The sequence below is a fragment of the Saccopteryx bilineata genome, chromosome X (assembly GCF_036850765.1).
Source record: "Saccopteryx bilineata isolate mSacBil1 chromosome X, mSacBil1_pri_phased_curated, whole genome shotgun sequence".
NCBI classification, from domain to species: Eukaryota; Metazoa; Chordata; class Mammalia; order Chiroptera; family Emballonuridae; genus Saccopteryx; species Saccopteryx bilineata.
Genome location: NC_089502.1, coordinates 91,045,326 through 92,198,758, shown reverse-complemented (window position 1 = coordinate 92,198,758; position 1,153,433 = coordinate 91,045,326). Strand labels below are relative to the sequence as shown.

At 38.1% G+C, this 1,153,433-nt stretch overlaps 3 protein-coding genes and 2 pseudogenes across 14 annotated transcripts; 2 read left to right on the top strand and 3 right to left on the bottom strand.

Annotated features, from left to right (window-relative positions):
* The first annotated feature begins 631,245 nt into the window (after positions 1 to 631,245).
* CASK (calcium/calmodulin dependent serine protein kinase) lies at positions 631,246 to 1,125,039 on the top strand. Of its 10 annotated transcripts, none has more exons than XM_066250381.1 (27): positions 631,246 to 631,991; positions 720,964 to 721,076; positions 790,991 to 791,096; positions 854,078 to 854,155; positions 865,095 to 865,167; positions 928,613 to 928,715; positions 935,771 to 935,946; positions 942,025 to 942,147; positions 949,648 to 949,731; positions 973,034 to 973,133; positions 977,272 to 977,289; positions 988,516 to 988,637; positions 1,020,331 to 1,020,408; positions 1,022,648 to 1,022,728; positions 1,043,281 to 1,043,469; positions 1,061,921 to 1,061,999; positions 1,072,670 to 1,072,755; positions 1,073,791 to 1,073,859; positions 1,076,865 to 1,076,933; positions 1,078,341 to 1,078,376; positions 1,080,006 to 1,080,202; positions 1,092,208 to 1,092,323; positions 1,099,267 to 1,099,332; positions 1,099,444 to 1,099,524; positions 1,103,654 to 1,103,856; positions 1,116,880 to 1,116,963; positions 1,120,515 to 1,125,039. In XM_066250381.1, exons 1-27 carry the CDS (start codon positions 631,933 to 631,935, stop codon positions 1,120,689 to 1,120,691), a joined length of 2,766 nt encoding a protein of 921 aa, XP_066106478.1. In that variant the 5' UTR covers positions 631,246 to 631,932; the 3' UTR covers positions 1,120,692 to 1,125,039. The 10 variants fall into 10 exon arrangements, with proteins under 10 accessions (XP_066106478.1, XP_066106483.1, XP_066106481.1 ...); XM_066250380.1 differs by having other exon boundaries at positions 631,247 to 631,991; positions 1,099,252 to 1,099,332; XM_066250386.1 differs by lacking the exon at positions 1,076,865 to 1,076,933.
* Positions 685,053 to 686,182, top strand: LOC136317279 (bifunctional methylenetetrahydrofolate dehydrogenase/cyclohydrolase, mitochondrial pseudogene; annotated as a pseudogene).
* LOC136317910 (U2 spliceosomal RNA) lies at positions 810,939 to 811,084 on the bottom strand (annotated as a pseudogene).
* GPR82 (G protein-coupled receptor 82) lies at positions 877,692 to 882,795 on the bottom strand. 2 transcript variants are annotated; one of them, XM_066249739.1, is made up of 4 exons: positions 882,683 to 882,795; positions 882,123 to 882,247; positions 879,396 to 879,463; positions 877,692 to 879,261 (listed from the first exon to the last, which is right to left on the bottom strand). In XM_066249739.1, exon 4 carries the CDS (start codon positions 879,225 to 879,227, stop codon positions 878,217 to 878,219), a length of 1,011 nt encoding a protein of 336 aa, XP_066105836.1. In that variant the 5' UTR covers positions 879,228 to 879,261; positions 879,396 to 879,463; positions 882,123 to 882,247; positions 882,683 to 882,795; the 3' UTR covers positions 877,692 to 878,216. The 2 variants fall into 2 exon arrangements, with proteins under 2 accessions (XP_066105836.1, XP_066105837.1); XM_066249740.1 differs by lacking the exons at positions 882,123 to 882,247; positions 882,683 to 882,795 and adding an exon at positions 881,055 to 881,165.
* On the bottom strand, positions 915,893 to 923,179 carry GPR34 (G protein-coupled receptor 34). Of its 2 annotated transcripts, XM_066248973.1 has the most exons (4): positions 923,090 to 923,179; positions 922,353 to 922,451; positions 921,590 to 921,678; positions 915,893 to 917,835 (listed from the first exon to the last, which is right to left on the bottom strand). In XM_066248973.1, the coding sequence occupies exon 4, from the start codon at positions 917,754 to 917,756 to the stop codon at positions 916,617 to 916,619; it is 1,140 nt and encodes a 379-aa protein (XP_066105070.1). In that variant the 5' UTR covers positions 917,757 to 917,835; positions 921,590 to 921,678; positions 922,353 to 922,451; positions 923,090 to 923,179; the 3' UTR covers positions 915,893 to 916,616. The 2 variants fall into 2 exon arrangements, with proteins under 2 accessions (XP_066105070.1, XP_066105069.1); XM_066248972.1 differs by lacking the exon at positions 921,590 to 921,678.
* Positions 1,125,040 to 1,153,433: the final 28,394 nt, after the last annotated feature.

The following is a 1,153,433-nucleotide window of genomic DNA, read 5'->3' as shown; positions in this document are numbered from 1 at the left end:
GGGATATATACCCAGTAGAGGGATTGCTGGGTCATAAGGTAGTTCTATTTTCAGTTTTTTGAGGAACCACCATACTTTCTTCCATAATGGTTGTACTACTTTACATTCCCACCAACAGTGGATGAGGGCTCCTTTTTCTCCACAGCCTCTCCAACATTTGCTATTACCTGTCTTGCTAATAACAGCTAATCGAACAGGTGTGAGGTGGTATCTCATTGCCGTTTTGATTTGCATTTCTCTAATAGCTAAAGAGGATGAGCATCTTTTCATATATCTGTTGGCCATTTGTATTTCTTCCTGGGAGAAGTGTCTATTCATATCCTCTTCCCATTTTTTTATTGGATTGTTTATTTGTTTGTTGTTGAGTTTTATGAGTTCTTTGTATATTTTGGATATTAGGCCCTTATCTGAGCTGTTGTTTGAAAATATCATTTCCCATTTAGTTGGCTTTCTGTTTATTTTGTTATCAGTTTCTCTTGCTGAGCAAAAACTTCTTAGTCTGATGTAGTCCCGTTCATTAATTTTTGCCTTCACTTCTCTTGCCTGTGGAGTCAAATTCATAAAATGCTCTTTAAAACCCAGGTCCATGAGTTGAGTACTTATGTCTTCTTCTATGTACTTAATTGTTTCAGGTCTTATGTTTAGATCTTTGATCCATTTTGAGTTAATTTTTGTACAGGGGGAGAGACTGTAGTCCAGTTTCATTCTTTTGCATGTGGCTTTCCAGTTTTCCCAGCACCATTTATTGAAGAGGCTTTCTTTTCTCCATTGTGTGTTGTTGGCCCCTTTATCAAAAATTATTTGACTATATATATGTGGTTTTATTTCTGGACTTTCTATTCTGTTCCATTGGTCTGAGTGTCTATTTTTCTGCCAATACCATGCTGTTTTGATTGTCGTGTCCCTATAATATAGTTTGAAGTCAGGTATTGTAATGCCCCCAGCTTCATTCTTTTTCTTTAGGATTGCTTTGGCTATTCGGGGTTTTTTATAGTTCCATATAAATCTGATGATTTTTTGCTCTATTTCTTTAAAAAACATCATTGGAAGTTTGATGGGAATTGCATTAAATTTGTATATTGCTTTGGGTAATATAGCCATCTTGATTATATTTATTCTTCCTAGCCAAGAACAAGGTCATATATCATTTTTTGATCTATATATCTGTACTTAGTACCACATTGCCTTGATTACTGTAGTTTTATACTAAGTTTTGAAATCATGAAATATAAGTTCTCCAACTTCGTTACTTTGCTAGACAGTTTTAGGATCAGCTTGTAGATTTCTGAAAACAAACAAACAAAAACCCCAGCATGTTAAAGTTTTGGCAGGGATTTCATTGAATTTATAAGACATTTTGGAAAGAAATGCCATCTTAATAATACTGAGTCCTTCCATTCATAAACATGCAATGTCTATTTATTAAGATCTTTTATTTCTTTCAATGATGGTTCATAGTTTTTAGTGTAAAACTCTTACTCTTTCGTTAAACTTATTTCTAAGTATTTTATGCTTCTGTGAATGGGGTGGTTTTCTTAAATTAATTTTTTAGAATGTTCATTGTTAGTGATATAAGTACAATTTATTTTGTATATATATATATATGTATATATGTTATACCCTGTGATTTTGCTGAAGTTATTAGTTCTAGTAGTAGCTTTCTTAGATATCTTAGCATTTTCTACATAATAATTTATGCAGTCTGCCAATACACTAAATTTTATTCCTGCCTTTTTGAACTGGGTGCCCTTTATTACTATTTCTTTTTTTAAATTTTATTTTAATTTATTGGACATAAATTCTAGTGCAACCCTGAATACCTTCCCACCTCCCCCTTATTTCCTACCACATCACCCTGGCCCTCCTCCCGGCAACACCCTCCCCCCGGTATTGCTTTTTTGCTCTCATCCCATCCTATCTTCCCTTTCCCTCTGTCTGATTTCCCTCTGGTCCCTTTGATCCAGACTATTCCGTTCTTCAATTCACATTGTTCATTGGATTCCTCAAATGAATGAGGTCATATGATAGTTTTCTTTCTCCGCCTGGATATTTCATTTAACATAATAGATTCCAGGTCCATCGATGTTGTTGCAAAAGGTAATATTTCCATCTTTTTATGGCCCCATAGTATTGCATTGTGTATATGTATGACTGATTTTTAATCCACTCATCCACTGATGGACACTTGGGCTGTTTCCAGATTTGGCTATTGTAAACATTGCTGCCATAAACATGGGGGTGCATTTCTTCTTTTGAATCATTCATGTGGTGTTCTTGGGATATATTCCTAAAAGTTGGATGGCTGGGTCAAAAGGCAGATCCATATTTAGTTTTTTGAGGAATCTCCATACTTTTTTGCACAGTGGCTCCACCAGTCTGCATTCTCACCAGCAGTGCAGGAGGTTTCCATTTTCTCCAAATCCTCACTGGCACTTATTTTGTGTTGCTTTGTTAATGAGCGCCATTCTGACTGGTGAGAGGTGATATCTCATTGTGGTTTTAATTTCAATTTCTCTAATGATTAGTGATGTTGAACATTTTTTTATCTGCCTATTGGCCATTTGTATGTCCTCTTTGGAGAAGTGACCATCTCTTTTGCCCATTTTTTGATTCGATTGTTTATCTTCCTGGTGCTGAGTTTTATAAGTTCTTTATAAATTTTGGTTATTAACCTCTTATCAGACGTATTGTCAAATATGTTCTCCCACTGTGTGGTTTCCCTCTTTATGTTGTTCATATTATCTTTAGCTGTGCAAAAGCTTTTTACTTTGACATAGTCCCATTTGTTTATCCTGTCCTTTATTTCCCTTGCCTGTGGAAATAAATCAGCAAATTTATTGCTGTGAGTGATGTTAGAGAGCTTATTGCCTATGTTTTCCTCTAGGATGCTTATGGTTTCATGGCTTACATTTAAGTCTTTTATCCATTTTGAGATTATTTTTGTGAATAGTGTAAGTTGGTAGTCTAGTTTTATTTTTTTGCATATACCTGTCCAATTTTCCCAACACCATTTGTTAAAAAGACTGTCTTTACTCCATTGTATGCTATTACTACCTTTGTCAAATATCAATTGTCCATAAAGGTGCAAGTTTATTTCTGGGTTCTCTGTTCTGTTCCATTGATCTATATGCCTGTTCTTATGCCAGTACCAAGCTGTTTTGAGTACAATGGCCTTGTAGTATAACTTGATATTAGGAAGTGTGATACCTCTCACTTTATTCTTCTTTTTCAAGATTGCTGAGGCTATTTGTGTTCTTTTTTGGTTCCATATAAATTTTTGGAATATTTGTTCTTATCTTAGATATATTCAATAGTCATTGGTATTTTAATAGGAATTGCATTGAATTTATAAATTGCTTTGGGTAATATGGACATTTTAATGCTGTTTATTCTTCCTAACCGTGAATATGGTAGTATATGCTTCCACTTGTTTGTATCTTTCTTGATTTCTTTTATCAATATTTAAAATTTTTGGCACTGGCCGGTTGGCTCAGCGGTGGAGCATCGGCCTGGCGTGCGGGGGACCCGGGTTCGATTCCCAGCCAGGGCGCATAGGAGAAGTGCCCATTTGCTTCTCCACCCCCCCTCCTTCCTCTCTGTCTCTCTCTTCCCCTCCCGCAGCCAAGGCTCCATTGGAGCAAAGATGGCCCGGGCACTGGGGATGGCTCCTTGGCCTCTGCCCCAGGCGCTAGAGTGGCTCTGGTCGCAGCAGAGCGACACCCTGGAGGGGCAGAGCATCGCCCTCTGGTGGGCAGAGCGTCGCCCCTGGTGGGTGTGCCGGGTGGATCCCGGTAGGGCGCATGCGGGAGTCTGTCTGACTGTCTCTCCCCATTTCCAGTTTCAGAAAAATACAAAAAAAAAATTTCAGACTACACGTTTTTAACCTCCTTGGTTAAATTTACTCCTAGGTACTTTTGTTGTTGTTGTTGCAATATTAAAGGGAATTGTTTTCTAAATTTCTTTTTCAGACAGATCATTGTTGGTGTATAAAAATGACTCTGATTTCTGAGTATTAATTTTATATCCTGCCACATTGCTGAATTCATTTATCAGGTCCAGTAGTTTTTTGACTGCGACTTTAGGGTGTTCTATGTATAGTATTATATCATCAGCAAATAATGATTGTTTTACTTCTTCTTTTCCAATTTGGATGTCTTTTATTTCTTCTTCTTGTCTGATTGCTGTGGCTAGGACTTCCAGATCTATGTTGAATAAAAGTGGTGAAAGGGGGCACCCCTGCCTTTTTCCTAATCTTAACGGGATTACATTTAATTTTTTTCTATTGAGTATGATGTTGGCTGTGGTTCTGTCATAAATGGCCTTTATTATGTTGAGGTATGTTCCCTGTAATCCCACTTTGCTGAAAGTTTTGATCATGAATGGGTGCTGGATTTTATCAAATGCTTTTTCTGCATCTATTGATATTATCATGTGGTTTTTCTCCTTCCTTTTGTTTATGTGATAAATCATATTGATTGATTTGTGAATGTTATACCAGCCTTGCCTCCCCAGAATAAATCCCACTTGATCATGACGTACGATTTTTTCATGTATTGCTGTATCTGATTTGCAGTATTTCATTGAGTATTTTAGCATCTAAGTTCATCAGTGATATTGGCTATTAGTTTTCTTTCTTTGTGTTGTCTATGCCTGGTTTTGGAATCAGAATTGTGCTCGCCTCATAAAAGGAGCTTGGAATTCTTCCCTCCTCTTTGAATTTTTTGAAATAGCTTAAGAAGGATAGAAGTTTGTTCTTTTTTGAATGATTGGTAGAATTCATCTGTGAAGCCATCTGGACGAGGGCTTTTCTTTGTTGGGAGTTTTTTGATAACTGTTTTTATCTCATTTGTTGTAATCAGTCTATTTAGGTTTTCTGATTCTTCCAGATTGATTTTTGAAAGAATATATCTTTCAAGAAATTTTTCCATTTCATCTATTGATAGGTTGTCTAATTTTTTGGCATACACTTCTTCATACTATTTTCTTACAATATTTTTATTTCTGCTGTGTCAGTTGTTACTTCTCCACTCTCGTTTCTAATTTTATTCATTTGAGACCTTTCTCTTTTTTTCTTGGAGACTCTGGCTAAGGGTTCAACGATCTTGTTTACCTTTACAAAGAACCAGCTTTTGGTTTCTTTAATCTTCTGTATTGTTTTCTTAGTCACTATGTCATTTATTTTCACTCTGATTGTTATTATTTCCTTCCTTCTACTTCCTGTGGGTTTTACTTACTGTTCTTTTTCTAGTTCTTTTAGTTGCAGGGCCAAGTTGTTTATTGGATCTTTTTCTAGCTTCTTAAGGTATGCTTGTAATGCTATGAACTTCCTCTCATGACTGCTTTTGCTGTGTCCCATAGATTTTGAGTTGTTGTATGCTCATTTTCATTTCTTTCAATAAAATTTTTGGTTTCTTTCTTGATCTCATTGTTGACCCATTCATTATTTAATAACATGCTATTTAGTTTCCAAATGTTTAAGTTTTTTTCAGTTTTTATATTGTAGTTGATTTTTAGTTTCATGGCATTGTGTTCAGAGAATGTGCTTGATATGATTTCAATCTTCTTGAATTTGTTGAGATTCGTTTTATGCCCTAATATGTGGTCTAGCCTAGAGAATGTACCATAAGCACTTGAAAAGAATGTATATTCTGCTGCTTTAGGGTGAAAGGTTCTAAAGATATCTATTAAATCCAGTTGATCTAGTGTGTCCCTTAATTCTGCTGTTTCTTTGTTAATTTTCTTTCTTGAGGATCTATCCAGTGATGTTAGTGAGGTATTGAAATCTCCTACTATAATATTATTGCTGTTGATCTCGCTCTTTATGTCCATCAAATTCTGCTTTATATATTTAGGTGCTCCTATATTAGATGTATAGATATTTATAATGGCTATCTCATTCTGTTGGATTGTTCCCTTTATCATTATTTAGTGACCTTCTTTATACCTTACTATAGTCTTTGTTTTAAAGTCTATTTTGTAAGATATAAGTATTGCTACCAAGCTTTTTTTCATTTCCATTTGCATGAAATACTTTTTTCCATCGGTTTACTTTTAGTCTATATGTATCTTTTGTTTTGAGGTGGGTTTCTTGTAGTCAGCATATGTACAGGTCCTGTTTTCTTATCCATTTAGCTACCCTATATCTTTTGATTGGAGCATTTAATCCATTTACATTTAAGGTTATTATTGATATGCAGTTGGTTATTGCCATTTTTTTTTATATCTATATTCCTTTTTTACTAGATTTTTTTTTCTGCTTTGTATGTCTACAGAAGGCCCCTTAACATTTCTTACTGCATTGTTTTGGTTCTGATGCATTTCTTGAGGTTTTGTTTTTTGTTTTTGTTTTTGTTTTGTTTTTTTGGTCTGAGAAGCTTTTTATTTCCCCTTCACTCTTTAACAATAGCCTTGCTGGATAAAGAAGTCTTGGTTGTATGTTCTTGTTCTGCACTATTTTGAATATTTCTTGCCATTCCCTTCTGGCCTAAAGTGTTTCTGTTGAGAAATCCAATGTCATCCTTATGGGGGTTTTTTTGGTAGGTGCTAGACTATTTTTCTCTTGTAGCTTTTAGTATCCTTTCTTTATCTCTTAACTTTGGTATTTTGATTATGATGTGTCTTGGTGTGGGTCTCTTTGGCTTCTTTTTTAATGGGGTTCTCTCTGCTTCTTGAACGTGTGTAACTCTTTCCTGCATCAATTTAGGGAAATTTTCAGCTATAATTTCTTCAAACAGATTCTCTATCCTTTGTTCTTTCTCTTCTGCTTCAGGGACCTCTATTATGTGGATATTGTTTCTTTTCAGGTTGTCACAGAGCTCTCTTAGAGTTTCCTCAGACTTTTTGATTTTTTTTTTTGCTATTCTGCTTTTGTGTTTTTGCTTATCTTGTCCTCTAAGTTGCTGATTCAATCCTCTGCTTCATCCAGCCTGCTTTTAATTTTGTCTAGTGTAGTCTTTATTTCTGATATTGTGTTTGTTATTTTTGTATGATTCTTTTTTGATTTCAATATCCTTTTGGATACTTATTATCTTTTTATTTAGGTGTTTATTATGTCTATCCATTATTGCCCTAAGATCTTTGAGCATCCTAACAATCATTTTTTTAAACTCTGCATCCGGTAATTTGGTTATTTCAATCTCACTCTGTTCTTTTTCTGAAGATTCTCTTTTTAATTCATTTGTATTGCATTTCTTTGTCTTCCCATATTGTCTGTGTATACACTTCCTTTGGGTGTGTTATTTATGTAGCTAGCTGAGTCTAGGGTTGTTACTGTCTGCCTCCAATTTTTAGTTGTGTTGTTTCTGGGTTTTCTTGGGTTGGCATTAGCTGTTGTTTGTAATCTGCTGTGGACTGTTTATCTGTTATCACTATTCTTTTTTCTGTTGGTGTCAGCATTTTCTATGTCTTAGCTTGGTCAGGTGTGAGGAGCCCTTCCTTAAGCTTCCACTCTAACAAGGGTTGTTAGGTCCTGAACTGATGCTCTGCTTAACTTGCTACTGTATGTGCCTTCCCTGGACCTCCCTGGCCAGAGCATGGCACAGATCGGTGGGGGTCACTGCCTATGACTGGCTCTAATCTACCTTTTTGGAGCTACAGATGATCTAGATCTTGTGACTGTCTCTGCTAGGCCCAGGTGCCATTATAAATATCAGCTGCATTCCTAAGCTAGCTTTAATCTACTTTTCATCTAGGGGAGTTTCCTTTGAAAGTTCATGTTCCCTTGAGATCTGCTTTCTGCTGCCTCTTATTGTTGGCTACTTGTTGGGCTCAGTAGTGTAATTCAGTGATTAGGTATGGTATTGGATGTGGCTTGCCCCCTAGTCTCAGAAGTCTTTCTATCCAGACTTTTTATTTTATTTTATTTTCTTCTTTTTCAGTACTCAGAAGGGTGTGGTCTCAGGGGACCAGTGGGTGTGGCCTCTGTGCTCCCGATGTGTGGTCTGTTTGCAGGCCTCCTGCTGCTGCTGTTGCTGCCTCCATCATTTGGGCTTGGGTGCTGCTAGTGTCAGCTTGCTTCTGCAGCCACCTCAGCTTCTGCCACCCCTGGTAGGCCTGCACATGCCTGCTCAGACCAGCCCTGCAGTCGTCCGGGCTTGTGCCTCGGGCAGGCCCTCGCTTGTCCCAACCTCCACAGCTTCTGCCAAAGTGGGCCTGAGAGGGCTCGATCAGACTGCCCTGGCTCCTGTAGCCATGCTCCGCTACCGCCAAGGAGCACTCAGCAGCATGGGGGGAGGCAATGTAGCTCTGACTGCAGCACTCATTACCTGTGTCCCTAATGTGATGCTTGCCTCTAAGTGTCTCTTTATTCTAACTGGGGCAGGAGAGCCTCCAGTGGATGGATTAACTCCTTCCTTTTGCTGGTGTTGCTGCTCAGAGGAAAAATGTTCACTTTTGATTTGAGGTGTGATTCAGCTTAGGGGTTAGGGTAACATCCCTCAAAATGTTTACCCCTGTGCCTCCGAGACCATACTCTCCCTGGCAACTCCAGTCTTCCCAGTGCTCTCCGCTCCCGAATCCCCAAGCAGGTGGCTGCGAGTGAGGCTCTCCATGCAGTCCCTTTAAAATGGAGCCTGTGTCCAAGAGTTCTGTCTACTTTTCTCAAACAGTATCTAGGCTCCTTCCTCAGCCAAATACAGTCCTGTTCACCCCTTCTAGGCTCCAGGGCTCCAGGTTGGGACTCCAGTTCTAGGGCTGAGGACCCACAACTCACTGGGCATGCCTCCCTATTGCGAGAGTCCTTCTGGGCCGCCACTCACTCTCGGGAGTGGGGCAGCTCTTTTCTGTGTCTCCGCCTTTCCTACCAGTCTCAGTGTGGGTTCTTTGGTGGTCCTTGGCTGTAGAATCCTCTTAGTTTAGTCCAAAATTGGTCTTTCAAGATGACTGTTCTCAAAATTAAGTTGTAATCCACTTTGGTTCTGGGATGTGGGAGTTGGAATGTCCTTCTACTCTGTGGCCATCTTGTCCTTCCTTATTACTTTCTCTTGACTTTTTGCACCAAGATTTTCAGTATAATGTTAAATAAGAGTGATAAAAAAGAAATATTTTTCTTGTCCCTAATCTTTGGAGGAAAGCACTTAGTCTTGCACCATTAAGTATAACGTTAGCTGTTGCGTGTTCATACATCCTCTTTATCTGGGTGAGGAATTTTCCTTCTATTTCCATTTTGTTGAAATTTCAGTCATGAATGGATGTTGGATTTTGTCAAATGTTTTTTCTGCATCTATGGAAATAATCATGTGTTTAGAAATTTATTTTTTTCTTTTGAATAAAAGAAGAACACAGCTGTGCATTGTTTTCACTACAATGTTTGTAAGAATTTATGCTATTAAATTTTCAAATAAATTTTATTGCATAAGAGATGGGAGAACTTAACAAAAATTGTTAATTTATTCATGTTGGTATCCTTATTGAAAAGCTAAACAGATAAGTGAAAATATGCCACTCAGATCTCTTCATTAAATATATATATATAATACAGCCATCCAAATTAATTCTGCAGGTTAAGTATTATTCTATACAAAAATTTCTATAGGGGTAAAGGAACATTTATTGGCTGTTTAGTCAAATACAAGTCTTCACATTCAAACTGATTGAGCAAATTGACATTAAGACTGCATTTATTTTCATAGATTCCATTGAATTCAGTGCAGTTTAGCAGACTTTAAAAATTATAAGCTTATTAGGTAGAAATAGAATGGAAATTTTAGGAGAGTCATATACCTTTATGCATTGAATTATACCTTTAAATTTCAGAGCTCTCTTTTAAAGGGAAACTTCACAATGCATCTGAATTACTAAGTGCTTGTCTTATAAAAATTGTTCAGTTTCAAGAGGAACTGTTTAAACTAAACATTACCTATGTTCCCCTAATTAGATATGCAGTCCCTGCAATTTGAAAATATATATAATTTTGTGGATCAACTAAATTTTTTAACCATGTGAATATATTCTTGCTCCACATGAATTTTTAAAATGCATTATATTTTATAAAAATATAATATTAAAAATGAGAATTACATGTATTCATTTAACAAAATTTACCAATCACCTACTATAAACTGAGCACTGTGGTATGCACCAAAAATACAATGATAGGCAAATAAGAAGAACCCTTTTCTTAAAAGTTTACTTATTAATGAGGGAGACAGTTACTTAATAATTGCACAAATAATTGTAGTTACAATCATATGCAGTAAATACTATGAAGAAAGCATACAGGATACTATGATAGACAATAATTAAGGGAATCCAAACTAGTTTCGAGAGGTGAGAAATATACCTCCTGAGGATCTGGCACTTATGTTGAAATCTAAAATATAAATAAGATTTTGTCTATAATACCCTTACCCTTTCTTCTGTTTTTCTCAACTTTTTTATTTTCTCTTTTCTCTGGCTGAGGCACATACAAGTGTAAAGGTCATGAGTTAAGAGTGTGGTTCTTCCAAAGCGCTAAGAGAAGGCCAGTGTGAAGGCAAAAATAATTATTTATCTTACCTTTCTAATTTCTTTTAGCTGGACTAATCAAATTAACATGAAACAAATTAACAGATAAAAAACAACTAAATTTATTATGTATGCCATATGGAGTTCCACAAGAATATGGAACCCAAGAACAGATGGAGCAGTTAAGGCTTATAGGTCATTCTGGAGCTAAAAAGAAGGGGAGTGGATTGTGGTTTGGGACTTAAAAAGGCAGGAAGGTAATTCATATTAAGATGGTAAAGCAAATGTTTATTAAATAAATTTTTGCTGGGCCATCTATAACAATGGGACACAGAGGACTTTGATCAAATGGGCCTTGTTAGGTTCTTCTTTGTTTATCACATCTAGTTCATATTAAACTATAGTTGTCTATAACAAATAGTGCCCTTATGAATCAGATCCTTCATCTAAATTCCTTTAAGCAGTTAGGGAGCAGGTCAAAGTTTTTCCCTGAGTCTTGTTTTTTAAAAACATTCAGCTTAAAATAGTCAATATCCTATAAGGCATATTTTGGGGTGGCAAACTCTGCTCCCCCTCACCAGGATGGCTAAAAGTTTTAATGCTGAGTTTAGAGGAACTCCAAAAGATAAAGATAAAGATAAAGAAGAGAAAAAGGATACAGAAAAAGCGACCAAGAAGGTGTGATCAAGAAGAATCTGCTATCATACGAGCCAAGAAAGTATAATATTTTAGGAATGAGGAATGGTAAACAAGCCTGACCAGTGGTGGTGTAGTGAATACAGCATTGGCCTGGGATACTGGGGATCCAGGTTTCAAACCCCAAGGTCACTGGCTTGAGCAAAAGCTCATCCAGCTTGAGCGTGGGTTCATAAACTTGAGCATGGGGTCACCGACTTGCTCATGGGATCATAGACATGACCCCACAATTGCTGGCTTGATCTCAAATATTGCTGGTTTGAAGCCCAAAATTGCTGACTTAAACCTAAGGTCTCTGGCTTGAGCAAGGGGTCACTGGTTCAGCTGGAACCCCCTGGTCAAAGCACATATGAGAAGCAATAAATGAATAACTAAAGTGCCACAACAAGTTGATGCTTCTCATCTCTCTTTGTTCCTGTCTGTCTGGTCCTTGTCTTGCTCGCTCTCTGTCTCTCTCTGCCTCTCTCTCTCTCTCTCTCTCTCTCTCTCAAAAAATAAAAAAGATAAACAGTATTGAATGCACTGAGAAGTCAATTAAGATAAGTTTGAAAAATATTTATTGAATTAGGACACAAAATTTTATTATTTATATAACAGCTGTTTCTGCTATAGCCATTCAGTTACCTAGGGTAATAAGGGTTTCATCATCCTAAACTTGAACCATTTATAATATGCATCTGCCTCAGTAGTTGTGGCAGGGAAAGAAAGCATGGAGACTCATGTAGTCACTCTTAAAGTTTTTGGTTTATTGCCCAGACTAATCACATGGTCCCACACTGCCAAAGAACCAGAAAATGAAGCTTTCCATGCACCTAGGAAAAGAGGAACTTGGTATTAGTGATCTCTAGTAATAGCTACAACAACAGTAGCAACAACAAAATAAATCAAAAATAAGAAAACAGAGACAATAAGTGTATACCACCATTTTAGGAAGCTTAGGTTTTTAAAAAATAGAGATATAAGATAAGAGCTAGACAAGGATACAATACCCAGGGTGGTGGAGTGTGTGTGAGTATGTGTCTTTATGTGTGTTTTTTGTGTGTTTGTGTGTGCTTTGATAGCACTGCCTAAATCAAGTTTAATATTAAAAAAGAATCTAGCCTATAAAGAATTAGACTAAAGACATAAGAGAGATAAAAGAAAAGGAGTGAAGTGAGGTTCCCCCAAAAAGCAAGAATAATTAAACCTAGAGGACAATGGAAAGTTTGACCTTTGATATAAGGAGGAACACTTTGCCCATTGTAAAAAGAAGAAACATTAGCAATAAATTAAGATGTAAGCAAATTTTAAAATTCAGTGGCAAGAGGTTAAGGGAGTTTCTTTCTGATGATGTACATTTTCTATATGAAATGTAAAGTTATCAATTAAAAATGAGAGAAGTGTGGGTGTGGAAGAAATGATCAGAAGTTTGAGGAAGATAGAAAAGATGCAAAATAGTGATTTCAAAGGGTGGAAGATGAGCAAGTTTGTTTGTTTGGTAGTTGAAGGCCTCATTGAAATTGGTGATCATAAATCTAACATAATTGAGTCTATTGTGGAATTCCTTAAACAATAGTGAATTTCACAACTGACTTTATGGAGTTGACATATGATTGGGTTCAGAAAATAGTTTTGTCAGATGATAGTGACTGAAGAAAGGAGAAAAATGGTGATTAACAATATTTACAAGGAAATACTGTAATTGTAATGAGAGCTGTTGAATCTATACTAGATAAAGAGAGAAGTAAGAGAAGGGGGAGGGTAGTATATAGAGGAAAAACTAAAGAGGTCAAAGGATTAAGGGACTTTAAAAATTGTTAAAGTGGGCGTATTTGAGCACTAAGCTAGAAAGTCAGGAAGTTGAAAATGGAGTGAGATACTCAATGAGAAAATGTGTAGAGGTGTGGTTTTCAATGACAATGGTATCTGTGTGACCGTGAAATTGGGTTGCTGAGAAAGAGTGGGATAAAAAGCTATTTGACATGAACATGTCAAAGAACTGAGTAGCCAGGGTGTTAGAGGGTCCTTGATAGGACATTTAATTTACCTTCATAATAATGAGGATGAAAACTGTGACACAGAGGCTAAAATCTTTAATGAATGAGAAGAGTACACAGAAAGATAACAGATAATTCCAAGGTAAAATGAGAGGGTAATACACCCTCAAAGAAGATGGGGAGGGAGCAATGACCTAGAAGTGACAAATGAATAAAAAACTATTTAATTAAGCTCTTCTTAAGAAGTGTAGATCCTATTCAGTCTGTAAAATGTCAAGATCCACATCAACTTTCTAAAAACTTAATGACCAGCACTTGACTTAAAATAGTGTAAATTTGTATGAATAGAGTTGATTAAACTGCTTTTGGACTACTTTAATATTTGTATCAAAATCAAAAATTTTATACAGTAAAGAATCTATGCTTCTCTGTTGTTATTTAATTTTTAAAAATTTATGCATCTGTACACCTATAGAATTCTAATCACATGGGCAATGAATTCTTTGCCTCATTTTCTCTCTCACTAAAGAAGATATCAAAATATAAAGAATGTCCTTGATCTTTTTTTAATTTATAAGTAATTCTCAAATATTTACATTTTAAGTGTTAGTAATACATGACTTGCTTCTAACCTTACAATTGAATATAGAGTCCCAATTTGTGAAGATTCTTAGCACTATTTAGACCCCTAAAGCTATTATTTATGAAAATTCCTCTTCTCCTTTGTTGCTTTCAGTGCCCAATATGAAGATGGAGTTGGATTAAGGTAAAAAGTACATAGTTAAACTTCTGCAACGTATGCTCTGTTCTCTAGAGCTGGCCTATGCATGCCTATAGTTAATTATTTATAATTATTCTTTCCTTGACCTATAATCAGCCAGAGGCTTAATTTCAAATTTGTCCTTGGACATGGTTTCTTTCAAGAAACTCAGAACTGGACATGATTTTGGTGTGGTTTTTTGAATGTGTCATTTGAAACACTGCCATTTTATTTTATTTTTATGAAAAACGATGAATTGGCTTGAAAATAAAAAGTCCTAGAGTAGAACAACTTCTTGATGTTGCTATTCTCTGGGTGTCTCCCAACACCTCTGGTTATCTGGAACTCACTCTCACCTCAATAAGCTCTCTATTAAGCTCTCTTCCAGTTAAACCTCACTGAGAATGCCACTTGGTCCCCCACTCTGCCCTTACTAAAGAATTCAAATTGTGTTCTGTGTTCTCCAAACTCCACTTACCCTGACAGTTGTTTGAAAATCAGTAATGACAGGTAAAACTATGTTGCACAGAGCACTTGCTCTGGGGTTCGGCTTGACCAGGTGCTATGCTGAGTTTCACTAAAACCACATAAGGAATTAAGCAAGCATGTGTACCCACAGAGTGTTCTTTCTTATGTAGATACAATACCGCTGCACATGGGTGATGCCTGCTCATTATTATATGCACAGTGGGCAAAGGAGAAAGATGGCACTGGTGGTGTAGAAATTGTAACCAGATGACAGATGATACTGGTGTGGTTTGTTAAAGATAATGTTTGCAACCATACATTCAGGTGGTGTTTTAGGGTGACATATTTGGGAACATGAGGATGTTAGTCCTGTAAGCTGTCCAAATCTCTCTTCAAAGAGACAAATATTTTATTACCATGAACCAGAGAAAGTCTCCTTCCAGAAACTAGGGAAACTCAAAATTAATGTTTGCTAATCATCCCTCTTCAAACCCCTATCTCTTGGCATGCTGTGCTGTGCTGGAAAAGTATTCTTTGCACTTTATCACAAAAAATTATGACTTTTGTAAGACTAATGTGTCAAACAGTTCATTTGCAGAGTCTTTGACACAGTCCTTTGTGAGATATTGGAAGCTTTTCGGGAAGCTGTTAAAGGTTATTAGGAAAAAATAGGCAGCGTGCTCAAACATATCTGAAAAACACTGTTAAACAAAATGTACCAGTTTTCTGCACAAATGCTCAGAAAACTTAATACGCTACTGTGCATTAGAAAGTTGGTATGCTGGGTTTCTCAGCCTGTACATAACAGGAAAATTTTTTACAAGAGCACACCATGACGTGTTGGTTAACATTCTCCTGTGGTTGGGAAAATAGATGTTTAGGTGGGACAGCAGGGGCCTATTGAAAATACAGGGCAGTAAGCAAGTATTCAGTGGAAGAAGTTCAGTCTTGATCAATCTCCCAGCTCTTGCTGAAACAGAAACAGGAATCACTCTGAAACTGACTGAATTGTATAGCTTATTGAATTTTCTCTGAACACATATTTGGCAACATTCCTAATTATCAGAGGTTTTTAATCTGGTACTAAAGGTTACAGAGGAACACTGCTGCCCAAAAATGGCAGCCCATGGAAGGTTTTTTAATTAACTTTAAAAGGTCTGCATGAGTCCTGCACATGGCAAGATACATGAAACACCCACACCCATTACTGGAGTGAAAGAAGTAGTTGGAGTTACTCCAAACCCATTTCACTAACATTGTTAGGAAACGAGAATTTCTTGTTTTGAAATTCAAGTTTGCAAATGATTTGACTTTTAAAATAAAATAAATAAGTCTTAACAATAACATGGGTTACAGAGTCAGTGAAGCCTTTATTCCAATTTTGTTGTCTTTTCAGATTTAAATACACACTGAGTCTTTTGTTGTTAAAAGGAGATGTATTCCATGTAGAAGTGACACACACAATAAAGGATCCTCATGGAAGAGATTACAAATGATGACAGTGGAACAGAGTGATTTTAAAGTTTACATAAATCCTCAGTGAAGATGAAACAGCAGGAAATCATCTTAAGCAAAGCTCAATGACTCTCTGAAAATGCAATGTGGACCTACAATGGTGACACCAGTCTGAAAATTTTACACAATGTTGTCAGATGGGTCCTAGTTTCTCCCCGTTGCTATGAATGAGCAAACTCCAGTAGTCAATTCAAGGATATTTTTTGTATCTTATCCCTCTACTTCCAGAATGCCAGTGTAGGCATTCAACAAACTATTGTTGAGGGTGGAAGGAAAGAGCTATTATATCAAAAAGAGTTTACTCTGCAAAGCCATCTATAAAGCCAGTATACATGGCCATCATCACAGCCACCTGACCCATGCAGGTTTGACAGACGGTAATGAAACAATGGAGCCAAGAATTGGTGGGCCATTAGCTTTAATCCTAGCTTGCACCCAGTGGGCAAGTAAAAACACACACTGGGCTCCAAACCCCACTCATTCAGTGCTCACAAAGCCACTGACTTATCCGAGTTTCCTAGAATCAAAGGTTTCTAGCTCACCAGCCTTATTCACCTCTGTTCCCCATCTCCTTCTCTCTGCACAAACTCTGCACAAACTGGCTTCTCCTTCAACACTCCACCATCTTGGCTGCTTCTCCTGGCCTCCTCCACGTGCCCTTTCTCTGCTCTCTTCTCTAATGCTAATCTCAGGAACTGAGAGAGAGCAAGCTCCCGGTCTGCCCCCATTTTATAGTGTAGAAATCAAAACCTTTAGTCTAATATACAAATAAGTAAGTCTCTGATACAAAGTCTCTTATCTGAGGCATAATGGGATTTCTCATGAGAGTGTACCACCCTACATCAAAAACAGTGGGGAAGGCTTAGTCCTAAAACCAAGCCTCAGGCCACAAGGATCCTTCCTGCCCACAGCCCGCCCCCAACACACATTAATATCACCTGGGCAATAGGCTTCCATGTGGGCAGTGCCATCTTTAACAAAGTGAGTATATTATATTTTATCTGCTTAACAATCCACCCTTATGCTCACTTTACTACCCACAATCTACATCACCGGCATCACTGTGCAAGGAAATTAGGCACATTACATCAATTACAACAGCACAAATCATACAGTTTCAACAATTACAAAGGTACATTTCACCAGTCTCTGAGCACTTAGCCCAAAGCACAAAATGTCCTTGGCCTTCTTTCTAGCCATGGTAAAAGCTTCCCAGAGTAGGGAAGTGCTTCCAGCAAAGCCGCCACCCACCCACCCACATCAGGGTATTTCACATTGTCCAAAATCCATAACTCTACCCAACAAAGGAGCCAGTGCTCACTCCAGTCATAGTCCAGGAATCAGTCCATGCACATGGGACATCAGCCACCCTCCTCATTTCTGCCATCCTGGCAGGTCTTACACTGTCCCAAAGAAGAGCACATGGCAATGGCAGTCAGCATTTCCATCTCTGCTCCGGAGAGCATGATGGCAGCCATCCCTATGTCCCAAAATCACAGACCTATGAGGAACATAGTAACTATTCCTTGCTGCTGGGCTCTCACCTTCTGGAGACTGCAGAGTGCAACTCCAGTCTGATTCTCCTCATCCTCTGAAGAGGAACTGAAAACACTAGCTCCTGCTACTGGGCTTGAGCCGTGGGCTGCCGCCGTCTTCTGCTCCTCAGACTTTGCAGCTCCAGCCTTGGCCTCCTGCCTCTGCTGGCTCTACATAACCTCCAGGGTAAGCTGCAATTCACGAACCTGTGATTCCTCCTCTCGTGGCTGCTCCATTTCCAGGTGAATCTCGTAAACCTGGTCAGACTCCTCCTCCAGCGCTTCCTCCAGCGCTTCCTCCAGCACCAGGGTCAGCATCTGTTTCTCGAACATTTTCTCCAGCTCCTTCCATTCCTCGGTTTGCAGGTCCCAGGCAGCTTCTTCCACAGAACTCTCTGTTTCCTCACGCATGGCTGTAAAAGTCAGCCAGCCTATGGCCCCCAAAAGGACAGCCATGGGGAACCATAACAGCAGGCAGTCCTCTACTCCACCGCTCAGAGATGGTGGCACCTTGCCAATCTGTATCAAATCCTGCTGGCTATGCCAAATGTTAAGCCAGTATACATAGCCACCATCGCAGCCGCCTGGCTCATGCAGGTTTGCATTAGATTCGGACAGACGGTAATGAAACAATGGAGCCAAGAACTGTTTTAATCCTCGCTTGCACCAAGCGGGTAAGTAAAAACACATACTGGGCTCCAAAACCCACTCATTCAGTGCTCACTAAGCTACTGACTTATCCGAGTTTCCTAGAATCAAAGGTTCCTAGCTCACCAGCCTTATTTGCCTCTGTTCTTTATCTCCTTCTCTCTGCACAAACTCTGCACAAACTGGCTTTTCCTTCAGCACTCTGCCATCTTGGCTGCTCCTCATGACCTCCTCCTCGTGGCCTTGCTCTGCTCCCCTCTCTAATGCTAATCTCAAGAACTGAGAGACAGCAAGCTCCCGGTCTGCTTTACTTTATAGTATAGAAATCAAAACATTTAATCCAATATACAAACAAGGAAGTCTCTGATACAAAGTCACTTATCTGAGGCATAATGGGATTCCTCATGAGAGTGTACCACCCTACATCAAAAAGTTTGGGAAAGGCTTAGTCCTAAAATCAAGCCCCAGGCCACAAGGATCCTGCCTGCCCACAGCCCGCCCTCAACACACATTAATATCACCTGGGCGACGGGCTTCCACATGGGCAGTGCCATATTTAACAAAGTGAGCATAATATATTTTATCTGCCCAACACCACCTAATTGTAAATTTCCAATAGCTAGCATGAGGTAGTAGAGAATTGGCTGAAAACTATTAATTTATCTGTAGACTGGTTACATAAACTATATACCTCACATTTGAGCTATTATTTGTTTGTTTTTCAAATATTTTGTAGATGTTGTTGCAATGAGTAAAATTAAAAGCTTAAATAAATAAATTAAATAATGTTTTTGAATGATAATATTTGTTATATATTTTCTTAATCAATAGATCCTAAAAGAATAACCACCAGCAGCAGTTTCCCTAAATATTTTAGTTTTTTAAAAATAAGGTCTTTATTCTTAAAAAAACAACAACTCAGAATTGCTGCTCTAATCTCACCCTGGTTTTTAATCAAATCTGCTCTGAAACCTCCACACACAAGTTTTCTGAAACATTCCCTGAAAAGGGAAATTCTTTGTGGCCAATAGAGAGCATTGTTTAGTGTTGAATTTTTCATCATTTAACGCATTGAATAAACACCCAGAACTGAGTAGTTGTAAACCCCACATTAATTAATTTTCACAGCTTTCCTCAAACCTGTTGACACAGTATCACAATCTAAGGGTGTGTCTAGAAATGTATGGAGAGAATAACCCTTCCCACTACGTTGAAACACAAGACTGCCTTCCAGTTACTTCCTAGTGCTGATTAGAAAAGTAGACCCTATGCTTAATCCACTGAATAAATCATCATTCCTGGCAAACTGGTTATGAAAGAGTGTGCTGAGGCCTGCTACTTCCAAACAGAAGTTTTTGTTTAACCCAGTGGTAGTGAACCTGGTCCCTAACACCCACTAGTAGGTGTTCCAGCTTTCATGGTGGGTGGTAGTGGAGCAAACAAAGTATAAATAAAAGGATAGATTTAAGTATAGTAAGTTGTTTTATAAAGATTTATTTTGCCAAACTTAGCAAAAATCTGACATAAAGTACTTGGTAAGTAATTATTATTATATGCTTTAACTTGCTGTAACTCTGCTTTATAAATTTTATAAAGTAAAGTTACTTCCGTACTTTATAAATCACCATTACTGTGGAACTGGTGAGCGGTTAGAAAATTTTACTACTAACAGAGATACAAAAGTGGGCGGTAGGTATAAAAAGGTTGACTACCCCTGGAACCTGAGTCAAGACATTTAGTGCTGACATGGAAAAGTCCAAAGCTGTATATCAGCAGGCTTCTTTCATAATCACTTCAGTTATTACCAGTCCAGCTCTCCAGCCTCATCTGCTATTTGACTTGATGTAAGAAACAGCTTGATTTATTAGCTAAGATGAAATTATCCACCCTGAGATTTGTACTAATTTTCTTACATAATCAAAAGGAAAGGGTTGCCATTAAGACACCACATTACAAGTTTACCACAGAGTTATTCATGATAGGAAAGTATTCAAGCCTGAAGCTAGATAAAAGTGAATTGAAGTTATACACAATTAAAGCCACAAAGGCAACTTGAGCTAGTGAACATGATACAATATACAGATGATATATACCTATATAATTGTATTAACCAATGTCACCACAATAAATTAATAAATTCAATACATTAAAAATATAAAGCCACAATGGCAAGGATATTTTGAGGCAAGGCTGGCAGACCAGACTCACTCACTATCTGTAATGCCTTAGATTGGTCTCAGAACTTACATCATTGAACATGACTTCAGAAGTCTCCATGACATTTTCTAAAACTGAAGGTTGTAAGGAGAAAAAATGATTTCCGTCTTCCATTCAGGGTTCTCTGCCTCCTTGAAATTGCAGCCCAGCTTTATTTATATTAATATATTATAAGTAAGTTTTATAAGTATATATACTTCACAAATAGATACATAGATATAGATATAGACAAATATAATACATATCATAGATAAATGAGTCCCATAATAGCTACTAGCATCACTTTAAACACAGATGGAAGTGCTTTTTTTATAAATAAATTTTTATTTTAATGGGGTGACATCAATAAATCAGGGTACATATATTCAAAGAAAACATTTCCAGGTTATCTTGTCATTTAGTTCTGTTGCATACCCATCACCCAAAGAGAGATCGTCCTCCATCACCTCTATCCAGTTTTCTTTGTATCCCTCTCCCTCCTCCCCTCCCCCACCCCCCGTAACTACCCCACTCCTGTCCATGTATCTTAATCTCACTTTTATGTCCCACCAATGTATGGAATCCTGCAGTTCTTGTTTTTTTCTGATTCACTTATTTCACTCCACATAATGTTATCAAGATTCCACCATTCTGCTGTAAGTGATCCGATGTCATCATTTCTTTTAGCTGAATAGTATACCATGGTATATATGTGCCCCATCTTCTTTATCCAGTCTTCTATTTTTTTTACAGTGATTAAAAGCCTTTAGCAAACTCTTGGCCAATACAGCAAGAATCCATAAAAGAGTAGTGTCCTTAACATGTTCACCAAGCCCAAATTGGCCCCATCACCATGCCAAATTCCTGAAAAATGCAACCCAACCACAGTTCAGTCTGTTAGGAGCTGTCACAGGGAGCAGGAGTCCAGGAAAAGTCCACATCCAGGAAAAGTCCTCATGGCACTGGAATTGTTGTCAGCCTTCTATACTTTGCAGCTCATGTCCAAGTCCCAATGACCGCTGCTTCTAGCTGGTAATGATTCAGGTAGACTGGAAAAGCCATTTGCAGCATGCATGGATATGGAGCTTCTGTTCTCCTCTGCCTGGAGAGATGAGACCAGGTTGCTTTTCCCTGGAGCTCTGCGACTGTGGCATGGTAAAGAGACCCTTGGGGTACACTAAGCTGGGTGGCAAAGGTAGATTCATAATAGAAGCTGGCAAAAGGGGGAAAGAGAACTCTAAATTAGGAGTAGTCCCAGCCTGAAATATGAGTGGGGCATTGAGGTAGGAGGGATAAAGGAAACACTATATATTAAGCAAAGCCACAGAAAATAGGACTATCAACACCCACAACAGAGATCTTTGAGGGAAGAATAAAAAACCAGACTATTCAGGCAAAACATAGTTAAGTGGCCCTTGTGCAAATGAGATCAGTTTACCTGCTTCTTGGAAGAAATACCCTAGGCTCGTCCACAATGTCGTAGATGGGGCCGATGGCTCTGGGCACCTTCAGCCTTCAGTGGCTAACCCCAGCATTCTGGGCGAGGTTAGGTCATAGGTGGCTGGAGCAGGGCTGGAAGAGACTGAACCCTTCCTTAGAGGAGCAAAGGGGAAGCCTACCTTCCAGTGTCCCTGTTTCCTCACAGCAGAGGCATGTAAGCCTGGCAGGCTTTAGCTCAATGACCTTCCTTTCCACTATTGAAGCAAGACCCAGATGGCATCCTATGAGACCCCTTTGGGGCATTGGAGCCTTTAGGGGTATATCCTAAAAGCTGGTAGTTCCCCTGATCTCTATTGGGCTTTTTCTGCCTCTAGGTATCTTAAAAGCCATGCTCAGAAGATCTCGCTGAGGGGTTTGAGGATCCCCATCTGCCTATATAAATCTTTTCCATATATCTGGAGCTATTTGGAAAAAGACAAAACAGTGTTAATAGCTGGATCTAATAAAGAAGGTAGTAGTTTGCAGGCGAAAAAGATTTGGTGTCTCCTGTTCATCAGCATTCAAAAGAAATGTAATTTTTTTTTAAGTAAGAAGCATGATATGGTAGACCTGTAGGAGTTCCAGGATATGACTACCCCCTTTAAAAATTTTTTTAAATTGACCTTAAAATGTTTGCTGAGTACACTTTAATAATACCTTAACTTTAAAGACTGTAAGCATGACAAAATACAGTAAATGCTTTTGCTCCATATGCAGGAGCATTATCAGTTTAGCCAGTTTAGGCAATCCAATAATAGAACAATGCATACAGACAATGAGCTATAACATGCTTAGCAGCCTCTCCTGTTCTGACAGAGGTTACTATAGATCCGGAATATGTATCCACTGTAATGTGGACATACGACTGTTTGCCAAATGAAGGTATATGAGTAACATCCATCTGCCAAAGTTGTCCTGTAGGGGTCCTTGAGGGTTAACTCCAAATGAAGGGGCAGTATAGGACCCCTTGGACAGAATTTCCCAATCTGTCGTGCTGCTTTCACTTTCAAAATTTGCTAGGGTTTTGCTGCTCAATTGTAAGTAGTTGCAAATTAAGTCTTTCAATCACACAGTATTTTCTTTCTACATAGGTTTAGAATAGATACTGAGCACTTGAGATATACTCCTACCTTAGGGCATCTGTTTGATCCTGCTGGTCTTCTGCCTGGAACTTTCATTCCCCTAATTATCTGCATCATTCCCTCCCTCATCTCCTTCAAAACTTGGTTTCAATGTTACTTCAGCCAAGCCTTCCTGAGCAGCCTATTTGAAATTGCAACCCTCACTACCTCTCCTGATTTATTTTTCTCCATAGCACTTACCACCTTTGAATATACTATTTCATTTATTTAATGCTGACTTTGACACCCCCAGCATCTCTCTCTCTCTCCCTCTCTAACACACACACACACACACACACACACACACACAACACATGAATTCAAGTTCCATGAGTTCAATAATTTTTGTCTGTTCATGCCCTGCTATATCTTTGATATCAATAACAGTGGCCTATTGCAGTTGATCAGTCAATGTCTGCAGGGTGGGAAGGAAAAGAAGTAGACAATAGCAGACAATTGTCTTCCAAGATAACCTGGACTTGTTGATCTTTGAATATATGTAACCTGATTTATTGATGTCGCCCCATTAAAAAAATAAAATTATAATTAAAAAAAATTGTCTTCATATTATACCTACTCAACCCCAAGACTAACAAAGGAAATGCTTCTTGCCAGTTCTTTTCTAAACTTGGCCTATCTGGAACCAAATATGTGAATTAAATCTATGGTTTGATTGCTGAAATCAAAGGTACGAGTGAATGATCTGAAATTTGACACATAGTTCTCTTAGACTTTAGCTCACATCAGAATCTCTCTAGGGGAACTTGTGAAAGCATAGATTGCTGAGCTTCACACCTAGAGTTTCAGATTCAGCAGATCTATGCTGAGGCCCCGGAATTTCAATTTCTATCAAATTCCTATGTGTTGTTGATACTGCTAGTGTAGAGAGCCACAATCTGAGGTTTCAGAGTGAACATAGCCACTAATATTTTCCTCATCAGTTTTCTTCTGTATTTTGTTTTTGGTTTTGGTTTTTTTGCAAATACCAATATTCTTCTTTCTCCTTTCCAGACCTGAAAGTAAACATATCTTAACACAGTTTGAATGTCTTAGGAATTCACAGCTGTACCTAATTTTTACGTGTCTAGCTTGAAACAGAGAGAAGAGGAACCAATATGAGTTATCAGCCAGCTAAGCAGACAAGTACACAAAGAAATGCTAATTGTTCCTTTGAGTTTTTGGCATCTTTTCTTTCCACTGTCAGTTCTGAGTCACACATACACAAGTATAAAAGAATCTAGTTATCCCTGGAAATTCTCTCCTGTATTATAGGAGCTTCTCTGACTCTTGTCATATAAAAAGACTGGTGCTCATTCCCCTGAGTAGCAGACACTTTGGATGCCTCACACCACAAACCGTCAGCAACCTTTTTTTAATTTTGGCTGAACTGTGAAAGATAGTAGTATGCTTTCAAGCTGCTAGGCACCCCATCCCAAATACCTGTGGGCCTCCTTGATTTTCTACTATAGTAAGGTACTCTTAGAAACCCTGAAAAATGATTCAATCTGTGCACAAGACAACCAAATGACTGTGGGGATTAGTGTCCCTAGAGACAACCATTAACTGATTGGGGGCAGCAGTATATTAATAAATGTCCCAGGTTACCCTTCCTTTTTGAGACAAATCTAAGGCAAATTTTACACATTACTCAAACATCCCAAAAGATAGGTCCCCAAGTGCCCACCACAGCCTCTGGCTCAACAATGCACCTCTTATTGGCTTTTCCCCTTTGCTGTTTTATCCTTCTGTTCCCTCACTCTTGAAACCTGGGGTCACCTCCTTAATAAATTACCTGCACTGTGGATAGAGCATCAGACTGGAATGCAGAGGACCCAGGTTCGAGACCCCAAGGTTGCCAGCTTGAGTGTGGCCTCATCTGGTTTGAGCAAAAGGTTACCAGCTTGGACCCAAGGTTGCTGGCTCGAGCAAGGGGCTACTTGGTCTGCTAAAGGCCCGCGGTCAAGGCACATATGAGAAAGCAATCAATGAACAACTAGGGTGTCGCAACACACAATGAAAAACTAATGATTGATGCTTCTCATCTCTCCATTCCTGTCTGTCTGTCCCTGTCTATCCCTCTCTCTGGCTCTGTTAAAAAAAAAAAAAAAAAAAGATGGGGGAAAAAATTAAATAAATAAATTACCTGCACCAAAGTCCTCCTCAGACTCTGGTTTCTGGGAAGCCAACCAAAGTTACTCTCTTAGACTGGATTGCCTATAAGTGGACTCTGAGATTGACAGTTACACATAGAATATTCACTGGAGAGAGACCTCAAGAAACAAACTTAAAAAGGGTGAAGAAGGCAAAACATAATCATAAGGTGGTTGCAACTGAAACCACAGCCAATCCTAATGGGGTTCTTGGGAGTTGGGGTGGCCCCTCAGAGTTGTCTCTAATTTAGGTGGGGACTCAGGCAATCAATGACTCCAGGACAACCCTGAGCGGTAGCCTCACCTTGGGTGAGGAAATTCTCTAAGGCCCACTGAGGGTTTCCAGGGAGGGGATCATCTGTGAGCTTTTAGCAGTCCATGTTCCCAGCCACTGGGGAAGGAGTGTGTTGGCCAAGAAGGGGGATCTGGTCTCAGAACTAGAGATCCCCTGAGCTGTTGCCTTGTCACTCTTCTGGACAATTTTCATCAGCCCTGCAAGTTCAATCATATCTGTCTCCCGTGGCAAGCCTTGACTTGGAGATGGAACTTCCCTGTATACTCAGTGTTTAAAAAAATTACGTTTGGCATACTGAATAAATATATTTTAAAAAACCTAACACCACAAGTGTAAAAATTGGCTACAAGGTGCTTAATTTAAGTGTTTATATAAATTCCATCAATAATGTGAAGCTATATTCAAAACATCCTTTCTCAGAAGGGTTTTCTTCTAAGCTGTGTGGTGTTTGGGCTTGTAGGATTTTTGTTGTTGTTTTCACACATTGAGTGAAGACAAAAGTGTCTGTCAAGGCACTTGTTATAAAAAGGTCAATTAAAACAACCTGTATCCAATATGACTAACAGTTAAGAGGTCTAGTGCTCCTGAAAATTCTTCACTAATTACAGTCTCATTTAGTGGCAGGCCCAAACAAAAGCAGACTACCTCATTTTTCAAATTTAAATAAAAAGCATAAGGTACTTAAGAACTTTCTTCAAGAGCAGGAAAGTGTGGCCATCTGCATCTCACATTCTGTCAAGGAAACTTCCACAGTCATTGTCCTCTTTAGGAACAAAGAGCAGCCTTGACCCCTTTGAACATCTTTCCTTCCTAGGGTAGAGGTATGTGTCCACTATCTACTTTCTTGTTTCTGAAATGCCTTTCTTAATTAATTGAATTTTTATTGAGATAATTGTAGATTCACATGCAGTTTTAGGAAAGAATAAAGAGTGATCCTTTGTATCCTTTACTCAGTTTCTCCTGATGGTAACATATCATAAAACCATAATACAATGCCACAACTAGGGTGATGACATTAAAACTCACTCATCTTACGCAGTTTCCCAATTTTACTTTAACTCATGTGTGTAAGTGTTCAGTTTTAATACAATTTTATCGCATGTGTAAGTTCCTATGACTACTACCACAGTAAGGATACAGACCAGTCCATCACAAGGATCTTGTTGCCCTTTACTAACCACACCCACTTCCTTCTAACCCCTCCTCTTACTCTCCCTACATCCAGATCCTTAACTCCTGGCATTTGGACAACACTAATTTGTTCTCCTTTTTAAAACTGGGGGATTGATGTGTTCTTTTTCTCTTGGTTATGGTATCAAGCCATTAAGAATTAGGTTCTGCTGATTACCAATGCAGCTTACAGTTCATACCTCAGCCCAGAGAATTCAGCTCTCAGGATTATGTTGCTGAAAGGGAAAAATTTTCTCCCACTATAAATTGCTCTGTACCCTCAATCACGAATTATATTTTGTAATAGTTATTTATTGTATTCTTTCCTTGGGAGACTTATAAATCTGACCACTTAGTTTGGAGAAGCCCAAAATAACAGGATAAATTTGCCTTATGGCAGACATAGAAAAATAGAAGAATGGAAGGATGAACTAAGGGCTGGCCAACTGATACAACTCTCTAGAAACCTTCTGCTGACTTTAAAAGACATACACAGAGAGCAAGGCCTCCATCTTATTTTTATCCATTATATCCCTCGGAAAGATGTATTAAAATCCAGGCCTTCACTCTACCCACAGGGGTGAGTACTGACATGCTAGTAAAATTCCAAGACTCTCAATGGATCATATTTTCTAACTGGTAGAATTACTGTATATTAAAAAGTCTCTTGTTTCTTATCCCATTCAGAAATGAGGCAGATCAAGATCAACTTTGCAGTGAAGATGGCATGGGAGGGATAGCAGGATAATTTTTCCCCTACTTCACATCAAACTTGGCTTAATGAAGCAGTTTGTTCAGGCTCTGACTAGAGAAAGTGAATACTTTCAACATATTATTTCTGCTTTTCCTGCCTTGTCTTTCGAGAAGATAAAAGCAGGTATATTCAATGGACCTCAACCCTCATATGTGACAAAGAACTTGCAAGGAAGATGAATAAGAAAGAGAAAGCAGCATGGCAGTCTTTTGTGGCAGTTACAAAGAACTTCCTTGGCAACAAAAAGGCAGAAAATTATGAACTTCTGGTTCAAAAGATGATGTTGGCTTTCCGCGACATTGGATGTAACATGAGCATTAAGATTCACTTCCTGAACAGTCACCTTGATAAGTTTTCTGAAAATCTTGGAGCTTTAGTGATGAGCAGACTACTGCTGGAGCATCAAACAAGATTGTCTTCAACAAGTACATGAACGCAAGAGCTACAAACGCAAATTTTTGCCTGAATAGAATTTAAATAAGTGTGCAAATTTTATGATTAAAATAAGTGTTTTAATATGTTCTATTTTGAAATTGTAGACAAATTCTGATGCAATCATATCTTTTAGCATATTTAATGCCTTATATAAATTATTATATTTTCACAAAGATGATGCCCAAGAAGACATTCTACTTCATTATGTTAAACTAAACGTTAAAAATTTTATAATAAGATGAAAACCAAAAATCTTGAATTGCCAAAAAAACTGTAGCTTACAGAGAAAAACTAATGCCAGATTTTAAATCAGCACACTCAAATTAGGTAAGAACACGTGTTTTTGTGTATGCAACAAAAATTTTGTTCCCCAGTGTTATCTATTGCTTCATTAAAAAAATCTCCAAAATGTATTGACTTAGAACAGCAATGACATTATAGCTTAGAATTCTGCAATCTGGGCTGGGTTCAGGTAGACAGATCTGCTTTGTGTGGAATCTGCTGAGGCTGTAACATTCAAAATGACACCTTAGCTGAGATGGCTGAAATAGCAGGGGTCTGACCAAGGATATATCTCACTCCATATTACCCCTCCACATGGCTAGCTTGGGCTTCCTCAAAAAATGGTGGTGTCAGGATATTCAGACTTCTTAAATGATTTCTGACTTCTAAATAAAAAGTCCAAGCCATCAGTCATTTTAAAGCTTAAGAGTAACTTCTGCTACATTCTATTGGTTAATGCAAGTTAGAAGGCAAGCTAAGTTTCAAAGGGAAGAGGCATACACTCCACCTCTTGATGAGCAGGGCCTGTTTTGCGTACAGAGATAGATGGGAAGAATTGTTGGTGGCCATACTTGGAGACTATATATCAATGATGGTGGTAGCAAGTAAGAATATGAAAATATGATTTAAACAACCAGTATTATACTCTCTGGTCCTGTCAGATGTTTAAAAATGACTTTTTTATCACAGTTTCCTTAGTAAGTCCAATAACCATGCAACTCTTTTTATACTTTTTCTCATTCAGGCAACTATATCTCTGAACTCCATGATCACTTATTACTTCCTTCGTCACTGAGAATCTCAAGTAAAAGAAAAAATAATTCACATCTGGTCTAGGACAAAATTTTTTAGGATATAAATTCTGGAAAATGCTTAGTCAACTTTCTAATAAACTCAGAAATATTTAAGTCTTGACTCTGGGAAACTGACATCTGACTGTAGTGATCTTAAACCAGCTTGTCATTGTATTCTGTACCAACCATTATTATCTAACCTTTCTTCATATATATATATATATGAATATATATATATGAATATATATATATATATATATATATATATATATATATATAAAATATCCCTACTAATAGTAAATCTTTGAATTGGTCCATGAAGGTCCTCTTCCTTCACATGCATAATTATAATAAAAGTTTACAACACATGCTTATAACTAAATTGAATAAAGTTTCCTTTCATTTTAGCATATACATCACAGAGGTCTCATTGTTGGAAAAAATCCTGGTGGACCTCATGCTAATTCTTGCTCTCTAACAGCACACATTTGTCTGGTTCTTAAGATACCTTCTCTCATCCTTTGCTTAATCAAGCCCTACTTAGGACATCATTGGTAACTCTATTGTGATCCTGCAGGCAGCTCTAGCTTTCTCAGATGAAGACCAGGCTGCCAGTACTATGTCCCTACCTGAATGATATACATGTCAGACCCTCTGAGTCATCCTGCGATAAAATCCCTTGTTACACTGGACCTAAGGGAGGAAGCCTTTATTTCAATACTTCCCCACTCAGTACTCAGGAGGGTGGACTTCAAGGATGATGGAACCCATTCTTTAAAATATCATTTTAAAATTGCATTTTGGTCTCGCACTTTACATTGGAATTTTATGTCTATTGCACCTTGGGGACTCACTCAAACTTAACTTTTATCTTACAGTTACTTGTATAATAAAGGCTTAAGCTATTTTTATATTACTATTAAAAGAAAGAGAAACCTCATATGGCTAAAGGTGTTGAAAAGAACCAGGTCACCTGTAACTTGGATAGCCATTCACTAAATTATTAAGTTCACACTTAAATATCTCTAATGAGAACATTACTCTTTACCTACTCACAGCTTGAAAATAATTATAGATCCCACTTTTCTACCAACTCTCAATATAAGCTAAAAAGTGTACAGTTGGTGGCTTCCTCATACCTCCTGCTAACTTTGTAGACAGGCCTAAATTTTATGTTATTGCCATTTTCTCAAAAGTTCAAAATATGCATGATATTCTCTCATTACTTAAAATTGAGAAATATTTATATTATCCTTTTTATATCCTAGGTTGCAAAAGCCAAATTCCCAGAGTTGTAGGAGCCAAAAAAATGGCTTTATAGTTTATAGTTTCCATCTGACTATTTTAACCATAGTCATATTTTTTTTCCCCAACATGCCATATGGGTACAGAAAACCTCAGACCCATAATTCTTGAATATCTAGCTCAAAGATCTCTGTTTAAGCATTTTCTTTCCTCTGTGTTATAAAGAGTCTATAGCAATGAAGGAAAAGGAAGGACAACTCAATTAAAATTCCAAAAATGTCACCATGATATCCTGGTTAGCAAAACTGGGTCTTAATTTGGAAAATTGATAGGTAGTTCACCAAACCGTTATGTACTCAAGCACCAACCATTATTATCATTCAATAATGCTTTTGTTTCTCTCTACAAAATTTAAGTTCATAGAAGAAGACTTCCATGTAAAACGGGTGGGGAAAACAGCAACTCCTACTACTAGATTCTCAAAAATAAAGTAATTAAAGATGTAGAAATGATAAAATACTAGCTCCATTGTATTACCCCAAATTGCAACTGTTTATAAAAATTAAGACTTCTCAGTATCTTGATCACAATTTTTATTTTGATCTTCTCATTAAAAATTAAACAGTAGAGGAGATGACGTCAGAGTAATGGCGGAGTAGGAAGCGATACCGATAAATCTCCCCCAAAACTCAACAAGATCTTCAACCAGAAACAGAAAAACCTATACTTGGAGCTTCCAGATGCTTCGCAATACACCCAAAGGTATGATTGAGTGAAAAATTGGCTAAATATATAACCAAACCCCGAAGGAAATAGGGAGTAAGAAATGCTCCGCCTTCCTCACTAACCTAAACAGGGCGGCTTTTTCTGGTAACTGTGAATTTAGAAACTGAGGCGGGCAAAGGGGGTGAATAGATCCAGGCCGCCGCAGCAAAAACGGCCGAACCAGGCTGTGGCTCAGAGATCCAAGCCGAGGAAAATCTGATCCTGTGGCAACCCGGGCAATACAAGCTAACACTCGCGCCAAACCCAAACAAAGAAAGACAAGCGGAGCGGCCATTTTACCCGGTCTCCTGGTCGGTGCGCAGTTAGTGGAAGAGAGATTTCTTCCTAAGCCGTGGAAGTGGGTGCCCGTGTTGCCCCACGGAGAGGCAGGGTCAGAGGCCTTTCCAAGGGCTGAGGGCAGAGTCTCTGGGCAGCCCCAGCGCCCTGGGAAAGCCACACACGGGAGGGAGTGAGAACTAATCCCAACGGTGGAGATTTTCCGTGCTGGAGGCTGTTTCACTCAGAGGGAACCTCGGCCGGCCTCATATCCTGGTTTGCGCGCGCAGATAAGGAGTGAGCGATTCCTCCGAGTGCCTCGGCAGTGCGCGCCCGTGTTATCGCACAGAGGGGCAGAGTTAGGGGCCTTTGTGTGGGCCAAAGCAGAATCTCGGGCCGCCCCAGCACCTTGCAAAAGCCGCACACGGGGACGGAGCGAGACTCAATTCCAATGCTGCAACTTTTCCCTGCGGTTGGGGGTTTCACTCAGAGCGTGAGACTGCTGGCTGGATATCCTGGTTGCAGACAGTGAGTGAGAGTTTCCTCCAAGCGCCCCGGAAGTGGGCGCCCGCTTGTGTTACCGGATAGAGTGGCAGAGCCAGAGGTCTTCGAGTGGGCGGAAAGCCCGCCTGATTATGCTAGCAGCTCTGACTGACTGAGCCTTACCCAGAGCCCTGTGCTGAGTGGAAATAGAGTGGGGAGTTGCCAGCAATTTGAGCCTCTTACTATCCAGGCAGAGGCAGCAGCAACCCCATACCTGGACTATCAGGCTACTAATTGAGGAAGGAAAGACTAGGAGAAAGGCTCCAGGAACACGGACTCTCTCACTGTCGGAGCCTATAAATGCTAACGAGCCTCGACTCCCAACGAGAATAAAGCACAATACATGACATTGCCATAGAGACTTATCAACTGCAAACCTCTACCTGAGCGTGCCAAAGGGGCAGAACCCGGGGTACAGAGTCACCGACCAGGAAGAGGGAGAGAAAAGAAAAAGCAAGAAGATAACCTCTCAAAATCAAGAATAATCTGCAGACTTTATAACCTATCCCATTTTATTATATTTGTTCGTTTGTTTCTCTTATCTTCATTCTTGAGACTTTTTTTTCCTCCTCCAATTTGGCCGATTAACTCTCTACCGGTCTTACTCTCTCCTCTCCCTGAACTACACTACCCATAAGTGTTACATCTCCCATTATCATTTCTCTTCTCTTCCTTTCTCTCTATGAGGGTTGCACTCCAAAACCCTTAACTCTCTCTCTCTCTCTCCTTTCTTTTTTCTTCTTTTAGTGGTTCCCTCTTTTTTTCTCTCTCTCTCTTTCTTTTCTCCCTCTATATTAGTTTCTTCCTTTCTCCTTTACATCTCCTCTCATTCAAACCTCAATAACAAACAAATTATCTTATCTGGGACTCAAACCTATGTTTGTGGCATTTTGGGGGGTTTTTACTTCACCTTTTTAACTCACTAGCAGTGCTCCCATCCCTGGCTCTCCATATTATCTAGTTCTTGTTCCACTAAATACAATAGTAAGTTTTTAATTTGTCCCCCCATTTTTCCATTTTCCTCTTATTCCTCTCATCATAACTCTTAGAAAACCAACACCTAAAAGCAAATCATTTTATTCTTGACCCAAATTTTTTCCTTATTTGCTTTTTGTGGGTCCATACGCTCTTTTTTTTTCTTTTTTCTTTTTTTTTTTTTCGTTTTTTTTTTTTTTTTTTTTGTTTGTATGTTTTTTGCCCCGTTATTACTTTTCCCCAATTCAGGCCCTCCATCACAGGCATTGTTTGTTATAACTCACAGTCCACCACAAGATTTTCTCAAGAAAGAGGGGAGAGGAGAGGAGAGGAAAAAAAGAGGGGGGGAATAATTTCCTTTTTTAAAAAATTTTTATTTTATTTTATTTTTCTTTATTTCATTATTAATTTTTTAAAAAAAAAAACAACTCTTTTCGATTTGTTATTTTTTTATTTTTTTAACTTTTTATTCTTTATTAAATCTCATTAATACTATCAACAAAACCACCCTCAGATGCCATTAAGGAAGAGAAAATCGAATATCATGGATACAAAAGAAAGAGAGGTAACACAGCTAGATGAGGAAAAATCTATGGAGAAAAAATTTAATATATTGGAAACCTTGGAGCTAAATGACAGAGAATTCAAGATAGAAATCCTAAAAATCCTCCGAGATATACAAGAAAACACAGAAAGGCAATATAGGGAGCTCAGAAAACAACTCCATGAACACAAAGAATATATGTCCAAGGAAATTGAAACTATAAAAACAAATCAAACAGAGATGAAAAACTCAATTCACGAGCTGAAAAACGAAGTAACAAGCTTAGCTAATAAAACAGGTCAGATAGAATAGAGGATTAGTGAAATAGAAGACAAGCAACTTGAGGCACAACAGAGAGAAGAAGAAAGAGACTCAAAAATTAAAAAAAATGAGATAGTCCTACAAGAATTATCTGACTCCATCAAAAAGAATAACATAAGAATAATAGGTATATCAGAGGGAGAAGAGAGAGAAAATGGGATGGAGAACATACTTAAACAAATAATTGATGAGAACTTCCCAAGCCTGTGGAAAGAACTAAAGCCTCAAGTTCAAGAAGCAAACAGAACTCCAAGTTTTCTTAACCCCAACAAACCCACTCCAAGGCATATCATAATGAAATTGACACAAACCAACAGCAAAGAAAAAATTCTCAAGGCAGCCAGGGAAAAGAAGAATACAACATATAAAGGAAGGCCCATTAGATTATCATCAGATTTCTCAGCAGAAACTCTACAAGCTAGAAGAGAGTGGACCCCAATATTTAAAGTCCTGAAAGAGAGGAACTTTCAGCCACGAATACTATACCCATCAAAGCTATCCTTCAAATACGAAGGAGAAATAAAAACATTCACAGATACAGAAAAGATGAGGGAATTTATCATCAGAAAACCCCCACTCCAGGAATTACTAAAGGGGGTTCTCCAATCAGATACAAAGAACAAAAAAAAACATAGCCACAAGTAAAAGCTCCAAGAAGAACACAATAAAACCAAATTTAAACTGTGACAACAACAAAAAGAAAGAGGGGGAGAAGACGGAGATTAACAGTAGCAAAGGACGATGGAGTGCAAAAGTACTCACAAAATAGTTCGCTACAATGAACAGGGTAGGGACCCTTTTCATTACTCAAAGGTAACCACCATTGAAAAAACCACCACAGAAGCACATGAGATAAAAAAGATAGCAACAGAGGAAAGATGTATGGAATACAACCAAATAAAAACAAAAGATAGAAAAACAAAAGAGAAGGATCAAACAAGACACAAAACTAACAGAAAGCAAGATATAAAATGGCAATAGGGAACTCACAAGTATCAATAATTACACTAAATGTAAACGGATTAAACTCACCAATAAAAAGACACAGAGTAGCAGAATGGATTAAAAAAGAAAATCCAACTGTATGCTGCCTACAAAAAACTCATCTAAGTAACAAGGATAAAAAAAAATTCAAAGTGAAAGGCTGGAAAACAATACTCCAAGCAAATAACATCCAAAAAAAAGCAGGTGTAGCAATACTCATATCGGATAATGCTGACTACAAGACAGGAAAAGTACTTAGAGACAAAAATGGCCATTTCATAATGGCTAAGGGGACACTGAATCAAGAAGACATAACAATTCTTAATATATATGCACCAAACCAAGGAGCACCAAAATATATAAGACAGCTACTTATTGATCTTAAAACAAAAACTGACAAAAATACAATCATACTTGGAGACCTCAATACACCGCTGACGGCTCTAGATCGGTCATCCAAACAGAGAATCAACAAAGACATAGTGGCCTTAAACAAAACACTAGAGCACCTGGATATGATAGATATCTACAGGACATTTCATCCCAAAGTGACTGAGTATACATTTTTCTCCAGTGTACATGGATCATTCTCAAGAATTGACCATATGTTGGGCCACAAAAACAATATCAGCAAATTCAGAAAAATTGAAGTTGTACCAAGCATATTTTCTGATCATAAAGCCTTGAAACTAGAATTCAACTGCAAAAAAGAGGAAAAAAATCCCACAAAAATGTGGAAACTAAACAACATACTTTTAAAAAATGAATGGGTCAAAGAAGAAATAAGTGCAGAGATCAAAAGATATATACAGACTAATGAAAATGACAATACGACATATCAGAATCTATGGGATGCAGCAAAAGCAGTGATAAGAGGGAAGTTCATATCGCTTCAGGCATATATGAACAAACAAGAGAGAGCCCAAGTGAACCACTTAACTTCCCACCTTAAGGAACTAGAAAAAGAAGAACAAAGACAACCCAAAACCAGCCGAAGAAAGGAGATAGTAAAAATCAGAGCAGAAATAAATGAATTAGAGAACAGAAAAACTATAGAAAAAATTAATAGAACAAGGAGCTGGTTCTTTGAAAAGATCAACAAAATTGACAAACCCTTGGCAAGACTTACCAAGGAAAAAAGAGAAAGAACTCATATAAACAAAATCCAAAATGAAAGAGGAGAAATCACCACGGACACCGTAGATATACAAAGAATTATTGTAGAATACTATGAAAAACTTTATGCCACTAAATTCAACAACCTAGAAGAAATGGATAAATTCCTAGAAAAATACAACCTTCCTAGACTGAGTCAAGAAGAAGCAGAAAGCCTAAACAGACCTATCAGTAGAGAAGAAATAGAAAAAACCATTAAAAACCTCCCCAAAAATAAAAGTCCAGGCCCTGACGGCTATACCAGCGAATTTTATCAAACATTCAAAGAAGACTTGGTTCCTATTCTACTCAAAGTCTTCCAAAAAATTGAAGAAGAAGCAATACTTCCAAACACATTTTATGAGGCCAACATAACCCTCATCCCAAAACCAGGCAAGGATGGCACAAAAAAAGAAAACTACAGACCAATATCTCTAATGAATACAGATGCTAAAATACTAAACAAAATACTAGCAAATCGAATACAACAACATATTAAAAAAATAATACATCATGATCAAGTAGGATTCATCCCAGAATCTCAAGGATGGTTCAACATACGTAAAACGGTTAATGTAATACACCATATCAACAAAACAAAGAACAAAAACCACATGATCTTATCAATAGATGCAGAAAAGGCTTTCGATAAAATACAACACAATTTTATGTTTAAGACTCTCAACAAAATGGGTATAGAAGGAAAATATCTCAACATGATAAAGGCCATATATGATAAACCATCAGCTAACATCATATTAAATGGCACTAAACTGAAGGCTTTCCCCCTTAAATCAGGAACAAGACAGGGTTGTCCACTCTCTCCACTCTTATTTAATGCGGTACTAGAGGTTCTAGCCAGAGCAATCAGACAAGACAAAGAAATAAAAGGCATCCATATCGGAAAAGAAGAAGTAAAGGTATCACTTTTTGCAGATGATATGATCCTATACATCGAAAACCCCAAAGAATCCACAAAAAGACTACTAGAAACAATAAGCCAATACAGTAAGGTCGCAGGATACAAAATTAACATACAGAAGTCAATAGCCTTTCTATATGCCAACAATGAAACAACTGAGAAGGAACTCAAAAGAATAATCCCCTTCACGATTGCAACAAAAAAGATAAAATACTTAGGAATAAACATAACAAAGAATGTAAAGGACTTATATAATGAAAACTATAAAACATTGTTAAGGGAAATCGAAAAAGATATAATGAGATGGAAGAATATACCTTGTTCTTGGCTAGGAAGAATAAATATAATCAAGATGGCTATATTACCCAAAGCAATATACAAATTTAATGCAATTCCCATCAAACTTCCAATGACGTTTTTTAAAGAAATAGAGCAAAAAATCATCAGATTTATATGGAACTATAAAAAACCCCGAATAGCCAAAGCAATCCTAAAGAAAAAGAATGAAGCTGGGGGCATAACAATACCTGACTTCAAACTCTATTATAGGGCCACGACAATCAAAACAGCATGGTATTGGCAGAAAAATAGACACTCAGACCAATGGAACAGAATAGAAAGTCCAGAAATAAAACCACATATATATAGTCAAATAATTTTTGATAAAGGGGCCAACAACACACAATGGAGAAAAGAAAGCCTCTTCAATAAATGGTGCTGGGAAAACTGGAAAGCCACATGCAAAAGAATGAAACTGGACTACAGTCTCTCTCCCTGTACAAAAATTAACTCAAAATGGATCAAAGATCTAAACATAAGACCGGAAACAATTAAGTACATAGAAGAAGACATAGGTACTCAACTCATGGACCTGGGTTTTAAAGAGCATTTTATGAATTTGACTCCAATGGCAAGAGAAGTGAAGGCAAAAATTAATGAATGGGACTACATCAGACTAAGAAGTTTTTGCTCAGCAAGGGAAACTGATAACAAAATAAACAGAAAGCCAACTAAATGGGAAATGATATTTTCAAACAACAGCTCAGATAAGGGCCTAATATCCAAAATATACAAAGAACTCATAAAACTCAACAACAAACAAACAAACAATCCAATAAAAAAATGGGAAGAGGATATGAATAGACACTTCTCCCAGGAAGAAATACAAATGGCCAACAGATATATGAAAAGATGCTCATCTTCTTTAGCTATTAGAGAAATGCAAATCAAAACGGCAATGAGATACCACCTCACACCTGTTCGATTAGCTGTTATTAGCAAGTCAGGTAATAGCAAATGTTGGAGAGGCTGTGGAGAAAAAGGAACCCTCATACACTGTTGGTGGGAATGTAAAGTAGTACAACCATTATGGAAGAAAGTATGGTGGTTCCTCAAAAAACTGAAAATAGAACTACCTTATGACCCAGCAATCCCTCTACTGGGTATATATCCCCAAAACTCAGAAACATTGATACGTAAAGACACATGCAGCCCCATGTTTATTGCAGCATTGTTCACAGTGGCCAGGACATGGAAACAACCAAAAAGCCCATCAATAGATGACTGGATAAAGAAGATGTGGCACATATACACTATGGAATACTACTCAGCCATAAGAAATGATGACATCGGAACATTTACAGCAAAATGGTGGGATCTTGATAACATGATACGAAGCGAAATAAGTAAATCAGAAAAAAACAGGAACTGTATTATTCCATACGTAGGTGGGACATAATAGTGAAACTAAGAGACATTGATAAGAGTGTGGTGGTTACGGGGGGGAGGGGGGAATGGGAGAGGGATAGGGGGTGGGAGGGGCACAAAGAAAACAAGATAGAAGGTGACGGAGGACGGTCTGACTTTGGGTGGTGGGTATGCAACATAATTGAACGACAAGATAACCTGGACTTGTTATCTTTGAATATATGTATCCTGATTTATTGATGTCACCCCATTAAAAAAATAAAATTATAAAATAAAATAAAATAAAAAAATTAAACAGTAAAAGAACCCTAAAGACTATATATATATATACATATATACATATATATATACTGAAAACTCATCTCTAAGTAACCTTTTAGCAATAATTATTGACTATAAATTGCAGCTTCCAAACAACATCCATTCTCCTTCATCCACTAGTGACATTATAAAATTTGAAAGAACTTTAGAAATCATATAATTGAAGCTCCCAATAAGTCATCTCCATTATAGTGTCTCTGATCAATGGTTGTATAACCTGTCTATGAATACCTTCAGGGAAGATTAGCTCACTACCTCACAAAATAACCCATTCCATTGTTGACATGTACTCATTATCAGTTCTTCCATCCAGCTAAAAAGGTGTTTCCATGTGATCTCCACCCTTAAGTAGGTTCCAACTCTGCTCTTCAGAGCAACATAAAACAAATTTACTCTTGCTTTTCTATGATAACATGTTAAATGAGGACAATAAAAATTCCATGTTTTTACATTTATTATGTATCAATTATCTAAGATTATATAACTAATTATCCCAAAGCTTAGTGGCTAAAAACAACAAACATTTTATTGCTCATTACTCTGTGAGTAAGATATTTAGACAGATCAACAAGACAGCTCATCATTGTTCCATGTGACTCTAATGGGTTTGGAGGATCTCAGATGGATCTATTCATGTATCTATACCTTTTGTGCTATCTGTTGGTTGGGAACTTAGTTTCTCTTCTACTTGCCTTCTCTCTTTACACTTGGTCTCTTATTATTCAGCCATCTATCCTGAGTTTCATTGTGTGGTGACAATCTTCCAAAAGGGCAAAATCAGAAGCTGGAAAACCTTTTAAGTTTTTTTTAAATTGAATTTATTGGAATGACATTGGTTAATAAAATTATATACATTTCAGGTATATAAGTCTGTGATACACCATCTGTACACTGCACAATTAGTTCACCACCCTAAGTCAAGTCTCCTTCCATCACTATTCATTTCCCCATACCCTTTTCTATTTCTTCCATGACAGTATGAATGAACCTGAAGGCCTTTGAAGTCTTTTTTTTTCTTCTTTTTTTTTTTTTTTTTACAGAGAGAGAGTCAGAGAGAGGGATAGAAGATAGGGGCAGACAGACAGGAATGAAGACAGTTGAGAAGCATCAATTATCACTTTTTTGTTGTGGACACCTTAGTTGTTCATTGATTGCTTTCTCATATATGCCTTGACCATGGACCTTTAGCAGACCGAGTAACCCCTTGCTCAAGCCAGCAACCTTGGGTCCAAGCTGGTGAGCTTTTGCTCAAACCAGATAAGCCCGCGCTCAAGCTGGTGACCTCAGGGTCTCAAACCTGGGTCCTCCGCATCCCAGTCCAATGCTCTATCCACTGCACCGCCGCCTGGTCAAGTGAAGGCTTTTGAAGTCTTAATATGGAAAACCATGTTGTTACTTCTGCCACATTCTATTGATCAAAGCAAGTCAAAAAGCTAGCCAAAATTCAAAAAAAGGAAAATCAATTCTATCTCTTGGGAGGAGGAGAGACAAAGTCACATTCCAAAAAAGCATGTGGACTGAGAGGGATTATTTCAGCCATTTTTGGTAACAATCTACCATTGAAGGTTATAACCTAGAATGAAGTGATAGAAAAAAATCTTTGCCATTGAGTTCAGCATCTTCTAAAACCACTCAAGTTTAGATGTCACATTTTATGAAGGGTTATTGGTAAGCAGGAAAATCACAGAGGAATTACAAACAGTCAATAAACATAAGACAGAATGCTCAATGCCAATAGTAGTGAAAGCTAAAAATATGAGGACATTTTATCTGCCAAGGTGGCAATGTAAAGAATTATAAATGGATCCTTGAATGTAAACAATCTATAGAATATACATTTGTGATTGAACTGTTTTTAAACCAACCTTGTACTTACAACACTAGATTTTACCTATAGTAATTTGAAAGTATGCTGAGGCCCAAATTTGAATACCACATGCTAAGAATACAAAATTGAGCCATGAGGACTAAAAGTGGAGTCCTAGAGAGCTTCTAAAAGATAAATCTCAATTCAATTTTGCTATTTTCTGCTACTTCTGCATGTTTATCTACCTATAAAATAGAATAAAAAATGCCAAAATATCAAGAACACTTGAATAATGGGTGACTTACACTGTCTTCAAAACTTACTGTAATTTTCACATGCTTTGTTGCCAAACATTTTATTTTTATACTCAGCTAAAAAAGAGTAATATTAAGTCTAAGATTGAATACAATATGCCAATTAGGGCTTCATTCATTTTTCTTGAATAAAACAAGCACATCTCCTGTCAATACGTTTGTACTGCTGATTCTCTCTTACTAGAGTACTCTTCCCCCAGATACCTTATTTTTTACTGCCCTCAAAACTTCCCAAACATCACCTTGTTAATTACACCATCCCCTGCTACCCTATTTAAAATGGCAAATAACCCTTTAGATTTACAGCACTGCCTTTGTCCCTTCTTTGTCTGTTTCCCCACAGCTTTTTATCTCTTTTTAATATCTCATATTACCTATTATCTTTTCCCCACCCCATAACACCCATAGAATTTAAGTGAGAAGAAGGCAAGAAGGTTGTATTCCCAGATCCTAGAACAGGGGCTGGCATATAGTAGGTTTTCAATAATTGCTGTTTTACAAATAAATGAGCTTTTAAAAATAGAATTTTGTCCAGGGTAGGGTCCAGAGAGACTATGGGATCATGAGACATACTTTTTACTTTTTTTTTATTCAAACTCCAACCACATCAATTTTATTAACAGTCACACTATAGAATTAACTCTTATTAAATTTGTTGTCAGTAAAACTCTCAAAACTCTGGCACAAGAACTAGTCTCATATACTGTCCTCATATAAGTAATGACTTTACATTTACTTTTTATTAAATTTTTTAATTTATTTATTAAATTTAATGCAGTGACATTGATAAATCAGGGTACATATGTTGAAAGAAAACATCTCTAGATTATTTTGACATTTGATTGTGCTGTGTACCCCTCCCCCAAAGTTAAATTGTCTTCTGTCACCTTCTATCTGGTTTTCTTGTGCCCCTCCCCTCCCCCAACCCCTCTCTCCTTTTTCGCCCCATCCCCCCTCCCCCCACCCCCCACCACTGTTGCCATCACATTCTTTTTTTTTTTTTTAATTTTTTTTTATTTATTCATTTTAGAGAGGAAAGGGAAAGACAGAGAGAGAGAGAGAGGAGAGAGACAGAGAGAGAGAGAAGGGGGGAGGAGCTGGAAGCATCAACTCCCATATGTGCCTTGACCAGGCAAGCCCAGGGTTTTGAACCGGCAACCTCAGCATTTCCAGGTCGACGCTTTATCCACTGCGCCACCACAGGTCAGGCAGCCATCACATTCTTGTTCATGTCTCTGAGTCTCATTTTTATGTCCCTTCTACGTATGGATTCATATAGTTCTTAGTTTTTTTCTGATTTACTTATTTCACTCCGTATAATGTTATCAAGGTCCATCCATGTTATTGTAAATGATCCGATGTCATCATTTCTTATGGCTGAGTAGTATTCCATAGTATATATGTACCAAAGCTTTTTAATTTACTCATCCTCTGATGGACACTTGGGCTGTTTCCAGATCTTTGCTATTGTGAACAATGCTGCCACAAACATGGGGGTGCATTTCTCCTTTTGGAGCCGTTCTATGGTATCCTTGGGGTATATTCCTAAAAGTGGGATAGCTGGGTCAAAAGGCAGTTCGATTTTCAGTTTTTTGAGGAATCTCCATACTGTTTTCCACAGAGGCTGCACTGGTCTGCATTCCCACCAGCAGTGCAGGAGGGTTCCTTTTTCTCCACAACCTCGCCAGCACTTATTCTGTGTTGTTTTGTTGATGAGCGCCATTCTGGCTGGTGTGAGGTGATATCTAATTGTGGTTTTAATTTGCATTTCTCTAATGATTAGTGATGTTGAGCATTTTTTCATATGCCTATTGGCCATCTGTATGTCCTCTTTGGAGAAGTGTCTATTCATCTCTTTTGCCCATTTTTGGATTGGATTGTTTGTCTTCCTGGTGTTGAGATTTACAAGTTCTTTATAAATTTTGGTTATTAACCCCTTATCAGACGTATTGTCAAATATGTTCTCTCATTGTGTAGTTTGTCTTTTTATTCTGTTCTTCTCTTTATCTGTGCAAAAGCTTTTTAGTTTGATATAGTCCCATTTGTTTATCCTGTCTTTTATTTCACTTCCCTGTGGAGATAAATCAGCAAATATATTGCTCCGAGAGATGTCGGAGAGCTTACTGCCTATGTTTTCTTCTAAGATGCTTATGGTTTCACAACCTACATTTAAGTCTTTTATCCATTTTGAGTTTATTTTTGTGAGTGGTGTAAGCTGGTGATCTAGTTTCATTTTTTTGCAGGTAGCTGTCCAATTTTCCCAACACCATTTGTTAAAGAGGCTGTCTTTACTCCATTGTATTTCCCTACCTTCCTTACAGTTGTCCATAGAACTGTGGGTTTATTTCTGGGTTCTCTGTTCTGTTCCATTGATCTATATGCCTGTTCTTATGCCACTACCAGGCTGTTTTGAGTACAATGGCCTTGTAGTATAACTTGATATCAGGAAGTGCGATACCTCCCACTTTATTCTTCTTTTTTAAGATTGCTGAGGCTATTCGTGTTCCCTTTTGGTTCCATATAAATTTTTGGAATATGTGGTCTACTTTTTATTAAATTTTAAGTTTAGGTTCCTGCACTAATCTTGCAAGTATTGGCCATCATTCTGGCTGGTCAAAATCTCTTTGAATTTTGAGTTTAACATCTCTTATATAAGCTATATATGACCATATCGATTCTTTTACTTAATCCTTTCAATGACACCGTTAAATGACTATCTCTGATTTATAGGTACAACTGAGACTCAGGTAAGTAGGCAACTTGCTCAAGGTCTCACAACTGTAAGTGATAGAACCAGGAATTACTAATTGAATCACCAAACCCCATATACAGTTATAATCCAAACACTGCCCCAAGTTTTTATGGCCACTAAAAAAGAACCCTTAAATTCCACAAGCAGTTTGCTAACTGCAATCCTAATTGGAATTACAAGCATTGTACTTAAACAATACTTCTGGGCCAATGATCAGCCCTCACTGTGTATTAGGACCACTTAGGAAGTTTAGAAAATAAAACAAGGATACTGAGGTTCCGGCTCCCAGAATTTCCCATTTATCTGGTATGCAGTAAGGCAATCTATTTTATTAAACTTCACCAACTGATTCTTTTTTTTTTCCTTGAGAGAGGCAGGGAGAGAGAGAGAAAGAGAGAGAGAGAGAGAGAGAGAGAGAGAGAGAAGAACATCAAACTACTTCTGTATGTGCCCTGACCAGGGAATCAAACCAGCAACCTCCAGGCTCCAGGTCAACCTCCAACCACCCATGCTATCCAGCCAGGGCTTAATTTTTTTCAATTTTTTCCCACAGAGAGACAGAGAGAAGAAGAAAGTAAGGAGGGAAAGAGAAGGGAAGCATTCATTTGTTGTTCTACTCAGTCATGCATTGTTGGCTTGCTTCCTGTGTGTGCCCTGATGTGAATCAAACCTTCAACCCTGTTGTTTCCAGGAGACACTCTTAACCAACCGAGCTAACCAGCCAGGGACTTCACTAAGTGATTCTAGTGTGAAGCTAACGTTGATAACGACTGCATAAACAGAGAAGTAGGAGAAATGCAAACTTCCAAAGTTCAAGTTTTGAAGAATGAGAGAATGAGAGAAACATTACATTTACAGAACCCTCCAAATGCTCTCTAAATCCAAAGTATATGTTACATATACATATAAGAAACAAACCTTCCCTATCTTTTCTTCTTTTGACTCCACTGAGGTTTCTCTCATCACCTCTCTGGAGTGGGTTAGTCTCCTTTTATCTTTTCTACCTCCACACACACTTATTAGGACCTTCTTGTCATCCTTTAGAGTAAGTCCTGGGCCAACTACTTTGAGGGTTTAAAGTCCTTCCTTGAGTAAAACCACACATGCCATTTGGTTTTCTTCCAAAATTGAATAAAATATATTATGCTTTTGTACTGAAAATATACAAAGAACTAAACATTTACACTAATAGGTATTAAATGACTGATCTATTTCTTTACTATCCTTGTACTCATATTTTGCTTTTCTGCACAAGTATATTTTATCCCTCACATGCTTAAATTTACGTATCTCTAAAATACCATTTAAATTTGAGCATAATTATGTACTTTTATGATCACTCTTACTTCTTATATTTTTATTACTTAACTTTGTTTCCCTAGACCACACGCCTCACACTCCCATTTTACACTGTAATTTCTACAATCAAAAATCTAAAAGAGCAATGTCGGGAAACAAGTTTTTGCAAACATTGAACAGACCCAGCTGTGAAATAACACAAATAATAATTTTCAATTTCATAGTCGTTCAAATATATTTTCCAGGGGTAGTTTGTTTTGTTTTTTGTTTTCTCCCATTATCATAAAACATCATATCTCTAGCCATGTGATGTTAATCTAAAACTACTGTAAACATGTTCCAGGATGAGAAAATAAAGGCCTTCAGAGAATACAAAGAAATTACAGTGAATATCAATCAAAATCCTCTAGATAGAGTACCTTTAACACATATTCCTTCCTAAGGATATCAAACTCCAATACTCCATAATGTTGAAACTTTAGCCGTGTATGTTCTACATCCTGGGATGTGTAAAATGTAGATGTGTCTTACTTTACTAATCTGATCATACAAAAAGTTAGCACAAGTATTATCTGATGAAAAAGAGTCAAGTATATCAATTTCTTTTTCTTAGATGTCTCTGCCTCTTCACTGGGGTCAGACATAATCTTTGATAGATTTTCTATTCAAACTTGTGTTTTCTCATCACAATCCATCTACCAGATAAACACACATTATCCCCCAGTTCTCAAGCTAGTCCCTTGCAAAAGTCTGCCTTGCCCAGCTTATTTTACCTAACAAGACTTGAATTCAATTTATGCATTCAAGTAGCTGTCCTTGGTTACACACTGAGTGCAGAGTACTGAGCTAGGCATAGATTATAGGTAATAAATATAGTTCCCTAGACCTTTATATAACCAGTGATATTGTGAGGATTCATGATAGTATGTATTATCTCCATTTCACAGATGAAGAAATGGAGGTTTAAAGAGGTTACCTCACTCGCCCAAGGTTATATATAGCTAAGTAGTAAAGTAGGGATGGGAGTTCAGATCAGACTCTAAAGATCTCCTTCTGACACTCCTGCATAAATTTTCCCCTGTAAGTATGGAGTGGCAAAGACAAGTAGACAGCATTTCTGGAAATTTAAGTAGGGTTCTGAGTTCAAATGTTAAGATTTCTACTTCAGTGAGATTAATAAGTCTTTGAGAAGTAGATCTTTGCAGGCCTTTGGGTAGAAAAATGTTGTTTAAATTTATATTTTATATAACTTTATCTAGCAGTGGCCTAGAGAGGGAGAAATGAGTCTTAACAAAGACCAGTTAGTAGGCAGCTGATATAGAAGTAAAGGCATAGCCTTTGAGGTTCATTAGATCTAGGTGTCAATTCTAACTCACCAAATACAGGCTATGTGATTTTGAGCATGTCACTTAACCTCTCTGATCCTCATTTTCCTCATTCTCATCCTATAAAAGGAAGAGTGTATTACCTACCTCAGAGAGCTGTTAATATTACATGAGAAGATAGTCTTAAGGCTCTTAACACAATGCTTAGCACTTAATAAGGGTTTCCTTATTGCCAAATGTGATGGCATGTTTAAAGAAAGTAATGGGAAAGAGAAGTATGTGGAAGGAACTGAACCAAATATGAAAGAAAAACTGAGGATATTCAATAAATGATTGATGAGAAGGTTGAGTGTGAGAAATGAAGCAGAGATGACTTGGCTTTGGACCCTGGTGAACCCCACCTCAACAGCACACCCTAGTAAACAGTACCAGAATGCTGAATAGAACAGGACAGTTCATCTGTATAACACTTTTGACTTAAGAGCCCTTTCAAATCTCTTATTTTGTTTTATTATACTATACTGTTGTGACCCATATTGGCTTAACAAGATAATTCATTTGGAGAAGAGCCTGATAAATATTTTCATATTAATAAGGAAAGTAAAGTAATTGTTCATAATCCCCACATTAATTACTACTTTTGGTCAAGGTATAAACATAGTGGTAAATAGTCACAGTCAGTCTTTTTGGGAACTACAAGCACCTAATGCATGCCATAATGACTGACCACCCAATTATGAGTCTACAAGCAGCCCTAGTGGTACTCCCACAACTATGCAAATATGTTACAGGACTGTTTATTGTTGTGTGGTTTTTAATAGAGGAAAAAAGGCAAATAGCCTAAGTAACCATAAGTAAGAGACAGATTACATAAATTATGGTGCATTCATACCTAGAATACTATGTCATTTTAAAGAAGAACCAAGTGTGTAAAGATGTGTTAATATAGAATCATTTCCACAAGACATTATTAAGGAAAAAATCAAAGTACAGAAAAAAATGATTCTATTAGTGTGTTCTTTTTTCAAAAAATATATACATATAAATATACCTATCTGTACACCAAAAATGTTTAGAAGGATTCCAATGACTAATGGGGTTATTTTTAAAGGGCGGGGTAGGGGTAGAGAAAAAAATAGTCTATGCAGCAATTTTTATTTTATAAAGTCTTATTTTACTTAAAATATTTATTGTGTGAATGTATTTAGTTCATATTAAAAATAAAGTAGTTTTTAAAATTCTCTATGGTTCTGTGAAGTCCTGCAGGCTGAAAACACTCCATCAAATCCAACAGCTTAAATTAAAGAGACAGATGAGCTTCTTGCCCAAGTCAATGATTATGTTTGTATTTTCTAATGCTATTAAGTGATTGTTTAGCTTCACAGAAACTTTATTTGATTTTAAGTTAGAGATAAATGAGTTATATATTAATAGGGCTAAGATAGTGATACAAAGTGCTGGAATTGAATGCCTATTGGCAAACGCATCAATTATTGATAGATATTATAAACAGATCTTTTTCAAAATGTCTAAATAATAGTACCTACAGCACAACAAAAATAATATTAATAGTACTGTCAACTAACTGTTGGGTGTGTCTAATGTGTGTCTAACAAGGTCCTAAATGTTTTGATGCATTATCTTATTTAATTCTCACAACACCCTTGCAAAGTAAGGTTTATTAATGTCATATTTCAGATAAAGCCAACTATTATTTTCCCAGCTAAATAATTCCTTCCAATAGTTTTTTCAAATGTTTTGACTTGCATATTACCACATCTAGAAAGCATGCTTAACTCTCATTATAGAGTTGAGGTTGTGGTACTTCCTTAAGTCTCCAAGCCCTCTCATTTACCAATGCATTCAGAAGCTGCTCTCTCCAAAAATCTACTTGTAGATATCCTGGAGTCAAACATGACATTTGGATAGGTTACTGAACCCCTCTTGGTCTCAGTATCCTCATCTCTAAAATGTGAATGGAATACTCTTCTGAACAACTTCAAAAACCATGAATCGGACTAAATAACAAAATTATGTGAAAACTCCAAATACAGTGGTGAAATAAAAGAAATATATGGCTTTTATTCACAGGTAGTAAAATGTTAAGTCAGCTTTAATAAACTGTGCAATGCATTCATGTCAGAGAGTCAAAGATTTTTAGTGCTAAGAAGATGATAGAAACCATATATCTCTGATTTGGAAGATGAGAACTCCCTGCCTTGAGTGAAAAGTGCCAAAGTAACATATCCAACAATACACAATAGAGTCAGCCCTCAAACCTCAGTCTTCCAAGTCCAAATCTGAGATACTTTCCACTGTTTTGACTGGGTCCCCTTGCATCCTTATGACTGCCATCTAAATCCTTTTAATACCACATGTTGTTTTAGCAAGCAGATTCCCTGAAAGTCAGAGATATGTCTTTAGCCCTTGAATTTTTAACCTGTGATATGAGTAGTGAGCAATGAAGGTTTTCCTGGCCCTATTTTTGTATGTGCCATAGTTAGTTGATAAGAGAGTTGTGACTAGAAGCTAGGTCTCCAGTCCCCAGGGTTTTTTCCACCATCCCCAGTAGTCTGCTCCCTGAGCATAGTTTTAGTACTATATGATAATTGAAATTGCCCCATGAGGAAGTATCTCATCACCAACAACACCAAAAAGTCTGAAATCCTACTCTTACAGATTCATCCTTTTGGATAAAGTTTGGGTATCAATATTATTTGTGTCCTTGACAAATAATCAATATTATTTGTATGCATATGTCCCTGAAAGGGACAGCACAGTGGATACTTCAGGTCATTAACTCTTGAGCCCACAAATATAAGAAATAGATTCTGGCTTTGGAGTTGAACCTAAGCTCAGATGCACTCTTTGCCACTGCCAGGTATGTGATTTGAGAAAAATGTGGAACCTCTCCAAACTTAAGTTTTCACACCTGAAAAATGGGTGTAGTAATATTCATTTCAGCATGATAGGATGAAGAAGGTTAAATAGTTCAGGTATGCAGGCTGTATAATTAGTACCCAGTAAATGGGATTGTTATTATTACTATTATTGATGTTGTCTTTTCAGTTGTTTTCTAAAAGTATGACAGAGTATATGAAATACCCCTAAGAAATAAATTTGGTAGGGGTGAAGATCAAGAACATCAGTATAGTTCAAAACACCAGGTATAGAACTAGGCCCATGATTCTGTTAAAGGATAATTTTTTAAAAAGGTATAAATATGACTCTTTTATAGACACAAAAGAAATATGTCAAAGATTTTATTTAACTCATTAATTAATGAGGGTACCAGTAAGCACCACACATATAAAGGCAAATAAAGAATAATGAAAGGAAATTAAAAATACATATAAAATGAGTAAAAGATCAATTGTGTTCCACCAGTCACAATTAATTTGCATCTATGAAAAAATAATTTGCATTAATATCAGTTTCCAACAATTTACAAAGTTGGGGAAAAAAACTCAAAGACAATGAAAGTTGAAGATAACCATGAAAGGTACACTAGATCTTACACTAAATAATATACTTAAGTATTTTTTTCAAAGACTGTCACAATTTTTCCTAAGTCCTACAAAGTGGTCTGTGCCCACGGTTGCTCCTTGAGGTCAGGGCCCCAAGAAAGGGGAGGCAGAAAAAGAGAGGGAACCTGGAGAGTACCTAGAAAGAGACAATAAAAGAGAGTAGGTTTTCACTTCCTTTGAAACATACAGATAACATATAATATAAGACCATCCCTGCTGGAGGTCTATTTACTTTGACCTTAGTAGAAGACAAGCAATGTGTGACAGAGACTGTTAATTATATCTTGATATTTATTGTCCTTTTTATACTTAGTTAAAGAGTTGTCCATTTTAGCTGAGCACAAGGTCATCCAGAGTAAAGGCAATACTTCTCAGCTTCACTGATGCAACCACATGACTAAGTCTTCCAGACAATGGAATAAAAGCTGGAGTCCTGAGAAACTTCCAGGATTCGGTTCTAATAAGGAAAAGGCATGCCATGCCATTCTTTGACCATTCTACTTTTCTGCCATCTAAAAAGTGGATATGATGACTAGAGCTTGAGCAGCCATCTTGGTGAAAACCATCTGTTGAGCATAGCTGAGCACCAACGTGGCAGGAGCCCATAATTCCTGATAACTACAACAATCGCCTTCTACATAAAAAAGAAATGGACCTCGAATTTTTATTTTTTCTTACTCTGATCATTTAATGCTCTATTATTTTGTATGTTGTTACATGCAGCTGAAGCTAATCCTAATTGATAGGTGGAGGGGCCCTGAGGAATGTTTGATTGTTTGTTTTCCTGAGGAATTCAATTTAAATTTACAGTGGTTACTCTGAATAAACACATTTCTATTTATAGCTAAATTTCATCTCAATATCACCCTGTAATACTACCCTCTGCTCACTCACATGTACACAATTTACTAGGGACAGAGTAGTCATTGCCTGCGACCCAAAAGGGGCATTTGGAAACTGACAATAGCAATAAACAAGTATATGGTGTGGGGAGAAACCCAGTGTGGTTCATGGAATCTGCCCAACATCTGCACATAAATTTCAGATCAAGAAGCTTGAATAGATTAGGAAGGCAACCCTTTGAAAGTAGGGCTATGGGAAGATGACCAAAAAGAAGTCCCACATGCTGGGAGGGAATATTTCACTCCATTCCTGATTATCTGTATTCTTATAGCCTGAATAACCCAAAATTACATCCAAAATAAAATCCAGTAGCAGATGTGTATGGGATACATTTATTCTTGCAGCAGCTGCTGATTTACCTTGGTGATTATGGTTTCCTGGAGCTAGTATTAGAATTTGTTGGCATTCCCCATGTACATGCTAAATATTTGCAGTCAAAGCAACCTGAAGAAGCTATACTGAGATTCAAGTTTTAGTTCAGATAATCAACAAACTGAATAATCTGCCCACTGATAATCAAATTGACCATGCTATATAATTTTCAAACTCTGCTAGTCCTTAAAATATCTATGTCCTGTGAAACATGAGAATATTGGGATCCAGATCCTTTTATATTTTATTTTTATGTCATTCAAAAATCCATCCACTTCTTTAAATGTGTTCTGAAAACTCCATACTATCATTTTCATCAATGTACAAATTCTGATTTTATTTTTTCAAGCTCCATTAGAAATCCATAGTTTGAAGAATTTTTGAAGAACTTTCCAAAGGAGTAAGATAATCTTTTACACAAATAAGTCTAACCTTTCTGCAGACATGTCAACCCTGGAAGATACATTGCCGTTTTACTGATGCTGGAAGAATCAGGTTGTGGACTTTCATAGAGATATGACTAAAACATTAAAAATAAAACTATACAGCCTGACCAGGCAGTGGTGCAGTGCATAGAGCGTCAAACTAGTATGCAGAGGACCCAAGTTCGAAACCACAAGGTCACCGTCTTGAGCGCGAGCTCATCTGGTTTGAGCAAGGCTCACCAGCTTGAACCCAAGGTCACTGGCTTGAGCAGGAGGACACTCAGTCACTGTAGCCTCCCAGTCAAGGCACATATGAGAAAGAAATCAATGAACAAGTAACATGCCACAATGAAGAATTGATGCTTCTCATCTCTCTCCCTTCCTGGGTATCTGTGCCTATCTGTTCCTCTCTGTATGTCCGTCTTTGTCACAAAAAAATAAAATAAAACTATACATTGCTTCACTCTTTAATTTCTTATAATTCAAAGTATTGTTTTCTATACCATTTTCTGCTTTTCTTTTTTGTTTTTTTTATTTTTAATTAATTTATTGTGTTTACATAGATTCTAGTATCACCCCAATTACATCCCCCCGCTCTCCCATATTCTCCTCAATATATGCCTTGTCCCCTCCCAACAGCTCCCTCCCCCCTTCCCGTCAGCTTTAATTCCATTCCTCAGTTCACAGTGTTCCTTGGATTCTTCAAATGAGTGAGGTCATTAGGTATTTTTCTTTCTCAGCCTGGCTTATTTCACTTAACATAATACTTTCCACGTCCATCCATGTTGTTGCAAAAGGTAATATTTCCTTCTTTTTCATGACCCCATAGTAATCCATTGTGTATATGTACCGCTGCTTTTTTTTTTTTTTTTTTTTTTGTATTTTTCTGAAGCTGGAAATGGGGAGAGACAGTCAGATAGACTCCCGCATGCGCCTGACCGGAATCCACCCGGCACGCCCACCAGGGGGCGACGCTCTGCTCACCAGGGGGCGATGCTCTGCCCCTCCGGGGCGTCGCTCTGTTGGGACTAGAGCCACTCTAGCGCCTGGGTCAGAGGCCAAGGAGCCATCCCCAGCACCCGGGCCATCTTTGCTCCAATGGAGCCTCGCTGCGGAAGGGGAAGAGAGACAGAGAGGAAGGAGAGGGGCGGGGTGGAGAAACAGATGGGTGCTTCTCCTGTGTGCCCTGGCCGGGAATCGAACCCCGGTCCCCCGCACGCCAGGCCAACGCTCTACCACTGAGCCAACCCGTCAGGGCCTGTACCACTGCTTTTTAATCCATTCGTCTACTGATGGACACATGGGCTGTTTCCAGATGTTCGCTATTGTGAACAATGCTGCCATAAACATGGGGGTGCATTTATTTTTTTGAATCAGTGGTATGGCATTCTTAGGATATATTCCTAAAAGTGGGATGGCTGGGTCAAAAGGCAGTTCCATTTTTAATTTTTTGAGAAATCTCCATACTGTTTTCCACAGAGGCTGCACCAGTCTGCATTCCCACCAGCAGTGCAAAAGGTTCCCCTTACTCCACATCCTTGCCAGCACCTATTGTGTGTTGTTTTGTTAATGAGCACCATACTTACTGGTGTCAGGTGGTATTTCATTGTGGTTTTAATTTGCAATTCTCTAATGATTGGTGATGCTGAACATTTTTTCATCTGTCTATTGGCCATCTGTATGTCCTCTTTGGAGAAGTGTATATTCTTGTGCCCATTTTTTTATTTGATTGTCTCCCTGGTGTTGAGTTTTACAAGTTCTTTATAAATTTTGGTTATAAACCCCTTATCAGACATATTGTCAAATATATTCTCCCGTTGCGTGGTTTGTCTTTTTATTCTGTTCAAAAGCTTTTTAGTTTGATATAGTCCCATTTGTTTATTCTGTCTTTTATTTCATTTCCCCATGGAAATAAATCAGCAAATACATTGCTGTGAGAGATGACAGAGAGCTTACTGCCTATGTTTTCTTCTAAGATGTTTATGGTTACAAGACTTACATTTAAGTCTTTTATCCATTTTGAATTTATTTTTCTGACTGGTGGAAATTGGTGGTCTAGTTTCATTTTTTTGAAGGTAGCTGTCCAATTATCCCAACACCATTTGTTAAAGAGACTGTCTTTACTCCATTTTATGCTCTTACTTCCTTTGTCAAATATCAATTGTCCATAGATGTGTGGGTTTATTTCTGGGTTCTCTGTTCTGTTCCATTGATCTATATGCCTGTTCTTCTGCCAGTACCAAGCTGTTTTGAGTACAATGGCCTTGTAGTATAACTTGATATCAGGAAGTGTGATACCTCACACTTTGTTCTTCTTTTTCAAGAGGGCTGAGGCTATTCATGTTTTCTTTTTTGGTTCCATATAAATTTATGGAATATGTGTTCTATATTTTTGAAGTATGTCATTGGTATTTTAATTGATGTTGCATTGAATTTATAAATTGCTTTGGATAGTATAAACATTTTGATGATGTTTATTATTCCTAAACATGAGCATGGTATAAGCTTCCACTTGTTTGTATCTTCCTTGATTTCTCTTATCAATGTTTTGTAATTTTCCAAGTACAAGTCTTTAACCTCTTTGGTTAAATTTATTCCTAGGTACTTATTTTTTGTTGTTGTTGCAATAGTGAACAGGATTGTTTCCATAATTTCCCTTTCTGACAGTTCACTGTTGCTGTATAAAAATGCCTCTGATTTCTGAGTATTAATTTTATATCCTGCCACCTTGCTGAATCATTTATCAGGTCCAGTAGTTTTTTGACTGAGACTTTAGGGTTTTCTAACTACAGTATCATATTATCTGCAAATTATGATAGTTTTATTTCTTCTTTTTCAATTTGGATGCCTTTTATTTCTTCTTCTTGTCTGATTGCTGTAGCTAGGAATTCCGGTACTATGTTAAATAAGAGTGGTGAAAGGGGGGCACCCCTGCCTTGTTACTGATATTAGGGGGATTGCTTTTAATTTTTGCTCATTGATTATGATGTTGGCTTTTCATAGATGGCCTTTATCATGTTGAGGTATGTTCCCTGTATTCCCACTTTGCTGACAGTTTTAATCATAAATGGGTGCTGGATTTTACCAAATGCTTTTTCTGCATCTATTAAAATTATCATATGGTTTTTCTTGCTCCTTTTGTTTATATGATGAATCACATTGATTGATTTTCAAATATTGTGCCATCCTTGCCTCCCCAGAATAAATCCCACTTGATTATGATGTATGATTTTTTCATGTATTGCTGGATCTAGCCAGCTAATATTTTGTTGAGGATTTTAGCATCTAAATTCATCAGGGAAAGTGGCCTATAATTTTCTTTCTTTGTGTTGTCTTTGCCTGGCTTTGGAATCAGAATTATTCTTGCCTCATAAAAGGAGCTTGGAAGTCTCCCTTCCTCTTGAAGTTTTTGAAATAGCTTGAGAATACTAGGATCTATTTCTTCTTTGAATCTGTGGTAGAAATCACCAGTGAAAGCATCTGGCCCAAGGTTTTTGTTTGTTGGAAGTGTTTTGATAACAGTTTCAACCTCAATTGTTGTAATCAGTCTGTTTAGGATTTCTGATTTTTCCAGATTGATTTATAAAAGATTATATGTTTTACGGAATTTGTCCAGTTCACCTAGGTTGTTTAATTTTTTGGCATACAATTATTCATAGTATTTTCTTACAATATTTTGTATTTCTGTTGTGTCAGTTGTTTCTTTCTCTACTCTCATTTCTAATGTTATTTATTTGAGTCCTTTCTCTTTTTTTTTTTTTTTTTTTTTTTTTTTTTGGTGAGTTTGGCTATGGGGTCAAGATCTTGTTTACTTTTTCAAAGAACCAGCTTTTGGTTTTATTGATCTTCTGTATTGTTTCTTTAGCCTCTATGTCATTTATTTCTGCTTTGATCATTATTATTTTCTTCCTTGTACTGCCTCTGGGCTTTACTTGCTTTTCTTTTTCTAGTTCTTTTAGATGCAGGGTTAAGTTGTTTATTTGAGCTTTTTCTAGCTTTTTAATGTATGCCTGTAGTGCTATAAACTTCAATCTCAGTACTGCTTTTGCTGTGTCCCATAATTGTTGAGTTGTTGTATGCTCGTTATCATTTGTTTCTAGGAATTTTTTAATTTCTCCTTTGATCTCATTGTTAATCCATTTGTTATTTAATATTATGCTATTTAGTTTCCATGTGTTTGAGTACTTTTCAGTTTTTCTGTTGTTAATTTCTAGTTTCATGCCATTGTGATGAGAAAAAGTGCTTGATATGATTTCAATCTTCTTAAATTTGTTGAGACTTCTTTTGTGTCCTAACATGTGGTCTAGCATAGAGAATGTACCATGAGCATTTGAAAAGAATGTATATTCTGCTGCTTTAGGGTAAAAGGTTTTGAAGATATCTATTAAATCTAGTTGATCTAGTGTGTCCTTTGAGTCTGCTGTTTCCTTGTTAATTTTCTTTCTTGAGGATCTATCTAGTGCTGTTAGTGGGGTATTGAAATCCCCTACTATTATTGTATTGCTGGAGATCTCGCCCTTTATATCCATCAAAGTCTGCTTTAAACATTTAAGCGCTCCTATATTAGGTGCATAGATATTTATAATGTTTATATCTTCCTGTTGGATTGTTTCCTTTTTCATTATGTAGCAACCTTCCTTATCTCTTATTATAGCCTTTGTTTTAACAACCATTTTGTCTTATATAAGTATTGCTACCCCAGCTTTTTATTTTATTTCCATGAAATATTTTTTTCTATCCTTTTACCTTTAGTCTATGTGTATGTTGTCTTTTTTTTTCTTTTCTTTTCTTTTTTTTTTTTACAGGGCCTGAAAGAGAGTCAGAGAGAGGGATAGACAGGGACAGACAGACAGGAACAAAGAGATGAGAAGCATCAATCATTGTTTTTCATTGTGCGTTGCTACACCATAATTGTTCATTGATTGCTTTCTCATATGTGCCTTGACCGTGGGCCTTCAGCACATCAAGTAACCCCTTGCTCAAGCCAGCGACCTTGGGCTTAAGCTGGTGAGCTTTTGTTCAAACCAGATGAGTGCTCGCTCAAGGTGGCAACCTCGGGGTCTTGAACCTGGGTCTTCCACATCCCAGTGCAATGCTCTATCCACTGCGCCACCTCCCAGCCAGGCTATGTGTATCTTTTGTTTTGAGATATGTGTCTTGTAGACAGCATATGTATTCGTCCTGTTTTCTTATCCACACAGCTACCCTAAGTCTTTTGATTGGATCATTTAATCCATATACATTTAAGGTTATTATTGATATGTAGTTGTTTATTGCCATTTTATTCTTTAAAGCTACCTTCCTCTTTTACTATTTTCTATTCCTCCTTTGTTCTGTTTACAACAGGCCTCTTTACATTTCTTGAAGCATTGGTTTGGTTGTACTGAATTCTTTGATTTTTTTTTTCTGGGAAGCTTTTTATTTCTCCTTTAATTTTAAATGATAGCCTTGCTGGATAAAGTAGTCTTGGTTGTAGTCTCTTATTCTGCATTACTTTAAATATTTCTTGCCATTCCCTTCTGGCCTCAATGTGTTTCTGTTGAGAAGTCAGATATCATCCTTATGGGGGCTCTTTTGTAGGTGATAATCTTTTTTTTCTCTAGCAGCTTTTAATATTTTCTCTTTATCTCTTATCATTGGTATTTTAATTATGATGTGTCTTGGTGTAGATTTCTTTGGGTTTCTCTTTAATAGAATTTTGTGTGCTTCTTGAACTTTTGTAACTTTTTTCTGCATCAACTTAGGGAAGTTTTCAGCTATGATTTGACTGAAAAAGTTTTCTGTCCCTTGTTCTTTCTCTTCTTCTTCAGAAATCTCTATGATGCAGATGTTGTTTTCTTCATGTTGTTACAGAGCTCTCTTAGAGTTTCCTCAGACTTTTTGAGTCTCTTTTCTTTTTGCTGCTCTGCTTCCATGCCTTCATTTATCTTGTTCTCTAACTTGCTGATTCAGTCCTCAGCTTCATCCATCCTGTTTTTAATTTCTTCCATTGTGGTCTTCATTTATGATATTGTATTTGTCATTTCTGACTGATTCTTTTTTTATTTCAATGTTCTTTTTTATATTTGCTATCTCTTTATTTAGGTGCTCATTATGCCCATCTATTGCTGTTCTAAGATCTTTGCACATCCTACTAGTCATTATTTTAAATTCTGAATTCATTCATTTCTTTATATCTGACTCATTCAAGTTCTTTTCTGGGGATTTCTCTTGATTCATTTGGGTTGTATTTCTCTGCCTTCCCATTCTGTTTGTATATAAGAGGGGTGTGGCCACAGGAGTCCAATGTGTGTAGCCTCTGCATTCCCTAGGTTTGTTCTGTCTTCAGGCCCACAACCCCCTCTGCCACTGCCTCAGGTGTTCGTGTATGGACATAGTTGTTGCCGGCCCGCTGTGCAGTCACTGCGGTTTCCACCTCTCCTTCATGGGCAGGGCTGTGTTCATATGCAGGGTTTATTAGCCCTGTCCAGCCTCGGCTTTTGCTCTGTCCCCGATGGCAGGGCTACATTTTTGCACCAAGTTGCAAGCCCCGGCTCCCAGGCAGGGCTGCATGCCCCTGTTCAGCTGTGGCTCTCTGCTGGTTCTCTACCTTTCACTCAGCTTTTGCCTTGCCCCTGTGGGCGGGATTATAGGCAGGACCCCTCTAGCTCACCTGGCCCACAGCTGGGTTAGACTGCTTTTGTTTGCCCCTTCTGCCCCCACCAGGTGGGACTGAGCTCACTCCGGGCCTCTGTCATGGCCAGCCTGGCTTTCGCCCCCACTGATGGGACTGTGCTTCTGGGTTCTGCCACCCCTGCCCTCTGGTGAGCTCTCAGCAGTGTGGGTGGGGGTGCTGCAGCTCAGACTTTAGCACTCAATACTGTATTCTTGATGGCTCCCTCCTTCTAAGTGACTCTGCTCTGAGTGTCACAGGAAAGCCTGTTTGGCTGGTGTTCTGCTTCCCTTTGCTGGTACTACTGGTTCCAGGGGAAATATTCACTTTAAATTTGGAGAGTGACTCAACCCAGGGGTTAGGGTGGCTGTCCCTCAAAGTGTTTCTCCCTGTGCCTTGTAGATTACTCTCTCTTCCTGCTACTCTGGTCCTTTCATCTCTCCCCATCCTCCAGAGTTTCAGGTGAGTGGTTGTGAAAGAGGTTTTCTGCGTGGTCCCTTTAAGAAGAATCCTGGGTCTGAGAAATCTCTCTCTTTCTCACAAACAGTATCCTGGCTTGTTTTGCAACTAAATACTGTCTATATGCCTCTTCTATTCTCTGGAGCTGCAGGCTGGTGTCCTGGTCCTGGGGCCCAGAAGCCTCCCCTCTCCACTAAACTCACTTCCCACCATGCGAGTCTCTCCAGGCTGCCATTTGCTCCCAGGAGCTGGGCAGCCCTCTCCGTGTTTCTGCTTTTCCTACCAGTCTCAGTGTGGCTTCTTCAGTGTTCCTTGGTTAAAGAGTCCTCTTAGTTTAGTCCAAAGTTGATTTTTCCAGATGATGGTTCTTGAAATTAAGTTGTAATCCACTTTGGTTCTGGGAGGTGGAAGTTGGTAGGTCCACCAACTCCATCACCATCTTTCCCTTTTCTGCTTTTCTGAAAACAGGAAAAAAATCCGTCACCTTTGCTGTGCCCTGAAAGTCTTATTTTAACTCTTAAAAACCCCATGGAGGGATAAATAGGCAAATACAAAGGATTTGGGGAATGGTGAACATATTCTATATGATAATAAAATGGTGGATATACATTATTGTACATTTGTCAAGACCCAAAGAAATTTACAACACCAAGAGCAAACCCTAATGTAAACTGTGAACTCAGGATGATAATCTGTTTATATAATTTTATCAAATATAACAAATATACCACTATGATGGGGGGTGCTAGTAATAGGGGAAGTTATGCATGTGTGAGGCACATGGTAGAGAAGAAATCTTTGTGTTTTCCCCTCAAATTTGCTGTGAACCTAAAACTGCTCTAAAAATGTTGTTTGTTTAAAGCCATGCATAGGTCAGAGGGGCACCTCATCCCATATACCAACCATAAGAGGACAACTGGACTTGTGGTTTCATGTTGAATTTTGTGCCTACACTCTCTTCAGCCAATCAGAAGGTTAGGAACAGAGGCCTGAAGAGGCTTTCCACCTTTCCAGAGGTAGCTGACTTCTTGTTTACAGTCTACCTTCATAAGAAAAGTGCAAAGTCCTGTTTCTCTGAAAACCACTTGTGTCAGTCTCATAAAATAACAAAAATATCCACATTATTGAAGACAGTATTTTTTACTTCTTTACCTTACCATCCACAGCTTTTGACAATTGTTTTATTTCAAATGACTTAAAAGGCTAATTTTTTAATTTCTTTGTACCTTTCTTCCTAGATTTCATCCTTTTCAGTCCAACAGCATGATAATTGTTTAGGGATGCTGAAGTTGTAATTGAGCTCCTACAAAAGTAACATATTATAATAGGAGGCCTTAAATCAGTGGTCCTCAAAAGTCATCCCCAGACCTGTAGAATCAAAATTACCTTGCTATAAATGCAAATTCTCAGTCCACCCTTGACCAACAGAATCAGAAGCTGGGAATGAAGTGAGAAGAAGGTAGAGCCAAACCCTTTAGGTGATTCTGATGCACACTCAAATTTGTGAATGTGACCCTAAAGTAGTGGTAACTTTTGGGATTACCTGGAGATCTTTTCCACGCCAGTTTTCCATGCCCAGAATATGAGATTTACTAGGTCTGAATTAGAGACTGAATGTCTAGTTTTAAAAAGCTCCCAGTTGATTCTGAGACACAGTCTAAATGGGAATTACTGTATAATTGCCCACTATAGCTTTGAACATTTCTCCACAATATTTTATTTCAAAAAAAGTATTTAAGAGAGTTGGATTGTGGGTAGGCAGAGTGATAGAAAAAAATAGCCATGAGATTGGTTTTGCTTTGTTATAATAGCCAATACATTTTAGAAGCCTAATTTGAAATCTTCTCAGAACCAACTGATAACTCCATAAATAACCAAAGATCAAGATCATTTAAGAATCAAACTCTCTCAGCCCTGGCCGGTTGGCTCAGCGGTAGAGTGTTGGCCTAGCGTGCGGAGGACCCAGGTTCGATTCCCGGCCAGGGCACACAGGAGAAGCGCCCATTTGCTTCTCCACCCCTCCTCCGCGCTTTCCTCTCTATCTCTCTCTTCCCCTCCCGCAGCCAAGGCTCCATTGGAGCAAAGATGGCCCGGGTGCTGGGGATGGCTCTGTGGCCTCTGCCTCAGGCGCTAGAGTGGCTCTGGTCGCAACATGGCGACGCCCAGGATGGGCAGAGCATCGCCCCCTGGTGGGTAGAGCGTCGCCCCTGGTGGGAGTGCCGGGTGGATCCCGGTCGGGCGCATGCGGGAGTCTGTCTGACTGTCTCTCCCTGTTTCCAGCTTCAGAAAAATGAAAAGGAAAAAAAAAAAAGAATCAAACTCTCTCGGCCCTGGCCGGTTGGCTCAGCGGTAGAGCGTCGGCCTGGCGTGTGGGGGACCCGGGTTCGATTCCCAGCCAGGGCACATAGGAGAAGCGCCCATTTGCTTCTCCACCACCCCCCACTCCTTCCTCTCTGTCTCTCTCTTCCCCTCCAGCAGCCAAGGCTCCATTGGAGCAAAGATGGCCCGGGCGCTGGGGATGGCTCCTTGGCCTTTGCTCCAGGAGCTAGAGTGGCTCTGGTCGTGGTACAGCGACGCCCCAGAGGGTCAGAGCATCGCCCCCTGGTGGGCAGAGCATCGCCCCTGGTGGGCGTGTCGGGTGGATCCCGGTTGGGCGCATGCGGGAGTCTGTCTGACTGTCTCTCCCCGTTTCCAGCTTCAGAAAAATACAAAAAAAAAAAAGAATCAAACTCTCTCATCTTCTCCTCTTGACATACAACCTTTCCTTAATTCATTTCCATCTTTACAGTTCTTATTTTGGGTAGTAGAAAAGCTGAGAAAGAAAACTGGCATTTATGTGCAAGGTGCTTCAGATTGAGAGACTCATTTAATCATCACAACAATCTCCTGAAGTTCCTAGTCCCTCTCACGGAAGAAGCTGAGGCCCTGCTATTAAGAAACCTGCCCAGTGTCTGATAACTAATAATTGACAAAGATAAGATTTGAACCTAAATCTGTCTGGTGCTGTGGGTAAAACAGTTGTGTTATGCTTGCTAACTGGTTTCCTGGCTGCAAGCACTTTGCAAGATAAGTGTGTGAGCACATGGCAGAAAACCACATGTGTGTCTGTATGAAAAGCTGTGGTGCTTTCCCTCTGGAGCAATTCTCCTAGATCACTCTCCCACACTGCGAGGTGTGGTCCCTGATTCACTCAACCACTGTGAGGGGCAGTTTTCCTGACCCCTTGCCCTCCACTGTGAAAAGTGATTTTCCTTTGTTTATTCACTCACCTGTCTATGCAAGCCTCCAATAAACAGGTAATGGCTCACTGCTTTCTGGCTTCACAATTCCTCTACCATCTGCCTGAATGCGTTGTGAAACTACCTGGTCTCAACCACCAGCATTACATCTGGTATAGTGGGTAGGACGAGGGTAAGATAAGTATGGAGCTGCCAACACTTTTGAAGGGTGGGATAGAGGAGTGGTCATTGTTATCCAGCATATAGTTCCCTGTAGCTCTCTTGTTGAGGGATGTAGGCTGGGTGTTTTTTATAGCCTTATGTGAAAAAAGCAAAGGCTCTGTGCAAGAGGCTGCCCAAGGTCAAATACTCCAGTATAAGCTGTAGACTGAGTGTCAACAATAGCATGAGCTGAAACAGTTACTGGAGAAAGAGCTGCTGATTGGAGAACTATAGTTCAGGCTGTAGGCTGAGAACCAATGACTGCTGGAACTAGAACAAGTGCTAGAGAAGGATGCCAACCATTTTTGAGATTTCCAGTGTGAAATGCAGACTAAACACCAATGGCACCTAGAACTGGAGAAGGAATCATGAGTTTTTGAGCTGCAATTTGCCCTAGAAGCCAAATGTTAGCAGCAACAGTTATTAGAGAAACAACTGTGGGTTCAAGAGTTGGAGTTCCAGCTTCAGATCAAGAGCCAGAAGCTGCAAGAGCTGAAATAGGCGCTGAAGAAGGAGTTGCATATGTGCTAGCAGAGTGGCTCTGTGTCAGCAGGAGCAGGCATTTCCAAATCCTTTTCTTCTAAGGAGGAGGTTAGGACTGAAACTGCCACTAATAGACTCAGAGCCCAGCCAATGGCCACCCAGAATGTAAAAACCCAGCAGCCAAGAGTGACTCAAGGGCAAGCAACGCCACCTCTGCTGGTGATTAAGCATTCTGTGGTCCGGCCCTACACCCAGACAGAGCAGATGGAGTTAGGGGCAAAATTCAGGCAGAAACCTACCAAGGCCCCAGCAGCCTGGTTGCTGCATTGTGGGATACCAGGGGTGGATGGCATCATTCTCTCCATAACAAAGATGGAAAAGTTGGTCATTATTACCATGCACTCCTCCTTGAGGCAGTGTCTTCAGAACTGCCATGACAATCAGGAAACCATACCCTATCAGAAAGAGTGATGGCTGCCACTTGTACAGTCTGGAAGAATGCTGGAGACTTTCCAGGGGAAGTGAGTTGGTGGCAGTCATATACTGAGCTGCATTAGGTCCTCTGGAAACTGGGTATGAAGAATGTTGCTTTAAACTTGAGGTCCCATAGGCCAGATGAGGAACTGTTTATGGCAGGTATGTGGGACCTTATTCTTCATACCACCTCATCAGCTCTTTTTGGCTCACTCACTAGTGGCTACCTTAAGCTTCTGTGTGGGGCAGCCCACCATCGTGGTTACACAGATAGTAGCTGATTTGGGCAAGATAGAGGCAGTACAAAATCATAAAGCTGTGTAGGCTGCTGCCCATGCTGCCCCTACCCTAACTAACAAAAGAAACAGGCCTGTAATGGTAACCTGGACATGGATGTAGGTAGATTTGATTTCAGCCAGGACTGATCGGGTGAAATTATTGTAGATGACAAATTTAATAAAGTTCTCTTGGAGCTTTGGTGGCAGCTTAAACCAAAACAAAAATTCCAGCCTCTGAAACAAATGGCCCTAGCAACTACCAATAAATGGTTGGTGTACAGGTGGCTTGGTGTAAAGCCAGTAGTCACAGCTTTACACCATCACATCCACCTAGCCAATGCAGGTTTGCATTTTATTTGGACCGATCATAAAGAAACTGCAAATACATAAACTGGCGGGCCATTTTCCTTTATTCTAGACTTGTACCAGCCAACGAGCAAAAAAACAAACACACGGGCACTAAAACGCATTCTTTTCAGTTTTTTTTTCTGGAATCAAAGGCTCCCACCTTTGTTCACCTCCATTTTGGCTGCCTCCTCCCCTCCAACCACATGGTCTCCTTCCATCTCTGTAAGAACATGGTCTCTCCAAAATGGCTTCCTAACTCCTGTTTTTAAAAGCTTTCAGTGTGAAAACCCTCTCCCAACAAATGTTAGCATAACCAAGCCCCTTCCCAAGCATGAAAATAATCAGCTGCCCCACGTGGACAGCAGCCATTTTTAACAGAGTGAGCATAAAATAACGTATCTGCCTAATACTTTGTTATAAGATTATATGATGGAGACAGCTGAGGGAGAGGAGAATCCCCAAACCCATTGTCCTAGTTTGAATAGAGATAAGGCCATGGGACCCATCTAACAGGGACAGGTAGGGACCAAAGGCCCAATGTGCAAATGGCAATCCACTGGTCCCATTCTAATGTACATTAGGTATTGGCCTTGGTGGATACTGGTGCAGAATGTTCACTCCTCTATGGAAACCCAGAGCAGTTTGCTGGGACCCCAGTGGCCATTGACAGTTATAGGGACCAAACTGTTCAAGTGAAGCTAATAACTATTCTATTGAGGATAGAGAGGCTGCCTCAGAAGCTATACAAGGTATATGCATCTCTTATTTGTAAATACAGTGGTACCTTGAGATACGAGTTTAATTCATTCTGTAACTAAGCTCGTAAGTCAGTCAACTCATATATCAAATTTCTCCCATTTAAAATAACTAAAATAGATTTAATCCATTCCAGCCCTGTGAAACATCCCTAAACCATCCTAAATTATAAAAAAAGACGTTTTTAATTAAGAAACACACATGTATACTTTACCAATGCATAACAAAATATATGAAATAAAAGAAAAAAGTGTTATTTAGTACTGTATTCTTACCTTGGAGACAGACGAGTGCGGCTAACGGAGGTGAATGGCGAAGGAGGAGGGAGGGAGGAAGGGATGCACGCACTGTAGACACGTAAACTAAAATTGCACTTTCTTAACACAAAATGTAAACTAAAACTACATTTTCTTTACTTTAAATAAAACTAAAACTGCACTTTCTTGACTTAAAATTAAACCAAAAAATACTTAGTTATTAAAAATGCACTTTCTTAACATTAAACTTAACCTAAGCTTAAAAAATAAATAAATAAACTTAACCTAAGCTTAAAAAATAAATAAATAAACTTAACCTAAGCTTAACATTACATATTTTTCATTTAATCATCACCTGTTTTTGCCTTTTTGGCTGCACTTTCAGCACTTTCACTTTCAGGATTTTTGAATAAAAAATTATCCGAAGAGGTTTGCCTTTGCCTGCCTTTTAAAATGTTATAAAAATGTGAGAAACAAATGTCATTAAAAAGTGCTGAAGCACGACCAGTTGAAACTTTTTCTGGGTGTTTCTTTTCAATGAAACTTGAAAGCTTATCCCACATTGCCAGCATGTCTTTAATTTCACTTGTAGAAATCACTTCCTCTGACTCTACCTCCTCCTCACTACTAATCTCTTGCAGAAGGTTTGTATGTTGCATCATCTGTAGCTCCTTTAATTCCTCAGTTGAGAGTTCCTCCTCATGTTCCTCGACGAGCTCGTTTATGTCACCCTCATCTAACTCCGGGCTCATCGACTTTCCGAGGGACACAATCTCCTCCAACGCTTCTACCTCGGTCTTGGTCTCTGGTTCGAATCCTTCAAAGTCTCTGTCTGCAACAACATTAGGCCATAACTTTTTACATGCCAAATTCAAGGTTCTTCTTGTAACCTCTTGCCATTCCAAGTCAATAAAGCGTAAACATATCACGATGTTGTAGTGATCTTTCCAAAACTCTCAAATGGTTAGAATTGTATTCTCAGTCACCTCAAAGCAGTGGCAGAGCAAGTGATCTGTGTAAAGCTTTTTAAAGTTGGAAATGATCCATAGGTGGCAAGATTGAAGTCATGTTGGGTGGGAGGTAGAGGATTTTCATGGTTTTGAACTCATTGAGAATGCCACCTTCAAGACCAGGTGGGTGGGCTGGAGCATTTTTAAGGATTAGTAATGCTTTCATTGGGAGTTTATTTTCTTGAAGATATTTCTTCACTGCAAGACTAAAGACGAGATTTACCCATTTAATAAAAAACTGCTGCGTAACCCATGCCCTAGCATTGGTGCACCACATAACCTGCAGCTTTTCTTTAAGAATCTTGTGAGTCTTAAAGGCTCAAGGATTTTCAGAATGATACACTAGTAGTGGCTTTACTTTACAGTCACCGCTAGCATTTGCACACAATGCAAGGGTCAAACAGTCCTTCTTGGGTTTATGGCCTGGCAGCTTCTTCTCTTCTGCAGTGATGAAAGTACTCTGGGGCATTTCTTTCCAAAACAATCCTGTTTCATCACAGTTGAACACTTGTTGGGGGATGTAGCCTTCCTTTGCAATAAGTGCAGCAAAACATGCAATGTACTCCTCAGCTGCCTTAACATCGGCACCTGTAGCTTCACCATACCTCACCACCAACTGAATGCCAGATCTCTTCTTGAAATTTTCAAACCAGCCATGACTTGCCTTAAATGTATCTTCTGCTGCCTCTCTTGAGGTTGATGGTTCTTTCTTCTTCAAGTCGCTGTAAATAATATGTGCCTTTTCGCATATAACAGTCTCTGTCACTGTATCTCCTGCCAGTCTTTCTCTTTCACCGACACCAGCAGAAATTTCTCCATTTCTTCATGGATATTTGTCCTTAATTGGGACAGAATTGTAGTTCCTTTCACTGAATTTGCGTTTTTTATGGCATCCTTTTGTTTAAGGATGGTACAAATTGTAGATGTATTGCGGTCATATAGCCTTGCCAGTTCAATCACTCGTACACCATGCTCATGTTTTCTATTATTTCTTGCTTTACTTCTATCAACATCATTCTCTTCTTCTTCTCACCACTGTCCTTTACACTCACTTTCTTTGGCCCCATGATAACACACAAAAAAAGTTAGTAAAAAATGCAAAAATAATGCAAGAACGAGTACAGTGCATGAGATTCAACTTGATTCTGTGGGTAACATGTGAGAAAGAACAAGATGCTGATGTTGTGCTGCTGATACTGGACCCATGCTCCAAGGCACCAACTAGCAGCAGCTTCCTGAATCATGACTCATATCTCAGAATTTCACTCAGATCTTGAACAAAAATACTGACCAAGTAGCAGCTCATATCTTAAAAAAATCGTATGTTGGTCTGCTCATATCTCAAGGTACTACTGTATATTTTGGAGATGGATGTCTTACAAGGATTGTGGTTGAAAAACACAGCTGGAGAGTTCCATCTGCAGGTCCAGGTCATGAAGACAGTGTTGTGGGAACATGCAATACATTCCCCCTGGAAATTACCCATTCCCCAGTGCATGATTAGTACAAAGAAGTACTGCCTGCCAGGACGTTATAAAGAAATCACAGGGACAATTCTCAAACTAGAAAAGGCAGGGATCATCTGGCCAGCACACAGTTCATTCAAATCCCCAGCATAACTTGTGTGCAAGCATACGGAACCTGGTGAATGACAGTAGAGTACAGAGAGCTTAATAAAATTGTTCCTCCTTTGCATGCTGCTGTTCCCTTGAGAGCTAACCTGATGGATCAGCTAAGCTATGAATTGGGGACATACCACTTTGTGGCAGGGTTGGCTAATGCATTTTTCTTTATTGATATAGCTGAAGAGAGTCAAGACCAATTTCCCTTCACTTGGGAAGGGCAGCAATGGACTTTACAATATTACCACAGGACTATTTGCATAGATCCACCTTATGTCATGGGCTGGTGGTTGTTGACCTGGCTAAATGGAAACAGCCAGAGGCTGTTCATGTGTACCATTATATCGAAGATATACTAACCAGTGACTCTCTTCCAGAATTAGGTCAAGCAGTCCCTACCCAGCTGTTCAATTTGAAAACGTGCCCCTGGGTGGTCAATGAGAACAAATTATAAGGACCTGGAGTATCTTTTAAGTTCTTGGAGTTTTCTGGTCAGGTAAGACAAAAGTTATTTCTGACACAGTTATAGATAAGATCCAGGCATTCCCCATGCCCACTATGGTAAAACAGTTACAGGAATTCCTTGTTCTATTGTAGTATTTATTGGTGAGCATTCATAACCCATTTATCTCAGTAGCATTTCTTATATCACCTTAATCAGAAGGGGGTCACTGTGATGGAACTGAGCAGGCACAAGTGCTTTTGCAGTAGCTGGCAAAGCTATCAAAGTGGCACAGGTCTTGAATGTGTTTGATCCTTCCAGGCCCTGTGAGTTTGATGTTCATGTAACCTCTGAGGGGTTTGGTTGGGGCTTGTGGCATGAACAGAGCACTTATAGCAACCTATTGGGTTTTGGTCCCACTTGTGGAAAGGTGCTGAAGTCCGTTACTCATCAATGGAAAAACAGTTGGCAGCTGTGTATGCTGCCCTCCTGGCCACTGAGAGTATTCGACCCAACTCCAGTTATGGTCAAGACAACATACCCTATTGCAGGATGGGTGAGAGATTGGGCAACCATACCATGTAGTGGTACAGCACAAACCTTCACCCTGGCCACGTGGGGTGCATACCTGTAACAATGCTGTGTTCTTAGCACCAGCCCATTGAGGGCAGAACTGCAGGAAGTCTTGGGAATAGTCACCTATGTGACGTTAGAGTCAGGTGCAGTGGGGGCTCAGGAGGCAGAACTTGAAGTCAGTCCCTACCAGGAGACGTAGGTGCCCATCCCCGAGGATGCCTGGAATACTGATGGTTCCAGCAGGGGCCATCCTGCCAAGAGGATAGCCATAGCCTTCCATCCAGCCACTGAGACTATTTGGATGGACACAGGTCCAGGCAAAAGCAGCCAATGGGTAGAATTAAAAGCCATATGGCTAGTTGCTTGGAATTCATCTTCACCTGTGGTGACTTGCACAGCTGGGCTGTCTATCATGGACTGACCCTTTGGATTGCTACTTGGCACATTAGCCAGTGGATGGCAATGCACCATTTGCTATGGGGTCAGGCCATGTAGTGGGATTTATGGGAAATAGAACACCAGCAGCAGGTGACAATTTATTACCTGGGCATGATGAGGCAGACATCTTGGCAAAGGTGCAACGATTGTAGATTGCACCTGCAGGTGATGTGACCTAGTGGTTCTACTTGCATCTGCTCCATCAGGGGAAGAAAAATATGTGGGCTACAGTTAAGGCATGAAATATGTGATCTATGCAAAGGTACTTGCAACTTGCTATCAATGTGCAGTGTGTGCAAAGGAGCACCCTCGTAGTCAATTTGCGTCACCTGTACAGATCCAGAGAGGTTGTCTTCCACTGACATGGTGCCAGATAGATATCACTGGATCCTTACCAAAGTCAAACAGGTACCAGTACACAGTCACCTGTGTAGATACTACCACCAGTCTGCTTGCTGCTTACCCCGCCCATAAACCGTACCAGAGGGCATACCGTACCATACAAACTCTAGATTGCCTGAGTGCTGTGTACAGGTCGCCACTGGTCCTTGAAAGTGACAACGGTACCCATTTCATGGGTTCTATGGTGAGGCAATGGGCTCAAGACCTAAGCGTGGACTTGAAGTACCATATTCTCTAGGTTGCTGGTATCATTGAGCGGTATAGTGGACTCTTAAAGCAGTGACTGCAAAAGGTGGGGGGCACCAGCTCCCTTACTGGACACACTGCATGTGGATGGTACTCCAAATTTTGAGTGAGAGATCTTGACAGGGGAGCCCAGCTCCAGTGGAGGCCCTTCTGCACTGGGCAGCTGCTCCCATACAGTTACAGATATGCACCAAGGCCACTTTACTCAAGCCAGGCTCTGTATGGTAGGGCAACGTGCTTTTGCCTGCTCCAACAGCCCTCTTTTAAGGCCAATGGCTTCAATGGACATGGCCCTGGACTGTACTGGCCCCCCACCTATGACAGGTGGCCATGTTGGCACCATGGGATAAGGGGCTAGAGGTGGACCTCCAGTTAATTCCCTGGGTAACCAGCATTTGGCCACCTAAGATAGAAGTGTATTATCCCTTGAGTGCTCAGGGGGACAGCATAGTGAAGGGCACTGCTGTAATTTCCTTATGGCCTATAATGAATTTTCCTATTTTACTGCACATAGAACCAGAAAATCCTGGTGTACAGGCCAATAAGCTTTGGTACATCTGCCCGGAGCAGCCTCTGGTACCTGCTACTGTTCTGTCTGCAGACAAAACTCTGGCCTGTATTCTACCAGAAGGGAAAGATTTGCCTCTTTTGGTACCACTGACAACTTTATCTTTTTGCCTATTGCTTACTGGGAATTGTAAGCCAGGCCTTGCATGCCCTGGCAGAGGAGAGCCAGGAGGTGGAATGCAAAACAGGGGACCCCCTTCAAGAATGATGGGCATCTTCAGCAGCAGGCTGGCACAACATCTTTATTATCATATAGCTTGTGCTTTTGTATTTCTGTTCCTGTAATCTGTACAGTTTCTGTTTACATAACTCCTCACAAAGGGACAATTACAGAAGGTAACAGTCATGTAGATTGTGAGGCGAGCAACCCTAAAGAGGTGGAATGTGGGGAAACAGCTATGCTAGGCTCGCTCACTGGTTTCCTGGTTGCAAGCACTTTGCAAGATAAGCGCAGGAGCACGTGGCAGAAAGCCACATGTGTGTCTCTATGAAAAGCTGTGGGTGCTTTTCCTCTGGAGCAATTCTTCCAGATCACTCCCATCACTACAATATGTGTTCCCTGATTCCCTCAGCCACCACTGTGAGGGACAGTTTTCCTGATCCCTTGCCCTCTACTGTAAAAAGTAATTTTTCTTTGTTTATTTGCTCACCTGTCTCTTCGAGCCTCCAATAACCTGGTAATGGCCCACTACTTTCTAGCTCTGCAGTACCTCTACTGTCTACCCAAATTCAGTATGAACCTCCTGGCCTCAACCACCAGCATTAAAGGTGCCAAAGCCCACAGTGGCACTACTTCTTCTCCAGACTAGCCTTAGTTTACAGCAAACTGTACTTGTTTCCAAATAATGGGTTTGGTAAAGTTTAAAACTCAGACCAAAAGGGGTAAATCAAAGGCAACTGAACTTATTATTCAGCTTGGAAGAAAGTTAAAATTAAGAGCACTTTAATTAGAATTTTTGAGGTTCTAAAAGATAATTCCACTTCATAAAATGAAAAGTAGAATTGGAAATTCTCTAATTTCACTGGGAACTAAAAAAGAATTTCTGGCCCAGCACTGCCCTGTGTGGATTCTAGATTCCAAATAGTCATATCTGATATATTCCCTGTGAAGTCTTGTTGAGCCAGTTCATTTGGGAAAAAGGTAGAGTTCAAACACTTTAAAGAAAAGGCTACATTTTATTTCAATTTCAGATAATGCCTAGTGTTGGTCAAATAAGTTTGTAAAATGTGATTTTTAAATTTGCTCACTTATACTTTGCATTGGGAACTGGGCAGCACTAGGTATATGTGGGTCTGTAAAATTGCAAATTACCTTCCTGCTTGGGAAGGGCCATTGTTTTGCTAATGTTTTCAGGAGGAGAGTTTAGCACCAGAAAGTTTTGCAGAGAGAGATGAAGAAGAAGCCAGTTTGTGCAGAGAGAAAGAAGCCATGTTTTGCAGGGAGAGAGGAGAGAATGTAGAGTGCTGAGGAAGAAGCCAGTCTGTGCAGAGAGAGAGAAGGTATACAGATGGGGAAGCAGAATTGAGGGGCTTTTGTGAGCCCTGCTGAGACTGGTGGGGCCTTTCATTCTAGGGGAAACTAGAGAAGATTCTCCTGGTTATGGAACTGCAGAATGTGTTAGTGGCTTTGGGAGCCCTGAGTGAAAGGGAAGTGTTTCTCCCCTTGTGTTTGCTCGTTAGCTGGTGCGAGACTTTAATAAAGGGATGGTCCACCACTTTTTTGGCTCCACTGTTTCTTTACCATCTGTCCAAATTCAGTGAGAACCAGCACTTGCATGGCCACAACAGCTGTGACTACTGGCCATACACCTAGCACAATACTCAAGATATAGTTTGTGCTTTTAACACATGCCTGTTCATTTAATACAGTTGAACTTATTAGAAATTATTAAACAGAAAAAAGTGTCAGGATATCCTTTGAGAAACTGAGAGATTAAGAAATTAATTGATAAATAAATATTCCTCCACCTGAGATAACTGAAATGGGCTTTCCACCATGGTAGGGGCTAAAAAACTTTACTTACTATTCTAAGTCAATGCTGACACTATAACCCACGTCACTCCCCCTTTTCACAATTAGCTAATTGCTTCCCTTATGGAAGTTTACAAATTAACTAAATAAAGAAGAGAATACCCAAAAACCATAGTGGATGGTTGTAAAGCCAGTAGCCATGGCCACCATCGGAGCCACCTGGCCCATGCAGGTTCGCATTTGATTCGAAGAGATGGTAATGAAATGGTGGAGTCGGAGGATGGTGGGCCATTATCTTTAATCCTAGCTTACACCTGGCAGGCAAGAAATACTCACAGTGGGAAAACACTTCCCTGTCCATTCAGGGCTCCCAAAGCCAATGACTCATTCAAGTTTCCTAGAAGCAAAGATTTCTACCACACCAGCCTTATTCACCTCTGTTTCTCATCTCCTCTCTGCACAAACTCTACACAAACTGGCTTCTCCTTCAGCACTCCACCATCTTGGCTGCTTCTCCTCTCCTGCACATGGCCTTTCTCTGCTTTCCTTTTGCATAGGCTCCTCTGCCCCATTTTATAGTGTAGTTTTCAAAACCTTTAATCCAATATACAAAAAAGGAAGTCTCTTATACAAAGTCACTTATCTGAGGCATAATAAGATTCTTCATGAGAGTGCACCACCCCACATCATGCAACAGTCAAGGGTGTGCGGAAAAGCTTAGTTTTAAAACTGAGCCCTAGGATATAACAACCCTGCCTGCTTACAGCCTGTCCCCCACACCCAATGCAAACTATAAGCAAGCAAACATATACAGTGTGTCCATAAAGTCATGATGCACTTTTGACCAGTCACAGGAAAGCAACAAGAGACTAAAGAAATGTGAAATCTGCACCAAATAAAAGGTGCAGTTTCATACCGATTCAGTGCAGTTCGATGTGGGCTCATGCACAGATTTTTTAGGGCTCCTTAGGTAGCTATCCCGTATAGCCTCTACAGACTCGTCACTGACTGATGGCCTACCAGAACGGGGTTTCTCCACCAAACTGCTAGTTTTCTTCAACTGCTTATCCCACCAAGTAATGTTATTCCTATGTGGTGGTGCTTCATTATAAACGCGTCAATATTCACATTGCACTTTGGTCATGGATTCGAATTTAGCAAGCAACAGAACACACTGAACTTTCCTCTGTACCATCCACATTTCAACTGGCATGGCCATGGGCTGCTCCACTGTATACACAGTGTTACGTCATCATCTGTGCATGTGCACATGCTGCCACATCATTCTATGGAAACTGGGAGAGTTTTCCTTTTACTTGATGCAGAGTTCACATTTCTATCGTCTTTTGTTGCTTTCCTGTGACCAGTCAAAAGCACACCATGACTTTACGGACACAGTATATATCATATTTACAAACTTATTTGACGAACATTCCACACCTTTTGCTCACTTCACAATCTAAAGCACAAGGAAATTAGGCATATTACACAAATTACAACACGACAAATCATACAATTTCAACAATTACAAAGGTACATTTCACCAGTCTCTGAGCACTTTGCCGAAAGCACAAAATGTCCTTGCCTTCTTTCTAGCCATTTGAAAAGCTTCCCAGGGGAAGGGGAAGGCCTCCAGCAAAGCTACCCCCACCCCCATCAGGTAATTTCACATTGTTCAAAATCTGTATGTCCATCCAACAAAGGAGCCAGTGCCCACTCCAGTTGTAGTTCAAGAATCAATCCACACACATGGGGCCTCAGCCACCCCTGTCACCCCTGCCATCTTGGCAGGTCTTACACTGTCCCAAAGAGGAGCATGTAGCAATGGCAGTCAGCATTTCCATCTCTGCTCTGAAGAGCATGATGGCAGCCACCCCTATGTCCCAAAATTGGAGACCTACCAGGGACATAGTAGGTATTCCTTGCTGCTGGGCTCTCACCTTCTGGAGACTGTGGATTGCAACTCCAGACTGATTCTCCTCATCCTCCAAAGAGGAACTGAAAACATCAGCTCCTGCTGCCAGGCTTAAGCCCCAGGCCACCGTCACCTTCTACTCTGTGGGCCTTGTAACCCCAGCTCCGGCCTCAGCCCTGGCCTCCCACTGCTGCTGGCTCTCCACAATGTACAGGGCAATCTGAAACTCACAAACCTGTGATTTCTTCTCCAGTAGCTGCTCCATTTCCAAGCAAATTTCACGAACCTGGTCGGTCTCCTCCGATGCTTGCTCCAAATCTAGGGTCGGTATCTCTTTCTTCTACGTTTGCTCCAGCTTCTTCCACTGCTGGTTTGAAGGTCCCAGGCAGCCTCTTCCACAGAGCTCTTGGTTTCCTCACACATGGCTGTAAAAGTCAGCCAGCCTATGGTCCCCAAAAGGACAGCCATGGGGAACCACAACAGCAGCCAGTCCTCTACTCCACTGATCAAAGGAGGCGGTGGCTCCATACTGATCTTTATTGAATCCTGCCAACAATGCCAAATGTAAAGTCAGAAGCCACGGCCACCGTCAGAGCTGCCTGGCCCATGCAAGTTCACATTTGATTCGGACAGACAGTAATGAAATAGCGGAGTTGGAGGATGGTGGGCCATTATCTTTAATCTTAGCTTGCACCTGGCAGGCAAGAAATACACACAGTGGGAAAACACTTCCCTTTCCATTCAGGGCTCCCAAAGCCAATGACTCATCTGAGTGTCCTAGAATCAAAGATTTCTACCTCACTAGCCTTATTCACCTCTGTTCCCCATCTCTTCCTCTCTGCACAAACTGGCTTCTCCTTCAGCATTCCGCCATTTGGCTGTTTCTCTTCTCCTCCACGTGGCCTTTCCTGCTCTCCTTTTGCATGAGCTCCTCTGCCCCATTTTATAGTGTAGAAATCAAAACCTTTAATATACAAACAAGGAAGTCTCTTATACAAAGTCAATTATCTGAGGCATAATTGGATTCCTCATGAGACTGCACTACCCCTCATCATGCAACAGTCAAGGGTGTGGGGAAAAGCTTAGTCTTAAAACTGAGCCCTAGGCTATAATGACCCTACCTGCTTACAGCCATTCCCCACACACAATTTTCAAACTGTAAGTGATCAAACATATATCATATTTACAAACTTATTTGACCAACAATAGCACACACTGCAAAGATATTAATCACTATTTTCTACAAAGAATTCATTCATTCCATTTTCATAAACCAAACATGCTCGATCTTCATCTCTTGAAAAAAAATCTAAGGTTTTGAAATTTGAATTCCTAAACACTATTTTATTCCTGCTTCCATGAGTTGCTTTGTCATGAAGATCTTTCAAAGTGCCTCCATTTACCTCCCTTCCCCAAAAACATAATAATAAGCTATGCAGGAAGTCCCAGGCTGAAGGAAACTGTAAACCTCTCAGAATGCATCTACTCATTTCAATTGCATGTCCTCATTTGACAATTGAAGTAGAGAATTACTAACAGATGACCTTGCTTTTGGAGCTGGGGAATCTGACCCAGGAAAAGCAGAGAGTAAACAGAATGCATATGTGTGACAGACACCTACATATAAAAATCTCTCAAAAGGCAGAAAGAAAATTCTTTGTCAACTTTAAAAAGAAGGAAATCCTGAGCATTGCCCGAGTGAGGGTGAAGATCATCACTCTCTAAGGGGCATAACTTTGGTCATATCTGAATGCTGTACACAGTCTTTCTAACAATAAGGTTATGGGCCAACTAAATAGTCATCATATGGAAACATGGTTATAATATAGGTTCATCCTCAAACTGTGGAAGGAGACCCTCTCCTTAAAACAAGAGGCTTCAAGGATATTTTATAGTTTAGGTCAAGCGTTCAGAAGAGAGTTTGGAAATATGATTTTTTTGTAATATAATTTACAAAATCTCAAGATGGCCAATCATATTCCTGCTTAGGAAGGGCTGTTATAATGTAAATGAAGAGGTTTCCATACTTGGAAGGTTTTGTGTAGAAGGAGGAAGGGGGCTTGGACCCCCTCCCTTCTATACACCTGGGTGAAAGAAGGTAAAACATCCAGGAATGTAGGAAGGAGAAGGGAGACTTGAGTAGACCTTTCCTCTCCCTTTTCTTTCTCCTTAATGGGCAATTTACAAATAATTATCCTCTGGCATCCAGTAAACCCAGTCCCATCATGAAATCATGTAATTAACGACAAAGGAATCACGTGAACTTATGTTCTGTAAAGGCCATATAAAAATGTAAGAAATCTAATTTCAGGGAGCACGTATCTTTGGAGTTATAGCCTGCATGCTCCACCGGCGTAATAAATTCTCTTTTATCCCCTTATATGTTATCTGAGTGTCAATCCTCCGAGGTTTTGCTCTCCTGCAACAAAACTTCCTAAACTCAGAATGCTTCAGGGTAGGGTCTAGGAATGAGCATTTCTAACAAGCACTTAGATTATTCTTTCTATGGCATACCAAGTCTCAAAATCACTGCTGGTAGAAGTAAAAAAAAAAAAAAAAAAAAAAAAAAAAAGAACTTCTGTTCAAACTGGCCAGCAGAGTTACATTTCTATTGCAACGTGTTGGCAGTCACTTAGAAGCAACTTGGTCTAATGTCACCATTGGAGAGGTATGGAGGAGTCACACTTGAAATAATTTAGGAGTGGTGTTGGGCAGATAAAATGTATTATGCTCACTTTGTTAAAGATGGAGGCCGTCGCCCAGGTGATATTAATGTGTGTTGAGAATCCTTGTAGCCTGGGGCTTGGTTTTGGGATTAAGCCTTTCCCACCCTTTTTGATGTGGGGTGGTACAATCCAATCATGCCTCAGAAAGTGATTTTGTATTAGAGACTTCCCTATTTTGTATATTGGATTAAAGGTTGTGAAGCTACACTATAAAATGGGGGCAGAACCGGACTTGGCGCTTGGTTCCTGAGGTTATCATTAGAGGAGAGAGCAGAGCAGAGAGCAGAAGGAGGCCACGTGGAGTAGGCCAGGAGAAGCAGCCAAGATGGTGGAGTGCTGAGTGAAATGCCAGTTTGTGCAGTTTGATGCTGGAGCAGGAAGGAGATGGGGAACTGAGGAGAATAAGGCTGGTGAGCTAGAAACCTTTGATTCTAGGAAACTCAAATAAGTCAGTGGCTTTGTGAGCACTGAATGTGACTGGGTTTTGGAGCCCAGTGTGTATTTTTACTTGCCCGCCGGGTGCAAGCTAGAATTAAAGACTATGGCCCATCAGTTTTTGGCTCCGCTGTTTCTTTACCGACTGTCCGAACCCAATGCGAACCTGCATAGGCTAGGCTGTTGCTGTGACAGTGGCCCTGGCCTTGCCTCCTGGCTTTACAAGTGGTCCAGTCACCATGTGGGAAAGTAAATCAGCACCACAAACTGGTTTGCCACATACAAGAAAACACAGAACTAAGAAAATTTTAGGAGATGGAAACAATACAGAAGACAGTATTTTTGTAGTAGAAGAGTTGAAATCAGATAGTTAATTGGAATCTATTTTTAAAAAATAATAAATTCAGAATATTATCTCAACTAATATTCTGAGATCTTTAAGGGAGTAAATGTAGGAAAAGCAGGCTAAAAATTAAACTATATTAAAAATATAAACTATTTTCAAAAAACAAAGTTGTTGCATTTTTCCTTCTATGCTCCTAAGCTTTACCAGAACCCAGTCTATTTTTAAAGACTCTGGAAACCCATTGAAAGTGGTTTGTAGAGGATGTGGCCACAAGTGGTGCCCATGCTACATCAGATCCTGAATAATATGTATGTGGGTCTTGGCAACTTGTAAGGGGAAAATTTTTATCATGAAAGAGCAAATAAAACTGGTGTGTGTGATGTAACAGTTTCAGCATCCACATTAGTCCCAAATATTTTGTTTTGTTTCCCAGAAGGACTGAGTTTTATTTGAAAGCTGAGACAGACTAAGATTTCTACTCGCTTCTCACTGTGCCTTTATTATAGGAAATATGTACCAATTAAGTTCTAACACACATGGGTTAATTACTATTTCAAAGTTATTAGTAATAGGGCAACTCTCATTTTTCAACACTTTGGAGCCTCAATAATTTTGAATAAGTCAAGCATTTTCAGAAAAAAATGCAGTGAGTAGATGGAAATAAAGAATTAGTGTGTCTCCCTTAGAAGTTACCCAAAAATCAGGGTAAAAAAGAGAAAATTTGTATCACAAACTAACAACTGTTAAAACCAGAATTAGCCTTTGCATTCTTAAATCTCCCTGAGCTGGTTAGTTTAGGTAGACAAAAGAGAGAAGGGTAATGTAAGGTATTTTTCCCCGCTGAGAAGGAAGGAAGGGGCCGGAGCCACGAAATGTGGAATAATAAAAGGCTTTATTGAGTACAGCACACATTCTGCCCAATGAGGTTCCCTGGCCCTGAGGAAAGATGGAGGCCAAGGAAGTCACAAGTGGTGACCCACGTGGGAGATATTTAAAGGGTCCCTAGGGTGGTCAAGCTAATATGATGTGGTGAAATCTCACTGGCTGGCAGACGGTTGCTGTTTTCCAAAGGGTTCCTGGGAAGTTTCTTTTGGCGTGCTTGGTTGTGGACAGTCCTAGCCAAAGTTCTCGGGCCTGAGTTTTCCCCATTATCCACCGACCTTACAGGTAACAGTAATTACACTGGAAGAGTCTCAGAAATCATAGTATCACCCAGTGTTCCCACATAACCTGTGTTCAAAGCTTTTCAGGAGAAAACCCAAAACTCTCCCCTTCCAGCCTTCCCTTTGCTACTCCTCTGACACCTAACAAACTAGCTTCCTTTGTGTCCCTTAAGTTCATGCTCAGCATTGCCACCTGTGACCCTTTGCTCATGCAGTTTTTCCCTTACCTCTTTCTGTACACCTGATATTTTCTCTCTTCATTCCATCCTTTTAGAGTAGCTTAAGTCTCAAGTCTTCTGTTCTCCAGCTTCCAGGCTCTCTACCCTCCCTCCTGCTCTGATTTCTAACCCCACTGCAGAAAATTACTGACACTACCTGTTATGGGTTTCCCTGAATTCATGTGCTGAAGAATTAATCTCTAGTACTAGTACATCAATGTGTGATCTTATTTAGAAACAGAATCATTGCAGATATAATTACTTAAGATGAGGTCATTAGGATGGGTCCTAATCCAATATGGCTGGTATCCTTATAAAAAAATAACATGTTAAGAAAAAGAAACATGCATGAAAGGAAGATGATGCAAAGATGCAGGAAGAAGATATACATCTACAGGCCAAGAGGAGAAACTGAGAGCAGATTCTTCCTTCATGATTCTGCAAAGGAACCACACCGGCTGATATTTTTATCTTAAATTTCTAGCCTACAGATCTAGAAGGCAATAAATTTCTGTTAAATGATCTGCAAAGGAACCTTCATGATTCTGCAAAGGAACCACACCGGCTGATATTTTTATCTTAAATTTCTAGCCTACAGATCTAGAAGGCAATAAATTTCTGTTAAATGATCTGCAAAGGAACCTTCATGATTCTGCAAAGGAACCACACCGGCTGATATTTTTATCTTAAATTTCTAGCCTACAGATCTAGAAGGCAATAAATTTCTGTTAAATGATCTGGTTTGTGGTCTTTGTTATGGCAGCTCAGCGAACTAGGACACTAATTCTCACTTATTAAATAAGAACATAGTGGAGTTAAGGACACATTTTGGTACCTGTGGTCTTGTACACTTTTGCTTTCATTGTCCCTTTTATTCATACAGAAATATTAAAATAATATTTTATGACTTATTATTATAAAGATGAATATAAGCATATTAGATATTCAAACACATTTTTCTACTTACGACTTAATTTTTACTTCTGATTTTAGAAGAAATTAAACCATTTTCATGAGTCCATAAAAGTATCATGGGCACCAGGCACTGTGTTCATTGGGCCTAATGGATAAGTTAGCCTTGCTTACAGCCTTCTGAACACTGACTTTAGTGAAAATACCTTGTGCTACTAAGTAGACCATAAGCTTAGGAAGGGAAGACAATATCTCTGACCTCCTCTGCATTATTCATCAACAGCAGGTATTCGAGAAATACCTGTTAATTAATGTGGTCTAACCTCTTGTTTCTAGGAAAGACTATGGCATCTAAAACACCCAGAACATTTCATTGTGGTAGAACATTTAATTCTTCTTCTCTAAGGAAGATAATTGCACTTTAAAGCTTACAAGAGGTTACATCTGGACCCTGGCTAATTGGCTCAGTGGTAGAGCATCTGCCCAGCATGTGGAAGTCCCAGGTCCAATTCCTGGTCAGGGCACAAAGGAAAAACAACAGTCTGTTTCTTCACCCTTTCCCCCATCTCTCTCTATCTTTTCTCCTCCCACAGCCATGGATCCAATGGTTTGAACAAAGTTGTCCCTGGGCACCAAGGATGGCTCCATGGCCTGGTCTTCAGGTGCTGAAATAACTCAGTTGCTAAGCAACAGAGCTGTGGCCCAACCTGGCAGAACATTGCCTGGTAGGGGCTTTCTGGGTGGATCCTGGTCGGGGCACATGCAGGAGATGGTCTGCCTTTCCGCCTCTCATATAAAAAAGAAAAAAAAAAGAGGTTACATCTGGAATCATCTTCCCATAGATGACCAGCATGGCTTTCAAGATATTCTAAGCACATTACTGGTAATAAATGTCCCCAATTCAATCACATTAATTGCTTTGCACTTCACTTTCCACATACGCAAACGCAAACTCAGAAAATAGCTCCCCATGAGCACTTAAAGTTCCTTCCAATTAACTACTTGATTAAGAACTAAAAGCTGGTTCCAAAACTAATGGTTTTAAATTCAAAGATTTTCAAAGATAGAAAATCTCAAATATGCCGAAAGGAAACCCACATTACCTTGTACCCATTGGCTCTGCCAAAACATGGGTTATAGGTTTCCTAATCTCTATCCTATTCTTTTTGGCTTCCTTAGATTCACAAAATATTTATTGATTGAATTTTCTCCTTCTTTTAGAACCTGAATTTGTGACCTGAAGGCACCTAATGAATAAAAGATTCTTTCGTCCCTGGCCGGTTGGCTCAGTGGTAGAGCGTCGGCCTGGCGTGTAGAAGTCCTGGGTTCGATTCTCGGCCAGGGCACACAGGAGAAACGCCGATTTGCTTCTCCACCCCTCCCCCTCTCCTTCCTCTCTGTCTCTCTCTTCCCCTCCCACAGCCGAGGCTCCATTGGAGCAAAGATGGCCCAAGCGCTGGGGATGGCTCCTTGGCCTCTGCCCCAGGCGCTAGAGTGGCTCTGGTCACGGCAGAGCAACGCCCCAGAGGGGCAGAGCATCGCCCCCTGGTGGGCGTGCTGGGTGGATCCCTGTCGGGCGCATGCAGGAGTCTGTCTGACTGTCTCTCCCCGTTTCTAGCTTCAGAAAAATACAAAAAAAAAAAAAAAGATTCTTTCAATGGAACCCAGGAGGAATAAGTTATATAGACACCACTTTCACCCCTAGCAAATATTTCTACTAACCTCACAAGTGTTTCTAATCCTTAAGTACATTTTGTGCTAAAATTCATCACCATATTCTTACAGAAAGTTTTTTAAGCATATATTTTGGTACTAGCATTGTCATAGACACAACACAAACTGAGTCTTAATAGAAGTTTATTGCTTCTTTGTTAATGGGAAGCAAGAAAAATTGGAAAAAGAAAACTAATTTAGAAACAATAAAATATAAGCTATATCTATTCTGTGAAATGTTAAAAATATTGATATAAATCTATATGTACTCACATGAGATCTTCAACACCTATTTTTATTTTTTTTAATAATTGGCAAAAACATATTTACTTTATATATTCTCATGTGTAAACCCTGAGACAAGTATATCAGTGAAAGTAGTTTATTTGGGAGGTGATCCCAGGAAACACCAACTGGAGAGAAAATATGTTAGGCAGAAAAGGGAAGGAAGCCAATAAAAAAAAATGTGTTATCAAGCAAGTTAACCCTCTGGAAAATTGAAGCTTAATCCCCCTGGGGACTTCTAGGGATACTATAGAACACACCTTAGAGTTATCCTAACTGAAAAGTGAGGAAGTGGGGTGGTTTATACCAATGTTCATCAGTTACTGATTGAGAGCCTTTCTTGGGACATAAGTCCTTAGCACTGCCAGCTTCTCTCATGTGTCAGTAAAAAATAGTCCCCTGGTTGGAGAAAATCCTCAAATAAAGACGCACATTTTCTGATAGTCATCCAACCAGTATGTACAGAATTGATAAGTGCTAAAGATTTTGCTATAGTATACTTGTTTACACTATTTGCAAGCACAAAAAAAAAGGTGGAAGGAAACCCATTACAATCTTTCCTGCCCTAGTAGTCCTTCAAAACAGCTAATGGCCATCTGGTTGAAAAGATAAAGTGCCCTTGTCTACTTGAAGGCATCACACCTCATGTTCTTCTCTATGCAGGAGTACATTGGCAATGGTCAGTAACTCTCATGGTAGGTGGGCAGTAACCATCATCATGTATGTGACCAATGAAACAGACCCTTTCTTGCCCACCACAAGAATCTATACCAAACATAGCTAACACATTTTTTAATTAATAATTTATGTCAATCAAAAGATATTTTAAGATACCATGGACCTCTATTCTATCGTACTCCAATTCTTTTTCTCTACTTGACTACTATGTCCCATACTGAACCTCAATAAATTGGCCACACTACATCTTAACCATTCAAGTAACACTAAATCAACCAGTCACATGACAAGGGGTCTCTAGCTATTTTAAATCCCTCTTCCCTCCACCCAGAGTTCCAGGGCAGTCAGTAACATTTCTGGGCCTGAAGCACTAGAAAAAGCTCTTTGCCACATTCCAGTTGACTTGCCAAGTAGAAACCTGCATGTATGTGGTGTGTTAGCCTGACTTTTGCCTAAAATATTCAAAAAAAAATGGTCTGAACAAAGCATAATTTTCTAGATATTATTTTAAAAAGTATAGCCAAACAAACAAACAATAAACGATAAAAATATGAGATCTCTTACTAGAAGAGGTCTTGAGTATCTTGGCTTTGAGTATTGGTTTATTCACTCATTCAAGCATTCATTGAGGATGAATGTGATGTGCCAGGCACTATACTGGGCACTTCGTCAACTCATGTTGAACATAAAGGCATGGGCAAGACTAGAAGAAAACTCAAAGGGGGCACTTTCTAAGTTCTCTGCCAATCATCTATTTTATAATATCTAATCCTGATTAATCTCTTTTTAATTTAACATGCTTCTGTATTTGTCAGGCAGTGTTCAGTTCTTGCGTTTGGCTATATTCTAAAACCCAAAGTCCAGAGGGCAGGGGATGCTTCATAACTCGAAGCACTGACTGTGTGCCCATAGCCTGCACAGAATTACATCTAGGGTAACAGTCAGCTTGTTAGAGTCTCAGTGCTCTTGTCACTTGTGTGGCTAAGTTTAACCTTGAGTTCTGTAATTCCTTGTCCTATCCTTCCTTGTCTTCTAAAATACGGCTCAAAAATCCTCTCACACAAAGCGAAGCAGCCCCACAAAGACCAAAAGTGGAGCTGCTTCTTAAATTGACACTATCCCTTTATGAAAAAACAGAGGCTAAAAGGAAATAAGAAATAAGCACAGATTGAAATCCAGAGCCTTGAGCTAAAGCATCAGGACCCCCAATGTGTGATTTATTACAGAACATAGACCAGAGATGCTTAGCTGAGCCATCAAAGACTTTATCTCCCCTGGCTTTGTAACAATAGAATTCAAATAGCTTCCCTGAATGTGAAAAGATCCATTAATCCATACAGCCCTATATCACATGTTATAGTCAAACATGTATTTGAGGGATAGGAAAAAATGGAGCCTAAAATGCTTTATTCTAAAGATAGTTTATTTGAAAAGAATTGCTTCCTAAACAGGATAATGGGACAAAAGAATAAAAATTGATATAAGTTCCCACTCTTTGTGAAGAAACATTTAATTTGACATCTTTTAACCAGTATAAACTAATCACTGCTTATAATTGGTTCTTGCTTTGAAGCACCCCTCCTATTGCTACACTTTAAATTCTACTTTCCATCCTCCTTAACTGGCAGATGGCAGGTAGATAACAAAAAAAATAATTATTATCTTGGTTAAAGAAGAACATTAAACTGGAAACTGAATTTAAATGACTGTAGATATGAATTAAGCAAGCCCTAGTAGGTAACACTCTCAAAGACCCTTCCTTCACTTCTTAAGATATTCAAACCACTGCTTACTAGAGAAGTGGAGAATATACCTTCAATAATCTGATTTCCTTACAACATATAATTGTTCAAAACCAGCTCTAGATGAAGCTCCCATTACAAGTAGAATTATAACAAGAGTGAATTTGATTCTGCAAACCCAGGTGTGCAAATGAAAGTACATTATTTTTTCAGAAATAAAATCACATTTAATACTGAGCTCCCATTACCACCAGACTAAAGAAAAACTAAACTATCTTAGTCTTCATGTGTTTCCCTCTTCCCAAATCTTGGAAATTGTTCAAATGCCTCCAGAGATTTGATGTAGAACTCCAAGGTCAGCAGAAGCCCAACAGTCTTTAATTTAAGATCCCTATAACCAATGTTGGAGCCACTACAATTCCTGTTATGTAGATCTATGTCCCACTTGGACACCTCAGTGCCTGGGGACTAACTTCCTCTGCACACCTGCTAGCCATGCCCTTCTCAGGTTACTCTATCTCTCAGGTACTATGAAAGGAAGGGCCATGAGACTACATTGTGCATGAAGCCTCTAACATTGTTTTTTTCCAGTCTTGGAGGGGCTTCTTCTTTCCTTTCTGCTCTTGTAGTATTTGCTTCAAAAAATGCAGCATTCTTAGTGGATAGAAGGATGGATAAATGTGATAAAACAAGTATAGTAGAAAATTCATAGTAAATTCTAGATTGTGGCTAATGAGCATTCACTGTAAAATTCTTGCAATTTTGCCATATGTTTGAAATTTTTCATAAACAGTGGTAGAAGAAAACAAAAACACTCCATGCTGTGGCTCTTGAAAAAAAAAAGCCAGAAAAGAAAGTGTAGCACTGTGGGGCACTTAACCTTGTGATATAAGTCTCCCAAAGATGAAAGAAATGATCTGGCTAACTTGGAACCCAAGAGACAAAAATACAGTTAGAACAAAACATAATTTATTATCTCAATGGATTTTCCTACCACAATTTCTAAACAAAAGAGAATTGGATATGATTGTCTACTCCTATACCTCACTACAAGCCACACTTGAAATTTAGTTGCCCACATATCATAGCCACCTTGTTTTTACTCCAATATGTTTAGGAATGAAGCAATATCTAATCCTCTTCACTTCTATATCTCACAGCCAAGATGTAAAGAATGAGTTCTCAGCTACAGGGAACATAAATTGAAGACACTCCAAATTTTGATTGCCCAAAATTCAAAGAAACTATCAATACTTAACCTCTGAACATTTTGTAATAACTGGGTCTTAGGGCTTATTGACAACATCTTAGCATTGCTCTGAATGCTGAGTTCCAGAGGTACTCCTCAATCTTTCAGTTTCAAGTGCAAGCAGCCATTGGAAAGCTCTGAACACAAAAAGAAAGCATAGGGTAAAAATCAAAAGTTTCTCATCTAGATAAATAATATCATGTTTCTGTTTGTTGCCATAATATGTGGAAATGATTGAGTAGATTTTCATCAGATTTGAAAGATGTTTTGAATTCCCTGATAAAATACAGGGTGGGGGCAAAAGTGCATTTACAGTTGTTCATGTGGAAAATAATACAATAAGTAATAATAAAAAAATAAACTCGGCCTGACCTGTGGTGGTGCAGTGGGATAAAGCATCAACCTGGAACACTGAGGTTGCCGGTTCGAAACCTTGGGCTTGCCTGGTCAAGGCACATATGGGAGTTGATGCTTCCTGCTCCTCCCCTTCTCTCTCTCTCTCTCTCTCTCTCTCTCTTTCTCTCTCTCCCCCCTCTCTCTAAAAATAAATAAATAAATAAAATATTTTTAAAAATTAAAAAAAAAACTCTGTTTTATGTAGTCACAACTATAAGTCTACTTTTGCCCCACCTTGTATATGCTGAGTGGAGTATGGGTAATACATGTTGAGTTGCTCACTGGAGTGCCTTCTCCATGAGAGAAGTAATCAATCTCTAGAGCAGCCAAAACTAAGGTATGATAAGATAACCATAGGCTTCCCAATGAGAACAGAGACACCTGAAAAAGACTGATTTTAACCTTGAGTTCTTAATTGAATTCTGTGATCTGAAAGTATTGACTTGTGATTGATATATCTCTAATTTGGAAAACTCTAAGAAGATACTTCATGACAAGTTGCAGCAGGAAATAATTATTTTTTAAAAATGGCTAGTGATTCTTCTGAGATTTGCTGAGAGGCTGGCTGGTCACTGAGACAAAGGAAGACCAGCAGTAATTAGATAGTAATGTACAATAAAAGCTACTTAATTTTTACCTAGATATTTTGTTTTGTTTACTCTTGTTCTCAGCTACATTCTTATATTGAGTTTATCAATTACAGATTATCTAACTACTTTACCAATAAAAGTTCTAGGCCTGGCTGGTTAGCTCAATGGATAGAGTACTGAGCCAGTGTGCTGACATCCCAGATTCAATCCTCAGTCAGGGCACACGTGAGAAGCGACCATCTGCTTCTCTTCCTTCCCTCTCCCCCTTGTCTCTCTCTTTTCCTTTCACAGCTCTATTGATCCTAGTGTGGGCCTGGGTGCTGAGGATAGCTTGGTTGACTCAAGTGTTAGCCCCAGATGAGGGTTGCTGGGTAGATAAATCCTGGTTGGGGTGCACACTAGAGTTTGTCTCTGTATCTCCCCTCCTTTCACTTAAAAAAATAAAAGTTCTCTTTATCTCTATCTCTTCATCGCTCTCTCTCTCTTTCTCTCTCTCTCTCTCTCTCTCTCTCTCTCACACACACACACACACACACACATACACACACACAGAATTTTATGACAGATACTATAGAAGCTTTCTCTCAGTTTCTCCTTAGGCATGGGTTGTAATATGTTAGCTGATCTCTCATGAATTGTAGGCATAATAATAATAACTAATAATGATAATGATAAGAATATCTTGTGATGATATCCCTACTCATTCAATAACATGAATTCAGATATAACCCCTCATGACAGTGCAATCAGACTTGCTTTTCCCCACAGAAAAAATAGATGTCCCCAGTTCTACCTTAAACCCCAATTTCTGTCTTCTTCCACAGCCTCACCCTTCCCTAACCACCATCCATCAGGGTTGGTTTTACTTCCATCTTTGTTTCTTGAATAAGTCAAAAATTTCCAAATCAAATAGGGAGAAATGTAAGTTAGAGGAAGAGAAGGAGAACAAATAATAAGAAAGATTTTTATCACATGACATGAATAACAGAACAAAATGCATTGTTCAAATTCTTCTTCTCTTGAGGAAGAATGAAATTGCCAAACATTCAACTATTAAGACAAGCAAGTATGAAATTTGATAGCTTCCAAATGCGAAGGAGTGTGTTCCATATAATGGCGCCTTTTTTTTTCCCACTGTATTAAGCTTACAACCACACAACGTTTCAGGATGCACAATTTAGATCTCTTTCCTGTTTACAATCCACTTGTGTTCACTTTTATTGGTATAGAACTCTGGAAGTTCTCTCAGAAAATGAATCAAAAGGTGAAAAATCCTCTAACCAAGTCAGTAAGCTTACTAGAGAGAACAATTTGAGATCATTAACAAGATTTGTTGTTGTAAAAATAATGTTTCAACTAGCAGATAAAACTCTGGATCTTAATTGTGATAAGAGAAGTAAATAAAAAAAACAAGATTATTATATCAACTATAAGATTTCACCTTTCCAGAGATAAGGATTCCTCAATTCTTCAAGGAAGCATTTTTTTTTAATGAGAGGAAAGGAGATAGGGAATAAGACTCCCACATGTGCCCTGCCTCGGATCCACCAGGCAACCCTCATCTGGAGTGGATGCTCAAATTAATCGAGCCATCCTCACTACCCAGGGCAACGCTCAAACCAGTTGAGTCACTGGCTATAAGATGGGAAGAGAGAGAGAAGGGGGAGAGGGAGGGGAAGAGAAGTAAATGTCTGCTTCTCATGTGTGCCCTAACTGGGGATCAAACCCGAGACATTCACACACTGGGCTGACGCTGTATCCACTAAGCCAACTGGCCAGAGCCCAGTGAATTAGCTTTCTTTACAAAGACCAAAAACTGGCAGTAGGATCAAACTGTCTGACCCTGAGTCAGCCATTGCTAGTGAAGTCACTAAAAGCACAGCCTCCAAATTCTTCCTACCTGGGTCAGGATGTTGCTAGAAATATTATCCAGGAATCTTTGAACTGCAAGCTACATCCCCAGCATCTGCAACAGTAGGCACTCAAGGAATGCTGAATGAATGACTACATGAATAAGCATGCATTCCAGTGCCAATGTATGTTAAAAAGTAAAATATACTTTCTGTATGTTCTACCAATAAATGAACCGGAGCCCTGAGAGAATAAAATGGCTTGCTGAAAATAATCACAGGAAATAATGCTGAAGCCAAAACCCAAACCCAGACACCCAGTTCAATGTTCAAGTCCACCAAGAAGAGTCTGGCTACCCTGTTGCTGACAGCCATACTGGTATTGCCCCTGGCATTATTTTGCCTTCTAACCAGAAGCCAGATGGACTGAGTGGTAAAGCTGGGCCTCTCACTTTCACTCTACATCTGTGACTCTTTCTGCTAATGATGAAACCACTGAACAGGAATGATTTCTGGCTGGCACCCTGGTGTGGCTCTGCCATGTCCTGGGCCCTTTGCATGGCAAGTATATCCACCTGGCCAGATCAGAATCAGGGCATGGCAGGGATTAATGAAAAACCCTGTCTAAATATCTAATCTGCCCAGTCCAGTCACAAAGCTTAAGAGCACCCACCTGACATCACCACTGTGACTTTACAAAAATTACATCCAGGCTTGCTACAAAACCCCATGTGAGTCTCAACAGTAAAGGGCCCATGGGTGATTCACCAGCTGCCTAGCTGATTTTAGCACAGTTAGTAAAACACTGTGTTAACATTTAGCTTTTTGTGTGTAGAACAAGCTGTGCAGTAAAATTTTCTAAATGTTACTGAAATATATTACCTGCAAACTATGGTCTAAGCTGAGGAAGCAATATGAAATATCTCCACTCTAAAAGCCTATGCTCCAGAACAAGTTTAAAGAGTATTTGGAGGATGCACATGCTTGGCCCACAATAAAAAGAGTTCTTAATAATGGATGATAAGCATGCCTAGAATGAGGATCTACCTCTGCCACAGGTCACTCACTCATTTTACTTATCACCTCATATTACTGTGTACTTTCTTCCTGCTAAATATTGAATGCTGGTATCCCCCTAAATTTTGTATGTTGAAACTTTAATCCCCAAAGTGGTGTTATTAGGAGGTGGAGCCTTTGGGAGGTGCTTAGTTCATGAGGGTTAAGCCTTCATGAAAAAGATTAGTGCCCTTATTAAAGAGGCCCCAGAGAGCTCCCTCCCCCCTTCCATCAGGAGGACACAGAGAGAAGGCATCATCTGTGAGGAAGTGGGATCTCACCAGACACCAAATCTACCAGAGCCTTTATCTTGGACTTCTCAGCCTCTGGAACTGTGAGAAATAAATGACTGCTGTTTGTAAGCCACCCAGTTAATCTTAATTTTGTTAAAGCAACCTGAATAGACTAAGACACTGCCTGCAAAGCCATTTATTAGAGGCTGGATCATTTGAAAAGCATTAAGACCAAGCTTAAAAAACATTGTAAAGAAGGAAATGTTGTGCCTGAAATGGCCCTTGGGACTCTGGTGCTGTATCAGCTGCTGTCAGTCCTGCCTGTATCTCCTCAGCATCTCTGATTCCCATCCACACCAAAAGCTTTTTGCTGCAAACACCTGCGACTTTTGCCTAGTAGGAGTTTTTTCTCGCTCAGAGAACATGTTTCTCCTGAGCACTAGCAAGCTGAAAGTGCTGGACAGTTAGCACCCCAGAAGCAACTCTTAACCAACTGCAGGCTGGAATCAGAAGGTTAATATCCCAGATGTATCACCCCTCAAGTGGGATCAAACTGAAGCATATTTCCCCACTGTCTCTCAGAGCTCCAGTCACCCACATGGTAGTTGGCTTGTTGTGTTTTCCCTTCCCTGTCCCATCTTCCACTCCCCTGCCAATGCTTCTGGGGTTTAAACCACCTGAGGACCCCATCCTAAGACAGACCCATATTTCTCTCTTTTAAAGATTTAATTATCTCACTCTTACAACACAAATCATTTTGGAAACCCAACCATGTGCAAAGTCTTCTGATAACTTGGACTTCTCACTAAAAAGTAATTGATTGATTAATTAGTTAATTAACTAAATTTACTTTCTTTTGGGGACAGAGCCCAAAATTTATTCATGCTGAGGTGTGACTAATGCAGAGGATCAAAAAGTGATTCCTTCCTCCACTAGACCAGAATGCCAGGCATCAGTTTCTAACACTAGGGAATTAATGCTACAGAGATATCTGTGTGCTCTACTTTTCACAAAAGTGACTGAGAGATAGGAAAGAAGAATGTGAGAAGACTTGAAGAAGGATCCTGGGTAGAGTCCCAGCCTGGTGACCTCCTTTTTGGCCTTATTACTGAAAGTCAGAGAACTCCCCGCAGAATAGTTATTAGTGTCTATGACATAAGATATTGGGAATACTGAGACAGAGAAACTGGCCTTAGTCATAGAGAACAGGTCACCACAGTCAAGAATGGGCGATGTGTTGGGAAATATTAGGCAAGGCCAGGAAGAGGGCAGAGCGCTAGTGGGTGAAGTACAAAGGGACCTTGTGTATCATGAGACCTGGTTCCAGAGAAACAGAAGCAACATAAATATCTGCACAAATAAACATGAAACAGAGCAACCTGGAAACATCTGTTTATTCTTAATAATCCTCAAGTAAATTATGTAGCTGATAGACTAGCAAACAAAAAATTTACACCTTAGCCTGACTTTTCTCTCACATTTACCCTGCACCAAGTGATTTCACCAAATAGGCTGATAATTATGCAGGAAATGCAAAGCCATTTTAAGATAAATCTGGTGAGGAGATAAAGAAATTCATGTATATTTAAAAGCCTTGAATAAATGATTTCCGATTATTCTGAGTCTTTTTAATTATTTGGGCTCACAGGTCCCCTCCATTCGCCTGGCAGTTGAGGAAGTGACTCTATACACAGACAGCTCTGCTCAGAGACACACACCTTTGGAGAGGATTGGCCACCTTTCCAGAGGCTTCCTGCTCAAGCCTGACTAATTTGTAGCTGGATAAATTTAGAAGCCAAAAAAAGAAAACCCCAAAAGAACCTGCATATATCAAATAAATAGCATATATTCCGCACAGACTCACCAGCAAGCTAGGCTTGGTAGTTTGATCATTTAACAAATACGGTTAAGTGTCTACCATGTGCTAGATATGGGATCTCCCAGAGGAAAGAAGGTTGCCTAACTGTAAGGGGATTTCAGTTTGGTAAATTTTGTCCTTCATCCCTAAAAATTCCATTTGGTTTATATCTTTAAAACCTGACATTTTGGAGATATATATTTTCATACTATTTTGGAGTTCCAACTTAAGAGTAGGAAAAACCTGGTTTTGCCATTTACTTACTATTTGACCAAAGGTAGGCTTACTACTCATAATTACTCTGAGCCTCTGTTTTACTATCTTTAAAATGAACAGTAATAAGAACTAATAAGAGTGGTTTTTTTCAGAGTCAAGTAAAATAATAAAGGCTTACCATAGATGTCATAGATAATAAGCCTTTGTATTAATTTTCTGTTGCTTCTGGAGTCTACTTACTTTCCTTGGCTCATACCCTATAATTCTAATTTTTGCTTTCATCATTACATCTCCTCTGCGACTCTGATCCTCCTGCTTAACTCTTTTTTTCCAATTGTTGAATTGCTTTATTTTTTTATTAATTTTAATGGTGTGACATTAATAAATCAGGGTACATATGTTCAGAGAAAACATCTCCAGGTTATTTTGACATTTAATTATGTTGCATACCCCTCACCGAAAGTCAAATTGTCTTCTGTCACCTTCTATCTGGTTTTCTTTGTGCCCCTCACCTTCCCCCTCTCCCTTCCTCTCCTCCCTCCCCCGCCCCCACCCCGTAACCACCACACCCTTGTCCAAGTCTCTTAGTCTTGCTTTTATGTCCCACCTATGTATGGAATCATGCAGTTTTTAGTTTTTTCTGATTTACTTATTTCACTTCGTATAATGTTATCGAGATCCATCCATGTTGTTGTAAATGATCCGATGTCATCATTTCTTATGGCTGAGTAGTATTCCATAGTCTATATGTACCACATCTTCTTTATCAAGTTATCTATTGATGGGTTTTTTGGTAGTTTCCATGTCTTGGCCACTGTGAACAATGCTGCAATGAACATGGGGCTGCATGTGTCTTTACGTATCAATGTTTTTGAGTTTTGTGGGTATATAACCAGTAGAGATATTGCTGGGTCATATGGTAGTTCTATTTTTAGTTTTTTGAGGAACCACCATACTTTCTTCCAAAATGGTTGTATTACTTTACATTCCCACCAACAGTGGATGAGGGTTCCTTTATCTCCATAGCCTCTCCAACACTTGCTATTACTTGTCTTGTTGATAATAACTAATCTAACAGGTGTGAGGTGGTATCTCATTCTAGTTTTGATTTGCATTTCTCTAATAACTAATGAAGAGGAGCATCTTTTAATATATCTGTTGGCCATTTGTATTTCTTCCTGGGAGAAGTGTCTGTTCATGTCTTCTTCCCATTTTTTAATTGAATTATTTGTTTGTTGTTGAGTTTTATGAGTTCTTTGTTTATTTTGGATATTGGGCCCTTATCTGAGCTGTTGTTTGAAAATATCATCTCCCATTTAGTTGGCTGTTTCGTTGTTGTCAGTTTCTCTTGTTGAGCAAAAACTTCTTAGTCTGATGTGGTCCCATTCATTTATCTTTGCCTTCACTTCCTTTGCATTTGGAGTTAAATTCATAAAATGCTCTTTGTAACCAAGGTCTATGAGTTTAGTACCTATGTTTTCTTCTATGTAATTTATTGTTTCAGGTCTTATATTTAGGTCTTTGATCCATTTTGAATTAATTTTAGTACAAGGGGACAAACTGTAGTCGAGGTTCATTCTTTTGCATGTGGCTTTCCAGTTTTCCCAGCACCATTTGTTGAAGAGGCTTTCTTTACTCCATTGTGTGTTGTTGGTCCCTTTATTGAAAATTATTTGACCATATATATGTGGTTTTATTTCTGGGCTTTCTATTCTGTTCCCTTGGTCTGAGTGTCTACTTTTCTGCCAATACCATGCTGTTTTGATTGTCATGGCTCTATAATATAATTTGAAGTCAGGTATTGTAATGCCCCCAACTTTGTTCTTTTTCCTTAGGATTGCTTTGGCTATTTGAGGTTTTTTATAGTTTCATATAAATCAGATGATTTTTTGTTCCATTTCTTTAAAAAATGTCATTGGAATTTTGATGGGAATTGCATTGAATTTGTATATTGCTTTGGGTAATATGGTCATTTTGATTATATTTATTCTTCCTATCCAAGAACAAGGAATATTTTTCCATTTCATTTTGTCTTTTTTGATTTCCCTTAACAATGCTTTGTAGTTTTCATTATATAAGTCCTTTACATTCTTTGTTATGTTTAGTCCTAGGTATTTTTTTGTTATTGCAACCATGAAGGGGATTATATTTTTGAGTTTGTTTTTTGATGTTTTGTTGTTGGCATATAGGAAGTCAATGGACTTTTGTATATTAATTTTGTATCCTGCGACCTTACTGTATTGGTTTGTTGTTTCTCATAATCTTTTTGTGGAGTCTTTGGGATTTTCAATGTATACGATCACATCATCTGCAAAAAGTGATACCTTACTTTTTCTTTTTCAATATGAATGCATTTATTTCTTTATCTTGTCTAATTGCTCTGGCTAGAACTTCTGGCACCACATTAAATAAGAGTGAAGAGACTGGACAACCCTGTCTTGTTCCTGATTTCTGGGGGAATGTCCTCAGTTTTATGCCATTTAATATGATGTTAGCTGGTGGTTTATCATAAATTGTCTTTATCATGTTGAGATATTTTCCTTCTATACCCATTTTGTTGAGTGTCTGCTTCTCTCTTATATGGTCTGTTGGGATTACATCAGGCCAAAATAATCTCCAGGAAAAAAATAAAGAACTCAAAATTTTCATAACACTAAGCAAATATTCATCATAATTAGAATACATACCTTACTGTATATTGGTAAGGGGCTATTGGTTTTTTTTTAATAGTACTGAATCTCCTTTTTTAGTTGTTCTTGGTCATGTGCCTTGTGATCAGGGTTCAGAATAATAAAAGTCTTTCCTACTTAAAATAAATATTTCAAAAACCAAAAAAATTCTTAACCCAATCATGTCTGCAAAGTCCCTTTTGATTTGTAAGGTAAAATATTCACAAGTTCCAGGGATAAAGATGTAGAAATCATTGGTGGAGATTATTCTGTTTAAACAGTGCTCATTTGTTGTGTAGTAAAGAAGTAGTGGTACATATCTACAATGGAATACCACTTAGCCATAAGAAACGATGACATAGTGACATTTATGACAATATGGATGGACCTTAAGAACATTATACTGAGTGAAATAAGTAAATCAGAAAAAGCTAAGAAATATATAATTCTACACATAGGTGGGATATAAAACTGAGACTCATGTACATAAATAAGTTAGCAGGGGAAGAAGAACATAGGGGAGAGAGCGTGTGGGGGATGGGGTGTGGAGAAGGGGGTAAAGAAGAACACATGTAAGGTGACAGAAAATGATTTGACTTTGGTTGATGGGTATACAACATAATCAACAGTTCAAATGTTATAAAAATATTTACCTGAAACCTATGTACTCTTATTGATCAATGTCATCCTGTTAAATTTAAATTTCTTTTATTAAGTGAAAGGCAGGGAGGCAGTGAGACAGACTCCTGTATGCGCCCTGACCCAGATCTACCCAGCAAGCCCCTACCGAGCAATACTCTGTCCATCTGGGGCTGCTGCTCCATTGCTCATCAACCAAACTATTTTAGCACTTGAGGTGAGGCCATGGAGAACATCCCCAGAGCCCAGGGCCAACTTACTCAAACCATTTGAGCCATGGCTGCAAGAGGAGAAGGAGAGAGGAGGGTGAAGGGAAAAAGTGGAGAAGCAGATGGTCGCTACTCCTGTGTGCCCTGACTGGGAATTGAACCTGGGACATCCATGGGCCAGGCTGCCGCTCTACTGCTGAGCCAATGAGCTAGAGCCTAAATTTAATTTTCTAAATAAAATTTTAAAAAAATAAAAGAAGTATTAGTCATGATGCCTAGAAGTTTGTTAACTGCTTCGTATGTCTTCTGATATACAAGTTGAAAATCTAAGGCAAGTGTGGCAAAAATGGCATGGCAATTGTTGGTGGCTGCTCCACCCCTCCCCCACCCTACCCACTTACTGCCAACTTCAAGATGACAGCCAGTCATCAGCTAGCCTTCTGGATGTTTCCCACCCTGTGCACACCTCACCCACAAGAAGTCAGAAAGCCCTTTTTAATTCCAGGCCTAGCACCACATATTAATGAATACTTTAAAATGTCTTAGAATGTGATAACCATCCCATTACTTTCACGGATAATACAAAAATGAAAATGCACATAACCAATTGGTAGAGAAGAAAAAGTCAGAAGCTACTGGGCTATTATTTTTTTGTATAAAAATATTAATTTAAATTTTACATAGCTCTGATATTCTAATAAGAATTTTCATATAACATCAGTGGCCTTTTCTCCTCTGAACATAACAGAGGAGGTAATAAAGATGTGGCTTTTTAACAAACTGAAGTGCTACAGGTTTGTAGATACCACCAAGACCCTCCCAATACCAGGTAAGAAATATATTCAAGACAGTCAGCCTAAAAGATGAGTTATGGCCCGGTTCCCCCGTTAAGTCAGGAGGCAATATTACTTTAAAATGTACCAGCTACCTTGGTTACATCAGTGATTTCCATCCACCTGCTTAAAGCATAACTACACTTGGATGTCAAAGAAGCATCTTAAACTCCCTGTAGCTCAAACTGAATTGCTGATTCCAGCCACCAGATCAAGCCAATTCCTCCTTAGTCATTTCTTTTCCAGTAATGGCAATGCTCTTCTTCCAGAGGTTGAAGTCAAGATCTCGGTCTTGTCCTTGATTCATCTTATTCTCTCATATCTCTCCCACATTTAATTGGTCAGCTAATACTGCCAGTTCTACCTTTAAAATATATGGCACTTCAGCTACTTCTATCCACCTCCACTGCTAGCACCCTGGTGCAAGACACAACATATCTTCTTTGGAATACTGAAATAGTCTCTTAAGTATTCCCCTTATGCCCAACTTAGTGTGTTCTCCAATCAGTAACATAATATTTACTTTTTTAAATTTTATTTATTATTATTTTTTTACAGAGACAGAGAGAGAGTCAGAGAGAGGGATAGACAGGGACAGACAGACAGGAAAGGAGAGAGATGAGAAGCATCAATCATCAGTTTTTCATTGCACGTTGCAACACCTTAGTTGTTCATTGATTGCTTTTTCATATGTGCCTTGACTGTGCGCCTTCAGGAGAGCGAGTAACCCTTTGCTGGAGCCAGTGACCTTGGGTCCAAGCTGGTGAGCTTTTGCTCAAACCAGATGAGCCCGTGCTCAAGCTGGTAACCTCGGGGTCTCGAACCTGGGTCCTTCCGCATCCCAGTCCGACACTCTATCCACTGCGCCACCACCTGGTCAGGCATAATATTTATTTTTGACAGTGACAGAGAGAGAGAGTCAAAGAGAGGGACAGACAGGGACAGATAGACAGGAAGAGAGAGAGATGAGAAAAATCAATTCTTCATTGAGGCACCTTAGTTGTTCACTGATTGCTTTCTCATATGTACCTTGATCAGGGAGCTATAGCACAGCAAGTGACCCCTTGCTCAAGCTAGCAACTTTTGGGCTCAAGCTAGCACCCATGGAGTCATGCCTATGATCCCACACTTAAGCCATTACCCCGCACTCAAGCTAGTGAGCCCATGCTCAAGCCGGATGAGCCTGCGCTCAAGCTGGTGACCTTGGGGGTTCAAACCTGGGTCCTCTGCATTCCACTCTGATGCTCTGTCTACTGCACCACTGCCTGGTCTGGCAGTCACGCTGGAAAGCGTGTCTTAGAATTTAATTGATCTTAAAATACAATTTAAAGCATAACATGCAAATGGAGTCATTATTTTAGGTTAATTTATTTGCTTGCCTAAGAATTTTGATCATGAGCTTATAAAAAGAAAAACATGATGGTTTTAGGCAAGTTCATGATTTTATAGAATAAGTTTAAATATTAGCCCCAACACCTATCCTAGGCTGTCCTTGTCCAATGAAAAACTAGGTGATAATAAGTATCCTTAAACTGTCTTTTGTCCATTGGTGTACCCAAATGCATGCATTCATTCTTTCATTATCTAAATAAAACAAACAAGGAGCCCTGCCCTCATGGACTTTGCATTCTACTAGACACAAATAATAAATAAAATCTACAAAAATGTACAGAGTATGTTAAGTGGTGACCAGTGCTAAGGATTGTAAGAATATAAAAATAGTGACCAATACAAAGTGTTGGGGTATATATAGGGAAAGCAGGCATGAAGGAGAAAACATTCTAGACAGAGGGAACAGGCAATCTAAAAGTGATGACCTGTGATTGTGCCTGCCAGGGCTGCCAACCATCAACCAGCTGAAGGGCAAGTAAGAGGAAAATGCCATCAGAAGGCTCACAAAAGACTAGGATATGAAGGGCTTAATAAAGATGCGGTATTTATGCTGTGTAACATTGGTATCCTAAGAGAATTTTGCACAGAGCACTAACAGCTTTAATTTACATTTGAACAGTGCTAACAATGCCCATACTTTGTCACTCTGTTAGGCCTTTCTTCGAAAGGTGTATCATTCAGAGTTTAAGTTCCTTAAAATTAAATAACACAACCTTGGCCTGTTGGCTCAGTGGTAGAGCGTTGGCCTGGTGTGCAGGAGTCCCAGGTTCAATTCCTGGCCAGGGCACACAGGAGAAGCCATCTACTTCTCCACCCCTCCCCCTCTCCTTCCTCTCTGTCTCTTTCTTCCCCTCTCGCAGCCAAGGCTCCATTGGAGCAAAGTTTGTTCGGGTGTTGAGGATGGCTCTGTGGCCTCTGCCTCAGGCGCTAAAATGGCTCTGATTGCGGCAGAGTGATGCCCCAAGATGGACAGAGCATCGCCCCCTGGTGGGCGTGCCGGGTGGATCCCGGTCAGGCGCATGCGGGAGTCTGTCTGACTGCCTCCCTGTTTCTGACCTCGGAAAAATACAAAAAAAAAAAAAAATTAAAGAACACATCTCTTTTCTTTCTGAACCTTAAACTTTAAGCATCGTCCATTCCCATAACTCTATATAGTTACCTGGGCAGGGTTGTATGTTGGCTAACTTATCAACAGAGATTAATGAATCCAATTAGACAGTTGGCATAACACCAATGTTCACCAAGATGTCATCCAAGACCCTCTTTTCACAATAATAAAGCCCTTATTTGCTATATATATATATATATATATATATATATATATATATATATGAATCTTTGACACCAAAAATATGGTTAAGAGATGTTAGAACTCTGAACCACCACCAATACCAAACACAATCTGTACATGTCTGTCTTTAACCCTTTGAGTGTCATGAACGTTCATATATGTCCTCATGCCTCCTGACCACCCAGAATACAATCATACATGTGTAAGACAACATTATAAAAAGCAAATATATGTTCTTTCAGTTTCCATAATTTGGTTATCAAACAAACATGATTTTAAGCTAATAAAACTGGAACTAATTTTATTTTTGAAAAAAAACTCCCAGAGGTCAGTGAGCATGAAAAAAACCTCATTATTCAAAGGGTTAAAGAAACTAAGGCAGGTATATAAGGCAGAAAACAGAGGAAATACTGAAAGTTACCAAATAAATCATGGAAAGAACTTGCTGCTTTTCTGCCTCATTGAATTGTTTTGATTTGAGATCTTCTATAACCTTAACTTCAAAGAAAATTGATCATTACCTTCACATTCAATTTAATACATTAAATTTTATGAGAGCCCTGGCCAGTTGGCTCAGTTGTAGAGCATCAGCCTGGTGTGTGGATGTCCCAGGTTCGATTACCGGTCAGGACACATGAGAGATGTGACCATCTACTTCTCCAGCCCTCCCCTTCCCCCTTCTCTCTCTTTCCCCTCCAAAGCCAGTAGCTCGACTGGTTCAAGCACATCAGCCTGGGGCACTGAAAATGGTTCCAAGGAGCCACTATCTCAGGCATTAAAAATAGTATGGTTGTGAGTGTGGCCCCAGATGGGCAAAGCTTTGACCCCAGATGGGGCTTGCCTGGTGAATCCCCGTTGGGGCACATGCGGGAGTCTATTTCCCCTCCTCTCACTTGGAAAATAAAAAATATTTATAAGATTCCCTATATACTGTTCATCTGCTGCTTTGCAACTGAAATTATTTTTTACTACAAGAAGCTGCTTTGCAACTGAAATTATTTTTTACTACACAAGAAATTACCTAAAAACAAAGGACAAATAAATCTCTCATAGAACAAAAGTTCATCCAAATTGAAGTTATTAAAAATCTCTTAGGTCATTGTGCCCACAGTTAATTTTTTTCCTTCACCACCCACTTTCACAACCAGGTACTGGAAAAGATCAGGGTGACCTTAGTAAGTGAACACATGCAATAATTGCAGTGTATTCTTGGATGGAATGTTCTATTTGATATTTTTTTTGTGCCCAGGATGATTTTTATTTGAAGGAAAGAAAAGGACAATGTCACCAGAAGCAGTGAACACAAATTTTCCAAAGAGAGTTTTTAAACTCAGAATCCCATGGAAGACTAGTTGAAATAGAGGATTGGGTCTCATCCCAAATTTTCTATTCAGTAGGTCTGGGGTGGTACCTGAGAATCTGCATTTCTAAAAGTTTTCAGTGATGCCAATGTTGTTGGACCACACTTTGAGAACCACTAACCTAAAGATAGAAAATGTGAAATATCCATTTGTGGTTAAAAATACCTAGTTGTTTGGACATAGAAGCTGGTTGGATGAGAATCTATCTATGTAAGGCTTAATAAATTTGTGCTCATTTTAATATATGTGCTGAAGGATCCACTCTAGAACAGCCTACAATTGTCACAACATTTTTTCTTCAACCTCTTTTATGTTTTTAGGTCTCCTTAACATGTCTGTTTTGCTCCATACTGTAACCTCAGCACCTAGCCCCCAACACAAGTATTTGGCAATGGTGAGTACCCTTGACTTGAAAGACCTGAGCCAGGAGAAAAAGGAAAAGCGCTCTGAAGAATGACATTTCCTGCCTGACCAGGCGGTGGCGCAGTGGATAGAGCATCGGACTGGGATGTAAAGGACCCAGGTTCGAGATCCCGAGCTCGCCAGCTTGAGCCCAAGGTCAGTGGCTCAAGTAAGGGGTCACTTGGTCTGCTGTAGCCCCCAGTCAAGGCACATATGAGAAATCAATCAACGAACAACTAAGGAACTGCAACAAAGAATTGATATTTCTCATCCCTCTCCCTTCCTGTCTGTCTGTCCCTATCTGTCCCTCTCTCTGACTCTCTCTGTCTCTCCCCCCCCCCAAAAAAAGAATGACATTTCCTGATCGCCACTTTGTTAGGACTTGCTCAGCTGGAGGCAGGAAAGGACTTTTGTTTCCAACTATTTTACTAAATTGATGTCTAAGCACTGTTGTTACAATTTTGTGATTAAAAGCTAAACCCCATTTTCTGAATTCCCCTAATACACTTAGGAAAGCATCATAAAAACATGTATCTTTTGAAATAGATTCAGTATCATTTCTGGCCTCCTCCCAAGCCCTCAAGAATACTCCAGAACACACAAAGGAGACAATTCAAAGATAGTGACTTCTCCAGAGTTTGAGGTGTCAGCTGCCATAAACACACACAGTTGGAAAACACCCTGGGAAATACACTGGTGGAAAATACTATGTACTCCTTTCTGGCTCTGTGGCTACCTTCTTTTATCCCATGGTACCTGAGGCCTGGCATACACTTTGTTTTTATTCCCTGCTCCAGAGTGAGTGAGATTTATATGCCAGTTGCATCATCAACACAGCATTAGGGCTGCACAGGAAAAAGCAGAAGGCATAAATCAGATGTGTGTTGCATGAGAGAAACCTTCAGCTCATTACAATTAATGGATTATTTGAGAAGACTCAATGTGGTCAGCTGCAAAAAAAAAACCTAACAGAAAAACTGCAAAGCTGATTTGAAATAGAAAAAAAAATCCCTTACTCACAGACATTGCTGCTGTTTGTATGAGCTTTCTTATTCTTTGTGTTGTCTTAAGGGAAAAGGGAGGATGCAAATGAATTCTTTCTGGCTGAGAAATATAGCAGCCCTCACTGTGGTGAGGGTAGCAGCACTGAGAATCACAGGTAAACAAATAAATTAAGTCCTGGATTTTGCATGGTTCTCTAAAATGAAGATGCTTAGAAATTTGGAGATATCAGAAGATCTCACTCAATATATTAAGTGAGGTATAGAAAAAGGGCTGAACAGTGGGGTTTTCAAATGTCACAGGAAAGCTTTGCTTCACCTGCTTTGAAATTCAAGAAAGACAAGTTACTAAATGAAGACAAACATCTGATGGGGGAACAAGACCATTCAGTATCTGAAGTCCCATAGAGACTGAAAAGAATTATAACTGCTTTCTTCCTGGAATCAGATAGACCAGTGAGAAAGTGGATGAATATGATCATTCTCATTCACAAAGAATTCTTAAGGGACTACAAACCTTTACAAAGGTGAGCACTGAGAAGGGAATCCCAAGGGAGGCTTGGGGAAAGCTGATTCCAAGAGTGAGTTTAGAGACCATTGAGATCAGAATGCTTTTTTCACCTTGTTTTAAAGAGACCATGCATGGCTGGGACTATAGCCCCAGGATGAATCTGCCCATAATCACAGTGTTGGCCTTGGTCATCAAATAAGCCTCAGTCCCAGGGCCTGAGCTACAGCATAGCAGCAGGCACTGTGCAAGTCCAAAGAAGTGGTTTGGCTTGCTCTCCAGCAGACAAATAGGGGGAAAAATATCCAATCCACCCTGGAAATCCTGCACTGTGAGAGAAACCAGCTCTAAAACAGAAGAGGCCTTGTCATTCTTGAAAGCAGTTCTTCATCTCTGCCTGACCTAGAATGAACCAAGGGCAATGGCCTAGGTCTAAGTTATGGGACCCTCAGTTCCCAGATGGCTTGAAACTGTATCAAGCTCACAGTACCTACTAGAGGTACTCACTCTACAAGTACTTTTTTTTTTTTTTTTACAAGATAAAAAGCAGCATGGGAGATAGAAGAAAAAGTTGATTTTGATATTCTGGATCTGCAACCAAGACATCATGTGACTCTGGACACATTACCTCACCTCTCTAGGGATTGGATTCCCTCTTCTAAAATGAGGGTGAATAATGACCTTTAAGGTAACTTTATTCTCCAACATGTTATTGTTTTAGAAAGTGAAAATCTGAAAACATACTTTCTTTAGAAGGGACCAGATGAACTAGATGTACTAGGCACATCATCCATTTAAAAACCATATGCTTTGTTCATTCTACTTACCCTTGACTCTGAATTGGAATATAGAAGAGTCATACCTTCATCTTGCATAGAGTGTTAGCTTCTGCAATCAGCACATAAGGCAAAAATCTCATATTGTTAAAACCCTTGAAAAACCCTTTAAATTGTCTACAATAGAGTGTTTAGGTAATTTTATATACAGTGAGACTCTACATAATAATACAAATTTCTATACGTTTATATAAAGTATACAGTGGTGGGGAATGTTTAATAAAAAGTAGATTCAAGGCCCTGGCCGGTTGGCTCAGTGGTAGAGCGTCGGCCTGGCGTGCAAGGGGTCCCGGGTTCGATTCCCAGCCAGGGCACACAGGAGAAGCGTCCATCTGCTTCTCCACCCCTCCCCCTCTCCTTCCTCTCTGTCTCTCTCTTCCCCTCCTGCAGCGAGGCTCCATTGGAGCGGGGATGGCCCGGGCGCTGGGATGGCTCCTTGGCCTCTGCCCCAGGTGCTGGAGTGGCTCTGGTCACAGCAGAGCGACGCCCGGAGGGGCAAAGCATCGCCCCCCTGGTGGGCAGAGCGTCGCCCCCTGGTGGGCGTGCCGGGTGGATCCCGGTCGGGTGCCTGTGAGAGTCTGTCTGACTGTCTCTCCCCATTTCCAGCTTCGGAAAAATACAGAAAAAAAAACCAACAAAAACAAATAAAAAAAAAGTAGATTCAAAATAGAGTGTTAAGTACTTTAAATTATGATATAAACAAACATGGAGGCATGTGACAATGCATATACTTGAACTCACACAAGATAAATGCCTGTGGAACTGGTTTATTAAACAGGCTAAATCTGACAGGGTATAAATAAGAAATGACTGTATTTTTCTCCATTATTGTCTTCAACCTTGTTATATCAAGGTAGTTTCCCTGTCTCTTAGAAACTTCTTAGACAACTTTCCTTACTTTTAGGCCCCTTTAAGAACAAACCTTATTTTGGTATTGAAAAATCCATTCTAAATCAATTCCTTAATCTCATATTCAGTTCAAAGTTTCTTTCCTTCTCCTGACTCAGAGAAACGAAATGTTGGAAAAAATTCATGATAATTCTTTCCACCCTTTCTCCTGTGGTGAGACCTCTTAGCCAAGCTGAAACTGTTTCCCAGAATTTCCTTCCCTTTTTGGGTCTGTGTTAGGGTGGATCATAGGAGAAATTTGCACAAGAGGTAAGAGAAGGAGCTCTGCAGGTGAAGGACACAAAGCATTGTAGTTACTTATTGCATTTTTGATTTTCTGGCTTCCCTTGGCAGCACCCAGGTTTACAGTTCCTTCAGCTCCAATTGGCTCTGTCTGTCTTGTTCCAGGGTGTGTGGAGGTCTATAGCACACAGTGTCTGTTTATTCCATAGGTCATCCCTGCCATTAAATTCTAGTTTATCTTCACATGTTCTAATTTGTCCTTGCTATTTCCCAGTTCACATCCAGCTTCCCTTCATGACTAATCCTCTTCCCTGACCTATTGTCTTCAATACCAGACATAGAGGCAACAGTTCCACAAAGATTTCTACATCAGCTTCCAAAGTGTGTAAGATGTAATCTTTATAACAAATCCCTTATATCATTTATAGTAATTCTTCTTTTCTCATTGAACCCAAGATGATATACTCCCACTTATTGCACACTTTTGCTTGCTTCTCTGGGATAGAGAGATTATAGAAAAGGAGCAACATCTCATGTCAATTATGCTATTATAGCATGGCTGTCATGGCAGCCACCAAAGTGTTGCTTCTTCTATGGGCTGCAAATACAAGGAAAGTGAAATATTTCAATCTTTGGATAGTCCACAAGGATTTCTGGGCTCTGGTGACATGCATTCTGGCTGATCAATTCTAACCACCTCACCTTTTCCACCTGAAAGAGATCCTGAAGCCTCTTACTTCTAAAATCCCCTTTTTCTAATAAGCAACCCTCTTGAACAGGGTCCCTGAAAGGTGACTCCAGGTATTTTGCCTAAAGTCCTATTGGCCTTCTGGAACTGCATCTTGGTCCACTGAATGGTGCGAGTACAGTTTATTCTGCTTCCTCTACTCATGGACTGCTCTTCAGGCTGCTCTGGTCAGCCTTTCCCTTCAGACTCTTCTAAGTGATAAGTGATCATCAGTCTCTTTGATACTGAGCACTCCTAAATTCCAAGGAAGGCACATAAATTTATCCTGAGAGCTGGATCACAGTGCTCTATTTCATCCCAAGGAAATACTAGGAGGGCTGGAGAAAGCACTTACTGTTTCCTTAAATCTAATAAGCACTTATATTTCCTTAAATTGAGTAAGGAAACTACTACTGTTTCCCTTTCTTGAATTTCTAGTCTCATCTTAATATGATGCTTGAGGTGATAGTCTCTGAGTGTTTTTGTTTAACTTTAATCAGTTCTGCATTTACCATGGATATGTTAGTCAGATTGCTTTCCAGAGAGACCCTGGTTGAGTAGTGGATAAGAATAAAATTCAACACAGGTAAGTTTTGATGAGAGAAAAATAAGTTTGTACCACAGGCTGTATCTTTGGAACATGAAGGTCTTTATGACATACTATACTTGATTTTTGTTCTTTGGTTCTTGAATAAAAATGACTGGGAATTAGACTGTTGTCCTGGGACAAGACTTTGGTGTGGACTTTGGAATGCCAAATCCTGCAGGGGCAGAACCTGAAAGGTACTAGTTAATTACCCTCCATTGCACCAGAACCCAGGCTCTGTTAATTTTCTTGATGAGCAAAGAGACCAATAAATATGATGAGGCTGCAGAGATCTGGGCTTTCAGTCCTAGAGGCTGGGAGTCCCCTATACCCATCTTTTCTCTAGGTTGTGTCTTGTGTGTTTTTCTTAAGTCCTGCAGCACCTTCCTTTCATGCATACCTGTTGCTGAGCTGGTTTTGGCAGTGGTGCCCAAACAGGAACCCGATCAGAACAGGGACCCAATTGGAGCAGGGACTCGACCGGAACAGGGACTAGATTGAGACAGTGATACAATTGGAAGAAGGATCACCAGAGCAATAAAGTAAGAAAATAACTGCTGGACCCCGAGAGTAAATAGAGGCGTCAGTTCAGTCCATCATAAGAAAGTGGTAAGGACAACATCGGGGAAATACAGGGTAACAATGGGGAATGGGAATAGTGTTATGACATGCCATCCCTATATCTACCTCTTAAAACAATTGTTGAAGGCTGGCAGGGCTAAAGCCAGTGAAGCAAAACTTTTAGAATTATTCCAAGTAATTGAGAAGCATTGTACTTTAGGTTCTCTACTTTAGGAAATCTAGATTTACATGACTAGGAAAAGGTTGGAAAAGAATTGAAAAATTATATGCTCAAGGTGTTCCATTGCCGGTTACTATCTGGCAAACTTGGACCTTAGTAAAATCTGTTTTAGAACATTTACAAACTGATGATAATGAGGAGGAGGGAGATGAAAAATTTGAGAAGATTAAATATTCTGAGCCTGAAAGTGCTCCAAAGGTTGACAAAACTTCTTCACCATCTGCTCCTTTCATTGATTTTGCAGAAACTTTGCCGCACCCTCCACCGCCTATTTTTGTAACTAGTGCCTTTCCACCACAGTTTATCAGCTCTTCAGAAAGGAATACTATAGGCTCATAGATAGGGGGATTTGGATGTGTTACAGATGGGTTTTTTAGTAACAGTTACAGAGAGAGTGGTTTCTGAGGTGGATCCCCAAAATCCTAATGGTGTTTATGAATTCACCCATAAGTCAATTTTTTTAAATACCAAAGGAATTGAAATTAGCCATACAACAACATGGAACTAATTCTCCTTTCAGTTATGGTCTGATTCAGGGCCTTACTGAAGGTTCTTGCTTAATTTCTGTTGATTGGAACATTTTGGCTTGAACTGTATTAAGTTCTGGGGAATTTTTGCAATTTAAGATTTGGTGGCATGACCATGCCGAAACTCAAGCTGCACCTAATAGAGCCCATAACATTCCTATTTCATTAGAACAATTGGTGGGCTCTGGAGCATGGGCAGGTGTCCCAAATCAACTATCTCTGAATGATCAGGCCATTGCCCAAATTAGGAAATGTTACTTGTGAGCTTGGGAGAAAATTGAATCTAAGGGACAAGTGGCTCTTTTCAAAAGGTATTGCAAGGACCAAAGGAGCCCTACACTGAATTTATTGCCCGACTCCAAGAGCCTATTAAAAAAAACAAATTACCAATGTTGAAGCTGCTGAAACTTTATTCCAACTCTTAGCATTTGAAAATGCTAACCAAGATTGCCAAAAGGCTATCATCCCAATAAAAGTAAAATTAGACTTAACTGGATATATTAAAATTTGCCAAGGAGTTGGTACTGAGAGTTACAGGGCTACTAGGATGGCTCAAGCTATAGCAGGATTAAAGTTAAACTCAAAATTTCTAGGAAAATGCTATAACTGTGGCAAGTTAGGACATACTAAAAAGAGTTGTAATAAAAAAGGCAATAGAATAACACTTTAGCAAAAAAGAGGGAATGAGGGAGGAAAGCTGCCCAGAATATGCCCACGTTGCAGTAAGCATTCTCAAACTTTTTATAAAAACCGCCCACTTTTGCAGTGCTGGTCAACCTGGTCCCTACCGCCCACTAGTGGGCGGTCCAGCTTTCATGGTGGGCCAATCGCAGCGCTGTTTGGTTGCGCGGTAGGGACCAGGTTGACCAGCACTGCAAAAGTGGGCGGTTTTTATAAAAAGTTTGAAGACCCCTTAACCAATGCCATTCTCAATATCATAAAAATGGAACCCAGGCTCTGCTAATTTTCTTGATGAGCAAAGAGACCAATAAATATGATGAAGCTGCAGAGATCTGGGCTCTCAGTCCTAGAGGCTGGGAGTACCTTGTACCCATCTTTTCTCTATGTTGTATCTTGTGTGTTTTTCTTAAGTCCTGTAGTGCCTTCCTTTCATGCACACCCGTTGCTGAGCTGGTCTTTGCAGGTTCTATTCAATATTTTTATGTTATCTTTTCAAACCTCAGCTTTGAACAAAACTGTTCTTAAAATTAATAGAAATAGTTTACTCCATGGTACAATTTTAGGGATCCTAACAAGGTCTGCAAACTCAAATATTTTGTTCCCTCCTTCTTCCTATACCTTCGCCTCCACCATTAATTATAAATGCATTTTTCCTTTTTTGACAAATTAGGCCTTCAAGGGTCTTCAGTGACACTTTAATCTATTATCCTTTAGTAACACTTTGCCATGGATATGTTAGTCAGATTGCTTTCCAAAGGGACAACTGGTTGAGTAATGGGTAAGAATGAAATTCAACACAGGTAAGTTTTGATGCAAGAAAGGTAAGTTTGTGCCACAGAATGTATCATAGTGGTGTCTGACTCATCGTCAGGGACCAGCATCATGGGACCCTGGAGCCAAGGCCATGTGCACAAAGAAGGATGCTCAAAAGGTAGAAAGAAAGCAAGGTTCCTCATTCAACTTTTTCTGGAAAGTCCTTGGTGCAAAGAATGCAATATTTACAAAGTAAATGCTTATCAAATAAAAATTGTTTAGGAACATAATAATCTCTCCTGAACAGCTTTCCTTAGCTACATAAATGAGAAACAGTTCAATATTTTGTGCTAGATTTAGATGCATAATATTATTCTTGCACTCAGTATTTCTGTCACTGATATGGAGGGAGTAAGAATTTTATAGAGAACATGGATCAGAGTGGTGGTTCTCATAGTTGAGTGAGCATCAGAATCTCCTGGGACCTTGGTCAAAACATAGATACTGTGGTCCCACACCCAAAGATTTTGAATCAGTAGGTCAGGACCATACTTTGAAAAAACTGAGCTGAGAATTAGAAAGGTAGGCCCTTATGTAGACTCCCTAAACACACACACACACACACACACACACACACACTGCACTCATGGGTTTGTGCATGTCAGGAATTTTTTGAGTTTCCAACTAACACCACTGGGTCCTTTTTCCATGTATATCAACACTCCACAAATTTTGTTCCTAATAAGTTTTCTTACTTCACTTCCATTTGTCTTACCCAACTTATTCAATGACTCCTCCAGGACAGGTTCCCATTAACCACATCTTGTAGTGACATAGATATATAAAATAAGAATGCAAGTTTACTGATTTCCAAAGAAATATCTATTCACAGGTAGGGCTGGATACTTGCACCATTGCATTCTTTATTAGAAGAGCTCTGCATGGGAAGCAGGTTATAATTAATAGTTTGCTTATTGGGCATGGATTCAGGCAAGGACTTTCGGTAGAGAAATCACTATTGTGTATCACTGACGTTAAATGTGTTGATACATCTATCTGCACAATTGAAATCCTCTTTCTCCCAGGACAGAGTGAGACAGAGTAGTCTCTGCCTTGGACAATGCTTCAAAGAGAAGTGCTCCCTGAGGTCTCCAGCTCGAGCATGGACTCATCTGGTTTGAGCAAAAGCTCACCAGCTTGGACCCAAGGTCGCTGGCTTGAGCAAGGGGTTACTTGGTCTGCTGAAAGCCTGCAGTCAAGGCACACATGAGAAAGCAATCAATGAACAACTAAGGTCTCGCAATGAAAAACTGATGATTGATGCTTCTCATCTCTCTCTGTTCCTGTCTGTCTGTCCCTGTTTATTCCTCTCTCTGACTCTCTCTCTCTGTCCCTGTAAAAAAAAGAGAGAGGGAGAGAGAAGTGCTATTAGCCTGGGTAACACAACCATATCTGTGTGTCCAGGAGGGTACCAACTTGTCCTCTGGTATACACACTCCCTCTTTAGGAGTTAAACTATAAACATTTGCTGAATTATTAACTCATAACAATTGAATCCCTTTACCTGAATACATTATGTTATGGCTTACAGACTCAGAAGTCATCCTCTTTAAGGAGACTTTTCTCTCTGGGACTTAAATTAATTGTAGCATCACCATGTAAATGATACAAAGAAAGAGATGTCATCTGTCTTTCATTAATTATTGAGAAGCAACCTTAAGTTCTGGCTTACAATACTACCCAGGACAAAGAAGTAAAAATGAAGTTCCTGGCAGAGGGTGAGGAAGTAGAGGTGAAAGCAGCCACTGTTCTATATGTGATCCCCATGGCTGTGTGGCCAAAGACAAACAATGGAACCCTGAAATCCTAGCCTAAAACCCCTCAGAGGGTCATCCTACATCATCAGAGATTAAAAAGGTACAGGGCCAAGTGACTGGTTTAATTCTGTATTTGGCTTGGGTGCTTTTAAAGTGTAATCAAAATGGAATTTCATTATTTCAAAATTAGTCTTTTAAAATTTTCTTTTCAACATGATAGATTATGCCAGTTGTGCAAGGAGAGAAGATTCATTAGAAAATACAGCAAATAAGATATATATTTATATGCCAAAGTGCTGTCAAAAGGCAGATATTTTATAAAGAATTCACAAGAGTGAATGAATCCCCACTTCTGGTGACCCCGAGTTTCTGCTTTTCTTTGTGGAACCTAGAACTTCTGAACTGTGGGCCACAGGTCCTACTAACTGATGTCTCTCCCTTTCTACTTACAACCTGAGTCATTGATATTTCCCTGTCACTACTCACCAGCCTGTCCCAGAGACCATTAGGCACAAGTATTTGTGTTTTTCTTGACTTTTTTTCTGTTATTCAAGATGGCACTTTATTATCCAGAAAATAAAGAACAAAACGTTACTATCTGAACCACCGTAGAAATGTCTGTTTTCTAGTATGTAACAGGAACTAAGACCAAAGTCCTGTTTCTGTCAGCAGGATGTAAAATCAAGAGTTTTTAAGGCCATGGCTACAGATGTCATCATCTCCCTCACCTGCTCACCCTTCCAGCAAGCAATGTCATGGCCTGTTGTCATGTACAGGATGCTACCATGCAAGGCTTTTCAAAGCTACCATGCAGGATCGTAATAAAAAACCAATAAAAACATTGGTATCTACTTAGGTATATTCCAAAGCACAATTCCCATCCTTCCAAAAAACTCTTTTGTGAAGACCAATAATAAAAAATCATCTCACCTATGATCTAGGACTAAAAGGATAAATTAAAATTCAGTTTCTCTGTTTATTTGAGTCATATTGTGCTTTGCTTTTCGATAACTAAAGCACATCTATAATCAAAATATGCAAGTAAACAGTTAAAAGGTTTTTCTATTCAGCACAGAGATAGAGCCTTACTTCTAATTTATATTCTGCCATCAACTTTCTGCATGATGCAGAAAATTTCCCTTCTCTAGGTCTCTGATTTTGCACCTGAAAACAGAGATTAGCTTGGTAACCTTTAATGTCTCCTCTAGCATAATCATTTGCATTCTATAAAATAAAAGCTAAGACAGAGGATTCATAATATTAATAGTACCATAATGTGTGGCACTTAATAAAAACATTTAGTCCTTTCAATATTATATACACCATTTCATTTAATCCTCCCACAAACCTTATGAGAAATATATTGTTAACCCCATTATTCGTGTTGCTACTGAGGCATAAAACATTTTTAGTAGCAACAAAGAACATTATAAATATTATAAATATATAAATAATAAGGTGTTAAAATATTTTATTATTTAAAGAGAAAATTATTGTATCTCAAAACTTTTCAAGATCAGGAATCTCAGAAGCTCTCTTGGGCTGTCTGGCTCAGGGTCTTTCATACAGATGCAGTCAGTGATTACAGCTAGAACTGCAGGAGCCTGAAGTACCTGGGGGCTGACTGAGCATCTTCTCTGCTCATATACAGCTGATGCTCACTATTTGAGGTGGTTATGTTCTGTTATGTCACCACAAACATTAAATTAGCAAATGTTGAACCACTATTTTTGGAAGAAATGCAGTGTTAGATTCCTGCAACCTTTTTGGTCACAATATTTTCAAAAATGGATCAATACATAACCTTGTTTTATGTGTGTTTCTGTATAAATAGACCTTATTTAATATGTATTATTGGTTCATTAATGTTGAATTCACAACCAACAACACTATAACTCATGCCTGAATGAAGTTTATCTAACCCGTGTATTTTCTCTACAGGGCACATTACAACCTCCTTGTGCTTAGGAATATTAGACATCATTTAAAACATTAGAACTGGGGGCCATTTTAAACAGTGAAATCATAAAAAAAAATTCACAAAAACACAAAAATGGTACTAAATAGGAAAAACAACACTTCTATACAGTAGCAGAGCTGAAACAAGAAGGCAGAGCATTACTTTGTTCAGTCTCAGCTGGGCACAGGTGCATTAGGTTCAAATTATTCACCACTATGTGCATATCCCCAAATGATCACAAAGCACTGTGAATATTGACTTTGGGTTACACATAAATTTTAGCAAGTAAGGAGATTCCCCAATACAAAATTTGCACATAGTGAGGATCAAATGTATTTTCAGAGAGTCTCAATGTGCTTTCTTACACAAACTCATTTTGGCTTTCTCACAGCATGGTGGGTTCTAGGCAGCCAGACAACTCAGTAGCAGAACGTGGCTCCAGTGTGAGTGCTCCAGCAAACAAAACAGAGCTGTATGAGCTTTCCTGATCTATACTCTGAAGATATGCAGCATAATTTCTACTACATTGAAATGGTTATAAGCAAATAACAAACCTATTCAGATTCAAAGGCAAGAAACATAGATCCTACCTTCTGAAGAGAAGTGGCAAGGTTCTAAAAAAAAATGTAGGTTGGGAGAAATCTTCATGACCATCTTTGGAAAATAGTTTGCTATAACTATTTTAAGATTTCTTTGTTTTATTGGTTTTAGAGAGAGAGGAAGGGACAGAGAGAGACAGGAATATCAATCTGTTCCTGTTTATGCCCTGACCAGGGATCCAACCAGCAAACTCTGCGCTTCAGTACAATGCTTTAATCAACCGGCACTATATATTTTTTTATTAATTTTAATGGGGTGACATTGATAAATCAGGGTACATATGTTCAGAGAAAACAGCTCTAGGTTATTTTGCCATTTGCTTATGCTGAATTCCCATCACCCGAAGTCCAACTGTCTTTCGTCACCTTCTAACTGGTTTTCTTTGTGCCCCTCCCCGCCCCCATACCCCTTCCTCTCCTCCCCCCCACCCCATAACCCCCACACTCTTATCCATGTCTCTGAGTCTCATTTTTATGTCCCACCTATGTATGGAATCATATAGTTCTTAGCTTTTTCTGATTTACTTATTTTGCTCAGTATAGTATTATCAAGGTTAATCCATGTTGTTGTAAATGATCCGATGTCATCATTTCTTATGGTTGAGTAGTATTCCATAGTATATATGTACCAAAGCTTTTTAATCCACTCGTCCTCTGACAGACACTTGGGCTGTTTCCAGATCTTTGCTATTGTGAACAATGCTGCACTGTATTTTACAGATAAGGAAACTGAGGTTTGGAAAGTAAAAGAGCCTGTTCAATGTCCTATAGTTAACATGTTGTGGAGCCAGAATTTATCTGAATTTAAAAGCTGTGCCCTAACCACTTTATATCCTGTTCCATGCAGCTTCTCTTTTGTTCATAAACTCTAGTTTCAAAACAGTGCAAAAGAAAACTAGAGATCAGCTGTGAGGGTGAGCAAAGAGCTTGATAAAACAGATGCAATTTTAGGAAGAAACTGTAAAAGAGACAGGAAGTTTCTTGGCAACTGCTGTTTTAGACATTGTTCAAAGCATGAAGTTGAAGATGAAGAAATCAAGAAAAATAGAATAAAGGTTGAGCAAAGCACGGATTTATCTTAAACATAGTATGAAGAAGAGACAAAAGAGAAATGACAAGTCCTGAGATCTAGTAAAGCACACAGAGAAACAGAGCCTCATGGACAGAAATACAATAGTACTCAAACAACAGAGGCAGCAAAAATATCCACAAGTGAGCTGGTTAGCAGAGAATGATCTACAGAAAGTTCAGAAAATTTCATGACAAGACAAACATCTTTCTTCACCCATCATTTGAGAGGTAAAATCTGGCTCTGGTGCCCCCAGAATAAACTGAGAAATTTAATACTATGGTATAGAATTCAGAGTCTGCCCAAAATATGTAGGGAATATTTCTATAAAATGGGAGAAAGGAGGTATCTACTTCTTGGTGAAACAGAGTTATACAAGCTAGCACTGTGTTTTCTAATAACAGTTTACTCCCATTTCAGACAAAACAGCCTATTGATACAAGGCAAGACAAGGATCACTGCCTCCATTACAACAGTTAACAGTGACAATTGCTGACATGACTTCTCCTTTGAAAATGACAATTTGAACATTCACATGATACTAACATTTCAGACACTCAAATTTAGGTTTGTCTTAACTAAGTGTCTCAGCATGGAGGGACACCTACCTTCAGTGGGAACCTGGAAACAAAGAATTTCTGATGAGGGGCTCCATGGAAGTCATCTTCCTGATAATTCTCTTTGAGTCTTAGAGCCCCCACTGTTCTTATCGGGTGATTAGTACCCATTTTCTTCTTCTGTTGATTATTCTAGTTGTCTACTGCTGTGCAACAACTTATCAAATTTAGTGGCTTCAAAACAATTTGATTGGTTCATGATTTTGTGAGTCAAGACTTCAGGAAAGGTTTGTCAAAGCAGTTCTTATTGGAAATTCTCATGTGGTTGTAGATGCCAGCTGAAGCTGACCTCATGTAAAAATTCAAATGGGCTGGCTGTCCAAAAGGGTGCATGCACAGGACAGATTTTGTTGCCAGATATTGGTCAAGAGCTTAGCTAGTGCTGAAGACTGAAATGCCTACATGTAGCTTCTCCACAACAGCTATCTCAGGATGATCAGACATCTAACATGGCAACTGCTTTCTTCTAGACCAGTGGTAGTCAACCTGGTCCCTACCGCCTACTAGTGGGCATTCCAATTTTCATGGTGGATGGTAGCAGAGCAACCAAAGTATAAATAAAAAGATAGATTTAACTATAGTAAGTTGTTTTATAAAAATTTATTCTGCCAAACTTAGCAAAAATCCAACATAAAATACTAGGTACGTAATTATTATTATATGCTTTAACTTGCTGTAACTCTGCTTTATAAATTTTATAAAGAAAAATTACTTCCCTACTTAATAAATCACCATTACTGTGGAACCGGTGGGTGGTTAGAAATTTTTACTACTAACAGAGATACAAAAGTGGGCAGCAGGTATAAAAATGTTGACTACTCCTGTTCTAGACTGTCTCAAGAAAACCAAGCAGAGGTTGTAAGGCATTTTATGACCTAGCCTTGGAAGTGACTTCCACTATATTCTATTAGTAGACCTAATCATGAGTAATTAGATTCAAAGGAAAGGCAATATGTCACCTCTTGATGGGAGGAGTGTTGAAGAATTTGAAGGCCATATATATTTTTTAATTTATTATTTTTATTTTTTCAATTGCAGTTTACATTCAGTACTATTTTGTATTAGTTTCAAATGAACAGCAAAGTGGTTAGAAAATATTGTACTATACAGAGTGGTTCCTCTGCTGATTCAAGTAACCATCTGGCACCATATGTATTTATCACAATAGTATTGACTGTATTCCTATGATGTAATCTACATCTCTGTGACTATTCTATAATTACCAATTTGTACTGCTTAATCCACTCACCTTTTTCCCCCAGCCTGGAGGCCATATTTTAAACTACCTACTCTAGGTTGGACTGTACCCTCCAAAACTTTGAAACTCTAACCCCCAGTACTGTGAATGTGTCCTTATTTGGAAGTAAGTCTTTGCAGATGATCAAGTTAAGATGGGATCATTAACCTAAGCCTAATTCACCTAATCCAATATGATCATGTCCTTATAAAAATGGGAAATTTGTACACACAGGTACACACACAAGGAGAATGCCATGTGAAGGCGAAGGCAGAGATCAAGGTGATGCCAAGGAATGCCAAAGATTGCCAACTAACCACCAGAAATGATAAGAGAGACATAGAATAGGTCCTTCCCTCACAACCCTCAGAAGGAATCTGCCCTGCCAACACCTTGATCTCAAACTTCTGGGCCCAAAAACTGTTAGACAATGAATTTCTGTTGTTTAAGCTACCTAATTTGTGGTACTTTATTACAGCAGCTCTAAAAACTAATATACTCCCATACTAGCTAAAAGAGCACTGATTTTGTTTAAGAAAAAAAGCCCAGGGAAAAACTTACACCTTCCCAGACTCCCTTGCTGTTTAGAGACAACCATATATAACAGTGATCGGAAGATATTTCTAGAAAATCCTTATTTACTCTATAAAAGGTCATGCTTTCCTGTCTCCATTTCTTATCATTTCCTATAATGTGGACATGAGGTGTAGGAACAGATCAACCATCTTGCAATTATGAGGACATAAGAGGACCCAAAAGGTGGAAAGAACCTAAGTCCCTGAGAACAGCCCTTAGTTCAACAAACAGATCATCATTGACAGAGCATCTCTTGTATACCAGGCACTATGCTGGGTGCTAGGAAAAGTTTCCCCTATCTGTCTCTAATAATCTACTTAACCTCAGTGTCATATCATTTCAACATAATAAAGTAAATACAGACATAAATTGTGAATAGGATGTTATAAACTTCCCTGGGGAAGCCTGCTACCCATCCTGCCAGAAGAGCTTCCTGGAGCTCTCCTCTGGGAGAAATCTAAGAAACGTAAGTTCTTAAAAGTATTTCTCAAGCCCCTGGGGAGCTGAGGGCCAAGGGAATGTTCTCCTCTTCCCTCAACAAAAAACACACAACTTCCTAAGGTTTCAGATGGTTAGACCAGGGTTCTCTGAAACCCTAGAGTGCTGAGCTCACTGTGGCTGAAGCTACCTACAGTTCTTTCTTTTTTAAAATTTACTTATTTATTTATTTATTTATTTATTTATTTATTTATTTATTTATTTATTGTGTTTACATAGATTCTAGTGTCTCCCCAAAAGCATCCTCCCTTCCCATATTCCCCTCAACATCTCCTTTACTCCCCTCCCAAAAGCTCCCTTCCCCCTTCCCTTCAGGTTTAATTCCGTTCCTCAGTTCACATTGTTCCTGGGATTCCTCAAATGAGTGAGGTCATATGCAATTTTTTATACTATGCCTGGCTTATTTCACTCAACAAAATAGTTTCCAGGTCCATCCATATTGTTGCAAAATGTAATATTTCCTTCCTTTTCATGGCCTCGTAGTATTCCATTGTATATATGTACCACTGCTTTTTAATCCACTCATCCACTGACGGACACTTGAGTTGTTTCCAGATCCTCACTATTGTGAACAATGCTGCCATAAACATGGGGGTGCGTTTCTTTTTTTCAGTTGGTGATACGGTGTTCTTGGGATGTATTCCTAAAAGTGGGATGGCTGGGTCAAAGGCAGATCCATTTTTAATTTTTTGAGGAATTTCCACAGTGGCTGCACAAGTCGGCATTTCCACCAGCAATGCAGGAGGGTTCCCTTTCTCCAAGTCCTCATCAGCACCTATCATGTGTTGTTTTGTTAATGAGTGCCATTCTGACTGGTGTGAGGTGATATCTCGTTGTGGTTTTAATTTGCATTTCTCTAATGATTAGTGCTGTCAAACAATTTTACATCTGTCTATTGGCCATCTGTATGTCCTCTTTGGAGAAGTGTCTATTCATTTCTTGTGCCCATTTTTGATTAGATTATTTGTATTCCTGGTGTTGGGTTTTACAAGTTCTTTATAAATTTTGGATATTAACCCCTTATCAGATGTATTATCGAATATGTTCTCCCATTGTGAGGTTTGTCTTTTTATTCTGTTCATATTATCTTTAGCTGTGCAAAAGCTTTTTAGTTTAATATAGTCCCATTTGTTTATCCTGTCTTTTATTTCACTTGCTGTGGAGATAAATCAGCAAATATATTGCTGCAAAGGATGTCAGTGAGCTTACTGCCTTTGTTTTCTTCTAAGATGCTTATGGTTTAATGACTTACATTTAAGTTTTTTATCCATTTTTAGTTTATTTTTGTGCATGGTGTAAGTTGGTGGTCAAGTTTCATTTTTTTGGAGGTAGCTATCCAATTATCCCAAAACCATTTGTTAAAGAGACTGTCTTTTCTCCACTGTATGCTTTAATTCCTTTGTCAAATATCAGTTGTCCATAGAGCTGTGGGTTTATTTCTGGGTTTTCTGTTCTGTTCCACTGATCTATATGCCTGTTCTTATGCAAGTATTAAGCTGTTTTGAGTACAATGGACTTGTAGTATAACTTGATATCAGGGAGTGTAATACCTCCCACTTTATTCTTTTTTTCAAGATTGCTGAGCCTGTTTGTATTCTTTTTTGGTTCCATATAAATTTTTGGAATATGAGTTCTATATCACTGAGGTATGTCATTGGTATTTTAATTGGTATTGCATTGAATTTATAAATTGCTTTGGGTAATATAGACATTTTAATGATGTTTATTCTTCCTAACCATGAACATAGTATATACTTCCACTTGTTTGTATCTTCCTTGATTTCTTTTATCAATGTTTTATAATTTTCTGAGTACAAGTCTTTAACCTCCTAGGTTAAATTTACTCCTAGGTACTTTATTTTTTTGTTGCAATAGTGAAGGGGATTGTTTCCTTAATTTTTCTATCTGACATTTCATTGTTCGTGTATAAAAATACCTCTGATTTCTGTGAATTAATTTTATATCCTGCCACATTGCTGAATTCATTTATTTAGTCCCATAATTTTCTCTGTGAGACTTTAGGGTTTTCTATACAGAGTATCATATCATCTGCAAATAATGATAGTTATACATCTTCTTCTCCAATTTGTATGCCTTTTATTTCTTCTTCTTGTCTGATTGCTGTAGCTAGGACTTGCAGTACTATGTTGAATAAGAGTGGTAAAAGGGGGCACCCTTGCCTTGTTCCTAATTTTAGGGGGATTGCTTTTAGTTTTTGTCCATTAATTATGATGTTGGCTTTGGGTTTGTCATAGATGGCCTTTATTATGTTGAGGTATGTTCCCTGTATTCCCACTTTGCTGAGAATTTTGATCATAAATAGGTGCTGGATTTTATCAAATGCTTTTTCTGCATCTATTGAAATTATCATGTGGTTTTTCTACTTTCTTTTGTTTATGTGGTGGATCACATTGTTTGATTTACAAATGTTGTACCATCCTTGCCTCCCCAGAATAAATCCCACTTGATCATGTTGCATGATTTTTTTTATGTATTGCTGGATCTGGTTTGCTAATATTTTGTTGAGGATTTTAGCATTTAAATTCATCAGGGATACTGGCCTATAATTTTCTTTCTTTGTGTTGTCTTTACCTGGTTTTGGAATCAGAATTATGCTTGCCTCCTAAAAGGAACTTGGAAGCGTTCCTTCCTTTTGAATTTTTTGAAATAGCTTGAGAAGGACAGAAGTTAGTTCTTCTTTGAGTATTTTGTGGAATTAACCAGTGAAGCCATCAGGCCCAGGGCTTTTGTTTTTTGGTAGCTTTTTGATACCTTTTTTAATCACATTTGTTGTAATTGGTCTAAGTTTTTTTATTATTCCCGATTGATTTTTGGAAGATTATATGTTTCAAAACATCTCTCCATTTCATCTAGGTTGTTTAATTATTTGACATACAGTTCTTCATAATATTTTCTTACAATATTTTGTATTTCTGTTGTGTCAGTTATTTCTCCACACTCATTTCTAATTTTATTTATTTGAGTCCTCTCCTTTTTTTCTTGGTGAGTCTTGTTAAAGGTTCATCAATCTTGTTTACCCTTTCAAAGAACCAGCTCTTGGTTTCATTGATCCTTTGTATTGTTCCTTTGGCCTCTATATCATTTATTTCTGCCTGATCTTTATTATTTCCTTCCTTCTACTACCTCTGGGCTTTTCTTGTTGTTCCTTTTCTAGTTCTTTTAGATGAAGGGTTAGGTTGTTTATTTTAGCTTTTCAAACTTCTTAAGGAATGCCTGTAGTGCTATGAACTTTCCTCTCAGGACTGCTTTTGCTGTGTCCCATAGATTTTGAGTTGTTGTATGTTCATTATCATTCATTTCTAGGATTTTTTTTATTGATTTCATTGTAAACCCATTCGTTACTTAATAACATACTATTTATTTTCCATGTGTTTGAGTATTTTTCAGTTTTTCTGTTGTGGTTGATTTCTAGTTTCATGCCGCTGTAATCAGAGAAAGTACTTGATATGATTTCAATCTTCTTTAATTTGTTGAGACCACTTTTGTGCCCTAACATGTGGTCTATCCTAGAGAATGTATCATGCGCACTTGAAAAGAATGTATATTCTGCTGCTTTAGGGTAAAAGGTTCTAAAGAAATCTATTAAATCCAGTTGATCTAGTGTGTCCTTTATGTCTGTTTCTTGTAATTTTCTTTCTTGAGGATCTATCTAGTGATGTTAGTGGGGTATTGAAATCTCCTACTATTATATTATTACTTTTGATCTCGTCCTTTATATCCATCAAAGTCTGCTTTATATATTTAGGTGCTCCCATATTAGGTGCATAGATATTTATGATTGTTATATCTTCCTGTTGGTCTGCTCCCTTCATCATTATGTAGTTACCTTCTTTATCTCTTACTATGACCTTTGTTTTAAAGTCCATTTTGTCTGATATAGGTATTGCTACCCCAGCTTTTTTTTTCATTTTCATTTGCAGGAAATATTTTTTCCATTCTTTTACCTTTAGTCTATGTATATCTTTTGTTTTGAGGTGTGTCTCCTGTAGACAGCATATGTATGGGTCCTGTTTTCTTATCCATGCAGCTACTCCATGTCTTTTGATTGGATCATTTAATCCATTTATATTTAAGGTTATCATTGATATGTAGTTGTTTATTGCCATTTTGTTCTTTAAAGGTATATTCCTCTTTTGCTTTATTCTTTCCCCCCTTTTTTCTGTTTATAACAGTCCCCTTAACATTTCCTGCAGCATTGGTTTGGTTATAATGAATTCCTTGAGGTTTTTTGTGTTTTTTTGGGGGGAAGCTTTTTATTTCTCCTTCAATTTTAAATGATAGCCTTGCTGGATAAAGTAGTCTTTGTTGTAGGTTCTTGTTCTGCATTACTTTGAATATTTCTTGCCATTCCCTTCTAACCTCAAGTGTTTCTGTTGAGAAGTTGGATGTCATTTTTATGGGGGCTCCTTTGTAGGTGATAGCCTTTTTTTCTCTAGCAGCTTTTAATATTTTCTCTTTATCTCCTAGCTTTGCTATTTTAAATATGATGTGTATTGGTATGGATTTCTTTGTGTTTCTTTTTAATGGAATTCTCTGTGCTTCTTGAACTTGTGTGACATTGTCCTGTGTCAATTTATGAAAGTTTTCGGTTATGATTTGATTGAACAAGGTTTCTAACCCTTGCTTTTTCTCTTTTTCTTCAGGAACTCCTATGATGCAGATGTTGTTTCTCTTTAGATTTTCACATAGCTCTCTTAGACTTTCCTCAGATTTTTTTATTCCTTTTTCTTTTTGCTGCTCCACTTCCGTGTTTTCATTTATATTGTCTTCTAAATTGCTGATTCAATCCTCTGCTTCATCTAGCCTGCTATTAATTCCTTCTAGTGTAGTCTTCATTTCAGATATTGTATTTGTCATTTCTGACTCATTCTTCTTTATTATTTCAATGTCCTTTTTAATACTTGTTATTTCTTTATTTATGTGCTCACTGTGACCATCCATTGTTGTTTTAAGATCTTTCAGCATTTTAATAACCGTTATTCTAAACTCTGCCTCCAGTACTTTGCTTATATCTGTCTCAGTCAGCTCTTTTTCTGAGGGTTTCTCTTGTTGAGTCGTTTGGATTGTACTTCTTTGTCTTCTCATTTTATCTGTGTTGTCCTAGACTTCCCTGGTTGGGGGTCTAAGGCAGGTCAGTAGAGTGTCTGCCTGTAACAAGTTCTTATCCACTTTTTGGGAGCTAAAGGTTATCCAGATCTTGTGGCTGCCTCTGCTGGGTCCAGGTGCTATTGTAAATATCAGCTGCATTCTTAGGCTTGCTTTTATCTACTATTGGCCTGGGATAAGTTATTTTAAAAGTTCAAGCTCCCCTTGGCCTGACCTGTGGTGGCACAGTGAATAAAGCGTCGACCTGGAAATGCTGAGGTCACCGGTTCAAAACCCTGGGCTTGCCTGGTCAAGGCACATATGGGAGTTGATGCTTCCAGCTCCTCCCCACCTTCTCTCTCTGTCTCTTCTCTCTCTCTCTTTCCCTCTCTCTCTCTCTCTCCCTTTCTCTCTCCTCTCTAAAATGAAAAAATAAAATTAAAAAAAAAAGTTCAAGCTCCCCTAAAATCCACTTTCTGTTGTCTTTTATTGCTGGCTACATGTTGGGCTCAGTACTGTAATTCAGTGATTAGGTACGGTATTAGATATGACCTACTTCTTTGCTTCGGATATTTTTCTATCTAGACATTTTAGTTCCCATTTTGTGGTCTCTCTACCAGGCCACTGCCGCTGTTGCTGCCTGGGGCTTTTGGGCTCAGGTGCTGCTGGCTCCAGCCCACTTCCACAACCTCCGCTGCCCTGGTTGGGCTTGCACATGCCCGTGCACCTGTTTGGATCACTTCCAGGACTGCCTCCATCGGCTAAGATCTCAGTGGCTGCCTCGGGGGTCACGCGCACCTTCTCAGATCTCTGCCAAGGTCGCCCATGTTGGCTTTACTGATGAGAGCATGCCCTCACCTTGAGCAGCTTTATGTGCCACTGGGGTTCCTTCAGTAGCTGGCATGACTTCTGCTGTCACTGGCGAACTCGTGTGCAGCCTGCGCTTTTCCACTCAGTTGCCACGTGGGCTCTGCCTCCACTTGGATTACTGCCAAGGGTGCACCCAGCCCCTGGCCGATTTAGGCACCTGCCCAGCTCCCCATGGCTGCAGGCAACTTCCGCCTTTGCTGAAGGGCTTGCGCATGCCCGTGTGTTACTCCTCTGTAGACTCTCGGGCCTCTGCGTTTGCCTAGGTCAGACCACGCAGGGAGCAGGATGTATGTGAACCCAGGCTTCCCCAGCAGCAACGGTTGTCCTGGGCTCTGTGGGCCAGCCTGCATGCTCGCTTGAACCTCTAAGGCTGCGCCATGCTGCCTCCAGCCTGTCTGCCCCAGGCAAGCACCCAGCAGTGTGGTGGGTGGTGTAGTTTAGACCTCTGCATGCCCTACTTGTGTCCCTAACATGGCACCTGGTGATAAGCACCTTTGTTCTAGCTAGGGTAGGGGAACCTCCAGTGGATGGGGGACTTTCTTTTCTTTGCTGGTGATGCTGGTTCACTTTAAATCTGGGGAGTGACTCAGCCCAGTGATTAGAATTTCCTCCTGTAGCCCCAGAAAGTGGCTGTGAGCGAGGTTCTCTGTGCAGTTCCTTTAATACAGAGCTTGGGTCTGAGAGTCCTGCCTCCTTCTCTCAAACTGTGTCTAGGCTTTTTTCTCAGCCAAATATAGTCAGTCAGCCCCATCCCAGTTCCAGGGCTCTAGGCTGGTATTCCGGTTTGGGGGATCAGGACCTGCAACTTGCTGGACAGCCCTCCCCTTTGTGAAAATTCCTCCCAGGCACTGCTCCAGTATCGGGAGCGGTGTAGCCTTCTGCACGTCTCCACCCCTCCTACCAGACTCCATGTGGGTTCTTTGGTGGTCCTTGGTTGTTGAGTCCTCCTAGTTCAGTCCAAAGTTTGTCTTTCATCATAAGTGTTCTCAGATTTAAGTTGTAATCCACTTTGGTTCTGGGAAGTGGAAGTCGGTGCATCTGCCTACTCCGTGGCCATCTTTGAACTCCCTACCTTCAGTTCTTATGGCAGCCACAACTTCAGAACTCCTAGCAACAGAGGCCTCCCAGTCTTCCTGTAAGATACCTCAGGCTGCCATGGAGTAGCCAAGCTTCCATTTTTCTCAAGAGAGCTAATTAATGGAAACCTGAAAGAAACCATAGCACTGATAAAACCGAGTGGATGCAGAACCTGGTTGCTAACTTCCTTTCAGCTATGATACCCTGTAATTAGCCCACTTCTCATAATCACCTCATTTCTGATTATCACCAAATACCTGAGGTCAGAATCCACTGCTATAATAGCAACATGACTTCCAAGGCCTTCCACAGAAAGCTAGAAGTACACTGGTCTTAACCAGGTCTGGCTTCCCTCATGCCACAGGCTACCCAGTCAGATTATTAGTGTGGCCCAAAGCAACCTGACAGAGGAAGTCACTGGAGAAATTACATCTCTCCCATACCTTCTGAACTTCCACCAGTCGAAGGAAGTTATCAGCCTCCATGATACAGGAGAATGAGCATGATTCCTTTCAGAAGCAATAGCTATTGAAACCTGTGGAAGAACTCTGCTCATCACTTCAACTGCCTTATCTCCCTTTGAGAATAATTACAAATGAGGCCCTCAAAATATCAGGAAAGAAATGAACATGGGTTTTCATGATCTGTTGGCCAATAAATATAAAGATAACAAAGGCAGAGAAGGGTTAAATGTCAGCCAAACAGACTTATATTCAAATATGTAGTTTCATGGCCTTGAATCAGTTACCAAACTTTCTAAGCCGCAATATTCTCATCTATAAAATGATGTAATAATACCTACCACTATGTTTGTTGAGAGGATTACATTTTTGTGCATAGCAGAAGATACTAAATAACCAAGGATCTCCTTCACTCTTTCCTTTATCATGCTGTGATTTCAGAAGTCTTCTTGGAAAAGAACCAATAGGGGATTGAAGGTGCCCTTTCATGTCCCTTGAAGAGTGAGATTTATAATATCTCTTTGATATGTTTCCCATGACACCTGCCATAGGGTTAACTCATGGTACATAGCCAGCAACAGTAATAAAAGGTTTAAGAAGAGTAATGGGGGGAAAAAAGAGAACAAGAGAGTCTCATCAAAATGGCATTTGCCATTAAAAAAACATTTTTGAAGCTGAGATAAAATCAGTGGTGCAGTGAACGAGCAGTAAAACTCAGCTCTTCCTCGTGAGCTAAACAAATCCTATATTGCCCTCATAGGAAGAGTTAGTATGAAAGAGGACTGTAGCATTCTCCAGACTTAGAAGGGAAAGTGAGCAGAGGGCGGCCTCAAACATCCTGGAAAAGAAATCTCAAAGCCATTCAGATCCCTCCATGCCCTCACCAGGCCCCACTGAGTCTCCTTAAGCTAGCCTTGTCTGCTCTCTCTTTTTTCAACTTATATTTTATTTTTAAAATAAAAATTATATAAATAGTATATGTTTCTTAAGCTAGGTTATATATTTGTTCCAATTCCATTGAGATAGAATTGCTATATAACATGTTATGTGTTTTAGGTACACAGCATAATTTGATATATGTATATTATTAAATTATCACCACAATAAATTAACATCCATCATCTGATATTATTAAAATTTTTTTCTTGCAAAGAAAACTTTTAGGATCTAGTCTTAGCAACTTTCAAATATACAATACAATATTTGTGAACTATAGTCACCATGCTGTACATTACATCCCCAGAACTTACTCATCTTATAACTGGTAGTTTGTGCCTCTTAACCAACTTCACCGACTTCTCTCATGTACTTGACTCTATCCCTTCTAACAGTCACCATCAGCATCTCAGCCTTCCTCACTTCCCTTTCTCACCTTTGAGAACCTAACAGGCTGCCACCCATGCTGTCTCAGATTCATTGTTTTAATGGCAGCCATTGACCTTCCAAAGAGATTGATCACATCAAATCATTCACATTTTATAAGATTTTTAAAAAATAAAAAACATGGTGTGTAGTAATTTAAAAGTTAGAAATAAAAAATGAGCCCCCAAAATTTTTCATAGAATCACTCAACCCAGAGATAAGGAAACTGAGGTGTGTAGAGGCACAGTGACCTTTCAAAGAATGCTCAGTTCATCTATGAAGTGGTAGATACAGGATCCAATCCTAAGCAGTCTCTTCTAGAGCTATGTCACTAACCACTATAAATACTGCCACTGAGATGGAAACTAGATTAAAAAGAAGGTTTTACATCAAATCATAGAACATGGATCAAAGAGCACTCTCAGAAATTGTTACCTTGTTATGTTGGCATAAAAAGTCAAAGTAGATTCAGAGAAAGGTGTGGTAAAGCCAATTCTTACAAACAGGATATGGTGGAACAAATTTTTTGGAGGGTAATATAGTATTATGAATTCAAAGGCCTAGAAAAAGATTTTTGATCCAGTGATCTCATATTAGATATTTATTTTCAAAAAACAATTGGAGAAATTTACAAAGACATATGTATGATCGTTCAGGGCAATATTTCAGATATATATATATAAAATATTTGAGATATTATATGTGTGTGTGTGTGTGTGTGTGTGTGTGTATATATATATATATATATACCTAAGCTAAATTAACCTAAATATCTGTTTTCTGCACATTATATATTTTATTCATTTTTATTTATTTAATTAATTGTGTTTACATAGATACTAGGGTCACATTGAATGAATCCCCCATATTCCCCTCAACTTCTCCCTTTTCCCCCTTCCCACAGCACCCTCCCCCTTCCTTCAAGTTTATCTCATCCTACCATCACCTTTCACTCTGTCCTCTGGTCTCTTTGATCCCTTCGCTGTTTCAATTCCATTCCTCAGTTTTCACTGTTCCTTGAATTCCTCAAATGAGTGAGGTCATATGCCATTTTTATTTCTCTGCCTGGCTTATTTCACTCAACTTAATAGTTTCCAGGTCCATCCATGTTGTCCCAAAAGGTAATATTTCCTTCTTTTTCATGGCCCCATAGTATTCCATTGTATATATGTACCACTGCTTTTTAATCCACTCGTCCACTGACGGATACTTGAGTTGTTTCCAGATCCTCACTATTGTGAACAATGCTACCATAAACATGGGGGTGCATTTCTTTTTTTCAGTTGGTGATACGGTGTTCTTGGGATATATTCCTAAAAGTGGGATGGCTGGGTCAAAGGCAGATCCATTTTTAATTTTTTGAGGAATCTCTATACTGTTTTCCACAGTGGCTGCACAAGTCGGCATTTCCACCAGCAATGCAGGAGGGTTCCCGTTCTCCAAATCCTCATCAGCACCTATCATGTGTAGTTTTGTTAATGAGTGCCATTCTGACTGGTGTGAGGTGATATCTCATTGTGGCTTTAATTTGCATTTCTCAAATGATTAATGATGTTGAACAATTTTTCATCTGTCTATTGGCCATCTGTACATCCTCTTTGGAGAAGTGTCTATTCATTTCTTGTGCCCATTTTTTTGATTAGATTGTTTGTCTTCCTGGTGCTGAGTTTTATAAGTTCTTTATAAATTTTTGTTATTAACCCCTTATCAGAAGTATTGTCGAATATGTTCTCCCATTGTATGATTTCTCTTTTTATTCTGTTCATATTGTCTTTAGCTGTGCAAAATCTTTTTCGTTTGATATAGTCCCATTTGTTTATTCTGTCTTTTATTTCACTTCCCCGTGGAGATAAATCAGCAAATACATTGCTGCGAGAGATATCGGAGAGCGTACTGCCTATGTTTTCTTCTAAGATGCTTATGGTTTCACAGCTTACATTTAAGTCTTTTATCCATTTTGAATGGTGTAAGTTGGTGGTCTAGTTTCATTTTTTTGCAGGTAGCTGTCCAATTTTCCCAACACCATTTATTAAAGAGGCTGTCTTTACTCCATTGTACTTCCTTACCTCCTTTGTCAAATATCAGTTGTCCATGATATTTGACATGTGGGTTTATTTCTGGGTTCTCAGTTCTGTTCCATTGATCTATATGCCTTTTCTTATGCCAGTACCAGGCTGTTTTGAATACAATGACCTTGTAGTATGACTTGATATCAGGGAGTGTAATACCTCCCACTTTGTTCTTCTTTTTCAAGATTGCTGAGGCTATTCATGTTCTTTTTTGATTCCATATAAATTTTTCGAATATGTGTTCTGTATCTTTGAACTATGTCATTGATAGTTTAATTGCTATTGCATTAAATCTATAAATTGCTTTGGGTAGTATAGACATTGTAATGATATTTATTCTTCCTAACCACAAACGGTATATGCTTCTACTTGTTTGTATCTTCCTTGATTTCTTTTATTAATGTTTTATAATTTTTTGAGTACAAGTCTTTAACCTCCTTGGTTAAATTTACTCTGAGGTACTTTATTTATTTATTTATTTATTTATTTATTTATTTATTTATTTTGCAATAGTGAAGAGGATTGTTTCCTTAATTTCTCTTTCTGATGGTTCATTGTTGGTGTATAAAAATGCCTCTGATTTCTGTGTATTAATTTTATATCCTGCCACCTTGCTGAATTCATTTATTTGGTCCCATAATTTTCTCTGTGAGACTTTAGGGTTTTCTATACAGAGTATCATATCATCTGCAAATAATGATAGTTATACATCTTTTTCTCCAATTTGTATGCCTTTTATTTCTTCTTCTTGTCTGGTTGCTGTAGCTATGACATCCAGTACTATGTTGAATGAGAATGGTAAAAGGGAACACCCCTGTCTTGTTCCTGATCTTAAGGAGGTTGTTTTTAATTTTTGCCTATTGCTTAAGATGTTGGCAGTGGATTTATCATAAATGGCCTTTATCATGTTGAGGTATGTTCCCTGTATTCCCACTTTGCTGAGAGTTTCGATCTTAAATGGGTGCTATATTTTATCAAATGCTTTTCATAAATCTATTGAAATTATCATGTCTTTTGTTTATGTGATGAATCACATTGACTGATTTACAAATATTGTACCATTCTTGCCTCCCATAATGATTCCCACTTGATCATGATGTATGATATTTTTCATGTATTGCTGGATCCAGTTTGCTAATATTTTGTTGAGGATTTTAGCATCTAAGTTCATCAGGAATATTGGTGTATAATTTTCTTTCTTTGTGTTGTCTTTACCTGGTTTTGGAATCAGAATTATGCTTGCCTCATAAAAGGAGCCTGGAAGTCTTCCTTCCTCTTGAATTTTTTGAAATAGCTTGAGAAGGATAGGAGTTAGTTAATCTTTGAATATTTGGTAGAATTCCCCAGTGAAACCATTCAGCCCAGGGCTTTTGGTTTTTCAGAGTTTTTTGATAATTGTTTTTATCTCATTTGTTATAATTGATCTGTTTAGGTTTTGTGATTCTTCCAGACTAATTTTTGAAAGATTATATGTTTCAAGGAATTTGTCCATTTCACCTATATGGTCTAATTTTTTGGTGTACCATTTTTCATAGTATTTTCTTACAATATTTTGTATTTCTGTTGTGTCGGTTGCTATTTCTCCACTCTCATTTCTAATTTTATTTATTTGAGTCCTCTCTCTTTTTTTCTTGATACGTCTTGTTAAGGGTTCATCGATCTTGTTTGCCCTTTCAAAGAACCAGCTCTTGGTTTCATTGATCCTCTGTATTGTTTCTTTAGCCTCTATGTCATTTATTTCCACTCTGATCTTTATTATTTCCTTCTTTCTACTACCTCTGGGCTTTACTTGCTGTTCTTTTACTAGTTCTTTTAGATGCAGGGTTAAGTTGTTTATTTGAGCTTTTAATAGCTTCTTAAAGTATGCCTGTAGTGCTGTGAACTTCCCTCTCAGTACTGCTTTTGCTGTGTCTCATAAATTTTGAGTTGTTGTATGCTCATTATCATTCGGTTTTAGGAATTTTTTTTTTTAATAAATTTTTATTAATGGTAATGGGATGACATTAATAAATCAGGGTACATATATTCAAAGAAAACATGTCTAGGTTATTTTGTCATCAAATTATGTTGCAAACCCCTCGCCCAAAGTCAGATTGTCCTCCGTCACCCTCTATCTAGTTCTCTGTGCCCCTCCCCCTCCCCCTAACTCTCTCCCTCCCTCCCTCCCATGTCCTCCCTCCCCCCCCCACCCTTGGTAACCACCACACTCTTGTCCATGTCTCTTAGTCTCATTTTTATGTTCCACCAATGTATGGAATCATGTAGTTCTTGTTTTTTTCTGATTTGCTTATTTCACTCCTTATAATGTTATCAAGATCCCACCATTTTGCTGTAAATGATCTGATGTCATCATTTCTTATGGCTGAGTAGTATTCCATAGTGTATATGTGCCACATCTTCTTTATCCAGTCTTCTATTGAAGGGCTTTTTGGTTGTTTCCATGTCTTGGCCACTGTGAACAGTGCTGCAATGAACATGGGGCTACATGTGTCTTTACGTATCAATGTTTCTGAGGTTTTGGGGTATATACCCAGTAGAGGGATTGCTGGGTCATAAGGTAGTTCTATTTGCAGTTTTTTGAGGAACCACCATACTTTCCTCCATAATGGTTGTACTACTTTACAGTCCCACCAACAGTGAATGAGGGTTCCTTTTTCTCCACAGCCTCTCCAACATTTGCTATTACCCGTCTTGTTGATAATAGCTAATCTAACAGGGGTGAGGTGGTATCTCATTGTAGTTTTGATTTGCATTTCTCTAATAACTAATGAAGCTGAGCATCTTTTCATATATCTGTTGGCCATTTGTATCTCTTCCTGGGAGAAGTGTCTGTTCATGTCCTCTTCCCATTTTTTTATTGGATTGTTTGTTTGTTTGTTGTTGAGTTTTATGAGTTCTTTGTAAATTTTGGATATTAGGCCCTTATCTGAGCTGTCGTTTGAAAATATCAGTTCCCATATAGTTGGCTGTCTGTTTATTTTGATATCAGTTTCTCTTGCTGAGCAAAAACTTTTAATTCTGATGTAGTCCCATTCATTTATCTTTGCCTTCACTTCTCTTGCCACTGGAGTCAAGTTCATAAAATGTTCTTTAAAACCCAGGTCCATGATTTTAGTACCTATGTCTTCTTCTATGTACTTTATTGTTTCAGGTCTTATATTTAGGTCTTTGATCCATTTTGAATTAATTTTAGTACACGGGGACAGGCTGTAGTCGAGTTTCATTCTTTTGCATGTGGCTTTCCAGTTTTCCCAACACCATTTGTTGAAGAGGCTTTCTTTTCTCCATTGTGTGTTGTTGGCCCCTTTATCAAAGATTATTTGACCATATATATGTGGTTTTATTTCTGGGCTTTCTATTCTGTTCCATTGGTCTGAGTGTCTCTTTTTCTGCCGATACCATGCTGTTTTGATTATCATGGCCCTATAATATAGTTTAAAGTCAGGTATTGTAATGCCCCCAGCTTCATTCTTTTTCCTTAGGATTGTTTTGGCTATTCGGGGTTTTTTATAGTTCCATATAAATCTGATGATTTTTTGTTCCATTTCTTTAAAAAATCTCATAGGGATTTTGATGGGAATTGCATTAAATTTGTATATTGCTTTGGGTAATATGGCCATTTTGATTATATTTATTCTTCCTATCCAAGAACAAGGAATATTTTTCCATCTCATTGTATCTTTTTCGATTTCCCTTAACAATGCTTTGTAATTTTCATTATATAGGTCCTTTACGTTCTTTGTTATGTTTATTCCTAGGTATTTTATTTTTTTTGTTGCAATCGTGAAGGGGATTATTTTTTTGAGTTCGTTTTCTAATATTTCATTGTTGGCATATAGAAAGGCTATGGACTTTTGTATGTTAATTTTGTATCCTGCGACCTTACTGTATTGGTTTATTGTTTCTAATAATCTTTTTGTGGAGTCCTTCGGGTTTTCGATGTATAGGATCATATCATCAGCAAAAAGTGATAGCTTTACTTCTTCTTTTCCGATATGGATGCCTTTTATTTCTTTGTCTTGTCTGATTGCTCTGGCCAGAACTTCTAGCACCACGTTGAATAAGAGTGGAGAGAGTGGACAACCCTGTCTTGTTCCTGATTTAAGGTAGAAAGTCCTCAGTTTTATGCCGTTTAATAGGATGTTGGCTGATGGTTTATCATATATGGCCTTTATCATGTTAAGATATTTTCCTTCTATACCCATTTTGTTGAGAGTCTTAAACATAAAATTGTGTTGTATTTTATCAAAAGCCTTTTCTGCATCTATTGATAAGATCATGTGGTTTTTGTTCTTTGTTTTGTTGATATGGTGTATTACGTTAACCGTTTTGCGTATGTTGAACCATCCTTGAGATTCTGGGATGAATCCCACTTGATCATGATGTATTATTTTTTTAATATGTTGTTGTATTCGGTTTGCCAGTATTTTGTTTAGTATTTTAGCATCTGTATTCATTAGAGATATTGGTCTGTAGTTTTCTTTCTTTGTGCCATCCTTGCCAGGTTTTGGGATGAGGGTTATGTTGGCCTCATAAAATGTGTTTGGAAGTATTGCTTCTTCTTCAATTTTTTGGAAGACTTTGAGTAGAATAGGAACCAAGTCTTCTTTGAATGTTTGATAGAATTCACTAGTATAACCGTCTGGGCCTGGGCTTTTATTTTTGGGGAGATTTTTAATAGTTTTTTCTATTTCCTCCCTGCTGATTGGTCTGTTTAGGCTTTCTGCTTCTTCATGACTCAGTCTAGGAAGGTTGTATTGTTCTAGGAATTTATCCATTTCTTCTAGGTTGTTGTATTTGGTGGCATATAATTTTTCATAGTATTCTACAATAATTCTTTGTATTTCTATGATGTCTGTGGTGATCTCTCCTCTTTCATTTTGGATTTTATTTATTTGAGTCCTGTGTCTTTTTTCCTTGGTGAGTCTTGCCAAGGGTTTGTCAATTTTGTTGATCTTTTCAAAGAACCAGCTCCTTGTTTTATTGATTTTTTCTATAGTTTTTCTGTTCTCTATTTCATTTATTTCTGCTCTGATTTTTATTATCTCCTTTCTTCGGCTGGTTTTGGGTTGTCTTTGTTCTTCTTTTTCTAGTTCCTTAAGGTGTGAAGTTAAGTGGTTTACTTCGGCTCTCTCTTGTTTGTTCATATAGGCCTGAAGTGATATGAACTTTCCTCTTATTACTGCTTTTGCTGCATCCCAGAGATTCTGATATGTCGTATTTTCATTTTCATTTGTCTGTATATATCTTTTGATTTCTGCACTTATTTCTTCTTTGACCCATTCATTTTTTAGAAGTATGTTGTTTAGTTTCCACATTTTTGTGGGTTTTTCCCCCTCTTTTTTGCAGTTGAATTCTAGTTTCAAGGCTTTATGATCAGAAAATATGCTTGGTACTACTTCAATTTTTCTGAATTTGCTGATATTGTCTTTGTGGCCCAACATATGGTCAATTCTTGAGAATGTTCCATGTCCACTAGAGAAAAATGTATACTCTGTCGCTTTGGGATGAAGTGTCCTGTAGATGTCTATCATATCCAGGTGTTCTAGTATTTTGTTTAAGGCCACTATATCTTTATTGATTCTCTGTTTGGATGACCGATCTAGAGCCGTCAGCGGTGTATTGAGGTCTCCAAGTATGATTGTATTTTTGTTAGTTTTTGTTTTAAGGTCAATAAGTAGCTGTCTTATATATTTTGGTGCTCCTTGATTTGGTGCATATATATTAAGGATTGTTATGTCTTCTTGATTCAACTTCCCCTTAATCGTTATGAAATGACCATTTTTGTCTCTGAGTACTTTTTCTGTCTTGTAGTCAGCATTATTAGATATGAGTATTGCTACGCCTGCTTTTTTTGGGGTGTTGTTTGCTTGGAGTATTGTTTTCCAGCCTTTCACTTTGAATTTGTTTTTATCCTTGTTGCTTAGATGTGTTTCTTGTAGGCAGCATATAGTTGGATTTTCTTTTTTAATCCATTCTGCTACTCTGTGTCTTTTTATTGGTAAGTTTAATCCATTTACATTTAGTGTAATTATTGAGACTTGTGGGTTCCCTACTGCCATTTTATAAATTGCTTTCTGTTAGTTTTGTATCTAGTTTGATTCTTCGCTTTTGTTTTTCTATCATTTGTTTTTGTTTGTTTGTGTTCCATACTTCTTTCCTCTGTTGCTAACTTTTTTAAGTCAAGTGTTTTTGTGGTGGTTTTTTTAAGGGTGGTTACCATTAAGTAATGAAAAGGGTACCTACCATATTCATTGTAGTACCCTATCTTATAAGTATTTCTGCACTTCATCATCCTTTGCTACTGTTAATCTCCATCCTCTCCCCCCTTTCTTTACTTTGTTGACACAGTTTAAGTTTTGTTTTATTGTGTTCTTGGGGGAGCTGTTACTTGTGGTGTTGTTTTCTTTTGTTCTTTGAATCTGGTTGGAAAACCCCCGTTAGTATTTCCTGGAGTGGGGGCTTTCTGTTGATAAATTCTCTCATCTTTTCTGTATTTGTGAATGTTTTTATATCTCCTTCATACTTGAAGGATAGCTTTGATGGGTATAGTATTCTTGGCTGAAAGTTCCTCTCTTTCAGGGCTTTAAATATTGGGGTCCACTCTCTTCTAGCTTGTAGAGTTTCTGCTGAGAAATCTGATGATAATCTAATAGGCCTTCCTTTATATGTTGTACTCTTCTTTTCCCTGGCTGCCTTGAGAATTTTTTCTTTGTCATTGGTTTGTGTCATCTTTATTATGATGTGCCTTTGAGTGGGTTTGTTGGGGTTAAGAAAACTTGGTGTTCTGTTTGCTTCTTGAATTTGAGGCTGTAGTTCCTTCCACAGGCTTGGGAAGTTCTCGTCTATTATTTGTTTGAGTATATTCTCCATTCCATTTTCTTTCTCTTCTCCCTCTGATATACCTATTATTCTTATGTTATTCTTTCTGATGGAGTCAGACAATTCCTGTAGGGCTTTCTCGTTTTTTATTATTTTTGAGTCTCTTTCTTCTTCTCTCTGTTGTGCCTCAAGTTGTTTGTCTTCTATTTCACTAATCCTATCTTCAATCTGGGCTGTTCTGTTAGCTAAGCTTGTTACCTCGTTTTTCAGCTCGTGAATTGAGTTTTTCATTTCTGTTTGATTTGTTTTTATAGTTTCAATTTCCTTGGTAATATATTCTTTGTGTTCATTGAGTTGTTTTCTGATCTCCCTATATTGCCTTTCTGTGTTTTCTTGTATATCTCTGAGTATTTTTAAGATTTCTAGTTTAAATTCTCTGTCATTTAGCTCCAAGGCTTCCAATATGTTAAGTCTTTTCTCCATAGATTTTTCCACATCTATTTGTGTTACCTCTCTTTCTTTTGTATCCATAATATTCGATTTCCTCTTTCTTATCGGCATCTGAGGGTGGTCTTATTGATAGCACGCGGGCGCACTCCCTGGCGGCTTGAATGAGCGTCGCTGCGGTAGCTTCCTCCACACCCTCGTCTCTCAGATTCAAGTGATAACAGTCCTTTTGCTTTCAGTTTGTGTGGAACTCCGGAATGCTCCGAGGATAAATTTTTCTGTTTCTAGTTGATAAATTTGTTGTGATTTAGGGGAGAGCTGTCGGACGCGCTTCTCACGGCGCCATTTCCGTGACGTCACTGGAATTTTTTTATTTCTTCTTTGATCTCATTGTTAATCCATTTGTTATTTAACAACCTGCTATTTAGTCCATGTGTTTGATAATTTTTGAGTTTTTCTGTTGTGGTTGATTTCTAGTTTCATGGCATTGAATCTGCGAAAATACTTGATATAATTTCAATCTTCTTAAATATGTTGTGACCACTTTTGTGCCAAAATATGTGGTCTATCTTAGAGAATGTACCATGAACACTTGAAAAGAATGTATATTCTGCTGCTGTAGGGTAAAAATCTCTGAAGATATTTATTAAATTCAGTGGATCTAGTGTATCCTTTAAGTCTGCTGTTTCTTTGTTAATTTTCTTTCTTCAGGATCTATCTAGTGATGTTAGTAGGGTATTCAAATCCCCTATTATTATAGTATTGCTATTTGTCTCACTGTTTATATCCACCAAAATCAGCTTTATATATTTAGGTGCTCCTATATTAAGTGTGTAGATATTTATAATGGTTATATCTTCCTGTTCAATTGCTCCTTTTATCATTATGTAGTGACCTTCTTTATATCTTACTATAGTCTTTGTTTTAAAGTCCATTTTGTCTGATATAAGTATTGTTACCCAGCTTTTTTTTATTTCCATTTGCAGAAAATAATTTTTTTCATCCTTTCACCTTCAGTCTATATGCATTTTTTTGTTTTAAGGTGTGTCTCTTGTAGACAGCATATGTATGGGTCCTGTTTTCTTATCCATGCATCTATCCTATACCTTTTGATTGGATCACTTAATCCATTTACATTTAAGGTTATTATTGATATGTAGTTGTTTATTGCCATTTTGTTCTTTAAAGCTGTATTTCTCTTCAGCTATATTGTTTTCCCAGTTTGACCTGTTTACAACAGGCACCTTAACATTTCCTGCAGCATTGGTTTGGTTATAATGAATTCCTTGAGTTGTTTTTTTCTTTGTTTTTTGTTTTTTTTGGGGGGGGGTTGTCTGGGAAGCTTTTTACTTCTCTTTCAATTTTAAATGATAGCCTTGCTGGATAAAGTAATCTTGGTTGTAGGCTCTTGTTCTGCTTTACTTTGAATATTTCTTGCCATTCCCTTCTGGCTTCAAGTGTTTCTGTTGAGAAGTCGGATGTCATCCTTATGGGAGCTCCTGTGTAGGTGATAACCTTTTTTTTCTCTATCAGCTTCTAACATTTTCTATTTATTGCTTAGCTTTTGTATTTTAATTATGATGTGTCTTGGTGTAGGTTTCTTTGGGTTTCTCTTTAATGGAGTTCTCTGTGCTTCCTGAGCTTGGGAGACCTTTACCTGCATCAATTAGGGAAGTTTTCAGCTATGATTTGATTGAATAAAGTTTCTATTTCCTGTTCTTTCTCTTGTTCTTTGGAACCCCTATGATACGGATGTTATTTCTCTTCATGTTGTCACAAAACTCTCTTAGAGTTTCCTCAGACATTTTGAGTCTCTTTTATTTTTTCTTTTCTGCTTCCATGCCTTCGCTCAACTTGTCCGCCAGCTCTCTGATTTGATCCTCAGCTTCATCCATCCTGATTTTAATTCCTTCCACTGTGGTCTTCATTACTGATATTATATTTGTCATCTCTGACTGATTCTTTTTTAATATTTCAATGTCCTTTTTTATACTTGCTATTTCTTTATTTAGGTGTTCATAATAACCATCCATTGTTGTTCTAAGATCCATAAGCATACTAACAATAATTATTTTAAACTCTGCATCCAGAAGTTTGGTTATTTTCATATCACTCAGTTCATTTCCTGGAGGTTTATCTTGTGGTTTCATTTGAATTGCACTTCTCTGTTTTCTCATTATGATTGTGTTTTTGGATGTGTTGTCAAGATAGATTCAGAGAAAGGTGAGGTAAAGCCAATTCTTACAAACAGAAAATGGTGGCACAAACTTTTTGGAGGGTAATATAGTATTATGAATTCAAAGGCCTAGAAAGGGATTTTTGATCCATTGATCTCATATTTGATATTTATATTCAGAAAATAATTGGAGAAATTTACGAAGACATATGTATGATTGTTCAGGGCAATAATACCTCAGACTAACCTAAAGTACTCTAAATACCTACAGTATTCTGTGCATTTTAAACAAGTCCATGTCTCTGTATTAGCACTTTTCTGATGCCTCAGCCTGGAATAAACTTTGTCCCAATTCTCTGCCTAATAAATTCTCACTCAGTCTTCAAGATCTAAGGCAAACTCCTCCTTCTCCATGAACACATTACTGGATCCACTGAGTTGAAATTTATCACTGCTTCCCCTTGTAGCACTGACTGTCTTGCCAGTGCAACCAGCATCTCTTTTATCCTCCCTTATTATGAGTTTTATCCGTGCTTGGTTCTCACCCTACAAAATTTCTGCCCTCACATGGCCATTTTGTCCAGCTGCCCCTCATCCCATGGTTCCTGAAACATAGAAGTTACTCACTGATACTAAATTGAATTTCATGGGCATCATGATTTAGAAAGCACATTCCCATCTATTCACCTTTGATAGTTATAACATTAAAAAGCAGCAAAATGGCCTGACCTATGGTGGCACAGTGGATAAAGCGTCGACCTGGAAATGCTAAGGTCACCGGTTTGAAACCCTGGGCTTGCCTGGTCAAGGCACATATGGGAGTTGATGCTTCTAGCTCCTCCCCCTTCTCTCTCTCTGTCTCTCCTCTCTCTCTCTCTCCCTCTCCTCTCTAAAATGAATAAATAAAAAATAAAAAATACAGATTTTAAAAAAAGCAGCAAAATAATAAAATAGTCATTAAAATTATTTTTGAGAGTAGTCAAAAATAAAAATCATTGGTTCCATTTTAGAAATAAGGAAATGGAGGTTAAGAATAGAGTTTTTTAAAGGCCACACAACCAATGGAGGATAGGTGCATGTCTAACCTTGGCCTTATGACTTGAATGTAATGATCTCTCCATAACACCAATAAGAGAGTGCTAAGCTGGTATGGCCTTATAGCAGTCTGCCTAGCCACATTTACTATAAGGACACTTTATGGCACCCAAGGGAATAGGAAGGAATCTCTTAAGCATCCAAAGCTCTTGAGGTTAAGCAATTTCTACACTACCGATCATAATTATCCTTTCTCTTCACACAACCCTTCAATGCTGATTTCAAACCCAAATTCCATCCCATTCTGTACATTCTGCCTCAATTTTTGAAACTGGCTTGAAGTAGCCAAATTCATTGCTCAGGTTCTTAAAATTTCTCTAGTCTCTCACATTGAGACACTCCTTTCACACCAATATCTGTCTGCATTCTCTAATCCACCCACCTTACTCTGACCCTACCCTAACCCAGAGCTTTTTTTTCTCTAGCATGGCTTGAGACACTAGAAAAACAGAATCACCTTCCTCCAGGTTGAGGGACAGAACTTATTCTATGTCAGAGCCTCTCAAATTAACTTCCTAAAGTGGGGTTATGTCAATATGCCTTGAATAGCTGCTCCAATGGTCTTCTAAATAAACTCCAATACATTGTCTGAGGACATTCCCAATCACTCTGCTTCACACTGCACAAAATTAAATATGTATAATTTCTATGTGTGTGTGTTTGTAAGTTAGTGTATATGGGAGATATTATAATAGGGTAATAAATAAAAATCTTTCAAATATAAAGTATATAGGACAATATTTTGAAAGGAATAGATAGAAAATTCAAGTTCAAAGAGAAAAAAATGATATAAAATTTTTATTAAGGAAGAGTTTGTTCATGTGTTTTCAAATAAATGTTAATGGATATCAAATGACTATGATATTTAGATTCAGCGTCTAAATGGGTCATTCCATTTTTGAGTGTGACATCAATGACAATGTTTTCAATACATTGGAAATTAAGTTCTTTGCAATTATTTAAGTTATGATTTAAAGTATATGAAAAGGCTTCACAGTTTCAAAAAAATAATTTAGAGGATACGCAAACAAAAGAGTTTGAAAACCACTGTTTTTATATATACTAAAAGAGTTCAGGCCTAGAATTTAAAAAATTCCACTTTTTAGTAGCTCTGCTACTAACTAGCTGTGTGACCTTAGAGGAGTCATTTAAACTCTCTGGGCCTCAGTTTCATTTTGTGAATTAATCTGTGAAATTAAAAAATATGAGAATGTGAAATCTAAAATCTATTACTAAATCCCCTGCCCTGTGACCTCTAAAATTGGTTTTCTGTCTCTTTATAATTTTTACTTCTTCTTCAGAATCTCTTCCTCCTTTCTACTTCTATTTCCATGGCCACATATCTACACTTATCATTTGTATATTAAAGAATGAAAATAAATAAAGGCTCCCAGCTTGCAGCAGATCCCCTCTTCTCTTCCCATGAAGAGACTTGCATGCATGAGCATGGACAACTCAGCCTGTACATCCAAGGTGTGTGCAATCTCCCTATACCCTTTTCCCCTCACACCCTTACCGACAGTCATCCTTCAGACTTGGGAATATAGCACCATCATCTTAGTCCATTTGGGTAGCTATTAAATAATACTATAGACAGGGTGGCTTATAAACAACAGAAATTTATTTATTACAGTTTGAGAAGCTAAAAAAACCAAGATGAAGTCATTGGCAGATTTGGTATCTGGTGAGAGCCAGCTTTCTGGTTCACAGATGAGCATATTTTTACTGTGTCCTCACATAGCAGAAGGGGCAAGACAGATCTCTGGGGTTTCTTTTATAAGACACTAAAACCATTCATCAGGGCTGTGGTCTCATGGTTTACTTACTTCCCAAAGGCCCTATCTCTAAATACAATAAGGATTAAGTTTTAACATATGAATTTGGGGTGGACACATTTAGTCGGTATCAACTGTCTACCATAGGATGACTGACCCAGGGGAAAGACCCATGCAGGTCCTAGCAGCAGACTCAGGGACATTTGTTCATGGGATTGCCTGGTTCTGGGTACCTCCACAAGGATTCTGGGTAGTCATATCTCATTGGCCCTACAGTATTTTCATCTCAGAGAAGAATGTGTCTGTAGGAGGGTGAAAGGGAGGTCCTCTAAAGCCCAGGGACCAAGAAGGGTTCCAGTTCCCAAGGTCTAAGATGATTCTCTCTGTTCTTAACCTTTCTTGAATGACTGATTGCCTATCAGGATGAATAGATAAATATGTAGGCAAATAAAAATGGTTTTATTTCTGGGCTAATAATCTTTGACAAAGGAGCCCAAAACATACAATGAAGAAAAAGAAGCTTCTTCAATAAATGGTGCTAGGATAACTGGAAAGCCATATACAAAAAATAAAAATGAAACTTGGCTATAGTTTGTCCCTTTGTACAAAAATTAATTCAAAATAGATCAAAAACCTAAATATAAGATCTGAAACAATAAATTACATAGAATAAAACATAGATATTAAACTCATGGACCTTGGCCATAAAGAACAATTTATAAATTTGATCTCAAAGACAAGGAAAGTAAAATAAAAAATAAGTGAACGGGACTAGATTAAACTTAAAAGCTTCTGCACAGCCAGAGAAACCAATAACAAAACAAAAAGGCAACCAACTAAATGGGAGATAAAATTTGCAAACAACAGCTCTGATAAGGGGTTAATATCCAAGAATATAAAAAGAACTCACAAGCGCAGCAACAAACAAGCAAACAATCCAATTAAAAAATGAGAGAGGATCTGAACAGACACTTCTCCCAAGAAGATATACATATAGCCAAAAGATATATGAAAAGAAGCTCATCTTTGCTAGCTATTAGAGGAATGCAAATCAAGGCTACATGCAATAAAATATCACCTCACACCTGTTAGATTGGCTGTTATCAACAAGACAGGTAAAACAATTGTTGGAGAGACTGTGGAGAAAAAGTAACTCTCATTCACTACTGGTAGGAATGTAAACTGGTATAGCCATTATGGAAGAAAATATGGTTGTTTCCCAAAAAATTAAGAATAGAGCTACCATATGACCCAGCAATCCCTCCACTGGGTATCTACCCCCAAAACTCAAAAACATTGGTTCAGAAAGACACATGCACCCCCATGTTTATTGTAACATTATTCACAGTGGCCAAGATATAGAAACAACCAAACTGTCCTTTGATAGAAGATTGGATAAAGATGTGGTACAGATACACAATGGAGTACTACTCAGGTATAAAAAATGATGACATATTGCCATTTACGACAACATGGATGGACCTTGAGAAATAAGTAAATCTAAAAAGCTAATAACTATAGGATTTCACACATAAATGAGATATAAAACTGAGACTTATGGATATAGATAAAACTAAAGTGTTTACCAAGGGGAGGAGGAGGATGTGGAGAAAAAGTAGAGGATAGGAGCAAAGAGGGACAAATATATGGTGATGGAAAAAGATTTGACTTCGTGTGATGGTCACACAACTCAATCAACAGTTCAGATACTATAGAAATGTTTGCCTGAAACCTAGGTACTCTTATTGATCAATGTCACTGCAGTCAATTTAATTTCTATATAAAAAGTAAAAAATAGAATAAAATACTGATACACAGAACAACATAGATGGATCTCAGAAACTACACTAAACAAAGAAACCAGGAACAAAAGAATACAAACTGTATGATTTCATTTATATATAATTCTAAAACAGGCAGAATCTATAGTAATAGAAAGCATATCAATGTTAGCTAAGGCTAGGAGTGGGGAATTGGCTACAAAGAGGCATAAAAGAACTTTCTGGGATAGTGAAATGCTTTGTAGCTTGATTGTTGTTGTGGTTTTACAGATTTATGCATTAGTCAAAATTTATCAAACTTAAAATAGGAACATTTTACTATATGTAAATTATACTTCCATGAAGTTGATTTATGAAGAATAAACAATAAAAACAAAAAGACTGCCTTGAAGTACTACTATCTGTCAATAAGTATACATTCCACATCATGATATGATCTCTCTTGCCCCATCCTAACAGAACTTTTCTTAAATCTATACAGAAATGTTCTCAAATAAATATGTATGTGTGGGTATATGGAGGAGAGGAACTGGTACCCATGAGTCAAACTTAGGAGCTGACACCAAACCCCCGTATTTTTTCTTGATACCAATCTATCATCCTTTTGGAATCAAATTGCTCCATGGTAGGCAGTATAGAATGTTGCAAGCTATGAGTCCAATGGCCATAGGTTCAAGTACCAACCTGCCATTTGTGAACTGTGTGGCCTTATGGGGTAGTCAGAGCAGGAGCCAAATGTATAGGATTTAATTTCATCATCACCTAAATACTACAAAATAGGTGACTTTAACCGTCCCCATTTGTTTTTTCACTAATAAACATGTAATGAGAAACCTGAGGCTAAGATCTCATACCTAAGAAGCCATAAGCCAGGACTTGAATCCATGTGCCTTAACTTGACGCTCTTACGCTTCTCCAGAGCAAGTCACTAAACTTCTAAATCTAGAGTTCGTTTTTTCTTTTTTTCAGAGACAGAGTCAGACAGAGTGATAGACAGGCAGGAACGAAGAGATGAGAAGCATCAATCATTAGTTTTTGGTTGCGTGTTGCGACACCTTAGTTGTTTATTGATTACTTTCTCATATGTGCCTTGACCGTAGGCCTTCAGCAGACCGAGTAACCCCCTGCTCGAGCCAGCGACCTTGGGTCCAAGCTGGTGAGCCTTGCTCAAACCAGATGAGCCTGCGCTCAAGCTGGCGACTTCGGGGTCTCAAACTTGGGTCCTTCCGCATCCCAGTCCGACGCTCTATCCACTGCGCCACCACCTGGTCAGGCAGTTCCCTTCTTTCTAAAGCTGGAATAACACCACTTAAATTTTAGGATCATTGTGAGAACCAAATAAGGTGCCTTGTGTTATTGATGTAGTCAGTAAAGTTCAACCATCTATTATTATAAATACAGAATTGCCAGTCATTTACAGCTTTTGGATTAAATAGCAATATAAATGCTTCCTGCTCACCTTTCTCCTGGAAGACTCCCCAGTGTAAGAAACTAGGGATTAATCCTGGAGGGCTCTAAAGTTACTAAGAATTCCACTACAGCTACCAAACAATATTTAGTTAACCTGAGAAAGTGAGAACTATTGCACAAGATGCTATTTGAAGCCAATTAAAGAAATTCTCACATTCCAAGAGGCAAAATACTAAATGTTAGAGCTCTTTAGAAGAAAATTAAAGTTCAAACCTTCATTTGAGGTTTCTCTTCTTCAGGTCCCTCATGCTTCACAAAAGAATACTACACATAACAAATCCCTCATATATGGAAATCACCCCTGCTTAGAAGTACCAAAGGATTCCAGGGGTAGGTTATTTTTTAACACAGTTGTACTGTATCACTTCAAAAACACGGTATCCAACAGTAACAGGTGTTACTTCACCTCATGCTCCATGAAACAAGGGGAACTGTAATAATTCTGTATACAGAAAAAAAATTAAAAAGTTAAGATTTAGAGAAGAAACAAACTCACCCACTACATGGGACTGTCTCTGTTGCACATCACATTGTTGCTATGAGATCAATAAAGGAGGTTGGCAAAAGTGTTCCTGGCATGATACCTGGCACAAGATAAGGGCTCAATGCAGGGTAGTGTCCTGCCTCTTTCTGAAGTTTGAGTGGGAAAGATTTTCTCAGAAACACAATTTTGTTCTTTATTGTAGCAACTGAGTCAACAGGAGATGCATCTACCTTAACTTCTGGAAAAACAGGGCAAGCAAAGTTACAGTTGAGGTGCCACCATGTCTAGGTTTAAATGGTTTACCATTGGTTTACCACAAGAAACAAAGAAGGGCTTTCCTGGAGGCTAACAGACAACTGCAGTCATCTGAGACTTAAGAGAATAAAAAACCACCAGCTGTTACTGACCTTTTTCATCTGCTTTTGGAACAGTGTAGCTAAGGGAAGGATGTTTCTAGCAATACCTGCCAGTAGTCTCCAGAATGGTAACTGAGGACAAGTTACCTTATGAGAAATCAGATATCAGATAGAATTTATATGCTGGGGTGCTTCCCACCCAAAAGCTCATCTCTCATGTAACAGAAGAGACTAATGTCTCCTCTTCAGGAAGAGCACTGCTTAGTGAAGACCTACCCAAGTAAGTTTTTCTTGATTGTCCAAGTCTGCCCACAGCTTAGTGTACTATGGGAGATTTACACCCAAGCTAGGCTATGGTCTCTTCACCAAAACTTTGAAATGGGACTCAGCTGATTCATCAGTTAACTATGGGTAATGGGTGTGTAAGATGATACAAACATAGAGGCCAAGGACATCATTTGGGGCTGCTATGTTTGTCCCCATGTGCTCAAAGAGATGGAGAAAAGGCCATTCAAAAATAAAACACAGAAGAATGCTGCAGAGCCACAGGAAGAAGCAAGAAGAAGAAACAGAGAAACCTAGAAAAGGCAGGGGAAAGAGTTTTGAATATCCCTCATGTAGATCTGCTGCATTCACTTCTTTCTGACTCAGGCTGATTTGAGTCATATTGCAGGAGGAGAACCCAGAAGAAGGAAGAAGATGGGGGCCTTCAATGTCTGGGGTCTTATGCTCCAGCCTGTGACCTCAGTGTTCAGGACTGAGGGAGCAAGGGCAGACAGAAAAGTTTGAAAAATAAAAAACCACAGCTCTGGACCTTGCTGATGGAGTTGGGGGAGAAGCAGAAACCCACAGAGCCTCTGGTAGCCTGGTTGTTGTGGGCCATAGGGGTGAATGGTATCATGCTCTCCAGAACAGAGATGGGAAAATTGACTGCTATTACCATGCATTTCCCCCTTGAGGCATCGTCTTCAGAACTGCCATAACAACCCAGGAGACCATACATTATTAGAATAGGTGATGGCTGCTATTTGTACATTCTGGCAGAATGCTGGAGAATTGCCAGAAGCAGTGAGTTGGTGGCAAACATACAGAGCTATCCCAGGTCCTTTGAGAACTAGGTATGAATAATGCTGCTTTCAACCTGAGGTCCCGTGGGCCAGATGAGGAAGTGTTTATGGTATGGATGATGGACCTTATTCTCTGCAGTGCCCTGTCAGCCCTTTTTGGGTCACTAGTGGCTATCTTGAGCCCCTATGTGAGGCAATCCATCAATGTGATTACACAGACAGTGGCAGATTTGGGGTGCTGGAGACAGCATGGAATCATAAGACTGTGAGGGCTGCTGCCCATGTGCCCCACCAACTAATAAGAAAAATGGGCCTATACAGGCTACCTGAACACATATGTGGGTAGATTTGATTATGGCTGGGGTAGATAGAAAGAAACTGGATGGCAGGTCTAATAAAATCCTGTTAAAGCTTTGGCAGCAGCTTGAGCCAGAATAGAGATCCAGTTGCCAAGAAAATGGCTGGTGTTCAAGTTGCACAGATTGCAAGATTACTTGTTGGAGACAGCTGAGGAAGAGGAGAATCCCTAAGATATGTTGCTCCAATTTGAATAGGGAAAAGGCCAAGGGACCCATCTAACGTGGATGGATGGGGGCCAGATACCCCATGTGAAGTTGGCAATCTACTGGTCCCCTTCTAATGTGCAGCAGGTATTGGCATTATAAGGTAATAGGTGATTTTTTGCAGTGGCAGCAGCACAGTAAGAGAACTGCCAAGGCAGCATAGGCCATGAATGTGTTTGACCCCACCATGCCTTGTGAGCTTGCTGAGGGGTTTGCATGGGGTTTGTGGCAACCAACAGCTTATGGAAAGGTTCTGAGACCTGTTAATAAAGAGCTGTATGGCTAGTTGCCTCTAATGGACCTTTACCTTGGTGATTTTCACAGACAGCTAGGCTGTCAATTATAGACTGATCATTGAGCAGTATAATGGACTCTTGGACTACAACCAGATGGGGGCACTGGCTCCCTTGCTAGATGGACATGCTTCTTGTAGAAAGTACTATGAGAGACCTTGATGGGGAGACATGGCACCTATGGAGGCCCTCTTGCACCAGGAAGCAGCTCTCATCCAGTTGCAGAGTCACACCAAGGACATTTTCTTCAATGGACATAGTCCTGGACTATACAAGCCCCCTCACCTACCACAGGGTAAGGGGCTACAGATGGGCCTCCAGTTAACTCGCTGGACAAAGTGCTCAGGGAAACATTGGGAAGGGAACCTTTGTAATTATTGTATAACTTGTGCTGTTGCAGTAGTCTGTTTCTGCAATGTTCTTCACTCCTCACACAGGGACAATCATGAAAGATACATGTTGCATAGATTGTGAGGCAAGCAACCCTAAAGGGGAATGTGGAGAAAACAGCTGTGTTAGGCTTGCTTGCTGGTTTACCGGCTGCAAGCACTTTGCTTGATTAGTGCATGAGCATGTGGTAGTACCACATGTGGGTAGTCTATATAAGGCTATGGGTGCTTGCACTCAGTGTGGCAGGTGGCAGGTGGCGATTTGTAGATGGCCTCCCCACCACTGTGAGGTTTGCTTGCTGCCATGAAAAGAGGTTTTCCACAGCCTGTTTGCTCATCTGCCATTGCGAGACTATTAAACTGTAATGGTCCAATGGTTTCTAGCTCCTCAGGTTTTCTACCATCTTTCCATATCCAATATGGACCTGTCTGGCCTCAGCCACTGGCATTACACTTACTCAATCTTCTTCCCCCTTCTCTCTCACCTAGACTTTATTTCAGCCTTATAATTCGCTTCTCATGTTCCAACTTCACTCACTCCACACCATCCTCCCCATCACTAGTATGCTCCCTTGGTTTGTCTATTCCTTTACTGACTATATTCTACATTAGGACATCCAGTCACAAGTGCCAGGACCTTATCTCTCACTCACCAAAAATATTTAACCATTCCTAATGCAGAGTTGCCAAATTTGCTTTCTTGCCAATATTGTATAATGTCTCTTATGGTTTGACCTGGTTTTGTGCATGCTGATTTTCCCCTCCCCATATGCTCTGGAAGCTTTTCAAGGCCATGGACAATGACTGATTCATCTTTGAGGCTCCAGTTCTATGTAGAGTCGGGCCTTTAAAAATGCTGGCTGGATGGAGAAATTGGATGGACAGAAGAATAGAGGGAGAGAATGAATGAGTGCCAAAGCCAGAGAGGACATTTTCAACTACTATAGCTGTATAATAACAACCTCAGAACTTATAGCCTAAAACAGTAATTATATTAAGCCCACAGCAATTTAGAGGGAGAATTTAGGTCAGTTCTCATTTGAGGTCTGTCATGTGGTTGCAGGCAGATGTCAGCTATAGCTGCAATCCTCTAAAGACTAGATTGGGCTGAACATCTAAGATGACTATCACATGGTTGACAGTTGATACTGGCTGTCATAGAGAAGCTCAGATAGGATTCCACTATAATAAGTAAGTGTGGACCCTGAATGTGGCTTGGGCTCCATCACAGCAAGGCCTCGATAGTGTAGCCAAACTTCTTACATAGGGACTTGGAGCTCCAGCACAAGTATCCTAGAAAACAAGAGAAGCTTCATTGCTTTTCGGCACCTAGCTGCAGAAGTCATGCAGCATTATGCCTGCCATGCTTTCTCTATTGGTTGAAGTAGTTACAAGTCCACCAAGTTCAAGGCAAGGGAACACAGTAAAGGATGTCAAAGAGTTTTGGAGTCACTTGTTAAAACTGCCTCAGGTCCTTAAGACTCTTTTATTCCACATCCTTTTATTATAGGAGAGGTGATAAAGGTTCAAAGACTTTATTTACATGGCCTATTCATGGTCACACCAATAAGACACAAAGCTAAGGCTAGAACAAAGGTACCTTCATTCAAGCCAGTCAGATTCCATCTACTTCATTACTTTGGGGGAGGCCACCATTAGTTAAAAGTGTTCTCACTTTTAAGCAACTGAAACCAACTTTGAGAAAATTAACAACAAGAAAAAGTAGAGTGAAATTTGATAGAATACTTCTCTTACAGAATTGCATTAATTGTTAGCTGACCAGATGAGGTAGACTGAGAGCAATTCTGGAGCCCTCAGGAGAAGGCATTCACCAAGTTTCACCCTAAAGTGCTATGATCAGCAGGGACTTGGTGCCAACACCTCTCCAGTGCTTTCTTTCTATGTTCTAAGGCCCAAATTTCTGAGAGACTCACCTACCCCAATGGGGTTGGGTTTCTACCTCCCCATCATACATGGCCGTGAGGACAAGGTTGCAGAGTACAGACATAGCTATGGAAGGTCTCTGCTGAATTTTAGGACATGTTCAGGAAAAGGGTGTTCACCATGATCCTAAGGCCACTGTGAGCCTGACTGAGCATCTTTCAGCTGAGGAAAATCACTGAGACATGTGACCCAGAGTATTTTAAAAATGAATCCTCATCCTTATTGTATACTTGAGATACCATCTTGACATACACCACGGAAAGTACTGGTAATTCATCTTATGTTCCTAGTGACCACAGGGCTGTAATTTTTGGGCTGTAAATGGTTAAGGATCACTCAATGTGTCTCAAACTCCCAATGTTCCAGTACTTCTTGATTTCAGTCCAAACACATGGAATTTGAGATTACACAGCTCAAAATAATGCAAGATACACACAAACAAATTTAATCAAGACAGTATGACATTTTGCAAAACATGTGGAAGGTTTGCTGTCATAAATCAGCATTCCTTATGTAGCATCATGCTATGCTAATATGGTAAGGTCATTTTCAATGTGAGCTATGAGGAAATTTATTTTCACTGATAATAGTTTAAGTAGCAAAGTTTAAGAATAGTTTCTTAAATGAAAAGAGTATATATGAACATGTGTGTGTGTGTGTGTGTGTATTCCTGCATAATAATACCACATATACATATACTTTCTCTAGATGGAGAGGAAAGGGTAGTGTTAAAGCCCCCAATAACCCTGGGTAAACCCAAGAAGTGTGTCACACACGAGCTGTCATCTTATATCATTGTCTTGGTAGAGACTTAAAAACAGTTGACAAAAGTGATGTCATTGCTGATCTGCAAAGAACAAGGACTTTAAAAGTGTATGGCATCCTGATACTTGTTCAAATTCTATCTAGCATTAAGAAAAATTATCCATAATTGGGAACTAAAGCAGGAGAATGACTGTATATGTTTTCAATGTCATTTTTACTAGGCTCACCCAAAAAGTATTTGATGTATATATACAGGAGAATACACTTGTGTTTGGCTTTGTTGTTTTCTATATGATTGGGGCCCTAATATTATGACATTAGATGTTATTTTGTATATTTTGATTCAGTAGAAAAGGTGATCCCACAGATTAAAGTTTATGGTCCCATAAGACATTTACCGGTATTATTGTCTCTGTTAGTAAATTAATTTCAATATTTCTTTGACTGACCATATATATATAAATGTATATGTATATAAATATATATATGTATGTGTATATGTATATGTATATGTATATGTATATGTATATGTATATGTATAGACCTACATCTCTCCTTTAAACCAGCCTCATCATCTTGCTGGTTCTCTCATTAACCCATGAGAGGAACAAAATATTTGACACATGTTCATTCTATATTTCTTTGAGAGTCATGCTTTTTAACATTTTGAAGATTATATTTCAACACTGGAAATGAGTCTTCAGTTTTTCCAGTCTCTTCAATTGTGGGACAGTGGGTAAACTCGGTGGCAAGACACCTTCCAGTGCTAATAGTGTATGATTTCTTCAATGAAATTATACTATAAAATATTCAGTGGGAAAGGTTATTTGGCAGAAAAAGAAATTTTCAAAGTGCAAATTTCAGAAATGTTTATGGGTGGTTATATTTTAAAAAATGAATTCAACTAAATAAAAAAAATCTCAAAATGATGACCATGTAACCTGAGTACCAGAAATTAAGAGTCAGCACCTGTCAAAGTCTGGCAAAAGCAGCCTACCTAGCCTGGAAATGACTATTAATCCTCACAGTGCATGCTTGTGGAATATAGTTAGATTATCTGATGAATATGAGTCAGACAATGATCCCTGACTCTTATTTTGCCAGATGTGAGCCTTCAGTGTTAATGGTAAAAAGCAATCTGACCAGGTTATTTGGCTCCTTCCTCCCCTAGTGTGGTCCAAGAATCCATGGCAAATACATCACCAGGGAGCATTTTAGAAGTGCAGAATTTCAGGCCCAGCCCAGACCTAGTGAGACAGAATCTATATTTTAACAAGATTCCCTGGTGGTTGATATGCACAGAGAGTTCAAGAAGTACTGATTTCGCTGCAGGTTCCCGGAGTTGTTATCAACACTGGCCGTACATTAGAAGTTTTAGAGGTTACAGAGACCAGGTATTATCAGTAGCCCTCATAGCAGGAGGAAATAAGCTCCTCTTCTTAAAATAGGACTGTGTAAGAAAAAGCTCAGCATAGTGGTTTCTGCAATATTACGCTGCCATGCCAGTGGTCAAGGCCAGGAAGGTTCACACTGGATTCTGGCATACCACAGAAGAACCACAGAGCTGAAAGGCATTGGACCATTCCTGTTTATTAGATTCTCGAGGCAGTGAGCAAGCAAACAGGGGGAAATTGGCCCACAGGGAAAGGACCCCTAGTCTTATATAGACTACATAATCAAAATTGGCTTTATGCCATGTTCTTAGATCACTTATTAGGCAAAGTGATTGCAGCCAGAAAACAAGAGAGCAAGCCTAACTGCAGGCTTTTTCCCTACATAGGCTTTTGCAGTTTAGGTTCTAGGAAAAGAAACAGGGAGAGGGAAGGAGAAGAGCTACAGAAAAGAAGCTAAAGAATGGCAAGCTTCTATGTTCTTCTCTTGATTATTTCCCCCAGGGATAAGGGAATTTGTAGCTGGCCAGGAAGCCTGTCCCTTGTTCAGGCTAATTTTATTCTGTGAGTTTATCCAGAGTTTAAGTACAATAATCAGGAACCATATAATCCAAAAGGTCCTAGAAAATGCAAGTAAGGGAAAGAACACTCTATGTTTTGGCCATTCTTAAGTCATTTTTCTCATTCTGCATCCTAGGCAGGGAATTTTGCTTTATTCAAAATTCTGTAGTAATAAGTCCCCATAATAATCAATTAAATCTCTCACTATCATCACCTACAGTTGCCATCTTTAGAAACATTGTACTCTGAGCACAAAAACGATTAGGTTAAGTACCAGTGGCCTGCAAATGTGGGTCCAAATACTTGTCTAAATATATAATGACAACTACAGCCAACAATTTGTTTAGCAATTCCTTGTGCTTTGGTCTCTTCAATTACAAAATGTTGCTGGTGGGTATGATAATTTCAGGGAAATCAAAAAGAGGTGCTGGATGCTGTCAAATAACTATCTTTAAAAAACTTTAAATTAAAAAAGATAATAGGGCCCTGGCCGGTTTGCTCAGTGGTAGAGTGTCAGCCTGGCATGCAGGAGTCCCAGGTTCAATTCCTGGCCAGGACACACAGGAGAGGTGCTCATCTGCTTCTCTACCCCTCCCCCTCTCCTTCCTCTCTGTCTCTCTCTTCACCTCCCACAGCCAAGGCTCCATTGAAGCAAAGTTGGCCCAGGTGCTGAGGATGGCTCTATGGCCTCTGCCTCAGGTGCTAGAATGGCTCTGGTTGCAACAGAGTGATGCCCCAGATGGGCAGAGCATCACCCCCTGGTGGGCGTGCCGGGTGGATCCCGGTTGGGCGCATGTGGGAGTCTGTCTGACTGCCTCCCCATTTCCAACTTCAGAAAAATACAAAAAAAAAAAGATAATAGATGTAGATATTAAAAACAGTCAACTGATAAGTTTATGGGGATATATAAATTAGGATAATGCTAGCTGCTATGATAAACTAACCCAAAATGTATGGTGGTTCAAACCAATAGAAGATTATTTTTCCTCATATAAATACCAGAATAGGTGTTCTAACCCGAGACTCAGGAGCTGTGGCTCAGGCTCACTTCATCTTGAAGCATTGCCATCTTAAACATGTAGCTTCCAAAATTGTCATGTTTGTTTGCATCAAGCCGGTGGATTGGGAAAAAGTTTAGTAGATCCCACATGGAAGGTTTTTATGAGTCAGAGCTAAGAGAGGCACATATCACTCCTGACCACATTGTACTAGCTAGATTCAGTGCCTCTCAAATTATGAGAGAGGCTGGGAAATGTAAAATAGTTGTGTGCCCAGAAGAAATGGGTTTGGTAAAAATTTTGCCAGTTAGTTAAGAGTGTCGTTTTAAAATGGGATAGAACAGAATAGAAAAAATCAAAATGCATTTGACCTGGCATATAGGAAGATTTAGTATAGTTTTGGGAAAGCCTTGTTTCAGTCACCTATATATTTTATACATGCATATTTGCACTGGGTTGAGGTATAAAATGCATTTCTTACACTGGGTCATAGTCCAAGTTAAAGCCATTTTATCAAAGAAAGATCCTTATAGATAAAATTAGAAGACACAGTAAACAAAGAAAATGAGGGCTTAGGCCCTGAATGGGGAGTTTTAAATCATTGAGAAACTGGGCAATTATGAATATGTTTAAATATTCTTAAGTGACAGCAACATCAAAAAACCAGACACAGCTATGTGGACTGGGCTAATCCTAAAAAACATTGGCACATGACTCAGGTTAGACTTAAGTGCCTGTTTACCACCCTGACAGCAGCCTATCCCCAGTCTATGGGTACCTCACCTGTGGTCATGTACACAAAGTATGGGGGATAATTTAGTAGTTCTTGGCAGAATATATATGGAAAAGCCATTATGAATCAGAAGAATGAGGCTGTTATCATTACATAAAGGGCTATTTTCATCATATTTCAAAGCAGAGACTCTGGTCTCACTACAAATTCAAATCATATTACGCAAAGAGCCGCTGCTCAATGATCTGTGGTGCTGTATATGAGTGTGAGTATGTATATGCATGTTTATGTGCACATGTATATGCTTGAGCACATGCTCATCTATGTGCTGAGACACAGGGGAGGTAGAATGATAGAAATATCTACAAGTATAAAGAATTCTGATCATAAATGGAATGAGTGAGGTCAATCTATTTTGAAGGAACTTGATGTAAGAAACTATTTCAGTGGGCTTCTCTAGGGAGAAGCACGGCATAGTTTAAAAAACAGCCAAGATGACATTTTGCAAGTAGGGATCCTCTGGTGAGCCATGAAACATACTTTAGCGTTGAAGTCAACAGACCTTTATTTGAGTCACAAAAAGAGTCAAATTTCGCTTTAGCACAGCAAAAGATACAATGAACAAAATAAAAAGACAACCCACACAATGGGAGAACATATTCACCAATATTTCTCATAAGGGGTTAATAACCAAAATCTATAAAGAACTTCTAAAACTCAACACCAGGAAAGTAAACAATCCAATTAAAAAATGGGCAAAGGAACTGAATAGACACTTCTCCAAAGAGGACATACAGATGGCAAATAAGCATATGAAAAAATGTTCAACACCACTAATCAGAGAAATGAAATTAAAACCATAATTAAATACCACCTCACACCTGTCAGAATGGCGCTCATTAACAAATCAACACACAATAAGTGGTGGTATGGAGAAAAGGGAATCCTCCTGCACTGCTGGTGGGAATGCAGACTTGTTCAGCCACTGTGGAAAACAGTATGGATTTTCCTCAAAAAAATAAAAATGGAACTGCCATTTGACCCAGCTATCCCACTTTTAGGAATATATCCTAAGAACACCAAATCACTGATTCAAAAGAAGATATGCACCCTTATGTTTATTGCAGCATTGTTTACAATAGCCAGGATCTGGAAACACCTCAAATGTCCGTCAGTGGATGAGTGGATAAAAAAGCCATGGTACATATACTCGATGGAATACTACACAGCTGTGAAAAAGAAGGAAATCTTACCTTTTGCAATGGCATGGATGGACCTGGAGATTAATATGCTGTGAAGTAAACCAGGCAGAGAAAGACAAATATCATATAATCTCGCCAATATGTAAAATCTAATGAACAAAGTGAAACTGAGGAATGGAATAGAGGCAGAGCCAGAGTCATGGGGAGCAAAGAGACAGTTGTCAGAGGAAAGGGGAATGAGGGGATAGGATCAGAGAAGGTGAAGTGATTAGTGAAATTATATATACATAACACATAGATACAGATAACAAGACAGCAAATCCCAGGGGGAAGGGAGAGGGGGGGGAAAGGGGGGTAATGAGGGACAGGGAAGTGGGGGTGAGGGAGTTTAATTGAGTGGGACACTTGAATCCATATTGACATAATAAATTAAAATTAATTAAAAAAATTTTTAAGTCTAGTTTTTTCCCATTATACAGATTTAAAACTGAGAGTCATGGAGGTCGCACCCAAGGTCCTTCAGCTAAAAGGTGGAACTAGCATTCAAAGAACTAAGTTCAGTAATGGAAAAAGACAAGAATCTATAGGCAGGATTATCTAGCTGAGGGGCAGACCACGCTGAGAGAGCACGAAATTCAGATGGTAGTTGAAGGCACCCTGAGAGAGGGTAACTGAGGCTCCTGAGCATGGAGACAAAGACAGCCACCTTTACTAGTGGTGTCTGTTTCACAGGTAAAGAGTAAAGTATCAGTAAGGTGCAAAAGTGGTAGGCATTCTGTGAAATGCCATCAGCTATATGTGCCTCATCTTCTCCCTGCTATATGCTCTCCAAATAAAAAGTAAAGAACTTAAAATGGACATCCAACTTAATTTTTCCCATGCAGATCTATAATTCCCTTTCTCATTCCCTCTCCCTCTGCCCACCAGGGCTGGATATAGTCACTTCTTAGAAACACTAAAAGTATACATTACATCATTCCTCCTCCACAGCCTTCAACCCCCCACAACAAGCCAAGTAATTTGAGCCCTTCTGCAAGGCCTGCCATTGCCTCCCTTTGAGGTCTGTGTTTTTCCTATTTACAGTACCTGGGAGACTAACAGACATATGTTTTATAATACATTATATATTAGGCTTGGCTAGAGGCTCCATTTCCATTAAAGATGACTAAAGCACTAAGTTATAGCTGCCTATATCCCCCATGCCATTTGTCCTTTGAAGCCATCCTCTATGCTGTATTTTTTCTGTTAGTGTGACATTTGCTCACAAAATGGACAGAGCTTGGTCATTAAAACTGAACACTCTGTGCCTGTACAATATTTTTTAGAATGGAGTACTGCAGCCCTTCTCTTGAATTTCTCCAGTTCTTGGTTCTGACAATGCTGGAAATAGACAAGTGCTTTCCAAAGCATTAAGTCACATTTCTCTTTAAAATATCAGCTAAAACTGAGAAAGATAAAATAAAAACAGATCTACTTTTTAAAAATAGGGTTATATGAGATGCTGCTCCCTTCAGGCATTTGTTCTGTAATCAGCATGCAGTTCCTGCATAGTAATTGGTTAAATTCTCACCCTCATTCATAAGACACACACTTGTGGGGATTACTGCTTTGAAACATTATTTTTAAATTTAAAATGGTGCCTTTAGACCAATTTAGACACTGTGCTATTCCACAGATAATTAGTAAAATAAGCAAACGACAGTGCATAAAAGTGGAAGCAACATCAGAAAAGGAAACTTTTATTATTATTATAACTTAGAACTTAAAACAAAGGGAAAAATCATTTATTCTGTGCAAGAATCATTGATTAACCCTTTGAGTAGTACGAACATTTATGTACATCCTCGTGCCTTCTGATCATCCAGAGTATGATTGATTTATTTTAAAAATGTGTAAGGCAACATTAAAAAAAGGCAAATATATGTTCTTCTTGTTTTCATAAATTGGTCATCAAACAAACATGATTTTAAGTTAATAAAACTGTAACTAGAACTAATTTCATTTTTTGAAAAAAAGAAAACATTCCCAGGGGTCAGAAAGCATGGAAAAAACTCACTACTCAAGGGGTTAATTGAAAATACATACAAAGGCTTTATTTGCATGTAGCAGCTCTGGTATCCCAAGAAGCGTTGTGTGGGGATGGGTTCCCTATGGCAAACACACAGAGACCCCACAATACTACAGATGCCGTCAGTCACTCTTAAGTCTCCACCTTAAATACTATTCCTCAAATGCATGTGTGGAGGTGCCATCCATGCCAGGCTTCATTTTCACTGCCACACAGAGTGGCAAACTTCTGAGGCACTGATTACTCATCCTCTCTCTGAATACAGGATGCTCAATTCCCCTGTAAGTCTGTCTTTGAAAGTTGATGTGTTATTAAGGAGAAATATCAATGGATGTAGGATTTACCCTTGACTAACCCAAGACATGCAGACACAACAAACATACCTCACTATATTGTACTTTATTGCAGATACTGCATTTTTTTTTTACAAATTGAAGGTTTGTGGCAACCCTGCATCAATTAAGTGTATCAGCACAGTTCTCCAACAGCACTTGCTTACATTGTGTCTCTGTGTCACATTTTGATAATTCTCACAATATTTCAAATTTTCTCATAATTAGTATAATAGTTATGGTGATCAGTGGTCTTGGGTGTTACTATTGTAATTGTTTTGGGGGCACCGTGAATGATACCCATTTAAGACAGCAAACTTAATCAATATTATTGTTTGTGTTTTGAGTGATCCACTGACCAGGTGTTCCCATATTTTACATCCTCTTGAGCCTCCCTATTCCTTGAGACATAGAAATATTTAAATTAGGTCAATTAATACCCTACAAAATGGCCTCTGCATGTTCAAGTAAAAGGAAGAGTCATAAGTCTCTCACTTTAAATCAAAAGGTAGAAATGATTAAGCTTAATGAAGAAGGCATGTAAAAATTTGAGACAGGTTCTTCCACCAAATAGCTACCCAAATTGTGGAGGAAGTAATTATAGATGTGGTAGACATAGCTAGAGAACTAGAATTAGAAGTGGAACCTGAAAATGTGACTAAATTGCTGTAATCTCATAACAATTTAACAGATGGAGGTTGCTTCTGATGGATGAGCAAAGAAAGTGCTTTCTTGAGATGGAAACTACTCCTGGTAAAGATGCTTTATAGATTGTTGAAATGACAACAAAGGATTTAGAATATTACATAAACTTAGTTGATAAAGCATTGGTGGGGTTTGAGAGGATTGGCACAGAGTTTGAAAGATGTCCAACTATGGGTAAAATGTTATAAAACAGCATTGCATGTTACTAAGAAATCATTTGTGAAAAGAAAAGCCAATCGATGCAACAAACTTCACTATTGTGTTATTTAATATATTGCCACCAAACCTTCCATAACCATCACCTTGATCAGTCAGCAGCCATCAACATCAAGGCAAGACTGTACATCAGCATAAATATTACAACTTACAGAGGGCTCAGAAGATGCTTAGCATTTTTATCAATAAAGTATTTTAAGTTAAAGTGTGCATGATTTTTAGACATATTATTATTGTTATTGTATATGTGATACATAATAAAATCTAATGTAGTATAAACATAGCTTTTACATGCATTGGGAAGCCAAAACATTCGTGACACTCACTTTATTGTGGTACTTTATTATGGTGTTCTGGAACCAAACCTGCAGTATCTCTGTGGTAGGCCTGTATTCTTGGTATGAATCTGCTATGTTCCAATTTAGGTGTTACCTGTGATGAACCCAAACAGAAGACCATTAGTGGGGCAGGGCTTCCAGAAAAGCAGTGACAAGCTCAGTAAATCTTCTATCCAAAAAACAATAATAAAAATGGAAAAAATTGTCAAAAATAAACAAGTACCTAGAAACAAATAAAAGTAAACACACAAGAACCCAAAATCTATGGGACACATAAAAAGCAGTCCTGAGAGGGAAGTTCATAGTACTATAGGCTTACCACACAAAGCAAGAAAAATCTCTAATAAAAAAATCCAAGCTTTCACTTAAAAGAACTGGAAAAAAATCAAAGTCCAGAGTAAGTAGAAGGAAGGAAATAATAAAGACAAGAGCAGAAATAAATGATATAGAGACTGAAAAAAAAACCCAATAAAAATGGTCAATGAAACTTAGAGCTGGTTATTTTAAAAGATAAATAAGATTGAAAAACTTTTAATCAGACTCATTAAAAAAGAAAGAGACCCCAAATAAACAAAATTTGAAATGACAGAGAAGTAACAACTGATACCACAAAAATGCAAAGGATTGTTAGAAAATACTATGATCAACTCTAAGCCAGAAAACTGAAAAACCTGGGCAAAATAGATAAATTCCAATCTTCCAAACTGAAACAGAAAGAATTAGAAAGTCTGAACAGACAAATTACAAGTGAAATTAAAACAGTTATCAAATACTGCAGCAAACAAAAGTCCTGGACCAGATTGCTTCACAGGCAAATTTTACCAAACATTCAAAGACAAAATAACACCTATTCTTTTCAAACTATTCAAAAAAAATTCAAAAGGAGAAAAGACTCCAAGGCTCATTTTATCATCTCAGAATTATCCTAATTCAAAAATCTGATAAAGATACTACAAAGACATAAAATTATAGATCAATATGCCTGATGAATATAGATGCTAAAGTCCTTAACAAAATATTAGCAAATTGGATCCAGCAATACATTAGAAAGATCATACACCATGTTCAACTGAAATTGATTCTGGGGAAGCAAAGTTGGTATAGTATTTGCAAATCAATAAATGTGATGCATCTCATAAATAAAATGAAGGATAAAAATCACATGATCATATCAATAGATGCAGACAAATTGTTTGATAATATTCAGCACACATTTATAATTAAAGAAAAACTCTCAGCAAAGTGGAATTGAGGGAACATAATAAAGGCCATATATGACAAACGCATAGCCAACATCATACTCAGTGGGCAAAAACGACATGCATTTTCCTTAAGATTAGGAACAAGACAGGGATGTTTACTTTCATCATTTTTATTCAACATAGTAATGAAAGTCCTAGCCATAGCAATCAGACAATAAGAAAAAATAAGACATCCAAATAGATCTAGAAAAAATATTCCAAATATTTTATAAAACTACAGAAGACCCTGAATAGCCTCAACAATCTTCAGAAAGAAAAACAAAGCTGAAAGTATCATGCTACCTGATATCAAACTATTCTACGAGGCCATAGTAATCAGACCAATATGGTACTGGCACAAGAACAGTCATACAGATCAAAGTAATGGAATGGAATGCAATGGAATAGAATGGAAAACACAGAAATAAACTCACATCATTATGGTCAATTTACATTTGACAAAGAAGGCAAGAACAAACAATGGAGAAAAGACGGTCTCTTCAATAAATGGTATTGGGAAAACTGGACATATACATGCCAGGAGAAGAAGAAGAAGAAAGAAGAAGAAGAAGAAGAAGAAGAAGAAGAAGAAGAAGAAGAAGAAGAAGAAGAAGAAGAAGAAGAGGAGGAGGAGGAGGAGGAGGAGGAGGAGGAGGAGGAGGAGGAGGGGGAGGAGGGGGAGGGGGAGGAGGGGGAGGAGGGGGAGGAGGAGGAGGGGGAGGAGGGGGAAGAGGGGAAGGAGGGGGAGGAGGGGGAGGAGGGGGAGGAGGGGGAGGAGAAGAAGGGAAATAAAGGAGGAGGAGGAAAAAGAAGAAGAAGAGAAGGAGAAGGAGGAGGAGGAGAAGAAGAAAAAAGAAGGAGGAGGAGGAATAGGAGGAGGAGGAGGAGGAAGAAGAAGAAGGAGGAGGAGGAGGAGGAGGAGGAGGAGGAGGAAGAAGAAGAAGAAGAAGAAGAAGAAGAAGAAGAAGAAGAAGAAGAAGAAGGAGAAGAAACTAGAGCACCAACTTACAACATACACAGGAATAAACTCAAAATGGATTAGAAACTTAAATGTGAGTTCTAAAAGAAAACATAAGCAGTAAAATTTCAGACATTTCTTTTTTTTTTTTTAATATTTTATTTATTGGTTTTTTAGAGAGAGAGGAGTGAGAGAGAGAGAGAAGGGGGAGGAGCAGGAAGCTTCGACTCCCATATGTGCCTTGACCGGGCAAGCCCAAGGTTTCGAACCGGCGACCTCAGTGTTCCAGGTCGACGCTTTATCCCACTGCGCCACCACAGGTCAGGCCAAATTTCAGACATTTCTTGCAGCAATATTTTTGCCAATATATTTCCATGGACAAGGGAAACAAAAAAAATAAAAAATAAACAAAGTGGACTACAATAAACTAAAATCTTTTAACAACAAAATAAACCATCAACAAAATGAAAAGAAAGACAACCCATTGAAAGAGAGAACATATTTGCCAATGATACATCTAATAAGGGGTTGATTTTCAAAATACATAAAGAACTTATACTATTCAATACCAAGCAAACAAACAACCCAATTAAAAAATGAGCAAAGGAGCTGAATAGCCAGTTCACCAAAGAGAATATACAGATGGCTAATAGATATATAAAAAAATTCTCAATGTTACTAATCATATGAGATATGCTAACTAAAACTAAAAAAATATATTTTCTCATGCCTATTAGAATTATCAACAATAAATCAAAAAACAACAAGTAGTGATGAGGATGTGGAGAAAAGGGGACCTTTGTGCACTGTTGATGGGAATCCAGACTGTTGTAGCCACTGTGGAGTTTCCTCAAAAAATTAAAAGTTGAACTTCCTTTTGACCCAGCAATCCCACTTCTGGAAATATATCCAAAAAAACCCAAAACACTAATTTGAAAGAATATATGCACCCCTATGTTTATCACAGAATTATTTGCAATAGACATGATCTGGAAAGAGCCCAAGTGCTCATCAGTATATGAGTGACTTTAAAAAAAAACAACTGTAGTACATTTACACAATGAAATACTATTCAGTCATATAAAAAGGAAATCTTACCTTCTGTGAAAGCATGAGGAGAACAGGATATTACTATTGTAAATGAAATAAGCCAGTCAGGGAAAGAAAAATACCATATCATCTCACTTATATGTGGAACATAATGAACAAAATAAACTAATGAAGAAAATATAAACAGAACCATGGATACATGGGAGAGACAGACAGCTGTCAGAGGGGAGGCAGGTTGGGGAGCTGGATAAAAAATGGTGAGAAAATTAAGCAAAAGAATATCATATATATATACACACACATATATGTTTATATATGTGAATTAAAAATATATATTATATATAAACACATAGACACAGACAAAAATGTAGTGATAGAAAGAGATAAGGGCGGGGGGGTAAGTGGAGGTAGGCAAAAAGGGAGGAAATGGGGTCAAAAAGAGACTGCTTAGGGCAGTGATCACACTATGCAGTGTGGAAATAATGTTTTAATGAGTTGTATACTTAAAACCTGTATGATTTTTGTGGACCAGTTTCACCCTAATAAATTCAATAAAAAATAGTAAAGATATATTACCCTGGTCAAAGAGCTCATTTGGTTAGATCATCATCATGATATGCACAGGTTGCCAGTTCAACTACCAGTTAGGACACATACAGGAACAGATCAATGTTTCTCGCTCACTCTTTCTCTCTTCCTTCCTCTCTCTCTAAAATCAATAAATGAATTTAAAATAAGAAAGACACAGAATAAGGAACCTTCATTCACTGCTGGTGAGAATGTAAACTGGTACAGTGATTACAAAAGAAGGTATGGTATTTTCTCAAAAAATTAAGAATAGAACTACCATATGACCTAGCAATTCCTCTACTGGGGGAACTCAAAAACATTGGTACATAAAGACATATGCATGCCCATGTTCATTGCAGCATTGTTCACAGTGGCCAAGACATGGAAACAACCAAAGTGTCCCTTGATAGAGAATTGGATAAAGATGTTGTGGTACATCTATACAATGGAATACTACCCAGCCATAAGAAATGATGACATATTGCCATCTACAACAACATGGATGGACCATGAGAACATTATACTGAGTGAAATAAGTAAATCAGAAAAAGCTATGAACTATATGATTTCATATATGGTAGTATATAAAACTGAGACTCATGGACATAGGCAAAAGTGAATTGGTTATGAGGGGGATGGCATTGGAGGGGATGAGAGTTTGGGGTGATGGGAGTAAAGAGGGACACATATACAATGACAGAAAATTATTTGACTTTAGGTGATGGGCACACAACACAATCAACAGTTCAAATGTTATAGAAATATTTAGCTGAAATCTCTGTATCAGTATGGATCAATGTCATCCCATTAAATTTAATTTTGTAAATAAAAGATGAGTGTGTTGAGAAAAAGGAACCTGGCTGCACTGCTGGTGGAAATGCAGACTTGTGCAGTCACTGCAAAAGTATGGCATTTTCTCAAAAAATTAAAAGTGGAGCTGCCTTTTGACCTAGCTATCCCACTTTTAAGAATCTATGCTAAGAATCCCAAAACACTGATTCAAAAGAAGATATGCACCCTCATGTTAATTGCAGCATTGTTTACAATAGCCAAGATCTGGAAAAAGCCCAAGTGTCCATCAGTGGATGAGTGAATAAAAAAGCTGCGCTCCATATATATAATGGAATACTACACGGCTGTGAGAAAGAAGGAAATCTTGCCTTTTGCAATGGCATTAATTGACCTGGAGATTATTATGCTAAGTGAAATAAGCCAGGTAGAGACAGACAAATATCCTATAATCTCACTTATATATGGAATCTAATGAACATGGTTAATGGAGGAACAGAATAGAGGCAGAGGCAGGGTCACAGGGAGAAGAGGGACAGCTATCAGAGGGAAGGGGGATGAGGGGACAGAATCAGAGAAGGTGAAGAGATTAGTGAAATTATATACACATAACACATAGATACAGATAACAGAACAGCAAATTCTAGAGAGAAGAAAGGGAGGGAGTCAGGGGGCCAAGGATGCGAAGGCAGTGTAATGGGGAGCACATTGCTGGGGGGTAAGTGTGTTATATTGAGTAAGATACTTGAATCTATGTTAACACAATGAATTTACAATTTTAATTTATATATGTATATATATAAATTATATATGTATAAATGTATATATGTATAAATTATATATAAAGATACAGAAGAATTGGACAATAGTATCAGCCAATTTGACCAAATTGACATCTATACCAGCGGTCCCCAACCCCCAGGCCATGGGCCATTTGGTACCAGTCCACAGAGAAAGAATAAATAACTTACATTATTTTCATTTTATTTATATTTAAGTCTGAACAATGTTTTATTTTTAAAAAATGACGAGATTCCCTCTGTTAGGTCCGTCTAAGACTCACTCTTGATGTTTGTCTTGGTCACGTGATACATTTATCCATCCCACTCTAAAGGCCAGTCCGTGAAAATATTTTCTGACATTAAACTGGTCCGTGGCCCAAAAAAGGTTGGGGACCACTGATCTATACAACACCCCACTCAACAACAGCAGAATATACACTCTTTCCAATGCAAATGAAACATTCTTGGGGATAGACCATATATTATACCATAAAACAGGATTTAATAAACTTAAAAGGATTAAAATCCTACAAAGTATGTCCCTATTACAATTAAATTAATTACTGGAACAAAATTTTTTTTATTTTCTGTTGCATGAGGTTTTAGAACTCTTTCTATATAATTCTGCATCGCTAATTCCAAATCTGAAATTTGTATTTTGGTGCATGCTCTAGTTTTTATGCAATTTCAATTTCTTTTTGTTACAGTTAATGGCATGCATTGGTTTTTAAACTGGAGTTAAAGGGCACCAACTCTTAAATTGAACATAACCACAAGGAAATTAATGTTTTACAAACATCACTTTTACATAATTGTAGTTGTTTTTAAATGTAAAAATTATTATCTGATAAAAAACACCCTCTTATTTTGTTTTAAGATTGAATCATGGCACCTGACCAGATGGTGGTGCAGTGGATAGAGCATCAAACTGGGATGCAGATGACCCAGGCTTGAGACTCCGAGGTTGCTAGCTTGAGCATGGGCTCATCTGGTTTGAGCAAAGCTCACCAGCTTGGACCCAAGGTCGCTGGCTCTATCAAGGGGTTACTTGGTCTACTGTAACCTCACGGTCAAGGCACATATGAGAAAGCAATCAATGAACAACTAAGGTGTCACAACAAAAAACTAATGATTGATGCTTCTCATCTTTCTCTGTTCCTGTCTGTCTGTCCCTATCTATCCCTCTCTCTGACTCTCTGTCTCTGTAAAAAAATAAAATAAAATAATTAAATTAAATTAAATTAAATTAGAAAAGATTGAATCATAGCTTCTTCGAGTGGGCATAAATGTAAGAATAATCCTGACACCTTCTGTTATATATGTGGCTGTTAAACACTTCAATGTCAAAGGCACAATATTTTATCATTTGTGAAACATGTATAGATTGCATATCCTCAAGTTCTCTTGGCAATCAAGACAAGAATTGGGCTCCTCATATTGTGTGTCATAATTGTGAGGAAATGCTTTATGACTGGACAAAAGGAAAACGCAAAGGAATGCCTTTTGGTATTCCCATGGTTTGGCATGAACCTAAGGACCACAGCAGTGACTGTTAATTCTGTCTGATACATACAAAGGGCATCGGCAAGAAAAAACAGCATATGATCACATATCCTAATATTCCTCAGCATACGACCTATCCCACATTCTGAGACACCCCCGGTTCCAGTTTTCAATGGATTTATTTCTTCTAAGGATGAAGAAAGTGAACATGGTGATCAAGTGTATTTTGATAAGATGCATGAGGAAACGGTTGTAGAATCTGAAGGGTCTTCTTCTGATGCCAAGCAGTCATTAACCCCTCAGCAGTTCAGCCAACCCAAATTGAATGACTTAGTAAGAGATTTGGGCCTATCAAAGACAGCAGCTGAGTTATTAGCCTCCAGGCTTCAAGAAAACAATGTACTTCACCAGTCAGCTGAATATCCCATTTCATTATGCGTGAACAAATTTTTGTAGACTTTTTTTCCGAAGACAAACACTTTGTTTACTGTCATGATATCAGTAGTCTTCTCAGCCAGCTAGTTGTTACCACTTACAGTCCAACAGAATGGCAGCTACTTCTTGGCAGCTCTAAACAGAGTCTGAAATGTGCTCTCCTACACAATGGTAATGTTTATGCAGAGGTTCCAATTGGTTATTCAACTCATCTGGGAGAAGATTATAATGACATAAAAATTGTCCTCGACTTTCTGAAGTATGAGGAGCATAATGGATCATTTGTGTGGATCTTAAAATATTAAATTTCCTGCTAGGACAACAGAGAGGTTTCACGAAGTATCCTTTCTTTCTGTGTTTGTGGGACAGCCGAGTTTGGGAGAAACACTGGACACAGAAGGAGTGGCTGAAACATGAAGCTCTGAAGTAGTGATGCAAAATATTGTGAATGAACCTGTATTTAATCGACACAGGATCATTTTTCCCTCACTTCACATCAAACTTGGCTTAATGAAGCAGTTTGTTCAGGCTTTGAATAGAGAAAGTGAATGCTTTCAACATATTATTTCTGCTTTTCCTGCCTTGTCTTTCAAGAAGATAAAAGCAGGTGTATTTGATGGACCTCAAATTTGAACCCTCATTTGTAATGAAGACTTTGCCAAGAAGACGAATAAGGAAGAGAAAGCAGCATGGCAGTCTTTTGTGGCAATTACAAAGAACTTCCTTGGCAACAAAAAAACCCCAGAAAAGTATGAACTTCTGGTTCAAAGGATGCTGTTGGCTTTCCATGACATTGGATGTAACATGAGCATTAAGATTCACTTCCTGAATGGTCACCTTGATAAGTTTCCTAAAAATCTTGAAGCTGTTAGTGATGAGCAGACTACTGCTGGAGAAACAAATGAGATTATCCTCAACAAGTACACAAACGCAAGAGCTACAAATGCACATTTTGCCTGAATTGAATTTAAATGTTTTGCACAAATTTTATGATTAAAGTAAGTGTTTTAATATGTTCAATTTTAAAATTGTAGACAAATTCTGATGTATTAGTGTATTTACTGCATTATATAAATTATTATATTTTCACAAAGATGATGCCCAAGAAGACATTCTACTGAATTATGTTAAACTAAATGTTAAAAGTTTTACAATAATATGAAAACCTAAAATCTTGAATTGCAAAAACTCTGTAGCTTACAGAGAAAAACTAATGTCAGATTTGAGATCAGCACACTCGAATTAGGTAAGAACAAGTGTTTTTGTGGATGCAACAAAAATTTTGTTTCCCAGTGTTATAAATCAATAAAAAGAAATTTGAAAAATCAATAAATATTTTGCAATTAAACAATACACTTCTAAACAATCGATGTGTTAGAATAAATTACAAGTGAAATTAGAAAATATTTTTAAAAAATCAAAAACATATATCAAACTTTATGATACAGATAAAGCACTATTTCACGAGATATTTATAACTTCAAATGGCTATATTAAAAAGAAAACTCAAATTAATAACCTAAGGTTCCACCTTAATGAATGAAAAAAAAAGAGAAAACTTTAAGAGATATAAAACAGTATGGATGATAATGGTATAATCAACAATATAATTATAGTATGTAAAATTAAATGTCTATGTATGTTAACACATTTAGTGTATATCTGGATACTATTTACATGAACAGTGATTAATTTTAGATGTTTAAATTACTCCAGATTTTTGCTTTCTTTTTCATGTCATTGGTTATATTATCTAAATCCTTTTTTAAATTTTTTAATTTATTGATTGATTTTAGTGAGAGAGGCAGGGAGAGAGAAATAGAAAGACAGGATCATCAATCTGTTCCTGTATGTTCCTTGACCAGGGATCAAACCAGCAATCTCTGTACTTTGAACAATGCTCTTAGCCCACCAAACTATCCATCCAGGGCTAAATCTTTAACAATGAACATGTATTAATAAGAAAAAGCAGGCCCTGTTTGGTTGGCTCAGTGGCGGAGTGTCAGCCTGGCATGTGGATGTCCCTGAGTTCGATTCCAGTCAAGACACACCACAGAAGTGACCATCTGCTTCTTCATGCCCTTCCTCTTTCCCTTCTGTGGCCATGGCTCAATTGAAGCGGGTTGGGTCTGGGGACTGAGGATGGCTCCATGGCCTCTGCCTCAGGTCCTAAGAAGAGCTCAGTTGCTGAGCAACAAAGCAACACCCCAGATGGGCAGAGCATCACCCTCATGTGGGCTTGTTGGGTGGATCCTGTTTGCACGCATGCAGGAGTCTGTCTCTCTGTCTCCCCTCCTCTCACTGAATTTAAAAAAAAAAAAAGGAAAAGGGATAAAGCTATTTTACTTTGTTTGAAAAATGTTTAATGGGTCATTTTTTAAGCAAAGAGAATGAATCAAAATGTCATGTGGCCCCATGAGTGATGACTATCTGGAGTCTACAGTGGGATTATTAAAGATTAGCTATCAACATAAAAATAAATTAAATCAAACTTTGCTCCTCAAAAGTCATCTTTAAGAAAATTTAAAGACAAGTTACAGACTGAGAGAAAATATTTGTAAATAATATATATGAGAAAGCATTTATATCTAGAATATATAAAGAATTCTTACAATACACAGTAGAAAGACAATCAACCTTGTTAAAATTTTGACAAAATATGTGAATTGACATTTCAGCAAAGAAAATATACAAATGACTAATAAATGCATGCAAAGATGCTCAGCGTTATTATTTATTAGTGAAATTCAAATTATCACTACAGAGGGCTACCACTTTATACCGACTATTATCAAAAAGACAGTAGTGTTAACAAGAATGTACAGAAACTAGACCTTCATGTTTTGCTAATGAGAATGTAAAATGGTGCAACTACTTTGGAAGACAGTATAGCAATTTCCTTAAAAATGTGGGCATAGCCCTAGCCGGTTGGCTCAGTGGTAGAGCGTCGGCCTGGCATGCAGAAGTCCCGGGTTTGATTCCCGGCCAGGGCACACAGGAGAAGCGCCCATCTGCTTCTCCACCCCTCCCCCTCTCTTTCCTCTCTGTCTCTCTCTTCCCCTCCCGCAGCGAGGCTCCACTGGAGCAAGGATGGCCCGGGCACTGGGGATGGCTCCTTGGCCTCTGCCCGAGGCGCTGGAGTGGCTCTGGTCGCGACAGAGCGATGCCCTGGAGGGGCAGAGCATCACCCCCTGGTGGGCAGAGCGTCACCCCCTGGTGGGGGTGCCAGGTGGATTCCGGTCTGGCATATGCGGGAGTCTGTCTGACTGTCTCTCCCTGTTTCCAGCTTCAGAGAAATGCAAAAAAAAAAATCTATAAAAAAAAATGTGAGACTGATATGTCCCATCAGTCTCACTTCTAGTTATCTATCCAAGAGAAATAAAAGTGTACATCCATATGTTGACTTGTACATGAATGTTCATAGCACCATTATTTATAACTGCCAAAAGGTAGAAACTATCAAATATCTACCAACTAGGAATGCATATCTATATGATAGAAACCTATCAGTCAACAAAAGGGAATGAAATACATATTATATGCTACAACATAGCTGAACTTCAAAAACATTATGCTAACTGAAAGAAGCCAGACCCAAAAGACCACACATGGCATGATTTCATTCTGACTAGATGTCCAGAAAAGGTAAATCTATAAAGACAAAAAATAGATTAATGGTTTCTTAGGGCTCGGGTGGAAGGGTTAGAAATGGGCATAAGGGATCTTTTGGGAGTAATGGAAATGTTCTAAAACTGTGTTGTGGTGATAGTCAACTCCATAAATTCAAGAATTGTTGAAGTGTTCATTTAAGAATCACTGAATTATACACTCATAATGCATGATCTTATATAAATTATTCTTTAATAAATCTATTTCAAAAATAAACACTGCCATAATAATAAAAAAGTCACTCATAAATAAATACTAATAATAGTGTTATGCAAACCCAGAACAGCTTATTGTGGGTGAGTTTACTAGAAGCACAGCCTGAAGGGAAGAAATTCATTCCTTGGGGTAGAAGGCTGACAAATTCAGAAACCCCTCAGGGACCAAGAGGGACACAGCCCTGTGCTTCCTATTTCTAGATGTTTTGGGAAGGATACAACCCTATTCAATCTCTACATCTATTACTCTCAATCTTACTCCTTTGGGAAAGGGTGATAAAGATCAAAGTATAACTCATGGTATTTTGAAAATCTTAAAAATTGTGATTCTATTAAGGAAGCTTTGATTTTTGAACAATTACTTCAAACTACCATATCAGATGTCATTCTAAATAGAAGACCAATAGTGAATATTGGAGCTAAGGAGAACTCAGTGGGACACCCATTTTCTACACTGAACACAGGCCCATTTGACTCATTTTAATTGCCTATTTCTTTCCACATGTATCCATAAAAAATTATTATAACTCAGGAGTTTGAGACCAGGTCCATCTCCCTTGCAGATATTCTGAAAAATCCACAATAAGGACCAGACATAGATGAAGCAGACATAACCTTTACTACTTACATATGGGGAGAGTACCAACAGTGGGCTGGTCAGCTGTAGGTCCACACAAGCCACATGGGCAGCCTGGCTTATAAAGGGGTTAGACAATAGCAGCACAGCCAAGGTAAGTAGTGTATGAGCTGGGGATCAGGGAACAGAAGCCTTACTCATGGCCCTTGGCAGAACATAACACACACTCAAAAGTCGATGGCTTTGGCCCTGGGCTAACTGCCAGAGGTGTCAAAGAGCCATGTCCAGCATTAACCCTACATTCCATCTAAATATTTTTGTTCCACCTCACAGTCTATGCAAAATTCTTCCAACAGAGAGCCTGTGTGGACTGAGCAGCGATATATTGCATCCACTTATCAAGACATAGTACAAGCTACAGGAGAGCTCCAGCAAGAAAAGACACACCTATTATGCTTAATAGCATGTACTTTAAACCAGCTCCTAAGGATAACTACCAAGTTGTAATAAGGTTATATTTTAGGGTTTCTATGTTAGTTGTCTCCGTAGCCATGGTTACTAATGCTTGGGACACGTTGTGGGCATTATCAGGGATGTATATACAACATTCATTGTGTAAGAGGGCTCAAGTGCCTCCATGAGTTGCCATGAGCATGCCAAAAGCCAGCCTATTTTGTAAAGCAATCTGACACATTTGAGTTACCTCATCATTCAGTAAGGTGCTATCCTCTCTGGAAGGTTCAAAGCAGAAGCCATATGCTGGGCCAAGGTATCTACAGCCTGTTGTATCATGATGTTACCTATGGGCAAGGTGAAGAAAGCCAAAGGGTACTCCTACCAGGCAACACATCACACTCAATATTGGGCTTTGATGCTAGCCCAATTGCTGGGCATCCCTGGCAATGTGTCTAATACATAGTCAGGGAGATAAGCATACTGTCATGAACACCTTCCAGTACAGTTGTAAGACAGGAAGATGCAACCATAAAATCTGCAGACCCAGCCCTGGCCGGTTGGCTCAGTGGTAGAGCGTCGGCCTGGCGTGCAGGGGACCCGGGTTCGATTCCCTGCCAGGGCACATAGGGGAAGTGCCCATTTGCTTCTCCACCCCCACCCCCTCCTTCCTCTCTGTCTCTCTCTTCCCCTCCCACAGCCAAGGCTCCATTGGAGCAAGGATGGCTCGGGTGCTGGGGATGGCTCCTTGGCCTCTGCCCCAGGCGCTAGAGTGGCTCTGGTCGCGACAGAGCATCGTCCCCTGGTGGGCAGAGCGTCGCACCCTGGTGGGCATGCCGGGTGGATCCCGGTCGGGCGCATGCGGGAGTCTGTCTGACTGTCTCTCCCCGTTTCCAGCTTCAGAAAAATACAAAAAAAAAAAATCTGCAGACCCAGAGGGTTCCTTTTTTTCATGGCACAAACGCACACTAATTACTAAGGTCAGTGCCCCTGACTAAATACAACCATTTTCATCTCATGGCACAAATAAATTAGTTACTAAAGAAGAAGAGGTCAGGGCCCCTTTTTCTTTAGTAAATAGTTTATGAGTGCGAGAGAAACAAAGGTTGAAAATCACTGCCTAGGGGACAGGGAAGGCCCCTGTCTGAAAGGTTCCATTCTGATGACCCCAGCAGTCATTGGCAGTGATGTAGGTTATATTTTCATACAAAACCTTTGGTAGCCACTCCAGGGGATGGGTTACATTACTAGTCTCATTAATTCTTTTAATGCAATAATTGTCCAGGACACGTGACTCAGTGCATCTGGTGGCCTGCCAGCTTAGTCCAGTTCAAACTGCATGGCTGAAAGGTGGTCTAGGTCATGATTGAGTCTGGTTTCCGACCCAATGTATGCCCTCCCAGATGAAGTGGAACACCTGTTTTTTGGTGTTATTGAAAGTAAAGTTAATTTGGTTTCATCTCTGCAACTAGGTTCAAGCTGTCTGACTGGCTGGATATGTTTGCCAGGATAATCCATCCATGGTCTGAGCTGTGGAGTATTAAATTTGGTCTGGTCTTTAAGGCCTGTTGTCTGGGCTAGAGAAACAGACTAGTTGATATCTCTATGCCTAAAAAATATCATTTAGGCAATTCTACGATACAGATTAATGTATTAGAAATATGTCTATTGTCTATTCCTTTTTATTTTCTATTGTTAGTTTTAACTATTTAGAACAATGCATTTTTAATTTTTGTCCTTCAAAAATGTACTTTTATAATTTATATTTTTATTACTAAAACCATACAGTTTCTTTTTGACTATTAGAGAATTACAACTTCCAATTCTCAGAAACTTTAACTTTTAGTGACAATCGAAAATGAGTAATTAGCATTCTTTAGACTGATAATTCTATGAACATGTTTCATAACGATAATAAAAACCTTTTATAAACCTAGGCAGAATAAAACACATATTTACTGTTAATGACTTTAAAATATATTAAACTTAAACCAGTAGTAATATAAAATGCTTTCCTTGACCACCTGACCTAAAAAGACATTTGGGATAATATTATATTTTTACTATATATATAAAGTATTATTAATAGTTGCAAAAAACACAAAATTTTCATTTGTCTTTGATAATTTTTCAAGGAGGCTGGAGAGGAGGGAGGGGAGATATTAGGTATAGGCTACTCAGGCTTGAGTTTTAAAATTGCCATTCTTTCCTTCACATTTAGGTTGTGCTATTAACCTTCCTACTCTCACAGCCTCCACAAGGTTTGGGATGGTATTAATGCCCTTATTATTCCCAGGACCACAACTCCCAGACCTCCAGAAGGAGGCACCAAAATGTTTAAAAGACTCCTGTTTTAACTATCATACCAAAGCTTCCTTATTGTCTGCCTGCAACAGTCTCATGTCTCTTTTTATAGTTTCAATTCTTCTTCACAATGCTGCACTTTAATTTGGCAGCTAAATGCTTCTGCGTCACAGCACATAAGGTTCCCAGGAGGGCCAGGCATGGCTGTTGCAGCTCCTCTTACATCCTATTTCTTTCCCAGACCCAAATGGTCCCCTACTGCCTTCAAGGTGGCTAGGACATTCACAGGACTTTTAGGGACATCTTTCCAGTCCCTTGGTGAAATGTAAGCATCCACCAATGTGGCACTATCACGCCACATACAATTGGCTGGCCACTCCAGGATTTATTCTGGTGATTCCTCTAGGATTACCCCATATTGCTCATGATCTAGGGGTTTTCCAGAATATCCTGCCAAATATGCCAATTATAATACAGGATTTTGAGACTAGTTATGCCCATCTTTCTTGTAAATATACTGAAAAATGAAAAACACACAAGGAAGACCAGATGTAGCAGACATAGCATTTATTACTTACAAACGGGGACAATACCAACAGAAGCAGATTGGCTGTGGATATGCACCAGCCACAAGGGGATCTGGCTTACAAAGCAGTTAGACAATAGCAGCATAAAGCCAAGGCAAAGAGTGTACATACTAGGAGTCAGGGAATTAAAGCCTTCTTCAAGGTCTGTTTATTCCTTTGCAGAACATAACACACATTCAAAAGGTGAAGGCTCTGGGCCCTGGGCCATCTGCCAAGAGGTATGGAAGGGTCATGTCCAGCATTCACCCTATAATTAATAATCAATTTTCATAAATGATTATAATAGTTGTCATTTATTAGAGACTTACTGTGTGAGTGTCAGGCATTGCAGACAAGATTTTAATCGTTTCAACAAACATAACCGTTTGAGAAAGGATCTATCTTTATCCCCATTTTATAGATGAGAAATCTGAGGCCCAAAGAGACTATAAAACTTTCCCATGGTCAAGCAGCTGATAGCTATGTAGTGAAGAGATTCTTTTCTATGAGCCTTCTAACTACTGAGGCACATTTCCAGTCTCTGCTCTCTAGGGTGGTGTTACACAAATTTTCTTTTTAACCACAACCTGAAGTAAAAAAGTACATTATATATCATAACCCAGACAGACAGTTATATCTATAAATGAAGTTTCATGAAACAATATTTACCTTTACTACACACACTGATGTTTTTATTCTATTCATCTTATTTTACTTTTTAATATCTTGGTCAATACCACTAAATCTATTTCATGATATATTAGTGGGTCACCACTCGCAATTAAAAAACAAACACTTACTATACATAAAACCTGTATATATCACATTGAGATGAAACTTTAGGAAAACTTTCAAAATCTCTGTAACCCTGCCTGTCAATGTCAAGTGCCTGGCAGTTTGATCATCCACCCACTCCGCAGCCCTTCACTTGAACAGAGGAAGGAGGAAGTGAGACCTAAGTGCCCAAATGAGTGACCTAGCTGATAGACCGTACTCAAGGGTGCATTAAGCCAGAACTTGGTCATGGTGACAAAAGAGAAGTCAATTTGCTTGAATAAAGCATGCCATCACAGAATTCTTAGCAACATAACTAGAGACCAAGAGATTCTAAGAAAAACCTTATATTTTCCTTGAACTAAAAGACTGATATCAAGTTCACCTCAAGATAATTTATGAGGACTGTGAGATTTCAAACCTGGCAGATTCTAGTACTCACACTTTCTATTCAAATTAACAGTATTAAACTCAAATCCCAAATTTAGAGATACCCCAAGTCTTTTCTGTTTGATTTATGTAAAGCTAGTACCCGCGGCCACCATCACAGCCACCTGGCCTGTGCAGGTTCGCATTGGATTCAGACAGTCAGTAAAGAAACAACGAAGCCAAAAACTGGTGGGCCATCATCTATAATCCTAGCTTGCACCAGGCGGGCAAGTAAAAACACACACTGGGCTCCAAAACCCACTCACATTCAGTGCTCACAGAGCTACTGACTTATCGAGTTTCCTAGAATCAAAGGTTTCTAGCTCACCAGCCTTATTCACCTCTGTTCCCCATCTCCTTCCTTCTCTCTGCACAAACTGGCTTCTCACTCACTACCCTGCCATCTTGGCTGCTTCTCCTGGCCTCTTCCATGTGGCCTCTTTCTGCTCTCCTCTCTGCTCTCTCCTCTAATGCTAATCTCAGGAACCAAGAGAGCAAGCTCCCATTCTGCCGCCATTTTATAGTGTAGAAATCAAAACCTTTAATCCAATATACAAAATAGGGAAGTCTCTAATACAAAGTCACTTTTCTGGGGCATGATGGGATTATACCACCCCACATCTAAAAGGGTGGGAAAGGCTTAGTCCTAAAACCAAGTCCTAAAACCAAGCCCCAGGCTACAAGGATCCTGCCTGCCCACAGCCTGCCCCCAACACACATTAATATCACCTGGGCGACAGGCTTCCATGTGGGCAGCACCATCTTTAACAAATGAGCATAATATATTTTATCTGCCCAACAATTTATAATTAAAAGTATGTAGATTTTATTTGAAGTTTCATCAAGTAAAAAATAAAAAGAAAAAGAACTTTCTGCATACATATTTCTACTTTATTAAAGTGAAGGCATAAACCCTAGAGATTCTTTTTTGTTTGTCCCCTGCATCATTCTGGTATTTTAACGTGTGTTATTTAAGGACAGTTCTGTTCTTTTCCATTAATCTTGGTAATCCTAGCAGACTTCTCCACAATTCATTTCTCTACAAAGTTGCCTCAATTTGTTTAGATTTTCTACAGATGTAAGCACTTGAACTGATCAAAAAGGAGAAGAGGGGATTAGGGAAGCCCATAATGAAGATTGTAAACATGTGTGGTCTCAGTTCTTTTCTTGATCAGGGAGATTACATAAGAAGAGTTATCTTTGTCTATTTAAGAAGAGAAGCTGCAGGTGACAACATTATGGAGAGTCTATTATTGAGGGCTTGTTAAGAATTACTCTTTTTCCTTCTATCTTTAACCACTGTATTCTTAAGCAGGCTCCCTTGTAAAAGCACTGGTTCAAAGTAGACTTTTAAAATGTAGATAGCTATGAGGAAGCACAGATCTAACATTTCCAAATGAGAATTTCTGACTTGAGTCACCATCCTCACCCCAGGTCTTCTCTCCACTTCCATCTTTCCATATCAAAAAAAAGTCACCTCTTCTTCCTAGTCATTTCAGCCTAAAGCCTAGAGGGCATGCTTAATTTCCTTCCTTCAATCACCAACCACCATATATAACCTATTAGCAAGTTTTATCACTCTGCTTCCAAAATAGATCTCAAATATCCATTTTTCCCCATTACCCTGCTAATAAGACATTATCTTCTCCCACCTGAACTACTACTACAATAGCTCTTGAAATGTCTTTTTTTCTAGTTTTGCTCCCTCTAATCTAATGAAGAGATCTTAAAAAAAATTGAAACAGATCATATGTTTCCCCTGCTTAAAAATATAAATAAATTTCATTGCAGTTAGAATAACAACTTTGTTCCACAGATTCTACACAGGTTGCCCCTGGGCCACAACTCCCAACTAATATCTCATTACTCCTAACTTGTTCACTATACTTGAGCCAGACTGGCTTTCATATTTATTTTCAAATGCATTATTCTCATTACCATCTAACCTAAAGGCACTTGCATTTACTATTTTCATTGCCTGGAACACTGTTCCCCCAGATCTTCATGTGGTTAACTCCATTCTGGTCTCAGCTGAAACATCAACCTTTCAGAGAACTCTTTCATGATCAACCTTCCTAATGCTGCTCACCCACCCACTCACTATCACATTATTCTGTTTAATTTTCTTTGTAGCTCTCATCACTACTTGAAATAATTTTTGCTGAATTGTTTATTGTTTGTGTCCTCTATTATAATGCAAGTTCCATGGGACCAGGCATCCCTGTCTCTCAATCACCGTTTTTTTTTGTACTACTGAGAAAAGTGCCTGGCACCTAGGAGGTTTGGAGGGGGCAGCTCTTTCCTCAAAAATAGTTCGTGAATTAATTGACATGCTGCACTATTTATGACTTCCTTTTGTACATTGACTAGTGTACAAATAATATAAGCTATCAATCAAAGGTTTTAAGTAAGCTCTTTTGCAATGCCTTCCTTAATAACATCACAGGTGTTAGAACAATCTAACTCTGAGAAATTAATTCTACCCTGGTCTACTCTGGCTTATTTATGTTTCTTATCATATTTCATTGATTAAAAGAAACTTACTGAGTAATTACCATTGTTGTAAAGTAACTAAATCTATAATTCCGCGGGTATTCGTAGAGGCATGTAGTCCAAATAAGTTTTTGAAAAGTTTTATTAGAGGAGGAGATTTATTAAATATGCCAGCTGCATATGGCTGACACAGGGCAACAGACCCAAATTGTGTGCCAGCCCCCAAAATAGTTCAGGGGCTGTTTATATACCCTTGCTCACACATGGGCAGGGGAGAGTATGAGCTGGCAACATTTGTTTAGGGGATACACAGAAACATTAAGGCTTTCAAGGTAACACAATCAAAGATGTTTACAAATCTTTCAGGATTCATCTTTCCTCACTAGTCTAGAGGTATTTTACCCTCAAGATTCCAGGAAGGGGGAGGAACTACAATCAATGCAGGGTGGTATGTAAATTCTGCCTCCTATTGAAAGAGAAGAAGTTTCTAGGTTAACCTTTATTTTAGATTTAAAACTGAATGACCCATTGTTCTTGCAAGCCAGAAACTTCTACATTCTTCTCCCTCCCTTCCCTAAAGGAGAGATGGGACAAGAAAGCCTGATAGGAAAGCCTGACCTTACCTCCCAGAATATCAATATCAATTTTCAGCTTTTTGGTACCTTACAACACCATAAGCCAGGTACTTGCTAACCACAGGTACATTTCCTAATATGAACCTTCAGTCTTTAGTTTTTTTTAGCAACTGTTAAAAATTGTATACTTCATAAAGCCAAACACTAATTACAATTATATATTTAAAAATATATCTACTTTATTTTAGTATTGGATAATCAATCAGAGGGCTGGTAATAATATTCCGTTGTTTAGAATGAGCTTTATACTAATAGAAAGGTCGATTTTTGAGGGGTGATGAAGGTACTTGACTTGGGGTGATAAACACACAATACAATATACCGATGATGTATTATAGAATTATACACTTGAAACTTCTATAATTTTATTAATCAATGTCACTCCAATAAAAATTTTTAGAAATAAACACTAAATAAAAATTACTAGAATTTTTAGAAATAAACACTAAATAAAAATAGTACAGAAAGCTGTACTATTTAAATTTAGCTATGTGAAGGAAGAACAGAATGGAAAGCTGATTTTGTTTGAAAGGTTTAAAAAAAAAGGTAGAATTTCTTTGAAACCCACAGCACGTAATTTATAGCATGAAAATATTAGCAGCTAGCTCTTAGAGCCAGAAAAGCATCATTACTAAATTTGTTTCAATTACAAACCAGTTTTGGTTTTGCCATGAACATTCAGGAAGTTACCAAAATTTTACATAACCATTGAATATAAGAATTAGGAAAAAACTTGATATTCAAGTTGTTTGTCCATTTTCCTCAATTTATACATGAGGTCACTGCATCCAGGCCATGTCAAATAGCTTGTCCAACATTTCACAAGTTAGGTAAGTGGCCAAGTTAGAACTCACAATCAGATTTCCTGGCCCACTGACTCTGATAGACAGTTTGTTATCTGTCCAGTAACCCATCACACTGCTCTTCCCCATTTTGTTCTTTCCTGCTTATAAAACCTTAATTTGTTCAAGAAATGGGCAAAGATTCTGTGATTTAAGAGAGAATATGTTTCTTCCTTAGACTCAGGAGATAAACAATTACTGGATTAAGTGGTCCTCTCATGCCCTTTGGTCAGTATTTGTCTATAATGTGCCTATGACCTATTTCTAGCTAATAACATCTAAAGGACACCTGGACCAGTCACTGACTCTGGTTTCTTCTATGGGATAAAGATGTGGACCTTGCTAGTCTTTAGGTAATGTATTATATCAGTTCCCTTACTCCTCCCTCCAAATGGATTAAAGCCTCAGAAGAGTAAAAAAAAAATATTTCCCCTTCAAATTTTTTTCTGCCTTGAACTCAGATGTGACACCTAGAGATGCTGCAGTTCCCTTGCAACCGTAAGGCAACAAGTCAATAAAATAAGCATAGTAGATATGGAGAAAGGCTGAAGCTATGAGTTGTCATCCACTTCCAAACTTCTTGATAAATGAGGAAAAGTAACTTTGTATTTGTTTAAGCCACTGTTGTCCAATTTTCTATTGCTTACAACAGGATACATTCTTAACTCATATATCAGAGATTTCCAAATTTTGATCTCAGGAGCTATACAAAGTGTGTTGCTGTCTCTCAAGAGTCAAGGAAAGTGAAAGGATGAAGAGACATCAAAAAAATAATCTGCAATTACAAGTCCCTATCCCCAATTTGAAGCTAAGCAGTCCTTTTCCATCAGATTCATTTATTGAACTTTCACAAAAGCCATCATGGGAAAAAAATATCCATGGTCTACAATCATTTTGAGAACTATTACAGCATACCATGCAGGCCAATGCTTTCAAAAACCACAAATAAAATGTCCCAGGGGAGAACAATAGGTAAGTTAGTTTCTTGGAGATTCCTTTTTAAAGAGATAAACCATCCTCTTTTTATATAGAAATATGAAGTTCACATGTGGGTTCACTTAGAATAGGATGAACTTATCTCCCTCACTAAGGACCTTGAAATTGGCCTCTGAGACTATATTGATCTTATTCTTTCTATTTATATCCACTGGTTGGTCCTCTGACATTGTCAAGCAGATACAGTGATAAACATTAACAGGGCATGATCACTGTCAACTTTCTTCTTGGGTCTAAAGAGCAGAGAATGCTTATTCATCTATTATAGTAGAAGATGGATTTTTCTGTCCACTTGAGATCTGGGGGCATGGACATTATTTGAGGACATCTGGACTGTTCACTGACTGTTTTCTTTTCTGGGACAAGGAAGTGGTCCTTGCTAGGGTTATTCATTAATGAACCAGAAAATCTGATCTATGCAAACCTTTCTTAAACAAAAGTTAATTGATTTTGATTACTGGTGTAAATTCTTCCAGAATGTTGAGTTGAGTCTTGAGGAGGGTGTCCCTGACAGCTTCATGTTCAGTCTCATTCAGGAATTTAGGGGCAGGGAAAATAACTGAAACGATCAATACCGCATCTGCTTAAGCAGTGAAGCTCCTTGCTTTAAAGCCTGTATTCTCAAAAATTTTTGCACAGCAAAGGCAACCATAAACAAAATAAAAAGAGAATCCACTAAATGGGAGAATGTATTCACCAATGATACATGTGCTAAAGGGTTAATAACCAAAATGTATAAAGAAATTATATAACTCAACATCAAAAAGTGAAATAATCAAATTTAAAAATGAACAAAGGACCTGAAGCAACACTTTTCCAAAGAGGACATAAGATGGCCAATATACATATGCTATATAGATGATGTATAGGGATTGGCAAAAGTAGGTTTACAGTTGTTGAAAGAAAACAATACAAGTAAATAATAAAATAATAAATAAATAAATAACACAATTCACAACAGTAAACCTACTTTTATTTTTCCCTGTATTATAAAATTGTACACTTGAAACCCATATAATTTTATTAACCTGTGAAACACCAATAAATTTATTTTTTTAAATGTGGTTACTAGAAAAATTTTTTTAAAAAGAAAAAACTTAATATCAATTTAGAGTCAGTGCCCGATAACAGAACAAAACTACATTATTATTTTTCAGATTTTTTTTTCTAATTCACATTTGCTCTGGGGTATGCCACAGACAGCTTTAAGGAAGGCAAGGAGGAACATGTATGTATACAGTACAGTGAATTCTGAATAAGATTGGTGAATTATATCAATGTGAGATTCTTGATTGTAATATTATGCTATCATTTTGCATATTATTACTGTTAGAGGAATCTAGGATCTCTTTGTATTATTTCTTACTATTGCATACAAACCTACAGTCATCTCAAAATAAAAATGTTAAAAAAATTTTTAAGAAAGAAAAGATGTTCAACATCAGTAATCATCATAAAAATGCAAATTAAAACCACAATGAAATATCACTTCACGCCTGTTAAAATGGCTATTATCAATAAATCAACAAACAACAAGTGTTGGTGAGGGTGTGGAGAAAAGGGAACCCTCAGGCACTGTTGGTGAGAATGCAGATTGGTGCAGCCACTGTGGAAAACAGTATGGAAGGTTCTTAAAAAATTAAAAATGAAACTGCCCTGCAACTTAGTGATTCAACTTATGAGTATTTATCTGAAAAAAATCCACTAATTTCAAAGAATATATGCATCTCTGTGTTCATTGCAGCGGTTTTTTACAACAACCAAGCTATGGACGCACTCTAGGTGTGTGATAAGGTGTCAAGAAACTGCAAAACTGTTGATACAGGCATTTCAAAAAGAAGATCCAGGCCCCCTTTACCCCTCCTCTCCGAAAAGGAAAAATACCCAAAAGAAAGAGATTAAAGAGGCAAAAGTTAGTTAGTAGTTAATCATAATTTAACTGGAAGGACTGACACCACTTTCTAGACAGAGCGAAGAAGGTAGAACTTATCTGAAAACTTCTTTTTCTTAAGAGCCTTTAGGAGACAATGTTTATATATCTTAATTAAAAATTCCTATAATTCTTCCTCCCCTCCTGGAGTCATGAGAGTGACTTATACCTCTAGACAAAGGGATCAAAAGCCCACTCCCCTTGCTTGTAAAACCTTCATTCTGTAACATTTTATATGCTTTCTAATAATCATCCTTCTGAAATTCTTCATATGTATAAAACTTGTAAACTAAGCAAGTGGGGGCTAGTTTATTAGGTACAACACTCTTAACAAAAGTAATTTCATTTAGCTTCTCTCCTTATCCTAGACTAAGCATTTTATTTCCCACTACTGTGGCGACAGGGATAGGTTGTAAACCCTAGAATATTTGAGAATGTCTTTGATATATAAAACATTTATCACTACTGTGTTGATATGTAAAACAGCATTTACAGCTACTGTGTTAAGAATGTTTTTTCCTCTTAATAGATCCTATAGATAAATGTTGTAAGCTTATCAGTAAATGACTTTTGTACCATGCTCCCCCTCGTTTTCCCCCTAACCAGTATGTGATTTTGTCTCTATAAAAGCAGCACCAGGACTATGATCTGGGATGCACAATTTGGGTTAGCTATACCCCATGTATGTCGCTGGCTTATTAGTAAAGCTCCTCCTAAAATTTCTTCTGTAATTTGCCTTGGTGTCTCTATGTAACTTGTGGATTACACTACTTTATAACAAATGCCCAAAAATAGATGAGTTGATAAAAAAAAGCTGTGGTACACATATACTATGGAATATTATTTGACCATACTAAAGAATGAGGTCTTACCATTTATGACAGCATAGATGGACCTGGAGAGTATTATGCTAAATGAAATAAGTCAGAGAAAGGCAAATACCATAAGATTTCACTTATATGTGGAATCTAAAGAACAATATAAATAAACAAAACATAAACAGACTCAAAGATATAGAGAACAGACTGATGAATGTCAAATAGGAGGGCAGTAGGGAGACTGGGTGAAAAAGGTAAAGGAATTGGGAAGTACAATTTGTAGTTGCCAAACAGTCATGGGAATGTAAGCACAGCATAAGGAATATAGTCAGTACTATTGTAGTGACTATGCATGGTGCCAGTTGGGTACTGGAAGCATCAGGGGAAACACTTCATAAATTATGTGATTGTCTAGCCACTATGCAGTACACCTAAAAGTATTATAATACAGAGTAATATTGAGTGTAAACTATAATTGAAATACATATCTTTAACTTTAAATATATATGCAAAGCCTGTATCTTCAGCACAGTTAATAGGGAAGTTCAAATATTTGCATGTGTATCAAGTACCTCTTATGACCATTTTACATATTCCCAGCCCATTTTTTAAGCCATCCATTGCTGTACATTGCTGTGACAACCAGATGCATACACATGTAATTTGATAGCACCTCAGTTCATCTCATTGAGTTTCTTGATATCTGATACAGGGTCTTTCTGATGCTACAATATAGGCTACCATCAAGACTTATGCATGGGTAAAGCTGGAAGAAAAAGCCAAAATCACATGGGGTGCCCCCTGATCAAAGGTAGAATATTTTGTCCTCCAAACAGTTCTTAAGTATAACCACACAACTCCTCAGAAGATCTCAGAAGAACTGAACCCCAGAAGCCCACAGCAGTGACCAACTTGACAATGCACCCTGGGATTGGCTTTTTCTCCTTCCGTGCTTCATTTTTCTCAGTCCCCTACTCTTGTTCATAAGATCACTTCCCAAAACAAACTACTTGCATTAAAGTCCTGGTCTCATGATCTGCTCTCTGGGTTGGAGAACCCAAATCACCAATGTGCAATGTATATAGAACGCTGCAAACTTCATTAACTCCAAGAAATGTTAGACTTAGAAGAGTAGGACTTTCTAGCATTCATATCATCTGAGCTGTCATCAAGGAGGCACACCCTTCTCCCAGATGATCTTTGTCATGGTTTTAAACATAGCCACAAATTATTTGATTTTCTTCTTATCTATAAGTAGCATTTACCATCCCTCTCCTTAAATACAATATGAGCAGATTCAAAGACTCATGACCACTTTAACCAATAGAATATGACAGATGTAATATAATGTAACTCAAGGCTTGGTCATGAAAGCCCATGAAGCCTGGCCATTCACTCTTGAACCTCAAGTTGCTATGTAAAATAATCTGACTATCCTGAGGCCACCATAATGGACAGGCCATGTGTAGATGCCTTGGCCCCCACTCTCAGTTGAGTACATTTTTCTAGCCAAGCATGTGAGCAAAGCTATCTCAGCTTACCCAAACTTACCCATCCATGAGATGAATACCAACAAGTGACCTTTATTTATTTATTTATTTATTTTCTTTTCTGAAGCTGGAAACGGGGAGAGACAGTCAGACAGACTCCCGCATGCACCCAACTGGGATCCACCCGGCACACCCACCAGGGGCTACGCTCTGCCCACCAGGGGGCGATGCTCTGCCCCTCCAGGGCGTCGCTCTGCCACGACCAGAGCCACTCCAGCGCCTGGGGCAGAAGACAAGGAGCCATCCCCAGCGCCCAGGCCATCTTTGCTCCAATGGAGCCTTGGCTGCGGGAGGGGAAGAGAGAGACAGTGAGGAAGGAGGGGGTGGGGGTGGAGAAGCAAATGGGTGCTTCTCCTATGTGCCCTGGCCAGGAATCGTACCTGGGTCCCCCGCACGCCAGGCCGACGCTCTACCTCTGAGCCAACCGGCCAGGGCCAAGTGACCTTTATTGACACTACGCTGAATGGAAGAATAATCCATCCAACATATATGCAAATTCCCACAAAATTATGCAATATAAAATATGATTTCTTTGATATTCTTCCCTCAAAGATCTCTGTTGTGGGTGTTGATAGTCTTATTTTCTGCTGCTTTGCTTAATATATAGTGTTTCCTTTATCCCTCCTACCTCAATGCCCCACTCATATTTCAGGCTGGGACCTACTCTTAATTTAGAGCTCTCTTTCCCCCTTTTGCCAACTTCCATTATGAATCTACCATTGCCACCCAGCTTAGTGTATCCCAAGGTTCTCTTTACCATGCCACAGTAGCAGAGCTCCAGGGAAAAGAAACCTGGTCTCATCTCTCCAGGCAGAGGAGAGCAGAAGTACCATATCCACGCATGCTGCAAATGGCTTTTCCAGTCTACCTGAATCATTACCAGCTAGAAGCAGCGGTCATTGGGACTTGGACATGAGCTGCAAAGTATAGAATGGTGACAACTCCAGTGACATGTGGACTTTTCCTGGATGCGGACTTTTCCTGGACTCCTGCTCCCTGTGACAGCTCCTAACAGACTGAACTGTGGTTGGGTTGTATTTTTCAGGGATTTAGCATGGTGATGGGGCCAACTTGGACTTGGTGAACATGTTAAGGACACTACTCTTTTATGGATGCTTGCTGTATTGGCCAAGAGTTTGCTTAAAGGCTTTTAATCGCTGTAAAAAAATAGAAGACTGGATAAAGAAGATGGGGCACATATACACCATGGTATACTATTCAGCTAGAAGAAATGATGACATCGGATCACTTACAGCAGAATGGTGGAATCTTGATAACATTATGCAGAGTGAAATAAGTGAATCAGAAAAAAAACAAGAACTGCAGGATTCCATACATTGGTGGGACATAAAAATGAGACTAAGAGACATGGACAGGAGTGTGGTGGTTACGGGGGGTATGGGGAGGGAAGGAGGGAGAGGGGGAGGGGAGGGGGAGGGGTACAAAGAAAATTGGATAGAGGGTGACGGAGGACGATCTCTCTTTGGGTGATGGGTATACAACAGAACTAAATGACAAGATAACCTGGAAATGTTTTTCTTTGAATATATGTACCCTGATTTATTGATGTCACCCCATTAAAATAAAAATTTATTTAAAAAAATATGATTTCTGTTTTAAGCTACCAAGTTTTGGAATAATTTGTTTGGTAGTAATGAATAATGGAAACACCCCTGAAATGCAGGTGAAGCCTGTTTAAAAGTCAGAACTGCTGTCCTTCAAACGCAGGAAAAAAACAGTTCCCCAAAGAAAACACTTTATATGTGTTTAGGACTTAACTCTAATTTGATAGTATCTCTAAGGTCTACTTTGTTCTTACACTCTATGTGTCTTGTACTGTCTGATTAAATGCTGATACCCCTAAAACATGTTGCCTCATTCCTCATTTAAATAAAACTTTAAGCATTAGGTTCTAATGTCAAAGAGGCACCTCTGACTTTGCCCAAGCCCTCTTAGAAGTTCATGTCTACCAAAAATGGTTTGAGATTATCTGTTGGGGGGAAAAGAATTATGCCACCACATGGATAATGTTTAATGCATTTATTATCTCAGTGTGCATGCAAGGGGAGGGAAAAATATTGTTTAAAGACTGTCACAGTATAAAAATTCAAGAATTAGGAAATAGCAGCGATTCTGAGATATAAAACAGTTGTTACTGCCTTTTATGATTGTTTGCCACAAAATAAGAATATTTTACATTTGTATAATGCTTAGTTCAAAGAGAACTTATATATATGTTAACACATAGTCTACAAACTTTCTATATGTGATCTCACCTATACCCATGGCTTCAAGACATAAGACATCTCTCTGAGTAAAACTCCCAAACCTCCCAAATTAATCCCTCTCACTCTCTTTTTCTCCATAATGCAACTTATTCTCTCCACAATCCCTTCCAATACACCATACATACACACATACACACACAAACATACTATCTCTTCCATCTTTATTTCCATCTCACATAGGGGTGCCATTGTTCTCTCAGTTTAAAAAGTCTGAAGTTATCTCCTCCTCTTCTCAAAGCCAATTAGTTATTAGGTCCTGTGAGCTTTAGTTCTATAATGTCTCTCAAATTTGTATTCTCCTTCTGCTCCCTCAGATGATGCTACCACCAGTTTAGGCTCTCCTCACTTATCTCAAGCTGCAAAATATGACAGCTCTGGGCACTATCCAGCATACTACCTACATTTGTAAATATAGCTTTATTAGAACATGCTTATGCTCATTTATTTAAATTGTCTATGGATGATTTTACATTATAACACAGAGATGACTGGTTGCAACTGAGGCTGCATGGTCCACAAAGCCTAAAACCTGGTCCTTTAAAAAAAAAGTTTGTTAGTCACTAGTATAGATAGCCTCCTACTGAATAAATCTAAAAGAACAGACACTGCTCAACATTCACCTGTTCAGTTGTAATTTTTTCAACAAGTAGAATATGCCAACAATTCTTCCTTCATAGTACCTAGTATATGCCTTGATGTAATCAGAGATTATATTGTTTATCATAGTTTCTATTACTTAAAACTGACTTCTTATAAGTGAGCTTTATCCCCAGATGCCTTGTTAACTGAGCATATAACTATAATTCTGCACAGTGCATCAGAAGTTCTTCAAGACTAAGTCTAGACTCCCAGCTAGATGTCCACAGCTAAAGTTGAAGGAACTCAACAACTTGTGTTATAGCCTATGATTTCCCTTTTGCTGTTGAGTTTCCATTATTTATTTTGTATTCTATGACATTCTGAAGCTTTTTAGGACATAGTCTTGTCATAATTAAATTTGGGGTCATGAAATAAATAAAAGTAGCAATTTTTACTTCCTTGTTCTAAAAGGCAACAGTGACAGTTTCTTTAAAATTCCAATGTAACTGGTTGAAAACAAAAGAATATTTCTGTATTTGTTTTCTATTGCTATATAAATTACCAGAAACTTAGTGGCTTAAAAAAACACATGCTTATTCTCTCACAGTTCTATAGGTTAGAGTCTGGGTACAGTGTGACTGGATTTTCTAGTCAGGTCTCCAGGCTGACATGAAAGTGTCCGCCAGGTTTATAGTTCTTTTCTGAGGCTTGTGGTCTGCTTTCAAGTTCACTAGAAGTTGGCAGAATTATTTTCTTGCAGTTCAGACCGAGATCCTTTTTTTCTACTAGTCATTGGCTGGGTTCTGAGAGACTGCCCAAATTTTCTTGTCATGTGGCCCTATTAGAAAGTTAATGTGGATGTTTGTCTTCTTCCAAGCTAGTAAATGTGTGTCTGACATTCTCTTCTGTGACCATTTGGAAAAAACTCTGCTTCTAGAGGGCTCGTGTTATTAGATGAAATATACCCAGATAATCTTAAGGTCAACAGATCTGAGAATTTAATCACATCTGGAAAATCGCCTCACAACAACACGTACATTACAGTTTGAGTGAATAACTGGAAGAAGGTGTATATACACTAGGGATCCAGAATCTAGGGGAGCCATCTTTGAATTCTGCCACTGCAATTTCTTTTCTCAATAATGCCAAACACTAGTTGAACAAAATACTTAATGACTTAAACTATGTTTTCTACAGCTCAGTCATTTTGTCAGTGATTTGAGGAGAGTCAAATTATAAGAAAACTTTCAAAGTTTTCAAAATTCCTTTCAAGTCTCTCTTAAATGAAGGACAGTATAGGACTGCTTTCTGTTTTGTTTTTGTTTTGTCTTGCAGTCACCTGATACACATAGCACTAACTTTTCAAACATCCCTGTATGACAATAACTTCTAAAAACAAAATAAAAACCCAAAAGGTAGGATACATTTATCTTTATAATAGAAAAAAATCTCTCTCAATATTTTTCATGCTATTTGGTTGTATCCTCAGCTATCTAGTTTTTTGTTTGTTTGTTTTCTGTTGTTGTTTTTCTTATATGGGGAATGTTTAATGGAATGAAGGAGTAGATAGTAAAAAGTGCCTGGAAAACTAATATAAATATATTTTCTGGCTCTAAATCTTTAATAATTCCAAGACCAATAAACATAATTTATTCAATTTCACCACTTTCTTTTTCTGTGGTTTTCTTTAATTGGTTAAATAACACTGCCAACACTTCTCTTATTTTTTAACTTTGGTCTGAAATATTTAAGCTTCTCATGCTTTTCCTTTGCTTTTTCTCTTATAAGAAATCTTATTTTGAAAACCATCATGTAGTTACCTAAAATGTGTTTTTCAAATATGATGTAATATATAAACCTCTTTTAAAGGAGAGATATGCTTGTAGGCTCCAGTGTTGTCTCATTAATTCTATTATAAAATTACATAAATAGTCACAAACATAAAACTAAAAATGAACTCCTTATGCTGACCACTCTTTTTTTTTTTACAGAGACAGAAAGGGATACATTGGACAGACAGACAGGAACGGAGAGAAGAGAAGCATCAATCATTAGTTTTTCATTGTGCATTGCGACCCCTAAGTTGTTCATTGATTGCTTTCTCATATGCGCCTTGACCGCGGGCCTTCAACAGACTGAGTAACCCCTTACTTGAGCCATCGACCTTGGGTCCAAGCTGGTGAGGTTTTGCTCAAACCAGATGAGCCCGTGCTCAAGCTGGCAACCCCGGGGTCTCGAACCTGGGTCCTTGGCATCCCAGTCTGATGCTCTATCCACTGTGCCATCACCTGGTCAGGCATGACCACTCTTATTCAATGATAAAACTAAAACTAATTTACATTTACATTTACAAAACTAAAACTAGTTTACATTTAATTTGTAAAACTAATTTACAAATTAAATGTAAACAAACTACAGTCAATAAAACTCAAATGATCAATATTTATTTAATATGATATATTACATTGCTTTGCTGTAACTAAATCACCATGGTTGAGTTTAATAGTAGAGAAACGTAGCATTATTTGTAATTCCACATTTAATCTGTTTCTGAATTTTTTACTTCTACATAAAAAATGTTTGTTTACATAATTAAGTCATGCAATAATAATAACTTCATTGGCTTTACTTGGCAGCATTTTTCACAATAGCAAAGATCTGGAAACATCCCAAGTGTCTGTCAGTGGAAAAATAGATTAAAAAGCAGTGGTACATATATACAATGGAATACTATGGGGCCATAAAAAAGAAGGAAATATTACCTTTTACAACAACCTGGATGGATGGACCTGGAAACTTTATTATGTTAAGTGAAATAAGCGAGGCAGAGAAAGAAAAATATCATATGACCTCACTCATTTGAGGAATCCAATGAACAATGTAAACTGAGGAACGGAATTAAACCTGAAGGGAAAGGGGAAGGGTGCTGTTGGGAGGGGGACCAGGGAGATGTTGAGGGGAATATAGGGGAGTGGGGATGCATTTGGGGTGACATTAGAATCTACATAAACACAGTAAATTAAATTTAAAAAATAAATAAATAATATATTAAAAATAGGTATAATATAAAAAAAGATAATCAGACCATGCATGTAAATAAAAATATTCCAATAAAAATCATCAAGTGCCAATTGTAATTAGGCATAATGATGCCTATGTCAAATTGTTTCTTAGGCAGAAAGAACTGTAAATCATAGGAGCTAAGATTGAAGCTTGCTTAAGGAAGTTCAGAGGACAGCAAGGAGGCCAGAACAACACAACAGTGATGGAGGTAAAAAGTGATAGGAGATGAACTTGTGAGTGAACAAGGGGCCAGCCCTTTAGGCCCTTACAGGTCATGGTAAAAACTTTGAATTTTTTTTCAGTGGAATGTGAAGGCATTAGGGGGTTTTGAGCAAAAGAAAGATATACTCTGACTTATACTTCTAAAAGCTCACTGTAGGTGTTGTTTGGAGGGGTAATAGTAAGAGCAGACAGGTCATCAGTTTGTCTAGTTGATGAATACAGAGGGTAGGAATTGGGGTGGGTGAAAAAGGTGAAGGAATATAAGAGATATAAATTTCCAGCTGTAAAATAAACAAGCCAGGGGAGCTTTAGTGGGAATATAGTCAATAGGGAACAAGCACAGGGAACATAGTCAATAATATTGCAATAATTTGACATGGTGATAGATGGTTACTAGACTTAGTGTGGTGACCACATTATAAGGTATATACATGTCAAATCACTATGTTGTACACCTGAAACTAATAGGCTGCTGTATGACAACTATACTATAAGTCTTAATAAAATATTAAAATTAACTTTAAAAAGGCAGAAAGAGCAGTAAATATTCCAGGCAAAAGATGATGGATCCTTGAATCAGGTAGCAGTGATAAAAGTGAAAAGAACTGTTTGGATTTGGTATGTACTCTGAAAATAGAGCTAACAGAATTTGCTGATGGATTGGATGTGGGGTATGAAAAGGAGAGTGGAGTTAGAATTGTGCTGGACGAATGCTGCTGTCATGGAAGTGGTAAATATTGAGGGAGGAGCTGTTTTTGTTGGGAATGAGAATCAGAAATTCAGTTTTAGACATATTACATTTTGGATGTCTATTGGACATTCAGTATGTGAATAAATATTCATAAGGGGTTTAGAACAATACCTGGTGTATAAAAAACATTCACTCCATTTCTCTATCATTATTTTATCCAAGTGGAGATACCAAATAGGCAGTTGGATTTGTAAGTCTGAAGTTTTGGGGAAAATTCTGGTTAAAAAGCTACTGGACTGGATGAAACCACTTAGTCAGACCCCACCAGCAAACCAGGAGCCACTCTGCCTTACCTAGGAAATAGTGCAGGGCTTCCCAGTGCTTACCAATGAAACTTACAGAAGCATATAATGATTCTCCAGGTGTGTCCTGGTTTGGCATCCCTTTGAGTTCTCTTTTGCAACTCTCATCATTGGCCCTATTAGGTTATTTCCATATGAGAATTTGTTCCACCTCTACCTGAAGATTTGCTGTTTATTTACTTTCAGACAATAGACCATCTGTTGTACATTGGTTCTCAGGGTTCTTATACACTTTTCCAAGGTCATGACTCATGGTTTTATTGAACAAGGGAAGGGCTTAGAGCCCCAGGTGCTTTTTGTTGGCCTAGCTGAGTGCTCCAAAACCTCCCCTGGGCTTTTCGAGAGTGCCAACAGCTTCACATCCATCCTACTACCCATTCAAGAATGATTGCCATTTCTCAATTCTTACCATTCCTCTACCCCTCTCAAATAGTCACATCTCTGCATAAGTCATTATCATAACCAGAAAATAATGGTTAGCATAATTGAACATTAAGCATGTGCCAAGTAGTTTTTTAAGTATTATCTCAGATCTTCAAAACTAATCCACAAAATAAGAAATATAATTGCCTTTTTTTTATAATTACCTTTTTAATTCTCCCTTCCATTCCCTCTTGTAAGCCCCATACTGTTGTTTCTGTCTGAGTCTTTTGTTTTCTTTTCCACTCCTTTTCTTTGCTTATTTACTTCACTTTTTTGACCCAGCCCTTTACCCTCCATAATGACCTTTTTAAGGATAGAGAAACTCAGTCTCAGAAATTAATAAACTCATCCAGCTGACAGAGCTAAGATTCAAACCCAGCTCTGTCTGATTGGGAAGGCATTGTGCTACATTGCCTTCCTCAAGGACTTTTGTGGAATAGTTTCTCCAATCCAGACTCAAGAACATTTGTTAGGCCTTGGGTAACCTGCATTACTACAGTAGACTGTTCTATTATCCTGACCATTTAGTGACTTAGTATTCTCCTCTTTAGCCAAGAATTGTTAAGAATCTGTTCACAGTCTGCAGAAAAAGTAGTAAGTGGGTAGTCCAGACTTTGTAGGTATAGTGCCCTCTGCATCATGCCCACCAAACTAAAGGTACCAAAATAAATTTGGTGGAGAAACAAGTTAATGTGTAAGACATAAACAAATAACTAGAAATTCATTATATACAAACAATAAAATTAATCTTTTATATCTTACAAAAATATAAATTGCAGATCAGTAAAAGACCTATAAATAAATCATCAACAAATGCACATTTAAATTTATTATAGAAAATATAAAATAATAGTTTTCTAATCTAAGGATAGAGAAAGACTTCTTAAATAAGATTCAAGAAGGAGAAACAATAAGAGAAAAAAATGATATATTTGACTACAAGCAATTAGAAACTTCTAAATGGCAAAAGACACCATAAAAATTTTAAAAGACAACTAAGAAACTGGGGAAAAGTATTTTCAATAAATATAACAGTCAATATTAATAACTAGTGTAAAGAACTCTTTCAAGTTTATCAGAGAAAGCCCAATAGAAAAAAAATGGGCAAAGGATTTTTTAAATGGTCATTTAACAGAAGATGAAATAATAAAAAAATCAATAAATGTGGAAATATGTTCATCCTCACCAATAATCAGGAGAAATTACTTTTTTATGAGATATCATTTCTCAATCATAAGATTGGCAAAGTTAGATAACATTTACCCTGGCAGGTTACCACAGTTGCTTAGAGCATCCAACCAAAACACCAAGGTTGCAGGTTTTATCCCTGGTGAGGGCACATACAAGAAGTGACCAATAAATGCACAACTAAGTTGAACAACAAACAAATGCCTCTTTCTCTCTCTCTTTTTAAAATAAATCAATACAAAAAGTTGGAGAACACCATAACCAGATTGCGCTGTGGGGAAACAGGCATTCTAATCCTACAGCCCTCCATAAGGATCTATTCCTCTAAAATCAGGAAGAAGACAAGGCTCTCTACTCTCTCCACTCCTATTCAACATAGTTTTAGCCAGAACAAACAGGCAAGAGAAAGAAATGAAAGGCATACATATCAGGAAAGAAAAAGTAAAGGTATTACTTTTTGCTGATACTATGATCCTGTATATAGAAAACCCCAAGACTCCACTGAAAAGCTATTAAAAACAATAAACCAATGCAGCAAAGTCACATGATACAAAATTAATATACAAAAGTCTGATGCTTTCTTATATGCTAATGATGAAACTTCGGGAAATAAACTTAAAAAAACAATTCCTTTCACAGTTGCAACAAAAAAAATAATAAAATAAAATAGCTAGAAATAAACTTAACAAAGGATGTGAAGGATCTATATACTTAAAATTACAAATCATTATTGAAAGAAATTTAAAAAGACAAAAGAAAATAGAAAAAATAGAGGATGACGTCAGAGTAATGGCGGGGTAGGAAGCGATACCGATAAATCTCCCCCAAAACTCAACAAGATCTTCAACCAGAAACAGAAAAACCTATCCTTGGAGCTTCCAGATTCTTCGCAATACACCCAAAGGTATGATTGAGTGAAAAATTGGCTAAATATATAACCAAACCCCGAAGGAAATAGGGAGTAAGAAATGCTCCGCCTTCCTCACTACCCTAAACAGGGCGGCTTTCTCTGGTAACTGTGAATATAGAAACTGAGGCGGGCAAAGGGGGTGAATAGATCCAGGCCGCCGCGGCACAAATGGCCGAACCAGGCTGTGGCACGGAGATCCAAGCCGAGGAAAATCTGATCCTGTGGCAACCCGGGCAATACAAGCTAACACTCGCGCCAAACCCAAACAAAGAAAGACAAGCGGAGCAGCCATTTTACCCGGTTTCCTGGTCGGTGCGCAGTTAGTGGGCGAGAATTTCTTCCTAGGCCCCGAGAGTGGGTGCCCGTGTTGCCCCACGGAGAGGCAGGGTCAGAGGCCTTTCTGTGGGTCGAGGGCAGAGTCTCTGGGCATCCCCAGCGCCCTGGGAAAGCCACGCACGGGAGGGAGTGAGAACTACTTCCAACGGTGGAGATTTTCCGTGCTGGAGGGTGTTTCACTCAGAGGGAAACGTGGCCGGCCTCATATCCTGGTTTGCGCACGCAGATAAGGAGTGAGTGATTCCTCCGAGTGCCTCGGCAGTGCGCGCCCGTGTTAACGCACAGAGGGGCAGAGTCAGGGGCCTTTGTGTGGGCCAAAGCAGAATCTCGGGCCACCCCAGCGCCTTGCAAAAGCTGCGCACGGGGACGGAGCGAGACTCAATTCCAACGCTGCAACTTTTCCCTGCAGTTGGGGGTTTCACTCAGAGCATGAGACTGCTGGCCGGATATCCTGGTCGCAGACAGTGAGTGAGAGTTTCCTCCAAGCACCCCGGAAGTGGGCGCCCACTTGTGTTACTGGACAGAGTGGCAGAGCCAGAGGTCTTTGAGTGGGCGGAAAGCCCGCCTGATTATGCTAGCAGCTCTGACTGACTGAGACTTACCCAGAGCCCTGTGCTGAGTGGAAATAGAGTGGGGAGTTGCCAGCTCTTTGAGCCTCTTACTATCCAGGCAGAGGCAGCAGCAACCCCATAGCTGGATTATCAGGCTACTAATTGAGGAAGGAAAGACTAGGAGAAAGGCTCCAGGAACACGGACTCTCTCACTGTCGGAGCCTATAAATGCTAATGAGCTTCGACTGCCAACGAGACTAAAGCACAATACATGACATTGCCATAGAGACTTATAAACTGCAAACCTCTACCTGAGCGTGCCAAAGGGGCAGAACCCAGGGTACAGAGTCACCGACCAGGAAGAGGGAGAGGAAAGAAAAAGCAAGAAGATAACCTCTCAAAATCAAGAATAATCTGCAGACATTATAACCTATCCCATTTTAGTATATTTGTTCGTTTGTTTCTCTTATCTTCATTCTTGATACTTTTTTTTCCTTCTCCAATTTGGCCGATTAACTCTCTACCGGTCTTACTCTCTCCTCTCCTTGAACTACACTACCCATAAGTGTTACATCTCCCATTATCTTTGCTCTTCTCTTCCTTTCTCTCTATGAGGGTTGCACTCCAAAACCCTTAACTCTCTCTCTCTCTCTCCTTTCTTTTTTCTTCTTTTAGTGGTTCCCTCTTTTTTTCTCTATCTCTCTCTTTCTTTTCTCCCTCTATATTAGTTTCTTCCTTTCTCCTTTACATCTCCTCTCATTCAAACCTCAATAACAAACAAATTATCTGATCTGGGACTCAAACTTATGTTTGTGGCATTTTGGGGGGTTTTTACTTCACCTTTTTAACTCACTAGCAGTGCTCCCATCCCTGGCTCTCCATATTATCTAGTTCTTGTTCCACTAAATACAATAGTAATTTTTTAATTTGTCCCCCCATTTTTCCGTTTTCCTCTTATTCCTCTCATCATAACTCTTAGACAACCAACACCTAAAAGCAAATCATTTTATTCTTGACCCAAATTTTTTCCTTATTTGCTCTTTGTGGGTCCATACGCTCTTTTTTTTTTATTATTTTTTTTTATTTTTTTTTATTTTTTCTTTTTTTTTCCCCCTTTATTACTTTTCCCCAATTCAGGCCCTCCATCACAGGCATTGTTTGTTATAATTCACAGTCCACCACAAGATTTTCTCAAGAAAGAGGGGAGAGGAGAGGAGAGGAAAAAAGGATGGGGGGAATAATTTCCTTTTTTAAAAAATTTTTATTATATTTTATTTTTCTTTATTTCATTATTAATTTTTTTTAAAAAAAACCAACTTTTTCGATTTTTTATTTTTTTTATTATTATTTTTTAACTTTTCATTCTTTATTAAATCTCAATTCTATCAACAAAACCACCCTCAGATGCCATTAAGGAAGAGAAAATCGAATATCATGGATACAAAAGAAAGAGAGGTAACACAGCTAGATAAGGAAAAAATCTATGGAGAAAAAATTTAATATATTGGAAACCTTGGAGCTAAATGACAGAGAATTCAAGATAGAAATCCTAAAAATCCTCCGAGATATACAAGAAAACACAGAAAGGCAATTTAGGGAGCTCAGAAAACAACTCAATGAACACAAAGAATATATGTCCAAGGAAATTGAAACTATAAAAACAAATCAAACAGAGATGAAAAACTCAATTCACGAGCTGAAAAACGAAGTAACAAGCTTAGCTAATAGAACAAGTCAGATAGAAGAGAGGATTAGTGAAATAGAAGACAAGCAACTTGAGGCACAACAGAGAGAAGAAGAAAGAGACTCAAAAATTAAAAAAAAATGAGATAGCCCTACAAGAATTATCTGACTCCATCAAAAAGAATAACATAAGAATAATAGGTATATCAGAGGGAGAAGAGAGAGAAAATGGAATGGAGAACATACTCAAACAAATAATAGATGAGAACTTCCCAAGCCTGTGGAAAGAACTAAAGCCTCATGTTCAAGAAGCAAACAGAACTCCAAGTTTTCTTAACCCCAACAAACCTACTCCAAGGCATATCATAATGAAATTGACACAAACCAACAGCAAAGAAAGAATTATCAAGGCAGCCAGGGAAAAGAAGAATACAACATATAAAGGAAGGCCCATTAGATTATCATCAGATTTCTCAGCAGAAACTCGACAAGCTAGAAGAGAGTGGACCCCAATATTTAAAGTCCTGAAAGAGAGAAACTTTCAGCCACGAATACTATACCCATCAAAGCTATCCTTCAAATATGAAGGAGAAATAAAAACATTCACAGATACAGAAAAGATGAGGGAATTTATCATCAGAAAACCCCCACTCCAGGAATTACTAAAGGGGGTTCTCCAATCAGATACAAAGAACAAAAAAAAACAGAGCCACAAGTAAAAGCTCCAAGAAGAACACAATAAAACCAAATTTAAACTGTGACAACAACAAAAAGAAAGAGGGGGAGAAGATGGACATTAAAAGTAGCAAAGGACGATGGACTGCAAAAGTACTCACAAAATAGTTCGCTACAATGAACAGGGTAGGGACTCTTTTCATTACTCAAAGGTAACCACCATTGAAAAAACCACCACAGAAGCACATGAGATAAAAAAGATAGCAACAGAGGAAAGATGTATGGAATACAACCAAATAAAAACAAAAGATAGAAAAACGAAAGAGAAGGATCAAACAAGACACAAAACTAACAGAAAGCAAGATATAAAATGGCAATAGGGAACTCACAAGTATCAATAATTACACTAAATGTAAACGGATTAAACTCACCAATAAAAAGGCACAGAGTAGCAAAATGGATTAAAAAAGAAAATCAAACTGTATGCTGCCTACAGGAAACTCATCTAAGTAACAAGGATAAAAACAAATTCAAAGTGAAAGGCTGGAAAACAATACTCCAAGCAAATAACATCCAAAAAAAAGCAGGTGTAGCAATACTCATATCTGATAATGCTGACTACAAGACAGTAAAAGTACTCAGAGACAAAAATGGCCATTTCATAATGGCTAAGGGGACACTGAATCAAGAAGACATAACAATTCTTAATATATATGCACCAAACCAAGGAGCACCAAAATATATAAGACAGCTACTTATTGACCTTAAAACAAAAACTGACAAAAATACAATCATACTTGGAGCCCTCAATACACCGCTGACGGCTCTAGATCAGTCATCCAAACAGAGAATCAACAAAGACATAGTGGCCTTAAACAAAACACTAGAGCACCTGGATATGATAGACATCTACAGGACATTTCATCCCAAAGTGACTGAGTATACATTTTTCTCCAGTGTACATGGATCATTCTCAAGAATTGACCATATGTTGGGCCACAAAAACAACATCAGCAAATTCAGAAAAATTGAAGTTGTACCAAGCATATTTTCTGATCATAAAGCCTTGAAACTAGAATTCAACTGCAAAAAAGAGGAAAAAACTCCCACAAAAATGTGGAAACTAAACAACATACTTTTAAAAAATGAATGGGTCAAAGAAGAAATAAGTGCAGAGATCAAAAGATATATACAGATTAATGAAAATGACAATACGACATATCAGAATCTATGGGATGCAGCAAAAGCAGTGATAAGAGGGAAGTTCGTATCACTTCAGGCATATATGAACAAACAAGAGAGAGCCCAAGTGAACCACTTAACTTCCCACCTTAAGGAACTAGAAAAAGAAGAACAAAGACAACCCAAAACCAGCCGAAGAAAGGAGATAATGAAAATCAGAGCAGAAATAAATGAATTAGAGAACAGAAAAACTATAGAAAAAATTAATAGAACACGGAGCTGGTTCTTTGAAAAGATCAACAAAATTGACAAACCCTTGGCAAGACTTACCAAGGAAAAAAGAGAAAGAACTCATATAAACAAAATCCAAAATGATAGAGGAGAAATCACCACGGACACCGTAGATATACAAAGAATTATTGTAGAATACTATGAAAAACTTTATGCCACTAAATTCAACAACCTAGAAGAAATGGATAAATTCCTAGAAAAATACAACCTTCCTAGACTGAGTCAAGAAGAAGCAGAAAGACTAAACAGACCTATCAGTAGAGAAGAAATAGAAAAAACCATTAAAAACCTCCCCAAAAATAAAAGTCCAGGCCCTGATGGCTATACCAGCGAATTTTATCAAACATTCAAAGAAGACTTGGTTCCTATTCTTCTCAAAGTCTTCCAAAAAATTGAAGAAGAAGCAATACTTCCAAACACATTTTATGAGGCCAACATAACCCTCATACCAAAACCAGGCAAGGATGGCACAAAAAAAGAAAACTACAGACCAATATCTCTAAGGAATACAGATGCTAAAATACTAAACAAAATACTAGCAAATCGAATACAACAACATATTAAAAAAATAATACATCATGATCAAGTGGGATTCATCCCAGAATCTCAAGGATGGTTCAACATACGTAAAACGGTTAATGTAATACACCATATCAACAAAACAAAGAACAAAAACCACATGATCTTATCAATAGACGCAGAAAAGGCTTTCGATAAAATACAACACAATTTTATGTTTAAGACTCTCAACAAAATGGGTATAGAAGGAAAATATCTCAACATGATATAGGCCATATATGATAAACCATCAGCTAACATCATATTAAATGGCACTAAACTGAAGGCTTTCCCCCTTAAATCAGGAACAAGACAGGGTTGTCCACTCTCTCCACTCTTATTTAATGTGGTACTAGAGGTTCTAGCCAGAGCAATCAGACAAGACAAAGAAATAAAAGGCATCCATATCGGAAAAGGAGAAGTAAAGGTATCACTTTTTGCAGATGATATGATCCTATACATCGAAAACCCCAAAGAATCCACAAAAAGACTACTAGAAACAATAAGCCAATACAGTAAGGTCGCAGGATACAAAATTAACATACAGAAGTCAATAGCCTTTCTATATGCCAACAATGAAACAACTGAGAAGGAAATCAAAAGAATAATCCCCTTCACGATTGCAACAAAAAAAATAAAATACTTAGGAATAAACATAACAAAGAATGTAAAGGACTTATATAATGAAAACTATAAACCATTGTTAAGGGAAATCAAAAAAGATATAATGAGATGGAAGAATATACCTTGTTCTTGGCTAGGAAGAATAAATATAATCAAGATGGCTATATTACCCAAAGCAATATACAAATTTAATGCAATTCCCATCAAACTTTCAATGACATTTTTTAAAGAAATAGAGCAAAAAATCATCAGATTTATATGGAACTATAAAAAAAACCCGAATAGCCAAAGCAATCCTAAAGAAAAAGAATGAAGCTGGGGGCATTACAATACCTGACTTCAAACTCTATTATAGGGCCACGACAACCAAAACAGCATGGTATTGGCAGAAAAATAGACACTCAGACCAATGGAACAGAATAGAAAGTCCAGAAATAAAACCACATATATATAGTCAAATAATTTTTGATAAAGGGGCCAACAACACACAATGGAGAAAAGAAAGCCTCTTCAATAAATGGTGCTGGGAAAACTGGAAAGCTACATGCAAAAGAATGAAACTGGACTACAGTCTCTCCCCCTATACAAAAATTAACTCAAAATGGATCAAAGATCTAAACATAAGACCTGAAACAATTAAGTACATAGAAGAAGACATAGGTACTCAACTCATGGACCTGGGTTTTAAAGAGCATTTTATGAATTTGACTCCAATGGCAAGAGAAGTGAAGGCAAAAATTAATGAATGGGACTACATCAGACTAAGAAGTTTTTGCTCAGCAAGAGAAACTGATAACAAAATAAACAGAAAGCCAACTAAATGGGAAATGATTTTTTTCAAACAACAGCTCAGATAAGGGCCTAATATCCAAAATATACAAAGAACTCATAAAACTCAACAACAAACAAACAAACAATCCAATAAAAAAATGGGAAGAGGATATGAATAGACACTTCTCCCAGGAAGAAATACAAATGGCCAACAGATATATGAAAAGATGCTCATCTTCTTTAGCTATTAGAGAAATGCAAATCAAAACGGCAATGAGATACCACCTCACACCTGTTCGCTTAGCTGTTATTAGCAAGTCAGGTAATAGCAAATGTTGGAGAGGCTGTGGAGAAAAAGGAACCCTCATACACTGTTGGTGGGAATGTAAAGTAGTACAACCATTATGGAAGAAAGTATGGTGGTTCCTCAAAAAACTGAAAATAGAACTACCTTATGACCCAGCAATCCCTCTACTGGGTATATATCTCAAAAACTCAGAAACATTGATACGTAAAGACACATGCAGCCCCATGTTTATTGCAGCATTGTTCACAGTGGCCAGGACATGGAAACAACCAAAAAGCCCATCAATAGATGACTGGATAAAGAAGATGTGGCACATATACACTATGGAATACTACTCAGCCATAAGAAATGATGACATCGGAACATTTACAGCAAAATGGTGGGATCTTGATAACATGATACGAAGTGAAATAAGTAAATCAGAAAAAAACAGGAACTGTATTATTCCATACGTAGGTGGGACATAATAGTGAAACTAAGAGACATTGATAAGAGTGTGGTGGTTATGGGGGGGAGGGGGGAATGGGAGAGGGATAGGGGGTGGGGAGGGGCACAAAGAAAACAAGATAGAAGGTGACAGAGGACAATCTGACTTTGGGTGGTGGGTATGCAACATAATTGAACGACAAGATAACCTGGACTTGTTATCTTTGAATATATGTATCCTGATTTATTGATGTCACCCCATTAAAAAAAATAAAATTATTAAAAAAAAAAGAAAATAAAAAAAATATTCTATATTCATAGATTGGAAGAATCAACATTGTTAAAATGGTCATATTACCCAACGCAATATACAAATTTAATGCAATCCTCATCAAAATTCCAGTGTCATTTTTAAGGAAATAGAACAAAAAATTACCAGGTATGTATGTTGTATAAACAACTCCAAATAGCCAAAGCAATCTTAAGGAAAAAGAATGAAGCTGAAGGTATCACACTTCTGACTTCAAATTATACTATAGAGCCACAATAATCAAATCAGAATGGTATTGGCAGAAAACCAGACATAAAGACCAGTGGAACAGAATTGAGAACCCAGAAATAAAACCACATATATATGGTCAAATAATTTTCGATAAAGGAGCCAAAACCATACAATGGAGAAAAGAAAGCCTCTTCAATAAGTAGAGCTGGGAAAATTGGAAAGCCACATGCAAAAGAATGAAACTTGACTACACTTTGTCCCCCTGCATGAAAATTAATTCAAAATGGATCAAAGATCTAAATATAAGATCTGAATCAATAAATTACGTAGAAGAAAACATAGGTACTAAACATATGGACCTTGAGCGGAGAGAGCAATTTATGTATTTGACCCTAAAGTCAAGGGAAGTAAAGGCAAAAATAAATAAATGAGTCTATATCAAACTAAAAAGCTTCTGCACAGCAAAACAAATAGGTATCCAACTAAATTGAAGATGGTATTTGCAAATAACAACTCCAATAAGGGGTTAATACCCAAAATTGATAAACAAAGCTCAGCAACAAACAAGTCAACGATCCAATTTAAAAATGGGGAGAGAACCTGAACAGACACTTTTCCCAAGAGGACATACAAATGGCCAACATAAATACAAAAAGCTACTCATCTTCACTAGCTATTAGAGAAATTCAAATCAAAGTGACAATGAAATGCCATCTTACACCTGTTAGATTGGCTATTATCAACAAGACATGTAATAACAAGTGTTGAAGAGGCTGTGGAGAAGAAGGAACCCTCATTCACTGCTGGTTTGAATGCAAATTAGTACAACTATTATGAAAGAAAATATGGTAATTCCTCAATAAATTAAGAATAGAACTATGATACGACACAGCAATCCCTCTACTGGGTATCTACCCAAAAACATCAAAAAAAATTGGTATGTAAAAACGCGTGCACCCTTATGTTCATTGTAGAATTATTTACAATGGCCAAGAGATGGAAACAACCAAAGTGTCTCTCAATAGAGGATTGGGTAAAGATGTGGTACATATATACTATGGAATACTACTCAGCCATAAGAAATGATGACATAGCATTATTTACTACAACATGAATGGAACTTGAGAACATTATACTGAGTGCAAGAAGTAAATCAAAAAAGCTAAGAAATGTATGATTGCATACATAGGTGGGATATAAAACTGAGATTCATGGACATAGATAAAAGTGAAGTGGTCACCAGAGGAAGGAGGTTGTTGGGAAAGAGTTGGGGGAAGTGTGTAAAGAGGGACAAATACGTGGTGATGGAAAATGATTTGACTTTGGGTGATGAGTATACAACATAATCAACAGTCCAAATGCTATAGAAACATTCTCCTGAAACCTATGTAATTTAATGATCAATGTCAACCCTGTTCAATTTAATTTTCTAAATAATAGAATCTGAAAATATACTCTGCATATAGTATGCATGCACTCTGATACAGCAGTTCCACTTTCAGACATTTACCTTAGAGAAATAACTGCACACGTGCACAAGAATACATGGACAAGGATGCAGCATTGTTTATAATATCCAAAAATAAAGAAAACTTATCACAATATATTGTATACCTGAAACTAATGTAAACAATATAGACTGCATATCAACTATATCTGAATTTTAACTTTGCAAAAAAATTTTAAGACAAATAAAAAATCTAAATGCTCATCATTGAATATGCCACATCAATAAAAAGTAGTATATACACATGATGAAAGTTAAGATTGAAATTATATGTATATAACCAGAGAGAGAGTGAGACAGAGAAACAGATTTAACAGAACAATAAAAAAGGTACACAAAAATTAACTCAAAATGGATCACAGACCTAAATGTAAAATACAAAACTACAAATATAATGTATGCATACAAATTTTTAATGGCCTGGAAATATATGTGCCAAATGTATAAAAGCAGCTAAATCTCAGTAGTGAGACTAGGGTAAAGGGAGTGAGGCATAAAATTTAAAGGGGCATCAAAATACTCAGTTATTAAGAGAAATAAATAATATTTTAATAAAATGATCTTAAAATCAAAATTAATGAAAAAAATATAAACATAAGATAAGTATTACTGATTTTTTCTTTTGCCTCAGGCTCTACTATAATGGTACAGCATAGTTTCTGATTCTGTCTGTATTTAAAATTTTGATATTATATCCATCAAAATATTATTTTTGCATTAGCTTTTATTTTTAAAAAAAACTACATTAAAATATGCATCTTGATTTCTAAGTTTTCTGGTGCCCTCTTAAATTTTGCACTCAAGAAAAATGAAGCATAGTCCTGTGTGGGAAAATGGCTGGGAATTAGACTGTGGTCCTGAGACAAGTCTTTTGTCTGGATTTTGGAATGTCGGGTCCTGCGGGGTCAGAAAGCTGCCCTTAAAAGCACTGGTAAGATTGTTTAAAGGTGGCCAGGACATGGAAACAACCAAAAAGCCCATCAATAGATGACTGGATAAAGAAGATGTGGCACATATACACTATGGAATACTACTCAGCCATAAGAAATGATGACATTGGAACATTTACAGCAAAATGGTGGGATCTTGATAACATGATAAGAAGCGAAATAAGTAAATCAGAAAAAAACAGGAACTGTATTATTCCATACGTAGGTGGGACATAATAGTGAAACTAAGAGACATTGATAAGAGTGTGGTGGTTACGGGGGGGAGGGGGGAATGGGAGAGGGATAGGGGGTGGGGAGGGGCACAAAGAAAACAAGATAGAAGGTGACAGAGGACAATCTGACTTTGGGTGGTGGGTATGCAACATAATTGAACGACAAGATAACCTGGACTTGTTATCTTTGAATATATGTATCCTGATTTATTGATGTCACCCCATTAAAAAAAATAAAATTATTAAAAAAAAAAAAGATTGTTTAAAGGAAAACAGTTGATCCTTATGGCCCTTTCCTTACATAACCGAAAGACATTTGTTAATTACCCTTTTATGCACCTGAACCCAGGCTCTGTTAATTTACCTAATGAGCAAAGAGACCAATAAATTTGATTAGGTTGCAGTGATCTGGGCTCTCAGTCATAAAGGCTGGGGATCCCCTGTACCCATCTTTTCTCTATGTTGTGTCTTGTGTATGTTTTTTTTTTAAGTCCTGCAGTGCCTTCTTTTTGGGCATGCCCATGGCTGAGCTGGTCTCTGCAGTCCTGGATCCTCAGAAGCCACAGAAATAGGACTAAAAATAGAGGAGGTAGTCAAAGGAACTTTATGTGTAATATCCTCTTAGCTTATGCTTGTGTTACTTCGGTAATTTTTAAGTATATAGAAGAATGGCAGAAATCATCAAATGTGTCAAAATGTCAGCAGTGTTCATTTCAGGTAAAGGAGTAAGGGTGATGGTTCTTAGCATCACTGTACTTTCTGGTATTACAGTGGACTGCTATTCATTACTAGATTTCCCCTTTAGGACAAGGCACTTGTCCTTCCATCTGCTAGGAATGCTGGCTGCTGACACCTCACAGCTGAGTCTAAGGGCTTGCTCTCTGCTGAAGGGAGCAGCTTCATCCAGTGCTACTCCCCTTCCCCGCACACAACTCTCATCAATTACTAGTCAATATATAAATACAACTTTTCTTAACTTGTTCCATTTTTCTTCATCTAAGACATCTCAGAAAGGTCAGCTCAACTCTATAATTGGCCATTGCTTCAGATGAGGATTCTGTTACTTATCCCTCTTCCTAAACATGTTTCTCTCACTCCTTCACAAGTGGAGTTCCTGGGACAGCCCCAGATAAACCTCCAGAGTACAAATATTCATTTCTGAGTCTGGTGTTAGAGAACCCATCTGAAACAGAGATTTTCCAAATTTCTCCAAATTAAAAACACAAGGAAATTCATGCCTGTCAAACGTGAATGATCAGACTATTTTTATATTGCAAGCAAAGTTTAGATGGTATTAGACTAAACAAGAGGCCAATGGTAATATATCTCAAACAAAAGAGCAATGGTAATATATCTCCTCAAGACAAGAACTCCTATTGGTGGCTGTTACTACAGAGGGCAGCTGTGAATCCTGCTTAACATGACCTAGAATGAAGGTCCCAGTGAGTTTAGTGTTTTCAAGAGGGAAACTGACATTTGCCCACAATTATAAGAAATGAATTGGAAAGGGATTAGCATTATATCAGTCAATTTGAGAGAAATATTATCTTTTTTTTTTCAGGAACACTTGTCAATGTTAATTTTCAGTTAAATTAAATAGCCCTCCTCATTTGACCTCTGTCAAAAGAATCTCACAACTATTTAGAAGCTGTGACAAAAATCAAACCATGATATGACATATTCTCTGTATACTAAAAAGATCTCCAAGTACCATCCCACATATTTTAAATGATCCTTGATAACAATCGCAGTACAACCAAAATATCTGAAGTTCATTATAATGAGCTTTACTCACAACATTATCATTTTATACTTTTTAAAAGTATCTTTGATTCAAGGATCTTAAAGAGTTTCATCTTTAATCTTTTCATAATGTAGATGTATATCAAATGATCACATTGTATACTTTAAATATCTTACAATTTTACTTGTAAATTATACCTCAATAAACCTGGAAAGAAACACCACCATTAACAACCTCAAATACTTGTATAATGTGGCCTCTTTTATGTCAATAAGATCCACAGTTTCAGGTTCAAAAAGTTAATATCAAGGAATGTTCTAATTTTTTTTCCATATTTTTATTAATTTTAATGGGGTGACATTGATAAATCAGGGTACATATGTTCAGAGAAAACATCTCCAGGTTATTTTGACATTTACTTATGTTGCATTCCCATCACCCAAAGTCAAATTGTCTTCCATCACCTTCTATCTGGTTTTCTTTGTGCCCCTCCCCTCCCCGCACCCTCTCCTCCCCCGCTGTAACCCCCAAACTTTTGTCCATGTCTTTGAGTCTCGTTTTTATGTCCCATCTATGTATGGAATCATATAGTTCTTAGTTTTTTCTGATTTACTTCTTTTACTCAGTATAATGTTATCAAGGTCCATCCATGTTATTGTAAATGATCCGATGTCATCATTTCCTCTGGCTGAGTAGTGTTTCATAGTATATATGTACCAAAGCTTTTTAATCCACTCGTCCACTGACAGACACTTGGGCTGCTTCCAGATCTTTGCTATTGTGAACAATGCTGCCATAAACATGGGGGTGCATTCCTCCTTTTGGAACAGTGCTATGGTGTTCTTAAGGTATATTCCTAAAAGTGGAATACCTGGGTCAAAAGGCAGTTGTATTTTTAATTTTTTCAGGATTCTCCATACTGTTTTCCACAGTGGCTGCACCAGTCTGCATTCCCGTCAGCAGTGCAGGAGGGCTCCTCTTTCTCCACATCCTCGCCAGCACTTATTCTGTGTTGTTTTGTCGATGAGCGCCATTTTGACTGGTGTGAGGTGATATCTCATTGTGGTTTTAATTTGCATTTCTCTAATGATTAGTGATGTTGAGCATTTTTTCATATGCCTATTGGCCATCTGTATGTCCTCTTTGGAGAAGTGTCTATTCATCTCTTTTGCCCATTTTTTGATTGGATTGTTTGTCTTTTTGGTGTTGACTATTACAAGTTCTTTATAAATTTTGGTTATTAACCCCTTATCAGACGTATTGTCAAATACGTTCTCCCATTGTGTAGTTTGTCTTTTTATTCTGTTCTTATTGTCTTTAGCTGTGCAAAAGGCTTTTTAGTTTGATATAGACCCATTTGTTTATCCTTTCTTTTATTTCACTTGCCTGTGGAGATAAATCGGCAAATATATTGCTGCCAGAGATGTCAGAGAGCTTACTGCCTATGTTTTCTTCTAAGATGATTATGGTTTCATGGCTTACATTTAAATCTTTTATTTATTTTGAGTTTATTTTTGTGAATGGTTTAAGTTGTTGGTCTAGTTTCATTGTTTTTACAAGTACATGTCCAATTTTTTCAACACCATTTATTAATACGATGTCTTTACTTCATTGTATGCTCTTACCTCCTTTGTCAAATATCAGTTGTCTATAAAGATGTGGGTTTATTTCTGGGTTCTATGTTCAGTTCCATTGATCTATATACCTGCTTTTATGCCAGTACCAGCCTGTTTTGAGTACAATGGCCTTGTAGTATAACTTGTTATCAGGAAGTGTGATACCTCCTGCTTTATTCTTCCTTTTATAGATTGGTGAGGCTATTTGTGTTCTTCTCTGGTTCCATATAAATTTTTGGAATATGTGTTCTATATCTTTGAAGTATGTCATTGGTATTTTAATTGGTATGGCATTAAATTTATAAATTGCTTTGGGAAATATAGACATTTTAATGATGTTTATTCTTCCTAACCAGGAGCATGGTATATGTTTCCTCTTGTTTGTATCTTCCTTGATTTCTTTTATCAATGTTTTATAATTTTCCAAGTACAAGTCTTTAATCTCCTTGGTTAAATTTACTGCTAGGTACTTTATTTTTTTTGCAATAGTGAAGGGGATTGTTTCCTTAATTTCTCTTTCTGACAGTTTATTGCTGGTGTATAAAAATGCCTTCAATTTCTGAGTATTAATTTTATATCCTGACACCTTGCTGAATTCATTTATCAGTTCCAGTAGTTTTTTGACTGAGACGTTAGGGTTTTCTATATACAATATCATATCATGTGCAAATAATGATAGTTTTACTTCTTCTTTTCCAAATTGGATGCCTTTTATTTCTTCTCGTTGTCTGATTGCTCTGGCTAAGACTTCCAGAACTATGTTGAATAAGAGTGGTGATAGGGGGCACCCCTGCCTTGTTCCTGATCTTATGGGGATTGCTTTTAATTTATACCCACTGAGTATGATGTTGGTTGCGGTTTTGTCATAGATGGCCTTTATCATGTTGAGGTATGTTCCCTGTATTCCCACTTTGCTGAGAGTTTTGATCATGAATGGGTGCTGGATTTCATCAAAGTCTTTTTCTGCATCTACTAAAATTATCATGTGGTTTTTCTCCTTCCTTTTGTTTATGTGATGAATCACAGTGATTGATTTGTGAATATTGTACCAGCCTTGCCTCCCCAGAATAAATCCCACTTGACCATGGTGTATGATTTTTTTCATATATTGCTGGATCCAGTTTGCTAATATTTTGTTGAGGATTTTAGTATCTATATTCATCAGGGATATTGGCCTATAATTTTCTTTCTTTGTGTTGTCTTTGCCTGGCTTTGGATTCAGAATTATGCTCGCCTCATAAAAGGAGATTGGAAGTCTTCCTTTCTCTTGAATTTTTTGAAATAGCTTGAGAAGAATAGGAGTTAGTTCTTCTTTAAATATTTGGTAGAATTCACTTGTGAGGCTATCAGGCCCTGGACTCTTCTTTTTTGGAAGTTTTGTGATAACTGTTTCTATCTCATTTGTTGTAATCGGTCTGCGTAGGTTTTCTGATTTTTCCAGATTGATTTTTGGAAGATTGTATGTATCAAGGAATTTTTCCATTTCATCTAAGTTGTCTAGTTTTTGGCATACAGTTCTTCATAGTATTTTCTTACAATATTTTGTATTTCTGTTCTGTCAGTTGTTATTTCTCTACTCTCCTTTCTAATTTTATTTATTTGAGTCTTCTCACTTTTTGTCTTGGTGAGTCTAGTTAAAGGTTCATTGATCTTGTTTACCTTTTCAAAAAACCAGCTCCTGGTTTCAATGATCCTCTGTATGGTTTCTTTAGCCAATATGTCATTTATTTCCTCTCTGATCTTTATTACTTTTTTCCTTCTACTACATCTGGGCTTTACTTTCTGTTCTTTTTCTACTTCTTTCAGATGCAGGGTTAAGTTGTTTATTTGAGCTTTTTCTAGCTTCTTAAATTATGCCTGTAGTGCTATGAACCTCCCTCTCAGTACTGCTTTTGCTATGTCCCATAAATTTTGAGTTGATGTATGCTCATTATCATTCATTTCTAGGAATTTTTTAATTTCTTTTTTGTCTCATTCTTAATCCATTTGTTATTTTATAACCTGCTATTTAGTTTCCATGTGTTTGAGAATTTTTGATTTTTTTCTTTTGTGGTTGATTTCTAGTTTCATGCATTTGTGATCAGAGAAAATGCTTGATATGATTTCAATCTTCTTAAATTTTTTGAGACCGCTTTTGTGCCCTAACTTGTAATCTATCCTAGAGAATATACCATGAGGATTTGAAAAGAATGTATATTCTGCTGCTTTAGGGTGAAGTGTTCTAAAAATATCTATTAAATCCAGTTGATCTAGTGTATTCTTTAATTCTGCTGTTTCTTTGTTAATTTTCTTTCTTGAGGATCTATCTAGTGATGTTAGTGGGGTATTGAAATCCCCTACTATTATAGTATTGCTGTTGATCTCACCCTTTATATCCATCAAAGTCTGCTTTATATATTTAGGTGCTCCTATATTTGGTGCATAAATATTTATAATGGTTATATCTTCCTCTTGGATTGCTCTGTTTTTCATTATGTAGTGACCTTTTTTATCTCCTATTGTAGCCTTTTTTTAAAGTCCATTTTGTCTGATATAAGTATTGCTACCCCAGCTTCTTTTTCATTTCCATTTGCATGAAATATTTTTTTCCATCATTTTACCTTCAGTCTATGTGCATCTTTTGTTTTAAGGTGTTTCTCTTGTAGACAGCATATGTATGGGTCCAGTCTTCTTATCCATGCAGCTACCATATGTCTTTTGATTAGGTCATTTAATCCAATTACATTTAAGGTTATTGTTGATATGTAGTTGTTTATTGCCATTTTATTCTCTAAAGCTGTATTTCTTTTTGTTGTATTCTTTTCCTACTTTGATCTGTTTACAACAGGCCCCTTAACATTTCTTGCAGCATTGGTTTGGTTGTAATAAATTCCTTGAGTTTTTTTGTGTGTTGTTTTGTTGTTGTTTTTTTGTTTTGTTTTTTTATTTTTGGGTGTTTTTTTTTTTGTTTTTTTTTGGTCTGGGAAGCTTTTTATTTCTCCTTCAATTTTAAATGATAGCCTTGTTGGATAAAGTAATCTTGGTTGTAGGCTCTTGTTCTGCATTACTTTGAATATTTCTTGCCATTCCCTTCTGGCCTCAAGTGTTTCTGTTGAGAAGACTGAGCCTTTTTTCTCTCGCAGCCTTTAATATTTTCTCTTTATCACTTAGCTTTAGTATTTTAATTATGATGTGTCTTGGTGTAGATTTCTTTGGGTTTCTCTTTAATGGAGTTTTCTGTGCTTCTTGAACTTGTGAGAGTTTTTCCTGCATTAGTTTAGGAAAATTTTCAGCTATGATATGCTTGAACAAAGTCTCTATCCCTTGTTCTTTCTCTTCTTCTTCAGGAACCCTTATGATGCAGATGTTATTTCTCTTTATGTTGTCACAGAGTTCTCTAAGAGTTTCCTCAGACTTTTTGAGTCCCTTTTTTTTCTTCTTTTCTGCTTCCATGCCTTCACTCAACTTGTCTTCCAACTCGCTGATTCGATCCTCAGTTTCATCCATCCTGTATTTAATTTCTTCCATTGTGGTCTTCATTTCTGATATTGTATTTGTCATCTCTGACTGATTCTTTTTTAATATTTCAATGTCCTTTTTTTATACTTGCTATTTCTTTATTTAGGTGTTCCTAATGACCATCCATTGTTGTTCTAAGATCCCTAAGCATCTTAGCAATCATTATTTTAAACTCTGTATCTGGAAGTATGGTTATTTCCATATTACACAGTTCATTTTCTGGAGGTTTCTCTTGTGGTTTTATTTGGATTGCACTCCTCTGTCTTCTCATTATGTCTGTGTGTTTGGGTGTATTTTTTGTAGACCTGGTTGAATCTAGGCTTGGTGTTGTCTGCCTCCAGTTTTCAGTTGTGTTCTTTCTAGGTTTTCTTGGGTTGGCATCAGCTGTTATTTGTAATCCACTGTGAGATTTTGGCTTTTCTACTAGAGCTCTTTGAAGTATTGATTTGTTTATCTCTTCTCAGTTTTTTTTAACACGTGGTAGTCTTGTTTACTGATCTCAGCAGGGGGCTTATTTGAAACTGTATCCAGGAATGAGGTGGGTGTAACCTGAAACTCTGAGGGCCTGATCTGCCAGTTACTCTCTCTGGGGGTGGGGTGTTTTCTCAGCTTCAGTAGGGGGAGGTGATCTCAGATCTCCATAGAGACCTGAGTTACTGCCCCTGCTCCCCACTTCTTGTTTTCAGCTGTGTCTTGTTGTGGTGACTGGAGATGGAGAGATGTCTGGAGATGGGTCACCCGGAACTACTTTTGTCTTGTATTGTATGGAAGGGCCAACTCCTCCCCCATCTATGGCCACTTCCAGCACTGGATGAGTGAGCTTCTCAGGTCATCTCATGCATTCCTGCATTCCTCTACCCCTAGCCATCTGTCTTTTTCTCTCCCCCCCCCCTTTTTTGGAAGACAAGCCAGCTCTTTCGATACACCTTGTTCCCAGGTCCCCAGGCAAGTGGCTGTGAACAAGATTTTCTGCTCTTTTCCTTGTAGTGAGAGCCCTTCTGGGCTCTCAGCCTCACCCCTCCCTCCACTCCTGCATGCTAGAAAGATCCATTGCTCCTTGGCACTCCCTACCAGGCTTGGTGTGGCTTCTACTTTGCTCCTTGATATTTGAGAGCTGTTCTTGTAGTCCAGAGTTGGTTTTTCATGCTGACTGTTCCTAAATTAACTTAATCCAGTTTGGTGTTGTGAGCTGAGAGTCTGTGTATCTGCCTACTCCACTGCCATCTTCAGGTTTCTGCCATGTGTCCTAATGTTTGCAATTCAATGGCTGGACATGTGACTGCCTTCAGTGATGTATGCTTGGTCTCAACCTTCACTTCTTCAGGATGGAAACAAAAAGTCACTTGGTGCTTTGGCTTTCCTCCAACATCTCCCCCCTTTTACTTTAACTCATTCTGCAACATTATTGTGTACAAAGAGGCTTGTCCTTCAAAATGATACAGGTCGCTTCTGCTCTTTCTCTGACTCACATAATTTTTTTACTTCCTCACTCAGGTTTTCAAAGACATTGCCTGGTTCAGACCTTACAGCATGGAAATTGATGACCTCCTTAACTGAATGAGGGACTTGGCTTGGCGAGGTTCCCTCCATGAGTTCTCTTTAGAAGAAGCAACAATTTTCCATTTTTTTCTCATTTCTCCTTGTCACCCCTCACTGTATATTATAAATTTAATAATTGCTTTTCTTTTATATGTAATCATAGAGTTGAAAAATGATAGATACATGAACTCTGAACTGCCCTTTTGCTGTCGGAATGTTCTAAATTTTGGGTTACAAAAAACTGAAATTTTATTTCAATAAACATTTTTTTGCACAAATCTTGGAAATTTGTGAAAGAAAAGACATTTTTATTGTTGCTGTCTGATTATGTGTCATCAGGCAGGTTTTGTTACATTATACTGCAGTAAAAAGTAACCTAAAAATCTCAGTTACTTACAACAACAAACTACAATATCACTCTAGATTTTATGTCTTCCATGGCTTGGCTCCAGCTCTGTTTTTATTTGAGGACCCAAGATCTGGGACAGAGGACAAAATAAAAAAGCTTGCAAATATACTTCAAGCTTTGCTCATATTTCATTGGCCAAAACAATTTACACAGTCAAGCCTGACAATGAGATGAGGAAATAAAGTCATCCACAGGGAGCCATGACAAATTTACCTGAAATAGGTGAGGATATATAATTTTCTTATAGGAAAAGCAAGATTGAATAATTGGAAATTATATAGTCATCCATAGTGAGTGAAAGTGAAACCCATTTAGCTGACATTTTTAATATCTTCACTCAAGTATAATATGCACAATAATATGGTAAAAAGATTATGATCAGGGTGATGTCAGAGAAATGGCACTATGAAGGGTGCTCCCAATATCACCCCTTTAAATTTCAACAAATACAACAACTAAAGACAAAAAAAATCTCAGGAGCACCTGAAATATATGCACACCAAACAAAGGTATGATCTGGTGAAAAGGTGGCTGAATATATAATCTACTCTGAAGGAAATAAGATGGAGAATGGGGTATTTAGCTTTCCTCTCTGATCTGAGGAAGGACCACTTTCATCTGGAACTGAGAAAAGTGGATGGTCTGGGTTAAGGTGGATGATCAAACAGAGAGAGACCATGCCAGCTTTGCCTGAGATTGTGGAAGCAGGGTGAGCAAGGGCGGCAGGCTTTGATAAAGCTTTGTACTCTTCCAGCTCCATGATCAAGGGTGGTGTGCAAGTGGCTCCACCTGGCACCACTAGCATGGGCACACACACTCATGTGCTGAAAGGCTTAGCTTGAGATAATCAGCAAAATACATTGTGTGGGCTGTTGCCAGCATCTTTGTCCATTCCCAGCTCCACGACCACCAGCACCAGACGTGCACAAGGGCTGGGATCCCTAGGCCTGCCTGGGCAGGGCTCCTCCATGCGGCCAATAGAGGCTTCAAAGCACATTCCTGCATTCTCAGCTTTGACTGAGATCACAGGTGCTATGCACCTAAGTGGGCAGGAGCAGACCTCCATGTGCACTACTGAAGTCGTGGGGGCTGTGTGTGCACATGGCTTGCTGAGGGCTACCAAACAGTGCTCAAGGGAGAAGACTGTGAAGATTAGACTCAGAGAGCACTGAGGCATATTAGTAATGCCCAGGGGCCCTTAGAAAGGTGCTTGACCTGCAATCGACTCCCATCTCGCTGCAGGCTGAGAGGTGCTTGAGTTGTCCACTGGCCCTTAGAAAGGCACCAGATCTGCAATCAGCTCCCAGCCCTGCCTGCTCCTGATAGCAGTTCTGCTCAGCACAGCCTTACCCAGAACTTTGCTTTGAACGGTACTAGAAGAAGGACCTGGCTGCACTTAGAGCCTCTTGCTCTGAAAGCAGTGGCTGGAGCAAACATCACAGTTAAGTCCTCAGGCTGCTAGCTCAGGTAAGAGAGATGTGGGGAGAGGCATGTGGAAAACAGAGATTCCCATTATCAGAGCTTTCAAGCCCTAATAAGCCCCACCTACCAACAGGACTGAGGCTCGGCCTACATCATTGCCACAGTGACACATCAGCAAACCTCTGCTGAAGAGCCCCACAGGAGCAAAACCTGTAGTACAGCGCCACCTGTCAAAAAAAAGAAAAAGTTACCTCTCAAAACCAGTCTACGGCCATACCACCCTGAACGCGCCTGATCTCGTCTGATCTCAGAAGCTAAGCAGGGTCGGGCCTGGTTAGTACTTGGATAGGAGACCTCTCAAAACCAGGAAAAAATTACATTTTTTATAACTTCTTTTTTTCCCCATTTTGGTTATATTATCTTATTTCCTTTTTATTCTTTCCTTTTATTTTTGAACTTCATTATCTATAATTGTTATATTTTTTATTCTTGTTTTTTTTTTTAATAAATTTTTATTAATGGTAATGGGATGACATTAATACATCAGGGTACATATATTCAAAGAAAACGTGTCTAGGTTATTTTGTCATCAAATTATGTTGCAAACCCCTCGCCCAAAGTCAGATTGTCCTCCGTCACCCTCCATCTAGTTCTCTGTGCTCCTCCCCCTCCCCCTAACTCTCTCCCTCCCTCCCTCCCATGTCCTCCCTCCCCCCCACCCTTGGTAACCACCACACTTTTGTCCATGTCTCTTAGTCTCATTTTTATGTTCCACCAATGTATGGAATCATGTAGTTCTTGTTTTTTTCTGATTTACTTATTTCACTCCTTATAATGTTATCAAGATCCCACCATTTTGCTGTAAATGATCTGATGTCATCATTTCTTATGGCTGAGTAGTATTCCATAGTGTATATGTGCCACATCTTCTTTATCCAGTCTTCTATTGAAGGGCTTTTTGGTTGTTTCCATGTCTTGGCCACTGTGAACAGTGCTGCAATGAACATGGGGCTACATGTGTCTTCACGTATCAATGTTTCTGAGGTTTTGGGGTATATACCCAGTAGAGGGATTGCTGGGTCATAAGGTAGTTCTATTTGCAGTTTTTTGAGGAACCACCATATTTTCCTCCATAATGGTTGTACTACTTTACAGTCCCACCAACAGTGAATGAGGGTTCCTTTTTCTCCACAGCCTCTCCAACATTTGCTATTACCCGTCTTGTTGATAATAGCTAATCTAACAGGAGTGAGGTGGTATCTCATTGTAGTTTTGATTTGCATTTCTCTAATAACTAATGAAGCTGAGCATCTTTTCATATATCTGTTGGCCATTTGTATCTCTTCCTGGGAGAAGTGTCTGTTCATGTCCTCTTCCCATTTTTTTATTGGATTGTTTGTTTGTTTGTTGTTGAGTTTTATGAGTTCTTTGTAAATTTTGGATATTAGGCCCTTATCTGAGCTGTCATTTGAAAATATCAGTTCCCATATAGTTGGCTGTCTGTTTATTTTGATATCAGTTTCTCTTGCTGAGCAAAAACTTTTAATTCTGATGTAGTCCCATTCATTTATCTTTGCCTTCACTTCTCTTGCCATTGGAGTCAAGTTCATAAAATGTTCTTTAAAACCCAGGTCCATGATTTTAGTACCTATGTCTTCTTCTATGTACTTTATTGTTTCAGGTCTTATATTTAGGTCTTTGATCCATTTTGAATTAATTTTAGTACACGGGGACAGGCTGTAGTCGAGTTTCATTCTTTTGCATGTGGCTTTCCAGTTTTCCCAACACCATTTGTTGAAGAGGCTTTCTTTTCTCCATTGTGTGTTGTTGGCCCCTTTATCAAAGATTATTTGACCATATATATGTGGTTTTATTTCTGGGCTTTCTATTCTGTTCCATTGGTCTGAGTGTCTATTTTTTTGCCAATACCATGCTGTTTTGATTATCGTGGCCCTATAATATAGTTTAAAGTCAGGTATTGTAATGCCCCCAGCTTCATTCTTTTTCCTTAGGATTGTTTTGGCTATTCGGGGTTTTTTATAGTTCCATATAAATCTGATGATTTTTTGTTCCATTTCTTTAAAAAATCTCATAGGGATTTTGATGGGAATTGCATTAAATTTGTATATTGCTTTGGGTAATATGGCCATTTTGATTATATTTATTCTTCCTATCCAAGAACAAGGAATATTTTTCCATCTCATTGTATCTTTTTCGATTTCCCTTAACAATGCTTTGTAATTTTCATTATATAGGTCCTTTACGTTCTTTGTTATGTTTATTCCTAGGTATTTTATTTTTTTTGTTGCAATCGTGAAGGGGATTATTTTTTTGAGTTCGTTTTCTAATATTTCATTGTTGGCATATAGAAAGGCTATGGACTTTTGTATGTTAATTTTGTATCCTGTGACCTTACTGTATTGGTTTATTGTTTCTAATAATCTTTTTGTGGAGTCCTTCGGGTTTTCGATGTATAGGATCATATCATCAGCAAAAAGTGATAGCTTTACTTCTTCTTTTCCGATATGGATGCCTTTTATTTCTTTGTCTTGTCTGATTGCTCTGGCCAGAACTTCTAGCACCACGTTGAATAAGAGTGGAGAGAGTGGACAACCCTGTCTTGTTCCTGATTTAAGGTAGAAGGTCCTCAGTTTTATGCCGTTTAATAGGATGTTGGCTGATGGTTTATCATATATGGCCTTTATCATGTTGAGATATTTTCCTTCTATACCCATTTTGTTGAGAGTCTTAAACATAAAATTGTGTTGTATTTTATCAAAAGCCTTTTCTGCATCTATTGATAAGATCATGTGGTTTTTGTTCTTTGTTTTGTTGATATGGTGTATTATGTTAACCGTTTTGCGTATGTTGAACCATCCTTGAGATTCTGGGATGAATCCCACTTGATCATGATGTATTATTTTTTTAATATGTTGTATTCGGTTTGCCAGTATTTTGTTTAGTATTTTAGCATCTGTATTCATTAGAGATATTGGTCTGTAGTTTTCTTTCTTTGTGCCATCCTTGCCAGGTTTTGGTATGAGGGTTATGTTGGCCTCATAAAATGTGTTTGGAAGTATTGCTTCTTCTTCAATTTTTTGGAAGACTTTGAGTAGAATAGGAACCAAGTCTTCTTTGAATGTTTGATAGAATTCACTAGTATAACCGTCTGGGCCTGGACTTTTATTTTTGGGGAGATTTTTAATCGTTTTTTCTATTTCCTCCCTGCTGATTGGTCTGTTTAGGCTTTCTGCTTCTTCTTGACTCAGTCTAGGAAGGTTGTATTGTTCTAGGAATTTATCCATTTCTTCTAGATTGTTGTATTTGGTGGCATATAATTTTTCATAGTATTCTACAATAATTCTTTGTATTTCTATGATGTCTGTGGTGATCTCTCCTCTTTCATTTTGGATTTTATTTATTTGAGTCCTGTGTCTTTTTTCCTTGGTGAGTCTTGCCAAGGGTTTGTCAATTTTGTTGATCTTTTCAAAGAACCAGCTCCTTGTTTTATTGATTTTTTCTATAGTTTTTCTGTTCTCTATTTCATTTATTTCTGCTCTGATTTTTATTATCTCCTTTCTTCGGCTGGTTTTGGGTTGTCTTTGTTCTTCTTTTTCTAGTTCCTTAAGGTGTGAAGTTAAGTGGTTTACTTCGGCTCTCTCTTGTTTGTTCATATAGGCCTGAAGTGATATGAACTTTCCTCTTATTACTGCTTTTGCTGCATCCCAGAGATTCTGATATGTCGTATTTTCATTTTCATTTGTCTGTATATATCTTTTGATTTCTGCGCTTATTTCTTCTTTGACCCATTCGTTTTTTAAAAGTATGTTGTTTAGTTTCCACATTTTTGTGGGTTTTTCCCCCTCTTTTTTGCAGTTGAATTCTAGTTTCAAGGCTTTATGATCAGAAAATATGCTTGGTACAATTTCAATTTTTCTAAATTTGCTGATATTGTCTATTCTTGTTTTTTTATAAGGGTTTCATTTCAAAAAACTTTTCTTCTTTTTCTTTCTTTTTTTCTTACTTTTTCTCTCATTTGATCATCATTAATCAACAAATTAGTATGATTTGGACTTCTATTTTTCTTTGTGCATCTTGTGTGTTTTTTACTTCATTTTTATCTCTTTTGTCATTTTTCCTCAGCTCCTGCTCCTTGTTCTCTGTAGTTTTTGTTCCACTTATCATTATAGAATTATCATTTTTTCACTATATCTTCTCAATTTTTATTTTTAACTATCTCTTATTAGTGTTATTAACACTGTGAATTGCAAATGCCATTAAGAAAAAAGAACTCAAATATCATAGATACAAAAGACACAGATGTAGCTCAGATAGGTGATTAAAAAATCTCTAGAAAATAATTTCAATTGCTTGGAAATCTTGGAGTCAAGTGACAGAGAATTAAAAATTGAAGTCCTAAAAATACTCATGGAAATACAACAAAGCATGGAAATGCAATTTAGAGAGCTCAAAAAACAATTTAATGAACAAAAAGAATACTTTACCAAAGATACTGAAGCTATAAAAAGAAACCAAACAAAGATGAAAAACTCAATGTATGAACTGAAAAATGAGGTAACAAGCTTAGCTAATAGAACAGGCCAGATAGAGGAGAGAATTAGTGACATAAAAAGTAGTCAACTAAAGATACTACAGAGAGGAGAGAGACTCGTGAATTTTAAAAAGTGAGAAAACCCTATAGGAATTGTCTGATTCCATCAGAAAGAGTAACATGAGAATTATGGGCATATCAGAAGAAGAGAGAGAAAATGGAATGGAGGACACATTCAAACAAATAATCAATAAGAACTTTCCAAGCCTGTGCAAAGAATTAGAGCCTTGAATCCAAGAAGCAAACAGAACACCAAGTTACCTTAACCCAAGCAGACCTACTCTAAGGCATATCATAAAGAAATTATCACAAACCAATGACAAAGAAAAAATCCTCAAGGCAGTCAGAGAAAAGAATACAACATATAAAGGAAGGTCCATTAGGCTATCATCAGATTTATCAGCAGAAACTCTACAAGCCAGATGAGTGGACCCCAATATTTAAAGTACTGAAAAAGAGGAACTTCAGGCCAAGAACACTATATCCATCCAAGCAATCTTTCGAAAACAAAAGGAGAATGAAAATATACACAGATATAGAAAAAATGAGGAAATTTATCACCAGAAAATCCCCACTTCAGGAAATACTAAAGGTTATCTGACCAAATGCAAAGAACAAAACAAAACAAAATCACAAGAAAAAGCTCCCACAAGATAACAATAAAAACAAGATTAATCTGTGACAACAAAAACAAAAAAAAGGAGAAGATAAAAATTAACAATAGCAAAGGAGAATGGAGTGCAGAATCACACATGAGATAATGTACTATAATGAATATAATATATATGTTTTTTATTACCTAATGGTAATCACTCTTGAAAAAACAACTATAGAATCACATGAGTTAAAAAAAAGAAGAAAGAGGAAAGAAGTATGGAAGACAACCAAACAAAAACAAATGACAGAAAAACAAAAGAAAAGAACCAAACAAGATACAGAGCTATCAGAAGCAATATATAAATTGGCAATAGGAAACCCTCAAGTGTCAATAATTATATTAAATGTAAATGGATTGAACTCACCAATAGAAAGACCCAGAGAAGCAGAGTAGATGAAAAAAGAAAATCCAACTGTATACTGCCTTCAAGAAACACATGTAAGCTACAAGGATAAAAACAAATTCAAAGTGAAAGGTTGGAACATGATTCTCCAAGCATATACATCCAAAGAAAAGCAGGTATAGCCATACTCATATCTAACAATGCTGACTACAAAACAGCAAAGGTAATCAGAGACAAAGACGGTCATTTCATAATGACAAAGGGGACATTGAATCAAGAAGACATAACACTTCTTAATATATATGCACCAAACCAAGGAACACCAAAGTATATAAGACATCTAATACCTGATCTAAAAATAAAAACTGACAAAAATAAAATCATACATGGAGACCTCAATATACCATTGACGGCTCTAGATTGTTCATCCAAATAGAAAATTAATATAGAAATATTGGCCTTAAAGAAAACACTAAAACAATTGGATATGATAGACATCTACAGGATATTTCATCCCAGAATACCACAGTATAATTTTTTCTTCAGTGTACATGAAACATTCTCAAGAATTGACCAAATGCTGGGCCACAAAACTAACATCAACAAATTCAGAAAGACTGAAATTATACCAAGCATATATTCTGAACATAAAGTTTTGAAATTATAATTCAACTGAAAAAAAAGAAAACTCACAAAAATGTGGAAATTAAACAACATATCTCTAAAAAATGAGTGAGTCAAAGAAAAAATAAAAGCAGAGATCAAAAGATATACACAAACAAACGAAAATAACAATATGACATAATGAGAATCTCTGGGATGCAGCAAAAGCAGTAATAAGAAGGAAGTTCATATCACTACGGGCTTATATGAACAAACAAGAGAGAGCCCAAGTAAACAACTTAATATCACATTTTAAGGAACTAGAAAAAGAAGAACAAAGAAACCCAAAACCAGCAGAAGAAAGGAAATAATAAAAATCAGAGCAGAAATAAGTGAAATAGAGAACAGAAAAACTATAGAAAAAATAAATAAATCAAGGAACTGGTTCGTTGAAAAGATCAACAAAATGGACAAACCCTTGGCAAGACTCACCAAGGAAAAAAGAGAAAGGACTCATATAAACAAAATCCAAAATGAAAGAGGAGAAATCACCACAGATATCATAGATATACAAAGAATTATCATAGAATACTATGAAAAATTATATTTCACCAAATTTAACAATCTAGAAGAAATGGATAAATTCCTAGAACAATACAATCTTCCTAGACTGATTCACGAAGAAATAGGTAGCTTAAACATACCCATAAACAGGGAAGAAATAGAAATAACTATCAAAAACCTCTCAAAAAAAATATAAGTCCAAGGCCAGATGGCTATACTAGTGAATTTTATCAAACATTTAATAAATATTTGGTTCATATTCTATTCAAAGTTTTCCAAAAATTTGAAGAAGAAGCAATACTTCCAAACTCATTTTATGAGGCCAACATCACCCTCATACCAAAACCTGACAAGGACAACACACACACACACAAAAAAAACTACAGACCAATATCTCTAATGAATACAGATGCTAAAGTCCTAAACAAAATAGTAGCAATTCGAGTACAGCACATTAAAAAAAATAATTCATCATGATCAAGTGGGATTCATCCTGGAATCACAAGGATTGTTCAACATATGTAAAGTAGTTAACGTAATACACTATATCAACAAAACAAAGAACAAAAAATATATCATCCTATCAATAGATGCAGAAAAGACATTTGATAAAATACAACATAATTTTATGTTTAAAATAGTCAACAAAATGAGTATAGAAGAAAAATATCTCAATACAATAAAGACAATTTATGACAAACCTATGGCTAACATCATATTAAATGGCATAAAACAGAAGATTTTTCCTCTAAAATCAGGAATAAGACAAGGCTACCCACTCTCTCCACTTTTATTCAATGTAGTGCTGGAAGTTCTAGCCAGAGCAATCAGACAAGAGAAAGAAATAATAGGCATTCATATTGGAAAAGAAGAAGTAAAGGTTTCACTTTTTGCAGATGATATGATCCTGTACATCGAAAACCCCAAAGACTCCACAAAAAGACAATTAGAAACAATAAACCAATACAGTATAGTCGCAGGATAAAAAATTAATATACAAAAGTCCATTGCCTTCCTATATGCCAACAATAAAACATCAGAAAATGAACTAAAAAAAAAAGTAATCCCTTATATGGTTGCAATGAAAAAAATAACATACCTAGAAATAAACATAACAAAGAATGTAAAGGACCTATATAATGAAAACTACAAAGCTTTTTAAGGGAAATCAAAAAAGATACAATGAAATGAGACAATATTTCTTGTTCTTGGATAAGAAGAATAAATATAGTTAAAATAACCATATTACCCAAAGCAATATACAAATTTAATGCAATTCCCATCAAAATTCCAATGTCATTTTTTAAAGAAATGGGACAAAAAATTATCAGAAAACTATAAAAAAACACAAATAGCCAAAGTAATTCCAAAGGAAAAAGAACGAAACTGGAGGTATTACAACACCTGACTGCAAATTATATTACAGAGCCACAATAATCAAAACAGCATGATATTGGCAAAAAAATAGACACTCAGACCAATGGAACAGAATAGAGATCTCAGAAATAAAACCACATATATATGGTCAAATAATCTTTGATAAAGGGGCCAACAACACACAATGGAAAAAAGAAAGCTTCTTCAACAAATGGTGCTGGAAAAACTGGAGAGCCACGTGCAAAAGAATGAAATTTGCCTGCAGTTTGCTTCCATGTACCAAAATTAATTCAAAATGGATCAATTACCTAAATATAAGATCTGAAACAATAAGTTACATATAAGAAAAAATATGTGCTAAACTCATGGACCTTGGCCATAAAGAACATTTTATGAATTTGACTCCAAAGGCAGGGAAGTGAAGGCAAATATAAATGAATGGGATTACATCAGACTAAGAAGCTTTTTCACAGCAAAAGAAACTGACAACAAAACAAACAGACAACCAACTAAATGGGAGATGATATTTTCAAACAAGAGCTCAGATAAGGGCCTAATATCCAAAATATACAAAGAACTCACAAAACTCAACAACAAACAAGCAAACAATCCAATTTAAAAAAATGAGAAGAGGACATGAACAGACACTTCTCCCAGGAAGAAATACAAATGGCCAACAGATATATGAAAAGATGCTCATCTTCATTAGTTATTAGAGAAATGCAAATCAAAACTACAATGAGATACCACCTCACACCTGTTAGATTAGCTATTAGCAACAAGACAGGTAATAACAAGTGATGGAGAGGCTGTGGAGCATAAGAAACCCTCATCCACTGTTGGTGGGAACATAAAGTAGTACAACCATTATGTAAGAAAGTATGGTGGTTCCTCAAAAAATTAAGAATAGAACTACCATATGACCCAGCAATCCCTCTAGTGGGTATATATCCCCAAAACTCAAAAACATTGATACATAAAGACACATGCAGCCCCATGTTCATAGCAGGATTTTCACAGTGGCCAAGACATGGAAATAACCAAAAAGCCCTTCAATAAAAGATTGGATAATGAAGATGTGGTACATATATACTATGAAATACTTCTGAGCCATAAGAAATAATGATAGAGGATCACTTGCGACAACATGAATAGACCTTGATAACATTATACTGAGTGAAATAAGTAAATTAGAAAAAACTAAGAACTGTATGATTTCATACATAGGTGGGACACAAAGTTGTGACACATGGACATGGACAAGAGTGTGATGATTGGGAGGGATGGAGGAAAGGGAGGGGGTGGAGGAGGTGAGGGGCATAAAGAAAACCAAATAAGAGGTGACGGAAGACAATTTGACTTTGGGTGATGAGTATACAACATAATCAAATGTCAAAATGATCTGGAGATGTTTTCTCTGAATCTATGTACTCTAACTGATCAATGTCACCCCATTAAAATTAATTGTCTAAATAAAATTTTAAAAAAATTATCATCCCTTTAGAACATAGTAAGACAGTGAGATTGACTAAGAAGGGGGAGGTGTAAAAAGAGAGGAAAAGAGGGCTAGAGAAAGAGAAGGAGAGGGGAGAAGGTGGAGACTATAAGTAGAAATAATATATATTGAGGATTTCCATGGGCCAACTATCCTGTGATAGCTTCTCTGTATATAGTCTCTTTGTAAAATAGAAAAAAATTAAACTTCCTAATCTGACAAGGCCTAAAGAATTTTGATCACATTTTTACTCCCAGTCTTAAGTACAGTTTATACTGTAGTTATTTTCACTTCATAAATTATGAATTAATAAAGCCATTAGAAACTCTAAAAGGTCACCTGCTAAACCTTTAAACCTCTCTTTAGTTAAAGGAACAATTGAACAATTCAAGACATTTTTCTCCATTTTTTCCCACAGAAAAAGAATAGACCTACTCTTTTTAAATAGTTCTAGAAGTAGAATGACTAAGCCTTCCATATTTCAACATTTTTATCATCAATAAATCATCTTATGTGAACCCATATATCTCTTATATTAACATAAGCCATTCCTTAAAACTTCCCATCAGCACTGCTACAACCACTCTGAATATAGCCACACCACCGAGTACCTGGAGCCACACTTATATCTATCTGGACTAGCATGATGTTCATAAAAGAGAAATCTGACCATGCCATGCTGCTGCTTAAAACCCTTCAGCAACTTCCAGATACCTGGTTACTGAGGGAGTTCTACAAGACCACCTGCCACCAGAATGCAAGCTCTTCAGAAGTGTATCTAGAGTCTTGTTCACAGCTGTGATCAGAATACCTAGAACACCACCTAACACATTGTAGACACTCAGTAAATATTTGCTAAATAAATGAGTGAGTGAATGAATAAAGGAATGAATATAAGGCCCTTCATGATCCAACTTCATCCAGCACCCTCTACTAAAACTGAAATGCCAGGATTTCCTTATACAATGGATACTGTGGGTTTGCTTCTTGCTAGATTTCTTGTCCATATCACTCTTACCTTTTTCTTTGGCATGGCTACCTCAGTGCATCCTTCAGGACCGATTTCAGGCTATCTACTCCTCCAGGAAGCCTTTGCTGAACCTTTAAGCTAGGTCAAGTTCACTTTCATTTTTTTTTAATTTTTTTTAAAAATTTTTTTAAGATTTTTTAATTTATTCATTATAGAGAGGGGAGAGAGAGTGAGAGAGAGAAAGAGAGAGAGAGAGAGAGAGAGAGAGAAGGAGGAGGAGCAAGAAGCATCAACTTCCATATGTGCCTTGACCAGGCAAGCCCAGAGTTTTTTGAACCGGCAACCTCAGCGTTTCCAGGTTGATGCTTTATCTACTGCGCCACCACAGGTCAGGTCAAGTTCACTTTTCTTATGATTACAGAGTACTGTGAATGCTATGCTTAAAAATTTTTTTAGACCTGTAAGCAGGTAAAAATGCTTTCCAAATGACAGGTGGCCTTCCTTAGATTTTATATTATTTAAAATTTTACAATATACTAATTAAATAGTATCAGTGTGGTTGTTATTCTTTATTCATCCTATTAAATGATATTGTGTCTCACTAAGGTGTATAAGCCTTATATACTTTGCTTATAATTCCACTGAAACATGTATCATACCCTATACGCAATGGGCACCAAAGTGATCCTAGAGACAGTTAGGGATTCTGGAAAACTAAAGAAATAACGTGAAGAAAAGAGAGTCTCTGCTTCATTTGAAAACAAAGTTTCCAAAACATAGCCTACAAATAGTTACCAACCTTCCTAACCTATTAACCTTCATTCTAGGTGCATGATACCCTCACTTCTGGCATCAGGCGGCTAAAGAAAGACCTAACCAATGTGGCAAACACTATTTTAATTTTTGTTTCAGCACCACTTATTTATTGATTTTATTTTTTTAGAGAGAGTAGAGAGAGAGGAAAGGGGGAGAGGCATGGGAAGCAACTTGTAATAATTGTTTCTTGTATGCACTTTGAACAAGCAAGCCTGGAGTTTCGAACCAGAGACTTCAGCATTCCAACTCAATACTTTATTCATTGTGCCATCACAGGTCAGGTGACTACATACTTAGAGTGTACCAACTATATCACAAGCACTGCCTTTTTTTGTTGTTTTTCATTTCTATTGAATGTATAGGGGTGACACTGGTTAATAAAATTATCTAGGTTTCAGGTACACAATTCCTCAACAGATGTACATCGTATTGTGTGTTCACCACCCCAAGTCAGGTCTCCATCCATCACCATTTATCTTCCCTAAACTCTCTTCCACTTCCCTTCCTACCTCACAGTCACTGCACTGTTCCCATGTCCATGAGTTTTTTTCACTTTTTTGTTCAAACTCTTCTTCATCTCACTACTGCCCCCCCCAAGCACTGACATATTTATTCTTCTTTTTTACATCACCTACTTTTCCTTATGCTCTGTTTTCACAGTTTGTATAAAGCACATGTTTCTTGACAGCAGAAATAGACTGTTTAAGTATCCAGGGGTCCTTTATATACAGTTTTAGTAGCTGTTGGGAGTTCAGAGGCCACAAGGGATGGCCAGATGGATTAGATTACGGAAAGGGATTTATAAACAGGAGACAGCTCTGTTGAATCAAAAGAACTAAAAGAGGCCAGATTCGCTTAATCATTTGTATAAATAGCTGTAAGATTACAAAAAAAAAAAAAAACCCACGAAGCTTATAAAGTTATCTATTTAAAGCCTAACAAGAGGTCTAGTATATCTGATGGAGAATTTTTATGACCAAATGCAACATGATACCTGGCATGAAATTGGAAGCAAAGCACCTCCATTAATCAGACTTGGAAGAAACTACTTGAGCTGAAATCAACAAAAGGACCTAATCCTGTCCAAACAGGTGAAGGGACAACTGTAAGCTTTTTTGTGGGGAACAGAGCTTCCTCTGCTCTATCTCACAGGGTAGCTATTTATGTTGTCTTGACATGCCTTTTCAATGTATAAGGAGACTTGTAACTCCTATGGAACTTTCTGAAGATTGGCAATATGACACTTAAACTCAAATTCATACTGTAAAACTTGACAATATTTCAGGGTTAAAAGGTTTCTTGTTTCTCTTGACCCAGATTTTTAAGAATATCTGTGTGAGCTCTTCTGGGTATGTTTAATGAGTTATTTGTCAATATCCTGAAGGCTCCAACACAAATTGAAGCCAGAAAGACACATAGACTACATGGAAATGAAGTGTGATTCTGCTCACAGGACAACACAGGCACCCCAATTTTAGCACCACTTTCTTCATGGCCAAAGATTACTATGGCTCTGAGAGTTCTGCAAAGCTTCTCAAAGACTTTCTGCTACTCTTCCTATATGACTTGGGAAAATATTTTTTTTACTTTTTCTGGAAAACTTCACTAAAGAGTAATTTATGGAGAAGAAGTCATGGATGAACTTTGTAGTGTTTCTAGTTAGTTAGACAAACCATATCTAAATTTTTTCTGTTGGGTGCAGTAAAAACGAGATTTAAGCACTCTTATTCAATAATGACTAGACATAGTGTTCCCTTACTTGACAAAGAGATTTGCCTTTCTGTTAAGACCAAAACCAGGCAGTTTTAGTAAAGTGATTTCCCCACTTAAAAGTGGGTGGCAGAAAAAGTTCATATATAATCTTTTCTACTGAATATTATGTAAATATTTAGCTATAGCTAGCAAGCTTCATATTATTAATTAATCATGCATGAGGTTTTTACTTTTTTTATAGTTATGGGTCGATTTCTTATCAACTAAGTTGATTAACTAGACTCCTTTATTTTTCTATAAACTGAGACACAAAAAGACAAAATGGTTTCCTGAAGGGACATCAGAGTACTGAGCTATTATAATTAATTCACATTTAGTAGCAAGTTGTTGGCGACTTCTAGCCAACATCTTCTTATATAATGATGTAGCTACATTCCTTCCCAGGATAAAGAATATGCAAAAATTCAGTTCGTGGCAATAGAAAGTTAATGATACCTATTCCCACTGGAATGTTATAAAAGATAAATGAGATAATATATGAGAAATGCCTCAAGCTCCTCAGGAGAAAGGTACTATACAAATTCACTTAAAAATAATATAGCTTTCTTTTCGTCTACTTGCTTAAAATAAAGTGGCTCCTTTTGAATATAAACTCCAGGAATATATTTCTCAATTGACATTTATGCCACTAAGTCATTCATTACCAAAAATTTTATGTGGGTCTTCTAAATGTGAACCATTATGGCTTTATTATTTTCTACGATTAATAAGTTGATTTTACCATAACAATGCTATTTACTAAAAGCAATTTTTGTTCCTGTTCATTTCCAATTGACTCAAGTTAACAGCTCAGATATTTAAAGAAATCCTTGGTTGTCAACACTCAAATCATGGAATAATTTTGTTTCTTCCCTTCCTTTCCGTTATGTATGGGAATTATTTGAATACCTACCTTATACCACCGGTCAGGATTATAAACTACTAGACAGTAAAGGTTGAGACTTGGCATCTTCATATCTCTCACAACACCCTATGATAAATTTAAAAGCATAACTGAGACCTCACAGAACTACAAGAGTACCAAGCACTTCTTCTGAACTCCAGGCAGCTTTGCCCTTTACCTGGCCAACCACAGAAAGGAAAGAGCTCTGCCAGAGCTCACCACTGTGTTGGAGTTGATTTCCTTGTGGCATCACTGAGATCCTAAGTCACATCTAAAACACCAAGATACTCTACCTTTTTGTCATTTTCTCTACAAAGGGTCTATTTCATGCTTGCCCCCACAGAAGCCAACCCTGAAGACAAGACTTCACGTGCCAGTCATTTATTTGGGAGATGATCCAAGAAGCACCAGTAAAGGAAAGAGAAGTGAGATAAGAAGGGAAGGCAGCCAGTAAAAGGAATGTTATTAAGCATGTTACTGCTGTGGGCAAGAGGAACTCAATCTTGCTTGGGAACTCCAGGAGACAGGATAGAACATACCTGAGTTTTTTCTGCCAAGGAGCTAAAAAGTTGAGGTATTTTTCTGCCAACTCACATAAGTCATTGTGTAGGGCTGCTGGAGGGGATAGGGAGCACGGAGAAATTACTTCTCAGGCATATTTTATATGCCCCTGGTGAAGAACAGGTAGGTGCCCACAGTCAGAGAAAACCTGCAGGCAAAATTCACAACACTTACATTTTAAAGCTCACAGGCCACTGGCTGTGTCCAAGAATGCAGACAGCCCATTATAGTAGTAACCCAGGGACGTATAAAAGGAAAGAACCTGAGAAGTCATCCCCTTCTTACTCTGCACAGGGGCTCCACTGGTCATTCTTTCTCATAGCCCCAGTAATCTAAAGTACTTTAGGGATGGATTTTTCCTCTCTCCATTGGCCTGCCTACTGTGACTACCTTCTCATTAAGGGGCATGTTATTTGGGACAAAATTCTTACTCTAGTCAGTGGAGAATCACTTGTGAATACAAAATTCTTGGACAAATCCCAGAGGCCGAGGCCCAGGAATACTTTTACCTCACAGATCATATTGGCACTTCCAGCAAAGTTATCTTTTCTCTCTCTTTCTCATCCTCACCTCATTCATTCCTCCAGGCAGGAAGAAATAAAAGTAGATCTCTCACAAAGTTTATAGACCCATATACATTAAGTATGAACTATCATATTTGAAAACTAAAAGGAACACAGCTTTGTTTTTCTTTCACAATTTATTCTGAAGAAAATATCTTAACTGATTTCTGCTCCAGAAGTTTTCCATAGCCTTTGGCTATAAGCACGAAAATTCTAACCTATCTGGGTTAAATATCAGCAGCTCAAATTAAAATCCCATATAAGTTCAGACTATTTTCACTGAACTAACTCAGCAAATTCACATGCATGTTTAAAGAAATACCTCAAACTGAGCTTGGGGCAGGACAGAAAGTAAATGAACAGCAGCTATGGTTCTTGTCTATCTTCATTTCTGACCAAACCCACTTCCATACCCGACCTGCCCCAGAAAAAATGTTTTGGGGAGAAACAAAGTAGAGAAAGGCTAACAGGGCCTGGGAAAAAGGGCTTCGATGTTCAGAAACTAAATCAAAGAGGCAAATGGTAGAATTACTCTTCCTTCCTTCACATCAAGCTTTATATCCACGGACAAGTAGAAAATAGCCCTTAAGAGTATATCAATCTATCCATCAACCAATGAGGATTTAATGAAGGAAGTAGCCTGCTACTCTGGAAAGATCAATAAAGGAGAAGTTAGGAGGCCTGGATTCTCCCTACCCAGTACAAATTGAAGAGACATTATAAACTTTGGACTCAGAAATCACCCTAAAGCTCCAAGATGCTAACATTGTTATTTACTTGCTCTGTGACCTTGAGGAGGGATTTAGCCTCACTAAGCCTTAGTGTCCTATCAGGAAAATGGGAAAAAATTATACCTGTAACATTGTTAGTTAAAGTACCTGACACATGTTGGGCATACAGTAGGCACTCAATAGTTCCCTTCTTCCCTTTTATAAGGACAAACATAATCAAGTGGAAGAAACCCAGCTTCAGAGGCAGAAAGTTGGGTTTAAATCCCAGAGCCACCATTCACCTTGGGGCCAGTGATCAACTTCTATGTGTATTGTTACCTTAAGATGATTTTATAACTTGTTTTCCCTTCAATGCCACCTTGAATCTGAAACTTATAAAAATAATTTCAGTTGCCTTATATGTCTTATAAATAAGCAATAAGTTAACCGTTTTTGATAAACTGGGGAAATACATCCATAAATCCACTCCTACTGATTCTCCCTATGCAGCTGGCTTCCTTAGGGAAGTAGATGCTTGTAGTCAATTAGGGGCCTAGCCATAAACCAAGCTAAGCCATTCTCTCCCTCTTTCATCCTGGATAAACCTATAGCTCCAGGAGCCAGAGCCTGCCAACATAGCTTTCTGAAACAGAAGATATTTGATGAGAAAGAAACTTTAAAAAGTTTTTTGGGAAATTTTACTTGGTAATGTGCTTTGACATCCTCTCCTTAGTAGTCTCAAGAAAATTTCAGCTAAAAAAATAATAATTTTTACAGATTTCTTTGGAGTCGGATTTTGTACTTTTTCTTTTTTTGGATGGAATATCATGTCATGATGTGTCCAGGGCCCACTTCATAAATATGCAACCTGTGTATTCCCATAGGGCCTTGGGGTTTGGTTTAATGTCTGCTATTGGCATCTTGAAATTCTAAATAATTTTATCTTTAAATTTATGTTTTGTAAATGAAATCCAATGGGATAACGGAGCATGTGAATGAACTGAAAAGGAACATGTAATATGCATGTGCACTATTTCTTGCCATGCCATTCTTATGTAGATTTTTTTATATCCCCTGAGCACAGAATTTCAATGGACCCATGATGCATGGGTGTTCAATGAGACTCAAAGCAAGTATAAGATATGTGTATAATGTCTACAACTGAGTAAGTGGGTTTGCTGGCAGTCCCAAGAGGCCATAGTTTCCCATACAAGTCAAGAGGGTTAGGTGTGGAGATGGTGGAAAAATTGAATGAAAGAAAAAAAAACTCATGGACACAAACAACAATGTAGTGATTTCTATGAGGTGGAGGATGGTAGAAGGTAGAGCAGGGTATAGGGAAATAAATGGTGATGAATTGAGATTTCGGGTGGTGAACACACACTGCAATGTACAGAATGTGTTGTGGAATTGTGCACCTGGGACCTATATGGTTTTGTTGACCAGAGTCACTGCAATAAATTTAATTTTAAAAAAGAAATAAAATAAAAGTAAATTTAAAATAATAATAATAATTAAACACAAATAATTTGAACACAGGAAGAAAGCAATGCCATTTGAAAAAACACAAAAGGAGTGACGTCACGGAAATGGCGCCGTGAGCAGCGTGTCCGACAGCTCTCCCCTAAATCACAACAAATTTATCAACTAGAAACAGAAAAATTTATCCTCGGAGAATTCCGGAGTTCCACACAAACTGAAAGCAAAAGGACTGTTATCACTTGAATCTGAGAGACGAGGGTGTGGAGGAATCTACCACAGGGACGTTCTTTCAAACCGCAAGGAAGTGCGCCTGTGGTGAGTCAGCCCATATACTTGGGAACCGCGAGGCCCCGCGAGCGGCGGACGCGAGCCGCCACCGCGAGCCGCGGCAAGCCCCCGCGAGCCGCCGCGAGCGGCCGCCGCGAACTGCCGCCGAGAGCGGCCGCCACGAGCCGACGCCGCGAGCAGCCGCGCGCGCCCGGTCCGGTTGAGCACCGCTGACGTTCCCAGCGGCCCGCACACTGCGAGTGGGGGTCGCCGGCCACCGGTGCCCGGAGCGCCCCATTCGTGCACGTGCCTTGGGCATTCCACGCGCCCAGGGCGCCCTGCTGGCCTGCACACCCAGGGGGCTCCATTATCCTGTGCCTGGTGCGGTCCAGCCGCCAGCGGCGGGGCGAGCGGGAGAGGCTTGGGAGATTCTCTCCGTGGGCGGGGCACCTCACCCAGCCATTCAAACTAACAATCAAGCGTTGGGGGAGGGGCGCGCACAGGCAGCCTAAAATACCTTCGGAAGCACAGCTGCGACCCAATCACTGAAATTAGCTTAACCCATAAAATCTGTGCACCCTCGGTTCTAATTAATAAGATCTCTCTCAGTTCAGCGATCCAAGACAAGAGGCGTGATATTTTTTAGTGCCTCTCGCTAAAGGGGCGGGGGCAACTTCTGATTGATAGAGCCTCCATATTCAGGGATAAACGCTAACAAGAAGGACTTGGCAGATAATAAGGTCTATACTACACTAGTCGTAAGCAGAGACTAGTGCCTCTTCTTCCCTGCAAAAACAGGATACAAAGTGTGGAAAGCCTGGGTTGAGAGGTCCAACTAAATGATAGGCGCTGAACAGTCACCTTGACAACAATTGACTCCCACCCCCGCCTGATTACACTGGAGGCCCTGACTGTCAGAGCCTTTCCCAAAGCCTTGCACTGAGTGGGGATAGAGTGGGGATTTCCCACCTCTTTGAGCCTCTTACTCCCCAGGCAGAAGCAGTTGCAGCCTTATAGCTGGATCACCAGGCTGCTAATTCAGAAAGGGGGGACTAGGAGAGAGAATCCAGGAAAGCAAACTCTCTGATCGTTAGACCCTGCAAACGCCAACAAGCCTTTACTTCCAGCAAGACTAAAGCCAATTATATGACATTGCCATAGAATCCCATCAACTGCAAATCCCTACCTAAGAGTGACACAGGGGCAGAGCCTGGGGTACAGAGTCACCGACCAGGAAGAGGGAGAGAAAAGAAAAAGGAAGAAGTTAACCTCTCAAAATCAAGAAAAACCCACAGACTTTACAACTTGATCCACTAATTTTTTGTTGTTGTTGTTGTTGTTTGTTTCTTCTATCTTTTTGCCTTTATTTCCTCCACCTCGGTCCTTCTATTCTCTGCCCATCTTATGCTTCCCCTTTCTTGAACTACACTACCCATGAGTGTTGCATTTTATTTTTCTTCTTCATCCTCACCCTCCTTTATGGTTATACTCCAAAACACTTAACTCTCACTCTCTCCTCTTTTTTTTTTTTTTTTTTGTCTTGCTTTATTTTGTTTTTTTCTCTTCCTATTTTATTTCTTCCTTCGTTTTTCTCTTTTTCTTATTTTTTCCTTTCTATTCGTTTTTTCTTTTCTCATTTTACTTTCCTCCTATATAATCCTCAATCACGAACAAATTAGTTAATTTGGGACTCAAGGCTTTTCTTTGGCTTTATTTCTCTTTTTTGCTTTTGTTTTTATTTTTTTTTCTTGTTTGTTTATTTTTGTGGCATTTTGGGTCCTCCCAACCCAAGGTCTCCATTGTATTTAGTCTTCGCTCCACTTAATACAACAGACTTTTACTTATTATTTTTATTTTTTCTTCTTTATTATTCTTTTTTGGTCCTTTTTTCTGGTTCCCTCTTATCCCTCTCATTATATCTCTTAGTTGACCATCACTTACAAGCAAATCATCTTATGCTTGTCTAAGATTTTCTTCCTTTTTTTTTTTGCATTTAGTAGGTCCCTACTCCCTTTTTTTGCCCCTTGAACTCTTCACCCCAAATCAGGCCCTCCATTATAGGCACGAAATTTCCCTGAGGAGGGGAGAGGAGGGAAAGAGAAGAGAGAAAAAAAGGGGGAAATAATAAATTATTACTGTTTTTTTTTTGTGGGGTGTTTTACCTTTTTTTTTTTTACTTTTTACTCTTTATTAATTCTAATTAGTGCTATGAATAAGACCACCCTCAGATGCCGAAAAGAAAGAGGAAATAGAATATTATGGATACAAAAGAAAGAGAGGTAACACAAATAGATGTGGAAAAATCTATGGAGAAAAGACTTAACATATTGGAAGGCTTGGAGCTAAATGACAGAGAATTTAAAATAGAAATCTTAAAAATACTCAGAGATATACAAGAAAACACAGAAAGGCAATATAGGGAGATCAGAAAACAACTCAATGAACACAAAGAATATATTACCAAGGAAATTGGAAGTATAAAAACAAATCAAACAGAAATGAAAAACTCAATTCACGAGCTGAAAAACGAGGTAACAAGCTTAGCTAACAGAACAGCCCAGATTGAACATAGGATTAGTGAAATAGAAGACAAACAACTTGAGGCACAACAGAGAGAAGAAGAAAGAGACTCAAAAATAATAAAAAACGAGAAAGCCCTACAGGAATTGTCTGACTCCATCAGAAAGAATAACATAAGAATAATAGGTATATCAGAGGGAGAAGAGAAAGAAAATGGAATGGAGAATATACTCAAACAAATAATAGACGAGAACTTCCCAAGCCTGTGGAAGGAACTAAAGCCTCAAATTCAAGAAGCAAACAGAACACCAAGTTTTCTTAACCCCAACAAACCCACTCCAAGGCACATCATAATAAAGATGACACAAACCAATGACAAAGAAAAAATTCTCAAGGCAGCCAGGGAAAAGAAGAGTACAACATATAAATGAAGGCCTATTAGATTATCATCAGATTTCTCAGCAGAAACTCTACAAGCTAGAAGAGAGTGGACCCCAATATTTAAAGCCCTGAAAGAGAGGAATTTTCAGCCAAGAATACTATACCCATCAAAGCTATCCTTCAAGTATGAAGGAGATATAAAAACATTCACAAATACAGAAAAGATGAGAGAATTTATCAACAGAAAGCCCCCACTCCAGGAAATACTAAAGGGGGTTTTCCAACCAGATTCAAAGAACAAAAGAAAACAACACCACAAGTAACAGCTCCACCAAGAACACAATAAAACCAAACTTAAACTGTGACAACAAAGGAAAAAAAGGGGGGAGAGGATGGAGATTAACAGTAGCAAAGGATGATGAAGAACAGAAATACTTATAAGATAGGGTACTACAATGAATATGGTAGGTACCCTTTTCATTACTTAATGGTAACCACCCTTAAAAAAACCACCACAAAAACACTTGACTTAAAAAAGGTAGCAACAGAGGAAAGAAGTATGGAACACAAGCAAACAAAAACAAATGATAGAAAAACAAAAGAGAAGAATCAAACTAGATACAAAACTAACAGAAAGCAATTTATAAAATGGCAGTAGGGAACCCACAAGTGTCAATAATTACACTAAATGTAAATGGATTAAACTTACCAATAAAAAGACACAGAGTAGCAGAATGGATTAAAAAAGAAAATCCAACTATATGCTGCCTACAAGAAACACATCTAAGCAACAAGGATAAAAACAAATTCAAAGTGAAAGGCTGGAAAACAATACTCCAAGCAAACAACACCCAAAAAAAAGCAGGCGTAGCAATACTCATATCTAATAATGCTGACTACAAGACAGGAAAAGTACTCAGAGACAAAAATGGTCATTTCATAACAATTAAGGGGAAGTTGAATCAAGAAGACATAACAATCCTTAATATATATGCACCAAACCAAGGAGCACCAAAATATATAAGACAGCTACTTATTGACCTTAAAACAAAAACTAACAAAAATACAATCATACTTGGAGACCTCAATACACCGCTGACGGCTCTAGATCGGTCATCCAAACAGAGAATCAATAAAGATATAGTGGCCTTAAACAAAATACTAGAACACCTGGATATGATAGACATCTACAGGACACTTCATCCCAAAGCGACAGAGTATACATTTTTCTCTAGTGTACATGGAACATTCTCAAGAATTGACCATATGTTGGGCCACAAAGACAATATCAGCAAATTTAGAAAAATTGAAATTGTACCAAGCATATTTTCTGATCATAAAGCCTTGAAACTAGACTTCAACTGCAAAAAAGAGGGGGGAAAACCCACAAAAATGTGGAAACTAAACAACATACTTCTAAAAAATGAATGGGTCAAAGAAGAAATAAGCGCAGAAATCAAAAGATATATACAGACAAATGAAAATGAAAATACGACATATCAGAATCTCTGGGATGCAGTAAAAGCAGTAATAAGAGGAAAGTTCATATCACTTCAGGCCTATATGAACAAACAAGAGAGAGCCGAAGTAAACCACTTAACTTCACACCTTAAGGAACTAGAAAAAGAAGAACAAAGACAACCCAAAACCAGCCGAAGAAAGGAGATAATAAAAATCAGAGCAGAAATAAATGAAATAGAGAACAGAAAAACTATAGAAAAAAATCAATAAAACAAGGAGCTGGTTCTTTGAAAAGATCAACAAAATTGACAAACCCTTGGCAAGACTCACCAAGGAAAAAAGACACAGGACTCAAATAAATAAAATCCAAAATGAAAGAGGAGAGATCACCACAGACATCATAGATATACAAAGAATTATTGTAGAATACTATGAAAAATTATATGCCACCAAATACAACAACCTAGAAGAAATGGATAAATTCCTAGAACAATACAACCTTCCTAGACTGAGTCATGAAGAAGTAGAAAGCCTAAACAGACCAATCAGCAGGGAGGAAATAGAAAAAACTATTAAAAATCTCCCCAAAAATAAAAGTCCAGGCCCAGACGGTTATACTAGTGAATTCTATCAAACATTCAAAGAAGACTTGGTTCCTATTCTACTCAAAGTCTTCCAAAAAATTGAAGAAGAAGCAATACTTCCAAACACATTTTATGAGGCCAACATAACCCTCATACCAAAACCTGGCAAGGATGGCACAAAGAAAGAAAACTACAGACCAATATCTCTAATGAATACAGATGCTAAAATACTAAACAAAATACTGGCAAACCGAATACAACAACATATTAAAAAAATAATACATCATGATCAAGTGGGATTCATTCCAGAATCTCAAGGATGGTTCAACATACGCAAAACGGTTAACGTAATACACCATATCAACAAAACAAAGAACAAAAACCACATGATCTTATCAATAGATGCAGAAAAGGCTTTTGATAAAATACAACACAATTTTATGTTTAAGACTCTCAACAAAATGGGTATAGAAGGAAAATATCTCAACATGATAAAGGCCATATATGATAAACCATCAGCCAACATCCTATTAAACGGCATAAAACTGAGGACTTTCTACCTTAAATCAGGAACAAGACAGGGTTGTCCACTCTCTCCACTCTTATTCAACGTGGTGCTAGAAGTTCTGGCCAGAGCAATCAGACAAGACAAAGAAATAAAAGGCATCCATATCGGAAAAGAAGAAGTAAAGCTATCACTTTTTGCTGATGATATGATCCTATACATCGAAAACCCGAAGGACTCCACAAAAAGATTATTAGAAACAATAAACCAATACAGTAAGGTCGCAGGATACAAAATTAACATACAAAAGTCCATAGCCTTTCTATATGCCAACAATGAAATATTAGAAAACGAACTCAAAAAAATAATCCCCTTCACGATTGCAACAAAAAAAATAAAATACCTAGGAATAAACATAACAAAGAACGTAAAGGACCTATATAATGAAAATTACAAAGCATTGTTAAGGGAAATCGAAAAAGATACAATGAGATGGAAAAATATTCCTTGTTCTTGGATAGGAAGAATAAATATAATCAAAATGGCCATATTACCCAAAGCAATATACAAATTTAATGCAATTCCCATCAAAATCCCTATGAGATTTTTTAAAGAAATGGAACAAAAAATCATCAGATTTATATGGAACTATAAAAAACCCCGAATAGCCAAAACAATCCTAAGGAAAAAGAATGAAGCTGGGGGCATTACAATACCTGACTTTAAACTATATTATAGGGCCACGATAATCAAAACAGCATGGTATTGGCAAAAAAATAGACACTCAGACCAATGGAACAGAATAGAAAGCCCAGAAATAAAACCACATATATATGGTCAAATAATCTTTGATAAAGGGGCCAACAACACACAATGGAGAAAAGAAAGCCTCTTCAACAAATGGTGTTGGGAAAACTGGAAAGCCACATGCAAAAGAATGAAACTCGACTACAGCCTGTCCCCGTGTACTAAAATTAATTCAAAATGGATCAAAGACCTAAATATAAGACCTGAAACAATAAAGTACATAGAAGAAGACATAGGTACTAAAATCATGGACCTGGGTTTTAAAGAACATTTTATGAACTTGACTCCAATGGCAAGAGAAGTGAAGGCAAAGATAAATGAATGGGACTACATCAGAATTAAAAGTTTTTGCTCAGCAAGAGAAACTGATATCAAAATAAACAGACAGCCAACTATATGGGAACTGATATTTTCAAACGACAGCTCAGATAAGGGCCTAATATCCAAAATTTACAAAGAACTCATAAAACTCAACAACAAACAAAGAAACAATCCAATAAAAAAATGGGAAGAGGACATGAACAGACACTTCTCCCAGGAAGAGATACAAATGGCCAACAGATATATGAAAAGATGCTCAGCTTCATTAGTTATTAGAGAAATGCAAATCAAAACTACAATGAGATACCACCTCACTCCTGTTAGATTAGCTATTATCAACAAGACGGGTAATAGCAAATGTTGGAGAGGCTGTGGAGAAAAAGGAACCCTCATTCACTGTTGGTAGGACTGTAAAGTAGTACAACCATTATGGAGGAAAGTATGGTGGTTCCTCAAAAAACTGCAAATAGAACTACCTTATGACCCAGCAATCCTCTACTGGGTATATACCCCAAAACCTCAGAAACATTGATACGTGAAGACACATGTAGCCCCATGTTCATTGCAGCACTGTTCACAGTGGCCAAGACATGGAAACAACCAAAAAGCCCTTCAATAGAAGACTGGATAAAGAAGATGTGGCACATATACACTATGGAATACTACTCAGCCATAAGAAATGATGACATCAGATCATTTACAGCAAAATGGTGGGATCTTGATAACATTATAAGGAGTGAAATAAGTAAATCAGAAAAAAACAAGAACTACATGATTCCATACATTGGTGGAACATAAAAATGAGACTAAGAGACATGGACAAAAGTGTGGTGGTTACCAAGGGTGGGGGGGGGAGGGAGGACATGGGAGGGAGGGAGGGAGAGAGTTAGGGGGAGGGGGAGGGGCACAGAGAACTAGATAGAGGGTGACGGAGGACAATCTGACTTTGGGCGAGGGGTTTGCAACATAATTTGATGACAAAATAACCTAGACATGTTTTCTTTGAATATATGTACCATGATTTATTGTCATCCCATTACCATTAATAAAAATTTATTAAAAAAAGAAAAAACACGAATGACCAAGGAATCTTGTCATATTCTTTCATATTCATGTAACTTCTCTGTATTAGCCAACCACACTCAGAGAAAATAATTTAGAAGGAAAGGGAAAGGTAGGGCAACCTGTTTCCATTCCTTTTAGGCTTTCTTTACTCATCAGTAAGCCAATGGTAGAAAGTATTAGTAGAATGTATGTGCATCAAGATAAAATAACAATGGGTGAGTTCCTTTTGCATAGCATTTCTACCAGTCTGATAAGAATTAAATATGTACATATATATTTAGAAACTACAAAATACATATTGTGTAACTTGATGATTCTATATGAGTTAAATGTCCTAATATTTGCACTTAGAACTGTCAATTGAATTTAAAATTGTGAAATATAAATATAAATGTTAAAAATGTACACTAATAATTTAAATGCTTAATATTTTACTTAGAACCACATTAAATAGCAGATTTTAAAAAGCACCATGAAAGTCAAAGGAAAGACCATGGAAGGAGGGAAAAGCTTTTTATTTTAGTACCTTTAACAGCACTTTTCCCCTGCTTTTTGAAAAAAGGACCTTACATTTTTATTTTTCACTAGGCCCACAAAATATGTAGCTGATCCTAGGTGTGTCTTATGGTAAGAATTAGAAAACCCAGATTTATCACGTTTGTATTTACATAAAATAACCTCTGCATTCATTACAGTTTTTTTCACCAAAGAAAGGATAAACAGATATCCTAATTGGTTCTACCCTTATCTCTCTTATCATCACATCCTTGATCAACCAGTGCAAAAATGGTGTCAGAATAAACGGAATACTAAGCCAAGACATTTCTGAACTAGGTTCTGAGTATTTATTCACTCTCTCATTATAGGTTTGAAATCCAGTTCCCCCCCCTCTTTTTTTTTTTACATTTTTCCAGTTAATTTCAATAGGAAGGAAAAATTGCCTTCCCTACTCTTCTTCTCTATAGAAGGAGAACAGAAGGAAGGTTGGACATAGTAAACACTTCCTTGCTCTCTAACAGGCATTGGGTCTGGTGTTTTTCATGTATGTAATTTAATCTAGAAGGAAAAAAGGAGTTTCTGGTGCCTTTTCCTGAGATTCTATGGTGCCTATACAAAAATCATAAGGAATAAGTTGTCTTAAGTTTCCTTTTCTCTTTTTACTGTAGTAAAATATACATAAGGTTAAATTTATCATTTTAACCATTTTAAGTGTGTAGCTCTGTGGTTAAGTATATTCACATTGTTATGCAACCATTACTATCATTCATCTTTCACTGTTCTTAATTGCAGCTAAAACCTGCCAGAGATTATTCCTCTGAAATGTCCAGTTGAGATTACACTTGCAAGGTAAAGAGGGTAAAATAAAAAAGTAAAACATGAAAAAAATGTAGAAGTGACTGAATCTATGGAAGAAAGAGAGCCAAGAAAAAGAAAATGTCAGAATAAATTTGAGATAGTGAAATATAAAAACGATTTCCAAGAGTATAGTGTGCAATCATTTTCTTTTACATATTGTCAAGTCCTCAAAAAATTTCCAATAAAACCTGTTACCAAGCAAAGTAATTTGTGAGACTCACTGCAGCAAGGAAGAACACCATCTTGACAGTTTTAGTAGTGTTTCCAAAGTTGTAAAGGATCTTTCAAGAGTTTTGGGGCCTGAGCTGGGTGACTTTACGGTGGGTTTTGCAAGGTGGGCAACTGGTTGAGATTGGGTCAAATTTATGGTATAATAACTTTGGATTCCTAGATATAGCAAAAGAAGGGTTTGATCATGACTTTATGATTAAGTCATTCATTTTCATAAGTTACTTTAGTTAGTTAATAGTCACAACGTCTAGAAACTATTATTTCCTGGAGCAAGTAGTTTATTTTTTTCTGTTCTCAGTATTTTATAGCATGGAGACAGGAAAGTATGCTCGTTCCAGCATTGTTAAACAAAGAAACAAAAACTTAGTTTTAGTTTCAGTTTTCTTCATGAAGAAGGCAAGTCAGGGAAGGGTATAATAACTATCCCCATATTCTATAGGCTGTTGGTAGTAGAGCTGAGGTTGAACTCAGAGACTCTAATAACATGTTCACACACAAACACACATTATCTTACTTTCTCTCAAAACAAAAACTTACAATATAATCACATCACAGAAAATATGGAAAAAAAGAATAAAATAGTCCAAATTCTATCACCATAATATCAATCACCTGTTATTTCCTTTCACTTTTTCTCTGTGTGTAGTGTTTTTGTTTGTTTGTTTTAAATTCTGTCATTTACTTGCTTTTGCTCTACAAATTTTTTCTCTAATGCCTTCTTGAGTCAGATGAGTTCTCTTTCTTGGTTCCTTTTATGTTCTTCGTTATGCCCCATCATGGAAGAAAGTCTTTGTTTTTGTTGAAAAGGCTCCAGGCATCTCCAAGCATGCTGGAGTCACAGGTACTCTGGTGCAACCATCTAGTCTGAAAGAGCAGCTTTAACAGGCACAGGCCCCAGAGAGCAGCTTTTCCCACTAGCCTAGCTTGTGGGATCAAAAATCTCCAGACAACTGAATAACACCAAGGCACTATCACTTGGCTCTCAGTCATATTCACCCCTCACACTACTTTTCTCTCTCTGCTTCTGTCTTTCCTTTACTTACTCCCTGCTCTTTGCAATAGGATTGCTAAGCCCTTCCATATATAATATCTCACTTCTTTGGTGGTCCTCATTTTAGTAATCAGCAAGCCCTTTGCTAGAATTTCAATCACATTCTATAATGAAATCACATAACTGATAATTCATTCACAATAACCTCATTTTCAGTAAAGGGGTTCTTGAAAAGTTGTAAGACAAATCACTACTAACTTAATGATATTTAATATGCACTTGAGAACTTAACAGTTAGAGAAATCTCACTGTGAGACCGTTTATATATCAAATAATTGCTTCAATTGTGTCTTCCTCTAAATTGAGATTTTTCCCCCTTATCAGGTGATCTGGCACTGTATTTGACTGTGCATTAAATAAGACATCCTTCTGAAATCAAAAATACATCTCTAAAATAAAAATGAAGCCCTGGCCGGTTGGCTCAGCGGTGGAGCGTCGGCCTAGCGTGCGGAGGACCCGGGTTCGATTCCCGGCCAGGGCACATAGGAGAAGCGCCCATTTGCTTCTCCACCCCTCCGCCGTGCTTTCCTCTCTGTCTCTCTCTTCCCCTCCCGCAGCCAAGGCTCCATTGGAGCAAAGATGGCCCGGGCGCTGGGCATGGCTCTGTGGCCTCTGCCCCAGGCGCTAGAGTGGCTCTGGTCGCAACATGGCGACGCCCAGGATGGGCAGAGCATCGCCCCCTGGTGGGCAGAGCGTCGCCCCTGGTGGGCGTGCCGGGTGGATCCCGGTCGGGCGCATGCGGGAGTCTGTCTGACTGTCTCTCCCTGTTTCCAGCTTCAGAAAAATGAAAAAAATAAATAAATAAAATAAAATAAAAATGAATCTCAACATCCAAAATAATACAAGTCAGCAATACTCTCCCATATAAAAACAATCCTATGAAAGGAGCCCTAATATTTCAGTAGCTGGGGCAAGATCTGAAGTGTAAAGCAGATGTTGACAGATGTAAAACTCTTCTAGAAACTGGTCTCTGAAGAAAGGTACTAGTCCAGATAAATGGAATATTTCATCCCATATCTACAGTGTGTCCATAAAGTCATGGTGCATTTTTGACCGGTCACAGGAAAGCAACAAAAGATGATAGAAATGTAAAATATGCACCAAATAAAAGGAAAACCCTCCCAGTTTCTGTAGGATGATGTGGCATGTGCACTTGTGCAGATGATGACGTAACACCATGTGTACAGCGGAGCAGCCCACAGCCATGCCAGTCGAGATGTGGATGGTACAGAGGAAAGTTCAGTGTGTTCTGTGGCTCGCTAAATTCGAATCCATGACCAAAGTGCAACGTGAATATTGGCGCATTTATAACGAAGCACCACCACATAGGAATAACATTACTCGGTGGGATAAGCAGTTGAAGGAAACTGGCAGTTTGGTAGAGAAATCCTGTTCTGGTAGGCCATCAGTCAGTGACGAGTCTGTAGGGGCTATACAGGATAGCTACCTAGGGAGCCCTAAAAAATCTGTGCGTGCGTGTGCTCGACAATTACACCTAAGCAAGACTACAGTTCATAAGGTGTTAAAGAAATGTCTCTGTTTTACGGGGTACAAATTGCAGCAATAAATGGAGCCCACATCGAACTGCACTGAATAGGTATGAAACTTGGAGAATTTGCCTTTTATTTGGTGCAGATTTTACATTTCTGTCGTCTTTTGTTGCTTTCCTGTGACCGGTCAAAAGTGCACCATGAATTTACGGACACACTGTATATTATAAATAATGCAAAGTGGCATTATCTGACATTCTAATTTATCCCATTTTGTTGCTGACAAGATGGCCTATGTTTCTCATTACTCTAGTCATTTCTTCTACTCTTCAGAGCACTAAACAGCATGAAGCTCATTACATATATAAGGTGTCTTCATTGGTCAGGACTTCTCTGCATCACCAGCTACTTATTTGTATGCGTACTGTACACATTACCCAATCATCCTTGGCTTGACTTTGAGAAGCAAATTGCTGAGTAAGGTGTGGGCTCTAACTGTGTGGAGGATGGAGATATAATCGTGAAAGGTATTAGACTGATGATTGACCATGAAAAAGTGCTGGAATCAACTATTCATCATTTTCTTAATTTCATTATTTTATCTTGGATCCTCTGTTTGTCAATGAGGTTAACAGAACTTAGAGCTGAATAACAATGGAATAATTTGAAAGCATTCTTGTCAAAAGTACTCCACCTGCACTGAGCTTGTTCCTGAAAGACCCCTTGAGAGCCGCCAGAAAAATAACTGGGGTCCAGCCAAAGAGATTAATAATGAATGTGTAAGTAGAGGTTTCACTTAAGCACTCTCAAGGAAACAATTTTTTTTGTGGACAGAGGCCACTTACTAATCCTTGAACCCTGAATATTTAGGACTGTAACTGTTTGGTACTCAGTTCTTTTTTGACCATGTTACACAGCTCTTATACAGCTCAAAATATACTTCCTCAGCAAAGCTGTCTTATAGCTCCCAAGAGAGAGTGGATAGCTCTGTTATATGGTCTCATATACTTTATACATTTCCTTCAAAAATTGTTTGTAATTATGCATGTACATTTACTTAATTAATATCTACATTTTCCTCACTAGACTCTAGGCACCACTCTTGCATAGATCAGACTTAGAAGCACACAATATATACAAGGGCAAGCAAAAGTAGGTTTACAGTTATTTGTATGGAAAAAGACATTCAAGCTATGATTATTTCAATAGTTTTATTAATTCAAAAGAATGTCACGCACAACTGTAAACTTACTTTAGCACACCCCTGTATTTGTTGAATGAAAAAGATCAACAAATGGACCTTGACTCTGAGCTAAACTGTTCTTTTACAGATTACCTTCTGAATAAGTTCCATACTTTGCCCCATAACATTTCATAGCTTATAATGACCACATAACTTGGATAGTTAGATTTCTTCTTTCTACTTTGTTGAAAGTAACTGGTGTTTTACAGGTAGATGCTTACTGAAAATATATTGTTATTTCCTGGCTATAAATATAACTGCAATTGCAAGCCAGATCCAGAGATGCAGAAGTGAAGTCAATAGAAACTGACAAACAATTGGCCAGCCAACTCCTTTTTAAACTTCATTCACAATAAGAAATCAGCTTCTCAGAAATGACAAATGAATCATGAAATGCAAACTTTAAAGACTGGAATAAAAAAATTTGTCCACAAATGTTTATAGAAGCCTTATCTACAATGGCCAAAAGGTAAAATCAACTCAAATATTTATCAGTGCATGAATGGATAAACCAAATGTGGTAGATCCATACAATAGAATATTATTTGATATAAAACCTAATAAAGTATTGATATATGCCACAACATGGATGAACCTTGAAAAGATTACACTAAGTGAAAGAAGCCAGACACAAAATGTCATGTATTTCATAATTCAATTTATATGAAATGTCCAGAACAGGCAAATTTATAGAGACAGAAAGCATATCAGTGGTTGCCAAGGAGTGATGGTAACTGGGAATGAGGAGTTACTACTTAAAGGATATGGGATTTCCATATGGAGTGATGAAAAATTTCTAAAATTAGATAGAGGTGATACTCACACAGAATTGTTAACGCATTTAATACCACTGAATTTCACACTTTAAAATTATTACAGTTACAGAGATAAATTTTATCATTGTATATGTATTTTACTACAATTTAAAAAAGTTAAAGTAAAAACCAAAAACATAAAAAAGCTAGAATAACCAAAGTAATCCTAAGGAAAAAAAAAACAAATCAGGAGTCATTATAATACCTGACTTCAAACTATACTAGAGCCACAATAATCAAAACAACCAGGATGGTACTGGCAGAAAAATAGACACACAGATCAATGAAACAGAATAGAGAACCCAGAAATTAAACCACATATATATGGTCAGATCATCTTTGATAAAGGAACCAAAAACACACAATGGAGAAAAGAAAGACTCTTCAATAAATAGTGCTGGGAAAATTGGAAAGCCACATGCAAAGGAATAAAATGACTACAGTTTGTCTCTTTGCATAAAAATTTATTCAAAATGGATCAAAGACCTACGTATAAGATCTGAAGCAATAAATTACATAGAAGAAAACATAGGTATTATATTCATGGACCTTGGCCTTAGAGAACATTATATGAATTTGACCCCAAAGGCAAGGGAAGTAAAGACAACAGTAAATAAATGGGACTATATTAAACTAAAAAGCTAAACCAACAGAAAAAGAAAAAGGCAGCTAACTAAATGGGAGATAATATTTACAAACCAGAGTTCCAATAAGGGATTATTATCCAAAATGTATCCAGAACTCACAAAGCTCAGCAACAAACAAGAAAATAATCCATTTTAAAAAGGAGAGGGGACCTGAACAGATATTTCTCTCAAGAGGATATACAAATGACCAGCAGAAATATGAAAAGATACTCATCTTCATTAGCTATTAGAGAAATGCAAATCAAAACTACAATGAGATACCATTTCACACCTGTTAGATTTGTTGTCATCAAGACACATAGTAACAAGTGCTGGAGAGGCTGTGGAGAAAAAGGAACCCTCATTCACTGCTGATGGGACTGTAAACTTGTACAGACATTATGGAAGAAAGTATGGTGGTTCCTTAAAAAATTACAAATAAAATTACCATATGACCCAGCAATCCCTGTATGGGTATCTACCCAAAAACTCAAAAACATTAGTATGTAAAGACACATGCACCCCCATGTTCATCGCAGCATTATTCACAGTGGCCAAGACATGGAAACAACCAAAGTGTCCTTTAATAGAGGATTGGATAAAGGAGATGTGGTACATACATACAATGGAATACTACTCAGCCATAAGAAATGATGACATATTGCCATTTACAACAACATGGACGGACCTTGAGAACATTATGCTAAGTGAAATAAGTGAATCAGAAAAACCTAAGAACAATTAATTTTACACAAGCAGATATAAAAATAAGACTCATAGGCATTTTTAAAAAGGAAGTAATGAGTACTTAATGGAATCACTTAGGGAGCAAGCATAGAATAGAAACAAAAGAAGGCTTAAAATCTCCAACATATACTGGCTTAGTAGAAGGGAATGAGCTAGAAAATAAGACTTAACATGTAGCCAGAGATATAAAAGGAAAACTAGAAGAAATAGAGTCACAGAATCCAAGAAAAGAGACATTTTAAGTAGGGGAAGTGACTACTGGTGTTGAATACAGCTGAGACTTCAGCCACAATGAGATCAAGAGAATATCTACTAACTTTAGCAACAAGGAAGGCACTGATAACTTAATGGTGACTATTTTGTTGCCATGAAGGTGGTGAAAGCTAGATAAGAAGAGTTGAGTGTCTGGGAAGTAAATAGAAAATGGCAATAAGAATGTACATTTTTTTTCTATAAGTGTGACCATGAAAGGCAAGAGTGAGATTGAACAACAGCAAGATAATGTTGGGTGAAGGAATGGGGACTTTAGCTTTGGTGGAGTCTTGTTTTTTAAGTAATTCCATATTGAGCACAGAAAAATATTCCACTCTGAGTCTTTATGACCCACAGCCTGGCTACCTTCCACTAACAGGAATGTAGTCTTGATCAACACCCTCACCTACCTCATGTAAAGTTTGACTCACTTTCAAAATAAAGCATTACAAAAGAAGAGAGAAAATAATGGCTTCTGTTCTGCCTTCCCTTTCCCTCCTTTTTTCTCTCTAAATTCTCCTTGTTTGGCTAATGATTTGCATTATTACTTATCTCTTTCTTTCTATCTTAGCATATGCATGCCCTCACTAATTTCTACCTGGACTATTATAACAGCCTTCTAAAATATTATTATGCCTTTAGTCTTGCAGTTCATCACTGTCAGAGTAATCTTTACAAAAGGCAGCTCTGATTATGTTAGTCTCTATAACAACCTTCAATGATTCCATATTCTCCACCAAATAAACAAAATTTGCAACATGGATCTGCTCTAGCTCTGTCTTGCCTTCTGACTTAATATACTACTACTGCTACTCTCCACATATTCTATGTTCTGGTCAAATTCTACTATTTGCAATTTTCTCACTGTGCACTAAATTTTGCCTCTCCACACCTTTACTCATGCAGCTGTTGTTTCCTTCTCCTCCTCCTCCTCCTCCTCCTCCTCCTCCTCCTCCTCCTCCTCCTCTTCTTCTTCTTCTTTTTATTATTATTATTATTACTACTATTATTATTACCTTCCTTTATCTCTGCTATTGAAATCTTACCCATCCTTTCCTTTATCTAGGTACCACCTCAAAGTAAAAACTTTCTCTTATACCCATTTCACCTTCTATTTCAAACCTAAATATGCATTCCTTTCACTGAAGAATCATAAGTGGTAGTAAAAGCAGGGATTACAGATATAGGACTGTGGGGATTTACACTGTGCTGCCTAATATTATAGGGTTTTTCTGTATATCTGTCAAATTTTTTACTGAATGCACTAAACTCTTTCTGAAGACTGAAATATATGAAATTTATTTTTGGATCCACCATGCACCCAGCCAGGGCCTGGAATAGAGCAGGCCCTCAGATAATGTTTACTCATTGATGGATTAATGAAAAGAAAGAAGAAAGAAGAAAGAAGGAGAAAAGGTACAGATAGGCAAAGAAATCCTAACACCAGGTCCTCAAGGCAAGGAGCAAACAGAAAATTTCATTAAAAATTACATATGGCAATTCACTTAATCCTCAACAATGCCTCTCATTCTTGAAAACTTGTCCAGGCTTTTTAGTAAATTCCTTCAGATATTTGTAGTACCTACAATACAATAAGATCTCTCTCAGGAATATTAATTAAAGGTGACCTCACTCTTCTGGCAACACTTAATAGCAAGTAACTTAAGTATTAGAGTTTTTTAGATAGGAAATATTCTAAGAATAGGACTGAGTTTCTGCTAAGCACTGCTAAGTCATTTAGCTTAAACTCTTCCTCCCCACAAGTCCTATATTTCCACAGGCTTGGCTGTTGAGTCTTCCTATTAACATTGGGACAACAGCTTTGTAACTGGTTTACCTGTATCCAGTCTCCCTCCCAACTTGCTGATCTGAGTGTTGATAATAATCACCTTGCAGAAATATTTGGTAGTAACTACTAAAGCTAAATATATGTTGATCCTATGACCCAATGACCCCTCTTCTGGAGAAACAAGTGCATATGCCTATCAAAAGACATGTACAAGGATGTTTACAGATATTTTATTCATAATAGCTCACAACTGGAAACAACTCACATTTTCATTAATAGGTGAATGCATAAATATTGTAGCATATTCATTCAATGGAATGCTACTCAGCAATAAAAAGACAAAAACTATTTATCTCAAAATATAAAGTTCAGTGAAAGAAGCCAGTCATAAAAGAATACATACTTATTGATTTAATTTATATGAAGTTCAAGAACAGTTCAACAATACTTCTTAATAGTAATTAAGAGGTGAGGGCACAGTAGTTTTTCACTGGGAAGGTGTATAAAGGGCTCTTTTTGGGTGATGGAAATGTTCTGTGTCTTTATCTGGGAGGTGGTTACTAGGGTAGAAATTTATCAAACTGTGCACTGAAAAACTGACCATCTTGTTTTATGTAAATTATATTTCAACTAAAAATAAACAATCTCACAGAGATCCAAGATGATGACAGAGTAAGTGGACAGACATTCCACGCACCCCCAAACAGGTCCAAACTGGAGCAAAAACTAAATTTAAAACAATCATCTTAAAAAACCAACTCAGGACTAAATGAAGAGGGATCTATAACCAAGTATTCACAGAAAAAGCCACATTGAGACTGGTAGGAAGGGTGGAGACACTAAAAGGGATGCTCCACTCATAGGAGAAAGCAGCAGCTGAGGGTACCAAAGGACATGTCAGCTGCTGGGAAGTTTTCCCTGAAAGGTGTGAATTCTAAATGGCTGGCTGGGCACCCCAGCCTCAAACAGCAGAGCCTATAAGAGAGGCCCACATAGCATTTGGCAGTGGAAAGAGGAAAAGTTACTGTCTGTCAGAAAAAGATGAGAATTTTCAGAGATACAGGAACCCTCTTAAAGGGCCAACACAGAAAATCTCATTCACAGCCATTTACCCTGGGCTCCAACAGAAGGAGACTTGAGAACACTAGGGTCATGTGAAGATAGTGTGAAACTGGCAGTCTTTGGGAGAGACATGGTGGAGCATATCCATTAGAATCCGTGTGCTGAATTATTCTCCAATAATGAATTTTTCATCTTTCTTAGGTGAAGCAATCTCCTCTGTGTGGCATCTGTTCAGGAATCTCTCTTGTTCCACCCTATAGATATTGGGCCCTGCTGAGAAGTACGCAATCTTGGCCAAAAAACAGGGGGCTGAAAACACCCAGAGAATGATGGTCACTCAGTTGTCAGTGTTAAGGCTGGAGCATCCCCCCCCCACTTTCCTAAGAATAGTACTAGTGCTTTTTCTTCATGGAAGATTCAGTAGAAACTGTGCAGACTGTTGATATGCCACATTTCTGGGTTTCAGAAACCATACCCACTGGACTCCTAGTGGCCACAACACATTGAGTTCTCTGGAAAAATTCAAGAAAGACCAATACCTGGGGCCCTAGAGTGGAAACCAAACCCACTACCTTTCTTGATGCCTGATTAGCCCCAGCATCTATACTCTACCAGGAGTTCTCTCAGGGACTAAAACGAACAAGCAGACAGAGGCAACAGGAGCTGAGAAAAAAGTATTTTGCTCCAGTGATCAGCTGCAGACAACATCAGAGAAGAGTCCAACTAACATTACCAGCAGCATATCCAAAGGGAGAGCTTGTCGGGTACCAAATGCAGCTGAGGTGACTTTTGCTTTCTCTGGTCAGCATCTGCACAGTAGCTCACATGCTTTGGATGAGATAGAGCCTCACAGGCAGCCAGCCCAAGTCCAGGATACCCTTCCACATTGGGGTAAGCTCTACAAGGGGGAGGGAGAGATGCATAGAGCTTAGACAATCAATAAGCCTATTATTGGGTCTGGTCAAGGGGCTTAGCCACCTCCTAGAAGAAAGGTCCAATGAGTTCCATTGAAAGACTCTCACAATCTTCCTCCCTAAGACAAAGAGCTCCTCAGCTGAAAGAACATCTGAAGAGAAAAATATTGACCCAGGGCTCCTCAGCTGAAAGAACTTCTGCAGAGGGAACTGTTGATCCACTCAACCTGAACTTTCTGCTTACCTCTCTGAGGGAAAAATAAAATTGAAGTATCCAGCAGTGGTTGAGGGATTAGGCTTTGGAGTAGGAGTGGAAAAAGGAGTAGCTCCACTTTCCACGTACTGAGCTTCTGATCAAAAGACCTCTAACTAAGGGATTCTACTAACATTGTCCTCCTAAACTCAGTTGCCTTAACCTACCAAGCTTGTAACTTGTGAAGGGATTGGTGGGCTGAGGCAAATCTGAGCCCATTCTACAGTCTTTCCAAGGAAAACAGGAAAGCTACAAAAGGAGTTGGGCAGATGAAAAGTAGAGGCAAATCTTAAGGAACTTGGGCCTTTTTATGGAGCTTCTATTAGCTCTAAGCAGGAGGAGGAAGATGGTCCTGATATACAGGTTTGCCCTTCCCACACACACCCAGGCACAGAAAATGTAGACACAAATAGTTATCTGAGTGGTATCTCCAGATAGGTACCCCACAGTGGGTTACAATGTTCACCATCAACCTATACCCAAATCCTTCCCAAGACCCCAGAACCAATACAACCAGTAGTGGGTGACAAACTGCTCCAACACTAGTCTCAAATAGCCACACAAGTGACATGTTCAAAGGAGGACTGTAGCAGGCAACACACCCTGCTGAGAATGACTACACTCCATAGGACAGAAACAGCACAGTGTCTAGTACATGTGATCAAGGTTGACCCTTAGAGCCATACAGACTAAAGGGTTAACTCCACCCCCAAATGGAAAAGCAGCATTCAAAACTCACAAGAGGGTAAATATAACCCTCAAAAAATGTTTGTAGAGCAAGGAGCTCTAGTGACCTGTAGGTTAGGACCACCAAGCCCACCTTCCTCATAAAGACATCACAATAAATTTGAGAGGGAGAGCAGAGCAACCTAATACACAGACAAAATGGGCAAACAAAGAAATATGCTCCATATGAATTCAAAGAGAAAACCTCAGAAAAAGGATTATGAAATGAAAACAACCAAACTAACAGAGGTAGAGTTTAAAATAATGGTTATTAGGATGCCCAAAGAACTTAGAGTAAGAATGGATGATTTCAATGAAAACTTGAACAAAGAGATGCTAAGCATTAAAAAGAACATTGAAACCATAAAAAAGAACCAGTCAATATGGCAAATACAATATCTGAAATGAAGATGGCACTTGAAGGAATCAAAAGCAGGTTGGATGAAGTGGAGGATCAAATCAGCAATTTGCAGCAACAGATAAATGTAAGCAGGGAAGCAGACCAGCAAAAGAAAAGAGGATCAACAAGGATGAGGAAACTCTAAAGAAACCTCTGTGACAACATCAAGCAAAGCAACCTCTGCATTATAGGGTTCCTCAAAAAGAATGGAGTAAACAAGGAATAGAGAACTTGTTTAAAGAAATCATGGGTGAAAACTTCTTTAACCTGATGAAAAAGTCACACAAGTTCAATCAAAAAGCACAGAAAGTTCCATTAAAGATGAACTCAAAGAGACCCATGCAAAGACACTTCATAATTAAAATCCCCAAGATAAAAGATGAAGAAAGAATATTAAACGCTGTAAGAGAAAAGCAATTGATTACCTACAAAAGAGCCCCTATAAGACTGACATCTGACTTCTCAACAGAAACACTCAGACCAGAAAGCATTAGCAAGAAATATTCAATGATGCAAAACAAGAACCTACAACCAAGACTACTCTATCTAGCAAAGCTATCATTTAAGGTGTTGAAGAAGGAATAAAGAGCTCCCCCCTAAACACACATACAAGGCTAAAGAAGTTCATTATCATGAAACCAGGATTGCAAGAAATGTTAAAGGGTCTGCTATAAGAAGAGAAAAGGAAAAAAGAAATTGAGAAGGAAAAAGGATTATAGTTTAAAAAATTAAATAGGAATAAATAAGTGTATATCAATAATAACCTTAAATATAAATGAATTAAATGCTTCGATCAAAAGACATAGGGTAGCTAAATGGAGCAGCAAAAATGACTCATATATACTCTGTTCTGAGATCTACCTCAGAACAAAAAATACACGTAGACTGAAAGGAAAAGGATAAAAATAAATATATTCCATGCAAATTGAAATAAAAACAATAAAAGTTGGGGTAGCAATACTTATATATTTCAAAATAATCTTTAAAACAAAGGCTATAACCTTCACAGTGGTGACACAGTGGATAGAGCATTGACCTGGAATGCTGAGGTTGCAGGTTCAACATACTGGGTTTGCTTGGTCAAGGCACATACAAGAAGCAATTACAAGTTGATCTTCCAGCTTCTTCTCCTCCCCTTACCTTTTTCTCTTTCCACTCTCTAAAATCAATAAATAAAATCTTTTTAAAGAATTAAAAATAAACAAAGGCTATAGAAACAAAGAAAGTCACTACATAATGATAAAGGGAACAATGCAAAAGGAGGATATAACCATTGTAAATATTTATGCATCCAATAGAAGAGCACCTAAACATATAAAAATGATTCTGATGGACATAAAGGGAGAGTCATCAGCAATATAGTAATAGTAGCAATTTTAACATCCTAGTGACATCAATGGATAGCTCCAGAGAGAAAATCAACAAACAGTGGCCTTAAATAAGACACTAGAAAACTGGATTTAATTGTTGTCTTCAGAACATTTTACCCCAAAGCAGCAGAATATACATTCTTTTTTAAATAAATTTTTATTAATTTTAATGGGGTGACATTAATAAATCAGTGTACATATGTTCAAAGAAAACATCTCCAGGTTATCTTGTCATTCAATTATGTTGCATACCCATCACTCAAAGTCAAATTGTCCTCTGTCACCTTCTATCTGGTTTTCTTTGTGCCCCTCACCTCCTCCTTCTCCCTCTCTCTCCTCCCTCCACCCTGTAACCACCACACTCTTGTCCCTGTCTCTTAGTCTCGTTTTTATGTCCCACCTATGTATGGAATCATGCAGTTCTTAGTTTTTTCTGATTTACTTATTTCACTCCGTATAATATTAGCAAGATCCATCCATTTTGTTGTAAATGATCCGATGTCATCATTTCTTATGGCTGAGTAGTATCCCATAGTATATATGTACTGCATCTTCTTTATCCAGTCATCTATTGAAGGGCTTTTTGGTTGTTTCCATTCTTTTTAAGTGCACATGGAACATTTTCTAGGTATACCACAGGTTAGGACACAAAACAAGTCTCAATAAATGTAAGAAGATTGAAATGATATCAAGCAAGTCCTCTGACAAAAATGGCATGAAACTAGAAATCAACTACAATAGAAAAACTAAAAAACATTCAAACACTTGGAAGCTAAATAGCCTGTTATTAAATAATTAATGAGTTAACAACAAGATCAAGGAAAAAATCAAAATTTTCCTTGGAGTAAATAAAAATGAAATTAAACAACCCCAAATCTATGAGACACAGTAAAAACAGTCATGAGAAAGAAGTTCATAGCATTATAGGGATACCTCAAGAAGCAACAAAAAACTCAAATAAACAATCTAGCCCTGCTTCTAAAAGAACTAAGAAAAGAACAACAAAAAAAAGGCCATAGGAAGTAGATGGTAGAAAACAATAAATATCACAGTGGAAACAAATGACATAGAGGTTAACGGAAAAAAAAATACAAAAGATCAATAAAACCAAGGGCTGGTCTTTTGAAAAGGTAAGATTGATGGACCTTTAACCAGATTCATCAAGAAAAAGAGAGAGGACCCAAATAAATAAAATTAGTAATGAAAGAGGAGAAGTAACAACAGTCACAGAAATACAAAAGATTGTAAGGAAATACTATGAAAAACAATATGCCAAAAAATAGGACAACCCTGGGTGAAATGGATAAATTCTAGAAACACAGAACCTCCCAAATTGAATCTGGAAGATTCAGAAAACAAACAGATTGATTACAACAAATAAAATTGAAACAATAATCAAAAAACTCCCAGGAAACAAAAGTCCTGGACCAGATGGCTTCACAGGCAAATTTTACTCAACATTCAAAGAACTAACACCTATCCTTCTCAGACTATGCCAAAAATTTTAAGAGGCAGGAACACTTTCAAGCTCATTTTATGAGGCATACAATAACCTAACTCCAAAACTAGGTAAAGAAACTAGAAGAGAGAAAACTATAGGCCAGTTTGACTGATGAATATAGATGCTAAAATTCTCAACAAAATATTAACAAGATCCAGTAATACATTAAATAAATCATACACAATGATCAACTGGGATGTATTCTTGGGATGCAGGGTTAGTACCAGAGTCACAAATCAATAAACATGATTCATCACATAAACAAAATGAAGGATAAAAATCACATAATCATATCAATAAATGCAGAAAAAAACATTTGATAAAATCCAGCACTGATTTATGATAAGAACTCTCAGCAAAGTGGGAATAGTGAGGACATACTTCAACATAATAAAGGCCATATATTACAAACCAATAGCTAGTATCATACTCAATAGTAAAACACTACAACTAATCCTATTAAGATCAGGAACAAGGCAGGGGTGCCCACTTTCACCACCCTATTCAACATAGTACTGGGAATCCTAGTCACAGCAATCAGACAAGAAGAAAAACTAAAGGGCTTCCAAATTAGAAAGAAAGAAGTAAAACTGTCATTATTTGCTGGTGACATGATACTGTACATAGAAAACCCTAAAGTCTCTGCCAAAAAATTACTAAACCTGATCAATGAATTTATCAGTGTGGCTGGATATAAAATTAATATTCAGAAATAAGTGGCAAATTTATAAACCAATAATAAACTGTCAGAAAGAGAAATTAAGGAAACAATCCCATTTACTATTACAATAACAACAAAATAATAAAGTACCTAGGAATAAATTTAAACAAAGAGGTAAAAGACTTGTACTCAGGAAATTGTAAGACGCTGAAAACAAAAAAAAAATAACTGAGGGAAATACAAAGTGGAAGCATATACTGTGTTTATGGATAGGAAGAACTAGCATGATTAAAATATACATACTACCCAAAGCAATCTATAAATTCAATGCAATTTCTATTAAAATACCAATAGCATACTTCCCAGATCTAGAACAAATATTCCAAAATTTTAAATATGGCCAAGAAATAACCCAAATATCCTTAGCTATTTTGAGAATGAAGAACAAAGTGGGAGGTTTCACACTTCCTAATATTAAGCTATATTACAAGGCCATTATAATCAAAACAGCTTATAACTGGCATAAGAATAGGCATAGATCAATGAGATAGAACAGAGAACCTAGAAATATACTCATGCTTTTATGTTCAACTAATATATGACAAAGGAAGCAGGAGAACACAATGGAGTAAAGACAGTCTCTTTAATAAACAAACAGTGTTAGAAAAATTGCACAGGGCAAACAAAAAAATGAAACTATACTACTAACTTACACTGTCCACAAAAACAAATTCAAAATAAATAAAACACTTAAATGTAAGTCACAAAACCATAAAAATACTAAAAGAAAACAAAAGCAGTACAATCTCATACATCTTTCATTGCAATATTTTTGCCGATATATCTCCACAAGCGAAATAAAGGACAAAATATACAAATGGGACTATATCAAACTAAAAAGGATTTGCTCAGCAAAAGACACCATTAATAAAATAGAAAGAGAACGCACTCAGTGCATTGTTGGTGGGAATGCATAATGCTACAGCCATTTTGAAAAACACTATGACATTACCTCGAAAATAAAAAAATAAAACTGTCTTTTGACTCAGTAATCCTACTTCTGGGAATATATCTTAAGAATCCCAAAACACTAATTTGAAAGAATATATGCACCCCCATGTTCATTGCAACTTTACTTACAATAGACAAGATCTGAAAATAGCCCACTTGTTCATTAGTGGACTAGTGAATAAAAAAGCTGTGGTTCATTTACACAGTGGAATAGAACATGGCCATAAAAATAAGAGAATCTTCCCTTTTGTGACAGCATGGATGGACCTGGAGATTATTATGTTAAGTGAAATTAGCCAGTCAGAGAAAGACAAATACCACATGATCTCACTTATTTGTGGAACATAATGAACAAGGTGAACTGAGGAATGGAATAGAGGCAGAGGCAGGGTCACAGGGAGCAGAGGGACAGCTGTTAAAGGGAAGTTGGATGAGGGAATGGGATCGGAGCAGGTGAAGGAATTAGTGAAATTACCACCTTCTATGTTTAATGCTTACAGGTATATATCCATGTGAGACTTCCTACTTAAACATGACCTTCAATTTTTTCCATTACCAAGCACAGCATCTTTACTACTAGAGTATTATTAATGCTTTTTTGCTACTCTTAAAATTGAACTCAAAACTGTCCCCATACTTGTAGCTCCAATGGCCTTTGTGAGTAGTTTTCTGACTTCAGTACTCATTGTAAAAGACTCTGGAGATGAAAGGATTGAACAAAGGTTAAGTATTGCTTTAAATATCTTGATAAAAGGTCTTATTTGAGACATTTATCACAAAAGAAAAGCTGAGAAAAAGAAAACCAGGCAAATGATACAGGAGAAAAAACATATCTTTAGTAAAAACAACGTGACCTTTCCTTTGTCCAAAATGACTCCAGGAAATCAGTATAATCTGGCAGGTGAACTTTCTAACAGTAATAAAGGAATCAATTTGTGCTTTATGGTATAAAAGAAGTAGTTGGTGAAATCAGAAAGCCTTCTAGGAGTGGAGCAATTTTCTCAATCCTTTGTAACAATCAAGAAAGCAGAACCTAAACTGAGGATTGAAGAAATTCCACATCAAGGTATCATTTTCATTATTGTAATTTTTCTCTTATTAAAAACCCATCTTTGAAAATATGCTAATACTATACCATATAGCCCATGGTTAGTGATATTATCTCTTATCATTGATATTCTTGTTCCTTTGTTTTCATGACATTATTAGGGACAAGTCTCACATAATCTAATGCCATACATAATTTTGTACCTATTCAGATGTACGGAAAATTGTCACCAATGAACAAACAAAAATCTATAAATAAAACACTTTACTTCATAAAGGTAGAACTTTATTTTACTCTCCTATAAAAGCCTAGAAATATGCCAAACAAGGCTATTATGACAGACCTTCTCACAAACTTCTCAGTGATTCAAACTCCTTTCAACTCACAGCTCCATCATCCTGAGGATCTGCCCTTTTCTTCATGAGCCAAGACAGCAGCAACTGGATTATGGGAAATAAGTAGACAAAGGGATGATAAAAATAAGTAAAGTTTACCTAATGGTTCTGCTTACATCTCCTTGGCCAGAATATGTACATATAGTCACATCTAGCTACAAGAGAGGCTTGGAGACATATTCATTACTCCAAATAACACATATCCAGCTAAAAATCCTAGTACTCTGAAAAGAAAGGAAAGCAATTCAAGGGTATCTATTTGTCATTACTCCTGCTTCTTACCTGACTTTCTTCCACTTCCATCTTCAATAATTCTTTGAGGCAGGGGTCCAGATAATTAACCAATTCCAGGATGACCTTGACCTATGAAAGTGATCTCCTTTTCTAGGATCTATCTGCTGCCACCACCATGAGACCTCTCTATAAAAATTTCTTTGAGTATATAGAGTGGTGGAAACAGGAGAAATGTTATGAAAAGCAGAAACAGCTATGGGAGCTGATCCAGGGGCACAATTTAATATTGTGTTTAGGTGTTATATGGTACTTTCCCATATACACACAGACACACACACAGACACACATACATTCACTCGTAGTATTAAATAAAACATGATTTATTTTCTTAAAAAGCTTGTATATTACAGGGAAAGCAAATGACAAAGAAAGAAACATGAAAATAAATATCTAATTACAAATTCTAATGTATATACTAAGAAGAAAAATAACAAGGGCTAGAAGATCAAAAGGAGAAAGCTACTTTAGACAGAGTACTAAGCAAAGGCCTTCCTGTATGAATGCTATTCCAGTTACTGATCCTATATTAAGTGGATGTTAGCCACCAGAGTTCACAAAAAGCTATTCCAGGCAAGGAAAAAGGCATGTAAAAAATTGTCAAAGTAAGAAAGAACCTAGCATATTTGAAGAATTAAAATAAAATCAATATGGTTGGAACTTTGCACCCAAATATGAGTTACCCAACACAATCAACCTGAAAAACCAACTTCGGACTAAATGAAGAAAAGTCCATAACCAGAGTCACAGAAGCTACATTGAGACTGGCAGGAAGGGCAGAGATGCAAAAAGGACTTCCCCGCTCTCAGGAGCAAGTGGTGGTTAAGGGTCCAGAAGGACACTCAGTTGCAGGCAGGTTTGCCCTGAGAGGTAAGAGTCCTCAGCTCAAAGCCAGAGATTCCAGCCTAGAGCATGAGAGCCCAGATGAGATGCCCACATAGCATTTGGCAGTGAAAAGAGGTGAGGTTTCTCTCTGCAAGAAAAAGATGGGAGTTCTCACAGACACAGGCATTGTCTTAAAAAGCAAATGCAGAAAATCTCATTCACAGTCACTTAACCAGGACTCCAGTGAAGGAAAGGATCAAGGGACTAGAGTTGCATGAGGACGATATAAAATTGGCAGCCCAGAGGAAAACACTGCTGAGGATGGCCATCGGAACCATTGTGCTGAGTCATCCTCTAATATTGCAGTTGCCATCGTTTTTGGATGGAGCTGTCTCCTCAATGAGGCATCAGTCTGGGGGAAAGAAAATGCCCCACCCTCAAGGGTCTTTCTTACCCAACCCTATGAAGATTGGGCCCTGCTGAGAAGTAATCAGCCTATATCAGGAAGGAGGGAGTATGTCAGTGGCTCATTTTTCTGGCATTGAGGCTGGAGCTTTGCCCCACACTCTTTTGAGATTATGACTGGTGTTTCCACCTCACAGGAGATTCAACAGAAACTGTCCAGACTTCAGATCAAATCTCTAAGTTTCAGAGGCTACAGCCACTGGATTCCTAGTGGCCACACCCTACTGAGGTCTATGAAAAAAGTCAGGACAGACGGACACCTGGGGCCTTGAGGTGGGAGCAACACCCACCACTTTTTCTAATTCCTAACTAGTCTCAGACTTTAGACTTTACCAGAGGTTAATTCAATACCCAAGACCAGCAAGCATCCAGCAAACAGAGACAGTAGGAGATGGATCTCAGGGAAACTTGAGCTTTTTGCTCACTTTCCCTTGGGCCCAGTGTGGGTAAAAGTCAGCCTAGATGTATAGCTTGGTATTTTCATATGCACCTGGCCCAGCAGAGTCAGCTATAACCTCTGATTTTCTTGTAAGTCCAAGAAGGTTACTAAGGGTAAGTCAAGGGCAGTGTTGGCACTGGTCTGCACTGAATACCCTCCTGGGATGCCCAGGGTCAGCACAACCAGTGGCCAGCTGTGGAGAGCATTGGAGCAGGACCAAACAACCATTGCTGGCAGAGTGTCCAAAGGGAGAGTAAAGACAATCTCTTTAATAAATGGTGTTGGGAAAATTGGACAGGTATATGCAAAAAGTGAAACTAGACCACCAACTTACACCATTCACAAAAATAAACTCAAAATGGATAAAAGACATGTGTATACTGAAAAATCATAAAAATCTGGGAAAAAAAACATAGACTCTCAGAGATCTCTCATAGCAATATTTTTGCTGATATATCTCCACAGGCAAGTGAGATAAAAGACAAAATAAACAAATGGGATTATATCAAACTAAAAAGTTTTTGTACAGCAAAAGACACTGTTAACAAAATAAAAAAAACAACTCACTCAATGCGAGAAAATAGTTGCTAATATGTCTGCTAAGGGGTTAATAACCAAAATTTATAAAGAACTTCTAATACTCAACACCAGGAAGGTAAACAATCCTATTAAAAAGTGGACAGAGGACTGAATAGACACTTCTCCAAAGAAGAAATACAAATGTCTAATAGGCATATGAAAAACTTCTCAACGTCACTAACCATCAGAGTAATGCAAAATAAAAACACAATGAGATACCACCTGTACTCCTATTGATCAATATTACCCCATTAAATTTAATTTTCTAAATAAAATTTTAAAAAGAGAAACACAATGAGATATCACCTTACACCTTCCAGAATTGGTTTTATTAACAAATCAATGAATAATATGTGCTGATAAGGGTGTGGAGAAAAGGTAACCCTTCTGCACTGCTGGTAGGAATGCAGACTCATGCAGCTACTGTAAAAAACTTTTTGATGTTTCCTCAAAAAGTTAAAAATGTATCTGCTTTATGAACTGCTATCTCACTTCTAGGAATATATCGTAAGAATCACAGAACACTAATTCAAAAGAAGATATGCACCCCCATATTCATTAAAGCATTGTTTACAATAGCCAAGATCAAGAAATAGCTCAAGTGTCTGTCAGTGGACTAGTGGATATAAAAGCTGTGGTACATTTACACGATGCAATACTATGTGACCATGGAAAAGAAGAAAATCTTACCTTTCGTGACAGCATGGATAGACCTGGAGATCATTTTGCTAAGTGAAATAAGCCAGGCAGAGAAAGATGAATGTCTTATGATCTCACTTATATGTGGAATCTAATGAACACAATCTGAGGAACAAAATAGAACAGAGGCAGGGTCACAGGGGACAGACAGATAGCTGTCAGAGGGAAGAGGAAAAAGGGAATGGGATCAAAGAAGGTAAAGGGATTAGTTAAATTATATATACATAGCATATAGATACAAACAACAGGGTAGTAAGTCCTAAAGGGAAAGGGGGGATAGATGTAGAGGGAGCTGGGCAATGGGGGTAAAATAAGAATGGAAAGAGATTTTGCATAGGGCATGGGAGGCACAATGCTGGGGTGGTGCAGATGTAATATATATTGAGTGGGACACTTGAAACCATGTCAACACAGTAAATCAAAAATTAAAATTAAAAATAAATAATATTTAAATAAATATACTTATTTAAATATATTTAAATTTATTTATAAAAATAAATATGTTAAAATTAAAAGTAAATATATTATTATTTTAAAAACTCACTGGAGATTTACTAATATATATGTAAGAGGCTCATTAGAACTACTTTTTATAAAATACACCATACTCTTTCAGTACCTCAGGAGCTTGATCTAGGCAGGATCCTTCAAAGAAGTATCAAGAACATCCAAAGAAAAAAGACAAAGGATTCCTGGGCAAACCCTAGAGACTGATAATAAGGAATAACATGTTTTGTTAGTGAGTTTCAATTGTGAACAGGCCAGACCAGGAAAGTTAGTGGGTGCTAGAACAACACTAGCTCCTGGAATAAATGGTATAATAAGACTCAGTGCTGAGACTGAAGAAATAAAATATTTAAATCGAAAAGTATGGTAGATTACCCCAAGCAAGGGAGACAAAGAATAAATAAACAAATAGGACTTCATCACACATAGAAGAAAATCATTAACAAAATCAAAAGACAACTTGTGAAAGAAAATATTTGCTAATGATACATCCAAAGAGGGATTAACATCCAAAATACATAAAGAGCTAATATAACTTAACACACACACGCACCAAAAAACAACAACAAGCAATCTAATTTAAAAGTGAGCAGAGAAACTGAATAGACATTTCTCCAAAAAGGACATATAGATGGCCAATAGAGATATGAAAAGATGCTCAACCTCACTAATCAGAAAAATGCAAATTAAAACCGCAATGAGATATTACCTCACATCTGTCAGAATGGCTATCACCAATAAATCAACAAACAAGTGTTGGCGAGGATGTGGATAAAAAGGGAACCCCCATGCACTGTCAGTGGGAATGCAGATTGGTACAACCACAATGGAAAACAATATGGAGGTTCCTCAATAATTGAAAGTAGAACTATGGTATGTCCTAGAAATTTCATTTCTGAAGAAATCTGCCTGACCAGGCGGTGGTGCAGTGGATAGAGCATCACATTGGGACGAAGAGGACTCTGGTTCAAAACCCTGAGGTCACCAGCTTGAATGCAGGCTCATCTGGCTTGAGTGCAGGCTCACCAGCTTGAGCACAGGGTTGCTGGCTTGAGTGTGGGATCATAGACATGATCCCATGGTTGCTGGCTTGAGCCTAAAGGTCACTGGCTTGAAGCCCAAGGTCACTGGCTTGAACCCAAAGGTTGCTGGCTTGAGCAAGGGATCACTAGCTCTGCTGTAGCTCCCCAGTTAAGTTACATATGAGAAAACAATTAATAAACAACTAAGGAGCCACAACAAAGAATTGATGCTTCTCATCTCTCCCCCTCCCTGTTGGTCTGTCCCTATCTGTCCCTCTCACTGTCTCTGTCTCTGTCACACATGCAAAAATAAAAGAAATTTAAAAAGAAATCCAAAACACTAACAAAAAAAATATATGCATTCCTATGTTCATTACAGCATTATTTACAATAGCCAAGCCATGGAAGCAAATCAAGTGTTCATTGATAGACAATTGTATAAAGACGATGTGAAACATAAATACAATGAAATATTAGTGGTACATATATACATTGAAATATTACTCAGCCATAAAAAACAAATGAAATCTTTCTATTTGCGACATCATGGATGGACTGAGAGGGTACTATGTTAAGAGATATAAATTAGACAGAGAAAGACAAATACCATACAATTTTTCTTATATGTGGAATCTTAAAAGAAAAAAGGAGAACAAACAAAATAGAAACAGATTCATAGATACAGAGAAAAAACTGATGGTTTCTAGATGAGAGGGCTGGGGGTGGGAGAAAAAGGTAAAGGTATTAAGAAGTACAAATTGATAGTTACAAAATAGTCACGGATATAAAGCACAGCATAGAGAATATAATCAATTATATTGATTATATTGATGAATCAACTATGTATGGTGCCAGGTGGGTACTGGACTTATTAAGGGATTAGTTTGTAAGTTACATAAATGTCTAACCACCATGTTGTATACCTGAAACTAATATAATATTGAATATATCAACTGTAATTTTAGAAAAATTAATAAGTAAAAATATTAAATCATAAACATAAATAAAAGTGTGGTAGATTAAAGTGACTACAAATTCTTTGACACATTTCCCAACAAGAAATAGGACTTGTTTCTTCACTTCTTGAACCTGGGCTACATTGTGACTCCTCTGACCAACAAGGGGTAGCAGAAGTGATGCTATGTTAGTTCTAGGGCCAGACTTTAAAACACCAGCAGCTTCTAAGTTGGTCTTCTGAAGCTCTGAACCTCCATGTAGGAAGTCTGACTGTGCTGCTAGAGAGACCTGGTGGAGAGGCTCTGAAACTACATGTGACACCAGAGTGTGATTGAAGTCACCTGGCCCTTTTAGGTCAGATGAGCTATTAACTGAATACAACCGAGTAACCCCAATCAACATGACATGGAGAAGAATTGCCTAGGAGAACCCTGCGTCATTCGTAATTTGCCAGAAAATCTTGAGATCTAATAAATTTGTTGTTACTTTAGAGCACTTGGTTTTGGCATTGTCTGTCTCACAGTAGTAGATAGTAAAACAATGGCCAAATATCCTTTTGCTTATGGACTTTTCAAGCTTTCATGCTTATGAAATGCTTAGGATTTCTGGGCCTTTGTGGCCCTTCCTTCTGTTCCTCCAGTTTGTACTACTAAAGCAGTGCTTTTAGTTTAAAAATCTAGACAGTTCCAAAAGAGAAAAGAAATACATGGGGATATGGCACTTTACATAATCAAGGCTAACTAGATATCTGTTTGTTGAATGGAGACCAAAATGACCCTTTTCATAACTCTCCAGCCCAGTTAAGCAGGAAGGAAAGAATGCCCTCAAGTAAAAACTATTCATTTGGCCTAATCACTCTACAGTACACCTGAAACTAATACAAAACAATATTGAATATAAATTGAAATTTTAAAATAAAATTTAAACTTTTTTCATAAAAGTATTAAAAAAAGCTATTCATTGGGCTAATTTTGCTCTTGAGCTGAACCTCTTTAGATATAATAATGTATCAAATAGTGTTTCAGAAATGAGTAACCTCAAAACTTACCACCATTTATAACATTCTTTGAGAGTCAACTCCACTTGTAAAATGATACCTGCTTGTTTTAGAAGCAAAAGTTGAAAAATTACTATAATAGACTTTTTTATAATTAGGCCAATCTTTCATGTCCTCTATTTCTGCCTATATTTTCACTATATAAACACTTGTAATTTTTCCAAATAATTAATTATTCTTAGTAATTTGGTCAGAAGTGGTGAGAATAATCACAAAAGAATCTCAAGATTAAAATGAATGTGTAGTTTCAAACCAGATATCAGACCACCTAAAGTGAGTTTCACTGCCTTGCTCTGCCTCCCTACATGATGGAAGGAGATTTGACATCAGGTGGTAAATGTACAACATAATATACAGATGGTGTATTAGAGAATTGCACCCCTGAAACCTATATAATTTCATTAACCAATGTCACCCCAATACATTTAATAAATAAAATAAATCAAAAATAAAATAAATTTTAAAAATAATAAGGTAGGGGATTAAAAAGACTACAGAGGCATATAAATACACACTAGAAGGCAGAAAATCTAATATAAAGTACTCAGGCAAGGAATTAGGAGACTTAAGACCTCTAATTTGCCAAAAATTACTGACCTCAGACAAACTTAATCTCCCTGATACAGTTTCTTCATCTGGCCATTGGGGAGAAAACCATGTAAGATCAAAAAAATTGTTATGAAAATCTATGTAATCATTAAAATGAAAGCGCCCCTTCACACACACACACACACACACACACACACACACACAAGTGGTCTGCAAACATAGTGTTAATATAGAAAATCCAAACTTTATTTGCCACTGAAGAATAAACAGATAGCTGTAGGAAGCTCATGACAGAAATTATCTGATACAACCCATTTATTTTCAGATGACAAAATTCAGGTCTAAACAAATTCAGTGGTTTCCAAAGACTGCAGGGCAAACACCTAGAAAAGTGTTTTCCTCATGCCTTCCTAGTCATCTCACAATCTTCCTGATCACTCTGGACCACCTATGAGGTTGCAGGCAATGTCTAGAATGCTCATCAGCATGTGTGTGGTTCTCAGAACTTTACTAATTAAAGTCAAAGGTCACAAGTCATTATCTGACCCTCGTAGCCAATCCATCACTTAGTGCTGTTAAACTTACTTCTTAAATCTTTCTGAAGATTCATTTCCTTCTCTTCAATCCCACAGCCAAGTTCCCAAACCAATCTTCCATCTTCTCTCACCTGATCTACTCTTAACTGTTCTAGCTTCCATTATTAGCCCCTCCAATCTGTTCTGTACACCACAACCCCAAAAATACTTTCTCAAAATAAAAACCTGATCACATCTGCCTGCTTAAAGTCTTGAAAAGATTTCTAACTTAACAAAAGCAGATGGAATATAGTCAATAATATTGTAATAACTATATATGGTGTCAGATGGGTACTAGATTCATTGGAGTGATTACTTAGTAAGGTATATAAATGTCTAATCACAAGGTTGTGAACCTGAAATTAATATAATACAGGGGTGAGCAAAAGTAGGTTTATTGATAACAACAAAGAACTCTGTTCCAAGTATGCTTGAATATAGCAAGTAGACAAGTAGACTACAAGAATGTGTAAATAATGAAGCCAGCAATTTGAGCACTTACAAGATCGTACCAAAGTGCACTGTGCTATTGATATATTTTTGAATTTAAAAAGCTATTGCAATAGTCATAACCTACATGTGTTTTTTCATAAAAATAACTATAAACCTCCTTTTGCTCACCCTTGTATTGTACAACCATAATTGAAAAATAAAAGATTAATTAAAAAGAAAAAAAACAACACTATTTTTCCATGGCCTACCAGGCTCTTCAGAACTTGGCCCCTCCTAATCTCTTTCGACCCATTTCCTGCTCTTTTCCATTCCAGAGTAAAGTCATGCCCTGCCTGTGTGTCATTCCCTTCTTCTGTTATGTCCATGACCTATCCAATCTCCTTTATCTCATTGGCTCTTTTAAGCCTCAAATCCAAATCAATTTAAATATCTCCATTATCCATAAAATTTTATGAGTCACCCTCTAGACTAGAACAGCTAGCAAAGCTTTCTGTAATTTTTCCAGGTCCTTTCAGAGTATGGGTTATATGTTTATTTTAGATAATTATTTGACCAATGTCAATCTCTGCATCACATGTCCATGAAGACTATGCCTATATCTGTTTTCTTCATTATTTGTTCATCAGTCAGTGTCTGGCATTCAGTAAGTGTTTAATAACTGTTGATTAGCTAAAAGAATGAAGAAAAAAATGTTGAAGACCTCAGGACATAATAACCAACATTTTTTCCCTGAATTCTTTAAAAATACATGAAAATGACCTTTAAAAATATTAAGCAACTCTTTTGTCATGAGGACACTTTAAGCTCTAATGATTCATAAATTCCAGTGAAAAACAATCCCTAGTTTTGGAACATTATCTAAAGGTCTTCTTTTAGAATCCTTAAGAGGATGTCCACTCATCTTTCTCCTCATACCTGAGCCCAACAGTATCTTAAATCTAAGATTGACATGTGTACAAAATTTGTGAGAAAAAAAAGGAGAAATGTAAATTAAAATTTTCCATTTAGGCAGAGAAAGGTAAAGAAAGGATCAAACCCTCTCTACTCAGATTTTTCTAGCAGAGATGGAGAAAATAAAAAATCTTTAGTATTAAGCATGTGGTACAGAGGAACCCATTAGTTATCATAATTCTAATATATTCCAAACATGTGCTACATATTGTGCATATCATTTAATCTCACAACCATGTTATTGGTTGGGTATTATCTATTTTATAAATGAGAAAGTAAGCAAGCAGTTAGCCTAAATTCACTTAGCGTTATTCATCAGCACAGCTATACTTCAAACTCAAAGCAATCTGATTTTAAAGCACATCTGCCCTTTCTTACACCCTATTCCATCACCCCAAGAGAGATGCACAGAAGTGACTCCCTCTGTAATTCAATTATGTTCTTTTTCTCACCCATAGCTATCTTGCCAAATTAATTTCTGAGTATTTGAAGAAAATAAGTTGGAGATAAAACTTCTCCCTGCATCTTCATTCATTCTGTTCATTCATGATCTTTGACTACTTACTAAAGTTTGAAGAACTGATATGGACCCACATATACACACAAATACACACAGACGTTTATTTGTACCAGTCACACCTCTATGCTTAGCCTGTGAATTCCATTGAGTACAAGGTCCATGTCTCATTCATATTTGAAGCCCTGATGTTGAATGCAGTCTCCGGCTTTCAATAAATCTTTGTTAAATTAATGAGATGTATGTGAACTGATGCAGAGATGAATAAAACATGGTCCTTCCTCCCCAATACTATTACACAATACTGTGTACAGATACTGTGTTATAAAATTGGGCACCTGCAACTTGTGTAATTATGTTAAACAGAGTCATCCCAATAAAATCAATGTAAAAAATAAGGTCTAATAAAAGCCAGAACACATACCACTCAGTAATAAATGACAGCAGTAAAAATGTCACAGAGACTTAAAGGCCAAGAAAATGGTTTGAGAAAGAGAGAACTTTAAGTGGGCTCTTAAAGACTTTGGCTTGTTGTAACAAGCCAATAAGGTAAGAACAGGGTTTGTGGAGGATATTTCATGGAGAAAAAAACAACATAAATAAAGGTCCAGAAGCGAAAAACCCTAAATATGATCTAGAATTATCTTATTTGAATAGAGCACAAAGTACATATAAAAGAGATGCCTGGCAAGGAGGTTAGAATCAAATTTGGGGGGAAAAATTCTTAAAAGACAAGATAAGGAGATGGTCAGAGGGAAAGAGAAGCATTCTAGAAAATGTTTATTTGGGAACCATGTGCAAGATGAACTGAGAAGTGGGGAGAAATTAGAGTCATGCCTATGGAGAAAACAGTTACAGCTCAGGTCAGAAACAACTGTGCTCTCAGGCTCTCTTATCAACCCAGATAACTTGGGCACCATAACTTAATGTTGCACCACTTTCTTCCACAAAAGATAGAATGAGTAAAAGCAGCCAAGAATCAAGATGGACACTAGTGTTCCTAAACCTCCTAATGATTTCTTTTTTTTTTTAATATTAATATTTTTTTATTAAATTTAATGCAGTGACATTGATAAATCAGGGTACATATGTTGAGAGAAAATATCTCTAGATTATTTTGACATTTGATTGTACTGTATACCCCTCCCCCAAAGTTAAATTGTCTTCTGTCACCTTCTATCTGGTTTTCTTTGTGCCCCTCCCCTCCCCTAACCCCTCTCTCCTTCTTCACCCCCTCCCCCCTCCCCCAACCCCCCCGCCCCTGTTGCCATCACATTCTTGTTCATGTCTCTGAGTCTCATTTTTATGTCCCTTCTATGTATGGATTCATCTCAGTTTTTTTTCTGATTTACTTATTTCACTCCGTATAATGTTATCAAGGTCCATCCATGCTATTGTAAATGATCCGATGTCATCATTTCTTATGGCTGAGTAGTATTCCATAGTATATATGTACCAAAGTTTTTTAATCCACTCGTCCTCTGACGGACACTTGGGCTGTTTCCAGATCTTTGCTATTGTGAACAATGCTGCCACAAACATGCGGGTGCATTTCTCCTTTTCGAGCCGTTCTATGGTGTCCTTGGGGTATATTCCTAAAAGTGGGATAGCTGGGTCAAAAGGCGGTTCGATTTTCAGTTTTTTGAGGAATCTCCATACTGTTTTCCACAGTGGCTGCACCAGTCTGCATTCCCACCAGCAGTGCAGGAGGGTCCCCTTTTCTCCACATCCTCGCCAGCACTTATTCTGTGTTGTTTTGTTGATAAGCGCCATTCTGACTGGTGTAAGGTGATATCTCATTGTGGTTTTAATTTGCATTTCTCTAATGATTAGTGATGTTGAGCATTTTTTCATATGCCTATTGGCCATCTGTATGTCCTCTTTGGAGAAGTGTCTATTCATCTCTTTTGCCCATTTTTGGATTGGGTTGTTTGTCTTCCTGGTGTTGAGTTTTACAAGTTCTTTATAAATTTTGGTTATTAACCCCTTATCAGACGTATTGTCAAATATGTTCTCCCATTGTGTAGTTTGTCTTTTTATTCTGTTCTTGTTGTCTTTAGCTGTGCAAAAGCTTTTTAGTTTGGTATAGTCCCATTTGTTTATCCTGTCTTTTATTTCACTTCCCCGTGGAGATAAATCAGCAAATATATTGCTCCGAGAGATGTCAGAGAGCTTACTGCCTATGTTTTCTTCTAAGATGCTTATGGTTTCATGGCCTACATTCAAGTCTTTTATCCATTTTGAGTTTATTTTTGTGAGTGGTGTAAGCTGGTGATCTAGTTTCATTTTTTTGCAGGTAGCTGTCCAATTTTCCCAACACCATTTGTTAAAGAGGCTGTCTTTACTCCATTGTATTTCCTTACCTCCTTTGTCAAATATCAGTTGTCCATACAACTGTGGGTTTATTTCTGGGTTCTCTGTTCTATTCCATTGATCTATATGTCTGTTCTTATGCCAGTACCAGGCTGTTTTGAGTACAATGGCCTTGTAGTATAACTTGATATCAGGAAGTGTGATACCTCCCACTTTATTCTTCTTTTTTAAGATTGCTGAGGCTATTCGTGTCCTTTTTTGGTTCCATATAAATTTTTGGAATATGTGTTCTATATCTTTGAAGTATGTCATTGGTATTTTAATTGGTATTGCATTGAATTTATAAATTGCTTTGGGTAATATAGACATTTTAATGATGTTTATTCTTCCTAACCATGAGCACGGTATATGCTTCCACTTGTTTGTATCTTCCTTGATTTCTTTTATCAATGTTTTGTAATTTTCCAAGTACAAGTCTTTAGTCTCCTTGGTTAAGTTTACTCCTAGGTACTTTATTTTTTTGGTTGTAATTGTGAAGGGGATTGTTTCCTTAATTTCTCTTTCTGACTGTTCATTGTTGGTGTATAAAAATGCTTCTGATTTCTGAGTATTGATTTTATATCCTGCCACTTTGCTGAATTTATTTATCAGGTCCAGTAGTTTTTTGACTGAGACTTTAGGGTTTTCTATATACAATATCATATCATCTGCAAATAATGATAGTTTTACTTCTTCTTTTCCAACTTGAATGCCTTTTATTTCTTCTTCTTGTCTGATTGCTGTGGCTAGGACTTCCAGGACTATGTTAAATAAGAGTGGTGAAAGGGGGCACCCCTGCCTTGTTCCTGATCTTAAGGGTATTGCTTTTAATTTTTGCCCATTGAGTATGATGTTGGCTGTGGGTTTCTCATAGATGGCTTTTATCATGTTGAGTTATGTTCCCTGTATTCCCACTTTGCTGAGAGTTTTGATCATGAATGGGTGCTGGATTTTATCAAATGCTTTTTCTGCATCTATTGAAATTATCATATGGTTTTTCTCCTTCTTTTTGTTTATGTGATGAATCACATTGATTGATTTACGAATATTGTACCAGCCTTGCCTCCCCAGAATAAATCCCACTTGATCATGGTGTATTTTTTTTTCCATATATTGTTGGATCCGGTTTGCTAATATTTTGTTGAGGATTTTAGCATCTATATTCATCAGAGATATTGGCCTATAATTTTCTTTCTTTGTGTGGTCTTTGCCTGGTTTTGGAATCAGAATTATGCTCGCCTCATAAAAGGAGTTTGGAAGTCTTCCTTCCTCTTAAATTTTTTGAAATAGTTTGAGAAGGATAGGAGTTAGTTCTTCTTTGAATATTTGGTAGAATTCCGTTGTGAAGCCATCGGGCCCCGGACTTTTCTTTGTTGGGAGTTTTTTGATAACTGTTTCGATCTCCTTTGGTGTAATTGGTCTGTTTAAGTTTTCTGATTCTTCCAGATTGATTTTTGGAAGATTGTACGTTTCAAGGAATTTGTCCATTTCATCTAGGTTGTCTAGTTTTTTGGCATACAGTTCTTCATAGTATTTTCTTACAATATTTTGTATTTCTGTTGTGTCAGTTGTTATTTCTCCTCTCTCATTTCTAATTTTATTTATTTGAGTCCTCTCTCTCTTTTTCTTGGTGAGTCTACTTAAAGGTGCATCAATCTTGTTTACCTTTTCAAAGAACCAGCTCCTAGTTTCATTGATCTTCTGTATTGTTTCTTTAGCCTCTATGTCATTTATTTCTGCTCTGATCTTTATTATTTCCTTCCTTCTACTACATTTGGGCTTTACTTGCTGTTCTTTTTCTAATTCTTTTAGATGCAGGGTTAAGTTGTTTATTTGAGCTTTTTCTAGCTTCTGAAAGTGTGCCTGTAGTGCTATGAACTTCCCTCTCAGCACTGCTTTCACTGTGTCCCATAAATTTTGAGTTGTTGTATGCTCATTGTCATTCGTTTCTAGGAATTTCTTTATTTCTTCTTTGATCTCATTCTTAATCCATTCATTATTTAACACCCTGCTATTTAGTTTCCATGTGTTTGAGAATTTTTGAGCTTTTCTGCTGTGATTCATTTCTAGTTTCATGCCGTTGTGATCGGAGAAAGCGCTTGATATGATTTCAGTCTTCTTAAATTTGTTGAGAGCACTTTTGTGCTCTAACATGTGGTCTATCCTAGAGAATGTACCATGAGCACTTGAAAAGAATGTATATTCTGCTGCTTTAGGGTGAAAGGTTCTGAAGATATCTATTAAATCGAGTTGATCTAGTGTTTCCAATAAGTCTGCTGTTTCTTTGTTAATTTTCTTTCTTGAGGATCTATCTAGTGATGTTAGTGGGGTATTGAAATCCCCTACTATTACAGTATTGCTGTTGATCTCGCCCTTTAAATCCATCAAAGTCTGTTTTATATATTTGGGTGCTCCTATATTAGGTGCATAGATATTTATAATAGTTATATCTTCCTGTTGGATTACTCCCTTTATCATTATGTAGTGGCCTTCTTTATCTCTTACTATATCCTTTGTTTTAAAGTCCAATTTGTCTGATATAAGTATTGCTACCCCAGCTTTTTTTTCATTTCCGTTTGCATGAAACATTTTTTTCCATCCTTTTACCTTCAATCTGTGTGTGTCTTTTGTTCTAAGGTGTGTCTCTTGTTGACAACATATGTATGGGTCCTGTTTTCTTATCCATGCAGCTACCCTATGTCTTTTGATTGGATCATTTAATCCATTTACATTTAAGGTTATTATTGATATGTAGTTGTTTATTGCCATTTTCTTCTTTAAAGGTGTATTCCTTTTTCTTTTCTTTTTTCTGTATTCTTTTCCCACTTTATCTGTTTACACCAGGCCCCTTAATATTTCCTGCAGCATTGGTTTGGTTGTAATGAATTCCTTGAGTTGTTTTTTGTCTGGGAAGCTTTTTATTTCTCCTTCAATTTTAAACGATAGCCTTGCTGGATAAAGTAGTCTTGGTTGTAGGTTCTTGTTCTGCATTACTTTGAATATTTCTTGCCATTCCCTTCTGGCCTCAAGTGTTTCTGTTGAGAAGTCAGATGTCATCCTTATGGGGGCTCCTTTGTAGGTGATAACTTCTTTTTCTCTTGCAGCTTTTAATATTTTCTCTTTATCGCTTAGCTTTGGTATTTTAATTATGATGTGTCTTGGTGTATGTTTCTTTGGGTTTCTCTTTAATGGAGTCCTCTGTGCTTCTTGGATTTGTGAGAGTTTCTCTTGCATTAATTTAGGGAAGTTTTCAGCTATGATATGATTGAACAAAGTCTCTATCCCTTGTTCTTTTTCTTCTTCTTCAGGAACCCCTATGATGCGGATGTTATTTCTCTTCATGTTGTCACAGAGCTCTCTAAGAGTTTCCTCTGACTTTTTGAGTCTTTTTTCTCTTTTCTTCTCTGCTTTCATGCCTTCATTCCAGTTGTCTTCTAACTCGCTGATTCGATCCTCTGCTCTATCTATCCTGTTTTTAATTCCTTCCATTGTGGTCTTTATTTCTGATATTGTATTTGTCGTCTCCAACTGATTCTTTTTTATACTTGCTATTTCTTTATTTAGGTTTTCAAACTGCCCCTCCATTGTTGTTCTAAGATCCCTAAGCATCCTTACAATCATTATTTTGAACTCCGCATCTGGAAGTTTGATTATTTCCATATCACTCAGTTCATCTCTCGAAAGTGTCTCTTGTGGTTTCATTTGGATTGCACTCCTTTGTTTTCTCATCTTCTTCTTCTTTTTTTTTTTATTTGTAGAGTTGATTGAGTCTAGGCTTGGTGTTGTCTGCCTCCAGTTTTCAGTTGTGTTATTTTTAGGTCTTCGTGGGTTGGTATCAGCTATTATTTGTAATCCACTTTCGGATTTGGGCAGTTTTGAAGTCTTGATTTGTTTGTTTTCTTAACAGGTGATAGTCTTGTTAACTGATCTCAGCAAGGGGCTTCCTTGAAACTGTATCCAGGAATGCTGTGGGTGTAACCTGAGATGCTGAAGGTCTCTTCCTCCAACTAATCTCACTGGGGGCAGGGTTTTTTCTCTCAGCTTCAGTAGGGGGAGGTGTATCTCAGATCTCCATGGAGACCTGAGTTACTGCCCCTCCTCCCCACTTCTTGTTTTCAGCTGTGTCTTGTTGTGCTGATTGGAGCTGGATAGATGTCCGGATATCTCTGATCTGGAAGCACTTCAGCTCTGTTTTGTGAAAGGTTCAGTCCCTCCCCCAGCTATGGCCGCCTCCAGCACGAATGAGTCAGCTTTTTTATTTTGTTTCTTGCATACCTTAGCCCCTCACAGTCTGTCCCTCTCCCTGTCTTTTCCACTTGGGAGATAAGCTGGTCTTTTCAACCCACCTTGCTCCCTGGTCGCCAGGTAAGTGGCTGTGGGCAGTAGTTTCTGCTCTTTTTTTTTTTTTTTTTTTTTTTTTTTTTTTTTTTTTTTTTTTTTTTTTTTTTTAATAAATTTTTATTAATGGTAATGGGATGACATTAATAAATCAGGGTACATATATTCAAAGAAAACATGTCTAGGTTATTTTGTCATCAAATTATGTTGCAAACCCCTCGCCCAAAGTCAGATTGTCCTCCGCCAACCCTCTATCTAGTTCTCTGTGCCCCTCCCCCTCCCCCTAACTCTCCCTCCCTCCCTCCCATGTCCTCCCTCCCCCCCCCCCACCCTTGGTAACCACCACACTCTTGTCCATGTCTCTTAGTCTCAATTTTATGTTCCACCAATGTATGGAATCATGTAGTTCTTGTTTTTTTCTGCTTTGCTTATTTCACTCCTTATAATGTTATCAAGATCCCACCATTTTGCTGTAAATGATCTGATGTCATCATTTCTTATGGCTGAGTAGTATTCCATAGTGTATATGTGCCACATCTTCTTTATCCAGTCTTCTATTGAAGGGCTTTTTGGTTGTTTCCATGTCTTGGCCACTGTGAACAGTGCTGCAATGAACATGGGGCTACATGTGTCTTCACGTATCAATGTTTCTGAGGTTTTGGGGTATATACCCAGTAGAGGGATTGCTGGGTCATAAGGTAGTTCTATTTGCAGTTTTTTGAGGAACCACCATACTTTCCTCCATAATGGTTGTACTACTTTACAGTCCCACCAACAGTGAATGAGGGTTCCTTTTTCTCCACAGCCTCTCCAACATTTGCTATTACCCGTCTTGTTGATAATAGCTAATCTAACAGGGGTGAGGTGGTATCTCATTGTAGTTTTGATTTGCATTTCTCTAATAACTAATGAAGCTGAGCATCTTTTCATATATCTGTTGGCCATTTGTATCTCTTCCTGGGAGAAGTGTCTGTTCATGTCCTCTTCCCATTTTTTTATTGGATTGCTTGTTTGTTTGTTGTTGAGTTTTATGAGTTCTTTGTAAATTTTGGATATTAGGCCCTTATCTGAGCTGTCGTTTGAAAATATCAGTTCCCATATAGTTGGTTGTCTGTTTATTTTGATATCAGTTTCTCTTGCTGAGCAAAAACTTTTAATTCTGATGTAGTCCCATTCATTTATCTTTGCCTTCACTTCTCTTGCCATTGGAGTCAAGTTCATAAAATGTTCTTTAAAACCCAGGTCCATGATTTTAGTACCTATGTCTTCTTCTATGTACTTTATTGTTTCAGGTCTTATATTTAGGTCTTTGATCCATTTTGAATTAATTTTAGTACACGGGGACAGGCTGTAGTCGAGTTTCATTCTTTTGCATGTGGCTTTCCAGTTTTCCCAACACCATTTGTTGAAGAGGCTTTCTTTTCTCCATTGTGTGTTGTTGGCCCCTTTATCAAAGATTATTTGACCATATATATGTGGTTTTATTTCTGGGCTTTCTATTCTGTTCCATTGGTCTGAGTGTCTATTTTTCTGCCAATACCATGCTGTTTTAATTATCGTGGCCCTATAATATAGTTTAAAGTCAGGTATTGTAATGCCCCCAGCTTCATTCTTTTTCCTTAGGATTGTTTTGGCTATTCGGGGTTTTTTATAGTTCCATATAAATCTGATGATTTTTTGTTCCATTTCTTTAAAAAATCTCATAGGGATTTTGATGGGAATTGCATTAAATTTGTATATTGCTTTGGGTAATATGGCCATTTTGATTATATTTATTCTTCCTATCCAAGAACAAGGAATATTTTTCCATCTCATTGTATCTTTTTCGATTTCCCTTAACAATGCTTTGTAATTTTCATTATATAGGTCCTTTACGTTCTTTGTTATGTTTATTCCTAGGTATTTTATTTTTTTTGTTGCAATCGTGAAGGGGATTATTTTTTTGAGTTCGTTTTCTAATATTTCATTGTTGGCATATAGAAAGGCTATGGACTTTTGTATGTTAATTTTGTATCCTGCGACCTTACTGTATTGGTTTATTGTTTCTAATAATCTTTTTGTGGAGTCCTTCGGGTTTTCGATGTATAGGATCATATCATCAGCAAAAAGTGATAGCTTTACTTCTTCTTTTCCGATATGGATGCCTTTTATTTCTTTGTCTTGTCTGATTGCTCTGGCCAGAACTTCTAGCACCACGTTGAATAAGAGTGGAGAGAGTGGACAACCCTGTCTTGTTCCTGATTTAAGGTAGAAAGTCCTCAGTTTTATGCCGTTTAATAGGATGTTGGCTGATGGTTTATCATATATGGCCTTTATCATGTTGAGATATTTTCCTTCTATACCCATTTTGTTGAGAGTCTTAAACATAAAATTGTGTTGTATTTTATCAAAAGCCTTTTCTGCATCTATTGATAAGATCATGTGGTTTTTGTTCTTTGTTTTGTTGATATGGTGTATTACGTTAACCGTTTTGCGTATGTTGAACCATCCTTGAGATTCTGGGATGAATCCCACTTGATCATGATGTATTATTTTTTTAATATGTTGTTGTATTCGGTTTGCCAGTATTTTGTTTAGTATTTTAGCATCTGTATTCATTAGAGATATTGGTCTGTAGTTTTCTTTCTTTGTGCCATCCTTGCCAGGTTTTGGTATGAGGGTTATGTTGGCCTCATAAAATGTGTTTGGAAGTATTGCTTCTTCTTCAATTTTTTGGAAGACTTTGAGTAGAATAGGAACCAAGTCTTCTTTGAATGTTTGATAGAATTCACTAGTATAACCGTCTGGGCCTGGACTTTTATTTTTGGGGAGATTTTTAATAGTTTTTTCTATTTCCTCCTTGCTGATTGGTCTGTTTAGGCTTTCTGCTTCTTCATGACTCAGTCTAGGAAGGTTGTATTGTTCTAGGAATTTATCCATTTCTTCTAGGTTGTTGTATTTGGTGGCATATAATTTTTCATAGTATTCTACAATAATTCTTTGTATTTCTATGATGTCTGTGGTGATCTCTCCTCTTTCATTTTGGATTTTATTTATTTGAGTCCTGTGTCTTTTTTCCTTGGTGAGTCTTGCCAAGGGTTTGTCAATTTTGTTGATCTTTTCAAAGAACCAGCTCCTTGTTTTATTGATTTTTTCTATAGTTTTTCTGTTCTCTATTTCATTTATTTCTGCTCTGATTTTTATTATCTCCTTTCTTCGGCTGGTTTTGGGTTGTCTTTGTTCTTCTTTTTCTAGTTCCTTAAGGTGTGAAGTTAAGTGGTTTACTTCGGCTCTCTCTTGTTTGTTCATATAGGCCTGAAGTGATATGAACTTTCCTCTTATTACTGCTTTTGCTGCATCCCAGAGATTCTGATATGTCGTATTTTCATTTTCATTTGTCTGTATATATCTTTTGATCTCTGCACTTATTTCTTCTTTGACCCATTCATTTTTTAGAAGTATGTTGTTTAGTTTCCACATTTTTGTGGGTTTTTCCCCCTCTTTTTTGCAGTTGAATTCTAGTTTCAGGGCTTTATGATCAGAAAATATGCTTGGTACAATTTCAATTTTTCTAAATTTGCTGATATTGTCTTTGTGGCCCAACATATGGTCAATTCTTGAGAATGTTCCATGTACACTAGAGAAAAATGTATACTCTGTCGCTTTGGGATGAAGTGTCCTGTAGATGTCTATCATATCCAGGTGTTCTAGTATTTCATTTAAGGCCACTATATCTTTATTGATTCTCTGTTTGGATGACCGATCTAGAGCCGTCAGCGGTGTATTGAGGTCTCCAAGTATGATTGTATTTTTGTTAGTTTTTGTTTTAAGGTCAATAAGTAGCTGTCTTATATATTTTGGTGCTCCTTGGTTTGGTGCATATATATTAAGGATTGTTATGTCTTCTTGATTCAACTTCCCCTTAATCATTATGAAATGACCATTTTTGTCTCTGAGTACTTTTTCTGTCTTGTAGTCAGCATTATTAGATATGAGTATTGCTACACCTGCTTTTTTTTGGGTGTTGTTTGCTTGGAGTATTGTTTTCCAGCCTTTCACTTTGAATTTGTTTTTATCCTTGTTGCTTAGATGTGTTTCTTGTAGGCAGCATATAGTTGGATTTTCTTTTTTAATCCATTCTGCTACTCTGTGTCTTTTTATTGGTAAGTTTAATCCATTTACATTTAGTGTAATTATTGACACTTGTGGGTTCCCTACTGCCATTTTATAAATTGCTTTCTGTTAGTTTTGTATCTAGTTTGATTCTTCTCTTTTGTTTTTCTATCATTTGTTTTTGTTTGTTTGTGTTCCATACTTCTTTCCTCTGTTGCTACCTTTTTTAAGTCAAGTGTTTTTGTGGTGGTTTTTTTAAGGGTGGTTACCATTAAGTAATGAAAAGGGTACCTACCATATTCATTGTAGTACCCTATCTTATAAGTATTTCTGCACTTCATCATCCTTTGCTACTGTTAATCTCCATCCTCTCCCCCCTTTTTTTCCTTTGTTGTCACAGTTTAAGTTTGGTTTTATTGTGTTCTTGGTGGAGCTGTTACTTGTGGTGTTGTTTTCTTTTGTTCTTTGAATCTGGTTGGAAAACCCCCTTTAGTAAGTTTCTGCTCTTTTTCCTCTGTGAAATCCTCTCTGGGCTCTCAGCCTCACCCCCCTCCTTCCCTTCCTGTAAGCAGAGGAGATTCAGGCACTCCTTACCAGGATTATTGTGGCTTCCTCTTTGCTCCTTGGTTTTTGAGAGCTGTTCTTGCAGTTCAGTGTTGGTTTTTCATGCTGATTTTTTCTAAATTGATTTGTATTCCAGTTTGGTGTTGAGAGCTGGGTGTCTGTGCATCTGCCTACTCCGCTGCCATCTTCTCTCCTCTTCTTTTTTTTTTAATGTAAATTAACAGCAGCTCTTTCTTCCTTGGTATTTATCATGAAGTTGGATGAAGCATATGCTCCAGAAAGCTAATTCCCTGGGATCAGCCCTCAGTAGATGATGGATGGAAGTTGGAGGACAAATATACCAGCTTTTTTGCTGGGGAAACTTTGAGGAATGCTCTACATTGTCTCCCATAGGCCTCCAATGGGACTGAGATTCAGTTGCCCACAACAGTAAACAGCTTGATACTGCACATTTATAAAATGGCTTCTCTATCCTGTTTCACTTTCTACTCCTCTCCTGCTATTTCTTAGATAAGATCCCAAATAAACTCTCTGGCCTCAGACTTTTGCATCAGAGTCAGTTTTGGGGGGAACTCAAACTGAGACACAGGGATTCTTGGCTTCTTTGGGTTGGTTAAGCTCCTACATCCAAAAGGAGGAAGACTCACATTGTCATGAAGAAACTTCTCCTCAAAGTACAGGACCCCAGACCTACCTGGGCCATCATACCATGATACCTTGCCAGAGGAGAAAAAGGAATATCTTTCAGGTAGTGAGCTATGATGAGTCAACTGACCGAATCTTTCGTGCATGGTCATGGCTGCTACATTCAACAGATATAGCCAAAAAAGGATACTGAAACTAACATTTAGGCCTCCACATTCTTTTCAACCTAAATCATTGTTCTCACATATCTGAAGCTTCCCTATGAGCTTTTTATAGAAACTTCCCAATGGCCTGGGCACCCTGTGCTATCATGGGCTGAAAAGAGAAAGAAGCAAGGAGAGCCTGTATGTGGAACACCAAATGACTCTTCTTTTAAAACAAAAACTTAGCATAAGAAGGAGAAGCTCCTCAAAAGGGGAACTCACTACCTTAATGTAGTAGGAGGAATTTCAAGTCAAATCTTGCTCTTGTCTATAATAACGGTCAAGCTCTCCAAGGGCACATGATCAACAGGTAAGGAAAACACCTCATTTCAACTCGTGTGGTATTTTCCTAAATTGCATTAGGCCAGAGAGTGCTAAAACATCCATTCAGTCCCTTTCTTGGTAGCAGCTCAGAAGCAGGGAAAGTGAATGTAATTCTACATGAATAAAAGCATACATGTATATGTGGGTGCTCACTCACCTTCTGGTTTAAAAGCTGTAGAACCAACATATATCCTTGAGACTTTTTGTCTGTTATGATGTTAAATTAGGTTTTACTGCCCACATACAACATCTAGTATATTTTAATTGTTAAACAAAATAATGTAGTATATTTTCCTATTGAGAAGGCAGTATTCAAATATACTAAATCCCTAAGCCCTAGTTGCCTACAGCCTTTAAGACTTGGCAAACCAGGATAATATCTTTTTTAAAATAATATATCAAGGGAAAAATTCCATATCTAAAATTTTCAACACAAAAATCATGAAACAACAGATCTAATAGAAAGCATAAAATCAGTGTGATGTCAGAGAAATGGTGCTGTGAGGAGGGTTCCCGATACCTCTCCCCGAAATTTCAACAAATTCAACATCTAGAGACAAAAGCAATCCCAAGAGCATCTGAAATACACATACACCAAGCAAAAGTATGATTTGGTGAAATGGTAGCTGAATTTATAATCCACTCTGAAGGAAAAAAGACGGAGAACGGAGTACTCTGCCTTCCTCACTGACCTGAGCAAGGGCTGCTTTCACTTGGAACTGAGAGAAAGCGAGGGCTGGGGGCATGGAAAATGTGGGCTAGGGCAGAGACATTCAAGCCAATGAGAGAGTGTGCTTGCGGCTCAAATCACATGGAGTGTGGAGCTAATGCCAGTGGCAGACTCCGGCAGAGGTGGGCAAGCAGTTGCCTTGTTTACTCCCGGTATCTCGGTCCGCCAGTGTAAACAGTGTGCGAGTGGTTCCTCCTAGCCCCGGGTGTGGGTGCCCACGTTCCTGGACAGAGGGGCTGAGTCAGAGACTGTCAGCAGTAGCCTTCTGCATGGGCTGTGACCAGAGTATTGGAGTAATCCCCGCTCCCTGCACAACAGCACGTGGGGAGTGCATGAAAGCCGGCTTCCTGACACTGGAACCTCTCTGGGTGGGGCACCTCGGGCAGCCATACAAGCTAACAAAGCACATTACCCAGGAAGAAAAAATACAAAAGTGCTAGGGGGAGGGGTGCACAGGCAGCTTGCAGACAGCCTTTGGAGAGCAGATCTGCAGATCGGATCACTAAAAGTAGTCAAACACAGTCTACTCACTGCCCAGCTGGCTAACGCTGGCATCGGCTCTGGCTGACAAGGTCTTCTTTCTCAGGTCTGTGATCTAAGAGAACCCGAAGGAGCGATGTGATATTTTTTAGGGCTTCTTGCTCTGCACGTAGTGGCTGGGGCAGCTTCCTGCCAGCCGATACAGGGTAAAAAACACATTCCTATGGAACAGACCTCAGAGAACGATGCAAAAGTTTGGCAGGCTAGGCTGTAGGCTTCTTAACAAGGGAGTAGCCTACAGAGAGCAGTCCCACAGAACGCTAAGGCAGATTTGACTAGACGTGCCCAGGGAGCCTTAGAAAGGAGCCTGAACAGAAGTCAACTCACCCCCCTTCCTGCTTAAGCTGGTGGCTCTGGTAGGTGGAGCTTTCATATTCAGGGCTGTGCTCTAAAAGGACCTGGAGGAGAGACATGGCAGCTTTTGGGACCTCCTGTTCTGCAGGCAGTGACTGGGGCATCTTCCTGCCAGCCAATACAGGTTGCATAGTACAGGAAGCCTGGGGAGAGTGGTCTTGCAGAGTGCTGAGGCATATTAGACACACCTGGAGGTTCATAGAAAGACATCTTGAGAGCAATTGGCCCCCAGCCCTGCCTGATTGTGCTGGCGGCTCTGGCTGGCAAAGCCTTACCCAGTGCCTTGCGTTGAGTGAGGATAGAGGGGAGATTTGGCAGCACTTAGGACCTCTTACTTTTCAGGCAATGGCAGGGGCAACTTCATAGCTGCGTCACCAGGCTGCTGGTTCAGGAAGGAGAGACTTGGAGAGGCTCCGGGAAAATGGACTCTCCCATTGTTGGAGCCTAGAAACGCTAACAAGCCCCGACTACCAACGAGACTGAGACCTAGTATATGTCATTGCCATAGTAACATATCAACTGCAAATCTCTACCTAAGTGTGTCACAGGGGCAGAGCCTAGGGTACAGTGCCATCAACCAAAAAGAGAGAAAAAAAGGAAGAAGGAAAAAGATAACCTCTCAATACTCAATATCAATAATAATGTACAGTCTTTATAACTTTTTCCATTTTTTTTTCATTTTTTATCTTTATTTTTTTCTTCCACCTTTGTCCTTTTATCCTCTTTTTGTCTTTTTTTAATTAATTTCAATGGGGTGACATTGATAAATTAGGGTACATATGTTCAGAGAAAACATCTCTAGGTTATTTTGACAATTGATTATGCTGCATTCCCATCACCCAAAGTCCAATTGTCTTCCTTCACCTTCTAACTGGTTTTCTTTGTGCCCCTTCCCTCTCCCAACCCTCTCAATCTCTTCCACCCAACCCATAACCCCCACACTCTTGTCCATGTCTTATTCTTTTCTTTTCATCTTGAACTTCATTACCTATAAGTGTTACATTTCCCATTCTTTTCTTTTTTTTCTCTATGAGGGTTGCATTCCAAACACCTTAACTCTCTCCTATTTTTCTTCTTTCCTTTTCTCTTTTTTTTCTCCCTCTCTTTTGGTTTCTTCTTTTCTCTTTCACTTTTCCTGTCATTCGATCCTCATTCAAAAACAAATTATTTTATTTTGGATTTAAATGTTTTCTTTGTGGCATTTTGTGTGCTTCTTACTTTGCTTTTTATCTCATTAGCATTCCATCAAACCCCAGCTCTCCATTCTATATAGCTTTTGTTCCACTTAATACAATACAATTATTTTTCTTTTTCTTGTTTTCTTTTTTTCTCTTTCACTATATCTCTCATTCACTATAATTTACAAACAAATTATATTATTCTTGATCCAAATTATTTCCTTGCAGCATTTTGTGGGTCCTTACCTCATTTATTGCACCTTTGTCACTTCTCCACAACTCAGGCCCTCCATGCTAGGTAGTTTTTGTTTCATTTAGCACAATATAATTCACAGTTTTTCACAGTATTTTCTCAAAAAAATAATTTAAAAAAGTTTTTATTCTTTATCAGTTCTTATTAGTGTTATTAATAAAACCACAATGAGATGCCATTAAGGAAAAGGAAATCAAATATCATGGATAAAAAAAGACAGAGATGTAGTACAGATAGATGAGGAAAAATCTATAGAAAAATTTAATAGATTAGAAACCTTGGAGTTAAATGACAGAGAATTTAAATTGAAATCCTAAAAATACTCAGAAATATACAAGAAAGTACAGAAAGGCAATTTAGGGAACTCAAAAAACAACTCAATGAACAGAAAGAATATATTACCAAAAAAAAAAAAATGAAACTATGAAAACGAATCAAACAGAAATGAAAAACTCAATTCATGAACTGAAAAATGAGGTAACAAGCTTAGCTAATAGAATAGGCCAGATAGAAGAGAGAATTAATGACATAGAAGACAGGCAACTGGAGGCAGAACAGAGAGAAGAGGAGAGAGACTCACAAATTTAAAAAAAATGAGAAAGCTCTACAGGAATTGTCTGACTCCACCAAAAAGAGCAACATAAAAATAATAGGTATATCAGAAGGAGAAGAGAGAGAAAATGGAATGGAGAACATATTCAAACAAATAATAGACAAAAAACTTCCCAGGTCTATGGAAAGAAATAAAGCCTCAAATTCAAAAATCAAATAGAACACCAAGTTATTTTAACCCCAACAAACCTACTCCAAGGCACATCATAATGAAATCAGCACAAACCAATGACAAAGAAAAAATTCTCAAGGCAGCCAGGGAAAAGAAGAATACAAAATATAAAGGAAGGCCTATTAGATTATCACTGGATTTCTCAGCAGAAACTCTACAAGCTAAAAGAGGGTGGACCCCAATATTAAAAGTTCTGAAAGAAACTTCCAGCTAAGAATACTATACCCATGAAAGCTACCTTTCAAATATGAAGGAGAAATAAAAACATTTACAGATATAGAAAACATGAGGGAATTTATCACCAGAAAACCCCTACTTCAAGAAATACTAAAGGGGATATTCTGACCAAGTACAAAGAATAAAACAAAACAATACCACAAGTAAATCTCCACCAAGAACACAATAAAACCAAATTTAAACTGTGACAATAAAAACAAAAAAGGGGAGAGGATGAAGATTAACAGTAGCAAAGGAGGATGGAGTGCAGAAGCATTCATGAGATTGTGTACTACAATGAACATGGTATAAACCCTTTCCATTACTTAGTGGTAACCACCCCTAAAAAAACCACACAGAAGCACAGGACTTGAAAAAAGAAGTAACAGAGGAAAGAAGTATGGATTACAACCAAACAAAAACAAATGATAGAAAAACAAAAAGAGAAGAATCAAACAAGGTACAAAATTTTAAAAAGCAATGTATAAAATGACAATGGGAAACCCTCAAGTGTCAATAATTACACTAAATATAAATGCATTGAACTCACCAATAAAAAGACACAGAGTAGCAGAATATATTAAAAAAGAAAATCCAACTGTATGCTGCCTAAAAGAAACATATCTAAGCTACAAGAATAAAAACAAATTCAAAGTGAAAGGCTAGAAAACAATACTCCAAGCAAATAACATAAAAAAGCAGGTGTAGCAATACTCATATCTAACAATTCTGACTACAAGACAACAAAGGTAATCAGAGACAAAAACAGTCATTTCATACTGATTAAGGGGACATTGAATCCAGAAGACATAACACAACATAAGTGAATGACAAGATAACCTGGACATGTTGTCATTGAATATATGTATCCTGATTTATTGATGTCGCTCCATTAAAAAAATAAAATTATTTAATAAAAAAAAGAAGACATAACACTTCTTAATATATATGCATCAAACCGAGGAGCACCAAAATATATAAGACAGCTACTGACTGACCTAAAAACAAAACCCAACAAAAATAAAATCATACCTGGAGACCTTAATATATTGCTGATGGCTGAAGATTGTTCATCCAAAAAGAAAATCAATACAGAAATATTGGCCTTAAATGAATCACTAGAACAATTGGATATGATAGACATCTATAGGATATTTCATCCTAAAGTGTCAGAGTATACATTTCTCTCTAGTGTACATGGAACATTCTCAAGAATTGACCATATGTTGGGCCACAAAAATAACATCAGCAAAATCAGAAAAATTGAAATTATATCAAGCATAGTTTCTGATCATAAAGCTTTGAAACTAGAATTCAACTACAAAAAAAGAGGTAAAAAAAACCCCACAAAAATGTGGAAACTAAACAACATACTTTTAAAAAATGAGTGGGTCAAAGAAGAAATAAGTGCAGATATCAAATTATACATACAAGCAAATGAAAATAACAATACGACATATAAGAATCTCTGGGATGCAGCAAAAGCAGTAATAAGAGGGAAGTTCATATCACTACAGTCCTATATGAACAAACAAGAGAAAGCCCAAGTAATCCACTTAACTTTACATCTTAAGGAACTAGAAAAAGAAGAACAAAGAAACCCAAAACCAGCAGAAGAAAGGAAATAATAAAAATCAGAGCAGAAATAAATGAAATAGAGAACAGAAAATCTATAGAAAAAAATAATAAAACAAGGAGCTGGTTCTTTGAAAAGATTAACAAAATTGACAAACCCTTGGCAAGGATCACCAAGGAAAAAAGAGAAAGGATTCATATAAACAAAATCCAAAATGAAAGAGGAGAAATCACCATAGATATCATAGATAGACAAAGAATTATTGTAGAATAATATGAAAAAATATATGCCACCAAATTTAACAATCTAGAAGAAATGGATAAATTTCTAGAACAATATAATCTTCCTAGATTGAGTAATGAAGAAGCAGAAAGCTTAAACAGACCCATAAGCAGGGAGGAAATAAAAAAACTATTAAAAGCATCCCTAATAATAAAAGTCCAGGGCCAGTTGGCTTTACTAGTGAATTCTATCAAACATTCAAAGAAGACTTGGTTTCTATTCTACTCAAAGTCTTCCAAAAAATTATAGAATAACCAATACTTCCTAACATATTTTATGAAGCCAACATAAAACTCATATGGAAACCTGGCAAGGACATCAACAAAGAAAGAAAACTACAGACCAACATCTCTAATGAATACAGATGCTAAAATATCAAACAAAATACTAGCAAATCAAATACAACAACACATTAAAAAAATAATATATTATGATCAAGTGGGATTCATCCCAGAATCACAAAGATGGTTCAACATACGTAAAATGGATAACATAATACACCATATCAACAAAACAAAGAACAAAAACCACATGATCTTATCAATAGATGCAGAAAAGGCATTCGATGAAATACAACACAATATTATGTTTAAAGCCCTCAACAAAATGAGTATAGAAGAAAAATATCTCAACATAATAAAGGCCATTTATGATAAACCATCAGCTAACATCATATTAAATGACATAAAACTGAGGACTTTTCCCCTTAAATAAGGAACAAGACAGGGTTGTACACTCTCTCCACTCTTATTAACATGGTGCTGGAATTTCTAGCCAGAGAAATCAGACAAGAAAAAGAAATAAAAGACATTCATAGTGGAAAAAAAAAGTAAAGGTTTCATTTCTTACAGATGATATGATCCTATATATCAAAAACCCCAAAGACTCCAAAAAAAGATTACTAGAAATAATAAACCAATAAAGTAAGGTTGCAAGATACAAAATTAATATACAAAAGTCTATTGCCTTCCTATATGCCAACAATGAAACATCAGAAAACAAACTCAAAAAAATAATCCCCTTTATGGTTGCAACAGAAAAGTAATAAGATATCTTAAAATAAACATAACAAAGAATGTAAAAGACCTATAAAATGAAAACTACAAAGCATTGTTAAGGGAAATCAAAAAAGATACAATGAAATGAAAAAATATTCCTTGTTCTTGGATAGGAAGAATTAATATAGTCAAAATGACCATATTACCCAAAACAATATACAAATTCAATGCAAGTCCCATCAAAATTCCAAAGGCATTTTTTAAAGAAATGGAACAAAAAATCATCAGGTTTATATGGAACTATAAAAAACCCCAAATAGCCAAAGCAATCCTAAGGAAAAAGAACAAGGCTGGGGGCATTACAATACCTGACTTCAAATTATATTATACAGCCACGACAATCAAAACAGCATGGTATTGGCAAAAAAGAAAAGACACAGAATAGAAATGGAACAGAATAGAAAGCCCAGAAATACAACCACATATATCTGGTCAAATAATTTTCGATAAAGGGGCCAACAACACAAATGGAGAAAAGAAAGCCTCTTCAACAAATGGTGCTAGGAAAACTGGAAAGCCACATGCAAAAGAATGAAACTCGACTACAGTTTGTCCCCTTGCACTAAAATTAATTCAAAATAGATAAAAATCCTAAATATAAGTCCTGAAACAATAAAGTACATAGAAGAAAACATAAGTACTAAACACATGGGCCTTGGTTATAAAGAGCACTTTATGAATTTGACTCCAAAGGCAAGGGAAGTGAAGGCAAAGATAAATGAATGGGACCAAATCAGACTAAGAAGTTTTTGCACAGCAAGAGAAACTGACAAGAGAACAAACAGACAGCAAACTAAATGGAAGATATTTTCAAACAACATCTCAGATAAGGGCCTAATATCCAAAATATACAAAGAACTCATAAAACTCAACAACAAACAAACAATCTAATAAATAAATGGGAAGAGGACATGAACAGACACTTCTCCCAGGAAGAAATACAAATGGCCAACAGGTATATGAAAAGATGCTCATCTTCATTAGCTATTAGAGAAATGCAAATCAAAACTACAATGAGGTAGCACCTTACACCTGTTAGATTAGCTATTATCAACAAGACAGGTAATAACAAGTGTTGGAGAGGCTGTGGAGAAAAAGGAACCCTCATCCACTGTTGGTGGGAATGTAAAGTAGTACAAACTTTATGGAAGAAAGTATGGTCGTACCTCAAATAACTAAAAATAGAACTACCATATGACCCAGCAATCCCTCTACTGGGTATATACCCCCAAAACTCAAAAACATTGGTATGTAAAAACACATGCAGCCTCGTGTTCATTTCAGCATTGTTCACAGCGGCCAAGACATGGAAACAACCAAAAAGCCCCTCAATAAATGATTGGGTAAAGAGGATGTGGTACATATATACTATGGAATACTACTCAGCCATAGGAAATGATGACATCAGATCATTTAGAACAACATGGATGGACCTTGATAACATTATATTGAGTGAAATAAGAACATCAGAAAAAACTAAGAACTATGATTTCATACATATGTGGCATATAAAAGGGAGACTCAGAGACATGGACAAGAGTGTGGTGGTTACGGGAAGGGAGGAAGGAGGAGAGGGAGGGGAGGGGGGAGGGGAGGGGCACCAAAAAAAAACCAGATAGAAGATGACAGAAGCCAATTTAACTTTGGGTGATGGGTATGCAACATAAGCAAATGTCAAAATAACCTGGAGATATTTTCTCTGAACATATGTACCCTGATTTATTAATGTCACCCCATAACATGGATGGACCATGATAACATTATACTGAGTGAAATAATTAAATCAGAAAAAACTAAGAACTATATGATTCCATGAATAGGTGGGACATAAAAATAAGACTCAGAGACACGGACAAGAGTGTGGTGGTTTCTGGGTGGGGGGGGGAGAGTAGGGGTTGGGGTGGAGGGAGGGGAAGGGCACAAAGAAAACCAGATAGAAGGTAATGAAAGACAATTTGACTTTGGGTGATGGAAATGCAACATAAGGAAATGTCAAAATAACCTGGAGATGTTTTCTCTGAACATATGTACCCTTATTTATCAATGTCACCCCGTGTAAGTTAATAAAAAAGACCTTATTATTATAAAAAATAAAATAAAATACCCCCAAAAATAAAAATAAAATTAATAATAAAAAAAGAAAGCATAAAATCAAAATATTCACATGATTAATGCAGAACTTGGTATAGAGATTGTCAGGAAAGAAACATGCAAATCTAGATTATTTTTTATCTATAGCATGTAAGTGGTTACTTGTTTAATTTTCTCTAAAAATAACCATAATGCCAGTGACTGAAATAGACAGTAACTTTGGAATCCAATGCAGTTAAAAAAGACCATGACCAAAAAGTCATTTAAGGCATAGTGTGCAAGTTGGGTTATACCCACACTGTGTAATTGTAGAACCATAGAACAGCTGTAAAAACTCTGAAAATGGATTATTATGTCACTTATTTTAAAACAAGCACACACTGAAGCTCATGTGCTTATACTTGAGGCAGAGTTCTAGACTTATGTCTCAAATCTTTCAAATATTAGTTTTCCAATTAAATCAGTGCAAAATTGTGGAATAGAAATTTGACTTTCCACAGAATCAGAATGAATATTCTCTGTGACTAGTTGGTTCAAACAGACAAATGAGGCCCAGTCATGGGTTGAACCCCTTGATAAGCCAGCTGGCTCTGCTATTCTCTGCTCCACAGGCTACTGACCTGTTTCCCTTACCTCTCTGTCCTGCCCCTCAACCTCTTTTCTTTACTCCCTATCCACCTGCTTCAACCTCCTCCCTCAAGTTCTGGACCTTTACCATCCTCTTTTTCATCTATCCATTCTTCCCCCAGAGTATGATTTATCTTCAATCTCCAACTAATAATTATATATATATATATATATATATATATATATATATATATATATATATCCCAGACTTGCTCTGGGCCCACATTGCTCATTATTTTAATACATCTGTCCCACAGCACTCTACTAAAAAAAAAAAAATCTAAAAGTAAGTTCATTGTTCTTACACCTGAACTTCTCTCTTGTTAAGCTTCCCACTATCAAGATTAAGATTTTTCAGCTATGCTCTTTCCGAATTCCCATCTCAAACCAAATTCTCACAGTAATTCAAATGGAAATTAATCTAAACTTAAAAACCACCTTCTGATTCATTTCCCTACTTCTGCATTCTTCTCACTTATCTAATACTAAAGTGTATATTCTATGTCCAAAATAACTAGCTTATTTATTCTTGCACACTGAATCAAACCTAAACCCTTCAGTTTTCAGAGCTTATGCATTTGTGTACTCAATGCGTAAGACTAATCATCACTGTGCACAAGAAAAGCTGGTGGCAGAGTCCTTCACACAAGTACTGTTTCCTGCTGACTAGTACGGGCTTTGTGGAAATCCCCCTCTAGTCCTAGTATGTAACTAGCTTCTTCCTTTCAGTAGTTGTAAAACTTTAGACAAGTTATTAAACTTCTCAGTTTTAATTTTTTGACTCGCATTTTTAAAAAGGAGAGTTTAATTATACATACCACACAGTATTGATTATTCCCTAGCTTTGAGTTGTAATTGACAAATAAAAGTTGTATATGTTTAAGATATACATGGTATTTTGATATATGTATGATTATCACAATTAACCTTATTAGCATATTTATCACCTCTCATAGATACCTTTTGTGTGGTGACAATGCTTAAGACTCACTTTTGTAGCAAGTTTCATACACAACATAGTATTATTAATTATATTCACTGTACATCACATCCCATGAACCTATCTTATAACTGAAAGGTTTTACCTTTTGACCAACATATTCTCATTTCCTCCAACCCCTGGTAATCACCATTTTATTCTCTTCCTCTATGAGTTTGACTTTAGATTCCATATATAAATGTGATCAGGTAGTATTTGTCTTTCTGTATCTGGTTTATTTCATTTAGGATAATGTCCTCTAAGTTCATTCATGTTGTCACAAATGGCAGGATTTCTTTCTTTGCTAAGACTGAATAATGTTGCTTGATATATACATATAGATATATAGATAGATATAGATAGAGATAGATAGATAATACATGTATATCCATTATGTGTGTGTTATATTTTTTATCAACTTATTCGTCAATGAACACTTAGGTTACTGCCATATCTTAACTATTCTCACAGTATTGTTCCAAGTTTAGAATGAGTTAACATACATTTAAGTGCTTAACAGAAAAACTAGAAAATAGAAGAAATTTAATTGATTAGTTTTTGGGTTTGTTTGGTGTTTTTTTTTTTTTTTTTCATCATCATTCCCCCATATTTCAACCTCCTTTAAAGACTCCTGGAAAGCTTTGCTTGGTAATTCTAGGTTATTCTGGACAAGTTCTCTATCCCCTTTCAGAGCTTTCTGATAAAATAAATATATATTTACACTTTTAAAATTATAAATAGCTAAACTATATAATAAATTATAACAATCATAAAATGTATATTTGGGACATATTCTTAAAAAGTATGCATTCTCTGAAATTCTAACTTAACTGAGCATTCTTATTTTTATTTGCTATATCTGGAAGGTCTCCTTACAAGTATTTATAGCTTTTTCTATTTTGAGATTTTCTGTAAATCTTTCAGGTTTTAATCTGCTTCATAATTGGAAGCACATTATTTTTATTTCTTTTAAATTTCCCACAACAGTTAGTCTCTCTGTGTGCCCAGCACATTCTCCAACCCTGAGGCAAGGCAACCTCCTCTGTGAAAGCCTTTCAGGTTATTGCCAGCAACCTGCTGAGACCATTACCTCTTCAATAATCACATATTTCCCATGTGGTTTGTTTTACAATGAATCTCTTGCTTTTGCGACATTTTCTATACTGGGATGTTGAATTATTACTTCACTTTTCATGTGTTTATTTCTTATTATCCTGAATCAGTCAGTATACTTAGTTGCAAGTAATAGAAACCAACTCTAACTGATTTCAGGGGAAAAGGAATTTATCAAAAGGATATTGAGTGATGCACAGAGATGCCTGGAGGTCTGGAGAATCTGACTCCAAACAATACCTTAAATTCCTCCACAGACCAAAATGGATTCTTCTATTACCAGCCCCAAGCACCAGACACTGTGACGTTACTACCTCTGCTGTCTAGGAAGCCAAGGGTCCTCCCACCATGCCTACTTGTTTGAGCCACTACTCCTAGGTGCATTGTGGAAGGAATGTGTCTGAGTTGTTGAGCTTCAGTCATATGCACATACTCTACCTGCAAAGGAAACTAAGAAAGTGTAGATCAGGCACTTAATGTTTTCCTAGTGAGAAGTGGACCTTTCCTATCACAAAAACTCATGAATTTATCTACAAATAAAAAGGGGCTTCAGAGGCTGAGCGATTTAAAATGATAACTGGTAAGGCTTCTTTAGAGAAGAAAGAAAATATCTCCACTAAAATACCCAGAACAGCACTTTTCAAAGGAAGTACTACCAAAATATTTGTTGATTGGATGGTTGATATTGGCTACTCAAAATATGTTACTGCCATTTTAAATCTCATTGATGCTTCAATCCGGGGAATATTTGAAAGAGTTACAAATCCCACAAAAATGTGGAAACTAAACAACATACTTTTAAAAAATGAATGGGTCAAAGGAGAAATAAGTGCAGAGATCAAAAGATATATACAGACTAATGAAAATGACAATACGACATATCAGAATCTATGGGATGCAGAAAAAGCAGTGATAAGAGGGAAGTTCATATCACTTCAGGCATATATGAACACACAAGAGAGAGCCCAAGTGAACCACTTAACTTCCCACCTTAAGGAACTAGAAAAAGAAGAACAAAGACAACCCAAAACCAGCCGAAGAAAGGAGATAATAAAAATCAGAGCAGAAATAAATGAATTAGAGAACAGAAAAACTATAGAAAAAATTAATAGAACAAGGAGCTGGTTCTTTGAAAAGATCAACAAAATTGACAAACCCTTGGCAAGACTTACCAAGGAAAAAAGAGAAAGAACTCATATAAACAAAATCCAAAATGAAAGAGGAGAAATCACCACGGACACCGTAGGTATACAAAGAATTATTGTAGAATACTATGAAAAACTTTATGCCACTAAATTCAACAACCTAGAAGAAATGGATAAATTCCTAGAACAATACAACCTTCCTAGACTGAGTCAAGAAGAAGCAGAAAGCCTAAACAGACCTATCAGTAGAGAAGAAATAGAAAAAACCATTAAAAACCTCCCCAAAAATAAAAGTCCAGGCCCTGACGGCTATACCAGCGAATTTTATCAAACATTCAAAGAAGATTTGGTTCATATTCTACTCAAAGTCTTCCAAAAAATTGAAGAAGAAGCAATACTTCCAAACACATTTTATGAGGCCAACATAACCCTCATACCAAAACCAGGCAAGGATGGCACAAAAAAAGAAAACTACAGACCAATATCTCTAATGAATACAGATGCTAAAATACTAAACAAAATACTAGCAAATCGAATACAACAACATATTAAAAAAATAATACATCATGATCAAGTGGGATTCATCCCAGAATCTCAAGGATGGTTCAACATACGTAAAACGGTTAATGTAATACACCATATCAACAAAACAAAGAACAAAAACCACATGATCTTATCAATAGATGCAGAAAAGGCTTTCGATAAAATACAACACAATTTTATGTTTAAGACTCTCAATATAATGGGTATAGAAGGAAAATATCTCAACATGATAAAGGCCATATATGATAAACCATCAGCTAACATCATATTAAATGGCACTAAACTGAAGGCTTTCCCCCTTAAATCAGGAACAAGACAGGGTTGTCCACTCTCTCCTTTCTTATTTAATGTGGTACTAGAGGTTCTAGCCAGAGCAATCAGACAAGACAAAGAAATAAAAGGCATCCATATCGGAAAAGAAGAAGTAAAGGTATCACTTTTTGCAGATGATATGATCCTATACATCGAAAACCCCAAAGAATCCACAAAAAAGACTACTAGAAACAATAAGCCAATACAGTAAGGTCGCAGGATACAAAATTAACATACAGAAGTCAATAGCCTTTCTATATGCCAACAATGAAACAACTGAGAAGGAACTCAAAAGAATAATCCCCTTCACGATTGCAACAAAAAAAATAAAATACTTAGGAATAAACATAACAAAGAATGTAAAGGACTTATATAATGAAAACTATAAACCATTGTTAAGGGAAATCGAAAAAGATATAATGAGATGGAAGAATATACCTTGTTCTTGGCTAGGAAGAATAAATATAATCAAGATGGCTATATTACCCAAAGCAATATACAAATTTAATGCAATTCCCATCAAAATTCCAATGACATTTTTTAAAGAAATAGAGCAAAAAATCATCAGATTTATATGGAACTATAAAAAACCCCGAATAGCCAAAGCAATCCTAAAGAAAAAGAATGAAGCTGGGGGCATAACAATACCTGACTTCAAACTCTATTATAGGGCCACGACAATCAAAACAGCATGGTATTGGCAGAAAAATAGACACTCAGACCAATGGAACAGAATAGAAAGTCCAGAAATAAAACCACATATATATAGTCAAATAATTTTTGATAAAGGGGCCAACAACACACAATGGAGAAAAGAAAGCCTCTTCAATAAATGGTGCTGGGAAAACTGGAAAGCCACATGCAAAAGAATGAAACTGGACTACAGTCTCTCCCCCTGTACAAAAATTAACTCAAAATGGATCAAAGATCTAAACATAAGACCTGAAACAATTAAGTACATAGAAGAAGACATAGGTACTCAACTCATGGACCTGGGTTTTAAAGAGCATTTTATGAATTTGACTCCAATGGCAAGAGAAGTGAAGGCAAAAATTAATGAATGGGACTACATCAGACTAAGAAGTTTTTGCTCAGCAAGGGAAACTGATAACAAAATAAACAGAAAGCCAACTAAATGGGAAATGATATTTTCAAACAACAGCTCAGATAAGGGCCTAATATCCAAAATATACAAAGAACTCATAAAACTCAACAACAAACAAACAAACAATCCAATAAAAAAATGGGAAGAGGATATGAATAGACACTTCTCCCAGGAAGAAATACAAATGGCCAACAGATATATGAAAAGATACTCATCTTCTTTAGCTATTAGAGAAATGCAAATCAAAACGGCAATGAGATACCACCTCACACCTGTTCGATTAGCTGTTATTAGCAAGTCAGGTAATAGCAAATGTTGGAGAGGCTGTGGAGAAAAAGGAACCCTCATACACTGTTGGTGGGAATGTAAAGTAGTACAACCATTATGGAAGAAAGTATGGTGGTTCCTCAAAAAACTGAAAATAGAACTACCTTATGACCCAGCAATCCCTCTACTGGGTATATATCCCCAAAACTCAGAAACATTGATACATAAAGACATATGCAGCCCCATGTTTATTGCAGCATTGTTCACAGTGGCCAGGACATGGAAACAACCAAAAAGCCCTTCAATAGATGACTGGATAAAGAAGATGTGGCACATATACACTATGGAATACTACTCAGCCATAAGAAATGATGACATCAGAACATTTACAGCAAAATGGTGGGATCTTGATAACATGATACGAAGCGAAATAAGTAAATCAGAAAAAAACAGGAACTGTATGGAACTGTATTATTCCATACGTAGGTGGGACATAATAGTGAAACTAAGAGACACTGATAAGAGTGTGGTGGTTATGGGGGGGAGGGGGGAATGGGAGAGGGATAGGGGGTGGGGAGGGGCACAAAGAAAACAAGATAGAAGGTGACAGAGGACAATCTGACTTTGGGTGGTGGGTATGCAACATAATTGAACGACAAGATAACCTGGACTTGTTATCTTTGAATATATGTATCCTGATTTATTGATGTCACCCCATTAAAAATAAAATAAAATTATTTTAAAAAAAAATGAAAGAGTTACATTAGGCATCCAATCACCTAGAAACTATAATTACAAAGATAAATAAAGTAAACCTCCTGAGTTCTAGAGGCTTTCAGTGAGGAAAGCCTACTGGGCAACATTTACAATGCAATCTGGTAACTGTTTAGATCAGGGGTCCCCAAATTACAGCCCCCGGCCGCATGCGGCCTCCTGAGACCATTTATCCGGCCCCCACCGTACTTCCAGAAGGGGCACCTCTTTCATTGGTTGTCAGTGAGAGGAGCACATTGATCATCTAATTAGCCAAAAGCAGGCCCATAGTTCCCATTGAAATACTGGTCAGTTTGTTGATTTAAATTTACTTGTTCTTTATTTTAAATATTGTATTTGTTCCCGTTTTGTTTTTTTACTTTAAAATAAGATATGTGCAGTGGGCATAGGGGTTTGTTCATAGTTTTATTTTTGTTTTTTTTATATAGTCCGGCCCTCCAATGGTCTGAGGGACAGTGAATTGGCCCCCTGTGTAAAAAGTTTGGGGACTCCTGATTTAGATGCAGGAAAAAAGAAAGTACTATGGGAAATCATACAAGAGAAGCTCCAGTTCACAGCAAGGGGTGGGGAAATTTCAGAGGAAACAACACAGGAAATAAATTTTGAGAGGAGTGGGTTGATTTTTCCATAAATATGGTGAACCCAGATGTGATGATGAACTGGTCACACAAGATAAACTCAGGAAATAGAGGACAAGTGTTCATAGTGAAGAGTGAGTGTCTTAATGGAAACTAGGGAGAGGAATGTTTTTGTACACATACACACACACACACACAATGTTCTTTAGCGTAATGCCCAATTTATGCAAGTGAGAGTTCAGTGGAATGTTCTAATTCACTTGTGATCTGTGACTTGAGACAAATCTTGAGAAGGTGCCAATGATTCCAGCAGGTATTTAAAGTAAATAATATTTAGGAACACAAAAAACTACCTGAAGCATCCAGTCTTTGCTTTAATTCACAAGACAACATCATTGTACAAGGGTATAGAAAACAGCTTCTGGCCCTGGCCAGTTGGCTCAGCAGTAGAGCATCAGCCTGGCATATAGAAATCCCAGGTTTGATTCCCAGTCAGGGCACACAGGAGAAGTGGCTACCTGTTTCTCTACCCCTCCACCTCCCATTCTCTCTCCTCTCCTCTTCTCTCTCTCTCTCTCTCTCTCTCTCTCTCTCTCTCTCTCTCTCCCCCCCCTCTCTCTTCTCCTCCTACAATCCCACAACCATAGCTCTAGTGCTTTGAGAAAATTGGCCCCGGGCACTGAAGATGGTTCCATGGCCTCACCTCAGGCACTAAAATAGCTCAGTTGCAGAGCAACAGAGCAAACCCCCAAATGAGCAGAGCCTCACCCCATAGAGGGCTTGCCAGGTGGATCCCAGTCAGGGCACATGTAGGAGTCTATCTCTTTGCCTCCCTGCCTCCTACTTAATAACAAAGCAAAAGAAAATTGCTTCTTAAACTACATGTAAACAACACCTGAGGTGGTCTCTAACCACACAGTTAAATAAAGATACAATGAAAGCCACATGTGTAATTGAGAAGGACTCAATATCGTCAACATGTCAGTTCTTTCCAAGTTGATCTATAGACTGGATGCAATCCCTATCAAAAGCCCAGCAAGTTACTTTTTGAATATTGAAAGACTCTACAGTTTATGTCGAGGGACAAAAGACTCAGAATAGCTAACACAATATTAAAGACTTACTATAAACTTATAGTGACCAAAACAGTGTGGTATTGACAATAGAATAGGCAAATAGATCAATAGAACAAAACAAATAGCCCCAAAATAAACCCTCATAAATACAGACAACTGATCTTTCACAAAGGAGTAAGGTCAATAGTTTGGAAAAAGACAGTTTTTTCAACAAGGAGTATTAGAACAACTGGACATCCACATGCAAAAGTAACAAAAAATTAATCTGGATAGAAAGCTTATACCCTTCATAAAAATTAACTCAAAATAGTTCATAAACCTAAATGTAAAGTGCAAAACAATAAACTCTTAGAAAAAAACATAGCAAAAAATTTAGATGACCATGGGCATGGTGATGACATTTTAGATACAATAACAAATGCAGAATCCATGAAAGAAGTAATTAATAAATGGCTTCATAAAATTGAGAGAAAAATCTTGTGCTCTGCAAAAGATGCTGTGAACAGAATAAAAATACAAGCTACCTACAGGAAAAAATATTGGCAAAAGGCACCTTTAATAAAGGGCTGTTATCTATAATATACAAATAACTATTCTTAATTTGATTTAAAAAATTTACTTTCTCAGGGTGACATTGATCAAAAAGAGTACATAGGTTTCAAGTAAACATATCTATAACATTTGAAGTTTTGATTGTGTTATATACCCATCACCCAAAGTCAAATCATTTTCTGTCACCATATATTTGCCTCTCTTTACCTCCTCCCACCACCCCCTCTCATGTTCCCTGCACCCACATCCCCACATCTTCTCAAATAGCTAGCGAAGATGAGCATCTTTTTCACATATCCGTTGACCATTTGTATGTCCTCTTGGGAGAAGTGTCTGTTGAGATCGTCTCCCCATTTTGTAATTGGATTGTTTGCTTGTTTGTTGCTGTTGCTGAGCTTTGTGAGATTTTGATATAGTTTGGATATTAATCCCTTATTGGAGCTTTTGTTTGTAAATATCATCTCCCATTTAGCTAGCTCCTTATTTGTTTTCTTGTCAGTTTCTTTTGCTCTGCAGAAGCTTTTCAGTTTGATATAGCCCCAGTCATTTAACAAATAACTCTTATCATTAAATAAAACTTGATTTTAAAAAAATAGGCTGAATATCTACATAAACAGCTTACCAAAGAAAATATATAAGTAGAAAATAAGCATATGAAAAGATGTTCCACATTATATACCATTAGGAAAATGCAAATTAAAACAACTATGAGATATCACTGCACACCTGTTAAAATGGCCAGAATACTGATACTAAATGCTGATGAGAATGTTGAGCTACAGGAATTCTCATTCACTGGTCATCTGAATGCAAAATGGTACAAACACTTCGGAAAACAGTTGGTGGTTTTTTACAAAGTTAAATATACTCTTACCACACAATACAGTAATTGCACTGCTTGGTATTTACCCAAAAGAAATAAAAACGCATTCCCACAAAAAAAGCCTGCACATGGATGTTTATGACTTACTCATAACTGCCAAAATTTGGAAGCTACCAAGATGTTGTTCACTGGGTGAATAGATAAATAAACTGTGGTATACCATACAATGCAATATTATTCAGAACTAAGAAGAAATGAGCTATCAAGCATGAAAAGACATGAAAGAAAATTAAATGTATATTACTAAGTAAAAAAAGCCATTCAGAAAAAGCTAAATATTCTATGATTCCAACTATATGACATTCTTGAAAAGAGAAACAATGGAGATGCTAAAAATATTAGTGATTGACAAGGTTTAAGAGAGAGGAAGAGATCAGTAGGTAAAGCACAGAAGATTTTTTAAGGCAGTAAAAATTTTCTGTATGATTTATAACAATAGATACATATCATTATATATTTGTCAAAATCCATATAACACCAAGAATGTACCCTAGTGTAAACTAGGGACTTGGGGTGACAATGATATGTCAATATCTGTTCATCAATTGTAACAAATTTGTCACTCTGGAGGGGGATGTTGATAATGAGTGAGAATATGCATGTGAGGGACCAGGGGGTGGATGGGAACTTCCTGTACTTTCTGCTTGATTTTGCTATAAACCTAAAACTGATCTAAAAGGTAAAGTTTATACAAAATAATTAAGTGATCTTAGCCTAACCATGTGGTGGCACAGTGACTAGAGCATCGAACTGGGAAGTAGTAGACCCAGGTTCAAAACCCCAAAGTTGATGACTTAAGTATGTGCTCATCCAGCTTGAGAGTGGAGCTCGGGCTCACCAGTTTGAGTCAGAGGATGCTTCCTTGAGCATAGGATCATAGAAATGACCCCATGGTCGCTGGCTTAAGCCCAAAGGTCACTGACTTGAAGTCCAAGGTCACTGGCCTGAGAGCAAGTTCACTGGTTTGAGCAAGGGATTACTGACTCGGCCCAGTCAAGGTGTATGAGAAGCAATCAATGAACAATTAAAATGACGCAACTACAAGTTGATGCTTTTCATCTCTCTCTCATACTGTCTCCATCTCTCTCTCTCTTACTCTCTCGCTCAAAAAAAAAGTCTAGAGAAGGATTTCTTTCCTTTTTTTTTCTTTTTTGAGGACACATGAGGACTATGATTGGGAAAGACATCTGGAAACTTCAAAGGTGGAGCCAATGTCTTAGTTCAGGGATCGGGAACATTTTTGGCTAAGAGAGCCATGAACGCCATATATTTTAAAATGTAATTCCATGAGAGCCAAACAACGACCCATGTACGTTACACATTATCCAATAAAAATTTGGTGTTGTCCTGGAGGACAGCTGTGATTGGCTCCTGCCACCCACAACCATGAACATGAGCGGTAGGAAATGAATGGATTGTAATACATGAGAATGTTTTATATTTTTAACATTATTTTTTTTATTAAAGAATTGTTTGCGAGCCAGATGCAGCCATCAAAAGAGCCACATCTGGCTCACGAGCCATAGGTTCTCCACCCCTGTCTTAGTTCTTGATCCAAGTAATGTTGACATGGGTGTTCACTTTATAAACATTTCTTAAATGATGAGTGGAAGTTTTGGACAACTTTCTGTTGTTTTTACTTCACAAAAAGGTTTGGAGTTTTTAAATTCTGGCAGATTACACAAAGTTCAATTACAGTAGAAATTCAGGGCAGATTAAAGTAGTTGTGGGGAAGTCTCCTTACATTTGAGGAATTCATGTAGGGTTGACAGATAAAGTGGAGGATAGCTGCCCCCTAAATTTAAATTTCAGATAAGGCCCTGGCTGGTTGGTTCAGTGATAGAGCATCGGCCTGGTGTATGAATGTTTCAGATTTGATTCCAGATCAGGGTACACAGGAGAAGTGAACATATGTTTCTCCATCTTTCCTCCTCTTTCTTCTCTCTCTTTATCTCTTTCTTCCTCTCCCTGTTGGAACAAGTTAGCCCTGGGCGCTGAGGATGGCTCCATGGCTGCCTCAGGTTAAAGTAGCTCAGTTGGCAAGCAACAGAGCAGCTGCCCCAGATGGGTAGAGCATCCCCTCATAGGGGGCTTGCTGGTGGATTTTGGTCAGGGTTCATGCAGAAACCTGTTTCTGTGCCTCCCTGCCTATCACTTTAGAAAAATTAAAAATTATATAATTTTCAGATAAACACTGCATAGCTTTTTTAAGTATATTACAAGTATTTCATGGAACATGCTCACCTAAAAAAATTACTCGCTTTTTATTTTAAATGCAGATTTAACTTAGCTTTGTTGTTTTTATTTGCTAAATCTGGCCCCCTGAAACTGTCTGGAATAAGAGTACCAGAATCAAAGACAGATATTAGAACAAAAGAAGCTCTAATGCTCTTATCACTTAAAAAATCACAAGGGTTTTGGAAACTCTGTGCCAGGAACTGGGGACAGAAACTAATATGTATATTCTTTAGTATCTCACAAAAGGTAATTTTATAAAAATTATACACATTTTTAATATATTTACATCAAATTTTAAGTTGAAGTAGATAGTAAAAATTGAAATATTTGAATATTGTTATATGTTTCAATGGTATTTTTTTCTAAATTATTCAAAATTGTGTATTAAAATTAAATGGCAGTGGTTACCAAGAGCTGGGGCAAGTGGAAATGGAGAGTTAGTATTTAATGGGTACAGAGCTTCAGTTTGCTAAAATAGAATTTTGGAGATGGATAGTGATGGTAGTTACACAACAATATAAATGTACTTAATACCACTGAACAGTTAAAAATAGTTAAGGTGGTAAATTTTATATTATGTGTATTTTGCCAGAGTAAAAACATTTTTAATTAAATGGTAATAATCAACAGATATCCAATTTTTATCTAAATTATTTAATAACAGCATTTTAAATTTAAGGGTATTTTTTGTTTTTGTTTTGTTTTGTTTTAAGTGAGAGGATGGGAGATAGTGAGACAACTCCCACATGCAGCCCAACTAGGATCCACCCAACAATCTTCATTTGGGGCAGATAGCTACCCATTTGGGAGCTATTTTTTTTTAATAATTTTATTTTTTAATGGGGCGACATCAATAAATCAGGATACATATATTCAAAGATAACAAGTCCAGGTTATCTTATCGTTCAGTTATGTTGCATACCCATCACCCAAAGTCAGATTGTCCTCTGTCACCTTCTATCTAGTTTTCTTTGGGGAGCTATTTTTAACATCTGACGATGACAGTCTCTGAATAATCGAGCTGTCCTTAGCACTGGAGCCAACATTCAAACCAATCAAGCCACTGGCTGTAGGAGGGGAAGAAGAAGAGAAGGGAGAGGGGGAAAGAAGCAAATGGTCATTTCTCTTGTATACCCTGACCAGGAATTGAACCAGGGATGTCCATATACCACTCTGATACTCTATCCACTGAGCCAACTAACCAGGGCCAATTTAAGCCTTTGAATATCTAATTAATCTTTATTAAATATTTCATAATAGTGGAACAATATTAAAAAAAAAAAACTGGTGTCACCTGACCAGGCAGTGTTGAAGTGAATAAAGCACTGGCCTGGGAGGCGGAAGATCCAAGTTTGAAACCCCAAGGTTCCAGCTGGATTGTGGACTCATCTGAGTGCGGGGTCACTAACTTGAGTGTGGGATCATAGACTTGAGCCCATGATCGCTAACTTGATGGTAAAGATTGCTGGCTTGAAGCCCAAAGTAACTGGCTTGAACCCAAGGTCACTAGTTTGAACAAGGAGTCACTCACTCTGCTGTAGCCCTGTAAAGCCAATAGCCACGGCCACCATCACAGCTACCTGACTTGTGCAGGTTCACATTTGATTTGGAAAGACAGTAATGAAACAATGGAGTCAAGAACTGGTGAGCCGTTATCTTTAATCCTAGCTTGCACCGGCGCACAAGAAATACACACAGTGGGAAAACTCTTCCCTTTCCATTCAGGGCTCCCAAAGCCATTGACTTATCTGAGTTTCCTAGAATCAAAGGTCTCTAGCTCACCAGCCTTATTCACTTCTGTTCCCCATCTCCTTCTTTCTGCACAAACTGGCTTCTCCCTCAGCACTCTGCCATCTTGGCTGCCTCTCTTCTCCTCCACGTGGCCTTTCTCTACTCTTCTTTCTCTCCTCTCTCCTCTAATGCTAATCTCAGGAACCAAGAGAGAGCAAGCTCCACGTCTGCCCCATTTTATAGTGTAGAAATCAAAACCTTTAATCCAATATACAAACAAGGAAGTCTCTGATACAAAGTCACATAGGGTGGGAAAGGCTTAGTCTTAAAACTAAGCCTTGGGGCAGTGGTAGTCAACCTGGTCCCTACCACCCACTAGTGGGTGTTCCAGCTTTCATGGTGGGCAGTAGCAGAGCAACCAAAGTATAAATAAAAAGATTTAACTATAGTAAGTTGTTTTACAAAGATTTATTCTGCCAAACAGTGAAAATCCAACATAAAGTACTTGGTAAGTAATTATTATTATATGCTTTAACTTGCTATAACTCTGCTTTATAAATTTTATAAACTAAAGTTACTTCCCTTCTTTATAAATCACCATTACTGTGGAACCGGTGGGTGGTTAGAAAATTTTACTACTAACAGAGATACAAAAGTGGGCGGTAGGTATAAAAAGGTTGACTACCCCTGCCTTAGGGTATAACAATCCTGCCTGCTTACAGCCTGTCCCCCACTGTATGGCCAGTAGGCGCAGCCACCATTACAGCAGCCTGGCCCAAGCAGGTTCTCATTGGATTCAGACAGACGGTAATGAAACAACAGAGCCATGAACTGGTAGACCATTATCTTTAATCCTAGCTTACACCCAGCAGGCAAGTAAAAACACACACTGGCTCCAAAACCCACTCATTCAGTGCTCACAAAGCTACTGATTTATCCAAGTTTTCTAGAATCAAAGGTTTCTAGCTCACTAGCCTCATTCTCCTTTGTTCCCAATCTCCTTCTCTCTGCACAAACTCTGCACTAACTGGCTTCTCTTTCAGCACTCCACCATCTTGGCTGCCTCTCCTCTCCTCTATGTGGCCTGACTCTGCTCTCCAATCTGCTCTCTGCTCTTATGCTAATCTCAGGAACTGAAAGAGCAAGCTCCCAGTCTGCCCCACTTTATAGTGCAGAAATCAAAACCTTTAATCCAATATACAAAATAGGGAAGTCTTTGATACAAAGTCCACCCCACATCAAAAAGGGTGGGAAAGGCTTAATCCTAAAACCAAGCCTCAGGCTACAAGGATCCTGCCTGCCCACAGCCCGCCCCCAACTCACATTAATATAATTACGCCCATTCCAAGCACAAGGGCAACTAATATCACCTGGGAGACGGGCTTCCATGTGGGCAGCGCCATCTTTAACAAAGTGAGCATAATATAATTTATCTGCCCAACACCCACACTCAATGCAAACTATAAGTGAGCAAACCTATATATCATATTTACAAACTTATTTGACCAACAAGACCCCAGTCAAGGCACATATGAGAAAGCAAACAATAAATAACTAAGATGCTACAACAAAGAATTGATGCTTCTTATCTCTCTCTCTCTTCCTCTTGCTATAATGTAATCAGTGAGTTCCCCAAAGACACCAAGTCCAGATGAATTTTTGAGGAGTTTATTGTCTGGCAACTACAGGTGGTAAGACAAACCCAAATCCTACAGCCCCCCTACAGTTCAGAGACCCTTTTTTATAGACCCAATTACACACTGCCTCGGCTTGGGAAGAGGGGGAGCATGGCACAAAAATCATTTATCTCATTAACAAGCTCATTGAATATTACTGCCCTATTACAACGTTTATCTATAGAATCTATCTAAAGGAGAACGTTAGTACACCCTAAAGCAGGGGTCCCCAAACTACAGCACACAGGCCGCATGTGGCCCCCTGAGGCCATTTATCCGGCCCCCGCCGCACTTCCGGAAAAGGCACCTCTTTCATTGGTGGTCAGTGAGAGGAGCATAGTTCCCATTGAAATACTGGTCAGTTTGTTGATTTAAATTTACTTGTTCTTTATTTTAAATATTATATTTGTTCCCGTTTTTTGGTTTTTTTTACTTTAAAATAAAATATGTGCAGTGTGCATAGGTATTTGTTCATAGTTTTTTTTATAGTCCAGCCCTCCAATGGTCTGAGGGACAGTGAACTGGCCCCCTGTGTAAAAAGTTTGGGGACCCCTGCCCTAAAGGCTGTTAAGAAAAGAGAAGTGAAGGGATTCTCAGAGAAGTTCCATCTTTCTTGCTCTGTGTGGCAAGTGGCCCCAGGCACCCTTCTAGGGAATTATAGGAATTTTGACTAGATGATCTACAATAGTTGCCCTTGTACGCCCTTCTTTCTGAATTCTTCTTTCCTTTCTCCATAGAAAGGAGAGGGTAAGAGGGCTGACTTTTCCTCTTCAAAATGGCAGTTGATAATGCTAAGTTATAGAGTTTCTTGGCACCTTATTGCACTGTCAGTCAAATAAGTTTGTAAATATGATATACATGTTTGCTCGCTTATACTTTGCATTGGGTGTAGGAGACAGGCTGTAAGCCAGCAAAGTCATTATAGCCTCAGCCTTAGTTTTAAAACTAAGCCTTTCCCACTCTTTTAATACTAAGATCTTCTCAACACTAAGCTTTTCCCCACATCCTTAACTGTTGCATAATATGGGGTGGTGCACTCTTATGAGGAATCCCATTATGCCTCAGATAAGTGACTTTGTATCAGACTTCCTTATATGTATACTGGCTTAAAGGTTTTGATTTCTACACTATAAAATGGGGCAGATCAGAGGCTTGCTCTCTCTCTCAGTTCCTGCTATTACTATTGCAAAGGAGAGGCAGCCAAGATGGCAGAGTGCTGAAGGAGAAACCAGTTTGTGCAGAGAGAACGAGATGAGGAACAGAGGTGAGTAAGGCTGATGAGGTAGAAACTTTTGATTCTAGGAAACTTGGATGAGTCAGTGGCTTTGGGAGCCCTGAATGGAAAGGAAAGTGTTTTCCCACTGTGTGTATTTCTTGCCCGCCAGGGGTGACCTAGGACTAAATGTGTAAGGCCAGAATCCACAATCATGGCCATTCATATGCAGGTTCCCACTGGATTCGAGCAGATGGTAAAGAAATGGCGGAGTTGGAGGTTGGTGGGCCATTCTGTTTATTGATGTCTCACCAAGACAGGTAAGACACAAGAGAAGACAAGGGAAAAGCAGAAAACCTGCTTTTCCCATGAAGGGCAAGGGATCAGGGAGGCCCCTGCAATGGTGATAGCAGGAACTGAGAGAGAGCAAGCTCCTGGTCTGCCCCACTAGTATAGTGTAGAAATCAAAACTTTTAATCCAATATACAAACAAGGAAGTCTCTGATACAAAGTCACTTATCTGAGGCATAATGGGATCCCTCATGAGAGTGCACCACCCCACATCATGCAATCAGTCAAGGGTGTGGGAAAAGCTTAGTCTTAAAACTAAACCTTAGGCTACAATGACCTGGCCTGCTTACAGCCTGTCCCCCACACCCAATACAAACCATAAACGAGCAAATATATATATATCATATTTACAAACTTATTTGACCAACAAAATGTAATGTCCCACCAGTTCTTGGCTTCGTTGTTTCATTACCATCTGTTCAAATAAAATGCGACCCTGCATGGGCCAGGCATCTGTGATGATGGCCGTGGCTACTGGCTTGTTACACTATTCCTATCTGTCCCTCTCTGTCTATCTCTCTGTCTCTGTCTCTCTCACTAAAAACAAACAAACAAAAAAACAAGTGATCTTAAATTTATATTTTATTTAACCCAATATATGCAAAATATTATTACTGTAACATAAAAACATTATTAAAGAGATTTTTTTTATTCTTTTTATTATACTAAGCCTTTGAAGCCCAGTGTGTAATTTACATTTACAAACACCTCAATTAAGACTAGCTGCATTTCAAATGCTAATTAGCCACATACAATTAGTGGCTACTTTTTGGTCAAATAAGTTTGTAAATATGATATATATGTTTGCTCACTTACAGTTTGCATTGGGTGTGGGGGACAGGCTGTAAGCAGGTAGAGTCGTTATAGCCTAAGGCTTAGTTTTAAGACTAAACCTTTCCCACCCTAATGACTTTGTATCAGAGACTTCCTTGTTTGTATATTGGATTAAAGGTTTTGATTTCTACACTATAAAATGGGGCAGAGGAGCCCATGCTGGAGGAGAGCAGAAAAAGGCGATGTGGAGGAGAGGAGAAGCAGCCAAGATGGCAGAGTGCTCAAGGAGAAGCCAGTTTGTGCAGTTTGTGCAGAAAGAAGGAGATGAGGAACAGAGGTGAATAAGACTGGTGAGGTAGAAACCTTTGTCCTAGGAAAACTTGGATAAGTCTGTAGCTTTGTGAGCACTGAATGAGTGGGTTTTGGAGCCCAGTCTGTGTTTTTACTTGCCCGCTGGGTGCGAGCTAGGATTAAAGGTAATGTCCCATCAGTTCTTGGCTCTGTTGTTTCATTACTGTCTGTCCGAATCAAATGCGAACCTGCACACACCAGGCAGCTGTGATGGTGGTCGTGGCTACTGGCCATACACTACTATACCGAACAGTACAGATCTAGAGCCTGTGTAATAAGATGAGTTCAATGAATATACACTTCAGTATCTTTGCAATGTCAATTGCTATGAAAGTTTCTATATGCTTACTCTTAATTTTTTCAATGTATCATTGACCATCAGTGAACAGTTCACCAAGCATATACAATGGACCATGCTTTGAACAGCTGTGGATTAGAAAGTTCCATTCTGCTCCAGAGAGCAGGCAATTAGTAACAAAACCGAATACATGATTTGCATAGAATTTTAAGAGTCATTTATTCAGGTGAAATCAAACTAAGGCTTTTGAGAGACTCTTATGTTTGGAAAGTGTAGATCAAACTACAGACATCTTTTATTCTTTGTTCTGCCACCAAGCCCTATGCAAAGAAATAGAAAACAGCAAATAAAGCTCAGAACAGGTAGTTTCACATAGCTATGAATACCTACTATCAAATTTTTCAAGAGGCTTGAAAATGGGTAAAAATAGCTTAAAGTAATATTTGAATAGGTAAAACAAAAATTAATTATTTTTAAATATAGGTTTGAATGGAGACAAATAGAAGAATTCTCTTAAGTAACAACTGCAGTTCTGGGGAAATGGCCTTATTTATATATGTATTAAAACCATCACAATCCTGTAGGGAATCATTTTTCTGAGAAACAGTTCCCTTGAAAATAAATAAACAAAACTTAGTTATTCTGAAAGAGAAGGGAAAATTCACATAAAACAGCTTCAAACAGCAAGTTTTCAACCTAAATGAAACAGAAAAGCTTTATTTCTGAAAACCAGTCATAACATATAACTCAGTGCTCATAAAAAAGAAAAGTTTAAAACATAGTAAATTTGAACAGAAAATAGGAACTAAAACGTGAAGATTTAAATGCCCAAAAAGTAACCATTAAAGGGAAATCTCCAAATGAGAATAACCAAATTTAACAGATTCTCAGTTTGTAGACCTCACAACATCAAGAACAGTCAAAATCACTTTGTACATATACAGATAAGTACAGTTAACTCTTAAACAGCTAATTAATTACAGCAATGAGTGATTTGCTTATTAGATGATTACATAAGAGCCAATGTCAAATTTAGAGATCGGATTATTATTGTCCACCTTCAAGGTCATATGTTAAAGCCTTAACCCCCAGTGTGACTGTATTTGGATATAGGGCCTATAAAGAAGTAATTAAAGTTAAATGAGTTCATAAGGGTGGTTGGGGCTCTAACCCAGTAAGAGTGGTATTTTTATAGGAAGAGGAAGAGAAGCAAAGTTCTCTCTCTCCCTCCTTGCATCCTTCTCTACCTCACCTCTCTTCCTTCCTCCCTCACTTGCTCCTGTCCCTTTTCTTTCCTCTCACTATCTCTCTCTCTCTCTCCCTCTGCCTCTTCCTATCTTCTGCCTCTCTCTCTCCCTTACCCATTCCATGAGCATGTATAAGGAAGAAAGGTCATCTGTAAGGCATGAAGAGGGACCCTCACCAGAAACCAAACTTGATGGAAACTTGATCTTTTGCTTCACCTCCAGAACTGTGAGAAAATAAATTTCTGTTGTTTAAACCATCCTGTCTGCATTATTTTTTCCTTTTTATTGAATTGATTGAGGGGTAACACTGGTTGACAAAACCATACAGGTTTCAGGTGTATAATTCTATAATACATCATCTGTATATTGTATTGTGTGTACACCGCCCTAAGTAAAGTCTCTGTTCATCATCATTTATCTTTTCATACCCTCTGCCACCTTCCACCCCCACCCCCCACAAACACCACATTATTGTTCTTGTCCATAAGTTTTTTTTGTTTTCCTTTTTTGCTCATTTCTTCCACCACTCTCACCCAGCCCCCTCCCACAGCTGTCAGCCTGCTCTCTATCTATAAGTATGTCTTTTATTTTGCTTGTTAGTTCATTTTGTTCATTAGATTCCACATATGAGTAAAATCATATAGTACTTGTCTTTCTCTGACTGGCTTATTTTATGGCCCATGCTGACTAATTCAAAGATATTTTGGAAGACCACAATATACAAAGATATTCCCAGACCATCTCTAGGGTCAATCAATATACACAGCAGCAGCCAGGTGATTCAGCTGCTATAATGGTGAGTTATCAAAGTATGTGTGTGCATGATAATGTGCGTAGATGTCATATCTAATGGTGATGATCAGTCACAGGAGTTTTAGGCCTAATAAGAATTTGGTCTTTCAAGAAATAGGGGAGACTATTCTTGCCAACTAAACCTGATCATCTAATTAGGATGAGAAAACTAATGTGCATAAAACATTTAATTATTCTCACTTGTGTTCTTCATGCAATAGGAATTCTCTTGTTAAAGATACAAGATCAGGTCTTCCTTCCCAAGAATCTGGAAACAAAGAAATATAATTTGATGCCATTGGCCCTAAATCTGTCCACAAAGACTTTCTTCATGTAATTCTTCTAATTACCAGAAACATCTTAATACAAAGAACACCAGTATAACCAATGTAGTTCATTAAAACTAAAGTGACAATAGTGAGAATACTAATGAGATAAGAATTGAGTCATGTGCTCCAATATGTTGAATCTCAGAATGCAAGAACAAACCTTTAAAACATTGGAACTAAATTTAAAAATCAAATGATCCAAGTTCCTAATCTTACAACTCAAGCTTCTAAGTTTTTGAAAGACATCTCAAGAATATTAAGTGTACACAGGCTCCACATTGACAAAAAAAAAAAAGAAAACTTCTTGAGGCAAATGCCAGAGAACAAGGAAGGAGGAAGATAAAGGAAAGTAACACATATTGAGCATCTACAAATTGCTAGAAGGTACAGTGCTAAATATGTAACATGAATTATTTTATTTAAAATCTTTATGTGCCCCATAAGAGAAAAGGTGTTATTTATACCATCTTACAAATGTAAATCAAAGAAAAAAATTTCATAGAAGCATACAACAGTATTGGGATTACAAGAGGGATGGGGGGTAGGAGAGGTATAAGAGAGTAAAGGAGAGATAAATGATGATGGAAAAAGACTTGACTTGTGGTGTTATACAGATGATGTATTATAGAATTGTACACCTGAAACCTGTATAATTTTATTAACAGACGTCATCCAAATAAATTCAATTTAAAAATTAAAAAAAAGAAAAAAAAAGATTCAGGGTGTGTGATTTGCATAAGACTGTACAGACAAAATGGCCAGAACCAGTGTTCTGAACTAAAGTCCATTTTATTAGCCAAAATCACCCTAATAAACTCAATTTAAAAAAATAAAAAAGAAAACAAAGCCCAAAGGCTCAGAATGTATAAGTGATTTGCATAAGACTGAACAGATAAAATGGCCAGAACCAGTGTTCTGATCTAAACTCAGTTCAATTCTGAAGAGCTTACTCTCCTTTTACTACCTCAAACACACTTCTAGCTTAATTTTAAGTACACTTTAGAGTCAAAAAAGGTTTTCAGTGTAAACATATCTCAAAATAATAAAGTCCCTGAGAAAATTAGCTATATCTCACCCATTTATTGCCAAGAGTACAGGTTGCTGTGCATTCCCAGCTGAATCCTTTCTTAAAATTTTCCCTCAATAGACAGGAACTGCCCAAAGTTATTCCCATTTCTTCAAGGGCAACGACATCTAAGGACTGGTTCGTGGGTGTGGTGTGCAAAGGTCAAGTTCCTTTGTCTCTGTTTGGGACAACTCTGAAGAACCATGTCAGTTTCAGAGCTCCCAACAGGATCAGTTGAGGCCTCTGTTGTGACTGCATCAGAGATCAATTTCTCTCTCTGCCCAATCCTGTTCCCCTCACTCCCTTACAAATGTTGACCTTGAGTCCCTCCCCCAACTTCAAGAAAAAATTGAGAACCTGACCTAAGAAATATGTAACAACATTTTACAGAATGCTTTTGAAACAAGGTGGAGAAAATGTTCTCTTAGCGGATGCTATAAGTCCTTGTTAATAGGAAAATATGTTGATAAGTCCTTTGGGAGTATGTAGGGGGTGACATCCTCAAAGGGCATGGCTGGTTAACAAATAAGGGTCACTAATTGGATGAGATAATTAAGGAACATTCAAGGGTTAGGGAGAACTTAGTGAGATCAAGTGCTATATGTAGAAAGAACATAAAGAAGTCCCTGGATATTGACGCAAAAGAAAGCAGAGAGTAGCTTGGAGGTAAGCAAAGCATCCTAAGGAGATTTCACATAATTTTCAGTAAGATGTATCAACTCTTTCCTCTACCTTCCCTGCAAAATCTTCATCAGTTTTGAATATTAACTCCTATCACATGTATCATTGGTGAATATATTCTCTTATTCAATGGGTTGTCTTTTCACTGTGTTGATGATTTCCTTAGAAAAAGAAACCTTCATGAACTTTTGGTGGAAATACTGATTGGTGCAGCCACTGTGGAAAACAGTATGGAGTTACTTCAAAAAATTAAAAATGAAACAGCCTTATGACCCAGCGATTCTACTTCTGAGCATATATAAAAAGAAACCAAAAACACTAACTCAAAAGAATATATGCACCTCTGTGTTCATTGCAACATTATTTATAACAGCTAAGATTTGGAAACAGCCCAAGTGCCCATCAGTAGAGGAGTGAATAAAATAACTGTGGTACATTTACACAGTAAAATACTACTCGGTCATAAAAAAAGGAAATCTTACTGTTTACAACCATATGAATGACCCTAGATATTATTATGATAAGTGAAATAAACCAGTGAAAGAAAGACAAATACCATATGAGCACACTTACATGTGGAATCTAATGAACAAAGTTAACTAACAAACAAAAACAGAGTCACAGAGAATAGACTGACAGCTATCTGAGGGGAGGAGTTTCAGGGCTAGATGAAAAATGTGAAAGGACTGAGGAAAAAATCAAAACTCATAGAAACAGAGAACAATTTAGAGAACACAAGCAGAGAAGGAGGACGGAGGTAGGTAGAAGAGGCTATAGGGGGAATAAATGGTGATAATGGAAGGAGACTTGAGTTAGGGTGGTAAACACAAAATACAATATACAGGTGATGTACTATAAGATTGTACACCTGAACCTTATATAATTTTATTAACCGATATCCTCACATTCAATAATAATAAAAAAAAACAGCATGCCATTTTCACTATCAGCTGAGCTAAGTGACTTTTAATGAAATTACCAATACAGGAAAAGAAAGTGAATAGAAATTGACTTTCCTATTCCATTTGATAGATTGTATATTGAGAACATTATACAGAGTGAAATAAGTAAATCAGAAAAAGTTAAGAACTATATGATTTCACATATAGGTGGGATATAAAACTGAGACTCATGCCTGACCAGGTGGCTGCACAGTGGATAGAGCGTCGGACTGGGATGCGGAGAAACCAGGTTCGAAACCCCGAGGTCACCAGCTTGAGCGCAGGCTCATCTAGTTTGAGCAAAGCTCACCAGCTTGGAACCAAGGTCACTGGCTTGAGCAAAGGGTTATTCGGTCTGCTGAAGGCCCACAGTCAAGGCACATATGAGAAAGCAATAAATGAACAACTGAGGAGCCACAACGAAAAACTGATGTTTCTCATCTCTCTCAGTTCCTGTCTGTCTGTCTCTATCTGTTCCTCTCTCTAATTCTCTCTGTCTCTGTCTCTGTCATACAAAAAATACAATAAAATAAAATAAAAAAATAAAACTGAGCCCTGGCCAGTTGGCTCAGTGTTAGAGCATCGGCCTGGCATGCAGGAGTCCCGGTTTCGATTCCCAGCCAGGGCACACAGGAGAAGTGCCCATCTGCTTCTCCACCCCTCCCCCTCTCCTTCTTCTCTGTCTCTCTCTTCCCCTCCCGCAGCCAAGGCTCCATTGGAGCAAAGTTGGCCCTGGCGCTGAGGATGGCTCTGTGGCCTCTGCCTCAGGCGCTAGAATGGCTCTGGTTGCAACAGAGTGATGCTCCAGATGGATAGAGCATTGCCCCCTGGTGGGCATGCCAGGTGGATCCCGGTCAGGCGCATGCGGGAGTCTGTCTGACTGCCTCCCCGTTTCCAACTTCAGAAAAATATAAAAATAAATAAATAAATAATAAAACTGAGACTTATGGACATAGATAAAAATAAAGAGGTACTAGGAAGAGGGATCTGGAGAAGGGAATGGGGGAAACGGAATAAAGGTACAAATATATGGTGACAGAAAATGATGTGACTTAGGGTGATGGGTATACAATGTAATCAATAGTTCAAATGTTCTAGAAACATCTGAAACTTATATACTCTTATTGATCAATGTCACCCAGTTAAAATTAATTTTCAAAATAAAATTAAGAAAAAGAAAAATTGTATGTTGTTACAACCTTTCTACAGGTCAATGTGGTGATATAAAGAAAGAAGTCTGTACATGTTCATGCTCTTTGACTCACCAATTAGCCATTAGGAAACATATCCCAATGGTGATAAACACAAAAAGTTACGTGCAGGAAAACACACTGGGCCTGCCAGGTGGTGGTGCAGTGAATAGAGCATAGGACTGGGATGTGGAGGACCCAGGTTCAGAACCCTGGGGTTGCAAGCTTGAGCACATGCTCATCCAGCTTGAGCGTGGGCTCACCAACTTGAGCACAGGGTCACTGGCTTGAGTGTGGGATCATAGACATGACCTCGTGGATGCTGGCTTGAACGCAAAGGTTGCTGGCTTGAGAAAGGGGACATTCGCTCTGCTGTAGCCACCCCCGCCCAGTCAAGACACATATGAGAAAGTAATCATTGAAACAACTAAGGAGACACAATGAAAAATTGATGCTTCTCATCTCTCTCCCTTCCTGTCTGTCTGTCCCTATCTGTCCCTTTCTCTGACTCTCTCTGTGTGTCAAAAGAAAAATCCACAACACAAATTGGAACATTATTTTTTTATTTAAAAATTAAATTTAATAGGGTAGCATTGATCAACAAGAGTACACAGGTTTCAAGTGAACATCTCCATGGCATTTGAACAGTTGATTGTGTTGTGTGCCCATCACCCAAAGCCAACTCACTTTCCATCACCATATAATTGTTCCCCTTTACACCCCTTCCCCTCCCCCTAGTAACCACTTCACTTTTATCTATGTCCATGAGTCTCACTTTTGTATTTCACCTGTGTGTAAAATTATATAGTTCTTAGCTTTTTCTGATTTACTTGTTTCACTTAGTATAATGTTCTCAGGGCCCATCCATGCTGTCATAAATGACAATATGTCATCATTTCTTATGGCTGAGTAGTATTCCATTGTATATATGTACCACATCTTCTTTACCCAATCCTCTACAGAGGGACACATTGGTTGTTTCCATATCTTGGCTACTGTGAATAATATTGCAATGAACATGGGGGTGCATGTATCTTTCTGTAATAATGTTTCTGAGTTTTGGGGGGTAGATACCCAGTAGAGGGGTTGTTGGGTCATATTGTAGTTCTATTCTTAACTTTTGAGATATCACCATACTGTCTTCCATAATGGCTGTACCAGTTTATTTACATTTTCACCAGCAGTGAGTGAGAGTTTATTTTTCTCCACAACCTCTCCAACACTTGTTATTACTTGTCTTGTTGATAACAGCCAATCTAACAGGTGTGACGTGATATCGCATTGTAGTTTTGGTTTACAATAATTGAAAACAACACAACAGTGAGAAATGTTTAAATAAATGATGTTACTTTACTGAAAATTTTTTTCTCAAAGGTAATTAGGTGAAAGAAGAAAGTATATGTAATAATAGTAAATGAAAAGATATATGCAATAATACATGTTAAAAAAGAAATTTATATATGTATATCATCTTTTTAGGCACTAGAATCTCAGTTTTTGTAGAAAGAAAGAACTATAAATCTTTAAGTTATTTGATCCAGGTTATAATATGTATGCATGTATAAATGAGTATATAGATATATTTGTGCATATATGCATTTGTGAATTAGGCAAAATGGGTTATGAATTTTTTATAAGCAGAAAAAAGTGGCGTGAAAGATATATATCAGTCTAAAAAGCAAAATTCAAAACAAACTCTTATATTTTATATCCTTAATCATGAATAACTTGTTTTTTCTCATTTATGTTAAACAAAAAAAACAAATAACCCATTCAACCACTAAGTCCCTGCCTGTTTATGTAAACTATAAAACTAATAACATCATTCCTCCATATTTTCCAAGGATATAAAACAATTCCTATGAAGTCCAATTGTTGGATCATCTTATTTAACATTTCACTAAATGAAATGTGATTATAACATCTAAAGAATAAAGAGCCTTGATCACTGTTTTCCTGAGGAGAAACCTGCTTAGTTTTCCCCTAAGCTTAACTCAGAAGTTTGAGTTCCTTTCCTGACATGATAAGCACTAATAGAGAAGTTGTTAGGCAGAGAGGCATGTTCAGGTTTGCACTTTCACTTTGTCCTTAACTTTTCTATGAAATGTGTAAGAGCTCAGGCTCTCATAGAACACTTATTGAGTGATGAGCCATTTTCCCCAAATAAAAAAGCAGTATTCTTCTATGGAGAAACATGCTACCCATCCAAGAATAAGAGGAAACAAACAAAAACTATATTATCAATGTCAAAATAACACTTTGTCACTACTACCAGAAGTGAAATGAGACACCATTTCTTCCCTCCAAGACCTCACATTCTACTAAGGAAAACTATATGTGGACACAAAAATTACAACATAATGAGATAAATATTATAAAGAAGTAGAGAAAAAAAGTGGTGGGACCATAAGGAGTTTGCCTCTGTGTTCTCAGTTCCCAGTTCCTGGCTTATACAAGGTACCTGATACATTTTCTTAATAAATAGAAGAATGGATGACTGAATAAAAGGATGAACTAATGATAGAATAGACCAGGGAATACTTGCACATAAACTTGACCTTTAAGGATATGTAGGCTATGATAAATGTAGCCACAAGGTTTTTTCAGGTTCTACCATTAAGAAGTCTATTTGCTTATCCCTTTAATCTAGACTGGCTTGTGCCTTGCTTTGACCAATGGAATGTGGCAGAGTGACACTGTGAGTTTCATAGCCTAGGCCTCAAGTTGTTTTGCATCTCCCACCTTTGATTTCTTTAAATACTCCTGCTACCATGTATGGAAACCTAGGCTAGACCACCAAGAGACAGTGCCCAATCTCCAGATAGGTGAGCAAGGCCATCTTAGACCTTCCAGCCCAAGCTGAGCTGCCAGATGACTTCATGAGTGATTCTAGGCGATACTACCCAGTTAACTCATGGATTTATGAGAAATAATAAATTGTTATTTTCAGCCAGTAATTTTTGAGGTGGTTTGTTACACAACAGCAGAAAATTAAGACTTAAGTATTAACTGGGAAAGGAGGAAAGAAAAGAAGGAGGGAAGGTGGAGGAAGAGAAGGAGGAAGAGAGGAAGGAAAGGAAAGAGAATAAGGAGAAAAGAAAAAAGTGGGGGAAAGGCTGTTACAGAGGAAAGAACAAGTCCAATGTTGCAGAGTGCAAGAAGACATCGTATTTAAGGAATGGTGTTTAGGGAATGGTGAGAACTTTTGGGTTGCAGGAGTACAGAATTCCAGAAAGAATGTGGCAGGTAAATGAGGTTGGAGAATTTGATTGAAACCAGATTATGAAGAGTTCTGTTTGCCAAGTTTGGGAATATGGAGAAAGGGAAGGTTACATAGGGCATTTTCAAACTGATATGAATGGATTTGTTTTCTAGGAAAAAAAAAGAGAAAAACCTGGCAATGGTAAAGAGACTGAATTGGAGGGTGAGAAACTAGTAACAAAAACAGTGGGTTGAGACTGTGGCACAGATTTTGGTGTGAGAGAATGAAAACCTAAATAATGCAAAGTCGGTGCAGATGAAAAGGAATGGATCTTGTTGATGCTTACAGGGTTGACACATCTGAACTCAATGGATTCAGGTGGGATCAGGTGATACAACATAAAACAACCATTATTTTAGTACGCACATGAATACTGTAAGTCAGATATTCAGATGAGGCACAAGGGAACACCTTTTATCTGCTCCACAATATCTGCTAGGATGACTTGAACAGCTGAAGGTTATTCAAATTACTGGGCCTGCAGGATCCTTTTCAAATGACTTCCTCACTGACACAGCTAGTGCCAGGTCTGGGGAAGCTGAAGGACAGGCTAAACTAAGACTGTGGACTGAAGCACCTACACTGGGTTCTGAGAGGGAGTGCTCTGAGAAGGAATAACTAGTAAGCTACAACTCCAAGACACTAAGACAGATGCTACATGGCCTTTTCTGACTTAGCTTAGAAGCAATAGGGCATCATTTCTGCCACATTCTATTAATTATTAACCTTAATAATGGATAATAGATGATAGATAGACAGATAGATGATAGATAGATTTAACCAATAAAATGTGGTAGAAGTGACACTCTGTGAGTTGTGAGTTCCAGATCCTAGACCTTAAGGGATCTTGCAGCTTTCACCTTTGCTCTCTGAGAATGCTCCTACCACCACATAAGAAAGCCTAGATCAAATACCTGAATGAGAGAGACATCAAAACAATAATGAATAATATTAATTACTTAATAAGCATCTTAATATTAGTTATTAAACAAAGCACTAAGACTGGACCACACTCAAGTAAAGGGGAATTTGACTACCTCATGAAGGGGGAGTGACAGATCCCATTGTAGAAGAACCTGTGGAATGCAAACTTTTATTGAAACCATCTTAGGAAAAAACCAACTGCCACTTAGCAACATCCAGAAAGTGGAGATGAAAAGGTGGGGCCAGGAAAAAAAGGGCCTGAAGAAAATGAACCATCAGTGGACAAGGCCCAACTAGCAGAGCTATAGCTATTGTCAAAGGTCAGAGAAAACAGTTCATAACAGTTCAGGAGTGCAGATCCTGTGCACAGGGTATGGTGGGTGATTCTCATAGTCAGTGGAAAGTGGCACCACATCAAAGCAATTCATCCATTATTTACTGACCACCATCCAGCCAAGTAGGAGGAGATTTAAGGTAGAGGAATCAAAGCTTATTAATCACCAGAACCATAGTAAGCAACGAAAGACGGCAGAGGTTAACTAAGGCTTCATGGTGACAAAGGCATCCAGAGAAAATATCTGTCCCAACCAAGAGAAAATTTTGGTCAGCAATGTTTTATTCTAGGCCACACTGCACAAAAGGGCTATGGCTGCAATTGAGCCCCCTATCATAATAATTTAACATTAAACAATACTAACATGTATTAACATTTATTAAGCACTTATGATGCATAAAGACCCTGGGCTAAGCACTTCACATGCATTAAGTCCCCGAGAACTAGGTACTGTTATAAGCATTTTTCAGAAAAGATACCAGGATTCAGAAAAATCATAAGGCTACCAAATTGTAGTGCTACACTCATACATGGGGCTCAGGCTGTCCTACATTCTAGAAGCCAAGCTCTCCCTTTCAGCCTAAACAAAGTCACAAGCTAATAGCAAGGGATAAACACTGGAATAGGATCTCATGCTGACTAGATGCAAGCATTTTTCCACTAAGAATTTCTGTGTTCCATGACCAGCCAAGACAGCAAGGTTGGCCTAGCCTCCAAGGAGCCCATTCTACAAGTACAATGACTGAGGTGTACAAGAGGCAAGGTTAAGGAATGAGAAAGGAGCTGACAGATGAAGGTGGGAATGCCTTGGATGTTTTTAGATGTGGAAACTGGGTGAATGTAGTGCTGTTACCCAAGATTGGGAATGCTGATGATGAAGGTGGTTTGGGAAGAACATAGCCGAGTTCAGCATTGGACACTTTAAGTATAAAGGAATAGTATTTATTTACTTTTAAAACATGGGGTACAAAAAATATGATCCTTCTCTTAGATTCCTTATTTGAATTAAAGGAAAAAAAAGCTATCAAAGATCCTCAAGTTAAGCAACTTAAAAAGGCCCCAAATATTAAATTTAGGCCTCCAGACACAGAATTAAGACCCTGAATATGTAATTTCCTATGTGAAAGAGACCTTAAAATTAATGCAATATCAATCTCTTCATTTTATAGATAACTATACTGAGGCTCAGGAAGGTTAAAAGTTTGCCCAAATTCACATATCCAGTATAATGAAGTAAGGTTCATTTGCCAAATAAACTGCCAAGAATCATTTTTTTTAATTCTTTCTCTTACTTGGAAATACATGAACATTTTGAATCCCCAAACAATAACTGCAGCTATTTAGAGAAGAACCAAAAAAAGCCCCACCATGGTTTGTGCTATGCATGCAGCTCTGAAGGAGTTGTTATCCAATCACTACAGTTGCCATAGCTCAGCTCACATCCTACATAAATCCCCTGACAGCAGCAAAAATGCAGTGCAAAAAGCCAGCTTATTGTGAACATCATTTAGAACCAGAGAGAGGAGGAGAGAGAAGCCATCATTTATCATTTGGGACAAAAAGCAGTCAGTGAGAAAATCTGAGTTTCAATCATTTAAAACGTATTAAAGTGAAAAAGAGAACCAGAAAGAAGTGTCTGAGGAGGCTATTTAAAAAATACACCAAAAAAAGTGCATGGTGGGCTTAGCTACTGTATGGATTTAGATCAGATGTGATGTTAAATCTATATGCCAAGGGAGAGCATGAAAGACCTTTGGCTCACTGATTCCCTTCACTCAACCTCAGCTTGATATTATTTTATTAGCTTGTTATTGATATTTGATATTTTGATTCATGGAGCACTGTTAAAATTCAGTACATAATCATGAACATAGTAGAAATAATTATTTTAATAACAACCAAAAGACACCCTAACATAAGAATAATGTAGGTGGCATTATCAAGTTGCTTAGATCATTATAGTACATACTTTTTAACTAGAGGAAAATAGAGAAGTAGATAAATACTGTGGGAGCTATGTGAGTCAGTATGGGGAATCCAAATAGAAATAAATATTTCTTTAAGTTTATTTTTCTCAATAAGATGCATATTTATACCCAAATTAGATTCAAAATTAATTGCTTGGAATTAAAGTAACTGAGAAGCTTAAGATCTCATGAACAACAACCAAAGCTTTCACATACAGGGATCACTGGAATTTGGCTTAGGACTTGCATTAGAGAGAGGGGTGAATGGATCAGACCTCTTCACCTCCCCCACAACCCTGGTAATGTGGCCAAGCAAAATTGATTCATGCCCCTCATCCTCTTTCATTTTAGCCTTTATTTATGAATGTGAAAGGAGAAAAATGGAAAGGGAGGAAGAAGCAAGAAGGGAGAGCTCAAGGGAAAGCAAAGATTAAATTACCACAATATCTGAAACACCTATTCCCAAAAACTGTACTCTAAAAATGGTTTTTCCATAGTCTATAAAGACTATGCATGTAACCAAGGTAAGGTCACATTCCCTTTAGGTTCTCAGACATCTGTAAGTTGAATTGTGTCTTTGTGACAAAAAAAAAATCAAACAAAAAAGAAACCAAAACCACAGTTAACTGTACACTAAAATATTTGTTCTCATTCATAGTATAGACTTGTTACAAAGACAAACAGAACTAGATTTCTCAGCACTCCCTATTTTTTTTTTCTTTTTCTGAAGCTGGAAATGGGGAGAGACAGTCAGACAGACTCCCGTATGCACCCGACCGGGATCCACCCAGCACGCCCACTAGGGGGCAACGCTCTGCCCACCAGGGGCCGATGCTCTGCCCCTCCGGGGCTTCGCTCTGTCGTGACCAGAGCCACTCTAGCACCTGGGGCAGAGGCCAAGGAGCCATCCCCAGCGCCCGGGCCATCTTTGTTCCAATGGAGCCTCGCTGCGGGAGGGGAAGAGAGAGACAGAGAGGAAGGAGAGGGGGAGGGGTGGAGAAGCAAATGGGCGCTTCTCCTGTGTGCCCTGGCCGGGAATCAAACCCGGGACTTCTGCACGCCAGGCCAACGTTCTACCACTGAGCCAACCGGCCAGGGCTCAGCACTCCCTATTATTGGAGGGTGACAATATTACTGGTTGTTACTGATAGAATACAAACAGAAGTAAAATATGTCATTCTAGACCAAGACTTTTAAGAAGAAGGAGTACCATTTCCAAGCTGTCTTTCCCCTTCCACAGTTAGATGCAGAAAATAAAGATAAGGTCCCAGGAAATAGTGGAGCTACAAGATGGAAGGATCCTGAGTCCCTGAATCAGCATATGAAGAATAACTAAACATTGATGAGAAATAGCCACTTGGAATACTAATTGAGCAAGAATTAAACTTCTATTATGTTGTGGCCATCTCACAGAAACAAGATGAACCTCCACCCAAAAGTTAGTTCTGATGTCAAGGCTGATGATATCATGTATTACCATGAGCATCTAAAAAGATTATTCATACAATGAGGCTTTCTGGGAAGAGCAGGGAAGCCCCTGACAAAGAAATTCAAAAATGGCTTCAGAGAGCAGGAAGGAGCAACTGACTTAGAGTTTAATGGCAATTTGAGGGTGGGGCTGGGCTAAGGGTTTCTATGTGGACCAGGGCTTAAATAGTTTAATCGTATCACCAGAACCAAAGGAAAGAATGTCCAAGCTCTGTTATTGGCTTGCCCAGATTTGCACTTGAAGAGAAAGGGGAAGTGGTGACCTTGAAAACTGTCAGCAGCCACACATTAAAAATTGAGTCAAACTCTTTATTACATTTCCCATTGATGTTTGATCAATGACTAAAGCATGCCATATTTCATTTAATTGAACAAACTTGTGTAAATAGACCATTATAGTGTTCTATGAGGCTTGTAACCTGAAGCCCATAAGAAAAGTAAAATTTCTATTGAATGCTTTGTCCAAAAGCTGAGTGTTACACATTTTAAGAAGAAAAAATAGTGACTTGTTCATTATCAATAATGTCCAGGAGATGACGTCAGAGTAATGGCGGAGTAGGAAGCGATACCGATAAATCTCCCCCAAAACTCAACAAGATCTTCAACCAGAAACAGAAAAACCTATACTTGGAGCTTCCAGATTCTTCACAATACACCCAAAGGTATGATTGAGTGAAAAATTGGCTAAATATATAACCAAACCCCGAAGGAAATAGGGAGTAAGAAATGCTCCGCCTTCCTCACTAACCTAAACAGGGCGGCTTTCTCTGGTAACTGTGAATATAGAAACTGAGGCGGGCAAAGGGGGTGAATAGATCCAGGCCGCCGCAGCAAAAACGGCCGAACCAGGCTGTGGCTCAGAGATCCAAGCCGAGGAAAATCTGATCCTGTGGCAACCCGGGCAATACAAGCTAACACTCGCGCCAAACCCAAACAAAGAAAGACAAGCGGAGTGGCCATTTTACCCGGTCTCCTGGTCGGTGCGCAGTTAGTGGAAGAGAGATTTCTTCCTAAGCCGCGGAAGTGGGTGCCCGTGTTGCTCCACGGAGAGGCAGGGTCAGAGGCCTTTCTGTGGGCCAAGGACAGAGTCTCTGGGCAGCCCCAGCGCCCTGGGAAAGCCACGCACGGGAGGGAGTGAGAACTAATCCCAACGGTGGAGATTTTCCGTGCTGGAGGCTGTTTCACTCAGAGGGAACCGCGGCCGGCCTCATATCCTGGTTTGCGCGCGCAGATAAGGAGTGAGCGATTCCTCCGAGTGCCTCGGCAGTGCGCGCCCGTGTTATCGCAGAGAGGGGCAGAGTCAGGGGCCTTTGTGCGGGCCAAAGCGGAATCTCGGGCCGCCCCAGCGCCTTGCAAAAGCCGCACACGGGGACGGAGCGAGACTCAATTCCAACGCTGCAACTTTTCCCTGCGGTTGGGGGTTTCACTCAGAGCGTGAGACTGCTGGCCGGATATCCTGGTTGCAGACAGTGAGTGAGAGTTTCCTCCAAGCGCCCCCCAGAAGTGGGCGCCCGCGTGTGTTACCGGATAGAGTGGCAGAGCCAGAGGTCTTCGAGTGGGCGGAAAGCCCGCCTGATTATGCTAGCAGCTCTGACTGACTGAGCCTTACCCAGAGCCCTGTGCTGAGTGGAAATAGAGTGGGGAGTTGCCAGCAATTTGAGCATCTTACTATCCAGGCAGAGGCAGCAGCAACCCCATACCTGGACTATCAGGCTACTAATTGAGGAAGGAAAGACTAGGAGAAAGGCTCCAGGAACACGGACTCTCTCACTGTCGGAGCCTATAAATGCTAATGAGCCTCGACTCCCAACGAGAATAAAGCACAATACATGACATTGCCATAGAGACTTATCAACTGCAAACCTCTACCTGAGCGTGCCAAAGGGGCAGAACCCGGGGTACAGAGTCACCGACCAGGAAGAGGGAGAGAAAAGAAAAAGCAAGAAGATAACCTCTCAAAATCAAGAATAATCTGCAGACTTTATAACCTATCCCATTTTATTATATTTGTTCGTTTGTTTCTCTTATCTTCATTCTTTGAGACTTTTTTTTCCTCCTCCAATTTGGCCGATTAACTCTCTACCGGTCTTACTCTCTCCTCTCCTTGAACTACACTACCCATAAGTGTTACATCTCCCATTATCATTTCTCTTCTCTTCCTTTCTCTCTATGAGGGTTGCACTCCAAAACCCTTAACTCTCTCTCTCTCTCTCCTTTCTTTTTTCTTCTTTTAGTGGTTCCCTCTTTTTTTCTCTCTCTCTCTTTCTTTTCTCCCTCTATATTAGTTTCTTCCTTTCTCCTTTACATCTCCTCTCATTCAAACCTCAATAACAAACAAATTATCTTATCTGGGACTCAAACCTATGTTTGTGGCATTTTGGGGGGTTTTTACTTCACCTTTTTAACTCACTAGCAGTGCTCCCATCCCTGGCTCTCCATATTATCTAGTTCTTGTTCCACTAAATACAATAGTAAGTTTTTAATTTGTCCCCCCATTTTTCCATTTTCCTCTTATTCCTCTCATCATAACTCTTAGAAAACCAACACCTAAAAGCAAATCATTTTATTCTTGACCCAAATTTTTTCCTTATTTGCTTTTTGTGGGTCCATACGCTCTTTTTTTTTTTTTTTTCTTTCTCTCTTTTTTGCCCCTTTATTACTTTTCCCCAATTCAGGCCCTCCATCACAGGCATTGTTTGTTATAACTCACAGTCCACCACAAGATTTTCTCAAGAAAGAGGGGAGAGGAGAGGAGAGGAAAAAAAGAGGGGGGGAATAATTTCCTTTTTTAAAAAAATTTTTATTTTATTTTATTTTTCTTTATTTCATTATTATTTTTTTTAAAAAACAACTCTTTTCGATTTGTTATCTTTTTATTTTTTTTTAACTTTTTATTCTTTATTAAATCTCATTAATACTATCAACAAAACCACCCTCAGATGCCATTAAGAAAGAGAAAATCGAATATCATGGATACAAAAGAAAGAGAGGTAACACAGCTAGATGAGGAAAAATCTATGGAGAAAAAATTTAATATATTGGAAACCTTGGAGCTAAATGACAGAGAATTCAAGATAGAAATCCTAAAAATCCTCCGAGATATACAAGAAAACACAGAAAGGCAATATAGGGAGATCAGAAAACAACTCCATGAACACAAAGAATATATGTCCAAGGAAATTGAAACTATAAAAACAAATCAAACAGAGATGAAAAACTCAATTCACGAGCTGAAAAACGAAGTAACAAGCTTAGCTAATAGAACAGGTCAGATAGAAGAGAGGATTAGTGAAATAGAAGACAAGCAACTTGAGGCACAACAGAGAGAAGAAGAAAGAGACTCAAAAATTAAAAAAAATGAGATAGCCCTACAAGAATTATCTGACTCCATCAAAAAGAATAACATAAGAATAATAGGTATATGAGAGGGAGAAGAGAGAGAAAATGGAATGGAGAACATACTTAAACAAATAATTGATGAGAACTTCCCAAGCCTGTGGAAAGAAGTAAAGCCTCAAGTTCAAGAAGCAAACAGAACTCCAAGTTTTCTTAACCCCAACAAACCTACTCCAAGGCATATCATAATGAAATTGACACAAACCAACAGCAAAGAAAAAATTCTCAAGGCACCCAGGGAAAAGAAGAATACAACATATAAAGGAAGGCCCATTAGATTATCATCAGATTTCTCAGCAGAAACTCTACAAGCTAGAAGAGAGTGGACCCCAATATTTAAAGTCCTGAAAGAGAGGAACTTTCAGCCACGAATACTATACCCATCAAAGCTATCCTTCAAATACGAAGGAGAAATAAAAACATTCACAGATACAGAAAAGATGAGGGAATTTATCATCAGAAAACCCCCACTCCAGGAATTACTAAAGGGGGTTCTCCAATCAGATACAAAGAACAAAAAAAAAACAGAGCCACAAGTAAAAGCTCCAAGAAGAACACAATAAAACCAAATTTAAACTGTGACAACAACAAAAAGAAAGAGGGGGAGAAGACGGAGATTAACAGTAGCAAAGGACGATGGAGTGCAAAAGTACTCACAAAATAGTTCGCTACAATGAACAGGGTAGGGACCCTTTTCATTACTCAAAGGTAACCACCATTGAAAAAACCACCACAGAAGCACATGAGATAAAAAAGATAGCAACAGAGGAAAGATGTATGGAATACAACCAATAAAAACAAAAGATAGAAAAACAAAAGAGAAGGATCAAACAAGACACAAAACTAACAGAAAGCAAGATATAAAATGGCAATAGGGAACTCACAAGTATCAATAATTACACTAAATGTAAATGGATTAAACTCACCAATAAAAAGGCACAGAGTAGCAGAATGGATTAAAAAAGAAAATCCAACTGTATGCTGCCTACAGGAAACTCATCTAAGTAACAAGGATAAAAACAAATTCAAAGTGAAAGGCTGGAAAACAATACTCCAAGCAAATAACATCCAAAAAAAAGTAGGTGTAGCAATACTCATATCGGATAATGCTGACTACAAGACAGGAAAAGTACTTAGAGACAAAAATGGCCATTTCATAATGGCTAAGGGACACTGAATCAAGAAGACATAACAATTCTTTCTTAATATATATGCACCAAACCAAGGAGCACCAAAATATATAAGACAGCTACTTACTGATCTTAAAACAAAAACTGACAAAAATACAATCATACTTGGAGACCTCAATACACCGCTGACGGCTCTAGATCGGTCATCCAAACAGAGAATCAACAAAGACATAGTGGCCTTAAACAAAACACTAGAGCACCTGGATATGATAGACAGCTACAGGACATTTCATCCCAAAGTGACTGAGTATACATTTTTCTCCAGTGTACATGGATCATTCTCAAGAATTGACCATATGTTGGGCCACAAAAACAATATCAGCAAATTCAGAAAAATTGAAGTTGTACCAAGCATATTTTCTGATCATAAAGCCTTGAAACTAGAATTCAACTGCAAAAAAGAGGAAAAAAATCCCACAAAAATGTGGAAACTAAACAACATACTTTTAAAAAATGAATGGGTCAAAGAAGAAATAAGTGCAGAGATCAAAAGATATATACAGACTAATGAAAATGACAATACGACATATCAGAATCTATGGGATGCAGCAAAAGCAGTGATAAGAGGGAAGTTCATATCGCTTCAGGCATATATGAACAAACAAGAGAGAGCCCAAGTGAACCACTTAACTTCCCACCTTAAGGAACTAGAAAAAGAAGAACAAAGACAACCCAAAACCAGCCGAAGAAAGGAGATAATAAAAATCAGAGCAGAAATAAATGAAATAGAGAACAGAAAAACTATAGAAAAAATTAATAGAACAAGGAGCTGGTTCTTTGAAAAGATCAACAAAATTGACAAACCCTTGGCAAGACTTACCAAGGAAAAAAGAGAAAGAACTCATATAAACAAAATACAAAATGAAAGAGGAGAAATCACCACGGACACCGTAGATATACAAAGAATTATTGTAGAATACTATGAAAAACTTTATGCCACTAAATTCAACAACCTAGAAGAAATGGATAAATTCCTAGAACAATACAACCTTCCTCGACTGAGTCAAGAAGAAGCAGAAAGCCTAAACAGACCTATCAGTAGAGAAGAAATAGAAAAAACCATTAAAAACCTCCCCAAAAATAAAAGTCCAGGCCCTGACGGCTATACCAGCGAATTTTATCAAACATTCAAAGAAGACTTGGTTCCTATTCTACTCAAAGTCTTCCAAAAAATTGAAGAAGAAGCAATACTTCCAAACACATTTTATGAGGCCAACATAACCCTCATACCAAAACCAGGCAAGGATGGCACAAAAAAAGAAAACTACAGACCAATATCTCTAATGAATACAGATGCTAAAATACTAAACAAAATACTAGCAAATCGAATACAACAACATATTAAAAAAATAATACATCATGATCAAGTGGGATTCATCCCAGAATCTCAAGGATGGTTCAACATACGTAAAACGGTTAATGTAATATACCATATCAACAAAACAAAGAACAAAAACCACATGATCTTATCAATAGACGCAGAAAAGGCTTTCGATAAAATACAACACAATTTTATGTTTAAGACTCTCAACAAAATGGGTATAGAAGGAAAATATCTCAACATGATAAAGGCCATATATGATAAACCATCAGCTAACATCATATTAAATGGCACTAAACTGAAGGCTTTCCCCCTTAAATCAGGAACAAGACAGGGTTGTCCACTCTCTCCACTCTTATTTAATGTGGTACTAGAGGTTCTAGCCAGAGCAATCAGACAAGACAAAGAAATAAAAGGCATCCATATCGGAAAAGAAGAAGTAAAGCTATCACTTTTTGCAGATGATATGATCCTATACATCGAAAACCCCAAAGAATCCACAAAAAGACTACTAGAAACAATAAGCCAATACACTAAGGTCGCAGGATACAAAATTAACATACAGAAGTCAATAGCCTTTCTATATGCCAACAATGAAACAACTGAGAAGGAACTCAAAAGAATAATCCCCTTCACGATTGCAACAAAAAAAATAAAATACTTAGGAATAAACATAACAAAGAATGTAAAGGACTTATATAATGAAAACTATAAACCATTGTTAAGGGAAATCGAAAAAGATATAATGAGATGGAAGAATATACCTTGTTCTTGGCTAGGAAGAATAAATATAATCAAGATGGCTATATTACCCAAAGCAATATACAAATTTAATGCAATTCCCATCAAAATTCCAATGACATTTTTTAAAGAAATAGAGCAAAAAATCATCAGATTTATATGGAACTATAAAAAACCCCGAATAGCCAAAGCAATCCTAAAGAAAAAGAATGAAGCTGGGGGCATAACAATACCTGACTTCAAACTCTATTATAGGGCCACGACAATCAAAACAGCATGGTATTGGCAGAAAAATAGACACTCAGACCAATGGAACAGAATAGAAAGTCCAGAAATAAAACCACATATATATAGTCAAATAATTTTTGATAAAGGGGCCAACAACACACAATGGAGAAAAGAAAGCCTCTTCAATAAATGGTGCTGGGAAAACTGGAAAGCCACATGCAAAAGAATGAAACTGGACTACAGTCTCTCTCCCTGTACAAAAATTAACTCAAAATGGATCAAAGATCTAAACATAAGACCTGAAACAATTAAGTACATAGAAGAAGACATAGGTACTCAACTCATGGACCTGGGTTTTTAGCTATTAGAGAAATGCAAATCAAAACGGCAATGAGATACCACCTCACACCTGTTCGATTAGCTGTTATTAGCAAGTCAGGTAATAGCAAATGTTGGAGAGGTTGTGGAGAAAAAGGAACCCTCATCCACTGTTGGTGGGAATGTAAAGTAGTACAACCATTATGGAAGAAAGTATGGTGGTTCCTCAAAAAACTGAAAATAGAACTACCTTATGACCCAGCAATCCCTCTACTGGGTATATATCCCCAAAACTCAGAAACATTGATACGTAAAGACACATGCAGCCCCATGTTTATTGCAGCATTGTTCACAGTGGCCAGGACATGGAAACAACCAAAAAGCCCATCAATAGATGACTGGATAAAGAAGATGTGGCACATATACACTATGGAATACTACTCAGCCATAAGAAATGATGACATCGGAACATTTACAGCAAAATGGTGGGATCTTGATAACATGATACGAAGCGAAATGAGTAAATCAGAAAAAAACAGGAACTGTATTGTTCCATGCGTAGGTGGGACATGATAGTGAAACTGAGAGACATTGATGGGAGTGTGGTGGTTGCGGGGGGGAGGGGGGAATGGGAGAGGGATGGGGGGTGGGAGGGGCGCAAAGAAAACGGGATAGGGGGTGACAGGGGACGATTTGACTTTGGGTGGTGGGTGTGCAACATAATTGAAGGACGGGATAACCTGGACTTGTTATCTTTGAATATATGTATCCTGATTTATTGATGTCACCCCATTTAAAAAATAAAATTATAAAATAAAAAATAATAAAAAATAAAAATAAAAAAAAAATAATAATAATGTCCAGAATTCTGCAGGGAATAAGGAATGTCTTGGTGAGGCCTTATATTATGGTATTAGCTTGTGCAGAGTCAAGCATAACATTTATTTATCTTCCCAGAGTTCTTTAACCAAATGTGGCCACCTTGGACAGTGAATTATTGCCACCATTGGCTGAGCCAAACAACCAAACCATTGGCAATGGCCCATGAGTGTGTAAAATGTGTATTCATTGCTAATATGATTTCCTGAAGATCAGCCAATTGTGCTGATGTACTATCCTTGATCAGGTAAGATCTGGCTAAGAAACAAAAGGCAATTTTATCACAAACTTTATTGTATGTAATGGTGGCAACACCATACATAAAGTGTACAAACTCCCTTTATATTGTTTATTCAGTTGATCCCAAGGGGCTTCTCAGGTAACCAACACAGTATCAGAGAAGTGTAATCTCCAGCGCTATGGCTTCTGGCAAAGAACCGAGAACAGGGGAGGTCACACCTTCCTGCAAGTGCGATACACCAGAACTTATCTCTGATATCAAGAAAACCTCAGTGGCAATGCTGAGCTTGCAGGATGCTGCTTTCATGACCCAAAGCATAATGATCAATTGAGTAAGGAGGGTCACATGCTCAAGAGCCTGTGAGAACCTTCATCTTCAGAAGAGCCCACTAGCCCACTATGCACCAGTACTTGTCCCTCTACTAGTATATAGCATGTGGATAAGGAGGGCAATTTCTTACACAAGAAGCATTGGCAATTTATGACTATCCAGAGACTCTAGGAGGCATGAGAGGTTACTAAAGCATCTACAGAGAGGGAGTATCTGGAGGCATTAACAGAAGTACTTGTTTTACTGCAATGTGGACAGATTCTGGAGCCTTTTATTGTAGGTAACCTATTCAAACTTAGGCCAATTTGTAAGTAACAGCATAAATAGTCTTAAGTAAAATTTGTGAGGAACATATTGTCTCCAGAACCTAAAAAGCCTAAAAGATGATTGTTTGTTTTAATTTTGTGAGTGATTAGAAAATCAATAGCTGTTTATTGATAATGTGAGAAATTTAATAGAAGTAGCAGGGAATATCATGTATGGGAAAATGGCCCATTCCTTTCCTGTGAACTCGACTGTGAGTGCTCATATGTCATGAATAAGTGTGTCAAAAGAAGCTCTTCAGGGGAGGATATCATCAGTTTGTTACCATATCTGTGCTCCTAGAGAAGGATGGATGTGCTTATAATTTTGTGGACACGACTGTGTGTAACTGCAGAGCTATTGAGATATCCCATGTATAGCTTAGTAAAGGTTAATCCAGTCCCTTCAGAGAAGAAAGCAGACTGTGACCTAGAAGCTTTGAAATATACACTGAACAAAACATGTTAGCTAAATCTATGACTGCCAAGTATTTATCAGTTGTTGAATGGGTGGAGTAAGTAATTCAAAATTATTTTTTAGGGGGTCCTCAGTGGATGGGACATAGAATTATGGTCACAATAATCTACTGTGAGGTGTCATCCATTATTTCTAGGTTTAAGAATAATCCTAATTGGACTGTTAAATGGAGAATTAGTCAGGATAATCAACTCTTCTTTAAAATATAATGGGTTTCAATTGTGTGTGTGTGTGTGTGTGTGTGTGTGTCACAGTCAGAGAGAGGGACAGAGAGGAAGGGAGAGAGATGAGAAGCATCAATTCTTCGTTGCTGCACCTTAGTTGTTCATTGATTGCTTTCTCATATGTGTCAGGCCAGCAACCTTGGGCTTCAAGTCAGCGACCTTTGGGGTCAAGCCAGCAACCATAGGGTTATGTCTATGATCCCACACTCAAACCAGTGATCTTGCACTCAAGCTGGTGAGCCATGCTCAAGCTGGCGACCTTGGAGTTTCAAACCTGAGTCTTCTGCATCCATGTCCAACACTATCTACTGCACCACTGCCTGGTCAGGCTGGGTTCCAATTCTTGAAGAGTGCTTTAATTAGGCAGACTAAACTTACATTCATTTTGTATGTTTTTTCAACAGCTGCAGGAGTGAAAACTATGAAAAAGCTTATTTAGTTTCCACATCTGTTTGTATGATTACTTCACCCAACAAAGCCTTCCAAAATCCAGACTCAAGAAGAGGTGGTCTCTTAACCCACCAACCAGCTATGTGGCAGCTTCTTTTCTGTTTTGTGCTGTCCTTGTCAATGGAGGTCACTTCCAGTTCCATTGGGAGCTCACCAGTCCAAGATACTTGTTGTTTGCAACTGAGTTTGTTGTAGCCTTGGTTACTCAGGGTGAAAAGGATTTAAGGTAAAGAGAAGTGGGTGAAATTTGTTTCATTGTATGACTAATGCAACTTTCCTAAGGAGGAGACAGAAAGCTGATGACTCACTTTCTGCATTTGTTTTCTACTGACATATGGCTGAGAGGTGTTGCCATTGAAGCTGTTGGCCTGATGAGTAAAACCAGCCTAAACTTTTCAGCAGGGTGAAACTTCCAGCTCTTGAGTGTGGGATCCAGACCAGCAGCTTCACATGGAGAACACAACTGAAAAGAAGGAAAGAAAAAGAGCTCTGTGCAAAAGTCAAGTATGAAGACTGAGTTAAATAAAAATAATGCTGACAAAAGATTTTTACATTTTTGCTTAATGTTTTCCTTCTGTTATGCTGTTTTCATAATTCAGAATATAGCAATTAATTTCTAATTATACAAGCTGCTTATTATTTTCTTTAGAAAATAAAAGTAAATACTTCCTCTGAATTTGTACAATTAGGAAGTATCCTTGGTGTATTTATCATGTTATTTAATTTCCATCAAGGCCCAACCATTTCAGCTACATGGCCTACATGTTATAACAATGGTTTTGATGTTAGTTTTGATGTTGGCTCTAGTTGCCAAGCCCCGTTTGTCACAAAAGTATTTTCATGGCCCAGGCTTGCTGCTGGAAAATATAAAATCTCATAAAACAGGATTGCCAAAGTCTCTATTGTTTGTTAAGTAGAGAAATTAATAAAAAATTAATTTTGACAAAGTTGATTGCATCAGTTAGGAAACTCTTCCTACGGAAGATGCATAGTAGGTTAGGAGGACAGGGATTATATGCCTAAGAGCAGGCAAAATTGAGTTTGAATCCTGGTTCTGCCACCTTATCTCTTACTAGCTGTTTGATCTTGTGCACCTTAACTTTTCTGAGTCTCAGTTTCCCACTCTGGAAAATGAGAATAAAAGCAGTGTCTACCTCAAAAGATTGTTATGAAAAGACCAGGAACCAATCTCTGTGTTTTTAATTTTCTTGGGTTTCCCCCCTCACCATCTCTCCTATCTTATTCAAGCTCAGAGTTGGTTTTAAATTTCTTACCTGCAACAGAGGTAGGGAAAGGAACTGGATTGAAAACTGAAATAACCTACAGGTTTCCTGGTTTTAGTTTCCAAAAGTGTAAAACAGAGAGCCTCTGGTACATAGAATAAAAGTTTAAGGGAAAATAATGAAGGAAGAAAGATTTCAAGACCCAACTAGAGCAAGATTCTTCTGGACACAGGTGAGGAGAGGAGAATGAAAAATTAGAGACACCATATATTTTTTAAGCCTTTATTCATTTTAGAGAGGAGAGAGAGAGAGAGAAGGGGGAGGTGAGCAGGACGCATCAACTCCCATATGTGCCTTGACTAGGCAACCCAGGGTTTTGAACCAGCGACCTCAACATTCCAGGTTGAAGCTTCATCCACTACGCCACCACAGGTCAGGTTAGACAAACCAGACATTCTGATAGTGTAGATCCTGAATCATGCTTCCCAGGAAGATAAGACATTAAAAGATTTCTCCAAGGAGCCAATGGTTTTTCCTGCTAAGTAATCACACTTGGTTATCCTAAACTATCTATTCTAAAGTGTGTTACTGTCTTTCCTCCATCTTAAATAAAGAACTATTTCTTATTGACTTAGTTATTATGAGCATTCATTGCCATGGGAAGCTAATGAGTGATACCCTCAGGTTCTTCCAAAATATGTGGGGTCAGTTGTCTCTGCACTCTATGGACCCAAACTATTGTACTAATTGATGTTTTAGTTTTCTACTTTTCACATATTTTTAATTTTCCTCTGATTACAAGTAGTCTCTTGTTCAATATAACCTCCTGTCTGTGGTCAGTCAGTATGTTTTTCTATAGAACCTCTTATAATTTGATTTTACAAAATTTATGTGAGCTTAGAAGTGAAATAAAATTTTCTTAGAATTGATTATAGAATGAGGTAAACAGATTCTGAATGAGGGACCAAGGTTAAAAATGAAATTTGTAAAATCTGTTTTGACTGTGTTATCGATTTTAATAGTGTTTTCCACCTCTCCCCCCCCAAAAAAAACGACATATTTATATGTTGAAGCCTTAACCTCCAATGTGACTATTTGGAGATAGGTCCTATAAGGAGGTAATGAAACTTAAGTGAGGTCATAGGGTAGAACCCTAATCTAAAAGAACCGTGACTTTATAAGAAGGAAAAGAGACATCAGAGCTTCTTTTCTCTCTACACCCACACATGGAAAAGGCTATGTAAGAACACAGGGAAAAGGTAGCCATCAGGAAATCAGAAAGAGATGCCTCAGAGAAACCACCTGAATTTTGAACTTCTAGTTTCCAGAACTGGGATAAAATAAATTTCTCTTATCTGAGTCACTTAATCTGTATTATTCTGTTTGGCAGCTTGAGCAAGCTAATACAGACTGCATAAGAAGATATTTTAAGAAATTCAAATAAAGTATTATAAGAAAAAATTTAATGGAGATATTCCACTATGACATTTATTGAAAAACATAAGGTAAAATTCCAGTGCCACAAATGATCATTGTCTGCATACTTGTGCATAAGTCCTTTTGATCAATGTAAAGCACAACTTATTAGCAGTCTGATGACACAAATCAAAGTAAGAAAAAATATGTTGGTATAAAGCCCTTTCAGTGCCATGTTTTAATTCACTTCTAAACACATTCTTACAATCATCACCATTAGTTTCCCATCAGAAAATGTAATCATTTTGCTTCTCATCACAAGACTTTCCTGGAGAAGTGCAGAAAATGAACCCAAGCTCCAAGTTGGAGCTTTGTTTCCGTTTTTAAGAGAATACTGCCAACTACTCAAAAATAGGTATGCTAAGATAAATGATATTAATCATTCAGGTGGGGTTCATGCTTATTGATGAATATGCTTTTTGTCATTGCTTAAAAAGAAAACAAACTAGTTAACTAATCTTATTTATTCATAATTCTACTCAAAAAGAAAAAAGACAACCATCTAAATTTTTTTCTGAAATTTTTTAAATGGCCAACTACTAGCCACATGTGAAATCAAAATTCCAACTACAGCTTAAACCCAAGAAATGTTTTTTGTATTTTTAAAAAGATTGTATACAATGATGATGACAATAATCAAGAAGAGGGAAGAGGAGGATATATGCAACAGAAACCTTATGAGCCAGCAAGTGTAAAATATTTCCTATCTGGACATTCATAACAGCTCTGTAGATCTTACTGAATCTGTCATTGCTGGGGTCCTTAGCCTGAAATTTTACCAACTCATCCTCTTATCCACCCCAATAGAAAAACCTTCTGCCAAGCCCTTGGTAGTAAATCTCTTGGGCTCTGGGGTTACTATCTCTTCTTCTTCAACCAGCTTTTTCTCCAGCTGAATGAAGTCCTCAGCAGACAGCTCCTCTTCATGTGCTGCCAGTAGCTAAGTTATTATTACTACAGTAGAGTGGCTTAAGGCCTATGACATGGCCAATGTTTATCAGTGATCCTCCTTTTTTGGCTCTCTTTACAATGTCTAATTTCACTTCTATTGTGATGGCTTTCCTCTTCTCCAAAGCACAACTGCCTGAAGACTCTGACTTTCATTTGGGAGCCATGATAAGGGCCAAAAGGTAACCAAACAAAGCAAAACAAATGGAACACTCGAACTTTTAACAGTCCAAAAAGGCATAGGTAAGCATACTAGGGGATGCCAACTCCCTCATTCACAGGCCGCATTACTGCATATTTTTCCGCCATGTGCAACCAAACTAGTTCACCCACGTAGTCCATAAGTATGATGCTAATGGCATAAGCTGAACCACTCACATCTCAATTTTTAATGTTTTTACGGAAGTGTCATAAACTCAAAGTGTCAGATATCAAGACTATCGTGACCCAAGGTCCCCCTGTGTAGGATTTCCTTTCATAACAGAAATATCAGAAAACTAATCTCTACTAACATCGTCTATGGAAAAGTAAAAGTATTTGGGGAAAGTGCTTGTGGTTAATCATTGATATACTCTTTCCAATGCAGACAGTAGGTTGATGGTTCCAACATCAGAGTAGGGAAGGGATGCCAAGTAAAGAGATATAAAGAGCCATGATGAAAGAAACGTTTTTATATAAGACATTGTTAGAAAGCATACATCTTCCGGCCCTGGCCGGTTGGCTCAGCGGTAGAGCGTCGGCCTGGCGTGCAGGAGTCCCGGGTTTGATTCCCAGCCAGGGCACACAGGAGAGGCGCCCATTTGCTTCTCCACACCTCTCCCTCTCCTTCCTCTCTGTCTCTCTCTTCCTCTCCCACAGTGAGGCTCCATTGGAGCAAAGATGGCCCGGGCGCTGGGGATGGCTCTGTGGCCTCTGCCTCAGGCGCTAGAATGGCTCTGGACGCAACAGAGTGACGCCCCAGAGGGGCAGGGTATCGCCCCCTGGTGGGCATGCTGGATGGATCCCGGTCCGGCGCGGGAGTCTGTCTGACTGCCTCCCCATTTCCAGCTTCGGAAAAATGAAAAAAAAAGAAAAGAAAAGAAAGCATACATCTTCCTAAGTAGATCATAGATGTTAAAATTTTCCATTTAATTTTCTGAGAAAATAAGCTAAAGCCATTCATATTATTCTTGGAAGGCACTTTCAATAAGAGAAATCAGTCTTTTCATCAAGGACAAGTGTACCGAAGAACTCTTATTTATCTGACAGGAGCTAAACTACAAGAGGAAATTTTTTAAAAATAAAAAGTACTTTTGCTGTGAGCAGCCACCCCTTGTAGAAGGTAAAAAACAAAAGAGCATTTCTTTTTATTAAGTTTTGATACAGATAGGTTGAGGTAAGGGCAGTATGTTATTTTTGTTCAAAAATCAAATATACCAAATGAGCAAGAAACATAAAGAAGTAATTAACATTAAGAAATAAAAATATGAAAAAAATATCATTCTAAATAAAGAAATGCAATTTAAATTAATCTTAGTTACTAAACACAGAACATACCAATAAAAAATAATCTTGAGGTGTCATTCTATGCTATTAAATTATCAAAAACAAAATTTATTGGGAATAAAAGCGTATACTAGCAAAGCTGGGGTAAAACTGGCACACATCTACTGCTCTGGGGAGGCGGGTGAAGGTGAAATGAATGTCCACTGGACATTGTAAAAAAAGTTGGTCCCTCATTTGAAGAATCAGAAAATGTTTTTTACCTTTGACATAGATGCTAATTAAAGTGAAATTAATCTTAAAGAAATATTCCAAGAGAAGAAAAAATTCTTGAATTTAAAAGATTTATATATATATATATTAATGTATTTATATATATATAGCTCACAAAAATTAAGGGATATTTTAAATAAATATGAAGCTATAAAATATCTCCTAATTTTTGTAATCAGTATATAATAGCATAAAATTACACCTTAAGATTATTTTATTTTGTTATTTTTTGTGTTTAGGAAATGAGATTACTTTAAATTGCATTTCTTTATTTAAGATGATAAGCATTTTCTCATAACTTTTATTTCCTAATGTTAATTGCCTCTTTATGTCTCTTGCACTTTCTGTTTATTTGATTTAAATACATATATAAAAAAAAACAACTAAATATTCAAAAATGGGAAATGCATAAATAAATGATACTACATCAACTTGGGAGACTATTGTATAGCCATTGAAATCCTAAATATAAAGACCATGTAGCAACTTGAAAAAAATATTTTAGGGTGTTGCCAAGTCAGAAAGCAAAATATAAAACATTATATATAATAATTTTATAACAAATATGTTTTCATTTGGACTTAAGCTTAATAGCCACATGCCAAATAAAAAATTGTATGAGAGGATAGGGTTGTAAGATAATTACTATTTTTTGGCTTCAATTGTCTTTAATGTTGATATATTTAAATTTCCTTGTTAAAGTAAAATCCTGTTGATCTTCTTGCATGTACCTATGACCATTCCATTGAATGAATCTAGACCCACTGGAATTTAACGCATCTTGGACTTTTTGGAAACTAAGTTCTCTGGGACTTAGTGATGAAAAATCTAAAAGTGGCCACTCACAAAGAAGAATTTAAGATATTCTTTACAAGCCAATGAGAAACCTGAATTCAGAATCTTGCTTCATTTGAAGCATTTTTTCATTTTTCACTTTATATATAGATCTTTATTTCTGCTAAGACAGTCTTGCTGAGCTACTGTTTGAGTGTTGCCAAGCAAACAAATGAATTCAGCTTTGTTTCAAACTGCCCTTCAGTAGTCTATCTCATATTTTTACATCCCATTACAATGGGATGTGTTAGCTAAAACTCTCACTTAATATCTATAGCTCTTGCTACTTTTGGGAAACACTCTGCCATGGCAGCTCCTCCAACCCTCATAATTATCACAATAACTATCTGCCTGGAAAAAAAACCCTCATTGACTCCACTTATTCCAGCAAATGGCCAGCCACATAAAACCCTTCACCCCAAAACTGAACAATTCCTCCTCCTTTTAAATATTCCCAAACTGCTCAGTTTTCCCCCTTGCAGCCAGCAAAGAACTGCTAAGTGTACCTAAAGACAATTAGAAAGTCTCCCCTACTTATAAAAAATCTCACTTTAGTAAAATGCTTGGCAATTAGAAAGAAATTCCTTACTTTCCATTATAAAACTGACTCGTCTCTCTAACACCTTTGAAACCTGGCTGAAACTAAAAGGACCTGCAGAAGGGTTCTTCTGATGCAAGTTTATGAGTAAACAATGTTTGTCAATTTTACTTTAGACTTACTTTTGATTTTTGACACTTTATTTTACAGTTTTTTAAATTTTCAAATAATTAATATGATATAATTGAGAAGTAAAAAATCAGTGGTTCTTTGGGATTATATATAAAACAAATCCCATTAAAGGAAAATAAAAGACAAGCTTTTAATAGTTTTATGAAACAAAGATGAAGAAAAGATAAGGAAAAATTTTAAAACTTATGAATGTGAGATTTCAATCACTTCTCAAAATTATTCATATTAGAGAGGTATTTTACTAAAATCATGGACAATTCTACCAAGACTTTCTTCCCTTTAGATTCATTTTAAATTTCAACTGGTAAATTGGGGTCCAGGGCCCCCTACCAAAAGCTTCAGCTAGTCAGGTTGAACTTTAGGTGACTCCACAACAAGGTAGTTCCCATAACTCTCCACCTAAAGAATCCTGACTGATATCGTGCCTCCACTTGACTCTCAGACATCCTGCCAGTTAGTCATCTCACCTTTTACTTATATGGATATTTTGTTGCTTGGTTATTAATCACTACCTCCTCTATTGTTTAATTGCCACAGGTAACAGAGGTTTTCCCCCTGCAGTGAGAAATGCCACCAAACCCCATCCTATATGGGATGAGGCGTTTTATCTTCTCACTGCCAATACCACTAGGGTCTCAGCCCTTCTGTTTTCAGATGCATAAATAAATTTCTTAAAATTTATCAGGCTCCATGTGTCTCTCCTTTGGAATCTAACATAAACAAAGTCACTTAATTTATGTCCAGTTGCAGGTTGTCTGTCTTCTCAGCCTCCTCTAATTTATTAAGATCAAAGTGACAGAGAATCACAGTGAACAGCATACCCCGAGGCTCTGCTCTATGCTCCACTCTTCATTTCATGGCTCTGAAATAATGAGAATTCTGTCTCAAAGAAAGCCTGCTAAAACAGCTTCCTTCATATGAATCTATAGGTAATTGGCAACAATTTAGTGCTAATCACTATTGTAGGTTCAACTGCATCTCCCAAAAGTGTGCCCCCAAATCCTAACCCTCAGAACCTGTGAACAGGACCTTATTTGAAAACAAGATCTTTGCAGATATAATCAAAATTAAGAGGGATTCCAAAATGACAGCGGAGTAGGAAGATGCACAGACTCCCAGCTCACACCACCAAACTGGATTACAAATTAATTTAGGAACAGTCATTGTGAAAAATCAACTTTGGACTAAAAAACAGGTCTCAACCAAGGAGCAAAGAAGAATCCATACTGATCCTGGTAGGGAGTGTGGGAGCATGGTGGAGACTCCCCTGCTTCCAGAAGCTAGGGGAGACTGAGGCTGAGAGTTCAGAAGGGCTCTCATTACAAGGAGAGAGACTCTGAGAAACAGGGTCCCCCAGTCTCAGAATCTGAGAAATCCAGGGACTGGGGGAGACAGATGGAAAGCATTGAGAGGGGAGAAGAGCAATGTTCTGTATCTGGGAAGTGGCAAGCATGCCTTAAAGGGACAGAGCAGAAAATATTTCTCAAAGCCACTTGCCTGGGGCACCAGGGGCAAAGAAGGCTGAGAGGACTGGCTTATCTTCATGAGGAAAATAGAGAGAGCGAGATAGATGGTGACGAGCAGAGAAATGCCTGGGAAAACCTGAGAAGCTGACTCTTCCAGTGTGAAGGCAGCCATAGCTGGGGGGGGTGTTGTTCCCTCCACACAGCACAAGCCTAATGTGGTTCTGGGTGACCCATGTCCAAAAAGCTCTCCAGCACCAATCAGCGCAAAAGATACAGATGAAAGCAGGAAGTGGAGCAGAGGGGCAGTAACTCAGGTCTCCAGGGAGACCTAAGATACACCTCCTCCTACTGAAACTGAGACCATGCCCAGCCCCCAGAAAGCAATTGGCAGAGTATGCCTTCAGATTCTTAGAGGTCACACCCACTGTGTTCCTGAATACATTTTCAAATAAGCCCCCTGCAGAGATCAATAAACAAGCCCACTGCTGAGTTAAGTAAACTAAAAACAGACAAATCAAGACTTTAAAGTGGCTCTACTAGGTAAGGAGACCACAACTGGAAAAAAACCTGCAAGTTACACACAGAAAGATGGAAAGACAAAGAAACTTAAGTCATATGAATCAACAAGAAAAACCCCCAGAAAAATATTTGGAAGAAAGAGAAGTAATCAAATTACCAGATGCAGAGTATTAAATAATGATTGTTCGAATGCTTAAGGATCTCAAAGCTACAATGAATGGACTTAAAAAACACCTAAATAAAGAAATTATAAACATCAAAAAGGACATAGAAATCATAAAAAAAGAACCAGAGAGAAATGACAAACACAATATCAGAAATGAAGACCACACTAGAGGGAAATAAAAGCAGGCTGGATGAAGGAGAGGATCAAATTAGTGACTTAGAGGACAAGATAAGCAAAAACACAGAAGAAGAACAGCAAAAAGAAAAGAAAATCAAAAAGTCTGAGAAGAGAAAGTTGGCAGCCTAGGCTGAGAGATGATGGTTTAAATCATTAAATGAGCTAAGATTTAAACTAAGAAGCATGCATGCACATGCACACATGCACACACACACATACTCTCTTTATGCCCACCTCAAAGAGATCACATCAGCATAAAGAAATAACTAGCTAGCTCTGTTTCATTTGCTTGCCTCAGTTGCACTGCTAATAAAACTCCAATCCTGCTTCTCTATTTTTCTAAGCACCTTTTCGTATATTCTATGTCTTCATGCTCCAACCAGCCCGGTCATGTTGACAGAAGAGACTATGGGAACCACATGAAAGATGAAGCTGAGAGACATGAACATAGCAGCGGAGTAGGCAGATGCACAGACTCCCAGCTCACACCACCAAACTGGAATACAAATTAATTTAGGAACAATCAGCATGAAAAACCAACTCTGGACTACAAGAACAACTCTCGAAATACCAAGGAGCAAACGAGAAGCCACAACAAACCTGGTAGGGAGCACCTGAATCTCAAAGGAATGGGGGGGGGCGAGGCTGAGAGCCCAGAAGGGCTCTCACTCCAAGGAAAAGAGTAAAAAATATCTCTCAAAGCAACTTGCCTGGCAGCCATGGAACGAGGTGTGTTGAAAGGGCTGGCTTGTCTTCCAAAAAGAAAGGGGAGAGAGAGACAGACAGACAGACTGTGAAGGGCAGAGGAATGCAGGGGACAACCTGAGAAACTGACTCATCCAGTGCTGAAGGTGGCCATAGTTGGGGGAGGTGCTGATCCTTCCACAAAACAAAAGACTAAAGTGCTCCAGTCACAGATCTCCAGAATTCTCTCCAGCTGCAATCAGTGCAACAAGACACAGCTGAAAACAAGAAGTGGGAAGGAGGGGCAGTAACTCAGGTCTCCATGGAGATCTGAGATACACCTCCCCCTACTGAAGCTGAGAAAACACCCTGCCCCCAGAGAGAGTAACTAGCAGAAGAGGCCTTCAGAGTATCAGGTTCCACCCACCGCATTCCTGGATACAGTTTCATATAAGCCCCCTGCTGAGTTCAGTAAACAAGACTATAACCTGTTAAGAAAACAAACAAATCAAGACTTCAAAAAGGCCCAAATCCGAAAGTGGATTACAAATAATAGCTGATACCAACCCAAGAAGACCTAGAAATAAAACAATTGAAAACTAAAGGCAGACAACACTAAGCCTAGACTCAACCAGCTCTACAAAAAACAACAACACCCAAACACACAGACATAATGAGAAGACAGAGAAATGCAATCCATATAAAATTACAAAAGAAACCTCCAGGAAATGAACTGAGTGATATGGAAATAACCAAACTTCCAGATACGGAGTTCAAAATAATGATTGTAAGGATGCTTAAGAATCTTAGAACAACAATGGATGGTAATTACGAACACCTAAATAAACAAATAGCAAGTGTAAAAAAGGATATTGAAATATTAAAAAAGAATCATTTGGAGATGACAAATAACAATATCAGAAATGAAGACCACAATGGAAGGAATTAAAAACAGGATGGATGAAGCTGAGAATTGAATCAGCAAGTTGGAGGACAAGTTAAATAAAGGCAAGAAAGCAGAGAATAAAAAAGAGACTCAAAATGTCTGAGAAAACTCTTAGAGAGCTCTGTGACAACATGAAGAGTAATAATATCCGCATCATAGGGGTTCCTGAGGAAGAAGAGAAAGAACAAGGGATAGAGAGAGACTTTGTTCAATCCTATCAGTTGAAAACTTCCCGAAATTAATGCAGGAGAAACTCTCACAAGTTCAAGAAGCACAGAGAACTCCATTAAAGAGAAACCCACAGAAACCTATACCAAGACACATCATAATTAAAATACCAAAGCTAAGTAATAAAGTGAAAATATTAAAACCTGCTAAAGAAAAAAAGGCTATCAACTACAAAGGAGCCCATATAAGAATGAGATCTGATTTCCCAAGAGAAATATTTGAAGCCAGAAGGGAATGGCAAGAAATATTCAAAGGAATGCAGAACAAGAACCTACAACCAAGACTACTTTATCCAGCAAGGCTATCATTTAAAATTGAAGGAGAAATAAAAAGCTTCCCAGACAAACAAACAAACAAAAAAAAAACTCAAGGAATTTATTACAACCAAACTAGTGTTGCAGGAAATGTTACGGGGCCTGTTATAAACAGATCAAAGTGGGAAAAGAATATAGCAAAAGAGGAATACAGCTTTAAAGAATAAAATGGCAATAAACAACTACATATCAATAATAACCTTAAATGTAAATGGATTAAATGATACAATCAACAGACATAGGGTAGCTGCATGAATAAGAAAATAGGACCCGTATATATGCTGTCTACAAGAGACACACCTTAAAATAAAAGATGCACATAGACTGAAGTTAAAAGGATGGAAAAAAATATTTCATGCAAATAAAAATGAAAAAAAAGCTGGGGTAGTAATACTTATATCAGACAAAATAGACTTTAAAACAAAGAATATAGTAAGAGATAAAGAAGGACACTACATATTGATAAAGAAAGCAATCAAACAGGAAGATTAACTATTATAAATATCTATGCACTTAATATAAGAGTACCTAAATATATAATGCAGACTTTGATGGATATAAAGAGTGAGATCGACAGCAATACTATAATAGTAGGGGATTTCAATACCCCACTAACATCACTGGATAGATCCTCAAGAAAGAAAATTAACAAAGAAACAGCAGATTTAAAACACACACTAGATCAACTCAATTTAATAGATATCTTCAGAACCTTTCACCCTAAGGCAGCAGAAAATACATTCTTTTCAAGTGCTTATGGTTCATTCTCTAGAATAGACCACAAAAGTGTTCTCAAGGAATTAAAAACAGGATGGATGGAGCTGAGTATCGAATTAGCGAGTTGGAGGAAAAGTTGAATGAAGGCAAGAAAGCAGAGAAGAAAAAAGAAAAGAGACTCAAAAAGTCTGAGAAAATGCTTAGAGAGTTCTGTGACAACATGAAGAGAAATTACTTCCGCATCATAGGGGTTCCTGAGGAAGAAAAAATAAAAAGTACTCAAGTTGGAAAAGAAGTAAAACTATCATTACTTGCAGATGATATGATATTGTATATAGAAAACCTTAAAGTCTCAGTGAAAAAACTACTGGACCTGATAAATGAATTCAGCAAAGTGGCAGGATATCAAATTAAGACTCAGAAATCAGGGCATTTTTATAAACCAACAATAAACAGCCAGAAAGAGAAATTAAGGAAAAAATCCCCATCACTATTACAACCAAAAAAATAAAGTACCTAGGAGTAATTTAACCAAGGAGGCTAAGAACTTTTACTCAGAAAATTATAAACATTGATAAAAGAAATAAAGGAAGATACTAACAAGTGGAAGCATATACCATGCTCATGGTTAAGAAGAATAAACATCATTAAAATGTCTATATTATCCAAAGCAATTTATAAATTTAATGCAATACCAATTCAATATCAATGACATACTTTAAAGATATAGATCACATATTCCAAAAATTTATACAGAACCAAAAAGAACATGAATAACCTCAGCAATCTTAAAAAAGAAGAATAAAGTGGGAAGTATCACACTTCCTGATATCAAGTTATATTACAAGGCCATTGTACTCAAAACAGCCTGGTACTGGCATAAGAACAGGCACATAGATCAATGGAACAAAACGGAGAACCCTGAAGTAATTCCACAGCTCTAGGGACAACTGATATTTGACAAAGGAGGTAAGGGCATACAATGAAGTAAAGGCAGTCTCTTTAACAAATGGTGTTGGGAAAATTGGACAGCTACCTGCAACAAAATAAAACTAGACCACCAACTTACACCATTCATAAAAATAAACTCAAAATGGATAAAACACTTAAATGTAAGCCGTGAAACCATAAACATCTTAGAAGAAAACATAGGCAGTAGGCTCTTTGACATCTCTCACAGCAATATATTTGCTGATTTATCTCCACAGGGAAGTGAAATAAAAGACAAGATAAACAAATGGGACTATATCAAACTAAAAAGCTTTTGCACAGCTAAAGACAATAACAGAATAAAAAGACAAACTACACAATGGGAGAACATATTTGACAATACATCTGATAAGGGGTTAATAACCAAAATTTATAAAGAAGTTGTAAAACAACACCAAGAAGACAAACAATACAATAAAAAAATGGGCAAAGGAAATGAATAGACACTTCTCCAAAGAGGACATACAGATGGCCAATAGGCATATGAAAAAATGCTCAATATTTTGTAAGCCTCTTTGTATCCATCTTGCTTGAGACTCTGTGCTTCCTGGACTTGTGTGTCCTTTTACTTCCCCAGGTTAGGGAATATTTTCTGTCATTATTTCGTCAAATAGGTTCTTGATCTTTTGCTCTCTCTTTTCTCTTTCTGGTACTCCTATGATGTGGATGTTTTAATGCTTCAATGTTGCTTAAAGGTCCCTTAAACTATCTGCACTTTTTTATTTCTTATTTAGTTTTGCTGTTCTGATTGGGTGTTTTCTTCAACCTTCTCTTACAAATCACTGATTTGATCCACTGCTTTATCTAACCTAGTGTTTACTTCTTTTAGTGTATTTTTCATTTCAGATATTGCACTCTTCATTTCTAAATGTTTCTTATGGTTTTAATGTCCTTTTTCATATGTACTATCTCTTTAAGTTCTCACTAATTTATCCAATTTCCTCTAAGTTCCTTGTGCATCCTTATAATCATTATTTTGAACTCTATATCTGGGAGATTGCTTGCCTGCATTTCATGTAGCTCTTTGTCTGGAGATTCCTCTTGTTCTTTCACTTGGAGCATGTTTCTTTGTCTCCCATTTTTAGCTGACACTTTGTGTCTATTTTTTATATTAGGTTGATCTGTTATTTCTCCCAGTCTTGGTAAGGTGGCTTTATGTAGTAGGTGTTCTGTGAGACCAAGTGGCACTGTCTCTGTTCACCTGAGCTGGGTGTTCCAGGAATGTGCCTTGTATGGGTTATATAAACCTTACTGTTGTAATTGAATCTTGATTATTGTTGGCCTACATATTCAAGGAGTTGACCCTCAAGTTAGCTTACTCTGAGGATCAACCCCAACCACAGTATATGAGCTTCTGTACAGGTGATGACCACAGGAAATGGAATTTGTCTCAGCAGGGTCTGGATCCTGCTGAGATCTCCCTCTGGATGTGATGCTTGTGAAGCTAATTGGATTCTACTCTGATGCTGTCTAAAGCTCATCACTGGATTTATTGGTTCTGGGGCCTCATGGGAAGGACTCGGGTGCAAGTCAATGTCAGATACTCTTTGTGACTGGCCCTAGAAAACCTGTTTGGAACTACAAAATAATCCACAGTTTGTGGCTGCCTCTGTCTGCCCTGGGTGTTTACAGGAAGAACTAAGCTGCACACCAAAGCTGGCTTTTATGGGCACTGTACCCAGGGATAAGTCAGATAATATCTTTTTTTCTTTTTTTTACAGAGGCAGAGATAGACAGGGACAGACAGACACGAATGGAGAGAGATGAGAAGCATCAATCATTAGTTTTTCGTTGCGCATTGCGACTTCTTAGTTGTTCATCGATTGCTTTCTCATATGTGCCTTGACCGTGGGCCTTCAGCAAACCGAGTAACCCCTTGCTGGAGCCAGCAACCTTGGGTCCAAGCTGGTGAGCTTTTTGCTCAAGCCAGATGAGCCCGCGCTCAAGCTGGCGACCTCGGGGTCTCGAACCTGGGTCCTTCTGCATCCTAGTCCGACGCTCTATCCACTGCGCCACCACCTGGTCAGGCCAAGTCAGCTAATATCTTAAGGCACCCCAAGATCCACTTCGACCAGCTTCCACCTTCTGACTACCTGTTAGTTACAGTCACTGAAAAAGAATTTTGTGGTACTCAAATTGCATGAGGTAATTTTCCAATAAGTCACCAGATAAGGGGAATTGGTGTTCAGCAGATCAATACAAATTCAAACTCAGTGCCAGAACTGGGTCTGAAGCCACTCAGCAAATGTTTCAGGGTATATTTGGTCTAGATGCCACCCACTGGGTGCTTGCACAACTTTGTGGGGGTGAAGGTCTCCATGAATCATCAGGGTGAGATCAACAGAGCTTATTAGGCCCAAAGAGACCAAGATTTGGCCACATGAAGGAAGGGCTCTGCACTTGTCTAGCATGTGAGGAGAAAATGGCTCCCACCTGAAGCCATACAACTCAGTCTGTTTCAGTTATTGCCAGGAGCCCAAGCTCAATGGGGTAGGGCTGTCAGAAGATTGAAGTAGTGGATCTCTCATAAAGGGGAGGTGCTCATCAAGCTCTAGGGAATATGGAAGGAGTGGCCATCACTTCAGTCACACAACTCAGTCTGTCCTGTATTCTGCCCAAAACTTGACCGAGTGCAGTCACCAGAAGTCTGGAGGTTGGGATCACCAGAAGCTCAGAGGGTGGGGCTAGTGGATTTCCCATGAGGGGTAGGTGCCAGTCAGGTTCACAGAAAAGTAGGGGGAATGATTCCTACCCCAAAACTACACAACTCAGTCACTGACATTTCCTCAGTCTGCTGCAACCTCTACACGATGGTCCAGACAGCTGACTCTTCAGGAGTATGTGAGCTACAGAGGGAGGGGCAAGAGAGAGTCTAGAAGCTAGGTCTATTGCTTTCTCCAAGGGTGATACTGTGTGGAGGGGATTGCTCCACCCAAGAAAGATTATGTCGGTGATATGAAAGAGTAACTCACAATAGAGACCCTGGCAGTTGTCTTTTCTGCTCTCTCCCCAGAGCCCCAAGCCCATCTATCCTGACCCAATCCTAGTCCATTCTTCTTTCCCTGTGCTGGAGCCTCAGGTGAGTGGCTGCATTGAAGATTTTGTGCACTTGCCCTTTAAGGGATATCTAGATCTAAAGCAAGGGAGTTAGGCTTTGATACTCCTAAGTACAACCCCTACAGTATAACCTTTCTAAGTGTGTCTTAACTCATTTTTACATTTTATTTATTTTTGATATACAAAAAGTTATATATAATTAAGGTACACAACTTCATAAATCTGGAGATAAATATGCACTCATGAAACCATCACCACAATCTATGCCATAAATTTATCCATGACCTCCAAAAGTATCTCCTCAAAAAACTAAAAATAGAATTACCATATAATACAGCGATCCTACTTTCAGGTATATATTCAAAAAAATTAAAACCAGGATCTCAAAGTGATAAATATCTTAACTCTTAGCCTATTTATCTTCCTTTTGTTAATCTAGTAAGAGACTAGTCTACCAAATTGCATAATTTCCCTCACCTCTAACTCCATACTTATTCCTCTCTATCACTCTTTATCTGTTATTGTTATTTATTTTTTTGTATTTTTTCTGAAGTGAGAAGTGGGGAAGCAGAGAGATAGATTCCTGCATGTGCACAACTGGGATTTGTCCAACTGGGATCCATTTGGCATGCCTTCCAGGGGGTGATGCTCTGCCCATCTGGGTTGTTGCGTCATTGCAACTGGAGCCATTCTAGCACCTGAGGCAGAGGCCATGGAGCCATCCTCAATGCCCAGGCCAACTTTGCTCCAATCGACCTTTGGCTGTGGGAGGGAAAGAGAGAGATAGATAGAAGGGAGAGGAATGGAGAAGCAGATGGGCGCTTCTCCTGTGTGCCCTGTCTGGGAATCAAATCTAGGACATCCACACACCATGCTGATATTCTACCACTGAGTCAACTGGCCAGAGAAACTATCACTCTTTAAATTTTTCTTCCCTACACATTCCACTTAGCTCAGATATACCTGCTCCTTCATTCAACAGTCACTAGTGGAGAGCTTGCTATGTGCCAGTCACTGAATTAAAAGCTGTAGGTAGGAAAAAAAGCAAAGGTAAATAAGACTCAAACATTCACTGAGCCCAAGCTTCTGATGGCACCTTAGTGTTGCAGCAAAACCTCTAACCTTGTAATCAAACAGACTGAGCCCCTTATTTATAGATAATGTTGGACCAACTCGCATAAAAACTCTAAACCTCAGTTTTCTTAATATTTAAAATGGGTGAGAGCCCAGAAATAAAACGACACATATATAGACAAATAATCTTTGACAAAGGAGCCAAAACACACAATGGAGAAAAACAAGCCTCTTCAATAAATGGTGCTTGGAAAATTGGAAAGCCATATTCAGAAGAATGAAACTTTACTACAGTTTATCCCATGCACAAAAATTAATTTAAAATATATCAAATACCTAAATATAAGATATGAAATAATAAATTACACAGAAGAAAACATAGGTACTAAACTTATGGACTTTAGCTGTAGAGAACATTTTATAAATTTTACCCTAAAGGCAAGGAAATAAAGGTAAAAATGAATGAGTGGTATTATATCAAACTAAAACGCTTCTGCACAGCAAGTCAAACTGACAACAAAACAAAAAAGCAGCCATCCAAATGGGAGATGATATTTACAAACAACAGCTCTGATAAGGGGGAATCCAAAATATATAAAGAACTCACAAAGCTCAGCAACAACTAAGCAAACAATTCAATTAAAAAATGGGGAGAGGATATGAACAGACACTTCTCCCAAGAAGACATACAAATGTCCAACAGATATATGAAAAGAAGCTCATCTTTGGTAGCTGTTACAGAAATGCAAATCAAAACTGCTACAATGAGAAACCTCATCACACCTGTTAGATTAGCTGTTATCAACAAGACAAGTGTTGGAGAGGCTGTGGAGAAAAAGGAACCCTCATTCACTGATGATGGGAATATAAACTACTATAACCATTATGGAAGAAAGTATGGTGGTTTCTCAAAAAAAAATAAGAATAGAACTACCATATGACCCAGCAATCCCTCTACTGGGTATCTACCCAAAAAACTAAAAAAACATTGGTATGTAAAGACACATGCACCCCCATGTTCATCACAGCATTGTTCACAGTGACCAAGACATGGAAACAACCAGTGTCTCTCAATAGAGGATTGGATAAAGAAGATGTGGTACATCTATACAATGAAATACTACTCGGCCATAAGAAATAATGACATATTGCCATTTATGACATCATGGATGGACCTTGAAAAAATATACTGAATGACATAAGTAAATCAGAAAAAGCTAAAAACTACATATATGTTTTCACACATAGGTAGAATATAAAACTGAGACTCATGGACATAGATGAAAGTGAAGTGGTTAGCAAGGGAAGGGGTTTAGGGAGGGGGAGTAAAGAGGAATAAATATACGGTGATGAAAAATGATTTGACTTTGGCCTGACCAGGTGGTGATGTAGTGGATAGAGCATCAAACTGGGATGCAGAGAACCCAGGTTCGAAACCCAAAGGTTGCCGGCTTGAGTGTGTGGGCTCACCCAGCTTGAGCAAAGGCTCACCAGCTTGAGTGCAGGGTAGCTGGCTTGAGCATGGAATCATAGCCATGACCCCATGGTTGCTGGCTTGAGTCCAGAGGTCACTGGCTTGAGCCCAAGGTTGCTGGCTTAAGCAAGGGGTCAGCTGCTCTGCTGCAGCCCCCCCTCCCTGGTCAAGGCACATATGAGAGAGCAATCAATGAACAGCTAACAAAATTAAGGAGCTGCAATGAAGGATTGTTGCTTCTCATCTCTCTCCTTCCCATCTCTCTGTCCCTATCTGTCCCTCTCTCTGTTTCTGTCACATACAGACACAAAAATAATTAACTTTGGGTGATGGCTATACAACATAATCACAGTTCAAATGCTATACAAATGTTTAACTGAAACCTATTGATCAATGTTACCGCATTAAATTTAATTTTCTAAATAAATTTTTTTAAAAACAGGGATACTAATTCTTCCCAATAATATCTATCCCCAAAGGTTTTTAATATTTTAAACCAGGGGTAGTCAACCTTTTTATACCTACCACCCACTTTTGTATCTCTGTTAGTAGAAAATTTTCTAACCACCCACTGGTTCCACAGTAATGGTGATTTATAAAGTAGGGAAGTAACTTTACTTTATGAAATTTATAAAGCAGAGTTACAGGAAGTTAAAGCTTATAATAATAATTACTTACCAGTACTTTATGTCGGATTTTTGCTAAGTTTGGCAGAATAAATCTTTATAAAACAACTTACTAAAGTTAAATCTATCTTTTATTTATATTTTGGTTGCTCTGCTACCGCCCACCATGAAAGCTGGAACGCCCACTAGTGAGTGGTAAGGACCAGGTTGACTACCACTGGTTTAAACAATGTATGTAAGGCACCTAACACTCTTACTCAGAAAATAAGTTTTGTTGATTGTGAGGAGTCTGGGGAAAAGAAAAAAAAACTAATTCTCTGTTCCTTTTAAAATAGTTGCAGCAAAACAGCTATAGTGCAATAGAAAAAATAATCACAGACTTTTTAAGATCCAAGTTTGAGTTCAACTCCAGGGCTTCCTGATGTCTTTGGACTTATAAACCATTTTCCTCATTGTAGCAGATTCTTATTTATGACTTAGAAGCTTTCCAATAACTGATCTCTGATCACATTTTTCAGGAGTCAGGGGACCTCACTGTGTGGACCCTAGGGGAAGGAACCAAACAAGCCATAAAGTCTAGCCCTGGCTGTTAGGGCACAAGCACATAACCAGGCTCGGCTAACCAGAGATCCCTCTTAGGACTGAACCAGCAAACTGTGGTCTTTGGTATAGTAAAACCTACTATTTAGTAGGAGCATGGGAGCAGTATCTCATGCCACTGGTAGTGATGCCAACAGAGATCATTCAGGCTTCATAGAATTCCTAAGAGCAATTATTTCTATCTCCTATCCCAGTTATGTATTTTCCAACTCAGTTATGTATTTCTCCTTGCTCTGCAAGTTCAAAGTACACTTAGCTCTGACATGCAGAATTCAGTTCATTTTCTCAAACATTTGTACATCTCGTCTTGCTCTCTGGTGAAAGGCATGATCAGAAGATTTTGGAAACAGCTTCTTGCCTTTAATGTAAGGTCTAGGTAAAGGAGAGAAAACTCATAATCAGAGGAATCATCTCAACAGACACAGTGAAACAGAAAGCTAAGAACGTAAATGTGATCTATGTCAGCAAATCTTGTCAGGAAAAGAGTCTCATGTGAAAATACTCTGTCCATATGGACATTCACTAGGGTCTATTTCACAACCCTTTTCCTTTTCTCTATAAGGTTTCTTTTTGAGAAATCTTTTTTATTCTTTCTATTCTAGACATCACCTGCAAGCTGGTATTCCTCAAAGGCATACCAAAAGTGCTACATTTCTACCTACCTGTTGTGCCCCTCCACCTGGTTCCACCCACAGCTCTACTCAGTACCTAAAACACTGAACTGATTGGCTCTTACCCATACCTACTCCTTTGCCCAAACCATTTATTTCCTCCTCTGAGTTCTTTATTTTATTTATTATACCACCATTCTTTCAGTCACCCAGGTTCCCGTCCTTGATGATATTTCTATTCCTTTCTTCTCATTATCCAGTAATTCATACTTTACATGGACATTCATATCCATCCCTTTCTTCCCATTTCCACTGCCACCACCCTGCTCGAGGCCCAAATGATTTTTCATCTCTCAATTAAAATAATAGCTCCTTAGTTAGTCTTTGTCATTTCTATTTTTTTCCGGGCTATGTGCTCCTCTCCTTACAGACTTTAGAATGACTGAACGTTACTTATTCAAGCACTCATTGAAAAACTAATTGTGCATGACACTATCATAGGTATTCTCTAAGGTTTAATAATTTAAAAATGCAGTCTTTAACTAAAGAAAAAATGGGTTGCCTTTAAAGTAAAGTAATTTTTGTACTTAACTACTTTGAGAGAAGTATACATATACACATACAACAAAACACTATAAGTGTTCAAAGAGAGCAAGTAATAAATGGGTTTAGGGTAAATTTTAAAAACAAACTGGAAAAACTTCATTTCTATTAACTCTATGCCCCCCAATTTATATGTTTAAATTCTAACCCCTACGAAAATAGGGACTTTGAGAGGTAATTAGGTCATGAGGATGAAGTCTTCATAAATGAGGTTAGTATCCTTATAAAAGAAATCCCAGAAATATTGCACTTATGCCATGTGAGGTTACAGTGAAAAGATGACCATTTATGTACAAGAAAGTGGGCTTTTACCAGACAAATAATCTGTCAGCAGCTATTTATCTTGCACTGTCTAGTTTCCATAACTCTGAGAAATAAATTCTTGTAGTGTACAGGCCACCCAGCCAATAATATTTTTGTTCGAGCAGCCCCAATGAACTAAGATATCATTATTTGTAGGGAGTTTAATAAAGGACAATAAAGGAAATGGGGCCACATTAAGAAATATCTTGAGACAGGGGCATGTTGAAGAAAAAGAATGACAAGGAACTGCAAAGAGTCAAGTAAGGACAATCATATAGAACAGCAGTTCTCAACCTGTGGGTTTAATTTTAATAAAAATTAAAAAACAGTTTGCTGTTCAAAAACTATTCTTTTTCATTTTGCAAGAACTAGTTCAAAGTATGCACACTGAAATCCTAGACAGATGAAAATGCTGAGTTTGAGACTTGTCTGGGGTTGGGGAAGGGAGACACAGCCTTTAAACTTCATGATAGTACATATTTTACAGGGGTCGCCTAAAGCCATTGGAAAATACATATTTATTATACAATATATTTTTAAATAAAATATGTATTTCCTATGGCTTTAGGCGACCCCTGTGTTTTGGTTGTTCGACCCCCACCAGGGTCATGACCCACAGGTTGAGAACTGCTGATATAGAAGAAGGAAGGTACTGAGAGATGTGCTTGGAAAAGTGGAGAGGGCTTATATAAAAGGGAGCTTCATATGTAAAACTGAGAAGTTTATACTACACTCCCTCTTCATTGTCTAATATATTGGAGCATTTTGTTTCTTTTAAGACTATGGAATGTTTTTGATCATGGAAGTAAACAATCAAAGCTGTTAGTCTAGCCTGACCTGTGGTGGCGCAGTGGATAAAGCATCGACCTGGAAATGCTGAGGTCGCCGGTTCGAAACCCTGGGCTTGCCTGGTCAAGGCACATATCGGAGTTGATGCTTCCAGCTCCTCCCCCTGTCTCTCTCTTCTCTCTCTCTCTCTCCTCTCTAAAATGAATAAATAAAAAAAGCTATTAGTCTAAGTGATATTGCATGGGAAGTTTAGACAACTTGAATCAAAAAAGTTAGGAGCTTTTAAATTTTCACATATCAGAGAAAACAAAGACACAAACTAGGGCAGTGGTTGTGAGAACAAAAAAGAAAGAAAGAAAAATACAGGAGGCATCATGAAAATGAATCTGCAAGACTTGAAAAGTCACTAAAGGTGAAAAAGAGTCCAGAATAACTCCAGGTGAACCTTGAGAGTGGAAACTCCATTAATAAAATATGGGTGTCATTAGAGCATTTCTTACAATAGGTAATAATTAGATGAAGACCATGTTTTCATCAGTAGATGAGTGGATAAAAAAGTTGTGGTACATTTTTTTTATTTTAATGAGGTAACATTGATAAATCAGGGTACATATGTTCAGAGAAAACATCTCCAGGTTATTTTGACATTTGATTATGTTGCATACCCCTCACCCAAAGTCAAATTGTTTTCTGTCACTTTCTAACTGGTTTTTTCTGTGCCTCTCCCATCCCTGCACCCCCTCCCTCTCTTCCCTCCCCGTCCCCAGTAACCATCACTCTCTTGTCCATGTCTCTGAGTCTCACTTTTATGTCCCTTGTATGTATGGAATCATATAGTTCTTAGTTTTTTTCTGATTTACATATTTCACTCAGTATAATGTTATCAAGGTCCATCCATGTTATTGTAAATGATCCTATGTCATCATTTCTTATGGCTGAGTAGTATTCCATAGTATATATGTAACAAAGCTATTTAAACCACTCGTCTACTGACAGACACTTAGGCTGTTTCCAGATCTTTGCTATTGTGAACAATGATGCCATAAACATGAGGATGCATTTCTCCTTTTGAAACAGTGCTATCGTGTTTTTAGGTTATATTCCTAACAGTGGGATAGCTGGATCAAAAGGCAGTTCATTTTAAATTTTTTGAGGAATTTCCATACTGTTTTCCACAGAGGCTGCACCAGTCTGCATTCCCACCAGCAGTGCAGGAGGTTTCCCTTTTCTCCACATCCTCACCAACACTTATTCTGTCTTGTTTTGTGGATGAGCATCATTCTGACTGGTGTGAGGTGATATCTCATTATGGTTTTAATTTGCATTTCTCTAATGATTAGTGATGTTGAACATTTTTTCATATGCCTATTGGCCATCTGAATGTCCTCTTTGGAGAAGTGTCTATTCATCTCTTTTGCCTATTTTTTTATTGTATTGTTTGTCTTCCTGGTGTTGAGCTTTACAAGTTCTTTATAAATTTTGGTTATTAACCCCTTATCAGATGTATTGTTGAATACGTTCTCCCATTTTATAGTTTGTCTTTTTATTCTGTTCTTATTGTGTTTACCTGTACCAAAGATTTTCAGTTTGATATAGTCCCATTTGTTTATCCTGTCTTTTATTTCACTTGCCCATGGATATAAATCGACAAACACATTGCTGCGAGAGATGTCAGAGACTTTACTGCTTATGTTTTCTTCTAAGATGCTTATGGTTTTACAGCTTACATTTAAGTCTTTTATCCATTTTGAGATTATTTTTGTGGAATGGTGTAAGTTAGTGGTCTAGTTTCATTTTTTTTGCAGGAAGATGTCCAATTTTCCCAACACCATTTACAGCTAGTGCTCAACTTAGGACCATGATTGGTTCTGACAGACCAGTCATAGTTCGTAACACAATTTGGTCGTAACTTGAGTAGGCTATATGTACAGTACTGTGAAATGATGTTATCAAAATCTTTAAGTCATATTTTATCATAAATTTCTTTCATTATTGTTTTATATCATAATTTTCTTTGTTCATTTTATGCCATTTGTATCATCTCTACACCATTCTGTTTTTTATTTTTACATTCGTCAGGTTTAAGTAAAACACTGCATTACCAGTACAACTGGTTTAATATTTGCAAAGACAATTTCCTCTTGGTAGATAGACATCTTGGGAGGGGTTTGATTAAAAATATCCAAAACACAATACACAAATTGCTATACCAAATCTGAGATAACAGTTGAAATGGTGCACGCGGAAATGGTAGTACTGCCCAGCTGGGCAATGCTTGTGCTGCCACACACGGAGCAGTCATGGCTAGCGATTATGGTCATAAAGTCAAATAGTTGTAAGTTGCATAAGTCCTAATTCGATCAATATTTGTATTAAAGAGGCTGTCTTTATTCCATTGTATGCTCTTACTTCCTTTATCAGTTGTCCATAAAGCTGTGGGTTTATTTCTGGGTTCTCTGTTCTGTTCCATTGATATATATGCCTGTTCTTATGCCAGTACCAGGCTGCTTTGAGTAAAATGGCCTTGTAGTATAACTTGATATTGGGAAGTGTGATATCTCCCGCTTTATTCTTCTTTTTCAAGATTGCTGAGGCTATTCGTGTTCTTTTTTGGTTCCATATAAATTTTAGAAATATGTGTTCTATATCTTTGAAGCATGTCATTGGTATTTTAATTGGTTTTGCATTTAATTTATAAATTGCTTGGGTAATATAGACATTTTAATGATCTTTATTCATCCTAACCATGAGCATGGTATATGCTTCCACTTGTTTGTATCTTCCCTGATTTCTTATATGAATATTTTATAATTTTTCAAGTAAAAGTCTTTAATCACCTTGCTTAAATTTATTCCTCGGTACATTATTTCTTTGGTTCCAATAGTGAAGGAGATTGTTTCCCTAATTTCTCATTCTGAGCCTGACCAGGTGGTGGCACAGTGGATAAAGCATAAAACAGGAATTCAGAAGGCCCAGGTTTGAGACCATGCGGTCACCAGCTTGAGCACAGACTCATCCGGCTTGAGCAAGAAAGCTCACCAGCTTGGACCCAAGGTCGCTGGCTCAAGCAAAGGGTTACTCGGACTGCTGAAGGCCCGTGGTCAAGGCACATATGAGAAAGCAATCAATGAACAACTAAGGTGTCACAACAAAAAACTTATGATTGATGTTTCTCATCTCTATCTCTCCATTCCTGTCTGTCTGTCATTATCTATCCCTCTATATGACTCTCTGTTCCTGTAAAAAAAAAAAAAAAATCTCTTTCTAACATTTCATTCTTGGTGTATAAAACTGCCTCTGATTTCTTAATATTAATTTTATATGCTGCCACCTTGCTGAATTCATTTATCATCACCAGTAGTTCTTTCACTGAGACTTTAGGGTTTTCTATATATATCATATCATATCATCTGCAAATAATAATAGTTTTACTTCTTCTTTTCCAATTTGGATGCCATTTATTTCATCTTCTTGTCTGATTGCTGTGGCTAGGACTTCCAGAACTATGTTGAATAAGACTGGTGAAAGGGGGCACCCCTGCCTTGTTCCTGATCTTAAGGGGATTGCTTTCCATTTTTGCCCATTGAGTATAATGTTGGCTTGGGTTTGTCATAGATGGCCTTTATCATGTTGAAGTTTGTTCCCTGTATTCCCACTTTGCTGAGAGTTTTGATCATGAATGGGTGCTGGATTTTATCAAATGCTTTTTCTGCATCTATTGAAATTATCAAGTGGTTTTTCTCCTTCCTTTTGTTTATATGATGAATCACATTGATTGATTTGTGAATATTATACGAGCCTTTCCTCCCCAGAATAAATCCCACTTGATCATGGTGTATGATTTTTTTTCATATATTGCTAGATCCGGTGTGCTAATATTTTGTTGAGTATTTTAGCATCTATATTCATCAGGGATATTGGCCTGTAATTTTCTTTCTTTGTGTTGTCTTTGCTGGATTTGGAATCAAGAATTATGCTTGCCCCTTAAAAGGAGCTTCAAAGTATTCCTTTCTCTTGAATTTTTTGAAATAGCTTGAGATGGATAGGAGTTAGTTATTTTTTGAATATTTGGTAGAATTCACTTGTGAAGTCATCAGGCCCAGGACTTTTCTTTCTTGGGAGTTTTTTGATAACTGTTTCGATCTCATTTGTTGTAATCGGTCCATATAGGTTTTCTGATTCTTCCAGATTGATTTTTGAAAGATTGTATGTTTTATGGAATTTGTCCATTTCTTCTAGGTTGTCTAGTTTTTTGGCATACAGTTCTTTATATTATTTTATTACATAAAATAGTATTTTATTACATAAAATAGTATTTTATTACATATTTATTACATAAAAAGTATTCTATTACAATATTTTATATTTCTGTTATGTCAGTTTTTCTTTCTCCACTCTCATATCTAATTTTATTTGATGACTCTCTCTTTTTTGTGTGTGAGTCTAGTTAAAGGTTCACTGATCTTGTTTACCTTTTTAAAGAAACAGCTCCTGGTTTCATTGATCCTCTGTCTTGTTTCCTTAGCCTCTATGTCATTTATTTCTGCTCTGATCTTTATTATTTCTTTCCTTTTATAATATATGGGCTTACTTGCTGGGGGTTTTTTTTTCTAGTTCTTTTAGATGCGGGTAAAGATGTTCATTTGAGCTTTTTTTAGCTTCTTGAAGTATGCCTGTAGTGCTATGAACTTCCCTCTCAGTACTGCTTTTGCTGTGTCCCATAAATTTTGTTGTTATATGCTCATTATTATTTGTTTCTAGAATTTTTTTTATTTCTTTATTTATCTCATTGTTAACCCTTTCGTTATTTAACAACCTGCTATTTAGTTTCCACGTGTTTGAGAATTGTTGAGTTTTTCTGTTGTGGTTGATTTCTAGTTTCTTGCCATTGTATTCAGAGAAAATGCTTGAAATGATTTCAATCTTCTTAAATTTGTTGAGACCACTTTTCTGCCCTAACATGTGGTCTATCCTAGAGAATGTACCACCTGAGCACTTGAAAAAAATGTAAATTTTTCTGCTTTAGGGTTAAAGGTTCTGAAGTTATTTATTAAATCGATTTGGTCTAGTGTGTCCTTTAAGTCTGCTGTTTCTTTGTTAATTTTCTTTCTTGAGGATCTATCTATCTAGTGATGTTAGTGGGGTATTGAAATCCCCAACTATTATAGTATTGCTATTGATCTCACCCTTTATACCCATCAATGTCTGCTTTATATATTTAGGTGTTTCTATATTTGGTGCATAGATATTTATAATGATTATATCTTCCTGTTGGATTGCTCCTTTTATCATTATGGAGTGACCTTCTTTATCTCTTACTATAGCCTTTGGTTTTTTGTCTGATATAAGTATTGCTTGCTACCCCAGCTTTTTTTTTCATTTCCATATGCATGAAATTTTTTTTTCCATCCTTTTACCTTTAGTCTATGTGTATCTTTTGTTTTGAGATGTGTCTCTTGTAAAAAGCATATGTATGGGTCCTCTTTTCTTTTCCATGCAGTTACCCTATGTCTTTTGATTGGATCATTTAACCCATTTACATTTAAGTTTATTTTTAATATGTAGTTGTTTATTGCCATTTTATTCTTTAAGTTGTATTCCTCTTTTGCTATATTCTTTTCCCACTTTGATATGTTTACAACTGGCCCCTTAACATTTCCTGCAGCATTTGTTTGGTTGTGATGAATTCCTTGAGTTTCTTTTTTTTTTGGCTGGGAAACGTTTTATTTCTTCTTCAATTTTAAATGATAGCCTTGCTGGATAAAGTAGTCTTGGTTGTAGGTTCTTGTTCTGCATTACTTTGAATATTTCTTGCCATTCCCTTCTGGCCTCAAGTGTTTCTGTTGAGAAGTCAGATGTCATCCTTATGTGGGTTTGTTTGCAGTTGATAGCCTTTTTTTCTCTAGCAGCTTTTAATATTTTCTCTTTATTACTTAGCTTTGCTATTTTAATTATGATGTGTCTTGGTGTAGATTTCTTTGTCTTTCTCTTTAATGTAGTTCTCTGTGCTTCTTGAACTTGTGAGACATTTTCCTGCCTCAATTTAGGAAAGTTTTCAGCTATGATATGGTTGAACAAAGTTTCTATCCTTTGTTCTTTCTTGTCTTCTTCAGGAACCCCTATAATACAAATGTTATTTCTCTTCATGTTTTCACAGAGCTCTATTAGATTTTCCTCAGACTTTTTGAGTCTCTTTTTTTTTCCTGCTCTGCTTCCATGCTTTCATTCAACTTGTCCTCCATCTCACTGACTTTATCCTCAGCTTCATCCATCCTGTTTTTAATTCCTTCCATTGTGGTCTTCATTTCTGATATTGTATTTGTCATTTCCGACAGTCATTTTTAATATTTCAATGTCCTTTTTTTATACTTGCTATTTCTTTATTTAAGTGTTCATAATGACCATTCCTTGTTGTTCTAAGATCCCTAAGCATCCTAACAATCATTATTTTGAACTTCGTATCTGGAAGTTTGGTTATTTCCATATCACTCAGTTTATTTTCTGGAGGTTTCTCTTGTGGTTTCATTTGGATTGCACATCTCTGTCTTCTCATTTTGTCTGTGTGTTTGGGTGTATTGTTTTTAGAGCTGGTTGGGTCTAGACTTTGTGTTGTCTGCCTCCAGTTTTCAGTTGTGTTATTTCTAAGTCTTCTTGGGTTGGCATCTGCTGTTATTTGTAATCCACTGTCAGATTTGGCTTTTCTAGTAGAGCCTCTTTGAAGTCTTGTATTGTTTGTTTTCTTCTCAGTTTTCTTAACATGCTGGTAGTCTTGTTTACTGATCTCAGCAGTGATCCAGAGTTATTTGAAACTCTATCTGGAAATATGATGGGTGTAACTTGAGACCCTGAAGGCCTGATCTGCCAGTTACTCTCTCTGGGGACAGGGAGTTTTCTCAGTTTCAGTAGGGGGAAGTGTATCTCAGATCTCCATGAGTTACTGCCCCTCCTCCCCACTTCGTGTTTTCAGCTGTGTCTTGTTATGCTGATTGGAGCTGGAGAGATGTCTGGAGATGGGCCACCTGGAACTACTTTAATCTTATAATGTGTGGAAGAATCAATCCCTCCCCCAGCTATGGCCGCCTCCACCACTAGATGAGTCAGCTTCTCAGGTCATCCCATGCATTCCTCTGCCACTTGCCATTTGTCTCTCTCTCTCTCTCCCCTTTCCTTTTGGAAGACAAGCCAGCCCTTTTAACACACCTCTTTCCCAGGTCCCCAGGCAAGTTGCTGTAAGTGATATTTTCTGCTCTTTTCCTTAGAGTGAGAGCCCTTCTGGGCAATTAGCCTCACCACCCCCTTTGTTCCTGTAAGCAGGGGAGACCCACCACAGCTTGGCACTCCTTACCAGGCTCGGTGTGGCTTCTTCTTTACTCTTTGGTTTTTGAGAGCTGTTCTAGTATTCCAGAGTTGGTTTTTCATACTGATTATTCCTAAATTAATTTATAATCCAGTTTGATGGTGTGAGCTGGGAGTCTGTGCATTTGCCTATTCCACTGCTGTCTTCAGGTCTCAAGTTGTGGTACATTTATACAGTGGAATACTACTTGGCTATAAAAAGAAGAAAATCTTATCCTTTGTGACACCATTGATGGACCTGGAATGCATTATCCTAAGTAAAACAAACCAGTCAGAAAAACAGAAATACCATATGATTTCACTCATATGTGGGAATCAATGAACAAAATGAACTAACAAGCAAAAAATAGAGAGAGATAGCCTCATAAAGAGCAAGTTTATAGCTGTCAGGGGTGTTGGCTGGCGGGCAGAGTAGGCCAGGTGGAAGTATGGGGGGAAAAAAGAAAACCTCCTGGACATGGACAACAATGTGTTGATTGCTGGGGTAGGGAGTGAGAGATGTAATAAAGGGTATGGGGGGGATAATGGTGAAGGATAGAGACTTGGCTTAGGGTGTTAAATACAAAATAAGTCATAGAAATCATGGTTTGTAAAATTGTGTACCTGAAACCTGTCTTATTAACCAGTGTCAACCCAATAAAATTAATAAAAAAAGACAAAGGAAAAGAAAAAACATGAGTGTCAGAATGTACTCAGGATTTAAGACTCTGTAGTTGGGGTGATGCAGCAAATCTCAGCTTGGTATTTATGATTATATAAGTCTCAATAGGAAGCATAATCCATCCATATTATTCAAATGAAGAGTTTTAATGATGGGACTGCTTAAAGATGTTGTGAGAACTAACAATAGATGTTGAGACAGAGACTAGCAGCAATAGGAAGCTGTTAGTGCCTCTAAGATTGAAGTGACTACAGGAAAGTACAGTATTATCAGAAACTACCAAAAGATGGAGCCATGGAAAAATAGCTGTCTGATGGAAACTGAGATTGCACCAAAACAAGGAAAGAGTGAGAGATAAATGCCCTGAACTTTCTATTCCCTTCTGCTAATCTTCTGCTGGTGCCTCTTGTTGGAGATTTGAAGAATAAGATCCAGTGGTAAGCCTTACTAATCACAGAACAGAAAAGATAAGAGAATAAAAATGGGGGGGGATAAAATTGAGATTAATAGAGGAAAAGCTAACATAAGTTTTTTCAAACCTGCCTTTAATTTTTTAGTTTTTGTTTGTTTTGTTTTTACTTTCCTGACTCTATACATATTTGTTCATGCTGTTCCATCTGTCTGCAATAATTTTTACTTGTCTCTTGAAGTCCTACCTATTCTTTAAATTCTAAACTGAAAAGATTCTTTTATATTCCTGAAAGTATACCTTGAATTAATTACTTATGTTTATCTTTTACTGTCTTATAGGAAGTAAGCTCAATAAGTTTTAAAATCTTGTTTTATTTGTCATATTGTTCAAAAGATCTACCACATCATTTATTTATGGTAAAAACTTAGGAAAAAAATTTGAAATGCATAAATAGGAACTGAACTCTTTGCTTTTAACCCCGATTTTTGGTTAGCAATTTCTTTCCACCATTCTTATTCTTTCCTCTCTGGGCTATCCATTAATATAAGCTAAAGACCACCCATCAAACCTAAAATAAAAAGAGAACAGCTCAAAAAATATCCAGAAGCTTGGAAAAGGACAAGGTTAAAGTAAATGTTGAGTGGGAAACTTCTTGTTTCCTCTATTGTAGGACTTTAGCAGGAGCATCTAGTAAATAGTTATACAGAGTAAGCACATAACAAATACAAATTGGATGGATGGATGGGAAGGGACACTGAAAAAAAATTTTTCACTTCATAATTTAGTTTAGAGAATCCATATATCAATTCTGTTTCTTTTTATCTTGAAAACTTGGAATGTAACATTTTTATATGTTCATTTTTAAACATTTATTTCACCTACAATTGAATATTAAGCAGGACTCTAGGAATCTTATGTATTTTATCAAATGGTAGGTCCTGAGAGCCTACCAAGTCAGAATGGATTCTGGGTGAATGTTAAAAAGACAGCTAACAGCCTGACCAGTCTGTAGCACAGCAGATAGATCCATACAGAGAACCCAAATTTGAAACCTCAAGGTCTCCTGCTTGAGTGCGGGCTCATCTGGTTTGACCATGGCTCAACAGCTTAAACCCAAGGTTGCTGGCTTGAGCGAGGGGTCACTAGGTCTGCTATAACCCCCCCCAGTCAAGGCACATATAAGAAAGTAATCAGGTCCTGGCCGGTTGGTTCAGCAGTAGAATATCTGTCCAGTGTGTTGAAGTCCTGGGTTTGATTCCCAACCAGGGCACAGAGGAGAAGCACCCTTCTGCTTCTCCATCCTTTCCTCTCTCCTTTCTCTCTATCTCTCTCTTCCTATCCTGCAACCAAGTTTCCACTGGAACAAAGTTGGCTAGAGTGCTGAGGACAGCTCCACGGTCTCCACCTCAGGGGCTAAAATGACTCAGGCCACAATAGAGCAACGCCCCAGATGGACAGAGCATCACCCAATGGTGGGCATGAAGGGTGGATCCTGATCAGGTGCATGTGGAAGTCTGTCTGACCGCCTCCCTGCTTCTAACTTCGGAAAAATACAAAAAAAAAAAAGAAAGTAATCAATGAACAACTAAGGTGCTGCATCAAAGAACTGATGCTTCTCATCTCTCTCCCTGTCTTTCCGTCTCTATCTCTCCCTCTCTCTGTCTCTGTCACACAAAAAAAGACAGCTAACGGAGTTACCATTTATGTTTTCAGAAGAAAAAAGACTGAGATACTCAGAGAGGGATAAAGAGATAATTCCAGTGGAAGGAAACAGTGACTACGGCAGAGATTGGTCTGTATACACTGATGAGTTCAGTCATATGCTTGGAGGCACTGCTACAGAATACCTAAAACCAGAAACTTCTGAGAAAACCCAGTAAACTGGGTTATTAGGCATGAAGGTAACCAGGTGTCAGCAGTTAGATTACTTTTCTGGCACTTAAAATTTTAGATTAATAAATTTAGAGATATCTTTTCAGAATTCCTCATCTAATGTTTTGTTTCTTTATTTCACTATTCTCCTCATTGTTGTTTGCATTATATATGAGGCCTATTGCTTCAAATTTCTTTTTCTTTTTCTTTCTTTTTTTGTATACTGAATTTATTGTGGTGATGTTGGTTAATAAAATTACATAGGTTGTGGTTGTACTATTCCATAATATATCATCTGTACACTGCACCACACATTCACCAACATAAGCTAATTCTTCTATCATCATTTATCCACCTTTACCTTCTTCTACCTCTCTTCACCCAACTTTACCTCCTGTAATTAGGCACTGTTATCTGTGTCTGAGTTTTTTTCTTTGCTTAATACCTTCATTTTTTCACCAGCCTCCAACCCCCTTACCCTGTGACAGCTGTCAGTTTGTTTGTTTTCTTACTCTCATGAATCTTTGTATTTACCAGAAATACATAAATTTTGTAATTTTGTATTTACAAAATACAAAAATTTCATAAGTTTTGCTTTTATGAAAAAGATAAAATTCTGCTTTCCATCTAGTAGTCACTAAACTCTAGGAAATTACACCATGGAAATGCTCTAAACTAGTAGTTATGCATAGTGGAATGTGAGAAAGCTCTGTCTCCATGGGTTTTAAATGTAACATGTCAATGAAAGACCTGATTCCTAAGGCTGGAGGTATGAGCCTCCTGCTGCTGCCAAGTGCTCTAATGTTCAACAGGGACATGATTTTGGACACTGGTAGCTTATAATTCAGTGATTACCCTCACTAATGGACTCGGAAAGAAAAATATTTCTGAATTTATTTAAAATTTATAACACCACAATAGGCAGAATGGTGAGTTGGATAGGGCACCAAGAGAAAACATAAGATGAAACAAAGGCCCTGTGTTTTAATAACAGCAAGTGACCCATTTTGGCTGAAACATTTGAAAAAGTTTGGAAATATTGGAAGGTAAGGCCAAGAAATTAGGAAAGGTGTTTTTTGTACCAAGGTGAGGAGCTGATACTTAGTTTGACAGATGATGGGGAGCCACAGATGGTGGATTTTTGTTTTTGTTTGTTTGTTTGTTTATATTTGCTTGTTTTGGGGAAATACATTAATGTAATTAGGCCTGCTTAATTAATTATCAGTGTATGTGCTAATTAAAGAAATAAGGATCAGAAAATGAATTAGGAGAGTACAATATAGATAACTATCTGACCAATAAAAATCTATCCATATCTTTTATGGTGTAGAGTTGGTGTTTGAAAGTGGTTATCAAGATGGATTACATTAACCAGTATTCCCACATCTTGTATCTAACTGGGACCATTTGATTGATTCTTGACAATGGAATGTGAGAAGAACTGATGCTCATCACTTTTGGTTAAAGTAATTAAGTGTGTATAATCCTCCATGCTTTCCTTTTCCACTATTGGCCAGCTTCTTGATACCAGGCCAAATGTGAAGCAACAAGATGGTAAAGCCATAAGATGGTAGCATAGAAATTTTCCACATGCATGAGAATTTTAAAAGTGTAGGAGGAACTTTCTGGAGCCACTTACTTTAGTTACAACATAAGGCTCACAAGCCATAAATCATTGATTAGACTTGCAGGGAAGCTAGTTTCTTTGCACAGAGAAAAGCTGGGAGCTATACTATTGACATTCTTATTTTTCTTTGTCTCAGGACTTTTGTACCATCTCTCACCTAAATATCTTTTCCTAAAGAGAATCTGATGAGATAGTGTGTCTAAGTCATTAAAACCCTTGCAGAATTAAAACAAATATATTTGCTCATTTATGGTAGAATGAGTCAATTAAATGGTTCAATGGCCAATGGGAAGAAAGATCTCACTCTAAATACTATCCTTATATCATCTGAACTTCAAGCACCTAGAGATTCATTTACTTAAAACACAAATACACATACACATATACATACCTGCACACACAATTACATACACACTTTAATAGGTTAAACTTCATTGTGTGTGCTCTCACTTCTGGGAAAACTACATGGCCTGCAGTTCCACAGAGAAGTTGAACCAGGATTCCAAGATGGAGAAAGAGTAGACAGACATTCTAACTGCCACCTTCCAGGACCAAATTGGATTACAATTAAATTTGAGAATAATCATCTTGGAAAACCAATTTTGGAATAAACTGAGAAGAGTCTATAAGTAAGGATCACAGAAGAGGCCACACTGAGACTGGTAAGAAGGGCAGAGAAGTGAAAAGGGCTGCTCTGCTCCAAAGAACACGCAGCGGCAGAGGGTAAGAAGGGAATCTCACTGTAGGGAGGTTCCTCCTGAGAGATGAGAATCCTCAACCCCAGGCCCAGCACCCAGCCTAAAGCCTCAGAGCCTTGAAGAGGTGCCCAAATAGCATTTGGCAGTGAAAAGAGCCAAGGTTTCTGTCTGCAAGAAAGAGATAGGAGCTTTCGAAGACACAGGCTCCATCTTAAAGGCCCCAAACAGAAAATCTCAGTCACAGACACTTACCTGGGACTCTGACAGAAGGAGAGCAGAGAAGACTAGAGTTGTGTGAGGAGTGTATAAAGCTGGTGACCTGGGCAGAGACACTGTGAAGGGTGGCCACTGGAATCCTTGTGCTAAGTCAATCTCCAATACCACAGTTGCCATCTTTCTTGGGTGGAACAGTAGCCTCCATGTGGCATCAGACAGGGGAAATCAACTGCCCCACCCTTGAGAATCTTTCCTGCCCCACCCTATGGAGACTAGGCCATTCTGAGAAGTCAGCAAGAAAGCAAGGGGCACATCAATGACTCAGTTTTCTGGCATTGAATCCTAAACTTTCCTCACACTCTCCTGAGACTATGACTGGTTTTTCTGCCCCACAGGAGATTCAGTAGACACTATCAGTTATGTTGGAAGACCCCATATCTGTGTCTCAGAGGCCTCACTCACAAGACTTCTGGTGTCCCCACCTTACTGAGGTCTGTGAAAAAAGACTATACAGACTGACACCTGAGGCCAAGGGGTGGGAGCCACACCTACCACCCTTCCTAATCCTTGAACTGCCCCAGGCTCTAGACCAGGTGTCCCCAAACTACGGCCTGTGGGACACATGCAGCCCCCTGAGGCCAATTATCCAGCCCCCTGCCACACTTTCAGAAGGGGCACAACTTTCATTGGTGGTCAGTGAGAGGAGCACTGTATGTGGCGGCCCTCCAATGGTCTGAGGAAGAGTGAACTAGCCCCCTGTGTAAAAAGTTTGGGGACCCCTGCTCTAGACTCTACCAGAGACTTTATTTCAGTGGCCTAGCCCAGTGGTTGACAAACCACGGCTCACAAGCCACATGTAGCTCTTTGACCCTTGAGTGTGACTTTTCCACAAATACCACATGCGAGTGTGTAGGTATGCATGGGGTGTTGGTCAGTCCTAATTAAGTTAATAACAATGTACCTACCTATATAGTTTAAGTTTAAATAATTTGGCTCTCAAAATAAATTTTAATCATTGTACTGTTGATATTTGGCTCTGTTAACTAATGAGTTTGCTGACCACTGGCTTAGCCTAACAAGCAGCAAGCAGACAGAGGTTTCAGGAGACAATTCTCAGGGAACTTTGGTTTATTGCTGACCTTACGCTAGGTCCAGTGTTGGTAAAAGCTAGCTTAGGTGTGTGGCCAAATATTTCTATTGCACCAGGGCCCAGTAGAGAAAGCCACAAACTCTGGATTGCTTGTAACTCCAAGAAGGTTGCTGAGGGTCAGTCACAGGCACTGTCCCTTACTGATCTGTGACAGGTTCCCTCCAGGGAGGTCCAGGGCTGTCACATCCAGAGGCCAGCTTCAGAGAGCATCAGCTCAGGACCTAACAATGCTTGCTGATGGTGTGTCCTAAGGGAGAGCTCATCAGACAACTGGCCCAGCTAAGATGAGCACTGCTTTATAATATCAGCACTGGCACAGTGGCTCATGTATATTGGACAGGCTGGAGCTTCACAACTGCAGCTGGTCTGGGATCTGGATAGCCTTCCCCATTAGGCTAGGTTCCACACAGAAAAAGAATAGAGTTTGGAACACGAACATTCAAATATGGGTCTCTGTGACCCTATTGTTGGATCTGGCCCTAGGGCTTAACCACTGTCTGGAGGGGCACAGTCAGACCCAGGTGAGGCCTCTCTCAGTCATCCTCCCTGAGACCTGGGGCTCCACAACTAGAAGAACTTATGCAGAAGGGAACTGTCAGCCCCACCCCATCTGAACGTCTGCTCACCTCACTGGGGAGAAATCGGACCACTGAAGAAGGTAGTACCAATAATGTTATATTTCCAACCTAAGCTGCCCTAACCCAACAAACTTGAAATCTGTAAAGGGGTTGGTGGGGTGAATCCAGTCTGACCTATGCTATAGTCTTTCTGCAGATGACTCTGTAGGAAGACCAGGAAGATACAAGAGCAGGTAGAGCAGCTGAAAAGTGGAGGCAAATCTTATGTAGTTTGGGTCCTTTAATGGAGCTACTGTCATCTCTATGCTGGAGAACACTGATCTTTATACACAGGTTAGCTCCTTTCACACTACCCAGGAACAATAAACACAGACACAAAGAGCAAAAAGAGCAGTAGCTCCAGATAGTTATCCCACAGCAGGTTACAAAAAACTGCTGATGCCAACCCAAGAAGACCCAGAACCAACACAACCAGTAGTGGGTGTCAGACAGTACCAACACTAGACTTAGCTAGCTACACAAGCAACATGCCCATAGGAGGAATCTAGCAGGCACTAGATACTGTGAAGAAGAAATATACCCAACAGGACAGACATTGAACAGTGTGTAATACACATGATCAAAGTTGACCCTTAGAGCCAACCAGCCTGAAGGGATAACTTCACCCATGAAAGGACGATCTGCATTCAATACTCATATGCAACAGGAGGGTAAATACTACACTCAAGAAGTATTCCTAAAGCAAGGAAATCAGGTGGCCTGGAGGTCAGTACCACTGAGCCCATCTTCCTCATAAAAACATCACAACAAATTTCAAACTCAGAAAAGAGCTACCTAATACACAGGCAAAATGGGAAAACAAAAAAAATATGACCCGAATACATCAACAACAGAAATCTCCAGAGAAGGAACTAAGTGAAAGGGAAGTAACCAAACTATCAGATGAAGAGTTTAAAATAATGATTTTTAGGATGCTTAAGGATCATAGAGCAAGAATGGATGATAACAATGAGAACTTAAAGAGATAGCAAGCATAAAAAAGGACATTAAAATCATAAAAAAATAACCAGTCAGAAGTGACAAATACAATATCAGAAATGAAGACAGCACTAGAAGAAATCAACAACAACAGGCTGGATCAAGCAGAGGATTGAATCAGTAATTCAGAAAACAAGATAAATGAAAGCACTGAAGCATAGCAGCAAATGAAAAGAGGCTCAGAAAGACTGAGGAAAATCTAAGAGACCTCTGCGACAACATGAAGAGAAACAACATCTGCTTCATAGGGATGCCTGAAGGGAAAGAGAAAAAAACAAGGGAAAAAGAATTTGTTTGATAAAATTACAGCTGAAAATTTCCTTAAATTTATGAAGGAAAAAGTTACACAAGTCCAAGAACCACAGAGAGTCCCACTAAAGATGAACTCAAAGAGGCCTACACCAAGACATATAATAATTAAAGTGCCAAAGTTAAGAGACAAAGAAAGAATACCAAAAGTTGCAAGGAAATAGGAGTTTATTACCTACACAGGAGCTCCCATGAGGATGACATGTGACTTCTCAACAGAAACACTTGAGGCCAGAAGGGATTGGCAAAAAATATTCAGAGAGATGCAAAACAAGAACCTACAACTAAGATGTCTTTATCTAGAAAGGCTATCATTTAAAATTAAAGAAAAAATAGCTTCCCAGACAAAAAAAAGACTCAAGAAATTTATTGTAACCTAACAATTACTGCAAGAAATGTTAAAAGACCTGCTATAAAAGGAGCAAAGAAAAAAATCGAGACAAAGAGACTGTAGGTTTAAACAATAAAATGATAATAAATAAGTATATATCAAGAATAACATCTTATTATATATGCAGCTTAAGTGTCTGTTTGTTGCTGATAGCTTATTGGTTGCTTGCGTTACTGTACTAGCCAATGGGGTGAAGTTGCCATGGCTGAATGCAAATTAAGCGGGTCAGGGGGAAGGTGAATATTTGTTTGCATTGGCAATCATCTGTTTTACATAAAAACTACGTCTTAATGTAATTTCTTTTAAGAATGCCTCCTGGCCCTGGCCAGTTGGCTCAGCGGTAGAGCGTCGGCCTGGTGTGCAGGGGACCCGGGTTTGATTCCCGGCCAGGGCACATAGGAAAAGCGTCCGTTTGCTTCTCCACCCCCCCTCCTTCCTCTCTGTCTCTCTCTTCCCTTCCCACAGCCAAGGCTCCATTGGAGCAAAGATGGCCTGGGCGCTGGGGATGGCTCCTTGGCCTCTGCCCCAGGTGCTAGAGTGGCTCTGGTCATGGCAGAGCGACCCCCCGAGGGGCAGAGCATCGCCCCCTGGTGGGCAGAGCATTGCCCCTGGTGGGCGTGCCGGGTGGATCCCGGTCAGGCGCATGCGGGAGTCTGTCTGACTGTCTCTCCCCGTTTCCAGCTTCAGAAAAATACAAAAAAAAAAAAAGTCCCTCCTAGAAAATACAGCACTGAAGAGGAGAGAAAAGGAGCTAAAGCTGAACAAAACGGCTTTCTTGACAAAAAGAAACCACTGAGCAGAGAAAGACAAGGCTTGCTTCAGTCGCAGAGCAAATGCATCTTTCTCGGCAAAATGAGACTGATGAGCATAGAGAAAAAAGGCTTGCCTCAGAAGATGCAAGACCAAAAAGCCTGTCTCAACAAAATGAGTCCCTTGAACAAAGGCAGGAGAGAAATGCAAAAAAATGACAGAGTAATGCTGACTGAAACGCAAAAAGGATTAAAACACTTTCAAACAGAGAAACTTTAATTTTTGAGCATTCCTCTGGTGACATGAATATTAAATGTGAACACTATCAGTCCTTAAACTTCAAGTTAGAAACTAATCGATTTGACAGTGGCAAGAAAGGATTTTCTCAATGTTGCAAGTACGGAAACATTGTAGTTCCACTAATTGAGAATTATCCACCACTCTTGAATAAATTATTGATTAATCAGCATCCAAATAGCAAACAGTACATGGATAGCATTCGATCCATTAATAGTTCGTTTGCTTTTGCGTCCATGGCAAACAAACCAATTGACTTGCCTGGACCAGGACTTTATTGCTTTAGACTTCATGATCAAGTTTACCATCAAACTGAAACTTTACATCCTTCTGACGGGAAAAGAAAGTTTGCTCAATTATATATACTTGATCCCTCAGAAGCCAGTTCGGCACATTTAGAATGGAATAAAAGAGTTCCTGAGACCTTACTTAATAAAATGGGGGAATTATTTCAAGACATTAACCCATTTGCTACTGCATATAAAATGATGCACGAAGTTGAAAAAAAGTTGGCCTCTAATGCTATAGCAAGCAATTAGCCAGCAATCAGCATTGCCATGGCCATTGTCTGTGATCATAACTTAGATCAAAGATAGTTAGTGGATTGGGTTTTTGGTAATAAAATCCAACCTGGAAACATCAGTGAAATTAGTGAAAGGGCAATATTGTGTTCTAAAAATTTTGATGTAGACAAACTAAATGATGATGTCTTAAATATCATAGAAGGGAACGACACGACATATTTAAGTGTTGATTCCATTGTAGCTGATAATAAAGCGAGTGCCAACAACTTTCCAACAGAATTTTTAAATAGTCTGTCGCCTTCTGGCATGCCACCTCACAAATTGAGGTTAAAGATTGGAGCAATTATTAAGCTGTTAAGAAATATTAACACCAGAAGGGGTCTTTGCAATGGTACAAGACTAGAGGTTCTCAAATTTAAAAATAATGTCATAATAGCTAAGTCTTTGACTGGCTCCTCTAAAGGTGAAATACATGTCATTCCAAGAATTGATTTGGCTCCATCTCAAACAGGGTTGCCATTTCAATTGAGACCTAGACAATTTCCTGTAAAACTTGCCTTTGCTATGACCATCAGTAAGTCTCAGGGCCAAACGCTTAAGCGTGTTGGCATTTTTTTACCTGAGCCTGCATTTGCACACGGTCAACTTTATGTTGCCTGTTCAAGAGTTTGTGAAAGAACGGACATAAAATTAAAAAAAATTGATGGTCTTCTGCAAGGCGAGCTTAAAAATGATGGAAAGATCTACAAAAGAAATGTTGTGTACAAAGAGATCTTTGACATGTGAATTAACATTTTATTATTTAAATCACCTTTATTTATTGAGCTAGCGGTGGCTCTTAAGAAATGGACCACCAATGGTTTCCTTCATTGCACTCTACTTTAAGCAATTAAGCAAGTAGAAGGGGGAAACCCCGTGGGGCACTAAGCAAAGGGGCGTCCTCGTCGCCTGCCCTGGGTAATTCAGTTTGAATTAGCAGACACCTTTGCACAAATCATTTTAATTACAATTTATAATATCTAGAACAGCGGTCATTTCGTATGACCGCCATGCTTTCTAGTTAAATATAAATGGATTAAATGTTTAAATCAAAAGACAAAGCATAGCTACATGGATAAACAAAACAAAAAAGACCCATCTATATGCTGTCTACAAGAGACCCACCTCAAAACAAAAGATACACAAAGACTGAAAGTGAAGGTATGGGAATAAGTATTTCATGCAAGTGGAAATTAAAAAAAAAAAAAGGTGGGGTAGCAATATTTACATCTGACAAAATAGCCTTAAAAAAAGTCTATATAATAATGGACAAAGAAGGTCAATACATAATGATAAAGGCAGCATTTTAACAGTAAGATATAACCATTATAAATATTTATGCACTTAATACAGGAACACCTACATATATAAAGCAGATTTTGATGGACATAACGGGTGAGATTGACAGCAATACTATATTAATAAGGAATTTTAATACCCCACTAACATCAATGAATAGGTTCTCCAGGCAGATAATTAACAAAAGAACAGAGCCTTAAATGACACACTTGATCAACTAGATTTAATTGATATTTTCAGAAACTTTCACCCAAAACAGCAGAATATACATTCTTTTCAAGTGCTCTTGGTACATTTTCTAAGATAGATAATATGTTAGAACAAAAAACAAGTCTCAGTAAATTTAAGAAGATTGAAATCATATCAAGCATCTTCTCTGATCACAATGACAGAAAACTAGAAATCAACTACAAGAGAAAAACTGAAAAATATTTGAACACTTGAATGCTAAATAGCTTGTTATTAAATAATGATTGTGTTACCAATGAGATAAAGGAAGAAATAAAAAATTTCCTTGAAACAAATGAAAATAAACATACAACAATACAAAATCTATATTACACAGCAAAAGCAGTCTTGAGAGGGAAGTTCACAGCATTACAGTCATATATTAACAAGCAAAAGAAAGCTCAAATAAACAACCTAGCCCTGCAACTAAATGAGCTAGAAAAACAAAGCCCTGTGGAAGTAGTAGAAAAGAAATAACAAAGATCAGAGTGGAAATAAATGACATAGAGACTAAAAAAAATAATATAAAAGATCAATAAAACCAAGAACTGGTTCTTTGAAAAGATAAACAAGTTTTACAAACCTTTAATCGAACTCATCAAGAAAAAAAGAGAGAGGACTCAAATAAATAAAATTACAAATGAGATTGGAGAAGTAACAACTGACACCACAGAAATACAAAGGATTGTAAGAAAATACTATGCAGATCTATATGCCAAAAAATTGGACAGCCTAGGCAAAATGATAAATTCCTAAAAACATGCAAACTTCCAATATTCAATCTGGAAGAATTAGAAAACATAAACAGACCGATCACTACAAATGAAATAGAAACAGTTATCAAAAATCTCCCAGCAAACAAAAGACCTGCACCAGATGGCTTCACAGGTGAATTTTACCAAACATTCAAGTAAGAATCAACACCTATTCTTCTCAAGCTATTCCACAAAATTTAAGAGGAGAGAACACATCCAAGTTCATTTTATGAGGCAAGCATTATCCTCTCTCCAAAACCAGGTAAAGACACTACAAAGAAAGAAAAATATAAGCTAATATCTCTGATGAATGCAGATGCTAAAATTGTCAGCAAAATATTAGCAAATCAGTTCCAGTAACACATTAAAAAGAGTATACATCATCATCAAGAGGGACTTATTCTGGGGAGGCAAGACTGATACAATATTTGCAAATCAATAAATGTGATTCATCACATAAACAAAATGAAGAATAAAAATAACATGATTATAACAATAGATGCAGAAAAAGCATTTGATAAAATCCAGCACCCATTTATGATAAAAATTCTGAGCAAAGTGAGAATACAGGAAACACACCTCAACATAATAAAGGCTATATATGACAAAACAACTGCCTAAATCATACTCAATGGGCAAAAATTAAAAGCAATCCTCTTAAGACCAGGAAGAAGATAGGGGTGCCCCCTTTTACGACTCTTATTCAACATAGTTCTGGAAGTCCTAGCCCCAGCAATCAGACAAGAGGAAGAAATAAAAGGCATCCAAATTGGAAAAAAAATAGTAAAACTGTCGTTATTTGCTGATGACGTGATACTTGACATAGAAAACCTTAAAGTCTCAGTGAAAAAACTATTAGACCTGATAAATGATTTAGGCAAGGTGGCAGGATATAAAATTAATATTCAAAAATAAGTGGCATTTTTATACACTAACAATAAACTGTTAGAAAGAAAAATTAAGGAAACAATCTACTTCACTTTTGAAACAACAACAAATAATAAAGTACCTAAAAATAAATTTAACCAAGAAGATAAAAGACTTGTACTCAGAAAATTCTAAGACACTGAAAAAAGAAGTCAAGGAAGAAACAAACAAGGAAAGCATATATCATGTTCATAGATAGAAAGAATTCACAACATTAAAATTTCTTTACTACACAAAACAATCTATAGATTCACTGCAATTTTATTAAATACCAACAGCATACTTTACAGATCTGGAACAAATATTCCAAACATTTACATGGAACCAAAAAAGAACCTGAATAGATTCAGCAATCCTGAAATTGAAGAATACAGTGAGAGGTATCACACTTTCTGATATCAAGTTATACAAAAGGCCATAGTAATCAAAATAGCTTGGTACTGGCATAAAAACAAGCATATAGATCAATGGAACAGAACATAGAACCCAGAAATAATCCCATTTCTTTATGGTGAATTGATATTTGACAAAGGAGGTAAGAGCTTACAGTGGAGTAAAGACAGTCTCTAATAAATGGTATTGGGAAAATTGGACAGTTACATGCAAAAAAATAAAACTAGACCACCAACTTACACCATTCACAAAAACAAACACAAAATGGATAAAAGACTTAAATTTAAGTAGTGAAACTATAAACATCCCGGAAGAAAACATAGGCAGCAAACTCCCCAATATCTCTCATAGCAATATTTTTGCCAATATATCTTCATGGGTAGTGAAATAAAGGACAAAATAAACAAATGGGACTATATCAAACTATAAAACTTTTGCACAGCAAAAGTCACCATTAACAAAATAAAAAGACAACTCATTCAATGGGATAACATATTCACCAATACATCAAATATGAGGTTATTTTATTTTTTTAAAGACTATTCAATTTTCAGAGAGGGGAGAGAAAGAGAGAGAGAGGAACAGAGGGAGAGAAAAAGAGAAGGGGATAGGAGAAGGAAGCATCAACTCCCATATGTGCCTTGACCAGGCAAGCCCAGGGTTTCAAACTGGTAACCTCAGTGTTCCAGGTCGACGCTTTATCCCACTGCACCACCACAGGTCAGGCTTTTTATTTTTTATTTATTTTTTAGTTGATTTTATTTATTCTGTTTACAAAGAATCTAGTGTTGCCCCGAATGCATCCCCCCTCCCCTGTATTCCCTTCAACATCTTTCTTGCCCCCTCCCCCTAGCACCCTCACCCTTTACCTTCAGCTTTATCTCATCCTATCATCCCCTTTCCATCTGTTCTCTTTTCCTCTGGTCCCTTTGATCTCTCCTCTGTCTCAATTCCATTCCTCAGTTCACATTGTTCATTGGATTCCTCAAATGAGTGAGGTCATATGATATATTTGTTTTTGTGCCTGGCTTATTTCACTTAACATAATAGTTTCCATGTCCATCCATGTTATCACAAAAGGTAAAAATTTTCTTCTTTTTCATGGCCTCATAGTATTCCATTGTATATATGTACCAATGCTTTTTAATCCACTCGTCCACTGATGGACACTGGGCTGTTTTCAGATCTTCACTACTGTGAACAATGCTGCTATAAACATGGGGGTGCATTTCTCCTTTTGAAACAGTGCTATGGTGTTCTTGGGGTATATTCTTAAAAGTGAGATAGCTGGGTCTAAAGGCAGTTTGATTTTTAATTTTTGGAGGAATCTCCATACTGTTTTCCACAGTGGCTGCATTAGTCTGCATTCCCACCAGCAGTGCAGGAGGATCCCCTTACTCCACATCTTCGCCAGCACTTATTCTGCGTTGTTTTGTTGATGAGCATCATTCTGACTGGTGTGAGGTGATATCTCATTGTGTTTTTAATTTCCATTTCTCTAAGGATTAGTGATGTTGAGCATTTTTCATATGCCTATTGGCCTACCAATGACATACTTCAAAGATATAGAACACATATTTCAAAAATTTATATGTTACCAAAAAGAACACAAATAGCCTCAGCAATCTTGAAAAGGAAGAATAAAGTGGGAGGTATCACACTTCCTGATATCAAATTATACTACAAGTCCATTGTACTCAAAACAGGTTGGTACTGGCATAAGAACAGGGATATAGAACAATGGAACAGAACAGAGAACCCAGAAATAAACCCACACCTTTATGGACAACTGATATTTGACAAAGGAGGTAAGAGCATACAATGGAGTAAAGACAGCCTCTTCAACAAATGCTGTTGCAAAAATTGGACAGCTACCTGCAAAAAAAATGAAACTAGACCACCAACTTACACCATTCACAAAAATAAACTCAAAATGAATAAAAGACTTAAATGTAAGCAGTGGAACCATAAGCATCTTAGAAGAAAACATGGGAATACAGGGAACGTACCTCAACATGATAAAGGCCATCTATGAAAACCCACAATCAACATTATACTCAATTAGCAAAAATTAAAAGCAATCCCCTTAAGATCAGAAACAAGGCAGGGGTTCCTCCTTTCACCATCCTTATTCAACACAGTTCAGGGAAGTCCTAGACACAGAAATCAAACAAGAAAAAGAAATAAAAGGCATCCAAATTGGAAAAGAAGAAGTAAAACTATCATTATTTGCAAATAATATGATATTCTAATATATAGAAACTCTAAAGTCTCAGTCACAAAACTACTGGACCTGATAAATGAATCCAAAAAGGTGGCAAGATACAAAATTAATACTCAGAAATTAGAGGTATTTTTATACACCAACAATCAATTGTCAGAAAGAGAAATTAAGGAAACAATTCCCTTCACTATTGTAAACCAAAACAATGAAGTACCTAGGAGTAAATTTTACCAAGGAGATTAAAGACTTGTACTTTAAAAATTATAAAACATTGATAAAGGAATTAAGGAAGATACAAACAAAGGGAAGTTTATACTGTGCTCATAGTTAGGAAGAATAAACATCATTAAAATGTCTATATTACCCAAAGCAATGTATAAATTCAATGCAATACCACTTAAAAAACCAATGACATACTTCAAAGATATAGAAAAAATATTCCAAAAAATTATGCAACCAAAAGAGAACATAAATAGCCTCAGCAACTTGAAAAGGAAGAATAAAGTGGGTGGTATCATACTTCCTGATATCAAGTTATACTACAAGGCCATTGTACTCAAAACAGCCTGGTACTGGCATAAGAACAGGGATATAGAACAATGGAACAGAACAGAGAAGCCAGAAATAAACCCAAACTTATATGGACAACTGATATTTGACAAAGGAGGTAAGAGCCTACAATGGAGTAAAGATAGCCTCTTCAACAAATGGTGTTGCAAAAATTGGACAGCCACCTGCAAAAAAATAAAACTAGACCACCATCTTACACCATTCATAAAAAATAAACTAAAAATGGATAAAAGACTTAAATGTAAGCCATGAAACCATAAGCATCTTAGAAGAAAACATAGGCAGTAAGTTTTTGGACATCTCTCGCAGCAATATATTTGCTGATTTATCTCCATGGGCAAGTGAAATAAAAGACAGGATAAACAAATGGGACTATACCAAACTAAAAAGCTTTTTCACAGCTAAAGACAATAAGAACAGAATAAAAAGACAAACTACACAATGGGAGAACATATTCGACAATACGTCTGATAAGGGGTTAATAACCAAAATTTATAAAGAACTTATAAAACTCAACACCAAAAAGATATACAATCCAATCAAAAAATGGGCAAAAGAAATGAATAGACACTTCTCCAAAGAGGGCATACAGATGGTCAATAGGAATATGAATAAATGCTCAACATCACTAATTATTAGAGAAATGCAAATTAAAACCACAATGAGATATCACCTCACACCAATCAGAATGATGCTCATCAATTAAACAACACAGAATAAGTGCTGGCGAGGATGTGGAGAAAAGGGAACCCTCCTGCACTGCTGGCGGGAATGCAGACTGGTGCAGCCACTGTGGAAAACAGAATGGAGATTCCTCAAAATATTAGAAATCAAACTGCCTTTTGACCCAGACATTCCATGTGTAGGAATATACCCCAAAACACAATAGCACTGTTTCAAAAGGAGAAATGTACCCCCATGTATATGGCAGCATTGTTTACAATAGCAAAGATTTGAAAACAGCCCAAGTGTTTGTCAGTGGACAAGTGGATTAAAAAGCAGTGGTGTATATATACAATGGAATATTATGGGGCCATGAAAAAGAAGGAAATTTCACCTTTTGTGATAACATGGATGGACATCGAAACTATTATGTTAAGTCAGCGGTTCTCATCCTGTGGGTCGCAACCCTGGCAGGGTTACCTAAAGCCATCGGAAAATACATAATGCATATCAGGTATTTACATTCTGAATCATAACTGTAGCAAAATTACAGTTATGAAGTAGCCACCAAAATTATTTTTTGGTTTGGGGTCACTGTAACATGAGGAACTGTATTGCAGGGTCATGGCATTAGAAAGGTTGAGAACCACTGTGTTAAGTGAAATAAGCCTGGTAGAAAAAGAAAAATATCATATGACCTCACTCATTTGAGGAATCCAATGAACACTGTGAACTGAGGAACGGAATTGAGACAGAGGAGAGATCAAAGTGGCCATAGGAAAAGAGGACAGAGGGAAAGGGAATGATAGGAGGGATAAACCTGAAGGGAAGGAGGGAGAGCACTATGGGGAGTGGGGCAAGGGAGATGTTGAGGGGAATACAATGTAGGGGATATGCATTTGAGAAAAAAAATTTAAACCTAGGGACAAATCCTGTTATCTAGTTTTGCCAAGTGCTCTTTTAAAAGTAAAAATTGGTCTTGTTTTTCTTAAAAAAAATAGAACTACCATATTATCCAGCAATCCCTCTACTAGGTATCTACAAAAATATTGAAAACACTGGTATGTAAGGATACATCCACCCCCATGTGCATCAGAGCATTATTCACAGTGGCCAAGGAATGGAAACAACCAAAGTGTCCCTCAATAGAGGTTTGGTTAAAGAAGATATGGTACATATATACAATGGAATACTACTCAGCCATAAGAAATGATGACATATTGCTACTTATGACAACATGGATAAACCTCAAGGATATTATACTAAGTGAAACAAGTAAATGAGGAAAAGTATATGATTTCACACATAGGTGAGATATAAAACTGAGACTCATGGACATAGATAAAATTAAAGTGGTTACCAGGGAGAGATGGGAGGGAGCAGCAAATGAGGTAGAACAACTATATGGTAGCAAAAAATGAGTTAACTTTGGTTGATGAGCACACAACACAATCAACAGTTCAAATGTCATGAAGTGTTCACCTGAAACCTATGCACTTTTACTGATCAATGTCACCCCATTAAATTTAATTTATAAACAAAAAAATTAAATGGCAGAAAACAAATTAATAGTGTCACTTGGAAACAAAAGTTTACATTCTCGGTACACAACAAAAATCAGCTTTTCATTTTACCTAGTCCTCACCCTCCCTATAATCCTACACTTAATCACTGCAATTATTTAAGTTTCCTATTATAAATGGTCAGTAGAATTAAATGCTATAAAAAGCTAAAGTAAGATGAGAACTGAAAAGTCCTAAATTTACAGAAACAGGTTGTAGAACTGAAGGACTTCATAGCTAGCATATACTTGTTTTCTCTGTAGAACTGAAGAAAGTAGAGAAGAACTGAGTAGATGGACTGACATGGACAGTTAGGCCAGTTTAATTTAGAAACCATTATTATGTATGACACAATCCTCAAGGTCGTATCATTTTTTTCCAGCAGAGATTAATAGCTTGGGTGTCATAGTGGAAAACCCAGGAATATCTCAGTAGATATTCAAGAAGAAGGGCTCGGTGGATAGAGAATAGGCCCATTGAGTGGACATCCCAGGTTCAATCCACTGTAAGGGCACACATGAGAAGCAAATATCTGCTTCTCTTCCCCTCCATCTTCCCCTTCTCTCTCTTTCCCCTCTTGCAGTCAGTGGTTCAGTTGCTTAGAGTGTTGGCCCCAGGCACTGAGAATAGCTTGGTTGATTTGAGCATCAGCCCCATAGAGGGGTTGTCGGGTTGATCCCGGTCAGGATGCATGCAGGAGTCTGTTTCACTATCTCCTCTCCTCTCACATAAAAAAGGAGAAAAAATGTACTTCTTGGAAAATTATTTCCCAAAATGTCCAAATTGTAGAGAGACAACTATTTCTGAAAGGGTAAAAAAAGTGTATATAAAATTTTTTTCACAAACCACCATCACATGGTCTGTATGGGTCATCTTTCAATTCAATTTCCTTTATCAGAGTGTTATTTTCTCAGGCATCTTGAACCAACACTTCACAGAACACGATAGACCCAGTGAAATAAAATTAAGGTATATTTGTTTATTTAATTATTATATCAGAATGACATAGTCTAAAAGTATTCATCTGAGTAAAAAATTCTTCATTAGAGACTGTAAAATCTTTAGGCAGTTTCATATGACTAACATTTTTGAAAGAAAAACTGCTGAGCAAAAATGATCAGTTTCCTTTTCGGATTTTTCCAGAAGAAAAATGAATATGACACAGAATTATTATGAATAAAGACCCTTGAAAAAAACGTTGGATTATTCAAGAAATCTAGATAAAAAATTATAATCAACATGGCTCTCTTAAAAAATGAGTTCCAATTTGTATATGATCAACTTCAAGTATTTTTATCTTTATATTTTTATATATTTTGGACATGGGAATGAATAAATAAAGCATTTAAACAAATTATGAGGCATAAAAATCAATTAAGTGACTACTTACGCACTATAACATTGTAAATAATTTGCATCTACTTATTATTCTTCCTTACCCAATCCTCCTATCTCCCTATCAGAAGTATTTACTGTCCTAAATTTTGTGACTATCACTCTATTCCTTTTTTAATACTACCATCAATTACATATGTATACTTGAACACTGTTATTGAGTTTTATCATTTTTAATAATAAAAATCTGTGTATACCTGCACATAAATGTTTAGAAGTTTATTTTTTTCACTTAATACAATATTATGCTTCCAAAAATATTCTGTTGTTGCTTGGATACATAGTTGATTTATTTTTACTGCTGTACAATATTCACTTTTATGTATATATAACACACTTTAATCCATTCTTCTATGACTAAACATTTGCATGTTTAGAGCACTTTTCATGTATGTATATATACCCTGGAATACATAGGAATGATTATATTTAGGGTATTTACATAAAGAAATTGTTAGCTCATAAGTTAAGCAAATGCTTAATTTTACAAGATAAGTGCAATTTTTTTTCAAAAGTGGTTGCAACAATTTACAATCTATAAACAATATATGAGCTTCTGCTCAATATTGTCCAACACTTGGTACTGACAGAGTGTATTATTTTTACAAATATAGTCGGTATAAATCATGTTTTATATTATTTGAAAAAAACCACAGGTGAATCTCAAAACCATTATGCTAAATGAAAGAAGTCAAACACAAAAGATTAAATGCTGCATGACTTCAGTTACATGAAACTCTAGAAGAGTCAAATCTACAGTGACAGGAAACAGATCAGTGGTTGCCTGGGGACAGGGGAGGGGATCAATTACAAAAAGACATTAGAAAACTTTTTTTTTTAATAAATTTTTATTAATGGTAATGGGATGACATTAATAAATCAGGGTACATATATTCGAAGAAAACATGTCTAGGTTATTTTGTCATCAAATTATTTTGCAAACCCCTCACCCAAAGTCAGATTGTCCTCCGTCACCCTCTATCTAGTTCTCTGTGCCCCTCCTCCTCCCCCTAACTCTCTCCCTCCCTCCCTCCCATGTCCTCCCTCCCCCCCCACCCTTGGTAACCACCACACTCTTGTCCATGTCTCTTAGTCTCATTTTTATGTTCCACCAATGTATGGAATCATGTAGTTCTTGTTTTTTTCTGATTTACTTATTTCACTCCTTATAATGTTATCAAGATCCCACCATTTTGCTGTAAATGATCCGATGTCATCATTTCTTATGGCTGAGTAGTATTCCATAGTGTATATGTGCCACATCTTCTTTATCCAGTCTTCTATTGAAGGGCTTTTTGGTTGTTTCCATGTCTTGGCCACTGTGAACAGTGCTGCAATGAACATGGGGCTACATGTGTCTTCACGTATCAATGTTTCTGAGGTTTTGGGGTATATACCCAGTAGAGGGATTGCTGGGTCATAAGGTAGTTCTATTTGCAGTTTTTTGAGGAACCACCATACTTTCCTCCATAATGGTTGTACTACTTTACAGTCCCACCAACAGTGAATGAGGGTTCCTTTTTCTCCACAGCCTCTCCAACATTTGCTATTACCCGTCTTGTTGATAATAGCTAATCTAACAGGAGTGAGGTGGTATCTCATTGTAGTTTTGATTTGCATTTCTCTAATAACTAATGAAGCTGAGCATCTTTTCATATATCTGTTGGCCATTTGTATCTCTTCCTGGGAGAAGTGTCTGTTCATGTCCTCTTCCCATTTTTTTATTGGATTGTTTGTTTGTTTGTTGTTGAGTTTTATGAGTTCTTTGTAAATTTTGGATATTAGGCCCTTATCTGAGCTGTCGTTTGAAAATATCAGTTCCCATATAGTTGGCTGTCTGTTTATTTTGATATCAGTTTCTCTTGCTGAGCAAAAACTTTTAATTCTGATGTAGTCCCATTCATTTATCTTTGCCTTCACTTCTCTTGCCATTGGAGTCAAGTTCATAAAATGTTCTTTAAAACCCAGGTCCATGATTTTAGTACCTATGTCTTCTTCTATGTACTTTATTGTTTCAGGTCTTATATTTAGGTCTTTGATCCATTTTGAATTAATTTTAGTTAGAAAACTTTTTAGAATGATGAAATTGTTTTATATCTTGGTTGCGGTGGATGTTATATGAGTGAACACAATTTCCAGAATTCATCATTCTATGCACTTCAAATGAGTGAGTTCTATTTTATATAAAGTGTACCTTGCATTAGTCTGGTCAGGCTGCCAAAACAAAATACAAAACAAAATACTACGGACTGGGTGACTCAAACAGCAGAAATTTATCTTCTCACAGTTCTGGAGACTAGAAGTCTAACTAAGCTCATGCTGCCATTAGGGCTGGTTTCTGGTGAAGCCTCTCTTCCTGATAAAGAGGGTTGCTTTCTCATTGTGTCATTACATAGCCTTTTCTCTTGGTGTGTGTGTGACAAGGAAAAGAGAGAGAGATTGTACTTTGGTATTTCTTCCTCTTCTTATAAGAAAGGCAATTTTATCAGATTGGAGCCCACTTTTATTATTTCATTTTACCTTAATTGTTTCCTTAAAGACCACATCTCCAAACACAGTCACATTGGGGTTTAGAAATTCAAAAGTAGGAATACAATTTGATCCATAACTTACCTCAATAGTTATAGATAAATAAATAAATAAGTAAACAAACAAATAAATGAAGAAACAAACAACAGTATGGTGAATACTAGATAGAAAGGAGGGGGAGGGGAGGTAGTAAAGGGCATAAGGAGGATAAATGGTGAGGGAAGAAGATTTGATTTGGGTTAGTGAACATACAATACAATACACATATGATGTATTATGGAAATTTACACCAGAGACATATAATTTTATTATCGATGTTAACCCAATAAATTCAATAAAAAAGAAAATAGATGGATAGATTTTTAAAATTATATTTTATTTTAGTTACAGTTTCTAATTCCCTGATTACTAATGAGAATAATTATCATAACATAATTAGTGCTGTTTTTTATTAGGCCAGTGTATTTTCCCCCTAGATGCAACTAAATAGCTTGCTAATGGTTCACAGCTTCACACTTCTCCAATGAAATGCTTTTAGACAATGGGAGTAATCTCACCTGAAAACACCTGAGGCAGCCCATAGCCACTTGCTGGCTGATAGAGCAATGCAAAATCCGGTTCCTTCGCTTTAAGGGGGACAGGTGTGTGTTGTCATTCACATACCAGAGTTTCCCCATGGTCAGGCTGAAACCTCATCTCTCTCTATCTCCTTCCCTTGCTCTATCCTGCTTCCCCAACTTTCTTCTGGGTTTCCCCTTGGAGCACTTCCTACTGAAGAATCAATGCCTCTGGCTTCTAGAGCACCCAAACTAAAACAGAGCTGATACACGTCTATTGTTTTTCTTTTTCTTTATAAAATGCTAACTAATGTCTTTGTCTGCTTTCCTAATGAGTTGTTTTTTCTTACTGACTTAGGAGTTCTTCATATAATTTGGATACTAAATCTTTGTCAGTTTTATGCATTAAATATATCTTTGATCAATTTGTACTGTTTTATTTGCTTTTAAAACTGTCATTTGATAATATAAGTTTTTAATTTAAATGCAGACAAATTTATCAATATTATTTTTACAGTTGTAACTTGTTAAATTATTTAACAAATCTCTCCATAGTCCCAGGTCTGAAATACACTCTGCCATATTTTCTGTGAAAGGTTTTTAATTTCTACCTTTTATATTCCTCAATTTTATCTATTGGAATTGAATTCTATGTATGGTGTAGGGTAAGGATAATATTTTATGTTTTTTACATGTTCATAAATACAATGATATTCATTTATTTAAGAATCCCTTTGGACCCTAGCCAGTTAGCTCAGTTGGTTAGAGCAGCATTTTTCAACCTGCAATCCACAGACCTGTGTCCACCAGAAATTTTGTGCCCATCCCTGAAAGAATTCAGAACAGCTGTTGAAAAATACTGGGTAAGGGCATCATTCCAAAACACCAAGGTGGTGGGTTCAATCTCCAGTCAAGGCACAAATGGGAAGCAACCAATGAGCGCACAACTAAATGCAACAACAAATCTCTCTCTCTCTCAAAGTCAATTAATAAAAAGAAAGGAAGAAGAAAAGAAAGAAAGAGAAGTAAAGAAAGAGTTTCTTTGAAATAGATTTATAGTTGACTAAGATGGTGACATGGCAGGGTCTTGAGTGTCTCACTGGAATGTACCATTGGATACAGCTACATATGGAGAATTTCAAAAACTACTTGAGTGATTCCTATACATGAATGAGAAAATACCTACATCAAAATAGAAAAGATTAGAGAGAAGACAAGATGGTGATGGAGTAGGCGGACATACCAACTTCCACCTCCCAGAACCAAAGTGGATTACAAACTAATTTTAAGAACCATCATCTGGAAAAACCAACTTTGGACTAAACTAAGAGGACTCTTCAACCAAGGAACACTGAAGAAGCCACACTGAGACTGGTAGAAAAAGCAGAAATTCGGAGAGGGCTGCCCAGCTCCCCAGAGCTAACGGCAGCTGGCAGAGACTCACGTGGTGGGAAGAGAGTTTAGCAGAGAGAGGAGGGTTCTGAGTCCCAGGAACAAAGTCCCAGCCTGCAGCCCCAGAGCCTAGAAGAGGCGTATGGACAGTATTTAGCTAGAAATAAGACAGGATACGGTTTGTGAGAAAGAGACTGATTTCTCAGACCTAGGATTCTTCTTAAAGGGACCACACAGAAAACCTCTCTCACAACCACTCACCTGGGGCTCTAGGGGATGGGGAAAGAGAGAAGAGGACCAGAGTAGCAGGAAGAGAGTGTAATCTAGGAGGCACAGGGAGAAACACTTTCAGAGACAGCCACCCGAACCCCTGGAATGAGTCACTCCTCAAATCTGAAGTGAATATTTCCCCTGCAAACAGCAATACCAACAAAGGGAAGCAGGACACTAGCCAAACAAGCTCTCCTGCGACACTCAGAGCAGAGTCACTTAGAAGGAGGGAGCTTTCGGGACTACATTAGTGAGTCTTAGTGTCTGACTGCAGCACCCCCATCCACATGGCTGAGGGCTCACCCAAGGGCGGGCAGTGGCAGGACATGGAAGCATGGTTCTGTTGGCAAGGGCAGAAGCCAGCTGGCCACCACCGAGGCCCAGGTGTGAGCTCAGTCTTTCCTGGCTGGGGAGGAGAGGATGAGCAAAAGTGGTAAAGCCCAGCTGTGGGCCACCAGCAATCCAGCCTGCAGGGGAAGAGCAGGAGCCCTGGGAGCGTCAGAGACCCGCCCTTGAGTAAGGGTGCAGGAGCACAGCCTTACCCCGCCCAAAGAACCAAGGCTTGTGGCCTCAACTGGGAGCTGGCTTCTCCCACGGGGTTGTAGCCAAAAGCCCAGAACAGGCAGAGTCCCACTAATGAGCATGGGCACACTTTCTCTGATCACAATGGCATGAAACTAGAAATCAACCACAACAGAAAAACTGAAAAATACTCAAATACTTGGAAACTAAATAGCATGTTATTAAATAACAAATGGGTTAACAATGAGATCAAAGAAGAAATTAAGAAATTCCTAGAAATGAACGATAATGAGTATACATCAACTCAAAATTTATGGGACATAGCAAAAGGAGTCCTGAGAGGGAAGTTCATAGCATTACAGGCATACCTCAAGAAGCTAGACAAAGGTAAAATAAACAACTTGACCCTGCATCTAAAAGAACTAGAAAAAGAACAGCAAATAAAGCCCATAGCTAGTATACAGAAGGAAATAATAAAGATCCGAGTAGAAATAAATGACATGGAGGCTAAAGAAACAATACAGAGGATCAATGAAACCAGGAGCTGGTTCTTTGGAAAGGTAAACAAGATCGATGAACCTTTAACCAAACTCACCAAGAAAAAAAGAGAGAGGACTCAAATAAATAAAATTAAAAATGAGAGTGGAGAAATAACTACTGACACAACAGAAATACAAAATATTGTAAGAAAATACTATGAAGAACTGTATGCCAAAAAATTAGACAGCCGAGATGAAATGGACAAATTTCTTGAAACATATAATCTTCCAAAAATCAATATGGAAAACTCAGAAAACCTAAATAGATCAATTGCAACAACTGAGGTCGAAACAATGTTAAAAAAAAAAACTCCCAAAAAACAAAAGCCCAGTGCCAGATGGCCTCACAGGTGCATTTAATCAAATATTCAAAGAAGAACTAACTCCTATCCTTCTCAAGCTATTTTAAAAATTTCAAGAAGAAGAAAGATTTCCAGGCTTCTTCTTTTAAGAGGTGAGCATAATTCTGATTCCAAAACCAGGCAAAGACAACACCTGAAAAGAAAATAATAGGCCAATATCTCTGATGAATTTAGATGCTAAAATCCTCAACAAAATATTAGCAAACCGGATCCAGCAATACATGAAAAAAAATCATACATCATAATAAATTGGAATTTGTTCTGGGGAGGCAAGGCTGGTACAATATTCACAAATCAATATGTGATTCATCACATAAACAAAATGAAGGAGAAAAACCACATGATAATTTCAGTAGAAGCAGAAAAAGCATTTGATAAAATCCAACACCCATTCATGATCAAAATTCTCAATAACGTGGGAATACAGGGAAGATACCTCAACATGGCAATGGCCATTTATGACAAACCCACAGCCAACATCATACTCAATGGGCAAAAATTAAAAGCAATCCCCTTAAGATCAGGAACAAGGCAGGGGTGCCCCCTTTCACCACTCTTATTCAACATAGTTCTGGAAGTCCTAGCCACAGCAATCAGACAAGAAGAAGAAATAAAAGGCCTCCAAGTTGTAAAACAAAAAGTAAAACTATCATTATTTGCAGATGATATAATATTGTATATAGAAAACCCTAAAGTCTCTGTCAAAAAACTACTGGACCTGATAAATGAATTCAGTAAGGTGGCAGCATATAAAATTAATACTCAGAAATTGAAGGCATTTTTATACACCAACAATGAACTGTCAGAAAAAGAAATTAAGGAAACAATCCTCTTCACTATTGCAACCAAAAAAATAAATCACCTAGGAGTAAATTTAACCAAGGAGATTAAAGACTTGGAATCACAAAATTGTAAAACATTGATTAAAAAAAAAACTCAAGTAAGATACAAACAAGTGGAAGCATATACCATGTTCCTGGTTAGGAAGAATATAATTAAAATTTCTATATTATCCAAAGCAATTTATAAATTCAATGCAATACCAATTAAAATATCAATGCCATACTTCAAAGATGTAGAAAAAAATATCCAAAAATTTATATGGAACCAAAAAAGAACATGAATAACTTCAGCAATCTTGAAAAGAATCATAAAATGGAAGGTATCACATTTCCTGATATCAAGTTATACTACAAGGCCATTGTACTCAAAACAGCCTGGTACTGGCATAAGAACAGGCATATAGATCAATGGAACAGAACAGAGATCCCAGAAATAAACCCACAGCTTTATGGACAACTGATATTTGACAAAGGAGGTAAGAGCATACAATGGAGTAAAGACAGCCTCTTTAACAAATGGTGTTGGGTAAATTGGATATCTACCTGAAAAAAAATAAAACTAGACCACCAACTTACACCATTCACAAAAAATAAACTCAAAATGGATAAGAGACTTAAATGTAAGCCATGAAACCATAATCATCTTTTTTTTTTTTTTTTTTTTTTTTTTCATTTTTCTGAAGCTGGAAACAGGGAGAGACAGTCAGACAGACTCCCGCATGCGCCCGACCGGGATCCACCCGGCACGCCCACCAGGGGCGATGCTCTGCCCACCAGGGGGCGATGCTCTGCCCCTCCGGGGCGTCGCCATGTTGCGACCAGAGCCACTCTAGCACCTGGGGCAGAGGCCACAGAGCCATCCCCAGCGCCCGGGCCATCTTTGCTCCAATGGAGCCTTGGCTACGGGAGGGGAAGAGAGAGACAGAGAGGAAAGCGCGGCGGAGGGGTGGAGAAGCAAATGGGCGCCTCTCCTGTGTGCCCTGGCCGGAAATCGAACCCGGGTCCTCCGCACGCTAGGCCGACGCTCTACCGCTGAGCCAACCGGCCAGGGCCCATAATCATCTTAGAAGGAAACATAGGCCGTAAGCTCTCCGACATCTCTCACAGCGATATATTTGCTTATTGATTTCCACAGGCAAGTGACATAAAAGACAGAATAAACAAATGGGACTATATCAAACTAAAAATCTTTTGCACAGCCAAAGACAATAAGAAGAGAATAAAAAGACAAAACACACAATGGGAGAACATATTTGACAATACATCTGATAAGGAGTTAATAACCAATATTTATAAAGAACTTGTAAAACTCAATACCAGGAAGACAATCCAATCAAAAAATGGGCAAAAGAAATGAATAGACACTTCTCCAAAGAGGACATACACATGGCCAACAGGCCTATGAAAAAATGCTCAAAATCACTAATCATTAGAGAAATGCAAATTAAAACCACAATGAGATATCACCTCACAGCAGTCAGAATGGCGCTCATCAAAACAACACAGAATAAATGCTGGTGAGGATGTGGAGAAAAGAAAACCCTCCTGCACTGCTGGTGGGAATGCAGACTGGTGCAGTCACTGTAGAAAACAGTATGGAGATTCCTTCAAAAATTAAAAATTGAACTGCCTATTGACCCAGCTATCCAACTTTTAGGAATATACCTCAAGAACACCATACCACTATTTCAAAAGGAGAAATGCACTCCCATGTTTATGGCAGCATTGTTCACAATAGCAAACATCTGGAAACAGCCCAAGTGTCCATAAGTGGATGAGTGGATTAAAAAGCTTTGGAACATATATACTATGAAATACTACTCAGCCATAAGAAATGATGACATCGGATCATTTACATTTTACAACATGGATGGACCTTGATAACACTATACTGAGTAAAATAAGTAAATCAGAAAAAACTAAGATCTATGTGATTCCATACATAGATGGGACATAAAAATGAGACTCAGAGACATGGATAAGAGGGTGGTGGTTACGGGGGGGCGTTTCCGAGGGGGGAAGGTGAGGGGCACAAAGGAAACCAGATAAAAGGTGACGGAAGACAATTTGACTTTGGGTGATGGGTATGCAACATAATCAAATGACAAAATAATCTGGAGATGTTTTCTCTGAACATATGTACCCTGATTTATCAATGTCACCCTATTAAAATTAATAAAAATTTATTTTTATTAAAAAATTATAATTATTGTTTTATGACACAATGTTTGTTTGGATTTACATACATATATATGATTTTATTTTTTCACCATTCTTTCTTGAATCTTATACTGTCCCCATGGGATTATTTTCCTAATTTATGAAGAACATTATTTAGAATTTCTTTTTGTGGCATTTTCTCAGTTGAAATTGCATTATTTTGCTTACTTGAAAATGTCTTTATTTTATTCTCAGTTTTGAAAGCTTTTCTTCTGCTAATACTTCTAAATTGACAATATTTTCTTTAAACACTTTGAAGATATTCCACTAATTTTGTTTTGCATTGTTGCTGTTGGAAGTCACTTTCATTCTAATTGTATTTTATTTTATCTTTTTGGAGTTAGTTGTGTTTCCTGGGTTTATGAATTTATATTTTTCAGCAGGTATGGAAAATTCACATCCAATATCCATCCAGTTTTGCTTTACTCCATTTTTTCTATTCTTTTCTTCTGGGACTCCGATTAGATACATATCATTCTATGTTTTTGTTGGACTGTTTTCTATCTCCCTGGCTTCCTAAACTACATTCACTGATTTTCTTTAAGTTTTATTCTACTATGCTGTTTCACCTATAATTGAGTTATTTATTTCCACAATTATATTTTTTATTTCTAAGGTTTACATTTTTTTCAGTTTGATATAGTCCCATTCATTTATTTTTACCTTTACTTCCCTTGCCTTTGGGGGAAGGGAACAAATTCATAAATTGTTCTCTATGACCAAGGTCCATGAACTTAGTACTTATGTTTTCTTCTATACAGTTTATTTATTATTGCAGATTTTATACTTAGATCTTTGATCCATTTTGAATTAATTTTTATGCAGGGGAACAAACTTTAGACAAGTTTCATTGTTTTGCATGTGGCTTTTCAATTTTCCCAGTTCCATTTATTGAAGAGGCTTTCTTTTCACCATTGTGTGTTTTTGGTTCCTTTGTCAAAGATGATTTGTCCATATATACGTGGTTTTATTTCTGAGCTCTCGATTCTGCTCCATTGATCTGGATGTCTGTTTTTCTGCTAATACCATGTTGTTTTGATTATCATGGTTCAATAATATAATTTAAAGTCAGGTAGTGTGATATATCTGGCTTCATTCTTTTTCCTCAGGATTGGTTTGACTATTTGGGATTTTTTTTTTTTTTTTTGTATTTTTCCAAAGCTGGAAACGGGGAGGCAGTCAGACAGACTCCCGCATGTGCCCGACCAGGATCCACCCGGCACGCCCACCAGGGGGCGATGCTCTGCCCATCCAGGGCGTCGCTCTGTTGCGACCAGAGCCACTCCAGTGCCTGGGGCAGAGGCCAAGGAGCCATCCCCAGCGCCTGGGCCATCTTTTGCTCCAGTGGAGCCTCGGCTGTGGGAGGGGAAGAGAGAGACAGAGAGGAAGGAGAGGGAGAGGGGTGGAGAAGCAGATGGGCACCTCTCCTGTGTGCCCTGGCTGGGAATCGAACTTGGGACTTCCACATGCCAGGCCGACGCTCTACCACTGAGCAAACCAGCCAGGGCCGGGATTTTTTATGGTTCCGTAAAAACTGATTCTATTCCTTTTAAAAATGACATCAGGATTTTGATGGGGATTCCATTAAATTTGTATATTGCTTGGGGTAATATGGACATTTTAACTATGTTGATTCTTATAATCCATGAACATGGAACATTTCCATTTCATTGTATCTTTTTCAATTTCTTTCAATAAAGTTTTATAGTTTTCAATATATAGGTCCTTCACATCCTTTGTTATGTTTATTTCTAGATATTTTATTTTTTTGTTGTTGCAATTGTAAAAGGAGTTGTCTTTTTTATTTTAGTTTATTTTCTGATGTTTCATCTTTGGCATATAGAAAACCAATAAACTTTAGTACATTTATTTTGTATCCTATTACTTTACTGAATTAGTTTATTGTTTCTAGTACTTTTTGGTGGAGTCTTTTTGGTGGGATTTTCTATATACAGTATCATGTCATTTAGAAAAAGTGATAACTTTACTTCTTCTTTCCTGATATAAATACCTTTTATTTCTTTCTCTTCCTGATCCCTCTGACTAAAACTTCCAGAACTATGTTGAATAAGGGAGGAGAGAGTGGACAGCCTTATCTTGTTCCTGATTTTAGAAAAAAGCCCTCATTTTATTTTTTCACCATTTTGTATGATATTAGTTGCTGGTTTGTCATTTATGGCCCATATTATGGTGAGGTACTTTTTTTCTATTGTGATTTTATTGAGTTTTTAAACATAAAAGGATGTTATATTTATCAAGTGCCTTTTCTGCATCTACTGATTTTTTTCTTTGTTTTGTTGATGTGGTGTATTATGTTTATCAATTTTTATATGTTGAACCATCCTTATGCTCTTGGAATGAATCCCAGTTGATCGTGATACATTATTATTATTTTTTTTTTGGTGTGTTGTTGTATTCAACTTGCTGGTATTTTGTTTAGAATTTTTGCATCTGTATTCATTAGAGATATTGTTCTGTAGTTTTCTTTTTTTATGTTGTCCTTGACAGATTTTGGTCTGAGGCTTATGTTTGTCTCATAAAATGTGGTGGGGAGTGTTGCTTCTATTTTTTTTTTTTTGAAGATGTTGAGAAGGATGGGTACCAAATCATTTTTGAATGTTTGATAGAATTCACCAATGTAGCCATCTGGTGCTGGACTTTTTGCTTTTAGGTAGAATTTTGATAGGTCTTTCTATTTCTTCCCTGCTTATATGTCTACTTAAGTTTTTCACTTCTCTTTGGCTCCATCCAGGAAGACTGTATACTTCTAGGAATTTATCCATTTCCTTTAGGCTGTTGAATTTGGTGGCATATAATCTTTCCTAATATTCTACTATCATCATTTATATATCTATGATATCTGTGGTAATTTCTTCTCTTACATTTCAAATTTTGTTTATATGAGCCCTTTCCTTTTTTTCTAAGTGAGTCAATAAGTGGTATGTCAATTTTATAAAAAAGCTTCTGCACAGCCTAAAAAACCTGACAACAAAACAAATAGGCAGCCAACTAAATGGGAGATGATATTTGCAAACAAAAGCTCCAATAAGGGTTTAGTATCAAATTTATAAATAACTCACAAAGCTTGACAGCAAACAAGAAAACAATCCAATTAAAAATTATGGAGAGCCCTGAACAGACACTTTTCCCAAGAAAACATACAAATGGCCAACGGATATATGAAAAGATGCTCATCTTCACTAGCTATTCAAGAAATGCAAATCGAAACCAGAATGAGATATCACCTCATACTTGTTATATTGGCTATCATCAACAAGACAGGTACTACAAATGTTGGAGAGGCTGTGGAGAAAACATTACCCTCATTCATTGCTGGTGGCAATGCAAATTAGTATAACCATTATGGAAGAAAGTTTAGTGGTTCCTCAAAATATTAAGAATAGAATTATCATATGACCCAGCAATCCCTCTACTGAGTAGCTAACCCAAAAACTCAAAAACATTGGTACTTAAAGACACATGCACCTCCATATTCATTGCAGAGTTATTTACAATGGCCAAGACATGAAAACAACCAAAGTGTGTCTTGATAGAGGACTGGATAAAGAAGATGTAGTACAATGAAATACTACTCAGCTGTAAGAAATGATATAGTGACATTTGCGACAACATGGATGGACCTTGAGAATGTTATATTGAGTGAAATAGTAAATCAGAAAAAGCTTAAGAATTGTATAATTTCACACATAAGTGGGATATAAAATGAGACCCATGGACATAGATAAAAATGAAGTGGTTACTAGGAGAATAGGTACATGGAGAAGGGGGATATAAGTAAGGAGATGAGGAGAAGAGTATAGAGAGGGGCAAATATAAAGTGACAGAAAATGATTTGACTTTGAGTGATGGGTATACAACATAATCAACAGTTCAAATGATATAGATATGCTTGCCTGAAACCTATGTATTCTTACTGATCAATGTCATCATGTTAAAGTTAATTTTCTAAATAAATTTAAAGATTAAAAAAATTCAATTCCTCATTGTATCTTGTTTTATGCTTAGATTTATTCTTTTGTTCTTTAATTCTTTAGACATTTTTTGACTGACCTGTGCTCAATATTTGATTATTTTAATATCTGTATCCTTAAAGGGTCCAAATCTATTATTTGTTGTTTCTGCTGATTTTAAGTCATTCTGAATTTCCTTACCATGGGTTTCATAACATTTGATTGTGAACTTATTGTTTTAATTTAATCTGTGGAAGTGCCTGAGGTCTCCAGTTCGAAACCTTGGGCTTGCCTCGTCAAGGCACATATGGGAGTTGATGCTTCCTGCTCCTCCTCCTTCTCTCTCTCTCTCTCTCTCTCTCTCTTTCCTGTCTCTCTAAAAATGAATAAATAAAATCTAAAAAGATAATAATAATGATAATAATAATAATAATCTGTGCAGGTTTTATTGGGAAAATCGGGGAAACTTTCCTCTACAGCAGTGTTTTTTAACAGTCTTTAGATCGGTCTGCCAGAAATGTGCTGATCAGCAAAAGAATTAACTACCCTGATGTTGTATGAAGATTATAGACCCAATGATTATAGTCAAATTTCCTCACGCTCAGGGTGATTTCTGCCTTAGCAGTCCACAAATAAGTCCATTTTCACTGGTCACCAAGTGTAAAAATATTAAAAACCACTGCTCTAGAGAGTGTTTGCTTCTGCTTTTCCCAAAGCCAAGGGTTCACTTGAGCCGGATCGTTTTAGCTCAGTGTAGGATCCCTGGGATTATTTCCCTCCTCATTGCCCCAAAATTTAATTCCCAGGAACAATGTCTCTATTGCAATATACCCTCAGGGAAAATCTGCCTCTCACTGCAGCCCATTTTTCTGGTCCCAGTTCTCTGCCACTCCAGCTTCAGTTCATTGTACATTGGGAGTGCTCCCTGAAAATACCCCCTTCCTCTGATAATACAAGCAATGTTTCAAAAGGTGTGTTCTATGCAGAGTATAGTTGTTCTGAAGTAACAGGTTTCTTTGAAGAACTTACTTAGCTATAATATCAGCAAGAATCCAACTGATTGATCTTTTTAAGTAGTCTTATTTAATTCAACAAGTTTAGTTCATCTAATAATTATTAAATATATACTATGTGTCAAGCAATTTCCTAGGAGTTGGAATTATGAAAATAAAACTAGGTAAACTACTTTTTAGCATCCCTCACTCAAAAAGCATTATTTTTCTTATTTACTTTCCTATATTTTAAATGTATTAATTTATTTGAAAACTATTATTAACAGAGTGAAAATTATGTCTAAAGTAACACTGTGTCTTTGCTAAGCTTATTCCTTCTCCATTTCTTTACATCATATTCATGGTACTCTTAGTCTTTACAGAGAATAAAAATTTCAAGAGCACTTTGACTCCTTCCTCTCCTTCTCTCCATACCTCATAGTAACCACTGAAAACTTCCTATTAATGTTTATCTACCAACATCTCTTCCATCTGTCTCTTCTTGTCCATTCCCTTAAACTCTTAATACCATAACCTGGGTTCTTGACATTGCATTTCCCTCCTCTCCCTTTTACTAGTAAACAATATTGTTGCCATACCAGTTTCCTTAGGCACAGGCCCAATCATGTCATTCGTATTTACAAAATTCTTCACTAGGTTCCCACTACTTACCTCAGTGTTTCTCAAGTTATTGTAATATATAATATCTCTGTAAAGGGCAAAAACGTTAAATTATTTTATCAACATTTTGCTTATATAAAATATAAAAATATCATTAACACTTTGTGTTTAGATGTCTTATATAACCTTAAATTAAAATAACTTTATAAATTAAATAAAAGCAAAACTACCAAACCAATAAAGTCAAATTAACAACATTAATTTAATGTGACAGATAAAAACAGGCTTAAACTAATCATTTTAAACATACATATGGTACTGAATGCTATTGCACAGATTTGTTTGCCATTGTTGCCATTATTTTTTGGCACACCCATATTTCAATGCACCTGTGATGACTAAATCTTTCCACTTCTCTATTTAAAGTCCTGGGATATCTTCATTATACACTAGTAATGCCATTTGACTTCAAATAAAGCACAAAACATGAGAATCATTTGTCAATTGCCCAGGCAATGCTAATAATGCAACCCAGTGGTACTATTTGATGTTATCTAATCACTGAAGCCAACACAAATTGAAATATTATGATTATTCTAAATTTAAAAGTAAATGTTAGGTCATCCAAAATACACTGATTTTTTTTCGATTATCATCTAAATAAAAAACTTTTTCATTTCTCATATACCTCATTTGGCCAATAAACTGCACCACTTCTGAACAAAAGAACATGGCATGGCTTTAAATGACATGGCATGGCTTTCCATAGCCTTTCTTTCTGCCTTGCCAATTAGAAATGTTTCAGACAGATGTTATAACAATAGCTTGTTTCTACAGTGAAGGAAAGCTATAACTGACTCATAACATAGATGCCATGTGAATAAGAAATAATCTTTTGCTATTATAAAAATATTCTAAAGTAAAAGATACAAATCTTGGAAAATTTCTGTAGATCTAATTTTAAGAAATACTGCGGAGAGGAAAGGGGAATTCACACCAGCATGTGTTAAAAGCCTTGGATAATCAGCCAAAATTGACATTTCCCAAATATCAAATACTCCTTCTCCACTCCCCTGAACAAGTCCTATGTGTTTTTATCATTGAGCATTTGCTCATAGAATTATTCCTGCCTACACATTTCTTTCCTGCATCCTCACCTTTGCTCACTATGTACTGTATATTCAAAGAATTCTTCAATCACTCCAGTGGAATGACTACTGAACTTTATACCTCTTTAATGACATGTGTTACATCCTTCCTTCTAATTCTACTTTTTCTGTGTGTATCTTATATTCTCTCCCAGATTCTTTTTCACAGAGTTACAATGATTCTTTTATATCTTTTTATCCTTGCCAGTGCCTAATACAATGTATTGTTACACTAAACACTAAATAAGCAGTTGTTGAATAAATAAGTTTATTTAATCTTTATTAATAGAAGTTTAACAGCAACAACATTAAGATTGGTGAAGATGACAAATCCAGATCATGAAACTTTCTTTGTAATGCAGCTACAAATCTGCTGTCCTGAAATGACTGATTGTGATTTTGAATAGATGTAAAATATTACTTATGGAAAATGCTGCAAAGGCAAAACTAATTTATCTGGTACTTACTTAAAATTCCATACAACATGAGGCAAGAAAGGAATTATTATAAAAGTTCATTCTTATGAATTTATTAGTTAACCATGTCTCCCTGTAGAACAAAGTTAATTTAAAGATGAATTTCTGGAGAAGTATTTCAAAATGTAAACATTTTCAAAACTAGAAATATTTGTTACTAAATTTAATGAGATTCAAATATAATGCAAAACAGTCCTCTTACAAATGAAGATAATATTACTTCAGACACCTTTGGAAGGTGGGAGTGGTGCAGACAAACTGGAAAAGGCAAAACCAGAGGATGGAAGAGGCATTAGAGTCCAGAGCCTTTAACATTTTGTCCCTCCTACTCTTGCTTCCAAGTCCTTGAATGCTCTATAGTCAATGTTCCTCTAGAGACTCTGACTTCTGGCTGTTCTGACCTTGATAAATGGTCAGCCTGTCCTCCAGTGCCCTGACCCCATTCACTACTAGCTTCACAGGAGTTGGAGCAGGAGCCATAGTAAAGAGCTCAGTCTGATACTACATTTTCTAAAACACATCACTAAAGCTAGCTGACATTCTGCTGCCCATGTTCATCATCATAGTCACATCAGGAGACTAATGTGTCAGCCCTTGGAGTCACTGTAGATTAAAAATTGGGAAGAAGGAATCCCAAATACTCATATTCTTCAGAAGGTCTGGGGTATAAACTAGGAGCAAGCAGATGGACAAACAGTAGTTATAGGGAAAGAACAATCATGTACAAAGGTAGAGAGCATTGTTATATTTTTTAAACTTTATTTTTCTTTCTTTATATACTAAGTGAAATAAGTAAATCAGAAAAAATTAAGAACTCTATGATTTCACACATAGGTGGGATATAAAACTGAGAGTCATAGACATAGATAAAAGTCAAGTGGCTACCAGGAAAGGGGGCTGTGGGGGAGCGGTGGGAAAGGGGAGTAAAGAGGGACAAATATACAGTAATGAAAAATGATTTGACCTTGGGCGATGGGTCCACAACATAATCAACAGTTCAAATGTTATAGAAATGTTTACCTGAAACCTATGTATTCTTATTGATCAATGTCACCCTATTAACTTTAATTTTCTAAATAAAAATTTAAAAAATAAATTTTTTTTCAATCACAGTTTACATTCAACACTACTTTTTATTAGTTTCAGATGTACAGTGTAGTGGCCAGACAATCACTTACTTGACAGAGTGATCCCCCCAATATTTCAAGTACTCACCTGGAACTATGCATAGTTATTAAAATATTATTGACCATACTTCCCATGCTGTACTCCACAGTCCCATGATTTGTAACTACCCATTAGTACTTTCTAATCCTTTCACCTTTTTCACCCAGCCCCCTAAACACTATCACCTCTGGCTTGACCAGGTGGTGGCGCAGTGAATGGAGCATCGGACTGGGATGCGGAAGGACCCAGGTTCGAGACCCCGAGGTTGCCAGCTTGAGCACGGGCTCATCTGGCTTGAGCCAAAAAAAAAAAAAGCTCACCAGCTTGGACCCAAGGTCACTGGCTCAAGCAAGGGGTTACTGGGTCTGCTGAAGGCCCACGGTCAAGGCACATATGAGAAAGCAATTGATGAACAACTAAGGAGTCCCAACGAAAAACTGATGATTGATGCTTCTCATCTCTCTTCGTTCCTGTCTGTCTGTCCCTATCTATCCCTCTCTCTGACTCTCTCTCTGTCCCTGTAAAAATAAATAAATAAATAAAAATTAAACCCTATTACCTCTGGCAACCATCAATCTGTTCTCTTTATGAGTCTATTACTATTTTGTTTATTTGTTTATTTTATTCTTTAGATTCCACATACAAGTGAAATCATAGAGTATTTTTCTTTCTCTGACTGACTTATTTCACTGCACATAATATCTTCTAGGTCCACTCATTTTGTCACAAGTGGTAAGATTTTATTCACTTTTATGGCCAAGTAATATTCTATTATTTATATAGAGACATATATATAATAGAATTTATTTATTAATAATAGATATATTATATATATCTCCTGACTTTTTTTATCCCCTCATTGATGGGCATTTGGGTTGTTTCTATAACTTGGTTATTATAAATAATGCTGCAATGAACATAGGGGTGCATATATTTTTTCAAATTAGTCTTTGTGTTTTCTTCAGATATATAATTAGAAGTAGTATTTCTGGGTTATAAGGCAGTTCCATCTTTAATTTTTGAGGAACTTTCATACTGTTTCTCATAAGAGCTGCACAAATCTGCATTCCCACCAACAATGCCTGAGGGTTTCTTTTTCTCCACATCCTCACCAAAATTTGTTGTTTGTTGATTTATTGATGATAGCCATTCTGACAAGTGTGACATGATACTGTAGTTTTAATTTAAATTTATCTAATAATTAATGATATTGAGCATCCTCTCATATATCTGTATGTCCTCTTCGGAGAAGTGCTTATTGAAGTCCTTTTTAATTGGATTGCTTTTTCTTTTGGTGTTGAGTTATATGAGTTTTTCTTATAAACTATGGAAACTAACCACTTATTGGATGTACCATTGGTGAACACCTTTTCCCTTTTAGTAGGTTGTCTTTTCATTTGTTAATGATTTCCTTTGCTGTGCAAAATCTTTTTAGTTTGATGTAGTTTTATTTTTCTTTTTTTTCTTGTCCAAGATCTGTGAGAAAAACTATTGCTAAGTAAAATGTCAGAGATTTTACTGCCTACGTTTTGTTGTAGGAGTTTTATGCTTTTGCATATTATATTTGAGAGCATTGTTATATTTAGGAAACCACTGCATGCATGTTCAGTATGACTGGGGCATAGACCAAGGTTGAGGAGTGATAACAGACAAGGTTTGGGAATATCATGATCAGATTTTTGTTTTAGAAAGGTCATTCTGGACTAGAAAGAGGCAAGATGGGTTCCAGGGAGATTGGAAGACTATTACAGGCATATCAATGAGAATCAATGAGAGGAAAACTAGAACAGCAGCAATTGGGACAAAGAGAAGTAAAAACACTTGAGAAATTTATGAAGATACAATTGAAAAATTAATTAGCGTAGTGTGGGGGGAGTGTCATACTTAAACCAGGCTGGGTGGTTGGATAAGGCACTGGATTCTGGACCTGATATAAGAATACTGTAATTTTTCTCTATTAGTCAAATCTCATATTATTTTTAAATGAATTTACTTCCTAGCCCTAAATAATAGATTCAGGACATTTGATACTCAATACAAATTCTGAACACTCTAAGAGCCCCACTGCCAAATAAGTTCAACTTCTGGCTCTTGATCCTCCTCCAATCTAGCTATCTGATGCAAAAGACCTCATTTATATTTCTGATCCATTGATTGCCTTGGCCCTTTCTTTAATTCAGTTTGGAAACTGAAGGTTCTGATTTGCTTAATCCAACCAAGGCCACCCTTGCAACTTGGAAGGGTCATCTCTTCCCAACATACTTGGTCTATAACAAGGGAAGGTACAGTTAGAGGAAGGGGACAAAGATAATGTATCTCTTGTGAATATTACCTACCTGCCTATTAAATTCTATGCATTCTTCAAGTTAAGACTCAAGTGCTATCTTTTTAAAGAAGTCTTCTCTGACTCCAACACAATACTGCCCACCAAATATGAAGTGATTTTCCCTTTTTTATGTTTTTAAAAATATTTTCTAATTTATATTTGGATGCTTACATAGTCTGTATTTTATAATAGTCATTAGATTGTATGTTTTCTGTCTCCTACTAAATTATAAATCCCTTGAAGTTAAGATCTGTGTCTTCCTAATTTCTCACTTATTCATTTAACAAATATTTAAATGATTGAATGGACAAAAGAATAAATCACTCTTAATTTTCTAGTACCTTATATATAACTAGACTCAATAAATCTTTCCTTTTTAAAAAAAATTATTGTTTACATAGATTCTAGTGTCCCCCTGAATGAATCACCCCCTCCCCCGTATTCCCCACAACATCCCCCTTTCCTCCCTCCCCACAACGCACTCCCCCTTTCCCTCCAGGATTTGCTATTTTGCTCTCTATAACATTGTGTTATGTGTGTATAATTTCACATTATCCTTTCTCAACAAATCCTCCCAGAGCTATTAAAAGGCTACTTTTGATAGTCAAAACTATTAACACTTTTTTTCTGGGCTAAGAACAAAAGTACAAATAACCAGAAAAAAATGAGAGAGTGAGAGAGGATAAAAATAGTAGAAAGAAGACCTTGGAAGAAGGGGCCTAGACTCAATAAATCTTTCCCTTTTTTAAAAAAAATTATTGTTTACATAGATTCTAGTGTCCCCCTGAATGAATCACCCCTCCCCTGTATTCCCCACAACATCCCCCTTTTCTCCCTCTCCACAACGCGTTCCCCCTTTCCCTCCAGGATTTGCTATTTTGCTCTCTATAACATTGTGTTATGTGTGTGTAATTTCACCAATCTCTTATCCTTTTCTGATCCCTTTCTATCATCCCATTTCCCACTGTCTGCTTTCCCTCTCGACCCATTAATCCCACCTCTGTCTCTATTCCATTCCTCAATTCATATTGTTCATTGGATTCCTAAAATGAGTGAGGTAATATAATATTTTATTTTCTCTGCCTGGCTTATTTCACTTAACATAATAGTTTTCAGGTCCACCCATGTTTTTGCAAAAGGTAAGATTTCCTTCTTTTTTCATGGCCCCATAGTATTCCATTGTATATATGTACCACTGCTTTTTAATCCACTCGTCCACTGATGGAACTTGGGCTATTTCCATATCTTGGCCATTTTAAGAATGCTGCCATAAACATGGGGGTGCATTTCTTCTTTTGAATCACTGATGTGGTGTTCTCTGAATATATTTCTAAAAGTGGGATGGCTGTGTCAAAAGGTAGTTTGATTTTTAATTTTTTCAGGAATCTCAATACTATTTTCCACAGTGGCTGCACCAGTCTGCATTCCTATCAGCAATGCAGGAGAGTTCCCTTTTCTCCACATCCTCGCCAGCACATATTACATGTTTTGTTAATGAGTGCCATTCTGACCGGTGTGAGGTGGTATCTCATTGTGGCTTTAATTTGCATTTCTCTAATGATTAGTAATGTTGAACATTTTTCATCTGCATATTGGCCACCTGCATGTCCTCTTTGGAGAAGTGTCTATTCATCCTTTTTACCCATTTTTTGATTGGATTGTTTAACTTTCTGGTATTGAGTTTTACAAGTTCTTTATAAATTTTGGTTATTAACCTCTTATCAGATGTATTGTCTGAATATGTTCTCCCATTATGTGGTTTGTCTTTTTATTTTGTTCTTATTGTCTTTAGCAGTGCAAAACTTTTTAGTTTGATATAGTCCCATCTGTTTATCCTGTCCTTTATTTCCCTTGCTCATGTAGATAAATCAGCAAATATATTGCTGTGAGTGATGTCAGAGAGCTTATTGCCTATGTTTTCTTCCAGGACACTTATGGTTTCACGACTTACATTTAAGTCTTTTATCAATTTTGAGTTTATTTTTGTAAATGGTGTAAGTTGGTGGTCTGTCCCCACCCTCTAACCCTGTCATTGTCACCTATGTCATTCATTTATTCAACAATCAGGATGCCAGAGCTGCACTGATGGGGCAATCGAGGAGTGTTTCACAAGGGACCACTGACAATGTGTATGTAAAAAAAAACCTCAAGGAATTCATCACAACCGAACCAATGCTGCAAGAAATGTTAAGGAGCCTGCCTGACCAGGCAGTGAAGCAGAGGATAGAGCATTGGACTGGGATACTAAGGACCCAGGTTTGAGACCCCAAGGTCACCAGCTTGAGCGCAGGCTCATTTGGTTTGAGAAAAGCTCACCAGCTTAGACCCAAGGTCGCTGGCTTAAGTAAAGGGTCACTCGGTCTGCTGAAGGCCCGCAGTCAAGGCACATATGAGAAAGCAATCAATGAACAACTAAGGTGTCACAATGCACAACGAGAAACTAATGATTGATGCTTCTAATCTCTCCATTCCTGTCTGTCTCTGTCTACCCCTCTCTCTGACTCTCTCTCTGTGTCTCTGTAAATAAATAAATAAATAAATAAAATTTTAAAAAGAAATGTTAAGGAGCCTGCTATAGTCAAAACAAAGTGAGAAAAAAAATCTAGTAGAAGATGAATGTAGATTTAAAGATAAAAATGTCAGTAAACAACTACATATCAATAATAACCTTAAATATAAATGGATTAAATGCTCCAATCAAAAGCATAGGATTACTGAATGGATAAGAAAACAGAACCCATACATATGCTGTCTACAAGAGACCCACCTCAAAACAAAAGATACATATAGAATGAAAGTAAAAGGATGGAAAAAATATTTCATGCAAATGGAAATGAAAAAAAGTTGGAGTAGCAATACTAATATCTGACAAAATAGATTTTAAAACAAAAACTATAGTAAGAGATAATGAAAGTCACTATATAATGATAAAGAGAGCAATCCAACAGGAAGAGATTACCATTATAAATATCTATGTACCTAATACAGGAGCACCTAAATATATAAAACAGACTTTGATGGACATAAAGGGAGAGCTCAACAGCAATAGTATAATAGTAGGGGATTTCAAAACTCCACCATTATCACTGGATAGATCCTATAGACAGAAAATTAACAAAGAAATAGCAGAATTAAGGGACACACTAGATCAACTGGATTTAAGAGATATCTTTAGAACCTTTTACCCTAAAGCAGCAGAATATATATTCTTTTCAAGTGCTCATGGTACATTTTTTATGATAGACCACATGTTAGGGCATAAAATGAGCCTCAACTAATTTAAGAAGAATGAAATCATATCAAGCATCTTCTTTGACCACAATGACATGAAACTAGAAATCAACTACAATAGAGAAACTGAAAAACACTCAGACACTTGGAAACTAAAAGCATGTTATTAAATACTGAATGGGTCAACAATGAGATCAAGGAAGAAATAAAAAATCTCCTTGAAACAAATGAAAATGAGCATACAACAACTCAAAATTTATGGGACACAGCAAAAGCAGTCCTGGGAGGGAAGTTCATAGCATTACAGGCATACCTTAAGAAGCTAAAATAAAGCTCAAATAAGCAACTTAACCCTGCAACTAAAAGAACTAGGAAAAGAACAGCAAGTAAAACCCAGAGGAAGTAGAAGGAAGAAAATAATAAAGATCTGAGAGGAAATAAATGATAGAGGCTAAAAAACAATACAGAAGATCAATGAAACCAAGAGCTTGTTCTTTGAAAAGGTAAACAAAATAGATGAAACTTTAACCAGACTCACCAAGAACAAAAGAGAGAGGACTCAAATAAATAAAATTAAAAATGAAAGTGGAGAAGTAACAACTGACACAGCAGAAATACAAAGGATTGTAAGAAAATACTATGAAGAATTGTATGCTAAAAAATTAGACAACCTAGGTGAAATGAAAAAATTCCTTGAAAAATATAATCTCTCGAAAATCAATCTGGAAGAATCAGAAAGCCTAAATAGACTGAATACAACAAATGAGATCGAAACAGTTATCAAAAAACTCCCAACAAACAAAGCCCTGGGCCAGATGGCTTCACAGGTAAATTCTACCAAACATTCAAAGATCTTTCCCTTTTATTCACACTATTTTTCAAATTTTTTTAAGTAATTGCTTTGAACTGCTGATAAAAACTCAAAGGCTTCAGGATTTTCATAGTCTAATATAAAGTAAACAGTTTTTCTTTACCCTGTCAAATCTCTTCTATATAAATGTATTAAATATATTCACTTATTTTCCTTCCCATAAATATAACTGAAAGTAAAATGATTTTAAATCTACAATCTGTAATAGTTTGCCAATATGTGATATAGTTAAAGCATGGTCATAATAAAACTTTTAAGTAATTAATATTATTTCATGACTAATTACCAACAGTTTGAAGCCCCATAAAGCATTTTCTCGTAAGCACTGTTGCTCATACTCTATCTGCCAAATATTAAGTAGAACAGTACAAAAATAGGAGAGGGGAAGTAATTTGCAATTATACTCTTATTTTTTACTTATTTAAGGTAATATCTTAACTCAGATTACTTCTTTTGATTAATAGCATTAATATATATAAATCACTATAAACATACATTATTAACGCAGAAGAAATAGGTTTTTTAATTAAAAACAAAGTGGAACTATCCTGACTTCTATATTTATCTAAACAAAGAACAATACTAGTTAGAAAAACAAAGAAAACATCTGTTTGCATGAAGTCAGAAGATTGTCAAGCATATACTTTACTTCTAAGCATGCCTTCAGAACAGACCCACCCATACACATGTCTTGCAGTCCAGATGGAATGATGAAATTTTCCAGCTCCTCCTGGCATTTATTTAAATATTTTGCCATCCAGATACAAACTTCATCCAACAAATGAGAATGACTATTCCAAAAATAAGTGATTGAAGACATATTTTTACTTGTAGAAGTAACAACTGAATTCTTTGTACATTAAATCAGTCTGTGTTAATGATGTCTCTGTTCTAGAATTTGAAGACCTTCAGTTATTCAACAGGCATTTATAGGGCTTTTATCCTGCACAAGCCACTGTACTAAATACTGCAAGTTTAGAAAGGTGAATAAGACATGTCCTTTCCTTCAAGGGTAAAGTGTCTTGGTAAAAGAAATAGAATTTAATTATGAATAACTGTAATGCAATAGCAGGAAATTGTACAAGAGGAGAAAAATTATTAAAGATTTAAAACTAATGCTACGATGGTTAACAGAATGATTGATGTTATTTGTAGCTAGGAAACTTAAGGAAGAATTTATGGTGGAATTAGTATTTGACGTAGAACGTGAAGGTTGGTTAGGATTTAAAGAAGCAGCACTACGAGGGACAAAGAAATGAAGACAGTGTAAATGTGAGATCCATGACCTTTTGCAATACCATTTACAATACGTAGCTGACACTGTTGGCACCCAAGCCATATGCCCTTGGAACCAACTTTTCTCTTTGCACTACCCCCAGACACAGAAGCATAAGATTTGGTTGATAAATTTCTCAGCTTTCTCACCTTTTAAATAGGATTTTCTTGTAAAAGTCCTCAGCAAACCTGATCCCTTATTATCCACATTAACACACTCTGTATTGTCTATTTCTCTTCCTTGTCTCACTTCCCTGTGGCCTTTGTAGTGCTTCCTGACATTACCTCTGAAATAAGTCTCCACTTACACTTACTCATAGGATATGCTTTTGTGAGAATTCAAGCAAAAACACAATACCTCGTCCAAGTGGGGGATGTCATTGATGACTGACAGAATGATTCGTTTTTTAACAAGTCACTAAAATAAAGCAATATATCCCCAAATAATTGGTAGGCTACCATGAGTGCTGATTTCCTCCTCTTGGCTATTTTAAATACACGTTAGTATAAGAATGGCATTAAAAAGGTCAGCATCAAAACAGAAACAACATTGTTTAAGAGTTAAACAAATCTATGTGACACCTTTATTAAATCTTTTGGTTAAAGTTAGTTTTGGAAGCTGTGAGAATTGATACTGATACATTCTAAAATTCTATGAAATTTTATTTACTCTTCTTTCATGGGGAACCAGAGCTAAATAAAGCATGCTTGTTGTTATTATAATATTCAGTGTTTTAAGCCAAGTTTTTTAGTTTGTTTGATAATGATGACAGACTGATTTCAAAATTCCTTAACGTTGGCAATGCTTAACACTGTTCAGACTCTCAGTTTCCATGCATATTTTATGCACCAATAACCATGACCTAGATTTCTGTGGGCACCACCTACATTCAGAAATGGAAAGAAGGTTAAAAGGGTTTCCAGGAAGATGTCAGCAGAAACATGTATCCATGCTGCAAACTGCCTCACAGCACCAATCCAAATGCCCCTTACTTCTTCTGTATAGGAGCATCCGCAGAGTTCAGTGGGAAAGTTGAAACTGAAGAAAGTGAAAAAGACTTGGTCAGACACCTTAGATTTCTGAGGAAGGAGATGGAATAAAACTTTGATGCCATCCAAAGCTAACTGGAGTCTAGAAAATTTCTGTGGCAAACACTCTAGAGGTGAGAACCAGAGTTTCCCAGTTCCTATAAATAAGTTTGCTCCCTAAAAAAAATCTTGGGACTTAATCACCTCAGAAGAAGGGTACTACAAACCATAAGGAATGGTGTAGAGAGGATCTGTGGGGCAGCTGAATATGGAAGTGAATCTTCCCTGCCAAGGAGGCTGAGCAAATCTAGCCTTTCAATCTCAAGAGATGGTGAGCAGTGCTTTATCTTGGTGCCCATACAGAAAGCAGAACACATGCCAGAAAGAAACTACAATTCTGAAACAGAATTCCTAAAGGACATAGGTAACAATATGGAGTAAAAGAAGGAATACCTAATAATGGTCAAATACAGTTCAAAGTTAGACTTTATGGGTCCAAGAAACATGTTTTTTTGTTTGTTTGTTTTTCACTTTTTAAAAATCAGTGGATGAGGTTTTCTATATACAGGACCATGTCATGTCAAAAAAGTGATACCTTTACTTCTTTCTTGATATGTTTTTTATTTCTATTGCCTGACTGATATTGCTAAAACATCCAGTACTATGTTGAATAAGAGTGGGAAGAGTGGGAAACCTCATATTGCACCTAATTTTAGAGGAAAAGCTTTCATTTTTTCACCATTTAGTATAATATTGCTGATGGTTTGTCATATGTGGCCTTAATTATGTTGAAGTACTTTCCTTCTATTCTGATTAAATTGAGCATTTTAAGCATAAATGGATGCTGAATATTATCAAATGCTGTTTCTGCATCTATTAATAACAGGGGTCCCAAAACTACAGCCCACGGACTGCATGCAGCCCCCTGAGGCCATTTATCTGGCCCCCACTGCACTTCCAGAAGGGGCACCTCTTTCATTGGTGGTCAGTGAGAGGAGCACATTCACCATCTCATTAGCCAAAAGCAGGCCCATAGTTCCCATTGAAATACTGGTCCATTTGTTGATTTAAATTTACTTGTTCTTTATTTTAAATATTGTATTTGTTCCCATTTTGTTTTCTTACTTTAAAATAAGATATGTGAAGTGTGCATCGGGATTTGTTCATACTTTTTTTATAGTCCGGCCCTCCAACAGTCTGAGGGACAGTGAACTGGCCCCCTGTGTAAAAAGTTTGGGGACCCCTGATTAATAGAATCATATGATTTTTGTCCTCTGTTTTGTGAATGTGGTGTATTACGTTGATCATTTTGCATATGTTTAACCACCCATGTGCTACTGGAATGAATTCCACTTTACTGTGATGTATAAGTTTTTAATGTATTATTGTATTTGATTTGCTAGTATTTTGTTTAGTTTGCATCTATATTCATTAGAAATATTGTTCTACAGTTTTCTTTATTTGTGTTGTACTTACCAGGTTTTTTTTTATTTTTTTTTTATTTATTCATTTTTTAGAGAGGGGAGACAGAGGGAGAGAGAGGAGAGAGAGACAGAAAGAGAGAAGGGAGAGGAGCTGGAAGCATCAACTCCCATATGTGCCTTGACCAGGCAAGCCCAGGGTTTCGAACCGGCGATCTCAGCATTTCCAGGTCGATGCTTTATCCACTCAGCCACCACAGGTCAGGCACTTACCAGGTTTTGGTATCAAAGTTATGTTGGCCTTATGAGTTAGGGAGTATTGCTTCTCATTCTATTTTGGAAGACTTTGAGAAGGCTAAGTACCAAATATTTTTTGAATGTTTAATGTAATTCATTAGTGTAGCCCTCTAGTCTTGGACTTTCTATTTTGGGTGAGGCTTTAGATAGTCGTTACTATTTTATCTGTGTTTATAAGTTTACTTCGTTTTTCCACTCCTTTATTACTCAGTCTAGGAAGATTGTATAGTTTTAAGAACTTATCCACTTTTTCTAGATTGTTAAAATGGTGGCATATAATCTTTTTTTCGCAATTTTTTATTTATGATTTTAATTTGTGTTTACATAGATTCACGTGTCCCACCAAATATATCTCCATCTATCCCCTTATTCCCCTCATCCCCCATACATGCTCCCTCCAATGTCTTCCCCCTTCCCTCCAGGATTTGCTGTCCTGTTTTCTATAATGCTGTGTTATGTATATATAATTTTATAAATCTCTTTCCCTTCTATGATCTTTTCTTCTCTTCTACTTTCCCTTTGACCGTTTTCCCACTGGTCCGTTTGATTGCACCTCTGCCTCTATTCCGTTGTTCAGTTCACATTGTTCATTGGATTCCTCAAATGAGTTAGGTTATATGATATTTTTCTTTCCCTGCCTGGCTTATTTCACTTAGCATGATAGTTTCCAGGTCCATCTATGTTGTCACAAAAGGTAAGATTTTCTTCTTTTTCATGGCCCCATAGTATTCCATTGTGTACACATACCACTGCTTTTTAACCCACTCATCCACTGATGGACACTTGGGCTGTTTCCAGATCTTGGCTATTATAAACAATGCTACAATAAATATGGGGTTGCATTTCTTCTTCTGAATCAGTGATTTAGTATTCATAGCATATATTCCTAAAAGTGGGATAGCTGCGTCAAAGGGCAGTTCCATTTTTAAATTTTTCAGGAATCTCCACCCTGATCTCCACAGTGGCTGCACCAGTCTGCATTCCTGCCAGCAGTGCAGGAGGGTTCCCTTTTCTCCACAACCTCGCCAGCACTTATTATGTGTTGTTTTGTTAATAGGCGCCATTATAACAGGTGTGAGGTGGTATCTCATTGTGGTTTTAATTTGCATTTCTCTAATGCTTAGTGATATTGAGCATTTCTTCATATGCCTATTGGCCATCTGTATGTCCTCTATGGAGAAGTGTCTATTCATTTCCTTTGTCCATTTTTGATTGGATTGTTTATCTTCCTGGTGTTCAGTTTTGCAAGTTCTTTATAAATTTTGGTTATTAACCCCTTATCTGTATGCCTGTTCTTATGCCAGGACCAAGCTGTTTTGAGTACGATGGCCTTGTAGTATAACTTGATATCAGGAATTGTGATATGCCCCACTTTATTCTTCTTTCTCAGGAATGCTGAAGCTATTCGTGTTCTTTTATGATTCCATATAAATTTTTGGAATATGTTTTCTATATCTTTGAAGTATGTCATTGGTAGTTTAACAAAAATTGCATTGAATTTATAGATTGCTTTGCATAATATAGAAATTTTAATGATGTTTATTCTTCCTATCCACAAACATGGTATATGCTTCAACTTGTTTGTATCTTCCTTGATTTTTTTGTCAATGTTTTATAACTTTCTGAGTACAAATTTCTAACATTTTGGTTAAATTTACTCCTAGGTACTTTATTTTTTTGTTGTTGTTGCAATAGTGAAGTGGATTGTTTTCTTAATTTCTCGTTCACACAGTTCATTGTTGGTGTATAAAACTGCAACTGATTTCTGAATATTGATTTTATATCCTGCCACTTTGCTGAATTCATTTATCAGGTCCAGTAGTTTTTTGACTGAGACTTTAAGATTTTCTATGTATAGTATCATATCATCAGCAGATAAGGATAGTTTTACTTCTTCTTTTCCAATTTGGATGCATTTTATCTCTTCTTCTTGCTGTGGTTAGGACTTCCAGAACTATGTTGAATAAGAGTGGTGAAAGGGGGCACCCCTGCCTTGTTCCTGATATTAACGGGATGGCTTTTAATTTTTACCCATTAATTATGATGTTGACTTTGGGTTTGTCATAGATGGTGTTTATCATGTTGAGGTATGATCCCTCTATCTCCACATTGCTGAGAGTTTTGATCATAAATGGGTGCTGAAGTTTATCAAATGCTTTTTCTGCATTTATTGATATTATCATGTGATTTTTATCCTTTATTTTGTTTATATGTTGAAGCACATTGATTGATTTGCGGATATTGTACCAGCCTTGTCTCCCTAGAATAAATCCCACCTGATAATGATGTATGATTTTGTTCATGTATTGCTGGATCCAGTTTGCTAATATTTTGTTGAGAATTTTGGCAGCTGAGTTCATCAGGGATATTGATCTAGAGTTCTCTTTCTTTGTAGTGTCTTTGCCTGGTTTTGGAATGAGTATTATACTTTCCTCATAAAAAGAGTTAGGAAGTCTTCCCTCCTCTTGAATTTTCTGAAATAGTTTTAGAAAGATAGAAGTTAGTTCTTCTTTGAATATTTGGTAAAATTTGCCTGTGAAGCCATCTGACCCAGGACTTTTGTTTGCTGAGAGTTTTTGATAACTGTTTCAATCTCATTTTATGAAATCAGTCTGTTTAGGTTTTCTGATTCTTCTATATTGATTTTTGAAAAATTACATGTTCTGAGAAATTTGTCCAATTTGCCTAGGTTGTCTAATTTTATGGCATACAGTTCTTCATAGTATTGTCTTACAATCCTTTGTACTTCTCCTCTCTCATTTCTAATTTTATTTATTCATGTCCCATCTCTTTTTTTCTTGGTGAGTCTGGTTAAAGATTCATCTATCTTGTTTACCTTTTCAAAGAACAAGCTCTTGGTTTCATTGATTCTCTCTATTGTTTGTTTGGTTTTTTGCCTCCATGCCATTTATTTTCACTCTGATCTTTATTATTTCCTTCCTTCTACTTCCTCTAGGTTTTAATTGCTGTTCATTTTCTAGTTCCTTTAGATGCAGGGTTAAATTGTTTATTTGAGCTTTTTCTAGCTTCTTAAGGTATGCCTGTAGTGCTATGAACTTCCTTCTCAGGATTGCTTTTGCTGCGTCCCATAAATTTTGAGTTGTATGTTTGTTTTCATTTGTTTCAAAAAAATTTTTTATTTCTTCCTTGATCTCATTGTTAACTCATTTGTTATTTAATAACATGCTATTTAGATTCCAAGTGTTTGAATATTTTTTCAGTTTTTCTATTGTAATTGATTTTTAGTTTCAAGCCATTGTGATCCAAGAAGATGCTTGATATGATTTCAATCTTCGTAAATTTGTTGAGACTCGTTTTGTGTCTTAGCATGTAGTCTATCCTAGAGAATGTACCATGATCACTTGAAAAGAATGTATATTCTGCTGCTATAGGGTTAAAGGTTCTGAAGATATCTATTAAATCCAGTTGATCTAGTGCCACAATGGCAAAAATTTTTATAAAAACCACCTACTTTTGCATTACTGTTCAACCTGGTCCCTCCCACCCACTAGTGGGCATTCCAGCTTTCACAGTGGGCCAATAGCAGTGCCATTTGGTTGCTCCGTTACCGCCCACCATAAAAGCTGGAACACCCACTACTGGGTGTGAGGGACCAGGTTGACCAGCACGGCTAAAGTCGATGGTTTTTATCAAAAGGTTCACCATCACAGATCTAGTGTGTCCTTTAAGGTTTTTTGTTGTTGTTGTTAATTTTTTTTCTTGAGTATCTATCCAGTGATTTTAGTGGGGTATTAAAACTCCCTACTATTAGAGTATTGCTGTTGATCTCGCCCTTTATACCTATCAAAATCTGCTTTATATATTTAGGTGCTCCTATATTAGGTGCATAGATATTTATAATGATTATATCTTCCTGTTGAATTGCTCCCTTTATAATTATGTAGTGACCTTCTTTATCCCTTACTATAGCCTTTGTTTTAAAGTCTACTTTTTCTTATATAAGCATTGCTACCTTAGTTTTTTTTCATTTCCATTTCCATGAAATATTTTTTTCCATTCTTTTACTTTCAGTATATGTGTATCTTTTGTTTTGAGGTAGGTCTCTTGTAGACAGCATATGTACAGGTTCTGTTTTCTTATCCACTCATCTACTCTATGCTTTTTGATTAGAGCATTTAATACATTTACTTTTAAGGTTATTATTGATATGTAGTTGTTTATTGCCACTTTAATCTTTAAATCTACATTCTTCTTTTACTAGATTTCCCCCATTTGTTCTGTTTATAGCAGGCTCCTTGACATTTCTTGTAGCATTGGTTTGGTTGTAATAAATTTCTTGAATTTGTCTGGAAGCATTTTATTTCTTTTTCAGTTTTAAATAATAGCCTTGCTGGATAAAGAAGTGTTGGTTGTAGGCTCTTGTTTTGCATTACTTTGAATATTTTTTGCCATTCCCTTCTGGTCTCTACTGTTTCTGTTGAGAAGTCAGATGTCATCCTTATGAGGGCTCCTCTGTAGGTAATAGACAGCTTTTATCTTGCAGCTTTTAGTATTCTTTCTTTATCTCTCAATTTTTGTATTTTAATTATGATGTGTATTGGTATTGGTTTTTTGGGCTTCACCCTTAATACAATTCTCTGTGCTCCTTGAACTTGTGTGACTTTTTCCTTCATCAATTTAGGAAAGTTTTCAGCTGTGATTTCTTCAATCAGATTTTCTATCCCTGTTCTTTCTCCTTTGGGAACTGCTATAATGTGGATGTTATTCCTCTTAATGTGGCCATTGAGCTCTCTTAGAGTGTCCTCAGACTTTCTGAGCCTCTTTTGTTTTTGCTGCTCTTTTTCTGTATTTTTATTTATCTTGTCCTCTGATTCACTGATTTGATCCTCAACTTCATCTATCCTGCTTTTAATTCCTTCCTGTGTGGTCTTCATTTCTAATATTGTATTTGTCATTTCTGACTGATTCTTTTTATTATTTAAATGTCATTTTTTTTATACTTGCTATCTCTTTATTTAGGTGCTTGTTATGTCCATCTATTGTTGGTCTAAGATCCTACAGCATTTTAACAATCATTATTTTAAACTTTGCATCTGGGAATTTGGTTATTTCCATCTCATTCAAATCTTTTTCTGGGGATTTCTCTTGTTGATTCATTTGGGTTGCATTGCTCTGCCTTCCCATTTTGTCTGTGTATAAAAAATGTGTGACCACAGGACTCTGATGGGTGTGGCCTCTGTGTTCCCTAAATGTGATCTGTCTGCAGGCCCACCACTCCCTCTACCGCTGCCTCAGTCATTTAAACATGGTTGTTGCCACCACTGGCCTGCTGTGGCAGTTGCTGAGGCTTCCACCTCTCCTCCATGAGCAGGACTGTGTTTGCATGCCCGGGCTGGAAACCTTGGCCTGCCCAGCTGCTGCATGCCTCGAGGGCAGGACTGAACTCCTCTGCTTGGGCTGAAAATCCTGGCCAGCCCCAAGCTTTCACCTTCCCTGGCCAGACCCCTACCTCCATCCCACCCCCATGGGTGGGACTGTGCTCCTGCATTTGGGCTGCAAGTCTTGGCTGGCCTTTGGCCTTCACCTTGCCCCTGTGGGAAGGACTGTGCTCATGCACTGGGACAGAAAACCTCTGTCCTCCAGTGGGGCTGTGATCCAGCACCAAGCTGCAAGTTTCAATTGGTTCCCAGGCTTTTGCCTTGCCCCTGTGGACAGGACTGCAGGCAGGACCACTCTCATGCACCTGGCTCTCAGCCATGGGTTAGAATGCTTTCATGCACCTCTTCCAACATCGTGGCTGCCCATAGCCTCCACCCCTACCAGGCTTGACTGTGCTCATGCCCGGACCGCAGCCATGGCCAGCCCCCAGCTTCTGCCCCCACCAATGGAACTGTGCTTCCATGTCCCGCTGCTGCCTGCCCTCCAGCAAGCACTCAGCAGTGTGGGTGTGGTAATGCAGCTCAGACATTAGTACTCAATACTGTATCCCTGATTGCTTCCTGCTTCTAAGTGATTCTTTGCTCTGTAGCAGGAGAGCTTCTATTTGGCTGGTGACCTGCTTCCTTTTGCTAGTATTGCAGGTTCAGGAAAAATATTCACTTCAGTTTTGGGAAGTGACTCAGCACAAGGGTTAGGGTAGTTGTCCCTCAAAGTGTTTCTCCCTGTGCCTCCTAGATTATACTCTCTTCCTGCTACTCTGGTCCTCTCAGCTCTCCCCATCCCCTGGAGCCCTGGGTGAGTGGTTGTAAAAGAGGTTTTTTGTGCAGACCCTTTAAGACAGAGGTCCCCAAATTATGGCCCGCAGGCCACATGCGGCCCCCTGAGGCCATTTATCTGGCCCCCGCCGCACTTCCAGAAGGGGCATCTCTTTCATTGGTGGTCAGTGAGAGGAGCATAGTTCAAATTGAAATACTGGTCAGTTTGTTGATTTAAATTTACTTGTTCTTGCCCTGGTCAGTTTGCTCAGTGGTAGAGCGTCGGCCTAGCGTGCGGAGGACCCGGGTTCGATTCCCGGCCAGGGCACATAGGAGAAGCGCCCATTTGCTTCTCCACCCCTCCGCCACACTTTCCTTTCTGTCTCTTTTGTCCCCTCCCGCAGCCAAGGCTCCATTGGAGCAAAGATGGCCTGGGCGCTGGGGATGGCTCTGTGGCCTCTGCCTCAGGTGCTAGAGTGGCTCTGGTTGCAACATGGAGACGCCCAGGATGGGCAGAGCATCGCTCCCCGGCTGAGCAGAGCATCGCCCCATGGTGGGCGTGCCGGGAGGATCCCGGTCGGGTGTATGCGGGAGTCTGTCTGACTGTCTCTCCCTGTTTCCAGCTTCAGAAAAATGAAAAAAAAAATTTACTTGTTCTTTATTTTAAATATTGTATTTGTTCCCATTTTGTTTTTCTACTTTAAAATAAGATATATGCAGTGTGCATAGGGATTTGTTCATAGTTTTTTTATAGTTCGGCCCTCCAACAGTCAGAGGGACACTGAACTGGCCCCCTGTATAAAAAGTTTGGGGACCCCTGCTTTAAGATGAATCCTGGGTCTGAGAAATCTGTCTCTTTCTTGCAAACAGTATCCTGGCTTGTTTCACAGTGAAATACTGTTTGTAGGCCTCTTCTAGGCTCTGGGCCTGCAGTCTGGGGCTTTGTTCCTGGGGCCCAAGATTCTCTCCTCTCCACTAAATTCTCTTCCTGCAATACAAGGCCTGTTGGGCTGCTACTCACTCCCGAGAGCTAGGCAGCCCTCTCTGCATTTCTTCTTTTCCTACCAGTCTCAGTGTGGCTTCTTCAGTGATCTTTGGTTAAAGAGTCCTCTTAGTGTAGTCCAAAGATGGTTTTTCCAGATAATTGTTCTTAAAATTAAGTTGTAATCCACTTTGGTTCTGGGAAGTGGAAGTTGGTACATCTGCTTACTCCATCGCCATCTTGCTGCCACTTGGCATATAATCTTTTACACAATGAAGAATTGAAGGCCTTTTCAATAAATGGTGCTGGAAAAACTGGAAAGCCACATGCAAAAGAATGAAATGACTACAGTTTGTTCTCATGCACAAAAATTAATTTAAAATAGATCAAAGACCAAAATATAAGGTCTGAAATAAAAAATTGCATAGAAGAAAACATTGATATTAAACTTATGGATTTTGGCCATAGAGAACATTTTATAAATTTGACACCAAAGGCAAGGTAATTAAAGGAAAAAATAAATGAATGGAACTATATCAAACTAAAAAGTTTTTCACAGCAATAAAAAGCATCAACAAAACAAAAAGGCAGTCAACCAAATGAGAGTTGATATTCACAAACAACAGCTCCAATAAGGGGTTAATATTCCAAAAATATAAAGAACTCACAAAGCTCAGCACCAAACAAGCAAACAATCTAATTAAGGACACATCCCAAGAAGAAATATAAATGACCAAAAGATATATAAAAAGGTGCTTATATTCTCTAGCTATCAGAGAAATGCAAATCAAAACTATAGTGACATATCACCTCACACCTGTTAGATTGATTATCAAGAAGTATCAGAGACACTGCAGAGAAAAAGGAACCCTCATTCACTGCTATTGGGAATGCAAATTAGTATAGCCATTGTGGAAGAAAGCATTCTCAAAACATTAAGAATAGAAGTGCCATATGACTCAGCAATCCTTAAACCAGGTATCTACCCCAATAGCTTAAAAACAGTAGTACATAAAGACACATGCACCTCCATGTTTATCTCAGCATTATTCATGGTGGTCAAGACATGGAAACAACCAATATGCCCTTCGATGGAGGACTGAATAAAGAAGATGTATACATATGTACAATGGAATAATACTCAGCCATAAGAAATAATGATATGTTGCCATTTATAACAACATGGATAGATCTTGAAAAGTTATACTGAGTGAAATAAATAAATTAGAAAAGGCTACCTTTTTTATTAAAAAATTGACTGTGATTTCACACATAGGTGGGATATAAAACTGAGACTCATGGACAATAATAATAGTGAAGTGGTTGGCAGATGGAGAGGGTTGCAATAGAGGGGTTGAGAGGTTGAAGAGAGGGCAATATAGAGGGACAAATATATGGTGACAGAAAATAATTTGACTTTGGGTGATAGTTATACAACATAATCAATAGTTCAAATGCTATAGAAATGTTTACCTGAAAGCTTTGGTTACCAAGAGTGTCAGTGAGACGTGGAAGGTGGCAATATAAAAAAAAATACAGATTATTTTTCAAAGGTGTTCCATGATTTCAAGAAATTATCATGTATGATATTATCTCATTTATGTAAAAATACAGCTATCAATATGCATGCATAAACATGAAAATATAGCTTCCCAAAACATTAATGGCGAGGTTCTTTTTTTTAATTTTTTTAATTCATTTTAGAGAGAAAAGAGAGAGAGAAAGGGGGGAGGAGCAAGAAGCATTAACTCTCATATGTGCCTTGACCAGACAAGTGCAGGATTTGAACCAGCGACCTCAGCATTCCAGGTCGATGCTTTATCCACTGTGCCACCACAGATCAGGCTTTTTTTTTTTTTTTTGGTCATATGTCATTTTTTTTAATTTATTCATTTTAGAGAGGAGGGGGAGAGAGAGAGAGAGAGAGAAGGGGGAGGAGCAGGAAGCATCAACTCCCATATGTCCCTTGACCAGGCAAGCCAGGGTTTTGAACCAGCAACCTCAGTGTTTCCAGGTTGACGCTTTATCCACTGCGCCACCACAGGTCAGGCAATGGCGAGGTTCTAGGGTGATAAGATTTCAAGAAGTTTATACTTTTTTTAGTACATTTATCTAAATTGTTTGAATTTTTCACTATTCAAAAATCAAAATAATAAAGCTATTTTATTGTTAAACACAATAAATAAAGATGAATATATAAAGTTGAAAAGAGGTAATTGATAAAAAAGCCAAAGTAGAATTAGAAATTGAGCATGGGAGTATCCCAGGAATACTGTAGGAAAGTGATCTGTTTTCTTTCATTGGATCCTGTCACCATGGTGCCAGAGTCAGAAGGGTCTCAGATAATCCCCTCTATTATTCTTCAAATCACCCTCACCAATATCTGAACCAGAGATGATTGACAATCTATACATGGATAATTATCTTGGATTCCTCTGAGAAGCCAGATAGAGAACCTAGGACATAGTGTTTCTGGCAGGCCCTCTTGCTTTGTCAGCTTTCTTATGATTATAGTTGGTACAGGCAAGTGTAATTATTTCCTTACATTTGCTTATTTAAGATGACATCATGGTCCATTATGCCAAGATACCAGGTGTCATTATCCAATCCAACAATTTCTTTCTGTTCTTTGTGTCAGTAACAAACTCTGGTGCAGCCACCACCCACCCAGGCTATAAAACAAGTTTCAGGTTTTCACAGTGAATCATATCCCTGAGATGTTAACAGAAACCTGCTTTTCCCAGACTGACATGTCTTTTCTTAAAGGCGACACCTTTCATTTTTCACCCACACACCACCTATAAAAGTTCTTTAATCATCTTCAGTTTTATGTGCTCTGAATTAGTTTTGTACTTTTTTTTAGCTTTTTCTTTATTCATTTTAGAGAGGAGAGAGAGAGAGTGAGAGAGAGAGAAAGAGAAAGAGAAAGGGGGGAGGAACAGGAAGCATCAATTCTCAAATGTGCCTTGACCAGACAAGTGCAGGGTTTCGAACTGGTGACCTCAGCATTCCAGGTCGATGCTTTATCCACTGCGCCACCACAGGTCAGGCTGAATTAGTTTTATTTTGCAGTTCCTGATGGGAATATGGAATAGGAGCATGATATCACTTTTATTTTTCCCCAAAAAAATAACCATTTTATCTATCTTAATAACTATTTCTGAGATTTTGAGTCATTGAAGTCATATCACATTAATTCTATTTCTAAATTCTCTCCACCTCCTTCCATTGTCAATTTCCTCAGGCCAAAGATCTTGAAATCTTACTTGACTCTTTAATCTTTCACATCCTACATGCATTCAATTATTAAATTCTTCTGGCTCTTCCTTGACTAACAACCTTAATAATTAGGAAAATTCAAATTAAAATCTCAATGAGATACCATTTTATACCTACTAAAATGGCTAACATAAATATACTGATGGACCTGGCCAATTGGCTCAGTGTTAGAGCATGGGCCTGGTGTGTGGAAGTCCCGGGTTGGATTTCCGGCCAAGGCACACAGGAGAAGCGCCCATCTGCTTCTCCACCTTTCTCCCTCTCTTTTCTTTCTATATCTCTCTTCCCCTTCTGCAGCCAAGGCTCCATTGGAGCAAAGTTGGCCTGGGTGTTGAGGATGGCTCCATGGCCTTCACCTCTGGTGCTAGAATGGCTCCTATTGCAGCAGAGCAACAGCCCAGAGGGGCCAAGCATCACCCCCTGGTGAGCATGCCAGGTGGACCCTAGTCAGGTTCATGCAGGAATCTGTCTGTCTGCCTCCCCGCCACTTCTCCCTTTGAAAAATATATATATTTATATATATACTGATAATACCAGATGCTGACAAGGTTGTAGAGCAACTGGAACTCTCATGTTTTGCTGGAAAGAATGCAAATGTGTCCACCTTTAATACCAAAGAATTTGGCAGTCTCTAATAAAATTAAATAAACACTTACCAATCACATCAATCACATTCTCAGGTATTTACCCAAAAGAAATGAAAACTAATGTTTATATTACAGCATACACACAAATGTTTATAACAGCTTTATTCATAATTACCCCAAACTGTAAATATCCCAAATGTCCTTCAGTTGGTGAATGCAGAAACAAACTGTGGCATATCTATAAAATGGAATTCTACATGGTAATAAAAAGGAAAGAATAATTGTTCTCACATACCCAAGATGAATATCAAATGCATTTTACTCAATGAGAGAACCTGGATCCAATAGGCAATATATTATATGATTTCATTTATTGAATTTCTGGGAAACGCAAAACTGTAGGGAGAGAAAAGAAGATTAGTTGTTGCCAGAGCTTGGGCTTTGGCAGCATAAAAAATTTTTGAATGGAACTGTTCAATATCATGACTGGTAGTAAATACATAAATATATGAAATTTGTTCAAACTTTCATGGTCCAAGCTAGCATCAACTAATCCCTGAATCCTTACTATAATCTTATCTTTCTACCAACACCTTTGCCTACTTACAGTACACGTGGTGCCTAAAGTGACACTTTCTGAGTTTTTTTAATCTAGTAAAATGCTTTATTTATTATTTTAAAATTTTATCTAAAAAATTAAATATAATAGGGTGACATTGATCAATGAGTACATAGGTTTCAGGTAAACATTTCTATAGTATTTGAACTGTTGATTATGTTGTATACACATCACCCAAAGTCAAATCGTTTTCCATCACTTTATATTTGTCCCTCTTTACCCTTTCCCTTACCCCTGCCCTTTTCCCTCCCCTACATCCCTTTCCCCTGGTAACCACTTCACTTTTATCTATGGTCATGAGTCTCAGTTTTATATCCTACTTATCCATGAAATCATATAGTACTTACTTTTTTCTTTTTCTTTTTTTCTTTTAGGTGAGAGGAGGGGAGATAGTGAGACAAACTCTTGCATCTGTCCAACTGGGATTTACCCAGGACCCCATATGGGACCAATATACTGAGCTATTTTTAGTGCCTGAGCTGATGTGCTCCAACAGAGCTATCCTCAGCACCACAGGCAACCAAGGCTCAAACCAATTGAGCTAATGGCTGCAGAAGGGGAAGAGAGAGAGAAGGGAAAGATGGAGAGGGGAGAAGATGGGCACTTCTCCTGTGTGCCCTGACCAGAATCATGCCGAAACGTTCATAGGCTGGATCAATGCTCTATCCATTAAGCCACTGGCCAGGGCCATTTCTTTTTTTTTTTTTTCTGTATTTTTCTGAAGTTGGAAACGGGGAGGCAGTCAGACAGACTCCCACATGCGCCCGACCAGGATCCACCCGGCACGCCCACCAGGGGGCAATGCTCTGTCCATCTGGGGCATCGCTCTGTTGCAACTAGAGCCATTCTAGCACCTGAGGCAGAGGCTACAGAGCCATTCTCAGTGCCCGGGGCCAAGTTTGCTCCAATGGAGCCTTGGCTGCGGGAGGGGAAGAGAGAGACAGAGAGGAAGGAGAGGGGGAGGGGTGGAGAAGCAGATGGGCGCTTCTCCTGTGTGTCCTGGCCGGGAATTGAACCTGGGACTCCTGCACGCCAGGCCGATGCTCTAACACTGAGCCAACCGGTCAGGGCCCTTACCTCTTGCTGATGTTCTTATTTCACTCACTATAAAGTACTCAAGGTCCATCCATGTTGTCACAAATGACAACATGTCATCATTTCTTATGACTGAGTACTATTTCATTGTATATATGTATCACATCTTTATCCTATCAATCCTCAGTCAAGGGATATTTTAGTTGTTTCTATGTCTTGACTACCGTGAATAATGCTGCAATGAACATGGGGGTTCATGTGTCTTTGCATATCAATGTTTTTGAGTTTGGTGATAGATACCTGGTGAAGGGATTGCTGGGTAAATATAGTAGTTCTATTCTTAATTTTTTGAAGAACCACCATACTGTCTTCCATAATGACTGTACCAGTTTACATTCCCACCAGCAGTGAATGAGGGTTCCTTTTTCTTTACAGCCTCTCCAACACTTGTTATTACCTGTCTTGCTGATAATATCTAAACTGACAGGTGTGAGATACTATCTCATTATAGCTTTGATTTGCAATTCTCAAATAGCTAGTAAAGAGTGTTTTTTATATATATCTGTTAGCCATTTGTATCTCTTCTTGGGAGAAGTGTCTGTTCAGGTCCTCCCCCACATTTTAATTAATTTTTTTGCCTGTTTGTTGGAGAGTTTTGTGAGCTCTTTATATATCTTGGATATTAACCTGTTATCGGAGCTATTGTTTGTAAATATCATCTCCCATTTGGTTGGCTGCCTTTTTGTTTTGTTGTTGGTTTCTTTTGTTATGCAGAAACTTCTTAGTTTGATATAGTCCCATTCATTTATTTTTGCTTTTATTTCCCTTGCATTTGGGGTCAAATTTTTTTTTTTATTCATTTTAGAGAGGAGAGGGAGAGACAGACAGAGAGAGAGAGAGAGAGGAGAGACAGAGAGAAGGGGGGAGGAGCTGGAAGCATCAACTCCCATATGTGCCTTGACCAGGCAAGCCCAGGGTTTCGAATTGGCGACCTCAGCGTTTCCAGGTCGACGCTTTATCCACTGCGCCACCACAGGTCAGGCTTGGGGTCAAATTTATAAATTGTTCTCTATGGTCAAGGTCTGTAAGTTTAGTACCTGTGTTTTCTTCTATGTAATTCATTATTTCAGATTTTATATTTAGGCATTTGATACCTTTTTGGTATTTTTGTTTGGTTTTAGTTTCTTTTTCTTTTTAAAATTTTTTAATGTTTATTGATTTTAGAGAGAAAAGGAGAAAGAACGACAGGAACATCCATCTGTTCCTGTATGTGCCCTGACTGTGGATCGAACTGCCAACTTCTATGGTTCAGGACAATGCTCTAATCAACTGAGCTATCCAGCCAGGGCTTGATCCATTTTGAATTATTTTTTGTGCAGGGGGAAATACTTTAGTCAAGTTTCATTTTTTTGCATGTGGCATTCCAATTTTCCCAGCACCATTTATTGAAGAGGCATTATTTTCTTCATTGTGTGTTTTTGGATCTTTTGTCAAAAATTATTTATCAATATACATGTGGTTTTATTTCTGGACTCTCAATTCTGTTCCATTGGTCTGTATGTCTGTTTTTCCACTGATACCATGCTGTTTTGATTATCATGGCTCTGTAGTATAATTTGAAGTCAGGTAGTGTTATACCTTCTTCTTCATTCTTTTCTCTCAGGATGGCTTTGGCTATTCTGAGATTTTTATAAATTCATACAAATGTGGCGATTTTTCTGTTTTATTTCTTTAATGACATTGTAATTTTTATGGGGATCCTATTAAATTTGTATATTGCTTTAAGTAATATGGTCATTTTAATTATGTTGGTTATTCTCACTCATAGGCATGGAATATTTTTCCATTCTATTGTGTCTTTTTCAATTTATTTCAATAATGCTTTGTACTTTTTAATATACAGATTTTTCACATCCTTTTTTAAGTTTATTCCTAAGTATATTTTTTCATTGCAATTGTAAAAGAATTGGGTTTTTTAAATTAATTTTCTGAAATTTCATTGTTGGTGTATAGGAAAGCAATAGACTTTTGTATATTGATACTGTGTCCTGCAACTTTACTTATTAATTGATTATTTCTAATGGATTTTTAGTGGAGTTTTTTGGGTTTTCTATATCAGTATTATGTCATCTGCAAAAAGTGATACCTTTACGTCTTCTTTCCTGATATAAATGCCTTTTATTTCTTTCTCTTCCCTAATTGCTCTGGTTAAGACTTCTAGAACTATGTTAAATAAGAGAGGAGAGAGTGAGCAACCTTGTCTTCTTCTTGACTTTAGAGTAAAAGCCTTCATTTTTCATCATTTAGTGTGATATTGGCTGATGGTTTGTCATACATGGCCTTTATTATATTGAAATATTTTCCTTCTATATCTATTTTATTGAGTATTTGAAACATAAATGGATATTGTATCTTTCCAAGTGTTATTTCCGTGTTTGTTGATAAGATCATATGATTTTTGTTCTTTGGTTTGTTGATGTGGTGTATTATGTTGATTGATTTCCGTATGTTAAACCATCCTTCTGCTCCTGGAATGAACCCACTTGATCGTGATGTATAATTTTTTAATGTGTTGTTATATTCAATTTGCTAGTACTTTGTTTAGGACTTTTACATCTGTATTTATCAGAGATATTTGTCTGTAGCTTTCTTTTTTGTGTGTTGTCTTTGTCAGGTTTTGGTATCAGTTATGTTGGCCTCATAAAATGTGGTAGGGAGTATTGCTTCTTCTTTAATTTTTTGTAATATGTTGAGAAGGGTATGTACCAAGTCTTCTTTGAGTATTTGGTAGGATTCACTAGTATAGCCATCTGGCCTTGGACATTTATTTGGGGGGAGGCTTTTGATAGTTGTTTCTATTTCCTCCCTGCTCATGAGTCTACTTAAGTTTTCCATTTCTTTGTGACTCAGTCTACAAAAATTGTATAGTCTAAGAACTTATCCATTTCTTCTACATTGTTAAATTTGGTGGTATATAATCTTTCATAGTATTCTAGTATGATCCTTTTATATCTAATTTCAGCTCTTTCATTTTGGATTTTGTTTATATGAGTCTGTTATTTTTTTTTCCTTAGTGAGTATTGCCAGGGTTTTTTTTTTTTAATTTCATTGATCTTTTTAAAGAACCAGCTCTTTGTTGTATTAATTTTTTCTATAGTTTTTTGTTGTTGTTCATTTCATTTTTGTTCTGCTCCAATTTTTTTACTATTTCCTTTCTTCTGCTAACTTTGATTTGCCTCTGTTCTTCTTTTTCTAGTTATTTAAGAGGTGATGTTAGGTTGTTTATTTGGGATTTCCATTGTCTCTTTATATGACCCCATACTGATATAAACTTCCCTCTTATTACTGCTTTCACTGCAAGACAGAAAATTTGATGTCATGTTGTCATTCTCATTTGTCTGAATACATCTTTTAATCTCTTTTATTTCTTCTTTGACCCAGTAATTTTTTAGAAGTATGTTGTTTAATTTTCACATTTTTGTAAGTTTCTTTACTTCCTTTCTTCAGTTGAAATCTAATTTCAAAGCTTTATGGTCAGAAAATATGCTTGATATAATTTCAATCTTCTTCAATTTGTTAATGTTAATTTTGTGACCCAACTATATGGTCTATCTTTGAGAATATACCATACACATTGGAAAAGAATGTATAATATGATGTTCTGGGATGATATACCCTGTAAATATCTAGTATAGAGTGACACTTTCAAACCTAAGTTATATCATTTATATCTATGTTCAATAGGTTTAAAATAAAATCCAGTGTTATTATTATGGTCTCCATGGCCCTACACAATCTGATCCCTGCTTACTTCTCTGACATCATCACCTAGTGTTATCCCTCCTCATATTCCAGCCACACTGGCCTCCTTGCTTGTGCATAAACAAGCCAAAGACATTCTAACTTTAAGATTTTTAGCTTTACTATTCTCTCACTAAAATGTTCTCTGTCAAATGCCTGCATGACTTGCTTCTTTGCTTAACACTCACAATACTTCTCCATTGACTATAGAATGAAATTTCAACTCCTCAATGTGGAATTTAAGACCCTTGATGATATGTTCCACACTTATTGCTACATTCTAATCTGTCACATATTGGGCCACAAACACAGAGAAATCTGTTTCTAAATTTTATCCACTTCTTTGTGTTTTATCTGGTCAATACATATATACTTATTTTTTTAAACTGAACTTTATTGTAACTTTTAGCTAAAACAAAAAACTCCTTTTTTATGTACTGGTTATTCTTGTATGTGTTTTCATGTTGGCTAGGGTTTTTTTATAAAATTTATTGAGGTAACATTTGTTAATAACATATTTTCAGGTGTACAAGATTATAATTTGTCATCTGTATACTCTATTGAACATTCCCTACCTTAACTCTAAATTCCTTCTGTTATCATAATCCGAGCCCCTTTACCCACTTTGCCTTCCCCCCACTCTCTTTCCCCTGTAGTAACCACCATTTGTTGTCTCTGTGAATTTATTTTTGGTGTGTTTTTTTTTTGTTTGATATTCCACATACAAGTGAAATCATGCAGGGTTTTTTTGTCTTCTTCCATCTAACTTATTTTAGTTGGCATGTACTTTAATCAAGTTCTTCAGGTGTTCTTTATGTTGAGAAGTACTGGCCCAATATTTATAATGTATATTATATTCAATTATATGTCTATTTCTCCTCATTGAACTGAAAAACTCTGAAATTCTTTAATTTATGCCCACAGCCTAACACAATGTCTGACTCCACATATGGGTTCCATAAATGTTAGATGAAAAACAATTAAAAGGATGTATGCCCATATATCTTTTTTTTCTACTAACAAAACAGAGTTCTTTCTTTGTATTGACCACATACCCAATCAGATATCAGAATGACACAGAAGTACAGTTGTGTCTGGCACATGCTTGCCTTGTGTTGTTGGAACCAGACTGTGAGTCACGTTTCTTTTGTCTGCTGACTTAATCAGGTTGTTGTTTATTTCTATAGTATATAGCCAAAACACTTAGCCCTTAAAATCTGAGTTTTAGGGTTATAATCATTAAGCACACAACTTTAGTTGTACAAGGCTCTAAGAGTTCACTGTAGACTCTTTCTAAACTAGAGAAATTATTTCACTGACTAGTTTTTTATCTTTATTTGGAGGACACCATTTCTTAGATGTGGATATTTTGATATATTTGTGCTAGGTTCTTTTGTCTTTTTTTAATTGAGTCATTTCATGGTTACTGCTTATGATCAGAGTTTACTATTCTAGGAAATAATGCTTTGAGTGACATCTTTACCAATGTTAGTTTTCTATTAAATTTAATTTCATCAAAGAACCTCAATCTGTTAAGTCCTTGACCTTCTCAGGTACTTACTAAAAGAGACTTTGGGTTCTCTCTACAAACTTGCCTTTCAGTAGTTCACACATGTTCCTTCCCTGATAAGGATAATGTAGTGCTGAACAAAGCCTTTGGAAATAGGGTTGTGGTGCATGATTTTTGTTCCTCCTATCAATCCAGAGAACTGCTTTGAGTCTTGACTTTTTTTTTCATTTAACAACTTATCTCCACTGTTTCAATGACCAACTCCACCTCTAATGCTCTCCAGTAAAGCACAGAGCTATAATAAATGGAAGGTAGAAGTGAGAGAAGGGAAAAGACAAAGGAAGTTTCTGATTACTGTAAGGAAGATAAGCAATAAGGAAGGGAAGGAGTGGGTTGCCCAGATATTTTTCTTGGAGCAATTTGCTCATACTTACATCAGCCTGAATATTAGGCAGGTATGGCTCAAAGAGAAAAAAAGGTTTTTAACTGATCATGAATCAACCCCCTCCCTGCTCACTGTACACTAATTAAAGCCCCATCTACTTATTTTTCTAGCAAAAAAATACAGCAAAATAGCTTTGGTCATCTGTACTGTGACTCATCAGTTTCTATCTGTGAAATTCAAACTTCTACAAAATATTAAATAATTTGAAATCAAAAATCTGTAAATTTGGAGTATTATCTATTAATGGACTTTCTATCTTCAGTTGTGTTTAATATAATTCTTTCAAATAGATTCCTCAGTTGGACATCAGGAACATGCACAGTACCCAGAGATAGAAAATTAAGTCAGAAGTATGCCAATGCCATTTGACATTTTTCTTCTTGCATATCTTTTATATAGGCTTAAACAGAAAGGTGTAGAACTCAGCTAAAAACTGATACTGAATTTTACATGATTAAAATTACTGCTATGTCAATTTATATTAAGATGCTGTGGCTAACACTGTTAATGCCACCCTAACTCCATTCTCCTTGACTTGCATAGTAATAACACGGGTACATGACCCAAAATATATCGCCCAGCCTCCTTTGCACCAAGATAAGACAAATGATCCAGTTCTAGCTAATGGCATATGAATAAATGTAGTATGTTCAACTTTCAGGTTGTGCCCTTATAAAGCAGATTCCTTGCACTTAATTTCATTCTTATTTACTAAAATTGTAGCTTAATGGGGGTAACTAAAGAAAACATTTTGGACATAAGTTGGAAGCAATAAATTAAAGGTAGAAGAGAAATAAACAAAATAGAAGGTGCTTGGACCATGATGACTGTGGAGCCACCATACCAGTCTTGAACCATCCATCCATATTTTTATATTAAAAAGAAATAAACTTTCATCTTGTATAAGCCACTATTAGTTTAAATCTCTTTGTTACAGCATATGTACCAATACCCTAATAGTATCAATACTTTTTTGTTTTCTAAATAAAATCAATGGAATTTGAGAATATACCAGAGCATGGTCAGTAATAGCATCATGTGAGGAAAAGATAAGGGCCATTCTTACGTGAATGGGCCAAGGCCAGGATTAGAGGCAGGACCAAATTATCTTGGAGAAAGGGAGTTGTCAGCAGTCTTTGTGAGCAGGAAGGCAAGGGGTGCTCCTAAGTTCAGTGCCATGATGAAATTGGAATGTGTCCTGAGAGTCCCCCTTCCTTAATGTAGGAGTCATTGTATTCCCTTGACTTCTACCTATATTGCTTCTCAAGTAAAAATGGCAAGGTGGCCTAATTTAGGCCAATTTGAACATCAAAATGAATAATAATGACAATTAATTACAACACATTTTAACTTTTATATTTAATTTTCTTAAAATTTTTTATTAATTGAGAAAAAGAGGAAGAGAGAGGGAAACAAGAGAGAGAGAGAGAGAGAGAGAGAGAGAGAAGCATCTACTTGCTGTCCCACTTAGTTTTGTACTTATTGATTGCTTCTTGTATTTGCCCTGACCAGGATTGAACCTGCAACTTCCATGTACTAGGACAATGCTTTATCTACTGAGCCATATAGCCAAGGCCCACATTGAACATTTAAAAATATAATTCATTTATATTATGATTCTTTAAAAAGGAGGAAGAAGAAAAGCTTTTTTAAAATATATTTTGATTTTTCTATGGATTGATTTTTAGAGACAGAAAGGAAAGGGGGAGAGAGACATTGATTTGTTGATCCACCTGTTTATGCATTCATTGGCTGATCCTTGTATGTGCCCTGGCTGGGGATCAAAACAACAAGCTTGGTGTATCTGGACAATGTTCCAACCAACTGAGCTTTTTGATCAGGGCAAGAAAATCAGCTTTTTTTCTTTTTTTCAAAAGAATGGCAGCTAATAAACAGAGAAAATGATAAAAATTGTAACAGTTCTGAAGTGAGTTTAAGTCAACTTTATCAGTAACAAAGCTGACATATTCAATTTAACCTATTTCTTATAGCTCATTTTTCAGTTTAAGTCTTGGGAAGGGAAGGTGGGCATCTAACACCCTAAAAGAATTAAGAAAAAAAGGAAATTTGGAATCCCAAATCAGTTTCTTTGGCAAAATAAATAGTGAAATAGTCAAACCTCTGAAAAATCACACCATTCATTCATTGAACATTTGTTGAACACCTACTGTATCCAAGGCACTGTATATGAACTGAGGATAAAATGGTGAACAAGATAGACTTCTTATTTTCGTGGAGTTTATAGTCTGTAACTGATCATTTATAACCACAATTATAAAAATTTATTCAAACCTTAGTGAAAAATTGTTAGAGAACAAAGAATTTACAGTCTCAATTTTTACAATGTAGGTTACATTCTACACACAAATGAAAAAAGACAAGTTATAATGTAGAAATCTGGTGAATATACCTCAACCAATAGCCAAAGGTAGCACAATGAATAATGAGGAAATGGGACATAGTGTACATCCTAACAGGATGCACTGAGCAAGACACACAGTCATGCAAAAAAGGTGTAACCTGAATCACATAAGGAAACAATTGAACAAACCTAGATTGTGGGACATTTCACAATGTGTCTGAACTTCTCAAAAGTATAATTGTTATAAACCTTCCTCCAAAAAAATGACTACAGGGGTTGTTCCGTATGAAAGAAAACTAGAGTCATAACAGCTAAGTGCAATGCATGGTACTTGAAAGCATGTATCTGGATATAACAGAGCAGCAAGTCCTATTTTCACTCTTTACATAGTCCCAGAGTACTCTCATGTATGTCCATAGCTTTGATTGCTATATTTATGTACTGACAATTCTCAAAACTGTGGTTGAAGCCCCGATATCTCTCTTAAGCTTCAAACTCATATATTCATTTGCCTAAATGTCATTTCTTCTTAGAGGCCAAACAGTTCTCTCAAACTCCACACAACCAAAACTGAATTGGTAATGCTTTCTTTAATTCTGCTCTTCCTGTGTCCCTTCCCTCAGCAAAAGACACCACCATTCACTCAATTTTCCAACCCAGATGCTTGGCATATCTATGACTCTTCTCTCTTTCACTCCCCATATCTAATCAATGACAAACCTTGTAATTTCTATCTCTTCTGAATCTCTCAAATCCACCCACCATTTTTTATCCTTGCCATCAATTCCTTAAAACAGACCTGTTTGGAAAATTAACTGTGAGAATGAAAATTGTAGAAGGATTTTGGAGATATATTCTCAAATAGATTACCACCACTCCAGTTTTGCCCTCTTCAAACCATTCTTCATATTATGACCAGGTAATTTTGTCAATATAAAATTTTAATTCTAAGATCCCCTGACTGAAACTTTTTAATGAATCTTCATCACACTTAAGATGGATTTCAGGTTTCTCAGACTTAGAAGGTTCTGCATAATTAGGCCTTGCTTAACTCTTGCCAATTCATTTCTGACCAGTCAACCTTTCAAACCCTGTGCTCTAGGAATACTGAATTTATTTCAACTCCTCAAAAATGACTTGCTCCCACCATAAGACTTATATTACATTATGTGTATTGACTGTTTACCTGTACATATTCCTTCCCCAGACTGTAAAGTCCACAAAAATAAGAACTGTGTCTATCTTGTTCACCATTTTATCCTCAGTTCATATATAGTGCCTTGTACACAGTAGGTGTTCAACAAATGTTCAATGAATGAATAGTGTGATTTTTCAGAGGTTTGACTATTTCACTATTTATTTTGCCAAAGAAACTAATTTGGGATTCCAAATCTACTTTTTTTTTCTTAATTCTTTTAGGGTGTTAGATGCCCACCTTCCCTTCCCAAGACTTAAACTGAAAAATGAGCTATAAGAAATAGGTTAAATTGAATATGTCAGCTTTATTACTCTTCAGAACTGCAGCTCAATAGACTGAATTAGAAATGTATAGACCCTATCTGGACACCAGTAGGTTTCATTCATAGGGGCAATGACCAGTAGAAAATATGTGCACCCTGTGGTCTGGGTGTCTCCACAAGTGAACCTATAAAGGTCTAGGGAATATGCTCAATTTCTCCTCTCACACTCACCTTCAAGTAAGTTACTTTCTCCTCTCTGAAGGTTTGAGTGAGAGTGAGGGGAGGTCAGGATTTACTCTAGCAGAAACTCCTAATTTTTGAGTTGCTTGATCACTTAATTTTATTGTGTCTTATTAATAATAATTTTAAAAATACACTTAAATTTGTAGATTTGCTTCTGAGTATATCTGTAGCTACATTTCATATAAATTGTTCTTAATCCATGAAATACAACTTTATTTGTTATTTGAAGCAACAGTAATTTAATAGAATAGCTTTAAATTGTAAAAGTTTAAATATATTAAACTTTTGTAGTAATTGTCATCTAGTTTTATTGTATTGTGCTTGAGTACATAGCCTGCATTATTTCTGCATTTTGAAATACTTTGGCCTTTTCTTTGATATGTAGTAAAATAAATTTTTTAGCTAATTGGAAAAAAAACACATTCTCTGTAAGGTAAAATGTTCAAGACATTTTTATTAACTTTATTAATTATATTATTTAAATTTGACACACCCTCTTGTTTTATATGTTTAATCTAATATAGTTGTATTAAAGTTATTGAAAAGCTATTAGATTTATTTAAGATTGTCAATGAGTTTCTGACAATTTCTGTTTTATAACTATCAATGCTAAGTTATTTGGCATATACAGTTCATAGTTGATATCTCCTTGTTTTGTATATTTTTGCCTTGAATTCTCCTTTGCCTGAAATTAATATTATACCTCTGCATTTCTTTTGTTTGCCCTTGCAAACAAAGATAAATTTTGTCCATTTATAAGTTTTAAGGTTCAGTGTCATTCTGTCTTTTATAAGCAACATATGGGCATAGTTTATATTATAATGAGAGTATTTCTAATTTTATAAGTTTTAACAATTTATTTATTGTTATAACTGATGTTATAACTACTGTTATAACTGGTATTTCATTGTTTTTATGCAATTTTTGGTGTCTTTTTGGTCTTTTAAAGACTCATATTCTTATACATTTTTTGTGTTTATCCCTGTTAGTCATTTAGAAAGTATAAACATTATAAACTTTTGTAATCTATATAGTAAATGTTTACACAGATGTACTAGATCTTCAATTTTTTTTCAAAGAGTAACATGGGTCCAAGATTACAGCAAAGTAGGTGGATGTTATATTCACATCCTCTCAGAACCAAACTGGAGTTACAACTAAATTTAAGAACACTAATCCTGAATAATCAACTTAATATTAAATGAAGGGCAGTCTTATAATGAAAGATTTAAAGAAGCCTTATTGAGACAGGTAGAAAAAGTGGACAAGCAAAAAGGGATGGCCACACTACCATGAGAGGCAGCTGACATTCCAGAGAGATATCACAGCTATAAGGGGGTTAACCTTGAGAATGGTTGGGTCTAAACCTCAAACTAGGCTTCCCAGCATAGAGAACTAGACCCAGGAAGAGGCATTCACATAACATCTGGCTATGAAAAGCAGCAGGGTTTCAGTCTATCAGAAAAAGATGGCAGTCCACAGAGACACAGGCTCCAATTCAAAGGGTCAATGCACAAAATCTTGTTCATAGCCACTTACCCTGGGCTCCAGAAAAGGGAGAGTTAAGCAAACCAGAATTGTAGGAGAAGAATCTGTGGGTTGCAGTTCTAAGGAGAGAGACAGTGAGGGACACAGACACCAAGCTCCTTGTACTGATTCATTTTCCAATACTGAAGTTGCCATCATTCTTAAGTGGAATGGTCCCCTCCATGTGACATCAGCCTGAGGAAAACAATTTCACACCCTCTAGGCTCCCTCTTGACCAATCCTGTGGAGATTAGGCCCTGTTTAGAGGTCAGTGGATGTAGACAGAGAGTAGAGGTCAGGAAAGACTCAGAGGGTAACAATGACTCAGTTGTTTGACTGTAAAGCAGGAGCCATTTCCCCCACGTTTTCAAGAATCTGACTGGAGTTTTCAACTCATGGGAGACTCAATATAACCACCTTCATAGATGCTGGTAGATCCAGCCTCCAGGACACAGAGGCCCCACTCACCTGAATCCTAGTGGCTCCACCTTGCTGAGGCTGGAGTAAAATCTAGGACAGACTGAGACTCACAGCTCTGGGGTAGGAGCCACATCCACCATCTTCCCTGAAGCATGATGGGCATCTCCTTCCCATGAGAGATCCACTAGCCCCATCTTTCTGAATCTAACAAAGGCTCTTTCAGTAACTAAGCTTAACAGGCAGCCAACAGGTGGAAGCAGCCAGAGGCAGACCTCAGGGTGCCTTGAGATTTTTTCTGACCTGCACCCAGGCTTGATGTTGGTAAAAACCAGTCTTGGCATGCAGCTTTATCCTTCCTGTGTGCTCTTACACCCAGCAAATCTTCCAGAAACTACGGATCAGTTGTAGCTCCAAACAGGTTGCTGAGGGCCAATCATAGACAACATCTTATATGATCCTGCATTAGGTTCTTTCCAAAAAGGTCCAGAACAAACACACACAATGGCCAGATTCAGACATCAAAGCAGGATTTAATTAGTTTTACAAGCAGCATATCTAACGGAACATCTATGTGGGCCACTAAACCCAGCTAATGAGAATTCTGCTTTCTGTGCTCAGCACCTGCAAGCAGTTCACACACTTTGGTCAAAGTAGAACCTCAAAGGCAGCATGCCAGAAAGTCAGTAACACACACAATGGGTCAATAACTATCAATACTCAATTAAAATAAGGGAGTTCATTTAAACCACACAAGGGACATGCTTGGAGCACCCAGCTCAGGTTACAAGGAATCTGCATCATTGGAAACAACAGAACACCTATTATATAAGGCCACCAAAGAAGACTGATAATCGTAACAGATCTATTCAATACATAAAAACAAACAAAAAGAGAGAGCCAAAATGGGAAGAAAAAGAAACAAACCCCAAATGATAGAACAGGAGAATTTTATAGAAAAAGAGCTAAGTGAAATGGAGATAAGAAATATATTAGATATAGACTTCAAAAGAATGGCTCAAAGGAATGGCTCAAATACAAAAGGTCAAGGAACAACATGAGAATTTCAACAAAGAACTAGCAAGTATAAAAAAGGACAAAAAAATAATAAAAAAGAATCAAAAAATGGAGAATTAGCCCTGGCCGGATGGCTCAGCGGTAGAGTCGGCCTGGTGTGTGGGGGACCTGGGTTCGATTCCCGGCCAGGGCACATAGGAGAAGCGCCCGTTTGCTTCTCCACCCCCCCTCCTTCCTCTCTGTCTCTCTCTTCCCCTCCCGCAGCCAAGGCTCCATTGGAGCAAAGATGGCCCGGGCGCTAGGGATGGCTCCTTGGCCTCTGTCCCAGGAGTTAGAGTGGCTCTGGTCATGGCAGAGCAACGCCCCGGAGGGGCAGAGCATCGCCCCCTGGTGGGTAGAGCGTCACCCCTGGTGGGCGTGCCAGGTGGATCCCGGTAGGGCGCATGCGGGAGTCTGTCTGACTGTCTCTCCCTGTTTCCAGCTTCAGAAAAATACAAAAAAAAAAAATGAAGAATTAAATATTCAGCATCAAGAATACACTGGGCCCCTGGCCAGTTGGCTCAGTGGATAAAGTGTTAGCTTACCATGTGGATGTCCTTAGGTTCAATCCTCAGTCAGAGCATACAGGAGAAGTGACCATCTGCTTCTCTTCTCCTCTCACTCCTCCTTTTCTCTCTCTTTCGTTCTTGCAGCCAGTGGCTCAATTGATTCAAGCATCTTCCTGAGGTGCTGAGGGTAAGTCAAGTGGTCCAGTTGGCAACTTCTGTTGCCAACTCCAGGTCAGGATACATGTGGGGGTCTTTCTCTATCTCCTCTCCTCTCACTTAAAAAATATACACTGGAAAAAATAAACAATAGATTGAATAAACCAGAAGATCAAATCAGCAAGTTAGAAGACAAGGTAGAAAAAACATTCAATTATAGCAGAAAAAAAGAATTAAAAAGAATATAAAAAGTTTAAGGGACACTTTAGACAACATGAAACATAACAACATTCATATCATAAAGGTACCAGAAAGAGAAGAGAGAGAAAAAGAGATTGAGAACCTCTTTAAAGAAATAACAAGCAAAAATAATTTTCCTAGCCTAGTAAAGGGACAAGATGCAAGTCTAGAATTCACAGAGGGTCCCAAATAAGATAGGTCAAAAAGGAATACAGCAAGACACATCACAACTAAAATGACAAAAGTTAAAGACAAAAATAGAATCTTAAAAGCAGCAAGAGAAAAGCAGTTAGCTACCCATAAGGGAGCTTCCATAAGACTGTCAGCTGATTTTTCACCAGAAACATTTAATGGCAGAAAGGATTGGCAAGAAAAATTCAAAGAGATAAAAAGCAAGGACGAAAATCCAAGGGGCAAGTTTATCATCTAAAATTGAAGAACAAATAAAGAGCTTCCCAGGTTCCCCCCCCCAAGAAAGCTAAAAGTTAAAGGGCCTGCTTTAAAAAGAGGAAGAAATAAAAAACAGAGGAAAATGTCACAGTAATAGTGGCAATGGAGATAATCCTGATCTCTCCCCTTGAAATTTCACCACATTGAACAACTATAATGTAGTAAAGGAACCCTAGCTTGGCTCACAGGTACTTCTGAAAGATCCATACCCAAGTGGACTAATGGTGGGACAGGATGAAAAGGGGAGCAGAAAATAAAATGCATTCACAGTGGACTTTGGAGAAGAGAGATGACAAACCTAAAATGACTGGGGGTTTTTTTTCTGCTGGACTATGGGGAGGAGGGAAGCTCAGGCTTTCTGGATTTTTTATGAGGGATACAGAGAGGGAAATTCAGAGTGACTGGATCTCCTTCTGTCAGGAGAAGCAGTGAGAGAGAGAGGCAGAGGGGGGGGATAAATCAAAGAGGTTAGAGTGCAGGGTCATCACGGCCAGTGTTACTGAGGTCTACCTGCTGCACACACTCAGTAGACACAGAGAGAGTTAAAGTGAGTTTCCCCAGTCTCCCAAATCCACCTCCCTTACCTCACAGTATGGAGAGTGGCAGAGACAAACCCTAAAGCTAGCTTTCTGGAGCCACTCTTTCCCTGAAAAACAGAGGTGCTCAACCTCTGGTCCACAGGTCTGTTGAGACATGGGAAGGAGCACCCAAAAGCTTGAGATCATCATTGCTAGAGCTGTAAAGCCAGAAAGCTGAAGCCAAAGCCATAAGGTCAAAGCTGTAAAGCTCTCCCAAAACATTCTAAATACCAACACAACTGGGACACAGCCTACATTATTACAACAGCAACATCTAAGTGGTAGAAAGCCCAGGAACTTCACAGAGCTAAAAGCTGGGTAATACAATAAAACCTAATGGAAGAAACTTATCAAAACCCAAATTTATTTTTCCTTTGTTTATTTAGTCCTTTTTATTTTATTAATTTTTACTTTCATCTTCTTTAAATTTTATATTTTTTATTCTTATTTTCTTGTGGTGTTTTGTTTTTGATATTTTTATTTGCTTTTAATATTTTTTCTGTAGTTCTTCATCTTGTGATAATTTTAAAATTTTTTATATTTTTTTATTTTAATTTTTTCTTTTTCTAGTTTTGTTTTGTTAATGTTCTTAACAATACCACTTACAACTGCCATTAAGGAAGAAGAAATTTAATACCATGGGTATACAAGACAGAGGTGTAGTTCATAAAAAATGTGAAAAATCTCCAGAAAAAAAAAATCTCAGTCGCATGAAAATATTGGAGTTAAACCATAGAGAATTCACAACTGAAGTTCTAAAAATACTCAATGAGATGTGAGAAGGCATCAATAGGCAACTTAAAGAGCTCAGAAAACAAATTAATGAACAAATCGAATACCTCATAAAAGAGATTAAAACTTTAAAAACAGAAATTAAGTATTCAATACATAAATTGAAGACTGAGGGAGCAAGTTTAGCTAATAGAACAAGCCTTATAGAGGAAAGAATCAATGACCCATCAAAGACAGGACACTAGAGATGTTACACAGAGAAGAGTAAAGAGACTCACAAATTCAAAAAAAACTGAGAGAGCTTTACAAGAATTGTCTCACTCCATCAGTAAGAGCAATATAAGACTAATGAGTATATTAGAAGGAGAGAGAAAAAGAGAATGGATTGCTTATTCAGACAAAAAATTGATGAGAATTTCCCAGGCCTATAGAAAGAGGTAGAGCCTCAAATCCAAGAAGCAAACAGAACACTGAGTTATCACAACCAAAACAGACCTACTCCAAGGCACATTGTAATAAAATAATCAAAAATCAATGACAAAGAAAGAATCCTCAAGGCAGATAAAGAAAATAAAAATATAACATATAAAGAAAAGTCCATTGGGTTATCATCAGACTTCTCAGCAAATACTCTACAAGCCAAAAGAGAGTGAACTCAAACATTCAGAATACTGAAAGAGAGGCATTACCAGCCAAGAATACTATATCTATGAAAGTTATTCTTCAAATATGAGGGAGAAATAAAAAATTTTCCAGACCTACAAAAGCTGAGGGAATTCAACACCAGAAAACCCCACTTCAGGAAACACTCATCAGAGTTATTCAATCAGACACAAAAAACAAAACAAATCAAAACTACAAGTTAAAGCTCTAATAAGGTAACAATAAAACAAGGATAATCTTTGACAACTATAACAAAAAAAGGGGAGAGAATACAGATTTACAGAAGCAAAGGAGGATGGAGTACAGAAGCACTCATAACACAAAGGATTCTTATACATATGAACATTTTTCTCTTAATACCCTAATGGTAACAACTTGCAAAAAAACCCACTATTGAAACACACAGCTTAGAAAAAGAAGAAATAGTGGAAAGAAGTATAAAATACCACCAAACAAAAACAATGGACAGAAACAAAAAAAGAAGAAGAAACAAACAAGACCCAGAGCTACCAGAAAACAAAATATAAAATGGCTATAAGAAATTCTCAAGTGTCAATAATTACCCTAAATATAAGTGGATTGAACTCACCAATAAAGAGGCCCTAAGAAGCAGAATGAATCAAAAAGCAAAAACCCAACCATATGTTGCCTTCAGGAGATACATTTAAAGTGAAAGGTTGAAAAACTATTTGCAAGCAAATAATATTCAAAGAAAAGCAAGTGTAGCCATACTCATACCTGACAATGTTGACTTCAACACAAAAAAGGTAACCAGAGACAAATACAGACATTTCATAATGATAAAGGGGTTGTTATATCAAGAAGATATAACACTTCTTAATATATATGCACCGAACCAGGGAGCACCAAAATATATAACTGATCTAAAGATAGAAGCAGACAAAACCACGATCATACTTGGAAATTTCAACACACCATTAACAGCGTTAGATAGATCAGCCAAACAGAAAATCAATAAAGAAATCTTGGCCTTAATGGCAGCAGAGTAGGCAGATGCACAGACTCCCAGCTCACACCACCAAACTGGATTATAAATTAATTTAGGAACAATCAGTGGGAAAAACCAACTATGTATTAAAAGAACAGGTCTCAAAAACTAAAGAGCAAAGAAGAAGCCACACTAAACCTAGTAGGGAGTGCCAAGGCATGGTGGGTCTCCTCTGCTTCCAGGAATGAAGGTGGGATGAGACTGAGAGCCCAGAAGGTCTCTCATTACAAGGAGAAGAGCAGAGAATATTGCTCACAGCTACTTGACTGGGGACCTGGAAATCAGGTGAGCTGAGACGGCTGGTTTGTCTTCCAAAAGGAAAGTGGGGAGAGTGAGACAGACAATGATGGGCAGATGAATATATGGGATGACCTGAGAAGCTGACTCATCCAGTCGGAGGTGGCCATAGCTGGGGGAGGGGTTTACCCCTCAACAAAGCACAAGCCTAAAGTGGTTCCGGGTGATCCACCGTCAGAAAGCTCTCTAGCTCCAATCAGAGCAACAAGACACAGCTGAAAAAAAGAAGTGGAAAGGAAGGGTAGTAAATCAGGTCTCTATGGAGATCTGGGATATACCTCCCCTTACTGAAACAGAAAAAGCACCCACCCCCAGAGAAAAGCTGGCATAGATCCGACCTTCAGAATCTCAGGTTACACCCACCACATTCATTATAACAGATCCTAATAAACCTCTTGCTGAGATCAGTAAATAAGACTACTGCTGAGTTAAGAAAACAGAAGAGCCCTGGCCGGTTTGCTCAGTGGTAGAGTGCCAGCCTGGAGTGCAGGAGTCCCGAGTTCGATTCCCGGCTAGAGCACACAGGAGAAGCGCTCCTCTGCTTCTCCACCCCTCCCTCTCTCCTTTTCTGTCTCTCCCTTCCCCTCCCACAGCCAAGCCTCCAATGGAGCAAAGTTGGCCTGGGCGCTGAGGATGGCTCTGTGGCCTCTGCCTCAGGCACTAGAATGGCTCTGGTTGAAACAGAGCAATGCTCCGGATGGGCAGAGCATTGCCCCCTGGTGGGCATGCTGAGTGGATCCCGGTCGGGCACATGTGGGCGTCTGTCTGACTGCCTCCCCGTTTCCAACTTCAGAAAAATACAAAAAAGAAAAAGAAAACAAACAAATCAAGACTTCAAAGAGGCTCTACTAGGTAAGGAGAACACATCTGGAAGAAGCCTACAAGTCATAGAGAATGATGGGTAGGCAGAGAAGCATAAGTCATATGCTTCAACAACATAAATCCTCTGATAAAGTTTTGGACAAATCTGAAGTAATTAAATTACAAGATGTAGAGTATAAAACAATGACTTTTAGGGTGCTTAAAGATCTCAAAGCTGCAATAAATGGACTTAATAAAAACTTCAGTAAAAAAATTGAAAGCATCAAAAAAGACACAGAAATCATAAAGAAGAACCAGACAGAAATGATAAACACAATATCAGAAATGAAAATGACACTGGAAGAAATTAAAAGCAGGCTGTACAAAGCAGAGGATAGAATCAGTGACTTAGAGAACAAGATAAGTGAAAGCACAGAAGCAGAGCAGCAAAAAGAAAAGAGACAGAAAAAATCTGAGGAAATTCTAAGAGAGCTATATGGCAACTGAAATAGAAACAACATCCACATCCTGGGAGTATCTAAAGAAGAGAAAGAACAAGGGTTAGAAACCATGTTCAATGAAATCGTAGCTGAAAACTTCCCTAAAATGATTCAGGAAAAAGTCACACAAGTTCAAGAAGCACATAGAATTAAATTAAAGAGAAAACAAAAAAATCTACACCAAGATACATCATAATTAGAACATCAAAGCTAAGAGATAAAGAGAAAATATTAAAAGCTGCAAGAGAAAAAAAAAAGGCTATCACCTACAAAGGAGCCCCAAAAATAATAAAATCCAACTGCTCAACAGAAACACTTGAGGCCAGAAGGGAATGGTAAGAAATATTCAAAGTAATGCAGAACAAGAACCTACAACCAAGACTTCTTTATCGAGCCAGGCTATCGTTTAAAATTGAAGGAGAAATAAAAAGCTTCCCAGACAAATAAAAAATTCAAGGAATTCAGTACAATCAAACCATTGCTTCAAGAAATGTTAAGGAGCCTGTTGTAAACAGAACAAATAGGAAAAAATATATAGTAAAAGAGAAATATACCTTTAAAAAATAAAATGGCAATAAAAAAACTACATATCAATAATAACCTTAAGGCCCTGGCTGGTTGGCTCAGTGGTAGAGCGTCAGCCTGGCATGTGGGAGTCCTGGGTTTGATTCCCGGCCAGGGTACACAGAAGAAGCACCCATCTGCTTCTCCACCTGTCCCCCTCTCCTTCCTCTCTGGCTCTCTCTTCCCCTCCCATAGCCAAGGCTCCATTGGAACAAGGTTTGCCCGGGCACTGAGGATGGCTCTGTGGCCTCTGCCTCAGGTGCAGAATGGCTCTGATTGCAGTATAGCGACGATCCAGATGGGCAGAGCATCGCCACCTGGTGGGCATGCCGGGTGGATCCCGGTTGGGCACATGCGGGAGTCTGTCTGACTGCCTCCCCATTTCCAACTTCAGAAAAAAAATAATAATAACCTTAAATGTAAACAGATTAAATGATCTGATCAAAAGACATAGTGTAGCTGAATGGATTAGAAAACAAGAACCATATATATGATGTCTACACAAGACAAACTTCAAAACAAAAGATACACATAGACTGAAAGTAAAAGGATGTAAAAAAAATATTTCATGCAAGTGAAAATTAAAAAAAGCTGGGGTAGCAATAGTTATATCTGACAAAATGGACTTGAAGACAAAGACTATAGTAAGGGATAAAGAAGGTCACTACATAATGATAAAGGGAGCAGTACAACAGGAAGAGGTAACCACTATAAATATATATATATTTAATATAGGAGCACCTAAATATAGAAAGTAGATTTTGATGGACATAACGGGAGAGATCAACAGCAATACTATCAATATAATAGTAGAGGATTTCAGTACCCCACTAACGTCAATGTATAGATCCTCAAAAAAAAATTTTAAAAAGAAACAACAGAATTAAGGGATACACTAGATCTACTGGATTTAATAGATATCTTCAGAACCGTCCACTGTAAAGCAGCAGAATATACATTCTTTTCAAGTGCTCATGGTACATTTTCTACAATAGACCACATATTAGGGCATAAAAGAAGTCTCAACAAATTTAAGAAGATTGAAACTATATCAAGCTTCTTCCCTGACCACAATGGCATGAAACTAGAAATCAGCTATGATAAAGAAACTGAAAAACACTAAAACACTTGGAAACTAAAGAGCATGTTGTTAAATAATGAATGAGTCAACAAAGAGATCAAGGAAGAAATAAAAAATTTCCTTGAAACAAATGAAAATAAGAATACAACAACTCAAAATCAGTGGGACACAGCAAAAGCAGTCCTGAGAGAAAAGTTCATAGCATCAAAGGCATACCTTAAGAAGCAAGAAAAACCTCAAAAAAACAACTTAATCCTGCAACTAAAAGAACTAGAAAAAGAACAGCAAGTAAAGCCTACAGGAAGTATAAGGAAGGAAATAATAAAGATCAGAACGAAATAAATGACATAGAGACTAAAAAAAAAAAAAATAGGATCAATGAAACCAAGAACTGGTTCTTTGAAAAAGAAACAAGATCGATGATCCCTTACCGAGAATCACCAGAAAAAAAAGAAAGGACTTAAATAAATAAAATTAGAAATGAGGGTGGAGAAGTAACAAGGAACACACAGCAGAAATACAAAAGATTGTAAGAAAATACTATGAAGAACTGTATGCCAAAAAATTAAGACAACCTACATGAAATGGAAAAATTCCTTGAAAAATGTAATCTTTCAAAAATCAATCTGGAAGAATCAGAAAACCTAAATACACTGATTACAACAAATGAGATCAAAACAGTTATCAATAAATTCCCAACAAACAGAAGCCCTGGGCCAGATGGCTTTAAGCGTGAATTTTACCAAACATTCAAAGAAAAAATAACTCCTATCATTCTCAAGCTATTTCGAAAAATTCAGAAGGAGGAAAAACTTCCAAGATCCTTTTATTAGGTGAGCATAATTCTGATTCCAAAACTATTCAAAGACAACACAAGGAAAGGGAACAATAAGCCAATATTCCTGATGAATTTAGATGCTAAAATTCTCAAGAAAATATTAGCAAATCAGATCCAAAAATATATGAAAAAAATCATACACCATGATCAAGTGGGATATATTTTGGGGAGGAAAGGCTGGTAGAGTATTTGCAAATCAATCAATGTGATTCTTCACATAAACAAAAGGAAGGAGAAAAACCACATGATAATATCAACGGAGGCAGAAAAAGCATTCTATAAAATCCAGCCCCCATTCATGATCAAAACATTCAGCAAAGGGGGAATACATGGAACATACCTCAACATGATTAAGGCCATTTATGACAGGCCCACAGCCAACAACATACTCAAGGGCAAAAGTTAAAAGCAATCCCCTTAATATCAGAAACAAGGCAGGGGCGCCCTCTTTCACCACTCTTATTCAATATACTTCTGGAAGTCCTAGACACAGAAATCAGACAAGAAGAAGAAATAAAAGGCATCCAAATTGAAAAAGAAGAAGTAAAACTATCAATATTTGCTGATTATATGATTCTGTACCTAGAAAACACTAAAGTTGCAGGCAAAAACTACTGGACCTGATAAATGAATTCAGTAAGGTTGTGGAATATAAAATTAATACTCAGAAATCAGAGGCATTTTTATACACCAACAATGATCTGTCTGAAAGAGAAATTGAGAAAACAATCCCCTTCACTATTGCAACCAATAAAATAAAATACCTAGGAGTAAATTTAACCAAGGAGGTTAAAGACTTATACTTGGAAAATTATAAAACATGGATTAAAAAAATCAAGGAAGATAAAAACAAGTGGAAGCATATACCGTGTTCTTGGCTAGGAAGAATAAACATCATTAAAATGTCCATATTACCCAAAGCAATTTATAAATTCAATGCAATTCCTATTAAAAGACCAATGACATACTTTAAAGATATAGAACAAATATTCCATAAATTTATATGAAACCAAAAAGTAACACGAACAGCCTCAGAAATCTTAAAAAAGAAGAATAAAGTGGGTGATATCACACTTCTGGACATCAAGTTATATTACAAGGCCATTGTACTCAAAACAGCTTGGAACTGGCATAAAAATAGGCAAATAGATCAATGGAACAGTACAGAGAACTCAGAAATAAACCCACACCTTTATGAACAATTGATATTTGGCAAGGGTGGTGATAGCATACAATAGAGTAAAGACAGTCTCTTTATCAAATGGTGCTGGAAAAATTGGTCAGCTACCTGCAAAAAAATGAAACTAGCCACCAACTCACACCATTCACAAAAATAAACTCAAAATGGATAAAAGACTTAAATGTAAGTCATGAAACCATAAGCATCCTATAGGAAAGCATAGGCAATAAGCTCTCCAACATCACTCTTATCAATAAATTTGCTGATTTATCTCCACGCACAAGGGAAAAAAAGGACAGGATAAACAAATGGGACTATATCAAACTAAAAAGCTTTTGCACAGCTAAAGACAATTTGAACAAAATAAAAAGGCAAACCACACAATGGGAGGACATATTTGACAATATGTCTGATAAGTGGTTAATAACCAAAATTTATAAAGAACTTGTAAAACTCAACACCAGTAAGATAAACAGTCCAATCAAAATATGAGCAAAAAAGATGAATAGACACTTCTCCAAAGAGGACATACAGATGGCCAATAGGCATATAAGAAAATGCTCAACATCACTAATCCTTAGAGAAATGAAAATTAAAATCACAGTGAGATATCTCCTCACACTAGTAAGAATGGCACTAATCAGCAAAACAACACAGAGTAAGTTCTGGCAAGGTTGTGGAGAAAAGGGAACCCTCCTGCACTACTGGTGGGAATGAAGACTGGTGCAGCCTCTGTGGAAACAGTATAGAGATTCCTCAAAAAATTAAAAATCAAACTGCCTTTTGACAAAGTCATCCCACTTTTAGGAATATACCCCAAGAACACCATAGCACAGGTTGAAAAGGAGAAATGCACCCCCATGTTTATGGCAGCATTGTTTACAATAACCAAGACCTGGAAACAGCCCAAGTGTCTGTCAATGGAGGATTGGATTAAAAAGCTTTGGTACATATACACAATGGAATACTATGGTGCCGTGAAAAAGAAGAAAAATATTTTTGTGTGTGACAACTTGGATGGAAATGGAAACTATTATGTTAAGTGAAATAAAGCCAGGCAGAGAAAGAAAAATATCATATGAGGTCACTGATATGAGGAATCTGACGAAATATATGAACTGAGGAACAGAATAGAGACAGAGGTGGGATCAAAGGATCCTGAAGGAAAGCAGACAGAAGTAAAGGGGATGATAGGGTGATAGGATGGAACAAGAGCAGAAAAGCAAATCCTGGAGGGAAGGGGCAAGGGCATTACGAGGAGGAAGACAGGGGGGATATACTGGCTAACACGGGTGACATTAGAATCTATGTAAACACAATAAATTAATAATAAAAAAAGAAATATTGGCCTTAAACAACACTCTAGACCAGTGGTAGTCAACCTGGTCCTTACCACCCTCAAGTGGGTATTCCAGCCTTCATAGTGGGTGGTAGCAGAGCAACCAAAGTATAAATAAAAAGATAGATTTAACTATAGTAAGTTGTTTTATAAAGATTTATTCTGCCAAACTTAGCAAAAATCCGACATAAAGTACTTGATAATAATTATTATTATATGCTTTAACTTGCTGTAAGTCTGCTTTATAAATTTTATAAAGTTACTTCCCTACTTTATAAATCACCATTACTGTGGAACCAACTGGTGGGTGATTAGAAAATTTTACTACTAACAGAGATACAAAAGTGGGCAGTAGGTACAAAAAGGTTGACTACCCCTGCTCTAGACCAAATGGACATAATAGACATTTATAGGGCATTTCATCTCAGAATGTCAGATTATACTTTCTTCTCATGTGCATAGAACATTCTCAAGGATATATCAAGGATATGTTGGGCCACAAAACTAACATCAACAAATTCAAGAAAATTGAAATTATTCCAAGCATATTCTCTGACCACAAGGTTTTGTAATTAGATTTCAACTGTAAAAAGTAAAGAAACCCACAAAAACGTGGAAATTGAACAACATACTTCAAAAGAATGACTGGGTCAAAGAAGAAAAAAAGCAAAGATCAAAAGATATATAAAGACAAATAAAAATGACAACTCAACATATCAAAATTTCTGCAATGCAATGAAAGCAGTAATAAGAGGGAAGTTGATATCATTACAGGCTTATATCAAGAAACAAAAGAGATACCAAGTAAACAACCTAACATCAGAACTTATAGAACTAGAAAAAAAATAACAAAGTCAGCAGAAAAAAGGAAATAGTAAAAATTAGAGCAGGACTAAATGAAATAAAGAAAAAAAAAAAACTATTGAAAAATTAATAAAACAAAGACCTGCGTCTTTGAAAACATCAATAAAATCAATAAACCACTGGCTAGACTCACTAAGGAAAAAAGAAGAAAGACTAATATAAACAAAATCTGAAATGAAAGAGGAGAAATTACCATAGACATCATATATATACAAAGGATCATAGTAGAATATTATGAAATATTATATGCCCCAAATTCAACAACCTAGAGGAAATAGATAAATTCCTAGAACTATACAGTTTCCCTAGACTGAGTCATTAAAAAGATAAAAACCTAAATAGACCTATAACAAGGGAGGAAATAAAAACAACCATCAACAATTCAAATACTATAGAGATGTTTACCTGAAACCTATATACTCTTATTGTTCAATGTCACCGTGTTAAAGTTAATTTTCTAAATAAAATTTAAAAATTAAAAAAAAATAGTTAAAAATAAAATGGTAATAAATACCTATCAGTAATCATTTTATTTATTTTTATTTTTTTGGTATTTTTCCGAAGTTGAAAATGGGGAGGCAGTCAGACTCCCACATGCGTCCAACCGGGATCCACCCGGCATGCCCACCAGGGGGTGATACTCTGCCCATCTGGGGCATCACTCTGTTGCAACCAGAGCCATTCTAACCCCTGAGGCAGAGGCCACAGAGCCATCCTCAGCGCCCAGGCAAACTTTGCTCCAATGGAGCAAAGGGGAAGAGAGAGACAGAGAGGAAGGAGAGGGGGAGGGGTGGAGAAGCAGATGGACGCTTCTCCTGTGTGCCCTGGTCGGGAATCGAACCCGGGACTCCTGCACGCTAGGCCAACACTCTACCACTGAGCGAACAGGCCAGGGCCTCAGTAATCATTTTAAATGTAAACGGCTTAACCCTGGCCAGATGGCTTAGTTGGTTAGAGCATTGTCCCAAAGTGCAGAAGTTTCTGGTTCAATCCCTGTCTGGGCACATACAGGAGCCAATCTATGTTTCTATGTTTCTCTTTCTCTCTCTCCCTTCCTCTCTTGATAAAATCAATGAATAAATTTTTAAATGTTATTTAGAAAATAGCTTTAACAGGGTGACATTGATCAATAAGATTATTTCTATAGCATTTGAATTGTTGATTATGTTGTATAACCATCAAGCAAAATCAAATCATTTTTCATCACCTTATATTTTTCCCTCTTTACACCCTTCCCCCCACCCCTTTGCCTATCCCCTCCACGTTTCCTTCCCCCTGGTAACCACTTCAGTTTTATCTATGTCTAGGAGTCTCAGTTTTACATCCCATCTATGTGTAAAATCATACGGTTCTTAGTTTTTTTCTGATTTACATATTTCACTCAGTATACTGTTCTCAAGGTCTATATTAAAAAGTAAATGTAAATGGCTTAAATGTTATAATCAAAAGACACAGGTTAGCTGATTGGATAATGAAGCAAAAGCCACATAAATTCAATCTACTAGAGAACCAACTCAGAATGAAAAAGACACAGAGTAAAAGTGAAGAGATAAAAAAAAAAGATACTTCATGCATAATTTTATTTAAAAAGGTGGGGTAGCAATACTTACATCTGACAAAATAGACTATTTTTTCTTTTTTAAAAAAGATTTTATTTATTGGTTTTAAAGAGAGAGGAGGTGGGAAGAGTGAGAAGTATCAACTCATAGCTGCTTCAATTTGTTGTTCATTAATTGCTTATTGTTTGTGTCTTGACCCGGCAAACCCAGGGTTTCAAATCAACAACATCAGAATTCCAGGTTGATGCTTTATCCACTACAACCACACAGGCAAGGTAGATAAAACAGACTTTAAATCACCAGTTATAGTAAGAGACAAAGAAAGATACTACATAATGATGAAGGAAGCGATCCAACAACTGGATATAACCCTTGTAAACATTTACACACTCAATGTAGGAACACCTAAATACATAAGGCAAATCCTGATTAACATAAATGGAGAGATTGGCAGCACTACCATCATAGCATGGGATTTGAAAACCCCATTGACAAAAATTAGATATATCTTTCAGACGGAAAATTAACAAGAAAATTGTGGTCATAAATGACACATTAGATCAGCTGGATTTTATTGGTATCTCCAGAGAATTTCACCCCAAAGCATCAGAATGTACATTCTTTTCAAGTGCACATGGAATATTTTTAGGGATAAACCACATATTAGAACACAGAACAAGTTTCAATAAATTTAAGAACTTTGAAACCGTATCAACACCTCTCTGACTACAACAGTATGAAACTAAAAATCAACTACAATTTAAAAAAGAAAAACATTCAAACACTTAAAGACTAAACAGCACGTTATTAAAAAAAGAATGAGTTAACAATGAGATCAAGGAAGAAATAAAAAATTTCCTTGAAACAAACAAAAATTAGCATTCAACAACCCAATATTTATGGGACAAAGAGAGAACAGCTCTGAGAGGGAAGTTGATAGCATTCCAGGCATAGCTCAAGAAGCATGAAAAATCTGAAATAAACAAGCTAATGCTATACACCTCAAATAATTATATCAACAAAAATAAAAAGCTCAGATAAAGTAGGAGTAAGGAAATAATAAAGATCTGAGAAGAAATAAATGACATAGAGATTTAAAAATACAAAAAAAAAACCCATTGAAGCTGGGATCTGCTTCTTTGAAAAGATAAACAAAAAAATCTTGAACCAGATTTACCAGAAAAGAAAGAGAGAGGACCCAAATAAATAAAATTATAAATAAAAGAGAAGAAACAACTGACATCACAGAAATATAAGGGATTGTAAGAAAATACTATGAACAAGTATATTTCAAAAAAATGGACAACTTGGGTGACATGGTTAAATCCTAGAAACATATAAACTTCCAAAACTGAAAATCAAATAATCAGAAAACCTGAAAAGACCAATTACAACCAATGAAATTGAAGCAGGAATCAAATAATTCCCAGCAAACAAAAGTCCTAGACTGGTTGGCTTCACAGGCAAATTTTACCAAACATTCAAAGAAAAATAACCCTTATTCTTCTCAAACAATTCCAAAATAATTCAAGAGGAAGAAAGATCTCAAAACTCATTATACAATGTGAGCATTATCATAAAGACACTACAGAAAGAAAAGTATGGGCTAATACCACTGATGAACATAAATGCTAAAATTGTCAACAAAATATTAACAAACCGGATCCATTAAAAAGATCATACACCATGATCAAGTGGGATTTATTTCAGGGAGGCAAGGCTGGTACAATATTTGCACACCAGTAAGCATGATACATCACCTAAACAAAAAGAAGAATAAAAACCACATGAAAATATCAATAGATGCAGAAAAAGCATTTGAAAAGATCCAGCACCCATTTATAATAAAAATCTCTCAGCAAAGTGAGAGTAGAGAACATACTTCAACAAAATAAATGCCATATATGACAAACCCATGGCCAACCTCATACTCAAAGGGTCAAAACTGAAAGCAGTCCTTTTAAGATCAGGAACAAGACAGGAGGTCCACTTTCACCACTCTTATTCAACATAGTACTGGAAGTCTTAGCAACAGCAATGAGATAAAAAGAAAGGGTATCTAAATTGGAAAGAAAGAAGTAAAACAGTCATTATTTGTTGATGACATGATACTGTACGTAGAAAGCCCTAAAGTCTCAGCCAAAAATCTACTACACTTGATAAATGAATTCAGCAAAGTAGCAGGATACAAAATTAATATTCAAAAATTAGTAGCATTTTATACACCAATAATAAACTATAAGAAGTAATTAAGAAAATAACCCATTTACTATTGCAACAAAAAAAATAAAATGAAGTGACTAGGAATATATTTAACCAAGGAGGTAAAAGACTTGTACTTAGAAAAATACACCACAGTGATGCCTGACCAGGCAGTGACACAGTGGATAGAGTATTGGCCTAGGACACAGATGACCCCAAGATCAATTTAAAAAATAAGTAACATGGATGGCATATTTTCTGAGTCCATAATACTCATGTCTTTCTGTTGTCTTCATTCAAAGATATATTTAAATTATTTGTTTATACTCCTGAGCCTGCAGGTATTTTCAATGACTCGACAGACCCACAGAATATAAGAACTAGACAAAGTCTTAGAGATCAGATAGTCTACAAATTGTCAAAAAATTAGATTCAGAAACCTTTGTACAAATAAAATTTTACAATATAAAAAAACAAATGAGGTGAGTGACGTCACGGAAATGGCACCGTGAGAAGCGCGTCCGACAGCTCTCCCCTAAATCACAACAAATTTATCAACTAGAAACAGAAAAATTTATCCTCGGAGCATTCCGGAGTTCCACACAAACTGAAAGCAAAAGGACTGTTATCACTTGAATCTGAGAGACGAGGGTGTGGAGGAAGCTACTGCAACGACGCTCATTCAAGCCGCCAGGGAGTGCGCCCGCGGTGAGTCAGCCCATATACTTGGGAACCTCAAGCCGCCACTCGCGGCCGCGAGCCCGCGAGCTGCCGTGAACCCCCGCGAACCGCCACCGCGAGCTGCCGCGAGCCCCCGCGGAACGGCCACCGCGAGCGGCCGCCACGAGCCGCCGCGCGCGCGCCCGGTCCGGTTGAGCACTGCTGGCGTTCCCAGCGGCCCGCACACTGCGAGTGGGGGTCGCCGGCCACCGGTGCCCTGAGCGCCCCATTCGCGCGCATGCCTTGGGCATTCCACGCGCCCAGGGCGCCCTACTGGCCCGCACACCCAGGGGGCTCCATTATCCTGCGCCTGGTGCGGTCCAGCCGCCAGCGGCGGGGCGAGCGGGAGAGGCTTGGGAGATTCTCTCCGTGGGCGGGGCACCTCACCCAGCCATTCAAGCTAACAATCAAGCGTTGGGGGAGGGGTGCGCGCAGGCAGCCTAAAATACCTTCTGAAACACAGCTGCGACCCAATCACTGAAATTAGCTTAACCCATAAAATCTGTGCACCCTCGGTTCTAATTGATAAGATCTCTCTCAGTTCAGCGATCCAAGACAAGAGGCGTGATATTTTTTAGTGCCTCTCACTAAAGGGGTGGGGGCAACTTCTGATTGATAGAGCCTCCATATTCAGGGATAAACGCTAACAAGAAGGACTTGGCAGATAATAAGGTCTATACTACACTAGTCGTAAGCAGAGACTAGTGCCTCTTCTTCCCTGCAAAAACAGGCTACAAAGTGTGGAAAGCCTGGGTTGAGAGGTCCAACTAAATAATAGGCGCTGAACAGTCACCTTGACAACAATTGACTCCCACCCCCGCCTGATTACACTGGAGGCCCTGACTCTCAGAGCCTTTCCCAAAGCCTTGCACTGAGTGGGGATAGAGTGGGGATTTCCCAGCTCTTTGAGCCTCTTACTCCCCAGGCAGAAGCAGTTGCAGCCTTATAGCTGGATCACCAGGCTGCTAATTCAGAAAGGGGGGACTAGGAGAGAGAATCCAGGAAAGCAAACTCTCTCATCCTTGGACCCTGCAAACGCCAACAAGCCTTTACTTCCAGCAAGACTAAAGCCAATTATATGACATTGCCATAGAATCCCATCAACTGCAAATCCCTAACTAAGAGTGACACAGGGGCAGAGCCTGGGGTACAGAGTCACCGACTAGGAAGAGGGAGAGAAAAGAAAAAGGAAGAAGTTAACCTCTCAAAATCAAGAAAAACCCACAGACTTTACAACTTGATCCACTAATTTTTTGTTGTTGTTGTTGTTGTTGCTTGTTTCTTCTATCTTTTTGCCTTTATTTCCTCCACCTCGGTCCTTCTATTCTCTGCCCATCTTATGCTTCCCCTTTCTTGAACTACACTACCCATGAGTGTTGCATTTTATTTTTCTTCTTCATCCTCACCCTCCTTTAAGGTAATACTCCAAAACACTTAACTCTCACTCTCTCCTCTTGTTTTTTTTTTGTCTTGCTTTATTTTGTTTTTTTCTCCTATTTTATTTCTTCCTTCGTTTTTCTCTTTTTCTTATTTTTTCCTTTCTATTCGTTTTTTCTTTTCTCATTTTACTTTCCTCCCATATAATCCTCAATCACGAACAAATTAGTTAATTTGGGACTCAAGGCTTTTTTTTTGGTTTTATTTCTCTTTTTTGCTTTTGTTTTTATTTTTTTTCTCTCTTGTTTGTTTATTTTTGTGGCATTTTGGGTCCTCCCAACCTAAGGTCTCCATTGTATTTAGTCTTCGCTCCACTTAATACAACAAATTTTTACTTATTATTTTTATTTTTTCTTCTTTATTATTCTTTTTTGGTCCTTTTTTCTGATTCCCTCTTATCCCTCTCATTATATCTCTTAGTTGACCATCACTTACAAGCAAATCATCTTATGCTTGTCTAAGATTTTCTTCCTTTTTTTTTTTTTTTTTTTGCATTTAGTAGGTCCCTACTCCCTTTTTTTCCCCTTGAACTCTTCAGCCCAAATCAGGCCCTCCATTATAGGCACGATATTTCCCTGAGGAGGGGAGAGGAGGGAAAGAGAAGAGAGAAAAAAGGGGGAAATAATAAATTATTACTGTTTTTTTTTGTGGGGTGTTTTACCCTTTTTTTTTTTTTTTTTTTTACTCTTTATTAATTCTAATTAGTGCTATCAATAAGACCACCCTCAGATGCCGATAAGAAAGAGGAAATCGAATATTATGGATACAAAAGAAAGAGAGGTAACACAAATAGATGTGGAAAAATCTATGGAGAAAAGACAACATATTGGAAGCCTTGGAGCTAAATGACAGAGAATTTAAACTAGAAATCTTAAAAATACTCAGAGATATACAAGAAAACACAGAAAGGCAATATAGGGAGATCAGAAAACAACTCAATGAACACAAAGAATATATTACCAAGGAAATTGAAACTATAAAAACAAATCAAACAGAAATGAAAAACTCAATTCACGAGCTGAAAAACGAGGTAACAAGCTTAGCTAACAGAACAGCCCAGATTGAAGATAGGATTAGTGAAATAGAAGACAAACAACTTGAGGCACAACAGAGAGAAGAAGAAAGAGACTCAAAAATAATAAAAAATGAGAAAGCCCTACAGGAATTGTCTGACTCCATCAGAAAGAATAACATAAGAATAATAGGTATATCAGAGGGAGAAGAGAAAGAAAATGGAATGGAGAATATACTCAAACAAATAATAGACGAGAACTTCCCAAGCCTGTGGAAGGAACTAAAGCCTCAAATTCAAGAAGCAAACAGAACACCAAGTTTTCTTAACCCCAACAAACCCACTCCAAGGCACATCATAATAAAGATGACACAAACCAATGACAAAGAAAAAATTCTCAAGGCAGCCAGGGAAAAGAAGAGTACAACATATAAAGGAAGGCCTATTAGATTATCATCAGATTTCTCAGCAGAAACTCTACAAGCTAGAAGAGAGTGGACCCCAATATTTAAAGCCCTGAAAGAGAGGAACTTTCAGCCAAGAATACTATACCCATCAAAGCTATCCTTCAAGTATGAAGGAGATATAAAAACATTCACAAATACAGAAAAGATGAGAGAATTTATCAACAGAAAGCCCCCACTCCAGGAAATACTAAGGGGGGTTTTCCAACCAGATTCAAAGAACAAAAGAAAACAACACCACAAGTAACAGCTCCACCAAGAACACAATAAAACCAAACTTAAACTGTGACAACAAAGGAAAAAAAGGGGGGAGAGGATGGAGATTAACAGTAGCAAAGGATGATAAAGTGCAGAAATACTTATAAGATAGGGTACTACAATGAATATGGTAGGTACCCTTTTCATTACTTAATGGTAACCACCCTTAAAAAAACCACCACAAAAACACTTGACTTAAAAAAGGTAGCAACAGAGGAAAGAAGTATGGAACACAAACAAACAAAAACAAATGATAGAAAAACAAAAGAGAAGAATCAAACTAGATACAAAACTAACAGAAAGCAATTTATAAAATGGCAGTAGGGAACCCACAAGTGTCAATAATTACACTAAATGTAAATGGATTAAACTTACCAATAAAAAGACACAGAGTAGCAGAATGGATTAAAAAAGAAAATCCAACTATATGCTGCCTACAAGAAACACATCTAAGCAACAAGGATAAAAACAAATTCAAAGTGAAAGGCTGGAAAACAATACTCCAAGCAAACAACACCCAAAAAAAAGCAGGTGTAGCAATACTCATATCTAATAATGCTGACTACAAGACAGAAAAAGTACTCAGAGACAAAAATGGTCATTTCATAATGATTAAGGGGAAGTTGAATCAAGAAGACATAACAATCCTTAATATATATGCACCAAACCAAGGAGCACCAAAATATATAAGACAGCTACTTATTGACCTTAAAACAAAAACTAACAAAAATACAATCATACTTGGAGACCTCAATACACCGCTGACGGCTCTAGATCGGTCATCCAAACAGAGAATCAATAAAGATATAGTGGCCTTAAACAAAATACTAGAACACCTGGATATGATAGACATCTACAGGACACTTCATCCCAAAGCGACAGAGTATACATTTTTCTCTAGTGTACATGGAACATTCTCAAGAATTGACCATATGTTGGGCCACAAAGACAATATCAGCAAATTTAGAAAAATTGAAATTGTACCAAGCATATTTTCTGATCATAAAGCCCTGAAACTAGAATTCAACTGCAAAAAAGAGGAGGAAAAACCCACAAAAATGTGGAAACTAAACAACATACTTCTAAAAAATGAATGGGTCAAAGAAGAAATAAGCGCAGAAATCAAAAGATATATACAGACAAATGAAAATGAAAATACGACATATCAGAATCTCTGGGATGCAGCAAAAGCAGTAATAAGAGGAAAGTTCATATCACTTCAGGCCTATATGAACAAACAAGAGAGAGCCGAAGTAAACCACTTAACTTCACACCTTAAGGAACTAGAAAAAGAAGAACAAAGACAACCCAAAACCAGCCGAAGAAAGGAGATAATAAAAATCAGAGCAGAAATAAATGAAATAGAGAACAGAAAAACTATAGAAAAAATCAATAAAACAAGGAGCTGGTTCTTTGAAAAGATCAACAAAATTGACAAACCCTTGGCAAGACTCACCAAGGAAAAAAGACACAGGACTCAAATAAATAAAATCCAAAATGAAAGAGGAGAGATCACCACAGACATCATAGAAATACAAAGAATTATTGTAGAATACTATGAAAAATTATATGCCACCAAATACAACAATCTAGAAGAAATGGATAAATTCCTAGAACAATACAACCTTCCTAGACTGAGTCATGAAGAAGCAGAAAGCCTAAACAGACCAATCAGCAGGGAGGAAATAGAAAAAACTATTAAAAATCTCCCCAAAAATAAAAGTCCAGGCCCAGACGGTTATACTAGTGAATTCTATCAAACATTCAAAGAAGACTTGGTTCCTATTCTACTCAAAGTCTTCCAAAAAATTGAAGAAGAAGCAATACTTCCAAACACATTTTATGAGGCCAACATAACCCTCATACCAAAACCTGGCAAGGATGGCACAAAGAAAGAAAACTACAGACCAATATCTCTAATGAATACAGATGCTAAAATACTAAACAAAATACTGGCAAACCGAATACAACAACATATTAAAAAAATAATACATCATGATCAAGTGGGATTCATCCCAGAATCTCAAGGATGGTTCAACATACGCAAAACGGTTAACGTAATACACCATATCAACAAAACAAAGAACAAAAACCACATGATCTTATCAATAGATGCAGAAAAGGCTTTTGATAAAATACAACACAATTTTATGTTTAAGACTCTCAACAAAATGGGTATAGAAGGAAAATATCTCAACATGATAAAGGCCATATATGATAAACCATCAGCCAACATCCTATTAAACGGCATAAAACTGAGGACTTTCTACCTTAAATCAGGAACAAGACAGGGTTGTCCACTCTCTCCACTCTTATTCAACGTGGTGCTAGAAGTTCTGGCCAGAGCAATCAGACAAGACAAAGAAATAAAAGGCATCCATATCGGAAAAGAAGAAGTAAAGCTATCACTTTTTGCTGATGATATGATCCTATACATCGAAAACCCGAAGGACTCCACAAAAAGATTATTAGAAACAATAAACCAATACAGTAAGGTCGCAGGATACAAAATTAACATACAAAAGTCCATAGCCTTTCTATATGCCAACAATGAAATATTAGAAAACGAACTCAAAAAAATAATCCCCTTCACGATTGCAACAAAAAAAATAAAATACCTAGGAATAAACATAACAAAGAACGTAAAGGACCTATATAATGAAAATTACAAAGCATTGTTAAGGGAAATCGAAAAAGATACAATGAGATGGAAAAATATTCCTTGTTCTTGGATAGGAAGAATAAATATAATCAAAATGGCCATATTACCCAAAGCAATATACAAATTTAATGCAATTCCCATCAAAATCCCTATGAGATTTTTTAAAGAAATGGAACAAAAAATCATCAGATTTATATGGAACTATAAAAAACCCCGAATAGCCAAAACAATCCTAAGGAAAAAGAATGAAGCTGGGGGCATTACAATACCTGACTTTAAACTATATTATACGGCCACGATAATTAAAACAGCATGGTATTGGCAGAAAAATAGACACTCAGACCAATGGAACAGAATAGAAAGCCCAGAAATAAAACCACATATATATGGTCAAATAATCTTTGATAAAGGGGCCAACAACACACAATGGAGAAAAGAAAGCCTCTTCAACAAATGGTGTTGGGAAAACTGGAAAGCCACATGCAAAAGAATGAAACTCGACTACAGCCTGTCCCCGTGTACTAAAATTAATTCAAAATGAATCAAAGACCTAAATATAAGACCTGAAACAATAAAGTACATAGAAGAAGACATAGGTACTAAAATCATGGACCTGGGTTTTAAAGAACATTTTATGAACTTGACTCCAATGGCAAGAGAAGTGAAGGCAAAGATAAATGAATGGGACTACATCAGAATTAAAAGTTTTTGCTCAGCAAGAGAAACTGATATCAAAATAAACAGACAGCCAACTATATGGGAACTGATATTTTCAAACGACAGCTCAGATAAGGGCCTAATATCCAAAATTTACAAAGAACTCATAAAACTCAACAACAAACAAACAAGCAATCCAATAAAAAAATGGGAAGAGGACATGAACAGACACTTCTCCCAGGAAGAGATACAAATGGCCAACAGATATATGAAAAGATGCTCAGCTTCATTAGTTATTAGAGAAATGCAAATCAAAACTACAATGAGATACCACCTCACTCCTGTTAGATTAGCTATTATCAACAAGACGGGTAATAGCAAATGTTGGAGAGGCTGTGGAGAAAAAGGAACCCTCATTCACTGTTGGTGGGACTGTAAAGTAGTACAACCATTATGGAGGAAAGTATGGTGGTTCCTCAAAAAACTGCAAATAGAACTACCTTATGACCCAGCAATCCCTCTACTGGGTATATACCCCAAAACCTCAGAAACATTGATACGTGAAGACACATGTAGCCCCATGTTCATTGCAGCACTGTTCACAGTGGCCAAGACATGGAAACAACCAAAAAGCCCTTCAATAGAAGACTGGATAAAGAAGATTTGGCACATATACACTATGGAATACTACTCAGCCATAAGAAATGATGACATCAGATCATTTACAGCAAAATGGTGGGATCTTGATAACATTATAAGGAGTGAAATAAGCAAATCAGAAAAAAACAAGAACTACATGATTCCATACATTGGTGGAACATAAAAATGAGACTAAGAGACATGGACAAGAGTGTGGTGGTTACCAAGGGTGGGGGGGGGGAGGGAGGACATGGGAGGGAGGGAGGGAGAGTTAGGGGGAGGGGGAGGGGCACAGAGAACTAGATAGAGGGTGACGGAGGACAATCTGACTTTGGGCGAGGGGTTTGCAACATAATTTGATGACAAAATAACCTAGACATGTTTTCTTTGAATATATGTACCCGGATTTATTAATGTCATCCCATTACCATTAATAAAAATTTATAAAAAAAAAATGACACAAAGAAAACAAGATAGAAGGTGACAGAGGACAATCTGACTTTGGGTGGTGGGTATGCAACATAATTGAACGACAAGATAACCTGGACTTGTTATCTTTGAATATATGTATCCTGATTTATTGATGTCACCCCATTAAAAAAATAAAATTATTAAAAAAAAAAACAAATGAAAATGGAGTAACTCTGGTTGACACTGTGAGGGGCAAGAGTTCAGGAAGCTTTATTTGTTGGGTGCCCTCTTATCCATTGGAACCTCTGAAAAGAGGTCACAGAATCCCTAGTGCTCATACAGTCTAATTTGAAAAGTTATGATCTATTCTAACCTTCATGTTAATGAACAGAGAATATTTATTTTTCTCCCTCAAAGTCTGAAAGATAATATCCATGTTGTCTAACTTTGACTTTAGCTATATTTTAAAAGTTACTCCCACTAATTCAGAGTGGCTGAAGGACATTTACTCGAATGCTACTACTGAAAAAAAAACATTCACAAAGTATGAATTAGATTAAAATGAAAAGGTATGATGCCCATTCCAATTTAAAATTCATTGCAATCGCTTTAAATATTGCATTCTCATTTTTTGTAAAATCTAGGGGTAAAATCTAAATGGAAGGGTAGAACCGATGAGTGGAGAAAGAACTGGGAGATACAGATATAACAATCAGCTAAGTAATTCTTGAAAAAGGAGTAACAACATTGTGTATATGTATGAAGTCTAGAATGAAAAAAGCAGAAATTACAGAATGGGGCTTAGAGGCCAATTAATGCATTTATTAATGTAATAACAGCTGTGCATTTCAGAATGCAAGTTGAATCAGTACACTGGCTCTGGTCAAAAGGTATTAGGGTATTTTTTAATTACACAGTTCTAATGAATTGTAATGTGGATTCCAGAGGGTTCTGAAGAATATAGGTGTGGCCACCTGTTGGGTTACTTAATAATTGAAAAATAAACAAAACAAACACAAACTGCTTTGTGCAAGGTTCCTTTTGAGGAGTCTTTTGTTAAACCTCACTGTTACCTATAGTCCATTTTCCCTGTAGCTAAGATTATAGGTACCTATTGTGTTGAATCACTGGCTCTGTTATTTTATTCTATATCATTTCTTGCTTTCTTGGTATAGTAATGTTTATAGAATGCTAAGACTGCTTTCTATGAGAGCACTTTTGTTGGATCGTTTGAGGATGGCTTGGTTCTAGACATAATTCTTTACTCTCATAATGTTTTCAGTTTTGTATTGATATTTATTGAACAGTCAAAATTTAGGTCATTTGAAATGCCTACAGAAAGCACCAGTGATATTTTCATTATTTAATAGTTTTTCATAAAAATTTGTTACGTTGGAATACATTTCTTCATTGGCACTTCAGTATACAGATCTGTACTATACTTTAGCCAACAATAATTCTTGTGAACTAGTCAACCATTACTCAGGGTCAGCCTAGCTGCAATAATCGAAAGTTGAATAATTTTGAGAATCATAATGGTGTTCCTCATAGTGTTGAGAGTGGGTATTGGGAATTTCATCTCAAGCCTTTTATCAGAATAGAAGGGGGAGAGTCCAGGACGGTTGCAGAGTAAGTGGAAGGTACACTCATCTGTTTCCAGCCCTAAACCAGATTTACAGTGAAATTATAGAAAAATCCACCTGAATAATCATCTGAATGACCACCTAAATGTTAGCTGAACTGACATATTATAACCAAGGATGTACAGAAGCCACATAGAATTTGGTAAGAGTGGTGGAGACACAGAAAGGGCTGGCCCCCATACCCATGTGCAGCAGCTGAGAAGCTTTAAGGATAGCTCAGCTGCAAAAATCTCTCCCCCCAGGAGCATGGGTTCTCAATCACATGCTGGGATCTCCAACCCAGAACAACAGAGATAGAAAGAGGAGCATGCATAGCACCTGATTGTCATAATCAGTGGGGATTCAGTCTGACTCAGAGAGAATGGAGTCTTCTAGAGACCCAGACTCCACCTTCCCAAGGTCAAGCATTCTTATTGTTACAGCACTAGCCTGAGGAGTGGACTGACTGGTCCCACAGTACTGGTGACACCACTCAACAGGGCATGGGTCCTGCAGAGGGGTCTGCTAGCTGCACCCAACAGGGCTCTCTGGGGAACTCTTTGATTGGGAAGCTCTTTGCAGAGTTTTAGATGGCGATTGAACTTTGTAGCTTTTGGAAAGGGACCATTCTTTCCAACCTCAAGCACACAGCCAGCACCCCACCTGCTTGTCAAATCAATTGGCCTGACCTTCTACTCCCAGTGGCCCTGCCTTAATGAGTTTAGTTGTGCATGGGGGTGAGAGTGCACCACAAAACTTTGACTTTCAAAGTACATTTTCCAGAGAGAATATTGTGCAGGTATCAGATGGGAAAAAGCTGGGTTGTGTGGCTATATTGCACGGGTAGGAAAGGACTCTTATCTCCCCTAAAAGCGGAACTTCTGTTATTCTCCCAACAGGAGATTCATTTGACTTGATTTTCCAGCATTCAAGGTCCCTTTCTTGCTGAGTTCAATTCTGCAGCAGGATCTGAGAGCTGCTTGGAACTGGGACATTTGGTGCATGTTAGAGGCTTTTGCCCAGAAAGAGGAAGAAGTGCCCACATCCTTCCTACAAGCATGCTGATGCAATCCCCAATGGTAGACTGGATCTGCCTTCCCAAGTCCTAGTGGTTTTGCCTTGCTAAGTTCAGCTCTATGGAAGGAATGGAGTACTGCTTGGAGCTGGGGCATTTGAAGTGTGACTTCCTGAGAACTTATTGACTAGGACCTGGATGAAGTGACTTTTGTCATCCTGTGGGCTTAGCCAGCACCACCCACAATGGGAGATGCTTCTGATATGTCCTTCTGAGTCCTTGATGACCTTTCTCTTACAGAGGTGATGGCTGGCTGCACCTAACCTGAACCTTCAATGCATTCTTCCTGAGTATCTAGAGTTGGAAACTCTGGCAAAGACTGAGTGGTATGGCTATGGAGTAGAGGTCATTTCCCTTCACTGAGTGTCTTATTTTGTGATCCTAAAATAAGAGACTCCCTATCTCCTTATTCTAGTCACTGCCCTACCAAGCTCCTGGCCTATGGAAGGGTCTGTGGGTGGCAGCCAGCCTGGATTCACTCTACAGTCTTTCTTCAGAATATTCTGAAAAAAGATCAGGCAACCTCAAGGAGAGGCTGAGTAGCTGACAGGAGGAGGTGGACCTCAAAAAACCTCAGATATTTTACACATCTGCCCCCAGCTCTAAGCTGGAGGAAGCTAACACTTTCACACAGATTGGCCTCTCCCACACACACCCAGGCCCAGTAGTTATAGTCACAAACAATGAATAACGTGATAAATAAAGACAGGTAGTCCAAAGCTGGTTACAAATAACATTTGATACCAACCTGTACATGAATCCTGCCTAGACAGAACTAAAAAAAAACAGTGGTGGGATTCATAACACACCAGAGCTTTACCCAACTAGCCACACAAGCAGGACACCCAAAGCTGGAATCTGGCAGGCACCAAACTCTTCTGTGAACAACTCTACCTCTGAAGGCAGACCCTGCACAATAACTCATACATGGTGACTGACGTTTATCTTATAATCAGCAAGCCTGAAAGGGTAAGTTTACACACAACTGGGCCAATAGCATTCAAGACTCAAATACTAAAGGAGGATGCATATAACCAAAAGAAACATTCCTGGAATACTAAGATCAGGTGACCTGAAAGTCTGTACCCCTGAGCTTAACAATACACCTATATCAAAAAGCCATCATAACAAGCTTGGGAGTAATAGCAGATCAATGTAATACATAGAGATAAAATGGGTAAATAAAAAATACGTCCCATATTAAATAACAATAAAAATCCCCAGAGAAAGAATTAAATTATAAGGAAGCAACCAGGAACCAGAGGCAGAGTTTAGAACAATGGTTATAAGGATGCTCAAGGACCTTCGGTAGAGAATGGATGATCTCAGTGAGACTTTAAACAAAGAGATATTAAGCACTAAAAAATATAGAGACCATTAAAAAGAACCACTGAAAAATAAGGAATACAATATCTGAAATGAAGAATCCAATAGAGGCCCTGGCCAGTGGCTTAGTGGATAGAGTGTCTGCCCAGTATATGGACAGCCGGGGTTCGATTCCTGATCAGTGCACACAAGAGAAGTGACCATCTGTTTCTCTCTCTCTTCTCTTACTCATCACCGCCCACAGCCAGTGGTCCTATTGGTTTAAGTGCTGGCCTCAGTTTTCAAAGCAGCAACCTCAGCATTCCAGATCGATGTTTTGTCCACTGTGCCACCACAGGTCAGACAAATATAGCAGATTTTAATAAGTAAAATTTTAACACAGGAGATTCCAAGATGGCAACGGAGTAAGTAGACATTCCAACTGCCACTTCCCAGGACAAAATAGGGTTACAACTTAATTTAAGGACAAACATCTTGAGAAACCAATTTTGGACTAAAGAAAGAAAAGTCTATAACCAAGAAGGATCACAGAAGAAGCCACACTAAGACTGGTAGGAAAGGCAGATATGTGGAAAGGACTGCCCTACTCCCAGGACTGAGCAGCCGCTGAGAGTCTGGAGTGACTCTCACTGCAGGGAATATTGCCCTGAGGGGTTTGGGTGCTCAACCCCAGGCCTACAGCCCCAGCCTAGAGCCCCATAGCCTAGTAGAGGTGCCCAGACAGCATTTGGTGGTGAAAAGAGCAGGATTTTTGTCTGCAGGAAAGATACAGAGCTCTTGGAGCCACAAGCTTCATCTTAAAGGGCCAGCTCAGAAAATCTTGTTCACAGTCACTTACCTGGGACTCTGGAGGAGGGAAAGCTGAGAGGACTAGAGTTGCAGGAGGAGAGTACAAACTTGGAGGCACAGGGAGAGACACTATGGGGATGGCCACCAGAACCCCTGTGCTGAGTTATTCTCCAATACTGCAGTTGCCATCTTTCTTGGGTGTAGCATCCCCTCTATGCAGTATAAGACTGGAGAAAAGAAATTGCTCCACACTTGGGAGTCTCTCCTACCCCAGTCATGGTGTTTGGTTGTTCTGAGAGGCCAGAAAGCAGGGGATGTGTCAGTGACTCAGTTTTCTGGTGTTCAGATTGGAGCTTTCCTCCACATGATCCCAACTGTAAGACTGGTGCTTCCATCTCACAGGAAAATCAATAGAAACTGTCTGAACTGCAGGAAGATCACAATTCTGGGTCTCAGAGGCCACACCTACTAGACTTCTAGGGCCACAACATACTGAGGTTTGTGAAAAAAAAGTCTAGACAGACTGACAGTTTGAATCGAGGGGTAGAGCCCCACCCATCACCCTTCCTAATTCCTGAATTGCTGCAGGCGCTAGACTCCAGAAGAGGTTCTTTCAGCAGCTTAGTCCAACAAGCAGCCAGCAGACAGAAGCTGCAGGAGACAGACTCAGGGAAACTTGGCCTTTTAAGCAGACCTCCTCCCAGGTCCAGAGTGGGTAAAAGTGAGCCTAGGTGTGCAGGTGGTATTTCCATGTACACCTGGGCCCAGTACAGGAAGCTACAAACAATTGATTGCTTGTAGCTCCAAGAAAGTTGCTGAGGGCCCGTCAAAGGCAGTGTTCTCCACTGGTCTGTTCTGGGTTCCTGCTAAAGAGGCCCAGGGCTGGCACATCCAGGAGCCAGCTATGGAACACATCAACCCTTGCTAGAGTGCCATCCTAAGGAAATTTTCCTCACACTGAGCCTAGCTGAGGTGAGTTCCACTCTCTGTGATCAGCACCTGCATAGCAGCTCATGTCCATTGGATAGGGTGAAACTTCAGCGTCAGCTAGCCTGAGCTCTGGATATCCTGCCATGCTGGGCTAGATTACACAGGGGGAAGAGAGAGGCTTGGATCATGGATATTTAACTGTGGTTCCCTGTGAGTCTATTGTTGGATCTGGTCAAGGTGCTTAGCTACCTTCAGGGGTGGGAAAGACAGTCAGCCCCAGAAGAGAAATCTCTCAGTCTTCCTCCCTGAGAACAGAGTCTCACCAACTGAAAAAAATTTTGCAGAGAGGATGGTCAGCAACACTCAGTCTGAACCTGATGCTCACCTTCTTAGGAAGAAATAAAATCTGAGTATCCAGCATGGGCTGAGGTATTAAGCTCTGCAGTACAGGCTACATTCCTTATACTGAGCTCCTGACCAATAGACTCCAGATGTAGGGAGTCACATTAATGTACTATTCACAGCCTCTGCTAACTTAACCCACCAAGTATGCAAACTGTACCAGGGTTGGTTGAGTGAGGCCAGTCTCAGCCCACACTACATTCTTACTACAGAAGACTGTGGGAAAACCAGGTAGCTGCAAGAGGAGGAGGAGAAGTTGAAAAGCAGAGACAAATCTTACAGATATTAGGGCTTTTTACAGAGCTGCTGTCCTCTCCAAGCAGAAGAAAGTAGATCCTTATACAAAGTTTGGCCCCTGCCACATTATCCAGGAACAGAAAATGCAAGCACAAACAGCAAAAAGTACAGTAGCTACAGACAGGTAGTTCACAGCAGGTAAGAAATGATAGTTGATTCCAAAACAAGAAGATCTAGAGACAAAAAAACTGGTAGTGAGTAGTAGACAGCAACAACTCTAGGCTCAGCTACCTACACAAGTAGCACACACAAAGGTGAAGTTGAGCAGGCAACTAGACACTAGAGAATAAATGCCCCACCAGTACAGACATTACACAGTGTGTAATACACATGATCAAGGTTGACCCTTAATGCCAGCCAGTCTGAAAAAATAATCATACCCATGAAAGGAACAACTATATTCAATACTCACATACAACTAGAGGGGAAATAATACCCTCAAGAAGCATTCCTAGAACAAGGAAAATAAGCGGCCTAGAGTTCAGTGCCACCATGCCCATCTTCCTCATAAAGACCCCACAAAAATTTCAAAGTCAGACAGCACTATCTAGTACACAGACAAAGTGGGCACACAAAGAAATGCAACCAAAATGAATCAACAAGAGAAATCCCCAGAAACAGAACTGATTGAGATGGAAGTAATCAAACTACCAGATGCAGAGTTCAGATTTTTAACATGCTCAAGGATCTTAAAGCAACAGTGGATGGACAAAATAAGCACCTAAATAAAGAGACAGCAAGCATCAAAAAGGACTTTGAAATCATAGAAAAGAACCAGTCAGAAATGACAAATACAATATCAGAAATGAAGACAGCATAAGAAGGAATTAACAGCAGGCTGAACAAATCAGAGGGTCAAATCAGCAATTTAGAGGACAAGATAAATGAAAGCATAAAAGTAGAGCAGCAAAAAGAAAAGGGGCTCGAAAAGACTGAGGAACATCTAAGAGAGCTCTGTGACAACATGAAGAGAAACAACATTCGCATCATAAGGGTTCCTGAAGGAGAAGAGAATGAACAAGGGATAGAGAACCTGTTTGAAGAAATCATACCTGAAAACTTTCCTAAATAGATGAAGGATAAACTCACACAAGTTCAAGAAGCACAGAAAGAACCATTAAAGAGAAACCCAGGGAGGTGTAAACCAAAACACATCATAATTAAAGTGCCAAAGTTAAGAGATAAACAATACTAAAAGCTGCAAGAGAAAAGCAGTAAATTGCCTACAGAGGATTCCCCATAAGAATGACATCCGGGGTGGCCGTAAGATGATGATGGAGTAGGCAGACATACCAAATTCCACCTTCCAGAACCAAAGTGGATTACAACTTAATTTTAAGAACCATCACCTGCAAAAATCAACTTTTGACTAAACTAAGAGGACTCTTTAACCAAAGAAAACTGAAGAAGCCACACTGAGCCTGGTAGGAAAAACAGAAACATGGAGAAGGCTGCCCAGCTCACAGGAGCAAACAGAAGCCCAGAGAGACTCACGTGCTGGGAACAATAATCACAAAGGGGACCAGGACACCAGCCAAACAAGCTCTCCCATAGCACTCAGAGCAGAGTCGCTAGAAGGAGGGAGCATTCAAGAATACATTATTGAGTGCTTAGGTCTGAGCTGCAGTGCCCCCACTCACACTGCTGAAGGCTCACCGGAAAGCGGGCGGTGGCAGGACATGGAAGTACGGTCCCAAAGGCGGAGGCAGAAGCCAGGCTGCCACAACTGAGGTGCAGCGTAAGTTCAGTCTTACACCACAGGGGTGGATGGGATGCACGATAGAGGTCCAGCCCAGCTGCAGAGCTGGGGGAACAAGAGCAGTCCTGCCTGCAATCCCACTCGCAGGGCAAAGGCATAAGCCTGGGAACTGCAGAGACCTCCATCTGAGCGTGGGGGCAAAGCTGCACCCAGCCAAGGAGCCGGGGCTTGTGGCCTGATGCATGGGCACAGCTCCACCCTTGGGGACAGGGCAATAGACAAGGAACAGGCGGAGACCCAAGGCTGAGTGCTGGAATGCAGTCCTGCCTGGCCCGTGATGCCAGGGATTGCAGCCTGAAGTGTGAGCACAGCTCCACCAGTGGGGGCAGGATGAAAGTCCAGGAACAGCCAGAGTCCTCCTGCTGAGCATAGGTGCATAGCCCTGCAATAGTGCCAAGGCTTGCAGTCCGGGATGCAACACAAAGCCCCACCTGTGGGGGAGGGGTGAAGGCTGAGGTCAGCAGAGGATTGCAGGTCAAGGACCGTGAACACAGTTCCTCCCATGGAGGAGAGATAAAAACTGAAGCAACAGCTGCAGTGGGCTGATGCTGGCAATGCACATACCCAAATGCCTGAGGCATTGGCAGAGGGGGTGGCAAGCCTGAAGACAGACCACACCTAAGAAACACAGAGGAAATGCCCATTGGATTCCAGAGACCACACCCTTCTTATACACAGACAAAATGAGAACGCAGAGAAATGCAACCCAAATGAATCAACAGAAATCCCCAGAAAAGGACTTGAAAAAGTCAGATAAAACCAAATTAATGGATGCAGAGATTAAAATAATGATTGTTAGTATGCTCAAAGATCTTAGAACAACAATAGATGGACATAATGAACATCTAAATAAAGAGATAGCAAGTATAAAAAAAGGACATTGAAATCAGGCAGAAATGACAACTACAATATCAAAACTGAAGACCACAATGGAAGGAATTAAAAGCAAGATAGATGAAGCTGAGGATCAAATCAGTGAGAAACAGAACAAGATAAATGAAAGCACAGAAGCAAAGCAGCAGAGAGAGAGAGAGAGAGAGACTCAAGAAGTCCAAGGAAAATCTAAGAGAGCTCTAGGACAACACGAAAGAAACAACATCTGCATCATAGGGGTTCCTGAATAAGAAGAGAAAGAACAAGGGATAGAGACTTTGTTCAATCTAATCATAGCTAAAAATGTCCCTAAATTGATGCAGGAAAAAATCACACAAGTTCAAGAAGCACAGAAAATTCTAATAAAGAAAATCCAAAGTAATCCACACCAAGACACATCACAACAAAAATACCAAAGCTAAGATATAAAGAAAATTGTGAACAATGCTGGCATAAATATGGTGGTGCATTTCTCCTTTTGGAACAGTGCTATAGTGTTCTTAGAGTATATTCCTAAAACTGGTATAGCTGGGTCAAAAGGGAGTTCGATTTTTAATTTCTTGAGGAATCTCTATATTGTTTTCCACAGTGGCTGCACCAGTCTGCATTCCCACCAGCAGGGCAGGAGGGTTCCCTTTTCTCCACATCCTCGCCAGTACTTATTCTGTGTTGTTTTGTTGATGAACGCCATTCTGATTGGTGTGAGGTGATATCGCTTTGTGGTTTTAATTTGCATTTCTCTAATGATTAGTGATGTTGAGCATTTTTTCATATACCTATTGGCCATCAGTATGTCCTCTTTGGAGAAGTGTCTATTCATTTCTTTTGCCCATTTTTTTTTTGTATTTTTCTGAAGCTGGAAACGGGGAGAGACAGTCAGACAGACTTCAGCATGCTCCTGACTGGGATCCATCCGGCACACCCACCAGGGGAGACGCTCTGCCCACCAGGGGGCAATACTCTTCCCCTCCGGGGCGTCACTCCGCCGCGACCAGAGCCACTCTAGTGCCTGGGGCAGAGGCCAAAGAGCCATCCCCAGCGCCCGGGCCATTCTTGCTCCAATGGAGCCTCAGCTGTGGGAAGGGAAGAGAGAGACAGAGAGGAAAGGGGAGAGTGGAGATGCAAATGGGTGCCTCTCCTATGTGCCCTGGCCGAGAATCGAACCCGGGTCCCCCACACGCCAGTCCGACGCTCTACTGCTGAGTCAACTGGCCAGGGCCTTGCCCATTTTTTGATTGGACTGTTTGTCTTCCTGGTGTTGAAATTTACAAGTTCTTTATAACTTTTGGTTATTAACCCTTTATCAGACATATTGTTGAATATTTTCTTCCATTGTGTAATTTGTCTTTTTGTTCTGTTCTTATTGTCAAGTGTCTGTCAGTGGATGAGTGGATTAAAAAGCTTCAGTATATATATACTGTGGAATACTACTCAGCCATAAGAAATGATGACATCAGATCATTTACAATAACATGGATGAACTTTGATAACATTATACTGAGTGAAAAAGTAAATCAGAAAAAACAAAGAACTATATGATTTCATACATAGATTGGACATTAAAAAAGAGAGTCAGAGACATGGACAAGAATGTGATGGTAACTGGGAGGGAGAGGAAGGACAGGGTGGGGGGAGGGGAAGAGCACAAAGAAAACCAGATAGAAGGTGATGGAAGATAGTTTGACTTTGGGTGAGGGGTATGCAACATAATCAAATGTCAAAATAATCTGAGGAGGTTTTCTCTGAACATACGTACCTGATATATCAATGTCACCACATTAAAATTAACAAAAAAGAAGCAAAATATAAAAAAGATAAAAAGAAAAAATATTAACAGCTGCTAGAGAGAAAAAGGCTATCAACTTCAAAGGAGCCCACATAAGAATGACAACCGACGTCTCAACAGAAACACTTGAGGCCAGAAAGAAATGGCAAGAAATATTCAAAGTAATGTAGAATAAGAGCCTAAAACCAAGACTTTTTTATCCAGCAAGGCCATTGTTTAAAATTGAAGGATAAATGAAAAGCTTCCCCAACAAAAAAAAAACTCAAGTAATTCATTACAGCCAAACCTATGCTGCAAGAAATGTTAACAAGCCTTGTTGTAAACAGATCAAAGAAGAAAAAAATATAGCAAAAGAGGGATACAGCTTTAAAGAATAAAATAGCAAGAAACAAATACATATCAATATTAACTTAGATGTAAGTGGATTAAATGATCCAATGAAAAGACATAGGGTAGCTGCATGGATAAGAAAGCAGGACCCATATATATGCTCTCTACAAGAGACAAACCTCAAATCAAAAGATGCACATAGACTGAAGGTAAAAGGATGGAAAAAATATTTCCTGCAAAAGGAAAGAAAGAAAAGCTGGAGTAGGAATACTTATATCAGACAAAATGGACTTTAAAACAAAGGCTATAGTACAACATAAAGAAATTCACTACATAATAATAAAGGGAGCAATCCTACAGGAAGATATAACCATTATAAATAACCACGCACCTAATATAAAACACCTAAATATATAAAAAAAAAAAACCTTGATGGATATAAAGGGCAAGATCAACAGCAATACTATAATAGTAGGGGATTTCAATACCCCATTAATATCACTACATAGATCCTTAAGAAAGAAAATTAAAAAAGAAATAGCAAACTTAAAGAACACACTAGATAAACTGGATTTAATAGATACCTTCAGAATATTTTACCCTAAAGCAGCAGAATGTACATTCTTTCCAAGTGCTCATGGTACATTTTCTAGGATAGAGCACATGTAAAAGCACAAAAGCAGTCTTAACAAATTTAAGATGATTGAAATCCTATCAAGCATTTTTTCTAATCACAATAACATGAAACTAGAAATCAACCGCAACAGAAAAAATCAAAAATACTCAAACACTTGGAAAATAAATAGCATGTTATTAAATAACAAATGGGTTAACAGTGAGATCAAAGAATAAATTTAAAAATTCCTAGAAACAAATGATAATGAGCATACAACAACTCAAAGTTTATGAGACACAGCAAAAGCCATACTGAGAGGGAAGTTCATAGAATTACAGGCATTCCTTTAGAAGCTAGCAAAAGCTCAAATGAACAACTTAACCCTGCATCTAAAAGAACAGCAAGTAAAGCCCAGAGATATTAGAAGGAAGGAAAAAATAAAGACCAGAGCTGAAAGAAATGACATAGATGCTAAAGGAACAATACAGAGTATCAATGAAACCAGGAGCTAGTTCTTTGAAAAGGTAAACAAGATTGATGTACCTTTAACCAGATTCACCAAGAAAAAAAGAGATAGAATTCAAATAATTAAAATGAGAAAGAAGAGTGGAGAAATAACAACTGAACAACAGAAATACAAAGGATTGTAAAAAAAATACTATGATGAAGTATATGTCAAAAAATTAAACAACATAGATGAAATTAAAATATTCCTTGAAAAATATAATCTTTAACATTTTTTTTCCTGAAGTTGGAAATGGGGAGGCAGTCGGACAGACTCCCACATGCACCCCACCAGGATCCACCCAGCACACCTACCAGGGGGTGATGCTCTGCCCATCTGGGGCATTGCTCTCTTGCGACCAGAGCCATTTCAGCTCCTGAGGCAGAGGTCATGAAGTCATCCTCAGCTCCCGGGGCCAACTTTGCTCCAATGGAGCCTTGGCTGCAGGAGGGGAAGAGAGAGACAGAGAAGAAGGAGAGGGGGAGGGGTGGAGAAGCAGGTGGGCGCTTCTCCTGTGAGCCTTGACCGGGAATCAAACCCGGGACTCCTGCATGCCAGGCCGACGCTCTACCACTGAGCCAACAGCCAGGGCCACAAAAAATATAATCTTTGAAAAATTAATCTGGAAGAATCAGAAAACCTAAACAGATCGATTACAACAAATGAGATAAAAACATTACCAAAAACCTCCCAACAAAAAAAAATTCTGTGTCTGCTGGCTTCACAAGTGAATTCTACCAAATATTCAAAGAAGAACTAACTCCTATACTCCTCAAGCAATTTCAAAACAGTCAAAAGGAAGGAGGACTTCCAAGCTCTTTTTATGAGGTTAACATAATTTTGATTCTAGAACCATGCAAATAAAACAGAAAAAAAGAAAACTATAGGCCAATATTTCTGATGAGTTGAGATACTAAAATCTTCAACAAAATATTAGCAAATCGGATACAGCAATATATGGGAAAAAATTATACACCATGATCAAGTGGGATTTATTCTGGGGAGGCAAGGCTGGTAAAATATTTGCAAATCAATCAATGTGATTCACCACATAAATAAGAGAAAAAAGAAAAACCATATGATAATTTCAGTAGATGCAGAAAAAGCATTTGATAAAAACAAGCACCACAGTGACGACAGAGAAAGGGCAACATGAGGAGAGATCCCATACCTCTCCCAAAAATTTCAACAAGTTCTACAACCAGAGACAGAAAAATCTATTCCTAGAGTGTCTGGAAGTCCCATACACTGAACAAGAAGGTATGATTGGGCAAAAATTGGCTAAATATATAATCAACCCTGAAAAAAATAAAATGGAGTATGGAACACTCAGCCTTCCTCACTATCCTGAGCAAGGGCTGTTTGACTTGGAACTGAGAGAGAGTGCGGGCTGGGGGCATGGAAGGAGCTAGACATTCAAGAAGAGGAAAGAGTGTGCCCATGGCAACTCAGCCCACGTGAGGAACAATGGCGCCAGATCCTGGCAAAGGCGGGATAGCGGTAGCCACCATTACCCCCAATATTTTGGTCAGTGAGCACAGACAATGTGTGAGAGGTTTCTTCTAGCATCCCTGGTATGGGCATCCATGTTCCTGGACAGAGGGGCAGGGTCAGAGGCTTCTGCTTGGGCTGCGACCAGAGTCTCGGTGTGTTCCCTGCTCCCCTAACCACAATTCATGGGTAGTCCGCAAAATCAAACTTTCCTACACGAGGACTTCCCCAGGCGGGCGGGGTGCCTCTCCCAGCCATTCAGCCTAACATCCCGGGGAAGAAAAATATGGAAGCGCTAGGGGGAATGGCATGCAGACACCTTGCAGACTGTCTTTCGAGCAGATCTGTGGATCCAATCGCTGAAATTAGCTTAACCTACAGTCTGCTCACCACCCAACTAGTTTACGTGGCTCAAGTTGACAAGGTCTCTTTCAGATCAGTGATCTAAGACAAGAGACATGATATTTTTTATTGCCTCTTGCTATGCACATAGGGGTGGCAGCAACTTTCTGTCAGCCAATACAGAGTGAAAAACAATTCTTACGGAACAAACCTCAAAGAACACTGCAGAAGCTAGACAGGCTAGGCTGTAGGCTTTTTAACAAAAAAGAAACCTGCAGAAAGCAATCCCATGGAATGCTAAGGTAAATTTAACTAGATATAAATGGGGAACTGAAAAGAAGTAAACACACCCCCCTACCTGCTTAAGCTCATGGCTCTGATTGGCAGAGCTTTGATACTCAGGGCTGTGCACTGAAAAGAGGGACTTGGCAGCTTTTAAGACCTCCTGTTCTGCAGGCAGCAAATAGGGGAACTTCTTCCCAGCCAATACAGGCTACAAAGTGCAAAACGCCTGAAGAGAGTGGGCCCACAGTGTGCTGAGGCATACTGGACACACCTGTAGGTTCATAGAAAGACACCATGAGAGCAATTGGCGCCCAGCCCTGCCTGATAATGCTGGCAGCTCTGACAGACAGAGACTTACTCAGAGCCCTGCATTGAGTGGGTATAGAGTGAAGATTGGCCAGCACTTTGAGGACCTTAATCTCCAGGCAGTGGCAGCAGCAACATCATAGCTGGATCATTAGGCTTCTAATCAGGAAGGAGAGACTAGGAGAGATGTTCCAGGAAAACGGACTCTCCCATTGTTGGAGCCTGCAAATGCTAACAAGCCCTGAATACCAATGAGACCAAGGCCTAGTATATGAAATCACCATAGAGACACATCAACTACAAATCTATACCTCAGCATGCCACAGGTGTAGAGCCTGGAGTACAGAGCCACCAACCATAAAGAGAAAGAGGAAAGAAAAAAGAAGAAGAGAAGCTCTCAAAATCAAGAAAAATACAGTCTTTATAACTTTTTCCTTTTTTTTTTGTTTCTTTCATGTTCTTATCTTTATTTTTTTTTCTTCTTTCATATTGGTCCTTTTATGCTCTGTTCATCTGATTCTTTTCTCTTCATCTTGAACTACATTACCCATAAGTGTTACATTTTACATTTTTTCTTTACTTTCTTCTTTCTCTCTCTGACAGTTACACTACAAAATCTTTAACTCTCTCCTTTTTTTCTTTTTTTGCTTTTTCTTTCTCTCCCTCTCTCTTAGTTTCTTCGTTTCTCCTTTACTTTTCCTTTCATTTGATCCTCACTAATGAACAAATTATTTTATTTTGCATTAAAATTTTTTCTTTGTGGCATTTTGTGTGATTTTAACTTTGCATTTTAACTCATTAGCATTCCTCCCAACCCTGGCTCTCCATTTTATGTAGTTTTTGTTCCACTTAATACAATAGCATTTTTTCCTTTTTCTTCTTTATTTCTCTTATCCCTTTCACTATATCTATCAGTCAACCATCATTTACAAGCAAATTATTTTATTCTTGATCCTAGTTTTTTCCTTTTTGCATTTTGAGGGTCCCTACCTCCTTTTTTGCCCCTTTATCACTTCTACCCAACTCAGGCCCTCTGTTGTAGGTAATTTTTATTCCACTTAGCACAATATATTTCTGTTTTTCATGATATATTCCCAAAGAACGAAAGAGAAAGGAAGAAAAGAAATAATAATAATTATTTAAATATTATTTTTTGTCTTCTTTTTACTATTTACTCTTTATTAATACTCATTAGTGGTATTAACAAAAACCACCCTCAGATGCCGTAAACAAAAAGGAAATCGAATATTATAGATACAAAAGACAGAGACATAGCACAAATAGATGAGGAAAAATCTATAGAAAACAAATTTAATAGGTTGGAAACCTTGGAATAAAATGACAGAGAATTTAAAATAGAAATCCTAAAAATACTCAGAAATATACAAGAAAACACTGAAAGGCATATAGGGAACTCAATAAACACAACAAACACAAAGAATAGATCACCAAGTAAACTGAAACTATGAAAACAAATCAGAGATGAAAAACTCAATTAATGAACTAAAAAACGAGGTAACAAGCTTAGCTAATAGAACAGGCCATATAGAAGACAGAATTAGTGAAATAGAAGACAGGGAACTTGAGGCACAAGAGAGAGAAAAAGAGAGACTCAAAAATTTTTTTAAAAAAATCAGAAAGCCCTACAGAAATTGTCTGACTCCATCAAAAAGACTAACATAAGAATAATAGGTATATCAGAAGGAGAAGAGAGAGAAAATGGAATGGAGAACATATTCAAACAAATAATAAACGAGAACTTCCCAAGCCTGTGGAAAGAATTAAAGCCTGATATTCAAGAAGCAAACAGAACACCGAGTTATCTTAACCCCAACAAAAATACTACAACACACATCATAATGAAATTGGCACAAACCAATGACAAAGAAAAATTCTCAAGGAAGTCAGGAAAATAAAAATACAACATATGAAGAAAGGCCTATTAGATTATCCTCAGATTTCTCAGCAGAAACTCTACAAGCTAGAAGAGAGTTAAACCCAATATTTAAAGTTCTGAAAGAGAGAAACTTCTAGCCAAGAATACTATACCCATCAAAGCTATCCTTCAAAAATGAAGGAGAAAGAAAAACATTCACAGATACAGAAAAGATAAGGAAATTTATGATCAGAAAACCCCTACTTCAGGAAATACTAAAGGAAATTTTTCAACCAGATACAAAAACAAAACAAAACCACAAGTAAAAGCTCCACCAAAAACATAATAAAACCACATTTAAACTGTGACCAAAAAAACCCAAAACAAAACAAAGGAATAAAAATGAAAATTAACAATAGCAAAGGACAATGGAGTGCAGAAGGACTCATAAGATAGTGTACTACAATGAACATGGTAGGTGCCCTTTTCATTACTTAATGGTTTTCACCACTGAAAAAACCACCATAGAATCACATGACTTAAAAAAGTTAGTAGCAGTGGAAAGAAGTATGGATTACAACAAACAAAAACAAATGATAGAAAAACAAAAGAGAAGAATCAAACAAGATACAAAACTAACAGAAAGTGATATATAAAATGGCAATAGGGAACCCTAAAGTGTCAATAATTACACTAAATGTAAATAGATTAAACTCACCAAGAAAAAGACACAGAGTAGCAGAATGGATTAAAAAAGAAAATCCAACTATATGCTGCCTACAAGAAATACAACTAAGCAACAAGGATAAAAGCAAATTCAAAGTAAAATGGTAGAAAACAATTCTCCAAACAAATAACATAAAAAAAGCAGGTGTAGAAATACTCATATATAACAATGCTGACTACAAGACAGCAAAAGTACTCAGAGACAAAAATAGTCACTTCATAATGATTAACGGGACACTGAATCAAGACGACATAACACTTCTTATATAAGCACCAAACCAAGGAGCACCAAAATATATAAGAAAGCTACTGACTAATCTAAAAACAAAAACTGACAAAAATACAATCATACTTGGAGACCAAAATACACCATTGATGGTTCTAGATTGTTCACACAAAGAGAAACTCAATAAAAAAAATATTGGCCTTAAACAAAACACTAGAGCACCTGGATATGACAGACATCTACAGGACATTTCATCCAAAAGTGACAGAGTACAAATTTTTCTCTAGTGTACATGGAACATTCTCAAGAATTGACCATATGTTGGGCCACAAAAATAACACCAGAAAATTCAGAAAAATATAAATTGTAACAATCATATTTTCTGATTATAAAGTGTGAAACTAGAATTCAACTGCAAAAAAAGATGTGGAAACTAAAAAACATATTTTTAAAAAATAAGTGGGTCAAAGAAGAAATAAGCACAGAGATCAAAAGATATATACAAATGAAAATGACAATACTACATATCAGAATCTCTAGGATGAAGCAAAAGCAGTAATAAGAGGGTAGTTCGTATCACTTCAGGCCTATATGAACCAACAAGAGAGAGCCCAAGTAAAAAACACACCTTCACACCTTAAGAAACTAGAAAAAAAAGATCAAAGACAACCAAAAACCAGCCGAAGAAAGGCAATAATAAAAGTCAGAGCAGAAATAATTAAATAGAAAACAGAAAAACTATAGAAAAAATTAATAAAACAAAGAGCTAGTTCTTTGGAAGTTCAACACAATTGACAAATGCTTGGAAAGACTCACCAAGGGAAAAAGAGAAAGGACTCATAAACAAAATCCAAAATGAAAGAGGAGAAATCACCATAGATATCAAATATATGCAAAGAATTATTATAGAATACTATGAAAAACTATAGGCAACCAAATTCAACAATCTAGAAAAAGTGGGTAAATTCCTAGAACAATTCCACCTTCCTAGACTGAGGCATAAAGAAGCAGAAAGCCTAAACCGACCAATAAGAAGGGAGAAAATAGAAAAAACTATTAAAAACCTCCTCAAAAATAAAAGTCCAGGCCCAGATGCCTATACTAGTGAATTCTATAAAACATTCAAAGACTTGGTTCCTATTCTACTCAAAGTTTTCCAAAAAATTGAAGAATAAGCAATATTTCCGAACACATTTTATGAGGCCAACATAACCCTCATGCCAAAACCGGGCAGGGATTGCACAAAAAAAGAAAACTACAGACCAATATCTCTAATGAATACAGATGCTAAAAATCTAAACAAAACACTAGCAAATTGAATACAACATATTAAAGAAATAATACATCATGATCAAGTGTGATTCATCCCAGAATCTCAAGGATGGTTCAACATACGTAAAACAGTTAACGTAATACACCATATCAACAAAACAAAGAACAGAAACCACATGATCCTATCAATAGATGCAGAAAAGGCATTCAATAAAATACAAAACAATTTTATCTTTAAAATACTCAACAAAATGTGTATACAAGAAAAATATCTCAACATGATAAAGGGCATTTATGATAAACCATCAGCTAACATCATATTAAATGGCATAAAACTGAGTACTTTCCACCTTAAATCAGGAACAAGACCGGGTTGTCCACTCTCTCCACTCTTATTTAATGTGGTGCTAGAAGTTCGAGCCCGAGCAATCAGACAAGTTAAAGAAATAAAAGTCATCCATATCAGAAAAGAAAAAGTAAAGGTTTCACTTTTTGCAGATGATGTGATCCTATACATTGAAAACTTCAAAGACTCCACAAAAAGATTACTAGAAACAATAAACCAATACAGTAAGGTCGCAGGATACAAAATTAATATACAAAAGTCCATAGCCTTCCTATATGGCAACAACGAAACATTAGAAAACAAACTCGAAAAAATAATCCCCTTCACGGTTGCAAAAAAAAATAAAATAAAATACCTAGAAATAAACATAACAAACAAAGTAAAAAACCTGTATACCAAAAACTACAAAGCATTGTTAAGAGAAATCAAATAAGATATAATGAAATGGAAAAATATTTCTTGTTCCTGGATAGAAAGAATAAACATAATCAAAAAGACCATATTACCCAAAGCAATATACAAACAATGCAATTCCCATCAAAATTCCGATGACATTTTTTAAAGAAATGGAACAAATATCATCAGACTTATATGGATCTATAAAAAAATCCCAAATAGCCAAAGTAATCCTAAGGAAAAATAACGAAGCTGAGACATTACATAACCTGACTTCAAATTATATTATAGATCCACTACAATCAAAAAAACTTGATATTGGCTGAAAAATAGACACTCAGACCACTGGAACAGAATAGAAAGTCCAGAAATAAAACCACATATATATGGTCAAATAATCTTTGATAAAGGTGCCAACACCACACAATGGAGAAAAGAAAGCCTCTTCAACAAATGATGCTGGGAAAACTGGAAAGTCACATGCAAAAGAATAAAACTCAACTACAGTTTATCCCCTTGTACTAAGATTAATTCAAAACGGATCAAACACCTAAATATAAGACCTGAAAAAATAAATTACATAGAAGAAAAGATAAGTACGAAACTCACGGACCTTGGTTTTAAAGAACATTTTATGAATTTGACTCCAAAGGTAAGAGAAGTGAAGGCAAAGATAAATGAATGAGACCACATCAGACTAAGAAGTTTTTCAACAGCAAGAGAAATTGACAACAAAATAAACAGACAGCCAACTAAATGGGAGATGATATTTTCAAAAAACAGCTCAGATAGGGCCTAATATACAAAATATACAAAGAACTCATAAAACTCAACAACAAACAATTTAATAAAAAAAAGTGGAAAGAGGACATGAACAGACACTTCTTCCAGGAAGAAATACAAAAGGCCAACAGATATATGAAAGGATATTCATCTTCATTAGTTATTAGAGAACTGCAAATCAAAACTACAATGAGATACCACCTCACACCTGTTAGATTAGCCATTATCAACAAGACAGGCAATAGCAAGTGTTGGAGAGGCTATGGAGAAAAAAGAACCCTCATCCACTGTTGGTGGGAATGTAAACTAATACAACCATTATGGAATAAGGTATGGTTGTTCCTCAAAAAACTAAAAGTAAAACTACCATATGACCCAGCAATCCTTCTACCGGGTATATACCCCCAAAACTCAAAAACATTGGTACATAAAGACACATGCAGCCCCATGTTCATTGCAAAACTGTTCACAGTGTTCAAGACATTTAAACAACCAAAAAGCCCTCCAATAGATGATTGGATAAAGAAGGTGTGGTATAAATATACTATGGAATATTACTCAGCCATAAGATACATTATAAGGAGGGAAATAAGTAAATCAGAAAAAACTAAGAACTGCATGATTCCATACATAGGTGGGACATAAAATCAAGACTAAGAGATATGGACAAAAATGTGGTGGTTACCGGGGGAGTGGGGGAGGGAGGAGTGGGAGGGACAAGGGGGAGGGGAGGGGAACAAAAAAAACAGATAGATGACGAAGGCAATTTGATTATGGGTGACAGGTACGCAACAAAATGAAATGACAAGATAACCTGGATATATTTTCTTTAAACATATGTCTTTAAACATAGAGGACGTGGAGAAAAGGGAACCCTCCTGCGCTGCTGGTTGGAATGAAGACTGGTACAGCCACTGGAGAAAACAGTATGGAGATTCCTCAAAAACAAGCATATGTACCCTGATTTATTAAAGTCACCCCATTGAAATTAATAAAAATTTATAGCCTGACCAGGTGGTGGCGCAGTGGATAGAGCATTGGACTGGTATGCAGAGGACTCAGATTCAAGACCCCGAGGTCATTAGCTTGAGCATGGGCTCATCTGGTTTGAGCAACAGCTCAACAATTTGGACCCAAGGTCGCTGGCTCGAGCAAGGGGTTACTCAGTCTGCTGTGCCAATCAATGAACAACTAAGGTGTTGCAATGAAAAACTGATGACTGATGCTTCTCATCCCTCTCCATTCCGCTCTGTCTGTCGCTATCTATCCCTCTCTCTGACTCTGTATATGTCTTTGTAAAAATAAATAAATAGATAAAAATTTATAAAAAAGAAAACCAGCACCCATTCATGATCAAAACTCTAAGCAAAGTGGGAATATGGAGAACATACCTCAACATAATAAAGGACATCTATGACAAATCCACAGCCAACATCATACTCAATGGGCAAAAATTAAAACCAATCCCCTTAAGATCAGGAACAAGGCAGAGGTGTGCCCTTTCACCACTCTTATTCAACATAGTTCTGGAAGTCCTAGCCACAGCAATCAAACAAGAAGAAGAAATAATAGAAATCCAAATTGGAAAAGAAGAAGTAAAACTATAATTATTTGCAGATCATATGATATTGTATATAGAAAACCTAAAAGTCTCAGTCAAAAAACTACTGGACCTGATAAATAAATTCAGCAAAGTGGCAGGATATAAAATTAATACTCATAAATCAGAGGCATATTTCTACTCCCAACAATAAACTATCAGAAAGATAAATTAAGAAAACAATCCACTTCAGTATTGCAACCAAAAAAGTAAAGTACCTAGGAGTAAATTTTACCAGGGATTTTAAAGACTTGTACTTCGAAAATTATAAAACATTGATTTTAAAAAATCAAGGAAGATATAAACAACTGGAAGCCTATACCATGCTCATGGTTAGGAAGAATAAACATCATTAAAATGTCTATATGACCCAAAGCAATTTATAAATTTAATGCAATACAATTAACATATCACTGAAATACTTCAAAGATATAGAATACATAATCCAAAACTTTATATGAAACCAAAAAGAAACACTAATAGCCTCAGCGATCTTGAAAAGGAAGAATAAAGTGGGAGGTATCACACTTCCGGATATCAAGTTATACTACAAGGCCATTGTACTCAAAACAGCTTGGTACTGGCATAAGAACAAGGATATACTTCAATTGAACAGAACAGAGAACCTAAAAATAAACCCATACCTATATGGACAACTAATATTTGACAAAGGAGGCAAGAGCATAAAATTGATTAAAGACAGCCTCTTTAACAAATGGTGTTGGAAAAATTGGACAGCTACCTGCTAAAACCTGAAACTAGACCACCAACTTACACCATTTACAAAAATAAACTCAAAATGGATAAAATACTTAAATGTAAGCCGTGAAACCACAAATATCTTAGAAGAAAACATAGGCAGTAGGCTCTTTGACATCTCTCACAGCAATATATTTGCTGATTTATCTCCACGGGGAAGTGAAATAAAAGACAAGATAAACAAATGGGACTATATCAAACTAAAAAGCTTTTGCAGAGCTAAAGACAATAAAAACAGAATAAAAAGACAAACTGCACAATGGGAGAACATATTCGACAATACGTCTGATAAGGGGTTAATAATCACAATTTTTAAAAAACTTGTAAAACTCAACACCAGAAAGATAAACAATCCAATCAAAAAATGGGCAAAAGATATGAATAGACACTTCTCCAAACAAAACATACAGATAGTCAATAGGCATATGATAAAATGCTCAACATCACTAATTATTACAGAAATGGAAATTACAACCACGAGTGGATATCACCTCTCACAAGTCAGAATGTTGCTCACCAACCAAACCACACAGATTATGTGCTGGTGAGGATGTGGAGAAAAGGGAATCCTCCTGCGCTGCTGGTTGGAATGAAGACTGGTACAGCCACTGGAGAAAACAGTATGGAGATTCCTCAAAAAATTAAAAATCGAAATACCTTTTGACTCAGCTATCCCACTTTTAGGAATATACCCCAAGAACAGCATAGAATTATTTCAAAAGAAGAAATGCATCCCTTTGTTTATGGCAGCATTGTTAACAATAGCAGAGATCTGGAAACAGCCTAAGTGTCTGTCAGTGGATGAGTGGATTAAAATGCAGTGGTACATATGTACAATGGAAAATTATGTGGCCATGAAAAAGAAGGAAATCTTACCTTTTGGGACAACATGGATGGACATGGAAACTATTATGTTAAGTGAAATAAGCCAGGCAGAAAAAGAAAATATCGAGAGTGACGTCACGGAAATGGCGCCGTGAGAAGCGCGTCCGACAGCTCTCCCCTAAATCACAACAAATTTATCAACTAGAAACAGAAAAATTTATCCTCGGAGCATTCCGGAGTTCCACACAAACTGAAAGCAAAAGGACTGTTATCACTTGAATCTGAGAGACGAGGGTGTGGAGGAAGCTACCACAGCAACGCTCATTCAAGCCACCAGGGAGTGCGCGTGCGTGCTATCAATAAGACTACCCTCAGATGCCGATAAGAAAGAGGAAATCGAATATTATGGATACAAAAGAAAGAGAGGTAACACAAATAGATGTGGAAAAATCTATGGAGAAAAGACTTAACATATTGGAAGCCTTGGAGCTAAATGACAGAGAATATAAAATAGAAATGTTAAAAATACTCAGAGATATACAAGAAAACACAGAAAGGCAATATAGGGAGATCAGAAAACAACTCAATGAACACAAAGAATATATTACCAAGGAAATTGAAACTATAAAAACAAATCAAACAGAAATGAAAAACTCAATTCACGAGCTGAAAAACGAGGTAACAAGCTTAGCTAACAGAACAGCCCAGATTGAAGATAGGATTAGTGAAATAGAAGACAAACAACTTGAGGCACAACAGAGAGAAGAAGAAAGAGACTCAAAAATAATAAAAAATGAGAAAGCCCTACAGGAATTGTCTGACTCCATCAGAAAGAATAACATAAGAATAATAGGTATATCAGAGGGAGAAGAGAAAGAAAATGGAATGGAGAATATACTCAAACAAATAATAGACGAGAACTTCCCAAGCCTGTGGAAGGAACTAAAGCCTCAAATTCAAGAAGCAAACAGAACACCAAGTTTTCTTAACCCCAACAAACCCACTCCAAGGCACATCATAATAAAGATGACACAAACCAATGACAAAGAAAAAATTCTCAAGGCAGCCAGGGAAAAGAAGAGTACAACATATAAAGGAAGGCCTATTAGATTATCATCAGATTTCTCAGCAGAAACTCTACAAGCTAGAAGAGAGTGGACCCCAATATTTAAAGCCCTGAAAGAGAGGAACTTTCAGCCAAGAATACTATACCCATCAAAGCTATCCTTCAAGTATGAAGGAGATATAAAAACATTCACAAATACAGAAAAGATGAGAGAATTTATCAACAGAAAGCCCCCACTCCAGGAAATACTAAGGGGGGTTTTCCAACCAGATTCAAAGAACAAAAGAAAACAACACCACAAGTAACAGCTCCACCAAGAACACAATAAAACCAAACTTAAACTGTGACAACAAAGGAAAAAAAGGGGGGAGAGGATGGAGATTAACAGTAGCAAAGGACGATGAAGTGCAGAAATACTTATAAGATAGGGTACTACAATGAATATGGTAGGTACCCTTTTCATTACTTAATGGTAACCACCCTTAAAAAAACCACCACAAAAACACTTGACTTAAAAAAGGTAGCAACAGAGGAAAGAAGTATGGAACACAAACAAACAAAAACAAATGATAGAAAAACAAAAGAGAAGAATCAAACTAGATACAAAACTAACAGAAAGCAATTTATAAAATGGCAGTAGGGAACCCACAAGTATCAATAATTACACTAAATGTAAATGGATTAAACTTACCAATAAAAAGACACAGAGTAGCAGAATGGATTAAAAAAGAAAATCCAACTATATGCTGCCTACAAGAAACACATCTAAGCAACAAGGATAAAAACAAATTCAAAGTGAAAGGCTGGAAAACAATACTCCAAGCAAACAACACCCAAAAAAAAGCAGGTGTAGCAATACTCATATCTAATAATGCTGACTACAAGACAGAAAAAGTACTCAGAGACAAAAATGGTCATTTCATAATGATTAAGGGGAAGTTGAATCAAGAAGACATAACAATCCTTAATATATATGCACCAAACCAAGGAGCACCAAAATATATAAGACAGCTACTTCTTGACCTTAAAACAAAAACTAACAAAAATACAATCATACTTGGAGACCTCAATACACCGCTGACGGCTCTAGATCGGTCATCCAAACAGAGAATCAATAAAGATATAGTGGCCTTAAACAAAATACTAGAACACCTGGATATGATAGACATCTACAGGACACTTCATCCCAAAGCGACAGAGTATACATTTTTCTCTAGTGTACATGGAACATTCTCAAGAATTGACCATATGTTGGGCCACAAAGACAATATCAGCAAATTTAGAAAAATTGAAATTGTACCAAGCATATTTTCTGATCATAAAGCCTTGAAACTAGAATTCAACTGCAAAAAAGAGGGGGAAAAACCCACAAAAATGTGGAAACTAAACAACATACTTCTAAAAAATGAATGGGTCAAAGAAGAAATAAGTGCAGAAATCAAAAGATATATACAGACAAATGAAAATGAAAATACGACATATCAGAATCTCTGGGACGCAGCAAAAGCAGTAATAAGAGGAAAGTTCATATCACTTCAGGCCTATATGAACAAACAAGAGAGAGCCGAAGTAAACCACTTAACTTCACACCTTAAGGAACTAGAAAAAGAAGAACAAAGACAACCCAAAACCAGCCGAAGAAAGGAGATAATAAAAATCAGAGCAGAAATAAATGAAATAGAGAACAGAAAAACTATAGAAAAAATCAATAAAACAAGGAGCTGGTTCTTTGAAAAGATCAACAAAATTGACAAACCCTTAGCAAGACTCACCAAGGAAAAAAGACACAGGACTCAAATAAATAAAATCCAAAATGAAAGAGGAGAGATCACCACAGACATCATAAAAATACAAAGAATTATTGTAGAATACTATGAAAAATTATATGCCACCAAATACAACAATCTAGAAGAAATGGATAAATTCCTAGAACAATACAACCTTCCTAGACTGAGTCATGAAGAAGCAGAAAGCCTAAACAGACCAATCAGCAGGGAGGAAATAGAAAAAACTATTAAAAACCTCCCCAAAAATAAAAGTCCAGGCCCAGACGGTTATACTAGTGAATTCTATCAAACATTCAAAGAAGACTTGGTTCCTATTCTACTCAAAGTCTTCCAAAAAATTGAAGAAGAAGCAATACTTCCAAACACATTTTATGAAGCCAACATAACCCTCATACCAAAACCTGGCAAGGATGGCACAAAGAAAGAAAACTACAGACCAATATCTCTAATGAATACAGATGCTAAAATACTAAACAAAATACTGGCAAACCGAATACAACAACATATTAAAAAAATAATACATCATGATCAAGTGGGATTCATCCCAGAATCTCAAGGATGGTTCAACATACGTAAAACGGTTAACGTAATACACCATATCAACAAAACAAAGAACAAAAACCACATGATCTTATCAATAGACGCAGAAAAGGCTTTTGATAAAATACAACACAATTTTATGTTTAAGACTCTCAACAAAATGGGTATAGAAGGAAAATATCTCAACATGATAAAGGCCATATATGATAAACCATCAGCCAACATCCTATTAAACGGCATAAAACTGAGGACTTTCTATCTTAAATCAGGAACAAGACAGGGTTGTCCACTCTCTCCACTCTTATTCAACGTGGTGCTAGAAGTTCTGGCCAGAGCAATCAGACAAGACAAAGAAATAAAAGGCATCCATATCGGAAAAGAAGAAGTAAAGCTATCACTTTTTGCTGATGATATGATCCTATACATCGAAAACCCGAAGGACTCCACAAAAAGATTATTAGAAACAATAAACCAATACAGTAAGGTCGCAGGATACAAAATTAACATACAAAAGTCCATAGCCTTTCTATATGCCAACAATGAAATATTAGAAAACGAACTCAAAAAAATAATCCCCTTCACGATTGCAACAAAAAAAATAAAATACCTAGGAATAAACATAACAAAGAACGTAAAGGACCTATATAATGAAAATTACAAAGCATTGTTAAGGGAAATCGAAAAAGATACAATGAGATGGAAAAATATTCCTTGTTCCTGGATAGGAAGAATAAATATAATCAAAATGGCCATATTACCCAAAGCAATATACAAATTTAATGCAATTCCCATCAAAATTCCAATGACATTTTTTAAAGAAATAGAACAAAAAATCATCAGATTTATATGGAACTATAAAAAACCCCGAATAGCCAAAGCAATCCTAAAGAAAAAGAATGAAGCTGGGGGCATAACAATACCTGACTTCAAACTCTATTATAGGGCCACGACAATCAAAACAGCATGGTATTGGCAGAAAAATAGACACTCAGACCAATGGAACAGAATAGAAAGTCCAGAAATAAAACCACATATATATAGTCAAATAATTTTTGATAAAGGGGCCAACAACACACAATGGAGAAAAGAAAGCCTCTTCAATAAATGGTGCTGGGAAAACTGGAAAGCCACATGCAAAAGAATGAAACTGGACTACAGTCTCTCTCCCTGTACAAAAATTAACTCAAAATGGATCAAAGATCTAAACATAAGACCTGAAACAATTAAGTACATAGAAGAAGACATAGGTACTCAACTCATGGACCTGGGTTTTAAAGAGCATTTTATGAATTTGACTCCAATGGCAAGAGAAGTGAAGGCAAAAATTAATGAATGGGACTACATCAGACTAAGAAGTTTTTGCTCAGCAAGAGAAACTGATAACAAAATAAACAGAAAGCCAACTAAATGGGAAATGATATTTTCAAACAACAGCTCAGATAAGGGCCTAATATCCAAAATATACAAAGAACTCATAAAACTCAACAACAAACAAACAAACAATCCAATAAAAAAATGGGAAGAGGATATGAATAGACACTTCTCCCAGGAAGAAATACAAATGGCCAACAGATATATGAAAAGATGCTCATCTTCTTTAGCTATTAGAGAAATGCAAATCAAAACGGCAATGAGATACCACCTCACACCTGTTCGATTAGCTGTTATTAGCAAGTCAGGTAATAGCATATGTTGGAGAGGTTGTGGAGAAAAAGGAACCCTCATACACTGTTGGTGGGAATGTAAAGTAGTACAACCATTATGGAAGAAAGTATGGTGGTTCCTCAAAAAACTGCAAATAGAACTACCTTATGACCCAGCAATCCCTCTACTGGGTATATATCCCCAAAACTCAGAAACATTGATACGTAAAGACACATGCAGCCCCATGTTTATTGCAGCATTGTTCACAGTGGCCAGGACATGGAAACAACCAAAAAGCCCATCAATAGATGACTGGATAAAGAAGATGTGGCACATATACACTATGGAATACTACTCAGCCATAAGAAATGATGACATCGGAACATTTACAGCAAAATGGTGGGATCTTGATAACATGATACGAAGCGAAATAAGTAAATCAGAAAAAAACAGGAACTGTATTATTCCATACGTAGGTGGGACATAATAGTGAAACTAAGAGACATTGATAAGAGTGTGGTGGTTACGGGGGGGAAGGGGGAATGGGAGAGGGATAGGGGGTGGGAGGGGCACAAAGAAAACAAGATAGAAGGTGACAGAGGACAATCTGACTTTGGGTGGTGGGTATGCAACATAATTGAAAGACAAGATAACCTGGACTTGTTATCTTTGAATATATGTATCCTGATTTATTGATGTCACCCCATTTAAAAAATAAAATTATAAAAAAAAAAAAAAAAAAAAAAAGAAGTAGGCCAACTTCAGGTGGGTCCCTGAACCTAAACAAGATGCCAAGTATATCTATGGAATAGTATTCAGCCATAAGAAATGATGACATCGGATCATTTACAATAACATGGATGGACCTTGATAACATTATACGGAGTGAAAGAAGTGAATCAGAAAAAAACTAAGAACTATATGAATCCATACATAGAAGGGACATAAAAATGAGACTCAGAGACATGAACAAGAATGTGATGGTAACAGGGGAGGGGGGGTGGGGGGAAGGGGGAGGGGGTGAAGAAGGAGAGAGGGGTTGGGGGAGGGGAGGGGCACAAGAAAACCAGATAGTAGGTGACAGAAGACAATTTAACTTTGGGGGAGGGGTACACAACACAATCAAATGTCAAAATAATCTAGAGATGTTTTCTTTCAACATATGTACCCTGATTTATCAATGTCACTGCATTAAATTTAATAAATAAATTAAAAAAAATAGTTTTGAAAGTACTATCCACAGCAATCAGACAAAAAGAAGAAATAAAAGGCATCCAAATTGGAAAAGAAAAAGTTAAACTATCATTATTTGCTGATGATATGATATGATACATAGAAAACACTAACGTCTCAGTAAAAACTACCAAACCTAATGAATGAACTCAGTAAGGTGGCAGGATATAAAATTAATATTTAGAAATCAGTGACGTTTTTAAACACCACCAATAAATGGTCTGAAAAAAGAAACTAAGGAAACAATCCCTTTCACTATTGCAATAAAAAAAAAGTACCTAAGAGTAAATTTAAGAAAGGAGGTAAAAAACTTGTACTCAGAAAATCATAAAACATTGATGAAAGAAATCAAGGAGGATACAAACAAGGGGAAGCTTATACCCTGTTCATGGATAGGAAGAATAAACATCATTAAAATGTCTATGTTACCCAAAGCAATTTATAAATTCAAAACAATTCCTATTAAAATACAAATGGCATACTTCAAGACATAGAATATTCCAAACATTTATAATGAACCAATAAAGAACACAAACAGCCTCGGCTATCTTGAAAATGAAGAATAAAATGGGAAGTATCACACTTTCTTATATCAAGTAATTCTACAAGGTCATTGTACTCAAAACAGCTTGGTATTGACACAAGAACAGGCATACAGATCTATGAAACAGAACAAAGAACCCATAAATAAACCCATGCCTTTATGGTGAATTGATATTTGACAAAGAAGGTAAGATCATACAATGGAGTAAAGACAGTCTCTTTTATAAATGGTGTTTAGAAAATTGGAAAGGTACATGCAAAAGAATGAAACTAGACCACCAACTTACATCATTCACAAAAATAAACTCAAAATGGATAAAAGACTTAAATTTAAGCCACAAAACCATAAACATCTTGGAGGAAAACATAGTCAGTAAACACTCTGATATTGCTCTAACAATATTTTCCTGATTTATCTCCATTGGCAAGTGAAATAAAGGACAGGATGAACAAATAGGACTGAATCAAACTGAAAAGCTTTTGCACTGCAAATGACACCATGAACAAAATAAGAAGACAATCCACACAATTAGAGAACATATTTGCCAATATATCTGATAAGGTGTTAATAACCAAAATTTATAAAGAGCTTCTAAAACTCGGAAGGAAGGTAAATAATCCAATTAAAATGAGGAAAAGAACTGAATATACACTTTTCCAAAGAGGACATACAGATGGTCAATAGGCATATCAAAAATGTTCAAAGTTATTAATCATCAAACATATGCAAATTTAAACCACAATCATAACAAATCAAACAGAGATGAAAAACTCAATTCACGAGCTGAAAAACAAAGTAACAAGCTTAGCTAATAGAACAGGTCAGATAAAAGAGAGGATTAGTAAAATAGAAGACAAGCAACTTGAGGCACAACAGAGAGAAGAAGAAAGAGACTCAAAAATTTAAAAAAATGAGATAGCCCTACAACAATTATCTGACTCCATCAAAAAGAATAACATAAGAATAATAGGTATATCAGAGGGAGAAGAGAGAGAAAATGGAATGGAGAACATACTCAAACAAATAATAGATGAGAACTTCCCAAGCCTGTGGAAAGAACTAAAGCCTCAAGTTCAAGAAGCAAACTGAACTCTGAGTTTTCTTAACCCCAACAAACCTACTCCAAGGCATATCATAATGAAATTGACACAAACCAACAGAAAAGAAAAAATTATCAAGGCAGCCAGGGAAAAGAAGAATACAACATATAAAGGAAGGCCCATTAGATTATCATCAGATTTCTCAGCAGAAACTCTACAAGCTAAAAGAGAGTGGACCCCCATATTTAAAGTCCTGAAAGAGAGGAACTTTCAGCCATGAATACTATACCCATCAAAGCTATCCTTCAAATATGAAGGAGAAATAAAAACATTCACAGATACAGAAAAGATGAGGGAATTTATCATCAGAAAACCCCCACTCCAGGAATTACTAAAGGGGGTTCTCCAATCAGATACAAAGAACAAAAAAAAAACAGAGCCACAAGTAAAAGCTCCAAGAAGAACACAATAAAACCAAATTTAAACTGTGACAACAACAAAAAGAAAAAGGGGGAGAAGATGGAGATGAATAGTAGCAAAGGACGATGGAGTGCAAAAGTACTCACAAAATAGTTCAAACAATGAACACGGTAGGGACCCTTTTCATTACTCAAAGGTAACCACCATTGAAAAAACCACCACAGAAGCACATGAGATACAAGAGATAGCAACAGAGGAAAGATGTATGGAATAAAACCAAATAAAAACAAAAGATAGAAAAACAAAAGAGAAGGATCAAACAAGACACAAAACTAACAGAAAGCAAGATATAAAATGGCAATAGGGAACTCACAAGTGTCAATAATGACACTAAATGTAAATGGATTAAACTCACCAATAAAAAGGCACAGAGTAGCAGAATGGATTAAAAAAGAAAATCCAACTGTATGCTGCCTACAGGAAACTCATCTAAGTAACAAGGATAAAAACAAATTCAAAGTGAAAGGCTGGAAAACAATACTCCAAGCAAATAACATACAAAAAAAAGCAGGTGTAGCAATACTCATATCGGATAATGCTGACTACAAGACAGGAAAAGAACTCAGAGACAAAAATGGCCATTTCATAATGGCTAAGGGGACACTGAATCAAGAAGACATAACAATTCTTAATATATATGCACCAAACCAAGGAGCACCAAAATATATAAGACAGCTACTTATTGATCTTAAAACAAAAACTGACAAAAATACAATCATACTTGGAGACCTCAATACACCGCTGACGGCTCTAGATCGGTCATCCAAACAGAGAATCAACAAAGACATAGTGGCCTTAAACAAAACACTAGAGCACCTGGATATGATAGACATCTACAGGACATTTCATCCCAAAGTGACTGAGTATACATTTTTCTCCAGTGTACATGGATCATTCTCAAGAACTGACCATATGTTGGGCCACAAAAACAACATCAGTAAATTCAGAAAAATTGAAGTTGTACCAAGCATATTTTCTGATCATAAAGCCTTGAAACTAGAATTCAACTGCAAAAAAGAGGAAAAAAACCCACAAAAATGTGGAAACTAAACAACATACTTTTAAAAAATGAATGGGTCAAAGAAGAAATAAGTGCAGAGATCAAAAGATATATACAGACTAATGAAAATGAAAATACGACATATCAGAATCTATGGGATGCAGCAAAAGCAGTGATAAGAGGGAAGTTCATATCACTTCAGGCATATATGAACAAACAAGAGAGAGCCCAAGTGAACCACTTAACTTCCCACCTTAAGGAACTAGAAAAAGAAGAACAAAGAAAACCCAAAACCACCGAAGAAAGGAGATAATAAAAATCAGAGCAGAAATAAATGAATTAGAGAACAGAAAAACTATAGAAAAAATTAATAAAACAAAGAGCTGGTTCTTTGAAAAGATCAACAAAATTGACAAACCCTTGGCAAGACTTACCAAGGAAAAAAGAGAAAGAACTCATATAAACAAAATCCAAAATGAAAGAGGAGAAATCACCACGGACACCGTAGATATACAAAGAATTATTGTAGAATACTATGAAAAACTTTATGCCACTAAATTCAACAACCTAGAGGAAATGGATAAATTCCTAGAACAATACAACCTTCCTAGACTGAGTCAAAAAGAAGCAGAAAGCCTAAACAGACCTATTAGTAGAGAAGAAATAGAAAAAACCATTAAAACCCTCCCAAAAAATAAAAGTCCAGGACCTGACGGCTATACCAGCGAATTTTATCAAACATTCAAAGAAGACTTGGTTCCTATTCTACTCAAAGTCTTCCAAAAAATTGAAGAAGAAGCAATACTTCCAAACACATTTTATGAGGCCAATATAACCCTCATACCAAAACCGGGCAAGGATGGCACAAAAAAAGAAAACTACAGACCAATATCTCTAATGAATACAGATGCTAAAATACTAAACAAAATACTAGCAAATCGAATACAACAACATATTAAAAAAATAATACATCATGATCAAGTGGGATTCATCCCAGAATCTCAAGGATGGTTCAACATATGTAAAACGGTTAACGTAATACACCATATCAACAAAACAAAGAACAAAAACCACATGATCTTATCAATAGATGCAGAAAAGGCTTTCGATAAAATACAACACAATTTTATGTTTAAGACTCTCAACAAAATGGGTACAGAAGGAAAATATCTCAACATGATAAAGGCCATATATGATAAACCATCAGCTAACATCATATTAAATGGCACTAAACTGAAGTCTTTCCCCCCTTTAATCAGGAACAAGACAGGGTTGTCCACTCTCTCCACTCTTATTTAATGTGGTACTAGAGGTTCTAGCCAGAGCAATCAGACAAGACAAAGAAATAAAAGGCATCCATATCGGAAAAGAAGAAGTAAAGCTATCACTTTTTGCAGATGATATGATCCTATACATCGAAAACCCCAAAGAATCCACAAAAAGACTACTAGAAACAATAAGCCAATACACTAAGGTCGCAGGATACAAAATTAACATATAAAAGTCAATAGCCTTTCTATATGCCAACAATGAAACAATTGAGAATGCTCAAAAGAATAATCCCCTTCATGATTGCAACAAAAAAAATAAAATACTTAGGAATAAACATAACAAAGAATGTAAAGGACTTATATAATGGAAACTATAAACCATTGTTAAGGGAAATCGAAAAAGATATAATGAGATGGAAGAATATACCTTGTTCTTGGTTAGGAAGAATAAATATAATCAAGATGGCTATATTACCCAAAGCAATATACAAATTTAATGCAATTCCCATCAAACTTCCAATGACATTTTTTAAAGAAATAGAACTATAAAAAACCCTGAATAGCCAAAGCAATCCTAAATAAAAAGAATGAAGCTGGGGGCATTACAATACCTGACTTCAAACTCTATTATAGGGCCACGACAATCAAAATAGCATGGTATTGGCAGAAAAATAGACACTCAGACCAATGGAACAGAATAGAAAACCCAGAAATAAAACCACATATATATAGTCAAATAATTTTTGATAAAGGGGCCAACAACACACAATGGAGAAAAGAAAGCCTCTTTAATAAATGGTGCTGGGAAAACTGGAAAGCCACACGCAAAAGAATGAAACTGGACTACAGTCTCTCCCCCTGTACAAAAATTAACTCAAAATGGATCAAAGATCTAAACATAAGACCTGAAACAATTAAGTACATAGAAGAAGACATAGGTACTCAACTCATGGACCTGGATTTTAAAAAGCATTTTATGAATTTGACTCCACAGGCAAGAGAAGTGAAGGCAAAAATTAATGAATGGGACTACATCAGACTAAGAAGTTTTTGCTCAGCAAGAGAAACTGATAACAAAATAAACAGAAAGCCAACTAAATGGGAAATGATAATTTCAAACAACAGCTCAGATAAGGGCCTAATATCCAAAATATACAAAGAACTCATAAAACTCAACAACAAACAAACAATCCAATAAAAAAATGGGAAGAGGATATGAACAGACACTTCTCCCAGGAAGAAATACAAATGGCCAACAGATATATGAAAAAATGCTCATCTTCTTTAGCTAGTAGAGAAATGCAAATCAAAACTGCAATGAGATATCAACTCACACCTGTTCGATAGCTATTATTAGCAAGACAGGTAATAGCAAATGTTGGAGAGACTGTGGAGAAAAAGGAACCCTCATACACTGTTGGTGGGAATGTAAAGTAGTGCAACCATTATGAAAGAAAGTATGGTGGTTCCTCAAAAAACTGAAAATAGAATTACCTTATGACCCAGCAATCCCTCTACTGGGGATTGATACGTAAAGACACATGCAGCCCCATGTTTATTGCAGCATTGTTCACAGTGCCCAGGACATGGAAACAACCAAAAAGCCCGTCAATAGATGACTGGATAAAGAAGATGTGGCACATATACACTATAGAATACTACTCAGCCATAAGAAATGATGACATCGGATCATTTACAGCAAAATGGTGGGATCTTGATAACATGATACGAAGTGAAATAACTAAATCAGAAAAAACCAGGAACTGCATTATTCCATACATAGGTGGGACATAAAAGTGAAACTAAGAGACATTGATAAGAGTGTGGTGGTTACGGGGGGGAGGAGGGAATGGGAGAGGGAAATGGGGATGGGGAGGGGCACAAAGAAAACAAGATAGAAGGTGACAGAGGACAATCTGTCTTTGGGTGATGGGTATGCAACATAATTGAACGACAAGATAACCTGGACTTGTTATTTTTGAATATATGTATCCTGATTTATTGATGTCACTCCATTAAAAAAATTAAATTGTTAAAAAAAATAAAATAAAAAGGGACACAGGTGTGAGGGGTGAGGAAATTATTTTCAGTGGAATACATGTAAACACAATAAATTAAAAATTATAAAAATTTTTAAAAAAGAAAAGCCAGAAAAATCTGAAATAAACAATATAATCTTACACACACAAATACACACATAGAAAAAAAACTAAGACACAAGGTTCAGAGTAAGTAGAAGAAAAAATAAATAACGATAAATGTTATAGAGATTAAAAAAACAATACAAAATATCAATGAAACCCAGAGCTGGTTCTTTGATAAAATAAACACCATTGAAAAACCTTTAACCAGACTAATCAAGAAAAAAAGAGAGGTCCTAAATAAAGACAATCATAAATGCAAATGGAAAAGTAACAACTGGCACCACAGCAATACAAATATTTAAATGTAAGAAAATACTATGAAGAGGGATTCAAGATGGCAGCACAGTAGGTTGATGTTACACTCACTTCATTTAAGGACCAAACTTGAGTTACAACTACATTTTTAAAAAATCACCCTGGAGTGACATCAGAGAAATGGCACTATGAGGAGCACTCCCGATAGCTCTCCCCAAAATTTCAACAAGTACTACAACCAGAGACAGAAAAATCTATCCCTGGAGCATCTGGAAGTCCAACTCACTGAACAAGAAGGTATGATTGGGTGAAAAGTTGGCTAAATATATAATCATCACTGAAGGAAATAAGATGGAGAATGTAACACTCGGCCTTCCTCATTAACCTGAGCAAGGACTGCTTTCACTTGGAACTGAGAGAGAGAGTGGGGGCTGAGGGCGTGCAGGGAGCCAGGCTCTGGCACAGACGTTCAAGTCGAGGAAAGAGTGTGCCTGCGGCGACTCAGCACATGCAAGCTGATGCCAGGTCCAGAACCTGGCAAAGGCGGGCGAGCGACGGCAACCATTACCTCCAATATCCTGGTCAGCGAGCACAGACAGTGTACAAGAGGTTCTTCCTAGCGCCTCGGGCATGGGCGCCCGTGTTCCCGGACTGAGAAGCAGGGTCAGAGACTTCTGGGTGGGCAGTAACCAGAGTCTCAGTGTAATCCCTGCTCCCCGAACAGCGGCACACAGGGAGTGCATGAAACCGAGCATCCCTACGCTTGGACTTCTTTGGGCAGGCGGGGCACCTCACACAGCCATTCAGGCTAACATCCCTGGGAAGAAAAAAATATGGAAGCGCTAGGAGGAGCGGCACATAGGCAGCTTGCAGACTGTCTTTGGAGCATATCTGCAGATCCAATCGCTGAAATTAGCTTAACCTACAGTCTGCTCACCGCCCAAATGGCTTACACGGTTCTAGTTGACAAGGTCTCTCTCAGATCAGTGATCTAAGACAAGAGACGTGATATTTTTTAGTGCCTCTTGCTATGCACGTAGGGGTGGGGGCAATGTTCTGTAAGCCAATACAGAGTGAAAAACACATTCCCATGGAAAAAAACTCAGAGAACACTGCAGAAGTTATACAGGCTAGGCTGTAGGTTTTTTAACAAGGAAAAAGCCTGCAGAAAGCAATCCCACAAAACTCTAAGGCAAATTTAACTAGATATACCTGGGGAACTGAACCCCCCTACCTGCTTAAGCTGGTGGCTCTGATTGGCAGAACTTTCATTCTCAGGGCTGTGCACTAAAAAGAGGAACTTGGCAGCTTTTAAGACTTCCTGTTCTGCAGGCAGCGACTACGGCATCTTCTTCCCAGCCAATACAGGTTACAAAGTGCAAAAAGACTGTGAAGAGTGTTCCCACAGTGATGAGGCATACTGGAAACACCTGGAGGCTCATAAAAAGACAACTTGACAGCAATTGGCTCCCAGCCCTGTCTGATTACACTGGCAGCTCTGACTGACAGAGCTTTATCCAGAACCCTGTGCTTAGTGGAGATAGAGTGGGGATCTGCCAGCTTTTTGAGCCTCTTAATCTCCAGGCAGTGGCAATGGCAACCTCATAGCTAGATCATCAGGCTGATAATTTAGGAAGGAGAGAATAGGAGAGAGGATCTGGGAAAACGGACTCTCCCATTGTTGGAGCCTGTAAATGCTAACAAGCCCCAACTACCAAAAGACTGAAGCCTAATATAGGACATCACCATAGAGACACATCAACTGCAAATCTCTACCTAAGCATGCCACAGGGACAGAGCCTCGGGTACAGAGCCACTGACCAGGAAAAGGGAGAGGAAAGAAAAAGAAAGAAGAGAACCTCTGAAAATTAAGAAAAATCCAAAGTCTTTAACAGTCTTTATAACTTTTTCCACTTTTTTGTTTCTTTCATCTTCTTATCTTTTTTTCTTCCACCTTGACCTGTTTTTTCTGTGCTCATCTTATTATTTCTCTTCATCTTGAACTACATTTCCCATAAGTGTTACATTTCCCTTTTTTTTCTTTCCCTCTATGATCCTTAACTCTCTCCTTTTTTTTCTTTTTTTCCTTTTTCTTTTATCTCCCTCTCTCTTATTTTCTTCATTTCTCCTTTAATTTTTCTCTCATTCGATCCTCATTCATGAACAAATTATTTTATTTTGGATTCAAATTTTTTCTTTGTGGCATTTTGTGTGCTTTTTACATCACTTTTTAACTCATTAGCATTCCCCCCAACCCTGGCTCTCCATTTTATGTACTATTTGTTCCACTTAATGCAATAATATGTTTTTCTTTTTCTTGTTTTCCTCTTATCTCTTTCACTATATTTCTCAGTCGACCATCATTTAAACGCAAAGTATTTCATTCTTGATCAAAAATTTTTTCTTTTTTGCATTTTGTGGATCCCTACTTCCTTTTTGCCCCTTTATCACTTCTCTCCAACTCAGGCCCTTCGTTATATGTACTTTTTGTTCCATTTAGCACAATATAATTCTCAGATTTTTATGGTATCTTCTCAGAGAGGGAAAGAAAAATGAAGAAAAGAAATAATAATAATTTTTTATTGTTGCCTTTTAAATTTTTTATTCTTTATTAATTCTCACTAGTGGTATTAACAAAACCAACCTCAGATGCCATTAATAAAAAGAAAATCAAATATGCATACAAAAGACAGTGATGTAGCACAGATAGATGAGAAAAAAATCTATAGAAAAAAATTTAATAGATTGGAAACCTTGAAGTTGAATGGCAGAGAATTTAAAAGAGAAATCCTAAAAATACTCAGAGATATACAAGAAAACACAAAAAGGCAATTTAGGGAGCTCAAAAAACAACTAAATGAACACAAAGAATACATTACCAAGGAAATTGAAACTATGAAAACAAATCAAATAGAGATGAAAAACTCAATATAAAAACTGAAAAATGAGGTAACAAGCTTAGCTAATAGGACAGGCCAGATAGAAGACAGAATTAGTGATATGGAAATCAGGTAACTTGGGCACAACAGAGAGAAGAACAGAGAGACTCAAGGATTAAAAAAATGAGAAAGTCCTACAGAAATTGTCTGACACCATCAAAAAGGCTTACATAAGAATAATAGGTATATCAGAAAGAGAAGAGAGAGAAAATGGAATGGAGAACATATTCAAACAAATAACAGACAAGAATTTCCCATGCCTGTGGAAAGAACCAAAGCCTCAAATTCAAGAACCAAGAGAACACAAAGTTATCTTAACCCCAACAAACCTACTACAATGCACATCATAGTAAAATTGGCAAAAACCAATGACAAAAAAAAAATTCTCAAGGCAGCCAGAGAAAAGAAGAATACAACATAAAAAGGAAGACCTATTAGATTATCATCGGATTTCCCAGAAGAAACTCTACAAGCCAGAAGAGAGTGAACCCCAATATTTAAACTTCTGAAAGAGAGAAACTTCCAGCCAAGAATACTATACCCATCAAAGCTATCCTTCAAATACGAAGGAGAAATAAAAACATTCACAGATACAGAAAAGATGAAGGACTTTATAATCAGAAAACCTCCACTTCAGGAAATACTAAAATGGGTTTTCCATCCAGATACAAACAACAAAACAAAACAAAAGCACAAGTAAAAGCTCCACTAAGAACACAATAAAACTATCTTTACTCCATTGTATTTCCTTACCTCCTTTGTCAAATATCAGTTGTCCATAGAACTGTGGGTTTATTTCTGGGTTCTCTGTTCTGTTCCATTGACCTATGTGCCTGTTCTTATGCCAGTACCATGCTGTTTTGAGTACAATGGACTTATAATATAACTTGATATCTGGAAGTGTGATACCTCCTGCTTTCTTCTTCCTTTTCAAGATTGCTGAGAATATTCGTGTTCTCTTTTGGTTCCATATAAATTTTTGGAATATGAGTTCTATATCTTTGAAGTAAGTCATTGGTATTTTAATCAGTATTGCATTGAATTTATAAATTGCTTTGGGTAATATAGATATTTTAATGATATTTATTCTTCCTAACCATGAGCACCGTATATGCTTCCACTTATTTGTATCTCCCCTGATTTCTTTTATCAATGTTTTATAATTTTGTGAGTACAAGTCTTTAATCTCCTTGGTTAGATTTATTCCTAGGTACTTTATTTTTTGGTTGCAATGGTAAAGGGGATTGATTCCTTGATCTCTCTTTCTGACAGATCATTATTAGTGTATAAAAATGCCTCTGATTTCTGAGTACTGATTTTATATCCTGCCACCTTGCCGAATTCATTTATCAGGTCTAGTAGTTTTTTGACTGAGACTTTAGGGTTTTCTATATACAATATCATATCATCTGCAAATAATGATAGTTTTACTTCTTCTTTTCCAATTCGGAGGCCTTTTATTTCTTTTTCTTGTCTGATTGCTGTGGCTAGGACTTCCATGACTATGTTAAATAAGAGTGGTGATAGCAGACACTCCTGCCTTGTTCCTGATCTTAAAGAGATTGCTTTTATTTTTTACCCATTGAGAATGATGTTGGCTGTGGGTTTGTCATAGATGGCCTTTATCATGTTGAGGTATGTTCACTGTATTCCCACTTTGCTGAGAGTTTTGATCATGAATGGGTGCTGGATTTTATCAAATGCTTTTTCTGCATCTATTGAAATTATCATGTGGTTTTTCTCCTTTCTTTTGTTTATGTGATTCATCACATTGATTGATTTGCGAATATTGTACCAGTCTTGCCTCCGAAGAATAAATCCCACTTGATCATGGTTTATGATTTTTGTCATATATTGCTGGATCCAGTTTGCTAATATTTTGTTGAGGATTTTAGCATCTATATTCATCAGGGATATTGGCCTATAATTTTCTTTTTTGTGTTGTCTTTGCCTGGTTTTGGAATCAGAATTATGCTAGCCTCAAAAAAGGAGTTTGGAAGTCTTCCTCTTGAATTTTTTGAAATAGCTTGAGAAGGATAGGAGTTAGTTCTTCTTTGAATATTTGGTAGAATTCACTTGTGAAGCCATCAGGCCCAGGACTTTTCTTTTTTGGGAGTTTTTTGATAGCTGTATCAATTTCATTTGTTGTAATCATTATGTTTAGGTTTTCTGATTCTTCCAGATTGATTTTTGGAAGATTATATGATTCAAGGAATTTGTCCAAATCATCTAGGTTGTCTAGTTTTTTGGCAAACAGTTCTCCATAGTATTTTCTTACAATATTTTGTATTTCTGTTGTGTCAGTTGTTATTTCTCCACTCTCATTTCTAATTTTATTTATTTGAGTCCTCTCTCTTTTTTTCTTGGTGAGTCTCGTTAAAGGTTCATCAATCTTGTTTACCTTTTCAAAGAACCAGCTCCTGGTTTCATTGATCCTCTGTATTATTTCTTTAGCCTCTATGTCATTTATTTCTGCTCTGATCTTTATTATTTCCTTCCTTCTACTATCACTGGGCATTACTTGCTGTTCTTTTTCTAGTTCTTTTAGATGCAGGGTTAAGTTTTTTATTTGAGCTTTTTCTAGCTTCTTGAGGTATGCCTGTAATGCTATAAATTTCCCTCTCAGGACTGCTTTTGCTGTGTCCCATAAATTTTGAGTTGATGTATGCTCATTATTGTTTCTTTCTAGGAATTTTTAAATTTCTTCTTTGATCTCAATGTTAACCCATTCGTTATTTAATAACATGCTATTTAGTTTCCAAGTGTTTGAATGTTTTTCCATTTTTCTATTGTGGTTGATTTCTAGTTTAAAGCCATTGTGATCAGAAAAAGTGCTCAATATGATTTCAATCTTCTTAAATTCGTTGAGACCACTTTTGTGCCCTAATATGTGGTCTATTCTAGAAAATGTACCATGAACGCTTGAAAAGAACGTATATTCTGCTGTTTTAGGGTGAAAGGTTCTGAAGATATCTATTAAATTGAGTTGATCTAATATGTCCTTTAAGTCTGCTGTTTCTTTGTTAATTTTCTTTCTTAAAGATCTATCTAGTGATGTTAATGGGGTATTGAAATCCCCTACTATTATAGAATTGCTGTTGATCTTGACCTTTAAGTCCATCAAAGTCTGCTTTATATATTTAGGTGCTCCTATATTAGGTGTGTAGATATTTATACTGGTTATATCTTCCTTTTGGATCGCTCCCTTTATCATTCCCAATGACCTTCTTTATCTCTAACTATGGTCTTTGTTTTTTTTTTTTTTCTTCTTTTTTTTTTTTTTTTTTTTTCATTTTTCTGAAGCTGGAAACAGGGAGAGACAGTCAGACAGACTCCCGCATGCGCCCGACCGGGATCCACCCAGCACGCCCACCAGGGGCGACGCTCTGCCCACCAGGGGGCGATGCTCTGCCCATCCTGGGCATCGCCATGTTGCGACCAGAGCCACTCTAGCGCCTGAGGCAGAGGCCACAGAGCCATCCCCAGCGCCCGGGCCATCTTTGCTCCAATGGAGCCTTGGCTGCGGGAGGGGAGGAGAGAGACAGAGAGGAAAGCGCGGTGGAGGGGTGGAGAAGCAAATGGGCGCTTCTCCTGTGTGCCCTGGCCGGAATCGAACCCGGGTCCTCCACACGCTAGGCCGACGCTCTACCGCTGAGCCAACCGGCCAGGGCTGGTCTTTGTTTTAAAGTCCATTTTGTCTGATATAAGTATTGCTACCCCAGCTTTTTTTCATTTCCATTTGTGTGAAATATTTTTTTCCATCCTTTTATCTTCAGTCTGTGTGCATCTTTTAATTTAAGGTGTGTCTCTTGTAGACAGCATATGTATGGGTCCTGTTTTCTTATCCACACAGCTACCCTATGTCTCTTGATCTGATCATTTAATCCATTAACATTTAAGGTTATTACTGATATGGAATTGTTTATTGCCATTTTTTTCTTTAAAACTGTATTCCTCTTTTGCTATATTCTTTTTTTTCCTTTGATCTGTTTAAAACAGGTCCTTTAGCATTTCTTGCAGCCTTGGTTTGGTTGCAGTGAATTCCTTGAGTTTAGTTTTGTTTTTTTTTGTCTGTAAAGCTTTTTATTTCTCCTTCAATTTTAAATGATAGCCTTGCTGGATAAAGTAGTCTTGGTTGTAGGTTCTTGTTCTGCATTTCTTTGAATATTTCTTGCCATTCCCTTCTGGCCTCAAGTGTTTCTGTTGAGAAGTAAGAAGTCATCCTTATGGGGGCTCCTTTGTAGGTGATAGTCTTTTTTTCTCTAGCAGCTTTTAATATTTTCTCTTCATCATTTAACCTTGGTATTTTAATTATGATGTGTCTTGGTGTTGGTTTCTTTGGGTTTCTCCTTAATGGTGCTCTCTGTGCTTCCTGAACATGTGAAATGTTTTCCTGCCTTAATTGGGGGAAGTTTTCCACTATCATATGTTTGAACAAAGTCTCTATCCCTTGTTCTTTCTCTTCTTCTTCAGGAACCCCTACGATGCGGATGTTATTTCTCTTCATGTTGTCAGAGCTCTCTTAGAGTTTCCTCAGTCATTTTGAGTCTCTTCTTTTTTCTGCTCTGCTTCCATGCCTTTATTTATCGTATCCTCTAACTCACTGATTCGATTCTCTGCTTCATCCATCCTGCTTTTAATTCCGTCCATTGTATTCTTTATTTCAGATATTGTATATGTCATTCTGACTGATTCTTTTTTATTATTTCAATGTCCTTTTTTATATTTGTTATCTCTTTATTTAGGTTTTCGTAATGACCATCTATGGTTGTTCTAATATCTTTGAGCATCCTAACAATTGTTATTTTAAACTCTGCATCTGGTAATTTGGTTATATCTGATTCACTTAGGTCCTTTTCTGGGGATTTCTCTTGGTTTATTTGTGTTGTATTTCTCTGCCTCCTCATTTTCTCTTCATGGGAGTGGCTGTGATCATGTGCTCGGGTGCACAAGCATTGGTAGCCTGGGCTTTTACCCCGCCCCCATGTGTGATGTTATGCTCGGTCCTGAGGGCACTGGCGAGCACCTTTGCTTAGCTACGGGTCTCCACCTGTTTCCGGGATTTCGCCCTACCCTTGCACGAGAAGCCTTCTCGAGGAACGGCTGCTAGCCTTGACTCTACCACCAGGCAGGACTGCGTCCCCAAGCTCAGCTCAGTAGTGGAACTCTGCCTCTTCTGGGCTTTTGGCTCCACCCCCACAGGCGGAGCCAGCTTCCAAGTCAGACTGCAAGCCTGGGTTGCACGGGCGGGGCAAGGCTGTGCTCCTCTGCCCTTGCTCAGGGGCTGGTCTCCACCATTTTCGGGGTTCCAGCCCTTCTCCCACAGGCTGGATTACAGGCTGCTGGCAGCTCAGCTTGACCGCTTTTGCATGCCCCCTCCTCCCCAGCCTGGCAAGATTGAGCTCACACCTGAGCCCAGTGGTGCCCAGCTGGCTTCTTCCCCTGACAGCAGAACCGCGCTTTTGTCTCCCACTGCCGCCCGCCCTCCAGCGAGCCCTCAGCTGCGTGGGTGGGGGTGTTGCAACTCCGACCGTAAGACTCACTACTGTAGACCCAAAAGCTCCCTCCTTCTATGCAACTCTGCTCTGAATGCCGCGGGGGAGCTTGTTTGGCTGCTCTCCTGCTTCCCTTTGCTGGTATTGCTGTTTCCGGGGGAAATATTCACTTCAGCTTTGGGGAGTGACTCGTCCCAGGGGTTAGGGTTGCTATCGCCCAAACTGTTTCTCCCTGTGCCTCCTAGATTACACTCTCTTCCTGTTACTCTGGTCCTCTCCTATCTCCCCATCCCCAGGAGCCCCGGGTGAGTGGTTGTGAGGGAGATGTTCTACGCATTCCTTTAAGAAGGATCCTGGGTCTGAGAAATCAGACTCTTTCTCACAAACAGTATCCTGTCTTGTTTCCAGCTAAATACTGTCCTTATGCCTATTCTGGGTTCTGGGGCTGCAGGCTGGGGCTTTGTTCCTGGGGCTCAGGACCCTTCCCCCTCTGCTAAACTCACTTCCCGCCACGCAAGTCTCTCCCTGCTGCCGTTCGCTCCGGGGAGCTGGGCAGCCCTCTCCGCGTTTCTGCTTTTCCTACCAGTCATGGTGTGGCTTCTTCAGTAATGTTTCACTTTTTGCAGATGATGTAATCCTATACATCGAAAACCCCAAAGACTCCACAAAAAGATTACTAGAAACAATAAACCAATACAGTAAGGTCGCAGGATACAAAATTAATATACAAAAGTCCATAGTCTTTCTATATGCCAATAACAAAACATTAGAAAAACAAACTCAAAAAAATAATCCACTTCATGGTTGCAACAAAAAATAATAAAATACCTAGGAATAAACATAACAAAGAATGTGAAGTACCTATATAAAAAAACTACAAACCATTGTTAAGGGAAATCAAAAAAGATGCAATGAAATAAGAAAATATTCCTTGTTCTTGGAGATGCAGAATAAATATAATGAAAATGACCATATTACCCAAAGCAATATACAAATTTAATACAATTCCCATCACAATTCCAATGACATTTTTTAAAGAAATGGAACAAAAATGGCCCAGGCCGGTTGGCTCAGCGGTGGAGCGTCGGCCTGGCGTGCGGGGGACCCGGGTTTGACTCCTGGCCAGGGCACATAGGAGAAGCGCCAATTTGTTTCTCCACCCCCCCTCCTTCCTCTCTGTCTCTCTCTTCCCCTCCCACAGCCAAGGCTCCATTGGAGCAAAGATGGCCCGGGCGCTGGGGATGGCTCCTTGGCCTTTGCCCCAGGCGCTGCAGTGGCTCTGGTCGCAGCAGAGTGACGCCCCAGAGGGGCAGAGCATCGCCCCCTGGTGGGCAAAGCATAGCCCCTGGTGGGCGTGCCGGGTGGATCCCAGTCAGGCGCATGCGGGAGTCTGTCTGACTGTCTCTCCCCGTTTCCAGCTTCAGAAAAATACAAAAAAAAAGAAAAGAAAAGAAAAAAAAAGAAATGGAACAAAAAATCATCACATTTATATGGAACTATAAAAAATTCCAAATAGACATAGCAATCCTAAAGAAAAAGAGTGAAGCTAGGGGCATTACAATACCTGACTTCAAATTATATTATAGATCTACGACAATCAAAACAGCTTGGAATTGGCAGAAAAATAGACACTTAGACCAATGGAACAGAATAGAAAGCCCAAAAATAAAACCATATATATATGGTCAAATAATTTTTGATAAAGGGGCCAACAATAGACAATGGAGAAAAGATAGCCTCTTCAACAAATGGTGCTGGGAATACTGGAAAGCCACATGAAAAAGAATGAAACTCAACTACAGTTTGTCCCCTCATACTAAAATTAATTCAAAATGGATCAAAGACCTAAATATACTAGCGTGCGGAGGACCCGGGTTCGATTCCCCGCCAGGGCACACAGGAGAAGCTCCCATTTGCTTCTCCACCCCTCCGCCGCGCTTTCCCTCTCTGTCTCTCTCTTCCCCTCCCGCAGCCAAGGCTCCATTGGAGCAAAGATGGCCCGGGCGCTGGGGATGGCTCTGTGGCCTCTGCCCCAGGCGCTAGAGTGGCTCTGGTCGCAACATGGCGACGCCCAGGATGGGCACAGCATCGCCCCCTGGTGGGCAGAGCGTCGCCCCTGGTGGGCGTGCTGGGTGGATCCCGGTCGGGCGCATGCGGGAGTCTGTCTGACTGTCTCTCCCTGTTTCCAGCTTCAGAAAAATGGAAAAAAAAAAAAAAACCTAAATATAAAAACTGAAACAATAAAGTACATAGAAGAAACATAGGTACTAAATTCATGGACTTTGGTTTTAAAGAGCATTTTATGAATCTGACTCCAAAGGCAAGAGAAGTGAACACAAAGATAAATGAATGGGACTACATCAGACTAAGAAGTTTTTGCACAGCAAGAGAAACTGACAACAAAATATGCAGACAGCCTACTAAATGGGAGATGATATTTTCAAACAACAGTTCAGATAAAGGCCAAATATCCAAAATATACAAAGAACTCATAAAACTCAACAACAAACAAACAAACAATCCAATAAAAAAATGGGAAGAGGACATGAACAGACACTTCTCCCAGGAAGAAATACAAATGGCCAACAGATATATGAAAAGATGCTCATCTTCATTAGTTATTAGAGAACTGCAAATCAAAACTACAATGAGATACCACCTCACACCTGTAAGGTTAGCTATTATGAACAAGACAGATAATAACAAGTGTTGGAGAGGCTGTGGATAAAAAGAACCCTCATCCACTGTTGGTGGGAATGTAAAGTAATACAACCATTATGGAAGAAAGTATGGTTGTTCCTCATAAAACTAAAAATAGAACTACCATATGACCCGGCAATCTCTCTACTGGCTATATACCCCCAAAACTCAAAAACATTGGTATATAAAGACACATGCAGCCCCATGTTCATTGCAGCATTGTTCACAGTGGCCAAGACATGGAAACAACCAAAAAGTCCTTCTATAGATGACTGAATAAAGAAGATGTGGTAAATAAATACTATGGAACACTACTCAGCCATAAGAAATGATGACATCGGATCATTTACAACAAAAAGGATGTATCTTGATAACATTATACGGAATAAAATAAGTAAATCAGAAAAAACTAAGAACTACATGATTCCATACATAGGTGGGACATAAAAATGAGACTAAGAGACATGGACAAGAGTGAGGTGGTTACGGGGGTGGGGGAGGAGAGGGCGGGAGATGGGAGAGGGGCACAAAGAAAACCCAGAGGACAATCTGACTTTGGGTGATGGGTATGCAACATAATTGAATGACAAGATAACCTGGAGATGTTTTATTTGAACATATGTACCCTGATTTATTAATGTCACCCCATTAAAATTAATTTAAAAAACTATAAAATAAGATAAATAAATAAAACAATCACCTTGAATAATCAATTCTAGACTAAATAAAGAAGTCTTATAAACAAGTATACACAGAAGAAGCCACATCAACACTGGTAAGGGCAGAAACCTAAAACGGCTGGCCCCATTCCCAAGAACAGCAGCTGAGGTGCCAAAGGGATGTTTCTGCTACAAGGTGGTTCACCTGAGTGAGATGTTTAGGGCCTAAATTCCAAGCTAGGCTCCACAGCCCAGAGTCAAGAGAAAATACCCACATAGCATTTGGTAGTGAAAAGAAGCAAGGTTTCTGTCTACTATATGGAGACAAGAGTTCCAGAATCATGATTACCCTCCTGAAAGGCCAACACACATAAATCTCATCCACAACTACTTACCCTGGGCTCTGGCAGAGGGAGGATTGAGCAGAATAGAGACATGTAAGGAGAATCTGAGTGTTGGTGGCTCTGAGGAAAGATGCTGGGGGAGACAGACACCAGTATCCCTGTGCTGAGTCATTCTGTAATACCATAGTTGTCATCTTGCTTGGGTTAAGCACTCCCTTCCATAGAGCATCAGCCTGAGAAAGCAATTGCATACCCTCTGGACTCCCTCTCACCCCACCCTGTGAAGATTAGGCCCTGCTTAGGAGTCAGCAGTTTTAGTCAGGGAGTAGAGGTCTGGACAGACTCAAGGGGTGATAGTAATTCAGATGTCTAGCTTGAAGGTTGTAGCAATTCACCCATTTACCTGTGAATCTAACTGCTATATTCCCCTCACAGAGATTCAGTAGAACCACCCACTTGGTTGCCAGTAGGCCCACATTCTGACTCCAGAGAACCTACTCACCTGACTCCTACAGGTAGCTACACCCTGCTGAGGTTGGAGTAAAATCCAGGGACCTGCCTGACCAGGAGGTGGCACAATGGATAGAGCATCGGACTGGGATGCAGAGCACCCAGGTTCAAGACCCTGAATTCGCCAGCTTGAGCATGGGTTCATCTGGTTTGAGCAAAAGCTCACCAGCTTGGACCCAAGGTCTCTGGCTCAAGCAAGGGGTTACTCAGTCTGCTGAGGGCCCGTGGTCAAGGCACATATGAGAAAACAATTAACGAACAACTAAGGTGTCGCAATGAAAAACTGATGATTTATGCTTCTCATCTCTCTCCGTTCCTCTCTGTCTGTCCCTGTCTGTCTCTCTCTCTGACTCTCTCTCTGTCCCTGTAAAAAAAAAAATTCAGGGACCTATGATCCTAAGATGGGCACAATACCCATAACCTTCCTTAAATTATGACCAACAATGGCCTTGGCCAGTTGGCTCAGTGGTAGAGTGTCGGCCTGGTGAGGAGTCCCAGGTTCGATTTCCGGCCAGGGCACACAGGAGAAGCAGCCATCTGCTTCTCCACCCCTCCCCCTCTCCTTCTTCTCTGTCTCTCTCTTCCCCTCCCGCAGCCAAGGCTCCAATGGAGCAAAGTTGGCCTGGGCGCTGAGGATGGCTCTGTGGCCTCTGCCTCAGGTGCTGGAATGGCTCTGAATGCGGCAGAGCGACGCCCCAAGATGGGCAGAGCATCGGCCCCTGGTGGGTATGCCGGGTGGATCCCGGGCGGGTGCATGCAGGAGTCTGTCTGACTGCCTCCCCGTTTCCAAGTTTGGAAAAATACAAAAAAAAAAATTATGACCAACACCTCCCCATTAGGGGAGATACACTAAACCCATCATCCTGACTCCACCAGTCTCTTCTAGTGAGTGAACCTAACAAGGAGCTAGCAAGCAGAGGCAGCCAGAGAAGGAGGTATCTTGGGTCTTTTGTGGACCAGGGCCCAAGGCCTGGTGCTGGTAAAAGCTGGCCTTAATGTGCATGTTTGTCATTCCCACATGCACCTAAGCTCAGAAGAGGCAGCCACAAACTGTAGATTGTTTGTAGTTCTGAACAGGTTAATGGGAGCCAGTCATAGGCAGTGTCTTGTATGGGCCTACACCAGGTTCCCTCCAAAGAGATCTGGAACAAACACACCTAGTGACCATATTTCAACAACATCAAAGTAGGATCCAATTAGCTTCACAAGTAGTACACTTACAAGAAGATCTATGTGGGGTACCAAACCCAGCTGATAAGATTTGTGCTTCCTGGAGGTCAGCACCTTTACAGAGACTCAAATGCTTTGGTTGAGGTAGAGCCTCACAGCAGCCACCCTGAAGGTCATCACATGCACAACAGGTCAATAGTGATCACAAATCAGTTAAAACAGGAGGACCCACATAAACCACAGAAGGGACATTCCTGGAGTATCGACTGCACCACTGGACCCAACAGAACATATATAACATAAGTCCAACACACAAAGATTGAGAATCATAGCAGAGCTACCTAATACATAGAAATAAACACAAAAAGGCAGCCAAAATGGGGAGAAAAAGAAGCAAGCCCCAAATGACAGAGCAGGAGAAATCTCTAAATAAATAAATAAATAAATAAATAAATAAATAAATAAATAAAGGAGCTAAGTGAAAAGAATATAAGCAATTTATCAGATACAAAGTTCAAAGTAATGGCTACACAGATGCTCAAGGAGCAAAGTGAAAACTTCAACAAAGAGCAAACAAGCATAAAAAAAGGACATAGAAACCATAAAAAGGAACCACTTAGAAATAAAAATAAAATATTTGACATCAAGAATATACTGGAAGGAATAAACAGTAGGTTGAATAAAGCAGAAAATTAAGTCAGCAATTTGGAAGACAAAGTAGAAAAACACAATCAGAACAGCAAAAATAAAAAGGAATTAAAAAGAATGGGAAGACTTTAAAGGACCTCTGGGAAAACATGAAACATTACAAAACCCTTATCATAGGGATACCATATGGAGAAGAAAGAGATCAAGGGATTGAGAACCTATTTAAAGAATAGTGACTGAAAATTACCCTAATCGAATGAAGGAAAAAGACAAAAAATGTCAGGATGTGAAGAGAGTCTCAAAAAAGATGGAACCGAGAGTCCCACACCAAGATACAACATAACTAAAATGGCAAATATTAAAACCACACAGAGAATCACAGAAGCAGCCAAAGAAAGCAATTATTTACCTACAACAGAGCTTCCATAAGACTGTCAGCTGATTTCTGAACAGAAAATTTCAGGGCAGAAGTGATTAGCATGAAATATACAATGTGATGAAAAGGAAGGACTTACAACCATGACTGCATTAACAAGCAATATTATTATTTTAAATTGAAGAAAAAATAAAGAGTTTCTCAGACAAGAGAAAGCTAAAGAAGTTTGTTACCTCCTAACCAGTATTACAAGGAATGTTAAAGGGCCAGCTTTGAGAAGAAAAATAAGAAGAAAAACAACAATAGAAGAACATAGTTAAGAAAACTAAAATGGCACTAAATATGTACCTATCAATAATCACTTTAAATGTAAATCTATACTATAATCAAATGACACAGAGCAGCTGAATGAATAAGAAAGCAAGACCCACATATATGCTGCTTACAGGAGACCCACCTTAGAACAAAAGATACACACATATCAATAGAAAAATGATGGAAGAAGATATTTCTGGAGTATGAAAAAAAAAAGCCAGGTTAGCAACATTTACATATGACAAAATAGACTTAAAAACAAAGTTTATAGTAAAAGACAAAAAAAGACACTACATAATGACAAAGGGAGCAACACAACAACAGAGATAACCATGGTAAACATTTATATACCCAATGTAAAAGCACCTAAATATGTAAAACAAATCTTGATAACATAATTAAAGTGATGAAGAGCAATATATACATAGTAGAAAATTTTAATACTATATTGATATCAACAGGACAGACCATCCAGAGAGAAAATCAGTAAGAAAATGGAGGCTTTAAATGACATGTTAGATCAGCTGGATTTAATTGATATCTTCAGATAATTTCACCACAAAGTATCAGAGTATACATTCTTTTCAAGCCCATATGGCACACTTTGTATATGTTCTAGGATAGACCACATGTTAAGACACAAAACAAGAATCAATAAACTTAAGAACATTGAAACCATATCAAGTATCTTCCGTGATTGTAATGGTATAAAACTAGAAATCAATCACAGAAATGAAAATAAAAACCCAGGTCATTTGGCTCAGTGGATAGAGAGTCAGCCTGCTATGCAGACGTTCCAGATTCGATCCCTGATCAGGGCATATATGAGAAGCAACCTTCTGCTTCTGCTCCCCTTCCTTTCTTATTCCTCTCTCTCTTCCCCTCTCGCAACCAGTGGCTCAATTAGTTCAAGCGTCAGCCCTGGGCACTGAGGAGAGCTCAGTTGATCTAAGCATCGGCCCCTAATGGGAGTTGCTGGGTGAAACCCAGTCAGCTAAATGTAGGAGTCTGTCTCTCTATCTCCCCTCCTCTCATTTAAAAGAATAATAATAAATTTTAAAAAAGAAAGAAAGAAGTAAAGCACACAAAGACATGAAGGTGAAAGAATATGTTATTAAACAATAAGGTTAACAATGAGGCCAAGAAACAAATCAGAAGCTTCCTTGAAATGAATGAAAATGGGAACACAACTACACAAAATCTATTAGACACAGCAAAAGCATGCCTGAGAGAGAAATTCATAGCATTACAGGCATACCTCAAGAAGCAAACAAACAAAAAAACTCAAAAGATCAATCTAACCTTACACTTAAAAAAACTTGAAAAGAAACAACAAGCAAAGCCCAAAGTGAGTAAAAGGAAAGAAATAATAATGACCAGCAGAAAAAAAGTAAATAAAGGTTAAAAAATAGAAAAGATCAATGAAACCAAGAGCTGGATCTTTGAAAACATAAACAAAATTGACAAACATTGAGCCAGATTTATCAAGACAAAAAGAGAAATGACCCAAATAAATAAAATCAGAGATAAAACAGGAGAAATAACAACAGACACCAAAGAAATACAAAGCGTTTTAAGAAAATGTTATGAACAGCTATATGCCAACAAATTGAAAAATATGGATAAAGTAGATAAATTCCTAAAAATACACAATCTTCAAAAATGGAATCAGGAAGAATCAGAGAATCTGAATAAACAGATTATAGCCAGTGAAACTGAAGCAGAAAAAAAATCTCCCAAAAATCAAAAGTTCTGACCAGAAGACTTAACAAGTACATTTTAGCAAACATTCAAATAAGAACTAATACCTATCCTTCTCAAACTATTACAAAAAATTCAAGAGGCAAGAAGACACCCAAGCTCATTTTACAAGGCCAGAATTATCTTAATTCTAAAACCAGGTAAAGACAGTACAAAGAGAAAAAAGTTATACACCAATAATATTGATGAACACAGATGCTAAAATCCTCAGCAAAATATCAGCAAACAGGTTTCAGCAATACATTCCAAAGGTTATATACATGGTCAAGCAGGATATATTCTGGAGATGCAAGGTTGGTACAACATCCATAAATCAGTAAATGTAATACATCACATAAACAAAAATAAAAATCATATAATCAAATCAACAGATACAGAAAAAGCATTTGATAAAATTCAGAATCTGTTTACATAAAAAATTCTTAGCAAAGTAAGAATATAGGAAACATATATGACAAACCCACAGCCAACATCATACTCAATGGGCAAAAGTTACAAGTGTTTCCCTTAAGATCAAGAACAAGACAGGGGTGTCTGTTATCACCACTGTTATTGAATATAATACTAAAGATCCAAACCACAGCAATAAGACAGGAAGAAGAAATAAATAGCATCCAAATTATAAAGGAAAACGGGAAACTGTCCTTATTTGCAGATGGCAGAATACAGTATATTAAGAACCCTAAAGATTCCACCAAAAAACTACTAGAACTCATAAATAAATTCAGTAAATTCAGTAAAGTAGCATGATACAAAATAAATATTCAGAAATCAGTTGCCTTTTTATACACCAATAATTATCAGAAAGAGAAATTAGTAAAAGCAGTATCATTCACAATTCCTTCAAAAATCATATAATACTTAGAAATAAATTTAACAAAGGATGTCAAAGACCGTACTCAAAAAGTTATAAAACAGTGTTGAAAGAATTGAAGGAGATACAAACAAGTGGAAGCATATACCATGTTTATGGATAGCTTAGTTAACATCATTAAAATGTCCATATTACCCAAATCAATATATACATACAATGTAATTCTTTTTAAGACACCAATAGTGTATTCCACAGAACAAAAACAAATATCTCCAAAATTCATATGGAACCACAAAAGACCCTGATTGTCACAGCAATCATGAAAACAAATAAATTTGAAGGAACCAGGCTACCTGATATCAAACTATACTACAAAGCCATAGTAACCAAAACAGCATAGTATTAGCATAAAAACAGACATATAGCTCAATGGAATAAATAGAGTACAAAAATCAACCCATGCCTATAAGGTCAATTAATATTTGACAAAGGAAGCAAGAACATACAAAGGGGTAAAGACTACATATTCAAAAATTGGTGTTGAGAGAATTATACAGACAATGCAAAAAAATGAAACTAGACAACCTTCTTACAGCATATAAAAGAATAAACTATATTAGACACAAAACTATAGAAATCCAAGAAGAAAACATAGGCAGTAAAATCTTGAACATTTCTCGTAGCAATATTTTTTGTGATATAGCTCCTTGGACAAGGGAAACAAGAGAAAAGATAAGCAAACGGGACTACATTAAACTAAAAAATTTTTACACAACAAAGGAAAAAGCAATCCACTAAATAGGAGAATATATTCACTGATACATCTGATTAATATTTAAAGGATTAATATTTAAAATTTATAATGGGCCTTACCTGTGGTGATATAGTGGATAAAGCATCGACCTGGAATGTTGAGGTCATCGGTTCAAAACCCTGAGCTTGCCTAGTCAAGACACACATGGGAAGCAACTACTATGAGTTGATGCTTCTCATTTCTCCCCCTTCTTTCACTCTCTCCTCTATCTAAAAATCAATAAATTTAAAATATATATATAAAGAATTTATAAAGCTCAACATAAAAAAACAAGCAATCCAATTTAAAAATGGGCAAAGAACCTGAATAGACACTTTTCTAAATAGGACATACAGATGACAAATAGACATATAAATGCACAACCTCATTAATCATCAGAGAAATGGAAATCAAAACAACATGAGATACCACCCAATACCTGTAAGAATGGCTATCATCAAAAAGTCAACAAACAACAGTGCTATAGGGGATATAGAGAAAAGAGAACCTTGTGCACTGTTAGTGGGAATGCAGACTAGTGTGCCCTTGTGGAAAATAGTATGGAGTTACCTCAACCCTGGAACTGTCTTTTGACCCAGTGATCCCACTTCTGAGAATATATCTAAAGAAACATGAAACACTAATTTAAAAGAATATATGCACTCCTATGTCTATTGTGGTATTATTTAGAATAGCCAAGATCTGGAAATAGCCCATGTACCTATCAGTAGATTAGTGGATAGAAAAGCTGTGGTACATTCACACAATACAATATGGCTGTAGAAAAGGCAATCTTACCTCTTGCAGCAGCATGGATGAACCTAGAGATAATTATAATAAGTGAAATAAGCCAGTCCAAAAAATACAATACCATATGATCTCGCACTTATATGTGGAATCTAATGAACCAAATAAATAAAGAAAATAGAAACAGAGGCATGGATACATGGAACAGACTGACAGCTGTCAGAGGGGAAGGGTGTTAGAGGTCTGGATGAAAAAAAAGTAAAGGGATTAAACAAAATAAACATATGTATTAAACATGTTTGTGTGTGTGCACATGCACACGCAAGTGAGCATATGTATGTGTGTGATATAACACAGACACAGACAACAGTGTGGTGATAGGCAGAAGTAAAGAGGAATGAGGGTAAATGGAGGTGAGCAAAAGGGGGATAAATGGAAATGAAAAGTTACTTTGCTTTGGGTGATAGGCACATGATGCAGTGTGCAGATGATGTTTTGTTGAGTAATAATACACTTGAAAACTGTATGGTTTTGTGAACCAATGTCACCCCAATACACAAAATTAAAAAAGGAAAAAAATAAAGAATAAATTAAAAAATAAAAACAGAAGGGATACCTTACTTTGATGCTGTTCCATAGAGCGATGATCAAACTTCACTCTTTTCTTGATTCTTCTCCATCCTAGGAAATCCACATTTCATGAGTACTGAGGACCACCATTTCCCTAGCCATCAAGCAAGAGACTGTGGAATGATCTACATCTCTTCACTCCTTCATTTCCTTGTGAGTGTAATTAAACTGTTTCTTCTTTTTTTATATACTTATTCTGGTCACTTATTGCTCTGTAACAAAAGATTCCAAACTCAGTGGCATAAACAACAATCATTTAGTGCTCACAGATTATTTGGGTCAAGAATTTGGACAGGGCCTGTCTATATGCTGCCACCAGTGACAAACAGATTCAGATTCAGTTGGAGGTGATTCAAATGATTATAGTTTGGAATTATCTGAAAACTTCCTCACTCATTGGGTACTTTGATAAGAATGACTCCAAGGCTAGACTCATGTGGGACTATCAACTGGAACATGTACATGTGGTCTCTTTGTGTGGCTTGAACTTCTTCCCAGTATGGGGACTGGGTTCTAAGAGGCAAAGTCCTGAGAATGAGCATATGAAGAATGAGTATTTCAAAGGAACCAGGCAGAATCTGCATGGTCCCTTTTGCTGTAGTCTCAGATATAATGTTGCATTACTTTCATTATATTCCATTGGTTACAAGCAAGTCACAAAGGCCAGCCCTGAGTAAAGGGGCGGGCTTTCCTGATGAGGGAGTGGCAAGTTCTTGTTGCAGAAGAGCACAATGGGATGGGAGATACTGCTGTAGCCATTTTTTTGAAAAAATCAATTTGCTACAATACTTCTTTTGGTTGTTTTTGCTCTCTGTTTTCTGATTACTCATCAAAACCTCTTATCTGGACCCTGGCTAACTTCCAATCACAGAGTAGTAGACACCTCCACAGTAGCTTTTCTATTTTTTTAAACACAAATTTAATATTTTACAGTTCTGTAAGTCCAACACAGGTCTTACTAGGCTAAAATCAATGTCTGCAGGTCTATGTTCTTTTTTGCAGGCTCTAAAGGAAAATCTGTCTCTTTGTTTATTCAAGTTGCTGAAAGAATTCAACGTTTTATGGCTATAGGACTAAGATCCCATTTCTTTCCTGGGTGTCAGCTCAGGGCTGTTTTCAGCTTCCAGAGGTCTCCTGAATTTTTTGGCTCACAGCCCTCTTCCACTATCTTCAAAGACGGCAATGGTGAATGATTCAAGTCCCTGTCACAATTTAAACTCTTCCTGCCTCTTTTTCTATAGCATCTTTCTGACCTCCTCTTCTCCTTTCCTCCTCCACTTTTAAGGTCCCATGTGATTACATTGGACCCACTCAGATAATCTAGAATAATAAATTTTATGTTAAAATCTGTAACCTTAATCCATCTTCAAACTCCCTTTGGACAGATAATATTAACATACAAAGGTATAATACCAGAGATTAGGGTGTACACATTATAGGGGGTATTCTTCAGTCTACCACAGTGATCCCAGGTAAGAGCATGACTTCTTTCTTTTATTTTTTTATTTACTGTGGCAAATATATATGTATATGATAAAATTTTCAATTTTAAATATTCAATTCACTGGCATTAATTATATTAACAATATTGTGCACTCATCACCACTATCCATTTCCAAGATCTCTTTCATCATGTCAAACAGAAACTCGGTAACCATTAAGAAATATTCTCCACTTCCTTCCAGGTCACTACTAATTTACTTTTTGTGTCTATAAATTTCCCTATTCTAGATATTTCATAAAAGTGGAAACATACATTTGTCCTTTTGTGTCTGGCTTATTTCACTTAGTGTAATGTTTTTAAGGTTTATCCATGTTGTAGCATGTGTCCAAATTTCATTCTTTTTATGGCTGAATAATATCCTGATGTAGGTATATAAGATGTTTTATTTTTTTGCTCATCTGTTAACACCTAGGTCATTTTACTCTTTGGCTATTGTGAATAATACAGCTATGAACATTGACATATAAGCATCTGTTTGAGTCCTAGATTTCAATTCTTTTAGGTAAATACCTAGAAATAGAATTGCAGGGTCATATAGTAATTCCATGTTTAACTTATTGAAAAAGAGCCAAACTGCTTTTCACAGCAACATCAACATTTTATCTCCACCAACAATGTATTAGGGTTCTAATTTCTCCACATTTTCAGTAATAGTTTCTTATTTTTTATTTTTTAAAATAACCATGCTAATAGGTATAAAGTGATATCTCATTATGGTTTTGATTTGCATTTCCTTAGTGACTAATGATGTTTAGCACCTTTTTATCTGCATACTGGCCATTTGTATACTTTATTTGGAGAAATGTTTATTCAAGTCCTTCGCCTATTTTTAATTTAGGTTGTTTGCCTTTTTGTTGTTGAGTTGTAAGAGTTTTTTTATTTATTCTAGATATTAAGTGCTTATCAAGTATTCCCAACCCAGAACAACAGGGATGGGACGAGGAACTGGCATAGGATCTGGTCATAAAAATAAGAGCCACAGAAGTTACCTTCCCAAGTACCTCTAGGCCTATTATTGTAGCTAGAGGAGTGTACATCTCATCCCAGACTGCTCAATTCTATTAATGTCTTTTTTGGTGCCCTTATTTTTGAGAAGTTTTTAGTGGAGACCCAGACAGTACCTATCATCTCAGGGAAGCTTTGAAGCAGGAACTAGACAGACAAAAGCTATGGTGTGTGGAGACATCACAGAGATACACCTATTTTTCCTGAGAGCACAGTCAGCATCTGCAAAGGGGAAAAGGTGTCTTGGCAAGGACTTGAAAAGAGAGTGTGGTGCACTGGGAGAGTATAGTGTTGTGCAGAAAATCAGGACTTTAGCACACAGCCTTTCCTTCAGTAAACACACAATGCACTGGAAAAGTGGCAGGTCGTGCAGGATCAGGATCTTCTCTATGATCTGGCCTTCCTCACAGAGTGCTGGGTGATCACAGTGCAGTGCAGAGAATCAGATATTTTCAAGCCTATCACCCCAGAAAGGTTTGGTTATGGAGACAAATGGGTGGGTGAAAGGGTGTGTGGAAACTGCATATAGTGGGGGCAGTGGCCCCTACTTACCCTGAGAGCTCAGCCCAAGCTATCCCAGGAAGGCAAAGAAGTGCCATACTAACTTCTCTAGGAATGCAGGCATCACCTGCAATGGAAAGCTATTTAGATTAGCCCCGCAAAGTCCTGGATACCCTCTCCACTGGGCTCAGTTTCACAGAGTGTCAGGCTAGAGGCTTAGAGCTCAGTCATTTAAAGTGTAAGTTCCTTGGAACCTATTTTCTTTACCAGACTAAAGGCATAACCACCTCCTGTGGGCTGGGCCACAAACAGCCACAGTGAGAGACTCTCTTAATCTTCCCACCTGAAACTAGTGGTACCTCAGCTAAAAGAACTTCTGCAGAAGAGATTGCCAGCCCCTCCCAACTTGAACCTGCTACTCACCTCTGTGGGGTGGAGTAAGGAATAGTATTGGAGTATCAGCAGTTGATGAGGATTTAGGCTCTAGAGTAGAGACCACACTTTCCCTTCACTGAGTGCCTGACCAAGAGACCCCCACAGAGGTCCCACTAATGTTGTCCTGCTAACCTCAGTTGCACTGCCCTACCAAGCTGCAAACTGCAGAAGAGTTTTTAGAGTAAGGCTAGTCTGGATACACTCCACACTCTTTCTACAGAAGTCTCGGTAGGAAGACCAGACAACCAGAAGAAGAGGTGGAGCAGCTGACAAGTGGAACAGTTAATGAAGACCTTGAGCCTTTTACAGCTTCTCTCTTCTCCAAGTGAGAGGAAGTCAACCCTAATACACAAGTCAACCTCTCCCATGTGCACCCAGGCCACAGTAATGTAGCCAAGGTGAACAGAGTAATAGCTTCAGACAGGTAGCCCAAGGCTGGTTTCAAACAATTTCTAACATTGATACATACCCAAACCCTAAGAAAGAGGACCCAGAACCACCACAACCAGTAGTGGGTTTCAGACTGCATCAGCAGTAGACCAAACTACCCATACAATGGCACATCCCAAAAAGCAGTCCTGAGGACACCATACCCTACTGGGAATAACTCTTCTCTAGTGTACAGCCACTGTACAGTGTCTCATACACAGTGATCAAAGATAATCCTTAGAGCCGGACACCTTGAAGTGTTAAATCCATCCATAAAAGGGTAAACCATATTCAAGACTCATATACAACAGGAGGGTATATATAACCCACAAAAAACTTTTCTAGAGCAAGGAGCTCAGGTGACCTCGAGGTTTGTACCATAGAACCCAACAGAACGCATTCCGCATAAAGACATCACAATAAATTTGGGAATCAGAGCAGAGCTACCTAATACACAGACAAAATTGGTAAAGAAATGTGCCCTAAATGAAACAAGAGAAATCCCCAGAAAATAAGTAAAGGAAATGGAAGCAACCAAACTACCAGATGCAGAAATTAAAATAATAGTTATTAGGATTCTCAAGGCTCTTCAATAAGAACGGATGATCTAGTAAGAATTTAAACAAAGAGATAGTAAGCTTTTAAAAAGGACATAGAAACCATGAAAAGAGCCAGTCAGAAATGGTAAATGCAATATCTGAAATGAAGACTGCACTAGAAGGAATCAACAGCAGATTCGATGAAGCAGAATACCAAACTAGCAATTAAGAAGACAAGATAAATATAAGCAGAGAAGCAGAGCAGCTAAAAGAGGAGACATAAGGCCCTGGCTGGTTGGCTCAGTAGTAGAGCATCAGCCTGGAGTACAGGAGTTCCCGGGTTCGATTCTCAGCCAGGGCACAGAGGAGAAGTGCCCATCTTCTTCTCCACCCCTCCTCCTCTCCTTCCTCTCTGTCTCTCTCTTCCCCTCCTGCAGCCAAGGCTCCATTGAAGCAAAGTTGACCCGGGTGCTGAGGATGGCTCCATGGCCTTTGCCTCAGATGCTAGAATGGCCCTGGTTGCAACAGAGCAATGCCCCAGATGGGCAGAGCATTGCCCCCTGGTGGGCATGCCGGTGGATCCCGGTTGGGCACATGCGGGAGTCTGTCTGACTGCCTCCTCATTTCCAACTTCAGACATAAGAAGGCAGAGGAAAGTTTAAGAGACCTCTGGAACATCAAGCAAAACAACATCTTCATCATAAGGTTACCTGAAGGAAAAGAGAACAAACAAGGGATAGAGAACCTATTTGAAGAAATTATAGATGAAACTTTCCATAACCTGGTGAAGAAAAAAGTCACGCACATTCAAGAACTACAGAGAGTGCCAGTCAAGATGGACCCAAGGAAACCCACACCAAGATATATCATAATTAAAATGCCAAGCATTAAAGACAAAGAAGAAATCCTAAAATCTGCGAGAGAAGCAATTAAACACTTACAAAAAAGCCTCCATAATACCGTCACCTGATTTCTGTGGTTTTTTTTATTGCCTTCAGAGATAGAGGAAGAGAGAGAGCAAGAGACAAAAACATTGATCTATTCCTGTATGTGCCTTGACCAGGGATCAAACCCACAACCTTTGTGTCTTGGGATGAAACTCAAACCAACCAAGCCAACTGACCAGGGCTGTCACCTAATTTCTCAACAGAAACTATTCAGGCCAGAAGGAATTAGCAGAAAATATTCAATGTGATGAAAAACAAGAACCTAAAATGAAGACTATACTATCCAGCAAAGCAGTCATTTAAAACTGAAAGAGAAATAAAGAACTCTTCAGACCCACACTCCAAAAAATAAAAATAAAAAAGACTAAAGGAGTTCATTATCACCAAACCAGTATTGCAAAAAATGTTAAAAGTGCCTGCTATAAGAACAGGAAAAAAAATCAAGAGAAAAAGGACTATAAGTTTAAAAAATAAAATGGCAATAAATAAGTACATATCGATAATAACCTTAAATGTAAATTGATTGAATGCTCCGATCAAAAGACAAAGAGTAGCTGAATGGATAAGAAAGCATGACCCATATTTATGCCGTCTATGAGAGGCCAACCTCAGAACAAAAGATACATAGAGACTGAAAGTGAAGTGATGGAAAAAAATATTCCATACAAATAGAAATAAAAAAAGCTGGGAAAGCAATACTTATATCTGACAAAATATATTTAAAACAAATGCTATCATAAGAGACAAAGAAGGTCATATTATAAAGCTGAAGGGAACAGTCCAATAGAAGGATATAACCATGGTAAACCTTTACACACCCAATGTAGGATAACTTAAATATATAAAGCAGATTTTGATGGATATGAAGGAAGAGTATCACAACAATACAATAATAGTATGGGATTTAAACACCCCATTGATAGCACTAGACAGATACTCCAGACAAAAAAAAAAAAAAAAAATGAACGAGAAAATGTGGCCTTAAATGATGGACCAGATAAGCTGGATTTAATTGATATCTTCACAACATTTTACCCCAAAGCAGCAAAATGTATATTTTTTCAAAAGCAAATAGGCCCTGGCTGGGTGGTTCAGCATTAGACCATTGGCCCACTGTGTCAAAGTCCCAGATTCAATTCCCAGTCAGGGCACACAAGAGAAGCAACCATCTACTTCTTCACCCTTCCTCCTTTTCTCTCTCTCTGTCTCTCACTCCTTCCCTCCTCTCTCACAGCCATGACCTGAATGGCTTGAGCAATTAGGCCCCAGGGTGCTGAGGATGGGTCCATGGCCTCACCTCAAGCACTGAAATGTATCAGTTCTGAGCAACAGAGTAGGGGCCCCAGATGGGCAGAGCATTGGCCTCTCATGAGTTTGATGGATGGATCCTGATTGGGGCACATGCATGAGTCTATCTCTCTGCCTCCCTGCCTTCTTGCCTCTCACTTAATAAAAAGCAAATGGTACATTTTCTAGAATAACCACATATTGGGACACAAAACAAATCTTAATAAATTTAAGAAGATTAAAATCACATCAAGCATCTTCTCTGACCACAATGATATAAAACTAGAAATCAATCACAATTGAAAAACTAAAAAACATTTAAATATTTGGAGGCTAAATATCATGTTATTGAATAACAAGTGGGTTGACAATGAGATCAAGGAAGAAATCACAAATTTTCTAGAAATAAAATGGAAATAAACATACAACAACCAAAAATCTATGAGACACAGCAAAAGCAGTCTTGAGAAGAAAATTCATAGCATTACAGGCCTACCTCAAGAAGCAAGAGAAAGCTCAAACAAAAAACCTAACCTTGAACCTAAAAGAACTAGATAAAGAACAACAAATAAAGCCCAGAGGAAGTAGAAAGAAAGAAATAATAAAGAGTAGGCCCTGGATGGTTGGCTCAGTGGTAGAGCATCGGCCTGGCAATTGGATATCCCAGATTTAATTCCTAGTCAGGGCAAACAGTAGAAATGCCCACCTGCTACTTCACCACTCCCCCTCTTGCTTCTATCTTTCTCTCCTCTCCTCTCTCTCTCTCTCTCTCTCTCTCTCTCTCTCTCTCTCTCTCTTTCTCTCTCTCCTCCCCACCTGCAGTCATGGCTCGATTAGAGTGAGTAGGCCTAGAGCACTGAAGATGGCTCCATGGCCTCCGCCTCAGGCACTAAAAAAAAAATGGCTCTAGTTGCAATGAAGCAAGGGCTCCAAATGAGCAGAACATTGCCCCCTAGTGGGCTTTCTGGGTAGATCCCAGTCAGGATGCATGTGGGAGTTTGTCTCTGCCTCTCCTCTTCTCACTAAATAAAAAAGAGAGATTAGAGCAGAAATAAATGACATAGAGGCTAAAAAAATGTGAAAGATCAATGAAACGAAGAGCTGGTTCTTTGAAAAGGTAAACAAGATAGATGAACCTTTAACCAGATTCATAAAGAGAGAGAGAGAGAACTCAAATAAATAAAATTAGAAATGAAAGTGGAGAAGTAACAACTGACACCACAGAAATACAAAAGATTGTAAGAAAATACTATGAAGATCTATATGCCAAAAAATTGTACCACCTAGGCAAAATGATTAATTCCTAAAAACATACAATTTTCCAAAACTGAATCAGAAATCATCAGAAAAACCTGAACAGACTGATTACAGCCAAAGAAATTGAAACAGTAATCAAAAATCTGCCAGCAAACAAAAGTCCTTGACTGAATGTCTTCACAGGTGAATTTTACCAAATATTCAAAGAAGAACTAACACCTATTCTTCTCAAACTATTCCGAAGAATTGAAGAGGAGGGAAGACTTCTAAGCTCATTTATGAGGCAAGCATTATCCCTATTCCAAAACCAGGTCAAGACACTACAAAGAAAGAATACTATAGCCAAATATTCTTGATAAAGATAGATGTTAAAACTCTCAACAAAATATTAAAAAACTGGATCCAGGAATACAATAAGAGGGTCATACTCCAAGATCAAGTGAGATTTATTCCAGGGATCCAAGACTGGTACAATATTTGCAAATTAATAAAAATGAAACATCACGCCTAACCAGGAGGTAGCACAGTGGATAGAGCATCGGACTGGTATGTGGAGGACCCAGGTTCGAGATCTCAAGGTCACCAGCTTGAGTGCAAGCTCATCTGGTTTGAGCAAGGCTCACCAGCTTGAGCCCAAGGTTGCTGGCTTAAGCAAGGGGTCACTCGGTCTGCTATAGTCCTCCGGTCAAGGCACATATGAGAAATCAGTCAATGAACAACTAAAGAACTGCAATGAAGTGATGCTTCTCATCTCTCTCTCGTCCTGTTTATCCCTATCTGTCCCTCTCTCTGACCCTCTGTCTCTCCCACAAAAAGATAAAATAAAAATAAATAAAAATGAAACATCACATAAACAAAATGAAGGATAAATATTACATGATCATATCAATAGATGCAGAAAAAGCATTTGATCCAGCATTTTTTCATAATAAAATCTCTCTGCAAAATAGAAATAGAGGGAACATACCTCAACATAATAAAGACCATGTATGAGAAACCTACAGCCAGTATGATACTGAATGGGCAAAAACTTAAAACAGTCTCCTTAAGATCAGGAATGAGACAGGGGTGTCCACTTTCACCACTCTTATTTAACATAGTACTGGAAGTCTTAGCAACAGCAATCAGACAAGAAGAAGAAATAAAAGGCAACCAGATTGAAAAGAAAAATTAAAACTGTCATTATTTGCTGATGACATGATATTATACATAGAAAACTCTAAAGTCTCTACCAAATAACTACTAGACCTAATAAATGAAGTTAGCAAAGTAGCAGGATGCAAAATTAATATTCAGAAATCAGTGGCATTTTTATACATCAATAAGGAACTATCAGAAAGATAAATCAAGGAAATGACCCCATTTCCTATTGCAACAATAACAACAAAGTACCGAAGAATAAATTTAACCAAGGAGATAAAAGACTTGTACTTAGAAAATTATAAGACATTGGCCCAGGCCATTTAGCTCGGTGGTAAAGTATCGACTTAGCATGTGGAAGTCCCAGGGCAACAGAAGTAATCATCTGCTTTTCCTCCCCTCCCCCTCCCCCTTTTCTCTCTCTTCTACTCCAGCAGCCATGGCTTAATTGAATTGAACACATTGGCACCAAGGATGGCTCCATGGAGCCTCCACATAAGGTGCTAAGCATAGCTCAGTTGTGAGCATAGGCCTCAGATGGGCAGAGCATCAGCCCCAAACAGGGGCTGCTGGGTGGATCCCAGTCGTGGTGCATGCTGGAGTCTGTCTCTCTATTTCCTCTCCTCTCACTTAAAAGTTTAAAAAAAGAAAAGAAAAAAAAAGAAACTTATAAGACATTTAAAAACTTATAAGACATTGAAAAAGGAATGGTGTTGGGAAAATTGGACAGGTACATTAAAAAAAATGAAACTAGACCATCAACTTATACCACACAGAAAAATAAATTCAAAATAGATAAAAGACTTAAATGTATATTGTGAAACCATAAAAATTCTACAAGAAAACATAGGCAGTAGAATCTCAGACATCTCTCTTAGCATTCTTTGTTTGTTTGTTTGTTTTTGCTGATATATCTCCTTAGGCCAGCAAAATAAAGGAAAAAAATAAGTAAATGAGACTACATCAAATTAAAAAGCTTTTGGACAGAAAAAAAATCTCAACAAAATGAAAGGACAACCCACTATACGGGAGAACATATATTCACTGATATATCTGATAAGGGGTTAATAACTAAAATCTATAGAGAATTTATAAATTTCAATACCAGGAAGACTATCCAGTTAAAAAATGGGCAAAAGACCTTAATAGACATTTCATCAAAGAAAACATTCATATGGCCAACAGGCAACTGAAGAATGTTCAACACCACTAATCATCAGAGATGCAAATTAAAACCACAATGAGATACTACCTCACACTTGCCAGAATGGCTACCATCAACAAACAACAAGGGCTGGAGAGGATGTTTACTGTTGGTGACAAATGCAGACTGGCACCTCCACTGTGGAAAACAATATGGAGTTTCCTCAAAAAATTAAAATAGATCTCCCTTTTGACTCAGCTATCCTACTTCTAGGAATGTATCCTAAGAATCCCAAAACACTCATTTTAAAAAAGATATACACACTCATGTTTATTTCAGTATTTTTTACAATATCCAAAATCTGAAAACAGCCCAAATGTCCATCAGTGGATAAATGGGTAAAAAAGTAGTGGTACATTTGTCCGATGAAATATTATGCAGCCATGAAAAAGAAGGAAATTTTACCTTTTGCAACAGCATGAATGGACCAGGAGATTGTTATGCTAAGTAAAATAAGCCAGGCAGAGAAAGAAAAATACCATATGATCTCACTTATGTATGGAATCTAATGAACACAATAAACTGAGGAACAAAATAGAAATAAAGGCACAGACACAGGAAATAGATGGTCAGCTCTCAGAGGGAGGGGGAAAAGGGGACTGGATCAAAGAAGGTGAAGCAATTAGCAAAAATATATATACACACCTAACACATAGGTACAGATAACAGAGTGGCAATAGCCACAGGGAAAGGTGTAGTAGAGGTAAGGGGAGGACGGCAAAAGTAGGGGTGGGAGGGGAATGAGACTTTTGCTTGGGGTAAGAAGGGAGCATAATGCAGGTATAGATTGTATAATATTGAGTTGTACACTTGAAAAATATATAGTTTAACAAACCATGTCAACAAATAAATTTTCTAAAATAAAGATATATTTAAAATATTAAATTTATACTTTTGATCCAGCAATTCTACTTCTGGGAATATATCCCCCCAAAAATGCAAAAACACTAACTTAAAAATATATATGCACCTCTATGTTCACTGCAGCATTATTTACAATAGTCAAGATCTGGAAGTCACCCAAGTGCTCATCAGTAGATGAGTAGATAAGAAAGCTGTGGTACATTTATACAATGTAATAATATTCAGCCATACAAAAAGAAAATCGTACCCTTTGTGGCAACATGGCTGGACCTGTAGAGTATTATGCCTAATGAAATAAGCCAGTAAGAGAAAGATAATTACCCTATGATTCCTCTTGTATGTGGAATCCAATGAACAAAACAAACTAACAAAATAGAAACAGACCCGTAGAAACGGAAAACAGATTGACAGCAGTCAGAGGGGAAGGAGGTTGGGTGCTAGGTGAAAAATGTGAAAGGGTCAAGGAAAACTCTCATGTTTTATAAATCTATTAAACCCTTGATGAGTGATAACTGCAAAATGCATGTACTTACGATGTTAACTATAAATTTTTATTTGTCTCACATTTATTCTTAATATCCTTTAAAATACATTAGTTAATAATATTACTTTATTAAGAATAGTAATAGTGTTCTGTGGGGAACACAGCTGTGTTAGGCTTGCTTTCTGGTTTACTAGCTACAAGCACTTTGCCTGATTAGTGCGTGAGCATGTGGCAGCACCATGTGCTTATAGTCTATGTAAGGCTACGGGTGCTTTTCCTCAGGGGTGATTTTCCCAAATCACTCTCCCACCACTGTGAGGTGGTTTCTTGATCCCTTGTCCTTCACTGCAAAAAGCAGGTTTTCCTTTGTTTCTTCTCTGACCTGTTTTTGCGAGCCTCCAATACACGGATATGGCCGGATGCTTTCCAGCTCCACAGTTCCTCTACCATCTGCCTGAATTCAATGCAAACCTGCCTGGCCTCAACCACAGGCATTATATGCTTCCTTAGGCAGTTCAGGGTTTTCCTTTATCTTAGAGTTATTGTTTTAAGTAACACTATAGATTGTCAGTATGACACTATAGAGAAAAAACAGTGGAGTAATTTGGATTCAAAATTCACTGACCGAAAGACATATATATACTGGAAGGTAACTTTAAAATGTATTATTCCTTGATAGAAACCTTTTTTGTCTTTTGTCTGTTATCTTTTTCCCCTAAAGGATAATACTAAAAGATAAAGATACCTGTTCAAGTGTAAGTGAATATACCTTAAGATAGTAGACAGTATTCTAGTCTTGGATGCTACAGTGAGATAGATAAACTTTTGCAACTTCAGTCTATAAAATGAAAGAGAGTAGATTACAAGCACTATTGTTTGTGTAGTGCTTTATATTTTTCAATGCAATATTTTTATTATCTGACTCAATCATAGCTATGACTTTATTATTCCAATCTTATACATGTTTCAAGTTAGATTCAGGGACATACCCAAGTGATAGAGACTTAAATTTCACCTTTACCTTTAGACTCTATCCCCATGCTCTTTCAGAGGTTAGAGGATCTCCAATGTCCCCTGCCATTATAACAATCTAAAATTCTTACAAACAGGCTAGTTACATTCTAGTTAATCAAGGTTTTGTTTACTCCATCTCCATTTCATCATCTTTCTGAATATATACTAATGTGTCCATAACTATGAACATGATACTTATATCAACATTTGTTGGAATTTGGGCTTCTAAAAATAAAAAAAATTACTTTACTTGTTTAGAAAGTTGTGTGTGTGTGTATAAAATTGATATTTACTGAATGCTTACTATGAGCCAGGAACTAGTTCAGCTACGTTATACATATTAATTCATTTAAGTCTTAGAACAATCCTATGAAGTAGATAACATTATGACATCCACTTTTAAGATGAAGAAAACTAAGGCACAAAGAGGTTCAACATCTTTGCCAAGGCTCTATGCAGGGATCTCAAACTCGTTGCCATGCGGCCCGCCCACCAATTTTGTGCGGCCCACAGACTAATCAAACTTCGTGGATTAATCTGCGGGCCAGTCTGCGGGCTGCACAAAATTGGTGGGCGGGCTGCATGCAGCCCGCGGGCCGCGAGTTTGAGACCTCTGCTCTATGGTGTGTTAGATTGCATTATTTGCTCATATTTTTCTTCTTGCCTTATCCTCTCTCCATGGAACAAATATTCTTCCCCATTCCATTGGCATAGGCTTTGGCCAATAGATTATTAGTTAGGATGACACAAATAGAAGTTTTAAATGTGCCTGTGCGGTTTGACTTTCTTTCTTATATTTATGCCATCTACCACAAAGGAACATACCTTGAGAAAAAGGCATACCTCCAGAAAAAGCAAACATGTAACAGACTGAAACACAACATACAATCAAGCCCAACTGATCCCCAATGAACCCTACAGAGCCATATTCAACCCACTGGCTTGCAAGTGAGAAAAATAAGAGAGATTTGATAGTTATTTGTTATATAGCATTATTTCAGCAAAATTGTGACTAACAGTCAAAATGAGACACAACCAGAATTCAAAACTGCATAGCCTGGCCTTGGCCGGTTGGCTCAGCGGTAGAGCGTCCGCCTGGCGTGCGGGGGACCCGGGTTCGATTCCCGGTCAGGGCACATAGGAGAAGCGCCCATTTGCTTCTCCACCCCCTCCCCTCCTTCCTCTCTGTCTCTCTCTTCCCCTCCCGCAGCCAAGGCTCCATTGGAGCAAAGATGGCCCGGGCGCTGGGGATGGCTCCTTGGCCTCTTCCCCAGGCGCTAGAGTGGATCTGGTCATGGCAGAGCGACGCCCGGAGGGGCAGAGCATCGCCCCCTGGTGGGCAGAGCGTTGCCCCTGGTGGGTGTGCCGGGTGGATCCCGGTCGGGCACATGCGGGAGTCTGTCTGACTGTCTCTCCCCGTTTCCAGCTTCAGAAAAATACAAAAAAAAAAAAAAAAAAAAAAAAAAACAACTGCATAGCCTACATTTGATTTGAACCACTTCAAATCACTGGAGCTACTGTTCTACAAGTACTCATTTCACAATACAAATAATAGCTTGGCCTCTGAACAAGAGTGGCATGCAAATTTGTGAATTTTTCCATATTTTTAATATACAGCATAGAGAATATAGTCAATAATATCATCATAAGTATGCACAGTTTCAGACAGTTACTCAACATTGTGGTGATCATTTAGTAAGGTTTATAAATGTTATATCATTATGTTATATACCTGAAATTAATATAATATTTTATATCAATTATAAATAAATAAACAGTGCACAACTATTTGACATGAAGTGCAGGCTATCTATACTAAAGGTATTGCATCTTGAAAGCATATCAAGGATATAAAGGCAATGATATTACTACCATAGAGAGCAACTCAAGGCAGATAGCCTTATATTCATATAGTCTTGCTCTAACTCCATTAAAGATAATTGATAGATTTTGTGCTTAGAGGCCACATAGCCCAATTCAGTATGTTCTGTAAACTGACTTGGATGGAGATGTATAGTCAGTATCTTTTTTTAGATTTACTAATGATTTTATTTTTCCTTTGTAATAGAATCATAAACTTGGGCAAGATATCTTGTTTTTATGATGTTGTACAAAGGATGTGTGAAGTCTTGTAATGGTTGTTCCAAGATTTTTTTTTCCCTTCTGCTAGCACATGAAACAATGCTATGAATTGTATTTTACTCCATTTGGCAACCATGAAGTTTTGTATTTGCCTCTGCCCACTAGTCTGATTCAGTTTGCTGGTGTGGGGCCAAGTCTGATGGTGCTTTCAATCCCAGATGGCATCCCTGCCATGCCTAGATTCCTGGATCAAGATTTCCTACAGCTAAGACAATCAAGAATGTAAATCTATTCATTCACTCAGTAAATATTTATTGAGCATTTGCAGGATGCAACATTGTGCTAGACAGACACTGAAATATAACTTCCTATTTCTTCTACATCATAAACAGGTGACTAAAAATGCCAAATGGAAATGTGGGCAGAGTGAGCCTGCAAAGCTTTCCTGCCTCTTCAATTCCCTTTTAGTGAGTCTTTGCATTGTCTCCCAACACCATTCCCAGGTTTCATTCCAATCTTTCCCATCCCTGTGGAAACCCTGGCTACCCTCTTTTATTTCTACCCCACACACTTAATACCCTTTCCACAGGAAAGGGGTCTTTCACATATTGCCTTAAGTAATATTATTTCCCCCACTTACATGTGAATCAAACCTCCTTAACTCCAATTCATTAATCTGACACTTAGGAACAGCTGATATTTCTGGTATATGTAGATAAGGCATCACCATTGGTAGGGTGAAGCTGCTGTTTCAGAACACAGAAGCACAGAACATAGTGTGATTTTGATATGCTCAAACTGCCTTAACTTCTTTCAGCCTCAATCCCCTCTCTTGTAAAATAAATACACACACAGGTAAAACACACAGAACAACCTGAGTGTCCCCCAACAAAAAACTGGTTAAAGAAAACATAGAATATATATATTTAGGGATTCTATGCTAAAATGAAGTATATTTATATAAACTCATGTGAAGAGATAACTGCTATTAAGAGTAAAAAGCAAGTCAGTGTACAAATGATCCCATTTATAATGCAAAACATATATATTATTAGGGCTTACTATACTCAAGCCCTGTGCTAGACACTCCTCATTTGTGGTGATGTGGATCTTCATAATAACTATACAAGTTAGGTACTATTATCCCCTTCAAACATACACATTATCAGTAAGGAAACAAGAGATTATATGTAATTTCCAAGACTAGTAAGTGTTGGGAAAAGGATTTAAACTTTAGACCCCTTACTTTCTTTAAGGTATAATTTTCCTGTAGAGAAAATTGAGTAAAAAAAAAAAACAGAGTAAAGCATTGCTCCTAGTCTTCTCCCAGTTAACAGGCTTTTAGTCTTTCCAGAACGGTAGTTTTTCATTGTGTGAAACTTGCACTACTGCAGGTAGTACAGATAATTTCAGAGGAAGGATTGACAGGCCTCAAACTCCCCATTAAATAACATTAAGCCACATAGCGTGAGCATTATTCCATGTACAATACACTTTTTAATCCTCTGATCACATCACTTCCAAAGTTTCAACTTAGTGCTGGTCTTAAAAACCCTCTAAGATTTGTTGACCTCCTTTTATTTTTTTAGTTTCAGAAAGGCAGCTTCAAGCTCTGAACAGGCAAGTGTTATCAGGTTAGACTTTAGTAACCTTGTGCTGTTTTCATTGTATTTGTATCTATGGTTACCTTTAATTTAAGGAGAGTAATACAGGGTATTTATTTACTGTAATGATAAAGTATTTAATCTTTTAAGAAGATATAGTTAAAACTTTTCTTTATTTAAGTGTATTAATTTAAAGAAAATATTAACTAGCAAGAAAAGAGGTATACGAATATAACAAAGTCACTACTCATATGACTAAATTATTAAATACTTCACAGTGTTAAATAATAAAGCAAATAGCTAAAATAGCTATGAAACTGAACTTACCTGCCTGCTGCACCAACCATTTGTCAACCAGTTGATACCAATAAAATAATGCAAATACTTATTTTTGTATAAAAACTTTGAATAAAGTTTACACTTCTAGTCAGTTAGGAACTTTCAAAATAATGTAGTCAGGAACACAATAACCAACAATCATTTATCACTTAATACAAGCGAAGAGCTATTCTAAGTATATCATATTTATTAACTGACAACAACACTGTAAAATAGGTACCATTATCTCCATTCTGCAGATGAGTAAACCAAGATACAGAAAAGTTAAATAATATATCAAAGGTCATATAAATTATAATTCAGACTCCAGAATCTGTGTTCTTAATCATTATGCTGTACTACCTCCTGATAATTATTCTATAGCATTATGCAAAATTTTTTTTTCCTTTTTTTTTTTTTTTTTCTTTTCTGAAGCTGGAAACAGGGAGAGACAGTCAGACAGCCTCCCGCATGTGCCCGACCAGGAACCACCCGGCACGCCCACCAGGGGCTACGCTCTGCCCACCAGGGGGCGAGGCTCTGCCCCTCCGGGCGTCGCTCTGCCGCGACCAGAGCCACTCTAGTGCCTGGGGCAGAGGCCAAGGAGCCATCCCCAGCGCCCGGGCCATCTTTGCTCCAATGGAGCCTTGGCTGCGGAAGGGGAAGAGAGAGACAGAGAGGAAGGAGGGAGTGGGGTTGGAGAAGCAAATGGGCGCTTCTCCTATGTGCCCTGGCCGGAATCGAACCCGGGTCCCCTGCACGCCAGGCTGACGCTCTACCGCTGAGCCAACCAGCCAGGGCCAGCATTATGCAAATTTTTATTTTTCATTCTAACTGATTACTGGGGCTCCAGGAACTGAATCCCAAATTTCAGTTGCATGCCAATCATTACCTTGCCAACAATATTCTCTTCTTAGAAAATCTGCTTCATCTTCCACCATAGAAGTGTTATGGCATTCCCATCCTAGTACAGGATCCACCTCAGCTTAGGAGTTGAGGCCAAGCTTTTCTCAGGGGTTTACACTTAACGTTCTCCTGGGAACTCATAATTACAACACGATAAAACAATTCATAAATTAAGGCACTGAGAGACTGAATCTTGGAAATAAAATCAAGTAAAAACAAAGCAGGAGCTAGTGCTATCGCAAGCCAATACAATACATGAGCTGAAGTTTTGAAGGTGTGGAAAATCCACAGGAGACAGAATCCAGCAACTTTGCTAAGAGAAGAAATTGTTCTGTGGCTCCACAAGAGTTAGCAGGACTCCTTACAGTTTCTGACATCCCAGTTTTCATTCCTGTCTGGCCTGGCTATAATATAGTAACTATCCTCAAGTGCCCATGAGAATGTAGTATTTAATGTTGTAATCAATTCCGCTTCACTTCGAGAGTGAGATTTCAATCTCTTGCTGTCAAACATGCCTAAACAGGAGTGAAGTTACATGCAATAGATATTGAGAGAGAATGAGGAGTGATGGTAATATCAGTGGTAGGTAATAAGGTGCCCCCAGTCCTGGGATGCGGAAAACATATTCCATGTAGTGGTGGCAAAGCAACTGCTTAAGTTATGGTCAGCTGTCTCAAGGATCTCTGAATGTACACTTATCATGGAGGAGCATTTTCAGGACTTGGTAGCAAAGTGTAAGGATAGCTGAGTTAATCATTTTCATCTGATGCCTTAAATAAAGAATATTAAGAAAGAGACAAATTCCTTCTAGAGTGTACATCTATAGGAAAATAAGGAAAAGCTAGCCACTTAAACAATTTTCATGGGTCATTCCTCCTATCTGTAGTATTGTGTCCCAGGGCAATACTTGAAATTCCATAAGGTTTGAATAAGCTTCAACAATAAACATTTATCAGACTCTACTAAGTGATACTTTGAAAAGTTATTAGTAGGCCTTACAGTCATAAATAAATTTCCTTGCAGAGATAATTTAAATTATACATCATTAATAATGATTATTCAGGTGTAATAAGTTTAATTGATTACAAGAGTGTTTTTTTATAAATTAATTTTAATGGGGTGACATTGATAAATCAGGGTACATATGTTCAGAAAAAACATCTCTAGGTTATTTTGACATTTGATTATGCTGCATTCCCATCACCCAAAGTCCAATTTTCTTCCGTCACCTTCTAACTGGTTTTCTTTTTGCCTATCCCCTCCCCCAACCCCCTCCCTCTCCTCCCCCCTCCCCGTAACCCCCACACTCTTGTCCATGTCTCTGAGACTAATCTTTATGTCCCACATATGTATGGAATCATATAGTTCTTAGTTTTTTCTGATTTCCTTATTTCACTCAGTATAATGTTATCAAGGTCCATCCATGTTGCTGTAAATGATCCGATGTAATTATTTCTTATGGCTGAGTAGTATTCCAGAGCATATATGTACCAAAGCTTTTTTTTTTTTTTTTTTTTTTATTTATTTATTTTTACAAAGGCAGAGATAGACAGGGACAGACAGACGGGAATGGAGAGAGAGATGAGAAGCATCAATCATTAGGTTTTCGTTGCACGTTGCGACTTCTTAGTTGTTCATTGATTGCTTTCTCATATGTGCCTTGACCGCGGGCCTTCAGCAGACCGAGCAACCCCTTGCTGGAGCCAGCGACCTTGGGTCCAAGCTGGTGAGCTTTTTTTTTTTTTTGCTAAAGCCAGATGAGCCCGCGCTCAAGCTGGCAACCTCGGGGTCTCGAACCTGGGTCCTTCCGCATCCCAGTCCGACACTCTATCCACTGCGCCACCACCTGGTCAGGCTGTACCAAAGCTTTTTAATCCACTTGTCCACTGATGGACACTTGGGATGTTTCCAGATCTTCGCTATTGTGAACAATGCTGCCATAAACATGGAGGTGCATTTCTTCTTTTCAAACACTGCTATGGTGTTCTTGGGGTATATTCCGAAAAGTGGTATAGCTGGGTCAAAAGGCAGTTTGATTTTTAATTTCTTGAAGCATCTCTATACTGTTTTCCACAGTGGCTGCACCAGTCTGCATTCCCACCAGCAGTTCAGGAGGGTTCCCTTTTCTTCACATCCTCACCAGCACTTATTCTGTGTTGTTTTGTTGATGAGTGCCATTCTGACTGGTGTGAAGTGATGATATCTCATTGTGGTTTTAACTTGCATTTCTCTAATGATTAATGATGTTGAGCATTTTTTCATATGCCTATTGGCCATCTGTATATCCTCTTTGGAGAAGTGTCTATTCATTTCTTTTGCCCACTTTTTTGATTGGATTGTTTGTCTTCCTGCTGTTGAGTTTTACAAGTTCTATATAAATTTTGGTTATTAACCCCTTATCAGACGTATTGTCAAATATATTCTCCCATTGTGTGGTTTGTATTTTTATTCTGCTCTTATTGTCTTTAGCTGTGCATAAGCTTTTTAGTTTCATATAGTCCCATTTGTTTATCCTGTCTTTTAATTTTCACTTCCCCGCGGAGATAAATCAGCAAAAATATTGCTGCAAGAGATGTCAGAGAGCTTACTGACTATGTTTTCTTCTAAGGTGCTTATGGTTTTATGGCTTACATTTAAGTCTTTTATCCATTTTGAGTTTATTTTTGTGAATGGTGTAAGTTGGTGGTCAAGTTTCTTCTTTTTTTGCAGGTAGCTGTTCAATTTTCCCAACACCATTTGTTGAAGAGGCTGTCTTTACTCCAATGTATGTTCTTACCACCTTTGTCTAATATCAGTTGTCCATAAAAGTGTGGGTTTATTTCTGGGTTCTCAGTTCTGTTCCATTGATCTATATGCCTGTTCTTATGCCAGTACCAGGTTGTTTTGAGTACAGTAGCCTTGTAGTATAACTTGATTATCAGGAAGTGTGATACCTCCCACTTTAATGTTCCTTTTCAAGATTGCTGAGGCTATTCCTGTTCTCTTTTTGTTCCATATAAATTTTTGGAATATGTGATCTATATCTTTGAAGTAAGTCATTGGTATTTTAATCAATATTTCATTGAATTTATAAATTGCTTTGGGTAATATAGACATATAAATGATGTTTATTCTTCCTAACTATGAGCACGGTATATGCTTCCACTTGTTTGTATCTTCCCTGATTTCTTTTATCAATGTTTTATAATTTTCTGAGTACAAGTCTTTAATCTCCCATGTTAAATTTATTCCTAGGTACTTTATTTTTTTGGTTGCAATGGAAAAGGGGATTGCTTCCTTAATTTCTCTTTCTGACAGTTCATTGTTAGTGTATAAAATTGCCTCTTATTTCTGAGTATTAATTTTATATCCTGCCACCTTGCCGAATTCATTTATCAGGTCTAGTAGTTTTTTGACTGAGACTTTATGGTTTTCTATATACAATATCACAATATCTTCAAATAATGATAGTTTTACTTCTTCTTTTCCAATTTGGATGCTTTTTATTTCTTTTTCTTGTCTGATTGCTGTGGCTAGGACTTCCAGAACTATGTTGAATAAGAGTGGTGAAAGGGGGCACACCTGCCTTGTTCCTGATCTTAAGGGGATTGCTTTTAATATTTGCCCATTGAGTATGATGTTGGTTGTGGGCTTGTCATAGATGGCCTTTATCATGTTGAGGTATATTCCATGTATTCTTACTTTGCTGAGAGTTTTGATCATGAATGGGTGCTGGATTTTATCAAATGATTTTTCTGCATCTATTGAAATTATCATGTGGTTTTTCTATTTCCTTTTGTTTATGTGATGAATCACATTGATTGATTTACGAATATTGTACCAACCTTGCCTGCCAAGAATAAATCCTACTTGATCATGGTGTATGATTTTTTTCATATATTGTTGGATCCGGTTTGCTAATATTTTGTTCAGGATTTTACTATCTAAATTCATCAGGGATATTGGCCTATAATTTTCTTTCTTTGTGTTGTCTTTGCCTGATTTATGATTCAGAATTCTACTTGCCTCATAAAAGGAGTTTGGAAGTCTTCCTTCCTCTTGAATTTTTTGAAATAGCTTGAGAAGGATAGAAGTTAGTTCTTCTTTGTATATTTGGTAGAATTCACTTGTGAAGCCATCAGGCCCAGGACTTTTCTTTTTTGGGAGTTTTTTTTTTTTAATCAATTTTTATTAATGGTAATGAGATGACATTAATAAATCAGGGTACATATATTCAAAGAAAACATGTCTAGGTTATTTTGTCATTAAATTATGTTGCATACCCCTCGCCCAAAGTCAGATTGTCCTCCGCCACCCTCTATCTAGTTCTCTGTGCCCCTCCCCCTCCCCCAAACTCTCTCCCTCCCTCCCTCCCTCCCATGTCCTCCCTCCCACCACCCCTGGTAACCACCACACTCTTGTCCATGTCTCTTAGTCTCGTTTTTATGTTCCACCAATGTATGGAATCATGTAGTTCTTGTTTTTTTTCTGATTTACTTATTTCACTCCGTATAATGTTATCAAGATCCCACCATTTTGCTATAAATGATCTGATGTCATCATTTCTTATGGCTGAGTAGTATTCCATAGTGTATATGTGCCACATCTTCTTTATCCAGTCTTCTATTGAAGGGCTTTTTGGTTGTTTCCATGTCTTGGCCACTGTGAACAGTGCTGCAATGAACATGGGGCTACATGTGTCTTCACGTATCAATGTTTCTGAGGTTTTGGGGTATATACCCAGTAGAGGGATTGCTGGGTCATAAGGTAGTTCTATTTGCAGTTTTTTGAGGAACCACCATACTTTCCTCCATAATGGTTGTACTACTTTACAGTCCCACCAACAGTGAATGAGGGTTCCTTTTTCTCCACAGCCTCTCCAACATTTGCTATTACCCGTCTTGTTGATAATAGCTAATCTAACAGGGGTGAGGTGGTATCTCATTGTAGTTTTGATTTGCATTTCTCTAATAACTAATGAAGCTGAGCATCTTTTCATATATCTGTTGGCCATTTGTATCTCTTCCTGGGAGAAGTGTCTGTTCATGTCCTCTTCCCATTTTTTTATTGGATTGTTTGTTTGTTTGTTGTTGAGTTTTATGAGTTCTTTGTATATTTTGGATATTAGGCCCTTATCTGAGCTGTTGTTTGAAAATATCATTTCCCATTTAGTTGGCTACTTTTTGGGAGTTTTTTGATAACTGTTTCAATCTCATTGGTTGTAATTGGTCTGTTTAGGTTTTCTGATTCTTCCAGATTAATTTTTGGAAGATTGTATGTTTCAAGGAAATTGTCCATTTGATCTGGGTTGTCTAGTTTTTTGGCATACAGTTCTTCATAGTATTTTCTTACAATATTTTGTATTTCTATTGTGTCAGTTATTTCTCCACACTCATTTGTAATTTTATTTATTTGAGTCCTCTCTCTTTTTTTTCTTGGTGAGTCTGGGTAAAGGTTCATCGATCTTGTTTACCTTTTCAAAGAACCAGCTCCTGGTTTCATTGATCTTCTGTATTATTTCTTTAGCTTCTATATCATTTATTTCTGCTCTAATCTTTATTATTTCCTTCCTTCTACTAGCTTTGGGCTTTACTTGCTGTTCTTTTTCTAGTTCTTTTAGATGCAGGGTCAAGTTGTTTATCTGAGCTTTTTCTAGTTTCTTGAGGTACACCTGTAATGCTATGAACTTCCCTCTCAGGACTGCTTTTGCTGTGTCCCATAAATTTTGAGTTGATGTATGCTCGTTATCATTCATTTCTAGGAATTTTTTAATTTCTTCTTTGATCTCATTGTTAACCCATTCATTATTTAATAACATGCTATTTAATTTCCAAGTGTTTGAGTATTTTTCAGTTTTTCTGTTGTGGTTGATTTCTAGTTTCATGCCATTGTGATCAGAAAAAGTGCTTGGTATGATGTCAATCTTCTTAAATTTGTTGAGACCGCTTTTGTGCCCTAATATGTGGTCTAACCTAGAGAATATACCATGAGCACTTGAAAAGAATGTATATTCTGCTTCTTTAGTGTGAAAGGTTCTGAAAATATCTATTAAATCAAGTTGATCTAGTATGTCCTTTAAGTCTGCTGTTTCTTTGTTAATTTTCTTTCTTGAGGATCTATCTAGTTATATTAGTGTGGTATTGAAATCCCCTACTATTATAGTATTGCTGTTGATCTCGCCCTTTAAATCCATCAAAATCTGCTTTATATATTTAGGTACTCCTATATTAGGTGTGTAGATATTTATTACGGTTATATCTTCCTGTTGGATTGTTCCCTTTATCATTATGTAGTGACCTTCTTTATCTCTTACTATAGTCGTTGTTTTAAAGTCCACTTTGTCTGATATAAGTATTGATACCCCAGCTTTTTCTTCACTTCCATTTGCATAAATATTTTTTTCCATCTTTTTATCTTCAGTCTATGTGCCTCTTTTGTTTTAAGCTGTGTCTCTTGTAGACACCATATGTAAAGGTCCTGTTTTCTTATCCACGCAGCTACCCTATGTCTTTTGATTGGATCATTTAATCCATTTACATTTAAGGTTATTATTGATATGTAGTTGTTTATTGCCATTTTATTCTTTAAAACTGTATTTCTCTTTTGCTATATTCTTTTTCTCCTTTTTTCCGTTTACAACAGGCCCCTTAGCATTTCTTGCAGCATTGGTTTGGTTGTAGTGAATTCCTTGAGTTCTTTTTTTTGTCTGGAAAGCTTTTTATTACTACTTCAATTTTAAACGATAGCCTTGCTGGATATAGTAGTCTTGGTTGTAGGCTCTTGTTCTGCATTCCTTTGAATATTTCTTGCCATTCTCTTGTGGCCTCAAGTTTCTGTTGAGAAGTCGGAAGTCATCCTTATGGGAGCTCCTTTGTAGGTGATAGTCTTTTTTTTTCTAGCAGCTTTTAATATTTTCTCTTTATCACTTAGCTTTGGTATTTTAATTATGATGTGTATTGGTGTACATTTCTTTGGTTTCTCTTTAATGGAGTTCTCTGTGCTTCTTGAACTTGTGAGATGTTTTCCTGCCTTGAGGGAAGTTTTCAGCTATGATATGTTTGAACAAAGTCTTTATTCCTTGTTCTTTCTCTTCTTCTTCAGGAACCCCTATGATGCGGATGTTATTTCTCTTCATGTTGTCACAGAGCTCTCTTAGAGTTTCCTCAGACCTTTTGAGTCTGTTTTCTTTTTTCTGTTCTTCTTCCATGCCTTCATTTACCTTGTCCTCTAACTTGCTTATTCGATTCTCAGCTTCATCCATCTTGCTTTTAATTCCTTCCAATGTGTTCTTCATTTCTGATATTGTATTTGTCATTTCTGACCGATTTTTTTATTATTTCCATGTCCTTTTTTATATTTGCTATCTCTTTATTTAGGTGTTCATAATGAACATCTATTGTTGCTCTAATATCTTTGAGCATCCTAACTATCATTATTTTAAACTCTGCATCTGGTAATTTGGTTATATCTGACTCGTTCAGGTCCTTTTCTGGGGATTTTTCTTAATTCATTTGTGTTGCATTTCTCTGCCTTCTCCTTCTGTTTGTGTAAAAGAAGGTTTGGCCACTGGAGTTCACTGGGTGTGGCCTCTGTGTTCCCTAGGTGTGGTCTGTCTGCAGGTTTGCCACTCCCTCTGCTGCTGCTGCCTAGGGTGTTCAGGTATAGATGTTGCCAGTGCCTGCCCATTGGGGCTGTTGCTGTGGTCTCTGCCTCTCCTTCATGGGAGTGGCTGTGATCATGTGCTTGGGTGTATAAGCCTCGGTGGACTTGGCCTTCGCCCTGCCCCAACAGGTGGCGTTATGCTTGGCCCTGAGGGAAAGGGTGAGCACCTTTGCTCAGCTGCAGGTCTCCATCTGAATCCGGGCTTTTGCCCTGCCCTTGCAAGAGGAACCCACTTGTGGGACAGCTGTAAGCCTTGGCTCCACAGGCCGGGTGGGACTGCATGCTCACAATCAGTAGCAGGACTCCTCCTGTTCTGGGTTTTTGGCTCCAGCCCCATGGGAGGAGCCAGCTCCCAAGTCAGGACACAAGCCTCAGTTCTGTGGGTGGGGCAAGGCTGTGCTCCTGCGCCCTTGCTCAAGGGCGGGTCTCCACTCCTTCTAGGGCTCCTATCCTTCCCCTTCAGGCTGGGTTATAGACGGCCACAGCTGGGCTTGACCACTTTTGCAAGCCCCCTCCTCCCAGCCGTGCAAGACTGAGCTCACACCTTGGCCCAGTGGTGGCCAGCTGGCTTCCACCCTTGCCTACAGAACCGCACTTCTGTGTCCCACTACCGCCAGTACTCGGGCGAGCCCTCAGCTGTGTGGGTAGGTGCGCTGCAGCTCAGACCCTAAGACTCACTACTGTAGTCCCAAAAGCTCCCTCCTTCTAAGAGACTCTGCTCTGAGTGCCACGGGAGAGCTTGTTTGGCTGGTGTCCTCCTTCCCTTTGCTGGTATTGCTGTTTCCAGGGGAAATATTCACTTCAGATTTGGGGAGTAACCCGTCCCAGAGGTTAGGGTGGCAATCTCTCAAAATGTTTCTTCCTGTATCTCCTAGATTACACACTCTTCCTGCTACTCCGGTCCTCTCCTCTCTCCCTGTTCCCCGGAGCCCTGGGTGAGTAGTTGTGAAATAGATTTTCTGCATCGTCCCTTTAAGAAGAATCTTGGGTCTGAGAAATCAGTATCTTTCTCACAAACAGTATCTTGACTTGTTTCCAGCTAAATACTGTCCATACACCTCTTCTAGGCTCTGGGGCTGCAGGCTGGGGCTTTGTTCCTGGGACTCAGGACCCTCCCTTCTCTGCTAAACTCACTTGCTGCCATGCGAGTCTCTCCCGGCTGCCTTGGGCAGCCCTCTCCACATTTCTGCTTTTCCTACCAGTTTCAGTGTGGCTTCTTCAGTGTTCCTTGGCTGAAGAGTCCTCTTAGTTTAGTCCTAAGTTGTTTTTTCCAGATGATGATTCTTAAAATTAATTTGTAATCCACTTTGGATCTGGGAGGTGGAAGTTGGTACGTCCACCTACTCCATCGCCATCTTGTCTCTCAAGAGTGTTTTTTTTTAAGATGATATAATAACTGCTAGTGTTAGTTTGTTGTTTGGAGTGTACACCAGTGGGAATAATTTTAAATTTTAAAGAATTTGATTTGCATTGGTTGTAAGAGATATTTTAAAATATATAAACAGCAGTCGTGCTTTCCCGAAGCCCTGTCACTAAAAGATGAGGTTTTGGTTAATGCTCAATGGCTCTTATTTTAAGGAAATTATCGCAAGCAAATTCACAAAGGCCACTTAGTTACTAGTTCTTGTCTTCCCCAACCAAAGGGTGGGGGGAAGGAAGAAAGAAAAAGAAATCTTGCTACCAAGCATTCCTCAGCCAACTGAGGTCAGGTTGACATCTGCCAGATACAGTAAACTACTATATAAGCCCACATTTCTTGTTCTTTCCTCCCTAGCCCAACATGGACCAAACTGGAAATTCAGGGGGTAGTCAAAGTAACATTTCAGTGATTATGTGTGTCAGCCATGGAGGTATGCTGCTCAGATCAGCCTTCAAGAAAAAACTTGCCTTTCAGTACCCAGGACCTCAATCAGCTGACAGACTCCAGCCATAACACCTTTAGGAGCTGAGCAGAGCTTTTCTCAGGCAGCTCTAGCCAATGATTCACATGGCAGAAGTAAAGGAATTGGCCATTTCTGCCCAAAGTGAGACCCCTGTAACAGCAACCTTTCTACAGAGTTCATGGTTAGGTTGGTAAAACTTTACTAGGTCTGCATTTCAATCTGCAGGCTTTCTCTGCCAAACCCTGTTTTGCCCCCTTTTATCTTTTATAAGCTTTACCCCCAATAATAACCTATTGCACTCCTAACTCCATCTCCATGTTGGCTTTGCAGCAAACAATTGACATAATACAATTTTACTTTTAGCTGCTGCCATCCCTAAACAAAGACTAACACACTCTCATGAGGAGTTATTAAATGAGGAAAAAACCTGAATGACAATGGTTCATAAAATATTCCACCACTGATTTTAAGTCATAACAGAGCCTACATGCTGGAGGCCTGAGTCTAGTGAGACCCAAATGAAAAGACTATTGTGAGCCTACCTAGATGCATTCATGAGCCTGGCTGAACAGCACTATCTGGCTTCTGTGCTGTGCTGCATTCCTTGAGTTAAAATTAATGCTCTAATTGGAAAAGATTCAAACCCTGGTCATTGGAATAAGAATGTTATGAAGGAGCCAAAGCAATTAAACCCTGGGACTCCTCCAAAGCCCTGAATCCTCCCAAATGAACAAATGTGATTATCCCTCTAAATATAAGGCCAAACCTGAGATGCAGCTGGTCTTGTTACAAGCAAGGATGACTGAAGCCCCTCTTATGTGTCAAATACCAAGTGATAGCAAGGAAGAAAAAAAATGCCTGCCCTTATTGAATGTGTATCCTAGTGGGTGGGCTAGGGAAAGGGAAACAAATAATAAAAAGGTAAAATATGTTACATATTAAGTGATTATAAAATTCTGTGGGATAAAAATTATCCCCCCAGAGAAGGGGAATAGACTATGAAAACAGGGCTGCAATTTTAAATAGGGTATCAAAGAATAACTCACTGATAAACAGAGGTGGATTTAACGGCGGGCTCACCAGGCATGCACCCTGGTCTCCAACTTCTGAAGGGCCCCACAAAACACCAACTTCACACTTTTTTTCTAATGACAAGGGGCCCAATATTTTCTTCTGCACCTGGGGCCTCAACTGACCTTAATCCACCTCTGCTAATAAGGTGTCATTTGAGTAGGAGGTAAGGAAGTGAGCCATGTGTATGTAAAGAAAAAAAGCATTCCAGGAAGAAAGAATAGAATTTGCAAAGACCCTGAGATGAAAATACACTTATCATATTTGGGAAATAATAAGAGTGGTGGGACATGAGGATAGAGGGTAACTAACTTCAGATCATTAGAGCCTTGTAGGCCACTATTAGGACATTTTGTTAACTTTGATAAGAGTTAGGAGCCATTAGAGGATTTTGATTAGAGCAGTGACATGATCTAGCTTATTTTAACAGATTCACTTTGACTGCTATATATGTGGATAATAAACTAGAGAGGGGTTTTAGTGGTAGCAGGGAGGCCAGTGACAGACTACCACAAAACTCCAAGAGAAAAATGATAAAATGATAATGGCTTAGAACAAATGGGGTAGCAGTGGAGGTGAAAAAAATTATTGGCCTGACCTGTGGTGGCGCAGTGGATAAAGCATCAACCTGGAAACGCTGAGGTCGCCGGTTCGAAACCCTGGGTTTGCCTGGTCAAGGCACATATGGGAGTTGATGCTTCCTGCTCCTCCCCCCTTCTCTCTCTCTCTCTCTCCCTCTCTCTCTCTCTCTCTCCTCTCTATAATGAATAAATAAAATCTTTAAGAAAAAAAATATTAAAAAAAAATTATTGGATTCTGTATATATTTTGAAGTAAAACAATAGGATTTGCTGATTTATTGCATGTGTGAGATATAAAGGAGAATTAAGGATGACTCCAGAGATTTGGCCAGAGTAACTAGGACAAATTTATCATTTCCTATGCTGAAGAATATTGTAGGAGAAGCTGGTTTACAAGAACAGAAACTCTATTCAAGACATGTTAAGTGTAACATGCCAATTACACCCAAGTAGACATGTTGATGAGGCAGCTATATTATCAGAAATTTCTCAAGATCTGTTCTTGACTCAAACCAACCCAGAAGACAGTTTATCATAGTAATTGCTAGGCTTAAATCACAGGATACCAACCCTTTCCAGAAGGAAAACACTTTGATGATATTTCTGCACAACTCTGTGTGAATTTCTAACTTTCCATCCCTTATATTTTGAGCCCAATGGCTTGTGGGGAGGGGATGAAAATGTTGGGCACTTCTGTGAAAACTTGTGTGTTAACTTTCCCTCCCTTTATGGAATTGACAATGGATGGAAAGGAGGTAAGAGAATATAGGAGACCAAATAGCAGGCTATCCTATCTGGTGGACAAAAATATCCTTGCCAGTCTTCTTCCTCAAATGTTCCATATCTCAGTAAGTAGTAACATCATCTATCCTAAAACCTTAGAAGTCACGATCCTCTCCCTAAATGCCCCCCACATATATATCCAGTCAACCACTGAGTTTTATTTATTCTCTCTTCTATATGTCTTACATTCATCTACTTTTTTCATCATCATTGCTATCCCTCTGGTCCAACTATCATCATTTTTCACTTGGACTGCTACACTAGTCCCCTATCTGGACTCCTGTGTTCTCCTATTCATTCTCAATTTCATAAAGAGAGGGGATTTTAACACACAAGTGTGCATAGAAGGGCCCAGGATTTCCACCCTCTCCCCACAAGCCATTGGGCTCAAAATCTAAGGACTGGAGAGTTAGAAACTCATACAAAGTTGTGTAAGAATTCAGCAATATCAGGAGTGATATTACATAGTGGCAAATGATAATAACTGACACACTTTTGAAATGAATAATGACAAATAATGATTATTGAGTTTGGGGAAAAATAATAAATTGGAAGAAGTATATTGGAAAAGGAATAGAGTAAGTTGTAAGTATTAGCTAGCCAGTTATTTGATATAAAGCTGAGTTTGATCACAGAAAATAATGTTATATTTCTTTGCACATCTGCATCACAGTAGGTGATATCAACCTGGCTCAATGGGCCATTCCCCTTCCATCTGTACATACTCTGCCCTCTGCCTGAATGCTTCCCCCACTGCAAACAGATTACTATTCATTCTTCAGATTTCAGCTTCAATGATTTCCTCAAAGAAGCCTTCCCTGACACTAGATTATATTAGTTCCCCCTTATACCTGTTCTTAATACTTTCTGCATGTCCTTTATAGCAATTGTACAATTACTCATTTAAGTCACATTTTAATATACAGTGTATCCGTAAAGTCCTGGTGCACTTTTGACCGGTCATAGGAAAGCAACAAAAGACGATAGAAATGTTAAATCTGCACCAAATAAAAGGAAAACCCTCCCAGTTTCATACCTATTCAGTGCAGTTCGATGTGGGCTCATGCACAGATTTTTTAGGGCTCCATACGTAGCTATCCCGTATAGCCTCTACAGACTCGTCACTGACTGATGGCCTACCAGAACGGGGTTTCTCCATCAAACTGCCGGTTTCCTTCAACTGCTTATCCCACCGAGTAATGTTATTCCTATGTGGTGGCGCTTTGTTATAAACGTGCCGATATTCACGTTGCACTTTGATCACGAATTCTAATTTAGCAAGCCACAGAACTCACTGAACTTTCCTCTGTACTGTCCACATCTCAACTGGCATGGCCGTGGGCTGCTCCACTGTACACACGGTGTTACGTCATCATCTGCGCAAGCGCACAGGCTGTCAAATCATCCTACAAAACCTGAGAGGGTTTTCCTCTTATTTGGTGCAGACCTCACATTTCTATTGTCTTTTGTTGCTTTCCTGTGATCGGTCAAAAGTGCACCATGACTTTACGGACAAACTGTATATCTCTCTACAATGTAAAAACTTGAACGATGACTGTACCAGTCTTTTTTATGGCAGATGAACAAAATATACCCTATATTCCAAGGGCATAGAATGGGTTCAGTATATATATATAATATATGCTCAATAACTTTGTATTGACTGAATAGATGACTATGGATATTTTGCAATAGTAATCTGGAATTTTTCCTTCCTCTCTCATACCTACCTTGAATTAGATAGCCAGCTCTGTGCCTCAGGGAAGTATGCTGTGGTAGAGAAATTCTAAAAACATTGCGTATCTTTATGGTTTTTGTTTTCTAAGTACCTAAGTCTTAGAAGTATTAGAGAAGATTTCCCAGGCTGGTAGAGGTTAGTTTTTTGTTTGTTTGTTTGTTTGTTTTTTTCATTTTTCTGAAGCTGGAAACAGGGAGAGACAGTCAGACAGACTCCCGCATGCGCCCGACCGGGATCCACCTGGCACGCCCACCAGGGGCGACGCTCTGCCCACCAGGGGGCGATGCTCTGCCCATCCTGGGCGTCGCCATGTTGCGACCAGAGCCACTCTAGCGCCTGAGGCAGAGGCCACAGAGCCATCCCCAGCACCCGGGCCATCTTTGCTCCAATGGAGCCTTGGCTGCGGGAGGGGAAGAGAGAGACAGAGAGGAAAGCGCAGCAGAGGGGTGGAGAAGCAAATGGGCGCTTCTCCTGTGTGCCCTGGCCGGGAATCGAACCCAGGTCCTCCGCACGCTAGGCCGACGCTCTAGCGCTGAGCCAACCGGCCAGGGCCAAGGTTAGTTTTTGATGAGTCTCTAGAGCAGGGAGACTTGAGTTCTGCTTCTTGGCAATGCCCTTGGAGACTAAGCAAGATGGGAGAGAAGAATGGGTGCAACATGGTCAAGGCCATTGTATTTCTCAGAGTATACCAATTCCAGAGGGCCAAATGTACACATACACACACACAGTACCTTGACCCTGAGTATGATCCCAGACCTGGATAACAGCCTTTAAGAGAGAGAAATCCCAAAATGACGGAAGTAACATTTTAGAAAAATGTAAAGGTCATTTCTTGGGCCCATGTGTTTGTGGAATAAGATTCATTAAAACTACACTCTTGTTATACCAAAGATGTCTTTAATATACAGCTTAGTTTTCATATCATATGCAGTTTATTCTAGCCTAATAATTTAAAACTAGACCCCCATGTATGGTGTTGACAGAATCTTTTATATTTTACAGTCACATTTGTTCCTTGCTATAACCCTGTGAGATATAAAGAATATGTATTATTCCCACCACTATCTCATTTTACTGGTGAAAAGCCTAATTCAGAGAGGTCAAATAAATGAACAAAAATTACACAACTATGCTAGAAGCAGAATTGACTTCCTGACCCATAATTGCATAAGACTATTTCATTTCCTGACAATATTAAACAATTATCAGTTTTCTGTATGTTGGATCCATTTCTCCCTGCAAAGTTAATTTGCATTTTTCCAAATTTAGTTATACTTTTCAAATATTCTTTATAGAACTGATGCCACATTATTTGTTAATTGTTGCTTAATTGTTGAATTTTCTTATCTGTTGGTACAACTAAATATTTTTTTTGGATGAAATACATTTTGCTAAAATTACCTGCTGTTCTTTGTGATTCTGATGGTGATCCAACTAGCTGAAGAGAGGGAAAACAATTTGAATGAAATTCTCGTGTTTGATATCTTCAAAGTGGGGCCTGCAATTACTTCCTGTTTAAAATTTTATGGCACAGTGGGGCTACTGAGATTGTGCAATGTGGTCCTAAGGTTTTTTGATGTTCCAACAAATTCTAAGACATCTTTTGTAATCATTACTACACAAAAACTCTCAGTAGCTTAGCAGACTCACTTACATGGTTACAAAGGAAGCACACTTTGATGAAATAAAAAATATTCTATTTGGTATTCAGCTATATTAATGCCATCAAGAGGATGATCCCATATTACTTCCTCATCTTAACACTGTATTTTTTTAAAACAGCATTCCAAAGGCATTTGCAAAAAATAAAAATATGATAGACCATTTCATTTCTTTCTAATGTTCTCATATAGAGGGACAAAAGGGGAGCCAAAGCACTAAACAGAAAATATTTTGTAAATACAAACATAGATCAGTGACTACTTGAACAATATGATAAAAACACTATGATAAAAGACCTAGTTAGTTCTCCATTTTCATCCCAAAAGCAAGCATATGGTTTACAATGAAAACCTGTTTCATTGAGAAAATGAATATAAAAACAGAAGTATGCTGGTGCAGAGCAAAGAATTCTGGGCAAGGAGGATAGCCATGAGGGCTGCCAGCCCAGTTTTCTTGTTGGCTTGTCAGCAAAGCATTACCTTCTTTACATGGAAAACTCTTATCTTTGAAATGCAGATCCTTCTACCTGTTCTTAATCAAGTGTAAATGATGTTAAGAGAATTCATTGTATAATTCCTTGAGCTCAAAGAGAAAAGTGAGGTGTGTAAGCAGCAGCTGAAATGTTTTAACTGGACATTAATATACCACTCTACTAGCAGGTGACCTCTGTGTTCACATTTCATTGCCTCATTTAGGTAAGTTAAGGCATCAAAAATCAATTTTTAGCTTGGCCTGTGGTGGCGCACTGGATAGAGCATTGACCTGGAATGCTGAGGTTGCCACTTTAAAACCCTGGGCTTTCCCACTAAATGCACATAGGACAAGCAACAAGTAAGCAATGAACAACTAAACTGAAGCAAATAAAGTTGATATTTCTCACTCCCCCCTCTCTCCTCTCTTTGTAAAATAAATAAATAAATAAAATCTTTAAAGGGTATGCTTAAAAATGAATTTTTTAAACTAGTAATACCTTTGGAATAAAAACTAATAAATATAAGCATTATTTTTTTGACAGTGACAGAGAGAGAGTCAGAAAGAGGGACAGATGGGAAGGAAAAGAGACGGCATCAATTCTTTCTTGCGGCACCTTAGTTGTTCAATGATTGCTTTCTCATATGTGCCTTGATGGTGTGGGGAGGAGCACAGCAGAGTGAGTGACACCTTGCTCAAACCAGTGACTTTGTGCTCAAGCCAGCAACCTTGGGGTCACGTCTATGATCCCACATTCAAGCCAGCAACCTTGCACTCAAGCTGCAAGCTGGTGAACCCATGCTCAAGCTGGATGAGCCTGCACTCAAGCTGGTGACCTCGGGGTTTTAAACCTAGGTCCTCCATGTCCCAGTCCAATGTTCTATCCACTGTGCCACTGCCTGGTCAGGCAACTATAAGCATTATTTATCATTATATTAAAAAATCTCCATCAAGAAATCTATCAAGCGAACAAACAAGAGCAAAATCATCATATAGAAATTTTCTTCTCCCTATTGGACTCATATATATGAGATATATATATATATATATAAAATAAATGCATACATGTTCAGCAAATTATTTTACTCATACAAATAGTATACATAAGATCCCCTATTACTCTGTGGAATCAGAATACAAAATATAAATTTTCAAGCAAATATTATGTCCTAAAATGTCATCGATTTTTTTAAATTAGACAAGTTATATCTGACCATAATATTGTTCTTATTAAATATATATTTAATAAATAATAATTGTTTTAATTTTAAGGGTTTTAAAAACAGGACTAAGGCAATAATACAAAATGTTGAGAAGTCTTAGCCAGCACACCTAAAACATTTATAGGATCTATCAGTTTTATCTCTCAAGTAATTGTTACCATATAATAGCTGGACTTACACCCCTAATTAACTTTCAAATAAAGATTATACATGCTCTCCTGATTCATAATTTTGTTTTCATGGACACTACTAATATCAGTTAAAGTCAAGTTACATAATGACTTTCTCTTCCGGAAACTCACTATTAGCTGCTCATCTTACTTCAAAAGAAAATTTATCTTTATAAGAGATTGAAAATGCATTAAATGCATGCAAAGGGAGTGGATAATAAAGAACAATAACCAATTCAGAACGTGGAATCCTTAGTCTACTCTTAATGGAGAAAAGAATAGCTATATTGTTTCTGAGTAAAAGAATGAAATTTACCAAAACTAAAGTCAGTGCTAATAAAGTCAGATTTTGTCGTTCAAAATATAATACAGTTAAGTTACTCACAAGCTAATCAATACTTGTTTTAAGAAAAAATTTTAAAATGTTTTATGAGAAATAAGCAATGGTTATTTAATGAATGCAAGACCTTAAAAATGTAAAAGGGATATTAAGCCATGTATATTCTTCTCTTGGGGGAATTGGCTCCTAGACAGAAAATAACCATTGCATAACTGGAACACAAATTAAATAATGATAGTGTAGTGGTAAAAGAGAACAATTATTCGTTTTTTACCTTCGTGGCCTCTAAATAATCTCATCACTGGTTTATCCCACAGGATATAATATTCATATAGTATATTCAATTTCTAGTGCTGCATAACAAGTTACCACAAACTTAGTGATGTAGAGCAACACACATTTATCTCACAATTCTGTAGGTTAGAGTCCGGACAAAATGTGCCTGGGTTTTCAGCTCAGGGTGACAACAGTTTTCTTATCTGGGGCTATGGTTCTCTTCCAGGCTCAGTGGTTGTTGGCAGAATTCAGTTCCATGGGGTTATAGGACTTCCATTTTCCTGCTTGCTGTTAGCTGGGGACTGCTCTCACCTTCTACAGACTGCTCCTAGTTCCTTGCAAAGTGGCTCCCACAGGTACTTAGCATGGATATTTACTTCCCCTGGGCCAGCATGTAAGTATCACTCTGCATTCTTGTTTTGTGACTCTAACCAGAAAAAATTCTTTGCCTCTAAAAGACTCACTGGATTAGATCAGATCCACTAAGTATAATTTTCCTTTTTTTTAACCAGCTGAAAACTATTTTATTTTTTTATTGATTTTAATTTATTGTGCTTACATAGATTCTAGTGTTGAACCGAATGCATTCCCCTTCCCTCATATTCCCATCAACATCTCCCTTGTCCCACTTCCCATAGCAAATTCCTCCCTTCCATTCAGGTTTATTCCTTCGTATCATTACCTTTCTCTCTGTCCTCTTTTCCTCTAGTCCCTTTGATCTCACCTCTGTCTCAATTCCATTCCTCAGTTCACATTGTTCATTGGATTCCTCAAATGAGAAAGGTTATATGATATTTTTCTTTCTCTGCCTGGTTTATTTCACTTAACATAATAGTTTCTAGGTCCATCCATGTTGTCAAAAAGGTAATATTTCCTTCTTTTTCATGGCCCCATAGTATTCCATTGTATATAGGTACCACTACGTTTTATTCCACTCGTCCACTGATGGACACTTAAGCTGTTTCCAGATCCTCACTATTGTGAACAATGCTGCCATAAACATGGGGGTGCATTTCTTCTTTTCAAACAGTGCTATGGTGTTCTTGGGGTATATTCCTAAAAGTAGGATAGCTGGGTCAAAAGGCATTTCGATTTTTAATTTCTTGAGAATCTCCATACTGTTTTCCACAGTGGCTGCACCAGTCTGCATTCCCACCAGCAGTGTAGGAGGGTTCCCTTTTCTTCACATCCTCGACAGCACTTATTCTGTGTTGTTTTGTTGATGAGCACCATTCTGATTGGTGTGAGGTGATATCTCATTGTGGTTTTAATTTTCATTTCTCTAATGATTAGTGATGTTGAGCATTTTTCATATGCCTATTGGCCATCTGTATGTCCTCTTTGAAAAAGTGTCTATTCATTTCTTTTGCTCACTTTTTGATTGGTTTGTTTATCTTCCAGGTGTTGAGATTTATAAGTTCTTTTTAAATTTCAGTTATTAACCCCTTATCAGACGCATTGTCGAATATGTTCTTCCATTGTGTAGTTTGACTTTTTATTGTTTTTATTGTCTTTAGCTGTGCAAAAGCTTTTTAGTTTGATATAGTACCATTTGTTTATCCTATCTTTTATATCACTTGCCTAAGGAGATAAATCAGCAAATGTATTGCTGCGAGAGATGTTGGAGAGCTTACTGCCTATGTTTTCTTCTAAGATGCTTATGGTTTCACGGCTTACGTTTAAGTCTTTTATCCATTTTGAGTTTATTTTTGTGAATGGTGTAAGTTGGTGGTCCAGTTTCATTTTTTTGCTGGTAGCTGTCCAATTTTCCCAACACCATTTATTGAAGAGGCTGTCTTTACTCCATTGTATGTTCTTACCTCCTTTGTCAAATATCAGTTGTCCATAAAGGTGTGTGTTTATTTCTGGGTTCTCTGTTCTGTTCTATTGATCTATATGGCTATTCTTATGCAAGTACCGGGCTGTTTTGAGTACAAAGGCCGTGTAGTATAACTTGATATCAGGAAGTGTGATGTCTTCCACTTTATTCTTCCTGTTCAAGATTGCTCAGACTATTCGTGTTCGTTTTTGGTTCCATATAAAATTCTTGGAGTATGTGTTGTATATCTCTGAAGTATGTCATTGGTATTTTAATTGGTATTGTATTGAATTTGTAAATTGATTTGGGTAATATAGAAATTTTAATGATGTCTATTCTTCCTAACCATGAGCATGGTATATGCTTCCACTTGTTTGTATCTTCCTTGATTTCTTTTTTGTTTTGTTTTGGGGTTTTTTTTGTATTTTTCTGAAGCTGGAAATGGGGAGAGACAGTCAGACAGACTCCCGCATGCGCCTGACCGGGATCCACCCGGCACGCCCACCAGGGGCGAAGCTCTGCCCACCAGGGGGCGATGCTCTGCCCCTCCGGCGTCGCTCTGCCGCGACCAGAGCCACTCTAGCACCTAGGGCAGAGGCCAAGGAGCCATCCCCAGCGCCCGGGCCATCTTTGCTCCAATGGAGCCTTGGCTGCGGGAGGGGAAGAGAGAGACAGAAGGAAGGAGGAGGGGGTGGAAAAGCAAATGGGCACTTCTCCTATGTGCCCTGGCCGGGAATCAAACCCGGGTCCCCCGCACGCCAGGCCGACGCTCTACCGCTGAGCCAACCGGCCAGGGCCTTCCTTGATTTCTCTTATCAGTGTTTTATAAATGTCTGAGTACAAGTCTTTAACCTCCTTGGTTAAATTTATTTCTAGGTACTTTATTTTTTTTGGCTGCAATACTGAAAGGTATTGTTTCCTTAATTTCTCTTTCTGAAAGTTCATTGTTGGTGTATAAAAATGCCTTCTATTTCTGAGTATTAATTTTATATATAGCCACATTGCTGAATTCATTTATCAGGTCCACTATTATTTTGACTGAGACTTTAGGGTTTTCTATATACAATATCATATCATCCTCAAATAATGATAGTTTTACTTCTTCTTTTCCAATTTGGATGCCTTTTATTTCTTCTTCTTGTCTGATTCCTGTGACTAGGACTTCTAGAACTATATTGAATAAGGGTGGTAAAAGGGAGCACCCCTGCCTTGTTCCTGATCTTAAAAGGATTGCTTTTAATTTTTGCCCATTGAGTATGATGTTGGCTGTGGGTTTGTCATAGATGGCCTTTATCATGTTGAGGTATGTTCTCTGTATTTCCACTCTGCTGAGAGTTTTGATCATGAATGGGTGCTGGATTTTATCAAATGCTTTCTCTGCATCTATTAAAACAATCATGTAGTTTTTCTTCTTCCTTTTGTTTATGTGAAGAATCACATTGATTGATTTGTGAATATTGTACCAGCCTTGCCTCCCCAGAATAAATCCCACTTGATCAGGATGTATGATTATTTTCATATATTGATGGATCCAATTTGCTAATATTTTGTTGAGGATTTTAGTATCTAAATTCATCAGGGATATTGGCCTATAATATTCTTTCTTTGTGGCACCTTAGTTGTTCATTGATTCCTTTCTCATATGTGCCTTCACGAGGGGGCTACAGCAAACCCAGTGACCTCATACTCAAGCTAGTGACTCTGGGCTCAAACTGGTGAGCCTTGCTCAAACCAGATGAACCCACACTAAAGCTGGCAACCTCGGGGTTTTGAACCTGAGTCCTCTGTGTCCCAGTACGACAATCCATCCACTGTATCATTGCCTGGTCAGGCTCATTCCACTTTCTAGATAAAAACTAGCCTTTGACTAGGTGAATAATTTGCCCAATGTCACAAGACATGTAAGAAGTATAGGCAAGATTTGTACCCAAATCTTCTAATTACAATTTCCTTATTCTTTTTTTTCCTTTATAGTGTTTTATTTAGAATAACAACAAAATATTTTGTGTAGTGTGTGCTTGAGAAAAAGATTAGAGTTACTAATATAAGAGTGTCCCTGGGTGTAGAAGGTGAGTAGAAAGCAGACAAATGTGGAAGTTTTATTCAAGTGCAGTGGTTTTCCTCACAATAGAATATAAAACCAGCACATTGGACTAACTTTGTGAAGAACTATGTGAGCACATCTATCCAAGTTTCAAAAGCATGCATCTTGAACTTCACAATTTCACTTCTAAGAATGTGTCCTACAGATTTATTTGTTCATGGGAAAAAATGAAACACATGCTGTAGAGAAAGAGGCTGTAGTTAGGCTTGCTCTCTTGTTTTCCAAATGCAATCACTTTGTATAATTAGTGATGTAATCACATGGTGGAAAGCCACTTTCATGTGCATAGTCAATATAAGGCTACAAGTATTTTCCCCAGGGGTGATTTTCTGCTTTTTGCTCACCTGCTGCCATGAAAAGTGGTTTTCCCATGGCTGTTCACTTGTCTGCCTCATGAGAATCCAATAAACAGAAATGGCCAAATGCCTTTTGGCTCTACACTTTTTCTGTGATCTGCCCCAAATCCATTGTGAAGCTCCCAGGCTTCGGCCACTGGCATTACACATGTCAAGATAGATTTTTTAGTACCATTTGCAATAGAAAAGAATAAAAACACCCCAATTGTTTATTTATACAGGGTTGCTCTAATAAAACTGTAATAATAGTGGCCAAGGCCAGGCAGGTTCACCTTGGATTATGCACAAGGTAGAGGAACTGTGGAGTGAGAAAGCAGTGGGCCATTCCCGTCTATTAGAGTCTTGCAATGGTGGACTAGCAAACAGGCAGGAGAAACCCGCTGCTCACAGCAGCAAGGGAACAAACAGCAAAATGTCCCCTCACAGTGGCGGGCAAGCAATATGCAATCCACTCAAAAGAAAGCACTTGTAGCATTACATAGTCTATAAACATGTGTTTGCCACATGCTCATGCCTTAATCATACAAAGTGCAAGAAAACAAGCCTAACACAGCTGTTTCCCTACAAAACCACAACACATTCATGCAATAGAATACTATGCAGCCAGAAAAAATGTGGACACTCTTTATGCATGAAGATGAAGATTATTTCACTATTTTAAATGAAAAACGTGAACTGTAGAATGGTATGCATGGTATGTCACCATTTTTGTAAAAAGGGGGGGGAGAAAATAAAGATGTGAGTGTGTATAATGTATATACATGTGTATATGTATGTAAATTGTATGTACATAGAATATCTCTGCAAATATACACAGACATGAAAACTGGTGATATGATTCTCCTCTAGGCAGGGAAACTGAGAATAAGAATTGAATACAAATTTTCATTATATAAAATTAGGTACCTATTTGAATTTTGTATAATATGAATATATGTTATACAAGTAAGTGGTCTACAGATTTTATAAAATGATACAAAGGGAAGGAGAAGAAAGGACTCAAGGGACATGGGAAATACTTGCATATAAAATATTTATTATGCCAGGGACATGGAGTTATTTCTAAAATTTTTGTTTGAGAAGCACTTAAATTTACATCACTGTCTATTAACTCCAAAAATAGTAACAAAGAAAAAATAATAATGAGAAGACATCACTAAAAGAAATATGAGGGCCCTGGCCGGTTGGCTCAGCAGTAGAGCGTCGGCCTGGCATGCGGGGGACCCGGGTTCGATTCCTGGCCAGGGCACATAGGAGAAGCGCCCATTTGCTTCTCCACCCCCCCTCCTTCCTCTCTGTCTCTCTCTTCCCCTCCCGCAGCCAAGGCTCCATCGGAGCAAAGATGGCCGGGGCGCTGGGGATGGCTCCTTGGCCTCTGCCCCAGGCGCTAGAGTGGCTCTGGTCACAGCAGAGCAACGCCTAGGAGGGGCAGAGCATCGCCCCCTGGTGGGCAGAGCGTCACCCCTAGTGGGCATGCCGGGTGGATCCCGGTCGGGCGCATGCAGGAGTCTGTCTGACTGTCTCTCCCCGTTTCCAGCTTCAGAAAAATACAAAAAAAAAAAAAAAAGAAATATGAGGCACAGAGAAAAAAAATTTACAATGTAAATGTATCAATACAATGAATCAGTGTAAGAAGTCTGATGGAACTATGACTAGAAAAATGAGGAAATCACTTAAAAGAGAGAAGTTACTACATTTGGTTTATACCAGGCAGGTAGAGTAGATTTAGTTTACTATCTTGAAACTTATCATTTTCTTGATATCTTTATGCTTTTAACTAGAACATGGTAAATACTCATTTGTTTTCCTAAAGGAACTAAAATTCTTGGGAGCTGAATCAGGTGTGGAGAATTTAGATATTAGCCATTGTATCCCACATGTGGCTTGTCTAATGCCAAGAAAATCAAGCTTACCTCAAATTTCCAATGTAAAGCCTGGGGCTTCTGGACAGTATCTGTATTAAAGACTTCCAGATTTTGCACGCAGAACTTCTCCCTCTTCTGAGATTGTCTATTGGTATTGAGTGTCACAAGGGAGGGCCAACTGGGGAGAAACTGTAATAGTATAAAAAGAAACAGGCCCAGAGGTCAGATAGGATGCTTTCCTTTCTCCTATTTGCTCTATACTTAAAAGGTATTATTGCCTCATTATAGAGCAAAGAAACTGAGATCTAAATAGGCTGATACCAGAGAATGTCTAGCAACTAAATTTGTTGTTCTGTTTGCTTTGCACCAAAACTGCCCACCCAATGAACCTTCATGGATCATTGGTAGTTTTTGTCCTTCTTGAATGGACAATCTACTCTAGAGTATGGTCCTCCAGCATTTCTCTGAAAAGATATTTCTTTTTATTTTTTATTTGAAAATAAAAACATCCCCTGTAAGTACTATAAAAACGGGTTAGGTATCAGTTTGCCCCTAAAATTGTATACATCCATTTCACCTACATTCTTTCTAAAGAACTTGGTTGGTGAAATGTGTCCTTCATTTTTGTCCCTTTCCTTCACAACCCTCAGGGGGTGGAAAATTAAGTAATTAAAATTTAAAAGAAAAACTCTAACTTGCTTTTCAGCTTTAAGGTAAAATTATTTTGCTGCATAAAAAAGCCACTGCACTATATCTTAAAAGTCATGACATATAATGAGACCTGCAAAGTTTGTTGAAAGAAATTAACTCAATGTATTGTAGCCTCACAGTTCACAGGAGAGTAGAAGTTTTATGTAACTCCATGTTTAATCAATCCTCTGGGGACAAAAAAATCTTTTCAGTTTGGTCACTGACTGCTTATTTGATTGGATTAAGTTTGGGAAATTCAGATGAATACTACATATTTGTGTTCACATTGCTTAAGCAAAATTAGGCAAAAGGGCTATAGAGAGCTTTAAAGATTTAAAACTGGAGAACAGTTGTTGCATATTTAAATCTCCTAGAGGACAAAGGGGCATGCTTCTGTCACATCTAGGATGAAACTTCTAGAGGAAGAAAACCCAACATTCAAAAAAGAATAACAAACTCTATGCTTCATAGAAAAATTATGTTGAACCATGGAAGAACAAATGGCATTATAAGTGTTTTTTAAAACTTTCCTTCAATCATTGAAAACTAAAATTTCCACTGCTTAATACACACTCTATGAATTTGAGAGATATTTTAAAAGTAAAGTCTGAGGAGTGAAGTCAGAGAAATGGCATCATAAAGGGTCCTCCTTGAAATTTCAACAAATTCAACACCTAAAGACAGAGAAAAAAATCTCAGGAGCACTTGAAATATACAAACATCAGACAAAGGTACGATTGGCCAAAAAGGTGGCTGAATATATAATCTATTCTGAAGGAAATAAGACTGAGAATGTGTTTTCTTGCTTTCCTTATTGACATGAGGAAGGAACACTTTTGTCTGAAGCTGAGCAAAGTGGAGGGTCACAAGCAGAGGGAAAAAGCTGAGTTAAGGTGGATGATCAAGCAGAAGAAAAAACACGTTAGCTCTGCCTACGATCATGGATGTGGGGCAAGCATGGGTGGCAGGCTCCAACAGAGGTTTCTGGTACAGGGAGCCTGCAGGAGCCAGTGGCAGTGGCAGCAACTTTATGTGCTCCTGGCTCTGCAATCCAGGGTGGTATACAAGTGGCTCCACCTGGCACCAGTGGCGTGGCTGTGCACACTAATGGGCTGGAGGACTTAGCCTGAGATTCTCAGCAATAAATATCTGCATGGGCTGTTGCCAGCGTCTTTGTGCAGTACCAGCTCTACAACCAGCATGGGACGTGAACAAACGCCAAGATCCCTGGGCCTAAGACTGTCTGGGCGGGGCACCTCCGTGGGCCTGCATTCCTGGCTCTGACTGTGATCATAGGAACTGTTCAACTAAGTGGGCAGGTGCAAGCTTCCATGTGTACGGCTGAAGGCATGGGAACTGGGTGCACATGTGGCTTGCTGCGGGATACCAAACAGTGCACAAGGGAGAAGCTTGTAGAGATTAGATGCGTGGAGCATTGAGGCATAACAGACATGCCTGGGGGACCTTAGAAAGGTGCTTGATCTGCAATCGGCTCCCAGCCTACAGCACACTGAGACATGCTAGACCTGTCCGCCAGCCATTAGAAAGGCAATAGATCGGCAATCAGCTCCCAGCACTGCCTGCTCTCACTGGCGGCTCTGGTTGACAAAGCCTTACCCAGAACTGTGCTTTGAGCAGTACTGGAAGGACTGGGTTGCTCTTAGAGCCTCTTGCTCTGCAAGCAGTAGTAGGGGCAAACCTGACAGATAAGTACCCAGGCTGCTAGCTCAGGTGGGATAAATGTGGGGAGAGCCACCTGGAAAACTGAGTCTCCCATTGTCAGAGCCTCCAAGTGATACAATGGCAAAACTCTTCCCAAGAGTACAGTGCCACCTGCTAAAAAAAAAAGGAAGAAGCTACCTCTTAAAACCAGGAGAAAATTACATTTTTATACCTTTTTTTCTTTTTGCATTTTGGTCATTTTGCCTTCTTTCCTTATATTCTTTCCTTTTCCTTTTGAACTTCATTATCCATAATGGTTACAATTTTCATTCTTGTCTTTTATGAGCATTTCATTTCAAAAACCTTTACTTTTGGCCCTGGCCGGTTGGCTCAGCGGTAGAGCGTTGGCCTAGCGTGCGGAGGACCCGGGTTCGATTCCCGGCCAGGGCACACAGGAGAAGCGCCCATTTGCTTCTCCACCCCTCCGCCGCCCTTTCCTCTCTGTCTCTCTCTTCCCCTCCCGCAGCCAAGGCTCCATTGGAGCAAAGATGGCCTGGGCGCTGGGGATGGCTCTGTGGCCTCTGCCTCAGGCGCTAGAGTGGCTCTGGTCGCAACATGGCAACACCCAGGATGGGTGGAGCATCGCCCCCTGGTGGGCAGAGCATTGCCCCATGGTGGGCGTGCCGGGTGGATCCCGGTCGGGCGCATGCGGGAGTCTGTCTGACTGTCTCTCCCTGTTTCCAGCTTCAGAAAAATGAAAAAAAAAAAAAAAAACCTTTACTTTTTTGTCTTTTTCTTTTTTTCTCATTTATCTTCAATTACAAATAAATTATTATATTTTGGATACATATTTTTGTCATTTTGTCATTTTCTGTGTCTTTTACTTCATTTATTTCATTTGTCATTTTTCCTCAGTTTCTGCTCCTTGTTCTCTGTAATTTTTGTTCCACTTATCATTATAGAATTTCCATTTTTCACTGTATCTATTCAACTTTTATTTCATTTTTTAAATTATCTCTTATTATTACTATTAACAATACCACTCTCAAATGCCATTAAGAAAAAGGAAATAAAATATCATGGATACAAAAGACAGAGATGTAGCTCAGATAGATAATGAAAAATCTCTAAAAAAATTCCAATGGCTTGGAAACATTGGAGTAAAATGACAGAGAATTAAAAATTGAAGTCTTAAAAATACTCAAAGAGGCCCTGGCCGGTTGGCTCAGTGGTAGAGTGTCGGCCTGGCATGCAGGTGTCTCAGGTTTGATTCTCGGCCAGGGCACACAGGAGAAGCGCCCATCTGCTTCTCAACTCCTCCCCCTCTCCTTCCTCTCTGTCTCTCTCTTCGCCTCCCACAGCCAAGGCTCCATTAGAGCAAAATTGGCCCATGCACTGAGGATGGCTCTGTGGCCTCTGTCTCAGGTGCTAGAATGGCTCCGGTTGCAATAGAGTGATGCCCCAGATGGGCACAGCATCGCCCCCTGGTGGGCATGCCAGGTGGATCCCAGTTGGGCACATGCAGGAGTCTGTCTGACTGCCTCCTCGTTTACAACTTCGGAAAAATACAAAAAAATAAAAATAAATACTCAAAGAAATACAAAAAAGTATGGAAAGGCAATTTAGAGAGGTCAAAAAACAATTTAATGAACAAAAAGAATACTTCACCAAGAAAATTGAAACTATAAAAAGGAACAAACAGAGATGAAAATCTCAATAAATGAACTAAAAAACAAGGTAACAAGCTTAGCTCATCGAACAGGCCAGATAGAGGAGAGAATTAGTGACATAGAAGACAGGGAACTAGAGATACTACAAGGAGAAGAGGACAGAAACTCATAAATTTTTTAAAAAATAAAAAGACTCTACAGGAATTGTCTGACTCCATCAGAAAGAGCAACATAAGAATAATGGGTATATCAGAAGGAGGAAAGAAAATAAAATGGAGAACATATTCAAACAAATAATCAATGAGAACTTCCCAAGCCTGTGAAAAGAATTAGAGCCTTGAATCCAAGAAGTTAACAGAACATTGAGTTACCATAACCCAAATAGGCCTACTCCAGGCACATCATAATGAAATTATTACAAATCAATGACAAAGGAAAAATCCTCAAGGCAGCCAGGGAAAAAGAAGAATACAATATACAAAGGAAGGCCCATTAGACTATCATCAGATTTCTCAGTAAAATTCTACAAACCAGAAGAGAGTGGACCCTAATATTTAAAGAACTGAAAGAGCCAAACTTCCAGCCAAGAATATTATATCCATCAAAGCTATCCTTCAAGTAAGAAGGTGAAATAAAAACATTCACATATATAGAAAAGATGAAGGAATTTATCACCAGAAAACCCCCACTTCAGGAAGTACTAAAGAAGGGTATCTGACCAGATAAAAGAACAGAAAAAAAACAAAAGAAAATCACAAGTATAAGCTCCAAAAAGATCACAATAAAAACAAAAATAATCTGTGACAAAAAAACAAAAAAGGGAAGAGGACAAAGGTTAACAGTAGCAAAGGAGAATAGAGTGCAGAAGCACTCATGAGATAAAGTACTAAAAGGAATATGATATATATCTTTTTATTACCTATAGGTGGTTACCCCTGAAAAAAACACTACAGAAACACATGGCTTAAAAAAACTACAAACAGAGGAAAGAAGTATGGAATACAACCAAACAAATACAAATGACCGAAAAACAAAATAAAAGAACCAAACAAGATACAGAGCGATCAGAAAGAAATATATAAAATGGAAATAGAAAGCTCTCAAGTGTCAATAATTACTTTGGATGTAAATGGATTGACCTCACCAATAAAAAGATACAGAGTAACAGAGTGGATCAAAAAAGAAAATCCAACTGTATGCTGCCTTTAAGAAACACATGTAAGCTATAAGGATAAAAACAAATTCAGCCTGACCTGTGGTGGCGCAGTGGATAAAGCATCGACCTGGAAATGCTGAGGTTGCCGGTTCGAAACACTGGGCTTGCCTGGTCAAGGCACATATGCGAGTTGATGCTTCCAGCTCCTCCCCACCTTCTCTCTCTGTCTCTCTCTCCTCTCACTCTCCCTCTCTGTCTCTCTCTCTCCCTTTCTCTTTCCTCTCTAAAAAAAAATGAATAAATTAAAAAAAATTTAAAAAAAATTCAAAGTGAAAACTTGGAACATGATTCTCCAACCAAATAACATCCAAAGAAAAGCAGGTGTAGCCATACTCATATCTAACAATGCTGACTACAAGACAGCAAAGGTAATCAGAAACAAAGATGGTCATTTCATAATGATAAAGAGGAGATTGAATCAAAAAGACATAACACTTCTCAATATATATGTACCAAACCAAGGAGCACCGAAGTATATAAGACATCTACTAACTGATCTAAAAATAAAAACCGACAAAAATACAATCATACTTGGAGACTTCAATACACCACTGACAGCACTAGATCATGCATCCAAATAGAAAATCAGTAAAGATAAACTGGCATTAAAGAAAACACTAGAACAATTGGATATGATGGACATCTACAGGACATTTCATCCCAAAATGCCAGAGTATTTACTTCTCTCCTGCGTACATGAAACATTCTCAAGAATTGTCCATACATTGGGCCACAAAACTAACATGAACAAATTCAGAAAGATTGAAATTATACCAAGGATATTCTCTGACCACAAATCTTTGAAACTAGTATTCAACTACAAAAAAGAAGAAACAAACAAACAAAAATGTGGAAATTAAACAATATACTTCTAAAAAATGAGTGGGTCAAAGAATAAATAAAAGAAGAGATCAAAAAATATATACAGAAAAATGAAAATGACAATATGACATATCAGAATCTCTGGGATGCAGCAAAAGCAGTAATAAGAGGAAAGTTTATACTACAGGCTTATATGAACAAGAGAGAACCCAAGTAAACAATTTAACATTACATCTTAAGGAACTAGAAGAAGAAGAATAAAGGCAACCCAAATCCAGCAGAAGAAAGAAAATAATAAAAATCAGAGCAGAAATAAATGAAATAGAGAACAGAAAAACTATATAAAAAATCAATAAAACAAAAAGCTGGTTCTTTGAAAAGACCAACAAAACTGACAAACCTTTGGCAAGACTTACTAAGGAAAAAAGAGAATGGACTCATATAAACAAAATCCAAAATGGAAGAGAAGAAATCACTACAGATATTATAGAGATACAAAAAATTATCATAGAATACTATGAAAAAATATATGCCACCAAATTTAACAATTTCCATCAAAATTCCAATGTCATTTTTAAAGAAATGGAACAAAAACTCATCAGGTTCATATGGAACTATAAAAAACTCCATATAGCCAAAGTAATTCTAAGGAAAAAGAACAAAGCTGGGGGAATTACAATACCTGACTTCAAATTATATTATAGAGCCACGATAATCAAAACAGCATGGTATTGGCAGAAAAATTAACACTCAGACCATTGGAACAGAATAGAAAGCCAAGAAATAAAACCACATATATATGGTCAAAACATCTTTGAGAAAAGAGCCAAAAACACACAATGGATTAAAGTAAGCCTCTTCAATAAATGGTGCTGGAAAAACTGGAGAGCCACGTGCAAAAGAATAAAATTCGACTACAGTTTGTCCCCTTGTACCAAAATTAATTCAAAATGGATCAAATACCTAAATAGAAGATTGGAAACAATAAATTACATATAAGAAAAAATATGTACTAAACTTATGGGCTTTGGCCATAGAAAACATTTTATGAATTTGACTCCAAAGGCAAGGAAAGTGAAGGCAAAGATAAATGAATGGGCCCACATCAGACTAAGAAGCTTTTGCACAGCAAAAGAAACTGACAACAAAACAAACAATCAACTAAATAGGAGATGATATTTTCAAACAATAGCTCAGATAAGGGCCTAATATCCAAAATATACAAAGAATTTACAAAACTCAACAACAAACAAGCAAAATATCCAATAAAAAATGGGAAGAGGACATGAACAGACACTTCTCTCAGGAAGAAATACAAATGGCCAATAGATATATGAAAAGATGCTCATCTTCACTAGCTATTAGAGAATTGCAAATCAAAACTACAATGAAATACCACCTCACACCTGTTAGATTAGCTATTATAAACAAGACAGGTAACAAGTGTTAAAGAGGCTGTGGAGAAAAAGGAAACCTCATTCACCGTTGATAAGAATGTAAAGTAGTACAACCATAATGAAAGAAAGTATGGTGGTTCTTCAAAAAATTAAGAGTAAAAACTACCCTATGACCCAGTAATCCCTCTACTGGGTATATACCCCCAAAACTCAAAAACATTGGTACGTAAAGACACATGCAGCCCCATGTTCATTGCATCAGTGTTTGCAGTGTCTAAGACATGGAAACAACCAAAAAGCCTTTCAATAGATGATTGGATAAAGAAGATGTGGTACATATATACTATGGAATACTACTCGGCCATAAGAAATGATTATATAGGATCATTTACAACCACAGGGATGGACATTGATAACATTATATTGAGTGAAATAAATGAATCAGAAAAAAATAAGAACTGTATGATTCCATACATAGGTGGAACACAAAATTGAAACTCATGGACATAGATAAGAGTGCAGTGGTTACCAGGGGGAGGGGAAGGGAGTAAAGGGAGAAGGGGAGGGGAGGGGAGGACATAAAGAAAACCAAATAAAAGGTGATGGAGGACAATTTGACTTTGAGTGATGGGTATACAAAATAATCAAATATTAAAATGATCTGGAGATGTTTTCTCTGAATCTATCTATGTACTCTAACTGATCAATATCATCCCATTAAAATTAATTGTAGAAATAAAATTTTTAAAAAAGGTAAAGTCTTAGGACTCTACTCTTCTGACCCTTGTTTTGTAGATTGTAAAGTGCAGTGATTAGGAAAGCTAGAAGAGGAGTAATTCTTATTATAGGGTAATTCAGCAATATAAAATATAGGTCAGGTATAGGCCTCAATTTGGGCTCCTCCAGAAGCAGATCCTGAGACTAGAATACAAGTAGATTATTTGGAAGGTGAATGAAATAACCAGTAACAGGCTGTAGAGGTAGGACAGGGAGGGAAAAGAGCCAACAAAACTGCGTAGTTTCACTGTAGAAGATTTGAACTCAGGTCCACTGGAAGTCAATGGAGCAATATACTCAGAGTTATTGTATCCAAAAGGCCAGGGAGCTACAGTATCTAGTCATTAATTCCAGTAATATATTGGCTATGCAATACTGCCAAGGGAGTATTAATTTCTCAGTACTCCTGGCACGCTACATGGATGGCCAGAAAGAGAGTGGAGTCTGCAGATTGAAGGCACCTTCTTAAAGGACCAACATACAAAATCCAATTCACAGCCTCTCACCCTGAGCTCCAGCAGAGGGAAGGGCTGAGCAGGCTAGAGTTCCATGAGGAGACCTGCAGTTAGCACCTCTAGGGAGAGATACGGTAGGGAACAGCCACCAGGACCCCTGTACTGAGTTATTCTCCAAAACAATCTTCAATTTTTGGGTGTAGATCTTCCCTTCTTTCAGGATCAGCCTGAGGAAAGCAACTGCCTCACCCCTGGTAATCTCTCTCTGACTCATCCTGCTAAGGAAGTCAGTGGCCTTGGTCATGGAATAGAGGTCTAGACAAACTCGGAGAGTGATAGCTAACTGGTTATCTGACTTTGAAGTGAAAGCTATGCCCCTCTCCAACTTTCTGGAAAATCTGACTGGTGTTTCTCCCCTATATAAGAGTCACAGAACCTTTGTCCTATCTGTTGGCATTTCAGATCTCCAGGCTCCAGAGACCCATCCACTGACTTCTGGTGTCTCTGCCTTGCTGAGGTTGTAAGAAAAATTTAGGACAGACCAAGATGTGTGGCTCTGGAGTGGGAGGCACATACGTCACCTTTTTTGTAGCCTTACAGGCACCTTCCCCTCAGGAAAGATCCACTAGCCCTAACCACCAGACTCCACCAGAGGCTCTTTCACTGACTGAGGCTGATTAACTGTCAGGAAATGAAGACAGACAGAAGCATATCTCAGGGTGCCTTGGGTCTTTTGCTGACATGCCCCTGGGCCTGGTGCTAGTAAAAGCCAAACTTCATATGCAGCTTGGTTATTCGATGTGAATCTAAGCCCAGCAGAGGCAGCTATAAACTATGGATTGCTTAAAGTTCAGAAAAGGTTGCTGAGGGCCAGTAGCAAGCAGCATCTTACATTGGCCTGCACTAGGTTCCCTCCTAAGAGAACCAGAAAAATCACACTTGGTGGCCAGCTTCAGACAACATCACAGCAGGATCTAATTAGCTTTACAACTAGCATAATCAAAGGTAAATTCTTCTTCCTGTGGTCAGCCCCTGAACAACAGCTCACATGAATTTGTTGAGATAAAGCTTCACAGTCAAACAACATGAAGGTTGATTCCACATGCAATAGGCCAATAGCAATCAAGACCCAATTATAATAGGCAAGCCCATATAACCCACATAAAGAACAATTCTGGAGCACCTAGCACAGATGATCAAAAAGTCTACCACTGGAAGCCACAGAACACCTAATACATAATATATAAGGCAACCTCATGAAGACTGGGAAACATAGCATATCTATCTAATACATATAAACAAACACAAAGAGGCAGCCAAAATGAGGAGAAAAAGAAACAAGCCTAAAATGAAGAACAGCAGAAATTTCCAGAATAAAAGCTAACTAAAATGGAAATAAGCAATTAATCATAGTTAGAGTTCAAAGTAATGGTTATAAGGATGCTCAAGGAACAAAGTGAGAACTTCAACAAAGAAATAGCAAGCATAAAAAATGACATAGAAACCATTAAAAGGAACCATGCAGAAATACAGAATACAATATCTGACATTAAGAATACACTGGAAGGAATAAACAGTAACTTGAATGCACAATCAAATCAGTGATTTGGAACACAAAGTGGAAGTAAACACCCAATCAGAGCAGCAGAAAGAAAAAGGAATTATAGAGAATGAAATAGTCTAAGAAGTCTTTGGGAACAACATGAAGCTTAACAACATCCATATCACAGGGGTTCCAGAAGGAGAAGAGAAAGAGCAAGGGCTCAAGAACCTACTTGAACAAATAATGACAAAAAAATGTCCCTGACCTAGTAAAGGAAAAATACACACAAGTCCAGGAAAAGCAAAGAGTCCCAAGCAAGGTGGAACAAATGAGGCACACACCAAAACACATCATAATTAAAGTGGCAAAGGTTAAAGACAAAGAAAGAATCTTAAAAACAGGAAAAGAAAAGCTCTTAGTTACTTACAAGGAAGTTTTCATTACACTGTCAACTAATTTCTTAACAGAAATCTTTCAGGCCAGAAAGGATTGGCATGAAATAGTCAAAGTGATGAAAGACAAGGACCTACAACAATCAAGACTACTTTACCAAGTAAGGCTCTCATTTACAATTGAAGGAGAAATAAAGAGCTTCCCAGACAAGAAAAAGCTAAAGGAGCTTGTTAACACAAAATCAGTATTATAAGAAATGTTAATGGGCTCGCTAGAAGGAGGAAAAAGAGTGGGGGAGAGGGAGAGGAAGGAGAAAAGAAGGCAAAGAAGGAGAAGAAGAAGAAGGAGGAGGAGGAGGAGGAGGAGGAGGAGGAGGAGGAGGAGGAGGAGGAGGAGGAGGAGGAAGAGAAGAAGGAGGTGGAGGAGGAGGAGGAGGAGGAGGAGGAGGAGGAGGAGGAGGAGGAGGAGGAGGAGGAGAAGAAGAAGAAGAAGAAGAAGAAGAAGAAGAAGAAGAAGAAGAAGAAGAAGAAGAAGAAGAAGAAGAAGAAGAAGAAAGGAGGAGAAGGAAGAGAAGGAGAAGAAGAAGAAGAAAGAAAGAAAAAGAGGAGGAAGAGGAGGAGGAGGAGAAGGAGGAGGAGGAGGAAGAGGAGCAGGAAAGAAGGAGCAGGAGGAGGAGGAGGAAGGGAGAGAGAAAAGGAAAGGGAGAACAAATGCAGAGAAACGTAGTTTAAAAAAATAATGGCAATAAATACATACCTATCAGTAATCACTTTAAGTATAAATGGCATAAATGCTACAATCAAAAGACATAGGGTAGCTGAATGAATAAGAAAGCAAGACCCATATATATGCTGTCAACAGGAGACCTTACAATGAAAGATACACACACACACTGTTGGGAAAAGAGCTGTTAGGCTTCTTCACTTATACTTTGTTGATTAGTGTGTGAGCATGTGGTGGATTCACATGCATATAGTCTATGCAAGGCTACAGGTGCTTAACATCAGGGAGGATTGTGGATAACATGCTCACCACTATTACAGGTTGTTTTTTTGTTTGTTTGTCTGCTGTTGTGAGAAGCAGTTTTTCCCTACTGGTTTGCTCATCCACCATTGCAAAAACCTACTAAATGGGAATGACCCAATGCTTTCTGGCTTCACAGTTCTCTACCTGAATTCAATGTGAACCTGGCCTCAGCCCCTGGCATTAAATCTGAGATAGTGGGCAGGATTCCAATCAGATCAGTAGGGAGCACCCAACACCCCTGACGGGTGGGATAGAAGAGTGGCTGTTGTTCTCTAGCATATGGTTCCCTGTGGTTATCTTGTTGAGAGCTGTGGACTGGGTGTTTTTACACTTCTGCAAGAAGAAAACAAAAACACCATGTGAGAGTCTGCCTGAAGTCAAAAGATCCAGGAGGAGCTGCAGACAGAGCATTAAGAATGCAATGAGCTGGGATGGTCACTGGAGAAAGTGTTGCTGATTCAAAAACTGCAGTTCAGGCTACAGACTGAAAATCAACAATGGCTTGAACTAGAATGAGCTCTAGAAAAGAAGGCCAACCACTTTTGAGAGCTGCAGTGTGAAATGAAGGCTGAATATCAACAGTGCCTGGAACTGTAATGATCACTAGAGAAGAAATTACAGGTTTTCAAGGTAAATTTTGCCCCAGAAGCAGAACAGTGGCAGTGACAGTTGTTAGAGAACTCAAGCTTCAGCTTTAGGCTGAGACCCTGCTGCTGAGAACCTGCAGCATCAAGAGCACTGAAGAAGCTGCATTTATACCAGCAGAATGGCTCTGAGTCAGTGGTAGCAGGTGTTTCCAACTCCTCCTCTTCTGAGGAGGAGGTTCAGGCTGAAACTGCCGCCCACTGACTCAGAGCCCAGCCGCTGGTCACCCAGAAGGTAAAAACCCTGCAGCCAAGAGTGCCTCAGGGGCAGGCACAAGCCCCTCTGCAGGTACCTGAGCACTCTGTGGTCCAGCCCTACACCCAAACAGAGTTTATGGAGTTAAGGGTGAAACTCAGGTAGAAATTCACTGAGTCCTTGCCAGCTTGGTTGCTATGGCTGTGGGACATAGGGGTGGATAGCATCATGTTCTCCACAATACAGATGGAGAAATTAACCACCATTATCATGGACTCCTCCCTGAGGCAGCATCTTCAGAACTGCCATGACAACCTAGGAAAACATACCTTATTAGAATGTGTGACATCTGCCATTCATACAGTTTGGCAGAGTGCTAGAGACTTGACAGGGGCAGTGAGTGTGTGGCAGTCATATACTGAGCTGCAGCAGGTCCTCCAGGAACTGGGTATGAGAAATGATGCTTTAAATAAGAAGTCACATGGGCCAGCTGAGGAAGTATTTACAGCAGGGATGAGGAACCTTATTTTCTGTAGTGCCTCATCAGCCCTTTTTGGGTCACTAGTGGCTATCTTGAGCTTCTATATGGGATAGCTAATCAATGCAATTATGCAGATGGTGGCAGATTTAGGAGGTGGAGGCAGCACAAAATCATAAGGCGTATGGACTACTGCCCGTGTTGCTCCCCCCAACTAACAAGAGAAACACTCCTGTAAAGGTTACCCAAACATAGATGTGGGTAGATTTGAGTGCAACTGGGGAAGATACAGATAAATTAGATAGCATGTGTAATAAAATTCATAATATTCTGGCAGCAGCTTGAGCTGGAACAAAAGTTCCAGTCATTAAAAAAGCAGGGAAAGTGGGTAGGCCTGGCAGCTGCCATGAAAATGGCTGGCTTCAATTGCATGGTTGCAGAATTACTTGTTTGAGTCAGCTGAGGGAGATGTAGATCCCCAAGACTTGTTGTTCCAGTTTGAATAGGGGATCCATCTAATGGAAATGAGTGGGAGCCAGAGGCCCCATGTAAAATTAGCAATTCACTGATCCCCTTCTAATGTGCAGCAGGTGTTGGACTTAGAAGACAATAGGTGCATTTTAGCTGTAGCAGCAGCTAAGAGAACTGTCAAGGTGGCACAGGCCTTAAGTGCTTTTTTATAAAGATTTTTATTTATTCATTTGAGAGAGGAGAGAGAGAGAGAAGGGAGACACAAGGGGGAGGAGCAGGAAGCATCAACTTCTGTATGTGCCTTGACTGGGTAAGCCCAGGGTTTTGAACCTGCAACCTCAGTGTTCCAGGTCGAGGCTTTATCCACTGCACCACCACAGGTCAGGCAAGTGCTTTTGACTTCAAAAGGTCCTGTGAGCTTGGACCTCTGAGGGGTTTGGATGGAGCTTGTAGCAACTGACAGAGTTCTTATAGAAAGGCACTGAGGTCCATTATCAAAGAGCTGTATGGCTAGTTGCCTGTAATTGACTTTCATCTTGGGTGATTTGTACAGACTGCACTATCATGGACTAATCATTGAGTGGTACAATAGACTCTTGAATCAAGGACTTTGACAAAAGAGGGTCACTGGCTTCCTTGTTGAATAGACATGCCACTTCTGGACAGTATGAGAGATGCTGATAGGGAGGCCGTGGCACCTGTGGGGGCTGTCCTGCACCAGGAAGCCACTCCCATCCAGCTGCAGATACACACAAAGGACACTTTATGGCTTCAGTGGACATAGCATTGGACTATACAGGCCCTCCCACCTACTGTGGGGTACGGGGCTAGAGGTGGGCTTCTAGTTAACTCTCTGGTAAAAGTGCTTAGGGAGACATTGTGAAGAGAACCTTTGTAATTATTGTCATTTTTGGTAGAGCTTGTGCCTTTGTAATTCTGTTGCTATAGTCTGTACTGTTTCTGTAAAGTACCTCACTCCTCACACAGGGACCATCACAGAAGATATTTGTTATGTAGATTGTGAGGTGAGGAACCTTAAAGGGTGGAATGTTGGGAAAACAGCTGTGTTAGGCTTGCTCATTATACTTTGCCTGATTAGTGTGTGAGCATGTGGAGGAGCTATGTGTGTATAGTCTATGTAAGGCAATGGGTACTTGCCCTCAGGGCAGATTGCCTGCCCACCACTGTGAATGGCTATTTTGCAGTTTGTTCACCTGCTACCATGAGTAGCAATTTCTCCCTGCTGCTTCGCTTGCCCACCATTGCAAGAATTTATTAAACGAGAACGATCAAATATTTTCTGGCTCTGCACTTTCTCTACCATCTGCCCAAATCCAGTGTGAACCTGCCTGGCTTCAGCCACCAGCATTACACACAGTAAAAATAAAGTAATGGAAAAAGCTATTTCACAATAACGGAAATAATAATAAAAAACAACTAGGGTAGCAATACCTATATCGACAAAATAAACTTTAAAACAAAGGCCACAGTAGGAGTTAAAGAGGGATACTACATAATGATAAAGGGAGAAATTCAATAATAAGGGGTATTTCTGTTAAACATTTATGCACACTATGTAGGAACACCTTAATATGTACAGTGGTCCCTTGTCTATCATGGGCATTAGGTTCCAGGACCCCCCACAACAGGCAAAAATTAACAAAGTAGCAACCTTATATTTATTTTATTATTTATATATATTTTAAGGCTTTATAAACCTTCCCTACACTCTTATAAACCTTTCCCACACTGTTATTAACCTTTCCCACACTCTTATAAACACTTCCTATGCTCTTAAACACTTTCTACACTCGTAAACCTATGTAATTTTAACAACATATAAAATTTTATTTGGGACTCACCAGTGAATATACAGCAACTTGAATGATGAAGATAATGATGACTTAATATTCTTTTAATATGTTTTAATTAATATTTTATATTGTTTTCAATTTTTAGACTAGAAAATACTTATTTTATCACAAAATAATTAAAATATTAAATACCTAGAAATACCTATATACTACAAAATCCTGCAATATAGCAAAAAATCTGTGATACAAAATTAGATATATACAAGTTAAAAATCCATGATACAGTGAGATCGTGAAAAGTGAACTGCAATATGCTGAGGGACAACTGTAAGAAAATCTTGATGAACATAAAGGGAGAGATCAACACCAATACAGTTATAGTAAGGGACTTTATCACTCCATTGACATGAAAGGATAAATATTCCAGAAAGAAAATCAACAACAAAGAAAATGACAGCATTAAATGACACATTAGATCAGCTGAATTTAATTGATATCTTCAGAGCAGTTTCCCCCAAAGCAGTAAAATATACATTCTTTTCAAGTGCACATGGAACATTTTCTATAATACTCTACATGTTAAAATATGTAATGCCAGTGGTCGAAGTAGAGAAACTGCAGAGTCAGAAAGCCATTGGGCCATTTCTGTTTTTTGGAGGCTCACAGAGACAGGCAAGCAAATAAGCAAAGAAAAACTGCTTTTTGCAGTGGAAGGAAAAGGATCAGGAACACTGCCCCTCATGTTGGCAGCCGAGGGAATAAGAGATCTGCACCTAATGGTGGCAGGAGAGCAATCTGAAAAATTTGGCACCAAGGGAAAGTACCCATAGCCATATATAGGCTATACACACATGGCTTTCTGCCATGTGTTCATGCACTAATCATGAAAACTGTGTGCAGCTGGAAAACAAGTGAGCAAGCCTAACCACAGCTGTTTCTCTACAGGACACAAAATAAGTTTCAATGAATTTAATAAGATTGAAGTCATATCAACCATCTTCTCTGACTATAATGGTGTGAAATTACAAATCTATCACAAGGGGAAAAAATGTAAAGTAGACAAAGACATGGAATCTAAATAAAAAGTTGCTAAACAATATATGGATTAAAAATTAGATCAAGGACAAAATCAAAAGATATGTTGAAACAAATTTAAAAAAGAACACAACACAACATTTTTGTACACATAAAAAGCAGTCCAAAATGGAAAATTTATAGCATTACAAGACTACCTCAATAAACAAGAAAAATCTCAAATGAACAATCCACACTTAGAAGAACTTGAAAAAGAACAACAAATAAAACCCAAAGTGAGTAGAAAGATGGAAACAATAAAGATCAGAGCAAAAAATAAAATAGAGACTAAAAATTTCAAAATATCAATGAAACCAAGCAAAAACTGTTTCTTTGAAAAAAATAAACAAAACTGAGAAACATTTAACCAGATTCATCAAGACAAAAAGAGAGCGTACCCAAAGAAAGAAAATCAGATATGAAAGAAAAGTAACAACAGACACCAAAAAATACAAACTAGAGTAGGGAAATATTATGAATAGCTATAAACTAACAAACTAAACAATTTAGATAAATAAGACAAATTGTTAGAAACACAATCTTCCAAAACTGAATAGGAAGAATCAGAGAATCTGAATAGACAGATTATTGCTAGGAAAAATGAAATTTTTAAAAATCCAAATGATCAATAGTCTTGGACCAAATGGTTTTACAGAAGAATTTTACCAAACATTCAAAGAAGAAATAACACTATCCCTCTACAATTATTCTAAAAACAAAATCAAGAAGAGGAAAGACTCTCAAATTCATGAGTCCAGCATTATGCTATTTCCAAAACCAAATAAAGACACAACAAAGAAAAAATGTATACGCCAATATCCTTGATGAGCATAGTGTCTAAAATCCTCAACAAAATATTAGAAAACAAAAACCAGCAATACAGCCTGACCAGACGATGACACAGTGGATAAAGCATCATATTGGGATACGGAGGACCCAGGTTTGAGACCCTGAGGTCACCAGCTTGAGCACAGGCTCATCTGGTTTGAGCAAATGCTCACCAGCTTGGACCCAAGGTCACTGGCTTGAGCAAGGGGTTACTCCGTCTGCTGTAGCCCCACGGTCAAGGCACATATGAGAAAACAATCAATGAACAACTAAGGTGTCGCAATGAAAAGCTGATGATTGATGCTCCTCATCTCTCTCCGTTAATGTCTGTCTCTCCCTATCTTCCTATCTATCCCTCTCTCTGATTCTGTCTCTGAAAAAAAAAGAAAAAAAAACACCAATACAGTATGAAGGTCATATTTCATGATCAAGTGGGATTTATTCCAGGTATGAAAATTTGGTACAGCATCCACAAATCAATAAATGTGGTACACCACATTAAAAAGTGAAGAATAAAAATCACATGGTTATATCAATAGATGCGGCAAAAACATTTGATAAAATCAAGCACCAATTTATCTTTAAAAACTCTCATGAAAGTGAAAATAAAAGAAACATATCCCTATGTAATAAAGACCATATATGACAAACCTACAGCCAACATTGTAATAAATGGGAAAAATTTACAAGTATTTCCCTTAACCTCAGGAACAAGATAGGGATGTTTTCTATCACTGCTCTTATTCAATATAGTACTGTACTGCAAGTCGTAGCCACAACAGTCAGAAAAGAAGAAAGAATAAAAGGTCTTCAAACTAAAAAAAAAGTAAAATTATTATTATTTTCAGATGACATGATACTGTATACAGAGAACCCTAAAACTTCCACAAACAAAACTAGTAGAACTGATCAGCAAATTCATTAAAGTAGCAAGATACTAAATACCCATATATCAGCTGTATTTTAATGTAACAATATTGCTCTAACAGAAAGGGAATCCAAGAAAGTACCATTCACAATTACATCAAAAAAGAATACAACATCTGGGAGTTAATTTAAGCAAGAATGTAAGAGACCTGTAGTCAGAAAATTATAAGACCTTCAAGAAAGAAATAGAAGAAGAAACAAGTGGAAGCTTATACTATGTTCACAGGAAGAAAGAATTAACATTATTAAAATATCCATCTTACCCAAAGCAATCTATAAATTCAACACAATTACTGTCAAGATACCAATGGTGGACTTTAAAGAACTAAAACAAATACTCCAAAAATGTATATGGAATGACAAAATACCCCAAATAGCCAAAGCAATCTTGAAAAAGAAGAATAAAGTTAGAAGGAATCTAGCTATCTGATATCAAATTATAGTACAAGGCCATAGTAACCAAAACAGCATAGTGCTGAAATAAATAAAAACAGACATATAGATCAATGGAACAAAATAGAGTCCAGAAATCAACCCATGTCTATATGGTAAGTTAATATTTGACAAAGGAGGCAAGACTATACAATAAGGTAAAGACAGTCTATTCAATAAATGGTGTTGGAAAAACTGGACAGATATGTTTAAAAAAATAAAACTTGAGAGTAATGGCAGTGTGAGAGATACTCTTAATCCCTCCCCTTGAAATTTTAACAAATTGGACAACTATAACAGAGTAAAGCAACCTCAGCTGTGCTCACAGGCCTGTCTGAAAGATCTACACACCACATGGACTTACAGTGGAAAGGGTTGGGGAAGGCAGAAAAAAATAAAACACATTCACAGTCAGTGCTGGTGAGAGAAGAGACTTGGATTGTCCAGGATTTTGTTCACTGGGTTCCAGACAGGGGAGAATCCCATAGTTATTGGGTTTTTATTTTTCTGAGGCAACAGAGAGGGAAAAAGCCCGAAGTTCCTAGATTTTCTTCTGCCAAGAGGTGCAGAGAGATTGAGGGGCAAAGGGGGAGATACTAAACCATAGTGGTGGCAGAAGGAAGAATCCCAACCAAGTGTTCTTGTGATCTCCCTGCAGCCCACACTTGGAGCAGAGTCAAAGAAAATCAAAGTGTGGTCCCCCAGTCTCCCAGACCCTGCCACCCTCACATCATGGGGTACAAAGCGAGGCAGGCACAGACCTCATGGCTAACTATCCAGAGCCATTCTCACCACTGAAGAATGGAGGTGCTCCATGTCTGTTCCCCTAGTCTACTGAGACATAGGGAGAATGCCCAGTGTCTTGAAATCACCATTGCTAAAGCCACAAAACCATAAAGCCTTAAAGCACTCACAACATGCTCTACCCACCAACTCAACTGCAATCCCACCTACATCATTGCCATTGCAACAACAATAACTCAGTGGTGGTCAGACCAAAAATTTCACAGTTAGAAATTTTTTTTTATATGAAAGTAGAGGAGATACAGAGAAGACCAGGATCCACCCCCATCTAAGGCCGATGGTTTGCACAAAGATAACTTTTAATAAGTGTCACCTAATTTAAGAAAATAGAACAACCCTTCAAAACTGAAATCATTTCTCTTCTTTTTCTTTCTTATTTTGTTTTTTCTATTTTTCCCTTTTGAATTTTATTTTCCTTAATTTTTATTTTTTATTCTTATTTTTGTATGTGTTTGTTTTGAGTTTTTGGTATTTGTTCTTTCTTAATTGTGCTTTTTACTTTTTACTTGTCATTATTTTTAAATTATTAATACTTTTCATTGTATTTTTTCTTTTTTATCTTTAGTAGCTTTCTGTTAAGAGTTCTTCACAATACCACTCTCAAATGACATCAAAGAAGAAATCAAATACCAAGGCTACACAAGAAAATGATGTAGTTCAGAACAAAAATGAGAAATTCTCCAGAGTCCCTGGCTAGTTGTGTCAGTGGTAGAGCATTGGCCCCATGTGTGGATGTCCTGGTTTCAGCTTCCATTCAGGGCACACAGGAAAAGTGACCATCTGTTTCTCCACACTTCCCTGTCCTCTCTCTCTCTCTCTCTCTCTCTCTCTCTCTCTTCCCTCTGGCAGCCATGGCTCAAATGGTTTGAGTGCATCAGCCCCAAACACTGAGGATGTCTCCATGGGGCCTCCAGCTCAGGAGCTAAAGAAATGGCTTGATTGAAATAAAGGGCCCAGAAGGATTAAAGCATTGGCCCCAGAGGGCAGTTGCCAGGTGAATTCAAGTTGGGGCATATGCAGGAGTCTGTCTATCTTTCCCTCCTCTCACTTAGAAAAAGAAGAAACAAAATCTCAGAAAAATTATCTCAATTACCTGGAAACCTTGAAATTAAACAATAAAGAATTCAAAAATTAAAGTTTTGAAAATACTCAAAGAGATGCAAGAAAACACTAATAGAAAATTTAATCAGCTCAAAAAACAAATTAATAAACAAAATGAGTACATCCTTGAGGAGATTAACACTTCAAAAATAACCAAACAAAGATGAAGAATTCAATACCTGAGTTAAAAACTGAGCTAGTAAATTTAACTAATAGAACAGGCTAGATAAAGAAGAGAATCTGATATCTAAGACAGGCAATTAGAGATGCTATAGAGAAAAGAAGAGAGAGGCTCATGAATTAAAAGAAATGACAGAGTTCTACAAGAATTGTCAGATTCCATCAGAAAGAGCAATGTAAGAATAATATATATATCAGCGGAAGAAGAAGAAGGAGAAGGAGAAGGAGAAGAAGGAGAAGGAGAAGGAGAAGAAGAAGAAGAAGAAGAAGAAGAAGAAGAAGAAGAAGAAGAAGGGGAGGAGGAGGAAGAGAAGGATGAGGAGGAGGAAGAGAAGGAGGAGGAGGAAGAAGGAGGAGAAGAAGGAGGAGAGAGAGGAAGGAATAGAGAGTCTATTCAAACAATTAAATGATGAGAATTTCTCAAGCCTATAAAAAGAGTTATAACCTCAAATCCAAAAAGCAAAGAGAACACTGAGTTCCCTCAACACAAAAGACTTTCTGCAAGGCACATTGTAATAAACCTCTCAAAAATCAATGAAAAAGAAAGAATTCTCAAAGCAGCTAAGAAAAAGAAGAGCATAACAAATACAGAAAAGCCAATCAGCAGACTTCTAAGCCAAAACTCTACAAACCAGAAGACAGTGGACCCAAACATTCAAACTACTGAAAGAGAGGAATAATCAGCCAAGAAAACTATATGCATGAGTTATTCTTCAACTATGAAGGAGAAATAAAAACTTTTGCAGACATACAGAAGCTGAGAATATTTATCACCACATTACCTCCACACAAGAAATACAAAAGGGGGTTATTCGACCAAACACAAAGAAAAAAACAAATCAAAACTACAAGTAAAAACTCCAACAAGGTCACAATAAAAGGAAGGATAATATGTGACAAAAATAACATAAAAGGGGAGAGTATAAAGATCTGCAGTAGCAAAGGATGATGAAGTACAGAAGCACTCATAAGTCAGAGGACTCTTGTACATATAAAAATTTTTTTAATAACCTAATGGTAACCACAAAAAAACTACTACTGAAACAAACTGCTTAAAAACAGAACAAACAGGAGAAAGAAGTATGAAATAGCAACAAACAAAAACTGACAGAAACACAAAAGAGAAGAACCAAATGAGACACTGAGCTACCAGAAAAGAAAACATAAAATAGCTTTAGGAAATCCTCAAGTGTTAATAATTACCTTAAATGTAAATGGACTGAACTCACCAAAAAGAAGCAGAGTAGCAGATTGGATCAAAAAGCAAAACCCAACCATATGCTGCCTGCAAGAGACACATTTAATCTGCAAGGACAAAAGTAGATTCAAACTGAAAAGTCTGAAAACAATTCTCCACACAAATAATGCACAAAGAAAAACATGTGTAGCCATACTAATAATTGAAAATGCTAACTTCAAGACAGCAAAGATAACAGGTAACAAAAGTGGACATTTCATAATGATATAGAGGACATTGTATCAAGAAGACATAATACATCTTAATATATATGCACTGAATCAGGGGGCACCAAAATATTTAAGACATCTGAAAACTTATCTAAAAATAGAAGCATAGATCCAGAAGATGGCCGGAGTAGGCAGATGGCCCAACTGCCATCTCCTAAGACCAAATTGGATTACAACTTAATTTAAGAACAATCATCTTGAAAAACCATTTTAGGACTAAATGAAGAGAAGCCTATAACCAAGGATCACAGAAGAAGCCACAAAGAAAATGGTAGGAAGGGCAAGGATGTGAAAAGGGCTGCCCCACTCCCAGGAGCGAGCAGCAGTGGAGGGTCTGCAAGGATCCTCAGCCACAGGCCCGAAGCCCAGCTTAAAGCCCAAGAGCCTAGAAAAGGCGCTCAGACAGTATATATTGAATAGCTATTAAAAGAGCCAGGTTACTATTTGCAAGAAAGAGACAGGACTCTCAGACCCAGGCTTCGTCTTAAAGGGCCCATGCAGAAAACCTCCTTCACAGCCACTAACCCAGGGCTCCAATGGTGGGGAGAGCTGAGAAGACTGGAGCTGTGAGAGGAGAGTGTAAATTCAGAGGCCCAAGGAGAGACACTGTGGGGATGGCCACACCTGTGCTGAGTCAGTTCACAATACTAATTTGGCCATTTTTCCTGGGAGAAGCAACACATTTCAGCAGCACCAGCAAAGGGAAGCAAGTACACTGCCCACTGGAGGCTCGCCTGCTTCAGGCAGGGCAAAGGGTTAATCAGAAACTGGGGATGCATCAGGGGCACAGGTTTTGGATGCTGAGGCATAAGCTAAACCGCCCCCGCTACTGCTAAATACTCGCCGGAGGGAAGAAGGGCCCAGCAGCAAAGGCATGCCCAGTGGCAGTGAGTCCAGTGGGCAGACCTTACCTCTGGATCTCAAAGGACACACCCATTGGACTCCGGTGGCCACACCCTACTGAGGTCTGGAAAAATAATTCTGGATAGAATCACACCTGAGGCCAAGGGGCAAGCCGTGTCCACTATACTTCCTAATCCCTGAATTACCACGCTGAGCCCAACAAGCAGCCAGCAGAAAGAGGCGGCAGAAAGCAGGACTCAGAGGAACTTGAATTTTTAAGCTAACTTTCCCTACGCCAAGAGTAGATAAAAGCCACCTTAGGAGTGCAGTTGACATTTACAATGGCACCTGGGCCCAGCAGAGACAGCCACAAACTCTGGATCCTTGTGGCTCCAAAAAGTTTGCTAAGGGACAGTCAAAGGTCTGTGCCAGCTTCCTGCCAGGGAGGTCCAAGGCTGGCAAAAAAAGCAGTCAGATGAGGAGAGCATCAATTCAGGACCTAACAACCCTTGTTAGAGTGGTTTTTTAAGGAAGGGCTCCTCATACCTGATCCATCTAAGGCATAGAAAATGCTAACAAAACCAGAAAAAATAACAGTAGTTGCAGACAAGTAGATTACAAACAACAGCTAATGCTAACCCAAGAAGATTTAGAAACAACACAACTGGAAGCTGGAGGAAGATAATATCACTTGTAGACTCAGCTAGCTACACAAAAAGCACACCAAAAAAAATGGAGTTTATCCACAGACAAAATGGAAGACAGAGAGGCAAGGCTGGTAAAATATTTGCAAATCAATGTGATTTATCACATAAACAAAAGGAAGAAAAATCACATGATAATATTAATAGATGCAGAAAAAGTATTTGATAAAATCCAGCACCCATTTATGATCAAAATTCTCAACAAAGTGGAAATACAGGGAACATACCTCAACTTGATGAAGGCCATCTAAGATAAACCCATGGCCAACATCATACTCAATGGGAAAAATTAAAAGTAATCCCTTTAATATCAGAAACAAGGCAGGGGTGCCCCCTATCACCACTCTTATTTAACTTAGTTCTGGAAGTCCTAGCCACTGGAATCAGACACGAAGAAGAGATAAAAGGCATCCAAATTGGAAAAGTAAAAGTAACACTATCATTATTTGCTGATGACATGATACTGTACATAGAAAACGCTCAAGTCTCAGTCAAAAAATTACAAGACCTGATAAACAAATTCAGCAAAGTAGCAGTATATAAAATTATAACCAGAAATTGGTGGCATACAGATGAATGGAACAGAACAAAGAACCAAGAAATAAATCCACACCTTTATGACCAATTGATATTTGACAAAGGAGGTAAGAGCATACAATGGAGTAAAGACAGTTTCTTTAACAAATGGTGTATAAACAGTAAAACTATAGAAAAAATTAATAAAACAAAGAGCTGGTTCTTTGAAAAGATCAACAAAATTGACAAACCCTTGGCAAGACTTACCAAGGAAAAAAGAGAAAGAACTCATATAAACAAAATCCAAAATGAAAGAGGAGAAATTACTACGGACACCGTAGATATACAAAGAATTATTGTAGAATACTATGAAAAACTTTATGCCACTAAATTCCACAATCTAGAAGAAATGGATAAATTCCTAGAACAATACAACCTTCCTAGGCTGAGTCAAGAAGAAGCAGAAAGCCTAAACAGACCTATTAGTAGAGAAGAAATAGAAAAAACCATTAAAAACCTCCCCAAAAATAAAAGTCCAGGCCCTGACGGCTATACCAGCGAATTTTATCAAACATTCAAAGAAGACTTGGTTCCTATTCTACTCAAAGTCTTCCAAAAAATTGAAGAAGAAGCAATACTTCCAAACACATTTTATGAGGCCAACATAACCCTCATACCAAAACCAGGCAAGGATGGCACAAAAAAAGAAAACTACAGACCAATATCTCTAATGAATACAGATGCTAAAATACAAAACAAAATACTAGCAAATCGAATACAACAACATATTAAAAAAATAATACATCATGATCAAGTGGGATTCATCCCAGAATCTCAAGGATGGTTCAACATACGTAAAACAGTTAACGTAATACACCATATCAACAAAACAAAGAACAAAAACCACATGATCTTATCAATAAACACAGAAAAGGCTTTCGATAAAATACAACACAATTTTATGTTTAAGACTCTCAACAAAATGGGTATAGAAGGAAAATATCTCAACATGATAAAGGCCATATATGATAAACCATCAGCTAACATCATATTAAATGGCACTAAATTGAAGGCTTTCCCCCTTAAATCAGGAACAAGACAGGGTTGTCCACTATCTCCACTCTTATTTAATGTGGTACTAGAGGTTCTCGCCACAGCAATCAGACAAGACGAAGAAATAAAAGGCATCCATATCAGAAAAGAAGTAAAGGTATCACTTTTTGCAGATGATATGATCCTATACACCGAAAACCCCAAAGAATCCACAAAAAGACTACTAGAAACAATAAGCCAATACACTAAGGTCGCAGGATACAAAATTAACATACAGAAGTCAATAGCCTTTCTATATGCCAACAATGAAACAACTGAGAACGAACTCAAAAGAATAATCCCCTTCACGATTGCAACAAAAAAAAATAAAATACTTAGGAATAACATAACAAAGAATGTAAAGGACATATATAAAGAAAACTATAAACCATTATTAAGAGAAATTGAGAAAGATATAAGGAGATGGAAGAATATTCCTTGTTCTTGGTTAGGAAGATTAAATATAATCAAGATGGCTATATTACCCAAAGCAATATACAAATTTAATGCAATTCCCATCAAAATTCCAATGACATTTTTTAAAGAAATAGAGCAAAAAATCATCAGATTTATATGGAACTATAAAAAACCCGAATAGCCAAAGCAATCCTAAAGAAAAAGAATGAAGCTGGGGGCATTACAATACCTGACTTCAAACTATATTATAGGGCCACCACAATCAAAACAGCATGGTATTGGCAGAAAAATAGACACTCAGACCAATGGAACAGAATAGAAAACCCAGAAATAAAACCACATATATATAGTCAAATAATTTTAGATAAAGGGGCCAACAACACACAATGGAGAAAAGAAAGCCTCTTTAATAAATGGTGCTGGGAAAACTGGAAAGCCACATGCAAAAGAATGAAACTGGACTACAGTTTGTTCCCCTGTACTAACTCAAAATGGATCAAAGATTTAAACATAAGACCTGAAACAATAAAGTACATAGAAGAAGACATAGGTACTAAACCCATGGACCTGGGTTTTAAAGAGCATTTTATGAATTTTACTCCAATGGCAAGAGAAGTGAAAGCAAAACTTAATGAATGGGACTACATCAGACTAAGAAGTTTTTGCTCAGCAAGAGAAACTGATAACAAAATAAACAGAAAGCCAACTAAATGGGAAATGATATTTTCAAACAACAGCTCAGATAAGGGCCTAATATGCAAAATATACAAAGAACTCATAAAACTCAACAACAAACAAACAAACAATCCAATTAAAAAATGGGAAGAGGACATGAACAGACACTTCTCCCAGGAGGAAGTACAAATGGCCAACAGATATATGAAAAGATGCTCATCTTCTTTAGTTATTAGAGAAATGCAAATCAAAACTGCAATGAGATACCACCTCACACCTGTTAGATTAGCTATTATTAACAAGACAGGTAATAGCAAATGTTGGAGAGGCTGTGGAGAAAAAGGAACCCTCATACACTGTTGGTGGGAATATAAAGTAGTACAACCATTATGGAGGAAAGTATGGTGGTTCCTCAAAAAACTGAAAATAGAACTACCTTATGACCCAGCAATCCCTCTACTGGGTATATACCCCAAAAACTCAGAAACATTGATACGTAAAGACACATGCAGCCCCATGTTCATTGCAGCATTGTTCACAGTGGCCAGGACATGGAAACAACCAAAAACCCCGTCAATAGATGACTGGTTAAAGAAGATGTGGCACATATACACTATGGAATACTACTCAGCCATAAGAAATGATGACATCGGATCATTTACAGCAAAATGGTGGGATCTTGATAACATTATACGAAGTGAAATAAGTAAATCAGAAAAAAACAGGAACTGCATTATTCCATACGTAGGTGGGACATAAAAGTGAAACTAAGAGACATTGATAAGAGTGTGGTGGTTATGGGGGGAGGGGGGAAAGGGACAGGGTAAGGGGGAGGAAGAAGGGCACAAAGAAAACTATATGGAAGGTGACAGAGGACAATCTGACTTTGGGTGATGGGTATGCAACATAATTGAAAGACAAGATAACCTGGACTTGTTGATCTTTGAATATATGTATCCTGATTTATTGATGTCGCCCCATTAAAAAAATAAAATTATAATAAAAATGGAAAAAAAAAACAAATGGTGTATAGAAAATTGGAAAGGTACATGCAAAAAAATGAAACTAGACCACCAACTTACACCATAATCCAGGGGTCGGGAACCTATGGCTTGCGAGCAAGATGTGGCTCTTTTGATGGCTGCATCTGGCTCGCAGACAAATCTTTAATAAAAAAATAATAACGTTAAAAATATAAAACATTCTCATGTATTACAATCCATTGATTTCCTACCGCTCGTGTTCATGGTTGTGGGTGGCTGGAGCCAATTACAGCTGTCCTCCAGGACAATACCAAATTTTTATTGGATAATGCATAACATACATGGATCATTGTGAGGTCAGGAAGTAAACTTCCCTCCTTTTAATCAAGTAGTCAGCTAGCTAATTGCAGAAACCTTTTTGATGAAGAAGATGGCTGAAAGAAAAAAATGATAAGGAGTATCAGACTTTTCAGCAGGAATGGACAAAGGAATTCACCTTTGTGGAGAGAGCAGGTTCTGCAGTGTGTCTAATATGCAGTGATAATATTGCATCAATGAAACAGTCAAATATAAAGTAGCACTTCGGCACATGCCATACTACATTTGCATCAAAATATCCAGTGGGGGACAGCAGGAAGAAAGCATGTCAAGAGCTACTGTGCAGAGTGCAAGCTAGTCAGCAGCAACTCCGTGTTTGGACCCAACAAGATGACTGGAATTCAGCTAGCTTTGCTGGTGCTTTAGCAATTGTGAGAAACGGAAAGCCATTCACATATGGGGAGTATGCCAAAACATTCATGTTTGATGTTGCCAATGAACTTTGTGTGTGTGTATATGTGTGTATGTGTGTGTGAGTGTGTGTGTGTATTTTTCTGAAGTTGGAAACAGGGAGGCAGTCAGACAGACTCCCGTATGCACCCCACCGGGATCCATCCAGCGTGCCCACCAGGGGGCGATGCTCTGCCCATCTGGGGCATTGCTCTGTTGCAACCAGAGCCATTCTAGTGCCTGAGGCAGAGGCCATGGAGCCGTCCTCAGCGCTCGGGCCAACTTTGCTCCACTGGAGCCTTGACTGTAGGAGGGGAAGAGAGAGACAGAGAGGAAGGAGAGGGGGAGGGGTGGAAAAGTAGATGGGCACTTCTCCTGTGTGCCCTGGCCAGGAATCGAACCCAGGATTCCTGCTCGCCACTCTACCGGGACGCTCTATCACTGAGCCAATCGGCCAGGGCCACCAATGAACTTTTTGACGACTTTTCGGATAAAGACAAGATAATCAAATGAATAAAAGACATGCCTCTGTCGGCAAGAACTGTTCACGACTGTACCATCATGAACGCAAATCAAATTGAGGCAACACAAGTGAAGGACATAAATGCAGCACCATTCTTTTCTCTCACCTTGGATGATTCAAGAGATGTAAGCCATTTATCCCAGTTCAGCGTGATTTCAAGGTATGCTGTTGGTGACACACTATATGAGGAAAGTCTTGCTGTTTTGCCTATGAAAGAGACAAGAGGGGAGGATTTATTCAAGTCTTTCACTGAGTTCGCTAAAGAAAAAAATCTACTGATGGATAAACTTATTTGGTGTGTACTGATGGTGCTCCATGCATGGTGGGGAAAAACAGAGGATTCGTAGCGCTTCTTCATGAACATGAAAAGAGATCCATCCTAAGTTTTCACTGAATCCTACATCAGGAGGAGCTTTGTGCTCAGATGTGTGGCGAGCAGCTTGGTGAGGTGATGTCGCTGGTCATTCGGGTGGTCAACTTTATTGTTGCCTGAGCTTTAAATGATCGCCAGTTTAAAACACTGCTGGATGAAGTTGGGAATAATTATCCTGGTCTGCTTCTGCACAGCAATGTGCGTTCGTTGTCAAGAGGGAAGGTGCTCTTCATGGCTTGTCTGAAAGAAATCCGAACTTTTCTTGAAATGAAAAACATCAAACATCCTGAGTTAGCTAACATTGAGTGGCTCCTGAAGTTCTACTATCTCGTGGATATGACTGAACATCTGAACCAGCTCAATGTGAAAATGCAAGGCATTGGAAATACAGTCTTATCCCTTCAACAAGCAGTGTTTGCATTTGAAAACAAGCTGGAACTCTTCATCGCAGACATTGAAACATTGAAACAGGTCGTTTACTACACTTTGAAAAACTGGGAGAGTTTAAAGATGCATGCACAGCAAGTGACCCTGCTCAACATCTTGATCTCCAGCAGCTAGCGTACTTCACATCTAATCTCCTGCAGTCATTCAAAGCGCGCTTTGGAGAATTTTGTGAGCGCACTCGTCTTTTTAAGTTCATCACCCACCCACACGAGTGTGCAGTGGACAGCGCCGACCTGAGTTACAACCCCAGTGTCTCTGTCAGAGATTTTGAGCTACAAGCTGCTGACCTGAAGGCCTCAGAAATGTAGGTGAATAAGTTCAAGTCGCTGAATGAAGATTTGGAAAGACTTTCAGACAACAAGCAGAGTTGGCGAGCAAACACAAGCGGGCAGAAATGAAAAAAAACTTCAACCCGCGGATCAGCTGATTGTCAAACTTGGAACGCACTTCCTGTCACATGCCACACACTGCAGCATGTGAGTATTGCTGTACTGACAATGTCTGGCTCTATGTATGCATGTGAGCCGTCTTTCTCACATCTAAAGAACATTAAGACCAACCTACGATCACATTTAACAGATGGAAGTTTCAACGCCTGCATGAAATGTAACCTCACCACATATCACCCAGACTACAAAGCCATCAGCAAAACCATGCAGCACCAAGAGTTGCATTAATGGTAATAAGTACTTTATCATCATTGGTTAGCAACAGCATAACAACGTTATTAAAAAAGAATTCAGAGACTTATTGTACTTTAAAAGTGTTGGTCTTACATAAAATGCACACATTTACTTGTATTTAGGGTTAAACATATTGTATGGCTCTCATGGAATTATATTTTAAAATATGTGGCGTTCATGGCTCTCTCAGCCAAAAAGGTTCCTGACCCCTGGCCTAATGTGATGAAAAGGCCATTGTATCTCTGTATGACAATGACAATCAGGCTGGCTTCATGGGTATATAACCTATGCAATCACACAGGATCCTGTGCTTAGAAGAAGGCCCATACTTCATTTAATGCTCTGCTGTTTTTGCTGTTTGGGGATTCTTAATAATTTTAGAACAAGGAACTTATTTTTTCATTTTTACCCTGAGCCCCACAAATTATGTGTCAGGCTCAATCATAAACAGCTGTTTAAATTAAGAAGCTGGTTTGTTTTCTGCCTCTATGCAAAAATCTAATTTTTGCTATAAATTTGATTTTTTAGAAACTGGAAACATTTTGCCTCTTTATCTTGTACTTTTATTTTGTTAGAAAATTACATGTTCATGTAGAACATTTTATTAGTATACAAAGTATAAAGAAAATCACCCAGAAAAATTCCTTCCTTATGCTTCCTCTATGAATGCAAAGAAATTATCCAAACAAAAGGTTAGTCATCAATGCATCCTTTGAATTGATTTATAGCCAAAAGAGGAAAGTGTGGATAAAAAGGGAGCCACATACTAAACTTGACAAGCTAAGAGGAGGCCTAAAGTAAACACATAGGGTGACCTGAAATTAAAACTTTCATGCCACAACCATGGATGTACCTTGAGAATATTACGCTAAGTGAAATAAGTAACTCAAAAAAACTGAAGAACTATCTGATTTCACACATAGGTGAGATATAAAACTCAGATTCATGGACACAGACAAAAGTGAAGTGGTTATCAGAGGGAGACAGGGGGAGGAGAGTAAAGAGGGCCAAATATACAGTGACAAAAAAATGACTTGATTTTGGGTGATGAGCACAAAATGCAATTAACAGATCAAATGCTATTGAGATGTTTACCCGAAACCTATGTGTTCCTGTGGACCAAAGACACTCATTAAATTTAATATCTATTTTTAAAATTTCTAACTAAAACAGTTCATGGTAGGTAGTAATGTTCTATAGCAGTATTCTTCCCTAAGGAAGGTCAGTATTTACCTTAACTTAGCCTGTTTGTTGTCTTTCTGCATCCACAATAACATACCTGATAGAATATTTTTAAGATACATGAGTATTGCCTGACCTGTGGTGGCGCAGTGCGTAAAGCGTCGACCTGGAAATGTTGAGGTCGCCGGTTCGAAACCTTGGGCTTGCCTGGTCAAGGCACATATGGGAGTTGATGCTTCCAGCTCCTCCCCCCTTCTCTCTCTCTCTCTCCTCTCTCTCTCTCTCTCTCTCTCTCTCTCTCTCTCTCTCTCTCCCCCCTCTCCTCTCTAAAATGAATAAATAAAAAATTAAAAAAAAGATACATGAGTACTATGACTCTAAAATATAAGAATAGCATGCCCTTAAAATGTAATAGTAATCTTCTTTCCAGACCCCTCAAGGCACAACCCAACCAGAGCAGAGAACACAAATCCCTCATTGTTATTATTAGCATATTAATTGTTAGCTGTTGACTATCCTCTACTTGCCTATGTGAAAGAAGTTCTGTCTATTCTTTTTACTTTTTATCCAATCCAAGAGATTTTCCCTTTGCTTTCTCCTGTCTCCATAATATTATAACAGTGAATTTCACATAACCCTCTTACATATTCCTCCCTTTGATTCTGATGTATAAAACAAGTGGTAAAACTGCGATTTACTGGAGCATTTTCACAATTTGTTTTGATTTTGCTTCCTGGCAATTGTTGTCAGTTTGGCTCAAATAAACTCATAAAAACTCTTTAAAAATTATTAATAATGTTTTGATTCTAGTTTTTTTCTTGTAATATTTAAAACATTTCTGGAAAACTATATTTTGTACCAGATTCCCAAACTAGAGATGTAGAGAGATACAGAGAAGACCCACAAGAATGGCAAAAATGTTTTTTGAAAAAAAAAAAATAATGGTGAGATCCAAGATGGTAATGGAGGAAGTAGTTTTCACACTAAACTCCTTCTAGGACAAAACTGGCATTACAACTAAATTCAAAAATAATCATCATTAGCGTCGGCCTAGCGTGCGGAGGACCCGGGTTCGATTCCCGGCCAGGGCACATAGGAGAAGCGCCCATTTGCTTCTCCACCCCTCCGCCGCGCTTTCCTCTCTGTCTCTCTCTTCCCCTCCCGCAGCCAAGGCTCCATTGGAGCAGAGATGGCCCGGGCGCTGGGGATGGCTCTGTGGCCTCTGCCTCAGGCGCTAGAGTGGCTCTGGTCGCAATATGGCGACGCCCAGGATGGGCAGAGCATCGCCCCCTGGTGGGCAGAGCATCGCCCCTGGTGGGCGTGCCGGGTGGATCCCGGTCAGGTGCATGCGGGAGCCTGTCTGACTGTCTCTCCCTGTTTCCAGCTTCAGAAAAATGAAAAAATGAAAAAAAATAATAATCATCATCATTGCCCTGGCCAGATAGCTCAGTGGGTTAGAGCAGCGGTCCCCAACCTTTTTTGGATGTACCTTGAGAATATTATGCTAAGTGAAATAAGTAACTCAAAAAAACTGAAGAACTATCTGACTTCACACATAGGTGAGATATAAAACTCAGATTCATGGACACAGACAAAAGTGAAGTGGTTATCAGAGGGAGACAGGGGGAGGAGAGTAAAGAGGGCCAAATATACAGTGACAAAAAATGACGGACCAGTTTAATGTCAGAAAATATTTTCACAGACCGGCCTTTAGGGTGGGATGAATAAATGTATCACATGACTGAGACAAGCGTCAAGAGTGAGTCTTAGATGGATGTAACAAAGGGAATCTGGTCATTTAAAAAAAATAAAACATCATTCAGACTCAAATATAAATAAAACGGAAATAATGTAAGTTATTTATTCTTTCTCTGCAGACCGGTACCAAATGGCCCACAGACCCGTACCAGTCCGTAGCCTGGGGGTTGGGGACCACTGGGTTAGAGCATCATCCTCAAGTATAGAGGTTGCCTGTTCAATCTCCAGTGAGGGCACATACAGGAGCAGATCGATGTTCCTGTCTCTGTCTCCATCTCGCCCTTCCTCTCTCTCTAAAATCAATAAATAAACTTTTAAAAAGAAGAAAAATCATCCTTAAAATCAACTCAAGACTAAATGTAGAGGAGTCTAATAACCAAGAATTCACAGAAGAAGCCACCTCTAGACTGGTAAGGAAAGCAGAGACACGAAAAGAGGTGGCCCTGCTCATATGAACCAAGTTTAAGTTCAAGAGGAATATCTCAGCTGTGGAGGATATTCCCCTGAGAAAAGAGGGGCCTAAACCTCAAGCAGGCTTCCAAACACAGAGCACTAGAGCTGGGAAAAGGCACCCACTTAATATTCAATTGTTTAAAGCAGTGAGGTTTCTGTATGCCAGAAACAGATAAGGAAGGGTCTGCAAAGTCTCAGGTACCTTCTTCAGGGCTCAACACAAAAATCTCATTCACAACCACTTATCCTGAGCTCTGGCAAAGGAAGGGCTGAGCAGACTAAAGTCACATGAGGAGAGTCTGAGGTTTGTGGCTCTGGATAGAAACTCAGGGGGACAGTTACTAAAATCCGTGTCCTGAGTCATTGTGCAATCCTGAAGTCATCACCATTCTTGGGAAGAGCACTCCCCTCTGTATGACAACAGCCTGAAGGAAAGAATTTTGCCTCGCCCTTTGGAAATTAGGTCTTGCTGAGAAGTCAGCTACTTTAGCCAGGGAGTAGAAGTCTGGACACACTCAGGAAATCATATTGTCTCAGTTGTCTGGCTTCTTTTTTTTTTTTTTTTTTTTTGTATTTTTCTGAAGCTGGAAACGGGGAGAGACAGTCAGACAGACTCCCGCATGCGCCCAACCGGGATCCACCCGGCACGCCCACCAGGGGCGCGCTCTGCCCACCAGGGGGCAATGCTCTGCCCCTCTGGGCATCGCTCTGCCAACTAGAGCCACTCTAGCGCCCGGGGCAGAGGCCAAGGATCCATCCCCAGCGCCCGGGCCATCTTTGCTCCAATGGAGCCTTGGCTGTGGGAGGGGAAGAGAGAGACAGAGAGGAAGGAGAGGGGGAGGGGTGGAGAAGCAAATGGGCGCTTCTCCTATGTGCCCTGGCCGGGAGTCGAACCCGGGTCCCCTGCACGCCAGGCCAACGCTCTACCGCTGAGCCAACCGGCCAGGGCTTGTCTGGCTTTGAAGTAGGAATCATTTCCCTCACTTTACTGTGAATCTGACTGGAGGTTCACCTCATGAAAGATTCTGTAGAACCACAATTCTGGCTGCCAAAAGACCAATACTTTTGGACTCCAAAGCAAAACCTGCCTGTTGGGCAGATAAAATGTATTATGCTCACTTTGTTAAAGATGACATGAGGAGGCCGTCGCCCAGGTGATATTAATGTGTTGGCGGTGGGCTAAAGGCAGGCAAAATCCTTGTAGCCTGGGGCTTGGTTTTGGGATTAAGCCTTTCCCACCCTTTTTGATGTGGGGTGGTACAATCCAATCATGCCTCAGAGAAGTGACTTTGTATTAGAGACTTCCCTGTTTTGTATATTGGATTAAAGGTTTTGAATCTACACTATAAAATAGGGGTAGAACGGGAGCTTGTGCTCTTGGTTCCTGAGATTAGAAGAGAGAGCAGAGGAGAGCAGAGAAAGGCCACGTGGAGGAGGCCAGGAGAAGCAGCCAAGATGGTGGAGGGCTGAGTGAGATGCCAGTTTGTGTAGAGTTTGTATTTGGGATAAGGAAGGAGATGGGGAACTGAGGAGAATAAGTCTGGTGAGCTAGAAACCTTTGATTCTAGGAAACTCGGATAAGTCAGTGGCTTTGTGAGCACTGAGTGTGACTGGGTTTTGGAGCCCAGTGTGTATTTTTACTTGCCCGCCGGGTGCAAGGTAGGATTAAAGGCTATGGCCCACCAGTTTTTGGCTCCATGGTTTCTTTACCGACTGTCTGAATCCAATGCGAACCTGCATGGGCCAGGCAGCTATGATGGTGGCCCTGGCCGTGCCTGCTGGCTTTACATTTGGCGTAGTCGGCAGGATTCGATACAGATCGGCAAGGAGCCTTTGAGCGGTGGAGTAGAGGACTGGCTAGTGTTAGGGTTCCCCATGGCTGTCCTTTTGGGGATTGTAGGCTGGCTGACTTTTACAGCCATGTGTGAGGAAACTGAGAGCTCTGTGGAAGAGGCTGCCCAGGACCTGCAAACTGAGCAGTGGAAGGAGTTGGAGCAAATGCAGGAGAAACCGATGCTGACTCTGGAGCTGGAGGAAATGCTGGAGGAGGAGGCCGACCAGGTGTTCAAGATTCGCCTGGAAATGGAGCAAACGCTGGAGGAGGAATCACAGGTTCGTGAGTTGCAGCTTGCCCTGGATGTTGTGGAGAGCCAGCAGCGGCAGGAGGCCAGGGCTGAGGCTGAGGCTGAGGCTGAGGCTGAGGCTGAGGCTGAGGCTGAGGCTGAGGCTGAGGCCAGGTCTGGAGCTGCAAGGTCTGCGGAGCAGAAGGCGGCGGCAGTGGATGAAGGCTCGAGCCCGGCAGCCGGAGCTGGTGTTTTCAGTCCCACTTTGGAGGATGAGGAGAATCGGGCTGAAGTTGCAATCCGCAGTCTCCATAAGATGAGAGCCCAGCTGGAAGGAGCACTTACTGAGGCCCTGGTAGGTCTGCGATTTGGGGACATAGGGCTGGACATGCTTTCCGGAGCAGAGATGGAAATGCTGACTGCCATTGCCACGTGCCCCTCTTTGGGACAGTGTAAGACCTGCGAGGATGGCAGGGATGAGAGGGGTCGCTGATGCCCCATGTGCACGGACTGATTTCCTGGACTACGACCGGAGTGGGCATTGGCTCCTTTGTTGGATGGACTTACGGATTATGGATTTTGGACAATGTGAAATACCCTGATGGGGGTGGGGGGTGGCTTTGCTGGAAGCACTCCCCTGCCCCGGGAAGCTTTTCCCATAGGCCAAGGACATTTTGCGCTTTGGGCAAAGTGCTCAGAGACTGGTGAAGTGTACCTTTGTAATTGTTGAAACTATATGATTTTTTGCTGTTGTAATCTGTGTAATGTTCTAATTTCCTTGCACAGGAATGCTGGTGATGTAAATTGTGGGTAGTAAAGTGAGCATAGGGGTGGATTGTTGGGCAGATAAAATGTATTATGCTCACTTTGTTAAAGATGACATGAGGAGGCCGTCGCCCAGGTGATATTAATGTGTTGGCGGTGGGCTAAAGGCAGGCAAAATCCTTGTAGCCTGGGGCTTGGTTTTGGGATTAAGCCTTTCTCACCCTTTTTGATGTGGGGTGGTAAAATCCAATCATGCCTCAGAGAAGTGACTTTGTATTAGAGACTTCCCTGTTTTGTATATTGGATTAAAGGTTTTGAATCTACACTATAAAATAGGGGTAGAACAGGAGCTTGTGCTCTTGGTTCCTGAGATTAGAAGAGAGAGCAGAGGAGAGCAGAGAAAGGCCACGTGGAGGAGGCCAGGAGAAGCAGCCAAGATGGTGGAGGGCTGAGTGAGATGCCAGTTTGTGTAGAGTTTGTATTTGGGATAAGGAAGGAGATGGGGAACTGAGGAGAATAAGTCTGGTGAGCTAGAAACCTTTGATTCTAGGAAACTCGGATAAGTCAGTGGCTTTGTGAGCACTGAGTGTGACTGGGTTTTGGAGCCCAGTGTGTATTTTTACTTGCCCGCCGGGTGCAAGGTAGGATTAAAGGCTATGGCCCACCAGTTTTTGGCTCCATGGTTTCTTTACCGACTGTCCGAATCCAATGCGAACCTGCATGGGCCAGGCAGCTCTGATGGTGGCCCTGGCCGTGCCTGCTGGCTTTACACTGCCCAACTCCTAGTGGTTCACCCCTCCTGAGGTCAGGGCAAAATTCAAGGCCACTGAGACCAGTGACTCTGGGTTAGGGCCACAGCTTCCACCTTCCCTGAATCCTGACTGGCACCTCACCCTCAGGGGAGATCTAATAGCCCTATTATCCCAACTGCACCAGAGGCTCTTTTAGTAAGGTGACCAACTATTTTACAATGTAAAGGAGGACAAAAATAAATTGAAGAAAACAATATCATAAATAAAAGGAACATTTTATTCATTACAACAATACACTATAATATGATAAATGCATAATAAAAACATTTGTAATATTTTATATTGTAATTATGCTTACATGCTGTTAGTCAGATAAAATATATTATGTTCACTTTGTTAACAATGGCGCTGCCCACGTGGAAGCCCGCCACCCTGGTGATGGTATTGGTTGCCCTTCTTGCTTGGGATGGGTGTGATTATATTAATGTGTGTTGGGGGCAGGCTGTGGGCAGGCAGGATCCTTGTAGCCTGGGGCTTGGTTTTGGGACTAAGCCTTTCCCACCCTTTTTGATGTGGGGTGGTGCACTCTCATGAGGAATCCCATTATGCCTCAGATAAGTGACTTTGTATCAGACTTCCTCATTTGTATATTGGATTAAAGGTTTTGGTTTCTACACTATAAAGTGGGGCAGACCATGCACTTGCTCTCTGAGTTCCTGAGATTAGCATTAAAGAGGAGAGCAGATAAAGGCCACATAGAGGAGAGCAGAAGTAGCCAAGATGGTGGAGTGCTAAAAGAGAAGCCAGTTTGTGTAGAGTTTGTGCAGAGAAAAGGAGATGGGAAACAGAGGTGAATAAGGCTAGTGAGCTAGAAAACGTTGATCCTAGGAAACTCGGATAAGTCAGTAGTTTTGTGAGCACTGAATGAGTGGGTTTTGGAGCCCAGTGTGTGTTTTTACTTGCCCGCTGGGTACAAGCTAGGATTAAAGGTAATGGCCCACTAGTTCATGGCTCTGTTGTTTCATTACCATCTGTCCAAATCTAATGTGAACCTGCACGGGCCAGGCAGCTGTGATGGTAGCCCTGGCTACTGGCTTTATACATGCTTATTAATTTTTAATAATAATTGTAAGAAAAAGTACTCATTTAGTAAAACTAAATATCAAACGAAACCACTAATTTGGAGTGATATTTGGGTGTATTTATCATTTTCTAATTTAAAAAAGTCTGTTTTACGCAACTATTTAATCAAAATGTGTTACTAATAGATATGGTTTGAGGTTAGATTTCCACTTTAAAACTCAAATTTTGGGAAAATACTTGTAAATAAAATTATATGTATTTGGAAATTATTAAATAGATAATGAATTAATAAAACATGAATTGTGCTTACCTGTCTATGATTGAATATTCACTGAGAAAGAAATAATTGCGAATCTACAATGTCATATGTGCCATGTCATGTTTCAGTGAGAAGTACACAAAGCCATTTGCATGACCAGTATATCACTCACTCTTTCAAGGTCTCCCTTGCAGAGCACATGTATTTCATTATCGCGTCTTGCCACACTGTAAGATCCTCGATTATTCATCATGTCAAATACAAATACATCACATCACATGCAATGGATTGACTCTGCATCGATCAAATACGGACATTTACAGATTAGTCTTCCAATATCAAAAAGGAAGACATGTAGGAGAATACTTTTTGAAGGAGGATGGAACTTACAAAAGAAGGGCTGTCCTCCCTAAAGGAGGATGATTGGTCACCTTACTTTCAGTGACAGAGCATAACAAGGAACCAGTAAGAGAGGCAGCTGGAGGCAGATCTAGGGGTGCCTTGAGATTTTTTCTGACCTTCCCCTGAGCCAGTGTTGGTAAAAACTGGCCTTTGTATGCAGCTAGTTCCTTCCCATATTTATGTAAGCTCAGCAGAGGCTGTCATAAACTGTGGATCACTTGTAGCTTCAAACAGGTGGGTAAGGGCCAGTCATAGGCAGCATCTTACATTTGCCTGTACCAGGTTCCCTCCTAAGTGGACCAAGCAAACACAATCAGTAACCAGCTTTAGACAACATTACAGTAGGGTCCAATTAGCTTCATAATTATCATATCCAAAAGGAGATCTTATTAGGCATTAAACCGAGACAAGGTGAATTTCACTTCCTATGTTCAGCACCTGCACAGCAGCTTGCATGCTTTAGCCAAGGTAGAGTCTCACAGTCAGAAACCTGAGGGTCAATCAAATCCACAATGGGTCAATAACAATCAAGACCCAATTACAATAGTTAAACCTACATAACACACACAAAGGACATTACTGGAACACAAAGCCTCAGGTAACCTAGGAGATTACACTACTGGACCTCACAGAACATCTAACACATAAGGCGACCCCACAAAGGTTGGAAAACACAACAGATATATCTAATACATAGAAACAAATACAAAGAGGCAGCCAAAATTGGGAGAAAAAGAAACAAGCCCTAAATAAAGAACAGAAAGAATCTCCAGGGGGAAAAAAAACTAACTTAAATGAAGATTAGCATTTTATCAGATATAAAGTTCAAAGCAATGGTTCTACAGATGCTCAAGGAAAAAAGTGAGAACTTTAACAAAGAAACAGCAAGTCTAAAAAAAGGACATAGAACCTGACCTGTGGTGGCACAGTGGATAAAGCGTTGACCTGGAACACTGAGAATGAGGACACCAGTTCAAAAGCCTGCGCTTCCCTGGTCAAGGCATATATCGGAGTTGATGCTTCCTGCTCCTTCCCCATTTCTCTATCTCTATCTCTCTCTCTTTCTCTCTCTCTCTCTCTCTCTCTCTCTCTCTCATTCTAACTCTCTCTCCTCTCTAAAAAAAAGAATAAATAAAAAAGGACATAGAAAACACAAACAGGAACCAGTCAGAAATAAAGAATATAATATCTGACATCAAGAATACACTAGAAGGAATAGACAGGAGATTGGATAAAGCAGAAAATCAGACCAACAAATTGGAAGATAAGGTAGAAAAAACACCTAATTAGAGTAACAAAAAGAAAAAGGAATTTAAAAGAATGAGGAGAGTTTAAGGGAACGACATGAGACTCAATAACCTCTGTATCATAGGCGTACCAGAAGGAGAAAAGACAGAGCAAGAGATCAACAATCTATTTGAGGAAATAATGACAGAAAATTTCCCTACCTGATGAAAGAAAAAGAAATGAAAGTCCAGGGAGTGCAGAGGGTCCCAAACAAGAAGGACCCAAAGAGGTTTACACCAAGAACATTATAATTAAAATGACAAAGGCTAAAGACAGAGAATTTTAAAAGCAGAAATAAAAAAGCAGTTAGCTACTTACAAGGGAGCTATCATTACATTGACAGCTGATTTCACAACAGAAACATTTCAGGCCAGAAGAGATTGGCATGAAATATTTAAAGTGATAAAAAATAATGACCTACAACCAACACTACTTTACCCAGAAAAATTATTATTCAAAATTGAAGGAGAAATAAAGAGCTTCCCAGACAAAAAAACAAACAAAACAAAACACAAAAACCCTAAGTGAGTATGTAACCACCAAACTAATATACAAGAAATTTTAAAGGAACTACTTTAAAAAGAAGACAAAGAAGAAAAAACAAAACAAAGGAACACAGCTAAGAGAAAAATATAGTAATAAATATGTATCTATCAATAATCACTTTAAATATAAATAGTTTTAACACTCCAATCAAAAGACATAGGGTAACTGAATGGATAAGAAAGCAAGAATCATATATACACTGTGTACAAGAGACCCATTAAAGAGTGAAAGATACAAACAGATTTAAAATAATGGGATGAAAAAAGATATTTTATGAAAATGAAAATAAAAAAAAACTGGGGTAGCAATACATATATCTGACAAAATAAACTTTAAAACAAAGGCTACAGCCTGACCAGGCGGTGGCGCAGTGGATAGAGCGTCGGACTGGGATGCGGAAGTACCCAGGTTCGAGACCCCAGAGGTCGCGCGCGGGCTCATCTGGCTTGAGCAAAGAGCTCGCCAGCTTGGACCCAAGGTCGCTGGCTCCAGCAGGGAGTTACTCGGTCTGCTGAAGGCCCGTGGTCAAGGCACGTGTGAGAAAGCAATCAATGAACAACTAAGAAGTCGCAAGGCGCAACGAGAAACTGATGATTGATGCTTCTCATCTCTCTCTGTTCCTGTCTGTCTGTCCCTGTCTATCTCTGCCTCTAAAAAAAAAAAAAAAAAAATTTAAAACAAAGGCTACAGACCCTGGCCAGTTGGCTTAGTAGATAGAATGTTGACCTGATGTATGGACATCCTGGGTTCAATTCCTGGTCAGGGCACACAAGAGAAGCAACCATCTGCTTCTCTCCCCCTTCTCTCCCTCTTCGCCTCTTGCAGCCAGTGACTTGATCTGTTCAAGCAGCAGCCAGAGCGCTGAGGATAGCTTGAGAACTTGGTTGATTCAAGCATCAGCCTCGCACAGGGAGGTAGGGGGTTGCTGGGTGGATCCTGATTGGGGCACCTGTGGGAGTCTGTTTCACTATATCCCTTTCTCTCGTTTAAAAAAATATGCTATAGTAAGAGACAAAAAGGACATTACGTAATGATAAAGGGAGCAATCCAACAATCAAAGATAACCATGGTAAACGTTTATGCACCTAATGTAGAAGCACTTAAATATGTGAAGCAAATTTTGATTAAATAAAGGGGAGAAATTGACAGTAATAAAGTCATAGTAGGGGATTTTAGCACCCCATTGATATCAATGAATTGATTACTCAGACAGAAAATCAACGAGAAATCAGCGACCTTAAATGACACGTTAGATAAGCTGAATTTAACTGATATCTTCAGAGCATTTCACCCCAAAGCAGCAAAAACTGATTTTTTCAAGTTCACATAGAACATTTTCTAGGGTAGAGCACATGTTAGGACACAAAACAAACCTCAATAAGTTTAAGAACATTAAAACCATATCAAGCATCTTTTCTGATCATAATGGTATAAAACTAGAAATCAATCACTAGAAAAAACTGAAAAACACACAAAAACAGAGGCTAAACAGCATCCAACTAAACAATTAATGGGTTAACAATGAGGTCAATTAACAAATCAAAAGATACTTTGAAACAAATGAAAATGAGAACGCAACAACACACTATCTACGGGACATAGCATTACAGGTCTACCTCAAGAAACAAGAAAAATCTCAAATAAAAAATCTAAACCTGCACCTAAAAAAAGTAGAAAAAGAACAACAAAATCCAAAGTGAGTAGAAGGAAGGAAATGATAAAGATCAGAGCAGAGAACAAAAATAAAGGCTAAAAAATAAAAAAGCAATACAGGCCCTGGCCAGTTGGCTCAGTGGTAGAGCGTCGGCCTGGCATGCAGAAGTCCCGGGTTTGATTCCCGGCCAGGGCACATAGGAGAAGCATCCATCTGCTTCTCCACCCCTCCCCCTCTCATTCCTCTCTGTCTCTCTCCTCCCCTCCCGCAGCCAAGGCTCCATTGGAGCAAAGTTGGCCCGGGCGCTGAGGATGGCTCCATGGCCTCTGCCTCAGGCGCTAGAATGGCTTTGGTCACAACAGAGCAGTGTCCCAGATGAGCAGAGCATCGCCCCCTGGTGGGCATGCCGGGTGGATCCCAGTCGGGTGCATGCAGGAGTCTGTCTGACTGCCTCCCCGTTTCCAACTTCAGAGAAAAAAAAAAAAAGCAATACAAAAGATCAATGAAACCAAGAGCTGATTCTTTGAAAATATAAATAAGATTGTCATACATTTAACCAGATTCATCAAGACAAAAACAGAGAGGACCCAAATAAATAAAATCAGAGATAAAAGAGAAGTAAAAACAGGTACCAAAAAATAAGTGTAAGAAAATATTATGGCCTGACCAGGTGGTGGCGCAGTGGATAGAGCGTCGGACTGGGATGCGGAAGGACCCAGGTTCGAGACCCCGAGGTCGCCAGCTTGAGCGCGGGCTCATCTGGCTTGAGCAAAGAGCTCACCAGCTTGGACCCAAGGTCGCTGGCTCAAGCAAGGGGTTACTCGGTCTGCTGAAGGCCCACGGTTAAGGCACATGTGAGAAAGCAATCAATGAACAACTAAGAAGTCGCAACGCGCAACGAGAAACTGATGATTGATGCTTCTCATCTCTCTCCGTTCCTGTCTGTCTGTCCCTGTCTATCTCTGCCTCTGTAAAAAAAAAAAAAAAAAAAAAAAAAAAAAAAAAAAAATATTATGAACAACTATATGCCAACAAATTGGACAATCTGGATGAAATAGATAAATTCCTACAAACATACAATCTTCAAAAACTGAATCAGGAAGAATTAGAACCTGAATAGCCAGTGAAATGGAAACAGTAATAAAAACAATCCCAAAAAACATCCTGGACTGGATGGCTTCATAGTAAAATTTTATCAAATATTCAAAGAAGAAATCACACTGTCCCTCTCCAATTATTCCAAAAAATTCTAGAAGAGGAAAGACTCTCAAACTCATGAGTCCAGCATGATGCTAATTCCAAAAACGAATAAAGACACTACAAGGAAAAAAATATATATATGCCAATATCCCTGATGACCATAGATTCTAAAATTCTCAACAAAATATAAGTAAACTGAATCCAGAAATACAATAAGAAGGTCATATTCCATGATCAAGTGAGGTTTATTCCAGGTATGCAAAGTTGATACAACACCCACAAATCAATAAGCTGGAATCACCACATAAGCAAAATGAAGGATAAAAATCACAGGATCATATCAACGGATGCAGAAAAAGCATTTGATAAAAACCAGCAATGATTTATGTTTAAAACTCTCAGCAAAATGGGAATAGAGGGAACAGATTTCAGTGTAATAAAGGCCATATATGACAAACCTGCAGCCAACATCATACACAATGGGCAAAAGCTACAAGTAATTCTCTTAAGCTCAGGAGCAAGACAGTACAGTACTGCAAGTCTTACCCACAATAGTCAGACAAGAAGAAGAAATAAAAGGCATTCAAATTGGAAAGGAAGAAGTAAAATTGTCATTATTTGCAGATGACATGATACTGTATACAGAAAACCTTAAAGATACCACAAAAAACTACTGGACTAATAAGCAAATTCACTGAAGTAGCAAGATACAAAATATCCATAAATAAGTTGCATTTTTTAAGTGACAGGAGGGGAGACAGAGAGACAGACTTCCAACTCCCACATGTGCACCCAATAAAATCCACCCAGCAAGCCCCCATGGGACAATTCTCTGCCCATCTAGGGATGTTGCTCAGAAATGAATGATTTTTAGTGGGGAAGAGGCTTCATGGAGCCATCTTCAGCACCTGGGGCCACCTGGATCAAACCATTTGAGCCATGGCTGTGGGAAGGGAAGAGAGAGAGTAATAGAGGGAGAAAGAGGAGGTGTGGAGAAGTAGATGGTCACTTCTTCTATGTGCCCTGACTGGAAATCAAACCCAGGACATCGACACACTGGGCCAATGCTGTACCACTCAGCCAACCAGCCAGGGCCCCATTGCATCCTTATGTTCCAATAATGACCTAACAGAATGAGAAACCAAGAAAACAATACCATTCACAATCACTTCAAAAAGAAGAATAAAACACCTAGGAATTAATTTATCCAAGGATGTAAAAGACCGGTACTCAGAAAATTATAAAACCCACAAGAAAGAAATTGAAGAAGAAATGAATGAATGGAAGCATATATTGTGTTCACTGACAAGAAGAATTAACATCATCAAAATGTCCATCTTACCCAAAGCAATTTATAGATCCAATGCAATTACTGTCAAGATACCAATGGTGTATTTCACAGAACTAGAACAAATATTCCAAAAATGTATATGGTACCATAAAAGGCCTCAAATAACCACAGTAGTCTTGAAAAAAAAAAAAGCTGGAGGAATCAAGCTACCTGATATCAAGCTATACTACAAGGCCATTGTACTCAAAACAGCCTGGTACTGGCATAAGAACAGGCATACAGATCAATAGAACAGAACAGAGAACCCAGAAATAAATAAATCCAAGCCTTTATGGTCAATTAGTATTTGACAAAGGAAACAAGAGTATACAATGGAATAAATACAGTCTCTTTAATAAATGGTGTTGGGAAAATTGGACAGATACGTCCAAAAATAAATGAAACTGGATCATTAACTTATACCATTTACAAAAATAAACTCAAAATGGATAGAAGACTTAAATGTAAGTCATAAAACCATAAAACCTCAAGAAGAAAACATACACAATAGACTCTCAGACATCTCTATAGCAATAATTTCGCTAATATATCTCCTCAGGCATGTGAAACAAGTGACAAAATAAACTAATGGGACTACATCAAACTATAATGCTTTTGCACACCAAAAGACACCATTAACAAAATAAAAAGACAATCTACTCAGTGGGAGAGCATAATCACCAATACATCTGACAAGGGGTTAATAACCAAAATTTATGAAGAACATATAAAACAACACCAGGAAGATAAACAATCCAATTTTAAAAAGCGGGTAAAGAACCTGAATAAACACTACTACAAAGAGGACATACAGATGGCCATAGGCATATGAAAAAAAAATGTTCAATGTCACCAATCATTAGAGAAATGCAAATTAAAACCACAATGAGCTATCACCTCACACCTGCCAGAATGGCTTTCTCTAACAAATCATGAAACAAGTGCTGAGGAGGGTGTGAAGAAAAGGGAAACCTCTTACACTGCTGGTGGGAATGCAGACTTGTGCAGCCACTGTGGGAAACAGTATGATGTTTCCTCAAAAAATTAAAAGTGGAACTGCCTTATGACCCAGCTATACCACTTCTAAGAATATATCCTAAGAATCCCAAAACACTGAGAAGATGATATGCACCCCCATGTTTATTGCAGCATGTTTACTATAGTCAAGATCCAGCAACAGCCCAAATGTCCTTCAGTGGACAAATAGATTAAAAAAAAACAAAAACAAAAACAGTGGTGCTTTACACAATGGAATACTACACAGCTTTGAAAAAAAAGGAAATCTTACCTTTGGTGATGGCACGGGTGGACCTGGAGATTATCATGCTAAGTGAAATAAGCCAGATAGAGAAAGACAAATACCATGTGATCTCACTTATATGTGATATCTAATGAAAACTATAAACTGAGAAACAAAATAATAACAGAGGCAAGATCACAGGGAACAGATAGAGAGCTGTCAGAGGGAAGGAGGAAGAGGAGATGGGGTCAAAGAAAATGAAGGGATTAGCTGAATTATATGTACATATCACACAGATAGAGACAATAAGGTAGCAAATCCCAGAGAGAAAGGGGGAATGGAAGTGGGGATGGCAAAAAGACTTTGCATGGGGTGGGACATGGGGGCACAATGTGGCGTTTAGAGGATGTTATATTGAGTGGGGCACTTGAATCCATGTCAACACAATGAATTAAAAATTAAAGTTAAAGCCTGACCAGGCGGTGGCGCAGTGGATAGAGCGTCGGACTGGGATGCAGAGGACCCCGGTTCGAGACCCCGAGGTCGCCAGCTTGAGCGCGGGCTCATCTGGTTTGAGCAAGGCTCACCAGCTTGAACCCAAGGTCGCTGACTCCAGCAAGGAGTTACTCGGTTTGCTAAAGGCCCGCGGTCAAGGCACATATGAGAAAGCAATCAATGAACAACTAAGGTGTCGCAATGTGCAACGAAAAACTAATGATTGATGCTTCGCATCTCTCTCCGTTCTTGTCTGTCTGTCCCTGTCTATCCCTTTCTCTGACTCATTCTCTGTCTCTGTAAAAAAATAAACAAATTAAAAAATTTAAAAAAATTAAAGTTAAAAATAAGTAAATAAACAGAAACAGACATATAGGTCAATGGAACAGAATAGAGAGCCCAGAAATTAACCTACACTGACATGGTCAATTAACATTTGACCAAGAAGGCAAGAACATACAGAGGGGTAAAGACAGTCTATTCAATAAATGGTGCTGGGAAATTGGACAGATACATTCAAAAAAGTTAAATTAGGCCACCTTTTTACACCATATTAAGAATAAACTCAAAATAAATTAAAGACTGAAATATTAGATATAAAACTATAAATATCCAAGAAGAAAACACATGCAGTAAAATCTTGGTCATTTCTCATCACAATATTTTTTCTGTTATATCTCCTCAGGCAAAAGAAATGAAAGAAAAGATAAACAAATGGGACTACCTCAAACTGAAAAGTTTTTGCAACGCAAAGATAACCATCAATAAAATGAAAAGACAGCCCACTAAATGACAAATGTACATCTGATAATGGATTAATATCCAAAATTCCTAAAGATCTTTTCAAATTCAACACCAAAATCTCAAAGAATCCAATTTAAAAATTGGCAAAGAAGCTGAATACACACTTTCCTAAAGAGGCTATACAGATGGCCAATAGACATCTGAAAAGATGCTCAAAGCCACTAATTATCAGAGAAATGAAAATTAAAACCACAATGAAATATTACATCACACCTGTCAGAATGGCTGTCATCAATAAATCAATAAACATAAGTGTTGGTAAGGGTGTGGAGAAAAGGAACCCTCCTGCCCTGTTGGTAAGGAAGGTAGATTGGTGCAGCCACTGTGGAAAACAGTATAAAGTTATGTCAAAAAATTAAAATTAGCCTGACCTGTGGTGGCGCAGTGGATAAAGCATCAACCTGGAAATACTGAGGTTGCCGGTTCAAAACCCTGGGCTTGCCTGGTCAAGGCACATATGGGAGTTGATGCTTCCTGTTCCTCCCCCCTTCTCTCTCTCTCTCTCTCCTCTCTATAATGAATAAATAAAATCTTTAAAAAAAAAAAAAGTGGAAAAAAAAATTAAAATTAGAACTGCCTTTTGAACCAATAATTCCACCTCTAGGAATATATTTTAAAAACCTCGAAACATTAATTCAAAAATAACATATATATATATATATATATATATATATATATCCATATGTTTATTGCAGCGCTATTTACAATAGCTAAGATCTGGAAACAGCCCAAGTGTCTATCAGTAGATGAGTGGATAAAAAAGCTGTGGTACATATACACAGTAGAATACTACATGGCCATAAAACAGGAGGTAATCTTACTTTTTGCGACAGTATCAATGGACCTGGAGATTGACATTATTATGCTAAGTGAAATAAGCCAGTCAGAGAAAGACAAGTACCATATAATTTCATTTATATGTGGAATCTAATGAACAAAATGAACTAACAAGCAAAATAGAAACAGACTCTTACAAAGAGAATAAACAGACAGCTATTGGGAGTAAAGGGGACTAGACGAGTGAAGCTGATAGAGTAAAAAGGACAAAAAAAATCTCATGGACATGGACAACAATGTGGTGATTGCCAGAAGGGGGGAGGCAGAGTGGTAGGGAGGGATAAATGGCAATGGGCAAGGAGTTAAATTGAGTGGGTGAGCTCACAATATGGTATATAGGGATGTGTTCTAAAATTGGGCATCTGCATCTGCTTATTATAATGTTAACTATTTTCAATCTAATAAATTCAATTTAAAAATGGTGAGGAATTACCAGGGCAATGAGAATTTAAAGAAGAAATGTGTGTTTTCAACACAGCTCCAGTGGTGGGATTCAGCCAGTTCGCACTGGTTCGGCAAAATCGATACTTAATTTTTTGTCAGTTCGGTGAACCAGTTGTTAAAATGGCACTTGTAATCAAGATTATCTCTAAGGTGGGCACCTGGGCAGCTGCCCGATATGAAAATTAAAAATTTATATCCCTTACTCTTTTTGAACATTCATTTGCGCAACAGCATATTCTAAGCTCCTGTAGTAATGTTCGTTCTGTCCATAGGTGAAAAAAATTTTAAGTGAAGATGCCAACCAAGAAGCAATATGGAAATATCTTAAATAACACTTTTATTGTTTTTCTGTCAAGTATTACTTAATATTTTTTCATTAAGATTTTAAAACTTTCTTATAACATAATCTAGCTTTGTGTATCTCTTTTATTGTTCTTATTTAAGTATTAAATGTATGAAATAATAAACTTCCTTTCAGCATATCATTTTTTATACTTAAAAAATGGTCATTAGTGCAGAGAACCAGTTGTTAAATTATTTCAATCCAACCACTGCACAGCTCCAAGCAGCTAGTAAAAACCTAGACCTGAACTCTATTTCTTGGGCCTCCTTTATCCCAAGTGTAAGCAAGGGTAAGCAGGTTTCAGAGGAAACAGACATTATTAGCAGTGTCTTGTTCACCACTGTATCTCTAAGTCTGGCATTATACAGTACTCAGAAAATATTTGTTCAAATACCGTTGAATTGGAGAAATATTTTGATATGCAGAGAGGTAGCAGCAGAACACTCAGACAATAAGAACAAATAGGGTGAAGCTGGAAAAGAGGTGTGTTTAGAATGGGTCAATAAGAATGAAGCTGTGGCTCGACTTGAAGATGGCAACAGAGTAGGCAGATACACAGACTCCCAGCTCTCACCACTAAACTGGAATACAAATCAATTTAGGAACAACCAGTGCGAAAAACCAACTCTGGACTACAAGAACAGCTCTCAAAAACCAAGGAGCAAAGAAGAAGCCACAACAAACCTGTAAGGGAGCATCTGAATCTACCCTGCTTACAGAAACAGAGGGAGGCTGAGGCTGAGAGCCCAGAGAGGATCTCACTCCAGGGAAAAGAGCAGAAAATACTACTCACAGCCACTTGCATGGTGACCATGGAGAGAGGTGTGTTGAAAGGATGGCTTATCTTCCAAGTGGAAAGGGAAGAGATAAGGACAGATGGTGAGGGGCAGAGGAATGCAGGGAATGACCTAAAAAGCTGACTCATCCAGTGCTGGAGGCGGCCATAGCTGGGGGAGGGACTGATCGTTCCACAAAAGATAAGACTAAATTGCTTCGGGATCAAGATCTCCAGACATCTCTCCAGTTACAATCAGCGAAACAAGACACCACTGAAAACAAGAAGTAGGGTGGAGGGGCAGTAACTCAGGTCTCCATGGAAATCTGAGATACTCCCCCCCTACGGAAGCTGAGAAAACACCCTGCCCCCAGACAGATTAATTGGTAGAAGAGTCCTTCAGAGTCTCAGGTTACACCCACCACATTCCTGGATACGGTTCAAGGAAGCCCCCTGCTGAGATGAGTAAACAAGACTATCACCTGTTAAGAAAATAAACAAATCAAGACTTCAAAGCAGCCCAAAACCAAAAATGGATTACAAATAATAGCTGATGCCAACCCAAGAAGACCTAGAAATAACACAATTGAAAACTGGAGGCAGACAACAACAAGCCTAGACTCAACCATCTCTACAAACAAAACATTCAAACACAGGCATAATGAGAAGACAAAGAAGTGCAATCCAAATGAAACCACAAGAGAAACCTTATGGAGATGAACTCAGTGATATGGAAATAACCAAACTTCCAGATATGGAGTTCAACATAATGATTGAAAGGATGCTTAGAGATCTTAGAAAAACAAAGGATGGTCATTATGAACACCTAAATAAAGAAATAGCAAGTAGCCCTGGCCGGTTGGCTCAGCGGTAGAGCGTCGGCCTGGCATGCAGGGGACCCGGGTTCGATTCCCGGCCAGGGCACATAAGGAGAAGCGCCCATTTGCTTCCCCACCCCGCCCCCTCCTTCCTCTCTGTCTCTCTCTTCCCCTCCCGCAGCCAAGGCTCCACTGGAGCAAAGATGGCCTGGGCGCTGGGGATGGCTCCTTGGCCTCTGCCCCAGGCGCTAGAGTGGCTCTGGTCACGGCAGAGTGACGCCCCGGAGGGGCAGAGCATCGCCCCCTGGTGGGCAGAGCATCGCCCCTGGTAGGTGTGCCGGGTGGATCCCAGTCGGGCGCATGCGGGAGTCTGTCTGACTGTCTCTCCCTGTTTCCAGCTTCAGAAAAAGAAAAAAAACAAACAAACAAGAAAAAAGAAATAGCAAGTATAAAAAAGAATCAGTCGGAGTTGACAAATACAATATCAGAAATAAAGACCACAATGGAAGGAATTAAAAACAGGATAGATAGAGCTGAGGATTATATCGGCAAGTTGGAGAACAACTGGAATGAAGGCATAAAAGCAGAGAAGAAAAAGGAAAAGAGATTCAAAAAGTCTGAGGAAATTCGTAGAGAGCTCTGTGACAACATGAAGAGAAATAACATCCGCATCATAAGCGTTCCTGAAGAAGAAAAAGAACAAGGGATAGAGACTCTGTTCAAACATATCATAGCTGAAAACTTCCCTAAATTAATGCAGGAGAAACTCTCACAAGTTCAAGAAGCACAGAGGACTCCATTAAAGAGAAACCCAAAGAAACCTACACCAAGACACATCATAATTAAAATACCAAAGCTAAGCAATAAAGAGAAAATATTAAAAGCTGCAAGAGAAAAAAAAGCTATCACCTACAAAGGAGCCCCCATAAGGATGACATCTGACTTCTCAACAGAAACACTTGAGGCCAGAAGGGAATGGCAAGAAATATTCAAAGTAATGCAGAACAAGAACCTACAACCAAGACTACTTTATCCAGCAAGGCTATCATTTAAAATTGAAGGAGAAATTAAAAGCTTCTCAGACAAAAAACAACTCAAAGAATTCATTACAACCAAACCAATGCTGCAGGAAATGTTAAGGGACCTGTTGTGAACAGATCAAAGTGGGAAAATAATATAGCAAAAAAGGAATACAGCTTTAAAGAATAAAATGACAATAAACAACTACATATCAATAATAACCTTAAATGTAAATGGATTAAATGATCCGATCAAAACACATAGGGTAGCTGCGTGGATAAGAAAACAGGACCCGTACATATGCTGTCTACAAGAGACACACCTTAGAACAAAAGATACACATAGTTTGAAGGAAAAAGGATGGAAAAAAACATTTCTTGCAAATGGAAATGAAAAAAAGCTGAGGTAGCAATACTTATATCAGACTAATTGGACTTTAAAACAAAGGATATAGTAAGAGATAAAGAAGGCCACTACATAATGATAAAGGGAGTAATCCAACAGGAAGATATATCTATTATAAATATCTATGCACCTAATATAGGAGCACATAAATATATAAAGCAGACTGTGATGGATTAAAAGGAAAATTAACAAAGAAACAGCAGACTTATTGGACACACTAGATCAACTCGATTTAATAGATACCTTAGAACCTTTCACCCTAAAGCAGCAGAATATACATTCTTTTCAAGTGCTCATGGTACATTCTCTAGGATAGACCACATGTTAGGGCACAAAAGTTGTCTCAACAAATTTAAGAAGATTGAAATCATTTCAAGCACTTTCTCCGATCACAATGGCATGAAACTAGAAATGAACCACAACAGAAAAGCTCAAAAATTCTCAAACACATGGAAACTAAATAGCAGGTTGTTCAATAACGAATGGATTAAGAATGAGATCAGGCCTGACCTGTGGTGGCGCAGTGGATAAAGCGTCAACCTGGAAATGCTGAGGTCGCCGGTTCAAAACCCTGGGCTTGCCTGGTCAAGGCACATATGGGAGTTGATGCTTCCAGCTCCTTCCGCCTTCTCTCTCTCTCTCTGTCTCTCCTGTCTCTCTCTCTCATCTCTAAAAAATGAATAAATAAATAAAAACAAAACTTTAAAAAAAAAGAATGAGATCAAAGAAGAAATAAAAAAATTCCTAGAAACGAATGACAATGAGCATACAACAACTTAAAATTTATGGGACACAGCAAAAGAAGTACTGAGAGGGAAGTTCACAGCACTACCGGCACACTTCAAGACGCTAGAAAAAGCTCAAATAAACAACTTAACCCTGCATCTAAAAGAACTAGAAAAAGAACAGCAAGTAAAGCTCAAATGTAGTTGAAGGAAGGAAATAATAAAGATCAGAGCAGAAATAAATGACATAGAGGCTAAAGAAACAATACAGAGGATCAATGAAACTAGGAGCTGGTTCTTTGAAAAGGTAAACAAGATTGATGAACGTTTAACTAGAATCACCAAGAAAAAGAGAGAGAGGACTCAAATAAATAAAATTAGAAATGAGAGTGGAGAAATAACAACTGACATAACAGAAATACAAAATATTGTAAGAAAATACTATGAAGAACTGTATGCCAAAAAACTAGACAACCTAGATGAAATGGACAAATTCCTTGAAACATACAATCTTCCAAAAATCAATCTGGAAGAATCAGAAAACCTAAACAGACAGATTACACCAAATGAGATCGAAACAGTTATCAAAAAACTCCCAACAAAGAAAAATCCGGGGCCTGATGGCTTCAGAACTGAATTCTACCGAATATTCAAAGAAGAATCCTTCTCAAACTATTTCAACTCCTATCCTTCTCAAATTATTTCAAAAAATTCAAGAAGAAGGAAAACTTCCAAGCTACTTTTATGAGGCGAGCATAATTCTGATTCCAAAACCAGGCAAAGACAACACAAAGAAAGAAAATTATAGGCCAATCTCTCTGATGAATATAGATGCTAAAATTCTCAACAAAATATTAGCAAACCAGATCCAACAATATATGGAAAAAATCATACACCATGATTAAGTGGGATTTATTCTGGGGAGGCAAGGCTGGTACAATATTCGTAAATCAATCAATGTGATTCACCACATAAACAAAAAAAAGGAGAAAAACCATATGATAATTTCAATAGATGCAGAAAAAGCATTTGATAAAATCCAGCACCCATTCATGATCAAAACTCTCAGCAAAGTGGGAATACAGGGAACATACCTCAACATGATAAATGCCATGTATGAGAAACCCACAGCCCACATCATACTCAATGGGCAAAAATTAAAAGCAATACCCTTAAGATCAGGAACAAGGCAGGGGTGCCCCCTTTCACCACTCTTATTTAACATAGTCCTGGAAGTCCTAACCACAGCAATCAGACAAGAAGAAGAAAAAAAAGGCATTCAAGTTGGAAAAGAAGAAGTAAAACTATCATTATTTGCAGATGATATGATATTGTATATAGAAAACCCTAAAGTCTCAGTCAAAAAACTATTGGACCTGATAAATGAATTCAGCAATGTGGCAGGATATAAAATCAATACTCAGAAATCAGAGGTATTTTTATACACCAACAATGAACAGTCAGAAAGAGAAATTAAGGAAACAATTCCCTTCACTATTAAAACCAAAATAATACAGTACCTAGGAGTAAACTTAACCAAGGAGACTAAAGACTTTTACTCGGAAAATTACAAAGCATTGATAAAAGAAATCAAGGAAGATACAAACAAGTGGAAGCATATACCATGCTCATGGTTAGGAAGAATAAACATCAGTAAAATGTGTATATTACCCAAATTCAATGCAATACCAATTAAAATACCAATGACATACTTTAAAGATACAGATCACATATTCCAAAAATTTATATGGAACCAAAAAAGAACACGAATAGCCTCTGCAATCTTACAAAAGAAGAATAAAGTGGGAGGTATCACACTTCCTGATATCAAGTTATACTACAAGGCCATTGTACTCAAAACAGCCTGGTACTGGCATAAGAACAGGCATATAGATCAATGGAACAGAACAGAGAACCCAGAAATAAACCCACAGCTTTATGGACAACTGATATTTGACAAAGGACGTAAAGAAATACAATGGAGTAAAGACAGCCTCTTTAACAAATGGTGTTGGGAAAATTGGACAGCTACCTGCAAAAAAATGAAACTAGATTACCAGTTTACACCACTCACAAAAATAAACTCAAAATGGATAAAAGACTTAAATGTAAGCCGTGAAACCATAAGCATCTTAGAAGAAAACTTAGGCAGTAAGCTCTCCGACATCTCTCGGAGCAATATATTTGCTGATTTATCTCCACGGGGAAGTGAAATAAAAGACAGGATAAACAAATGGGACTATATCAAACTAAAAAGCTTTTGCACAGCTAAAGACAATAAGAACAGAATAAAAAGAAAAACTATACATTGGGATAACATATTTGACAATACATCTAATAAGGGGTTAATAACCAAAATTTATAAAGAACTTGTAAATCTCAACACCAGGAAGACAAACAATCCAATCAAAAAATGGGCAAAAGAAATGAATAGACACTTCTCCAATGAGGACATACAAATAGCCAATAGGCATACGAAAAAATGTTCAACATCATTAATCATTAGAGAAATGCAAATTAAAACCACAATGAGATATCACCTCACACCAGTCAGAATGGCGCTCATCAACAAAACAACACAGGATAAGTGCTGGCGAGGATGTGGGGAAAAGGGAACCCTCCTGCACTGCTGGTGGGAATGCAGACTGGTGCAGCCTCTGTGGAAAACAGTATGAAGATTCCTCAAAAAATTGAAAATCGAACTGTCTTTTGACCCAGCTCTTCCACTTTTAGGAATATACCCCAAGAACACCATAGACCTGCTCCAAAAGGAGAAATGCACCCCCATGTTCATGGCAGCATTGTTCACAATAGCGAAGATCTGGAAACTGCCCAAGTGTCCGTCAGAGGACGAGTGGATTAAAAAGCCTTGGTACATATATACTATGGAATACTACTCAGCCATAAGAAATGATGACATCAGATCATTTACAATAACATGGATGGACCTTGATAACATTATACGAAGTGCAATAAGTAAATCAGAAAAAACTAAGAACTATATGAATCCATACATAGATGGGACATAAAAAGAGACTCAGAGACATGCACAAGAATGTGATGGTAACAGGAGGGGTGTCTGCGGGATGGGGCGAGGAAGGAGAGAGAATGGATGGGGGGAGATGAGGGGCACAAAGAAAACCAAATAGAAGGTGATGGAAGACAATTTGACTTTGGGTGAGGGGTATGCAGCATAATCAAATGTTAAAATAATCTGGAGATGTTTTCTCTCAACATATATACCCTGATTTATCAATATCACTGCATTAAATTTAAAAAAAAAAAGAATGAAGGTGTAGTGGGCTGAATAATGCCACCCTCAAAGATGACCATGTTCTAATTCTAGGAACTTGCAAATATGTTGCCTTATATGGCAAAGGGGACTTGGCAGATATAATTAAAGATTTTAAGATGAAATTCTCTGGTAGGCCCAAGGTAAACACAAGCTTCCTTATAAGAGGGAAGCAAGAGGGTCAGAGAGACAGAGGGCAATATGATTATGTAGAACAGAGAGAGGGCAGAAGAGGAAACAAAAAATAAGAGAGAAAGGAAAGAAGGGAAGATGCTATGGTGCTAGCTCTGAAATTAAATGATGGACCATGCACCAAAGAAGGCAAGTGGTCTCCTGAACTTTGAAAGGCAAAGAAACAGATTCTCCATTAAAGCTTCCAGAAAGAACACAGTCTTGCTAACTTATTTTCAGACTTCTGACTTTTAGAACTGTAAGAGGGGGAAAAACAGTGTGGTATTTTAAGTCACTAAGTTTGCCATACTGTGTTACAGCAGCAATAGGAAACTATTACAGAAATGAAAGGCTTTGTCTGGGAAATGGGACAGATAACTCTGGAAAGATCAAGTTTTCAAGTAATAAATGAACATTCATTTATCATAGTATAATGGTGAGCTCGTCTTAATCCCCACAGAAATCAGGAAAGAGTATAGACTGTAACATCATTAGGCATTTCCATTCATCAAAGAAGTTGTGATGTCTTCTTCATGGAGAATTTAAAACCTGGAGATGTTTTATTTGCCACTCTGGAACTGTTTAGGTGGAATCCTGCTAAAAGCAGGGCCAACACTAGACATTTATGAGTTGCACAGATTACAAACGACCTTTCACTAGATTTGTTTGTATTTCCCTATGATTGGAACTGGTTTAGGAGGAATGCCCAAGGGTTACTACCGGAAATATGTTTTCTAAAAAAAAAAAAAGGATAATTGTAGAAAATTCTTGCCTAGAGTTTGATCTAGAGTTATATGACTAGGTTTCCTGTTAAGGTAGTTAACAACAGATTTATGGATAGAGGAAGCAGGCAAATTCAGAAGAAAAAGGGAGGGTGAAAGTGGAATTACCAAACATTACTTTTGCACCACTCTTGTCTCCCTTTCACTATTGGAATCTTGCTGCTTTAGAAAATCCTAATTCCCATAAATGACAATGAACACAAACATAATTTTTAGCTAATAGTCCCTGACACCTACTGTGGTAGTGGGAAAAATAAAAGCATTTTTACTATAATATTTTATGTCTGTAAATAATGCTTTTTATAATCACCAGTCCTGGCACTTATGTTGGTGAGAGTACCAACAGGAAACATATGAAACACTCAAGTTATGATAATTGGAAGAGGAACTGTTTACAAAGGAGTGAGTTCAGAAAACCACATGGAATAGAAAACAGAAACCCTGGCAGTAAGAACAAAGCTATCACAACTCTATCCTCTGGTCCTTTCTGTCTTCTAACCTAAAGGGATAAGGGAACAGAGCAGTCTCCTGGAAAGAGAGAGTCAGGTACAGAAGATAGATTTGAGAGGAATATGAACTTCTGATGAGGGACATAGCCAGCCAGAATCAACCCAGGAAGGAGATAATTAAGGAAATAAATACCTTGATCTCATTATTTTCAAAATTTCCAGTCTCCTGCAGGAATTCTCCATTGACCAAACTCAACCAGAAGCCAGAGGACATGGGATCCTGTTTAGGTAGTTCATACAGTTCAGCTTTCCAGGGCATAAAATGAGTAAACTTGGAGGGGCAAATATAGGAAATCATCCTCTAGTCAAAAACTCTGCTGGGGAAGCCTGATCTGGCCTCCCCCACCAGACTTCCTGTGTATGTTAACTTCCCAATTTACACACTTCTGGTGATTTCTCCAAAGGCACTTACCTTCATTTACAATTTTATATTCATCTCCTGTGATCCTTCCATGATGCTGACCTCCTTGTTTTTGTATCCCCTGGTGCCTTCTGTGCTGAGTACTGTGCAACGCACTTAGTAGGCACTAAAAGAAGACTGGATGAATGACATATTAAAATTAAATTTGCTTTGGCCCTGGCCGGTTGGCTCAGCGGTGGAGCGTTAGCCTGGCGTGCGGGGGACACAGTGCGGGGTTCCCGGCCAGGGCACATGGGAAAGGCGCCCATTTGCTTCTCCACCCTCCCCCTCCTTCCTCTCTGTCTCTCTCTTCCCCTCCCGCGGCTGAGGCTCCATTGGACGCTCTCCCGGAGGGGCGGAGCGTCGCCCCCTGGTGGGCAGAGCGTTGCCCCAGGTGGGCGTGCCGGGTGGATCCCGGTCGGGCGCAAGCGGGAGTCTGTCTGACTGTCTCTCCCCGTTTCCAGCTTCAGAAAAAGAAAAAATAAAATAAAAAGAAAAAAATTAAATTTGCTTTATGATTGAGTTTATTTCTTCAAACTGAAGCAGAAGGTAAAATGAATATGGAAAATAAAATTAATGTTAAAACCCAGTTATATAGGAACTTACCTAAGAAAGCCATTTTTCCCTCACAAAATATGTTCCATCCCTTCATTTTTGAGAGCTATGGTGCCTTCCATCATTTTCCTGTAACCGCTTCTTCCAGCATAGCCTCAGTGCCTGTATCCCAGAGGAAACAATACTTCCCACAAGTGCATGGTAAGGTACAATAAAACTGCCTCTGTGTTTCAGACGTAAATGATGACTTAACTGAAAGTCTTTCCCCGCCTCTCAGCATTTGTCCTACCTCCCAGGTCTCAAAGGATAAGGATTCATGACTCAGGAAACTTTAGTTTAGAGCCCAGCTGCAGTGTTTACTGCTCTCATTATTATCTCTGATATAGAAGAGATAATAGTGGTATAATTATTTGTGTGTATATTAACATGTAATGACTTTTAATTGTGGGGTTTATAACTTCATATAACCCAGGATTTTAAAAAATGAATTCTCTATGTCTTAGAATTCTCTAAATTGTAAATATTCAAGTTCAGTGGGTTTTTCCACAATCCCACTACTAATTTAGCTTCCTTGATTAAACTATTAATAAGGAAATGGGCATCTTTCATTTAGGCCTGAGAGCCTCAACTTACTATGCCAAGTAGCCTATGTGGTCTTTTACATGATAAACCCATTCAAATAATATTCCTTATCTTTTTAATATATTTATTCTAGAATCAAAGATTCTAGTATTCTTTTTAACATTTGTTGCATTGTTTTCAGAAAAATTAATTGCAAAGAAAATAGCTCACAGGCTAAGAGGAGAGACAGTTTGCACAAGTTTATTTTTTTAATTTTTAATATTTTTTATTCATTCATTTTTAGAAAGGCAGGGGTGGGAGGAGAGAGAGATTGAAAGAGAGAGAGACTGTTTAGCCTAATCCGGAGAGACTCGAAACATTGAAGACACGAACAAAATCCTTCGATTACACACCAAAGCTTTATTGTGTAGCTTGGCCAACCGGCGGGAACTCCGACAGAAATCTGAGGGAGAGCACGGTGGCCCTTTGTTCTACTTAGTTTTTATAGTTTTGCAAGCGGGAAGTATAGAAGCAAAAATTGCAATTAGGTGCCCTTTACCACTATTGGTTATAGTCATATGTCCTTTAACATGATAGGACCATGTCAATTTGCAAGCCATACATCATTTTGGAGAAAACAAAATTTACAAGTCAACACAATGATAGAAAGATGTCTCTTTACATATTAAGAGACATTCCTATATTTTCTAATGTTTATCCACCATCTCTTTGTCCAGAATCACACACATTAACTATATGCATTCATATAGGAGAGGTAGTTTTCCTGGGGACAAATGCCCACAAATGGCTCATTGCCATAAGAAAAGGTTTATTTTGGCTTTTCTCTTCCTGCACCTGGCTAGCCATTCACCCCTTTCCCCACAGGTGTGGTGGAATGTCAGGGAATCCCTGTTTTCCTTCCCTTTGCATTTACAATACAATGCCAAGGGCCATCCTGGTTTTATGCCAATCACACAGTACAGAGATTATTCACAAAATTTCTCTGCACACCTTAACCCAAATTAATAAAATGTTCTTTAAGCCTCTTAAAATATTAATATTGATTCTGTAGCTTTTGGTACTTTACAACACCTGTAGGTGAGGTGGCGCATTGGCTCATCAGGGATCCTCAAGACAAAAGAGCAGGAGGAAGAGCAGGAAGCATCAACTCCAATGGGTGTCTTGACCTGGGAAGCCCAGGGTTTTGACCCGGCAACTTCAGCATTCCAGCTCAATGCTTCATCCACTGTGCCACCACAGGTCAGGCTGCCCAGGATCTTTTTTATTTTATTTTATATTTATTTATTTATTTATTTATTTAAAACATCACATTAGGTAGAGAAGCTGCATTATCTTTTTTTAAAATTTAGAACATTAACTTTAACAGGGTGATATTGATCAATAAGAGTACATAGGTTTCAGGTGAACATTTCTATAGCATTTGAACTGTTGACTATGTTCTATACCCATCACCCAAAGTCAAATCATTTTCTGTCACCTTATATTTGTCCCTCTTTACATCCTTCTCCCTACTTCTTTCCATCCCCCCCTCCCCCATGGTCCCTTCCCTCTGTTAATTACTTCACTTTTATCTATGTACATAAATCTCAGTTTTATATCCCACCTATGTGTGAAATCATACAGTTCTTAGCTTTTTCTGATGTACTTATTTCATTCAGTATAATGTTCTCAAGTTTTATCCATGTTGTCATAAATGTCACTATGTTTTTATTTCTTATGGCTGAGTAGTATTCCATTATTTCTATGTACCACATCTTTATGCAATTTTCTTTCGAGGGACACGCTGATTGTTTCCATGTATTGGCCACTGTGAATAATGCTGCGATGAATATGAGAGTGCATGTGTCTTTATGTACCAATGTACTCAAGTTTTGGGAGTAGATACCCAGTAGAGGGATTGCTGAGTAATATGGTAGCTCCATTCTTAAGTTTTTGAGGAATTACCATACTTTTTCCATAATGGTTGTACTAATTTGCATTCCTATCAACAGTGAATGAGGGTTCCTTTTTCTCCACAGTGTCTCCAACATTTGCTATTACCTGTCTTGTTGATAATAGCCAATCTAACAGATGTGAGGTGGTATCTCATTGTAGTTTTGATTTGCATTTCTTCAATTGAAGCTGCATTATGAAAATACCCCAAATCCTTTTCCAGTCCTTTTTATATTCTCAAGTTTATGGTCATAAAGAATATCTAAAGACATTCAGGCCTTCTGGGAATGAAGCAATACTTGACTTGTGCAACTGTGAGCTATGTCTACCCCCTCCATGTTATCTGGTGTTTTTTTAGCTTATTGCAGGGCTACATTCTTTCACTTGAACAAAGTCTTGTCTGTGTTTGTTTACAAGTAAGCAGGTAGCACTTCAGCCTACCCCCAAGTCCATTCTCACCACCACTGCCTGTGTTTCTTCTTTGGCTTAGTCCACATTCCTCACAATGGTATCAGCCTCAGTCTGTTAAACAGTATCAACGTTTTTAAACTTAAAATAGCTTCACTCAGAAATTCCTTGGAAACTTCAACAGTCATAGCCTTACCCCACTCTCCAACCTCCCAGGATCCTCCAGCTCCCAAGATTTTCCAGCCAGGTCATGTATTGAGGAGCCACTGAGCCATTTCACCTGCAGATGTTGTAAAGTACCAAAAGGCTACAGAATTAATATTAATATTTTAGGAGGCTTGGAGAACATTTTATTAATTTGGGTTAAGGTGTGCAGAGAAATTGTGAGAATAGTCTCTGTACTGTGTGATTAGCATAACCAGGATGGCTCTTGCCATTGTATTGTAAATGAAAAGGGAAGGAAAGCATAGATTCCCTGACATTCCACCACACCTGTGGGGAAAGGAGTGAATGGCTAGCCAGGTGCAGGAAAGGAAAAGCCAAAATAAACCCTTTCTTATAACTATGAGCCATTTGCGGGCATTTGTCCCCACAGAAACTACCTCTCTTATGTAAATGCATGTGGTTAATACCTCTGACTCTGGACAGAGAGATGGCTGAAGAACACTAGAAAATATAGGAAGGCCTTTTAATTTGTAAAGAGATATCTTTCTACCATTGTGTTGACTTGTAAATTTTGTTTTCTCCAAAATGATGTATGATTTGCAAATTGAACGTGGTCCTATCATGTTAAAGGACATACGACTATAACCAATAGCGGTAAGGGGCTCCTAATTGCAATTTTTGCTTCTGTACTTCCCACTTACAAAACTATAAAATGTAAGTAGAACAAAGGGCCAGCGCGCTCTCAGTCAGATTTCTGTTGGAGTTCCCGCCACTTGGCCAAGCTAGACAATAAAGCTTTAATGTGTAAACGACGGACCTTGCTCCTGTCTTCCATATTTCAGGTCCCTCCAAATTTGGATTAACAGTATCATCCATTTTCCTCCATTCCTCAGAAAAAGTGCTCTCTAGCTACCATCCAACAGTTGCCTTATCCAGTCTAAAGAGCAATTGGTGATTTCACTGGAACTCCAGGATGCAACCAAGGGCTTTACATTAGGAATTCACATACCAGTTGCCATTTTGGACTCCAATAAGTTTTTAAGGCAGCTACTCTACTAAAAATGTCTAGGCTCTATCTGCACTGGCATTTAAAGTGTTATCTTTGTTGGAGAAAGAGTGACATAGAATGTTTATACAATAGAAATAAGGAAACAAAACTTCTATCTTGATTCCACACTTAGAAGCAGTTCTCACTTGAGGGGGAGGGGAGAGGAACTGGCATAATTAGGAGAGGCCTTTTGTCAGCACCCTTGACAACCACAGCTACACACACTCCACTCTCCACTCTCAACTTCTCAACTGAGTGCTCTGTGATTTCTTCAACCACAGTGACCAAACCCAGCAAGTGGTAGTTTGATTCATTTGTTTGAAGACCTGGCTGGCTAAGTCTGGTGACAGTTTAAGAGTGTGAACGTTAGGCTGAGGGAATAGGTTCAAATTCCATCTCCACCCATGGGACTAACTGTGACATCATGGGCAAGTGATATGGCCCCTCTAAAACTGAGTTTGCTCTATAAAATACAAACAATAAAAAGCTGTATTATATAGTTGTTTAAAAGATTAAAGGAGATACATGTTTTAATTATACATTTAAAATTTTTTAATTTGCAATTTTCACAAAATACAAATAACAAAATTTACCATTTTAAGCACTTTAAGTGTACAGTGGTAAGTATATTCTCATTGTTGTACAATCAATCTCCAGAACTTATCCACCTTGTAAAACTGAAACTCTATAACCATTTAACACTAACTCTCCATTTCCCATCCTCCAGCCTTGGCACACACTATTCTACTCACTGTTTCTATGAGTTTAACTACTTACTATTCATATCCCATATTTGTAAAATCATACAGTATTTATCTTTTTGTAAGAATCTTATTTCACTTAGTATGCTATCCTCAAGGTTCATCCATGTTGTAACATGTGGTAGAATTTCCTTCCTTTCTAAGGCTGAATAACATTCCATTGTGTTTACATACCACATTTTATTTATTCATACATCTATGGATGGACATTTGGGTTGTTCCTTCCACCTTCTGTCTATTATGCAACTGTGCTGTTATAAACATAAGTCTACAAATATCTTTGAAAGCCTGTTTTCAATTATTTTAGACATATACCCAGATGTGGTATTGATGGATCTTATGGTACTTCTATTTTTTTATTTTGAGGAATTTCCATACTGTTTTCTATAGTGACTATACCAAATTACATTTGCACCAACACTACACAAGTGCTCTAATTTGTCCACATCCTCACCAATTCTTGTTATTTTTGGATTTTTTGTTTGTTTGTTTCTGATAGTAGCTGTGCCAAAGTGTGTGATTATATGTTATTGTGGATTTGATTTTGATTTCCTTAATGATCAGTGAAGTTGAGCACCCTTTCATATGCCTTTTGGCTACTTGTGTGTCTTCTCTGGAGATATGTCTATTCAATTTATTTGCCCATTTTTATTAAAGTATAGTTGACATACAATACTCTATTAATTTCAGGTGTACAATGTAAAAATTCAACATTTATATACTTTATGATGTGATCACCACACTAAGTCTAATAACCATCTGTCACAGTGCCAAATTATTACAATATTATGGACTATATTCCCTGTGCTGTACACTACATCTCCATTGCTTATTTATTTTATAATTAGAAGTTTATGCCTCTTATTCACCTTCAGTTTTTTCACTCATCCTCCCACCTCCAGATTACCTCCAGATTTGTTGTTTGTTGTTGTAATGTTGTAGGAGTTCTTCATATATTCTACATATTATCCATTTACTATAGATGAGTTGCAAATAGTTTCTATAATTCTGTAGATTGCGTTTTCACTCCACTGACTGTCATTTGATGCACAAAAGTTTTTGGTTTTGATATTGTCCAGTTTATTTACTTTAACTTTTGTTGCCTGTACATTTTGTGTCATATCCAAGAAATTGCCAAATCCAATGAAATGAAGCTTCTCCCCTATGTTTTCTTCTAAGCATTTTACAGTTTTAGGTCTTTGACCCATTTTGAATTATTTTCATATGGTATAAGGTAAGGGTCCAACTTTATTCTTTTGCATGCAGATATCCAGTTTTCCCAACATCATTTGTTGAAAACATCATCCTTTCCCTATTGAATAGTCTTGGCATTGTGAAAACAATTATACTGTACATTTGTTTTTATGATCATTTGACTCATGTCTGTCTCTCTCCCTAATTTGTAAGCTCCAAGAGAGTAAGAATCATGTTGACTTTTCCCTGGCTGGATAGTTCATTTGGTTAGAGCATTGTCACGACATGCAAAGGTTGTGGATTTGATCCCTGGTCAGGGCACATACAAGAACAGATCAATATTTCTGTCTCTCTCTCCTTTCTTTGCTCTCTAAAATCAATTAACAATTTAAAAAGAATTGTGTTGACTTTGCTCACTATCTTCCCCTCAGTGTTTAGTATATAATAAAAGCACAATAAAATTTAATTGAATGAGCAAATAAATGCTTGAAAAACAGCACAGTCCCTGGCACTAAATAAAATTTTAATAAGCAGAAACTATTATTAGAGTTGCTGTTGTTATTCAACCTATTGTACCCTTTGCTTGAAATGCACTTTGCTTAATCTGAAAAATATCAAAATAAAACATTGCTTCAAAGAAACACAAGAAAGTCAGTATCAGGGTGTGCAATGATTCAGGCTTTGGAATCTGGCAGACTTGGTTCAAACATTGGTCCATTTCTTTCTAGAGGTGTAATTTTTGACACATTATTCAACTTTTGTCCAAGTCTCAGTTTTCTCATTGGCAAAATGAGGGCAATAATATCAACCCCATAAAGTTGTTATGTAGATTAAATGAAATACATGTAGTGTCTTTGCATAGTGTCTGAAATTTATAATAAAACCTCAACAAGTGTTTCTTCTGTTATTTCTTTATAGACCATTAGAATCTCTATTGTTTTTCCTTAGTGTGGTTGGCTATTGTCTCTTAAAATTTACTGTTTAAACTATTGTCTCCATTTAAAAAACAATTTAAAATAGATAACAAGGGTAAATAAGCTTGAATGGGAAATCTTTTATTAGACTACTTAAAGCAAAATATCATTGAAGAGTTTATATCAGATCTAGGAATTACCACAAACAACCTGTGGAAAAGCTAATAGTTACTATTTCTCTTGACCAAAATGAAAAACATCTTATTAGAGCAGATTCTGACATTATAGATTATATCTATGAAAATAAAGATTTTTCAGGAAAAGAGTCTCCATTTCTTTTTTTTTTTTCAAATATTTTATTTATTTATTCATTTTAGAGGGAGGGGAAAGGAGCAGGAAGCATCAACTTCCATATGTGCCTTGACCAGGCAAGCCCAGGGTTTTGAACTGGCGACCTTAGTGTTTCCAGGTTGACACTTTATCCTCTGCGCCACCACAGGTCAGGCTCCATTTCTTTTTAAAAATGTATCATTTATGAGAATGTATGGTAAGAACAAAATATCTCCTTAAGAGTTTTGCAGGCTCATTCTGGCAGAAAAGACACCCAAGATCTGTTCCATCCATGTCCTGAGAAGGGTAAATGATTAAACCTACTAGTGTTGATAGGCTTGTATTTCATATTGGTGACTTATTAATCACTTGACCTTTTCCACAGTGCACTTAACATAGTAAATTATACTCCTTTCTATCAAGGCTTGCGTGACTTACATGACTCTTTGTAACTTAGCCAGAACTGGGTTCAATATAAGTCACCCATTGGACACATTGCTGCTGATTGTGCATTTTTACCATGTAGCCTGACAGTTTAGTGGCAGCCTGGAAAGAAAGCACCAGGAAATACAGGAAAGAAAATTAAGGAGGAAGTACCAATTTAATTTCTCACCCTACCTTCAAAATCTCTAATAGCTAAAACAGAAGGAAAAATTCCAAATGCTGTGTGAGATTTTCATTTTTTATATATACAAAAGATAGCTAGAACTGCTTTCAGTTAGTAGAAATAAATCTAATGTCCTTTTTTCCCTGTCCCTGTCTCTTTGATACTTCTTTAGCTTTGATATTGTTGACTCTCTCTTCCTCTGTGAAAATTGTATTTCTTCTTCTTTTTTTTTTTTTTTTTCATTTTTCTGAAGCTGGAAACAGGGAGAGACAGTCAGACAGACTCCCGCATGCGCCCGACCGGGATCCACCCGGCACGCCCACCAGGGGGCGATGCTCTGCCCATCCTGGGCGTCGCCATGTTGTGACCAGAGCTACTCTAGCGCCTGGGGCAGAGGCCACAGAGCCATCCCCAGCGCCCGGGCCATCTTTGCTCCAATGGAGCCTTGGCTGCGGAAGGGGAAGAGAGAGACAGAGAGGAAAGCGCGGCGGAGGGGTGGAGAAGCAAATGGGCGCTTCTCCTGTGTGCCCTGGCCGGAATCGAACCCGGGTCCTCCGCACGCTAGGCCGACGCTCTACCGCTGAGCCAACCGGCCAGGGCCCTGTATTTCTTCTTGTATGCAGTTTCTTCCAAAAAATCCAACCACTTTAACTGTTTCTGTTGCCTCTTCAATCTCTTCTTAATGATAACGGATTTTATAATCCAATTCAAGAAACATATAGTAATTTATTTATTTAACAAACAAATATAGAGTGCTTATTATCTTCCAGACACTTTCTAGGTTCAAGGGTTGATGGAGTAAGGCTATAAATAACTAAAAGAGAAGCGACAAGGGCTATGAAGTCATTCAGTTATTCATTCATCTATCATTCAATAAATGACTTGAATATCTAGTACAAACCAGACACTGTTCTAGATGCTGAGAATTTTCTTTCAAGAACCTAACTTAGGCTTCTCCACGTTGAGCAGGATAGGAAAAGCAGTTGGAGGCAGGAGTCCAGTGAGTAAAGTGGGGCAAAATCTAAGTATGGGTTGATGGGGTGGAGACTGAAGAAGTGGAAAAGAAAGAGAAAATCTAAAAGAAATTTCTAAAGAAAAATTGACAAGATCTGATGACTAGCTGGACATGAAGAAAGTAGAGTGCTAAGAAAAATCCAATGCCAATATCTAGGTGACTAGGGGAACCGGGACCCTTCACACCATTCATTCTGCCTTTCTTCTGTCAAAAGTGTCCTGATTTTCCTTGCAGGCTTTTTCCTACCCCTCTATTCTCAGACAGGATATTGATTGCCACTTGAGAGTGGGACCTGATTGGTTAAATTTTACAGTGACTCTCACTCCCTGAGTATAGTAATTGCTCATGGGTAGTCATGTGCCTTAATACAAAGACAATAAGAAAGTGAGTTAATCCTAGTACATGGGCAAGACCTACTGGATAACACTCCTCATTTCCTGGATGCTGATATAGCTACAATAAGGTGAAGTCCTCATTAGTACATAGTGCAATGTTAAGTCTCCATGAGACCAATGAGTACTTGTGATCTTAAGTACTCAATGAATGGATATCTTTTTTTTAAAGACTTTTTTTAAAATTTTATTTATTTTTTACAGAGACAGAGAGTGAGTCAGAGAGAGGGATAGACAGGGACAGACAGATAGGAACGGAGAGAGATGAGAAGCATCAATCATCAGTTTTTCGTAGCAAGACCTTAGTTGTTCGTTGAGTGCTTTCTCATATGTGCCTTGACCGCGTGCCTTCAGCAGACCGAGTAACCCCTTGCTTGAGCCAGCGACCTTGGGTTCAAGCTAGTGGGCTTTTTTTTTTTTTTTTTTTTTTTTGCTCAAACCAGTTGAGCCTGTGCTCAAGCTGGTGACTTCGGGGTCTCAAACCTGGGTCCTCTGCATCCCAGTCTGACTCTCTATTCACTGCACCACCACCTAGTCAGGCTGAATGGATATCTTTTGATTAACTTTTGAGTTACATGTTCAATGTACACAGGTGCTGTTCTGTGTCCAAAGGGAATCTTGTTTCTGTCAGACAAAAGATTCCAGTGACTTGTTTATTAATAATTTTAAAAGAAGAGAGGTAAAATGAATCTTTAGTCAGAAGTTTACAGAAACATATTTGTATTCAGATACTCTTCTGTTCCCTGAAGTGTTCTTTTGCATTTGTTATGATTTTCTACCCTATTGATGAAGTCATTCCTGGCTCCATTTTTCAGTGGTTATTCAATGGCCAGTGTTAAGGAAGTGGGTCTTAATTTTAATGTGTACAAAACTCACTTAGGGAGCTTATAAAAATACAGATCCTGCAACATGCTACAGAAGACTCAGATTCATAAGACTTGGTTTGGACCCAGGATTAAACAGTTTAAACATTTTTTCATATACTGCTAGGTGATATGGATGCAATTGTCACTTTGAGAAACACCATTGTCTTAGGTTACATTCACCCAAAACCTTCTTATCAGATCCTGATAAGAAGATTCATGAGCAAATAATTTATTAAGAAAGTGCTTCCAGGAGAATCCTGCTGGTGAATGAGAGTAGGAAATAGAAGGGGAGGGAACTAGGCAAAGTCCTGATTTCACAAGGGAGCTCTGGTTGTAAGTAACCCCTCAGGGCCTCAGAGTTTCCCCCTTTCCCTTGGGGAAGGAAATTGGGCTTTCACATTCCTGCACTAACAACAAGATTACTGACACCTAAACTCCCAGGCACTTCTATGTGGGCAAAATGATTCCAGTAGCTTGTGAAGCGTCCTCTGAAGTCTCAGGCATGGACTTTGGAAGCAAAAACATGCTGAAGTTTGGGGAGGGGCACAGAATAAAGTAAATAGGATTGGAGTAAGTTTGAGTGGAGTACCTACAGTGTCAGCTCAAACCATGTAAGAGATTTCATATTTAGTAGAGTTGTATCTGCATTTTAAAACTAAGGGAGAGGACAGTGTGCACCACGAGCAAGGAGGAGAGTTATTTAAAAGTTGGATTCTATTTATGGTGAGGCTTTAGGGATCTTATTCTACTCATAAAACTGGTGCCACTGAAATCCATAGTCGTTTAATGGGTGAACTCTTTAAAATGATTGGTTGCCTTTTGTTCTGTTGATGATTTCTTTTGCTTTGCAGAAGCTATTTAGTTTGATATAGTCCCATTGATTTATTTTTGCTTTTAAAAACTCATAGACACAAACAACAGTAGGGTGGTTACCAGAGGGAAATGGGGATGAGGAGAGGCAGGAAAGAATAAAGGAGGTCACATATATGGTGACAGAAGGAGATTTGACTCTGGGTAGTGAACACAAAATGCAATATACAGATGATGTATCTCAGAATTATAAACTTGAAATCTATATAACTTTATCAACCAATATCACCCCAATAAATTTAATAAAAGTTTTAGAAAATTTGGAAAGAGCAGAGACCATGTTTGCCTTATTTATAGTGGCAGCCTCAGTGGCCACCATAGACATTCATTGGATGAATATAAAATAAATTATTTGCAACATGATATTGAAGTATAAATTTACTTCACGTTACTCTTTCTGTAGAGATTGGTGCTTTCATTTGAGCTGAGAACATCCTGTTTATCCTAATAGGCAATAACTTTGTTCCAGTTTAAAACAGTGCCATTTTTAATTTTATTCAGTAATTCAGCAATTATTTATATGCTTAAACAATCATAGCTACAGGATGAGGCTCAACCTTGAATTGTCTAAATTAACCCTCCATGCTAACCTCTGTGTTGTACTCATGCTAATATTTCTCTAGAGTGTGTTTTCCTCTTTTATATCTGTGTCATTTTGAAATTAAGTGAGAGCCCAACAATCTGAGAATGTCTAATGCAATTGTGAGGAAGTCCAATACCTCAATGTCACTGAAGATTTTCACTGACATCTGAGAAGCAAATTTGTTTAGCATTAACCCCATCCTTGTAAGTTTTTAGATGGTTCTGAATTTTAAAATGCCTATTAATTGTATACTCAAGTTTTATCTACATTATGATGAAGATATAGAATTATTTCATTGATAATTTTCCTAGTATTGAAAATACTGCTGTTTGGCTGCCAAAGCCCATTCTCCACCTGCTTCTCCCTTGCCCACCTTCAAAAAGGGAGCAGGAAAAGTCAGCTATTTATGTTCCCAGCTTCCCTTGCAGGTGAGGGTTTCCATGTGGCTCTGTTCTGACAGTGAAATGGAAAAAGGATATTTTCTTTCCCTAATAAGAGATGGGAGAGAAAACAAAACGACCTTTCCTATTCTTGCTGCCTTCCTGATTCCTGCCTTTGAATGCAGTTGATGCTGAAAATTGTGACAGCCATCTCATTATGATGATGCAACAAGCCTGAGAATAAGAAGCTAACATATCAAGTACGGCAGCATGGAAAGAAAGAACCTAGGTCACTGATAACATTGTTGAATAGCTGATCCAATGTTAGTAACCATCCACCTTCAAGCCCTTTGTCTATATGAAATATAACTCTCGATTTGTTTAAACTGCTGTTATTGAGTATTCAGTTATTAACATCTGAACACAATCTAACTGATTCACCCAATTATTGTAGCATTTTCTTCATGGAAACTAAAACAGAACTAAATTATTGACACCTGATCATTTATACTTATGGTTATTTGTTGGAAGTGTATTGGATTTTTGGAAGAAACTCAGAGTAGAATTATCTTCATCTAAAAGGCTTGGTCATTTTAATTGCATAAACAGCAAGGGGGCACCTCTAAGCCATAACGCATGGTACAAGTTCTGAGGGATGTGTTGCAGATAACTTCTGCATGACTAAATACCACACTGCGAACTGGGAGGTCTAGGTTCAGATCAGATGTTCAACTAAATATGTGCTCATGAACATATAGTTGTCCCTGAATTCATTTTCTTGTATGCTGTACCATTTGTAGGATGCTTTCCTTGAAAGTAACAGAAAACTCAAAGTGGCTTAAACAATATGGCAGTTCATTTCTTCATATGATGGGAAAGTGTAGAAAGTTGGCTAAATTAGAGTTATAATGTCATTGAAGACATATCCACCCTCATCTTAGGTCTGATAAGCCTCATGACTGCAAGATGTCTAATGGCAGCAACTGAGGCTGCATACCCCTTTATTCAAGTCTAGTGTGGTAGTTTCAGATTGAGGGAGTGGAGAGAAAGAGTATTTACCATTCAAGGGAGGGAAAGTTCTGAGCTTTGTGCTGACTGGAAGACCTTGAATCAATCAAGGCCAGTGACCAGGGAATGCCAAGAGCTGATTAAGTTAAGCCAATAATTTTGGCAAGGGACTGAATATATTAATTTAATGATCAGTGCCCACCTCTTCAGGTAAGATGGTTACAATCCTAGCTCAAACTAGGGCTGCTAACTCATGGTGGAGGAGCAAAATGGCTCTCAGGAGAGCAACCACCACATCCCCCATATCTGTAAATGACTGAGCTGGACTGGTTGACCTCTAAGGCTCTTACCAGATCTAAACAGGTGGTGATTCCATGAGCAGAATGCAAACTTATCTTTGTAGTCATCTTTTTTGAACTGGCAACCTCATTGTTTCCAGGTTGACGCTTTATCCACTGCGCCACCACAGGTCAGGCTTGTAGTCATCTTTTTTATTCTACTCCACTCTCTAATTTTATAATTGCCCTATAATTGCCCTTTTCTACCTCTGAATATAGACCCTTGTGGAAAATAACCACAAAATGAAGTCAATAAGCCTTGGCATAGCCCAGTCTGGGGCTGGGGTGAGGAAAGGAAGCTGACAAGGTGACCTGTAAGGGTCACTGTGCTCTTCAGAGCAGAATGGAATGATGTCTTATTCATTAGCACCAGGTGGGCATGCCGAATTGGGGCGAGTAACTTGGAACTGTGTGACCCTCAATGAAGGCAATGTGCCTCAGGCTCCAAAGCTTCCTTCTTGAGAGAATGCATAGCTCTTTGGAGAAAGAGGAAAACCTTCTCATAAAATTATACTTTCTCTCTGATTTGCATTTTTAAAAGGCGTAGTACTGAAATCCTTAATACTAGCATGTCTCTCAGCCTCTTGAGGGAGTGGTCAAGGTTTTTCACAAAATGTTTCTGAACAGAAAATAGAAAATAGGCTGTCGGTCTCCACCCAGCCCATATACTTTGGTAAATATTATCTTTCTCTTTCTTTTTCTTTAAAATTTTTTTATTTTATTTATTCATTTTTAGAGAGGAGAGAGACAGAGAGAGAGAAGGGGGGAGGAGCTGAAAGCATCAACTCCCATATGTGCCTTGACCAGGCAAGCCCAGGGTTTCAAACCGGCGACCTCAGCATTTCTAGGTCGACGCTTTATCCACTGCGCCACCACAGGTCAGACTCTTTCTCTTTCTTTATAAATTACTGCACTGAGAATTTTACCAGATGCCTTTTAGAAGTTGACTTATGAACCTACTGGGCACCTCTGCTGTACAAAGGATCAAAGACATTTTTTGTATTGGTCCACAACTGAGGCCTATACCGGTCTGATGGTGTTTGCTCGTTCTGCACATGCTCAAACAAAAAGTTTCATACTGAATACAAGCACAGTGGCAATCCCCAGAACCTCATTCCCTGGCTGACCCTGTGTGTACTCCCTCTAGTTGTATTTTTATCCTGAATTGTCTAACATTTATAGGGAGTATAGAGAGCAGAGTAGGTACTGGGGGCTTGGGAGGCAATATACAAAGGGTCTTAAAATCTCTGTATGTCCCTGCCCTCCTGACCTCTCTCTAGCTGTCTCTAGCAGGGGCAGGTGCTGGGTAGATATTTGTTGATTTAGGGCAGACTGCAGGAGAAGCTATCTCTAGAAATTGCCATTTAAAAAATTATTTATTGATTTTGTACAGGGGGAGAGAGAGAAGAACATTAATTTGTTGTTCCACTTATTCATGCCGTCATTGGTTGATTCTTGTAAGTGCCCTGACCAGGAATCAAACCACAACCTCGGAATGTTGGAAGGAGGCTTTAACCAACTGAGCTACCTATCCAGGGCCACCATTAGTTGTTGCACAGCTTCCTGGACAATTGTTTGGTCCTTTACTTGTAGGCTGAGGACACTCCTCTTTTCCACAGCCCTCATTTTCATTAAGAACGACATTGACACTAAAAGTATCTGCCCCCAGTCAGATCTTGAGTGACAATCTCTCCACCTTTCTTCTAGCTTGCCCATTCATTAGGACTCCTTCCCAGCAAAAACTAGGAAAGGCTTCCTGTGGTTACAAAATAAGGGGCGGGGCCCTGATCAGTTTGCTCAGAGCCTTGATCTGAAATACCACGGTTGCGGGCTCCACTCCTGGATAGAGCACAAAGGGAAGCCACTAATAAATGCACAACTAAGGGGAACAACAAATGAATATTTCTCTCTGTCTCTCTAAAATCACTCAATTAAAAAAAGGGGGAAAGGAATGTTGGAGCAGACAGGGTTCAGAGTCTCTGCTGCAGACTGCCCTAAACGTGCGTTCGATTGTGGACTTTTTGTCCCTGACCCCTCGCGGAGCTTGATAGAAGGTGACGGCCCAAACCAGCCCCACAAAAGCAGCTGCTGCCCGCGTGCCCCACGGGCCAACTCCCCACCCCTTCGAGATCCCCGACGTCGACCGGTTTGCGTGACGTGTCCTGCAGTGCGCGCATGCTCTGCTCAGCCCAGTTCCTTTTCCCTGAACCACCGCCTCCCGACGGGCTGGAGTGGGTGGGGCCTGTGGGACCGGAGGCCGGGCGAGTGTAGCAGGAGGAGGGCGTGTGTGCGCTGGGCGGGTGCGCGAGCCTCGCGAGCGAGTCCGCGGCACAGGCGGAGGAGGAGGAGGAGCTGAAGGCGGCGGCCGCTGCTCCCGCCAGCACAGAGAATCAGTCCCGCGAAGCCCCCTCCCATTCCCAGGCGGGCGGCGGCGGCAGCGGGAGGAGGAGAAGGAGGAGGGAGCCGCCGCCTCCTGGTCCCCAGCGTCGATCTGCCGCCACCACCTCCCTCAGCGGCGATCTTCCCTCCATGGTCCTGCCGCGGCCCCCCCTGTAGCCCGAGCTGCCCCGCGCCGCGCCAGAGCCAACCTCGGCAGAGGGAGCGGTCGTGGCCTCGCGGCCCGCGTGGGCTGACGAGCAGAGGGCGAGGAGCCGCACGGTCCCCGAGGATCCTCACGCCGGGCAGCCCGGCCAGAGCAGCGCGAGGAGCGGCGGGCGGGCGGGCGGGCGGCGCCGGGCCGCCCTCACTCCCGCGCCCCGGCTCCGCCGCCCTCGCCGGGGCAGTTGCCCTTAAGAGTAAGGCGCCGCAGTCTCCGGGCCTCGTAGCCCCACTCGAGAGTCCTCAGCACTGAGGGCTCGCGGGTCCTGAGGGGAGGAGGCGAGCCCGGAGCCGGGCACTTCAGCTCTTTGGCGCCCCCAGCCCCGTTTTCGGAGTCCTCCACGCTGCGGCCGCTGTCCCCTCCGGACCATGGCCGACGACGACGTGCTGTTCGAAGATGTGTACGAGCTGTGCGAGGTGATCGGGAAGTAAGTCTACACGCGAGGGAGCGGGAGTGTGGGAAAATGCATTTCAGTGATGCCGCGGTCCACCCGCACCCGTACTCTTTCTGGGCCTGACCCCTGCCCTCCATCCCCTCCCCCGCTCTCGTCTTCCCCACCTCTTAGTATTTATAGACGTGTACCTGGACCTCCTGCGGGGCGGGGGTCTAGGGGGTTCCCAGCTATTCGTGGAGGCGAACGAGCCGAGGACGGCTCGTGGGGCCGGCTGAAATCTGTCTGCATTTTATCTGACGGTTGCACAGGGACGTGGCTGAACCGATTTTATAGTTGCTTCTTGGGAACAGCTGGGGTTATTGTTACCTTGTGTGTACCATAGACCATTAACGAAAAGAGCAGCTTGCATTTGCTTTGCTTGCTTGGAGAGAAATAGAAAGAACGTCCAAGGTTTTTAATTGTGGGGTGTGTATCTATTGTGCAGGATACTAGATAGATAGATGCTTTTGTGTTCACCCTATGCCCGTATTGGAGGGGGTCATTTAAGACAGGATGCGTTCAGTTTCAGCACATTCCTCACCTGGTGTAGACGAGCGTTGAAAGAGTTGAGGGGATCAGAATTTTTAATGCCTCGTTATGCAATGACTGCTATATCAGTGTTCGAGGCTTCCCTCGACTGTTGTTGGGATGGTGGTTAGCGTGGTAGAGCCATCTGCTTTGAGTCACCGGGCTAGTCTGGAATATAGAACTGACAGTCCAAATGCTCATCCTTTCATCTGTGTTGTATAATTACACTAGGGAAAAGCAGGGAATCAGATTAATCACCGTGCTGATTGAGAATTAAGTCTGCAGTTCCTCATCTAATTGTCCCTTCCTTAAATCTGTTTTGAATAGTTTCCTTTTCATTCTTGTCAAACAGTATTCCAAGTGCACAATCCTGCTAATCTGCTTGTGAGAGAAATGCTGGCAATCTGAAGTTGATTTCCTAGTTCAGTGTGTATTCTGTGGCTTTCGAAGTTAAAGAGGTAAAATTTAACAGCAATTTTAGCTTAGTTATGGATTGCTCAATAGCTACAATTGAGATATTTTACCTCTTTTTGGAAATGATGCTGTATTGTGTATTTTAAGGTCTGCAGTTGGGAAAGGAAACCAAGACCTTAGAGCAGTTGGCTCTTTCTCTTTTAAATTGTCTGCAGTGCTGGATTTCAATTTGTCTAAGTGATAATAACTCATTTTTTTCCTTCCATGTTGGGGTATTACAGTATTGCCTCACATGATGATTGTGGGTAGAGCTTGCTCCACACTTTCTTCAGACTCAATTGATAAGAGGACATGTTACTCCTTGCCCCTATTGTTTGCTACATGACTAGCTTGTCTACTAGAAGAATATCCAAACGTGCCGCCGGTGAGGTGATTGTGGAAGTGCTCTAGAGCAGCACTGTCCAAAAGATACAGAATGAGAGCCATATATGTAATTTTACATATGTAAATTTACATGTGTAAATTTTCTAGTAGCCACATTTAAAAGATTAAAAACAAATAGGTACAATTGATTTTAATAAAATATTTTATTTATCCCCATGAATCCAAACTATTATCATTTCGACATGTAATCAGTGTAGAAATTATTGAGGTATTTTACAGTCTTTTTGTCATATCCAGTCTTTGAAATCTAGTGTGTATTTTACACTAACAACACATTTCATTTCTGACACTTAAGCTAAATTTTTATAGGAAATACTTGATCTGTGTATATTTAGATTTCATAAAATTTGTATTTGCAAAAGTAGATTTACATACCCAAGTTGTTTCAAACATACCTAAAAGTTTTCCAATAACAGAATCAAATATCTCTTTCTAAATTTAAGTTTATATTAATTAAAACTAAATAAAATTCAAAATTCAGTTTCTCAGTTGGACTAGCCACATTTAAAGCATTTAATAGCCCTAAGTAAATAGCACAGTTCTAGAGAGGCAAATATGTAAAAAAAAATCCTCTTGGTTTCTTCATTCTTAACACCCAGTAAAGATTAATTTAAGTGTTTCCCCAAGACCTCAAATGACTGTGTATGTGTATGTGTGTAGAGGGGGTGGTGGATGATGTTTGTTATGTTTTAGTTATATTTGATTTAAATGAGCCAGCAAAGTCATAATTGGAAATTGTGAAATTAAAATGTTAATTATATTGTGATGATGGAATATTGCTATCATTGAATCAGTGTTAGTTACTAGTTCTGATTCCTTAAGCCTGGAGGAGTGATGGTACCTCTCTTTGGATATCGAAAAGAAATGGTCAGCATCACATTAGCACAATTAATATTCTACTGACTTATAATTGATAGAATATTCTCAGGAAACATTTATGATAGGAGTAAATTCATCTCTTTTGTTGCTTCAGAGCTGCATGAGGAAGGAAAGCAATTTTGCGGTGATAGGTACTCTATAGGTACCTTTATTACTGTGAACATGAAATCTCATTCATATCCTACAAAATCTGACTTAGTGCCATTTATGTCATTCCATGAAATAATGATTTCAAGGTAGCTTTTGTGGTAAGATTGTAATGATAGTGTTCCTGGCCCTGTGAAAGGTTGAAGGTTTCTCCGGTATATTGTCTCAGCATATATTGATCTGGAAATTGTAATTCACTTGAGATTTTCTTGCAGGGACCTCGACAGCATACATTTTAACTTAGAATTTGTTCAACTGGGATTTACAGAAAGGCCTTGAAGATATTCATTAGTACTGAAAAGCCTTTTGTTGATTTCTATTCAAGTTCTCTGCAGTTTGATTTTCTTTTATGCCAAATTAATACCACAAGTTGGTTTTGACCCCTAGGTCTTAATGTCTTAATAATTTTAAATTCACTAAGGTACTCTAAAATAGATTTCACTTTTCAAGATCAGCTGACCACTCACTTACTCCCCTTACTACTCTCATTCACTGTCTTCAAAGGAATTATGTGTCTGATTTCTTATGAATATTGAAAAGATGCTATCTCTTATTTTAAAATTTAAACTCTTTTTCCCATGTTTCTTATTTTTGAAAGTCTTACAAAAGCTCCTTTGAATGCTTATTGTGTCTATAACATTTTCCTACATAAAATCTTTCAAGCAACTGAAACAAAAATCTAATGATGGGACCTTATCATAGTCTCAGTAATTAATATCGTTGTCTTTGCAAAAGAGGATCAAGTATTGATCAAGTTGACAGATCAAGTATTTCCTATAAAAATTTAGCTTAAGTGTCAGAAATGAAATGTGTTGTTAGTGTAGCAAATGTAGCAATTACTGGAAAGGAGAGGTATTATGCAAATATAGGTAATTGGATAATTTTTGTCATGATCATTTACCTTATCTTTTGCTAATTTATAGTTTTATAGGTAAATGTACAATCAATAATATTATGTGAAGGAAATTGTGAGATGATTCATCCAAATTAAAACATAGAAATGACTACCTTCATAGTACAGCAGTTTCTGTGAAAGAGAATAGCAAAATTTCACCTTTTGTAGGTTGAATATTTGCCTAAGTGTTCAGTAACCTGTATCTTCTGACTTTCCTGCTTTGGTAGGACACATACTAAAATTGGAATACTGCAGCATGACCCCGACTCAAGGATGACATGTAAGGCATGCTGTATTTGTGAAGCATGCTGTATTTACTTACACCTCAAGAGCACTTATCCTATTTAATTACAGTTACTTATTTATGGTCTCTCTACCTAGCTAATAGGGAGCTTTTTGGGGGCAGGGGACGTATCTTGTATACATTTTTCTCCTTTACTTAACACAGTGCCTGCAATGTAACCATTGTTCATTAGCTATGGGATGAATTGAGTATTTTTAATAAAATTTCATTAAAAGGCAAAAAACCTGTTTATCAACCTCAGAACAATTATTGTCCCAAAATGCTGCATTAGTTCAAAGTAGTGGTTCTCCACCCGGCTGCATATTAGAATTACCAGGGGAACTTTTTAAAAAGGTCAATTGCCCTGTCCCGGTGTCAGAGCAATGAAATCAGAATCTCTGGGTATGGGTCTTGGTCATTGATAATTTTTTAAAGCCCTCTAAATTATTCTAATGTGAAGCTACAACTGCTTTGTGTATGTAATATTTTGGAATTGGCTCTCCAGAGGCTTATGGTTTTTAAAAAGTGGAATGAACATTTTGGGGGCGGGGGAGGTATTGAAGCCAAAAGAACAAAACATGGATTTTATTTTCTCTACACTGTGTTTCTGAGCCTTGTTGGCTAAGAATTTTGTTTCAGCTTGTGCTTGGCTTTGATTTCTTGGATCTTGTAAGATTCACATTGATTCATGACATTCATCTAATGATAGCGTGGTAATTTTCTGATGTTTGGAACAACACAGAAAGGATTGCTTCAATAACAGTTGATGACTATCCAGTAGAATGACTCAACTTAATATTAAGAAATTTATCAGTTTAGTGTGGACTGTTTGCACATAACACTCATTTAAGCTTATGATTAAGTTGCTTATGTACTTTAAACTCCATACTTTTGGTTCGAGTAATGCTTTATACCAGAGAATTGAGTTAAATGCAGACTTTATGTAAAGAATGGATTAATAATATGTAAATATGTAATTTAATATTGAGAAAAATTCAGCTTTAATGTTTGTAGTAATTACTATGATTATGGCTTTCACATATATCGATTGGTCCATTGATTTGTTTTTATGGTACCACGGGGGGGGGGAGATATTACATTATGTTGGAATATCTTTTCTTGAAATTTTATTTAGACATTGTAAGTAAACTAGTTTTTAGTGTTAGCAAAAGGTCAAGTGAGAGCCCGAAAGAACTAGGAATTGTCCAGACAGGAGTAGCTATTTCGTACAAAAGTACTTGATTAAGTGACAATGATGTAATAAGGTAAAAGAAACACAATCACCAACTAACTTGCTGGTGGTCCAGAAGGATCCAAGCTATGGGGTTAAAATGGATTTCCACAGAGGAAAAACCTGTTAAACATAGGATGTGGATTCCCACACACTGTAGGCCTTATAGGGAGTAAGTAAGCAGTGTTGATCCTGGTGATGGAATTTGATTCTGAGAGCATTCTGGATAGAAGGGAGCTACTCAGTTGCTCTTCTGCATCTGTACAACTTTCTATGAATCTTGTCATGTCTGCTTTTAACAGACTGACTGCCTTAGGACTTGGAGTTTCTGAAAGTGTGGTTTGCAAGTTGTCTTCATAAATACTTTCTGTTACTCCCTTAACCTTCCATGACTGTTACATGCTTCTATGTTCTTGACATGTGTAGTTCACTCCCCTCCATTTCCCCCTTGTAGTAGCAACAGTTTTACCTGGCAGACTATATCTAATGTTCCTTAAATAGTATTCCTGTATATATATTTTTAAATTAAAAGTTCTTTTGGCCCTGGCCAGTTGGCTCAGTGGTAGAGCGTCGGCCTGGCGTGCAGAAGTCCTGGGTTCGATTCCCGGCCAGGGCACACAGGAGAAGCGCCCATTTGCTTCTCCCCCCCTCCCCCCCTCCTTCCTCTCTGTCTCTCTCTTCCCCTCCCGCAGCCCAGCCAGGGCTCCATTGGAGCAGGGATGGCCGGGATGCTGGGGATGGCTCCTTGGCCTCTGCCCCAGGCACTAGAGTGGCTCTGGTCGCAACAGAGCGATGCCCCCTGGTGGGCAGAGCATCGCCCCTGGTGGGAGTGCCAGGTGGATCTGGTGGATCCCGGTTGGGCGCATGCAGAAGTCTGACTGTCTCTCCCCGTTTCCAGCTTCAGAAAAATACAAAAAAAAAAAAAAGTTCTTTTGCCATCTCTACTCAGTAAATTAAAGAAGCAAGTATACCTTACTTTTTGAGATTGTTCTTTTTTATTGAATTTATTGATGTTACATTGGTTAATAAAATTATATAGTGCATTTTTGTAAATGTTTTCACATTTTAAATGTGGCAGAAGCACTGTTTAAAGGAACTTAGATGTAAGATCGTTTAAAAGAAAACAATATTCATAACTTAATGCCTATTTTATAAGGGGAATTGACATGTATGCCTTCTAACATTAGGTGGTTTACATGTATTATCTCTTCTACTTGTACCCATTTTATAGAAAAATTCTGAAATTCAGAGATGTGTGAGTAACTTGCCCAAGATCATATGAAATTCCAACTGGTTCAAAAATCTATTTCATGCCACATTGTGTTTCCTTAAAGTAAGGCACATGTCTTCAGTTTATTTACTGCATATTTTAATTGCTTGACTTTCTAGTTAGATTTCTTACCTCTTCAGTAGAGGCTCTGTACTGCTCTTCATCATTTCATCCATTTCTTTTCTCTTTTGGTCTTTCTCTTTAATGAAATGTCAGCATTGGTCACCAAACCGGTAAGTCTATGCATTCTTTAGCAATGGAAATAGAGAATATTAGCCATTCATCTAAAATATAATTGGTTTTGGAACTTTCCCTAACCCTTTTATAATTCAAGTTTGTCCTTTTAATTCCCCTGCCCCAACAGACAGAATAGTTGATTAATTACTCCTAACTTGCCAAGCCAGAAGTAATGAGGTTTCAAAGATAGGTGTTTGTTGGGAAGGGGGTGTGGTGGTTTCCACAGGGTAGTTATTCCTATATCCTGTTGTAAAAACACTGAAATTGTTTTCTCTGACGCTGAAAACCATGTACTGAACCACAGCTGCTAGTGGAGAGCATCTCAGCTGTCGGCCAGCACTCTACACTTAATAATCAACTGACTGAATTACTGCTGCAGAGCAGATACCTGAACCCAGCCGACAAGCTGATGGAGTGTGCAGCTCTCACATTTGGGGTTTTTTTAGTTGCAATTGCCATTGCAGACTCTTAAACCACCAACTATGGCTCTGGATTTATGTTACAGGATTCAAGGTGCTGTAAGATTGACTCTCCATTCTTTCACTCCTGGGGCTACCCAATCTCTTAGTATTTACTCTTTCAACTGAGTAAAATGTAATTACCCTGATGACCATTATGATACTGTATGTAGTATGATTGGTCGTAAAGCCCGAGTCAACATAGGAAGAGTCTCTCTTTGCCTTTTTTTTTTTTTTGAAGAGACAGAGTGAGTCAGAGAGAGGGATAGACAGGGACAGACAGACAGGAATGGAGAGAGATGAGAAGCATCAATCACTAGTTTTTCATTGCGTGTTGCAACACCTTAGTTGTTCATTGATTGCTTTCTCATGTATGCCTTGACCACGGGCCTTCAGCAGACTGAGTAACCCCTTGCTGGAGCCAGCGACCTTGGGTTTAAGCTGGTGGGCTTTTCCTTAAACCAGATGAGCCCGCACTCAAGCTGGCGACCTTGGGGTCTCGAACCCGGGTCCTCTGCTTCCCAGTCCAATGCTTTATCCACTGCGCCACCGCCTGGTCAGGCTCTCTTTGACTTTTTATACCAGAAAGATTTCATTTCTACAGCTATTTGACTATTTTTCTATTACTTTCTTTTTATCAATTAACTAGTTTTTATGAAATAAATTATGAAATTGACTTAAATGTAGATGATTCAAAGGTAAATGGAAAATCTCTCTCCATTCTTCTACCATCTATATCTATATTCTCCAGAGGTAACCATTGTCCAATTCTTGTATACCTTTGTAAGGTTTCTGTTTAAAAAAACAATGGGATCATATTTGTATACTATACTAAAGTATATATTTTTTATTGAAAAATAGTATATTTGATGACCTTTTCCATATCCATCTATATATCTGTCTACTCATGTCCCTGTCCAGTATTTCATGGAGTGGACTAGTACTTTGCCTTTAAAATGAGTTCAAGCCAACTTCTAAATGGACATTTCTGGAAATGTCTGACTGGAGTTTGGATGAAAGATCTGGAATGACAGTGAAGATTTAGGAATCATCTGTGTGGAAGTGAAATTATGAGTGAATGAGTTCTTGGGGGTTGACTGAGCTGGGGGATTGTGGTTTGGAGTGTAACTCACAGAGTTAGGAGAATCAGATTAGCTTGGCATCACAGACGTTTCAAAGTGGGGAGAATAAATAATATAAAATGCCAGCACACTCTGAGGACCAGGAAAAGGCTTGTCTATAACGGAGAGACTTTTAAAGCATCTGTCAAAATGAATGTAATGTTTAATATTCAGTTCGTGGTGTGGCTGAAAAGCATGAATCTGGCTTCATTTCTGTGGATGTTGGTAAAATACCATCTCTCTGTGAATCTTTTTCAACACCAGTATATTTAGGGTAAAAAAAGAAGTTGATTTTTTTCACTGTAATTGTGTTTTTGCAGATTGTGATGGTTGGATTTTAAGTAATCATTTATGATTCCAGAGGTTGGTACATAACTTTCAATTAAATGAAAACCTTTAATGAAATGACAAAGAACATTTTAGATACTTTAGGTTTTTGATATTTGTCAAGCTTTGTTATTTTCTTTAATCCTTCCCCTATAGGGAACAAAATTCTTTCTTGCCACAAGGTTTTTGGACCCAGTTGGATAAGTGTAGTACTCTTTTTCTCTTTCACATCCCTCCTCCCCTCCCCCAACTAAATTTGTACATTGATTTTTTTTAGTTGTCCACATCCATTCTCAATAAGAATTTATTATTTTCTTGCACCTAAGTCAGTTTTTATGTATCTAAGTGCATATTATTTAATTTTAGCATCTGTGTCCTCCTACTGGGTTGTTGCACATTCTTTGTTTTTTTTTCAATTTTTGTTTAAATTTCTTTCAATGCCTTTTTATTTTTTTGCTTTGTTACCATTGTTTTGAATATTTGAATCATTTACAGGTAGGAATGATGATTGTCCTCCTTCTTTTGTTATAGTTTAATAATATTAAAGATATACTATTTTGAGTCTGTATCAGGTTTTTAATTTTAACCCCGAGTTTAGAGTATTTTGGTGTCCTTTAACATATGATGAAAGTATTACCATTTAACCATATGCAGATTTAATAACAACACTCTCTTGATGTTATTCAGTTTCAGAGGTCTCTAGTCCTGCTATGATATGCAGATTACTATTATACCACTGCTGTTTTATAGAATCTAATTCGTGTTTTTAGGAAACTTCTTAGATTTTTGGCCTTTCTACTTGCCCTTGGTATGTGCTTTCCCCGAAAAGTATGGATCAACATTGCTTTGTAGCTTGTAAGTCAGCCCCCTATAATGTGATCTGGTAACCTTTAGGCACAGTGTGGCCATTTTCTCCTCATTTATAGAAGGAATGATAGCTCCTTCACAAGCCATTTGAATGGATTAGTGATTGTAAAGTGCAGCGTAAGTATTTTTTTTTATTTCTAGAATGTCTCTTAGATACTCAAATTACTTTTAACAGCTATGTAGATAAATTTCAACAATTTCCAAATGTGCACTTTCTCAGTGCTTAAACATAGGCTCTATTACATAAACGATATGGTGAAATGAACATTCTTTTCTACTCCATGCATGAAATTGTTAGTGGCATTAACATTTATTTTTTCATTTATGCATTCATTTCTAGCTGTGTGGCTCTGTGCAAGTTAGTTAACCTCTCTGAGCCTCACTTTCTTTAGCTGTAAAATGAGGGTAACAGTATAAACCTTGAAGGGGTATTGTAAGGATTGAATAACATGATCTATATAAAATGTCTGAAGGTTATTATTTTAACTGCCAGTAATATTATTATTCACCAAATTCTTGAGTTATCTAGCCTTGAGGAATCTGTCAATAGGAGAAGTTGACAAATATTTCATTTCTAATCTAACTAGACCTTAAGTCCTGTTAAAGCCAGGGCCATATCTGACTTGTTCACCTAGTATCCTCAGCATAACTCAATAACTGACACTTGGTAAGTAAGTACTCAGGAGTTATTGAAGGAGTGAGTTAAGTGAGCGATCCATACACGGGTGACCTAATAGAAGGAAGTTGGGGAAATCTTTACAGAGGGTGTGAGACTTAAATGATTTATTGGTCTTCTTGTGTAATAATTCATCTAATCTTTTTTAGGCCTGTTTCCTAATTTAGAAAAAGAAGTAAAGGAATACAGGTAGAGAAAAGAAAGAAATCTTAAGCAAGTTTTAAAAAATGTATATCCTATTTTATTTTTTTAATTCTTATTTTTAAGACAATTTTAGGTTCATAGCTCCTATTTTACTTTTAGGACACAGGTAATATATATATAAGAGTCAAAGAGTAAGTATAAAGTTAAAGTTTTTAGGGACAATTTTTAGGAATTCTTTGATTATTTTTACTCTTTGTTTCTCGATTTCTATGGTTTGAAGACTCATTTTTTTTTCTTTTTCTTTTTTTGTATTTTTCTGAAGCTGGAAACAGGGAGAGACAGTCAGACAGACTCCCGCATGCGCCCGACAGGGATCCACCTGGCACGCCCACCAGGGGCGAAGCTCTGCCCCTCCAGGGCGGGGCGTTGCTTTGCCGTGACCAGAGCCACTCCAGCGCCTGGGGCAGAGGCCAAGGAGCCATCCCTAGCGCCCGGGCCATCTTTGCTCCAGTGGAGCCTTGGCTGCGGGAGGGGAAGAGAGAGACAGAGAGGAAGGAGGGGGGGTGGAGAAACCCTGGCCGGGAATCGAACCCGGGTCCCCCTGCACGCCAGGCCGACGCTCTACCGCTGAGCCAACTGGCCAGGGTCTGAAGACTCATTATATGTTGGACAAAGTGTTAATTTTTAAAATATTTTTCTAACTTAACCTCGGCCACAACCCTTTCCCTTTGAGGCAATCACCGCTCCCCATTTTACAGATGAGAAAACTGAGGAAAAGGGAGTTAAGTAATTCACACTGGGCAAAATAGCAGTGATAAGTGAAAGCATGGCATGGGGATTCACACCTGGGTATATATATGACCCATCTAAACATCTCCTCTGCGATACTGTTCTCTACTGCTTGTCATTTAGTATGAACTGAGATTGGTTGTTTTTTAGGGTGTAGTCCTAAATATAAGACTTTAATATTCTGAATATTTTATGTTTTAGCAGATTAATAGAATGCCTTTTTTGGTAACAGCCTTGAGATATAACTCACATACCGTACAATCCAGCCATTTGAAGTATGCAATGCAGTAGTTTTTAGTGTATTCACAGTTATACAACCATCATCACAATAAATTTTGTATATTTTCATCAACCCAAAAAGAAACCCTGTATACGTTAGCTCTTACTTCCCATCCATCCCTAGCCCTACATAACAACTAATCTACTTTTCCTCTCTACAGATGTACCTATTCTGGATATGCAGATTACTATTACACCATTACTGTTTTATATTAATAGAATCATCCACTATGTGGTCTTTTGTGACTTTTATTTTTCTCTAAGCATAATGTTTTCAAGGTTCATTCATATTATAGATGTATCAATACTTCATTCCTTTTTAACTCCTAATAGTATTCCACTTGTTGATCAGTTGATGGGCTATTTGGGTGGTTTTCATCTTTTGGCTATTATAAATAATCCTTCTATGGACATTCACATACGAATTTTTGTGTGGATATATATTTTTCTTTGGGTGTATATCTAGCAGTGGAATTACTTGGTCAAATTGTAAATTAAAAAAAAAAAGAAATATAGCAAGTACTTCAAATTTCAAAAAAAAATGTAAATATTTGAGGAATGACGGACTGTTTTCCAAAGTGGCTGCACCATTTTATATTTCCACTATTAAAGTTTGAGGGTTTGAATGCTTTTAGTTGGGTGAGTAGTATCAGAGTTTGCCTACAGAGTCTGTTCAACACATAAATGGGACGTAAATTAAAGCAAATTTTATGAGTTGTTGGCCAACCTTTCATCTCATGGGCATATTTGTAAGCAATTCTCAACAGTTTTAGGTATTGTATACAAAGAGTTGGCAAACTATCTGTAAACTGAAAGATAATAAATATTTTAGGTTTTGAGTGCCATATAGCGTTTGTCACAGCTATTGAACTTTGCCATTGTAGCATCAAGACAACCCTATGAGAACAAGTGAGTGTGGCTGTGTTCCAGTAAAACTTTATTTACAGAAATAGATATTGGGCTAGGTTTGGCCCTTGGATTATAGTTTGATGATCCTGTTGTAGATTAAAAATCAAACAGGAGTTTATTATCCAGTTTCCATTCATGTTTACTCTCAAGACTGGGATGTTATTTGAATGTTCTCAGTAGCCCCATCATGAGTAGATTTTTTTCTGCAAAATGTAAAAACTACTGAGACTGGTCCTTTGAACTGTTTTCACTGTTAAATGGGGAAATGCTATACATTTAGTATTTTTCTTTCTTTTAAAAAAACTGGTTTTGTATTCTCTTTTAGAGCCAAAATTAAAAGGAGGAAAATCATCAAAATTCTTCTAAATTGACTGGAGGCAATATAAATGTGGAATTCCTGAAGAAGAAATATTTCCTTTATTCTAGTTTATTGTATGTAGAATGGATACTAGACATTGTCAGAAAGGAATGATTATTTAAATATTGGCTTAACTAAATCTTCATCCTTATTTGCAGAGTTGTGATATGCCATATATGTCTATTTTATGACTTCACCAAGAATCCCTGATAGAGTAATGTTTGGGATTAGGGAAATGTGTGTGTGTGTGTGTGTGTGTGTGTGTGTGTGGTGTGTGATATGTAAATAAAACTTTTTAAAATTCTATTTTATGTCTGACATCCATTTTATTCAATATATTTTCTGGTAGTATATATATATATATATACACATTATTTAGAGTGTTTTGTGTTTTTAAAATATTGTCACTGTTTCTTATGTACATAGAAAAAAGTACTCTTTGAGCTTATAGATTTCATAATTTGTATCACTCCAATAAATTCAATAAAAAAGACTATTTTAGATTATAATTATGTTAAATGAGGGAATTTTATATCACAGTCTTTGTCTTTGCATTTAGGCATATAACAGATGAATTAATTGTTCAAAATGTGAAATTTCAGAACTGAGACAGGGATAATCACAATATATACTGCTCACAAAAATTAGAGGATATTTCAAAATAAATATGAAGTGAGAAAATATCTCCTAATTTTTATGAGCAAGATATATTTTGGAAACAGCCATATATAGGATTTATGAGTATTATAGTGTTCTTTTATGTAATTTCCCCAAATTTATTATGTCCACATCTTAACAGATAGAAAAATGAGGTGGAAAGATCCTAAAGTTGTGGTCTGGGGTAGGATTGGGCACTAAATCTAAATTACTAAATTTACAGAGAAGCATTTTATTTATTAGATCGCTTGTCATGTGGTGGAAAAGGGATCACACTGGAATCTATTTAGACCACTTACTTCAATGAAAATACTTCCTAGGTTGGTTCAGAGAACAGGGAAAGGTATCTTTTCCTAAGATAATCTTCAGAAAGTATTATTTATATTGCACTATTTAGGTTAGATATTTTTGCTGAATTCCATCTGAGCCATTAGTTTCAAAGCAAAATGGTTAGCCTTTATTAATATAGCATCTTTACTGGTCTTCTTAGGTATAATATATTATCTTAACTGGGTTTTTGTTCCAATAGTAATATATGGCATTGAATTTGCTATTATCTTTTTAGTGAATCAATTTTTTTAATTTAGTCACTTGTAAAATAGATACTTAAAAACAAACAAGAAGGTGTTTTCATTGAGGACTTTTTTTTTTTTCATTGAGGACTTTCTTTAATTGATCAGATCACAGGTTGAGAACTGCTGGTTTAGAGGAATCTCATTATAATCAACATATATAATACTTTTAAATGCATGCTAATAAGAACGAGGCAAAACCCTCTATTGACCATATGTATTGAAGGTTATGCTTCTTGCTTTCTTTTTAAAAACATTTCCATTTTATAATAGATATGGAATGACTTGTGTAAATATTCAAATGAATAATACAGTTTCATTATCATCATTGCAGAAAGAGCTTGGAAATAAGGGGTGGGGGAAATAGGCTCCCTGCTCTACTTTTTGTATTATCTCCATTAATAGTATTTCTCCCACTGTTGAGTGTTTCTATTGTACTGCTGAAAGGGATCACCACACTTCCAAAATCTGTGACCCACCTGCACTAAAGGTGAAGTGTGTTTAAAATGCCATCTGATTAATGTTTAAGTTTCTTGGTTAGATTTTCCTGGGTGGCTTCAAAATTAGACCTTCAGAATTAGACCTAGGAATGTGAATATTGACTTAAAAATCTTAGAATATTTTCCCATGGAGATACATTTATAGATATAATCCTGATAAGATATGTATGTTAGATTTAATAAATATATAGTTTAAAACTTATTAGAAAAAATATTATTTTAAGGAATTTTTAAACATAATTATAACAGATCATTACTTAGTTTATTTTCCTCAATTTCTTCATCTTGTAAAAGGAGGATAGTAAAGGCTATATTATCTGCCTCATTGGATTCTTATGAACATAAAATGACACAAGTCTTCACCTGCCTTATAGATTATTATTTTGATTTTATTGAAATGAACTACTTCTAGTTAGAAATGGGCTAGGAACTTGTTAGAAATGCAGATTCTTGGGGCCCCACCCCCACCCTATATATCAGAACCTCTGAGGATGGGGACTGACAGTCTATTTTTTTAACTTTATTTATTGGTTTTCATAGAGAGAAGAAGGGAGAGAGAGAAACACTGATTTGTTGTTCCATTTATTTATGCATTCCTTGGTTGATTCTTGTATGTGCACTGACCGAGGATTGATCCCATGTTGGTGTATTGGGACTGTGTTCTAACCAGCTTAGCTACCTGGCCAGAGAGCAATCTCTATTTTAATAGCTCTCCACGGGATGCTGAGACACACAATATTTAGAGCAGTGATTTTCAACCTTTTTTGAGCCGCGGCACATTTTTTACATTTACAAAATCCTGGGGCACACCACCTACCAAAATGACACAATATGACACTCTAACACAGTATATATTATACATATAGTTAATAATATAGTTTCTAAATGTATTTATACTCAGTGTGAAACCTGGGCCTGTTTCGATGAACACAAAAGGGATATCCTGGCAGGAATGGTAGAAAGACACACACGAAGCTCTTCCTCAACAGTTCTCAGTCTCTCTCTGTTTTTAGTTTTTATCGCAGTCAAGCTTGAGAAGCTCAGCTCACATAGATATGTGGTTGAAAACGGGAGCAATGTCAAAATAGCTTTGTTGGCCAGAATGGGGAACTCCTTGGCAACAGATAACCAAAAACTGTCCAAAGGAAGATCAGCAAACTTTAGCTTTAAAGTTAGATTATATTGTGATGCATTGTGATCCATTGTATATCACCCTCTGTGGAGGGCCTCTTTTAAAAAGAAAAAGGTCAAATATCTATATACACCACCAGGATAGACATAACCAGCTGAGGCTGAGTCTTCATCTAGTGGTGGCAACATTTACCTCCAGTCCTGACCAGGATTAGAAATCGGGACCATGGGGAAGAGTAGCAGCTTCAGCTACTCGCCAGGGCCACACAATAACAAGTGCGCGGCAGCCCGAGCAGGGACTTTCCTGGGTGTGGATTAGAGGCGGCCTACTATTGGTTCATCGCTAGTGGTCAGGATGAATCCTAAAAGGTGATTGGTCAGTGAGCGTTTCCTGTGCCTCCACTCTTCCTGTCGCTGATAGCTGGAGGGATTGTGAGGGGAATGTTTATGTTCGGATAGAGGTGGCTATCTGGATAAATAGCCTCTGCGGGCCTTAGTTTGGGGACCCATGTTTAATTTCCCCACGGCACACCTGACCATGTCTCGCGGCACACTGGTTGAAAAACACTGATTTAGAGAACCATTGATTTAGAACTCTAGATTAGAGTTTAGTGCAGTATGGTCCATAAGACAAATAGGTCTATGGTCTGCTGTTGTAAATAAAGTGTTTTGGGAATATAGCCACTCTCATTCATATAAATATCGTCTATGGCTGCTTGCACACTATAAGGGCAGATTTGAATAGATTCAGAAGAGGCCGTATGGCTGACAAAGCCTAAAATATTTACTTTCTGACCCTTTACACAAAATGTTTGTTCTTTCAATTTTTTTAAAAAATGTTTTTTGATCCCTGCTCAAGTTGAATCCTTGGTGCTGTTTTCTTGCCCATAATACTGAGCTGCAAACATCTGAAATCAATGGGTAAACACCTATTTTTGCCTTTACATTTGACTCTTATTTCTACAAACCCATTCCTTTCCCTGATATCAAACTATTATTCAGTGACTAGAGACTTGTAAATGAAATGAATATACTTCTGTTTGGTAATAGTGATAGACTGTCTAACAATTCCGTGACATTTCCTCACTTATTTTGTGCCCGTATGCCCTCAGTTTTTCTTTACCTCACAGTAACATAATTATCTGTTATAATAAAGTCTTCATTTCTCCCAGTTCTTATTGTCTTTTTACTTCCTCAAGAGAAAACCCTCCTTGGGACTGTTAAACTTAGGAATTCATGGGAGCTGTTTGGTGTACTTTAAGCCATTGAAATAGTGTCATCTCATCTGGAAATTTTTTTATCCTTGGCCTGGTAGAATGCTGTAACCACTGTACTTCACAAGAGTGTTTGTGAGCACATAGATAACCAAGTATTGTGGATAATCTTAGAATATTTACTAGACAAGTTTTCATTAACCTTCCCATGTAAAGTAAAGCACTCTTAGAATTCTTTTGTAAAGGCGAATGGTGGTCAGTGTCATATAAAATACAGGAATTAAATAAAATACAAGAACTGATTTTTGGCATTGTTCATATTGATACTCTTGGAATCTTTCCCTCTATCCACTCCAATGATGGAAGTGTAATAGCTTTTTTTTGGTGGGGGGGAATAGGCCTTCTCACAGTCTCCATTAGTTCTTGTTGCAAGACCAGGCAAAGGTGTTGTTTTTGCAGCTGTGATTCCATAATTGTACATGACTTATGGTTTTAATTAAGAAACGTGGCCTGGCTAGATGATACTGAGCTATATTACTGGTGAATTTGTTTGGTCCATACTTTCTTTCAGTAAATTCCAGTTGAATACTTTGGTAGGGGATGCTGGGTAATATACAGGAAATAGTGAGCTTGAAACTGGAAATGATTGAGTTAGATCTTTCATTTAGGCTTTCCCAATCAATTTAATTAATACCTTTTGCCCTGCTTATTCATTGTGGAGGCAAGGTACAAAGGGAGAGGGTCAGGCAAAGGCCAGCCCTCAGAGTGTGGCTACTTAGGCCTTTTGTCAAAAGCAGTCCATCTATAGGAGAATTTGAGCTTTACTGTTTTGTACAGTATGGTGTGCAATACGGTGTGGTTAAAATTAAATTGTTATTTATAGCGATGAATAAAATGTGAACTCTGAAATAGAGAGCAGTGCTCTCCAGCCTTATTGTCCCAGTCAACACAATAGCCACCCACACGATTCATCTGAACAACCTCATCATTTCTGTTTTATCTACCCGAAATAGGGGTCAGAGGTTGGTAGTGATGAAAGCTGAAAATCATGCCATACTTTAGGCAAGAGACAATAAATGCTCTGGTAACTCTTGCTGTGCTATCCTCCCCCATCTGCGCAGGAGTCTGGGACAGCCCCACATTGCTGGATGTAAGCTTTAATACCCCTTGCTCCTCAGCAGCTGCCTGTGCTTGGAAGCTGGGTGTTATTTTCCTAAAAGAAACTGCTATAACCAAGTTCTGCCAAATGTGTGGATTTTGAGCCATTTGAAAGGCTATAACAAGAGTTTTTTGTGGGCACAGAGTGTCAGTTAAGGATACTTAGGCTGCAGGGATAAGGTTCATTATGAAATAGACACAGCAGCAAGGCCTCTCTGTATGATATAAACATGTTAGAGCTTGTGTACTTTTAAAACTACATATATATCTTTAATATATATTTTAAGTTTCATTAGGTCAGCATGAGTGGCTGTCATCGTCATTGCTGTATCTCTACATCTAGGACAGCATCTGGCACATAGACAGTGCTCATTATATAGTTGTTAAACCAGTTCAAAGAAGTAGAGGAAGTAGCCAAAGACATTAGAAATGATAAAATCTGGCCCATAATGCACAAATGAGTTCATATTTTCATTTAGTGCTAATATTTCACTGTTTCAAAAACCACCTAATTCTCATCATGTCCCTTTGAGATAGGTTAATAGGTACAGAATTGTACAATAAATGCTGAGTGTAATCGTGGAATCCTGAATAACACTTAGCTTCCCTAGTTGAGATCTGTAAGATCATTGCTATAATTAAACTAGATGGAAAAAAGAAGTCGTTTCTAAGGTTAAAATGGAATGGAAATTTTTATAATGAGTAAAATTACTAATACTTTTTTACCTGATCTAAATCTGCTTCCTCATTTGTAACATGGAGACAGTAAAATCTACCTGGCAGGATTGTTGTAGGGATTAAATAAGACAGTGGGTATAAAACACAGTTCCTGGCATGTTGCAAGTGCTTAATAAATGCAAGTTGCTTTCATCATCAAGAGTAAGTTTTGAGAGCTTCCTAAGTGCCAGGCTTTGTGCCAAGTACCTTCTTCTTCCAGGTTTTGCTCCAATTTCCTTTTCCTCTCTCCTTGCTGCCTCACTCCTGTTTCCATTTGGGGCATCTGGGATGAGTCATGAAGCTGGGCTTGACCACTACTATGTGACCTTGAGCAAAGGTAAGGGGACCAGACACTGAATCCTGCTATCTGCCTAATACTCTAACTACTAGCCACATGTGGATATTTAATTAACATTAAATAAAATTTATAGTTCACTGAATATTTTTTCTTTCTTTCTTTTTTTAATTATTTTTATTTATTTTATTTATTCATTTTAGAGGAGAGAGAGAGAGAGAGAGAGGGAAAGGTGGGGAGGAGCAGGAAGCTTCAACTCCCATGTGTGCCTTGACCGGGCGAGCCCAGGGTTTGAACTGGCGACCTCAGCATTTCCAGGTTGACACTTCATCCACTGCGCCACCACAGGTCAGGCTGAATATTTTTTCAAAGAAGATTTACAAATGGCCAGTAAACATATGAAAAGGTGCTCAATATTTTTAGTCATTAGGGAAATACAAATCAAAATTACATTCAGATGCCACCTCACATGGACCAGGATGGCTATAATAAAAAAGACAGAGAAGAACAAGTGATGATAAGGATGTGGAGAAATTGAAATTCTCACACATTGCTGGTAGAAACATAAAATGGTATAGGCACTGTGCAAAACATTCTTGCAGTTCTTCAAAAGGTACAGTTACCATACAACCCAGCATTTCTACTTCTAGATATATACCCAAGATAATTGAAAACTTATGTTCACACAAAATTGTACATCAGTGTTCACAGCAGCATTATTCACAATAGTCAAAAGGTGGGAACAAACCAGATTTCCATTGACTGATGAGTTGATAAACAAAATGTGGTAATTGTATTATACAAGGTAGAATATTATTCAGCCATAAAAGAAATAAGGTACTGACACATGCTACCACAGGGATGAACCTCGAAAGCATTATGCTAAGTGAAAGAAGCCAGACACAAAAGAGCATGTGTTGTATGATTCTGTTTATATGAAATGTCTACAGTAGTCAGATCTGTTGAGACAAACCAGTTTAGTGCTTGTCAGAGGCTGGGGACAAGGGAGGATGGCAAATGATTGCTAATGGGTAAGGGTTTTCTTTCTGAGATTATTAAAATGTTCTGAAATTGGATAATGCTTACTGATCAAGACATGTATTTGTGACTATACTAGAAAATCACTGAATTGTATACTTTAAAAGAATGAACTTTAAGATATGTGATTTATATCTCAATGAAGATGTTATTTTTAAAAATTCAGCTCCATCATATCAGCCACATTTCAAGTAGTCAATAGCTATGTATGGCTAGTGGCTACAAAGTGGATGGTGCAGACTTAAACCATTCTCATCACATCAGAAACTTCTATTAGATGGTGATGATCTAGAGCAGGGGTCCCCAAACATTTTACACACGGGGCCAGTTCACTGTCCCTCAGACTGTTGGAGGGCCGGACTATAAAAAAACTATGAACAAATCCCTATGCACACTGCACATATCTTATTTTAAAGTAAAAAAACAAAAACAAAATGGGAACAAATACAATATTTAAAATAAAGAACAAGTAAATTTAAATCAACAAACTGACCAGTATTTCAATGGGAACTATGCTCCTCTCACTGACCACCAATGAAAGAGGTGCCCTTTCCGGAAGTGCACAGGGGCCGGGTAAATGGCCTCAGGGGGCCGCAGTTTGGGGACCCCCCCGCAGTTTGGGGGCCCCTGATCTAGAGTCTTGGTCAGCAAACTGCGGCTCACAAGCCACATGCGGTTCTTTGGCCCCATGAATGTGGCTCTTCCACAAAATACCACGTGTGGGCGCTATCTCGATAAGAAATGTACCTACCTACATAGTTTAAGTTTAAAAAAATTTAGCTCTCAAAAGAAATTTCAGTCGTTGTACTGTTGATATTTGGCTCTGTTGACTAATGAGTTTGCCGACCACTGGAACTGAGGTTCAAAGAAAGGAAAGGAAAAGAGAAAAGGAAAGGAAAACACATTCTAAAAATTGCAGAAAGAATGGAAAAGAGATGTATAATTATGCTTTGGAGAAATATTTCCTTTGGATCATTATTTTACTCTGTTGCCTTCTGACTATTTCACTGGGTGACCGCAAACCTATTTTTATTCAATTCTCAAAACAAATAGTACCATGAGATAGGTACTGTTATTCTCTAATTTTACAAACGAATTAATTGATATTTTACTGAGTTTAAGAGATTTGCATAGCTACCAAGGGCAGAGCCAAGTTTGTAACCTAGGTTGTATTACTCCAAAGGTACTTCACTTCTGTGCTATATTGTTTCCCTCTTTTCATGGTATTTGGCTTTCTTGCAATCCATCCTCCACTCCCACTTTATTGCTAGCCCAATAGAGCTATTTACAGTACCTTAATGCTCAGTCCTTTTTGTGCCTTAGAGGCTAATCTGTTAGCCAACCTTGTGTCCTCCCAAACACAAGTGTGTACATGTGCCCTACTTACCTGAAAGTACAGCTCGAATAGCTCTTCCTTTGTGAAGTTATGCTACCTTTCCAGGTTTATCAGCCTTTTTTGTTTCCATTTCTGTAGTGAATTTCTAAATATTCCCCAAGTTTAAAGATATTTATCCACTAAGGAAACAGTTATGTAAAGCAGTTTTGGGGGCTGCTGTCTCACCTGGCTGAGGTTTTGGAACAGATTCTTATTTGTAATACCATGACACATTGAGCCCTGTTTATAGCTGCTGTGTTGGTGACTCTAACAAGGAAATGGTCTTCATATCCAGGCCCTTGGATATAATTTATACATTATGTCCTTTCCACTCACAAAGATCTGCAATATCCATCTTCACTGCTATAATACATGACAGAACTTTACCTCTTAATGTAGTTTTCTTAGGCTCTATGAACTTGAAAAATTACTGCTATGTTTTCATAGTTTTCTATCCACAAAATTCTTGATGCTAAAAAAGATACCTGATTGAATTTGGGAGCTCTTTTATGGCTTTGTCTGATTCTGAGGTCATCTTGTTGTAACCTATGCTAACATCAGTTTACTATATGGTTTTGGTAGAGCATATCTTCTAGTAGCTTCTGGGGAAAGGTTAAATGGGAAGTAAAATTTGAGACTGTGTAGTATTCTGGTTAAGATGTCCACATCCTATTTCCCAGAGCCTGTGAATATATTACCTCCCATGGTAGAAGAGTTTTTGCAGCTGTCATTAAATTAATGATTTGAAGGTAAAGAGAGTATCTTGGATTATCTAAGTGGGGGCCCAATGTAATGACAAGGGTCCTTACAAGAGGAAGGCAGAAGGATCAGTCAGTAAAAGACATAGCTACGAAACCAACCCAAGGTTGGAATGATATACTCTGAACATGGAGAAAAGGGCCATGAGCTAAGGAATGCAGGTGGCCTCTAGAATCTGAAAAGGGCAAGAAAACAGATTCTTCCCTGATGCATCCAGAAAGAATACAGCCAACACCATGATTTTAGACAACTGATCTCCAGAACTGTAAGAGAAAAAATGTGTTCTCTTAAGCCAACAAGTTTGTGGTAATTTTTACAACAATAGGGATCTATGAATACAGTTGTCTCTTACCATATCGCAGTTCACTTTTTATTTTTTTATTTTATTTATTCATTTTTAGAGAGGACAGAGAGAGGGAGAGAGAGAGACAGAGAGAGAGAGAAGGGGGGAGGAGCTAGAAGCATCAACTCCCATATGTGTCTTGACCAGGCAAGCCCAGGGTTTCGAACCAGCGACCTCAGCATTTCCAGGTCGACGCTTTATCCACTGTACCACCACAGATCAGGTCTCGCAGTTCACTTTTCACACTCTCACTATATCACGGCTTTTTTAATTGTATATCTAATTTTGTACTGCGGATTTTTCACTATATCGCAGGATTTTGCGGTATATAGGTATTTTTATATATTTATTATTTTAATTATTTTTGTGGTAAAATAAGCATTTTCTAGCCTAAAAAATTGAAAACAATATAAAACCATAAAATTAATTAAAACATTAGAAGAATATTAAATTGAAATAAAATATGTAGCATACACCAGATGAGTAGACAAAGACTCGCACATATGGAAAATGCAGTTACAGCTGCTTCCTCTTGAGCTAGTTTGCCCACGTGAGATCTTACACAGCACACCATTGGCTGATGGATGGGAGGCGACCAACCAGAGCACTGTGTTCTGTGTCTATATAAATAAAAATGTAAATGTTTGTTTGTTCAAAATCTTAAATCTCAGAAAGTTCTTCACCGATTGCTTTCAAATTTTGACACAACATTGCATTCGAATATGCACTCTTTTTTATGTACCTACTATTTTATAGCTATAGATGTCACACGTGTGACAGGTAAAAACATTGTGTTTTTGAAAAACAGTGCCATCTGTTGGGCATAAAAGCAATGCACGCTATACTAAATATTTTACGATTCCATTTCAATGTTTCCGATTTACTATCCATTTACGTGCAGCCAGACTTGAGGATGCATGGTTGCAAGCACGGTGGTTGCGTTCTGCAGCTTCAGATCTGCTTTGTTCTCAACAGAATGAACGTAGCAGGCTGAGAGTGGTTGAAAGACATCAACGAGAAACAGCAGATCAGCATCAAACATGACTCTTTGCTCAGCAATCACATGATTACAATCGCCTTGCATTCCAGTACAACCCAGCTGATGATTATAGTTTGAGCCAGCATGTTCTCATCGGCACTATAACTGAAGTGTGTCCATATTGCAAGGTATAGGTAGAGCGCAGAGCATTTACCTAGCAGCTGTGGTTGACACAATGCTGTGAGAGTACTCCAGCTCCCGGAACTCTCCTGGGCACACCAAGGAAGGGAGCTCGCCCACTATACGGAAATGACTCAGCGCTAACCAGGCAGCCTCCTAACCTTTTTTTGGCCATTTGCCCTGCTGTGACATTCTATTGGCTGAACCCGCTAGCTTACTTTCTTAATGAAGTGGATCTGCGTCACTGAACCTGGTCCCCGGAGTCGGGTCTCTGCGTCTCCATCGTCCTCACCCCCCGTGGGCCTTGTCCACATACTGGCACCTCGAACAGGGACCCAGCTGGCACTCAAAGGACTGGTGAGTGACCCTCTGCAATGGGAAATCTTCTCCCTTACTCCTGAGCCCTGCAAGCTCGAGCCCTCTATGCCCTGTTGCAGAATAGGCAAGTTAAAGTTAGTGAAAAGGATCTTTGTACCTACTGGGAAATACTCTCAGGTTTCAACTGTTGGCTCTGGGACGTGCCTCTTTGGGACCCTGATACTTGGGCCCGAGCTTTCCAGTGCATCCGTTCGGCCTAAGTACATGAAGGAGAAACCTTCCCTCTTGGCCTCATTCCTGCCCTGCTAGCGATACATGCCTGCCTGACCGGTGCTCCTGCTGAGGACCCTCCGCCTGTCCCTAAGGTCCTACAGGCTACTCCTCTTTCAGAAGAACCCCTACCTCCGTATTCGCCTCCCCCTGTGGACGAAGAAAAGGGTTGGGCCACCAAGTTTGATGGACTTGCAGCTGAGCGTGCAGAAATGAAACTAGATACATTAGAAACCGTGCCATCAGCTGCGCCACCTGAAGAAGTGAAAGTTGCTACTTCCGCATTCCCTGCCGGGGCTCAATGCCCCACCCCAGCCTCTCAGATGCCATTTTCTACCCCAGCTTTAACTCCAACATGTGTTCCCCCCTTGTTTGTCTGTCTGTCTTGTCTATTTTTCTCTCCCCCCCCCCCCTTGAAATGACGCTGGAAGGACACAGCCACGGCACAGTGGGGATCACACCCTCTTCTAATGCAAGGGAGAGATTATGCTTGTGTTTTTCAGCCAATTTGGATCCCAGGAACCCCCAACCTGCTTAGCAGGGTTTCTTGGGCACCCACTAAGTGGTTCAGTCTTCACCCGTCCAAAACCACAGCCCTGACCTCCTCAACACAGACTACGCCTGAGGGGAGGAGGTCCTCAGTGCTCCAGAAGAAGACCACACGGCTGGAGTGCACGCCCCACCACCTGGGGGGATATGGAGGCTTTGGTGGGGCAGGCCCAGAGAATGGCCCCTGCCGGGCCTCCAGGCCCAGGCACTCTGTTCCTCCTCATGTGTGCCATTAACACAGCGAACTCCCAGGCCTGAGGAGATCCTCACATCTGGGTGGCTGTTCCCCACCCTGGCATAATTATGCCTGTTGAAGTTAATAGCCCACAGTTTCTAGCAGTATATTCCAGTAACTGCTCCCTTAGTCTCCCTTGTGACAATAGTGGCCAGGAATCCCAACAGTGGAATGGCACTATATGGTGTAACCTCAGTGACCCAATGCTACTTAAGGTTACTCTGAATAATAACACTGTCCCCTTGGAGGGGTAGGTCCTCCTTCGAAATCATACTACAGGGGACTTTGCTGAAAATGGTACTACCAACCAAGGCTCAGTACTTGGCCTACAAGCCCTCCTCCCCCTAGCTACCAACAGCTGGGCCTGCCCCGCTAACCTTGCCTTCCCAGGGTCGCCTCTTTGCCCGTTCCTGTATGACAAACATCTAAGAACACTCCCGAGAGAAGGAATTCCCTGGAGAGACTGCCGCATTGCCTTTGGCCTGGATACGCAGACCATCAACCTCGAAGTTTGGCATTGGAAGCTGAGAGACAGAATGCAACCATATGTAGTACGCAGCCCACGGCAAGCCATCGGTTCCATGTTTGGACGCTGGGACCTTTGTGGGAAGGAGGCGTGCATGGACCTATGTCCATTTTTTACAATCAAAATGGAACTGTGTTTAATGGCACCTAGAAGGTCTCTGTAACACAATGGGAGGGAAATGACATCCTGACCCCCAGGAGGAATCCTCTGTTTAAGACCCCCGTTCTATTTCCTAACTAGTCAAACATTACAGAAGCTTGTCTTGTTGTTTAATCCAGCTAATCTATTAGCATATAGTATAATAGGTACTATAGTACTATAGTTGTTTTAGTTCTACTAGGGTTTCATTGCATAATGCGTAGCATTCAGAAGCTACAACAGCAACAAGCAGTCATCAAGCAAGTTCAACTGGCCTTAATTAAAAGAGACGAGGGAATGTAGGTAGATAGCAGAGCATTTACCTAGCAGCTATGGCTGATGCAATGCTGTGAGAATACTCCAGCTCCCCGAACCCTCCTGGGCACACCCAGAAAGGGAGCTCGCCCGCTATACGAAAATGACTCAGTGCTAACCAGGCAGCCTCCTAACCTTTTTTGGCCATTTGCCCTGCTGTAACATTCTATTGGCTGAACCCATGTATATAAGCTAGCTTACTTTCTTAATGAAGTGGATCTGCATCACTGAACCTGGTCCCCGGAGTCGGGTCTTTGCATCTCCATCGTCCTCACCCCCAGTGGGCCTTGTCCACAGCAAGGCTCTGAAATTTAATGGAGAAATGAAAGGAATGTGTTGTGCCCCCAGAAAAATTTAACTGCCTCAACTTGGAGAACCGCCAGAGCCATTAAAAACTTTACTTGCCGGATATACTGCCAAATCAAAGCATTTCCTATCTAACATCAGGAAATAGAACTCATGTTTCCAAATGACGTAATCAGCACAGACATCGTAACAACTCAATTCATGCCAACTTTCAAAGTGAAAGGACAAATGTATCATAAAGCCGCTGCCTGCTTCTGTTCCCAGATGGTCAACATAAATTCCTACAAATGTATTTCATCGGTGATGGCAATGATGAATTGAATGCATGCAGCGGAATTTCTACTGGCATAAAAAAGTCCATTGTTTTCCAACTGCAAGAGCTTCTTCACCAAAAAAACCCCCCAATTTAGTGCGTTTGTTCAAAATAGCAATTGACATGATGCCATCTGATACACACAAGATTGTTATTCATGCTGACAAAACAGCTGCTGGAGAATATGTGCGAAGATTCAATGCTCTAACTATAGATGAAGTGGCAATTGTTGTAGTCGGAGATCAATTCCAACCTAGAGATAATTGTTCTTTATCAGAGAAACAATCAATTGACAAAAGTTGCAGAAACTCATCAATGCTATGATGCCCTGCAATATCCAATCATTTTTTGGGATGGTGCTGATGGATATCACTTGAACGTTAAGATGATCAATCCAGTCAGTGGCGAAGAAACAAATATGAAATGCAGTGCAATGAACTATTATTCATACCGATTAATGAATGAAGACAATCACATTTTGAAATGCTGTCAGTTGTTTCACCAGTACATCGTAGATATGTATGCAAAAATTGAAACAGAATGTTTGATATTCATTTGTTTGAATCAGACCAAGCTTCACTCTGAAGAATACGTTCATTTGTGAGATGCAGTTGTAAATGACGGTAATACAACTAATGTTGGAAGACTAATGTTTTTGCCATCTTCATATACAGGCAGTCCACGTCATATGCATGAGTATGCTCAAGATGCAGTTGCGTATGTTCATCACTACGGGCATCCAGACCTATTCATTACATTCACATGCAATCCAGTTTGGGACGATATACAACAGCTCTTATTTCCTGGGCAATCGCCGGTGGATAGGCATGACATCACAGCATGTGTTTTCAGACAGAAGCTGAAATCGCTGATGGATTTCATGGTAAAACACGAAGTGTTTGGGTCTGTGTGCTGTAAAAAATTAATGAGCAATGTTGTAGAAGCAACAATCTTGACAGGACCTTTCAAAGGTGGAGATGTCCTCATTTCTCGCATTCCTATGATTCCAACGGATATGCCATTTCAATTTTAGAGATTGCAGTTCCCAATTCGATTGACGTTTGCAATCACCATCAATAAAGTTCAGGGCCAATCTTTAGAATTGTGTGCTTTAGATCTACACACAGATTGCTTCTCACATGGACAATTATGTGTTGTGTGTTCTAGAGTCGGCAAACCAGACAATCTCTATATCTGCACAGACAATGGAACAACAAAAAATATTGTATACCCACAAGCATTGTGAAATTAAACATATTAGAAATGTGCACTTTCCCTTTTCCATTTAACCAGACTGGGCCACAGCAACGCGTGGCCAGGTACAGCTAGTATGTAAATAATAAAATAAGGTTGCTACTTCATGGATTTTCGCCTATCGCAGGGGATTCTGGAACCTAACCCCCTAATAGACAAGGGACCACTGTACACCATGTAGAAAATGTCTTTATTATGCCCTTTGATTTAGTTATGTAGATATAATATAGTTTATATTGATAATAGGATATAGAATTCTAGGTTGGAAATGATTTGCTTTCAGAGTTTGGAAGCCACTACTACATTGTTCTCCTTAAAGTTGCAAATCTTTTGTGACATTTCCCCGTTTTTCTCTTTGCCAGCCTTTTAGATTTTTTTCTTTATTGCTGGAATTCTCAAATTTCATGATAATATATTTAGGTCTCAATCCTTTTATATTTATTCTCTTGGGCACTCAGTGGGCCTTTCAATTTGAAGACATTTTTTTTCTTCAGTTCTGGAAAATTATCTTATATTCTTTGATAATGTATTGCCATCTATTTTTATGTTTTATTTTGAAACTCAGATTTCTTGGATTTTTACCCCTCAATTTTATGTTTTATCTCATGTTTTTTGTGTTTTTTCACTTTGTTTTACTTTCAGTTAGTCCCTTCAACATATTTTCCAGTTCTGTAATTCATTTCTAAAATTAGTATTTTTCCCTCTGATTGATTGTTTCTTGGATGCATTATTAAATGTCCTCAAAGAGAAAGAGAAGAAAATGGAATTATAATTATTTTGACACTTACTTTTCCCTATATTGTCTGTTTTCTTTAGTTTTATTTTCCTGTTTCTTAGTCTTGGTACCTGTCTTTCATGTTAGAGAATTTAGCAGTTTTTTTCTATTGTGGAAAAGTTGATTGGAAACTTAGTGTTCATGAGTGGGGCTTGTTGACTGGGGCTTTGCTGTGGCATGATGGCCGGAGGGAGGAGGAACTTGGTATTTATGAGAAACTCCCTGTGAGTTCTTTTTTCTTAAGCCAGTCAGTTCTACATAGGACTCATGGAATCTCTTGTGGTAGGGGATTTAGGTGAAATAAGCTCGCATCTAGTATTCAGAAGCCCAGCCTGGAAAGCTAGATCTTTCACTATTGGCTACATAGACTTACTTGCTCCGTGTTTTCAGTAAGATATCCCATCCCACTTCTATTCTCAGTCATGGTCGATATTCTTTTTTTCTTTTTTTTTCTTTTTTTTTTTGTATTTTTCTGAAGCTGGAAACGGGGAGAGACCGTCAGACAGACTCCTGCATGCGCCCGACCGGGATCCACCCTGCACGTCCACCAGGGGCAATTCTCTGCCCCTCCGGGGTGTCGCTCTGCCGTGACCAGAGCCACTCTAGCACCTGGGGCAGAGGCCAAGGAGCCATCCCCAGCGCCCAGGCCATCTTTGCTCCAATGGAGCCTCCGCTGCAGGAGGGGAAGAGAGAGACAGAGAGGAAGGGGGCGGGCAGAGAAGCAAATGGGCGCCTCTCCTATGTGCCCTGGCCGGGAATCGAACCCGGCTCCCCTGCACGCCAGGCCGACGCTCTACCGCTGAGACAACCGGCCAGGGCATGGTCGATATTCTTGAGTTCCAGGAGTCTTTGATTCAACCTGTCCACAGAGTAATTTTAAGTTTTTTGTGTGGAGAAAAGGCTCGATCTTCTGTTGAGAAGAAAGAATCTTGAGAGTTTGGCTGCTTTTTAAAAGGAATTTCAGCACCCCCCCCCCATTTTTAAAAATTCCTACTTCCTTCAAATGTCTCTGCAGCTGCAGTTCTCGAGCTTTTACCTTGTTTTTTAGGGCCCTCAGAATAAACTAGCTTATTTTTCAGTATAAGTTGCCTTTCAGCAGGTACTTGGCAGAAATAAGAAGGACACAACCATGTTATTTACCTCTTTTCCAAATGCTTTTCATTTAAAATTTTATGAATATGTCTTTGCTGTCAGATTCTTACCCACTTCCTTGATTTTGTTGGTTTATATCTTTTCTTATTCTTCACTCTCGTGGTTTCTATAGGGAGGTATATAAATGCTTGTATTCAATCAGCTCTGTTTAATCAAAAGCCCCTTCCTCCCTTGAAACCCTCTCTTTTCTTGGATTTCTCATTATTTCTTGGACATCTGCTTCCACCATTTCTAATACATACGAGCTGCTCAAAGGCAAGAGTGGGGCTATTTTATCTTAGTATTTGCATGATGTCCAGATTGTAGTAGGATTATTAAATGAATGAACTTTAACTGTGTGCCCCAACCCACACATTCAAAGTTCAGGCAATTTACAAGTCTGCCTTGGCTATTACTTTTACTTGTGCAGAAATTTCAAATCAAACAGTGAAGTCCTTCTGGTAGATAACTTAGGAAGCTATCTTCTTTCCTTGGTCCTTATTTTTTATCCACAGTGCATCGAATGCAGAGCCTCACATGTGTCCAACCTTCCAGAACCCCAATAATATATCAGAGCTTTAAGCCCCCTATGGCTGTCTCATTCCCCAGATCTCCCTTTTTCATGTTTGGCTTGTCTTCTTTGCCCCTAACCAGTATTGCAGGTTTAGGCAGCTATGATGTTTGATTGTTTGCCAAGGATCCCTACTTTTTTTCAACAGTGCTGCAGGTGTGGGCCTTTCGCTTGGAGCTCCAAGTAAGGTCTTCTCCCTTTAATGGCAAGTGTTCATAGAGTTACAATGCCACAGACTTCTAGTGGAGGGAATGGAAGCAGCCCGAAGATAAAATGCAACAGACCCTGCTTGTCTTAACCTAGGATCATCAGTAGCTAAGGTCTTCACTCTGCCATGAGAAGTACTGCCCCTGCCTTAGATTTTTAATGTATTTTTATGCCTATTTATAGTTTGATAGCCTTTAATTTAATATAAGTACTTTTTCATGTCCTTGATGTCTGTATATCATCTCATCATTTGAATGTCTAAGTTCTTTGATAATTAGTTGACATCAGATAATTACTTGTTTAATTTATCTCCCTTTCTCAACAGACTCTAAAATTCAAAGAGGGTTAGGACTGTTTCCTTACTACTTCATCTTCAATGCCTGACAATAATTTTTGTTGAATAAAGATTTCCCCCCACATTTAAAAATATTATAAATAACACTTTTAGGGGTATTTTACTACCAAAGCTTTATCCAGATTTCAGATTATTTTCTAAGAATGGCGTTCCAGAAATGGTATTGCCTCATCAAAGAATATATATACATATGTTTTTAAGCCTCTTGACATAGGTTGCCAGATATATCTCTCGAAAGGTTCTACCAAAATGTCTTCTTTCAGCAGCAAATGGTATTTCTATCTGTTGCACTGTGCATTTGGCAACTTTGAGCATGCTAACTGCTTAAGTTTCATTGACCTGTTAAGTAAAAAATGTTATCTTGTTAAACTATTTTGTGTCTTTTTAATAACCAGTGGAACTGTTCATTTTCTTAATGTTTAATTTTTTTATATTCTTTCTGTAAATGGTGATTTGTTTTTCCCCCATTTTCTATTATTGCCTAGTTTCTTGCTAATTTATGTAAACTTATATATCAAACATTAAGCTATTATTATCTTACAAATTCACTCTTATTTTCCTCATGAGTAGACATGTGGAAACTAATAATCATACAGAAGAAGTCTCGTTATTTGGTGTGATTAGATCTCATAGCTGGTCTGTTTAACAGGGAGGGGTATCTTTTTTTTTTTAATTTTTCTGAAGCTGGAAACGGGGAGAGAGTCAGACAGACTCCCGCATGCGCTGGGCAGGGAGCCACCAGGCACGCCCACCAGGGGGCGACGCTCTGCCCACTAGGGGGCAATGCCCTGCCCCTCCGGGGCGTTGCTCTGCCAGGACCAGAGCCACTCTAGCGCCTGGGGCAGAGGCCAAGGAGCCATCCCCAGCACCCAGGCCATCTTTGCTCCAATGGAGCCTTGGCTGCAGGAGGGGAAGAGAGAGACAGAGAGGAAGGAAAGGCGGAGGGGTGGAGAGGCAGATGGGCACCTCTCCTGTGTGCCCTGGCCGGGAATCGAACCTGGGACCTCTGCACGCCAGGCCGACGCTCTACCACTAAGCCAACCGGCCAGGGCTCGGGAGGGGTATCTTTTAAAAGTTTTCTTATATACTTCAACATTAAAGCTTCAGAATACACATTAAGGAGCTAATTATTTTATATTGTGCTGCCCTTTTCTTTAAATATGAATCTTTTTTTTTTTTTTGTATTTTTCGGAAGCTGGAAACGGGGAGAGACAGTCAGACAGACTCCCGCATGCGCCCGACCAGGATCCACCTGGCACGCCCACCAGGGGCGATGCTCTGCCCCTCCGGGGCGTCGCTCTGCCGTGACCAGAGCCACTCTAGCGCCTGGGGCAGAGACCAAGGAGCCATCCCCAGCGCCCGTGCCATCTTTACTCCAATGGAGCCTTGGCTGCGGGAGGGGAAGAGAGAGAGAGGAAGGAGGGTGAGGGAGTGGAGAAGCAAATGGGCGCTTCTCCTATGTGCCCTGGCTGGGAATCGAACCCGGGTCCCCCACAAGCCAGGCCGATGCTTTACCGCTGAGCCAACTGGCCAGGGCCTAAATATGAATCTTAATTAAAAATCTACAACCGGTATATACATATTTCTTCTTTACATCTCATCCAAAATGCATTATCAGTGATTTCTAGTTTTGGTTTCTTTCTTTTTTTTTTAGTTTTGGTTTCTTAAAGCAGAGTGATACCTTAGTGAGCTATGATTGATGAAGAATTCTTTCAGATATTTTATAGATTCCCCAGTCTTTTGCAGGTTTGTCACCCACATTTAATTCAGCATCACCTTTATCTTGTCTTTCTAACCAGTTCCTCTCTTTTTGCACTCCCATTCAATTGATTTACCTATAATTAAAAATTACAGTAACAGGTACACAACTAGCATAAAAGAAAACACATTTGGGAATCAACATAACTCTTCGTAAATAGGCAGCTTAATTTATAGGGCTCGAGGACAGGTGTGTACTACACAATAGACTTATCACTGAATAGTCAACATGCTATGAGTGTTTATTTGGTTTCTGCACAGGAGCTGGGGAATGGGACAATGTAAACTGATGGAATTGGGGTCAGGAGAGCTTCTCCCATAGTTAAAATCTGTCAATTCTTCCCTTTATTTTTTCTGTAATTGTTTTGATGCTTAGAAAGTCCATTCCTTCCTGGGAATCATGTGGAAATTCACCTGAATTTTCTCTTTGTTTTGGTTTCTCTCTCTTTTTTTTTTTGTATTTTTCTGAAGCTGGAAACGGGTAAAGACAGTCAGACAGACTCCCGCATGCGCCCGACCGGGATCCACCCCGCACGCCCACCAGGGGGCGATGCTCTGCCCCTCCGGGGCGTCGCTCTGCCGCGACCAGAGCCACTCTAGCGCCTGGGGCAGAGGCCAAGGAGCCATCCCCAGCGCCTGTGCCATCTTTGCTCCAATGGAGCCTTGGCTGCAGGAGGGGAAGAGAGAGACAGAGAGGAAGGAGGGGGTTTGGAGAAGCAAATGGGTGCTTCTCCTATGTGCCCTGGCCGGGAATCGAACCCCGGTCCCCCGCACGCCAGGCCAACGCTCTACCGCTGAGCCAACTGGCCAGGGCCTGTTTTGGTTTCTTACATTTAACTTGGATTCATCTCAAATTTATTTTGTTTTTCAGTATGAAGTAAGCATCTAAATAGATTTTCCATCTTCAAAAAAATGTGCCATGTTTTGCCAGTATAGTAAATGCTTTCTTAAAAGCCACGGATCAAAAGTGTCATTTCTAGTTCTCAACAATTAGTTTAGCCTTTGGAGTGGAAATTCAGTACCGTCCTTGGGGGATTAGGGCAAGGCAGGTAGAAAACAGAGTGGGATTTTATATGCATACACGCTAAGGAGAAAAAGAGAACTGGGAATGAAAATGGCTAAGGACAGAATTAACAAGAAGTAAGCTTTTTTTTTTGTATTTTTCTTAAGTGAGAAGCGGGGAGGCAGAGAGACTCCCTCATGAACCTGATCAGGATCCACCCGTCAAGCCCAGTAGGGAACAATGATCTGCCTATCTGGGGTCCTTGCTCTGTTGCAACCAGAGCCATTTTAGCACCTGAGGTGAGGCTATGGTGCCATCCTCAGTGCCTAGGCCAACTTGCTCCAGTGGGGCCTTGGCTGCGGGAGGAGAAGAGAGAGATAGAGGGAGAGGGGGACGGTGGAGAAGCAGATAGTCGCTTCTCCTTTGTGTCCTGACCAAGAATTGAACCCGGGACATCTACACACTGGGCTGATGCTCTACCACTGAGCCAACAGGCCAGGGCAAGAAGTGGGTATTTTTTAAGGAACCCCTTTTTAGACCCCAAGCCCTGCCCCCAAAATGCTTTTAAGGGACAGCTAGGCTCTCTATGTAGATACTAGTGAGGTAATTTATTTAGCAGCTTAATAAACATAAACAGTTCATAAGTAGTTTATTAATAAAGAGTATGCTAACAAGGGAAGAATTAAGCAAGTTATACAGATACTATCAAACTTGAAAGCATGATTTACCCTCATCTATTTTACCTGTCTATGCTGGGAAATTCTTATGCTATGTCAGTCCTTTGATTTATGGTATGTTTCATGTAAGCCTTTCTCTGGAATAAATCAACCTCTCACTGTAATTATTGCTTTTTCTTGGTCCATAGCATTAGGTCAATTAGTAAAATACTGAGTCTAATACTGTCTAAGGCTGTGAACAGCTTTCAAGTATTATGTGGAAAATACGGGATTTTTTCCACATAAGAAACTGCTGTGAAGTAAATTTTACTAGTGGAAAACTTTATCATACAATGGTATTTATGCTGATTTTACATTGTAAAATGTTTTCTCTTTAAATGACCATTGTATGAATTTTACTTTCAGAATATTGTTTTCAGTTGGTAGGTTCTATTTAATCTTAACAACATGTATTTGTATTAGAAGTTAGTCACTTCAGAGTGACTCATCAACATTGTATTAGAGCAAACCAACAACCAACCAACATAGGAAATGTGTTTCAGCTGGAGGGCCTTATTCTCTTATAGCTGTTTTTTTTTCTTGTTCTGTAAAGTAACAAACAATTGCAAGCCCTTTTCTCCTCTTGCAGTCTTAGGTTACTGGTAGGAGTTCTTGCTAGCATGCATAGCAGAGCAAATGCAGCAAGTGTCCCTTAGGTTTTCAGACCATCTGGAGCTACCTGTGGCTGCTGTGTAGTCTAAAACTTCAGATGGCTTTATGATCTTTTAGCAGATGGCTAAATTAGAATCTGTGTGTCAGAGCTGTAGTTAATCTTATTTTTTCACTCCAGAATAGAAAAGTAAGATGAAAGAAAACGTGGAAGGTTGTGATTTTTTTGTGTGTGAATTTGAGAAGTATTGGTATTTCTCAGATAAATATGACAGTAGATTGATATTGTTACTGCTTTGAGGTTTTTATTCTTTAGAGGTATATTTCTTCATTTGGAATTAGCTGAGGAAAAATGGCATTTTACTGGATTGATGGTTTCAGTAGATTTGATTTTGTTTTCTGTGCCCTCAGAGACAGGGCTTAAACTAATTAGAAAGATAACACTGCTTTGTATAACTCTCAAAAAGAGTGTTGTTAAGCTTTTAATTCAATATCTGCTGAGCCTGCTGTGCCTGATACATTAAAATAAAAAGTCTTATGATTTACTGAAAAGGGTAAAAGTATCCTGATCTCTGTCATTACCATGTTTGAATCCAAGACAATTTTTTAACTTGATACATTAAATTTTGACATTTTACTGTATATCTGTCTAGAACACGTCTAGAATATTTAAGTGCATTTATCTTAGAAATGTACAGATGTATCATACCAAGTTCTATTTGCTTAGGTAGCAGATAAAGACTTCAGAAATTTAAAATATTTGAGTATTAGGTTAGGAACTAAATATTTGTACAAGAAAAAACACTATGCCATATGGACTCAGCTAGCCTAGAAAAAGAGGAATGCTGCCTGGTCAGAAGCTGGGGGTGGAGATGGGGAATTTAGGAGGACTTGATTTGGGATATACTTGTGGTGAAAAATTTGCCCTCTATCATAGTCTGTTTGGCCTGCTAAAACAAAGATACCATAAACTGGGTGGCTCAAAAAAACAGACATTAATTTTCACAGTACTGGAAGCTGGGAAGTCTAAATCAAGGTGCTGGAAGATTTGTTGTCTAATGAGGGTGTGCTTCCTTGTGGACATCTTCTCAATGTATCCTCACATGACAGATGGGAAGAGAGAGCTTTCTCTTTTATAAGGGCACTAATCCCATTCATGAGGGCTCTACCCTCAAGACCTAATGATCTCTCCAAGGCTCCATCTCCAAATATCACATTGGGGATTAGGGTTCAACATATGAATTTTAGGGGGACATAAACATTCTGTCTATAGTGCTCTGATTTCTCTTCCACATGGCTGATCTTGAAGATCATGCAGTATTTTATTTTTATCTTTTTCTACAACTTTTATTTCTCTACCATTTTCCTCAGAAGGCACTACTTCCAGTTTAGTAAAATCTAGTAGAGTTTATTAAGTAGCAGTGTACAGATCACTTTGTACAGGAGAATATACAATGTATTTTAAATCTTCTGTTTTTGCTTCTACAGTTCTCTAAATCAGTGTTTTTCAACTCTTTCATGGATCAGTGCGAAATTTCTGGCGGACCAGCACCAGTCACTGGTGTATGAAAAACACTGCTATAAATCATCTCAGTTGGTGCCCATTGTGTATAGCAACAGAGAAAGATCTTAATATCACAGCTTCTAGCATGTCTCCTGATAATGGGTATATGTGCCTAGTGTCAAAAGCATGCTAAAGCATTCCTGTTAACGCAGATTGCTGTTTAGAAAGTTACTGAGCTTTTATCCACATTATCCCAGTAGGAGGCTGGATTACACAACACGATATATCTAGTAATTTTGTCTATGGCAAGTAGCTGGGGTTTTTTTTGTTTGTTTTTGGGCAGAGACAGACAGAGTCAGAGAGAGTGACAGATAGGGACAGACAGACAGGAAGGGAGAGAGATGAGAAACATCAGTTCTTCATTGTGGTTCATTGATTGATTCTCATATGTGCCTTGAAGGGGGGGCTACAGCAGACCGAGTGACCCCTTGCTCGAGCCAGTGACCTTCAGGTCAAGCTGGTGAGCCTTGCTCAAACCAGATGAGCCCGTGCTCAAGCTGGCGACCTCGAGGTTTCAAACCTGGGTCCTCCACGTCCCAGTCCAACACTCTATTCACTGTGCCACCACCTGGTCAGGCAGTAGCTGTGTTTTTGAAAGAAGCTTTTATCTTCTCATCTAGCCAGAATGTTTCGATTCTTAACTTGAAATTCTGTAACTCTGCTTTGCATGCCTTTATTTGTTCATTTTTAAAACTAAGATCCTTTAATGTGGATAAAAGGCTTGCACTGTTGGTGAGATTTTAATTTGGTGCAGCCACTGTAAAAAATATATAGTATAGAGGTTCTTGAAAAGATAAAAAATGGGACCATGGTTATGACCCAGCAATTCCACTTCTGGGTATTTATCCAAAAGAAATTAAAACACTAATTAATTGCAGCATTATTTGCAACCATTGTAAGTATAATTGCCTAGATGTGAAAGAAACCTAGGTGTCCACTGATAGGTGAGTGGATAAAGTTATGATGTAGAGCCTCACCAGGCGGGCGCAGTGGGTAGAGCGTCAGATTGGGACACGGAGGAGGACCCAGATTCGAAACCTCGTGGTTGCCGGCTTGAGGATGGGCTCTTCTGATTTGAGCAATGCTCACCAGCTTGAGCCCAAGGTAACTGGCTTGAGCAAGTGGTCACTGGCTCTGCTGTAGCCCCCTGGTCAAGGCACATATGAGGAAGTAATCAATAAACAACTAAGGTGCTGCAGCAAAGAATTGATGCTTCTCATCTCTCTTCTTTCCTGTTTGTCTGCCCCTATCTGTCTTCCTCTCTGTCTCTGTCACATACATACATGCGCGCGCGCACACACACACACACACACACAAGATGTAATGTAGATGTATACACACACATACATCCAGGGGAATATTACTCAACCATAAAAAGGAATGTAGTCTTGCCATTTACAGTAACATGGGTGGACCTAAATGGTATTATGCTGAGTGAAATGAGTCAGAGAAAAGACAACTACCATATCATTTCACTTACATATACAATCTTTTTAGAATTTATTTTATTTTATTTATTCATTTTTAGAGAATTATTCATTAGAGAGAGAGAGAGAAGGGGGGAGGAGCTGGAAGCATCAACTCCTGTATGTGCCTTGACCAGGCAAGCCCAGGGTTTCAAACCGGTGACCTCAGAATTCCAGGTTGACACTTTATCACTGCACCACCACAAGTCAGGCTATATATAAAATCTTTTAAAAAAATGAACAAACAGAACAGAAGCAGACTCGTAAATACAGAAACAAATTCATAGTTGCAGGGGTAGGGGCTGGATGAAAAGGTGAAGAGGAATAAGAGGAACAAAGTTCCAGTTATAAAATAAATAAGACACATGGATATAGTGTATAACAGGGAATATAGTCAATATTATAATTTCCATACTGATAGATGGCTAATAGACTTATTGTTGTACACCTGAAACTAATACAATATGGTATGCCAACTATACACTCTACTTTAATTCTAAAAAATTTAGAATAAGTTTTTAATCTAAAAACTAAGGTCCTTTATAATATTTAGACACATTAATTTATAGCACTTGAAGGAGAATGATCAATTGTGCTAGTCACATATGCCTTTTATTTTCTATGCTGGGGATCTGTTATATTTTTATATTTGGTGTATAAGTGATCTGAGCAAGCTTGACCTTAAAAATGTCTTTATAATTTGCTTTACATTGTTGGTGTTTGCTTTGTGAAGTCTGCTCAGTTTCCAAGCTTCTATAAGTTACATTTTTAGCCTTTCCAAGAGGTTCTAAGTGGTTTTGAAGTCTCAAAAATGAAATTAAAGGAAGTACTGGAAAAACTTTAATGAACTTAAGCTGGGAATATGTATGTAGATCCTCTTTTAAAGGCCACTGATGCCTGACCTGTGGTGACGCAGTGGATAAAAGCGTCGACCTGGAATACTGAAGTCGCGGGTTCAAAACCCTGGGCTTGCCCAGTCAAGGCACATATGGGAGTTGAAGCTTCCTGCTCCTCCCCTCTTTCTCTCTCTCTCTCTCTCTCTCTCTCTCTCTCTCTCTCTCTCTCCCCCCAAATGAATAAAAAAAAAATAAAAAAAATAAAGGCCACTGACTAGTTTGAGATATTAATGAGTACATTTTGTATATTACTAAAGCTTCTCTACACATTGAAACTTCAATTACATTTTTATCCTGGGTACTAAGACTTAAATCTCAGGGGTTACTTCACAGCTGTCACTGAGGGTAGGGGCTGTAGGTTACTCACTATTTTAATAGTGACAAGTCATTATATTTGGTAGTCTATCAAATATTTGCTGATTTAATCTCGATACATTATTTTTACCTTATTATAAATTTTATTCTATGAGCAGAAGAGATTTCTCCCCTTTGTTTGATAAACTTCCCTCACACATAATGAAACTACATTCCTTTTTTCTTTTAAAAAGATTTACCCGACAGAATAAAAACTGAATTCTTTCATGAATGCCAGTGTTATTTCTGTCCAGTAGAATTAAAGCTGTGGAAATAAATGTTTAGGATACATCCCTGATCTTTTTGTGCTTTTACCACCCCAGTCCATTATTTTTTTGGTGTAAAATCAGAAGAATGAACTCTTTCTTAGCATTTTTTATACTGCTACATAGGACAACATAACCATGTTCTGAAAGTGAATTTAAATTTAGATATTGAGTATTTCTAATGGCAAATTATTCTAGTTGTGAAGAATTGATTACATATTGTAGATTTAATTTGCATGTTCATAGTAATTTATGGTTGTGGGGTTTTTTCCACACTCACTTTGTATGCGGTAACTAAGTTTTCCTATTTTTTCCATCTCACAAAATGAAGGAACAAATTTTTAAAGAAAATATGACTTGTCTGGTGTTATAGAATTAGATTATATAATTTGATCTGAGTTACTTGACAAGTATAGAAATCTTGACACCTTTTTTCCATTATAAGGTCTGTAATTTAGTCTTGGAATCCTAGAACTCTAGAGCTGGGAAAAACTGAAGTTGATAAAGTAAAAAATAATTTCTGTATTGGGTGCGAGGTCAATAGATCACTCGAAACTTGGAGTTGAAATAGTTTTGTAGATATACTCCCAACTTATTGAGAGAGAGTGCCCTGACTGATTAACCATGCCTGTAGTGATGGACATGGGGAAACATGGATGCCAAATATGTGATACTCAGGCTAAGTGAACCTAGGGTACTGGATATATTTTTTACTAATACAACTTTGGTTAATTCCTCAGTGAATTATAGGATTCTATGTGTATCAGTTGAAGAATTGAATTTTGCTACATAGAACAGAAAACCCAAAGAATAGTGTCCTAAAGTTGAGCTTATTTTTCTTCTTTTTCTTTTCTTTTCTTTTTTAGCTTATTTTTCAATCACAAAATGAGAATCCCAAAGTTAAGCATTCCTGGACTGGTAAGGTATCTCCAAGATATCATTAAGGGCCTAGGTGCCTTCTGGCCTTGTTCACAGGCATCCTTAGTGTATACTCATGGTTACGAGGTAGCTCCTGGGTCATCCCAATCTGTATTCTAGGCAGTCTGGAAGACAAGTGAGCAACAAAATGGTGCCTGCCAGATGAGTAAGATGTCATCAAAAAACTTTCCTGTAAACCACATCCACTGAGGTCTGCTTTTATATTATTGACCAAATTATTTCACATATTTATCTGCCACAAAGATAGGACATGCATTTTGATTGGAGCACAACAACTTTGGGTTTCTGGTTGTGAGATAGAAGGGGAGAATGGATATTAGGGGAGTGGTTAACAATATTTGCCACAGTATACCTTAGCTATCCAATTCTTATTCAGTCTTCTTCTCATATAAGGAATATGCTCACAGCCTCCTCAGTGGAAACAGCTTCCAGTTACTGTATTCAGTTTATAAGTTCTCCATTTCTTGGTGATGTACAGTTTTCCCCATTAGGTTTAGGCATGGCTTCTTGTAGTCTGGTGTTCCACAAATTGCCTCCTCTTCCATTTTTATAGGTAGAAAAAAAATAGAGTAACTATACTGAAAGTTCCATCCCCCCCCCCTAAAAAGGTGGGGAATGTGAAAGATACCAGCGATCAAATCCTACTGGACAGGGAGAACAAGGACTCCCTGTTCTGGCAAAAGAGAAAGTTCCTTGAATGGCCTATCTGGCAGTCCCTGGTTCTGCTCTCTAGATAGATTTCTCATGCCTGGGAAATATAATTTTGAGGAGAGCCCCGGCATTCTTGAAGAGCTCTGTGATTACTCTACCTACAGGTCAGAAACTATAGTGGAAACTGTCACCACTGAATTGGAAAACCTAAATTCTATGCAGTAAGAGTAATATGATCCTGGGGTAGCAGAAACCAAATAGTACTCAGTTACCAAAGGGTAGGTACATATTGTTTACTTAATGGACAGCAGGATCAAAAAAGCAATTGCAGTACTCTGAGTAATGCAGAAGGATCTTTTTGAAGAAGAGGCACCCAACTGTTCTCTAGAGAATCTTTTTGTGTGTGTCCAATATTCTCATAAGCTCCATCTGAACTACTCATTGTGGAGTATAGTTTTCTTGGGGAATGCACAGCTTTCACAGCTAATGTTCTGTCGATAAGGGTTTGGGGCCATGAATCATTTTATTTTATTTCATTTTTTATATTTTTTAAGTACAAGGAAGAGAGATAGTGAGACAGACTCTTGCATGCGCCCCAACTAGGATCCACCCAGCAACCCCTGTTGGGGGTGGATGCTCGAATCAACTGAGCCACTTTTAGCGCCCGAGGCTTACACACTTGGAGCAGCCAAGCTATCCTCAGCATCTGAGGCTGACATTCGAACCAATCAAGCCACTGGCTGCAGTTGGGGAAGTGGGGGAAGGAGGAGAGAAGCAGATTGTCACTTCTCTTGTGTGCCCTGACTGGGAATCAAACCTGGGACATCCATATTCTGGGCTGATGCTCTATCTACTGACCCAACTGGCCAGGGACAACCATGAATTATTTTAGAGACTTAATACTTGCTGGTTGCTGAAGGGCAATCTTGGGCTTTCTATGACATTATTTCCTCAAAAACTTAGAGGTTTTATATTTTTTCCTTTTAATAAGATTCATGTTAGAGAAGTCACATCTAGGCATAGATTCTTAGCTTGAAAATTCTTTTGCTTACTGGCCTTTGTGCTCAGTCATTTTTTTTTTTTTTTTGTATTTTTCTGAAGCTGGAAACGGGGAGAGACAGTCAGACAGACTCCCGCATGTGCCTGACCGGGATCCACCCAGCACGCCCACCAGGGGCAACGCTCTGCCCACCAGGGGGCAATGCTCTGCCCCTCCGGGGCGTCACTCTGTTGTGACCAGAGCCACTCCAGCGCCTGGGGCAGAGGCCAAGGAGCCATCCCCAGCACCCGGGCCATCCTTGCTCCAGTGGAGCCTCGGCTGCGGGAGGGGAAGAGAGAGACAGAGAGGAAGGAGAGGGGGAGGGGTGGAGAAGCAGATGGGCGCCTCTCCTGTGTGCCCTGGCCGGGAATCGAACCCGGGACTTCTGCACACCAGGCCGACGCTCTACCACTGAGCCAACTGGCCAGGGCCTGTGCTCAGCCATTTTTATAAAGCTTTTAAATTAATAGTCACCTGCCTTTAGGTAGGCAATGTCCTTAATCTTATTTAAAAAAATTTTTTTAGATCTTATTTATTCATTTTTCAGAGATAGGGGGGAGGAGCAAGAAGCATCAACTCCTATACATGCCTTGACAGGCAAGCCCATGGTTTCGAACTGGGAACCTCAGCGTTCCAGGTCAACGCTTTATCCACGGTGCCACAACAGGTCAGGCTAATCTGATTTTTTCTGTCTGGTTTTCTTCCTTGTCCTGAATAGAACTCTTAAAAACAGTTTGGAGCTGTAGTCTTATCCTGATAAGATAGTTACTTCTGAGTTATTGCTAATAATTACCTCGGTTTGAGATGAAGAGTCTGTTGGTGTTTATAACCCTGCAAAGCTTCAAATTATGTGACTCTCAGTCAATCTATATTGAAGGCTGCAAGCATAGAATGACTAGCGCTAGTTTGATTTGGTTTCCCATAGGACAAGGCTCATAAGCTGCAAGAAAAAATTTTCATATGCCCATATCCTGAAGTTTTCCTGTATTTCCCTGAACTGTAGCTTCATTTTCCATACAGCATTATTAAATGGTTTGCCACCATCTAACAAGAGTAACCAGCATTAAAAGTCACTAACTTTGAATTGGTTACAGACTGGTGGCATTATTTAAGATTAACTTTCCATGAAGTCTTTCCTTTTCCTTGATATAGTTATATTCCAAGCATATATGGGAACCTTGGGGTACGCTCACTTTTTTAAAGCTTTATTTATTTATTTTAGAGAGGAGAGAGAGAGAAAAAAAAGAGAGAAGGGGGATGAGCAGGAAGCACCAACTCCCATATGTGCCTTGATTAGGCAAGCCCAGGGTTTCGAACTGGCAACCTGAGTGTTCCAGGTTGGCGTTTTATCCACTGTACCACTACAGGTCAGGCCTGCATTCACTTTTTATACTCATTAATTGGGAATAATTAGGACTAAGAGGAATGTTTTTTTTCCCCCTAAGGGCAGTAACATTTTGAAAGGACAAGGAAAAAGTATGAGAGAATTATGTGGACATAATTGCCAATAAGAGAGTTAATCAGTGATGAGTAATTAATGAACAAGGACAAATGGGCAATATGTTCTCTGTATGATCCTGTTAAAACAGAATAAACATGTACCAGCCATTTTCTAACTTCAGCTACCAGGTGATGTAGTTTACCCAGGGTCTTAGGTTCCTATTCACAGTAAGAGGTACCATGGTTAAGTAGAAAGTGAACTTACTAGTCATTTTAAGTTCTCCAGTGTTAGCACTTTTGGGGTAGGAGTCCGAGAAGGAGAGAAAATGAGAAAGGTGCAGAAAGTTTATTTAAAGAAATAATGATAGAAAACTTTCCAAATCATGTGAAGGAAATAACCATCCAGATCCATGATACCCAAAGTATAGGCTGAACATCAAGAGGTCTTTACCAAGACATAATCAAATTGTCAAAAGTAAAAAACAAAGGATTTTTTTTGCCCTGGCCGGTTGGCTCAGCGGTAGAGCGTCGGCCTGGCGTGCGGGGGACCCGGGTTCGATTCCTGGCCAGGGCACATAGGAGAAGCGCCCATTTGCTTCTCCACCCCCCCCCCTTCCTCTCTGTATCTCTCTTCCCCTCCTGCAGCCGGGGCTCCATTGGAGCAGGGATGGCCTGGGGACTGGGGATGGCTCCTTGGCCTCTGCCCTGGGCGCTAAAGTGGCTCTGGTCGCGGCAGAGTGACGCCCCAGAGGGGCAGAGCATCGCCCCGTGGTGGGCAGAGCGTTGCCCCTGGTGGGCGTGCCGGGTGGATCCCGGTCGGGCGCATGTGGGAGTCTGTGTGTCTCTCCCCGTTTCCAGCTTCAGAAAAATACAAAAAACAAATAAATAAATAAATAACAAAGGATTTTTAAAGCAGCAAAAGAAAAATGATTTATTAGATATGTCTTTTCTTCTTTTTTCTTCCCTTTTCCCATAAGGCCCTCAGCAGATTTCTCACCAGAAGCCTTGTAGGCCAGGAGAAAGTGGGATGATGTATTTCCAGTGCTGAAAAGAAAAAACTGCCTACCAAGATGATCTAGCTATACCATTTCTGGTTATTTATCTGAAGAATATGAAAATACTAGTTCAAAAAGATATATGCACCCCATGTTCATTACAGCATTTTTTACAATAGCCACGATATAAAAACAACCTCAGTGGCTATCAGTGGATAAATGTATAAAGAATACATGGTAGATATACCGGTATAGAGATCTATGTTTTGTATGTATATATGTAATGGAATACTTATTCATAAAAATGATGAAATACTGCCAATTGCAACAGCATAGATGGACCTTGAGGATATTATGCTAAGTAACATAAGTGAAGTGGAAAAGAAGAAATACCATATGATTTCACTCATGAAATATTAAAAAAATGAAAAATTAAAATAAAAACAAACCCATAGATACGGACAGCAAATTGGGAGTTATGACAGGGGAAGGCAGGTACAGGGGGAGATTAAATAGGTAAAGAGGTCAAATGTATGATGATGGATGGAAACTAAACTTTTGCTTGTGATCATGCAGTAGTATGTACAGATACTAAATTATACTGTTGTACACCTGAAACTTATATAGTGTTATTCACCAATGTTACCTCAACAAAAAAAGATCTTATAAATTTAACAAAAATATTTGGTGTATCTTGCAAAGGTCTACTTCACAAATGAAGGAGATATAAAGACTTTCCTAGACAAACAAAAGCTGAGGGAATTTATCACCACTAGACTTGCCTTACAAGAAATGGCAAAGGAATTCTTCAAGATGAAATGAAAGGACACTAATTAACAAGAAAATAAATTAAGGTATGAAACTCACTGGTAAAGGAAGTATATACTCAATTTCAGAATATTCTAACTGTATTGTGGTGCATAAACTACTTTTAACTCTAATATAAAAATTAAAAGACAAAAGTATAAGAAACAGCTAGAGCTACAAGAATTTATTAATGGATATATACCTATAATATAAAAAGGTGTAAATTGTGACACCAGTAACATCAAGTGTGAGGAGGGGGTAAAAGAATTTTTGTATGCAATTGAAGTTATTAGCTTCAAGTAGACTGTTAAAACTATAAAATATTTTATTTCAAGCCTCATGGTAATCACAAAGCGCAAACATTTAATAAATGCACAAAAGATAAAGGAATCAAAACATACCACTACTATAAAAAAATCAAATCACAAAGGAAGACAGCAAACAGAAAGAAAAAATACTACAAAATAGTTAGAAAACAATTAACAAAACGGCAATAGAAAATCCTGACCTATCAGTTATTTAACAAGTAAATGAATTAAATTCTCCAATTAAAAGACACAAGACTCAATTATATGCTGTCTACTAGAAACTGAATTTAGATTTAAGGACCCATAAACTGAAAGTGAAGGAGTGGGAAAACATTCCATGCAAATGTAAATGAAAGAGAATAGGGTGGTTATCTTTATATCAGATAAAAATAAACTGTCACAAAAGGCAAAAGTTGGACATTATGTAATAAAAATTTCAATCCATTAGGACAATATAATAATTTTAAATATACATGCACTAGAGCACCTAAATTTATAAAGCAACCATTAGCAGAACTGAAGGGAGAAGTGGACAGCAACACAATAATGGCAGGGTACTGCAGTACCCCACTTTAAATAATGGATAGAACATCCAGATAGAAGATTATCCAGGACTTGAATCAATATTGTAAACCAAATGGACCTAACATATATGGAACATTCAACAACAAAATATACATTTTCTTCAAGTACATACAGAACATTCTCCAGCATAGTCCACATACACTACTCACAAAAATAAGGGGATATTTTATCACTTCATATTCATTTTTGAAATATCTCCTAATTTTTGTGAGCAGTATATTAGGCCACAGAGTAAGTCTTAACAAACTTAAGAAATTAAGATTGTTGGATTTAAGAAGTTGGATGGAAAACATCCCAACCATAATGATATAAAACTAAAAATCAGTAACAGGTAAATTTGGGAAATTCAAAAACATCTGGAAATTAAACAACACATTCCTGAATAACTAATGGGTAAAAAAGAAATCAAAATGGAAATCAATCCTGACCAGTGGTGGCACAGTGGATAGAGCATCATCAGGTTGGAAACCAAGGCCACTGGTTGGAAACCAGAGCTCACCAGCTTGAGCCCGTCAAGGCACATATGAGAAACAATCAATGCACGTCTAAGTGGAGCAATGACTTGATTCTCTCTTTGTCCCTTCTTTTCTTTTTCTTTTCCTTCTCCCCCCCCAAAAAGAAAAAAATATTGTGAGACAAATGAAAATGTGAACACAGCATACTAAAAGTTATTGGATGCAGCAAAAACAGTTCTAAGAGAGAGGTTCATAGCATCATTCAGCATCACCACTATTCAGGGAGTGCACACCAAATCCACAATGAGGTATCACCTCACACCTGTTAATATGGCTACTATCAAGAATAATGCAAGTGTTGATAAGAATGTGGAGAAAAGGAACCTTTGAACACTGTTGGTGAGAATGCAGATTGAAACAGCCATTTTGGAAAACAGTGTGGAGGTTTCTGAAAAAAATTACAAGTGGAACTACCATATAATCCAGCAATTCCACTTCTGGGTTTATATCCAAAGGATATGAAATCAGTATCTTGATGAGATAGTTGCACGTCCATGTTCATTGCAACATTATTCATTATAGTCAACATGTAGAGACAACATAAATGACCATTGATGAATGAACTGATAAAGATACACATATACACACACATATGCAATGTAATTAATATTCATTACCTTTAAAAAAGAAGGGAATTCTGCTGTTTGTAACAATATGGATTAATCTGGGATACATTATGCTATGTGAAGTAAGCCAAGCATCCAAAGACAAATACTGCTTGATGTCATTTATATGTGGAACTTAAAATAGTCAAATTTATAGAGGCAGAGATTAGAATGCGGATTGGGAGAAATGAGATGTTGCTCAAAGGGTATAAATTTTCAATTGTGCAGAATGAGTAAGCTCTAGGGATCTAATGTATAGCGTGGTGACTGTAGTTAATTATACTATGTTGCATACTTGATATTTGCTTAAAGAGTAGATCATAAATGTTCTCCCTGGGGGGAAAAATGGTAATGGTAACTATGTGAGTTGATGGAAATCTTAATTTGGTAATTTTACTTTGGTAATTGTTTTACAATGTATATGTATATGAAATCACATTGTATACTTTTAATATATACAATTTTTATTTATCAATACTACCTTATCCTTGTTTTATAGATGTAAGTAAAGAAAGACTCAGAGAGGTTTAAGTCACTTTTTCAGGGTTACCAAGCTCTTGGATGGTAAAGCTGAGAAATTAAGGAAGTTTGATTCTATCATCTGAACTGTTCAGTCACCTTCCTATAATTGTACATAGTCCCTACCATTTGTGAATTTATTTAATAGGGGAACTATTCAAAATATATGTAAATCAAACCATCATACTATATGCCTGAAACTTACACTCTGATGTATGTCAGTTATTTTTCAATAAAACTAGAGAAACTAAAGATGGAAGTAATCATGTAAATAATTGAATTATTTCACTTTCTTAGTTTGCCATAGTTACAATTGTTTCATAATGTGTATAAACAGAAGTTGCATATGTGAAGCATCTTTGGCATACTAATTAAAAATATCATTTTGAAGCAGTAAATCAAAACGGCCTATCATGGGAACCAAAACAGCATATCAAATGAATCAAAGTAGTATGGAGCTTCTTGAAAACATTCAATTAACAAAATGTATTGAACAGTTACTGTGTTCCAGGTTCTTCTGAACACTAGGGATATAGCTGTGAATAATATAGGTGCTCTTTCTGTCATGGAACTTGCAATCTAGAGAGGGAGATAGATGTTAAATAATTCTATGAATAATTTTTAAAAATTTAACTGAATGGTGTGAAGGAAAGCCAAAGGGGTACTATAGCAGAATATAGAAATAGAAAGGGAACCCAGTGAGAATTGGAATGATCTAGTGTCTGAGTAGATATCTTTCTGACTCCACAACACTTTAGTATTTTATCAGTGAGTTTTGTGCGTTTGGATTCATTGTTCTTTCTACTGATATACAACAGTTCTGTGTTTTGTGAGCACTAACGCTGGAAAGAATGCTTAACTTGACCTGAGGGGAATTAAAAACAATACTTACATACTTGAGCTAAGTCTTGAAGAATTAGTAGAGAGGGTTTGGACAAAAGAGAGGGTATTTTAGGCAGAGGAAATAGTTTGTATGATGGCATTGGGAGCAGATGAGAACCTAATCTTTTTAAGATGATTGTGGTTAGGATAGATGGATGCAATATGTGTCTAGATGGTGTTGAGAGATGATTGGAAAGATAAATACATGTGAAATGTTTATGTGGCCAAATCTGGTTTCTGCAGAATTGTTCTACTGACCTTTCTCATCATTTCAGAGAATCTAAGAGATGTGGGGAACAGTGTGAGATCCCTCCCCATCACATTTCAATTGTTAGCATTTTAAAGTAAAGTATAAGGGTTGGTTTAAACACTTTAGATAATGAGCTAACTTATAGTTAAAGTCATAATTGTACACAATGTAGTAATTATTTGTAAGGGTTACAGTCAGACTACCAAAGCATGGTTATCAATTAATGAAGTGCATTTGGGTCCCCTAGCTAGAATGAGGCTTGTTTGTTGTAGGGATACATATTACCACATGTGTGTAAGATTAAGTTGACATGAAGAGAAAGTTTTTTAAGGGTGGTGTTTTAGGCATATTCTGATGATGTGGCAGAATATTTTATTTGTTGATGATCAAAGGAGAAATGAGAAATTGAATGGAAGGAAATGATTAATAGTGAAAACAACCAGGGCAGTTGGATGCAGAGCACTAAATACTACCTAGGAATCGTGTGGATTACATTTGGGCCAGCCTCTGCCACTCTGGTCAAATTACTGTATGTTTTGGAATCTGAATCTTTAGTTCTTTTGCTTTTTTGAACTCTTCTACTGAAGTATAACAAACAGAAGAATATGCAAATCGTTAGTGTATGTAGCTTGATGAGCTTTTACAAATTGAATACACTCCTGTATCCAGCACCCAACTCAAGAAACTAGGACATTACTAAAAGCCCTCTTTGTGCTTTCTGCACTTTCATTTTTATCTTTAAAGTAAGAGTAATACTGTCTTCTTTGCTTTTTAGGAGTGTTGTGAAATGAAAAAAAAAAGCCTTGATCCCTGTCAGATATCATTGTGCAACTGAAATGAGATGGCTCTAGCATTATGAGTTAGACCTAAGAAAGTGGGAGCATGCCTGACCAAGCAGTGGTGCAGCAGATAGTGTCGGACTGGGACGCAGAGAACCCAGGTTCGAAACCTCAAGGTCGCCAGCTTGAGCTCAGGCTCATCTGGTTTGAGCAAGGCTCACCAGCTTGAGCCCAAGGTCTTGGCTTGAGCAAGGGGTCACTTGGTCTGCTGTAGCTCCCCGGTCAAGGCACATATGAGAAAGCAATCAATGAACAACTAAGGTGCCACAATGAAGACTTGATGCTTCTCGTCTCTTTCCCTTCCTGTCTATGTGTCCCTATCTGTCCCTCTCTCTGTCTCTCTCTGTCTCTGTCACAAAAAAGAAAAAAAAAGAACCAATTTCCAGAGTTGTATAGAGCTTGCTTACAGCATTATTATTGTTGTTATTATTATTATTATTATTATTATTTTGTATTTTTCTGAAGTTGGAAACGGGGAGGCAGTCAGACAGACTCCCGCATGCGCCCAACCGGGATCCACCCGGCGCCCACCAGGGAGCGATGCTCTGCCCATCTGGGGCGTCACTCTGTTGCAACCAGAGCTGTTCTAGCGCCTGAAGCAGAGGCCACAGAGCCATCCTCAGTGCCCAGGCCAACTTTGCTCCAATGGAGCCTTGGCTGCGGGAGGGGAAGAGAGAGACAGAGAGGAAGGAGAGGGGGAGGGGTGGAGAAGCAGATGGGCTCTTCTCCTGTGTGCCCTGGCCAGGAATCGAACTCGGGACTCCTGCATGCCAGGCCGACGCTCTACCACTGAGCCAACTGGCCAGGGCCGCTTGCAGTATTATTAATAAACCTATTAAATTGGGGGCAAGTGAGGAAGTCTGAAAACCGCATAGCAGAGGACAAAACAGTTGTCTAAAACTAATCATAAAGACATGTAAGCAGAAGCAGAGTATATGTGTTGCCTTAAGTTGGTTCCTACAAGGTGTCTTTCTTGGGATTCAGTAAAGCAACTTGTATATTTCTACATGATCAAACGATGTAAAACCACTCTCATTATTTGAGAATGTTCAAAGAGTGAAAGCTCCCTAAATAAAAGCAAGTTTCCTATTGAAAATACCCACAAGTCTTGAATTCACCAAATGTTTCTGTTTAAGATTTCAAGAGGTCTGATGTTGACATTATATTAATCTGGATGTTAATCAACGTTTTTAAGGCAGGGAATCCTTCTTCATATTCTTAATATTATTAACTGAATAATTGGTTTGCTGAGTAATCATAAATGATATTACAGACACATAAATAAAGGTAAACCACTCTTGTAGCACTTTTTGACAAAAATTTGTTTAGTGTGGCCCTGGCCGGTTGGCTCAGCGGTAGAGTGTTGGCCTGGCATGCAGGGGACCCGGGTTCGATTCCCGGCCAGGGCACATAGGAGAAGCGCCCATTTGCTTCTCCACCCCACCCCCTCCTTCCTCTCTGTCTCTCTCTTCCCCTCCCGCAGCCGAGGCTCCATTGGAGCGGAGATGGCCCGGGCGCCGGGGATGGCTCTGTGGCCTCTGCCCCAGGCACTAGAGTGGCTCTGGTCGCACTAGAGTGGCTCTGGTCGCAGCAGAGCGACACCCCGGAGGCGCAGAGCATCGCCCCCTGGTGGGCGTGCCGGGTAGATCCAGGTCGGGCGCATGCGGGAGTCTGTCTGACTGTCTCTCCCCATTTCCAGCTTCAGAAAAATACAAAAAAAAAAAAATTTGTTTAGTGTGATAACAGATAAATGATGCTTACCATTTTTGACAAATAGCACTAGCTCTAGTTACTGCAGTAGTAATTCTGCATTTTTCTATTGCCTCCAGATTCTCCATCATCTCCCTCTACAGAGCCTAATTGAATCTATTTTGAAATTTCCAATAGATAATAAACTATGATTTTTTTTTATTTCAGTAAGGTAATGTCATGTTTTTACGTTTTTCTTTCCTATTTAAATCTATCTTTGTTGAGCTCAAAAGTTTACTAAATTATTAAATTATTTAGTGATTTACTTAGGAGATCCTTACAATAGGCCATACAGACATACCTCACTTTTTTTGTGCATTGCTTTATTGCACTTTGCAGATAGTGTACGTTTTACAAATTGAAGGTTTGTGGTAACCCTACAGTGAGCAAGTCTGTTAGCACAATTTTACCAACAGCATCTGCACATTTAATGTCTCTGTCACTTTTTGGTGATTCTCACCATATTTCAGACTTCTTCATTATAATTATATTTGTTAATGATCTTTGATCAGTGATCTTTCATGTTGCTACTGTAATCGTTCTGGAGTGCCATGAACCAGGGACATTCAGGTGGCGGAACTTAATAAATGTGTGTGCTCTCAATGCTTCTCCGATTGCCTGTTTCTCTATATCTCTCCCTGACTTTAGGCCTCCTTATTCCCTGAGACAAAATATTGCAATTAAGTTAATTAATAACCCTACAATGACCTGTAAGTGTTCAACTGAAAGAAAGAGCTTTAAGTCTCTCACTTTAAATCAAAAGCTAGAAATGCTTAGTGAGGAGAGCATGCTGAAAGCTGACACAGACTTAAAGCTAGACCTCTTGCATGGAACAGTTAGTCATGTTTGAATGCAAAGGAAAAGCCATTAAATGAAGTTCAAAGTGCTACTCCATTGAATACATGATTAGAAGGCAAAACAGCTTTATTGCCACAACATTCCTTTAAACCAAAGCCTAATCCAGAGCCAGGCTCTAACTCTCTTCAATTCTTTGAAGGCTAAGAGAGGTGAGGAAGCTGCAGAAGAAAAACTTGAAGCTGGCAGAGGTCGGTTCAGGATGTGTAAGGAAAGATGCCATCTCCATGCCATAAAAGTGCAAGGTGAGGTAGCAAGTGCTGATAAAGAAGCTGAAGCAGGTTATTCAGATCTAGCTAAGATAATTCATGAAGATAGAGCTACAAAAAAACAACAACACAATTTCAGTGTAGGTTAAACAGCCTTTTATTAGAAGATACTATCTAGAACTTTTATAGCTAACAGGAGAAGTCAATGACTGACTTCAACATTTCAAAGGTTAGGCTGACTCTCTTGTTAGGGGCTAATGCAGCTGGTGACTTTAAGTGGAAAGTAATGCTCATTTACCATTCCAGAAATTATAGAGCCCTTAAGAATGACACTAAATTGATTGCCTTTGATCTACAGGAGTGGGCAAAAGTAGGTTTACAGTTGTTTGTATAGGAAAAGATATGCAATTACCTTAGTTTCATTAACTCAAAAGGGTGTCATTCACAACTGTAAACCTACTTTTGCTTATCCCTGTTTGAATAGAACAACAAAGCCTAAGTGACAGTACATCTGTTTACAACATGGTTTACTGAATATTGTAAGACTACTGTTGAGATCTACTGCTCAGAAGAAAAGAGTTCCTTTCAAAATATTACTGTTCATTGACAATGCACCTGGTCACCCAAGAACTCTGATGGAGACATTCAATGAAATTAGTGTTATTTTCATGCCTGCTAATGTAACATTCATTTTGCAACCCATGGATCAGGGAGTAATTTTATATTATTTAAGAAATACATTTCGTAAAGCTATAGCTGCCATAGATAGTGATTGCTCTGATGGATCTGAGAAAAGTGAATGGAACTTGACCAGCTGATCAAGAAGGAAGAGCAGCAGATAGTGGAAAAGTAGGTGGCAGCCGGCAACAAACACCACACCTAAGCATGGTTCTAGTTGGCGAGAATCCTGCAAGTCATTTCTCTGTCCTCAACAAAACCAGGGCTGCTAGCCTGACCTGTGGTGGCGCACTGGATCAAGCATTGACCTGGAATGCTGAGGTCGCCAGTTCAAAACCCTGGGCTTGCCTGGTTAAGGCACATATGGGAGTTGATGCTTCCTGCTCCCCCTCCCCCACATATATATATATATATTTCTATCTCTCTCTCTTCTCTAAAATGAATAAATAAATATAAATAATTAAAAACAAACAAACAAAAAAAAAACACCCAGGGCTGCTATAGATGTGGAAATTGACAGTGAAACAGTTGTGAAACCAGTTTCAATTTCAGAGAAGAACTGCTGAATTTAATAAATAAACTAAATAATGATAATGTAGATGACCTCCTTGTTCAGCTGCTTCTTCCAGAGCACATTGATGAGAGAAAGAACCGTAATACTGTTTCTCCAGACAAGGATGTTGATGGCTTTCATGTGATTAACGCAGCATGAATGTATTTGGACTAGTATTGCGTATTACCAGCTACCACATGGGGTATGTGAAAAATAATTAAGGAACTTGCATTCCAACTCTAGGGAAGAACATAGTTGTAACTGGAAGGTCAAAAAATATGTTGGAATGGCCATTGCAATGTTACTACACAGAGCTGGGGTGCACAAACATCCTGGAGGTGATACCACTGCTAACAATATCTCATCAATACACTCTCGAAGAGCAGCTAAAGAAACATACAATTTTTGCAGATGTTATGGTTTCCACTGTAGGCATTCCAAATCTGGTCACAGCAGATATTATCAAGATAGAAGCAGCTTTCACAGTCCCATCATTAATAAACCCAATTTGGTTGGAGATGTGGATTTTGAAGGAGTCCAGAAAAAAAGCTGATTACATCACTCCAGTCCCTGGGTGTGTTGGTCCCATGATAGCAGCAGAGCTAGTGAAGAAAACCATTTTTGCTGCCAAAAATGTTCTAAGACTCGAAGATTGGGAAGTACTGAAATCTAAGGAGCTTGGAATGGCAACTAATTAAGTATTATGTCTTCTGTGTCATGAACATTATGTCAATCCAGATCAAAAAGGGAAACAGGCCAATAGTAATGCAGTATATTTTATTTATTTTACTGACATGGTTTTAAATGATGCTTTGTATTTATTGAAAAATTAAATGGGTGGTTGTTTGTGCACATAGCTCTGAAGCACCTTACCAGTGAGCATGCCAGTATCATGCTGGGTCATATGACCTAGACATTAGAGAAGCCATTAACCTAGTGATTAACATAGGGGACATTGTCATATTCAGAATGGCTGCTTAACTTTGTCAGACAACTTCAGTTACAATTCGCCTTTTCTGGGATTGCATTTCCCAAATGCTAGTACAGTAAGAATTAATACTTTAGATTTTAAGCCTTTTGAGTCCAGCTGGTCAAACCAAAGGAAAAATCTTGCTAGAGAAAATTAGGGAAGAGGTAAAAAAGAAGAAATGATAGTAATTGAGTAGAAAAAAATTACCCTAATATAGATATTGACTGATAACTAGAAGAAAAGTTACATGTTAATAGTTTCCTGAGCTGTCATTGTATAGATTAGTCACTGGGAAAATTTCTAGGGTTGTCCCATATACTATTAGCCATTCTTTATATATGTTACTATCCATGAGGTCTCCTGATTTTAGTTTTCTAGAATTAAAAGGCTTATTCTATAAATAACTTGTGTATTGTCATATTTGGCTTTTCTTATGTCCCTAAACTTTATTGTTAAAATATTTTACTGTTGGTGCAGTTTTTGTGTGGTTACTTTGGTAGATCTTGGTACCTATTTTTGAAAAACAAAATTAGAACTTGATAATCATTGGGACAAGTATGCAGCTTACTTTTCCACCAAAGAATTGTCAGCAGCTATCTGCTTTTCTTGGATGCATCTGGTGGTTTTCCCTAATAGGTTTTTGAGAGTTTGAGTTAATACTGAATTTAATCAGACTATCAGATTAAAGGATTTTTTTTGTTTTAGCAAAAAAATGGTATATGTAATTGCAGTTGACCCTTGAATAATGCAGGAGTTGGGGCACCAGCTCTTGTGCAGTCAAAAATCACATATAACTTTTGACTCCCCACAAAACTAACAGCCTTCTATTGACTAGAAGACTAACAGATAACAGAAATAGTCAATAAACATATGTTATATGTTATATGTGTTATATACTATATTCTTACAATAAAGTAAGCTAGAGAAAAGAAAATATTAAGAAAATTGTAATGAAGTACATTTTCATAGTGTCTATTGAAAATAATTCACGTCAGTGGACCCATGCAGTTTAAACCTGCATTGTTCAAGAGTCAGTTGTACATTTTTATATCAAATTCCCCAAATTCCATGCTTGATATAAAAGTTAACAAAACGCTCTCCTCATTTTTTAATGTAGGTTCATCAAACCCTGCTGCGTTCACCTTAGCAGGAAACCTATAATCATTTCAGGATGCCACCAAATCAATATAATCACTTCGGCAGAAAGACTGTGCCAAAAAACCAGGGGGAGAACATCACTCTTAAGAGTATTTGTTCTTTGGAGTAGGAATAGCATGTGTTTAATTTACCTATAATATGTCACAATCTTGTTCTTTGAAAATTCTTCGAGTTCATGTAATAAACGTGTTTATATAAGATCCTGTCTTTTGCTTCTTATCTTTAAATTACCTTAAATTCGGTCAGATGGTAAATAAAAATGATTTGTCAGAATTTACTCTATTACTATGTAGGGTCTATTATTTTTATGCATTATAATATAGTTTTCAATTATATAGTTAGTTGATAGCTGTGCTTTTGCTGAAAATTCATTTGATGGGTCCTGAGTTGAATTCAGTTCCACAGGTATATATGTGTATACTCCAGGTCTTTAATGAGGCTATGGGATAGCTTCTCCCAAAATATGCCTCAAAGAATATTGGTTTTATTTTTATTTTTCTTGTGGGAGAGACAGAGAGAGTCAGAGAGAGGGACAGATAGGGACAGACAGACAGGAAGGGAGAGAGATGAGTAACATCAATTCTTCGTTGCGGTTCCTTAGTTGTTCTTTGATTGCTTTTTCATATGTGCCTTGACCAGGGGGCTACAGCAGACCAAGTGACCCCTTGCTCAAGCCAGCAACCTTGGGCTCAAGCTGGTGAGCCTTGTTCAAACCAGATGAGCTCATGCTCAAACTGGTGACCTCGGGGGTCTCGAACCTGAGTCCTCCGCATCCCAGTCCGACGCTCTATCCACTGCGCCACTGCCTGGTCAGGCAGTTTCATATTTTTTTAAAGATTATGTACTAAGAAGTTTGTAAAAGGCTTAGTTTTAATGAAATTTAAGATGTCTCTTTACCATAAGACTTTCAGAGCCTTAAGTTTGCTAATAATTGAGATTTTTAAAGACAGGGATATTATCAAATGTTTCCTAAATTTATTTATGGAAACTTTTACTGGTAGAGTACTTTGCAGGAATAGTGAGCCTCAGAGCACACTTTGGGAAATGTGATAGGGATATTAAAAATGAGTAACCATGTGTTTCATATGAATTAAAAAACATGTTTGGCACTTTTGAGCCATGATGATTGTTTGGAAAGAAAAGAAATGGAGAACAGTATGAAGTGAATGAAGACTATTGTACTTTGAGTTCGAGAGTTCAGATTTTAGCACTTTGTGTGTTCATGTGTTCTTGAGTGTGTCTTTTGAGGTACCTGGAAGGTAGTGGTTGTCTCTTTTGCAGACCTTGTGTATTCATCTATAAAATGAGGGACTGGACCAAGTGAGTGACACCTGGAGTCATGTCTACATCTGACATTTTTTATTGTAGATGATCCTCACTTTAACAAAACCATGTACAGAAGCCAGAATTTTAGGTACTTATTGGGCACTTGCTGCTTTGCAAAAAAAAGGGGGGCTGGGGGGGTTAAGAAAAAACTTTAATGTAGAGAATTACCTTTTCAAGCTCAGTTTTACCAGTTTTTCCTCAAATTCATTCATATGTAACTCACATATGAGTAAGTTTTCATAAGTATAATATGTATAATGTATAAGAAATTCCACCTGTATCTATTGGCATTTACTCTCTGATTCTTAGGAGGCTCTTGCCATATGTGACTGATGTTGATTGGTTCTATGAATGAAAAAGTTGGTCCTTCCTGATGAACATTTCTCCAAAGAGGAAATACAGTTCCACTTCTGGGTATATAAATATCTAAAGAATCCCAAAACACTAATTCAAAAAGATATGTGTACCCCTGTGTTCATTACAGCATTATTTACAATAGCCAAAATTGTTCATTACAGCATTATTTACAATAGCCAAAAGATGTAAGCACCCCAGTGCCCATCAATAGACAAGTGGATAAAAAAGTTGAACATATATACAATGGAATATTACTCAGTTGTAAAAAGAATGAAATTTTACTACTTGCAGCAATGTGGATGGACCCAGATGATATCATGCTAAGTGAAATAAATCAGTCAGAGAAAGACAAATACCATATTATTTCACTTACATGTGGAATCTAAAGAGCAAAAGAAATAAACAAACATACCAGAAACAGACTCATAGGTACAGAGAACAGACTGATGGTTGCCAGGTAGGAGGGAGGTTTGGGAACTGGGTGAAAAGGAATTAAGAAGTACAAATTGGTAGTTACAAAATAGTCATGGAGATGTAAAGTACAGCATAGGAAATACAGGGGTTCCTTGGGTTATGACACAGCTCCACTCCTACAAGAGTGACATAACCCGAATTTTGGTGTAAGTTGAAACACACCCTAGTTTAAGTCACTTACCTACCCTACACAGTTGTAAAAACATAACATAGAACATAAAAAGACTAATAAGACACAGAAAAGGACATAAATATAATGTACTTGTACACTGTACTGTAGTAACAGAAAATTAACAAAAAATGAGTGTTAAAAAAAGTCGTTACCTTTATTCCTGTGGTTGGCTTGCACACTGGAAGGGGCATTGCAAGATGGGAGAGAGTAACCTATTGGGAGGAGGAGGCTGGAGAGGCAGGAGAACCTGAAGAGAAGGTACTGGAGATACTGGGTCAGGTGAATCAGGATTGCCTAAGGAACATGCAAGAGACGCTGGGATGATTCTACCTGTACTACAAGTGTTTCATCTCGAGAAGCAGCTGATGCAGAGCACAGGACCTGTTGCAGGCCTCTCTACCTTCTTTTTTTTATTATTATTATTCATTTTTAGAAAGGAGAGAGAGAGAGAGAAGGGGGGAGGAGCAGGAAGCATCAACTCCCATATGTGCCTTGACCAGGCAAGCCCAGGGTTTCGAACTGGCGACCTCAGCATTTCCAGGTCGATGCTTTATCCACTGCGCCACCACAGGTCAGGCCCTCTCTACCTTCTTAACGAATTGTTCCAGGCTATTCTGGAAGGTTGATGACTTCTTTGCTTCCAAAATCTGCCAATATCATTGCAAGGCATCCATAACAGCTCTGTAGACTTTATTGAATCTGTCACCGCTGGGGTCCTCGGCTTGAAATTTTGCCAGTCCATCCTCTACCATAGAAAAACCTTCTGCCAAACCCTTGGTAGTAAATCTCTTAGGTTCTGGGGTTTCTATCTCTTCTTCTTTAATCAGCTGCTTCTCAGCTGAATGAGGTCCTCAGCAGACAGCTCTTCTCCATGTGATGCCAGTGCTGTCTTCTCCTCCTTGGCGATGTAGGTCCTGTTAGGCATATTATTCCAAAAAGGCCTGTCTCGTCAACATTAAACACTTGTTCAGCACAGAAGCTGCCCTCTTTAATTAATCCAGCTGACCTATTAGGAAATTATCTTGCTGCTTTCTCTAGAAGCTTTACCTTGTACCTTAAGGTTATGCAAGTTGGCACGAGCTTTGAAATACATGAGCCAACCCCTATTAGCCACAAACTCTTCACTCCCTTCCCCCTTTTCACTTTTTATTGCTTCAAACAATCGTTTAACCTTCTCCTGGATCAACATTAGACTGACCGGTATATGCTACTGATGCTGGTCATCCAGCCACAAAACCAGCAATCTTTCCATCTCAATCATTACGCCACTTTGCTGTTTAGTAATCACAGTCGATTTCATAGGGGCTGATCCCTTTACATGCTCTAGGATGTGATCTTTATCCTGGATAATTGTTGTTACAGTAGAGCAGCTAAGGCCTAGCACGTGGCCAATATTTGTCACTGATTCTCCTTTTTCTGACCTCTTTACAATGTCTAATTTCACTTCCATCGTTATGGCTTTTCTCTTCTTCGAAGCATTACCATCTGAAGACTCTCACATTCTTTTAGGAGCCATGATAAGGGCCAAAAAGTCACCAAAGCACACAAATGGAACACTTGAGCTTTTAACAGTCCAAAATGGCACAGGTAAGCGTACTGGGGAATGTCAACTCCCTCACTCATACATCATGTTACTGCGTATTCTTCCGCCACAGGCAACCAAACTTGTTCGCCTATGTGGTCCATAAGTACAATGCTAATGGTGTAAGCTGAAACACTCACATCTCAATTTTTTAACATTTTTATGGGAGTGAGCATCGTAAATTTGAAATGTATGTCAAGACTGTCGTAACCTGAGGCCCCCCTGTAGTAGTAACTTGAGATGAGATCACCAGAAAGACCAAAGCCCAGAGGGAGAGGGTCTGCTAATAAATATTAGACATACCTCTGTGCTTCTTTTGTATGAAATACTTATTACCTTAAAAGGATGCTGTTGGAGTGGAATACCTATGACTAACAAAGGCAGTATTCAATAAGTACCAGATGATTTTAGTCCTGACCAATAGAATCAAACTATAACATCTACCAAAGGATTTAGTTAATTCATATCTGAAATACTACGCTCTTAAGAAATCATTTAACCATTCCCTACTGAGTCTCTCTCCCTTTCTACAATAGGTTGAGTAATGATACCATCTTAATTTAGCACAAAGGGTCCGGGTGTAGAATGGTGTAATATACAACCAACTTAAGTTACAATAAAGCTTCACTCACCAAAGAGGTTATGTTTTAGACATGCTGGTACAATCTTGTGATAAATGAAAGCCCCTAAATTATACACTTGAAATGGTGAAAATGACAAATGTCATTTACCATAATTTTAAAGAGTAATAAGAAATGGGGAGAAACAAAAATATGTATAGGTTTTGTCCTTGTTCATATCTATTTGGTAACGAGGTTAGAATCTGGTAACAAATCTTACCTCCACCCTGGAAATGCTGTGTCTCATGAGTATTCTCCTCCTTGCTCCTGATTGTGAATCTTCAGTCTTTGGGTAAATGAAGTGACTTGTCCCTACAAAAAGAGATTTGGGACCAATCTAATTCCTCTACTTGAGATAAGCCCCAGAGATTTGGAACTAACAGCGATGAATTTAGAACTAGAACACACATGTTCCAGTCTTTGATCAGAGAAGATGATTGTCCTGTGATGATTAATGAAGCAAAGAGGGATGAGGTTATAGAAAAACCTGAGGAAACCTCTAGTGCCTTATGGTTTTATCTGAAGTCAGAATTTAGTGTTTGGCAGAACGAAAATATTTGTGTACTTCAAACACTCTCTATTAAAAATGAAGAAACAGGCATGGAGTGACTGTGACTCAAAAATATATAACCCATCAGTTGCAGAGCCAAAACTGGACACCCATAGTATCTTGACTTTTGCTTAAGTGTCAGCTATATATGGGAGTGTAACTCTGTGTTTGCCCCTACTAATTTATTTACCTGCAAAATATTTGGTAAAATTGTCACTGCTACAGATTTACACAATTACTCCAGAAGAAATATTTTCGATATACAATGTTAACTTCACTTTTATAAGTTTGAAGATTGTTTTTAAACTAAAGTTTGAGAGATGCTTTCTCTAAAATATATTCATATAAGTGAATCCTTATTATATGCTAGTTAAAAAGAAAACCCAAGTACTATTGGCCATAAATAAAATACGTAAGGCAGTTGAAGTCTGAAAACTTTCCTGATAAATAAAACAAATGAGTTTTTGCTTTTATAAAGGGAATAAAGATTGGGTAACTTCAACAGGGGACCTTGAGAATTCGTCTGATACAGATGTGAGGCAGAGATAACATAGTGATTAAGAAAGCCAGGGGCTCTTGATCTGGAGCTTTTGGTTTTGAATTTTGATTGAACCAGTTACCAGCTCTGGGGCTATGTACCTTAGTTTCCTCATCTGTAAAATGGGAATAAAGATACTGCCTATCTTCTGCAGTAATCATGAGAATTAGTTAATAATACCAGGAAGACTTAAGAAAATGGCACGTAGTGAATGCTCATACCTATAATACTAATAATAAGCTAATAATATATTCAAATATATACAGTACTTATAACACTAATACAATACTTGTTCCTAATAGTTTGATGTTGCTTCTGTTGGAAAACTGTGGTAAATGGGATATGTGACTGGGTAATCATTTTATGTTTCTTCAATAAGTGCAGGACTTTAATCAGACTTAACCCAATATTAATGAATTTTATGTAGAGAAAGTATTTCTCAGCCCAAATGTTTCCACTAAACTAATTTAATCCCTTGATCAATTTTTTGTACCATAGTTGAATCATTTGCATATTTTTTCATATTTATTTTCCTAAAAGTATTTTTATTGGGCATTTTTCTGTGTAAATTTTAAAACTAGGCTTTTTAAAATATCAAATTGTATTGATTATAGCTCCACCATTGTAAATTTTCTTTTGTACTGAAATAGTAACACATTTTTTCTTTTAGTATTGTACTAACCAATATAGTTTTTAAGGGAAGCATTATTGTACCTTCCTGATTATCTTGCTTCATTTCACCTTCATTCTCGTTTCCCTCGCAGTTCTCTCCAGCAACTCCCCCCCCACACACACACACCTTGTTGTTAACACTGCTTTCTTTAAAACATCTCAATAACTCTGGAATCAAACGGCTAAGCCAGTGGTTCTCAAAGTGTGCACCAGGGCGCACTGGTGTGCCCTAGAAGATTTCCAGGTGTGCCCTATGATATTCCAGAGAAATGTGTGCATGTTGGGGACCAAAAAACCAACAGGGTTTTTGGAGTTTAGATTTTGGGGGGACAGAGGTGTGGGGAATTGGCTGTAAGCTGACAGTCTGCCCAACCCCCCATCTCACTTGCTTGATTAGATTGCAAAAGGCTGTTAAGCTGTGGTGCTGGATTGTTTCCACTACCCCCCATGTTCCCGGAAAGACTGGAGGCAAGTTTCTTCTATCTTTTGGTGTCAAGTTAAGAAGATATGTATGGTGGGGCTTTTCTGCACCCAAAACAATTAAGAGTAAAAAGAGAGGAGTTCTTCAATGTATTGATGAGGAAATGAGAGTTTGCCTTTCAAATAAATGCCCAAACATTGAAGAAATATATCTAGGACACATCAGGCTCATGTTTCTCATAAACACAAGAATGAAAAAACTTAACACATTTGTGCCAGGACCTGCCAAATTTACTAAATCTTACTAAGAATGTATCTATATATATAAAAAGATAACTTTTTTGTCATTTTTAACCCCTCTTTTTATGAATTCTAAAAAGCATAACTCAAAAGAAGTAACATAAAAATGTTTTTTAATGTCAAAATAAATTTAATTTTGTCGTATTTATTTTGTTTAATTACCATAAAAGCATTCTTGGACTTTATATATTTTTCTTTAATATTTGACTTAATTATTATAACATATTTCTCAGAAATTTGTATATACTGCACCTACAATTATTTTTAGGATTTTAAATGCGCCCTGACTTCAAAAAGTTTGAGAACCACTGGCTTAAGCAGAGATAGATTGTAGCTCATTAAATGACAAGGAGTTAAGGTATGGCCATAGTGATGTTTCTGATAAGTAGAGCAGCATGGCTGAGGCTTCAAGTAAACCAAGATGTTCTACATGAGGAGTTAAAGGGAAGAGAAAGAATAAGGCTCATATAGTTTTGCAAATGCTCTAAAGCAGTGATACTCAACCAGTGTGCCACAAGAATTTTTTAAAACATGCAATACTTGACTATTTAGTCAGGAGTACTGGCCTCTTTTCCCTTAGATTATCAATTATTTTTAAATTTATTGTGCTGACATGGTTTCAAGTGTCCCACTCAATATAACATCCTCTAACCCCCCTCATCATGTCCCACATGCCCCATGCAGTCTCTTTCCATTCCTATTTCATCCCCTTTGCTTCCCGCCCCCTATCTCCATCCCCCCTTTACCTCTGGGAATTCCTATCTTGTCTGTATCTATGAGTTGTGTGTGTATGTGTGTGTGTATAACCAAATTAAAAAATGACAAAAGCTGGCACAATAGACATCAATGTGAATGAATCAAACTTATACTATTTTTTGTCAGGCTGGCAAAAAGTTTTTTTAGTGTGCTGCAGAATTTTTGTAACTAGTTTATGTGTACCATGAGATGAAAAGGGTTGAAATTGCTGCTGTAAAGAAACTGAATCCTGAAGAGAGGAAACCAATAGGAAGAGAAGGCCATAATGTTTTAGTTAGGCTGTAAAAAGAACTGAGTGAAAAACCAAAAAGGGTTAGCATGATGGTCTTCAAATATGTGTATAGTTTCTGATCAGTTTTACTCTAGACAATGATATAAGTATGGAATTTTACTTCTTTAAGAACACATTGTTAAAACTATTCTTTTCCTTTATAGTGTCTTTCTGATTTACAGTAAGAATCTCTCCAAGATTTTAGATAAAGCAAAAACTAAAAACAAACACAAAACAAAACAGATTTACTTTAATAGCTTTATCTTTATGCACTGTGGTTGATAGTTTATTTACTGTTTTACTAAGATTGGAAAACAATAGCACTGCATATTTGAATTAAGTACTAATTGAAACCAGAAAGCATCTGTTACCATTCCTGCCTGCCTCTGTTCTGTGAAAAGCAACATTAAAGCCGAGACTGTCTGGAGCAGTGATTGAAGTAGTAGCCTTTGCTGATTCCACTGATCAGCACAACCATTTTTATTTTCTGATCACGGTAATGCATTTTACCTACTAGAGTTAAGCTTTAAGATGAGTGATCTCTTTCAAAAAGAATTATTAGTCTTGATCAATAGTATATTACATGTAGTATATTTTTAGCCTAATGTGATTTCCTTAACTGGTATTGAGATCCATTTTATCTGTTCATCTTGAACAGATAAAATGGATCTCTGGAATGAAAGCAGATGTATAGTACTTTGGATTGTTTGTATTACATATCAACTAAGTATTTGTGGCAAATCAGAGGTATAAACCAAAAATATAGTGCATTATATGGAAGTAACAAAGTACAATCTCATTAAGAACAGTAACTCTACATTTGTGTAATGTGAAAGTACCTGATTTTTTCACAAACGGAATGGTAATTACTGTTGATGTGTTCCTTAGAAAGGTTTGTGGTCCATTATTTTTTCAATGGGTCAAGTCTTTGCTTTTCGTGCTTGCAGTATTATTTACTAATAATGTTACAGCCAAAATAAAAGTAGGACTGTGCAGTGGAACTCATTTCTTCTCCTCTATTATAGCTTGGTCTGTGAAAGATGTTTGAGGAAACCTTAATTGCCTACAGCCTTACAATGAATTGTACACCAGATGTACTGTTTTAAAGTCTTGGTTCTTAATATGTATTTTACACCTTTTACTTCAGTATTAGCCTTTTGTTTGGTACACTTAATGTTCAGCAGTGTAAATGTCTTTCTGGGCAACAATATTGGATTCTCATTTTTTTTTTCCAGTGAAGAAAGTAAGGTCAGCATCAACTTTGCAGTTTCTTTTCAGGCTGTTCCTTGAGTGAGGTCAGAGTTGGATCAAGGTAAAAAATATTTATTTCTTCATTTTGAGTACTATTCAGATAGCATCATTTCAATCCCTTTGTCATTGCTTCTGACAAAAGCACTTTTCTGTAAGGTTTTAATTATTTTAATTTTCAACTATGAACTACTATATTTGCTCTTATGAGGATATGGGAAAAAATAAGGACTGAGACCATGACCTTAGCCAATGTGTTCTAAATGAGTGCCATGGACTGGATTTGAACTTTCTTAGCTGTTGGGTAATATTTGTCATCATTGACAAATCTGTCCCACCCTGGATCCTGTGGATTCTGGTCTTCACTCTGGTTTGGCCTACAAATGTCCATCTTCTCTTAGGTGGGGGGTAACTGGCCTACAGAGTCTTCTATGAGGTCTTCCTAGAGCAGCTACCACTAAGAGATTTTCTTCTGGACTTTCTCTTTAGGGTACAGCTACCCTTGAAGGCTGCTTGCGTTGTCTGTGGTTGCTAGTAGCCAGCACAGAGGAAGAGAGGGTCATAGGCCAGCACCAAGTCAGTGGAGTGGCTCTGGAATAGGAAGAGAGTCAATGCCAAAGGTCAGCGTTCTTGAATGCCTCAATTTAGCCTAAGACCAGCTCAGATTGTGGCCTGAATAGGATTAGCAAAAATTTCTTCCACTTATTAAATTCACTTTAGTAATGATTGTGCTTCAACAGCCAGGTTGTAATGATTGTGCTTCAACAGCCAAGTCCTAGCTGCTAGGGGAATTGGAAGCTATTGACGTTGATGTCATTGTGTTCTGACCTGATTATTGTAGCCCTAAGGAAGGGTGCTAGCCAAGTCCAGCATAACCAAGAATTCTTAGTTGTTTTCTTCATAAGAACTTATCTGACTTCACTTTGTTATTCAGGGAAAGGGAAGTGTCTATTAGATTGTGAGACAGTGGTGGCTCATCTACTTTATACCAAATGAGATAGAATTGGTAGACAGGAAAATAGTCCAGAATCGGTCACATTTTTTTTTCATGAGAATTAAATACATTTCTGTTACGATCCATCCTTTGTATTTGTTAAGCTTTTTGCTTAAGAAATACTTGTGGAGATTTTGACTTATTTAACTTGAAAATTTTGAGATTTTTTTCCACATACTTTTAGAAACAATAAATCTTTGTAAGAATTGCCAAAGTACTAGGAATGAGAAAAATTAAAGATGCTCATGGTGTTAATTTCATCCAAATATGTAAATGCAGTTTGTGTGGAAAATAGAAAATTTTAGCTATTAAATACTTATTTTTACATTTATGCGAATATTGGCTCACGTAAGTCCCATTAAAATAAGTCACTTATTAAAAAGTCTAATAACTAAGAAATGGATAGTATATGTGGACTGAACATAGCAACTTACTTCCAAAGACTATGGTATAAAAAGGGAGGCAAAAAATAACTTTAGATTGGAGAAACCTGACAAACGCTATCTCAGCCACATGATCAAGGGCAACCTCAACAGTGATAAGTCATGTTGACAGTATACAGTGGTCCCTCATCTATCACAGGGGTTAGGTTCCAGAACCATGATAGGCAAATGGGCAAAAATCCGCGAAGTAACGGTTTTATATTTATTTTATTATTTATACATACTTTAAGGTTTTATAAACCCTCCGCACACTCTTATAAACCTTTCTCACACTGTTATTAACCTTTTACATACTCTTATAAACCCTTTCTATGCTCTTAAACACTTTCTATACTCTTAAACCTACGTAATTTTAACAACATATAAAATTCTATATGGGTACTCACCAGTGAATATACTACAACTTGAATGATGATGTTTTAATTAATATTTTTATATTTTTTTCAGTTTTTTTAGGCTAGAAAATGCTTATTTTACTGAAAAAAAATAATTAAAATAATAAATATATAAAAATACCTATATACCTCAAAATCCTGTGATATAGTGAAAAATACAAGATACAAAATTAAGTTATATACAATTTTAAAATCTGCGATACAAAATACATAAATAAAAATCTGCGATATAGTGAGATCGCGAAAAGTGAACTGTGATATGGCAAGGGATGACTGTATACCATTGATGATGTGATGAAAGTGTCACTTTATCTCTGTGGTCTTCCTCCCCCAAAACAAATAACTCCAGTCTAATCATGAAAAAAAAATCAGAGAAATTCCATTAGAGAAACTTTTCTACAAATCACCTGACCAGTACTCATCAAAACTATCAAGGTCATCATAAACAAGATAAGTTTGAGAAACTGTCCCAGCCGAGAGGAGCCTAAGGAAAGGAGACTTGACTAAATGTTATGAGGGATCCTGGATAGGATCCTGAAATGGAAAAAGGACATGTAGGTTAAAAACTAAGGAAATCTGTAAAAATAATGGACTTTAGTTAATGCTGATGTATCAGTATTTGTTCATGAATTGTAACAAATGTACCCTTCTAATGCAGAATGTTAATGATAGGGGAACTGGGTGCATGATATATGGAACTATGTATTATCTTTTTAATTTTTCTGAAAATCTAAAACTTGTAAAAAAATAATTTTTTTAAAAAAGCAGTATCATAAGAGGTGTTCTGACTTTCTATTTAGAATGATCTCTTATTGATGAGGTGAATAAAATTATTTAAGAAAAGCTAAAGGAGTGTAGATAGTGATGTTTCTTGAGATCTAGATTATTTTTTTTAAATTTAATTAAATTTAATTTTTTTTCTTCTGAAGCTAGAAACGGGGAGAGACAGTCAGACAGACTCCCGCATGCGCCCGACCGGGATCCACCTGGCACGCCCACCAGGGGCAACACTCTGCCCACCAGAGGGCGATGCTCTGCCGTGACCAGAGCCACTCCAGCGCCTGCGGCAGAGGCCAAGGAGCCATCCCCAGCGCCTGGGCCATCCTTGCTCCATTGGAGCCTTGGCTGCGGGAGCGGAAGAGAGAGACAGAGAGGAAGGAGGGGGGGTAGAGAAGCAAATGGGCACTTCTCCTATGTGCCCTGGCCGGGAATCGAACCCGGGTCCCCCGCACGCCAGGCCGATGCTCTACCGCTGAGCCAACCAGCCAGGGCTGAGATCTAGATTCTTATAATCCTGGTAATGCAGTATCAGTTCTTTGACAAGTACAATTCCTTATTCTAAGTAAAATGGACATGCTGAATTTACCCTTAACAGAATTGAAGAGGTAAGAAACAGAACCATTTAGCAAAATCTGAAACCTCCACTCTGAAAGTGTTGTAATTGATAGCAACACTTGGGAACATGTAAATGAGGGATGAGCAACTTATTTCTCTACAGTGCCTAATAGTAAATTTTTAAGTCCTTGTAGGCCATACAGTTTCTGTTACAGCCACTCAGCTCTGCTGTTATAGCAAAAGAGCAGTCGTAGACAAATATGTAAACCAGCTAATAAATATGAATTTTCCAATGGCTTTAGGTGACCCCTGTGTTTTGGTCGTTCGACCCCCGCCAGGGTCGTGACCCACAGGTTGAGAACCGCTGATGTAAACAAATGCACGTGGTTGTATTCCAATAAAGTTGTATTTACTAAAACAAGTGGCTTTCTGGATTTTCCCTGTGCCTTGTAGTTTGCTGACCCCTGATCTAGGTGATCTTGTTGCCCGTTTCTATTAAGTACACCATAATATATCCTTTGAAATATTCATAAAGGAATGCAGTCTGTGCAAGATAGAATAATATTGCTTTCAAGGAGAATAGAAATAGCAGCAACATAAAGATAGATGTATGTGCATTATTATGCCTTTGGAAACTCCAAGATGTGTGTGTGTGTGTGTGTGTGTGTGTGAGAGAGAGAGAGAGAGAGAGAGAGAGAGAGAGAGAGAGAGAGAAAGGGAAAGGGAAAGAAAGAGGAAGGAAGGGAGGGAAGGAGGGAGGGATGGAGGGAGGGAGGAAGGGATGTGAAAGATATCTGAATTCAGGGTAATTTATTAACCATGCTCTTTTTAGGTTTAGTCTGACTGTGGTCTTTTTGTTTATTTTAACTGATTTTATTATGTCACAGTATTCAAAATCCTATACCACTTCAACTTCAGCTCAAATTTGTAAACACATCTTAAAGTAATATTTCCTGAAGTGTGTAATAGGTATTTTGGTAAGCTGTATAATTTTAGATGGTACCCCACCAAGTCATTATATAAACAATAACAAACAGAAAGAATTCTCTATAGTCTTCTTTTAGTCTTTTTTGACTATTCTAGTAACTTTGAGAAAGTCAAAGTTTGGTTTTAATATAACATTAACAACCAACATAGCCTCTTTTTCCCCCAAATGAGAGTAGTTTTCAAGCTCACAGCATTTGTAAGGAAGGCAAACACTACCTACCTATAATTTTTATATAGTGCTGTTGTTTCAGTTCTATTTGTTTTTAAGGTCACCGTCTGTTTATGGCAAATGATACTATTTTTGTTAATGGAAATAGTATAGTTTTTAAAATAAACAGAATCAAGAGCCCAGAAATAAAACCACATATATATGGAAAATTATCTTCAACAGAGGTGCCAAAACACACAATGGAGAAAGGAAAGCCTCTTCAATAAGCGATGCTAGAAAGCCACAACCAAAGAATGAAACTTGACTACAGTTTGTCCCCCTGCACAAAAATTAATTCAAAATGTATCAAAGACTTAAATATAATACCTGAAACAATAAATTGTATAGAAAAAAACATAGGTTCTAAGGTCATGGACCTTGGCTGTAGAGAACAATTTATGAATTTGACCCTAAAAGCAAAGGAAGTAAAGGCAAAACTAAGTGAATGGGTCTATATCAAACTAAAAAGCTTCTGTGCAGCAAAAGAAAGCAGCAACAAAACAACTAAACAGTCAACCAAATGGGAGATCATATTTGCAAACAACAGGTCCAATAAGGGGTTAATATCCAAAATATAGAAAGAACTCACAACGCTCATCAACAAACAAGCAAGCAATCCAATTAAAAAATGGAGAGGGGACCTGAACAGACACTTCTCCTAAGAAGACATACAAATGGACAACAAGTGTGTGGAAAATGCTCATCTTCACTAGCTAGTCGAGAAACGCAAATGAAAACTACAATGAGATACCACCTCACACCTGTTAAATTGGCTATTATCAACAAGACAGGTAATAACTAGTACTGGAGAGGCTGTGGAGAAAAAGGAATCCTCATCTACTGTTGGTGGGAATGCAAATTAGTACAATCATTATGGACGAAAGTGTGGTGGTTCTTACAAAAATTTAGGAATAGAACTACCATATGACCCAGCAATCCCTCTACTGGGTATCCACCCCCAAAACTCAAAAACATTGGTATGTAAAGATGCATGCACCCCCAGGTTCATTGTAACATTATTCACAGTGGCCAAGACATGGAAACAACTGAAGTGTCCCTTGATAGAGGGTTGGATAAATAAGATGTGGTACATATATACAATGAAACACTACTCAAAATGACATAGTGACGTTTATGACAACATGAATGGACCTTGAGAACATTATACTGAGTGAAATAAATAAATGAGAAAAAGCTAAGAACTGTATTATTTCACACATAGGTGAGATATAAAACAGACTCATGGACATAGATAATATGAGTGGTTATGGGGGGATGGGAGGGGATGGGGAAAAGGGTGTAAAGAAGAATGCATATAAGGTGATGGAAAATGATTTGACTTTGGGTGATGGATACACAACATAATCCATAGTTCAAATGCTATACAAATGTTCACCTGAAACCTATGTACTCTTATTGATCAGTGTCACCCTGTTAAAGTTAATTTTCTAAATAAAATTTAAAACTTAAAAAAAGAAAGAAAATTAAAATAAGTGTATTTAAATAAAAGAGGGATGATTTAAAGGAGATTGCCTAAAGAAAACGGTTCTGGATCGTGAGGGAGATTTGATGCAAGAGAGAGTCTCTATTGCTGGCTTGAAGGTGGAAGGGGCTACCTGGCAAGGAATTCAGGTGGGCTCTGGGAGCTATGAGCCTAGCTAATGGCCAGCAAGGAAGCATACCTTTACTCTTACCATCACAGGAACTCTTGTTTGCCAACAATCTGAATGAGTTTGCCAGTGGATTCTCCCCCCAGAGCCTCTAGATAAGGGCCTAGCCCTGCTGACAACTTGATTTCATCTGTGAAACCCTAAGCAGAGAACTTGGCTGAGCCATTTGGACTCCTGATCTACAGAAAACTGAGATCATGTGTGGCTGTTGTTTTAAGCTGCTAAATGTATGATAATTTGTTATGCAACAATAAATAACTATAGCCTATTGGCTTTATTTTTATTTCTCTTCAAACAATGAGAGCATGCCTTTTCTCCCAATACCACTTCTCCTCCTGAAACAAAAAGACTCAGGTCAGTAGTATGATTGTAGGTTTTCCGTGTACTCCTGGTATGGTGACAGGGAAATATCTTTCTCTGGGTGTAGCATGGCTAACTCGACAGAATTAGGCATTACATAAGAATTCCTCAAAACCACCATGTTTGGAGCAGTTAGTTCAACTTTTTTGTTTCCTATAAATGAAATTTTTGTTGTTTGGGGGAAGTCACCCAGTATACAAACAAGGAGCAAAAGCAAGATCAAGACATTTTAACTAAGAGAATGGGAATGAAACGGGAAACAGATTAAGAAAAACTAAAATTTCTTGGACATGCCCAGGATGACAAGAAGAAAGAAGAGAACCATTACAACCCCCCCCCCAAAAAAAAAACAAGAGGAAGACCAAAAAAGGTGTACCAGTTGAAAGTGACTAGACTGGCTTCCCAGTTAAGCCTGTAAACCCTGTTCTCTGGTCATTATTCTGTAGCTGATTCTTGATCATAGAATATTCTCTGGGAATCCTCAGTCAAATGATCATTAGGTTTATTTAATGTGTATAATTACACCTACTTACCATTTGCTAAGTCTTTACCTTCTAAATTCACTTTTCTGTATTCTTGGCAATAATGTTTGGCATAAGATACAGCATGGAGAGTGGAAAGCTCATAGAGTTTACAAACAGGCAGATTTTTTTTAAGCCGGAGAGAAAGAGGGGGACAGACAGGGACAGGCAGACAGGAAGGGAGAGAGATGAGAAGCATCAATTTTTTCTTGCGACACCTTTGTTGTTCATTGATTGCTTTCTCATATGTGCCTTGACCAGGGGGCTACAGCAGACCGAGCGACCCCGTGCTCAAGCCACCGATCTTGGGCTTCAAGCCAGTGGCCAGTGACCATGGGGTCATTTCTATGATCCCACCCTCCCGCCAGCATCCCAGTGCTCAAGCTGATGAGCCTGTGCTCAAGCCGGTGACCTCGGGTTTTGAACCTGGGTCTTCAGCATCCCAGGCTGATGCTTTATTCACTGTACCACTGCCTGGTCAGGCCAGTCAGGCAGATTTTACATTTAAATTCTAGCTCTGCAATGTATTAATTGTGGGCCACTGGATACGATTTTAAAGTTAATGCTCATCTATAAAATGGGAATAGTGTCTTGCTTTTAGAGCTAGTGAGAAAATTGCATGGGACATTTTGTAAAGCACCTAGTAGAATGCTTGTCAAACAGCAAGCATCCAATAAATAGTGGCACTCCTGCTCTTGTGATTATCAGAGCAAGTCCAGGATGAAAGAACTTCAGAAGCCCTCACAAGAAATGGAGGGGTGACAAGTGTGGGAAAAATACAGTACATTGATAATAACGGTTCCCACAGTGGCAGCCTCAAAGCTGTGGCTAGAGGTCTTTGCTCAGAGGCCACCTTCTTAATGAGGGCCACCCTAACTACCCTATTTAATACTAAAGCCTGTCCCAAACCCACTGTAGTATTTCCAATTCCTTGACATTATTCTTTTTTCCTAGAGGTTTACACCCCTTCTAATATACTTTATAACAGAGGTCCCCAAACTACGGCCCGCGGGCCACATGCAGCCCCCTGAGGCCATTTATCCGGCCCCCACCGCACTTCCGGAAGGGGCACCTCTTTCATTGGTGGTCAGTGAGAGGAGCATAGTTCCCATTCAAATACTGGTCAGTTTGTTGTTTTAAATTTACTTGTTCTTTATTTTAAATATTGTATTTGTTCCCGTTTTGTTTTTTTACTTTAAAATAAGATATGTGCAGTGTGCATAGGGATTTGTTCATAGTTTTTTTTTATAGTCCGGCCCTCCAACGATCTGAGGGACAGTGAACTGGCCCCCTGTGTAAAAAGTTTGGGGACCCCTGCTTTATAATTTACTTACCGATTGTTTATTGTTTGTGTATTTTTACTGCTCCTGACTCGAAATAGTAATATCTGAATTGAAACCTCTTATTTGCACTTTGCTTCTCTCCTGCCTGTTCTAATTTGTTTCATTTTAACTATTTCTTATGTAACTATTTTTTTATCACTCCATTTCCTCCCCCACTTAGTTTAGAATTTGGAAACTGTGTTTCAATTCTTTTAGACACTGTATTTCAATTCTTGTAGTGGTTACTCTTAACATAACAACCCATGTTATGCCCTTACAAGAGAGGATTTGCCTTCTAGATTTGTAGTGGAGAGCTATGTCCAGGACATCACTTAATCCAATTGTAAGAGTTGAGATGAGAGGGAGCCGGGCTCCAAGTCCATGCAAGGTTAGGTTTCTTTTTGGTTCACCTCCACTCTAGCCATTTAACCATTCAGAAGAAACCAGAACATAGTTGAATTGGTTTATTAAGTAGGTTGCAAGTCTTTTTTTTTTTTTTTTTTTACTCATTTATTTCCTGTCAGACCGTATCCATCCTATGAGGCAGCTGCTTCCCGGGGTGGAAAATTGTTCTGTGGACAAAAGTAGCTGTATATGGCTAAGCTTACTGCTGTGGCTTTCCTTGTTCTCCTAGATCTTTAACTGGAACATTTTAAGTACTTTATAAGATATTTATACTTTTAAGAAAGTGGTGTATGTGTCCAGGTTTTATTTTGTTATTCAGTAGGAACATTGGTCCAGGGTACCTATTTCATTATTATTGGAAGCAGAACTCTCCCTGGTTCTTTCCTGATTCTTAGTTTTTATAGTGAAATAGTACCCTAATAGTATGGGAGACAGTTTATATTTTTTAGAGAGTAGTAAAGAAGTACTTGTCCAAACAGATCACCGCCTTGTGTGTATGTGCCAGGCCCAGCCCTTTGTGCCTTCTGTTATCTCCTCCCAACCCTTTGAAGTAGCTGTTCTCTTCATTTCATAGCTTAAAGGAAGTGGGCTCAGAGAGATCAAATAACTGGCCAAGTGTTGTCATAGTTAGGAATGGGCAGATTCAGGACTCAGCCCCAAGTCTTTTGAACTCTGTTTATGCTGTGATGGCTTTGCTTCAAAGAGGAAAACTTAAAATCTATCAAGGGTTAAAATGCCTTTTCTTAAAGGGACTTTTTTATATGTAAGGACTGTTTGCAGCTGGGGCTGTTTATACTTCAGGTTGCTTGGCCATGCCAAAAGGAAGTTGTAAGTTCAATTTGAAATATTAATGTGTGAGTATTCTTGGCTAGTAGAATAATATTTTTCCTTTAAAAATTTCAGTGGTCACTCAGTGGAGGTGCCTAAAAAATTCATGTGTTAAAAACATCTTATTCTTTTATATGATCTCAACCCATCTGTTTTGTATGTATGCTAAATACTCTTCATGCTTCATTCCTTAGTTACTTTTCCTATTGGTTGCTATAAAAGAAAGGACTTGGTTAAAGGACAGGAAATAGTAATTGCATATGCATTTATTGTTTATGATCTGATGAATAGTTATTGGCTGAGATATTTCTAATTTTATCTCATCCTGTGTCTGTTTACTATTTAAGCTTGTGCTTAAAATTGTCAGTTTTCAATGCAGAATTAATTAGGAACAGTGAAGTTTCTTTGTCTTCTAAGATTTAATTGAGTTTATTGACTTGTAACTTCACAAAAAAGTGAACATATGGGTAAAGTAAGTAAGTTTATTTCCATTTAGTTATGTCTTGTGGTGGTAAACTATTATAGTGATTGAAGATTATATTCAATCTTGCCAGATTATACAAACTGAAATTTGTGTTAGTGAACTATTTAAATATTCAAATAAACAGAAAGGTCAAATTAATTTTGAACCAGTCATTGTAACAACTGATTTTATGAACTTTTAGGTTGAAAAGTCTTCTGAATTTTAGCAGCTATGTTTGTTTCTCTGCCATTACAAAATACTATTTTCATAAAATGCCTCAAGTTTACAAGGCTTGTTTTAAATCATTAAAACAAACTGTTTCAGAACAGATGTTAGTATATGCTAAGTAAAAACTCTGTTTTTGAGTTTTAATTATCGGGTAGCATTAGAAGGATTTTGAATTGGCAGTCACCATTGCATAAAATAAAAGAATTTGTTTTTGAAAAAGTGTTCAGAAAATGAATTAACATGTTATGATTTTTACAACTTTTGTTCACCTATCAGTTAATTGACATGGACAAATTAAAATTTTTCTATTTGATACGTGGAAATCTCCCCCAAGAGATTAAAGAGTTATAAGTTTAGATTAGCTAACATAGAAATGTGTCTTAAAGGTAAAACTCATGTTGGTGCAGCCTAGAAAGTCTTTATCTGTCCATCTGTCCACCCAGAAAGCATTTACTGAGTCTTCACTAGCATAATGCAGGCATAGTTCAACATGCTAGAGATACAGGGTGGATAAGAAAAATTCCTTTCTTCAAAGAACTAGTAAGTAAACCAATAGATCCTTTGTTAAAGGCTGACCTTCAATTACATATAACCTTATTTACGTAGATTGCAATAACCCATAACTTTCTTCACTTTCAGTAATGTGTAAGACCAGATAATGAGATTGTTATTTAAAGCGCTGTTTCACAACCAACGTGCCATGACTGAAATATGCTAAATAGATTCTGGTATCTTAGATCTCCTTTTAGACTCAGGAAGGCTGTCAAGGTGGGTGAGTATGTGGGTATGTACACATGTGCACATACATGCGTATGGGGCAATAGAAAGGCATCCCTATTCTAGTATACTTTGGCTAGTTTGGTATTCTTCAAATATCAAAAGGCTGAGAAACATCAATTACTTGTTTGAGACCCTAAAATTTCTGAGTGAGAGATTATGGAAAACTGTATTTATGGACCTAATAAGTTTAATGATTGCTATTTTAATTTGATATATTGAACATAAAGAACTATAGCTTGTCCCCTAATTTTGAATACAGTGAACTCCTAATGCTAGCCTGAATGAAATAGGTTGAAAATGCCCAGACTTCCATTTCTAAAACAAGTGGTGTAGACTCATTTTTCCATCTTTCTTCCCTATAACTACAACTAAATACCTGGGAAATCATTCAATTGACGGCAATAAAAGGGCTCTGAAAATTGGAAAGAAGAAGGCTAGGAACCTCATCACTTGAGAAATGACAGTATAGTGAGTTCCCTGGATTTTCTTTACCTTCTATTTAATCCTAGTCTGGGTGTCAGAGATACCTACTACCCAGAACCACCAAAGGGCCTAGAAAACAAAAACAAAGCCTGCAATTCTCTGGCCAAAGGATCAGGAGAGGGGAAGCCGAAGGGAGACCTAGTTGGGCTCCACAGTGGGGCCCAGTGGGCAGTCTGAACTGCCTACAGCCCCAACAGGAGCAGCAGAGCCCCTCGCCATCTCAGCCCTGGCTCCACAACTGGGGTCTTGACAGGTAGTTTGACCTGCCAGCTGCAGTAAAGACCTGAACATTTCAGCCTCCATGCTACAACCCCAGCCCCAGTTGTCTAGTCTGCCAACAGGAACAAGAGCAAAGGTCAGACTATACCAGCCTCTGCTCCATAGCCCACCCTGATGGGCGGTCTGATCTGTAGGCATCTGTGGCTGCAGCAGCCATGTGTCTCCATGTGCTCCACCCCATGGCAACAGGAGACCCAGACACAGTAGCATCTGATTCCCTCTCTCAGAGTTACCCAGGCATAGCATGTGACCCCAGGAAGCACATTTTGTCCCTGCACATGGCACCAGCAGGAATTGGCTGGGAGTCCCCAGTGGCACCAGAAGAACGAAGCAGACCAGTATAGCATAGTAAGGCTCAGAAAACTAAACTGTCATTGGAACTAAAGCTCACTGAAGTAGTCTAGAACTTACACACTAAACCTAAACAGGGCAACTGCCTGCTAAAATAGAAGATCCTGTGATCAAGTGTCTCCAGACAATGACCATGATATCCAGGGTACAACTGAAAACTACTCATTATACCAAGCACCAGAAAAAGTACAATTTGAATGAGTGAAGATATTCAACTGAGGCCTATACTGTGTTTAAACAAATTTGAAAACAATCTTACAAGTGTGTTTTGATTCAGCTGTCATAATATTGTTCCAACAATCAGTTATAAATTTTCTTGAAACAAATTAAAAGAAAGAAGATCTCAGCAAATTAAAGCCAAGAACATTTTCTAATTATTGGAATAGGAATGTGAAAGAAAGAAAGGGATCTAGAATGCTGCCAAAATTACTAGCTGAGCAACTGGAAGACCTTCAACTGAGATAGGGAGATGGGAGAACCAGGTGTTCGGTGTCAGTCATGTTGAGGAATATGATGGCTCTTTCTCTTTTTCCGTGCTCTATTGTGTGTCCTTACATGAGCACTGAAATTTTGATCCATCCTTGGGAAACGGTTAAAAGTAGGCATTACTAACTTGCATACATTCTGTAACATACAGGGACTTTGGTTTTTCACCTAATGCGAAAAACTCCTCATGTTCGAATATCCAATTTTAGTAGTTTGCCCAGTTATATCCACTTATTTTAGAGTCTTATTTTCTGATTTTCTCCCTAAAGCAATTATTTTCTAGATCATCTACTTTGCTTCTTTAGACCGAGAAACTAATTACTACAATTATGATTCAAAACCTATTTTCTGCTGCCCTGCACTGAGCTGAGTAATTTGGTGTGAATACTTATTTCCATTGTGGGCTTTGGCTTTTTGTTAACTGTTTTTTGGGTTAAAAGATCATCAGTTGCATTATTGCCTGATGAATATGCTTATGTTAAGTATTGTAAAACAGTAAATTAGTTGTGGAGTATTAATGAATAGACATTTAAACTGCATAGTTAAATCCTTTCCATCCTTCATGAAGCAAAGAATTGAATTACCCCCAACCTCTGTAAAAATTTTAACAATAGTTGATATACCATGTTTTGAGGGGGAGAATATTTGTTTCAGAAAAGAAATGTTTGAAATCTGAATGAGTCATAGCCATTACAACGTCATACTTTCTATTTGTATTATTATTATAAATATTAAAATTTAGATTATCATGTTCAAAGTGTTTTTCAAAAAAAAAAAAAGGTGTTTCAGGGAACACTAAATATTAATAGGTGCCACATGAGTGATGGAGGTGGAGTGTGATGAAAGAGGGAGATGCTTGTTTCCTAAATGCAAAACTTGACTCTTAATGTGCAATGTGAATATTGGGCGGAGGTGGGGGTATGTATTTTTATATGGTGTTTCTTAGATTTATTTGACAGAGAAAGTTTTATTTTATAATGACTTTGAGAAATTCCAATTTAGAGTGTTAGCTAATTACATTTTTGTTTCTGTGGTACTGTATAAATTTTGCATAATCCTGATGCAACTAAAATGAATAATAGAGAAAGGGGTATTGCTGGCATCAAGATTTCTTTCACTAATTTAAATCAGATAATTTAATTTTATTTAATTCAGAAGTAGGTCTAATGTGTTAGGGAGATCCAATAAAGCATGATTCAGAGCAGGAAGAGATTAACAGTACACTACAGAAGTTATTATTGAAAAATCTGTTACTGAACATGGAAAGTTCGGAGCTCAAATATTAATTCCTCCTTCGTTTCTTAGATGCAGAGTTATAGTAAATGGCAGGCAACAATGCTATTATGGGATACTGTAACATTTGGAAAACAATCTATGTTAGTGACATTAACAGAGCACATTCATATTATAAATATGATTTACAATGTAATTTCATACTACCAGACTTCCATAATTATTAGTTTCAGTTTATAAAGAATAGGTTATGAACACAGAATTCGACAATTGTAATAATGTTAGTACTAGTTACAGATAATTAATTTCATGAACACTACTAGGAAAGGTCAGGAGTAAGTTTCTAAAAAGTTGTTACTCTACTAAATATTTCATTGGGCCAATTTCTGTTATATAGTTCCACATTTAGAAAGTAACAAAATGTGAATGTGCAGTTCTTAATTTAAAAATGAAAATTACGCTTCTCTTGTTCAGAGCTTTAGAGGAATGGGGAGGACTTCTGTGTGTTCAGGTCTAGGGCGGACCCTGCTAAGCACTTGCTTGGGGAGGGATTGGGGGTATGTTCATGCTTTCTGGGGCTCTTCCTCCTGTTTTTTTGGAAAGTACTCTCATTCAAATCAATAGCTTCAGTTACTTCCTTTACCTCCTGTATCGTGCTTCCTAGAGAGTATAGAAACTGAGAACTTAGATTTTAGAGTTCTGTATGTGTAGTCTCTAGTCCTGACTCTACCATTTAATACTGTTTGGCCAGGCAACCTGATTTAGCCTGAGTTTCCTAATCTTTGAAATGAGGGCTAATAGTATATTAGCTATCATGATAAAATATGGTAAATAATGAGAGAATATATATAAAGTTCTTAGCTGCATGTTTGACACATATGTTGTAAATGGTAGTTGATGTTGTCTTTATCATCCACATGTTGTTCCCCTTCCTTGAACTTTATACTCCTGTCTAATTTTGCTTTCTACAGAGTGGGGCAAAAATAGGTTTACAGTTGTGAGTACGTGAAATAGAGTATATTCTTGTATTATTATTTATTAATTATTGAATTATTTTCCACGTGAACAACTGTAAGCCTACTTTTGCCCTACCCTGTAAACCTGTGAATCATTCTTTCAACTCACCCTCAACTACCTCCTAGCTAATCATTTACTCTGCTGTCTTGTCAATTTGTTTTCTTAAGTATCTCTCTGTTGCCTCTACTGCATTGGTTTAGGTCTTTATCATCTCTTGTTTGGGCTAATTTAATAACTTTCTCCTCAGCACCCACCAACTTCTCACCCCGCCCTCCACTCTTCTGTTGTTGCAGTGATCTCTGATCCTCCTCTCCTCCAGCTACTTCTCTCACTTCTCACCCTCCAGTTTTTTCATGCTGACATTACCAAACAGCTTGTAGTATTCAGCATACACCATGCTTTGACTTAGCTCTAGACTGTTGCACATACTACCACTTGTTTCTGCAATCTTATCCTTTCCCTTGTTAGCCAAAAAATTCTTATTTGTCTTTCTAAGCCCTCCTCGGTGTCCATGTGTCATAGAAACCTCTGACCACCTTCATATCCACAGATGATAAACTCCTAGTATTATACTATTTCAATACTTTGTTCTATGATATTATACTAAAATTATGTATATACATACACCAATAGCAATCTATTAGATTGGGAGTCAGATCCACCACATACGTTTTAAAGGCTGGGGTTAGTTATAGCTAAAGTAGAAAGGTATGGACTCTAGGTCTTTGTTAGTCCATATATGATTGAGCATTCCTTGTTCATTCCTGGTTTGTTGTTTCTGATACATCATTCACCAAATATTTGTTGAGGGCCTAGTATAAACTAAGCACTCATTGAGTTTATATTCTAATATAAATACATATAATATTACATATAAATATGCATTATTTTATATAATATAAATATACTTATACAGCTAGTACTCAACTTATGACCACCATTGGTTCCAACAGACCAGTCATAACATGATTTGGTCGTAAGTTGAGTAGGCTATATGTACAGTACTGTGAAATGATGTTATCAAAATCTTTAAGTCATATTTTATTTATTAAAAAATATGGTTAATATGTATTTTTATTTTCCGTCTTTTTTTTTAAGGGGTCCAATATTATTTTCTGCGCCTGAGGCCTCAACTGACCTTAGTCCGCCTCCGCGTATCACATCACTTTATATAAATACATAAAATTTTGATAAATCATGGCATTTAAAGATATTTTTCTACCTATTTTCTAGGGCCTCAACTAACCTTAGTCTGCTTCTGCATATCACATCACTTTATATAAATACATAAAATTTAGATAAATCATAGCATTTAAAGATATTTTTCTACCTATTTACTAAGCCAGTACTTTCCTACTACCTTCCATACAGTTCTGATGTTAGATATCAAGGGAAATAGATGGTGAGCAGGTAAAATGGAAGGAAAACAAAAATATTTTTAAATTATGTACTAATTTAATCCTCAATAAAAATTTGCCTGATGAGATGTACATATTCACCTTTTCAGTTTAACAAAACATTATTTTCTAACAATTTAGACTGAACTTTGAAATCTTTTCCCTTTGCAAATTATATATGGAAGCAAGTAGAATTTAGGTATAATATTTTGTTCTTAACGTGATGAGGGATTCATGAGTCTTTATTTTATTCTTCTTCTTTAGAATATATATGCACACTTTACATACTCCTCCAATATATATATATTTCCCAGTAAAAAAATAAAGTTTTTAATGACTGAGTGGCACATCCTTAAGATTTTGCTAATCGAAGAAGGTCTTAATTTTTTATATATCTGTATAATACAAATTATTTTAAATGACTTGATAAATATAAACAAAAATGTTTGCATTTCAGACCAAAAGTCAATATGAGTTATGTTAACTGTAATTTTACATCTAAATGAGCTAAATTTGATTTTAGAGAGAGAGGAGAGAGAGAGAAGCATCAACTCATAGTAGTTGCTTCTTGTATGTGCCTTGACGAGGCAAGCCTGGGGTTTCGAACCAGCGACCTCAGTATTCCAGGTTGAAACTTCATCCACTGCACCACCTCACATCAGGAAATTTGAAATAATACTTTAAGTTATCATATGTAAACTTTGAGGTGACATCTGTAATATATAGTTCTCACCTTGTAAGAGGTTTACAAACAAAACACATTGTGTCTCAGGAAACCTTTGATAAATAGGATGAAGCTCCTGTCCCTATTACGCTCTTAGAAGCGTCATTATATTTCTAATGAATTGTGCAATGTACCACAACAGATGTAGAGAAACTGCGAAGAACAGTTAACAAAAGGAAGAAAAGGGTGGGGGTACTGAAGAGCAAAATTAAACGTGTGCACGTGTGTGAGCGCGTGCACACACACACAAACACAGTTGATATATAGTCAATCCTCATTATTTGCAGCTTAAGTATTTGTAAAATCACTAAAACTTATTTGTGACTCATAATCAATACTCATGGCACTTTCTTGGTCATTGGCAGATATAGCAGTGAAAAAATTGAGTCACCTGACACACCCATTACCAGCTAAGGTTGAACAAGGTAAAACTGTCTTCTTGTTTCAGCTTTCCAACTGTAAATAAGTGTCCTTTTTGCCATCTATTTAGTGCATTTTTAGCATTTTGTGCTTTTTGTAGATGATTTCACTTTAAAATGGCCTCAAGTGTAGTGTTGGCTAGTATTCTTAAATATAAGAAGACTGTGATGTGTTTTACAGAGAAAACACGTGTGTTAAACTTCATTCAGACATGAGTTATAGGGCCACTGGCCATAAATTCAATGTTAAAAAATCATCATATATAAAATAAGGTGTCTTTAAAAAGAAACCCACATGAAACAGCTTATATATTGATTGGTTAAAGAACAGCAACCAGACACTCAGAGAACCTAATTCAAATTTCCCCTAGGAACAATGGGTCAGTACTCACTCATTTGGTGTTCATGGCAACTTTATAGATATAATTACTGCAAATAAATAAATAAATAAAAATTTTTATGTACTATTAATGTTAAAATTTCACATATGAAACCAAAATTGGTGTCATTATAAAATGTATAAAGTTGGGGTTTTGCGGAGCCCTTCAGAAGTTGAGGCCCAGAGCATATGCCTAGTGCACCCCCAGTTAAATTCGCTTCTTGTTCATTTTATGCCATTGTATCATCTCTACACCATTTTGTTTCTTATTTTTACATTCGTCAGGTTTAAGTAAAACACTGCATTACCAGTACAACTGGTTTAATATTTGCAAAGACGATTTCCTCTTGGTAGACATCTTGGGAGGGGTTTGATGAAAAATATTCAAGACACAGAACACAAATTGCTGTACTGAGTCTGGGATAACAGTTGAAATGGTGCACGCGGAGATGGTAGTGCTGCCGGAAGCTGGTCCGCACGGTCATATGCCCAGCTGGGCAACGCTTTAGCTGCCAGACGTGGAGCAGTCAAGGCTAACGATTGTGGTCATAAAGTTGAATGGTCGTAAGATACATTGGTAGTAAGTCGATCAATATTTGCATGTGTACATCTATATATATGCATGTGTGTATATACAACACACATACACATAGTGTCAATGCTCATTAAACTGGGAACAGATTTTTTTTCATTGTCTGTTGCAGGAGGTTTTAGAACTGTTTCTATATATTTCTGGATTGCTGATTCCAAATATGAAATCCGTATTTTGGTGCATTCTCTAGTTTTTATGCAATTTTAATTTCTCTTTGTTACAGTTATTGGCATACATTGGTTTTTAAATTGGAGTTAAAGGGCAATGACTCTTGGATTGAACATAACCACAAGGCAATTAATGTTTTGCAAACATCACTTTTATACAATTGTAGTTGTTTTTAAATGTAAAAAATCATTATCTGATAAAAAAACAACAACACCCTCTTATTTTGTTTTAAGATTGAATCATGGCTTCTTCGAGTAGGTGTAAATGTAAGAATAGTCCTGACACCTTCTGTTATATATGTGGCTGTTACACACTTCAACGTCAAAGGCGCAATATTTCATCATTTGTGACATGTGCATATATTGCCTATTTTCACGTTCCCCTTGGCAATCAAGACAAGAATTGGGCTCCTCATATTGTGTGTCATAATTGTGAGGAAATGCTTCGTGACTGGACAAAAGGAAAACGCAAAGGAATGCCTTTTGGTATTCCCATGGTTTGGCGTGAACCTAAGGACCACAGCAGTGACTGTTATTTCTGTCTGATCCATACAAAGGGCATCAGCAAGAAAAAATGGCATATGATCGCATATCCTAATATTCTTTCATCAATACAACCTATCTCACACTCTGAGACACTCCCGGTTCCAGTTTTCAATGGTTTTATTTCTTCCAAGGACAAAGAAAGTGAACATGTTGATCAAGTATATTTTGATAAGATGTATGAGGAAATGGTTGTAGAATCTGAAGGGTCTTCTTCTAAAGCCAAGCAGTCATTAACCCCTCAGCAGTTTAACCACCTAAATTGAGTGACTTAGTAAGAATGACATAAAAATTGTCCTCGACTTTCTGAAGTATGAGGAGCATAACTGGATCATTTTTGTGGATATTAAAATGGTAAATTCCTGCTAGGACGACAGAGAGGTTTCACGAAGTATCCTTGCTTTCCGTGTTTGTGGGACAGCTGAGCTGAAGAGAAACACTGGACACAGAAAGAGTGGCCGAAATGTGAACTTCTGGAAGTAGGGATGCAAAATATTGTGAATGAACCTGTAGTTAATCGAGACAGGATCATTTTTCCCCCACTTCACATCAGACTTGGCTTAATGAAGCAGTTTGTTCAAGCTTTGAATAGAGAAAGTGAATGCTTTCAACATATTTCTGCTTTTGATGTCAGAATTGTTCATTTCCTAGACTTAATCTTTCTTCACATAAAATGAAAACTAGAGATTATTCTGTGATTATATAGTCACAACTGCTTTCTTTTCAAAACCTTAGGGATGTTATAGCAATATTTACTTGAAACATATCCTGGTTTAATTGACCTTTTACTTCAAAATGTAGAATTCTGCAAGCAGCCACCTGCCTCAAGTAGAACCTTGTGTCCCAATCTTAGTCAATATTCAGTATTCTTAAAGAGTTGAATAAAGAATATATATTTCATCAAATATGAAATACCCTCAGTTATTCCATTTTGATTAATAACCTGACCAAAATTAGTGGGAATATAAGACAGATAGTAGTTTATCATGATAGCTTACAACTATATCTTTATCAATATTTCCCCCACATAAATATTCAAGAATTGTACTATACACTAAAAAAATTAAGAATCAAATTTCAAGCATCAAAGAAGAGTTTAAATCAGACTGAAACTTAGGCCTTCTGGTTTTTCGCTGTTTCTTAAACTGCCATTCAACTATAATTAATAAATTTAATACAGATATTTTAAATACACTTTACAGGACTCCTACCATCCCTTTTAACATGGGAAACCAAACCAGATTTTCTCATAGCTGGCATATCTTTAACCTATCAGCCAAATAAATGTAATCACATCCTGCTAAAATTATAGACACTATATACTCATTTAAATGTTTATCAGTTTCCACTGAGTTTCTAAATGATGGATTGAGAAAAAGAAAATTAAATATATTTCAATATTCTTTTAGTGTACTAAATTTGTTTTACCTTTGTTAATCCCCTGGACATTGTTTAAGGACAGAAGACCCTTGAAAATGCTTTACTTGTGACCTGTCTTCAAGTCATCAATAATTCATAGATGAAAAAATTTTTTCTTTGCCTCACATTATAAAATTAGTCTAAAAAATTGATTTGATTAAATTTTTATCCACATATCTAAACACATTTCTGTTTGTTTGGGCTTTTTTTTTTTTTTTTCATTTTTCCGAAGCTGGAAACGGGGAGGCAGGCAGACAGACTCCCGCATGCGCCCGACCGGGATCCACCCAGCATGCCCACCAGGGGGCGATGCTCTGCCCCTCTGGGGCGTCACTCTGTTGCATCCAGAGCCATTCTAGCACCTGAGGCAGAGGCCACAGAGCCGTCCTCAGTGCCCAGGCTATCTTTGCTCCAATTGAACCTTGGCTGCGGGTGGGGAAGAGAGAGACAGAGAGGAAGGAGAGGGGGAGGGGTGGAGAAGCAGATGGACGCTTCTCCTGTGTGCCCTGGCCAGGAATCGAACCCAGGACTCCTGCACGCCAAGCCGACGCTCTACCGCTGATCCAACCGGCCAGGGTTGTTTGGGCTTTTTGTCTCACTGTTTTGTTTTTCCTTCTTTCTCCCTAGCTTTCCTCATTCTTCTGTTACTAAAAGGATAGGAGGAGAAGCTGTGCTTTCTTCCCTACCTTTGTTAAAATGGGAAAACGTAAAGAATTGTCTACATTGACAACAAATAATGCCACATACAGGTCTTAGAAATTTTTCCAAAAAGATATAGTGAATTGAAGCAAACTACACAAATATATAGAGAGAGTCCTAAGGGTTTATGTGCAGACAGAAACCAATTACATTAAGCTTTTCCTGAAATTGCTTGCTATTGTCAGTATAAGTGATCACAAGTAAGACATCCAGAGTGAGAATGGAAACATTTGTGGGAGTTCTGTCTCACTTTGTTATATTGTCTTCTCACAAAGGCAAGTCTGCATACTTTTGAGTGATCAGAAAGGTCCTGTTTCTGTAGAGTTCTGAAAGGTATATTCTTTCTATTTCTTTTTCTTCCAGTTTATTTTTTTTAGGTTGTTTCAAGAGAAAGATTTGAAGCTGTGGTGTAATTGACGTCTTGATGATGGCATGGTGAAATCAACTAATTCACATGCTCTCAAAGAAATGTTTAAGTTTGGGTTAGATTATATTCTCTTGTTCTCTAATTGAAAGAAAACATGACAAATTTATACTTTAAGACAAGCAATATCACAAATATCCTACTATAAATGAAAAACCTTTAGTGCTGATTGATCACATGCATCCAGGTGTAATGTTTTTAACTAAAAGCCAATGAGGGTGTTTTGTTCTGTTTTTTTCTCCCCCTGAGGAGGGGGGAAATACACACATGAATATGTGTATGTAGTTAATGACTTAAACCATTCTTGCCCTCAAATAAACTACTGTACTATATTACTATTGCATTTGGTATTATTCAATAGTTGATTCAAGAATGGAAACATCTAGGCTGACCAGGCAGTGGCGCAGTAGATAGAGCGTTGGACTGGGATGCGGACGACCCAGGTTCAAGACCCCGAGGTTGCCAGCTTTAGCACGGGCTCATCTGGTGTGAGCAAAAGCTCACCAGCTTGGACCCAAGGTCGCTGGCTTGAGCAAAGGGTTATTTGGTCTGCTGAAGGCCCCCCCCCGGTCAAGGCACATATGAGAAAGCAATCAATGAACAACTAAGGTGTCGCAACGAAAAACTGATGATTGATGCTTCTCATCTCTCTGTGTTTCTGTGTATCTGTCCCTTCTATCCCTCTCTCTGACACTCTCTCTGTCTCTGTAAAAAAAAAAAAAAAAAAGAATGGAAACATCTAGGCTCTGGCTGGAAGCTCAGTGAATATGGAGTATCAGCCCAGTGTATGGATGTCCTGGGTTTGATTCCCAGTCACGTTACGAAGGAGAAGTGACCATCTGTTCCCTCCTTTTTCCCCCTATTCTCCCTCTTCCCCTCCCATAGCCAGTAGCTCAGTTGGTTCGAGTATGGCCCCAAGTGCTGTGGATAGCTCAGTTGGTCCAAGAGCATCAGCCTCAGCACTAACAATAGCTCAGTATTGAAACACCAACCCAGACCAGGTTTCCAGGGGGATCCCAGTTGAGGCACATGTAGGAGACTGTCTCACTATCTCCCCTCCTCTCACTTAAAAAAAAAGAGAGAGAATGGAGAAACCTGTATTTGGATTAACTTTAGTTCAGGTACTTATTTGATAACTACTAATCACAAGGAACTGTGTGCATGCATGCATGTGTGAGGGGGCCTGAGCCTTGGCATTGGTATTTCATCCATCATCCCAGTTTTGAGAGTCAACAATTTAGATTGAGGAGAGGACTGGGTAAGCAAATACTAGGACCAGTGGCACTCAGCTGGTAGAAATTAATTCCTTCTCTGTGGCAGTTTAGAACAATTCTAAATTGAAATTTGGGAAGGATGAAGGCTTCCTCTGTGACTTCAGGGGAGACCGGAGAGGTTATTGGAAACCAATCATGCAGGGCTTTCTCTTTGTGAAATGCTTGTTCAGGTGTTTTGCCCAGATTTTATTAGAGGGTATTTTCTTTTCTTATTTTACTTAAGAATTATTTATGTATTTTGGTTCTTTTTTTTTATTTTTCTGAAGCTGGAAACGGGGAGAGACAGTCAGACAGACTCCCGCATACACCCAACCGGGATCCACCTGGCACGCCCACCAGGGGCTACGCTCTGCCCACCAGGGGGCGATGCTCTGCCCCTCCGGGGCGTCGCTCTGCCAGGACCAGAGCCACTCTAGCGCCTGGGGCAGAGGCTAAGGAGCCATCCCCAGCGCCCGGGCCATCTTTGCTCCAATGGAGCCTTGGCTGCGGGAGGGGAAGAGAGAGACAGAGAGGAAGGAGAGGGGGTGGAGAAGCAAATGGGCGCTTCTCCTATGTGCCCTGGCCGGGAATCGAATCCGGGTCCCCCACTTGCCAGGCCGACGCTCTACCGCTGAGCCAACTGGCCAGGGCCAAATTTTGGTTCTTGACCAAAGTTTTTGCATATAACATCTCCTTCTGCAATTTGAAGCAGAAACATAATATCAGATTTCATTAAATAGGAAAAGTTTTTAAGTAATTTTGATAGAAAATAGTAGTATCTAAGACTAGGGTATGAGACATGGAGAGAAGTGGACAGGATTAAGAGATATTTGGGATAAATTCAATAGAACTTGTTAGTGAAGATTTAAAAAGTGGTGGGTAAGATGAGAAGAAGGGGTTAAGAATGACATATTTGTTTCAAGTTTTAAGAGCTATGTATATTGTCAATGATTGATTTCTTATTTTGTTTACAATGTTGATAAATATATATAGAATATTACATAGATTACTTGCCTTGAATATAAGAATGCTACTTCCTAATTTTTAAAAGTGATTTGGAATGCAAAATTTTCTGTTTTTCTGGTTTAATAGCTTTATATTATGAATAACTTACCCATGAATTATAGAAAAATATGTTCAAAATTATATTACTTAAATTTAATTTTGAAAACTATGGCTATAGTAGACAATGAAAGACCAGTAACACATTGAACAGAAATAGGAACTTAAAAAATCAAATTAATCTTGGCTTCTTTTTTAGGGGTCCCTTCAGTGTTGTACGACGATGTATCAACAGAGAAACTGGGCAACAATTTGCTGTAAAAATTGTTGATGTAGCCAAGTTCACATCAAGTCCAGGGTTAAGTACAGAAGGTAAGAGATGGATTTCAAGTAAGTTATTTGATGTCTGGCTTTACTTCATCTCCAAAATCCATTTATCAACCTAACCTTCATCTGGGGGTGGGGGCGGAGGGTATAATGGAGTGGGAAGTGGGTGGAGACAGTTTTAACTCCATTCTAGTTAGAATTCTAAAACATAGTATTTGAAAGATAGCTGGAGTGATTTACCATTATCAAGTCACCTAGAATTGCTGATAGGCCTATGTTTTTTTAACTAGGAAGAAAGTGAAATTGGAGCATATATATTTCTAGGGTGTAATTTTGAATCCAATGGTATAGAACATGGAATGGGAAGGGGGAGAGGAAATAATGGCAAAGATATGATATAAGTGATGATGCAGAAGACACTGAGATGGATTTTCTTCAAGTCCATGACTTACTACCTTTAGGAATATGGTTTAATAGATGTATCACATTGGGCCTAAGTCACACAGGGTGTATATGTGAAAATTTGAAAGATCAGTACTGTTAAGACTTGTAGGAATTGAAATTTTGTTTCAAGACATTGATAAGGGTAATCATTCATGTATAAATATTTGTAAACAGTATGTAAACATTTAAAGTTACTTTTTTACAGTTTTAAATCCATAGTTTCATGCTGCCACAATTCACTTATGTTCATACTTAATATGACACAATTATTATATTTTCTAATTAGTCTGTCTTCTAGCTTTGGACTTTTTCACAGTCCGGTAGAAGACATATTTGTCTTTAGTCCTTTCCTTTTTCAATCCTAAGAGCAGTGCAGCTGACAGTCTAAATTGGAAAACCTAAAGCAGAGTGGCCTATTTATACTTTACCCAGTTATGCTACTTTGGGAAGTAGAAGTACACATAGTATGAGCTCCAAGTTAATCTATTCCTGAAGATCTTTTTTTAGGATCATTACTTTTATATACTTTTGCAAACCTTTGAAACATTATTGTCCATACACTCATTATAAAAGATCCCTGGAGTTTGTGAAGAATCACTAACTGATCTTTTTAGTGCTTTTATCTTTGAAATTTTATGGTAAAATTTAGCAGTTTTGTATCTTACGGTTTCGAAGTCTGGAATTGGCTATTATTACTTTTGAATACAAATTATTTTCTAAATTTAGCAGAACTTAAAATTTACTTGTAATCAGGCTTTACAACTAAAACTTTCTAACTGCATTTCAGTTTAATATACTATATTTGATTTTCTGGACCTCAGTAGTCAACTAATAAGGAAAAACATCCTGAATGCAGAGGTAATTTTGCATAAACCTAGTTTATTAAACATACAGATGTGTTGAATCTTTATTTCTCTTAAATGTTCTGATACTATTGATGAACTGTTAGTAATATTCCAGTTAAAATCAAAATTCTAAATCATTTACCCAATATACAGTGTGTCCATAAAGTCATGGTGCACTTTTGACCGGTCACAGGAAAGCAACAAAAGACAATAGAAATGTGAAATCTGCACCAAATAAAAGGAAAACCCTCCCAGTTTCATACCTATTCAGAGCAGTTCAATGTGGACTCACGCACAGATTTTTTTAGGGCCCCTTTATGTAGCTATCCCGTATAACCTCTACAGACTCGTCACTGACTGATGGCCTACCAGAACGGGGTTTCTCCACCAAACTGCCGGTTTCCTTCAACTGCTTATCCCACCGAGTAATGTTATTCCTATGTGGTGGTGCTTCGTTATAAATGCGCCGATATGATATTCATGTTGCACTTTGGTCACGGATTCAAATTTAGCAAGCCACAGAACACACTGAACTTTCCTCTGTACCGTCCACATCTCAACTGGCATGGCCGTGGGCTGATCCGCTGTATACATGGTGTTATGTCATCATCTGTGCATGCTCACATGCTGCCACATCATTCTACAGAAACTGGGAGGGTTTTCCTTTTATTTGGTGCAGATTTCACATTTCTATCATCTTTTGTTGCTTTCCTATGACCGGTCAAAAGTGCACCATGACTTTACAGACACACTGTACTTATATTATATTGATTTAGTTCATCATTATACCTAATTCTGAATCTCTCCAGGCTAAAGACCATTCTCAGTTGGCTGAGGATGTTTATTGATGCATTTTTTTTTCAGTGTGGGGTCTCTCTATAGATTGAGACGGCCAGACTGAACCTCTTGCAATTATCACCTATCATGGAGTCAAATGCCAAACATCCACCTTTCTTTTTTCTTTTTTTCTTTTTTTCTCTTTTTTTCTCCTTCCTTCCTTCCTTCCTTCCTTCCTTCCTTCCTTCCTTCCTTCCTTCCTTCCTTCCTTCCTTCCTCTCTCTCTCTCTCTATTCTCTATTCCCTCCCTCCCTCCCCCCTCCTCCCTCCCTCCCTCCCTCCCTCCCTCCCTCCCTCCCTCCCTCCCTCCCTCCCTCCCTCCCTCCCTTCCTTCCTTCCTTCCTTCCTTCCTTCCTCTTTATTTTTTCTGAAATGAGAAGGGGGGAAGCAGAGAAACAGATTCCCACATGTGCCCAGGCAGGATCCACCCGGCAAGCCCTATATGGGGCAAAGCTCTGCCCATCTGGGGTGTTGCTGCACTGCAACCTGAGCCATTCTAGCACCTGAGGCGAGGCCATGGAGCCATCCTCAGCGCCTTGGGCCAACTTGCTCCAGTGGAGCCTTCGCTGCGGGAGGGGAAGATACAGATAGAGAGAAAGGAGAAGGCAAAGGGTGGAGAAGCAGAAGGGCGCTTCTTCTGTGTGCCCTGGCTGGGAATTGAACCCAGGACTTCCATATGCCGGGCCAACACTCTACCACTGAGCAACCCGGCCACGGACTCATTTTTCATTTTTAAAAAGAGGTTGGCATGTTGTTCATGCCTCTTAGTTTACATCTTGGCTTTACCTAATATAATATATGGGAAATTGTAACTCACTCCTCCATTGCTTTGGGATTGCTTCAGCATTGCTTTGACTACATAAATGTCTTCAAGTCTTGTTCTGAAGACAAGGCCAGGTAATTCCATTGATCCCATGTGGTAGGGCTACAACCTATAGATATTAAAAGATACCCAGTTTCATTCTATATATTACTTATGACTTTATCTGTTTTTGTCAGAGTTCAATATTCTTCAAATGAAAATGTGTGATTAATTCTTTATATTTATTGCACTAAGATGTAGATTTTCTGCCTACTCTAGTACAGTGACCAGGAAACATAATCAAAATTGTATCTCTACCCTTGACCTTTTTTATTTTTTTGCAATGGAGTTTCCATACTCTCTATTGATCATGTTCACACTAGCTTGCTTTATTCTAATTTGAATACATTTTATTATAAGGTATATATAATAGATAATAAAGTATTTATTTCATTATTTACAACCTCTTTGAACAGTTCCCCCACTTTCAACTTCTTTAAACTCTTTTCCTGTCACCACAGGCAAAACATTTTATCTCTTTTGTCCTTGTAAGTCATTACAAATTAGGGTCCAAACGTGACCTTATTCATGGCTATATAGGAGATGCTATATTAGGAAGAAATATATTTTGAAGTGAAATGTAACACAATAAAAAGTTCAATAAATTAATATAAGAATATCTTGAAATATCTGTATTTAATTGCATTCTCTTCTAATCCTGTCTCTCAAGCAATAGATAATTTAACATCTGTTATTGTTTATTCTTTTTTATTTTTGTCTTTGTGGTTTATTTGATCTTTGTCATTGCCTCAACATTTTTTCCTGTTCAAATACATTATTAAATGAAATATGTAAAGAGTAACCTGGGAGCTAACATGTGCTGTTTATTTGGATAGGTCTTTATACCACAAAGATAAATGAAAGGAACATCTACTCTTGCTTAAGAGACTTACAGTTTAATAGTCTCCAACTATTGTTTCTAACATTTTTAATGTGATAATTCTAAATGTAATATACAAATTAGCTTTTGAAAATAAATATGTACATTAGTTGGAGACCGCTTATATATGTTTTAGTATTTTAAATATTACTCCATTGAAGATGAAATATTGTACTTTTTTAATAGCTGTTCTCTATTTTTCCATTTAAGTCATAATTTTTTTGCTTAAATGTGGGTTTCTAATGTACAAGCTGAAGAATATCCAAAAACCTTTTAAATTGTAAACAAAATTATGTATATATGTTTATTTTTCTTGGAAAAAATGCACAGCTTTTATTATAGTCCTACAAATGCATATTATTCTTAAACGATACAGAACGTCTTCTTTCACAATAGGATATTACTTCTGACTGGAGGATTATTTTATATTTACATAAATAACCCTCATTAATGAAATTCCTTGATTATTATCTTAAACCTTTTTTATCTATTAGTGGCTGAGCCACTAATGAAATTTGACTTTCCTCTTTTAAAAAATATGTATCAAAATTAATTCAGGCGGCCCTGGCCGGTTGACTCAGCGGTAGAGCATTGGCCTGGCATGCAGGAGTCCTGGGTTTGACTCCCAGCCAGGGCACACAGGAGAGGCGCCCATCTGCTTCTCCCCCCCTCCCCCCCTCCTTCCTCTCTGTCTCTCTCTTCCCCTCCTGCAGCCAAGGCTCCATTGGAGCAAAGTTGGCCCGGGCGCTGAGGATGGCTCTGTGGCCTCTGCTTCACGTGCTAGAATGGCTCTGGATACAACAGAGCGATGCCCCAGAGGGGCAGAGCATCACCCCCTGGTGGGCATGTTGGGTGGATCCTGGTCAGGCGCATGCGGAGTCTATCTGATTGCCTCCCCGTTTCCAGCTTCGGAAAAATGGAAAAAAAAAAATTAATTTAGGCAAATTGCCATAAAGAAACATAAGAGAAGTAGTAAGGTGTATAGAATTGGACACTGAATTGACAGAGTTCTAAGGTCTTGAAGGAACTCAATTCTTTATGGTTTAATTTTAAATGTTCAAAAAATAGTGGTTTTTATTTTGGAATATTATTATTAGATTGTCTTTTAGAAAGAATATAAATGGGGTCCCAGGTTTTTTTTTAGTCTCCAAGAATATCTTAATTCTAAAAGTTCCAGATAGTAGATGATGTCAGCAAAATCGGAAGAATAAGGATCTTTGACAGTTCTCATATCCATAGAAGCAAGGGTAAACTAGCAAAAACTGTCATAATCAACTTTTTCTGAACTCCAGAAATTCACCAACGATTTGCAGCTATCCAGGAAGAATTTATTCCAGAAAAACAACTGATTCTTGATAAGAACAGTGAGCTTTGTGGCATTTTAATGTGCCCCATTGTCATTCCACTCTCCAGCTCCATAGCAACCCTGAAGACAGTTCACAAGCATGGTGAAAAGCAAGAGCCTGGCTGCCACCAGAGTAGACAGAACAGACAATGTCTTCAAAGCCTCATGCCCAGGCAATTGTCATTATTTGACCTTTCTGGAAGACTGTACTTGCAGGGCTTGAGGCAGAATATAACATTTAGGACAGACAAAAAACTAACCTAAAAGCTTACAAATGAAATCTGATTAATGAGATGTCTGTAGGGGCCCTGAAAAGCTCTACAGCATATTCATGGGAATCAATAAGGCCATGTGTAGAATTGTATACAAGTTCAGGAAGGATCTGAAAAAATCTTAAGTTCTCAACTCTAGCTGACATTCACACTGTGAAAGCAGCAATCAAATGCTAAGGCAGAGAGTACTCACTTCCCTGACTGAATGGTGAAGGTGTGCCCCAACACATGCAGAGCCTGTGAACAGAGACTAAGCTAACCAAGCAGAGACTTAGTGGCTACCCAGAACAAATAATACAAACTTTACAGAAGTAGTTTCAAAAACTAACTAAACAAATAAACAGTGCCCTGGTCAGATAGCTCAGTTGGTTAGAACATCATCCCAAAGTGCCAAGGTTACCAGTTTGATCCCCAGTCAGGGCATATAGAAGAACATATCAGTGTTCTATCTCTCTCTCCTTTCCTCTTTCTCTAAAATCAATTTAAAAATGAGCATTAAACAAATAAACAGAAACAATAACAACAAACCCTGGAGGAGGTGAGGTTCTCATTTTCATAGTTGACACATCATTTAAAAAGTCTATAGTTTTCAATAAAAAGTTATGAGACATGCAAAGAAAGAAAGTATGGCTAATTAACAAGGAAAAAGCAGTAAACAGAAACTCCCTGAGCAAATCCAGATGTTAGACTTATTGGAAAAATAGTTTAAGTCAGCTATTTTATGTGTTCAAAGTAATAAAGAAAATCTTGTCTAAAAACTAAAGGGAAAGTATGACAATGATATTTCATTCAGTAGACACTATGAGTAAAGACATAGGATTTATTTTTTAAAAGAGACCCACCTTGGATGTTTGGCTCAGTGGATGAGTGTTAGCTTGGCGTGTAGATGCCCCAGGTTTGATTCCCGGTCAGGGTACACAGGAGAAGCAACCATCTGCTTCTTCACCCCTGCCCCTTCCCCTTCATGCTCATGTGCGTTCTCTCTCTCTCTCTCTCTCTCTCTCCCCCTCTCTCTCTCTTCTCCTCTCCTCTCCTCTCTCTCCTTCCCTCTCCCACTTTGTTTTTCTCCCTCTCCCCCTCCCACAGCCATGACTCGATTGGTTTGAGCACATTGCCCCGGCTCTGAGGATGGTTCTGGAGCTTCTACCTCAGTTGCTAAAAATAGCCCAGTTGCAAGAATAGCCCCAGATGGGCAGAGCACCAGCCCCAAACAGGGTCACCAGGTAAATCCTGTTTGGGGTGCATGTGAGAATCTGCCTCTGTATATCCCCTACTCTCACTTGGAAAAAAAGGGGGAGGGGGAAATAGTCAAATAGAAATTCTACAGTTAAAAATGATAGTAACCAAAATGAAAGTTCACTGGAGGGACTCAATAGCAAATTTGAGCAGATAACAAAAAGAATTAGCATTCCTGAAGATAGGTCTATTAAGATTAGTTAGTATGTCTCTGAGATTTCTCTTAGCAATATTATTTTCTGACTTTGGGTGATGGGTACACAACACAACCAATAGTTCAAATGCTATAGAGATGTTTACCTGAAACCTATGCACTCTTATTGATCTATGTCACCCTGTTAAACTTAATTTTCTAAATAAAAATTTAATGAAATAGAATAAAATAAGATGTAATTGGAATGAAAATAACAGCATAAAGAAAGGAATGGAGCTATATGAGATCAAAGAGTTTACAGCAAATGTAAGGTATTTTTCCCCACCGAGTAAGAAAGAAGGGGTGTAGCCACCAAGTGTGGAATAGTAAAGGCTTTATTTAGTACAGAGCATTTCTCAAATGAGATTCACTGGCCTGGAAAATGGAGGTCAGGAAAATCACGCGTGGAGAAACTGCGTAGGCAAATTTAAAGGGGTCCCCTAGGGAAGTCGAGCTAATATGACGTAGCAAAACCTCACTGGCTGACAGTCAGTCACTTTTTTCCCAAGGACTGCTGGAAAGTTTCTTTTGGCGTGCTTGGTTGTGGGCTGTCCTAGCCAAAGTTCTCGGGCCTGAGTTCCCCATGTGACCTTCCCCCATTGCCCACCACCCTACATTCTGGTCTTTTGTGTTAATTAGGGGCTCCACTTATTTATCTGGCTACTTCCTGCTGATTAGGGGCATCATGGGGAGGGGTAGATCAGAAGGTGGTGGCTTTGAGGGGTGTGAGGAGGAACATCTGTTTGGCCATGAGTTGAGAAACTTCGCTGATGCGGTTCTGTAAGAATTTTAAAAAGAGGGACAAATATAAGTTACACGCTGATAATTAGAAGAAGGTTTAGGATAGGGGCAGCCCAGGTAAGAATGGGTAGCTGCCATTAGGAGTTAAGTAGGTTGTAGGAGGAGAGATTTTTGCTTAATTTTTCTTGCAGACAGTTGAGATTGAAGCTTCTTTTATCAGGCCAGTCTCATTGAACAGCATTGCTCCCTGCTTCAGCTCACTCTGGTGGTGGATTCCAAGTGGGAGGGACAGGAACAACTGGAGAGTCTGCATAGCCCAACCTTTTGGTGAGCCGCAGATGAGTAAGGCCCAGTGGTTCTGACTCCCAGCGATCCTGTATGGGAGCAAGTTTGAGGCGAGAGACATGATACCAAGGTGTTTGCCCTAGGAGTTTAGCTACAGTAGGATTAGTCAGTATTACCATATGGCAAAACAGAGAAGGTGACCCCCATGTCCACAAGAAATGAGATGGATTTACCCGCTACCTGTAGCATCACCTGTGGCTCAGAGAGAGTGATGGGAGTTTCCGAGTCCGGGCCACATCAGTTGTCCATGAGGCCTAGATATTCAAATGATGGGCCCACCTGGCTGGCTTGGCCTCCCATCTGAGCAGCCTGTCCTCCACATACAGACATCGAGGATGAGCCTGCTGCCCAAAGGGGACAATCGCTCCACCAGTGACTGGGCTGCTTGCACTTAGGGCAGGGCTTAGTTGGTGGCCTTGGGCAGGAGCACTGTCAGGACCAATGACCCTCCTTGCCACACTTAAAGCAAGCTCCTTGTGGGGATCCTCTTTGCGGCCCGGACTTAGGTTGAGCACCTTCTGTGCCTTGCCCCTGCTGCTCTGCCGGCCTTAGGGCTGCCACAAGAGCCTGGGTTTGGAGTGATACCTTCTGCTGCATGCAGGCCCGGCGATCAGCCTTGGCCTGTTGCTCTCAACGGTTAAAAACCTTAAATGCCATGTTCATCAGGTCTCAGTTAGGGTCTGGAGGCCCTCTTCTGCCTTTTTAAGTTTCCTCCAAATGTCCAGGGCCAATTGGGAAATAAAGTGAGTAGCTAATACAGTGGCCCTGGCACTGGAAGTAGGGTCTAAACAAGTATGGAGGACCATAGCATCAGTGAGGCGATTTAAGAAGAGAGCCGATTTTCCTCAGGTCCTTCAGTAATTTCCCTTAATTTGTCATAGTTTACTACCTTTTGTGCTGCATCCTGCATGCCAGCTATAAGACATTCAATCATTTGGTCTCATCGTCTCCTACCTGTTTGTTCCACCTGTTAATTCCAGTTGGGGTCCGTGTCAGGGACAGCCTCTGGGCCCACCAGCATTTGAGGGTTTGAGGCATGGACCTTATCTGCATGAGCTTGTGCCCACGTCCGGATTCGGTCCCGTTCATCGGGGGTAAGGGTAGAAGACATAATAATATAGAGATCATGCCAAGTGAGGTCATATGCCTGAGTGAGATATTGGAATTCCTTGTATAGTTGGTAGGATTAGAAGAGTAAGAGCCCAAGCAATTTTTGATTGCAGACAGATCAGAGAGAGAGAAAGGCAGATGAACCCGAACAACTCCTTCTGCTCCAGCCACCTTGTGGAGAGGGCATAGGAGGTTGGCTCCCTCTTGAGGCCTGGAGTGAGTTCGGGTGTGAGTGCTGACAGGAGAGGGGAGAGAGAGACCAGCATTTGCAGGTGGGGTAACAGGATCTAGTGAAGAGGGGGGAGGAGTTCAATGGGATCGAGTGATCAAGGGAGTCTTGCAGGAGGGGAAGAGAGTTCCTCAGGGGAGTCGGCAAAGGAGGAGAGATCTGGAGCAGAGGGTTTAGCTGACGTTTTTCTAGCCAAGAGGACCTGTGTTGTACAGCAGCCAGCGCAGAGTTTAGGACGAGAACACAGATGCCAAAAACCCTGAATATAAGGGATCTCTGACCACTTTCCAGCCTCCTGGCAATAGTTCCATAAATCAGTAAGGATGTTAAAGTCGAAAGTCCCTTCCTGAGGCCACCTGGTCTGGTTAACCAGTGGGTATTGTGGCCAGGCTACGCTGCAGAAGATAGTTTCTTCTTATTTAGGGAAGGATCAATGTTTGAGAGATTCTGGATAAGGCACCCAAGGGGTGTCTTAGAGTCAGGTTTGGATCCCTTTGGCCTCATAGTCACCCTCAGTTTTCGGAGTGGTCAGAGATGAGTATCGGTGTCCCAAAACTCAAGCTCTAGCCACCAGACGGATAGGGAAAGTGGGTGTGCTTGGGACGTCTCCACGAACACACACAAACTCGGAACAGAAAGAATTCCTGATGCAGCTGCGGTTTCGAACAGAGATTCTCAGCAGAAAGAACTGAGGCGAAGGGAGGCTAGAGGTGGAGAACTTACCGCACCGTGAGCCAAAATGGGTGGAAGGTTGAAGATCCTGGTTCTTTCTTGGAGGGGAAGGGGAGAGGAGCGGTCCTTGCGGACTTCAAACTCCTCCCGGGTTTTGGCACCAAATGTAAGGTATTTTTCCCCGCCAAGGAAGAAGGAAGGGGTATAGCCACCAAGTGTGGAATAGTAAAGGTTTTATTTAGTACAGAGCATTTCTTGGATGAGATTCACTGTCCTGGAATATGGAGTTCAGGGAAATCGCGCATGGAGAAACCACGTGGACAAATTTAAAGGGGTCCCCTAGGGAAGTCGGGCTAATATGATGTAGCGAAATCTCACTGGCTGACAGTCACTTTTTTCTGAAGGACTCCTGGGAAGTTTCTTTTGGCGTGCTTGGTTGTGGGCGGTCCTAGCCAAAGTTCTCGGGCCTGAGTTCCCCACATGACCTTCCTCCATTGTCCACCACTCTACATATACTATTTAAATTAAGTTTATATATATTAATCTGAACCTTATTGTTATAAGTAAGATCTTAGATGTTATTCCCAAATCAAGCAAGAAGAAACTAATCCACAAAATATAGTTTTAAAAGGAAAAGGGGGGGGGGGAGTTACAAATAATAATCATTAAAAAAAAAACAAGAGCATTAAGAGGGTACACTTTTAATGTATTAAAGAGAAATATCTATTTAACACAAAAGAAGGTGCCTGACCAGGCTGTTGCTCAGTGGATAGAGCGTTGGACTGGGATGTGGAAAGACCCAGGTTCGAGACCCTGAGGTTGCCAGTTTGACTGCAGGCTCATCTGGTTTGAGCCAAAGCTCACCAGCTTGGACCCAAGGTTGCTGGCTTGAGCAAAGGGTTACTTGATCTGCTGAAGCCCCCCAGTCAAGGCACATATGAGAAAGCAATCAATGAACAACTAAGGTACTGCAACGAAAAACTGATGATTGATGCTTTTCATCTCTCTTTGTTCCTGTCTGTCTGTCCCTCTCTATCCCTCTCTCTGACTCTCTGTCTCTGTAAAAAAAAAAAAGAAGGCAGTAATGGAGGAATACAGGGATTTAAAAGGTGTAGAAAACAAATAGGAAAATTGTAGGCCCATATTTTACCTTTTCAGTAATAACATTAAAATTAACTGAATTAGACACTTCAGGTAAAATACAAAGATTGGCAGAATGGATGAAAATATGCTGTCTGTTGACATATTTTAGAGTCAAAGACATAAAAAGATTTGAGAGTAATTGGATAGAAAAAGATATACCATGCAAACAGTAACCAAAAGAGAGCTGGGGCAGCTATAGTAATATCAGATAATATAGACTTTAAAATGGAAATTATTACTTAGAGATAAAGGACATTTTATTATGATAAAAGTACTCACTCATCAATGAGATATTGCAGTTATAAACATATATATACCTCACAACAGAGCCCTAAAATACATGGAGCAAAAACAGACAAAATTGAAGAGAGATATAGACAATTCAACAATAATAATTGGGAACTTTAGTGTCTGGCTCTCAGTTTTTAATAAAACCAATTTTGGCCCTGGTCGGTTAGCTCAGTGGATAGAGTGTCAGCCCAGCATATGGACATCTGGGGTTCAATTCCCAGTCAAGGCACACAAGAGAAGCCACTATTTGCTTCTCTCCCCCTCCTACTCCTCCTTTTCTCCTTCTCCTCCCACAGCCAGTGGCTCCAGTGGTTTGAGTGTCACCTCAGGCACAGTGGGTGAGCACATCAGCCTCACATGCTAAAAATAGCTTGGTTAATTCAGGCATTGGCCCCTGATGGGGGGTTGCCAATTGGATTCCAGTTGGGAAGCATGTAGGAGTCTGTCTCACTATCTTCCCTTCTCTCACTTAAAATAAAAAAACAAATAAAATTAATAAAACCAGTTTTGCAATCAACAAAGAGAAGACTTGAACAACATTATAAACCAGTTAAACCTAACAGGTAACTCTAGAGTGCTCCATTCAGCAACAGAAGAAAACACATTTTTCTCAAGTGCACATAGAACATTATGTATGTTAGATTGTATCTTAATCCACCGGATACGGATTTCATTTCAAAGGAATGAAATCATACACAGCATCTTCTTTCACCACAAAGGAATAAAACTAGAAATCAGTAACAGAAAGAAATTTGTGGAAATTAAACCGCACACTGCTAAATAGCCAGTGGGTCAAAGAGAAATTGCAAGGGAAATTAGAAAATACATTAAGATGAATGAAAACAAAAACAATATACCAAAATTTATGGGATGCAACAAAGATGATTAGAGGGAAATATATTATTGTAATGACTAACAAAAAAGAAGAAAGATATTAAATTAATAACCTTACCTTTCACTTTAAAAAAACTAGAAGAGAGATAGTGATGTCAGAGGAATGGCCTATGTGACAGATCCCCTTGGTCACTTCCTGAAGTTTCAACAATTTGAACAACTGTAACTCAAAAAAGGATTCCCTGCTCAATGCACAAACAAGCCTGAGAGATCTGTGCATTGAAACATTTAAAGGTGGGGAAATGGAGTGAATTTGGGAGGTAAGAAGGTAGAAAAGCTGAAGTAAGCCTTGGATGCAGACTTACATCCAGGAGTTCACTGTGGGGCTCAGCCTGGAGCCAGATTGTGGCTGTCTCTCCCTTTAGCTAGGAGGAGAAAAAGGATTCAGTGGACACTCCTGCAGAAGTGGGCATTATGAGCTGAAGCTGAGCCCAGAGACCTGAGCAAGGATGGTGCACCTTGGAGTATGGTTGTCAAGAGATCTGCCATTTCTGACAAACAAAGCTGTGGAGCCTAGCCACCCCATAACCTCCCAAATCTTGCTTTCCTTAGCCCTTAGTGTTCAGTTATGGAGCATATTATTTGCAAACCTGAGACAGGTACTACAGAATCACTTTTTTGTCTGAGCAAAGGATGTGCTCTGTGATTGATCCTGCAGTTGGGGGCTGGGGGGACCTGCAGAAGTCTGAGGTAACCATTACTGGGAGGACAATACAACAAAGAAGCAGGCTGGGTTCCCCTAGCCTACCCCACCTCCACCCATTATTGTTACACTGAAGTCAGCATCTAGCTATGGAGGACAGCACTGGGATGTCACAGATTTGAGGCTCCATTGCCAACCATAGTCCTCTGTGGGGTTGGTCCCCTGGGACTAGGGTAACCAGAGCCCAGGAGAGGAAACCACCTACCCAGAAAACACCACCTCGAGGAGATCTGAATAGCCAGAGATATGTAACAGAGCTGGGGGGTGGAACATGTTTCAGTGCCACCTACTAGAAAAGAGTAGAAAGACCTCTTCATATTGATCTATCACAGAAGTGCCACTCATATATAGATGTCTAGACAGTGGGAATCTATCAAATACCATAAATAACCAAGATAGTGAGGCATCTCAGAAAGAAATGAAAATCTCCAGAAAACAGATGGAAATATGTGATATAAATCACAGAGAATTCAAGATTACAGTACTGTAAGAACTCAACAAGATGCAAGGAACTACAGACAGGCAATTTAATGAGCTCAGAAAACAAATCAATGAACAAAACGAGTACTTAACCAAAGAGATTGAAACTTTAAAAAAGTACCAAAGAAAAATTCTGAGATTAGGAACTTAATAGGAAAGATAATGAATGAATTAATGAGCATAGAAATAGAGGTAACCAGATGAAGGAAAGAATCAGTGATATCAAAGATAGAAATCTAGTCTGACCAGGCAGTGGCGCAGTGGATAGATTATCAGATTGGGATGTGGAGGACCCAGGTTTGAGACCTTGAGGTCGCCAGCTTGAGCACGGGCTCATTTTATTTGAGCAAAACTCACCAGCTTGGACCCAAGGTTGCTGGCTTGAGCAAGGGGTTACTTAGTCTGCTGTAGCCCCATGGTCAAGGCACATCTTCCTTCCTGTCTGTCTGTCCCTATCTGCCCCTCTCTCTGTATCTCTCTCACACACGCACACACACAAATAATAATAATAATAATAATAATAATAATAATACATCACGACCAAGTGGGGTTACAAGGATGGTTCAGCAAGTGGGGTTACAAGGATGGTTCAGCATATGCAAATCCATCAATATAATACACCACACTAGCAAAAGAAAGGATGAAAATCATATATGACCTTATTAGTAGATGCCAAAAAGCATTTATTACTATATAACATCCATTTATAATTAAAATACTCAATAAAATGGGTATAGAAGGAAAGTACCTCAACAAAATAAAGGCCATATATGACAAGCCAACAGCTAATATCATACTCTGGTGAATTTCTGAGAGTTTTTCCTCTAAAATCAGGACAAAACAAGGATTCCCACTGTCACCACTCTTATTCAACATAGTTCTGGAAATCCTATCCAGAGCAGTCAGGCAAGAGAAAGAAATAAAAGCATCCACATTGGGAATGAAGAAGTAAAAGTGTCATTTTTACAAATGACATAATTCTCTATATATGAAATCCTTAAATACTTTAACAAAAATAACTATTAGGAACAATAAACAGATACAGTAAAAGTTGCAGGATAAAAATATCAATGGACAAAAATGCACAGCTTTCTTTTATACTAAGAATGAAATTTCAGAAAAAGAGATGGGGAATAATTTTTTTTTTTTGCAATTGCAACCAAAAGAATAAAATAGCTAGCAAGCAACTTAAAGGATATGAACGACCTATATATTAAAACTACCAAGCATTTATAAAAGGGATTCAAAAAGACAAAATGAAATTGAAAGATATTTCATGTTCATGAATTGGAAAAATCAACATAGTTAAAATAGCCTTATTACCCCAAGCACTATACAGGTTTAATTCAATCCCCATCAAAATTCCAATGAATTCTTTTAAAGAGAAATAGAGCAAAAAATTCATCAGATTTGTATAGAACCACAAAAAACCCTGCATATAGCCAAAACAATCCTGAGAAAAAAAAAGAACAAAGTCGGAGGTATCACACTACCTAACTTCAAATTATGCTACAAAGCTACAATAATCAAAACAGCATGGTACTGGCAGGAAGAACAGATATAGAGACTAATGGAACAGTGAGGGTGAAGAGCAGAGTGCATTCCTAGCAGCTGGGGCTGATGCAATACTGTGAGAATACTCCAGCTCCCAGAACCCTCCTGCGCATACCCAGGAAGGGAGCTCGCCCACTATAAGGAAGTGACTCAGTGCCAACCACACAGCTCCCTGATCTTTTCAGCCATTGGCTATGAAGGACACACTGTAACACCCTATAGGCTGAACCTGTGTATATAAGCTAGCTTACTTCCTGAATAAATCGGATCTGCGTCACTGAACCTGGTCCCCGGAGTCAAGTCTTTGCGTCTCTGTCGTCCTCACCCCTGGCAGGACTTGTCCACAGAACAGAATTAAGTGCCCAGAAATAAAACCACATGTATGTGGTCAAATAGTTTTTAAGAGAGAAGCCTTAACACACAGAGGAGAAATGAAAGCCTCTTCAATAAATGGTGCTCAGAAAATTGGAAAGCCGCATGCAAAAGAATGAAACTTGACTACATGTTGTCCCCCTGCACAAAAGTTGATCAGAGACCTAAATATAAGATTTGAAACAAATTACATAGAAGAAAACAGGTACTAAATTCATAGACCCTGACCATAGAGAACAATTTGTGAATTTGACCTCAAAGGCAAGGGAAGTAAAGGCAAGAACACATGAATGGAACTCTATCAAACTAAAAAGCTTCTGCACAGCAAAAGAAACCAACCACAAAACAAATAGGCAGCCAACAAAATGGGAGATGATATTTGTAAACAACAGCTCTGATAAGGGATTAATATCCAAAACATATAAAGAACCCACAAAGCTTAGCAACAAACAAGCAAACAGTCCAATTAAAAAGTGGGAAGAGTACCTGAATAGATACTTCTCGCAAGAAGACATACAAATGGCCAACAGATACATGAAAAGATGCTCATCTTCAGTAACTATTAGAGAAGTGCAAATTAAAACTATTGATACAATGAGATACCACCTCATACCTGTCAGTTTGGCTGTTATCAAGACAGGTAATAACAAATGTTGGAAAGGTTGTGGAGAAAAAGGAACCCTCATTCACTGCTGGTGGGAATGCAAATTAGTACAACCATTATGGAAGAAAGTATGGTAGTTCCTCAAAAAATTAAGAATTAAATTACCATATGACCCAGGAATTCCTTTACTGGATATCTATCCCCAAAACTCAAAAACATTGGTAAGCAAAGACACATTCACCCCCATGTTCATCTTAGCATTATTCATAGTGATCAAGACATGGAAACAACCAAAGTGTTCCTCGATAGAGGATTGGATAAAAAAGATGTGGTATATATATACAATGAAATACTACTCAGCCATAAGAAATTATGACATAGTGACATTTACAACAACATGGTTGCACCTTAAGAACATTATACTGAGTGAAATAAGTAAATCAGAAATAGCTAAGAACTGTATTATTTCAAACATAGGTGGGATATAAAACTGAGACTCATGGACATAGATAAAATTGAATTGGTTACCAGGGGGAAGGGGATGTGAGGGAAGGGCATGGAGAGGGGGTCGGGGGAAGTGTGTAAAGAGGAAGGAATACAAGGTCACAGAAAATGATTTGACTGGGTGGTGGGTATACACCATAATCAACAGTTCAAATGCTATAGAAATGTTTACTTGAAACCTGTGTAGTCTTTTTGATGAATGTCACCTTGTTAAAGTTAATTTTCTAAATAAAATTAAAAACTTAAAAAACAAACAAAAATAGCCTGACCAGGTGGTGGCACAGTGGATAGAGCGTTGGACTGGGATGTGGAGGACTCAGGTTTGAGGCTCCGAGGTCGCCAGCTTGAACACAGGCTCATCTGGCTTAAGCAAAAGGCTCACCAGCTTGGACCCAAGGTTGCTGGGTCAAGCAAGGGGGTTACTTGGTCTGCTGAAGGCGTGCAGTCAATGCGCATATGAGAAAGCAATCAATGAACAACTAAGGTGTCGCAACGAAAAACTGATGATTGATGCTTCTCATCTCTCTTTCATTTCCTGTCTGTCTGTCCCTATCTCTCTCTCTCTCTCTCTGAGTCTCTCTCTGTCCCTGTAAAAAAAAAAAAACAACAAAAATAAATAAATCATTGAAACCTAGGAGATGTTGTTCTTAGACATTACACCAAATATGTACAATCTATAGATGAAAAAACCTCAACAGTAAAAAGAAAGAGAGACAGAGAGGGGAAGAAGAAAAATAAACCATCCAATTAGATGGTGGGTAAAACATGGACATTCTCCCAAAAAGGTTTATGCAAGTTTCCACCAAGCACATGAAAATGTTCAACATCATTATCTATTAGGGAAATAATAAATTTATTAGTTAATGAGATATTGCTACACAACTTATAATGGCTACAATTAAAAATGATAATATATTCTGGCAAGGATGTGAGGAAACTGAATCTTGCTAGTGGAAATATAAAGTGGTTCAGTCACGCTGGAAAATAGTTTGGCAGTTTTTTAAAAAAACTAAGCATTTACTTGTCATTGAATCTGGCAACTATACTTTAGGGAAATGTACATTCCAGAGCAAGGAAAAACTGTTCACACTAAGACCTGTAATCAAGTTTTCATAGAATTTCTATTTAAAATAGGAAAAATTCAGGAAGAACTAAAATGTCTTAGAATGAGTTAATGGCCAATCAAGTTGTGGCGAATCTGTACCATGGAAAACTACTCAGAAAAAAAAAAGGCAACATGAAAAAAACTATTGATGCATGCTCCTTTATGGGTGGCTCTCAAGAGAATTATGCCATGTTTAAAACGCTATTTCTAAAGGTCATATACTGTATGATTTTTTAATATAAGGTCCAAAGTCATAAAATTATAGAACTAGAATAGACATTAGTGATTGTCATGTGTTAAGAGACCTCAAAGTTTATATGAGAAGCATGAAAAGGGGGTAGCTGTGACTATAAAGAGATAGTACATTTGGGTTATTGTGGGAGATCTTTGTGGAACAGTTCTGAATCTCTGCTGTGGTGATAAGTGAATTTACACATGGTGATAAAAGGAAATAGCTCTACACATACACATGTGAGGGGATGTATAGCTGGTGAAATCTGAATAAGGTCTGTCAGCTGTACCAATGTCAATGTCCTGGTTTTGATATTGTACTACAGTACCACTGGGGGAAACTGAGTTAAAGATACACAGACCCTATCTCTACTATTTTTGTACTTTCTGTAAATGTACAATTATTTTCCAATAATATTTTTGAAGTTCCTTATGATATATATTCTCATCCACAAAATGGATTTGGGCATATGGGCAAAAACGTTTTAACCTCAGGTTTTGGTTTTCAAATAATCCAAATTGTTCTGTATAGGCAGAAGTCTGATTAACTGATAGCATAATCAAAGACTGTCACTTGTTTTCCTCAGGAAAAATGAATATTCAATAGACTTAATTTACATAGGGAATTTATGTTCATTTTCTAGAATAATTACTGGTCTAGCTAATAAATCTGTATCTCCTCCGTTTGCATGCAAAAAGCATTTGCCCAAACCTATTATTTTCAGTTGCATTTTCTTAGTGTTACCATTTCTTCCATGATGGTATACAGTTAAAATGGTTAGAAAAAATTCAACAAATTCCAAGATGTTAAGCCTTTTTTTTTCTATTTTATTTTGTCATATAAAATATAAAAAAATATGATTTCTGAACAGATTGATCATGTGTTTTTAATTGCTAATCATAGATTTAATATATTCTATAAATTAAATATTTTAAAAGGAAAAGACCCATTATTTCAAACATTAAGGAAGTATCCTTTATGTGTCATGTAATATACATGTGCAATATTAATTTAATATTTTTGGTTATCAGATAATTCTGATTGTAGGTATTATTCATTATAGACACTTACAGCTGATGGAATCCTTAAACTTGTCTGGTATTTTTAAAAAATCATATTTGTTAATATTGGTTCTATGGTGAAAACAAAAAGGATTTTGTATTTCATGGAGGTTTTTTTTTAAATTTAATTTTTTCCTTTCTTCTGAAGCTGGAAACGGGGAGAGACAGTCAGACTCCCGCATGCGCCTGACCGGGATCCACCCGGCATGCCCACCAGGGGCGATGCTCTGCTGCGACCAGAGCCACTCTAGCACCTGGGGCAGAGGCCAAGGAGCCATCCACAGCGCCCTGGCCTTCTTTGCTCCAATGGAGCCTTGGCTGCGGGAGGGGAAGAGAGAGACAGAGAGGAAGGAGGGGGGTGGAGAAGCAAATGGGCACTTCTCCTATGTGCCCTGGCCGGGAATCGAACCCGGGTCCCCCACATGCCAGGCCGACGCTCTACCACTGAGCCAAACGGCCAGGGCCTCATGGAGTATTTTGAAAAAAACTAGAAACCAGCTTCCACCTAGTGGAATAATTTTCAGCAAGACACCCTCTGATGAATCTCTAAAGTGAGGCAATATATAGTAGCATAAGATCAACTATGTGGAAAAAGAAAACCCTGATTTCTTTCTTAATACTTTTGCCTTTAAAAAATAAAGCTCTGGCCAGTTAGCTCAGTGGCTAAAGCGTCATCACAGCATGCAAAGGTCCTGGGTTCAATCCCAGGTCAGGGCATACATGAGAAGCGACCATCTGCTTCTCTTCCCCACCTCCTCTCCTTCCCCCTCCTATCTCTTTCCCCTTTTCAGTCAGTGGTTCAATTTTGGTTCGAGAGCATTAGCTCAGTTCATGTGACAGCCCCAGACAGGGTTGCCTGGTGGATCCCAGTCAAAGCGTGGGATTCTGTCTGTCTCCCCTCCTCTTAAAAAAAATATGGAGGAGACTTAAGTCCATATTACCTACTTCTGAAAGTATATGGCTATTTGCTAAATTTTAAAAATCATAGTTCCTGACATGGTATTCATTTAATTATTATGTGGCTCACTGGATGTTCCTACAAGGGGTTTTCCCATTAGTTTTTTTCTTTATTTCTTTTTTTTTTAAGTGAGAAAAGGGGAGATAGTGAGATAGACTCCCACATGCACCCCAACCAGGATCCACCTGGCAATCCCATCTAGGTATGATGCTCAAATCAACCAAGCCATTTTTAGCACCTGAGGCTGACGTGCTTGTACCAACCGAGTTATCTTCAGCGCCAGGTGCTGATGCTCAAACCAATCAAGCCACTGGCTGTGAGAGGAGAAAAGGGAGAGAAGGGGGAGAGGGGGGGAAAGAGAAGCAGATGGTTGCTTCTCCTGTGTGCCCTGACTGGGGATCAAACCCAGGATGTCCATATGCTGGGCTGACACTCTACCCATTGAGCAAACTGACCAGGGCCTTCTTTATTTCTACGGCAAATATTTTGTATAGAAAATCATGTATTTTTGTAGATCTTAGACAATAAATTCAGAGTGCTGTTTTAGCAAACTGTTTTGCTGGTACATCTTTGGCTGTTTTCCCAGTGTTTTTTAGTTTTGTGATTATATTGAGGATTTTGAGCCTGAAGAGCCAAGTTTAAAAACAACCCCTGTTTTTAATGAGTATATAATTTTTCTGTACTATGCCAAACATCCTTGTGTTTATATACTATAGTTCTCAAAGCTCTTTGGCTTATATATTCAGTTTCATCTTCATATCATATTCAGGAAATGTAACAGAATGGAAAATGTGAGACGAGAACTGCTCATTTTTTATTCTGAAATAAGCAGCTTGTTTGGTTTTTTTTAGTTTTTTCCTCCTCCACTCTATGGACTAATTTGTGCTTCATTTTAAAATATTTTTTCTGTTCTCTTTTTTTTATGTAATAACATATTTTCTTACAAATGTCATTTTTATTTTTTTTTTAATTTTGAAGTTAGATGTAATGGGGTGACATTGATCAATAAGAGTACTTAGATTTCAGGTGAACATCTCTATAGCATTTGAACTGTTGATTGCATTGTGTGTCCATTACCCAAAGTCAGATCATTCTCCATCTCCGTATATTTGTCCCTCTTTACTACCCTCCTCCCACCCCTCCTCTCAGGTAGCCATTTCACTTTTATCTATGTCCACGAGTCTCAGTTTTATATCCTACGTATATGGAATATATAACAAGTCTCATTTTGCTAGCTTTAAAATTGTGATTTAGAAAATTCCTCCAGAAGCTCTAGAAATGGAAAGTGGATGATGGCAGAGAATTTGGTGGTTTGGTCGATACATAAGCCTGTTTAGTATATGAGTGATAGTAGATGGGAAACTCATTCTATGTTCTAGATGACAATAAGAATTTTGGAGTACAGTTGCTAATTAAAATTTAAGTCTAAAAAATAAGATGAGAAGCAGTTCTTAGATGTCTTGAGTGATTGTTTCCATTTAACTATTTATATGAAATAGGCTTAGAGATAGCATAATAAATATATTTTCTGTGAATAATGTTATTCTTAAAATAATTTGCATTACACAAATAATGTGTGCCAAAAAATTCTGACTTTATAAGGAAAGACTTATTTGAAAGAACCATTTCAAGTAATTCAGAGGGAAAACATATTGCAATAGGGAGTGGGTCTATTTTAAGAAAGAATGATCTCACAATAAGATCTACAAGTATCTCAAGGGTTAGGCAAGAAGATTGGTTTTTTTTTAATCAGATAAAATAAACAAGGCTGGAAAGAAGTGAGTACAGACACACTGCAGAGATACTGCTGATTCCGATAGAGACCACTGCAATAAAGCAAATATTGTAATTAAGTGATTCACAATTTTTTTGGTTTCCTGGTGCATATAAAAGTTATGTTTATACTATACTGTAATCTCTTAAATATGTAATAGCATTATGTGTAAAATAAACAATGTAGCTACCTTAATTAAAAATGTGTTAGTGTTACTTGACTGGTGGTGGCTCGGTGGATCAATCCAGAATGCTGAGGTTGCCAGATCCCTGGCTCTGAGCGCAGGCTTCTCAGTGTGCAGTCACTGTTTAAGCAGGGGAATCATCCACATGATCTCAATGCTCACCAGCTTTAGCCCAAAGGTCGCTGGTATGAAAAGCCAAAGATTGCTGGCTTGAGCAAGGGGACACTGGCTTGGCCCCCATCAAGGCATATACAAGAAGCAATCAACGTACAACTAAAGTAAAAGAAACTAGGGGTTGATGCTTCTCACTCTCTCCCTTCCTGTCACACTTTTCTCTCTCTCAAAAACCATAAAAATGCATTAGTGCTAAAAAAAAATGCTAACCATTACCTGAGCCTTCTGAGATGTGATTTTCTCCTAGTGGATGATTTTGCTGTTGATGGCTGCTGACTGATCAGGATAGTTACTGAAGGTTGATGTGGCTGTGGCAATTTTTTTTAAATAACAATAAAATTTGCTGCATCAATTGACTCTTCCTTGCAGTTTCTCTGTTGCATGAAACGCTGTTTGATAACATTTTACCCACCAAGGAACCTCTTTCAAAATTGGAGTCATTCTTCTCAAACCCTGCTACTGCTTTCTCAACTAATTTTACGTATGTTCTAAATCCTTTGTTGTCATTTCAACAGTCTTCACAGCATCTTCATCAGGAATACATTCCATCTGAGGAAGCCACTTTCTTTGCTCATCCTTAAGAAGCAACTCCTCATCTGTTCAAGTTTTATTATGAGAATGCAGCAATTCACTCACATCTTCAGGCTCCACTTATAATTTTGGTTCTCTTGCTATGTCCACCACATCTGCAGTTACTTTCTCCACTGAAATCTTGAACTGCTGAGTCATCTATGAGAGTTGAACTCAGCTTCTTCCAAACTTCATTAAATGTTGATATTTTGAGTCTTCCCATGAATTACAAATGTTATTCTTTTTTTCTATGGTGAGACAGACAGACAGGAAGAGAGAGAGATAAGAGGCATCTACTCATAGCTGCAGCATTTTAGTAGTTCATTGATTGCTTTCTCATACATACCTTTACTGCAGGGCTCCAGCTGAGCCAATGACCTCTTGCTCAAGCCAGTGACCTTGGGCTGCAAGCCAGCAACCTTGGGATCATGTTAATGATCCTGCGTTCAAGCCAGCGACCTCGGTTTGGAACTGGGGACCTCAGTGTCCCAGCTTGATGCTCTATCTACTGCGTTGTCATTGGTCAGGCTTCAATGGTATTTTCTTCTACTTTAAGGCTATTTTGCCTGCATTGAAATTATGTTAATTATTGTATCTACTTTCATTCATTATCTTAGCTAGATCTTCTGGATAACCTGCTTCAGCATCTCCATCAGCACTTGCTGCCTCACCTCACCTTTTTATATTCTGGAGATGACATCTTTTCTTAAACCTCACTGCTGGCTTCAGACTTTTCTTCTGCAGCTTCCTCACCTCTCAGCCTTCAGAGAATTGAAGCGAGTTAGGGCCTTGCTCTGGATAGGCTTTTGCTTAAGGGAATGTTGTGGCAGTAAGGCTGTTTTACTTTCTTATTATTCATGTGTTCACTAGAGTAGCACCTTAGATTTCCTTCAAGAATTTTTTCTTTGCATTCAAATGTGGCTAACTGGTGCAAGAGGCCTAGTGTTCTGCCTATCTCAGCTTTTTACATGCCTTACTTATAAGGTTAATCATTTTCAAATTTTGATTTAAAGTGAGAGACTTGTGACTTTTGCTTTTTCACTTGAACACATATAGGCCATTGCAAGGTTATTATTTGGCCTAATTTCAGTATTTCTGTGTCTTGGGGAATAAAGAAGCCTGAAGAGAGGGAGAGAAAAGGGTGAACAGCCAGTCCATATAACAGTCAAAACACACATATTTATTAAGTTCACTGTCTTATGTGACTGTCGTCTGTGGTGCACCAAAACAATTACAATAGTAATGACAAAGATCACTGATCACAGATCACCTTAACAAATATAATAACAATAAAATTTGGAATATGAGAATTATCAAAATGTGATCCAGAGACATGAAGTGAGCAAATGCTGCAAAAAAATAACTCAATATAAGATTGTCACAAACCTTCAATTTGTAAAAAACACAATATCTGAGAAGTTCATGAAAGCACAATATAATGAGGTGTGCCTGTATGCGAAAGTGGGAAGAGCTAAGAGAAGCAGAGAAACTTAACCAAAGTTTGGTTAACAAGCATCTTGTCCTGATTTATCAGTGGGAACAAGCAGTTTATGTGTTCTTTTATGTGACAAAGAATGAGAAATCCAAGGGTCTAACTGGCTTCTCATACGTGAACAAGGGTGTGGACACCTGAGTCTTTTTTATGTTATATGGGGAAGGTTTTTCCTTGCTGTAAACTCTTTTCTGGAGCACAGAGGATGTGGGGATTTCTTAACCTTTGTTGTTCCCAGGATCAGAGTGCTCTGCTAAAATTCAGTATATTCATAGGTGAGGTCTTTGAAAAGTCATTTATATTCAGTATTCAGTTTTTGTATCCCTGATTTACACAGGAATATTACTGTGCCTGGTTTTCTTTAGCAAAAAATAGATTTTAATGTTAGGAAAATTTTAGCGTACTGAATAAGTTTTATCCAAGTTCATTGAGCTCAGTAAGTAATAAGAAGGTGACACAAAGAAATATAAGAGGCAACCTTCCCACTTATCATTTAAAACATCTTTTTTAACATGTGAGAGTTGTAAGGCTCAAAATGGTAAATTTTATTACCTACCAGTGAATAGAAGTCTAAATCGAGTTGATAGTGAGAAAGGAAAGGGGATGAGGAGAAAACTAACAGTTGAGTTTTCACTACTAGACATGCTTCAAACTGAGCACACATGCTCCTGTGTGTTCATAAAGATTTCTAAGCATTATTAGGCATGGATAGTTTTAAGGGAAACAATGTCCAAATTCTTAATTTCTATAAGTATTCTTTTTACAGTTGATAAGCCCAATAAACTGTCTATAGGGGACATAGAGGTTCTCCTTTCTCATACTCCTTTCCCAATTTTTTCTTCTCACACTATAAATGGGCCTTCCTGTCACCTATCCAGAATCTTACTGTGATACATTGTAAGATGTGTTGTAATATGTACAAAACGCTCCAGGATGCCAGAGGGACAGTTTGAAAATTGGCATCATGTAGAGAAAATTACTCTCAAGTCAGATTGATTCTTGCTTTGCTTTTAGCAATATTAATGGAACTTATCACCCTGTTATCTGATGGATCATTAAAAGCAATTTTTAAGACATTATACAGTTTGTGGCATATAACATAGAAGAAGTTTGCTTTCACAAACCTAGTAATGATGAGTGAAAGAAGACAATCATAAAAAGGTATCTACCTTAAGATTCCTTTTATTTTAAGTACAAAAACAGTGTAACTAATCTGTGGCATTTGAAATCAAAAGAGTTACCTGTGGGAAGGGAGGTAGTGACTGGGATGAAGCACCATAGGGGCTTCTGAGATGCTGGTGATACTCTATTTATTGATCTAGTTATATGGATGAGTTCATTGAAAATTCATCATGGTGTACATTTATGATTTATGTACAAGAAATATATGTTGTCCCAAGGGAAACGGAGTGGAGCAGTTTTATATCATCAGCTCGTGTGGTCAGAGATAAGATTTGTCTAGACTATTTAGATATTTACATTTTGCCTAGTAGGGATCTGATTTGTTTCACAGAAGCATTTATTCAGTTTTGGGGGAAAGGCTTATTCTGTGCAGAATGTTAAGTTTTAGAGAGAGTATAGATAGGAGTGAAGCATAGATAGTTTTAAATTTAGTAATCCATGTAAAAAAATCTTATCCTTGATAGTCAATAGTATGGAGGGAGAACAACTCAGGACATAGATGAAACTTGTTTTGTTATTTTTAGTGGATTCTTAGAAATAATAGCAAAAGTCATTTGATTCAAAATGTGTCTAAGTTACAGCACAAGAAGGGTATTTCTGAAATGCTTTGGAAAGAATTCCACTAGTCTATTTGAATTGGCCTGGCTTTGTCTGTGGTGTTTGCCTTTATTTTGACTTGCTTGTATTTTCTCCCCATCAATAGGGTAGATTTTTATTTATTTTGTTTACTCTTAAGAAATAACTACCAGAGAATTCTAAGACTACTTTTTGAAGAATGATTTCTAAGTTATTTGTTTTTTAGTGCAGTGTATAAGCAATACAGACTTTCTGCAAAGCTTTGCCAGTTTGTCTCTGTAATATATACATATTTTTAACACTTCTAGTATATGAATAAAATGATAACAAGTTTTTCCTGTATCCCCACATTGTTTGTTTGTTTGTTTGCTGAGCTTTAGAAACTAACCTTTTATCTTTTAATATGATCATCTTCTCCCCCATGTCATTTGAAAGCGTTAGTCTAAAGAACAGTATTATCCTGTTGTGTTCTTATTCAATCCCAGGAGAGTTTGAAATTGTTAAATACTAAGTGGGTTGTAGCAAAAGGTTTTACAATTATTTTACAGATCCGTTGTAGTAGGAAAATTATGGGAAGAGTTCCAAATCTGTCCTATGAGATGTGACCTTACGTTCTATAAACACCATCTTTCCTAAATGTCAAATAAGGGTAGTAATACTGTCCTGTCAGAGCTGGTGCAAAGATTAAGGATGATGTCTTTGAAGCATCTGAGCTCATGCTTAGCACATTGTAGGTGAGCTGTAATTTCCTTATCTCCATTAAGACTCATCCTAGATTCACGCTGGAGTTATCTTCATCTTGACTACCTCAGTCACATCTCTACAACTTCCATTTATTTAATTATTTCATCTTCCTCTTACTTTTTACAAATAAAGCTACAGTAGTTTTTTCTAAGCTCTGATAAGATGTGATTTTTTTTTCTTCTTCTAATATTGTTGGACAAATTTCCAAAAAAAATTTAAGTGAAAAATGTTGAACAGGCTTATTAACTTACTGTCTTTTTTCCTTCTTTCTTTTTATTGAATTTATTGGGGGTGATGCTAGTTAAAAATATTATACAGATTTCAGATGTACAATTACACATCAGCTGTACACTGTATTTATTGTGTGTTCACCACCACAAGTAAAGTCTCCTTCCATCACCATTTATACCCCCTCTACCCTCCTCCACTCCCTATCAATCACCCCCACAATCACCACCCTGTTGTCTGTGTTCATGAGTTTTTTCTTTTTGCTCATTCCCTCTGCCATCCTTACATCTAGCCCTCAACAACTGTCAGCCTCTTCTCTAGTGGTAAAATAAAATTTTCACTCGTAAGTCTAAGATGTTTATTAAGGACTATTGATTTGGAGAGAATGGGTCCTTTTATGTTCTGGCTTAACAGGTATTGACTACATCTGGCTAGTCTACACATTGAAATCCCTTTTTATTGTATATTTTTATGACTTATATTTAGCCTAAGGGAATTTACTTTTTTTCTTTTTTTTTTAAATTTCCCTATAGGTTACTTCCCTCTCCCATTTAGATTTTATGTGGTGGCTACTTTCAGTTGGAGTTGTCTCTTAAGATAAAGTAAATGCATTACTAATACCTGTTAAAATTTTTTCTTGCTTTAATATACTGTTAATGCTTCCGTAAAGTGGAATTAATAAGAGTTTTACCAATGTATATTAAAAACAATGGAAATTTATCAGTATAGCCTATTAAATAATTAATAATTATTAAAATGAAGCCAAAGAAACGGGCACAATTTCATTTCTGCTGTCTTCCTGGTCAGAGAAGTAACATTGCCCACCTTGTATTTATTGTGTGTTCACCAGCACAAGTTAAGTCTCTTTCCATCCCTTGATTTAAAGGGAGGGGACAGGAGGGGACAGGCCCTGGCCAGGTAGCTCAGGTGGTCAGAGCATCGTCCGAACATGCAGAGGTTGTGGGTTCCATCTCTTAACAGGGCACATACAAGAATCAACCAATGACGGCATGAATAAGTGGAACAATCAATTGATGTTTCCCCTCCCCCTCCCCTCGCCCTCCCTCTCTCTCCTCCCTCTTAGTCTCCCTCTCTGTCTCCATCTCCATCTCCATCTCCCTCTCTTTCCCTCTCCCTCTCCATCTTCCTCTCTATGTCTCCCTCTCCATCTCCCTCTCTCTCTCAAATCAGTAAATAAAAATATTTTTTAAAAAACAAAGGGTACATAGATCCCACCTCTGAATGGGAGAAATGACAAAAAAAAATTGTAGTCTTGTTTTCCACACTAAGTAATTTTTTTTTTATTTATTTACTTTTTTAGATTTTATTTATTCATTTTTATTAAAGAGAGAGGAGGGGGGGGGAGAGAGAGAGAAGGGGGAGGAGCAGGAAGCATCAACTCCCATATGTGCCTTGACCAGGCAAGCCCAGGGTTTTGAACCGGCGACCTCAGCATTCCAGGTCGACGCTTTATCCACTGCGCCACCACAGGTCAGGCCACACTAAGTAATTTTTAAATTTAAACTTTGTTGCCTTAATGTTTGGGTGAGGTTGAGTAACTGGTGCTGCTTCATTCGAAAGCAGTACTAAAATTCTCCTATTTCGATCAAATATCCTCGTTAAGTGTCAATTCAGGATACATTTGACAGCAGTGAATAATTTGTCACTGTGAATAAGAGACTAAGATAAGGACCTCTTGTGTTCTACAGTTAGAAAGAGACTATTTAAAATCTTGTCTGACACTGTTGATTAAAACTGAATTTTAATATTTTTGTACCCAAAAATATATGAAAAAATTTTTAGAGAGGCATTTTCTGTAATTGAGAAATACAGAAAATGTAAAATATAGAATATTTTATAACACTGAGATTTTTCACATTAAAATTACTTTTTGTTAGTCTTATTCATATTTTTAAAGTAAAAAAAACCCCAAAATATAACCTGTAATATTAACACTGTTTATCCTCTCTATTCCCATTTCCTCTCCCTTCCAGTCCTGATTAAGGAAGATTATATTTGTAGAAAATACTTTTCTACTTTCTACAAATTTTTATGTATATATAATATATAAATATATATGTGTAAATGTGTCAATATATACACATATACTCTATTATTTGAGTATTTACCTGTTTAGACATTGTAATTATGCCATATGAGGCCATCTATGATGTGCATTTTTTACTTGGTATTTTTTTGATATCAGTAAATATTCAATCACATTTGTATAGCTTTTCCATTTATATTTTACTTCATTCCATCTTATCTTTTAGTATTGAATGATATTTTTGTTTATGCTGGTGTATTTCGTGTATGCTGGTGTATATATATTCTTAAACAGTCCCTTGAGACACAAGTGCAAGAATTTCTATGAGACGTATACTTACAAATGGACTTGTCGGATTGTAGATTATATTCTCTTTAAAAATTACTGATATGATGCCAAATTGTTCTCAAAAGTGGTTGCAGCAGCTCAGTTTCTTCCAGAAACATATTCTACTTTAACACTTTTCTTTCTTATTAACACCCCTTTATGAAGTCAGACATTTTCTACTTATTTGAGGAGTATGAAATGGTATTCTGTTGTTACTTTTATTTGCAATACTTGAGTTTCAAGTTGTTTCTTTTTAGCTATTGGGTTTTTGCTTTGCTTATTCATATCATAGCCTCAGTATTTCAAATTTTATTTAGAAAATTAAATTTAATGAGGTGACATTGATCAGTAAGAGTACATAGGTTTCAGGTAAATTTTTTTATAGTATTTCAACTGTTGATTATGTTGTGTACCCATCTCCCAAAGTCAGATCATTTTTCATCACTGCATATTTGTTCTTCTTTACACCCTTCCCCCTACCCCATTCCCCGTTCCCATTCCCCACATCTTCTTCCCTCTGGTAAACACTTCACTTTTATCTATGTCCATGAGTCTTAGTTTTATGTCCCACCTATGCATGAAATCATAGAGTTCTTAGATTTTTCTGCGTTACTGATTTCACTCAGTATAATGTTCTCAGGGTCCATCCATGTTGTCATAAATGTCACTATGTCATCATTTCTTGTGGCTGAATAGTATTCCATTGTAGATATGTACCACTTCTTTATCCAATGCTCTGTTGAAGGACACTTTCATTGTTTCCATATCTAGGCCACTGTGTGAGTAATGCTGCGATGAACATGGGAGCGCATGTGTCTTTGCATACCAATGTTTTCGAGTATTTTGGGTAGAGACCCAGTAAAGGGATTGCTGGGTCATATGGTAGTTCTATTCTTAGGTTTTTGAGGAGCCACCATGCTCTCTTTCATAATGGTTGTACCAGTTTACTTTCCTACCAGCAGTGAGTGATGGTTACTTATTCTCCAAAGCCTCTCCAACACTTGTTACTACTGTCTTGTTAATACTAGCAAATCTAACAGGTATGAGGTACTATCACATTGTGATTTTGATTTGCATTTCTCTAATGCCTAGTGAAGATGAGCATCTTTTCATATATCTGTTGCCCATTTGTACATCTTCTTGGAAGAGGTATCTGTTCAGGTCTTCCGCCCATTTTTAAATTAGATTGTTTGTTTGGTGTTGAGTTGTATGAGTTCTTTATATAGTTTGGATATTAACCCCTTGTTGGAGCTGTTTGCAAATATTATCTCCTATTTAGTTGTTTGCATTTTTGTTTTGTTTTCAGTTTCTTTTGCTGTGCAGAAGCTTTTTAGGTTAATACAACCCCATTTGTTTATTCTTGCCTTTACTTTCCCTGCTTTTAGAGTAAAATTCATAAAAATGTTCTCTACAGCCAAGGTCCATAAGTTTAGTACCTGTGTTTTCTTGTATGTAATTTTTTGTTTCAGATCTTATATTTAAGTGTTTAATCAATTTTGAATTAATTTTTGTGCATGGGAACAAATTGTAGTCAAGTTTCATTCTTTTGTGTGTGGCTTTCTAATTTTCCCAGCACCATTTATTAAAGAGGCTTTATTTTTTCCATTGTGTGTTTCTGGCTCCTTTATCAAAAATTATTTGTCCATATATATGTGGTTTTATTTCTGGGCTCTTGATTCTGTTCCATTAGTCTATATGTCTGTTTTTCTGACAGTACCATGCTGTTTTGATTATCGTGGCTCTGTACTATAATTTGAAGTCAGGTGATACCTCCAGCTTTATTCTTTTTTTTATTATTATTATTTTAAATCTTTTTTTTTTAACTTTATTCATTTTTAGAGAAGAGAGAGCGAGGGAGAGAGAGAGACAGAGAGAAAGGAGGGGGGAGGAGCAGGAAGCATCAACTCCCATATGTGCCTTGACCAGGCAAGCCCAGAGTTTTGAACCGGCAACCTCAGTCCAGCTTTATTCTTTTTCCTCAGTATTACTTTGCCTGTTCAGGGTTTTTTATGGTTTTATGCAAACCTGGTGATTTTTTGTTTTGTTTCTTTAAAAAACAACATTGAGATTTTGATGGGTATTGCATTAAATTTGTATATACTTTGTATAATATAGCTATTTTAACTATGGTGATTCTTCCAATCCATGAACATGCAATATTTTGCTACTTCATTGTATTCCATACTTCTTTCCCATTTCTTCTTCTTTTTTTTTTTAAGCTGTGTGTTTCAGTTTTTTTTTTTTTTTATGGATGGTTACTGTTAGGTTATTAAGAGAAAAATTGTCATATATACAAGAGTCCTTTGTCTTATGAGTGTTTCTGCACTCCACCCTCCTTTGCTACTACAGGTCTTTATCCTCTCTCCTTTTATGTTATTGTTGTCACATATTATCTTTGTTTATATTGTAATCTTGTTGGAGCTTTTACTTGTAGTTTTGTTTTGTTCTTTGTATCCAGTAGAATAACCCTCTTAAGTATTTCATGCAATGAGGCTTTTCTGGTGATAAATTCCTTTAGCTTCAGTATGTATGCAAAATTTTTTATTTTTGCTTCATATTTGAAGGATAACTTTCATGGATATAATATTCTTGGCTGATAATTCCTCTCTTTCAGTACTTTGAATGTTTGAGTCTACTTTCATCTGGCTTGTGGAGTTTCTGCTGAGAAGTCTGATGATAACCTGATGGGTCTTTCTTTGGATGTTATGTTCTTCTTTTCACTAGCTGTCTTGAGGATTCTTTCTTTGTTGTTGATTTTTGACAGTTTTATAACAATGTGCATGGAGTAGGTCTGTTTGGGCTGATATAACTAGGCATTCTATTTGCTTCTTGGATCTGAAGATCTAACTCTGTCCATCGGTTTGGGAAGTTTTTATTCGTTATTTGTTTAAATAGGCTCTCCATTCTGTTCTTCTTCTCTTCTTCTGATATACCCATTGTTTTTATATTGCTCTTTCTGATGGAGTCAGATAATTCTTGGGGAGCTCTATCATTATTTAATTTTTATGAGTCTTTCTCTTCTTTTCTCTATAGATAGCATCTCTAGTTGCTTGTCTTTGATGTCACTGATTTCTCTGTCTGACCTAAACTTGCTAGTTCATTTTTTAAGTTATGTATTGAGTTATTCATCTCTTTATGATTCTTCTTAAAGTTTCAGTCTCCTTGATAAAGTACTCGTTTTGTTCATTTCTTTGTTTTCTGAGCTCATTAAATTGCCTATTTGTGTTTTCTTGCATCTCACTGAGTATTTTCAGAACTTTAATTTTGAATTCTCTATCATTTTACTCCAAGGTTTCCATTTGATTGAAATTGCTTTCTGGAGATTTCACATTTCTGTCATCTTTTGTTGCTTTCCTGTGACCGGTCAAAAGTGCACCATGACTTACGGACACACTGTATTTAGGTGTTCCTATATTAGGCACATAGCTATTTACAGTGGTTATAACCTCCTGTTGGATTGCTCCCTTTATCATTACGTAGTGACCTTCTTTATCTCTTACTATAGTCTTTGTATTCAAGTCTATTTTGTCAGATACAAGTATTGCTACTCTAGCTTCTTTTTTTTTTCATTTCAATTTGTGTGAAATACTTTTTTCCATCTTTTCACTTTTAGTCTATGTGTATCTTTTGTTCTGAGGTGCGTCTCTTGTAGACAGCATATGTACGGGTCCTGTTTTTTTATCCACACAGCTACCTTTTGTCTTTTCTTTGGATTATTTTAATCCATTTACATTCAAGGTTACTATTGTAATGTAGTTGTCTATTGCCATTTTATTCTTTAAATCTACAATCCTCTTTTTCTAGATTTTTTTTCCTTTGCTCTTTTTACAGCAGGCCTCTTAACATTTCTTGCAGTACTTGTTTGATTACAATAAATTCCTTTAGTCTTTTTTGTCTTGGAAGCTTTTATTCTTCAGTTTAAATGGTAGCCTTGCTGGATAGAGAGTTCTTTGTTATAGGTTCTTGCTTTGCATCACTTCGAATATTTTTGCCAATCCCTTCTGACCTCAAGTGTTTCTGTTGAGAAGTAGGATGACATCCTTATCAGGGCTCCTCTATAGGTAATTAACTGCTTTTCTCTTGCAGCTTTTAGTATTCTTTCTTTGTCTCTTAACTTTGACAATTTAATTACGATGTTTGTTTGTTTAGGCTCTTTGGATTCCTCTTTAATGGGACTCTCTGTGCTTCTTGAACTTGTGTGACTTTTTCCTTCATCAATTTAGGGAAATTTTTACCTATGATTTCTTCAAACAAAGTTCTCTATTCCTTGTTCATTCTCTTTTCCTTCAGGAACCCCTATGATACAGATGTTGTTTTTCTTCATGTTGTCACAGAGCTCTCTTAGAGTTTCCTCAGACCTTTTGAGCCTCTTTTCTATTTTCTGCTCTGTTTCCATGCTTTCATTTTTCTTGTCTTCTAAATTGCTCTTTCTATTCTCTGCTTATTTTAGCCTGCTGTTAAATACTTCTAGTGCAGTCTTCATTTCTGATATTGTATTTGTCATTTCTAACTGGTTCTTTTTTATGATTTCAATGTCCTTTCAGATGCTTGCTATCTCTTTATTTAGATGCTCATTATGTCTGTCCATTGTTGCTCTAAGATCTTTGAGCATCCTAAAAATCATTGTTTTAAACGGCATCTGGTAGTTTGGTTTCTTTCATCTCATTCAATTCTTTTTCTGGGAATTTCTCTTGTTGATTCATTTGGGCCACATTCCACAGTCTGCACATTTTGTCTGTGTAGTAGGTAGCACTGTCTGACTTTGAAATTTTTGTGGGGTCTTTATGAAGAAGATGGGCTCAGTTTTTCTGGCCTTCAGGCCACTTGTTTTCCTTGTTCTAGGAATGCTTCTTGAGGGTACTATTTTCCCTCTTGTTGTATGTCAGTATTATATGCAGTGGTCCTTTCATGGGTACAGTTATCCCTTCTGGCTGGCTCTAAGGATCAACCTTGATCATGTGTATTACACACTGTGCAATGTCTGTCCTGTTGGGCATATTTATTCTCCACAGTGTGTGCTACCTGCTAGACTCCACCTTTGGGTGTGTTGTTTGTGTAGGTAGTTGAGTCTAAGGTTGGTGCTGTCTGCCACCCACTTGCAGTAGTGTTGGCTCTAGTTCTTGGGTTGGCATCACTGTTGTTTGTAATACACTGTGGGCTACCAGTCTGCAGCTATTGCACTTTTCACTGTTTGTGTCTGTGGTTTCTGTGCCTGAGTATTGTGGGAGGAGCCGACCTTTATATAAAGATCAGCTTCTTCCTCTTTATAGAAGACAGCAGCTCTGTAAAAGCCCCAAACTCTGTAAGATTTGTCTCCACTTTTCAGCTGCTGCTCCTCCTCTTGCAGCTGCTTGGTCTTCCTACAGAGTCTTTTATAGTAAGACTGTAGTGCAGGCTCAGATTGGCCTCACCCAACCAACACCTCTACAAGTTGCATGCTTAGTATGTTAGGGCAGCTGATATTGTGAATATAACATTTCTGGGACCCCCTACTTCAGGGGTCTCTTGGTCAGGAACTCACTACAGGGAATGTGGCCCCTACTACAGAGCTTGATCCCTCAGCAACTGCTGGATACTCAAATTTTATTTCTCCCCAACAAGATGAGCAGCAGGTTCAGACTGAGTATGGCCGACAGTCACTTCTGCAGAAGTTCTTTCAGCTGATAAGACCCTGGTCTCAGGGAGGATGACAGAGAGAGTTCTCTCCTGGTGCTGACTGTGCCCCTACTGAAGGTGGCTAATTCCCTTGATCAGATCCAACAATAGACTCACAGGGACCCGTTCATTAAATGTCCATGCTCCAAGCCTCTCTTACTTCCCCCTGTAGAATCTACCCTAGCAGGAACGGATATCCAGCGCCCATGCCAGGTGACTGTGAAGCTCTGCCATATCCAATGCACATGAGTCGCTGTGGCATTGCTGATCACAAAGTGTGGAACTTGCCTCAGCTGGGTCAGGTATGAGGAGCCTTTCCTCAGGATACCACTCTAGCAAGGGTTGTTAGGTCCTGAACCGATGGTTTCTGCCATTTGCCCCTAGATGTGGCGACCCTGGGCCTTCCTAGCAGGAACTCATTGTAGACCCTTGGGAGACACTGCCCATGACTAGCCCTCAGCAACCTTCTTGGAGCTTCAAGCAATCTAGAGTTTGTGGCTGCCTCTGCTGGACCCAGGTGCACATGTAAATAACAAGCTGCACTCCTAGGCTGGCTTTTACCCACAGTGGGCCTGGGGGAAGGTCTGCTCAAACGGCTATGTTTCCCTGCGTCCTGCCTTCTGCAGCCTGTCTGCTGGCTGCTTGTTGGGCTCAGTTCCTGAAAAAAACCTCTGCTGGGGTCTAGAGCCTGCGGCAATTCAGCAATTAGGAAGGGTGGTGGGTGTGGCTCCACCCCTTGGCCCCAGGTGTCAGTCTGTCCAGACTTTTTTCACAGACCTCAGTAGGATGTGGCCCCAGGAGTCCCGTGGGTGTAACCTCTGAGACCCAGAGGTGTGGTCTGCCTTCTCTCTGACAGTTTCAACTAAGTCTCTGTGAGAGTAATCATCAGTCATAGAATCGGGAGATTGTGGGGGGCAGCTCCCATCTCAACACCAGGAAACTGAGTTGTTGACACACCCCCTGCTTCCTTCCTAGCCTCTCAGAACAACCCATTGCCATGACTGGGGTAGAAGAGACTCCTGAGGGTGGAGCAGCTGCTTTTCCCCAGGCTGATGCCACTCAAAGGGGATTGCTACACCCAAGGAAGATGGCCACTTTAGTATTGGAGAAAGACTCAACACAGGGGTCCGGTCACCATGTCTTTTCCTGTGCCTCCAACTTTACACTCTCCTCTTGCAACTCCAGTCCTCTTAGCCCTCCCCCACCGGAGCTCCAGATAAGTGGCTGTAAATGAGATTTTCTGTGTGAGCCCTTTAAGATGGAGTCTGTGTCTGAGAGCTCTGTCTCTTTCTTGCAGACAGAAACCTTGCTCTTTTCACAGCCAAATGCTGTGTCGTTGCCTCTTCTAGGCTCTGGGGCTCTAGGCTGGGGCTAAGCATCCACACCTCTCAGAGCAACCCTCCCCACAGTGAGAGTCCCTCTGGACCAGCGGTTCTCAACCTGTGGGTCACGACCCCGGCGGGGGTCAAACGACCAAAACACAGGGGTCACCTAAAGCCATTGGAAATACATATTTTATTTAAAAATGTATTGTATAATAAATATGTATTTTCTGATGGTTTTAGGCGACCCCTGTGTTTTGGTCGTTTGACCCCCGCCGGGGTCACGACCCACAGGTTGAGAACCGCTGCTTTGGACTCTTCAGCCCTGGCTCACTCCTGGGAGGGGGGTAGCCCTTCCTTGTCTCTGTTCTTCCTTCCTACCAATCTCCACATGGCTTCTTCGGTGATCCTTGGTTTAGTCCAAACTTGGTTTTTCAAGATGATTATTCTTAAATTTAATCCAGTTTGGTCCTGGGAGGTGACAGTTGGAATGTCTGCCTGATCCTTTGCCATTTTGCATTACTTTCAAGGCTTTTTTTACTTGAAATATTTTTTTTCAATTACAGTTGATGTACAATATAATATAGATCCAGGTATATGCCCTAGGGATTAAACATTGTATAACTTACTAAGTGATCATCCTGATAAATCTAGTATCCACGTTATATCTAGTTATTACTATATTATTGAATATATTCCCTATGCCATATTTTATTTTTTTATTAATTAGAGAATGGAAAGTAGAGAGAGAGAGTGAAACATTGATTTGTTACTCCACTTATTTTTGCGTTTATTGATTGATTCTTGTATGTGCCCTGACCAGGATTGAACCTGGAACCTTGATGCATTGGAATGATGCTCTAACCCAATGTTTTTTAACCACCAGTCCTGGGACCAGTGCTAGTCCACCCGAAATTTTATTCCAATCTGCACAAGAGTGCCAGAAATTTTATACCAGTCCACAAAAGAGTTAACATACAACATCAGGGTGGTTAACTACTTTGCAGACTGGCACAAAATTTCTGGTAGACCTACAGTTGAAAAACGTTGTCCTAACCAACTGAGCTACCCAGACAAGGTCCCTATGCTGTAATTTACATCTCCGTCACTATTATGTAACCAATTTGTAATTCTTAATCCCTTTACTTTTTTCACCTATTCCCCCAACTTCCCTCCCATCTGGCAACTATCAAAATGTTCACCAGATACTTTTAATGGCCTAGAATATTGCCTATCTTGGTGAATGTCCCATGTGAAATTAAGTAAAAGATGTAATCTGTTCTTGTGTGTAGTGTTCTATGAATATTAATTATTTCTAATTAGCAAATAGTATTGTTCAATTCTTCTATACCATCAGTGATTTTCTGCCTACTTTTTTATGTTATTGTGGCATTGTCTATTTCTTAATACACTTCTATCATTTTTGTCTTTCATATATTTTGTAGCTCTTATTAGGTGCATATATATTTAGTATTGTTATGCCCTCCTTATGAGTTGACTATTATTATTATGCACTGACCTTTTATTTTTTCTTTTCTTTTATGCAGTGTTTTTCTTTTCTCTGCTTTTAAAATTTTATCACTGGTTTTATGCAGTTGATTGATGATGTGCTTAGTGACATTTTTATATTTTAATCTGCTTAAGGTTCTTTGAGCTTGTATTTGTGGGTTTATAGTTTGTATAACATCTGGGGAAACTTTAGACATTATTTCTTCAGGCTTTTTTCTGTCTCCACCTGCCACTCGTCTTCTTTGGGGGCTCCAGTTGCACGCATGTTGTCCCAGATGTCACTGTTCATGCATTCTTTTAAATCCTTGAGCATATTCCTAAGCTATTTTGAAATTCCTGCCTTATAATGGTTTCATATCTGTAATTTATAGGTCTTTTTGTACTGACTAGCTTTCCATTTGATTTTGTTTTATAATTTACTGCTTCCTTTATTAGCCCTGATCTAGAGTAGCCTTTATTCTAGGGCTTAATTTAGCTCCAGTACTGAGACAAGACCTTTCTGAGCTCTGGTTAAACTTTCAGTGTCTCCCTGCTCTCTTTGTCCAGTATTGGGCAAACAGGTATGTAACAAGTGTGTTAGGCTTGCTTGCTTCTATTTTGCCTGATTGGTACATGAGCATGGGGCAGCACCATGTGTATATAATCCATATAAGGCTGCTTGAGGGTGTTGCCTTGTGGATTGCCTGCCTGCTTTGGAGGGGCCATTGTTTGCTACTGTTTGCGGGAGAAGGGGTTCTCCCCCACCACCCCCAGCCTGTTTTTTTTTTAATTTATTTTATTTATTCATTTTAGAGAGGAGGGGGGAGATACAGAGAGAGAGAGAGAGAGAGAGAGAGAGAGAAAGAGAGAAGGGGGAGGAGCAGGAAGCATCAACTCCCATATGTGCCTTGACCAGGCAAGCCAGGGTTTTGAACCGGCAACCTCAGTGTTTCCAGGTTGACGCTTTATCCACTGCGCCACCACAGGTCAGGCCCCAGCCTGTTTTTGGCTTGTGCGTCCTGAAAGAGAGAAGCAGTTTTTTCTTGCCTGCTTGCTCGCCCGCCATTGTGAGACTCTAATAAATGGAATGGCCCACCATCAGAAGTGGATTAAGGTTGGTTGAGGCCCAGGTACAGAAGAAAATATTGGGCCCCTTACATTATAAAAAAGTTTGAAGTTGGGGTTTTGTGGAGCCCTTTGAAAGTCGGAGACCAGGGTGGGCACCTGGTGTGCACACCATTAACTCTGCCTCTGCCCACCGTCCTCCAGCTTCACAGTTCCTTTGCTATCTGCTCGAATACAATGAAAACCTGCATGGCGATAGCACCTGGCCCAATATCCAGCATCATGAAATTGCAACCTATGTACGAAGAAATTGTTATTAAGATAAAGAGCAAGTGTTCTTTGTAGATTTTGGATTTTGGATTTAACTAGCTCCTTCTCTCTGGTACTCTGCCTGGAATATTCCATCTCTCTCATAATCCCTAAACTCTGATCTCTGACTCCTCAACCCAATAACACTGTCATTCTCTGCTTTGTTTCCTTTCCTTTTGCTGGGAACTAGAAAATCCTTCCAGGAAAAAGCCAGGCCTGCCATCTCTATTCATGTCCTTTTCCGTAGGCATTATACTTTTACTGTTTGTTGGCCTAATGACTGAAAATATTTGTTCAGTTTTCTAATTTAGTGGGATAATAAAGTTCTGTTCCAATTAAACTTTAATGGTTAGAAGCAAAATTCATTATCTCAATTTTTAATGTGACTTTAAAGAGTTCTAATGGCTTCACTTTCAGATAGGTACAGAATGTTAAAAAATTTTGTTAAATATAATGATAGAACTTAGCTTATTTTCACAAATACTCTGGTTAGAAGACAACCGTTGTATTTTCATCTTTTATTTATTTTTGTGGCAGAGACAGAGTAAGAGAGAGAGACAGATAAGGACAGACAGACAGGAAAGAAGAGAGATGAGAAGCATCAATTCTTCACTGCGGCTCCTTAGTTGTTCATTGATTGATTTCTCATATGTGCCTTGACTGGGGGGCTACAGCAGACCGAGTGACCCCTTGCTTGAACCAGTGACCTTGGGCTCAAGCTGGTGAGCCTTGCTCAAATCAGATGAGCCTGTGCTCAATCTGTCGACCTCAGGGTCTCGAACCTGGTCCTCCACATCCCAGTCCGATGCTCTATCCACTGCGCCACACCTGGTCAGGCAACTGTTGTATTTTCAATGTGGTTAAGAGTAGAAGATTGTGAGATTGAAATGAAAGAGTAGAGTTTTACAGTGAGAAGAATTAATAATACAATAATATATCAACAATAACACATACTTATTTAGCATTTTAGTATATTAGTTCTCATTCTAATCTTATTGTACAGATACCTTATTATACCTATTTTATAGATGAAGGACTTGAGGCTTAATAAAGTTTAAGTAATTTGTTTGTGCTTGTGTATATCAGTCAAGTAAACTGCAGAGTCCAGATTCATACTCAGTTCTGTGAAACTCCCAACGTTCTGTTGTTCATCTTCACTGTACTACCTTCAAAAGAAGTGGATGGGGCCCTGGCCAGTTGGCTCAGCGGTAGAGCGTCGGCCTGGCGTGCGAGGGACCCGGGTTCAATTCCCGGCCAGGGCACATAGGAGAAGCGCCCATTTGCTTCTCCACCCCCCTCCTTCCTCTCTCTCTCTCTTCCCCTCCCGCAGCCAAGGCTCCATTGGAGCAAAGATGGCCCGGGCGCTGGGGATGGCTCCTTGGCCTCTGCCCCAGGCGCTAGAGTGGCTCTGGTCTCGACAGAGCGACGCCCCGCAGGGGCAGAGCATCGCCCCCTGGTGGGCAGAGCGTCACTTCTGGTGGGCGTGCCGGGTGGATCCCAGTCGGGCGCATGCAGGAGTCTATCTGACTGTCTCTCCCCGTTTCCAACTTCAGAAAAATACACACACAAAAAAGTGGATGGGCAGCTGTGACTATTATAGAATCAGCTTGAGACATGGGAATCTAGAATGCAGTATTTTGGGGGCACATTTCCAGGTTTTGTACAGCAGTCTTTCTTGAGTCACATTTTCACTGCTTTTTACTTCAATAGATCAAGTCAAGTATCTTTTAAGCAACATTTATGGGGAGGTTCTTATGACTTCTTTCTTTTGTCTGCATGTGATTGGAAATCTGAAGAGAGGTTAGGTGGTTGTAAACCTTGCCATCCGCCATCACTTTTATTGTAACTGCATTAAAATAGCTTTTTAAGAACGATAAACTAATTCCAAGAACACCACGTCAATGAATCAAAAGGAGAAATGCACTCCTATGTTTATGGCAGCATTGTTTACAATAGCCAAGTTCTGGAAACGGCCCAAGTGCCCATCAGTGGACGAGTAGATTAAAAAGCTGAGGTACATATACACAATGGAATACTATGGGGCCATGAAAAATAAGGAAATATTATTTTTTGCGACAACATGAATGGACCTGGAAACTATTATGTTAAATGACATAAGCCAGGCAGAGAAAGAAAAATATCAAAAGACTTCACTCATCTGAGGAATCCATTGAACAATGTGAACTGAGGAGCAGAATAGAGACAGAGGCAGGATCAAAGGATCCAGAAGGAAAGTGGACAGGGGAAAGGGGATAATAGGGTGATAGGATGAGATGAGAGCAGAAAAGCAAATCCTGGAGGGAAGGGGGGAGGGCATTATGGAGAAGGGTACAGGGGGGATGTGCTGGGGAACACAGGGGAGGGGAAGATGTGTTCAGGGGGACACTAGAATCTATGTAAACACAATAAATTAATAATAAAAAAAGAATGATAAAGTACCATGAGAGCAGAATTACATGACTGGAAAAGTGGTGGCTAGTGATATAAAAGCAAAACATTCAGTAGTTTTCTAAGTTAAAATTATTTCAAAATAAAAATAAAGTTTTAAATTGACTTAAAGTAATTCTCGTTGTGGTTTATCTACCAACTTGCTATATTTTTAGGTAATTTGTTTCATTTTGTTTTTATTTATAGGTACTGGGTTTTTTATTTTGATTTAATTTTGTTTTATACTTATGTAAATTATTTACATGGTTCCAAAGGCAAACTATAAAAAAAAGAGAGAGACATGTATTTTCTGTCCCTGTTATTTTTCTTCATAAGTAATCATTTTTGTTAGCTTTTGGTTTATTCTTCATTGTCTCTTCTTAAAAATTATAAATGCATACATATACTCATACACTTCCCTCTTTCCTGCATAAAAAGTGGCATATTCTACACACTATTCTCCATCTTCTTTTTTTTACTAAATAATATATATATTCTAGAGTTCACTCCATAACAAAATATACAGATTATTCCTGTTTCTTTATATTTCATTTGGTTTACATTCTTCAAATTCTTATCTGGTGAGCATTTATTGTCCACTGTATCTGTCATATATCAAGTGTAGTGCATGGCATTTTGGAGTAAGCAGAAATACACAATATATAGTCTTCACGCTCAAGAAACTTAATGGAATTTTAAAATATATACCTCTCCTTAATATATGGTAGCTGATCCAGTAATACTTATTTTATTTGTACCCATCTACTTTTAGAAAACACGGAGCAGAAGGTATTTTGTCACTCATTGTTTCATCATTTAATGTCATTTTAGTATGTGTAAGTGTCTTAGTCAGTGCATCCCAACACATAAAGTATTTACATATCTGATCATAAAATACATGGCAAAGAAGTATGTCATATGAATTACATTCTTTCTAAATATTCCCTATTTCAGTCTCTGTAAAGTCAAAATGTATCACATAGTCTGCATTACTGTAATTATAGTGTCCTTTAGAACAATAGCATCCTCTTTCTTCCATGTATTACTCTAACAATCTGTTTGTACCAGGTTCCCATTCTGCTCCTCACCTCTCTGCTCTCTTGTCCAGTTATTTCTTATTTCTCTAATAGCCCCACCTCACAAGGTGCTGAACTTTACCTTGAAGACTTGTGCTATGGCCAAATGAGAATACCAGCCTAGACTTTTGAAAGCATCTCATATATCAGGGGTCCCCAAACTTTTTACACAGGGGGCCAGTTCACTGTTCCTCAGGCCGTTGGAGGGCCGGACTATAAAAAAAAAAAACTATGAACAAATCCCTATGCACACTGCACATATCTTATTTTAAAGTAAAAAACAAAACGGGAACAAATACAATATTTAAAATAAAGAACAAGTAAATTTAAATCAACAAACTGACCAGTATTTTAATGGGAACTATGCTCCTCTCACTGACCACCAATGAAAGAGGTGCCCCTTCTGGAAGTGCTGCGAGGGCCAGATAAATTGCCTCAGGGGGCCACATGTGGCCCGCGGGACGTAGTTTGGGGACCCCTGTCATATATGGTACTTTGTCCTTTGAACAGTGCTAACCTTCCTGTGTTCCTCTCTCCTGTCTTCACTCTGTCTTAGGGTCCTGGAATGTCCCTAAAGCGATTCATTGTATTGTTCCGCACATAGTATTGTTCCTTCTGTCCTGTACCTGTTAACCGAGTTACTCCTAAACTCTGCATTAGACACCCTCTTTCTCTTTTCCCTCTCCTTTTCCCACCTACCGTCTCAGTTTCCTAATCTCTTCACTCTTAATGTTGTTTCACTTCAGGGTGTGTGTTATGCTTCCTTGTGCATTGGAGGTTGTAGCAAGGTTAAATGACTGAAAGCAGTGAAGGAACATGTTGCAAGTAGTTTCGCTTGATTTCATTACATGACTGTAGGTTTGGTAATCTAGCACGTACCACAGCAATGTGAAGGTTTCTGAGAAAATAAATGTTATGCAAAAAGTAACCTCACAAAATCCTTTTATAATTCAGAAAATTAATTTCATGCTCACGAAGTCAGCATTTTTTCTCGGCTGCCATTGTAACTAATAACATTAATGAGATCCATGTTATATTAAAAAGAGAGAGAATAAAAATGGGCAAAAATGAGAATTTTAAACGGGAGTTATTTCCAGTGGCCTGTTTGAACATAGAGTTACCAAGAAATAAAACAAAAGAAAACAATTTTGATTGTGGTTTTCAGTACACCATTACCAGTGGATCAATTTATAATTTGGGATAGTATAAAATGAGTACATATGTTAAAGTAGGAAATACATCAGTCTCTAGGAAAAAGCTTCATATTTAGTTCACAGTATCCAAGACCTTATCTTAGAATGTCTTGCCACATATAGACAATACTTTTTTTAGACAATACTTTTTAAATTTTTGTTATTTTAACAAGAGGTTTTTTTCTTTTAATATTATAGAAAGAACAGACACTAACATGCTTAATAAGGTTTAAGTAATAAATGAAACAGCTGAAAATTGCATCCTTTTGGTGATGGTGATATGCTTTTGCAGCCTCAGAATATCATATCAACTTTGTTATCCTTTTCAAGGACCTTTATAATTTATAATATATAAAATAACAGTTTTCAACAAAAGAAGAGACCCATGACTAGTGTTGAACTTCTTGCAAAACAAATTTACCAGTGATTTGTGTCACCTTAGTAATTTTAGTTAGAAAGATGGACTTTCTAAAAACACTACTTCACAGCTGCTCTTTCTCCCTTTTGTCTTCTATGTCTTAAGGCTTTTGTTGTTGTTCTGTTGTATTTTAAATGTATCTGTCTCCATGTATGTGAATATAAGTAAATATTCAGCAAATGGTGGGCTGACACCTGTGTAAGAAAATGTTTGCACCTAGTTTCAACAATTCTAAAGTTTAATATGTCATAGAGAATTGGTGAAAGAATGTAACCAATTGAATATTTTCCCAAATCACTTGAAAATCATTATTATAACTTTTTAAATATGTAGATCAGTTATGCCCTATAAATTGGAGTACACCTTGGAGCCCAAGAAATGGGTTAGGGCACAATGAAAAAAAGTATACCACAGGTCTTGGCCGGTTGGCTCAGTGGTAGAGCGTCAGCCTGGCGTGCAGGAGTCCTGGGTTCAATTCCCAGCCAGGGCACACAGGAGAAGCGCCCATCTGCTTCTCCACCCCTCCTCCTCTCCTTCCTCTCTGTCTCTCTCTTCCCCTCCTGCAGCCAGGGCTCCATTGGAGCAAAGTTAGCCCAGGCGCTGAGGATGGCTCTGTGGCCTCTGCCTCAGGCGCTAGAATGGCTCTGGTTGCAACAGAGTGATGCCCCAGATGGGCAGGGCATCGCCCCCTTGTGGGCATGCCAGGTGGATCCCGGTCGGGCGCATGCAGGAGTCTGTCTGACTGCCTCCCCATTTCCAACTTCAGGGAAAAAAAAAAGTATACCACATACTTTATAAATAAAAATTCTAAAAACAAGTCACTATATATTTACTTCCCATCTTTAACATATTTGTATATTTTTTCTTAGTGGCTATTATAGCAAGCAGCACTTTTCCCTAGCAGTAAAGTTTTTGTTTGTTTAGTTTTTTTTATTTGTAAATATTCAAAACCTCACCACCTTGACTTATTTATGTCTTCCCTTTCTTCAATAATTATAGATGTATGGTTTTTGATATATTAAATATACATTTCTATTCTGGTTATTTATATGTTTGACTTTTACTTTTATCTAAGTAATATAAGCACATAGGTTTTGAAAGTTAAATTATATTACTTCTGATAATAACAAAAGGCAATTTCTGTCCTAATTCATTCCAGCCACACCAGTCTATTATCTGAAGCAACTGCTTTAAGTATTTTCTGCTGTTTCTTTTATAACTAACAACATATAATTGCATTACTATTTCTTGATTTTACATTTTTACATATTGTTTTTACCTGTCCCTCTTTACTTTCCCTCCCTCATTTTAAAACATTATTTATATTTGAGACATTAGTGTAATTTTATTATATTTCTTTTTTTTTTTTTTTGCATTTTTCTGAAGCTGGAAACTGGGAGAGACAGTCAGACAGACTCCCGCATGTGCCCGACCGGGATCCACCCGGCATGCCCACCATGGGGCGACGCTCTGCCCACCAGGGGGCGATGCTCTGCCCATCCTGGGCGTCGCCATGTTGCGACCAGAGCCACTCTAGCGCCTGAGGCAGAGGCCACAGAGACATCCCCAGCGCCCGGGCCATCTCTGCTCCAATGGAGCCTCGGCTGCGGGAGGGGAATAGAGAGACAGAGAGGAAAGTGCGGCGGACGGGTGGAGAAGCAAATGGGCGCTTCTCCTGTGTGCCCTGGCCGGGAATCGAACCCGGGTCCTCCGCATGCTAGGCCGACGCTCTACCGCTGAGCCAACCGGCCAGGGCCTATTATATTTCTTGTGTAACTTACTGTTATACCCAGAGTAAATAGTTGACTTAATTTTTAATTCCTTCATTTTCTATGTATTATAGCTTATTCATCCCCAAACTATCCCACTGAACTATTTGACTACTCTCAGTACTCAACCCCATCTGATAATTTGTCACATCTTTTTTATCTTGGCAACAGAGCCCTTCGTTTTTCTGTTTCATTCTAAATTGCTTGCTATCTTGTTCTTTTGGACTGTCATCATGGGAACTCTCTTTGCTTTTCATCTGTTCCAGATTCCATTTCCTAGATTTGCTAGGTTTGGGTTCTTATCATACTTACCAGCTCTGTGGCTTGGGCAAGTCACATAACCTGTGTGTGCCTAAGTTTCTTAATCTAAAAATTGAGTATAATAATCTTACCTACCACTAGAGTTATTGAGAAGCTTGAGTAATTTAGAACAGTGCCTGCCCCTTTTTCTCTTTTTCTAAAAACCTTAATGATATTCTCTTTACCCCAGTATCTTGAACTTTTGCAATGCAATTTTTTAGTGTGAGACTTTTTAAAAGTCATTATGCTGGGTTCTTGGAAGTCTTTTTAAATCTGGAAACACAGGCCCTGGCCATTTGGCTCAGTGATAGAGCGTCGGCCTGGCATGCGGAAGTCCCAGGTTCGATTCCCGCCAGGGCACACAGGAGAGGCGCCCATCTTGCTTCTCCACCCCTCCCCCTCTCCTTCCTCTGTCTCTCTCTTCCCCTCCTGCAGCCGAGGCTCCATTGGAGCAAAAGATGGCCCGGGTGCTGGGGATGGCTCCTTGGCCTCTGCCCCAGGCACTAGAGTGGCTCTGATCTCGACAGAGCGACGCCCCGGATCCCGGTTGGGTGCATGCGGGAGTCTGTCTGACTGCCTCCCGGTTTCCAGCTTCAGAAAAAAAAAATCCCCCCCCCAAAAATCTGGAAACTCATTGTTCTTCAGTTCAGAGGAAAAAAAATTGTATTATTTCTTAGTCAAGTCCCTTCCCTCCACTTTCTCTGCATTTACTTTCTAGAGTTATTGTTATCCAAATAATATCAGGGTTCACAGGATTGATCTTTATTGCTAACCTTTTCTTCCCTGTTTCCATTTCTTTGTCTTTTTGTTTGACTTTAATATATGTCCTTAGGAGTATGCGGGGTGGGGGCAAGGAGTAAAAGCGGACAAATATACAGATGGTGAAAGTCATTTAACTTTGGGTGATGGGCACATAACACAATCAACAGTTCAAATGCTATAGAAATATTTACCTAAAACCTATATACTCTTATTGATTAATGTCATCCCCTTAAATTTAATTTTCTAAATAAAATTTAAAAAATAAATATAACACAATCTGATTTTCTAACCCTTCTAATATCCTGTTTGGGCTCTCATTTTTTATTTTCAAGGGTTTTATTTCCCCCTGAAGTTTCTCTCTCTCTTTTTGGTTTGTTTGTTTGTTTGTTTGTTTATTTTTTGTATTTTTCTGAAGCTGGAAACTGGGAGGCAGTCAGACAGACTCCCGCATGCGCCCAATTGGGATCCACCCGGCACGCCCACCAGGGGGCGATGCTCTGCCCAGCCAGGGCGTCACTCTGTTGCAACCAGAGTCACTCTAGCGCCTGGGACAGAGGCCATGGAGCCATCCCCAGTGCCCGGGCCATCTTTTGCTCCAATGGAGCCTTGGCTGTGGGAGGGGAAGAGAGAGACAGAGAGGAAGGAGAGGGGGAGGGGTGGAGAAGCAGATGGGCGCCTTTGTTGTGTGCCCTGGCCGGAAATTGAACCTGGGACTTCCGCACGCCAGGACGACGCTCTACCACTGAGCCAACCGGCCAGGGCCCTCTTTATTTATTTTAAGATGAGAGGCGGGGAAATAGAAAGAGAGAGAGAGAGACACTCCCACCTGTGCCCCTACCAGGATCTACCCAGCAACCCCCACCTAGGGCTGATGCTTGAATCAACCTAGCTATTTCTGGAGCCGGAAGCTGACAGCTGGGGCTGGTGCTCAAACCAGTCAAGCCAGTGGCTGTGGGAGGGAGAGAGAAGCAGATGGTTGCTTCTCTTGTGTGCCCTGACCAGTTATTGAAACTGGGACATCCATACACTGGGCCAATGCTCTATCCACTGAGCTAACCAACCAGGACCTGAATGTTTTTCTTTTAAATTATTAGTGTTATATAGTATCCTGTTCTTGTCTCCTGGGTTTCATGTCATTTTTATCTATCTCAAAAAAGTATATTATTTGAAATTTTCTTTGCCTTATTTATATAGAAAATGGTTTCCTCAGAAATATTTTTTATGTGTCTTTGTTTTAGTCCCTTTCTTTTTAGAGGCTTTACTCAAATATCTGGTGATCATTGGTTATTTTATTTTTAAGAGAGAAGTATTAAGTATATAGTTGCCTGGAAACCTTGTATATAGTTAACTTAATTATAGGTGATTCAACAAGGACTGGGACATTTTCAAGAGCCCCATGGATGTAACTGTCTGTAGGACTTTTGTTCTTAAGGAGGTCAGTTTGACAGAGAACAATCTTCCAATCTTACATTTTGGGCCATAGGTGTGTTATTTGGAGGGCAGAGGTGGTGAGACATAGGTCAATGCCTAATCACAATGATTCCAAGAGCTACCTCAGGGAAGGAGGCTGAAGGTCTTTATTTTAACGTACTTACTTAACATGTGAACTTTACAGTTAATCCTTCTGTTTAAGTATAACACCCTCATTTTGACCTGAGCTATGAATCTATTGTCCAATGTCTCCAAGGAGTAGGGAGAGGCATAATTTGCTTGATCAAAGATGTCTCAGGTCAGACTGTTTCTGTAAAGGTTTAACTAATCCTCCTGTTGTCTACTCCACCATGGACCCGTACCATCAAAGGTACTAGGTGTTTCCTTTTCCTAAACCTTTCTTGGTAGCCTACTACCAGCTTGCTTCTTATTGGCTTGCCTTGTTGAAAACCTGGTGTGTGTGTCTGGTGTGTGTTAGTTCAGGGTCTAAAAAATGCAGATGCCAAGAAAGGATTAGATATGCAATAAATTTATTGGGGAACTATCTGTGAGTGAAATGAAAGTGAAGGGAGCCTGAAGAAGCTGGGAGATCTAACTTCTTTGGAGTGGAAAGGGTAGGGAGAATTTGAGACTAAGGTACAGATCCAAGAAAGTTTTTTTGAGGACTGTTGGAAGTCCTTGAGCCATCACAAGTCCTTTTTTTGAAGACTGTCGGCCATCACAGTCCCACATCTCATAGAAATGAGCCTGCCTTTATATTCCTGCTACTGTTCTGGTGGAAGGTAGCCTGTAGGAAGCATGGTGCTGATAGGAACACAGTGATGGATTTATAGTGCTGTGCCTGGTATTGTCAGTCAGATCCAGTCCCTGCAGTTAGAGATTGAGAGTCGCATCATCTTAATGGCTGCCACATTTTGGATGTCAATTCTTTGATCTGCTTTTTTCATTTACTTTCTACCATCCAAGCAATATTGTGTTGACCTATCTAGTGTACTGCTGCCTGCCTTCTCTCTCATTTCTCCTTAAATTTGTAGATCTCTGTCTTTTTAATGCCTTTACTGAAATATTAGTTGGGCTTCAAGAGGTAGCAGGGAAAAAATGCATTCATTTAGACCATCATCTTTAAGTGGAAGTACGGTTTTCCTTATTCATACAATTAAATTATGATTCCCTAAGTAAATATATGCATTATATATTTATTATAGTATGTAAATCTCTGGTTACCCTCTCCTACAATGTAGGCCTTTCTGATCACTTAGTGGTCACTGTTTGGAACTTTGTGGGAGCAACAAGAGTTAGAATGAAGACATAAATAAGCAGAGGCAGTTTACTGTGGTTCTGATTTTTCATTGTGGAGAGTAATTTTTGGGAAGGAGATTAACGGTGTTGCTTTAAAGCACTGATTGGTCCTGGAGTCCAATCTAGTAGGTATGGGGTATGGGCCAGAAACATTTAAAAAATAAATAAATACTATGTTGATTCCAAAAAGCTCCAGATAGACCAATAAGCCATGTCTAAGGGAAATAAGATTGAAGTGTGAGATAAGGCAACTCTATCAGACATGACTGAACTTTCATTTTAGGAAGAATTCTTTTCAGTAAAAGGATGAGATAGTGCTTTTGTAGTAATCTAAACAAGATAAATGATGGCTTCATCTAACTCCCAGGTGGCAATTGGAATGGACATAGAAAAACAGCTTTATAAAGTCTTTAGAATAGACTCAGATAACCTGGTTAGTATGTGAATGTCTTCTATATGGGAGGTTAGCCTATTTCCCCCCATTTATATATTTCTTTGTTTAATCTTTATGTCAGTATCTTTTTTCAGCTCTTTTTTCTCTCTTCTCTCCTTAAGGTGTTACTATTATACATATGTTAATGTGTCAGTGGTGTCATACATTACTCTAAGACTCTGGTTCATGGTTTCTTCAGATTTTTTCCACTGTATTTTTCATATTGTATAATCTCTGTCAATATATCTTTAAGTTTGCAAATTCTTCCAGCTCCAATCTACTTTTGAGCCTTCTAATAAACCTTTCATTTTAATTGTTGAACTTTAAACTCCAGAATGTACATATTTTTCTTTTTTATCATTTCTATCTCTACCAATATTCTCTATTTGATAAGACATTGTATCACACCTTCCTTACTTAATTATTTAAACATGAATTTTATTTGTTCTGTTAAGACATTTATAATAGCTGCTTTGAAGTTTTTTCTGCTAAGTTTAACATCTTGTCCCCTCAAAAGCAGTTTCTATTTTCTGCTTATTTTTCTAAATCTATGTAAGGGTCACATTTCTTGTTTATTTCTCCTAATTTTTCGTTATAACCACTCTAGATACCAGATACCTCTCTCCCACTTCTAGGCTTGATGTTCTTTACTTGTTTGTTTAGTGATTTTATTGATTAATTCAGTGCAACCTCTGTTGTCCCTCTCCAGACTCAGCAGCCTTGGGCATGAGCACAACCTTCCTAACCATCAGGAATGACTGACCTCTCTTTGTCTCTTCTCCTGTTCACCCATTAAGATGAACTACCTCTGTTGTTATCTCTAATGGCTACCTGACTGTTCTATTATTTTTTATAATGCCTGGTGGTATAATCTGTGCCATGGTCTGATACAATTAAAATTAAGCCCCTTGTCAGGGGGCAGAGTGCTATGGGAACACAGATGCTGTCCCTATCCTATATGCACAGCCTTCTATTCTTCTTACCAAGTTTCTATCAATTTTATTGAATAAGGGTTTCTCAATTTGTTGTAAGCCTTTGATCATTCTCCAGAGACTTTGAATGATTATTAATTCTGACCAGCTAAATATATGTCTGGGTGAGGTTGGTGAGAGGTTTCCCTGAGCTCACAGTCATTTCAGAAGCCCTGCATAATCATTGTATTTTCAATAATTCCTTATCTTATAGCAAACTAGTTTTTAAAAACTCAAATCAAATCAGGTGACTTGAAAGGACTACACTAAAGTTTTTTTTTTTTGCATTCCTTTTGCATTTTTTGTATTTTTCTGAAGCTGGAAACAGGGAGAGACAGTCAGACAGACTCCCGCATGTGCCCGACCGGGATCCACCCGGCACACCCACCATGGGGCGATGCTCTGCCCATCCTGGGCGTTGCCATGTTGCGACCCTCCTGGGCGTCGCCATGTTGCGACCAGAGCCACTCTAGCGCCTGGGGCAGAGGCCACAGAGCCATCCCCAGCGCCTGGGCCTTCTTTGCTCCAATGGAGCCTTGGCTGCGGGAGGGGAAGAGAGAGACAGAGAGAGAGGAAGGCACGGCGGAGGGGTGGAGAAGCAAATGGGCGCTTCTCCTATATGCCCTGGCCGGGAATCGAACCCGGGTCCTCCGCACGCTAGAAGTTTTTTTTTTTTGTTTTGTTTTGTTTTTTTCATTTTTCTGAAGCTGGAAACGGGGAGAGACAGTCAGACAGACTCCCGCATGCGCCCGACCGGGATCCACCCGGCACGCCCACCATGGGGCGACGCTCTGCCCACCAGGGGGCGATGCTCTGCCCCTCTGGGGCGTCGCCATGTTGCGACCAGAGCCACTCTAGCGCCTGAGGCAGAGGCCACAGAGCCATCCCCAGCGCCCGGGCCATCTTTGCTCCAATGGAGCCTTAGCTGCAGGAGGGGAAGAGAGAGACAGAGAGGAAAGCGCGGCGGAGAGGTGGAGAAGCAAATGGGCGCTTCTCCTGTGTGCGCTGGCCGGGAATCGAACCCAGGTCCTCCGCACACTAGGCCGACGCTCTACCGCTGAGCCAACCGGCCAGGGCTAGAAGTTTTTTTTTAAGGTATTATGATTTCATTACTGAAATTTGGTCTGATTGAATTTTATTAACAACTTTATATTTCAGTTTTTAGAAATAATACAATGAAATAGCTTACCATAAAGCTTATCTTCAGAATTGAGTAGTTATAAACTTAAGAAGCAGTAGAGCAGTGTTAAATCATAGGTACTTGGGCCAGACTGTTTCAGTTCAAATCCTTGCTCTGCAGTTTATTAGTTCTGTGGGTAAGTCACTTAACTGCTCTCCGTCTCAGCTTCCTCATCAGCAAAGTGAGTATCATCTGCCTTTGAGAGTTGTAGGGAGGGTTGAAGGAGTGGATACATTTAAAATAGAGCCTGACTCATAGTAAATACTCAAAAATATTAGTTTATGGTTATTATTGTTAGACATGTTAAAAGCAAATAATCATCTCATCTATATATTATATTATCAATATCAATAATATTATCTGTATCCAGAGATCATGGTAATATGATTTGTCTAACTAGCTATATGATGTTTAGTGTCCTCTAGTGGAGGTAATTTAGATGTGTTCTTTACATAAACCTGCTTCTTTTGGAGCTGTGATCATTTAACCTAATAAAATTATTCCTTAATAGTTAACCAAAGACAAGATCCACATATATAAATGAATTCAAGAAGTATTTAAAATTTATATGAAACTTTAAATCTTAACTATTTTTTTGAAACTATACTTTTTGGTTATGTAACTTATGATATTAAATAATATAGTACCTATACTCTGCAGTGACATAGAAATTTTAGGCATATGTTACTTTTGTTTAAAACTAGTACATTCAGCAATGGTACTACATTGAAGTTTTTATTTTAAGTCATGATAATACATTACAGAATAACATTAAGACCCAGTTATCTGCAGGTAGATGGTGTTTTTCCTCCTTTGGTCATTCTCTGAAAATTCTTTAGTCAGTGTAGTTGTAGATTACCTCAAATATTGGAAATTTTTGGAGTCCTCTTCCAATAGGGTATGGGTTAACAGAAAGATTGTTAGATGGTAATCAGAGACCTGGTTTCATCTTCCAGTTGTGCTGCAAACTTCCTATGGTCTCATTTCCCTTATGATTAAAATTTGAGGATAGAGAGGAATATGTGATAATGGCTCTATTACTGTCCCTACCATTTCTAGTACTCTCTGATTAGTGATATATATACTTTGACGTGAGAAAGAAAATGTTAATAGAAATTGGTCAAATGAGTTCTGGCTATTTGGTGCTGCCTTCAACAGAGGTGGCAGGAATGTAAGTCACCAACAGTTGTACAGTTTGGTAAATTTTTAAATACTGAGGCTTATAGAGGGGGTGTTGTTAGATCTCAGCAAGGTAGGATTATGTCCACTGGGAGGGGAATGTTAAGGAGACCATTAAGGCAAAGTATGAGTGTAATTCTGAAGAATGAGTTGGTATTTAACAGCGTAAAAGGAAGCACATGGAGCCAAACAGAGGGAGGAGCATTTTCAGGGACATAGAGCAGCGGTCCCCAACCTTTATTGGGCCACAGACTGGTTTAATGTCAGAAAATATTTTCACGGACCGGCCTTTAGGGTGGGACGGATAAATGTATCACGTGACCGAGACAAGCGTCAAGAGTGAGTCTTAGATAGATGTAACAGAGGGAATCTCATCATTTAAAAAAAATAAAACATCATTCAGACTTAAATATAAATAAAACGGAAATAATGTAAGTTATTTATTCTTTCTCTGCGGACCGGTACCAAATGGCCCACGGACTGGTACTGGTCCGCGGCCCAGGAGTTGGGGACCACTGGCATTGGCATAAAGAACTTGGCAGGTGGTGCAGATACTACAGGTACTGCAAGATGGGGGTTAAGGAGCACGATGGGAAAAGATGGAAAGGGATGTAATATATGTGTTACCCAAAATAAATATATATTCTGTATATCTTACTTGACTAGAAGCAGGAAAACTAGGTTCTATATTCCTTTATGTTACTGAATAGCTCTGTGGACCCCAGTTAAGTTATTTGACTTAAAATAACAATTTGGAAGGCTTTCAAAGCCAAGCTGAGGGGATTATACATCTTGGTGTATAAAATGGAGAACACGAATGTTTTTGGAATAATATGGTAGTATCTGTTTTATAGTAAAACTGTGATGACAATTTAATGAATATAATGAAAAGAAGGGAAGTGGAAGCAAAGCATCCCATTAAAAGATCTTCACTGTGATCAAACAAGAATCCATGAGGGATGAAACTAGGGTAAGAGCAGTAAGGGGCAGATTGTTTTGACAGGAATTGCAGAAATATGTATAATGGACAGGTTTTGGCAGCTGCTCATAGGAAGTGGAAGAGACGTAGTGATTGGTCTGAGTGTGAATCCAAAAGCTGTCTGGAAAAATAATGATACTGGTAGTCAGTAGGATACACCTATGCAGCTATGTGAATTGTTTCACTTGTTTTAACTAATTCCATGGTCAACTTCAGATTCAGTTTTTTATGAGCTATATTATATGATTCCCTCAAGAATTGTAGATTTTAAAAATGCGAAGTAAAAGTAGGTTTAGAACCAAATAGCAGTGTGGTTTAATAATTGAATGTTCATATTGCCAACTTCTTGTCATCAGACTTAGTTTAATTGACATTTGGTAAAAGTAAGAAAAATTATTTCCACCAAGAATGGTCAGAGGGAAAGTAAACAAAAGTTGTGCACATACTCTGTGTCATGCACTAGGGCAAGTACTTTAATGTGATTTTATTAATCATACAAGGCTACCGACAACCTGGCATGGGAGATCTTCTCTTACTCTTTCCATTTTATAGATGAAGAAACTGATATTCTAAGATTATACAGCTGCTAGGTGATAGAGACAAGATTTAAAGATGGTCCTTTTGACTACAAGTCTATTGCTCTGGTGTATCAGAAGTGCATCCCTGCAGAAGAGTGTTAGCATTTGAAAGTGTCAGATCTGTGGAAATAGGGTGCCTGGGAGATTCACAGGTCACAGAACTTCCAGTGCTACAATTGAAAAGTCTCTGGAAGGTTCCCAAGTTTGTATCCTTTCTGGAAAAGTCAACCACTCTCTATAACTAGCTAAATAAAGTATTGATTGTCTTTGTTTTTCATAATATTGAGACATGAATTAGGCCTTTTGTTACTACTAAGTGACAAATGAGTTTTAAGTGAAGGGAATTAAGGCCCTGCCTGACTTCCTTCTACTTCTTTTCACTGGCTCTGAACATCCTGCCTTGCTGGCATTGCATCGGCTCTTTGTGAATCAGATGCTAGAAGCCTCTGCTTCTATCACAAAAGGATGATTTACCCATTCCAAGTTTGATGAAATGGCAAAAGAGCAATTGAGAAAAAAAGAAAGAAGGCAGTTGATTATAAATGTAAATTCTTTAAAGAGTAAGGAAGTAGGTTTTCTGGTATTTAACCTACAACAGATAGGCAAAACTTTTAGCATAAATGAAAAATATATTTATATGTTTAAACATTATACTCTAATATATAACAATTTTTTTTTTTGTTTTGGTATCGAGATTGGAAAAAGATATTGGGCCACATAGAATGTCCCCAAGGGAACTTTTGTAATTTTTCAGAAAAAGAAGAAAATCATGCACTTTCAGTCCAAATGGTGGCATAGGTAAATGTAGTACTCAAATGCTTGCACACCTGCATCAAAATTACAACCAAACTACAGAACAATCATTATTCAGAACTGCCCAGATACTAGCTAAATGGAAGCCCTACAACTAGGGATTTAAAGAAGAAGCCACATCCAGATGGGTAGAAGGGGTATAGATGAGGAAAGGGCTGGTCCCACACCCAACAGAAAGGATATCTCGGCTGTGGAGGTTGCCCCTGAGGTCCAAGGGGTCGCAGCCCCACATCAGTCTTCCTAGCCCAGGGTTCTAGTGGAAGAAAGAGAACTCTCCACAACTTCTGTCTATAAAAACTAGCAGGGATTGCGGGTGAGTGAGACGGAGGGCTGTAGGAGTCCCAGGCAGCTCCTCTTAAAGGGCTCATGCAGCAGACTTACTTGGACTCACTCCTTCTAAGGTCCAATACTGGGGGAGGAACCGAATTTTCTGACATCAGAGTGAGAGCTGGAAGGGCAGCAGCTTTCTGTCAGGCAGAAATGCTGGCAGAGGCCATTGTTTGTTTTCTGAGGCCCCCCTATACACACACGTGCCTGCGCGCGCACACCCCCCCCCCGGCAGGCAGGCGCTATATCTGAGTCTCCATCAACCTGCTCACATTATTCGCTCTGCCCTGAGACCTTGCCCTACCCAACTTGCCAGCCCATCCAAGCTGTTTCCAGTGGCTTTTCCATACAAATGGTCTCTCTTGTCTCATGCTTTGAACCTTCCTAAAATCTCTCAAACAAGCAGCATCTGGCCTCTGCATACCCCATACTTCTTGCTACGTGGCCACAGGCCTGGCACTGGTGGGATCCTGCCTTGATTTGCAGGCTGGCTTCTCCTAGACACCTTCAAGCCCAGCACAAATAGCAGCCATGTGTAGATCACTCTGCAACTCATGCCAGATGGCCCCAGGCGGGGCAAAAGCAGTGGCTGACCTTGTACCTTCTGGGAGGCCCTAGAGCCAGTGCACTTGGTGGATAGCTTCAGACCATGCTGAATTACAACCCTACTACTTCCATGAGCAAAACACTCAAGGGGAAGACTTGGTGAGCGCCAAAGCCCCACTGAAGCAAGACTTGCTCCATAGGTTTGACTCTCCTGCACAGCAATTCCTCTACTGCACAGCCAGTCCTTGCAGCTGATTGGCCTGGGAGTCAGTCCCTACCAGTAATGCCAATAGCAGTCAAGGCTCAACTACAATAGGACAGTATACACAACCCACATAGGGGTGCACCTGGAGCACCTAGCTCAGGTGATAAGGTAAGCTGCACCACTGGGCCCTACAGGACACCTACTACACAAGGCCACTCTACCAAGTCCGGGAGATATAGCAGCTCTACCTAATACATAGAAACAAACACAGGGAAGCAGCAGGCAAAATGTGGAGACAAAGAAACATGTTCCAAATGAAAGAACAGGAGAAATTTCCAGAAAAAGAACTAAATGAAATGGAGGCAAGCAAACTACCAGAGACAGAGTTCAAAACAGTGGTTATAACGATGCTAAAGGAACTTAATGAGAATTTCAACAAAGAAATAATAAGCATAAAAAAAGAAATAGAAATCATAAGAAAGTACCAGTCAGAAATGAAAGATACACTAACTGAAGTGAATAATAATTTACAGGGAATCAACAGTAGAGTAGGTAAAGCTGATAATGAAATCAGCAATTTGGAATATAAGGAAGCAAAAAACACTCAATCAGAACAGCAAAAAGAATCCAAAAAAACTGAAGGTAGTGTAAGGAGCCTCTGGAACAACTTCAACTACCAACATTCACATTATTGGGGTGCCAGAAGGAAAGAGAGAGGAATAAATTGAAAACCTGTTTGTAAAAGTAATGACAGAACACTTCCCAAACCTAGTGAAGGAAATAGACATACAAGTCCCGGAAGTGCAGAAAAATCCCAAAGAAGATGAACCCAAAGGGGCCCACACCAAGACACATCATAATTAAAATGCAAAAGTTTAAAGACAAAAAGAGAATCTTAAAAGCAGCAAGAGAAAAGCAGTTAGTTACCTATTAAGGAGCTACCATAAGACTATCAGCTGATTTATCAATAGAATCTTTGCATGCCAGAAGGGAATGGCAAGAAATATTCTTTTTTAAAAATTTTATTTATTGATTTTAGAGAGAGCAGAGAGAGAAAGGGTTGGGCGAGGAATGGGAAGCATTAACTGGTAGTAGTTGTTTCTCATATGTGCCTTGACCAGGCAAGCCTGGGGTTTCAAACCTAGGGTTTCAAACTGGCAACCTCAGCATTCCAGGCCGATGCTTTATCCACTGCAACACCATAGGTCAGGCAAGAAATATTCAAAGTGCTAAAAAGCAAGGACCAACAACCAAAATTACCCAGCAAAGTTATTTAAAATAAAAGGACAGATAATGAGCTTTCCAGACAAGAAAAAGCTAAAGGAGTTTGTCACCACCATAATCAGCATAACATGAAATGTTACAGGCTTTTCTTTAAGAATGGGAAAAAAAGATGAAAAATATGAACAATGGAATAGCAATAAATACATATCTATCAACAATTGAATTTAAAATACAAAATAAATGAATAAGCAGAACAGAAACAGACTCAGATACAAAGAACATTTTGATGATTGCCAAGTGGGAAAAGGTTTTGGGGGGGGGGTTGAGTAAAAAAGGTGAAAGATTAAGAAATAGAAATTCGTTGTTACAAAATAGTCATGGGGATGTAAAGTACAGCATGAGGAACATAGTCAATAATATTGTAATAACTATGTATGGTGTCAGACTGATATGAGACTTATCGGGATGATCTCTTGCAAGTTATATGATGTCTAATCTCTGTGGTGTACACCTGAAACTAATATAATATTATACGTCAACTGTAATTGAAAAAGAATTTAAAAGTGATTAAAAGTAAAAGAGATTGTAATAGGTAAAATGATTATTAAGATGCCAAAAGAACCAAGTTCTTGCTTTAACTCATTATCCTTTAGTAGAGAAATCCAAGACAAAAATTAATATTTATTTATCATGTAAAATTTTATCTTAATAGATACTGATATCTATTAAAGATGCTGCATTCTTTCTTTAAGCAGGACATACTGTAGATCAAATCATTGATAAGAACTGTTCTACTCATAACATAAACTGTTGCTAGATTTACATCAAAGGGATTTTAGTTATATTTCCCTTTTAAAGTGAATACAAAATAATCCCCAAATATAGAAAAAGTATAATTAAATTTATTTTGCCTACCTTCAGGAAATACACTTAAATAAATAGTAAATTGTTTCACATCTTGTTACTGAATACTGTATGAATCCATTATAATAAATATGCCTTTTTCTAAGAGAAACACTTTCCCATTTTGTTTGATATCTAGGTCATGTTTCCTAAGAATGAATATAATTTTCAGAAACAGTTGCATTTTTTCCCTGAAGAGCAAGTTTTGAGACATTGTTGTAGATCTCATGTAGTTGTTGGATGGCTCACATAGTTGTTGAATGTCGCAATGTCAGCAAACTGTGTATCTGCAGTGGAAAGTGACTATGTAAAGTAGATGAACAGCATGAAGTCACTTACGTGTGAAATAATGAAGCTAGTACATTTTCTATCAGCAAAACATGTACAACAAAATATGTAAGGAATTTAAAGATGCAGAATTAAAGGAAAAGGATTGAGTTAACTTTTTATCAGTGTTGGTAATTATATATGAAAATAGTCCAGTTTAAATAAAACCATCCTTTGGGAGGGATTACAGGCAGAACTGTTTTTTCTTGAATAGATTAAACAATATTTATACTCATTATGACAGGATAATCTAAAAAATTGGAAAATCGTTAATTAGATAATACTTGGTATGATGGAACCATATTTGCCATTCTAAAAACATCTTGTTCATTAAATCAACGTTAATGTGTGATCTGTGTTATGTTCTAAAAATGAGTAAAATACATATCAGGAAAAATAAGATCGTTATCATGACAACATTTTTAAAAAGCTACATATATTGTCATTGAGGCTTCTAGTCATAAGATTGAAGCGATATGATATCAGAGTAACTTGTTGAAATGCTATGATATTGGTCATCAACCCATGTTCTGTCTTCATAAGGAATCTACAACTTGTAATAAATAAAATGATTTTGCCCTTTGGAAGATTATTAAATGGGCAATGTTTGTCACCTTACAACATTGTCTATCAACAATCTTCCCATAACTGCCAACTATAATCTCTGGTGAATATGGTTGGAAGAATGATAATACCTTCTTTTTATCCAACTTCTAGGAAAAGCATCCTCATATATCAATAACATATATGCATCAAACCTCGGTATTATGAATATCAAACCTAACTCTTCATGCCCACTTTTAAGGCTCTCTGTTAACTGATTCTTCTGCAAACCTGTTTCAATTCAGTTCAAGTTAACCCACACAACATGCATTGTACATCTATTATATGACAGAATTGTGTTCAAGAAAAGTAAATCCCTTACCTTCGTGGAGCTTGCTGCTTAGAAAATGGTTTCAATAAGTAAATAATTGATTTTAAAAATACACTTTAGGTTTAGGGCAGAGGCTAAAATAAAATAATATGTGGGATATACTTATGGGGCTGGGGGGGATCTAACTAATAGTTGTCCTCAAAATATGCCCATTATTTGGATATACAAGGAGGCACCAGTTTTTCTGGTTTTCTAGTCACAACAGTGCTCTGTGGCCTCAAGGAGGTGGGTTAGATGATTACCTGTCATGATCTTACCTTGGACATCAGTATCTACAATAGATTAGTCTCTTGTGCTTTTGTGCTTCTCTTAAATTTTACTGTATAATCTTTTGGGGCAGAACATCTATCATAGATTTATAAAATGGTTTCTGGCCCCAAATAAGTTAAAAATTGCTGATCTAGATAGTTGCCACATTTTCAGTTACTAAATATGCTGCCTTCTGGTTTTGTAGAAAAAATCAAAGGAAGATAGTTTATTCTGAGGGTAAAGCAGTATATTATTTGTTTAAAATTTTATTGAAACAAATAGAAATACGGCCTTTTCAGAATTCCCTATGTTTCTCTTAGTCCAGAGTTTCACTGTGCACAAAAAGTATCCTGCCTGAGATTCTCAACTACTGTCAGTAATTCTATTATACTTTGGAACGAAAAAAAAATTCTATTACTCTTCTTTGCAGTTTCTTGATCAATTTTTTAAAATAAAGATTACAAGACAAGCTATTTAATTTTCACACTCCTGTTAGCTGTTTTCCACTACCCATATAAATTGGAATTTTGGCAGTAAACCAACAAAATAAAATATAGAGATATTTGATGGTTGAGACATGAGTCTGCATTGTTACCATAATTCCTGATTTTAAGTTGTTATTTATCGAAAATAGTTAGCATACTGTTTTTATTGATTCTTTTCAAAATGTGTCACATAATGGCACTTAACTTTTTTCTATAAATCTGTTTTTGCCATTTTGGTGAGATTTGTTGACAAAAATATTCTATTGCTGAATGGGGAAATCAATATTATTTATTAAATTTTTGATAATTATTTTTCTGTGCCAGAGAGAATCTTGGACTCAGTCATTCATTTATTTATACATTAAAGCAAACTGTGAATTGTTTTCTGGGGAGCCTTTTGGCCGCTAGTATTTCCTGGGCAGGCCTCATCCTGAAAGAAGGAGGTGTGGGGGGAAGTGGGTTATAAGGAAACTTATCCTGCCACATATTGTTGTTGAATCCCATAGATATCAGTAAAAAAATAAAAATGAAATGTAAATATAGATAGCATAATTAGGAAAGTGTAAAATACAGGTATGTGAATAACATTTTTGACTTAGACATATTAGTTGAATTCCTGTCTTATTGCAGTAACTTTTGTTTTTAAACTTCATTGAATAAAAACTTAAGCATGCCTGACCTGTGGTGGCACAGTGGATAAAGTGTTGACCTGGAGTGCTGAGGTCACCAGTTCAAAACCCTGGGCTTGCCTGGTCAAGGCACATATGGGAGTTGATGCTTCCTGCTCCTCCTTCCTTCTCTCTGTCTCCCCTCTCTAAAATGAAAAAAAAAACCCAAAAAACAAAACATACGCACAGTAAAATGAACCTATTTAAGTACACAAATAAACAAGTTTTAACAAATTATACACACACACACACACACACATCCCAGAAAGTTCCTTCATGCTTTTAACATGTATGTTTTTAAAGACTTCAGTATGAAATGTAATCGAGGTATAAACATATTTCTCCAATTTTCTTATAGAAAGTTGAGAGTACCTTTTTGAAGTAGGAATTTTTTTATAATAGTAAAATGCCCCATCTTTCTCCATTTTTTGTAAAGCTTTTTGGTTTATATTTCCCAAAGTGAAAAGCAACAGAGGAATTGTACCTTCTAGTGATGTTTAGAATATTGTATTTCTATTTTTATCATGTACAAAATATGATTTTTTTTTTAGAGAGAGACAGTATGGGAGAAAGATGAGAAGCATCAATTCAAGTTGCATCACTTCAGTTGTTCATTGATTGCTTCTCTTTTTTAATTAAGTGAGAACAGAAGAGGCAGAGAGACAGACTCTTGCATGCATCCCACCCAGGATCCACCCAGCAAGCCCCATATGAGGTGATGCTCTGCCCATCTGGGTGTTGCTCTGTAACTGGGCTATTTTTAGCACCTGAGATGGAGGCTACAGAGCCATCTTTAGTGCCTGAGGCCATCTCGCTTGAATCAATCAAGCCATGGCTTTAGGAGTGGGGGGAGGGAGGTGCAGAAGCAGATGGTCGCTTCTCCTATGTGCCCTGACCGGAAATAGAACCCAGGACTTTCACACACCCACACGTCTGATGGACGCTCTACCACTGAGCCAACTGGCCAGGACCATTGGTTGCTTCTCATACGTTCTTTGACTGTGAGGCTCCAGCCAAGCCAGTGACCCTTTGCTCAAGCCAGCGATCTTGGGCTTAAAAGCCAGTGACCTTGGGGTTTTGAACCTGGGATCTCAGCTTTCCAGGACATTGCTTTATCTACTGCACCACCACCAGTCAGGCCAAAATATGGTTTTATTTTTTATGTTTAAATATTTTTTCAGTCAGGCCAAAATATGGTTTTATTTTTTATGTTTAAATATTTTTTAAATTTTATTTAGAAAATTAAATTTAACAGATGACATTGATCAATATGAGTATATATGTTTCAGGTAAACATTTCTATAACATTTGCACTATTGATTATGTTGTATACTGATCACCTCAAGTCAAATCATTTTCCATCACCGTGAATTTGTCCCTGTTTACTCCCATTGATTTGGTTTCTTTCATTGCCTCTCATCTACAAATGCCTTTGAAGCAAGTGTTCTTCTTGCAGGACATTTTAATACCTCCAAAGATAAATATTAGTAAAGCTCATTGAATCAATCAATTATAATCTTTATTAATATCTAATTAGTAAGCTTAATGATTTACAGTACTTCAGTATTGATTAAGAATGGCCTATAGTTTTTCAAATGCTTCTTTAGATACTTATTTAGAAAACCCATCCTAATGAAGAATGAAAGAGAAGACAAGTAATTGGCTTTATTATATTTTTAGCTAATAGTTGTTTATAAATATTATGTTGAATTTACATTTACTTTGAATTTGGTATTCAACTGAGCAGGCTGCTTTAATATATTCATTGCACTTAATCAGAACTAAAAGTTCTTTAGAAAATATATTATCAAAACCCCATTAATCTGTAAATGCTTAATACAGTTCAGATTGATTTCAAAATAATACTTTTGCCTATTTAAGACAGATTTTTGCATCAATTAGACATTTTCAATTAGTAATATTCTGCTTTTCGTTATTCACTTGAAAAGATTTTAGGATTCTTATAAATGGGCAGTAATGCAAAGAAATGAGAAGCTGCTTGGATATCTTTGTATGTTAATAAAGATAATAAAATATATAGGGTGATAGTACCTTGTGTAAAAATAGAGTTTGCAGTAACCTAGATTGGTGTGTGCGTTTGTCTGGGCCTCTGGTCATCCACTAGTTGAGAAGGTCAATTCTCCTGACTTATAGGAAGATAGTCTCATTAAAGCCAATCTAACCTGTATGATTGCCAAAGGTAGCTGGGATCTTTAGTCTTCAGATTAATTATTAGATAAAGGTAGAAATCACCAACAGAATTTGGGTTTGCTACTACTATAATCCTTCCAAGATTCTGCTTGGATTCTTTTCTTAAAATAGCATACGATCATAAATTTCAGTACACCAAGGGGAAAATGATGAGTCAATAATGACTTTTACTTATTTTGTTATTAATATTGATTTAAATAAACACATTAATATTTGTCCTAATTATTTCTGTGACTAGATTAGAAAATTCTTTTATGTGCATTTGGAGGCTAGGTCAGCTCTTAGTGAATTTTGTTAACTATTGAGTTTTTAACACAACCTGGAAATTGTTTGGAAATGAATGAGAATACTTCATATATTTATCAGGAAAAGATCAGTTTCTAGTTTCTGATCATCACAGTGCAGCTGAAATAAGCTGGTTCTGTAGCAGTCTTGGTAGCTTCTCTCTCAAGTCATTGTTACCACATTTGCACTATTGTGTGATTGGATCCTAAGGGCACACATAACAACTACTCAACCCCAGGAGCCATTATGATGTGATTAAAGTGTTCTAGACTTCGGTTATTAATCCTGCAATTTTTACTACTGTGTGACTCCAACAGTTATTTATCTCACTGAACTTGTGGCCTTAATTTCTTCCTCTGTAAGGTGGGAGTAAATATGTTTATCTTGACAGGTTATCATAATTATTAAATAAGGACTTATAGAGAGGCACTTAAGATCTCAAATGTTGCATGGTAAACAAATGTTGCACTGCATAGTCTAAGGTCATTCAATAAAATTTGAATCTATAGTAGTACAGAGGGCTACTATACAGTGCATGTTGACTACCCTTTGCGTGTTTGGTAGGTTAGGCAAGAGAAAATAATTAAAGATTAACAGATGTAGATTAAGAATAGTGAAAGAGGCCCTGGCCGGTTGGCTCAGTGGTAGTGCGTCAGCCTGGCATGCAGGAGTCCCGGGTTCAGTTCCCGGCCAGGGCACACAGGAGAAGTGCCCATCTGCTTCTCCACCCCTCCCCCTCTCCTTCCTCTCTGTCTCTCTCTTCCCCTCCCGCAGCCAAGGCTCCATTGGAGCAAAGTTGGCCCAGGTGCTGAGGATGGCTCTGTGGCCTCTGCCTCAGGCGCTAGAATGGCTCTGGTTGCAACAGAGTGACTCCACAGATGGGCAGAGCATCGCCCCCTGGTGGGTATGCAGGGTGGATCCCGGTCGGGTGCATGCAGGAGTCTGTCTGACTTCCTCCCTGTTTCCAACTTCAGAAAAATACGAAAAAAAAAAAAAAGAATAGTGAAGGAATCCCAAATTTAATTATTAGGTGATGGAATTAGGTTATTCAAAGAAGCTGTAGCATTTCCCTCCACAGAAGTATTTTTTTTTTATAAAAAAACAGTTCATTTTAGTTTAAAATATTTTTTGAATGACTTTACAAAAATCTATGTAAAAATGCAAAAGTATTTACATTGGGAGAGTCAATTTATCTAGATCAGCATTGTTCCACTATGGTAGCCACTAGCCACATGTAGCTCTCGAGCACTTCAAATATGGCTGGTCTAAATTGAAATATGCCAGAGGTATAAAACACACACTGGGTCTCGAAGACTTAGTACAAAAATAAAATGTAACATTTCATTAATAATTTTAATATGATTATACTTCAAAATAGTAATATATTGTATTGTATTGTTTTTACTTTTTATTGTGGTTACTAAAATTTTTGAAATTTTATATATGGCTCACAATATACAGTGTGTCCGTAAAGTCATGGTGCACTTTTGACCAGTCACAGGAAAGCAACAAAAGACAATAGAAATGTGAAATCTGCACCAAATAAAAAGAAAACTCTCCCAGTTTCTGTAGAATGATGTGGCAGCATGTGAGCATGCACAGATGATGACGTAACACCATGTATACAGCGGATCAGCCCACGGCCATGCCAGTCGAGATGTGGACGGTACAGAGGAAAGTTCAGTGTGTTCTGTGGCTTGCTAAATTCGTATCCATGACCAAAGTGCAACATGAATATCGGCACATTTATAACAAAGTGTCACCACGTAGGAATAACACTACTCGGTGGTATAAGCAGTTGAAGGAAACCGGCAGTTTGGTGGAGAAACCCCGTTCTGGTAGGCCATCAGTCATTGATGAGTCTGTAGAGGCTATATGGGACAGCTACCTAAGGAGCCCTAAAAAATCTGTGCAGGAGCCTGGGAGAGTTTTCCTTTTATTTGGTGTAGATTTCACATTTCTGTCGTCTTTTGTTGCTTTCCTGTGACCGGTCAAAAGTGCACCATGACTTTACGGACACACTGTATTTATATTTGACAGTGATGATTTAAATCCTTATTTAATGGATCTGGGCAAGCTAAATTAAATTTATATATTTTATATACTGAGGTGGACATTGCTAAGCCAATGCTAAGAATGTCAGAAATCTTTCCTTGTACCATATTTTTAAATACCCAAATTATTTTTGACCCATGGTCAAATTAACTTGTTACAGAATTGTGGCACTCTGAAAACAGCATTCAACTTTTAAAAGATAGTATGAAGCATTCTATAACAAGAACAATTAGTAGTGAAATGTATAAGTACTTTCCAGGAAAATAATTTTTAAATAAATTTAGTTGCAAAACATCTTAGAAAACTAGTGGTAGCAGTAATTGGAATAGGAGTAGGAGTAGTAGTTTTTATGCCATGCAACAAGTTGATTTAATTTGTGTGTTTTTCTAATTTGGGTCATAAAATGAAATATTTTCCATACTAGTACCCCATTTAAAGGGAAATAAATTCAAAAAAAATAAAGGGAAATAAATTCATAAAATACAAGCATGTAGTTAAATATAAGGGCACTGGACAGAGATGTAGATTTTTTTAGATTATTTTTAAATCTTTAAAGATTCCCATGAGAAATCAGAAAATGAAAGAGTGCAAGGAAAAATGGGAGGGAGTTACCATTTAACTGTAGACAGAGGAGCATTTCCACGCAGCCATGATAACTCTGGGTCAGGTCACTCATAGGAATGTTCTGTGCTAGTATGTCTAAGCAGTCATATAATCTCTATTTCAAATCATGTTATTGCCACCTACTTTCCAATTTCTTTCCAGTCTGCCTCCTGAATTGATTATAGTCAAGTACAGGCGTACCTCAGAGATACTGCAGTTTAGTTCCAGACCACCGTGATAAAAAGGTCATTGCAAATAAAGCAAGTTGTGATCTTTTGCTGGCTTGGGAGTACTGCCTTCAGTTTGTGTTTAAGAAAAAAAAAAAGATATTTGTGAAGTGCAATAAATCAAAGTACAGTAAAAACGAGGTGTGCCTATTTTTAGTTTGCTGTATCAGCAAGGAATTAATAGCACTTAATACATATCTTTAATTTACATTTACATCTAAAACAAACATTTTGAGTTTACATATGTATTTTTTAAACCATGATTTCTAGTTCGGATTTTTAATACACCCATTTAATTGATACTTGAATTATGGAAAATGGTGCCACAGTTATCCTAGGTGTAAGCCAACTTTTGCGTCATTGCTCTTATAATTTCAAATATATCTGTATGTTGTTTAGTTTTGTGCTATTCAATTAGTGTTCTGATTTTAGTCACTGAAATGTCAGATTTGGTGACATTTGAATGTTTTTAATTTTTGAAGACAGGGTCCTCAGCAAGTCTGTCTTTGTTTTCAGGGTGGGTAAGTGATAATGACTAAACCAGGAGCGAGTTCAGCCACATACCAAGCAATAATGTGCAACAAGTTCTAATACCAGGTTCTTTAGTGCATTCGTGTCCACTTTCAGTCTTTCAGTATAACAAATGTGTCGTATGGAAAATGATGAGTGTAGGGGCTGAAACACGGAAAGGGGCAAAATAATAAATAAACTGAAAATTGGAAAAAAGACCAGTTTTCAGTGTGGCAAACACTGAATCTGTTTACTTCTTGACTCCAATGTCAGAGTATTGAATTTTCAACATCAGCTTTTATATCAGAAGAGAAAGAAATGGAAAGAAAGAAACTAAGGTGAAAATGAAGGTATTAAAAAGGTGATGTCTAATAAAATCAGAAGCTAGAGACAAACATAAAAATTAGTAATAAACCTCTAAGCTTTTCTTAGCATCAGGAGGTATAACATTCTTGAAGGGAGAGAAAAACTGCAGGCATGATCTATGTTGTCTGGCCTCATCCTGGCCCTCTGTCAAAAGCCTTCCTCGTAGTTATGATTTCCCAGCACAAAATCCATACATGATTCATACCTCTCCTTCCCTGCAAGACCTTTCCAACCACTTTAGGAGATGGAGACCATCTTTCATGTACCTCTGATCTCTTCCCTTACAGTGAACACTAAGGCACCTTACCCCTCAGTCCCAGAGTGCCTCACTCACTCCACAGCCCTTTTACATTTATTTCCTCATTGGAATCTTACCACTGCCGTCTGAAGCTGATTCGGTAGACTCTTCAGGTTCTATATTACCTACCATCTTCCCCATTTCATTTGCAGTAAGGAAGGCATTTGTAGTTTAGCAGTTGAGTGGCATGTAGCAGTGACAGAGGCAGGGCCAGCACCAGGTTTTCCAACTCCAGATCTAGTGCACTTTTTATCACTGCCGCTTACAAACACTCAGAGTGTTCCCTATAAAACAACAACAAAAACAGACAATCAAACCTTTTTTTAACCCTTCTATTCCTTTCCTAACTGCAAGATTCTTCTAATCTGATCACGTCTAAATCCAGCATCATGGAGTGAGGAGGCCAGAACTCATACCTACCCCTTGTGATAGCTATGCAACTTGAACATGTTTCTAAACCCTTTTCTTCATCTGTAGAATACCTACCTCACAGGGTTGTTGGGACAATATATGACAATGACCATATTAAGTACTTAGCCCAGTGAGAGGCATGACAAATTTTAATTTATTACATAAATGTCTCCTGCATACTGGCCTGACACCTACTATCTCCAACTACTCATGCCTTAACTCTCTATTCCCTTGACTTTCTTAATGTTGTGTTATTGATTTTTCCTTTTCTGGTGGCTTCTCTTTTGTCTAATTTATCAATTTTCTTTCTTCATTCTCGACCCTTATGTAAGTGTTCTACAGTGCTCTCTGCAGCCGTTGCTCTTGTTGACAAGACTAATTTGAATTAATATATCAGAGAGGATTATTAAATCATTTGCTTTGAGCAATATATCCTTATCCTTTGTTCTTCTTTACCTGTCTTTCTTCTGCTTCCAAATATAAAAATATCGCATTGGATTTTATTCATACAAACAGGTAAAATTTCAGCACTGCTAACACAGGAAAGCTTTAATTCTCTTGTTCCAGGTAAACATGGCAAGTGATACTTATGTCCAATCTGTTTTCATACAATGATGGTGATGATATTAACTGGTTTAGCTGTTTTATTTTCCAAATAGTATTGTAGAACTTACACACTGGTCTTACCTACATTATCTGAATTTCTTCTTTAAAATAGCACTGTTGGTAATGTCCTGTATTGTCCAACACACTTTATGTATGACATAAAAAAATTATGACTGTGGTGCTTGGATTAGTTTATTTTCTGTTTAAACCATATTCTTATTTTTCTCCCTACTCCATATAACTTCCCTGATATGTATGTATAAATGCTAGATTTTAGACTGAAGATCAGACAACATATTTTTATCCAATTTAGGGAAAACGCAGAAAAAGATCAAATTGAATTACTATTAGCAGATTACAATGATTTATAAAATGTAAAACTTGATTATAAAAATTTTAGGGAAGTATTTGTGCTATTTACATTTTTATCAATAAGAGCTGACTCTAAAATGTGTATAGATTTAAGCTGGCAAAAGATATGGAAAAGTTATAGTACCAAAGATTTTAAGGGGTAAAAAGTTAGACTTAGCTTTAATCGGGGATTTCATCTTTTTAGTTAGAGAAGTCTTCATGTTACCATAGATCATATCCATTCATTCATCATTCACTCTGATTGTCTTTTGTCCCTACCTAACAACGTATGTTGTGTGTTTGTTTTGCAGATTTAAAGCGGGAAGCCAGTATCTGTCATATGCTGAAACATCCCCACATTGTAGAGTTATTGGAGACATATAGCTCAGATGGAATGCTTTACATGGTTTTTGAATTGTGAGTGTACATTTTCTTTCTTTGAAGGTTAAAGTTTTAAGCGATGTTGGTTTTGGATAACACTAATACCTTTCTTTTAAAATTTAACAATAATTGTGAACTCATCTATCAGAACGACCTTGAGGGATAAGAATAAAAGGATTATCTCATCCTAAGGTTCACAATGGATGAGGGAGCAAATGTTGGTCATATGTAGTCACCCTCACATTATTAGCATACTTCGGAGAAAAAAGCTTCAAAAAGAAAGTTGAGAGAGTGAGGAGGCCCCAAAATAGAAGATTCTAGTCACAGGAGTCTTAGTTAAGAGGAGTGGGATGACAGTGGAAGCCTTCATATAGCAAGCCTTTCTGACAACTAAAAACAAGTTGTAACAGACTTTCTCTTTTAATATAATCACTATATTGGCATATAAAGAAAATTCTATACATAACAGTGTGTCTTGATTTCAATAAGCCACTTGACATATTTCTCAAAGAATTGTTGGTAAGATGGAGAAATGTGAGCCAAGGATAGGGCAAGTCGGTAATTTTATAGCTAGTTGGATGATTGTGTCCAGAGATTGTATCCTTAATGGGATGCTATACTATTCTGTTCAAATTTTAATCAGTGACTAATTAGGATCTCTCACAATGTATATTAATCAAGGAGCTGACCAGGGCTGAAGTCATTTTAAGACTCTACTGGGGATAGATCTGCTTCCAAGTTCACTCACGTGGTTGTTGGCAGCAGGCTATTGGACCGAGGGATTTAGTTCCTCATAGGCTGTTGGCATGAGGCCATCCTAGGTTCTTTATAACTGGGTCCCTCCAGAGTGAACAAGCAAGAGGGCAAGGGTACAAATAAGAGTAAAGTCAATATTGTAACCTAACCTCAGAAATCATACACCAGCGCTTCTGCCATGTTCTATTAGTTAAAAATAAGTCACTAGATCTGCTCCACACAGGGAGAGGGGATTACACAAGGGTGTGATTACCAGGAGGTGATGATCACTGGGAACTATGTAAAAAGCTCCTCCTACAGAGGGGTTGCTAATACATTGACTATTTAGATCAAAATCTTAAAATAGTTTACAAGTTTGCAGCAAAGAAGGTAAAACAAAGAAGATGAAATTTAAGACCAGTTAATATAAACTCATTCATTCATTATGTAAGTGCAAGTTCACTTGAAATTTAGTTGTAAATGCTTAGGTGAAAAAGATGTATATGTTTCAGTTAGTTGTTCCAACAGAGTTTTAAAAGCCCTGAATCAAACCTTTGGCTACATAAATCATAAGTACATAGTATTCAGAACCAAGTGACACTTCTGCTATATTATATACTATTCATTCCCCTGGCGTGCTCCTAGTAAGCACAACACTGGCATGCTTCCAAAAGGGGTAACCAGAGTGGCAAAGAGTCTAGAACAGTGGTTCTCAAACTTTTTGAAGTCAGGGCACATTTAAAATCCTACAAATAATTGTCGGCACACTATATACAAATTTATGAGAAATATGTTATAATAATTAAGTCAAATATTAAAGAAAAAATATAAAGTCCAAGAATGCTTTTATGGTAATTAAACAAAATAAATACGACAAAATTAAATTTATTCTGGCATTAAAAAACATTTTTATGTTACCTTTTTAGAGTTATGCTTTTTAGAATTCATAAAAAAGAGGGGTTAAAAAATTAAAAACCACAAAAAAGTTAATCTTTTTATATATATCGATACATTCTTAGTAAGATTTAGTAAATTTGGCAGGTCCCAGAGCAAATGTGTTAAGTTTTTTCATTCTTGTGTTTATGAGAAACATGAGCCTGATGTGTCCTAGAGATTTCCTCAATATTTGGGCATATATTTAAAAGTCAAACTCTCATTTCCTCATCAATACATTGAAGAATTCCTCTCTTTTTACTCTTGTATTGAGTGCAGAAAAGCCCCACCATACATATCATCTTAACTTGACCCCAAACAAAGGATAGAAGAAACTTGCCTTCAGTCTTTCCGGGGAACATGAGGGTAGTATAAACAATCCGGCACCACAGCTTAACAGCCTTTTGCAACCTAATCAGGCAAGTGAGGTGGGGGGTTGGGCAGACTGTCAGCTTACAGCCAATTCCCCATACCTCTGTCCCCCAAAATCTAAACTCAAAAAGCCCTATTGGCTTTTTGGTCCCCAACAGGCACATATTTCTCTGGAATACCATAGGGTGCACCTGGAAATCTTCTAGGGTGCACACTTTGAGAACCACTGGCCTAGAAATTCTGTCAGAGTCACAGCCTTCAAAATCTTTGTTGGAAAACCTACTAAAGGAATCCTGAAAACTATGTACCTCCTCACATATATTTAAGTTGATATATAAAATCTTTTATAGTGAGGTTATACTCTTCAGTATTTTGTATATTCTTTTAAATATATTTTCCTCAAAACTGTAGAGCAACACCTCTATCTCATTCAATTTATGTCTGCTGTGTGACCTAAATGGCAAACCTAGTCATTGTCAAACCAGTCAGCCAAATGAAACTCACTTTCTGTCAGAAAAAGATCTGACTTCCATTTTTCAAATAAAATTAAAGTATTAATAGACATCCCAGTGACAATAATGTTACTATTGATTTCCGATTCTAAAATGGATCAAGCTTTGCCATGAATCTATTGTCTGAATGAAATAAGATGGCTCTACCCTTTCTTTCCCAAGTTCTCTGTTTTGTTCTCAAGGTTCTCTCCTTTTCTCAGGTTTGCTTTCCCCGGTTGTCTCTTGTAAGTTAGGCAGACTGCTTAGTATAGGTGAGTGGTTTGTGAGTTGATATGAGTTCCTGTGAGTGGAGATGTAAAAGGAAAATCAGCAGAGCACAGATTTGTTTTCAGATAGACCAAATTATGGGAAATGAAGATATGATAGACCAAATTATGGGAAATGAAGATATGGAAATTGATTGCCTTAAAAAATATCGTAGTCCCTTGAAAGGACTTTGGGTATACCCAGAGATACTCAAGTCCCAGTTTGAAGACCACTGACATGGAAAAGCCATTGAAAACATTGGAAGGCCTTAGTTACCCAAGAATCTGTTGGTTTTCTTTTGCTGAAAGAGTCCTCAGAGCAAAAACCCTGGTTGAACATAGTGAATGTCTTCAGTTATTTGAAGGATGGTTATCTGTAAGCAGATTATATATTTATTTAGTATAGGGTGAAGATTGTAACTAGAATGAACAAATGGCAGGTAGATTTCCACTTCTAAGCAAAGAAGGCCTCTAATGATTAGACTAACTGCAGAAATGGAATGAACTGTCTCACAGAGTAGGCATTCGTCACTAGAAACACTCAAGTGAAGTTGAATCCATCCAAGAGGACTGAAGTTAAGGTTTTAATTTTGGACTAGAAAAGGTCTCTAATGTCCCTTCTAATTTTAAGATATTACAATTTAATCACCTTTCTCTAGTTAAATTTTATTCTCTTTTCAAGAACAATGTTTCTGTCCAAATTTTTATTCACTGAGAAAACTATAAAATAGGTTTTATCATATACTATAAAGTAATGAGCATAGACAGCAAAATATAAAACTTTGCTTCAATTTCACCCTATCTGCTATTTGTTTCAAAAGGATCTAAGTATAGTAGAGAGAAAATGGTCTTTGGTGTCACAAAACTTGGTTTAGTATCCCAACGATCTCACTTGTACTAATTATTTAACTTTGGCCAAGTCTTGGCTGCTCTGAGCCTCAGGTTTCTTACCTTTAAAATCTTCATAAGATTATGAGAACTAGATAAGAAAACTATGTGAATTCACTTTCTATATAATGGTTAAGTGTTGAACAATTATCAGGTATTGTTTTCAGTGAACAGGTTAGTTTTAGTTTCTCAGTGTTGAATCTGTACGAGATTTTATTATACCTCATTTTTTTATGATTCAGTTGATGGGAATAGTTTATCAGTGGCTATATATTGAGATGTGAATTCATTAAAATTGTATATTTGCCAGTCACCTAAAATCCCAGTGTTGACCCAAATCACTAGAATATGAATTTCTGTTTCAAAGATTTTTACCTTTTTTGGGAAGTTTTAAATAAAAAGAATACTATGATAAACTTTTGTACTGTTACCCAGCTTCAACAGTCAACAACCTTTTGCTATTCTTTTCCTACCTATCCTTTACTGTTCTCTTTTTTATCTCCTGGAGATGCCTTTTTTGTTGTTGTTGTTGTTGTTTTTTATCAGAAATTAAATATAATGGGGTGACATGGGTCAATAAGAGTACATAGGTTTCACCTAGAGATATTCAGGTGAATATCTCTATAGTATTTGAACTGTTGATTGTGTTGTGTACCCATCAGCCAAAGTCAAATCATTTCCCATCACTATATTTCTCCATCTAAACTCTCTTCCCCCATACCCTATCCCTACCCTCACCCCCAGTAACCACTTCATTTTAATCTACGTTCATGAGCCTCAATTTTATAGTCCACTTACATGTGAAATCATATAATTCTTAGCTTTTTCTGATTTACTTATTTCACTGGGGTTCTCAAGGTCCATCCATGTTGTCAAAAATGGCAATATATAATCATTTTTTATGACTGAGTAGTATTCCATTGCTTATATGTACCACATCTTCTTTATCCAATCCTCTATCAAAGGACATTTTAGTTGCTTCCATGTCTTAGCCACTGTGAATAATACTGTGATGAACATGGGGGTGCATGTGTCTTTACATACCAATGTTTTCAAGTTTTAGAGGTAGATAGATACCCAGTAGAGGGGTTGTTGAGTCATATGGTTATTTTATTCTTAAGTTTTTGAGGAACCACCATACTTTCTTCCATAATAGTTGTACTAATCTGTATTCCCACCAGCAGTGAATGAGGGTTCTTTTTCTCCACAGTCTCTCCAATTCTTGTTATTACCTGTCTTGTTGATAAAAGCCAATCTAATAGGTGTGAGGTGGTATCTCATTGTAGTTTTGATTTGCATTTCTCTAATAGCTACTGAACATGAGCATCTTTTCATATATCTCTCGGCCATTTGTATATCCTCTTGGGAGAAGTGTCTGTTCAGGTCCTCCCCCCATTTTTTAATTGAATTGTTTGCTTGTTTGTTGTGGAGCTTTGTGAGTTCTTTATATATTTTGGATATTAACCTCTTATGGGAGTTGTTTGCAAATATCATCTCCCATTTGATTGCCTGCCTATTTGGGTTTTTTGTCAGTTTCTTTTGCTATGCAGAAGCTTTTTGATATAGTCCCATTCATTTATTGTATACCTTTACTTCTCTTGCCTTTGGGGTCAAATTCATAAATTGCTCTCTATGACCAAGGTCCATGAGCATAGTACCTATGTTTTCTTCTATGTAATTTATTGTTTCAGATCTTATATTTAGGTTTTTAATCCATTTTGAATTAACTTTTGTACAGGATGACAAACTATATAGTCAAGTATCATTCCTCTGCATGTGGCTTTCCAATTTTTCCCAGCACCATTTATTGAAGATGCTTTCTTTTCTCCATTGTGTGTTTTTGGCTCCTTTGTTGAAGATGATTTGTCCATATACAGTATATGTGGTTTTATTTCTGGGCTCTCGATTCTGTTCCATTGGTCTGTATGTCTGTTTTTCTGCCAATACCATGCTGTTTTGATTATCATGGCTCTGTACTATAATTTGAAGTTAGGTAGTGCGATGCCTCCAGCTTCATTCTTTTTCCTCAGGATTGCTTTGGCTGTTCAGGGTTTTTTATAGTTCCGTACAAACCTGGTGATTTTTTAATTCTCTTTATTTTCAAAAATTACATTGGTATTTTGATGGGTATTACATTAAATTTATATATTGCTTTGGGTAATATGGCCATTTTAACAGTGTTGATTCTTCTAATCCATGAACATAGAATATTTTTCCATTTCATTGTGTCTTTTACAATTTCAATAATATTTTGTAGTTTTCAGTATATAAGTCCTTCACATCCTTTTTTAGTTTATTCCTATGTATTTTATTTTTTGTTGCAATTAGAATTTGGGTTTTTTTAGTTCATTTTTCAAAGTTTCATCATTGGCATATAGGAAAGCAATAAACTTTTGTGTATTGATTTTGTGTTCTGCTACTTTATTTTATTGGTTTATTGTTTATAATAGCTTTTTGGTGGAATCTTTGGGGTTTTCTATATACTTGTATTTTTAAATTGTATTATTGTATTCTATTTGCTAGTATTTTGTTCGGGATTTTTGCATCTGTATTCATTAGAGATATTGGTCTGTTGTTTTCTTTTTTGTGTGTTGTCCTTGCCAGGTTTTGGTATCAGGGTTATGTTGACCTCATAAAATGTGTTAGGGAGTATTAATTCTTCTATTTTTTAAAAGAGTTTGAGAAAGGTAGGTATTAAATCTTCTGTGGATGTTTGGTAAAATACACTAGTGAGGCCATGTGTTTCTGGACTTTTTTTGGGGGGGGTTGATGATTGTTTCAATTTCCTCACTGTTGATTTGTCTATTTAGATTTTCCAGTTCTTCATGAGTCAATCTAGAAAGGTTATATATTGCTAGAAACTTATCCATTTCTTCTAGATTATTAACTTTCATGGTGTATAATCTTTCATGGTATTCTAGTATGGCTCTGTATATCTGTGATGTCTGTGTTAACTTCTCTTTCATTTCTGATTTTGTTTATAAGTCTCTTCTCTTTTTTCCTTAGTGAGTCTAGCCAGATGTTTGTCAGTTTTATTAATCTTTTCATTGATTCAGCTCTTTCTTGCATTAATTTTTGAATAGTCTTTTCATTTGCTATTTCATTCAATTCTGCTCTAATTTTTTATTATTTCCTTTTTTCTGACTTTGGATTACTTTTGTTATTCTATTTTAGGTTCTTACAGTTGAATTCTAACTTCAAAGCTTATGATCACAGAATATGTGTGGTATAATTTCAGTCTCCTTTAATTTTTGAGGTTAGTTTTGTGGCCCAATATCTAAGCTATCCTTGAGAATGTTCCATGCACACTGGGAAAGAAGGTATAATCTGATGTTCTGAGATGAAATGTTCTGTAAATGTCTATAGTGTCCATTTGTTCTAATGTGTTCTTTAAGGCCAATATTTCTTTTTTTTTCTTTTAATAATTTTATTTTTTTAATGGGGTGACATCAATAAATCAGTATAAATATATTCAAATATAACATGTCCAGGTTATCTTGTCGTTCAATTATGTTGCATACCCATCACCCAAAGTCAGATTGTCCTCTGTCACCTTCTATCTAGTTTTCTTTGTGCCCCTCCCTCTCCCCCTTCCCTCTCCCTCTCCCTCCTCCCCCCGTAACCACCACACTCTTATCAATGTCTCTTAGTCTCACTTTTATGTCCCACCTACGTATGGAATAATGCAGTTCCTGTTTTTTCTGATTTAGTTATTTCACTTAGTATAATGTTATCAAGATCCCACCATTTTGCTGTAAATGTTCCGATGTCATCATTTCTTATGGCTGAGTAGTATTCCATAGTGTATATGTGCCACATCTTCTTTATCCAGTCATCTATTGACGGGCTTTTTGGTTGTTTCCATGTCCTAAAGCCAATATTTCTTACTGATTTTCTGTTTGGATGATCTATCTAAAGCTGTCAGTGGTATGTTGAAGTCTCCAAATATAATTGTGTTTTTGTCTATCTCTTTTTTGTTCTGTTAGTAGATATCTTACATATTTTGGTGTTCCCCAATTCAGTGCATATATATTAGGAAGTGTGATGTCTTACTTATATAATATCCCCTTTAACATTATGAAATGTCTATCTTTATCTCTTGTTACCTTTGTTGTCTTGAAGTCAGTATTGTCAGATATAAATATGGAAATACCTGCTCTTTTTGGAGCATTATTAACTTGGTGAATCATTTTCCAACCTTTCCCTTTGAGTCTACTTTTGTTCCTGCAGCTTAGATGTGTTTCCTGAAGGCAGCATATGACTGAGTTTTCTTTTTTAATCCAATCTGCTACTTTTTGCCTCTTAATTAGTGAGTTCGTTCCATTTACATTAGGGTAGTTATTGACTCTTGAGGATTTCATATAGTCATTTTATGTTTTGTTTTCTAGTAGCTCTGTGTCTCCTTTTGTTCTTTTCCTTTGTGTTTCTCTCAGTTGTTTTTGTTTCGTGGTATTCCATGCTTCTTTCCTCTTATTTCTTCTTTTTTTAAACTATATATTTTAGTTTCAATTTTTTCACAGGTTGTTACTGTTAGGTTATTAAGAAAAACTGTTTCATATATACAAGAGTTCTTTGTGTTATGCTCCATCCTCCTTTGCTACTAAAGACCTTTATCCTCTTCCCTTTTATGTTATTGTTGTCGCAGATTATCCTTGTTTTTATTGTAATCTTGGGAAGTTTTGTGTCTTTTTGTTCTTTGTATTCGGTGGAATATCCCCCTTGAGTATTTCCTTCGGTGGGGATTTTCTGGTGATAAATTCCCTCAGCTTTTGTGTAACCGCAAAAGTTTTTATTTCTCCTTCGTATTTGAAGGATAACTTTGATGCATATAGTATTCTTGGTTGGTATTACCTTTCTTTCAGTACTTTTAATGTTTGAGTCTTTTCTGACTTGTAGAAGTTTCCGCTGAGAAATCTGATGATAACATGATGAGCCTTTCTTTATATGTTATGTTCTTTTCCCTAATTGCCTTGAGGATTCTTTCTTTGTCATTGATTTTTGACAGTTTTATAACAATTTACCTTAAAAAAGTTCTATTTGGACTGATGTAACTAGGCATTCTGTTTGCTTCTTGGATCTGAGGATCTAACTCTTTCCATAGGCTTGGGAAGTTCTCATCAATTATTTATTTGAATAAGCTCTCCATTTTCTTCTCCTTTTCTTTTTCTTCTGAAATACCCATTATTCTTATAATGCTCTTTCTGATTGAGTCAGACAATTTTTGTAGATCTCTCTTCTTATTTTTAATTCATGATTCTCTCTCTTATTCCCTCTGTATCATCTTACCTGTCTTTGATATCACTGAATCTCTCTTCTATCTTGGCTGTTCTATTAGTTAAACTTGCTAGCTCATTTTTCAATTCATGTCCTTCGTATCTGTTTTTAGTTTCAATTTCCTTGGTGTGTTACTCATTTTGTTTTCTGAGTTCATTAAAATGCCTATCTGTGGTTTTCTTGCATTTTGTTGAGTATTTTCAGAACTTAATTTTAAATTCTGTATTGTTTAACTCCAATGTTTCCTTGTGACTAAGATTGCTTTCTCTGAACTTCATGTCTTTACTGAGCAGCCATGGTATTAGTTTTTCTGCCTTGGTGGTAGTTGAGAGCAGTATTGTTAAGAAATCGAGCAATAAACAAAAATGAAAAAATAAATATAAACAATAAATTAATAAATGAAAATAAAATAGCAAATAAAAGAGAAAAACCACCAAAAAGAACAAAAACCATAAACAATTTTTAAAAAACTAAAGAAAAAGAAAAACCTAGAAGAAAAGAACCCCCCCCCCCAACACCCAAGCAAACAACAGACTTTCAAAAGATTTTTTCTATATTTTCTAGTTAGTGGTGCTAGATTACAAGTTTTAGCTTTGTGAAATTTCCAGGCTGGTCTCTGCTGAGAAGCTGCTGTCATGTTAATGAATGCAGCATGCTGTGAGGTTTATAGCTTTGGCAATGACTCTCTCAGGCCTCCAGGTGTTCCTCCCTGTGTCTCAGCACACCAGGTGATGACAGGTAGAGCACCTCTGTTCTTTAGAGGAAAGAGTGACTCTGTAGAACTAGCTGTGGGGTATGTCTCTCCCACTCTTCATACCCACAAGGGCAGTGAGAAAGTATATGGGAGGCTGGGTGTCTTCACTTTGTATTTTTGTGTCTCTGTCCAAATGCAGGGTGCTGGTAGACTGTGGGAACACTGCTGGTGACCCCAGATTCTGCTGCTTTTGTTCAGTATCTCTCCAAATTACCTCAATCTTTCTGCTCCTTCCAGCAGAAGACCTAGTCACTTTGAATTTCCCCCCTCTCCAGAACCCCAGCATACAAAAGCCCAGGCTGTTTGGGTTTCTCTCCTCTCTGGAACCAACCCCATCTTATCTTCTGCCCCACTTCTCAACCCTCCCCACCTTTAGTCCATCTGGTATGTGGATCTTTCAGGCAAGCCTACAAACTGAGCTGGGATTCCTTCACTGAGTTATTGCTGTTCAATTTTTTAAAATTTCAAGGGGATAGATCACAGGTATCTCTTCACACCATCTGATGTCATCTCTCCCGGAGATTTCTGAAACAATTTCATTTCAACTATAAATTCTCCTGTTTGAATTTCTAGCAATTTAAGACTAAAAAAAAATTACTATATTACTATTATCATACCTAGCAAAATCAATAATAATGTCTTAATGTCATATATTCAATTGATGTTCATTTTTCCCTTGATTGAAGATGAATTTTAAAGTGCATATTTCTAAATTTTGAATTGTTTTATTAGCTCTGGTAATGTGGAAGTAGATTATAAATTCATAGTTAAAATTACTTCATTATTTCTTAAAAAGGTCAGAATAAAAATTAACATATAAAATTGTTTTTTGTAACATGATTTTTTATGCATTCACCCCAGTTTTGTTTTTTGTTTGGTTTTTTTTTTTTTTTTTGCATTCTTTCTGATCTAGATTTAATACAAATAGACAAATCAAAACCATTGATTACTCTAAGACTTAAGGTCCTATGCATCAAAGAGCAAAGCAGTAGGTTTGTGTGTGCCTTGACCTACTGGCCAGGTAAGAGATTGCCTATCTAGAACATGTAAACAGAGGTACACTAGAATTAGTTACATATTTCTGGCAATAAAAGAGAATTACCCGTCCTCCCTAGTACTCAGGTACTCATTGCACAGGTTATGCATATGCTGGATTCTTTCCACAGTTTTATGGCATGACACCAATACAGAGTAGGTGAGGAACGGAGAAACAAATGAAATAAGGTTAGTTGACTTTGCTAATATGTTGACTACTTAGAAACAGCTCTGATATATTTGATGGAGAAAAGGCTAAACCAAACAATATATTTAGGTTATCAGTGAGTTTCTTAATATGGTATCCATATCTGTCTTTGCCACAGAATTTTTATAACCAGCTCTCCCTTGTTTTTTCTAAAGCTGTTAAATTATATGGCCTCATCATGTTACCTATCATTTAGAAAATCCTCAGTACAAGTTGATATGCATTATATTACAAATGGTTGATCAGTTAGCCTGACCAACTGTGGTGCAGTGGATAGAGGATCAACCTGGGCTGCTGAGATCCCAGGTTTGAAACCCCAGGGTTACCAGCTTGAGCATGTGATCATCGTTATAATCCCATGGTCTCTGGCTTGAGCCCAATATCACTGGCCTGTGCAAGGGGTCACTGGCTCAGTTTGAGCTTTCCAGTCAAGGCACATATGAGAAGCAATCAATGAATAACTAAAGTGCCACAACTACAAGTTGATGCTTCTTATCTCTATCTCGCTTCATCACTCTCTCTCTTCCTTTCCTTCCCTTCTCCTTCTTTCCCTCTCTAAAAAAATGGTTTTCCAGTTTAAAGTAGACTCAAATACAGACTCACAGAACCAGAAATTTAGGGCTAGGGAAGATTAGAGCAATAGATTTCAAAAATTTTGCATTGGAAAATCCTAAGTAAAGCTTGTTAAACAAGTGTGTACCCAATCCCCACCCCTGGATATTCAGTTTCAACAAATGTGGGGCCTGACCTGTGGTGGCGCAGTGGATAAAGCGTCGACCTGGAAATGCTGAGGTCGCCGGTTCAAAACCCTGGGCTTGCCTGGTCAAGGCACATATGGGAGTTGATGCTTCCTGCTCCTCCCCTTTCTCTCTCTCCTCTCTCTCCTCTCTCTCTCTCTCCTCTCTCTAAAAAAAAAGAATAAAATAAAATAAAATAACAAATGTGGGTCCCAAGAGATGATTTACCTTTAAAGTAGGGTTAATACTATTTAGAGACTGTGATGTTGTTTTCCCCTACACACATAGTAGTTTGTTGGAAATCTATATATGTTTGCACTGTATCCATTGCTTTGGGATTATGCTTAGATTTGGACTTGTCTGTAGCAGTTTGCTGCAGAACTTTAAAATGTAGATTCAACTTTGAAGACCACCTCCTCCGAAATTAAATGTTTCTTTCTAAGTAACATATATGAGCCTGTCTGTAGTACTTTAGTTAAGCTATAAATCCTAAATTGGTTAGCCAAGGAATTTTTTTAATTAATTAATTTATTTATTGTGTTTACCTAAATTTTAGTTTCTGCCCGAACGCATCTCCCCTCCACTGTATTCCCCTTAACATCTCCCTTACCCCCTCCCAACAGCCCCCCTTCCTTTCAGGTTTAATTCCATTCCTCAGTTCACATTGTTCCTTGCATTCCTCAAATGAGTGAGGTCATATGATATTTTTCTTTCTCTACCTGGCTTATTTCACTCAACATAATAGTTTCCAGGTCCATCCATGTTGTTGGAAAAGGTAATAGTTCCTTCTTTTTCATGGCCCCATAATATTCCACTGTATATATGTACCACTGCTTTTTAATCCACTCATCCACTGACAGACACTTGGGCTGTTTCCAGATCTTTGCTATTGTGAACAATGCTTCTTCCATAAACATGGGAGTGCATTTCTTTTTTTAAGTCAGTGATATGGTGTCCTTGGGCTATATTCCTAAAAGTGGGATGGCGGAGTCGAAAGGCGGTTTCATTTTTTATTTTTTGAGTAGTCTCCATACTGTTTTCCACAGTGGCTGCACCAGTTTGCATTCCCACCAGCAGTGCAGGAGGGTTCCCCTTTCTCCACATCCTCACCAGCACCTGTAGTGTGTTGTTTTGTTAATGAGCGCCATTCTGACAGGTGTGAGATGGTATCTCATTGTGGTTTTAATTTGCATTTCTCTAATGATTAGTGATGTTTAACAATTTTTCATCTATTGACCATCTGCATGTCCTCTTTGGACAATTGTCTATTCATTTTTTTTTGCCTATTTTTTTGATTAGATTGTTTGTCTTCCTGGTGTTGAGTTTTACAAGTTCTTTATAAATTTTGGTTATTAACCTCTTATCAGATGTATTATCAAATAGGTTCTCCCATTGTGCGGTTTGTCTTTATATTCTGTTCATATTGTCTTTAGCTGTGCAAAAACTTTTTAATTTGATATAATCCCAATTGTTTATCCTGTCTTTTATTTCACTTGCCCGTGGAGATAAATCGGGAAATATATTGCTGTGACAGATGTCAGTGAACTTACTGCCTATGTTTTCTTCTAAAATGCTTATGGTTTTATGACTTATATTTAAGTCCTTTATCTATTTTGAGTTTATTTTTGTGAATGGTGTAAGTTGCTGGTCTAGTTTTATTTTATTGCGGGTAGCTGTCCAGTTTTCCGAATTCCATTTGTTAAAGAGGCTGTCTTTATTACATAGTATAGTTTTACCTCCTTTGTCAAATATCAGTTGTCCATAGAGCTGTGGGTTTATTTCTGGGTTCTCTCTTCTGTTCCATTGATCTATATGCCTATTCTTATGCCAGTACCAAGCTGTTTTGAGTACAATGGCCTTGTAGTATAAGTTGATATCAGGAAGTGTGATACCTCCTACTTTATTCTTATTTTTCAAGACTGCTGAGGCTATTTGTGTTCTTTTTTGGTTCTATATAATTTTTTGGAATATTTGTTCTATATCTTTGAAGTATATCATTGGTATTTTAATTGGTATTGCATTGAATTTATAAATTGCTTTGGGTAATATAAACATTTTAATGATGTTTATTCTTCCTAACCTAACAGCAATCAGACAAGAAGAAGAACTAAAAGGCATCCAAATTTTAAAGGAAGAAGTAAAACTATCATTATTTGCAGATGATATGATACTGTATATAGAAAACCCTAGATTCTCAGTCAAATAACTACTGGACCTGATAAATGAATTCAGAAAGGTGGCAGGATATTAAATTAATATACAGCAATCAGTTTTTCATAGATGGCCTTTATCATGTTGAGGTATGTTCCCTGTATTTCCACTTTGCTGAGTGTTTTGATCATAAATGGGTACTGGATTTTATCAACTGCTTCTTCTGCATCTATTGAAATTATCATGTGGTTTTCTCCTTCCTTTTGTTTACGTGGTGAATAATATACAGAAATGAACATGGTATATGCTTCCACTTGTTTGTATATTCCCTGATTTCTTTTATCAATGTTTCATAATTTTCCGAGTACAAGTCTTTAACATCCATGGTTAAATTCACTAATAGTTACTTTATTATTTTTTTATTATAATAGTGAAGGGGATCGTTTTCTTAATTTCTCTTTCTGACAGTTCATTGTTGGTGTATTATAATGCCTCTGATTTCTGTATGTTAATTTAATATCCTGCCACCTTGCTGAATTCATTTATCAGGTCCAGTAGTTATTTGACTGAGAATCTAGGGTTTTCTATATACAGTATCATATCATCTGCAAATAATGATAGTTTTACTTCTTCTTTTAAAATTTGGATGCCGTTTAGTTCTTCTTCTTGTCTGATTCCTGTAGCTAGGACTTTCAGTACTATATTGAATAAGATTGGTGAAAGGGGGCACCCCTGCCTTAAGGGGATTGCTTTTAATTTTTGCCCATTAATTATGACGTTGGCTGTGGGTTTTTCATAGATGGCCTTTATCATGTTGAGGTATGTTCCCTGTATTTCCACTTTGCTGAGAGTTTTGACCATAAATAGGTTCTGGATTTTATCAACTGCTTTTTCTGCATCTATTGATATGATCATATGGTTTTTATCTTTCAATTTGTTGATGTGGTGTATTACATTGATTGATTTACGAATGTTGTACCATCCTTGCCTCCCCAGAATAAATCCCACTTGATCATGCTGTATGATTTTTTAATGTATTGCTGGATCTGGTTTCCTAATATTTTGTTGAGCATTTTGGCATCTAAATTCATCAGGGATATTGGCCTATAATTTTCTTTCTTTGTGTTGTCTTTGCCTGGTTTTGGAATCAGAATTATACTTGCCTCATAAAAGGAACTTGGAAGTCTTCCTTCCTCTTGAATTTATTGAGATAGCTTGAGAAGGATAGGAGTTAGTTCTTTGAATATTTGATAGAATTCCACAGTGAAGCCATCGGGCCCTGGGCTTTTGTTTGTTGGGAGTTTTTTGATAACTGACTCTATCTCATTTGGTGTAATTGGTCTGTTTAGGTTTTTTAATTCTTCCAGACTGATTTTTGGAAGATTATATGTTTTAAGGAATTTGTCCATTTCACCTAGGTTGCTTAATGTTTTGATGTACAGTTCTAGTTGTTCATAGTATTTTCTTACAATATTTTGTATTTCTGTTGTGTCAGTTGTTATTTCTCCACTCTCATTTCTAATTTTATTTGAGTCCTCTCTCTTTTTTTCTTGCTGAGTCTCTTTAAAGGTTTATAGATCTTGTTTACCCTTTCAACGAACTAGCTCTTGGTTTTAATGATCCTCTGTATTGTTTCTTTAGCCTCTATGTCATTTATTTCTGCTCTGATCTTTATTATTTCCTTCCTCTACTACGTCTGGGCTTTACTTGCTGTTCTTCTTCTAGCTCTTTTAGATGCAGAGTTAGGTTGTTTATTTGAGCTTTTTCTAGTTTCTTATGGTATGCTTGTAGTGCTATGAACTTTTCTGTCAGGACTACTTTTCCTGTTTCTCATAAATTTTGAGTTGTTGTATGCTCAATATCATTCGTTTCTTGGAATTTTTAAAATTTCTTTGATTTCATTGTTAACCCATATGTTATTTAATAACATGCTGTTTAGTTTCCATGTATTTGAGCATTTTTCAGTTTTTTTTGTGGTTAATTTCTAGTTTCATGCCATTGTGATAACAGAAAATGCTTGATATGATTTCAATCTTCTTAAATTTGTTGAAACCACTTTTGTGCCCTAATATGTGGTCTATCCTAGAGAGAATGTTCCATGAGCACTTGAAAAAAAATGTATATTCTGTTGCTTTAGGGTGATAGGTTCTGAAGATATCTATTAAATCCAGTTGATCTAGTGTGTCCTTTTAAGTCTACTGTTTCTTTGTTAGTTTTCTTTCTTGAGGATCTATTTAGTGACGTTAGTGATGTATTAAAATCCCCTACTATTATAGTATTTCTGTTGATCTTGCCCTTTATATCCATCAAAGTCTGCTTTCTATATTTAGGTGCTCCTGTATTAGGTGTGTAGATATTTATAATGGTTATATCTTCCTGTTGGATTGCTCCGTTTATCATTATGTATTGACCTTCTTTATCTCTTACTATATCCTTTATTTTAAAGTCCATTTTGTCTGATGTAAGTATTGCTATCCCAGCTTTTTTTTTTCATTTCCATTTGCTTGAAGTGTTTTTTCCATCCTTTTACCTTTAGTCTATGTGTATCTTTCTTTTGAGGTGTATCTCTTGTAGACAGTACATGTGTGGGTCCTGTTTTCTTATCCATGAAGCTACTCTATATCTTTAGATTGGATCATTTAGACCATTTACATATAAGGTTATTATTGATATGTAGTTTTTTATTGCCATTTTATTCTTTAAAGCTATCTTCCTCTTTTGCTATATTCTTTTCCCCTTTTTTTCTGTTTATAACAGGCCCCTTAACATTTCTTGCAGCATTGATTTGGTTGTAATTAATTCCTTGAATTTTTTTGTTGTTGATTTTTGGGAAGCTTTTTATTTCTCCTTCAATTTTAAACTATAGCCTTGATGGATTAAGTAGTCTTGGTTGTAGGCTCTTGTTCTGCATTACTTTGAATATTTCTTGCCATTCCTTTATGGCCTCAAGTTTTGCTGTTGAGAAGTCAGATGTCTTCCTTCTAGGGGCTCCTTTGTAGGTGATAGCCTTTTTTCTCTAGCAGCTTTTAATATTTTCTCTTTATCTCTTAGCTTTGCTATTTTAATTATGATGTATTTTGGTGTGAATTTCTTTGGGTTTTTCTTTAGTGGAGTTCTCTGTACTTCTTGCACTTGTGTGACTTTTTCCTGCATCAATTTAGGGAAGTTTTCAGCTATGATTTGATTGAACCAGGTCTCTATCCCTTGTTCTTTCTCTTCTTCTTCAGGAACTCCTATGATGTGGATATTGTTTCTCTTTAGGTTGCCACAGAGCTCTCTTAAAGTTTTCTCAGATTTTTTTATTCTCTTTTCTTTTTGCTGCTCTGCTTTTGTGTTTTCGTTTATGTTGTCTTCTAAATTGCTGATTTGATCCTCTGCCTCGTCCAGCCTGCTTTTAATTGCTTCTAGTGTAGTCTTCATTTCAAATATTGTATTTGTCATTTCTAACTGGTTCTTTATTATTTCAATGTCCTTTTTAATACTTGTTATTTCTTATTTATGTGTTCACTGTGACCAACCATTGTTATTCTAAGATCTTTCAGAATTCTAATAACCATTATTTTAAACTCTGCATTCTGTAGTTTGCTTATATCCGTATCACTCAGCTCATTTTCTGGGTGTTTCTCTTGTTGAGTCATTTGGATTGCACTTTTCTGTCTTCCCATTTTGTCTGTGTTTTCCTTGACTTTTCTGGCTGGGGCTTGGGGCAGATTAATGGGGGTCACTGCTTGTGACTGGTTCTTATTTACCTTTTGGGTGTTATAGGTGATCCAGATCTGTGTCTGCTTCTGCTGGATCGAGGTGCTATTGTAAATATCAGCTGTACTCCTAGGCTTGCTTTCATCTACTCTTGGCCTGGGAGAGGTTACTTTAAAAGTTCAAGTTCCCCTAAAATTCACTTTCTGTTGTCTTATTGCTGGCTAATTGTTGGGCTCAGTACTGTAATTTAGTCATTAGATACAGTATTAGATGTGGGCTACTTCTTAGCCTCAGGTGTCATTCTATCCAGACATTTTAGCTCCCGTTGTGTGGTCTGTCTACCAGGCTACCACCGCTGTTGCTGCCTGGGGTTTTTGGGCTCAGGTGCTGCTGATGCCAGCCCACCTCCGCCACTGCCACTTCCCTGTTCAGGCTTGCGCGTGCCTGCATGCCCATTTGGACCACTTCCGGGGATTCCTTGGTCGGCTCAGATCTCAGCGGCCTCCTCGGGGGTCACGCGTGCCTTCTCGGATCACCACCAAGGTCACCTATGCTCTCGTTACCGCTGAGGGTGTATCCACACCCCGAGGTTTACACACCACCCAGATTAGTGCAGTTGCTGGTGTGACTTTCCTCATCGCTGGAGGGCTCACGCACACCCGAGCTTTCCCCATCAGCTGCCACTAGCGGCTCTGCCTCCACTCAGATCACTGCAAGGGCGCGCCCAGCCACAGGCAGGTTTGCGTGCCTGCCCTGATCCCCACGGCAGCTAGGCAACTTCCACCATAGCTGGTGGGCTCTCAGGTGCTGGCACGTTCCCCCTCTGTTGACTTTTGGGCCCCCGCCCCGCCAAGGGTGGGCCACTCAGCCAGCAGGGCTGTGTGTGTGCCTGGGATTTCCCATCAGCAATGGCGGTTCCCAGCTCTGGCCGGCTTGCGTGTGCTCACTCGAACCTCCGCAGCCGTGCCCTGCTGCCTCCGGCCTGTCTGCCCCAGGCATGCACTCAGCAGTAGGGTGGGTAGTGTATCTTAGACCTCTGCACTCCCTATTTGTGTCCCTAACATGGTGCCTGGCTCTAAGCACCTTTGTTCTAGCTAGGGTAGGGGAGCCTCTGGTGGATGGGGCAGTTTCTTTCCTTTGCTGGTGATGCTGGTTTACCTTAAATTTGGGGAATGACTCAGCCCAGGGGTTAGGGCAAGGGTTGGGAAGCTATGGCTCGTGAGCCAGATATGGCTCTTTTGATGGCTGTATCTGGCTCGCAGACAAATCTTTAATAGAAAAAAACAATAACGTTAAAAATATAAAACATTCTCATGTATTAAAATCCGCTTATTTCCTACTGCTCATGTTCATGGTTGCGGGTGGCCTCAGCCAATCACAGCTGTCCTCTGGGACAACCAAATTTTTATTGGATAATGCTTAATGTACACAGGTTGTACGGCTCTCACGTAATTACATTTTAAAATATGTGGCGTTTATGGCTCTCTCAACCGAAAAGGTTCCCGGCCCCCGGGTTAGGGTGTCCTCCTGGAGCTCCGGGAAAGTAGCTGTGAGCGAGGCTCTCCATGCAGTTCCTTTAATACGGAGCCTGGATCTGAGAGTCCTGCCTCCTTCTCTCAAACCGTGTTTAGGCTTTTTTCTCAGCCAAATATAGTTCGTCAGCCCCTTCCAGGCTCCGGGGCTTTAGCCTGGGATTCCGGTTTTGGGGATAAGGGCCTGCAACTTTCTGGACAGCCCTCCCCATTGCGAAAGTTCCTCCCAGGTGCTGCTCCCTGCTCCTGGGAGCAGGGCAGCCTTCTCCACGTCTCCGCTTTTCCTACCAGACTCAGTGTGGGTTCTTTGGTGGTCCTGGGCTGTAGAATCCTCCTAGTTCAGTCCAAAATTTGTCTTTCACAGTTGGTGTTCTCAGATTTAAGTTGTAATCTACCTTGGGTCTGGGAAGTGGTACTCTGCAGCCATCTTGTCCCCAGCCGAAGAATTTTAATGACCTTATTTTTGAATGATTACATATACCACAGAGAGAGATTTATACTAATTAAATAGAGATTTAAAACACATCTGACATGAAAATATAAGTTTGTATCTTTTAAAAAATATTAGCAGTTTGTATTTTTTAGCTCACAACAGATAAATAGACTGAAGGCACTTTATTTTTTAATTTTATTTAATTTTCATTGGTCTGTTCAAACAATATTAGCAGTATTTTTGAGAGCCCAATAGAGATAGACTGAAGGCATTTTTATTTTTGAATTTTATCTAATTTTCTTTTGGTCTGCTGTTTATGCTTGGGGATGGTAGTTTTTGTGGAATTCATTTATGCTGATAGAGTAGAATTGATTAGTACTTACCAGCAAACTTGCCACTTAGAGTAAAATATATTTGTTTCATATCAAGCAAGAAAAACCTAGACTGTAGCATTTTTATTTAAACTGATAAGAACAAATACTACCCTTGATCTTAGTCAAAAGGCCTAGAAGCAATGCATTTTAGCTTATATGAAGATGTGCACATATTTTTATTGCTAGTCCAATCTACTTTCTTTTTTTTGTTTTTATATGTAATTATATAAATTGCTATTCATGCAGCACATATTTATTGAATACCTAAGTGCTGGTTAATAGCAAATGATTGGAAAATATTGTTTGGTCCTAGTAAACATTAGAAACTTGATACTTATGGCAATTCAATAAGATAAAATATATGAGAAGATCTAGCTGGGTGTCTTTATAGGCCTTTGATAAATACTAATGGGAAGAGAAAAAACTTCTATATAATTATAAACATTTTAAAATTAAACATATCTTAATTAGCTTTACCACTATATTAAATGTTTAGTTAAATTTTAGTTTTAAGAGCTATGTGTCAAGAGTCCCCAAAATCACCCTTAGCTTTGATGATTCACTAGGAGGACTCAACATAGAGTCATATTCACAGCTATGATTTATTACAGCTGAAAGCTATAAAGCAAAATCAGCAAAAGGAAAAGAAACATGGGTTGAAGTTCAGGGGCACCCAGGCACAAATTCCAAGGGTTTTCTGCCAGCAGTCTGTTGTGACAACACATGTGAAATGTTGCCAACCAGGGAAGCTCATTAGAAATTCAATACCCAGTGTTTTTTTGGGGAACTTGTTATGTAGACACTCTCTGCCTGGCATATACCAAATTCCAGACTCCCAGAAATAAGGAAGGTGTTTAGGATATATCATAGTGTTTGGACAAATAGATTAGACACTGTGAGCTACTCTTTTCAGTTAGGAGGGGTGGAACTCATCCAAATTTCCAGGTGTCAGTCAAGAGCCAATCTTGTATGCAGATTTTCCAAGCTTTTCAAAAGATAGTAGTTTAGTTCTGCTATGTTTACTTTTTTCTGCACAAACTAAAATAGGGATAAATGGAAGAATGGTTTTGAGTTAATAAACTCCTGGATCTGCAAGCAAAATATAATTACCTATACAAATAATTGCAGAGTTTAAGTTTTCTTTTAACTATAATTACTATATCAGTTTGACATCTATTTAAATTTTTAGGTATCATAGTTTTTGTACAAAACAAATCCAAGATTGAGATATGACAGTATTGAATAAATTTTAAGTTTTGATTGCTACATTTGACAACAAACTATACTTTGTTGCCTGCTATCTTGGAAATGTATTTGAAGGTGTCACTCTGGTAACTTTTTGTATATGAAAGCAGATCTTCAACCTCTAATAGGATTTCAAATAAATTTATATAGATATAAAATATGAAGAAACTTAACTTTGTTATTTAAAAAAAACTAGTTTGTTCATTTAAAAGTAAAAATTATGAGCAGTTTTTTGTGTTGACTACCTTTAATAATACACATACTTTATAAAAGCTTAGAATTTATGGAAAATGATAAGAAAAATACAATTTGCCAAAATTAATCATAGTGAACATTTCAAAACATTTTCTTCTACTTATAGTCGTTATCACAACTGTACTAAATTGAGATCATTTTATTTTTGCAATTTTGTTTTCTGGTTCATTTCACTTAATAATTTTAAGCATTTTTCTATATCATTAAATATTTTTAGGTACAACTTAATGACGACATTAAGGTGTCTAAACTATATGCATGTACCATATTTAATTTAAGAATTTCCCTATTGAGACGTGTTATTGGATATTTCCACTGTTTTTTGTTTTTCCTTATTAAAAATAATGTTATGACTAACAATATTCTTGTACGTAATTACTTGTTCACACCTTGATTGCTTTATTTCCTCAAAATAAGCTTTTAGAAATAGAATTTCTAGGTAAAAGAATATATGAATACATATAAACATCTGCATCACACATAGAATTAATATTTTTATAGACTGTATTACATTTGGGAAAAAATACATACACAGAACTATATACCTTAAGGGATTATGGAACTACAACTCAGGTCAAAAAATGTCAATATCAGCCAGCATCTCAACAGTCTTTGCATTCCCCTTTCTAATCACAACTCCCTACCTCTCTCAGAATTAATTTTAATCTACACTTCACTTTTATGCTTTCATATCTTGATCAGCCAGTTAGGTGTCCTTAAATAATATAATTCAGTGTTAACTGTCTTTTGAAATCTTATTTAAATGGAGTCATACAGTGTAGACTCTTATGGTCTGTGAAACTAATCCAGGTTGCTTTATGCTCCTTCATTTTATCCATATATAATATTACAGTGAACATTTGCAATTTATTTTAATGTTAATAGGAATTTGGGTTTTTTCCAGATTTGGCTGTTTGGAACAATGTTGTAGTAAACAATGACATACATGTATTGTGGTACACCTAAGTACACGTTCATGTAGTATATAGACCTAGGAGAGGAATTGTTAGGTTTTAGAATTTATACAACTTCAGTTTTCCTAGATAATACCAAGCTATTTTCTAAAGTAGATGTGTAAATTGACCCTTTAACTATGGTCTATGCCTTTCTAAGTTGATTGAAGTCCTGGTTTTCCTGTACTGCCCCTGCTTAAAAAGCTTGTTGTTAGTTCTTATTAACAGAACCTTCCTTTTATTCTCATGATTGTTTATCTTTCTTGTACATCCTTGCTAATACTTGGCATTGTCATAATTTCTTATTTTTGCCAATTGCTGTGTAGTAGGATCTCATTGTGGCTTTTCCTGATTACTCTTTCCTAATTGCCACTTAGTGACCTAGCTCTTCATTCCTGTAATGGTTTCTTTTGATTAACAGAAGTTTGTTATTTTAATATACTCTAATTTATCATTCTTTTCTTTTATGATTAGTGTTTTTGTATCTTGTTTAAGAAATAATTACTACTCTGAAACAATATAGATTAACCTCCTATGCTTTCTCATCCAGCTATAATTGACTTGGGGTGCACTGCGAGGTAGCAATCCAATTTCATTTCTTTCCATGTAGATATTCAATAGTCTCAGCAAAATTGCTGAAAAGACTGCTTTGCCATACCACCTTTGCCATTAATCAAGCATATATGTGTGATTATTTCCAGGATCTATCCTGGTCCATTGGCCTATTTGGCTGGCATGGTGTCAAGAGCACATTGTCTTTTTTACTATAACTTTATAGTATGCCCTGGGAACTAGTAGAGCAGGGCCTTCCGCCTTGTTCTTCTGCAGACATATCTTGAGGAATGTACGTATCTATGCATTTTCCATATACATTTTACACTCAAGTTGTCAATTTACACACACAGCCTGTTGGGATTTGCCCTTAAAATTATATCAAATCTTAATAACTTGAGAATAATTGGCATTTACAATATTGAGTCTTTCACTTTCATGAATATGGTGTCTACCTTCCCATATATTTAGATCTTTGATTTCTTGCAATAACAGTTTATGTTTTTCTCTGCAGATGTTACATACATCCTTTGCTAGATTTTTCTTAGGCATTTGCTTTTAAAGGTAGATCCTTCTCTCTTGCTCTTTCCCTCTCTCTCCTCTCTCTCCTTTCTCTTTCCCTCCTTCTTTGTTTGACTTTGTATTCCTTTCTATTCGTCAAGCTTCAGCAATCTCAATAATTTATCTGTAGTACTGTTTGAGTTTTCTGCATCCTTGATCATATCATGTATGTGTGTGAAGAATTTTTATTTCAGTTCTTTTTATTTTTTATTTTCTAGCCTTTACTGCACTGTATTAACATCCAGAACAATGGTTATAGCAGTTTTCTATGCTTATTTCTGATCGTGTGTGTGTGTGTGTGTGTGTGTGTGTGTGTGTGTGTGTGTAAAAGAGAGAGATAGACAGGAAGAGAGAGAGATGATAAAAGCAGCTCTGGATGGATAGCTCGGGTGGTTAGAATCTCATTCCAAAGTGAGGAGGTTGCCAATTCGATCCCCAGTCAGGGGTACATACAGGAACAGATTGATTTTCCTGTCTCTTTGTCTTTCTCTCTCCCTGCCTCTCTTTCTAAAAAATAAGTATTTATAAATAAAAATTGAAGCTCTCACCAGGTAGTCCAGTTGATTAGAGCATCGTCCCAAGGCACAGAGGTTGCCAGTTTGATCCCTAGTCAGGGCACATACAGGAACAAATTTGTTCCTGTCTCTCTCTCCCTCTCTCACTAAAATCAGTCAATCAAATCAATCAATCAATAAAATAAAGAAGAAAAGAGAGAAGCATCAACTCATAGTCGCAACACTTTCGTTGTTTTTTATTGAATACTTCTCTTACGTGACTTGACTGGGGGTCTCCAGCTAAGCCAGTGACCTTGGGCTTTAAGCCAGTAACCTTTGGGCTTGAGCCAGTGACCATGAGGTCATATCTATGATCCCATGCTCAAGCCAGTGACCCCGTGCTCAAGTTGGATGAGCCTGTGCTCAAGCCAGGACCTCAGGGTTTCAAATCTGGGTCCTCATCATCCCAGGTCAACGCTCTATTCACTGTGCCACCACCTGATCAGGCTTGATCTTTTTATTTTTTTCCTAAGCCTGAATGGATCATGTATTGTTACCAAATATTGCATAATTGGTTTGTTTATATTTTGTTTAGACTTTTTATGTCTATATTTATGAGAAGGTTGTAATATAATTTTCATATATACTGTCCATATCAGGTTTTCATAGCTAGATTATGCTAGCCTTATAAAGTGAATTGGGGAGTATTCTCTGTTTTTATGCTGTCTTTATATAATTGGAAGAACCCACCTATAAACCCACCTAGGCCAAGACTTTCTTGTAAGGAAAGTTATCATTTCTGATTCAATTCCTTAAATGTTTATAGGAATAGTCAGGTTATTCATTTATTACTGTGTCATTCTGGTGAGTTATATTTTGCTAGGAACGAATGAATTTTATCTAAACTTTAAACAATTTTTGTATAAAGTGGTTCATAGCATCTCTGCAGGATCCTTTTTATTCTTAGTACTGGTAATTTGTACCTTTTCTTTCTCCGACAGTTTTATTAGTCTTTTAAACAACGAGTTTTAGCTTCTTAAATTCTTTTTATTGTGTTTATTTTCCATTTCAGTGACTCCTGCCTATTATTTCCATTCTTCTCTTTTGAGTTTAATTTTCTGGGTTTTTCTCCTCTTCCTTTTAATTTTAACCATTTTGTATCCTTGAGTTTTAGATGTATCTCTTGTTAAAGACATATAGTTGTTTTTTATTCTAGACTATCAATCTTTGTCTTTTAATGCTTTGAGTAGTGAGTTTTTTTCATGCTCGCTAATCCCCAGGAGTGAGTTATTTTTTTAAAAAATGAAATTAGTTCCAGTTACAGTTTTATTAACTTAAACTCATATTTGTTTGATGACCAATTTATGGAAACAAGAAGAACATACATTTGCCTTCTTTTAATGTTGCCTTACTCATGTATGATCGTACTCTGGATAGTCAGGAGGCACGAGGATGTACATGAACGTTCATACTACTAAAAGGGTTAATTGTAACATTTAATCCACTTACATTTAATTATATTTTGGAGTAGTTTGATTTATATCAGTGGTCTTTTGATTTGCTTTCTATTTGTACATCTCTTGCATGCTTCTTTTTTCTGCCTTTCCTGATTTATCTGGAAAAACTTAATATTTTTATCATTCTGTTTTCCTCTATTAATTTGGAGGCTTAAGTACACTTGTCTGTGATATTAATGTGTACATCAGAAATAAAAGTATGACTCCTTAATTTATCATATTTTAATATTGATACCATTATTGTCTTCCTGAATAGTATAAGCACTATAGAACACATAAATTCCATATAATGCCTTCCTCGACTTGTAGGCTATTGTTTTTGTGTATTTGAATTATATTTGTATATATAAATATAGAAGTTAAATGTATTTACATCACTCTATTTTATTATTTTGTTCATTTAGATTTACCCTCCCACTTGTCCTTTCTTTGTACTCTATTCTTTCAGCATCCTTAAGGCTTAATCTGGATTTATTTTCCTTGTGTCAGTCTGCTGGGTGCAAACTCTCCTTTGTTAGTTTCAGAATTTTCTTATACCCCCTTCAATCTTGAAGGATATTCACTGAGTCGAGAATTCCAGATGGGCATTTTCTTTCATTAGATATCATTCCACTGACTTCTGGCTTACATGGAAATTGAGAATTCAGCAAGCAGTCTGTCACTTCTCTGAGGGTAATCTGTCTTTATTTCTCAGATTATTAAAAACAATTTTTCTTCATAGTTTGTTTTATATAGTTTTTTCTGTGATGGTGTGTGTGTGTGTGTGTGTGTGTGTGTGTGTGTGTGTGTTAAATCCTCCCTTAGGTTCTTTAATTTTCTCGAATCAATGTATTGTTATTAATCATAGCTATGGAAAATTCTTAGTCCTTACCTCTTCAAATATTGCCTCTACCCCTTTCTTTCATCATCTTTGTGATTCAGTTAAATATAGATGTAGTTATACCTTGTGGTATTCTATATATCTTCTACCCTCTTTTCTTTATTAATGCATATTTTCCTTTTAAAATCTATATTTTTATTATTTTTAATTTATTTAAAACATTCACTCTTAGCTTTACGTTCTGGGACATAGTAGGCTTCATTCTTTAATAATTTGTGTTGAGTAATCTCAACATATGAAGTCCCCATGGTTTGCGGGGTTTTTTGTTTGTTTGTTTGTTTGTCTGTTTTTAGGTGAAATATCCACATGCACCCTAAACAGGATCCACTCAGCGATCCTGTCTGGGGCCAGTGCTTGAGTACCGAGCTATTTTTAATGCCGGAGGCTGTCACATGCCAATGGGGCTATCCTCAGCATCCAGGGCCACTCTTGAACCAATCGAGCAAGTGGCTGTGGGAGGGGAGGAAGGAGAGAAGGGGTAAAAGAGGGAGGGGGAGAGAAGCACATAGTCACTTCTCCTTTGTGCCCTGACCAGTAATCTAACCCAGGACATCCTTATGCTGGGCTGATGCTCTATCCACTGAGCCACTTGACAGGGCCAACTTTGTTTTTATTGTCTGTCATTTTTACTGGTTCATGGGAAAGACCTCTTATCCCTTCATGTACCTGATTCATTTTGACTTTGTGCTGGAGATTATTTTAAAATTATTGGCCTAACAGTGATACTTTCTTCCTCCATAGAGGACTTTTATTTGCTTCTACTGGGTACCTTCAAGCACTAGAAGTTTGGGACTATCTTATTTAAGGTTCAGTGCTCAGATTTTCAGGGTACTCAGAGATAAAGACAGATTGCAAGTATGTGAAAGGATTGATTACTTCCAGTTCATCCATAGCTCTTTAGGGATCTAGCTCAATGTTGGAGCATAGTTTATCAGACACCCTGAATTCTGACTACTTTCCCTTTGAGATCTTCTGCATATACAAATGTCCTCAGGACAAAAAGGACTCTAATTCTTGGTCTTACCTCTGAGTTCCCATTCTCTTGCAAAGTTCAGCCCACATTCCTGACAATTTAAATACTTTGATGCCTTCTGGAAGTTTTTTATCGAGTTTTTTTGTTGTTGTTGTCTTCAGTAGGAGACATCACATAGCAGAAGTCTAGCAATATAGTTAAAATTATTTTTACATAGTGTCACATTACTTTCAATAAAGGTTGTACCAATTTATATTCAATCCAATGGTAGGTGAGAGCATCCAGGTTTACATTTTGTTAATTCAAAATTACATTTAGATTTTATTTGCATTTTTTGTTACTAGTGTCGTTAAATATTTTAAAGGTATGTTTACCCATTTCTTTTTAATTTGCTTACTTTCTTTAGTTTTTGGCCATTTTGTAAGAATTCTCTATTTACTAAGGATATTTACTTTTTTCATGTATTTGTAAATATTTTCCCTCCATTTGCCTATTTAATTTTGTTTATGGTATTGGATTTTTTGTGTATGTGTTTTTAAAATATGCAAAGTTTAAAATTCAGTCAGAGAAAGAAGTTACAACTAAGTAAAAGTGGAGGTTATAATAAACCCTGTGGTGCTGGGTTAGAGTTGGACATGGCAGTATGACCTCATACTTAGTTTAATATATGTACACACACATATGTTTATATTTATACATATATGTGCATATATGCATTATACACAGAGATAAAAAAATAAATATAGATACATGTGCATGGGTTAGTACACACACATATTTCCTAGCTCCGTCCACTGAGATGGCCTAAAAGCAGTGACACCAACCACAGTAGTAATAAGCGTACCTATACCCAGATCTTCATTTTCAAATATTATTCTCTGATAGGAGTAGTCAGGGCTTCTTGGAGAAATGGTTAATTCTGGGACTGGGGCAGAGAAAAGCACAAGATGAGCCTGGAACATTTTATAGTGCCAGAAATCAAGGAAGTGCTCAAAAAATAAAAAGATGGGGTACATCAAAGGATCACAGGAACCAACCTGAAAAAGCTCCCAATGACCAAATCTGGAACAACTGGACAACAAAATAAATAATAGTATTGAATTATAACCCAAAGAATAAAATAAATATGTATGAGTCCATACTGTTCTAAATAAATGATTAAATATTTATTTATTTTTTAATATTTGGCATTTTTAATTTAGGTTTGTTTTATTTAAGTTTAATGTTAATTCCATGCTGTGTTTCACTAGGAACAATACAGATTCTGTATCTGCAGCTCAAGTCAGATACCCAATAGTAAAAATTAGCTTCAAGTTTTAGATACTGAACGCAAGAGATTGAGTGAGCAAAGGATGGGGGGGACTGAGGGGGGATACTGAACACAAGAGGTTGAGTGAGCAAAGGAGGGGGCCAAGGGGGCGGGGAGGAGAAGAAACAAAGAACTGAATATTCATGCAGACTTTCCCATACCAGATTCGATGCTAATCTGCTTCAGAGGGAGAATAAAAGCAGGCAACAATGAGCCGCCACATATTGTTGAACTGTTACCAGCTCTATGCTTTTCAGCAACATCTCAACAGAGTTTGAAACACTTTTTATAGCAAAATCATTACAATAAACTATCCAAACCATCTTTCACTACCTCAAGCTAACATCCAATTAATTTTACACATTGGCGTAAAATTAAATTATTGAATAAAATTTTAAATGGGAGAAAAGAAATAAACCTTTCTTACAGAATTCCAAATAATATATGTAGATAATCCCCCCTCCTGAGGATGGAGATAATTCCCCTCCCACCGTAAGTGTGAGCTGGACTTGGTGACTCACTTTCAAAGAACAGGGCATGGCAAGGGGAACATAGTAACTTTACAGTGAAGAAACCTGGCTGACCCTCCCTTAACCAGGAATCAAGTTAATATCACTAGTGATAACTCGTGTAGATATCATGTGCCCCTTGGGGTAATGTGCAAAATCACTTCATCTCTATGGTATCCTTTCCCCAAAACCCACAGTCCTCATCTAAAAATGAGAAAAATTTCAGACAGACCCAAATTAAAGGTCATTCTACAAAGTACTCTGTCAAGGTCATGAAAAACAAGTAAAGACTGAGAAATTGTCATAGACCAGAGAAGACTAAGGAGACCTGGCAAAATGCAGTGTGATATCCTGCAAGGGATCCCAGAACAAAGAAAGTACATTAGTCAACAAACTGGTGAAGTTCAAATACAGTCTGGAGTTTAATTAATAGTAACATGCCAGTGTTACTCCCATAATTGTGACAAATGTACTATAGTTACTGAAGATGTTAACTGTAGGGAAAGCTTTGTAAGGGGGATACAGGACTCTCTCTACTATCTTCGCAATTTTTATATAAGTCTAAAATTATTCTGAAATAAAAAACTTGTCTTTAATCAAAACAAAGCATACAAAAGTGAAAACATGAGTTTACACCATTATTTCTAGTTAAAGTAACAATTGCAGATGTTTATTTGTGAGACAACAGATAATGAGGAATTGTTGTTAGTGTGTAATTTTATTGCAGTTATTGCATAAAAAGAGTTCTTAACTTCTGGAGATAAGTACTGAAATATTTATGCATTCAATGATGTTGATGTTTGGGATTTGCTTCAAAATCGAGTGAGGGGTGAGCAGTGGGTACTCTGCTGATGTATGGGTAAAAGATTAACCAATGAGTTGTAGTTGTTAATTGTTGGAAGAGGATAATGGATATATAAAATTTCGTTATTATAACTCTTTAAATTTTATATTTGTACATCTTTTCTCTGAAAATCGGAGTTCCTTGCCACATTAGCATACTTCCTCAATTCATTCTACTAGTTTAAATATACATTAAAATATATAAAATATATATGAAAGTAAGACTGCTAAATGCAGATTAGAATTTCTTTTCATTCTTAGAGTATATCCCACTAGAGATACACAATGAAAACACTGGGTTTCACTGTCTTCTCTCTGTGGTTATGCCACAAGGTTGATATGGAATTAGATTTATGACAGTTTTTTTTCAATAAAGTTGTTATTGAGGTAATTGTGTAGTCACATATGCAGCTATAAGAAGTAACATACAAGGGGTCCTCAGGTTACGGCAATCGCAACACACAACCCTTTTAAGTTTACATGTTCACTCCCATAAAAATTTAAAAAAATTGAGACATGAGTGTTTTGGCTTATGACATTAGCACTGTACTTAATGGACTATGTGAGCAAACTAGTTTGTTTGCATGCAGTGGAAGAATACACAATATAGTACAATATTTTTATGTCCTTTTCCTTTTTCTGTGGCTTAGTTGTGTTTTTATGTTCTAGATTATGATTTTACAACTGTATTAGAATAGTTAAATGACAGGCTAAGATGTGTTTCGACTTACACTAAAATTCAGGTTATGTTACTGTTGCAGGAACGGAACTGTGTCGTAACCCGAGGACCCCCTGTAGAGAGATCTTTGTAGACATTGCACAGGTTCTCCAACCTTTTGAAAACTAGTCTAATATCACAGCCAGGACATCAATATACTCTACTGATCTTATTCAGATATCTGCATTACTTGTTTTTTTAATGTAAAACTATTTATCCATAAATATTTTCCAAAATGAAAACAGTTTTACTAAAAAGTGTCCCTCACTGGGGAAGGTGTATCAGTGGTTTTTAATTTTAAGGATTACATCTTTTTTTTCCCTCTTGACTCAATTTTGTTTTCCAGTTATGAATAAATAGGGTTTCTTCAGAAAGGTCTGGCTTGTATCCCTGTTCCCATTCACTTCCTACTTTAGAAGAAATTATTTTTTAATTAGTTTTAATTTTATTTTCCATTATTTCTGTTTGAAAACACAAGAAAATATGTATATATATGATTTTGTACCACCCCTCTTCTTACACAGTCTTATATACTCTTTTCTAAACCTTGATTATTTTAAATTTAACAACATAAAAACAACAGGGATCTCTACATAGCAGTATGTAGACATCTTCATTCCTGTTTATGCCTGCATAGCACTTTGTTATAGATATAGTATAGTTCTCTGAACCAGTTCCCTAGTGATAGACATTGGATCATTCCCAGTTTTCTTCTATTATATTAATAACCTTGTGTATACATCATTTCATACTATTGCTCATGTCAAATTCCTTCAATAAATATTGTATCACTTTGCATTCCCACCAGCATGTATGAGTTGTAGACTTTAATTTTACATTGTGATCTAAAGAACTCAACTAATCTCTTGGTCATGTTAATTAGTAAATGCTTTATTACATTCTGAAACTGTGCTTACATATATAAAGCTAGACAGAAAGCATCATAGATGCTCTGGTTTATTTTTATGGCCCTCATTTCTATTTGCAGACTTGGCCATAATACTATTAAATAGAACATATTTCATATTATTGTGAGGTCATTGGGCCCAATAAAATTTGTAACACTCAGAAGTAAAGGTCATTTGTCCCTCTACCAATTGTTGACTTGAGTCAGTAGGCAGTGTCTTTGAATATTAATATGGGGGTATAAAAATATATTTGTTGTATCTTTTTGCCAGACTCTAGAAAGTTTTGCTTATCTTAAAGATATTCTTCAAGATATCATCAAGGGCTTAAGAGGTTCACAAGAAATAGGGGCAAAATCTTGATGGCCTTTTAAGACATAAGGATTTCAGATTTTACCTAAAAGATGTGGATAGCGTCACAAGTAAAATTCTATGATCAGAGTTCCATTTTTAAAGCATTTTTTGGCTATAGTATTGCCATGGGGTTGGATATAGATTTGGGAGAAATTAGGAGGCCATTACAGTAAGAACATTGATGGCTAGGATAGACCAGTGTCTGTAGAGATGAAAGGAATAGAACCTAAAGATATTTAGGAATTAAAATGAATAAGGTTTAATAATTCAATAAAGGAACTAAGGAAATAGGAATAAAAGTCTCTGATCACTAGCTTAAGCAACTAGTATATGATGGTGCCTAGAAATAGACGGTGAAATATATTTTGGAGATATTGGGTTTGATGTTTCTGTGAGATATCTAAGTGAAGCTGCTAAACATGAAGTTGAACATGTAGACTAAGAAAACAGAGAGCCTGACCAGGTGGTGGTGCAGTGGATAGAGCATCAGACTGGGATGCAGGGGACCCAGGCTCAAAACCCTGAGGTCACCAACTTGAGCGTGGACTCATCTAGCTTGAGCATGGGCTCACCAGCTTGAGCATGGGCTCACCAGCTTGAGTGTGGGGTCACTGGCTTGAGCAAGGGATCATAGACATGATCCCATGGTTTCTGGCTTGACCCCAGAGGTCGCTGGTTTGAAGCCCAAGGTTGCTGGCTTGAACCTAAGGTTGCTGGCCTGAGCAAGGGGTCACTGGCTCTGTGTAGCCCCTCAGTCAAGGTACATACGAGAAAGCAATCAATGAACAACTAAGGAGCTTCAACGAAGAATTGATGCTTCTCATCTCTCTCCATTCCTGCCTGTTTGTCCCTCTCGCTCTTTCTCTCCCTCTGTCTCTCACAAAAAAAAAATAAAGAAAACAGAGGGAACTTGGATAGATAAAGTGATTTGGGAGTAGCTTTATTTAGATGGGTAAGAAGAGGATAGATAGAGGGAGAAGAAAAGAGGACTTGAGTACTAAGGGTTTCCCAAATCTCAAAGGTTGTAGAACGGAGGAATAGCTAGCAAATGAGATGGTAAAGGAACAGCTGAAGAGATGAATGGAAAAATCACAATAGCAAGGTGTCACAGAAGCCAGGTAAAGAGAGTATATCAAGAATAATGTTGCCTGACCAGGCGGTGGCACAGTGGATAGAGCATCGGACTGGGATGTGGAGGACCCAGGTTTGAGACCCCGAGGTCGCCAGCTTGAGTGTGGGCTCATCTGGTTTGAGCAAGGTTCACCAGCTTGAACCCAAAGTTGCTGGCTCGAGCAAGGGGTCACTCAGTCTGCTGTAGCCCCCTGGTGAAGGCACATATGAGAAATCAATCAATGAACAACTAAGAAGCCGCAGTGAAGAATCAATGTTTCTCATCTCTCTCCCTCTATGCCACCAAAAAAAAAAAAAAAAAAAAGTTGTGAGGAAATGATTTTGGTACTTAGTTCCATCCTTCACTAAACTAACTCCCTTATTCTTTAATGTTTAGTTCTGATGTTATATTGAGCTACCATTCTGGCTCAGTTCTGAAACATGCTTCCCTATTTGCTATCTCTTGGTATCTCTTTGTTCCTATTTGGTATCTATATCTGATATCTCATTTTCTTAGTAAGAGAGATGGTGAGTGAAATATTAGAGGACAAATGGATTGGCCTGCACTATTATCCTAACTCTGTCACCATCTTTATTCACTTAGTAAGTTTGTTTCTTAATACCTACTATCTATGAGTTATAGCTGGAAGGTTAGGACAGAGATGGATGGACATAGAAATATATAATTACAATGAGAGGGAGGAAGAGAAAGAGCCTTCATAGAGGAAGTGATACTGATACTTGAAGAATGACCAGGAGCCTGCCAAGTGGTGATGGCAGGGATGAATTCAGTTAAAAGTAGTACAAATGTAAACAGATACAAATCTTATGCAATGCAAAGAAAGAAAATGAATGAAGCCAAGCCTCATAAGAACTAAAAAAACCCTCAGGAACTGAAATCACTACTCCCTTCATCCCCCAGGGTTTTTCATCTACTTTGCTCTGGAAAGACTAGCTTTCCCTGTTTACTCAAGGGCTTGCACATAACCCCAAAATGAGTGCTCCCTAGTTCAAGACCAAGTTATTTCTTTCTGCTTCTCTTAATCCACATTCCATACAGACAGAATATGAATGAGTAAGTAAAAGAATTTATTTGATTGTCTCAGTTTCCCCTTCCTTTTCTAGAACCCTGAGAATCCTAAGTTTTTTACCTAATCCCCTATGGATAACCTTTTGAAACACAGATCTGGTCCATGTCCAACCAGGAGCAAATAAAATCCACTGCTGTTTCCATGCTTGGGCTGGGGTTCTAGGGGAGAGAATTTAATAGAGTATGGAAAGCAGATTGACTATATGAACATTACAACAGAGCAAAAAGCACATGGAATGGCCAGAATGTGAGTCAGCTTCTGTGGTTGGAGCACTATTAATAATGGTGGGCTATCACTTTAAAACAAGGTACAAGATCAAAGAATGACTGGAGATGAATTTAGACACGTAATAATTAAAAACACTTGTGATGCGTGTAACTGCATGCTATGCCTTATACTTTTTTATTGTCTTTTAATTTCTCTCAACACCCACTAAGGTTAATTACTATTCCCATTTTACAAATGAGAAAACTGCATTTTAAGAGGTTGTAACTTGCTCAGGGTCACAAAGCCACCATGCCGCAGCCAGGATTCCAACCTACGCAGTTTAACTCTGCTGCCATCACTTTTCAATTGCCCTGATGTCTAAAGCTTTTGTTGGCATATTAAGGATTTTAATTCATCCATTTACAAATGTTTATTGAACACCTACATGTGACAGGTACTGTTCTAGGTGCTGAAAATTTAACAGTTGAGTAATTCAAAATGCATGCCTACATGAATCTTATATTCTAGTGGAAGAGTCAAACTAATTAATAAATATGTAGTAATAATAATAGTGAGTAGTGATAAGTGCGATGGAGAGCAAGGGCTGGGAAAGGGACAGACAAGGATGAGGATGCTACTTCAAGCAGAGTGTTTACGGAAGTGCAAAGAAGGTGACACTTGATCAGACTTTAAATTTTATTCTATAGGTGGTGGAGCACACTGAAATAATTTCCCAAGGCAATAATAAAATCAGACTTGTGCATTAGGGAGAGACCCCTACCTCCCTCAATATGAAAAATGTAGTAGAGAGTTGAAACTAAAGTCAGTAAAGAATTTCAGGCAACAAATTTTTCATTGTAAAAGGGACCAAGAACCCCTACAGGGAAGAGAACTAAACTAGAGTCCAGCTCACCACTTGAAATCTGGGATGGGACAGAGACCCTCAGCCTCAAACAGTTGCTGAGAAAAGCTTTAGCTGTCATATATAAAAGGATTGCTCAGGGAGTTAGAAGGAGAAAAACAAAAGCAAGAAGAAATCCCCACTTAGGATTAGTGTTTAAATGAAAATTTCAAAGTAGACAAGAAACACTAGCATCTTGAAACAAACTCAACATACAGGAAATTAGGTCTGAAGGAAATGGAAATAATAGAAAAATCTGAAATTGACTTCAAAATCCTCAAAAAGATAATGGGAGAGGGTAACATTAATAGAACAAGAAGACATTTCTTCCATTGGTAAATGTTGAATAATCTTTAAGAGAGTTTGTGTATGTGTTTGTGCGCCTCTCTCTCTCTCTCTCTCTCTCTCTCTCTCTCTCTTTGGAATCAATATGTCCAAGTTGAAAAGCAGTGTTGAAGAATTAATATAGAACTAAACACAGTTAGAGAGAGATGGTAAGTATGAAAAAGAAGCTAAGAGTCATGGAGGCCAGACTGAGAATATCCAACATACGTAAACAGGAATTGTAGAAGTAGAGCGTATAAGAAATGATGAAAAGGAAAGGCCTTACTCAAAGAGATAACAGACCAAAACTTTCCCAAATTGAAATATATATATATATATATACAGTGTGTCTGTAAAGTCATGGTGCACTTTTGACCAGTCACAGGAAAGCAACAAAGACAATAGAAATGTGAAATCTGCACCAAATAAAAGGAAAACCCTCCCAGTTTCTGTAGCATGATGTGGCAGCATGTGCGCATGCGCAGATGATGACATAACACCGTGTATACAGCAGAGCAGCCCACGGCCATGCCAGTTGAGATGTGGACGGTACAGAGGAGAGTTCAGTGTGTTCTGTGGCTCGCTAAATTAGAATCTGTGACCAAAGTGCAACGTGAATATCGGCGCGTTTATAACGAAGCGCCACCACATAGGAATGACATTACTCGGTGGGATAAGCAGTTGAAGGAAGCCAGCAGTTTGGTGGAGAAACCCTGTTCTGGTAGGCCATCAGTCAGTGAAAAGTCTAAAGGCTATACGGGATAGCTACCTAAGGAGCCCTAAAAAATCTATGTGTGAGCCCACATCGAACTGCACTGAATAGGTATGAAACTGGGAGAGTTTTCCTTTTATTTGGTGCAGATTTCACATGTCTATCGTCTTTTGTTGCTTTCCTGTAACCGGTCAAAAGTGCACCATGACTTTACGGACATACTGTATATATATCCCCTAGAGATATAAGAGAAATAAGGAGAGTCATTACCATTAAGACAGGGCCCATTTCACATCTTGGCACCTCAGATATTTTAGGTTTAAATCCCAACTCTGCTACTTTCTAAACATGCAACCTTGAACAAATGCTATAGCATTTATCTTAAGCCTCAATTTCCTCATCTGCAAAAAAGTACCTGTCTTCTTGTATCGTTATGAGGATTAAATAAGTTATTACATGTAAAGCACTTAAAATGGTGCTTGGTGTATAGTTAAATCTTTGTCATTGGCTACTAATGTATCTGCATTTAAAAAAAATTATTTAGAAAATTAAATTAATCTGGTGACATTGTTCAGTAAAAATACATAGGTTTCAGGTGAACATTTCTATAGCATTTGAACTGATGATTATGTTGTGTACCCATAATGTATCTGCATTTCAGTATCGCATCCCAGAGGAGGGACTGATGTGAAAATTATAGTCTGTGAGGCCTATGTGTCTTCCCATAATACTCCATAGGATCCATCTCGTTAACTGTTTTGTTGCTGTTTGCATATTGGCTATAATCTTCCCATGACAGCAGAATAATGGTTCCATTTTTATTGCTAAGTTGGAACAGTTCAATCTTGGTCAGATACCTGTGCCATATGCCTCTGTTTTTGTTTTTATTTATACAGCTATAGTTTTATAAGTGCCAATATTAACTTATTTATGATAGGGAGAAACTTGCATAGAAGTTAAGAATTACACAGCTAGTGTGATATCAGAGTGCAAATGGCAGTAAAATAAAAACAGAAAATCAATAATTAACTGTGTGATTATTTGATTATTTTTTAATCCATAGTGTGTTTGCTTAGGACAAGATAGTTTTCCAAATTAGCTTACCTTCCTTATTTGTAAGACCTCATCGGAGTCTGGCATGAATATTTACAGTTCTTTCAATGTGGTAAGAGACAGTTAAACAGAAGACATGCCAGAAGTTGAACTGTCAAGGTATAACCCTGAATCCTTGAATTACACAACTGGCTACAAAGAACATGTTGGCATTTTCATGACTAGTGGTGGCAGGGACTGCATGGAGGAATCTGCCTGCACATGAAAACAAGGCATTGAGGAACACAAGGAAGAGCTATATTTCTAGAGAGAAGAGACAGAAAGAAGACCTAGAGAAACTTGAAACAATCATAGATACTAACTCACACCAAAGTTATAAAGACTTATACAGGATAGAAAGTAAACTGATGCAATGATTATGATTGATTTGGTTTTGAATAGTAGAGGTACTATCCTGGCTCTCACTTGCAGAAGTAAAGTAGGATTAGATCAGATGTCTAAGAAATAAATAAATAAATATGTGCTTAAACTACATCTGGTAAATAAAGAATTGCATGTAAGGTATTTGCGCATGTAAGGTATTTGCCCAACAATTATATTTTTAGAAGTAATGAAGTTAATGGGAGGGTAGTGTAGGAAAGAGAAAAATTCAAGGGCCTGGGCCTTTGGACACTATACTCTGTGCAAACATAACTGGAACCGTTTAGTAACCAATGTCTTAAATGAACTCTGTAGACTTCATGCTGAGAACAGAAATTTGGTAGCTTGGAAGCTTGGTTTCTACCTAGCATCATGATATCCTGTCTGTCTCCTGGTTTAATGGAAAAGAAAGCACAGGTGTGATTCCCTTCACTTTGAAGATTTTGGGTAATTTTTTAAAAAGCTCCTTGAAAAAGGAGAATATTACTATCCTCTCAACAACCCATGTAAGTCCACACTAGGGCTAGAGCAAAGTGTACCTGCCTCCTTCAAAAAACATTAGCAGGAAGCATGTAGTTATTCAGGGGTATGGGACTAAAGAGGCTAAGGTTCTAGTCCCAACTGCCATTAGTTACCTACAACAAGTCTTTTAATTCAACTTTCAGTTCTAAAATTCTGTGGTGTGGCTCATTGTAATTTATATCTGGAGGCTCCTCCCCCTCATTTTTTTTTCCCCTTCAGAAACTTAACTGAGAGAAAAATTTGTGTGTGTATATGTGAATGTTGGAGGTTGGAGAGCTGTATGTTTAGTTGTTAGTATTAGTGAGAACACTGAGGGCTAATAGTTTTTGCTTCCAATATCTTGCTTTTCTAGGAATTTCAGAAAATCATACAGAGGGTGCCTGTTAACATAATCAACCAATCTCCTAATTTAGGATAATTTGCCGTCTTTTGTAGCTGCAGTTTCCTCATCCGCTAGGAGGCACCACTGTCAAAATATTGACTTAAGGGAGGTCAAAAGATCTTAGTCCTTTAAGCAATTATAACAAGAGAAATGTCTGGAAGAAAAGGGTAGTAAATACAAGACCCTGGAAACGGTGAAAACTTAACCTTTGATATCTATTCTGGCATTAAACAATCCTCAGTTTCTAAAATTTGATAAACAATATCTCAGACCAGTGGTTTGCAACCTTTTTACACTTGGGGACGGGTGAACTAGCTGGCCAGAAACAGAAATACACAATGAATAAAGTTTTATCTTACTGCTCGTAACAGTGCAACACAGTACAAGCTGGTGCTTGATTTCCAAACTCCACATGCACAATGCATTGAATACTACATAAGTTTGTCCAAATGCTTTTTATCTATTGTGTATGATTTGTAAATGCTCTACAAGGTCCAAAAGGTTGTTTGAACGAGTCTTCAAGTTCTAAAAATATCTAAGAAAACCTCAATAGTGTTTTCATCGATGATACCGGCTGATAAGTGCAATAACCCTGATCATAAGCACATTCAACTAAGATCTTTTGGTCTATAATCTTCATACAGCATCAGAGTGGCTAAGTCTTTTGCAGACCAGCACAAAATTTCAGACGGACTGGCACTGATCCACAGACCGGCAGATGAAAAACACTGTCTTAGACTACACCTTAATTTTAGAGGTGCTAAATTCTTTCAAGCTAGTTTTGTTTTCAAAGAATCAGAATTCTGTGGGTATCAGGATACCTGAGATCACTAATCCGAACCCCATCGTTTTATTAAGGAGTCATTGCCAACCCAGAAACATTAAATGGTGGGATCAGGATCCTCCGAGCAGTTAAAGATGGATTTGAAAATAGAACCTGTATGTGGAGGACGTTTCTCATTGGTTTTGGCTGTCCAGCATCTGAAACTTCTTTCCTTGTTTGGAGAATCTTTCACCTTAAGAGTCTTTATGGGGAGCAAAACCTGCCTTCTACTGTAGCTGCTTAAAATGCCAGGTTATTTGCTCTCCTTGGCAGTTAGGGTAGGGGAATATGATCTATGATGTAATAATAGCCAGTGACCAAAAACAGGGACTAGGTGGAAGGAAGGTTTCTAACATTTAACATTAACATCCAACATTAACAGGAACGGTGGTGCAAACCGCTGCAGCTGGTATAGGGCAGCTGCAGTGGTTCCCTCATTTGATCAGTTCAGAGTTTTGTTTCTGACTATGTAGTACCGTCTTGGTTTTATAGGGCTCCTTACCACTCTGTGAGTGACCCGGTGTCCTATTAATAAACTCCTTTCCGCTTAAGTCAGCCAGAGTTGGTTTCCATTTCTTGTAACTAAGAACCTTAACTGACCCAGCATTATGGGACAAGAGTGTATAGAGGAGGGGTGGCAGAAGACACTATTCTAAGAAAACAAGTCAGTTTCCTTGTTAAATGATTATGAAATCTGCAGTTGGGCTGGCAAATCTTGCTCCTTGGGAAGTCAACCATGGTCTAGGAAGGCTGTGAGATTAGGCATGAAGCAGGTAGTAAGGTAAAAAATGAGAGCAGGCCAAGGGCCAGGTATCCCAAGATGCCATGTTCTGGTGAGAGATACTGAGGAGCCCAAGAATTCTTAATAGATCCTAACTTCAAAGTCCTTATGAATATATATTTTTCAAAGTGGGATGGTAGAACAGAATTGGCAGTTTGTAAATTTGGTGTATAATCTTTAAATATTTAGACATGTAGTGCCGTGAGTTCCCATTCATATACTTACCTCAGGCCCTGCAAATGTTAGTAAGAAAGGTCATCTATAACATGTGAGCCAAAACAGTTTTGAATCTATACCCTGTTAGTCCCAAGAAAACTGTGAAGTGGAAGAATTTGTTTGATGTGTTCTGCTGTCCTTCTCAATGACCATTCCTTTCCTTTGCTGCTCTGTCTCCTTTTGTCTATTCACCCTCAGTTCAAGACCTTCTTGGTACATTTGTTCCTTCAGTGAATGATGAGAAATCCCCTTCAGATTCTACCTAATCTTTAGCACCCACTGGTAGGAGCTGTCTTTGTAGGCACTACTAAACATTCAGACCCACAAAATGGCTGTAGGCAACTCGACATCAGTTCCACTTGGAAGGATCCAGGACAGGAAACACTACTTGCCAGCCACTCAGCCAACACTAGTCATTCCTCTTCAATAGTAGTCCTTTCAGCACATACAATAAAGGGCAATGAATATACTAGAGAAAAGAAGGATTTTTTAAAAACGTTCAGAAAACTAATTAGCAATTCAGACGTCAATTTAGATCCAACCCTCCCCATCAAAAAGAAAACAACAGTTTATATAAACAAAAAAAATCACAGGAACACTATCAAAAATAAATTTGTTTAACATCTTCAGAGAGCTTTTATAATTTCAAAGGACTGGGATTCACAAAGGAAAACCTCAATAGATTTAACTAAAATTGAAAGAACTAGGAGTGACGTCAGAGAAATGGCTCTGTGAGGAGTGCTCCTGATATCTCTCCCCAAAATTTCAACAAGTTCTACAACCAGAAACAGAAAAATCTATCCCTGGAGGGTCTGGAAGTCCCACACACTGATCAAGAAGGTATGATTGGGCGAAAAGATGGCTAAATATATAATCAACCCTGAAGGAAATAAGACGGAGAACAGAACACTCTGCCTTCCTCACTAACCTGAGCAAGGGATGCTTTCACTTGGAACTGAGAGAGAGTGGGGGCTGGGGACGTGGAGGGAGCCAGGCTGAGGCACAGAAGTTCAAGCCCAGGAAAGAGTGTGCCCATGTCAACTCACCCCACGCAAGCCAACACCGGCGCCAGACCCCTGCAAAGGCAGGCAAGCGGCAGCCACCATTTGCCCCGATATCCTGGTTGGCAAGCGCGGACAGTGTGCGAGAGGTTCCTCCTAGTGCCCCGGGCGTAGTCGCCCATATTCCCGGACAAAGGGGCACAGTCAGAAGCTTCTGTGTCGGCTGCAACCAGAGTCTGGGTGTGGTTCGTGCTCCCGCAGCAACAGTGCGGGGAGTGCATGAAAGCGAACTTCTCTAAGCTGGAACTTCTTTGGGTGGGCAGGGCGCCTCACCCAGCCATTCAGGCTAACATCCCAGGGAAGGAAAAATACGGAAGTGCTAGGGGGAGGGGCGCGCAGGCAGTTTGCTGTCTGTGTCTGGAGCAGATCTGTGATCTAATCACTGAAATTAGCTTAACCCACAATCTGCTCACCGCCCCACTGGATTATGCGGTTCTAGTTGACAAGGTCTCTCTCAGATCAGCGATCTAAGACAAGGGACGTGATATTTTTTAGTGCCTCTTGCTATGCACGTAGGGGAGGGGGCAACTTCCTGTCAGCCAATACAGGGTGAAAAACACATTCCTACAGAACAAACCTCAGATAACACTGCAGAAGTTGGACAGGCTAGGCTGTAGGCTTTTTAACAAGGAAGAAGCCTGCAGAAAGCAATCCCATGGAACGCTAAGGCAAATTTAACTAGATATACCTGGGGAACTGAACAGAAGTCAACACACACCCCCCCTACCTACTTAAGCTGGTGGCTCTGATTGGAAGAGCTTTCATACTCAGGGCCATGCGTTAAAAAGAGGGACTTGGCAGCTTTTAAGACCTCCTGTTCTGCAGGCAGCAACTAGGGCATCTTCTTCCCAGCCAAAACAGGTTAAAAAGTGCAAAAAGCTGGGGAGAGTGGTCCTCCAGAGTGCTGAGGCATACTGGACATGCCTGGAGGCTCATAAAAAGACACCTTAAGAGCAATTGACTCCCATTCCTGCTTGATTACGGGGCAGCTCTGACTGACAGAGCCTTACCCAGAACCCTGTGCTGAGTGGAGTTAGAGTGGGGATCTGCCAGCTCTTTGAGCCTCTTAATCTCCAGGCAGTGGCAGTGGCAGCGGCAGCGGCAAGCTCATAGCTGGATCATCAGGCTGCTAATGCAGGAAGGAGAGACTAGGAGAGAGGCTCAGGGAAAACTGAGTCTCCCATTGTTGGAGCCTGCAAATGCTAACAAGCCCCGACAACCAATGAGACTGAGGCCTAGTATTTGACATCGCTATAGAGACACATCAACTGCAAATCTCTACCTAAGTGTGCCACAGGGGCAGAGCCTGGGGTACAGAGCCACCAACCAGGAAGAGGAAAATGAAAGAAAAGGGAAGAAGAGAAACTCTCAAAATCAAGAAAAATCCACAGTCCTTAACAGTCTTTATAACTTTTTCTACTTTTTTTTGGTTTTTTCATCTTCTTATCTTTATTTTTTTTCTTCTTCCACATTGGTCCTTTTATTCTCTGTTCATCTTATTCTTTTCTCTTCATCTTGAACTACATTACCCATAAGTGTTACATTTCCCACTTTTTTTCTTTTCTTTTTTCTTTCTCTATATGAGGGTTACACACCTAAAACCGTTAACTCTCTTCTTTTTTTTCTTTCTTTTTTCTTTTTCCCCTTTTTATTTTTTCTCCCTCTTAGTTTCTTCTTTTCTCCTTTACTTTTCCTCTTATTCGAGCCTTACTCATGAACAAATTATTTTATTTTGGATTCAAATTTTTTACTTGAGTCATTTTGTGTGCTTTTCACTTTGCTTTTTAACTCATTAGCATTCCCGCAAACCCCAGCTCTCCATTCTATGTAGTTTTTGTTTCACATAATACAATAGAATTTTTTTTTCTTTTTTTCCTCTTATCCCTTTCACTATATCTCTCAGTGAATCATCATTTACAAGCAAATTATTTTATTCTTGATCCAAATTTTTTCCGTCTTTGCATTTTCTGGATACCTATCTCTTTTTTACCTCTTTATCACTTCTCCCCAACTCAGGCCCTCTGTTATAGGTAGTTTTTGTTCCATTTAGCACAATATAATTCTCAGTTTTTCACAGTATTTTCTCAAAGAAGGAAAGAAAAAAGTAAAAAAAGAAATAATACTTTTTAATTATTTTTTATTGTTGTCTTTTATTTCTTTTTATTCTTTATTAATTCTCATTAGTGGTATTAATAAAACCACTAAACCTCAGGTGCTATTAAGTAAAAGGAAATCAAATATCATAGATACAAAAGACAGATGTAGCACAGATAGATGAGGAAAAATCTATAGAAAAAATTTAATAGATTGGAAACCTTGGAGTTAAATGACAGAGAATTTAAAATAGAAATCCTAAAAATACTCAGAGATAAACAAGAAAACACAGAAAGGCAATTTAGGGAGCTCAAAAAACAACTCAACGAACAAAAGAACATATTATCAAGGAAATGGAAACTATGAAAACAAATCAAACACAGATGAAAAACTCAATTTATGAACTGAAAAAGGAGGTAACAATAGAATAGGAGGTAATAGAACAGGCCAGATAGAAGAGAGGATTAGTGATATCAAAGACAGGCAACTTGAGGCACAACAGAGAGAGGAAGAGAGAGACTCAAGAATTAAAAAAAGTGAAAAAGCCCTACAGAAATTGTCTGACTCCATCATAAAGAGTAACATAAGAATAATAGATATATCAGAAGAAGAGAGAGAAAATGGAATGAAGAACATACTCAAACAAATAATAGACGAGAACTGCCCAAGCCTGTGAAAAGAACTAAAGCCTCAAATTCAAGAAGCAAACAGAACACAGAGTTATCTTAACCCCAACAAACCTACTCCAAGGCACATCATAGAGAAATTAGCACAAACTAACGAAAAAAAAAAAAAAAACATTCTTAAGGCAGCCAGGGAAAAGAAGAATAAAACATATAAAGGAAGGCCTATTAGGTTATTATCTGATTTCTCAGCAGAAACTCTACAAGCTAGAAGAGAGTGGACCCCAATATTAGAAGTTCTGAAAAAGAGGAACTTCCAGCCAAGAATACTATAGCCATCAAAGCTATCCTTCAGATACGGAGGTTTTTGTTCTTAGTTTTGTTGATATGGTGTATTATGTTAACCGTTTTACGTATGTTGAACCATCCTTGAGATTCTGGGATGAATCTCACTTGATCATGATGTTTTATTTTTTTAATATGTTGTTGTATTCGATTTGCTAGTATTTTGTTTAGTATTTTAGCATCTGTATTCATTATAGAGATATTGGTCTGTAGTTTTCTTTTTCTGTGCCGTCCTTGCCAGGTTTCGGTATGAGGGTTATGTTGGCCTCATAAAATGTGTTTGGAAATATTGCTTCTTCTTCAATTTTTTGGAAGACTTTGAATAGAATAGGAACCAAGTATTCTTTGAATGTTTGATAGAATTCACTATTATAGCTGTCTGGGCCTGGACTTTTATTTTTGGGGAGGTTTTTAATAGTTTTTTCTATTTCCTCCCTGCTAATTGGTCTGTTTAGGCTTTCTGCTTCTTCATGACTCAGTCTAGTAAGGTTTTACTATTCTAAGAATTTACCCATTTCTTCTAGATTGTTGAATTTCTTGGCATATAGTTTTTCATAGTATTCTACAATAATTCCATTTTGTTGTAAATGATCCAGTTAGATTAGCTACTATCAATAAGACCGGTAATAGCAAGTGTTGGAGAGGCTGTGGAGAAAAAGGAACCCCCTCATCCACTGTTGGTGGGAATGTAAAGTAATACAACCATTATGGAAGAAAGTATGGTTGTTCTTCTAAAATCTAAAAATAGAACTACCATATGACCCAGTAATGCCTCTGCTGGGTATATACCCCCAAAACTCAGAGACATTGATACGTAAAGACACATGTAGCCCCATGTTCATTGCAGCATTTTTCACAGTGGCTAAGACATGGAAACAACCAAAAAGCCCTTCAATACATAACTGGATAAAGAAGATGTGGTATATATATATACAATGGAATACTATTCAGCCATAAGAAATGATGACATCGGATCATTTACAACAAAATGGATGGATCTTGATAATATTTTACGGGGTGAAATAAGTAAATCAGAAAAAACTAAGAATTGCATGGTTCCATACATAGATGGGACATAAAAACGAGACTAAGAAACATAGATAAGAGTGTGGTGGTTATTGGGGGGGTGCACAAAGAAAACCAGATAGAAGGTGACAAAGGACAATTTGACTTTGGGTGACAGGTATGTAACATAATTGAAGGACAAGATAACCTGGGAGATGTTTTTTTTGAACATATGTACCCTGATTTTTTAATGTCACCCCATTAAAATGGATAAAAATTTATAAAAAAAAGAACTAAAAATTTAATTTACTTCAATATTGACATAAAATGGTTCCATTCTACTGCACATACAGGGTGTAGCTAAAGTAGGATTACAATTTTGGGTATGCATAATACAGTTTATTATATCATTTATTATTGTATTTTCCATATCAGTAACTGTAAAACTACTTTTGTCCCATCCTGTAGCTTAAGAGGCTCACTCCAGTGGAAGAGGAGATATTAAGCTTCATATACAAATGGACAAGGGCAGAAGTAGACAGTTCCCACCAAAAGAAATGCACCTGGTACATAGGTATACGGGAATATGCTCAGTCATTTTAATATCTTTGACAATATATCATAATTTCCTTATTAAGCAATCTCTGTTACAGTGAACATCCCCTTTCTCCATTGGAAAGATAAACATTTCTATCTAATACATACCATAGTTAACAATCCTGGGTAAGTATCTTCATTGATCCCTATCCAAGTTCATGCTGAAAGGATTTGATTGTATCCTTTTTACAGTATAGGTGGGAGAGGAGAGTTTAGCTCAAATTATAGCCCCTTAAATATTCTCACAATCTACTTCAAGCCCACCTAACATGTTGACTCATTTCCTAGTGTTCCAGGCCAAGTGTTGTTTGCTTGTCGAAGTAGTGCCTTAAGATGCTGCTTTCCTCCTAACTACCTGTACTGTAGTCCACACCATGTCCCCACTCTTTTTCTCATCCTCTCCCGTGCTCCCTCTCCCACATCTGAAAAGCTGCTTACTCCATGAAGACTGTCTGGATCCTCGAAGATGTACCCTTTCCTTCTTTCCACTGAAACTCTAATATACACTGTTCTAACCACCCCTCCCCATAGAAATGGAGTAGTTTTGATAGAGGGAGGATTTATAAAAAGATCATGTGTGCGTGATTCCTCTCTTTCAGAAATGAAATTGCCACCAACAAATATTTGTAAATATTCATCAATATGTGGAATATTATGCTGACAATAAAAGACCTATTTATGCCTGCAAGTTGTTTATAGTCAAATTGTACAAACCAGAGAGGTGCCTATTAATGAATTAAATAATAATATAGGTCTAATGACCACAGAGACGCACAAATTCTTAGGGCCCTAAGAGATCCGTGGGGGAAACAGTTGGAAGCTGGAACAGGCAGGCACGCCTGTACAAAGCTGGTGAAGGGCATCAATGTCAGTATAGGAGAGACAGAAAAGTGGAGGGAGGACATCCCTAGCAGGGGCATCAAGAGAACACTGGGGAAAGATGGCAGTTATCCAACATTCAAAAAGCCTTCAGGATAGTACTGCAAGCAATATACAAGGATTAAAGCATTTATAGGCAAATTTATTAACAAGAGATAATTCATTTAAACCATATTAGCAATACGGTATTCACATGTATCACCTCGGGTGATAGAAATAGAGACTTTGGAGTTTGAAGATCCCCCTAGGTGGTTCTGGGGCATGGGGCCCCCATAAACAGGCATGAAACTTCATTTGTTAAATAGAGCCTTCCTTATACTATTATTTTGCTTACTTACCTGTAATCTTATCTTCCATTAAGTAACTCAGACCCTTGAGCAGAAGTTAGAAGTTTCCTTCTTTGTAACCTGAACATTTTGAGGGAGACAGTGCGTGGACTCTAGAATTAAACTGCCTTGAGTTTGAATCCTGGCTTTGCCACTTAATAGCTTGTGATCTCTTGAGAAAGTCACTTAACCTTAGAAGTTTCTCAGTTTTCTCATAAGTAAAATAGGGATAGAAATAATACCTTCCTTGTAGACTTCTTGTAACCATTCAGTAAATTAATGCGTGTAAATGCCTGTCACATGGTATGCTCTCAATAAATGCTTCCTTTAATTATTCATCACAACAAAATAAGATTATTTCTGTTTTTGAACTATTTATGAAAGAAATAAGTTTGTGTTCTTCTGTGTCTGCTTCCTTCACTCAGTGTTTTATCTTTAGGTTTCAGCCAAATTTCTTTGTGTCGCTGTAATTTTTTTTCCTTGCTCTGTAGTATTCTGTTGTATAAATATACCAGTGCTTTAACCATTCTACTACTGGTGGACATTTGGGATGTTACACTTAGTGGTGCTTGTGAACAATGCTGCTATGAACATTCAGGGACATGTCCCTGGTCCACATAAGGGTGTGTTAATTTGAAGAGTCCATCTTTGTCCAATACTCTATAGTTCTTTCTTTGTCATCAACCAAGCATCCACATATGTGTGGCTCTCTTCCTAGGGTTTCTGTTATGTTTTACAGTCTTGTTCATCTGTACTAGTGTCAGTAATATATCCTTAATTACTAAGCTTTATATACTGCTCACAAAAATTAGGGGATATTTTATTGTTTCATATTCATTTTGAAATATTCCCTAATTTTTATGAGTTATTTATAGTAGGAAATTTTGAAATCAAATAGAGCAAATCTTCCTACCTTATTATCCTCCCAAAACATCTTGGATCTTCTTGTCCTTCTGTAATTCCATATACACTTTAGCTTCTGCTTGACATTTTCCACAAAACCTGTTGGAGTGTTTTTTTTTCTTTTAAGTAAGAGAAGGGGAGTTAATGAGACAGACTCCCACATGCACCCCAATCGGGATCCACCTGGCAACCCTCATGTAGGACCAATGCTTAAATCAATCAAGCTGTTTTTAGCACCTGAGCTTTTTGCTCAGACCAGTTGAGCCACTGTGCAAGAGGGAAAGAGAAAGAGAACAGGGAGAGGAAAGGAAAGAGAAGCAGATGGTCATTTCTCCTGTGTGCCCTAACCAGGGATTGAACTTAGGACATCTGCACGCCAGGCTGACACTCTATCCACTGAGCAAACCGTCCAGGGGAATGGATGTTTTTGTATGTCAATGTTCAAAATTATAGTAATTAACTTCCAAATGTGAAAACAGTTTAACATTCCTCTGGTAAACACAATTTTGTCCTGAAATAATTTTTTATATTGCTGTTTTCATTTGCTAATGTTTTATTTGGGTTATTTTCATCTATGTTCATTAGTGAGATTGTTCTTTAATTTTCTCATGCTGTCCTTAACATGTTTTTGTATCTAGGTTAAGCTAGCTTCATTAAATGAATTGGAGATGGCTCCTGCTTTTTATTCATTTTATGTCTCAAAATGTTCAGTAGAACTTATCAGAAATTCCATCTAGGCCTAAAGTTTTCTATGCCAGAAGGTTTTTAATTACTGATTCAATTTCTTTAATCAGTAAAATATTATTCAGGTTTTCAGTTTTTTTGTGTGTATGCCTTTTTATGAGTTTTATTTTTCTGAGAATTTGTTCATTTCAAATTTTTGGCATAGAGTTTCAGTTCCATCTTTTGAACGCCTGCAGGATGTGAATGATATATCTTTTTTCATTCTTAATATTGGCTTTTATTTCTCTTTTAATCAGTCTTTCCAAAGATTCATCATTTCACAGGGAGCAACTGTTAGCTTTGCTGATCCTTCTAATATGTTTTCCACTTCACTAATCTCTGTCATTATTGCCTTCTAATTTGTTTGAGTTCAATTTGATGGTTTTTATATAACTTATGGAGAATGGGTGCTTAGTTCATCAATTTTCAGCCTTCTTTCTTAAAATATACATGTACAACAGTAAATTTCCCTCTAAGTACTACTTTATCTGCATCTCATAAGTTTTGATGTTTATTTTTGTTATTCAGTTTAAAATATTTTCTTACTTTCTAATGATTTATTCTGACATCTGTTTAATAAATGTATAATGTTCAATTTGCAAACAGAGATTTTCTTTTTTCTTTTTCTTTTTTTTTTGCGAGAGAGAGAAGACAGACAAGGACAGACAGAAAGAAAGAGAGGTCAGAAGCATTAACTCATAGTTGTGGCATATTAGTTCTTTATTGATTGCTTTCTCATACGTGCCTTGATTGAGGGGAGGGGTGGCTCAAGCCAGTGACTATGGGGTTGTATCTATAAGACCATGCTCAAGCTGGTGACCCTGCTCTCAAGTTGGTTACCCTGCTCTCAAGCTGGTGAGCCCGTGCTCAAATCGGGAACCTCAAGTTTTCAAACCTGGCTACTCAGCATACCAGGTCAATGCTCTATTCACTGTGCCACTGCCTGGGAAGGCCAAACAGGAACTTTCTAGTTCCATTTTATTAATCTTTTTAAAGAACCTATTTTATTCTTTTCTCTTCATCGATGTTGTTTGTTTTTTCTTCATTAATCTCTATTCCTTATTTATTTTTCCATCTTCATTGGATTCAGTTTCATATTCTTTTAAATTTTTCTCCTGATTGAATCTCACTAACTTAGCATTTCTCATTTTTTATTTGACATCTATATTCATAATATTTCTGTTAATTGAATAAAGTTTTAAAACAAATTTACAGATTCAAACTGCTTTGTAAATACTGCTTTGCTGCAATCTGAAGGAGTATATTTGCATTCTTTAAACATTTAGAACTGTTTTTAATATGACAGAAGTGGTAGTACCTGTTCATTTTTTTTAAGTAAGAGAAGGGGAGATATTGAGACAGCCTCTCACATGCATCCCAACCAGGATCCAGTTGGCAACCCCTGTCTAGAGCCTGATGCTCAAATCAGTCGAGCTATTTATAGCACCTGAAATGACACTTGGACCAACTGAGCTATCCTCAGCACCTAGGGCCAACACTGGAACCAGTGGAGCCACTGGCAGAATGGGAAGAGGAAGAAAAGGGGGAGGGAGAAAGAAGCAGATGGTTGCTTCTCTTGTATGCCCTGACTGGGAATCGAACTCAGGATATCCATATGTCAGGCCAAAATTATCTACTGAGCCAACCGGCCAGGGCTGTACATGTTTATTTTTTAAAATAGAAGTAAAAAGAAAAAAAAACATGGTCCTAGCCACCCAGTCTTTAACACCCTATTATAGTATTTAAAAATACTTAATTCTCCTTCATATACACATATATGTATATTGTATGTTTATTCATCCTAATATATTGTGAACATCTCTCTATGTCAATAAATATACTTCTATAATATCATTGGCAGCATAATATTCTACTCTGTGGATTTACCACAATTTAACCATTCTTCTGTGTTTCACATTTAGGTTGTTTTTTGCATTCTCTTTATTATACATAGGTATGACAAACCCTAGTCATTAAAACTTGATAAATACACCTGCCAGAATGGCTTTTATTAACAAAGCAACAAACAAGTGCTTGTGAGGATGTGGAGAAAGGGGAACCCTCCTGCACTGCTGGTAGGAATGCAGACTGGTGCAGTCACTGTGAAAAACAGTATGGAGATTCCTCAAAAAATTAAAAATGGAACTGTCTTATGACACAGCTATCCTACTTCTAGGAATTTATACTAAGAATCCCAAAACACTAATTCAAAGGAAGATATGCACCCCTATGTTTGTTACAGCATTGTTTGAAATAGCCAAGATCTGGAAATAGCCCAAGTGTCCATCAGTAAATGAGCAGATAAAAAAGAAAACTGTGGTACATTTACACAGTGGAATATTATGTAGCTGTGAAAAAAGAAAAACCTTACCTTTTTTGAAGGCATGGGTGAGCCTAGAGCAGGCGTCCCCAAACTATGGCCTCATGTGGCCCCCTGAGGCCATTTATCTAGCCCCCCACCACACTTCCAGAAGGTGCACCACTTTCAATGGTGGTCAGTGAGAGGAGGAGCACTGTATGTGAGGGCCCTCCAACGGTCTGAGGGACAGTGAACTGGCCCCCTGTGTAAAAAGTTTGGGGACCTCTGGTATTATGCTAAGTGAAATAAGCCAGGCAAAGAAAGAAAAATACCATATGGTCTCACTTATATGTGGAATATAATGAGCACAATAAACTGAGGACCAAAATAGAAATAGAGCTAGGGTCACAGGAAAGAGATACTGTGAACAGATAGGTTATATTGACGTGTTTTTCCATCAACATTACCCTTGTAGATATTTGTGATTGACTATTCTTTGGTACTACACCAATACTCAAGAAGTGGTAGTTTCTTAAAGGTAAATTAGAATGGGAAATACATATGAAACCATATCAGTTAACTTTCTGCACTGTTACATTATAATCTGTTACATTACCTAAATTCAAGAAAAGTTTCTCCAGCACTGAAGAGTGTGTGTATGTGGGTGGGTGGGACTAATTTTCTCATACTGGAAGAATGAGATTAGATTTATGTCCCAACTCCTCCTTTCAGCCAATTTTGTATTTGCTGGTCTAATAATGGCAGCACCCCAATCATGAAATATGATGCCTCAGTCCTTCACAAGTTTTGATATGTACTGTTTTCATTATCATTGTTGAAATTATTTTCTAATTTTTAATATAATTTCCCCTTTGAGTCATAGGTTATTTAGCATACATTTCTCAATTTCCAAGCATTTAGAAAATTTCTAGTTATTTTGTTAATTTATTTATAATATAACTATATTGTGATTAGGAAACTTACGCTGAGTGCTTATACTCCTTTAAATATTGGTGGGTCTCAGAAAAGCACTTGTGAGATTTCTTGAGTTATAAGGTGAGCTAGTAGAGTCTGTGTGTGTGTGTGTGTGTGTGTGTGTGTGTGTGTAAAACTTCGTTTTTACTTGAAAGAATGACTAACAGACAAATCAACAGTTATTCTAATTTGGGCATATGGCAGACATTTAATCAAAAAAGGAACACATTTAGTAAAAAATGCACAAAGTGAGTTTGCTACTTCAAGGAAAATAACTCACAGTAGTTGTTGACAGTGATGAAATTTAAATTTTCAAGTGAAAATTAGAATTCTGGGAAACTTGTATCTGCCACTGTTATCTTAACAGCTTCCCAGGTCTTACAGAATGTTTCTAATGCAATCACTGATGATATTAGTAGTTGTGTTTTTTGATATAATGTAATCAAATGTGTCAGTATTTGGAAAATCAGCATAAGTCAATGGACCAATATATTCCAAATGACTAAGGCACATTACAAAGTCATGCACAGGTAAAACAGCTATTCAAAGAACAAGACAGAGCCCTGGCCAGTTGGCTCAGTGGTAGAACATTGGCCCGGCATGTGGATGTCCCAGGTTCAATTCCCGGTCAGGGCACACAGAAGTGTCCATCTGCTTCTCCACCCTTCCCCCTCTCCTTTCTCTCTGTCTCTCTCTTCTCCTGCAGCCAAGGCTCCACTGGAGAAAGTTGGCTTGGACGCTGAGGATAGCACCATGTTCTTGCCTCAGGCACTAAAATGGTTCCGGTTGCAACAGAGCAACATCCCCAGATGGTCAGAGCATCACCTCCTAATGGGCTTGCCGGGTGGATCCCGGTTGGGCACTTCAGGGATTCTGTTTCTCTACCTCCCTGCTTCTCACTTAAGAAAAATACAATCAATCAATCAATAAATAAATAAATAAACTTTGCCACAAAGAACAAGACAGAACAATAGATTATAATGTAACAGTGAAGAAAGTTAACTGATATGGTTTCATATTTCACATTCCAATTTACCTTTAAGAAACTATCACTTCTTGAGTTTTGATGTAGTACCAAAGAATAGTCAGTCACAAATATCTACAAGGGCTATTAAAATATATGTACCTCCTTCTTCTGATTATATGTCTACATGAGGCCAGATTTTCTTCATTAACTTCAAACGAATAATAAATTATAACAAAATGAATGTCGAAGGAGATATGAGAATCTGTCTTCTATTAAACCAAGAATGAAGGAAATTTGTAAAATGTAAATCAATGTTATTCTCACTAAATTTATTTTGTTTTACATGTTTAGTAGGCATTTTGTTGTAAGTTTTTAACTCTTACAATTTAACAATAAAGACTATTGTACATAAAAACATTTATTTTGGTTTAGATTATATAATTATTTTTATGAAAAATATTTCTGTTAATGTGTAATGGATTTATTATTGTTATTTTTAAATAAATGGTTGTTACATTTCTGCATTTTATTTTTTTTAATTTTTATTGATTTTACAGAGAGGGAGGGAGACAAACAGGAACATGGATCCATTCCTGTATGTGCCCTGATAGGGGATGGAACCAGCAGCCTCTGTTCTTTGGGACAAAGCTCTAGCCAACCAAGCTATCTGGCCAGGGCAGATTTTATTTTTTATTTTATTTTATTTTTTTAGAGAGGAGAGAGAGAGGGAGAGAGAGAGACAGAGAGAGAGAAGGGGGAGGAGCTGGAAGCATCAACTCCCATATGTGCCTTGACCAGGCAAGCCCAGGGTTTCGAACCGGCGACCTCAGCATTTCCAGGTCGACGCTTTATCCACTGCGCCACCACAGGTCAGGCAGATTTTATTTTTTAACACAGAAAATATTGCTAGATAAAACCCACACAAACACAATCCTTTTGAGGCTCTCAATAATCTTTAAGAGTAGTAAAGTTCCCTGACATTTAAAAAAAAGAGAACGTAGTGGTTGTCCTAGAAATTGCAGTATGCCTCCTGACTTACTGGTATGTTATTATTGTCAGGTATTTTTATTTAAAGTCAATTCTCTCTCTCTCTCTCTCTCTCTCTCTCTCTTTCTTTTTCTCTCTCAATAATTATTGTTTTATATTGTCTCTCTCTGCAGCGAGAGAATGAGATAGTGGTTGTTTTATACAGTCCGTTGTCCATTTGGATTCATCTACAGTCACAATGGTGCACCTATAGCCTACCTAGGTCCTTGGTCAGCAAACCGCAGCTCGAGAGCCACATGTGGCTCTTTGGCCCCTTGAGTGTTTAGCGAAGGCCAGCTTAGGAGTACCCTAATATAGTTAATAACAGTGTACCTACCTATATAGTTTAAGTTAAAAATTTGGCTCTCAAAAGAAATTTCAGTCATTGTACCGTTAATAGTTGGCTCTGTTGACTAATGAGTTTGCTGACCACTGGCCTAGGTAAACGTAGACTATCTAGGTTTGTGTAAGTTCACTCTATGATGTTCATACATTGATAAAATTGCCTAACAATGTATTTCTCAGAACATATTCTCATTGTCAAGTAGTACATGACTACACATGTACCACATTTTATGTTTTTCATGACTTCCTGCATCACTGAGATTTTATTTTTCATTTTTCTCCTACCTGAGGAACAGTCTTTTGCATTTCCTATTGGAAATATGAGTATGCTGGTGGCAAATTTTCTTGGTTTTTTGCTTATATGAAATAATTTTTCACCTTAATTTTTTTTCCTTTTTTTTGTATTTTTCCGAAGCTGGAAACAGGGAGAGACAGTCAGACAGACTCCCACATGTGCCCGACCGGGATCCACCCGGTACGCCCACCAGGGGCAACGCTCTGCCCACCAGGGGTTAATGCTCTGCCGGTCCGGGGCGTCGCTCCGCCGCAACCAGAGCCACTCCAGCACCCAGGGCAGAGGCCAAGGAGCCATCCCCAGCGCCCGGGCCATCCCTGCTCCAATGGAGCCCCGGCTGCGGGAGGGGAAGAGAGAGACAGAGAGGAAGGAGGGGGAGTGGAGAAGCAAATGGGCGCCTCTCCTGTGTGCCCTGGCCGGGAATCGAACCCGGGTCCCCCGCATGCCAGGCCAACGCTCTACCGCTGAGCCAACCGGCCAGGGCCTGCCTTAATTTTTTAAGGGTTATTTGGTGAAAATAGACTTTTAGGTTGTCAGTTATTTTAACTTAAGAATTCTTTCCACTGTATTCTGTAACTATAGCTTTCTTTTCTTGATGTTTATTGGGCTTCTCAAGTCAGTACTTTAGTATCTTTAATTATTTTGTGGTAATTATCAGCCATTATATTTTCAGTATTGCTTCTGCCTCATTTTCTTTTCACTTTTGAAATTTTAATAAAATATATACTGACCTCACTGTAATCCTTTGTTTCTTATGCCCACTTTTATTTTTTCTGTGTTTTGTTTCTCCATCTGAGAGACAGATCTGATGTAACTTTCAGGTCACTACTTTTCTTTTCAACTATGTGATCTATTTATTTTCTTAATTTTGCTATTATATTTTTCCATGCTGAAATTTTTATTTTTCAAATCTCTAGTGTCACTTTTTATAATTTCTTGTTTCTTGCTGAAGTTTTTTGTTGTTGTTGCAACACCTTAGTTGCTCATTGATTGCTTTCTCATATGTGCCCTGACCGTGGGCCTTCAGCAGACCGAGTAACCCCTTGCTCAAGCCAGCAACTCTGGGTCCAAGCTGGTGAGCTTCTGCTCAAACCAGATGAGCCTGCACTCAAGCTGGCAACTGCGGAGTCTCGAACCTGGGTCCTCCGCACCCCAGTTCAATGCTCCATCCACTGCGCCACCGCTTGGTCAGGCCTTGCTGAGATTTTTTAAATTCAGCTTTTATCTCCATGGTAAACACTGGAATTTTTTATTCTGTGTCAACAATAAGACATACCAGAATATGTTTTATGTACCCCAACTTTCAAAATATACCTCTTTATGGCCCCCAGCCAGAGCAGGGTATTTTATCAGAGCCTTAGGCTTTGGCTGGCTATTCTGAGGTCTGCCAGAAGAATAATTCGGTCTCTCCTTTTGGATCGTCTTGGTTCAAAAGTGTTGCCAGTGGAGGCCCTGGCTGATTAGAGTGTCATCCCAAAACACCAAGATTACAAGTTTGATCCCTGGACAGGACACATATAGGAAGTGATCAGTGAATTCACAACTGAGTGGAACAATAAACCTCTCTCTCTCTCTCTCTCTTTCTCATCAATAAAAATAAATAAATTTTAAAAAACACTGTTACCAGTGGAAATGGGTTTCTTCCACGGAGTCTCAAGAAAAGCATTTTGGCCATCCACACATGGGAGGATGATGTGTAGTGGTAAGATTCATTGGAGCTGAGGCAAACACAAAGGACTGTCCCCAGGTGCCCAGTATCTCATCCATGACCGGGTTGCTTAGCTCTTTCTCACTGTGAAGAAGTCCTGACTCTGGTGAGCATAACTGCCCTCAAAGAGGATCAGGATCCAGAACTGTAACATCATCACCCTGGGCCCTGGTAGTCCAGCATAGTCTCTGCCCCATCTGGCTATCTTAGTCTCTGTTCCTGGCTGCACTCCTGCCGACACTGCGCTGCTGCACCCAGGCTCCATCTTAAAGCTGTGCTCGGCACCCTTGCTTGCGCACAGCTGCTGTACAGAGAGAATGTGCAAATGTGTGCTACTGAGAGGGGCCTTTGTTAAGTTTTGATTATATTACCTAGGCTTGGGAGAGAGAGGCTCTTTCAAACTAACCAATCTCTTTCATTGATCTTTTGGGCTTTCATGCCCTCATTCAATCCAATCCTTTTCCCAGACCAGATACCTCCCCTCTATGGTCACCATCTTGGCTCCTAATGTGTATGTACCTAGCAAAGGAATTCCCCCTTTACTGATTCTTCCTCATGGGATGATCTCTGGGGAGGACTCATGGTTCCCTATGGAGACTGGAAAGCTGATCCTTCCTCCCTACACAACGAGTAGGGAGGGTGTAAAGTATAGCTTCCAGACACAGGCCAAGCCAGTCAAGCTCCCTTCTCTTTTGTTAACTCCTTGCTGCCTGCACTAACAAAAGCAGGCGGACTCTGTCCATCTCTTTCTGATTGACTCCAGAGTTCCCCAAAAGTGTAGCCACCCCCACCTCCACAGCTGCCTTCTTTGCATAGCCTACTCTCTACCCCCAGGACAGGAGCAGCTCTTGCTTACCTCTTTGAGCTCTATTCCTTTCCCTATTTTTACTCTGTATTTTTGCGCTCATTATACTGTTAATTATTTAAAGCTTTTTAAGTTTTTGTAAATTTCATTCAGCTTTCATAACTATTTTTGGTTTTGTTTTTGTTTTGTTGTTGTTGTTGCCTTCAGTGGAAATGCTGGTCAGAGAAATCCAAATTTGGTCTATTGTTTACCATGTTCTTCAAAGAATAGTTTGCAAATGCATTCTACTCTATTAACTTATACCAGTCTATAATGAGTTAAGTACAGAAATTGAGAATAAATATTTAGAAACTGTTAGAGCAAATTGACATTGCTGTGAAACCATAACACATGATTTTATTATGTTTTATAAAAGTATTGGTTCATAATGTACCTAAGGAACAACAGTTGGTCCTCTACCACAGTTAATTTGAGAAGCACTTTTTCATACAATCAGTTGCTAGTCTCCTAAAAACCTCCCCACTTCTCTGCTTTTGTAGAATACATTGCAGAGGAAGGTATATCCTCTTCTCTACCCTCTTAGATTTAAGGGTCCAGGGTCTGTGAATTAAACTGAAAAACAACAGATTAACAGGAGATTATTTAATATGTACACTTTCGGGCAGTTGGAGTGCCTCACAGAAAAAAGGTGAAGACCACACAGAGACTGTTAGATACACTCTTAAAAAAGAATAACTTGTGCCTGACAAGGCAGTGGCACAGTGGATAGAGCATTGGACTGGGATGCAGAAGACCCAGGTTCGAGACCCCGAGGTCGCCAGCTTGAGCACGGGCTCATCTGGTTTGAGCAAAGCTCACCAGCTTGGACCCAAGGTCGCTGGCTCAAGCAAGGGGTTACTTGGTCTGCTGAAGGCCCGCGGTCAAGGCACATATGAGAAAGCAATCAATGAACAACTAAGGTGTTGCAATGAAAAACTGATGATTGATGCTTCTCATCTCTCTCCATTCCTGTCTGTCTGTCCCTGTCTATCCCTCTCTCTGACTCTCTCTCTGTCTCTGTAAAAAAAAAAAAAAAAAGAATAACTTGTGAAGAGACTAGACATAGGAAGAGAGGTGGTAAGTTTGGGCATCTGGGATTGAGGGTAAATTGTGGAAAGGTGAGCTAGAAATGTATGACAAATTAGAGTTGTTTAGTAAGGTTTCTTATGCAGATAAAAGTAGTTCTGTTCCTGCTGCTTGAGAGGAGAACACCTTTACAAGGAAGGTTTATGCCCTTTTGGGGCAGAATACATGACAGCAGAGAATTTTTCTTGGGATATCTACTGTTTTCTAATTGCCTTCAGCTCAAAATAATTCTATGCCAAAGTGACGTATTTTAGGGTAGTATATTCTGATCCCTTCAACATAAAGACAATTATAATGTGTCTAGATTTGTGTCCTAGTTTTTTTCATGCATTTGTCTTTGTATAATTGTTTATATAAGTAATGCATGTCTATTATTTAAAAAGTTTAATTCAGATAGACAAAAGGGAGGATCATTCATAATCCCACTACTTTTCACAATTCAGAGTAGATCTCCCATAGTTTTTTCTGCAGTGTGGAAGCACTGCCCATACTGGTCCATAGCAGAGTTTCTCTTCCCTCTCATTCTACTCCCTCAGAATAGAACCAGCTGGGAAAATTCAAAACATGTTTTTTGAACCATCTTAGCAGCCTCGGAAACACCCTAAGATGGAAAGCCAACAAAAAAAGCAATGAAAGAAGCCCTGTGATTATTTTAAAGCATTATATTATCAAATAAAGTTTATCAGAGTATTGAGATATCAAACTTTTTGTTCAAGATTATTATTTTGTGATTGTATGTATTATGAATATGTATATTTTAAATTTCTGTGATGAATAAAACTTGCATGAACAACAGTATTTTAGTTTTTATTTCTGTATCTCAAAACTTAAAATTAGTGGACTGCCTCTTCAATATCAATCAGTGTTACAAATAACTGATTATATAGATTGAACAATAGAAAATTGTTTTCCCAGTGATGACTTACTTTCATGTTAACCCGTCAAAATACATGCCTCCATATTTCAGAAGTTGCACAGTTGATTTTTTGGTACCCTTGTTTATGAAGCATTGTATTAAAAAATGTGTAATGGCCAAAAGGTACCATTTATAATAGCAACTAAAAATATAAAATGCTTCAGGGGAAAAATCCAATCATCAGTATTTGGAACCAATATGAAGAGAGGCATATTGTGTTTGTGGGTAAGAATATCAGAAAAATGTTCATTTCCAGAAGTTAATCTATAAGTATAATACCATCCCAGCTAAAATGTAAAAAAACTTTAAGCATTTGACAAACTTATTTTAAAGTTCAGCTGCGAGAAAAAAAATAAGAGAATGTTGACTAAGAATAATAATGAACTGAGACTTATTTTGTCAAATATTAAAATATACTATTACAGTATTTAAAATGGTATGGTACTAGATACAAGAATAGACAAGTCAGTCATAGAGTAGAAACCTAAAAATAGTTGTGTGTGTATTTGCGTGTGTAGAGATTGTCATTTCAAGTACTAGTATTTCAGGTACGACCAGAAAAATTGGATTGACCCATGTCTGTAATTGACCACAGTACTGTAAATCATCTCCAGTTATTTCTCACTGACTGGTTTTCTCTGTGGATTGGTCTCTCACCACCTTAACTGCCTTCTCTACCCCGAAGACTGTGTTTTCCTCTCTCTTCCAGGTCCTCCAAAAGCCTTCCTCTAACTCTCAGGATAGCTCCTAGATTCTCATTGCTTTATGATACAATCAATTTAGCTGTCTCCTTTGCCTAACTTCTCTCTCCTCTAAATTGAATAGTGCTTATAATCACTTTTCACAATTAAAAAGGAGAATACCTAAACAAAACTATAATTTTCTCTTGGTAAAATGTTTTTAGTCTCCATAGGACAACTAACCAATTTAAACTGCAGCCAGCTTTAAAAAGAGTTGTTTTTTTTCTCCTGACAATACAAGAAATAAAAAATATTCATCCTCTCTAGTAATCAAGGAAATGCAAATTAAAGCAATCATGAAAGACTTATTTTCCTCTTATGTGATTGGCAAAAATTAAAAAGAATAGTCATCTAAGTGGAGGCAAGATAGAAGACAGGACACTTTCACACTCAGTAGTGGCAATATATATTGCTAGAATGTTTCCAATAGTGTGTATATCAAAAGTATTACTGAATATACCCTTTGACTTAATAACTCTGCTTATAGAACCTGTACCATAGCAGGTGATCAGGGTCGTCCACAGAGATGCATGATCATGTTCATCTGGGATTTATTTCTGATAGAATAAATGCTGCTATGTGCCATTGTAAGAATTATTTTGGCACAGAATCCTATTTGACTTTGGAAAGTGTTCATTAGCTGTGAAATGAAAACTAGGTGAAATTTGTAAAGCCTTGTATAAATGTGAAAGTATTTTTATTTACATAAAACCACACCAAGATTTAAATAATCAACTGTTCATTAAATACTGTGTTCTTAGTCTTCTGCTGGGTATTGGAGGTATGTCGGAAGTATGAAATATACTTGTTCTTTAGGACTGACTATATACTGTGTTGAACTTTTGAGCTTGAATGTGCATTTGGTCCTTAGACACCAAGTCGCTGTATCTCTAGCTAATGAGAAGAGCATTGCACATAGATGGACAGGGATTTGAATCCTGCCATCCCTGTCACATACTTGTCTACTCAGACAAATTATTATATTTGAGAATGAGGCATGGAGTAATTTTAAGAATAAAGTGAGATAAAACAAGGAAATGTTTCCCATAATGCTTGATGTATGGTAATATTAGTGATGATTATTAATTAGTGTAACTACCATTTACTAATTATTAGTAATAGTAATGAATAGTTAGTTCATTTGCTTTCCCTTCTAGAAGTCTCTAGTTCCTCAATATACCGTATTTCCTCATACATAAGATGCACCCTTTTCTGAAAATTTTGGGGTCTAAAAACTGGGTGTGTCTTATACAGTAGTTGTGGCATTTCAAATGCCATAGATGGAACCGAGGACAAGGCAATATATGAATACAGTGATTTTTTAGCAGACACAGATGAGGGCAAGCTAATTGATGGGAGTTTTGACAGTGATGAGGAGATGTATGAATTTTATGATGAATAAAACTTGAGTTCAATAACTTTATGTAATACTTTTTTTTTCAAATTTTGGGCCCCAAAATTAAGGTGTGTCTTATACATGGAGAAATAGGATAATACCTGCAAAAGATATATTGGAGCCTGAGCTACTAAATAAATGAATGAATGAGATACTGAATTTGAAAACACTTGATAAAACTTGAAGTATATTGACTATTAATATTTGAATAATTTTATTAGCATATATAATGATCAGGCAAAAATTCTGTGTATACACATATATCTTTGTATGTAAGTGCTAAATGTTATGATACAGGCTATATGGGGTTGTCACAGAATTTAAGCAGAAGAAGGGTTTAAAGTGGCTGGTAATCATTTATGGAACTTCAGGAAGGGTGGGATTGGAAATGGAACCTTGAATTAAGATAGGTTTTGAATATTTGAGAAGCAATATATGCAGAAGCTTGTGTGTGTGTGTGTGTGTGTGTGTGTGTGTGTGTGTATGTGTGTGAAAAGAAAATGATATATTCAGGGAGTAGTGATAAGTCTCAAGTGCCCAGAGAGTGAGGTATTCTTGAAAAGTCATTACACAGGGTAGGTAGTAGAGGCAAGGTGTGGCCAAGACAAGAGGCTTTACTGATCTGGTAAGAATTAGAGAACACTTTTAGATTTGGGAGCAAGATAAAGTGAAATTGTGTCACCAACACATCACTGTGTCAGACTATGTTTGTAACAAGTTTCGTAATAGAAGTGTTAACAAAAGTAAATTATGGGAACACACAATACAGTATACAGATTATGTGTTGTAGAATTGTGCACCTGAAACCTGTAAAATTTTCTTAACCAGTGTCACCTCAATAAAGTCAATAAAATAAAGTTAAATTTTAAATTAAATTTTAAAAATAAATTATGTATTTACTAATTATTTTTTTCTTCCACAGTATATAGCTTGAATTCCCCTTTAATGGTGATAATAGCTAAATGTTTTAGAATTCTTGTTGTAGTCTTAGAATATTATATGATCTGACTATAGATTATTTCAAAATTTGATTCAAAAATATGCCCATAATCCCCAGTATTGCCCTTTTGTGACACTTCTTCTTGTGATAACCGAAAGAAAAGTTATAGTTCATTTTCTATACCTTAAGTTACTTAATGCTACCATTTGCTTGTTCTTCCTGTTTCCTTCCCTGTAGATTTTCCATGTTAAGATGGTTATAATGTCCTTTATCATTTATGTCTAATTTTCATTGAAAGAAAGGAGATTTAACTAATTTATTGCAGTCATTAGCTATAAGTCAATTAATAACTTAGTTACAATGTATTCACTTGCAGTGTTTTCATCCTGGAATTTCCTATTTTCTTACATTCTTTTTCACATTTCTCTACAGTATGGATGGAGCAGATCTGTGTTTTGAAATCGTGAAACGAGCTGACGCTGGTTTTGTATACAGTGAAGCTGTAGCCAGGTATGTGATTTGTATCAGCTCCCCAGAGGTCAAGGAGAATGTAGAAGAAAGAAATAAGCAACAACAACAACAAAAATATCCTGTTTTGAACTGATGATGAGCATGCTGCCACTCTTTCCTACAAGGAACATACCTGTTTTAACGTGCATTAGTGGAACCAAATAGTGACTGGACATGCCAAATACTGAACAGTGACTTTGTCTTATTAATATAAGTTTAAAGTTTCACACAAATACTACTATCTCTCCCATTTCTGATGACTTTTTTATTCTCTCAGTTTTATTTTGTGTTGGTCTCATGTGTACAATTTAGTGGTTAAACCAGTAGTTTTCACCTTTTTACATGTGGGGACCAGTGAAAATAGGAGAATTATTTCAGGGACCGCTAAGGCAGAATCACCCATAAGCATACTAGACTAACATCAGTGGGTCTGTAATCTTCATACAACATCAGGGTGGCAGGAAATTTCTGGCAGACTGGTCCGCAAATAGGCAGTTGAAAAAACTCTGCTTAGACCATCATATACTTTACATAGTATTGCCCCCAATATTTCCAGTACCCCAACTGACCTATACACAGTTACTGCAATATTATCAACTATATTATCTAGCTTTACTTACTTTCCCGTGACTGTTTTGTGATTACCAATTTATGCTTCCGAGTCCCTTCACCTCTTTCACACAGTTCCGTAACCTCTCTCCCCTGATAACCATCATACAAAGAGAGATTTGACAGTTTGGGAACCATGTAGAATTAAACTTGGGCTATTTGTTTGTGTGTGTGTTTGATTTTTTTTTTTTTTTTGGTAGCTGTTGCTTCATTAGTTCCTGGGTTTGCCTTTTAGTGATAGCAACTTGTTATGTGACCAGTTAATCTGAGGAAAAGTACAGAACAGTAGAAGGAACAGAAATAAAAGCACAATTTTTCTACTAAATATATTTGCCTCAGGCCAGTTTGTGATCTGCCAGTCAAATGATGACTGTTGTTCTATGTGGAGGAGTTGTTGTAAAGAACTAATGGCTCAAAATAAGTAGTAAATATGAAAAAATAAAATAAATATCCCAGGACCCATGCACTGAGCCACTTGCTTATAGATTTAGAGTAATATGCTTTATGCTTTGTGACAATCATATCATAAATACCCACTCCCGTGTGTTGCCTTTTAAATACATGGGGTGTATATATTAATAAAGTATAGTAGCATCTCTCCTGTGTCACCAACCATAATATGCTGAAGGGTTCAAACACACAAACCCATTAGGGTTTATTGAAACTTTCTATCATTTAAGAAGCAGTTACCTAAAAGTGGAATGGCTGGGTCAAAAGGCAGTTCCATTTTTAATTTTTGTTTAATTAATTGTGTTTACATAGATTGTAGGGTCACACTGAATGCATCCCCCCTCCCCCATATTCCCCTCAACATCTCCCTTGCCCCCTTTCCTACAGCACCCTCCCCCTTTTCCTTCAGGTTTATCCCATCCTATCATCCCCTTTCCCTCTGTCCTCTTTTCCTCTGGTCCCTTTGATCCCTCCTCTGTCTTAATTCCACTCCTCAGTTCTCATTGTTCCTTGGATTTCTCAAATGAGTGAGGTCATATGATATTTTTCTTTCTCTGCCTGACTTATTTCACTTAAAATAATAGTTTCCAGGTTCATCCATGTTGTTGCAAAAGGTAAGATTTCCTTCTTTTTCATGGCCCCATGGTATTCCATTGTATATATGTACCACTGCTTTTTAATCCACTTGTCCACTGACGGACACTTCGGTTGTTTCCAGATAAACATGGGGGTGCATTTTTAATTTTTTGAGGAATCTCCATACTGTTTTCCACAGTGGCTGCACCAGTCTGCATTCCCACCAGCAGTGCAGGAAGGTCTCCTTTTCTCCACACCCTCGCCAGCACTTAATCTGTGTTGTTTTGTTAATGAGCGCCATTCTGACTGGTGTGAGGTGATATCTCATTGTGGTTTTAATTTGCATTTCTCTAATTAGTGATGTTGAACATTTTTCATCTGCCTATTGGCCATCTGTATGTCCTCTTTGGAGAAGTGTCTATTCATTTCTTTTGCCCATTTTTAGATTGTATTGTTTGTCTTCCTGGTGTTGAGTTTCACAAGTTCTTTATAAATTTTGGTTATTAACCCCTTATCAGACGTATTGTTAAATATGTTCTCCCATTGTGTGATTTGTCTTTTTATTTTGTTCATATTGTGTTTAGCTGTGCAAAAGCTTTTTAGTTTGGTATAGTCCTATTTGTTCATCCTATCCTTTATTTCACTTGCCCATAGAGATAAATCAGCAAATATATTGCTGCGAGAGATGTCAGAGAGCTTACTGCCTATGTATTCTTCTAAGATGATTATGGTTTCAAGACTTACATTTAAGTCTTTTATCCATTTTGAGTTTATTTTTGTGAATGGTGTAAGTTGGTGGTCTAGTTTCATTTTTTTGCAGGTAGCTGTCCAGTTTTCCCAACACCATTTGTTAAAGAGAGTATCTTTACTCCATTATATGCTCTTACCTCCTTTGTCAAATATCAGTTGTCCATAAAAGTGCAGGTTTATATCTGAGTTCTCTGTTCTGTTCCATTGATCTGTATGCCTGTTCTTATGCCAGTACCAAGCTGTTTTGAGTACAGTGGCCTTGTAGTATAACTTGATATCAAGAAGTGTAATACTTCCCACTTTATTCTTCCTTTTCAAGATTGCTGAGGCTATTTGTGTTCTTTTTTGATTCCATAAAAATTTTTGGAATATTTGTTCTATATCTTTGAAGTATGTCATTGGTATTTTAATAGGAATTGCATTGAATTTATAAATTGCTTTGGGTAATATAGACATTTTAATGATGTTTATTCTTCCTATCCATCAACACAGTATATGCTTCCACTTGTTTGTATCTTCCTTGATTTCTTTTATCAATGTTTTATAATTTTCCAAGTACAAGTCTTTAACCTCCTTTGTTAAATTTACTCCTAGTTACTTTTTTTTTGTTACAATAGTGAAGGGCATTGTTTCCTTAATTTTTCTTTCAGATATTCATTGTTGGTGTATAAAAATGCCTCTGATTTCTGAATATTAATTTTATATCCTGCCACCTTGCTGAACTTATTTATCAGGTCCAGTAGTTTTTTGACTGAGATGTTAGGGTTTTCTATGTACAGTATCATATCATGTGCAAATAATGACAGCTTTTCCTTCTTTTCCAATTTGGGTGCCTTTTGTTTTTCTTCTTGTCTGATTACTGTGGCTAGAACTTCCAGAACTATGTTGAATAAGAGTGGTGAAAGGGGGCACCCTGCCTTGTTCCTGATCTTAAGGGGATTGCTTTTAATTTTTGCCCATTGATTATGATGTTGGCTCCATCAGTGGACTATTAAAAAGCTGTGGTACATATACACAATGGAATACTACGCAGCTGTGAAAAAGAAGGAAATCTTAACTTGTGCGACAACATGGATGGACATGGAAACTATTATGCTAAGTGAAATAAGCCTGGCAGAGAAAGAAAAATATAATATGACCTCACTCATTTAAGCAATAAAGGGACCAGAGGAAAAGCAGACAGAGGGAAAGGGGATGAGAGGATGAGATCAGATAAGGGAAAGTGATTGGTGAAATTATATGTACATAACACAGCGTATAGAGAGCAGGAAAGCAAATCCTGGAGGGAAGGGGGGATGGTGTTGAGGGGAGGGGTGCAATTAGGATGTTGAGGGGAACATATGGGGGTAGGAGGATGTATTTGGTGGAACACTTGAATATATGTAAACACAAATTAAAATCAATATAAATAAATAAATAAAAAAGAGTGCTGAAAATAACTGAAAGGACTGCCTAATGCAACTTTGAGCTCAGAGTGGCTTGACGTTCCTCAAATTCATTGCCCTGCCTCCTCCTCCCTGAGGAGGAAGCCTCCCAATCTCAGAAGATGGAGTAACCACAGCCATAGCACAAGATAAAAAGTGTGCTGAATTCGAGGTAGCTGCTGTTTGGTATGACTGGAGCTAGGAGAAGGACCAAGTGAAAGTTTACATAAGCTGTAATTAATTCCTTAAACTACTGATGAATTTAGGACAGAACTGAGACTTTCTTCTGAGCCCTGCTCATTCAAACACATTCTAGGACTTTTTTTAAATTTCATTTTTCTATTGCTTTGAGTTCTTATCATAATTCTAAATTTGTATTCTTCATTGTGCTTCAGAATTTAAAAGCATTTTAATGTCAAAAATAGTCAATGTCATCTTGATTTTTCTTATGGCAATAGTGGTAAAACACAATCTAACTACATGAAACTTTCAGACTTTTTCATATTGTTTATATTTATTTCTTCAAGAATTTAAGGCAACTTGCCTTTTATACTTTCCTATGTTGATATCTTTCAACAACAACATCAAATAGGTAAAACTAAAACTTCTGACTGTTGATTTTTGTAAAATAATGAAGCTCAATGCAGAAGATGACCTTTTTCCTTTTTGAACCACAATGACACTGGGGTACCTGGCAGATGTACTGGCAGGGTTGATGTTAAACCAGGACCACTGTTACTCTGTCCCCACTCATCCATATTGCTTCTCCTTAGCTTCAAGCTTGTTACTGTCACTGGGCTGGGTGTCAGAATGGGGAGAGTAGTAGTGTGTAGAGATGATGTCATACACTGAAATGACCTGGCGTCTCTCCCAATCACAAGATTTATAGGAAAAAGTACCATATTTCCCCATGTACAAGATACACCCTTTTCTGAAAATTTTGGGGTCCAAAACTGGGTATATCTTATACAGTGGTTGAAGATATTTTTACTTGCATTTCCCACCTTTTTGCATTGTTTTTGTACTCACTGAAGACAGTAATTCATTGTCAAACACAGATGAGGACAAGCTAATGGATGGGGGTTTTGACAGTGATGAGGAGTTGTATGAATTTTATGATGAATGAAACTTGAGTTCAATAACTTTATGTAATACATTGTTTTTTTCAAATCCCTGGCCCCCAGTTAAGGTATGTCTTATACATTGGGGCTTCTTATACATGGGAAAATATGGTAGGTATTTATATATATCAAGATGAAAGCCTGCTGGTTTTAAAAATCTGTCTGTTTTTGCTGTTGAAGTGGTGATTTTATGCCAGGGTCCAGCCCCGGGGGGGGGATCCAGGGGTCCCACAGGAAGAGACGGCGTCGGCGAAAATCGAGTGAGAGAGTCGGATTCTTTTCGTTCTCTTTATTCTCTGGTTAGCATTTACTGCCAGGCATCTCTCCAAATGCTCCCTTTTTATACACACATACTGAGTTACAATTACATGGTGTTAATCATTGCTTCTGTTTCACTATGTTTACATGTTTCCGGATAACAGTTAATTTATATCTATAAATTACAAACCAGGTAGCAAATCATTCAAAGTACAAAATAACTTGAATAGTGATAACAACATTGGTAAAAGCTTTTAAGGTATTAGTACTAATAGTTAACTAACTTTACTGTTGTTGTGAGTCAAGGGGCAGAGAGAGATTAGCAGACAAAATCATTAAGGACTAACAATGGACCATCGCTTGCTCAGGTAAATGGCCTTGAGTTTATGCAGTGTCCTACTTTTTTCCACAAGATTCTAAAAGGCTTGCCTATAAAGAAATTGACATAACATTAAGAATAACTTTCACCCAAAGATATACATAGTGTACTTGCAAGATAGCCTAGTAGCAACATAATTTCAAAAAACATTAACTGTTATTACTTCTATGAATTTTCCTACATTCCTCTCATTATTAAAAAATTTTGGAAAGCATATAAATCTCATGAAAACATCTCATTGAGAAAGTCTAGCAGTTGCCTTTAGTCAAAAGACAATTCTCTTAGTAAAACATTCTTTTCTTGCCAACTGCACTCTCATCCTAGGCCACACAACGGGCCATTCTACTATATCTTACCTAAGATACTATTGTCTAGTCAAATATTACTTATTTATTATATTTAAACACTAGTTAAGTTCTAACTCTATTCTTCTCAAAGTGTACCACTATTTGCAAATTAAATAAGCAAGAAGAAAGGAATGCTTCTCTACTCTATCACATGAAAAGGCTAGGAAGGAAAAATGTTGAATTAAGTGAAGGCCAAAAGGCGCTCTGTGCACAGCCACTGCCTCCTACCTATTCACAAGTCACAATCTATTTTTTCTAACATGATTAAGAAGGAATTCTCCTACAAACTTAACCCTTTACGAGGAATATCATAGCCAGCCTCTTATGTCTATAAGCCCAGCTCAAGGGGCTTACAGGCTTTTCTGTGAAACTCACACCCTCCATCTCATTTCCAAAGAAATTACTACGAATCTACAGAAAAAAACACGATACTATTATTCCTATGCTATAAAGAATACCACACACCCAAAAAAAGGGGGAATATAAGGCCAGATTAATTCAAAAAGTTAAAGAGGGAAGTATCATTGTGTCTCTCCTTTGGGTGACTTCGTCAACCCACAGCCATTGGTCTTCTCTGCTGTGACTTTGTCAATTAGCAGTTTTTGATTTTCTTCTGCTGTGACCTTGTCAGCCAGCAGTTGTGAATCTTCTCCTGCTGTGACCTTGTCAGCCAGCAGTTGTGGGTCTTCTCCTGCTGTGACCTTGTCAGCCAGCAGTTGTGAATTGGCTTCCGACAATTTTACGAAAGAAATTTTCCAGAAGAGACCACAAAAAAGTAGCATTGGGACTAGCAAGGGACACTGTGAAAAGAGAGGTTTGACACAACTTATTAAAAACTCTTCCTAATAATAACGAAAGAGCTGGGGCTGCCTCAGAAAGTGTTATTAAGTATGTTCCCTATTGCAGAGGATCAGTGACCATGTAACAAGGGACATAGATTCTTTCTTTGGTTAGACTGTTAAACCAGATGATTTCTAACCTTCCTTCCTCTCTGATTCTGTGGTTCATTGTTTGGAAATTCAGCTTACATCAGTATTCTAATGAGAACAACTGCAAGAAGACTCTGAGACACCAAGTAATCAAATTGATAATGTTTTTCTCCAACTGGCTAAGCTTCAGGAGGAGCAGCAAAGCATGGCTAAAATAAAACTGTGTTCAGTCCTCACAACCCAATTAGTGATTACTTCTGTTCTTTCTGGGGTAATGATTTGTGGAGTAAGCTAACAGACAGGATAAATTATGAAATCATAGTCCCACAAATCAGAGAGATCTTCTTGCCTAGTACCAAGGCTTACTAAATAATTGCAAGGATACTAGCCATAAAAAGGCTCAGCTGAAGCAGAAAGAGGTCTGGGCCTTCAAGGGCAGCTTCCTGCGTCATTCATTCCCACTTCAGAAATGCACCTCTGGCCCAGAATAGGTGAGGTCTCTACATGGAGTCTGTGGAATTACACACACAGGGGAGCAGCATTTCAATATGAAACCTGTCCATTGTATACTTACGTGTAGCTTACATGACATCTTCCAGGAAGCCATCCATGCCTGAAAGAGCCTAGGTTCACTTTACCACAGGTAATCATTAAGGGCACTTCAGTGGTAAGTTCTCTTCTGCCTAGCCAAGAGCATTAATCTTTTTACCCAGAGTTGGCAAGGAGAGTAGGCTAAGTCACCTCCCTTCTTTTCTTCGACCATGCCACCACCCCTGAAATGTGTCCTTCCAAAGGAAGTAAGTGGATCGTTGGCTAACTCTTTTCTTCCTCAGAGTCATTCCTCTTTTTTTGGTCTATTTATTTTTTTATCTTTTATTTTTATTAATTTTAATTTATTGTGTTAACATGGATTCAAGTGTCCCACTCAATATAACACCTTCACCCCTACCCTTGTGTCCCCCATTAGACCCCTTTCTTCCCCTTCCTCCTAACTCCCTCCCTCCTTCCCTTTGGGATTTGCTGTCCTGTTATCTATATCTCTGTGTTATGTATATATAATTTCACTAATCCCTTCACCTTCTCTGATCCCATTCCCTCGTCCCCCTTCCCTCTGACTGCTGTACCTCTGGTTCCCGTGACCTCACCTCCGCCTCTGTTCCATTCCTCAGTTCACTTTCTTCATTAGATTCCACATATAAATGAGATCATATGGTATTTTTATTTCTCTGCCTGGTTAATTTCACTTAGCATAACCCTCAGGTCCATCCATGGCATCTTGATCATTAGAGAAGATGGAGACAAACATATATTGCTGAGATTCTCTAAAAGTGTAGGCCACCATGATACTTCATGAATTGAAGCTCTTTGATCAAAATTTAGTCAGTAACTCTAGAACGTGTGGTTGGATTTGGGTTCTCTCTTTACTCTACTTGCTTATACACTGTTCACATGCAGAGCCTCCCCAGGTCATGACGAGGAGGGTGGAAAAAGATCAGTTTATATCTGGGGATAAAACAATTTTACCCTCACATACACACCTCAGAGATTCTGATATGTATGATATTTGGGTGAAATAATTGAATACTCTGATATTCAGATTTTTTAAAATGCTCATTCAGTGAGGTTTTTTTAAATGAGGCTTTGAGATAGGAATTTTCTTTAAGCTAAAAATATAAGCAGGTGTCTTAGTACCATATAGCCAAAGTAGTCCATAGTGTAGTATAAGCTGTGTCCACATTACCTAGTTTAAACTTATCCAGTGTTCCAGTGTTCACAGCTAGGTGCACAAATAGGATGTTCCTAAATCTTTGACTAAATTTAACAGTAATTATGATATTGTAATAATGACAACCTTTGTAGTGTGATTCAGAGCTTACACTTTCACATTTGTTGCTTCTCCCATTTCAGGGTGTCACAGATCCTCCAAAGTCTGATTTGAACCAGGAAAGGGCAACCCCACCACGTTAAGAACCTCTAATTCAAACAGAAATTTAATTACAGGCTGTACCATCCCAGGCAAAGAGTATGTGACCACAACCCCTTATGTGTGCATTTGCAAAGTAAGAAAAATGCAACATCTAAGGACTGCACTGGTCTAGCTTTCTACTTAGCGCCCAATTTTAAGCAGACAACAATAGGAGTAAAGTCTTGGTTTGTTTGTTTTTCTACCTTTTTTTAAATTGAACCCTCCTAATCAGTTGTAATACATGAAATAATACATTTACTAATTAGAGGGACTTTCATATTAGTTTGGTTTAATAGTAGCAACCAAAAAGGGAACTTTTATTGGAAAAGTCTTTTAATTTAAATCAGGCATGGTGAATTTTATTTTTTTGTCTTGAGTCACAAGCATATACACAAGGTCATTTGTAAGTATTATTAAGTTATTTCTTTTTTATTTTATAGTGTGGAGAATATAAGATCTGGAAAGATAAAATAAAATTCAATAAATACTATACCATAAGTAATATTAAGTATGTTGCATTTCTATGTCATGGCTAGTTGGAAAAGGAAAATAAGAAAGGAATACTGATAATAAGAAAAAAAGACAGATATGAAGGGAATAAAATGCAGAAGAACAGATGAAAAAGACACTCAGAAAGAATAGTAAGATCGCTTGACCAGGTGGTGGCGCAGTGGATAAAGCGTTAGACTGGGATGCTGAGGACCCAGGTTTGAGACCCCGAGGTTGCCAGCTTGAGCGCGGGCTCATCTGGCTTTAGCAAAATAAAAAAATGCTCACCAGCTTAGACCCAAGGTCGCTGGCTCAAGCAAGGGGTTACTCGGTCTGCTGTAGGCCCGTGGTCAAGGCACATATGAGAAAGCAATCAATGAACAACTAAGTTGTTGCAAAGAAAAACTGATGATTGATGCTTCTCATCTCTCTCTGTTCTTGTCTGTCTGTCCCTAGCTATCCCTCTCTCTGACTCTCTCTCTCTCTCTGTCCCTGTAAAGAAAAAAAAAAAAAAGAATAGTAAGATCACAGAAGAACTTTAGAATGGAGGGAAGCAAACCAAAGTAAGTTCTGAAGGAATACTGAATAAACTACTCTTGCCACTTTTTAAGGGCTGTTCTTCAAAATGCTAACTCCTCCTAGACCCAGTGGGGAGCCTTAGCTGACCCCTGTTGGCCACGTGATGAGTCAAGCTTCCTAGGACTGAGGCCCAGTACAAACTCTGCTTTGTTCAAGTATGCCCCAGCTAAAACTTGTTTATGTTACAAAAAGAAATTGTAGTCATAAGGGGTTTCTCCCCTCCTGTTGAATGACTCTAAGAGCTAAATGGAAATAAGGCAGAGAGGCAGCTTCTGCTGTCAGGTAAAATGTTCCCAATCCTTTGGTCGGAATCCTTAGGAGACCTGATTTGGGGTGGTAAACACATAATATAATACATAGATGATGTATTATAGAATTGTACACCTGAAACCTGTATAATTTTATTAACTACTGTCATCCCATTAAATTCAACTTAAAAAAAATAAGTAAAAAAAGAAAATTCCTCTGAAGAAAAAAAAAAGCCTCAATATACCTCTAAGCACTGTTCACTTAATAGCAATGCAGGGTAACTACAGAGTATTAACTAAGTGTCGGAGAATAGTTTTTTTTAAGATTTTATTTATTGATTTTAGAGAGAGGGGGAGTGAGATTGTAGTTGCTTCATTTTAGTTGTTCATTGATTGCTTTTCGTATGTGCCTTGACCGGGCAAGCCCAGGGTTTCAAACCAGCGACCTCAGCGTTCCAGGTCAATGCTCTCTTCCCTGAGCCACCACAGGTCAGACAGAGTATCAGAGAATAGTTGGTGTTTGGGTTTTTTTTTTCATGTTTTAAGCTTGAATTTTTAGTTTAAAAAGCTATTTTACTTATGAACTATGTAAAGTTCTTTTGACTTAGATATCTCAAAAAATATAGAACACATTAAAGCTTATAACATAAACTTCTCATTTATTAAGCCTCAAATTCCACCAGTCTTGTCTACTCAAATGAACAGTGTCCATGGGCAGCAAACATGAAGGTGGGAGTTACAAACTAGAGACAACTATATATTGTTTGAAAAATAAGTTTTTTCACAGTTTTGTATTTATTTTGTTTTTCTACAGTCATTACATGAGACAGATACTGGAAGCTCTACGCTATTGTCATGATAATAACATAATTCATAGGGATGTGAAGGTAAGTCACTTTTATCATCAACTTTAATATTTGTAAAGAGAAACTGATTTACAATAATGAAAATAATTAGAATTTTTTTTAATATTCTTATTTAACTGCTTTATATTTATGGAGTTAAAGTACTAATTCTTTAAAGCAGCACTTTTCATCATTTCAAATTCTTTATTTTTGTTAAAATGTACGTGGATTCTAAAATTTTGTTATTACTCTTTTGCCATGGTGTGTGTGTGAAGAATAAAAAAGTCAACAAATAGGAAATAGTAAGCAGTATTCTGTGCTAAGTTAATTTGGGCAAGAAGGGAATGACCATTTGGTTTATATAGTAAAACATCATACACCTATGTTTTTGTAATGTTGCAATGTAGAATAGTCAACATTTTATTTTCTTTTGAAGATAGGGTTTTTTTTGTTTTTTTGTTTTTTTGTTTTGTATTTTTCTGAAGCTAGAAACGGGGAGAGACAGTCAGACAGACTCCCGCATGCGCCCAACAGGGATCCACCCGGCATGCCCACCAGGGGCGATGCTCTGCCCACCAGGGGGCGATGCTCTGCCCCTCCGGGGGGTCGCTCTGCCACGACCAGAGCCACTCTAGCACCTGGGGCAGAGGCCAAGGAGCCATCCCCAGCGCCCGGGCCATCTTTGCTCCAATGGAGCCTTGGCTGCGGGAGGGGAAGAGAGAGACAGAGAGGAAGGAGGGGGGTGGGGTGGAGAAGCAAATGGGCGCTTCTCCTTATGTGCCCTGGCCGGGAATCGAACCCGGGTCCCCTGCACGCCAGGCCGACGCTCTACCGCTGAGCCAACCTGCCAGGGCCGAAGATAGTTTTTTTTAATAGTCTAAAATAGCCTGACCAGTGGTGGCATGGTGTCAACCTGGGATGCTGAAGTCCCAGGTTTGAAACCCCTAAGGTCACTGGCTTGAGCATGGGCTCACCAGCTTGAGCATGGGTTCATCAACATGATTCCATGGTTGCTGATTTGAGCCCAAAGGTCACTATCCTGAAGCTCAAGGTCACTGGCTTAAGCAAGATGTCACTGGCTTGGCTTGAGCCCCCCAGTCAAGGCACATATGAGAAACAATCAATGAAAAACTTAAGTTTCACAACTACGAATTGATGCTTCTCATCTCTCTCCCTTCCTGTCTCTCTCTTTATCTCTCTCTCTCTCTATCTCTCACTCACTAAAAAAAGTTTGAAATAATAATTATAGATGTAATATGGTGTGCACCCTGCAGAATATGAATATTACCATTATTCAATCTTTCTGCCTGTTTGATCCCAGTAACAAGTTCATGAGAACTGTTAGGCTCTGGCTCTGAACAGTGTCAAACAGAACATGGAGACATGCAAGAAGGAGACCAGTAAGCCTTCTTCCTGATCTCCACCCCCTGCCAAATCCTTGAATCACTAAGAGCAGGGGTCCCCAAACTTTTTACACAGGGAGCCAGATCACTGTCCCTCAGACCGTTGGAGGGCCAGACTATAAAAAAAACTATGAACAAATCCCTATCTTATTTTAGGGATTTGCACATATCTGCACATATCTTATTTTAAAGTAAAAAACCAAAATGGGAACAAATACAATATTTAAAATAAAGAACAAGTAAATTTAAATCAACAAACTGACCAGTATTTCAATGGGAACTATGGGTCTACTTTTGGCTAATGAGATGGTCAATGTCCAGTTCCATATTTGTCACTGCTAGCCGTAACAAGTGATATGATGCACTTCCGGAGCCATGACGCATGTGTCCCGCGTCACCGGAAGTAGTACTATACGTGAGTGACGCCATGCTTTGCAGCGTCGCCACATACAGTACTCCAGGAGCACAGGATGCGGATCCTGTGCTCCTCTCACTGACCACCGATGAAAGAGGTGCCCCTTCCGGAACTGCGGTGATGGCCAGATAAATGGCCTCAGGGGGCCGCATGCAGCCCGTGAGCCATAGTTTGGGGACCCCTGACTAAGAGCCTCTGAGGTCTCTTTGGCCCCATTGTCCACTTGCAACACTAGTTTGTCACTGGCCTCTTTCTAACCCACAGCATCCACAGACGTGGCGCTCTCCTTTCCTCAACACATATTATCAAAGGTCTGGCTTCTTTAGTGTATTTTAATCGTTAAGGAAATCAAGAAGAGATAAAGTTTCTATAATGTTTGGGAAATTTTAACTGAAACTCTTGTGGTTAAAAGCTGAGGAAAAGCATGCCCTGGCCGGTTGGCTTAGTGGTAGAGTGTCGGCCTGGTGTGTGGAAGTCCTGGGTTTGATTCCTGGCCAGGGCACACAGGAGAAGCGCCCATCTGCTTCCCCACCCTTCCCCCTCTCCTTCCTCTCTGTCTCTTTCTTCCCCTCCTGTAGCCAAGGCTCCATTGGAGCAAAGTTGGCCTGAGAACTGAGGATGACTCCATGGCCTCTGCCTCAGGCACTAGAATGGCTCCAGCTGCAGTGGAGCAGTGCCCCAGATGGGCAGAGCATCACCCCCTGGTGGGCATGCCGGGTGGATCTTGGTTGGGCACATGCCGGCTTCTGTCTGACTGCCTTCCTGCTTCTAACTTCGGAAAAATGCAAAAAAAAAAAAAAAAAAAAAGCTGAGGAAAAGCATAAACAATTCGAAAACAATCTAGTGGAAAATTAACAATCATTAGAGAAATGGACAAAATATATATTAGTATAAAATTAGTTGTGAAATATCTTATTCATACTTTTCAAATGTGGTAATAGGAAGATGATACTGTTATTATCAATAGTCAATACTGAACAACAACCCATGGATACATAGTCCTTTTATTTAAACAGTATTTTTCAGTTATACAACGGGAATAAGAAGTGTGGGAAGAAGCCCTGGCCAGGTTGCTCAGTTGGTAGAGCACAGTCCCAATACACCAAGATTGCAGATTCCATCCCCAGTCAAGGCACATACAAGAATCAACCATTGAATGGATAAATAAGTAGAACAACAACAAGTTGATGTTTCTTTTTACTCACTATCTCTTTTCTCTCTTTTCCTCTCTCTAAAAGTAAATAAAATTTTAAAAAGAAATTAAATTATCAAAAAAGTATGGAAAGATAAAACGAGGGAAATTGTCAATGGTAGTAGCATGCATTTAGTTAATACAATTAAGTGCATATAAACAAAGTAAAATATATGACAGAAATGACCAATTGAAAACATAAATGAGTAGTATAGATTCTCAAGAGGCAATTTTATTTTGAATTCTGTTCTTGAAAGCTAGTTATATCAATATCAGATAATAAATAATGATTGACAATATACTCTACTATAATACTTTCAATAATACAGTCAGCTTTTGATTAGCCATGATATTTTTTCTTCTTTCTTTTTTTGTATTTAGTGAAAGGAGGGGAGACAGAGAGACAGACTTCCACATGCGCCCTGATTGGATCCTCTCCACAAACCCACTAGGGGGGTGATGCTCTGCCCATCTGGGGCGTTGCTCCATTGCTCAGCAGATGAGCTTTTCTTAGCACCTGAGCAAGAGGCCATGGAGCCATCCATCCTCAGCACCTGGGGCCAACTTTGCTCCAGTCGAGCCATTGCTGCAGGAGGGGAAGAGAGAGAGAGAGAGAGAGAGAGAGAGGCAAGAAGGAGAGGGGTGGAGAAGCAGATGGGTACTTCTCCTGTGTGCCCTGACTGAGAATCAAACCTGGGATATCCACATGCCAGGCCAATGCTCTACCACTGAGCCAACCAGCAGGGCCCCTAGCCATGATATTTGATGACAATCCAAATAAAATCCACACATTTCACCTTTTCATTTAATTTCTGATTGATTTATTCAAATATTTGGGTGCCTGCTTCATGCTGAATACTGTGCTTGGAATCCTAAAAATTTTATGGTCTTAGTAGGGGGAGATGAGGTAGTATATTTATTACTTACTGCTAAGGATCAACACAAACCAAAACTTAGTGACTTCAAACAACAACCATCATTTATTTGCTCACAGGTACACAGTTTGGACAGAGCTTGATGGGGCTTCCTCGATTCTGATTCACAAGTTGTTGGCTGGGATGCCAGGGCTAGTATGCACGAAAGCTTCACTCATTTTTCTGGCATCTCAGCTGAAGTGACTAGAAGAACTAGGAGTTGGTTAGGACCACTTCTCATTCATGCTCTCTCTCCCTCTGTATCTGTCTCTCCTTCTCTCTGTCTCTCTGTTTCCCTGTTTGAATCCCTCTCTTGTCTCTCTCTCTCCTTCCGTCCTTCCTTCCCTTCCTCCTTCCCTTCTTCCTTCCCTCCCTTCTTCTCTCCCTTCCTTCCCTCCCTCCTTTTCTCCCCTATTCTCTCTCCTTCTCTCTCTCTTTCTCTCTCCCCCTCTCTCTTTCTCTCCAAAGAGCAAAAATGGAAGTTGCCAGGCATCTTGAAGCCTCAGCCCCAAATTGGCACTATGTCATATCCTCTGCATTCTATTAGTCAGAAGGTCACAAGACTAGCCTGAATTCAAGTGGAGGAAAAATAAATTATACCTTTTTGTTGCAGGAGCAGCATATATGCACAGGATAGGAAAACTTGTTTGTGGTCATTTTCACAGGCAGGCAAAAGAAATAATTATGATCAAAGTATACAGTGGGAAATATTAAAAATCAAAGTCAGAGAAACTTAATGGAGGAGGTCACATTTGAGCCTGGTCTTGAGTCATGGGGTAGTTTCATGGAGACAAGAAGACATTTTCAGCAAAAGGAACACTGTGTGCAAAGGTTTAAGATTAACATTGTATTTTATTAAATTAGTTTAGTATATCTAAGGCACATGCCAAATAATTTTAAGGAAGCACCAAAAACATGCTCAGAAAGGAAAGAGTGAAGTAATTCTCAAACTACAAATTAGCAAGAAGAAACCACCAGAAAAGACACTGTCATTCAGTTGGCAAGTGGACTCAACACAGAGCACATATTAATGCCATTCTTTATATTTTGGTTCCAGAATGTATACATTTTGCATGAGTAAATGGAATACTCACATTTAGCTACTTGATAGTTTTGAATTTGAGTGTATTTTTCTTAAGACAGTCATCCAGAAAATATGTATTTTTTTTTAAAGATTTTATTTATTCATTATAGAGAGGAGAGAGAGAGAGAGAGAAGGGGGGAGGAGCAGGAAGCATCAACTCCCATATGTGCCTTGACCAGGCAAGCCCAGGGTATTGAACCGGCAACCTCAGTATTTCCAGGTTGATGCTTTATCCACTGCGCCACCACAGGTCAGGCTGGAAAATATGTATTGAGTGACTGTGTCAGACACTATTCTAGGAACCAGAGCTACATAGTGAACAAAACAAGACAAAAATCACTGTCCCCATGAGCTTACCTTCTAGTTCAGGCAGACAGACACTAATCAATAAGCATAAGTAAGTCAACTATATAGTAGTTTAGATGGTGAAAAGGACTACAGAAAATAAATAGAGCATCCAAAGGAACAGGGACTACGAGAGAAAGGAGTTGTATTTTATATAAGGTAATCAAAGCAGGCCACATTGAGAAGATGCCATTTGGGTAAGGACTCAAAGAAGAGAAGAGGGAATGGGCTAACTGACATGGAAGGAAAAGTGTTCTGGCTAAAAGGAAATACCAGTGCAAAGACACTAAGCCAGGAGCATAACTGCCAGTGGGGGTTAGAAGCACTGATCTTACCCAGCACAGTCAGAAATTCAGGTATAATTTGACTCTACGGTCAGCCCTTACACATCCATGGATTCAGCCCCCATAGATTGAAAACAGATTTTCCAGCTGTAGTTGAGAAACCCCATATGAGAAAGCGCTACTGTTTTTCCATCTGTGGTGGGTCGAATTCCTGGATACAAAACTCTGGGATACAGAAAAGCTGACTATATTTATTGAAAAAAAATCCACATGTAAGTAGACCTGTGCAGTTCAAACCTATGGTATTCATGGATCAAGTGTGCATTGCTTTGTTGGTAATACATTGAATAGGACCTCAAGGGTGGAAGCAAGGAAGCTGGAGCTGGACCAGAGTGGTGGCTATGAAGGTAGTAACAAAATAGATTCCAGATATATTTTGAGGGTTGTGTCAACAGAATTTGCTAATATAATTTTGGTAACTTTGTTAAACCAAAGTAGGTCTATTCAGGACCTTGTTATAGGGGTTTCTCAACATATGGTCATTATAAAACTTTAATAACAATACATTTCACATGGTTAATAATTTAAAATTTCACTTCACCCTGGCTGGCTGGCTCAGTGGTAGAGCATTGGCCCGGCGTGTGGAAGTCCCGGGTTCGATTCCTGGCCAGGGCACACAGGAGAAGCGCTCATCTGCTTCTCCACTCTTCCCCTTCTACTTTTTCTCTATCTCTCTCTTCCCCTCCTGCAGCCAAGGCTTCATTGGAGCAAAGTTGGCCGGGCGCTGAGGATGGCTCCACGGCCTGCACCTCAGGCACTAGAATGGCTCCTGTTGCAAGGAAGCAATGCCCCAGGTGGGCAGAGCATCGCCCCCTGGTGGGCATGCCCAGTGGATCCTGGTCGGGCGCCTGTGGGAGTCTGTCTCTCTGCCTCCCCACTTCTCACTTCAGAAAAATACAAAAAATAAAATAAAATTTCACTTCATGTGTTAATATTTATGCTAATAAAGCAGCCTATCTGCTTTTATTCACATTCAGATATATATATTCAATGACTTGAATGTATATCAATTTCATTTGTAGATTTTGGTTTTTGTAGTTAAAGTTTTTATCAAAGTTTTCTTTCCTTATACTTAGTAAAGAAATAGAAGAGCAATGTTTCATTCCTTTAGGAAAATTTAGATTATTTAATTATCTGTTATATCTAGCCAAAAATATTCTCAGTCTCTCCCTCTTTCTTTCTCCCTTTCTCTCTTTCCCTTTCTCTTCCCCCTTTCCCCAACCTCTTTCTCATATCCCCGGCATTGATCTGAAAGCATTAGGTTTCCCAAAGGTCCTAGCATTATATTAATTAATAATGTGTTTTTTTTCTTTACTCAGTAGGCAGTAGGCATTTCTTTTTGAAATCATAATTGAGTAAAAAAAAAATTTGTTATATCCAGTTAGATTTGAGTTTATGATGCCACATGACTTGTAGTGGAAATGGCTTGCTTTGGAAAAGCAGTTTTACATGAAATTGAGGGGGAAAAAAGGAGTTGTATAAGCCTTTGAAACTTGGGGAAGTGTGTTACGGTACAGAGTCTGCTGGAAGCCACCCTAGTGACACTTTGGACTTAAGTACCTTGTTGTAGGAGGCTGTCCTTTGTATTTTTGCCTCTGCTTAACCTCTGCACAGCAGATGCCAAGAGCAATTCCCCCAGTTATGACAGTAAAAATGCCTTCAAACATTGCCAAATATCCCCTGAGGTTCAAAATCACGCCTCACTAAGACCCCCTGTCATAATGTAATCTTTTTCACGCTTTGCCTCCCTAAAGGCATTCATTAACACATGCATGCAAATTCCTATTTTTTTCTGTCACTTTTCTCCCCTTTATTCTTCTTTTCCTTGTCAAAGGATGCGAAAAATTGATCTTTCAGTGTTTTTCTCTTTTCTTCCTCTCACCCCTAAATTAAAAGTACTTTATAAGAAATGGTACAGATCCTGAGCTGTGGTGACGCAGTGGATAAAAGTGTCGACCTGAAACGCTGAGGTCGCTGGTTTGAAACTCCAGGCTTGCCTGGTCAAGACACATATGGGAGTTGATACTTCCTGCTCCTCCCCTCTTCTCTCTCTCTCTTTCTCTCTCTCCTCTATAAAATGAATAAATGTATTTTAAAAATCTAAAAAAAAAAAAGAAATAGTACTCCTGGCTCCTTGCCTGCCTGTTGGCTCTTTTAAGCACTGAGTGTTGGTGGAGTAGTCTTATCTCACCTAACTCCTGGAAACAACCTCACAGTGCATCACCTGAGTGTGGGGAGACGATCAATCCTCACACCTTTCTGTAGCTCTGATGTACTGACACACATTTTAGTAACTAAAGTTGAAGTTCAGCAGCTTCTCTGCATGCAAACTACTACTCACAATCACTTCCTATTCTGAGGGAGGCCTGTGTCCAGGAGGTTTCAGGCTCAGTTTTTAATTCTCAGAACTGGGCAAAAACCCCAGTCACAGAGACAGACACAACCAGAAGCCTACACCCAGCATTTCTGTGTGCATTTCCTTTAAATGGTTTTCCTCATGAACCCAAGAACACGCCTGGCTGCTCTTTGGTCCCCTTCTGGTCTCAGTTCTCCTTTCACCTGCTTCAGGCCAGACTTTATCATAGACAGAAGTTCATCATATTATGCTGGTTGCCATGGCGTCGTGGATTTCTTACAGTGTTTCTTCCTCTATTGCTCTTAGTTGCTGACATTTCTTTTACATCCCTACAACAGCTTCCAAAAGTCCCCCATATTGTATAAAGAAATTGAAATTCTCATTAAAATGAGAATTTACTTATTTTGTTATTATCAGAAGCAACTGGTAATCTTTTGCATTACTTTTGGAAGGTTGTTGAGCATAATGTACATGTTCATCTTGAATGTGGGGTTTTAATAATTGCACTTCGGAAAACCTCATGAATTATAAGATTATCTTAAATTTACCTTGTATTTCTAACTGCTGTGCTTCTCTGCTTCCACCCCACCCTTCAAAAAAAATCAACTCCTCAATTTCAAAAAAAAAAAGAATGATTGATTCTTTTGCTTGTTACATGTGACTCCTTTCTCTGCTCTGCTTCTTCTGAGCCAGGGGCACCAAGCAGGTATGATATAGTCAAAGTGTGTTTTTCTGTCAGGTGTATAAACTTTCAGGCTCTAGTAACTCTTCCCTCTGATACCAATTCAGTTTGAATTTGGGGTCAGTCCAAGGAAGGTCCATGGCATGAGTCTGCACGATTGAAATATTTGGCATATGACCAGGTCCCTCTGGGCTCCCTTTGTGGTTTACTGGGCAAGGTTTCCTTTCAGCTTATCTTCCCACATTTGTTCATAACATCTCCCACTCTGCAGACTGCTGGGCCAGGGATAGGCTGTGCAAGTCCTTACCAAATCAGACCAGGATGGATATCCTGCTCTTCTACCTAGGGAGAAGGGGCCCACTTCTAGGTTGAATAGTCTATTCTTAAATTAGCTTATCTAGTCTTAATGGTTTGTATTCCTGATTAATTGTTTGAAAGCTTGCCTTAATGAGAGGCGCATCTATGGACAGGATAAGAGGGGAAATAAACATTTGTCATGACCTATTCTAAGATATAATTTTGTTGCCCTAAATCAAAATTTGGGGTTTCTGAAATTGTTTGACTATAACTCAAGCACATTAAAAACACTTTTTCTGCAACCTACACTTTAAAGTTAGGGAAATTTAAAATGTGATATTTCCTATAAAAGTTTTACTATGACATTAAATAGCCAGTTCTTAAGTTACACAAAAGATTCAACATAATTTACAATCACCTACCTGTTCAAGAAAGCTTCTGTGGTGTAAAGATAAACATGAGGAGTTTAATAAGCTCAGTACAGAGAATTAAGTGGGAGTTTTCTGTCTGAGCAACTTAAAGAAAATTTACATAACTCTATTTCTGCCTTTTTTAAATGTAGGCAACTCTGTTTTGGCAACATCTTTTATATTTTATTTAAAGTAGTTAGCAATGTAAAGTGGGTTTTTTAAATAATAATTTTTAGAAGATACATATATTTAAAATCCTAAGTGCAATGATATTTTAAACAATATAGCTTATGTTAAATGAAAACTATTGATGATAATCTCAGCTCCACTTTTCTTTCTTTTTTCCTTCCTTCCTTCCTTCCTTCCTTCCTTCCTTCCTTCCTTCCTTCCTTCCTTCCTTCCTTCCTTCCTTCCCTCCCTCCCTCCCTCCCTCCCTCCCTCCCTCTCTCCCTTCCCTTCCCTTTCCCTTTCCCTTTCCCTTTCCCTTTCCCTTTCCCTTTCCCTTTCCCTTTCCCTTTCCCTTTCCCTTTCCCTTTCCCTTCCCCTCCCCTCCCCTCCCCTCCCCTCCCCTTCTTCTTTCTCTCTTTCTTTCTTTCTTTCCTTTTTCTTTCTTAAGTGAGAGGTGAGATAGAGAGACAGATTCCCCCGCATGTGCCCCAGCTGGGTTCTACCTCACAATGGGGTTGATGCTCAGACCAACCGAGCTACTGGCTGTGAGAGGGGAAGAAAGAAAGGAGGGGAAAGTGAGGGGAAGAGAAGCAGATGGTTGCTTCTCCTGTATGCCCTGACTGGAGATCAAATCTAGGACTTCCACACACCAGCCTGATACTCTATCCACTGAGCCAACTGGCAAGAGCCCTTCTCAGCTCCTCCTAATCTGATGAGTTTTTGTTTTAAATCTTGTATAAGAATAAAACTACTGGTATGACTGTGGAAAAGCTGGATGTCTCAGGAACTCCCCTGGTCAACTTAGAGCTATTCTGTGATTCTCATGTCTATGAAGTTACTAGCTTGAACACCTCTGTTTGCAACCAGTACTTAGAGAGGCACCTGGAATTCCCAGGTCTGCCTTTGTCTCTGCAAATTAATCAGCCAGAAATCATATTGCTATTAAAAAGACTAGATGTACACTATAAATATTTGAAGCCAGCATGTGTTTTTTCAGACTTCTCTCTGAACATTTTCTTTTCTCAATTAAGCATTGAAGTAAAAAGGGAGAAAAAATATTTACTGTTTGTTTTCTATTCTTTTTAAATTACAGTCATGCAGATGTGTTGGGATAATCTCTAATGGTATTGATCAAATGGCTTTTGGGGAAACTGTATAGTGAATTGTTTCTGTATTTTTAATTCAGTAACAAAACATGCTAAGAGTTTAAAGGCTTGAAAATGCTATGTGAATTTACTTGAAACTTCTTTTGAAGCACTGAAGAAATTAACATGTAGAGAATAAATAAGTCTTTAAGCAGTCACTAAGTGACAGGTTATAATGAATGTTTTTTCAACTTCATTTTTATTCAGCTTTTTTTTGTTTTGTTCTTATCTGAGCAGAGAATGCCAGTACCATGGGAGTAGAAATTGAAAACACACGATAGCTCCAAAGGTGCTTATGATCTCTTTGGGAAGATAAAATACACATTTAAAAAAATAAGTATAATGTATACATTACAAAATATAGTTGCCATCATTTGTCTTACTGACAAGATTACATGGAAGAAAGAAATGAACATTAAGAAATGCTTACTTTTTTTTTTTTAATAAATTTTTATTAATGGTAATGGGATGACATTAATAAATCAGGGTACATATATTCAAAGAAAACATGTCTAGGTTATTTTGTCATCAAATTATGTTGCAAACCCCTCGCCCAAAGTCAGATTGTCCTCCGTCACCCTCTATCTAGTTCTCTGTGCCCCTCCCCCTCCCCCTAACTCTCTCCCTCCCTCCCTCCCATGTCCTCCCTCCCCCCCCCCACCCTTGGTAACCACCACACTCTTGTCCATGTCTCTTAGTCTCGTTTTTATGTTCCACCAATGTATGGAATCATGTAGTTCTTGTTTTTTTCTGATTTGCTTATTTCACTCCTTATAATGTTATCAAGATCCCACCATTTTGCTGTAAATGATCTGATGTCATCATTTCTTATGGCTGAGTAGTATTCCATAGTGTATATGTGCCACATCTTCTTTATCCAGTCTTCTATTGAAGGGCTTTTTGGTTGTTTCCATGTCTTGGCCACTGTGAACAGTGCTGCAATGAACATGGGGCTACATGTGTCTTCACGTATCAATGTTTCTGAGGTTTTGGGGTATATACCCAGTAGAGGGATTGCTGGGTCATAAGGTAGTTCTATTTGCAGTTTTTTGAGGAACCACCATACTTTCCTCCATAATGGTTGTACTACTTTACAGTCCCACCAACAGTGAATGAGGGTTCCTTTTTCTCCACAGCCTCTCCAACATTTGCTATTACCCGTCTTGTTGATAATAGCTAATCTAACAGGAGTGAGGTGGTATCTCATTGTAGTTTTGATTTGCAAGAAATGCTTACTTTTTAAATATTTACTTAGATGTTGGAGAAAATTTGGGCAACTTAACTATGCACTTTACTTTTTCATCAGTAAATTGACATACTTTAGTTGTGATATTTAAAATGATACATGTAAAGCATACAAGAAGAATGCCTGGCACATAGCAAGTGCTTAGTAAATGGTAGCTACTCAGAATTAGTAACATGATCTGATTTAATAATAGTACCTATCAATTATGTAGTAGTTTTCCATTCTACAAATGAAGAAATGAACACTTAACTAGGGTAAGTTGCCTTCAGTTGTCCAGCTAAATAAGATGTGGAGCTAGGATTGGACCAAGGGACTCCAGCTCCAGAGACCAGTCTCTCAACAGTGATGCTGTTATACTTGCCTTATCATTCATTTCAGAAAAAATCCATTGAATATATCTAAATGCCAATAACTGTTTGTCATTAGTAACAGCATTATTTATATTAATTTCAGAGGAAAACATACAAAATGTGCTAGAGATTGGCAAAAATGACACTGTATTAGCTTTTTATTTTGACAAAGCCTAATCCAAATGTTTAAGCATATTTATAAATAACATCTGTGTTAATAAATGCTAGAGTCAATAAATATTGCTTGTCCTAGTAATGTGAGCCAGATAATACCAAATAAATAATGACTTTATAAAACCTTGGATTCTTACACTGTCATTCATACATTTAGATAGGACTTAAGTGAGGAAATTTCATACTCACTTTTTTCTTTTATTCATTTTAAAAGTTACCAACAAAACACTATCCATGGATGGACCCCAGAAAACACAAAGGTCATACACCATTTGCTTCTTTATCCTACAGTCATGAAATACTGTGTTCTGAATAAAAACATCCACAGTTGAGTTTAAATAGAAAATGATCTGTGGTTTCACAGGCAGTAGGATCCTTTCAGAGAGCTTTTGCCTCTGAAAGCCTCTGTCAACTCAACCTTTGGTATAGTGGAACTGTAAAATGAGTTTTATGGTTATTTTTTTTTAACCAGTGGTTTTCTCAGTGCCTGTTATCAACCAAGCTATATGACCTGTTGATCATGTCATATGAACACTTTTCTATTGGTGGTGTTTTCCATTCGGAAGTCAACCATAGGGTCGTATATCTGTTGTATCAGATTTTGTGAAGAGATTATATAGTGTCTTCTTGAATGTTTTATCTAAGAGAAGGAATATAATGGGGTCTGTGCTACTTCTGGCTGATGCAAGACAGGTGAGGATATTTTTTATTTCAATTAAATAATTCAGTTGCTTACAGTTATTATTTTGTTGTAGAACGTAAAAAATGGGTTTAAAAATGCTGTATGGCAGGAAACAAACTAGTAGTAGAATCTGGATGACCAAAAGATGTTTTCTCACAGAACTATAAGTCAAATCTTTCTCCACAATGGATGTACAGGTCCTTATTTTTCTCAGATAGCTGGCAAAAGAGTAGTATGATGTTAGTACGACTAAAAATGAAAATCCAATGAATGCGGTTCCAATGAGGCCTGCAATCTGAGAAATCATAGCTCCTAGTTCCATCTTCCGGTTGTAGCACAGAATCTCTTCTCCTTCTGTAGCCTCGACAGCCGAGTAGTATATGATAACTGGAATAATTATGCCTAGTACAACTCCCCATATGTAAATACATAGTTTTTTAGCAAAGTTGGGCTGGCGGAATTTTTTCAGTAAACGGCCATAAAATATTTTCTCATAGCATGAAGTAGTCTCTGGTAGGGAATCCGTTTTCACTAAGGTAGCGTATCGGCTGATGGCAATCCAACTTAAGATTAAGAGGCTGACAAACATACTTACATGCATGGATAGAGTTCCCAGAAAATTGACCACCCTACATTGTGTTGATCGGTATTCCCATTGAAAACCTTTCAGGAAATAAATACCCATGAAAGGCATAGCACTGCACACAAGTAAGTTTGCCGTCACAAGATGTACTAGGTATATGTGAGTTGATGTTTTCTTACCTATTTTTGTCAAAAATACCCATTGAGAAAGAGAATTTCCAAAGAGACCAGTGATACAGAGGAAGATGTAAATGATTGGTAAGGCTATGGAAGAGGTCATGGATGGTTGAATACATGTTGAGTTGTTACTCATTTATATCAGTTTTTCTTGAATTTTGTCACAGGAGCTAGGACAGAATTGCAGATATTTAAAATTAAAATTATAGATGGTATTTAAGATGAATAGGTACTTAAAAAGCATTGGATAAAATAACAACATAAATGTACTGAATGGAAAAGGAAAATATAGATCCTTTCTCACCTTTTATGATCACAATTATCCAGTTGAAATAAAGGCAAAAAGCTGATTGTTGTGGAAAGTGGCTTTGTCTAAAAAACAAGATTTGATACAAACAGTAAAATGCCTGAGTTTTATACTAGAGGACTTTATTGTTCTTATATTAGATTGTAAAGAAATTTGTAAATAACAGTTGATTTTTTCCTAAAAAGTTAATTTAAAAAAGAAATTTAAGGCACATGCAAGCAATCCATACAAGCCAAATGTTGTAGAAGCATTTTGTGGCCATATTTTAGAGAGAAGGCTGATTTTTGATTATCACCTTAATTGTATATAAAAACTTTTCAAATGGTATCTTTTCTTGGCCAAGTTAAAGCACTTCTCCGTAGTCTAATACTATTAGAAAAAGATTTTCTCATATTTCAGAAGTAAACTTAATTCCACATAAATAACTACTCAGACAGGATCCTGAATTGAACAGAAGGAAAATGTATTGTAACCAAGGATAAAATCAAAATCCCAGGATCTTTCCCAGAAGTCATCAGTAATTTCTTATTTCAAATAGTTAATGCTAAACTATCATACTTAAATAAAAAGTTTACTTTAAAATTCTGTGTCAGCACTATAGTTGCTGTGCTTGTTGGTTAGAGCGCCCTCGTGTGTCTTTTTGTGTAATTGAGTATCTTGGTTTTTCAGAGAATATGATGTTTTTTAAAATCTCTTTTTTTCTAAATTTTTTATTCATTTTAGAGAGAAAGAGTGAGAGTGAGAGACAGAGAGAGATATAGAGAGAAAGGTGAGAGGAGCAGGAAGCATCAACTCCCATATGTGCCTTGACCAGACAAGTGCAGGGTTTCGAACTGGTGACCTCAGCGTTCCAGGTCGATGCTTTATCCACTGCACTACCACAGGTCAGGCCTAGATTCTATTTTAATCATAGAATAAAAGCATGTTTGCTTTTTGTTTTTGTTTTTTTAATTTTTATTTATTTATTCATTTTAGAGAGGAGGGGGGAGATAGAGAGAGAGATTGAGAGAGAGAGAGAGAGAGAGAGAGAGAGAGAAGGGGGAGGAGCAGGAAGCATCAACTCCCATATGTGCCTTGACCAGGCAAGCCCAGGGTTTTTTTTGAACCGGCAACCTCAGTGTTTCTAGGTTGACGCTTTATCCACTGCGCCACCACAGGTCAGGCGCTTTTTGCTTTTTTATGTGTCATTTTTAAATATTTTTTCAAAGGGTACACATGAAGGGTCGAAAAGTTACATACAAACTTCTTTGCATTCTTCTTTTTTTTTTTTTCATTTTCTCATTTCCTTCAAGTGGGAATAGTAAAAGTTTTTGGTTAAATAAGAATCACAGGTATTCATTCAGGTATTCTGAATGTACCACAGTTGTGTTTTTCACCATAACTTTCTAGTTACCACATTCTTCACTCTTTTATAATCTAGAGTTAGAGATTCTCAATCTTATTGTTATATCATATTGTCTCTTTTGATAAGCACAAATTTTTTTACCATACACTGCCTTCTGAAATTCTTCTATGCCCCCAACACCTCAGGGCTGTTTTACCCTAGTCCTCTTCAGACCCATGGTTATATTTTTACCTCTTAGATTACAGAAGTAGTATATTTGAAAAAAATCCATTTTACAATTTTGAAATGATTTTTTTAAAACAAATACCCACCTGAAGACTTGAAAGCTTGAGGGCTGTGCAATGTCTCAAGGTTTGAACACTGAGACCCTTAATGTCTAACAGCGTCTTTATCATTTGGGGGGGGAGGTTCTTGGCAGTTTCTTTTTCTTTGCAATTTTTATTTAGAAAATAATCCGTGTGCTTCACATTTAGTGTATCTGAATCCACTGCAGCCTGGCAAATTGCAATCTGGCTGCAGTTAGTGAATATCTGGTTGTAAATATATAAAACCTAAGCTGTAACAAATTGGCCAACTAGAAAGTAAAATAAGCCAGTTTTATTTCTTAAGGAGAATCTATCTGCTCAAAGTAATTTTTATTTTTCATAAGGAATGGAGTTTCCTTTTATGATGATATTAAAGAAAAACACTACCCCCACCCTTGTTTAGATAATACATTATATACTAAAATCTGTAAACATAATAGTGTTTTTGTATTAATAGGTAGTATTCCCTTTTTTTTAAGTAGACCATCTCATACAGCACCTGATATCTCATGTTACTTATTATCATTGCTTTGCTTTGCTGTTTCACACTAGCAAATACTTCAGAACAGAGGGGAGGTAAAAGGGACTTTCACAGAGTCTGGCATTATCAGACAGATGACATTGAGATGCTATAGAACTTCAGTTATAACAAATGACAATTAGTTTATGTCTTTATCTTCCTAAACATCAAACTTGTATGTACTGTGTACCTCTCCGTTAAACATACACTTTGGTAAACTACAGGATCAATATTTTCTGAAATTTGGAACATACTGTAAAGCTTAAGAAACCAAATAAAAAATCACGTTATATATACGGAATTGCTCTTCAGACACGTCTATAAGTCCGCATTCCCCTCAGGATAGTGTCTTTCTGGAGTGATGTGCACATTGTGTCTCTGCTCATTTGGCAAATGAAAAAAGTTCTACAACTCTACTTCAGTTATTAATGAATATCTAGAAATTAATACGCTGACTACTTATCTTGATCATCAGTTTTCAACATTTAAATATTTTATTTGTTAGACTTTTTACAGAGTTAACTTTTAAGCCGAAAGTAAAGGATTAGTCTTACCTGTACAAGTAGTTTATGCCAAACAAGGTTCTGTTGTTCAGGGCAGTGATGCTAAACTTCAGGCTTAAAATTCTCTGATCATCACTCTTCCAGTATCTTTCAGTTTTTGTCAATGTGAAGAGGTTCTTGTATGACACCAATGACAGTGGTAAGAAAAAAAGGAAATTAAAGAGTATTGTAGAAATTCAATGATTCAATGGTTATACATGTAACTTCCTCTTCTCCCCCAAAAAAGGTCATTTCTCTATTTCTGTGGTGGGAGGAAGTTGGTGGACTATATATATATATATATATATATATATATATATATATATATACTGTACTTCCATGTGATTATTTTATGACCCAGTTACATCTCAGTTAGCTTTATCATCATGCTTGATTGAAAGTCAAAGGTTAAATCTCCATGGCTAGCTAGTTTTACACAACACAGTGGTAGAGGGAACCACTTCGTATTGACTCAATAAAATATTGGTGCACGCTTGTCTGTAAAATCATCTGTGAATTTGCAATTCATCTTTATCAAAAATAAAGGGAAACAAAACTCAAAGTTTTCTTACCTGCAGAAGCTTGCTAGAATCAAAGATCATAGAGCTAGGATAGAGATTCATGATCACCTATGGGTTAAACCCTTTGTTTTAAGGATAAAGAAGTGAGGTTCAGCATAACGCGCTGTAAGCACAGACTGCAGCCAGGGGTTTGGGTCCCTGTGTCACTACTAAGAATAGCCCATTCTACTTTGATTCACCCTATGCTGCCTCCATTCAGATTCAGAGTTGGGTTGGAGTATTTCATAGTGGATTTGCGGAATCCTGGAAAGTGCTAGAATCTGAAGACCAAATATACCTTGAATGAAATCAGATAGTTATATTATTATATAAAGAATTGTGAAACCAATTTTATGTATAGAATTATTTAACCAGTCTGAACTAGAAACTAAATGAAAGCTAAGAGTGTATAGCTGAGAAGCCACACCTGCATCACACACTACCCTTTCTTGGGAAGTTAAACCAGTGGGAGTCTGAGAATGGGAACAGAAATCTGATTTCATCAAGTGTGAGTACTTTATTAATAAGTCTTCATTTAAAATTAGTAGAAGTACTTTGCCATTTCTCATCCCACAGTGCTTACCTTATTTCATTGTTAATTGCATAAATCTTCCCTAATTTTACTAATATTTCTCTCTAAACCAAAGTGAGAACCACCTTAGTGCCTGGATTTTGTTTGTTGCTATTCATATTTGCAATGCTTGCCATCATTTAATTAAAAACTGATTTATCCAGGGTTACATGGCCATTGATGGCAGAGTAATTTGACCTCTGCAATTTGTATCATTTTTACTTCAACAATTTTTCATGTTCCGGGAAGAAATTACTTAGAACAACAACAAAAAAAAAACCAGTTTGAAGTAATTTAGAGAAGATAGAATAGAAGACTGTTTGTAAGTGATTGAAAGATAACTTTGATATTACCTGTTTGAGGCTTAAGCACCTGTGGTCCGAAAAAATGATTGCCCTTGTTCTCCACAACTTTTCCTCCATTGTTTCTGAACTCAGTAAATGATACTACCACTTCTTTAGTTATTCACGCCAAAAACCTAGGAATTAGCTTTGATTCTGTTTCGTCCTTTACATGTCACATCCAGTCCCTGCTACTGCAGCTTCTACCACCACAACCACAGGTTAGCAGACATTTGGTCCTGTCCAAATCATCTAGAGACATTTGGTCCACAATAAATGCCCTTGAAATTTGGTCCTGTCCAGAATATCCATGGAAACATATGGTCCATGCCAAATGGTCCTTGAAATGTGGTCCTGTCAAAAACATTCACACTTAAGAAATGTCCCTGCATTCAAACAATCTGTAATGTTTATTTATACTTTTGGTTAATAGGAGAAATGCATTAAAAATACTGTCATGTTTTATTGGTCCAATACTTGTGTTGGGGCTGTATTGCCAATAATAACCCTTGTAGCCTCGGTAATGTAGCTGGTCATGGCGCACAGAGTTAGGTAGGTAGGTTGGTGTAGACCAAATGTTTCTTGAGTGTTTTGCACAAGACCAAATGTCATGCAAGGTCACCACCACCACCAGTATTAGCCACATTTAATGAAGGCTTATTATGTGTCAGACATCCTTATTTAATTTTCACAATACCCTGTGAAATAAATATCTTCATTTTAAAGGTCAGGAAAATGAACCCCGGCAAGGTCATATAAGTTGCCCAGGGTCACACAGCCATCTGTCTTCACAGCATGATAGCTGGTTCCTCCCAGAGCAAGTGATTCAAGAGGAGGCCATAAGCTGCAGTGCCTTTTATTTTTTTTTCATAGCCTCCGAAGTCAACACTGTCACTTTTGCAGTATTCTGTTGGTCACATAGAGCTAATCTGGGAGTGGTCAATATCAGAAATAGTTATTATTGGGAGCCATCTTGGAAGCTGGCTACCATAGATGTCAATCAACTCTTGAACCAAAGAAGAACTTGAAGTACTGCTTAAAATAATTATTGACAAGTAAGACAACTCATAATTCATCAGACAAGAATACATAAATATGTGTAATTTCTGCCATTTCTTCTTCTATTTTGATTTTTAGTGCTTTCTATTTTTATTAAATAATACAATCCATTTAAGAAATATTTATTGGAGTTCCTACGTTTCTTGTGGCATCTGGTGATCCCAGAGGAACTATATTGGCCACAGGCTAATTTAGGGTCTGGAAATTTGAAGCCAAGAATTCACATTAATAGGTAACATGTAGTACAGATTTTAAATGCTCTATGAGTTAGAAAAGGGAAAAAACAGTGCATCAAAGTGGTTCTGAAAGGACAAAGGAGCGAGAATAAAGAGAACTCATGGTGGGCAACAATTCTGTGCTGGAACTAGGCAGGGCATATAAGAACCCTAGCAATAGGTGGTGGCGATCCCACTTTACATGTGAGGAAATTGAGTCTCAAAGAAGTTAAATAGCCTCCCCAAGGTGATACAACGAAAGCACTTGCATTTTTTTTTCCAACTTCACCCTCTGCCTTTGAAAGCAGAAATTACCAGTTTTTCTTGAGTCAATAAGAGTACCTTATGATACTTATGGTAAGTGAACTAGGGCCAAGTTTTGAGTTATTTTTATTTCATTCAGACAAGGTTTACTGTTCTAGGCTCTCAAGTAACAGAATTGACTACAGAAGAAATCAAGTCCAATTTTTTTTAAACTTTGAAAACTTTGGACTTCATTAAGCTAATTTTTATCCCATCTATATCAGTATAAATTCTTTATGATTCAGGTGATTTTGAGTTCCCTTACTGAAATATAAGGAAATTTTTATTTATATTTATCTAAGACACTGGGAAAAATTGCAATTGGTGGAAAACCATAAATGTCAGAGAATACTAGATTAACAGACAAAATTTCCAAGAATTGCAAGTTCTCTATAAAAGTGGTCCCTTTGACTTCTCACATTCAGGACACCAGTAGTTTTCTTTTTTCTCATACATCTTTCCCATCCACCTCTTCTCCAAAGTTCTGCTTTTGTTATCCAAGTCCAAATGCTCTTGACTAACATTTCTAATTACTTCCAGTATTATCTGCCAAACACTGATCTGTCTCCTAAGTGTTGTGCTCTGATTCTCATGATTTACTTCATGAGGTGTTAGAGTAGTTCCCCAAAGTGTAAGTCCTGCTTTATGCTAAGTTTCTTGCTTTTGAGATATTTGTGTATGAGCTATGTTTTTTACTCTGATCAAGAATTTATTTGCAGTGGAGCAGTAATAAAGGTTCAAAGGGTAGACATGGGGCCATTTATTTGGACAATCTGTGGTGAGCTGTATATAGCAGGGGTGCATGAGAGCTTTCCTGACACACATGGATTATTGGGGTTAAGATAAGAGTCTCTTATTAACTTCCTTCAGAGCCAGAGCCCAGAGGACACAGAACAGCTCAGTTATTCCTGAACCTTTGTGCTTCAACTAAATAGTGGTTTTAGGCTGTGCAAGCTAGTGTCTAAACTGGCTGCAATTGGTCTTATCAGTACTCTCTCTGACCAGACTGGATCAGGGCATTGGAAAGCTAGTGTAAAAGAAGAGGAGACACGCCTTATGTAGCACACATTAGAGTATCACATGTGAAAGATAATTATTTCTCCAAAAGGGTGGGGAGGGCAGTTGAAGCCTTTCTTTGTCCAGTTCAATGCACACCCAAGCCAGTGGTTGCCTTTAGGAGTGAAGCATGACCTGTTACTAAAAGCTGTGGTTTGTTCAAGGCTAACTGAGCCCCCTGCTTTCTTCAGGATGTGGTGTCTGGCCACAGCCCTGTCTCTAGTTGCAGTGTTCTCAGGCCCTCAACCACCTGCTACGAGCAGGTATAATCATGGCCACCCCACCCTTAATCAGGTGGGATTAATATGCTTCAAAGAGCTGGGTTTCAGCAAACCATGGGAACATTTTCTTCAAAAACTATTAAAAAACAACAGAAGTTATAATCCAAAGGTTGGGAATTTATGATAGTACAAAAAAAATGATTAGCTTTGTAAGAAAGGTCTAATGACAAAACTTCAATGGGCCTACTAATCAGCGTTTCACTGTACTTCAACTTTGGCTTTCAACTTTTCATATAGGCTTGAATGCACGGGATAGACACTGTCTTCTAGAAATACTCACCACAGAAACACTCTATCATGTCAGTGGTAGTCATAAGATTTGGAATGACCACAGAAGTGGCAGTTGGAAAGCAGACAGAAAATTAGCAGGCTTAGGGAAGAGAAGAAATATTTTTCAATTGAATATATTGGGGTAAAACTGGTCAGTATAATAATTTGGGTTTCAGGTGCCCAATTTTACAACACATCTCTGAACTCCATAGTGTGTGTTCACCTCCCCCCCCCCCCGAATCAAGTCTACAGGAGAAGATACTTTGACATTGGATTAAATGAGTCAAAAAATACTTTTTTTGAGGACAGGCCAATTTTTAATTTTACTGTCTTTGAGTCAGTCAACTATGGATAATATTATAACTTCAGGGCCTATGATTCTCTTTTCTTTCTTTTTTTTTACATGTTCTTTGAAAAGCCAAAAGTTGGTAAAGCCATCTGAAAATGAATCATTTGACAATAGAATTCTAAAAATAATTTAGGCCATCATATCACCACAGGTACAAACCATCAACACCGGGGTAGTCAACCTTTTTATATCAACCACCCACTTTTGTGTCTCTGTTAGTAATAAAATTTTCTAACCACCAACCCGTTCCATAGTAATGGTGATTTATAAAGTAGGGAAGTAACTTTACTTTATAAAATTTATAAAGCAGAGTTACAGCAAGTTAAAGCATATAATAATAATTACTTACCAAGTACTTTATGTCGGATTTTCGCTAAGTTTGGCAGAATAACTCTTTCTGAAACAACTTACTATAGTTAAATCTATCTTTTTATTTATACTTTGTTTGCTCTGCTACCGCCCACCATGAAAGCTGGAACACCCACTAGTGGGCGGTACAGACCACCTTGACTACCACTGCTCTACACCTATACACTGAAAAACAACCACTTGAATTGCAGGGAAGTTCAGAGAATTTTTTTTATATAAATAAACTTTTATTAATGTTAATGCAGTGACATCAATAAATCAGGATACATATATTCAAAGAAAACATGTCCAAGTTATTTTGTCATTCAATTATGTTGCATACCCATCACCCAAAGTCAGATTGTCCTCCGTTACCCTCTATCTAGTTTTCTTTGTGCCCCTCCCCCTCCCCCTGCCCCACTCCCTCCTTCCCTCCAGCGCCCCCTCCCCCCACCCCTGGTAACCACCACACTCTTGTCCATGTCTCTTAGTCTCGTTTTTATGTCCCATCAATGTATGGAATCATGTAGTTCTTGTTTTTTTCTGATTTATTTATTTCACTACATAAAATATTATCAAGATCCCACCATTTTGTTGTAAATGATCCAATGTCACCATTTCTTATGGCTGAGTAGTATTCCATAGTATATATGAGCCACATCTTCTTTATCCAGTCTTCTATTGAAGGGCTTTTTGGTTGTTTCCATGTCTTGGCCACTGTGAACAATGCTGCAATGAACATGGGGCTGCATGTGTCTTTACGTATCAATGTTTCTGAGTTTGGGGGGTATATACCCAGTAGAGGGATTGCTGGGTCATAAGGTAGTTCTACTTCAGTTTTTTGAGGAACCACCATACTTTCTTCCATAATGGTTGTACTACTTTACATTCCCATCAACAGTGAATGAGGGTTCCTTTTTCTCCACAGCCTCTCCAACATTTGCTATTACCTGTCTTGTTGATAATGGCTAATCTAACAGGTGTGAGGTGGTTTCTCATTGTAGTTTTGATTTGCATTTCTCTAATAACTAATGAAGATGAGCATCTTATCATAAAACTGTTGGCCATTTGTATTTCTTCCTGGGAGAAGTGTCTGCTCATGTCCTCTTCCCACTTTTTATTGAATTGTTTGTTTGTTTGTTGTTGAGTTTTATGAGTTCTTTGTATATTTTGGATATTAGGCCCTTATCTGAGCTGTTTGAAAATATCATTTCCCATTTAGTTGGCTGTCTGTTTATTTTGTTGTCAGTTTCTCTTACTAAGCAAAAACATTTTAGTCTGATGTAGTCCCATTCATTTATCTTTGCCTTCACTTCTCTTGCCTTTGGAGTCAAATTCATAAAATGCTCTTTGTAACCCAGGTCCATGAGTTTAGTACCTATGTCTTCTTCTATGTACTTTATTGTTTCAGGTCTTATATTTAGGTCTTTGATCCATTTTGAATTAATTTTAGTACAAGGGGACAAACTGTAGTCGAGTTTCATTCTCTTGCATGTGGCTTTCCAGTTTTCCCAGCACTATTTGTTAAAGAGGTTTTCTTTTCTCCATTGTGTGTTGTTGGCCCCTTTATCGAAAATTATTTGACCATATGTATGTGGTTTTATTTCTGGACTTTCTATTCTGTTCCATTGGTCTGAGTGTCTATTTTTCTGCCAATACCATGCTGTTTTGATTGTCATGGCCCTATAATATAGTTTGAAGTCAGTCATTGTAATGCCCCCAGCTTCATTCTTTTTCCTTAGGATTGCTTTGGCTATTCAGGGGTTTTTATAGTTCCATATATATCTGATGATTTTTTGTTCCATTTCTTTAAAAAATGTCATAGGAATTTTGATGGGAATTGCATTACATTTATACATTGCTTTGGGTAATATGGCCATTTTGATTATATTTATTCTTCCTATCCAAGAACAAGGAATATTTTTCCATCTCATTTTATCTTTTTCAATTTCCATTAACAGTGCTTTGTAGTTTTTGTTATATAGGTCCTTTATATTCTTTGTTGTGTTTATTCCCAGGTATTTTATTTTTTTTGTTGCAATTGTGAAGGGGATTATTTTTTTTGAGTTCGTTTTCTAATACTTCATTGTTGGCATATAGAAAGGCTATGGATTTTGTATGTTAATTTTGTATTCTGCGACCTTACTATATTGGTTTATTGTTTCTAGTAATCTTTTTGTGGCTTCTTTGGGGTTTTCGATGTATACGATCATATCATCTGCAAAAAGTGATACCTTTACTTCTTCTTTTCCAATATGGATGCCTTTTATTTCTTTCTCTTCTCTGATTGCTCTGGCCAGAACTTCTAGCACCACGTTAAGTAAGAGTGGAGAGAGTGGACAACCCTGTCTTGTTCCTGATTTAAGGTGAAAAGTTCTCAGTTTTATGCCATTTAATAGGATATTGGCTGATGGTTTATCATATATGGCCTTTATCATGTTGAGATATTTTCCTTCTATACCCATTTTGTTGAGAGTCTTAAACATAAAATTGTGTTGTATTTTATCAAAAGCCTTTTCTGCATCTATTGATGAGATCATGTGGTTTTTGTTCTTTGTTTTGTTGATATGGTGTTTTACGTTAACCGTTTGATGTATGTTGAACCATCCTTGAGATTCTAGGATGAATCCCACTTGATCATGATGTATTATTTTTTAATATGTTGTTGTATTCGATTTGCCAGTATTTTGTTTAGTATTTTAGGATCTGTATTCATTAGAGATATTGGTCTGTGGTTTTCTTTTTTTGTGCCGTCCTTGCCAGGTTTCGGTATGAGAGTTATGTTGGCCTCATAAAATGTGTTTGGAAGTATTGCTTCGTCTTCAGTTTCTTGGAAGACTTTGAGTAGAATAGGAACCAAGTCTTCTTTGAATGTTTGATATAATTAACTAGTATAACCGTCTGGGCCTGACTTTTATTTTGAGGGAGGTTTTTAATAGTTTTTTTTATTTCCTCCCTGCCAATTGGTCTGTTTAGGCTTTCTGCTTCTTCATGACTCAGTCTAGAAAGGTTGTATTTGTTCTAGGAATTTATCCATTTCTTCTAGATTATTAAATTTGGTGGCATATACTTTTTCGTCGTATTCTACAATAATTCTTTGTATATCTATGATGTCTGTGGTTATTTCTCCTCTTTCATTTTGGATTTTGTTTATATGAGTTCTTCTGTTTTTTCCTTGGTGAGTCTTGCTAAGGGTTTGTCCATTTTGTTGATTTTTTCAAAGAACCAGCTCCTTGTTTTATTTATTTTTTCTATAGTTTTTCTGTTCTCTATTTCATTTATTTCTGCTCTGATTTTTATTATCTCCTTTCTTCGGCTGGTTTTGGGTTGTCTTTGTTCTTCTTTTTCTAGTTCCTTAAGGTGTGAAGTTAAGTGGTTCACTTTGGCTCTCTCTTGTTTGTTCGTATAGGCCTGAAGTGATATGAACTTCCCTCTTATTACTGCTTTTTCAGCATCCCAGAGATTCTGATATGTCGTATTGTCATTTTTATTTGTGTGTATATATTTTTTTATCTCTGCACTTATTTCGTGTTTGACCCATTTATTTTTTAAAAGTATATTGTTTAGTTTCCACATTTTTGTGGGGTTTTTCACTCTTTTTTGCAGTTGAATTCTAGTTTCAAGGCTTTATGATCAGAAAATATGCTTGGTACATTTCAATTTTTCTGAATTTGCTGATGTTATTCTTTGTGGTCCAATATATGGTCAATTCTTGAGAATGTTCTATGTACACTAGAGAAAAATGTATACTCTGTCGCTTTGGGATGAAGTGTCCTGTAGATGTCTATCATATCTAGGTGCTCTAGTGTTTTGTTTAAGGCCACTATATCTTTATTGATTCTCTGTTTGGATGACGTATCTAGAGCCGTCAGCGGTGTATCGAAGTCTCCAAGTAGGATTGTATTTTTGTCAGTTTTTATTTATAGGTAAGTAGCTGTCTTATATATTTTAGTGTTCCTTGGTTTGGTGCATATGTATTAAGGATTATTATGTCTTCTTGATTCAGTGTCCCCTTAATCATTATGAAATGACCATTTTTGTCTCTCAGTACTTTTTCTATCTTGTAGTCAGCATTATTCGATATAAGTATTGCTACATCTGCTTTTTTTTATATGTTATTTGCTTGGAGTATTGTTTTCCAGGCTTTCACTTTGAATTTGTTTTGTTTTGTTTTTTTTTGTTTTCATTTTTCTGAAGCTGGAAACAGGGAGAGACAGTCAGACAGACTCCCGCATGCGCCCGACCGGGATCCACCCGGCACGCCCACCATGGGGCGACGCTCTGCCCACCAGGGGGCGATGCTCTGCCCATCCTGGGTGTCGCCATGTTGCGACCAGAGCCACTCTAGCGCCTGAGGCAGAGGCCACAGAGCCATCCCCAGCGCCCGGGCCATCCTTGCTCCAATGGAGCCTTGGCTGCAGGAGGGGAAGAGAGAGACAGAGAGGAAGGTGCGGCGGAGGGGTGGAGAAGCAAATGGGCGCTTCTCCTGTGTGCCCTGGCTGGGAATCGAACCCGGGTCCTCCACACGCTAGGCCGACGCTCTACCACTGAGCCAACCGGCCAGGGCTGAATTTGTTTTTATTCTTGTTACTTAGATGAGTTTCTTGTAGGCAGCATATAGTTGGATTTTCTTTTTTAATCCATTCTGCTACTCTGTGTCTTTTTATTGGTGAGTTTAATCCATTTACATTTAGTGTAATTATTGACACTTGTGGGTTCCCTATTGCCATTTTATAAATTGCTTTCTGTTAGTTTTGTATCTTGTTTGATTCTTCTGTTTTGTTTTTCTATCATTTGTTTTTGTTTGATTATATTTCATACTTCTTTCCTCTGTTGCTACCTTTTTTAAGTCATGTGCTTCTGTGGTGGTTTTTTCAAGGGTAGTTATCATTAAGTAATGAAAAGGGTACATACCATATTCATTGTAGTACCCTATCTTATGAGTGTTTCTGCACTTCTTCATCCTTTGCTCCTGTTAATCTCCCTCCTCTCCCCTTTTTTTTTTTGTTTTTGTTGTCACAGTTTAAATTTTGTTTTATTGTGTTCTTCTTGGAGCTGTTACTTGTGATTTTGTTGTATATTCTCTTTAAATCTGGTTGGAAAACCCCCTTTAGTATTTCCTGGAGTGGGGGTTTTCTGATGATAAATTCCCTCATCTTTTCTGTATTTGTGAATGTTTTTATTTCTCCTAAGTATTTGAAGGATAGCTTTGATGGGTATAGTATTCTTGGCTAAAAGTTTCTTTCTTTTAGGGCTTTAAATATTGGGGTCCACTCTTTTATAGCTTATAGAGTTTCTGCTGAGAAATCTGATGATAATCTAATAGGCCTTCCTTTATATGTTGTATTCTTCTTTTCCCTGGCTGCCTTGAGAATTTTTTCTTTGTTGGTTTGTGCCATTTTCATTATGATGTGCCTTGGAGTAGGTTTGCTGGGGTTAAGCAAACTTGGTGTTCTGTTTGCTTCTTGAATTTGAGACTTTAGGTCTTTCCACAGGCTTGGGAAATTCTTGTCTATTATTTATTTGAATATATTCTCCATTCCATTTTCTCTCTCTTCTTCCTCTGATATACTTATTATTCTTATGTTATTCTTTTTGATGGAGTCAGAAATTTCCTGTAGGGCTTTCTCATTTTTTTAAATTTTTGAGTCTCTCTCTTTTTCTCTCTGTTGTGCCTGAAGTTGCTTGTCTTCTATGTCACTAATCCTACCTTCTATCTGGCCTGTTCTATTAGCTAAACTTGTTACCTCATTTTTCAGTTCATGAATTGAGTTTTTCATCTCTGTTTGATTTGCTTTTATAGTTTCAATTTTCTTGGTAATATATTGTTTGTGTTCATTGAGTTGTTTTCTAAGCTCCTTAAATTGCTTTTCTGTGTTTCTTGTATATCTCTGAGTATTTTTAAGGATTTCTATTTTAAATTCTCTGTCATTTAGCTCCAAGGTTTCCAATATATTAAAGTTTTTCTCCATAGATTTTTCCACATCTCTCTGTGCTACTTCTCTATCTTTTGTATCCATGATATTCGATTCCTTTTTCTTAATGGCATCTGAGGGTGTTCTTGTTGATAGCACTAATGAGAACTAATAAAGAATATAAAGGAAAAAAGGAAAAAAAATTGGAAAAAAATCAATAATAATTTATTATTTCCCCCTCCCCTTTTCTTTCTTCTCTTCCCCTCCTCTCCCTGCCACCTTTTGAAAATATCGTGATGAACTGTGAGTTATATTATGCTAAATGGAAAAAAAACCTGCCTATAATGGAGGGCCTGAGTTGGGGGGAAGTGTTCAAGGGGCAGAAAAGGAAGTAGGGACCCACAAAATGCAAAAAACGAAAAAAATTGGGTCAAGTATAAAATGATTTGCTTGTAAGTGATGGTCAACTAAGAGATATAATGAGAGGGATAAGAGGGAAACAGGAAAAAGGAAAGAAAATAACTATTGTATTAAGTGAAGCAAAAACTAAATAGAATGGAGATCCTGGGTTGGGAGGAATGCTAATGAGTTAAAAAGCGAAGTAAAAAGCATCCAAAATGCCAAAAAAAACCCACAAAACTTTTGTCCCAAATTAAATAATTTGTTTGTGATTGAGGATTGAATGAGAGGAAAAGTAGAAGGAGAAAAGAAGAAACTAATAGAGAGGTAGAAATAAGAAAAAGGGGAAAAGGAAAAGAAGAAAAAAGAAAAAAAACAAAATGAGAGAGAGAGAGAGTTAAGGGTTTTGGAGTGTAACCCTCATGGGGAGTAAGGAAAAAGAAAAGAAATAAAATGTAACACTTATGGGTAGTGTAGTTCAAGAAGAGGAAAGAATTAGATGGGCAGAGAATAAAAGGACCAAGGTGGAGGAAATAGAAATAATAATAATAAAGGTAAGAAGATTAAAGAAACAAAAAAATACTGGAACAAGTTATAAAGTCTGTGGATTTTTCTTGATTTTGAGAGGTTAACTTCTTCCTTTTTCTTTCCTCTCCCTCTTCCTGGTCGGTGACTGTACCCCAGGCTCTGCCCCTGTGGCACGCTTAGGTATAGATTTGCAGTTGATGACTCTACGGCGATGTCATATATTAGGCTTCAGTCTCGTTGGTAGTAAAGGCTTGTTAGCATTTGCGGGCTCCGACAATGAAAGAGTCCGTTTTCCCGAGCCTCTCTCCTAGTCTCTCCTTCCTGAATTACCAGCCTGATGATACAGCTATGAGGCTGCCGCTGCCTCTGTCTGGGATGTAAGAGGCTCAAAGAGCTGGCAAATCCCCACTCTATCCCCACTTAATGCAGGGCTCTGGGTAGGGCTCTGGCATTCAGAGCCAACAGTGTAATCGGGTGGGGCTGGGAGTCAATTGCTCTTAAGGTGACTTTCTATGAGCCTCCGGAACTGTTCAGCACGCCTAGCACTCTGTGGAACTACTCTCCCCAGGCTTTCCGCACTTTGTAACCTGTTTTGGCTGGAAAGAAGATGTCCTAATCACTGCCTGCAGTACAGGAGGTCTAAACATCTGCCAAGTCCCTCTTTTTAGCGTATATTTCTGAGTATGAAAGCTCTACCAATCAGAAGTTGCCCCCACCCCTTTAGCAAGAGGCACTAAAAGATATCACGCCTCTTGTATTAGATCGCTGAACTAAGAGACATCGTGTCAATTAGAGCCACATAGGTCGGTTGGAAGGTGAGCAGACTGTGGGTTAAGCTCATTTCAGCAATTGGATCTGCCGATCTGCTCCAGAGAGGACTGCAAGCTGCCCGCACACCCCTCCTCCAACGCTTGATTGTTAGCTTGAATGGCTGGGTGAGGCTCCCCACCCGCCCAGAGAAACTCAGGTGTAGGGAAGTTCGCTTTGGCGCACTCCCCACTCGCCGCTGGCAGCTGCTGCCTAAGGGGCGCAGGCGTTTGCTTGCGGTGCGCGCGGGCGTTTGCTCGTGTGGGCTGATTCACCACAGGCACACTCTTTCCTTGGCTTGAACGAACATCCGTGCTGCAGCCATGCTTCCTCCACACCCTTAGCCCCCCTCCAATTCTCAGTTCCAAGTGAAAGCAACCTTTGCTCAGGTTAGTGAGGAAGGCAGAATGTTCCTTTGTCCAACTTATTTCCTTCAGGGTTGATTATATACTTAGTCAATTTTTCGCTCGATCCTACCTTCGCCTTCAGTGTGTGGAACTCCCAGACGCTCCAAGGATAGATTTTTCTGTCTCTGGTTGATGAACTTTTTGAAATTTTGGGAAGATTTGTCGGTCACGCTCCTCACGGAGCCATTTCTCTGACGTCACTCCCAGAGAATTTTAAAGGCATCCTATATCATCTATACCGGGCTATTTATTTACCAGTCACTTCTCTTACATTTCTAAATAAAGTTGTCTTAAGGTTGAGCCCCTTGCTCCATGTTACTTCCTGTCCTTATTTAAAGGGGAAAAGGAGAGAAAGAGAAAGAGAGAGAGAGAGAGAGAGAGAGAGAAATGGCAAAGGAAGACGAGGGAGCATTTGGTGTATGAAGTCTTACCTCCTGTACCTATCACTGTCTGTATTCATTTTCTCTTCTTAAGAGCCCCAGGTATTGAAGTAACAACTTTCCTGAGAACTACATTTAAAATATCATTATTATTATTATTATTATTATTATACATGACAGCCACTGAAGTGTTTTATATAAACTCATTTAATTTTAATGAGTTAAATTAAATTAATTTTAATTTAATTTAAGTTAAACATACTATTATTACTATTATTTTCTGCATAAGGAGATTTAGGTTCGTATAAGATAAATAACTTGTTAATGGTAATATAACTGGTATATTATAGGGCCTATATTTGAACCCAGGTAATGTGACTTCAGAGCCCATATTCTTAGCTGCTACCAGAATCTGGTTTATTGTTTTAAATAAGATGATCAAGTATCCCCAGTGGCCAAAAATGTATCTCACTTATAAACCTGTTTCTAATTTTAAACCTGGAAATTATTCATTTATGCCAACTCTCCATGGTAAATATACTTTTTCCTCTTTGTAACTGGTAAATAATCTGAGGGTCATATTTTAAGACTCTGAATATATTGTTTCCCTTGTACCCAATGATTTAAGCATTCATTGCTGATCCTTGCCTAAATCAGCTTCATGTTGGTGGTTGTTGCATCTTGGTAATCTTTTGATGGATGGAGGTATATGAGACTTGAAATAGTCATTCTAAGGCACCACTCTAAATAAGTCTTGGTGTTTCGGATAGTTCTCAAATTGCACTGTACATGGCATAGTTTCTGATACTGCCATGATGTTTCTTCTTCCCCATTCTCCATCAAAAACAAGCCTAAAATGTATTGTTTTATTAAATCTGCAAATGAAGTGTCGAATCCAGGAAATAGAAGTTCTCTGGAGTTTCATATCTCCTGACATATCTGGTAGAAAAAATGGGCAAGAAGAAACAATAGTTAAAATTTAACCCTGAAAAAGTCTGTAAGACTCATATCTTTGGTGGTGCCAGCAGAGGGCAATGTATTACCAGCCCTGGTTAAACCTCTTTTGCTAATAAAGATTGGAGCATTAAATTGCCGGCATTGAACTATTTTTCAACCAGAAGCTTAAGGCAGTTTAAAAGTTTAGTTTTTTAAGATTGAACGAAATGATAAACTTCATCTTAGTAACTGAAAAACACTGTCAACGTTATAGAAAGACAATGGATTTCTGTCCATAAGATGAAATCCCAGTGCCATTCATCTGCCTTTAATAGGATATGTTCTTTGGGGATTTTTTAGTTTGTTTTATACTAGTGATAATCGGAAGAGTCACCTTTGTAAAACCTTCACAACTATAATTATACTAGTAGTAAAAAGAAAGTCTGACGTTGGAGTATGTGAAAGCTTTTACAATATTTTTAGTTTTCATTTAAGTTTTTTTTTAATCATAGCAATCCATAGACAGTTTTTAAAAGTCAAGTGATACTAAAAGGCTTGTTATAAAAACATGTCATGACTATTAATGTGATTTAAAGCATATTTCACCTAATGAAGAACATGTAGGAGAAATCACCTTCCTCCACCATAGTCATTTCCTCCTGTCAGCCTAACAAACTATGTGGATTGCTTCATCTTCAACCTCTAACCAGTTGCCTCATGATCTCCATCGGGGGAGCATTTGCTTTTTATCCATGAGAACACATTTGTAACTAAATTCAAAAACCCTGCAACTCCACCCTGCAGTATATAATATCTCTTCCTCTCTCTCTCTTACACACACACACACACACACACACACACACACACACACACACACACAGCTTTCAATTAAAATAATTCTGAGCATTGTCTTTTTTGTTAACAAATTACCATATTTGTTGTCACCTTTTTAGAAATCAGTGGTACAATACTTTTCATTTCTACTATATGCATCATTTATATATTTCATACCAGCCTCAGACTTGGTGGCTTCTGACAACCATCTGTTCATTGTCAATTCTGTAATTTTTTCAGGGCTTAGCTGGGCAGTTCTTCTGTCATTCTCACCTGTGGTCATTCATGCAGCTTCTTAGTCATTTGGCAGCTCAGCTGAGGTGAGTGGTCCAAGATGGCCTCACTCACATGCCTGGAGCCTCAGCTGGTATGTTTGTGCAGGGTGAGCATCCCTCTCCATCTGATCTTTCACCCTGAATTTATTTGCAACATGATGATCTCGGGATTCTAAGAGGGTAAAACTGGAAGCTGTAAGGCCTCTTAATATCCACCACACTTTTTTTTATCAACTTTTTTTTTTATATTTTGTTTAGCATTTTTTTAGAGAGGAAAGAGAGAGAGAGAGAGAGAGAATGGGAGAAGAGCAGAAAGTATCAACTCCCATATGTGCCTTGACCAGGCAAGCCCAGGGTTCTGACCTCAGCATTCCAGGTCAACGCTTTACCCACTGCACCACCACAGGTCAGGCAACATCTACCACACTTTATTGATCAAAGCAAGTCAGAGTACCTGCCCATATTCAAGAGGTAGGCAAAGACTTTACCTCTGGTTGGAAGGAGCTACAGAGAATGCTAATCTACCATTTTTAATCTACCATATGTTTTATAATGTTTTGCCACTGTAATGTTCTAACTGGTTTTTATGTATTTCTCTCCAAGTACAGTGCACTGGCTCTTTCCTTGTGGATTAATATAGTATGTATACCTCAGAGTCCATCATTTCTTGGGTAATATTTCAAAAAGAAAAGTTAAGTTTACTTTGCAAAGGGATGTCCACCATGTCCCATTTTGATCTTGGAGCTGTCAGCTCGTTTGGATTATTTCTTATATTAAAAGTTGTATTAAAAATATCATGAATCTTTACTGTTTCCTTTGTACTGTTTATCCTCTGTATATAGCTTCTCCCTTTTCAATTCATGCATTTTCCTGGGTAGCTTGATGAAATCTCTCACTGTCTCCTGGGCTGTGAATCATTGCTTTGTCCACTCCCTCCACACTGTCTACATTCCCTGCCTATTAGTCACGTTGTAGGCATCTTGGCTATCAGATGATTCAGAGAGAGAGACCATATATGTACATGACCTTAATACAGTATGTTATATTTATTCTATTTTATTATTGTCGCTGTTAATCTCTTACTGTGCCTAATTTATAAATTAAGTTTTATCATGTGTGTATGTATAGGAAAAAGCATAGTATATATAGGGTTCTATCCATGGTTTCAAACATCCATGGGGATCTTGGGACATACCCCTACAGATGGGGGCACTAACATAGAAAGACATTCCCACTATGCTGGGTTGTACTCATTTCTTGAGATTTTGTTATTTTCAAGATCACAAATGCAAACAAACTACCAGAGCATTAGACCCACATTTACTTACTTAGCTGACTTCTCTCGCAACTTGCCACATATATTTGGAACTCGGTAATCAGTCCCCACAAGAGCTGACCCTGTATGTTCTAGTGTTTTTCAAGTCTCACTGGCCACAAAGGGGAACTGAATATGAGCATGCATGCAAACCTCATCAGTTCCCTTTGCAACCAGCTGAAAGTTGTTTTTAATATAGAGGAAACTGTTTTTCTTTTGAATAGAAACTCGAATTTCTACAGATAAGAAGCATTTCTGCTTCTGACAGATCAGGAGAAATGCAAAAGAGGGGGACACTAAATTGTGAGAAAGGCAATTAGAGAAAATAGGAAAACAGAAACAAAACTAAATTAGGGAAGAGCAAGAGGTGCTGCTGTGTACAGGGAAGGAAAACAATGGAGGTCCAGGGTATTGGGGGTACTAGAAAGGTCCTGGCAAGTAATAGAAGAGGAGAAAAAAAAAACAGGAAATGTAGGAAGGAAATGTGTGCTATGGAAAGCATTAAGATCTTTTGGTCCAGAACTTCACCACTACATAAAATGTAAAAATATAGCATATCAGAGTGATTACCATTCCTACCTAAGTTCATGCCATTGAGCAGGTCTACAGGGAAGGTGTCTTGTCCACACTCTGATTACAGAGAACAAAACAAGGAATCATCAAGAAAGCAAAGGAACCTGAACGCCTGACATAAATATGACAAAGCTCCCCAAATCCATCAACTTATTTTATAGTTTAAACAATCTCTAGCAATAAATATTTATGAATGCCTACTATGTGCTAGCAAGTAACAGTGGATAAATTCACTACAAAAGGAGATTCAGAGAAACAGCTTAGGGACCACTGACCATACAGTAAGCAGCCTCCTCTCCCCCCCCCTCCCAGCTGCAAACAGTTGAGTTGTCCTGAGGGCATTACTGCATTGCCATGTGATCTTGGGTGGCCTCTGGTTGCTACTCATTAATAAGGCACTGAATGTTCTATAAAACACAAAACTTCTATTAAGGGATCTAAAGAACAATTCATCCAAACTTTATGAAATGCTTTGCTATCTTCCCAGCCTCCTGGGGATCCATACTATATGGAAACAGTTCTATTAGCAAATGACTCACTAGCTTTCTTATAATTATTAGAAAACCCTCTCTTACAATATGGTGAAACATGCTGCAATTTCCGTCCTTCACTGGTCCTCTTTCTGCTTTCTCTCCAAGACCACACACACACACACACACACACACACACACACACACACACACTTTAATGTCTTCCCTTTAGTCTTCTGCTTTAAGGCTAAAAAATCCTATTCTTTCAACTGTCCTTCACCTTCTTCCCTCCTTATACTTGCTCGATTTTCAGAGTATGGTTCTGTCCAGCACAAAACAGAACACATCTGTCCCCATGCCTGTCCTGGACATTAATGTTATTAACAAAAGCTAAAGTTAAATTACCCTTTATGAGTTACTTCCCCCACCTCATTTGATCCATGTAGGCTTCCACTGTGTATCTTCCTAATTCTCATGTTTACCTTCATCTGGCAATTCCATTTTATGTATTTTCCCTTCCTTTCCCCGGGCATTTGAGTATTTGGATAACATATTGACTGTTTTCTACTGGCCAGGTACATTTACTAATTCATTTAGTCCTCCTAACAACAATACAAGTTACATTCTCCCACTGTTCTGGTTTTCTCCGTAGAGGAAAAAAAGTTTGTCCAAGGTTGCATAGTAAGTGGTAGAGCCAGAAATTGAACTCTGGCAGTCCGACTACAGCAGCTGCCCTTTTAACCTATTATGCTGCCTCTTAATTCATTATTTAACAATGTTTAATGTCATTGTGCTAAGACCTGTTAGTTCTGGCCACACCAGAATTTTTGCCATGACCTTACCAATGGGATGATAATGCTCCTGGTCCATTGCTCAAGACTCTCCCCCTGGACTATGTTTGAGTGAGCAATACCAATATCTCCCTAATACTCCCCCTTTTTTTCTAATTTCCCTCACCCTTTAGTGAGTGACCAATTATTCTTTAAATATGTTTGTACATTTAACAGGTTGACTCCTGATCTAAGAGATTTTCTATGTTTTACAATTCTCATATTTGTACTCAGACGTTTGAATTCTGCAGTTTACAGAAAACATTTCTATTTCTGTGTTCTTAGGGCATACTTCATTTGAATTCTTATGTACTATTTATGACTGATATGCCGAACTATCTTAATTATAAGATAATTTCATCCGTAATTCTTTAGTGTGGTCCTTGAGGGGTATATATCAAAGGGCCAGGGTTTATCAAAATTTATTGACTAGAAAATGCCTTACCTTGCCAGAAAATATCTGGCAAAAGACATCATAAGCAAAGTAAAAGACAAGTCCCATACTGGTAGAATATGCCACCCACATAAACAACAGATTAGTTTCCAGAATATATAGAGATCTACTTCAATGATTTAAAAGAAAGAAAAGAATAAAAGATAAGCAACTCATTAAGGGGAAAAGGGGGAGAGGTATAGACATGAACAGCTACATTTACCATTACCCAAGAAGAAATCTGAATGAGCAAAAAACAATTTTTAAAAAAAAAACAAGATAATGCTCCATTTTACTTGTAATTAGGGAAGTACACCATACATTGGTGGAACATAAAAACTTTTGTCTCTTACATGGACAAAAGTGTGGTGGTTACCAGGGGTGGGGGGAGGGAAGATGCAGGAGGGAAGGAGGGAGAGAGTTAGGGGGAGGGGGAAGGGCACAGAAAAACTAGATAGAGGGTGACGGAGGACAATCTGACTCTGGGCGAGGGGTATGCAACATAATTTAATGACAAGATAACCTAGACATGTTTTCTTTGAATATATGTACCCTGATTTATTAATGTCATTCCATTAACATTAATAAAAATTTATTTTAAAAAAAGGGAAGTACAAATTAAAATCACAGAGAGATGCCATTTCACACCTACCAGGTTGGCAAAAGTTAGTAAATCTGAGAAAACCAAGTATTGGTGAGGATGTGGGTAAACAGGAACACATATCCTACTAGTGGTGAGATAAATATAAAAACTGGTAAGAATTATTTTGGAGAGAAGTTTGTCACAAGTAAGATAAACTGAAGATGTGCATACCCATCCAAATAAGCATTTTTTACTTCTAGGGTCAACCATGGAAAAATTACACTCATGTGCACAGGGCATACAAGAGACTTCATTTGAGAATGGTTTCTGATAGTAAAAAATTGGAAACCACCTAAGAACCCCTTGTTAGGAGAAATGGAGAATTGAACTGTTGTTGTTTGTTTGCACAGCAAAACACTTAGCATAAAGAAAACACTGCAACAATGAAAATGAATGAAAACTATATATGCCAGCATGAACATAATTTGACTGAAAGAAGTTTACAAAAGAACATAATAGTAAGATACTATTAGTACGTAAATTTTAAAAACAAACACTAATTCGTGGCCTAACCTGTGATAGTGCAGTGGATAAAGCATCAACCTGCAACACTGAGGTTGCTGGTTGGAAACCCTAGGCCTGCCTGGTCAAGGCACATGTGGGAGTTGATGCTTCCTGTTCCTCCCTCGCTCTCTCTCTCTCCCTCTTTCTTCTTCTCTCTTCTCTCTAAAATGAATAAACAAAATCTTTTTAAAAATGTTTCTTTTAAAAACTCATGTGTATTGTTATGCCTACATTTATTACAAAAGTATAAAATTACATATCAGAATGATGTACACTAACTTCTGGAGAGAGACTACCTTGAGATGAGATTTAGTTTATCTATACTTTTTGGATTGTGTAGGTACAAGAAAACTGTTAAACAAAGAAGCCAAAATGTTCACAACTATGCAGTTTGGATGATGACTATTTACTGCCTATGAAGTTCTGTTTTCTCTTTTTTCTATATTTGAAATGTTTCATAAAAAAAGATTATATGTGGAATTACCAAATCATAGTCTAACTGTAACAGTTTATATCTGCTCCTGAAATAGCTTGCATGACTTACTAACACAAGAAGAGGTACTGTGTGTCATCACACCTGTATCCAAACCATAATTAGAAACCTTTTTCAAAGCTCATCTTGATTGTTCTTTATGCATTTTCTGTCCCAGAAGCAAAATTAATAAGGTGAGATGCTCTGGTTTGATTTCTTTTTTACTTCTGTTCAACCTGTATCCTTTTGTATGAGATTATCATCAATATTTCAGGCAAAGCTTCAGACTCTTTAGTTAATACTTAGAAATCTAGTCTTTAAGATTTTGATTATATAACATCACACAATTTTAATGGGTGATAAGCAAGATTTTTTTTTTTTTGGTATTTTTCTGAAGCTGGAAACGGGGAGAGACAGTCAGACAGACTCCTGCATGTGCCCGACCGGGATTCACCTGGCACGCCCACCAGGGGCAACGCTCTGCCCACCAGAGGGCGATGCTCTGCCCCTCCGGGACGTGGCTCTGCCGCGACCAGAGCCACTCTAGCGCCTGGGGCAGAGGCCAAGGAGCCATCCCCAGCGCCCGGGCCATCTTTGCTCCAATGGAGCCTTGGCTGCGGGAGGGGAAGAGAGAGACAGAGAGGAAGGGGGGGTGGAGAAGCAAATGGGCGCTTCTCCTATGTGCTCTGGCTGGGAATCGAAGCCCCGCACGCCAGGCCGATGGGCGCTTCTCCTATGTGCCCTGGCCGGGAATCGAACCCCCGCACGCCAGGCCGATGTTCTACTGCTGAGCCAACCGGCCAGGGCCGATAAGCAGGATTTTTGCCTCAAATATATATTAATGCAAATTTATGGGTTTCCTTTTTTTTTTTTTTTTTAATAAATTTTTATTATTGGTAATGGGATGACATTAATAAATCAGGGTACATATATTCAAAGAAAACATGTCTAGGTTATTTTGTCATCAAATTATGTTGCAAACCCCTCGCCCAAAGTCAGATTGTCCTCCGTCACCCTCTATCTAGTTCTCTGTGCCCCTCCCCCTCCCCCTAACTCTCTCCCTCCCTCCCTCCCATGTCCTCCCTCCCCCCCCACCCTTGGTAACCACCACACTCTTGTCCATGTCTCTTAGTCTCATTTTTATGTTCCACCAATGTATGGAATCATGTAGTTCTTGTTTTTTTCTGATTTACTTATTTCACTCCTTATAATGTTATCAAGATCCCACCATTTTGCTGTAAATGATCTGATGTCATCATTTCTTATGGCTGAGTAGTATTCCATAGTGTATATGTGCCACATCTTCTTTATCCAGTCTTCTATTGAAGGGCTTTTTGGTTGTTTCCATGTCTTGGCCACTGTGAACAGTGCTGCAATGAACATGGGGCTACATGTGTCTTCACGTATCAATGTTTCTGAGGTTTTGGGGTATATACCCAGTAGAGGGATTGCTGGGTCATAAGGTAGTTCTATTTGCAGTTTTTTGAGGAACCACCATACTTTCCTCCATAATGGTTGTACTACTTTACATTCCCACCAGCAGTGAATGAGGGTTCCTTTTTCTCCACAGCCTCTCCAACATTTGCTATTACCCGTCTTGTTGATAATAGCTAATCTAACAGGAGTGAGGTGGTATCTCATTGTAGTTTTGATTTGCATTTCTCTAATAACTAATGAAGCTGAGCATCTTTTCATATATCTGTTGGCCATTTGTATCTCTTCCTGGGAGAAGTGTCTGTTCATGTCCTCTTCCCATTTTTTTATTGGATTGTTTGTTTGTTTGTTGTTGAGTTTTATGAGTTCTTTGTAAATTTTGGATATTAGGCCCTTATCTGAGCTGTCGTTTGAAAATATCAGTTCCCATATAGTTGGCTGTCTGTTTATTTTGATATCAGTTTCTCTTGCTGAGCAAAAACTTTTAATTCTGATGTAGTCCCATTCATTTATCTTTGCCTTCACTTCTCTTGACATTGGAGTCAAGTTCATAAAATGTTCGTTAAAACCCAGGTCCATGATTTTAGTACCTATGTCTTCTTCTATGTACTTTATTGTTTCAGGTCTTATATTTAGGTCTTTGATCCATTTTGAATTAATTTTAGTACACGGGGACAGGCTGTAGTCGAGTTTCATTCTTTTGCATGTGGCTTTCCAGTTTTCCCAACACCATTTGTTGAAGAGGCTTTCTTTTCTCCATTGTGTGTTGTTGGCCCCTTTATCAAAGATTATTTGACCATATATATGTGGTTTTATTTCTGGGCTTTCTATTCTGTTCCATTGGTCTGAGTGTCTATTTTTCTGCCAATACCATGCTGTTTTGATTATCGTGGCCCTATAATATAGTTTAAAGTCAGGTATTGTAATGCCCCCAGCTTCATTCTTTTTCCTTAGGATTGTTTTGGCTATTCAGGGTTTTTTATACTTCCATATAAATCTGATGATTTTTTGTTCCATTTCTTTAAAAAATCTCATAGGGATTTTGATGGGAATTGCATTAAATTTGTATATTGCTTTGGGTAATATGGCCATTTTGATTATATTTATTCTTCCTATCCAAGAACAAGGAATATTTTTCCATCTCATTGTATCTTTTTCGATTTCCCTTAACAATGCTTTGTAATTTTCATTATATAGGTCCTTTACGTTCTTTGTTATGTTTATTCCTAAGTATTTTATTTTTTTTGTTGCAATCGTGAAGGGGATTATTTTTTTGAGTTCGTTTTCTAATATTTCATTGTTGGCATATAGAAAGGCTATGGACTTTTGTATGTTAATTTTGTATCCTGCGACCTTACTGTATTGGTTTATTGTTTCTAATAATCTTTTTGTGGAGTCCTTTGGGTTTTCGATGTATAGGATCATATCATCAGCAAAAAGTGATAGCTTTACTTCTTCTTTTCCGATCTGGATGCCTTTTATTTCTTTGTCTTGTCTGATTGCTCTGGCCAGAAGTTCTAGCACCACGTTGAATAAGAGTGGAGAGAGTTGACAACCCTGTCTTGTTCCTGATTTAAGGTAGAAAGTCCTCAGTTTTATGCCGTTTAATAGGATGTTGGCTGATGGTTTATCATATATGGCCTTTATCATGTTGAGATATTTTCCTTCTATACCCATTTTGTTGAGAGTCTTAAACATAAAATTGTGTTGTATTTTATCAAAAGCCTTTTCTGCATCTATTGATAAGATCATGTGGTTTTTGTTCTTTGTTTTGTTGATATGGTGTATTACATTAACCGTTTTGCGTATGTTGAACCATCCTTGAGATTCTGGGATGAATCCCACTTGATCATGATGTATTATTTTTTTAATATGTTGTTGTATTCGGTTTGCCAGTATTTTGTTTAGTATTTTAGCATCTGTATTCATTAGAGATATTGGTCTGTAGTTTTCTTTCTTTGTGCCATCCTTGCCAGGTTTTGGTATGAGGGTTATGTTGGCCTCATAAAATGTGTTTGGAAGTATTGCTTCTTCTTCAATTTTTTGGAAGACTTTGAGTAGAATAGGAACCAAGTCTTCTTTGAATGTTTGATAGAATTCACTAGTATAACCGTCTGGGCCTGGACTTTTATTTTTGGGGAGATTTTTAATAGTTTTTTCTATTTCCTCCCTGCTGATTGGTCTGTTTAGGCTTTCTGCTTCTTCATGACTCAGTCTAGGAAGGTTGTATTGTTCTAGGAATTTATCCATTTCTTCTAGATTGTTGTATTTGGTGGCATATAATTTTTCATAGTATTCTACAATAATTCTTTGTATTTCTATGATGTCTGTGGTGATCTCTCCTCTTTCATTTTGGATTTTATTTATTTGAGTCCTGTGTCTTTTTTCCTTGGTGAGTCTTGCCAAGGGTTTGTCAATTTTGTTGATCTTTTCAAAGAACCAGCTCCTTGTTTTATTGATTTTTTCTATAGTTTTTCTGTTCTCTATTTCATTTATTTCTGCTCTGATTTTTATTATCTCCTTTCTTCGGCTGGTTTTGGGTTGTCTTTGTTCTTCTTTTTCTAGTTCCTTAAGGTGTGAAGTTAAGTGGTTTACTTCGGCTCTCTCTTGTTTGTTCATATAGGCCTGAAGTGATATGAACTTTCCTCTTATTACTGCTTTTGCTGCATCCCAGAGATTCTGATATGTCGTATTTTCATTTTCATTTGTCTGTATATATCTTTTGATTTCTGCGCTTATTTCTTCTTTGACCCATTCATTTTTTAGAAGTATGTTGTTTAGTTTCCACATTTTTGTGGGTTTTTCCCCCTCTTTTTTGCAGTTGAATTCTAGTTTCAAGGCTTTATGATCAGAAAATATGCTTGGTACAATTTCAATTTTTCTAAATTTGCTGATATTGTCTTTGTGGCCCAACATATGGTCAATTCTTGAGAATGTTCCATGTACACTAGAGAAAAATGTATACTCTGTTGCTTTGGGATGAAGTGTCCTGTAGATGTCTATCATATCCAGGTGTTCTAGTATTTCGTTTAAGGCCACTATATCTTTATTGATTCTCTGTTTGGATGACCGATCTAGAGCCGTCAGCGGTGTATTGAGGTCTCCAAGTATGATTGTATTTTTGTTAGTTTTTGTTTTAAGGTCAATAAGTAGCTGTCTTATATATTTTGGTGCTCCTTGGTTTGGTGCATATATATTAAGGATTGTTATGTCTTCTTGATTCAACTTCCCCTTAATCGTTATGAAATGACCATTTTTGTCTCTGAGTACTTTTTCTGTCTTGTAGTCAGCATTATTAGATATGAGTATTGCTACGCCTGCTTTTTTTTGGGTGTTGTTTGCTTGGAGTATTGTTTTCCAGCCTTTCACTTTGAATTTGTTTTTATCCTTGTTGCTTAGATGTGTTTCTTGTAGGCAGCATATAGTTGGATTTTCTTTTTTAATCCATTCTGCTACTCTGTGTCTTTTTATTGGTAAGTTTAATCCATTTACATTTAGTGTAATTATTGACACTTGTGTGATCCCTACTGCCATTTTATAAATTGCTTTCTGTTAGTTTTGTATCTAGTTTGATTCTTCTCTTTTGTTTTTCTATCATTTGTTTTTGTTTGTTTGTGTTCCATACTTCTTTCCTCTGTTGCTACCTTTTTTAAGTCAAGTGTTTTTGTGGTGGTTTTTTTAAGGGTGGTTACCATTAAGTAATGAAAAGGGTACCTACCATATTCATTGTAGTACCCTATCTTATAAGTATTTCTGCACTTCATCATCCTTTGCTACTGTTAATCTCCATCCTCTCCCCCCTTTTTTTCCTTTGTTGTCACAGTTTAAGTTTGGTTTTATTGTGTTCTTGGTGGAGCTGTTACTTGTGGTGTTGTTTTCTTTTGTTCTTTGAATCTGGTTGGAAAACCCCCCTTAGTATTTCCTGGAGTGGGGGCTTTCTGTTGATAAATTCTCTCATCTTTTCTGTATTTGTGAATGTTTTTATATCTCCTTCATACTTGAAGGATAGCTTTGATGGGTATAGTATTCTTGGCTGAAAGTTCCTCTCTTTCAGGGCTTTAAATATTGGGGTCCACTCTCTTCTAGCTTGTAGAGTTTCTGCTGAGAAATCTGATGATAATCTAATAGGCCTTCCTTTATATGTTGTACTCTTCTTTTCCCTGGCTGCCTTGAGAATTTTTTCTTTGTCATTGGTTTGTGTCATCTTTATTATGATGTGCCTTGGAGTGGGTTTGTTGGGGTTAAGAAAACTTGGTGTTCTGTTTGCTTCTTGAATTTGAGGCTTTAATTCCTTCCACAGGCTTGGGAAGTTCTCGTCTATTATTTGTTTGAGTATATTCTCCATTCCATTTTCTTTCTCTTCTCCCTCTGATATACCTATTATTCTTATGTTATTCTTTCTGATGGAGTCAGACAATTCCTGTAGGGCTTTCTCATTTTTTATTATTTTTGAGTCTCTTTCTTCTTCTCTCTGTTGTGCCTCAAGTTGTTTGTCTTCTATTTCACTAATCCTATCTTCAATCTGGGCTGTTCTGTTAGCTAAGCTTGTTACCTCGTTTTTCAGCTCGTGAATTGAGTTTTTCATTTCTGTTTGATTTGTTTTTATAGTTTCAATTTCCTTGGTAATATATTCTTTGTGTTCATTGAGTTGTTTTCTGATCTCCCTATATTGCCTTTCTGTGTTTTCTTGTATATCTCTGAGTATTTTTAAGATTTCTATTTTAAATTCTCTGTCATTTAGCTCCAAGGCTTCCAATATGTTAAGTCTTTTCTCCATAGATTTTTCCACATCTATTTGTGTTACCTCTCTTTCTTTTGTATCCATAATATTCGATTTCCTCTTTCTTATCGGCATCTGAGGGTGGTCTTATTGATAGCACGCAGGCGCACTCCCTCGCGGCTTGAATGAGCGTCGCTGCTGCGGTAGCTTCCTCCACACCCTCGTCTCTCAGATTCAAGTGATAACAGTCCTTTTGCTTTCAGTTTGTGTGGAACTCCGGAATGCTCCGAGGATAAATTTTTCTGTTTCTAGTTGATAAATTTGTTGTGATTTAGGGGAGAGCTGTCGGACGCGCTTCTCACGGCGCCATTTCCGTGACGTCACTTGGTTTCCTTTTTTTAAGTGAGAGTAGGGGAGATACAGAGACATACAGAGATACACTCACGCATGTGCTGGACCAGGATCCACCCATCACCCCCCTCCCCGAGGCCATCGCTCTGTCCATACTCTGCTCATCTGGGGTTGCTCCCAACCGAGCTATTTTTTACCACCTGAGGCAGAGGCTCCATGGAGCCAATCTTAATAGCCAGGGGCCAACATGCTCAAACCTTTCAAGCCATGGCTACAGCAGGGGAAGAGAGAGACAGAAAAAGGGGAGGAGGGAGAAGCATATGGTCGCTTCTCCTGTGTGCCCTGACCAGAGATCTAACCTCAGACTTCCACACACTGGGTGGATGCTCTACTGCTGAGCCAACCAGCCAAGACCCAATTTATGGCCTGACCTGTGGTGGTGCAGTGGGATAGAGCGTCAACCTGGAAATGCTGAGGTCGCCAGTTCGAGGCCCTGGGCTTGCCTGGTCAAGGCACATGTGGGAGTTGATGCTTCCAGCTCCTCCCCCCTTTTTTCTCTCTCTGTCTCTCCTCTTTCTCTCTCCTCTCTAAAACAATGAATAAATAAAAAATAAAAAATAAAAAAAAATTAAAAAAAAGACCCAATTTATGTTTTTTAAAAAGACATCTCAGTAATTACCATTGTACTTGGGCAGAATGAAAAGAAAATGGGAAAATGGGTGAGATATAAAACTGAGACTTATGGACACAGATAAAAGTGAAGTGATTACGAGGGTGGTGAAGGCAGTAAAGGGGGAGTAAAGAAGGACAAATATAAGGTGATGGAAAATGATGTGACTTTGGGTGATGGGCACACACACAAGCAACAGTTCAAATGCTATAGAGATGTTTACCTGAAACCTATGTACTCTTACTGATCAACTTCACCTTGTTAAATTTAGTTTCTAAATAAAAATAAATAAATAAGAAAAAAAGAAAACAAAAAACATTGTCTTAGTAGAGACAATGTGGAATAAGTCTACTAACTTGCATCCCCTTGCGTAAAATATGTTTGTTGGATACATCACAGTGGAATTAAGATCCAATGATAATAATGCATATCAAACACCTTGCCCAGTAAAGGGCACGTTAAATAAATATATCTTACTTTGCTTCCCATTTCCTCACATATGAACTTGAAGAGAGGAAATAAGCAAAATAGAAGTTAGTACAAACCTAACTAGCTAGCACTTCCCTTCCAGTTCTGAGTGTACTGTTACCACCACCCAACCAGCTCTCCATGTGTTTATCTGAAAACCACCTGAACTGAGGCACTGCAGCAGTCACTTACAGGAACATGTTCTCAACAGGGCTATTTGCTCCAAAAAAAGACACTGTGTTATCCTACGTGAGAATATTTCTATCTTATCTGAGTTGACATAATTCAGATTTTATTCTGAGTTTCCAATACTTTCTCCTTATCAAAAATACAAGTTTCTGGACTACAGTTTGCCCCCCTGTACTAAAATTAACTCAAAATGGATCAAAGATCTAAACATAAGACCTGAAACAATTAAGTACATAGAAGAAGACATAGGTACTCAACTCATGGACCTGGGTTTTAAAGAGCATTTTATGAATTTGACTCCAAAGGCAAGAGAAGTGAAGGCAAAAATTAATGAATGGGACTACATCAGACTAAAGAAGATTTTGCTCAGCAAGAGAAACTGATAACAAAATAAACAGACAGCCAACTAAATGGGAATTGATATTTTCAAACAACAGCTCAGATAAGGGCCTAATATCCAAAATATACAAAGAACTCATAAAACTCAACAACAAACAAACAATCCAATAAAAAATGGGAAGAGGACATGAACAGACACTTCTCTCAGGAAGAAATACAAATGGCCAACAGATATATGAAAAGATGCTCATCTTCTTTAGTTATTAGAGAAATGAAAATCAAAACTGCCATGAGATACCACCTCACCCCTGTTAGATTAGCTATTATTAACAAGACAGGTAATAGCAAATGTTGGAGAGGCTGTGGAGAAAAAGGAACCCCCATACACTGTTGGTGGGAATGTAAAGTAGTACAACCATTATGGAAGAAAGTATGGTGGTTCCTCAAAAAACTGAAAATAGAACTACCTTATGATCCAGCAATCCCTCTACTGGGTACATACGCCAAAAACTCAGAAACATTGATACGTAAAGACACATGCAGCCCCATGTTCATTGCAGCATTGTTCACAGTAGCCAGGACATGGAAACAACCAAAAAGCCCCTCAATAGATGACTGGATAAAGATGTGGCACATATACACTATGGAATACTACTCAGCCATAAGAAATGATGACATCGGATCATTTGCAGCAAAATGGTGGGATCTTGATAACATTATACGAAGTGAAATAAGTAAATCAGAAAAAAAAGGAACTGCATTATTCCATACGTAGGTAGGACATAAAAGTGAGACTAAGAGACATTGATAAGAGTGTGGTGGTTACGGGGGGGAGGGAGGAGAGGGAGAGGGAAAGGGGGAGGGGGAGGGGCACAAAGAAAAGTAGATAGAAGGTGACAGAGGACAATCTGACTTTGGGTGATGGGTATGCAACATAATTGAATGACAAGATAACCTGGATATGTTATCTTTGAATATATGTATCCTGATTTATTGATGTCACCCCATTAAAAAAATAAAATTATTAAAAAAAAATACAAGTTTCTTTACAAGTTCATGATGTCTATTGGTGCCTGACATAAAAGGCTCTCTTATCAATGTCATATCTGTTATGAATTTTTTTCTAACTTTGTGCTTTTATTTTTATGGTTTTTGACCAAAAAGAATCTACTTTTTTAAGTCAAATCTATACATTTTCCCCTATGATTATTTCTATTGTCTTATCAATAGAAAGTTCTATCCCATCCACAGATGAGTTAGTCATATATTTTAAGTCTTTTAATGGATCCATTATTTACAGTTAATTCTTTGATCCACGTGTGTGTGTGTGTGTTTGTGTGTGTGTAAGAGAGAGAGAGAGAGAGAGAGATGAAGTGAAGCTGTATGTTGGCTTTTTATTTTAAATAAGGACAACACTGTTTATTAATCCATCCCTCCTTTTCCCAATGAATTTTGTGGTATCTACTTGCGGTGGTTCTCTCTGAGAGAGGAAAGTGAATCAGAGTCACTCAGGACATGTTTTAAAATTCACTTACCCCTACTTTGCAAGATTCTGGCACATCTCGACTAACATATTCTTAGCTTTCCCTCTAACTTGTTCCTGTTCCTACCCTGTTGAGAGCCATAATTAGTCATATGATCTTCTCACATATTGTTGAAGGTCTGCATAGAAATGTGTATTCTGTTCCACTGATGAGTTTATCTTTGCATCTATTCCACAGTGTTCTCCTTATAACTAGAGGATGAGAATATATTTTAATATTCGGTAAAATAAATTTCCAGTCCTATTTTGAGAGGCTGAATAACAATTAGCCCATTAATATGTTTCTGCAAAATCCAGGTTGCCTGTTGAGAAAACTCAATTCCATGCTGTTTTTCTCTTATGGATAACTTTCAGTAAGGCCTTGCCTCAAAGAGTTGTAATTATATTAGTTCTACTTTTATATCAGCAGGACTTAAAAATTCATTTTAAAAAATTGAAAACACTATGGTATACTACTCAGCCATAAGAAATGATGACATCGGATCATCTACAACAAAATGGTGGGATCTTGATAACATTATACGGAGTGAAATAAGTAAATCAGAAAAAAACAAGAACTGCATGATTTCATACATTGGTGGGACATAAAAACAAGACTAAGAGACATGGACAAGAGTGTGGTGGTTACGGGGGGGGGGGAAAGTGGGAGGGATGAGAGGGAGGGAGAGGGAGGAGGGGAGGGGCACAGAAAACTAGATAGAAGGTGACGGAGGACAATCTGACTTTGGGTGATGGGTATGCAACATAATTGAATGACAAGATAACCTGGACATGTTTTCTTTGAAAATATGTACCCTGATTTATTGATGTCACCCCATTAAAATTAATAAAATTTATGTATTAAAAAAATTGAAAACAAAACCTTCCGTACTAGAATAGAATTTTCTTTTCTAGTGACCTGATCTTAGAAATTCAAGCACCATCAAACCCAGTCCTTCCTGGAGTACTTTTTCAAAACTAACAGCAATACTCAACATTTAGGTCTGACTCTGACAGCCAGGCACTTAATTTTGCCCCTGTTTGGCTATGCATATGTGAGATGTTACTTAGAAACTATTTCTGGAGAAAGTGAGGATACAGTACTTCTGAATTTCCTTTTTTTATGTGCTTCTGGAACTAAACTGGGCTGGGGGAGGCAAGGACAGTGTTTCCTGCTTGCATACACTAATAGCGTAATAATAAATAAAAGGTTATGTGTAATAAAGAGCCTTAAATTTGGTGTATCAGGAGCATGCTTTTTTTCTAAAAATTTAGAAACATTCTCAGGACTCAGGTTACTCTAAGGCATGTTACTAGTGAAACTTCTATTGGTAAACAAAATTTGTTATGAACTTTTAGGCAGGTTGACTTTTATCAAAATTTATCTTACCACGAATATAGCAAGAATTGACTCAGTGTACTTTTTAATTTTTTTAAGACTGCCATTGTACAGGGCTTTATAGAGATCATCTCACTTAATAAAATTTTGAGATAGCTTCTAGAACTATGAGTATATTTGTTTCTTTTACTATCATAAAACTAATAATATACAATGTAATTTAATCATTCAAACTATATGTTTACAACAGATACATGTAGGGATATGAAATATTTACCAGTAATGCAAAAAAAATTAATTTTGAAAACATGAGGGAAAAGCAGTATTTAAGCTTATATAAACAAATGCTGGATTTCAATTAAGTGATATTTGTTAGTATTGTCAAAGCAAGGCAATTAATATAAATTTTATTATTTTGTCTGCCTCTAATTTTTCTGCAAATTTTAATTTTTATTCTTGAATGTTTTTTGTTTTTTAAAGAGTTCTGCATCGACCTATTCTTTATTCAACCAATTGTGTGCGCTTACCGAAATAGAGCTGACTGTACACTAATTGTATACAAGACAAATATCATGAAAATAAATTCAGCCCTAACAAAATTTTTTCATACTTTTTTTTTCACCCTTTTTTTTCACACCCTTCAATATTGATTTCTCAGCCAATGGTGTACCTGAAGTTTCGAGAAGTGTTCTGACTATAAATAATTCTCATACTCTGTGACAGAAATTTATGAATGGTTCCTTGGAGTTTGTCGTAACACACTTTTACATATTCAAATAGTCGATGGCATTCTGATTCTGTGTCTGACCAAAGAACAAATGCCAGCCAAACATTTAAGAATGGTTGCCTTAATGACATCTCCTTATTACAATTGTATGTTGTTCTATGTAGCTATGTCCAGATAGGGCTAGGGGGAAAAAAACCAAACATACCCCTTTTCAATTCTGTTAAGTACCTCTTTCCCCCACCACCATCTCCTCCCTGTTCCATTCATCCTTCTGTTCATTCAGGCATTCATTCAATTATTTAACAAATGTGTATTGATCTCCTGTATGCCAGGCAAGGCATTATACTCTGTTGATTTAGTGATGAATAAGATCCCTCTCTCTTAGATCTTACTCTCCAGTTATTTTTGAACATTCATGAAAATTTCAGAATTTGCTCCTTTTAATTTTAGTGTACAATGTTCTTAATTTTTATGAACTATTTCAAACACTCGAAGATATACGAAAAATAATATAACAAATGCCACATACTACCACACAGGTTTAACAGACATTAACATTTTGCCATGTTTGTTTCAACTCTCTCCAGATTTAAAAAAAATCTCTCCAGATACAGCTATTTTTAATCTTCAGTTGATATCCATCTTGTATATATTACATGCATGTTTAATTTTATTGTGTAACTATAGACCCATAAAGAATATGGTACTGTTTCATGTGTTTTGTATTTTACATAACTGCTTTCACATGTTACATACCTTTTTGCAGTTTGTTTGTATTTTATTCAACACTGTCTTGGAGAATTTTGTTGATGCATGCAGTTGCAGTTCCTTTCACTGACATACTGGCAGTACTTTTTTGTGAATAAGCCACAGTTTAGTTCTCCATTCCTTTGCTGATCCATATTCACTTAGGTTGTTTCCAATTGTTTAGTATTATGAACAGCAGTTCACTGAGCATCATTACCTATGTTTTTGTGTATACATGTTTGAGGTTCTTTAAGATGTACAGGGCGTGCACATCTTCAACTTTATCAGAGTTGGTTCAAGGTGGCTAGGTTTTAAATCCTTGTGCTAGGCTATTGAATTCTTAACCCATCTGTTGTTTGATTTTACTGCACAAAATTTAAGGGTTTTTTTTTTTCATTTTATCTAGGAAGTGATAGATATTAGGTGATTTCATTTTTTATTAGTTTATTATCATTTCATCTGTAATAGAGGTTTAGATATCAGTGGATACAGTGGCAAATGTACAAGCTTTTTAAGTGACAATCAACATATTTTCTGACATTTTTAATCAGTCCTCAAATCATTTAACTTACTTTTAAACACACTTTAGTTCTAGGTGCTTAATGTTGAGTAATTATTTTAGTGACTTGAGAAACTATGACATTTTCTTTAATTATTCTGTTGTTAAAGCCATAAATTTCACTTAACTTTATAATCTATGTCAAGAATGTTAGCTTAAGAATATATTTTTAAAAGAATTACATACAGATTTAAAATCTATGGTAAAGTGTAAGCTTTTCTTTTTCTTGAAATATTTTACAATCAAGCAGATGAAATATCACAAATAAGAGCTTTGAGACGATCTGAGCCTTATAAATGCTAGAGTTTTGTAATCTTTAGTTCTTCATGGAATTAAGAGTCTTTTTAATATGTTTACCTCAAATGCTTTAAGAAATAGTCTGAATTTTAGCTGCAGCACACGTATCATGAAGGGAGTATCCTGGTTTAAATTCTGAAGTGCTTTCACTCCTGCTCGATTCCCCTTGAAATCTTCTAGAAAGAAGTTGGCACATTATTTTGCGAATATTACTAGACATCAGGAAATACATGACTGGATCTAAGCAGCTATTGAAAGATGAGAATACTAGCATGATCTCATTGGTTTTGTGAACGATTTCCTTCCAATAACAAGATGACACATTTAGCTGTACACAAATATAGACAAATCGGAAGGCATGATAAGGAACAAAACATATCGTAAAAATGATAAGCACAATAAAGGAATTCCGGGCTGTTGTGGCATATTTGCCAGAATTAGGGAATTTTGACCTCCTCTTAGAAATCCTCAATAGATTCTTGCCAATCTTAATATATGAAAGAATTATTAGTAGGAAAATTAGCCAGAACATTACCACAAGAACTAAATTAAAAATTGCTTCTCCTTTTGCATTAAGTTTATCTCTGTAATGGAAACACATTGTGGAATTGTGACCTCCTTTCTTAAGGGTTAAAATAATCATAGTTAAAAATCCAGCAAGAGCAACTGTCCATACTGTACAGCAAACATAAATACTTTGTTTGGTTGTTACTGCCTTCCTTTGTTGTATAGACCGATTAATTTTTATGTAGCGATCCAAACTGATGAATCCAAGCAAAATAATACTAATGTACATGTTCATATAAAATAGTGTTCCCACAACCTTGCAGAAAATCACACCTAGTGTCCACTTGTCTTGGTTTATGTGGTACATTATTCGAAAAGGGAGGCAGAATATTAGTAAGAGGTCTGCAATGGCTACATTAAGGAGGTAAATCTGAATGGAATTTCTTTTGCGGTGAATACCCAGAAATACATAGAGAGCAATTATGTTGCCAACCAGTCCCATGATGAAAATAACAGAGTAGAATGCTGTTAACACACTAGAGAGTACTTTTTCATCCATGGAACAGGCAGTTGAATCCGATGCTCCTGAGAAGTTGTGTGGTGGTTGGATGCTGTGGTTAGTTATAAAGCACACTGCCTGGGAGGAGCAAGGTGAGCTGCTGACTGAAGTAGTCGTCATTGTTATGGTATGACTTGTCATCATCTTCTGTAGGGATCAAAATATGAAGATACCAAATGACATGTTCCTCATGTGTAACTTTTATAAGGCCTTCAGACTTTTCCTACAACAGAATGCCAAACATTGAGTCATTCGCCATTTTAATAAGTTACTTTAACTCCAAGCATAAATAATAAATGATTTCTTTTGACATTGTAAGAAATTTGCACCATTTGAGTATTTACACTATATATGTAGCAGCATTATGGTATCAAAAACAAGCAGCAAAAACATAGTAAAATCTTATGGAATATCTTGCTCCAACCTTTCCTGTGGCTGTGGTATATGTTCAAGGCTTGTTTTATTTGTGTTAAAATAAATTACTGCAATATGAAATTATTTTTGTTTAGGCAGGTTGTTATAGAAATAGAGATGGAGGTAAAGAGGAATGACAGCTCATATTTTTCAAAGATGAGCATCAATTTCCCTAAGGGTAGTTACAGCCATAAGTGAGCTGGGCCCACTGCTAGCCGCTACCCAGCTTCCTGCCTGGAGTCCTTCCCTCATATGTGGCATTCATTCTTTTTGACATGTGTTTGCCACATGGCATGTGACAGGTAAACTGGGGAAGTCTCTCATTCCATGGTAGGAATAGAGAAAAGGATCCTAAATGTCATCCTTTTTAACGTAGGACCAAATTGGACATACTAAAATCATTTGCCTACAGAGGCAAGCAGTTAATATAAAGACCCAGGGAACATAGGACCTGCCTCATCAGGCAGACTTTTGTAACCCTGCACAGGAGAATAAAGCAGCCAAACAACTGAGTTGAGCGGTGACACAACCAAGGAGTCACGTCAGAACGTCTCCTGACCTAGAAAGGTAGAGCATAGAGTGATAATGTAGAAGGAAAACAGATCTACATCCAAGATTTTGAAAGTAACCTACTGCAGCCTAAATATGCCCTGACTTAGGTAATTCTAAACTAAAACCTTATTGGAAGGTAGTGTGTGAATCCCACTTGTTTGTGGTAGCGGAGAATGTTAGCAATGCTACGTGTTACTGGCCCTTTCCTGGGCATTGCCTGCTGTGAATAACACAGTCTGAGAGGTCATCTTAAAGAGCTAGAGGACATGAAGAGCACGTTCCGGTCTCATCTCGTGCCTTTCTTAAGTGTCTGCCCTTTTTCTCTACAGCAGCCTCTTAATAGGTATAACATAAAGACATTCAGACCAAGGTTATCAAAAGCAGACTTAACTCTGGTTTTAATCTTTTCTAAGCCTAAGTTTCCTTGTTTGTAGACATGCAAAATGCTAGTGAAGAACTTAACCCTGGCATATAAGGAAGAGCCTGATGAAAGTAGCTTTAAAAATACACACACACACACACACCCTCTTTTTTCTTTCTTTTTTTTTTTAGCAGAGACAGAGAGAGTCAGAGAGAGGGATAGATAGCGACAGACAGACAGGAATGGAGAGAGAAGAGAAGCATCAGTCATCAGTTTTTTCATTTTTGACACCTTAGTTGTTCATTGATTGCCTTCTCATATGTGCCTTGACCGTGGGCCTTCAGCAGACCGAGTAACCCCTTGCTCGAGCCAGCGACTTTGGGTCCAAGCTGGTGAGCTTTGCTCAAACCAGATGAGCCCACGCTCAAGCTGGCGACCTCAGGATCTTGGACCTGGGTCCTCCACATCCCAGTCCAATGCTCTATCCACTGTGCCACTGCCTGGTCAGGCTACACAGCTTTTGATTAATCTCATTTTAGTAACTATTTCATACCCAGATGAGTACTGCTTGGGAAACAAAGATGAAACAAGACAGAGACCCTGTTTCCAGTAAACATTTTTGTAGGCATGTACATTCAAACTCTGAATGCTGTAATGTAAAGTGGATTGGAATCACAGCAATTAATTTACTGATTTAGCATTTTACACATACAAAATATATATGGAAGAACTTAGCATTTCTTAACGCTACCTATAATTTAATTAAGAAGAAACAATTTTGGTACTGATAAAAAGTTCAAGTTTAAAATTGTTTCCATGAAAGAGGAACTGGTGAAGAGGAAGTTACGTAATCCTGGTTAAGAGCCAAATTTTTGTGGATTTCAGGGCAACAGAGGGAGGAAGACAAGAGAACGGGGTCTAGTGTTTCATGTGCCTCAACTGCAGGAAGACAGTTTTCATAAAGTAGATAGAAACTTCCAGGCATGTTGTTTTGTGTTATGAAATTCTAAGAGAAAAGGGCAATCTAGGAAGAATGGCAGGCTGCCAAAAAATGAAGCTGATAATGCAACCTAAATTAGCAGGAAGGGGAGGGGGCACCTGTAGAGCGCCCTGCATTGTGTAGTCGCATAGGGAGCTGGTCCAGGCTCAGGTAGAAACATCTCATAGCCGTTGATGAAAGGGAGTTAGGCATCACAAGTGATGTGATTTTGAGAGCTCATCTAGATAGTTGAAATGACTTTAAAAACTATGTTTGTTTGTTTTTTCTTTTCCCATGCTATATTTTAAACTCCATTCGGATTAGAAACCAAGCCTATTTTGTTTGCCTTTGTGTACCAACTGCTCAGCACAATAAAAATTGTTGAATGAAAGAGGGAATTTAGTAGAAAACTGTAAAGGTCTACATGTAAATATATTAAAATCCACCGTTCAAGTACATGAAGGGCTTCAGCTGCCTTAACAGAACCACAATTGCAATTGACTGCAGTTGCCATATTAGTAGTGTGATGTGGCAGCAACAAAAACTAACCCATTCTTTAGATGAGTTCATAGACCTAGAGTGTCTTAAATGAAGATTGTTGCTGCTAATCTGGTTCTGTCCCAAGCTAGGTAGGGTTCCACCCAGAATGCAGTGTTTCATCTTCAGCATCACACTTAGAAAAGGCCACAGAGCCAATGGGGATAAAAGCCCAAATGATGTCATAGGAGTGAGTTAAAGGAAACAGGCACCTTTGCCTGGTATGTGAACACTTTACAAGGATGTGGAGAAAAGGTTTTCATCTTATATGTGTCTTCAGAAAGCAGAACAAGAACCAGTGAGTAGAAATTGCAGAGACATGTTGCCTTCTTTTAAGGAAATGCTTTTTTAGAATGAAACAATCTATCTTGCCAGGCAATAAGGGTCTTACCACCAGAGATTTCCAGACCACCACGAATTGTGTAATTTGTAGAAGAGATTCTCAATGGTTCTCAGTCCTGGCTGCATATTAGAATCCCCTAGAGGGCTTTATAAAGATACCAATGCCTAGCTTCATCCCCAGATCTGATTTAATTGGTCTGGAATTGGCTGCAGGCAATGGTTTCCTTTAAAAGCTCCTCAGGGGATCCTAACATGCATGCAGAATTGAACCCTTGAGGTAGATAGCTGAACCATTAAATACTATTTATTTAGCATTTGCTGTGTACCAGGCAGTATGTTAAGCACATTTATGATCTTTCATTTACATAATTCTTATAATAACCATGTGAGGTAGGTATTACAGAAGAGGTCATGAGAGAACAAGAGATTATGATCTTGAGCCATGACCGTACAGATCTTAAATGGTGGTACCCAAGTTGGGACTCAGATATGTCTAGGTTTTAAACCCACGATCCTTTTCACCAAGCCTTTCTCCTCCTAATCACCTATGATCAGTATTTTCTTTATTAATGCTGAGTTCTGTCAGCAATATTTTGTTTGATATGATTCCTTTAACGTTATCCACATTAGCGATTCTAACGAGATTATGCCATCTAGCTTTACTTATTATTTACTTATTTTACATTTTATTTGCTGTGTCCATTATAGCAAGTAATAAGTACAGAGTACAGAACCACAAATCATTTTTCAGAATATTCAACACTTCCTCAGAGCATATCTTCTCTAACTTACTTCTAGGCCTGATAGCCTTGGTCAAGATGTTTTTAGAAAGCTGTTAGCTTAAAAAAACGTATCCTGAAACCATTTCCTTGAGCTCTAATCTGCAAATAAAATAAATAATAGTTGGACAAGATCACCAATAAAACTTTCTACTTTTGCTTTTTCAAGCTTAAAGAAAATAAAGCAAAAGTAATACATTCATTTGAATAGCAGTAGTAGCCATAACTTAGAACCATGTATTAGACAGCTAGTGTCCAGTCATTTATTAACAAATTTACAGGTTAAATTCTGTTTTAAATTTAATGGCTGCTTTTTGCCTGTTTACAATGTGTCAATAAGGTTAAATCTGATATTTAACCACTATCTGTGTTTTTAAGGCCATTTATTGATGTTTTTAAAACTACTTATTTGTTAAGAATGGCCAGTGAAGACAGGAAACAAACCACTGTGTTTATATGGTGAATTAATTTCCCAGTGAATATTACTTATGATTCATGTGATATACTGAAATGCTCACAATGATTTTCTGATAGTAGATGGTAAATGATTTTGTAATGTTGTTACTGGGCAAATCCTGAAGTTTGCAACCCTGTGTTAGTGCTGCCTTGTTCCTACTCCCACCACCACCCTACCTTTGCCAATATTTTTCAGCTGGTTTATGTAGGAGCTTCATGAACCCAACAGATTCCATTGTGGCTTCCAATGAGCAAAAGCTTTTTAAATGCAGTTTAAGGGTGTTTGTGAAAACTTCACATTGCTATGTTAAAGTACATACCTGTTTGGTAACAGTTGCAACCTATAACCACTTGTGGTTTGACTGAATCATGATAATGACTGACTCATTCAGGCCATGCATCAAAAGTTGCATTAGTTGCTGCATACAGAATGAAAATTGAAAGCATGTTATTTTGGAAATAATACTGTTAGTAGTACATTAGGTTTTGTTATAAACTTACCTATGTCTAAAAAGCCATTTTTAAAATTTTAGTTAGTTGAATTAACTAAAGTCTATTTTGCATTAACTTTTCTCTCATAGACACCTTATTTACTTCTGAAGCACAAAACTTAAAGTTTAATAGGTCTGGTAATTACCATAAAATAATAACAGTATATAATAAAGAAAATACTATTGTTGAAACTAGGGAGACAACATAACTTAATAAAGTTAATGAACATTTATAATACACTGGAAATAAAATCTGTTGCATATGAAAATAACTTTTAACTGATTCAAGTAGATCTGCAAGTCTAAATAGCAATATACAAAATGCAGTATACACAATTTGACAATATTGGGAGCATGAGTTTCAAAACCTCCAGTGTCCTAAAAGACAGACATCAAGTAACTAAGAAGACAAGCAGGTCAAGGGAGAGGCATCATTCAAGCAGTTTATTCAAGTTTCTAAAAGCAAAGGGTCACCATGAAGCAGGCTTCACTGCTAATATTCAGATACATCAAATTCTAACTGAAATACTGGATCATTTATGTAGTTGAAATCAAGGAATACTCACAGTTCAGGCTCTGTTGAAGTAAAAGACACTGAACCCCAAGCTCCTCTAGGCACAGAGACTTCTTCGTGTGTCAGCTGGCTTCCTCCATCCGGTCCTTTGTGCAGTTGGTTAAGGTTTTCTTCTTTTTTTTTCATATTTGCATATGGTGATAGCTTGTTTTTTTTTTATTTTCTTTTGTTTTTTCAATATGAAAACCTCACGCTTCTTGTGAAAATATTTAAAAGCCCTACCATGATGTAACAACTTTATCTTTAAGCTCAGTGAACACTTAATTTTAGGCAATTATTTATATCTTTTATGTGGAAACCTTCACCTTGACAATTGTGGGAAGTTTTTTCTATCCCTCAAAATAAAGAAGCTTTTATAAATTTTGAGCAGAAATATGCATTGCCTATTTTTTGTAAGAAATGATACAGAATATGCTATATAGACTTTTTCCTTGAAAACATTTTATTATTTACAAAGTACAATAGTGAGGGAAAAGATGCATAAGTAAAAATATAAATTCACACATCACAAAATAATAACTGTTGTCACACTATCTGTAATAGAATAAATACTTCATTAATTTTTATATTTGATCACATAATTTTTAGAAATTAATTTTCTGTTAATTCATTTTATATGCTGAAAGTGTATAATTTTAGCAAAGTAATATTTAATCAGTATAATTAAATGCTAGCCAATATTCCTAATTTTTTAATTTAGGAAGAATCTTAACATAATACGACTGTTATTGGAGCTCATAAGAGCATGTTCTGGGCTGTGACAATACTGAGAAGAAATTTCGGATAATTCTTTGAAATGTAAATTGTAGTTTACAAGAGTTGCTGGTTCTTGGGGAGCAATATTTCTTTTTATTTTAACGTCCAAAATTTGCACTATATTTGGTAGATAACCAGGAAGCCATAAACAGTGATAAACACCATTATTTGATCAGGTTTGCTGGTGACCTATTGCAGAAAGGTAGAGCTTAGTTGACTTAGGGTTACTTCTGTGGCCGTGTGCTATATGGACTTTTAAAACACAAGCATTTAATTTATTTCTTTCTAGATTCATTTTAGAAGTTTATTCATTCACATAAAATGGCATTCCTGTATTGAATGATACTAACCTTAGTAATGAATTATTCATTAATTTTTTAAAGTTCTATTTGATCTGTACATTATTTTAGTATATTTTCATGTATTCCTTTAAAACATGGGATTTATTTTCTAAAACAATCTTCTAATTTTAGAGCTAAATGAGCTTTGTGATGGCATTCTCCCTGTTTTATCGCCAGGATAAACTCTCTCAAGCAAATTGAAATATCTCCTATGTTTTAAAGAAAATAATGAAAGAATTCTGCAGTTTTGGGTTTGGTCCTAATCTGATTTTTAACCACTACCTGTCCATTTATGTAATTGCTGGCCCTGAAGTTTCATGCCACTTTTTTTTGTTGTAATTCAAAATGAAGAAAAGTGAGTTTTCATTTTCCCCATAATTGTTACTCAGCAGCTTTGTTTACACTTAATAATATTTAACTTATTGAGCTTTAGCTAACATTCTAATTATTTCTGGGTGCATACACTTTTCTGAACATCATATTCTCCAGATCGTTTAGTTTGTTATAAATATGATGCATGGCACAGGATATTTTTAAATTGCTAGAATAAAATCATTTTGTAGCTCTTAACTCACCACAGCCCCCACCGAGAACTCTGAGAAGGAGGATGATTACTGCATTGGCCTGGTTTGATTACTCTATTAGTCTGGCAAAAATTTTGTGTGTATGTGTTGTTTAAAAAAAAAAAAACATAATGTTAATTTTTACCATCTAAATGGTTTTTAAATGTACAGCGTTAAGTATATTTATATTGTGCAACAGTTCTCTAGAACTTTTTTATCTTGCAAAACTAAAACTATATACCGACTAATTACTAATTCCCCCTCACCCCTCCCACCACTGGCAGCCACCTTTCTACTTTCTTTGATTTTGCATACGATCATTTGAATTGAATTATACAATATTTTTCCTTTTATGACTGGCTTTTTTCATTTAGCATAATATCACCAAAGTTCACCCATGTTGTCACATATAACAGGACTTCCTTCTTTTAAGGCTACATAATATCACATCATCTACCCACATTTTTCTTCTTTTTTTATAATTTTATTTTAAAAATTTAATGCGGTGACATTGATCAATAATAGTAATAGGTCTCAGGCAAACATTTCTATAGCATTTGAACTGTTGATTATGTTGAGCACACATCACCCAGTTTTTTTTTTCTTTAAATGTTTATTTTATTGATTTTAGAGAGAGAGGAAGGGAGAGAGAAAGAGACAAGGAACATCGATCTATTCCTGTATGTGCCCTGACCCAGAACCAAACTGGCAACCTCTACACTTTGGGTTGATGCTTTAACCAGCAGAGCTATCCAGCTAAGACTGTCCACATTTTCTTTATCCATTCACCTGTCACTGGACATTTGGATTACTTTCACCTCTTCGCTATTGTGAATACTGCTGTGGAAAACAAGGGTGTGCAAATATCTTTTCAGACCCTGGCAGGATTTTTTTTCTAACTAAATAGAAATTTGTTAGCATTCATAAAAGCAAATATAAATATTTTCTTCTATACCATGTTAGCTATTTTTCCACACCAAAGCCATCCCTTTTCAAAATGTTAATTGTATTTTTTAATCTTCAGTTTCCTGGCCCTACTGTGACCGGATTTGAATATAGTCTTCTTCTAGTTCTTTCTTTATATGAGCTTTTTCCTGTTCATTCTGAACTTTTTACTTTATGTCTATGTTCTTATTCATTCCTATATATCCTTTTCCCCTCACCCTTCCTTTTTCTCTTTTGTTGGTATCTTAGCTTTTTATTTATATAAAGATAAAACTTTTTGTGACAGCATGGATGGACCTGGAAAGTATTCTGCTAAGTGAAATAAGCCAGTCAGGGAAAGACTAGTACTATATGATTTCCCTTATATGTGGAATCTAATGAACAAAATAAACTAGTAAACAAAATAAAAACAAACTCATAGATACAGAGAACAGACTGACTGCAGTCAGAGGGGAGAGGGGTTGTGGGCTGGGTAAAAAAGAGGAAGGGATTAATTAAGAAAAAAAAACAACTCATGGACACAGACAACAGTATAGTGATTATGGAGGAAAAGAGAGTGGGAGAAGGTAGAAGAAAGTAAAGGGGGGGGATAAATGGTGGTGGAAAGAGATTTGACTTGGGGTGGTGAGCACACCATATAATAAACAGATGAAATATATATATACATATATATATACATGTGTGTGTGTGTGTGTGTGTGTGTGTGTGTGTGTGTATATATATATATATATATAAAATAGAATTGTACTCCTGGAACCTATATAATTTTATTAACCAATGTCATCCCAATAAACTCAATTTTTAAAAAAAAGGTAAAAGTAAAAAAGAAGAAATAAATGGATATACTTGTTTGGTGCCACCTATTAACTGATACCACTGTCCTGTTTATCTAAATCCAACCCTGGTTAAATTCGGCTTACCACCTATTCCAGGTTGAACCCTGCCAGCTAAAATGAGGACTGCTAGGTTTAAACCCACAATCATGCCGATTGGTCTTACTTAAAATATATGACCACAAAGTGGGTCCATGTGCCTCCAGCAGTCTTGCCATATTTCCTTAGTCTGGTGGTTCTCAAAATATGGTTCCCAGACCAGTAGCATCAATATTACTCAGGAACTTGTTAAAAATGCACATTCTTGATTTCATCCCAAACCTTATGAATCAGAAAAATCTGTGTGATTCTGATGTTATGGTTTAAGAGTGACCGCCTTAGTCAATTCATGCTCCTGTCCTTTGAAAATACTTTTTCACACCTTCACTCTTCTCAAATTGCCAACATCCTCCTCCCCTTCCCCACTTCCACCTGATGTTCGCTTTTTATTTCAGTGTAAATGGAACATAGAAGTGCTCAGAAGAGAACTTCCTCATCTTCCTTCATCTACATCTACAGTGCCCCACACACTTCCTTCTTTGCTGTCCCCACGGCCAACCCCTCACCCCGGTTCCCACTTGTGTATTGCATGCCATCCCCTCTCTCTCCTGGGAAAGTATTTCCTCTCTATAGATCTTCTCCATCAGCACACAAATGTCTCTTTTCAAAAAAGAAAGCAAAAACAAACCTTCCTAAAAATCTCTAAGTACTGCTATTGAGGACCTATATATATATATATCTATTGGATATATTGTTATGTGAAATTTTTGAATATTTATATGTGTTTTTCTATTTTCAAAAAAAAATAGTGGAAGGATAAACAAACTAATACCAGTAGTTCCCAATAAGAAGGGAGAGGTTGGCAATGAGGAGAGAGGACAAAAGCTAGACCTCTCTGAATGGCATTTGTTTACAGTTTTCACATGTTTTATATAATTAAAACACCAGATGAGGTAAAAATCTAAGTGAAACAAATTGACCTCACTACATAAAAAATCGAAAGCAAAACCACATTTTAAGTGACTGTAAAATAGTATGGGGTTGCTTTTACATCACTATAGACTTACAGGAACATTCAAAGGCTAGTACAAAGAATTGCAGGCACCTGTGACTCAGATTTCCTGTGTGTTAACATTTTCCTGTATTTGTTTTATCCTTTTCAATCTCTCACTCTCACCTATCTCTTTATCTACCTATTTTCCTAAAAATAAGAAATTATCTTAATAGCCACCATAAAATGATCATAATCATGGAATTTATATTGAAAGAATACTATTATATAATCTATAGATCTTTTTTTAATTTCTTAACTAGAGGCAGGCCAAGTGTCTTCTTTCCCCCTTCTGGTTTCTTACCTCCCATGCCCACAGAGAGCAAGGTCAAGGCCAGAGAAAAGGAGTGCCCAAGAAAGACAGTGAATTCCCCAGGAGCCAAGCTCAATTGCAGTCATTTAATCTTATTCTTCTTACTTAGGGGTGAAATGAGTAAAGAAAATAAAGAGGGTAATTGGAAAAGTGGACAAAGAAAGGACCATCAGTATCCCCTAAGAGGGGGGATACTGAAGTTTCAAGAAACGTATTAGCACAAGGTGTAAAATATATTTTTTCTTAAACAAATGTAGACAGTCATTAAAGGAAGTGAACATTGCATGAAAAAGGCAGAGAATATATCTTTCTTGATCGTCCATGCTTCCTGAGTAATTCCTTTTTAATTTTATTTTTAATTATAGATGACATACAGTATTATATTAGTTCCAGGTGTACAACATAGTGAATAGAATCTTGGGTGATTCTTAGCACCATACCCTAATCTTGGAGGCAAATAATTCTTGAAAAATATTAGATAAAAGAGGTAAGTCTTTGGAGAAATCAGTCAGAAGTGAAAATAGAACAAATAATTCAAGCATCTAAAATAATTCAAGAAGTTTTTAATGTATTACTCTGTTACCATGTTACTTGGTTTTGTGTGAATTGCATTGTTCATCTTAAATTAATCTTTATCTTTGATTTGCTTTTTGTTTGTCTGTTTTTCTTTCCAGCCTCACTGTGTTCTCCTCGCCTCAAAGGAAAATTCAGCACCTGTTAAACTCGGGGGCTTTGGGGTAGCTATTCAATTAGGGGAGTCTGGACTTGTAGCTGGAGGTAAGAGAACTTTTTTAAAAATATTCAAAACCTGGTCACTTTTAGGCTGCTGTAAAACTTTCAAACTAAATATTAGCCTATCTTTAGTGTTTCATGCCCCACTCCACCCAGCCTAATCCACCCCCGAAAAGTGCAATCATATAGTTTTGAATTTAATAACTCTTTAGTCATAACTAGAATCTTAGTCTCTTAAGAATAAGCTGTCTTTTATTCTTTGAATCCCCAGCACTCAACAGAGAAGAGACCCTACTTACAGAGACTAAAACAGTTGAAAGAAGACGATATTTGAGGCAAAGTGACATTTAAAGTTGAACTGACCAAACGAAGTCAAATCAAAAATGTGTGGAGTATCCACTTTCAGTCTTACATCAATGGCTAATTTTTAATTTCATATTGTTTTACTCTTTCCTTTTGTCAGAGTACTGCTCAAGTTATAATCTGTGTATCTGGAAAGAGTAAGCAGCTGGGAATGCAGACTGATTTTATTATTAGCCAAAGCAAAACATAACTAGAAAATTCCCAGGCTAGAAAATGAAGAAAAGTTAAAACAGAGACTTTCTTCACTAGTGTACAGAGGTAGACACTAATTACGGATTCAAGTATTTGGGGGTTTTTTTTGTTCCTTTGAATTGACTCCAGCTCAAACTGTCCTGATTTTTGTTCTGTTTCTTAGTTTTGCAAATTACTTAGTTCTCCATTATATGAATGATCAGTCATTTAGTCATTTCTCTGTTTTCTGTCTCCAAATACTACCAGCCTTCACAAAGAGGAAAAATATGGAAAATATCAAACCTTTCATCTTTCAAGAATGCTTACATTAAATTCAAATACCTGACAAATGATAAATATCAAAATGATAATGTTCCCCAGGATATTCCATTCCATTTCATTCATTATTACTAAAACATCAAAGCAGCATTAACAGACCATCTTCTGAAAAATGAGCCATGAGTCAGAGTTACATTCTTTAAATTGTTATTTCACTACATTGCCCTCTAAAATTAAATTAGGTTTAAATTTTCTTATTTTGCATTTTCTTCCAGCTAATCATTTTCACTAATATGAGAAACTGCAAGTTGAATGTAGTTTTTTTGTTTGTTTTGTTTTCTGATATCCTTGTTTATTTGAATGTAGATTTAAAAACTGTTTTTTTTCCTAATTCAGAACTTTTCATCCATGATCAGAAGACTGACCAAAGGGTAGATAGAACTCTAGTTTAATTCCTCAGATGACAATGAATTCATTATATCCCAAGATAGTTTATTCCATTTTTGGAAAGTTCGTTAAGTATAGAAACATTAAAAAAAAAGTATTGAAACGTTCATCTCTGCATTGAATAGAAATCTATCTTCCTATAACTTCACCCAGTGATCCTAATTCTGACTTTGAGAGCCATGCTGAACTCTTTTAATCCTTTCATGTTATAGCCAATCAGTGGTTTGAAGGCAGCTGTCATTTTCCCCAAAGTTTTGTCCAAGTTAACTTCTCTAGGTTAATTTAGCCATTTCTCATGTAAACCGGTTTAGAATCTCCTCAGTATGCACAAAGAACAAAGCCAGAACTGAACACAACTATTGGCACAGTCCAACACACAGGAGCTCGGGGCTTTCACTGCTTTTGCTTTGGGTCTTAAATTTCTGTCAGGCTCCCCAAGTTGCATTAGTTGTTTTGGACAGCCACATAATGCCTCTGGCCATATCAATCTTGCATTCAACTACAAATCCTAAATTGTTGTTTTTAAACAAATGTTGCTGGCAAACTAACATTCTAATCTGATGTTTGTACGGATCACCTCTGTGTTAAGAAGATACAATTATAACAAATAATTTCTGATAAATATATCCCTAAGGTTGAGGAAACAAAATGAAATGAACCCAACTCCTTTTATCTGTTATATCCTGGCAACATGTAATGACTCTGTCTCTATGGATCTGGATATGCGTCCTGTTAGTATTCAGAGTGGCAAGGGCTTCATATTTTAGGGCGCATCCCTATTGAAGGGGAAAAACAGATTCATTAAATTTACCTGGACATACTTTTTTTTAAAGATTCTTTTATAGATTTTTTTATTTACTCATTTTAGAGAGGGAGGGAGGGAGGGAGGGAGAGAGAGAGAGGGAGAGAGGGAGAGGGAGAAGGGGAGAGGAGCAGGAAGCAGCAACTCCCATATGTGCCTTGACCAGGCAAGCCTGGAGTTTTGAAACGACAACCTCAAATCAAGTGTTCGAGGTTAATGCTTTATCCACTACGCCACCATAGGTCAGACCTACCTGGACATATTCTACATGTTAACTTATTTTCCAAAAGTTTATGAACCTTTCCCCTTAACCACATATTTTTAAAGCTGATTTTAAGCCAAAAATGGATGAGTTATGCAAAATTTTTTTTTCTTGGCAATTGAGCTAAAAACTTTCTGATGGTCAAAAGATTGTCATTTCTTAACATCCTTCTCCTTAAAATCTTGAAATAACTGCTTCAAGCATTACAGTGTCTTTAAAAATATGATATATGTGGATAGGGATAAATATTTTTCTTTCAAAAAGCTTTCATGTTATTTGAGGTACTTTTGAAAATTTTGTTGGCATTTAACAGAAAAGCTATTTTCCTGTCAGTTAGAATCTTTTATCACTCAGTCCTCCAAATAGAAAGGAATTCTCTCCTTCATATGTTTCACAGAGTAAAAACAATTTACATATATGGAGTGGGCAAAAGTAGGTTTACAGTTTTACAAATAAATAATACAATAATTAAAAATAATATTAGAATAAACTGCTCCGGTCAGTGGTGCAGTGGATGGAGCAAAATACTCCATAGTGCCAAGGTCACCAGCTCAAGCCACAGGTCACAGATTTAAGCCCCAGTCAGGGCTTGATCCTGAGTGTGTCAGCTGGACCTCCGAGGGTGCCAGTTGAGCCCCAGTCAGGGCACATATAAGAAGCAATCAGTGGCACAACTAAGTGAAACAATGAGTTGATGCGTCTTTCTCTCTTCCTGTCTCTCTCTCCCTTTTCCTTCTTCCTTTCTCTATCAAAAGAAAGAAAGAAAGAATAAACTGTTTTGCATACTCACAATTATAAGCCTACTTTTGCCCACCCATGTATTTACACTTCTCCTATCTAAAACTCAGCTATTTGGAAAACTCACTTACCTAGAACATACCTGGAACCTAAGAAATCATTATAATGCAAGAAAAACTCTTTCTTTCTTAAAAACCCACAGATTTTCTTCTCAAGCAAACATCTAAAGACACTTTCTATGAAGCTAGCATGTTCTCATTTTTCAAAACATTATCTGGATTTGTGTTCCTTTATACCCTGCACTTCTATTCGCCCTAGTTGGAATGCCTTTTGTCATTTTATCTGTCTAGGTAGGTAGCTTATACTGCTCTTGAAGCCTGAGCTAACAATCATCTCATCTTACAAGCAAACTGAAATTCACCATCCCAAGTTAGGTAACCTACTCCGTCTCTTCCATATTACCATAACTATCTGAGCTATGTACCTCCATGTAGCATTTGATGTAGAGATTTGTAATCATGTCAAAGACTAAGCTTTGTGAGGGTCCAGAGGAATCATGGCTTATCCCTCTGTATGTCCATAGCACCTACTGCAGTGTCTAGAACCTAGTAGGCACTAAGGAAATTGTTATTGAATGAAAGATACTGGTTGCTAATTAGTTTCCAGTTAATAGCAGATTTTATGCAACAAATTAAAGCTGAGGTTGCAGTGAACGTAATGAGTGAAAAAAAGAAACAAAAGCCAACAGAAAAAAATATGTTAATCAGATACCAAAACTGCGAAAACACAGCAGCCTTTTATACTGCACAAATAAACCCTTGCATACCTCTGAAGTTCCTGAGAGCGTTTCCTGTTCTATAGTTTAGTTCTTTAATTGATATCCACAGTGACAATTCTGAGTCATCAAGAAAAGGTTAAATTATGTGTAGCAACTTGTATAAAAGAAGTCAGGAAATTGTAGGAAGAAAGCCATCCAAAAGGACTGAAATAAAAAGGTTTGGGTACATAAAGATTCAAGTTCTACAGTATTGAATATGTAGTTATTCAAAACAACCCCCTCCCTCAGGTTCTGGGTAATAAGGTCTTATTATATTATCAGAAAACATACATAGTATTGAAATATTTAAATGTTTATCTGATGTATGTCATATACAGTGACATTTAATTTAGTTTAGTAATTGGCTTCCTGTTCTTAGAATTTTGTGGTCAAAGTCATGAATATCAAGTGACCACAAAGGAGAAATTAAGAGATTACACAACAAGGAGTTTGGGGAGGTCAGTTTATGTTAAAGGTTAATTCCAATCCTTTTCCATTCTGCTGATGTGCACAAAATAAAAAAGTTCATTCCTGTATATTCTTCCTACCATTGCCTTTCCTTCTATCATCTATAAGCAAATTTTTGAACCAAAATGCATGCATCTTCCTCAAATATGAATAGCAATTCTCCACGTCAGGGTAGTCTTTAATCCAGATAAATAGAGAGAACCTCCTCAGGATGACTGGGGCTGCCCATGGTGGCACTGACAAATCAATCCCAAAGTGAGGCCCTCAGTTTGAGTTGCTTGGATCTTTATTATATGGGAAGTGGTAGGAGGTAAGGTGAGTTTCAAAGTATTATGCAAACTGTCAGCAGATACCCTGATTTCTTATCCTGCTCTTCCCTACTCATGCTGGCTCCTGTCCATCAGAACAAGGTGAATGTTCTGCCCAGGCTATTCATGTAGGAGGAGGTCTAATCAATTCAGCTTCTTTATGTTACTTGAATCAAAATGGGGCAATACAGAAATAAAAAATATTTTCTTCTAAGCAGTAGAGTATTCAATCTACTGTACATTCTAAACGGAAATATTTTCACTCTCTGAACCCTGAATTTCATTTCTTCTATTATTGGGGATGGAGGGGAACCATAATGACCTGTAGCAAGGAACATCCCAGTACTCAAACTAAGAGTTGCTTGATCAGTCTCCATCCCAACCAAGTTTGACAGTGACTTAATGGGACTTTATGATACATTGTCTCTAGCTGGATTCGACCTCTAAAGTCTTTTTGTAACTCTGAATCACAGTTCTGAGCTCTAGATAAAGTATTAGGCAATGCTAAAAGTCAAAATGATCTTGAACTCTGTATACAGACAGGGGGGAGGGGGGCAAAGAGGAAGAGGAGGGGGCTGGGCCCTCATACAGCTAGAAGAGCTGCCAGGACTATGGTGGGCAGTGCCTCCTCCCACAATAATTTCCCTAAAAGGTACAAGCCTTTCATTCTACAGTAGAAGAAAAGACTTCCTTTGGAATACTGAGTTACAGATGGTTACTAATGTGCAAACAGCTTGTATTGATAGGAAAAAAAGAATTCTTTTTTTTTTTTTTTTTTTTTTTTTTTACAGAGACAGAGAGAGAGTCGGAGAGAGGGATAGACAGGGACAGACAGACAGGAACAGAGAGATAAGAAGCATCAATCATTATTTTTTTGTTGCACATTGTGACACCTTAGTTGTTCATTGATTGCCTTCTCATATGTGCCTTGACCGTGGGCCTTCAGCAGACTGAGTAACCCCTTGTTCGAGCTAGCAACCTTGGGTCCAAGCTGGTGAGCTTTTGCTCAAACCAGATGAACCCATGCTCAAGCTGGCGATCTCGGGGTCTCAAACCTGGGTCCTCCACATCCCAGTCCGACGCTCTATCCACTGCGCCACCGCCTGGTCAGGCAAAAAAAAAAAATCTTTAAAAGAAGATGGAAGTCAAAAAGGATTGAATGCAAGGAGCTTCATAACTTTTGTTCATGTCATATATTTGCCTTCATTCACTTCAAATGTTAACATTAGGAGGAGCCTTTAAAAACCCTATAACAAAGCCCTGGCCAAGTGGCATAGTGGATAAAGTGTCAATCCAGCACACCAAGGTCACAGGTTCCAGAAACAATCAATGAGTACACAACTAAGGGCCCTGGCCGGTTGGCTCAGTGGTAGAGCGTCAGCACAGCATGTGGAAGTCCCGAGTTCGATTCCCTGTCAGGGCACACAAGAGAAGCGCCCATCTGCTTTTCTACCCTTCCCCTCTCCTTTCTCTCTCTCTCTTCCCATCCCACAGCCAAGGCTCCACTGGAGCAAAATTGGCCTGGGCGCTGAAGATGGCTCCATGGCCTCCATCTCAGTCAGTAGAATGGTTCCAGTTGCAACGGAGCAACACCCCAGATGGGCAGAACATCGCCCCCTAGTGGGCATGCTGGGTTGATCCCGGTCAAGCACATGTGGGAGTCTGTCTCTCTGCCACTTTGCTTCTCACTTCAGAAAAATAGAAAATAAAACTGAGTACACAACTAAATGGGACAACTGGTCAAACAACAAGTTTGTGCTTCTCCTTCCCTTCCCCCCACTCTCTCTCTCACCCAAATCAATGGGGAAAGAATTTTAATCCTATAACAAAATATTACTAATCATTGCTAGTTGCTATAGTCAACACCTAAAATCTGAATAGGATTTCAGATTCAAATTCATATTTCAAATAAAAGTTCTCAGCATGAGTTTTAATTTGAGAATTTCCATTTGGTAGCCAAAAGTAAGTTTTTTTCTCTACAGATTTTTTTTGTCTTGCACTACCCATCCCTTCCCACCACCTGCTCAGGGCAGGCCCTCCCAGCTCTTTCCTGGGCAGCTACTCTGCCTGCTGATTCTTCCACCTGCCTCTGCTCTGTGTTTTTAGTGCTTTTTGAACTAGTGAAAATCAGAAAATGTAAACAACTTCTTCATGAAGCAAGAAAATGTAAACACTTGCTGTGTACTCTGCATAATTCATTAAGAAGTACCAGTGTTAGAAGACCAAGTACCTATCCTGGGCTCTATTTTCAGAGAGTTAATTAGATAAATAATTTATTTCCCTCAGAGAACTTGATTTTACGGAGGAGGGCAGAGGTGGTGAGAGAATATTTATATTGTTAAACTGTTCATTCTGTTGTTATAATTTCCAGTTTTCAAATGGGGATAAAAGCTCATTTTATGTAAACATATTTTCTTGATGTTATTGTTGTTATTTTAAATGTAGGACGCGTTGGAACACCTCATTTTATGGCCCCAGAAGTTGTCAAAAGAGAGCCTTATGGAAAACCCGTAGATGTCTGGGGTTGCGGCGTGATCCTTTTTATCCTGCTAAGTGGTTGTTTGCCTTTCTATGGAACCAAGGAAAGACTCTTTGAAGGCATTATTAAAGGAAAATATAAGGTAATATATTATGAATGTTTCTCTTTTTCCATTGAGACTAAACTATTCTGAAAATGTATTTAGAAGTAGCTCTCTATCTTTGGATTGCTTATTAACTGTCACATAGTTACCAAGTCAGAGATAAGTTTTTTTGCTTGCATTACTGACCCACTGGCCTTGGTGTGAGCAACATAGGCTGCAAGCAAATTTCTGAATCATTATCAGCTGAACTATCATCTAAGTAGAAGAGAGGGAATGTGCTTTAAAACAACCATTGCCTTACTTACTGGATGAAAACAGGTGAAGGAATTAGCAAAAAAATACATGTATACATAATACATAGATACAGACAACAGAGTGGCAACAGCCAGAGGGAAGGAGGAATGGGAGTAGGGGAGGAGGGCAAAGGGGGAAATAGAGGTGGAAAGAGACTTTGCTTGGGGCAGAAGGTGCACAATGTGGTATAAAGATGTTGTTTTATTGAAACCTATGTAGTTTGACAAACCATGTCAACCCAGTAAATTAAAAAATAATGGAAAATGCTTTGACTTTAGGTGATGGGTACACAACATAATCAACACTTCAAATGCTATAGAGATATTTAGCTGAAACCTATGTACTCTTACTGATCAAGGTCACCCCATTAAATTTAATTTTCTAAATAAAATTTTAAAAAAGAAAGAAAATAAATTTTAAAAATTATAATAATACTCAGCTCAAACCCTTAAAGGAAGTATTTGTGCAGACCATGATGGCTCTAGCACTCTTTCAACAGCAGTACAAAAATAAAGGTATTTAAATCTATTTGATTAAGAAGAGTAAAAAAAAAAAAAACAATGCCCTTCCCTTCCCTTCTCCTTCCCTCTGCTGCAGCCTTAGTCTGTCCGCCCTGTTTGGGTGCCAACTCTGTGTTTAGACTGGAACACCAGACCTTACTCCCCTTTTATACAGTGTAAAAACCAGAGACCAAAAGGACGCACCCTCTCCCGCCATGTGCAAAACAGTCAATCGTTTAAGTGTCCTGGGCCCTCAGAGTCACCACACTCACTACAACTCAAATTCTTTTACCATAAATACATTCTAGCCAAACTGCTCATTCAGTTAAGTCAAAGAAGTTGTTCATGAGTACCACACTGATTTCAAATAAAATTCTACTTCAGGGAAAGAATTTGAAATGATCTTTAGAATTTATTGTGATAGAATTTTACCTTTATTTTACCCTGAGTAGGGTGTTTGTGACAAACCTGAGCCCAGATTTTAAACTATCCATTAGCTGTCTGGTGACTAAACTCTTTTATTCAGGCTGAGCTGGAAAATTAAAATCTTTGTGTAATTTTCTTAAAGGACTTAATTTTTTTAAACTTTTTGCTTAATTTGTAAAGTTAAAGTGGAAATTTCATGCAAGTAATTTTAGTAATTCTTTGTCTTATTTTCTATTTAGTGTTTAACAACCTTTATTTGTTTTTGCCTTGTCACACTTTATTTATTGCATTTTATGTAATCAGTGAGCACAGTTGAAAAATTTGCCATTTACATTCCAGAATAAACTGAAATAAATGCCAGTATCACAACTGCAGTCCATAATGTAATTTAGAGCCATCTTGCTGCAAATTAAACATTCATATTTTTCTTTGACTAATGTGAATTGGAAACCACATGTACAATTCACAAATTTCTGATTAGCAAATTGTTACTTTCATTGTTTACAAATTAAAAAGTCATTACTGACATTGTGAATAGGGATACCAAAAAGACTTAAAGGATTCTTAGAAATCAACAGCTTAAGGTTGATTTCACTATCCCCATTCTTCTTTGCCATTTTTGCTGGGGCAGTATGTCTGGATATCAGATCAGGCCAGCTTGTGTTGGGGAAGTTCTTTTTCCTCTCATTCTTACTAAAACCTGTACTTTCTACTCAGCAGAACCACTGTTTCATTTTCAGCCATGCCTGCAACATAAAACCAGACACACAGGTTTATATAACACTAGACTCCAAAACTTTGAGGTCCCTAAAGTTTTCTTTTCAGTTCTTAGTAATGTTAGGATTTTATATGGGACTTGGAAGAGAGTAAAGAAAGGGTGGGGGGAGAAAAGAAAGTTAAAGTAGTTTCAGAGTTGTAGCCTTATTCTTTTAAGCCAAAACTGAAGCTTGTGGACTTACAAAGGTGAAACTGGTTTTTACTTTTCCAGGTTTTTTTTTTTGGCTTAGGTACTATCAGCTTTAAAAGGCATACAGGTTTGGCCCTGGCCAATTGGCTTAGTGGTAGAGCATTGGCCCCGCATGTGGATGTCTCGAGTTCGATTTCCGTCCAAGGCTCACAGGAGAAGCGCCCATTTGCTTCCCTACCCTACTCCTTCTCCCTTCTCTCTCTCTCTTCCCCTCCTGCAGCCATGGCTCCATTGGAGCAAGTTGGTCCAGGCACTGAGGATGGCTCCATTGCCTCCGCCTCAGGTGCTAGAATGGCTGCCATTGCAATAGAGCAACGCCCCAGATGGGCAGAGCTTTACCCCGGTCACGCGCATGCTGGAGTCTGTTTCTCTGTCTCCCCGCTTCTCACTTCAGAAAAAACTTAATTAAAAAAAAAAGACATACAGGTTTGTCTTATATTTTATTTGGACTAAGATATATGTATGCCAAAACTCTGTTAACAGACAGAGATGTTTTAAGTATAGGTTTTTCTGCTTTTCTCTGATCCAGTCGGCCACTAGGGAATCAAATTAATTCTTTCAAGGTAACTCAGTGTCTGCAGAAACTGCTTGTTAAGTAATCATCCCCCTCCAGTCACTGGAAATTGTGAGTGGCTCTCAGAAATGCACACTGTGGCTTTCTAGTTGAACTTTGCCAAGTTGGATCACAGCTGCTAAGACAGGAAAATAAACACAATTGGTAATGTACCAGCACAATAATAATACTAGCAATAAGGATAGCTAACTCATACATAGCATTTACTTTGTGCCATGAACTGTTCTTAGTACTTATATTTAACTCATTTCATCTTCACTGTGACTTATTACGTAGGTACCATATAATAAAATCTCCCACCTGCCTTTTTGAATTATAAGCATTTGCTAATAATAGAATTCTTCCTTTGTGTTTGTTCAGATGCTAACTTCCTTGTTTCCAAGGCAATGCGCTTCATTCCAACAGCTTCTGGTATTTGATTTGGTCTATATTTAAAGCATTAAATAGTTATTTTTGTTTCTTTATAAGAAACTTGGACTGTTCACATGTACAAAGGCTAAATTATTTTTAAAGTCCCATTCTTATCATTGTAGTAAGTCAGATGGATGGTGGTAGCTGTATCATAACTTCTGTACCTGAAGGTTTGAAGCTTTGAAGCTTTGAGGTCAATCACTTATTTATGCTTTTTCTTGGCTAACCTCACCTCTTGCTTATACTCATGGATTTCTTACAAAAGCCTCAGGTTTCCGGCAGCTCAATCTCAAGTATAAATTTATCTCTACCATCAATGATGATCTTTTTTTTTTTTAAGTATACTATGCTATGATTCCATTATCACTTATGTTTACACTTTTTATTATTAAAAATTTAAAACAAATAAAAGGAATAGAGATAACAGTATAATGAACTCCCAACTTCAGTACTTATCAACATAACAGTCCATCTTGTTTTATCCATACTTTACATACTTTTAGGTTATTGTGAAGCATATCTCAAAATATCATTTTATCACCCAGTGATTCTTAACAGAAGAACTATCAACAAAATTCTTGCTTTCTATTGGGTATTCTCAAGAAATTTTTGATGACATCTTTTAAATGTAGTACATTTATACTGTCATACTTTATAAACCACTATTAGTCTTAAGTGATTTTAATTTAACTTTTTATTCTCATTTGCTACCTTACTGGATCTTTTAAAGTAGATGTGAGAGAATACTATTTAACTGGAATATATACTAACATTTAATTTCAGTTAACTGTTTTTCAATTACAATTCACATTCAAAATTATTTTATATTAATTTCAGATGTACAATATAGTGGTTAGACAGCTATATAATTTATGAAGTGATTTCCGCCCCTAGTAAGTCTAGTACCTAGCTGGCACCATGAATAATTATTACAACATGAATGACTATATTCCCTTTGCTGTACTTTACCTCCCCGTGGTTATTTTGTAACTACCAGTTTTTAGTTCTTACTCTCTTCACCTTTTTCACCCAGCCCCCAACCTCGCTCTCATCTGGCAGCCCTCAGTTCTCAGTATCTATAAGTCTGTTCAATTAACTTTTTAATAAAGGACCAAAATATATTTCCCAAAGTATATAAAAGATACACTGTCATCTTATGCCATTGTTACAGGTAGCCAGTTACTGTCTACACAGCAGAAGTCTAAGCTGCCTGACTTGTGTGTTTAAATAAGTAACTGTTTTATAGTCTTGTTTTGTTCCCCCTTATGTACTCAATCTCCCAAACTAACTTTACCTACTCTTCTGAGGAAAAGAAAGAGAAAAATCTAGATTGGGCTCCCTCATAAAAGGATGGGGAAGTGTGCTTCTCAACCTATACTCAAGAAATCTCACAAAGAAAACCAGATAGAAGGTGACGGAAGACAATTTGACTTTGGGTGAGGGATATGCAACATAATCAAATGTTAAAATAATCTGGAGATGTGTTCTCTGAACATATGTACCCTGGATTTATCAATGTCACCGCATTAAAATTAATAAATTAAAATTAAAAAAAAAGAAATCTTACCACCACTTTGAGAGGATTTCTCAGACCCTTTCCCAAGGACCAGTCATTCAGACATTAAAGAGTACAACAGCTTTAGGATGGGGAAGAGGGAGCAAAGCTACCTAAGCCCTATCTAGTCACTCACCTCCTTATTTCAAACTGGGCAGTTGATCACAATTTCAGTAGGATGACAACACTGTAACAACCTCATGGCATTCGTTTTAATGGGCTCTGACAAGCTGAAGTGACAATCCTTTGGAATTCTGCCTGTTAGAAAAAAGAAAGGGAACATCCTCCATTTTTATGAATGATCCCTCCCTAACCTGGAGACATTTTTCACTCCCCATGTACAAGTACAAAGCTTCACATTAGCCAGAGCAACATGGCTAATGCTAACCCTTGACCAAATTGTAATGATTTATGTGTACTCTGATGCAAGTTGTGATTTCATTTGGCATTAAATTGTCATGGACTTTATTCTCCATCTTTCTCCCTTAGAATGTGAGATAGGTTTCTGCCTTTTTTTGTTTGTTTGTTTGGGGTTTTTTGTTTTGTTTTGTTTCTGCCATTTAAAGCCGCAGCACTGCATAAAGCTCCTGGCAGCAGGCAGCTCCCTGCAGCTCACTGGTCAGTCCACTTTCTGGTCTTAAATGAGGACGGAGACCCTCCTACATCTCCACCCTCCTGACCCACTTGCCTTCCCAACCCCAAACCTGAAGCATTCCTTTGCATTTTCTGCTTTCCACATCCACATCCATTCAAAAAAGTTCTGTATCTTTTGAACAACTCATAACTTCTTTTTGCTTGACTTTAATAAGTGCACCTTGTTGCCTAGTTGTCTCTGAAAAAGGAGCAAAAGTACCTTCACTGAGGACGTTGTACAAGTGAATTGCTTATTTCATAGGGTGTATGGTGATTGTATATTTTCCCCTAAAAACAGAAATTGATATACAATGACCAAAATATTCTGTTAATAACTTTGTATAGCTTCACAATTACTGCTAATCCCAATTAAAATACAAATATTAAAATTTTTTCTTAGAAATTTTCATTTATAAATTGTCTTTTAGTTCATTCTAGGTCAAAGTATTCTAGACTCTAGCTGAGGTAGAAACAGGAATCATAACATTCTATTTTTCAATTATTAAAAATATTATAACTTATGTAACAACAAGAACACACATAAAGAATAGTTTCTGATGCAAAATCTCATATAATGAACAGCAACGACAAAAGAATTACATTTGTCTTCTTCCTTAGAAAACAAGCCTTTAGAATTGGATTTCTAGTCTTTGCTCTGAGAATTTCATTGACATTGAAACAGTATAGGACTTTTAAATAATAGTGAGTGTTAACTTTTCACTGAAAATAACTATCATTTTTCTTTTCCTCACTGCAGATGAATCCGAGGCAATGGAGCCATATCTCTGAAAGTGCCAAAGACCTAGTGCGTCGCATGCTGATGCTGGATCCAGCTGAGAGGATCACCGTTTATGAAGCACTGAACCACCCCTGGCTGAAGGTACATGAGCTCATAGGAGGCCTCCTCCACTTTTCTGAACACTTATCACTCAAGTGACATTCAGCTAACAGAGGGTACAAAAGCGGATTGAGACAGAATATATCAGGGAAGAAGCCCTCTTTGTTCTCTACCAACACATGTTCCAAAGATATGCAACATGAACAACATGAAATGGTACTGTGTTATAATAAGTTAATTATTGTAGGTGTGACTGTGCCTCGTAGCATTATTTTTATTTCAGTAGATACTAAATATGGATTTATTGTCTTGGGGAGAAGGCAGATTTTTAAAATTCTTCTTATCTTCCATCTTGCCAAAAAGTATTAAAGAAAATTACAACCTGGGAACTCAATTAAACAGTAGTATCTGATGAAGACATTTCACAGTTTAATAATTCCAAGGAATTCTCCCTTTATAGGTGAGAACTTTGAGTAGTGAGTATTTTTCATGCTCGCTGACCCCCGGGAGTTTTTTTTTCAAAAAATGAAATTAGTTCCAGCTACAGTTTTATTAACTTAAAATCATATTTGTTTGATAACCAATTTATGGAAACAAGAAGAATGTACATTTGCCTTTTTTTAATGTTGCCTTAGACATTTTTGAAATAAAAATTTTTGTATGATCGTACTCTAGATGGTCAGGAGGCACAAGAAACGTACCTGAATGTTCCTACTACTCAAAGGGTTAAGGTTCAGAGAGTTGAAGAATCTTGCCCAAGTCACAGAAGTTGTCAGTGATGGAACCAGGGTTTTAATTCAACCTACCACAACTCTTTCCTTTGTACACCATCACATTCACTTACCATATTTCCCCATGTATGAGATGCACCCTTTTTTTTTTTTTTTTTTTTTTTTTTTTTTTACAGAGGCAGAGATAGACAGGGACAGACAGACAGGAACGGAGAGAGATGAGAAGCATCAATCATCAGTTTCTCGTTGTGCGCGTTGCGACTTCTTAGTTGTTCATTGATTGCTTTCTCAATGAACCGTGGGCCTTGACCGTGGGCCTTCAGCAGACTGAGTAACCCCCTGCTGGAGCCAGCGACCCTGGGTCCAAGCTGGTGAGCTCTTTGCTCAAGCCAGATGAGCCCGCGCTCAAGCTGGCGACCTCGGGGTCTCGAACCTGGGTCCTTCCGCATCCCAGTCCGACGCTCTATCCACTGCGCCACCACCTGGTCAGGCGAGATGCACCCTTTTTTGAAAACTTTGGAGTCTAAAAACGGGGTGCGTCTTATACAGTGGTTGTGGCATTTCAAATGCCATAGATGGAACTGAAGACGAGGCAATATATGAAGATAGTGATGAGGAGTTGTATGAATTTTATGAGGAATAAAACTTGAGTTCGATAACTTTATGTAATACATTTTTTTTCAAATTTCGGCCCCAAAATTAAGGTGTGTCTTATACATGGAAGCACCTTGTACATGGGGAAATATAGTACTTAAGGACATTGCTCCAGCAGTGTTTCCCTTTCCTGCAGGATCAGTTTCCTATATGCTGGATCTAACATGCTACAGTTTATTTTCATTACACACACATATCTTCTCCTGATTCTATAACCCACTCCAGCTTATATCCCTATCTCTGCTCCCCTTGCCAGTAAAAGTCCTATAAAGAGTTGTCTATACTCACTTCCTCCAGTTTCTCCCATCCCTTCTTAAACCCACTAAAATTACACTTTCTAGGAGTCCCGGGTCCTATTCCCGGCCAGGGCACACAGGAGAGGCGCCCATCTGCTTCTCCACCCTTCCCCCTCTCCTTCCTCTCTGTCTCTCTCTTTCCCTCCCGCAGCCAAGGCTCCATTAGAGCAAAGCTGGCCCAGGCACCGAGGGATGGCTCTGTGGCCTCTGCCTCAGGCACTAGAATAGCTCTGGTTGCAACAGAGCAATGCCCCAGATGGGCAGAGCATCGCCCCCTGGTGGGTATGCTGGGTGGATCCCGGTCGGGCGCATGCGGGAGTCTGTCTGACTGCCTCCCCATTTCCAACTTCAGAAAAATACAAAAAAAATAAATAAATAAAAATAAAATTTCACTTTCTTCCTAAATAATAATAGAGCTCTTTTCACACCCTTTGTAGTCTTAATATGTAGACCCTAAAGTATTCTACTGTACTAAAATACAGAAAAGGGTATTTCTGTCAAGTTAATCAATTTGAATTTTGGAAAATCAATCAACACACCAATTAAATGTATATTGAGCATCCCATGTGCACAAGGGATGATAAATCAAGCACAAGGTACATTCTATAGAAATTTTCCTGAATTCATATGACATTACTGTTAGTTTCAGGTAGTAGTAGTAGGTGATCTAGAAAATACTGTTTTTATTTTTTGGACTCATTTATAATGACTGGGGGTTCTGTTATTGCTTGTTTTCTGGATACCTTACTAGGTTTTTTTAATTTCATAATTTTGTCTGTGTAGAAAATATCAGAAATCATAATATAGGTATAGTTCTATAAACTAACATATTTTTTACTGTGTCCTTGTCTCTCTCCACTTCACCTTCAGGAATGGTGAGCAGAAACGGTGTTCACTAGAAATGGAGTTCACAGTCTACTATATACTAAACTTCCCAGTCTATTAGAGAGAGAAAGGCATAGTCAGGCTCTGAAATGAATTTTCAAATGATACTGATATAACAAAGATAACCTCAAAGAGTCACGTGTGGGAAGGAGCACATAGGAGTACAGGCTCAGAAAGACTAATGAGGAGCATAGAGATCACTGGAGGCTCCAGGGGTTTGTTGTACTGAAGGGGGTCGTGTGCTACAGAGGGGAGTACATGGGAGCAAAGGCAAAGCGATGCTATAGAAGCCTAGGCTGGCCACTCAGGACATGACAGGGGCCTGCACCAGGGAGTGAAAGTGGGAGTGGGAAAGAAATACCCAGGCTGAGAGACTTTAAGGGAGGAAAATTGATGAGGCTCAGTGAGTAATTAGAGGTATTTAAAAAAAATAGGAAGCCCATAGGAGCATTAAATACGTAGAGTGGAAGTGTGATGTATTTTAAACTTTTTATTTTGAAGTAATTTTAGACTCGCATAGAAGTAGCAAAAGTAGTAGAATTCCCATGTGCTCTTCACCACTCTTCCCTACCCCCCACCCATGATAATATCTTTTATAACCATAATACAATTATCAAAACTAGGAAAGCAACATTGGAGCACTATGATTAGCTAAACCACAGGCCTTATATGAATTTCAGTTTTTATATATAGTTCTTTGTGTGTATGTGTATAGTTTTATGACATTTTATTACCTGTATAGAACTGTATAAACATCGCTGTGATCTGAATGTAGAACTGTTCTGTTACCCCTCATACTGTGCCTGAATAATCATATCCTGTCAACTACTGATTCATTGTCCATCACTATAATTTTTGTCCTCTTGAGAGTATTATTTGAGTGGGATTGTACAATATGTAACTGTTTAGGAAAAACTCACTTCTCTGTGTTTCTCCCTTATTTTTAAACTTACTCACAACACTTCTGCCATGAGATGTGTGTGGATTTTTTCTCACACCAAGCAGTTTTCTTGGCACCAGCAGGACGTCCTACACTTCAGTCAAATTCTGACACTACCCCTAGTCTCATAGAAAGTGCCCCCCCACTTCAGATGCCATTTGCAAGTAGTAAGTCCCCAGGTTACCCACAACTTTTATCCCACTTAGCTACAAATTGGAGATTTCCATGATTTCTCCTCTCCTTGGATATGATTATTTGCTAGAACAGCTCATAGAACCCAGGGAAACACTTTATGTTAATTAAACATTGCCAGGCATAACACAATTAAATTTATAATCTATAATCAGTAAGAGCAGTCCATTAAAAGATTCTATTCCTTGTTCTAAAAGAGTAATTTTATCCTTTTCTCTGCTAATTATTTGATAAATTCTTATGTATTGGTGAACCTGTTTTGGCTCAGTGCAGAGGAAGAATGTTAAGTCCCTAAAGGTAATGAAATGATTTCTAAGATCTTTAGTACATAGAATCTACCAGAGATGAATGTTGTAGTCATTTTATCACTGAGTGTCATATATTCTCAAGAAAAATATAATTTTGCTCTCCAGTGGAACTCCTGTAATATGGTGAAATTTTGAAAGGGCTAACTGTAAAATTCTACGTAAAAATTCAAAATTAAATTTTGTAAGTACACGATACCAAAACATTGATTTTAGAAGTGGCTCATATGCAAACAAGAATTTTAGTTACAGCCTGACCGGTGGTAATGCAATGGATAGAGGTCCCAGGTTCAAAACCCCAAAGTCACGGGCTTGAGTGGGCTCATCCAGCTTGAGTGCAGGCTTGCTAGTTTGAGCGTGGGATCATTAATATAATCCCATGGTCGCTGGCTTGAGCAAGTGATCACTGGCTTGGCTCCAGCCCCCTGGTCAAGGCATGTTTGAGAAGCAATCAATGAACAACTAAGGTGACGCAAGTACAAGTTGATGCTTCTCATCTCTCTCCCTTCCTATAATTTCTGAGAAATAAGTAATATAAACATGTAAAGCACTAGAAAAGCCTAGCACACAATAAGCCTTCTGTAAACGCCAGCTCTGATGGTGAAAATTATGTCCAATTTGAGCCATAACTTTTGAAATAACTAATGTGTAGCATTAACTCCACTATATTATATAGTTTTAAAGAATAAATTCATAATTGTGAAAGTCCTAAATTCAGTGCCTGGGACATAGTGAAGTACTAACTTAATATTTAATATAGTCTGAAAGTTTATAACCCCCCCAAAATTTTTATTTCCATCCCAGACTTCTCTCTCTGAAATCCAGGTTTATTTGTCCAAGTACCTACTTGAATCTCCACTTGAACTTTATGTATCTGAAGCATAGCATATCCCAAACTGAAGTCCTGATCTCTTTGTCATCTCAGTTGGTGTCAGACTTCCATTTGCTTCCAGTTGAAAATCTTGGTGTAGTCCTTGACTCCTCTCTCTCACACACCATATCCAGTCTGTCAGAAAATCCCGTTTTCTCTACCTTCAAAACATATTCAGAATAAAGAACTTCTGTTCTTGGAAAGACACTGTTAGAGAATGAGAAGACAAGCCACAAACTGGCAGTAAATATTTGCTAATTATATCCCTGATAAAGGACTTATATCCACAATATATAAAGAATTCTTAAAAGTCAACAATAAGAAAACAACCCAATTTAAAATGGGAAAAGATTTGAACCGACACTTCAACAAAGATACGTGGATGGCAGATAAGCACACACAAAGTTGTTCAGCATCCTTGGTCATTAGGGAAATACAAATGAGTGCCACAATGAGACTTCTGTACACACTCATGTATCAAAGTGACTAAAATGAAAAAGACTAACCACACCAAGTAGAATAACTGGAACTGATACACTGCTATAGAGGTGTAAAATGATACAACCACTTCAGAAAACAATTTGGCCATTTTTTAAAAAGTAAAACATACTCTTATAATATGACCCAGCCATTCTATTCCTATGTATTTATCCAAAAAAAAATGAAATGTACAAAGTCTTATACATTAAGGTTTATAATAGGAGCTTTATCTGTAATAGCAAAAATTGGAAAGAACCCAGGGTCTATCAACAGACGAATGGATAAACAAATTATGGTATATTCTAACAAGGGAGTACCACTTAGCAATGAAAGAGAATAAATTTTTGATACACACAACAATATGGATGAAGTTCAGAATCTTTCTACTGAGTGAGAGAAGCCAGTCAAGAATGAGTACATACTATGATTCAACTTCTGCTAATTATACCTTAGTAAAAATTTTGGGGGGAGCAGAACAAGATACATTCAGAGTTGATATCCTCTTTACCCTTTTTATTTTTTTCCATCTAATTTCATCCACTCTCCCCTGGATTCCTGCAATAGCCTCCTAACTGATCTTCCTGTGTTTTTTTTTTAAAGCCTCACCCCTTTCCAATCTACTCTCAACACAACAGAGTATTCCTTTAAAATTGTCAAATCATGTCACTTCAGCTGAAAATCCTCCAGCTGCTCTCCCTCTCACAATGAAAACCAGAGGCCCTTTATGACCTACCCTAGCCTTATCACCTCTCTGATATGGTCTACTGTTTACTTCACACTTGGGTCTCCTCGATACTTCTAGAAAATTTTAGGCACTCTTCTTCCTTTGGACCCCTGCATTGATTGTTGTCTCTGCCTAGACCAGTCCCTCCCCTCTTTTGGATGTCACCTTCTTAACTGGGCCTATTGTGACCAGCATATTTTAAGTTGTTCCCAATCCCTCTTGGTCTAGTTTTTGCTTTATTCCATAACACTTTTCACATACACTATAACTTATCTTTTTTGGATTTTCTTATCTCCTCCCATCAGAATATGAGCTGCAGGAGGGGCTGCATATTTGTTGGTTTTGTTTACTTGTGTATTCCAAGTACATAGAACAATGGTACATAGTAGGATCTCAAGAAATATTTCTGAAATGAATACTTATAGCATATAAACCTTTAAGATACAGTGACAAACTGGAGTAGAACCAAAGGAGGGGGGAGATAAGAAGAATGACAAGTGCTTTGAAATATACATGAAGAATAGTTGAGGCAACTGGAGACATGATCACAGAGAAGAATAGATTTAGTGGAAGTATGATCCCCTCTTAACTACTAAAGGGTTATTATATGCAAGAAATAGCATGTTTGTTCTGTAATGCCCCAAAAGTCAGTTATGGGCCCAAGCAAGCCAGTTATAGGCCACGGCTCAGTAAAAAACTTTCTCACTTCTTAAAATTGTAATGGGCTGCCTTAAAGTAACAATCTCCTACTGAACAATGATCATCAATCAGGGATTAAAGGGAATCTCACATGGGGAAATGGTTGAATTAGATGGCCTTAAAGTTTGTTTTAGTTTGAAGATACTGTGACTTTTTAAATCTGGTTATTCGAGACAACTCAGAATGCTGAATTAGTTGTGGAGTTAATTTTTTTTTAAATAAATTTTATTAATGGTAATGGGATGACATTAATAAATCAGGGTACATATATTCAAAGAAAACATGTCTAGGTTATTTTGTCATTAAATTATGTTGCATACCCCTCGCCCAAAGTCAGATTGTTCTCCGCCACCCTCTATCTAGTTCTCTGTGCCCCTCCCCCTCCCCTAACTCTCTCCCTCCCTCCCTCCCATGTCCTCCCTCTTAATTTTTCAAATGCTCATTTTATCTAGCAAGATTATGTACAAGGAAACTTAATACCTTAATCATTATATAATTAATTATTTTAGCCATATATCTGAAAATTACATGACCCATTATTTCATCCCTTTATTATTGATGAAAATAAAATTTATTTTTCTATTAGTTTTGATGTTAATGTGTCTCATTTGGGAATGTTTACCAGTATCATGGAATAAAATCTCCAGTCTCTTAGAATTCAATCTAAGTTTCACATTTAGGAATTTGGACTTTATCTTGTTTTAGGTTAAGCTTCTTCACTTCTTTAAACAGTTACAGATGTTCATTATCTTTCTTGTTTTATAGGAGAGAGATCGTTATGCCTATAAGATTCATCTTCCGGAAACAGTAGAGCAGCTGAGGAAATTCAATGCAAGGAGGAAACTAAAGGTAAATTAAAGAAATTACCAAAAAGCCAGGCAGATACAGTTGATGATAATGTTTTTATTCTGTCTTGGGGCCCGTGATCATTATATGTCCTACTGTTGATCATTATTTTTCTTATAGGTAAATTCTCACTTCCAAAAATTAGCACCATTTCAATAAGATTTTAGTTTTTTAAGTCATGTAAGGTAATATCTAAGTACGAATCTAAATAATAAGTTATAATAAAAGGAAAATTAATCATATTCTAAATTTGTATTTTTAAAATTCATAGCAGAAATAAAATTACTTTAAAAACAGCAATTTACTATTATTATATATTCTTGTTGAATATGAATCTAGGCCACATTTTCTCAAACAAATATTTTGACCAAAAAAAAAAAAGTGTGTAGCCTGACCAGGCGGTGGCATAGTGGATAGACCATTGGACTGGGATGCGGAAGGACCCAGGTTCAAGACCCCGAGTCGCCAGCTTGAGCGCGGCTCATCTGATTTGAGCAAAAGCTCACTAGCTTGGACCCAAGGTCGTTGACTCGAGCAAGGGGTTACTCGGTCTGCTGAAGGCCCACGGTCGAGGCACATATGAGAAAGCAATCAATGAACAACTGAGGTGTTGCAACGAAAAACTGATGATTGATGCTTCTCATCTCTTTCCGTTCCTGTCTATCTGTCCCTATCTATCTCTCTCTCTGACTCTCGCTCTGTCTCTAAAATAAATAAATAAATAAATAAATAAATAAATAAATAAATAAATAATTTTAAGAAAAAGTGTGTAAATTCAGTTCAGTGGAAATAACACCGAATTAGGATTGGAACGAGGACTGAACAACTATCACAAAGCAGTAAAAAAACCCACTACTTTGGTCTATTGGGAAATATTTTGATTACTTTTCTCATCCTTTTTTATTCTTCTAGGTACCTTTCCACTTTTACCACTCTTTTTATCCTTCACCACACCAAAAAAAGAAAAAAAATTGTAGTTACTCCATATGGGAAGCCCATTTGACTTTAAAAGGTTTTTTAAAAGACCTAACATAAAATAATGAGTCTTTTCAGCACTAAGCAAAAATTGTATGGGAGAACATTTCTCCCTTCCCCCAACAGAGGAAATTCTGTTATGTTTTGGTCTTGAAATTAACTTATGTTTGACCTGCTTTTGATTACTGTAAAAAATTTTAACCCTGTCCTCCAAATGAATGTATAGCAGTCTTTAGCCATGTGACTCTTGCCAACTATAAAACTCGTCTTTGTGAGTATTTTCAGATGCCACAAGTTGTAATGATATTACAAACTATTATTCAAGCACTGAAATATGTGAATGATTATATACAACGCTAGAGTTATGAAAACATTTATATGAATTTTAGAGAACCTTTGTAGGCCACATTATGCTATGGAGCCAAACTGTCCAACATGATAGCCTCAAGGCACATGTAGTGATTTAAATATAAATTAATTAAAATTAAATAAAATGGAAAGATCAGTTCCTCATTTACACTAGCACACTTCAAGTGCTCAATAATCATATGTGGCTAGTGGCTACTGTATTGGACAGTGTAGGTACAGGACATTTCCAGCATTGCAGGAAGTTCTCTTGGACAAGGGAATTTTATCATTGTTGATGATGGTTATTCCCAGTTAAGCCTTCCTCCCAGTTATTTTTGCAGCAAGGGTTCAAACAGGCTTTTCTCTCTTTGTCTTACAAGTCATTGGCAAAAATAATTATTAAGATGGTGCCCAAAGAAGTTTCCCAAGACTTTAATTTTTTTGTTTTGATACACAACTGAACCAGTACAGCCTACAAAAAAAATCTTATTATTCAAAGTGAATTTTGGTCAGCTGGTTTTGAAGTTAGTTCTCCTTGCCCCTAGAAACATGAATTATACTACTTTCTCAATTCTTTCCTAAGGCCATCTTAACTCAAATGCTATTTAGGCCTATGTGACATTACTCTGGGGCTGAACCTTTCATTGCCCAAGTACAAGGCTCAGGGTTGCCCCATTACAACAAACATGTGCTATGTTTCTCCCAGTGGCACAAAATCAGACTTGGATCTAAAATAGTCAGAGTGGTGACTAAGATTTATTTGGACAGGGCCAAGCTGTCACAGCAGAAAGGGTCATGTGAATTTACCACATCCCTTTGCAGGGATATTTAAAGTTTCATGACCCGCCAGACAACCTTGAATTAGGAACATCAGCAGCATTAGGAGTTTTCCAGCTTCTGCTACAGCTGTATTCCTTTGAGTGATTCATCCACTCCAGTTAAAACATGCTACACCTACCCTCCTTCGGGAAGTATTTCTCCACACTCTGTCTCTTCCATGAGCTTCTAGAACAGAGGTTGCAATTTCCCTGGATTCCAGAGGCCCACCACAAAAGTTGTTTTCACAAATGAGTACCTAAGTATCCAGCCTTCCACCTAGACACTGTTTTTAAGCTTCTCAAATGGTGGACAACAACTAAATTGTAATGACTCCCTTTGAAGTGACTAAAAGGGAAGTTCACAGAAAGCAGTAGAAAATTGCTTTTATTCTTAGTCAGAGATAGGGAATTTTTATTGTTGGTGACAAGAAGAAAGAGGAGTACAGCATTATGGGAAAGAGTCTGGAGCTATTGCCTTATGTGATTCCTGGCTCTGACACTAACAAGCTGTGTAAACTTGAGCAAGTTATTTAAATTCTCTATGCCTCAACTTCCTTAGCTATAAAATAGCGATAGTGATAATATATTGCTCACAAACATTAGGGGATATTTCAAAATGAATATGAAGCAATCAAATATCCCCTAATGTTTGTGAGTAGTGTAGCTAACTGATAGCATTGTTGTACAATTTTAATGAATTAATACATTACAACAGTTACAACAGTACCTAGCAGTCATAAGTGCTCCGTAAATATTGTTTACTATTAACATTGTTGTAGTTGCTGCTGTTTCATTAGGATTTTAATGTTAATACCTTTGATTTAGTACTCTTATTTATAACTCCTTAATGGACACTTATTTAGTACTCTTATTTAGTACTCTTATTTATAATTCCTTAATGGACACTCCATACCATTTTAGCTTTTTACCAGTTATTGACATTAACATTCTGAGGTTTTTAAAAGCTTTTTATGTATATAGAACACAAAAACTTTCATTGGATAATCTCTATTTTAGGCATTTTTGATCATTTCAATCATTTTCCTTTACAGTATCTAGAAAGAGAGGATCTTATACTTGTTATAAATTATGAGATGCACTTGTCTTCCATTACTCTCCTCTAGTATCATGGTCATTATGCGATACACGTTCTTTAGAGCAGTGGCTTGAGTGTGATTCCCCAGACCAGCAACATCACCTGGGAACTTAATAAAAATACAGATACTCAGGCTCTAGTATAATTAAGCAAGAAAACAAAATAAAAGGCATCCAGATTTGAAAGAATGTAAAATTGTCTCTGTTTATAATGACATGATTCTGTATGTAGAAAATTCTAAGGAATCCTCAAAAAACTATTAGAAATAAGTTTAGCAAGGTCACAGGATATAATAAGATCAGTATCTAAAATTGAGTTGTATTTCTGTATATGAGCAATGAACAATCTGAAAATGAAATTAGGAAACAATTCTATTCACAATAGCATCAGAATGAAATATTTAAGAATAAAATTAACAAAAGTATAAGACTTGCACACTAACATTTCTGAGAGAAATTCAAGATCTAGATAAGTGGAGAGGTAGTTAATGTTCGTGGGTTGTTAAGGTGACAATTTTTCCCAAATAGATCTATAGATTAAACAAAATCCTTCTCAAAGTTTAAGCAGAAATCAACAAACTGACCCTAAAACTTATATGGAAATGCAAAGGACCTAGAATAGCCAAAATAGTCTGTAAAAAACAAAGTTGGAAGGCTCATACTTTCCAATTTAGACTCTTACAATAGTTATCAGGACACTGTGATACTGTTGCGGTGTAAAAATAGACGTGTAGATCATGGGACAGAATTAAGAGTTCAGGAATAAACCCTTACATTTATGGGCTGCTGATTCTCAACAAAAGTGTCAAGGCAATTCAGTCTTTTCAATAATTGGTCTGGGAGAGTTGTCTATCCACATGCAATAAAAGACATAAAAGGCAACATATTGGATAATTCTGTTTATTTGCATTATCTAGCCTAGGTATTTATAACCATAAATCCATATAGAGAGAAAGCAAATTGGTGGTTTTCTGCTATGGGGTAGTGACTGCTTAATGGTATAGGGATTGGGAAAAGGGGAACTGGAGATATTTTGGAAGTGAACAAGTGGTGGCTGCACAGCATTGTGAATCTACTAAGTATCACTGAACTGTACGCTTTAAAGTGGTTACTTTTATGCCATATGATTTCACATAACCCACTTTTCTATGCCATGTGACAAGTATTCTTAAATACTGTCTTGCATTTTGGCACACTTGAGGAAAAAGACACATTTCCATAGTAACAGTGGCTCACTGCACCTCTCAACTCATCCAAGAGACCACCACTACCTCCTTCAGCCCCAGGCATGTAGAAGGAAAGGGTGTGTGTTTATTGAGAAAGCTCCATTGGTGATTCTGATATGTTCACCTTATTGAGAGTTATTACTCTAAATCACAAACTGGAGTGGTTCTACAAAAAAATCCATCATATGTACATATCATAATTTAATTAATCAGTGGTTAGTCAAAAAGATTGCTTCCAATTTTCCATGGCCATAAATACTATTACATTGACTATTTTCATTAATAAAACTTTGTATAGCTTTGATTATATTCTTAAGGTAACTGCTCTGCTACTGGAATTGTTGACATCAACGTGTATACACATTTTTTTTTTCTGAAGTGAGAAGCGGGGAGGCAGAGAGATAGACTCCTATATGCACCCAGCCAGGATCCACCCAGCATGCCCAGTAGGGGGCAATGCTCTTCCCATCTGGGGCATTGCTCCATTGCAACGGGAGCCATTCTAGTGCCTGAGGTGGAAGTTATGGAGCCATCCTCAGCATCCAGGCCAACTTGCTTCAATGGAGCCTTGGCTGTGGGAGGAGAAGAGAGAGATAGAGAGAAAGGAGAGGGGGAAGGGTGGAGAAGCAGATGGGCACTTCTCCTCTGTGCCCTGACCAAGAATTGAACCCAGGACTTCCACACACCAGGCCGACACTCTACCACCGAGCCAAATGGCCAGGGCTGCAAAGTGTATACACATATTTAAGATTTTTTTTTCTTTGTATTCAGGGAGAGGAGAGGCATAGACAGACTTCTGCATGCACCCTGACCAAGATCCATTCGGCAAGCCCACCAGGGGGCGATGCTCTGCCCATCTGGGGCATTGCTCCATTGCTCAGCAATCAAGCTCTTCTTAGAACCTGAGATGGAGGCCATGGAGCCATCCTCAGAGCCCTGGGCAAACTTGCTGCAATTGAGCCATGACTGCAACAGGGGAAGAGAGAGAGAGAAGCAAGGGGGGGTGGAGAAGCAGACGGGTGATTCTCCTGTGTGCCCTGACCAGGAAACAAACCCAGGACATCCACACACCCGGCCGACACTCAACCATTGAGCCAACCAGCCAAGGCCATATTTAAGATTTTTTATCTTTATAAATAAGCCTCCAAAAGGTTTATACCCAAGCAGGTAATTTGCTAGTGAGTTTTTTAATTTTGCAGTTGAACCTTTTTCTCATTTAGAAAGTTTTGTGAAACCATTCCATGCCAGAATATAAAACATTACTTGTTTTACTTTGCTGAAATTTCAAGACAATTACTCATTATTGGTTTTAATAGTATCAATACTCTACAAACAGAAATTGTTTCTTTCCATATTTGTACTTTCATTTTGGCATTTAACTTCTACAGAAGGATGCAGGAGACAACAAATCCCTAATGAGAAAATTATTTGGGTAAATAGAAAACAATAACATCATTTTCAGGCTGTCTTTCAAACTAGATTCTAAAAAGTTTATGGAACCATGCATGTGATTTGAATTATTATTATGCACTTTTTATTCTCCTTTATTTCATTATTTTATTTTATATCTGTGAATGATGATGAAAATTTTCTTTTCCCCATTTTGGTTGCCAGACATTTCATATGTTGGTATTGGGTTGTTGGGTCTTTGTTTTGGTTTTTGCCCTTTAATGCTAAGCTCTAGAATTTTAATACTTCAGTTTTCAAAATCCTCTAGAAACAATAATTCCTTTGATAAACTACACAGGCCTGAGTGTGGGTCTAGATATGAGAATCCTATTTTCTCACACTGAATGTTAGAATGCATGGGACAGACTGTGCTATCTAGGCTTTCTAGAAAATCTGTGCTGTGTGTGCCTCTTTTTTTTATTTTAATGGGGTGACATTGATAAATCAGGGTACATACATTCAGAGAAAACATCTTTAGCTTATTTTGACATTTGATTATGCTGCATTCCCACCACCCAAAGTCCAGTTGTCTTCCGTCACCTTCTAACTGGTTTTCTTTATGCCCCTCCCCTCCCCCAACCCCCTTCCTCTCCTCACCCCCACCCCATAACCAACACCCTCTTATCCATGTCTCTCAGTCTCATTTTTATGTCCCACCTATGTATGGAATCATATAGTTTTTAGTTTTTTCTGATTTACGTATTTCGCTCAGTATAATGTTATCAAGGTCCATCCATGTTGTTGTAAATGATCCGATGTCATCATTTCTTATGGCTGAGTAGTATTCCATAGTATATATGTACCAAAGCTTTTTAATCCACTCATCCACTGACCGACACTTGGGCTGTTTCCAGATCTTCGCTATTGTGAACAATGCTGCCATAAACATGGGGGTCCATTTCTTCTTTTCAAACAGTGCTATGGTGTTCTTGGAGTATATTCCTAACAGTGGTATAGCTGGGTCAAAAGGCAGTTCGATTTTTAATTTCTTGAGGAATCTCCACACTGTTTTCCACAGTGGCTGCACCAGTATGCATTCCCACCAGCAGTTCAGGAGGGTTCCCTTTTCTTCACATCCTCACCAGCACTTATTCTGTGTTCTTTTAATGATGAGCGCCATTCTGACTGGTGTGAGGTGATATCTCATTGTGGTTTTAATTTGTATTTCTTTAATGATTAGTGATGTTGAGCATTTTTTCATATGCCTATTGGCCATCTTTATGTCCTCTTTGGAGAAGTGTCTATTCATTTCTTTTGCCCATTTTTGATTGGATTGTTTGTCTTCCTGGTGTTGAGATTTACAAGTTCTTTATAAATTTTGGTTATTAACCCCTTATCAGATGTATTATCAAATATGATCTCCCATTGTGTAGTTTGTCTTTTATTCTGTTCTCATTGTCTTTAGCTGTGCAGAAGCTTTTTAGTTTGATATACTCCCATTTGTTTATCCTGTCTTTTATTTCACTTGCTCTTGGAGATAAATCGGCAAATATATCACTGCGAGAGATGTCGGAGAGATTACTGCCTATGTTTTCTGCTAAGATGCTTATAATTTCACAGCTTACATTTAAGTCTTTTATCTATTTTGAGTTTATTTTTGTGAATCGTGTAAGTTGGTGGTCTAGTTTCATTTTTTTACAGGTAGCTGTCTAATTTTCCCAATACCATTTATTAAAGAGGCTGTCTTTACTCCATTGTGTGCTCTTACCTCCTTTGTCAAATACCAGTTGTCCATAGAGCTGTGGGTTTATTTCTGGGTTCTCTGTTCTGTTCCATTGATTTATATGCCTGTTCTTATGCCAGTACCAGGCTGTTTTGAGTACATGGCCTTGTAGTATAACTTGATATCTGGAAGTGTGATACCTCCCACTTTATTCTTCCTTTTCAAGATTGCTGAGGCTATTCCTGTTCTCTTTTGGTTCCATATAAAGTTTTGGAATATGTGTTCTCTATCTTTGAAGTAAGTGATTGGTAATTAAATCTGTATTGCATTGAATTTATAAATTGCTTTGGGTAATATACACATTTTAATGATGTTTATTCTTCCTAATCATGAGCACGGTATTTATTTCCACTTGTTTGTATCTTCCCTGATTTCTTTTATCAAAGTTTTATAATTTTCCGAGTACAAGTCTTTAATCTCCCTGGTTAAATTTATTCCTAGGTACTTTTTTTTTTTTTGGTTGCAATGGTAAAGGGGATTGTATCCTTAATTTCTCTTTCTGACAATTCATTGTTAGTGTATAAAAATGCCTCTGATTTCTGAGTATTAATTTTATATCCTGCCACCTTGCTAAATTCATTTATCAGGTCTAGTAGTTTTTTGACTGAGACTTTAGGGTTTTCTATATATACAATATCATATCATCAGCAAATAATGATAGTTTTACTTCTTCCTTTCCAATTTGGATGCCTTTTATTTCTTTTTCTTGTCTGATTGCTGTGGCTAGGACTTTCAGGACTATGTTGAATAAGAGTGGTGAAAGAGTGCACCCCTGACTTGTTCCTGATCTTAAGGGGATTGCTTTTAAATTTTACCCATTGAGTATGATGTTGGCTGTGGGTTTGCCATAGATGGCCTTTATCATGTTGAGGTATGTTCCCAATATCCCCACTTTGCTGAGAGTTTTGATCATGAATGGGTGCTGGATTTTATCAAATGCTTTTTCTGCATCTATTGCAATTATCATGTGCTTTTTCTCCTTCCTTTTGTTTATGTGATGAATCACATTGATTGATTTGCGAATATTGTACCAGCCTTGCCTCCCCAGAATAAATCCCACTTGATCATGGTGTATGATTTTTTTTATATATTGCTGGATCCGGTTGCTAATATTTTGTTGAGGATTTTAGCATCTACATTCATCAGGGATATTGGCCTATAATTTTCTTTCTTTGTGTTGTCTTTGCCTGGTTTTGGAATCAGAATTATACACACCTCATAAAAAAAAGCTTGGAAGTATTTTTTCGTCTTAAAATTTTGAGAAGGATAGGAGTAAGTTCTTTTAATATTTGGTAGAATTCACTTATGAAACCATCAGGCCCAGGACTTTTCTTTTTTGGGAGTTTTTTGATAACTGTTTGAATCTCAGTTGTTGTAATTGGTCTGTTTAGGTTTTCTGATTCTTCCAGGTAAATTTTTGGAAGATTATATGTTTCCAGGAATTTGTTCATTTTATCTAAGTTGTCTAGTTTTTTCACGTACAGTTCTTCATAGTATTTTCTTACAATATTTTGTATTTCTGTGTGTCAGTTGTTATTTCTCCACTCTCATTTCTAATTTTATTTATTTGAGTCCTCTCTCTTTTTTTCTTGGTGAGTTTGGTTAAAGGTCCATTGATCTTGTTTACCTTTTCAAAGAACCAGCTCCTGGTTTCATTGATTCTCTGTATTGTTTCTTTAGCCTCTTTGCCATTTATTTCTGCTCTGATCTTTATTATTTCCTTCCTTCTACTAGCTCTGGGCTTTACTTGTTGTTCTGTTTCTAGTTCTTTTAGATGCAGGGGCAAGTTATTTGAGCTTTTTCTAGCTTCTTGAGGTATGCCTGTAATGCTATGAACTTCCCTCTCAGGACTGCTTTTGCTATGTTCCATAAATTTTGAGTTGATGTATACTCGTTATCGTTCGTTTCTAGGAAATTTTTAATTTCTACTTTGATCTCATTGTTAACTCATTGTTATTTAATAACATGCTATTTGGTTTCCAAGTGTTTGAGTATTTTTCAGTTTTTCTGTTGTGGTTGATTTCTAGTTTCATGCCACTGTGATCATAGGAAGTGCTTGATATGATTTCAATCTTCTTAAATTTGTTGAGACCACTTTTGTGCCCTAACATGTGGTCTATCCTAGAGAATGTACCAGGAGCACATGAAAAGAATGTATATTCTGCTGCTTTAGGGTGAAAGGTTCTGAAGATATTTATTAAATCGAGTTGATCTAGTATGTCCTTTAAGTCTGATGTTTCCTTGTTAATTTTCTTTCTTAAGGATCTATCTAGTGATGTTAGTGGGGTATTGAAATCCCCTACTATTATAGTATTGCTGTTGTTCTCACCCTTTAAATCCATCACAGTCTGCTTCATATATTTAGGTGCTCCTCTATTAGGTACATAGATATTTATAACAGTTATATCTTCCTGTTGGATTGCTCCTTTATCATTATGTAGTGACCTTCATTATCTCTTACTATAGTCTTTGTTTTAAAGTCCATTTTTTCTGATATAAGTATTGCTACCCCAGCTTTTTTTTCATGCCTATTTTCATGAAATATATATATTTTTTCCATCCTTTTATCTTTAGTCTATGTGCATCTTTTGTTTTAAGGTGTGTCTCTTGTAGAACGGCATATGTATGGTTCCTGTTTTCTTATCCACAAAGCTACCCTATGTCTTTTGAGTGGATCATTTTATCCATTTACATTTAAGGTTATTATTGATATGTAATTGTTTATTGCCATTTTATTGTTTAAAACTGTATTCCACTTTTTCTATATTCTTTTTCTTCTTTGATCTGTTTACAACAGGCCCCTTAGCATTTCTTGCAGCCTTGGTTTGGTTGTAGTGAATTCCTTGAGGTTGTTTTTTTTTTTGTTTGTTTGTTTGTTTTTGTCTGGAAAGCTTTTTATTTCTCCTTCAATTTTAAACGATAGCCTTGCTGGATAAAGTAGTCTTGGTTGTAGGCTCTTGTTCTGCATTACTTTGAATATTTCTTGCCATTCCCTTCTGGCCTCAAGTATTTCTTTTGAGAAGTCAGAAGTCATCCTTATGCGGGCTCCTTTGTAGGTGATAGTCTTTTTTTCTCTAGCAGCTTTTATTTTTTTTATTATTATTATTTTTTTTTGTATTTTTCTGAAGTTGGAAACAGGGAGAGACAGTCAGACAGACTCCCGCATGCGCCCGATCGGGATCCACCCAGCACGCCCACCAGTGGCGATGCTCTGCCCACCAGGGGGCGATGCTCTGCCGCGCCTGGGGCAGAGGCCAAGGAGACATCCCCAGCGCCCGGGCCATCTTTGCTCCAGTGGAGCCTTGGCTGCGGGAGGGGAAGAGAGAGACAGAGAGGAAGAAGGGGGAGGGGGTGGAGAAGCAAATGGGCACTTCTCCTATGTGCCCTGGCCGGGAATTGAACCCGGGTCCCCCACACGCCAGGCCGACGCTCTACCGCTGAGCCAACCGGCCAGGGCTTTCTAGCAGCTTTTAATATTTTCTCTTTATCACTTAGCTTTGGTATTTTCATTATGATGTGTCTTGGTGTTGATTTCTTTGGGTTTTTCTTTATTGGAGTTCTCTGTGCTTCTTGAACTTGTGAGATGTTTCACTGCCTTAATTGAGGGAAGTTTTCAGCTAATATATGTTTGAACAAAGTCTCCATCCCTTGTTCTTTCTCTTCTTTTTCAGGAACCCCTATGATGCAGATGTTATTTCTCTTCATGTTGTCACAGAGTTGTCTTAGGGTTTCCTCAGACTTTTTGAGTCTCTTTTCTTTTTTCTGCTCTGCTTCCATGCCTTCATTTATCTTGTCCTCTAACTCGCTGATTTGATTCTCAGTTTCATCCATCCTGCTTTTAATTCCTTCCATTGTGTTCTTCATTTCTGATATTGTATGTGTCATTTCTGACTGATTCTTTTTTATTCTTTCAATGTCCTTTTTTATACCTGCTATCTCTTTATTTAGGTGTTCGTAATGACCATCTATTATTGTTCTAATATCTTTGAGCATCCTAATCATCGTTAATTTAAATTCTTTATCTGTTAATTTGGTTATATTTGACTCTTTCAGGTCCTTTTCTGAGGATTTCTCTTGATTCATTTGTGTTACATTTCTCTGCCTTCTCATTTTGAATATATAAAAGAAGGTGTTGGCCACTGGAGTCCACTGGGTGTGGCCTCTGTGTTCCCTAGGTGTGGTCTGTCTGCAGGCCCGCCACCCCCTCTGCTGTTGCTGGCTAGGGCGTTCGGGTATGGGCGTTTCCGGTGCCTGCCCACTTGGGCTGTTGCTGTGGTTTCCGCCTCTCCTTCATGGGAGTGGCTGTGATCACGTGCTCAGGCGTACAAGCCTCAGTGGCCTTGGCCTTTGCCTCGCCCCCATGGGTGGCATTATGCTCCACCCTGAGGGAAGGGGTGAGCACCTTTGTTCAGCTGCAGGTCTCTGCCTCATTCCAGGCTTTCGCCCTGCCCTTGCAGGAAGAGCCCACTCATGGGACAGCTGCCAGCCTTGGCTCCGCAGGCCAGGCAGGACTGCGTGCCCATGCTCGGTAGCGGTACTCTGCTTGTTCTGGGCTTTTGGCTCCAGCCCCACGGGAGGAGCCGGCTCCCAAGTCAGGCCACAAACCTCAGTTCCACAGGTGCAGCAAGGCTGCGCTCCTGCGCCCTTGCTCAAGGGTGTTTCTCCACCCTTCCAGGGCTCCTGCCCTTTCCCCGCAGGCTGGATTGCAGGCAGCCCACAGCTGGGCTTAACTACTTTTTTTTTTATTTTTAAAGAGAGAGAGAGAGAGAGAGAGAGAGAGAAGGGGGGAGGAGCTGGAAGCATCAACTCCCATATGTGCCTTGACCAGGCAAGCCCAGGGTTTTGAACCGGCAACCTCAGCATTTCCAGGTCGACGCTTTATCCACTGTGCCACCACAGGTCAGGCAGGCTTAATTACTTATGCACGTCTTCTTCTCCCCAGTCGGGCAAGACTGAGCTCACACCTGGGCCTCAGCGATGGTCTGCCAGCTTCCGCCTTTGCCAACAGAACCGCACCCCGCCACCGCCCACCTTCGGGCAAGCTTTCAGCCGTGTGTGTGGGGACGCTGTAGCTCAGACCCTAAGACTCACTACTGTAGTCCCAAAAGCTCCCTCCTTCTAAGCGACTCTGCTCTGAGTGCCGTGGGAGAGCTTGTTTAGCTGGTGGCCTGCTTCCCTTTGCTGGTATTGCTGTTTCCAGGGGAAATGTTCACTTCAGATTTGGGGAGTGACTCGTCCCAGAGGTTAGGGTAGCTGCCTTTCAAACTGTTTTTCCCTGTGCCTCCGAGATTACACTCTCTTCCTGCTACTCTGCTCCTCTCCTCTCTCCCTGTCCCCTAGAGCCCCAGGTGTGTGGTTGTGAGAGAAGTTTTCTGCACGGTCCCTTTAAGAAGAATTCTGGGTCTGAGAAATCTGTCTCTTTCTCACAAACAGTATCCTGACTTGTTTCCAGCTAAATACTGTCCATACACTTCTTCTAGGCTCTGGGGCTGCAGGCTGAGGCTTTGTTCCTGGGACTCAGGACCCTCCCCTCTCTGCTAAACTCACTTCCCGCCACACGAGTCTCTTTCAGCTGCCATTTGCTGCGAGGAGCTGGGCAGCCCTCTCCACGTTTCTGTTTTTCCTACCAGTCTCAGTGTGGCTTCTGTGTTCCTTGTTTGAAGAGTCCTCTTAGTTTAGTCCAAAGTTGGTTTTTCCAGATAATGGTTCTTAAAATTAGTTTGTAATCCACTTTGGTTCTGGGAGGTGGAAGTTGGTACGTCCGCCTACTCCATCGCCATCTTGTCTCCTGTATTGTGTGTCTCTTAAGGAGACACAGCAGTACTCGAACCCTGGCTCTCACCTACTTGAAGGAGTTGCTGAGCAACAGGGGAGGGGGAGGTGGTAAGGACGAGGGAGACATAGCCGGGAGTCTGTGAATGTCTGAACTTGTCACCCTAGAGAAGAGGCTCAGGAGGGAATGTGTTCTAGAAATCAACCCCTTTGCTTCATGAATTATTTCTATATTTAGAAAGCAAATTTCCCTACAGTGAAGTATGTCAAAGACATTCTGTATAAATAGAAGCAACATTGCTGTCAGTTCAGGACATGATGAGTTGAATCTATGCAACTCAGTTTTGGGGATAGAATCATTTATATATTGTATATAGAGAGTAAGGGAGATTCCTGATAACTTCCTACAGTTTTCATTCATTGATTTTTCAAATTGCAGAAGTATAGTCTGCATGTGTCTCTGACTTGCCAGTTGGTCTCTAGGGCTCTTGAACTTTGCAGAACTAGACAAACTTTGTTTAGGCATGCTGTTTTCCAGTACTTTATAGAGCTGCACTATCCAATGCAGTAGCCACTAGACATATGTAACTATTTAAATTTTAATTTATTAATTTAAATAAGATTTTGAATTTTATTTCTTTTATTAATTTTTCCATTGATTTGAGGGGGGGACAAAAAGAATGGAGAGAGAGATAGACAGGGAGAGGGGAAGAGAGAGAAGCATCAACTCGTTTCACTTAGTTGTTCCATTTAGTTATGTATTCACTGATTGCTTCTATACATGCCCTAACTGGGGGTCAAACTGCGACCTCTGACTCACTCAGTTATTGCTTTATTCACTGAGACACCAGGACAGGGCCTGAAATTGATTTCTCAGTTTCAGTAGCCTCGTGTCAAGTGCTTGGTACCACATGTGACTAACAGCTTCTGTATTGGACAGCAGAGATATAGAGCATTCTTATCTTTGCTTGAAGTCTTATTGTACAGCACTGCTATCTAGAGTCTTGGCACCTCCAAGAGTAATGTTTACACCCATGTAGCACCTTTTGAGAGGTCAACCAGGAAGCTCTAGTAGCTGCCTTTTGGCATTCTTCCCCTTTCTGTTAATTTAACAAGAGCTGGCTTAAGGACATGTCAAGGACCTTTGTGCCCTCACAAAAGCCAACATTTACACATAGCCCTCTCCTGTAGTGAGCATTTGTGAAGAGGCAGTCGGTTAGCATAACAGTTGTGGATACTCAGAGCAGAAATCTAGTATCTAAAATACACCTTTAGCCCCTGACCAGTTGGCTCAGTGAATAGAGCGTTGGCCGGACTACAGACGTCCTGGGTTCGATTCCTGGTCAGGGCACATAAGTAAAGCAACCATATGCTTCTCTCTCCTCCCTCTTCCCCTTCTCTCCCTTGTCTCTTCCCACAGCCAGTGATTCAACTAGTTCAAGCATCGGCCTCAGATGCTGAGGATTGCTCAGTCAATTTGAGCATCAGCCCCAGACGGGGGTTGCCGGGTGGATCCCAGTCAGGGGGAGGGGAGGCATGCGGGAGTCTGTCTCACTATCGCCCCTCCTCACTCAAAAAAATAGTAATGTTAATAATAATTAAAGTGATTTCGATCCTCCTATATTGATTTTACAGTGCAATTCTATTAATTTGTGATTCTGAAATGTAAAATTATTATTTCCTAAGATAAGCAGTATGGCCTTTAGGAGTTATTATGTGAATCAAAAGACCATCTTGATAAAGTACTTTTTCACAGACCAAAAGGATTCCAAAGATATCTATGCCATATAATTGCTTGTAAATATAGTCATACCTACTACACTTACAAGTCTCATTTATAACTTTCTTCAGAGGACATAGCATAGCCTTCTTTAGTCATATATCTTGACTTAATGTTATAAAATTGCAGATTTTAGGCCTGTGTTTAGCTTATGTTTGAGTATCATATGTGTGTAGGCTATGCTGACTATACTGAATGATAACTTTGGCTGTGGCTATATGGACAGGTATCAGAATTTCTGATTTAATGAATTATCTCACCTCATCATTTAGGACCTAATATTTTTTTAAAGAGAAGGACTTTTATTTTAAGAAACTGGATCATGTGATTATGGGGCTCACAATCCCAGGACATGCAGTTAGCAGGCTGGGTGGGACTCAGGGAAGCAGGTAGGATTGTTCCCATCTGAAAGTAGGAGAGGACTGAAATCCCAGCTCAGCAGTTGGGCCAAGTCATTTTTCTCATACTCAGGGAGGGTGAGCCTTTGGGTCTATCCAGGCCTTCAGCTGATAGGACAAGGCCCACCCACACTTGGGAGGATGGTCAGCTTTCACTCAGTCCACCCACTGACACAGATGTCAGTAGGACATAATCTTAAATGTAATCAATTGAAATCCTTTATCATTTTTACCTTAGAATGATTTCCTAGCCTTTTGGTTATCATAGTTCAGCCTCACCCTCTCCAAGCTTAATGTTTTGCATTCATTATTCTGCATCATAATAAGATGACCCTCCCTTGAATTCTGTGTCACACATATTTGTATGTCCCTGTGATAGGCTTTCCCCCCTCAATATAGTCCATTATGACTGTGTGTTACCTTACTATTTAGGTAAAAAAAAAAAATAAATAAACAGTTATTCTACATCTTCTACTTGTGTGTTTTGTATTTAGACTTGTTAAAATGTAGCTACCCTTACACCTATCAAACTTCATGGTTGCTGAGCTCGCTTACGAGGCACCAAAAAGGGACTGCATGTTGGTTCTTTGCTATTGACTTCAAGGAACACTCTCATGTTCCTTACTTACTTTGTTGGCTTGTTAAGTTCATTTAGCAATTTAACTTAGCAGAAGTCTGAGCTGTTTTCTTGTTTTCTGTTTCCTTAAATGAGATACAAAATCATCTAGCTGAGCGCATTCCATTTTGATGTTTGACATATGAACTATAATTTTAATTAAGTTAAGAATTATTTAGTTGTAGTTCTCTTTTTCCTTGAGTTTAGAATCTACCTTCTCCTTTCTAGGTTAATATGCTCAGTAGAAAATTGCATCTTTAGCCTGACCAGGCAGTGGCGCAGTGGATAGAGCATCGGACTGGGATACGGAGGACCCAGGTTCAAAACCTCGAGGTTGCCTACATGAATGCAGGCTCATCCGGCTTGAGCATGGGCTCACCAGCTTGAGCACAGGGTCGCTGGCTTAAGCGTGGGATCATAGACATGACCCCATTGTTGCTGGCTTGAGCAAAGAATCACTCATTCTGCTGTAGCCCCCCTCCATCAAGGCACAGATGAGAAAGCAATCAGTGAACAACTAAGGTGCCACCACAAAGAATTGATGCTTCTCATCTCTCTCCCTTACTGTCTCTCTGTCCCTGTGTCTGTCCCTCTCTCTGACTCTCTCTGTCTCTGTCACACACACACGCACACACACACAAAATTGCATCTTTAATATTACTTGTCTTAACATATTGTGATTAGCCTTAACTCAAAATTGATATGTTTTACTCTCAAAACATACTAAAGTATACCTACTAGATTAGATAGAAAACTATCAAGGGTTTAACAAAGTAGTCAATTTGAAAAACTACTTGTATAAGATCAGAGCTCTTTAATAACAGTAATATAGTACAGGGATTAGCAAACTATGGACTGAGTACCAAATCTGAGCTACCACCTATTTTGACATATAAAGTTATTGAAATTCAGCATGTACATTCATGTATGTATTGTCTATGGCTGCTTTTACACTAGAACGGCAGAGCTGAGTAGTAGCAATGAAAACCATATGGCCTAAACCCTAAAATGTTTCCTGTCTGGCGCTTTGCAGAAACAGATTGTCGACCCCTGGTATAGTAAAAACCCTTGAACTGGGGAGAGTAGTTAGAGAACCCTAATTCTGTTTGCTCTTAATTCTGTCTCAAACTTGGCAGCAATCTTAGCAGGTTGCTACATCTCTCTGAACCTCAGTCTCCTTGTCTGTAAAATTAGTCTCTAATAATGAATCATCTCTGAGGTTGACTCTCAAACTAATAAAATTCTATAATCCATAAAGTGTTTTCCTAATAGTTTTGTGAAAATTCAAACCACATGCAGTCATTAAGTTTTGAGAACTAAGTAAACAAAACTAATAGTCATAAGAGATAAATTAGGAACTTACTACGTTGTTTCAAAAGAATTTACCTCTCGAGGCTCTTTTAAATTCTGCTTTCTTAGTAGTACAAATAAATCTAGATATTTCACTTCAGTGGTAGCTAGGACAGGTCTTGAAACAAAAACTAGCATATTCAGAAACTCAATTGAACTTTATCTGGGAATAAAAATAAAGCATCTCTAAAATTTCAGTTTCAGTGTGTGGGAAACATATGATTTGATTTATAAAAATTCCTTTCCCACTAGCTTTTAGGGAACATATAATATGCAAAGTGAAATAGGATTCTACTGTAGAAAGAAGAACTCAGCAATTTTATCATGGTAACTGACCATAAAATTTTGTGTAAGAACCTCTTATGAATCAACCCTAGACTTTTGGAAATATAAAAAGTTGCCTAGAATGGTATCATCAATATCACTGTTCTATTTTTTGTTCTTCCCTTTCTGCAGTCTGTCTATTTTTCAATTTCTATTTGTAGAAAGAAACTCAAACATGACCCCTCTCCCACAAAAAAAAGAACTTTGTGGAAATGTATTTATACTAATGTTTTCATATATTTACTAAATGCCTACACACATAAAAGATTTTCTTTTCAGAGAAATCGAAGAGTTCAATATTTAAAATTTAGACTTAAGAGTACTTAAGTGAATTGATACTTAGATTACCTAAATGAGCATTTCTTCCCTAGGCCAGCAAAAGGTTGTGTTCATGTTCTAGCTATATATTAGTAGGGTTCGTAATGATTTGCATTTACAAAATGCTTCACAGTTTGCAGATACTTTTATATATATTATGATTTTTGACAATCCTATTAAGTTATGTCACTTTTAATATGTTCACTTTACAAAGGAGAAAACCTGCAGAAGTTAAGAGATTGACCTAGTAGGTTTATGCAGCGGGAAAGTGACAACGCCAAGGAAGAGTCCTGCAGAATTGAACACTTATAAAACGACTTTTATGATTTTTATTGTTACTGAAACAATAATTTCCAACCATTTTCCACCCAAGAACCCTAAAGGATGTCATGATGTCAGTATGACAGTCATTCTCACCTTGGAATCAGAAGAGGCTATGCATATGGTTTAATAAGATTTACATGTGGTTGACTCTTCCAAGTGACCTAATTTAAGAAACACTATTTAAGAGCAACACATAGTCATTTTTAACAACAAAAGGGAAGAGAGAAAAAAACATTAAAAAAGATAAATAACTCATATTCCTACTTCCTAGAGATACTTATTTGTTATATGTTCAGTTTCTTATATCTATATTCGCCTTTTTTTCCCAAAAGTAAGACCATACTGTAGATTGTTTTAAAAGCTTTTTTATGTAATTTATCACAAGAGTCTGTCGCGGTCCAACCACAACAAGTCTATTATGGGGTCTTGAACAGGAAAAGTTATGGAATTGAAATAAATGATAGACAGGGACTTAAAGATACACACACACAAACACACACACACACACACACACACATACACACGGGTTCAGGAGGATGCCACAGCAAACAGTCTCTACTGTTCCTTAGCCGTAACGTCCTTGCTCCCAGAAACATATACACTTTTATCCATCAGCAATTCAATTAGTTTTCCAAGGCAACTCAAAGACAGCCCCCACCATACCATCCATATCTACTTGACACTAATAAGAAACTAGCTTCCAGACTCCTCCAGAGAACATGGGTGAGGCAAATAAGAATCAGGTGTAGCTCTTTGTTAACGAGGCAAATGAGGTGGGATTTGGGCCCAGCACCTCTGTCCAGATTGCAAAAATACCCTGTCGGTCCCCAACATACCCCCCTTTCTATTCTTATTTTTTTAAAACTTCAATTCATGTGCTGTGATTTATACTCATCTGAATTCCCATGTTCCGATTTGGAAGCAGACTGGAAAACTATAAAATAAACAACAAAATTGAAATAGCCAATGCTAACAGATAATTGTACTATAACAAGTGTCCTAATACAATTAAATGATTAAATTATCAAGCAAAGTCTTAACTAATACAACAGGATCTATAATAAAAATTCTTACAGTCTTAAGTGTCCTTAACATGTTAATGTAATTTCACCAAGTCCATGTTTATACCATCATCGCTTCATATTATTTGTAAATGTAACACAACCCCACTTCAGTCTGAGAACTGTCCCAAAGAGCAAGAGTCACACACATTCAGGAAAAGTCCACAAGGCACTGGAGTTCTGGTCACATTTCCACACTTTGTAGCTAAAGCCCAAGTCACAATGACCACTGCTTCTAGCAGATAATGATTGAGACAGACTGGTAAAGCCATCTGCAGCACATATGGAGATGGATATTCCATTTTCTTTAAACTAGAGAGATAAAACCAGGGTGCCTTTCTCTGGAGCTCTGGAGCTGTGGCGTGGTGAAGAGAACCTTGGGATAAACTATGCTGGGTGGCAGAGGTAAATTCATCTAAATTAGGAGCAGGTTCCAGCCTAAAATAGACATGGAGCACTAAGGCAGGAGGAATAAAAGAAACACTATATATTAAACAAATCGGCAGAAAATAGACTATCAACACCCACAGAGATCTTCGAGGGATGAATAAAGATCCAAGTATTCATGCAAGGCATAGTAAGTGGCCCTCATGTCCACAAGAAAAGAAATCAGTTTACCTGTTACTTGGAAGAAATACCCTAGGCTCATCCACAGTGATGTGAGATGGGGCTGATGGCCTTGGGCACTTTTAGCCTTCAGTGGCAAATCCCAGGAGGCTGGGCAAGGTTAGGTCACAGGTGGCTGGAGCAGGGCTGGAGGAGACTGAACCCTCCCTTATAGGAGTGAGGGGGCAGCTTACCTTCCAGTGTCTCTTTTTTTCCACAGTAAAGGTATGTCCCTGTTAGGGGCAAAGAAACCTGGCAGGCTTTAGCTCAATCACCTTCCTTTCAACTCTTGAAGCAGGGCCCTGATGAGTCCTATGAGGCCCCTTTGGGGCATTGGAGCCTTTAAGGGTGCATGGCAAGAGTTGATATTTTTCCTGATCTCTTTGGGGCTTTGTCTGCCTTTTCTTTTCCTCTTGGTCATTACAGACCTTAGAAGCCATGCTCAGATCTCACTGAGGGTTTTGAGGGTCCATATCTGCCTATATAAACTTTTTCTATATATCTGGAACTATTTAGAAAAAGACAAAACAGTGTTACTAGTTGGGTCAAATCAAAGAGGGTAGAAGTTTGCAAAAGAAAGAGGTTTGGCATCTCCTGTACATCAGCATTCAAAAGAAATTTTTTAAAGTAAATATATTTGCAGTAGTTCCAGGATATGACCAAAATATACTAAATACATTTTCAAGTAATATTTCCATACTTATCAAAACACTTCTATCCAATCAATCAACAGGCAATTCAAAGAGTAAAAAAAAAAATTACACCTTTGTTAAGCAAATCAACCCTGCTTTAAGCTTTGCAGCTGCAGCAACTTTAGCTTGCAGCAGTTTGGCCAAATTAGGAAATCTTTAGGATCTACATTTCATTTTATTTAAATTTTAATTAGCGTGCTTTACTTGTTCAAATTAAATTTTTTTTTAATTTGTAGGGATGATATTTTATTTTTACAATATTAGAGTTGGCATTTCCAATTTTGGCATGCATAAACTTAATTCAGGCCTTGAAGACAGACACATTTAGACATTAAACAAAGACTTCACATACAATTACACAAATCAAGAGTGAAACCTGGGATTTTAGAGATTAGAATGTGGCCTGCTTACGTAGGGCTATTTTAATAGGAATGTGGTAAGGATAAATACTAAACAGAAATCTCTCTTGAAAAATCTCAAGTGGGCCATATGAGATTTTTGTTTAGGCACATCCAAACAGGCTCCCCCTTTGCCCTCTTTCCAGGCCTAGAATAGGAAAGAAATAAAATGATAGTTTAGAGAAAGTTAGAGAATAATGGGGAAAAACTGTAATTTTCCCAAACTCTTACGTCTTTTTATTTACTAAAGCTCAAATTCTAATAGCTGCTGCAACTGGCAGCCTAGACTAATCATGCCGAGTTGTGGGCTGCTGAAAGCCTCCATCTCAACCCCAGCTGAGTGGCAGACCTAGTTTACCAGGGAAAGCTTCCTCGTTCACCTCCCTGCTTTACCTTTCCTTTGGCTGCAGCCTCCGCCAGTCTGGGCCCAACCGAGCTGCTACATTGGAAACAAGATTCACAGGCAGAAGTATTTCCCTGACCTTCATTCTTTCCTTTGTCCTGCCTTTTATCAAAAATTCTTGGAATCCTCACCTTAAGGGCTGTGGCAAAAGCAAGACCTTGCATGTATGAAGTCCCAACATCAGCGCATATTCTGATATAAACTTCTTTTTCTATCACTATTCTTTCAACTGTCAGAATCAGCCATGAAACAAATTCTTGATATTGCTCATCAGGACTTTGCCTAATATTGCTGAATTCCTCCATTTTTTCCCCTGCATCTCGAGCCTGACCCAAAGCTTGTTGGAGTGGGGATCTCCAAGGGTCTGAGACAAAGACTTTGGGAGCAGAGAGCTGCGGAGGCACAAAGTTTAAAATGACCAGAGCTGTGATATTCTCATTTCCCAAGTTATTCTCAGGCTCTTAAGTTTTTCTCATATTTACATTCCTCTGTTTCTACCTCATTCTGTTCAAACAGCTTCTTCTCAAATAAAAACATTTGTACAAAAAGAAAAAGGTCCCCCACTTTTGATCCTACAACCTCCATATTTATTTTTCTCCAGAATTATTTATTATACTTTCTCACCAAACACTACTAAAAAGCTTTGCTCTCTAAAAGCTTTATACTTACTTCATGTGCACACTTCTGGGGATTCCATAACCTCTCTTCTTTCCCTTTTTTGATGGCCACACGTGTGGGCGCCAATTGTCACAGTCCAGCCACGACAAGTCTATTACGTGGTCTCAAACAGGAAAATTTGTGGAATTGAAATAAATGATAGACAGGGACTTAAAGATACACACACACACACACACACACACACACGGGTTCAGAAGGACTCCACGGCAAACAGTCTCTACTGTTCCTTAGCGGTAAGGTCCCTGCTCCCTGAAACACATCCACTTTTATTCATAGAAAAAAAGTAGTCCATCAGCAATTCAATTAAGTTTCCAAGGCAACTCAAAGACAACCCCCACCATACCATTCAAATCTGCTTTACACTAATAAGAAACTAGCTTCAGCCTCCTCCGGAGAACAAATGAGAATCAGGTGTAGCTCTTTGTTAAAGGGGCAAATGAGGTGGGGTTTGGGTCCAGCACCGCTGTCCAGATTGCAAAAATACCCTGTTTATTTATTTGGTCCCCAACAAGAGTCTTTCTGTTTCATTAGACATTCTTCTGCATCATTTTATGGAGACTGCAGAATATTCTATTTGTGGTACATGTTTGAGTTCAAGATATAAGTAGTTGCATATATTTTTGCAGTCCCCACCAGTGTTATTCTGGTATATGCATATATGATTGATTTGAAGAAATTGAAAATTATTTAAACCTGGGTGACGGGTATGCAACAGAATTGAATGACAAGATAACCTGGACATGTTTTTTTTGAATATATGTACCCTGATTTATTGATGTCACCCCATTAAAATAAAAATTTATTTATAAAAATAAATAAATAAATAAAAAATAAAAGCTAACCCTTTTCTAGCTGTCATCTATATGTTTGACTTTCTGAATTATCCCTAAATAACCATTTGTTCATTGTTTATGTATTTGTTTTAATATTTTTTTCATCTCTTTGCTTTAGGGTGCAGTACTAGCAGCTGTGTCAAGTCACAAATTCAACTCATTCTATGGGGATCCCCCTGAAGAGTTGCCAGATTTCTCCGAAGACCCTACCTCCTCAGGTAAGTGGGTCATTCATTCATTCACCAGTGTGAATTATTTGATGTCTACATCCTCTTTCTTCCATTCCGAATAAACCGTTTTCTGTGAATATAGTCAGGTCCTCCAAGGAATTCTAAGGAAGTTTGTCAGCAACCAAATCCCATCCACATGTGTCTGGTTCCTTTTCATTTTAATGACCAGAGTTCCTCTCCCCTACTGCTCCAAAACCAATATTTCACTTTTTTCTTTTCACCTCAAAAATACTTCTTCCCCTTTCCCTTCTCTAGACCCAGCGCTGCACTCCAGACCCAACATTGTAGTTGATCTTTTTGGACCTTTCTGATTATCTTCTACCTCAATAAAAAAATTTTGATGTAAGACTTTCCCCGTCAACCACAGTAGGTCAGACTTGGGACAACACTGCTTTTAATTGCATCATTCTATGTAACATTACCTTGTGAGTTACCTCTTAAAACAATGTACAAGTTCTTCTCTTTTTATAAAGTCTGTAACACATGTATAGAAGCATTCAAGGGAGAAGACCATAGAAGAAGTTAGCCATTTTGGTGAAAAGTTTATAGGTATTTCTGGAAAAAAAAAAACACCTGTGTTCACAAAATTGTATTACAAAATGCTCAGATTTTCATCTTACTAGTTAGGTATTCTCAAGTATCATTTACTAAAAATCCATAGGATGCATATATATGTGTATGTAAATGCAAGTGTGTGTGTGTGTGTGTGTGTTACGTGTTTCTTTATTAATTTAACTCCCGCATCATATGTCCTCTGCCCTTGGTTTTTCTTCTTTCACTGAAGTCCCTCAGTATTTGCCATGACTTTGCACTGTTGATTTGATATTTGTCCTTTTGAACTGGCTTATTCAATATTCATATATTACCCAAGACCCTTCCTAAAGCATGAGTCGTTTAGCCTTCACAATTAGAAATATAGAAAAAATTGATGTGCTAATGCTTCTTTCCTATTGGAACCGTGAGCATTGGTCAATATTTGTGCTTCCTCCTCTCTCTGTTTATATACCTATGTGTGCATACATGTTCACATGCTTATCCCTTCTGCAAAATAACAGGATCAAGTTTTGCATTCCTGCAGCTATATACAGGGTGGGACAAAAGTAGGTTTACAGTTGTGAGTACGTGAATATTCTTATATTATTAGTTATTAATTGCATTTTCCATACAAACAACTCCAAACCTACTTTTGCCCCCACCCTTTAGTTCTTCATTTTGACTTTTACCAACTGGGATGTGAACCTTCCTCATTTAAGAGAGGGTGATTTCCCCCCAAAAAAAATCGGACATGGGAATGTTAGAGAAGGGAGCCTGGGGAGAAGGTCTCACTGTTTTCCTCTTGTTCTGACTTGGTAATTGCCCAGAGCTTTTACCACATAAAAGCCAAGACCCTAGTTGTGTTTATAGATATGTTCTGCAGTGTTCCCTATTGTTTCCTGTCAGTCTTTTTGTTTCTTTCACCTGTAGCTTTTTGTTGTTGTTCCTTAGCTCAGAACCTTCCTTCCTTCCTTCCTTCTTTCCTTCCTTCTTTCCTTCCTTCCTTCCTTCCTTCCTTCCTTCCTTCCTTCCTTCCTTCCTTCCTTCCTTCCTTCCTTCCCTCCCTCCCTCCCTCCCTCCCTCCCTCCTTCTTTCCTTCCTTCCTTTCTTTCTTTTCTCTTTCTTTCTCTTTCTCTCTCCCCTCCCTCCCTCCTTCCCTTCCTTCATCCTCCCTTTCTTCCTTCCTCCCTCCTTCTTTTTCTTCCTTCCTTCTTTCCTTCCTCTCCTCTCCTCTCCTCTCCTCTCCTCTCCTCTCCTCTCCTCTCCTCTCCTCTCCTCTCCTCTCCTCTCCTCTCCTCTCCTCTCCTCTCCTCTCCTCTCCTCTCCTCTCCTCTCCTTTTATCCTTCCCTTCCCTTCCCTCCCCTCCCCTCCCCTCCCCTCCCCTCCCCTCTCCCCTCCCCTTCCCTTCCCTTCCCTCTCTTTCCTCTCTTTCCTCTCTTTCCTTTTTTTTATGGGCCTACAGAGCATTATGGTCCTTGCACTGGCTTCACAGAACTGATCTCTAATGTTTCCCCTGAATATGTACCTCTGTTTAATAAAAGTATAATGAGCTCTTAAGTTTTCTTGCTGTGAAAAGTTGGATTTTTCTTTTAGGGAAAGTAATTGTCTTTAGTTATAAGTATGTCTATTAGGTACACTTTAATTGCACAGTTTTTTCTATTTGCTCAGTTTAGTCTCTAAATGATGTGGTTAAAATAGTTTCTGATTACAGTACTTCCTTTTTAAACAAAAACAAAAATTTTACACTGCCTTGCAGTTAGTTTATATGCTCTCACTTGAATTTGTTGTTCACATTTTTGCATTTTTCTTCCCTTTCCTGCAGTCACACCCTATTCTTTTTTTTCTCTTTCTCTCTGTTTTTTAATTTCTGGATCTTAATGATCTTGTAAGCAGTCTGTGTCTTCATTTCATGTGCTAAATGTCTATCTCTAAAATATTTTTATTGACTAATTTTAGAGAGAGAGGAAGGGCAAGAGAAAAGGAAAGAGAAACATCAATTTGTTTTCCCACTTATTCATGCATTCATTGGTTGACCAGAGATCAAACCCACAACCTTGACATATAGTCCAACTGAGAGACCAGGCCAGGGCCTGTCTCTAAAATATTTTTAAATAGTACTGTCCAGGTGCTGCAAATAAAAGATAAAAGAAATATTATGCAGTGTATATGTCTGATCACCTACCCTAAATGAAGAGGAAATTTTTATATACTTAGAAGTCAAAGACAAAGAAGAAATTTGAAGAAAATTCTAATATATTTTTCTAACTTTCCCATAACTATCAGAAATTATTCATATGTTCTTAAAATTCATTTTTTTAACTAAGGCATTTAAAAGGAGGCATTATACTACTTAATTAGCATTATTTAGCACTAGTTATCTGCCAACAAGTTTCCTTTTCTGCAACCAGTGGTTGTATGGTTGGTTAGAAAAAACTATAAGGAGTCACATAAGGGTTTACACTTTCATAAATGAACTCATTTTTATTTTTCATCTCATTTTTATTTCTAAATATTTCATTAATTTTCAAACAAGTTTTTATTTAATTCTAATTCTTAAATTCTACATCATTTATTTTAATTTTCCAACATTATCCTTTCCACCGTCTTCCTGTTTAAGTTGTCATAGGTTTGTTTTACAGTACAAAACACAAAGCACCTGGAACTTCATCCAAACTCATGGCAAAAAGAGAAAAATGATCATAGAGCATGTGCCTACAGGGTGTGAGTGAGCGGGTGGGGAAGGAGGCTGGAGGGCTTGGAGAGAAAAGAGTGTGAGGTCACCAACTGCTCTTTCTTGAGATGGACTGTCTGCTTTTCATCTTTACATAATGCCTTTTCTATTCTTTCTATGAAAGAATAATAAATGATAGGTTGTTCGATTTTTTTAATAACTTGTTTGACAAAATGAAAAGCTGACAATTCTATTTTAGTATCCCCAAAATTCTATTTACAATCACAGTTTATTCCTGGCCAGATAGCTCGGTTGGTTAGAGCATTGACCCAGAGCACAGAGGTTGCCGATTTGATCCCCAGTCAGGGCACATACAGATGTTCCAGTCTCTCTCCCCTGCTCTCTCCCTTCCTCTCTCTAAAATATCAATAAAATAAAACATTAAAAAAATTACAGTTTAAAGATGAATTTAAAACTAATAAGCTTCCCAATTTGTCATCTAAAGAGAAGTCTAACATGTTTAGGTATAGTGTTTATATTGTAAAATAATTTGTATATGAGAGATTATTTTCTATTTTGATTATTAAAATTAGTTTATTAATACATTCACTAGCATGTTAAGTTTAATCTTGATGATAAACAGTATATTGTTATTTTGTTATTTAATAATCCAAAGTAGAAATGTTCTGTTGTCATATTTCATGTCAAAGAAGTCAGAAGCAGAACCCAGGATTTTGATGACTGAAATCCTGGACAGTCCCAGGAAACATGCTCATGGACACAGGGGCTCACTTTGGTTTCAGCTGGGACTGGGGACCATGCTTCTTGTGGCTCGTCTATGGGCCCAACTATGGCTTGATAACCTGCTTGCTCTAAAATCATACTGTTTGTTGTTTGTCCATATGCTGCCTTCCTCCTAGGACTTCTAGCAGCAGAAAGTAGGTATCCCTTTGTTTTCCTCAAAGGTTTATCATTTATGCAAAAGTATTTGGCTTTGCATGGTTTATAATCAGCTTGGCTTTTTCCTTGGCTGTTTGTGTTTAGATATTTAATTATGCATTTTAACACTGCCTGATCATAAAATAAAAACTTGTATATATTGATTTCCTCAGACATTGTGATACAAATAATGTTAACTTTTCATTTCTCTCATAAAGGGAAAAAGAGGCAGTGTTAAAATTTTAACTGTACTTAATATTATTTCACTTCTTATTTCAAGCACCCATACATTAATTATGGGGGAAGGGTAACATTTTACTTTATAGTTGCTTTCAAGAAAACTCAGAGTAAGTGAATTTTCCTTTGACAATTACATAATCTATAAGTGGTTTTTATTATTTTCTGTTACTGACTTTATTTTCAGTTTATAAATATGAAGCTATGAAATAAAATACTGAATTCATGTCTCTTAATATAAACTTTTACCATCAGAAAGAACATTTATAAAGAATAATGTAAAGGCTAGATTTTAATTACAAAGGGATGTAATTTGAGTATTTGACAATATTAAAGTAAAAGATTTGTAAGGAATTACACTTACACACACACACACACACACAAATGAATACAAGCAAAACTGAGGCAATCTGCCTGACCAGACAGCGGCGCAGTGGATAGAGTGTCGGACTGGGATGTGGAGGAACCAGGTTCAAAACTCCGAGGTCGTCAGCTTGAGTGCAGGTTCATCTTGTATGAGCAAGGCTCACCAGCTTGAGCCCAAAGTCTCTGGCTTGAGCAAGGCATCACTCAGTCTGCTGTAGCCCCCGGTCAAGGCACATATGAGAAAGCAGTCAATGAACAACTAAGGTGCCACAACGAAGAATTGATTCTTCTCATCTCTCTCCCTTCCTGGCTGTCTGACTCTATCTGTCCCTCTCTCTGTCTCTCTCAAAAAAATAAATAAACAAACAAATAAACAAATAATAATAAAAATTTTAAAAACCTAAGGCAATCTGAGCAAGTGGATTGTATCAATGTCAGTATTCTGGTTGTGATATACTGTAGTTTTGTAGAATATTAGCAATGGAGAAACTGAGCAGAGTTTACAAGGGATCTCTGTATTATTTCCTAAAACTACATATGAATCTATAATTATCTCAATAATAATTTCAATTAAAGCAAAAGAATAAATATTTAATGTTGTGGTTACTGGGGGAAAGTATGTAAGAGACAAAGATAAATTAGAAAATCTGGAAGCTAACTGAATTCATTGTCACATTTTGTTACATTCGTTAGTTGTAGCTCAAATTGCAGCTGATTTAATAAGGTCATGTGCCACTTAACAGTAGGAATACATTCTGAGAAATGTGTCATAATGCAATTTCATCATTGTGCAAACACCATAGAGTGCACTTACACAAACCTGGGTCGTATAGCCTACTACTGCATTATATGCAGTACACTTTTATATGACTGGCAGCAGAGCGGGTTCTGTTTACCCCAGCATCATTACAAATATGTGAGGAGTAGTATGTTGCACTACAACATTATGACAGCTACATCACTGGGCAATAGGAACTTTTCAGCTCCATTATAATCTTAGAGAACCATCATTGTATATGTGGTCTGTTGTTGACCTAAATGTTATTAAGTGGGCCGTGACTGTATAAAAATCTCACAATATATTAGTTATCTCTTGCAATTTAATAAATAACTGCAAAGCAGCATTTATCATCTCATGGTTTCTGTGGGTCAGGAATCTGGGCATAGTTTAGCTGAGTACCTCTGGGTCAAGATCTCTCCTGAGACTGTAGTCAAGCTGTCATCCAGAGCAGCAATCTCATGTGAAGGCCCAACCGCAAGGGAATCCTCTTCCAAGCTCACTCAGTGGGTACTGAGAGGCTTCCTCACTGGCTGTTGGGCTTCTCCATAGAGCTGCTCATAACATAGAATCTTGCTTTCCTCAACATAAATGATCAGAGAAGGAGGACAAAAGTTAGCGAGAGAGCCTAAGACAGAAGCCACAGTTTTTATAACCTATTCTGAGAAGTGACATCCTATCACTACTGCCCTAGTCTGTTCATTACAAGTAAGTTACATAAATCCAGCTCACACTCCAGGTAAAATTGTTTATACAAGAACATGAATTCCAAGGGGCAGTGATCTTGGGAACCATCTTTGAGGCTGCCTACCACATGTAAGTTAATGGCTATTGAAATGTAAGACTCTGCCCATTTGTGACTGCTTTCCTTTCTATGGATTTAGCACCCTTCTCCTTAAAAAAATAATCAGCAGACCTATTATGTCATTTGGGAATGAAAGCATCTTGGAGGTACCAAGTAGTGCTTTTTCTTAGTAGTAAAGCTTTATATGAATAGACACTTAACAACCAGCAGAACACTATCTCGTAGACATAGACAACAGTATGGTGGTTACTAGACGGAAGAGATGTTAGAGGGAGTAAAGAGTAAAGTCGCCAAATATATGGTGATAGGAGATTATTTGACTTTGGGTGGTAGGCGCACAATGCAATATACAGATCATGTATCATAGAATTAATTGTATACTTGAAACCTGTATGATCTTATTAACCAGTGTCACCCCAACAAATTTAATAAAAAATATTAAAAGTAAAATACTTTGACAAATTTGTTGCCAATGATTTTGCTATTTGGAAACTTTGAATGATTTTAACAAGCATAATGGCATTAGAATTTTAGCTTCTGTACTCTGACAGAATATAGTTGCAGAGTTTACTTCTTTTAACATAAATTCTGAGATATCTGTACTATAATCTATACTTAAAGAATCTAAAGCATTTGTCACCACATACAAATTTTCATAATTTGAATTGGATATAGCATAGATATTTAGATCCAAACTGTAATTTCCATTACAGGATTCAACATTGCTTATAATTTGATTAATAACCAGAATTTCCTTTGTGCAGTGAGAACAAAAGATGTTATGCAGGGAGTTGGGGTGGGGGGCAGTATTTAAAAAATACTATTGTGCTTGCAAGGAGGGGGTTTTGATTGAGTAGGTGAAATGAATGTGTGTGTGTAGTGATTCAGTGTTGTATATGTAGTCATCAAATGAATGCAGTGCACACATTTATTGAAACCTATTGAATGGAATACTTAAGAATGGTGTATTTGAAAAAAAAAGAATTGTGTATTTCACTCTATAAAATTTACCTGAGAGAGAGAGAGAGAAGTATTAAAATCTATGCTAAAGTGTTTAGGGGTGAAGTGTACTAATAGTACAAATATCGCAGCCTGACCAGGCAGTGGCGCAGTGGCTAAAGCATTGGACTAGGTTGCAAAGGACCCAAGTTCAAGATGCCGAGGTCTCCGGCTTGAGCGTGGGCTCATCTGGTTTGAGCAAGGCTCACCAGCTTGAGCCCAAGGTCACTGGTTTGAGCAAGGGATCACTCGGCCTGCTGTAGCCTCCCGGTCAAGGCACATATGAGAGAGCAATCAATGAACAACTAAGCTGCCGCAACAAAGAATTGTTGCTTCTCATCTCTCTCCCTTCCTGTCTGTCTGTCCCTATCTGTCCCTCTCTCTGAATCTCTCTGTCTCTGTCACAAAAATAAAAATAAAATATTGCAAACTGTTAATTGTAAAATAAGTGGTGAATACAATTTTTTCAACTTTATATGTTTGAAATTTGTCATAATAAAACACAGGGGGAAATAGTTTCAAGACAGACTCAGCCTATTTGATACCGAGAACCTCTTAGCTATTTATTTTTCTGTCCTCTCAGATTATTTTTATTCAGTCAACTTCTCATGGTGTTTTTTCACTCTTGTAATGAAATTCTTCTAGACTCAATTTTTTTTATTGACCTTAAAAGCATATTCCTCTTTAAAGAAATAAACTAAAGGAGGGATAAATGGTGACAGAAAGAGACCTGACTTGGAGCGGTGAACACACAATACAGTGTACAGATGATGTATTATAGAATTGTACACCTAAAACTGATATAACTTTATTAATCAATGTCACCCCAATAATTCAATAAAAACAATAAACTCGGAAAACAGTTTTAAAACAGTTGACAGATTTATGCTTTTTTGTTTATTTCATAATAGCAGAAAACATTTGACAAACTCATTTGTATCAGTGAGATTCTTAGAAATAGTAGAAATGTTCAAAGTTAAAATGTATGATTATCAGTGTAATTTTTAGATACAAACTTGATTACCAAATGAATCATGCAAAATTAAAGTAAAATACTATTCTGAAAGCAAGGCTTGGTTGCTTTCTAATAAATTTGTCATTGTGAGAGTTTGGACCAAAGCCTAAGAAAATAAACTTTATATGGTAAATTTGAGGTTAAAAGAGAACAGAAATTGGATATTATCTTATTACCAAATGCAAATTATTCAGGTACCTTGGTGAGGGAGAAGCATTGTTTCAAATGAAATCAGCTTATGGTGAATTGGAGGCCTGGGTTCTGGGACTCACTCTTCGGCTCACTACTGTGCCCCAGGGTTATTTAACACTGCTGAGACTCCCAATTTTTCAAATATAAAAGTATTTGCTTGCAGGGCAGGGCTACTGTAAAATCACATAAGGTAATAAGTATAAAAGCCCTTTGAGGCCCTGGCCAGTTGGCTCAGTGGTAGAGCTTCCACCCAGCATGTGGGAGTCCTGGGTTCAATTCCTGGTCAGGACACACAGGAGAGGTGACCATATGCTTCTCCCTCCTGCCTCCTCCTTCTCTCTCTGTTTCACTCTCTCTCTCTTCACCTCCTGCAGCCATGGCTCGATTGATTCAAGCACATCAGCCCCAGGACCTGAATATGGCTCTGTTGAGCTTCTGCCTCAGACACTAAAAATAGCTCGATTGCCAGCAGCCCCAGAAGGGCAGAGCATCGGCTCCAGACAGGGTTGCTGGGTAGATCCCTGTCGAGATGCATGCAAGAATCTATCTCCCCTACTCTCACTTAAAAAAATGTTTTTAAATAAGAAAAGCACTTTGGAAATTTTGAACTATTGTACAAATATTAGTATTAAAATAATTTTCTTTTATAATATTTTATTGACTTTAATGGGATGACACTGGTAAATAAAATTATATAGGCTTTAGGGGTACAATTCTATAATACATCATCTGTATATTGTATTGTGTTTTCACCACCACAAGTCAAGTCTCTTTCCATCACCATTTATCCCCTCTTTACCCTCTTTGAGCTCACTGCCCTCCTTTCCCTCTGATAATCACCATATAATTGTCTGTGTCTGAGTTTCTTAAATGAACTGTTTTCTGTGATTGTTATAATACTTTATTTTCAATTCTTCACAATTTTCCTAGAAAAAAATGTCAGTTAAACACGTTTTATTGTGTCTTTTTGTACAAAGCACTCTGCAAGTGCAGCCTGGGATACAGACATGAACAGTCCTGCAATTAGTAGAACTGCCTATGGTCCTGCAATTAGTTAGAGGGGTAAACTCATATCCTATTTATTGATTGATTTTTTTCAAGGCAGTTTACAAGTTCATACAGAGGTCTTATATAAAAACATCCTTTTTGCCTGATGTGTGGTATAGCACAGTGGATAGAGCTTTGACCAAAAATGTATTTGTGTATATGTATGTATTATAATGAATTGAAAATTTATGGGGCTTTTAAATGAGCTTGGTGTTGAACAAAAAATATCAATTATATACATTTGTCGGACTGAAAATGTGTCTTTGGTTCTGCTATTTATACCCAAAGAAAGAAATAGTGGACTAGAAGAGGTGTCATTGAAGGTATTGAAATCAAGGGTGAAGAAAGATTTTGAAATTAGACCAATTTCAATTTCAATTAGTGTTTATTCAATTTGAAAAGATGAAGGAGAAATGGAATACAAACCAATTTTCCTACTTAATAACAGAAACTTAAAATTAGGGCTACTTTCCAGGCAACTTGAGTACTGCTATGGAAATACTTCCTTTCATGATTAAAAATTCACAAAGTTAATCACATTAGGGTATAAGATAAGACTGTAAATCAGTTCAGAAAAGGTAACAGGTTCAAGGAGGGTAAATAGACCTCTTGACCTAGTGAGTGTTGCATACTGGAAACAGGCTAACAGATACCTTTGTGCTTCCCAGCCAAGAATCCACTGGGCCCCTACAAGCAGATTAGAGTCTAGGTGGAGGTGTTGAATTCCTCCTGTTCATCTAACTCCTCTCTGAGGCTCTCCCAGCAGGCAACCTATTGCTGTGCCAATTTACCTCAGGGTATAATATAGGTTGGACTACTTTACACAGCAGCCAGGGAGTCCCTTCTTCAACACTAGAGATCCATACCTGTTTTCTCTGAAGTTCCTGCCTAGCATCTGGCGAAAAGCAGAATAAAAGCTTGGTTACTGTCTGACCCAATAGGGTTCAAGTTCTTTTTTAACCTCCATATCCATGCATAAACCATGTGTAGCTTCTGGTTGAAGATTCCCCCTGTGTTTCTGGTATGGCCAATTAGTGTAGTAGTCAGGTAGGATATAGACTTTGGAGCAGGACACACCAAAGTTGAGTCCTGATTCCACCACTTTTAGCTGTGACATTTCTTGGCCTCTCTACACTGCCTTACTGTATTTTCCTGAGGATGTACCTGGCACATAATAAACATTCAAGAATTGGGGGCTGCTGTTATGTTTCTTTAGTACTTTGTTAATTCAGCACATACCTTGTGGATGTTAAAAAATGAACCAAATATAAACCTACCTTAAGGACCTCATAGCACACAAGAGTGAACAAGTGTATATACATAAGGTAATCCATGGAGTGTGTTGGTAGGACAGAAATTGCTCAGAGATTTGGGAGTTCACAGACCAACAAATGATACATCCTTGGTCTGGTGCAGCCAAAATTGCTTACCAGCAGTTACACTTGCTGCTTTAGTATTCAGTAGGTACAAGGTTGTTTTATTTTAAACTTATAGTATTAATAAACTTCTACATACATGATGTGTATCAGCATCATCAGTGCTGGGAAAAAATTAAAATTAGATAAAATTTCACTAAAGTGAGTGAAAGTGATAATTAGGTTTTCATGGTATCTGTTCAATTTTTTCATATACCAAAAAAATTTTCTCACTAGTATTTTGTTATTGCAGTTTCATAAGTCCAGAACTTTAGAACTGGCTTTAGTAACTTTATAAAGCTGGTGTCATCAAATTCTGCTGTTGATGATGTGCTGGGATCAGGAGTACAGTGGAACATTTGAGATGAAATTCTTCATATAATCTCTTGCTTTCCAAAGCTTTCAATAAAGAGTGATGAATGAGTTGGTTTTGAACTAATTTCCAGATTTTTTTTCTACTCCAAACAAAGTAAAAGTCCTGAGAAAAGCAGGTAGAAGGAAGTGGGCTAGGTTAATAATACCTTTATTAATACCTTCTGTGAAGCTTGACCAGGCAGTGGCGCAGTGGATAAAGCATCAAACTGGGATGAGGAAGGACCCAGGTTCAAGACCCAGAGGTCGCCAGCTTGAGCGCGGGCTCAACTGGTTTGAGCAAAAGCTCACCAACTTGGACCCAAGGTCGCTGGCTCAAGCAAGGGGTTACTCCGTCTGCTGAAGGCCCATGGTCAAAGCACGTATGAGAAAGCAATCAATGAACAACTAAGGTGTCGCAACAAAAAACTGATGATTGATGCTTCTCATCTCTCTCCATTCCTGTCTGTCTGTCCCTATCTATCCCTCTCTCTGACTCTCTCTCTGTCTCTGTCTCAAAAAAAAAAATAATAATACCTTCTGTGAAACAGCAGGGGAAATAAGGATTGATTTCTGCTTTGTGCCTTTTTTATCCCACGTACTATCCACTTAACTTTTCAGTGAAAAAATACCAATAGCCTGGTGGGCATAACTATTCAAAACTAAAAAGTATCCATAATCCCTTCAACAATGAATTGTCAAAATTGGTACATTCATGCCATGGACACTACCTAATATTAAAAAGGACTAAATTATTGATACACACAACAACCTGCATGAATCTCCAGATAATTGGTTCAAAAATGTTAATCCCAAAAGGTTACATACTATATGTTTCATTTATATAGAATCTTTGAAATGACAAAATTATAGAAATGGAGAACAGATTAGTGGTTGTCAGGGGTTAGGAAGGAGTCTATAGGGTCAGAGTGAAATGTGTGTGGCAATAAAAGGATCCTTGTTAGCCCTGGCCAGTTGGCTCAGTGGTAGAGCATCGGCCTGGCGTGCAGGAGTCCCAAGTTCGATTCCCGGCCAGGGCACACAGGAGAAGCACCCATCTGCTTCTCCACCCCTCCCCCTCTCCTTCCTCTCTTTCTCTCTCTTCCACTCCCACAGCCAAGGCTCCATTGGAGCAAAGTTGGCCCGGGCGCTGAGGATGGCTCTGTGGCCTCTGCCTCAGGCACTAGAATGGCTCTGGTTGCAACGGAGTGATGCCCCAGATGGGCAGAGCATCTCCCCCTGGTGGGCGTGCCGGACGGGTCCCGGTTGGGATGGAAATATTCTGTAGCTTGACTTGTAACAGTGTCAGTATCCCAGTTGTGGTGTTATGACAGTTTCCCAAGATGTTACCATTGGGGGAAACTGGGTGAAGAGTACATGAGATCTCTCTGTATTATTTCTTACAACTGCATGTGAATCTACATAAAATCTAAATAAAATGTCAATTTAAAAAAACTGACACAGTAATTTTTATATGGATAACCACTTGATTTATGCCCTAAATCTTTAACCTAATCAAATAACACTGCAAAAAAAGCAGTTTCTTATAAAGCAATTTTTTTTTTGTACTTTTCTGAAGCTGGAAACAGGGAGAGACAGTCTGACAGACTCCCACATGCGCCCGACCAGGACCACCCGGCACGCCCACCAGGGGCGACGCTCTGCCCACCAGGGGGCGTCGCTCTGCCTCGACCAGAACCACTCTAGCGCCTGGGGCAGAGGCCAAGGAGCCATCCCCAGTGCCCAGGCCATCTTTGCTCCAATGGAGCCTTGGCTGCGGGAGGGGAAGAGAGAGACAGAGAGGAAGGAGGGGGGGTGGAGAAGCAAATGGGCGCTTCTCCTATGTGCCCTGGCTGGGAATCGAACCCGGGTCCCCCACACGCCAGGCCGACGCTCTACCGCTGAGCCAACCGACAGGGCCTAAAGCAATTTTTTGTAGTGTAGAAAACTTGGAACATATGGACAAGAACAGAATCCAGAATAAATAGGAAATTACCCTTTTTTTAGCAAGAGAGACAGAGACGGGAAGGGACAGATAGATAGGAAGGGAGAGAGATGAGAAGCATTAACTAATAGTTACAGCACTTTACTTTTCATTGATTACTTCTCATACGTGCCTTGACCGGGGGGCTCAAGCTGAGGCAGTGACCCCTTGCTCACGCCAGCTACCTTGGGGTCAAGCCAGCAACTTTGAGCTTCAAGCCAGTGGCCTTTGGGCTCAAGCCTGTGACCCCATGCTCAGCTGGTGAGTCCACACTCAAGCCAGCAACCTCGGGGTTTCAAACCTGGGTCTTTCGCATTCCAGGTTGACACTACCCACTGTGCCACTGGCTGGTCAGGCAACTACTGTTACGCTTTTACTATATTTCTTTCTGGGTTTTTTTTTCTGAGTTTGTATATATTTTTTCAGTCATAATTGAGCATATGCAGTTTGTGTGACATTCTATTCTAATTTCTTGAATTTTATATCATGAGGATTTCTTCATTTTTAAAATTCTTTAAAAGTAATTTTCATTTCACTACATAGTGCATTATGTGGATGTTCTATAATTTATGTAATCATTCTCTAATTATTAGACTTTTCCCATCTTGCATGACAAATATTCTTATACATAAACCTTTTTCTACACTTTCTTTTTCCTTAAGGTAGGTTTTTGTAAATGAAATTATTGAATAAAAATGCACGAGCATTTTTAAGGCTTTTTGTTCTGTTTACCAGATTCCATTCTGGAAAAGTGGAACCCATTTACATTCTTACCAATAAGTGCATGCACATGGATATGGTCCAAGACCAGAAATAATTAGACATAGCATAGAGTTCCAGAACAGAAAGATTCAAGATTTTTATCTTTATCTCAAGCAAGGTTTCTCGACCTCAGCACTGTTGACATTTTGGACTGCATAATTCTTTTGGAGGAAGGGGGACTGTCCTAAGTATTATTTAATAGCATCCCAGACCTCTACCTGCACAATCTGTTCCCCCACCACCACAGTTATAACAACTAAAAATGTCTCCAGCCATTGCCAAATGTCCCCCTGGGGGAAAAAATTGCTGCTGTCTGAAACTACTGATCCAAGATTACATGTGCAACAAGGCTCTTATTCTTAGAATTTACCTAACATTGTTTACACTAATATTCTAAAGCCTTGCCTCAGGATTCTTTTCCTTCTCTGAAGTATGCATGTATATGTTGTCTGCAGAGTAAAATAGGCTAATCATTTCTTTAAGGCTGAATAAGTGACTTTGTTACTACTCAGTATGTATCTTTTCCTGTTAATAGCTCTCAGAATTCCTGGTTATAAGAGGAAAGTTAAACAAAGTGATCACTCTACCATTTTCTTTGCCTGGCAAAAATGCCCTAATATTTAGTATGGTATTTGGAAGTGTCAGTCAGTATACTTAACCTTTGTCTTTGTCTTTGTCTTCTGAATAAAAAGAGCCCAACAGACTGAGAATGACTTGGTTGTCTTCACTTTGTATGAGAAGGAAAGAGAAAGAATGGATTGGGATTTTTGTTAAAGATTGAGCCTTAAAAATCCTTAGAAGCCTATTTTACGCTGCAGGAGCTCCCAGATGAAGGTGTTTGTCCCTTAGATCTACAGCTGACTTTAAGTTCAATTCTGGATGGAATGCACATATGTGAAAGGTTCACCTGTGTTATTTCTGTAATATCCAAAACCTCATAGGATCATAGAATTCACATTCATCTGATGTATAACTTCTTGCACCTGGATCTTCTAGTAATTTAATTATAGTTGATGAATTTTCTTAATTCGAGTAACAATAGTTTCAATTTACTTTGAAAAATAAAAAGCCTGCACTACATTTTTCAGGACATAAACTCACTGAAAGTACTCTTACCTTTAAAGGTAAGAGGTTCTATTTGACTCCTTCACTGAGGACACTAACCTTTGAAGTTTTGTTAGCCCAGGGTTCGGAAATGCAAGATTTAGGTTATGAAGGTTAGGCTGACATTGACTTTCTGTCCTGGCTGTTTCTTTTTTGTTTGTTTCTCTTAGGAGCAGTTTCACAGGTGCTGGATAGCCTGGAAGAAATTCACGCACTTACAGACTGCAGTGAAAAGGACTTAGATTTTCTGCACAGTGTTTTCCAGGATCAGCATCTTCACACACTACTAGATGTAAGTCTTTCTTTTATTATTATTTTTGGGATAAATATTTACCATATTATTTTACTTTATATTAATTTCTTGATGTCCATCATAGCAATCCTTTTTCAGTTGCCTTAAGTCTGAGAAATGTGGGAAATCATCTATCACAAATTCCTAACTAAAATAAAGTACTGTATTATATATAGCACAATGCAACATAGCCTAAAGTCACAATGAAAAAAATTGTGTGTGTGTGTGTGTGTGTAATTCTATTGGAAGAACCCATTGATCTTAACTGTGATTACTTTTCATTACTTTAGACATTGTTTTAAAACATTGTATTTCAAGAATGAGTATAAATACAAATAAGATACAATGTAATGTATGGTATTCACACCTTTCATATTTAATACTGCCCGTTTTCATAGATTCAGTGTCTTCTCCTTAAAAACATAAGAGTAGGGATTCCAAGTTGGTTACAGAGTAGGTGGAAGCTACACTCACCTGCTCCCAGCCCCAAACCAGATTTATAGCTAAATTATAGAGCAGTCAACCTGAATAACCACCTGAAGGCTACCTGAACTGAATTATTATAGCCAAGGATTTACAGAAGAAGCCACATAGAGACTGGTAATAAGGGAAGATATAAGAAAAGAGCTGGCCCCCACACCCATGTATAGTGACTGAGAAGCCAGAGGAATATCTCAGCTGTGAAACTCCCTCCCCCCAGGAGTGTAGGATCTCAACCCCATGGAGGGATCCCCAACCCAAAGCAATAGAAAGGGGAAGAAGAGCTCACATAGCATCTGGGAGTGAAAATCAATAGTGATTCAGTTCACCTTTCAGAGAAGGAAGTCAGCTAGAGACCCAGATGCCACCTTCCCAAGGTCAAGCACTCCTATTGTTACAGCACAAGCATGGGAAGTGCACTATCTGGTCCTACAACTATTGATGACACTACTTTGAGTAACAAACATAAAACCCTTGGAACCAGCCCTTTTCTAGGGTGGAGGTAGGGAGATAAAAGTTCAAAGTTCCTCCTGGTATAATGAGAAACACTGGAAATTCTCCATGGTGCAGAGGAGAGATTTCCCACTCTATGCTGTTTTGAACCTTTTACATTTTGTCCTAAGCAAAATAGAGGGATCTGCTGGCTGCACCCAACCAGGACCCTGGGGAGCTCCTTTTCTGGAGAAGCTCCTGATGGAGACTCAAACAGTGATTGAACTTTGTAATTTTGGGAAAAGCACCAGTCTTACCCACCTCAAGCACATAGCCCCCACCACAACCTGTTGAATCACTTAGCCTGCCTTTCCACTCACTGTGGCCCCACTTTGCTGAGGTCAGTCCCACAGTGGGTCAGTGTCCTGCAGATCTGGGACTTTCTGAGCACATCTCAGAGGGGGGCTTTTGTCTGGGAATCAGACGGCATATACTGGGTTGTATGGCTATGTTGCAGGGAAGGCTACTCCTATCTCTACTGCAGTCTCAGCCCATACTATCCTAGCAAGAGGAAGCCATCATAACAAGTGTGGCAGTCATAGTAGATCTGCCTAATACACAAGGGAGACATAATGGGGAGACAGATATGCCCCAAATGAAAGAAGGATAGAAATCACCAGAAAAAGAATTAAATGGAAGCAACCAAGATACCAGATGCAAAATTTAAAACAATGGTTATAAGAAAGTTCAAGGACCTTAGAGGAAGAATGGATAATCTCAGTGAGAATTTAAACAAAGATATAGTAAGCTTTAAAAAAGACATAGAAACTATAATAAAGAACCAGTCAGAAATGAAGAATACAATATCTGAAATGAAGAATACACTAAAAGGAATCAACAGCAGATTAGATGAAGCAGAGGATTGAATCAGCAACTTAAAGGACAAGATAAGAGTAAGCACCCAAGTAGAGCATCAAAAAAAAAAAAAGAAAATTTTAAAAATGAGGAAAGGTTAAGGGACTTCTGGGACAACATCAAGAATAACAATATTCACACCCTAGGGGTAAGGGTAAGAAAGAAAGTGAGCCAGGGATAGAGAACCTGTTTGAAGAAATAATGGCTGAAAACTTTCCTAACCTGGTGAAGAAAAAAGTCACACAAGTTCGGGAAGCACAGGGAGTCTAAATCAAGATGAACCCAAAGAGGGCCACACCAAGGCACATCATAATCAAAATGCAAAGGTTAAAAGCAGAGAATCTTAAAAGCAGCAAGAGAAACATAGATAGTTACCTACAAGAGACCTCCCATAAGACTGTCAGTTGATTTCTCAATAGGAACACTTAGGCCAGGAGGGATTGACATGGAATATTAAAGTGATGAAAAGCAAGGACCTACAACCAAGACTTTTTTGATACTCTGTTAAGCAAACCTAACATTTAAAATTGGAGGCAAAATAAAGAGCTTCTCACACCAAAAAAAAAAAAAGCAAAAGGAGTTCTCATTACCACCAAAGCAGTATTGCAAGAAATGTTAAACAGCCTGCTTGAAGAAGGAGGGGGAGGACAAGAAAGAGAGAGGGAGAAACATAGGTAGGTATCAAGAATAAAATGATAGACCTGGCCAGGTGGATCAGTGCATAGAGCATCATCCCAGCACACCAAGGACATAGATTGGGTCCCTGGTCAGGGCACATGTGAGAAGTAGCCATTGAATGCACAACTAAATGGGACAACTAAGTAAAACAATGACTTGATGCTTCTCTCTCTCTCTCTCTCTCTCTCTTTCTCTCTCAATTCAATGTTTAAATTATTTTAAAAAGACGTAGGGTAAGCAGAATGGATAAGAAGATATGACCTGGCCCTGGCCGGTTGGCTCAGTGGTAGAGCGTCGGCCTGGCGTGCAGAAGTCCCGGGTTCGATTCCCGGCCAGGGCACACAGGAGAGGTGCCCATCTGCTTCTCCATCCCTCCCCCTCTCCTTCTTCTCTGTCTCTCTCTTCCCCTCCTGCAGCGAGGCTCCATTAGAGCAAAGATGGCCCGGGCGCTGAGGATGGCTCCTTGGCCTCTGTCCCAAGTGCTAGAGTGGCTCTGATCGCAACACAGCGATGCCCTGGAGGGGCAGAGCATCGCCCCCTGGTGGGCAGAGCGTCGCCCCCTGGTGGGCGTGCCGGGTGGATCCCGGTCGGGCGCATGCGGGAGTCTGTCTGACTGTCTCTCCCCGTTCCCAGCTTCAGAAAAATACAAAAAAAAAAAAAAAAGAAGATATGACCCATATATATGTATGCCATCTACATGAGGACTCCCTCAGAACAAAAGATACACACAAAGTGAAACTGAAGGGATAGAAAAAATATCAAGTATATATTCCATACAAATGGAAAACAACAACAAAAAGCTGAGATGCAATACCTGTATCAGACAAAATAGACTTCAAAACAAATGCCATAACATAACAAGAGACAAAGAAGTTCACTACGTAATACTAAAGCCATCTATCCACCCTTGTAAATATATATGCACCCCCACATAGAAGCACCTAAGTACATACAGAAAATCTTGGTGGACATTAAGGGAGAGATCAACAGCAACACAGTCACAGTAGGGGATTTCAACACCCCACTGTTATCAGTGGATAGTTCTTCCAGACAAAATATCAACAAGGCAACAGTAACCTTAAACAATACACTGGATCAGATGGATTTAATTGATATTTTCAGAACATTTAACCCCAACATTTAATTGATATCTTCAGAATATACATTCTTCTCCATTTCAGGTGGAACATTCTCAAAGGTGGACCACATGTTAGGACACCAAATAAGTCTTAATAAAATCAAGATTAAAATCATGTCAAGCATCTTCTCTGACCACAGTGGTATGAACTAGAAATCAATTGTAGTTTTTAAAAAACTGGAAAACTATCAAACACATGGAGGTTAAATAACATGTAAACAATGTATGGGTTAACAATGAGAACAAGAAAGAAATCAAAAGTTATCTGGAGAGAAATGAAAATGAACATACAGCAGCCCAAAATCTATGGGACACAGTAAAAACAGTCCTGAGAGGGAAGTTTATACCATTACGGGCATACCTCATGAAGCAAGAAAACTATCAAATAAGCAATCTAACCCTACACCTATAAGAACTAGGAAAGGAACGACAAAAAAGCCTAGAAGAAGAAGAAGAAAGGAAATAATAAAAATTAGAGTGGAAATAATTGACACAGAGACTAGAAATAAATCATATCAATGTAACAAAGAGCTGGTTCTTTGAAAGGATAAACAAGATTGACAAACCCCTAGCCAGGCTCACCAAGAAGCAAAGAGAGAGGTCCCAAATAAACCAAATCAGAAATGATAGAGGGTAAGTAATAACTAACACCACAGAAATACAAAGGGTTGTAAGAAAATACTATGAAGATCTACATGCCAACAAATTGGACAACCTGGGTCAAATGGACAAATTCTTGGAAACACACACTCTTCCAAAACTGAATCAGGAAGAATCAGAAAACTTAAATAGACTAATTATAACTAATAAAATCAAACCGGTAATAAAATAAAATAAAAACTCCCAGCAAACAAAAATTTTGAACTGAATGACTTTACAGGTGAATTTTACCAAACATTGAAAAAAGAACTAACACCTATTCTTCTCAAACTATTCCAAAAAATTCAAGAGGAGGGAAGACTCCCAAGCTCTTTTTACAAGGCCAGCATTATCCTAATTCCAAAACCAGGTAAAGACACTACAAAGAAAGAAAATTATAGACCAATATCCCTGATGAACATAAAAGCTAAAATTTTCAAGAAGATATTAGCAAACTGGATCTAGCTATACATTAGAAAGATCATACATCATGATCAAGTGGTATTCATTCTGGGTAAGCAAGACTGGTACTTGCCTGACCAGGTGGTGGCGCAGTGGATAGAGTGTCAGACTGGAGTGCGGAAGACCCAGGTTCGAAACCCCGAGGCCGCCAGCTTGAGTGCAGGCTCATCTGGTTTGAGCGAAGCTCACCAGCTTGGACCCAAGGTCGCTGGCTCAAGCAAGGGGTTACTCAGTCTGCTGAAGGCCCACGGTCAAGGCACATATGAGAAAGCAATCAATGAACAACTAAGGTGTCGCAACGAAAAACTGATGATTGATGCTTCTCAGCTCTCTCCATTCCTGTCTGTCTGTCCCTATCTATCCTTCTCTCTGACTCTCTCTGTCTCTGAAAAAGAAAAACAAGACTGGTACAATATTTGCAAATCAATAAATGTGATTCGTCACATTAACAAAATGAAGGATAAAAATCACATGATCATATCAATAGATGCAGAGACAGCATTTGATAAAAATCCAGCACCCACTTAGGATCAACTCTCAGCAAGGTAGAAATAGAGGGACCATAAATCAACATAATAAAGTCCATATATGTCAGACCCACAGCCAATCTACAGATTCAATACAATTCCTTTTAAAATACCAGCGACATATCTCATAGCTCCAGAACAAATATTCCAAAAATTTATATAGAACCACAAAAGACCCTGAATACCCTCAACAATCTTGGGAAAGACAAACAAGGTTGGAGGTATCACACTACCTGATATCAAACTATACTACAAGGCCATTAAAATCAAAAGAGCTTGGTATTGACACAAGAACCGGCATATAGATCAATGGAACAGAAAGAGAACACAGAAATAAACCCACACCTTTATGGGCAATTAATATTTGACAAGGGAGGCAAGAACATACAATGGGGGTAGAGACAGTCTCTTCAATAAATCGTGTTGGGAAAAGTGGACAGATACATGCAAAAAAATGAAATGAAACCACCAACTTACACTATAAACAAGAATAAACTCAAAACAGATTAAAGATTTAAATGTAAGTCATGAAACCATAAAAATTCTAGGAAAAAATATAGACAATAAAATTCCAGACATCTCTTTTAGCAATATTTTCCCCAATATATCTCCTCAGGCAAGGGAAACAAAGGAAAAATAAACAAATTTGACTATATCAAACTAAAAAGCTTTTGTACAGCAAAAGAAACCATCAACATGATGAAAAGGAAACCCACTAAATGGGAGAATATATTTGCCAGTGATACATCTTATAAGGTGTTAATTTCCAAAATATATAAAGAACTTATACTACTCAACACCAAGAAGGCAAACAACCCAGTTAAAAAATGGGCAAAGGACCTGAACAGATACTTCTCCCAAGAGGGCATACAGATGGCCAATAGCCATATGAAAAAATGTTCAACATCACTAATTATTAGAGATGCAAATTAAAGCCACAGTGAGATACCACCTCACACTGGTCAGAATGACTTTCATCAGTAAATCAACAAACAACAAGTGCTGACAAGAATGGAGAAAAGGGAATCCTTGTGCAATGCTAGTGGGAATGCAGACAGGTGCAGACACTGTGGAAAACAGTATGTAGTTTTTCCAGAAATTAAAAATGTAACTGCCTTTTGACCCAGTGATCCCACTTCTGGGAATATATCCAAAGAAACCTGAAATACTAATTTGAAAGAATATATGCACCCTTATGTTCACTGCAGCGTTATTTATAGTAGCCAAGATTTGGAAACAGCCTAAGTGCCCATAAGTGGGAAAGGAGCTGTAGTATATTTACACAATACTACTACTCAGCCATTAAAAAAAAAAAAAAAAAAGGAAATCTTACCTTTTGCAACAGCATGGGTAGACCTGGAGATTATTGTGCTAAGTGAAATAAGCCAATCGGAGAAAGACAAATACCATATGATTTCACTCATGTGGAGTGTAATTAACAAAATAAACTGATGAACAAAGTTGAAAGAGTCATGGATACATGGAACAGATTGCTGTCAGAGAGGAAGAGGTTGGAGGCTTGATGAAAGAAGTTGAATGGATTAAGCCAAAAAAAGAAAAAATATATAAACACATAAACACAAACAATGGTGTGATGTTAGCCAGAGGGAAAGGGAAAGGGTGGAAGGGGGTAGATGGGGCGGGCAAAGATGGAAGAAATGGGGCTGTCCAAGAGACTTTGCTTGAGGCAATGGGTGCATGATGCTGTGTACAGATGATGATGATGTTTGAGTTATACACTTGAAACCCATATGGTTTTGTGAACCAGTGTTACTCCAATAAATTCAATTTAAAAACACAAGAATAGCCTTACCTGGCGGTGGCGCAGTGGATAGAATGTCAGACTGGGACACAGAGGACCGAGATTCAAAACCCCGAGGTTGCCGGCTTGAGCATGAGCTCATCTGGTTTGAGCAAGGCTCACCAGCTTGAGCCCAAGGTCTCTGGCTTGAGCAAGGAGTCACTCACTCTGCTGTAGCCCCCCCCACACACACACACACACAAAGCACATATGAGAAAGCAGTCAATGAACAACTAAGGTGCCCTAACAAAGAATTGATGTTTCTCATCTCTCTCCCTTCCTGTCTGTCTGTCCCTCTCTCTGACTCTCTCTGTCTGTGTCACAAAATAAAATAAATAAAACACAAGAATATGCTTCATTATTAAATATGACAGGCTCCACTGACACCAGATTGAGATACAAAGAAAAATCAAAAGGTGACAATTCATATCTGCCTTCATTCAGTTATGTTTTAGTGAAATGCCTCTTAGAGAGTTTGGTTCACTTCAGCAGTGAAAACTTTCTTAGTACATATTAGTCTACTGGTATACATTAGGTTTCTTTAACATGAAAAAGCATTCCCTTTATAAGAGAATGATATTTGCTTTGGGGTGCCTAGAACTTTTTATGCTAACTCTCAATCCACCATAGGATGCAGATTCAACTAAAGCAAAATTTTCCAGAATATATTCTACAGAACGTTGCTCTGGGAGATAGTGATGAGTGTTGCCATGGGGGGAAAGTAGATCTTAAATTTATCGATTAAATTATTTTACTGGCCCTGGCCAGTTGGCTCAGTGGTAGAGCGTTGGCCTGGCGTGCAGGAGTTCCGGGTTCGATTCCCAGCCAGGCCACACAGGAGAAGCACCCACCTGCTTCTTCACCCCTCCCCCACTCCTTCCTCTCTATCTCTTCCCTTCCCGCAGCCAAGGCTCCACTGGTGCAAAGTTGGCCCGGACACTGAGGATGGCTCCGTGGCCTCTGCCTCAAGCACTAGAATGGCCCTGGTTGCAACAGAGCAACGCCCCAGATGGGTGGAGCATCACCCCCTGGTGGGCATGCCTGGAGCATCACCCCCTGGTGGGCATGCCGGATGGATCCCAGTCGGACACATGCAGGAGTCTGTCTGACTGCCTCCCCATTTCCAACTTCAGAAAAATACAAAAAAAAAATTTTTTTACTAAATAAGTTGAGGAAATGCTACATCCTTTATTTTCTTTGTACAGATTTACAGTGGATGTTAATATGATATATTAACACCTCTGAGATGTCCTATACTATAGGAAAGAAACCTGATTAACTTTTAGAGCATTTCTCAAACTAATTTTGGCACAGAACTTTTATTCACAATCCTGTCAAACTGATAAGGACTACTTTGGGAAAAGCTAAGCTAGGAGTGTTTATTTCACCTTTATACTAAATGTAGTCATAGGTATCTTACAGTGACCTCTTTCCATAAATGTGGTGAAGTCAAATTAATTGTCAAATTTTAAAAAATAGTTTGGCTTTTTTATAGTTTATTTCTTGCTCACATCACAGCTTAATGCAGGTAGATGGTGGTGGAGGGGTCTTTTCCACATAGTAATTCAGGGAACCAAGTCTTTCACTGTGTGGTTCTGCCATCCCCCAACACTTTGGAATTGAATTCATGGAAACAGAATAGAATGATGGTTGCCCCTGGCTGGGAGATGGAGGAAACAGAGAGAGGTTAGTAAAAGGGCACAGACTTTCAGTTAGTTATAAGATGAATAAGGTCTGAGGATCTAATGTATAGAGCATGGTGACAATAGTTCATAACACTGCATTGCGGAACTGAAATTTGCTGAGAGTAGAACTTAAGTGTTCTCACCAAAAAGAAAAAGATAGATATGGGAAGTAATGAATGTGTTAATTGATTATGGAAATCCTTTCACTATGTGCACATTTATTAAATCATCACGTTGTAATCTTTAAATATATTATGATTGTGTTTGTCAATTATATCTCAATGAAACAAACTAAAAATGTGCTCAGGAAGATAAGGAAGTAGTTCTCTTTAGTGCAGTTTATCTCAAGTGATTTGAGGACATTTTGGTTTAAAATTATTCAAGTAACTATTACTTTCCTTGGGAAACAAAAGTCCTTGAAATTTATTCTATTTTGCGACTGGCTCCTAGTACTCCAACTCCTCCTCCTCCTCCTCCTCCTCCTCCTCCACCACCACCACCACCATCACCACCACTATCATCATCATCATGGTTGTCATTATTATCTATTTAAATTAGATTTTGACCTCTGTTCATTGTCTATTTAAATTTCTGTTGTTCTCTACGATTGCTTCATATGATGCTGCAAGTTTTCACAATTGTGAATTCCCCACAGACGTCATACCCTTTACTAGAACTAGTATGTGGGATATATGAAAGAAGCTGCAACAGAGCGTGGAGATTTGATTTTCTGTGTAGTCATTGCTTGGGTCTTTGCTAAGATTTACTGACCTTTTAGATCAAGGACTTTTTGACATTTAAAGACTCATATAGAAGCTCAAATTGGCTTTCAAAGTGGTATTTTACTTACTAATATAACAAAGTATCTGAGCACACCAAGCTTAAGACTGCAGAGGAAATACAAAAACATTGCTATTGTTAACAAGGAAGGGCAGATGTTCAGAAACAGACTAGACTTTGGAACTGAGCCAAGCCACCAGTCATTGCCCAATACTAAACTTCTCAGACTTCTCTGAAAACATTTATTTTTAATGACTGCTGCATTCTTGGGTAGACATTGTTACAACTTCAGAAGAGGCTCAGGTTTTATTGAGGAGAAACATACTTAAAGTTCTTTTGGGTGCCTATGAATTATAAACTTTGGAAAATGACAAATATGTATTTGAATGAAGAAGAAATAAACTAAATGAATAAACTAAAACATGTTACTCTAAAAAGTTAACCCCTCTTATTGAAAATACATAAAATTATGTAATTTGTAATGTTTTCAAACAAAAAAGACAATTTGGACTTCTTCCACAAGGCACAGCTACACATTGGTTAATAAAACAGTTCTTGGGAGAGAAAAAATAAATGTAGCACTTTAAAGTCACTTAACAGTAAAATGTTCGCCATAAAGCTAAATACTGAGATGGGGAAATCAGTGCAATGACCCTGTGAAATCTATTAAGATGATCCCTTCAGTGGGCTTTGCGGGCACGGCAGAGGACAGGCAGCTTGGCTTTGCTGGGTTGGTGTTAAGTCATAAGGACAATGCCAGAAGACACTGGAAACGAATGTTGTAGTGGGAGCAATGAGTTGATTACACATGACATTATGGGATCCACAGTATACTATACCCACAGTACACGGAAGAGACGTCTAACATGCTTTACCTTAAAAGAATACAAAATGGGTAAAATAGATTTTTTAAAACAAAAAGCAAATATACTTTCATGTTTTCACTTTTAAAAGCTTTATTGAAGTATCATTTATAAATTGTACAATATACCTGCTGTAAGTGTATAGTTTGATGATTTTTGATAAATTCATGCAGTGTACGACTATCCTTTCAATCCAGTTTTAGAACATTCCCCCAAATTCCCTTATGTTGTATTTAAGAAGTCTTTGCCTACCACAAGGTAATCAAGATGTACTCCTATATTATAAGTTTCATAGTTTTAAGCCTACAATGGATCTTTGATGCATCTTTCGGAAATTTTTGTATATGATATAAGGTGAGGCTCTAAGTTCATTTCTTTGCATATGGATATCCAGTTGCTCCAGTACCATGTTTTCAAAAACTCCATACTATTCCTTCCCCATTGAAATGCCTTGGCACCTTTGTTGAAAATCAATTGACTATAGATAAAGCAGGTTTATTTCTGAACTCCATTCTGTTCTATTAATCTTTATGTCTATCCTTATACCAATACCATACTATTTTCATTACTGTAGCTTTATAGTAAGCTTTGAAATTAGTTTTCCAACTTTGTCTTTTTTCAAAATTGTTTTGTCGTTTCTGTATAAATTTTAAGATTAGCTTGTCAACTTCTACAAAAAAAATTCTTCAGGGATATTGATAAGGATTACACTGACTCTATAGATCAATATGGAGAAAACTGTCATTTTGACAATATTGAGGCCTCCAATATGATATCTCTGTTTACTTAGATATTCTTTACTTTCTCTTAACAACATTCATAGTTTTTAGTGTATAAATCCTGTACGGTTTTTTGTGCAGTCCACTAAGTATTTTTACTCTTTCTGATAGTATTATAAACTTCTTTACTTTCACATAACTCATTGCTTGTCTATATAAAGTACAGTTAATTTTTATATATTGATCTTGTACCCTGCAATCTTGCTAAATTTGCCTGTTAGTTCTAGATTATTTTGTAGATTCCTTAAGATTTTCTACGTACAAGAATATATCTCTGCAAGAATAGAGTTTTACCTCTTTCTTTCCAGTCTGCATGCCTTGAATTTCTTTTCCTTGCCTTACTGCACTGGCCAGAACCTCCAGTATAATGCTGAGCAGGTGTGGTAGGAGTAGACAGTCCTTGTTTTGTTTCTGCTTGTATCAGTTATTTATTGTTGCTTAACAAACGGTCATATACCTTAGCAGGTTTTGGGGTGCAAAGTCTATTGATATCTACATTTAAAGTGAAGAAAAACTACTTTGAAAATATTTATGACATATATTTCTAGCTCTCTTTATCCCAGGAATTTTGTCTTATGTAGTATTTTTCTACTGACACTAATACTTCAATACACTAATGGAAAGAGATATGGGAGTTTTTGCCCATCCAGTTAGTAACAGTGGTATGAGAGACCCCAATTTCCAAAGTGAGTGGTAGTGTACTTCAGTCTCTAGCCCTAGGCGGCAAGTAGCACAACCCCTGGCGCACTACCCAGCTGGTGTCGTATTTGCTGAAGCTCATCCTTAAAGACGGAATGGGACCCTGAGAATGTACGAGTATCTCACCCTTTGAAGGTTCTCAGATAGATCTTATTATTCCAAACATTAAGTGCAAATTGACTGGGCTATAAATTCATGGGAAACTTCACTTTGGCATTTCCTGACTCGTAATCTATTTAAACATCCAAACTTAACAGTGTATCAAGTTATTCCTCAGACCCCAAATTGCTCAAAAACATCAAATTACTGCAGAAGTTCCTTTAGGAACCTTCCAAGTTCTAAAAGTATGCTGTTCCCAAATATGACTACTAATTTAAAATCATCTTTAAAAAGCAAAATACTAAATCAGGAGTTAATAGTTTTCCAGTGCTAACTCCAAGTCAGATAGAAAACCTCTCTAACTCTCCCTAAACAATAAAAAATTATAATGAAGATGTCAGTAATAGAAAATATGGAGGATTCCAAACACCAGTTTATTTCTAATGCAGTATTTTAAAGTATTATTTTATCTATTATAAAAAAATCTACTTGAAAGTTAATATAAAACTGCTAAATTAAGTTGCTAATACCGTTAGTTTTTTTCTTTATTAACCTAATGACCTGTTACATTTTTAGAAAACATAATTTTAGGACTTCTTACAAAAATAATCTTAAATTGGTAGGTTATCACATTTTCTATGAAAAGAGCAGTATGTAATAAATGCTAGCAGCTGTTCAGAGGTATGACAGATGGTGAGTGAATGTTTAAAACTCAGTTGCCAGAATTTGGCAGAGAGAGATAAATGTGTCATTTAACAATGTTTTATAACACTGTTGACTTACAAAATAAACATTTATTCTGAAATAGGAACATTTCCACAGGAAAATGAGAAGACTGAGAATCACCACCAAATAACATTTGCAAAATGCTTTTTATCTAAAAAGAAAAGAAAAGAAAAGAAAACCTCTTCATTTTTCAGTCCGTCAGCCATCCAATGAATCACATACAAGTTCTAACCCAAAACTGATTCAAAATATCATTATAAGACATAGCTGCACTTTAACCCCAAATTCCCAAGAAAGCCTGACTAATGAATAATCAGGTAATATATCACTATTTTATATTAGATTTCTGTAATTCACACTCACACCTGAAGAATCAATCCAAGGCCAAATCAGCTTTTCATGTTATCCTGGGCTGAATACTGCTCCCTCAAAATTCATGTATACTGGAGTCCCAGAATGTGACCTTATCTGGAAATAGGGTCTTTGTGGATGTAATTATTCAATAATTAAGATGAGGTCATATTGAATTAGGGTGGGCCCTAAATCCAATGACTGCTATCCTCATAAAATGGTCATGTGAATACACAGAGTCATACACATACAGAAGAGAATTCCATGTGAAAATGGAGGCAGAGATTGGAGTGATACATTTACAAGCCAAGAAATGCCAAGATTGCAGGCAACTACCCGAAGAGGCTAGGCAGGAGTCTTCCCTGGGGCCACTGGAGGGAGCATATTCCTGGTGACATTTTGATTTAGGACTTCCAATCTCCAGAACTGTAAGGGAATCATTTCTGTTATTTTAAGCTACCCAGTTTACGGTACTTTGTTACAGCAGCTTTAGCAAACTAAAGTGTATTGTACTAAAGTGTATTGTACTAAAATGCCAAAGTGTATTGTACTAAAACTGATCTATATATTTCATATACAGACCATCTCTGCACCAGTACTTTTAATTAATGAAAGTAGACATACTGGAACAAGCTGGCCCAAGCACATGGCTCTTCCTTAACCCTCTTTATTTCTTCCTACAAAATGAGCAGCAGCACATGTGTACCAGGAGAAACTGGTTGGGTAGCAAATATTTAGAGATTCTGGCCTATTTTTGAACTACAGATTAAACTAGATGTTGTTTTACTAGAATTCATATTAGAAAGCATTTCCCTTCTCAGCAGGACCACAGTATTTTTTCTTTTGTTTTACTGTAAATTCTTTCAACACAACAGATGGTTTATTTCCTCCAAATGAATGCTAACCACGTTTCGTTGAATTCTGTGCTTGCCACTATTTTAAATGCATGACGAGAGAAAAAAAAAAACTTGATGATCTTTAGTCTTCTGTAGGAACTTAATCCTGTTTTTTGTCAGCTTAAAATTACCTCCTCAAATTTAGCTATTGAAAGTGCTATTGAATTAATAGGAATTTTTTAAAAATATAATTAAGATATTTTTAGAAATTCGCTCAGTGAGATTAAGAATAGTCAATCCATGGTCCACAAACTATGCCACTAGGTGTCACCACTTGGAATCTTTAAAAAGGAACCAACATTGATTTTGTAACAACCCAAATTCAAGTATGAGATATGGAATATTAGAAGTCAAAGGCTGAAAAGCTTCTTCTCAAGAGTCGGTTGTACTGTTTTCCTTGTTTTGTGCATACCGAAGCAATTTAAGTATTAATTTTTTAATTAATTTTAATAGGGTGACATTGATAAATCAGGGTACATATGTTCAGAGAAAACACCTCCAGGTTATTTTGACATTTGATTATGCAGCATTCTCATCACCTAAAGTCCAATTTATTGTCTTCTGTCACCTTCTAACTGGTTTTCTTTGTGTCCCTCCCCTCACTCTCCCCCCACACCCAGTAACCCCCCCACTCTTGTCCATGTCTCTGAATCTCATTTTTTATGTCCGACTTATGTATGGAATCATGTAGTTCTTAGTTTTTTCTGATTTACTTATTTCGCTCAGTATAATGTTATCAAGGTCCATCCATGTTGTTGTAAATGATCCGATGTCATCATTTCTTATGACTGAGTAATATTCCATAATATATATGTACCAAAGCTTTTTAATCCACTCGTCCACTGACGGACACTTGGGCTGTTCCCAGATCTTCGCTATTGTGAACAATGCTGCCATAAACATGGGGGTGCATTTCTTCTTTTCAAACAGTGCTATGATGTTCTTGGGATATATTCCTAAAAGTGGGATAGCTGGGTCAAAAGGCAGTTCGATTTTTAATTTTTTGAGGAATCTCCATACTGTTTTCCACAGTGGCTGTACCAGTCTGCATTCCCACCAGCAGTGCAGGAGGGTTCCCTTTTCTCCACATCCTCGCCAGCGCTTATTCTGTGTTGTTTTGTTGATGAGCGCCATTTTGACTGGTGTGAGGTGATATCTCATTGTGGTTTTATTTTGCATTTCTCTAATGATTAGTGATGTTGAGCATTTTTTCATATGCCTATTGGCTATCTGTGTGTCCTCTTTGGAGAAGTGTCTATTCATTTCTTTTGCCCATTTTTGATTGGATTTTTTATCTTCCTGGTGTTGAGTTTTATAAGTTCTTTATAAATTTTGGTTATTAACTTACCAGATGTATTGTCGAATATGTTCTCCCATTGTGTGGTTTGCCTTTTTATTCTGTTCCTATTCTCTTTAGCTGTGCAAAAGCTTTTTAGTTTGATATAGTCCCATTTGTTTATCCTGTCTTTTATTTCACTTGCCTGTGGAGATAAATCAGCAAATATATAGCTGCGAGAGATGTCGGAGAGCTTACTGCCTATGTTTTCTTTTAAGATGCTTATGGTTTCACGGCTTACATTCAAGTCTTTTATCCATTTTGAGTTTATTTTTGTGAATGGTGTAAGTTGGTGGTCCTGTTTCATTTTTTTGCAGGTAGCTGTCCAATTTTCCCAACACCATTTATTAAAGAGGCTGTCTTTACTCCATTGTATGCTCTTACCTCCTTTGTCAAATATCAGTTGTCCATAAAGGTGTGGGTTTATTTCTGGGTTCTCTGTTCTGTTCCATTGATCTATATGCCTGTTCTTATGCCAGTACCAGGATGTTTTGAGTACAATGGCCTTGATATCCGGAAGTGTGATTCCTCCCACTTTATTCTTCCTTTTCAAGATTGCTGAGGCTATTTGTGTTCTCTTTTGGTTCCATATAAATTTTTGGAATATATGTTCTATATCTTTGAAGTATGTCATTGGTATTTTAATCAGTATTGCATTGAATTTATAAATTGCTTTGGGTAATATAGACATTTTAATGATGTTTATTCTTCCTAACCATGTAAGTATTAAATTTTAATGGTTAGATTTCTCTGTGTGGCAGCCACTTGAATACTTCATTGATTAAAGTATTGAAGTGTAGCCTCTTAGCTCTAAGACAAGAGCATAAAGAACCATATTTAAGCACTGTAGACCATGAGGGCATATTCTGATTGTGACCTACGTCATTCATGATGATTAAATTTTCACCGAAGGACAGCTCAGTTTGAATCTTCAGCACCAAATGCATCTCAACACTGTCCAGGACCAGCCTTACAGTCAGGCATTTCAGGAAGGGAATGGTCTTTACGTGTAGCGTTTGTCTGCCAAATTCTGCAGACATGGAATCTTTTTATTGAGCAGAGCTCATTTTCACTCCACAGCTTCTTTTGAAATCCAGGTGCATTGAGAGAGCAGATGCTGATACTGTTGGCACGTCTTGGTTCCATCCCCAGGCAATTGCTCTATATAGGCTTCAAGTTAGTTCCTGTTATACATCTTTGTGAAAGGAATGTATGATTTTCACTGAAAGTATTATTAATTGCACTAGTCCCTCCAATTCCCTTATTTGTTCAGATGAATTAATTCTTAAATAAAGGATTGAAATTTACTCTAAAATACCAACCATAATGAATCAGCTTGTTCCCAGTACCATTGTTTCCCACTGAGTGCCATTCTCTTTTATGACACTACAGTAAACTTTACCAGAAGGCAAAGGAATGTTCAAAGAGCCTTCAAAGTGCACTTTCATGCTATCTCAAGGAAAGGAGGTATTTCCCCCAGGAAAAAATGTGATATGCTCAACTGAAGAACATTCAATGGGGTTGGCTTGCAACATTCACAGTCCAGGAACATAGCTGCTCTTCTCTGTGGTCCTTCAAACATTATTAAACCACTTCTGCCAGACTGTCTTTGTTTTGTTCTCTTTAACTTTCCACAACAGAAATTAATTTTTCTACAGCTACTTGTACAAATGCTTGGTGTTTAACTATGCAAAATAAATGACATATCATAAGTCAAGAATTATTGTATTGCATCAGTAATTAAATAAAATAGTGTATAACACACCTAATGTAAATATTTTCTTTTAAAGAAGCAAATTACTAATAGGGTATTCATTTAATGTAAATATCATTTAACTATTATTGTAGATGTTTCCATATACAGAGCACATTAAGAAATGAGGTTTAGTACTTTTTAATAATGTTTTTAGTATTTCTTTCATTGAAAATAAATTTTTATCATACTGAAATTTCTCAGTTGGGCAAACTCTTCAATTTGGTATTAAAAAGTGCCCTATTTCAGATGGTTTGATTAAAAGCAAAATAAATCCTGCCTATATCATCTAATAGGCTTGTTTTCCCTCTTGCTTTCTTTTGCTTGCTTAAGAACAGGCATTATAATTTCTTATAGGACTTGGGTTTTGTTTTGTTTTGATTTTTGAAAGAGATAGAAGAAGGGAGAAGGGAGGAGGAGAGAAAGAGAAGCATCAAGTCAATGTTCCACTTAGTTGTGTCATTGACTGCTTCTCATATGTGCCCTGACGTGGGTTTGAACCAGCAACCTTGGGAGTCAAGCCGGCACCCTCCAGATCAAACCAGCAACCTCAGCACTCTGGGACGATGCTCTATCCACTTCATTACTGGCCAGGGCAACCTTACAGCAGTAGATTTTAGAGTTATTTGTCAACTGAAATAGGCCCAGAGAACAGTCAAGTTAGGTCTTTGGAGGCCAGTGTTTGAGTTTCTCAGAAAGAGCTGCAAACTGACCAGAAATCCACTACAATGACCTACACTGTTAGTTCACCAAAGAGACAGCCTTTTTAGATTGAATTAAAAGGTCAAACAAGCTTTAATTTCTTGTATTCAAAAATAAATACTCCTAGGTGCAGTGTTCTAATGGGATTTAAGCAAAAGCAGCTCTGTACAGACAAACGAAACCTAAGCCAAACAAAGGCCTCCTTAGGTACCTTCACTGTCAAGATCCAAAGTATTTTACAACTCTTTCAGAAAATGTTCCATTGGCCCAGATATACTGATTTTTCAATTTCCTATTTGCTTTAGAAGAAAATGCATAATAGGTTTAGTTAGAGTAGCATATTACTAAGCCAGCTGGGTCCCTTTATAAGAAGACTTTAAGTAAGGAGATTTACTCTTATCATGATTTTCTACTATTTGTTTTCAGGTAGCTATACTCCTAGCTTTCCTGGGGCATCTAACTTGAGAGCTTCCAGGAACATACTTATTGGCCACTAAATACAATATACATTATGTCAGATATCTATTTCTAACTATTTCTAACTTTTATATTTTGTTCAGTATAAACTGGGCAATAATATTGGTAGCAGCCCCAAACCTTCCTCCCGGAAAAATCTAAATTCCAGGATGGGACTCTTGCTACTCTATTATGGTCACTAGATTTGTGGATTTGATGCCTTTATTTTTAATGTGAGAAATTTAGTTTAAGATTTATAAAATTTAGCTATTTATATTTTTTCTGAATTTTTAGAGGGAAAATTAACAAAATACAAATTGTGAAAAATAATGTGCAAATAAAATGGAAGTATACTCTTCAAATGAATACAGTACATTATCTCCATCCAGATGGAGAGTCATCTGTATGAGTAATCATTGAGTGTTTCAGCTTTTAAAAATATAAGTTTAATTGATTTTTTAAATTTTTATACAGGGAGGTGGAGCCCAGCATCCCCAGGGCAGTAGGCTGGTTGAGGTGGTGGCAGCGAGGGGCCAGGCTGCTGGTCAGAGTACAAAGTGTATTTTAAAAGTGGGCAAAGGGGTCACCACAGAGTGCAGGTGGGGTGATGAAGACCTCATGCCCATGACGTGCCAATGTTGACCGCTCTATGAAAACTCTGAACCTGGACTTAGAAAGTTTCAATCCTTATCACTGCCTGGGCTGAGTGCTGGCTCCCAGAGCTTTAAGGTAGAAGCTATTTGCCAGCTGATCATCAGTGTTCCTAGGACCAGCCCAGTGGTTCCACTGACAAAGCCACATTTGGTCTGAGACACGGAAATGAGGGGGCTCACTACTCCTGTCAAGAATGAACCAACCCATGATGTCCCACTCACCCACCCTGGGTCTGAATCCTCCTGCTCTTTAACCTACGAAGAAGTATGTACAGCCTTTATCTCACTGGCACCTGTGCAACTGTTTTGAGAATGTGAAGCTAACGGGCAAAGACTGGCCTCTGCGTGCCTTTCCACCTCTAGAATGGTGCTCATGAATGCCCCTCCTGGGCTTGTTCTCCTGTGTCCATGGGAGGACTTCAACCACAGGTTTTCTGCCCACTACATGGAGCCAGAGGGAGTAGGGACTGCATTTGTGGGTACCAGGGTACAGATAATCATCAGCAGACTTCAGAGCAGCCGGCTGCAGGGCATGAGCCAGGAGCTGCCCTGCACAGAGTCCAGAGGGGCTGCAATGGCCAGCTGGTGGCCATCTACACCTTGGCTACCTGTGGTCTTGCTGCTGGTTTTGACCCCAAGAAGGAGGAAGAGTCCACAGACTTCATCCCCTTGTGCTGGATTCAGACACTGATGATTTCCTAGACCTAGACATTGAGGAACCCATCCGGGAGTACCTATCAAGGCCAAGAGCGGGGCTACCCACCCATGGTCACAATGAGGACAGTCAATGTAAACCAGATCCTTTACAGAGCAGCATCCTGACTGCTCTGTGTCCCCCAGAACTCGCACCTGGATCAGGAGGTATCCCTGGCAGCCACACAGGAACTGGCAAAGCCCCAGGCTCAGCCTCCTGGGTCAGTGTCAACAGCAAGGACTCCTTCAAGCAGAGTATCTGGGCAGAAATAGAGCAGTTTCTGAGTGAGAAAAGACAAACCAAGACCCCAAAATGTTATGTGCCTGCATATTAAAAACAAACAAACAAAAAAACAGGCCACACAACAACTTGGCCAAATTGACACTCAGATCCAATAAAGAGCCGATCATCAAGGTGCACTGATTTGGCAAGAGCTTGTAAAGGGTTTGTCTTCCAGAAACATCCCAGATTGGCAAAGGCAACCACACAGCCCACAGGCCTCAGGTCTAAAGTCACCACCAAACTGGAGAGCTTGGGTGGCAAGAACCCAGCAGCCTCCACCTGATGCACTGAAGAAGCCCAGGGGAAGGGAGGCGTCAAATGGGACCTGGGCGATGAGGACAGGGAGTCAAGAGCACGACCCTGATGCATGATGCATCCAACTCCAGCAGCAATGATGGCATCAAGGAGGCCATGCAGATGTACCAGCTGAAGAAAAGAGACTACTGGGGACCGCCATAGGAAACCCCGCAAGGAGAGGAGCAACCTTGACCCTCCTGACCACAGCACAAGCCATGCCACAAGAAGTACCTTGACCGAAACCCATACACAAAAATGAAGCAAGTAACACCCAACTTTGGCCCAGGTGGTCTTGACCCTGACCATGCCTCCAACCACCAAAGGAAACCAAAATTCCTGCACCCTCCCAGAAAACTGGTGGCCTAGAGTGAGTTTGTGGACATGCCAGGCAGACAAGTCAGCCAAGATGATGTGCTCTGAAGTGATCCTGGACATTTCCAAAAGAATTCTGCTAGCCCTCAGGGTGGGGGGTGACAGACTTTTGTCCTCCAGCCCACTGCCTTGTCCCCTAAATGTGTCTTCCTACTTGGATGGTGATGACAACATAGAGCAGGAGATCGGGACATTTTTGATGCTGAAGGCACAGTAGGAGAGTTTGCTAGCCAGAACAGACCCCTGCCCACAGTCCGAACAAAGTCCACTGCTATTACCTAGCCCCAACGGGCAGGCTGGTGGCCCCCAAAGCCCTTGCCTCTAAAACACCGGACCTGTCGCTGAGCTGCAAAAGGAAACACAGAGGCAGAGGAGACAGTAATGTCATAAGGTTGTCCATACCTAAGAAAATGAGAGAGATGGGGAAGGACGGTGCCCTAGACACTGACCTCAGCCAGGGAAAAGCCAGTGAGGCCCTGGAAGGGAGGGCAGGCCAGAGGGCACCCTCTCCCCTGCAGGACGTTGGGCTAGGTGATTAGCACACATGGCCCGCACACAGGATGTGTGTTCCTCACATGTGGCACACGTGTCACCAAGCCATGGGAAGGCAGTGGAGGCCAGGAGTGTGAACAAGAAGGAGAACTCTGAGGAAAAGAACAGCTCATTCGACAGCAACGAGGACCTGGATACCACCATTAAGGACTTGTGAAACTCAAGCAGAAACTCAAGAAACAGGGTAGGGACCCCAGAGCTGTGTGCAGGAGAAAAGTCAGGCTCAGCACCTTCAAGATGTGGGCCCTGGATCAGCAGGGTGTCTTCCAGAGGGACTCGAAGGACAGAAGCTGCACTTGTTGAAAAGTTGCCTCTCAAAATCCAAAAAGGACAGCATGGAGGACCATCTGTATCTTCCAACGTCTTCTGTAGCCAGACAAAGAAAACAAAACTGGGCAGTATTGGGCCCTCCCACCAAGGCCAAGAGCCTGCAAAAGGTGTGTGCTCTCTAGCGAGGCAGAGGCTACCACCTTAACTGCTTATTCACCAGCCCCATCTCTCAGTCTGATGACAGCAGTTCCATGGACAGTGACCACCAACATCAAGCTGGAGATCAGGAAATTTTGGGCCAAAAAGACCAAGGAGTCTGTGAGCAGTTCAGAAATTCAAGAAGGGGGTCCCACCACACCCAGCCTGAAAAACATGTCTAGGCTGGAGCCACTGTGCTGGAAAGTGGTGACCCCAGCCCTGGCCCTTCAGCATACACACGGAGCCAGGAGATCAGGGGGACCCCTCATCTAGATGTGGGACTGAGGGGCAGCCTCCCATGCAAAGCAGGCCTGCTTCCTTTTTGCTCTATCCAGAAGCCAGCTGTGTCTGCCAGAGGGTCAGCCCCAGGTAGAAGAAACCTTTATCATCACGAAGACCAGAGCCCATGAGGGTCTAGGCCTGCTGCCAGAGACCGTGCTTTCAGTCAACTGTCCAGATATGCAGAAGCAGGCACCCAGGCTGCAAGCCTCAGTGGGACCTTGCTCATGACCTCCTGCAGCCATAGTGTGCTGACTCAGAGCAGACAGGGAGGGGTACCCCAGCTAGCTTCGCCTTCTTGTGGGGGACTGCACCTGCCAGAGTCAGCTGCAGAGCACATGGGCACTGACCTCTGAAGGCAGGGATGTGGCATAGGAAGGAGGCCTGGGGAGTGAGAGGGACAAGAGACCCCACTGCTCTACAGTTATTCCACTTCAGGAACAATGACTTCTGGGGTGGGGGTAGAGGGGCAAGGCAGTCGGCCTCTTCAGCCCCGGCCTGAACCTTCTACAGGGCCTGTCCTTCTCGGCCTTCAGAGAGGCCCCAGCAGGCCCCAGTCCCATTTTGGAAGCTTTCACTTGCTCATGAAGAAGGAGGGTGGGCACTGGCCAAGAAGAAAGATACCGGCAGCACTCAGCTTACCCAACAGCAGGAACTTGGGTTCAGACAAGGACATTTTTAGATCTGAGGTATAGACGGAGGGTAGATAGAAGGACCAGGAGGCCTGAGCAACACCTCCGTGGAAGACACTGCCCATGGCCAAAGACAAAGTCCTCAAGCTGTGAATACATATCCTGGCACTGTTGTGTCTGTAAACAATACATGTATGTCTGTGCATACGTGACACTGGGTAGAAAGGGGAATGGAAGCCACTGTAACTGCTCTGTACATATGTACACTAATGTGAAACAATGCACTTATTTAACACATGTGTCCTGGTAAATGGGATTTTGTAGGGCATCCCTAACTGCAGTTTCTATGGCCTCCAGAGCACTCACTTGGGTTTGCCCCTCACGGCCAGGTTTAAGTGATTCTGACACTGGTGCTTTGCTGTGATTACAGTAGAAACATCTGGCTGAGCTTGAGAGGGCAGCAGTGACACCCCCAGAAAACCCCCTAAGCCCTAGGGTCTCTGTCCAGAGGCTCCTGAACAGTACTTGCTATAAGAGACCCTGGGCTTGGCCCCCAAGCACTGCCACCTCAGCCTTCAACCTGAGAAATGTCAAAGCACAAATTCCAGCAAGGACACTAGGTGCTTCCCAGTGCACGTGGAAGTCGTAGAAGTTCGTGCAGGTCACCTCAGTTCCCCCGAGGCCTATATTGTCTCGTGTCCAGTCCTGTCCAATGACTACATGGTTCTAACATCTCAATGAACCTCTGCATACAGGAGTCACTGTTTCTCATTTTCTAGCCACTTCCCTATAAGGTAGCAGGCAGCTTGTGTGTCTTAAATATCCATGTCCTGACCTGTGCCAGTGAATGAGCCCAGATACCTTGAGCACCGAGAACAGAGCCCAGTATTCCCCAGGGAACAGCCAAGCAGCCGCTTTGGGCGCCTTTCAGAGGGCCTGCCTCCTGTTGTCAGGATGAGGAGGGCTATGACCAGTGCCTGGGTTTGGCTGCGGGCAGGGTCCCAGTCCTCTCCCGGGGCTTTCACTGTTTGGGCTCAGGATAGAGAGGAGCATGGCATCCTGTGCCTTCTTCTCTGCTCTGCATGGGTGCCTGTGGCAACCATTGACACAGAAGGGACAGCTGTGTCACAGGGGGCCAGGCACTGAACAGTCACCACATTTACATTCGATTGTCCAGCAGACTTTCATTTGCTACCCTGAGTTTTAAAACACTCTCTCATAATTTAGTTGCAGTGGCCCGTGAGCAAGGTTTATTTTGCAGCCACTTATTTGATGTTCTAATGTACAAGTGAATACACATACTGAACCCCTGTCAGTTTTAGCAGTGACTCACTCCTATGCCCAAATATGGACCTGCATTGTTTCTCAGCTTTTTAACTAAGTGCGAATGCAGACCTGCACCAGCACCACAGTCAGTGTCGGCCAGGTCTCACGCTGTGACAAGCAGGCCTGGGGACTACAACTGTCTGGCCTGTACAATATGCACTTGAGATATCTATTGTCAAATATTCAATCACTCAAGTGCTTTTAGAACTTGAGTCCCAAAAAAATTCCCATAATCCATGCTTTAAATTTTATTTAATTTTTAAGGAATGCATTGAACACTTGAAAACAAGGATCAGCTTGTTTTGTGTATGAGTTTTTTAATATTAATAAATCAAGCACTGGTCATGAATTCAAAAAAAAGTTTTATAGAATATGAAATTTTAATAAGAACAATTTTTAGTGCTGATAGAATAGGCATTTTTTTATCCCATAAAAGAAAAAGACCCTATGTGATTTTAAATTCTTTTTGTAAATCATAGTATCACAATGATGAATAATCATTCTTAGATTTGTCAGATGGACGTGTTATGTAAGTTTTTCCCAAAGTTTCGTTATGGCTCTTTAAATTTTTGAAAATGCCATTTGGCATTTTCCCATCATGTGATCTTTAGACCACTGTTAAATATACTGTTCTTAGACACTTCTCCCAAAAGGACATACAAATGGCCAACAGATATATAAAAAGATGTTCATCTTTGCTAGCTATTTGAGCAATGTAAATCAAAACTACAATGAGATACCACCTCACACCTGTTAGATTAGCTATTATCAACAGGACAGGTAATAACAAGTGCTGGAGAGGCTGTGGAGGAAAAGAAACACTCATCCACTGTTGGTGGGAATGCAAATTAGTACAACCATTATGGGAGAAAGTATGGTGTTTCCTCAGACAATTAAGAATTGAACTACCATATAACCCAGCAATCCGTCTACTGGGTATCTACCCCAAAAGCTCAAAAACATTAGTACGTAAAGACACATACACCCCTATGTTCATCGTGGCGTTATTTACAGTGGCCAAGACATGGAAACAAGCAAAGTATCCCTCAATAGAGGATTGGATAAAGAAGAGGCAGTACATGTATACTATGGAATACTACTCAGCCATAAGAAATGATGACCTAGTGCCATTTGCAACAACATGGATGGACCTGGAGAACATTATAATGAGTGAAATAAGTAAATCAGATAAAGCTAAGAAGTGTATGATTTCACACATAGGTGGGACACAAAACTGAGACTCATTGACATAGATAAGAGTGCAGTGATTAGCAGGGGAGGTGAATGTGGGAGAGGGAGGAGGGGGAAAGATGTAAAGAGGGACAAATATAAGGTGACAGAAAAGGATTTGACTTTGGGTGATGGTTATACAACATAACCAACAGTTCAAATGCTATAGAAATGTTTACCTGAAACCTATGTACTCTTATCGATCAGTGTCACCCTGTTAAAGTTAATTTTCTAAATAAAACTTAAAAAGAAAAAGAAAGTTCAGCCAAATTTAGTAGTATCTAATTTAACTTTAAAAAAATAAAAAGTAAATAAATGAATATGCTGTTTTTTTCCTACTTTGGACTGTGGCATGTTTAACGATGCCAAAGATCTTTGAAAGGGCATTTTGATATTTTTAAGCAAGAGACAGCGAGTTTATATATAAACTTAAGCAGGAGAAAAATAGATTTTAGATCTCGGAAGATTTTCTCTGATCTCTTAACTTTTGAAAATCAGCTCAAATAGTTGAATATCAGGTTCCTTATATTTCAGTATGAAATCTCCTTTTCCTAACATTTGGCCTGGTTTCAAATGTATTTTTAAAAAATACTGTTAGATATTGGTGGCTGGTCTGCTGGGTTCACTGAAAAGATGTGACATTAGAACTCTGTTCCTAATAACCAGGTTCTTCAAAGAAAATAGAAAGTTCTTAATAAGATAGTCTGTGTTTCCAGAGCAAGTCATTTCAATCCCCATTATTGTTGTGCAGTGTAAACTTGTGAACGCTGTTATCTGCTTTACTAGGATCACTGGCACATTTCATTACTTACTTTGCAGCTAAATATGTGACTCTTGAAAACTTTTAATTCTTCCCCAGCAAGGAATTCTTCAGTATCTTTGAAGTAAGTGCCCAGATGGTGATTGCTAATGAACTTCAGTGTTCCCTGCAACTGTACCAATCCATTCACTATTTGGTTTCTGCAGTCTAGTTGCAAAATTTAACTTCTCAACTAGTATACATTCTGGTCCATAGATTTGGATTTCTCTATGTTAAAAATTTAATGGAGCACACAACCCAGTGACCGTAGTATTATAGCTTCTCTGCCAACAATTCCATTTTAAATGTTTACCTTGCTAAATGCTGCTTATAAATGATGGGGAAAACAAAGGCTTCTTTTTGAGGACTAGAAATCAGAAGAACATGAGATATAACAGAGTTTGGTAAAAAAAAAAAAATGAAATGATTTTGTGTTTTGAATGTAAATAAAAAGTGAAATACTAACCAATTCCTTTTCCTTTATGTTTGAAAGTACAATCTCAGTAGAGTTACATTTATTACCACCAACTTTATTCTGTTTTGTTTAAATAACCAGTCTTAAATATAGAATGTGGCCTCTTAACGGAACTGTGCTTGTACTCCTTAAGACAGACAGATAAAGCATGAGCACATAGCTGTGTGTGGGCATATCTGACCCAATACCAGAAACTGGCCGAGAGCCGGCCTGCCTGTGTGGTGTGTGAGATAGTGTGAAACAGTCTGTTTCCCTTGCAGCTGTTTACATTTCCTCATTTTGCCTTTTTTTTTAATAAAAAGTGCTGAGCTTGGGTAACTCTAACCTCAATTAGATCCATTCTCGTTTTCTCTCTAGGGATAATTTATTAACATTCTTCCTTCTCTCTCTCCATTTCACCTTCTACACCTCAGCTTTACAAATATATTTGATATCTTCAGATTTTTAGGAAAGGAAATAGCAAAAGGAATATATTTTGTCATTTCAATCAAACTTGAATTTAAGCTTATAGCACAGTCAAATACAGCTCTCAGACTAAATCCATCCAGCCATATGTTCTTATAAGTAAAATTTTATTGTAACACAGCCATGCCCATTCATTTATGAATTGTTAATGGCTGCCTTTGCATGCATGGCAGAGTTCAGTGGTTGTGACAGAATTCAAATGGCCCTCAATGCCTGAAATATTTACCATCCGACCAGGAAAGGATTAAGATTCTAACGTACTTTGACAGGGCAAGGTTTCCAGTTGATTGGCTAATATCTCTTAAATCATATTTAGTGTATCTTTTTCCTATAGCCTCTAAATGGCATTTTCTACAGTTCTTTCCCCAAATATTTGCTGAAGGTGTCTCCCTGAAAGTACAAGACTATGTGTTACTAATTTATTATAAACCAAGGGAGTCTGGTAGGAGAGAAAGGACAGCACATCAGGAGGCCACGGTTTAGGCCCTGCTGCTCTGGCTACAGGACAGTGAGCTTGTCACCTCACCTCACTGAACATCAGCTTTCTCCTTAAAAGGGAAGAATTGAATCATGTTAGTATCTAAGATCTCTTCTACATTGAAAAATTGTATGAAGTAAGTCATACTTGAGACATTCAAAAAAATAAAAGAATTAAATGGATCAAAATACAATTTCTTAATTCTAAGGGAAATATTTTAACTATGCAAGTGGGACTGAAGATAAATGATACCTGGTTCCTAAAGAAACAAGTTAAGAAATAAGTATTTCCACTCTTAGTTTTTGTTATTCTGAATTTTTTCAAAATGTCTTTATAGTTCCTGTGTACTAACTCAAATACTCATTTTTTTGAAGAAACATGGTATTACACATCCATCTACTTTGTACTCAGCCCTGTGCTATTATGGAAATGTCAAAGAATTCAAGAATTTGGTTGAGGAAAAAAGAAAAAGCACTTAAACAGTATGTTTTGTAATCTTGTCCCTCATACAGCCATTGCCCTCTTGGTTGTTAATGCCCTTAGTGTGGCAGACGTCCAGATGCTGGCTCTATCCTAGGTTGCTTCTGCCCCTGGGTGTTACTACTTCACAGCTTCTTGGTCCTCTTGTTCTGTGCAGAGAGCCTGCTTGGGCAGGATTCCATCAAGATGGCTCCAGCTAGATTGCTTTCTGAGACAGGGACTTGACTCATGGCAAACACACATCCTTGCTCCAGCATACAAGTGTAGGCGGCACTACCACTGGCCTCACCCTATCCTCAAGAGCTACCCCAAGCAGCCTCCAGCCAAGAAAGAGGCAATCAACAATCCTTTTTCACTTGGGACCCCAAACACCACATGTCAAGCTGCCGCGAGGACTCTTTCACACAGGGCTCCTTCCTGGTGCACGAAGACAGGCCTTATAAATTGCTGCAGCTCAGCAAGCATTCCTTCAGAGGATGAGAGAGCGAGCTCTCCCTGCTGGCACCTCCAGTTCCTGTGCATGCTGTTTTGGGAGCATCCACTGTCCTTCACTTGCATGGGTGAAAGGGGCAACTTCTTCTCCTTTCTTCCCCATCAAAAAGAAGAGAAAATCAAATACTAGCTCTCCTCCTCCTATGACTTCTACAGATGGCAGAGTCTGCCTCTGTAGGCAGAATGGGGTGCTGGAGTGAGTGTGGAAGGACCATTTTGAGCATTTTACAGCAAACCCTAGGTCTGGCAATTTCCTAGCCCACTTAATGCCACTTAACTCCTATTGACCTTAGTTTTTGGCTTTAGCTGGAAGTCCAAAACAGGCAAAGTCCCAAATCACATTATTCTGTATATTCTTTATAAGTGGTGGACTCAGGGAGGGAACAAAGGGTGCTGAGAAAAAGAAACTGCATCTTTCCTTTGTTCTCAAAACCCTGCTGCCTCCCACTTGTCCCCAGACATTCACAGAACTGCACCTGAATTTGAACTTTTAATTCTGAATTTCATCTTTTAGGCAGCATGCAATATGAACATGACCCATAAGAATGAGAAATTGAAAACCTACATACTTCTCACTACTCTTTAATTAGTAACACTTTAATGTTATATTGCTTTCAAAATTTCCTTTATTGATGACTTGTAATTTACTCTTCCGCATTTCTGAAATGCTTTGCATTTGTTACGGGTATCTGTAAAGTATTTTGAGTCCCTAAGCAAAAATACAGTCATAGAAATTGTGTGGGGGGCTGAAGATTGGCATGTCATGCATTTACATCCAGATAGTCCCCAACTTGGGGCTGCTCACTGAAATCCCTTCCAAATGATAATTGCTAAAGACTAAACTACCCTCAGGAATCTCAAAGGGATCAAGATGTTATATGTTTCTGGGCCATTGGTTATATGATACATGTCTTTGAAATTTGTAGTCCTTTCAGAACAAGAACTCTCATCTTTCTCATCTTCGTAACCCTAGTAAATAGAACCCCATGCCTAGTGCATAGCAGGACCTTAATAAAAATTGGATGGATATTTGAATAGATGGATTGTTGGATGGATGGACGGACAAAGGGTCACTTCTTCCTGATGATAGTGATGTGAGCTCCTTCCCTGCCCCTTCTTGCCTTGGTTCTTACTTGCCTTCTTGGTTAATGAGCAGGCAGTTGAGATTTGCCATCTGTTCTTAGCCACATGGATACTATACTATCCACTCTATCCAGTGCCTGCCTTGAAAGCCCCAGTCTTGTGCTTTTCTAGGAGCTCCCAGTGCCCCTACTTCAGACAGTAGGCCTTTGTTTTAAATATCTTCCTGCTGTATTTGCCTTTGATATTAAGCATCCCACCTCCCCCTCATCCCTCCACTAGTTCAGCTGAACTTTGGGTGAATGTGGGATGAATTGTATCAGGCTGGATCAAAGGAGCAGAGGAAAATTTGGCCTGAACGCTTTCCTTGGAGCAAGGCCTTCAAAATATTGAAACTCCAGGCATCTGCAACCTGTGAAGTTGTTATAAGGCTAGAATAGTGGTTCTCACATTCCTACTCCATGCCTCAGTTTCCTCATCTGTAAAGTGGGGAAAATAAGGATATCAGTCTGCCTGATCAATGGCAGTGCAGTTGATAGCACATCAACCTGGGACACTGAGGTCCCAGGTTTGAAACCCCAAGGTCGCTGGCTTGAGCACAGGCTCACCAGCAGGGTTGCCAGCTTGAGCATGGGATCATCAACATGATCCCCTGGTTGCTGGCTTGAGCCCAGGTGGTCACTGGCTTGCCTGGGCCCTCCCCCCACAGTCAAGGCACATATGAGAAAGCAATCAATGTACTACGAGTTGAGGCTTCTCATCTCTCCCTCCCTCCCCCCCTCTATCCTTCTCTCTCTCTCTCTCTCTCTCTCTCTCTCTCTCTGTCTTTTTCTGTTTCACTATTTCTCTTGCTTAAAAAAATAAGGGTATTTGATGTTACATGAGGAATGTATATTAAGAACTTTAACTAGTAACTAGCATCTAATAAGTGCTCGATAAAAGTAGCCATTGCCATAGCTATTAGTATTACTATTGTTATTACTATCAGAACTTAACACTGGGCATAAGATTTACAAATACCTAAGGAGTTCATTAAAGCACAGACTTCTAGACCCCTTTTCAAATTCTGATTTAGTAGGTCTGACATGAGGCCCAGGAATCTGCATGTTCAGTAACCATCCCAGCTAATTATAATATGGGTACTCAAGAAATCACACTGGCATAAGACGTAGAGAACCATACTTGGCATAGTAAGATCAAGCCAAAAATAAAATGTCTCTAATGACAGAGTGAGAGCAATTCTTGAAGCTTTGAAATTTTTGTTGCTTTGTGAGTAAAACCTAATGTGCATTTATTAAATGTGTAAATACAGAGAAACTAATACTAATCATAGTTGAAATTTTTTAAAGTAGTGCTGTTGCCCTTGGTCAACTTGTAAAGCCTCTAATTAAGTTTCTTTTTTCCAAATAATATCACTTGAGAGTTTTAAAAATCTCTTTATTATTCACATAGTTTTTATTATTTTGTTTGATTATCAATAGTATGACATGTCAGGTGATGACTATGTCTATTTTTTAAATGTTACATATTTTAAATGTGTTTTTTTAACTTATGTTTTCTTACATTGGGGGGTTGACCTCTCAACTAACATGGTTACGCATAGTAGGGGAGATAAAAAAGGATAAAACCAACCCCCCAAAACATCCCTACATATTTTAAAGAAGTTAGGCACTAGAAGTGGCCGACCAGCCAAGATCATTTTTAACTTGTAACTTTTCAAAGGTAACTGTTGAATGAGACATTTCATCCTAGAAAGAAATTAATATTCCAATTGCATTTCTACACTGTAGAGATTTTTTTCTATAACAAAATGATTAAGAAAGTTTAACTTTTGGATCTTTAGATTTGTAGAATTTTTAAAATATATTTAGATTCTTTTCGATGTTTTCTCATACTCTGGGAATTTCAAATTCAAAAGGAAGAAGTTTATGTCTTTGATTTCCTGTTTAAAGATGCCAGCACTGATACTGTTAATGAACAGCCCCAGTAAAATAAGCATAAACCTTTTGTGAGAACATTCCTTCCTAGAAGGAGTTGTGTTTGCCCTTTCCCAAGATTCAGATTTCTGTGAACATTCTTTCAATTGTGTCTTAGCCAGAAAGTTTTCTTTCACTTTACTCTGTATTCATCTTACCAAATGTTGCTTCTATCAGAGGAAGAAAATACTGTGATTACTGAAATACAGATGAATTTAAAATGACAAATCAATTGCCACATTGACAGAATTTAGGACCATCTCTTTAAAGATGACCTTTTGAAAAGATACGCATACGACTCATTTTCCGACAAGTTTCCTTGAATGAACAAAAGATTAACAAGAAGATCCCACTGCAATCATCAGCCTGCCTTGTTAAGAGGAAAATAGTGAAATAATAAATACGAAGCTCTGCATTTTAGCAAAAAATGATGAATGTTGATTGGATTTTTTTCCTTTGATTTTAGCTGTATGACAAAATTAACACAAAGTCTTCGCCACAAATCAGGAATCCTCCGAGTGATGCAGTACAGAGAGCCAAAGAGGTAAGTGACATTTGTCATCGTATCCAGGTTCATGTTTGCCACCTTTATTGAAAATATTTCTATTTCTGCTAGACAGAAAGGGGCAGTTTCTTGGAGTCACAGTTGGATCATTATACTCAGATTTAGTATTTCTAAGTTTATCTCTGGGCATTTGCATACAGAAAAGAAAATCTCAGAGCAGCATTGCCTAGGTTTCTAGTTTTGGGTCTGCTATGTAAACGAACACATTAACATGTCAATTTTGCTTCTCTTTTTCTAAAAAAAAATTCCTTTTCTGCAGTTGGTGGAAACAGACATGCTCTGAAAATTTGAGTTGCTTTTTTAAAGTAGTAATGTTTGAAAGTTAATTCAATATCTATAGCATCTAAATTCAGAGATAAGTCATTTTTTTAAAACTGCAAGTTAATGTACATTTTTCACAGACTTTTTAAACTTTTTAAATATAGAACATGACATTGCAAAAGTTTGGAAAATAAAAATTTATCCACAGTCTCATCACCTTAACACAGTAATTTTTATTTGCATATCTTTTTCCAGTCACTGTCCCTTTGCATATAAATTTTTATATAGTTACAATCAAAGCATATCTTTTTTTACCTAAAATTATATAATGAGCATTTTTCCATGTTTCTACTTGATCTTCATGAATATAAATGCTAATGATGGCAAATTTTTATTTGTTATTACTAAATTATAATGAACTGGCAATTCCTCTGTTGTTAGGGGTTTTTTTCACTTTTGATGTTATAAGAGTCTTTTTTGCAAATAAACATTTCCCTTTGAAAAAACGTGTTCTTATAAAGTGAGATTACTAAGTGAAAGAATATGAAGGACATAATTCCTTCCCTGCCAAATTAAAAACAGAAGACTTGTACTGGAAAATATCAAATATTCATTGAGAAACAAGACCTAGAATGTGGCGAGGGTGTGGGGCTGCGAGGCCTGTCCAAGTCGGGGTCAGGTCACCAGCCAGGAGAGTTTCTCTCTAGCTTCAGAGACCACACCTCAGCGTTTAAATCATAGATTGTGAGAGTAACAAGGGACCAGAGAGAGTATACAGTTTCATCCTTCCATTTTCTGGTAGAGAAACTCAAAGCATAAAATATAGCAAGGAGAATTGGTTTATCATCATTTAACAAAACTCATTAGCAGGATAACCAGTATTTGTTAAGAGTAGTTTCTATTTGTCTGTTGTTTCCTGAGGTGTTTGATAGCACTTTGGTGTGCTGCTGAAATATAAGTGACCTCACAACATCCTTCCTGCCCCAGTATTAAGATTCTCCAAGGTGAGGTGAGAAGTTCCTACTGGGTTGGATGACTTTTGTACCCCCGAAATCCAGTCCCATCGAAGCAATTCTTGATTGGCTCGACTTTTGGAATTCAATGCTGTTTGTATAACCGCTCTGAGTCCAACCATCTGTAGTTAAGAATCATAGTGATATGTTTATTCTGCAAAACAACAGAGGTTTTCCCCCTGGGCTCATGTCTCATAATCAAATTTTAAATAGGTGAACTCCATCTTGGTGGTAAGAGATAGCTTTTGAAGAAAAATTTTATTTGAAAATAATCATTTTGAACCTGTACAAAGAAAATGTTAACAACTAATTAGTGAAGAAAATTTGAGTGGAAACACTTGGGTTTTTGTACTATTATCATTCTCCTGGATTCCTTGGCAATGAACTCTAGGAACCATTAGTTGTGGCGTGGTTCTATGTGAGGAGATGAGTGTGGAGAACATTGATTTTGACAGGCTGCAAAGAAAATTACCTGTTTTTCTTTTTTAAATTGTCTTTATTTGAGCCTATATCATTTCAGTTATTCTAAAAGGAAATGAAAGTTTCGTTAATGTAAAAGAAAGCTGTTATTAACTTTTATTGTAGATTCATTTTGATGGTAAATATGGAAAAAAGTTTGCAGAGATATTTTACCATTAAGTTGCTTACACTTGTAATATATATGTATTGTGGACTTGTCATTTTGTCTTTTTCAATAACCTTTTAGGTTATAGTTGGATAATGTAGGCAAGGACTGTTACAGCAATTTTTTTAAATTTTGTTGCCATCCATATAGTTCTTTTATATATTAACCTTCGAGTAAAACAATGGCTATTTTCCAAAATAATTGTTTTTGCCTGTCATAAAAATTTATCCATATTTTTAAAATTTAAAACACTTCTATATTTTTTAACTCTTATATTCTGTCTGCACTATTATAGATCTTACTTATTTTTTATTTTTAGGTATTGGAAGAAATTTCATGTTACCCTGAGAACAATGATGCAAAGGAACTGAAGCGTATTTTAACACAACCTCATTTCATGGTAAGTAACAAACTTTCATAGAATTAAAACCTTAATTTCCAAAGAAGTTTTTTTAAAAAAAATTAAATTATAATTGACATTTAATATTATATTAGTTTCAGGTATACATCATAGTGATTCAACGTTTATATATCTTACAATATGAGCACCGTGAGAAGTCTAGTAACCATCTGTCACCCTGCAGTTATTATGATACCATTGACATTCCCTGTGCTGTACACTACATCCCTATGGCTTATTTATTTTATAACTAGAAGTTTGTGCCTCTTGTTCCTCTTCACCTTTTAAAAAAAGGAGTGTTTAATAATCCTCATAAAAGAACTATCTTCGGCCCTGGCCGGTTGGCGCAGCGGTAGAGCGTCGGCCTGGCGTGCGAGGGGCCAGGGTTGGATTCCCGGCCAGGGCACATAGGAGAAGCGCCCATTTGCTTCTCCACCCCCACCCCCTCCTTCCTCTCTGTCTCTCTCTTCCCCTCCCGCAGCCAAGGCTCCATTGGAGCAAAGATGGCCCAGGCGCTGGGGGTGGCTCCTTGGCCTCTACCCCAGGCGCTAGAGTGGCTCTGGTTGCGGCAGAGCGACGCCCCGGAGGGGCAGAGCATCGCCCCCTGGTGGGCAGAGCATCGCCCCTGGTGGGCGTGCCGGGTGGATCCCGGTCGGGCGCATGCGCGAGTCTGTCTGACTGTCTCTCCCCGTTTCCAGCTTCAGAAAAAATACAAAAAAAAAGAGCTATCTTCATCAAATGCACTTTTATACATATACTATCAGACTTAAAATTACAGTACAAAGTAATGCCAACTATATTAAGATTCTTTTGTTTACTTTGTGTCACAGTTGTAAAGGTGCTATTTTTGAGGTGCCTTTTCAAAGACTATACAGTCATCAGACAGGGAATCTGCTTCCTGACAGGACAGTCCTTAAGTCACTAAAAGTGTTTATGTTACCTAAAAGCACAGAGATCTCAAATTGGGCAGTTTTCACTAATAAAGAATTCTCTGAATGTAAGTGATATATTGGAAGAATTGTATCTCTTTACAATGCAGAACTCATACTTTTCTTCATTTCTGCTATATCAGTTGAATCACACCTGTATTTAGCTAATTATTATAAAGCTAAATGGTTAAACAGAACTCAAAGTAGATAACTTTCTGTAGAAGGTTCATAAGTTGTCTCTTTAACTGCAATTCAAAAAACATGATTACAGGTGGAAATTTATGTTAAATATAATATGTTGAAAACATTAGACATATCAGTATATGTGGAAAGTGGAAAATCCAGGTAACACAGCCCTTTGGGAGAAAATCTGACTTAAAAGCTGTGTTCTTATTACTACTATGAGGTGATATTTTTAAAATGACAGAAATAGTATAAGTGTATCATATCAGTTACTGCAAGTTTTGACATACATTGTACTATGTGATACAATGTTTTAAAACATTTACCCAGTCATTGAAGGAAAAAGAAACAACAGTATTCACCCTCACTCTCCGACCCAAGCATGAAAGGCTGAACTCAAGTATAATCCTTGAGAATATTTGACTTGATTCCATATGGCAGCAGCACTCTCCAGTGGCTTACAGTGTAACAGTCTCATACATGTTGGCCTGCCAGAGTAGGTCCCCTCCCCAGTGAATGGATACATCTCACCTCAGCCCAGTTGGTCTCATTGAATTTATTATCACATTTAATCATCGTTAGCTGTTTCACAGACCAGGAAAATGAAGAAATGCTATTCCTTAATTGTCTCCTCAAGTTTGAGATATCACAAATATCATGAGTTAATTACCCTGACTTAATATTATCTTGTTCCCTGATTGTTTCACATATGTAAGCCATGTTTCCCTGGATTATAATTAATTCTCCTTTAACCATTATGTCTTGTATGGTATAAAAGTAGTTAAAACTTTAGATTCAGTTGAACCTGGGATTGAAATCCAGCCTTGCTACCCCTAACTCTATGAACTCTGACTCTGTGAACCAACCTCATACAGTTGGACAAAGAATTAAGTAAATGATATCTCTACCATGCTTAGTACAGTGCCTGACATATGTTTGGTGCGTACAGTGCCTGACATATGTTTGATGCCTAATAAATTAGCTAATAAACATTTTTAGTTACTCCATAGTGTTCTTATAATGTGTAGGGGACATAATATGTTCTCAGTAAAACTCTGAATACATTAAGGAACTTGCTCATTTGCAGATAGGTTAGCCTCACCTCAACTCTTCTGTGCAGTGAATTTTCCATAGACAGAAACCTGTACAATTTGGACAGCCATGTCTTCCTATAAATTGCTAAGTAAATTCAGCTCAAGTCAGAGAATGACTTATGACCATTTGAGACCAGATCTTTCAGATTTGATGTAAACTAAATAGAGAAATTAACATATACCCAAGTAAGAGCCTTTTTTTAAGGTTGTTCTTTTTCAAAATCATTAATGCTTGGATACCCCTATGTTTCAACACTTAACTACCTGTGAATCCTTGATTATTTTCCTTATCTGAAGTCAGAAAGAAGTTAATATGTGCCTTGCTGTTAGAAAACATTTTCAAAACTAATAAATAATTCTTATAATTTCTGAACACCTAACTGGATGTTTAAAAGATATTTTTATTCATTCATCAAATATATAATTGCCTACTATATGCCAGGAGCCATTGTAGGCACTAAGGATAGTGATGAATAGGCTAAAAATGGTCCCTGCCCTTCACTGACCAGGCAGTGGTGCAGTGGATAGAGCATGGGACTGGGACACGGAGGACCCAGGTTCAAAACTCCGAGATCAAGCCCTGGCCATTGGCTCAGTGGTAGAGCGTCGGCCTGGCGTGCAGGAGTCCCAGGTTTGATTCCCGGCCAGGGCACACAGGAGAAGTGCCCGTCTGCTTCTCCACCCCTCTCCTTCCTCTCTGTCTCTCTCTTCCCCTCCCGCAGCGGAGGCTCCATTGGAGCAAAGATGGCCTGGACGCTGAGGATGGCTCTGTGGCCTCTGCCTCAGGTGCTAGAATGGCTCTGATTGCGGCAGGGCGACGCCCCAGAGGGGCAGAGCATCGCCCCCTGGTGGGCATGCCGGGTGGATCCCGGTCGGGCGCATGTGGGAGTCTGTCTGACTGCCTCCCCGTTTCCAGCTTCGGAAAAATACCAAAAAAACCCCAAAAAACAAAAAACCTCCGAGATCACCAGCTTGAGTCCAAGGTCGCTGGCTTGAGCAAGGAGTCACTCAGTCTGCTGTAGCCCCCAGTCAAGGCACATATGAGAAAGCAATCAGTGAACAACTAAGGTGCTGCAACAAAGAATTGATGCTTCTCATCTCTCTCCCTTCCTGTCTGGCTGTCCCTGTCTGTCCCTCTCTCTTTCTCTGCCTTTGTCACAAAATAAAAAAAGAAGGTCCTCATACAACTTCCATTCTAGGGGGGGATGGGTTGAGGATAGGTAGGTGAGCTAGAGACAGATGGTGAGCAAGTAAACTAACAAAATAATTTCCTATAATGATAATAACTGTGAAGAAAAGAGGATAATGGGGCAGGGATGGTAGTAAAGTGAGAATGACTTTAGATAGTCAGGAGAAAGCCCTTCTGAGTAGTTAGCATGTGAGTTAAGACTTGTTATATGAAAGAACCAGCCCTCTGAACATACAAGCCTGCCTGTAGAAGAGCAAATGGAAAGGCCCAGGGGCAGAAAGGAGCGTTGCAGTGTCAAAGTACAGAATGAAGGCCACTGATACTGGGACGTACTAAAAAAAAAAAAAAGGAGGGGCGAGTAAGTGGTAAGGTACCAGGCCATGGTAAGGAATCTGGATTTTCTCCTGATTACACTAGGATGTCTCTGAGTGATTTCAAACAGGAAAATATTATCATGTCTGTGTTTTAGAGATTGTCAGGGCTGATGTGTAGAGAATAGACTGTAGAGGAATAAGAGTTAAAAGGAGACTAATTAGGAGGCCGTTATGAGAGGTGATAGATGCTTGGAGAAGGAAGGGGCTGATGGAAAATGGACAGATTAGGATTCTACATCAGAGATGGCTGAATACAGCAAGACTTGCTGGTGGTTGGAATAGGAAGTGGTATGATCCTTTTTACAGTTCACAGAGGAAACTATGCCCTAGGAAGGTAAAGAGGTTTACTTGAGGTCACCCACCTAGTAAGTAGCCTCCTTGAGGTTCAAACCCCAGATCTTCCTGGCTCCAAAGCCCATGCTCTTAAAAGTGGATTAGTTTATAATGAGGATCTCTTTTCCTAAAAACTTAACTTGAACTCATTGGTCATTCCCAAATAAGTATGTTTGGATAATGTCCCACATGGGAAGTATTATTCTGAGCTATATATACTATGTTAAGTAAACTTTTTAATGCAGAAACTAGACTTCCAGTCAATATGGTGGCATAGGTAAACATGTACCTACTTCCTCCCACAACTACATCAAAATTACAACTAAACGACAGAAGAACCATCATTTAAAATCACCTGAAACCTGGCTGAATGGCAGTCCTACAACTAAAGAGTTAAAGAAGCCACATCGAAACTAGTAGGATGGTAAGAGATGTGAAACAGGCTGAGGGAGGATCTCTCAGCTACAGAGGTTTACCCTGAGGAGCAAGGGGTCCCAGCCCCACACCAGGCCCCCTTAACTCAGGGTTCCAGTGCCAGGAAGAGACATCCCCATAACATTTGGCTATAAACCTAGCAGAGATTAAGGCTGAGTGAGATGGAGGGCTGCCGGAGTCCCAGGCAGTTCATCTTAAAAGGCCTGCATATGGACTTACCTGGACTCACTCCCTCTGAGCTACAGTACTGGGGTAGCAGCTTGAAGGTCACCAGAGACATATGGGAAGTAACTGAATTATCTGGCATCAGGACAAGAACTGGGGTAGCTTTCTTCAGACAAAAGTGCTGGCAGATACCATTGTTACTTTGATGAGCCCCCCCCCCTACACACACACACACACACAAAGCCTGCAGGCAGGCACCATATCTGAAACTCCATCAACCTGACTCACACTGTTTACCCAACTTGGTGATTCTCTAAGGCCCTGACCCACCCGACTTTCAGGCCCACCCAAGCTGTTTCCAGTGGCTTTTCCATACAAATGGCCTATCTTGGCTCATGTTTCATATTTTCCTAAAATCTCTCAAACAAGCAGCATCTGGCCTTAACCTGCCTTATATCTCTTGGTAAGTGGCCCCAGGCCTACACTAGTGGCAACTGACCTTGATTTGCAGGTTGGCCTTGCCTGAGCACCTCCATGCCCAGCACAAGTAGCAGCCACCTGCAGATCTCTTTTTAGCTTATGCCAGCTAGCCCCAGGCAGAACACAGGTGGTGGCTGACCTTGGCCTGCACCTCCCAGGAGGCCCCAGAGCCAACAGCCCCAGTGGACAGCTTCAGACCCTCATCAAACCACCACCCAACCACCTCCACAAGTGACACACTCAAGGGGTGAATTCAGTGGGTACCAGAGCCCTGTTGAAGTAAGTCTTGCTCTGTGTGGTGGGCCCCTGCACAGCTGATCCTCCATGATGACCAGAAGTTGGTAGTTGGTGGTCAGTGGTCAGTGGTCACAGCCAGTCCTTGCAGTTGATTGGCTTAGGATAAATCCCTCCCATTGACATGCCAACAGCAATCAAGGCTCAACTACAAGAACAGGGAATACACAACCAACACAGGGAGGGCACACCTTGAATGCCCGGCTTAGATGATTGGGGAGGCTGTGCCACTGGAACCTAGAGAACACCTACTGCTTTAGGCCACTCTACCAAGCTGGGAGACATATCAACTCTACCTAAAACATAGAAACAAATACAGGGCAACTGTCAAAATGAGGAGACAAAGCAACATGTCCCAATAAAAGAACAAAACAAAACTCCAGAAAAAGAACTAAACAAAATGGAGATAAGTGATATGCTAGATGTAGAGTCCAAAACAGTGGTTATAAGGATGGTCAATGAATTTAGTGAGAACTTCAACAGCTCAAAAAAAAATACCAGTCAGAAATGAAGGATACACTAACTGAAATAAACAGTAATTTACAGAGAGTCAACGGTAAAGAAGATGAAGCCAAGAATCAAATCAGCAATTTGGAATATAAGGAAGCAAAAAACACCCAATCAGAACAGCAAAATAAAAAAAAGGAATCCAAAAATATATGAGGATAGTGTAAGGAGCCTCTGGGACAACTTTATATGTGTACCAACAGTCACATTATGGGGATGCCAGAAGGAGAAGAGAGAAAACAAGAAATTAAAGACTTATTTTTAAAAATAGAGAAAATTTCCCTAACTTGGTGAAGGAAACAACATACAATCCAGTAAGTACAAAGAGACCCACACCAAGACACATCATAATTAAAATGCAAAAGTTTAAAGACAAAAATATAATCTTAAAAGCAGCAAAAGAAAAGCAGTTCGTTACCTATAAGGGAGCTCCAATAAGACTATCATTTGATTTCTCAATAGAATCTTTGCAGGCCAGAAGGGAGTGGCAAGAAATATTCAAAGTGATGAAAAACAAGTACCTACAACCAAGGTTATTCTACCCAGCAAAGCTATCATTTAAAATCAAAGAACAGGTTAAAAGCTTCCCAGAAAAGAAAAAACTAAAGGAGTTTATCACCACCAAACCAGTATTCTATGAAAAGTTAAATGGTCTTCTTTAAGAAGAATAAGGAAAAAAGATAAAAAAAATATAGACAATAAAATGGCAATAAATACATATCTATCCACAATTGAATCTAAAAGACAAATAAACAAGCAGAACGGAAACATAATCATAGATACAGAGAACATTTTCACATTTGCCAGATGGGAGGGTGGTTGGTAGATTGAGGGCAGGGTGAAAAAGGTGAAAGGATTAAGAAGTACAAATTGATTGTTACTGAATACTCATGGGGATGTAAAAGTACAGCATAGGGAATATAGACAATAATATTCTAATAACTCTGTATGATGTCAGATGGGCACAAGATTTATTGGGATGATCCCTTAGTCAGTTATATACTGTCTAATCACTGGGGTATGCACCTGAAACTAACGTAATATTGTATGTCAACTGTAATTGAAAAAATTAAAAACTGATATAAAAAAAGCAGAAACTTTCTTACATACATTTTAAAATCATGGTTTTAAAGTTGTATGAATCGTACTACCTGATATCAAACTATACTACAAGGCCATAGCAATCAAAACAGCATGGTGCTGGCATAAAAACAGACATATAGATCAATGGAACAGAATAGAGAGCCCAGAAATCAACCCATGCCAATATGGTCAACTAATACTTGACAAAGGAGGCAAGAATATATAATGGGGTTTAGACAATAAATGGTGTTGGGACAATTAGACTAATATGTACAAAAAATGAATCTAGACCATCTTCTTACACCGTACACAAGAGTAAGTTCAAAATGGATTAAAGACTTAAATATTAGACTCAAAACTATAAAAGTGCTAGAAAAAAACATAGGCAATAATATCTCAGACATTTCTCATAGCAAAATTTTTTTCTGATATATCTCCTCGGGCAAGGGAAACAAAAGAATAAACAAATGGGACTACAACAGACTAAAAAGTTTTTGTACATCAAAGGAAACCATCAACAAAGTGAAAAGACAACCCACTGAATGGGAGAACATATTTGCTGATACATCTGATAAGAGATTAATATCCAAAATTTATAAAGAACTTTTAAAACACAACACTGAAAAAACAAACAATCCAACTTAAAAATGGGCAAAGGACCTGAATAGACACTTCTCTAAAGAGGACATATGGATGGCTAGTAGACATGAAAATTTGCTCAATGTCACTAATCATCAGAAAAATGTAGCATTGCCCCCTGGTGGGCAGAGCGTCGCCCCTGGTGGGCGTGCCAGGTGGATCCCAGTCGGGCGCATGCGGGAGTCTGTCTGACTGTCTCTCCCTGTTTCCAGCTTCAGAAAAATGAAAAAAGAAAAAAAGAAAAAAAAATTTTAAAAAAATATAAATTAAAGCCACAATGAAATATCACCTCACACCTATCAGAATGGCTATCATCAATAAATCAACAAACAAGGTGTGGAGAAAGGGGAACGTTCATACATTATTGGTGGGAATGCAGATTGGTACAGCCACTGTGGAAAGCGGTATGGACTTATCACAAAAAATTAAAAATAGAACTATTGTTTGACTCAGTGATCCCACATCTGGTATTACATCCTAAGAATCCCAAAACACTAACTTCAAAGACTATATGCAGCCTTATGGTCATTGCAGCGTTATTTACAATAGCCGGGATCTGGAAACAGGCCATGTGCCCATCAGTTGATGAATGGCTAAAAAAGCTGTGGTACATTTACACAATGGTCACAAAAAAAGAAAGAAGTCTTGCCTTTTGCAACAGCATGGATGGACCTGTAAAGCATTATGCTTAGTGAAATAAACCAGTCATAGAAAAACAAGTACTATATGATTTCACTCATTTGTGGAATCTAATGAACAAAATGACATGACAAGCAGTACAGTGACAGACTCATACATAGAAATCAGGCTGACAGCTGTTGCAGGGAGTCAGGGGCTGGGTGAGAGGAGTAGAGGGATTGAGTAAAAAAATAATATAAAAAAGAAAAGAAAGACTCATTGACATGGACAATGGTGTGATGATTGTGGGGGGCAGGAAGGTAGAAGAGAATAAATGAAGGATAGTGAAGACTTGACTTGGAGGAGTGACCACACAATATGGTGTACAGAGATGTGTTGTAGAATTAGGCACCTGAAACCTGTATAATAATGTTAACCGGTGTCACCACAATAATTTCAATTTAAAAAAAAGAAAGAACATGGGCCCTGGCCAGTTGGCTTAGCAGTAGAGCATCAGCCCGATGTGTGATGTCCCAGTTTTGATTTCCGGTCAGGGCACACAGGAGAAGTGCCCATCTGCTTCTCCACACTTTCCCTCTCCTATCTCTCTATCTCTGCTTTCCCATCCCGCAGCAAAGGCTCCACTGAAGCAAAATTGGCCTGGGTGCTGAGGACGGCTCCATGGCCTCCACCTCAGGTGCTAGAATGGCTCTGGCCACAACAGAGCAATGCCCCAGATGGGCAGAGCATCGCCTCCTGGTGGGCATGCCAGGTGGACTCCAGTCGGGAGTCCACTGCTGTCTGCCTCCCTGCTTCTAACTTCGGAAAAATACCAAAAAAAAAAAAAAAAAAGGAAAGAAAGTCCACCAGCTAGAGCTTTTCAACTTTCTCAAGCAAGTATCTTTTAGGCCATATTTAAGAGAAAACTGATATATGACCTTCTTTCAGAGTAGTAAATCACCAAGTAACAGACTTCTGTTGAACTTTGTACTATCTAATAAAAACGTCATGATATAATTAATTAATTAAAATCATGGTTTCAAAATTTTAGTATTTTAAAAAATATTAGTAGCTTAAAGGAAATACTGTAGTGCTTATAATATGTTGTTATGCCAAGATTTGGAAGTCAATCTTAGCATATTTATCATTTCACACTTACTTGTTCAATTATGTGGCTTTTTCTTTGCTTTCTGATCATTAAAACATAAGGAGTTAACATTGAATTATATTTAAAATTTAGATGCCAGTAAATATTTACAGTAATTAAAGAAAGAGTAAATAAGTATAGACTTAAATGATTTTTTAAAATCTGTACTCTGTCAAGATAAAAAATATTATCACACTAATCCCTTTTTCGGTTATTCCATTTGAAAAAATGATTTTTAAAAGAAGAACAAATCCTTTGCTTATTGCAATTCTAAAGTATAAAAAGTAAGGATAAAGATAAATATTTATATAACTTAATACTTTAATTTTTTCTTATAATATCAGATCTAGAACAGAATATTTTAAAAGCAAAATTGTATCATAATTTTTGAAAAACCAAACTATGGTGATAAACAGAGGGAAAGGGTAGTTGGGCTGTAGGTGGACGGAGGCAAACGGGGCAATGGGTACACAGTACAGTGTACAGAGGATGTTTTGTTTAGTTCCACACCTGAAATTGAACCTCACTTCTTTTTCTTTTTTTATTTTTGTTATTAATTTTACTAGGGTGACATCAATAAATTAGGGTACAAATGTTCAAAGAAAACATGTCCAGGTTATCTTGTTAATCAATTATGTTGCATACCCATCACCCAAAGTCAGATTGTCCTCCGTCAACTTCTATCTAGTTTTTTTTGTGCCCCACCCCCTCCCCTTTCCCTTCTTCTCCCTCCCCCCATAACCACCACACTCTTGTCAATGTCTCTAAGTCTCATTTTTTATGTCCCACCTACCTATAGAATAATGCAGTTCTTGGTTTTCTCTGATTTACTTATTTCATTCCATATAATGTTATCAAGATCCCACCATTTTGTTGTAAATGATCCGATGTCATCATTTCTTATGGATGAGTAGTATTCCATAGTGTATATGTGCCACATATTCTTTAACCAGTCATCTATTGAAGGGTTTTCTGGTTGTTTCCATGTCTTGGCCACTGTGAACAATGCTGCAATGAACATGGGGCTGCATATGTCTTTACGTATCAATGTCTCTGAGTTTTGGGGGTATATACCTAGTAGAAGGATTGCTGGGTCATAAGGTAGTTCTATTTTCAGTTTTTTGAGGAACCACCATACTTTCTTCCATAATGGTTGTACTACTTTACATTCCCACCAACAGTGGATGAGGGTTGCTTTTTCTCCACAGCCTCTCCAACATTTGCTATTACCTGTCTTGTTAATAATAGCTAATCTAACAGTTGTGAGGTGGTATCTTATGGCAGTTTTGATTGGCATTTCACTAATAACTAATGAAGATGAGCATCTTTTCATATATCTGTTGGCCATTTGTATTTCTTCCTGGGAGAAGTGTCTGTTCATGTCCTCTTCCCATTTTTTTATTGGATTGTTTGTTTGTTTATATATTTTGGATATTAGACCCTTATCTGAGCTGTTGTTTGAAAATATCATTTCCCATTTAGTTTGCTGTCTGTTTATTTTGTTGTCAGTTTCTCTTGCTGAGCAAAAACGTCTTAGTCTGATGTAGTCTCATTCATTTCTTTTTGCCTTCACTTCCCTTGCCTTTGGAGTCAAATTCATAAAATGTTCTTTAAAACCAAGGTCCATGAGTTTAGAACCTATGTCTTCTTCTATATACTTTATTGTTTCAGGTCTTATATTTAGGTCTTTGATCCACTTTGAATTAATTTTAGTACAAGGGGACAAACTTTAGTCGAGTTTCATTCTTTTGCATGTGGCTTTCCAGTTTTCCCAGCACCATTTGTTGAAGAGGCTTTCTTTTCTCCATTGTGTGTTGTTGGCCTCTCTATCAAAAATTATTTGACCATATATATGTGGTTTTCTTTCTGGGCTTTCTATTCTGTTCCATTGGTCTGAGTATCTATTTTTCTGCCAATACCATGCTGTTTTGATTGGCGTGGCTCTATAATATAGTTTGAAGTCAGGTATTGTAATGCCCCAGCTTCGTTCTTTTTCTTTAACATTGCTTTGGCTATTCGGGGTTTTTTAAAGTTCCATATAAATCTGATGACTTTTTGTTCCATTTCTTTAAAAAAAATGTCATTGGAAATTTGATGGGAATTGCATTAAATTTATATATTGCTTTGGATAATATGGCCATCTTGATTATATTTATTCTTCCTAACCAAGAACAAGGGTTATTCTTCCATCTCATTGTATCTTTTTTTATTTCCCTTAACAATGCTTTGTACTTTTCATTATATAGGTCCTTTACATTCTTTGTTATGTTTATCCCTAGGTATTTTCTTTTTTTTGTTGTTGCAGTTGTGAAGGGGATTATTTTTTTGAGACCGTTCTCAAATCTTTCATTGTTGGCATATAGAAACGCTATGGACTTTTGTATATTAATTTTGTATACTGCGACCTTACTGTATTGGCTTATTGTTTCTAGTAGTCTTCTTGTAGATTCTTTGGGGTTTTCGATGTATAGGACCATATCATCTGCAAAAAGTGATACCTTTACTTCTTCTTTTCCGATATGGATGCCTTTTATTTCTTTGTCTTGTCTGATTGCTCTGGCTAGAACCTCTAGCACCACATTAAATAAGAGTGGAGAGAGTGGACAACACTGTCTTGTTCCTGATTTGAGGGGGAAAGCCTTCAGTTTTGTGTCATTTAATATGATGTTAGCTGATGGTTTGTTATATATGGCCTTTATTATGTTGAGATATTTTCCTTCTATACCCATTTTGTTGAAAGTCTTAAACATAAAATTGTGTTGTATTTTATCAAATGCCTTTTCTGCATCTATTGATGAGATCATGTGGATTTTGTTCTTTGTTTTGTTGATATGGTGTATTACGTTAACCGTTTTACGTATGTTGAACCATCCTTGAGATTCTGGGATGAATCCCACTTGATCATGATGTATTATTTTTTTAATATGTTGTTGTATTCGATTTGCTAGTATTTTGTTTAGTATTTTAGCATCTGTATTCATTAGAGATATTGGTCTGTAGTTTTCTTTTTTTGTGCTGTCCTTGCCTGGTTTCGGTATGAGAGTTATGTTGGCCTCATAAAATGTGTTTGGAAGTATTGCTTCTTCTTCAATTTTTTGGAAGACTTTGAGTAGAATAGGAATCAAGTCTACTTTGAATGTCTGATACAATTCACTAGTATAACCGTCTGGGCCTGGACTTTTATTTTTGGGGAGGATTTTAATAGTTTTTTCTATTTCTTCCCTACTAATTGGTCTGTTTAGGCTTTCTGTTTCTTCTTGACTCAGTCTAGGAAGGTTGTATTGTTCTAGTAATTTATCCATTTCTTCTAGATTGTTTAATTTAGTGGCATATAGTTTTTCATAGTATTCTACAATAATTCTTTGTATATCTATGATGTCTGTGGTGATTTCTCCTCTTTCATTTTGGATTTTGTTTATATGAGTTCTTTCTCTTTTTTCCTTGGTGAGTCTTGCCAAGGGTTTGTCAATTTTGTTGATCTTTTCAAAGAACCAGCTCCTTGTTCTATTAATTTTTTCTCTAGTTTTTCTGTTCTCTATTTCATTTATTTCTGCTCTGATTTTTATTATCTCCTTTCTTCGGCTGGTTTTGGGTTGCCTTTATTCTTCTTTTCCTAATTCCTTTAGGTGTGAGGTTAAGTGTTTCACTTGGCCTCTCTCTTGTTTGTTCATATATGCCTGAAGTGATATGAACTTCCCTCTTATCACTGCTTTTGCTGCATCCCATAGATTCTGATATGTCGTATTGTCATTTTCATTTGTCTGTATATATCTTTTGATCTCTGCACTTATTTCTTCTTTGACCCATTCATTTTTTAAAAGTATATTGTTTAGTTTCCACATTTTTGTGGGGTTTTTTTCCTCTTTTTTGCAGTTGAATTCTAGTTTCAAGTCTTTATGATCAGAAAATATGCTTGGTACAACTTCGATTTTTCTTGAATTTGCTGATGTAATTTTTGTGGCCCAACATATGGTCAATTCTTGAGAATGATCCATGTACACTGGAGAAAAATGTATACTCTCTCACTTTGGGATGAAATGTCCTGTAGATGTCTATCATATCCAGGTGCTCTAGTGTTTTCTTTAAGGCCAATATATCTTTATTGTTTCTTTCTTTGGATGACCGATCTAGAGCCATCCATGTTGTATTGAGGTCTCCAAGTATGATTGTATTTTTTGTCAGTTTTTCTTTTAAGGTCAATAATTAGCTGTCTTATATATTTTGGTGCTCCTTGGTTTGGTGCATGTATATTAAGAATTGTTATGTCTTTTTGATTCAGTGCCCCTTAATCATTGTGAAATGACCGTTTTTGTCTCTGAGTACTTTTGCTGTTTTGTAGTCAGCATTATCCGATATGAATATTGCTACCCCTGCGTTTTTTTGGATGTTATTTGCTTGGAGTATTTTTTTTCCAGCCTTTCACTTTGAATTTGTTTTTATCCTTGTTGCTTAGATGAGTTTCTTGTAGGCAGCATACAGTTGGATTTTTTTTTTTAAACCATTCTGCTACTCTGTGTCTTTTTATTGGTGAGTTTAATCTGTTTACATTTAGTGTAATTATTGACACTTGTGTGTTCCCTATTGCCATTTTATACATTGCTTTCTGTTAGTTTCATGTCTTATTTGATTCTTCTCTTTTGTTTTTCTATCCTTTGTTTTTATTTGGTTGTATTCCATACTTCTTTCCTCTGTTGCTATCTTTTTTAAGTCATATGCTTCTGTGGTGATTTTTTTAAGGGTGGTTACCATTAAGTAATGTATAGGGTTCCCACCGTGTTCATTGTACTACACTATCTTGTGAGTACTTCTGCACTCCATCGTCATTTGCTACTGATAATCTCTGTCCTCTCCCCCTTTTTTTTTGTTTTTGTTGTCACAGTTTAAATTTGGTTTTATTGTGTTCTTGGTGGAGCTTTTACTTGAGGTTTTGTTTTGTTTTGTTCTTTTTATCTGGTTGGAAAACCCCCTTTAGTAATTCCTGGAGTGGGGGTTTTCTGATGATAAATTTCCTCATCTTTTCTGTATCTGTGAATGTTTTTATTTCTCCTTCATATTTGAAGGATAACTTTGATGGGTATAGTATTCTTGGTTGAAAGTTCCTATCTTTCAGGACTTTGAATATTGAGGTCCACTCTCTTCTAGCTTGTAGAGTTTCTGTTAAGAAATCTAAAGATAATATAATAGGCCTTCCTTTATATGCTGTATTCTTCTTTTCCCTGGCTGCCTTGAGGATTTTTTCTTTATCGTTGGTTTGTGCCAATTTTATTATGATGTGCCTTGGAGTAGGTTTGTTGGGGTTAAGAAAACTCGGTGTCTGTTTGCTTCTTGAATTTGGGCCTTTATTTCTTTCTGCAGGCTTGGGAAGTTCTCATCTATTATTTGTTTGAATATGTTCTCCATTCCATTTTCTCTCTCTTCTCCCTCTGATATACCTATTATTCTTAGGTTAGTCATTTTTATGGAGTCAGACAATTCCTGAAGGGCTTTCTCATTTTTTAAAATTTTTGAGTCTCTTTCTTCTCTCTGTGTTGCCTCAAGTTGCTTGTCTTCTATTTCACTAATTGTACTTTTATCTGGCCTATTCTATTAGCGAAGCTTGTTACCTCGTTTTTCAGCTCGTGAATTGAGTTTTTCATCTCTGTTTGATTTGTTTTCACAGTTTCAATTTCCTTGGTGATATATTCTTTGTGTTTGTTGAGTTGTTTTCTGAGCTCCCTAAATTGCCTTTCTGTGTTTTCTTGTATATCTATGAGTATTTTATGATTTCTATTTTAAATTCTCTGTCATTTAGCTCCAAGGTTTCCAATATATTAAATTTTTTCTCCATAGATGTTTTTTCATCTATCTGTGCTACCTCTCTGTGTTTTGTATACATGATATTCAATTTCCTTTTCCTTCATGGCATCTGAGGGTGGTTTTGTTGATAGTACTAATGAGAATTAATAATGAATAAAAAGTTTTTAGAAAATTATTATTTCCCTTTTATTTTTCCTCTCCTCTCCTCTCCCCTCCTTCTTGAGAAAAAATTGTGGTGAACTGTGAATTATATCCTGCTAAATAGAACAAAAACTTCCTATAATGGAGGGCCTGAGTTGAGGAGAAGTGATAAAGGGGCAAAAAAGAAGAGTATGGACCCACAAAATGCAAAAAAGGAAGAAAATTGGGTCAAGAATAAAATGATTTGCTTTTAGGTGATGGTTGACTAAGAGATATAATTAGAGGAATAAGAGGGAAACAGGAAAAAGGGGAAAATTTTTTTTAAAAATTAAATAATTAGCCTGACCTCTGGTGGCACAGTGGATAAAGCATCAACCTGGAAATGCTGAGGTCGCCGGTTCGAAACCCTGGGCTTGCCTGGTCAAGGCACATATGGGAGTTAATGCTTCCAGCTCCTCCCCACTGTCTCTGTCTCTGTCTCTCTCTCTCCTCTCTAAAATGAATAAATAAAATAAAAATTAAAAAAAAATCTTTTAAAAAAAAATTAAAGAATTACTATTGTATTTAGTGGAGCAAAACTAGATAAAATGGAGAGCCAGGGTTGAGAGCTCTGCTAATGAGTTTAAAAAGCAAAAGAAAAAATACCCAAAGCACCACAAAGAAAAATTTGAGACCCAAATAAAATAATTTGTTTGTGATTAAGGATTGAATGAGAGGAAAAGTAAAGGGGAAAAGAAGAAACTAATATAGGGGGAGAAAAACAGAAAGAGGAAAACACAAAAAGAAGAAAAAATAACAAAAGGAGAGAGAGAAAGAGTGAAGGGTTTTGTAATGCAACCCTCATAGAGAGAAAGGAAGAAGGAAAGATAATTGGAGATGTAACACTTATGGGTAGTGTAGTTCAAGGAGAGGAAAGAGTAAGACCTGCAGAGAATTAAACGACCAAATTGGAAGAAGAAGAAAATAATCAAGACAAGAAGATAAGAGAAACAAACGAACAAATATAATAAAATGAGATATGTTATAAAGTCTGTGGATTATTCCTGATTTTGAGAGGTTATCCTCTTGCTTTTTCTTTTCTCTTCTTCTTCCTGGTGTGTGACTCTGTACCCCAGGTTCTGCCGCTGTGGCATGCTTAGGTAGAGGTTTGCAGTTGATAAGTCTCTGTGGCTATGTCATATATTAGGCTTCAGTCTTGTTGGCAGTCGAGGCTCATTAGCATTTGCAGGCTCCGACAATGAGAGAGTCCGTTTTTCCGGAGCCTCTCTCCTGATCTCTCCTTCTTGAATTAGCATCCTGATGATCATGCTATGGGATTGCTGCTGCCCCTGCCTGCAGAGTAAGAGGCTCAAAGAGCTGGCAAATCCCCACACTATCCTCACTTAGCGCAGGGCTCTGGGTAAGGCTCAATCAGCCAGAGCCGCTAGCATAATCAGGCAGGGCTGGAAGCCAGTTGTTTTCAAGGTGCCTTTCTATGTGCCTCTAGGTGTGTCCCGAATGCCTCAGCACTCTGTGGGACCACTTTCCGCAGGCTTTTGGCACTTTGTAACCTGTTTTGGCTGGGTAGAAGATGTCCTAGTTGCTGTTTGCAAAGCAGGAGGACTTACAAGCTGCTAAATCCCTCTTTTTAACATATAGCCCTGAGTATGAAAGCCCTGCTAATCAGAGGTTGCCCCCACCCCTAAGTGCATAGCATAACATGAGGCACTAAAAAATATCACCCCTCTTGTCTTAGATCGCTGACCTGAGAGAGATCTTGTCAGTTGGGGTCACGTAGGTCCGTTGGTATGTGAGCAGACTGTGCGTTAAGTTAATCCTTCACGGGTCTGTTAGCTTGTATGGCTGGTGAGGCGCCCCGCCCGCCCGGAGAAGTTCAATCATAGAGAATCTCGCTTTCGCATGCCACTCTTCAGGGCGCAGGGGTGACACTGAGATGCTGATTACAGCCCACGCAAAGGCCTCTGACTCTGCCCCTCTGTCTGGGACTCAGGCACCCACTCCCAGGACGCTTGGAGGAATCTCTCGCCCACTATCCGTGCTCGCCGACCAGGATATCAGGCTGGCCGCCTCTCACTCCGGGTGAGACGCCCCACCCGCCCCGAGAAGTTCAAGTGTAGGGAATTTCACTCCTGCGGACTCCCCGTGCGCTGCTTTTCAGGACACAGGGGTGACCCCAAGACTCTGGTTTCAGCCCACACAAAGGCCTCTGACTCTGCCCCTCTGTCCCAGAACACAGGCGCCCATTCCCGGGACTCTAGGAGGAATCTCTCACACATTCTCTGTGCACGCCGACCAGGAAATCAGGGCCAATGGCTGCCTCACTTGCCTTTCTTTGTCTGGATTTGGCACGAGTGTTAGCTTGTATTGACTGGGTTGCCACAAGCACAGTTTTTCCTCGGCTTGGACGTCCGCGCCACAACCTGGCTCGGACATTTGTGCCGCAGCCTTGTTCTGTTCACACCCTTTGCCTGCCTTAGTTCCTATTCTCTCAGTTCCCAGTGAAAGCAGCCCTTATTTAGGTTAGGGAGGAAGGCAGAGTGTTCCTTTCTCAGTCTTTTCCTTTGGGGTTAATCATATATTCAGTCAATTTTTTGCTCGATCATACCTTTGTGTTCAGTACAGGACTTCTGGAGGCTCCAAGGATAGATTTTTCTGTCTCTGGTTGAAGTTTTTGTTGAAATTTTGGGGAGATTTATCAGTATCACTCCTTACGGTGCCATTTCTCTGACATCACTACTTGAACCCCATTAAATTCAATTTAAAAAAAGATACCAAACTCTAGGATGATGATAATTTTATTTTAAATTATATAGTAATAAAAACCTAGAAGAAAAAAATGGTTAAAATCACCTTAGATTGTCAAGAAAGTTTCATTAAGTGGGAAGTTTTATGATTTGTAATTAAGAAGCCAAAGAATTTGCTTTTTTGAACCTGAAATTCATATTTTTTCTATTCATTTTAGAGTAGTCAGATTTTTTCACTCACATCTGAAGTTGTTAGTGTCCTGTCTATATCTTAACTACAATACAAAAAAAAATGAGTATTTCTCCCCTATTATATGTTCTTGTTATGTAATCAAAAATAATAGCTGTTTCTGCCTGGTAACAATTGCTCAATCATCCCTCATAACATATTTGAAGGAAAATATTCAAACTTTGACTTTCCTCTTTTTTATTTGACATGCTCTTTTTAATGGCTTTTTAAACAATCTGTAAGTGGCCCCTTGTTTTCTGTTTGCAGACACATTGGAGCTTCAGGTTAAGTTTTATTTTGTGGTAGCAGTCTTTTACAATGGCACATTGTGGTTAATATCAAATATGACCTCATTTGATGACATACTTTGAGCATTTTTCTTTTAAAAATCAATTTCGGTACTACTTTGTGATAGTGGGTTTATCCTTCCCTTATAAGTAATACATTAAAATGCAAGTTCCTTATATATTTAAAAGGATAAATTGAAATCATTTGTAAAAAGCAGCATAAACACTTTCTCCAACCCAGGTAACTGGTATATAATCTGAGGAAAGCTTGGTTCTTTCTTTACCTGGCTATATGTCCCCCAGGAATACAAAGCATGTTTTTCAAAATTCACTAAATATGGGAGACATTTCTATAATTGGTATAATTAACTTAATTTTAGCAAATGAAGTGTTTCAGTTTGTCTATTATTGATTTTTGCTTTCTGTCCTAAGTCTTAGTCTCTTAAGTGGCACAATTAAAGCGCAACCTCCACACTTGGACATGGGGTACCTGTGCAGCGTGTATAGTCAGGCAGTGGTCAGGAAGCCAAGGTCGCCAGGGCCTTTGCAGAGCCCTGTGCTCAAGCTGTGCACTGCTTACTGAATGCCCCTTTGGTTCCCCACAGCCACAGCCCAGTCTAGACCAGCCCTCTGAAACTTTGGAACTATCTGCCGTATCCATTAGAAACCCAAGTGCAAATATTACTCCAAGCACATGCTCTATTAGTGACAAATCAACACCACCTTCTTTTTAACTTTATTGCATTTTTACTTTATTTTTGCCTCATATGCAAGGCTTTAAAATTAAAATAGCCAAGCCATAACTTTGATAAGCCTTTTAATTAAATAACTTAATTTGAGATGCTAAGAGTTATACTTTTAAAGGAATTTTAAATGCATTTCATTATCTCCAGATATTACCACATAGATCATAAATTTAAAAAGAACTGAATCTATAGTTAGCACACAAAAAATATATAATCTGTGTAATGCTCTAAACATACTGATAGTCAGCTGTAAAATTCTCTTTGAAGTAGAAATGTTTAAATGTTATTAAACATTTATTATTAAAAACTTTTTTATGATGGCACCAAAAGCATTGTGAATAGAAAAATACCCCTTTTTAGGGAAATAGGAATATTTGTTATCCACTTCCACCAAGATGACATATGCAGATATCAATACAAAGAAATAACTTTTCTTTGTTAAAAGGCTTTGCAAAAAAAGGAAAGTCATAATGATAATTGCCAACTTATTTTTCATTTAGTCAAGGTCTCCAAAAAATAGAAATGAATAAAAAGAGTATCAGGTAGGTTTAGATTTTGAGCTCCGTATCATATGTGATATTTTGGAAAATTATAATTTTTTTCAGGTACATTTCTGTGTTTTTTCATTTCTTTTGCTAATTCATGTTATAAATTATCTTCATCCTTTGGGTTGTATAACACATTTATTGTTAATACCATCAATGAAAGATATTTGCTCAGTATACCAATTATTGCACTGTTTCTTTTTAAATTTGTTTCCATTTTAAGCCCCAGTACAAATTTGCCACCTCTGTTTACAGATGATTATTTTGACTAAATTATTTTAAATTACATTATGTCAGCCTTTATTTGAGCAATTTAATTGGTACTCTCTTATAGCATCAGAATATACCTCTAACTCAGCAATCAATAAGCAAGTACATTAGTTGACTTACTCACTCATTCAGTTTTTAATCTATCATGATTATTTGTCATGAAGAAATCAGAGTATAGTTGTATCTAGGTGTAATGTGCTTTGAGTTCTCTGTAGATGAGATATACCTTTGAGAGGCAAAGAATAATTATATGCATGTTTATGGAATAAATTTCTGCTGGAATAGTACTATTACTAATATTTTACTTCCTTCATAAAATACTAGGCCTTACTTCAGACACACGACGTAGTGGCACATGAAGTTTACAGTGACGAAGCACTGAGGGTCACACCTCCTCCCACTTCTCCCTATTTAAATGGTGATTCTCCAGAGAGCGCCAACGGAGACATGGATATGGAGAATGTGACCAGAGTTCGGCTGGTTCAGTTCCAAAAGAACACAGATGAACCAATGGTAAGTGGGGGGGAAAAAGTTTTCTATAGTCTTATAAAATGCCAGTATGAGTTAGAGCAGCTAACTTCAGCTTATACTACTAGGAGGTGGGGAGAGATGTAGGGCCTGGATAGTTTTAAAGAAATCAGTTACCAGATCCTCATTTCACCACAGGCCCCCCCATGGCTGCCCAGACTTGTTGTGCTGACATCATGTCTAAGGCATGTCAGTTCTTCTTCTCACCTCTTCTTTCATAATCACTCTTCAACTTTACAAAAAAAGAAAAACAAAAGAAGAAGAAGAAGACATACCTGGTATATAACTCCAGAGTGTGAAAACCTCTGGGGCAGGGGGAAAAAAAGACAATTTGAAATATTGATGTTGAAAAAGTGAATATATGATGATATTGTTAGAAACATCCTTTTATAAGTCTCTTGGTTTCCAGATCTTTTACCTTGAACAAAATTAGAAGACTGATCTGGAAGTCATTTAAAGAATTGAGCAATGTTGCTAAAATAAAATGGACCATGCAATTACTCGTTTCCAAGGAATTCCACCCATGCAAGGAATTCCATTCATATATACTTATTTAATATGAATTAATTTTCTCAATGTTTAGGAATAGCATAAAATAGAATTGATGTTGACCCCATCTTATTCTCATAATATTAACTTAGATTGGAAAGATCAAAGAAAGGCTCCTTGATGTTAACTGAAAAAAGCGGGGCCAAGGGTGGGTAGGGCAAGGTAGAGACCATCCAGGCAAAACAAGTAGCATGTGCAGAAATCTCGAAACAAAAAAGCTCTTAGCAGAGTCCCAAAATGGAAAGAAGAAACCATAACTGGACTGTAGAAAACAGAGTCACTGGCAGGAACAAGACCACACAAATATTGAAAGACATGTTAAAGATTCTGTCCTTTATCTTAAAAACATCAAGAAGATATTAAAAGAGTTATAAGCAGGGCAATAAACAGATTTTCATTTGAGAAGTAATACTCTGGAGAATGGATACCACTGGGAAACAGAATTGTTGTTGCATCTACAAAAACACTTGTTCTTACTGAATTCGAGTGTGCTGATCTCAAATCTGACATTAGATTTTCTCTGTAAGCTACAATTTTTTTGCAATTCAAGATTTTAGGTTTTCATCTTATTGTAAAATTTTTAACATAATGAAGTAGAATGTCTTCTTGGGCATCATCTTTGTGAGAATATAATTATTTATATAATGCAGTAAATACACTAATATACTAAAAGATATGATTGCATCAGAATTTGTCTACAATTTTGAAATAGAACATATTAAAACACTTACTTTTTAAATAATTTTATTTTTTTAATGGGGTGACATCGATAAATCAGGATACATATATTCAAAGATAACATTTCCAGGTTATCTTGTCGTTCAATTATGTTGCATACCCATCACCCAAATTCAGATTGTCCTCTGTCACCTTCTATCTAGTTTTCTTTGTGCCCCTCCCCCTACCCCTTTCCCTCTCCCCCTCCCCCCGTAACCACCACACTCTTATCAATGTCTCTTAGTCTCACTTTTATGTCCCACCTACGTATGGAATAATGCAGTTCCTGTTTTTTTCTGATTTACTTATTTCACTTCGTATAATGTGTAAAACACTTATTTTAATCATAAAATTTGTCCAAAACTTATCTACATTCTATTCAGGCAAAAATTTGCATTTGTAGCTCTTGCTTTTCTGTACTTGTTGAGGACAATCTCAGTTGATACTCCAGCAGGAGTCTGCTCATCACTAACAGCTCCAAAATTTTCGGGAACCTTATCAAGGTGACTGTTCAGGAAGTGAATCTTAATGTTCATGTTACATCCAATGTCACAGAAAGCCAACAGCATCTTTTGAACCAGAAGTTCATGGTTTTCTGCTTTTTTTGTTGCCAAAGAAGTTCTTTGTAACTGCCACAAAAGACTGCCATGCTGCTTTATCCTCCTTACTCATCTTCCTAGAAAATTCTTCATCACGTATGAGGGTTCTAATTTGAGGTCCATCAAATGTATCTGCTTTTATCTTCTCGAAAGGCAAGGCAGGAAAAGCAGAAATAATATGTTGAAAGCATTCACTTTCTCTATTCAAAGGCTGAACAAACTGCTTCATTAAGCCAAGTTTTATGTGAAGTAGGGGGAAAATGATCCTGTCTCAATTAACTACAGGTTCATTCACAATATTTTGCATCCCTACTTCCAGAGCTTCATGTTTTGGCCACTCCTTCTGTGTCCAGTGTTTCTCCCGAGCTCAGCTGTCCCACAAACACAGAAAGCAAAGATACTTCATGAAACCTCTCTATTGTCCTAGCAGGAAATTTACCATTTTAAGATCCACACAAATGATCCAGTTATGCTCCTCATACTTGAGAAAATTGAGGATAATTATTATGTCATTATAATCTTCTTGCAGATGAGTTGAATAACCAATTGGAACCACTGAAAATAGGCAATATATGCATGTGTCACAAATGGTGAAATACTGCGTCTTTGACATTGAAGTGTGTAACAGCCACATAATAACAGAAGGTGTCAGGACTATTCTTACATTTACACCTACTCAAAGAAGCCATGATTCAATCTTAGAAACAAAAAAAAGAGGGTGTTTTTTATCAGATAATAACTTTTTACATTTAAAAACAACTACAGTTATGTAAAAGTGATGTTTTTAAAACATTAATTGCCTTGTGGTTATGTTCAATCCAAGAGTCATTGCCCCTTAACTCCAGTTTAAAAACCAATGCATGCCAATAACTGTAACAAAAAGTAATTAAAATTGCATAAAAACTAGAGCATGCACCAAAAAGCAGATTTCAGATTTGAAATCAGCGATGCAGAAATAAATAGAAACAGTTCTAAAACCTCATGCAACAGAAAATGAAAAAAAAATTGTTCCCCAGTATTGGAGGGGGACAACAGTGGGTATGGGGAGCCCAGTTAAGAGGCTATTGTTATAGTAATACAGGGAACAGGTGATGGAACTGTAAACTAGGGAAATGGATATCAACTGGAAGACATAAAAAGGTTTAATGAAAGAATAAAATTAATAGACCTTAATAACAGATTTACAATGGAGATGAATGAGAAACAATCACTCATCAAGAATGACCCTAAACTTCAGGTTTTCACAACGGAATAAACGATGCTACCTACTGAGACGGAATAATAGGAAAGTTCTAAATTTGAGGGAAGAATCATAATTGCAGGGGGAAAAATTCAAATTTAATGCATTCATATATTTCCTCAGAGCACTGTAAAGGGATATTGGATATATATGGAAAAACAAATTACCTTTTTAAGAAAGTTGCCCAAATTAAAAGAAGAGTTACAGAGCAGTGATTCTGTGACTGCAATTTCCAGAGAGCCCTCACCTGTAGACATTTCCAGTTATAATTTTCATTTACTCTTCTTTGCCAATTGTACTATATTATTCCAGCACTTGCAGCAAGAAGGGACATGCAAATTACCTCATCCCTTTGAGTGCTCTCCAAGCAAGTCTTTGAGTTAAGAGCATTGGCAATAGCTGCTTTGGGGGACCTTGGGCAAATCATTTCATGTCAGTGGGCCTCAGTTTGCTCATACTTTGCTTAGCAAGTGTTGCCAAAAACATACTTGACCAAATGATCCCCAAGATCCCACCCAACTCTGAAAGTCTAATATTCCATTCAGTCATTTTATATATTCATTCACTGATTTAGCAAATGTTTGTTAAGTGTCCACTATGTGCAGATAACTATATATATTAGATGCCACTGACATAGTGGCAGTCAAGACATCAGCCCTACCCAGAGTTCACTTTCCACAAGGCTACCTACATTAAGCAGATACACAGTTTAGCACAGTTTGTTTAACAAGAACAATTATGACAGAGCTATAAAGGACAGAAGTCTATGTCAGAGAGGCAGGAACAAGGAGTGATGAGCCAAGCAGACAGGAAGATGAAATTGACCACAAGAAGGCAGCCCAGAAGTGTCTTGTGATCATCGTGTTCTAAAGTAGCCCAGTGACAGTTATGTGGTCTTTTATGTGAAGTCTGACTACACAGAAACATAGACTAAGTAAAAGTATAAAACTGTATCCCTGAATTGCTTTATCCAGAAAGTATTAAATGGCCTTGAAACTTGCCCCAAAAGTCTCCTTAAAGAAACCCTTCTCTCTTCTGTCTTCTATGATCCTAGTGAAAGTGTGTGTTTCTTCTATTTACTGGTTCCTTAAAATGGGAATTATTTTACATCAAAAACCCCAAAGACTCCACAAAAAGACTATTAGAAACAATAAACTAATACAGTAAGGTGGCAGAATACAAAATTAATATACAGAAGTTTATTGCTTTCCTATATGCCAACAATGAAACATCAAAAAAGGAACTCAAAAAATAATTCCCTTTATGGTTGCAACAAAATAAAAATACCTAGGAACAAACATAACAAAGAATGTAAAGGACTTATATAATGAAAACTACAAAGCATTGGTAAGGGAAATCAAAAAAGATACAATGAAATGGAAAAATATTCCTTGTTCTTGGATAGGAAGAATAAATATAATCAAGATGGCCATATTACCCAAAGCGATATACAAATTTAATGCAATTCCCATCAAAATTCTAATGTCATTTTTTAAAGAAATGGAACAAGAAATCATCAGGTTTATATGGAACTATAAAAAACCCCGATTAGCCAAAGTAAAGCTAAGGAAAAGAACAAAGCTGGGGGCATTATAATACCTGACTTCAAATTATATTATAGAGCCACGATAATCAAAACAGCATGGTATTGGCAGAAAAATAGACACTCAGACCAATGGAACAGAATAGAAAGCCCAGAAATAAAGCTACATATATATGGTCAAATAATCTTTGATAAAGGAGCCAACAACACACAATGGAGAAAAGAAAGCCTCTTCAATAAATGGTGCTGGGAAAACTGGAGAGCCACATGCAAAAGAATAAAACTTAACTACAGTTTGTCCCCTTGTACTAAAATTAATTCAAAATGGATCAAAGACGTAAATATAAGACCTGAAACAATAAATTACATAGAAGAAAACATAGGTACTAAACTCATGGACCTTGGCCATAAAGAGCACTTTATGAATTTGACTCCAAAGGCAAGGGAAGTGAAGGAAAGATAAATGAATGGGACTACATCAGACTAAGAAGCTTTTGCACAGCAAGAGAAACTGACAAGAAAACAAACAGCCAACTAAATGGGAGATGATATTTTCAAACAACACAGATAAGGGCCTAATATCCAAAATATACAAAGAACTCATAAAACTCAACAACAAACAAACAATCCAATAAAACAATGGGAAGAGGACATGAACAGACATTTCTCCCAGGAAGAAATACAAATGGCCAACAGATATATGAAAAGGTGCTCATCTTCATTAGTTATTAGAGAAATGCAAATCAAAACTACAATGAGATACCACCTCACACCTTTTAGATTAGTTGTTATCAACAAGACAGGTAATAACAAGTGTTAAAAAGGCTGTGGAGAAAAAGGAACTGTCATTCACTGTTGGTGGGAATGTAAAGTAGTACAAGTATTATGGAAGAAAGTATGGTGGTTCCTCAAAAAATTAAGAATAGAACTACCATATGACCCAGCAGTCCCTCTATTGGGTATATATCCCCAAAACTCAAAAACAGTGGTACATAAAGACACATGCAGCCCATGTTCATTGCAATATTGTTCACAATTGCCAAGACATAGAAACAACCAAAAAGCCCTTCAATAGATGACTGGATAAAGAAGATGTGGTACATATATACTATGGAATACTACTCAGCCATAAGAAATGATGACATCGGATCATTTACAACATGGATGGACCTTGATAACATTATACGAAGTGAAATAAGTAAATCAGAAAAAACTAAGAACTGTATGATTCCATACATAGGTGGGACACAAAAATGAAACTCATGGACTTGGACAAGAGTGTGGTGGTTACCAGGGGGAAAGGAAGGGAGGATAAGGAAGAGTGGGGGAGGGGGAGGGGCACAAAGAAAACCAAATAGAAGGTGACATAAGACAATTTGACTTTGGGTGATGGGTATACAACATAATCAAATGTCAAAATGACCTGGATATGTTTTCTCTGAATCTATGTACCCTAATTAATCAATGTCACCCTGTTAAAATTGTCTAAATAAAAAAGGAATGTTAATTTTAAATAAAGATAATAGATGTTTGGGGCTAGATGTCTAGCAACATCTTTGGAAGAGGTTTGAGAACATGAACTATGATGGAACCGTGTTGTTGACTTAAAAAAATGGTAATTATTTTATGGAAAATATGTATCTTCAATAATAGAGTATAGTTCTCTATTACATTTAATACAGCTACATTTGCTTGCTTAGTTGTCTTATTAAAAGCATTATATTACTGTGCAATATATACAATATATACCCATATGATCTCTTTGCTTTTAGAACTTCTATAATGTGTCCAACTATGCTAGCTCCATCCCCCAAGGAAGATATAGTTCTGTTACACCCTTGTTTTCTCATTTGTAACGTCTCACTTGTAATTACTTCCCTATTCATTGGGACTCCCTTAGTTACAAGGGATAAAGACCAAACTTGAACTAGTTTAGACAAAGGGGGAAAGGTTTATATAAACAAGGAAAGGCCAGGAATTTACCCTATGCTTGGAGTAGGTTCAGAAGTACTCTCCACCCAAAGCTGGGCCATTCTTTCCCTGAAATTTGGGACCTTGGGAACAGCGAAAACATGAGTCAGTTCCTTTCTTCAGAGAGGTATTTAGGGCAGACAAAATAATGAAAACTCCATTGGTTTGAAGTGAACTTACCCTAGACATGAGAGACCTGTTTGTCTCATTCATTGCTGTACCTAGCAGAATATCTGCCAATAAAGGTTCACAGTAATGTTGGCTGAGTGAATACATTGATTTATATATTTCAAGGATAAAACCTCCATTGTATAAGGTCTACCGGAAAGTTCTGTCCGTTTCTATCACAAGTTTTGACACGTAAGCACGTTTATTTGGCGCATGTGTGCCTCTCTATTTTTATCACTTAATGTATACATACTGACGTAGCAAATTAACTAAAACAGAGTTGATTCACGTTAGTCTTATGTGTGAAGCCATAGTGTACCCATGGCTACTGATAAAGTTCATTTACGCCACTGTAATTTTTACGAATTTCAACCAGGAAGAAATGCTACAGAAGCATGTCTGTCGCATCCACCATATTCCCAGGACTTAACACCCTCCGACTATCACTTGTTTTTGTCCTTACAAAATTTTTTGAAGGACAAAAAATTCAAAAATGAAGAAGATATCAAACAAGCACTGGTTCAATTTTTCACATCAAAAGATAAAACATTTTTCAAAAATGGGATATACAAATTGCCTTCACACTGGCAAGAAATCATTAATAATAATGGCAATTATATTATTTAATAAAGTTTATTGACAGTAAGAAAAATTTGTATTTCGTTTTATTCCAAAAACCGACAGAACTTTCTGGTAGACCTTATATTATCATTTCCCTTATGAAATTAGGTTTGCCTTACATATTAATTTACAACATTTTTCCAGGATCTCCTCTCTTGGTAACCATGCATGCTGATTGAATGTGTAAGTGGAAAATGAAACAGGTCTTGCCTGCCACTTCTAAGAACTATAAAATAAGAACCATGCAAATTTATATATTAAGAATTGTACGAATAAAGACAGTCTACATCAGTGGTAGTCAACCTGGTCCCTACCGCCCACTAGTGGGCATTCCAGCTTTCATTGTGGGTGATATCAGAGCAACCAAAGTATAAATAAAAAGATAGATTTAACTATAGTAAGTTGTTTTATAAAGATTTATTCTGCCAAACTTAGCGAAAATCCAACATAAAGTACTTCGTAAGTAATTATTATTATATGCTTTAACTTGCTATAACTCTGCTTCATAAATTTTATAAAGTTAAGTTACTTCCCTACTTTATAAATCACCATTACTGTGGAACCGGTGGGGTGTTAGAAAATTTTACTACTAACAGAGATACAAAAGTGGGCAGTAGGTATAAAAAGGTTGACTACCCCTGGTCTATATTATAAAATTTCAAATATTTTTATGAAGCTTTCCAACAGACTGTTATTCTTCAGTGAAGAAGATAAAACAAAGTCCCGTACCTTTACTCATCTCAAATGCAAGATCAGTTTTCCACCAAGGGCACTTGTTAGAATATAGATTTCTGGGCTCCACTCTAGACTTACTGACTCTAAACCTAAAGATTGAATTTAAAAATCAATATTATTTAGCCTGACCAGTCAATGGCACAGTGGATAGAGTGTCAGATTGGGACACAAAGGACCCAGGTTCAAAACCCCAAGGTCGCCAGCTTGAGCATGGGATCATAGACATGATCCCATGGTTGCTAGCTTGAGCCCAAAGATCACTGGCTTAAAGCCCAAGGTCACTGACTTGAGCCCAAGGTCGCTGGCTTGAGCAAGAGGTCACTTGCTCTGCTATAGCGCCCCCCCATCAAGGCACATATGAGAAAGCAATCAATGAACAACTAAGGTGCCACCACAAAGAATTGATGCTTCTCATCTCTCTCCCTTTCTGTCTCTCTGTCCCTGTCTGTCCCTCTCTCTGTCTCTTACTGTATCTGTCACAAAAATAAATAAATAAATAGCTCCTGTGTGATTCTTAGAATCACCCAGGTCTAGTTCAAAAATATGTTTATGAAATCTTATCTTATAATGGTGAATAATTAGAAAACCAAAAGTAATCTATTCCATAAAATAGTATTCTGGCATTCATATACGGAGCTTACAGATTTACATCTCACTTGAAACAACCAAACAATTTTTAGTCAGACAAAATTACACCAAAGAACAGTTTTCAAGACTTTGGACATCAAGCAATAAAGGACAGTGATCTCCAAGAAACAGGAAGCCAACAAGTTGAGCCCTGTGATTTCCCAATCCTACTGACCTGAGAGAGTTTCCAGGCCACAGCACAGGGGAGGGTAAGTGAGGTAAAGAAGACAGACTCTCTGAATTGAGGAGACAGAACTGCAAGTCTGGGGAGATCAAAGTACCTAAAGTTCATAGAAAATAATACTGAAGAAGGGAGAGCTGCACAGAGAACCGCAGAGATCTATAGAGGGTCCTCCTCAAGTTTTATTCTGAATAACGATCAGCACATTTATGAGAGGAAACAACTCAGAGCTAAGAAAAGACTGTCCAAATGATTAGAGAGAAGAGTGCTCAGCACTGACTTCCTGTTCCCACTCGCCAGACGGAAGAACCAATTTGTAGGACATAGAGTGCTTAGGAAGGTCTTTCCTCAGTAATGAGGAATAGTTAACCTTAGATGGAAAATTACTCCAGACCTGCCTAGCAAGTCATGAAATCAAGACCCAATGGATCAAACTATTTCTAATTAACTGAACTACATCCCCAAAAAGGGAAGCTTAAGAATATTTATAAGAATAAAAAAAAACAAGATAAAAATTTACAGTATCTGGCATCTAATCATAGATCATGAGGCATGGTGAAAGGCAGAAAAATGTAACCTATAATGTGGAAAATAATCAACCAAAACTGACACACAACTGACAAAGATATTTTGACTTAACAGAAAAAAAATGCACTATGGGATTAATGTAAGATTAGACATTTCAAAATAAGAGATTAGTGAATTCAAAGACAGCAATAAAAATTATCCAAAACATAGAAAAATAATTTCAATAATCAATAATACTGTAATAACTGTGTATGGTACCAGGTGGGTACTAGAAATATCAAGGGGAATACTTTGTAAAATATATGATTGTCTAATCACTATGCTGTACACATGAAACTAATACAAGATAATATCAAACATAACTTTAATTGAAAAATACATTTTTAGCCTGACCACTGGTGTTGCAGTGGATAGGGCATCCACTTGGGATACTGGGGCCCCAGGTTCAAAACCCTGAGGTTTCCAGCTTTCATGTGGGCTTATTTGGCTTGAGCAAGGCTCACCAGCTTGAGTGTGGGTTTGCCGGCTTGAGTGTGGGATCATCAACATGATCCCATGGTCACTGGCTTAAGCATGGGTTCACTGGCTCACCTGAAGCCCCCAAGTCACAGAACATATGAGAGCCTTCCCAGGCAGTGGCACAGTGGATAGTGCATTGGCCTAGGATGCTGAGGACCCAGGTTTGAAACCCTGAGGTTGCCAGCTTGAGCACGGGTTCTTCTGGCTTAAACACAAGCTTACAAGCTTGAGCACAGGGTCACTGGCTTAAGCGTGGGATCATAGACATGACCCCATGGTCGCTGGCTTGAGCCCAAGGTCACTGGCTTGAGCAAGGAGTCACTGGCTTGGTTGGAGCCCCCTGGTCAAGACACATATGAGAAAGCAATCAGTGAACAACTAAGGTGCCACAACTATGAGTTGACGTTTCTCATCTCCTTCCTGTCTGTCTGTCTGTCTGTCTGTCTTTCTCTCTCTTGCAAAAAAAAAGGCACATATGAGAAGCAATCAGTAAACAACTAAAGTGCCACAACTACAAGTTGATGTTTATCTTTAGCTCTGCTCTTCCTGTCTCTCACCCACTTAAAAAAATAATAATAATTTTTTAAATAAATATTTTCACTGACAGTATCACTGAGTTATGGGACAACTCCAAGCAGGTTAATTGACAGAAAAAATATTTGAAGAAATAATGGCTGAAAATATTCCAAACTTGATGAAACTGTAAATCTGCAGTTGCAAGAACCACAATGAACTCTAAGCATAAATATGAAGAAAACAACATGAAGGAGCATCATAATCAAATTGCTGAGAACCCATGATAAATAGATCTTAAAAACAGAGATAAAAAATAAAATAAGGGAAAAGATGACGTCAGAGTAATGGCGGGTAGGAAGCGATACCGATAAATCTCCCCCATAACTCAACAACAGAAAAACCTATCCTTGGAGCCTCCAGATGTTTCACAATACACCCGAAGGTATGGTCGAGCAAAAAATTGGCTAAATATATAATCAAACCCCGAAGGAAATAGGGAGTAAGAAATGCTCCGCCTTCCTCACTAACCTAAACAGGGCGACTTTCACTGGGAACTGAGAATATAGAAACTAAGGCAGGCAAAGGGGTTGAATAGATACAGGTCGCGGCACAAACGGCCGAACCAGACTGTGGCACGGAGATCCAAGCCGAGGAAAAACTGTTCCTGTGGCAACCCGGGCAATACAAGCTAACACTCGCGCCAAACCCAGACAAAGAAAGACAAGTGGGGCAGCCATTTTCCCCGATCCCCTGGTCGGCGCGTGCAGATAGTGGGCGAGAGATTCCTTCCAAAGCCCCGGGAGTGGGCACCCGCCCGTGTTACCCCACAGAGAGGCAGAGTCAGAGGCCTTTGTGTGAGCCAAAAGCAGAATCTCCAGGCTGCCCCAGTGCCCTTAAAAAGCCGCGCACGGGGAGGAAGCGTGAACTAATTCCAACGCTGGAACTTTTCTATGCGGGTGGAGGTTTCACTCAGAGGGTCAGGCGGCCAGCCTGATATCTTGGTCTGCGCGCGCAGATAGTGAGCGAGAGATTACTCCGAGTGCCTCGGCAGTGCACGCCCGTGTTATCCCACAGAGGGGCAGAGTCAGGGGCCTTTGTGTGGGCCGAAAGCAGAATCTCCCGGCTGCCCCAGCTCCTTGAAAAAGCTGTGCACGGGATGGAGCGAGAGCCAATTCCAACGCTGGAACTTTTCCATGCGGGTGGGGGTTTCACTCAGAGGGTGAGACTGCCGGCTTAATATCCAGGTCTGCGCACGCAGATAGTGAGCAAGAGTTTTCTCCAAGTGCCCCGGGAGTGGGTGCCCGCCCATGTTACCGGACAGAGTGGCAGGGCCAGAGGTCTTTGAGTGGGCGGAAGCCCCGCCTGATTATGCTAGCAGCTCTGACTGACTGAGCCTTGCCCAGATCCCTGTGCTGAGTGGGAATAGAGTGGGGAGTTGCCAGCTCTTTGAGCCTCTTACTCTCCAGGCAGAGGCAGCAGCAACCCGATAGCTGGATTATCAGGCTACTAATTGAGGAAGGAAAGACTAGGAAAAAGGCTCCAGGAACACGGACTCTCTCACGGGCGGAGTCTATAAATGCTAATGAGCCTCGACTGCCAACGAGACTAAAGCACAATACATGACATTGCCATAGAGACTTATCAACTGCAAACATCTACCTGAGCGTGCCAAAGGGGCAGAACCCGGGGTACAAAGTCACCGACCAGGAAGAGGGAGAGAAAAGAAAAAGCAAGAAGATAACCTCTCAAAATCAAGAATAATCCGCAGACTTTATAACCTATCTCATTTTATTATATTTGTTCGTTTGTTTCTCTTCATTCTTGATTTTTTTTTTCCTCCTACAATTTGGTCGATTAACTCTCTGCCGGTCTTACTCTCTCCTCTCCTTGAACTACACTACCCATAAGTGTTACATCTCCCATTATCTTTTCTTCCCTCTTCCTTTCTCTCTATGAGGGTTGCACTCCAAAACCCTTAATTCTCTCTCTCTCTCTCCCTCTCTCCTCTTTTTTCTTTTAATGGTTCCCTCTTTTTTTCTCTCCCTATTTCCTCCCTCTATATCAGTTTCTTCCTTTCTCCTTTACGTCTCCTCTCATTGAAACCTCAATAACGAACAAATTATCTTATCTGGGACTCAAACTTATGTTTGTGGCGTTTGGGGGGGTTTTTACTTCACCTTTTTAACTCACTAGCAGTGCTCCCATCCCTGGATCTCCATTTTATCTAGTTCTTGTTTCACTAAACACAATAGTAATTTTTTAATTTGTCCCCCCATTTTCCTGTTTCCCTCTTATTCCTCTCATCATAACTCTTAGTCAACGAACACCTAAAAGCAAATCATTTTATTCTTTACCCAAATTTTTTCATTTGCTTTTTGTGGGTCCATACCCCTTTCTTTTTTCTTTTTTTTTTTTTTTTTTTTTTTTTTTTTTTTTTTGCCCCTTTATTACTTTTCCCCAATTCAGGCCCTCCATTACAGGCATTGTTTGTTCTATTTAATACAATATAATTCACAGTTCACCACAACATTTTCTCAAGAAAGAGGAGAGAGGAGAGGAGAATAAAAAAGGAAGAGGGGGAATAATTTCCTTTTTTTAATTTTTATTTTATTTTTCTTTATTTCATTATTAATTTTTTAAAAAAAAACAACTCTTCGATTTTTTATTTTTTTAACTTTTTATTCTTTATTAAATCTCATTAATACTATCAACAAAACCACCCACAGATGCCATTAAGGAAGAGAAAACCGAATATCATGGATACAAAAGAAAGAGAGGTAACACAGCTAGATGAGGAAAAATCTATGGAGAAAAAATTTAATATATTGGAAACCTTGGAGCTAAATGACAGAGAATTCAAGATAGAAATCCTAAAAATCCTCCGAGATATACAAGAAAACAGAAAGGCAATTTAGGGAGCTGAGAAAACAACTCAATGAACACAAAGAATATATTTCAGCCTGACCTGTGGTGGCGCAGTGGATAAAGTGTCGACCTGGAAATGCTAAGGTCACCGGTTCGAAGCCCTGGGCCTGCCTGGTCAAGGCACATGTGGGAGTTGATGCTTCCAGCTCCTCCCCTCCTTCTCTCTCTCTCTGTCTCTCCTCTCTCTCTCTCTCTCTGTCCTCTCTAAAAAAATGAATAAATTAAAAAAAAAAAGAATATATTTCAATAAATGGTGCTGGAAAAACTGGAAAGCCACATGCAAAAGAATGAAACTGGACTACAGTTTGTCCCCCTGGACTAAAATTACCTCAAAATGGATCAAAGATCTAAACATAAGACCTGAAACAATTAAGTACATAGAAGAAGACATAGGTACTCAACTCATGGACCTGGGTTTTAAAGAGCATTTTATGAATTTGACTCCAAAGACAAGAGAAGTGAAGACAAAAATTAATGAATGGGACTACATCAGACTAAGAAATTTTTGCTCAGCAAGAGAAACTGATAACAAAATAAACAGAAAGCCAACTAAATGGCAAATGATATTTTCAAACAACAGCTCAGATAAGGGTCTAATATCCAAAATATACAAAGAACTCATAAAACTCAACAACAAACAAACAATCCAATAAAAAAATAGGAAGAGGACATGAACAGACACTTCTCCCAGAAAGAAATACAAATGGCCAACAGATATATGAAAAGATGCTCATCTTCTTTAGTTATTAGAGAAATGCAAATCAAAACTGCAATAAGATACCACCTCACACCTGTTAGATTAGCTATTATTAACAAGACAGGTAATAGCAAATGTTGGAGAGGCTGTGGAGAAAATTCACTGTTGGTGGGAATGTAAAGTAGTACAACTATTATGGAAGAAAATATGGTGGTTCCTCAAAAAACTAAAAATAGAACTACCTTATGACCCAGCAATCGCTCTACTGAGTATATACCCCCAAAACTCAGAAACATTGATACGTAAAGACACATGCAGCCCCATGTTCATTGCAGCATTGTTCACAGTGGCCAGGACATGGAAACCCAAAAGAAGGCAGAGAAAAAGAGGAAAAAGGGAACATAGACAGGTGGAACAAATAAAAATCAAGTAGCAAGAAAATATATTTATACCTAACTGTATCAATAATCATATTAAATGTAAATAGTCTGAATTCCCCCAATTAAAAAGCGGTGATTGTCAGATTGAGGAAAAAAAGCAAGACTCAATTATATATTGCCTATAAGAAATGCTTTATACATAAAAACAAATAGTTTCAAAGTAAAAGGTTGAGAAAAGATACATCATGATGACGTTAATCAAAAGGAAGATTGAATGGCTATATTTATATCGAAGTATATTCTCACAAACCACATTGAGATTAAATTAGAAATGAAGATCAAAAAGATCTCTGGAAAAATTCCCAAGCACTTGAAAACTAAATGAAACCATTCTAAAGAATCCATCAAAGAAATTAAAAGGTATTTTGAAATGAATTCAAATGAAAACCCAGTGTACCAGAATTTGTGGTATGCTACTAAAGTAGTACTTGGGGAGAAATATGTAACACTAAACATCTATATTAGAAAAAAAGAAATGTCTTACTGTAGTAATGAGGAGAATGATGAGTAGAGACTTCCATTTTTTAATCAATATACTTCTATGGATTTGAATTTTACAACAAGCATGTCACTTTTAATATAAAAATAAAAAGAAGCCTTTTAAAAAGAAAGAAATGTCTTATATCAGTGACCTCATCTTCTACCTTAAGAAATTAGAACAAAAATTTAAACTCAAAATGAGTAAAAGAAATAAATAATAAAGATCAAAGTGGAAATCAATCAAATAGAAAACAATAGAGAAAAATCAATGAAACAAACTTTTTCTTTGAGTAGATCAGACTGATGGAGGGGGGACACTATTACCCAATATCATGCATTAGAGAAGCGAGATTATTACAAATTGTACATATAAAAAGAATAAGGAAATATGGTAAACAACTTCATGCCAGTAAATTCAATAACTTAGATGAAATGGATCAATCCCTTGGAATACAGAAACTACCAAAGCTCACTTAAGGAATAAACTGCTTGACCTGTGATGGTGCAGTGGATAGTGTTGATCTAGAATGCTGAGGTCACTGGTTCAAAACCCTAGGCTTGCCCAGTCAGGGCACATACAAGAAGCAACTGCTATGAGTTGATGCTTCCCACTCCTCCCCCTGCCTTTCTTTCTATCCTCTCTCTAAAATCAATAAATAAAATCTTTAAAAAAAAGGAATAAACTGAGTCACCCTATACCATTGTATTTAAAAATTGAATTTGTACTTAAAAATCATGCATCGCCTGACCAAGCGGTAGCGCAGTGGATAGAGTGTGGGACTGGGATGCGGAGGACCCAGGTTCAAGACCCCGAGGTCGCCAGCTTGAGCACGGGCTCATCTGGTTTGAGCAAAAGCTCACCAGCTTGGACCCAAGGTCGCTGGCTCGAGCAAGGGATTACTTGGTCTGCTGTAGCCCCCCAGAAAAGGCACATATGAGAATGCAATCAATGAACTACTAAGGTGTCACAAGGAAAAACTGATGATTGATGTTTCTCATCTCCATTTCTGTCTGTCCCTATCTATCCCTCTCTCTGACTCTGTCTCTGTAAAAAAAAAAAAAAAAAAAAAAAAAAAAAAAAAAAATCAAAGAAAAGTCCAAGCCAGGATTGTTTCGCTTGCGAATTCTATGAAATACATAATAAAGAAATAACACCAAATCTACACAAACTCTTCCCAAAACATTAAAAAGGAAGGAATTTTCCCCAGCTTATTTTTTGTTATCATTAAGCTACCCTTATACCCAAACCAGATAAAAACATTACAAGAAAACTACAGACCAGTAACCTTCTTGAACATAGATGCAAAAATTCTAAACAAATCCATATGTTTTATCTTTTTTATTAAATTTATTGTGGTGACACTAGTTAACAAAATTATAGAGGTTTAAGCTACACAATTCCAAAACACATCATCTGTATGATAAAAAAAAAATCTTACCTTTTGCAACAGCATGGGTGAACCTGGAGACCATTATACTAAGTGAAATAAGACAGTCGGAAAAAGACAAATACCATATGATTTCACTCATATGTGGAATCCAATGAGCAAATCTATATCTTAAAGGAAGAATAAGACATCATAACCAAGTACAGACTAACCTAGGAATACAACTTTATTTATAACACCCAAAAGCTAGAAATAATTCGGTGTGTGAATGGATAAACAAAATGATATATCTATACAATGGAATACTAACAAAAGGAATGAACTACCTGACCTGTGGTGGCAAAACGGATAAAGCACCGACCTGGAATGCGGAGGTCATCAGGTCAAAATTCCAGGCTTGCCTGGTCAAGGCACAAACGAGAAACAACTACTACAAGTCAATGCTTCCTGCTCTTTCCCCTTCCCCTTTCTCTCTCCTCTGTCTAAAATCAATAAATAAAATCTTTTTTAAAAAGCAATGAGGCCCTGGCTGGTTGGCTCGGTGGTAGAGTGTCGGCCTGGCGTGCGGAAGTCCCGGGTTCGATTTCCGGCCAGGGCACACAGGAGAAGCGCCCATCTGCTTCTCCACCCCTCCCCCTCTCCTTCCTCTCTGTCTCTCTCTTCCCCTCCCGCAGCCAAGGCTCCATTGGAGCAAAAGATGGCCCGGGCGCTGGGGATGGCTCCTTGGCCTCTGCCCCAGGCGCTAGAGTGGCTCTGGTCGCGACAGAGCGATGCCCCGGATGGGCAGAGCATCGCCCCCTGGTGGGCGTGCCGGGTTGATCCCGGTCGGGCGCATGCAGGAGTCTGTCTGACTGCCTCCCCATTTCCAGCTTCAGAAAAAAAAAAAAAGCAATGAATTATGTATACATGTAACAATGGTTGAATCTCACATTGTGAGTGACAAAAAAAAATTTACTTTGAGCAGTCGACACACAGTGTAATGTGCAGATGATATTTTGTTGAGTTTTACACTTGAAATCTGTATGGTTTTGTTAACCAGTGTCACCCCAATAAATTCAATTAAAAACAAATAATTAAATAAAACGAGAATTTTATCCATTCCATCTTAAAGAAAAAAAGAGTACGTACTGTATGAATTTGTTTGTAAAAAGTGATAACTAATCTATAACCAGAAAAAGCATATCTGTAGTTGCTTGGAGATAGGAGAGTCAGGGCATGGAGGTTTGGGAGATTACCAGCAGGCCTGAGGAAACTTTTGGGCAGTGATGGCTATTTTCACTCTCCAGATTGTGGTGATATTTTTACACATGTCATTAATCTTATCAAATTGTACTCTTTAAATCAGGGGTCCCCAAACTTTTTACACAGGGGGCCAGTTCACTGTCACTCAGACCATTGGAGGGCTGGACTATAAAAAAAACTATGAACAAATCCCTATGCACACTGCACATATCTTATTTTAAAGTAAAAAAACAAAATGGGAACAAATACAATATTTAAAATAAAGAACAAGTAAATTTAAATCAACAAACTGACCAGTATTTAAATGGGGACTATGCTCCTCTCACTGACCACCAATGAAAGAGGTGCCCCTTCCGGAAGTGCGGTGGGGGCTGGATAAATGGCCTCAGGGGGCCGCATGCGGCCCGCGGGCCGTAGTTTGGGGACCCCTGCTTTAAATCATATATGTCAGATATACTGAATCAAAGCTTTTTAAAAAGTGATCAACAGCATGAAAAATAAAGCAACATAGAAAATATAATTAGATTAAAAGGCACTATACAAAATGAATGTATACTATTATTATAGCCATTACAATACCAAAAATAATTTTGTCATGGCATGGTAGAGTAATGGATGGTTTTCTTTTCCATTTTCCATATTTTCTTTTGTGTTGTCTTAACTTCTGTAATTAAAATTATCTATAGCAAAATCACATATATAAAAATAAGTACCATCTCAGTAATAATGTTTTTACTTAACTTTTTACAGGGAATCACTTTGAAAATGAATGAGCTAAATCATTGTATTGTTGCAAGAATTATGCATGGGGGAATGATTCATAGGCAAGGTAAGTTTCATATATGATTCTTTCCTTTCTTAACGTTTTTTCCTGCAGCCTAGTAGAGGAAGTGTTTTTATGATACATATAAAAGATCTGTTTGTATAAATGATCTACTTGAAGTATATTTTGGTTTTAATCGCTTTCGGCCTCCATTTGTTCTTACTCATTAGCACATGCTCCAGCCTATAGCTAATGGAAGGAGGGTACATTACAGTTCTGTTGCTGGAACATCTGTAAATCACTGTTTAGATCCCAAATTATTAGAGACCATGAAAGATAAAGTAAAGTATCCTATTGGGCCACAGGATACATGGAAGAAACAGGATATTCTGGAATATAAGCTATAGATTTTAAAAATTAAATGAAAGTTCAAGAATTGCTCTCTCTCAATCATTCAATAATGAGATAGACTATAAATCAGGAAATTAGAGTTTGATAAATAACAACATAAAAATTCAATGATTAGATCAGACTGATAGATTTGAGAAAAGAGGGGAGTTGGGGATGTTGGGCAGAAAATGTGAAAGGATTAAGAGTTGCAACCTTGTAGTCATGAAATAGTCACAGGAACATTGTGGTGATTGTGAGGAGGAAGTGGGGAGGTGGAGGAGGGCATAGCGGGGATCAACGATGATGGATGGAGACTTGACTTGGGGTAGTAAACACACAGTACAGAGTACATATTATATGTTGTAGAGTTGTGCACCTAAAACCTGTATAATTTTGTTAGCCAGTGTCAGCCCAATAAATTCAAAAAAAGGGAAGAATAGTTAAAGAATATAAAGTACAGCCCAAGAAATGTATTAAATAATATTGTAATAACTATGTATGGTGTCAACTGTGTACTTGAAATATTGGGGAAGCACTTTGTGAAGTATATGATTGTCAAACCACTATGTCAGAGGTCGGGAACCTATGGCTCGCGAGCCAGATGAGGCTCTTTTTTTTTTTTAATGGGGTGACATCAATAAATCAGGGTATATATAATCAAAGAAAACATGTCCAGGTTATCTTGTCGTTCAATTATGTTGCATACCCATCACCCAAAGTCAGATTGTCCTCTGTCACCTTCTATCTAGTTTTCTTTGTGCCCCTCCCCCTCCCTCTTTCCCTCTCCCTCTCTCCCCACCCCCCGTAACCACCACACTCTTATCAATGTCTCTTAGTCTCGCTTTTATATCGCACCTACGTATGGAATAATGCAGTTCCTGGTTTTTTCTGATTTACTTATTTCACTTCGTATAATGTTATCAAGATCCCACCATTTTGCTGTAAATGATTCGATGCCATCATTTCTTTTGGCTCAGTACTATTCCATAGTGTATATGTGTCACATCTTCTTTATCCAGTCATCTATTGATTGGCTTTTTGGTTGTTTCCATGTCCTGGCCACTGTGAACAATGCTGCAATGAACATGGGGCTGTATGTGTCTTTACGTATCAATGTTTCTGAGTTTTAGGGGTATATACCCAGTAGAGGGATTGCTGGGTCATTAGGTAGTTCTATTTTCAGTTTTTTGAGGAACCACCATACTTTCTTCCATAATGGTTGTACTACTTTACATTCCCACCAACAGTGAATGAGGGTTCCTTTTTCTCCACAGCCTCTCCAACATTTGCTATGACCTGTCTTGTTAATAATAGCTAATCTAACAGGTGTGAGGTGGTATCTTATTGCAGTTTTGATTTGCATTTCTCTAATAACTAAAGATGAGCATCTTTTCATATATCTGTTGGCCATTTGTATTTCTTCCCGGGAGAAGTGTCTGTTCATGTCCTCTTCCCATTTTTTTATTGGATTGTTTGTTTGTTGTTAAGTTTTATGAGTTCTTTGTATATTTTGGATATTAGGCCCTTATCTGAGCTGTTGTTAGAAAATTTCATTTCCCATTTAGTTGGCTGTTTATTTTGTTATCAGTTTCTCTTGCTGAGCAAAAACTTCTTAGTCTGATGTAGTCCCATTCATTAATTTTTGTCTTCACTTCTCTTGCCTTTGGAGTCAAATTCATAAAATGCTCTTTAAAACCCAGGTCCATGAGTTGAGTACCTATGTCTTCTTCTATGTACTTTATTGTTTCAGGTCTTATGTTTAGATCTTTGATCCATTTTGAGTTAATTTTTGTACAGGGAGAGAGACTGTAGTCCAGTTTCATTCTTTTGCATGTGGCTTTCCAGTTTTCCCAGCACCATTTGTTGAAGAGGCTTTCTTTTCTCCATTGTGTGTTCTTGGCCCCTTTATCAAAAATTATTTGAGGCCCTGGCTGGTTGGCTCAGTGGTAGAGCATCGGCCTGGCGTGCAGGAGTCCCGGGTTCGATTCCCGGCCAGGGCACACAGGAGAAGCGCCCATCTGCTTCTCCACCCCTACCCCTCTCCTTCCTTCTGCCTCTCTCTTCCCCTCCTGCAGCCAAGGCTCCATTGGAGCAAAGTTGGCCCGGGCACTGAGGATGGCTCCATGGCCACTGTCTCAGGTGCTAGAATAGCTCTGGACACAACAGAGCGATGCCCCAGATGGGCAGAGCATCGCCCCCTGGTGGGCATGCCGGGTGGATCCCGATCGGGTACATGTGGGAGTCTGACTCCCTCCCCGTTTCCAGCTTCTGAAAAATACCAAAAAAAAAAAAATTATTTGACTATATATATGTGGTTTTATTTCTGGGCTTTCTATTCTGTTCCATTGGTCTGAGTGTCTATTTTTCTGCCAATACCATGCTGTTTTGATTGTCGTGGCCCTACAATATAGTTTGAAGTCAGGTATTGTAATGCCCCCGGCTTCATTCTTTTTCTTTACGATTGCTTTGGCTATCCAGGGTCTTTTATAGTTCCATATAAATCTGATGATTTTTTTGTTCCATTTCTTTAAAAAATGTCATTGGAATTTTGATGGGAATTAAATTGCCATCAAATTGCATTAAATTTGTATATTGCTTTGGGTAATATAGCCTTCTTGATTATATTTATTCTTCCTAACCAAGAACAAGGAGTATTCTTCCATCTCATTATATCTTTTTCGATTTCCCTTAACAGTGGTTTGTAGTTTTCATTATGTAAGTCCTTTACATTCTTTGTTATGTTTATTCCTAAGTATTTTATTTTTTTTGTTGTTGCAATCATGAAGGGGATTATTTTTTTGAGTTCGTTCTCAAATGTTTCATTGTTGGCATATAGAAACGCTATGGACTTTTGTATGTTAATTTTGTATCCTGCAACCTTACTGTATTGGCTTATTGTTTCTAGTAATCTTTTTGTGGATTCTTTGGGGTTTTCGATGTATAGGACCATATCATCTGCAAAAAGTGATACATTTACTTCTTCTTTTCCGATATGGATGCCCTTTATTTCTTTGTCTTGTCTGATTGCTCTGGCTAGAACCTCTAGTACCACATTAAATAAGAGTGGAGAGAGTGGACAACCCTGTCTTGTTCCTGATTTAAGGGGGAAAGCCTTCAGTTTTGTGCCATTTAATATGATGTTAGCTGATGGTTTATCATATATGGCCTTTATCATGTTGAGATATTTTCCTTCTATACCCATTTTGTTGAGAGTCTTAAACATAAAATTATGTTGTATTTCATCGAATGCCTTTTCTGCGTCTATTGATAAGATCATGTGGTTTTTGTTCATTGTTTTGTTGATATGGTGTATTACGTTAACCATTTTATGTATGTTGATCCATCATTGAGATTCTGGGATGAATCCCACTTGATCATGATGTATTTTTGTTGTTGTCACAGTTTAAATTTGGTCTTATTGTGTTCTTCTTGGAGCATTTACTTGTGGCTTTGTTTTTGTGTGTTTTTTTTTTGTTCTTTGTATCTGATTGGAGAACCCCCTTTAGTAATTCCTGAAGTGGGGGTTTTCTGATAATAAATTCCCTCATCTTTTCTGTATCTGTGAATGTTTTTATTTCTCCTTCTTATTTGAAGGATAGCTTTGATGGGTATAGTATTCGTGGCTGAAAGTTCCTCTCTTTCAGGACTTTAAATATTGGGGTCCACTCTGTTCTAGCTTGTAGAGTTTCTGTTGAGAAATCTGATGATAATCTAATGGGCCTTCCTTTATATGTTGTATTCTTCTTTTCCCTGGCTGCCTTGAGAATTTTTTCTTTGTTGTTGGTTTATGCCAATTTCATTATGATGTGCCTTGGAATAGGTTTGTTGGGGTTAAGAAAACTCGGAGTTCTGTTTGCTTCTTGAATTTGAGGCTTTAGTTCTTTCCACAGGCTTGGGAAGTTCTCATCTATTATTTGTTTGAGTATGTTCTCCATTCCATTTTCTCTCTCTTCTCCCTCTGATATACCTATTGTTCTTATGTTACTCTTTTTGATGGAGTCAGAAATTCCTGTAGGGCTTTCTCATTTTTTTTTTAATTTTTGAGTCTCTTTCTTCTTCTCTCTGTTGTGCCTCAAGTTGCTTGTCTTCTGTTTCACTAATCCTACCTTCTATCTGGCCTGTTCTATTAGCTAAGCTTGTTACTTCGTTTTTCAGCTCGTGAATTGAGTTTTTCATCTGTGTTTGATTTGTTTTTATAGTTTCAGTTTCCTTGGTAATATATTCTTTGTGTTCATTGAGTTGTTTTCTCAGCTCCCTAAATTGCCTTTCTGTGTTTTCTTGTATATCTTTGAGTATTTTTAGGATTTCTATTTTAAATTCTCTGTCATTTAGCTCCAAGGTTTCCAATATATTGAATTTTTTCTCCATAGATTTTTCCTCATCTATCTGTGTTACCTTTCTTTCTTTTGTATCCATGATATTCGATTTTTTATTACTTAGTGGCATCTGAGGGTTGTTTTGTTTGAGATGTGGCTCTTTTTATGGCTGCATATGGCTCACAGACAAATCTTTAATAAAAAAATAATAACATTAAAAATATAAAACATTCTCATGTATTACAATCCATTCATTTCCTACCGCTCATGTTCATGGTTGCGGGTGGCTCGAGCCAATCACAGCTGTCCTCCGGGACAACACCATATTTTTATTCGATAATGCGTAAAGTACACGGGTCATTGTATGGCTCTCATGGAATTACATTTAAAAATATGTCGTGTTCATGGCTCTCTCAGCCAAAAAGGTTCCCGACCCCTGCACTATGTTGTACACATGAAACTAATACAAAGTAATGTTGAATGTAAATTGTAATTGAAAAGTAGAATTTTTTAAATTCAATAGTAGAATAAGAGATATCAAATCTAAAGTATAGTCATTCTGAGGAGAGAAATCACTAAGGACTGAAGTAGACAAAGAAAATTTTTTTACGGAAAGTGGATTTTTTTTTTTTGTTACCCTTCACATGGGCAAGATTTGTACACATAGATTTAAGCTCCTCTTTGAAAAGATTGAGTTATATTAACTAGTACTTAGAGTCTAATCCAGAAATCATTTTCCTGTCCAAAACTTAGAATTTCTTTCTTTGATATCAGGTTTTCTTTGTACCTAACGCCTTTCAATAACCCAGAGAACACAAAATAACACCATAAGCATTTTAGTGCCTTCCTGTCCTTTTTAGAGATGAACGCTGTGTATGCAGATGGGGTCTGGCATTACTGCTGCCTTTAGGGGAATCTTATAGGCTTAGAAAGTGGACAGCACTCACACATGAAGACATTTGGTTTTAGATTCTGTATGAATTTTTTGTTTATTATTTTTAATAACTTGCTTGTGTATTCAGTAATGTCACAATATTATTATATCTTTTTTTTTTTTTTCTTATAAGACTGTGCTGGCTAGGGCCTGCCATAGCTAACAGAAGTGGTCTAGTGGATAACTTTGTCCTATTCTTGTTTTTAAAAAGTAGCTTTCCAATGTTTCCCCACAAAGACTTGACGTTTACTGTAGATATTTTAGTAGGTAGCTTTTAATAAAGCTGAAGAAGTTCCTTTATATTCTTAGTTGCTGAGCATTTAAATTATGATTGGGCTTTGAATTTTATCAAATGCTGTTTCTGTATCAGTTAAGATGATCATTTGATTTTTTTCTTATATCTATTCTAGTGAAAAACTTTTAAAGATTTCATCATGATAAACCTCCCTTGCATTTCTCAAATAAACCCAACTTAATCATTTCTATTTATCTTTTATATGTACTGCTCAATTCTGTGTGCTAATGTTTTGTTTTAAGATTTTATATTTGTGTTATGATTGAGACTGGCCTGCAGTTAATTTTCCTTCCTTGTGTTTCTCTGTCTTGTTTTAGTGTCAGACTGACATTGGCTTCATAGAATGACTTAGGGAGCTTTTTCTCTTCATGAATTCTGTGAAAGACTTTGTATAATATTGGAATGATTCACACCTTGTAATTCAGTTCTAAGTGTTTTTAAATTTCTATTGTGATATTTTTCACTGACCTATAAATTATTTAGAGTGTTTTTTACATACATTAAGAGGATTTAGTAGAACCTATCTATAAAACTATTTGGGCCTAGTGTTTGGTTTTTGTTTTAAGAAAAAAAAATGTTTAACAACTGCTTCAGTTTCTTTAACATTTATAAGGCTGTTCAAGCTTTCTATGTCTTGAGTAAGTTTTGGTAAATTACATTTTCCTTAAAAATCTTAAATTTTTAAAAATTATTTCAGTAAATTTCTTTATAGTGTTCTCTTATCTTTTTATTCTCCACCATCTCTGTAATTGTCCCCTTGTTCATTCCTAATATTGCTTATTTGTGCCTTGTCCTTTTTCTCTTCATCAGCTTTGCCAGAGATTTGTTCAAAAACCCACTTTGTGTTCTATTGTATGTTTATTTTTATTGTTTATGGCCGAATTTTTATTATCTTCTTTCTTCTTTCTATTGGTTTTATCTAATTTAAATTAGACACCTAGTTCATTTATTCCAGTCTTTCTTCACTTCTATTATATGCATTTAAGACTAAATTCTACCTCTCAGTACTTTTTTATCTGTATCCCACCACTTTTGATATTAGGCATTTTTATTGTAATTAAGTTCTAAGTGTTTTTAAATTTCTATTGTGATATTTTTCATTGACCTATAAGTTATTTAGAGTGTTTTTTACATACATTTAAGGGAATTTTCTATATATCTTTCTTTAACTTCTAACTTAATTGCATTGTGGTCGAAGAATGTGGTCTATATGACACCATTTCTTTGAGGTTTCTTGAGACATACTATTTAAAAATTAGAAAACTAAAGTTTGATAAATAACAATATAAAAATGCAATGGTCAGATCTGACTGACAGTTGCCAGAAGGGAAGGGGTTGGGGGCTTGGTGGAAAACATGAAGGGAATAAGGGGTACATATTAGTAGCATTTTAATCATTTTTGGAAATGGTCCACAAGTACTTAAAAAGAATGTTTATTCTTAAATTGTAGGCAGAGGTCTCTGTGATGATTGGCTTGGGTTAATTTTCTTTGTTCAAATCTTCTATATCTTGACTGATTTTTTTTGTCTGCTTCACCTATCAATAATTGTTAAAATATCTCATTATCATAGAGATTTTTTTATTTCTACCTATAGATCTCTTTATGTATTTATTAGTTGAATAGAAGTACCTGGTAATCATTATCCTTAATAATACTTTCACCTTAAATTTATTTTATATAATATTAATAAAGTTACTCCAGCTTTATTTTAGTTGTTGGTAGCATGTTTTCTTTTATTCTTCTAGTTCCAACCATTCTGTGTTTGTATGTCTCTTCCAGACATTTTCAAAACTAGGTTTTTCACTTTTTAATGCACTCTGATGATCACTGTCTTTTAATGAGCAAGGTTAGTTCATTAATATTTATTGTGATATGTGTTATCTTACCTTTTTATTTATGTTTATTCCATTTTTTAAATTGATTTTCTTGTTCATTTTTTGTTTCATTTTTTCCCCCTGGTTGTTTAGAATTTTAGCACAGTGTTTCTATATTTAGGTGGTTACCTTGAAATTTTATCATACATATTTAACTTAACTTATATTATAAAGAAACAATGTCTTTCTTGACCTGTAGTGGCACAGTGGATAAAGCATCGACCTGGAATGCTGAGGTCGCCAGTTTGAAACCCTGGCTGGTCAAGGCACAAGTTGATGCTTCCTGCTCTTCCCCCCCCTTCTCTCTCATTATATAGCTATCTATCTATATCTTTCTCTCTATCTCTCCTCTCTAAAATGAATAAAGTCTTTAAAAATAAATTAAATAAATGAAAAGAAACAGTATCCTACTCCTACTCCCAAAGAATACAAAGACATTGAAACACTAAATTTGATCACAGTCTTTCCCAGTTCTGTCCTGTTATCCACAAATTGGAAATTACTATTAAAACATACCACCATTTTGATTGGATTTATATAAATGCTTATGACTGTATTTGTTCACTATTCCTTCTCGCATCTTAAACAATCCTTTTGGGAGCATTTTCCTTTTTCCTAAAGCATCCTCAGAAGTTTCCTTAGTGCTAGTCTCTTGATAAATTCTTAGGTGCTGTATATCTGTAAATATTTTACTTCAGTCTCAGTATTGAAAATTAGTTTTTATGAGAGCAGAAATTTAGTTTGCTGATAAACATCCTGTTGGTTTTTGACATCCATTGTTTGATTTTGAGGAATGTGGTATCACTACAATTGCTCTTGCTTTGTAGTTGATATCGCCTTTCTCTCTGGATGTTTAAGAGCTTTGTCTTTGATGTTCTCCCAGTATGAATTTCTTTTTATTTGTCCTGTTTGGGACACATTATTCTTCCTGGATCTGTATAATCATGTTTTCATCTGTTCAAGAAAATTTACAGCCATTATTTCTTCAAATACTGCCTCTTCTTTATTCTCTCTTTTCGCTCCTTCTAAACTCCAGGTAAATATATGTTAAACATTCCTTCCATGTCTCTTAATATCTTTTTCCTATTTTTTATTTCTTGTTTCTTATTTTCCCTTTTTTGTTATTTCTTTGACCTGCAGTCTAGAAAATGTATTTGGTTATATCTTTCAGTTCTCTGAAACTGTCTTCAGGCATATCTGAACTTCTGCTCAACTCACCCATTTTTCTTTTTTTCTTTTCTAGAAGTGCTAGACATTTGTTTTTATTTTTATTTTCAGCTCTGTCTGTTCACACCTGATAATCTCTGTTGCATGCTCATCCTTGCAGCTGGGTCCTTTACTTTTTTTCTAATATGTAATAAATGAGTATTTTTATATTCTGCATTGGACCGTTCTTGTATCTATCCTCCTTGAACATTTAAATCTGTCTTTCCTGTTTCTTATGACTCATATAGTAGTTTGTCTTATTGTATGTTTGGTGATATGTGATTTTTGAGCTCATTTCTTGTCTAATCCATGAAAGTCATATGGACCTAAACTGGGTGTATGCTCTCCTCCAGAGAGGATTTGTTCCCTGTTGTACCAGTTGCCATAGAGTGCCACTGATCTGAGTCTTGGCTTGTTATGGAATCCCAGGCTCAGCTTCTCTAACTTTCTCTTATCAGTGCTCAGAATCCAGCTAGCAGGCATTGCCGCTATGGCACTCAACCTTCCACTCTTAGTTTTCCACCACTTTGGATCAAGTTCACAGGGTTCTTTCATGTGAAAGGGAGGATGGGAATGGAGGTAGGAAGTGTTCTCAGGGATTTTTACTCTATTAATGAGACTATGAACACTGCTAGAGGTGTGTCCTAGGCAGAATATAGTTTTGAGAAATTCTTTGAGGGACCAATCATCCACATTTGAAGCCACAGTCCCCAAATTTGGGGAGGAGGGTATTATGTTAAATTCAAACATGAGTAGAGAGAACAGTACAATGAGTTCAAGTAACAAAAAGTGAAGAGATTAAGTGCATTGATTGCCCATATACCCATATTCCAGCTAGGCCACACTAGTTTTATTTGTACTTGCCTAACTGTTCATTCCCTGCATTATTTTGAAGCAAATTCCAAGCATCTGATTTTATTTATATGTATTTTAGAATGGGCCTCTAAATGATACTCTGAGCTTTTTGTAACATCAGGTCAGTATGTGAACATATGCACAATTTATAAATAAGGAGGCAAAATTTTATATAACATCCTATTTATGCATTGGTTCTTAACCACTTCTTGTAGTTAAAGTATTACAGAATGCTGAAATGCCTCAAAAATTATTATAAAAAGATTGCAGTATGTCTAATATAAGTTGAGTGATACATAGGGTATTATCATATCACAAGTCTTTGGAAACAAGAGCCTTTGTATAATATTTGGTAGATGATAATGATGATAATAATAACAAGAAGTACGTAAATTGTACTTACTATGTGCCAAGAGCCATTCTGAACCCTCTACATGTATTAAACTCATTTATTCCTCACAACAGTCCTATAAGATAGGTACTATTTTCATCTCCACTTTATAAATGTAAAAACTGAGACATGGAGAATTTTAGTAACTTACCCAAGATCTTAAAGCTAGTAAGTGATGAAGCTGGGATTTGAACCCAGACAGGCTGGATCTAGAAGCTGTACTTTTAAACCACTATATACTCTGCCTCTCTCAGAAAAATTAACAGATTTCCACAGCCATCTCTCAAAACTGCCTCTTCCATAGTAGGTGTATCTGTTCTAGAGTTTACTACATCAGCCAAACTTGTACCTGTTTCTGAAATATTGGCCTTCAATATTTAGCTTATTTTTTCAAATTATTTACATCACTGCCTTTAGATTTTATTATTCTAAACATACATCGTCTCAACTTTATAATTTTGTGTAATTCCTTAGGTACACTTCATGTTGGTGATGAAATTCGAGAAATCAATGGCATCAGTGTGGCTAACCAAACAGTGGAACAGCTGCAGAAAATGCTTGTAAGTAGATGAAAGTTTGTTTTTCTTTGTCTAAGGCTGACTTTCAGTTTGTTGGCTATCTTTTCAATGTACAAATAAGGGGTATGCTTTTGCAATCCGAGTGTCTCTGGTACCATCATATGTGTGAACCTGAACTTACACAACATTAATAATAACTGACAACTAAACTAGGGCAATGTTTGAAACAGAGTTTGGAAACATTTTGCCCATCTTTAGCAGTGTGGGCTTTAACACTCTCCTTTCATCCTTTCTCAGCAGCTGTTTAAAGAAAACCTTTCCAGCTGTGCATACCTATGAGCTAGTTTCTCACTGAATTCACCTCTGCTGACATTAGCAATACCACAAACCTCTTTCCTGTTTAGCTGAGTCATAGCCAGCTGTATTGGATTTCTCTACAGAAGAGAGGAAAGTTATAGTAGACCAAGCCATTTCTAACCACACATATCCAAAATCTATGTTCAGATTAGGCTCTGGAATTTAAAAAGGTGGGCAGAATGACAAGCCCTGGCAAGCAGAGGGAAGCATTTTGGACTTCTGGTCCCAGACCTTCTTCCCACCACAACCATAGCAGCCTCTTGCATTATGAATATCTATCAACTGTAAAATAAACACATAGACTCACTATAGTAAAAAACCAGGTCAAATTATGAAATCAAAAGTAAATTTTATAAAGTATCATCATAATGTAGCCTACCAAATATAATTTTATGTAATTACTTGTTTTATTGTCCAGTTCAGTTTCTATTCATTTTTGAAAGACATGTCACTTAGAGCTTTTTGTATTCATGTTTATAAAAAGGTAACTGTCAGAGATCTGTTATACCACCACTGTCTGAGCAAAGCAGTCAGCCTTGACTTTGCAGGGCTTCTCACAGGAACAACCTGACTGTATTGTGAGTTTCCCTGCTCGATAACTCAGTTTCATTTTAGACCCGGGTGCTCTCAGCTGCCTTACATTAATTGCCCTCACACGTGACTTCTTTTAGTGTGTGTGCAACATTTGTTTGCTAAAGAAGCTGTCTTTTCTTCCTCCAGCGGGAAATGCGGGGGAGTATCACCTTCAAGATCGTGCCAAGTTACCGCACTCAGTCATCATCCTGTGAGGTAATGGCTTTAACGAAACACCCTGTCTCCTCTGGGTTCTTAACTAACTGTCTGCTCATGGCTGAATGTTTTTGGCTTTCTGGGAAATTGTTTCTGCCTGTGCTGTTGATCACTGCACACCAATTTTACAACAAAGATAACGGAACAGAGTAGGTCCCATCCACCTACTCAGTCCTACTTCCATGGGGACATCCTCAGCACTTTAACTTTCTGCAGGCCAGAATCGAAGCAAAATACAGAGAAACTACAAATAATGATATAAGCCTTAATGAAGAACAAGTAGAGTCTCTGAGGAAAAAAATTAAAGAGCATAATTACAATAATATTTCCAGGAAGTACCTTCACTTCCCTTGTTAAGAAATCATATAGATAGTTCTTCTTTCCAAGAATCTGAGAAGCATTCTAGTTCTGTCAAGATAAAGTCATTCAAATAATTATGACAGGTCTCTAGATAAATGTTAAGTCCATGACATTATTAGAGGAATGTAGGCTTTCACAACCTTTTGTGAAACTGTTTGAACTTGGAATGATACGTGATTCATAAACAGGTTTTCTAGAGTAATACAACCCCAAAGTTTCTTTCTTATAATAGACTTATCCTATACACATTGTCCCTTTTTCAACCTATATTATACAGATTTATGTTCTCTATTAAATGAAATTCAAAAACCTATTATTTTTATATTTGGAAATTCAAACTGGCATAAGGTTATCATCCTTCAGTGATTGCACAGTCAGCTGGAGTATTATTTTTTGAAGCCTGTTCTTTCATGTGCATATTCCAAGTATGTGTACATCGCTAGGAAGTATACATCTGATACACTTAATTTTTAAGACTGCCAGGTAACTTACTGGAACTCATCTAGAAAATTGAATTCATACTTAGGAGAAGTTGACGGAGAAATTATAATGTTTCTTTTATTCTCTAGCAATGTTGTAAATTTCACAAGAAAAATCAGTTGCTTCCTGTGTTTTTCTAAACCTACTGAAAATATGTATAAGTATTTGTAACTTTGTCAAGTTTATTTTTAAAGAGTCATGACAGTTGGGCTTCCTGTTTATATCAGGTCTTGAGCTCCTCTTGGTGGCTTTTTATGGAACTTCAGTTAATACTATTTTAAAAGAAAATGCAGAACTCTTTCTGCTCCAGGATTTGTAATTTTGAAATGTGTTGCCTAGAACACAGACCTTCCTGGAAAAGAGAGAATGTCACACATACAGTTTATGTAAGGTTTTTTAATATTCTAAAACTATTTAATATTCTTCATATCATTTCTCATCATTGAAGAAATTTAGTAAACACGATTCATTTTGGTCTTTTTTGGCTAACTAACCCAGAGGTACTGTTAGTTATTAATATAAGTTTCTCATGTGTTTTTTAAGTGGTTCAACTAGTTTTGGATTGGGACCAGTATTATTACATGTAAATTCTATGCTCTTGAGTAAAAAGATCCCCCCCCCCAAACCTTCTTTACCTCTGAATAGTAAAAAAAGAAAAAAATGCTCCCTTCCCAGTCCTACTCCCAACCTACGGTATTTGACCTCCTGTGCTCTGGCAGAATTCAAGCCTGTGCTTGGACTTTGTCCAGCTGGGACAATATTTCCTAAAGGAAGGCTCTCTGGCCACCTGCATCAGCACCCCACTGGCCCTTGGTAAAGGAGAGACCCGTGCCCCTCACTCTGGCCCTGCTGACTGGAGTCTCTGGGGATGGGACCTGGAAACTAAACCACTCACTAACGTTTAAGAAGGCTCATCTAAGGAATCCCGTTATTTAAAAGGCTAAATTTAGAGTTCCAGAAATTTTCTTTAAATTTTCTTAGGGGGATGGACATATCTTTTGAGCAGGCATGCACATTTCAAAGGTTTCAAAGAACTCTACTAAACCAAAAATTTTTAAATATTTACTTTCTTCCTCTCCTTGGTCTTATCATTAAAATTGATTTGGACAATAAGGGAATGGAATCTGGAAGGAGTTTGTGTCTAATAGTATAGAAAGTGCAGTTGAGGATTGAGGGCTGTGGCTCCTAGAATCTTTGCCAGAAGTGTGATACTTTCAAAGACTCAAGATTATGGTTTTAATCAATCTCCTAAAATGATCTAAAGAATAAAGGTTTCTTCTCTAGTGTATATATGTTTTTTACGCCTATTATAATATTTGTCCTAGAAAGATCCTAAGGTGATTATAACATGAGAAGCCTTTTTTTTAAGGTAAGAGGAGGAGAGATAATGAAGCAGACTCCTGCATGTGCCCCAACTGGGGTCTACCCGCAACCCCATCTGGGGCCAATGCTCAAGTACCAAGCTATTTTTAACACCTGAGGCTGATATGCTCCAACCAGCTGAGCTATCCTCAGTGCCCAGGGCAATACTTGAACCAGTCAAGCCACTGGCTGTGGGAGGGGAAGAGAGAGAGAAGGGGACAAAAAGAGGGGAGAGGCAGATGGTCCCTTCTCCTGTGTGCCTTGACCAGAACTCAAACCTGGAATGTCCATATGCTGGGCTGACGCTCTATCCACTGAGCAACTGGCCAGGGCCGAGAATTCTTTTTTTTAAGGCTAGTTTCATTTATAATGGAGTCATTCAGTAATTTTTGATACTGAAGTACCTAAAAATTACTAAATACTTTTTAAACCTAATTTTTAGTAAAAATTAAGCAGTTAAGATCTTCAGCACAATAATTTTATAGCAATATTTGTCATTTTACAGTACTAGTTAAGATTTTATTATCAAGTCTCTTCTGGGTCTGATTTAAAGAAAGCAAAGGTTAGAGAATGTTGGAGACAGGATAGAAATGGTTAATGAATGACAAGACCGTCACTTACAGTATGTGATTCTTTAAACTGCAAAGTTTTTTTCTTCTGTGAAATCATGCAAGTCAGTATGGCACCTTTGCAGCTAAAACCTCAAAGGAAATGGTTGTCAGACTGTGGTTGTAACTGTTGATGTGAATATCTCTGTTTCTGTGCTGGTGTTCTGTGTTAATGAACCTTGTGTCTTATTTCAGAGAGATTCCCCCTCCACTTCCAGACAGTCCCCAGCTAATGGTCATAGCAGCACTAACAATTCTGTTTCGGTAAGAACTCTAGCTTCACACGGCAAAGTGTGACAATTTTGTTGGTGCCACCTGCCATGAGTGTTCTAGTTACGTATGTTCAGTGGAAATATTGTCTTCTGCCAATATACAAGGCTACTACAGCTACAATGCAGTTTACTCCTGGAAAACCATTTTCAACATTTTCTTCTCAACAAAAGCCCTTCCATTAGTTAAATCTGAAAAAATGTAGTTCAAGACTACCTTGGTCATTCTCAAAATATTTGTCACCCCACTAGTATTTATGAATTTGCTCAAACTTATACAAAGGATGTAAATGAAAATTTGTTGAAATTTCTAAATATTTTTTTAATCTGAGAAGGATAAAGAAATGTACGGATTTTGCAGAGTAGGCATTTGGGTCATCTTGGGCTTGTAGTTGTCTATTCTGAGGGGTATCAGCAACATGTTTTAGTTTCCGCTATCTAAGTTTACGAATTGGTGTGCCCTCTGTTTTTGTGGTACGTGCACATAATTTTGTGAATTATAAGCCTTGCCTGGATATGAAAAGCAAAAGGAAACTGGCTTCAAACTGCACTTAAGCCACGCTGTTACCACATCTTTAACACAAAGTACTTTATATTTTGACCTGAACTTGGAATTTTATAGTTTTTAGAACTGCCCATTTTGAAATATAAAAAGAACTGTTTTTAGTTTATTTAAGCAAGTGGAAGCACTTCTAAGTGCAAGTATGCAATATTTTGGGATAACAAAATCTTCTCTTAAGTTGCTGGTATTGCTGTTAAAATTAGTGAGAGTTCTAATAATGCAGCAGTATCACTTTTTTCTGACTATTAATTGCCCTTTAAAAATATATCAACTTTTTTATCAGGTAAAATTTTAAATAATTTAGAAATCATCTCAAGTAAATGATATCAGTAAGTGAAATTATGGGAGAAATTTTCCTATGACTTTTATTTTCAACTTCAAAATAGGCTATAAAGCAATTCATTTATAACAGTTAACATTTAATACTTTTAAGATGGTGAAAATCCATATAGCCATCAAATTTTTCAAAATCTAAATGGTTGCAGTAACTAAGTTAAAAGGGCAACAGCTCTTTTTGGTTTGGGTTTTGGTTTTTAGTTTTAATAGGGCTCTTTCACTCGCAGTGGCTTTTGTGTTGAAGATGCTGAGTTGTTTCTTAAAAACACATTTTCTCTCTGCTTAAACTTACCTGCTTTCTTCAGCTTGCTGCTAAATGGCCTGGGTTTGATTTTTTTTTTTTTTGATAACTCAACATTTCTGAGAAAAGGAATAATGTATATTATCTCTTTACAAGTTAAATCTAGCTCATTTTTTAACCATATTGTAACAGAACACACAAATTACTTTGTACTCTTGAAAAGTAAATGAAAATTTTTCTCCTGGGTTGGCTTTATTCTACAGGACTTGCCATCAACTACCCAACCAAAAGGACGACAGGTGAATAGATATCCTCTATAGACACTTCTCTGAACTGAACTGCTAATAGCCAGTCCTTTATTAATAACCCTTTCCATTCCATAATGTCTGCATTTTGGACCATAACATTTTAGCATTGAGAGCTTGTATCATTTCATTCTAACACATTAAACATGACTAATTCTCTATAAAGATTTTTCCCTCACATCTTTGTAGCTATGATGGTTATTGTAATTTCAACCTGATAATTATGTTGATGATTAATAATTCAGCCTTTTGAGGGTCTTATGGGGTGGAAAAAAATTTTTAAGGTTACAAAATTCTTAGAATTCTAAGAATAACTAAAATTACATGCTGTTAAACATTTTTAAGCAATAATTTTCTGAAATTTGAAGGCTTTTTTAAAATTTGCATTGTATGTATATTTCTAAAAGCCATTTACAATGAAAAATAACATAAATAACCCAGCTTTACGTCCCCATAAGCCTCTGTTAGTTCACACATGAAAAGTTAAGAGCTGCCACACGCTGGCAGGTACCATTCAGTGTGCTAACTCCTTCACAGTACGAGTTTGAGGTGCAAATGCAGAAACCTGTTCATTTTGTAGGCTGAATTTCTGAAAAGAAAAACAAAATAATTGTACCATAGTTCCAAAGCCTTCAGGTTGGTTTTACAGTGACTTAAACATTAATATTCAATTTTAATTTCAAGAAATAGAATTTTTATGGACTTTTTCTTGAAATGTGGTATTAAAAAATAATCAGATTTAGAGTTAAGATTTGCATAAGTTAGCACCTGATAGAATTCACCACAGTTTAGTATTATGACTGAATAAGTGATTTGGCATTATATACCTTGCACCTTATTGTAAAGCACTTAGAAATCCAGTAATTGATAAAATGCTGCCATATGATAACCCCTTGTATGCCAGTCTGTTTCCTTTTATAGCATTTACTAATTGCATTGACATATCATAAAACTTAAAGCCTTGAACTCTATGCTGATTTCAAGTGTTACGTTGGCAAAGCTACGAGTCACATTCATTTTTCTTCTCTAAAAAGAGTAAAATACAAATATAAGGCCTAAATGCTTTTTTAAAAATAAAACTATTTTTAAATGTTTGAATACATTTCAGGTTATCAGCGGTATGTAGACATACTGCCAGTTGTCGTGTAGGCATTTTACAAGATACCAAACACAGCATTCTTGCTAGTTTCATACCATGTGCTGCCTTAGGATTAAAACCCACGCTGAATGCTTGTGCTTATAGCGTAAATTGCCACATGGTCATGACAGCTTATCCATAACATCAGCTAACCCTAGCCATATTTTTAAATGGTAAGCATACATCTCTATAATTATGGGACTATTCTGTCATAGTAAAAGCCAAAATTAAGTTAGTTTTAGTAAACAAGTATCTTAAATGCTCCCTCCAGATAAAAAACAAAACAGCAGAGATTTAAACCTGTACACATCAAAAGTGGTACATTGTTTCTAGTGGTAGCAGGTTTTTGTGTTGTATTTCCATGCATCATTTTTGTTTTCACCATCTCATGTCCTGTTTGTAAGTGTTGATATGTGGTTAGTAGGTTAGCACTGTTTTCTTTGACATCACCATGGCATCTTTTCTTACAAACTCCTGTTTTATAGATCTATGTAAGAGCACAATTTGAATATGATCCAGCCAAGGATGACCTCATCCCCTGCAAGGAAGCTGGCATTCGATTCAGAGTTGGCGACATTATCCAGATTATTAGTAAGGATGATCACAATTGGTGGCAGGGTAAACTGGAAAACTCCAAAAATGGAACTGCAGGTCTCATTCCTTCTCCTGAGCTTCAGGAATGGTATGTTTTTGTTGTTTTGTTTATAATAAAAACAAAACCCTGCCCATCCATTTTTCAACTTTATATTATTGTTTTAAAGTATAAAACCTTTTAAATCTATTTCTTCCTCTACTAGCCAAACAAATTTGAGTTAGTCATGCAAGAATTCTAAATCCTCAACATCTAGTGAGCTCCTACTTATCCAGCCAGATTTGTTTTATGTAGCGGAAAAGGGTCTAGACCAGTGGTCGGCAAACTCATTAGTCAACAGAACCAAATATCAACAGTACAAAGATTGAAATTTCTTTTGAGAGCCAAATTTTTTTAACTTAAACTATATAGGTAGGTACATTCCTTACCGAGGTAGCGCCCACACATGGTATTTTGTGGAAGAGCCACACTCAAGGGGCCAAAGAGCCGCATGTGGCTCACGAGCCGTGGTTGCCTACAACTGGTCTAGACAGATGTTCAATGACTGGCCTCTGGTCCCTGTCATATTGTGGTGTCTTAGCAGAACCCTCCACTCCTATATGCTATTTCAATCCTGTTAGAATTCTATTTTTTAACGGCCCTCTTCTTGCCCCTCTGCATGCTCTTTACCACTCCTGTTCCACTCCACCACAGCCAAAAACTCAAATGTCCTGATTCAGTGTCACTCCAGGTATTTGAAGATAAAATGTGTTATGCTGTTAGGAGAAAACGATAGTCAGATGCTTCTTATTTACCTTGCCAGGTCTTTAAATGTATGTCTCTTAGGAAATTTGAGTTTTGAAAGCAGGTTAAAGTCAGACACTTTAGACCAGGTGTCCCCAAACTACAGCCCGTGGGCCACATGCAGCCCCCTGAGGTCATTTATCTGGCCCCCCACCGCACTTCCGGAAGGGCCACCTCTTTCATTGGTGGTCAGTGAGAGGAGCACTGTATGTGGTGGCCCTCCAACAGTCTGAGGGACAGTGAACTGGCCCTCTTTGTAAAAAGTTTGGGGACCCCTGCTGAGTTTAGACACTAGTTTTAACTGAGAAAAGGAGTCACAGATTACTATATATCTTGATAAAATCTGTTTATGCTATTGTTACAATTTGCTTATTTGAATTATTTTTTTCCTTTGAGAGAGAGAGAGACAGAGACAGACAGAAAGAGAGAGAGATGAGAAGCATCAACTCGTAGTTGAGGCACTTTTAGTTGTGAATTGATTACTTCTCATACGTGCCTTGACCAGGGAGCTCCAGCTGAGCCAGTGACTCCTTACTCAAGCCAGCAACCTTGGGCTTCAAGTCAGCGACCTTTGTCTTCAAGCCAGTGACCATGGGATCATGTCTATGATCCCACACTCAAGCCAGTGACCGCACACTCAGGCCAGTAAGCCCACACTCAAGCCAGTGACCTCAGAGTTTCAAACCTGGGTCCTCAGCATCCCGGGTCAATGCTCTCTCCACTGCACCACCACGTGGTCAGGCAAACTATTTTTTAAATAATGTTGATGGTTTTACCTTTGTCAGCCCTTTGACAATCTATCAGAAATCTAGTGCAAAAGAGATAATTTTATGTCTAAGTTTTGTTTCATGTGACAAAAAATAACCTTTCGGCATTGTGCCAGTTCCTCCCAAAATACTTGAATCTAGCCAAAAGAGACAAAAGCCATTAAGCTCATAGATATTTATAACTACTTTTCACGCATTTTTCTCGCTAATTAAAGGGATTCCTTAGCTAATCACTTTTGTTTGGTTTCCCTTTCGGCTATCCCATATTTCCCAAAAATATTCTTCTTTTTTTTTTTTTTTTTGTATTTTTCTGAAGTTGGAAACGGGGAGGCAGTCAGATAGACTCCTGCATGTGCCCAACCGGGATCCACCCAGCATGCCCACCAGGAGGCGATGCTCTGCCCCTCTGGGATGTTGCTTTGATGCAACCAGAGACATTCCAGCACCTGAGGCAGAGGCCACAGAGCCATCCCCAGCGCCCGGGCCAACTTTGCTCCAACGGAGCCTTGGCTGCGGGAGGGGAAGAGAGAGACAGAGAGGAAGGAGAGTGGGAGGGGTGGAGAAGCAGATGGGCGCTTCTCCTGTGTGCCCTGGCCGGGAATAAAACCCGGGACTCCTGCACACCAGGCAGACACTCTACCACTGAGCCAACCGGCCAGGGCCCCAAAAATATTCTTAAATTTAGAATATTAGAGTTGATAAGAACTTGAGGTGTCATCATTTTACACGGGGATTTGTAGACTCAGGTAGAGGAAGTAGCAGCCTTCTACTTGGCATTGTCTTTCAGTCTAATATTCAAGGAATAGTTTAAGCCAGTGATGGGCTTGGTGTGTCAAACTTTGCAAGAAAACCGAGCATAATTCAGGTGGTGTGTCACTTCAAGAAAAAAACCATAATTTCGTGATATTTATAGTTTAAATAGCAAAAATGTATAATTGTAATATATAACTGTATTTAATAAACCGAAAACTAATTATTTAACTTACCTGCTTAGTGACTTCTTTGTTCATCTGTCAGTCGGTTTCTTTTGTTGGTCTTGATATTATTTAACTTGTGTGGGGTGCCATGAACTAAGATAAGTGAGGGGGAGGGGGAATTCTTTAACTAACCTGACTATTAGTGACTTTTTTTTTTTTTCTGAAGCTGGAAACGGGGAGAGACAGTCAAACAGACTCCCCGCATGCGCCCGACCGGGATCCACCCAGCACGCCCACCAGGGGCGATGCTCTGCCCCTCCGGGGGGTCGCTCTTGCCTTGACCAGAGCCACTCTAGCGCCTGGGGCAGAGGCCAAGGAGCCATCCCCAGCGCCTGGGCCATCTTTTGCTCCAATGGAGCCTTGGCTGCGGGAGGGGAAGAGAGAGACAGAGAGGAAGGAGGGCAGGGTGGAAAAACAAATGGGCGCTTCTCCTATGTGCCCTGGCCGGGAATCGAACCCGGCTCTCCCGCACGCCAGCCAACACTCTACCGCTGAGCCAACCGGCCAGGGCCTATTAGTGACTTTTTTGTTGCTGAATTTCACTGGCTAAATCTTCAATTGAAGGTTGGTATTTTGTACACTTCAAGCCCAAGCAAGCGCTACTAAATTCATCTGTCAATCTGTTTCTTTTGTTGGTTTTGATATTATTTAACACTGAGAATAAGGTCTCACAAAAGTACGTAGAGAGAAAAATTGTGAGTAAAGCCATTGCTATATTTTTCAGGGTGCTAAAAGTATCTGGTAATCGGTTCCAGGCACTCCAAATTTCCTGTTTATAGTGGCACTCCTCTTGATTCTCCAAGCAGCACCTTTCCAGATTCTCAAACTTTGACCTCAAGTTGACAAACACCTGAGCCCAGATGCTGTCTTGAAATTCTGCAAGTTGTATCTTATGTAAATTAAGATGGCTGCTGCTATTTCTAATGGCAGGAAATGGCACCCATAGCACAGGCCTTCACCTCTCCCAGCCTCCCCCTCACTTATCTCAGTAATGATGGTCAGTTAGAAAATCCATGATACCCCAGAACAGTAGATTGGATGATGGTTGCTGTGGTTATGTGGTTGCTGGTAATGGCGATCACAGGGCCCCCAGAGATGCATCCCCCGCGGCATTCCACTGCTCCCTGCTCCACCGGCCGGAAGTGAGGTCAAAGATCCCCTAACAGCCTAACCGGAAGTCCTAGAACTAGCCGCTCTGTACCAGAGTTCTGTTGTTTTGGCCTACAGACCTCCGGCACGGAGTGTCTACACTACAGCAAATGTTTTATCCTTGGCTACTGCACCTGGCCGTGCAGGAGCCGAGGATTAAACATCCTCCTCTGCATGTGACCCCATACTTCTCTGGTATGCGGCCACGTGTCATCGAAAATGGCTACACGTGTCATTGCTGACATGTGTGTCACAGGTTTAAGCATTAACAGGAGGAGTCATTTTGATGATGATGATGTTATATTATTACTGATATTTATGTTTTAGAAAATGTATCCTTGAATGGTACCATATATCATGAGCATTTACTGAAAATAATTAAGTAGATTCCTGACCTCTTCTGCCCAGTCAGATCATTTGTATAAATCATGTTTCACCATTGATACGTAAAGACACATGCAGCCCCATGTTCATTGCAGCATTGTTCACAGTGGCCAGGACATGGAAACAACCAAAAAGCCCGTCAATAGACGACTGGATAAAGAAGATGTGGCACATATACACTATGGAATACTACTCAGCCATAAGAAATGATGACATCGGATCATTTACAGCAAAATGGTGGGACCTTGATAACATTATACGAAGTGAAATAAGTAAATCAGAAAAAAACAGGAACTGCATTATTCCATACGTAGGTGGGACATAAAAGTGAAACTAAGAGACATTGATAAGAGTGTGGTGGTTACGGGGGGAGGGAGGAAAGAGAGAGGGAAAGGGGGAGGGGGAGGGGCACAAAGAAAACTAGATAGAAGGTGACAGAGGACAATCTGACTTTGGGTGATGGGTATGCAACATAATTGAAAGACAAGATAACCTGGACTTGTTGATCTTTGAATATATGTAACCTGATTTATTGATGTCGCCCCATTAAAAAAATAAAATTATAATTTAAAAAAATAAAATAAAAATAAAATATTATAGACTTAAAAAAAAAAATCATGTTTCACCAATACCTAGAACTTCAAATCCACTGGAGAAATCCTGAGAAACAGCAGTGGAAAAAGCAAATTTGCCTCCTGTTTCCTATAATGATAAACTAGGTTATTTTACTTAATTCTGCTGAATAAAATGAAAAGTGCTGCAGAAAATGTGCTTTTGAAAATTACCCTAAAAACACTTGAGTAGCTGAAAAGGCATTGGAGAACTCAGCGACCAGTTTTTCTATGAAAGCCATTAATCAGAGCAATAAAAAGTAAAATACCAAATTGGCCCATTTTGCCATTTCTGATTTTTTTTTCATTGATTTGATTAAGGGAGAGAGAGAAAAGCATCAACTTGTTATTCCACTTAGTTCCATTTATGTAGTTGTGCACTCATTGGTTGCTTCTCAAATCCATGACCTCAGTGTGCCGGGACAATGCTCTACCCACTGAACAACATGGCCAGGGATGTTTTGCCATTTCTATTACTAAAAACTTCTCTGCCAGAGGACCAAGGTTAAGACCCAAGGCCCATACAGGCAGGGAAATCTGTTAGGAGACTATTTCCACAATATTAGGACTATGAAAGGCTATGCCTCAGGGTAAGAACAAGCAGGTAAGCATGCTCTTACTGCCCTTCCACACCAGAGGAGCATAGGGAAGGCTGCTTTGTTGCCAAGCAAAGCAAAAGAAGGAGTAAGAAGGAAACAAAAATTGTGGCCATGGGTTCACCTTGAGTGGATTTATACCCAGGGACACAGTAGCCTGGGACACCAGGGAAACTCCAGCCATGCACTTGATTTGAGGTTTACCATTTACTAATAATTCCAAATATCTATCAGAAACATAAAGATAGTCTCATGAGAACACTTATCTTAGGCCTCATCTTACAGCTCCTTCTAACCCCTCACAAACTTTTTCAAGGGTAGTGACTAGAAAGTCAGAATAACCAGGCACACAAGGAAACAAGTAAAACCTAACAGAGAGACCTAACTGAAGTGACAGAAGAAACAAACCCAAACTCACTTCATATATTGGAATTAGGAGACAAAGGTTTTTAAACATCTGTGCTTTTTAGCAGGTTTTAAAAAATCAACAATAAGCTTGAAAAATATGTTCAGAGAACAGGAAATTTTTTAATGGTATAGCAGAATTGAAAAATAACTGGAAGAAACTTATGAGGGAAAAAATGCGGTGACAAAACTCAGTGGCCACACACCTGTTAGAATGGCTTAAATTTTTCTAAAGTTTTCATCAACAGGTAAATGGATAAACAAATGATGGCCTATGCATACAGTGGGATGCTATTAAGCTATTAATAGAAATGGACTATTGATACACAAAACAATATGGATGAAACTCAAAATTATTATGCTGAGTTTCCAGGGGAAAAAAATGAACTATATGATTCCATTTATATAAAATTCCAGGAAATGTAAAACGAATCTAAACTATAATGACAGTGGTTACCTGGGGTTCCAAGAGGAGGAAGAGAGGGATTGCAGATGGGCATAAGGAAATTCCTAGGGTGATCAAAGTGCTTATTTTCATTGTAGTGATGGTTTTAGGGATGTGTCAAAATGATGATATTGTACACTTTAAATATATTCAGTTCTTTGCAGAAAAACTTTGCAACTTAAAATTGCAAAAATTGTAGAGGGAGAAAGGGATTCTAACTGGGATGATGAAGAAACAGCCCACTGGGCAATATGTGCCTTGAGACCTGAATGAGACTTTATAGGTACAGGAAGGCAATCCCAGCTGAGGGGAAAGAGCAGAGTCTCTTGTAAAATGGAACTGGTCTCTAGAATGTTGTTTGGCATGCAGTATTAACGAGGAAGAGCTGAAACAATACTATAAGCCAGACCCTGAAACTTTGTTCAAATATGTTGCTACCAACTGACATATTGTACATCCTATAGGTGAGAAATCAATTTTTTGAACCCAAATGCTTACCTTATTTATCCTCATTAAATTTCATCTTGCTTGACAAGGCTCATCATTCTATTCCTTTGATATGAGTCCCTGAATCTATCATCCCTCCCTTTGCCTCAGCAATAACATGTTAAACTTGTTTGAAATTTCCCTCTGGGTTGACCTAAATTTTAACATAGTTTCCCTCCACTTACTGAGCTAAAAGAACTAACATTCATCTCCTGAGTGACTGGTAAAAATCTGTTTTATTCCTCTATCACTACACCACATATTTTTATGGCCACACCATAAATTTTTACTGGAAACTTTTTGCTTTTATTTTTTAAACTTGAAAACATTTATTATTAAGATACTCTATACACTATAACATAAACTTCACAAGGTCAGGATTTTGTCTCTTTTAAGCTATCAAAAATTCCTCAGTTCTGTTTAAGTTTCCAAGGATTCTGTGCCTTACAGAAGCTGCAGTCATGACTAATACCACATATCAGCTTGTCCTGGAAGAATCCCCAAAGCAAGGCTTCCCCAGCCTCCTCTGTATCCCACTTACATAATATGTGGAGATTGACTTTGATGCTGATGCTGAGAGTTCCCAGTATTTCCCAATAAATGCCTTCCTCATAACCTAAAATAAAGAAATAAATAAAAATAAAACCCTCAATGAACAAAAGAACATAAGAGACATAGAGGATGTTCTCTTCAAGAAAACAGAAGAGAACACTTCCCAACTCCTCTTATGATGCCAGCATTCTCTGATACTGAAATTCAATAAAGGCAATTCAAGAAAACTACAGACCAGTGTACCTCATGAGCATATATGTAAAAATTCTCAGCAAAATATTATCAAATTGAATCCAGCAATATATAAAAAGGATAATACATTTTGACCCAATGGAGTTTGTACTGGAAATGCATGGCTGGTTCAACATTTGAAAACCAGTCAACCCAGCCCTCTGTATTAATGGACTGAAGAAGAAAATATTCCTGATTATAACAATAGATGCTGGGAAAAAAGCATTTGATAAAATTCAACACCCACTCATTATTAAAACTCCCACAAACTGTGAATTGAAGGGAACTTCCTTAACCTGATTGAAAGCATCCACAATAAACCTACAGCAAACATTATTGGAAAGGAAAAAAATAATGCAGGTAATATGATTTTGTGTATAGAAATTCAAAGGACTATAAACAACCTTAATATTAGAGTTTAACAAAATGGCGGGTATAAAATCAATATATAAAAATCAATTATAGCCTGACCAGGCTGTGGCACAGTGGATAGAGTGTCGGACTGGAATGCGGAGGACCCAGGTTCGAGACCCCGAGGTCGCTGGCTTGAGCACGGGCTCATCTGGTTTGACCAAGGCTCTCCAGCTTGAGCCCAAGTCGCTGGTTTGAGCAAGGAGTCACTTGGTCTACTGTAGCCCCCCCCCTCGGTCAAGGCACATATGAAAAAGCAATCAATGAACAACTAAGATGCCGCAATGAAGAATTGATGCTTCTCATCTCTCTCCCTTCCTATCTGTCCCTATCTGTCCCTCTCTCTGATTCTATGTTTCTGTCACAAAAAATAAAAATCAATTATAGTCTTATTTACCAGTAATAAACAGAAAAACATTTGTAGCATACCATATATTAACACCACCTGCAAAACCATAATACTATAAAGTATTTTTGCAAAAAAAAATACAGAACTTAAATTTTATCAGGACTCCAACATCAGGAAATGAAGAAAACAGAGGGACTTGATGACGATACCACAAAGATTAAATCAAAAAAATCTGGACTTGTAAACTACAAAACAAACAACCAGATACTGTAACACACAAACTGCAAGAAGAAAAAGAAGAGAGGGAAGGAGGAGGAACCTATAACCTATATTTGTTTCAAAATATATGGGTGGGCTCTGGCCAGTTGGCTGAGTGGTATAGCATCGGCCTGGCGTGCAGGAGTCCCAGGTTCGATTCCCAGCCAGGGCACACGGGAGAAGCGCCCATCTGCTTCTCCACCCCTCCCCCTCTCCTTCCTCTCTGTCTCTCTCTTCCCCTCCCGCAGCCAAGGCTCCATTGGAGCAAAGTTGGCCCAGGCACTGAGGATGGCTCTATGGCCTCTGCCTCAGGCTCTAGAATGGCTCTGGTTGCAACAGAGCAACGCCCCAGATGGGCAGAGCATCGCCCCCTGGTGGGCATGCCGGGTGGATCCCGGTCAGGCACATGCTGGAGTCTGTCTGACTGCCTCCCTGTTTCCAACTTCAGAAAAATACAAAAAAAAAAGTTTTAAATACCATTTATAAACCCTTCTTTTAAATGAACAAACTAGTTACAAATCTAACAAAGATGTTCAAGACATTTATAGGATAAATTATAACATTTTTTGAGATATTAAAAAACACCTAAGTAAGCAGAGAGACATACTGCATTATTGGACTGGAGGACTCAATATTGTAAAGATGTCTATTTCTCCCAGATTGAACCATAGATTCAGTGTAATCCCAACCAAATCTTAACTATTTTGAAATTGATAGGCTAATATTAAGGTTTTCATGGAAATTCACAGTATCAGGAACAGTCAAGATGTTCTTTAGGCGACCCCTGTGTTTTGGCCATTCGACCCCCGCCGGGGTCGCGACCCACAGGTTGAGAACCGCTGTTCTAGAAAAATAAGTAGAGTAGTCTTACTCCACCTGATACCAAAACAAAGCTGTAGTAATTAAGTTAATAATATATGGTAATATAAATGCTCAAATAGACCAATTGAAGAAAACCCCAAAATACTCCCATATATAAATAGTCACTAGTGAGGAATGTATAGACTTTTCCATAAATCATGCTGAGATAATTGGGTATTCATGGAGGGGGAGAGGCAAAAAAGACAATCCCTAACTTTACACCATATGCAAAAATTATTTCCAGTATATTAAAAATCTAAATGTGAAAAACAAAACTATAAACCCTTGAAAAGGTAATATTGGAATATATCTTCAGGGACAAAGGAAGATTTCTTAAACAGGATATCAAAAATACTCCCATAAAGGAAAAGATAGCTAAATTTGACTAAATTAAAACTAATAAGTAATATTCATCAAAGGTACCATAAAAACAGTAAAAAGACAAACCACAAATTGGAAGAAGATATCTGCAACATGTATGACTACCAAAGATGTGATATCCAGGCCATTTAAAGAATTTCTGCAGCCTGACCAGGTGGTGGCACAGTGGATAGAGCGTCAGACTGGGATGCGGAAGGACCCAGGTTCGAGACCCCGAGGTCGCCAGCTTGAGCGCGGGCTCATCTGGCTTGAGCAAAGAGCTCACCAGCTTAGACCCAAGGTCGCTGGCTCCAGCAAGGGGTTACTCAGTCTGCTGAAGGCCCACGGTCAAGGCACATGTGAGAAAGCAATCAATGAACAACTAAGAAGTCGCAACACGCAACAAGAAACTGATGATTGATGCTTCTCATCTCTCTCCGTTCCTGTCTGTCTGTCCCTGTCTATCTCTGCCTCTGTAAAAAAAAAAAAAAAAAAAAAAAAAAGAATTTCTGCAAATCAAAAAAGCAGACAATTGGATAGAAAAATAGTTAAAAGACTTGAACAGGCACTATACAAAAAAGGAAAGCCAATAGCTAATAAACATGAAACAGTGCTCAATCTCATTAATAATCAGTGAAGTGCACATTCAAAACACACTGTTATTACATTACTTGCCTACCATGGTGGCTAAAATTAAAGAGTGATAATACCAAGTGTTATCAATAAAGTAGAACAATAGGAACTGCTGGTGGGAATGTAAATCAGTACAACTACATTGGAAAATAACTTGTTTTCAATAGCATTTAATGGCATTCTGATAGTAATTTTGGATTCTTCTTATATGTGGCTCGCTTAATGACCCTTAGTTGGTCCACAAACAAAATAAGCAAAACCTTCTATGGAAATACCACAAAATTATTTACTTGGGGAGCAATCTTTTTTTTTTTTTTTTTGTATTTTTCTGAAGCTGGAAACGGGGAGAGACAGTCAGACAGACTCCCGCATGCGCCCGACCGGGATCCACCCGGCACGCCCACCAGGGGGCGACGCTCTGCCCCTCCAGGGCGTCGCTCTGTTGCAACCAGAGCCACTCTAGCGCCTGGGGCAGAGGCCAAGGAGCCATCCCCAGCGCCCGGGCCATCTTTGCTCAAATGGAGCCTCGCTGCGGGAGGAGAAGAGAGAGACAGAGAGGAAGGAGAGGGGGAGGGGTGGAGAAGCAGATGGGCGGTTCTCCTGTGTGCCCTGGCCGGGAATCGAACCCGGGACTTCTGCACACCAGGCCGACGCTCTACCACTGAGCCAACTGGCCAGGGCCGGGGAGCAACTTTTTAACATTTGTGCATATGTTACAGATGGTGTCATGTAGAACAAAATTCTAATTTTCTGATTGTAGTTCTGTGGATTTAATTGTATCACTTCTTTTTCTGTCTTAGACTAGAATCATCATGTAGTAATAGTGCCATTTATTAAGCATCTACGGTGCCTGCCACTGTGCTAGGGACATTGTTAACAGTTTCTGCTTTAATTCATCCATAAGGCTCCAAGGGATTAAGCAGCTTGCCAATAGAACGTACTGGCTGAGAGCATGGGCTCTCGTGCCAGACTGTCTTCCTTCTCCCACTTATTAACTGTGTGATTTGACACAAATTATTTTTTTTAATAATTTTATTTTTTAATGGGGCGACATCAATAAATCAGGATACATATATTCAAAGATAATATGTCCAGGTTATCTTGTCGTTCAATTATGTTGCATACCCATCACCCAAAGTCAGATTGTCCTCTGTCACCTTCTATCTAGTTTTCTTTGTGCCCCTCCCCCTCCCCCTTTTCCTCTCCCTCTCCTCCCTCCGCCCGTAACCACCGCACTCTTATCAATATCTCTTAGTCTCACTTTTATGTCCCTCCTACGTATGGAATAATGCAGTTCCTGGTTTTTTCTGATTTACTTATTTCACTTCGTATAATGTTATCAAGATCCCACCATTTTGCTGTAAATGATCCGATGACACAAATTATTTAGCCTTTCAGTTCTTTGATCCGCTCATCTGTAAAGTGGTGATGCAATTTCATGTGTTTGAAAAGATTAAATGAGTTAATGCATGTAAATTTCTCAGAAAAGCACCTAACACTAAATCAATAAAAGCTAATAAGTGATAAACCAGACCTGTATGAACTCAAAATTCTATGCTCTTTCCACTATATGTCCATATGTTTAGACTTCTTATTTATTTTTTCAGTTAATATATGTTCAAGGAACACAATGTCATTTTAAGGTTGTATTTTTAAAACATTTCTAAGAAATTGTCATGAAAGCCAAAGAACAAGCTTTATCTGAATGACTTGAAAATTTTGTGAGGAATATGTTCATGCAGGTTCATGTAAAATCCTCAAATCAGTATTTTTTCTTTTTTATCAACATAAAATTATACAAAAGGTTTCTTTTTCTCTCTCTTCCTTTGTATGCTAGGCGAGTAGCTTGCATTGCCATGGAGAAGACCAAACAGGAGCAGCAGGCCAGCTGTACTTGGTTTGGCAAGAAAAAGAAGCAGTACAAAGACAAATATTTGGCAAAGCACAATGCAGGTAGGGAAAAGTACGACTGTTACTGAGGCTGGTTACACATCTCAAAGACCGTAATAGATATCACATCTCAATTCAATCTTCAGAGTTCTTTCCACCATATGAGATCTTCATCAGCTTGCAAAAAGCGTTAAAAAAAAAAACCTTCCTTCAATTGTTATGTTGGTTATTTGCCAGGTATTTTACAGAGCTACACTTTATAGGAAGAAAATGCTATTTGGAAATAGTATTCTCTGGAACAAAAAGAACCCAGTGTGTTAAGTCTTCCTCTAGGAAATGAAAGCTTGAGAATTTGCTGAGTTACCAGGATCCTTGCCTCCTTGAGCAAATACTCTTGCTCCTGGCTTCTCTCTGACCCTTGGACTTGGCACTAAAATGCTTTTCAAAGGGCAGAGGTGCACTCTTCACAGAGAACTGTGCTGCAAATGGTTCAGTGATTGGTTTGAAGAAGCACAAATGACATTGGGTACTAACTTGGTTTAGTCAGTTTCTGTGACTAGTCTTCTTTCCTCACGATATTTCCTTGGCTCCTAAAAGACCAAGAACATTATTGTGGCCTTCCCATTATGGTATGTTTGTGTGTATGGAAGCTTGCGTACACTTAAGGCAAAACACTCACTTGTAGGCCAAAATCTGAAATGAATACCAAAAAAGCATGATCTGTCATTGCAGCAGAATTCCCAGAAGACTGACAGGATGTAACTTAAGTTAAAGCAAGTGCATGCTGATATACAAAGTGGATTTTACTTATTTTCTATAAATTCTTAATATGACTCCTTTTATAAGGAACTTTTTCTAAGGAATTGCAAGTCCCAACACTGGTATTAGATTAGTTCCCAAGGTTTCAGAAATAACTCCAAAAATCAAACATATGGGGGGAAAAAATCAAGTGAATACAGTCATTCATATCCAATTTGACAGTATAATGTTTCTGACAAATAAGAAATGCATTTCTCTCTGTAGAATAGTATAACATGTTATTAGCATTCGTTAGGAAAAATTATTTAGAAACTCAGAATAGTTCATTTCTTATTCAGAGAGTAAAAGTAAACATTTTTAAGTACTGTGGAATGTGGAATAAATTTGAATGGCTACATTTTATTGCCAATAAATTGTGTCATTTCTGATTATGTAACACTACTGAGCAATAGTCTGTTAATGGCTTTTCTGTTTTTTTTTAAGGGAAGAAATATTTAAAGCAGAGTAAACATAATTTAGCAACTATTAATTGTGAATGCTCAAGTAGTACTATTTGAAGAAACTCACTATAGTATCAGCAGAAACTTACTTAACACAAAATGCCAGTGGTTTTTTTGGCCAAGGCTCCATAGTCACCTTTATTTACGTCAACTTCTAAGAGGTTCACAAGCTGTGTCAACAGTCTATATATACATATCCTTATAATTTTTACAATGATTTTAAGTGATATAGACAGATGGCATCAAAATTAATTTAAACCCAAAAAAGCAAAGAAATGGCTGATTGAGTCTGTCATTCGTCATTAGCTTTCTGTTATACTAATACAGAACAAATATTCAGGGGTATTCAATTTGCCAGTACCAGTTCAGCTCTGAGGAAAAATACAAAGCCATCTGATTGAAAAACTAGAACTCTAAATTCTGGCAAAGAATTTATGCATCATTCGCTTAAGAATTTTGCCTTTTTCTCTCTTTCTGTGCCTTGACACCCTGGGGCATCACTGATCTTCCATGATTCCTGTTCTGATTCATCATAGGTGATGCTCAGTGGTTGTGCAAACACGCCTGTAAGCTTTATAAGCAACCTGAGATAGGACCAGGAGTTAGCTCACCTGAGTAACTGCAACTTTCCAAGATTATTTGGTTTCTGCGGGCCTCAAAACAAGAGAATCTCAAATCACATTAGTCAATCAAGTATATCTTTTCTAATTCTAAAATTCAGTGGAGCTCAGGTTCTTTCATTACTGGGCCTAACAAATGGGTATCATTTAATGAAGACAGGTACTCATTCACTGTCCTTTATCTCAGGCTTTAGCTCTGGTAAACATTGCCTATCAAATTTGACAGGCATCACCCTTGATAAAGGAGACAGGAGCCTCATCAGAATAGAATAGAATTGCTTTTTCTCTTTTGACATTATACTTTCTATCCAAAACCATGGACCTAAGTTCTTGTAGATTTAGAACTAAGAAACAGGGAGATCCACCACCACCGCTTTTCTGTTATCTTCAGCATTTTCCTAAGCAATGGTCTTCTGGGCCTCAGCACCTTCCTTACCATGCTTACAATTTCCTCTTACATCTCAGTATTTGTCACTGCCAATGAGACGCTACTTTCATGCCTTTTGATAGACAGTCTGAGCTTCTTATAACGTCCTTGCAGAGCCACTCAAGGTTCTTTGTAGAACTTATGTTTAGGATTACTTGTAATTGTCTAGTCAGAATCTCATGAGGTGTCTCCTATTAGTGTTTCCAGTCAGGAGGAGACCCAACTTCTTTCCTGGACTTTCTAAAATATGCTGTATGGCAAGGGCTTTCTGTCACCATCTCTTCCGGTTTCTTCTCCTTCACCAACCAAAGCCTTCATTTTATTCATTATAAAGTCCAGAAAATCCATTTGCTTAGTGATTATCTTGATAAGAGATGAAGTCAAAACGGGAAGTCAAACATTTTATCAGCTCTCTTTTTTTAGCTATAATGAATGTTCATCCTAATATGCAACATTACCTATATAAAGAATTGCTCTAAAAGAAAGAAACAAATACTGGTGACCTCCATCAGTAAGGTGGATATTTGAGAACTTTGAAGTATCATATTCTTTACTACGAAGAACTAGCTTAATGGGCTGTGGGTCACAAATCAAACTATTTCTGATGGTTTTTGTGGCGTTTTCAGAAGTTATTGTAAAATAAAGTGGGGGGGGGTCCTCTCATAGTCCTTAGTAAATTAAAATAAGGGCCATATGTTTTGTTTCCTGCTCCAAATATTTGAGAATTCAGCATCTATTGATGGCAAAACCCAAACCTTATGATCATTTTTCAGTTTTTTTATATTTTTAGTAAAAAATAAAGATGGGAACTTTGTCAATATCTAGAACTGATGGAAATTATAATACTAGATTTAATTATTTTTCATTTCATTTCTGTCACCAGGAAATTTTACATATCTAGTTAAAAGCAGAATCATCTTCAAACTGTGTTGCCTACATCTCACATTATAAAGTGGCAGTTTGTTAGCTGAATATGACCCATAAATAAGTTTTGTTTTCCCCATACACATACGGTGTTTAAAATAATAGTTATCACATTTGAAAATCAGATATTTAACATAAAAAGCCGGGTTTCTGCTTTCCATTGAAAACAGAGAATATGGTAACACAAGGCCCATTTTCTTTGTTAATGACTCTAGGCTGTTGATGTCCATTTTGAACTGTACACTCATTCTCCAGACTCTTTCTCTTGGACCTGTTATCCCCACCATCCATTCCTGCACCTGGCCAACTCATTTCAGCACATTAGCTGCCTGGTCACTGCAGGCATTTGAGTGTGCACTCATCCCACTGTTACCAGTGTGCAATGTCTTTTCTAATTGAAGATTTATACAATATTTGAAGGTACTGGTAGCTTTACAAAACTGAGATAAGGTGGCCCTGACCAGTGGCTCAGTGGATAGAGTGTTAGCCTGGCATATGAATGTCTGGGTTTTGATTCTCAGTCAGAGCACACAAAAGAAGTGACCACCTGCTTCTCACCCCCCTTCCTCTCCCCCTTCTCTCTCTCTTTCCCTCCCACAGCCAGTGGTTGGATTGGTTCAAGTGTGGGCCCCAGGCACTGGGGATAGCTCAGTTGGAGTGCATTAGCCTTAGGTACTAAAAATAGCTCAGTTGACTTAAGCATCAGCCCCAGACAGGGTTGCTGAGTGAATCCCGGTTGGAGTACATGCGAGAGTCTGTCTCACTATCTTCCCTCCTCTCACTTAAGAAAATAAAACTGAAATAAGGAATCAATGTTAAAGGCTTATTTACAAAAAAGATTCAACTGGAAAATAGTTATCTAAATACTTAAAAGGGTCATGGAAATTGAGTAGCTTACCAGGAAATCAAGCTAGTATGAGCCAACTATGCCAGATAGTATTTCTGAAGCCTTGGGAATAGATTTGACTATGGTGAGTATAGTGCTTACAGCAAATACATTTTCAAGTTACTAAGTAAACTTTTAAAAAATAGTCATTAATTTAGTTTTTCAATGTTAGAGCCCTGAATAGAGGTATTTAAATATCCTGTAATACCCTATTTACATACATCCATATATGAACATAGAGGACTTGTACAGTACCATTCATAGGTGTGTTTAAATTATGCTTAATGTCACAAATTAGTACTGTTGACTTTAAAAAGCTATAACCTTTTTTTTCCTTTAATACAGAGTACTCTAAAGACAACAAGAAGTGGGATATAATCTCACTGCCCTGTGGGCATTTTTCTTTTTAAGCAATATAATAGGCACTTGTAAATAGAAATTACAAAGAGTACAGGAAGGTACAAAATGCAAACCAAAAGGCTTCCACATTTACACTCCCTGAAAAAGCTTTTTTTGTAACTATTTCCAGACAAAATTTCTATGCATATACTAGCATATAAAATCCACTGGCTTTTATATAAGGATATTGTTGAATTTTTATTAAATGGGTTTGTTTCTGATTTATTTGCCTCATGTTTAGAATATTGCATGGTAAAGTTTCTTTTGTGCATATTATACTTTTATTTTACTAATATATTAAAAGCCATATTTCAATGACCCCTGTACATTTTTCATGCTGTCTTACTCCCAATGGCCTCTGTGCATGTAAGTAACCTGTTGAGTGACTATGCCTCTTTGTTTTTAATGGTTTCTTTTCATTAAGTCCTTTTTTCTTTTATCAGTGAACATCTTAAAACCTTTAGAAGTCCGGTCTAAGTGTTCTCCTTATATTCCTGTATGTCTTATTTTAAAATATTCTTTGTTATTGTTTCTCAATCCTATGACCATGTGTTGATTTTATTGAGACCAGCGTAACCTCCTCATACTATTTGTTTATGGTTAAGATATTGATGTGTAACATATCTGTTCATTTGTTTGGGTGTTGATGGTTAATATCTAACTCATTCTTAGGTGTTTTGTTTTGTTTTTTTAAATACGACAACTCTTATTTCAATAGGCTTGGAGTTAGAGCTTTGTAGAGAAAAATGAGTGTGTATACCATTTAGAAAGTGTGAGTTATTATCCTCTTGATCTTTTGTGATATGTTTGATTATTTTTATATTCTAAAATCTATCAGCTTGTTGATACACCTTTTTCATAAGCATACATTGTTTTGATGGAAATATCACTCAGGGAGCAATAGATAGAAAAAGCAATGTCGTAAGCACTCCTGATTTATTTGTGCAACTCTGGTCTCTCCATTACCACTACAGCATGACTAGGTAGCTCTGCTATGCAGAGAACCTCATGTGCATTTTGATTTTATAATTCTGCCAGTCTAAACACAGAAAGCATTTCTTGGTTTTTAGCTGTTGTTAGAAAATATGCTTTAAAGACTTTTAGTCAACCTTTATGGAACCAAGTTATCAAAAGAAAACCAATGCATAAATACCCATTAACATGCACTAACCCTTATTTTAACATATTGTATTTCTTTTTTTAGTATTTTGGGAATGATACTTTTGTTCATTTATTTGTTTCTGATATACTGCATTCTAGCGTATCCTGTTTTGCATTTTAAGGTTCTTTGCTACTGGGAAGATCACAAATGTAAAGGACTGAACTGATACTCAGAAGCATTTTGCCATATTTTTCAGGGATTAACTTCTTAATGATTGACTAAAACACCCCAGATTCTTTTATTATACAAGGGAATCAATTTTATTGCATTTCTTTCAACCCCTCTAAAATCCATAGCATATTTCATATCCTTTAAAAAAGAAATTTCAGTGTGCCTGACAATATTTGGGTATTACCATGCAGAAAAATATTACAGGAAATATAGATGCATGATTGAGACTTTTCAAATGTGTGTGAGAATTGGACTACCTTGAACTTCAACAGGAATGTTTATCCTCTGCAGAAAAATTTTGTAATAGTTTTATTGAGAGGCAGGTTTCCAAAAACAAATTGTTTTTCAAGTCTTTCTTCTCAGTCTGCAATGATTAGAGAACTCCCTTTTGCAAAGGTTTTCAAGCTCAGACTCTGCTTCATGCTTCTTTCCATTCTGTTCATCCTGATTCACTGTACACAGACTGACAAAGTTTGCAGCCCAGGGAAGCGTGTTCCCCTACTTACATTCCGAAGACTTTCCATCAAATGGATAGCTGGATTACAATAAAACTTGTGAAATGCTCATTTCAAAGGCTTGTGAAATCATAGTTCCAGTACTTGGCTTTGAAAGAATCCAGCATGCTGCCTTCAGCAACTCTGTTGAAAGAAAGAACCATGAAGTTAAAGACCAGCTGTCCATACATCCCACATCCATCCCTAGAAATAATCTAGCTCGCCTCTTTCTTGGTTAATTTTAGTTGCATTCATGCTATATTCATGTTGGTCACTGTCTGCAGACTTTTTCCTTTTTATTGCTGATTTCTTAGAATTGCAAAAATATGAACAGCATGTGGTTTTGAATGAATTCATATGATTTGTTGGATACTGCATGAAAAGAGATGCAGTATCTTTTAGAATTGGACTTTTATGCATGTGCTCAACATATCTTTGGATGCCCCTGCTTCTAAAAGTGCATTTTCATGGGCTTAAAAATGAAATTATTTCCCAAAAGGTTGTATGACTTAAATATATTATAAGTTGGATTCGTGTTTTTTAAGACATGATTTTATTGTTACTTTAGTTTTGCCAGTAAAATTATAATTTACATACATGAAATACTGTGTCTGCGAATTTACTTTTCTTCCAAATCTTTGCATTTTAGTGTTTGATCAATTAGATCTTGTTACATATGAAGAAGTAGTAAAACTGCCAGCATTCAAAAGGAAAACCCTAGTTTTATTAGGTAAGTCTGATTGTGGAAACACATGGCTCTTTTATTCACATCTTCAAAGCATTTTGTGAATGTTATTAACATTTGTCAATATTAACTTCCTTTTTTAAAAAAATGGCATAGGTGCACATGGTGTTGGGAGAAGACACATAAAAAACACCCTCATCACAAAGCACCCAGACCGGTTTGCATACCCTATTCCACGTAAGCAATATCTCTCTTTTAAGTATATTTTTTCTAGAACTACTAATAGTTAATATATCTTTTCTGATTACATTAATAATAACTGTTCACTATAAGAAGTTTGGAAGATCAAAAAAAGAACAAAGAAGAAAATGAGCTGATAATCCTAACCCCACTCCCGTAATGATAGTGCTGTAGATATTTTGTTTTATACCCTTCCAGGCTTCTCTTAGTGCAGAGATAAGTAGTGTGTGTGCTTGTTTGTTGTTAGTGTTTAACAAAATTGGGCCCATTCATTCTGTTTGTAACCTAATTTTTCCAAAAGTATGTCATAAATATTACCCAGATGAATTATTCTTCAGAAAAAATGTTTTAATGATAGTATAGTTTTCTTCTTACTCAATAACTAAACTGTTGACTTTTATCACTTTCAAAACCCAGTCAATGTGCTACCAGTTGTTTATTATAAATCTGTAATATTTTATTCCCCTTATTTTTTATATCTTATCCTCAACCTCTTCCCTTCTTTGTTTCCTCAACTATACAGTAAAATAACTGTAGAGATATGAAGAGGATTTGAGGTCATGTGAAGCACTTAGCAAATACTAGATAAGTAGTAGCCACCTTACCACTATAATTTTATTATTATTATTATTATTACTACAAAGTTTAAAATTCGAATCCCAAAAGTTTTCTAGCAGTTAGAACTTTGTTCAGAGTGAGAAGACCTAAAGGAGAATGAGTTCTGAGAGCAGCAGGAGGAAAATGTGCAATTGTCTCTGCCCTATGTTCACTTTCGTGCCTTCCGGAAGCCGTGTCAACACCGCTTACAGTTTTCTCTACTCCCCAGAGAGCCATAAGGCTTCAGGAGACGACCCTCATCCCAGAACACTGATTTACACACACAAAAAAAGAAATTCATCAAATATTATTTCAACTGGTATCACTGGGGTTTTCTAATAAAACTTTCAAATGTTCTTTTAATTCTTCTTTCTAGATCATGAATATAGCAAGTTTAGCCAATATTTAGCTTCTTCTTAGTCACATAACAATTAAAATTCCATGTTATGAAATGGCCAATTAACTAGCTTGGTTTTAAAGTGTACCATTGCGGATTTTGGTCATGTCTGCTCTCAAAAATATTTGGCCCCAGATATGTATACATCATATGCTTACCTACCTAAATGACTGAAGATAATACAGCATCCATGTAGTATGTGCCACTTATTCAGCTTTCCATGTGCCTGGAGGAAGGGTTCTTTTTAAAACATCCACATTCTGATATCCGTAAACACTTGACAATCCAACAGTCTACTTGGAGCTGGAGAAGGGGAATTCCCTATGGGTTTAGACCATCCACACTGTCCTTACCACTCAAGGAAGGAATGGAGCAAGAAGGATTAAGGAAATTGAAAGAAAAGAAAACAGGAAGGGAGAAAGGAAGGAAAGAAGGGAAGAAGGAGAGAAAAAATAGAGAGAGGAGGGAGAGAAGGAGAAGAAAGGAGGTAGGAGAAAGAAAATCAAAACCAATGCTTCTGTCTTGCCTAGAAAAAATGTCCTAAACTGTGTTTTGCAGAATACTGGTCCTATTAGTATCCCACAGACCTAGAATTTACTGGCAGGTATTTTAGTATATACTCACTTAGACAGAGGTGGGATTCAGCCGGTTCGCACTAGTTAGGCAAAACCAATACCTAATTTTTTGTTGAGTTCAGTGAACCAGTTGTTAAAATGGCACTTGTAACCAGGGTTCTCTCTAAGGTGGGCACCTGGGCAGCCACCCAGTGTGGAAATCACACATTTACATTCCTTACTCTTTTTTAACATTCATCTGCGCAACAGCGTATCCTAAACGCCCTTAGTAATATTCATTCCGTCCATAGGTGAAAAAATTTGACGGAACTATGCTTGTAATATTTATTTATTTCATAAAACTCATTATACCATTGATGAAATACTACATTTTAAATCCCTTGCGTTTGTTACTTCAGTAAACAATGCAACGTAAAGAGAAAAAGTGCCAAACAACCAGGGGGTGACAAGCTGTCACTGGAAATACCTTAAATAACAGTTTTATTGTGTTTTGTCAAGTATTATTTAATATTTTTTCATTAATATGTTAGAACTCTTCCTTATAACTTAATCTAGTTTTGTGTACCTCTTTTATTGTTCTTATTTAAGTACTAAATGCATGAAATAATAAACTACCTTTCAGTAATAGTTTTTTTATACTTAAAAGGGTCATTAGGGCAGAGAACCAGTTGTTAAATTATTTGAATCCCACTACCACTACAATTAGGTCAGGGGTCAGTAAACCTTTTTTGTAAAGGGTCAGATAGTAAATATTTGAAGCTTTGAGGGCCATATGATCTCTATGTCAACTACTCAGCTCTACCACTGTAGCATAAAATTAGCCATAGACAGCCCTGGCCGGATGACTTGGTTGCATGGTTGGAGTGTTATCCCCAAACAAAAAGATTACAAGTTTGATCCACAGTCAGTGACACATACAGGAACAGGTTGCTCTTTCCCTCTCTCTCTCTCTCTCTCTCTCTCTCTCCCTCTCTCCCTCTCCCTCTCCCCCTCTCCCTCTCTCCCTCCCTCTCCTCTTCCTCTCTCTCTAAAATCAATAATTTAAAAAATAAATAAATTAGCCATAGACATGTAAACAAATGGGCACAGCTGTGTTCCAGTAAAACTTTATTTACAGAAACTGACAACAGGCTGTATCTGACCCACAGGCCATAATTTGTCAAGTCCTGGTTAAGGTCGTTCTTTACTATTATGGCCATATCTGGCTAAGGTCATTGTGTTTTTAGTAGGATATGCCTTTTGCTGTATTCTAACATTCCCCTTTTGCAAGATGCTGTAGATCAGGGGTCCCCAAACTTTTTACACAGGGGGCCAGTTCACTGTCCCTCAGACCATTGGAGGGCCCGACTATAAAAAAAAACTATGAACAAATCCCTATGCATACTGCACATATCTTATTTTAAAGTAAAAAAACAAAACGGGAACAAATACAATATTTAAAATAAAGAACAAGTAAATTTAAATCAACCAACTGACCAGTATTTCAATGGAAACTATGCTCCTATCGCTGACCACCAATGAAAGAGGTGCCCCTTCTGGAAGTGCGGCGGGGCCGGAAAATGACCTCAGGGGGCCGCATGTGGCCCGCGGGCCATAGTTTGGGGGCCCCTGCTGTAGATGAACAGTACCCAATAGAACTTTCTCTCCTGATAACAGTGTTCAGTATCTGCACCGTCCAGGACAATAACCATTAGCTACATGTGGCTATTGAACCCTGGAAATGTGGCTAGTGAGACTGAGAAGCTAAAATTTTAATTTATGTAATTTTAGTTATTTAAAATTCAAATAACCGTATGTAGTTTTTCATTTTTTAAATTCTTTATTTCTTCCAAGTAATTGCATTAGGCATACAGTGAATTAAGTTAATCTTGGGCCTGACCACGCGGTGGCACAGTGGATAGAGCGTCCAACTGGAATTCAGAGGACCCAGATTCAAAACCCCAAGGTAGCTGGCTTGAGCACAGGGTCGCTGGCTTGAGTGTGAGATCATAGACATGACCCCATGGTCACAGGCTTGAACCCAAAAGTCACTGGTTTTTATCCCAAGGTCACTGGCTTGAGCAAGGGATCATTGGCTATGCTGTAGCCCCCCCCCCCCCCGCCCCATCAAGACACATATGAGAAAGCAGTCAATGAAAAACTAAGGTGCCACAACGAAGAATTGATGTTTCTCATCTTTCTCCCTTCCTGTCTGTCTGTCCCCAGCTGTCCTTCTCTCTGACTCTCTCTGTCTCTGTCAAAAAGAAAAAAGTTAATCTTGGGTCATTTTGTGTGTTTCTTATATGTTGATCCATGAAGAAATGAAATAGATCTTATCTAAACACTGAAAGATTCACCAAACCAAACAACTAACCAGCTACTCTACTTTGATATCACACAGATAAATATGACTTCTACAATTGAGTTCTACAGAGCTACTGGGTGTGGGAACAGGGCATGAGGTATATATACAGAATCCACAGCTGTTAAGGAGGAATTGGGTTTGAGTCGGTCCATTGGGAACTTAAGCTCATAAGCGCCCAGCCTTTTAAACCTCTCTTGACATGTGATTTTGCAGACACAACCAGACCTCCAAAGAAAGATGAAGAAAACGGAAAGAATTATTACTTTGTATCTCATGACCAAATGATGCAAGACATCTCTAATAATGAGTACTTGGAGTATGGCAGCCACGAGGATGCGATGTATGGGACAAAACTGGAGACCATCCGGAAAATCCATGAGCAGGGGCTAATTGCAATACTGGACGTGGAGCCTCAGGTAATGCCCAGCACATGCAGCCCGTCATTCTGCTTGCATGCTAAGCTCAGGTTTTAAAATAAAAAAATCCATCAGAATGTCATGAGTCACATAAAAATTGAATAAACTACAGGAAAGTATCAGTAATGAAGACATTATGGGTTAACAGTCTAGACAGCAAAGTGAATAATGTTAGACTCAGTTAATACACCATACATTTAAGAAGCAGAGACTATTCTCTTATGAGAGTCATACTCAGCAGCTCAATAAAGTACCTGATTGGGTCTGTGCTTGCCAGAAATCCTACAATAATCTGACCTCAAAATAAAACTCTGGCACTCTGTTATCCCAACAGCCATGTTTACATCTCTGGGTACAGCACATACTGGACCATCAGGGCCTCTGCCTGCATCTCATGTTAATCTCCAGCGAGAAACTCTGATCCTGGGGCCTGCATCTGAAAAACAACCCTAGCTTTATGAAAGCAAGCGTGAGTGAGCCCTGTGGAGTGTCTGATGGAGCAGAGTGGAGCCTTGTGGTTATCAGCCATCTCCTTATTAAGGATGGTGCCTAACCCTGAGCTAAAACTGGGAGAGATGAGAAGAACTTGGAGAAGACTCAGGGAGCCAGATGCAGAGATGATTAGATGATTTGTAGATAAGCCCTATGCCACAGGCAATAGAAATTATTAAACTTAGAAAGGAAAGAGCCAAAGGCCTTGCTTTAAAAATGCAGGTAAGCTATTTTTTCCTCCCTGAGGACAAACCAAGCAGAAGTGGGATATACAGCCCAGTAGGAAGGGTTCAGTAGTTGGAAACACCAGGGCAGGTTGCAGGAGAGGCTTGTGTGTACCCTGTGAATCCTGGGCTGCCATTTCTAAAAACCCATTTGTACCAAAATTCCTTATCACTTATAAATAGAATCAGTATGCCACCTGCTGAGATGGTAGAGCAGCACCCCTCGGTCACACTCCGTGTCATCAGGAGGCTTACCTGGCTGGGAAGATCCTTGTTCAAGGGCCACCGTATGAGACTTGGTCCCCTAGCCGTCCCTAAAGGGATGATGGAACCTGCAGTCAGGGTCTATGTGACCTGGGCCTGACAGCTCAGTTACTTGGCTCCAAGATCCTAACATCATGGCCAGTGGGTTTACCCATTTTCATTTCACAGCACCTGATGGGCTTATTGAACTTGGAATCTGGTTAAGGGGCTGGGAGGAAAGCACCAGTAGGGTGAACACTAAACAGCTTACTTAACAATGATATTGGACCTATATAGAACTAAATATATGATGTGTAACGCAGATTGATTTTTGTTTAACTACTAATCCCTCCTTACTAGGGATTGGAAAAATCTTCTGGCCAGGGGTGGCTAGAGGCAAAGTCTCAATCCTGGTCCTGGTCTTCGACATCCTCTCCTTGGGTTCCACACTGGTCTTCACCTGAACGTCGTTTTGTGCTGGTAGTAATGTCTCTAGCAGTATGCTGGTTGCAGGGCTCCTCAGACCCCCTCTGCATTTACCTAAGGCCACTTTCAAGGGCTTCCTGCTTTACCTGCTGCTGCCGCCATCACTGCCGCCACTGCGCTGCCGCTGCCGCTGCCGCTCCACCCTAACGTCCAGCTCTCCCTGTGCCCTTGCCTTTGCACAGTCATGCATTGCTCTGCATTGCTGAGTGCGAGAATCTTGTCTTGCCCTTATCAGGACATCTACAGCAGTCACTTTTAAGTAGCACTGGGCACCAGAGCACCCCTCATTCTCATCCCGTGCTGTGCACTTTCCCCACTCCCACAACTGCTGGATGAGCTCACTACATTCTTCTCTCCTGCTTCCTATGTCCCCACCTCTGAGAACCATGGTACATCAGGGCAACCAATCCCTGAGGACAGGCCATAGGCATCTTGTTCTCTGCCTGAGCCTCTCTAGACCCCTGGCCCTGGATCAGGGATCGCCCAGGGTCCTGTTCCTCTCATTATGCTGGTTGACCACTCTGGTCCCAGGCTCTTTCACCCGGGACCACCTATGCCCAGTTCTGCTCTCACACTGACTGTGGCATCCAATGGCACAGCAGTAGGTGCCCACAGGGTCTCACCTACTGGGCTTCACCCTGGGGCTTCTCTGTCTGCAGCCCACTCTCTCCCCGGGCTTGGCAAGTCCTGCACCCTAACATCAGGATGCCCGTGTTGCTGACTGACTTGCTGTCAGGCAGAGCCTCATTGCTGCAGGGAGGCTGTCTCCTTAGGACATTTTTCTCCATGCCCTCTCCACCTCCAACCTGTTAGGTTACCTCCTGTACGGTATCTCATGGACAGTTTGATTCAACCAGCTTATATGAAGCACTTACAATATTCTAAGCATTCTGCCAGAAGCTCAGAATACAGATAGGAAGGCAAGCTGGTAAAGATGAAATTCCTTCCTCCATGTACATCACAAACTGTCCATAATGGGAGAAATGCCACCTTACTTCTGTCACCGCTGACACCACTTCCGCTACATGTAGACAATAGACCCCCTAATGTTGGTATTCAGCTTGTTTAGTTCAGGTCTAATACTTTGTACCATCTTAACTTATTTTAGACAGTTCCGGCCAAATTGAACACGTGTCTAATACTACTGTATGATAAGACATTGTGGTCCAACTTTAAACCTAGAGAACCATGATAAAGACATTAAACTGGAAAAAAAAAAGTTGTACCCTGGATTCCTTTCAAATAGTAACAGTAGATTGAGTTCCAGTAGCGCTCTATGTCTACTTTTGTAGATTTTACAGCTAATTCAAAATGAAGTTTGAGCTAGAACAGTGTTGTTTTGGGACTTAGTGGGGATTTTTTTTCTTTTTTTTTTTTTTTGTATTTTTCTGAAGCTGGAAATGGGGAGAGACAGTCAGACAGACTCCCGCATGCGCCCGACTGGGATCCACCCAGCATGCCTACCAGGGGGCGATGCTCTGCCCCTCCGGGGCGTCACTCTGCCATGACCAGAGCCACTCTAGCACCTGGGGCAGAGGCCAAGGAGCCATCCCCAGCGCCCGGGCCATCTTTGCTCCAATGGAGCCTTGGCTGTGGGAGGGGAAGAGAGAGACGGAGAGGAAGGTGGGGGGGGTGGAGAAGCAAATGGGCGCTTCTGCTATGTGCCCTGGCCGGGAATCGAACCCAGGTCCCCCGCACGCCAGGCCGACGCTCTACCGCTGAGCCAACCGGCCAGGGCCTTAGTGGGGATTTTTTCAGTAAATTCTAGCCTCCTTTCATTGTATTATCCTAGATAGAATTAACCCTAAGAATCCGTAAGCTGACCCACATTGTATATAGTGGTACAATTTACATCTTTGCAGTTATTTTACATTTAGAAAAGTCTAGAAGGCAGTCAAACCTGAGAAAAACTATGAAACTTTATTTCTCATGGAAATAAAGCCATGGTTCAGAAAATAGTCTCTGTCCCTAAGGCTGAAACTGCACTAGCTCCAGTGTGTAATCAAAATTCACTGTGATGGTTTTAAATTTTTAAATTTTATTCTGATTTACCCAGTTGCTTAATTAGAAAATTAAGAGTAGCAGAATGTTGGTTGTTTTCCTTTTGCCCATAAAGGGGAAGGTTGTCATCCAGGTAGAGCTGAAGTCTTATTAAGAATCTATACTTCAAAATAAGAGCCATATTCTGAACCATGGGCTGTTTTGTGAAATCAGTTGGCTCTCTTAAAATTGGTTCTGGGCTCACCGTGCTCTCCTTAGCTTTTTTTTATCTTATTTTTATTAATTTTAATGCAGTGACATTGATAAATCAGGGTACATATGTTCCGAGAAAACATCTCCAGATTATTTTGACATTTGATTATGCTACATACCCCTCACCCTCTGGTTTTCTTTGTGCCCCTCCCCTCCCCCCACCCCCTCTCTCTCCTTCCTCCCCCCTCCCCACCTCCCAACCCACCCCTGTTACCATCACATTCTTGTCCATGTCTCTGAGTTTCATTTTTATGTCCCATCTATGTATGGATTCATATAGTTCCTAGTTTTTTCTGATTTACTTATTTCACTCTGTATAATGTTATCAAGGTCCATCCATGTTATTTTAAATGATCTGATGTCATTATTTCTTATGGCTCAGTGGTATTGCATAGTATATATGTACCAAAGCTTTTTAATCCACTCATCCACTGACAGACACTTGGGCTGTTTCCAGATCTTCCCTATTGTAAACAATGCTGCCATAAACATGGGGGTGCAATTCTCCTTCTGGAACCGTTCTATGGTGTTCCTGGTGTACATTCCTAAAAGTGGGATAGCTGGGTCAAAAGGCAGTTTGATTTTCAATTTTTTGAGAAATCTTCATACTGTTTTCCACAAAGGCTGCACCAGTCTGCATTCCTACCAGCAGTGTAGGAGGGTTCCCTTTTCTTCACATCCTCGACAGCACTTATTCTGTGTTGTTTTGTTGATGAGCGCCATTCTGACTGGTGTGAGGTGATATCTCATTGTGGTTTCAATTTGCATTTCTCTAATGATTAGTGATGTTGAGCATTTTTTCATATGCCTATTGGCCATCTGTATGTCCTCTTTGAAGAAGTGTCTATTCATTTCTTTTGCCCATTTTTTAATTGGATTGTTTGTCTTTCTGGTGTTGAGATTTACAAGTTCTTTATGAATTTTGGTTATTAACCCCTTATCAGACATATTGTTGAATATTTTCTCCCATTGTGTAGTTTGTCTTTTTATTCTGTTCTTATTGTCTTTGGCTGTGCAAAAGATTTTTAGTTTGATATAGTCCCATTTGTTTATCCTGTCTTATTTCACTTGCCCATGGAGATAAATCAGCAAATATATCACTGCGAGAGATGTCAGAGAGCTTACTGCCTATGTTTTCTTCTAAGATGCTTATGGTTTCACGCCTTACATTTAAGTCTTTTATCCACTTTGAGTTTATTTTTGTGAATTGTGTAAGTTGGTGGCCTAGTTTCATTTTTTTTGCAGGTAGCTGTCCAATTTTCCCAACACCATTTATTAAAGAGGCTGTCTTTACTCCATTGTATGCCCTTCGCTCCTTTGTCAAATATCAGTTGGCCATAGAGCTGTGGGTTTATTTCTGGGTTCTCCGTTCTGTTCCATTGATCTATGTGCATGTTCTTATGCCAGTACCAGGCTGTTTTGAGTACAATGGCCTTGTAATATAACTTGATATCAGGGAGTGTGATATCTCCCCCTTTATTCTTCTTTTTGAAGATTGCTGAGGCTATTCGTGTTCTTTTTTAGTTCCATATAAATTGTTGGAATATGTGATCTATATCTTTAAAGTATGTCATTGGTATTTTAATTGATATTGCATTGAATTTATAAATTGCTTTGGGTAATATAGACATTTTAATGATGTTTATTCTTCCTAACCATGAGCACGGTATATGCTTCCATTTGTTTGTATCTTCCTTGATTTCTTTTATCAATGTTTTATAATTTTCCAAGTACAAGTCTTTAGTCTCCTTGGTTAAATGTACTCCTAGGTACTTTATTTTTTTTGGTTGTAATAGGAAGGGGATTGTTTCCTTAATTTCTCTTTCTGACTGTTCATTGTTGGTGTATAAAAATGCCTCTGATTTCTGAGTATTAATTTTATATCCTGCCACTTTGCTGAATTTATTTATCAGGTCCAGTAGTTTTTTTATTGAGACTTTAGGGTTTTCTATATATAATATCATATCATCTGCAAATAATGATAGCTTTACTTCTTCTTTTCCAACTTGAATGCCTTTTATTTCTTCTTCTTGTCTGATTGCTGTGGCTAGGACTTCCAGGATTATGTTGAATATGAGTGATGAAAGGGGACACCCTTGCCTTGTTGCTGATATTAAGGGGATTGCTTTTAATTTTTGCCCATTGAGTATGATGTTTGCTGTGGGTTTGTCATAGATGGCCTTTATCATGTTGAGGTATGTTCCCTGTATTCCCACTTTGTTGAGAGTTTTGATCATGAATGGGTGCTGGATTTTATCAAATGCTTTTTTTGCATTTATTGAAATTATCGTGTGGTTTTTCTCCTTCCTTTTGTTTATGTGATGAATCACATTGATTGATTTGCAAATATTTTAACAGCCTTGCCTCCCCAGAATAAATCCCACTTGATCATGGTGTATGATTTTTTCCATATATTGTTGGATCCAGTTTGCTAATATTTTGTTGAGAATTTTAGCATCTATTCATCAGGGATATTGGCCTATAATTTTCTTTCTTTGTGTTGTCTTTGCCTGCTTTTGGAATCAGAATTATGCTCGCCTCATGAAAAGAGCTTGGAAGTCTTCCCTTCCTCTTGAATTTTTTGAAATATCTTGAGAAGGATAGGAGTTAGTTCTTCTTTGAATATTTGGTAGAATTCACTTGTGAAGCCATCAGGCCCCCTACTTTTCTTTGTTGGGAGTTCTTTGATAACTGTTTTGATCTCATTTGGTGTAATTAGTCTGTTTAGGTTTTCTGATTCTTCCAGATTGATTTTTGGAAGATTGTATGTTTCAAGGAATTTGTCCATTTCATCTAGGTTGTCTAGTTTTTTGGCATACAGTTCTTCATAGTGTTTTCTTACAATCCTTTGTATTTCTGTTGTGTCAGTTGTTATTTCTCCACTCTCGTTTCTAATTTTATTTATTTGAGTCCTCTCTCTCTTTTTCTTGGTGAGTCTAGTTAAAGGTTCATCTATCTTGTTTACCTTTTCAAAGAACCAGCTCCTAGTTTCATTGATCCTCTGTATTGTTTCTTTAGCCTCTATGTCATTTATTTCTGCTCTGATCTTTATTATTTCCTTCCTTCTACTACATTTGGGCTTTACTTGCTGTTCTTTTTCTAGTTCTTTTAGATGCAGGGTTAAGTTGTTTATTTGATCTTTTTCTAGCTTCTTAAAGTGTGCCTGTAGTGCTATGAACTTCCCTCTCAGTACTGCTTTTGCTGTGGTATCCCATAAATTTTGAGTTGTTGTATGTTCATTGTCATTTGTTTCTAAGATTTTTAAAAATTTCTTCTTTGATCTCATTCTTAATCCCTTTGTTATTTAACAACCTGCTGTTTAGTTTCCATGTGTTTGAGAATTTTTCAGCTTTTTTGTTGTGGTTCATTTCTAGTTTCATGGCATTGTGATCGGAGAAAGTGCTTGATATGATTTCAATCTTCTTAAATTTGTTGTGATCACTTTTGTGCCCTAACATGCGGTCTATCCTAGAGAATGTACCATGAGCACTTGAAAAGAATGTATATTCTGCTGCTTTATGGTGAAAGGTTCTGAAGATATCTATTAAATCAAGTTGATCTAGTATGTCCTTTAAGTCTGCTGTTTCTTTGTTAATTTCTTTCTTAAGGATCTATCTAGTGATGTTAGTGGGGTATTAAGATCTCCTACTATTATAGTATTGCTGTTGATCTCGCCTTTTATATTCATCAAAGTCTGCTTTATATATTTAGGTGTGTAGATATTTATAATAGTTATATCTTCCTGTTGGATTGCTCCCTTTATCATTATGTAGTGGCCTTCTTTATCTCTTACTATATTCTTTGTTTTAAAGTCCATTTTGTCTGATATAAGTATTGCTACCCCAGCTTTTTTTTCATTTCCATTTGCATGAAATGGTTTTTTTCCATCCTTTTACCTTCATTCTATGTGCATCTTTTGTTTTAAGGTGTGTCTCTTGTAGACAGCATATATATGGGTCCTGTGTTCTTATCCATGCAGCTACCCTATGTCTTTTGATTGGATCATTTAGTCCATTTACATTTAAGGTTATAATTGATATGTAGTTATTGCCATTTTATTCTTTAAAGCTGTATTCCTCTTTTGATGTATTCTTTTCCCACACTATCTGTTTACACCATGTCCCTTAACATTTCCTGCAGCATTGGTTTAGTTAAAATGAATTCCTTGAGATCTTTTTTTTGTCTGGAAAGCTTTTTATTTCTCCTTCAATTTTAAATGATAGCCTTGCTGGATAAAGTAGTTTTGGTTGTAGGTTCTAGTTCTGCATTACTTTGAATATTTCTTGCCATTCCCTTCTGGCCTCAAGTGTTTCTGTTGAGAAGACTGATGTCATCCTTATGGGAGCTCCTTTGTAGATGATAGCCTTTTTTTCTCTAGCAGCTTTTAATATGATATTTTCTTTTTATCACTTAGCTTTGGTATTTTAATTATGATGTGTCTTGGTGTAGGTTTCTTTGGGTTTCTGTTTAATGGAGTTCTCTGTGCTTCTTGAACTTGTGAGAGTTTCTCCTGCATTTATTTAGGGGAGTTTTCAGCTATGATATGATTGAACTAAAGTTTCTATCCCTTGTTCTTCAGGAACCCCTATAATGCGGATGTTATTTCTCTTTATGTTGTCACAGAGCTCTCTAAGACTTTTCTCAAACTTTTTGAGTCTCTTTTCTTTTTTCTTCTCTGCTTTCATGCCTTCATTCCAGTTGACCTCCAACTCGCTGATTCGATCCTCAGTTTCATTCATCCTGTTTTTAATTCCTTCCATTGTGGTCTTCATTTCTGATACTGTATTTGTCATCTCCGACTGATTCTTTTTTTTTAATATTTCAATATTCTTTTTTATACTTGCTAAGCATCCTTACAGTCATTATTTTGAACTCCACATCTGGAAGTTTGGTTATTTCCATATCACTCAGTTCATTTCCTGCATGTTTCTCTTGTGGTTTTATTTGGATTGCACTTCTCTGTCTTCTCATTATATCTGTGTATTTGGGTGTTTTGTTTGTAGAGCTGGTTGAATCTAGGCTTGGTGTTGCCTGCCTCCAGTTTTCAATTGTGTTATTTCTAGGTCTTCTTGGGTTGGCATCAGCTATTATTTGTAATACACTTTCATATTTGGGCTGCTTTGAAGTCTTGATTTGTTTGTTTTCTTAACAGGTGATTGTCTTGTTTGCTGATCTCAGCAGGGGGTTTATTTGAAACTGTATCCAGAAATGTGGTGGGGGTAACCTGAGGCTCTGAAGGCCTCTTCTCCAGTTAATCTCTCTGAGCACGGTTGCTTTCTCAGCTTCAGTAGGGGGAGGTGTATCTCAGATCTCCATGGAGACCTGAGTTACTGCCCCTCCTCCCCACTTCTTGTTTTCAGCTGTGTCTTGTTGCGCTGATTGGAGCTGTAGAGATGTCTGGAGATCTGTGACCTGAAAGCACTTTGTCTTTTGCTTTGTGGAAAGATCAGCCCCTCCCCCAGCTATGGCCGCCTCCAGCACTGAATGAGTCAGCTTTTCAGGTTGTCCCCTGCATTCCTCTGCCCCTCACCATCCATCTCTCTCTCTCTCTCTCCTTTCTTTTTGGAAGAAAAGCGGGCCCTTTCAACACACCTCGTTCCCTGGTTGCCAGGCATGTGGCTGTGAGCAGTATTTACTGCTCTTTTCCTTAGAATGAGATCCCTTCTGGGCTCTCAGCCTCACCACCACCACCCCCATTCCTGTAAGCAGGGGAGATTCAGGTGCTCTCTACCAGGTTTGTTGTGGCTTCTTCTTTGCTCCCTGGTTTTTCAGAGCTGTTCTTGTAGTACAAATTTGGTTTTTCCTGCTGATTGTTCTTAAATTAGTTTATAATCCAGTTTGGTGGTGTGAGCTGTGAGTCTGTGCATCTGCCTACTCCGCCATCTTCAGGTCTCTTCCTTAGCTTTTTGTACTAAATGACTCAGGTGCCTACTTTTACATACTTTTTAAGTTTGCAAACCAAATCTTAAAGATATCTGAATCTTAGGTACTTGGTCAAATGGGTTTTTATTCCTTGAACATGGTAACCTGAGATTAATTATTGACCATAGATGAGCCATAAAATCAATTTATGTCCCCAAAAGGAAATGAAACAATTAGCTTTAAAGGTTAAATCAATGTTACTCTAGCTGTTTGAACCTAGTGTAATTTTCAGACATCTTTCTAGACTCTCTCAGGGATTCAGAAAAAGAGATTTTTTGCCTATAAATATTAACAAATTTGTGTCTCATCTAATGTCAGAAAGGAAAAGGGTTTAGAGATCATCTTAAAGTCACCTATTACTTGCCTAAGGGAGGGGAATCCTTGTGAAGCAGTTCCATTTCCTGTCCCTGAACCTCGGGCTAGCTGAGACTGTATAAAAAATGACACCCGCTTGAGACCCATAAGTTAAACAGAGGATGGGGGCAGAAACCTTCAGGAATTCAGGGGAAATGTAGTGACTACTGAAAATGTAAGGGTGACTAGACAAGAAAATGTCAGGATTCGAGGCATCTTACAATTTTTGGAAATAAAATAATAATAGGATAGAAATAGAAAAGTAAAGCCATGAAAAGGAGCAGAAAGCAAAAATATGCTAACCACAGAGGCTACAGTAATTACTATGATAAACATGAAATTCAGCTCTGAATTTCCTGGCAACCAGGACAAAAAGAGGAATGTCATGGATCACATAATTTTCATTTAATAGAAGCATGCCAGGTCTCTCCTTGGACTTAATTGCTAGGAGAATGTAACCTGATTCTTAGGCACAAGAGGTATTTGGCAGTGTGTTGGTTACAGTCTTCATTGACAGTTTAGTGCAGAGTGACCTTCAGGGTTTTATGGATGAAGACAAAGGATGTGCATGCCGTGTGCAGAGAAGAGGAATCTGCAGGTAGCAAGCTAGAGTTTAAAATAGTTAAATAACTATGTGGCTATCAAGCTGGAGTCACTGAGCAGAGAAAAGACCTTTTCATGCCTAAGGTGTCACTCTAGACTTTATCCATGGGTTCGATTCAGCATGTAGGGTGTGTACAGGTCTCTCTGGCACTCACAGTAGCTTCATGGATGGAAACAAGGGTAGAAACTGTGCATGAGGATTTTTTTTCCCATCTCAGTTGTCCACACGCTGGCCATGGGTGGCTCTGGGGTGATGAAGAATCCTTATGTCTCAAATGACCTGTAGTCTCTCCTTATTTACAAGCACAGGAAGGACAGGGGGAAAAAACACCTAAGATAATAGTATCAAGAAAGACATTTCTAAGTAGAGCTCCCTGTTAAGCTCAATTGAGCTATATATAGTCTCTTTCATGTTTGTTCCTTCCTTGCTCAAGTCTTTAGTCACAAAAAGACTGGCAAAGAAATTAGCAATTACCTCTTTCAAAAATGAAGCTTTCTCACAAAGGGAATCTGAGCCTGTGACTGACAATTAAAACACTTTGATGGACAGGCAAAACAATGTGCCAGGTTCTCTTAACCCACAAGGAGATACTGTGTAACTGAAATGCAGAAACATAATCCTAGAGAAAGTAAACTTGCTGTAAAAAAAAGAAAGTCAAAACCTTTGCTATCCAATTTACCTCCTACATGCCTGTGTTTGCATAGAGGGCAAGAGATTTCCTTCTGTCACAAAAGCATAGCGCCCTCTAGTCAAACCTACATCAAAAAGCAAGATAGATCTTGTGCAGTTATATGTACTGCCTTATGTTTTCATTTCGCCATAAAGATAGTTTACACCAAGTACCATTTGGGGCATGGGGGAGACAACTAAACAAGATGCAGCCCCTGCCCTGAAGAGGCTCGCTGTTCAGTGTCAAGGCGCTGCGCTCCCAGCATGACGGTTACTGCAGGTGCATTGGTGCTAATGTGTCAGGAGCACATGGGGTGGGGGAAACGTGCCTGACCTCAGCTCAGCGCTCACATAGGACTTTGCAGAGCAAAGAAAATCAGCACTCTGTTCAGTAAACACTCAACCAAAGAGAAGGGAGAGTGGGGACAGGGATGAAGGGATAGAAGGTCCAGGCAGAAAGAGTTGTAAGAAAAAATCCAGGAAGCCAAAGAGAATTTGGTCCTTTTTAGAACTGAAAGTAGTTCGGCAAGGTGAGTCCTTGGAGGGACAGAGAGAGGCTGACAGGTAAGCATGGGTCAGATCATGATGGAGTCCTCTGAGATTTATGTTAAGGACCGTACATTTTATCCCAAGGCAAGAGGGAGCTATCAAAGGGTTTAAAGCAGAGGAGTGATATGTTGGCGTTTGTGTTTCCAAAAGCTCATTCTGGTAGCAGGATTTAGTATAGATTGGAACGTAGCAGAACTGGAGGCAGAGAAACAGGTCCAATTGCTTCTACAGTAAACTAGGCAAAAAAAGGGGGGGGGATGGGACAAAACAAACCACTGAAACGCAGTTTAGAAAGCAAAATATGTGGATGACAGAATAGAGGTGTTCAATTCTTGTATATAGGACAGCAAGGTATTTACCTCTGATACATACAAGTTAATGACATGTCAGTTACTTGTGAACTGTGTGCCTATATAATTTAATTTTGTTCCATAAAAGGGAATTTGTAACCTCCGAGTGTCATGTGCTTATTAGGAGGAGCTGAAGCAGTAGTCCCTTACCAGAATCAACTGCTACACCCTCAGATGTCAGCTTTGCACTCTGTCCATGCTAACTCATAGCTTGCGTAGTTTGAGGCTTTTGATATCTGGGAAGGGAACTGAAAGGGGCTTCAGAGGTCCCTCTTCCCTGAATGTAGCACCTTCTCATGAGCTTGTGAATTGCCTACAGCCCATACCTTCTTTAGTGGCTCCAGACCCTAGCTCTGGACAATGTCTCCCTTCCCCCTGAATTCCATGGGGCCTTTCAGCAGGGAAGCTCATAAGCTGTGAACACAACCTTAGTCACAGTGGCCAGCATTTGCTAATCCTTTTTATCAACTTGAAATGTAAAGCGGGCTGTAGATTGGTGGCAAAGCCAGCCTGCTGGTCTCAATCTACCCCAAAATGCATTTCCTATAAATTAAAATTTAAGTTACAGTGAATAACCAGGTTTAAGTGAACATTAAACCAACATAATGAGTGTTAACTTTTCTGAAGAAAAATAAGTCAGATTGACTCATTAGATGCATAAGAAAAATGTCCAGTTTTTCACCTTCTATTTGCTAATGGCTATTGTCTATCCTTTGGAAGAACAGGATTAATATGTTATTTATAAAGTTGGTAAATTTAGTAATACCTTACCAAATATTTTAGCCAAGGGCTTTTTCAGTTGTATAATTTTTTGTAGACTCATTTGAAAGTTGCATTACTTATTTCTTCTAAGTCTCAATTTTCTTTTTTTTCACAGGCACTGAAAGTCCTGAGAACTGCCGAGTTTGCTCCTTTTGTCGTTTTTATTGCTGCACCAACTATTACTCCAGGTCTGAATGAGGTAAGAATTGATCAGTGTTTCACAGTATTAGCACACCCATCCATAGTAACGATCCATTTATGTTGTACATTCCAGACCAAATCCCCATGTCATTAAGACAACTAATCAAAGCTCTGCTTTGTTCTTGATGCTGGCCATTAAGATTTCCAGAGTTTGAGGTTCTCTTTCAGCATTAGGAATTAGTCAAGATAGAGAGGTATGGTTCTTCTGAGATGAGAGTCATTAGGCAAAGTCTTCCTTAGTCCCCAGCAAAGTCACATGGGGCCTCATCAGTAAGTCTACTTTTAAAGAGTTTCAAACCCCTCACCCCTCCAGGGCAGAGGCTTTCTAGGCAGCTCCTTCCCTCCAGGGCTGCCAACCCCTTCTCTCCTGATAGGGGCTATACCAGGAAAGCAAAACGGCAGCCCCAGGCCCAGCTCTGAGCCAAGGATTGCTTTGCCTGAAGACGGCTATAAGGAATCCACAACCTTAGCAGGGCTGCCCAGGTTCCTATAGGCAGCCTCTGGAGTGGAACCCATGCAGAATTTCTCTCTGGGCCCCTGGAGACTTCCAAACCTAGAAATGAGCTCTGTCCTCTATCAGGCCAATTCAGGTCAGCAACTGCCACAGAGATGGTGGCTGCAAGAGTTAGCTGCACACATCTCCTACCAGGCGGACTTCAAAGGCCTCATATTACTGGGCAGATAAGAAAGTCGCTCTAGTATGTGTTTGTGCTTGGTGCTGATCTGCTGCAGGGACATTCTTAAGAAGAGACTCCTACACATAGTTATCCTGAAGATGGTTATTTCTGCAAGATCAAGAAACCACCAGAGGGCTCTTGGCTCTGTTCAGTAAACATTTGGCTTAAATGCACAAGCTTATGACAATAAAACCAAGGCTTAGAAATGTTCATGTCGTGTACCTTTAAAGAAAATGAAATATTTAGATTTCTATGTTACTTCTTTTAAGTCATTATTTTTTGTCATTTCATTTGTGAAAGGGGTTTTCTTTGTAAATTTTACTTTTTAGTGTTATTTAATATGCAAACATGCTTGAAACTCCACATTATGGTTAGTTCTTATCCTTTGGTTACCATGTATTTTTCTTGAATTATCATCTTTGTTTTTGTTTTGTTTTGCCTGTTTTCCTGCCCTTTTACTAATTTTCCATAGCTGCCAAAATGGTGCAGAAAATTGCCTGTAAGTACCCGTTAGGAGGTGATGAAATACAGCCTTGTTTACTTTCATAGACTTAGAATGTAGACATTTTGTTCCCACAAATCCTTGCTTTAGCTGTTAGAATAAAGGCATTTTGTTTTCACTGAGTTAAATCCTGCTCCCATGTAAGTCAAGCCCACAGACAAGCTGTTGTCAAGGAAGAAACTGACAAAATATAGCTTCATCTTGTAAGATCCTTAAGAGGGAGCTTTATTTTTCTCTGAAGAGAACTACTTTAAAAATTGGATGCTCTCATCCATAAATTTTCTTAAATGTTTTTACCAGCCCAGCTTTCTGAGCAAATCATAAACTCTACTAGTGGTTTAGAAGCCCAGGACTTGATACTCCAATAGGACCACTAGCCTAGAGAGGGATATGGCAAGAATTGTTCCTTCTCATACTGATAGGCAGCACTCCTGTCTGGGTGAATGCATGTTTCCTAAAACGTAGCTTCTGCATTGTGTTTTTTGTAAAGTAAAGCCACAGTGAAAATACTATGCTTTTTAAGTACAAGCAGCAAGTGTGTTGATATGACCTTAGAAGGTGATTAACTGAGGTCTTATCAACACTGTAGTAGTTAACACTTAACCTCCAAAGCATGCCATGTCCTGCTTTGAAATTTCAGTAGAAGAAGACAGAACAGGTAGGACACTCTCATTTCCATGTCCTGATAGAAAAGCCTGAGTTCCCAGCTTCCCTGGTGTCTGTCCCTCCCCACTGTGGCGCTGTGATGGAATCAATCGAGTGTTGCTTTGTATCCTCTTTTCAGAAAGTTGCAGCCACAGGCTCATCAGGAAGGGTCTCTTACAAGTAACACACGGGCCTCAGAGGAGAGAGTGGTCCTAAGTCAGCACTGGGTGCCGCCATTCCCAAGTCCCTGAAAGCACCACATCTTGTAGTATTTCTGGAATTCCATCTCTGTCATCATAGGCCGCCATTTCCTGGTAGAATTGTTCTGTCTCTGTTATAGAGTTAACACTCATTGCAATCTTATAATGGCCACTACTAGTCAGCCAAGTGGTTGTTCTTTCAACAACATTATTAAGCACTTACTATGTACAAGGCACAATGCCAAGTGCTGTGCACAACAATGACAGGGCACACAAGACAAGTTTAAGTGGGAAGAGAAAAACTCATCAACTAAACAGTATTTCATTGTATCTTGGTATATTTTCAGATTCAGCCCACTAGCTCACCTACCTAGTGTTGCAGGAGAATTGAGGCAGTTCATTTGACTTACCAAGTTCCCTGGTTTCAAATTTGAACTTGTTCATTGAACATTCAGGGTAACATGATTTGGCCCATGAAGATGCAGAGGCAGACTTTCTGGGGACTCTTGAGAGATCCTTGTCTTGAAAAGAACTGCCATTCCTGAGGCCAAAGTTAAACTTGCATGACAAACTAGGGACCCGAATTGCCTCCTCATGTGGGCTGAGCATGGCAAGAGTTCTCAAAATCTGCAGCAAGCTCTGGGAGTTGAGGGAAAGTTTTTTATTGTAGCAAAACTTGCTAGAGAGTTCAGTGGCTGCTTTTCTTCCAGAGTGTTTTCCATAAGAGATGTGCATACTTATGAACAGTGACATTTGGCCATTTCCAATACAGACCAATTTGAGGGGATTCATCAGATGCCGGTTGCTATTGTATCTGGGAAATGGCCTTATTCCATCCATTATCTGTAACATCCAAAAAGCTTTTGCCTGTGGCATCCACTGCTATTGAGTGAAGGCCATTATATGTAATTGAATTCCTGGAACATGTTGAACCTTTAAGTAGAAAAGAGAAAAACACCATTTAATGTGTTGTCCAAAGGAAGGGGCTTCTTGGTGCAAATGCAGCAGGGCTCTGGGGCCTGGTGCAAGTGAGTGCAGGGAACCGAGAGAAGGCAGAGGCAGAGCTCTGACCTCACCACCAGAACCCTCTCAAAGAACAGGAGAGTGGCTGAGGATGAAGTAGGCCTCAGAGAAATGAAGACAGAATAGTTCGGCTATGCTACTCAGTCCCCAGCTGACCCTGGGACAGGCATAGCTCAGCGTGATGGGGCAGCGTGTTTGCTGAAGAGTGTGTATTTTCTCTGGTCCATCTGGTTTGGCGTGGAGCCCCTTGTTGCATGGTGAGCAGTCTGGGTTGCAAGCAGTAGTTTTGTAACCCTGCCATCCTGGGAATCATCATCTCCTCTGTCACGAAGCGGACTCGGCCTTGTGGCCAGATGCAGGACATCAAGGTCTGGCCTTGATTGTTTCTGACACTAGGATGAGCAGAAATGAGAAAAGAGAAAGAATCCATCTGACTTCTCTCTTCTCTTTGCTTTTCTCTTTTCCCATACCCACCCCCTACCTCCACTCCACCGCCATTTAGGATGAATCCCTTCAGCGTCTGCAGAAGGAGTCTGATATCTTACAGAGAACATATGCACACTACTTTGATCTCACAATTATCAACAATGAAATTGATGAGACAATCAGACATCTGGAGGAAGCCGTCGAGCTCGTGTGCACAGCCCCTCAGTGGGTTCCAGTCTCCTGGGTCTATTAGGCCTGTCCCCAGATATCTGACACATAACTGGGAGCCACCTCATACATGGAAATGCCTCTTTGTTATCGGCCTTGTGTCAGCAGGTCATAGTCCCTAGAGACTACCTAGTTGTAGTATGACCTACATTTATAATTATTGTCATGTCTGAATAGGTAGGAGGAGAAAAACAATTATACACTAATTTAAAGAGACAGTATCTTTTTTAATCAGTTCTCCTAAACTTTAATAAAATGTACCTTTAAATGTATGTATTATTCAATCCTTTGGAATGTTATATTTTTGGAAATCATAGCTTTTTATTTCCAAGGCCCCTAAAAACTGCACAAAATAGATGCTGCTTTCTATAATCTATTTTAATAATAATAAACAATGATTCTGTTACCTTGACTGGGGGTGGAATATTACATTCTTTTTAGAGTCTGATTTTATGGATTGGAATATCTTTCTTTTATTTATTTGAAATAATCAGTCTAGTGATTACAAAACAGTCATAAATTTTTAAAGGCCTTTTTTCTCTTTCTTTTTTTTAGAATAGTATTTTTTTTAAGTCCTTTATGTAACATCCAGCTAATGTGATACTGTCTCTTTGAAGCACCCTGTAAACCTTTTAGAGATTTGAAGTTGGGTCTTGACTCTTAATGCATGTGGACAGTCGCGAGCGTTTATGCTGTTGGTGTGTCTGTGTTGGACAAAACGATCTGTAATCTACAGCCAAGTACATTCTGTTCACGGGGCACACCCAGGGGAATAAGAATAAAATGCTATTATGACTAAGTTGTAAAACCTATGCACATCCCTTGCATTTCGGGCAACTTTATAAAAAACAAAACAAAACTGATTTTTATTAATAATAATCATATAGTGAAATGTGTTTGTAATTTTGTCTCAATTTAATTTGTTATAAGGTGGGAGGGGGAATTGCTGGTTTCACCATTTCAGATCTGTGTTGTCTGAGAGTATTAACGTTTTAATTAAGCAAAGAAATGAGGATTTTTAATATGTATGTAATTGTTTTAAAGCACCTATTTTAAGAGAATATACTGTGCAATGAAGAAACCAGTTTAGGCATTTGCTATAAACTGAATTATTCCAAAAGAATCATCTATAACAGCCCTGTAAAGTCCTTTAAAATGATAACTAACAGGACAGTTTGACCAATTTTTTTTAAAATATACTTCCTTTTATGTGTTCAATAATTAAATGCCTTTGGGTCCTTCATTTCATTATAGATTTCTTCAGACATACAAGCCGATAACCTTTTAGATTTTATAATTCATTAGATGCTCATTGAACCATCAAAGGCCCAGGAGCAACTATCAGTTGGCAGGACAACAAGATATTCTGCCAGAGCACAGCTCAGACCATGCTCGGCTCCCAGAGCACACACAGTGCACCCAAGGGCCACCACTGTACTAGAGGCCATCTGTGGTTTTCCTTCCTCTTGCTATATCCCTTGGCACAGGAGAATCATCTTTCCTTGTTACTTTAGAGACATTAATCATCTCATCACCCTTACATGAGGTCATATCCTTCCAATATAGCAGATTCAGGCTGGGGGGGTTTCTGACTCTTACCAGAGGTCAGTGGAATGTTTTTTATAGAGTGTCAGGGTGTTTGAAGTGGTTCTATTAACTGTGATCCTTAAAAAAAATGCAATCTTGTTTGCTTCTTGTAAGTTAGCCTCATCGCTTTGTGCCTTGGCAGGATGTGCAGGGTATGTCCTGAGCTGAAAAGCTTCTCTTGAAGGACCACACAGATAAGACATGTATATACTCCTTCTACGGTGTCATCCCTCCCTACCTACTCTTATTAAATGATGCCGACTTTTTTCTCTGATGTTGTCCTTTGTCGGTTACCAGACGAGTCTGTAACTTACAAACAAGATGTTGAGTGAAGTCCTTCTGTTGGAGCTCCATAGCAGGGTGACTAAACTATCATACCAGAGACATCCTGGATGGAGAGAGATGCCTTGAGACTTGTTTAGGGTCGTGTTAGGATTGATTCAAATTTAACGGATGCCAAGGCCAGATAGTCATTCCCATGATGGTACTGACCACAATCTGGGCTCTTCTCAGTGTGAAAGGGCCCACTCTACCTCTTTTCCAATGAAGCACAAAGAACTAAAACATGGGGAAGAGAAACTCCCTCCCTCTGGGAGAAGCCTCCTTCCCCCCTCTTGCCCTTTTAGACCAAATTTCCAGAGATGCTGACGATGCCTGGTTTAAGCCATCTGCCACATTGGTAAATGTGGATCAAGCAGAGAAAGAAAAGCAATGTCAATTTTAATGTCTGTGGTCCCAGAATTGAGAAGCATTGTAGTGCTAGTTCTCTCTTCCCAGTGGCTTTATTCATCGTTGGGGAAGCATCTGGGCAGGCATCATTCTTGCCATTGTGTAAATGGTGGAATTTCTGCACCCTGAACACATTCTATCTGACTTCTCAAAGAGGTCATCTGTTCCATTCCACTAATACACATCTCTGAAGCAGTGTCTTTGTGACCTAGTGGAAAATACTTAAATATCTGAATTCAGAGTAATTTCAGTGCATTGCTGTAGCCACTGCATTACAATTGTTCACTAAGCAATCAGAGAAAATTGCTTAAAAGCTTTATTGCTTTCATACTATCAGCAAAACCATCTGTTTTTTCCTTCAAAATATCAGAGCAAATGATTAGATTATTAAATCTTGTCACTGGTCAACTGAGCTATATTCTGAGGGTTCTCAATCCCCACCCCCATCTCACTCCCTACAGCAAAAAAGGGAGTCTTTTTAATATGCTGAGTTATTTGTTAAAAAGAAGAAATGTTCTGATTTTTTTTTATCATAAGGCAGTAATTACTTTGCACATGCAATATGTTCAATTTTAACGCTAAAAAGGAAAATGTAATTCAATTCATCTGGAAGTTTCCCAGTGTCAAGATAATATGGTAGCCCTTTAAAATGCAATTAAATGTATCTCCTGCCAGGTGAGATGATTTAAAATATTTACCTATAGCGGAAACGAAACGAGTGACCTACTTCTTGCCATTTGCATTGAGAAGGCTTCTTCCAAGCCCATCCTGTTGGCAGCAGAGTATCCAAAGATGCTGCGGAGCCCTCACTGCATGAAGGAAGCAGCGAGCGCTCCTCTTCCCCAGGTCCGGTTCCATCTTACATTACTGGGGCCAGCCAGTCCTGCTGGAACTCGGTGCTACAATTGTCTTTTTAAAGCCTTTGTTCTCCTTACTGCAGAGAAGGGGCATTGTTTTGTTTTTAAATCACTTTTTTGTAGTTCGTTAAGGCTTTGAATTCATTCCTTGAAAAAGTGTAGCCAGTTGAGCCACCTTCAGGGAAACTGAATAGGAGACATGCTTGGCAGAATGGACACTGCCCCTTACAGATAAGTGGCCCAAAACAAATTACTTTGTACTCCACTAATGTGATATCCTTTTCTTCACTTCAGGTCTGTCTCTTAACTTGGAGCGGAGAGGCATGCTGCTATAGCTAGCAAGAAAAATTTCTTAATAAATTCTTAATTATAATACCTCCCATGCTGTCTCCTTGTAAAGAAGAGATGGCACCTCGCAAATTGGCTTTCTAAAACAAGCCCCTTAAGCTCCTCATTCCTCTTCCTTTTTTTCCTATCATCAAACAGGTGTGTGTGTGTCTGTCTGTGTGTGTGTCTGTGTGTTTTGGGGAGCAGGGAAGGGTTTGATTTTCCGGAAACGAACACAGCCTCCTAATTCCATCCTCTTTACAAGGGTTTATGATACTGAGGCTGATTACAGCATGTCATAGGTTAAAGGTCCCTGAGCAGTTTTTCTCCTGTTCTCTTGTTCTTAATTCTCTTAGAAAGATATTTGGCTTCTCACTGCAGCTTACATAAGGGCTACAAGCTTTAATCATGAATCATTTTATTTGGTAGAACTTTTCCTCTTCTTACTCCTTTAGAAGTAAGGTTTTCCTCACGATTTGGTGTCTTCAGTTACAAGACTATGCCTAGAAGGCTTAATTAATGTTGATTGGCTTTGCCCACACTCACTTATCAGTTTGCCTTAAACTTGGAGCAGTTGGAAGTCTCAGGTCTTCCAGATTAGTGAGTGAAGTATAGCTGTGACCATGGGTCCAGGAAGTAGAAGAGAGGGAAAAGAAGAGTATATTCACCAGCCAACATCTCTTTTATCTGGTCTTTTCTCTGCCACTCTTGGGCTGCAAAAGGTGGGCAGACCCAGCCCACAGAAAGAGGAGGAGGGCTGCACCATCTCTAGGAGAGGCACTGCCTACTCTTTGCTCTTGGGGGGAATGGAAAAGCCAGAGCTCCCACCACCTTTCACCTGACCCTCCATCAACTCTCTTGAACCTGTGCAAATGGACCGAGCAAAAGAAAATGGAAAGAGATGTTTGTCACCACACAACAGACCTCGTTTATGGCCCCAAGCACAACTCCATGTGTGCTCAGAAACTTGGAACTTTGCTGTCACTTATGTGTTAGTTCCAGTCTCTCTGGCATGTGACCTAAGGAACATGTCAGTGTTCTTACCGAGAGAGGTCTGTGGCTGTGACCATCTTGGGACCTAGAGAATGTGCAATCTCTTAGAAGGAGTTCTGTTTGAAAGTAGGAATAGGCATTCCTCCACAGTGAGTTGCCCCACCTTTTTTTTTCATTTTGAAGAGATTGAGAATTAGGGGAACCGATTTCCAGTCTCAGGTGTGTCCTGGATTGGCACCCGTGCAGGCGGGTGGGAGACTACAGGGGCAGCAGGCAGGGTGACTGATGCAAAGGCCACAAGAACCTCAAGTGACCAGAGTATCCCTTTAATTGAAATGCAGGTGCGTCACCATTCAAACTCAGTACTGGGGTTGTTTTGCATAAAGTTTTGCCAACGTGTTCTTTTTTCTGTATGTATAATTGCCTTTTTATAAAAGGTTTTGAAGTATTGTCTCAGTGATAAAAAATAAGAGCGATGTTAATGGTTGTTGTATATTTCACCGTATCCAATTGTAAGTATTTGCAGGGTACAGCAAAGCCTTAGCGTGTAAGAGCGTTTGTGCAGGAGTTGTCCTTCAACACCCAGGAGGTGAAGGGATCAGAAAGGTTCGGATTCTCTGTAAATGTCCCGCTTTTCTTTGTGTGTATCTATTTACATGCCTTAGCACACGCCCTCCCACCCTGATCCCTTTGCCCTGTCACCAGAACTACCACAACACTGGTGCACTGCCAGTACAGTGTAAGTAGATGGAACGCTAATCAGTTATCTCTTATGTGACAGGGAAGGAAGAGAATCTCCATAGTATTCTTTGTAGAATATACATACTTGTAGGATGCTGTGTAATGGGAAACCATAGAATTGGGCTTTTGTCATTTCAAAGTTGGAGAAATGTATGAATAAAATGTATAAAACATGAAAAGGCAGTTGTCTCCTCAGATTGCAGGCCAAACAACTTGGGTACAAACCACATGAAGGTTAGAGGGGAGAGGGAGTGCCTCTCCCTAACACAAAGGTCTGGGATGGAGGGCAGTTCCCAAGTTCCTGGGATCCACCCAGGCAGTCTCTTCAGCATGGCTGCTGTGGACTGTAGCATGAGAGCTGTTCAGATTCAGTTGCTTGCATTTGGATGCAGATTTAAAATAGTTACCGAAATACTGGATTCGGGGCAGCACTCAACCAATCAAAAGAGACAAATCAGACTGAGTATATAAGAAGTGTCTTTAATTCAGAAATACTGGTACCCTGGAAGGCAGAGGAGTCCTGTCCAAAAAGCTGCCTTAATACTCTCCTGGTGCTGGCAGCTTTAATAGGGTTAAAGAGAAAAAGGGAAAAAAGCTAAAAGTCCATGCAGTTAGTCACGTAACAATGATCAGGAGGTGGGGATTCAATTGTAGAAACATCTCTGCAAGTTCTGATGTAGCACAAGTCCAATCATCATGGTCCTATCTGGTGTCCTTGGTAAATCTTCAAGATAGCCAGGGTCAGGTGTCTCCCAGGAAAAGCCGGGACCTGGTGCTTCCGGGACCATCTGCCTCTGGGAATTATCTGTGAAAAGACTCACTGTTTTCTTAGGATGCAAAGTAAATATTTAAGATCAATGAACTAAATTTTTAATCAATTTATAGGCCTTAACTTTTCACAGTAAATCCTGTGGCTAGGCTTTTATAAACAACTATTGTGATTTAAACTCCCCTAATTATCATGTCCCTTCCCAGTGTAAGCTCTTCCTGACACTCCTGCAAAAGTAAACTTTTCGCTACATTTCAAAGTAAAGGCCAGGAAGCCATTCAGAGAGATAGCAAGCAGATGAACTATTTCCTAACCCTTACAGATCTCCTGTTCATTATGCTGAAAAGCTACTATATTGTATTACTGAACCCAAATTTCTAACTTCTGGGTTCCCCTATCAAAAGCTTCAGGGTTTGCTTGCTTGTTTGTTTTTGCTTTTGCTTTTTAATGAAAGAAGGGGAAAAAATCCAAGTAGTGACAAGTCCTAGAAATAGAAGTCCAAATTGATTTCAGTGGTGTAGACACCCAGCATTAAAAACATGCCCCTTGTTTGACACTGCATCAAAAGCCTCAGGAGGAAGCGTGCTGCCCTTGGTGTTGGGAGGTTTGATGGAGTCTGGGATGCAGCCCCTCGCGCGCACCTCAATGGCCTACTTTACAACCTCCCCTCTGTATCCCTGCCCAAGCAGAACCACAGTGATTTCAAACACCCACACTTGCATATGTCCAAACATGCACACCCACAGTAATAGACCAGCCCAAATGTACTGACAGCTCACAGTAAGAAGACTCATATTAATGAAACAAAAACTAGCAGCAAATAATTGCCTTACCCAAGTAAACTTCATGCTACCATAAATATACAGAAGAGTCTAGATCATTTTCAGGCATAAGAAATTAAGCCTCTAACCTTTTGATTCAGGGGATCCTAAGTCATCTTTCTGCAGACTTCTTACCCTCGATGTAGAGAGCACCAAAAGCAATAACATACCATGAAGCTCATTTTCTGCACTTAACAGCATTGAAAACACATCCAGCATGTCATTATTAAGCCAGTAGAAATAAATAGAAATATGTATTTCTATAATTTTCCTAGTTTACTATAATATGTTAAGCTGAATAAATAACACCACATATCATTTCATGAACTGCTGCTGCAGAGACTGGGAATCAGGAAGAAGAATGCAATAAGATTGGTGCAGGGTAATAAATATTGGCCTTGACTTCAAGGTCACTGAGGGTAGTAACAAATATCCTGAGATAGCAAGTCCCATATGGACAACGTAGTAGTGCAGCTAGCAACCTAGTCATTGGAAAGGGTGCTCCAGGAGAGAATGTTCCAGAAAGTGGTATCTGACTTTATCAAAGAATGAGTACAAGCCTGATGAGGCAGTGGCGCAGTGGATAGAGCATCGGACTGGGATGCGGAAGGACACAGGTTTGAGACCCCGAGGTCACCAGCTTGAGCGCGGGCTCATCTGGTTTGAGCAAAAGCCCACCAGCTTGGACCCAAGGTCGCTGGCTCCAGCAAGGGGTTACTCGGTCTGCTGAAGGCCCACGGTCAAGGCACATATGAGAAAGCGATCCATGAACAACTAAGGTGTCGCAACGCACAACGAAAAACTGATGATTGATGCTTCTCATCTCTCTCCGTTCCTGTCTGTCTGTCCCTGTCTATCCCTCTCTCTGACTCTCTCTCTCTCTCTCTCTCTGTCTCTGTAAAAAAATAAAGAATGAGTACAAGGCATGGAGCCTGCAGCTGAAATGTCCTGGTTATGGCAGTGTCGGAGACTCTGCGCCTGCTCCACCTGCTCTATATATTCCTGCCCCATCTTAACCTCTCAGAGTATGGTACCCAGAAACAGTTTTGCTATAGACTCATTCTCAGGCTAAACCACAAACCTACTGTTGTCCTCTTTATGTGGGAGAAGGAAGTTTTATCTCGCCCTCCCTGTGGCCACTTGCCTTGCAGAGAAGCCAGCTCCCTTCTGCCACCAACATGGTCTGATGAACAACTTGAGAGGAGACAGCCTCCTGGGGCCTCCCATGTGGCTCCAGGCTAAGATGTTAAACTGAGGCTGGAGTCAGGTAAATCCAGACTGCACAAAGCACAACACCTCACCACAGAATTTCCTCTGGGACTTTTTTGGGGTGGCAGAAGTGTTCTATTTCTTGTTTGGGGTGGTAGTTATATGGATATATATAACACATCGAACAGAACACCTAAGATTTGTGCATTCTATTATATATAAAATATATCTCGGCTACAAAAAAGGAAAAACCATATGATCATCTTTGCAATGACCAAAAAAAAAAAAAAAAGACAAAATTTACCTCCAGTTCTCATTTAAAAACAAGCAAGAACCCTTAAAAATAAGACAGAAGCCTGACCTGTGGTGGCACAGTGGATAGGGTGTCAACCTAGAATGCTGAGGTTGCCAGTTCCAAACCTCAGGCTTGCCCAGTCAAGCACATACGGCAAGCAACTACTATGAGTTGATGCTCCCCGTTCCCCCCTCTCCCCCCTCCACTTCTCTCTCTCTCTAAAATAATAAATCAATTTTAAAAGGCAGGAAATATCCTTAGCAGATAAAGAATAGCTGTTTCAACCCACAGTCAACATAATTCACCTAAAAGGGACACAAAAAGATGTCATTATCTTTTAAATTACATCAATAATACATGACCTTCATAGAATGATTAGGAAATATAAATAAACAAAAAGCAGATATTCAGCCAAATTCTGCAACTCAACTGCTGTAGCACTCTGTGTCTCTCTGTCAGGCCAGTATATTCACACAGACACAGAAGTGGGCAAAAATAGTTTTACACTTGTGAGTACACAAAACACGGTTTATTGTATTATTAATTTATTAATTATATTAGTTATTTGTACTATTTATAAACCTTCTTTTGCTCCATATGTGTGTGTGTGTTTGTGTTTTTCAGTGCAGTAAGGGGGTAAACACTGCTCAATGACTTATTTAACATGTCCAACTCCCTCCATTATTATTTAATATTACTTTTAAAGCACTGTCCAGAAACAGAACAAAGTATAAATGTTGAAAAAGACAAAATTCTGTATATTTGTTAATAATATTATTGTATATCTTGAAATGCAAAAAGAACATCTGGACATCCATTCAAGTTAATAGAAAGCAGGTACAAAAACACAGAAAAAACAGTATTCTTATGTATTAGCAATAAAGTCCCAAAATTTTAATGGTAAATGGATGTCATTCTCAGGTGCAACAAGTTTTTTGAAACCAACACATACCAGGGGATTTATATGGAAGAAAATAAGACCAAGCTGCACTGAGAACATAAAAGACTTGAATAAGCAGAGAGAAATGTTCTTGGTTGGAAGAACTAAATATTTCAATAGCATCAATTTTTTCCAAGTTAATATGTAGGTCTAATACAATATCAAGTCAAAATCTAGACAATTTTTTCAACCTTTACAATATGGCTAGAAGAATAAACAGTGTTTATTTTAATTTGACTTAAAGAAAATGCTAGGAAAAAAATATACTTGAGGGTGAGTGGTCCTTCCAGATTTTAATCTATTCTAAAACTAAGACAGTTAAGACATCATATACCAAAATTAGTTTCAGACAAAGAGTTCAGTATAAAAATTAAATGATAAAAAATGAAAAGAATACAGAATTGAGTAGCTTTATAAGTTTATGTAGGAGAAAAGTCACAAAACAAACTGCAAGATTTGGTACTGTAAAAACATACTTTTATATGAAGTAGTTGTAGAGCACAAACTTAGATATTTTGCACCAAATATAATATACAAAGAATTAATATATGTTATATGTATTATATAATGAACTTATATAAACTGGTTAAAAATAAAACATTCCACCAGACCAGTGGTGGCACAGTGGATAGAGCATTGATCTGGGATGCTGAGAACCCAGGTTCAAAACCCCGAAGTGGCTGGCTTGAGAGTGGGCTCATAGACATGATCCCATGGTCACTGGCTTAAGCCCAAAGGTCGCTGGCTTGAGCAAGGGGTCACTGGCTCTGCTGGAGCCTCCAGGTCAAGGCACATATGAGAAGCAATCAGTGAACAACTAAAGTGATGCAACTACAAGTTGATGCTTCTCATCTCTCTCCCTTCCTGTCTGTCTCTGTCTCTCTTTCTCTCTCTAAAAGAAAAAAATATTAACATCCCAATTTATAAACAAAGAGCATGAACATTTAACAGACTATAAATGAGCTACTATTTAAAAACATTTGAAAAATATCTCAATGATCAAGGATATACAAGTTAAAATTTTAAAAACTTGAGGTATTATATTAACCTATTAATAATTAGCAGATTTTAAAATACAATACCCAAAGCCAGTGTGTATGTGTTTTGATAAAACTGGCATTCTCAACACTTGCTCATAGCACTGCAAATTATGTGAGTGGTTCCTCTGATGCTCCAAGCAGTGAGAGCTCTGTACCCTTTGTGTGCCTCCTTCCTCAGCCATTTGACCAAGGGATCAGATTCAAACAGTGGTGGTATTATGAAGGTAAGATAATAAAATATTTATTTTATGGTTTTGCTTGTAATATTTTAAAATATACATATTTTAATGTCTCTCAAACTCGTTCCCTTGCTCCCTTAACCCATGTTGGGACAACATGGCAGGAACAATTCCATGGCTCAATCATCACATCTGCATGTTGAGTACTCCTCCCCCACCTGTCCCTCACCCCCGCCCAGAGCTGGGTGCATGGGGTAGCAGCACAGCAAGTCCAGGCTGTGTACAGTCCAAGTGCCACCTCTTCTACCTGTGTTATCTTGAGCACTTGGCCTAACCTCCCAGACTGTTTTCCCATGGACAAAATACAGAGAAGCACATCCATCTGATAGGCTGCCTGTAAGCATTGAGAACATGCGACTACTGGAAACTTACTTGGCCCCTCCTTTCTCCATGAAACCCCTCTACATACCTCTTCTTCTCCCATCCTATGTATATGCCTACCACGTACATGCCTGGTAGTACTGGGCCATTTTAGTGAAACACAGTTTGCATTAATGTGTACATGATTACATGTATAATGCTTACAGCTATCATTGTTCAACTGCAGCTAAAATAAATGGAATCTATTTACAGTTTTTACAGTGAATCAACATAAGCATTCTGCAGATGACTGTCTGATGGGCCCAAACCAGAAGACATGGCATGACAGTGGCTGAAGGCTGGGAGCACTACAGGCCAGCACTAACCATCCTTCAAGTCTGTGCTGGCCCTGTGTTTCCTCCAGAGCCTGAGAGCCTCGCACTTCCCTGGGAGGACAGCCTTCTCCAGCCAGACAGACCTGGATGGGGAAGATCATATAGTGGAAAAGAGGGAAAAAGAGGCAGCATGAAGTCAAAGGACACCTCATAACGAGTCATGAAATTCAGTCAGAATAATTTATTCTTCTAATAAATGCTTTGGATTCTGCCCAAGAACTCAAGCTGTCAGGTCCAGCCCACTGAGCTACACAGCTCATTCATCTAAACCAACGACAATGGCAGAGTTGTACCAGGTGGAAAAGAATAAACATCTTAAGGGGATAATTGCCAAACCAGGAAATAAAGTGTATTAGAGAGCTTAGTTGAAACAATAAAGGCATTGTGCTGGGAGAGACATATAGACCCAAAAAATAGAATAGAAATCTTCACTACAGTGGTGAATTCATAAAAATATTTTAATTAGATCCCTACCTCACCATACATAAAAAATAATATCCTTGATGACCTAAATATGAAAAATAAAATTTTAAAACATAAAATATCAAACACAAATACATATGTGTGTGTATTTATAAATATATATGTATTTATTTAAATATACATTTAACTATATTTATGTATACTTAAATATATATATTTAACAATCTCAGGTGAAGAAGAATTTTTTTTAATCCAAAAATGTATAAACTAAGAGAAAATGTTTGATAAAGTTGAATTAATTTAAATTAAAAACTAAAATGTTCTGTTTACAGAAGACACCATAAACATACTGAAAAAATAAGCCACAGACTGAAAGATGCTAGCAGCACATACAACAAAGAATCGACATCCATAATTTATAAAAATCTTCTAAAAATCGCTTTTAATACGAAAAATATGAGCAAAGATATGAACAGGTAATTCACAGAAGATAACATTTGAATGGCATTCTTTGAAATTCACAAATAACCAGAAAAATTAGAAATTAAAGTCTTAATAAGGGATTTCACATTCCACTAATAGCAGGCTATATAATTTGGACTAACCCTCATACTTGAGAAAACTAAAATAGCTGATTGAAATATTAAAAACATCTGTTTGAAGATATTAGCAAACTATCAAGATAGAAAAAAATTACAGGGCTAGGATCTGAGAGAAAACTGACACCCAAGGGGTGAGTATTTAAGGCCACTTTTGCTCTAGGGACATTTGCCCATTCCAGAGCAGGAAGCCAAGAGGCTGAACAGCACTTGCAATGGCTTCTCAAGGTTGATGAGAAGGAATTGCAGGCACAACAGATCTGGAGGCGGGGGTGTTGGGCAAATAAGTTGGTAAAATGTATTTTTTAGGTTTGCTTGCTTATATTTTGCATTGACCTGGGCAGTGCTATGTGAGTATAGTCCAGTGGTTCTCAAACTTTTTGAAGTAGGGGCACATTTAAAATCCTACAAATAATTGTAGGTGCACTATACTATATAAAAATTTCTGAGAAATATGTTTGTTGGGCAGATAAAATATATTATGCTCACTTTGTTAAAGATGGCACTGCCCACGTGGAAGCCATCGCCCAGGTGATATTGATGTTTGTTGGGGGCGGGCTGTGGGCAGGCAGGATCCTTGTAGCCTGGGGCTTGGTTTTAGGACTAAGCCTTTCCCACCCTTTTTGATGTGGGGTGGTGCAATTCCAACATGCCCCAGATAAGTGACTTTGTATTAGAGACTTCCCTATTTTGTATATTGGATTAAAGGTTTTGATTTCTACACTATAAAATGGGGGCAGAACGGGAGCTTGCTCTCTTAGATCCTGAGATTAGCATTAGACAGAAGAGAGCAGAAAGAAGAGCAGAGAAAGGTCATGTAGAGGAGGCCAGGAGAGACATCCAAGATGGCGGAGTGTTGAGTGAGAAGCCAGTTAATGCAGAGTTTGTGCAGGGAGAAGGAAGGAGATGGGGAACAGAGGTGAATAAGTCTGATGAGCTAGAAGCCTTTGATTCTAGGAAACTCGGATAAGTCAATAGCTTTGTGAGCACTGAATGAGTGGGTTTTGGAGCCCAGTGTGTGTTTTACTTGCCCGCCGGGTGCAAGCTAGGATTAAAGATGATGGCCCACCAGTTCTTGGCTCCATTGTTTCTTGACCAACTGTCCGAATCCAATGCAAACCTGCATGGGCCAGGCTGCTGTGACGGTGGCCTTGGATACTGGCTTTACAATGTTATAATAATTATGTCAAATATTAAAGAAAAAATTATAAAGTCAAAGCATGCTTTTATGGTAATTAAACAAAATAAATACAACAAAATTAAATTTATTCTGACATTAAAAAACATTTTTATGTTACATTTTTTGAGTTATGCTTTTTAGAATTCGTAAAAAAGGGGTTAAAAAATAAAAAATGACAAAAAAGTTATCTTTTTATATATATGGATATATTCTTAGTAAGATTTAGTAAATTCGGCAGGTCTCAGCAAGAATGTGTTAAGTTTTTTTATTCTTGTGTTTATGAGAAACACAAGCCTGATGTTCCTAGTGATTTCTTCAATATTTGGGCATATATTTGAAAAAGGCAAAATCTCACTTCCTTATCAATACATTGAAGAATTCCTCTCTCTTTATTCTTAATTGTGTTGAGTGCAGAAAACGCCCACCATACATATCATCTTAACTTGACCCCAAACAAAGGATAGAAGAAACTTGCCTCCAGTCTTTCCAGGAACATGGGGGTAGTGTAAATAATCCAGCACCACAACTTAACAGTCTTTTGCAACCTAATCAGGCAAGTGAGGTGGGGGGGCAGACTGTCAGCTTACAGCCAATTCCCCACACCTTGGTCCTCCAAAAATCTAAACTCCAAAAACCCTGTTGGATTTTTGGTCCCCAACAGGCACATATTTCTCTGGAGTACCATAGGGTGCACCAGTGTGTCCTGGCACACACTTTTAGAACCACTAGTATAGTCTGTGAAAGGCTGTGGTGCTTGCCCTCAGGGTGGCAGACAGCAAATTGCAGATTAATTTCCTGCTTGTATTACAAATGTTTGCTGGAGAAGGGATTTTTCCCCCAGCCTGGGTTTTGTAAGAAGAGGAGTACAAATTGTGGAACCAGAGCTGAGGGGCTTTGGGAGCCCTACTGAGGCTTGTGGGGGCCTTTGATTCCAGGAGGAACTGGAGAAGATTTTTCAGATTGTGGAACCGGAGAATGCATCAGGGCTTTGGGAGCCTGAATGAGAGGAAAGTGGTCGTTCCTGCCTGTGTGCTCGTCCAACAGTACGAGGCTTTAATAAACAGAATGGTCCATCATTTTTTGGCTCCACTGTTTCTTTACCATCTTCCCAAATCCAATGAGAACCTGTATGGCCATGGCGGCGGCAGCCACTGGGCATACAGGGGGTAAAGGAGGGCTAGTGAACTTCCCTCACTTTCATTGGGGACCCTGTAAGTTTGCCTGCTAGGGGTAAGGGTGAACCACTGCTCAGCTTCAAACTTTCTCAAACCCTGCATTTGATTGAGGTGATCTTAGATTGCTTATGCCCAGAAGCTTTACAGAAGAAAATGTCATTCATCTCTGGTGGATAACATCATCCTAGGCCTCAAATATTTTCTACAAATACTTTAGCACAGTGGTTTTCAACCACCAGAAATTTCGTGTCAGGTCCACGAAAGAGTTAAGCACCCTGATGTTGACACTGGTTCGTGAACCAGCAGTTGAAAACCACTGATTTAAACCTTTCTCTATACTATATGTAAGGTGTGTCTCTTATAAGTTTAGATGCTAAAAATTTAAAAAGTACAGTCTGACCATCTTTTCTTTCAATTGAAGCATTTACTCCACTTTTATTTAATGAAAAATTTAAAATATATTTGCATTTATATTTACCTTTTTACTAAAGGCTTTTGATTTGTCCCTCCTGTTCTAGCAGACACAATGTCTGACAAACAACAAATATAACAGAAAATAGGTAAATAGATGGATACATCTGTATAAACAAATAACAATGATGTCTTGTTGAGTTTTAAATCTACACAGAAATAAAATGGACGTTAACACTGACATTTTAGTAGGGAATAAGATGAAAAAGGTTAATATATCTTAAGGTTTAATATGTCAAAGGAGAGGGCATTAACATTAACATATGTTAGATTATTTAAAATCAAGGATGCAGGGCCCTGGCCAGTTGGCTCAGTGGTAGAGCATCGGCCTGGCATGCAGGAATCCTGGGTTCGATGCCCGGCCAGGGCACACAGGAGAAGCACCCATCTGCTTCTCCACCCCTCCCCCTCTCCTTCCTCTCTGTCTCTCTCTTCCCCTCCCGCAGCCAAGGCTCCATTGGAGCAAAGTTGGCCCGGGCGCTGAGGAGGCTCTATGGCCTCTGCCTCAGGCGCTAGAATGGCTCTGGTTGCAACAGAGCGACGTCCCAGATGGGCAGAGCATCGCCCCCTGGTGGGCATGCCGGGTGGATCCCAGTTGGGCGCATGTGGGAGTCTGTCTGACTGACTCCCCATTTCCAGCTTCAGAAAAAATACAAAAAATAAAAGTCAAGGATGCAAATTTAGAGTAACCACTAAAAAATAAATAAAAGAGTGAAAACTGCCAAGTTAATAGAAGGTAAAATAATAAAATATACTAAATCAATCCCAAAAAAAGGTAAGAAAGAAGATATGTTATGAAAACACCAAAAAAGAAACCAGTGTAACTATATTAATTCTAGATAAAATAGAATTTAAAGCAAAAACCATTACTAAAGATCATTTCATCATGATAAAAAGGTTCAATTCACCAGGAAGATAAAACAATTCTGTACTGGTAACCACCTAATAACCTAGCCTCAAAGTAAAAAAAATAATTCACAGAATTTCAAGGGGTAACAGACAAACCAATATAATAGTGCACTATTTTAACATACTTCTCTCATAATGATAGACAAAAAATTACTGCAGATATAAAAGATTCTAACAACATCAAACAGCTAGGAATAAGTCCAACAAAAGACATGCAAGACTCCTGTGTAGTTTATAATTCATAAAACATTATTGAAAAACTTGAAGAGGACCCAAATAAAGGAAGAAATACACAATAGTTTCGGAAAGATGATGCAATATTGTAAAGATATCAAATTTCCTCAAACTAGCCTAGAGATTCAATGCAATCTAATTCAAAATTCCACCAAGTTTTGTTTTGTTTTTTGTTTTGTTTCGTTTGTGGAACTTGACAAACTAATCATAAGCTCTACATGGAAATTCCAAGGACATGGAATAGTCAAGGCAATCTTGAAGAAGAACAAGGTGTGAGAAGTTCCTCCAACAGCTTTTAAGACTTATTACAAAGCTATAGTATATGAACTAGTGTAATGTCAACACAAGGATAAATATATAAATCAAGAATATAAAATAGCCCAAAAACAGTTCCAGCACATTTCGACACTGGCAGTGTGGAGAGCAATGGGAAAAGGATGGTCTTTACCTTTTTTTTTTTTCAATTTTTTAAATTTTGTCTATTTTCTTTTTTTAATTCTTCAATTACAGTTTAAATTCAATATTATTATGTATCAGTTTAAGATGTACAGCATAGTAGACAATCATGTACTTTAAAGAGTAGTTCTCTTGATATTTCAAGTACCCACCTGGCAACATGCATAGTTATTATAGTATTATTGATTATATTCCCTATGCTATAATTTATGTCTGTGACTATTCTGTAAATACCAATTTGAACTTCTTAACAGATCTGGGGGAAAGGGTAAAGAAGGGCTAGTGAACTTCCCTCACTTTCACTGGGGACCCTGCAAATTTGCCTGCTAGGGGTAAGGGTGAACCACTGCTCAGCTCCAAACTTTCTCAAGCCCTGACATTTGATTGAGGTGATCTTAGACTGCTTATGCCCAGAAGCTTTACAGAAGAAAATGTCATTCATCTCTGGTGGATAACATCATCCTAGGCCTCAAATATTTTCTACAAATACTTTAGCACAGTGGTTTTCAACTGCCAGAAATTTCATGTCCGGTCCACGAAAGACTTAACCACCCTGATGTTGACACTGGTCTGTGAACCAGCAGTTGAAAACCACTGATTTAAACCTTTCTTTATACTATGTGTAAGGTGTGTCTCTTATAAGTCTAGATACTAAATATTTAAAAAGTACAGTCTGACCATCCTTTTAATTGAAGCACTTAGTCCATTTGCATTTAATGAAATTTAGTGAAATAACCCTTTTCACTGAGTCCCTTAACACTCCCGCCCCTCTGGGGATGGTCTTTACAATAAATAGTGTAAGGACAATTAATAACTATGTAGAAAAAAAATCTTTTTTTTTTTAAATATTTGCCCTTTTTTGTCAATTATAATTGACATTCAATAATATTTGTACATTCAAAACAAACAAAAAAATTATTTTATATCAGTTTCAGGTGTACATGATAGTGGCTAGACATTTATATACTTTACAAAGTGATCCCTTCAATTAGTCTAATACCAACCTGGCACCATTCAGAAAAAAATAAATATAAATCCCTCCTTTACATCATACATAAATCATCTCTAGGCAGAATATAGATCTAAATGTGAAAGGCAAAACAAAAAAAGCTTCTACAAAATAGTATTCTAGAATATCTCTATGAGGTAGGGTAGGAAAAGATGATTTAAAACACAAAAAAACACAAACTATAAAAAAAGATTGATAAATTAAACTATTAAATTTAAGATCATAAAAATAAGTTAAGACTATCAAAACATACAATTAAGAAACTGAAAAAGTGAGCCACAGAATGGGAGAAAAATATTGCAAAATATATGTGTTGAAAGGCTGGTTTCCTACAAATCAGAAAGATGTAAAACCCAGTGGAAAAAATGTATGACACTTGAACAGGCACTTCATAAAAATGAATATCCAACTAGCCAGTAAACATGAAAATACTCTCATCTTCATTAGTCATCAGGGAAATGTACACTAAAACTTTAAGATATCACTATACTCTCAACACATTATTGGTGTCAGATAATAGCAAGTGCTAGTAAAGATGAGGAACAATAAGAACTTTATACACCAAGGAAAAAATTGTAAATTGGCATTATCAAATGAAGAAGCAACTACTTTAAGACATATCTTGCTAACAAATACACAAAATAAGTCAAAATAAAGAACAAATGTTCAGATTGGAGGTATCCAAGATGGTGGTGGAGTAGGTGCATGTTACACTGACCTCCTACCAGGACCAAATTGGAATTATAACTAACTTTAAGAACAATAATCCTGGAAAACTAACTCAAAACTAAATGAAGAAGAGTCCTATAACCAAGAATTCACAAAGAAGCCTCACTGAGACTGGTAGGAGGGGTAGAAACGTGAAAAGGACTGGTCCTGCTCCTATAGGCAGAGGTTGAGATTCAGGAGGGATATCATAGCTGTGGGGGAGGAATACCCTCTAGGAAGGGAGGACCTAAACTCCAAGCCAGACTCTGCAGCCCAGAGCACCAGAGCTGGAAGAGGAACCACATAGCATTTGGCTATAAAAAGCAGCGAGGTTTCTATCTTCCAGAAAGATGAGAGTCCACAGAGATTTGGGCACCCACTTAAAGAGCCAACACAAAAATCTTGTTCACAGCCGCTTACACTGGGCTACAGCAGAGGGAGAGCTGAGCAGACTAGAGATGCATGAGGAGAACCTAAGGTTAGCAGCTCTGTGGAGAGACACGATAGGGACAGCCACTAGGACTCCTGTACTGAGTCATTTTTTAATACTGCAGTCACCATAAAGAAGCACACACACTACATTATGATGAAGAGAGAAATCCAGCAGGATATAACCCTTGTAAATATTTAGGCACCAATATAGAGCACTTAAATATATAAAGTAAATTTTGATAGACATAAAAAAAAAGATCAACAGAAATAGGGTCATAGTAGGGGATTTTAGCACCCCATTGACATCATGGATAGGTCTTTCAGACAGAAAATCAGCAAAGAAATGGTGGCTTTGAATGACACATTAGATTACCTGAATTTAATTGATATCTTCAGAGCACTTCACCCCAAAGCAGCAGAATACACATTATTTTTGAGTGCTTATAAAACATTTTCCAGAATAGACCACATGTTAGGACACAAAACAAGTCTCAATAAATTTAAGAAGATTAAAACTATATCAAACATCTTCTCTGACCGTAATTGTGTGAAACTAGAAATCAATCACAAGAAAAAAACCAAAATGTACACACAAAGACATGAAGGTTAAATAACATATTACTAAACAATAAATAGGTTAACAATGAGATCAAGGAACAAATCAAAAGATACCTTGAAACAAATGAAAATGAGCATACAATAATGCAAAATATATGAGATACAGAGAAAGCAGTCCTGAGAAGGAAGTTGATAGCACTACAGACCTACTTCAAAAAACAAGAAAAATCTTAAATGAATAATCTAACCTAACACTTAAAGGACCTTGAAAAAGAACAACAAACAAAGCCCAAAGTGAGTAGAAGACAGGAAATAATAAAGATCAGAGCAGAAATAAATGAAATAGAGACTTAAAAAAATAGAAAAGATCAATAAAACCAAAAGCTCGTTCTTTGAAAAAATAAACAAGATTGACAAACTTTTAGTCAGAAAAAGAGAAGACTAAAATAAATAATATCAAAAATGAGAAAGGAAAAGTAACAACTGACATCATAGAAATACAAAGGATTATAAGAAAATATTACAAACAACTATATGACAACAAACTGGACAATCTGGATAAAATGGATAAATTTCTATAAACATACAATCTTCAAAAACAGAATCAAAAGAATCAGAAAAATCTGAATAGATCAACTACAAACAGTGAAATTGAAGCAGTAATAAAAAAAAAACTCCCAACAAAAAGTCCTGGACAAAATAGCTTCACAGGTGAATTTTACCAGACATTCAAAGAACTAACACCTATCCTTCTCAAATTTTTCCAAAAAAATTCAAGAGGAAGGAAGACTCCCAAGCTCATTTTACAAAGCCAGCATTATCCTAATTCCCACACCAGATAAAGACACTACAAAGAAAGAATACTATAGGCTAGTATTCCTGATGAACGTAGATGCTAACATCCTCAATGAAATATTAGCAAACCAGATCCAGCAATACATTAAGAAGGCCATACACCATGATCAAGTGAGATTTATTCTGGGGAGGCAAAGATAATAGAATATCTGCAAATCAATAAATGTGATCCACCACATGAACAAAATGAGGGATAAAAATCACATGATCATATCAATAAATGCAGAAAAATCAGTGACAATATTCAGCACCAATTTATGTTAAAAAAAAAACACCTCTCAGCAAAGTGGGAGTAGAGGGAACATAACATAATACAGGCCATATATGACAAACTCACAGCCAACATCATACTCAATGGTCAAAAGTTTCAAGCATTTCCCTTAAGATCGAAAACAAGACAGGGATGTGTACTACCACCACTCATATTTAATATAGTACTGAAAGTCCTGGCCACAACAATCACACAAAAAGAAATAAAAGGCATCCAAATTAGAAAGGAAGAAGAAAAGATGTCATTACTTGCAGATGACATGATACTGTATATAGAGAACCTTAAAGATTCCACAAAAAAATGACTAGAACTGATCAATGAATTCAGTAAAGTAGCAGGATACAAAATATATATCCAGAAATCAGTTGGATTTTTATACACTGATATTAATCTATCAGAAAGGGGAACCAAGAAAATAATACCATTCACAATTACTTCAAAAATGATAAAACACCTAAGAATAAATTTAACCAAGGATGGAGAAGACCTGTACTCAAAAAATTACAAAACACTGAGAATTTGAAGAAGACACAAACAAGTGGAAGCATATACCGTGTTCATGGATTGGAAAATTGACATTATTAAAATGTCTGCATTACCCAAAACAATCTATAGATTCAATGCAATTCCTATAAAGATACCAATGGTGTATTTCACAGAATTAGAACACATACTTCAAAAGTTTATATGGAACCAAAAAAGACCCTGAATAGCTACAGCAATCTTGAAAAAGAAGAACAAAGTTGGAGGAATCATGCTACCTTATATCAAACTATACTACAAGGCCACAATAACCAAAATAGCATGGCAGTGGTATTAAACAGAGTTATAGATCAATGGAACAGCATAGAGAACACAGAAATCAACCAACACCTACATAGTCAATAGTATTTGACAAAGGAGGCAAGAACAGAAAATGGAGTAGACAGTCTCTTCAATAAATGGTGTTAGGAAAATTGGACGGATACATGCAGGCAATGAAATTAGACCATCTTCTTACACCATACACAATAAACTTAAAATAGATTAAAGACTTAAATATTAGACACAAAACTATAAAAATCCTAGAAGAAAACATAAGCAGTAAAATCTCAGACTTATCTTGTAGCAATATTTTTTCAGATATGTCTCCTCAGACAAGGGAAATGAGAGAAAAGATAAACAAATGGGACTATATCACACTAAAAAGTTTTTGCACAGCTAAGGAAATCATCAACAAAATGAAAAGATAACCTGAGTGGGAAAACATATTCATTGATACATCTGATAAGGAATTAATATCCAAAATTTATAAAGAACTTTTAATACTCAACACTAAAAAAACAATCAAATTTTAAAAAACGGCAAAGTACCTGAATAAACACTTTTCTAAAGAGTACATACAGATGGCCAATAGATGTATGAAAAGTTGCTAAATATCACTAATTACCAGAGAAATGTAATTAAAGCCACAATGAGATATTACCTCACACCTGTCAAAATGGCTATCATCACTAAACCACCAAACAACAAGCGCTGGTGAAGGTGTGGAGAAAATGGAACCCTTGGCCTTGGCTGGTTGGATCAGTGGATAGAGCAACAACTCAGCATACAGATGTCCCAGGTTTGATTCCCGGTCAGGGCACACAGGGGAAGCAACTATCTGCTTCTACCCCTATCCCATTCCCCCTTTTCTTCCTCTCCCCCTCCCACAGCTTGATTGGTTTGAGCAGGGCCCTGGGCACTGAGGATAGTTTGGTTGTTCCAAGCATATCAGTCTCAGGTGCTAAAAATAGTACAGTACTCGAGAATCATCCCTAGACAGGGTTGCCAGGTGGATCCCAGTCAGGGTACATGCGAGAGTCTGTCTCACTATCTCCCTTCCTCTCACCTAAAGAAAGAAATGGGAACCCTCATGTACTGTTGGTCAGATAGCAGATTGGTACAGCCACTGTGGAAAGCAGTATGGAGTTTTCTCAAAAATTAAAAAATGGAACTGCCTTTTGACCCAGTGATCCTGCTTCTGGAATATATCCTAAGAATCCCGAAACACTAACTCAAAAAAATATATGCACCCCTGGTGTTCATTGCAGCATTATTTACAATAGCCCAGATGTGGAAACAGCCCAAGTGCCCATCAGTACATGAGTGGATAAAAAAGCTGTGGTACATTTACACAGTGGAATACTATGTGGCCATAAAAGAGAAGGAAATCTTACCTTTTGAGATAACATGGATGGACCTGGAGAGTATTATGCTAAGTGAAGTAAGCCAGTCAGAGAATGACAAATACCATATGATTTCACTCATATGTGGAATTTAATGAACAAAATGAACTAACAAGCAAAACAGAGACAGACTCATACACAGAGAGTGGGCTAACAGCTGTAGGAAGGGTGGGGAGGGATTGAAGGAAGTATAGGAGTAAAGCAAAAAAAGGACAAAAAAAACCCCTGTGGGTCAAATAAGTTTGCAAATATGATGTATATCAGTGGTAGTCAATCTGGTCCCTACCACCCTCTAGCGGGCATTCCAGCTTTCATGGTGGGCGGTAGCAGAGCAACCGAAGTATAAATAAAAAGATAGATTTAACTATAGTAAGTTGTTTTATAAAGATTTATTCTGCCAAACTTAGCGAAAATCTGACATAAAATACTTGGTAAATAATTATTATTATATGCTTTAACTTGCTATAACTCTGCTTTATAAATTTTATAAAGTAAAGTTACTTCCATACTTTATAAATCACCATTACTGTGGAACCAGTGGGCAGTTAGAAAATTTTACTACTAACAGAGATACAAAAGTGGGTGGTAGGTATAAAAATGTTGTCTACCCCTGATGTATATGTTTGCTTGCTTATAGTTTGCATTGGGTGTGGGAGACAGGCTGTAAGCAGGCAGCGTCCTTATACCGTAAGGCTTAATTTTAAGACTAAGCTTTTCCCATGCTTTTAATACTAAGATCTTCTCAACACTAAGCTTTTCCCCACACCCTTGACTGTTGCGTGATGTGGGGTGGTGCACTCTTATGAGGAATCCCATTTATGCCTCAGATAAGTGGCTTTGTATCAGAGACTTCCTTATTTGTATGTTGGCTTAAAGGCTTTGATTTCTACACTATAAAATAAGGGAGACCAGGGGCTCTCTCTCTCAGTGCCTAAAATCAGCATTGCAAAGGAGAACCAGCCAAGATGGCAGAGTGCTGAAGGAGAAGCCAGTTTGTGCAAAGAGAAGATGGGGAACAGAGGTGAATAAGGTTGGTGAGGTAGAAACCTTTGATTCTAGAAAACTTGGTAAGTCAGTGGCTTTGGGAGCCCTGAATGGAAAGGAAAGTGTTCTTCCACTGTGTGTATTTCTTGCCTGCCAGGAGTGAGCTAGGGTTAAAGGTAATGGCCCACCAGTTCTTGGCTCCGTTGTTTCATTACCATCTGTCCGAATCAAACCTGAACCTGAGTTGGCCAGGCGCCTGTGATGGTGGCCGCATCTACTGGCTTTACACCCCTCATGGACACGAACAACACTGAAGATTGTGGGGTGGGGTGAGGTGGAGGAGTATATAGCAGTGATAATTGGTGATAGACAAAGATTTGACTTGGAGGGGTGAACACACAATACAGTGTACAGATGATGTGTTGTAGAATTGTGCACCTGAACCCTGTATGACTGTGTTAACCAGTGTCACCCCAATAAAATTCAGTTAAAGAAAAAAGAACAAATGTTCACAGACACATTTTAAAACACCAGTGCTCAATGGTGAGATGATGAGTATAGTTTCTGGGGAAGGAGCCACTCCTGATATTCCAGTGAGCGCTGCCTCTATACGGGCAGTGAACACTATTTACACTTTTCACCCGTGTTGGGCAGATAAAATATATTATGCTCACTTTGTTAAAGATGGTGCTGCCCACATGTAAGCCCGTCACCCAGGTGATAATATTATTTGCCCTTCTTGCTTGGGATGGGTGTGATTATGTTAATATGTGTTTGGGGAGGGCTTTCACGCCAAAAGGTTTTAAAAGGAAGAGAGATCACGTTGTTCCGAGGGGGAAGAGTGATTAAGTTCTAGGAAGAGCCCATGTTGTAGGAGAGCAGTTAAAGGCCACATGGAGGAGAGGAGAAGCAGCCAAAATGGTGGAATGCTGAGGGAGAAGCCAGTTTGTGCAGAGAGAAGGAGATGGGAAACAGGTGAATAAGGCTGTTGAGTTACAAACCTTTGTTTCTAGGAAACTTGGATAAGTCAGTGGCTTTGGGAGCCCTGAATGGAAAGGAAAGTGTTTTCCCATTGTGTGTATTTCTTGCCCACCAGGTGCAAGCAAGGATTAAAGCTAATGGCCCACCAGTTCTTGGCTCCGTTGTTTCATTACCATCTGTCCGAATCTAATGCAAACCTGCACGGGCCAGGCAGCTGTGATGGTGGCCATGGCTACTGGCTTTACAACCTGTTTTTGTAAAAATAAAAATCCCTATAGGTTTGTTTTATTTTTTTTATTTTTTATTTTTTTGCATTTTTCTGAAGCTGGAAACAGGGAGAGACAGTCAGACAGACTCCCGCATGCGCCCGACCGGGATCCACCCGGCACGCCCACCAGGGGCGAAGCTCTGCCCACCAGGGGGCGATGCTCTGCCCATCCTGGGCGTCGCCATGTTGCGACCAGAGCCACTCTAGTGCCTGAGGCAGAGGCCACAGAGCCATCCCCAGCGCCCGGGCCATCTTTGCTCCAATGGAGCCTTGGCTGCAGGAGGGGAAGAGAGAGACAGAGAGGAAGGCGCGGCGGAGGGGTGGAGAAGCAAATGGGCGCTTCTCCTGTGTGCCTTGGCCGGGAATCGAACCCGGGTCCTCCGCACGCTAGGCCGACGCTCTACCGCTGAGCCAATCGGCCAGGGCAAAAATCCCTATAGGTTTGAATGTTCTTTTCTCAACATTGGTGTTCTGACATCCCTCTTGAATCCTGAGAAGTCAGTAAGAATAAAAAGCACATACAATGGAGCAATAATACAGGAGGAACCTGAGTCCTAAATGCTTTGTGGAGCAGAGCTTCGAAACATGCTCAAGAATTTGAAGGGTGTCTGACCAGGCAGTGGCACAGTGTGGATAGAGCATTGACCTGGGACGCTGAAGCCCAGGCTCTAAACCCTGAGATCTTCGGCTTGAGTACGGACCCCTGCGGCTTGAGCTTGGGCTCGCCACCTTAAGTGCCGGATCATGGACATGATCCTGTGGTCACTGGCTTGAGCCCAGGGGTTGCTGGCTTGAAACCCAAGGTCACTGGCTTGAGCAAGGGGTCACTGACTCGGTTTGAGCCCCCCTGTCAAGGCACATATGAGAAGGCAATCAATGAACACTAAAGTGAGTGCTGCAACTATGCGTTGATGTTTCTCATCTCTTTCGCTTCCTGTCTCTCTGTCTCTTTCTCCTTCTCCTTCTCACTCTCTCTCTCAAAAAAAAAAAAAAAAACCATGAAGGGTAACAGAATATGCCACCCCAAAATCCACCTCTTTGTCATGAGGATTATTTTGAGCTGATGATTTTGAGAAACAGCAGACAAAAGAGAAGTTCTAGAAACAGAAGTTACCCTTTTGTGAGGGATATTAACATGTATGAAGGAAATCTTTTATGAGGGTGTCTCCCTCTGTGTACCAGGAAAAGGAGACTAGCTCTAAATCACAAGAGAATCTTATCAGCAGAGAAGGCATGGACTTGAATCTGCATAACAACCTCACTCTTGTTTACTGTGCTTTTCCTGGTCATCTCCCATAACTGGCCTTCCTTCCTCACCCCTCCCCAACCCCTTCTTTCTTTTGTCTTTAATCAAAGTTTGTGTTTAAACTGGTTACTCCACTTCAGGGAGTTAGTTTCCCTAGGTCTCTCCTGTGTATACGAGAGGTATACATGTTATTAAACTTCTGGGGGGGGGGGGTTCCTTTTGTTACTCTGTCTTTTATTACAGGGGCCTCAGCTAAAAACTCAGAAGGGCTGAGGGAACACTTTTTTTTCTCTCTCTCTTGTAACTTTTTTTCCCTAGGACTAGATCGTGAAAGAGAAACAAACTTCTACCTTATTTAAGCCTTATTTGAGGGTTTATGCTGCAGCTGAGCCCAGTCCTACTTGAGATTCAACTGGTGATTCACATTTCCTTGACTGCTGCCAAGTGCTTCACAGCTATTTCTACTCTTTATTCCTCACAATAGCTCTTTGAGGCAAAAATAATTTTCCCGATGAACAAATGGAAGCTTCAGCGCTCAGTGGTGAGGGGAGACAAGCAATGCTGGTTTTCTTTCCAGAAGGCTGTTTCTGCCATCTCTGTACTCATCACAATAAGTAAGCCCTGTGATGTCAGCCCTGTGCTAGGAAAACCAAAAAGCACAAGTCTTTTTTGGTCAGCCATACCTGAAATTAGTAAAGTGCTGTGGTGGGTTTTCCATCTGGACACCATAGGATGCTACTTTACAAGGCCAAAGAGCATGCCACACAAACAGGCAATGCCACCTCTCAGCTTGAGACAGAACCATTTCAAACTCCCAGGGGGAGCTTTCTAAATGTTCTGCATAATGGACAGTGTTCTGTCTTGCTGATAAACGTATTTTAAAACTAGAGAAAGTAAAAAATGTCAGCAAAGAAATAATAATTTTGGGAGAACAGGGGAAAGCAAAAAAAAAAAAAAATTTAATGCAACCAGGTTTAGTGTAGAGCCAATAGTCCCGGCCATCACAGCCGCCTGGCACATGCAGGTTCTCATTGAATTCGGAGAGATCATAATGAAACTGTGAAGCTAAGAACTGGTGGGCCATCCTTTATTCTAGCTCACACTGGCAAGCGAGTAAAAACAAACACACTGGCACCAAAACCCATTCACATGTTCTCTGGTTCCACAACCAGAAGAATCTTTCCAGTTTTTCCTCGTATCGGGCGTGTTCAGAATGGTATGGCCGTAGACTTCAGTTTTTCCTAGAATCAAAGGTCCCCAACTCTGTTTCCCTTCAGCTCCCTGCCATCTTGCTGCCTGCCTCCTCTGCAAACACATGACCTCTGCCAAAAATGGCCTCCTAGCTCATCCCTTCTCCTTCTCCTTAAAACTTTTCAGGGCAAAAGCCCTCCTCCAGCACACATTAGCATAACCAAGTCCCTTCCCAAGCATGAAGGTAATTAACATTATCACCTGGGCAATGCAATCAAGTGATCAGTGGTCATTTTTAACAGTAAAATTGAGCAAAACCAATAAATACAGATTTTACAAACTCATTTGCCCAACATTTAGTAATGATTGCTTTTCTTATAATTTGTTTAAAGATGAGGGGAATAGAAACCAGTACCAAGAGATGGTACCACACCAGGAATGTAAAGAGGTCTTGAAACATCCTTCATCTTGAAAATCAAGGATTCAAATGTTGAAATCATTTTTAATTATAATTTTGATTGAGATCGTTGTAGATTTATATGCAGCTATAAGAAATAATGCAAAAAGATCCCCTGTGTGCATTTCCTAGTTTCCCCAGGGATAACATTTTACAAAACTAGAACACAATGTTGCCAGTGTAAATAGGGTTCTTCCATGGAGCCATGAGAAAAGCATTGTGGGAACCCATGCATAGGAGGATGAGGTGTAGTAGTAAGATTTATTGCAGCACGTTGGTCAAATAAGTTTGTAAATATGATATATATGTTTGCTTGCTTATAGTTTGTATTGGGTGTGGGGGACAAGCTATAAGCAGGCCGGGTCGGCCGGCCTAAGGCTTAGTTTTAAGACTAAGCCTTTCCCCACACCCTTGACTGATTGCATGATGTGGAGTGGTGCACTCTCATGAGGAATCCCATTATGCCTTAGATAAGTGACTTTGTATCAGAGACTTCCTTGTTTGGATATTGGATTAAAGGTTTTGATTTCTATACTATAAAGTAGGGCAGACCAGAAGCTTGCTCTCTCTTGGTTCCTGCTATCACTATTGCAGGGGCCTCCCTGATCCCTTGCCCTTCATGGGAAAAGCTGGTTTTCTGCTTTTCTTGTGGTTTGCCTGTCTTGGTAAGACACCAATAAACAGGATGGCCCACCATCCTCTGACTCCGCCATTTCTTTACCGTCTGCTCGAATACAATGGGAACCTGCATGTGAATGGCCACGATGGCAGCTCCTGGTCTTACAACTGGCGTAGTTTGTGGCAGGATTTGGAAATCAGTATGGGGTCGTCACCGTTCACGGGTGGGGTAGAGGACTGGTTGCTGCTCTGGCTCCTCATGGCTGTCCTTTTAGGGGCCGTGGGCTACGGGTTTTTTACTCAAAGGGAAACAGGAGTTCTGTGCGAGAAGCTGCCTGAGGTCAAAAGCTTCAGTATGAATTGCAAATCAAATGGCAGAAAAGGCTGGAATTGGAATGAGCACTGGAGAAGGAATTACGGGTTCGGGAGTTGCAGTTTGCCCAGGAAGCTGAACGTTTGCACCCGGCAGCTGTTGGAGAAACAACTGTGGATTCCAGAGCTCGAGTTTCAGCTTCTGGCCCAAAGCCAGCAGCCACAGGAGCTAAACAGTCACCAAAGGAGCAGCAGCATCCATGCCAGTGGATTGGCTTTGAGTCAGCGGGAGCAGGCGCTTACAAATTCTCTTCTGAGGATAAGAAGGCTGAGGCTGAAGCTGCCATATGCACACTGAGAGCCCGACCAGTGGTAGCCAAGAAGGTAAAAACCCAGCAACAAAGAGTCCCTCAGGCGCAGCCACAGCCTCCTGCCCAGGTAATGGAACACTCTGTGGTCTGGCCCTATACCCAGGCAGAGCTAATGGAGTTGGGGGCACAATTTAGGCAGAAACCTACTGAATCCCTGGTAGCCTGGTTATTACGATTATGGGACATAGGGGTGAATGGCATCATGCTCTCTGGAGCAGAGATGGAGAAACTGGCCACCATTACCACACACTCCTCCTTGAGGCAGCATCTTCAGAACTGTCATGGCAACCCAGGAGAATGGGTGATGGCCACCATTTGTATGGTCTGGCACAATGCTGGAGAATTGCCGGGGGCAATGAGTCAGTGGCAGTGCTACAGTGAGTTAGTAAAGGTCCTTCAGGAACTAGGTATGAAGAATGCTGTTTTCAACCCTGGGTCCTGTGGGCCAGACGAGGAAGTATTTACAGCAAAAATGAGGGAATTTGTCCTTGCTAGCGCCCCGTTAGCCCTTTTTGGGTCATTTGTGGCTATCTTGGGCCCCTATGTGGGGCAGCCCATCAATGCAGTTACACAGATGGTAGCAGATTTGGGAGAGTTGGAGGCTGCTCGGGATCATAAAGCAGTGAGGGCTCCTGCCTATGTCCCCCCCCCTCCACTAACAAGGGAAACAGGCCTATAAAGGTTACCCAAACACAGATGTAGGTAGATTTGATTGCAGCTGGAGCAGATAAGGGGAAATCAGATAGCCAGTTTAATAAAATTCTTTTTTTTTTTTTTGGAGGTTTGGCGGCAGCTTAAACCAGAACAGAAGTTCCAGCCACTGAGACAAAAGGCCTCAGCAGCTACCAATAAAACGTTTGGTGCACGGGCAGCTCGGTTACAAGATTATATGATAGAGACGGCCGAGGGAGAGGAGAACTCCCAAGACCCATTGTACCAGTTTGAATAGGAAAAGGGCCGAGGGACCCATCTAACAGGGATGGGCGGGGACTGGAGGCCACACGTGGAACTGGCTATCAACTGGTCTCCTTCTAATGTACAACGGTTGTTGGCCTTGGTGGATACAGGTGCAGAATGTTCCCTCCTCTATGGGAACCCAGAGCGGTTTGCTGGGACCCCAGTGGCCATTGACGGTTATGGGGGCCAAACTGTTCAAGAGAACCCAATAACTATTCCATTGGGGATAAGAAGACTGCCTCCTAAGCCATATAAGGTGTATGTATCTCCTATTGTTGGGCAGATAAAATATATTATGCTCACTTTGTTAAAGATGGTGCTGCCCACATGGAAGCCCGTTGCCCAGGTGATTGCTTGGGATGGGCATGATTGTATTAATGTGTGTTGAGGGCGGGCTGTGGGCAGGCAGGATCCTTGTAGCCTGGGGCTTGGTTTTAGGACTAAGCCTTTCCCACCCTTTTTGATGTAGGGTATTGCACTCTCATGAGGAATCCCATCATGCCTCAGATAAGTGACTTTGTATCAGAGACTTCCCTATTTTGTATACTGGATTAAAGGTTTTGATTTCTGCACTATAAAGTGGGGCAGACCAGGAGCTTGCTCTCTCGGTTCCTGAGATTAGCATTAGAGAGGAGAGCAGAGAAAGGCCACATGGAGGAGGCCAGGAGAAGCAGCCAAGATGATGGAGTGCTGAGTGAGAAGCCAGTTTGTGCAGGGGGAAGGAAGGAGATGGGGAACAGAGGTGCATAAGTCTGGTGAGCTAGAAACCTTTGATTCTAGGAAACTCGGATAAGTCAGTAACTTTGTGAGCACTGAATGGGTGGGTTTTGGAGCCCAGTGTGTGTTTTTACTTGCCCACTGGGTGCAAGCTAGGATTAAAGATGATGGCCCACCAGTTCTTGGCTCCATTGTTTCATTACCATCTGTCTGAATCCAATGTGAATGGCCACGATGGTGGCTCCTGGTTTTACACCTATTCCTGAATATATTTTGGGGGTAGATGTCTTGCAAGGACTGTGGTTGGAAACCACAGCCAGGGAGTTCTGGCTGCGGATCAGGGTTGTAAAGGCAGTGTTACGGGGACATGCATCACATTCCCCTTTGCACTTACCCATCCCTCAGCGTGTGACTAACACTAAGCAGTACCACCTGCCAGGTGGTTATGAAGAAGTCACAGGGACAGTCCTCAAACTAGAAAAGGTGGGGATTATCTGGCCAGCACACAGTCCTTACAACTCCCCAGTATGGCCTGTGTGCAAACCAGATGGAACCTGGAGAATGACAGTAGATTACAGAGAACTTGATAAAGTTATTCTCCCTTTGCATGCTGCTGTTCCCTCGATAGCTAATATGATGGATCAGCTAAGCCATGAGGTAGGGACATACCACTTTGTGGCAGACTTGGCCAATGCTTTTTTCTCTACTGATATAGCTGCAGAGAGTCAAGACCAATTTGCCTTCAGTTGGGAAGGGAGACAATGGACCTTTACAGTGTTACCCCAGGACTATTTGCATAGCCCCACCTAGTACCATGGGCTGGTGGCTGCTGACCTGGCTAAATGGAAACAGCCAGAAGCAGTTTTCATGTACCACTATATTGATGATATTATGCTAACTAGTGATTCTCTTCCAGAATTGGAGCAAGCAGTCCCTATCTTGCTATCTCATTTGAAAGCATGTGGCTGGGCAGTCAACTAGAACAAATTACAAGGACCTGGGTGATCTGTTAAATTCTTGGGAGTTGTCTGGTCGGGTACAACAAAAGTTATCCCTGACGCTGTTATAGATAAGATCCAAGCATACGCCATGCCCACTACAGTAAAACAGTTACAGGAATTCTTAGGTTTGTTGGGGTATTGGTGAGCATTTATACCCCATTTGGCTCAGTTACTATGCCCCTTGTACAACCTTATTCAGAAGGGGTTTTGTTGGGATTGGACTGAGCAGGCTCAAGGTTCATTTGCAGCAGCTAAGAGAGCTGTCAAGGTGGCACAGGCCTTGAATGTGTTTGATCCTGCCAGGCCCTGTGAGCTGGATGTTCATGTAACCTCAGAGGGGTTTGGATGGGGCTTGTGGCAACGGACAGAGCGTTTATGACAACCTATTGTGTTTTGGTCCCAATTGTGGAAAGGTGCTGAAGTCCGTTACTCATTAGTGGAGAAGCAGCTGGCAGCTGTGTATGCTGCCCTCCTGGTCACTGAGAGTATTACAACCACAGTCAAGACAACATACCCTATTGCAGGATGGGTGAGAGATCGAGCAACCAAACCACGTAGTGTTATGGCCCAAACCTCCACCCTGGCCAAGTGGGGTGCCTATCTGCAACAACGCTGTGCTCTTAGCACCAGCTCATTGAGGGCAGAACTGCAGGAAGCTAAGTCCAGTCACCTATGCGACCTTAGAGTCAGGTGTAGCTGGGGCCCAGGAGGCAGAACCTGAAGTCAGTCCCTACCAGAAGGGGCGGGTGCCCATCCCCGCGGATGCCTGGTATACTGATGGTTCCAGCAGGGACCAACCTGCCAAGTGGATGGTTATAGCCTTCCGTCCAGCCATTGAGACTATTTGGATGGACACAGTTACAGGCAAAGCAGCCAATGGGCAGAATTAAGAGCTGTTTGGCTAGTTGCCCATAATGAACCTTCACCTCTGGTGA

Excerpts from the sequence above, each read along its gene's own strand:
- CASK (XM_066250380.1), top strand. The coding sequence starts at position 631,933 with ATGGCCGACGACGACGTGCTGTTCGAAGATGTGTACGAGCTGTGCGAG. Across the intron at positions 1,072,756-1,073,790 it reads AACAGCTGCAGAAAATGCTT|CGGGAAATGCGGGGGAGTAT; the intron begins GTAAGTAGATGA and ends TTCTTCCTCCAG. Across the intron at positions 1,076,934-1,078,340 it reads GCACTAACAATTCTGTTTCG|GACTTGCCATCAACTACCCA; the intron begins GTAAGAACTCTA and ends TTTATTCTACAG.
- GPR34 (XM_066248973.1), bottom strand. The coding sequence starts at position 917,756 with ATGATGACAAGTCATACCATAACAATGACGACTACTTCAGTCAGCAGC.
- GPR82 (XM_066249739.1), bottom strand. The coding sequence starts at position 879,227 with ATGAGTAACAACTCAACATGTATTCAACCATCCATGACCTCTTCCATA.